This window comes from Schistocerca serialis, chromosome 3 (assembly GCF_023864345.2).
Source record: "Schistocerca serialis cubense isolate TAMUIC-IGC-003099 chromosome 3, iqSchSeri2.2, whole genome shotgun sequence".
NCBI lineage: Eukaryota > Metazoa > Arthropoda > Insecta > Orthoptera > Acrididae > Schistocerca > Schistocerca serialis.
In genome coordinates, this window is record NC_064640.1 from 983,166,605 (window position 1) to 984,186,245 (window position 1,019,641).

Sequence of the window (1,019,641 nt, forward strand, 5' to 3'; positions counted from 1 at the left end):
ATTGCTTTCGCACTCTAATATTCGAGCTCCTGTCCTCAGTGGGAGAGCAGTGTAATTGAGTGTTTTTCAGTATTTGACGATATGTAGGGGTATTTTGCAAGATTTAATTGCCTGTGCAATATGGTGATCTGCGTAAAATAATGTTTTTGCCGCTGAGAGCTTCGTCTGCAGAAAGAAAAGAAAAGCGGATGGTGCTTCACACCAGCAGCATCAGTAATTCGGAGGGTAAATTCGATAAGAGACAATCATAATGCGCAATTAATTCACAAGACATCCTTTGTGCTGGGATGTAGGAGTCTCTGCATAATGGTGAGAACGTTTGCATTTGTTGAAAGCAGGAATGGGCTACCATGTTAGGATCGTGAGGAAGAATGCATTCGAAATTATTCAGCGCTATTTTCGTAAACAGGTTCTGTTAGATCAAAAATTTCCCTGCATACAAGCCGAGACATCACGAAAGCCCCTACAAAAGTGCACATTAAGTATTTCTGGGATACTATACAATTTCTGAGAGGTTGACTTGGTTCTTATTTCACATAGCCATGTGGCTTCAGTATAACATTGAGAACAGTGCTAGATGTGCTTGACGGTATGTTGCTAAGAGCAGCGATGCATCAGCCACATGTCACGCAGGCCCCATTAGAATCGCTAGGGAGAAAGCAGCCTGTGCTATTCTGGAACGGATTTCTGCAGTGAGGGTGAGTCGCTTGGCAATTAGCTCTCTGCCGGATCACAGGTAGAGAGAGAGATCACACCAGCAGCAGCGAACACAATGCGTGGGGCCCAGAGGATGACTTGGCGCTTATTTAGATAGACATGTGACGTTGGTATAACACTCAAAGAACTTTAACTGTAGAGGTGACTTTGACATGCCGTCGGCAGTGCTCCTGCACTGGCTTGCGCTTGCGTCTGGCCCGCCATGCAGAGCTCGTTGGAGCCTCTGATAGTTGAGGTTGATGATAGTTTGAAAGTGTTTTTTACATGCACTCACTGTTTCTGTACTGGATTATTATTGTCTGTTTAAGCATTGTGAGTGTTACACATGCATTATCTTTGGACGATTTAGGAGCTGTTTTGGTGTTTGTTGCATTATTTTTCGAACATGTTGAAATGCTTCAAATAGCTCTGAGCACCATGCGACTTAACTTCTGAGGTCATCAGTCGCCTAGAACTTAGAAATAATTAAACCTAACTAACCTAAGGACATCACACACATCCATGCCCGAGGCAGGATTCGAACCTGCGACCGTAGCTGTCCCGCGGTTCTGGACTGAGCGCCTAGAACCGCTAGACCACCGCGGCTGGCTTTCGAACATGTGTGCAGTGCTTGATTTCAACAGTTGACGATTAGCAAATGTGTTAAGAATGCCACAGCCTCATGCTTGAGGGCCCGAATGGGCACCTGCTGTAGCTTGGCAGCTGATGGCAGTGAGTGCTGTCAGTGCATCCCACCTTCTGGGAGTGTGTTGTACCCTCCTGTGCGGTCCAGTGGACAGGGTCGGTGGGCAGTGCCTGTGCATGTTGTTTGCATCTCTGTTGCATTATTTTGCAAGTATGTCTCTGTTCTATGCTATGCATTATTTGGACAGTTTAAGAGTTGTTTGTGTGCCTGCACATCAGTGTACTGCATAATTTAGGGGAAGTTTGCTTGTCTGAAGTCTGTATATTGTGACCCCAAGCACGAAAGGGTGAGTGTTTTGTATCACTATAATAAATAAACTATGTGAAATCCGTCCCTAAATAAATAGCTCGAAAATAAATAAAGTACACTCCTTCCTCTCTCCAGCAGCCCAGCACAGGCCGAGTCATTTTCACGCTATTTTTCCCCCCAGACCGCCATCTAGGATGACGTCACAGGAGTGATGAGAGCACGCTCTGGTGGCAGAAGTGTGTACTAGGTGAGTTTGACTCCAGACCTTATGTCCAGCACAGGCTGAGCCCTTTTCCCACCATTTTCCCCCACCATCTTGGGTTACGTCACGGGAGGGATGACAGCACTCTCTGGTGGCAGTACTGTGTACTAGATCAGTTGGACTCCAGAGCTTACGTCCAGCACAGGCTGAGTCCTTTTCCCGCCATTTACCCCATGGGTTACGTCATGGAATGCGCGACAGTACTCTCTGGTGGCAGTACTGTCTACTAAGTCCAGACCTCGTGGTGAATACACTGTTTCCAACGAAAATCCACCATCTTGGATAGCAGTACTTGCTTCATCAGCTGACAACTGGCCGTCGTCTTGGATTACATCACAGAACCGATGACAGCGCTCACTGGTGGTGGTACTGTGTACTAGATCAGTTGGATTCTGGACCTTGTGGCGAACACACTGGATGGTGGTGGTGGTGCCTCAGATTGTTTAAATAAAGACTGGTGCATGATTTCTACAGTTGACGATTAGCAAGCATGTTTGCAGAGTCTTTTACATGAATTATTATTTTGATGATTTACGAGTTGTTTGGCTCTCTGGACATAAATGTATTGCATTATTTACGAGTAGTTTGCCGGTCTGTAGGCTGTGCAAAGCATTATTTTGACTGTTTACAATTAGCAAGCGTGTCTGCAGAGCATTATACATTGGTTATTTCGGGCATTCAGGGGTACTTTACAGGTCTGTAGCCTGTGTGGCGTGACCACAAGCATTTCAGAGCGTGTGTTCTGTATCAGTGTAATAAATACACCATCTCTCAGAATTCATCCCTAAATAAATTGTTCCAAGATAAATAAAGTACACTCCTTCCAGTCTCCAACAGCCCAGCGCAGGATGAGTCCTTTTCCTGCCAGTCCTTAGGAAGAGGTGGCAGTCGGATGACTTAGGTTAGTGGAGATAGCCCAAGTGACCTTTTTTCCTGTCATTTTCTTAGGTTAGTAGAGGGGTGTCGCATTGCCCTGATGTAATTTGAACTTCTCGCTATTTTCTGGGGGCAGGATAGGGGAAAGAGTGGTTAGGTTAGTGGATATAGCCCAATTGACCTATCTTACCACCAAATCCGCCTTCTTGCATGAAGTCATGTGCTGTTGCCAAGTCTACACGCCGCCATCTTGGATGACATCATCGCCGTCATCTTCGCTACATCTAGCAACAATGGAGAGTGGTGCAGCCCCGGCCTAGCCATGCTACTTCCCTGTATCCGTTTTGATGCTCGTTATTAGCTCAGGAATATTGGTTTCTAAGAGTTCAAGTACGTTTTCATAACCGTTTACTATTCGAGTGGGCTCATGGACTAACTGCTCAAAATAATTTTTAGAGAGTGCATTTAGCACAATTTCCGACGATGTTTTATGCGTACCTCCAGATTTAAACCAGCATATCGGGGGTAAATTGATGTCAGCACCAAGTATAATGGTATTAGTTGGCTATGTGTCTGAAATTAAACTCAAGTTTTCTTTGAACCTTTCACCAACTGTATCATCTGAGTTGGGATGTTGGTAAAAGGATTCAATTATTATTTTATTCTGGTTGCCAAGAATGACCTTCACCCACACTATCTGATAGCACCCATCTACTTCACTTACGCTACAAGATAAACTACTTCTAACAGCAAAAAGCACGCCACTGCCAACTGTATTTAGCCTATCGTTTCTGAACACCTTAAGGTCCTTCGCAAAAATTACGGCTGAAGTTATCTCCGGCTCTAGTCAGCTTTCAGTTCCTATAACAACTGGAGAATCAGTGCTCCCTATTAGCATTTGGAACTCTGGTACTTTCCCAACACAGCTACGACAATTTACAAGTCTTATACCGATGGTTCCTACGTCTATGTTCTTCTTGTGTTCGACCTGCACCCTTTGAGGCTGAAGCCCTTTCTGTGTATCCCAAAAGCTGCCAAGTTCACGTCACACAGCACTTGCTACCCGTGTAGCCACCTCCTGCATGCAATGGACTCCTGAACTGTTTAGGGGAACCCGAAACTCCACCACCCTATGGTGCACATCGAGGATCCTACAGCTTAAACATTTGCAGAACCCTCTGAGCCTCTGATTCAGACCCTCCACTCAGATTTGTATAAGAGGTCTGCAATCAGCCCTTTCAACTGTGCTGCAAATGGTGACTTCTGCTTTCAGCTTGCAAGCTCAGCTGGCACCTTTACCACTTCAGGTAGATGCTTGAAACCAGAGAGAATCTCGTCTGATCCAAAGCGACACACATCATTGGTACTGATGTGAGCCACCACTTGTAGTTGGCTGCACCCTGTGCTCTTCATGGTGTCTGGAAGGACCTGTTTCACATCTAGAATGACTCCAACTAGTATGCACACGAAATGCATACTGTCTTTTTTCGCCTCCTTGGCAGCCATGTCACTAAGGAGGCCCATACCGTGCCTAATATTGGAGTTCGCAACTACTAATAATCCCACCATCTGTGACTGCCTGGATCTTGTAAGCTAAGAGGTCTTGAAATAGGACAGGCAGCTGCATCTGGCTGAGGGACATTGTCAGCCTCAAATAGCACCTGGACCCTGTTTGTCAGACTAATCAGGGAGGCCTTACGCTCGACCCCCGTCCTCCCCCCTCCCCTGCCCGAGAAGTCTTTTGCACCTTGCCACACCCTGAGGCGACCACCCACTCGGCCACAGGTCTGGGGCCAATCTCAGTAACTGGCCTTGCCTCCACTGCAGATCAGTCAGCCAGTCCACAGACTCGTAGGTCGTGCTGGACGTCTGTTGGATTCCCACAGCCGGTCCACAACAGTGATGCCCACCCACTGCAGCCTCAAGCTGAGTAACCGAAGCCAGCACAAGCTGGAGTTGAGAGAAAAGTGTCACCAACTCAGCTCGCATCCGCAAATAACAATCACAGTCCCTATCCATACCAAAGACGTTAGAGATCACATTATACAGACAAGCAAACGACTATCGACACGCGTTACGGAACTCTACTGTAGAGACTAACGAAAATCCAATAACAGTCTCTAGTAAATTACATTAATACTCAGAAATTGAAAAACTAAACTACCAAAGCACGCAGGTGAGAGAGACTAAATAATTGCAGAGATTGAAACAACCGTCCTTGGATTATCTTAGTCAGTCGTTGCGAAGCATGTCCTCCAACCTATTTTGCCGGACAGTTCTCGAAGCTGAAGTCCCTTGCAGAAGTAGTATCAGCGGTCAGCGCCATCGGATTCTCTGGAAAGTGAAGTCCTATATCCTGTATCCTGTAATTCTGCGTGATGATGCGAGAAGCTATATTACTTGAAATTATGTTCGTGGATGCCCTATGATGCGTTTATTTACGAAAACACCTTAATCTGATAGTAATGAAACAACATTTCGCTTATTAACTCAAAACAACCAATTTCTCGGGAGCATGGTCTTACGACAGAACTACTTTGTAAGGCATCCTATCGGCGAATAGCGACTACGGCACGCAGTCTAGATCTCGTGCTTACAATCTTGAAACATCGTAGCTGCTCGTACAACTTCGTTACCTTAAACATCGTTCATTTGTTTATTGAAACTACTGCATTCTTGCGTCATAATATTGTTGCAAGGAAGTGCATATGACCAGTAGGCTTCTCCTAACACCTCTAGTGTAAAAAGTGGCTTTTAGTAGTACATATTTGATTAAACAAAATCACTTGCTTCACGCCGTATTGGACGTGGATTTTCCCCAAGTACGGGAATTCAAATCTTACTCCCTGCTATGAGTTCTGCAGTACTATCTATGCCTTTAGAATGCTACTAATATCTACAGACAAAAAATAAATCTGGAAAATAAGGAAATAAAATGTGGTTTTGTCTCGTGGAGTGGCTGCGCGTTTTGAGGCGCGGCCCCTCCCGCCGGAGGTTCGAGTCCTCCCTCGGGCATGGGTGTGTGTGTTGTCCTTAGGATAATTTAGGTTAAGTAGTGTGTAAGCTTAGGAACTGATGACCTTAGCAGTTAAGTCCCATAAGATTTCACACACATTTGAACATTTTTTTTGTAAGTCCAGGGACCGACGACCTCAGCTGTTTGGTCCCTTAGGAATTCACACACATTTTAAAATGTGGTTTGGAAATAAGGGGTGCCTTGTGATGGCCAGAAGTGACCTCACGTTGGCTAGAGATATAGTTGCATACGTTAGTCTCTAGACTTGTACCTCAGTCACCATCACGTCCTAAGCTTCTGGAACGTTGCTGTTCCAATGGATTTATCTTTCGCTTCCACCATACGATGTGAATCACAAAATCTTTCACATCCCCTGTTGACTATATTTACGCTTATGATTGGTAAATGGTTATTTGCTGTACATCCTTGACCAAAACCACCGAAAATCTGAAGCAGTCCCCGAATTGTGGTATGCAAGTGATAAATAATTATAGATTAGACAGACCCAGATGGGTAAACATGGGGCGACGCATCACTTGCGGTTTGAAGTAGATACTGTTATGTGTATCAGACAGGTAATTTGTAATGACGGATGCGTTCCTCGTGCTTTAACTCTGCTACAATAAAATCATCAGACATTTTATTGCAACACAAACCAACCATTCTCTTTTGGAAGGGGTGCACTTATTACTGCAGACACATCTAAACATACTGGTAAAACACAGTACAAACAGCTTCATCACAAAAGCCGTTGGACAGGAAATGCATTTTTAAATAACTGCAATATGGAGGTGGTTACTTGGAGCCAATACGTATGTGTGTTGAGGCCGTTGCATTTCTCACCCCACAGTTTGACGGCTGACATATGCGCAGGACGCAGGATAAAGAGACACTTGACTTCTGTAGTCGCCGTTGCTGAGAGCATACAGTCTCGGTGGCGGGGGTATTTTTGTCGTGGGAACGGCGGGGGTCAAGAGGAGATAGTGTTGAAACATGCTATCATATCGTCAACGACCTATTTGCGTTCTAGAACTTATCTTTTGCGACCAAAAATGAGTAGGATCCCACGCACAGCTTCACGGACATAGCTGGGCAACGCTATTCAAAAAGTTAACTTCGCTAATCTTTAACACGTCACTAAACCAGTTAACTTCGTTAAAAGTTAGAGACTTATTTTACAGGAAATTTACCGGAAGTTAAAGTTAAGTTTTAATCGTTAACTTCTAACAGTAAACTTCATGTTGTGGTGAATCAAACGTCTTGTTTTGGTTGGGGAAGCTTAGATAGGACATCGAAGGTAAATGAAAAAATAGTTCAATCATTTAGTTTTAAAATTATTTGGTTATGAAAGTTAAATCACGGCAGAAGCAAAATACAGGAGAATAAGATCGTATCTAACGTAAGATGCGTATTTCCCTTCACGTACATCAACATGATAAAGTTCTCTTCAGAAAGCAAGGCTCGGTTAGGAAACAAAATGTATTTGCCCACAGAAAATCATATTCCACGATTTAGTTTCAATAGTCAGTACACTAACAAATAGTAGTGCTTCACGCGAACTCATTAAACAAACCATACTAAACAACCAACATCGAGTTATTCTTGTTCGCACTGGACTGTTTACACCAATCTCGAGCGCCCCGTCGTTGCCACGCACCTATACGACTCGAATTTGTCAGAACATATTTTCGTGGGAGGGGCGGTGCCATTTTTGTCATGAGCAGCAGGAATCTAATTAACGTTTAACAGACTCAAAAAAGTTAACGGAAATTAAAGAGCTCATTATATGTTTTTAAAAATTAACTTTAAAGTTAATCTGTTCCTCTAAAAGTTAACTTCGTTAATTAACGAATTAACGTCTAGTCCCCAGCTACGTTCACGGAGCATAACAATGAAGTAAAACAGCTCAAAAAAACTGTGTAAGACAAAAACAGAGTTAGTTTTGTACAACTCACATCGAAAAATCTATGTCATTTTGTATGTGTATTGACTACTTCTTCAAAAAAGGTGGGCAGAATAGTAATATGATGCAGATTTTTCAATTAAAGTAGCAGGACGCTAACTCGGTTCTTATGTTACCCAGTACTTCTACACAGTCACGTTCTCACTGCGTGGAGTTCTTTATTAGCAGCTGACAGCGGCACGGTGGAGGGCGCGGTGTCTCAGCCGATTTGCAAGTGTAGCACTCTCCTCTCGTATGCAATTCCGCGGCCCAGAGGGCCGACGACGACTGGCTTGCGGAATGTCCAAACCCAAACCTCGGCAAAAGAGCCGAAATGTCGCCCCTTCCTTTCCCCCTCACTCCGTCCAAGTGTAGGTTGGCCTCGAACTGAAAATCCGTTCGGAGAATGCAGGCAGATGGTCCACAGAAACTGAAACTGAGGAACAGCGCCTCACTCCTTGGTTGTTGCTATTGTTATTTTTGTGGTCTTCAGTCCGACGACTGCTTTGATGCAGCATTCTGAAGTAATTTGTCCTGTGCAAAGTTTTTCATCTCTACAAAGCTACTGCTACCTATATCCATCTGAAGCTGCTTACTGTAGGCAACTTTTTGTCTCCTTTTAAAATTTTTACCCCTGAGAGTTCCCTCTATGACTAAATTGACGATATTGACGATTGATGCCTCGGGATGTGTCCTATCAACTGCCCCCTTCTTTTAATCAGGCTGTACACTAAACATCTTTTGTCCTCAGTTCGATTCACTGTCTCTTCAGTAGTTCGGAAATCTACCCATCTGCGAGGGTCATTCAATAAGTAATGCGACGTATTCTTTTTCTCGGCCAATTTCTGTTGAAAGAATGCCGTATTTGCTATGGGACATCGTGGGATATTCCTGCTCCAGCCCCTATAGATCGATGAAATTCCAACAGATGACGGCAGTGCATGTAGCCTGGGAAACGGCGCCTGTAACGGAGAGGCGTTCCAATTAGAGAGCTGTCACTGAGTTTCTTCTGCCGGAAAACCAGAGCATCGCAGATACTCAAAGGCGTTTGCAGAATGTCTACAGAGATCTGGTAGTGAACAAAAGCACAGCGGGTCGTTGGGCGATGCGTCTGTCATCATCACGACAAGGTCGCGCAAACGTGTCCAACCACACTGTTGTGACTCCTCCAGTGTTCGAACGTGCAGACACTCTCATTCGAGGTGATCGACAGATCACAATCAAACTCCTCGATGCACAACTGGACGTCTCTGTCGGTAGTGCTGACACAGTCCTTCCCCAGTTGGGGTACACAAAGGTGTGTGCCCACTGGTTCTTCGCCGCCTAACAGAAGATCATAGAGACCGACGAAGGACCATCTCCGCGGAATTGCTTGCACAGTACGAGGCAGTACGTGACAATTTTTTGTCGAACGTCGTGACAGGCGATGAAACATGGGTTTGTCATGTGGAGACGGAAACAGAACGGCAATCCAGTAGTGGCGCCACACCACCTCTCCTACGCCCTCAGCCGGTAAAGTCACAGTGATGGTCTTCGGGGACTCTGAAGGGGTTCTTCTGTTTGGCGTCTTCCCTCACGGTGCAATGATCAGTTCTGAAGCGTACTGTGCTACCCTCAGGAAAACGAAGAAACAACTTCAACGAGTTGGTTGCCACAAAAATGAAAACAAAGTTCTCCTTCATGATAACGCAAGGTCCCACACAGTTCTGCGCCGCTCAGCGGAACTCACAAAACTTCATTGAACTGTTGTTCCTCATCCACCCTATAGCACGGATCTCGCACCTTCCAACTTATATCTGATTAGTGTCATGAAGGAGAAGCAGTACGTGGATGGTAGGGAGGTTATTGAAGCAGGAGGACTTTGGCTCCGGCGTCGACCAGTACAGTGGTGCCATGCGGGCATACGTGCACTCCCAATAACGTGGCTTTAGGCCGTCGCGTTGAACGGAAATTACGTTAAAAATAGTTTTGTAGCCAAAAGAGTAGGAAATAATACGGTGTATTGGAATCCTGAATAAAACCAACCTGCTTTCAAAAACACATGTGTGACACTTCTAATTGAACGCCTCGTACTATTCAGCACCCTACAGCGGCACCACATTTCAATAGCTTCTGTTCTCTTGATACATGGTCTCTTTATCGACCAAGTTTCAATCTTGTACAGGGCTACACTCCAGACAAATACCTTCGAAGGAAACTTCTTCAGATTTACGAGTATATTTATATTCTATATTAACGAATTATTCTTTTTCTGAAATGCTTTTCTTGCTATTGCCAGTGTGTGTTTTACATCCTCTATATGTTGCCTAAATAGCTGAACTTATCTAGTGCTTTTGTGTCAAAGTTACTTATCCAATTCGTTTAACATCGCCTGATTTAATTCGACAACGTTGTGTGTACTTGGAGTTATAAAATCTCGCTTCTCATAAAATAATCGTGCACGCTTTAAATACCGTTATAAATGCAGATTAATCTAAATGCTGATGGCTGACTGTAAATACAGTATTTAAACTTTCGACTTTTCTCAGCTTACAACATAAAATAGCTATTTTTAAATTTATTCACAATTGTGGAATGTTTCTGATATTAGCTGCAGTAGGTATGAAGATATTACCTATTAGTGGCACACGAAAATACGTGGCGGGCCGGGAGGCGAACCCGGATTTCTAGCTTTTCGCGAGTTATCGCCATAACCACTTCTGCTATCCGGGCACACCTCCAGAATCGACCCAGTCTTCTATGTCATACTGTCCCCATCTCTCGCAACTTTACTTGGATTTCTGCCACACTGTTTCAATCAGACTATTCAGCTTTATTATTAAGATCGTCATTTTTCCTGTCGAGGCATGTAATATCTATTTTTAACAATGTTTGAAGAAACAGACATAGGTGACGATCGTACAGCTGTACTAAATTTATGAAACTTATTCGCTACTGCGGAATCTTTCTGACATTTTCTGCATTAGGTATGAAGCTATTAGCTATTGGTGACACACGAAAACAGAGTTCGAGTCCGGGCGGGCACAAATTTACATATCATCAATAGGCAATATCTTCGCACTTAAGGCAGCAAACGGAAGCAAGATTCCGCAACTGCGAATGAATTTCATAAATTTAGTACAGCTGCAATATCGTCACCAAAGTCTGTTTCTTCTGACATGTTAAAATAGCCATTTTTAAGATTACATACACAGATGAACACTTGAAAGTTAATGAAGGTGTCAGTTTAAATTATTTAACCAGCTTCATGTCATAAAGATGGTGATTCTTATCTTCTTATCACCATAACTGCTCGAAGTTATTTAAAATCTGGTTGTTATTTGACTGATAAGTCACTTAGAATCCATACTGCACTGGTCGCGTGTTCGACCTCTCTAATCATGTCCCTGGATATATCGAGGCTGTATGATATAACAGACACCTCTAAATTCCTTCTATTTGAGTTTTTTCCCATTTTTTCTGATTTATTTTAAGCCTGAAATTTATTCTTGGCGAAATTCTCAGAACACCTTCGGAAGTTGATAATACGTTACAGGCCATTAGAAGGAAGGATAGAAGGAAGGATGGAAGGAAGGAGTATAGGGTCTAACGTTCCATCGACACCGAGCTCATTAGGGACGGAGCATAAGCTCGCCTCGTTTCAAGCATGGGGAAAGAAATCGGCCATGCCCTTTCAAAGGAACCATCCCAGGATGCCCAGACACGGATTTGAACAATCGTCCTCCCGAACATGAGTCCAATGTGCTAACCACTGCACCACCTCGCTCGGTGCAGGCCGGTAGAACTGTAACACCAGCAAATAACGAATTTTTTTTTATTGTTCGTATACAGTATAACAGGAAAAAACTGATTAAACATCTAGGTGCTTTAAGAAGGTATAGCTAAAGTAAAATATTTAAAAAATCTGATTATTTGTTTAAAAGTTTATTATCATCTCGAGTAGAGTTTATTTACAGTTTAGTTTAGTATTTAAGTCTTTCTTTATCATTTAGTTAAAGAGAATTCATATCACGAATGATGAACTGCTTTTGTTGAAGCTAACAGCTTCAAAAAACTTGCTACAAGTCGTCACGCTGGGTTCGGAAGACCTCATAGTGCAGCAGTGACTCGCTAAAATTTACTAGGTCGTCTATAATCTAGAAACATGCTTTACTTGTTTTCATAGAATCAACAGAGTCTGTATAGGCGCAAGTTTAGTTGTATGATGAGATCTGGAGGATCGGGAGGACCCAAGGGTGCGCGCCGCACCTACAGCCGCTGTGTACCACGAGCGCTCCCTGCCACCGCAATACAAGACGGCTGGCGGCAGCCACTCAGCCTACTTGCACTTTGAGCCACTACTCTATGACACATTTGTTCATGCTCATCCTCGTTGTCACTGAGATAGCTGGACTCTGTTTCTTGCTGCATTATTTGTAACGAGTCTTTGTACTCTTGGAGAAATACAAATAAAGTAAATCTTCTCTTTGTTGTGTTAACTTGTTCACTAATCATTTCTGCTCTTGTCTAACTTTCCTATGACGACAGATGCCCCTCCACTCTGTAGCCCACCTCTCCTTACCATTGTGCACAAGGTCGTACACAAAACAGGGTGCGAAATATAGTACACGGAGTACCTCCTCTGACAGCAACAACTACTGTAACTCAGACGGGCATTGAGTAATACTGAGATTGGATGAGGTCATCCCATGCTGCTTCGAATTTATTCCAAAGCTCGTGAATCATAATAGCTAGCGAGTGGTGGCATGCCAGTCTCTTGGCAAACCCATATCACACGTTTTCAATATGTGGGAGATCTGGAAAACATTCAGGCCAGGGGTAACAGTCGAACACTCTTTGTGTCGAGGTAGGTGTGGACGACACAGCCAGTATGCAGCCTTGCGTTATCTTGTTGAAAGATAACATCGTGGAGACCTGAGAGACAGAAAACAACCACAGGGCCTTTACACTGCTGTTGACCAAACTACCAGCTATGGGAAATAGAGATGATCATGTTATGTACCCCAAGGTACCTCATACCATCATACCTATATCATGATGACCATTGCAGTAGTATTGGGACCAGGGTGATACTGCCCCAGAGTACTGTTATCCGAGATGGCGGCGACGAAGTCATCTAAGATGGCGGCGATGACGTCATCCAAGATGGTGGAATTTGGCGGGAAGTTTGAATTTTGGCGGGAAAGTGCCATGCCCCCCCCCCCCCCGAGAAATATGGCGGGAAGTTCAAATTCCAACACGATAATGTGTCACACCTGGGAAAATGGTGTGAAAAATTATTTTATCAGTTTCAAGCACGTGTGTTCGCCACCAGATCTGGACTCCAACTGACTTAGTTCATATCATCGCCACCAGAGAGTGCCACTGTGACATCAGATCAAGACACAAGTACCGTTATTTAAGATGGCTGGACCCAGTGTATCCACCACGTGGCTCGGTACACAGAGGACGCTGTCTTGACGTCAGCTGATGACACGAGTACCGTTATCCAAGATGGCGACATTTTTTGTTCTCCACTCATATGACCGGAATTAGTGGTGCACTTTCAATCTTTGCTGAGCTGTCATTGTCAAACCATTGTCATGTGTTCGATCATCGAGATGAATGTGAAGGATAGAGGAGCTTTCAATAGCTGCATTACATGTAGACATTCGAGGGAGGACTGTAGCCACAGTTCACTACATCACGTATGGAAGAGTATGATAATGGAGTGTAGGAGGAATAAGTACAAGAATTCTGTTCAGCTGAATTCGGCAATGCAGTTGGATGGAGCCAGGATGCATATCGTAACCAGCACATGCTTATGCGCATGCGCAAACTGCCAAGATATTCATCATGAAGCATTCACTCTTCCAAAACGGAAGAGATGTCCAGTTGATGTCAATTCACTTCAGTCTAAGCATATTCGTATACTCGATATATACCATTGAAGATCAGCTGCTCACCCGGTATTCTCGTAGCCGTGCCGAATGTGTTCTATCGATGAGTTATTGGTGCTTGAGTGGGATGAGTTTAACAGCTATGTTGTTTGTAAGCATACAGTCGAGGACTGCCCCCATAGCCTCCTACATGCGGAATGGAAGCGCGCATGAATGCTCGAACATATGAAGGGGAAGAATACGGTCTTGCAAATAAATGCGTTGCAGTGAGATGCTTTAAAGATGCATTACCCATCTCATGGAAACATCTGCTATTGTTGGAACTGTCTGCCTTTTCTAAAAGCACCATATAGGCTCCGAGCCAACAAGAGACGACTACCTCTGATCCAGCAGACCGAAGAACTGATCTAGTTCACGAGCTCACCACTGGAGGGCACTTCGATAGGTCATGTGAACACACGATTCAACTAATATGAACACTGCATTATGATGACGTAGGTGGATGGTATATAAGTAGGACTCAGCAGCTGCTCGATCTCTGTTCAGGCCAGTCAGTCAGTCAGTCAAGATGAAGTGTCGGGCACCACAGCAGCAGCAGCAGCAGCAGCAGAATAGGAGGAGGAATCAGCAGAAAAGTAAGTATCTATTTCGCAACATTACTATTATTATTATTATTATTATTATTATCATCATCGCTGTAGCAGCAGCATATTATGGTTATGAATATTCTTCTTTGTCCGCTAGCTTCACCCGTGACGTCAGCATCAGCGGGTTCCAACCTGTCAGGGTCCGCACACATGATGACCTCGGACTCTTCCACGCAGTATCCTGTAGTACAGCTTCTCAGCATGCTGGAGCAGGATAGCGAGGTGCTAATGTCAGTGCCAGAGACTGCGTATGAGATGGCTTCACAGAACTGGACTCCTTCGTACACGCCACCCATTGATCATCGCACAAGAGTCGTACAACCATCAGTGCAAGAACAGCAGGCTAACCGCGCTGGTGTGGATGAGAAGATAGCGACCTCCAGTGCACCACTGCCTTTACTGTTCGCTTCTTGGTACGTGTTAAGAGTTAGTGGTTCAAAGCGTCTTCATGTAGGACTTGAAGTTTCACAAGACGGTAGCCTGTCAACTGTGTTAGTGCTCGAAAATGAACCCAAAAATATTAACGTTAGCTTTTCTGACTACGAGTGGGATGAACTCTGTCGTCTAGAAACATTCATCAACAAGCATATGACTACCGAATACCCTCAATCCCACTCCTACCAGGACATGTACTGCGCCAGTCTAACTGTGAGTATTCTATCAATGTATGACGATGCTACACTAAGAATTAAAAGTGCTGAGGGTCATAGTATTTTCATGCAGCGCTCGACTATTGATAATTTATTCAATCTAGACATGGCAGTAACTAGTACAATAGAGAGACTAAATAGATGGCGCCAGTATGTTCAAGCTGTATACAGTGACATCATTAACTGGCTTCACACATGTAGCATTCACATAGAAGATATAGATCATTGTTTTAGTACCTGCCGAAGTCTTGTGCTATTCCTCGAATAGGTGTTGAAAATGTTGAACTCAAATTTACTGATGGGAATACCAGACTATTGAAATGCGCCTATAACATTACGAGACATATGTGCTGAATTTGAGGGATACAAGAAGCAGCTATTTTCCAAATACTGTACTTCTGCTGCACCGTTTAAAAAAAGAATGAAGTTATTTTTTTCCATGCTGATCGTAATTGTAGATCGTGAATAAATGAATATATTTATAATCTTAAATCTCTGTTTGTCTTTTTATTCATCTAGACAAAAATGTCACATACGTTAATGCGCATTAGTATACGTTTATGTACGTTAATGTATGTGACACTTTTCTCTTGAAATATACCACTTGGAGTTCATTCTATTGTGTAGCCGTTGTAGCTCAGTTGGTAAGGTGACTGCGCTATAGTGGCTACACACACATATTATTTATCATATAAAAGCCTTTTGTACGCCAGTGCCTAGCACAGTAGGTATCATGGCAGTCTGGGAGAAGTACCCTCGCCGCAAGGACTTTGTTGTAGGTGACTGGTCCTGTGAAGATGACCAAGACCAATAAGAAGAAGAAGAATGGAGCACTCCTTCCTGACAGCATACGAGCGATAATTGTAGGTCCTTCCAACTGTGGTAAGAGAAATGTCCTCATGGCTCTGTTAACGCACATAGACGGAGTCAGATTCGAGCACCTTTTCGTCTTCTCCAAAACACTCTTTCAACGTAAGTACCTCTACTGCAGAAAATATTAGATGGTGTAATGTACAGAGCATTCAGTGAAAGCGACGACATCCCCCCACCTGAAGAGGTAAAGCCTAACACTTTCTTCATATTTGACGATGTGGCTGTTGAAAAGCAGGATTAAATCCGTAGATATTTCTGCTTTGGTCGTCATATGGGTGTTGACGTATTTTATCTGAGTCAGACATTTCCAGGATCCCAGAACAGTTGGTGAGGGATAACACCAACCTCATTATAGCCTTCAAACAAGACAATCTCAATTTAAAACACATTTACCAGGCTCGTGTAGCGACTGACATTTCATACAATGAATTTGTAAAGATATGTGCTGATTGTTGGGACTACTCACAATACGGGTTTCACGTTATTGATAAAAGTCGCAAACTGAATGACGGTAGGTATAGCTGGAACTACCAGGAGTTTCTCCATATATAAACGTACAAAATAGCTGAGTGCGTCAGTAGACACTACACCATGGACAAATTCGCACGCATGGCGAACGCTCAGTCTGAGAGGTTAGGTGTGCATAGACAGAATGCTCGCATGTACACCAGTACGAAATTTAAGAATCTTGAGGGAAGACTCGGTAATCTTGTAAGGGAATTAAAGGACACTCAGAAACTTCTTGCTCTTAGCCAAAATCGGCTAGAGAATAGAATCAGCGCAACTGAGGCGAAGATAGAAGCTGAGGTTGTTGTTATTGAAGAAGGAGGTGTAGGAAACAAGAAGAAGAAGAAGAAGAAGAAGAAGAACAACAACAACAACAACAAAGCATATATAAAACCACGTGATATGCAGAGCTCTGATTAGTATGCTCTGAGATGCCGACAAAGCATAAAGTCATTCGGGCAGTTCGAGAGAAATTACGTTTGCTGAGGTTAGGACATTTGGATCGCGAGCAAACACTAAGAGAAACTTTTAAACCTGTTACCGAAGCTCTTAGTAAGATGGCTTCGCGTGATAATGATCCAATCGCAGGAATCATCAACCAGTATTGGGCGGGTAAGATAGATAGAACATTTGGTGTCAACAGGGAGAGACCGTACATGCTAGGCTCTCAAACTATAAGTTTATCCGATAGCACAATATTCATCGGGGATACAGAATTTAAAAGAACACCTGGCTTAATGAATTTAATCTTCCTGAGGCCCTCAAAAAACTTAAAATACTCTACCAATGATCGCAAAGTGTATGGTTAAATACTACAATTGACAGCTGTATAAAAGTCCTGACGGACCACTGACAACCCTGCAAAACTCTAAATACACAAACATTATACAACCTTTACTGAATAAGCAGCCTAAAAGCATTGGTGAGGGTGTAGACTTTCAGCATAAAGGAGAGAGGAATCAACTCCCGCAGTATACAGGGTGTTACAAAAAGGTACGGCCAAACTTTCAGGAAACATTCCTCACACACAAATAAAGAAAAGATGTTATGTGGACATGTGTCCGGAAACGCTTTATTTCCATGTTATAGCTCAAATTAGTTTCGTCAGTATGTACTGAACTTCCTCGATTCACCGCCAGTTGGCCCAATTGAAGGGAGGTAATGTTGACTTCGGTGCTTGTGTTGACTTGCGACTCATTGCTCTACAGAACTAGCATCAAGCACATCAGTACGTAGCATCAACAGGTTAGTGTTCATCACGAACGTGGTTTTGCAGTCAGTGCAATGGTTACAAATGCGGAGTTGGCAGATGCCCATTTGATGTATGGATTATCACGGGGCAATAGCCGTGGCGCGGTACGTTTGTATCGAGACAGATTCGCAGAACGAAGGTGTCCCGACAGGAAGACGTTCGAAGCAATTGATCGGCGTCTTAGGGAGCACGGAACATTGTAGCCTATGACTCGCCACTGGGGAAGACCTAGAACGACGAGGACACCTGCAATGGACGAGGCAATTCTTCGTGCAGTTGACGATAACCCTAATGTCAGCGTCAGAGAAGTTGCTGCTGTACAAGGTAACGTTGACCACGTCACTGGATGGAGAGTGCTACGGGAGAACCAGTTGTTTCCGTGCCATGTACAGCGTGTGCAGGCACTATCAGCAGCTGATTGGCCTCCACGGGTACACTTCTGCGAATGGTCCATCCAACAATGTGTCAATCCTCATTTCAGTGCAAATGTTCTCTTTACGGATGAGGCTTCATTCCAACGTGATCAAATTGTAAATTTTCACAATCAACATGTGTGGGCTGACGAGAATCCGCACGCAATTGTGCAATCACGTCATCAACACAGATTTTCTGTGAACGTTTGGGCAGGCATTGTTGGTGATGTCTTGATTGGGCCCCATGTTCTTCCACCTACACTCAATGGAGCACGTTATCATGATTTCATACGGGATGCTCTGCCTGTGCTGCTAGAACATGTGCCTTTACAAGTACGACACAACATGTGGTTCATGCACGATGGAGCTCCTGCACATTTCAGTCGAAGTGTTCGTACGCTTCTCAACAACAGATTCGGTGACCGATGAATTGGTAGAGGTGGACCAATTCCATGGCCTCCATGCTCTCCTGACCTCAACCCTCTTGACTTTCATTTATGGGGGCATTTGAAAGCTCTTGTCTACGCAACCCCGGTACCAAATGTAGAGACTCTTCGTGCTCGTATTGTGGACGGCTGTGATACAATACGCCATTCTCCAGGGCTGCATCAGCGCATCAGGAATTCCATGCGACGGAGGGTGGATGCATGTATCCTCGCTAACGGAGGACATTTTGAACATTTCCTGTAACAAAGTGTTTGAAGTCACGCTGGTAAGTTGTGTTGCTGTGTGTTTCCATTCCATGATTAATGTGATTTGAAGAGAGCTCTAACATGGAAAGTAAGCGTTTCCGGACACATGTGCACATAGCATATTTTCTTTCTTTGTGTGTGAGGAATGTTTCCTGAAAGTTTGGCCGTACCTTTTTGTAACACCCTATATATATTACGATGAGCCGGATGAACTAATAGACAGACTTCGACTGTTGATGGCTTCGGCTACTGCGGGCAATAAGCTCTTTCGAATGAGATTGTTTCGATAACCTCTGAGCTTCTAGAGAGAGGTATCATCGAATAAGTATGGAGACAGTAGTTCGAGAACTGCACAAGCCAGAACGCAAAACATACCCTCGCAGACATGTTATGATTAAAGGGCTGGATGACTTGTGGCAAGCCGGTCTTGTAGATATGAGTCAGTATTCACATGAGAATAATGGATTCAAATACATTTTAATGGTTATTGATACATACTCTAAATTCGCATGGGCATTACCTGTGAAAACTAAAACGGGTAGAGATGTTGCTGTAGTGTTTGAGAGTTTGCTGCAGACAGGAACGAATCGATGCCCGGACAATCTTCAGACCGATCATGGTGGTGAGTTTTACAATGAACATATCAAGACTGCTATGGAACGGTACGGGATACACCACTACTCCACGTTTACCCACCTGAAAGCTAGCATCGTGGAGCGTTTGAACAGAACAGTCAAAGCTCAAATGTGGATGCGTTTTGATCTTCGCGGTTCGTACAAGTGGTTAGATATCCTCCCACAGATAATTGCACGGTGTAATCGAACCAAACATAGTACAATAAAAATGGGACCGATCGATGTTCGCGATAATTCAATCATGGGCACAGCATATTTCCGCATTAAAATGCTGGACCCGCGCAAACATAGGTTCAATGTAGGCGACTTAGTACGTATTTCAAAACACAAGACAGCGTTCGAGAAATCGTACTTACCAAACTGGTCAGCGGAGATATTCACAGTATCCAAAGTGCAGAGAACGAACTCTAGGACATATATCTTAAAGGATGGCAAGGGTGAAGAAATTGCAGGATGCTTTTACACGGAGGAATTGCAGAAGAGTTCTGAACCAAATGTATTTCTCATCGAACGCGTGATAAGACGACGTGGGAATAGAGCGCTAGTTAAATGGTTAGGATTCCCATCATCAGAAAACAGTTGGATTGACGCTGACGAGTTAGTATGTAACAGGGAGCGTAGACCTCTGTCTCATCAGCAGCGTACCCTGCATGATAGGAGGCACACCATAATAAGAGGTGGAGGTGGTACTCTCGACAAATTGTCTGTTGAATTGCACATTCCGGGGTATAACTTCTGTGGGCCTGGAACGAAGCTTCAGAAACGCCTGGCACATGTGATAAAGGTATTAATCTACTAGACAAAGCCTGCCTTGAACACGACCTCGCATACACTGCAAATAAAGATCTCCCAGCATGCCACGTTGCCGACCGAATATTAGCTGATAAAGCCAAGCAGATAAGACGAAGAAAGGATCTCGGAATAGGTCAGCACGTTGCTGCATTCGTAGTTGATAAAACCATGCGTGGAAAAGTTAAATTGGGCTTGGGGGTGATGAATTTCAAACGAATTATGAATGCAACTCGAACAGCTTTGGGGGCGAAGAAGAAGAAACATGGTTGTTTGAAAAACTTATTCTCACTTCGGTGTGTGCAGCTAAACGTGTGTTGAAGGGCGGGAAGAAAAACAAGAAGAATGCGATTAAACCACCTAGGGTCCTACCACTACCAAAGACTTCAGGTGGAATTATTCCGTTCCTCGTTCCAGCCCTTGCAGCTCTGTCGGCGGTAGGTTCACCTACAGGCGGGGCTGCAGCTGTAGCCAAAACGGCCAAAAACGCACAGAATGCACAGGCGAAACTAGAGGAAGCCAGAAGACATAATCGGGCCATGAAAGCAGCAGCTATCGGAAAGGGTCTCTACTTGAAACCATACAGGAAACGACTAGGTCTCTTCATAATTTAAAAAAAAAGTCCGTTAGTTATCCTACCTGATCGAGAGCTCACGAATAAAGATCTGGTTAATATTGTTAAAGAAAAACTTCACATTCCTGGATTCCGTGGCGTCTTTTTGCGGGATATATTACCGAAGACCATGTGGTGGACTAATGTATGCGGAATTGTAAATTTAGATGTTGCCGGGGATCCGGGGACCTACTGTGTGGCGTATGTTAAGAAACGTGCAGATACAGTACAATGTTTAGATTCATTTGGAGATTTACAGCCGCCTGAAGAATTACATTGCTACTTCGCCAGCAAAAGAAATGTCTTCTACAATTTCCGGCGATATCAGGACTTTAACACATACCTGAGTGGGCATCTCTGCGTTATGTTCCTCATCACAGCCATGGAAAATTAGCCTTCACTCGCATCAGCGAACCTCTGGAGTGCATGCTATATTTAGACCAAGCGATGAGAAGTCTAGAATGTGCACTTTCTCCTCTCCTCGTCAGAGCAGGTGTGCAAACATCCGCACATATAAAAGAGCCATCATTGAATGCACTCCCATCATTTGAGGTTTAGATGAAATGTCATACACTCTGACTTTAAAAGAGCGAGGATCAGTATTACGTGCAAATTACGTTCCGCTGACTCATTTAAATGCAGGAGCTGGAGTATTGCGCTGATTGGTCTGGAGACGTATAACATCATTCCAAATGTCACAAAGAGCAACAATAAACTGCACCTGGAAATTGATGGTCAGAAGGAGATTCTACAAATACAACCTGGTGCCTACGATGTTGATGATTTAAACAAAGCCTTAAGACAGTCAGGAAAAGGTATTGAACTATGGGCAAACATTGTAAGTAGGCTGTTTAGGTTTTCTTATTGGTAACGCCACGTAGCGCTCTGTATGAAAATCACTGGCTGTGCTGTGTGCAGTCTGTAGCTGGTTTGCATTGTTGTTGGCTATTGTAGTGTTGGGCAGTTGGCTGTTAACAGCGCGTAGCGTTGCGCAGTTGGAGGTGAGCCGCCAGCAGTTGTGGATGTTGGGAGAGAGATGGCGAAATTTTGAGAGCGGATGATCTGGACGTGTGTCCATCAGAGACAGTACATTTGTAAGACTGGATGTCATGAACTGCTGTATATATTATGACTTTTGAACAGTATTAAGGTAAATACATTGTTTGTTCTCTATCAAAATCTTTCATTTGCTAACTATGCCTGTCAGTAGTTAGTGCCTTCAGTAGTTAGAATGTTTTATTTAGCTGGCAGTATTGGCGCTCGCTGTATTGCAGTAGTTCGAGTAACGAAGATTTTTGTGAGGTAGGTGATTTGTGAAAGGTATAGTTTAATGTTAGTCAGGGCCATTCTTTTGTAGGGATTATTGAAAGTCAGATTGCGTTGCGCTAAAAAATATTGTGTGTCAGTTTAAGACAGTCATGTGTAATTTTTCTAAGGGGACGTTTCATATGTCGACCCTTAGCCGAGGATACCTCACTGGAATCTTCTGATTTTTTCTTGTAGCTTGTGTAATTAGTGTAACTATTGTTTATTACTAGCGCGTAATTATAGAGATAATCCCCTTTGTAGTTGTAGTTTTTCATTGTTGTACAGTAAAACAGTTGTGGCATGCATGTAGATTTGCATCAAGTATTGCGCAGTTGCACTAGCAATTAACGAGATATTATTTTCAGTGCTATGTTAATGTGTTTTTTTTTATTTTGCTCTTCAAATTGTGCTTTTCTGTGTTGTCGTGTGAAATATTGTGACAATGATGGCGTGTGAAAAACGTAATACTAGGCTCCAAAGTAAACTGAGAAATGACAGTGAAGACGAAAGCAGTGTGTTAGCGCCACCGTGTAATGAATTAACTAATGTTCAAAGTAGTAGTTTGGTAATTGTTCATAGGGAAATGGAGCGGGCTGCAAATAATGGCGTATACAGTGAAACAATTAGTGAACAGGGAAGCATTATCGATCGGTCGGTCGGCAACAGCTCGCCTCAGGATTCCGAAATGACAGGACACAATCTTGCAAATACTGTATATTGAGGTTTTGCGTCCTCACCGTTTTCTCAAATAAGTCAAGGCACATTTTCTGCTTTTCAAAATGCGAATATTGCCGGTTCAAATGCACTGCCGAATAGCACTGAGGAACATGTTTCAGACACCAGTGCATTGTTATTACAGTTAATGCAACAAATGGGGCAAAGGCTACAAAAGTTAGACACAACGCTTGAACAAAATCAGAAACAAATGGGACAAAATCTTCAAAAGTTAGACAAGATGGAACAAAATCAGAGACAAACCCAGCAAAAGCTTCAAAAGTTAGACACAATGGAACAAAATCTTCGAAAGTTAGACACCACGCTTGAGCATACACGTAAAGTTTTAACTGCTGAGTTACTTAAAATCGAATCGAAATGTCGAAAAGTCTGTAATGACGTAAAAACACAAATTTGTGAGCATTTCCATCCTATTTTTTCGCACCATGAAAATGCATTACAGAATCACGAAGCAGCCATAAAAGAACTGCGAACTATTGTTCATCACGACACCTTGCAAGCTAAAATTGACTCAGTTGCATCTACCGATTCGGTTACGGCAACTTGAAAAAACTCAGGAAAACTTAAATGACACAGTACATACGATTTCAATACAAATGGACACTCTGAAACTTGGTTCAGAAAAACACACAGAGGAAATAATTTCACTATCGGATAAAGTAGCCGAACTTTCAGATCAGTTCACTAACTTATCTACAAAGGTAGATGATGATCTGAATGACACTGAAGAGTATGACGCTGAAGAGTATGAACAAATTAGAAAATTCAAACAAAATCAAAATCAAATCAATACACAGTACAAAAGAGAAATCCGGGAAGTACAAGATCAGTTGGCACAAGTAATACAAGAATTACATATTTCAGAGGACACTCGCGCTCCAGTATGGGAAGAGGGACATAGAAATACGGAACAACCACAAAATAATAACACAGGACACTCCGGAAATTATGAAAGAAATTGGCAAGGCGCATTGAATTTTGAGATGGAACCGCCGAAACGAAGTAACAATGACCGATATGTGACTCGCCGACACGATGACTTTGACTATAAGCTGTTCATTACTACACATAAATTCAAAACATTTAAGAATTCCGGCAACGACATTCATCCACAAGCGTGGCTTTATCAATTCTCTCATTGTTTTCCTCCCAACTGGTCATTACAGCACAGATTAGAATTTATGTGTGGCTATTTAGAGAATGAACCAGCTGTAAGAATGCGATCGGTCATTCTCGATTGTCACAGTGAAGGAGAATTTTATCATGCCTTCCTCTCAGCGTATTGGTCTCAAGCTATACAAGACCGAGTAAAACATACCATCATAATGATTAAACATTTCGAACAATCTGAATTTTCCAGTCTTCTGAAATATTTTGAAGACATGTTGCATAAGAATCAGTATCTTTCAAACCCATACAGCCCCTCAGAACTCATCCGCATTTGCTTAATCAAATTGTCTGAACATTTACGACACATTATTTTGGCGGGACGTTGCAAAGACGACATTGAAGCTTTTCAGGGACTGTTACAAGAATTGGAAATCGACACTGACAATCGCGGAACGCGAAAACAGGAGCACAACAATTACAGGTCACGTCCGTCACAATTCCGCGATAACAGAAATAGTAAATGGACACGACAAGGCTATTCTTACAACGTAAATCGTGACCGAAACAGACACCCCCCTATTACATCCGTTGGCAGAGTAGTAATAATTACAGGGAAAGATCACCTCTCCGCGGTAATGACTATCACAGAGACAATCAGAGAAAGAGACAATACAGAAACCAAAATAATTATTATCAAGGGAGACAGAATAACTTCAGACACAATGGTCCAGCTCGCAGTTAAGATTCAGGGAGAGATTCTCCACCATGTGACCGACAAGAAAGAAACTATGGAATCTACCGACATGACGACAGACGATATGATCGTAACGATAGACTTGAATTGCATCAGAACTGGCGGGATTCAAACAGGGCAGGGCCCTCTCGACAAGGTGAATTTGTAGAAGTTAGGTCTCCAAATCCCAATAACGACGCGCGCCAACAAAGAGACAGTAGGCAATGACTCATACCGCTGGCAGCCACAAAACGTACTTATGAAACTGACGACGCAGCTGCTGCAGCTAGTAATTACGTAAAAATGGAAGACATTAGGGACATCTTACTCCAGGAACACGACGTAAAACATAACATTGCATATCCTGTGATTCACATTACAGTAAATGACGCAAAATTTACGGCAGTACTTGACTCTGGCAGTCCCATTTCAGTAATTAGTGAAACAGCCTTTAGCAAATGCAACAAATCGAACGATTGTCCCACACTTCGGTTACGTAAGATTAAATTACAAGGTGCAATCGTTGGAAAAAGTGTAGATGTACGCCACCAAACCAACTTAGAATTCTTTTGTCAAAGCCACAGCTTCTCTATGAACTTTCTTATTGTTCCATTATTGTCGACGGAAATTATACTGGGAGTAGACTTTTTTAATGAATACAAAGCAATCTTAAACTTTCACGATGCTGGAATAAGTTTAGAGAAAGAAGGTAAGTCAATAGCTTTGAAATTTGAAGATTGGCTCTCAAACCATGACGAGGAAATTAATCGGCTTTACCTTCCGTTAGACAACAGTTCGGAATTTTCTACGGAACTAGACACTAACAATCACTCTGCAAGTACTTACAGCGATGATATCGACGGCATATTTGATACTAATGAGTTAATTCAGAATAAAATTCAAACAACTGAGAATTGTAATGACACTGATAGGCAGGACCTTTTTGAGATTTTACAAGCACATTCCACAGTTTTTACTCACAAAACAGGGACAATCAAGGGATTTCAATACCAATTTCGTGTTCATGAGCATACTAAATTTTGTGTTAGACCATACGTAATTCCAGCACATTATAGGGACCGGGTTCGAACAGAAATACAATCTATGCTTGACGAGGGCATTATTGAGCCTGCAGTAAGCTCATACAACAATCCATTACATGTTGTTGAGAAGAAAAATGGATCGATCAGACTTGTCTTAGATTCGAGACAAATCAATACTATCATTATTCCTGAAACAAACAGGCCGCAAACGATGGAAGAACTTCTTCAAAATTTTAATGGTGTAAAAGTGTTGTCTTCTATTGATCTCAGATCCAGCTTTTATCAGATCGAACTTCATCCAGAATGTAGAAAATACACAGCTTTTCTTTGTTTCGGCGTTTGTTATCAATTTCAGAAACTTCCTTTTGGTTTGAACATTTCTTCGGCAGCGTTCATTCGCGGACTAAATTCCATATTACCTGATTTCTTAAAACGTCACATCACCTTATATGTGGATGATATTCTAATAGCAGAAGCCTCATGGGAACAACATAATTGCATCCTCAACAGTTTGTTGCGTATTTTTGCAGAATATGAAATTACAGTTAACTTGGAAAAGTCTGAATTCGGTAGGTCAAAGGTGAGGTTTTTGGGACATATTATTTCTTCTGGAGGCATTCAGCCGGATCCTGAAAAGTTAGAAGCAATCAGAGCCATTCCAGTTCCATCCACAAAAAAACAAGTCCGCAGTTTTCTAGGTCTCGTAAATTTTTACCGTCGTTTTCTGAATATGCAAATTCTAGTTACACCAAAACTTTGTTCTCTCACTGGAAAAAATACTATTTAGAACTGGGACGAATAAGCACAGTTGGAATTAAATTCTTTGAAAGAATCGCTACTTAACGCGCCAATACTAGCTCATCCAGATCTGTCACAAAATTTCTGCCTTAGCACGGATTCTTCTAAAGTCGGTCTTGGTGCCCATTTATTTCAAGAAGCCATAGAAAATGACACTACTGTTCAGAAAACCATTACTTTTGCTAGCAGAGTGCTAACAAAATCTGAAAAAAATTATTCCGTTGCTGAATTAGAAGCTTTATCTATCGTTTGGGCATTTAACAAATTCCGTTTATTTCTTTCTGGTAAGCACGTAAAAGTATACAGTGATCATCGTGCATTACAATTTCTTATGTCTTCAAAATTAAATCATGACAGGTTAAAACGTTGGGCATTGTTTCTGCAAGAATTCCACTTCACAATAGTCTACATTCCCGGCAAGGAGAACATTGTTGCGGGCGCACTGTCACGCGCACCGGCTGGGCTTGAAAAAAGTAACACAGAAGGCAACCTAGAGAAAAATTTCAGTATTCTTTACATTCAAAAAGTCGCCTTCGAAAACTTCATTACCACATCTTTAAAGGGTATTGCTCATGAACAAGATAAAGATCCAATTTGGAAAGACATCGAAAGTAAATGGCATGAAAAGACACACACTCAGATTGGGCATTATTATCTGGTTAGAAACCACATACTGTTCAAACGCTGCACTGTTGATGACAAGCTATGGGTACTTTGCATTCCAGACGATTTTGTTAATAAGCTCATTTGGTACATTCATTTCAGCTACGCACATTTTGGTCCACGAAAATGTTATCATATTCTTCGAACGACTTGTTATTTTAACAATATGGAAAAGAGAATTCGAAGTGTCTTGTCTATTTGTAAACTTTGTCAAAAGGCGAAACCATCTACTATCTCCCATCGTGCTCTGTTGTTTCCTATCATTCCTTTTAAATTAAAAGAATTTGCTGCTGTTGATCTCTTGGGACTGCTTGTCAGAACATCTAATGGATTTTCGTACGTTCTACTCGCTGTTGAACTTACTTCAAAATTTGTTTCTTTCACACCGTTATGTAAAACCACTGGACGTTCTGTATCCAACGTCTTTGTTAAAAATTTCTTACGTGAAGTTGGACACGTTAGTAAAGTCATTTCAGATAACGGACCGCAATTCAGATCTGATGTGTGGTCACGCATGCTTCGGAATAATAAAATCAAATCTGTTTTTATTTCATTGTACTCACCACATTGTAACCCGTCTGCACGGATTATGAAAGAAATCAATAAACTTTGCAGACTTTATTGTCACAGAAAGCATCAGCATTGTGACAGATATTTACACTTATTTCAAAATGTGCTGAATGAAATGCCTCATGACTCCACTGCTTTACCACATACTCTTGTACTGAAGAATGAAGAACCACCAAACAGAATCAGAGAGCTTGTACCTTTTCCGAATACCCGTAAACTTCGACACAAAGACATAATTGATTTGGCCATTAAAAATATAAATTCTGCTGCAGACAAAAGGAGAAAACTACACGGTAAAGCAAATGCAAAGAAACTATATATTGGTCAGAAAGTTCTCATTAAAGCTCATTCATTGTCACATAAGAAGAAACACTTGAGTCACAAATTCTTTCTGGTTTACAATGGACCTTACAGAATCCGACGTAGCTACAATGAGACAGCCTTTTTCGTAGCACAACAATACGTTACAGTACAGTACTCTCTTCATCACGGCAATAATCATAACTACTACGATATCTATACGCAAAGCATTTCGCTTTTGTTTATGATGAGGTGAGTACATTGACTTCAGCAGAACTTTGCTTACAGAGGACGATAACAACGACACTTCCACAGAATTATCTTACGGCAAGACGCACATTTAGCGCTAAAGGACACGTATTTGAGTGTTTAATTTTGTACTTAAAACATTTATTTTTTTAAAGATTTTTGAATTACAAAGAAAGTTTTCCGTGATACATTTTATTCCATTTCTGTAATCTGTAACACCTGAGGGTATAATTACATTAATCCTCAGGAGGGCACACGCTTACTTTGTGTACCATGTGTGTGGCAAGCACAAGGAGCCCTAGCTAATATGGTATTTGCTTATACAACTTTACTCATCGGTACCATATTTCTCCAACACAGAATTACACAGCTACCTGATTATTTAACAGATAAACAAACATTTTTTTACTACGTCAGTGACAGATGTTTATGCAGTTACACAGTTGGATAACTTCACACTTATGAAACTGTATTTTGTGTGTACTTTGTGAACTCTTCATATTTTTTCAGAACCATTGTGATACTATGAGAGCTTTGAACGACGTATTTGGTATGGGATCATGATTTTTAAAGCACGATTGAGGTAGATGACACTATTGAAATGAGGAGAGAATTTTTTTAGGTTTTGAAATTATTGCAGAAAGCTACGACGTTTTTGAGATTTGGCTGAGTTTTTATGATATTATTACGATGACAATGTGTATTATGCTGTTGAGGTATGTTTATGATCAATAAGCTGATGCTATATGAGGAATTTGATTATGCTACATATCTATTATGATGAAATATTGAAGTGTCGACGAATATGTATATGTGAAATAAGGTAAGGAATAATGAGTAGTGGTTATGGACTCTGGCTTGTGAAAAAGGTTGTTGGAAACCAAGAATCGTACTTTAAGAGTTATGAAATGTATGTACATGCATGAATGTATCACAGTGCCGGCGAAAATTTTTTGGACAATGTTATATTTATAGGATTTTGTTTCTACACATTTGTAACGCAAATTCTCGACCTGTGAAATTTTTTATATGAGACTGTCACTGTAGTGCAAACTGGTGTTGTAAATATTTCGGTAAGACAGTTGAGTGACCACCTTCACGTAATGCATCGTGGGCATCCAGCTGTGCGACATACGCCTGGAAAAGTCATTAGTGTGTGCCTCTCAGAGGCACAGGCGGAGAAAAAGGAGGCCATTATCCTCGCTATTGACATTTCTTTGCAGAAAGCATCGCAAATACGACACGCTCAAACTTGAAAACATGTGATTATACTGTGGAGCTCTTAATTTATGATATTTACTGAAATGCCTAATGAAATGATGAGAAACATTTTACATCTATTGTCTTTCTAGTTGAGAGTTTGCTCATTTTGTTTAGTATCTAGTTTCTAGCTGCACTGCAGCATTGGTTAAAATAAAATTTTATAGATGTACTAATATAGATATTTTGTGCCTACAGATCCAGTAAATAATAACTTTATGATCTACTTCAAAAAAAGGAGCACAAAAAGACATTTCCCTTCACAGGACTTACATACATAATTTTCTTTTCAACTACTTGGTAAAATTTTTCGTAGAATAAGTTGTGGTGCACCACTTTAATTACATAGACATTAAGATGTGAATAGACATTTTCCTTATCTGCATTGTTGTCTTTAGTGTAATATTTTTTCTGCTTGAGCTTTGCCATGTTTAGGTATTAGTTATAGCATTTGCTACTGCTGTTTGCCATGCATAGTGCTACTGAATGTCACTTCGCATTACTCTGTTAAGCCAGTTTTACTACTGATTTATTTTTCTTGTTGCTGCACATTGGCTCATATTAGTTGTAATGTTGCATTTGGTCTGCTAATTTAGATTTGCTACTGCTTGCTTTGACAATTTCCATTTCTTTTCATTGCTGTTTGTAGTAATTGTTGTGTGCTGCTGCATTGCCTCGTCCATTAGTTTAGCATCTGAGCTCAGTAGATTTAAGTTAGCTTAAGAGGGGGTAGACTATATAAGAGAATGAGTTGCGATGAATTGGAAGAAATGCATTGAGAAGTTATACGAAAAAAGTACAGAAAGTAGGTATAGGTAGGATTTTCTAGGAAATAAATGATGAGGTAAGATAATGGAAAATAAATAATGAGGTAAGAAATATGTGAGCAAATAAATACAGAGCTGGCCGCGGTGGTCTCGCGGTTCTAGGCGCGCAGTCCGGAACCATGCGACTGCTACGGTCGCAGGTTCGAATCCTGCCTCGGGCATGGATGTGTGTGATGTCCTTAGGTTAGTTAGGTTTAAGTAGTTCTAAGTTCTAGGGGACTGATGACCACAGCTGTTAAGTCCCATAGCGCTCAGAGCCATTTGAACCATTTTATAAATACAGAAAGCATGCTTGTATAGGATTTTTTTTTTTTGTGGAAAAAATGTTCAAATAAGACGAAAGATCTATGGAATGAAGTTTCGGGTTGGACTGCAGTACCAAATGTTACACTGAAAACAAACCCTATAATTTCCTCCTGTGTTATCCTGCTATGTGTTTGTGTACTCTTTTGTATTTCTGTGTTTCCTGTCTTTATGTGTTTAGCTACTAAGATTTATGTTGTAGAATTTTTCTAGTACTAAGCTACATTCACTATGATGAGGAATACTGTTATCCTCAAATATAATTTGCATTAATAATATGTTATTTAGCTGGTAAAGATGTTTAGACACTATTAATTCTGTTCTGTTTCAATGCTCATATGTGAAATTAATGTTTCGAAAACTATTCTCATTATTTTATATATTTACTTACGTCATAATTCCTGTAACACTGATGTATATGTTTATTTCTATTCTTTTGTAAAGCCTGTATTACTACAAATGTTATCTGTATTATTATGTTTTTAATGATGTTTTCTGTATCTCTGTAATTGTATACTCATGTTATAAAATTGTAATTGACACCAGTTTATCATATTAAGTAACTTGTAAGCATTCATTTCACTGCACACATTTCTGTTGGTTATAGTATATGCACAATATGTGAAAAAAAGAGGACTGTTAGTGTTTGCACGTGTGTTAATAATTCAGCAAGGGACTGGATAACAGCATTGCTGATTCTAAGGACATTTCATAAAAAATTTTTGTGAGTGCACAAGTGGTGGTTCATGGACTTGCTACATTCTCTGCAAGACCCTTCAATGGTGATTGTGCACCTGCACAGTCACAGCAGATGGCAGCTAGCTATCTCTACAAGGACTACAGTGGGTCTACACCTTTGATGACTCACCAATACCATTATTTCTACAAGGACTGCACTGGGTCTGCACCTCTGGTGGCCCACCAATACCGTAATCTCTACCAGGACTACAGTTGGTCTGCTCTCTGATGACCTACCTACCAATATTCTTTAAAACTTCGGCTTTCTCTGCAGTGGGTTTGCTCTGTTGTGGCCCATTACCTGTCTGCATGTCAAGAGTCAGCACTGTCTTTCCGTTGGAAGGACAACACTACTTCTTCAGGACTGCATGGAAATCCACTACTTCCATGTGCATTTTCTTTTACTGCTCAGACTTTGAGGAAAAAACTGCAATTTTACTGTGATGAATGATCAGGACTGTCTTTATGGACTGTGAGAAAATTTTAGCTTTTGACCAACATTGTATCAATAAGTGTGTGCATATGATTTCTTTGTTATTGTAAGTGTGAAAATTTTTTAACAAATATGTATTGGCCAGTGCCCAAAACAATTTGTAAAATTTTTTTGTGGGGAGCATGGGGGCTATGTAAGTAGGCTGTTTAGGTTTTCTTATTGGTAACGCCATGTAGCGCTCTGTATGAAAATCACTGGCTGTGCTGTGTGCAGTCTGTGGCTGGTTTGCATTGTTGTTGGCTATTGTAGTGTTGTGCAGTTGGCTGTTAACAGCGCGTAGCGTTACGCAGTTGGAGGTGAGCCGCCAGCAGTGGTGGATGTTGAGAGAGAGATGGCGGAATTTTGAGAGCGGATGATCTGGACGTGTGTCCATCAGAGAAAGTACATTTGTAAGACTGGATGTCATGAACTGCTATATATATTATGACTTTTGAACAGTATTAAGGTAAATACATTTTGTTCTCTACCAAAATCTTTCATTTGCTAACTATGCCTATCAGTAGTTAGTGCCTTCAGTAGTTAGAATATTTTATTTAGCTGGCAGTATTGGCGCTCGCTGTATTGCAGTAGTTCGAGTAACGAAGATCTTTGTGAGGTAGGTGATTTGTGAAAGGTATAGTTTAATGTTAGTCAGGGCCATTCTTTTGTAGGGATTATTGAAAGTCAGATTGCGTTGCGCTAAAAAATATTGTGTGTCAGTTTAAGACAGTCATGTGTAATTTTTCTAAGGGGACGTTTCATATGTCGACCCTTAGCCGAGGATACCTCACTGGAATCTTCTGATTTTTTCTTGTAGCTTGTGTAATTAGTGTAACTATTGTTTATTACTAGCGCGTAATTATAGAGATAATCCCCTTTGTAGTTGTAGTTTTTCATTGTTGTACAGTAAAACAGTTGTGGCATGCATGTAGATTTGCATCAAGTATTGCGCAGTTGCACTAGCAATTAACGAGATATTATTTTCAGTGCTATGTTAATGTGTTTTTTTTTATTTTGCTCTTCAAATTGTGCTTTTCTGTGTTGTCGTGTGAAATATTGTGACAATGATGGCGTGTGAAAAACGTAATACTAGGCTCCAAAGTAAACTGAGAAATGACAGTGAAGACGAAAGCAGTGTGTTAGCGCCACCGTGTAATGAATTAACTAATGTTCAAAGTAGTAGTTTGGTAATTGTTCATAGGGAAATGGAGCGGGCTGCAAATAATGGCGTATACAGTGAAACAATTAGTGAACAGGGAAGCATTATCGATCGGTCGGTCGGCAACAGCTCGCCTCAGGATTCCGAAATGACAGGACACAATCTTGCAAATACTGTATATTGAGGTTTTGCGTCCTCACCGTTTTCTCAAATAAGTCAAGGCACATTTTCTGCTTTTCAAAATGCGAATATTGCCGGTTCAAATGCACTGCCGAATAGCACTGAGGAACATGTTTCAGACACCAGTGCATTGTTATTACAGTTAATGCAACAAATGGGGCAAAGGCTACAAAAGTTAGACACAACGCTTGAACAAAATCAGAAACAAATGGGACAAAATCTTCAAAAGTTAGACAAGATGGAACAAAATCAGAGACAAACCCAGCAAAAGCTTCAAAAGTTAGACACAATGGAACAAAATCTTCGAAAGTTAGACACCACGCTTGAGCATACACGTAAAGTTTTAACTGCTGAGTTACTTAAAATCGAATCGAAATGTCGAAAAGTCTGTAATGACGTAAAAACACAAATTTGTGAGCATTTCCATCCTATTTTTTCGCATCATGAAAATGCATTACAGAATCACGAAGCAGCCATAAAAGAACTGCGAACTATTGTTCATCACGACACCTTGCAAGCTAAAATTGACTCAGTTGCATCTACCGATTCGGTTACGGCAACTTGAAAAAACTCAGGAAAACTTAAATGACACAGTACATACGATTTCAATACAAATGGACACTCTGAAACTTGGTTCAGAAAAACACACAGAGGAAATAATTTCACTATCGGATAAAGTAGCCGAACTTTCAGATCAGTTCACTAACTTATCTACAAAGGTAGATGATGATCTGAATGACACTGAAGAGTATGACGCTGAAGAGTATGAACAAATTAGAAAATTCAAACAAAATCAAAATCAAATCAATACACAGTACAAAAGAGAAATCCGGGAAGTACAAGATCAGTTGGCACAAGTAATACAAGAATTACATATTTCAGAGGACACTCGCGCTCCAGTATGGGAAGAGGGACATAGAAATACGGAACAACCACAAAATAATAACACAGGACACTCCGGAAATTATGAAAGAAATTGGCAAGGCGCATTGAATTTTGAGATGGAACCGCCGAAACGAAGTAACAATGACCGATATGTGACTCGCCGACACGATGACTTTGACTATAAGCTGTTCATTACTACACATAAATTCAAAACATTTAAGAATTCCGGCAACGACATTCATCCACAAGCGTGGCTTTATCAATTCTCTCATTGTTTTCCTCCCAACTGGTCATTACAGCACAGATTAGAATTTATGTGTGGCTATTTAGAGAATGAACCAGCTGTAAGAATGCGATCGGTCATTCTCGATTGTCACAGTGAAGGAGAATTTTATCATGCCTTCCTCTCAGCGTATTGGTCTCAAGCTATACAAGACCGAGTAAAACATACCATCATAATGATTAAACATTTCGAACAATCTGAATTTTCCAGTCTTCTGAAATATTTTGAAGACATGTTGCATAAGAATCAGTATCTTTCAAACCCATACAGCCCCTCAGAACTCATCCGCATTTGCTTAATCAAATTGTCTGAACATTTACGACACATTATTTTGGCGGGACGTTGCAAAGACGACATTGAAGCTTTTCAGGGACTGTTACAAGAATTGGAAATCGACACTGACAATCGCGGAACGCGAAAACAGGAGCACAACAATTACAGGTCACGTCCGTCACAATTCCGCGATAACAGAAATAGTAAATGGACACGACAAGGCTATTCTTACAACGTAAATCGTGACCGAAACAGACACCCCCCTATTACATCCGTTGGCAGAGTAGTAATAATTACAGGGAAAGATCACCTCTCCGCGGTAATGACTATCACAGAGACAATCAGAGAAAGAGACAATACAGAAACCAAAATAATTATTATCAAGGGAGACAGAATAACTTCAGACACAATGGTCCAGCTCGCAGTTAAGATTCAGGGAGAGATTCTCCACCATGTGACCGACAAGAAAGAAACTATGGAATCTACCGACATGACGACAGACGATATGATCGTAACGATAGACTTGAATTGCATCAGAACTGGCGGGATTCAAACAGGGCAGGGCCCTCTCGACAAGGTGAATTTGTAGAAGTTAGGTCTCCAAATCCCAATAACGACGCGCGCCAACAAAGAGACAGTAGGCAATGACTCATACCGCTGGCAGCCACAAAACGTACTTATGAAACTGACGACGCAGCTGCTGCAGCTAGTAATTACGTAAAAATGGAAGACATTAGGGACATCTTACTCCAGGAACACGACGTAAAACATAACATTGCATATCCTGTGATTCACATTACAGTAAATGACGCAAAATTTACGGCAGTACTTGACTCTGGCAGTCCCATTTCAGTAATTAGTGAAACAGCCTTTAGCAAATGCAACAAATCGAACGATTGTCCCACACTTCGGTTACGTAAGATTAAATTACAAGGTGCAATCGTTGGAAAAAGTGTAGATGTACGCCACCAAACCAACTTAGAATTCTTTTGTCAAAGCCACAGCTTCTCTATGAACTTTCTTATTGTTCCATTATTGTCGACGGAAATTATACTGGGAGTAGACTTTTTTAATGAATACAAAGCAATCTTAAACTTTCACGATGCTGGAATAAGTTTAGAGAAAGAAGGTAAGTCAATAGCTTTGAAATTTGAAGATTGGCTCTCAAACCATGACGAGGAAATTAATCGGCTTTACCTTCCGTTAGACAACAGTTCGGAATTTTCTACGGAACTAGACACTAACAATCACTCTGCAAGTACTTACAGCGATGATATCGACGGCATATTTGATACTAATGAGTTAATTCAGAATAAAATTCAAACAACTGAGAATTGTAATGACACTGATAGGCAGGACCTTTTTGAGATTTTACAAGCACATTCCACAGTTTTTACTCACAAAACAGGGACAATCAAGGGATTTCAATACCAATTTCGTGTTCATGAGCATACTAAATTTTGTGTTAGACCATACGTAATTCCAGCACATTATAGGGACCGGGTTCGAACAGAAATACAATCTATGCTTGACGAGGGCATTATTGAGCCTGCAGTAAGCTCATACAACAATCCATTACATGTTGTTGAGAAGAAAAATGGATCGATCAGACTTGTCTTAGATTCGAGACAAATCAATACTATCATTATTCCTGAAACAAACAGGCCGCAAACGATGGAAGAACTTCTTCAAAATTTTAATGGTGTAAAAGTGTTGTCTTCTATTGATCTCAGATCCAGCTTTTATCAGATCGAACTTCATCCAGAATGTAGAAAATACACAGCTTTTCTTTGTTTCGGCGTTTGTTATCAATTTCAGAAACTTCCTTTTGGTTTGAACATTTCTTCGGCAGCGTTCATTCGCGGACTAAATTCCATATTACCTGATTTCTTAAAACGTCACATCACCTTATATGTGGATGATATTCTAATAGCAGAAGCCTCATGGGAACAACATAATTGCATCCTCAACAGTTTGTTGCGTATTTTTGCAGAATATGAAATAACAGTTAACTTGGAAAAGTCTGAATTCGGTAGGTCAAAGGTGAGGTTTTTGGGACATATTATTTCTTCTGGAGGCATTCAGCCGGATCCTGAAAAGTTAGAAGCAATCAGAGCCATTCCAGTTCCATCCACAAAAAAACAAGTCCGCAGTTTTCTAGGTCTCGTAAATTTTTACCGTCGTTTTCTGAATATGCAAATTCTAGTTACACCAAAACTTTGTTCTCTCACTGGAAAAAATACTATTTAGAACTGGGACGAATAAGCACAGTTGGAATTAAATTCTTTGAAAGAATCGCTACTTAACGCGCCAATACTAGCTCATCCAGATCTGTCACAAAATTTCTGCCTTAGCACGGATTCTTCTAAAGTCGGTCTTGGTGCCCATTTATTTCAAGAAGCCATAGAAAATGACACTACTGTTCAGAAAACCATTACTTTTGCTAGCAGAGTGCTAACAAAATCTGAAAAAAATTATTCCGTTGCTGAATTAGAAGCTTTATCTATCGTTTGGGCATTTAACAAATTCCGTTTATTTCTTTCTGGTAAGCACGTAAAAGTATACAGTGATCATCGTGCATTACAATTTCTTATGTCTTCAAAATTAAATCATGACAGGTTAAAACGTTGGGCATTGTTTCTGCAAGAATTCCACTTCACAATAGTCTACATTCCCGGCAAGGAGAACATTGTTGCGGGCGCACTGTCACGCGCACCGGCTGGGCTTGAAAAAAGTAACACAGAAGGCAACCTAGAGAAAAATTTCAGTATTCTTTACATTCAAAAAGTCGCCTTCGAAAACTTCATTACCACATCTTTAAAGGGTATTGCTCATGAACAAGATAAAGATCCAATTTGGAAAGACATCGAAAGTAAATGGCATGAAAAGACACACACTCAGATTGGGCATTATTATCTGGTTAGAAACCACATACTGTTCAAACGCTGCACTGTTGATGACAAGCTATGGGTACTTTGCATTCCAGACGATTTTGTTAATAAGCTCATTTGGTACATTCATTTCAGCTACGCACATTTTGGTCCACGAAAATGTTATCATATTCTTCGAACGACTTGTTATTTTAACAATATGGAAAAGAGAATTCGAAGTGTCTTGTCTATTTGTAAACTTTGTCAAAAGGCGAAACCATCTACTATCTCCCATCGTGCTCTGTTGTTTCCTATCATTCCTTTTAAATTAAAAGAATTTGCTGCTGTTGATCTCTTGGGACTGCTTGTCAGAACATCTAATGGATTTTCGTACGTTCTACTCGCTGTTGAACTTACTTCAAAATTTGTTTCTTTCACACCGTTATGTAAAACCACTGGACGTTCTGTATCCAACGTCTTTGTTAAAAATTTCTTACGTGAAGTTGGACACGTTAGTAAAGTCATTTCAGATAACGGACCGCAATTCAGATCTGATGTGTGGTCACGCATGCTTCGGAATAATAAAATCAAATCTGTTTTTATTTCATTGTACTCACCACATTGTAACCCGTCTGCACGGATTATGAAAGAAATCAATAAACTTTGCAGACTTTATTGTCACAGAAAGCATCAGCATTGTGACAGATATTTACACTTATTTCAAAATGTGCTGAATGAAATGCCTCATGACTCCACTGCTTTACCACATACTCTTGTACTGAAGAATGAAGAACCACCAAACAGAATCAGAGAGCTTGTACCTTTTCCGAATACCCGTAAACTTCGACACAAAGACATAATTGATTTGGCCATTAAAAATATAAATTCTGCTGCAGACAAAAGGAGAAAACTACACGGTAAAGCAAATGCAAAGAAACTATATATTGGTCAGAAAGTTCTCATTAAAGCTCATTCATTGTCACATAAGAAGAAACACTTGAGTCACAAATTCTTTCTGGTTTACAATGGACCTTACAGAATCCGACGTAGCTACAATGAGACAGCCTTTTTCGTAGCACAACAATACGTTACAGTACAGTACTCTCTTCATCACGGCAATAATCATAACTACTACGATATCTATACGCAAAGCATTTCGCTTTTGTTTATGATGAGGTGAGTACATTGACTTCAGCAGAACTTTGCTTACAGAGGACGATAACAACGACACTTCCACAGAATTATCTTACGGCAAGACGCACATTTAGCGCTAAAGGACACGTATTTGAGTGTTTAATTTTGTACTTAAAACATTTATTTTTTTAAAGATTTTTGAATTACAAAGAAAGTTTTCCGTGATACATTTTATTCCATTTCTGTAATCTGTAACACCTGAGGGTATAATTACATTAATCCTCAGGAGGGCACACGCTTACTTTGTGTACCATGTGTGTGGCAAGCACAAGGAGCCCTAGCTAATATGGTATTTGCTTATACAACTTTACTCATCGGTACCATATTTCTCCAACACAGAATTACACAGCTACCTGATTATTTAACAGATAAACAAACATTTTTTTACTACGTCAGTGACAGATGTTTATGCAGTTACACAGTTGGATAACTTCACACTTATGAAACTGTATTTTGTGTGTACTTTGTGAACTCTTCATATTTTTTCAGAACCATTGTGATACTATGAGAGCTTTGAACGACGTATTTGGTATGGGATCATGATTTTTAAAGCACGATTGAGGTAGATGACACTATTGAAATGAGGAGAGAATTTTTTTAGGTTTTGAAATTATTGCAGAAAGCTACGACGTTTTTGAGATTTGGCTGAGTTTTTATGATATTATTACGATGACAATGTGTATTATGCTGTTGAGGTATGTTTATGATCAATAAGCTGATGCTATATGAGGAATTTGATTATGCTACATATCTATTATGATGAAATATTGAAGTGTCGACGAATATGTATATGTGAAATAAGGTAAGGAATAATGAGTAGTGGTTATGGACTCTGGCTTGTGAAAAAGGTTGTTGGAAACCAAGAATCGTACTTTAAGAGTTATGAAATGTATGTACATGCATGAATGTATCACAGTGCCGGCGAAAATTTTTTGGACAATGTTATATTTATAGGATTTTGTTTCTACACATTTGTAACGCAAATTCTCGACCTGTGAAATTTTTTATATGAGACTGTCACTGTAGTGCAAACTGGTGTTGTAAATATTTCGGTAAGACAGTTGAGTGACCACCTTCACGTAATGCATCGTGGGCATCCAGCTGTGCGACATACGCCTGGAAAAGTCATTAGTGTGTGCCTCTCAGAGGCACAGGCGGAGAAAAAGGAGGCCATTATCCTCGCTATTGACATTTCTTTGCAGAAAGCATCGCAAATACGACACGCTCAAACTTGAAAACATGTGATTATACTGTGGAGCTCTTAATTTATGATATTTACTGAAATGCCTAATGAAATGATGAGAAACATTTTACATCTATTGTCTTTCTAGTTGAGAGTTTGCTCATTTTGTTTAGTATCTAGTTTCTAGCTGCACTGCAGCATTGGTTAAAATAAAATTTTATAGATGTACTAATATAGATATTTTGTGCCTACAGATCCAGTAAATAATAACTTTATGATCTACTTCAAAAAAAGGAGCACAAAAAGACATTTCCCTTCACAGGACTTACATACATAATTTTCTTTTCAACTACTTGGTAAAATTTTTCGTAGAATAAGTTGTGGTGCACCACTTTAATTACATAGACATTAAGATGTGAATAGACATTTTCCTTATCTGCATTGTTGTCTTTAGTGTAATATTTTTTCTGCTTGAGCTTTGCCATGTTTAGGTATTAGTTATAGCATTTGCTACTGCTGTTTGCCATGCATAGTGCTACTGAATGTCACTTCGCATTACTCTGTTAAGCCAGTTTTACTACTGATTTATTTTTCTTGTTGCTGCACATTGGCTCATATTAGTTGTAATGTTGCATTTGGTCTGCTAATTTAGATTTGCTACTGCTTGCTTTGACAATTTCCATTTCTTTTCATTGCTGTTTGTAGTAATTGTTGTGTGCTGCTGCATTGCCTCGTCCATTAGTTTAGCATCTGAGCTCAGTAGATTTAAGTTAGCTTAAGAGGGGGTAGACTATATAAGAGAATGAGTTGCGATGAATTGGAAGAAATGCATTGAGAAGTTATACGAAAAAAGTACAGAAAGTAGGTATAGGTAGGATTTTCTAGGAAATAAATGATGAGGTAAGATAATGGAAAATAAATAATGAGGTAAGAAGTATGTGAGCAAATAAATACAGAGCTGGCCGCGGTGGTCTCGCGGTTCTAGGCGCGCAGTCCGGAACCATGCGACTGCTACGGTCGCAGGTTCGAATCCTGCCTCGGGCATGGATGTGTGTGATGTCCTTAGGTTAGTTAGGTTTAAGTAGTTCTAAGTTCTAGGGGACTGATGACCACAGCTGTTAAGTCCCATAGCGCTCAGAGCCATTTGAACCATTTTATAAATACAGAAAGCATGCTTGTATAGGATTTTTTTTTTTTGTGGAAAAAATGTTCAAATAAGACGAAAGATCTATGGAATGAAGTTTCGGGTTGGACTGCAGTACCAAATGTTACACTGAAAACAAACCCTATAATTTCCTCCTGTGTTATCCTGCTATGTGTTTGTGTACTCTTTTGTATTTCTGTGTTTCCTGTCTTTATGTGTTTAGCTACTAAGATTTATGTTGTAGAATTTTTCTAGTACTAAGCTACATTCACTATGATGAGGAATACTGTTATCCTCAAATATAATTTGCATTAATAATATGTTATTTAGCTGGTAAAGATGTTTAGACATTATTAATTCTGTTCTGTTTCAATGCTCATATGTGAAATTAATGTTTCGAAAACTATTCTCATTATTTTATATATTTACTTACGTCATAATTCCTGTAACACTGATGTATATGTTTATTTCTATTCTTTTGTAAAGCCTGTATTACTACAAATGTTATCTGTATTATTATGTTTTTAATGATGTTTTCTGTATCTCTGTAATTGTATACTCATGTTATAAAATTGTAATTGACACCAGTTTATCATATTAAGTAACTTGTAAGCATTCATTTCACTGCACACATTTCTGTTGGTTATAGTATATGCACAATATGTGAAAAAAAGAGGACTGTTAGTGTTTGCACGTGTGTTAATAATTCAGCAAGGGACTGGATAACAGCATTGCTGATTCTAAGGACATTTCATAAAAAATTTTTGTGAGTGCACAAGTGGTGGTTCATGGACTTGCTACATTCTCTGCAAGACCCTTCAATGGTGATTGTGCACCTGCACAGTCACAGCAGATGGCAGCTAGCTATCTCTACAAGGACTACAGTGGGTCTACACCTTTGATGACTCACCAATACCATTATTTCTACAAGGACTGCACTGGGTCTGCACCTCTGGTGGCCCACCAATACCGTAATCTCTACCAGGACTACAGTTGGTCTGCTCTCTGATGACCTACCTACCAATATTCTTTAAAACTTCGGCTTTCTCTGCAGTGGGTTTGCTCTGTTGTGGCCCATTACCTGTCTGCATGTCAAGAGTCAGCACTGTCTTTCCGTTGGAAGGACAACACTACTTCTTCAGGACTGCATGGAAATCCACTACTTCCATGTGCATTTTCTTTTACTGCTCAGACTTTGAGGAAAAAACTGCAATTTTACTGTGATGAATGATCAGGACTGTCTTTATGGACTGTGAGAAAATTTTAGCTTTTGACCAACATTGTATCAATAAGTGTGTGCATATGATTTCTTTGTTATTGTAAGTGTGAAAATTTTTTAACAAATATGTATTGGCCAGTGCCCAAAACAATTTGTAAAATTTTTTTGTGGGGAGCATGGGGGCTATGTAAGTAGGCTGTTTAGGTTTTCTTATTGGTAACGCCATGTAGCGCTCTGTATGAAAATCACTGGCTGTGCTGTGTGCAGTCTGTGGCTGGTTTGCATTGTTGTTGGCTATTGTAGTGTTGTGCAGTTGGCTGTTAACAGCGCGTAGCGTTACGCAGTTGGAGGTGAGCCGCCAGCAGTGGTGGATGTTGAGAGAGAGATGGCGGAATTTTGAGAGCGGATGATCTGGACGTGTGTCCATCAGAGAAAGTACATTTGTAAGACTGGATGTCATGAACTGCTATATATATTATGACTTTTGAACAGTATTAAGGTAAATACATTTTGTTCTCTACCAAAATCTTTCATTTGCTAACTATGCCTATCAGTAGTTAGTGCCTTCAGTAGTTAGAATATTTTATTTAGCTGGCAGTATTGGCGCTCGCTGTATTGCAGTAGTTCGAGTAACGAAGATCTTTGTGAGGTAGGTGATTTGTGAAAGGTATAGTTTAATGTTAGTCAGGGCCATTCTTTTGTAGGGATTATTGAAAGTCAGATTGCGTTGCGCTAAAAAATATTGTGTGTCAGTTTAAGACAGTCATGTATAATTTTTCAAAGGGGACGTTTCATAACATTAATACCATTAAATCTGAAATACGGACAGAGTGTGCTACGATCGACTTTAGACAGAGAGATTCAATAGGTCCACTGCTAGATTTTGCAAAGGATCATGTTTTGGTGAAGGACCCCAGTAAATTTTACGCATCGGATCAAGCTGTAGATATACTTCCAGTCATCACAATCCACACTGAGTGCAATATTGCCACAAACTCGTACCTCAACGATAAGTTGAGTCACTCAATTTACGAATTCTTCCCTACAGTTGGTACTGGGTATAAAATAGTTCAAGCCCCCACAAACACTATATATATCCCAGTGACAGTTCAGACATTGGATTACCTAGAACTGCGTATTGTTGACCAGAATAATCAGCTCGTTAACTTTCGAGGAGAAGAGATCATTGTACGCTTGCATCTAAGGCGAGATGGGAGTAAGGTATAAAGCTAGCACACCGAGCTCACGACCCTTCAGTGTATCGCGGAAGCGCAAGGTGATAACACGCCTTAATTACGAATTCGTTACTTCAGCAGGTTTCAAATCGCAAAATGACGCCGCTCAACGTTACTCAGTCAGCAGAGTATGATGATCGAATTAAACGTCATGAATACCACTCACACAAACCCTAGCTTCAAGCACATTTAACAGAAATGATGAAATTAGGGTTGTTATCCAGCATCAGGACGCCATAACACTGCCTTGCAAGAGCTTCCTGTATCTGGACTGCACACTTAAGGAAGCTGAGAGCACTGCGGTAACGCTCTCGAAGCTGACGCGACATGCTCTAGCATTCCTGTTTCAAGAGATACGTTATGAACTTAACGGTATCTAAATCGACCGCACACGCAATGTTGGCATAACATCAACCCTTAAGACGTACGTTTCAATCTCAGCCTCTGATTCAAACAGCTTGGAAAATGCGGGGTGGTTCGTAAATGCACTGGATGGTGAGGAGAGATACAGCCGATTTACCATGTGCGTGCCACTAAAAATGATTATGGGTTATTTTGAGGACATGCAGCGAATTATTATGAACGCTAAACAGGAGCTTATTTTGGTGCGGAGTGCAAGTGGCGTGAATTCATTGTTACAAACAGCTGCAGATAATGTTCAAACCAAGATTAATAGTATAGTATGGAAAATGCCTCACATCACTGTTTCTGATGAGGAATGCTTGAATCTCCTAAAAGTTCTGAATGCTGGCGTCTCTCTACCACTAACCTTCCGATCATGGAAGCATTTTGAATACCCAGTCCTACCTACAGCATCCACACATACCTGGGCTATTAAAACAGCAGTGGAGTTGGGAGCACCTCGATTCATCATACTTCATTTCAAACTCAAAGGCGTGGGAATGTATCAAAGGACTCAACTGAATTTGACCACAGCAAGTTAACTAACGTCAGTCTACATGAATTCCAAATACCACCCATACAAGAATCTACATCTACAGTAGGACAGCAATGTATACAGTCTGGCATTTGACATGTATGCGAGATTCCAAGCATCTTACTACGAAGGCATTGAAAATGAAGGATGCCTACTGAGTCCACATAGTTTCAAGAAGCTAGCACCAATAATCGTTTTTGACTGTTCAAAACAGAATGAGATAATTAAAACAGGGCCTGTAGATGTGCGGATTGAATTTGGATCTTCAACAAAATTCCCAGATCACACTGCAGCATATGCTGTACTTCTGCATGACCATGTTATTAACTACTGCCTGTTCACTGGTGCAGTGCAACGAGTTGTACAAATTAACACGCGCTCTGATAGCTCTAAGGCAGATCACGATGTTACCCCAAGGAGTGAGGATCATAGCTGACGTTCAAGGATTTTACTGTGATGAACGCAGGTGATTTATGATTAAAGACTGTACATTAATAGAATGGAATAATAGGAACATTTGCATTAAGAGTTGCATCGCCGAAACCATTCAAGGATGTGAAGTGCATTAAAACATGTAGAAGCGCAATGTGGTTATCACACTTCTATCATGAAATTCACTGCGATGACCCTGGCATCTCTCACAAAGATTTGGTGCGAGTGCTCCGAGTATTTGATGACAAGAGGACAATCATCTACGTTAAAGGTGATGAGAAGATTACCTGGCTGCGTGGAATATTTAAATTTGCTTCTATTCAAGAGCTAGAATTGTACGGATGTCCATCTATCCATTGACTGAGGAACATTTACCAAGAAAGTGCTATTGTATCTGCGTATGAGAATGTAAAATTACTTTTAAGTTGGATTACAAATAAATAATCATTTATAAAATTTGTTGTTTTTCTTTCTTTCTATGACACCCAACGTCGATAGAATGTAAGTGTATTGGGGGATACTGTATATGAAGCGAATTCCACTGGAACTGTCTGAGACACATACCTCAGCCTTGACGTGCTGAGTAACGTTACCTGAGTCAATAATAGACCAGCTTTAACCTCACCTCCAGTGACTGACAGTTCAGTGGCGACGCGTCAGATGCCAGCCGCGCGGCTGTCGGCGCCAGGGCTGAAAGAAGCTCCGTGTTTGTGACCACCGGATCAAGTCCAGCACGTGTCATTCAAAAATGATTTTTTTAAGGCAGCAAACCTTACAGGTCTGTGCAGTGCAATGTGGCTGTGTCCACATCTTGTAGACACACAAAAGTACATTTACAATATTTTTAATAAATAGAATTATAGTGATTGAGGGGTGAAATAATAACAAAATTCGACATTTTTACAATAAAATAGGTGAACTTAGTATTGAATTCAGAATTTTTTAACAGTGTTTGTGAAATATCGGTCTACAGTAACATGATTCAGTTTTCACATTTATATATGAGTTTACAGATACATGATCGGTTTTTGACGAAAAATATCAACCCTCTGCTGTTTGCAGATATGTATTTAAGATTTTACATTATTCAGAAAAATAAGCATTCTCCACACACAAATTATATATATATATATATATATATATATATATATATATATATATATATAAATTTTACAACTAATGCAGAGGTACTAAACCTAATTACACTATCTTACAAGGTAAATACTATCGCTAGTGAAGTTCCACCCGAAAAAAAAGAAAACACCTTTAACTAAAGGCGAACGTAGTTACTTCAAGTGGGTGGCTCTAAAACATTTTACACTACCACAAGCAACTGAAAATATATTTCTCTGAAGTAAGTGGCTCTAAACATTTTCCACTACAAGAATGAGGTGAATATATATATATTTTTCATTGAAGTCATGGCCTAAACATTTTTCCACTACAACAAGCAAGTGAACATATATAAAAAATTTAATTCATGGAACTCACATACTTAAAACTAGTTCTGACTGGATGGCTAGCGGTAGGTGAACTTTACAAACTAAAATCTAGTCTCTATAACAACTCACACAGAGGCACATATGAAGTGTGAAAAGCTTATTATTTTTTTTCTTCATACGGAAGGTACAAGTAAAGTAAGAAAATTTTTCTTTTATTCATATATTATGTACTAATACTGGTCAAAAAATACTTACATAAATACACTTTTTTGCGTTTTTAAATTTTTTTCATTTTTATCATTTTCTTTCAAAAAAATTTTTCTTTCAAAAAATAATTAATATATATATATTTACACACACATAAACCTAACACAGGCTCCCACACTCATTCGCACACTCATATACGGAAGCATGCAAATTGATTCACACCACACAACACTCTTATCCAATATTTACACTATGATAAAAGAGCCATATATTTCCACACATAAGCCCCATTCACAACATTCACACGCTCATTCCTTCTCTATCAATCAACCAGAGTCCCCCACCCCTACTTTCGTTTCAAGTAAATAGTGTGAGTATGTGAGGGTTTCCACCCCATCCTCACAAATGATTCTTTTATCGTCATGAGGAGACAATCCGACTTTAGATTGTAGCACAGTGTATACCTCGTGATCGAATGCTAGTTTGTTGAACCATGTGTGGACGAGCGCCTTCAACTCTGCGACCATACAGGCATTGCAAATAGTCCTCGACCACGAGAGCACGAGATGCGACCCGTCTAACACCCTTTGCCCGCCTCTGAGTGTCCTTGTCTATTGTACAATATGCATACATTTTGGACCTAAATCCCAGAAACTATAGAATTGGTAAACCATTCGACTTGTCTTTCATGAGACCAATAACCTTCTTGTTCTCTCGAAGAATACCATAAGGATTATTAGCCTCATAAGAAGACATGTCGAATTCCTTAAAAATTGCACCTAATTACTTCATATGGATTGCAGTTCTTGATCCAGTAGATAAAGCTGTCTGTATCCATATAAAGTAACTTCGGCTCTACGAAATGAGGTTTTACAAACTCATAGTGGAATCGGTACATGTAGAATTTGTAGATATCCAGTACGCGCGGCCCCAAATAGATGGGCTTCATAAACTCTACTGCAGTCTTTGACATCTCAAAAGCAACAAAATTTTCATTCAAGGTGGTGGCACGCTTAAAATTTGGCCTGGCTATACGTTTTCTAACGCCATAGCGCCCATCCCATTCGGTTCTAATCACAATATCGCGTTCATTTCGCACATTCTGCATAATTTTCCCGAAAATGGAATTATTCATTAATTTATAAAAGTCTTTTTCAAAATCATTACTCTCGACCACCCTCTTTTCGGTATTTAGTACAATATACTTCTTCAACCATGGAGATTGCTTGAAGGAGATTGCCCAGGTGACTCTAACATGCTTCATCCCTAATCTGAGGCACTGCTGGAGGTCACGATAATGAATAATATACCCATGCTTATCCCCAATAGTAGCCAACAGTTTAGGGATGGTGCGTCCTCACAGAATTTGTTGCTCTGGACATATCGGCAAGTCGCTTGTCTCTCCATGCAAATTATTAAGGTATGTTTTGTCTGTCTCAAGCATATACCCTACATCAGAATCAGCTGCAAGACCCATTATTTGTCCACCTAATCCCTTCAATTCGTCTTCGGACAGCCACCTAAGCCCACCAACCGGCAGTGGTTGCATAATGGTGTGCCCGTATAAGTTGTTAACATCTAAGTACAAAATGTAACTAGAATCAAGGGATGCATTTTACTCGACACCCATCCGCGGGTTATTTGCCTTGGCGTGCCTGTGAACAAATTGAAAAAGTCCCCCACGGATCCCTCGCCCAAAAAATAGAAGCATTGCAGGATCAGTCAAAATTTCATTGCTGTGGCCTGGTTTTTTAGCATAGCGTCCCAGTACAACCCAAGTGCAATGTAATAAAAGGCGGGGTCCAGAGAGTATGTGGTCATACATACACTCCGGAACTTTGGAAAACATCTGCAAGCAAACGCAGGTCCTTGTCCATGTATAACCTTGCATATTCTCCCAAATTGGGGATGTTGAATTCCCATCAGACATTCACGGCATGCTCACAGTCTGTGGCAGTTATGACATCACCTGTGAGAGTAGTGGTAAAAGCAGTATATCGGGAAGCCTGGTTTCATTGACTTTTGCCATACTATCAAGATATTCGTATGGGAAAACTCCTTTCCTAGCCGCAAGTCGGAACTTTTCCTCATCAGGAAATGCAGATCGAGTGATATGCATATCATTCCGAGGTAAAGTCTCAACCAGTTTCTGGAGTAAGGTCTGCATAAAGCGTAGAGAGTCAAGGAAGTGGAGCGTAATTTGTGGCGTCATTCGTTTCGAAAAAGAAATGTACTTCTCAACATTTTCAGGGAGGACAGTGACCTGATCTTTCTTCGAACCAAACTTAGCCAAGTGCTCAACGAGAATGGTTCAAATGGCTCTGAGCACTATGGGACTCAACTGCTGTGGTCATAAGTCCCCTAGAACTTAGAACTACTTAAACCTAACTAACCTAAGGACAGCACACAACACCCAGCCATCACGAGGCAGAGAAAATCCCTGACCCCGCCGGGAATCGAACCCGGGAACCCGGGCGTGGGAAGCGAGAACGCTACCGCACGACCACGAGATGCGGGCGCTCAACGAGAAAATGAGCGTCATACCCGCTCAGATTATGAAAGAAGACGGGTATGTGTCTAGGTGATACTTCAAGTTGCATGCATTGTGGGCTGCACCACGGAACTTACCCGTAATATGACAGTGGTCTCTACGAGGAGTTTCTGCTTTTCTATCTAAGGCGAGCCCACAAGTATGACAATTAACCGCCTTTTCATACAATTCATCATATTCCTTTGATTTGGTCATGGGAATGTTGGTGCTGTAGAGCCTGTCAACTTCCCATGAAAGTTTTTGTGTGAAGTTTGTGTGTGAGGCTAGGGGGTTCCCTTCACAATGAGTAATAGGAGCCAGCAAGCATTCAAAATCGGCGTACACAACAAAAGGACAACAGTGCTGGTGGTGAGCATTTTGAAATTTAATGAAGTTATTTTCCTCTGTGGGCATAACCGCACGTAATGGGTCCTTGGAAGCACAATCTAATAGATGTGTCGCTAATAACTCTTCAAAAGTAAAATAGTTCAAACACTTTAAACAAATATGCTTTTTTACACCGATTGTCACTTAAGTGGGAACAAAGGAGTCAGGATATGTCTTTGATGCAGACATAGTGATAATTATCACCTTCAGAGAAGAGCAGCATGTTTACATGCAACTCTTGCTCACCTGCAAATTTTGAGAAATGGATGGGGCCTACTACTATATGCTTGTCCTGCTCATCTGACTTGCTTTTCTTCTCCAGGCCATAAACATGAACTGATATTCTGGTATTCCGAACCTCAAACTTATGTATGTCCTGGATCTTTACAGACAACTCTATTCCATCAAAGTTATACTGTCTCTTAATATCACTGACTTTGTAACTGCCAGGACGCTCGGAATGATTCCTTCGATCATACACTCCTGGAAATTGAAATAAGAACACAGTGAATTCATTGTCCCAGGAAGGGGAAACTTTATTGACACATTCCTGGGGTCAGATACATCACATGATCACACTGACAGAACCACAGGCACATAGACACAGGCAACAGAGCATGCACAATGTCGGCACTAGTACAGTGTATATCCACCTTTCGCAGCAATGCAGGCTGCTATTCTCCCATGGAGACGATCGTAGAGATGCTGGATGTAGTCCTGTGGAACGGCTTGCCATGCCATTTCCACCTGGCGCCTCAGTTGGACCAGCGTTCGTGCTGGACGTGCAGACCGCGTGAGACGACGCTTCGTCCAGTCCCAAACATGCTCAATGGGGGACAGATCCGGAGATCTTGCTGGCCAGGTTAGTTGACCTACACCTTCTAGAGCACGTTGGGTGGCACGGGATACATGCGGACGTGCATTGTCCTGTTGGAACAGCAAGTTCCCTTGCCGGTCTAGGAATGGTAGAACGATGGGTTCGATGACGGTTTGGATGTACCGTGCACTATTCAGTGTCCCCTCGACGATCACCAGTGGTGTACGGCCAGTGTAGGAGATCGCTCCCCACACCATGATGCCGGGTGTTGGCCCTGTGTGCCTCGGTCGTATGCAGTCCTGATTGTGGCGCTCACCTGCATGGCGCCAGACACGCATACGACCATCATTGGCACCAAGGCAGAAGCGACTCTCATCGCTGAAGACGACACGTCTCCATTCGTCCCTCCATTCACGCCTGTCGCGACACCACTGGAGGCGGGCTGCACGATGTTGGGGCGTGAGCGGAAGACGGCCTAACGGTGTGCGGGACCGTAGCCCAGCTTCATGGAGACGGTTGCGAATGGTCCTCGCCGATATCCCAGGAGCAACAGTGTCCCTAATTTGCTGGGAAGTGGCGGTGCGGTCCCCTACGGCACTGCGTAGGATCCTACGGTCTTGGCGTGCATCCGTGCGTCGCTGCAGTCCGGTGCCAGGTCGACGGGCACGTGCACCTTCCGCCGACCACTGGCGACAACATCGATGTACTGTGGAGACCTCACGCCCCACGTGTTGAGCAATTCGGCGGTACGTCCACCCGGCCTCCCGCATGCCCACTATACGCCCTCGCTCAAAGTCCGTCAACTGCACATACGGTTCACGTCCACGCTGTCGCGGCATGCTACCAGTGTTAAAGACTGCGATGGAGCTCCGTATGCCACGGCAAACTGGCTGACACTGACGGCGGCGGTGCACAAATGCTGCGCAGCTAGCGCCATTCGACGGCCAACACCGCGGTTCCTGGTGTGTCCGCTGTGCCGTGCGTGTGATCATTGCTTGTACAGCCCTCTCGCAGTGTCCGGAGCAAGTATGGTGGGTCTGACACACCGGTGTCAATGTGTTCCTTTTTCCATTTCCAGGAGTGTATTTTCTATCGCAAGCCAGGACTGACCATGCAAAACAAGCAATATCATACTGATTTTCGACATTAATGCACGCCTTTTTCTGCTTAATATCCTCAGGGATTTTAATATAACTGGACCCTCCATTTATTGGATCACAGACTTGTATATGGATGTCGAGGTGTGTTGCACAGCTCAGAGCTTTAGCGGACCCACGTACTTCCATCTCGGAAAATCGGGCCATAATAGCGCTCAAGGTGGATTCACAATACCACTCAGCAATGGATGCAATGGATCACCCCATATATAGTGCAGAGTTGTAGTCTCTGCATGACCTGAGTGTTTAGGGGGGTGATTCAACTCGCAGCATAGCACTGCACTGCAATTAACTGCGTTAAATCTCGGATCGTCTAGGACTTTGAGGAGCTCGATCTCCAAGACAGGCAGGCACGCCTTTAAAAACCCGACAAGGTCGCGGTACCTCCCTCCCGGATTCTCAATCCTTCTGAAAGAGATTCGCCCCTCAAAAGCCCTAGCAACTGCTGAGTATTCTAGGGGGGGGGGGGGGGGTCCATTATTCCATTACTCTGATGCACTTCACTATCAATAGGACGGGGGACAGCACTACCGCTAGCCACAGGATAATTACTGTTACTACTACAGCTAGGTGTTCAGCCCATCAAACATGGGGCTGGTGATGGTGCATCATGTGTAGGGAGGGGTATACGCACGGGTACACGCACCTTTTGTTGGCGGCAGGGGTGAGCTGTCTGAGGAGGCAGAGGCTGGAACAACCGGGCGGCGGCGATGGCCCCCAGGGTGTGATGCTCTCATTACTGAGAGGTGGGGTGGGAGACAGATGCACCTGTTGTTGTTCTTCTTCTGCCGGCTGAGTTGCCCACGGGCTTGCGGTGGCACAGGGGAGGTGCTGCTGCTGCTGCTGCTGCCTCTTGCGCAGCTCTGATTGGGGCTACACACGGCGCAGCATGCCTCTGTGGTGGTGTGCTGCCGATTCCCACCCCCGCAACCACTGCTCTAGGTATACAGTGTACGTTCTGTGATATACCTGTAACATAAATAAGAAAAAATAAGTTTAATGACCTAGATTTAAAAGAACATTAAATAATAAGACTAAATAATGGTAATTATTTGATATAATGATAAAGTTCAAAAATATTCAACTTCTCCACTTCGGCTCCACGGCTCGAACAGTCGTCGGCACATTCACTGAGGTCTCCCTCCCACTCGAGAATATTCACACCCTCATCTAAAAGGGCCATAATATTGCGCCTTTCGGAATCTTGTTGTTGTTGATTTTGATCCACTGCAGCCACCATCTCGTGGACCGTTTGTCACTTAACTGGGAACAAAGGAGACGGGACATGTCTTTGATCCAGACATAGTGATAGTTATCACCTTCAGAGAAGTGCAGCATGTTTACATGCAACTCTCACTCACCTGCAAATTTTGAGAAATGGAGGGGGCCTACTACTGCATGCTTGTCCTGCTCATCTGACCTGCTTTACTTCTCCAGGCCGTAAACGTGAACCGATATTCCGGTATTCTGAGCGTCAAACTTAGGTACGTCCTGGATCTTTACGGGGAACTCTATACCGTCAAAGTTATAACACAAATGAATATTATCACCTACATTGTATTTACTGGAACGCTCAGGATGATCTCTGTAATTGTACTTTCTCTCGCAAGCTAGGATTGACGATGCAAAACAAGCTTCATCCTTTCTATCTTCAACATTAATATATGCCCGCTACTTCTTAATATCCTCAGGGAGTTTAATATAACTGGACCCTCCATTTATTGGATCGTAGACATGTATACGGATGTCGAGGTGTGGTATACAGTTGAGCACTTTAGCGGACCCACGTACTTCCATCTCGGAAAATCGGGCCATAATAGTGCTCGAGGTGGATTCTCGATACCACTCAGCAATCGATGTGCTCCGAGAAATAACGCCACTATCACCCCATATATAGTGCAGAGTCGTCGTCTCCGCCTCTCCTCGATGTTTAGGTGGGTGACTCAGTTTGCAGCATAACACTGCGCTGCATTTAATGGCGTTAAATCCCGGATCTTGTAGGACTTTGAGGACCGCAGTCTCCGAGAGAGAGAGGCACGCTTGTAAAAACCCGACAGGGTCGCGATACCTCCCGCCCGGATTCTCAATTCTGGTGAATGAGATTTTCCCCTAAAAACCCTAGCTACTGCAGAGTATTCTAAGGGGGTCATTACACCGTTATTCTGATCGAATTCACTATCGATAGGGCGGGGGAGAGAACTACCTCTAGCCACAGGATAATTTCTATTACTACTACTACTACAGCTAGGGGTCCACCCGGTAGATGAAGGGGCCGGCAATGGTGCGTCGTCATCATTTGCAGGGAGGGGTACACGTGTAGGAACGCGTACCTCGCGCGGACGACGGTGGCGGGCTGGTTCGGAAGAGGAGGAGGAGGAGGCGGTGACAGCCGACACGGAGGGCCGGGCTGTGGCGACGGCCCCGGGCTGCGTTGGTGCTGCCGCTACCTGCCTGTGGCGTAGTCGCTCCTCTTCTCGCTCGCGGCCAGCCGGTCGAGTTGCCCACGGACGCGGCGGTGCCAGGCCCGGAGCTCGCACGCCTTCCGCCGCAGCCCTGAACGGGGCGATACGAGGCGCCGCGTGTCTTTGCGGCTGTGCGCCCCGATACCCGCCCCCGCAACCACCGCTCTAGGTACACTAACTACGCCATGTGATATAGCTGTGACATAAATAAGAAAAAAAATAGTTTAATGATTTAGATTTAAAAGAGCGATAAATGATACTAAGATGGTGGTTAGTGGTTAACGTCCCGTCGACAACGAGGTCATTAGAGACGGAGCTCATGCTCGGGTTAGGGAAGGATTGGGAAGGAAATCGGCCGTGCCCTTTCAAAGGAACCATCCCGGCATTTGCCTGAAGCGATTTAGGGAAATCACGGAAAACCTAAATCAGGATGGCTGGAGACGGGATTGAACCGTCGTCCTCCCGAATGCGAGTCCAGTGTGCTAACCACTGCGCCACCTCGCTCGGTATGATACTAAGAGTAAATAATGGTAATTATTTGCAGTAATGTTACTGCTCAAAACTATTCACCTTCTCCGCTCTGGCTCCACAGTTTGAGCAACTCATTGCCACATTCTACAAGATCCCCAAACCAGTCAGGCAGGTCGAGCTCCTCCTCTAAAAACTGGGTGCCCCCTGGAGCAGACGTCGTTTAATCGCCGTCGCCTTGTGCGCTTTGTTCGATACACCCCTCCCTCTGCGCGGAATTAGGAACATCTACAAAGAAAAGACAAGAATATGAAGACTGAATGCATACACACAAAACGGATATTATATATATATATATATTAGATGAAATTATTTTGATCTAAGAACTACGTTTTTATTAGAAATGTACTTACATTCGAGCTGCGCTTGCACCCTCTCCATCTCGAGTTGCTGGTCTAGAGCAGCAAGCATTTGAGGGATGAAATCGAGAAAAATCGAAAAGACTGAGTATAATATTGAGTATGGAAAGGAAAATATGCAGTGACTTAAGTGATACAGAAATCAGCAGACCAGAACATATAGGCAAAAACGAAACAAATCAAATATTTATAGAGAGCACTACAAAACAAATATAACACGTAACACAAAATCTGTTAAATGACACATCAATCTGGGTAGAATGCAGTCCAAAACAGATATAACATAGAGACATTGAACATATAGACACACAAACATAGAATCCGTAAAAATACCCAGCAATCTTTATTGAGAGCGGTCAAAACGGATATAACACACAACGCAGAACACACAATCCGTTAAAATACCCGGCAATCTTTATAGAGAGCGGTCAAAAACGCATATAACACATAACACAGTACACACACAATCCGTTAAAATACCCAGCAATCTTTATAGAGAGCGGTCGAAAACGGATATAACACATAACACCTAGTAGATAGTGTCGGAAGTTCCATGCGGCTTTTCGCGGATGATGCTGTAGTATACAGAGAAGTTGCAGCATTAGAAAATTGTAGCGAAATGCAGGAAGATCTGCAGCGAATAGGCACTTGGTGCAGGGAGTGGCAACTGACCCTTAACATAGACACATGTAATGTATTGCGAATACATAGAAAGAAGGATCCTTTATTGTATGGTTATATGATAGCGGAACAAACACTCGTAGCATTTACTTCTGTAAAATATCTGGGAGTATGCGTGCGGAACGATTTGAAGTGGAATCTATAATATAAAAATGAATCGCAAAATGTGTTGGTAAGCGCATAACTCAACAACGCCTCGACCAATTTGGCCAACTCTTTTTTTAAAATGTTCGTTGAAGTTCAAGGATGGTTTTTACGGCGAGAAAAATTAGAATTATTGCTGGAAAAACCCTAAAAATAGCCCTTTTCTTTTTCCTATACAAATGATTTGTAACTAAAACGTAGTCAATTTGAGCTTTATTGCTATGGTATAAAGTTCATATTAAATTACAAGCACTCACTGTTGTCTAAGCAATGTAGGTGTGTTCCTAACGTCAAAGATCATATCTATCAAAACAATGTGCATGTGTGCGTTGGAGCACAGAATACATAGTTGGAGAAGTTTAATGTCGTGTTCCGAAACTCGCGTTTCTTTTGTATTAGTTTCGGCACGCGAGATAAAATGCATCAGTTTCCACGTCATTACATCAGTCAAACAAAAATCGCGTTACAATTCGTACGGCTTAAAAGGATTTGACTTCAAGTCATATAAAATTTAAAAAAAAAAAAAGTTGTCTGTGACCTAATCTACTGAGTTTGCTTTTGTCAACTGATACACGAAACAAATTCGTGTTTTGTGCAGAGTGTTTACTTAGTTAGTGTTTGTTTAGTTCGTGATTAGTGAAAAACTAATTTATATTTGATATGCCTCCTATAAGACGAAGCAATTTAGGTAGAAGAACCAGAAATGCTACAAACCAAGCTAATTACCGATCTAATCGTACGGCACAAGAACGTGACGACGGAAATGAACGTGAAAGAATTCGGATATCACAAACGCGTGAAGCGCGAGCGCGACATTCAACTAATAATCGCGCAAGTTTGAATCGAGCTGCTTTCAGTTACGATGTGTCAATTGACTACAGTAACTACCAATGTGTTGTTATTGGTTCTATGAACTCGGTTTGCTCACACTGTAAGGCATTAAAATACAAAAACGAAGCCAATGGATTGTGTTGCGCAAATGGTAAAGTGAAATTGATACCATTGGACCCACCACCAGAACCATTGTACTCATTGGTTTCAGGAATAGGAACAGATTCTATACACTTTTTGACACATATCCAACAATATAACAATTGCTTTCAAATGACTTCATTTGGGGCAACAAATGTAGTTCGGGAAAATTTTATGCCAACTTTCAAGGTATGTATTATAGCAGTTACTCATAATTATTGTAGCGAACAAAATTTTCTGTCACAAAAGTTAAGATGTGTCACTAATCTTCAATTTCTTAATCACTTATATATCACTTAGTCATCATATTATATGGTGATTCAGTTTCAGTGACACTTTTATTATATTTTATATTTGATAGATATTAGTTCAAACTAAATATATACTTTTTAAGATCAAATATTATTTAAGTTTGATCACTGACAATCCATTAATTTATACCACACCATAATATTTTATTTTATTTACAGATACAAGGGCAAATATATCACAGAGCAGGTTCACTGTTACCAGTGTCAGATAGCGACAACAAATTCCTGCAAATTTATTTTATGGGCAATTCACCACAAGAAATTGATCTGCGTTGTGCACATAACAATTTAGTAAAGAGGTCTATTGTAGAACAATTACAAACTTTATTTCATCAACACAATCAATTGATTATATTGTTTAAAACTGCCCTGGATCTGATGCCATCCGATAATCACAAAATTGTAATCAGAGCTGATAAAACACCTGCAGGTCAACATACAAGACGTTTTAATGCACCAACTATTGATGAAGTTGCTATCGTTGTAGTTGGAGAAAACTTGGAATCCCGTGATATTGTTTTACATCGTCGGAATGATCAATTACAACGTATAAAGGAAACACACCGCTCATATGATGCACTGCAATATCCCATTATATTTTGGCAAGGTGAAGATGGCTACGATTTCTCAATAAAAATGATAAATCCCATTACAGGTAACTAAAATATTAATTTAGCTATGGCGATAATATCTCAGTCATTATATTATGTATTTTAATATTATATTTGAATGTTATTAAAAGAAAATCTATTTACAGGTTCTGAAACCAACAAAAAAGTCAGTTCAATGAACTATTATTCATACCGCCTAATGATTCGGGAAAATGAAGAAAATCACATATTGAAATGTCGGCGATTATATCACAAATATGTTGTTGACATGTATGTAAAAATTGAAACGGAGAGATTAACATTCATCAGGTTGAATCAAACCAAACTCCGATCTGAAGAGTATATTCACCTTCGAGATGCGATTAATACTGATGGAAATGCACAGAATGTCGGTCGGATGACTATTCTTCCAGCAACATACATCGGAAGCCCTCGGCATATGCACGAATATGCTCAAGATGCCATGTCGTATGTTCGTCATTATGGTACAGCAGATTTGTTCATCACATTTACATGCAATCCGCAATGGATAGAAATCGAGCAGGAGTTATTCCCTGGGCAATCACCCATTGATCATCATGATATTACAGCCAGAGTCTTTAGACAAAAGTTGAAATCTTTAATGGATTTCATCGTAAAACATAATGTGTTTGGTGAGACACGCTGCTGGATGTATTCTGTGGAGTGGCAGAAACGAGGATTGCCACATGCACACATTTTGATTTGGTTGGTTGAAAAGATAAGGCCAAATGAAGTTGATGCAGTGATATCAGCTGAAATCCCTAATGTACAAGTAGATCCTGGATTGCATGAGGTAGTTATCAAAAACATGATACATGGTCCCTGTGGAACTCTTAATCAAAATTCACCGTGTATGATGGATGGTAAATGTTCAAAACGATATCCACGGACATTAATATCGGAAACAATTACTGGTAATGACGGTTATCCATTGTATCGTCGCAGATCGACAGCAGACAATGGAAAATCAACAATTGTCAAATTAAATCAACAAGATATTGAAATAGATAATCGTTGGATTGTTCCATATTCACCCATTTTATCAAAGACATTCAAAGCACACATCAATGTTGAATCTTGCCATTCAGTGAAATCTATTAAATACATTTGCAAATAGGTAACCAAAGGGAGTGATATGGCTGTGATTGGAATTGGTGCAGAGAATTCCAATGATGAAGTGACCCAATACCAAATGGGCCGCTATGTCAGTAGTAATGAAGCAGTTTGGCGAATATTTTCTTTTCCTATTCATGAGAGACACCCTTCTGTTGTTCACTTAGCTGTGCATTTAGAAAATGGACAAAGAGTGTATTTTACAGCACAGAACGCAGTACAGAGAGCTGCTCAGCCACCATCTACTACATTAACCAGTTTTTTTGAGACATGCCAAAACGATCATTTCGCACAAACATTGCTATATTCTGAAATGCCAAAATATTATACCTGGAATCAATCCTCAAGGAGATTTATACGACGGAAACAAGGAAAACCAGTTCCAGGATATACAGATGTATATTCCACCGATGCGATTGGCCGGATTTATTCAGTACATCCAAGCAATGATGAATGTTTTTATTTACGACTGCTATTAGTCAATGTACGTGGCCCAACATCATTCCAACAGTTACGAACTGTTCATGGTGAATTGTGTGGATCCTACAGAGAAGCCTGTCAACGTTTGCAATTGCTTGAAAATGACGCTCATTGGGAGCAAACTCTCAATGATGCTGTAATATCATCACACGCTCATCAAATACGAACATTGTTTTCTATAATCATATCTACATGCTTCCCATCAAACCCAATTGATTTGTGGATCAAGTACAAAGATTATATGTGTGATGATATTTTGTATCAAATACGGAATAGAATGGGAAATCCAAATATACAAATCAGTGAAGAAATTTACAATGAAGCATTGATTTCAATTGAGGACATGTGCTTGATAATGTCAAACAAACTATTAATTCAATTAGGCCTGACCGCGCCCAATCGTCCAATGCATGACGCTTTTAACCAAGAGTTGCATCGAGAAAAACTGTATGATCTCAACGCTTTGAAAGAATTAATTCAAACAAATCTTCCACTGTTAACTGAACAACAGAAGTATGTATTTGAAACTCTTATGAAAGTAACAAATGATGAAACTGGAGGGATTTACTTCTTAGATGCACCTGGTGGTACAGGAAAAACTTTTTTGATTTCATTAATATTAGCAACAATTCGCTCAAAAAATAAAATTGCACTTGCACTCGCTTCGTCGGGAATCGCAGCAACTTTGCTTGAAGGTGGTTGAACAGCCCATTCAGCACTAAAATTGCCATTAAATATGCAAAGCAATGAAACTCCAACCTGCAACGTTTCGAAGAACTCTGCAATGACAAAGGTTTTGCAGCAATGTAAATTGATTGTTTGGGATGAATGCACGATGGCACATAAAAAATCTTTGGAGGCTTTAGACAGAACCTTAAAAGATCTACGGAGCAATAATAACCGATTTGGTGGTGCAATGATTTTATTAGCAGGAGATTTTCGTCAAACATTGCCAGTGATTCCACGATCAATGCCAGCTGATGAACTCAATGCATGTCTAAAGTCCTCCAATTTGTGGAAACATGTCAAAGTACTTCATTTAAGCAAGAATATGCGTGTCGAGTTGCGAAATGACCAATCTGGAAACATATTCTCTAAACAACTCATTGACATTGGTAATGGCAAATTTCCTATAGACATGTTGACTGGCTGCATTAACTTTCCTCAAAGTTTTTGTCAGTTAACTCGATCAAAAGATGAACTTATTCAGAAGGTGTTTCCAGATGTTTCTCAAAATTACAGAAACCATGATTGGTTGAGCGAACGAGCTATACTGGCTGCAAAAAACATAGATGTAAATGAATTAAATTTCAAAATTCAAGAACAAATTACAGGCGAATTGAGGATATATAAATCAGTTGATTCGGCTACTAATCAAGATGATGTAGTCAACTATCCACCGGAATTTTTAAACTCGCTGGATTTGCCAGGATTGCCACCTCACAATCTTCAATTAAAGGTTGGATCGGTGGTTATAATGTTGCGAAATATCAACCAACCGCGTCTTTGCAACGGTACACGGTTAGCGATAAAAAAATTACTAAACAATGTGATAGAAGCAACTATACTCAAAGGAAAGTATAAAGGAGAAGATGTTCTCATACCGCGCATCCCAATGATTCCGACTGATGTGCCATTTGAGTTTAAACGACTACAGTTTCCAGTGCGGCTTGCTTTTGCTATGACTATAAACAAGTCCCAGGGGCAATCATTAAGTGTTTGTGGTATTAATCTAGAAAACCCATGTTTCTCACATGGTCAATTGTATGTTGCCTGTTCCCGTGTTGGAAAACCATCAGATTTGTTTATCTATGCGCCAGGTAATCAAACAAAAAACATCGTATACCACAAAGCACTACAATGATAATAATAATAATTATGATTCACATGATTAACAATAAAGCGATTACTTACTTTTAAATCCTTATATATGTTTTATTTAATTATTTTTTATTCACAACGCCCTATCACCAGGGTGACGGTTCTGTTCAGGAGAATTTTTTTAAATACGTAGGCAAAAAAACTGCCATATTACAAATCTTTTTGACAGGACGAAGTCTGTCGGGTCAGCTAGTGATCATATAAAATTAATTGTTGGTAAGGCGGGTACCAGGTTGAGATTCATTGGGAGAGTCCTTAGAAAATGTAGTCCATCAACAAAGGAGGTGGCTTACAAAACACTCGTTCGACCTATACTTGAGTATTGCTCATCAGTGTGGGATCCCTACCAGATCGGGTTGACGGAGGAGATAGAGAAGATACAAAGAAGAGCGGCGCGTTTCGTCACAGGGTTATTTGGTAACCGTGATAGCGTTACGGAGATGTTTAGCAAACTCAAGTGGCAGACTCTGCAAGAGAGGCGCTCTGCATCGCGGTGTAGCTTGCTCGCCAGGTTTCGAGAGGGTGCGTTTCTGGATGAGGTATCGAATATATTGCTTCCCCCTACTTATACCTCCCGAGGAGATCACGAATGTAAAATTAGAGAGATTCGAGCGCGCATGGAAGCTTCCAGACATTCGTTCTTCCCGCGAACCATACGCGACTGGAACAGAAAAGGGAGGTAATGGCTGGCTCTGAGCACTATGGGACTCAACTGCTGAGGTCATTAGTCCCCTAGAACTTAGAACTAGTTAAACCTAACTAACCTAAGGACATCACAAACATCCACGCCCGAGGCAGGATTCGAACCTGCGACCGTAGCGGTCTTGCGGTTCCAGACTGCAGCACCTTTAACCGCACGGCCATATTTAGGAAAGACTATGTCCAGAGCGTGTATGGAGGGAGTTCTCTTGAACCCATCGATTCTATATTCAAATGGCAGTTGCGGCATTCCAACCAACGTGAGTAGCAATACGCTGAGGTGACAAAAATCATGTGATACCTCCTAATATCCTGTCAGTGCCCCTTTTGCCCGATCCAGTGCAGCAACTCGACGTGACAAGGACACAACAAGTTGTTTCAAGTCCCCTGTAGAAATAATGAGTCATGCTGTCTCTATAGCCATCCATAACTGCGAAAGAACTGCCGGTGCAGGATGTTGCGCACGAACTGATCTCTCGATTATGTACCATAAATCTTGGATGGGATTCATGTTGGGCGATCTGAGTGGCCAAATCATTAGTTCGAACTGTCCTGAATGTTCTTCAAAGCAATCGCGAAGAATTGTGGCCTGGTGACACGGCGCACCCATAGAAATTCCATCGTTGTTTGCGAACACGACATGGCTGAAAATTGTCGCCAAGTAGCTGATCTCCAGTCAATGATCGATTAAATTAGGCCAGAGCACGCAGTCCTTGACAGCTTGTGTCCATGGCTTCGTGGGGTCTGCGCTCCACTATTATAACCTCTTACAAACAACTCATCTTACCAGGCCACGGTTTTCTAGTAATCTAGGGTCCATCCGATACGGTCACGAGCCCAGGTCAAGCGCTACAGGAGTTGTAGCGCTGTTAGCAAAGGCACTTACGTCGGCTGTGTGCCGTAACGCATTAACGTCAGATTTCGTCTCACTGTACTAACGGATACATTCGTCATATGCCCCACATTCATTTCTGTGGTTATTTCAAGCAGTGTTGCTTGTCTGTTAGCACTGACAACTCTACGCAAAGACCGCTGCTCTCGATCGTTATGTGAAGGCCGTCAGCCACTACGTTGTCCGTAATGAGAGGTAATGCCTGAATGTGGTATTCTCGCAACACTATTGACACTGTTGATCTCGGAATATTGAATTCCCTAACAATTTTCGAAATGGAATGTTGAATATGTCTAGCCCCAACTACCACACCACGTTCAAAGTATGGTTATTCCCGTCGTTTACCTTAATCACGTCGGAAACCCTTCCTTAAGAATCACCTGAATACCAAAGATAGCTCCGCCAATGCACTGCCGTTTCATACCTTGTGTACCTCTATCTGTTTATGTGCATATCGCTATCCCATGACTTTTGTCACCTCAGTGTATAACAGGACAACACCGACACATTCTGGTCTGTAACACGGAGAATAAAACCATCTTCTCAAGAACAACCAACATTCAAATGTGATTTCGGAATGAGAAACCTGCCGCCTTCTGGCCCTAGACCGGCCAGTCGGGACCAGCTGACAGCCGTGTCATCCTCTCACAAGGCGCCCTCGGATGCAGTACGAAGGGCCTTGTTGTCAGCGACCGCTCTCCCGGTCGTTGTCGTGTTTCTTGATCTTGGTACTACCACTGTCGGTCAAGTAGCTCCACAGTTGCCCTGACGAAACTGAATGCATCCCGTTCCAGTTCTTCCAGAAAGGAAAAATACCTGGCAGTTCCTGGAATCGAATACGAGTCTCCCGACGGCACTCACCTGCACTGACCACTCAGCAACACAGGCGGGCAAACGTGCTGTCTAATCCATCCTTATGTACACCGTGGAGATGGCGTTACTCCTGCCAACTCGTGCAGTTGCGCCGAAATGCAGTTCATTTACTTTACATATTCAAGCATTCAGTATATGCCAGTCTGAATTTTGTTGCGTGCCACCTTCGCGGTGCTGCAATATTAATAGCCAGCAGTCTTCATTCATGAATGAGAAATACATTGACAGACGATGGGACGATGTGCTATAATTTAACTTCACTGAGAAGACTTTATAGTTGAAACTAGTGACATTCCATCATGATTTAATGGGTAAAACCACTTTAACGTCTAAAAGAAAATTTTCTTGGCAATTCTTTTGGGTGGAAGGAAAGGTGATAGAGAAATACACTACTGGCTATTAAAATTGCTACACCACGAAGATGACGCGAAATTTAACCGACAGGAAGAAGATGCTGTGATATGCAAATGATTAGCTTTTTCAGAGCATTCACACAAGGTTGGCGCCGGTGGCGACACCTACAACGTGCTGACATGAGGAAAGTTTCCAACCGATTTCTCATGCACAAACAGCAGTTGACCTGCGTTGCCTGGTGAAACGTTGTTCTGATGCCTCGTGTAAGGAGGAGAAATGCGTACCATCATGTTTCCGACTTTGATAAAGGTCGGATTGTAGCCTATCACGATTGCGGTTTATCGCATCGTGACATTGCTGCTCGCGTTGGTCGAGATCCAATGACTGTTAGGAGAATATGGAATCGATGGGTTCAGGAGAGTAATACGGAACGTCGTGCTGGATCCCAACGGCCTCGTATCACTAGTAGTCGTGATGACAGGCGTCTTATCCGCATGGCTGCAACGGATCATGCAGCCACGTCTCGATCCCTGAGTCAACAGATGGGGATGTTTGCGAGACAACAACCATCTCCACGAACAGTTCGACGACGTTTGCAGCAGCATGGACTATCAGCTCGCAGACCATGGCTGCGGTTACCCTTGACGCTGCATCACAGACAGGAGCGGCTCCGATGGTGTGCTCAACGACGAACCTGGGTGCACGAATGGCAAAACGTCATTTTTTCGGATGAATCCAGGCTCTGTTTACATCATCATGATGCTCGCATCAGTGTTTGGCGACATCGCGGTGAACGCACATTGGAAGCGTGTATTCGTCATCGCCATACTGGCCAATTACCCGGCGTGATGGTATGGGGTGCCATTGGTTACACGTCTCAGTCACCTCTTGTTCGCATTGACGGCACTTCGAACAGTGGACGTTACATTTCAGATGTGTTACGACCCGTGGCTCTACCCTTCATTTGATTCCTGCGAAACTCTACATTTCAGCAGGATAATGCACGACCGCATGTTGCAGGTCCTGTACGGGCCTTTCTGGATACAGAAAATGTTCGACTGCTGCCCTGGCCAGCACATTCTCCAGATCTCTCACCTATTGAAAACGTCTGGTCAACGGTGGCCGAGCAACTGGCTCGTCACAATACGCCAGTCACTACTCTTGATGAAATGTGGTTTCGTGTTGAAACTGCATGGGCAGCTGTACCTGTACACGCCATTCAAGCTCTGTTTGACTCAATGTCCAAGCGTATCAAGGCCATTATTACGGCCACAGGTCGTTGTTCTGGGTACTGATTTCTCAGGATCTATGCACCCAAATTGCGTGAAAATGTAATCACATGCCAGTTCTTGTATAATATATTTGTCCAATGAATACCCGTTTATCATCTACATTTCTTCTTGGTGTAGCAGTTTTAATGGCCAGTAGTGTAATACGTGGGATAATTATTGAGCTTATATTTACGTATATTACAAAAAAATTTTTGGCTGAAAATATTACAAAATGGCAACACTGCAGCAATTCTACCGATACATGAATTTGAGACGATTTGTTGCACGCACTATAACTAGTGCCAATTTGAATCCGAAAGAAAGAAAAAAATGTATGTACGGGTACTCTTCATGAGTGTAGCTAGTGAACAACGTAGGAGATTTTCGAAATTATGATTTTTGTGTTATGGGTGAATGTTTGAATAAGGTCGTTTAATTTTCACCAAAAAAGGATTTATTGAGAAATATTGGTTAAATTAACTAATAGAAAATCCCTTAGGTGGTTAACTTTGAAATATTACTTCGAAGTTGTGGTTATATTTTCAAATAAAAAGACTGAAAACTGTTGGAGTTATGCCGCGTGCCGTTATGAAAAATCATATTCCGGGAAAAACGCATTTGAAGTTTTGAAATACGTTATAGACATGAACAAATGAAGAAGTTCTACTTTTAGGAAACTCTTACCATTAATCTGCTACCCCAGGACTGTCCTGTCGTACTGTTTCCGTTGCAATCGAAATCATATCCACTGATTTATCGTAGAACGATTAAATCATCGGTCGTGGCAATTCCACGAACGCAAAAAACTTTACAATTCTGTTTAGTCCTATTCCAAGCAGGTGCGTTGCTAGGACGATTGGACGGTTTATTTTATATGCATTCCGTATAAGCTTACTACTCGTTAAAACAACTTGTGGGCATTTTGGACAAGCAATAATTACTTGCGAATCCTAAGCATCGGGTAATTCGTTCTTGCAACGTGATGTCTGCGTTGCATGGTGTACATTTCACGTGTTGAGAAATAACAGAGAAAACGGCAAGAAGATTTATAACCCTAGAGCTCAATCCGCAATTCACATCAAAATCCTGGTCACTGTCTTTCAGTTTCTTAACAGAGGCTGACTCCTTCCGAGCTGCTCGCAAATTAAAAAAAATAATTTTTTGAAAATTCTATAGTGGTGTTACCCCTTAAGTTGCTATTAAACGGGATGAACCTACTCACAATTAATTAACATGGTATACATAAGCTGGCCGTGATGGATGTTCTCTGAAAGGCTCTTGCTTTTCCGCCTCCTGTGTCGAAACAAAGTTCAAGAATACGTTATCTGCTTCATTTGAGGTGACGAAATTCTTTTTATCGCCAGATATCGGTACGAGCTAGTGAATTCCCACGAGCTATCTAACGAATGAGTAGATCAGTCCTTACCTGCATATTTGTCGATGCTTTTGTCAACGGAATGTGTAGTCTGCTTTGATTATACATAGAAAGTACTTCAACTCCGCAAGGCATCGATGGTTGTTTGTATACAAAGAGTATTGTGGGATCTTCTGGTTTCGGCAGGTACTGTGTTTACTTTGCTATTCGTATAATTGCGAACATTTTGTACAGTAGAATAAGGACATGCATGTTCACATCACATCTTATTTTTGTTGTGCCTTTTTCGCGCATCGGCGCATGGTCCGCTTTGTTATTAACGACCTGGCACGTAATTTAAGGGGTTTCCGTCGCTATCCCTTAATCCTCTGGGATGGAATGTGTATACCCCAATTGCCTGTATGTTGTGATATTCATGTGAAAGTGAACGAAGGTTTTTCTAAATGTTTGTGAATCGCGTAACTGAGGCAGGACTTGGGTAACAGTGGAGTGTGGGAAACCGTGTAAAAAGCTACATCCAGACTGGCCGGCACACTGACTGTCGTCGTTAATCCGCCGGCAGAATTCGATTCGGGGCCGGCATATGTGGTTCTCCACTCCATCTACCACAGTGTGTCACAAGATGCACGTACAGGGTGTTTCAAAAAGTTGTACCGACTCTCTGCAGTGCGACTTACGATTCAATGGCGATGTAGTGCGTATACATGCCCAAACACTATATGGAATATTGATACCTGTAGCTAATGATACTAAGGTAAGAAATACATATGGACAGAATCTTCGTAAATCTGTGCACACGGTTATACATTGAAGAGCCCAAGAAACTGGTTCACCTGCCTAATATCGTGTAGGGCCCCCTCGAGCACGCAGAAGTGCCGTACGGGAAAACACCCACTTCATTGCTACCTAAGAGATGCTGTGCCCCATCGCTCGTGTGCCGACTGTAACACCACGTTCAAACTCAATTAAATCTTGCTAACCTGCCCTTGTAGCGGCAGTAACCGATCCCACAACTGCGCCAGACACTTGTCTTATATAGGTGTTGCCAACCGCAGTGCCGTATTCTGCTTGTCTAAATATCTCTGTATTTGAATACACATGCCTACACCAGTTTCTTTGGCGCTTCAGTGTTCTTGGTACAAGATAACCTGATTGTTAGCCACCCCGCACGGCAGCCGTAGCATACTTCCGGCAAAGGCAACTTCCCTCATCACGAGTGCTGCTCGCTTTTAATTTTGCGGTAGACTATAACTCCTCAGCACTTCCTGTCCAGTTCTCTTACGTGAATAGACAAAATATCTTCACTTAACATCGAAGTTATTTTCAGTTTATTAAATAAGTACTTATTTGCAGTTGTTAAATGAGCTGTTTTGTAGAAAACGTTGAACAGGTGGAGCTGTCAACTGTATGCCTCAAAGAACAGCCTGTCTCACAATATGCATTTGACAATGTTGATTTCATTGTCTCCACTATCAATTGCTGCCATACTTTTCACAAGATGAGGGGTAGCATACGGATCAGTTCTTCCAACATCTGAAATGACTACCTCTGAAAAAGAATTAGGTCACTTAGGTGTTATGGAACTTCAGATATTTCAATATAAGTCAACCAATATATTACAGCGGATTACTGTTCTAGAGTTGAGCATGATCATTCCCATTCCATCAAACATATTCACACCCAGCTTGTGAGACGTATTGTGGATGTGTGGTAAGTAGCTCCAATGAGTGTAGCCCACTCTACAAATCGAGGCAGTCTCTGAATGGAAAGGATTTATACAATCTATGAGTAACACAATTAATGGTGAGAGAAGTGCAGTAACTTTCTGGCCATTCATTAATTCACCATCAAGTGACTAAAACACAATTGCACGGCTTTACAGTATACTGTTAATGATACACAGCAGCAAAGTAACACATTTATCAATCCAGTCCCTTTCCCACAAACACTAAAAAGGTCACTGACAACTTCACACAAATTATATATATTTTTCGCCCGCATCTCGTGGTCGTGCGGTAGCGTTCTCGCTTCCCACGCGCGGGTTCCCGGGTTCGATTCACGGCGGGGTCAGTGATTTTCTCTGCCTCGTGATGGCTGGGTGTTGTGTGCTGTCCTTAGGTTAGTTAGGTTTAAGTAGTTCTAAGTTCTAGGGGACTGATGACCATAGATGTTAAGTCCCATAGTGCTCAGAGCCATTTGAACCATTTTTTTATATATTTTTCAGCTGTTAGTTGTATAGATGTATTTTACATAAAAGGTCACCGAACAACTGCTCATTTAATAAACTGAAAATACACTGTCTGTAAAAAATCGTAACACTAAAAAATAATTAATGTAGAGTAATGATATTTCGAGAATACATTTGTCTAGGTAAAATATTTAAGTGATTAAAATAGTAATATAATATCAGTTTTCCATACCTGTTGTACTCGGTCAGTCAATACAGGGACAGTTAACGCTGTATGTGGATGACGCTGGTGTTGTCGTCCGATGATGTCCCACATGTGCTCGATTGCAGACAGATCAGACAGATCTGGTGATCGAGAAGGCCACAGAAACACGTTCACACTCTGTAAAACATGTTGGATTACAACAGCGGTTCGTGGGCGAGCGTTATCCTGTTGGAAAACACCCCCTGGAATGCTGTTCATGAATAGCAGCATAACAGGTCAGATTACCAGACTGACGTACAGATTTGCAGTTCGAGTGCGTGGGATAACCGCGAGAGTGCTCCTGCTGTCATATGAAATGGCACCCCAGACCATTACACGAGGTGTAGGTCCAGTGTGTCTAGCACGCCGACTGGTTAGTTGTAGGCCCTTAGCAGCCCTCCTTCTAACCAACACTCAGCCGTCATTGGCACCCAGGCAGAACCAGCTTTCATCAGAAAACACAACAGACCTCCACCCTGCCCGCCAATGAGCTTTCGATTGACACCACTGAAGTCGCAAATGGTGGTGGTTTGGGGGTCAGTGGAATGCACGCTACAGGAATTCTGACTCAGAGCAATCCTTGAAGTAATCAATTTGTAACAGTTCGCTGTGTTACTGTGGTATCACCAGCTGCTGCAGATGCAGTACGATACTCCAGAGTCGTACGCCAAACATGACGGTCGTCCCTCGCAGTACTACCACGTGGCCATCCGGATTCCGACCTTCTTGCGACTGTACATTCTCGTGACCACCACTGCCAGTAATCATGTACAGTTGCAAAGTGTTCCTGTAACATCGCAGTGTGTCTAGCACGCCGACTGGTTGGTTGTAGGCCCGCAGCAGCCCTCCTTCTAACCCACACTGGCACCCAGGCCTATTACACGACCTCGTTCAGGCTCATTGGGGTGTTCATAATGGCGTCTTTGTCGGCTTAAAGGCATTCTTGACTAACATCAACTCACCACGTCCAGTCTCGATGGTAACTAACGCCCACGACTGTTCCATCGTGTATTTAAAGCAAACCTGCTTTGCACCTCATAGTGGCGCTACTAGAGCCACTGTTACACGACTGCCGTGAAATTAGAAGAGACATCATCTTTCAGATGTATAAACATGCGAACCAACTTTCGTTCGTGTCGCAAAGTGACTTCTTGGTGTTGCGATTTTTTGCGTCAGTAAAAACTCTTGGGCACAACCAAATGAGAAGAACGACTTTAGTAAAAGAATTACAAATTGTATAAACTTACTAAAAATTGAGTAAGTAACGAAATTAATATCTTATTGTTTATGGCAGCTTCTGTATGTTAGGATGATTTATAACGAACAGCAGATTTTATTTCTTTCTCATAAATTATTAATTAGAAATAAAAGAAAAGGGCTGTAATTAAGTTCTGAAAACACATTCGTTCCCAAGGATTGAGTATTTAGTATAATTCAGCTTCCCATTGCCTTTGAGCGAAACAAACTGATTGTCCAATTGAAGTCAAATTTAGCACCTGTGTCGTATTCTGCTGAGAAGGTAACTCAATTGGCCTGTCTACTTCACCTATACTCGACATGAAGTACTTCTTTATCACCTTTAATTGCTGCTTCGACAAGATGCTGCAGGTGTTCGATGTTTGTATAAGCATTTCGTAACCCCTACTTAAAAAAAAAAAAATAGAAAACTTCGAAAAATCCAAATGGGAATCTATGTCAATGCTGATCATTAGCTACTTCTACTGGAATCTGAAAGCTGCCATATCGTTAACCAGCAAAGCTGTATCGATTTTTCTGCTATGTTTGACACCAATATCTGCTGCATATTTTCAAAATAAGATGCAGAGCTCTCATTTAAGGCGTTACCAACAGTAAATTAAATTATGAAATGACTAGTTATATGTCATCTGTTTCTCAATTGACTTACTATTATACCAAATACTTTGAAGCATTGTATCTTAAACAATTTCACTTCACTCCAGTTGGTAGAGATAGGAAGAAATCGAAGCATATTCGATTCAGCACACCCAGAACACAAATTGTCCCTTAAAGAGAGACTCCACTCAAAAGTTTAACTTTTGCCCTACTTTGGCTATTTCAACCGAATTTTAAAATCATAACTATCACGTTAAGATGTAGTAATATCCAAACTTTGAAGTCCAGAACTTCTTTGGTTTTTGATTTTTGAATTTTTAACATGATTTTAATGGTATTTTTGAAAACCAGCTGTTGGTATCCAGACCTCAATTTTAACATCCCAATTTTTTTAGGTATATTCACAAGACATTGTTAAGAGTTCTGTGCATTCCTTTTATGAGGAATGTTCATAATTTGCTTTCAGTAATTTTTCAAGTTCCGAACTTAAATTTCCTTTAATTATCGGCACATGAATGTGATAACAAAATAGATGAACTTCATTTTCGATAATGTGTTTTAAAATTTTATTAAAACATGGATGCAATTACAAGACACATGACCATTAAAATTCGCCAACACCAAACTTTTCCCTTCCTGTTCCTGTAAGGCTTCGTCTTCCTGTAGTTTCAACACCAGGGTAGCCTGAGTTTTTCTCTAATCTGTCCTTCTCTAGGCAGCATCCTGTGGGCTGCTTGATTCGTCGTTGATCTCTAGATAAGCAGATCGTCTTCTGAGAGAGTGATAAAGAAGTTCTGTGACTCCGCTTTCTTCAATTTTCAAACATCTCATCCATTCTGAAGCTAGAAACACCTCCTACCAGACCGACAAGTATCTTTGTTTGTTTGTTTGTTTGGCGATCGTGGACCAAGTAACACTATGCAAGTTTCATTTACATTTTGTGACTTGTCATCAGTGCATCTTGCCATTAATACATCAGATACATGTCTCTGATGGACAGGTACTATCTTGACCACTATGACAGCTGTCAGCCGGCAGGTGTGGCCGAGTCGTTCTAGGCGCTTCAGTCTGGAACCGCGCGACTGCTACGCTCGCAGATTCGAATCCTGCCTCGGGCATGGATGTGTGTGATGTCCTTAGGTTAGTTAGGTTTAAGTAGTTCTAAGTTCTAGGGGACTGATGACCTCAGATGTTAAGTACCATAGTGCTCAGAGCCATTTGAACAGCTGTTAGTGTACCACGGCCACTCGCGCAGTTCGCATTTCAAATATTTCTTAGATGTACCTGTAATTCGAATAAGACGAATTGTTTTAGGAGATAAGAGTAAACATTCTAAATATGTGAAATAGCCATTAAAATCTGTTTGAAAGAAATTGAAGTTTTACGGTGGCGTCTACCTTTAATACGGCTGTAGTGCACTTCGACATCGTTCAAAATGGCTGCCAGCCGCTGTGGCCTAGCGGTTCTAGGCACTTCAACCCGGAACCGCGCTGCTGCTACTGTCGCAGGTTCGAATCCTGCCTCGGGCATGGATGTGTATGATGTCCTTATGTTAGTTAGGTTTAAGTAGTTCTAAGTCTAGGGGACTGATGATCTCGGATGTTAAGTCCCATAGTGCTTAGAGCCGTTTGAACCATTTTTTTCAGAATGGCTCTAAGCACCATGGGACTTAACATCTGAGGTCATCAGTCCCTTAGACGTGGTAAACACCTTTAATATTTGTTCATATAACATTAAAATTTTAGTTTTAGTAATCAGTAATTGTTTTTTTTTTCCATCCCCTGCAACGTGGATACTATTAGTCCTAGAGAAAAAATGAATAGGACCATTTTTGTAGAAAATTTAATGGAGTTTAATTTTGTACTAGGAAAAATTTTCTCTAGAAGCAGCGGTTTTCGAGTTATTCAAGAAAAACGTAAAAAAGTGATCTTTAAATGCCGCCCCCCCTACGGGTGAGGATTTTTAGTATGTTACTTATGACAGTCTTTCCTACCAGTGTATAAAAACTTGAGAATACACGATTTCTTTCCCCTAATATTCATTCGTTGATTGGACTGTATCCCCAAACCAATGTGGCATTAAAATCTTTAATAGAAACAGAGGCTTCGAAAGATTTTTTATTTAAAGTGAATTTTATTTAAAAACATGATATCTTGGTATATCACAAGTTCTACAACGTTGCATTACCAATCTACAGTTACCTGGAAAGTTTCACTTGATTACACTTCCACTACCTTACTCCGACCTTATCATCAGGTTGTTTTTCTCCATCCTGCAATCGTGTCTAATGGTAACAGAGTTTAGAGATCACCTGAAATCACATCTTATGCTTCCAAGGAGAACAAAGGTAGCAAAACCCAACAATGGGATGTATATCCAGGTCCGTTTTCTGCCATGTTTGTACCACTGTGCAGCAAGATAATCTGTATGTGATAGCCGCTCGCTTCAAAGATGCTGTATAACAGCCTGCCAGTATGACTCTCAACTTCATTACAGGGGAGACCTGTGGCAAACTCTGTTGCCCGTTTGGTCACTGTGCGTCAGTTCCTGGCCACATTTCGTATCTAGATCTTCACAAGCAAAACTCGTATCCTGCTCCGCTGCTCTGACAGACGTATCAGTATGAAGAAAAGGTGGAACATGTAATGGTAGCAAGTGCACCCTGGCGCATTTGTCGTGAAATGTGGAAACTATTTCGTCATCCAGCACGAGACTAACATCAGTCCCTCCCCCGCCCCTCCTTTTCCCGCAACAGCTCAGATCATGCATGGCTTAGACCATAGGTGATACAGACCGTGCATGACGTCATTATATTGAAACAGACATCTCCGTCAGGTGATTAGTGGCGGCAGCTATTAGCGGAATACTGGAATATTGTTCAGTTTATCTTTGTCTTAATTACAGCATTTGTAGTAAATCTTTCTTTATTACAGTGGTGATATCTTATGCAGCGTTTGGTTGCATTGAAAGATATATGAAAGGAAATAATAAGTTAAGGTCAAGTTCTTTTAAGAAAATAAAAAATACTGCAAACCCATTGTGATGCATGTTGGCTCTCCGACGTAAAACTCCTTAATTGACTCAGATTTTGGGGTGGTAGAATGTTAATACCTAATTTATCACAAGATTTTTTTCTTTCATTAACGTTTTCTACAGGGTGACAATTATTGAACTACATGAAATAAAATCGTCATAACTTCTGAATGATTTGCGTTAGAATGTTCAAATTGCACCCTCCCAGGTATTGAAATGCAATTTGGTTATGAAGAATAGCCAGTACTCGAGCAGAGCAATGCAATCGGATATGTAACATAGATTTCTACCAAGAGATAGTCTAAAATATACCTGTCCGTCATCTCTTTAGTAGAGTATTGCCGTTCGGTACTGCATACTGCCATTAACGAATGGTCCATTAAAACTCTAGTCTTCTATAGCAAATACAACCCCTCCTGTTTTGAGATGTTATTTTCTTATGATCGATAGCCGGCACTCCAGCAGAGGAATGGAACTGGATTTGTAATTTAGAGTTCCACATAGTTTATAATTCACATGCAAATAACTAAAATCTATAGGAAGATATAACACAGTTTATAATCTTTCCCCAGTCACGATTGTCTGTATGGTGTACTACTATACCTGCCAATTTTAGTGTGTTCTTATTACTGCACTAGTTAAGCTTCAGTATGATTGTAGTGGTACATGTACATTTTACACTCAAAAGGAAGCTATCCTAATTTGGTAATATTCTTATTTCATTGACTGTATTGTGCCGAAAAACATTCTCTCCAGCTTATGGTCCGGGCAGTCGACCTATGTTAACGTCGCCTGCTTCCACTTTGTAGCAACAGTGTATTTATTTGCTTAAATAATTCACTGTGGTTTTAATGTTATAACATTCCAGATTTACACAAGCAACAACAGACTTACTGTTGCCAAATTAGTACCAAACGGTTTCCAATGTGCAAACAAACAGACATCTTGTGGAATAATTCCAAATCCAACGTTCTGTCACAAAGATTGCCCATAATCAGTGGCACTGTTTGTCATCTCTTTAGAACCATTAATCCATATGGTCAGCACCTACATACCAGGACTACAAGTAACACATGACAGTTCACTGTCAATGCCTGCATTGATGATGGCGCTGTAATAGTTACGGAATCCCAAGACAACATGAAAATCTCGGACATAATGGAGGTTTATAAGCAAGCAGTGGGGGCAACTATGAGCAGTTATGAAGCATACCTATTGTGGCTCAATGAAAGCGGCCATCCTACTCTACATCATTTACTGAATATGATGAAACGGGGGTGTAGGGTACGAAACTAAAGAAAGACGTACATGACCGAATTGACGTCAGTTACAAAGAAATGGTAGATAAACTAAGAGGTGATCTGATAGAGAATAGTACAAGGCAATTTGTATATAATTCAAAGGATTGAATACATCAACACATTAGACCATGTCATACCCATTGATAGAAAATACACTCCTGGAAATTGAAATAAGAACACCGTGAATTCATTGTCCCAGGAAGGGGAAACTTTATTGACACATTCCTGGGGTCAGATACATCACATGATCACACTGACAGAACCACAGGCACATAGACACAGGCAACAGAGCATGCACAATGTCGGCACTAGTACAGTGTATATCCACCTTTCGCAGCAATGCAGGCTGCTATTCTCCCATGGAGACGATCGTAGAGATGCTGGATGTAGTCCTGTGGAACGGCTTGCCATGCCATTTCCACCTGGCGCCTCAGTTGGACCAGCGTTCGTGCTGGATGTGCAGACCGCGTGAGACGACGCTTCATCCATTTCCAAACATGCTCAATGGGGGACAGATCCGGAGATCTTGCTGGCCAGGGTAGTTGACTTACACCTTCTAGAGCACGTTGGGTGGCACGGGATACATGCGGACGTGCATTGTCCTGTTGGAACAGCAAGTTCCCTTGCCGGTCTAGGAATGGTAGAACGATGGGTTCGATGACGGTTTGGATGTACCGTGCACTATTCAGTGTCCCCTCGACGATCACCAGTGGTGTACGGCCAGTGTAGGAGATCGCTCCCCACACCATGATGCCGGGTGTTGGCCTTGTGTGCCTCGGTCGTATGCAGTCCTGATTGTGGCGCTCACCTGCACGGCGCCAAACACGCATACGACCATCATTGGCACCAAGGCAGAAGTGACTCTCATCGCTGAAGACGACACGTCTCCATTCGTCCCTCCATTCACGCCTGTCGCGACACCACTGGAGGCGGGCTGCACGATGTTGGGGCGTGAGCGGAAGACGGCCTAACGGTGTGCGGGACCGTAGCCCAGCTTCATGGAGACGGTTGCGAATGGTCCTCGCCGATACCCCAGGAGCAACAGTGTCCCTAATTTGCTGGGAAGTGGCGGTGCGGTCCCCTACGGCACTGCGTAGGATCCTACGGTCTTGGCGTGCATCCGTGCGTCGCTGCGGTCCGGTCCCAGGTCGACGGGCACGTGCACCTTCCGCCGACCACTGGCGACAACATCGATGTACTGTGGAGACCTCACGCCCCACGTGTTGAGCAATTCGGCGGTACGTCCACCCGGCCTCCCGCATGCCCACTATACGCCCTCGCTCAAAGTCCGTCAACTGCACATACGGTTCACGTCCACGCTGTCGCGGCATGCTACCAGTGTTAAAGACTGCGATGGAGCTCCGTATGCCACGGCAAACTGGCTGACACTGACGGCGGCGGTGCACAAATGCTGCGCAGCTAGCGCCATTCGACGGCCAACACCGCGGTTCCTGGTGTGTCCGCTGTGCCGTGCGTGTGATCATTGCTTGTACAGCCCTCTCGCAGTGTCCGGAGCAAGTATGGTGGGTCTGACACACCGGTGTCAATGTGTTCTTTTTTCCATTTCCAGGAGTGTATATAGCAGAAATAAAAAAAAATACGTAAGTTCATTCATTTGTAAAGGTATGTTTTGTGTAGCCAGGGATCAGCTGACGAAATCACATGCAGCCGGCGGCTTAGGCTTAACAGATTGTGAGACAAAATCTTCACCACTTGGGGTGAGAAACCTAACAAATATACTGAAACAGCTTGCAGATCGGTCAGATTTACTAAAGACTGCATGGAGTATCGTGGCAGACTACATATCTTTCAGACAGATGCCAGCAACTATACCTCAGGTTTTACAAACCGCAAGGTATGTTTTGGAGAAGATTCCTAATTAAAACTGGAAGACGGTATGGGTGGATCTCACCATCAGATCCATGAGCTCGTAGACACGCTCAGTGGCATATATGTTTGTAAATGATCTAATCCTGACAGCATCTCATCATCACAAACTAAAACTCATAAGTTATCCATACTGCCAGCGCCGTGGTGTAGTTGACACACCCAGCGCTTAACAGTACTTTACCACAAAATTACAGGTCTGTGGGAACGTATAAAGTTAAAATCAGTGAGTGTTAACGAAATAAACACCAAGAAATTAATGTATACGGACATTAAAGTGTTTCCAGCACCCAAGGCACGAACACTTGCTATGGTCTACATCTTCGGTTTCACCGAGAGAGGGGAACCTATAACGGTTTTCGCTGTCATAGGGAAACCTTAAAAACTCACCAATTTCGTAGCTGTGGAATGAGTTTTAGGAAAATAATCAGGGATTAGTACACTGAACAGCAACTGCCCACTTGTGATGTAATGATTTTAATAATGGCTGATTACTGGAAATAGTACTGGGAATTAGAGGGACATGTAATAAAGGTTACTAAATCAGTTAATACAGACTGCATTCTGCTCTGCTGGCTGCTTCAATAGGATACGGCCTATTGGCTTCCAGTAGCTGGAGGTAGGAGTGTTATCATAGCATTTAGCCTTATCAGGTGGAAAGAAAAGAGCGACTATACCCCATCTCACTCCCTCTCATCTACCAGTTGTGTGGACGATGGTCAAATGTTACCGGTGGCCAAGGCAAGTGAATTCAGTGAGTTAACACATGTTAGCCGTGGGCAACTAGATATCTATCTCTATCTCTATCTCTCTCTCTCTCTCTCGATATACATAATATATATATATATATATATATATATATATATATATATATATATATATATATATATATATGTATATACATATATATATGATAGACAATAGTACAAGGCAATTTGTATATAACTCAAACGATTGAATACATCAACACATTAGACCATTGATAGAAAATATATAGCACAAATAAAAAAATACATAGGTTCTTTCATTTGTAAAGGTATGTTGTTTTGTGTAGCCAGTGATCAGCTGACGAAACATACATAAAATCGGAACACCAAAAAGTGATTAACATAGAGTAACGAAATTTCAGGAATACATTTGTCTACATAACACATTTAAGTGATTAACATTGCAAAATCACAGGTTAATGTAAGTACGATATAAGCCACTGCAAATGTGAAATTCTGGTACGTCAGTAACCGGTGTAGCTGCCAGAAAGTTAAATGCAAGCATGCAAACGTGCACGCATTGTGTTGTCGTCCGATGATGTCCCATATGTGCTTGTCTGGAGACAGATATGATGATCAAGCAGGCGAAGGCAACAGGCCACACTGTAGAGCATGTTGGGTTACAAAAGCGGCATGTGGGCGAGCGTTATCCTGTTAGAAGACACCTCCTGGCATGCTGTTCATGAATGCCAGCACAACAGGTCGAATCACAACGTTGTCGTACAGATTTGTAGCCAGGGAGCGTGGAATACCCATGAGAATGCTCCTGCTGTCATACGAAATCACACCCCAGACCATTGCTCCAGGTATAGGTCCAGTGTGTCTAGCATGCCGACTGGTTAGTAGCTAGCCTTCAACTGGCCTTCTTGTAACCAACACACGGCCATCACTGGCACCGAGACAGAACAGAGTCCCTACACAAGAGGAACGGGAAGGGGGAAACTTTATAGGCTATCCCACCAACATGGCGGCCATCTTGAAAGCTGCCATCTTGGATTCAACTCCAAAATTACAAAGGGGAATGTGGTCATGTGATATATCAAACAGATAGAGAATTTCACCACAAAAACAATGCCATTTTTATTTTAAACATAGCTTTATTCGTTCTCTGGTTACAGCCAGTTACATGTGGCAGCGTGGGACGCTCGGTAGCATTTGTGTTATGTACCAAAGAGACATTACACCGATGTTACACAGTTCCAAAAGACCACCAACAGTCATAGGAATGGCTCGATATGTTGTCCATTATGTTGGATTGTTAATGCTATCCTCCGAACCCAGTCCTGTAGAACTTTGACCAACACATCTGGCTGAATTTGACCACATGCGTCAACAATGCGCTGCTTTATATGATGCAAATAACGTATTTTCACAGAATAAATCAGTGCTTTGACATGACCCCAAAGATAAAAATCCAAAGGAGCCAAATCTGGCGAACATGGTGGCCACTCCACAGCACCCCTACGACCAATCCACTTTTGTGGGAACTGTACATCCAGGTATGCTCGCACATTGTGCCCATAATGTGGTGGGGCTCCATCGTGCTGGAAGAATTCTGGAAATGTCCCGTCCTCCGTTAACAACTAGGGAAACACTTCTTCATCCAATAACCTCAGATAACCATTGGCTGTTAATGTACCATCAATAATAAAAAGGTCCAATGATTTTGGTACCCCACGCATCACACCAGACCATCACTTTTTATGAGTTGACCCTTAAGGAAGCATCAATCCAGTGCGGATTTGTGTCGGACCAGTATCTGTGATTCTGCTTGTTCACTTCACCATTGATAAAGAAATTGGCTTCACCACTGTACAGCACCTGATAGGGGAAACATGGGTTTATCTGCAACTGCTGCGTACTGTACCCGACACTCTGGGACATCCTCGTACAGGTGTTAGAGCAGCTGAATTTTGTACGGGTGCCATTTGTGCTGCGATAAAATTCGCAGTATGCAGGTACGGCTAACCCCACATTCTTGTGACAGGCGACGAGTACTCCGTTGCGGACTCTTTCTAAATGATGCCAACACGCTCACAGTTGTTGCGGATTTGGTCTTCCAGCCTTAGGTTTATCTGCGACAGAACCTGTTGCCCGGAATTTGGGCAAAAGCTTGGCAACTGCACTGTGAGTGATAGGATGCCTGGTTGGGTGACGACTGTTGAAATCCTCAGCAATGACGCATGTGCTTCTTTCTCCTGATATCAAGATGATTTCAATGCGTTCTCTATGTGTTAAGGACATTTTGTAACCTGCAAATAAGGAAACAATGATTAAAACGTTAGCATGAGTAAATGATACCTAACAGTTAAACACATGTAACACATCAGGCATGGGATAGTCACTTTGCACCGTTTCAGACTCCATTTTATGACTTCTCAGTACGTAATACTCACGCTGCCGAGCGTTCCACTGCTGCCACAAGTAATTGGCTATAGCCCAAGAATGAATAAAGACGTGTTTAAAATAACAACGGCATTGTTTTTCTGGTGAAATTATCTATCTGTTTGATATGTCACATGACCACATTCCCATTTGAAATTTTTGAGTTGAATTCAAGATGGTGGCTTTCAAGATGGCCGCCATGTTGGTGGTATAGATTATGAAGTTTCCCCCTTCCCGTTCCTCGTGTGTAGGGACTCAGTTTCCTTGTTTGATACTCCATTTGGACTTTATCAGGGTGTATCCGGACTTTTGGACCACCCTGTATATACAGGGTGGTTCAATATATATATATATATATATATATATATACAGGGCTATTACAAATGATTGAAGCGATTTCATAAATTCACTGTAGCTCCATTCATTGACATATGGTCACGACACACTACAGATACGTAGAAAAACTCATAAAGTTTTGTTCGGCTGAAGCCGCACTTCAGGTTTCTGCCGCCAGAGCGCTCGAGAGCGCAGTGAGACAAAATGGCGACAGGAGCCGAGAAAGCGTATGTCGTGCTTGAAATGCACTCACATCAGTCAGTCATAACAGTGCAACGACACTTCAGGACGAAGTTCAACAAAGATCCACCAACTGCTAACTCCATTCGGCGATGGTATGCGCAGTTTAAAGCTTCTGGATGCCTCTGTAAGGGGAAATCAACGGGTCGGCCTGCAGTGAGCGAAGAAACGGTTGAACGCTTGCGGGCAAGTTTCACGCGTAGCCCGCGGAAGTCGACGAATAAAGCAAGCAGGGAGCTAAACGTACCACAGCCGACGGTTTGGAAAATCTTACGGAAAAGGCTAAAGCAGAAGCCTTACCGTTTACAATTGCTACAAGCCCTGACACCCGATGACACAGTCAAACGCTTTGAATTTTCGGCGCGGTTGCAACAGCTCATGGAAGAGGATGCGTTCAGTGCGAAACTTGTTTTCAGTGATGAAGCAACATTTTTTCTTAATGGTGAAGAGAACAGACACAATGTGCGAATCTGGGCGGTAGAGAATCCTCACGCTTTCGTGCAGCAAATTCGCAATTCACCAAAAGTTAACGTGTTTTGTGCAATCTCACGGTTTAAAGTTTACGGCCCCTTTTTCTTCTGCAAAAAAAACGTTACGGGACACGTGTATCTGGACATGCCGGAAAATTGGTTCATGCCATAACTGGAGACCGACAGTGCCGACTTCATCTTTCAACAGGATGGTGCTCCACCGCACTTCCATCATGATCATCGGCATTTCTTAAACAGGAGATTGGAAAACCGATGGATCGGTCGTGGTGGAGATCATGATCAGCAATTCATGTCATGACCTCCACACTCTCCCGACTTAACCCCATGCGATTTCTTTCTGTGGGGTTATGTGAAAGATTCAGTGTTTAAACCTCCTCTACCAAGAAACGTGCCAGAACTGCGAGCTCGCATCAACGATGCTTTCGAACTCATTGATGGGGACATGTTGCGCCGAGTGTGGGAGGAACATGATTATCGGCTTGATGTCTGCCGAATCACTAAAGGGGCACATATCGAACATTTGTGAATGCCTAAAAAAACTTTTTGAGTTTTTGTATGTGTGTGCAAAGCATTGTGAAAATATCTCAAATAATAAAGTTATTGTAGAACTGTGAAATCGCTTCAATCATTTGTAATAACCCTGTATATATAGAGTGAGTCACCTAACATTACCGCTGGATATATTTCGTAGACCACATCAAATACTGACGAATCGATTCCACAGACCGAACGTGAGGAGAGGGGCTAGTGTAACTGGTTAATGCAAACCATACAAAAATGCACGGAAGTATGTTTTTTAACACAAACCTACGTTTTTTAAAATGGAACCACGTTAGTTTTGTTAGCACATCTTAACATATAAACAAATACGTAATCAGTGCCGTTTGTTGCATTGTAAAATGTTAATCACATCCGGAGATATTGTAACCTAAAGTTGACACTTGAGAACCACTCCTCCGCTGTTCGATAGTGTGTATCGGAGAGCACCGAATTACGTAGGGATCCAAAGGGAACGGTGATGGACCTTAGGGTCAGAAGAGACTGGAACAGCACATTACGTCCACATGCTAACACCTTTTTATTGGTCTTTTTCACTGACGCACATGTACATTACCATGAGGGGTGAGGTACACGTACACACGTGGTTTCCGTTTTCAATTACGGAGTGGAATAGAGTGTGTCCCGACATGTCAGCCCAATAGATGTTCAATGTGCTGACCTTCATTTGCTACACACAATTGCAATCTCTGGCGTAATGAATGTCGTACACGCGCAGTACATCTGGTGTAATGTCGCCGCAGGCTGCCGCAATACGTTGTTTCATTTCCTCTGGGGTTGTAGGCACATCACGGTACACATTCTCCTTTAACGTACCCCACAGAAAGAAGTCCAGAGGTGTAAGATCAGGAGAACGTGCTGGGCAATTTATGCGTCCTCCACGTCCTATGAAACGCCCGTCGAACATCCTGTCAAGGGTCACCATAGCGTTAATTGCGGAATGTGCAGGTGCACCATCATGCTGATACCACATACGTCGACGCGTTTCCAGTGGGACATTTTCGAGCAACGTTGGCAGATCATTCTGTAGAAACGCGATGTATGTTGCAGCTGTTTGGGCCCCTGCAATGAAGTGAGGACCAATGAGGTGGTCGCCAATGATTCCGCACCATACATTTACAGTCAACAGTCGCTGTCGCTCTACCTGCCTGAGCCAGCGAGGATTGTCCACGGACCAGTAATGCATGTTCCGTAGATTCACTGCCCCGTGGTTTGTGAAACCCGCTTCATCGGTAAACAGGTAGAACTGCAACGCATTCTCTGTTAATGCCCATTGACAGAATTGCACTCGATGATTAAAGCCATCACCATGTAATTGCTGATGTAGCGACACATGAAACGAGTGAAAGCGGTGACGATGCAGTATGCGCATGACACTACTTTGACTCAGTCCACCGGCTCTCGCAATGTCCCGTGTACTCACGTGTGGATTCATGGCAACAGCAGCTAACACACCAACTGCACCTGCTTCTCCTGTGACGGGCCTGTTACGGACCCGTTTGCGTGCTACGACCATACCTGTTGCATACAGTTGGCGGTAGATGTTTTGCAATGTGCGGCACGTTGGATGCTCTCTGTCCGGGTACCGTTCTGCATACACCCTGCAGGCTTCAGCTGCATTTCGTCGAAACTCGCCATAGTTGAGTATCACCTCCGCCTTTTCAGAGTTCGAGTTCACCATGGTCACAGTTCCTACAACACTACACTATCACAGACGTCTGGTAACACGGTGTACTACAGTTGGTCTGCGTGCGGAGACGAATACAGAATAACAACAGCAGCAAGCGCTACATGCGGACATTGCGACAGCTAGACCAAACCACAACAGTGCACTACAGCCACACTCGTAAACACGGTCGTCATCGTAAACATGTCCCAGCAGATGCTGCTCGCCGACCGTGGCCCGTGTTTGTTACAACACGCAGCTGAACGTCGGAGGTTTCAAGCGTCAACTTTAGGTTGCAATATCTCCGGATGTAATTAACATTTTACAATGCAACAAACGGCACTGATTACGTATTTGTTTATATATTCAGATGTGCTAACAAAACTAACGTGGTTCCATTTAAAAAAACGTAGGTTTGTGTTAAAAAACATACTTCCGTGCATTTTTGTATGGTTTGTATTAAACAATTACACCAGCCCCTCTCCTCACGTTCGGTCTGTGGAATCGGTTCGTCAGTATTTGATGTGGTTTCCGAAATATATCCAGCGGTAACGTTAGGTGACTCACCCTATATATATATATATATATATATATTAGATGTGTGTGTGTGTGTGTGTGTGTGTGTGTGTAGGGTGAATCACCTAAAACTTCCACAGCAAACATTGCAGAAATGAAAAGCGCTATTGTTGTGCGATTTTCACAGAATGGATTGGTAGTGGGTGGCTCCCACTGCTAGCCAATTAACAGATTGCAATAACACTTAGCAAGGTTGTTTTTTGTGCAAACATGCACTTTTTAAAAGGAACTATGCTTATTGACATTAACACACTAAAAGTAAATTAGAATGTCATTGGTGTTTATTGCAGGATTCTAGCGCTAGTCATTCACGTGATATCGTATTTTGAAAAGTTTCCACACCGACACTTGTTTGTGCCATTAAACCTACATAGTTACTAGGTACTATGTTTTTATGTTTTCTTACAGTGTGCTTGTGTATTTACCCGAGTGCACTGCGACTTGCTAATCGGTCAGTGGGACAGTCCGAGCAACAGGTCGTGGGTGGATGATGGGATTTACAAACGCAGGAAAGCCGACAAGGAGAAAGTAGGAAGAAAGCAGTTTGTTCTTGTACGTCGAATGCGGCAAGATATCCCAAAAGATGTCAACCATCTCGGCAATTATTTAACAACCTCTTCAACCAGTTACTTGAAAGTGTTAGTGTAACACCAAGAAAACGTAATGGAAGTAAACAAGTGAGGCTGGAAGAGGGAAAAATTGATGTTCTTGCTGCTGTTGCAACTGATCCGCACATTAGCTCCCGCACAATCGCTCGAGGAAGTGACTTGAGTCAGGCAAGTGTCCTGTGCATTCTCCAACGACCTAGGTTCTATTCTTGTCACATCTCTCTCCAACAACAGCTGCACGGAAATGATTACGAGAATCGTGTTAACTTCTGAACATAGGCATTAAGAAAGGATACTCCAAATGTATCATGTATTATGTTTAGTGATGAAGCCACATTTACCAATCATGACCAGGTAAACCGCCGAAATATGCGCTGTTGGTCTGCTAACATCCTCGTTAGCTTCGTCAAGTGGAACTCAGCGTCCACGGAGTGTAAACGTGTAGTGCGGGATGGTGAACAATCAGCTAATTGGCCCCTTTTTCATAGACGGTGTGGTGTCTGGGAAGCCTGCATTCTCGCTTCGCTAAACAAACATTCGAACAAATCGTATTAATGATTTCATTACAAAATGATAATTACAATACTTAACTTTTGCAATTACAGAGACGTGTCGCAAGCAAAGGGCGACATACAAAATAAGCAATCTTCTTCAGTATAGGTAACTGCAAGTCGGCGTTACATAAAGAGTACAAGCGAAGTAACTAGAGCTGACGCTGCTACGGGACTGGGGTGTCGCCAGTCGGTCGCCGCACTTTTGTGCTCTGCAGGTAGGGGCCGCTGCTGTCGCCTTCTCGTTATGGACAGCGTGCGATTGGCTGACGTCTTCTCACAGCCATCTCTCCTCTGTCGTTCCCAACTCGAGCGCCGGCGCTTGACTTTAGGCCGTAACGGACGGAACATCGAACAAGTATCACAGCCTCCTAACAGATCATCTTCAACGAATGCTAGAATACGTTTCTTTGCAGACTAGAAGGAACGTGCGGTACCAACGTGATGGCGGACCTTTACGTTGGCCGGCCCGTTCCCCGGATTTGACACCCGACGGCTTTTTTCTATGGGGAAATCTGAAAGATGCTGTCTCCGAGGATATACCAACTACATCTAATGATACACAACGATATTTTACTGCACCGTGCTCGGACATAACCGCTGAAATTTGAGCACTTATGGAGCAGTTGTTTCGTGCCAGACTGGAAGCGTGTATTGCTGCTGTCAGTGGTCATTTTGAACACAACCTGTTACGGTCAGTTGTCTCGTTACTGGTCAGAATCCACATAACTAGTGTATGCACTTGTGTTGTTCTTTAGTATATGCTTCCACAGCTCTTTAATGTGTGCTACCACAGGTATTGTACAAGTGTCGGTGCGAGAATTTTTCAAAATACCATATCTCGTAAACGACTCGCACTAGAAACCTGCAACAAACACTGCTGACATTCTGATTTACTCTACGTTTAATTTGTCAATGTCAGTAGGCATTGTTCCATTTAAAAATGTGTATGTTTGCACAAAAACACACTTTTTAACTATTATTAACATCTGTCGATTGGCTAACAAGACGAGCCTCTGACTACCAATCCATTCTGTGAAAACAGCACGTCAATAGTACTTTCCATTTCCGCAATATTTGCGGTGCGAGTTTTAGACGATTCACCATATATATCCAGCAAAGTATGGCTCCCCAGCCGAAATCTGTTATGATATATATACACGAGACACAGAGGTGTGTGGCAGAGAGCAAGCTACCGTACAGGTACTCAGTACCGGAGTGGCCGAGCGGTTCTAGGCGCTACAGTCTGGAACCGCGCGACCGCTACGGCCGCAGGTTCGAATCCTGCCTCGGGCATGGATGTGTGTGATGTCCTTAGGTTCGTTATGTTTAAGTAGTTCTAAGTTGTAGGGGACTGATTACCACAGCAGTTAAGTCCCATAGTGCTCAGAGCCATTTGAACCATTTGAGGTACTCAGTGGTGGTCGACGTCTGATGGCACTATGCTCTGAACCAGCGATTTGCAGAGTCATGCTTGACCATAGATACGATGATACGTGCCTCTCCATCTTGCATTTTTAATTTGCTTCAAATAAAGTGCCTACCATTCCAGTGTAATACCAGTGGTGGTGGCGGTAATTCCTTACAGTTTAAAATTGGCCGATACATTGTGCGTGTACATACTCAGATTTTTCTGTCATTATTTACAAGTCCACTACAATCCTATAGGGTCATACTCCTTGAAGGCAACATGACAGTGAGCCGCGCGGTCTCGGGTGTCTTGCACGGTCCGCGCGGCTCCCCCGCCGGAGGTTCGAGTCCTCCCTCGGGCATGGGTGTGTGTGTGTCGTCCCTAGGGTACGTTAGTTTACGTTAGATTAAGTACTGTGTAAGCTTAGGGACCGATGACCTCAGCAGTTTGGCCCCGTAAGATCTTACCACAAATATCCAATTTCCAACATGGCAGTGATATCATTATTTTTTAACTCACCAGTAATGCAGGGGAGTTCCTCAAAGACTTGCTAAATATTTGTTGCAGTGTGCTATTTTTTTAATGTAGGACGTCAGATTGTTGTTTTCAGTCTCAAGGCTGGTTGGAATCAGCTCTCCATGTTACTCTAACCTGTGCAAGCTTCTTCATCTCCGGATAACTACAACAACTTACATCTTTTTCAGTGACCTTAATGTATTCATTCTTGGTCCCCTCCAACGATTTTTACCTCCCATACTTCCCTTCACTACTAAATTGATGATCCCTTGATGTCTCACAATGTGTCATATCAAGTGATTCCTTCATTTAGTCATGTTGTGCCACAAATTTGTCTTCTTACCAGTTCTGTCCAGTAATTCCTCATTGGTTACACGATCTACCGATCTATTCTTCAGAATTATTCTGTAGCAGCACATTTCAAATCTTCCATTGTCTTCTTGTCTAAAGTGTATATCGTCCATGTTTCATTTGCATACATAGCTACACTCCTCACAAATACCTTCAGAAAAGATTTTGTAACACTTCAATCTATATTCGATGTTAACAAATTTCTCTTTCTCAGAATGTCTTTTCTTGCTTTTGCCAATCTACATTTTACATTCTCTTTACTTCGGCCATCATCAGTTATTTTACTAACCAAATAGCAAATTTCATTTACTACTTTTAGTGTCTCGTTTCCTAATCTAATTGCCTCAGCGTCCCTTGATTTAAGTAATCCAGTCAACACTGCCAAAACCATTTTCTTCCAAATGCTATAACCATAGGAATTGAAACTTCTCCTTTGAATGTAAAGAATGACAGTGCTGGAAAAACTCTTACCTTGTTTGATTTTCAAACAGCTGACCAAAACTGAACGTACTCAGATAGTTCTCTCTTTACTTATTCTGATCATCACTAAACTGACGCACAATATTTTTAGCGCCACGCAATTTGACTTTCAATAATCCCTACAAAAGAATGGCCCTGATTAACAATAACCTTTACCTTTCATGAATCACTTACCTCACAAAAATCTTCGTTACTCGAACTACTGCAATACAGCGATCGCCAATACTGCCAGCTAAATAAAAGGTTCTAACTACTGAAGGCACTAACTACTGATAGGCATAGTTAGCAAATGAAAGACTTTGATAGATAACAATGTATTTACGTTAATAGTGGTCAAAAGTCATAATATATATATCAGTTGATGACATCCAGTCTTACAAATTTCCTTTTTCTGACGTACACACGTCCAGATCGTCCGCTCATAGTAACCTCTCAAAACTCTGGCATCTCTCTCCCCACATCCACCACTGCTGGCGGCTCACCTCCAACAGCCCAACGCTACGCGCTGTTCACATCCAACTGCCCAACGCTACACTAGCGAATATTCCAACAATGAATCCAATCAGCCACAGACTGCAAACAGCGCAGTCAACGATTTTCATACAGAGCACTACGTGGCGTTACCAACATAATAACCTAAACAGCCTATTTGCAGAATGTCTTTCTTCAACCTATTTTCTAAGGTAAGATGTAGGGTCCGTATTCCCTTGCTTGTTCCTACATTTCTCTGAAATCCAAATTGATTTGCCCAGGTCGGCTTCTACCAGTTTTCCATTCTTCTGTGAAGAATTCGTGTTAGTATTCTGCAACCATGACTGATAGTTTTGGATTGTTCACACCTGTCAGCACCTGATTTGAGTGGAATGGAATTATTAAATTCTTCTTGAAGTCTGAGGGTATTTCGCTTTTCTCATATATCTTGCATAGCAGGGGCAATAGTTTTATTATGGCTGGATCTTCCTAGGATATCAATCGTTCTTCTTCAGGCACCTTGTTTCGATTTAGGTCTTTCAGTGCTCTGCCAAATTCTTCTCACAGTGTCGTATCTCCCATCTCATCTTCATCTACGACCTCTTCCTTTTCTATCACATTACCTTCAAGTTCATCTCCCTTGTATAGCCCCCTATATATAATAACTCCACTTTTCAGCTTCCCCTTCTTTGCGCAGTACTGGTTTTCCATCTGAGCTCTTCATATTCATACAGCTGCTTCTCTTTTGTCCAAAGGTCTCTATAATTTTCCTGTAGGCAATATCTATATTTCCTTATTGATAAATGTTTCTACACCCTTACATTTGTTTTCTAGCCATTCCTACTTAGCCTTTTTGCATTTCTTGTCACTGTCATTTTTAAGACGTTTGTATTCCCTTTCGATTGCTTCATTTTCTGCTTTTTTATGTTTTCTCCTTTCGTAAATTAAATTCAGTACCTCCCGTTACATCCAATGATTTCAACTATACCTTGTCTTTTATCTATTTCATCTCTCAAATTTATCCATTCGTCCTCAACTGTATTTTTCTCTGCTGTTTCAATCAATCGTTGCCTAATACACCCTCTGAAGCTATCAACAACCTCCCGTTCTTTAAACTTATCCATGTCCCATCTCTTTAATTTCTTACCACTTTTTAAGTTATTTGGTTTTCATCTGCAGCTCAGAGTCGACATCTACTCCTAGAAATGTCTCACAGTTTAAAATCTGGTTCCGAAATCTCTGTCATACCATTACATAATTAGTCTGAAACCTTCTGGCGTCTCCAGTTCTCTTCTACGTATACAGCCTTCTTTCATGATACTTAAACCAAGTGTTGGAGATGATTAAATAATGCTCTGTGCAAAATTCTATCGTGCAGCTTCCTCTTTCACTCCTTTCCTCTAGTCCACATTCAGCTATTAATTTTCCTTCTCTTCCTTTTATTACTATCGAACTCAAGCCCCATCACAATTAAGTTTTGGTCTGCCTTAACAATCTGAATAATTTCTTTTATCTCATTATACATGTCTCCGATCTCTCCATCAGCTGAAGAGCTAGTTGGCATATAAACTTGTACCACTGCGATGGGTGTTGGCTTTATGTCTATCTTGGCAACGAAAATACATCCACTATGCTGTTCATAGTAGTTTACCCGCCCTCCTATTTTCTTATTCTTTAATAAAGCCACTCCTTCATTACCCTATTTGGTTATGTATTTATAACCCTGTACTCATCTGGGCAGAAGTCCTGTTCCTCCCACCATCGAACATCATTAATCCCCAGTATATCTAACCTGATACTGTCTATTTCCCCTTTTAAATTTTCTAACCTGTCTGCCCGATTAAGGAATCTAACATTCCATGCTCTGACCTCCTGATGACGACATCCTCCTGAGTACTGCCCGCCCGGATATCCGAATGAGAGACTATTTTACATACAGAGTATTTTACCCAAGCAGATGCCATCATCATTTAAAAAAAATTACGGCTGTAGTTTCCCCTTGCTTTCAACCATTTACAGACAACAAGCCCATGTTTGTTGACGCTAGAAGACCAGCTTACTCAGTCATCCAGACTGTGCCCCTGGAAAAGCTGCTGCCCCTCTTCTGGCATCTCAACAGATAGCTCTCTGTTGGGGTTGCGCCTATGCTATGGCTATCTGTGTTGTTGAGGCACGCAAGCCATCCCACGACTGCAAGGTCGATGTTCATGGGTGGATATCGGTGGGTTTGTGAAAAATATCACACTGTGATAATTGTGCTCATGCACTGGAGTGCTTACATAAACTGTCATGACGTCAGTAATTCAGCCCCAGTCATGAGCTGGGACTGGATGATAAGACACATGTCAAGACATCAGAGAATTACTTCTATGATACTAGAGGGAGCTGTGCAGGCTAGAAACAATAGATAAAGACAGATATTGGAAATAATACCACAAATAATTGAAGCCATCGGATGCAGGGCTTAAGGTTTCACACAGGAGCGGAATTCGTAGCAGGCCCTATCATCAGCGGAAGAATGATGTCTAAAAAACAAAACTGCTACGGAATAATTTTTCAGGATAACACGACTTACAGGGATAATACATTCAGAACACAGAAGCGTGTAATAAGAATCATACCGTGTATTAGTTCTAGAATTACCTGTAGGCACTCCTTCAAGAAACTTGGCTCTTGGACAAGTCTATCACAATTCACTTACTCAGTAACGTCCTTTGTCATTACGTATACTTCTCTCCCTCCCCCCTCCCCCTCCCCCTCCCCGCTTCATCCTCTGCGACGTTAGTCAATCGTTGCAGTTAAGTGTAGTTGCTCTGCCAAACAACATTCCATACGAGCAAACTAGGTGCGGCTTTGACTGATTTGCTCATACGTTAGGTACTAGGGCTATACACGGCTCTATTTAAAAAAAAAAAAAAAAAAGCTCGATATAGTCCCGCGCACGTTTGCTTTCATGCCTCGGAGATAATTCACTGCAAATAATAACCTGTAGCTGTGATCCTACAGTCAAATAGTCCGTGTATTGGTCAGAGTTGCGAATTAATATAATGCACAGAAATATAAAATAAAAGATAAATGAATACTTTAATAAAAAGTCTCTATTGAGACATCTGCAATTGATGTAGACAACAGAGAATTATGAAGAAAACGTTTATTCAAGAAAGGACATCTCAAATAAACATGAAGTGGTCCTACGATATTCAGTTAAAAAACAGACAGAAAATATTCTTATCAAATGCAGTAAAGTTACGTTGAGAGCGTTACGAGAATGGTAGCAAAATCTCCAAACTAAGTAGTCATCAAAGATACACGAACGCCAAGTCCATTTAGCAATCACAATACATGAAATATTCTCGAGCTCAAAACAGTTCAGAGTTCAACATGATGAATAATGATTTACAAATTATCAGAAGCGATACAAAGAATAGTAGCTGAAACTCTTCTGTCCTCAGTCTCGTAATTCAAACGTAAAAAGTTAAACTTCTACGCTGGAGAACATTCAGACCTCTCGAAATATGAAGTCCCTTCAGAAAGTAAAGTATCGTAGCGGCGTTTCACCGCCCAGAATCAGTCACCTAGACGACCGAATCATGCACGGTACTGCAAACAGGTGTGCCTTCTTCCAGAACTCACGTTAAAGTCCAGAATCGATCCCTTGAGCTGTTCACTCGAAAAGTTCCAGTCTCCACTTGACTTTAGCAGAGTTCCACCACTATCCAACACCCATTGGCCAAAGGCCATCCCCACCAAAAATATATCGTTCTCAAGCTCAACAGACGTGAGTTGACTCACTTGACCACTTTCACGCACTAAACTAGTATAACAATGCTTAAATACAAGAAATGTTATAATCATTCGGTTACATCCAGACTATTTACAATAAACGTAAGTAATAATTGGTTCTTAAATAAATAATCCAGCATTCTTACGCAAGTGCGCTCACGTTAAATGATAACGAATTGTCGTTAAATATAGTTTAAACAATTATTTAGGCCAGCGTGCCAGAAGTGTCTTTTGGCATTCTTTTACAAAGGTGGCGTCCGCTAACACACGCGATTGACCACTTTTAAATTAGCACAGTTTTTTAACAGAACTTGCAATCAACATATAAATAACGTTACTGGCAAAATAGTGAACTATTCATTAAATAAAAACGATAGTGTGACTAAATATTAGGTACTCATGCGGCACTCATTTACTGTGTAATTGTGTAGAATACGATGTTCTGACAAATATTCGCATAATGAAAAAGATGTATAAGACGTCGTAAATCAATAAATAAAGTAGATGCAGATACATAGCTTTCAGAGATGATAGCTATAGTGCAATGACATCATCTGAGATAACGTTTGTTGAAATCGCTTGAAGCGATTAAAAGTTGTTGTTTCAGAGGGTCATTGTGAAAATGTTTATTCGCTGTGAGATATTAACTTCTGTAGTTTTAATGATATTAAGATATTATTGTGCCATTGGATGCGCCTCAATTTTCAGATTTGCAGTAATATTTGAGTTATTGTCGAATCTCAAAGAGCTTGGCCATCTTTAAGAATGTCTGACACTCCGCCATTTCCTTGAGCATATTCTGCACAAAAGCAATGCGAGCATGAGCCGTCCAAATTTCCAGTTCTGGGATTTACCCTCTCCGGAGACGTACTCATCATCTCTTTACCTGGCAGGCCGGAAACGTTCGACTACACGGACTGGCTGCGGCGCTCCCTCAGCCCTGGGCCCGCTTTCTTTCAGCCATGCATCAAATCCACCATACCTCGTAGCAGTTCTAGGCGGCCGATTAGCACACTTAGATAAGCGTAACGTTAAACCCCCTCCCACGCTTCTCCCTCCTTCACCCCACAGAAAAAAAACAATAAAACTAAAAACAGCTAGTTGTCGCAATGGTCTGACGTTTGGGAGGATGACAGGTCAAATACACATCGAGGCAATCAGAGTTAGATTTCTGTGGTTTCCCAAAACCACTTGTGGCAAATGCTAGGATATTTACTTTGAAAAGGACACAGCTGATTTCTTCAGGCGTTTTTCCTCCGTCTGAGCTGGTGCTAAATCTCTAATGGCTACGTCGTCGATGGGACGTTAAATCCTAGTATTTCTTCCTTTACTTCTTTTCTCAAGCAGACAGTATAAAGCGTCATTATTATACTAGGATAAAGAACAACCACTCTAATGACTTCAATGGCTTAACGTTAGTGCATAATATAGATGTTATTAGAGACATCACAACTCTTACAATGGCTTATTGACTGTGGTGTCACCGCCAGACACCACACTTGCTAGGTGGTAGCTTAAATCGGCCGCGGTCCATTTAGTACATGTCGGACCCGCGTGTCGCCACTGTGTAATCGCAGACCTAGCGCCACCACCAAGGCAGGTCTCGTGATACGAGAGAGCACTCGCCCCAGTTGTACGAGAACCTAGTTACCGACCAGATGTACGAAGCCTTTCTCTCTCATTAGCCGAGAGACAGAATAGCCATCAGCTAAGTTAATGGCTACGAACTAGCAAGGCGCCATTAGCCATACATTGATTGTACTTAAAGTCTCCTGTGTATCGTCAAGATCGATGTACCTCAAGGATTAATTAAAAGTTAAGTATTAAACCTGCTCCGTACTTTTCTTCCTAACATTAATTACGTATCCTGTTCCAGTACTTCACGACCGTCTGCTTTAGTCTAGCGTGCATTTTCAGCCATCTCAACTTCACGGTGTCGGCCCAGCTACCGACACAACATTGACAGTTGTTCTTTCCTCGTATCACTCACGAATGAACCAGAAAAGGGGTGGCTTGCAGAGGATACACGTAGATTTAGAAACAACTCAAATGCATTGGTACTAATGCAAGTCACATAATGCGAGACCGTATTAAATGTCTTGTCAATAATATAGGGGAGCTTAAAAATGAATTACGAGGGTTGCCCAGAAAGTAATGCACCGCATGTTTTTTAAACAATTCTTTATTGATCATAATGAGAATCACACACACGACAGAATAGTGTCTTAGCTACACACGCCATTTTTCCACGTGATCTCCATCCCGTTCTATGGCCTACATCCAGCGCGAAACAAGGGGCCCGTCGGTACCAATCCTTATCCTGGTGGCAGAGCTAGTGCTTTACTGTGTGAAACACCTCCACATCGTCCTCAAAATGTCTTCCGTGAATGCGTCTGTCCTCGTGAATGACAACATCAGCTGGCTGCAACATGTCAGGTGTGACAGCAGCAGATGGTCTCCCCGAGCGCTGCAAATCGTGGAGCTCCACCGTACCGCCTTCTGATCACCTGAGCAGTGACGGCCCACTAGGCACGGGCCTAGGGGCGGCATTTTTTGCTCTGTACTCATTTTAACATTTTACGTTTTAAAATAACTGCGCTTACTAACGAAAAACTTTTTAATATTGTTAAGCAACTTGCTAGTTTAAATAAGCCTTAAGAACGAAATTCGACAATACAAGCTTGGAAATATACATAGTTTACTTGGTGACTGTGTAACACCCCACCCGTCACTTATCTGGTTTTGGCGTGTGTTCTCCCCAGCTAATTGACTAACAGATCAATAGAGTGTGCAAAACTGCCGCAATATCGGATAACGCAAGGAAAGTATTAAGGCCCTGTGACTCCTGATTGAACTGCGGTGGCAGTGTCGACATTAATTGAGTCAGAATTGATCACTTTTAATTAAAAAGGGGTGCACATGATGTTATATTCAGCTATTGAACACCAGATTCAAATGTTGAACATAAAATTAACTAAGGAAATGACTTGGGATTTCAACTACTTGATTGAAAACAGATGCAGTCGATTAGCACAAGTTTATTTTAACTCACGACCTTCAATCATCACATTACATGACTCTCCTACCAGGCAGTGGTAATAAATTGCGTTTGCATGGAGTAAAGCGTGATAACTCAAAAGTAATTCCTATCGACTGACCCAGGCGTAATGCGAAGTTCGAGAAGAATTCTACAATACACGGTCCATGAAACTCTCGTGGAAACTTTGCCGACGTGATCCAACAAATTAATCAGTGGCCGGAGCGGGCTCAATATCACCGAACACAGCGTGGTGGAGCGTCGTCGTTGTGTGGACGTCGGCCGACCTCGTGGTGCTGCAAGGCTGCACTCGTCTATTCACTCCTAGCTATCTTGCACAGTACATAGCTGAACCAAAACTTCCTATGTCCAAGCTCAATCGTTCCATTTGCTAAGTCCTAAACTGCAGAGATGCTCACTCTTTCTCAGGCAAGCTGAGTAAAGAACGCCACGTCCGCACTCTAGGCAAGCTGGGAACGGAAGACCACTAAGGAGACTTCTCCCAGTCCGCTCTTTGCCTCGGTTTCCCCTCCAGCAAAATCACTTACGCCAATTGCAACGCAAGTCACGTTAATTATGCGTCGCTTCCCAGCACCTACCAATGCCTGCTCTGGGAAGTGAACAAATTCCCACAAAATTTCCCTTCCTCTCAACTTCTGCTATTTAGCTCCTCCCAGACCACCCATCAAGGTTAGCGTCTGCACAAACACCAATTTTTCCGTAATTCTGACTCCCAGGAGAGTACTTCAAATTCCTTGGTCCTACGTTCCCATCGGAGGCCGGCGTATTTCATTCTGTCGCTCTTCACCTGATTTACTTCAGACTCTGCGGACCATGAATTCAGCGTGAAGTTGCTATAGTCACGAACATGCATATTTTGACCTCTGTTGACCGCTCCACCGAAGCTTTGCACAGCTTTCTCGCATGTTTCACTGAAAACGGGACGACGGACATTTATCAACAGGCGTACAAGTTCTCCGTCTGCTTCCCAGTACACCAGCATGGGGTCAACCACCCACTCACTGTCACTCATCTTAAGGCAGCTGGAGGCCGCGCCCGATTACCACTTTCTCAGAGCTTGAGCCGCCCTAAACTGCCTGTTGTCGCTTCCCTACGCCGCTCCCCCACCGGCCATGGTGGTCAACTCGAATACTTCCCTGGGATAAACCAGCCTCCAGTATATCGACGTGTTTCCACAAAGTTTTCATGTCGTGTGCATTACTTTCAAACCATCATCCGACATTAATTATTCCAATACGTCCATACTATACCCTCTACAATATGCATTGTGCCTTGTCAGTCATTTTTGTTCAGCCCTACTGTTCGCTCAACGTGAGTTAGGTGATCTTTAATGACTTCATGTAAGGGGCATAGTTCTTGCCATCTTACAACTGAATGGAAATTTAACATTATCTTCCTGTCTGGTATCATCTTCATAATTGTTCAAAATAGTTTGAAGTAAGCTGTCAGGGCGGCAATCTACAATACAATGTTTGAAACGTTATTATTCCGAGAATGTTGTCAGCTGCAACTTAACCCTACCATATTTTCCTCATTAAAATACCAGGACCACTGAAAAGCTGTGATAAACTAATCAGCAGTTTCTTAATTACAGTAAGATGTGTGGCCTCAGTATGTAAAACCCGAATCTACTTAAATTTATTGTAGAAATTATGGGAAGTATCAAGTCGACCCTCCATTACTGTAATTAATGTGAAAGCTCTGTGGTTTTCAATATCTGAGCTTTGATTTAATGACACCTGTTTAACAAAACATGTTGATACTGGAAATGTTTTACATTTTTAAACATGTTTATACGAAAAGAACATACCCAGGATATCTAATAATGTGTGAAATGGACTTCACAACAGTTCAAAAATTTTATTTATTTACTTAGTTACTTTTTTTGGCGAAAAAGAAGAAGAAACCAACTTTCGTTTGTCTCACTTATTGTACTGCAGCCTCCACGATATCAAAGTTCCCACTCTGTACAATCGAATAGTACGTGGCATTGCAAATTTTATATTAAACTTTCTCACTAAGTTTTTTTCTTCAAGGAAAGGTTATTTTTATTTTATGTTGGAACAAAAGGTGCATTTGCGTGTAGACATAACAGCGGTGTTCACACAAATGACAAAACATCACATCAACTGCCAACAAGAATACTTAAATTTTGTAGTCAGTGTTTTCTGTCCACAGAAACCGCTAAAATGTTATAAGAATAAGTGGGATAAGAGTCGATCCAGCACACCTCACTGTAAGAAATTGCAAAAATTATTTGCTTTTTAAATTAGAAAGACAGAGTCAAGAATATTCAGAACATATTTGCGTCCCAGCTAAAATTCCGGCGACGCAGAAAAGGAAGCCAAAAAAAGGGACTGTTCCGTTTTCTTTACGAGAAGAATTCCAGCCGGCAGATGTGCTTCTACTGTTCACTGACAACAGAGAAACAGGTGACAATGAAATTAAATTATTCTGCATTGTCGTTCTTCCATAGCACAGTTACGTCGAGTAATCCGAGTTGATCAGTTCATCGCTCCATGTTTAAAGGAAAAATTTTTGTGCTTGTGTGCCGTGTTCAAAATAAAAAGTTGTGTGCTCATGTGCGGTGTAGTACGATTATTGGAATTGGATACAGTCTTTCTTTCTTTCCTTTTTCAATTTTTTTTCTTTTGTTACAGCGTGGCATTAATCAAAAGTGTAACGGTGATTTTTCTAATTCAAGAAGATCAATAGGCGGTAAAACCAGATACTTGAACAAAAATTTATTTTACCGTAAACTTTTAAATGGTGAGTCAACTTTGCGTGATTTTATAGTACACTCCTGTAGCACCGGTACAGTTTTTTGTGCACCATGTAAATTGTTCGGAGGTAAGTTCGCGATTGCTACTAATGGTATTGCAGTTTGGAAAAATATTTATAATATTTTATCTCATCATGAGAATTCACTTGAACACAAAAATTCTGAGTTATCGCTCTTAACAAGAAAAAAGTCACTCGGAACAATAGATAACCATTTTGAGTCATATGTTGAGACAGAAGAAATATGTGTTGAAAAGGATGTTTCCAATAGTGAAGAAGTTAACAAGTCGTAGACACGTTGAAAGATTCCATTCATTACATAATGGTCAATTTATGATGTCTCTTGAACTTAAAGCCGAGTTTGATCCTCTTCTCGCAGGGCACATTGGACAATATGGAAATCCAGGGCAGGGACATACAAGTTATCTTTAACAATCTATGATGAAATAAAACAGCTTCTTTCTGAACGAATAAAAAGAATTGTCATAAGTGAAATAAAACAGGCCAAATATTTTCTGTAATAGTAGATTCTACTGCGGACATTTCACATATTGATCAATTATCTACCTCTCATATTAAGATCTGTGAACGTGAATGGTGAACCTACTGAACGTTTCCATCTTTTTTTTCCAAACCCGGGGCAAAAGTCCGAAAACTTAGCTGAGGCCGTACTAAAAGTCCTGTCTACAAATTCCATTGGCATTACTGACTGTACTGTTGTCATACGACAACGCAAGCAATATGTCAGGAACCTACACTGGTTTGCAGGCACGCATTAAAGAACGAAATCCGAAAGCACATTTTGTGCAGCACATTCTTTGAATTTAGTCGGCACTAGTGTTGCAAGCTGCTGTCGGGAAGCATGTTTATTTTTCAGTGTAGTACAAAACCTTAATAATCTTTCCTCTGCTTCTACACAGCACTAGAACAAACTTCTTTCTTTCATGAAAGCAGGCAGCAAAACGGTAAAACGTTTATCAGAAACACGTTGGTCAGCAAGAGAGGAAGCTTATGTAATTCTAGATGAAAACTGGGAGGGAGTTATCAATGCCCTCACACATACTGCCAATAACACGTTTGAAAAACCACTTGTGCGAAATGACGATTCTGCTTTATTGAATCAACTCAGCAGACTATAAACAGTATTCATGATGACAGTTTGGAAGGACATACCCCAGAGATTTAATAGTGTAAATATTAAATTGCAAAGTGTAAATATTGAAACTAAAACAGTACATGAATTATACGAATCACCTGTTCGACTATTATTGAAATAAATCCATGGAGATTGTGGCTGATATAGACTATGAATGCACCTATAAAAGATCGCGAAAACGCAAACTTCATGATGACGAAGAATCGGTCTCTGAAGAAGTTTTTCTGACTGGAAGGGAAAAATTTAGAGTCGAAACATTTCTCCCAGTACTCGACAACTTGTACGCCGAATTAGTGAGGAGGAAGGAAAGCTATAGAACACTGCTGGACTCCTTCACAGTTTTCAGTAACCTTAAGAACAGTTCACCTGAACGTGCAGCAAAACTCCATGCGTCATACGACACAGATTTAGAGCCTTGCTTCCCTAGTGAATGTGTACATTTCGCGGAACTTTTGAAATCTTTTGAGATTAGTGATATAGCAGTCGAAATGAATAAATTTTTACGTAAAGAGAGGTTACAGTCCGTGTTTCCGAATGTTGACTTTGCTTTTAGAATATTTCTATGTATGGCACTTGTTCGGCAGAACACTCGTTTTCGTCTATTAAAAGACTGAAATCGTACCTAAGTTCTACGTTATCTGAGGAGAGATTGAACTCCTTGTCCATTTTTCACATCCAAGCCGACCTTCTAACTGATAACCGTCTGAACTATGAAGATATGATCAACTTGTTTTCTGTCGTCAAAGCCAGACACAAACTTTGCTGACTGGTGAGTTTGTTTACTTATTCATACTAGTTTTAAAAATTTAAGATTATAATGTGATTTTTATTATAACTTAGAGCACATTTATCGGATTTACAAACTACGTATTACCTTTTAATTTTACAATTGCCGATGGCAGAACTCGGAACTAAACCTCGTATACCTAAAGACGTGACAGAATGTGCCCGACAGTACTAAATACCTGAAAAACCCAGGCCGCTCGGCGCTGTACAGTCAAGTCATACTGATACTGTAGTACATTACAACTGATGCGTCTTCTTGGCGTCTGCTGAAATGTATAGTTATCGCGGAAATATACGTTATCGGAGAGTACGCTCAGATGAAAAAGTGTTAATAAATAACGTAGTTCAGTTCTGTCGATAAATACGTAAAAACTCTGCTAATACCATTAGAAAGAATATGGTAAGAGCAGTAGCTGCAGTACAAAACTGTTCAGCCCTTACATGGATTAAAGGTATTGTGTAAACTTCTTACGCAGCATCTAGCTACACAGACCCTAATGCTTTACACGCTAACTATAAGATTATAAAAGACATTTGATTTTTTCCCACTAGTCTATAAAATTATGTAATACCAAATCCAGTTCTGTGTTTGTTCGTCTGTATTTAGTTATTAGTTCGTGCACCGAAATCTCTATTTCATTTCCATTTCTTATGCTTTCCTATAGATTCACGTATTAATACCAATCTGTTACACATTCTATTTATTAGCTCGTAAAACGACAGTTTAATTTTGAACGCAACTCTCTAAAAGTACGTATTAATTTCTAATTTCTAATTTTTAGGCTATAAAAGAAAAGTTATTCTCCTTGTGTTCGTTTCTGTTGTCTTTCGATAGAATAATGTGTTAACACAATGCAGTAAACCACGTACAGTTCAGGAAGCATATTACACTTTGACTGAGCGCGACTAGGCGCTGACGCGTCCTTCAGAACAACGAATAGCAGAGTACGCAAACAGCTCACAGCGCTCTCACCCAAAACGGCAATCAGGTAATAGTCATCATTAAAAACATGCTTTTTTTTTGGGGAGGGGGGGGCATATAATATGGTGTGCCTAGGGGCGAAAAATTTTTAAATCCGCCACTGGACCTGACCCTCCGTGCCCAGCAACTAACTGTACTTCTGTCGACAGCAAATACCCCATAGTATTTCCACAAGCGTTTGCTAATATTCCCCACAGTTTCTTTCTATGCAATGAGAAATTCAATGACGGCACGTTGCTTGTAACGTACATCACCTACAGACGCCTTTTTGAAACTGTTCTGTAGCTACCCTATCTGTCGAAAGTGACGGAAACGTCGCGCGCTCACTCAGGAGACTTCAAATAATGCATACGTAACGTTTCGCATTCGTACCATTGTTTTCGGCTGAGAAAAAAAAAAACGCGGTGCATTAGTTTGTGGGCAACCCTCGCAAATAATTTCTACTCCATTAACCCATTATATCCCCTTGTATGATTTATCATACACTTGCTCTTCTCAGGCATATTTGTTTTCGGAAGCTCTTTGTCAACAACTGAAATATTTTTTTATGTTTTATTTTAGTTTGAAAGTCCATTGTTGAAACTAACAGTAGCAGTGGAGATCATAATTGTTTATTTCCTGGTGGAAAGCATTTGTTCTAGTGCTATTGACTCTGCTGCTTTTCGCCATGGACAGGCGGTAAGAAATAATAAAATTATGATGCGTAGGTTCATAATTTCACTCATATTACTACGGATTAGTAATTTGAATAATTAAATGCAATATATAAGCACAAATTGAAAAAGAGTACTTTATTTGCTTTGTTATGATACTGGCTTATATCTTTACGTATGAAATATCATACAGTGGGCACCAAGGGGTTATTTTCTCGCAGTTGGTCCGATTTATTCGAGATATAATTTGGAAAAGGAGACGTTATAAATATCCTGTTTGATACATTTCAGGAGCTTGAATTTGTACTTGTTCCGCCAAATGATTGTGAGGACAATGATGCAGGACAACCCGACACTGTTGCTGATTTAGGGAAGAAGCTTCTGGAACAAACTGCAGAGATAAGATCAGTAAATACTGACGGCCTTGTTGAAAATGTTACATCTTTATCCACTCAAGAGGAAAATACCTGCTGTTCCAAATCACGATCGCGGTCCCGAGTTAGGAAAACAAGACACTGGATAGAAGAAAGACTAGACTCTTCACAAAAATTTGAGGTGTCTCGGAATGAGCAACTCGGAATGACATCCTTGAACTTACAGTGATATCGCAAATAGCTCTGTGTCTCACTGGGCTTCAAAAACGTCAGATATCGTTAGTGTTGTCAACGAATGAAACTACATTAAAAATCAAAGTTATTATCCATCAGCAGATAGGTGTTCTCATGCTAGAGCTTGATAATACATAATGGAAACTTTAGTGCCGGGCCAGGATTCGAACCCATTCACGTGCAATATCAGGAGATGTTGAGGAATCAGCAGTTTTGAACAAACAACAAATTGTAGTCGATCTGTACTGTCCCGAAGGGATCAGATTCCGCGTTAAGGGCGGTCTGAGTTGCATTCCCAGTTCAGAACCAATTTTATCGGCATACAGAAGGTCAAATAAAAGATGGAATAACTGTCCTGTGGCCCCACATAGCGTTTGTTTTGTCACTAGAAATAAATAACTAGTATAAGAAAGGTTACTGCTGATAGAATTTCTACGTGTCGCGACTCCTGACTTCATTGTGGTTCAACCTAACGTCTACTTGGTAGAGAAGGGATATCGTGTTTAACGTGAATTTCAGACCACAATGCCATTATACCTTCTTCACTTGGCGTAGCCAGAAGAGAATAGAGTCTGTCTCTCCTTGTCAAAAATCATCAGCAGAAGTTGGAATCGAACCCAGACCATAAGTATATGAACCCATCAACAATCCAAGAGACCACCGAATGCTCTTCTCTGTGACCAATTTTTCTATCAAAACAACATTGCGCCACACTGGATGAGAATTCTGACACACAGGCCCCCTGTAGTGGTTTGCAGCATGTTCAGTACATTCATTTACTTGGTTGACCGAATCGGCATGAACTAGCTGCCTCGGCTACCCAGTGCATACATTCGACTCTGTTTTATAATCACCGAAATAAAATCACGTAACTGCCACCTACACAGAACTGCCAACAGTGTAGGATGCAGAAATTTAAATAGGAAGTGTTCCTTTCCACTTGAGCTACTCTATTGCGCTATCTGCTTGTTGAAAACGTCGAGCAGTGCAGAAGAAAAACTGTAACTGTCTGCTCTCAGAAGTCTAGATCCGACTACACGCATTATCTCACAGCACTGTGGAATGCGGAAGTTCGGCAAGAATTGTTGTTGACTTCTGGAGCTGCTGCAATTATATGTCAGCTAATAGTGTAACGGTAAACGTCGCGAATTCGAGTACATTCACTACTACATTTTTTTTAAAATGCAGATCTGCTGTCTGCTGAAGTTCTCAGTCTAAGGGTACTTCCAACATAATTCCCTTCACTTCTCAACCCAAAATAGTTGCACCTGGAAAAAGGGCTGACTTCTGCGACATTTTGTTCTTTTCAGGATTAATAGACGGCCGGGCAGCAGATACATCTCGAAACTTTTGTATTATGTACGGGGAGAGCGCATCGTGACAAAATACGTCAGAAAAGTATTTTCTACATTAGCTGTCATGTGGTACTGGCATTTTATTATGGATCAACCTTGTTTGACAGCTTTAACTCAGGGCAAGTTTTCTACATGCCGGTAACCAATAAACTGATTGTGCATTTTCAGACTGTTATACATAACATCAGAGTATTCGTATATAACGTTGATGATTAATTTCTCTTTCATGTTTACTATTGTTTTAACAACACTAAAAGAAACCTTACGAAAACTGTGGACTGTATTATAAGAAATGAAATAAAACTACCCACGATAACCTTACGACGAAAGTCTGTTTCAATAAAACTGAGTATCTGTACACAAGCGTGCCTCTAACGGCACGAATTACTAAAATACTACTAACTTAGATTTCGATTGGGTCTGTGTTTCATTTGTATGCTGTGTCATACTCAAGTGGTATGCAAATGTGGCATTTCATAAATAAAGCTATGTATTCCTAGAAAACCAAAATTTGCTTGTCAGCAGCGGAAAGAGGCGTTACCTGTTGTGCAGCATTGTAAGTTTTTCACCATTGCACTATGAACCGAAAATATTTTCTTGCGATTTCCTTATCGATGTTTGATCTGACAGCTTGTAGCTCTTTCACAGAATAGGTAAAAACGTTACAGTTACAAGACTGGAATCGCAAACTACAGAAGACGCTTTTTCACAGGTCAGCACGTTACTACAGAGCTACGAAATAGCCGCGTGTTTAGGCATCAATTTACAAAGCCAATATTGGCTAGAAATCGTAAATCGCTATTTAAAGGACGAGATTAATTGTGATTTCCACGTGCAACTACTTTCCTGGGCTGAAAACTGCAAATTTACAATCTTTTGTTACACCTCAAGCGATAATAACTCAGATTATTCAATGAAAATGACAGGAAAAATTAAGTGAACTTTGAGACTATCCTTAGGATATTTTAGGTTAAGTAGTGTGTAAGCTTAGGGACTGATTGCTTTAGCAGTTAAGTCCCATAAGATTTCACATACATTTGAACATTTTGAGAATGTGTGTGTGTGAGACAGAGAGAGAGAAAGAGAGAGAGAGAGAGAGAAGAGAGAGAGAGAGAGAGTAAAAAATTGTTGTAAGGAAATTGAATCATGGTATGTAAAGAAATATTTCATTAAAATGACACGTTCTACATCATTATGAAATATGGCATTCTTTCTCTTGAGGTTACCAGAGGTATAGTAAATCTGTTTGTACCCCATAAAAGTAAATACCTGAACCCACGCATTGCACTTGTGATACTTCGTTCCACCAGACCATTCTGGCCACATTTCCCAGCCCCAGGAGTGTGCTGTAACGGATGATGTGCTTAACTTACAAAATTAGTCACGGTGTAAAAAATGCGAGTCTATTAAATGGTTAAGTAGAAGCAAGTTTCTGACGCGGAGATTATGCTATTCTCATGTCAGCAAGATGTAAAGACTCTTCTAGGAATCATAGCCTCGACGTGAAGCCATTTTGAAATGTTCACTAATTCAGCAAATTCTTAGTTCGAGAAAATCCACTGTGAAGTTACCGGATAATTCGATTATTACCGTCATTATTACTATCATTTTCTTCCTACCGCTGGTAAAACACATGGGCTTGAAGATCATTTAATGCCTTTTGGTCATTATAGAAGTAGTCGCCCAAGAAGAGGTTCTTTTCCTGTCTACGGAATCCTTTGCATGTTAATATTAAACATCAGCAATTACTCGTAGATTGCGTTGAAACTAAAGGAATTGATGAAGACGTTACTTGATAACAAAAACGTGCTGCCTTTCTTCATTTACTTGCGCCTTAAAATTGCTGTCGAATACTCCCAAATCAAAAGCCAAGGGGTCTTACTGCCTTCCGATATACGTCGCTGTCAGTTATTCCATATGATTTGGTCGGCGCGACCTGTTTCAAGTTGTGTATGACAGAGAATGTTTTAGGGAATCAATTGTTTTCCTTTGCAATAAACAGAACGATTTTCATTCTATGTCATCCAAGTTTAAAATTTTCGTAATACTAGTTCATATTTAATATTCGCTTCTATAATGTAGGAAAGTATTTCACAGTTGCAAAACCCGCATCCGACTCATTGACCTGACACTTAGTCACTGACCATAAATTTTAGCTCAGAGTGACATCAGTTTAAGTAACCTAATGTAGCGAAGATTGTTTGCCAGTGCTCTATCTCACCGGAAAATACGCAGTTCACTCTTTAGGCTCCATTAGTACACTGTGTAAGCCGGCCGAAGTGGCCGTGCGGTTAAAGGCGCTGCAGTCTGGAACCGCAAGACCGCTACGGTCGCAGGTTCGAATCCTGCCTCGGGCATGGATGTTTGTGATGTCATTAGGTTAGTTAGGTTTAAGGAGTTCTAAGTTCTAGGGGACTAATGACCTCAGCAGTTGAGTCCCATAGTGCTCAGAGCCATTTGAACCATTACACTGTGTAACAACAACAACGCTGTACTATTATACAAATAATATTTTTTTCTGATTTTTCGATAAATTAGTGTAATCGATGTTCCGATTTCATTTCTTTTTTTTTTTTTTTGTTTCATGCCATTATGTTAAAGAAACTCAGTTAATGCCTAATTAGGCTGGCGTCCGTATTATTAACAAATTGGTAGCATCTTCTGTATCGTTTCTTGTCCGTCCTGACGTGTAGTTGCATTTCGGACTTGCTTGACGTATCATTGTTATTACAGAGTGGGTGTAAGTCTGATTTGCCTCCATTCAGGTACACGCGGTCAATTTCTATACAAAAATCCCCTCTCATAAGGTGAAGCCCGTCAACTTACCATAGTACAGGCTTTAAAGAGTATTGTGTGCCACGCGCGCACGTTACAAGTGGCTCCCGGTGACAGGACATCCAGTTGATATCGGTCACAAATTAATGTGAATAGCGAACAGTGGATGTTCAGTGGAACGAATTGCAATATTATTCAGTAAAGTAAATAGCAGTGAACGTCAAGTACGGTAGTGAGGTGTAATTTGCGTTCAGTATGGACAAGAACGTAGACACAGTAGATGGGACGAGCGTAATGGAAAATGCGGCTGGCAATGACAGGAGTGTACGCAGCCAGATAACAGATGGCGTTAGCGGTAGACAATTGGCGTACATACAATACCACGAACATGTTAACGAACAGATTGAAATGTCAAGATCGCCTCGAACACAGCAAGGAATAAAACAGGAAGCAGAGGATGACTTTGTAGATGATAGTGGGTACGTGAACGAATCCACTGACATGTTTGATTCACCACAGATAAAGAAAGAACCGAAAGAAAAATTTGATGTAGGATCGGAACACACCGATTTCGTAGAACAAAACAGTGTGAAAATTTTAAGCATGAACGACTTATTTGAACAATTAACCAAATAAATTGCAGGGCAGAGTGAGCAGCTCAAAACACAGAATGATCAGCTTAAAACACACGTTGACGAGCAGCTTAAAACACAAAGTAATCAGCTCAAAACACAGAATGATCAGCTTAAAACACACGTTGACGAGCAGCTTAAAACACAAGTTGGTCAGCTTAAAGCACAGGTCGAAGAACAAGGAATTAAAATTAGTAAACAAATAGAAAAGGTAGAACAAAAAATGGGTAATTTAAGTTCTGTGGTAAATACTATGAAGTTTGAAATTGACACAATTAATAAAAATATGGATACTATGCAGGGGGAAATTGACAACATTAGCAGTAGGTTTGATGTTGAAATTCTCAACATCCAAGAGAAAGTAGAGCCTCTGGCTGAAACAACAGTAGACGAAAAAGTTTTCGGTCTTAAAACTGAGATCGTAAACGAATGTCAACACGGAATCTCACAGTTGAAAAAGGCAGTTTCAGACGCTGAAAGAGATTTAGACGAGAAAGTTACCGGATGTGTACAAAAGTGTGAACAAAATACATCGAAAATTCAAGGCAAAATTTTCGATCTCGAGAGTAAAATCAAAGATAGGCCTGGTGTTGTCTGTAATGGCACACCACTTACGAAGCTATTGGAAGGTGAGGAACGCTTCGATCCCGCCAAGAAACATAACGGATGGCATCCGTTAGATTTCATCAAAAATTGCGAGAGGATGTTTCCTGAACACTTGTCTGGTCAGGAAAAGATAAACGTAGTAATTAGCGCCTTAGCAGTTGATGCTAAGCGCTGGGGAATTAACTTGAATACCGATCAAATGACGTTCGAAGAATTTAAGCGAAAGTTTACGGAAGAATATTGATCCGAACGAAAACAGGATCATTTGTGGCGCGAGTTTATCATGGCCAAGCTTCATGATAACAGGGGCAGGAATTCTTTGAAAGATTTCTGCGAATATTGGTACCAAAAATTGACACATTTAAGAGGGAGAAGATCCGATTCTGAAATCATATAGGAGCTATATAAAAAGCTTCCAGAAGATTCAAAGAGATATGTGGGAAGCAATAATCGCAGCTTCCAAGCATTTCTCGAAAGGGTCGAGGACGAAGACCATTGGCGCGAAAGTCGTGCCAATCATCAAAATTTTGGTAACAGAAATAATCGCAATAATGACGAGAGAAATGACGGCGATGGGTTTCGCGTCAACGTGATACAAAGAGGTAGAGGAAGAGGAAGAGGAAGAGGGAGTTATCCAGGTCGCGGTAGAGGGTACGCCGCGCAAAATAATAACGACGCGGGAAACTGATTTCCGCGAACGTTGCGGGCCAAACGGAAGCGGACAGAACATACCGGCACCGATTTAAGAAATGTTACCGGACTGACAGTAAAGTTATGAGACAGGTTAGAGACAAGCGTGGAACGACGCAACGTGTAGTTGCGAAACAAGCGTCAGGTGCGAGCGCTGGTGAGTCATTTTCGCCGCACAGAGCAATACGTGATATCAGGTGAGTGGAGCATCAGAGGGCAACGGCCCAGCCTAGCAGAACAGCTGTTCAGAGAGAAGCCGCTAGCAAGGCGGCAGCATTACGCCGCTTTCACACTATACGGTTTTGACCGTACGGCAAAAAGCCGTACGGCTGTAGGTGTGAAGAAATGTATGGCGCCTTTCACATTATACGGCGACGGCAAAATGCCGCTGCCGTGCCGTGCTGCAGCCGTGTCTTGCCACTACAACAGACGGTCGCCGTACGGCAAGTTCGACAACAGTGGCCTACGTGACTAAGTGCATGCTTTCACACTGGACGGTTTTGAGCCGTACGGCGTCGACTAGTTCGTTGTAGTGTCGTTTTATTCATTTGTGTTTATTCTTGTTTACTGAAAAGTGTAGAAGAATGGATGAAATTGATACTGAACTTTTGATAACCTTGGTGGAAGTAAGACCTGTTCTGTGGGACAAAACTCTAGATGCGTATAGAGATCGTATTGCTACAAAGAATGCTTGGCGGGAAGTTTGCGTAGCACTGAAGCAAGATTTTGATGAGATGGAAGACAAAGATAAAAATGCGTTTGGTAAGTATTTATTTAATATATTAATATTACATTTAATACGTTTTAAACAGTTTTTATTTAACGTTATAAATTTTATTCTAAAAGTAAATCGTTTGTTTATAAGTAAATTACTGCTACCAGTCACGTTTTTTTTGTTTTGTTTATATTTTGCACGACGCGTTTCGGGAAATAATTCCCATCCTTAAGTGCGTTTTTCTCTAAGTTTTCATCATGTGTGGTGTCTTTTTATGTGTCAGGTCTTGCATTCTGTTTTCTTTACTGTAATTTATAAGAGAAACACGCACAAGACCTCACAAATAAAAAAACACTACACATAATGAAAACTTAGAGAAAAAAACGCACTTGAAGATCGGAATTATTTCCCGAAACGCGTCGTACAAAATATAAACAAAACGATTAAAAACGTGAGTGGTAGCAGTAATTTATTTATAAAGAAAACTATTTACTATACAGTCGCAGGCTTTCACAAACAATCTACAAAAAGGAAAAGGCTTGTTAATTTATATCTTTGACATCTGCCATGACACGCTTCCAGCATTTGTCATAAAATATTTACAAAGAGTGTTCCTTATGGCGTTGGCTGTCAGTCCTCCTCTTATGTTGGCATCTTGGGCTAAGTCTTCCAAACCAGTGAAGGATGTGGTGTCTTCAATTATAAATCCATCTCTCTGACGTACAAAATTGTGTAAAACAATGCAAGCTTTAACCATTTTTACTGCAAAATCTGGATGAACATTTAAAGGTCGGTGAAACAACCGCCACTTATTGGTGAGGATGCCAAAAGCACATTCCACATACCTCCTTGCTCTGCACAAACGGTAATTAAATACACGTTTCTCAACTGTCAAGTTTGTTCCCCCAAAAGGCCGGAGCAAATGCGTGTGTAGGCCAAATGCTGCGTCTCCCACGAAGAAGTAGGGTACTTTTGGACCTTCCGTACCAGGCAGACATTGGACGTCTGGAAATTCCAGGGAATTACTTTCTATTGACTTCCATAAACTGGACCGTCTGAACACTGAAGAGTCACAGTCTTTGCCATAACTTCCTACGTCGACATAAATGAACCTGTAGTTGGAATCCGCTACAGCCATCAGAACCACAGAAAAGTATTCTTTGTAATTGAAGTACATTGATCCGCTATTAAATGGGGCAGTAAGACGGATATGTTTTCCATCCACCGCTCCTAAGCAGTGGGGGAAATTAGCAGTACGTTCAAATCCAGCCGCTATTGATTCCCATACCTCTTTGGTCGGTCTTTGTATACATTCTTCCCGCAGTGATGACCAAATTGCTGTGCATACATCATTAACCACTTTACTTGCTGTAGAAATCCCAATTCTGTACTGGAAATGTAAGTCAGTGAAGGAACAACCGCTTGCCAGATACCTGAACAAAACGAAAAAAAATCAGTGACATTTAGTTTGCAGTGGACATTTTTTGTTACAGTTTTGCTTTTTTCTATACAAAATTAAAATGTTTTCATACAGTTTTGTTTTCTTTTGATGTAGGTATAGAAGTAATACGGAGGTGGACCAATCTACGAGACTCCTTTGTGAAGTCAAACATAAAAATTCAAGCTGCGAAAAAAAGTGGCTCAGCAGCAAAGAAAATGAAAAAGTATGTATATTCTGATCAGCTGCAGTTTCTAAAAAAGCTGTATGATGCTCGAGAGACGGAGGACAGTTTTCAATCGGAACGCACCGCCAGACTGGAAGAAGATATAGAAACGCAGGGCTCCGTCGAAAATACTGAGAATGTTTCTGGGCCATTTGATACAGCACCCACACAACAAACATCCAAAAGCGAGTGCCATACAAACAGAAAACATAGAAAACCTGATGCAATCGAAATGAAAATATTACGAGCTCTGGAAGAAGACAAACCTTGCAGCAAAATGTCATTTTTACTTAGTCTGAAGCCTCATCTGGAAAAATTTGATGAACAGGATTATCTTCAGTTTCAGATGGGAGTCCTCAAAGTTATAGAAAATATATATGAAAGGAGAAATATATTGACAGCTCAACCTCCTCCATTTACCCATTACACACCTCCCATGCCCTATAATAATAGATTTCAAGCTTATTCTTATTCACCTATGGAAAATGCTGCTCCAATATCCTCTTACCATACGCATCAGATTCGTCCTCCTCCAGCTGCACCAAACCCAACTACTTTTCTCGAACAACCATTACAGACTTCTCAAGGTCGCAGTTCTTATCAACGAATTAATAAAGTGCCACCACCATACCCTTCGCCTTCCACAAGTAGCCATGAAGGCCCACCATCAACAACGCAGTTCTACAACGTTTTTGCAGAGAGCCTGTCGCCACAAAGTGACAGTACAGTCAGTCCTGCTACAAACTCTTTGGTTTCAACTGCTGATATTGATATTGACTTTTCTACTTCATAATCTGAGCGTAATAAAAATGTAAAACACAAATAAATAAGTAAATAAACAGAACTAGTTTTTATGTATTAAATTACCTTAACGTGATAGCCAGCATTTGAACAGGTTGGATGCAATTGCGGAATTGTGTGTTTTGTCGTTGTAACACATCCTTTAGTTTTCTATGTAATTCGTCAAACGAGGTAATAGACATTCGGAAATAGTTAAAGAATTTATTTCCGTCGTTCCTCAAATCTTCAAAGAGTGTATAAAATAAACCCACTTCGTCTCTTCTCTGGTTAATGGGGTGTACCCACAAAAGACGACCTTTTCTTTTGCGGCGACGATGAAGCAACCACAAAGCAACAACTCGTTTACGGTTCATCTTGATACACACATTAAGCAAACTGAATAGACACCAACAACTGGTCACGTCAAAAAGCCGTGTAATGTGAAAGCAACACAGGCACGGCTAAAACTCGTACGGCTTTTTGCCGTACGGTCAAAACCGTATAGTGTGAAAGCGGCGTTAGGTACGAACATTGCCGTAAGAGCTGGTGAATACATTACGAGTGGTAATTCCGTGGCGAAGGAAATAGTAGATAAAACAATGGATACACAGAGAGGTGCGGTTAGCAGTGTTAGCAATAAAGTAAAAGGCGAGAATGAATTAGCAGAAGTAACTGATTGGCGTGTGCAGATCGACGATCTGTACAAGGGCCTCAAGCAATGTGAGTGGGAGGATTTTAAGAAGGAATATGAGGCAAGGATGTTAATTAGTGGAAAAGGAAATAGTAGGGACGTCGATAAGGTGACGTGGCCCAAATTTGAAGAGGAGAGAGTAAATAGCGCCGCGCAAAGTACGCGTGCTGCCGATAGGACGAAGGTTAAAGATAGGAAGGAATTGGAGGATGAAATCCTGAGCATTGACGAGGAAGTAACTTCTGTTAACGATCCGACAACAGTACGCACTGCTACCGAAAGGCCCCGTGGGGAAGGGGCAGATAATTACCTAAAAGTAATGGAAGTCGACGAGGATTACACTAAATATGAAGTAACAGTGGATGTGAGTAAAGCCGATAATGAGGCCGTTTTGCCAAAAGAAGATACTGAGTTAAAATCAAAGCCTGATGAAAATGCAGAGGAAGAACTTAGTGCCTGTCTCAGAAAAGCTTTTATGTTAGAACCTGAAAGCGATCCAGAATGGTCGGATTCGGACGATAGTTCAGATGACGAGTATTTCGGTACTAGTGAAAATAATGGGAATACAGCTAATTGCGATATTGTACCTACTGATGACGAAGTTTCAAAACAAAACCCAGATGTTGAGGCTGAAAACAGAAAGAAAGAGCCACCTGATGACTCAGTGTTTATTTTGCAAAGAGTTCAAGTAAGCAAAGACTTTGAACTCCAGAAACCGAGAAAGCCACCAGATATAAATGATTCACAGGTCAGGAACGTATCTTGGGACGATGTCACAGTCGACCAAGGTGCGTTGTAAAAAAAAAAAAAAAAAAAAAAAAAAAAAAAAAACAGGAAGAGGCATGATTTAGAGTCTGGGGTAGATTTATATCGGATTTTGAGAATGTCATGAACACCTTATATCATGAATCTACTGGGTTCCCTCCGGAAGAAATTTTGTTAGGCAGCAGAAGTAAAAGTTTAATTGAGGAAAAACTGGAGTTTCCACCTTGTAAAAGCTTCGGGTTGAGTCAAAAGAAAGAATTAGTCAGAAAAAGGGCAAAGCAAAAAGCTGAATCTAGATCTAAAAGATATGATAAAAATCTGAAAGTTTCAAAATTTAAAATTGGAGATTATGTTCTTTTAAAAACCCACAAAAAATCTAGTGAACTGAACCATGAAATTTCCAAATTTAATATATTTATAATGGACCGTATGTAATACAGAACATTCCACACGATAATGCTTACTACCTGATCTACCCAAAATACAAAAGACCTTTAGGTGTAAGAAATGTTGTGGACCTGAAACTGTATGTTCCTAGGAGTGAGTGACCTAAGTACACTCAGAGAGCAATTTGCAGTAAATGTGCTGTATCTTATGCTGAAACCATTTTATTCTAAATGTAACAAATCTTTGTAAATGTATGTATACCAATGTCAGTGTGCTAATGTAGTTATGTGAGTTTCAGATTACCAAATGTCCTATAAATGTAAAGATGTATGGAAAAAAGGGTTGAAAAGAAAAAGCAAATGCTGTAAGCCAGATAAAAGATGGGACTGCCGAAAACCAAAGTGGGCAGTATATGAGTCATAATATTAAGGACTGCCAAAAATCAAAGAGGGCAGATAAATAGTCAAAGGAGAATTGTAAGTGTGGTACAGGAGATGTGATAAAATGGTGCGAAATGGACTGCCCAAATCTGAATAATAGGCAGCAAATATATGTAGTGATTTTCTAAATATTATTGTGTGTTTATTAGTAAATAAGGAAATGGACTGCCATTCAATGCAAGCAGCAACAAATTGTCTTATAGTGTATATAGGTGTTTGTATCTGCTTTATTGTTAAGTGTTAGTGTTCCAGAATTTGGAATTATTTCTTTGAGAAATTTAATAAAAAAATGAGTAATTTGCTATTTAAATCATGTTGTGATAGGAGGTTGGACTGTGCCAAAGGCACTTAAGCAAACGATAGGTAAATGTTCTTGATATGTTAAAAAGTATAGACCTAGATAATGTGAGTGAAAGGAAGTTTGTGGTATAAACTTTTGTGATGGGACATTCACACAAAGATTCAGAACCCCTGTATAAATATAAAGTTCAGTGTTCCCATCAAATTTGCGCTTAGTGAAATTTACTGGAAACAGTGGCATGCGTAACAACAACAACGCTGTACTATTATACAAATAATATTTTTTTCTGATTTTTCGATAGATTAGTGTAATCGATGTTCCGATTTCATTTCTTTTTTTTTTTGTTTCATGCCATTATGTTAAAGAAACTCAATTAATGCCTAATTAGGCTGGCGACCGTATTATTAACAAATTGGTAGCATCTTCTGTGTTGTTTCTTGTCCGTCCTGACGTGTAGTTGCATTTCGGACTTGCTTGACGTATCATTGTTATTACAGAGTGGGTGTAAGTCTGATTTGCCTCCATTCAGGTATACGCTGTCAATTTCTATACAAAAATCCCCTCTCATAAGGTGAAGCCCGTCAACTTACCATAGTACAGGCTTTAAAGAGTATTGTGTGCCACGCGCGCACGTTACAACTGTAACAGTAATTTCTGTGTGCATGCAATGCATACTGATTGTAGAATTTAGTAGTGCTCCTTCTTCCACTTCTGTATACAATATGTCTGACCTAAATGGGCCCTTTATCATTACAGGCCCTGGGCAGTGCAACATCATACTGACAACAATAATGTGCTTATACTGACAACCTCACTGTTCGTTTTAGCTGATTTTGTGATCATTTAAATAAAACAACATGACCTTGCAGTGGGAGACTGTAGTTAACATTGCTCTGATAAACTAATTTTGTTTTTTTAATTCTTCTGGGTCTTCAGCATGCAATATGTGTTGTAGAGACAGTCTTAGACAAAAGAACTGACCGCCGAGTCGTTCACGTAAGGTGGACAATACAGTCGTGCTCCCCTCAGAATTCTACATCGTGCTGTAAGCTCGATCTGGAAACATTGTAGACTGCGGCACTTCCCGGAAGAAGCCTTGACGACAGTCTAAGTATATTACTGTTGACTACGACCCTAGTCTCGAGGTAAAACGCAAGACTAGCTAATACGACGTTTGTCAACCGAAAGCACACGTTGACAAAATTTTTAATCGCCCCTTTCCTCTCGGTGCTGAAGCTATGAGTGTAATTCAAGCAAATCTACAATATATTTCGCTTTCTGTCACATTGGTAATAACAGTTTGGTTCAACAATATTTTAGCGAGAGATTTCTTGGCCGATCATCTGCCTCTGAACACCGCGTGCGTCAGAGTTGTCTGGGACCCGTTTGCTGCCTACCGGCGGGGCTGAGCACTGCGCTGCCTCGCCTTCTGCCAACAATGCCTGCTCCACTCCTCACTATCGTTGGTGTAAAATGCTTTAATGTTGTTGAGTGGTGACCCATAAAATCTGTCTACGATTTGTGTTTCACACTCGATAGCAACGCAGGAACAAAACCGTTTTTATTTGGTGAGTATTTTATTACACTAGTATGCAATACATCAATGTGGCACAGAATTAATTTCATTGTTTCTAATCCAGTGCTCTATAATTAAAGCATCGCATCCTGTTCTTTTTCATTTCGCAGGAGATTCTTCAAATAATTTACTTTTGTCATGGATTCATATGTGTTAGGCAAGGCACAGAGAGGAAATGCAATGTGTTTGGTTTCTTTCTTTGACTCGCTATGGTAAATGGATGCAAAACATTGTGTCAATACCTTTCAGAACCTGCTCTATAGCTACTCAGGCATATTGCTTGTTTTGAGGTCCATACATTAAATAATGGAGAAGTGAGCGCTCTTCAAAAGTGATATTCAAATTATTCAACTAGATTTAAGGCTCAGACTCATGGGTGTGGATACAGTGTCTCATTACAAGACTAAACAAGAGGGAAACATTACCAAAGCAATGAATACGCTGTTTAATATACATTATTTGTATAGATCTGAAGATGAAAAAACGCAGATCTGCACAGTGCCCGCATCTGCACTTTAGTTCCTGTCTTAATGGGCATGATTTTTAGTTTCTTCTCTTCTGAATTTTCAAATGAATTGATTATTATGTGGCACAGAATAATTACTTAATTGTGATTCTTGTAGCTTCCATTCGCACCAACATTTTTCTACATTCTCGTGCAATTCATGAAATTCTACTTGTATGATCACAAGAGTGCACATAGATGCAAAAAGTGTTTGTTATCTTACTTTTCGTGACAGGTGGGCGAAGTTGATTTCCAAAGACTTTTTATTGTACTGGAATAATCTTTTGTCACAAAGTAACAAGGTAAGTGCTTTATTCGTATATATTTTGTGGGAGATTGTAATCGTGATGGAAGATTACACACCTGAATGTTTGACACAACCGGTAGGAGAAAACGCTGCATATTAACCAAACCCTGCGCCTCCTCGCCATATCCTCCTATGGCACGAGCGTGGGATTCTCCTCACATACCACTACAGATGGGGGACTGATGACCTTAGCTGTTTAGTCCCCCTTAAACATCCAACAACCACCACCACCACCACTACAGAGCTGTTCCTAGCACATCTGAGAATTGGCAACAAGGTCACAAACATTTGGCAACACTGTGACAGTGCAATCACTTCTGCGTATGGTACTGAATTAACTAGCTAAATTCACTTGCTATTCCCTTTCCATTTGAATGATCGTGCTATATCATCATGTAAACTAAGACACTGAGACTGAAAATTCAATTTTTTGGCTTAAGAAATGCTATTCTTCACATAAGTGACAACTTTTATTATCTTTCACGATACGTTATGAGGCTGAGCGACCAAGACCACGATGAGAGTGGGGCGCTAGCAGCAGTGTGTCCTTAGCCACGTGGTACCGCCCGTGTCTCGTGTCACAACAGGTCAATGAGTCGTCAGTTCTAACCGTGGTAGAGGCCAGCGTGTGCGAGCGTTTTCTTTCAGATTTATTTTATGGAACTACGAATTTCCAGAATATTTTCTGTAACGAAATTGGAAGAAAACCTTTACACATCAAGTCCACTTGGTAGCTCGACTCAGTAATTTGTGTTAATGGTAATAGATCTCTGCTTTCTGACTACCAAGCTGCTTCACAATACAAGCGGCTGTGAAGAAATTTGAATCTACCGTCAACGACACGAATTTTAATATTGTTCTTCACTTAAGACTCACATGCCAGTGTGATAAATATGAAGAAAATGAACCTCTTGATGCTATAGGGCCTCTGTGCTGAATTTCCACAGTAGCATTAGGAACTCTCTGCAGACATTTGCTAACAGCGGCTCTAGCAACTTACGTTTCCTCTGGATAGCTTCAAATATGGGCAATTTTGTCGCCTTAAATCCAATTGAATATTTCAAATATCACTTTTGAAAAGCGTTCACATCTCCATTAATTAATGTATGGACCTCAAAACAAGCAATATCCCTTAGTAGCTATAGAGCAGGTTCTGAAAGGTATTGACACGATGTTTACCATAGGGAATCAAAGAAAGAAACCAAACACATTACATTGCATTGCATTTACTCTCTGTGCCTTGTCTAACACATATGAATCCATGACAAAAATAAATTATTTGAAGAATCTCCTGTGAAAGTAAAAAGAACAGGACATGACACTTTGATTATAGCGCACTGGATCAGAAACAATGAAATTAATTCTGTGCCACATTGATGTATTTCTTACTAATGTAATAAAATACAAAATAAAAATAAAAACGGTTTTGTGCCTCCGCTGCTATCGAGTGTGAAACACAAATCGTAGACAGATTTTATGGGTCACGACTCAACAACATTAAAGCATTTTACACCGTCGAGAGTGAGGAGTGGAGCAGACGTTTTCGGCAAAAGGCGAGGCAACGCAGTGTCTCTGCCCCCGCCGGTAGGCAGTAAACGGGTCCCAGAGAACTCAGACGCATGCGGTGTTCAGAGGCAGATGGTCGGCCAAGAAATCTCTCGCTAAAATATTGTTGAACCAGACTGTTATTACCAATGTGACAGAAAGCGAAAAATTTTGTAAATTCGCTTGAAATACACTCATAGCTTCAGCACCGAGAGCAAAGGGGCGATAAAAATTTTGTCGACTTGCCGTTCCGGTTGCCAAACCCGTATTAGCTATTATCGCGTTTTACCTCGAGACTAGGGTCGTAGTCAACAGTTATGTACTCAGATTGTCGTCAAGACTTCCTTCCAGAAGTGTCGCAGTCTACAATGTTTCCAGATTTGGCTTATTGCCCGACGTAGAATTCTGAGGGGAGCAGGACTGTATAATCCACCTTACGTGAACGACTCGGCGGTCAACTTTTTTGTCTAAGACTGTATCTAAAACACATATTGCACGATGAAAACCCAGAAGAATTAACAAAACAAAATTAGTTTATCAGAGCAACGTTAGCTACAGAGTTCGAAGTATTCATAGTATTGTATACGTGTGTGTAAATGCCTTCCAATGCCCACTCAAGGAAGACAAGGATATACAGTCTAGCTTCAGTATTATAAATACGCCTCAGTTTGTGGATGAACTCAGACTTGGGTAGACAATATTTTTGAATATTGAGCAGTACTGTACCCATTGGTGTTAAACTCGTTTTCGACCAACGATTCCCACAGCTACAGGAACACTACTTGTGATACCTTTTAGACAAAATACTAACGCAGTGCTGTCAGACGAAAAGATCAACCTGACACAAACTGTGCGAAGTTTGTTTTACGACATTCGTACCTGGATAAAGAGCTTTTCCTATTTGAGATATATGTGAACGTTGCTGCATAAGACGATTTAAGAAGAAACTAAATTCCTTCAGCTACGACAATGTTTAAGGAAATCGTCTTAACGGCACTAATCGTGGCTTGTGAATCGTTTACTGGCCGTACTCTACCGCATTTTGTTGGTCGGAAGACAAACAGCTTACTGACAATTTTCACAGAAGGAAAATGGGGACGAAATGTCTCCCACAGGAATATCATGTTGTTTTATTTAAATGATTACAAAATCAACTAAAACGAACAGTGATGTTGTTAGTATAAGCACATTACTGTTGGCAGTATTATGTTGCACTGCCCAGGGCCTGTAATTATAAAGGGCCAGTTTGTTGTTGTTGTTGTTGTGGTCTTCAGTCCTCAGACTGGTTTGATGCAGCTCTCCATGCTACTCTGTCCTGTGCAAGCTTCTTCATCTCCCAGTACCTACTGCAACCTCCATCCTTCTGAATCTGCTTAGTGTATTCATGTCTTGGTCTCCCTCTACGATTTTTACCCTCCACGCTGCCCTCCAATACTAAATTGGTGATCCCTTGATGCCTCAACACATGTCCTACCAACCGATCCCTTCTTCTAGTCAAGTTGTGCCGAAAACTTCTCTTCTCCCCAATCCTCTTCAACACCTCCTCATTAGTTATGTGATCTACCCATCTAATCATCAGCATTTTTCTGTAGCACCACATTTCAAAAGCTTCTATTCTCTTCTTGTCCAAACTATTTATCGTCCATGTTTCACTTCCATACATGGCTACACTCCATACAAATACTTTCAGAAATGACTTCCTGACGATGTTAACAAATTCCTCTTCTTCAGAAACGCTTTCCTTGCCATTGCCAGTCTACATTTTATCTCCTCTCTACTTCGACCATCATCAGTTATTTTGCTCCCCAAAAACCAAATTCCTTTACTACTTTAAGTGTCTCATTTGCTAATCTAATTCCCTCAGTATCACCCGACTTAATTCGACTGCATTCCATTATCCTCGTTTTGCTTTTGTGATGTTCATCTTATATCCTCCTTTCAAGACACTATTCATTCCGTTCAACTGCTCTTCCAAGTCCTTTGCTGTCTCTGACAGAATTACAATGTCATCGGCGAACCTCAAAGTTTTTATTTCTTCTCCATGGACTTTAATACCTACTCCGAATTTTTCTTTTGTTTCCTTTACTGCTTGCTCACTATCCAGATTGAATAATATCGGGGACAGGCTACAACCCTGTCTCACTCCCTTCCCAACCGCTGCTTCCCTTTCATGCCCCTCGACTCTTACAACTGCCATCTGGTTTCTGTACAAATTGTAAATAGCCTTTCGCTCCCTGTATTTTACCCATGCCACCTTTAGAATTTGAAAGAAAGTATTCCAGTCAACATTGTCAAAAGCTTTCTCTAAGTCTACAAATGCTAGAAATGTAGGTTTGCCTTTCCTTAATCTATTTTGTAAGATACGTTGTAGGGTCAGTATTGCCTCACGTGTTCCAACATTTCTGTGGAATCCAAATTGATCTTCCCCAAGGTCGGCTTCTACCAGTTTTTCCATTCGTCTGTAAAGAATTCGCGTTAGTATTTTGCAGCTATGACTTATTAAACTGATAGTTCGGTAATTTTCACATCTGTCAACACCTGCTTTCTTTGGGATTGGAATTATTATATTCTTCTTGAAGTCTGAGGGTATTTCGCCTGTTTCATACATCTTGCTCACCAGATGGTAGAGTTTTGTCAGGACTGGCTCTCCCAAGGCCGTCAGTAGTTCCAATGGAATGTTGTCTACTCCCGGGGCCTTGTTTCGACTCAGGTCTTTCAGTGCTCTGTCAAACTCTTCACGCAAAATCGTATCTCCCATTTCATCTTCATCTACATCCTCTTCCAGTTTAGGTCAGGCATATTGTTTACAGAAGTGGAAGAGAGGACACCACTAAATTCTACAATCTGTATGCATTGCATACACATAAATTACTGCTACAGTGTGCTAATGGAGCCCAATGAGTGACGTGCGTATTTTCCGGTGAGATAGAGCACTGGCAAACAGTCTTCGCTACATTAGGTTACTTAAACTGGTTTCACTTTGAGCTGGAATTTATGGTCAGCGACTAAGTGTCAGGTCAATGAGTCGTATGCGGGTTTTGCAACTGTGAAATATTTTCCTACATTATAGAAGCGAATATTAAATATGAACTAATATTGCGAAAATTTTAAGCTTGGATAGCTTAGAATGAAAATCGTTCTGTTTATTGCAAAGGAAAACAATTGATTCTCTAAAACATTCTCTGTCATACACAACTTGAAACAGGTCACGTCGACCAAATCATATGCAATAACTGACAGCGACGCATATCGGAAGGCAGTAAGATCCCTTGGCTTTTGGTTTGGCAGTATTCGACAGCCATTTCTAGACGCAAGTAAATAAAGACTGCGAGTAATTGCTGATGTTTGATATTAACATGAAAAGGATCCTGTAGACAGGAAAAGAACCTCTTTTTGGGCGACTACTTCTATAATGACCAAAAGGCATTAAATGATCTTCAAGCCCATGTGTTTTACCAGCGGTAGGAAAAAAATGATAGTAATAATGACGGTAATAATCGAATTATCCGGTAACTTCACAGTGGATTTTCTCGAACTAAGAATTTGCTGAATTAGTGAACATTTCAAAATAGCTTCACGTCGAGGCTATGATGCCTAGAAGAGTCTTTACATCTTGCTGACATGAGAATAGCATAATCTCCGCGTCAGAAGCTTGCTTCTACTTAACCATTTAATAGACTCGCATTTTTTCCACCGTGACTAATTTTTTAAGCTAAGCACATCATCCGTTACAGCACACTCCTGGGGCTGGGAAATGTGTCCACTATGGTCTGATGGAACGAAATATCACAAGTGCAATGCGTGGGTTCCGGCAATTACTTTTATGAGGCACAAACAGATTTACTTTACCTCTGGTAACCTCAAGAGAAAGACGTTATAATCCAGAATTCGCATTAAACATCACGTTCCTTCATAACCGACTGGGCAGAGCCGGTTTACGTTGGTAAATGACATAGGTGGAAGTCATGGTTAACAGAAATACTGTCGCCAGTAAACTTACTTACATTAGAAAATTTTATTTTATTTGGTAAACCGACAGCCATTTAAAGGAACAGGGCTCTTATTTTACTTGTACTTGATTCAACTAGAGACGTTGAAAAATTTGGTGCTGGAGTGTGATTCGAATTCGTATCTCCTCTTTCGAGGATCTGAATCTCTCGGAACAGTATAGTTCAATCATTTCGTTCCTTTTTTCCAAGACTGCAATCTTCTGTAGGTCTCCTCCAAAGGTAAGTATGTGGGTCCGAATACTGATGCAGTACAAAAATATTCATAATTTCATTTCAAGCCCTATCACGGGCACACCGGCCTGCTAGTGAGAATTAACGTGCACTTTTAATGTCTGTACATGTGTTGCCAACAACCGCAATAGGCGTCGTTATTTCTGGGCAAATACGCGCACATCTTAACTGTTGGTGAGTAAGCAATTGATACTTAAGCTGTATTCATGGATGATAAAGAAAGACGGTAGGTGTGCGGTTCGATTGTCGCTCAGGCACAAAAATTTGTATCCTTATTTTAGATTCAAACACGTAGCAGGTAAGAAAAACCGATACGTAACATTTGATTTTACTTAGTTAACAATCCGATTACGTGTTGGGTTCGTATCTCCGTCACAGAACTTCACATCATGCGCTTAATCTTTGAATGCATGCACACTTTGTTACTTCTGAATGGAGGTATATCAGACATCTTTCGTGGTTAGTTAACAGGGACGAAAGGGTCTTGATAGGAGTCCCGGTTTATTACAAAAACTGTCGTCCTTTATTTTCAAGTTTAGATTTGGTTATTGATATTGGCGAAAATTTCCGACGTTCATGCTTCTTCATGGCTAGTCAGCAATATGATATGATTAGATTAGATTAGATTAATACTTGTTCCATAGATCATGAATACGATATTTCATAATGATGTGGACGGTGTCATTTTAATGAAATATTTCTTTACATACCATGATTCCCTTTCTTTACAACAATTTTTTACTCTCTGTCTCATTCTTTTTTATTTTTGTCTCTGTCTCTCTCTTTCTCTCTCTCTCTCTCTCTCTCTCTCTCTCTCTCTCTCCCTCTCTCTCTTTCTCTCTCTCTCTCTTTCTCTCTCTCTGTCTCACACACATACATTCTTTTCTATTTTTATTTGTTTGTTGTGCTCGACTATCGGCGAGGCACAAAAACGTCCGTCAATGAGTTTCTTAGTTTTGAATACACTTACGAAAGAATTATAAAAACAACTATGAGAGTTAAAGATTTATGATGCTTAGTTTGTAGTCAGTTCTGAGTATTGTTAGTAACTACGCTCCAGTCCCTAAACCTACTTATAGAAATGTGAATCAGACGGATTACGTACTCCAGGCCGTAGCAGCCGTGTCTTTGAGACGCCAGCTATGGTCACTTCCCAGCCCACTGTAGGATCACATCGGTTCTTTTTCTTCCTGCTTGTAGTGTAACTGATATTTGGCAACAAGGCAAGGTATGTTTGGCAACCCTGTGATCGAAGAGTTACTTCCTGGAGTGCACGGAATTAAGCCTCAAGGTTCACTTGATTTCTCCTGTCATTTCCATTGAATAACCTGAGTTATTATCGCTTGAGGTGTAACAAAAGATTGTAAATTTGCGGTTTTCAGCCCAGGAAAGTAGTTGCACGTGGTAATCGCAATTAATTTCATCCTTTAAAAAGCGATTTACGAGTTCTGGCCAATATGGGCTTCGTAAATTGATGCCTAAACACGTGGCTATTTCCTAGCTGTTTGGTAACGTGCTGACCTGTGAAAAAGCGTCTTCTGTAGTTTGCGATTCCAGTCTTGCTAACTGTAACGTTTTTATCCCTTCTGTGAAAGAGCTATAAGCTGTCAGATCAAACATAGATAAGGAAATCGCAAGAAAATATTTTCGGCTCGTAGTGCAATGGTGAAAAACTTACAATGCTGCACAACAGGTAACGCTCCTTTCCGCTGCTGACAAGCAAATTTTGGTTTTCTAGGGATACATACCTTTGTTTATGAAATGCCACATTTGCATACCACTTGAGTATGACACAGCATACAGATGAAACACAGACCCAATCGAAATCTAAATGAGTAGTATTTTAGTAATTCGTGCCGATAGAGGCACGCTTGTGTACAGATACTCAGTTTTATTAAAACAGACTCTCGTCGTAAGGTTATCGTGGGTAGTTTTATTTCATTTCTTATAATACAGTCAACAGTTTTCGTAAGGTTTCTTTTAGTGTTGTTAAAACAATAGTAAACATGAGAAAGAAATTAATCATCAACGATATATACGAATTCTCTGATGTTATTTATGACAATGCACATTCAGTTTATTGGTTACACGCATGTAGATAACTTGCTCTGAGTTAAAGCTGTCAAACGAGGTTGATGAATACTAAAATGCCACTACCACATGACAGCTAATGTAGAAAATACTTTTCTGACGTATTTTGGCACGATGCGCTCTCCCCACACATAATACAAAAGTTTCGATAAAATTGGTTCTGAACTGGGAATGCAACTCAGACCGCACTTCGCAGAATTTGATCCCATCGTGACAGTACAGATCGACTACAATTTGTTGTTTGTTCAAAACTGCAGATTCCTCTACACCTCCACATATTGAACGTGAATGGATTCGAATCCTGGCCCGGCACTAAGGTTTTCATTATGTATTATCAAGCTCCAGCATGAGAACACCTATCTGCTGGTGGATAATAATTTTGATTTTTAATGTATTTTCATTCGTTGTCAACACTAACGATATCTGACGTTTTTGACGCCCAGTGAGAGACAGAGCTATTTGCGAGATCACTGTAAGTTCAAGGATGTCATTCCGAGTTGCTGATGGAGAAAAATCCGGTAGCTGGCGTCTCTTTGTGTGCAGTCACCAACGACATGTGTGGGGTTCGATTCCCAGTCAGCACTGAACTCTTCGTTGTATTATTTCTAGTTCAGACATGCTGACATGTCGCTTCTGGTGTAACAAACCCATATTTAACGTTCGTTTTCTCTAGAATATAACAGCGATAGGTGTCAGGTTGGAGTCCTGGAAAGGAAAAAAATAATGTTTCTTCTCATCATTTCAGTTAAAACATCTAGCTACTGCCGAGAAAATCCGATATGTCACAGTTGATTGTGTTTCGATACCAATCCGATTAGGTTGTGGGTTCGAATCTCTGTCCAACACAAAGCTTTACCTCACGGCATTTCAAGTAAGAAGAAGCAATATTTAACATCTTCCGTAGTTCGTTAACAAAGACAATAGATGCTGGGTAGGAATTCGCGTCCGTTAAAAATGTTTACGTTACGTAATTTAAAGTTGATATTTGCTAACTGATACAGTCTAAAATCGAGGTATATCACTCTCTGTATGCCTAATCAGGAATGACTCTTAGTTTCCATCAGTCACGAAGTCTTTGCTTAATCTGCATGGTTCAAATGGCTTTGAGCACCATGGGACTTAACTGCTTTGGTCATCTGTCCCCTAGAGCTTAGAACTACTTAAACCTAACTAACCTAAGGACATCACACACATCCATACCCGAGGCAGGATTCGAACCTGCGACCGTAGCAGTCGCGCGGTTCCGGACTGAGCGCCTAGAACCGCTAGACCACCGCGGCCGGCTAATCTGCATGATCTGGGTTTGAATCCATATGTAGAACGAGATGGTTCGTCGTGTCATTTGAAGTTCATACATATTCTCAACTAGCTGCTCGTGAATAACTTAAATTTTTAATGTCATTTTGTGTGAAATAATAAGTACGGTATGTTACTTTGAAGAGGAAATCATGAATACGACGAACTTACTACGTGCATTACCTATCTGACGTAATAATGAGAGTGGTAACATTTCAGGTATATCATTAATTGTAATGAATGTGAGCTTACAAGCCTTAAGGACAATATTATCTTTGATAAGGCGTTCCCTGACATTTTTAGTACCTTGGTATTACTTTATATCTTGAGTTATTGCGATACAGAGCAGTGTTTTCTAGTGGTAACTTGTTGGAACCATTTTCAATAGTCAAACGATTCTACCGAGGAGCGATTAGAGGACCTGCTAGACAGCTGCGTTATGTGGGTTGCATGCGAATCAGGCGAAATGCAATTCAGGCCGTTCGGATACTTTTGAGCACGACTGTACTTTTAATAAAAATCATAGATTCTGCCATGTCAATGATAATGACAGCATTGAAAAAGAAGATAAAGTTTATAAGTTTTGGTCATTAATTTCGCATCTAAATAAGAAATTTCAAGACACCATAGAGCCTCTAGGGTCAAACTTCTCCTTGGATGAGACCACAGAGTCTTATTATGGCCACCACTTTATGAAATAGAGTATAAGAGGCAAGCCAATTCGCTATGGTTTCAGATGGTGGTGTTTAGCTACATCTAATGGATATCTCACCAAATTTGAGCCATATGTTGGAGCAAGTCCAGATATCCCCATAAGCCACTGGGACATTCTGTAGTTGAAAAGCTCTGTGTGGGCTACATCCCTCAGAACAGCACAGTTTACATTGATAATTACTTTATCTCTTTGTCTCTACTTGAATCTCTTTCTTCAGATGTAATCAGATGCACAGGAACCCTGAGAAGTAACCGATTGGAGAAGGCACCCGTGTCAGATATAAAGAAGGCACCACAAGGTACTACCCACGTGTAACTTGATACAGAGAATTCTATCATACTTGTAAGATGGAGCGACAGTAGTCAAGTGACTCTGGGGAAAATGTGCTGGATGAAGGTGAATTAGGTGAAAGTAAATGCTTGAGGTGGAATAGAGAATCAAGAAAGAAGGTTTCCATACCACAGCCTTCCCTTTTACAGGGATATAATCAAAAATGGTTCAAATGGCTCTGAGCACTATTGGACTTAACTTCTAAGGTCATCAGTTCCCTAGAGCTTAGAACTACTTAAACCTAACTAACCTAAGGACATCACACACATCCATGCCCGAGGCAGGATTCGAACCTGCGACCGTAGCGGCCGCGCGGTTCCAGACTGTAGCGGGATATAATCACCACATCGGAGGAGTACATCTTTTTGACAATCTACGAAGATCATAGAAATTGTACTGGCCAATCATCAGGTTCCGCTTATATGGTGCTGTTGTGAATATGTGGCTCCTATACTTTCAGCTAAATAAAAATGTAAGCTTACCGGATTTTACTAGACGTATTGTACTTTCAATTCTGACTTCGCCCAACACTGAAAAGCCAAAGGTGTGAGGCCAAGATTTCTGTCACAGGTGCAAGAAGACATAAGATTTGATAATGTTGGACACATGACTGATGAGCAGAGCACTCAAAGAAGATGTCAACAGCGTGGTAAATGCACAAAATTTCTCTGAGTAAAATGCAATGTGGGACGCCATCCAAAGCGATGTTTCATTTTGTATCACCGGTGCCTGGAGGACTATGTGTTCTAATAAATATTTTTTTTGTTACTTGTCCTTTATTGTTGCAGTGTCTTACTTTATTCATGTAACACAGTGCAGTTATTTTTTTGGTTCTACTATATGAATTTGCCATGTATTCTTAATCTATAAATAAATAATGTAATTTTGAAATAAAATACAATGAACATTACAATACCTGGAAATTATTATTGTACTTTTTCTTCATTTATTCGTGTAATGAATGATAATCACGAAAAATTCAACATATTACTTGTGACAAAATTGTATAATTAATTCTACCCCTTACTGCCCATCGTATGATATATCATACCTCAATAATTTTTTTACTCCTCACTGCCCACTGTATGATATATCATATATTAAAAAATATGAATTTAAGGCCACCATCATAAATTAACATTCATACTGTGATTGTTAACCCATGTGGGTAGTGGACCTGAAATTGTATCAAAATCTAAAAAAAGAAAAAAAAATCTGGGATATAATGGGTTAAAGAGAATCTTCACTGGAGCTCTTAAAATTGATGTAGAGGTTATAATTAATATTAGTCCTGTATTACAGTAATATACTGACCGAAATGTAAAACGCTTTACCATGAAGCACTAGTGCAACATAACGGGTTACCCAAAAGTCCGTTAACATCTGAAAATTCAATACTTCACGGAATAATGTAGGCAAAGAGGTAATAATTGACACACATGCTTGAAATGATATGAGGTTTATTGAAACCAAAAAAGTGCACAAAATGACCAACATAAGGCGCTTCATATGATACAAACCAATAATTAGCGTACAGCATATAAGTAGATATGGTGAGAAATTGCCGTCGGATGTTGTCTTTTAGCATCCCTAATAAGGTCGGACGAACGCTGTGGACCTGCGACTTCAGGTAAGCCACAACCAATAATCACACTGATTGAGGTCTGGGGACCAGGGAGGCCAAGCATGACAGGAAGTAGCGACACAGCACGTGATCCTCGTCAAAAAAGGTGCGCAAAGGCTATTTCACACGTTTAGCAGTATGGGGTGGAGCTCCATCTTACGTAAAAGTCGTACTTTCCAGCAGGTGTTTATCAACAAGGCTAGGGATGGTGCGATTCTGTAACATATCGGAGAACCTCGCACCGTCACGCTGACAGTTTGAACAGCACCACCCCGCATTTCCTCGAAGAAATAGGGTCCGATCACGATTGATGTGGCAAACCACACCACACCGTGACTGCAGTGGGAATCCCACTACAGTTCTAGGAATTCGGCAGCACAGATTCTGCAGTTGTGGTTGTTGACACACCCTTAGAGCGTGAAGTGGACTTTGTCGGTCCAGCGCCCTCCGTTGGCTGGCTTTTGCAGTCGTATTTGGTTTCAGTAAAACCCCAGGCATGTGTGTCAAGTTTTGTCTCTCCACCTACATTATTCCGTGCATTAGTGCATTATCAAATGTTAACGGACTTTTAGGTCACCCTGACTATCAAATTTTTGTGGAGATGTCGATACATAACGGGTGTTAAATGAATAAACTTTCATTCATTTCGGAACTAACGTCGATCATCAACGTCAGTGTGAGGTATGACTCCTAGGGACACGAATGCACGTGTGAGGAAATTCGTGCCTGAAACATACGTAGTGCCATTTTCAGAAAACTCTCTGGGGGGAACTGATATGAAAATATACGTCTTTCCATCGCATCCCAGACATGCTCTGGACGACAAATAAGGGGACCCGGAAAGCCAGTATGTTCTTCAAGGCATTGTTATAAAAAAATTTAATCGAAGTAATAAAAAAAATTTAATGGAAGTAAAATGTGAACTAAAGTGCGAAGTCTTCGATTATCCTGCTGGAATATACCGCTCAGTAGCCTAGTCGTGAAGGACACGAGTTCAGGATTTAGCATTTCTGTCATGTACTGGCGAACATTCAGTCTCCCTAGAACAATTGACTCAGTCATTATAGATTGGGCTTTATTCCAAAATCTCACTCTAGAGATGGTTCTGTTATGTATTTGCGCATTTCTGTATAAAATGAGCTTGATTCCAGCCATATTAGTGCACACAGTAGACACGTTGTTCCATACTTCACTCAAGAAAGGTCTTCATTCCGGGAATAAAGCCTTTTCTATACTCACTCTGCTAGTGTTAGTTTCTTTAACTGCAGTTTGTCATTCTTTAACTACAGTTTGTCAAAATATGGAGATTGCAGTGCCTTATTCTTCAGAGTAAATTTCCTCAAGACATGAGAGATATAAAAAATAAAAATTACTCTTTGCTTCCGGAAAGGCAGAAACTAATGTGTGACCACATTGACAGAAAAATTTATGCATGATATGTTCCCGGAGAAACATCTTGAATCAGGAATGTATTAGGCTAAGTGCTTCAGAGAAAACATCAGTCTTGCCTTTGGTCGTCGTCAGGTGGACATTCGTGTAACATGTGAAGAGCTCAAACTGGTAATAAAGAGTTGATTTCATGACTAAGCTGCAAAACGAGAGCTTGTTGTTGAGTTAATGTTCCATCAACTGTGTAGCAAGGCACCTTATTCTGTAATGAAACAAACTCAAGAAGACTGCCTGAAAGAAAATAGTGTGTTAGGTCAGTGTTTTGATTTTATGCAGAATTCTACATTACCTCACATTCCTGTCCAGCATTTACTTTAACTCAGGAAATTTCGGATTAATGTTTTTTGTGTAAAAAAATATGAAAACAAATTCTTCTGTGACGTATGTATACCATGAGGGAACAGCAAACAAGGGTGCAAATGAGGTATGTTCATTCCTGTTAAACTTTATAGAAGGAAATGCGTCCAACAACATTACTGAGGAGTTGAGATTGTTTTCAGATTGATCCTTTGGGCAAACATAACTCATTACATGATTAGGTTGTGCGTTGCGCTAGTGGATACAGGGAAATTTCTAAATTGAAACAGTTCTTTTCTATCAGGGGCCATTCATTTAATTCTTGTGACAAAGATTTTGTTCTGATAAAACGTGCAGTAAGAATAGTGGCTCATATGTACAGTATACTGTGAAGGGCCACTATGAACTGATCACTTTACAGTGAAACTTGTTGAAAATGATGACATCTATGATTTTTCCAAATGATGATCAAAATACCATATGAAAGGAGGGTCACGTGATAAAGGTGTTTCGCCACAAGATAAAGTATCCTTTCGACCAACAGCTTTCATGTATTTTGAGCACTGTTCTACAAGTAATCACATTATGGCATCTCTATAAATTGCAGGCTTGTAAGACACACTTTTAATTTGCGACTCCTTGCAACTTGAGTTCAGCTCTCACTAACAAGGGAATGTGATGACCAAGTTCCTATCACTGTGTTGAAAATTAATGATATATGCGGCTTCCTAAGATATATTTCTGAATAATATAAATCTTTCTATGATCCGATTTCTGAGAAAAGAATATAAAATGCATGACTGATTTTGTTTAAATTTCACACTTATATGAATAACTTCATACTTTAAATTGTAATAATGCATTCACTATCTGTGTAGATATGCAGTCACTTTGTAAATCCAGAGAAAATAATGTAAAACTATATGCACTGAAAGCAAACGGTATCACATTTTACTTTTATTATTCATTTCACTGGTGAAAGGACTTCATTCCAAATTTCAGATGACCATTTTTAAATAGGAGATAGATGTGGGCTAAGGTTAATGTATTCTCTAATACTTGCCTATGTATGTAGATATGTATGTATGAAACTGGGGACCTAGAAACGACGGAGAGGCTTCGTCCCCGTCATAACCCTCAACACTACACAACGCCACAACGGGCTACACCAGTCCACTCAACCCACCGCCGCCCCACACCGAACCCAGGGTTATTGAACGGTTCGGCCCCCAGTGGACCCACCTGGGAACGTCACATTCCAGACAAGTGTAACCCCAGTGTTTGAGTGGTAGAGTAATTATGGTGTACGCGTACGTGGAGACAGTGTTTGCGCAGCAATCGGTGACATAGTGTAACTGAGGCGGAATATAGGGAACCAGCCCGCATTCGCCGAGGCAGATGGAAAACCGCCTTAAAAACCATCCACATGCAGGTCGGCACACCGGACCTCGACATTAATCCGCCGGGCGGATTCGTGCCGGGGACCAGAACGCCTTCCCGCTCGGGAAGCAGCGCGTTAGAGCGCCCGGCTAGCCAGGCGTGCTTACACTTGTCTATCAACTCATTTTTGGTACTATTAAAAACTGTTCAAATTATTACACATACAAGGTAAAAAAATTTTTCAATTCCTGAAAAATGGTGATTTTTTCTAAGATGACTGATTCAATTAGTAATACAGTCCTGCAGTCACGTTCAGTCGCTTCCAGTACCGTATTTCCAGGATTTGGAGGAGTACAGGTTTCGAGAAAGGCCGCTACCTGTGAGCTTCCATTTGTTTGTCTACAGACACATTGTTGTCGGCGTTACCACCACAAACAGAAGCGGACCTCGTCGCTGAACGAAACAGAATTCCACTCACTGTCCCAGTTATCTCTGCCTCTACGCCGTGCAAGCCTCTGTGGTTTGTGGTATGGTGCCAATGGTAAACGACAGAGAAACTCTAGATTTCAACTCAGATTCTAGTAATCTGTTCTGGGCGGTCTGTGTGACACTTTGTATGAAGCCTACAGTCGAATTTCATCTGTTCTCATCAGTATGTTCGTCTGAGCCAGTCGATCAGTCCTCCGAAATTCTCGTGGTGCAGTCCGTCCGGAAAGATCCTTGCCAACTCTTCTTGTGGTCTGAGTCCATCTCGTGACCATTCACTGTGCAGTCACTGCATTACAGCTAACTGCCTGTGCGATCTGTCAGTATAACGTACCATGTCCCTCCTGCTAATGATTCGGCCTGAGGTCCATAAGATGGCGATATGTTGCACGAACACGTCCTCTGTGCATGCTGAGTTGCGATCTCCACTTTATAAGGTCCAGCAACGTTAGACGGACCCAATAACCATCATGTACTCACACCATTCCTCATCTCAAGAATTACTTCTTTGAAATTAAGCTCGCAGTAGGATGCAGTTTTAATGAACAAAAAAAATGCTTTAAATGGCTCTGAGCACTATGGAACTGAGGTCATCAGTCCCCTAGAACTTAGAACTACTTAAACCTAACTAACCTAAGGACATCACACACATCCATGCCCGAGGCAGGATTGGAACCTGCGACCGTAGCGGTCGCGCGGTTCCAGACAAGCGTCTAGAACGGCTCGTCCACACCGGCCGGCTTTAATCGACATATTCCAAAGGCATGGAAATACTGGAGTACCAGTTTCATAGCGTTCAGTCAAGATATTTCAGTGAATCTCATAAAGTTATTCCACAGCATTACATCTAGGTGAGAAAAGTCATGGGATAGCGAGATGCACTTATACTGATGGCGGTAGTATCGCGCACAGAAGGTACAAAAGGGCGGTGCACTGGCGGAGATTCACGTAAAAAGCTTTCCGACGTTATTATGGCCGCACGACGGGATTCAACAGGCTCTGAATGCGGAATGGTAGTTGGAGCTAGATGCTTGGGACATTCCATTTCGAAAATTATTAGGGAATGTAATACTTCTAGATCCACAGTGTCAAGAGTGTGCCGAGAATACCAAATTTCAGACATTACCTCTCAACACGAACAACGCAGTGGTCGACGGCGTTCACTTAACAACGTTTGCGTAGAGCTGTCATTACTAACAGAGAAGCGGCACTGTGTGAAATAACCGCAGAAATGGGCGAACGACGAATGTATCCGTCAGTGCGTTTGCTAATAGCACGATATCGCCTGCAGCGCCTCTCCTGGGCTCGTGACTATATCGGCTGAACTCTAGGCGACTAGAAAACCGTGGTCTGGTCAGATGAGTCCCGATTTCAGTTGGCAAGAACTGATGGTAGGGTCAGAGTGCGGAGTAGACCTCACGAAACCGTGGGCCTAAGCTTTCCACGAGGCACCGTGCAAGCTGGTAGTGGTTTGATAATGGTGTGGGCTGTGTTTACATGGAATGGACTGGATCCTGGTTATGTTCGGCTAGTTAGAGCCCATGTTCAATCATTCATGGTCTTCATATTCCCAAAGAAGAATGGAATTTTTGTGGGTGACGATGCACCATGTCGCTGGATCACAATTGTTCGCAATTGATTTTAGAAGCATTCTAGACATTTCGAGCGAATGATTTGGCCACCCAGATCGCCCGACATAAATGCCATCGAACAGTTATGGGACATAATCGAGAGGTCAGTTCGTGCAACAAATCCTGCACTGGTCACACCTTCACAGTCCTGGACGGCTATAGAGGCAGCATTGCCCAGTATTTCTGCAGTGGCCTTCCACGACTTATTGTGTACACGCAACGTCGAGCTGCTGCACTGTGACGGGCAAAAGAAGGAGGTATCCCATGACCTTTATCACCTCTGTGTATAATTAAATAAATCGTTTATCCTTATGCCATTCCACGTTCACAGATTTCTCGACGTTTACATCTTATGGTATGTGGTAGATGGTCCTTTTGGTCACTCTATCATTTCATCCCTCATACTCCATTTTGGCGTGGAGCATGGGAAGAACAAATGTCGATAACCCTCCGTATGAGCTGTAATTTTCCATGTTCTTTTCAGCTTCTCCCGGAGTAATTCATGACGAAATAGTTCATGGATGAAAGGTCGTATGTCAATGTACAACGGGCACAATGTTTCGGCGAGCGACCGCATTGCCTTCATCGGGTGCGCTGACGAAGAGCATCAAACAATGGCAACGTGATCGCTTGCTGCAATATTTTGCCCATTGGACACTGACATTCGTGCACTGTTTTATCTAGTTTTCCATTTTGTGATACTCATGTGGGAAGAGTACATCTACATCTATATCTACATCGATACGCCGCGAACTACCGTACGGTGAGTGGCGGAGGGTACCGCTGCAGTCATGGACTGTGGGCTGGTCCCGGCGGAGGTTTGAGTCCTCCCTCGGGCACGGGTGTGTGTGTTTGTCCTTAGGATAATTTAGGTTAAGTAGTGTGTAAGCTTAGGGACTGATGACCTTAGCAGTTAAGTCCCATAAGATTTCACACACTTTTTTTTTTTTTTTTTTTTTTTTGCGGAGGGTACCATGTACCACTAGTAGTCATTTCCTTTCCTGTTCCACTCTCAAATAGAGCGAGGGAAAAACGACTGTCTATGTGCCTCCATTTGAGCCCTAATCTCTCACAACTTATCTTCGTGGTCCTTACTTGCAGTGTATGTTGGCACCAGTAAAATCGTTCGGCAGTCAGCTTTAGATGTCAGTTCTCTAAATTTTGTCAATAGTGTTTCTCGAAAAGAACGTTGCCTTAACTCCAGGGATTCCCATTTGGATTCCCAAACCATCTCCGTAGCATTTACATGTTGTTCAAACCTACCAGTAACAAACCTAGCAGCCCGCCTTTGAATTGCTTCAATGTTTTCCTTCAATCCGACATGGTACGGATCTCAAACACACGAGCAGTACTCAAGAATAGCGTCCTATATGCGGTCTCCTTTACAGGTGAACCACTCTTTCCTAAAATTCTGCCAATAAACCAAAGTTGACCACCTTCCCTACCACACTTCTAAACATGCTCGTTCCATTTCATATCGCTTTGCAACGTTATGCCCAGATGTTTAAACGACTTGACTGTGTCAAGCAGGACACTACAAATGCTGTATACGAACATTACAGATTTGTTTTTCCTCCTCATCCTGATTAACTTACATCTTTTAAGATTTAGAATACACTCCTGGAAATTGAAATAAGAACACCGTGAATTCATTGTCCCAGGAAGGGGAAACTTTATTGACACATTCCTGGGGTCAGATACATCACATGATCACACTGACAGAACCACAGGCACATAGACACAGGCAACAGAACATGCACAATGTCGGCACTAGTACAGTGTACATCCACCTTTCGCAGCAATGCAGGCTGCTATTCTCCCATGGAGACGATCGTAGAGATGCTGGATGTAGTCCTGTGGAACGGCTTGCCATGCCATTTCCACCTGGCGCCTCAGTTGGACCAGCGTTCGTGCTGGACGTGCAGACCGCGTGAGACGACGCTTCATCCAGTCCCAAACATGCTCAATGGGGGACAGATCCGGAGATCTTGCTGGCCAGGATAGCTGACTTACACCTTCTAGAGCACGTTGGGTGGCACGGGATACATGCGGACGTGCATTGTCCTGTTGGAACAGCAAGTTCCCTTGCCGGTCTAGGAATGGTAGAACGATGGGTTCGATGACGGTTTGGATGTACCGTGCACTATTCAGTGTCCCCTCGACGATCACCAGTGGTGTACGGCCAGTGTAGGAGATCGCTCCCCACACCATGATGCCGGGTGTTGGCCCTGTGTGCCTTGGTCGTATGCAGTCCTGATTGTGGCGCTCACCTGCACGGCGCCAAACACGCATACGACCATCATTGGCACCAAGGCAGAAGCGACTCTCATCGCTGAAGACGACACGTCTCCATTCGTCCCTCCATTCACGCCTGTCGCGACACCACTGGAGGCGGGCTGCACGATGTTGGGGCGTGAGCGGAAGACGGCCTAACGGTGTGCGGGACCGTAGCCCAGCTTCATGGAGACGGTTGCGAATGGTCCTCGCCGATACCCCAGGAGCAACAGTGTCCCTAATTTGCTGGGAAGTGGCGGTGCGGTCCCCTACGGCACTGCGTAGGATCCTACGGTCTTGGCGTGCATCCGTGCGTCGCTGCGGTCCGGTCCCAGGTCGACGGGCACGTGCACCTTCCGCCGACCACTGGCGACAACATCGATGTACTGTGGAGACCTCACGCCCCACGTGTTGAGCAATTCGGCGGTACGTCCACCCGGCCTCCCGCATGCCCACTATACGCCCTCGCTCAAAGTCCGTCAACTGCACATACGGTTCACGTCCACGCTGTCGCGGCATGCTACCAGTGTTAAAGACTGCGATGGAGCTCCGTATGCCACGGCAAACTGGCTGACACCGACGGCGGCGGTGCACAAATGCTGCGCAGCTAGCGCCATTCGACGGCCAACACCGCGGTTCCTGGTGTGTCCGCTGTGCCGTGCGTGTGATCATTGCTTGTACAGCCCTCTCGCAGTGTCCGGAGCAAGTATGGTGGGTCTGACACACCGGTGTCAGTGTGTTCTTTTTTCCATTTCCAGGAGTGTAGCTGCCATTCATCATACAAACCAGATATTTTGTCTAAGTCGCCTTTTACTCAACTTTGACACCTTATCGTACACCACAGCATCATCAGAAAAAATCACACCAGATATGCTGTCCGATTTCTCTCGGAACGTACACTCTCAGAACTTACATAGTAAACTTCTTTGCAGTGCACAACTTCTCTCTTGTAGCATATGTCACCGGGGTTTGTTCAGTATCTCCGCAACGCTCTGGCATTTACAATAGGATCTAGTGACGAAGCGTGCCGTTCTTCATTTCATCCCCTCTATGTCTTCCAGACGCGGATTCCAGAAGGAGGGGGAGGGAAGGAGGTGTCATAGGAGTCGCCCTGAAGAATGTTTCAGTAGAAACATTTATATTTTTACATATGACAGTCCCCAAATGTCACAGCCATCTTTCGGAGAATAAATTGGTATGAAAGCAAAGTGTTTTGAAAATGGGGAGGTATTCCAGAATTTACAAACTGCGCTTTAAACACAGGATGCAGTTCAGTTGCTGCATGAGGGTGTGCACACGTGGGTGGGCTTGCAACCTAAACGTTAGGTTCCAGCCAGGTAATGGCGCGCGTACGAAAACCTGACCTATCTGCTGTTATATATAAAAAAAAAAAAAAATCCAGCACATTTCTTGCACCTGCAGGCAGAACCGGCAAATCATAGGAAGCTAAGTTGAGTTAGGCAAGTCAGACGAGGTAAGACCCTGCACTTAGAAAGAAAAAAAAACCGATTATCTCATTTCCCAAAAGTAGGTGGCAAAGATTCAAAGAAACAGGATTCCCCCCATTTAGACTCTTGTTTAGTCATGTTTTGCAGACTAGAGTTCACAATCGTAGTGCTGAGTGAAATACTGATAATTGTGAGTGTACACTTTGATTTTATGTTCTTTTATGATATTATCCAAATTGTGTTTGTTTGTTGCTATTGTACACTATTTGATCGAACGTGTGCAGACTCTCCTATATACTCTGGAATTGACCATTATGTGTCACCAGCCCACTGTGCAGAAGGTGATGGAGAGTGTTATGTTGCCAGTAGAGAAGAAATAACAACAGAATGGGTCGTTCGGGAGAGCTCAATGACTTCGAACGTGGATGTTACCTGAGTAACAAATCAAGTAGGAGCATTTCAAGCCTTCTAAAGCTGCCCAAGTCGGCTGCTGATGTCGTGACTAAGTGGAACAACCACAGCTGAATCAAGTCCAGACACACCTCATCTACTCACGGACAGGGACTGTGGTGATTGTAAAATATCACATGGAATCTGCTGAAGAAATCATCCGCAGCTTCCAAAGTGCTACAAGCAGTCCACCTCGTACAACCATTGTGCTTAGGGAGTTGCAAACGATGCGTCTCCTCGTAAGCTACACATTTCCCGTAATCACCGCTAAGCGACGCTTTAGGTGATGTAAAATGCAGATCCACTGGGCAGTGGATGACTAAAAACAAGTGATATGGAAAGATGGATAATACTATACCATGTGGCAATCCGGTGGAAGTGTTTGCTTTTGGCGAACGCCTGCCATCACGTGTAGTGCCAACAGTGAAGGACGGAGGATGTTGTGATACGGTATGGGGGTGTTTTTCGTGGTTAGGGTGTGGTCCCCTTTTTGCCATTAAGGAGACGCCAAATACGGAAAGATATGAACTCACTTTACAGCACTGTGTACTGCGTACAATAGAGGAACAGTTCGGAGACGACAATCGTATCGGCATAACAATGCATCCTGTTACAAAAAATCGTGCCTCGTGGAGCATAGCATTCCTGAAATGGACTTGCCTGCCTTGAGTCTGACCTGAATCCAACAGAACACGTTTGGGGTGAGAGTGAACATCGACTTCACTCCAGTCGCCAGCGTCAAACATTCCTCCGCAGACATTCCTTAGCAGAATGAAATTCAACTCTCAGTTCTCTCATATTACATACTGGAACCTATGGATTGAGGCAGTCAGATAGATGCAATATTTCTCGATTTCCGAAAACCATTTGACTAAGTTACACACCTGCGTTTATTATCTGAAGTAGGGCCATATGGGGTATAAAGTGAAATCTGTGACTGGATTGAGGAGTTTTAGTAGGAGGCAGCACGTTGTCTTGGATGGTGAGTCATCTACAGGTGTTGAAATAACTTCGGGTGTGCCCCAGGGGAGTGTGTCGGACCCTTGCTGTTTGTGTTGTGTGTTAATGAGCTTGGGTGTAATATTGATAGTAACATTAGAGTTTTCCCAGATGATCTACTCGTCTATAATAAAGTACCGTCTGAATGAAGCTGCACAAATACTCAGTGAGATCTTGATAACATTTCAAAGTGTTGCAAAACGTAGTAACTTGCTATAATGTTCAGAAATGTAAAACTGTGCACTTCATCTAACCAGTAACGTATCATTAATTAAAGAAGCGTATTAGCTAAACGAAATTATTAGTTTGCACATGGCAGCTGCAGCATCCAGATTTCTGTCGATGTTTTAACGATGTACTTACTGAAGTTTCAAATATGTATCACGCCAATGGAAGACGCCCGAAAATCGTATTGGCATAATTAAAAATACATAGAAAAATAGCTGGTTACTATATTCTTTAAAATAAAATTTAAAAAAAACCTAGTATCCTACGACTGTAAAATCAATGGGAAACTTTGGAATCGGTCAACTCACGCAAATACATGGGTATCAGATTTGGTAGAAATATGAAATGGAACACTCCTATAGTCTCACAAGGGACGTACCCCAGATCGAACAAGACTTAACACTTTCGCGCACAGGCCCATCTAACATTTGTAACCATGCCTGCCACAGAGTGTGCTCTTACACTACTGGCCATTAAAATTGCGACACCAAGAAGATGACGTGCTACAGATGTGAAATTTAACCGACAGGAAGAAGATGCTGTGATATGCAAATGATTAGCTTTTCAGAGCTACACCTACAACGTGCTGACACGAGGAGAGTTTCCAACCGATTTCTCATACACAAACAGCAGTTGACCGGCGTTGCCTGGTGAAACGTTGTTGTGATGCCTCGTGTAAGGAGGAGAAATGCGTACCATCACGTTTCCGACTTTGATAAAGGTCGGATTGTAGCCTATCGCGATTGCGGTTCATCGTATCACGTCTCGATCCCTGAGTCAACAGATGGGTACGTCTGCAAGACAACAACCATCTGCACGAACAGTTCGACGGCGTTTGCAGCAGCATGGACTATCAACTCGGAGACCATGGCCGCGGTTACCCTTGAAGCTGCATCACAGACAGGAGCGCCTGCGATGGTGCACTCAACGACGAACCTGAGTGCACGAATGGCAAAACGTCATTTTTTTGGATGAATCCAGGTTCTGTTTACAGCATTATGATGGTCACATCCCTGTTTGGCGACATCACGGTGAACGCACATTGGAAGCGTGTATTCTTCATCGCCATACTGGAGTATCACCCGGCGTGATGGTATGGGGTGCCACTGGTTACACGTCTCGGTCACCTCTTCTTCGCATTGACGGCACTTTGAACAGTGGACGTTACATTTCAGATGTGTTACGACCCGTGGCTCTACCCTCCATTCGATCTGTGCGAAACCCTACATTTCAGCAGGATAATGCACGACCGCATGTTGCAGGGCCTTTTTGGATACAGGAAATGTTCGACTGCTCCCGTGGCCATCATCATGATGCTCGCATCCGTGTTTGGCGACATCGCGGTGAACACACATTGGAAGCGTGTATTCGTCACCGCCATACTGGCCAATCACCCGGCGTGATGGTATGGGGTGCCATTGGTTACACGTCTCGGTCACCTCTTGTTCGCATTGACGGCACCTCGAACAGTGGACGTTACATTTCAGATGTGTTACGACCCGTGGCTCTACCCTTCATTCGATTCCTGCGAAATTCTACATTTCAGCAGGATAATGCACGACCGCATGTTGCAGGTCCTGTACGGGCCTTTCTGGATACAGAAAGTGTTCGACTGCTGCCCTGGCCAGCACATTCTCCAGATCTCTCACGAATTGAAAACGTCTGGTCAATGGTGGCCGAGCAACTGGCTCGTCACAGTACGCCAGTCACTACTCTTGATGAACTGTGGTATCGTGTTGAAGCTGCATAGGCAGCTGTACCTGTACACGTCATCCAAGCTCTGTTTGACTCAATGTCCAGGCGTATGAAGGTCGTTGTTAAGGCCAGAGGCGGTTGCTCTGGGTACTGATTTCTCAGGATCTATGCACCCAAATTGCGTGAAAATGTAATCACACGTCAGTTCTAGTATAATATCTTTGTCCAATGAATACCCGTTTATCATCTGCATTTCTTCTTGGTATAGCAATTTTAATGGTCAGTAGTGTAGTTTGTGGACAATAACGCTTGCAGTCTTGGAGGATGGGGGTTAGCAAGACAGTCAGTCAGTTACCACAGCAGGTAGCTAACGTATTTATACAGCAAAAATGAACGAAATCATTAATTTTTGGAACGTTTTAATATTGTGGCATCCAAGTCAAGAAGACGTTATCCAACGGAAAGCGGTGTAGGACAGGATGATGACACTTTGGCAGTGTTTTTGATAGATCGGATTATTCAGAAACGTAAACAATTAGTTGACTGCTCAATTGAAGTTACAGTGGATGGGATAGTGGATGAAGAAAACGACTTTATAGGCGATAACGCGATTAACAGTGTTTAAGATTGTAGTGCTTGAGTGAGTCGCGGAAACAGACCTCCTCAAAGAGAAACTTGTAAGGTGGCTGTATTTTCGCACCTTACAAGCACTCACTACATACTTTGCCGTGATTTACAACCGGAATGAGGTATCATTTGGTAGGTTGTACATCGTATATATGAATATTTAGAGAAGACTGACATTGTCACTTACACCTTGTAAATAGTTGTTAAAGCTTATTGCATGAAAGGTGATGGAGTGTAGTTATTATCAAAACGGCGTAATGGATGATTGCCTATACTAGAAGAGGTTGGAACACCAGTGGAAAAGAAACAGTGGGTGTAACTGAAGCCCTGGGTGGAAAAGCCCGCACAGGTGTGTCGGTCCTGCGTAACACAGGAAGTAGCCTAGACCGACGGTCAGGGTAGCTGAGCGCTGAAGTACAATACAGTGGCTGCCGGCCGGCCAGTAGGATGACCAGGTAATACTTCGCAAACTCTCAAAATCTTGGACGAAGCAGAGAGGAACGGGCAAGTGTTACCTCGGAAATCACGCAGGCTGGGTTATTTCTGAGGATTTTTACTCTGAGAAGCGTATGTATTCCTAATTAACGAGGATAGGTATTTCCTCGCAAACTTTCCGCACTGGACGACAAAAGACTAAAATATGGTAGTCAGCGTTGGGAAGAATCTGTAGAGAGGGAGAATATTCCGTGGTTTCAAGAATATGATTCGCCTTCTGCAGTTATGAGGGAGGGGAGCCGAGCTTTGCTGGGAAGCCAGTAGTGGAGAGAAAGAGGTCTTCCGTTTTGAGCACCCGTGTTGGACGGTCGCTCAGTATCAGCTTTTGTTGGTACAGACGGGCTTGCTTTCTTTGCTCCCAGGAGATTTTATAGTTAGAACGGTTAGGCACTGTACTGTTGCTAACTTATCCCTTTCCACCCTGAACACCTTTTTTTGAAAATGGTGAATAAAGTTGAATTCTCTGTATACTTGGGCATAGTAGACACTGGAAAAAATAATAAAAAAACTCTTCCATAAAAAATTTAGTGGGAAAACAACTAGCACAATCGTGAGGGTCAGGTTTTATTTCACCAAAATTATTCTCTGACTTCCCGCTATTTGTTTGATATTATAAGTTACCTGAGGAACAGTTACGGATAAAAATTATTCTTCCATTACTTTTATTTATTAGTTATTATAAAACATGATACATAGATTGCAAATCATGTTCATTAATAATAAATTGTTTTTATTTATTTTGTAACACAAAGTCATGGTTCAGACTGCTTCACTTTTCGTGAAATAATTTGAGACAATCCTTTCCTTTTCCAAGACATAAGTACTGATTGCATTTTATGCACTTTGTCTTTGTTCTGGAACTGCAGCGCTCATACTGACCAGTGATCATACCCATCATATCGCTTGTCCAAACCTGCTTTCGGATGGGGTTTGTAAACTTTTGCCTTTGTGGAGGTACTTAACGTATCATCTAACGGTGTTTCAAACTCTTCAGCTCTCCTCTTTCTGTCTGGATATGACAGAAGAGCCTCAGCTAGAGACATTATAAATTTCAACAGATCCATAATGTTCTTTTTGGCAGTCTGGTTTCTGGTTTCTGTGACACTTTGTGAACTCCTGCACTCTTCAGGAACTTCTTCGGCACTCAAATCATCATCATACGAGTCGTCTGTCTGCTGAATATTTGAAGGAGAAGGAACAAACTCGTCGTCTTCATCTGACGAAATGCCACTCAAATCCGAATCCTCCAATAGAGAACGGATTTCATTGTCTGATAAACCTGCATTCAATAACGCGAATGTGCATAAAAACTTTCCCATTCAAAACTGTATGAAAAGCAGTAATATAGGGAGGCCAATGACACAATCAACAACAGCCACTCGAGGATGAAGTTACACAGTCAACACCTAACCCGCACAATCGTGCTAGTACAAATTTAACGCACAATTACTGTGCAAAGATATGAAGTTACTAATAATTATCAATATCACAACGTTGTACACACTATTACAAATAACCAGATCCAGCAAATCGCCGAAACAATTCAATTTAACTTAATTATGAGCTACTAACCAGGCGTCGCCATAATGCTCACTTCTTGATCAACTTAAACAATATGTGCTGCAATCTGTTGGCGCCGAATGGCAACATAAACATGAGAAACGCGTAGCGCACAACCTGCACGATCGTTGCAGGTCGGTTGGAAACAAGGCAAGAGATTCAGTTTCCCGTAAAAAAATAAAAACCGAACCCGCACGATCGTGTGGGTTCGGGTGGAAACGGTTATACAATTCTGGACTTCGCCTCCAGGTAGGGAGTCATCGATGAGTATGCAGCGTTCAGTGGTTGAGATCACTTCTTGTGCCTAAATTCATGTAGAGATGTTATCTGAATTCCGTCCTTGTGGCTGGGAGTTCGCGTCTCTTGTCTGTAGAACACAGAGAGGAGAAGACAGTATTAGATTATACTAGTCAGAGGACCACCTTCTGCCGTCCTAGTATTTGGAAGAGTTTTTATTTTGTGGCTGGAGTTGTTTCACCGTTGCAGACATGTACGGGAACCATCACTCCGACGCGCCGGACGCAGTACGTACGGGATATTGCTAATTGCTTCGACTTATCAGGGCTATAAAGCTAAACAGCTGTGACTTTGTAAGTTTTATTTCCACTGAGGTTGCACACCACTGTAGATCATCTTTCAAAGTGTTATCTTGTAGTGTTTGGTACGTAGATGATGTCAGTCACCTCATGTTAATTACATTAGATCGTGTAGCCATAAAAAGGGGCAGATTTGGGCACTTGATCAATAATATTAGTTAGGAAATTAATTTGAATCTCTTGGACATTGATATATAGACATTTTTAATATATAAAGGGGTTTTAATCTACAAGAAATGTATAAGCAGAAACAGCATTTATCATTTTGTAGTTACTACACTCCTGGAAATTGAAATAAGAACACCGTGAATTCATTGTCCCAGGAAGGGGAAACTTTATTGACACATTCCTGGGGTCAGATACATCACATGATCACACTGACAGAACCACAGGCACATAGACACAGGCAACAGAGCATGCACAATGTCGGCACTAGTACAGTGTATATCCACCTTTCGCAGCAATGCAGGCTGCTATTCTCCCATGGAGACGATCGTAGAGATGCTGGATGTAGTCCTGTGGAACGGCTTGCCATGCCATTTCCACCTGGCGCCTCAGTTGGACCAGCGTTCGTGCTGGACGTGCACACCGCGTGAGACGACGCTTCATCCAGTCCCAAACATGCTCAATGGGGGACAGATCCGGAGATCTTGCTGGCCAGGGTAGTTGACGTACACATTCTAGAGCACGTTGGGTGGCACGGGATACATGCGGACGTGCATTGTCCTGTTGGAACAGCAAGTTCCCTTGCCGGTCTAGGAATGGTAGAACGATGGGTTCGATGACGGTTTGGATGTACCGTGCACTATTCAGTGTCCCCTCGACGATCACCAGTGGTGTACGGCCAGTGTAGGAGATCGCTCCCCACACCATGATGCCGGGTGTTGGCCCTGTGTGCCTCGGTCGTATGCAGTCCTGATTGTGGCGCTCACCTGCACGGCGCCAAACACGCATACGACCATCATTGGCACCAAGGCAGAAGCGACTCTCATCGCTGAAGACGACACATCTCCATTCATCCCTCCATTCACGCCTGTCGCGACACCACTGGAGGCGGGCTGCACGATGTTGGGGCGTGAGCGGAAGACGGCCTAACGGTGTGCGGGACCGTAGCCCAGCTTCATGGAGACGGTTGCGAATGGTCCTCGCCGATACCCCAGGAGTAACAGTGTCCCTAATTTGCTGGGAAGTGGCGGTGCGGTCCCCTACGGCACTGCGTAGGATCCTACGGTCTTGGCGTGCATCCGTGCGTCGCTGCGGTCCGGTCCCAGGTCGACGGGCACGTGCACCTTCCGCCGACCACTGGCGACAACATCGATGTACTGTGGATACCTCACGCCCCACGTGTTGAGCAATTCGGCGGTACGTCCACCCGGCCTCCCGCATGCCCACTATACGCCCTCGCTCAAAGTCCGTCAACTGCACATACGGTTCATGTCCACGCTGTCGCGGCATGCTACCAGTGTTAAAGACTGCGATGGAGCTCCGTATGCCACGGCAAACTGGCTGACACTGACGGCGGCGGTGCACAAATGCTGCGCAGCTAGCGCCATTCGACGGCCAACACCGCGGTTCCTGGTGTGTCCGCTGTGCCGTGCGTGTGATCATTGCTTGTACAGCCCTCTCGCAGTGTCCGGAGCAAGTATGGTGGGTCTGACACACCGGTGTCAATGTGTTCTTTTTTCCATTTCCAGGAGTGTAGTTCCCTTAATCATCCATTTATGTTTATGTTATAATTTATATGTTAAAGAGCAAGAAGGAGGAGATAATATCACCACTAGGAGATCCTAAGGTCTTCTTCAGGGGGGCAGTCAGACAGGACCAAATCTTCATCTTCGCGTTCAGTATTTTCGGTTGCGCACATTCATTTTTACACCTGCCTGGAGTAGCATCTTGGAAACTAATAGTTTTGGTGACCACGAACCTTTACAAGAAAAGATATCCAATGGTTCATTACTATCCCCTTGTTATCTTTCAAGCAACTGAGACAGTCTCATTGTGAGGAATAGCAGAGTATCCCGTTCGACAGCATTCACGATTTGCATGTATCCATTACCAGGAAAATTCTGTCTATTTTGAGTGTGAAAGGAGGAGTCTCATCGTAATTAAGTGTGAGTCTCTATTACTTTATGCAGCACCTATTAAAGAGATCTATAGCCTCAATGCAACTAAGTGATACCAAGATTCAATGACGTTCACACTATAATAATCACCTGTTAGTGTCAATCAATTACACAGACGTCAGGTATTCTATAGTACTGAAAGCAGATTCGCTGAACACGTCATGTAATGTTTTCCTCTTTTTCATTTTGGCATTATGTTTCATAACGGCGACTTATTTCTTCAACTTCTTTTTTTTGTGTTTTATCATCTGCTGTAGATATACCCTAACCCAGAGAAATGTATGTCTGGCAATGACAGCGGCGATATCCTCTTTCGTGTTTCGCTAAGATAAATGTTGTGCTATTGTGTACTCAATCTGACGTGCTCGTGTTATTTAGCTTGTAAGGTGGGAAGGAGAACCAGACTAGGATCGAAACCAAACTGCGATGTAACCGTTGGATGGTACACTGAATGTGTTTTTTTGGCGATTCCTCATGTCGTTTGTGCAAATGCCAGGTAGGGCCCTAAATACCGCCTCAGCATAGGATACACAAATAGTTAAAGTACACAGAACGTTGTTTACACGATTCACAAATAGATGACAAACATGACTTTCCGCCCTTGGAGTGATTGATGACTGTGGCGTCTGATAGGGCATTTGGCTAAAAACTTAAATAATAAAATGAAATGTGCCAAATCCTGAAAAACGAACCCTATACTAGGATGGGGAAAAGCTAGGGAAAGATCGTATACTTATAGCAAATGAAGTTATAAACACTACAGATAGCTGTGCATAGAATGTCTTACTCTCCTCTGTGCAGTAGTAATTCGTAAAAATAATGAGCAAAGAAGATCAAGAGACCTTGTAGTTCAAACAGTTCCAAAAATGCACTGTTGTCTTTCCAGGCACATTCTCCCTTTGGTCGACATAAAATGTGTGTTCCAGTTCATTTCATGTTTCCTTTCGATTTAACAAATTCTCCTAATTTGTGCTATTACTTTGGACTAGCTGTAATTGATTAGAATGCTATGAGGACAATAGGATTTTGGTAGAATTTCATCAATCACAGTATTTTATCTGTTTGGACCACTTGGTTTAAAATGAACAATATTAGTTTTTTATGTTTACTTTTAGGTTCTCTCTTTCAAAGTGAGCTCTTGCCTTTTCAGTAAAGTTATGCATTTCTTCAACTAGGCTGGGCTCATTGTCTGCATAGCAGACAGCAGATGTATCCTTTTTTTCTTTTTTTTATGGGACATAACTGCTAAGGTCATCAGTCCCTAAGCTTACACACTACTTAACCCAAATTATCCTGAGAACAAACACACACATCCATGCCCAAGGGAGGACTTGAACCTCCACCGGGACCAGCCGCACAGTCCATGAATGCAGCACCTTAGACTGCTCGTCTAATCCCGCGCAGCCCAGATCTATCATCTGAATACATAGTGATCAATTGTTTATTGTCAAGAGAACTTGGGAAATCATTTACATAGCATATAAATAGGACTGGACCTAAAATAGAACCCTGAGGAACACCAAAATTTATATTTCTTATACTTGACCTTCTCCTCTCCAGCATTTCTCCATTAGAGTACATAATCTTCATGCACTGTTGTCTACCCTTTAAATACGTTCCTAGCAATTGCATGAGATTTCCAGTGACACCACTCTTCGCAGTTTTTGATAAGAGCACATCATGATGTACTCTATCAAAAGCCCTTGAGAGGTCTAGGAACACTCCTGCTACTTGGGATTTTTCATTTATTCTTTTCAAGTACATTATGGTCAAATTGTACTGCTGCTGACGTGGTACTTCGACCTCTTCTGAATCCATGCTGGAAATCGCTTAATTTGTTAGCATTGTTGTAATGTTCCAATTTTTTAAAAATATTATTTTCTCTGTCAGTTTGCTGAAAGTTGAGATTAGGGCAATGGGTCTGCAATTCTGTACATGCTTTATTTCCTTCTTTCTGTGTATTGGTTTCACTACAGATAGTTTCAACTTGTCAGGGAACACACCATCTTTGAGAATACAGTTTATTAGATGAACTAGTGGTTTCATTAGTTCATGTTTACATTTCTTCAATAGATATGCAGAAATTTCATCTAATGTTGCTGATTTTTTGTTTCTAAGGCTATCAATAAGCTGCAGAATGTCATATGTGCTTACTGTGGGTAGTGTACTGCAGTTCTGTTTGTTACAGGACAATTATGAGTGCTATATACCCTGTTTCATCATTTTCGACAGTATCTATAAAGTAATTATTAAAAATATCGCTGAGTAGAAGAGAATCAGAGATATCTCCATTGTTCACAGTTAAGTGTACATTATTAATTTTAGTTTCTGTTTCATTGTTCCTAATTTTATTTACAATAGACTAGCGAATCTTTGAAACGTTATCTGAACCTCGTATCTGTTGACTAATTCTTTCTGATTTTAATCTCCTGACTTCTTTGTGGTACTTATATTTCTACTGCTTGTAGAGTTCTTTATGTAACTCTAAGTTAGTCAGTCTGTGTAAGCTGTACATGTTTTCCATTTTTTCTTTCAGATATTTTATTTTAAAATCTAATGGCACGGGTTTTGATTTTGAAGATTGATTTTTCTGGATACTCACTTCATTAATGGGATGGCTCTATTTAAGTGCTCAGTTATTATTTCTGTGAACATGTTCCATTTATTGTTGACCTCAATGGTAGTCAAAACTGATCCCCATGATACCTGGCTTAAACTGTGTCTGTTGTTTGCAGATAATATTCGCCTGTGCTTGTACATTTTTCTGTGTATGAATTTGGTACTGCATTTTAACACTAGTGTTTGACCTAAATGATCTGAGAGGTGACCATTTATTACGTCTGTTGAGATGATGTGGTCATAATTTGTGATAACATGATCAGTTGAACTACTATGTGTGTTAGCAATTATGGTGGGTACTAGTCCAAGAAGATCTTGAACCCCATAAGACAGGATACAATCTGTAAAACGTTTGCTTTCCTGACCATTATGCAAAGTGTTGATGTTCAGATCTCCCATTATGACAAGATTTACACTTCTGCAGCCTGACATTAATTTACTTAAAACTCCATCAAGTGATTTCAGAAAAGCATCAAAGTTTCCACAGGGGGATCTATATACACCTATGACATAGAAATGAACAGTGCAAAAAGTGATTTTAAGAACTGCAATTTCGAAATCTTTGTCTAAACGGAAATTGTTCCCCCATAGCACTTTTTCTGTGGTGGTTATGAAGTTAAATTTTCTTGAGTAGATGGCAACACCACCACCTTTATTGTGTGTTCTGCAGTAGAACATATCTAGGTTGTAGGCTTCTAATTGGCAATATTGAATGTTGTTCAATGTTTTCTGGTATTCTGTAACTATTACTACATGTGGAGATAATCCTGTGATAAATGATTCAAAAGCATCTATTTTGTATCCTAAACCCTGTACATTATAATGCAAAAGTGATAAATTATTCTCATGTGGACATATGAAACACATACAATTGCATCTGGTGTTGCGCTGGTGGAAGGTTTTATTGTCTTAATAGAACATCGCTCTTGTCCTGCCGATGTATTGTTTTACTTACCTGGCATTTCGTGGTTGATTCTCTCAAGTATTCGCTATTTTTGTCCTAGAGAGGGATGGCCTCTGTAGCACAGCACTGCACATTCAACTTGTTGGTCACTATTTCTTGGATCTGTTTTATAACTAAGTCCTTCCCTAGTCTGTTCAGACGTAAGCCATGAGATGTGTGGTATCTGTTTCCTACACAGCTTATGTCCACAAATGTAACATTTTTTAATCTCGTGCATATATGTAGGATCTGTTTATTTGCGCTCCGCACTTTTTTTTATTAACACACGACCAGACTGGCAAGGCATATCGATGTGGAACAGAGAAGACGATCGCATTTGAACTTCACAGCTCATGTAGACTTCTTTTAAGTGAGATCACTAGGTCTTTGTTTCGTTTCTTGCTACGTCATTTGCTCCTGCTAAGAACAAAAAAAGTCGTTATTTGTTGTTGCTGTTTTCATGTTATGGTTCATGGAAGTCACTGCCTGAGTTATTAACCTAATATTACATTTTATAGTTTCTGGAGCGTCTCATTAACAATTCCGTTTCCATATGTACTTTACCCAATGTTCTCTAGATTGCTAAGGCCATACCCTTGGACAAAAAGGAAGTCACAGACAATGTTAACAGTTATAGGCCTGTGGCAGAGCTTAGTGGTTTTTCAAAGATCTTTGAGAAGCTCTTTTATAATATGTTCATGTAGATCATGGTCATGGTTGAAGGTGTCAAAGAGGACAAAGTTCGTTTCATTCAGTACGCATGTTTACTACATATTTAGTGGCTGTAACAGTTTCAACTGACAAGTCATCATCAACAGTCCATAATTATTTCTTGGCCTTTCGCTGTGTCAAAGCATTCTAGCAGTCATCATTTCCTTTAAGCTCTCACTAGACGACTAAAGGACTTCGATGTAAACATTGTCCAAGAAATATTTATAGGCATTGACTGAAATAAACTTTACAGTTCTTTTATAATAGACTTCAGAAGTTTGTAAATAAACATCATTGCTATCAGATTACCAGCAATGGCTTCAAGCAATTTACATGCACAACAACTTTTGTCTATGAATACCTAAACACTGTCCACACCGTCCTATAAGCCATAGATGGGAAATGAAATGGCTACTGCAATATTTCTGATTCGTTCCAAAGTTGGAAAGAGGGGAATTAGATGTACTCTAAACGAATGAATTAGATCATATCTCGCGAAATGTTCTTGAGGAAGACATAACCACTGGAAATATCAGGAAAACAATAATACACTAGGGGTCTATATTAGATGCAAACTTCTTTCAGAATGTTTCAGAAGCGATGGTTAATAATTCACACATTGAAGGTACAGGCCGAAGGTAGCTAAAAAGCTCCAATAAAGATGGGTCCATAAATCAACTGTTGCCAAGGTATCACATTAATTGGAACTGGGAACAAACTGGGTAGTGCGGCATTTATGTTGGTATCTTCAGGTTTGAGATCTACTATCTCTTTGTTTATGCACATGCAGCTCCTTCCCTTTAACCCTCTGTGTACGGTGCGGTACCAGCCTCACAATCAGTTGTGAACATGAAGGTACCATTGACAGAGGTTACAGAAATGAAGAGCACGCTGACATGCATTTCATGTTTGGAAAAGCAAATGGAAGTGCCCTTGAGACTGCACGATTGTTTGAAGAAGCTTTTCCTCTCTCCAGGCAGGCCAACAGGCGTACATTTAGCCGTTACCTCAGCACCTTAGAGAAACTGGGAGTTTTGCACACCATGTACAAGAAGGTCGACCCAGATCCATAACACCCGATGCTGAGGAAAGGGTTTTACGAATGGTACACGAATGTCTGAGTACTTCAACAAGGAGGATTGTCACCTAAGAGCGTGTCCTGAATCATAGCAGCGGATTATACATGGGCAAGCAGTCTATCCATATCACCTCCAGCGAGTGCAAGCCCTCAACAATGCAGACTTCCTTCCTAGAGAGAATTTCTGCCAATGGCTACAATAACATTGTACCCTGAATCCCCTGTTTATAAGCAGTATTCTGTTCATGGGTCAGGCTTGATTTCCCTGTGATGGTATTTTTAACTACGATAACTGTCAGATTTTGTCTGATGTCAATCCTAATGCAACACACATATCACGACATCAGCAGCATTATTCATTGACCACCTGGGCAGGACTGCACGGAGAGCACATACTTGGACCACACTTCCTACCACAGAGACTAACCAGACAGCAGTACATGCGGCTTTTGCGGACCATACTTCCAGATGTACATGATGATGTGCTACTGAACCAACGCCTGAACATATGGTTCATGCATGATGGTGCTCCAGAACATTTTCACTTACGAGTGCAGCGGCTTCTAACTCAGACATATGCTCAACATTGGATAAGTAGAGGAAGGCCTGTACCATGACCTCCAAGGTCTACGGATTTAAGTCCCCTGGATTTCTGTGTGTGGGATCATGTCAAAAGCCTGGTGTACATTACCAAGGTCAACTATATTGAGGAATTATTGCGGAATTGTGCACAAGGAATTCGTCCCACACAACCAAACGGTGAATTCCGCGTACTACTGTGACGTTTTGCGTCGGCTCCGTGAAAACGTGCGACGACGACGGCACGAAATTTGGCGTCAAGGGAACTGGCTGTTGCATCACGACAACGCGCCCTGTCACACGTCCTTGCTCATCAGGACCATTTTGGCAAAAAACAACACGGGAGTTGTACCCCACCCACCGTACTCGCCAGATCTGGCACCTTGCGACTTCGCGCTATTCCCAAAACTGAAACTAAAATTGAAAGGCCGTCGGTCCGACACTCTAGAAAGGATTCAAGAAGCAACGCTGGCGGTGATAAACACCCTCAAAGAACAGCTCTCCCAGAAAACATTTGACCAGTGGCAGAAGCGCTGGGACCGCTATGTAAGTGCGAATGGGAACTACTTCGAGGGTGATGGTGACCATTAGGTAAGGTTTCAAAAAAAGGCAGCACCAGTCCCGAAAATTTTGGATAGCACCCCGTATGTGATACACCTTTGAATGATGCTCGAAATAATATATAGCAAATGAGGTGCAGCAAATGTTTTCTAACTTATTTTGTTCCGTAATTTTAGACAAATCATTTAACAAGACATTTGACGAATTTTTTTATATAATTTTTTTTTATTTCTCCCCTTATTTGCTTCTGAAATAACTAGCGTGTATAACTGTATGACATCCTTTTTAAAATAATTTCTCTCCTGACTAACAAATAAATAAATAAAATTATAAAAGACTGTCAATACTGGATTTTCACAATTCAATATTTATTAAAATTTTGATTATTTATCCCGTTCTGGAGAATAGTATCGGACATATGCAGTAGGCTACGTATCAGTCAGCTACTGGCTTTCGATCTAAGTGTCGATATATCGATGAATCGATCAAATATGTTCACGTGACATCCATGTGTAGTGTGTACATTATAGCAATGTTAGCAAAAATGTGTGTAAATAGAACGTTGCTAAAAGCTCAGACAGAAAAACGGCCTATGTCATGAAATAGTATGGCTTGATTTTTATTTATGCATCCCTTTTCTGGTCTTGTACTAAGCCACTGCGCGAGTTGTTATGATGTCACATGTGTGTTTGTTGCATAGTTTACACAGAAGTAAGATATGAATATAATTTGTTTCTCTCTGCAGTACATTCTCCATTACAGATCTGCGCGCAGCCTCGTGGTTTAATAGCATTCATATTTCGACATAGGTACCACCACACCAACAACTGACTTGTTTCATCGCAAGGAAGGTTAAGCCGGTAAATAAAACTTCATTTCATTGCTGTTGCTGTAAGTGCTTGCAGTAGTGATTTATAACGTGTTTCAACATTAGCGCCAACAGGATGTGGTAGTCTTGTGCAGTGTTAACTGATTTTACACATTTGTTCCTTTTATAGATATCGTGTTTAAATGTCTTGGATACGGGAGAAAGGCCTAAATCTTTTGGAAATGGTATGTGTGGACATTGTCAAATATGGGGGTGTGCCAAAGCACGTTGCGTTTATAATGGATGGAAACAGAAGGTTCGCAGAAAAAACTAAAGTGAAGAAAATAGAAGGACACACAAAAGGGTGAGTTTAGGTTAGTTGTCAGTATTGTATTACCTACGCCCATATTGATCGAGTCGTAACAAAAGTGTTTTTCTTAAACTTCAATTACCCATAAGTATGAGAATATTCGTATCACACAATGCTTTTTTTTTTGGTGCCTTTTATACCTTTACTGAACGTATTGTTTTAAAGTTGTAGTTGGCATTTCCATGATGGTTGTTAAATCAACTAGGCAATGTCTTCAATCCTGCCTGCTGCAGCCGTTTTTAGATGGCTTTGGGCGCTCTCTGACATCTATACATTTGTCAGAGTGTCTTGTTATTTCACTTTTTACCGTGAGTTTCTAGTAGATTCCTAATATGTGCCACATCAGATTATGTTGGTGAAACTAATCCATATAATGTCTCAATCATCTAACTTTGTATAAGATTTTTATATGGTGTATTTTCTCCAATTTGAACAGTTAAAATAGACATTCTGAACTGAAGTTAACTGTCTACCTTTTTAGGTTCTTATTAAGTTTGTTTCCCGAGACCAAATTTGAAACTGTGTGTAATGTGACCTCTGCCGTACCACAGTTGCATTGTTACTTGCTTGCTATGCAGATTGAATCAATAGACTTAGGCTGTTGATGCCAAAGAGACAATGTGGTATTGGCAATGAGAAGAATCATGTCAAACCGAAGGTAGTCCTTTGGTTACCAGCTTGCTGAATGGTATGAGATGCATGTAGCCTTAGGCTTTTTTATTCCCCTTGATTAACCCACATTAAGAGAAGGTGATGCATTGGGTGGTTGTTGGAAAACCTTGTACATGAGTTTGCTGCATACTGCTATTAGAAATACCGTCTGAAGTTTTCCATTTTTTATGTTAGATGGTCCATAGTTCCATTTTGTTTAAATTAATGTGTGGCATGGGTATTATTTACTGTCCTCACCAAGGGCGCCAACAGTTCATAACTTTTCCATCACCGAGCAAGGTGGCATGGTGGTTAGCACATTAGATTTGCGTTCAGGAGGCTGGTGGTTCAAACCCACATTCCACCATCCTGATTTAGATTTTTGTGATTTCCCTAAATCGCTTCAGGCAAATGCCGGGCTGGTTCCTTTGAAAGTGCACGGCCAACTTGCTTCCTATCTTTCCCTTATGCGATGAAACCGATGACCTCACTGGTTGTTCCCCTCCCCCAAATCAACCAACCAACCAGCTTTCCAGTTTTGACACCAATCTCTATACTCTTCCAGTGTTGCAGTTCTGTCACACAACAAGTGCATGTATATATTTTGTGTCAGTAGCCCTCTGGCCTCATGGTATGTCAGTTATACATTACAAAAAAATCATTTTCATTTCCCTTTGCACTTTGTCAATAGTCTACTGATATAGTAGCCTGTTACATACCTCTCTCTCCCCCCCTGAATCTCAGTTGTGGGGGCTCAACTGATCTGTAGCATACATAGCATGAGGTATAGATTATGTTGGGAGGTGAATCCAGTGAATGACTGTTAACTAAAGGTGTACATTTTTCCATGTTTAATATTTTCTCATTATGGGACACTGAGGAATACTCTATATGACTTGTCAGCTTTGATTAGTGACATAGGAAAATGTGACAAACACTGTGAACTATATACCGACTATAACATGATGTCATTGGCATTTTTTTTTCAAACTTGCTAAGGTACAGATCAGTCAGTCACAACAACCAGGTTTTTTTAGCATCACATTCGTTGGCTTTGCCAACTCTCAACCAAACTGTCACCTTCCAACCTAATGTAGATCTTGGGCAAAGCTACAGATTAGTCTTTCGTGACATCTGAGTATTTTTACTATCATATTTGTTGACGAAGCCAACTCACAATCAAACTGTAACCTTTCAACACAACCCATACCTTGGACTAAGCTACAGATCTGTATGTCACCAGAACCAGTTTGTTTGCTTTCAAATTTGTGGGCTTCGCCTACAAAACTGTGAACATATGCACCAATTGAAAAATCAAAGGGTGGGGAACAATAACATAACTCCTATCTCCTGTTACCTGGTAATCGGTTTTGCTGCTGTCATGATATGTGTATGCACTAATGATTAAGCTTTCAGCTTGGCAAAGTGTTCAGAATTTCGTAGTCCATTAACCTGTTGCTCCTTATATTACATTATTACGTATTAAACAGCCTGAATCATATTGCATGGATTCCACAGAAAGAGCGTTCTAGAATGTAGAAAGAAGCCAAAGATGTATATTATATTTAAGTGCAATACAATAAAATGAGTTTATAAAATACTACAGTATTATAAAGCTTGTATTAATTCCAATGTTCTCCGTGAAGCGTAGCACAGTGATCAAAAAATTGATCATTCTGCAGAGACATCACACTAATACTGGGTAACACTGCCTCTAATCTTAATAATGGCTGGAATTTGGCAAGGATGTGTCCCCCGCCTCCCCAAGTATCTTCAGGTATGCCATACCCAGCTGAAACCATTCATCGATGAATGATGTACGAGATTATATTCATCTGATTTTATTCATCTGATGAAGATGTTGATTGCTATGTTTCACCAGCTGTTCAATATAATCTCGTACATTTTATTTGGGATTAAGATCAGATAGTCAAGCAGGCCAATCAAGGTGTGAAAGCGTTCCTGAGTGTTCATCCAACCAGGAAAGTAGGGTTGCAGTCCTGCGAATACGGCTACTGTCGTCTCATAAGATGAGAGTCTATGGCATATTCATTGTGGAGTTGCAGAACAAAGGTCAACACTAGGTCGCAGAATATTGAAATAAACATTCTCGTTCAAGTTTACAGTAACATAAATGAAGGAGTGGTTACAAATCATAATCTTAAAATACCTCCAAAAGGTCACAGAACTGCCTTTGGCCTGATCTACACCCTCCACACAGTGCAGGTTAAATGCCTCAGTGGGTCTTTGATGCACTCAGTGCATTGCATCATTTGAAAGAGTTAAAAATCACAATTTGTTGGACCACACTACATGTCTCCATTCAACTACTGTCCAATTTCTGTAATGTTTGGACCATTGAAGATGTTCAGCCTTATGTAACCCTGTGAACAATGCTCTTCTGTGAAATATTTGACTCCAAATGTACATCGCAGTGTTCACTCAGAAAATGATTGTTGTGGACTTGCATTCACTGATGACAGAAATTTTTCTAGGGTTTGAAACTGATTGTCATTGACACTTGTCTCTGGTCCTTGTAAGTTAGGATATTTGTACAGTCACTGTTGTTATGCCATGTAACATGGCTGTGAATGGTACACCAGTCTTTGTATACATGTTGGACAGTCCATCTTGATACGAATTTGTCAGCTTCATTCAATGAGTGAGTGGTCATGGGCACGTCAAAACACAGTAGGTATATTTTGGCACTTTAACCCATCTTACTGCATGTATTCCATACAGTCAATTGCTATATACACTGATCAGCCAGAACATTATAACCACCGACCTACTATCGATATATACCCATCCAAGCGATAGCTGTGTCACCTGGCAAGGAATGACTGCTAGTCAGACACACACACAGTGCATGTAGTATCGGTGAGAATGCTGTCTGTGTGTAGAATGGGGAAGGAATTTGACTGAGGGCAGATTGTGATCACCTGGAGGCTTTGCATGAGCATTTCAGAAACTGCACAACTTGTTGGGTGTCCGAGAAGTGCTGTGGTGAGTGTCTTCAACGCATGGTGAAACCATGTCAGGATGTCGTGGGGTTGGGTGGCCACCCCTCATTACAGATGTTGGACGTCATAGACTCGGCAGACTGGTAAAACAGGACAGGCAGCAGACTGTGGCGGAACTAACATAAGAGTTTAATACTGGGCAGAGTACAACGTGTTTGAACACCCCTAATGATGGGCTTCTGCAGCCGATGACCCATGCATGTGCAAGTGTTAACACCATGACTGGAATGGGCATGTGACCATCGGTACTGGATGTTGGTGCAGTGGCAAAGTGTTGCACAGTCTTATGAACCTGATACGTTCTTCATCACACCAATGGAAAGGAGCGAATCACTTGTCTTCCAAGAGAAAAACGCCTTGATACATGTTCTGTGGAACAGAGACAGCCTGATGGAAGCTCCATTATGCTCTGGGGAACATTCACATGGACATCCATGGGTCCAGTGGAGCTTGTACAAGGCACCATGATGGCCAAGGAGTATCATACACTGGTTGCAGACCACATATTCCCCTTCATGAGGATCATGTTTCCTGATGGCAGTGGCATTTTTGAGCAAGATAATGTACCGTGTCACAAGGCCAGGAGTGTGATAGAATGGTTTGAGGAACACAGTGGTGAGTTCCAATTGATGTGCTGGCCCTCCAAACTTGTGAGATCTGAACCCAATCAGTAACATCTGAGATATGATTGAACATGGTGACAGAGCTCATTGCCTCCCTCCCTGAAATTTATGGGAATTAGGTGACTTGTGTGTGCAGTTGTTAACTCCCTCCAGCAACCTACCGAGGCCTCATTGCTTTCAGGTTGTGGCTTGTTGCCACAGTTACCTGTGCCCAAGTTAGACATATTAGCTGTTAGGTAGGTGGTCATAATGTTCTGGCTGATCAGTGTACACACCATTTAACTCAGTCAGTGGTAGAGGGTCACCTAACTGCATGGTACCTTCTACCTCATCTGAAATGACCAGCATGCTCTTTCAATTTAGTGTTTTGTCTGGTGAGCTTACACTTCAATAAAGTTTATTTATTTATTTGAGATACATATTCCACAGATCCAGTATGGCATGATTACGCATATATGTGGAATGAGTCAAAGCAGATACAATAATAGATATCATACAATGCAATACATACTGGTATATTACACAGGGTAGATGAAGATAATAAACAATACAATACAATACAAAAATACAATAGTGATAAAAAACAATACAGATGCAATGACAAAGGAAATAGTCTGAATTACTACTCAAATTATTTATCTCTGCTGAAGAATTCATCTAAAGAGTAGAAACATTTTTCCAGCAGGAATTCCTTTAGCTTTTTTAATAGCATTTTATTTTCTTTTAGACACTTTATATTACTCGGGAGTGCTTTAAAGATTTTTATACTTGTGTACTACCCCTTTTTGTAACAGAGACAGATTTTTCTGTTCACAGTGCCATGTTTTTGTCTTGTAATAATGATGGCATGCCTCATTTGTTTCATATTCAGAGGAATTGATAAGTGTGAAAGCCATGAGTGAGAAGAGATATTGTGAGGTAGTGGTTAATATACCTAACTGTTTAAAAATTGCGACATGAGATTCTTGGAAGAACACTACATATAATTTGGACTACTTTTTTTTTGCTTACAAAAAATTTTTTTGAAAGTGGTGAGTTGCCCCAAAAGATAATTCCATAGATCATTAATATATATATAATAAATAGGAGGGGACCAAGGACTGACCCTTCTGGAACTCCACGATGTACTGTTCCCCAGTCACTCTATCGCCTCTACTTGTAGGTTGTTAACACTTAATACCATGTTTTGTTGTCTGTCTTCTAAATATGATCTGAGCCAGTTGCCCATTTGTCCACGGATTCCATATTGGGCTGCTTTTCCCAAAAGTATTCTGTGATCGACGCGGTCGAAAGCCTTAGTCAGGTCATAGAATATGCCAACGGGTAATTTTTTTTCTTGTCGAGGCATTCTAAAACATTATTTGTAAGTGCATAAATTGCTTCGGTTGTAGATTCACCTGATCTGAAACCAAATTGTTGTTTACTAATTAGTACAAATTTTTTCTAGGTGATTGACAATCCTGATGTATATTAATTTTTCAAATACTTTAGAAAATGCTGTTACAAGAGAGATAGGACGTAGTTGGAAACATCTGTGGGATCACCTTTTTTTTTAGAGGGACTTCACAGTAACATACTTCATTCTGTCAGGGAAGATACCTTGCATTGAATATATGAGCTACAACTTTAGCGAGTTGATTACAGCTGGCTTTGAGCAGTTTGCCGGAAATATTGTCTACACCCAAAGAATTTTTACTTTTTATAGAAACTATGGTTTTTCTTACTTCTTGTACAGGTATGGGGGCCATACCTATTATGTCTATAGAGTTAGGGAAAAGTTCTTTCAGAGTTTTTATTGGCTTTTCTGAAGGGCCTTTGCATGCTGTTCTCTCAGCAACAGTTTAAAAAGTGCTCATTAAAGATGTTAGCCACAATATCTTGATTTGAACTAGCTAACCTTCAATGTTAAGAGCAATATTTTGCGTCTTGTTGGGGTAATTTGCAAAAGTCTCATTTCGTATCACTTCACATATAGTTTTGATTTTATTAGTGGAGTTGTTATTTTTTGAACACAGATACATACTTTTTGATTTCTAAATGACTTTGTTCAATATTTTACAGTATTTTTTATAGTTATTTAAAAGGTTAGGGTCATCTCATTTTTTTAGGCAATGTACAACTCTTTCTTTTGCATGAAATCCTAATTCCAGTGGTAATCCAAAGCTTGTTGGTGGATTTTTTAGTATGGGTTTTATATATTCTTTTTGGAAAGGTACTTTCAAATATTAGAGCCATTTCATTACTGAAAAGGTTGTATTTGGAATTGGCATTTTCTACATTATATACTGGACCCCAGTCTACGTTTTGGAGACGTGATTTAAAGATCTCAATAGTTTCATCAGTAGATTTCCTAGTAATTTTCCAGTTGGGACCACTATTAATCTCACAAATACTTGGAATGTTGATGGTGAGTCTTTGTCCATCATGGTCAGAGAGACCATGACAGCTATATCATCAATCTTGGTTATGTCAATAAATACGTTATCAATTAATGATTTTGTTCATGAAGTTTCTAGTGGGAAAATTTACAGCAGAAGCAAGATTATATGAGGACAACAAGTTCTAAAGGTCTATTCTGTCTTTGGAGTTCATTAGGAAATTTGCATTGAAGTCGCCAACAACTAGGACACCTCTACTGAATTTAAATATGTATATTAAGAGTGCATCTAACTGTTTCCAAAAAAATGCTAACGTTACCTGAAGGTGCCCTGTATAAAGCTACTACTGCTATATAAGAATTATTTAAAGCCAACTCTATATCACACACTACAAACTGTTGATCTATACAACTGTTGATCCACCATGGTCAGAGAGACCATGACAGCTATATCATCAATCTCATTAATTACACTGCATGTGATGCTGCTTCTGACATGATCACTACTCCACCTTTTTCTATGAATTTTCTACAGTAATATGTTTTATCTATAGCAAGTTTTTCAATATCTGACATAACATGGTGCTCACTAAAGCACAGAACATGGGCACAATCTATACCTTGTGGCTCCTGGATATTAATTAAGAGTTCATTATTCTTTTTGCTCAGGCTACATATGTTTTGTTGGTAAATAGTCAGATTTTGATTTCCAGAACCACTTACACATTTATTCCTAAAAAAGAAATATCAGTTGACAGAGTGGGTTTGGTATTTTTTCACTAGCCATTTATTCAAGTTGGGTCTGTTTCCATGTACTGGGAGACTGGGAAGAATCAACTTTACCTGGTGTTTTCAGCAGCCGTTTGTCCAATGTCATCTGTCTATACCCATTCCTGCAGTCTTCTTGTGTTGTGGAGCACTCATTCTTCGAATGTGTGTGTTTTGAGTATACATTGTTCCTAGCATTTGCGACGATTTCACAAATAATGGACGCCAAGTGACTTTTTCCGTGCCGATCAAGGTGAAGACCTTGAGGGGTGTAAAGTTCTCTACTAAAATTTTGCACATTAACCATTTGTACATTTGCATAACATTTGCGAATTTCTGAATATTGACTGTTTGTATATGCTACTGCTCTGCTAACACACGAGAATTGAGGCAAGTCATACCTGTGTGGAATATCGAGGACAATGATGTTTGAGTTATTTAGGTGGTTTAGAGCAGATTTTAAGGCATTAACAGCATGCAAACCATTGTTGTGTGCAAAGTCATCTGCACCACCACAGATTACAGTGAAGTCTTCCTTCATTGTCTTTTGAGAAATATTGTTTACAGTTGAAAGCACTTGGTCAAAACAAGCTCCAGGTTTAATAAAACCTGAAGCATTTACTTCACTGTTTACGCTTTTTATTTCGTGTGCAGGGCCTCTAAGATGACTATCACCCATTAAATGTACATTTATTCTTCTTGCTGAATTTGTTGTGTTGGTTAAATTAACTGTCGTTTTGAATATTGACTTTACCTTGCTTCTGTTTACGAGTAATAGTTTTGGCTGGCGAGGTTCCACATTTTGCTTAATAACAGGCTTTTCTTTCAGATGATACATGATTTGATCTTTTGTAGATAGGCCTACCGTTTTTTGGAGCATCACAGGAAAATTTATTACTAAAGACGAAATGTTCATGCTATGGTTAGTGTTACCGGTACACCCAGAATGTGTTGGAATAATTGAAATGGTGACGGAATCTTTGGTCACTGTGTACACTTTATTTCTGTCGAATTCACTTACGCCCTGCTCGGCAGTTTTTAGTTTTCTATGATCATTTCCAAGACATTTGAGTCTATCAGCTAACACTTTGTTTTCTGCCAAGGATCTGCGCACAATTTCTTGCAACAAATTGATAGTTTCAACTAGTTTTGCTTTGTCAGGATGGACTTCACATGAGCTGGATGATTTTTCACTGCAGTTTTTCTGTGTGTGTGTGTGTGTGTGTGTGTGTGTGTGTGTGTGTGTGTGTGTGTGTGGCACTAGACTTGAAACTTTCTGAAGCACTTTTGTTGATCATCTTCTTGCTGTTGATGCCGGATAACATTTGAAAATTTGAAATAACTAGAGGCACAAATTCACTAAACTTCTCAAATGCCGCCATCTTGTAAATAGTGGAAGGACTTGGTCAACAAAAGTACCCAAGATGGTTAGAAAGACTTATTTTAGATGTGCACTTTATATACTGCACTCTAGACATAGTGTAAGCCCAATAATTTTATTTTTTGACACTAACATTGTTAGGCGTTTTGTGGTTGTCATATTTTCAGGCTCAAAATTTTCGGTTATAGTAACTTCTTGTAATGTTGGTAGACTGAATTCTTGAATTTACCATAAAAAGGGGCTGTCCTCACACTGCAGTCTACAAGAATGCTTCTTTGAGTGCCAGTATTCTCTTTTCAGTGTTATACCATTAACCCAGTAAATTTTACCTTCCCTTTCCTATTTCAGATGTAGACTACAACTCATAGAATCTCAAGCTGTGAAGAAACTTGATGAGAATTATACCATTGTTAAATCATGTGTCTGAGAGAGGCAGTCAGTGTATCCTAATCCCTGTCAATACTGTTTCCTGAATAATGGTAAACTATCAGTTGGTGATCAGTTTGTCGTCGCCATTATACTATTGAATACAACTTGCAAAAAGATACTAGTTCCTCCATTACTTTGCTGGAAGTTAGTGAACAGGGTAATTCTTACCAAATTATTCAACAGCTGGCCCTCATTCATTCCCTGACAACTGCTTCAAAGTAGGACTGTCCTTGCATTTCTTACTTTCTCCAAATTCCTACTGAACCTAGAGTACACCAACATCTACCAAAGTAATATTTTTGTTTCCAATGACAGAACTGTCTGTTACTGTTCTTTCAGTTATGCTCAAATTTCATTTTATTGTTATCAGTTCTCGTGTCTCACCCTCCCTTCACCCCCTATGCCCCCACCCTATTCCAGTTTCTCCCAAACATAGTAATTCTTTGGTGATGAAGCAGAAGTACTGTGAATGCAGGACATGAAGCGCATGTATTGGCATGTAAATGTTATTATTGTGTAAGATTGTGTGCCATGTGATAGTGAATTAATCGCTCATTGGCAAATTAACCATGGTTTAAAATCAGTAAAATTATTTATTTATGTATTGATTTTTGCATATGATCATAGTGGAAAAAAGTTGAAATTTAGAGAAATTGATAATATTTTTACCAACAAGTAAGTTTTGGCTACATAGCCATTAGGCAGAGATGAGAACTGAAAAGTGCAGTGTTTGTCTGGTTTACCACAGGACCTAACAGGTTAAGAAAGCTCATTAATATCAGTGAAATTCTGTTTTCCAAGTGGAATCTGTATCATAAATATGTGGTGGTGGAGGTGCGTTTGTAACTGTAAAACATCTGTATCTACATCACTACTCTGCAATTCACACTTAAGTGCCAGGCAGAGGGTTCTTGGAACCAAATTCAGACTATTTGTCTACCATTCCAGTCTGTAACAGTGTGTGGGGAAAATGAACATTTAAATGTTTCTGTGCAAGCTCTGGTTTCTCTTATTTTATTATTATGATTGTTTTTTTTTCCTATGTAGATTGGCGACAATTTCACATTGAGAGGAAAAAGCTTGTGATAGAAATTTTGTGAAAAGCTCTTGCCATGGAAGAACTTTCTCCCTGTGTAACAGCAGTGTTCCATAGGTTGCTAGAGGAACAAAGCTTTTCGTAGTGATTGTAAAAAAGCACAGGTCATTCATGTTTTAAAGATGTACAAAACAGTAGGCCTATGTCACAGACATTGGTCTGTTGTAGAATTCTGGAGCAGGTTTTATGTTCACATATTATGGCATTTCTGGAGACCAAAAATCTCCTCTATAGAAATCAATATGGGTTCCAAAAATGACAACCATGTGAGAACAGGCTTTCTCTTTGTTTGTCCACATGAGCCAGAAAGCAGTAAATACCAGCACCCACCTTAATGCCATGTACCTTCATTTCTGGAATGTTTTCTATACAGTTCTGTAGTACCAACTAATGAACAAATTACTATGTATGGAATATCAGCCGACCTGTGTGATTGGATTGAAGAGTTTCTAGCAAACGGAACACAGCATGTCATTCTTAACAAATGTGAAACTTGATTTGTGTGTACCCCAAGGTAGTGTCATAAGACCATTACTTTTCATAATATATATAAATGATGCACTGGATAATAGCAAAAGTTCCTTGAGGCTTTTCATAGACAATGCTGTTTTATATAGCTAAATCAGACTATTAGAGAAATTGTAATGAAATGCAGGAAGAATGCAAAGGATAGACGTGTGGTGTAGGGGTTGGCAGTTGCCCCTCAACGTAAAAAATATAATGTATTGGGCATAAATAGGCAGAAAGACTGATTATTGTAAGATTACACAATTGCATAACAGTCACTGGAAGTAGTCACATCTATCGTCTAGGCATATGCATTCAGAGTTATTTGAAGTTGAATGTCAGCATAAAACTAATTGCAGTGAAGGCAGATTCCAGTTTCAGATTCCTTACCAGAATCTTCGGGAAGTGTAATCCACCCATAATGGAAGTGTAGCTTACAAAACCCCCGTTTGACCAATAAATTCAATATGGTACAGGTAGTAAGTGTGAGACTGTCACAGAGCTGCTCAGCCAACTCCAGTTGTAGACACTGCAAGAGGCCTTTTGCATCACAGTGTGGTTTATTGTTAAAATTCTGAAAGTATACATACCTCGAAGAGTCAATCAATATATTGCTTCCTCCTACATATACACACATCAAACCGAGCAAGGTGGCGCAGTGGTTAGCACACTGGACTCGGATTTGGGACGACGACGGTTCAATCCTGCGTCCGGCCATCCTGATTTAGGTTTTCCGTGATTTCCCTAAATCGCTCCATGCAAATGCCGGGATGGTTCCTTTGAAAGGGCATGGCCGACTTCCTTCCCCATCCTTCCGTAATCCGATGAGACTGATGACCTCAATGTCTGGTCTCCTCCCCCGACAACAACCCAACCAACCCAACACGCATCAAAAAAAGTTTTGCATCACCTTGGTTCTGAGAGTTCCTGAACCTGTACAGAAAATTGGAATAGAGATCAACCTAAACATCATTTCCGCCCTTTTTATTGCTCATGAAAACCACACAGTTAATGTTGTACCACCATATAGCGAGACCTTCAGAGGTGGTGGTCCGGATTGTTGTACACACTAGTACCTCTAATATCCAGTAGCACGTCCTCTTGTATTGATGCACATCTGTGTTTGTTGTAGCACAAGTTCATCAAGGCACTGTTGGTCCAGATTGTCCCACCCTCAATGACGATTCGGTGTAGATCCCTCAGAGTGGTTGGTGGATCACATTGTCCATAAACAACCCTTTTCAATCTATCCCAGGCCTGTTTGATAGGGTTCATATCTGGAGAACATGCTGGCCACTCTAGTCGAGCAATGTTGTTATCCTGAAGGAAGTCATTCACGAGATGTGCACGATGGGGGCATGAATTGTATTCTATGAAGACGAATGCCTTATCAATATGCTGCAGATATGGTTGCACTATTGGTCAGAGGATGGCATTCACGTATCGTACAGCTGTTACTGCACCTTCCATGACCACCAGTGGCATACATCGGCTCCACATAATGCTACCCCAAAACAGCCGGGAATCTCCACCGTGCTGCACTTGCTGGACACTGTGTCTTAGGTGTTCAGCCTGACCGGGTTGCCTCCAAACACATCTCCGACAATTGTCTGGTTGAAGGCATATGTTGGACCCATCTGTACCACGCTGCATGGTGGTTGCAAAGATGGGCCTTGCCATGGTCGTCAGGAGTGAAGATGTGCATCATGCAGCCTATTGGGCACAGTTGGAATCGTAACACGACATCCTGTGGCGTCACGAAAAGCATTATTCAACATTGTGGCATTGCTGTCAGGGCTCCTCCGAGCCATAATCCATAGGTAGTGGTCATCCACTGCGGTAGTAGCCCTTGGGCAGTCTTAGTGAGGCATGTCATTGACAGTTCCTGTCTCTCTGTATCTCCTCCATGTCTGAGCAACTTTGCTTTGGCTCACTCTGAAACACCTGGACACTTGCCTTGTTGAGAGCCCTTCCTGGCACAGAGTAACAATGTGGACACGATCAAACTGTGGTATTGACTGTCTAGGCATGGTTGAACTACAGAAAACACGAGCCGTGTACCTCCTGTTGGACCCACTCCGTCTAATAGGCGCTGCTCATGCATGGTTGTTTACATCTTTGGGCTGGTTTAGAGACATCTCTGAACAGCCAAAGGGACTGTCTCTGTGATACAATATCCACAGCCAACATCTGTATTCAGGAGTTCTGGGAACCGGGGTAAGGCAAAACTTTTTTTTTTAAGTGTGTGTATATCACGAAAAGACCGTGAACATCAAATTAGAGGGACATGATCACATGAAGTTTTATTAATATGGGGAGAAATGACAGTGGTGCACTAAGCATCGTCCACCACATACCATAATGTGGCTTGCAGAGTGTAAGTGTGTATTTAAATATATATCTACCAATTTCTCATTAGTGCAATGACCAAACATTTTCTTCTTTTTACTATTACGGTTTATATGTACCGATGTTTGTTTACTAGAATACAGGACATAATTATATTTCGTTTCTCAAACACCAGAACAAACCATTATATAGTTTTTTGATATATAATGTTATTTATAAGACTATACATTCAGTTTCCTTTATTTAGTCGTGTAAGGCAGCTCCCCCCCCCCCCCCCCCCTCCCCCCCCCCCCCGCCCCCAGGGGGTCCACAACTCTTTTGTGGATATGTGCGTAGCGAGCACGGGACCCCGAGCTAATGTGGCCCTCCTTCCTTTCCGGGCTGCATACCTTCCTTTTCCGCATCCTTCCCTCTCCCCCGTCTTCGCCCCTCCACCCCTCACCTCTGGCTCTTTCCTTCCCTTTCTCCCCCTCTGGGAGTACGGTTTGTGCCTACGTCCGGAGACGGACGCTCGTAAATGTACCGCATTCTTCGCCTTCTCTGCTTATATGTCTTCATCCTTCCTTTGTCCTTCTCTTTTCCTTATCTCTTCTCTTTACCCTTTTCTCCGCTGCGGCGTTTCAGACCTCTCCTCTTTCCTTTCCCTTTCTTTGTTTTTCCCTTTCTCTTTCTTCCTCCCTGTGCGTGTCTGAAGGCCGTCACTTTCCCAGCGTCGACGATGAGGTCACACATATTACCGACATTATTCTTACAGCTGCGGAACATTCAATACCACGCACCTCCGAATTGCCCCGGCGCCCCCCAGTTCCTTGGTGGAACGAGGCATGCCGTGATGCAATACGTGAGCGGCGACGTGCTCTCCGCGTTTTCCGCCACCATCCTACTTTGGACAACTGTATCCGCTATAAGCAGTTCCGTGTGCGATGCCGTCGTATCATCCGCGATAGCAAGAAGGCAAGCTGGAAATTCTTTATTAGCTCATTTAACATCTTCAGTCCCTCCTCGGAAGTTTGGAGTCGGCTTCGACGGCGTGCCTAGTTTCTCCCCGGTCTCTGGGTTCACTGTTGCGCATGATACATTAGTGGATCCCGTCGCAATTTCTAACTCGTTGGGTCAGCACTTTGCTGAGATTTCGAGCTCTTCAAATTACCCGCCAGCGTTTCTCCCGAAGAAACGTGCAGCGGAAGTGCGACCTCTTGCTTTCTCCTCTCAAGATCGCGAAAGCTACAATACCGTTTTCTCCATGCGGGAACTCCAACATGCACTCTCTTCTTCTCGCTCCTCCGCCCCAGGACCGGATGGTATCCACATCCAAATGTTACTGCATTTATCAACCCATAGTCTGCGTTACCTCCTTCGCCTTTATAATCGAATTTGGACCAACAGTACTTTTCCCAGACGATGGCGGGAAGCTATCGTCATTCCTGTTCCGAAACCTGGAAAGGACAAACATCTCCCCTCTAGCTATCGCCCCATTTCTCTCACGAGTAGTGTCTGTAAGGTTTTGGAGCGTATGGTGAATTACCGTTTAGCGTGGTGGCTGGAATCCCGCAGTCTTTTAACACCTGCCCAATGCGGATTCCGAAAGCATCGTTCTGCAGTTGACCATCTTGTTGCTCTCTCCACTTATATCATGAACAATTTTCTCTGGAAACGCCAAACAGTAGCAATATTTTTTGATCTGGAGAGAGCATACGATACCTGTTGGAGAACAGGCATCCTCCGCACACTGTTCTCTTGGGGCTTTCGAGGTCAGCTGCCCCTTTTTCTTCGCGAATTTATGGCAGAGCGCACATTTAGGGTGCGGGTGAACACTACTCTCTCCCGTACTTTCTCCCAAGAAAACGGGGTACCCCAGGGCTCCGTGCTGAGTGTTGTACTGTTTGCCATTGCCATAAATCCAGTTGTGGATTGTCTCCTTCCTGATGTCTCGGGCTCCCTCTTTGTGGACGATTTTGCGATCTACTACAGCTCTCAACGGAGCAGCCGTCTTGAACGACGTCTTCAAGGATGTCTCGATCGCCTCCATTCTTGGAGCATCGAAACCGGCTTCCGTTTTTCTCCCAGTAAGACCGTTTGTGTTAATTTTTGGCGACGTAAGGAGTTTCTTCCGCCCTCCTTACATCTAGGTCCTGTCAACCTTCCGTTTTCAGACGTCGCTAAATTCTTGGGTCTTATGTTTGACAGAAAACTGTGCTGGTCCTCCCATGTTTCCTATCTTTCAGCTCGCTGTCTGCGATCCCTCAACACCCTCCGTGTCCTGAATGGTACCTCCTGGGTAGCGGACCGAGTGGTCCTTCTCCGCCTCTATCGCGCCTTAGTGCGCTCGAAATTGGACTATGGAAGCATAGTCTACTCCTCTGCTCGGCCGTCTATTCTTCGACGTCTTGACTCTATCCACCACTGTGGATTACGTTTAGTGTCTGGAGCTTTTTACACCAGCCCTGTGGAAAGCCTTTATGCTGAGACTGCTGAACCTCCGCTGTCCAATCGGCGAGCAGTCCTTCTGAGTCGTTATGCTAGCCATCTGTCTTCCATGCCTGCTAATCCAGCCCATGACATTTATTTTGACGCCTCCTTTGATGTAGGGTATGCAGGCCGCCCCTCCTCCGTACTACCACCGGGAGTCCGCTTCCGTCAACTGCTCCATTCTCTTTCCTTCCGCTTTCCTAAAACCTTCTTGACAACTTGGGGTACAGCACCGCCTTGGCTCCGTCCCCTTCACTTGTTTATCGTCGGGCATTCGCTGCTCTATGTGCACAAATGACGGACGCCACATTTATTTACACCGACGGCTCGAAAACATCGTTAGGTGTAGGGAGTTCCTATATTGTTGGCGACGCCCCAAATCACTTTCGGCTTCCCGACCAGTGTTCGGTTTATAATGCAGAGCTTTACACTGTTCTTCAGGCTGTCCACTACATCCGCCGCCATCAGCGGATACAGTACATTATCTGCTCAGATTCTCTCAGCTCTCTCCTCAGTCTCCAAGCTCTTTATCCTGTGCACCCTCTGGTCCACCGGATTCAGGACTGTCTTTGCTTGCTCCACCTGGGGGGCGTCTCGGTGGCGTTCCTCTGGCTCTGGGGACATGTTGGTATCGGTGGAAATGAGGCGGCCGATATTGCGGCCAAGGCTGCAGTCTCTCTTCTTCGGCCAGCTATTTAATCGATTCCCTTCGCCGATCTACAGAGCGTTTTATGTCGTCGTGTTGTTCTTTTATGGCACGCACATTGGTCGACACTTCCCCATAATAAATTGCGAGACATGAAAGCTCTTCCTTGTGCTTGGACCTCTTTCTCTCGAACGCGTCATCGGGAGGAGGTAATTTTAACTAGACTCCGGATAGGGCACTGTCTTTTTAGCCATCGACATCTTTTAAGCGGCGATCCTCCCCCACTCTGTCCCCACTGCTCTCAGCTGTGGACGGTAAGACACCTTTTAATTGAGTGCCCCTATTTTACTCCGTTACGCGCCCGTCTACAGCTGTCGCCTGATATATCGTCAATTTTAGCAGATGACACGCGCTCTGCCGATCGCGTTCTCGAGTTCATTAGTGCCAGTGAAATGACGTCAGTCATTTGAAGTTTTTTTTTTGGGGACAACCAACCCCTTTCTGTAGTGGATTTTTAAGCCTTCCTTCTGCTTTTAGTTTCTCCAATTTTTTGAGTTTCGTTCCCATTTCTGCTGGTTTCCATTTTCGGTTTTTATTGTTTCGTAAGTCACGGACCGGGCGCTAATGACCATAGCAGTTTTGCGCCCTAAAACCAAAACAAAAAACACACACACACACACACACACACACACACACACACACACACACACAGTGATCAGCGTGGGCAACTACTGTAATTTTGACCAAAGATTTTTCCTTGAATCGACTATATACAGCTCCTTGAGATTTCACGTATTTATCCTCTCAGTGTCATGGTTACATGGAAAAGTATGTAAAGATATTCCTAAATAAGTATAAAGAATAGAACTTAGCCTTCAGTCCCAGAAATGGTTTTTATTTAAAAACTTAATGCATTTAGAGCCCTGGAGATCAATCGTCAGGTTCTTAACATGTTATTTCATCATTAATCAAAAATGGAAAGTGGGTGGCTGGGAACATTATGGAGGAGGAGAAGAATTTTGAAAGGGGATTTTCTTTCTCACAGTAGGCTTTCAATTCTCTATTTAGTTCATTAAAAAATAGTCACTGAAAATAGATGTCATCCAAACTTTTTTATTCCATCTCTAGTGAATTGCCAGCCCACTCTTGTCACAACCCTTTTAATATCAAAGGATTTTGAGGGTAGTATATCAGAAGAGATTTTGATTTGCAATCACCTGCAACATTTTCTCCAAAAAGGAGGTACATTGGTTCTTGGCAGCATCAAATATTGGTGCTGTTTTTTCTCCAATAGAAATCAACATGCAGCTAGGAAATCATTTTGAAAATCCACTTGTTTCATCAAGGTTGAATACCTGATTTGCAGTATAATCTTTTTGTGTTACAGTGTCTTTAATTGTGTTTTTAAATTCTTCAGCTCCAACTTCATCTGCCACAACTGCCTTTCCTGACATTTTAATGTTGTGAAAACCATGATGCTGCTTGTAGTGATCAAACCAACGTGAGCTGGCTGAAAAGAGGTGCTGGATCGTCCTCTCCTTTCGTTACATCTGCATACCAGGTCTTGGTTTGGAATAGAAACTCCAGAGGAGAGGCATGTACTGTTGGTTGGGCTGCTCAATTCATTGGCTAAACATTTTTTCCTTGCTTTCAGTCACCTCTGAGTGACATTTGGTCACTTGAGTTAGTTAAAGATTGAGAAGTTTTTTTAAAAAATTGTGCATTGTCACAAATAGCTCTCACAGTGGATTCACTAAGTACCAAAGAATGCTGAACATCATAGTGATCCGAAACTTCTAACTTTGTTTCTACTGTATAAGATCTTCATAGATGCTTCTTTCCATCAACAGGCACACCTTTCGTTTTAGCTGACGTTTTATATACAAACTCTGTCAAGAACAACTTCATAGCTCAAGTGCCCAAAATTGATAATTCATGTCTTGACAAACATGACACAAGATGCGCATTCAGATGGATTACTGCAGTACTGCTTCCGCATACTGTTAACAGACAGCAGCACAGATCTGCTTATGATGGTGTCTGTCTGTACGTGATTGGTTTCTATGTGAAGTTGTCAGCTAGACATTTAAATGTTATGAAAGAAAGGTGAGACTAGCATTTTATAAAAATGAGTGTCATGTTACGAGTGGCAATATGTAAATTCAACAAGAAAGGAAGTGACATTGTTTTCTATACTATACTACTCTTCACTAGATTTTTATTGGAGTTGTTTATATAGGCTCGGGGAAACTGTCCAAAAAATTTTCTTTGCTACCTCTTAGAAACAGTATTTGGCTGTCTTGTCAAAGGTATTGTGGCTGCCCATTGAACACCTTTTTTGAGTCACACACAATTTTAGTGATGGAATAATGCAGGTAATTAATTATTCCTTACTGTGTGGAATAAAATCTATGTTATCCCACATTCATTTAATTTTAGAAAAGTTCAGTTGATTCTTGATGGAAGTGATTAATTTTATATGGGTACTAAAGAAATACGAAAACTTACGAAGAAACAGAATATTGTTGTAACCATAGGTGATTTTATGTGGCAATTGGAAGATATGATTGTATTACAGGTCTGTTTGCCACAGGAATTTGTAATCAAAAATATTTCCTTCAGTTTTGTCAAGAGAAAGATATGAAAAGTCACAAACACTTGGTATCGTCTGACGACCTGGAGGCTCTGTACTTGAGAAACCCCTGTATACACTTCACACATTGTAGTTCAGAAACTAAATAGATAAGATATTTATGAACAAATGCTTCATTCTTCCACTGCAAGGACTCGTCTAATCCAGCACCAGATGCGCCATCTGATTGTGGCGTAGTGAATATAGCCATTAAGTTAAAACTATTAAATAAGTTTAAAAAAATATACCATCCCAAACTTGCATAAAAGTTCCAAAAAGATAATCTAGGCAGTGATTAAAACATAACTTAACAGAAATGTAAAAGCACAAGAGCTGAAAATGTGGAATTGGAAAACTTGGACACTTTGTGGTTCTTTCTGATAGATAAATGTTGTCAATACGAAGACCAAGTAGACAAGATCAACTATACAAGGTGTATCATAATTAATTTTATTAACACATGCAGTTCAGAACACATGATACTGTAAGCAAAAAAGGCTAGTAAACATGGGCTCTAAAATGCATACCTTAAAAGCTATGAGCACTTGTTCATCTTCACTATTGTGAAACACACCTCGTCTATTGAATAAGTGCTCATAGCTGTTAAGGTATACATTTTAGACCCCATGTTTACTAGATTTTTAAGTTTTTAGTATCATGTACTTAACAGCTATATGCGTTTACGCACTTAATTATTATACACACTGTATAAATACATGTTAAGTTAATAAGGAGAAAAATTAGAACAATAAAAAATGAATAGCTAAGAGACAGGTGTGCAATTATGAAAAAATTGTAAAGCTTTACTTGATAATTTTAATGTGCACAAAATTATGTGAGATACATAAGAAAATGTGTTCATCTATATCACTTTCTCACTAAAATCAAATCATAACTGTGCAAACATTAGCATGAAAGTACTACTGTACTCACCTTTCTACTGATGAAACAGTAAAGAATGACACTGAGGTGAAAACAAGCTAACAGGCCCATCAATTACAAAAATGCAGATTGAGAATGCTATTCATGATGGGAAGAGTAAGAAGGAGAGGGGCTCAGATGAAATCTCAGAAGCACTATGTAATCTCTTTTACCACAGAAGCTTTACCATCCTTCAAATTTTGTAAAATGGGACATTATGCCATACTTTAAAAATAGTTATGTGAATTCTATGATATTTGCCCAAGTTTGTTTACTAATTCACAGTTTGACTGTAGGAAATTTTTAAGTACAAAAGAATGTACAGTTATGATACAAACACTGGTGCAGAAAATAATATGATTAAAGGTAAACATGTCTGTCTCTGTATCATGATAAAGCTTATGATAACACACAACACGTTACAAAAATTGAAAGTGAAGTTGCTATAAATAATATCTGTAGGAATACTACAAGAAATGTCACTCAAATGCTAAAATTAATTTAAAAAAAAGTATGGTGGTGATAACACAAGAACAAGCTATCACTTTGTCTTTTATAGTTTAAAATGAAGAAAGTACTGACTTTTGACTATATATACGTACTCTGCAAGCCACTGTTGGTATATGCAGTAGGGCACCTTGTACCACTGCTAGCCATTTCCTTTTCTTTTACACTCGCAAACAGAGCAAGGGAAAAATGACTAGCTATATGCCTCTGCAAAAGCGCTAATTTCATTTATCTTTGTGGTTCTTATGCAAAACTTGTGTTGGCAACAGTAGAATTGTTCTGCAGTCAGCTTCAAATGCCGGTTCTCTAAATTTTCATCACTAATGTTCTCCAAAAAGAATGTCATTTTCCTTCCAGGATTCCCATTTGAGTTCATGAAGCATCTCCGTCATGCACATGTATTGATCGAACCTACTGGTAACAAATCTAGTAGCCTAGCTCTGAATTACTTCGATGTCTTCCTGTAATTCAGCCTTGTGTGGATCCCAAACACTCAAGCAGTACTCAAGAATGGGTTGCATTAGTGTTCTGTATGTAGTCTCCTGTACAGATTAACAACACTTTTCTAAAATTCTCCTAATAAACCAAAACCTACCATTCACTTTCCCTGCTACTGTCCTAATGTTCTCATTACATTTCATGTATCTTTGCAGTGTTGCACCTAGATATTTAATCAACATGACTGTGTCGATCAGTACACTGCTGATGCTGTATTCAAACCGTGTGAGATTGTTTTTCCTACTCATTGCATTAACTTACATTTTCATACTTTTATAGCAAGCTGCCATTGATTACATCATCTAGAAATTTTATCTAAGCCATGTTGTACCCTCCTACAGTCATTCAATGATGACATCTCCCTGTACACCACAGCATCATTGGAAAACAGCCCCAGATTGCTGCCCACCCTATCTGCCATATCATTTATGTATATAGAGAATAAGAGCAGTCCTATCACACTTCCCTGAGGCACTCCTGACAGTAGCCTTGTCTGTGACAAACAATTGCCTTTGAGGACAATGTACAGGGTTCTGTTACTTAAGAAGCCTTTGGGCCACACCCATATTGTGGAAGGTGCTTCTCTGAAGACTGGACATCAGATATGGAGCTAAAATGTTAAGTACATTTCGCGTGTAATGTTTCATAAAATTTAGTGAAGTGTATAGTAATGCAGACTTCAAATTGATTTTCAAATCCGACTTACAAAATTTGGTGTCTGGTTGATACTACCGTATTTATGGACGGACGGACACACACACGCACGCACTCACGCACACCTGAATGTAAAAGTTACCACCATAAAAAAGGTTAGCAGCCTCTGTGATGTAAATTTACCATTCTGTGGATAGCACCAGTAACTGATATGGAAAATATGTGGTCAAGAACAATTTGGAGTTATTACTCACAATAAACAGAAGCAAAAGTAATTATTTTGGTCACTTCATGTGAAAACTAAAGTGTCAACTGCTGCATTTGTACACTGAAGGAGAAATAGCAGACCAAAATAAGGAGTCATGGTTGCAGATTATAAATTGGTGGACGGATTGTGAGTAGCTAAATACATTCTGCACACAATTGTGGATCAAGATAAGATTGATTATGTGCTCACAAACCTACAATAATGTAAGGGGCAGTTAAATGAAAACGAGACCCATGGAAAAAAGTAAACAAACTGTTTATTATTTCAAAAGCAATCACCATAACTGCTAATACTTTTATCCCACTTTGAGACAAGATGGTCAAGGCCTTCATGGAAAAATATGGAAATTGCATGGGGAGAGATCAAGATTGTATGGAAGATGTGTAAGTGCTTCTTAGCGGATCTTCTGCAGTGTACTCAAAACATCCTTGGCAACATGTGGATTCATCCGTTGTTGGGAAGCACTTATGCATCCTCCTTACAGTCCCAATCCCTCTGCATGCAATTTCTATATTTTTGAAGCCCTGAAGAAAGACACGCCTAGCCACCAGTTTGCTGCAGACAAAGAGGTGCGCACCTGGGTACAATTATTGAAGTAATAAACAGTTTACTTACTTTTTTTCCTTGTGTCTTGTTTTCAGTTGATTGCCCCTTATAGATACATGTCTGAAGAAGAAGAAGAAGAAGAAGAAGAAGAAGAAGAAGAAGAAGAAATTCAGATGCTTATTAACTACTTGATGTCCCTACAAGCTGACTGTGGGTAAACATCACATGATTGTCTTACTGATTGCATTTTTGCAATTTCTAAGTCATGAACTATGCTAGAAAATTATATCACAAATCATTTATGTTTGCAAACATGCAGAATATTTAAAGATTTTGATATGTTTCCAAAACTTGCTTTTACAATTGTAAAGTCGTTGAACTTCTGTTTGAACAGCTCAATAACGTATTTCTTCCAGTTCATGTTTTCATCAGTATGTACATCGAAAAATCTGTAACACACTATCCTATTTGTGGATGCCTGCTCATATGTTACATAGATTATTAATGTTATCTTATTTGTTATACGGAAGAGAGTATACTGTGCTTTAGTTCAAAAATTAATGTGTTTTGATATGCAAAGAACTACATTTTTTCTTTCAAAATTATCATCAGTAAATTTTTCTGTTGCTGTCACTCTCTTACAATTAATCATAACAATTCTGTTTTGCAAAAAGTACAAACTGTACTTCTTGCAGGATTACAGCTATCAGCAATTGCTTATGTCTAGGGAGACACTTGCTATGTTCCTTGTAAAATTATCATACTTATGTTCTTATTTTATGCATAATTATTGTGAAGTTACTGATTTTACATTAGAGCTAGAACATTCCTGTTTTCTTTCTATATTTAAACATTTCTGATGTCAGAGATTGCAGAGCTTGGGCAGATATTGTCGTAGTTGCATATGACTTTTTGATGAACTATTTGTGTAGCTTTTTCCTTGCTTTTCGTTCCTTCATATGACAGCTGCAATTAGTCTGGTGCTATCAGTGTACGAATGTGTGATGTTATATTGCACACACATACGTATGACTATCCCACTTTAACTAGAACCACTGTGTTTTTAATTTCCAACAATATTTTTTTGGAATGCTTCCCCCAAGGAAAGCACTGGAAGAACGATGTAAGCTTTTGCCTTCGGTTTCGAATGTGAGGATGTGACAGAACATTGTGTTCCCTCTCCCCCCCCCCCCTCCCTCCCTCCCTCCCTCCCTCCCCTCTGACCTGTAATTATTTGTACCTAGTCATCCTTATATTCAGTTATTTCCACAAAATGTGAACATTTTGCCAGTGGAAATTTAGTTCATTGAAGACAGTGAAACTAAAGCCCGGAGTTACACAAATATTGGGGCAACAGTAATAATAATAATAATAATTCCCGTGGAGGCCCGGGAAAAGAATAGGCCTCCGGTATGTTCTGCCAGTCGTAAAAGGCGACGAAAAGAACAAACCACTAATAGGGCTAACCTCCCTTTTAGTGTGATTAGTTGGTTCAGGACAGAACTAAAGAAGCCTCGGACAAGCGCCGTCATGGTCGGGAACGACGCTTGAACCCTATGCCAGCCCACAATGGTAACGACACTGCTAGCCAACTGGAAAATGATTCAAATCCAAATAGAGGTGTTTTGCAGGATATGCTTCCTGCAACCACCCTAGAAGGAAAGCAAAGACAGAGGATGAGATGGTCAGATGAAGTTAATCGACACCTCATGTTCTGTTATTACCAAGCAACAAACCTAGGAACCAACACAACTGGATACAGATCACAAGTATACACAACATTTATTACCAGATACCCAGAATTAAAATTTTTAACAGAACAACGACTAGCTGATCAGATCCGTGTAATAATCAAAAATAACAGGATACCCCAGTCAGAATTAGAAAACATCAAACAAGAAGTACAACAAATACTGTAACAAAATAATGTGCAATCAGAAGAAGAAGAAGAAAATACAGTAATGGACTCAAACATCCCAGAGCAAACAAACAAAGAACAACACACATCAATTAAACAGTCAGAGGAAAACGAAATCTTAAGACAGCCACCAGAACAAGCACAAATAGAACACGAAGTGACACACATGTTAGATATAGAAGAAAAATTTCAGCTGACATATATAGAATACAAAGACACAAATACAGACATTAGACCATCCTTGCATAGACCACCAAATAACCCACAAGTCAAAACAACAATAAAAACTATCAACACAATCATACACAACAAAATAAATGAAAACACAACTATGGAAGAGTTACAACTACTGGTTTATATAGGAGCACTCACTACACTAAACATACACACTAGGCAGAGATCGGAACCAACCAACACACAGAAGAAACTCACAAAACCAGCATGGCAACACAGGCTACAGATCAGAATAGAAAAACTGAGAAAAGACATCGGACAGCTAACACAATTTATAAGAAATGAAATGTCAGAAAAAAAACGAAAAAGGTTAGGTAAAATCTCACAACAAGAAGTGATAGAGCAATTAGATGAAAAGAAGCAGAAATTACAAGCATTGGCCAAACGACTTAGAAGATACAAAAAAAGTGAAAATAGAAGGAAACAAAACCGAACATTCAACACAAACCAAAATAAATTTTACCAGACAATAGATAACACAGACATTAAAATAGACAATCCACCAAACATAACAGATATGGAACACTTCTGGAGCAACATATGGTCAAACCCGGTACAACATAACAGGCATGCACGGTGGATAGAAGCAGAAACAGATACATACAAGATGATACCACAAATGCCTGAAGTGATAATTTTGCAACATGAAGTCACCCAAGCAATTAATTCTACTCACAATTGGAAAGCCCCTGGAAAAGGTAAAATAGCAAATTTCTGGCTAAAGAAATTCACCTCAACACATTCACATCTAACTAAATTATTTAACAGTTACATTGCAGACCCATACACATTCCCTGATACACTTACACATGGAATAACTTATCTGAAACCTAAAGATCAAGCAGACACAGCAAACCCAGCTAAATATCGCCCCATAACATGCCTACCAACAATATACAAAATATTAACTTCAGTCATTACACAGAAATTAATGACACATACAACACAGAACAAAATTATAAATGAAGAACAAAAAGGCTGTTGCAAAGGAGCACGAGGATGTAAAGAGCAACTGATAATAGATGCAGAGGTGACATATCAAGCTAAAACTAAACAAAGGTCGCTACACTATGCATACATTGATTACCAAAAAGCTTTTCATAGTGTACCCCACTCATGGTTACTACAAATATTGGAAATATACAAAGTAGATCCTAAATTGATACAGTTCCTAAACATAGTAATGAAAAATTGGAAAACCACACTCAATATCCAAACAAATTCAAATACACTCCTGGAAATTGAAATAAGAACACCGTGAATTCATTGTCCCAGGAAGGGGAAACTTTATTGACACATTCCTGGGGTCAGATACATCACATGATCACACTGACAGAATCACAGGCACATAGACACAGGCAACAGAGCATGCACAATGTCGGCACTAGTACAGTGTATATCCACCTTTCGTAGCAATGCAGGCTGCTATTCTCCCATGGAGACGATCGTAGAGATGCTGGATGTAGTCCTGTGGAACGGCTTGCCATGCCATTTCCACCTGGCGCCTCAGTTGGACCAGCGTTCGTGCTGGACGTGCAGACCGCGTGAGACGACGCTTCATCCAGTCCCAAACATGCTCAATGGGGGACAGATCCGGAGATCTTGCTGGCCAGGGTAGTTGACTTACACCTTCTAGAGCACGTTGGGTGGCACGGGATACATGCGGACGTGCATTGTCCTGTTGGAACAGCAAGTTCCCTTGCCGGTCTAGGAATGGTAGAACGATGGGTTCGATGACGGTTTGGATGTACCGTGCACTATTCAGTGTCCCCTCGACGATCACCAGTGGTGTACGGCCAGTGTAGGAGATCGCTCCCCACACCATGATGCCGGGTGTTGGCCCTGTGTGCCTCGGTCGTATGCAGTCCTGATTGTGGCGCTCACCTGCACGGCGCCAAACACGCATACGACCATCATTGGCACCAAGGCAGAAGCGACTCTCATCGCTGAAGACGACACGTCTCCATTCGTCCCTCCATTCACGCCTGTCGCGACACCACTGGAGGCGGGCTGCACGATGTTGGGGCGTGAGCGGAAGACCGCCTAACGGTGTGCGGGACCGTAGCCCAGCTTCGTGGATACGGTTGCGAATGGTCCTCGCCGATACCCCAGGAGCAACAGTGTCCCTAATTTGCTGGGAAGTGGCGGTGCGGTCCCCTACGGCACTGCGTAGGATCCTACGGTCTTGGCGTGCATCCGTGCGTCGCTGCGGTCCGGTCCCAGGTCGACGGGCACGTGCACCTTCCGCCGACCACTGGCGACAACATCGATGTACTGTGGAGACCTCACGCCCCACGTGTTGAGCAATTCGGCGGTATGTCCACCCCGCCTCCCGCATGCCCACTATACGCCCTCGCTCAAAGTCCGTCAACTGCACATACGGTTCACGTCCACGCTGTCGCGGCATGCTACCAGTGTTAAAGACTGCGATGGAGCTCCGTATGCCACGGCAAACTGGCTGACACTGACGGCGGCGGTGCACAAATGCTGCGCAGCTAGCGCCATTCGACGGCTAACACCGTGGTTCCTGGTGTGTCCGCTGTGCCGTGCGTGTGATCATTGCTTGTACAGCCCTCTCGCAGTGTCCGGAGCAAGTATGGTGGGTCTGACATACCGGTGTCAATGTGTTCTTTTTTCCATTTCCAGGAGTGTAATATCACATCACAGCCAATACAGATTAAGCGTGGAATATACCAAGGAGACTCATTAAGTCCTTTCTGTTTCTGCCTTGCTCTGAACCCACTATCCAACATGCTAAATAATACAAATTATGGATACAATATTACTGGAACACACCCACACAAAATCACACATATGCTATACATGGATGATCTAAAACTACTGGCAGTAACAAATCAACAACTCAACCAATTACTAAAGATAACAGAAGTATTCAGCAATGATATAAATATGGCTTTTGGAACAGACAAATGTAAGAAAAATAGCATAGTCAAGGGAAAACACACTAAACAAGAAGATTACATATCGGATAACCACAGCGATTGCATAGAAGCGATGGAAAAAACAGATGCCTATAAATATCTAGGATACAGACAAAAAATAGGAATAGATAATACAAATATTAAAGAAGAACTAAAAGAAAAATATAGACAAAGACTAACAAAAATACTGAAAACAGAATTGACAGCAAGAAACAAGACAAAAGCTGTAAATACTTACGCTATACCAATATTGACCTACTCATTTGGAGTAGTGAAATGGAGTAACACAGATTTAGAAGCACCCAATACACTTACACGATCACAATGCCACAAATATAGAATACATCACATACATTCACCAACTGAAAGATTCACATTAAGCAGAAAGGAAGGGGATTTATTGACATAAAAAACCTACATTATGGACAGGTAGACAATTTAAGAAAAATTTTTCTAGAACGAGCAGAAACTAGCAAAATACACAAAGCAATCACTCATATAAACACATCGGCTACTCCACTGCAATTTCATAACCACATCTACAACCCTTTAGATCACATAACATCAACAGATATGAAGAAAGTAAATTGGAAAAAGAAAACACTACATGGCAAGCACCCGTATCATCTAACACTGCCACACATCGATCAAGACGCATCCAACACATGGCTAAGAAAAGGCAATATATGCAGTGAGACGGAAGGATTCATGATTGCAATACAGGATCAAATAATAAACACCAGATATTACAGCAAGCATATTATTAAAGATCCCAATACCACAACAGATAAATGCAGACTTTACAAACAACAAATAGAAACAGTAGATCACATCACAAGTGGATGCACAATACTAGCAAATACAGAATACCCCAGAAGACATGACAATGTAGCAAAAATAATACATCTGCAGCTTGCCTTACAACATAAACTTATAAAACATGTTCCCACATACAAGTATGCACCACGAAATGTACTGGAGAACGATGAATACAAATTATACTGGAACAGAACCATTATAACAGATAAAACAACACCACATAACAAACCTGACATCATACTCACCAATAAAAAGAAGAAATTAACACAACTAATCGAAATATCCATACCCAATACAACAAATATACAAAAGAAAACAGGAGAAAAAATTGAAAAATACATCCAACTGGCTGAGGAAGTCAAGGACATGTGGCATCAGGATAAAGTTGACATTATACCAATTATACTATCAACTACAGGAGTCATACCACACAACATCCACCAGTACATCAATGCAATACAGCTACATCCAAACTTATATATACAACTACAGAAATCTGTAATTATTGACACTTGTTCAATTACCCGAAAGTTCCTAAATGCAATGTAACATATACCGTACAGTTAAAAGGAAGTCACGCTTGATCAAGGTCCGCGTCACCTTCCATTTTTAACCAGACATAACGTCTGAGACAAGAAAGAAATAATAATAATAATAATAATAATAATAATAATAATAATAATAATAATAATTTTTCCTAAGGAATTTAACAGAATATGTGGTAATGAAAAAAATGTCAAAACTCAAAATAAAAGCATCTAATGTCTGGTATGACATATCATTTACATCACTTAATGAGGGTAGTTCTAGACCATATGGAATCTTTCTTCTATGAAGACAACCTATTAAACAACTCTCAGCATGATTTCCAAAAAGAACAATCCACAATAACAGCGGTAGCAACTTCTTTCCATGAGCTACTTAACAGACTGGATAAAGGAAACAGTCATTGGCAATTTTCTATATTTGTCTAAGGCCTTTGATTAGAAACTTGTAGTATAGGAGGAGTAGCACTAAACTTCTTAGGTTCATATCTCTGAGATAGGAGATAGTGTACTAAACTGTGTTGAAAGTAAAATCCTAACAGTAAAATCAGTGTACAAAACTCTTAATTGTGGCATCCCTCAGGGACGTATTCTTGGGCTGTTTTTGTTTCTTGTATATGTTAATGACATAACACAGCCACAAAATCCAAAGCTAGTGAACTAGAAAGCAATAAAGGGAACTCTGAACTGATCACAGAATATCTAACAATGAATTAATTTGCATTGAATAAGGACAAGACTGTTGCAATGAGGTTCTTGTTAAATTATAACCAATCTCATACTGAGTAGCTGTCTACAGTTGAAATATCCAATAAATATATGTTTTCAGGCATTTTGATTGAAGAACATCTTACATGGAAAGAATATATCAGCTACAACAGAAAAAAGTGCTGCAGTATTTACTTTCCAAGATGTGTCTCAAAAATAATGAATCCTCTTGTTCTTAAACAACTGTACTACAGGTTAATCCACTCCCATTTACAATAAGGGATTGAAATTTGGGCTGGGGAACCCACAGTCTACATGGATAGGATATTCAGGCTTCAAAAGAGAACAGTTAGGGTAATTGCTAATACACTGAAGTGCCAAAGAAACTGTTGTAGATATACATATTCAAATACAGATATATGTAAACAGGCAGAATATGGCGCTATGATGGGCAACACCTATATAAGACAGCAAGAGTCTGGCGCAGTTGTTAAATTGGCTACTGCTGCTTCAATGGCAGGTTATCAAGATTTAAGTTAGTTTGAATGTGGTGTTATAGTCGGTACATGAGCGATGGGACACAGCATCTCTGATGTAGCGATGAAGTGGGGACTTTTTCCGTACAACCACGAGTGAATCATGAATATCAGGAATCCGGTAAAATATCAAATCTCCGACATCACTGCAGCTGGAAAAAGATCCTGTAAGAATGGAACCAATGAGAACTCAAGAGAATCTTTCAACGTCACAGAACTGCAACCCTTCCACAAATTGCTGCAGATTTCAGTGCTGGCCCATCAAAAAGTGTCTATGTGCAAACATAACCATTAAATGAAACCTCATCAATATGGGCTTTCGGAGCCAAAGGCGCACTCGTACCCTTGATGACTGCATGACATAAAGCTTTACACCTTGCCTGTGCCCGTCAACACCAACATTAGACTGTTGATGACTGGAAACATGTTGCCTGGTGGGCCTAGTCTCATTTCAAATTGTAATGAGTGGACGGTCGTGTACGGGTATGGAGATAACCTCAAGCTGCTAGAGGCTCAGTAATGGTGTGGGGCATGTGCAGTTGGAGTGGTATATTTAGATATGATTCTGACAGGTGACACGTATGTAAGCATCCTGTCTGATCACCTGCGTCCATTCATGTTCATTGTGCATTCCGACAGACCTGAGGAATTCCAGCAGGACAATGCAACACTCCATACATCCAGAATTGTTGCGGAGTGACTCCAGGAACACTCTTCTGAGTTTGAACACTTCTGCTGGCCATCAGACTCCCCAGTCATGAACATTATTGAGCATACCTGGGATGCCTTGCAACATGCTGTTCAGAAGTGATATCCATCCCCTCATACTCTTACGGATTTATGGACAACCCTGTAGGATTCATGGTGTCAGTTCCCTTGAGCACTGCTTCAGATGTGTTAGTCGAGCTCATGTCATGTTGCAGCACTCCGATAGAGGTACTCAAAGTACCCTCCGCCACACACCGTCAGGTGGCTTGCGGAGTATGGATGTAGATGTAGATGTAGATTAGGCAAGTGTTCCAGTTTCTTTGGCTCTTCATAACATAAGCAACTTTTCAAGTAGTCCGTACAGGTACTTTTCAAGTAGTCCGTACAGGACTACTTGAAAAGTTATAATGTACTGACTGTGAACTGTGAGTCATAAGAGAGGTACAGATCACAGTCCACTTGATGCTGGAAGACCATTCTATAATAGATTGCCAAATAATATGAGGCAAATTCATGTAAGTCTTTTTAAAGGAAAATTGAAACAGTTGTTAACTGAAAGATGTTTGTACTCATATAAAGAGTTCCAAGCTCCATTACTGTCAGTTATACTTTCGTATACTGCAGTATATTAGTGGTGATTAATGTTTTATATAATAGTATTTGCAGCAACATCCCACTAAACTGAATCCCTGTAACCCAAACATTCAGGTAATCCAAACATGAAAAAGTATGGAAAACGGTGCGGTAAACTGCTGTACATACACACTATTTTAATTTATGCAATACAGTAAACATGTTTTAGAAACATGGGCAAGAAATCATTTAGTTTAAACAATGCATAACAATGAAAGAAAAGCTGTAAAACTTACTAAAATACAGTGGACATTTTATACCTACTTTTTAGATGACAAAAACTCAGTCATTGTTTTTTGGCATAATGAAGACAGTCTGTTATATAATGCAAAGTTGCACTATCGTCTCAGAAACATCAAATCAGCAGGTGTAGCAGTGGACTGTTGCTCCAAATAACGTAGTGTGACATCAAGGGCTTCTGTTGCATCACTGTGTGGCACCAGCTCTTGTTTGTCGCTTTCAGGCTCATTATCACTTCGGTCACAGCAGTCCACTTCTTCCTGGTCTTGAGTCACAGAAGCAACTAAATCAGCGTCAGTAAGGTTCTCCACACATGCTCCATCCACTGCCATCCACTCATCTACGTCTCCTTCACTATCTTCTTCACATCCAGGGATTGTCTGTATCATTTGTAGTAGATTTTCCTCTTCATTTTCAACTAGGTTGTCCTGAAATTCGAGAGATGTCCACAGTTTTCTCCACGATTTTCTGAAATATTCTGCCATGTCTCAGTGGCCCAATAAACAACATCCTTCACAGTGGTCTTTTTTATTTTGTCCACTAAAGGAAAGCTATCATCTTGAATCAGCATTCTTAAAAATTGTTTTCTATAAATCAGTTTTAATGTTTCCAGTACGCCCTGGTCCATCGGCTGTAGAAGTGGTGTAACATTCGGTGGCAAAAACTTTGCCACAATTTCTCTAATACATAATTTCTCAGTGCTGGGGTGAGATGGCATGTTATCAATGAAAAGGATTGCATGGGGAGACAAATGATTTTCCTTGGAAAACCGTTGAACAGAGGGAACAAACTGGCCGTGAAACCATTCTTTGAACAGCTTACCATCCATCCATGCTTCTTTCTGGTTGCAATAATATATGAGCAGGGACTTGATGTTGTAATTTTTAAAAGCTTTGGGCCTAACAGATTTGCTGATCAGCATTAAAGGCAGCTTGTGATTACCAGCAGTGTTGCTGCACACTAATAAAGTCACATGACCTTAGCACATTCTAAAACCAGGAGCATTGTCTTCTGCTTTTGATGCCAGGCTTTTTGTTGACAATGCTCTAAAATTAAGGCCAGTCTCGTCAGCATTATAAATTTGTTGGGGAGAATACTTTCCCTCTTTTATCATTTTTTCAAACTCACCCAAGTATTCCTTCACTGCATCACGGTCAAAAGAAAGCTTCTCTCCAGTAATTGTTAGCTGACGGACTCCATGACATTTTTTGAATCTGTCCAACCAACCCATACTCGCACTGAAAGACTCATCACCATTCATTAACTTGTTCAGGTACCAGTGCTCCACTCAAAGGAGTTCCCCTTTCTCTTTCCTGCGTAATCCAAAGGAAAAGAGCTTCATCTACTTTATCGCACTGAGACTGGTTAAAAGTCTACCGAATTTCGAGTGTTTTTCCTGAAGGGGTTGCACAGGACTGTTCAAGCTTCACTCTGTTCTTCTTCCAATCACAAATGATTTCTTTACCAACACCCAGTTCCGTTGCCAGTTCAGATTCATTCTCACCATTATCTGCTTCAAAGCATTCAGTTTTTCTTTGAGAGTTAACATTGTACGTTTACATTTACTCATGACGAAAATACGTACACCACTACACCTGAACGAATACAATACAACTCTTACACATGCCAGTGATCGATAACTAACATAACCGAGTGCTTTGCGAGCCAACTGGCGGTGCACTGACCTCAAACACTTCATAGGTCTCAGCAATGCACAACAAGGGCAGGGAGTGAGAGTGAGCCATTGTTCCCACACTTGTTCCCATTTGTTACCATGGTGTACTTACTTATCTGCTTGGTATACTTCATTTTAGAAACTCATCACCATAATTCCGGCTAATCCAAACAAGGTCCAGTCCCAATTAGTTTGGATTAATGGGACTCTACTGTAGTGTGCTACTTGAATATATAGTGAAACCCCTATTTGACATTTTCGTGTGGTCCAGACTTAAAAAACCCAAAATGGAGAAAAATGTTAAGACCCCCAAAATACGAGTATGGTTTGAAAAGTTGAAAAGTACTTACACCACTGAAACTTTTTTTATTTTTCAGTGTAGTCTCCTTGTAGATTAATGCACTTGGTCCAACAATGTTCCAATGCCTTGATTCCATCTCAAAAATGAGTTTCCTCCAGGCCTGCAAAATAGTTGTCAACTCCATCACTTCTTCGTTTGAAGTGAATCTTCATCTACCAAGAAAAATTTTCAGTTTTGGGAAGAGATGAAAGTCTGAAGGAACCATATCTGGTGAAAAAGGTTGGTGTGGCAACAATTTGTACCTTAGTTCATGTAATTTTGCCATGGTGACGGCATGTGTGTGTGGGTACGTGTCAAGAGCCATGGCATCCATCTTGCAGATAATTTTTTCATTTCTAATTCTTCAGTTAAAATGTGATACTTCCTTTCAGATGACATCTGGCAAGTGTGAGCAATTTTGCCCACTTTCAATCGGTGATCCTCCATGACCATTTTGTCCATTTTTGCAATGATTTCTGGAGTTGTGACATATGTCGGCCTACCACTGAGCAGATCATAATCTAACTCTCCCGACCAAATTTAAATTCATTTGTCCACTTGGCAACAGTTGAATATGAAGGAGCAGAGTCTCCCAGTGTATACTGGAAATCAACATGAATGCCCTTTGCTTTCTTACCTTTCTCTACAAAGTACTTAATCATTCCTTGAATCTTGATTTTTTTTTTTTTTTTCCATCTTCGTAAATCATTATGTGGGAGCAACAACAGAGCCATGTCACCGCCACAGCTCTCTTCCAAGACCACTGACGTGACACGTGTTTACAGGCAACAGTCAAACATGAACAAGTCGTTGCACTAGCGCTGACCTCCCATGGTGATTCTGAGAACTTTTCAAACCACTCTTATATGAACGAAAACACATATATGATTAAAAATCACAGTCCTCTCCAATACTTTGTATAAAATCTAAATGAAGAAAATTAAATGTGCAACACAATTTTTATACAATAATTTGTGGTAATGAATTTCATAAGTTCTCTAAACATCACAAATGTGTAATGGTAAGTAAAAACTTGTCAAAAATTGAGATTGAGATCTGGGTAGAAGGTAATCGAGCTGTTTTCCAACGTGCTATGACTACAAATTATACATTCGGAACACATGTTATTGAGAGATCATACTTTATGGTCACCTAGAAAAAAGCAAAAATTCATGAAATTAACCCAAAACATCACAGCAGCTAAATGGCTAAACGATAAGCATAAATATGGACATTTGCTTAATGACACACTTTGTCACCATTGCTGTAACTGTTTAATGCTTTTCTTACGAGCCAGACTTCATATGCTCACTGCAGGCTTGGTGAGAGAAACAGATGTGGAAAAATGAGTTTACTTCCCCAATTGACATTACAAGCTTATTAGAAGTCGTCTCAATGAATTTCTGTACAGTGTGTAAAATGTAAATTTGAAAGAAAGCACAGGTGCTACAGTTCTGCTTCATGCATTCTTGTCACTGCTGCCAATCTTTACGAGCTACAGTGTGTGTGTGGTGCAAAGTATATGCATGAGTACTGTATGTAGTTGTTACAACTGTATCATGTCAGATTTGAACACAAAGTACTTAAAATGTGCTATCGCAAAACTCTTTCTCTATTTCCATGTGACATCTCCGTCATAGCACATCATCTGCACAAGAAGTATATTTTCAGAACTTCACAAAATGCTTGCTGGCTATTGGGTGACTTAACAAGTCACTAGCCGATAAGTTTTCACGAGCCAGAAATGGTCTAAATTTCCTTGATTATTACTGAGCATATTCTTTGAGGCTCAGTGTTTGAATTTGAGTTTGATGATTGAGAATGTTGCTGAATACGATAAATCGGAAATACATGCAAAAAGATAAGACCGAGTTATAAGTGGCACAAGAAAGTGTGCTGGCTGGGCCCCTTCATCATGCATTCATTTGGTCCTGAACCTGAATGCTTAAATCATAATTGTGCGGTGAAGCTGAATGTTGTAAATTGTGTTGCCAACACCAATCATGGATTACATCAGCGTTTCCCCTCTCACATCTCCCCTCTCCACAATGGCCTAAAATATTCCCGTAATTCTGCCACCACCTGTGGTGCGAACCATCTGTCTTTTGAGCCACTTATTACTTGTTCAGTCACATCAAATGTCAGTAGGAAGAAAACAGGACAAATTCAAGGGAGACATTGAATAATAACTTAGAATTGAGGTAAACTTTATGAGGAAGAAATCTAAAATCAAGGAATTTTTAGCGTTGTTATGGAGTTTTCATAGGGACTGCAAATTTATGGCATAGAATTGCAAAAAATGTAAATCGGAGAATGTAAAATCAAAGTTCCACTGTATGAATGGCATCGTATCATTTTTGTAAAGGTACAGAAAATGACAACGTCCAAGACTGTAAAGTTATAATGGACAAATAAAGATTATTATTCTTGTTGTCAGACTTACATTTTTCTTTCTTGTATAGTAGGAGGGTATTCATGCATTATCTAGGAATAGCTGAAGTTTCTACTTTTTCCGAATATTTAAGTATTCAAATTAAATTGTGGCAGCTAGTATGGTGCCCCCGAAGTGTCATTGTGTTTGATTACCTAGAAATACTATTTCTATTCAAGACTGCTTATTTTATAATCAAGCCATCATTTGTGATGTTATCCTTTTCAAAGGACGAACAAAGAAGTTCTTAAAATATGGTACTCATGGGCTTGAGCAATGAACTGAATATGCAGGTCAGCCACTTCCATTTGTATAATTAAATTTTATCAATGTAAGAGTTGACACTGTCTTTGTACTTCATGCTTTTTGTCACTGTATCATTCAGTAAAAATGGAGAGCTAATGGCGCTCTCTCTCTCTCTCTCTCTCTCTCTCTCTCTCTCTCTCTCTCTGCCACACCACCTCCCTCTGTCCAATCTTTCCCCTGTACACACTCATACTCTGCAGCATCTCACTTTTGTATGTAATTTTTTGGATGTTGCTATGGTTGTTGTGTTCTGGTTTGTTGTGGTTGTTACATTCTTGTTTTAGGATAGGCATTTGCCGATTATAATTAATTACTTTGTTTGTTCCTCCAGATTTGACAAGTTAGCAGAAACTCTGCAATGGTGTTTAGAACTTGGCATTCCAGAAGTTACAGTTTATGCATTTAGCATAGAAAACTTTAAAAGGACGGCAGAGGAAGTTGAGGGACTAATGGATCTTGCAAGGCAGAAATTCAGACGGCTGTTGGATGAGAAGTAATAATAATTATTTTGTCTCAAAAATTTACATTAAGTAAATTATAAATTACAAATAATGATGATAATTTTCTTTTAATAGAGGGAAGTTAATGGAACGTGGTGTTCGAATCAGAGTCATTGGAAATTTGACACTCCTCCCTAATGATCTTAAAGATTTGATGCAAGAGGCCATGCTTGTTACGAAGGATAACAGCAAAGCATTCCTAAATGTGGCTTTTGCATATACAGGTATGAGACTATTCTTCATGGTAATGGATAGTCCATTTCAAATTATGATAAGTATAATTATTTTAATAGGAATCCAATTCTGTATTGTAATATAACTGTTGATATGTGCTGCAACTCTTTAGGAAAGTAGCCCTGATGTTGCTGAAGAAATGAAATGGATTTTCTTTAAGAAAATTGTTCATGACGATGATGATGATTTCATGCCAACTACATTTGGACTGCAGAGTCTGACAAGACAAGCAAAAAGAAAATTATCGGGCTTATAAAAGAACTTTGAGAGAACTTTTTTGGCTGATGACCACAATATTGCATGTACTACTCAAAACAAACAGAAAATGATATTCTGTGAGCACCAATTCTTTTATTGAATTGTGGCAAGTGGATTTACACTTCTTAACAATAATCTAAAAGAAACAGAAGAATTTTTCTTAGAATGTTAGAAGATTGCCAACTGTTTTCGTAGATTTGGTAAACACGTATTAAGAAAATGTCTTTATGATGCAAAAATGATAGGGAATCATGGAAGAAAGGTGAGAGACTGCTGTATGAAACATACAATATTGAAGTAAAAGTTAGACATCTCGGATATCAGTCCTTTGCTTTTTCTTTTTGAATGCATGGCACAGAAAATGTGCGAGTGTAAGTGCTGTGGAAAATATTGTGTCCTTGGAAGACCAGTGGAAAGTATTAGAGGACCATTAGAAAATTTGAGGATATTGGTAGATGGTGGGTTGAAGCTGAACAGAATACATTATGTGGTGTGTAATTAGGATCGGGAAGAAGCAAAACAGAACATGCAGCAATAGAGACATTTTTCTCCATTGTCTGCTGTGATAGATGATAAACGTTGGTATATTAACGCAAATTGCAAGCAGAGTATGTATAAATTATGAGAATGCTTGCAGCCTGTCTCAGAAGCATGACACACACAGTTAAAATATGTAAGTAAAAGATAAATTGCTGCTTACTGTAAAGATGACATATTAAGTTGCTGACAGGCACAATTAAGACACTTGCACATCAGCTTTCAGCCCCCAGTCTTTGTCAGAAAAAGATAAACACACACTATTCATTCACACAAGCAAGCACACATCACACATACATGAGTGCCAACTCTGGCATTCTGGTCTGAGCTGCTGGAGCTGCACTGGCTGTACATTGGTGAGAAAATACAATATGATAACTGTGTTGTGTTTTAATTTATTATGGAGGCAAAATTTTGTGCTAGATAGACATCTTTTGGCTATATTTTAGTGCCCTCTTGGGGGGCTCACCACTCTTTAGTGAGTACATGCTTGGCAACCACAGGGCCACAGCATTTGCAGCACTACTTCCTCTTTGTGTGCTGCAAACATAAACTTCGACTATCACTTACCTCCTCTTGGATGGTCCTTTTGGTGCAGACACTGCTTGGACTTGGTTCACGATTTTGGTCTTGATTCACTCCCGGCACTATCTTCAACCTCCGTGAACTATTATATGGCCCCTATTATTGGGTTTGACTTGCAATCTCTTCCAAATTTTACAGAAATGCGTGTTGTGCAGGGAAGGTCGCCCACTATGGTGTATGCTCCTATGCTCCACCTCTGTGCCCTTCCACCCTGTAACCTTCCTTCCTGTTGTTGTAGTACACCCAAAACCCAGCACGGTAGACATCCCATTGTGTGGTGGTAGCCTCCTGACCATGCAGGGATCGCACTGTTAGTGCTTGTGCTGCACAATCCCCATGTATGCCATGGAGTGTGTGCCCATTGTGACTGGGACACAGGGACTTCCATGGTAGCGCCCATGGTGAGAGCCCCTGTTTGGCATGGGTGGCACCATCTTGGTTATTTCACACTGTTTGTTACATGGCCCCAGCAGTCCCTTCAAATGGAAAGGCCTCGTATGATGGAACGAAATACGATCCCTACGCATTCCCTTCCCAGGCCACACCATGTGAGGAACATAGGACTAGAAGACAAGGAGAAAAATGCTCCCCCCAATACCTGATCTGTACCAGAATCGATTGGAACTCCTTTGTGGTCACAAAGCCTTTATTTTGTGTCAAGCACATTGAAGATGAATATGGGGAAATTGCAGCCATCTCTAGCAGAGCAGTTCCCTCCTGATTAAAATGACATCTCCTGTCCAGCAACAGGCACTGCTGTCTTGTGAAAAGTTGGGTGACATTCCTCTGACTGTCACTTTCCGCAGGAGACTCAATATTGTCCAGGGCATCATCTTTCGCCAGGATTTTCTTTTGCACTCTGACAATTATCTGTATCCCAACTTAAAGTGACAAGATGTGCATTTCATCTGTCGTGTCCATACGGGACCAAGGGAAAACAGAGTTGCTACCGGGACCTTCATCGTAGCTTTCGAGGGTGATATGTTGCGTGATAGGGTCTGCTGGTGTGATGTGAAACTCTACGTTCCTCCTCGTAAGAGATCCTTCAACTAGGAGTATAAGATCCTGGACAAACTCACATATAAAGAGTCCAAAAAAAGTGTGAGAATCTTAGTCCCATACAAATGACACAATCTTATGTTACAGCTGCAGTGTCATCACTTTCTCTGTTGAAAATGCTTTCTTCTGTTGCACCTCTTACAGTGGACCCTCAGATTTGCCAGCTAGTGCCTGTTCCCGAGGTGCTTGAGGGCCCATCTGGTGCATCCACCACACTCACTTTGAGACCATTGGCTCCCACCTGCCATGGACACAGGTCCCCATCCCCCTGCCAGAGCCGCCTCATCCTCCTCCGGCTTCTCTAGCTAGGAAGAGGTCCATCGGGACTCTCCCTTCCACAGTGTCTGCTGGTCCAAAGCCAGATGCCAGCCAGTGGTTGAAGGAACCAGAGGCTACTGGCCGTCGGACTTCTCGTTCTTCCTGTGTCCCTGAAACCACTTCACCAAAACCTTCCAAGCTCTTGTGTCCTAAGGAGAAGAAGAGCGACACCAAGGACAAAATGAAGTCCTCGAAAATAAAGGAAATTTCGGTGGCCCTCATGCCATCGGACTTTGTGTGTACTCCTTCTGTGCCCGAGGTGGAGTTTCTGGTGGCCCCTGAAGCATCAAATCTCCCCAGACAATGTGCCACAGAACCTATGTCACTCTGGTACCACCCACACACTTCAGTGTGGCATAACGGAACTTATTCAGCCATTGATCTTTCCTTTTGTAGCCCTGGTCTTCTACCACCTATCCACTGGAGAGTATGTGATGACATGTGTGGTAGTGACCACTTCCTGACCTTCCTGTCCCTCCCTCAGTGTTGCTCCTTTGGACGCCTACTGATGTCTCAGCTGGTGGCTGTGCATGACCCTGGGTCATATCCTGCCCCCTCCCCCTTCCCCTGGTCGCTTCATGCCCCTACAGTATTCAGACAGTCTGATCCTCCAGTGGAAATGTAACGGATTTTTCCACCAGCTGGCTGAGCTATGGCAACTTTTAAGCACTTAAACCTTGCATTCTATATTACCATCCAGAAAATGTGGTTTCCGGCACCTTGGACCCTCACACCTTGTGGCTACTGTGGTTATTTTAAGAATTGTGCTGACTATGAGAGGATAGGGTGTCAGATGGAGTTTGTACATATGTTCTGGACTATATACCTTGTGCTGCTTGATACATCTTTGGAGGCTGTGGCTGTTCAGGTAAGGGCATATCAGGATTTTACCATCTGTAATGTTTATCTCCCTCCCGATGATGTCATGTCTCAGGATTTACTGTCTGAATTACTCTCTCGGCTCCCCCAACCTTTCCTAGTCTTGGGCGATTTCAGTGTCTGTAACCCTGTGTGGGGTGGAACAATGATCACTGGCCACAGTAAAGACATCGAAACTACAGGGCTATTACAAATGATTGAAGCGATTTCATAAATTCACTGTAGCTCCATTCATTGACATATGGTCACAACACCCTACAGATATGTAGAAAAACTCATAAAGTTTTGTTCGGCTGAAGCCGCACTTCAGGTTTCTGCCGCCAGAGCGCTCGAGAGCGCAGTGAGACAAAATGGCGACAGGAGCCGAGAAAGCGTATGTCGTGCTAGAAATGCACTCACATCAGTCAGTCATAACAGTGCAACAACACTTCAGGATGAAGTTAAACAAAGATCCACCAACTGCTAACTCCATTCGGCGATGGTATGCGCAGTTTAAAGCTTCTGGATTCCTCTGTAAGGGGAAATCAACGGGTCGACCTGCAGTGAGCGAAGAAACGGTTGAACGCGTGTGGGAAAGTTTCACGTGTAGCCCGCGGAAGTCGACGAATAAAGCAAGCAGGGAGCTAAACGTACCACAGCCGATGGTTTGGAAAATCTTACGGAGAAGGCTGAAGCAGAAGCCTTACCGTTTACAATTGCTACAAGCCCTGACACCCGATGACAAAGTCAAACGCTTTGAATTTTCGGCGCGGTTGCAACAGCTCATGGAAGAGTATGCGTTCAGTGCGAAACTTGTTTTCAGTGATGAAGCAACATTTTTTCTTAATGGTGAAGTGAACAGACACAATGTGCGAATCTGGGTGGTAGAGAATCCTCATGCTTTCGTGCAGCAAATTCGCAATTCACCAAAAGTTAACGTGTTTTGTGCAATCTCACGGTTTAAAGTTTACGGCCCCTTTTTCTTCTGCGAAAAAAACGTTACAAGACACGTGTATCAGGACATGCTGGAAAATTGGCTCATGCCACAACTGGAGACCGACAGCGCCAACTTCATCTTTCAACAGGATGGTGCTCCACCGCACTTCCATCATGATGTTCGGCATTTCTTAAACAGGAGATTGGAAAACCGATGGATCGGTCGTGGTGGAGATCATGATCAGCAATTCATGTCATGGCCTCCATGCTCTCCCGACTTAACCCCATGCGATTTCTTTCTGTGGGGTTATGTGAAAGATTCAGTGTTTAAACCTCCTCTACCAAGAAACGTGCCAAAACTGCGAGCTCGCATCAATGATGCTTTCGAACTCATTGATGGGGACATGCTGCGCCGAGTGTAGGAGGAACTTGATTTTCGGCTTGATGTCTGCCGAATCACTAAAGGGGCACATATCGAATATTTGTGAATGCCTAAAAAAACTTTTTGAGTTTTTGTATGTGTGTGCAAAGCATTGTGAAAATATCTCAAATAATAAAGTTATTATAGAGCTGTGAAATCGCTTCAATCATTTGTAATGACCCTGTATACTGGTACAACTTGATCTTTGCCTCTTGAACTCTGGTGTCTCCACACACTTCAATGTGGTACAACGGAACATATTTGACCATTGATCTTTCCTTTTGCAGCCCTGTCCTTCTACCATCTGTCCACTGCAGAGTCCATGAAGACCTGTGTGGTAGTGACCACTTCCCGATCTTCCTGTACCTTCCTCAGTGATGCTCCCTTGGATGAACTTCCAAATGGGTTCTCGGTAATGCTGACTGGGATGAGTTCACCTCTGCTCCTGTCCTTAGCTGTCCAATGCAAGGCAGTATTCATGTGGCTATTTAGCATACAACGGCAGCCATTCTTTTGGTATCCAACTGAGCCATCCCCTCTTCCTCAGGATTCCATCATCGGAAGAAGTTACCCTGGTGGAGCCCAGAGATTGCCGCGGCCATTAGAAATCGTAGGCGGATTCTTCAACACCATAAGCAGCATCCTTCACCGGACTCGCTCATTGCCTTTAAACTGCTCAGTGCCTGCTTCCGCTACCTTATAAAACGATGAAAGCAAGAATCCTGGAAATGGTACATTCCTACCATTGGATCACATACACTTCTATTACAGGTGTGGACAAAAATCAGACACCTCTATCGCTTCCAGTCTCGTGCAGGTGTACCAAGTATTTCCTTAGATGGTGCCATGTATTCTGATCCAAACACTGCAACTGAACACTTCGCTCACTCATCTGCATCTGAGAAATTCCCCCTCCCCCCTTCCCCCTCCCCTCCCCTCCCCTCCCCTCCACACGTTTCAGCTCCTAAAACAGTGGGTGGAGCAAATGCATTTATCTACAACCTAGAGCCATATAATGCTCCATTCATTTAATGGGAACTCTCCAGTACCTTTGCCCATTGCACTGATACAGCCCCAGGACCAGACTGCATCCACAACCAAATGCAGAAACATCTCTCAGTGGATTGTCAGCATCATGTCCTTACCCTCTTTAATCATATCTGGAACGAGGATGAGTTTACATCTCAATTTTGAGAAAGCGCGATTGTTCTGGTACTGAAACTGGGTAAGAACCCCCTAGAGATGGACTGTTATCACCCGATCAACCATACTGACATTCTTTGTAAGCTGCTTGAATGCATGGTGAGCAAGCAGCTGTGGTGGCTCCTCGAGTCTCGGGGCCTTTTGGATGCATCTTGGAAGTTTTCGCAAAGGCCACTCCACTGCTGATAATTTGGTTCACCTGAAGTCCACCATCTGGACAGCCTTTGCACGTTGTAAGCACCTCATCGCTGTCTTTTTTGACCTATGGAAGGCTTATGACATGACATGGTGTCACCACATGCTTACTGCGTTGCGTGAGTAAGGTCTCTGGGGTTGACTCCCAAGTTTTGTCAAGAACTTCTCATTGCACCGTATGTTCCGTGTTCAGGTTGGTGCTTCACTCAGTACCCTCTTATCCAGGAGAACGGGATCCCTAAGGGCTCTGTACTGAGCGTCCCCCCCTCTTTCTTATGGCTGTCAGTGGTCTAGCAGTGGCTGTGAGGTCTAAGATATCACACTCGTTATATGCTGACAATTTTTGCTTTTATTATTGCTCCTCTAGTATGGGTGTTGCTGAGCATCACTTACAGGACTTCATACGAAAGGTGCAGTTACGGGCTGTTACCCGTGGCTTTCGGTTTTCAACTTCAAAGACTCATGTTGTGCACTTACGTTGTTGTCGTACTGCATACCCACACCCAGAGCTTTACCTAGCTGATCACTTACTTCCTGTAGTTGAGACACAGTGCTTTTTGAGACTGGTATTCAATTCCCGGCTGATGTGGCTTCCCAAACTTTGCCAACTTTTAAGCGAAAGTGCTTGCAACACCTGAATGCACATCCCTTCCAGAGGTCTGCCACTCTTTGGCGGGTTTGTGCTCGGCTACCACGGGTCCCTAGTCTTTGCAGCATTTTTTCCCTTCTGTGCTGTGTGTCTATCCTCTCGCTATTCTTTTTCCCCCTCCCTTGGGAAACATGTCTGCGGTATTATTGGGAATGATCTGCATTCTGCTGCTGACATACGAACAGTCTCACATTTGTTTCTCGCTCCCTTTTCCTTTCTTTGTTTCCCTTCTCTTCTCGTTCCTCTGCTTCGGTGTTTGAGGATCCTCATTTTTTTTCTTCTTCTTCTTCTTCCCCGTGTGCCCCTGAATGCCGGTCCATGTGTCTGGCGTGTAACAGGTGACAGGGTAACGTGTAATTCCCAGCCCTGGGTCGACAGGTAGGGTTTGCGTGTACCCCCTGGTACAGGCCAGTCCCAGGGAGAGGTGATTGCCTGAGCTGTAACCTTCCCAAATTGCCGACTGGTCCCTCTGTCAGGTGTTCGTGAGGTGTGAACAATCACCTAAGGCAGGTGTGCCGCCATGGGGAGGGGGCCCCCAGTTGGAAGGAGCGTGCCATCGGAGATGCTGGCAATTGTGGGGGATTTCCTCATGATGAGTCAATCGTCTTCCCACTTAACGTCTACAAAACATAAATGGAATGACGCTAATGATTCGAAGATCCTTCCCACTGCATCACGGTTCCTCATGGCCTCACATACTGAAGACGGTCAGTCCTTCACCATGGTAAATCCATTTATTATTCAGAAAGGTGTTGATGCAATTGCTGGCCTTGCGAAATCCTGATTTACGGAATGGCACTTTGCTTTTGGAGACCAGAATGGCACTTTGCTTTTGGAGACCACTTTTGATTCTCAATCACAACAACTGCTTGCTGCCTCGCTTCTCCGCGGTTACCCTCTTCGTATCGAGGCCCATAGAACTTTGAATTCTTCCCGTGGTGTAATTTACATCACGCTGCTCGATGGTGTAATGGAGGCCGAAATCCAATCTTACCCCTCTGGTGAGGATTTCACTGCCGCTCGATGGTGTAATGGAGGCCGAAATCCAATCTTACCCCTCTGGTGAGGATTTCACTGCCGTCCATCATGTAATGAAAAAGGAAGATTCCCCCTTAGTGCCCACCCGCACTATCTTTCTCACCTTCGATAGTGGTGCTTCTGGCCAAGCTCAAAGCAGGCTATGAAATTATCACAGTCCAACAGTACATTCTGAACCCAATGCGCTGCTACCAGTGTCATCATTTCAACCACACTAGAATGTTCTTGTCGACACTCAGCCAAATCTGTCACCTGTGGTAGGGATGCACATGAGGGCGATTGTCCACCTTCTTCCCCACTGTATCAACTGCAATGGCGGCCATGCTGCCTCCTTTTGGGATTGTCTGGTGTATCTTGATGAGTGGGCTGTTCAAGAGTGTCAGCCAAAGGAAAAAGTGCCTTACCCAGTAGCTCTTAAGCTACCTCTAGTCACAAACCCTGTGTTCTCCCGTCTGGCACCTATAGTTCTATTCTTGTTACCCCTCATTCCATGAAGGACATGGCCACGTAGACATGCAACCTCCAATTCAGTTCTGAGGTTGTGAAATCGCCCAGTGTCAAGGTAGCTTCGCGATCCCCCGTCCAGCTGTGCAACAAGCCGTCAAACTCTCACCTCAGGGAGTGAAGCCACCACTTACACAACTGGTAGGCTGGAAAGGACAGGAGGAGTACTCCTGTGAAGACTTCCTCCATCCCTCCAGTCAAACAACGCTCAAGACTTCCTCTAACTGGAAAGGCTCGAAGAAGTCCACCAAAGGCCAATGGTCTTCTCCTTCACCAACTTGAAGATCCTGTTCGATGGTGTTGCTACATGATACCTTAGCCCGGGCAGCCTCTGTGTTGCCGGTGCGCACCAACAACCGTTTTGCAGTGTTGGACTCCACAGACTGACCACACAAGCAAGCTGATGCTTCTGCGAACCCCGTGGAGCAGGATCCTTCTGCTTCTGTGCCCTGTAGTAGCGACTCTTCCCCAGCTGTCACTTGGCAGCTGCCGAGGTGACACCTCTACATCTCTTCCTCGTCGTGACTCTCCTCCAATGGAATGTTCGCAGCCTTCGGTCCCTCAAAGAGTATTTATGGCTGCTTTAAGCATCACAGCATCCCCTTGTACTCTGCCTTCAGGAAATGAAATTACGCCCTCACGACCGCTTTAAGCTTTCACATTTCTTACCGATTCATTTTTTGACCTTCCCCCTGAGGTCGGCATTCCTTCTCATGGGGGCGTCGTGCTGCTCATATGGGATGACATTCACAGTCAACCCATCTCCCTGGCCACCAATCTTCATGCAGTTGCAGTTTGCCTTTTCCTTCCCCACCTGACATCTTCCCTCTGTACCATTTATGTCCCTCCATCATTCGATGTCACCAGGCTTCCTTCAGCTTATTGGGCAGCTACCTCCCCTGTTTTTGTTACTTGGTGACTTTAATGCGCATCATCCCCTTTGGGCTTCTCCCAGGACCTGTCAGAGAGGTGGCCTCTTGGGTGACCTTCTTAACCAACTTAACCTCCTCTGCCTTAACATTGGCGCACCCAATTTCCTTTGCGACTCCTTGCACACCTATTCCCATTTGGACCTTCCTTTTGCACTGCCCAGGTTGCCCCTCATCTTGAATGGTCTATTCTTTCTGACACCTAATCGAGTGACCATTCCTCGTGTGCTATCCATTTGCTGACTCCTACCCCAACTGTGTGCACACCCAAATGGCAGCTTCCTAAGGCTGACTGGCAGCTTTACTCCTTCCTGGCAACCTTCAAAGAACAAGATTTCCCCAGTTGTGACAACCAGGTGGACTGTCTCACCAACATTATCCTTACTGCTGCAGAATGTTCCATTCCTCACACTTCCTCTTTACCAACTCGTGTCCCAGTCCATTGGTGGACTGAGGCATGCCGCGATGCAGTTCGCACGCAGAGATATGCTCTCCACGTTTTTAACCATCATCCTACGATGGCAATTTGCATTCATTATAAACAGATGCATGCCAAATGTCGTCGTGTTCTTCGGGATAGCAAACAGGCTAGCTGCATTTCATTCAGTAGTTCTTTTAACAGTTCCACCCCTTCCTCTGTCACGTGGACCAACCTCCGACGGTTCTATGGGCCTGAGATGCTTACTCACATTTCCGGCCTCAGTGGCAGATGATGTTATCGTGGACCGTATTGTTATCTCCAACACCTTGGGCCACCATTTTGCGGAAAGTTTGAGTTCTTTCCACTATCACCCTGCCTTCCTCCATTGGAAACGAGCAGAGGAGGCTCGGGTGATACCCTTCTCTTCTCCGAGTAATGATTGCTACAATGCCACCTTTACTATGAGGGAGCTCAATCATGCTCTCAACTCATCCCGATCCTCCGCCCCAGGGCCAGACACCGTCCACATTCAGATGTTGCAACACCTTTCTCTTGCAGGCAAGCACTTTCTGCTTAATATGTGCAACCACATCTGGGCAGAGGGCACATTTCCTGGACACTGGTGTGAAGCCATCATCATTCCTATACCTAAGCCCGGTAAGGACAAAAACCTTCCTTCTAGCTACTGCCACATCTCTCTTACCAGCTGCGTTTGCAAGGTGATGGAACGTATGATTTGTGCCTGGCTGGTGTGGTTGCTCGAGTCTCCCCATTTACTGACGAATCCACAGTGTCGATTTCGAGCACGACATTCTGCAGTTGACCATCTTGTTACTTTGTCCACTCATGGCATGAATGGTTTTCTGCAGAAATCCCAGACTGTGGCCATGTTTTCCGATTTTGAGAAGGCCTAAGAAACGTGCTGGAGAACTGGTATCCTCCATACTCTTTGCATATGGGACTTCCGTGGCTGCCTGCCCTGTTTCCTTCAGGCACAAGATCGAGTTTTGAAGGTGCATGTGGGTTCTGCCTTGTCGGACACCTTCATACAGGAAAATGGTGTGCCACATGGTTCCATCCTGAGTGTCGTCCTCTTTGCTATCGCCATTAACCCTATAATATCCTGTCTACCACTGGGCATCTCCAGCTCCCTTTTTGTTGACGATTTTGCCATCTATTGCAGTTCTCCACGGACCTGTCTCATTGAGCGGCATTTTCAACACTGTCTTGATCATCTTTACTCCTGGTACATCTTGGGCCTGTTGCCCTTCTGTTTGTTGAAACTATGAAATTCCTGGGGCTCCTGCTCGATAGGAAACTCTCTTGGTCCTCCCACGTATCTTACCTGGCAGCCCGCTGTTCAATGTCCTACGTGTCCTCAATGGTACTTCCTGGGGGTACAAACGATCCTCCTCCGTCCGTACCAATCCCTTGTCCATTCGAGACTCAACTGTGGGTGTTTCGTTTAAACATCTGCACCTCCAGCCCTCTTACGCTGTCTCAACACTATCCACCATCGTGGCATCCATTTGGCCACGGGTGTCTTTTACACCAGCCCAGTTGAGAGTCTGTATGCTGAAACTGCTGAACTACCCCTGTCCTACCGCCGTGACTTTCTCCTCGGCAGGTATGCGAGCCATTTGTCTGCCATGCGTGACCACAAATCCTATGCCTCCTTCTGCGATGATTCCTTTGATCATCAGTATGGGGCTCGTCCTTCTTCTCTGTTGCCTCCTGGAGTCTGTTTACGGCACTTGCTCTGGCGGCTGAACTGCACACTACCTGCATCTTTTCCGGTGGGTGTGAACCCTTCACCACCTTGGCTTTGTGAAATGGCTAGTGTTGAGCTTGGCCTTCATTTGCTTCCTAAGGACATTACTCCAGCCTCGGTCTGTCGCCTTCAGTTTCGTGACCTTTGCACGGAACTTCGCTATAGTACTTTTGTATACACTGATTGCTCTCGGACTAACGGTGGGGTTGGGTGTGCCTTCGTCATTGGCACCCGTGTCTTTCGATATCGGCTTCCGGCACACTCCTCAGTATTTACAGCCGAGCTCATCGCCTTATATCGGGCCACGGAGTACATCTGGTGACACAGCCTTTTCAGTTGTGTCATCCGTTCAGACTCATTAAGTACTCTTCAAAGTCTGTGTGTGCTGTACACTGCCCATCCCTTAGCGCAGCGGGTCCAGGAAAACTGTCACTTACTCACCCTTGGTCTAGTTAGTGTGATGCTTCTGTGGGTTCCTGGTCGTGTCGGTCTGCCAGGAAATGAGGTTGCTGACACTGCTGCCAAGGCTGCAGTCCTCGTACCTCAACCTGCGAGTTCCTCTGTTCCCTCCGATGATCTCTTTGTTGCTGTCTGTTAGGAGTTGGGGTGTCCCTTTTGGCATGGCAAATGGTCCTTCCTTCGTGGGAATAAGCTCAGGATTACTAAGCCTCTCCCATCGGCTTGGATGACCTTCTCTCAGCTCTCCCACTGGGAGGTGGTTATTTTGACTCTGCTGTGTATCGGGCACTGTTTTTTTAGCCATCGTCATTTGATAAGTGGTGCTACCCCATCACTTTGTCCACATTGTGCCCAAATTTTAACTGTCCACCACTTCCTGATGGAATGCCCATTTTTTAACCGTTTATGTTCCCGCGTGGATTTGCTGTCTGAGTTACCGGCCATTTCGGCATATGATGCACAGGCCGTCGACTGCATTTTACTTTTTATCCACCAAAGCAATATGGTGACGGCCATTTAAGTTTTAGTTTTTGACCGCCGTTTCAGTATGGTGTCTTTCTTAGCACTTTTTCAATGTGCCTGTTTTTCCGTCATCTATTATGTCAATAGGGACTGACATATAGTCATTTTTTAACTCCTCTATGTCTTCGTGTTTTATAGTTTTGACTTTGGTGCGTATGATCCCAGTTGTTTCTTGTGCCCTAAAGCAAAACGAAACAAAACAAAACCGCAACTTCAATGCACTTCACTGCCTCAGTTACACTAGGTGGAGTGCAGGTTGCTGTACCCTTTTGCGGCCCTACAAAGCCCAGATTCTGTACCGTCTTCATTATGGAAGTCTTCCATTGGTTCAGCATCACCCACAGCATTGCAGATACCGGACCCCATTCGTCATTTTGGGGTCCAAATTGTGACAGGAGCCATCCAAACTAGCACTGTAAATAGCCTACTTGTCAAGACTAGAGTCCCTCCATTACATATCAAGTGCCAACAGCAACTGCTGAATTACACTATATGCTATCTCTTAGTTTCCCTGAACATCTTGGACATCATGTCCTTTTCCCTGAAAGGGAGTTCCATGTCCCACAACAGTGACCCAGAACTGGGTTTAACAATTGCTGCGCACCTAAAGTGTCTCTGTTTGTAACTGAAACTTCCTCCTCCATTTCCTCTGGTCAGGGAGACATAGCATCTTCGCCGATGGCTTGTACCCCGACCTTGGATTTGCCTCGAAGTATCCTTTAGTCCAAAAGATTTTGTTGATCCCACAATTGTTCACTGCCAGTTCTTGGCTGTCCCTGAGAAATATTCAGGTTCAGAAGTGGTATTCATCGACGGAACAGGCTTTGCATACACACATGCACGGTGCAGTGAACTCCACTCTCTGCCAGATAGCTACAGTGTCTTCACTGCTGAATTGATATGCAACTTAAAATTGCAAAGGAAATGCGCCATATACAGCAACAAAACACAGTGCTCATACAAGTGTCTGCCAACAGCACAATGTGTCAAAGGCTTTAGGAAGACTATGCAATGTTCCGTAACAACAAATTGCCTCCGATGAGCGTGACGTCACAACTTTTTACATTAGATCCGTTTTAGCAGTTACGAGCGGAATCGTGTGCATGCGCAGTTGAGTAATACCTTCTCCTGCTTCTGGCTAAAGAAATGTGGCTGTTGGCTGTGTAAGCAGTCACAACAAGCAGCTAGATGCTACCGGGAAAAATTTTACTGGAGCGCCCAAGCTGCTAGATTCTTGTATGCACAGGAGGCCCAGTTCTAGGAGGGGGGTGAGGGGCAAATTCATACTATTGAGGGGAAAAAACCTTGTTTCACAAAGCGACTAGCATCCAGCACACGTTAGTCTATCGATTATTCATATGACTTTGAAACGTATCCCTGTCAATTTTTGAACACATTCTAAGTTGATTTCTGAAAGAATCGTAAGTTGATTTGTGAATGCATGCATAGTGTACATGATGTCTCTGTCAGGGGAATCCTCGTCGCATATAGAAACAAACTTTCATACAGACACAAGGGGCTATACGAGCTGAGTGGAGTAAGGCCGAAAGGATGAATGCCAACCACTTTCTGATTGGGTGGTTAATTGGGTTTGTGAATGAGGAGTGTTGTTATAATTACTAGCTAAATCCATAGATTCAGACTACAGGAGTGGAAATAAACGAATCACAGGTAAGAAAGATTACATATTACCTTCTCGTTGTATCCAAGAAAATGAAATTTTGACAGAAACTTTTGGCCAGATCGCTATACTAGTAAGGGCCAGTTGTATAGTCATCGGCTAGCAGCCACTTTAAATTCTATTCTGGAAGAAGCGTGGAAAGCGCGTTGTACGGACATGTAGCAATGCCTAACCGGAGAATAATCGCGGGATAACTAAACCTGTGATTCTGGCAGAGTGAGTGGAGTTAACCTGTGAATAAGCTTTGACATTGGCAGGAATAGTTATAGAATTAGTGATAGCAAGACCATTTCTTAGAACGAGGAAGGAGAAGAAACGATGACATCACACAAATTATGGAACAATATGAAGATTCCAAGTTTGTATAAAAATTTCGTACTACTACTTTTCGATCTCATACTTGAGAAACTGGAGCATATGAATGAAGTGTGAAACTATTTCCTAACGTAAGGCTTTTCGCTTGTAGTAAGCCTAATAGGCATTTGATATTAGTACTTTGTGAATTATATTCTGTCATTACAAAAAAGACCGTATGTGCCAAAACAGTCTCGTTTATTTGGTGTGTGTTATAATTGTTGCAGTATTAGACAGGCCTACTTTGTTTTATCTAGCAGAGAGTGACAAAATAGGTGTAATCAGATCGGGAAACTACACGTCTTGGGTCCTATCTTGGGTCCTATTTGCATTAACAGCTTTTTCAGTATTAGACAACGACATTTCGACTTTTCATGTAGCAAAACGTCTGACGAACTGTGATAAGGTAATAGATTCTTTCGCAGAAAGGAAAGCATGCCATGTAAAGCTGTAGCAAGATTAGAGTGAAAAAAATTCTAGGAGCTAAGGATTGAAGAAATGTGTATTGTCTTGCTTGTCTCTTGTCTTTACTGGGTTTATGTATCCTATATTTAATTTTATGTCACACAAAGCAGCAAGTTGTTAGCTGATAGGGAATAAAGAGTGCTAATTTTCTGAAGAGTTCTTTTTTTTTTCCTTAAAAAAAAAAAAAAAAAAAAAAAAAAAAGGAAGGACGGGACGTCAAACCGGCCGATTGTAAGCAGGAGAGGCACCATGGGACATTTTAATTTCCACTGTCCTGAATATGGTTTGATGGCATCTGTTACAAAATATACATGTTTCAATTCCACAGAGCGAAGTATAGTGACGTGCGATAGAAGAATGCTGTGTGAGGAGGCGAGGCACTGCCCTTTGGCACACATACGACCAAATAACTATGTCTTACATTTCCTCAAACACATATGTTTTATGCATCAGACTCTTCAGAATGATGTGTGCTACAAAATGAACATTTTTTGAAAATTCGAATTTTTTCTTTCGTCCTATCTCAAATGCTCGAGGGAGTGGCGGGGTATTGCACCGGTTCGGAAATATCGTAGATCCGGGGATGATGCGCAGAGCAGTCTAGTTATAGTGGGGAAGTTGGTAGTCTCCACGTGACCCGTGTTTACATTTAGTGATTTTGCTGTTTCCTCTTCGTTTACTGCTCTCATGTCAAATGAAAACAAAACAGATTTCTGATTTCCACCTTTCTGACAGTCAAGCGTTAATTGCCTTGCAGAACAATGAAGTTATTTTTGTCGGTTTGCTATAGAAATTTTCTTTTATTAATCTTTTCTGCTGAGGCAGAAAATATATTTGAAACGAAGTGTTTAACTCCACACCCTGTTCGCTGCAATTCAAGTGCACATTTTCAACTTTTAGCACTTATGGCATTATGCCATAATAAAGAACCAAACATGAGATAACACAGTACTGGTACTCCAGGAAAATTTACATCCCGTAAACCACATTGAAAAGCTTAATATCAGGTCGTGGCCTACTTAACTGGGAATATGGACATATGAATGTGCACATTTTAGTATGGGTCTCGAAATTTCCATGCTCTTGGAGTATCCTCTGATGTCTTGTTTCTTCTATGACATAATGTACGATCTTTTAATGTTTTACACGTACGAACATACGGGCTCCCTACAACATCGTAGCTGCACAAGCGCGGTGATGCCTGTCATCTGGCAAACTGCGGAAACAAACTTATTTCTAACAGGTCACGGGAAAATATTCCGAATGGTGATTTGAAAAGTGTTACCATCGAAGTACCATTCTGGCAGTTACAATGGAGCTATGTGCGATGTACGATGAATTTCTTAAATCACAGAGCGTTTGACTCTCATTTAAAAATCAACTCTTTGATGACGGGCCATTTAGATGAGTTTCGAGCCCAGAAGATCAGACATTTATGTCGTTATTAAAAATTTTACAGGGACATTTGTGTGATATATCTTAAATTGTAATACGCGCATAAAAGACCAACACTGTATGTGAAAGCTTAGCTTCTCTTGCAGCGTATTAATCTTACAGACCAATATTATATGTGAAAGCTTTGCGTTTCGTGTAGCAACACTATGTATATTAATTTAAACCATTAACTTTTTCTGTTTGTGCATTCGCGCTACATAACAGTGATGTTGCTATTGGCTGACTACATCACGTGTCCTAAGCTGTGAATACCTGCTGTCATCGGCTGGCGAGATCACGTGACATGAGCTGAGACTAGCTTACAAATGCGCATCGCAATCTCGATTTCAATGCTTCGGAAAGTAACATACGGTGTGTGGTGGAATTCAAATTTATACTTTCGTAATACGAAAATATGCAGCGTACATGTTGCTGCACATCAAACATCTTTCCAAAACGCATTTTTTTCTTCGTGTTTAGTATTCTAAAGCACTGGGGAATTCTTCTCCCGTGTATAAAACCGTAATCATTCAAAGGGCTTATAAGTTATACAGTTCCAAGAGAAAATATACTGTCAGTTAACAGGGAAAAAGTATGTTTTCACCCGGGAGAAAGTGTATTTTTAACCGGGAAATCCGGGAGAAATCCAAGAATTTTTTTTCTTTGTGCACGTATACACCCTATAATTGTTCCAGTTTGCAGGTGATCGGCTGTTTGCAATTTGTACAAGAAACCCTCATTGAATAGTTAAGGTGCTGAGTCATCTGTAAGCACATAAACCGCATTGAGAATGATGTTAGCTCTCAGAAAAATCCTTCTTCAGATATATATGTAGGGACTTCATAAAGTCCCTCGCTAAGACCATTGCAGGAGTACATGTTCGGGATTTCCTGCCGAGACAGTTCTGCTGCAGTACGGATAACGGGAGCATCACAGTGTGCAATTGAAATTGTGTGACAACTGAAAACAAACTCCAAAATTGAAGTACACAGGACAGTGCGATTCTTGTGGGCAAGAGTCTAAATTGCTCATAGGTTCGCCTTCAATTCTGGCAGTATGTGGACCAAATGCAATGTTGCACCCAGCCATTGTGAAATGGTGCAGACAGTTTGACCAGTGTCGCACAGGTGTGAGTGATACTGATCAAGGAGGAAGACCATCAACATCGATCACAGCAGACAATGTCGAGTCAATCGAGGAACTGATTTGCAACAACCACAGATTTTCCAGCATGAAGGCATTCACAAAGCAGTTACAAATGACTCTGTGACTAAGGGGTGGATTTCAGTCAGAGAGGAATTGAACGATTGGTAGAATGTTTTCACCATTGTTTGCAGAGACTTAGTGACTATGTTGAATAATAGTGTCATGTGTCTGTGTCTGAAGTGTAGTGCAGCATTCAGTTAAAGTTTCTTGGCCTGCCATAATAATGTGTAACTTACTTGTAGAAGTTCCCTCAAATATTTTTAGTGGATGTTGCATACGTTTTCCTGTATAACTCGATTCTTCTTTCAGATATCGTACATTGCATGCACTAGTTCAGCATCTTTTGTTCCTTTGCCTTTTCTGAATCCAAATTGGTTTTATCTTAGGCAGTAGTTTATTTTAGCTTATATAATAGAATTTTTAAGGATTTGATAACGTTGTTAAGGTTCAGTAGTTCGAACAATCATTGGGATATTCTTTCTTAGATGCAGTAGTTACTACTTGCAGTGTTCTACTTTTTTCTGAAATCTACTTTTGGTGTTCCATAACAACCACAAATGACTCAGTACAGTTGTTCCTTTATTTTATGTTGGGAACATGTAGGCTATGTATTGAAATATTTGTAAATAGTTTGGAATTCACAGCAATTCAGATTTTATTGTTGCTGTGAATCATTTCCAGAAATCCATTATGCATTAAAAACACTGTGTTTGAAGTGAAATGTCTTTGACAAAAATTGTTTAAATTTGTGTAGGTGGGATAGGTTTGTGATTGTAGTTTTTCCACATGTTTAGCTCGAGATGAAATGACAGCAGCTGTGAAGCACATAGTATCCAATGTGGAAAAGGATACGTTATTGCCGTGTGAAGTGGACCACAAGATGATTGGGGAGTGTCTTTATACAAATGGAAGCCCAGACCCCGATTTACTGATAAGAACATCGGGTGAAGTGAGATTCAGCGACTTCCTTCTCTGGCAGGTTAGTAGAAAATATAACCTTCTCTTTGTCCTTTCACATACAATTTGTAAAACTTTTATGGTGCTCGGTCATTGTTCATTTCCTATATGTTCAGTGAGTTGTATTCACTAAGTGTGGAATACACAACAGTAATATTGCTATGATGTCCTGCTGTATCTGTCAGTGAGCTAACACTCAGACCAGTTGTGACAAAGCTGTTAATGAGCTAACATGAAGACATATCACAGTAGAAGAAAGAAGAGTGGTGAGAAGTATTTTGATATATTATTTTTTGAGGGCTGACATCTGAATCAGTACTTTGAGGAGATTTTTCTCTTGCTTGGAGAAGACTTTCCACACTACTCTGCCATATTGGTGAAATAAAACCAGCATGTCTCATTCCCCAATTGAGGAAGACTTGTGTCTGCCTGCATATGCAAATTACTCAGGGCATTGGCACCCAGAGTAATACCCGACTCGAGTAACAGAGGCATAATATGAAGTGTAGTTTTGGTAGATGAAGAGTGACTGGATATAATGGAAATTATTTTGAAAGGTAAACAATGTTGCTACATTGTAAAATTTTCCCTTAACCCTTTGTAAAAAGGGTGAAACATTTCTTGGACATTATCATACTCACCTTTCCACTTGCAGCTGCAATAAAAGTGTGTCTAAAATCACAGAAGTGATAGAAGGATTGTGAGGGCAGGGAGGCTTGTTTTCCTCTTACATTATCATCTAAGCAGGCATGACATGCTGTGCCACATGTCTGTTAGAATGTGTGACCTTTGAAGGCATAATAATTACAACTGAGATTTCAGTGGAATACTGTGATGGTATGTTATACATTCAGCAACTAACCAAAGAAAAAAAAATATTCTGGGAAGTTCTGAAGGGAAGCTTCTCTCTCCATGCTCAATGGCATGCTCAGTTAAGACTTTAAATTTCATTCCTGAGGGAAGACTGTTCTTATTTACAAAATAATTGTTCTTTGTAAAAGCTGAGAGTGATGTAACTATCATGAAACTGTACCCGCGCAACACATTTTTTAGATGTCAACTGATTCTTGAGTGACTACGTGGTAGAATATCTTCATAATTAGAAATGAAGTGCACAAAATTGTAGATGTTGTACAGTATTAATTAATTTATTTGATGAGTTTTTGGCTTAAAATTCCAGAACTATCATCCTTGAAGAGTGTACAGTTCTGGAAAACAACACTGAATAAGATATTACGCAGGAACCATACTCTCCACATATAATATTTTTTCCAATATAGTTCTCTAGTACAATATCCTCTTTGATGACAATAGTCTGTTGTAGTCTTATCTGTATCTCTAGTCTGCCAGACACCTTACAGTATGTGGCAGAGGGTGCTTAGTGTACTATTCCTATTTCCGTTCCAGTCTCAAATGGTTTCGGAAAGGAAGATTGTTGGTAACCCTCATGTGAGCTTGAATGGCTCTGATTTTATGTTCATGATCTTTTCAGAAAATGTACATAGGAGGAAGCGAAATGTGGTTGACTCATCTAGTAACACATAATCTCAGAATTTTAGCAATAAATCACATTGTGATGCAGAACTCCCCACTTGCAGCCTCTGCCACTGGAGTTGGATGAACATCTCCATGATGATGATTCTGTGTTTATTAAATGAATGTATAATGAAACACACTGCTCTTCTTTCCCTCTTCTCTCTTTCCTCTATCAATTGTATGTAATATGGATGCCAGACTGATGAGCAATATTCAAGTATAGGTTGAACGAGAGTTTTTACGCTACCTCGTGTATATGTGGACTACAATTTCTGAGGATTCTTCCAGTGAATCTCAGTGTGGCATCTGCCTCACCTGTCATTAGTTTTATGTGGTTGTTCCACTTTAAATCACTCCATATGCATACTCTTGGATGTTTAATGGGTGTGACTGCTTCCTGTGAGTGTTCTGCAGTTGTGCAGTCAGGCAGTAATGGGCCCTCATAACTATTTATGTGCAACACAGTACATTTGTTTATGTTGGGCTCAATTGCCAATCCCTGCACCAAGATGTGTATTGGTGAATGCTGCTTCAGTTCTCAAAAAGGAAATGCAATCCAAATTTTGAATTTGGCATGTGTCACATAAATTCAGCATCTTTACACATTTTTATCCATTGAAATGATAGACTGAATGTTTGAAGTTGAGTGTCTTTTCAGCAATATCAGTTAATTTATCTGTTGATGTCAAGAAATATGGAACCAAGAATATCACAAGAATGAAGGCTCTGGCATCTTGAATATAAGGGTTCTAAAAGTATTCCAAGGGAGTACATTACTTAAAGGTCTGTGGGCAAAGCTAAGCATCAGACCACGTGCAAATATTGACAAAGACCTCAAGTTACAATCATAATTGGCGCTGATGTAAGATATTATTTCTGGCTGGCTACACCTTGTGTCCGATCATCTATTCGAGGGGTCTGTACCCACTCCTACCATTTGAACAAGTTCGTCTAGAGTCAAATTGTGCTAGGTTGGACTTCCTCTTCCTTTTTGCTGTTTCATTGAGAGGTCCAACAACCTGTTGAACAGATATTAATGAATAGTCTATTCTTATTTCCACATCAGTAGAATAGAAACAACTGCCTCACATTAGCAGATGAGATATCGTGTTTGTAGTGGCTAATTGTCAAGAACACTTCAATATTTCCTTAGGATCAGTGGAGCTGTTTAACTGATCTGTAAGAATGCAATAGATTTAAGTATGATAGGTCACCATCCTTCTCGTTTGCATAACATCCATAAACTACCACGTAAAAGACCCAAGAATATGTTTACAATAGTTTGACTAATCACATCCTGCAGCCTGAACCTGGTATCACTGTTGTCATGATTTTATTAGTGTTTGGAGATAACAAATGGCTTTCACATACCACACACTGGCCACAAATGCTGTGCTTGAGATACATTTACATGATGAAGAGCTAGATGAGGATATACAAGTAAAAACAAATTTTTTGTCAAAAGCTGTAGTAAATAACAAGAAAATCATCTTTCAGGCAACTATTGGCTCTATTTGAATGTAGTTAGAACTGCACAGTTGGTAGTACATGATCAACACAAGGTAGGTGTTGGAGTTTGTTAATTATATGTGCCAGGTTAAGATTGCATATGGGACTGAGGCACACAGTATCTAGATCACAAAGAAAGAATAATTCCATATCAGCCATGTACTTTCTTTTGTGTGATAGCTGAGCCCTGATACTACTACGCATGCCTTGAAAATTATCAAATGGAAAAAATTAATTTTGTAGTGCAAATGCAGTACAGTAGGAATTTGCCCATTTTGTACTCATATTGGAGTTGACAATGGAAGCCAGCAAAATGTAAAATGAAAGAAACAACTGGTGCAAAACACATTTAGGTGGAAACCAGGGAATAAATATACATAAAATATGATGTATTGTGCTGCCTCAGCATACCATGAGACTGTAGCCACAGGAAATACTGTATCTTTGCTGTTGAGACTTCCAACATTAATTTGGCATGTTCATAAAGATGGTGTATAAGTCAGCTGTGTAAATATAAGCCAGTAGTGTATACTGTGGGAATATGTTAAACTTGTACAAAGTTTGTAGATTAATGTGTGAAAAAATGAAAAAGGCAAAAGTTGAAGGAAAGCGGAAAGTAAGCTACATGCAAAGTGTGACAGTTAAAAATTTGATATGATAAGTTAATAACCAATTTTGCTACCTTTTGTGTTTTTGGTGAATAAGAATTTTTCTGAAATAGTTGTTTCAAGATATTTCTCATGTATTGTATTTTTCAACATTTTCCACTAACAGTGATTTTTCTTGTTCCACAGATCTCAAGTTCCAGTGTATATTTTACAAATGTTCTATGGCCAAACTTTAGCATATGGAATATGCTAGCAGCAGTATTGTATTATCAAAGGCATTCCCCTAGTTTAGTTGGTGTAAGAACTGCAGAAAAGAAAATAAATGTAGGTGACTCTAAAAGTGTGGAATTTTTTGGAGGAGTCTTTAATGTACAAAATTCATCACTGGTAGCTGCTAGTAATATATAATTCTATCAAGGATTAGATGTGGTTACCTCTTTGATAAAAATTTTATTCAAACAATGTTTTTCACTAAACAGTGAACTTCTGGTGTAATTGCTATCCTGTAATTTTACGAGTGGTGTAATTTGGAATGTGATGTTCAAGATCATCATTACTTCACAAAAAAATAATTTATTGAACTGTATGCCTAAGATGTTGTGTTATTTAATCATTTACATTTATTTGCCAAGTTATTAAAAAGAATGAGCCATATTTTCTTTTCTTTATTTTACTTCTCCTCAGAACTACACGGAAGTGAGAAAAGTTATGGGATACATCCTAATATCATGCTGGACCTCCTTTTGCCTGGCATAGTGCAGAAACTTGATGTGGCATGGACTCAACTAGTCATTGGAAATCCCGTGCAGAAATATGGAGCCATGCTGCCTCTACAGCCATCCATAATCGCACAAGTGTTGCCAGTGCAAGATTTTGTGCACGAACTGACCTCTCAATTATGTCTCATAAATTTTTGAAGGGATTCATGTCAGGTGATCTGCATGGCCAAACCATTCGCTAGCTTTGTCGAAACTGTTCTTCAAAGCAGTCGTCAACAATTGTGGCTTGGTGACACATGCTGCATGTCATCCATAAAAATTCCATAATTGTTTGGAAACATGAAGTCCATGAATGGCTGCAAATGGTCTGAAAGAGCTGAACATCCAGAGGACCCAGTCCATTCCATGTAAACACAGCTCACACCATTATGGGGCCACCATCAGCTTGCACAGTGCATTGTTGACAACTTGCATCCATGGCTTCATGGGGTCTGCGCCACCCTCAGAGCCTACTATCAGCTTTTACCAACCAAAACTGGGACTCATCTGACCAGACCATGGTTTTCCAATTGTCTTGGGTCCAACCGATATGGTCACGAGCCCAGGAGAGGCACTGCAGGCAATGTCGTGCTGTTAGCAAAGGCAGTGGCATCCATCGTCTGCAGCTGTAGCCAATTAAACAGATTTTGTTGTACTGTCCTAGCAGATATGTTTGTCACACATACCACATCGATTTCTGTGGTTATTCCACGCAGTGTTGCTTTTCTGTTAGCACTGACAACTCTACGCAAACATCGCTGCTCGTGGTCTTTAAGTGAAGACCGTCAGCCACTGCGTTGTCCATGGTGGGAGGTAATGCCTGAAATGTGGTATTCGCGGCATGCTCTTGAACTGTGGATCGTGGAATATTGAATTCCCTAACATGAATCACCTGAGTACAAATGAGAGCTCTGCCAATGCTCTGCCCTTTTATGCCTTCTGTACATGATACTACTGTCATCTGTATATGTGCATCTCACTATCCCATGACTTCTGTCACCACAGTGTATTGACTCCATCAAGCCACACACTACTTGCAGCTCTTTCTCTACTTCTTCCCACCTACTAATGCCTATTGCATCACTCCATGTAATATGGTGTAGTGATAGTCACTGATCTCATTTTTGTATGTTTCAATAGTACGAACTGAAATCATGTTAATTCAGTACTTTTTACAGCACAAAGTTTCAGATTGACCGATAATGTTTGCTTTAGAATCTGTGAAACATATTTGATATTGGTTTACTCAATAATTAATTTTAAAGAAAATCTTCATATATAAGCAATAGATCAAGTGAGGTGGTGAGAGCTTAGCATACAGGATTCTCATGTGTGAGGACTTCCCCATCAATCCATTCAGATTTATGTTTTCCATTGTTTTGCAAAATTGTTTAAGGTGAATATTGGGATGTTTCCAGTGAAAAATGAGTTGTTGTTTTCTTTCTCTGTCCTTGTCCAGTCCAAGTATGTGCATCATTCCTCAGAACTGACAGTACATTATGTTCTAATCTTCCTTTTTTCATTGAGACTTAGGCCTATTTTTACTCTTGTGAAAATATATTGTACAGCTACAATGTAAGTTATCTTCAAATGACATTAGTTAGATTTTCCAGCAGTTTGACATTTTTATGTACTGAAATAGCATCTTCTTGGTTTGATTTCTATCCCTCCCCACTCATCCTCTGAACACTCTTCTCCCCCAAGTTTTCCCAATTTTTTGAAAATTTGAATGTAATGGCACTATAATGTTAAGAATGATACTATATTTTTATGATTGGAACTATTAAATGCCAAATGATGATCACTTGAAACTTAGGCTGTAATGGTTTTGTTACCAATAGTATCTTTAATGACCTCATTGTTGACGGGAGTTTTCTCCTCCTCCTCCTCCTCCTCCTCCTCCTCCAGCATAGCATCTGCATCTTCTATGGTGCATGCCTTGCAATAGAGCTCCTGGGACAGATTTTATTCATTATGTTGTGCTGTGGCCAAGTACATAATAATTGTAGTTTTTATACTGTTTTTTGAACCGATATTTGAGTCATGTGGAGAACCATCTAGGAAATTACTGTGCCTAACAATCTATTAATCTTAATGGCTGCTTAAGAGACACACTAAAATATGTGACTGTTTATAACCTAGTTGATATTTCAGAATTCACAAGTCTGATGGACTGTTTTCTTTTTCTGTCTTTCTTTTGTGAAACCAGCAGCTGCTACACTTTTGAAAACCGAGTCCTAGTGAAACTGCCTATTTGAAATTATTTCCTGCACAAACGTAACTGAAAATAATCTGTATTGACACTGAGAGTCTATCTTACATTACTTGATAGCATGACTTATTACATGAAAGGATATTCTATGATCACACCTTTATTTTCATTTTATTTTTCCTCCATTTGCTACTTGAATCAGTGTGTCAGGAATAAGTTTTCTGTCCACTCTCGCTGATACAAAAGACATCGTTTAGAGTACTGTTTTACATGTCATCATTTTTGGCCCAGCTGTAAATAGCATATCAGTTCAGTATGAAAACCATGACTGCATCACTATCAGTACTTTGTTTGTTAAAGGATTGTTTTACAATTGAAATGTCAACTAAATAAAAGGAAAACATAAGGTATATATGCAGGCATTTTGAGTACCCACAAGTGTTTAATAGGGAGAGGACAAGACAGGCAGCCAGCCATGGCATTATTGAGGAAATCATCTTGCCAATTGCCTGAAGTGAATTACAAAAAACAATGGATAGCTTCAATCATTTTGAATGGACAAAGCATGAGCCTCCATCCTTTCAAATCTGAGGCCCACTGATAAAGTACAATCGGCTGCGCAATTTTGTTTTTGCTCCGCAAGTCGCATGTCATGGTAGTGGCATGGGAATTTCAATGAACACCAGGACTTCAGACATGTACTTGCAAACAGGCAGACAGTTAATCATGTAACTCTTTTTTTGAGATAATAATTAAAACTTTGACTACCCTTAGTAATTAAGCAACAAGACATGTTGGAACCATAACACGAAGCAGATGTGAAGTGATAATGATCATGTTTCTCTTCAGTATTTAGTGGCTGGCTAATCGTTGTATCAGTCACTGTGCAGCAAATATTTTTCAGGGCATATTGACAGCTTATGGCTATAAGGAAGTAAAGTGGATGAATCTGATTTGTTTTTATTTTCATTCCAATTCAAGCAAATTTCGATTACTTGTTGGTTAGTTATTTGTTCAATTGATAAGATTCATGATAAACATTACGATGTGGGACGTGTCAACAGAATAAAGCCAGAACACTTATATAAAATTAAATAAAGATGATAATATTTATATGGTTGTGTGTTCGCTATTTTTTAAAATGGCTATCTTTTCTGAAGACTTCCTCAGTGGTATAGGAGGAGTTGTTGATAAACCTCTTTAATCTACATTTTAAAACACTTCTGCTATTGGTCAATATCATTTTATTTCCATAGGTACATTGTCAAAGAGTGTTGTAGCTGCTTAGTTCGCCCCGTTCTATGCCAAGGTTAGATTCATTACTGTGTAATGCAGATAATTTTAGCTTCTAGTATTGTTCTTTTGAATATCTTTGATACTCTCAAATTTCAATGGCTTGTTGATAAATTTCACCGTTCAATCAATGAACTGTGAGGCGTCATTACCAGCTGCTGAAAGAGATACCTGCAAGGTGTATGCATGTGAACGCCACACGTAATTCTACTTACTTTCTTTTGTTGAATGAGTACTTTTTGCCTAAGTGACGAGTTACCCCAGAATATTAACCCATAAGACATCAGTGAATGAAAATATGCAAAATATTTTAACTTAACAAACTTATGGCAAAAGTAGCCAAACTTACTATTTTAGCAGGTGTACTATATAATATTTCCAATTTCAGTTTTCATCAATATGCAGACCTAAGAATTTACGATTTTCTACCCTGTTTATTATTTCTTGTTGGTATAGCTAGATGAACAGGAAGTGGGATATTTTTGACAGTACAAAACTGGATAAACTGCATTTTTCAGAGTTTAAAGTGAGGTTAGAGTAACTTTCTGCAGTCTATTTCTTAAATAAGAACTAAACCAGGCATTTTTTGAACTACATATTCCATGAAAACTAACTTCTCTAATAGAGTATTATGACTGAACTGATCAAACACCTTCAATAAGTCGCAAAAGGAATCATTTAAAGATTTTGTTATGTGCTCAGTAAATGTATGAATATCTGTCTCAGTGAAACAGCCCTTTTGAAATCCAAACTGTGATTGGCTAAGTATCCTAGAACTAGACACATGGTTTACAGCACCAAAAAGTAATTAATGTGAAGTAATGAAATTTTGGGAATACATTTGTCTAGGTAACATATTTAAGTGATTAACATTGCAGGTTCACAGTTTAATGTAAGTGTGAGATAAGACATCGCAAATGTGAAACGCTGGTACATTAATGACGAGTGTAACCACCAGACTGTTGAATGCAAGCATGCAAACGTGCATGCATTGTGTTGTACAGGTCCTGAATGTCAGTTTGTGGGATAGAGTTCCATGCCTGTTCCACTTGGTCAATCAATACAATTAATACTGTTTGTGAATCATGCTGGAGTTGTTGTCCAATGATGTACCACATGTGTTTGATTGGAGACAGGTCTGGTGATTGAGCTTGCCAAGGCAGCATGTCAACACACTGTGGAGTATGTGGTGTTAAAACAGTGGTATGTGGGCAGGTGTTATCCTGTTGGGAACACCCTCGGTAATGCTGTACATGAATGGCAGCACAACAGGTTGAATCGCTCGACCGACGTACAATTTTTCAATTAGGGTGTGTGGGATAACCACGAAGTGCTCCCGCTGCCGTACAAAATCACCCCAGACCATAACTCCAGGTGCTGGTCCAATGTGTGTAGCACACAGACAGGTTGATTGCAGGCCCTATACTGGCCTCCTCCTAATCAACACACAGCTATCACTGGCACTGAGGTAGAAACAGCTTTCATCAGAAAATGCAATTGACCTCCACCTTGCCCTCTAATGAGTTCTCACTTGACACCACTGAAGTCACTAATGGCTGTGGTGTGGGGTCAGTGGAATGCATGCAATAGGGTGTCTGTCTCGGAGCTGTCCTTGAAGCAACCGATTTGTAACAGTTCGTTGTGTCACTGTGGTGCAAACTGCTGCTCAAATTGCTGCTGCAGCATCAGTATGATGCACCAGAGCTGTATGATGAGCATGGTGGTCTTTCCTCTCAATAGTGCCATGTGACCATCCACAGCCCAGTCTTCTTGCAACTGTACTTGCGACCGTACGGTCTCGTGACCACTGCAGCCAACAGTCATGTACAGTGGCTACATTCCTGCAATGTCTTTATGCAATATCACAGAAGGAACACTCAGCATCTCATACCACTGTTACACGACCTTGCTCAAATTCAGTGAGTTGTTGATAATGGTGTCTTATCACCTTAAAGGCATTCTTGATTAACATCAACTCACCGTGTCCAGTATCAAATGTAACTAATGCTCATGACTGTTACAGTGTCTATTTAAAGTAAACCTGGTTTGCATCCTCATAGTGGAGCTACTAGCGCTAGTCTTATGTATCTGGTGCAAAATCTGAATAGAAATATGCCTACCAACTTTCATTTATGTCACACATCTCCTCCTTGGTGTTGCATTTTTTCTATCAGTGTATTACAGGGCCAACACTTTTTAATGATTTATTGGAGATGATATTCACCGCATCGGAAATTTTACTTTTTGGAGTCAGGATGATCCTCCTTATTTCAGGTGGGGATGTGAGACTAATTTTAATGAGTTAAATGTTCTATGTATTGTTTTTCAGTGTACTGTCGTTCTTTCTCTTCTGAATGATTTGTGTCAAATTTCCTCACCCATTTTTGAAAAGTAATTATTAAAAATATGTGCTACATGTGAACTTCCGTTTACAAGCTCCCATTCTTTTTAACAGAAATAATACCTTCTGTGGCTTCTTTCCCAGTCTCTCTTTTAGCAATGTTCCATGTTGATTTATTTTATTATCTGATCTGTCAATACCAGACAAGATGTGCATACTCCTGGATTTTTTTTCAGATTTTCTTAATATGATACAGTACTTTTTATAATAAAGTATTTCTGGGTCATTACTTGTTGTGGCTATTTCGTACAAGTTCTTTCTTTGTTGTGAAGAGACTCTTGAGACCTGTAGTGATCTAACATTTATTTAATGACTTGCTGTTATTGCATTTAACTATCTGTTTAAGAAAACTACTTTCAGAAATGGATGCAAACTCATAAAGAAATATGCTAAATTTAGAGATAACACCAGGTTCATCGTAAATTTCACCCCAGCCCACAGCGTTTAAGCTTTCTTTAAAATAATCAGCTGTTTTGTCGTCAATCAGCTCCACTGTTTTCTTAGAGTGTATCTGAACTGTACATGGAGCTAAATTGTATAATGTGACCAACCGTGCATTTTGATCTGGTTTACCAGAAGATATTAAAGTATCTCTCTTACTTCTGCTTGTTGAATGGATACATTATCAATAAGTGTACTCTGTTCTGAACAACTCGGGTATGGTATGACTGATGCCAAATTATTTAGCCAAAGGCACCTCTAGATCACTTTTCCTGTCAGAGCCCTTCAAAAAATTTAGATTACAATCACCACAAATTAATGATCATTTGCATCTGTCTGACAGAGCACACAATAATTTATCAACATTTTTCATAAAAATTTCCCAGCTACAATCACAAATATTACATTTCCCAATAACAACTCACAAACACATGCTTCTATATCCTGATATATAAAGAATTTACTTATTTCTACATTTTTGTATTTATATTCCTTTTTTTTATATATAAATGTTGCAACTCCTCCTTTATCCATGTCGGAGCTACATAAATATGCAGCTAAATTATAATCACTTACAGTTAAGATTTTCTGTCCGTGTGTTTATATGGTATCCAGACAGATAAATTATACCAGTTTCTTTCCAAGTACTAAGGGCTTGCAAAAAATTAGCAACACATTTACTTTATTTTTTACTCCACCAATATTCTGGTGAAACAAGTTGATTTCACTTTTCCCCTCTATTATTATGAGATGAACTGTGAGTCTGTGTCAGTTTAATTTTCTTTATTGCTGTCTGTCTGAATTTGGCCTACTTTCAATGTCTTACTTGACCTCAATAACCACAGAGATTTTGGTGTGCTGTCTGTCCAGAGAGACATGCAAAGTCAACCTCACTAGAAACTACAAAAGAAGTTGAATGTGTTGAAACCCCATCCCCTCACTTCCACTACAGAAGAATGTATTAAATGCAGTGTCAACACCAAAGTTAAGGTGCATGACTGCTCTGTGCAATATTCTTTCTTAGGGGAGAAACTTCATCTCTAAGAAATCAAGTGCAGTTACCAGACAAGTTTTTAGACTAAAGTCACTAATAAATTTCCATTGCAGAAATATAGAAACCCCGCCTCCCCACCCCCAAATCGTACACTTTGTGAGCTCTCCACATACTGGTGATTCTGAAATAATGACACAAACTTTGCCTTTCTACTTGTTAACAGTTTCATGTGTGAGGGGAAAGAAAAACACTAGTACAGCACTTTGTCAAAAGTGAGAAAATAAGTATACTAGCCATTGTGGAAGTTAAAAGCAGTTCTCAGCCAGTATGCTTGGCAAGTTGACTTATCCTTGTTCCACCCTAAGTGACCCCATGATCAGAGCAAACATTATTCTACAGGAAAAAGACCTGCCTATAGTGAATTAGAAAGGGTGCATTTCTTGAACCAAAGAATCATAGGTATAAGGATAGTAAAACTAACAGCTGGTTTCGTCAATGTAGTCTCCATCTACATTCTATCACCAAGCCCTATTTCTAAAGATCTCACTTATTTCATATTTGCATTGGGTGATGGCATGGTAGGTGACTTAAACACGAGGAATGCGTACTTTGTCGATCACATCACCAACACCAGGGCTGCAGAGCTTAAGGAAATCCATGTCGGTTTTGCACATTCAATTAAGGAAACAGTTGTCTGTGTTTGCCAACTAAGCAGGAGACACTATTCTCAACATACCCCCTGCTCTTCTCAAATCACTCCCCCGTGCTCTTGTTGCTAAACAGGTGAGCTTTGGCATTGATATTTCCCTACTGTTTTTTAATTCAGTATTAGGACCATGTAGAACCAACAACCAGACAATTAAACTGTTAACCAATACTGACTGGAACAAATTCAGAAGTGCAGTTGAAACCAGCTTCCAGTCTAAACACATTGAAACCATAAATGAACTGAACCACTTCAATAACCATATTCTACAATCCATTTATACAATAACTGCTTAGGTGGTGCCAACTGGACTATCAATCCATAAAGAGGAATGTATGTCTTCTCAGATTCTAGGTATAATCAGAACTAAGAGACAGACTTACTGCTGCATCTGCATGAACAGATCTCTATTTCTGGAAACAGAACAGCATCCTCCATAATGCTTGAGTGTGACAAGAACTCGGCCACTATTGAGCACATCGCTGGCAACAACAGTGCTAAAACTAAACGAAAAATTGAAGGAAACAACTAGCACAAACACTATCTCAATAAGCCCCTCCCTAATGACACACAACAACTCGACCACAATGACCAAGAAAAGGCTCAAGTATTCAACAATCAAGTGTTTAATGTTTATCAGCAATCCACAGACCCAAATTTTGATGGTGGGTATATATGACAGATCCAATTGAGCACTCGCCTTGGTCTATCTGAAGATCCTCACTTACATATGTGAGAAAGAACTCTTAGAAGCTCTAGCAACAGGGAACTAAAAAGTACTACTCATCAGAATGAAATCACATGGAAAATATTACAAATGTCAACTCAGATTATCATATGCCAACTGTTTAATGTGGCTTTATTTTTAGAAACGGTGCCAACCCAGTGAAATGATACTCATATCACTGTGAGATGCAAGCCTTGACGTGTAAGTAGTCCTTCAAATTACTATTCATATCTGTATTCTGTGTGATAAGAAAACTGTATGAGGCTGTGTTAAACAACATAATTCACAATTTAAAAGATGAACTCAAAATTCTTGCCACAGAATAAATTAAGTTTTGCTGTAGCAACTCTGTTTTAGATCCCATCATTATATTGGTCATCGACATTACTGTCAATCTCAGCAGAAGTGACTGTGTCATGGTACTGGTCCTTGGTACTGAGAGGGCCTTTGATAAGATCTGGCATAACACCCTAATTTATGAGCCGTGCCTTTGGCTTCCCTGCACACATTGTGACCATCATCAGATCAGTACTAATGGAGGTCATTGCAAATTTTGGTGATAAACATCTTAGTAAATTAGCTTACTACGCCTATTTTCACTCATTGCTTTCATATGGCATCATATTTTGGGGTAATTCATCACTGAGGAATAAAGTATTTATTGCACAAAAGCGTGTAATCAGAATAATAGCTGGAGTCCACCCAAGATCATCCTGCAGACATTTATTTAAGGATCTAGGGATATTCACAGTAGCTTCCAGTATATATATTCTCTTATGAAATTTGTTATTAACAACCAAACCCAATTCAAAAGTAATAGCAGTGTGCATAACTACAATACTAGGAGAAAGGATGATCTTCACTATTCAAGATTAAATCTAACTTTGGCACAGAAAGGGGTGAATTATACTGGCACTAAAGTCTTTGGTCACTTACCAAATAGTATCAAAAGTCTGGCAGATAACCAACAAGTATTTAAGAAGAAATTAAAAGAATTTCTGAATGACAACTCCTTCTACTCCATAGAGGAATTTTTAGATATAAATTAAGGAAAAAAAAGAAAAAAATATTTAAAAAAATAAAAAAATAAAAAAAAATAAAGTTGTTATATTAACTTAAGTATGTTGTTAAATTAACCTAATTATGTCATGTATTGGAAAATTTGACTCGTTCCACATCATTACGAAATATCGTATTTATGATCCATGGAACTAGTATTAATCTAATCTAATCTAATCTAATCTAATCTAATCTAATCATGACTGTGAGTGTTGCAGTGGGAAGATAGCTATTGGACTCATTTGCTCCTGCTGCTTGAGTTGTTCAGGGTGATGATCTCTCATACAAGCTCCATAGTCTTTACATGGCTGACATACTTCACATATCCAGACAGAATGTGGCTCTGACCCTATGTGCCGATGACACCGTGTATTGGTGCTCAGCTGTTTCCCTCCTTGAGGTTAAACACGTTGAGGAATATCTGTCAAGACTGCAGACAAAAAGATCTGAGAGGTGTATAGAACTAAACTTTGAAAGAAGTCAGCTGCTCATGTGGCATTGTCATAAGTTAGTACAATGCTACCGACTCAGTACCTAATCTGTTTGGTGAAGAAATAGTCTGTCAGGTCTGCAAAATATTTACGGGTAGCACTTAATCATAACCTGTTATGGAAACATATTGACAAGACAATTAAAAAAGTAGAGACAAAGAACAAAACCTGCTAGTATTAGTAAAACTATTTTGGTGGAACAAGCCCACAAACTGTTGTCTATGGACACAACACTTTTGTTGTCAAGTCAGTATGCTGTTAAGAATGACTGGCCACTTTCAATCATAAGCATCTCACACTAACAAACAGACTACTTTATTAAATACCAGGGCATATTATACCCCTAGCTGAGAAAGTCACTAAAGCAGCAGGCAGGTATGAACTACATTGCATGTAAATGGAAGGATCCATCTAAAAATTATTAGGAACACCCGTTCCTCATTTTAGCTTAACCTATTATAAGTAACTTGAGTCTTCATAGATGCAGCTGTCAAAAAAGAATTCCCTAAGGTAATAAATTTCTTTGACAGTCTAACAAAAAACAGGTGCCTCCACAAAAAGAAAACAATAGGTAAGGAAGTGAGACAGAAGTAAAATTGAAAAAGCACAAATCAAAGAAAAAATGGGCCATCCCGAAGAGGTTTTTTCTGATGGTTTTTCCCCAGTCTTGATGCAAATATTGAGATAAAAAATCCACCAGACAATGAAACAGTAATGCTCAACACAAGATTTTTTCAACAGTTTTGTAAGAATTAACATGTCATATGCAAGAAATAAAATGTGCCAGAATTTTATGCAGAACATGTAAATGGAGCCGTATTTCACTCTCCAGTTGCCTGTATCGCCAAATCAACTTGTTAATTTGGGTTCTTTTTTTAACTTACAACTGAAGAAGCCCAGTGCTATTGATGGATCAAATGGCATGTAATGATGGGGAAAAACTACTTAACCTCTGAGCTTAGTGTGGAATCTGCATTTGTTGGAATCCTTCCATAGTTCAGTTTTATTTCTCTGGTGTTTGGTTTGTTAATATGGGTTATAATGGTTTAACTGAATTACTTCCTACACATATACAACAGTTTTCAGGAAAATGTGTGTGGTGTTGACAAGTATTGTATTCATAGTTGTGCAGAGGTTATTTCATAAATCCAATGCTAGTGTTTGGTTTGTGATGTGCAGTAGTTGTATACTGATATCTGCTTGTACATCTCCTATATTTAGTTCAAGATTGATTCTAAGGTCTCCAGTTGTGTATGTCAGAGGAGTGTGGCTGATGCTGAGTGTTTTGCTAATTATATTGCTCGCCAAGTTGCCCTTGAAAACAAATAGCTTGTACTGTTTTCACACATTTGTTGGCACTGCTATCTTATGGCATTCAAAATAAATCTAACTAAAACTTGGTCTAGATGTACCTCTTCAATGTATATGATTTGCAAATGATTTTCTGATTAACAAGCTGCAGTGTTTTAAGTCATTGGTATCTGTTTTTAACTGAATTTATACACTGAGAGAAATGGGAAGTATTACACCATGAACATTTTAACTGAAGCTACCAAACTGGTACTCCAGTAATTCCATGCCTGTGGAATATGTTGATTAAATTTTCATCCTTATGAAAGAATATTTTCCCTGCAGAAAGAAGCCATTCTCACTGATGAAGAATGTTGTGAGTACATGGTGGCTATTGGCTGTATCTAACAATATTGGAACTTTTCAGATAGAGATTGCAATACAGCATGCCCAGAGGACTTGCATATGCAGCTTATTGCCATCTTTCAAACTTTGACAGAGGTCAAACTGTTGGCATGAGGAACATAGGAGAATCATACTTACAGATTGCACTGCTGTAGTGAAATAACTGGAGAATGAGTGGTGATGTGATTGACTCAGGACAACAATGGGACAAGAAGAGTAGGCACAGATCCTTCCAGGACTACACTGTGAGAGAATCATAGGCACCTTCAACTGGCTATGATGAACACTTGGATGACAACAGCTGAAATTCAGATAGAGGTTACAGATAGTGTGTTACCATGAACTGTTGGGAACAGATTACTCGAAACTGGATTGAGATCTCAAGTTGCCATGTGTCGTGTACTACTGACACAATACCACAAACGGAGACTTGCACATCATAGATCGAGAGTCAACTGGGATGCTGATTAGCATTCTGTGAAGCTCAGTGATGACTATTTTCTGCTTGTGGTAGTCATACAGATACCAGTGTGTCCACAGATGACTTGGTGAAAAGTCACAGGAAGCGATTTTTGAGATCTGTATTCCTCCAACTGCTGGAATCGTGGGGGAGATATTGAATGTGACAACAGAACTGATGTGGTAATCTTTAAATGGATGCAGAATGCTCACCAATGTATGGCAGAAAGGGTAGATTGTTTTTATACCTTTGATGGTCAGGGTTCCAGGGGGCATATTCCAGCAGGGTACTGCAATGCTCCTCTCTGCAGCTCACAACCACACACACCTTGAGGAACATGCAGATCTTTGACTGGCCTGAAGCCCTCGTAATTTGTCACCCAAATAGCATATCTGGGTTGTAATGGGAAGAGGTATATTTTGATAGCAGCCTTCAGCCAGCAATCCTCATGAATGGACAGAATTTGTTTTGAGCATGGCACTAAATTCTTCAAGATGACGTTTGGATACTGTCTGCTGCCATACCATGTCAAATATGAGAGTATATCCATGCTTGTGGGAGTCTCACCAGGTACTGATGTTGATGATACACATCAGTTCTGAAAAGAATGGAAGTTTAATCATTTAATGCATGTTATGTGATGAACATCTCCATAAAGTTTGATAAATATCGAACTGGTGATTCCCAGTGTTAATATGTCCATTTCCATCAGTGTATATAGTTCGAAGCTCTATTTTTTTGGTAAAATTTACAATAAAACATGTCTAATGAAAACTTTGGAAGTTGGCAGGATTTCATGAATATTGCATTGGTCAGAGTGAGTGCTTTTGCTAATTTTATGTGCAGGTATCTACTTTTCAGAAACAGTCACATGCAGACTATGTTACATCTGCTGCAGCTGTGTGAGAGGCATTCATCTGTCACAACCATTTGTGGTCATCCTTCCCTTCCAAGTGACTCTCCAATGTCTACAGTAACAAGATCAACTGAACACTTAATTCAGGGCATATCCTATTATTGATATGTCAGTACAATCTTCAAGTTAGTGTGAGGAACCTACTTACTGATGTGCCTGTCATCATTCTCAGTTTGTAATTGAGGTTGTAGTCAAAACTGTCACTTGCACCCCAACTATTTTAAGATCATTCTGCAAAGATCATGAGTCACTTTTGACATAGCTTTTCCCTGCATTGGGTTGAAAAGTACTAATCACTAGGTGATTGTTACTCAAAGATTTCTGTACTGCTAGTTTCACACTACTTCTAAATTCCTTTACTAATATGGTTTTTCCCATGATGACTAAGGCGCCGAAATTATTGCATGTGTGTTGACAGAATGTACTAGGTGCTATCCAAAATTTTCGGGACTGGTGCTGCCATCCGTTGAAAACTGTACCTTTGGACTAATGGTCACCATCACCCCCGAAATAGTTCCCACCTGCATGTACATACCAGTCCCAGCTCTTCTTCCACTGGTGAAATGTTTTCTGGAATTCCTGTTCTTTGAGGGTGTTTATCACCTCCACCAATGCTTCTTGAATTCTCTCTATAGTGTCGAACCAATGGCTTTTCAACTTGAGCTTCAGATTTGGGAATAGCATGAAGTCGCAAGGTGCCGAATCTGGTGAGTACGGTGGGTGGAGTACAACTGCTATGTTGTTTTTTGCCAAAAGGTCCTGGTGAGCAAGGACGTGTGACAGGGCACGTTGTCATGATCTACATCTACGTCCACATCCATACTCCGCTAGCCACCTGACGGTGTGTAGCGGAGGGTACTTTGAGTACCTCTATCGGTTCTCCCTTCTATTCCAGTCCCGTATTGTTTGTGGAAAGAAAGATTGTCGGTATACCACTGTGTGGGCTCTAATCTCTCTGATTTTATCCTCATGGTCTTTTCGCGAGATATACGTAGGAGGGAACAATATACTGCTTGACTCCTCGGTGAAGATATGTTCTCGAAACTTCAACAAAAGCCAGTACCGACCTACTGAGCATCTCTCCTGTAGAGTCTTCCACTGGAGTTTATCTATCATCTCCGTAATACTTTCACGATTACTAAATGATCCTGTAACGAAGAGCACTGCTTTCCGCTGGATCTCCTCTATCTCTTCTATCAACCCTATCTGGTACGGATCCCACACTGGTGAGCAATATTCAAGCAGTGGGTGAACAAGTGTACTGTAACCAACTTCCTTTGTTTTCGGATTGCATTTCCTTAGGATTCTTCCAATGAATCTCAGTCTGGCATCCACTTTACCGACAATCAACTTTATATGATCATTCAATTTTAAATCACTCCTAATGCCTACTCCCAGATAATTTATGGAATTAACTGCTTCCAGTTTCTGACCTGCTATATTGTAGCTAAATGATAAAGGATCTTTCTTCCTATGTATTCACAGCACATTACACTTGTCTACATTGAGATTCAATTGCCATTCCCTTCACCATGCCTCAATTCGTTGCAGATCCTCCTGCATTTCAGAACAATTTTCCATTGTTACAACCGCTTGACATACCACAGCATCATCTGCAAAAAGCCTCAGTGAACTTCCGATGTTATCCACAAGGTCATTTATGTATATTGTGAATAGCAACGGTCCTACAACACTCCCTTGCGGCACACCTGAAATCACTCTTACTTCGGAAGGACTTCTCTCCATTGAGAATGACATGTTGCATTCTGTTATCTAGGAACTCTTGAATCCAATCATACAATTGGTCTGATAGTCCATATGCTCTTACTTTGTTCATTAAACGACTGTGGGGAACTGTATCGAATGCCTTGCGAAAGTGAAGAAACACGGCATCTACCTGGGAACCAGTGTCTATGGCCCTCTGAGTCTCATGGACAAATAGCGCGAGCTGGGTTTCACCCATGCTGATTCCTACAGAGTAGATTTTGTCTCCAGAAAAGTCATTATACTCGAACATAATATGTGTTCCAAAATTCTACAACTGATCGATGTTAGAGATATAGGTCTATAGTTCTGCACATCTGTTCGACGTCCCTTCTTGAAAACGGGGATGACCTGTGCCATTTTCCAATCCTTTGGAATGCTATGCTCTTCTAGAGACCTACGGTACACTGCTGCAAGAAGGGGGGTAAGTTCCTTCGCGTACTCTGTGTAAAATCGAACTGGTATCCCATCAGGTCCAGTGACCTTTCCTCTTTTGAGTGATTTTAATTGTTTTTCTATCCCTCTGTCATCTATTTCGATATCTACCATTTTGTCATCTGTGCGACACTCTAGAGAAGGAACTACAGTGCAGTCTTCCTCTGTGAAACAGCTTTGAAAAAAGACATTTAGTATTTCGGCCTTTAGTCTGTCAATCTCTGTTTCAGTACCATTTTGGTCACAGAGTGTCTGGACATTTTGTTTTGGTCCACCTACCACTTTGACATAAGACCAAAATTTCTTAGGATTTTCTGCTAAGTCAGTACATAGAACTTTACTTTCAAATTCGTTGAACGCCTCTCGCATAGCCCTCCTCACACAACATTTTGCTTCGCGTAATTTTTGTTTGTCTGCAAGGCTTTGGCTATGTTTATGTTTGCTGTGAAGTTCCCTTTGATTCTGCAGCAGTTTTCTAACCATTGTGGCTCTTTTCCATCTCTTATGATCTTGCTTGGCAGCTTGATGCAGCAGCCAGTTCTCTTGATGCCAGAGTTCAGGCCATTGTTGCCGCATGGTTTCACAGAGCTGTCACAAAACGTCACAGTAGTACGTGGAATTCACTGTTTGGTTGGGTGGGATGAATTCTTTGTGCACAATTACCTTGCTATCAAAGAAAATGATGATCATGCTCTTCACTTTGCTCTTCACCTGTTTCGCTTTTTTGGATCTTGGAGAGCCTGGGCTCTTCCACTGGGACGACCATTGCTTTGTCTCTGGTTCATAACCATAAATCCAGCTCTTGTTACCGGGGATAACCCGTGACAAGAAGGTTGGATCATCAGATGCAGTCTGACGAAAGTCCATTCACACTTCAACACACTGTGCCATTTGATCGGCAGTCAAGATCCTTGCCACAAATTTTGCAGCGACACAATGCATGCCCAATTCATCAGTCAACATTCATTGACACGTCCCATAGCCAATACCCACTCCATCCATAAGGTTGTGAATGGTTCAACATCGATCCGCACGAACCAATTGTTTAATTTTGCCAACAATGTCTGGCATTGTGTGGCTAACAGGCCTTCCAGTGGGAGCATCATCTTTGACGTCTGCACAGCCAGCTCTGAACCAAGCATGCCACTCAAATACATGTGTACAGCTTGTACTGTAGAGTGAGACTGAAATTAACTCAAAGTCTCTCTTATGTTCTTTGTCTCAGAGATGCTATTCCTATGACCCTAGCAGGAAAATCTCTGTGGAACTTGGAAGGTTAAAAAAAAGGACAACTTAATCTTTGAGTAGGTCAGTGAGGCATTCAGGAATAAAGCAATTGGTAGCACAGTGTCTGCAAGGGAAAAAAAAGGCTCTGATTTTAAGTCATGGTGTAGCATATAATTTTAATCAAATGAAACTATATGGTTGTAGAATCCTTTTTGAGTCTCAGACATCTACGATATATTCAGACTGAAGTGACGAATGAAAATTTGTACCCAAGTTAGTATTTGAACCCGGGTCTCCCACTCACTAGGCAGATGCACTGCCTGCCGCTGTGGCCGAGCGGTTCTGGGTACTTCAGTCCGGAACTACGTGGTTGCTACAGTCGCAGGTTCGAATCCTGCTTCGGGCGTAGATGTGTGTGATGTCCTTAGGTTAGTTAGGTTTAAGTAGTTATAAGTCTAGGGGACTGATGACCTCAGATGTTAAATCCCATAGTGCTTAGAGTCATTTGACCCATTTGAGCAGATACACTAGCCACTACGCCACCCTGGCACATTGGCCTTCCATAACCATATGGACTATCTTAGCTTGCCTCCCTCCTCAATACAAATTCCCATCCACACCTCAGCCCACACGGTATTCTCCCTAAAGTCAAACAGCGTTGCAGAGGCTCTCCAATCATACTGCAATAGCATCTCAGCTCTGAATGAAACAGGGGTTCCTGCCTGAAACCCAGGCATATGTGCTTTAAGGGGGGTAGGATGTCAAACGGGCCGACTTGGAGCAGGAGAGGCACCACAGGACATTTTATTTTCCACTGTGTATACTTTTACAAATAAATTCAGAAAACTTTGTCAGCGTGACCAGGAAGGATTCAGGATTCACACTCATAGCAGTGCAAGTTCAAAAACATAACAAAATAAATTTTTCTTACATGTGAAATTTCATCGTTTTTTCACTTACTATAGGCTGCATTTGTTGCTATAGGTACACTTTTCTTCATAAGTAAGAGATATTCTTTGATTAATTTTGCACATCATACAAACCATACTCTCAGGTGTATGAAACTCTAGAATTGTTTGATTTATGAAAAAAATTAATGAGCTATTACATTTTAAACTTCATGTTTAGAAAAAAATTTCAAATTTTATAGTTAATTATTTCAATTTTTACTACAGTTTTTAATAGACTGGGAAAATTATAGAGTTTAATTTACCTATAGGTATGGTTTGTATGCTGTGCAAAATTCATTGAAGAATCTCTCTTAATTATGAAGAAAAGTGTACCTATAGCAACAAATATAGCCAATAGTAAGTGAAAAAAAAATGATGAAATTTCACATGAAAATTTTTTTATTTTGTTATGTTTTTGAACTAGCACTGCTATGAATCCTGAACCCTTCCTGATGATGCTGACAATGTTTTACGAATGTATTTGTAAAAGTATAGACAGTGGATATTGAAATGTCCTGTGGTGCCTCTCCTGCTCAAAGTCTGCCCTTTTGACGTCCTACCCCCCCTTAATCAAATGATACTGTATGGTACCACAGACTTTTTCAAGAATCAAACATCTATGATGTATGTATGCAGACTGAAGTGGTCAATGAAAATTAATACCAAGGCCAGGATTCAAAGCTGGGTCTCCTGCTCACTAGGTAGATGTGCTGACCACTATGTCACCTAGGATAGTCCGTGCAGTTGTGCAAAGCCACTGGGCCAGGATCACGTAGTCGTTAATGCATTTGCCTGGTGAGCAGGGAACCTGGGTTCGAATCCTGGCCTTGGTACTTGCTACAAATGTTCATGCTATCATGCACTCTGCTGAAGAGTAGAAATATATTGCCAAAAGATACAGAGAGAGCATGGGTGCAGGAATGTTGCCATTGGATGCTTGAAGTCTGAAAAATACTGGTATTTAGATGATGTAATGAAACAATCCACTGTTTGTGTGTGTGTGTGTGTGTGTGTGTGTGTGTGTGTGTGTGTGTGTGTGTAGACCAAATTCGGAACCTCGAATCTTGCCTTTTGCAAGCATTGCTCTTGCTGAGTAAGCTACCAAAGTGTGACTAATCACCCACCCTCATAGCTGCAGCTGTGCCAATACCTCTCACCTACTTCCCAAACTACACAGAAGCTTTCCTGCATATTTTGCTGGACTAGCTCTTGTGAAAGACAGGGTATTGTGTAGAAGTGGTGTAAAGATAGCCTAGAGAGGGTTCCGCGAATAATATTCCATTTTGTGGTGAAGTGTACACTTTCGAAACTGCAGAGCAAAACATCCCCTCTTAAAACTTATTGAATGACTGATTTAAATGGCATTGGAGAATTACCCTGGTTTAAGTAGATAATATGGTTATGTTTCTTTATGGACATCTGTCCCACACCAAATTAGTTTGATTCCATTTCAGTAATAGCTAGAAGTTGCTTTTCAAAAGCACTAGAACAGCTTTTCTGCAACAGACTGATAAATTTTATTAATAAATATTCACTGATCACCATCTGACATCATGGCTTCAGAAAGTTTATATCTTCAGAAAGTTTATATCTTCAGAAAGTTTATATCTTCAGAAAGTTTATATCTTCAGAAAGTTTATATCTTCAGAAAGTTTATATCTTCAGAAAGTTTATATCTTCAGAAAGTTTATATCTTCAGAAAGTTTATATCTTCAGAAAGTTTATATCGAACCGAGTTTTTAGATCATGCTTTAGAATCTCTCAACCAATGAGAGCTTGCTGTAGGAATTTTTCCAGATCTTTCATAAGACAACGTCTTGGATCATAAAATCCTGCTTGAAAAATTAGGAAGATGAAAAATTAGGAAGATGGGGTATCAGAAGTGTACCACACAGCTAGTTGTGTTCATTTCTAGAAAACTGTGGACAGAAGATATCACTTCAGAATGATTCAAAAGTTCAGAATGAAATAAAAAAACAGCATTTTCTAACCAGACAAATCACTAGTAAAACATGGAGTTCCTCAGGGTTCCGTCCTGGGCTCATTACTCTTTTTGATTTGTGTGAATAATCTCATTGAATACATGAGCTTACAAAAGTCTATTCAATTTGCTGACGATACTATTATATTACTCTCTGTATCTGTCACAGAAATTTTTCAGTTAACATCTGTTGAAACTTTGAATGGTTCAAAATAAACAAGGATAACTGTAAATTGTGAAAAAACTGTGTATGTCAACTTTAACTTACCTCACGAATCTGATCAAAAATGTGTCCAAGCAAGATTAAAAGAAAAATTGTAATAAACGGTAGAGATACAAAATCTTCGGGTCTACAGGTTCAGCTGAACATGGCACGGGATACATTACAGGCATTATTACTTTGAAATCTGAGGGTATTTTCCTGTCTCCCACATCTTGCATGCCAGGTGGAATGACAAGAGTCACAGGATAGAGATACGCACATATGCAGACGGTGGTAGTGTCTCATACACTAGGTATAAAAGGGTAGTGCATTGACGGAGCTGTCATTTCTCCTCTAGTGATTCAAAAGAAAATGTTTCTGACGCGATTACGGCTGCATGACAGGACTTAAAAGACTTCGCACGCAGAACGGTAGATGGAGCTAGATGCGTGGGATGTTCTATTTTGGAAATCGTTAGGGAATTCGATATTCCGAGATCCACCGTATCGAGAGCTTGCCGATAATACCAAATTTCGTTGATTAATTCTCACCGTGGACAACACGGTGGCCGACGGCCTTCACTTAATGACTGAGAGCAGCGGCATTTGCATAGAGTTGTCAGTGCTAACAGATGAGAAACACTGTGTGAAATAATCACAGAAATCAGTGTGCAGCACCTCTCCTGGCCTCATGACCATATCAGTTGGATCCTAGATGGCTGAAAGCCGTGGCTCGGTCAGACGAGTCCCGATTTCAATCGATAAGCAGATACACGCATTGAGCCTGCACAGCCTGCCCAGCACGGTAGCCGTGACAGCTGGGTGATCCTCGACTCGCGCAGCCCGGCTGAGTAGTGGAGCCACACGGAGGCCCACTGGGCCGAGCAGTGCCCTGACGGGGCCTAGTCTGCCGGGGTGCTCGTGTAGCTCAGCTGCTCGTCAAGTTGTGCGTCTGCCGGGTGCGGGCAGTGAACGAAATCTCTGTGGCCCATTTTGAGCATTTTCTTTTTTACTTCACACAGTACCTACTGACACAGTAGTTCACCTCGTGTGTTACATTAAAACACCTGATGGCTTTAACAAGTGAAACAAGATGGTTATTTAAATTTACTCCATTGCTTGTAACTGTTAAATCAGCTTATTGTTATGTGCATGTGAAAAAACTGTGTGCTTTAAGATGCAGTGAGAATAGTTAATTTTATTAAAGATCACTCTACTAATTATCAAACTTTTGTAATACTGTAGGAGGAAATGGCAAGTATTTAAAAATTTTTCTTGACTCTCACAGATGTTAGATGGTTATATCGTGTTGTATGAGGCTTATCTTTTTCTCACCAGGTACACCTTTCCCGAGGCAAAGCCTGGCTTCAGCCTGTGGCTTATTTGACAGACATTTTGTTACAAATAAATAGTTCAAATTTATTACTTCGGGGACCAAACACAAACCTGGTAATATTCCAGACCGTATCAAATTGTCCTCTAAAAACTTGACAGTCTTGGAAATGATAAAAATGTCAAGAACATAATTAAGGAACATTTGAAAGAATTTGGAAAAGCTTTCAAAGACTATTTCGCTGCTCTGTCTAGCAATAACAATTGTATTCGCAATTGCTCGGAAGAGACAGTAGTTTTGGAATTTGTGTGAAGTGTAAACTAAAATGAGCAACTACTAAAAACTTTCGATGACTAAGTTACAGTAAATAAATCTTTGCCACTGATAGGTTTCTGGTTAAACTTAAAGACAGAGTTTTCAGTGTTGTCAAATAAAGTGGTAACAAATTTATTATTTGTCTCGACCCTAAATTTGTGCAAAAAGTCTTTTCCTTCTTACCTTATATCAAAAATAAATACACAAACAAACTTCTCAGTGAAAGTAATTTGAGACTGTCTTTAACTTCTGTAGTTCCTTATTTCAAAGATGTTGTTGTTTGTTGTTGTCTTCAGTCCTGAGACTGGTTTGATGCAGCTCTCCGTGCTACTCTATCCTGTGCAAGTTTCTTCATCTCCCAGTGCTTACTGCAACCTACATCCTTCTGAATCTGCTTAGTGTATTCATCTCTTGGTCTCCCTCTACGATTTTTACCCTCCACGCTGCCCTCCAATGCTAAATTTGTGATCCCTTGATGCCTCAGAACATGTCGTACCAACCGGTCCCTTCTTCTTGTCAAGTTGTGCCACAAACTCCTCTTCTCTCCAATTCTATTCAATACCTCCTCATTAGTTACGTGATCTACCCATCTAATCTTCAGCATTCTTCTGTAGCACCACATTTCGAAAGCTTCTATTCTCCTCTTGTCTAAACTATTTATCGTCCATGTTTCACTTCCATACATGATTACACTCCATACAAATACTTTCAGAAACGACTTCCTGACACTTAAATCTATACACGATGTTAACAAATTTCTCTTCTTCAGAAATGCTTTCCTTGCCATTGTCAGTCTACATTTTATATCCTCTCTACCTCGACCATCATCAGTTATTTTGCTCCCCAAATAGCAAAACTCCTTTACTACTTTAAGTGCCTCATTTCCTAATCTAATTCCCTCAGCATCACCCGACTTAATTCGACTACATTCCATTATCCTCATTTTGCTTTTGTTGATGTTCATCGTATATCCTCCTTTCAAGACACTGTCCATTCCATTCAACTGCTCTTCCAAGTCCTTCGCTGTCTCTGACAGAATTACAATGTCATCGGCGAACCTCAAAGTTTTTATTTCTTCTCCATGGACTTTAATACCTACTCCAAATTTTTCTTTTGTTTCCTTTACTGCTTGCTCAATATCGAGATTGAATAACACCGGGGACAGGCTACAACCCTGTCTCACTCCCTTCCCAACCGCTGCTTCCCTTTCATGCCCCTCGACTCTTACAACTGCCATCTGGTTTCTGTACAAATTGTAAATAGCCTTTCGCTCCCTGTATTTTACCCCTGCCACCTTTAGAATTTGAAAGAGAGTATTCCAGTCAACATTGTCAAAAGCTTTCTCTAAGTCTACAAATGCTAGAAATGTAGGTTTGCCTTTCCTTAATCTATTTTTCAATTAATATTTCAAAGATATGCAACATAAAAAGGAGGTGGATCCTACTCACTGAATTCCAAGGAAGGACTGAGCCAGTTAATTCCATGGTGAAAACTTGTAGGTTAACAGCAAAATGTCTCATACATTAGTATTTCATACTAGACCAACACATTGTGCAAAAGTTTTCATCATCCCTTTTAATGTGGTACGACTGAAATGTAAAGCAATATAAAATCATTAAGGCTATTAAACCACTTGCTTGGAATTCAGTTACTTCCATGTTACAGTAAGTACCCTTTTCTTTTATAGGGTGGGGTTTTGAATGTATCAGATTTTTGTGAAGGGAGGTAACAGGTTGAAAAAGTTTAGAAACCATTGCCCTTTGGCTTGTGCAAAAATATCTACATAACATCTCACTCAGACAATACAGCGACTAAATTATCTTTTGGCTGCAAATGTATTTGTTAAAGTTAAAGGTGATATAATGAAGATACACAAACTTCAGACAAGAAACTCGTGAAGTTTATTGTAAACTTCCTTGCTTCAACTAAATAAAGAAGTAGTCTTCATCTGGTAATGTTGTAATCACCTTCACAATGAATTTATACCTGAAACAAACAGTTGAGACGTTAGATATTTATAATAACAAAAATAGAATGTAAGCAAGTCATTCACATTTTCCATATACATCCCATTATATTTATCCATAATGACAAGCCCATCTCCACTAAATACGCTCTCACTAGAGGCACTTGAGGTAGCTGTACACAGAACTTCTTCTGCCACTTGTGACAGTCTGGGATAAGATTTTGCTCTTGACTTCCACCACTTCAGAAACGACTGCCTCTCATCTGGTATTCCCATCAACAGACACATGGAAATGTCTTTGATAGTTTCCTCCCCTTCCACTCACAATGAAAAGACATTCTTTCTGCATGTTCTCTGTATGACTTTCTGCAAACAATACAAAATGCCTGTGTGGAGGACAAATATGTTGTATGGCATAGTTGCTAATAAATCTGGTGCATTACTGACATTAATTTAGGTCTTTTCATTGCTATATTATCAAACATTGAGGCTGTCAGTACCAATAAAATATCTACTTAGCAAACCTACAAATATCGTACTTACCTTGAAACGCAGCACGTTTGGAATTTTCTGTGGCATAAACTTCCCTCTCTCAGTTACTGAGAGTTGCTCTAGCTGATGCAACTGTGGTACTAGAAATAGTGCAAACAAAAGCACTGGCTTTATTTCAATTTTTTTCAATTAAGGTATTTGAGCATGCCTTCAGCAATGCTGTTTCCTGCAAATGTTTAACAATATTGAGGCACACCATCTTCGTTGAATATGATCTCTTATCCAGTTTTGGGTGATTAACCAAAGTATAAATTTTATTTGTTTGTAAATGCATCATTTTATATGTGAGAGTGCTTACCTCACTGTTAGCTGCATTATCAGCACAGTGTTCCTGAACCTGGTACACCAATGGCATAAGCAACTGCTGCATCAGACGACTGTCAGCTTCAATAGTGTTTGAAGTAGTTAGAGAAACTGAATTAATTTGTCACCTTACTTGGCAATCCCAGCTCCCAGACATGTGTGGTTTTCTGAAGTCACATAAAAATTCAGCAATTTGTTCATGCTCCATAAACACGCATTTTAGCATGGTACACAAGGTATTCCAGCAAAGTCTTAGTGTGCTGCTTTACGGTAAACTATAACTATGAGTTTTGCAAGGTCTCTTCTTTTTAAATAATTTATGACATTTTTCATTGATTCCGGCAGGATACCTGCAAGCATTTGTCCTCAAGGGCGTGGCACAGAAAAGTCCTGAAGGAGTGCTTGTTATATGGAAAATGACAATAGTTCTCTTGTGCCTTTTTCATGTTTGCCCCCCTGGCCAGTCATCCTCTACAGGTGGCTTGCAAATATCCTTAACTTGCTCATGTTAGTTTCAGTTTTGTCCAGTATATTTGTAGTACTTTTCTCCATATCAGATGGAAGCTATCCAATGAACAGGACCTGAGTTTTGCACTGCAATTCTCATGAGACTGAATGCATAGTAAGAGTCAAGTAATGCATTTTAGTGTACGCTTATGTCCACATGTCAATTGTATATGCAAACACAAGACTCTCTATGTCCTGCAACATTTCAGAGAAATTGTTGGCGGGTAATGAAGCATGTCTCTTGCACTTGCATTGGGGTACTGTGCTCCATTTCTGGCAGTGTTTGTGCAAGGTCTAGAAAGCCTTCTCCTGCAGTTTTGCTGAACACCTGCACATCTCTTGTGCACATTGTTACACACTTCTCTGGGACAATGGATTTTGCCAACAGTGGAAGTTGGCATTATTATTGATCTGACTATTAGGAGAAGCTTTGGAGGTATTCAAATGTTGCAGCAGGGTACCGATACTGCTGTTAGAGAAAGATAATAACTTATGACAGCCACTACTCTTCGAAACATACAGAATTATTTTATGTAGAACCTGTGTAAAATTTTGCAATCGTGTTCTATCTACTGATCTCTTCAGATGAGTGTAGGTTCCCTTCTCCAGTTTAACAGAAACTTCTTTTTTCCTTCTACACATTTTCTAACCTTTAGATGTTGGAAGGACCTTTGCTGTTTGATTCATATTTATGACACAATAATAATAATAATAATGATGTGCTATAACCCAAAATGGGCTCATGACAGGGTCTTGCACTGGACTATCTGCATAATGCTGCATTTGCTGGTCAGACATGAGTGGATGTTAGGGATGGACCACATATATTTTCAACAGATTCTGGTACACTTGCATTCTTCGCCTATAAATTGGTGGAGACATGACCTTGAGACCGTCAGCTGCAATTCTTGGAACACCTGATCCAGATTTACTAGCTGGGTTCACATGAGTGGATTTATGCAGCAATGGGTCAGGCTACATTCAGAAACTCCATGAGTCTTTCAGTGGTTCTCATGTGACAGTGAGTTCTACACTCATGCTCAGAAATTAAGGATAATTGCAGAATGTGGTGCCACACAATGTGACACTACACAAAACTGACACTAACAGCATAGGCACATAGGGAACACACACAACACAGATCTGTAAATCGACGGCATTGGTGATAAGTTGAGACAACCACCCCGAAACACATGTGCTACAAAATGCCACTCTTTCTTGCGCATGTACTATGACTTCAATATGGGATATAATCACCATGCACATGTACACAGGCCGCACAATGGGTTGGCATACTCTGGATCAGGTGGTCAAGCAGCTGCTGGGGTATAACCTCCCATTCTTGCACCAGTGCCTGTCAGAACTCCTGAAGTGTTGTAGGGGTTTGAAAACGTGCAGCGATACATCGACTGAGAGCATCCCAGATGTGCTCGATGGGGTTTAGGTCTGGAGAACAGGCAGGCCGCTCCATTCGCCTGATATCTTCTGTTTCAGGGTACTCCTCCACAATGGCAGCTCAGTAGGGCCATGCATTATCACCCATCAGGAGGAAGGTGGGACCCACTGCACCTCTGAAAAGGCAGACATACTGGTACAAAATGATGTCCCGATACACCTGATCTGTTACAGTTCCTCTGTCAAAGACATGCACACCATCAAACCATGGCCTCTATACAGCTCCCTTTCAAGGACATTAAGGGGTTGGTATCTGGTTCCTGGTTCATGCAACATGAAAACCCGGCGAGAGTCACTGTTCAGACTATACCTGGACTCGTCTGTGAACATAACCTGGGACCACTATTCCAGTGACCATGTACTGTGTTCTTGACACCAGGCTTTACGGGCTCTTGTGTGACCAGGGGTCAGTGGAATGCACCTTGCAGGTCTCCAGGCGAATAAACTGCGACTGTTCAGTTGTATGTAAACTGTGTGTCTGGAGACAACTGTTCCACTGGCTGTGGTGAGGTCCCAAGCAAGGCTACCTGCAGTACTCCATGGCCATCTGCGGGCACTGATGGTGAGGTATCGGTCTTCTTGTGGTGTTGTACACTGTGGACGTCCCATACTTTAACGCCTGGACATGTTTCCTGTCTGCTGGAATCATTACCATAATCTTGAGACCACACTTTGTGGCACACTGAGGGCTCGTGCTACGACCTGTTGTGTTTGACCAGCCCCCAGTCGCCCTAGTATTCTACCTATCATAACATCATCGATATGTGTTCTTTGAGCCATTTTTAACACACAGTCACCATTAGCGTGTCTGAAAACATCTGCACACTTACTCGCTGCACCATACTCTGACATGCACCAACACACCTCTGCATATGTGGACTGCTGCCAGTGCCACCGTGCAAAGACCGCTGGTCAAATGCACTACGTGGTCATACCCCGAGGTGATTTAAACCCACAAACCACCCACCAGAGCATTGTTTCGCCATGTATCAGCATTATCCTTAATTTATGAGCATGAGTGTAGTTGCTTCCAATAGGGTGAAGGAGTGGACCACACATCAAAAGACTTGTAAAACTGTGCCCGAAAAGACCTTGGTTATGGAAAATGACCCAGGAATATTACATGAAGAAGAGTATAAAAAGTAGGATGTATGAAGAGATTGTTGAAACATTTCTAGATGATATTCCAATTGTGGATCAAAGTGTAACAAAAACTTCGTTAAAAATTTGAGATCAAGATTCATAAAAGAGCTCAGAAAGGTGGAGGCTTTAGAAAGAAGCAGAAAAGGAAAGGGTGAATTGTATAAACTAATAAAAAATTTCTTGTACTATGTTCATTATTGTATTATTATGGTACATCCATTATTTTACATTACCAGATATTTTTCTTTACAAACAATCAAGAACGCTCTGTTCCTAGCATATCAAATCTTCACGATTCCCAGAGGAGTGTAGACCATTCAGAAAACAAATCCTCATGTGTGGCTAGTCATTCTCATCTTCCCAGTGCTGTCTGTTTCCTTGTTGCAACATGCCCTGTTTGACTCTTGGAAGTGGCTGGTTATCTGAATGAGCTGTAGGCCTCGACGACACAGTGTGGCTCATTCACTCTGTTTCCGGTAGAGTTGAGCTTGAGTAGGCACAGTGCTCTAGGTGAGACCACAAACTACTTGCAGTCTCACCATATGTGGTTGCTTACTACAAGAGATGATGCGGATACTGGTTATTTTCATGTGGGACTTTCTGACTGATGTCTTTTGGAAAAATTCAGCCACTATGTATTTAGAGGGTAGGATGATGAAGCATATTGTTGAAACTGGTTTCCAGTATACTGATAATGAAATGCTGGTGGTTTAGAAGAAATAACACGTGACACTGACAAAAGTGCAGAAAGGTTTATCGTAAAAGTAATTACTACCACCACTACTACTACTACTACCACTACTTCTACATCTATTAAAGAAAAATGAGGAGGCCCGTCCTTCCTTGCCTCCTGTGATCGGCCACCACTGCTCTATTTGATTTTGTTTTTACACTGCTTGACAATTGATAAGAAACAGAGACATTGTTGGACACAATAATCACAGATAATGATTGACGATATGAAACACAGTACATTCGTAATAGAGGTGGGCTGGTATATGAGACACTAGGGTTATGTATCAATCCTCTTGTGGTGTGGTGGTCCATTTACAACCTCCAGCACAGTGTAGCATAGCACTTCCACTTTCAGCGGTCTTTTTTTAATTGTGAGATGACATTTATGGACACACACTTTACTGTGGCCACAGTAGTGACACTTTGACTGTATTTGAGCTATCCAACTGCTTGTCCACAATTGTAAGCACCTAAATGATGTCTTACAAGCATGTTGTCATGCCAGACTGTGCACTAATCAGTTCCACAACCACCTTTGTCAAACACTGTACTGAATGAACTGTTGAATGCATACAGTGTGTTTATGCACAGGTTTTGCTGCAATAAACATGTCTCACCCTCTACATTTCCTATTGCTATCATTGGTTGGGTGTTCTATGGCAATTTTCAGTTGTTCTGTAGCATCTGACAGTTTTTCCTTGTCAACTGTTAGTGATTTCTTAGCATTTGTCAAACACTGTATATATCTGTGTACTTAGCTGACCAAAAATCCTGTTCATTCTACCACCAAGCTTCATTAATTCCCACTGTATCTAACTTTGATGTATCCATTTCCCTTCATAAATTTTGTAACCTACCCACCTCATTCAGGGATCTAACATTCCACTGTTGAATACATAGAATGCCATTTTTGTTTTTCCTGATGACAACAACCTCCCAAAATAGTCTCTTCTGGGAGCTCCAAATGGGAAACTGTTTTATCTCCAGAATATTTTACCCAAGAGGATGCCATCATTATTTCCTCATAAAGTAGAGTTTCATGCCCTTGGGAAATGTAATGACTGCAGTTTCTCCTAACTTTTCGCAGTTCACAATAGCAGCAGAGCAAGGCCATGTTGGCTGATGTTACAAGGCCAGATCAGTCAATCATCCTGACTGTTGTCTCTGCAACTATTGAAAAGACTGATGCCCCTCCTCAGGAAACACACATCTGATGGCCTCTTCAGAAAAACCCCACCATTGTGTTGATTGGCGATTCTATGGAGTGCTGTGTGCACAATGACCATATACATGAAATTAGAAAGGAGATCAGTGTTGGCCGTAATATTGATGGTTTATTGATAGCAAAATCGATTTTCAATCACATAGTGATCATCTTCAGTGCTGTCGTGTACAAATTAAACTCATAGGAACTGGTATCAAGTTATTATCAGTAACCAAAGCTAAGAAATGATCACAATAAGAGTTATTATCACTGAGAGTTATTATCACTGATCCTATGAGTTTAATTTGTACACGACAGCACTGAAGATGATCACTATGTGATTGAAAATCTATTTTGCTATCAATAAACCATCAATATTATGGCCAACGCTGACCTTCCTTCCAAAATCCCTCCATTGTGGTTGCACCTACAGTACAGCTATCTGGATGCAAGCCACCTCACCTCAGCAAGATCTATGGTTCATGGGGATTATCTCATGAAAACTGCAAAGTTATTGCATAACAGTGATGTGTACAATTATGGAACCAAAGTACAAACAAATATCCATCAAATTTTTTCCAGAGCATCATCCTATCAGAAAAATGTTATCCACCATGGTGTCACATTGTAACACATTAGCACATCTGGAGGAAAAAAATTGCTCTACAGACTTTTTAGAAACTAACTAAAGGCTTTCCTAATAAAGCACTGTTTTCGTTCTGTACAAGAATTGCTAATTACAGAAAAACAGTAATTATTCATCACGTATGACTCAGTCAACTAAACACAGATTGTAAGAATGTTTATATAATTTTCCTTTTTTGTTTATACGGTATGTCATGTTATATTATGTTAATTTGATCTGCCCAGTGGTGCTTGTACTCCCTGTACTGTGTGGTAAAGCTGGACTGGTAAATATATTATACAATGCAAAGAGTGAAAGACTACTGCTGTCTGTTCTGTTATGAGTTGTTCAGCTATTACAATGCCTGTAGTAACTCAAGTATTTACATTGCCCAGTCTACTTGTATGGACATACTGAAATGTAGATTAGCTCTATGTTGTGTACATAATAGAATATAGTAACATTTGGTGTTAGAAATATGGTTCTGTTATAAACAGTTTAGCTAAATAGAGTGGCTTATTCTAAATTATATGCAATTATGTATACTTCCTTTTATATATAAAGATAATGTCTGTCTGTGAGAAACTGGTTATAAACAGAAAAAACTGTTACAAGAAATTTAAAAGAAAATAAATGAAGAGTTCTTTCAATATCTCAGGTTTTGAAACAAAGCACTGTTGGAGTTTTAAAAATACTTTTTCGTTCTCATGTATACCTCATATGCACAAATATTGACACACTTGACTCCTGTATGCTGTAGGTTTTTAGCATTCAAAAGTTTTTCTGTGTTAGTTCACTAATAGAAAATATTAATTTGTGATAACAACAAATGCTAGTTGTGGAGCTTGGTGGATTCATTGTTTGGCATGGTTATTTGTCAGGTTTTTGCATTCGTATCCAACCTCGTATTCAGATATAGGCAAAGCGAGTAAGTCAACTAAAATTAATACCGATGTTAAAGAGCATAATAGGAAATTTACAAAAACTAAGCAACAAATTTTAAAATTTTGTGATGGACAGGTATATAAAAATTATGACTATTAACTAAATGGACTTTGTTCTAAAGCTAAGCTGTCAATCATCTTTTTCTATGTGCTTGTCTACTGCTTAATGAATGTACTCTTTGGTGAGAATTTTTCTTTCTTCAGATATTTTAATTTGAGCAAAAAACTTCATTATGTACCATACATATGGAATTTTCTGTTTTATTGACTGTAGGAGGAAACTGGATTAGGAGACATTAGGAAATAAATATAAAAAAACATTAAGCCACAGAAACTATTACTGTTTTATGTAGTTTACTATTTCAAAAACTCAATGAAACACATAAAGTACATAATTTGACGGTATTGCATGTTAGCATTTGCTGCCTGTACAACTGGAGAAATATTTTAACTGTTTGTCATATTCTCAGTGTAGTGATAATACTTCACCATTATCATTATTTGAATTTCCATTAAAGTCTCCACAAAGACCGCATGTCTGGAAACTATATAATGCTGGAATGTTGACTGCCATAAAATGACCATTATACTGCACCCACAGCTGTGTGGTTTTTGAGCTTATTTCAATAAGGCCATTCTCATGGAGGGTGAGCCTAGAAAAGATAAAAGTGTGCAATAGCCAGGATTTTCACAATAATACATATTTCTTTATCACAAACACCATCTATTGAGCCATTTAAAATTGAAAAATAGAAACTTCAGGTCTTTTTAATTGTGCCTGTCTCCAACTGGATGTGTCATTTAAAATTGGTTATTTATGTCCTGTTGACAACTCAACACCTCTACTATTCAATGAGAATTTATATTTACTTTTAAATTAAGACTTCTACCTGCTGAGCAGAATTTTCTTATCATATCTCATTTGCCTTGGATTCTTTATGGGAAAAGAGAGAGAGAGAGAGAGAGAGAGAGAGAGAGAGAGAGGGGTGGGGGAGGGACAGGGGAGTGACTGGAGTTCCAGCCTGGATGGGAAGCTAATACAGCCATTCACAACTGTCTAATTGCAGATCTTGCATGTAGTTGTCTTTTTCAATAAAATTCATAATGTCTTATATCACAGATGATACTTCATTTCTTACAGCACTGTACACAGTCATTTTGTTAAAAAAACAGCATTATTCATTTGAGATGTTGGCAGAATTACACAATGCAGCTCGATTTGAGTTTGTTGGATGAATTTCCATGCTCAGTGAGTTCAACAGAGGTTTTAAGTGACCTACCTCTATTTTCAAACCTTCCCCAGTCCATCCCTCTTTCCTTCTTGAGAGAGGAACTAACAGTTGTAAAAGCTAGAATATATATGACGGTAGTATCTGTTCCCGAAAGAACAGTTACCGTTAATGAGCATGCAGCTTTGCTAGAATGAAATGATAATTAAATGGACACCCTCGCTGCAACCAGGCAATAGTTTTTTTTCTAGAATAGTTTTTTTCTACCTTTATATATATTTGTATTGGCAGTACTTAAAATTTTGCCCATTAGAGATACTGTAAGCCATCCTCTCTCCTTGCAGTTTTATAGTTTTCTCAAGCAAATTTTGCTTTTGATACAACTGACTCTTATAAAGACAAAACACCTAAAATATAACATATGTGACAGCTCTTAAGGAGAACTAAAATTAGAAAGCTAGGCCCACATCTTCACATCTTTTAAATTTATACTTTTGTTTTGATTTGTGCATATATATTATGGAACTGCACATGTTAAAAGTAAATATGATAACCAAACATAGAGTTATTCACTGTAACAATTTTCAGTGTGTTTTTTAAAACATTCCTTGCATATTTTCCTACAGATAAGAAATCATTTTCTGAAAAACACTTACAATAAATTAGTAGTATTTTAGAAATTTAAAGCAAATTTGCAGCTTATAATGAATCTAAGGTTCTCCTGTTGTGTAACTCACACAGGTGATGTTTTTGGTGAAAATCAAAAGGTACAATATGGGTCAGCTTTCCTGAAGATATACAGGCTAAGTCATTACATCTACCACAATTTCTACAGTCTGCACCAAAACACTATTTAGACTTAGTTTATGTGTTGGTTAGCTGGGATCTTCTGTTCCCATTGATTAAATTGTCTGTGGTATGTTTTTCTGTAGCATTGTTCAGAACACCGTCACAATGTGTTCTACTCTTGAGTAAACAACTTTATGCTGCCTTAGTTCACTGCATTCCCACAAGATGTGTGTGTAATTTAGCATGATCATATATTTTGTAGGTAGTGAGAATCATGTTTCACACTGACATTTCTAGCACCATTCTTCATCTACGTAGCTTATCTGGCCAACACAAGTTCCTCCACAGCTGCAAAATTTGTGTTAAAATACTTGGAATAGAGGGCTGTGTAATGCTGGAATGGGAACAGCGAGGGGCTCAATGAATAAGGTCAATGATTAATGATGGCTGAGACCAGGAGGGTTATGGGAACATAGGATATATTGCAGGGAGAGTTCCCACGTGCACAATTCAGAAAATCTGGTGTCAATGGGAAGAGTCCAGATGGCACAGGCTGTGAGGCAGTCATTGAAATGAATAATGTCATGTTGGGTGGCATGGTCAGCAATGGAGTGGTCCAGATGTTTCTTGGACACAGTTTTTTGGTGGACATTCATGTGGGCAGACAGCTTGTTGGATGTCATTCCCATGTAGAATGCAGCACAGTGGTTGCAACTTAGCTTGAATATCACATGACTGGTTTCACAGGTAGCCCTGCCTTTGATGGAATTGTGACCAGACTGGAGAAGGAGATGGTGGTGGTGGGAGGATGCATGGGACAGATCTTGCATCTAATTACAGGGGTGTGAGCTATGATGCAAGGGTCTGGGAGCAGGGGTTGTGTAGGAATGGTTGATGATATTGTGTAGGTTCAGTGTGTGCCAGAATACCCACTGTGGGACGAGTGGGAAGGATAGTGGGTACTAAGTGCTGAGGGGAATGCTCCCCCGTGGCCAGACAGTGGGTGTTTGGGAGGTGGTGTGTGGCTGGAGAGATAAGGCATGGGAGATCTGTTTTTGTACAAGGTTGGGAGGGTAATTATGGTCTGTGAAGGCTTCAATGAAACTCTCGGTTTATTTCAAGAGGGATCACTTGCCACTATGGATGCAAAAGCCACTGGTGGCTAGCTGGTATGGAAGAGACTTCTTGGTATGGAATGGGTGGCAGCTTTCAAAGTGGAGGTATTGATGGTGGTTGGTAGGTTTGATATGCACAGAGGTACTGATGTAACCATCTTTGAGGTGGAGGTCAACATCTAGGAAAGTGGTTTGTCCAGTTGAGGAGGACCAGGTGAAGTGAATGGGGGAGGTGTTGAGGTTCTGGAGGAATGCTGATAGGGTATTGTCATCCTCAATCCAGGTCATGAAGATGTCATCAATGAGTCTGAAGCTGATGAGGGTTTTGGGATTCTGGGTGTTTAGGATGGCCCATGAATGGTTGGCATAGGATGGTGCCATGCAGATGCCCATAGCCATACCCCAGATTTCTTTGTAGATAATGCCTTCAAAGGAGAAGTAATTGTGGGTGGGGATGTAGTTGGTCATGGTGACTAGGAAGCAGGTTGTTGGTTTGGAATCTGTCAGGTATAGGGAAAGGTAGCGTTCAATAGCAATAAGACCAAGGACATTAGGGATGTTAGTGTAAATGGAGATGGCATCCATAATGACAAGCTGGGCACCATGTGGTAAAGGAACAGGAACTATAGAGGGCCGATGGAGGAAATGGTTGGTATCTCTTATACAGGAGAGTTCGTTGTGGGTAACAGGCTGAAGATGTTGGTCTACAAGAGCAGAGATTCTCTCAGTGGGTGCATGGTAGCCAGCTACAATGGGGAATCCAGGATGATTGGGTTTATAGTCTTTAGGGAGCATGTAGAAGGTAAGAGAGTGGGGAATGGCAGGAGTGAGGAGAGAGATGGACTCTGGGGAGAGTTTCTAGGATGGGCCTACTGATTTGAGGAGAGACTGGACAACCTGCCGCATTTCTGGAATGAGGTCACTGTGACAGAGTTTGTAAGTGGATGAATCTGACAGCTGGCAGAATCCTTCTTCCACGTAATCATTGTGGTTCAAAACCACAGTGGTGGAGCCTTTGTCAACAGGTAGGAAAATAAGGTTGTGATCAATAGGTGGTGGACAGCAGTACTTTCTGTGGATGTAAGGTTAGCTTGGATTTTGAGGGATTTGGGGAATAATGGTGATACAATGTTTGATGTTAAGAAATTCTGGAAGGTTAACAGGGGGTGATTGGGGGCAGTGGGGATGGATCACAGCTGGAAGGAGGAGAGCACTGAGTCAGGCAGGGTTCAACATTGATCTTAGATTTAGTCTGATTGGTAGTGTTGGTTGTGAAAAAGTGTTTCCACTGTAGGAACCAGGAGAAGGAGCGAAGTTCTTTAACAAACTCAGTGTGATTGAATTTGGGAGTGGGGCAAAAGGTAAGGCCTCTGGAAAGGACTGATACTTCTATGGGGTAAGATTTTAGGCCAGAAGTTCAGAACTGTGTTTTTGGGTCTGTTTAGGTTCTGAATTCTGTGTGGTAGGGGAGGCAGTTTTTGAGGGTGGGGTACATGTGTCAGATTCATCCACATACAAACCCTGACACAGTGACCCCATTCCAGAACTTCAGCAGGTTGTCCAGTCTCTCCTCAAATCCATAGGCCCATCTCAGAAACTCTCCCCTGAGCCCAGCTCTCTCCTCACCCCTACCATTCCTTGCATCCGTACATTCTGTATGCTTCCTGAAGTTCATAAACCCAACCACCCAGGATGCCCCATTGTGGCCAGTTACTGTGCCCCCACTGAGAGAATCTCTGCTTTTGTAGACCAATATCTTCAGCAGACTAACACCTTCAGTCTATTACCCACAACCTACTACCCTATACAGGGTGTCTCATTTATCTTGACCACCATAAAAAACTGTTTGTCCAGATGCAAATTACAAAATGTTTCAAGCTAATGTTCTTTAGCCATCAGGAAGACATCAATCAGCATGATTGCCTTTGTTGTAGCTTTGTTTTTTACAAAGATATGAACAGCGGTATGACTTTTTCAAATGGCACCCTGTATTTTTTATTTGGTAATTCATTTCCTCTCCTAAAGACCTATTCAAAAATGTATCACAGTGTACCCTTCACTGAAACACAATGTCATTAATTACATAACACAACATTGACATAACGATCCCAGTACTTAGTGCAGGTACTTGGGGTAATGGAACACATCCACGTGCTGACGTTGACAGAGGATAAAAAGTAAACATAAGTAGAATGCACACCTGTCATTCTGTCAACCATTGTCAGTTGAAGAGTTGTGTGAGTAGAATGTACACCAACGAAGAGAAGGTAGAAATGCTACTCATCGGTGGGGAATGTAAGTTACCAGAACAGTAATTGCAATACCATTTTCTTATGTACAGATACATTTAGTACAGTAGTTTAGTCCTTTTAAATACTGTAGTGTAGAGTAGGCATACAGTAAAGGCTGTCCTTCCTACAAACTGCATCGACATAACATTTATTTTATTGTTGTTGTTGAAGGTAGACGAAATGCTACAGGGTAGCGGAGCTGTACAGAGAGCGATATCCTGACAATAACCCACCTTCCCAGTGAATGTTTTCTCATCTTGTTGCAACGCTTCAGGAAACAGGAAGTTTCAACCCACAACAACGCAATTGTTGTAGCACTTGCACAGATGAAGCTGCCGAAGTTACTGTTCTCTCTTCCGTTGCTATGAATCTGCTTGTGAGCATATGGCAGCTTGAACATGAGATTGGCATTCCTAAAACCAGTGTACATCATAATCTTACATGTCACTGGTTCCATCCTTGCCATGTACACCTACATCAACAATTGCATGGGAATGATTTCCAGAATTGTGTACAGTTCTATCAGTGGGCGCAGGAGCAAATCCTTGCCAACCCGAACTTCTTCTCCAATGTTCTATTTACCAATGACTGTTCCTTCTCAAACAAAGGACAGGTAAATACAAGGAACATGCATTATTGGTCCAGTGACAACCCACGATCGCTTAGACAGGTGGAACATCAGTGCCAGTGGAGAGCTAACGTCTGATGTGGGATGCTTGCTACTACAATTGTTGGCCCTTATTTCATCAATGGTAATCTAAACGGCACAGTGTATGCCAACTTTCTCAGATGAATTCTTCTTCATCTTCTGGATGAAGTGCTGCTAAGAACCAGAATGCTTATGTAGTATCAACACGATGGATGCCCAGCACATAATGCCTTGCGTGCACGTCATGTTCTGAACTGAAGGTATCCTGCCAGATGGACTGGTCGAGGACGAACAGTTACTTGGCCTGCTAGGGATACTGATTTATATCCTCTGGACTTTTTTCTTTGGGGATGCATTAAAGACATTGTCTATCACAATATTCCAACAACTCCAGAGTACATACAGAAATGTATTGTGCTTGCTTGTAATTCTCTTCAGCAGACAACACTGGAAGCAGTAAATAATTCTTTCATTCAATGAGTGCACCAGTGTATTGGTATCCAGGGTCACCACTTTGAGCACTTTTGAATGTTCTACTCCTTCGCAGTGGTACAGGAGAGTCAAAGCAAATTTTGTGTTATGTTTTTACTTGGTTTTCATTTGCTTTCTGACAACTCCAGTAAGTGGATGAGTTTGTGATCCCGGGCTCAAAGTCATTGTTGTGTTATGTAATTAATACCATTGTGTTACAATGAATGGTACACTGTGATACATTTCTGAATAGGTCTTTAGGAGAGGAAATGAATTACCAAATAAAAAATACAGGGCGCCATTTAAAAAAGTCATGCCGCTGTTCATATCTTTGTAAAAAACAAAGCTACAACAAAAGCAATCATGCTGACTGATGTCCGCCTGATGGCTAAAGAATATTTGCTTGAAACAGTTTGTAATTTGCATCTAGACAAACAGTTATTTATGGTGGTCAATATAAATGGGACATCCTGTATAAAAGAGACCAACCATTTCCTTCACCCACTCTCCAAAGTTCCTGTTCCTTTACCACATGGTGCCCTGCTTGTCACTGCTGATGCCAACTCCATTTACACTAACATCTCTAATGCCCTTGGCCTTGCCACTATTGAACACTGCCTTTCCCTATGCACGGATGAGTCCAAACTGACAATCTCCTTCCAAGTTGCCATGACCTACTACATACTCACCCACAATTACTTCTTTTTTAAGGCATTACCTACAAAGAAATGCGGGGTACAGCTATGGGCACCCACATGTCACCATACTATGCTAACCTATTCATGGGCCACCTATAAGAATCCTTCCTAAACATCCATAATCCCAAAACCCTCACCTGGTTAAAATTCATTGATCACATCTTCGTGATCTGGACTGAGGGTGAGGACACCCTATCCACATCTCCCCAGAATCTCAACTACTACTCCCCCATTCACTTCACCTGGTTCTTCTACTCAACAAGCCACCTTTCTTGATGTTGACCTTCACCTCAAAGACAGCTACATCAGCTCCTCTATCCATATCAAACCTACCAACCACCAGCAATACCTCCACTTTGAAAGCTTCCATCCATTCCATACCAAGAAGTCCCTTCCATACAGGCTAGCCACCTGTGGCCATTGCATCTGTAGTGGCAAGTGGTTCCTTTTGAAATATACTGATGGTCTCACTGAGGCCTTCACAGACCTTAATTACCCTCCCAACATTGTACAAAAACAGATTTCCCTTGCCTTATCTCTCCAATTGCCCACCACCTTCCAAAGTTTCATCGTCCAGCCACAGAGGAGCATTCTCCTCATGACTCAGAACAACCCGGGGCTGGAACAACTGAATCACATTCTCTACAAGGGTTTTGACTACCTCTCACCCTGTCCTGAAATGAGGAATGTCCTATCCACTATCCTTCTCACCCCTCTGACAGCGATCACCCAGTGAACCCACACAATATCCTCATCCATCCCTACACAACGCCTACTCCCAGCCCTTTGCCTTCTGTCTCATATCCCTGTAATTAGAAGCAAGACCTGTCCAATACAGCATCCTACCACCCACCATCTTCTCTAGTCCAGTCACAAGCATCACCTATTCCCATTAAAGGCATGGCTACCTGTGAAACAAGTCATGTGATCTACTAGCTAAGTTGCAACCACTGTGCTGCACTGTATATGGGAATAACATCCAAGAAGCTGTCTGCCCACATGAATGTCCACCCATAAACTGTGTCCAAGAAACAGCTGGACCACTCCATTACTGAGCATGCCAACCAAGATGACATTCTTCATTTCATTGACTGCTTCACAGCCTGTGCCATCTGGATCCTTCCCATCAACATCAGCCTTTATGAACTGCACATGTGGGAACTCTCCCTGCAATATATCCTATGTTCCTGACCCTCCTGGCCTCAACCTTCATTAGTTGTCATCTGTACCCATAAAGCCCCTTAGCTGGTCCCATTCCACCACTACACAGCCCTCTATTCCACCAAAGCACCTTCAATCTTTTTACTTCCTTCTTTTCCACCTCGTCCACCTGCTTACCTGAGTGGTAATGCTCTTGCCTACTGTGCAGTGGGCGTGGCTTTGATTCTCAGCTGTCTTAGAGATTTTCTATAGTCATGGACTGGTTGTTGTGTTGTCCCGGTTATCATTTCATCCTCATCACCAGCACACAAGTCGCCCAATGTGGCATTGACTGAAATAAGACCTGCACTTGGCAGCCGAACTTCCCTAGATGGGGCCTCCTGACCAATAATGCTACATGATTATTTTTCCCACCCAACCCCCTTGCTGCCATCCAACCTTCCAACTGCCCTACCCTCTCTCTAATGCACGTTGAAATTCTCTTTGTAATTCATTTCTGTGTTGGAGGGGTGCAGATATGTCAAATGATGATAACTCGCACAACACTGAACAACTACACATGGTAATCACTCAGGCCAAGTGTTAACATTTTGTGCTCTAAACAAAACAGTATCACAATAAAATAATGTGAAGTTAATGTGCATCTGCAAGTAAATAACACTTTCCTTCTTATCAAACAAAATGACACAGAAGAACTAAAACAACTAATTTGTAAAGGAAGCCATGCAAAGAAAGCTTTAGAGCTTCAAGAGACTCAACTTACGAACACTGAATCTGATAAAAAAGTGCACTACCGATTCAACTATGTGGGCTTTTTTGTGAGGGAACACTCAGTAATAAACAATAAAACTAATTTAATTTAATTCATTGAGGCAAATTACCAAAGTGCTTAAATGATTATTCCAGAAACACCCCCTTTGTGATTTACATATAATACTTCAAATGTTCAAGACAAATGATTAATGTTCAAGACAAAAATATGAATTTACTTCAAATCATGTAGCTCCAAGTCATCAGGATAATAATATTGTCCACTTTTTGTAGGAACTGCCTCCCCATTGACAGTTATTTCATAGTTTCCTTCTGTTGTAGGTATAATTTCTGTGCAGTACTCCCAAGCACAAATTCTTGCAGCCTGTAAATGAAAGAGGGAAGAATTATTGCTTTGTCAACATGTACCAGGTGGTTATAAAAACTTGATGGAGTTCCAAGTGCTACAGTGTGGGTTGTATACATCATAGGATACTGAAACATTGTCTGTGTGTTCATTAATTGGTGCGCTTGTGGAGTATGCTGAAAAAAATAATAGTTCCACTTTCTGCCACCAGCTGAAAATATGGCTCTGTAAGCAGTCAGAATGTAGTGTGGGTGCAGGAAACGGGGAGAAATGATCAGACACATGATAATGGTGGTTCTAGCACATTTATTAGGACATGGTCACAAATTACAACATGTTTAATATGGTCTCTTGACTCAGCAACATGCTGCATCCATAACACAGCACAGTTGATAGTTAGTCATAGCATATCCAGTGTAATCAGAGTGATATGTTAAGGTATGCTGTCCTTTGTATCAGGAAGAGTCTAGATACATCCCTGATAGACACGATCTTTCAGATATCTCCACAACGATAAGTCACATGGATTTAGATCGGAAGACCTGGGAGGTCACATCTCTTGAAATTGCCTAGAGATAATGCAATCATTACCAAAGGTTTCTCGAAGCATATCTCTTACCTGGCTAGTGAAACATGGTGTCACCACATCTTGTGTGAAAATAGTGGTGTGGACACAGTTGTGTTCTTGCAAAGCTGGAATCATGTGTTGCACAAGGCCGTCCTTATAATGTGCAGATGTCACTGTACACCTAACAGGTCCATGAGGTGTTATCTCCTCAAAGACAAATGGACTGAGAATGAATGATCTTGCAAAACCACACCACACAGTCACAAAAACTGAGTGTAGTGGATGTTCTTGCACAATATGTGGCTCAGTACAACACCACATGTGACAGTTCTGTGCATTCACAGCACCATGTAGGGCAAAATGTCCCTTGTCTGTCTAAACAATATTCCTCAGCCAGTTGTCATCCATTTCCATGTGTGCCAAAAAACTATGAGCAGAGTCATGGCATTTGGTGTGAATTCTGAATCTTGTAGGAATACCAGTGTAAAATGTGCCAAGAAATAATTTTGAACTGTTGCTCAGGGTAGAGAGGATTTCTATGACACAGTTTGAGCACTGGCTGCAGAATTTGAGACATGGGCTGCTTGGTCAGCTATAGCTACAGCAACTTCATCAATAGCTGCCATGGGGATGGGTCACTTCTCTCCCCGTTGCACCTAATTCACCTGTTTCTTCAAATTTCTTGATTATATTCTTTAACTCATTTCTTGACATAGGGCCTCTTCACAGCAGCTCCTGTCAGTGATATTCCTGCAAAGCAGCATTGCTATTGCTGTTGTTCTGATATAACGACTTTACCAGCAGTGCACATTCTTTCTTCCCAGTAGCAATTGCTTTCACACGGAAAACTTGAACCTTCTTGATCCTTTACACCAACAATCACTTCAAAAAAGAAATTAACACATGTTGCCAAGCAACAAACAGCATACTGACATCAAAACAGGAAACATTACACATTCTGACTGCTTACAGTGCCATATTTTTCAGCTGCTGGCACAAAGTGAAACTATTATTTTTTTCAGCATACTCCATGAGCACACCAATTAATGAACATACCTATGATGTTTCAGCATCCTGTGATGTGTACAGCCTGCACTGCAACACTTGGAACACCCATCAGTTTAACCGTAACTGCCCGGTATGTACAAACATGGAAAATAGTTTTAAGGTGAATATGATCCTTACTAGCGTTACTAGTGATTGTTTATTCTGAAGTGATAAAGTACAGCAATATTTTAAAAACACCTGAATATTATGCATGAAACATTTATAATGAAATGAAAGAGGTCACAACAGCTGTCTTATGTAATACATGCACTGATGTACTCATATTGCAGTTTCGAAACACAGTTGATATGAAATCTTGACAGATTGACATATCTCCACCATTTGTACAAAGTAGAGCAACTTATATTTAGTTTTTTCTTCCAGCACAGTTTAAAACCAACAAAAATAGGGAAGTACAATCCCTCACACTCAGTTGATGCCCGATAGACACATACAAACAGCATTAAAAACCAAATGTGACTTACATACATGATAACTTAGACTCTTTGCATCAACATTCTTCAGAGTAACAACCAACTATACTCAGTATCACTAGATAGCACCATTAAAATAGTTTTTTGTTGTTCATTGTAAAGTATTACCAGAGTTTTAGTTTCAGGCAATTTCTTTATTAATATAGCAAATCTTGGGGCTACGTAACAATGCGCTGCAGCCAAAGTGTAATTTTCTGTCAGCAGGATGGTGTTTGTAGCATTGTCCATTGTATTGATGAGGTCAGAAGTAATGACACAGGAGCCTGGAAAGATAAACATATTTAAAATAGAGTACAGCTTGATATTTATAAGGACATTGTTGAGATAAGGAATCATACAACTGTGAGCAGATTATTTGTTAAAAGATAACAACATAAGATGCAAGACAATATTGTAAAAAAGGCATCCATTTATAAAATTGTATGAAACAGTAAAAAACCAAGTATTTCTCCATTATGAACTTGAAATTTTGAGATGGACATGACGCTATAACTTTACAGTAATACAGGTATCTCTCCACAAATTTATAAGAATGCAGAATCTCACATCCATTAACACTGAATAAAATGCTGTTGGGCTTTCAACCATGTTAAAATACTGTGAACCTGGTCAAGTGATCATTGGCCATTTTCAAGAGGAATGATTTCTGATGAGCTGCTGATATGCTCTTGTATACTATTTCTGGAGGATATGATTTAAGGTTGCTGGTGTACAGTATCATTCTTGCCAAATGCAGCAAGGAATGTATCACACTGTACATGTCTATCAGGTGACGATGGCTGACAGAACACAAGGACAGATCGATGTACATTGATCTTTTCTAGGTGCTACAGCAAAGGCATTCATAACATTTGTGGTGGACTAGGACATCTAGGAAGGACAAGGATCATATTTTTTCTACTTCCAAACTGAATTGGATGTTACTGTTAATGCTGTTGAGATAAGATGTTCCAGAAACTCTTCCAGTTTTACAAGACTGTGGACCCAAATGAAGAACAATGCATTGACAGAAACAACTATCTTCAATGGAGTCATATCTAAGGAAATATCCTCAAACCTATCCATAAAGGGTTTTGTAGCTGATTGAGCTAACAGGCATCCCATCACAACACCATCCATCTGGTCATAATACTGGCCATTATCGAAAAAATAGGATGACATAAGAGTGTGTCTCAAGCACAACCATGCCACTTCCAAAGTATTGGGATACTAGGTCTAAAGAGTCTTTGATAGGCACATTTACAAATAGTGCCACCACATGAAAACTGACCATAATGTCACCCTTGTTAAGTAAAAAATGATAAATTCAGCTGATAAAACTGGTTGACATCTTGATATGATGTGCACAGTGAACCACATGTGGAGCTACGAGATTTGCCAAATACTTCACCAGGTTTGTATGTCATTGAACCAATGGTTTATACAATGATGAAAGGGCATCCCACCCTTGTGGATCTTAGGTAGTGCATAAATACACTACGTGGGGAGGGGGGGGGGGGGAGGAGATTGGGTTTAAAATCCCATCAACATCAAGGTAATTACAGATGGAGCACAAGCTCAGATTTCATAAAGGATGGCGGAGGAAATTGGCTGTGCCCTTTCAAAGGAATCATCCTGGTATTTGCCTGGAGTGATTTAGGGAAATCACAGGAAACCTAAGTTTGGCCAACCAGAATGCATCATCCTTCTGAATGCGTCAAGTGCACTAACCACTGCATCACCTCACTCAGTACACTGTGTGAAAAAAAAGAGAGGAAAAAAAATTAAGCGCTCTATAGTCATAGTCATATGTCAATGTAACTTTGCACATGCACACACCATCAGCTAGTATGTAAATCACTAGAATTACAATTCTCTTTGACATGTAGAATGACCATCAGAGTGCATTTGTGTTCATGTTTAGTGTTGTTACCAGACCTGGTAGGATATGAACAGCACCAGATGTTGACTGATCATTGTGAAGGACATGGAGGGACTGCATATTTGACCAAGACAGCATTATCAGTGTCTGATCTTGTTTGAAAGGGATCTGACTGAGGCTCTCCATAGGCTGGTTGGTAGAACTGCGCAATATAAAGATTTATGAGACATTTGGATGGGACAGCGTCTCAGTGTTGGAATTTATGGGAACATGAGGGTAGGCCTGACTACCACAAGAGAGTATCACAGTATTGTGCACCAAGCACATTATAAGCACTTTCTATCTTTGACTGCCATCCAGGAACAAGCGAAGAACTCCTTGCAACATTCTGTGTCATCCCACACTGTCGCCTGGAGACTAGCAGCAGCAAGACGGGGGAATTACTCTCCCATGGGTAGGCTACTGTTGACATCACGACACATATGGGTGCACTAGGAGTGATCCCATGACTGGAAAGCTTGGACTTCCAATGAATGGCATCACATTGTGTTCACTGATGATTCATGGTTCTACACTTTCCTGGACATGGGTAAAGGTCCCATTATTCCAATATCTTGGAGAGGCACAGAAGTGTTATTCCTAGCATCATGGTGTGGTGAGCCATAAGGTACAATTTCAGGTCATGGCTAGTGTTGATTAGGAGTACTCTGATGGCACAAGAGTATGTCATGGACATGTTGCATCCTCACGTGTTACCTCTCCTGGGACAATAATGTGGTGCTATTTTTCAACAGGATAATGCTGATCCACACATGGCCCATGTTTCTATGAACTGTCTACATGATGCTGAGATGCTCCTGTGGCCAGCAAGATCCCCAGATCTAACACCAATAGAACATGTCTGGGACCACTTCGGATGTTAACTCCATCTAGGATATAAGGACTAGTTGTGACAAGTGTTGACCAGCTGATCTTGAGACATGATACAGTGGCTTAATGACACAATTCTCATCTAGAACAGTGCATGCATCCAAGCCAGAGGGGGTGCAATGTTATATTGATAAGTGGGCTCATACTGCCATATTCTTCATAAATTTGACTAAATTTTGTAATCACCGGAATAACATCATATATGCTTATTAAAATATTCCACGCTATTATGCTGTGACCAGATGAATTTCTTATTGAAACATGATGTTCAGTTTCAATAAGAAATTCATGCAATCACAGCATAATAGCCTGGAATATAAGGGTGGCATGTCCAAATACAAAAGTTTGCATTTCACAGTAACATCACATACCCATTTAACCTGTCAAGTTTCATTTAGTGTCCTCCTCCCCTTCTGAGGTGCTTCACTTTTTTTATGAGGTGGTGTGGTAGGTTGTCTTGGCGAGTGAGGGAGAAGATGCTTGACCAAATTTTCTTCCAGTGATGAATACATAATAAGCTCAAACATAATTTTTATTATTTTCAGTGTTGGTGTCACTTCAGGACTTTTGATAAGTGTCTTTATCCACTAGTGTGTAGATATTGATATCATAGTCTGTGTGTTCCACAATTACAGCTGCATTACCCTTGTCAGCAGGAAGAACCACAATGCTTTTATAATTGCATAAGGTGTGCAGGGCATTGCACTCAGCCTAGGTCACATTCCATGATGTAATTCATCAGCCATTTCATTGACAAACTTACAGGCTGCTTGTTCAATGCCACTTATTATTCCACAGACAGGGAAGTCCCTCAGCCCGTGGCAAAGGTACAAAGATGAGTCCTTTTTTTAAATGAGGACATGACACCTGCATCTATGTCTCTCACTGCCAAATTGGTGACAGTGTGTTCAGAGGCTCTATGGTCTGCACCATGTCATTGTGAAAACCAGCTAATTTCCATTTCTGCTTCTCCATTGTTTGTTTCCTTATTGACATTTTTTGGGAAACCATAGCCTTGTTGGCCTAGTACCAGTCCAAGTCTGTGACATCCCTTGATAGTTGGAGACACAAGGCCATAAGAGCACATCCCTTTACATCCATCTGCTTTCTGTTGTGTTATATACTTTCTTGTTGTAGGATGAAGCTGGCATGTTGAAAAGTCCTTCTGGAGATGGTGGAGTCATTGTGGAATCATCTTTGTGTCACAATAGCATCATAGCAGGAAGGATAGTGAATTCAATAAATTAGTCTTCTTCACACACAGTTTTCCCATATATTTAAAGTTGCACCACACTTCTTCCCCTTAGAGATACATAATGTAAAAATGTTGAATGCACATACTATGCAGTGATAAGAGCATTGTGGTTCCTCTTGTTGACACATATAATTATATGTTGACACATATAATTATGGAACACATGGACTGTGATGCATGATACTGGACGAAGATGCTTACTGGAAGATCTCACATGGTACAATGATGAGAATAATAGAAATCCCATCTGAGCTTCTTACCGGCTCATAGCTGGAAGAAAGTGTGGTAAAGCATCTTCTCCCACAGACACCAAGATAACCTATTATTCGTGCTCTACCTGAGATCCATAGGGATGGGATGCTCTTTCACCTCATATCCACCAGTGGTTCACCAATGTACAAACTGATGAAGTACTTGGCCAGTCTCCTTGCTCCACATGTAGGTCACTGTGCACGTCATATCAAGATGTCAGCCAATCTTATCAGCTGAATTTATCATCTTTAATTTAACAAGAGTGACATTACAGTTATTTCTGATGTGGTGGCACTGTTTATAAATGTGTCTATCAAAGGCTCTTTAGACCTAGTATCCCAATCCTTTGGAAGTGGCATGATTGTGCTATTGACACACACTCTTATATCATCTTATTTTTTGGATAATGGTCAATATTATGACCAGATGGGTGGTGTCGTAATGGCAGGCCTGTTAGCTCAAGCAGTTACAAACCCATTTATGGAAAGGTTACATACAACTCCATTAAAGCATAGTTGTTTCTTTTGATATGTTGATGCCACATTCATTAGGCCCCACAGATGTGAGGACAAGTTCCTGGAGGTGACATTGTTAGAAACTTGTAACATTAGCCAGAGGGCTCTTAGATGATCAGTGCCTGTTGCTAGTTATCAGGAGCTCCAACATTAGGCACATAATGGAACCCCTTAGGAAGATAGCGTTCAGTGCTGGAGAGGAAACTAATTAGACTTGGTCTGTCTGCCAGAGGACCTCATCCAAGATGTGTAGGTAGCCTTCCCTGTGGCTGTTGAGCATGCATGGTGCAGTTATCTGCAAGTTGTGGCTCATAATGGCACCAACGATACTTGTCGAGTGGGTTCTGAGGCCATCCTCATTTCATACAGGTGACTGGCATAGATGGTGAAGGCTGTTGACAGGATGCAAGCAGAGCTTACAATTTGCTCCATTGTACCCAGAGTTGATTGAGCTCCTTTGGTTTGGAGTCAAGTGAAAGTTCTCAACCAAAGATTCTGTCGGCTTTGTGATGGTCTTGGATGCAGATTTTTAGACCTGTGTTATTAGATGGAGAATTGTAGGACTCCACTTGATAGGTCAGGGTTGCACTACACAAAGGAAGCAGCTGTTCAGGTAGTAGAGTACTTGTGGAGTGCACAAGGAGGTTTTTTAGGCTAGACGGTAGTTTGAGATACTCTGATGAACGCTCGCCAGTCAGTTCACAGATAGGGACATCAGACCAAGTTCAGACACTTTGACTGTCAAAGACACTTTGACTGTCAATATTTTATCCATAAATTTTCAAAGTGTTCATAACAAAGTTCCAGAATTTACTGTACTCCAGGAAAGTTCTCATATTCAAACTATCCTTGGGACAGGGAGCTGGCTAAAACCTGAAGTAGAAACCTCTGAGATATTGAGATAGTCATGGAACATTTATTGGAAGGACAGATTAGATACCAAAGGCAAGGGAGTGTTCATTACAGTTGACAAAAGTATTGCCTCTATTGAGATTGAAATTGAATGTGACAGTGAAGGTATCTGGTTGCATATAACAGGTGTAGGTGAAACAAAGTTAATTTTTGAATGTTTTTACTGGCCTCCTGATTCTGCTGTAACAGTTCTAGAGTCATTCAAATTAATTCCACAGCCAGTAGTGCATAGAAATCCAGATCACGCAATACTAGTTGGATGTGACTTTAACCTACCGAGTGTATACTGGGACATCTATGCATTCATTGCAGGGGGTACAGACAGACAGTCTGTTTTCAACATGTTTTCCAAAAACTGTGTTGAGGAGCTAGTTCAGCAGCCTACACACAAGGAAAATATCTTAGACCTTGTGGCTTTAAACAGACCAGGCCTTATTATGGTGCCAGTATAGAGATGGGGATTACTGATCATGATGTCATCATAGTTACTATAGTTATAAAAGTTAGTAAATTAGTCAAGAAGGGTAGGAGAGTGTTTCTTCTACAAAGAGCAGATAAGCAGTTGTTAATATCTCACTTAGACAGTGAATTGCAATCATTTAATTCCAGTGTAATGTACACAGAGGAATTATGGGCAGAGTCTAAACAGATTGTAAATTGTGCTCTAGACTAGTATGGGGCTAGTAACTGGATTAAGGATGGAAAAGAACCACCATGATTTAGCAAAGACATTCAGAAAATTCTGAGGAAGCAAAGGCTGTTGCACTCTCAGTTCAAAAGGAAGCGTGCAAATGATGACAGGCAAAGATTAGTAGGGGCTCATGCATCTGTGAGAAGATCTACGTGTGAAGCATACAGCAGCTACCATTGGCATACTTGAGCAAAAGATCTTGTCAAGAATGTGAGAAAATTCTGGTTCTATGTGAAATTGCTAAGCTAGTCTAAGGCTTCCATCCAACCACTTATTGACCATTCTGGTGTAACACTTGAAAATAGCTAAACAAACGCCAAAGTTTCAAGTTCCACATTTAAATCACTCACACTGAAGAATCATACAAACATACCAGCATCTGAGCATTCAACTGAGAGTTGAAAACAAATAAGTTGCCAGGTCCAGATGGAATCCCAGTTTGGTTTTACAAAGAGTACTCTATGGCATTGGCCCCTTACTAAGCTTGCATTTATAGCAGACCTCTCAGCAAGTGAGAAGTCCAAAGTGACTAGAAAAAAGCACGAGTGACTCCTGTACATAAGAAGGGTAACAGAACAGGCCTGCAAAATTAAAGATCAGTATCCTTAAAATTGGTTTGCTGCAGAATTCTAGAACATATTCTGAGTTGTACATAATAAATTTCCTAGAGATTGAAAAGCTTATGTCCATGAATCAGCATGTTGAACTGTGGAGTATAGATATAGATGTAAAATATTATCTACAGTAGCACTTTTGATACACTGAAAATCGTTCAGTTCAGATCATATCATATCATTTCATTCCTTGATGTTATATGGGGTAATATTTTTGGGCAATTAACTCAGAATTGGAGCCATACATTGGTAAAGCTGTCTTCAACCTGAAGGCTGATTTTAACACCACAATACTTTACTTGGATGGCCTATTGAAGGTTGCATGCCCTTTCTGCAACATCTGAACTGGTTTTTCAAGTCAATTAGGCAGGAGGGGGGGGGGGGGGGGGGGGAGAACTGCAATTGGAAAATTGGACGTGGACTCCATAGCATGGTGCAGCTTCACATTTTCCATCTTAACAGATAGAAAATGTCTTTGAATTGAGTGGAAATTGAACCATAACCCTTCAGACTTATCTTTACTACTGAGCCACAATGAAGCCATGTATTGTGTTACTTCATGAACTTTAGCTTTATTATGCAGTATTTTACATGTTATCACTAAATTTGATATTATGATAATTTTTATTTTCTTGGGTATTTTGCAACTAGTGAACCAAGTATTTAAATTTAGTGGTAGTTCCTTAGGAAGGAGTGAGGGTATCTCATGGTAAGTAGTTCAAATACTTACTTCTGTGGGTATTTACCCCTTGTAATTACAGAACATGGCACTTGTTTTGCAATATTAATCTTTTCTTCTCTAATACATTTCATATGTGATCAATCTGCAATTTGTATCTTCTGATGCATCCTCACCTGCTTATGATAGCTATATCTATGAAAAAACCCATTTCCTTGTAGGGTAATCCATCTGGATCTTGCAAGAAACAATTAGGCTTTATTCTTTGTTTCCATTCTTGCACATTTCAGTACCCTCATTAACACGTGTACCCAGTATAGTTTGCCACCAGATGGGTCCCACTAACATATTGACATTATTGTTCAGCTGTGATGTTATCTGGTTCCAATTCTTACTCTTTTTTATACTACTCTTGCTACTTGTGAAAGCTGGTACTTGACTCTTCTCTACACCTGCTAGCATTGGATCTCTCTCAATGTAGTTTCCTGGTGATGTCTAAGCCCTCGCATAGGATGTTTCATTTTTCTAATTCTCTCCATTCCTTATACCCTCTATTCCTCTATACCCTCTATTCCTTCTGCCCTCAGCAAACAGTCTTATTTCTGACACTACTCCATTCCCAGCATCTTTGATATAAATCAGAAACAGTGATGGGCTTAATGAACTGCCTTATGGTACACTTACCTCTATTGCCAATACCTGGGGACATAAAGCCACACACCCTCACTAACTGTTTTATACGGTGTTTATGTGCTGCTACCCAGATTACTACTCTTCTATGAGTCAAGTAGTTAAATTTTGTTAAAAGTATCATGTGATTTACCCTGTCAAAAGCTTTGGAGAAATCTATGGCTATCCAGTCAAATTCTCCTCTCCTGATTCCTTTATATCCTGTGTGACACCAGCTATCTATGGCATACATGAAAACCCTACTCTAAATCTATGCTGGCCTCAACACCACTACCCAGTCTTTCTTCTTCTTTTTGTGAACACTCTCTCATCTGCCTATTGCATGACCTGTTTAAATATTTGACATATGATGAAGGTAATGCTAATCAGCCAACAGTTTGTGCAGTCCTTACCCATTCCCTTCCCTTTCTTCTGTATACAGTTTCTTTCCATCCATGTGGGAGCACGCAGATACTTACATGTAAGTCAAATTGGGATCTTAGATAAGGTATCATTATCCAACTCATGACCTTTAGAATCTCTCCACTCCTGCCTTCCTTGCACCTGATGCCTTAAGACAATTTATAGGGACTGGACAAAGATTTAAAAGCACAACAATGCAACATATTACAATGCCTAATATGGTGTAGAGAAACTGTTACCATTCCAAGTGGCTTCCATTGGTCTTAGAACAGATAAATACAGGTCCTGTATGGTTTTCATGCAATTCTTATTCCATTCTTTCTACAAAATGGTGGCAAGATCAGGTAACAAAGATGGAGGTGGATAGTGATTAAGCACCCTTCTCTCCAAAGTAGTAAACCAAGCAAGGTGGTACAGTGATTAGCACACTGGACTTGCATTTGGGAGGATCATGGTTCAAACCTGTGTCTGGCCATCCTGATTTAGGTTTTCCATGATTTCCCTAAACTGCTTCAGGCAAATGCCAGAATGGTTCCTTTGAAAGGGCTGGGCTGATTTTCTTCCCTAATCTGATAGGACTGATGACCTCGCAGTTTGGTCCCCTCCCCAAAATCAACCAACCAACCTCTCCAAAGCAGATCACAAGGGCTTAATAATATTACAGTCTGTTGGTGTGGTAGCTAGGAGAGCTGTGATGATTCATCCTCATTCTCCTGAAACCAGTCCTGGATGCCCACAGGGGGCTCATGGTCCTTTCACGAGTACGTGCATGGCGAGCACAGGGCCCTGAGCTATTGCAGCCTTCCTTCTTTCCCGGCTGCATTTCCTTTCTCTTCCCCTCCTTTCCTGTCCTTGCTCTTTCCCCTCCACCCTCTCCTCTCCCTCTCTTAATGTTCTTGTTTATGTTGGCCCCACTATCCTCCTGGTTATGTTGGCTTTACGATTTGGTTTTGTTGAGTAATTACCTCATCCTTTTGACATCCTCTGGTTCCCCATCTGGGATTTGACCTCCATTACTAAATTTCTATTCCATAGTATGAGCCATTTTGGGAAGAGCATCTTACCTAGTGTCTCCGGCATGAGCCCTAGTAGTTCCTTCCATCTTTTCCTTCACATCTTTGACTGATGCTACGGTACATAGCCAGCACGGTAGCCAGACTGTATTGTGGGGTCGCTATGTACCCTTTTGGTTGAGCCCCCTGGAAACACAGGGATCACACTTCTGATACCTGAGCTATGACCTACTCATGTAAGACTAGGAGTATTTGCATGTCATCTCTGGGGAGGGTCAGGCTTGTCGGCTAGGGGTGAAACCTTTGCCCCGCTATCTGGTTTGCACCAGGGCTGATGGGGATACTTTCACCAATAGCAAACCTTTATTTTTTGTGGAACACATTGAAGACAAGTTTGGTGAAGTGGATTCTCTGAGAAAGATGCGGTTGGGTTCATTGTTGATAAAAACTGCTTCAGCTGCCCAGTTTGTGGCCCTTCGTGCCTGTGACCATCTTGGCACAATTCTTGTGTCCATTACCCCCCACCTGTCTTTGAATATGGTTTAAGGTGTAATTTTTCACAGGGACCTCATGCTTCAAACTGATAAGCAACTAAGGGACGATCTAGGATCCTCCCTGAGAAGGTCAAGATTATGGTTTATCGATGTGATGTGAAGCTGTTCATCCCACCACCTATGAGATGTTTTAAGTGTTTGCATTTTGGACACACGTCTTCCCACTGTTCGCAGACCCCTCTCTGTGGTGACTGTGGGTGTCCACTCCATGAGAGGAGTCCCTGTGTTCCCCCTCCTGTGTGTGTTAATTGTCATGGCAATCATTCTCCATGTTCACCGAATTGCTTGGCTTATAAGAAGGAACAGAAGATACAGGAGTATAAGTCCCTTGATTGTCTAACCTACACTGAGGCTTCTAAGAAGTATCCACTTCTTCATCCCGTATCAATGATGTCTAGCTATGCTTTATTTACATCTTCATCCCTTCCTCCCCTTCCTTACCCCAGTCCCTAACCCCTCTCCTCCCCCCCCCCACCTCCCCTGCAGTTCCCACACCCTCCTCTCTGGGCGCCGCTCCCCCTCCCCAGCCAGAGAAGTGTCCCACTTCTTCGGTGTCTGCCAGTCAAGGGCGCCCCTCCTGGCACCCCCTTCCCGGCACCTTCCAGGCAAGAAACGTAAGTCCCAGGACAAGGAGCCTCTGCTGTTGCCAGAGTGCCAGAGGTCCCATCCCCACCTTCGCAACCTGACTCTGACCTGCTGTTCATGGATGTCGCCCCCTCCTTGTCGGTGACGGATGGTGACCCGGCGGTGTGACTGGCTTTAACCTGTTCACCCCCCCCCCCCCCCCCCCATTTGAATCATCGTTGTGTGGTTATCCAATGGAATTGTAATGGGTATTACTGTCACCTTCTGGAGTTCAAATCCCTTATTTCATTTTACTCTGCAGCTTGTGTGGTTCTACAGGAATCTCATTTTACTGATGATCACTCGCCAGCCCTCTGTGGGTTCCGTGCTTTCTGTCGAAATCAGGTCAGCCCCCTGCAGGCCTCTTGTGGCGTTTGTACGTTGATCAATACAGACATTGCTAGCATATGGATTCCTCTTCAAACTACGTTGGAAGCTGTTGCTGTTAGGGTCTACTTGGACTCTGGCGTCACGGTTTGCAATCTTTATCTCCCTCCTGACAGGACTCTTACACCTGCTGCCTTAACTACCCTTCTTCAGCAACTTCCTCCTCCCTTCCTCCTTCTTGGGGATTTTAATGCTCATCATCCGTTGTGGGGCAGTGCATTTCCATTTAGTCGGAGTCTTCTCATAGACCAGTTTCTTGCCGACCATGACTTGTACCTTCTTAATGATGGCTCCCTTACCCATTTCAGTGCTGGTCATGGTACCTTTTCTGCCATTGATCTTTCTCTTTCTTCTCCCTCCCTCTCCCTTCATTACACTGGTCACCACACGACAACCTTTGCGATAGTGACCACTTCCCATTGATTCTCTTGCTCCCTTCCTGCTTCCCGATGGACAGGTTACCTCGTTGGTCTTTCCAATTTGTCGATCGGCCTCTATATACTGCACAGGTTGTTTTTTCTCCCCCTTTGTCAGGTTGTATTGATGACGTCCTATGTGATGTGTCTGATGTGATTGTTTGCGCTGTTAGCCCTGCTATCCCATGCTCATCTGCTCATCTGGACCATTTCACTGCCGGCACGTTCCGTGGTGGAGTACGGCCATTGTCATTGACATCTGTGATCTTACAATGAACCTTTTACTGAATGGGAACTTCTTTCTGCACTTTCTTCCTCTCATGATATGGCCAGACCAACTGCTTCAACATCTCAGTGTTCCCCAATGACAACATCTTCTCTGGGTGCTTAACTGTATTTGGCTCCAGGGTGACTTCCCTTCTCAATGGATGGATAGCATCATGGTTCCCATCCTTAAGCCCGGTAAGAACTTGCTGTTTGTCAAAAGTTATCGACCAATTAGTCTGAAAAACTTTGTTTGCAAGTTACTTGAATGGATGGTAGCCCGTTGGCTCAATTGGGTCCTCGAATCTCAAGATATATTGTTCCCTTACCAGTGTGGCTTCTGAGAGGGATGGTCTCCAATCGATCACTTACTTTGCTTGGAATCCTCAGTTCAGCAGCCTCTTTCCCTGCGCTGCCATTTGGTTGCAGTATTTTTCAACCTTTGCAATGCCTATGACACAGCTTGGCGCCATCATATCTTTCTTACACTTCATGAGTGGGGTCTTCAGGGCCCACTCCCTGTTTTTATCTCCCAGTTCCCATTCCATCAGTCATTCAGTGTTCGGGTTGGTACTGTTTTTAGTTCTCCATGGACCCAGGAGAATGGCATCCCACAGGGTTCCGTATTGAGTGTACTTCTTTTCCTCATTGCTATAGATGGACTTGTGGCCTATGTCGGTCCTTTGGTCACCCCTGCTCTGTATGTGGATGATTTCTGCATTTGGGTTAGTTCTTCTTCAATGGCCTCTGCAGAGCACCAGCTCCAGGGTGCATCTGCTTAAACCCTCTCAAACGGGTTTCAATTCTCTCCTTTAAAATCACAGGTGCTCCACTTCTGTTGCTGTACTATGGTCCACCCCGATCCACAGCTCTACCTTGATGCACAGCGATTACCTGTGGTCCCACATAGAGATGGGTCATTTGCAAACTAACAGGTCCGAAGGAACGGTTCACCAAGATGAATGGAACAAGCGAGGAATGAATTCCAAGGAACAGTCTTTCATAGTTCACTTTGGTCACGGCTATCTACTTATAATTCCCGGGAATGGGAAACGGTCGGTCTTGTTTGTGAATGGCACATCGGCTGGTCTTGTTCCAGCCTTGGTCCTGTTCCCGTCTCTCGGTCTCGGTCTCGGTCTCGTTCGGTCAGACTAATCCTTCTTCGTGTGGCCACTTGTCGCAGATCCACTGCCGACTGCTCATAGTTCAGTATTGAGTTTTTGTTGGTTTCATTCACTTTGCATGCATATTCTAGATCTGTTTCAAACCTACTTTGAACTCTGAACTGGTTCTTTTCGTATTCTATTCAGCCTCCATGACTGGTAATTAAAATGTATTTTATAATTACGTAAACTACATAAAAATTACGTGGTATGTAATACATACATCTTTTTAGGTAACAAAATGGCGTATCAGCTTACTTCACTATTTTGATAAACATCAGAAGAAATACTTGTAAAAAGGCAAGATTTTTTTGTTATTATGCATGCAAAGGGTGTCATCACGGCAGACACGAGTGGCCATTTTCCGTCTTCTTTTGATCCAAGGTAAAAGAGTGTGTTCATTGTTATGGAAGGCAGACCAGCTTACAACCGAATGAAGCCCGCACTTCATAATTGAGTGTATGATGTTAGATTTTGTAAAGAGAATATGATAACTCCTATAATATTATTTCAGTGGCACAGGGTGGTGTACAAAAAATCAGCCCCGAGCACTAGACTGCTCATTGTCGCTTACCAATCATCATCTATTGTTTCAAAGTTGTTTGCATTAGCTTATTTGTTATTTCTTCACTGCCTAATTATTACATGTTTATCTATTCTGCTTGTAGCGGTCAAAAAATCCTTTGTAATTGGCAAGCAGTCTGTACTCGGGGCCAGATTTTTGTGCACCACCTTATATTATTTCACTGCGATCAGCCACATAACGCTACAGATGACTAAATGAGATGTTTTGCAGAATCACAAAAATTACAAGTGTGTGAGAATTCTGTTATAAATAAAACCTCTTTACTCCAGGGTGGAGGCAAATCCCCCCTCTTGGTGCCTTCCATCTTCAGTTACCTATGCTACTAATTTTCAGTTTTTCATACAGACCATGTACCAAGCACAATGATCAGTGAACAAGTAAAAATAAATGGTTCCCAAAAAGAACGATCACCAGTGAACTAGTTCCCAAGGATGAACGACTTTGCCCATCTCTAGTCTGACAGTCTCGTTTCCTGGGTCTTCTTTACGACAACAAGCTCACTTGGCTGCCTCATATCAGACTTCTGAAAATAGGATGTTTCTGTAAACTCAATGTCCTTCGCTTTCTTGCACACACCTCTTGGGGTGCCGATAGTTCCACTCTTCTCCACCTTTATTGGGCTTTAGTGCTGTCTTGCTTGGACTATGGTTGTCAAGTTTATGGTTCAGCTGCTCCTTCCACACTGTGCCTCCTGGATCCGGTCCACCATCGTGGTATCCGTCTGGCCACTGGTGCCTCCCCTACTAGCCCTGTTGATAGTTTCCTGGTTGAAGCTGGGATCACCCCTCCTTTCTGTTTGGCAGTCCCAGCTTCTGGTTCCTTATGAAATCTCTGTCCGTTCCTCTCCCACTCATCCTTCCTATTCCATCCTGTTCTCAGACCAAGGACGTCGACCACCTGATTCCCGCCCTCGGGCAGGTTTACCGGTTGGGCTCCGCCTTGCGTCTCTTCGCTGTGATTTTCAGCTTCCTTCTTTGACCTGTCTCCCATGTTCCCTCCCTAACCCCCCCCCCCCCCCCCCCCCCTCACACACACACACTTTGTAGTTCCTTGGCCCCGGATTCGGAAGGATCTCCACCGAGGTCCAAAAGATTCTGTTCCCCTGATGGTGTTCCGTTGTTTTTTCCGCTGAATTCTATGGGAGTTTCAGGATGCTGTTGTTTTTTACACCGATGGCTCTAAATCTGCTGATCATGTGAGATATGCCTTCATATCCTCTGTTGGCATGGAAAATCATCTCCTGCCAACTGCATGTGGGGTGTTTACTAGAGAATGGATGGCAATTTCCCAGGCCCTTACCTTTATTAAACAGTCCCAACTCAACTGCGTTTTGTTATGTACAGACTCAATGAGTAGCCTTCAGGCTGCTGACTGGTGTTTTTTCCTGCCATTCCTTGGTCTTGGCCATCCATGATCAGCTTGCTGGTCTCCACCATGCTGCTTGTTCCGATGGCTTCCTTTGGGTCCCTGGTCTTGTGGATATCCCAGGATCTTGCTGATCGTTTGGCTGGGGGAGCAGTCACTTACCCCCCCCCCCCCCCCTTCTCTGTAACCCCTCCTGCAGCGGATTTACGGCTTCATATCAAATCCCACTTCGCACAATCATGGGCCACCTCTTGGGAGTGTACCTCCCTGTTTAATAAACTTTGTGTGCTTAGGGTGACACTTGTCCCATGGTGTTCTTCCTTCCACTTCTCCCGAAAGGACTCAACCACCCTGTGTCATCTCTGTATTAGCCATACCAGGCTGCCACCCCACTTTGTGGTTGTGGAGCCTTCCAGTCAGTAGCCAACATTTTGGTGGACTGCCCCCTTCTTTTGGCTCTGTGTACTAAGTACAGTCTTCCCCACACTTTACCTTTAATATTGGCTGATGATTCCGGGCTGGTTGAACTGGTTCTCAGTTTCCTCCATGAATGTGGTTTTTATTTTCAGTTCTAAGGTTTTTAATCTCCCTCTGGAGTAGGGGCAGGGTGGTGAGGGTGGGGTGTCTCCCACTGTAAACTGTGTTTGGAGATACCTGACTCCCCTCCCTGGCCAAAATCCTCTTTTCTCTCCCTTTTGCTCTGTTTTTATCGCGTTTTAGATTTGGTTAGTCTCCTTTTACATTACGCACTTTTACATTCTAAGAGTTTGATGTTTTTGAATAGCAGGTGGTCGTGCCTGTACTGCATCAGAGGAGGGATATTTCCTGCCTCTAGCATAGCCTTGGGGCTGCCCACTTGCTGACTTCCCTTCTTTTGTTTTCACCAATGGCAACACAACTGCACTTTTATGGTTTTTTAGCCTTTTAACTTTATCGTTATGACTCTTCTGAGATGTAAATCTGTCTGACTGGACCACCTTTGAAACAAGGGACTGATGACCTTTCTGTTTGGTCCCTTCAACCTCAATCAACCAACCAACCAACCAGTCCTGGATGATGTATGCTGTGTGAATAGGGGACCTGTCATCTTGGAACATAGCATTACAATTGGGGAACATACATTATACCATTGGACCGACCTGATCAACCAAAATAGTCATATAATCCGTGACAGTAATGTGACCATCCAGAGAATCCATTTGGCCAATAGAATACCATTACATGGATGTCTGAACCCCACCATGTTTCATTTATGGAACATAAACTCAGCCAGAAGTTGTAAATGGTGTGCAACAAGTTTCATCCATCATAATGACTTTCTTCTGTTGCTCAATAGTCCAGGTTTTATGCATTTGGCACCACATCTTCCTGTTACAGGCATTTGCATAAATAGAGAGTGATTTTAAAATTTCAGCTTGCCCTGAAATTTCCTGCTTATGGAGCTCTCTTCACGTTGTTGTGATGCTCAGATGGTTTGCAAATGTAACATTCAGTTCTGCAGTGACTCCTGCAGTTATCATCCTCTTTATTTTTCATCACCACCCTCATCTTTCATGATCACTCAACATATACTTTTGTCTGCATTATGACTTAGCAGATGATGTTTTTCCTGTTTCCCTGTATGCAGTAGAAATCATAAATATGGGTCCTGTTGAAACATCCAACACTTCAGCTACAATGGTTACAGAAGCACCCAACATAGGAGCACCGATAATTCGGCCACATTCAAATTCACTTAACGCTGACATGATGAACTCACAACTACACAGAACACTGTCCTGACCATGACAATCTGTAGACATGGCTGACATCTACATTTCTGTTCAAGCAAGCATTTCTCATGGTTTTCCATATTTTTAACCAGCTCCTGTATATTTCCCTATTATTATGTGTACACTTAATAATCATATACCTCTCTTATCCCTTCAGTTTTCCTCAAACATATGCCTAACTGTTGCCCTACAAAAAAAGTGAAGCAATCAGAAGGGAGGAGAAAATGAAATGAAGCTTCACTGGCTGAGGGGCAATGTGAAGATATTTCAGCAATTACACAATCAATTTAAATTTATGAAGAACTTAGCATTATGAGCCCATGTTGCAACCTGTTGACCCAGAAGCACGCACTAATTTGATAGGGAAGGGTGTCATGAAGACATTGTATCCTCTCCTGAGGAAAGCTCTTGTAAACGGTCTTTGATCTCCTAGATACTGGCACTGGGACAGAGTTGATGTCCGATCTGATCCAACACATGTTCTACTGGGGACAAAATTGGGATCTTGATGGCCACAGGAGTATGTCAACATCATGCAGACAGTTCATAACAACCTGTGCTGTCAGATAATCATTCTCCAGTTGAAAAATGCCACCATGGTATTGTCACATGTGATATAACAGACAAGGATGCAGGATATCCGTGACATAAAGTTGTGCCACCAGAGTTCCGGCAATCACTGCCAGCCGTGATCTGATATCATAACCAATGTTTCCCCACCATATGATGCCAGGAATAACACTGCTGTGCTCTCCAGATCACTGGAAGAATTGTACCTCTTCCCAGGTTGCTCCCATACTCATTAACGACAGTTGTACGGAGCAGTGCAGCACTGTGATTCATCGATAAACACAATGCAGGGACATTCACAGTAGTCCATGCTTCCAGGTCACGACACTGCCCTAAATACTGTCATTTGTTGTGTGATGTAAATGGTAGTGTACATATGGGATGGTATTTTCCTAGCCCTGCTGATACTAGTCTACAACCAAGGGTACGGAATGGCAAAGAATGTTGTAGAGAGGCCATTACTTGTTCTTGGATGGCAAGTATAGATTTGAAGGCCTTGCAGTATGCTTGGTTCATAATACAATGATCATCCCTTGTAATGGTCAGACGTGATTGACTGGAACCTTGATGATGAGTGTGCCTATCGTCATGCTCCCATGCAGGCTGCCGTAGGACTATTGTCACATCTGGATGCCCCCTAGATCTGTATATTGCATGATTCATCCAGATGGCCAAAGGGAAGCCTACAATGAGGTCCCTTCCAAATTAAGTTAGGTGCTGATAATGGTGAACAAACAATTGGTACTTCCATGTCCTTCACAGTGATCACTCAACATCTGATACTGCTGATGCCCCTTATATACTATACCAGGTCTGGTAACAATACGAAACAGAAACAACTCTAATGCACTGTGGTGGCCATTAAACCTGTCTCAGAGAAATACAGCTCTAATCATTTACATACCTGCTGAAGGTATGTATGTTTACAAAGTTACATTGATATCTGACCTTGTCTTCTGCATGCTTCTCATTCTATGTCAGGCAGTGTGTTTCTGCTTTTTCTTCACTAACTGATATTTTTTCTTAAATATTTGATATTGTCCTTTACATTGTTTTATTACTTCATTTATAGCCAAATATATTTTTCCACCCCTCTTGGTGAGGTTTTCCCCTAACTACCATCTGTTCCACAAATCATATTATTGCTTCATTCTTAACTATAATTAATTCATTCAGCGGGGTTTTTGGATGATTTATGCCAACCTAGCTCTTCCTGATCTTGTTGTTACAGTAGTCTTCAGTCTGAAGACTGGTTTGATCAAGCTCTCCGTGCTACAAGGGTTGCCCAGAAAGTAATGCACTGCATTATTTTCCTTCAACAATTCTTTATTGAACATAATGAGAACAGCACACATGAAAGAATAGTGTATTATCTACACACACTATTTTCCTCCATAATCTCCATCTTGTTCTATGACCTTCTCCAGTATGAAACAAGGTCATGTATGCCCTGTTGATACCAATCCCTGCCCTGGTGGTGGAGCCAGTGCTTCACTGTGTGAGTCGCCTCCTCATTGTCCTAAAAATGATTTCCAGGAATGGAATCCTTTAATGGCTCAGATAAGTGGAAGTCTAAGGAGGCTAGGTCAGGGCTGTAGGGTGGATAGGGTAACACTGTCCTACCCTGTTTTTTGATGTTTTCAGCAGTCCTCAGACTTGTGAGGGGCCAAGCATTATCATGTTGCAGCAAAATGTCTCCTGGGTTACTGTGGCACCAAAGCCACCAGAAGCGCATCTTGAGTTTTGTGAATGAGTTGACATATGCTGCTGAATTAATAGTACCATCTCTTGGTGTCACATCACTGAAAATCACACCTTCGAAGTCCCAGAACATGGTGATCGTCACATTATTGGCCGAAGCGTGCTTTGATTTTTTTTTTCTGTGGGGAGTGGGAATTCCTGCCATTCCATCAACAGTCATTTTGTTTCAGAATCAAAATGGTGAACCCAGGTTTCATCACCCATCACAATCTGGGACAAGATTGCCTCCCTCTCAGTTTCAAAATACTGCAACAAATGAAGACAATTTTTTTTTCTGTGTGATTTGTGATCCACTGTTAGACGCTACAGAACCCATCTTGCACACACTTTTGAATAGTCTAGAGTGCAGATAATTGCATCTCCACTTCCTTTGCTGATTGACAGATGCAGCACCAACTGCCAAGTCATAACGTGTCTGGCTTTGCGAATGACAACATCAGCTCACTGCAACACATCAGGTGTGACAACCATGGACAGTGTCCGTGACTGCTGCAAATCGCGGAGCTCTGCCGAACCACCTTCTGATAACCTTACCCTCCACGCCTGGCGACTAACTGTACTTCTGTAGACAGCAGATGCTCCGTAGGCCTTAAAGAAGCAATTGTGAATACTTCCCACAGTTTCTTTCTCTGCAGTGAGAAAGTCAATGATGGCACATTGCTTGTAACATACATCACCTACAGGCACCATTTTGAAACTGTCCTGCAGCTACACTATCTGTCAGAAATGACAGAAACTTGGTGCATTCACTCAGGAGAATTCAAATAATACATACACTCATTTTGCATTCAAAGCATTGTTTTTGGCCGAGAAAAAGAGTGCGGTGCTTTACTTTCTGGGCAACCCTCGTAGATTATCTCTTCATCTCTCTGTAACTACTCCAGTCTACAGCCATTTGATGTTGCTTACTGTACTCAAGTCTCGGTCTTCCTCGACAATTTTTACCACCTTGTACTTCCCTCAGTTACCAAACAGATTATTCCTTGATGCTTCAGGATGTGTCCTACCAATTGTTCCCTTGTTGCAGTCAAATTGTGCCTAAAATTTCTTTTTTCCCCAATTGGGTTCAGTAACATCTCATTATTTCCAGAATGAGATTTTCACTCTGCAGCAGAGCGTATGCCAATACGAAACTTTCCGACAGATTTAAACTGTGTTCCGGACCGAGACTCAAACTCAGGACCTTCGCCTTTTGCAGGCAAGTGTTCTACTGACTGAGCTACCCAAGCATGACTCATGACCCATCCCCACAGCTTTACTTCTGCCAGTACCTCGAGCACTTTCCCATGAAAGGCAGAGGTCCCGAGTCTGAGTCTCGGTCTAGCACACAGTTTTAATCTGCCAGGAAGTTTCATCTTGTTATTTATTTGGTGTGCCCATCTAATCTTCTTCATTCTTCTTTAGCACCACATTTCAAAAGCTTATATTATCACTTTGTCTGAACTGTTTATTGACCGTATTTCAGTTTTGTATAAGGCTACACTTCAGACAAATTCCTTTAGAAAAGACTTCCTAACATTTCAGTTTATATTTATGTTAGCAAATTTTCTTTTCCAGAAATACTTCTCTTGATATGTGAAATGTGTTTTATTCATCTCATAACGTACACAATTTCAGAACATATGTATGATGTACAGGAGACATCTCAGGGTTACAATTAGCTTATTCAAAATTTTGTCATACTTACAATAATACTTTGTGAAGGATATTGCAAATCTACATTTTACACTACTGGCCATTAAAATTGCTACACCATGAAGATGACTGCTACAGATGCGAAATTTAACCGACAGAAAGAAGATGCTGTGATATGTAAAATGATCAGCTTTTCAGAGCATTCACACAAGGTTGGCGCCGGTGGCGACACCTACAGCGTGCTGTTTCCAACCGATTTCTCATACACAAACAGCAGTTGACCGGCGTTGCCTGATGAAACGTTGTTGTGATGCCTCGTGCAAGGAGGAGAAATGCATACCATCACATTTCCGACTTTGATAAATGTCGGATTGTAGCCTATCGCGATTACGGTTTATCGTATCAAGACATTGCTGCTCGCGTTGGTCAAGATACAATGACTGTTAGTAGAATATGGAATCGGTGGGTTCAGGAGGGTAATACGGAACACCGTGCTGGATCCCAACAGCCTCGTATCACTAGCAGTTGAGATGACAGTCATCTTATCTGCACAGCTGTAACGGATCGTGCAGCCATGTCTCGATCCCCGAGTCAACAGATGGGGACGTTTGCAAGACAACAACCATCTGCACGAACAGTTCAATGACATTTGCAGCAGCATGGACTGTCAGCTCGGATACCATGGCTGCGGTTACTCTTGACGCTGCATCACAGACAGGAGCGCCTGCAATGGCATACTCAATGACAAACCTGGGTGCACAAATGGGGAAACGTCATTTTTTCAGATGAATCCAGGCTCTGTTTACAGCATCATGATGGTCGCAGCCGTGTTTGGCGACATCACGGTGAATGTACATTGGAAGCGTGTATTTGTCATCGCCATACTGACGTATCACCCGGGGTGACAGTATGGGGTGCCATTGGTTACACGTCTCGGTCACCTCTTGTTCGCATTGACGGCACTTTGAACATTGGACATTACATTTCAGATGTGTTATGACCCGTGGCTCTACCCTTCATTCAATCCCTGCGAAACCCTACATTTCAGCAGGATAATTCACGACCACATGTACGGGCCTTTCTGGATACAGAAAATGTTCGACTGCTGCCCTGGCCAGCACATTCTCTAGATCTCTCACCAACTGAAAACGTCTGGTCAATGGTGGCCAAGCAACTGGCTTGTCACAATACGCCAGTCACTACTCTTGATGAACTGTGGTATCGTGTTGAAGCTGCATGGGCAGCTGTACCTGTACACGCCATCCGAGCTCTGTTTGACTCAATGCCCAGGCGCATCGAGGCTGTTATTATGGTCAGAGGTGGTTGTTAAGTGTACTGATTTCCCAGGATCTATGCACCCACATTGTGTGAAAATGTAATCACATGCCAGTTCTAGTATAATATATTTGTCCAATGAATACCCGTTTATCATCTGCATTTCTTCTTAGTGTAGCAATTTAAATGTCCAGTAGTGTATATTCTCTCTACTTTGACCATCATCAGTCATTTTGCTTCCCAAGTAACAGAACTAATATACTCCCTGTTGTGTCTCATCCCTTAATCAAATTCCCTCGGCATCCTCCCACTGCCATCCTATTTCATTTGACTACATTCCATTACCTTGTTTTACTTTTTGTCGATGTTCATCTTATAACCTATTTTTACAACACTGTTCATTCCATTCGGCTGCTCTTCCGAGTAAATAAAATGATGTGCGACTGGGACCTCCCGTCAGGTAGACCGTTTGCCAGGTGCGAGTTTTTCGATTCGGTGCCAATCCGGCAACTCGCATGTCAGTGGGGATGAAATGCTGATGATTGGGACGACACGAAACCCGGTCCCCGAGTGGAGAAAATCTCCGAACCGGCCGGGAATCGAACCCGGGTCCTCAGGACTGACATTCTGTCGTGCCGACCGCTCGGCTACTGGCGGTGGACTGCTCTTCCGAGTACTTTGTTGTCTGTGATAGAATTACAGTGTAATTTGAAAACTTTGAAGTTTTTATTTATTCTCACTGAAATTTAATTCCTTCCTTAAATTTCTTCACGGTCTCCTCCATGTCTCATTAAACGTACAGATCGAATAACATTCGTTGTCCGTATTTCAGTTTTGTATAACTGTCTTGCTACCTTCCTAACACAGATACCCTTTCGTGTCCTATGACTTGTAACTGCAGCCTGGTTTCTGTACAAGTGGTAGATAATTTTTCACTCCCCATATTTTATCCTTTTACCTCCAGAATTTCACGTCAACATTGTCAAAAGTTTTCTTTAAATCTGCAAATGCTGTAAATGTAGGTCTGTCTTCCCTTAACTTATCTTCTAAGATAAGTTGTAAAGTCAGTATCGCTTTACTCGTTCCTACGTATCTCCAGAACCCGAACAAATCCTCCTCGAGATGGTCTCTACTAGTACCTCCGTTCTTCTGTGAATGATTCGTGTCAGTATCTCGTAAGCGTGACTTATTGAACTGTAGTCCAATAATGTTCTACAATGCACACCTGTCAGCTTGTTTCCATTTTTATCTTGCACACAAAATAAAATAGTCTTATAATACATGGCTCTCCCATATATCTCTGTAGTGTTTTAACTAGGAACACGACCAAACACAGGGCTGTAAAAGAGATACAATTTATGTGGTCATCAAGTGATATCAACAAGAAGAATACAATGAAAGTAGTTTACACACCTCAAATACATTGGATAACTGAGGGCCTGGAGGTCTGGTATGTCCTTAGAAAGACACTATCCATGTAAGGTGTCACTTGTGTAGTGCCGTGCACGCACAGCGTACCTAATAATATCGGTTGACAATGGGGCTGCCCTTGGCAGCTGCCTCAGGTAGTTGCGGACGTGCCATCTGAATGTTGGCATGGACTACGCTTGCCATAGTGGTCTGACTTACATCCACTGTGGACAGCGGGTGTAGTAACCCTAGCAGGGGAAAAGACTGGGTATGGCCATCTGTGATGCCGTGCAAGGAATTCCTGTTCCACTCAGACTGGCGTATATGGATGAAAGTGAGTGGGATGAAGGTACCTCTGGCACCTGCAGACTCCAGGGTGACCGGTGGAACGGACACCGACAGGGGGGCGGGAGCCCGATGGGCATTGGAGTGATGGTCAACAATCGCAGTCAGTGATGGTGGCAGACTGGAGAGGAGATGCCCTAGTGACAGAGAGATCTTGCTTCCATCCTTAGTGATGGCAGGATCTGCTGAGCACAGTTGGAGGCACTGGCACTGGCTACAGGGAGCAAACCCATCATCAGTGCCGATGAAGCCGCAACCACCAGGACAGATGGGCACGACAAGGTCTGCTCAACCCCTGGAGTGGCCGCAGCCGACAGAGGATGAGGAGTCGGGACCACTGCCCTAGGAGGATTCCCTATGCCCATCCTGGTATGCAGCTCCTTCAAGTGGCATGCCACAAATCGATATTCAGTGTGAAGCATGAATATATGGTGACTGTACTGGCTGTGCATTGTGGCCTAAACTCAGTGAGGGCACTGTCCAAATAAAGCTGCTACTGTTGAGGGATACCTGCTAGGCAACAAGAGGTTCAGCATTGTCTGCAGCTGATGGCTGTGCAGGAGCTTGGTGGGTCTCTTGGTACTGACTGGTGTCCTTCTATAAGAAATAAAAAAAAAAAATTCATCTACATACTTGTGCATATGCATCTTAAATGTTCAGACAACATGTTCTACTTCATTGTTCAGCTGCAGATGAAAGGGATGTGCCATGATCAGGCAAATGCCATTGTGTATACAAAAGTAATTTGAAGATTGTACCATGAAGTCAGGATCATTGTCTGGAACTAGAGTGCAAGGCAAGCCTTCTATGGAGAATATCTTTGACAGAGCCTTGACAGTTGCACCTGCTGTCACAGATGGATGATGAACGATATAATGAAAGTGAGAAAAAGCATCAACTGCCAATAACCAGAAAGCATGCGAAAAAGGATGAGCAATCAATGTGGACTCTTTCTCAAGGCTGTGTGTCTAAAAAAGGACAAGCAAAATCATGTGGTCTCTTTCTCAAGACATGTAGGGACTGGCCATGGTGATAAAATAATCTGCAGCACTGTGTGATGACCCAAATATTTGTGGCAGGCCATGACAAGGTGTCCAACCTCTTGATCTATGCTGCCCAAAACACATAGCAGTGTGCCAACAGTTTTGTGCAAAAGATTCCCAAGACACTGATGTAATACATCGAGGATCTCCCAATGTAGAACCACTGGAACCATGATGCATGGAGTAAACTCTTCCATCAAGAGGAGAATAACACCATCCAAGAGGGAGGGGCAATGTTGCAATGTATAAAGTTTCCGAAGCAGGTCCAATGCGTGGCCTGGTTGACAGTCAGACCACCTATGTTGAATCGTGCTTGTTACTTGCTGGAGTACTGGATCCACTACCACAGCAGAGGAAATACAGAAACTGATGATGGGGAAGCCATTCACCATGTATTTTGCTTCCATATCCAGTTAAAAACAAAGCAGTTCCTCCCTCCAGGTTGAACGAGAGGTCAGGGACTGAGGGGAGCCGCATCTGCATTCGCATTCTGTGACAGGGGATTAAAATGGAGCTCATACTTGTACCAAAACAAGAACGGAGCCCAATGGTGATGATGATGAATGGCTTTGTCCAGTAAGGATGCTGGTGGGCTAAACAGAGAAACCAAGGACTTACAATTAGTAATTAAATGAAATTTTGCACCATACAAGAACATATGAATTTTTTGAGGTGCAGACAATAGCAAGAGCTTATTTTTCATCTTGAGAATAATGTTGATGAACCAAGTTGAGTGTTTTTGACTCAAGGGACATAGGCTATTCAGAGTCATCTGAATAGTGATGAGCCTGAACTGTCCCCACCCTGTACTGGGACATGTCTATGGCCAAGACCAGATACTTGGTGGGTTGAAATGTTGCAAGACACGGTCCAGAGCAAAGATTATCCTTAAGCTGCACAAAAGCATGCACACAAGCTGCAGACTAAACAAAAGGAGCATTTTTCCGAAGCATCAGACACAAAGGGTTGGTAGTAAGACACAAAGGGTTGGTAGTAGCAGCTGCTCTCGCAAATAAACTTGAGACAGTATGCCACTTTGCCAACAAATGCCTGAAGTTCTCATAGATTAGACAGGTGGGGCATAGCTGTAATAGTGGTGACATGCTGTTCCATTGGGTACATGCCTTGCTGGGAAATTTCATGACCCAAACAAACAATGGAAGGCTGCAAAAGTTAGATTTAGTGAGATTACATCTGAGACCCATGGCCTATAGAACAATAAACAAAGAATGGAGCTTATGTAGGTGATCATCTGTGGTAGCACCCATCATGATGTTACCATCAAGATAGTGAATGCAATGATGGATAACTACTGTAATCTGTTCTGAAAAATATATTGAAAAATGGTAGGCACACTAGTGACCACAAAAATTACACATTGATACTGATGTATGCAAAAAGGCATATTAACCACAAGCAACTGTTTCTAAGCCTGGTCCATCTATGGTAGATGTCAGCCAAATTGTCTTCTGAAAAGACACTTGAGGAAATTGGTCTAATGACTCGCAGAGCTGTTAAACATATCATATTCATCTTAACCTGGTCATGTAAACTTGCTGACACTGACCACACATGAAAAAAGTGTGGGCAGGCAAAGGGTAAAAGGGTGGTATGCACTGAGAAATTATTTGCACCACCTGACCCTGGAGCAAACAGGTCCAAAAACTAAGAAGACAAGGAATCCAATTTCTGATAAGACAGTTGGTCTGACAGCAGATGCACTGCATCAGCAATAGAAAAACCAAAAGAAGCAAAGCAGTCTAACCCAAACAAATTTTCAGTACTCACATAATTAACCACCAAGTACATAACAGAATGGACTGCTGACAACTGACACACAAACTGTGCTGGCTATGAATTGGCTGAGAATAGGCATCAGCTGTTTGTTATAGCTCGCCAACTGATGCTTGATGTATGCCAACAGTGGGGACCCTATCCTGGCATATGTCTGTGAGTTGAATAGGGACACAGTGACCCATGTATCACCTTACAGCTTGTCTATCACCCCCACTTCAATGGAAAGTTTTTTCTGGCGTACAGACAATGGTGAACACAATGATGAAACAGCATGAATATGATTCCTTGGAGGGGGGAGGGGGGGAGAGGTAGAGATCAATATACACCACTGCTATGTGAGGTTGTTTCTTTTCTTTTTTTTTTTTTTTTTTCCATGCAAGAAGCCCAACGTTTGGGGCAAGCTGCCTGCTCATTCTGTGCAAAACAAGAGGGGCATGAAGGAAGTGGCATTCTGTGTTCCTGCTGCCAATGACGTGTTTGTCCATGTCGGTCCAGTTGGCCTGTTTGTGCTGTGGATGCCACTCCAAGTCTCTAATTGGTGGCTTGTGGTGTGGGAGACCTTGAACAAATGTGCAGTGTTCTAACGTAGGGGTTCTCAACTTGGAGGGCATTTTGATGCATTTCCTTACCTAAGATTGAATGAATGATTGCTTCTCTGATGACAGTGTTCGCATAAGACTCCTGAGATGCAGCATTGATGAACCCACACTTATGACTGAGGCTGTGAAGCTTGGCTGCCCAAGCTTGATATGATTGCTGTGGCTGTTTGTGACATTGGTAGAATTCAACAGACAGAGTATCCACATGTGTATGCTTGTGGTGATAGGACAGCAAACTACACAATCACCAAAAGAAAGTGACACTGGTTCTTGCAGAGGAGCAAACTGGCACTATAAGTGATACCCACAAGGGGGTGTTCACAATAAGAACAGAGCCTTACAGACCTCTATGTTGACCACACAGAATGTAACAAAATGATGGCGAAGCTGCTTCTCATAAGTGTCCCAGTCTTCCATGGATTCATCATAAGGGAGGGAACAATGAGAGGTGAACAACCAGCAGCTGAGCCTTAGTCAACCTAGCCAACAACTGTTCCAACACAACTGCATGTACCTGCTGTTGTTGCAGAGTGACTGCAGCGAAGCCTGCATGGAAGTGCCAAATGGCAGAAAAACTACAGCATCTCAAACACATGAAAATTTGACCCTCAGTGTAGTCACTTGTGTTCTAACCAGGAAAACAAGGAACCACAGCCGTAAAGTAGATACAATTTTTTGAGTTATAGAGTGACATGAACAAGAATACAATGCAAGTAGTTTACACATCCTGAACATATTTTACAACTGTGAGCCTGGAGGCCTGTGCATGCCTTTCTAAAGACACTATCATCAGGTGTTACTGGTACAGTGCTGTGTGTGCACAGCGGACCTGATGATGGCACTTTGTGACTGGCCTGACACTAGTGGCCACCTCAGGTAGTTGCGGACACACTGCTTGAATGTCAGCGCACACTACACTTGCTGTATTGGCTCAACCAACACATGCGTACTGTGGGCAGTAGGTCCAGTAACTTGTAGGTTACTACAAGTATATCTCAGTTTGTCATCTACTCCAGGGACCTTATTTGACTTAGGTCTTTCAGTGCTCTGTCAAATAGTTCTCATAGTATCATATTATTCATCTCATCTAAACTTACTTCCTCTTCTCTTTTTATTCTATTGGTTTCAAGTACATTATCTGTGTATAGCCCTGCTATATATTCCTTTAAAGTTTCAGCTTTGACGTCTCTGCTTAGTACTGACTTGCCATCTGAGCTCTTGATATTTGCAGAGCTGCTTTTCTTTTCTCCAAAGATCTCTCTAATTTTCCTACACGTGACATATATCTTTCCCTTAGTCATGCATGCCTCTATGCATGCTTCTACAGCTTTGCATTTGCTCTCTAGTCATACTTGCTCAACCATTTTGCACTTTCTGTCAGTATCATTTTTTGGACATCTATATTTCCTTTGCTTCCTCCCTCTCCTCCTCCTCCTTCTTCTTCTTCTTCTTCTTCTTCTTCTTCAACTTCTTCCTTAGCTTTTGTCCCACATTCTGATCATGTCTGCTGTCCTGACTCTCTGTTATCCTTTTATCTGATTTTGGACCTGACCAGAGTGCATTCCTGAGATCTTGAGATTTTCATGTTGGATGCCAAGACTTTCTGCCTAGGTCATCCTACTGGCCATTTACCATTTACTCTCAAACTAAAATCAGTCTTTGCCACTATTGTTATGAATGCTCTAAGAACATGCCCATTCCATTGTACATGGTTTTCTCTTATGTGTTCTACAATTGATGCTGCTCCTTATAACTTACAACCATCAACATTTGCAACTTGATCATGTAGTGTTAATCCAGATGATCATCTGTTCATCTTTGTTTCCATGACAGCAAGTTGTTGTTCTGCTTCTTTTGTGAAGACCAACATTTAGCACCATGCAGTGGAGCTGAACAGATTACAGATAGGTATACTTTTGAATTGTGCCTGTTTGGAATTTTCTGGCCACAGAGTACACCAGTTACAGAATGCCATTTGAGTCAAATGCTACTGAGATGGTTAGAAACTTCTGCATTGTGATTTCCGTGAATAGTGGCTGTTGACCCTAACGGTATCTGAGTCATTTAGATCTGTGGAGGGACAGTGTGTTATCTTTATGTTGAGTCTTAGACCTTCTTCTGCAAGGCAGTCATTCCAGGCTTGAACTTGCCAGTGCAGGTCAGTCTTATCTTCAGACACCAATAACACATCATCAGCATACGTAATGTCACTACCCTGTCTTCTTTTAGCACAAGTAATAAGAAGTAGTGAGAAAGCCACCATTGAGTATTGCATTAGCAGCCACAGGCTAGTGGCTGCAGTGTGGTGGCATGTGGTCAGAATAACACACACATAAGGAGACTGCAAGATGAGGCTAGCCACACTCAGTGGAAGACAACCAATTTTAGGCACTATGTGGAAGTGGCATCTTATGTAAGTGAGGGCTACAGCATGATCCTAAGATTAGACTTTCTGCATCAACATCATGCTGTAATTGACCTTTGATGAGATGCATTGGAGCTTAGTGGGAAGACATTCCTGCTAGGGGAAGGTGCTGTCAATGTTGATCTGTCGTGAGGAGTGTGTAGTATATAGGACAATCCAGTTAAACTGTGAGCAATGACATTAAGGCTTAATTCACATGATTGTGTGTTGAGTGGCACCAGAAAGCCACTATGGGTGAATGTGTGGCCTGTTGCTCCAAGTGATATGTTATGTATAGAGGAGGCACTGGAGGATGCAGTGTGTTTTTTGGTAAGATGTAGTATCATACATGTACAAGAGAGGGATTGAGGCAAGGTAGTACCAATAAATGTGGATAATCTTGGTACTGAGAAGTTTAACATCTACATCTACATCTACATTTATACTCCGCAAGCCACCCAATGGTGTGTGGCGGAGGGCACTTTATGTGCCACTGTCATTACCTCCCTTCCCTGTTCCAGTCGTGTATGGTTTGCGGAAAGAACGACTGCTGGAAAGTCTCCATGCATGCTCGAATCTCTCTAATTTTACATTTGTGATCTCCTTGGGAGGTATAAGTAGGGGAAAGCAATATATTCGATACCTCATCCAGAAACGCACCCTCTTGAAACCTGGACAGCAAGCTACACCGCGATGCAGAGTGCCTCTCTTGCAGAGTCTGCCACTTGAGTTTGCTAAACATCTCCGTAATGCTATCACGCTTACCAAATAACCCTGTGATGAAACGTGCCACTCTTCTTTGGAGCTTCTTCTCCTCTGTCAACCTGACCTGGTACGGATCCCACACTGATGAGCTATACTCAAGTATAGGTCAAACCAGTGTTTTGGAAGCCACCACCTTTGTTGATGGACTACATTTTCTAAGAAATCTCCCAATGAATCTCAACCTGGCACCCACTGTACCAACAATTAATTTTATATGATCATTCCACTTCAAATCCTTCCATACGCATACTCCCAGATATTTTACAGAAGTAGCTGCTACCAGTGTTTGTTCTGCTATCATATAATCATACAATAAAGGATCCTTCTTTCTACGTATTTGCAATACATTACATTTTTCTATGTTAAGGGTCAGTTGCCGCTCCCTGCACCAAGTGCCTATCAGCTGCAGATCTTCCTGCATTTCGCCGCAGTTTTCTAATGCTGCAACTTCGCTGTAGACTACAGCATCATCCGCAAAAAGCCACATGGAACTTCCGAAACTATCTATTAGGTCATTTATATATATTGTGAAAAGCAATGGTCCCATAACTCTCCCCTGTAGCATGCCAGAGGTTACTTTAACGTCTGTAGACATCTCTCCATTGAGAACAACATGCTGTGTTCTGTTTGCTAAAAACTCTTCAATCCAGCCACACAGCTGGTCTGATACTCCATAGGCTCCTACTTTGTTTATCAGGCGACAGTGCGGAACTGAATCGAACGCCTTCCGGAAGTCAAGGAAAATAGCATCTACCTGGGAGCCTGTATCTAATATTTTCTGGGTCTCATGAATGAATAAAGTGAGTTGGATCTCACACGATTGCTGATTCTGGAATCCATGTTGATTCCTACAGAGTAGATTCTGGGTTTCTGGAAATGACATGATACGCGAGCAAAAAACATATTCTATAATTCTACAACAGATCATTGTCAGAGATATAGGCCTATAGTTTTGCGCATCTGCTCGATGACCCTTCCTGAAAACTGGAACTACCTGTGCTCTTTTCCAATCATTTGGAACCTTCCGTTCCTCTGGAGACTTGTGGTACACAGCTGTTAGAGGGAGAGCAAGTTCTTTCGCTTACTCTGTGTAGAATCGAATTTGTATCCTGTCAGGTCCAGTGGACTTTCCTCTGTTGAGTGATTTCAGTTGCTTTTCTATTCCTTGGACACTTATTTCGATGTCAGGCATTTTTTCATTCGTGCAAGGATTTAGGGAAGGAACTGCAGTGTGGTCTTCCTCTGTGAAACAGCTTTGAAAAAAGTTGTGTAGTATTTCAACTTTATGTGTGTCATCCTCTGTTTCAATGCCATTATCATCCCAGAGTGTCTGGATATTCTGTTTTGATCCACTTACTGATTAAATGTAAGACCAGAACTTCCTAGGATTTTCTGTCAAGTCAGTACATAGAATTTTACTTTAGAATTCACTGAACACTTCACACATAGCCCTCCTTGCACTAACTTTGACATTGTTTAGCTTCTGTTTGTCTGAGAGGTTTTGGCTGCATTTAAGATTGCAGTGAAGCTCTCTTTGCTTTCGCAGTGGTTTCCTAACTTTGTTGTTGAACCACGGTGGGTTTTTCCCATCCCTCACAGTTTTACTCGGCACGTACGTGTCTAAAATGCATTTTATGATTGCCTTGAACTTTTTCCCTTGTGACTACCACTATTTAAACAGTGAAACTACAATGTCAGTGTTGGAACAGAAATTTTCATTTTGATCTGTTAGGTAGTCTGAAATCTGCCTCCTGTTACTCTTGCTAAACAGATAAACCTTCCTCCCTTTTTTTATATTCCTATTTACTTCCATATTCAGGGATGCTACAATGGGTTTATGATCACGGATTCCCTGTTCTGCACTTACAGAGTCAAAAAGTTCGGGTCTGTTTGTTATCAGTAGGTCCAAGATGTTATCTCCACGAGTCAGTTCTCTGTTTAATTGCTCGAGGTAATTTTCGGATATTAAGTTGTTGAAAGAAACATTGTTGGCTGTATTAGGGATTCCAGATGAGGAAGATTGCCACACAGGATGTGTAGGCTGTAAGAGGGCACAGGATGCTGCTAGGACTGTATTTCATGAAAAATTGAAACATTTGACGGGGACAGAGAGGATACGGAGGGAGGACCTGTTGCTAAAATTTCATGATTCTCTCTCTCTCTCTCTCTCTCTCTCTCTCTCTCTCTCTCTCTCTCTCTCTCTCTCTTTTTGCAAGGGTCATTGCCTGATGCACCAGTAACACAACATTGGATTCTGACAGGCAGTGAAGCACTAGTGTATCAAGGACCAAGCACAAGATCTGTAACCAACAAGTGGTTGATGGTATAACAGAAGAAAGTAGTAGCACCTGTGAGGTGGGAATTGAAATTCTACAGGAGAATTCTGCATATGGTTTCAAGAAACATCAATTCCCTTGTGACTACCACTATTTAAACACTGAAACTACGTCAGATGCCTACCCAGTTCTGAACATCATAGAAATGATTGACAATCTTGGGCAATGCAGGTACTTCACAACAATGTACTTGAGGACTGGACACTGTCAGTTAGAAGGGACTCTGGAGAATAGTGTAAAAACTGTTTTCAACACCTTGGGGACACTATCGGTATAGAAGGATGCCGTTTGGGTTAAAAAAGCACCAGGAACATTCCAGCATTTATTGGATGGAGGACTAAAAGGTTTGAAAATAAGACAGTGTCTGGTGTATCTTGATGACATAATTGTCTTTTTGAGGCGTATGAAGGAGTGTAAGCAACAACTGAGGGAAGTGCTCAAGAGGTTACATGCAGCTTATTTGACACAAAGTACTGTGAAATGACACTTTGCACTAGAAGAAGTCAGCTATTTAGGCCATGTAAATAGTAAGGCTGGTGTGAAAACTGATACTAGATTAGTGCAAGCACTGCAAGATTTTCCAGTACCAGGAACAACCAAGGAGTTACAATCTTTTCTGAGTCTTGCAGTTCATTACAGAAAGTTTTTGAAGGGGTTTTCAGATATTACATGACAACTTACACAGTTGTTGAGGAAGTCATAGCAATTTCAGGGAGTATTTGTCAAATTAAAGGAGGTGTTAACATTGAGTCCAATGTTGGTGTTCCCAGACTTTTGGAAGGCGTTTACATTTTGGCATGATGCACTGAACCACACTCTTGGATGTGTTTTGAGCTAGAACGTCAATGGTAAGGAACATACTATTGGCTTTGTATCAAGTCTGTTGAACAGAGCAGAGAAAACTTATTCTACAACAGAGAGATGCTTAGTTTGGTGTATGGAGTAACATACACTGCTGGCCACCGTAAATGCAACACCCTGAAGGAAACATCCGAATCAAGTGAAATTTACACCATGGGTTTGCAGCGATGAGATCAACTGATTAGAATTTCAGCGCAGACGCACATCATGCGCGCCTGTGACGCCACCTCATAGCACCATTTAAGGCTTGGCGATTTCGACGAGTGTACGTTCTGCACGTGTGTTTACCTTGTGGTTGTTTCACAAGACGATCAGTTATGCCTCGTAGACAACAGCGAACATCGTTTGATCAAGTATCCGAGTTCGACAGAGGAAGGATAGTGGCTTACCGAGATTGTGGATTATCATACAGAGAAATCGCTAGTTGTGTTGGACGAAACCAAACAACTGTAATGCGGATATGTGACCGTTGGATGCAGGAGGGTACGACGGACCGACGTGGTCGATCGCATTCACCTTGGTGCACCACTGCCCGTGCTGATAGGCAAATTGTGCGCATGGCAGTGACGGATCGCTCAGTGACATCCCGAACCATAGCGCAGCACATTGCGTCTGTAACGCATCATCCAGTGTCTGCACGTACCATTCGACGCCGTTTACAGCAGAGTGGTCTGTCCGTAAGATGTCCATTGCTTCGTCTACCATTGACGCAGAACCACAGACGTCTCCGTTGCCAATGGTGTGATGACAGACGGATGTGGACGGCAGAATGGAATGATGTTGTCTTTATTGACAAGGCACGCTTCTGTCTGCAGCACCACAATGGTCGGATTCGAGTGTGGAGACACCGTGGAGAGAGGATGCTGGACAGCTGCATTATGCACCGCCACACGGGTCTTGCACCGGGTATTATGGTATGGGGCGGTATTGGATATTACTCTCGCACGCCTCTAGTACACATTGCCGGTACTTTAAATAGCCGGCACTACATATCCGAGGTGCTGGAGCCAGTTGTCCTTCCTTACATTCAGGGCTCGGCCACAGCCATATTTCAACAGGATAATGCGCGACCACACGTGGCACGCATTGTCCAAAGGTTCTTCGTCAATAACCAGATTGAAGTGCTTCCCTGGCCGGCTCGCTCTCTGGATCTTTCGCCGATAGAAAACATGTGGTCCATGGTTGCTCAACGAGTGACCCAGATTACATCCCCAGCTGCCACACCAGATGATCTTTGGAAACGTGTGGAAGCTGCTTGGGCTGCTGTACCCCAGGAACACATCCAATGTCTCTTTGACTCAATGCCGAGACGTGTGGCAGCGGTGATCTCCAAGAATGGCGGCTACTCTGGCTACTGATTCTGGCAGGGACCAAATGTCACAGACGTCTGTAAACGTAATCATTTGATACTTGGTCAACATGTTATCTGCAAAATAAATTTTGTTGTGCTACCTCTTGTCTTTCTTGGTGTTGCATTTACGGTGGCCAGCAGTGCAGTTCCAGTATTATTTGTATGGAAGGAATTTCAAGATAGTGACAGACTGTGCTACTTTGAAGTGGTTACTGGGTTTAAAGGACCATCCAGTAAACTGATAAGATGGGAATTGAAACTTAGTGAATTTGAGTACAAAGCAATCCTCAAGCCAGGGAGGAAGAATAGAAATGCATTCAAGTTAAGCAGTAAAATAGCTGTAGAACAAGCTCTGGGTCAGGACCTTGCTGAATGGCATTTAGCACAGAGCACCAATCAGGAATGTAAACAGTTTAGTAAACAATAGCAGTCTAGCAGACAGGATAGTTTTTGTGTATTGAAACAAAATTAGGACCATAGGTAGTTGTGACAGCAGAGTTGAAGCAAGAAGTACAAAATGAAATGCATGATCATGTTATGGAGGATACAGGGCAATGAATCAGAAAGTGGTTGAAAAGTACCAGTGGAAGGGAAGAAAGAATAATGTAGACCAGTACATCAGTAATAGTGCAGAATGTGTGCAGTGTGCAGATTTGAATCAGAAGCAGGTACTATTGCAGATGTTGCCAGAAGCAATAGAACCATTTAGTTTCATTGGGGTGGACATGTTAGGGCCATTCAAATGAACACCAGCAGGTAATCATTTGTGCTGACCACAATAGACCATTTTTCTCATTACATCAAGATGATGCCGATGCTGGATCAACAGGCAGTTGAAGTCATGCTAGTATTTGTTAATAGGTGGGTACTGAAGTTTGAGTTGCCAGAGACAATAATTACAGACCAGGGGATGGACTCAATGTCAGACCTGATAAAGGAGTTGTGCTGGTTATTAAAAACAAAAAAGTTAAGAACTAAACCACTTCATTCTCAATCAGTGGTGTAACTAAAGTTTGGACCCCCCCCCCCCCCCCCCCTCCCCCCTCCTCGCAAGTAAACATTTTGGGACTTGTATACTAATAGACCCTAAAAGAACAAATATGAAAAAATTAGATGGCCACAAACCACGATTCAGGTAAAAAGTGAAATAAACTCACCAATTCATGCAATCCTGGTACAAAAAACAACCCCTTCAGTTTTCTAAAGTGAGGCTACATGCTAAAGCAAACATATCTTTCCAGTTCTCCTACACTTAGCACTCAAAAACTCTTTGACAATGTCACCCAAGTTAAGAGAATGACATGTTGCATGTTCATTTCTTAGAACTCCTAAGCACTTAACCTGGACTCAGATATTGAGTTCCTAATGAATGTTTTGATTTGTTTCAGTTTATAAAATGATCTTTCTGCCATATCAGAAGTAGCTGCAGAGTCAACTATAGCTGAAGAGCTGTTCAAACATCAGCAGTACTACTTGCAAGAAAAATATTTTTAATAAACAAAACTTTTGTGAGATGTTTAACTGAGAACATTTCCTTTCTTTCTAAACTCTTATGACATCAGTATTTTTAGGCTAATAAGTTAACGTGAAAGATTTATGGTTACATCTGGTTCTTGCTTTCTAACCAGCTTTTCTGTTCTTTTATGAATATCTTAACTTTCTAACTTAAAAAGATGTACAGGATGTAAGAGAGGAAAAAATCATTAACATAAGCTGGTAAAACGTTTGTTTAACGGTCGAAGTAAAACATCAACAGAAGCACAGAAAACTGTGACTTGAAAAGATTTTAGTGTATCCACAATTCCATGATCTGTAGGAAGCTCATCAATTTTTTTTTTTTTTTTCATTTTAGGGGTACATTTTGAGATCAACTTATGGTCAATGCAGCAAACATTCACTAATACTTATGCTTCTTGTACAACAACTTCAGAATTGTTTCTTAGGGTGATTAGATTGTTTCCTGCAGTTTGAAGAAGTTGGGAGGCATTACATACAGGGTGTTTGGGGAGGAAAGGTCAATATTCTAAACAGTGATAGTAGAAGTAATTGTGAACAAAAAATATTATATGAACATAGGTCTGCAAATGCTTTGTTAGGGAGGTATGGGTATTGAAAGGGACTTTAATTCTGCAAAATTGATGTGCACAATGTGAATGTATATGCAATACAACTGGACCATAACGTGATTTTCTTGCAAACAATGCACAGGTACATGCCATGTTTACACTGTGCAACCTACCACATATTATGATCATGTGGCGTACATAGTACAATCACCCATTGCTTGCACAGCTGTGCCATGTAAGCCGCATTGTGTAGTGTACTGGCGATGGATTGGTTAGCTGTGTATTGTATGGTGTTAACTGTGTTTGTACAAGCACTACTAACAATGCCACACATCTGCAGTAATGAGGAATACGTAGATATGATGTATGTTTGTGGCTTCTGTGATGGTAGTGCTACCACTGCAAGAGAAGACTACTACACGCGCTTTCCGACTCGATGATTACCTGATTGCAGGATGTTTACTGAAGTGTTTATCACTTTGCATGCAACAGGCTCTCTTCCAAGTAGAGTGTTTTGTCCGAGTGTGCATGTCAACAAACTTTATAAGAACAGGAAGAAATTATCATAAGTGTTGATCGAAGTCCCAGTACGAGCATACGAAGAATGTCTCTACGTATGAATGTCCCACAGGCATGTGTATGGGAAACATTACATGTGGAAAACCTGTATCCATTTCACATACAGCATGTCCAAAAATCTCCATGTTGGTGTCAATGCTCAGTGACTTCAATTCTGTCACTGGGTAATTGAAAATAGTCATTTGCTTTCGTACATACTATTCACTGACGAAGCCCAGTTTTCATGACACGGACTAAACAACATGTGCAATAATCATCAATCGTCATGGGAAAATACACACGCTTCAGTGGATAGCAATTTCCAAGTTTGTTTTGCCATAAATGTTTGGTGCGGCATGATCGGTAACCTTGTGATAGGTCCATTTATTATTAATCAGTGATTGACGGGAGAGAGGTACCTCCATTTTTTGGAATATTCATTTATGGAACTATTGGAAGACGTTCCCCTGACCAAGTGAACTGGAATGTACTTTCAACATGACAATTACCTTACGTGTGAGGGACTATCTCAACCGCACCTATCCCAATTGCTGGATTGGCCATGGCAGTGCTATTAACTGGCCTCCAAGATCACCTGACCTTACACCTTTAGATTTCTGTTTATGTGACTGGATGAAATCAGAGGCACACAAAGTGAAGGTAAATCCACGAGATGAACACATCATGGACACTGCTGAATTGAGTAGGAACTAACCACAGGCAATTGAACAAGTAACACAACATGTTATCGCTAGAGCGCAAAAGTGCATTGATGTTCATGGTGAGATATTCGAACCTATTCTGTGAACTGTACAACGTCTGTACGATAAGTGTTAAGGCAATTTGTAAAAGATGTGGTACATCTTTTTCAATTGAATGCATGTAACATACATGTTGTAATGCATTATGTACTAAATGTAAAGTAAATAAACATTATGTAAAAATGTGCAAATAACTTTACTTCTCTGTAACATTGTTTTCAAGAAAATCACATTACGGTCCAGTCCCACTGTGTATACATTCACGTTGTGCACGTCAGTTTTGCAGAATTAAAGTTCCTTTCAATACCCATACCTCCCTAATGAAGCATTTGTGGACCAAGGTTCATATAACATCTTTTGTTCAGAATTACTTATAGTATCACTGTGTAAAATATTGACATTTCCTCCCCAAACACCCTGTATATCACCATTAGTGGACTGCAGTAGTTTGGAAACTACATTAATATTTTCCAAAACCTTACTTTGAAATATGAGAGGCAGGACAAAATTAAAAGTTTTTATATTTTTATCAAATTAGAAACTTCTTCCTTCTCTGCTTTCTTTTTATTCTTTAAAATGATATTGGTTAGACAATGCAAAATTTGTATGAAGTTCTGTTTGAATGATAACAATGAATTAAATCTGGAAGACCATCTAGTTGGGCACAGTTGCTTCAGAGTCGTTGTAACACATCTGCCAGTTGCAACAGTTTCATTTATTTGTTGCCATCTAACCACAGATGCACTAACTAAAAAATATATGCATTGCATTTTCTCATGAAATTGTTGCTGTTCCACTAGATTCATGATGGAATCATTTAGTACCAAATTTAAATTATGTGTTGAACAATGTATAAACTCAGCGTATGGGGCACATGCTTTAATTCTTGACTGCAAACTTATTTGCCACTCATAGACACAGCACCATTGCCTCCTTGACCTCTACATTTATCCAGCTGTAAGTTCATCTTCTCTACATCAGTTATTATTTATTTTCCAACAGTCTCAGCACCATCACACCTTATCTCATGGAATCCTAAAAATGATTCCTTCATTTCAAACTCCCTTCTATCTGGTTTACTTAAATTTAAGTAAAAAAATCTTAGAACAACACTAAGTTGGTCCTTTCTTTAGACATCACAGGCTGTGTCTGTTGTGACAGTGCCACGACATTTAACAGTGCCGCCACGACAGTACGCGCAAATGGCGATAGAGGCGCTCCGCAACTCGGCTGAGTGTGGGAGCGCCACCTAGCTACGAACAGTGCCGGCCACATGTCACGGCACGGCAGTCGAATGAGAGATACTGAGTTGTTATCATGTAACCAGCTATTGTTTCTAAGTGAGTGTGTTTGAATATCCACGCAATTATTGGTGATTAAAGGTTATAACACTTTTTGGCAACGAGGTCGGATATTTTCACTGCGTTGTGGATTTGTGTGTTCGTGATGGGGCAGACATGGAATAGTTTATGCAAGTGCTCATTGAACAACAAACACAGCTGATGGCTGCTATTCAGGCACAGCAAACACAGCTGACGGCTGCTATTCAGGCGTTGTCGACGTCGCTTACTCATCGTCTGTCTTCCTCTTCTCTGCCTCCATTCCCTCCTTACGACGAGGCCGCTGAAGACTGGGAGGATTATGAGAAGCGTTTGCGGCAACACTTCTTGGCTTTCGGTGTTGTCGATGCTCCTATGTGTAAGTCGTTATTTCTATCTTGGATTTCCCCACAGATTTATCAGCTGCTATCTCAGTTAGCCCCTCTGCGGGAACCTGCCTCCCTGTCTTTTCAAGAAATGTGTGACTTATTGTCTAACTATTACCACAAAAACACCCACGTTGTTGCCGCCCATGTGGTGTTCTACCAGTGTCATAAACAGCCCCATCAATCTTACCGGGCTTGGGCGGCAGAACTACACAGTCTGAGTAGGAAATGTCAGTTTGTCACGGACACTCATCATGAGTCTTATGCTGATTCAATGGTTAGGGATGCTATTCTACGGCTTGCTCCTGATAAAGAAGTTCGGCAACGTGCCCTACAACTGCCAAACCCGCCGTTGTTGGAAGTTCTAAGCATCGCTCAATCCTTTGAAGTGTCTCATGCTGCTGGCGCGCAAATAGACGCGTGGTGTGATGTAGGCGCTGTACAGTCAACTTTCGACACGGACAATTTGCCTGTTTCACAGGAGAACGAAGATGTGGCGGTGGTTCACTCACATAAACAATGTCGCGTTGGGCCGCAACACTCGCAGCGAAAACAGCAACCACACAAGCAGGTTCATTCCGCACTTCCTTCTTATCCACATTGTTTCGTATAGCATGACAGGGCCGCGTGTCCAAAATGTCGGGCCACGTGTAATTCATGTAGGAAAAAAGGCCACATTGCTTCTGTGTGTCAGTCCCCTAAAGTTCCTGTCGACGAGGACGAGGCATCGGACATGGATGTCAACTGTGTGCTTTCTCAAACAAATAAGTTGTTTGTTACTGTTCGTGTCCTGGATAAAGACATTCGCATGCAAGTGGACACTGGCTCTGCAATAACTCTCATTAATTCTCGCACGTATTTGGAATTGGGCTCCCCTCCCTTGTCTCCAATTACACGAAATCTGAGAACTTATAATAAACAGAAAATTCCTATCATTGGCCAGTTTGATGCTTTCACTGCCTACAAGTCTGTTGTTAGGCACCTCACGTTTAATGTGGTGGATCATGCGGGCACTGAAAACCTGTTTGGTTATGATGCTGTCCAGTTGTTTGGGTTCTCCATTGATGATGATGTGCACCTCATATCTGAGGATATTCCGTATCAACAGCTGGATGGATTGTGTTCTGAATTTTCGTCTGTGTTCTCTGCTGGTCTGGGTCGTGCCAAGGATTTTGAGGCCCACATTACTCTTAAACCTACAGCTCACCCTAAGTTTTTCCGGGCACGCCCTATTCCGGTGGCGTTGTGTGCACCTGTCAAGGCTGAGATAGACAGGTTAATAGCTTCAGGGATTCTCCTTCCTGTTACCTCCAGCGAATGGGCATCGCCAATCATGGTGGTTTCTAAACCAAACGGGAGTCTGCGATTGTGTGGTGATTTTAAAGCCACCGTCAATACTCAGAGCCTCATTGACACTTATCCTCTTCCCTGTCCTGAGGAGTTATTTACCAAGCTCGCTGGGGGCCAGTTCTTTTCCAAAGCCTCATTGACACTTATCCTCTTCCCCGTCCTGAGGAGTTATTTACCAAGCTCGCTGGGGGCCAGTTCTTTTCCAAACTTGACTTATCAGAGGCGTACCATCAGTTGCCGTTGAATGCTTCTTCCAAGGAATTTCTCGTCATCAACACTCCTTGTGGGTTGTATCAGTACCGGCGGTTACCATTTGGCGTCGCTAGCATGCCGGCCGTTTTTCAGCGGTTTTTGGAACAGCTCACGGCTTCCGTTCCCAGCTGCATAAACTATCTGGATGACATTGTTGTCACGGGGGCCTCCACTGAGGAGCACCTTCGCAATTTGCGTTCACTGTTTCGGGTTTTGCATTCGGCTGGGTTGAAGTGCAATCTGGACAAGTCACAGTTCTTCCAACCCTCCATTGTGTATCTTGGTTTGCACTTGTCCCGTGAGGGTATACGTCCTCTACGTCAGCACGTTGCGGCCATTAATGCTCTACCCCGGCCATCTACAGTCAAAGAACTTCAGGCGTTTCTAGGCAAGATTGCTTATTATCACAAATTCATTCCATCCACAGCAGCGGTAGCTCATCCTCTGCATCAGCTGTTATGCAAAAACGTCCCTTTCTGTTGGTCCGACGAGTGTGAGCAGGCTTTTGTCTGCCTGAAGGCTCATTTGCAGTCGGCGCCTTGTCTTGCCACATTCCGTCCGGGTCAGCACTTGGTTCTGGCGACTGACGCGTCACAGTATGGCCTAGGGGCTGTTGTTGCCCATCGGTATGAGGATGGGTCGGAACGACCCATCGCCTATGCTTCCAAGACCCTCAACAATGCGCAACGGTGTTACTCTCAAATTGAAAAGGAGGCGCTCGCTATCATTTATGCTCTAAAAAAGTTCAGCGTTTTTTTTGTATGGTTCTAAGTTTCACCTCATCACCGACCACAAGCCGCTGGTCTCTCTGTTCAGCCTATCAGCATCGCTTCCGGATAAGGCAGCTCACCGCCTCCAATGTTGGGCCTTATACTTGTCTCGTTTTCACTATGAGATTCACTATCGTCCCATGGCCCAGCACGCCAACACTGACGTATTGTCGCGATTGCCGATGGGCCCTGACCCAGTTTTCGATCGTGATGAACTACTCTGTTTCCACATTGATGAGGAAGAACGTCGTGCGGTCGAGGGTTTTCCACTTACAGGTTCGCAGGTCGCGTCGGCTACTGTGCGGGACCTGGTCCTGCATCAGGTGATCGGTTTTGTTCAACGGGGTTGGCCAGACAGGACCAAGGGCCGGGCGTCGGATCCCCTTCGCAACTACGATGCCTTGTGCCTTCGTCTGTCTGTTCGTGATGGTGTTGTTCTTCTGGCCACGTATGGCGCATCTCCATGGGTCATGGTGCCAGCCTCTCTTCGCAAAGATGTTCTCAAACTGTTGCATGAAGGCCATTGGGGGATTTCTCGGACTAAGTCCCTAGCCCGCAGGCACATTTATTGGCCCGGTATTGATACGGACATCGCCCACATGGTTGCTGCGTGTGGTCAGTGTGCTCAACAACTGGCTGCACCTCGTACAATGCCCTCACCATAGCCTCATCCGGCGCAGCCATGGGAACGGGTGCACGCTGACTTTGCTGGCCCCTTCCTCGGTACTTATTGGCTACTGTTGATTGACGCCTTCTCGAAGTTTCCGTTTGTTGTTCGATGTCCGTCGCTCACCACTGCGGCGACGACGCTGGCTTTGTCCAAAATCTTTGCGCTAGAAGGTCTTCCATCCATGATCGTCATGGACAATGGCCCTCAGTTCTCTTCGCAGGCCTTCCGTGATTTTTGTACTGGACAAGGGATTCATCATGTTACAGCACCGCCCTTCCATCCGCAATCGAATGGGGAGGTCAAGCGCCTTGTCCGCACTTTCAAAAGCCAGATGAAAAAATTCCTTAGTGATTTTTCCACAGATGAAGCTGTGCTGCAATTTCTGAGTTCTTATTGCTTCACGCCTCTGGGTGATCGCAGCCCTGCTGAACTCTTGCATGGTCGCCAACCGCACACTCTACTGCACCTGCTTCACCCTGTCAGGCCTTGTGCTGTGTCCCCTAGTGCGGGAAAATACTCAGTGGGCACCGACGTGTGGGCATGAGGGTATGGATCTCGCCCTAAATGGATTCGAGGGGCGGTCAAGGCTCTTCGCGGCCGCCAGCTCTGTGAAATACGTATGGACGACGGCATGGTTCGCCATTATGACCAGATGCGCCCATGAGTGGTGACCACACTGGTGCCACCGCCCCTTCCTTCACCTCCACCAGCCCAAGAAGCCAGTCCTGTCGCTGCTTCCGATCTACCGTATGTGTTGATGCAGCCGATGTCGCTACCGCTTCCGAGTACGCCAGAACCGGCCCCAGTTGCGACACCGCCTTCTCCGGGACCCATCTCGCTGGAGCACACCCCCAGGTCCACAACACCTATGGATGCTGCTCCGGAGTTTTCACCCATCATCTCGTTCAGGAGGCATGTTCCACGCACGAGTTTCCGTCCTGGACATTTTTGACCATACTCTCGTGTCTCTCCGATCTTCTTGGGGCCTCACAAGAGGCCATAGATGTCTCCGCACTGTCCATGTCTCCAAGGAAGTGAGTGTTTTTTTTTTTTTTTTTTTTTTTTTTCAAGGGGGGAAAAGTGTTGTGACAGTGCCATGACATTTAACAGTGCCGCCACAACAGTATGCGCAAACGGCGATAGAGGCGCTCCGCAACTCGGCTGAGCGCCGGAGCGCCACCTTGCTACGAACGGCGCCAGCCGCATGTCACGGCATGGCAGTCAAATGAGAGATACTGAGTTGTTATCATGTAACCAGCTATTGTTTCTAAGTGAGTGTGTTTGAATATCCACGCAATTATTGGTGATTAAAGGTTATAACAGTGTCTACAATAAACGAGAAGAATGCCTGCTGTTTAATTTCACTGATTATCTTCTCTAAAAGACACACATTTAACAGCTCTGTCATCTCATTTTGAATTTGTTGGCTCTGATATTTTGCTTTAGTTCTTTAATATGAAAGATATACCCTCAGAAGAAAATCAAATCTGGGCAGATGGTCTATTATATTTAAAAATTGCCACTCTGTTTTCCAATTTCAGATTCAGTATGGCCACTGAAAGCAATTTGACACAGAACTAATGTCCTGTTACCTCCAATATTCTACAAATTATAGATTTCTATTGGACATGCCCTTCATCAAAAAGAGTATTCGTTGTTTTACCATATTTTCACATGCTGTAAATAATACACACATTTTTATGTGTGGCACAGGGTGCATATAATTTAATTTTCTTGCTTAGATCTTACTAGTCATTAATTTGTCCATCATACCAGGCATTTTTTCCATCTCTGAATAACAAGAATGGTACATAATATACTGCCTTTAAAGTAGGTGAATAGTGTAGCCAAAATCATTCAATTTTCTTACCCTTTTTAGTACAATAATAATAATAATAATAATAATAATAGCATTTAAATTATTTTTTGGTCTTAGTGTCTGTAGGCAAAGGTCCCTGAGGCTCGTATGTTTTGTTACTATTAATTTTTAATTTAGTTTCTTAATTCAGTTTACCTTGAAATAATCCTCTATCAGCACTCAAAGGTGAACTTTGTTAGTTGTCACAGCTGTGATAGTGTCCTCTATGAACCTGCAGTCAGTCAGAATCTTCCACCTCTTTTTGCAACTGTATTTACTTACACTTTCAATTTTAAATTTTAAATTTTCAGACTTTTCTCCATTTTCACTTTTGTTACAAATTTTACTACATATCTGTTCTGTGCCTGTAATAATCGCTTGATTGAGGATTGTATCTGTCTTCATTGTCTTTTTAACCTCTTTGTATTGGCAGGCTTTTAATTTTCTCTTTTGAGTCTCATTTAAGTATGACCCTTCCCTAGGCATTGTCACTTTAACTTACCACTAACATTTAAGAGCAGCCCATATAAGAAAAACAATCAATACATTTCGCATTACTGCATGTGCAGCATACATGAAGAGAAAAGAAACTGCAGTACACAGATAACTGATATTACACAATTGTAACATCTGTGTTACTTTATATTAGCACTGTAACACTGCATCCAGCACAAATAAACAAAGACTTTAAGTGATTGTTTGTAGGAGAGCCTATTGTCAACAACTGAAGAAAACACACAGTGAAGGAGGTAGCACTTTCTAGAGTGTTAGCTGGCATACTAGTCACTGCTAGTGCAGAAAAATAACACTGGCAGAATCCGTGCACTATGTGCAACACTGGCCACCACATGCAGTAGCATTGTTGTTAAACTTAAACAAGAAATGACACAATGACACACTTCCATTCAGTTCTCCTTAATGAGTTTTCATCACTAAATTGAATATAAGAACACATTTTTAAATAAATCACTTAAGTCAGTTTGGATCCCCCCTGTCCCCCAAAACCAACACTGTGAGGTCTGCGGGGCAGTTATTTATGCCATGGTCCTAAAGCTAATGGAAGGATGGAATGAGTTCAGCAGACAGTTGCTAAGATGCTTAGTTGTTATGTGAATGCACACCATTTGGATTGAGACAAACATTTATCCTTTGTAGTGAGTGTGTACAACTCAAAACTACACACTAGCACAGGGTTGTCAACATTTGACATGGTATGTGGTAAGAAGATACCATTGCTGTTCAACATGATTAGATAGAAAGCAGACAGGAATGGGGAGTCAGTCTGAGAATTTGCAAGCAAATGGAGCAAAACAGCAGAAGCTGCAAGGGGGTTAGCAGAGGTAAATAAAAGAACTATGGAGTGACAGAAGAAAGGGGTTGACACACGGTGTTGACCGTGGGTGAGCTTTAGCAATGTCAGAGTTGGGTGGTCACCATAAACCAGTCTCGTGAGGTCACAGTGGGTCGAAGCACGTGCATCGCGCAGTTTGTTCAAGGGTAAAGCAGAGGGACATCTATGCAAAAACGTAGTGATGGCACCACAGCCATATTTTCAAAGAGAGGGTTTGCATTGGGTGTACTCAGTATGTGATAGTGTAGTAGTGGTTGCCAGTTGCTAAGGGCAAGGAAAGCTGATGGGAGCAAAACATTTGGAGTTACAAGACAGTGGATTATCAATCAACAGGGCTATATGTGATATCAAGGGGCCTACATTTCATTTACTAGCTACAATGACAGGGTTTATTCCACTAAATGTAATCTAGCTGAAGCTGTATTGGCCAAACGAACCTCTAGAGATGCCCCAACAAAACCTTACCTTCTAAAGTGACATTTGGGAACCAGGACTGGATCATTCACTAAGTTGGATGATAGCCACACAGGAGGGCCAGATCACTGCAGAGAAGTTGTTACAACAGGTGGAACAGTACTGGGAGAGTAGGGGTCAGGTAACTGTGACCACGAGCGGCGCAGTTCCTGGTGTCATAGTGACTCTGATTATTCTGTGTCTAATATTTATATACCTGAAACAACAAGCCATCCAGACCCAATTGATGAGTACCTCAAGTTCCTGTGGACTGGATTCCTTGAATGAGGGATGAAAAATAGATTTATGAAGTTGAATATTAATATAGTAATTGCATAGTAGTTAAGAATAGCCAGTGTAGTAGCATGTACTTGTTTTACAGGTTAAGAGTAAAGGTATTTTCAATAGAGAATTGGGCTAAAGTGAGGCCCCCTAAGGCTGGGTCTTCTCCATGGGGGCGGGGGGGGAGCATTGTAGTGACTCTACGCAATATTGTAGCACAAGTAATAAGTAGTGAAAAAGCCACTGTGAAGTATTGCATTAGCAACTGCAGGTTTGTGGCTGCAGTGTGGTAACATGTGGGTCAGAATAACATGCACCAAAGGGGCTTGCATGAGAGGCTAGCTGCATTCAGTGAAAACTTGTCCTGTGCAATGGTAATAACCACAACAGATGGGCTGATGTCACCACACCAGGGCAGGTCTGTTATGAGTGATGTGATTAGGTGTCAGGTATTAGTGGAATAAATGCCCTCAGAGCAATATAAATATGTCTGAATTTTGAGGAAGAGTACAGCAGCACCATCACAATGCCAGGGACCCACTGGACGGTGAGATGACTGGGCATCACCAACAGCTGTATCTGCCACTGAGTTCCTCACAGGACTTAGTGCCACAGCCCCACCACCCTCCTGTCTGTGCCTGCTGCCCCCAGCACTGAGTTCCTGTGGGACTTAGTGCCTCAACATCAGCCATCATCCAACTCCAGCCAGTGGGCAGTATCCCGAGCACAGCAGTCTCCACATACTGCTGTGGTGAATGTGTGTGGTGCCGAGGGGCCGTTCCGGGTGCCATCGGCTTATGGAGAATTATTACACCACTGACATCGTGGCCGTGTTCCGTAGACTCTGCTAGCCACCCGTAGCTCTGCTGTCAGCAGCACAGGGTGCCTACTCAGCATCCTCTCACCAGGGCAGAAGCTGCCACTCATATGTCAGTGCTGGCCAGGATCAACAGAGTGAGGCGTGTTATGTTTCACTGAGCCATGTCAAAGCACTTACTGAAGCTGAATAAAGTATTATTTACTGTAAGCAGTATTACACTAGGCCCTCTGGCCCATCACCACCACCATTCACCCCACCAAGTGCAAATGCACTCTTCAGTACAGTAATGTCCAGGATACAGTTTTCTGCAGATCTCTTGTGACTGTATTCTTTTGCCTGCTTCACTTGCTGCATTTTTATGTTTCCCCTCTTTGTCAATTAAATTCAATATCTCATGCATTATCTAAAAATTTTTATGGGTCTCATCGTTTTGCTGGATTGTTCCTCTGCTATCTTTCCCATTTTTCTCTCATAGTTTCCCATTCATCTTCTATTGCATTTCTTTCACCTGTTTCTGCCAGTCATTACCTAATCCTTCCAAAAAACTCTCAACAACCTCTAATTCTTTCAAATTTTGTGGACCTATTTCCTTCACTTCCTAACATTCTGCAATTTCTTCAGTTTTAATTTGTTGTTCATAAGGAGTAAATAATGTTAAGAGACCTCTTCCATGTATATAACCTTCTTTCAGGATTCTTAAACCAAGCAGCTGCAAATACTAAATTATGCTCTGTGCAGTAGTCTACCAGATGACTTCCCCTTTCATTCTCCCCCCCCCCCCCCCAGTCCATACCTCATACTATTTTTCCCTCTCTTCCTTTTCCTGCTATTGAGTTATAGTTTACCATGACAATTAAACTTTTATCTCCCTTAAAAGTCTGAATAATTTCTTTCATCTCATTATACTTTGTTTCAATCTCTTCATCACCTGTGGAGTAGTGGTAGGTGCAGGTCTTGTATTTACTGCAGCTGTAAAAAGTATTCACTGTGTTGTCCATTGCAGTTTACCCACATTTATATTTTATTATCTATTATTAAACTTCTTGAGCATTATCTTTATTTGATTTTGTATTTATAACCTAGTACTCACCTGAACAGAAGTACTGTTCTTGCTGCCACCGTACCGCTCTAATTCCCATGATATCTGTATTCAGTCTATTCATTTCCACTTGTAAATTTTCTAACACACCTACCTTATTAAGTGATCTAATTTCCATGCTCAAATATGAAGAGTACCAGTTCTGTATTTTCTGATGAAAATATCTTCCTGATCAACCCCCACCAGAAGTCCCAAATAGGGGACAGTTTTACTTCTGTAATATTTTATTTTACCCAAGAGGATGTTATCATCATTTAACCATACAGTAGAGCTGTACATCCTCAGAAAAAGTAATGGTTGTAGTTTCTCCTATGGGGCTATTTTAGCTCCAGAATATTTAATGCAAGAGGGAGCCATCATCATTTAACTGTATGGAAGAGTTATATATACTCAGGTGAAGTAATGGCTGTAGTTTCTGTTGTGATGCTAGACACAAACAATAGTGTGGCCACAAACAAGGGTTTATTTGTCCACATTAAGGTGAACAACAAACACAGAAACAATACAATAAGCAATAGAACACCATCTGAGGACAAAGTCAGCTGGTCCAATTCTAATTTCACTTGATTGGACAAAGCCACTGGAATGGGACACAAATACAAAAAATTGAAGCTGCACCATAGGTTTCAGTGTAATAAAATTATTGGCGCAACCTAACCCATCCAAAAAAGTGATGAGAACTCAGAATATAGACAACCTAAGTGCCGGTAAGAGATCTGGTTGGAAATGAAGTGTGCTGCATTTGCAGTGGAGAAACCAAAACCATTGAAAGACTGAACAAATTGTCAGCACCAGCAACATCCACAACCAGAAAAGTCAAGGAACAAACCACAGATTTATACACAGTGGGAGGTATAAATTGCAACAAAAGTGGGAGATGTTGCTTGTTGTTAACTCACCAAACATTGAACAATCAGAGTTTCCAGGTTCACTTAAGTTCAGCAATGTCACAGCTGCATCTGCATCCACTTGTAGTCTGAGCACTTTGCCCATCACTCACACATCACTAAACAGTTTGTTATTACTTTTAACCACTGGAGACATTCATTTAATGCCCATGTCTATATAATTGACGTCGGTTTGCAGTAGGGTTTTGGAGCATGTACTGTATTCAAACATTATGAATCACCTTGAAGGGAACGATCTATTGATACGTAATCAGCATGGTTTCAGAAAACATCGTTCTTGTGCAACGCAGCTAGCTCTTTATTCGCACGAAGTAATGGCCGCTATTGACAGGGGATCTCAAGTTGATTCCGTATTTCTAGATTTCCGGAAAGCTTTTTACACCGTTCCTCATGAGCGACTTCTAATCAAGCTGCGGGCCTATGGGGTATCGTCTCAGTTGTGCGACTGGATTCATGATTTCCTGTCAGGAAGGTCGCAGTTCGTAGTAATAGACGGCAAATCATCGAGTAAAACTGAAGTGATATCAGGTGTTCCCCAGGGAAGCATCCTGGGACCTCTGCTGTTCCTGATCTATATAAATGACCTGGGTGACAATCTGAGCAGTTCTCTTAGGTTGTTCGCAGATGATGTTGTAATTTACCATCTAGTAAGGTCATCCAAAGACCAGTATCAGTTGCAAAGCGATTTAGAAAAGATTGCTGTATGGTGTGGCAGGTGGCAGTTGACGCTAAATAACGAAAAGTGTGAGATGATCCACATGAGTTCCAAAAGAAATCCATTGGAATTCGATTACTCGATAAATAGTACAATTCTCAAGGCTGTCAATTCAACTAAGTACCTGGGTGTTAAAATTATGAACAACTTCAGTTGGAAAGACCACATAGATAATATTGTGGGGAAGGCAAGCCAAAGGTTGCGTTTGATTGGCAGGACACTTAGAAGATGCAACAAGTCCACTAAAGAGACAGCTTACACTACACTCGTTCGTCCTCTGTTAGAATATTGCTGCACGGTGTGGGATCCTTACCAGGTGGGATTGACGGAGGACATCGAAAGGGTGCAAAAAAGGGCAGCTCATTTTGTATTATCACATAATAGGGGAGAGAGTGTGGCAGATATGATACGCGAGTTGGGATGGAAGTCATTAAAGCAAAGACGTTTTTCGTTGCGGCGAGATCTATTTACGAAATTTCAGTCACCAACTTTCTCTTCCGAATGCGAAAATATTTTGTTGAGCCTAACCTACATAGGTAGAAATGATCATCAAAATAAAATAAGAGCAATCAGAGCTCGAACAGAAAGGTTTAGGTGTTCGTTTTTCCTGTGCGCTGTTCGGGAGTGGAATGGTAGGGAAATAGTATGATAGTGGTTCGATGAACCCTCTGCCAAGAACTTAAATGTGAATTGCAGAATAGTCATGTAGATGTAGATGTAGATGAAGGAGAGGGCTGTGAACAACTTGCAGATGCTGTCTGTCCTTTCTTCACACTGTTATTACAAGTTGCCTGGTGCTTATAGCACACAGTACTGTATTGCAAGATGGGAGTACTGAGTGCAACTGCTGTGGTAATTGTTATTGTTGTCTGTCATGTCACTGTCCAGTGTGGAATGGAGGCTGCAATTGTATGGCTGCCACAACTAGGAACAGGAGACACCATGATGATGTCACACGAAGGCTCAATCTGAGTACCAGTAGCTTGAGATACTTTGAAAGATTGAGCAATATTCAGCACCTCAGCCAAAGATGGGTTCTTGGACTGTAGTGGGTGCTGACACACCTCCTTGGCAGGAGCCACATGAATGGTAGCATCATTACCATAGAATGAGGATAGGAATCATGATAAGCATCAGTAACAAAGTGACATTTGTTACTGAGGCCATGGCGTCCAGCCACCCACATGCAGTATATCTGGTGGGCTGTTTATGACAATGATAAACCTCTACAGGTGCTGCAAGTAACCTACATATTTTATCAAATGAAAGTGATGCAGCTTGCTGGAGCAGAAATAACTGGCACAGCAACTGGCAGATCCGAGGAGAAATGCAAGAAAGGATCAAAGCCTTACACATGTTTGCATCAGTGACACCAAAGGTGAGGAAATGTTGCCCAAGCCACTTCTCGTAAGCATCCCAGTGGTTGGGTATGCTGATGGTGTGAGGGACTGCATAGTCAATGTAGCCAACAAGTTTGTGACAGCAACCATAATCCTGCTGCTGCTTGAGGGGAGATTTGAGCACTGCCTCCATAGACATGAGAACCAATGGGACACTCAAATAGACCAAGCACGTGGAAGTGAACACCACACTTGTTGCCAATTATGTCATAATGCTAGACACTAAGAACAAAAGTTTATTTATCCACATTCAAGTAAACACCAAGATAGAAACAGTACAATAAGCAGGAAGAGCGCCTGCTGTACTGTTCTGATATGGAGGGGAGCTCCAGTAGATGATGCAGTGGGTGCAATGCAATGTGCATTAGTTGCGGGCAGATTCCATTGTTGGAGTATTTGAGTGTAGCGTGCCAGTGGCATGGTGCCTTGGTGTGTATCCCAGTATGATGTACAGAGTTTCAGCAGTTTCCCCTTGCTTTCAGCGATTTGCAGTACCAGCACATCAATGCCATGTTGGCTGATGTTACGAGACCAGATCAGTTAATCATCTAGACTGCTGCCCCTCCCACTAATACAGACAGCCTCTCCGTAGACACCCCTCCATAGTGTTTGTGTCCAACATATGGCTATCTGAATTGTTAAGGTGCACAAGCCATACCACGGTGACAAGATGTACGGTTCGTGGGGGGATCTCCAACTTACTCTTCTTAATTTTATTCTTCTGGGTATTCAGCTGAGTTGCTGCTTCCATTTTGTGGACAATATTTTCGGGACTGGCCCAACCGTAGTCCAGGCAGTGAGTTCACATTACATAACAACTCACATTACCTGGAGAAGATGACTGGATCAGTCATCAAAATGTTGTGCATAATGGCATAACGGAAACATCAGATCAGCTGAACAGCTAGAAGTACGCTATTAATCACCCACTGAAAAAAAAACCCTGAGAGTTCACTTATTCTTCTTCATAATAACTTTTATTTTCCTTCTTTTCTCTGCTCCAGTGTAATATGAACTTACTGTGCAACCCAATGTTAAGTACATGGTAGATGGTACTTCCAGTTGTACCTCATGTTAGTGATACGGCCTGTTCCATTTGCACACGGAATGTGGGAAGAATGAGAGCTTAAACATCTCTCTTAATTCTGATTCTTGAAAAATTATAAGTAGGTTTTCATGGGATCATTGACATCTATCTCCGAGTGTCTACCAGTTCAGGGTTTTCAGAATCTTTCTGATGCTCTCACATATGTGAAATAAGACTGTGATCATTTGTGCTGTTTCTTGCATATGTTCAATAGTCTCTGTTAGCCCTGTTTGGTATGGGTCACACACACTATAGGAATATGCAAGAATAGCAAACATTGGTGTTTTGTATGAAACCTCATTTGTAGACTCAATGCATGTTCCCAGTATCCTACCAATGAACTGATGTCTGCTACCTCCTTTATTTACACCTGGGCCTGTGTTATCATGCCATTATAAACTGCCAAACCCAGGTATTTATGTATTGTTGTTGTTGTTGTTGTTGTTGTTGTCTTCAGTCCTGAGACTGGTTTGATGCAGCTCTCCATGCTACTCTATCCTGTGAAAGCTTCTTCATCTTCCAGTACTTACTGCAACTTACATGCTTCTGAATCTGCTTAGTGTATTCATCTCTTCTTCTCCCTCTACGATTTTTACCCTCCACGCTGCCCTCCAATGCTAAATTTGTGATCCCTTGATGCCTCAGAACATGTCCTACCAACCGGTCCATTCTTCTTGTCAAGTTGTGCCACAAACTCCTGTTCTGCCCAATTCTATTCAATACCTCCTCATTAGTTATGTGATGTACCCATCTAATCTTCAGCATTCTTCTGTAGCACCACATTTCGAAAGCTTCTATTCTCTTCTTGTCCAAACTATTTATCATCCATGTTTCACTTCCATACATGGCTACACTCCATACAAATACTTTCAGAAATGACTTCCTGACACTTAAATCTATACTCGATGTTAACAAATTTCTCTTCTTCAGAAATGCTTTCCTTGCCATTGCCAGTCAACATTTTATATTCTCTCTACTTCAACCATCATCAGTTATTTTGCTCCCCAAATAGCAAAACTCCTTTACTACTTTAAGTGTCTCATTTCCTAATCCAATCACTCAGCATCACCCGACTTAATTCGACTACATTCCATTATCCTCGTTCATCTTATATCCTCCTTTCAAGACACTGTCCATTCCGTTCAACTGCTATTCCAAGTCCTTTGCTGTCTCTGACAGAATTACAATGTCATCGGCGAACCTCAAAGTTTTTATTTCTTCTCCATGGACTTTAATACCTACTCCGAATTTTTCTTTTGTTTCCTTTACTGCTTGCTCAATATCGAGATTGAATAACATCAGGGTCAGGCTACAACCCTGTCTCACTCCCTTCCCAACCGCTACTTCCCTTTCATGCCCCTCGACTCTTACAACTGCCATCTGGTTTCTGTACAAATTGTAAATAGCCTTTCGCTCCCTGTATTTTACCCCTGCCACCTTTAGAATTTGAAAGAAAGTATTCCAGTCAACATTGTCAAAAGCTTTCTCTAAGTCTACAAATGCTAGAAATGTAGGTTTGCCTTTCCTTAATCTATTTTGTAAGATACGTTGTAGGGTCAGTATTGCCTCCCGTGTTCCAACATTTCTGTGGAATCCAAATTGGTCTTCCCCAAGGTCGGCTTCTACCAGTTTTTCCATTCGTCTGTAAAGAATTTGCGTTAGTATTTTGCAGCTGTGACTTATTAAACTGATAGTTTGGTAATTTTCACATCTGTCACACCTGATTTCTCTGGAATTGGAATTATTATATTCTTCTTGAAGTCTGAGGGTATTTCGCCTGTTTCATACATCTTGCTCACCAGGTTGTAGAGTTTTGTCAGGACTGGCTCTCCCAAGGCCGTCAGTAGTTCAAATGGAATGTTGTCTACTCCTGGGGCCTTGTTTGGACTCAGGTCTTTCAGTGCTCTGTCAAACTCTTCACACAGTATCGTATCTCCCATTTCATCTTCATCTACACCCTCTTCCATTTCCATAATATTGTCCTCAAATACATTGCCCTTGTACAGACCCTCTATATACTCCTTCCACCTTTCTGCTTTCCCTTCTTTGCTTAGAACTGGGTTTCCATCTGAGCTCTTGATAATCATACAAGTGGCTCTCTTTTCTCCAAAGGTTTCTTTAATTTCCTGTAGGCAGTATCTACCTTACCCCTAATGAGATAAGCCTCTACATCCTTACATTTGTCCTCTAACCATCCCTGCTTAGCCATTTTGCACTTATATTTATGAGCTGACTGATTTCATTTGTAAATCGCTGATACCAATTTTGTGAAGTGCATAATTTTTACAATTCTGAACATTTAAATAGAATAAAACCAGTACATGCATTCAGTTTTAGACCGATTAAATTGGAAGATATTGCTAATGTGTTGAAAAGGTGAGGAAGAGATTGACTAATGATGTTTGTGTGTTGAATATAGAAATTTGAAAATTTTCATCAGGTCACCTAGCAGAACTGACACACATAGTCAATACATGGATACTGGAAGCACAGTTCCCAAGAGCACTGAAATATGTGAAAGTTACAGTAGGTTATAAGAATGTCTGGCTTTCAAGTTATGATAATTATATGCATGTATCAATAGTTCATATGCTATTGAAAGTAACTGAAGCTGTAAACATTTTATATATTGCTTTGAAGATAACAAGATAATCAGTAATAGTAAGTTTGGTTACAGATGAGGCATGGATTTGGTTAAAGCTACTGTGGCATTTCTGGAGCAGTGAATTAAGTGATTAAATAGCAGATAATTGCTTCAGAGTGGACCTTTTGATTTGTCTAAATTTTCTGACTTGGTGTTCAATGAGATATTACTAAATAAACTGCTATTCAATGGCTTTAAAGAAAATGCTGTTGAATTAGTGAGATCTTGTATAAGAATAAAATATATAAAGTTTTGTTATTGGCACTTGAGGTGCGTTTGGGAGTTCCTCAGGGTTCAGGACTTAGTTCAGTCTTACTTATTAACTATTATAATGAGTACTACCCCCCCCCCCCCTCTCCCCTTGTACCGTAGGTAGGTGCAACCACAGTGGAGGGGTATCTGTTGTATCTGTTGAGAGGCCAGACAAATGTGTGGTTTCTGAACAGGGGCAGCAGCCTTTTCAGTAGTTGCGAGGGCAACAGTCTGAATGATTGACTGGATTGGCCTTGCAACATTAACTAAAACAGCCTTGCTGAGTTGGTACTGTGAATGGCTGAAAGCAAGGGGAAACTACAGCTGTAATTTTTCCTGAGGGCATGCAGCCCTACTGTATGGTTATATTCCGGAGGTAAAATAGTCCCCCACTCATATCTCCGGATGGGGACTACTCAGGAGGACTTCATTATCAGGAGAAAGAAAACTGGTGTTCTACGTATTGGAGTGTAGAATGTCAGATCCTTTAGTCGGGCAGGTGGGTTAGAAAATTTAAAAAGAGAAATGGATAGGTTAAAGTTAGATATAATGGGAATTAGTGAAGTTTGGTGGTAGGGGAACAAGGCTTCTCGTCAGGTGAATACAGGGTTATAATTACAAAATCAAATAGTGGTAATGAGGAGTAGGTTTAATAATGAATAAAAAAATAGGAGTCCACACTCCTATTTTTACTGCTATGAACATCATAGTGAATGCATTATTGTAGCCAAGACAGACACAAAGCACATGCCTACCACAGCAGTATAAGTTTATATGGCAGCTAGCTCTGCAGATAATGAAGAGATTGATGAAATGTATGGTAAGGTAAAAGAAATTATTCAGATAGTGAAGGGAGATGAAAATTTAACTGTCATGGGTGACTGGAATTCGATAGTAGGAAATGGAAGAGAAGGAAAAGTAGTAGGTGAATATGGAATGGAGATAAGGAATGAAAGAGGAAACCACCTGGTACAATTTTGCACAGAGCATAACTTAATCACAGCTAACACTTAGTTCAAGAATTCTAAAAGAGGGTTGTATACACGGAAGAGACCTGGCGACACTGGAGGGTTTCAGATAGATTATATAATGGTAAGACAGGGATTTAGGAACCAGGTTTTAAATTGTAAGAATTTCCAGGGGCAGATGGGGACTGTATTAGTTATGAAATGTATATTAAAACTAAAGAAACTGCAAAAAGGTGGGAATTTAAGGATGTGGGACCTGGATAAACTGAAAGAACCAGAGGTTGTACAGAGTTTCGAGAGAGCTTTAGGGAACAAGAATGGGGAAAGAAATACAGTAGAAGAAGAATGGGTAGCTCTGAGAGATGAAATAGTGAAGGCAGAAGTGTATCAAGTAAGTAAAAAGACGAGGACTAGTAGGAATCCTTGGGTAACAGAAGAGATATTGAATTTAATTGATGAGAGGACAAAATATAAAAATGCAGTAAATGAAGCAGGCAAAAAGGAATACAAACTTCTCAAAAATGAGATAGACAGGAAGTGGAAAATGGCTAAGCAGGGATGGCTAGAGGACAAATGTAAGGATGTAGAGACATGTATCACTAGGGGTAAGGTAGATACTGCCTACAGGAAAATTAAAGAAACCTTTGGAGAAAATAGAACCACTTGTATGAATATCAAGAGATCAGATGGAAACCCAATTCTAAGCAAAGAAGGGAAATCAGAAAGGTGGAAGGAGTATATAGAGGGTCTATACAAGTGTGATGTACTTGAGGACAATATTACAGAAATGGAACAGCACGTAGATGAAGATGACATGGGAGATATGATACTGCGTGAAGAGTTTGACAGTGCACTGAAAGATCTAAGTCAAAACAAGGCCCCGGGAGTAGACAACATTCCATTAGAACTACTGTTAGCCTTGGGAGAGCCAGCCCTGACAAAACTCTACCATCTGGTGAGCAAGGAGCCACCGTGGTGATGTCACACCCAGCCTCAACCTGATCAGCAGCAGCACAACATGTGTCAAAAGACTGAGCAACATTCAACACTTCAGCCAAAGATGTGTCCTTGTCAGGAACCAACCAAATGATGGCATCATGGGCCATAAAATCGGTATTGATAAGAAACTGGCATTTTTGACTGAGGCCATGGAGTTGGGTCACCCAAGCCTGGTAAGACTGGTGGGGCTGTGTATGACAATGATAGCTATGGGTGCTGCAATGACATGTGTGCACAATGTGGCAAAATTCTACACATTTCGTCAAATGAAAGTGATGCAGGTTGCTGGAGCAAGGATAATTGGCACAACAGCCAGCAGACCTGAGGGGAAATACAAGAAAGGAACAAAGTCTTACACATGTTTGTATCAGTGACACCAAAACTGAGGAAATGTTGTCAAAATAACTTCCCATAAGCCTCCCAGCCTTTGACCACATCATTATAAATTCAAAAAGTTGGCAGGTACACCGATGGCACAGAATCCTGCATAGTCAATGTGGGTGACAAATTCATGATGGCACCAATAAGAGCCTGCTGCTGCTTAAGGAGAGATTTGAGCAGTGCCTCCATAGACATGACAACCAACAGAACAATAAAATATACTGAGCACATGGAAGTGAACACCAGACTCATCACCAATTATGTCAGAATGCTAGACACAACTAATAGTGCAGCCACTGAGAACAAAAGTTTATTTATCCCCATTCAAGTAAACAACCAGCATAGAAACAGTACAATAAGCAGGAGAACACAGTTGGAGAAGGAGCATCGGCTGCACTTTCTTTACATAAGGAAGGCTCTGGTAGGCAGCATGATGGATGTCATGCTGGGTGCACTAGTTTTGTGACCCACTGTGGGTGGCCTCTGTTGGCTGGCCCTGCAGCTGCACACACACACACACACACACACACACACACACACACACACACACACACACACACACGATTACTCTTTATGTGCACAACTTTTTGTCTTCCTCTACTTCTGGCACATGCCATAGTGATGTAATCTACAGTAGTTCTCCTTGATGTGGATTACACATTTTAAGATGTGTAACAGTGATAGTGTCACAATATTTAGTTTTCTGAAGCTAGGTCTACAATGTGCTCTTGTTGCTGTGCTGAAAACTCTCCTAATTGCCTTTCTTTATAATTTAAATACATTGGTTGGAATCATCTGATGGTCACACAGAAAGGTATCATATGCTATATATTTTTATCACTAGAATTCTAATGAGAAGTTATGTTATCTGGAGGGTAAATATACTTTTACTAATTTCACATTTTCATGGTGATTATCCCAAGATATTTTTGAATTAATTACTCTCCCAAGGAAATTTGCATTACTTAATTCCTGTTCCAATTGTGTTTTATGATTTCACATAATATGGAGATTCTTTGCTCTATCTTGATTGATACAGGAGTTTACATTACACAAAACTTCAACCCTATCAATAGGGTGATGTATTTCATATTTCAACACAACCACTGTTTGTGATGTAATGCAGATGGCTAGCTCAACATCAAATAAATAATCGTAAGTAGGCAATCCATTCTCTTATATCAGAACTCATTGTTGTTGTTGTTGTTGTTGTTGTTGTAGTCTTCAGTCCAGAGACTGGTTTGATGCAGCTCTCCATGCTACTCTATCCTCTGCAAGCTTTTTCATCTCCCAGTACCTACTGCAACCTACATCCTTCTGAATCTACTTAGTGTATGCATCTCTTGGTCTCCCTCTACAATTTTTACCCTCCAGGCTGCCTTCCAATACTAAATTGGTGATCCCTTGATGCCTCAGAACATCTGCTACCAACCGATCCCTTCTTCTAGTCAAGTTGTGCCACAAATTTCTCTTCTCCCCAATTCTGTTCAGTACCTCCTCATTAGTTATGTGATCTATCCATCTAATTTTCAGCATTCTTCTGTAGCACCACATTTTGAAAGCTTCTATTCTCTTCTTGTCTAAACTATTTATCAGCCATGTTTCACTTCCATACATGGCTACACTCCATACAAATACTTTCAGAAATGACTTCCCGACACTTAAATCTATACTCGATGTTAACAAATTTCTCTTCTTCAGAAACGCTTTCCTTGCCATTGCCAGTCCACGTTTTATATCCTCTCTACTTTGACTATCATCAGTCATTTTTCTCCCAAATAGCAAAACTCATCTCCTAGTCAAGTGTCTCATTTCCTAAACTAATTCCTTCAGCATCACCCGTTTTGCTTTTGTTGATGTTCATCTTATATCCTCCTTTCAAGACACTATCCATTCTGTTCAACTGCTCTTCCAGGTCCTTTGCTGTCTCTGACAGAATTAAAATGTTATCGGCAAACCTCAAAGTTTTTATTTCTTCTCCATAGATTTTAATTCCTACTCTAAATTTTTGTTTTGTTTCCTTTACTGTTTGCTCAGTATGCAGATTGAATAACATCAGGGATAGGCTACAACCCTGCCTCACTCCCTTCCCAACCACTGTTTCCCTTTCATGACTCTCGACTCTTATAACTGCCACCTGGTTTCTGTACAAATTTTAAATAGCCTTTCACTCCCTGCCACCTTCACAATTTGAAAGAGAGTATTCTAGTTAACATTGGCAAAAGCTTTCTCTAAGTCTACAAATGCTAGAAACATAGGTTTGCCTTTCCATAATCTATCTTCTAAGATAAGTCATAGGGTCAGTATTGCCTCACATGTTCCAACATTTCTATGGAATCCAAACTGATCTTCCATGAGGTTGGCTTCTACCAGTTTTTCCATTCATCTGTAAAGAATTCATTTTAGTATTTTGCAGCCGTGACTTATTAAACTAATAATTTGGTAATTTTCACATCTGTCAACACCTGCTTTCTTTGGGATTGGAATTATTATATTCGTCTTGAAGTCTGATGGTATTTTGCTTGTCTCATTTGGTTGGTTCCTGACAAGGAGGTGCATCAGTGGAAGGACACATCTTTGGCTGAAGTGTTGAATGTTGCTCAGTCTTTTGACACATGTTGTGCTGCTGCTGATCAGGTTGAAACTTGGTGTGACATCACCATGGAGGCTGCTGTTACTGGGCATCAGGTCTCAGTAAGTTCTTTGGGGGAGGATGACATGGCAGCCATACAAACATGGCCTCCATGCCACACTGGACAGCAATGTATCAAACAACAACAACAATCATTGCAGAAGCAGCCCTTGGTGCTCCATCTTCCCTGTACTGTTTTTTGCAACATGACAGGGTCATGTGCTTTAAATGCTGGGCGACTTCAGTAACTGCAGGAAAAAAGGATATACAACTTTAGAGTGTCATTCCTCACCCTCTCCTGCAGATATGGACATGGATGTTAATTGTATGTCTCCAGTGCTTATGAATAGTAACAAACTGTTTGTTGAAGCCTGAGTGATGGACAAAGTGTTCAGAATACAACTGGACATGGGTGCAGTTGTGGCATTGCTGACTTCACAAACTTACATTGACTGGGGACCTCCAGCATTGTCTCCAGCTCCTTGATTTTGATGAGCTACAACAAGCAGCATATTCCACTTTTGGATCAATTTACGGCTCCCACTGTGTGTAAATCTGTGGTCTGTTCTTTGACTCTTGCAATAGTGGACAAAGCTGGTGCCAACAGTTTGTTCAACCTGGATGATTTCAGTACTCTTTGTTTTTCCATTGTGGATGCAACACACCTCATTTCTGACCAGATCCATTACCAGCTGTTAAATTTCCTGTATTCTGAGTTCTCATCTCTGTTTTCAGATGGGTTAGGTAGCGCCACTAATTTTATGACCCACATTACCTTGAAACCTAAAGCATGATGACGTTTTTCCTTTGCATGCCCTGTTCCAGTGGCTTTGTGTGATCAAGTGAAATCAGAATTGAACAGGCTGATATCACTGGGGGTCATACAACCCATTACATCAAGTGAATAGTCTAATCCCACTTGTGATTGTTAAAAAACAGAATGGTCAGCTTCAATTCTGCGGAGCCCTGTAAGTTTCAATTAATGCCCAGTCTATCAATGACACCTGCTCTTTGCCCCATCTGGATGAGTTATTGGCCTAACTCTCCAGGGGACAGTTTCTCTGTAAAACTGATTTATCTGAAGCCTATTTACGTGTTCTGTTAGATGAGGATTTGGAAAGGTTCCATATAATTAACATACACTTCAGGCTATACCAATATCAGCACCTTCCATTTGGTATGTCTAGCATCCCAGTGATTTTTCAATATTTTCTTGAGGAATTGATGATGTCTGCTACGGAGTGCATCAACTATCTTGGTGACACTGTTGTGATGGGTACATTCATGAAAGAGCATTTATGCAACTTATACTCCTTGTTAACAGCTTACATACTGCAGGGTTGTAATGCAATCTGGCCAAGTCCCACTTTTTTCAGCCATCAATTGTGTGTTTGAGGTCTGAGATATCTCAGGATGGTGTAAAGCCTTTATTTCATCATCTCACAGCTCTGCCTCTTCCTTCCAGTGTCAAAGAACTCCAAGAATTTTTAGGGAAAATTGTCTACTATCACAAATTCATTCTGGGTGTGGTCACATAGGGCCATCCTCTCTATCAACTGCTTCACAAGGATGTTCCTTTCCAGGTCGTGTTTGGCTACGTGGTGTGTGGTATCAACGAAGGCGCACGGGCGGTTTACGACGATAGAGGAGAGAGCCATGTGGTTAGATGTTGAACACCATAGGCGACACCATTTTAGAGTTTTTTATATTTGATGACCATGTGGAGATGCACCTGGAAGACACGGCTGCAACAAGGGAAGTAGCCACGCCGGCCGCGGTGGTCTAGCGGTTCTAGGCACTCAGTCCGGAACCGCGCGACTGCTACGGTCGCAGGTTCGAATCCTGCCTCGGGCATGGATGTGTGTGATGTCCTTAGGTTAGTTAGGTTTAAGTAGTTCTAAGTTCTAGGGGACTGATGACCACAGATGTTAAGTCCCATAGTGCTCAGAGCCATTTGTTCCTTTCCAGTGGATACCAGCCTATGAGTACATATTTATGTTTTTGAAATCTAAATTACATTCTGCTCCTAGTTTGGCTACCTTACATCCTGGCCACACCTGGTCTTGGCTACAGATGCCTCTCAGTATGGCCTTGGGGCCACTCTTGCACATTGCTATGGGTATGGTTATGAATGTCCGATAGCTTACACATCAAAAACGCTTAACTCTGTTCAGCAGTGATACTCCCAGGTTGAAAATGAAGTGCTTGCCTTTGTCTGTGCTGCAAAAAATTTCATGTGTTCTTATATGTGAGCAAGTTCTAGCTCATTACAGACTCCAAGCCCTTGGTTTTGTTGTTTAATCCTTCAACATCATTGCCTGACAAAGGAGAACATTGCCTTCAGTGTTGTGCCTTGTTTCTTTGTCACTACAACTATGATATAAATTTTCAGCCAACAGGACAGCATGCCAGTGCTGATGTGCTGTCCCATCTTCCAATGGGGTTGGATCCTACATTTGATGAGGATGAGCTCATTTGTTTTGACTTAGATGTTGAGGGCCAAAGTACTGTGGAAGGGTTTCCTATTATGGACTCCTAGATCACATCTGCTGTTGCTGCTCATCCAGTTTTGTGCCAAGTTGCCCACCTCGTTCAGCACGGCTGGCCTTTGTCACTATCTTTTGATGTTTGATGATATTGTTATCATAGCGACGGACAGTCTGTTGCTCAGAATTGTGATTCTGGCTGCCCTGTGGTAGGATGTGCTTCAGCTCCTACATCTCAGACATTGGGAAGTCTTGTGTACCAAGTCATTGCCCTGTCGACATGTGTTTTGGCCTGGCAGCTTGTTCTCAGTGAACTACACAACAGACATTGTTGCAGGTGATGCACTTTCCGTAGCCCACACTGCAGCATCTGTGGGAATGTGTACATGTTGATTTCGCCGGACCCTTCCTAAATTCTTACTGGTTGTTGGTTGTTGATGCTTTCTCAAACTTTCCATATGTTTTCCGCTGTCCTTTCATGTCAGTGGTGGCTACAATTCGGCCCCACTCAAAATTTTTTTCTGTTGAAGGATTGCCTTATAAGCTTGTGATGGACAATGGACCACAGTTTGTGTCTCAGACCTTCCACGATTTCTGTGCCCACCAAGGCATTTGCCATGTGACTGCTCCTCCTTTCCTCCTTCAATCTAATGTGAGGTGGAATAGCTTATCTGCACATTCTACGTTCAATTGAAGAAGTACACTGCGGACTCTTCACCTCTCGAATTCCTACAGGTTAATGACGGTGGGGGATCAGAGTCCAGCCGAGATGCTCTGTGGTTGCCAGCCCTGTACCCTTCTGGATTTGTTCATACCACCCCACCAGCATCTGTTTTTGCAGCCCTCGTTACTGTTCACTCCTCACTCTGCAGTCTGGGATCAGCGATTTGGCCACCATACAAAGTGGATCCAAAGTCCACAGTCGCTACGGCCACTACCAGTGACGGGGTGGTCACAAACCAAACCAGCTGTGTCATCATGCCACGATGGGGGCTGAAGATCCTACACCACCGCAACCTACACCTCGTCCTTCTGAACCTATAACTGCCTGTCAGAGCATCCCTGCTGTGAGGGTGGATCCACCCTCCTCGTGGATGTCACCACCACCTGCTTCTCCTCCGGGGTCGGGCCCCAGTGCATGCTGCTGGCCCTTCCTGTGATGCTTCACACCTACCTGTGCTTCTGCCACCATTTGGGCTGGAGCCGTCAGGTCCTTACCCGACAGCATCCTCAGCACCACCACACGAGTGGCTGGCACCTTCACTAACAGTGTAGTTCGATCACATCGGGTACACAGACACCGAGACGTCGCCTGCGCCCTCATTGCCAGTCGTCCCTTGTGATACTTTGTGGGGTGACAGTCACTGCACGTGTCCACAGATGCATCATTTCTGCCCCTACTCACCAGTTCCAGCCCAGAATCTCCTGCCACTGCTGCTCTCATCACCTGTGGTAGCTACTGCAGAGGCCACAGATGTGTCTATGGTTGCCCTGATGCCTGCATCAGAGGAGCATACTTTTCCCAAGAAGGGAGGGGTGCTATAACCCTGTACACAAAAGCTGGATACATGTGTGACATCAGGTCACTGGTGTGTTACAATTCAAATAGTGAACCAAAAGCGACAGTGTGAGCCAGTTACCAGAGGCTGCCTGTGATGTGTCACAAGGCTAGGGCACATGGCATGACATCCACTGCGCCACCTACCGGAGCCCTCGTCTACATAAAGACACTGCAGCTGGTGTCTTTCTAAAATTGTCTTCTACTGCTTACTGTACAGTTTGTATGTTCATCATTTACTTGAATGTGGATAAATAAACTTTTATTCTTAGGGGCCCCACTATTGGTTGTGTCTAGTATTAAACTGAAGGGGGGAGGGGGTAGGAAAGAAAGAAAAGAAAAGGAACTAATGACATCAGCTGCATTGGGACCCAGCAGTGATAAGTGAAAATGTGTGCTGGACTGCGACTTGAGCCCTGGATCTCCTGCTTTCCTACTCACTGGGCAGCTGCATTAACTACTGCACCACCTGAACACAGGGTTTATCAGAAATTTGTGGACTATCTTGGCACACTCCCTGGCTGACTCAAATTCCAACCTAGTGGCACCTGCTATAGTCCCTGTCTGTGTCCCCCACTCTTGCTAACTTTATATTCCCACTGGAGGTTGAAGGTACTGAAGGTTGTGGATTCACTTCACATTGAGGGAAATCAGTAATAAGAAGGCATGGTGTCTGTTCTTTTGGATATGTCTGAATGAACAGGCACCACACATTCAACCCTTCCTTCCCTGTGAAGGGGTTAGGAAGAGGGGTATCTATTTTTGAAGGGCTCCTAGACCTATGACTAATTACTATTCACAGTCATGTGAATGAGTGGTAAATGGTATCAACAAGGGATAATAGTACTTGAGGTACATTTGGTGTCTTTGGTACAGCAAGTAACTCATCCTGCTCCTGAGCACAGAATACACATGGGGGCAGAGTTGTGGTTAGTGCAATGTTTTACAGAATAGTAAATAGTAACTGTTAATTAAGCTTGGTGATTCTATTTTAATTTTTGGATCTGCTATGCTCCAAGGGCTATAGGTTCCCATTAAGAACTTAAGTACTTAACACTTAACAAAGTGATTTCCTTTATGACAGGAGAAAAACCTAGCACTAAATTATGGAGTAAATTACTTATTATCTGAAGTTACTTGGAACTTTTGAGCCTCAGACTTTTTTCTGTGTTTATGATTGCTAAGAAACACACATTACAGACTCAAAATAGTGGCCATTTATGGCAAAGGCAGACTATTTACACTGCTATTGAAACAAGGAAACTAAATGTAACATGATATGGTAGTTATAGTAGGCACAAAACAAAGTATTACACAACACTGGTTGACTTTGTATGAGCAATGCCTGAGTCACAATCATGTAGTTTCAAACACTTCCTTAGAACAAACTGATCAGTGATTAGAGGAAGAGGTGAAAATATTGCATCAATTACATTGGGATGAGGAGAAATAGTTTTCCAAACCACTGCTGCTGTAATTTGTAGAATGTGCAACTCTAACTCACAATGTTTGATTTTTCTACAAAATATATTCTGAAAGACACTTGAAAACTTCCAAAAATTCTCAAAAATATACCTGAAACCAAATTTGAAGCATTTTCCTTTTTTTGCAGTAACAGTATAGGTAAACTTAATTGTGGTATGAAAATGTAATTCACTGAAATGAATGTAAGAAATGCACCACCCTGGCATTTGCTTTAAGAAATTTAGGGAAACTACAAAAAAAAAAAAAAAAAAAAAAACCTAAATCTGGGTGGCCAGATGGGGATTTGAATTACCGCTTTCAAGAGTACAAGTCTAGCGTCTTAACCAATGTGCCACCTCAATTGGTATGAATGGAACAGAAGACAACAGAGCACTGCAGTGGTCTTCACTCAGTTGTAGTGTGTGATAGAGAGGGCAAACAGACTTTACATAATTTTGCAGAAGAAGTTGTAGTAAACTAAACTACACTGCAAAATGATAAAGCAACCTAGTGTGCCATATATGGCCATGTGGGTCTCACTTGACTGTTCTTTGGTTGTGAATCTGCACTCTGTTCAGCCTCAATGCACTTTTCTCTCACCCTACTACACCTTAAGCTGTGTTTTACTATAGTACACCACCATGCTTCCTTATGTGTGTGGAAGGACACACCACCTGTTGGATTGCAGTCAACAAGTGCTCACTCACATGAGGACAAGTGAGGGAAGTGAATGAGGGAACTGCCAGTTTCCTGGAGTCAAGTCATGTGGAAAGCGAATGGTGGGAATGAGTGCCACTCACTTGGCTTTGCCACACAGATGCAATGCTGTAATAGAAGTATTGTTCGTAAATGAATACTTCTGAATTGATATAAAGTTGATACATGTTTGTTTATCTGATTTCCATGATTTTTCCATGTTATTTCAAATGGTTCTTACAAATAGACCATAGCAGACATCTTCTCCTTCACTTGCTTATCATTAAAGTTTCTGAAATTGAGTAAGTTCTTATCATGTATGTTTATTATTATTATTATTATTATTATTGTTGTTGTTGTTGTTGTTGTTGTTGTTACAGCTCTAATTTCCATTTTTATCCTGAAAATTCATTGATAGTGATTTTACTATTCAAAATTTTTTAAAGTTTGCTAATATCATGATGTATTCTACAAATCTGTGCCATCAACACAAAAGTCCAGCTGGGGGACAGGGAGGGATTACTTTGAAATGCCATCTGCTGGTAAGAAAATGGAACTATTCCTCCAGCAATATTTTCAGTACATTTGTCCCATAGCTTATTTACTGAGTGATAGTGTGACACCAGCTGCTGTTGTGATGAGCTACTTTATTTGTTCGTTGGCAGAATGATTCATTTTAGCAGATACTGGTTGTTCAACATTTTAGAAATAATATTTTTTTATTATTAAAAATGTTCCACTTCTCTCTGCGCATTTCTCTAAAAACCACAATGTCCTACTGGGAATAAATTTTGAGTTTTAGTTCTTGAACTTTTTGATCACTCAGAACAAAATCTGTCTGTATTTCACTTGTAATGTTGTGTTGCAGATAAGAAATCCTCCTCATATTTCTTCTTCTCTTGGTTCTTCTTCATCAATGAAAATAGCTTTTTGTTCCAAAAATGTGAGATTTCACAACCTTTACATGTTCCTGTTGACTGGATGAAATGTGTCATTGCAGAAGCTAGTTCTACTTCACATACTGCAGCCACTATGAATCATCAGTTTAGATTACTTTTTCATGAAATGGTACTCTGTAGAGGCATCATCTCTCATTTTCTTCACTGTTTTTGTACCCATGACTCTTGTTATCTAGACCTGTCACTTTCATTACTGGAGGCAGTGTTATTAACTGATAATTCTAGTGGACTGGACATTCAACTGTGCCTCTATGGTTTCTTTTGTCCAGCATACTGAGCAGTTTTCTCTTGAAATCAGTCCAGAATATTTGTTGCTATAATTTTGTAGAAGTTCTTCCAGTTTTTTGTTTACTCCTTATCCCAAATGTGGAAACATTTACTATTAATCTTTGAGAATGAAGAATATTTATTAGCCACTGGTCATTTTGCAGTGTTTTGTTATTGTTACATAAACATACAGAATGTAATAATATGGCAGATTAGAATAAAACGTCTGAAAACCTAATTTTATCATTGTATGTCTCAAAGAGGTCTTTAATGTTGTGTAATGAATTCTCTGATAGCTAGATGTACGATTTTACTTTCAAATTTCTGTGTAGCATAGACTGAGCAGTGAGTCTTGTTCCTTCTGTAGTGCTAAAAGAGATAAATATCTGCTTATGGAGAATAAAAAGTGTTCTCTTAAATTATTAAATTTACTTCTGAGCAGTAGAATTTATTATTTTTAAGTAACTGTGATCAGTTTCAAACCAAAGAAGGCTTCATTGGTGTATTTAATGTCTGCAAATATACCAGGTCATCATAAAGCAGCACAACAGCATTGCCATACCAAATGGTGCTGCTTTACGATTAAGTTGAACACTTACAAATGCATAATACATTGCTTACCACACTATGTGCCTGAAGATGAAGCCTTCTGGGCTTTCATATCAATGGAAAATGGTAAAAAGTAATAAATACTGTTGATTGGAGATAGAAAATGTCAATAAAAGAGAATAAATTCTTCCTATTCTCTGTCATAATCAGAGATTGACAATTTGTGATACATTCTGAGTGGTCTCCCTCTGTGCAAATTCCCTTTTTTGGACAACATGTACCTTGGCATATCTGAGTTAGCCATAACTTTAATTGTACGTAGGTGAACTTTCTCCCAGTCAACAAGTTATTTAACAGAGAGCAATGAAACATATGTGTACAATTGCCCTATTGTAAGCCTGAAAGAAAAAGAAGACAACTGTGATCCATACGACAAGTCTTGTAATTTATACAATCAATTTGCTATATTTAAAATGTTTGTGAAGTGAGAGGAATGTCTCCATACAAGCAACATATTCGTATGTAATGTCTTCATTCCACTGTAGGTAATATATCTGAGAGTATTATTCATATTTGAATATCTAATGGTATCATTTCAGAATTTTTATTCCTAATAAACTTAGCTGTTTTATATGTTTTAATTTTAAATGCTAGTTTTGAAGCCAGTGATATTACTTACCAATCCATCCCAACTTCAGGCCCAGCTGCACATGCAGTGGGAAGTGTGTATTTATAAGCCATGGCTCAATATGTGGCTTCAGATGGGGTATGAGAAAATCATCATCATTGATATACAATGTAACATCTGAATCAGGACCTTCTGGTACTTCAATTACTGTTTTTACGGTGGAATCCAATTTTTTTAATAGGAATGATTTTATCCATTGAAGTGAAGAATGATTATCCTGTTCAGCAGCAACTGTCTGTGAACTGACCTACAAGAAAAATGACAGAATGTAAGAAACAATAAAGCATCTAAATTTATGTGAAATGTGCAGTTTGGCACAGCCTTCCTGTGGAGAAATGAAGATTGACAGTTTCTTTTCTGCCTGAAAATTAAAACAAATTCCATTTCATTCCCAACTACACACATCAAAAAATGTTTTGCACTACCCCGGTTCCCAGAACTCATGAAGATAGGTGTTGAATGTGGATATCGTATCACAGACACAGTCTCTTTGACTGTTCACAAATGTCACTAATCCCACCCAAAGATGTAAACAACCATGCATGAGCGGCGCCTATTAGATGGAGGGGGTCTGACAGCCGATCAGTTCCAGTCATTCCACCAGGCAGGAGGTGCATGGCTCGTGTTGTCCGTAGTTCAGCCATGTCTAGACAGTCAATACTGTGGTTTGATCATGTCTGCATTGTTACTTTGTGCCAGGAAGAGCTCTCAACAAGGGACATGTCCAGGTGTCTCGGAGTGAACCAAAGCGATGTTGTTCGGACATGGAGGAGATACAGAGATACACAGAGAAAGGAACTCTCGATGACATGCCTCGCCCGAGGGCTATTACTGCAGTGGATGATTGCTACCTATGGATTATGGCTTGGAGGAAACCTGACAGCAACACCACCATTTTGAATAATGCTTTTTGTGCACCCACAGGACATCAGGTTATCACTCAAACTGTGTGCAATAGGCTGCATGATGCACAACTTCACTCCAAACGTCCATGGTGAGGTCCATCTTTGCAACCATAACACCATGCAGTGTGGTACAGATGGGCCCAACAACATGCTGAATGGACTGCTTAGGATCGGCATCATGTTCTCTTTACCGATGAGTGTCACATATGCCTTTAACGAGACAATCATCAGAGATGTGTTTGGAGGTAACTCAGTCAGGCTGAACACCTTAGACACACAGTCCAGTGAGAACAGCAAGGTGGAGGTTCCCTGCTGTTTTGGGGGGTATTTTGTAGGGCTGATATATGCCGCTGGTGGTCATGGAAGGCGCCGTAACAGCTGTATGATATGTGAATGTCATCCTTCGACCAATAGTGCAACCATATTGGCAGCATAGTGGCAAGGCATTAGTCTTCATGGATGACAATGCATACCCCCATTGTGCACATCTTGTAAATGACTTCCTTCAGGATAATGACATTGTTTGGCTAGAGTGGCCAGCATGCTCTCCAGGCATGAACCCTATCAAACATGCCTGGAATAGATTGAAAAGGGCTGTTTATGGATGACATGACCCACCAACCACTCTGAGGGATCTATGGCGAAACACTGTTCAGGAGTGGGACAATCTGGGCCAACAGTGCCTTAATGAACTTGTGGATAGTATGCCATGACGAATACAGGCCTGCATCAATGCAAGAGGATGTGCTACTGGGTATTAGAGGTATCGGTGTGTACAGCAATCTGGACCACCACCTCTGAAGGTCTCACTGTATGGTGGTAGAACATGCAATGTGTGGTTTTCATGACCAATAAAAAGGGTAGAAATGATGTTTGTGTTGATAACTATTCCAATTTTCTGTACAGGTTCTGGAACTCTCAGAACCGAGGTGATGCAAAACTTGTTTTTGATGTGTATATATAAAGCAGAAGATTAAACTCTATTTGTTGTTGTAAAATTTAGAAGTAAAGCAAACAGTGGGACTAGTGTATTTTAGGCTTCAAGTTTTAAATGATTTGTGCAAATTCCAAAATTCAATGTACCAGAATTAAGGAGGAAAAGGCAGAAAAACAAGTTTACTTCTGTAAATGGTACTATAGAAATGGAAAGGTCACATAGAACCTGGAGTCAAGGGAACCATAAGAAGGCAAAGTGAAAAGTTCTTAATCTGGTAGTGAAAGTTTGTGTTATTCAGATAAAAATCCACTTATTTCCCAATTTACTGCCCAGTTAAGTCAATATACATCTACCAATGTTTTTATAGTGAATATATTCAATCCATCAAGTGTCATTCTGCATTGTTGTTAAGATCTTCAGCCTAAAGCCTGGTTTGATGTAGCTCTTCTGTGAAATTACTGGAATCTACTTCCACTTGAACCTGTTTACCATAGTCAAGCATAGATATTCCTTCACAAATTTTTTCCCTACACATTTCCTTCCATTATTAAATTAACTATTTCTTGGTGCCTCATGGTAAGTGTCATCAGACTAACCCTTCTTTTAGACAGGTGGACACATTTGTGGAGTTCCCCAAGGAAGTATACTTGGACCATTCTTGTTTATAGTATATATTAATGATATAACACAGCCACAAAACGCCAAACTTGTGAACTATGCTGATTATACATCTTTTATTAGCTGGGGCTGTACAGAGCGGGCAGCATTCCAAAGCAACAAAGAGAACTTTGAAATGATCACAGAGTATCTAACAGTGAATAAGCTTACACTAAATAAGGACAAGACTGTAGTAATAAAGTTCTTTCTACATTTTACTAATACTCATACTCAATCACTTTCTACAGTTGAAACATCTGACAAACATAAGTTTTTAGGCATATTGATTGATGAACATCTCACTTGGAAAGAGCATATCAGCTCCACCTGTAAAAAGGTTTCTAGTAATATTTACTTACTAAAACATCTTGCAAATATAGTAGCTCCCCTTGTCCTTAAACAAGTGTATTATGGGTTAATACACTCACATCTGCAATGTGGGATCAAGATCTGGGCTGGGGCACCCACTGTCTATATGGATCACATTTTCAGGCTTCGAAAGAGAGCAGTTAGGATAATTGCTAATATAAGCAAACGCCAGTCCTGTAGGTACTATTTCAAAAATTATAAATTACTGACTGTTTACTCATTGTATGTAGTGAAGACCATAATGTTTGTAAAATAGAATGAGGAAAATAGTGTAAAGATCAGCGACACCCATAATTACAATACTCGAGCCAAAAGTGACTATCATAGGATACGGACTAACAAGAAAGCTACAGACCACAGTCCATATGTAACTGGGAGACAATTCTATAATAAGTTGCAAAAAAATATAAAGCAACTCCAAGGCAATCTTTTTAAGGGCAAGATGAAAAATTTGTTAATAGAAAGATGTTTATACTCATTAAAAGAATTCTGAGCTGCAGTACTGTTAGTTTATTCTTTTACATACTGCAGTATATTAGTGGTGGTATTGTTATAATTGGCTAATTGATGTATATAATCATTATATGTATGGAGTGATATATAATGTGCTAATGTGTTTATAACATTATTGCATGGAATGATATACAATGTGCTACTTGATGTATATATTCATTCTTGGAATAACATGATATCGATATAATTGTGCAAAAAATGACGATGTCCAAGACTGTAAAGTTAACATGGACAAATAAACATTATTATTATTATTATTTATTTATTTCCTTTTTCTCCAATTTTATTCAGTAGCTTATCATTACTTATCTGATCGATTAATCTTATCTTCAACATTATTCTTTAGCACATTTCAGGAGGTTTCATTCCCTTCTTGTCAGTACTGATTATCATCCACATTTTCCTTCCATATAAATTATTCCATAACATCTGCAAAATATCCATATATGACTGCTCCAAATTCAAAATCTTTTCCAGGCACAAATATGCTTAGATACTGGAATAGGTGAAATTCAGAGGATGCCAAATCTGATGAACTGGGTGCTTATTTCAATAATTTGCACTTAAATTCAGCAACTTTCCCATGGCCAAAGCACCTTCACAAGTAGGCACACTGTTCAAAGGAAAAGGATTTCTTTTTACTTTGCAACAAGGTCCTCTTCTCAGGCTTTTTGATAATCAGTTGATCCATAAGACTTATTTAGCATTTGCCAATTATAGCTTTAACCTTTACAAGATAATTAATAAGAATAATTATGTTTATTGCCCAGGATATGCTGACCATAACATTTATGCAGATGAGACTTCTTACATATTTTTGGTGCGAGGCTAGTACTTTGAGTGCTTTGACCGTTGTGGACAGCTCCTCATTCTGCTTGAAAGTAAACCTCTCAAAAAATCAGTCCCCACCTGGAAGGGTTAATGACTAGAGACTCACTGGAATCTGTAAACATAAAGTGCTGCAGATGGATTGGAGCCCAGTATGAGGCTAACACTAAATTTTATTTATTCATAAATGAATTCTCATCCTTCTTTGAAGAAGATTTTCAGAAACGGTTTGTTAGAAACAATACTTTGACAACCCTGAACAAAGCTTGGATCACAGAAGTAATTAAACAATCACACAAACTTTGTATCTAAGCCCACAACAAAAATTGGTCACTATAAAATGTGCTGTAAGAACTTAAAGAAGTTGATACAAAAAAATCAGAAGCATTATATTACGAACAAGAAAATGACGACTCTAATAATAAATGGAAGACTAGTTGACACATTGTTAGGAGGGAGATGGACAGGAACAGAAGAACTTTAGAAGACTTCAAAATCAAACATGAAGGAAATCTTGTATGCAATCCTGAAAAACATATCATTTTAGTGGTCAAGCAGCTGCAACCCAAATTCCACATGGTGAATATAATCATTTACACTGGCTGTTAAAATACTTTTATTAAAAATCACTACTGCTTTCACATCAGTAGAGACAATGTTTTTAAAAATCTATCACCTGATCATGCATCTCTACTCTTGTGAAATGGATAGCGACTATTTACTAAAAGTATTTTAACCTCCAGTGCAGAAGATTTTATTCACTAATCCTGGAAACATAGCTAATACTTATAATCATGGCTCAATACAGTCAGTGAACACAATGTTTCCTGATGGAATCTCACATGATAGCCAATATTTTAAGCACACACTACTTGTCAGTATCAGAACAAATATGCTTCAAGGGCTTTGTTTATGAAATCTTGAGTCTTATGCAAAATACTATCACCAAAAATATCAGTAAAAGTCATATTAGCTCTATCATAGTACCTGTAATTGAAAGAACAATCATCTCTCTGAAGAATAAAAATTCCACTGGAGTAGATGATATTTCTAGCAATTTGTTGAAACACTGCTGTGCTTCTGTAAGCAAGGAACTGTGCCTGACAGACTCAAATATGCTCTTGTGGAACCCTTCTTCAAGAAAGGTAAAAAATCGAAGTTACAAATTACATGCAAATTTCTCTCCTGGCTGCGTTTTAGAAGATACTAGAAAAGCTCATGTATACAAGAATTTTGCAACATTTAGATATATTTAAAAATCTCAGCAAAAGACAGTTTGGTTTCTGAAAGTATATGTCAACTAAACAAACCATCTATGTTTTATAAAAAAAGTTCTGAAGTCTTTAAATGAGAAAATGGTGACAGCAGGATTATTTTATGATTTATCGAAATTCTTTGACACTGTGAATCATCAAATACTACTAACAAATCTAACCTTTTATGAATAAGTGATGTATCAAATAGATGGCTACAGTCATACCTCAAAAGTAGGAAGCGGAAAGAAGTATTAAACAGCATGGTGATATGTTTCATCAGAATGAAGAATAATCAAGTATGGAGTATCACAAGGATGCATTCTTGGTTGTTTAATGTTCCTGACATTTATCAGTTATTTACCACAATGTACAAAGCTACAGTTTTAACATGTTTTCAGATGACACCAACATTATGATTGATTGTTATACATGTGAAAATCTTCAAGGATCTATTAATAATATTGTCATTGATTTAGTAAATGGTTTAGTGTCAGTGAGCTCTCATTGAATGTTAATAAAATTAACTATACTCCGTTGAATGTAACTGCCAAAACAGAGGAAGAACTATGTGCCACAAAGACAACAGAAAGTTGTGTGAATGAATGTGTGGGTGTTTCTCTTTCTTTTCCTGATGGGGGCTGGGGCCAAAAGCTATAATCTAAATGTCTTTTATTTGTGCGTGTCAGCTACTTTACATGTCATCTTTATGTTAAGTAGCAATCTATCTTTTCCTTACATTGGAGATCATTCAATAACATTTTGTTGCAAATGGAGTCCAACAAGCAGACATATTTAAGCTAAAAAGCATAATACTTGTTTATTAATAATAAACAGTGATTCCTTTGGGGCTGTGTGGACATCTCACAAATAATATAGAATGCTTTTGCATAAATTGGGTTGACTTATCTACATTTTATTTTTTTACACATATGGAACAAATAGATATTATGATGGTATTAAGATAACACATAATGTTTTTGTGATGTAATTCTTAAATTTGCTTGTGGTGGCCTGTGCAAGAATTCATACAATTTTTGGCTTGTAATGCATTAGCATCACATATGCAGATTATTGAAAATATAATTTATAGTGGCAGAAGTTACACTTGTTTATCTCAATTTAATTGTAGGCTAGTAATAAGTTAATCTATAATTTCAAATAATGTTGATATAAGGTGGCATGTTAATGATTAATATATTATGATGTTGTATTGTTTTGATTTGAGATTTTACGAAAAATATTGTATAAGTATGATTTGGAAAATGGCTTCAATGTATGCCAAAATGATATTATCAGTTGTAGCTTTGAAATAAAGGTTGCAGCAAAAATTAAATATTCATACATTACTGGTACTAGTACTTGGCAAATTTAAAGAACTTAAGATTTTTCACTACTTACATTTGTAATTTATAAGTATTAGACAACGTAAGCCTTCCATATTATGTAAGAAAGGAGAATAATTACTTAGGAAATAATAATAATCAAATATCTTATGTTTTGGTTGAGGTTTATCAATAAATTATGCAATAAGGGTTATTGGAAGAGACCATTTCATTATGCTTTACATGTTTCAGATAGTTATATTTTTGTATGTGCTGTATCAATAAAATTTCAAGTGCTACAAATTATTATTTTAATGAGCTGAAATATCTGTTTATTGTATATTAATTGGTAGTATAGTTTCAAAAGAGAATAATAGCTAATATTTAAATATTTTCATTGCACCATTGTTATAGTATTTGCCATTTAGTCATATACTTACATTTTCAAGTTCAAAGGAGGCTGTGTATCTACGAAGTATGCCCATTGAAACTGATGATCTGTAGCAGGCTTCTGTGAGAGGTGTTTGATTTCCCCATTCCAGTTTCAGCTCATGTTTCTCAATAGCACATTGTGAATGGGGCCAAGCATCAGCATTTCTTGCCACAAGAAACTCGCCACTTAAATTTAATTTTAAAGTTAAATCATGATCTGAACATCCCACGCTACCATGGGTTCCAAAAATCACTTTGAAGTGACCAGTGATGTTTTCTGATGGGCTAGTTAGTAGAAGCTGATGTGCGTTTACAGCTGGAGCTAGAATTTCGCCATCAATACAAACCTGTTGAAACAAAACATAAAATGAGACATATATGGATGACGTTTTCTGTGCATAGATACTTTTCTGTTGAGTACTCTGACCTGGACCTTGAGCTACAACATAACAGTGCACTGGGACAAGGATCCTTGTAATCATAGTTCCAGTACCAATCTTACTGCAACAAAATATGAGTGATGGATGACGTTTTCTGTGCATAGATACTTTTCTGTTGAGTACTCTGACCTGGACCTCGAGCTACAACATAACAGTGCACTGGGACAAGGATCCTTGTAATCATAGTTCCAGTACCAATCTTACTGCAACAAAATATGAGTGATGGTCAATAACCTAAAGAATAATAGCCTAGTTAAAGCAACCATATGCTACAGATACAGTTTTGTACACTTTGGTAGTAATTCCATGATACTTAGAAGGTCTACATTACTTTATGGATGGCAGCAACTTTTAGTTGCTTGAAGTATGAAACCAATACCCTCCTTTTCATAGTCAGTCAGCTTTGTCATTAGTACTATCTGTGTTTAAAGTATGACCTAGGTGTAACTTATGTTAACTTCCCCCATAAATAGTCTTACTGCGTATTCTCAGAAATGGTGTCTAATAGTTGTAAACCTACTGCAGTTTTACTCACACAGTGATGGCACATTGATGTAAAGATGGAAAACAAGTAATAAATGAAATGTGTATTTTATATTTAGTTTTATGTTGGTATATAATTTTAGTAAAAAATGCTTTGTACATGAACTGTATGTTGTATTACTATACTACATTGTATGGGGGCTTGTTTTTCAATTTCCTATTACATAATTGTTAATTGTCATCCTTTGCTTGCAGCAAAACCAACCAATAAGGTCAAATCCTATTTCATAATTCTGTAAATGTTGACTAAGTAGCATTCCCTTAAAACTAATTCTATTATACTTATTGTATGGCATGAACATGTTAATGTATGTAATGTATTATGTCATCCATATATCACAAATTGTCCAGTTTTTATCTGTTGGTGCAGGCAGCCATCCATGACAATTTACAGCATACTGTTTCTTTTGTACTCAATTTGTGTGAACTTTGCAGCTATGATTACTTAGTGTATACTACTTTGATGTTACATTTCTTCAGTTCATTCCAATGTTAAAGAAAGTATGTCCCTGCTACATTAGTTGTAACTGACATCAGCCAGTGTAAACCATGATCTGGTGGCAACTCTCAGCACTAGGTTTCATTATGCTCCAAATCCAGATGTCAATCACTCTGTTACTGCCACTGCCACTGTAGCATCCAAAATGTGAAATAATTTGGGTGGAGGTCTTGGTTAAAGCAGGCTCAGACATAGTAATTGGATGTCTCATGGTAATAACATATTAGACCATCTGGTGACAAACAGACCCGAACTATTTGAAACAGTTAATGCAGAACAGGGAATCAGTGATCATAAAGTGGTTAATGCATTGATGATTTCAGCCGTAAATAGAAATATTAAAAAAGGTAGGAAGATTTTTCTGTTTAGCGAAAGTGACAAAAAGCAGATTACAGGGTACCTGACAGCTCAACACAAAAATTTCGTCTCAAGTACAGATAGTGTTGAGGATCAGTGGACAAAGTTCAAAACCATCGTACAATATGCGTTAGATGAGTATGTGCCAAGCAAGATCGCAAGAGATGGAAAAGAGCCACTGTGGTACAACAACTGTGTTAGAAAACTGCTGCGGAAGCAAAGGGAACTTCACAGCACACATAAACATAGCCAAAGCCTTGCAGACAAACAAAAATTATGTGAAGCTAAATGTAGTGTGAGGAGGGCTATGCGAGAGGCGTTCAATGAATTTGAAAGTAAAGTTCTATATACTGACTTGGCAGAAAATCCAAAGAAATTTTGGTCTTATGTCAAAGCGGTAGGTGGATCAAAACAAAATGTCCAGACACTCTGTGACCAAAAAGGTACTGAAACAGAGGATGACAGACTAAAGGCTGAAATACTAAATGTCTTTTTCCAAAGCTGTTTCACAGAGGAAGACTGCACTGTAGTTCCTTCTCTAGATTGTCACACAGATGACAAAATGGTAGATATCGAAATAGATGACAGAGGGATAGAGAAACAATTGAAATCGCTCAAAAGCGGAGAGGCCACTGGACCTGATGGGATACCAGTTTGATTTTACACAGAGTATGTGAAGGAACTTGCCCCCCTTCTTGCAGCGGTGTACCGTAAGTCTCTAGAAGAGCATAGCATTCCAAAGGATTGGAAAAGGGCACAGGTCATCCCCGTTTTCAAGAAGGGACGTTGAACAGATGTGCAGAACTATAGACCTGTATCTCTAACGTCGATCAGTTGTAGAATTTAGGAAAACGTATTATGTTCGAGTATAATGACTTTTCTGGAGACTAGAAATCTACTCTATAGGAATCAGCATGGGTTTCAAAAAAGACAGTCGTATGAAACCCAGCTCGCACTATTCGTCCACGAGACTCAGAGGTCCATAGACATGGGTTCACAGGTAGATGCCGTGTTCCGTGACTTCTGCAAGGCGTTCGATACAGTTCCCCACAGTCATTTAATGAACAAAGTAAGAGCATATGAACTATCAGACCAATTGTGCGATTGGATTCAAGAGTTCCTAGATAACAGAATGCAGCATGTCATTCTCAATGGAGAGAAGTCTTCCGAAGTAAGAGTGATTTCAGTTGTGCCGCAGGGGAGTGACATAGGACAGTTGCTATTCACAATATACGTAAATGACCTTGTGGATGGCATCGGAAGTTCACTGAGGCTTTTTGCAGATGATGCTTTGGTGTATCAAGAGGTTGTAACAATGGAAAATTGTACTGAAATGCAGGAGGATCTGCAGCGAATTGACGCATTGTGCAGGGAATGGCAATTGAATCTCAATGTAGACAAGTGTAATGTGCTGCGAATAAATAGAAGGATAGATCCCTTATCATTTAGCTACAAAATAGCAGGTCAGAAACTGGAAGCAGTTAATTCCATAAATTATCTGGGAGTACGCATTAGGAGTTATTTAAAATGGAATGATCATATAAAGTTGATCGTTGGTAAAGCAGATGCCAGACTGAGATTCATTTGAAGAATCCTAAGGTAATGCAATCCGAAAACAAAGGAAGTAGGTTACAGTATGCTTGTTCGCCCATTGCTTGAATACTGCTCAGCAGTGTGGGATCCGTACCAGATAGTGTTGATAGAAGAGATAGAGAAGATCCAGCGGAGAGCAGCGCACTTTGTTACAGGATCATTTAGTAATCGCGAAAGTGTTATGGAGATGATAGATAAACTCCGGTGAAAGACTCTGCAGGAGAGATGCTCAGTAGCTCAGTACAGGCTTTTGTTAAAGTTTCGAGAACATACCTTCACCGAAGAGTCAAGCAGTATATTGCTCCCTCCTACGTATATCTTGCGAAGAGACCATGAGGATAAAATCAGAGAGATTAGAGCCCACACAGAAGCATACCGAAAATCCTTTCCATGAACAATATGAGACTGGAATAGAAGGGAGAACCGATAGAGGTACTCAAGGTACCCTCCGCCACACACCGTCAGGTGGCTTGCGGAGTATGGATGTAGATGTAGATGTAGAAACCATGAAGCAGCAAGATCTATACTTTTATCTTGTTTGTGTCATGTGTACTTAAAGTTGAACATACTTTATGACAGAACACCTGACATGCCACTATAATGCCTCAACTTTTTTATGGTACGTTTTTATTTTAAAATTTTTACTTGTTAGAGGCATTCATTATTATATGTTGACTTTGGATTATATCCATTCATATGAGCAGAATTTAAAAGAATTGTTATTTTACAACATATTGTATAGTACTCATGTGACAGAGTGGTGTAAGCATTGTATGATGTACTACCACTGCCCAGTTTTAAATTACACTCCTGGAAATGGAAAAAAGAACACATTGACACCGGTGTGTCAGACCCACCATACTTGCTCCGGACACTGCAATAGGGCTGTACAAGCAATGATCACACGCACGGCACAGCGGACACACCAGGAACCGCGGTGTTGGCCGTCGAATGGCGCTAGCTGCGCAGCATTTGTGCACCGCCGCTGTCAGTGTCAGCCAGTTTGCCGTGGCATACGGAGCTCCATCGCAGTCTCTAACACTGGTAGCATGCCGCGACAGTGTGGACGTGAACCGTATGTGCAGTTGACGGACTTTGAGCGAAGGCGTATAGTGGGCATGCGGGAGGCCGGGTGGACGTACCGCCGAATTGCTCAACACGTGGGGCGTGAGGTCTCCACAGTACATCGATGTTGTCGCCAGTGGTCGGCGGAAGGTGCACGTGCCCGTCGACCTGGGACCGGACCGCAGCAACGCACGGATGCACGCCAAGACCGTAGGATCCTACGCAGTGCCGTAGGGGACCGCACCGCCACTTCCCAGCAAATTAGGGACACTGTTGCTCCTGGGGTATCGGCGAGGACCATTCGCAACCGTCTCCATGAAGCTGGGCTACGGTCCCGCACACCGTTAGGCCGTCTTCCGCTCACGCCCCAACATCGTGCAGCCCGCCTCCAGTGGTGTCGCGACAGGCGTGAATGGAGGGACGAATGGAGACGTGTCGTCTTCAGCGATGAGAGTCGCTTCTGCCTTGGTGCCAATGATGGTCGTATGCGTGTTTGGCGCCGTGCAGGTGAGCGCCACAATCAGGACTGCATACGACCGAGGCACACAGGGCCAACACCCGGCATCATGGTGTGGGGAGCGATCTCCTACACTGGCCGTACACCACTGGTGATCGTCGAGGGGACACTGAATAGTGCACGGTACATCCAAACCGTCATCGAACCCATCGTTCTACCATTCCTAGACCGGCAAGGGAACTTGCTGTTCCAACAGGACAATGCACGTCCGCATGTATCCCGTGCCACCCAACGTGCTCTAGAAGGTGTAAGTCAACTACCCTGGCCAGCAAGATCTCCGGATCTGTCCCCCATTGAGCATGTTTGGGACTGGATGAAGCGTCGTCTCACGCGGTCTGCACGTCCAGCACGAACGCTGGTCCAACTGAGGCGCCAGGTGGAAATGGCATGGCAAGCCGTTCCACAGGACTACATCCAGCATCTCTACGATCGTCTCCATGGGAGAATAGCAGCCTGCATTGCTGCGAAAGGTGGATATACACTGTACTAGTGCCGACATTGTGCATGCTCTGTTGCCTGTGTCTATGTGCCTGTGGTTCTGTCAGTGTGATCATGTGATGTATCTGACCCCAGGAATGTGTCAATAAAGTGTCCCCTTCCTGGGACAATGAATTCACGGTGTTCTTATTTCAATTTCCAGGAGTGTATTTGTCACTGAGCCATTCTGTATGCCCTACTACATTTTTTAGTTTTTGACTATAAGCATTTAACCTCAACTTATTTTGTTTTCAGGGTTCAGATGATGACAGTTTATATAGCTGAAACTAGTAATCCAGTAATTGTGTTAACATAGTGTTCTTGGAAAATAAACTGGTTTTCAAAAGAAAACTGCAGTACAAAATTACAGCTCACTTCCTGCACTGAATGATCTTGTCAGGTAACCATACAGTGCAATTATTGTCTTCCAGTAAAAGTATCGTTTCTGTTCACCTCATTGCATATTCCTTCTAATTACCTCCTATACTGCAGTGTACTGTACTGTTTAAGTTTTTCAATGTATGATACAAGTTTCATTGGGCTATGTTACTTGGCAGTGACAAAGCATGTGAAATTTACTTTTGTCCTTAAGTTTTTCCTACCAGTGTATATTGCAGATTTAATACACCTTCCAGGTAATAATTAATGTCACATGCAGGACACTGGTTAAGTAAAAATTAATTTTACAACTTTTCATTTAATTAACATACATCACAGTGCTATTTAGTGCCATTTTGATTGCATCATTTGTTTCAACTCTTAACCTTGTGTATTTGTGCAGTATTTTGTTAAATTTTGTTTCCCTTCTCATTAGGTACCTGATAAACTTTTAGTTTTAAATTTATTAATTTGTGTCCCTTAACCATAAATGGTCTTTTATATACATGAGGATGCTCATAGCCTCACTGTTGAGTGCCCTTAAACCACCCACCCACCCACCCACCCACCCACTCACTCACCCACTCACCCACCCACTCACTCACTCACTCACTCACTCACTCCCTCTCTCTCTCCCTCTCTCCCCCCCCCCCCCCCTCTCTCTCTCTCTAAATAAATGGTGCACTAAATCACAAATGCGTCAGTTATAATGCAAGCTCAGTGGCTCAAGAGATAACAGTTCATGTTATCATACTGACTGAGGACAGAAATTATTGCACATCTGATGCTGGTGGGAAATGGGGGGTACTGTTCAGGATGGCTAGGCTCTGGTGGAGAGACTGTGTTGAAACAGGACATATCAGACAAAAATAGTGGGAGTGGGTGACTCTGTGCATTCACAGAGAAAGATGACTGACATACTATTGACAACATATGCGCCCCTGTCAACAGGGAGAGTTCTGTTTTCTGCCAGTACTGGAACTGTGGGAAGAAGGCTGGAAGATAATGGGCTTTTATGCTGAAGAGCTGCTATAAAACAATGCTTGACTGTTTATCATAAGAATATTCTGACTTTGACTTGAGCAGAGTCATATTTTCTGATGAAAATATATTTTCTTCTGTTACCAGTTTTGCAGTTCAGGTGAGATATAAATAAATTGATTGTGTATAGTATCGTAAATGCAATTGTATTTTATAAAAATAGCTTTACATTATTGTAGTGCAGAACATGCATGAATGCATGATAAAAAATATCTTTTGTGTTTTAGGGCTAAATTTGTTTGAGCTTGGATTTGTTAAATGAATGTCTTTGTTGAATTTGTGAGCAGTTTTGTTAATAGGTGAACAGTTTTAATATTAATAGGAGTACCAGCCATTTGAAGAGCATTTTGATTTGAAGAATCTCATCCAAAAAGAGAGAATTGGATGCTTTTCTGTTGGAATTTGGGACTACATCTTGGCTCAGGGACAGGGTCCTTGTAAAAAACTGATGGTCTTCTTATTGGAAAGGCATATGTTAATATTCTAGAATACATAATGAAGCCAAGAGTTGAGCTGCTGTATCATCAGGGAGACATCTGTTTCCTGCAGGTACGAACAGCAAATAGCGCAAAAGTTTGTTTCATAGTTTTCATTCATTCATATCCTAAAGGCTACTGCTTGTCAAAGCTACCACTTTACTCCATCATTTGGTGTTCTCTTAATGCCACCTACATAGTTGATGCACTCTGCTCTAGTCATGATGACCTGAAAGCACAGTTTCCTTTGTCACCCTAATAGTTTCGAGCCCCATATGTTTTCACTAGATTCGTTGATGAGGATGGTGATGTGTCTAAAGATGTATCAAATGAATTGCATCTTCTGTATTTTTATTTTGTCCACTAGCTTTTTCCCCACAGCTCTGCCTGTGTATGCATTCAACACAGATGTTGAATACACCTTGTACTCCTCCTCTCTGCGACCACCTCTTCTTCCTCTGTCTGTTCATCTCATTCTTCTCCCACTCTCTTTGTCTATTCTGTTGACCTCTCTCTCTGCACATATCTACCTCCCCCCTTCCTCCGATCATATCCTCCTCCCCCACTCTCTTTCATCTCCGACTCCCTCTCTTCCTTTTCCACCTACCCAACAGCCCTCAACACCTTCCACCTGCCTCGTGCCTCTCCCCCTCCTCCCCTGTCTCTGTGCATTTCCACCTCCTCCTCACTCTGTCCGTCAGCTCCGCTATCCATCGCAACCTGTCCCCAATCATCCTCATTGGCACGTGTAGCCCCTGCGATACAATTCAATAAAGTAGGAAAGTACTACTCTGACAACACACATATCATGCAGGCCATGCTACATATCAGGGGCTTGAAAATCATTTATTTGCTCCTGATGTGCAGGCCACCATGCAAAGCACAATGATAAATCAGGCTTATGCTACTTCAATGCAACATGCCTGTCATACAGTGAAGCCTACATGTTGGGTCCTGAAAACCTGTTTATTTATATTTCCTTTGCTTCCTGTAGTGCTTTGAGATATTTGTTATTATTTCCATCCTTATTTTTCTGTTCTATTTCTCCTGTATGTAAATTACTGTAGCTACCAGAGAATTCTCTGCCTGATTCCATTTTTCAAAGACAAGTGAATCCCATACAACTGATTTTGCATTGTATTTATATATTTCATCTTTGATATGTTAATTTGTTGGAATGTCTTGGTCGTAAATGCTTGTTTTGTTGTTTCTTCTGTTTATTTGTATTGAGCATCTATTATCTGTGACTATAGGCCTACTTCTGTGATAGTCTGAACAGCTTGACACAGATAACTTTAGTACCTGATGTTTTTTTATCTTCTTCTTCTTCTGCTTTTATGGCCTCATTGGACCACTTCAGTCAATCATTTCTGGTCCTCTTCTTTGGTATTTCCCCCTTCCGAGTGGCCAAGTATCTCTTCATTCGTTCCGATGCTTTTCGTCGTTCCTTATCTGTAAATACCCTTTTCATTGTATGTCGTTTGTCAATTTTTGGTTTAAATCTTATTTCTGCGTCCCTCAACTTCTTTAAATTTGGCGTTTTGGTCTGCAAATCATCCAGAGTTATTTCCAGTTCTTCCATATCCTCTCTTATTTCCTTAAGCCATCCTCCTTGTTGTTTCAAATTCCAGAGTTTCTCAATAATTTTCCTTGATAATCTGGTTTCTGGTGTCCTCAGAATGTGACCACAAAAAGAGATCCTTTTCTTTCGTATAGTATCAGTGATGGGCTCCAGTTCTCTGTATACCACTTCATTTGGAACTATCCGCCATTGCCCAGCTTTTTGATATTTCTTATTTATGCATGTTCTAGCAATTCTTCTCTCTACTTTTAAAATTTTGTCAATTCTGTTTTTCTGGGTGACTTTAAAAAGTGTTTCACTTCCGTATGTAACCTCTGGTTGAACCACCATCTTGTAATGTTTTAATTTTGTTTTAATTGATAGACATATATCTATGCTTATATATCTACTATTTTCCTCAGTGCCATTAATTTAATGTTCTATTTTTTTAGCTATTACTTTGAATTTCCTCTTTTGTATTGAATTGAATAAAACCCCATTGTCCTTTTGCTTTTCTGAATTCATAACTATTATTATGTTGTCAGAAAATCTGATGCATTGTATTTTTTCACCACTGAAATAGATATTCATTGTTCTTTCTCGTATTAACATAGAATAAAAATAGTTTATAATTACATTACATTGCTGACAGTAGACATATTTGTCAAGTTTTCTTAAATAGTTCAAATTGTCCAATGTTCTACATATCTCAGTTCGATACCAAATTGTTTGTATCTAATTGAACTGTTCAGTCTTATTGTGGCATTTGGGCTATGACAGTCATCACATGATGGACTCAGTAAACGCCATTCTTAATAAGACTCTTCAATCTAGTCCACTCAGTTATGATAGGACTTGAGTTCTTAAATGCTACAGAAAATACTAATACAGAGTGCTGATTACTAACATGTTATTTAAAAATAAATGGATTAATTAAATAGATAATTTATTTACAGGACCACAGCCAATCCACCAAAGCAGAGCTTTTCAGGATTGGTTTCAAGGTCAAAACAGAATAAAACTAATGGTATTATGATCCACAGTCACCAGACCTCAACAAGATAGGTATAGAAACCATTGCTGTGTGGACCTACAAATGCAGGTGTCCTTTGAATGAACATAGAAAACCCTTATTGGGAGATAAAACATCATTCTACACTACTGGAATCAATGCCATGATGTCTTGAAAATTTCTCGAGTATTCAGCCAGGTAGCGCCGTCCAAAAGGTGCGATATTTCGGCAGGCTGAGGCTGAATACCCAAGAAATTTTCAAGATTTCTGTACGCCAGGAAAACCTCAGATCACAAATCAATGCCCTGATGCCTTTGAGAAATCTTTCGTACTGATTGTGGATGGGTCGGCTATTAGCAATATACCCTTACACAAAATCCATGCAATTAATCTTCTGATAAACAATCAAGTATTGCTTTATAGCAGCTCTTCAGCATTAAAGTCCATTACCTTTCAGTTTCCTTTCCACAAGTCTTTCACTGCCAGGAATTTGGGAAATCTCTCACAAAGCACAAAGATTGTGAAATGGTAGTCCACATGTATTGACCAACAGACCTCACTCATCTCTCTCACTCCATACAATGGCTGTGTGAGTGTGTGTTCACATTTGTGCATTGTATGAACAAGTACAATTAAGATTGAAAAGAAATGCAACAGTAAGATGGCATTCAATATCACCATGAAATATTTTAAATTTGTGGGGAGTTACCAAATTAATTTTTACTCAATCTGTGTCCAGCACAAAAAATTAATTAAATAATTGGAGGATATATTAAGCCCAATATATCTAGTGCAGGCAGTGCACTCTTGAGGTCATGACTTACGAAAAGTGCAGGAAAAAAAGTGTGCCATACCACTGCAGTGTGGTTATGATAACTAACCGAGGAACAATGCTACAGATGTTAAAATATAAACTGAGAAACATTGTCTTGGTTCAGTATACAGCAAGAAGACATCACTATCTGCATGTTCTTTGAGTAGCCAAAATGAGTTTCGATTGACAGATCAAATAGAGCAGGTGGGACTGCTATCATATTGTCAAGTAGAAGAAGGTGTAATTAGATGAGTGACGAACACTAACTTCACTTAACGAAGGTTTATTCAGCACTTAAACATAGAAGAGCACTGAACAAACAGCCTCTGGCCATGACACATACAGGATATATACAGCTACAGAACATTAGAGTACAATGATTCTTGACAATTGTGGATACTTCTAGAATATAGAAATTAAAATTGTACAGTCCAGGTGAGTTTTGAACTCACAACCCTCCATGCAACAGTTTAGTATCATAACCACTACACAACAGTGACTGTGCTACTCAACTTCTTCTGTGACTCTGCACCCTCCTTAAAAGAACAGCGTCTCGTTGTTACATCATCCTAGTCTGGGAACAAGTCATCAGTCCTGCATACTCTGACTCCTGATGACTGATTCTCGCCCTGGCAGTGATCTTCTTAGAACTTCTTTTGCCACTATGCTACCTTTCCGCTTGTTGCCTGTTGCTGGAGCTTTGAATTTACCCTGGGTTGCAGGATCCTTGCAGGGCCTCATTCAAAGGGTGTGGACCGTATCTCTGGTCTTTCATTGTCTTGTGTCGGAGTCAAAATCTTCAACTTCATAAGTAACATAAGACAACTGTCTTACAACCTTATAAGGTCCAAAGTATCACCTGATGAGCTTCTCAGAGAGACCAACATTCCGAACAGGAGTGAAGATCCAGACAAGGTCACCAGGCTGGTAGACAACAGGGTGGTGGCTCGCATCGTACCTTCGGTGATTGTTTCTTGAGCCTGCAGCATGTGGAGTCAAGCTAACTGCTGAGCTTTCTCAGCTCTGGTTAACACCCGGCCAATGTAATCATCATCCATGTCATCAGGATGTAATGTGTCCATCATCATAGTCACCTCATGTCCATGCACCAGGAAAAATGGCATAAATCCTGTGGTGTCTTGTTTGGCACTGTTGTAGGAAAATGTCATGAAAAGTAGCAGCTCATCCAAGGTGCTCTGCTCAACAATTATGAACATTGATAGCATGTCAGCCAAGGTCTTATTAAGGCATTCAGTAAGCCTGTTAGTTTGCAGATGGTAGGCAGTCGTCATGTGATGAGTAACGTTGCACCGACGGTTTATCTCTGTCATAAGATTTGATTGAAAAACTTTCCCTCGATCCGTAATTAATGACCTTGGGGCACAGTGTTTTAATACAATGTCTTCCATGATGAATTTGGATACCTTGGATGCTTCAGCTGTTTTCACAGCTTTTGTAATATCATAGCATGTAAGATAATCAGTGCAAACAATAATTCATCTATTGCCACTAGCAGACATTTGAAATCGTCCAAGGAGGTCAATCTCAACACACTGGAAAGGCGTTTTGGCTGGTGGAATTGGTATGAGTCAGCCAGTGAAGACTGAATGATGTCATTTTTCATCATATTCTGTACCTCGTTGCGAATTATTTGATGTTCCATTGCTGACACACTGTGTGCTCTGTGGCTTATTCATTGAATGTCTCCAGTGCTAATTTGGTGCTTCACCATCGATTTGTCTAATTTGCATTCAGAGAAATCTTGATCCATGTAGCTTCTCCTGTTGTTCCTTAGTGGGATCTGGTGATAGTCAATCTAGAAGATCTTCTCTCATAGTGGTAGTGCCAATTTCGTCCACAGACTCAGCATGAGAGGTTTCTATGATGCTCAGTTGTTCTTCAGTTAATGGCTCAGTGCAAAAAAAAAAAAAAAAAAAAAAAAAAAAAAAAAAAAAAAAAAAAAAAAAAAAATGGCTCTGAGCACTATGGGACTTAACATATGTGGTCATCAGTCCCCTAGAACTTAGAACTACTTAAACCTAACTAACCTAAGGACATCACTCACATCCATGCCCGAAGCAGGATTCGAACCTGCGACCGTAGCAGTCGCACGGTTCTGGACTGAGCGCCTAGAACCGCGAGACCACCATGGCCGGCAGTGCACATGCACATGCACCTTGAAAGGATATGCAGTTCTCGGCAACAGTTAACTATCCACAATTCAATGGATCCATTCTTAAACGAGACAACAGAGGCTGGGATGACCAAGTTATTCTTCAGTGGTATGCTTTTCTTACATTCCATTACAAGATTGATGGGTTGATGCATGGCATGACACATGACAGTTACCTTTCTAGTGCTGACTTAAGGAGTGATCACTTCATCCAGCACACACAGTCTCCACACACTCGGATGTGCATCTTACTGTCCACAGTATCTCATCTCGTCTAGCATAATATTCGAGCAACCACAATCTATAATTACCTGAGAAGCTTTCAAAAAGTCCCATCTGAGGATGACGTCATGACTGCACTCTTGTAAGACGATGAAACTTGAGAGCTGTGTATGGCCACTTATACTCACACGAATGACACATGTTCCTGTAGGTTTTACATATTTCCCATTAGCCACCTTCAGCAGAGATGTTTTGTTGCCAATGAATACGGTTTTCTGTAACTGGTGATGATACTTCTCTGAAATGACTGAATATGATGCTCCAGTGTTGACAAGAGCTTGGGCTGGTCAGTCATCCATGAGAATATTGACATAGTTTCCTATCATTTTTGTAGTGATCGACGACGGAGGATTTTTCTCTTTGGCGGCATCACCTCCAAGGAATGTCACACCCTTTACCTCCAGGTTGCAGCAGGTAGGTGATCGGCTGGAGCTTCTAAACGGCGATGGAGACCTGGATTGGCAATGGGGGAGCGTAATCTCCAATGGCTAGTTTGCAGCGATGGTGGCCTATGTCATCCTGCACCCACGTCTTCTTGTTTATCTTCATCATCCCAGAGTTGGCATCGGTTAAGATCAGTTTGCTGTCTTCTGGCATGGGCGTCATCAAATATCTGCTGCCTTTCTTGACACTAGTACACCACATCTCCTGGTCGCTCGCAGTGGAAACAGTGCACAAACAGGTTCCTCATGCGGCACTGTAGGAATGTAACTCCTCCTGGGTCTCAACTTTTTCACCATTTTAAAGGGGAATGAAGGACAAGAGATTGGGTTCAATGTCTGTTCCACTTCCTCCCTTATGACCTCTTGAACCTTCTCAGTTTTTTGCTTGCTGTGCAATCCAAGTAGCTATTGAACTTCCTCTCTCACTATCTGATGAAGGACACTTGTGAAATCAGTTCCTTCCTCCATCTCAGACATCAATATGACATTTGAAATCTGTTCAAACTTCTTGCATGTGCATTGTCTTGATATACTGGCACCATTTTATGGATTTGACTGTGGTTGGAACCTCCTTCAGTAGTAGGGATTGATATTTGTCCTCAGCAACACCCTTCATGAGATGTGCAACATTATCTTCCTCCTTCATTCTAGGATCCACTATTTTACACAGCTCCAAGACGTCTTGAATGTAGGATGCTGTAGTTTCTCCTGGACGCTGTGCCCTGCACTTCAATTTATCTTCAGCCATGCACTTCTGCCATTGTGTGTCGCCAAAAAACTTGCCCAGTTCCGCCTGGAATACTTCCCAGCTTGTGAACTTCTCATCATTGTTCTCATACCATTGCTTGGCAGTGCCCGCCAAGTAGAAAAATACGTTAGCCAAACACACGGTGTCATCCCATTTGTTAAATTTGGTTATATGCTCATATACCTTCAGCCACTTGTTTGGATCTTGGCCATCATCACCAGATGACCTGGAAGGCTGTCTCATGTGGTGGCACACAGTTGCTGTCATTGTAACATCCTCTTCTTCTGTCTCCAATAGATTGCGATCTGTTGAATATGGCTCGAACTCGGGTTTCTCGCCACGTAAATGGCGGCTCTGTCGTGGCCTGTTGGAAGCCACTGTGTCATCGATAATGTGCGCTATCACAAGTTCCAATACCCAGCATCTCCATCAGAATAATGTCATGTAGAATAAGGTGTAATTAGATGAATGACAAACACTAACTTCATTTAATGAAGGTTTATTCAGCACTTGCACATACAAAAGTGTGGAGCGAACTGCCTCCGGCAAGGACACATACAATGTATATACAGCTACAGAACATTCAAGTACAATGATTCTTCACATTTGTGGATACTTCTAGAATGTACTCGAACCAAATATAGAAATTAAAGTTGTACAGTCCAGGTGAGTTTTGAACTCATGACCCTCCATGCAACAGTTTAGTATCATAACCTCTACACCACAGTGCTACTCAGCTTCTTCTGCAACAATATTATTAAGTCATCAGAATATCATCCACTCTATTTTGCTCCCATAAAAAAGAACCCTCTCACAAAGTATTATGAGGTGATACCAAAATTTATGCAACACACAAAAAGGAACTAAGGAACTTTTCAGCACTTGGTAGCAGCATATAAGTAAATAATTTTCTGAGGAACATATCAGTAATTCCCTCCTCCCATATCATAAGACATGTTTTAGTACAAGTGAGAAAAATAAGCACTTTAGGGTTCTGAAGCATAATATGACACCAGATTCTTATTGTAGTCCTGACTGGAAAAGTTGCAAAAAGTAGTGAGCTCTACATTATTTTGTACAACAGTCTGTTTCTGTCCATGGATTCCTACAAATTGCAGATTCTTATTTGAGAACTTGCAGACACAGAGTTCTTCAGCAGAATGAGCCCTATGTTATTTTATTAATTATGGCATTGGGAACATGCAGCAAAGCAGAGCTATCCCCAACAACAGTGGATACCTTTGTGCATGTCTTCATATAGCACTGACTGCCAGCTGCGCAATCCTTTGCAGGAGCCATGTATCAGGGAACACAACTGTCAGAGCAGTTCAGAAATAATTCTGTAGGTTGTGAGGAGGTGGACTGAAAGGAAAATTATCATCACTTTCCAAGTCATATTCAATTGAAAATAGAGTATTACTTAAGTTAGTAGAGTGTTTTGGCATTTACACATTAATAATTATCATTCAGATATTCTGATAGCTGAAAGGACTTGTTAGTGTTGAACTAACAGGAACTAAAATAAGCTCTAACTGCAAGGACTTGAGAAAATAAGTATAGACAGCATCCTTCACTCAGTTTGGTTATCTCTGTTTTAGGCATACTGCAAATAAAAAATCCTATTCATAAGGTGCCTTCAGCTCTTCTTGGAAAGGCAGTTATATTGCAGTCACTGTGAGAAGATGACAGTGGAGGAGGAGTTAAGTGTTTAACGTGCCCTTTCAGAGGAACCATCCCAGCATTTGCCTGATGGGATTTAGGAAAATCACAGAAAACCTAAATTGGGATGGCTGGACATGTGTTCAAACTATCACTCTCTCGAATGTGAGTCCAGTGTGCTAAGCACTGCACCATCTTTCTCAGTAAGCAGATGATAGTAACAACTGCATAATCAGAATGGTATGGGTGTTCAGTGAATGTGGTGGTGTTACACTGTCCAATATGTTAGTGGTGGCACATTTAATCAAACACTGATACCTAAGGAAAAATAGCAACACAGCATTTTCACTCTTAGAAGCAACAAATGTGGTTAAGCTCTACCCATTTCATTCTGCTCTGCAAGCTAGCATACACTATGCTCTGATGTGTGACTAGGGACAACTCCCCTGCTACACCACCTCTTGTTTCCCTCAGTAACAGTCAGATAATGGAACCAAAAACTCTTAACCTTTGAAGAAAAACACCATTAGGTATGCTCAATAATATGTGTGTGGTGGATGCAAGGCTGCCCCTGCATTGTTCTACCACTGCACTTCCTTCTATGTTTAGCAGACCAGGTAAGGCCCCTGCTTTGCCTATGAAGTTGTTAGTATACAGATGAGGCAAGGTACTGTGTACAGCTGAGCTACCAGCAGCTGCCACAGCATCTAGGGGCACCAATTTTGCCACTATGTGGCCTGTGAGTTGCAGCAAACAGGGCTGAGATCGGTAGGCACTATTTTACATTTGTAGTCATATGCTCGTGTGGTACTACAGCAGATACATAGGTCCATGCTCTGCTCAGAGGAGGTGAGACATGCCCTAGACTCTGATGGATCAAGAACTGCTTCAAGTCTCTGCAGTGGACCCGGCCTACCATGACTCCTGTTGCTCCCACTGCCCACCAAGTTGTCATGTCATCTTCACCGTGAGCCACATCTACCATCATGCTTCCAACAGCTGCTCATGAGGTATCACTTTGGCACTGTTACCAGTGGCTGCCCACAAACTCTTTTCTCATAGGACTGTGCCAAACTCTCTTTCCTGTTCCTCAAGATATCATCCAGGAGAGATAGTTTTCAGTTACCAAATTGTGAAGATACTCTCTCGCAGAAGTGTACATTGTTTAGTCACTGTAATAAACAGTCGTGCTGTAAAAGAGTGTTTCTTCACTCCTCATGAGATGATAGAAGATTAGTGACGAGTCTGCAGACATTTATTTAAGGATCTAGGGATATTCACAGTAGCTTCTCAGTATATATACTCTCTTATGAAATTTGTTATTAACAACCAAACCCAATTCAAAAGTAATAGCAGTGTGCATAACTACAATACTAGGAGAAAGGATGATCTTCAGTATTCAGGATTAAATCTAACTTTGGCACATAAAGGGGTGAATTATACTGCCACTAAAGTATTTGGTCACTTACCAAATAGTATCAAAAGTCTGACAGATAACCAACAAGTATTTAAGAAGACATTAAAGGAATTTCTGAATCACAACTCCTTCTACTCCATAGAGGAATTTTTAGATATAAATTAAGAAAAAAACCAAACAAAAAAATAAAAAAAAAGAAATTTAAAAAAGTTGTTATATTAACTTAATTATGTCATTTATTGGAAAATTTGACTCGTTCCACATCATTACGAAATATTGTATTCATGATCCATGGAACGAATATTAATCTGATCTAATCTAATCTTTGCATGTTATAGTGCCTTCGTATCTACTGGACTGTGGTGGTTTTCCCCTCCGCTCATATGTCAAAAAACATTGGCAGCAAGGTAAAAAGTTTAATCTTTCAGTCTGTTGTTTTAGAGTTTCTTGTTGTGTATTAGTTCATTGTACTGGAGCAGGCATCCCGTTTTTCAAGTTTTTATGAGTGGCTTTGAACCCAGTGATTTTTGCTTGTGTACTAGTTCATTCTGTTAGGGCAACATGTCATGCTTCTTGTGTTGCTCAAGACTGTAGGCAGTGATGATCATTGCATTCTGTGATTTCTACATCATGGTAAGTCTTTCAATCTATGCCCATTCATGAATCAAGTTTCTTAGTAGCTGTTGTCTTTTCTGCATAGCTGAGGCATTTCCTTCATGTGTTGTATGAATATGAATTCTCTCAATTGATCCTGTTGGTCAATGTTCAAGTTTCAGTTCACTGGCAGCCTATCTCTGTGGAAAGTTTGAGAGTCATTTTGTCTTATCATGTCTTTTCCACCATTGGAGCTGTCTTTGTCTCAAGTCATTCAGTTACAGCAGCAGAAAAATCAGAAACTGCTGTGGGGCATCACTCAGCTCAGTGACGCTTTGACTACTACAGCCACATCTCAGCATGCTGCTCCCACGTCTGCACTGACTTTTGTGTGTTTGATGGTCAGAATGAAGAACTGGAACCTGCACTGTCAACATATGGAGTTGCACTTTATGGCTTACCACATATGAGGTATGCAATGAAGTGCAACTTTTCTGGACAGTGCAGGTGCAGAAATTTTTTGATTGTGTTGTCAGTTTTTCCCAGGCTCTCATCTAGAGGACATGGAGTATGAATAGTTAGTGGAATAGTTAAATGTGCATTTTTGTTTTGTCAGTCACCTCCAGCCAAGCAACACATGTGCCATATCCTTAATTAATGTCAACAATCTTTTTCATAGTGTTTGACTGAGCTTGCTCATGAACAGTGACCAGATTATGCGTCCATGTATTTTGTGTGTGGCAAGGTGACCTACTTTCAGTCAGGTTGTTTACAATATTGTCAAGCCATGTGGCACTCTGTGTTTTGCTCCCGGTGTTTTATGGTGGTAGTTCTGCCATCTCTGGGCTGCCTTGCCTTTGATGCTATCATACACCAACTCTCTCATTGTGGGTGTCAGTCCTGTCAGTGGTGGCCATCACTCCTCTCAGCATCCCTTCTGACAGCTCGGACTCAGTCACAGCCAGCCCCAGTGTTGTTGCCATACCTGTCTGCAATGATTTCAGCCCTGTTGTCAGTTCGGACATCACCGGCCCTGTCCCGGCTGGTGCTCCAGTAGTTGCCCAGTCTGTCTGCAATGACATCACTCTTGTTGTCAGTTTGTCCACGAAGTGCTCTGTTCCAGCCAGCCGTAGTGTCATTGGCCGTTATTTTGACACTGCTGCCAGGCATCTCATCTGCCCTACCATCACTGGTCCTGTTCCAGCCAGACTCCCTGTCACCGTCACATCTGATCGTCTGTCCATCAGTGGCCTCGACCCGCTGACCCTCGTACTGTCACCGACTCTGTCCCAGCCGGCCTTCCCGTTACCCCCACGGCTGTCTGTGATGATGTCGATCAAGTTGTCAGTTCTGTTTAATGCTTGTGGAATGTGAGTTGTGTTGGTGCTGTTAGACATGTGTTGGTCATTTCTAAGACAAATGTTTACACATTATCAAACTGTGTTGTTGTTTCATTCCAGTTGATCGGACAGTTAGTGCTGATGGCTGTTGGGTACTTCCTCCATGGTGTGCAGCCCTTCTTTGAGATGGCTGCATCTGCTTGTAAGGGGGGAGGGATGTGGTATATGCAGAGCTGCCTCTTATATATTTCAACCACCACTCTTCCGCCTATGTTCAACAAACCAGATGTGGCCCCTGCCTCAACTAGACATGGCAAGACACTGCCAATGGTTGCCATAGCATCCAGGGGCGCCAGTTATGCCACTGCATGGCGTGTGACCCACAGCATGCAGCACTGTGATGGACAGTCACTATCTTGTATCCACATAGCTACATGCTCATGTGGTAGTGCACTGTATCCTTCTGCAGGTGGCTACATAGTTCTGTGCTTTGCCCAGAAGAGTGAGATACATCCCTGAGTCCAATAGACCAAGAACCACTTCAAGTTTCCACAATGGAGCCCACCTGCCAAGATCACTACTGCTCCCACTGTCCACATGGTTGTTGTGCTGTCTTTGCTATGAACAACATCTCTGCTGCACTTCCAACAGCTGCTTGTGAAGCACCACTTCACCATGGTCACTATTGGCTGCCTACCAGCTCCTCACCATGTAGGACCATGCCAAGCTCTCTTTCCTGCTCCTTGAGATATTGTCCTGGAGAGACAGTTTTCAGTTATCAAGTCGTGAAGATGTTCTCCCTCACATGTGTACTTTGTTTAGTTAATGTAATAAAAAGTGGTGTTGTAAAATTATGTTTCGTCAATCCTCAGCAGAGGATAGAACAATATGAAGCACCTATTTCATTAGCACCAAACAGGCACACATGTTGCTCAAGATGTTGATTTGTGCCAAACTACTTGAGTAAAGAAAGAAAAATATGACAGCTGAGTAAAGCTACAAATAAAATTTTGTGTACTATGAACCATGTTTTGGATTGAACATAAGCTATGGAGTGCCATGACGTATTCCTTTTAAAATGATATCACCATTTTTCTTTTGATTCTTCAGTTTCTCATGGTGTATTTGTTGATTGAACAGTCCATGGATGCCCAATGAGGACATTGGACACTATGGACTGGCAGTACACCTGTGGACAGTTCAATCATTTTTCTTGTCTTACATTTAGTGACTGCAATGTAATGTTGAATAACAGTTATATTCACCACCAACATTAATGATTTCACCTAAACTGCCATTTAATGATTATTTTGATATTGATAATGCATTATGCATACTGTTGTTATGAATAATTAAATGCTAGGTTCTGTCTGTGAGAGCAAAGATAAATTTTGGCTGTAGCCCAGAGCTGTTTATTGCTTCTGGCGAATTGACTTAACCCATTATTGCTGTTGTCCAAATTTTGTGCAAATATGTATTTGACTCAGCAAGGCATTCTACAGCTTCTACAGGCTGACAACTGAAAAATTGATGACTTGCTTATCACCTCTGTAATGATGCAAACTTCCCAAGAAATCACAAATAAAATTTCAATCACAGCTTTATACTGGGATATGGATAGAAAACAAAGTTAAATGCATCTTGTGTAGCTGTGCATAGTGATGTTGTAGTTTCGTCAAACACATACTTACAGATAGTAGCTGCAATTTTTCATGCAATAAGTAATTACTGGAAATAATAATAGTCAACATAGCTTTTGTCACACTTAATTTTGGCTGTTTCAGTACCATTTTTAACTTGTAATGATTCTTTATGCACCTCATTTTGTAAATAATGTTTTTAAATATTATATGACACATTAGACATTTCATTTCAATCATGCACTGCTGCTTTTGAAACACATCTAAATCAATTTGAAAATGATATCTCTTGTATTCAGTATAAATGTGAATCAAATGACTTAAAGAACATAGACCTCAATTCATTATGTGCTAATGGTACAAACATGAAACGGAGTTCATTCTTGTGATTATTACATTCATTCTGCAAATAGTTGTTTACCAGATATTACCATCTAACAATGGAAACTCTGTGTTGTAAAGTCAACAACACAAGGGAAAGATAGATTGCACTTAGCAAAAAGGTGATACATTGAGTAGCAGACAGGCACAACAGAAAAGACAGTTACACATTTAGCTTTTGCCCAAAGCCTTCTTCCGTAAAGGAAACACACACACACACAGTCATTCACACAAGCAAGCACACCTCATGCACACTTGACTGCCATATCTGGCAGCTCAGACCATCTGCTATGCGACTGAAATGGTAGACCCTACACAAGTTCTATGTGTTACAATTAGTTAAGTATTCAGCTCACTGAAATCCTGCTTGCAGGATTCTGAAATATACTGGCAAGTAGTTATTTGATTAAACAGGTGCTACACTCTAAGGAAAGGATGCAGTTAAAGTCATATTGCACAGACAGCAAGACTAATGTTCACAAATCACTTGTATTATCTTGTGTAACAAGTAAGAGTGTGTTACAAAATTTCAGTTTTTGACTGAAAGAGGGTTATTTTACAAATAAATTACAATTTCTCTCATCTTTTATGTTAAGGGAAACCTGCTTCTTTCTGACTTAGTCTCTACTCCAGCAATGACAGAATGATCACATTATTGATTCCTCATTAGCTGTGCACTGCTACTACTACTACTTTAACCAGCAGCCATTGAGGGAAAAAGGTGCAACTGACTGCAGATTGTGGTGCGCATTGGAACAAATGATGTGTGTCATCTGGGCTCCAAAGTCATACTCAGATCATTCCAGCAACTGGCAGAGAAGGTTGAAAAGACCAGCTAATGCATAGAGTTTCAATGACACTCATAATTTGCATCATTGTCTCCAGAACTGATGTTGGTCATTAGGTTATGAGTTGAGTGGAAGGACTGAACAAGAGACTTTGAAGACAAGCTGGGCTGTGACTTCCTGAACTTTTGCCATAGAGGTGAGAACTCTAGGGCACCCCTAATTGAGACATGTGTGCACTACATATCAGGGGATACTACACAGGTAGATGACTGTGTGTGGGGTGCACACATGGTTTTTTTAGATTAGGCAACTCTCCATCCAATCCAGATAATGACAGGTGCAGGAGACCCAAAAGTATCAGTGTAAGATCGAAAGAAATGCCTCCCACAGCCGAGAGTATTAAGAATACTTATGGTTAACTGCTGAAGCATTCACAGCAAAGGACCAGAGCTTGAAGCGCTCAAGAAAATCAGTGAAACTCAGATAATACAAGGTGCAGAAAGCTGGTTGAAACCTGAAATTGATAGCAGTGATATTTTTAGGGAGCATTTAAGTGTATATCAAAAGGATAGGCAAATGAGAACTGAGGGTGGTGTATTTTTCACAGCAGACAAGAAACTCAAATCCACTGAGATAGAAATTAGAACTGCATATCAGATTGTTTGGGCAAGACTCAGTATGAGTGGTGGGCATAAAATGCTGACTGGATCCATTTATTTCCCACCAGATTCACCCCCTGATGTAACCAAAAACTTTAGTACATAAGTTCCCCAATCATGCTGCAGTCATCCATGGAGACTTAATCATCCAACAATTAATTGGGAAAATTACAGTTTTGTTAGTGGTGGGTGTGATAAGACATCCTGTAAAACATTACTAACATCTTCTTTGGAAATTACCTAGAGCAAATATGAACCACACTCATAATGAAAATATATTGGATCTAATAGCAACAAATTGACCTAACCTCTATGAAGATGCCCACATCAAAGCTGGTATCTGTGGCCATGACACGGTTGTGGCAACAATGATCACCAAAGTACAAAAGACTACTAAAACAAGCAGAAAGACATATATGTTCAGTAATCTAGACAAAAAATCAGGAATAACTTGAAACTTTCAGCACACGGCAGGAGCATGGGGAGAAACTATGGCTCAGGTTTAAAAGAATAGTTAACCATGCCCTGGGTAGATATGTATCCAGTAGAACAGTTCATGATGGGAGGAGAAATTCATGGTGTATGGTCACTGTAAGGAAACTTCTAGAGTAACAGAGACTACTGCATAATCTATATAAAGCAAAGCATAGGACTGTAGATTAGAGAGATGCTGAATGAAATGCATTTACCTATCAAGAGAGCAGTGCATAATGCCCTGAATGACTACGATAGCAGAACACTGTCAAATGATATTTCACAAAACCTAAAGAAATTTTGGTCATATGTAAAGGCTGTTAGTGGCACGAAAGTTGGTGTCCAGTCCCTACTGAATGAAACAGGAACTGAATTTGAGAGAAGCAGAGCAAAGGCCATAATGCTTAATTCCATTTTCAAATGTTCCTTTACAAAGTAAAACCCAGGAGAACTGCTCCATTTTCATACTCGAAGCACTGAAGAAATGAATGAAATAAGTATAAGTGCCAGTGGTGTTGAGAAGCAGCTGAAGTGGTTAAAACTGATTAAAGCTCCAGGGCCCGATAGAATCCTTGTCAGATTCTATACTAAATTTGTGGCTGAGTTAGCTTCTCTTCTACCTATAATCTATCGTAGATCCCTAGAACAAAAAACTGTGTCCAGTCCTTGGAAAAAATCACAGGTCACACCCATCTACAAGAAGGGTACCGTAGTAGAAGTGGTTCATAAAATTACCATCCAGTATCCTTGAAATTGATTTTTTGTAGAATCTTAGAACAAATTTTGAGCTCAAACATAATGAGGTAACTTGAACAGAATGACCTCTTCAATACCAACCAGCATGGATTCAGAAAACAGTGATCATGTGAAACCCAACTTGCACTTTTCTCACATGACATGCTGAAAGCTTTGGGTCAAGGCAGTCAGGTAGATGCAGTATTTCTTGATTTCCAGAAAGCATTTTACTCAGTAAGACACCTACACTTACTATCAAAAGTATGATCATATGGGATATCAAGTGTAATATATGACTGGATTGAGGATTATTTAGTAGCGAGTGCATAGCATGTTATCTTGGATGGAGACTCATCGTCAGATGTAGAAGTATGTTAGGACCCTTGCTCTTCATGTTGTATATTAATGTATTAATGACCTAGCAGACAATACTAATAGTAACCTCAGACTTTTTGCAGACAATGCAGCTATTTGTAATGAAGTATTATCTGAATGAAGCTGCATAAATATTCAGTCAGATCTTGATAAGATTTCAAAGTGGTGCACAGATTGCCAACTTGCTTTAAATGTTCAGAAACGTAAAATTCTGTACTTCCCAAGATGAAAAAAGGTTGTATCCTAAGACTATAATATCAATGAGTCAATATTGGACTTGCTCAAGTTGTACAAGTACCTGGGTGTAACACTTTGTAAGGATATGAAATAAGATGATCACATATGCTTAGTCATAGGTAAAGCAGGTGATAGCCTTCAGTTTATTTGTAGATTTGTAATCAGTCTACATAGGAGACTGCCTACAAATCACTCATGTGACCAGTTCTGGAATACCTCTCAGGTGTGTGGGACCCATACAAAATAGCACTAACAAGGGATATTAAACATATACAGAGAAGGGCAGCTCAAATGGTCACAAATTTCTTTGATCTATGGGAGAGTCTCACAGACGTACTGAATAAACTAAACTGGAAGACTCTTGAAGATAGACATATGCCATGCCAAGAATGCGTATTAACAAAATTTCAAGAACCAGCTTTACATAATGACTCTAGGAATATACTACAATCCCTTACATATCACTCATGAGGATAAGGTTAGAATAATTATGTCATGCACAGAGGCATTCAAACAATCATTCTTCCTGTGCATCACAATAACTGGTACAATGGGATGTACCCTCTACCATGCAACTCATGGTGGTTTGCAGAGTATAGATGTAGATAGATGCAAATCCTGCTGGAAAAGTGTGTTTAAAGTGAAATTTTTTCGTCCTCCTGTAATTTAATTGAAAAGTACTGCAATGAAATTACACAATGGAATGCTAAGTATCCCTTGTATTTATACTGTAGTGCTGGGTAGATAAAAAAAGTAGCTTTTCATAATCATCAGATGACTAATGGAGTTTCCTAACCTTCACTGATTATTACTATATTATAATTTATTAGTTTATAGGTGCTTTTTTGTCTCTTGTTTTCACTATTTTTTTATGGTGGAGCTGAAAGAATTTAAACATCAGAGATTTTCCATACAGAATATTTGTATGTACCATAAGTATTCATCTTCAGGGCAACAACAGAATACCCAGTCAGTAAGGCAGATGACAAGACCAGTTAATTTATGTATAAACCTGCATCCAGTGTCATAATTTATGAGACATCCACACTGTGTGGAGGGAATAGGTATGAACCATTGTAAGGTATACTATTATACTTGTTTATCACCTCTGCAATTGTGAAACAGTCTGCTGTGAAAGAAATTAAGTCACTGGCAGAAAGATGCAAGCTCACGGCATTCTGCTGTGATCAATTGGCATATAATGGGTTGATGTTGTGTGAAGGGTGCAGAGGTGTTGACACTGTTCATCCACTGTTGAGAAATTCTTTTACAGGTAGAAATTTAGTCTGGGTTACAATCGCACATAGTGGCAGTTTAGCATCAAGGATCAGTGATGTATAGATAGTCTCAGCAGATTCCTGAACTGTCTGCCCATCTGTGCTGTTGCAGTAAACCTTGATAATTCTCTTATGAATAATGTGATAGCCTAGTGATGTCATTCATATGCAAACATCAGTGCCTATGTTAATGACAAATTGCACTGACTGGGTGGTACTACATAGAATCTCAGAACTATGTTCAGATTGGAGAACCTGTTGCATTTCAGGTTCTCTATGTCTTAAGCATACTGCAAGTTGAAAAGCTCTTCAGCATCAGAACTTTTCACTTGTATTGACAAAGTATCAGCAGCAGTTGTACTGTAAACATAATGAGTGGTTGGTACTTGTCATCTTTCAAGTATTTGTTGACTGAATGACAGTTTTGCTGAAGTATGACTTATTCCAAACATTACTTGCACTGATTCATGTTGGTTGTTCCATGTTTCAATAACAACTGATTGTTCTTCTGTGTTGGCAGAAGCTGGAATCGGGCTAACACTAGTATACATTCACCAGTTTCATTTTCAGTGGTTTTTTGAGCTCACTTTTTTGGTCATTGAGTATGGTTTTTGACCTAGTAGTCTTTCTTGATTTGGAACCTTTTGTTATTTGCAGGTTCCTTAGTCACCCTGTGAATGTTCATGTTTTGCAGTCAATGCTGTGTTGTTGTCTTTTCATTTGTGTCCTCTCTTTAGAGGATAGTGCCAGTGACAACAGTCTCAAGAAAAACATTTTCTAAGACCATAATTATAAACAAGCTATGTTGCCTACTCTTAATATTCAGAGTATAACCACTGGAGATTCTCCAAAAACGTGAATGATCTCTGGTAAATGAGCTATTTTGATGCCAGTAAACTTAAGTGTTAAAGTGAAAAGTTTATATTAATCTCTCTGGTGCGTACTATATCTATGTCTTTGGTTGGTGTCATAAAATAAAATACATGTGTCTTATTATTGCAACTACATCATGCATATGCTTTATGTTGTGCCCCTTAGTTCTTTCTTGAAGTTTCTGCAATAGGTTATGGGCCCAGTACACGATTCAAGAAAGAAATTGGGTACTGCAATTTTACATTTCAGGATGCCAGAAACGCATTAGTGTGTGTTGTGTGCTATGCGCAGTTTGTATTGTATATACGTGAACAATTTCTGCACGTTTCTCTTGTGGAATTTTTGTGGTTGTAAATCTGAACTGTTTTATGGGACTGCAATGGATTTTCATGGCATAGAGAAGCTGTGTGGGGCTGAAAATTGGACTATTTGGAAGTTTGCAGTATGAAATTTATGACGTGTGTCAGACGGTGCATACAAAGTGTGTGTCGGTGATGTAGAGAAAATGGTGGCTTTGCCAGTGGATGCAACACTGGCACAAACAGATGTGTTTAATGCTCCGCTAAAAACATGGGACAAAGCTGATTGTGCAGGGAGTCAGATTATTGTTAGAACTGTAGAAGCAAAAGTCATGGCTTTGTTGGTTGCATGTGAGAGTGCATGAGATATGTGGGACAAGGTACATGCTGTGTTTGAACAGAAAACAAAGCAAGCTGCACATTCTGTTCAGTCAGAATTCTTCAATTTTTACATGAGTTCAGGCGATGTCATGGTGACACATCTCACTCATTTTGAAAACTTTGTTCTTCATATGTAGCAACTCAATGTGAAACCCTTATGAATCATCATTAATTGTGTGACTACTTGACACACTACCTGACAGTTATGAAAATCTGCGACAGTCATGTTCGGCAAGATCTGAAGATCAACAAACACTAAAACATGCACGTGTTAACTTCTGATGACAGTCATTGTGCTTGTTGGAGGGAGAAACAAGACAAGGTTGTTGCTCTTTTCACTACCAAAGCAAACATTAAAAATGCAGACGGCACCACTATGAGGAATGTTGTTTCATCAAACAAATATCGAAAGCCTACAAACAAAAATAAGCTCAAATGTTTCAGTTGTGGTGGATTTGGCCACATTAAAAAAAAATGTCCAAATGTGAAACACAAACAAAAAATCATCCACAACCAAAATTAAAGTGATTTGCCTGACCAGGCTTTCATTGGTGAAGTAATAAGTGCAGAATTGGATGAGGACTCATGGATCGCTGATTGTGGAGTGACAAATCACATGGCTAAGAAAATTGAGAAGTATACATCATTTACTAAGTTTGCAACACCACTGCAGATATGCATGGGTGATGATTCAACTATGAATGCACTAGGAAATGGGACTAATTATTTTGAAGCTTTTGTTGATGGAAAATGGAAGTTATGCCATATGGATAATGTTATGTATACTCCAGAAGGGTGAAGAACTCTTTTCTGTATCATCTGCTACGAACAAGCGATTAGACTTTTATTCATCAAAAGACAAGTGTGAGTTCCTAAACAATGGCATTGTAAAAGCATGTGCCATACATAGTGGCAACTTATTGAAGATGTTGATTCAAGTGACAAAACAAATTCAGCCTTGTGATCCTGAGGTAAATCTTGTGTCAAAGGACTCTCTGCAAATTTGGTATGAACACTTGGGTCATCAAAACAAACATCATGTCCAACAATTCTTGAAGCAGCATTTTATTGAAGTTGAAGACTTTGGCGAAGAATTTTGTGAGCAATGTGTTAAGGGGAAGCAGCATTGCAGCAGTTTTCACTTATGACAGCAGCATGCCACACAGCCTGGAGAAGTGATTCATGCTGTGTGGATCTATGGAGTGTAAATCACTGGGAGGAGCAGAATATTTTCTTTGCTTCTCTTGTGACTTTTCAAGATTATACATGATATATTTTCTCAAGGAGAAGTCTGAGACTGCAGAGAAGATTGCAGAAATGGTGAGCAATGTGTAGAATTTTTGTGGTCAACGATGAAAAGCATTTCAATGTGACGGTGGACGAGAATTTGATAATACTGAAGCTAAATATTTGATGAAATTAAATGGCATACAACTCGTCATCACAAATTCTTATACTCCAGAGCAGAATGGATGTGCTGAGCACACTAACAAAACAGTTGTGGAACTAGCTCGAACCATGTTGCTAGCTCAGAGCCTGCCAAAGTTTTTGTGGGCAGAGGCAGTAAACACAGCTGTTTATGTGTTAAACAGAACTGGTACAAGTCGTGTGCATGGCGAAACACCTTATGAGGTATTCACTGGAAAGACGATACAGCTAAATAAACTTCATGTTTTTGGGATGAAGTGTTTTGTTCATATTATGAAGGAAAAGTGAAAGAAAAGGGATCCAAAAGGAAAACCAGGAATCTTTGTTGGTTATTCTGATGGCATTTATGGCTTTCGAGTGTGGATTGAATCAGAAAAATGAATTATTTGGAGTAAGGATGTTGTTTTTGAACCTGAGAAAACTGGTAGGACAATGGTGTAACTCACAAGTGAAACAGGCAGTGAAGAATTGAAGAATCATGAAGATGCAAGTGTGTTTAAAGAACCTACAAAAGGAAATTCTAGTGAAAGAGAATTGAGAAATAGGCAACAACTGAAGAAACGAGAGCACTTTATTGAAATATGAGCCAAAGAATTATACAGAGGCTATTAATTCTGTAGACCATGAACACTGGAGAAGAGCAATGGAGGAAGAAATAACTTCATTGAAATAAAATGCTACGTGGACTTTGGAACCTCTGCCACCAGACCGTAAGCCTATCACAAACCATTGGGTTTAAAGAATTAAGTGTAAGGCTGATGGTAAAATTGATCGCTATAAGGCAAGGATGTAGGTTGCAGTAGGTACTGGGAGATGAAGAGGCTTGCACAGGATAGAGTAGCATGGAGAGCTGCATCAAACCAGTCTCAGGACTGAAGACCACAACAACAACAACAACATAAGGCAAGACTAGTGGTTTGTGGATTTTGTCAACAAAAAGGTATTGACTATAATGAAACATTCAGTCCTGTTGCTAGATACGATACAGTTAGATCAGTTGTGAGTGTTTCTGCTAGTGAGCAACTTCAGTTGGCACAGGTTGATGTAAAATCTGCTTTTTTGAATGGCTTTGGAAAAGAAGAGATATATATGGAGCAGCCTGAGGGATTTAGTGATGGAACTGATTGGGTATGCAAACTTCATAAAAGTTTATACGGACTAAAAAAATCTCCAAGGTGCTGGAACCAACAGTTCAAGGACTTCCTAATAAATCTTGGGCTTGTGGAAAGTAGGGTAGATCTGTGTTTGTTCTATCGAGAAAACTGCAATGACAAGTTGATGGTAGTTTTGTATGTTGATAGTGGATTAATATCTGCAAGTAAGAAGAAGGATATTGAAGTTTTCCTAAAGGAAATTCAAGATGAGTTTAAAATTACTGTTGAGCTAGTAGAATATTTCTTAAATATTAATATTGTATGTCATGATAATGGATCAATAGAGATTGATCAAGAAATTTATGCTAAAGATATTCTTCGACGGTTTAACATGACAGAGGCAAATCCTGTGTCAGCTCCAATTGAGCAGTATCTGCAGACAAATGAGTTAACCAGTGATAAACCAACTAATGCTCCATATTGAGAAGCAGTTGGCTGTCTTACGTATTTAGCTGTTGGTACAAGGTCTAATATAACATTTTCAGTGAGCTATGTGTCAAAATTTTTAGAGAATCCCTGAGAAAATCACTGGTCCGTGGTAAAAAGCTTCCTAAAGTATATAAAAGATTCAATGTCATTGGGTATAAAATATGATGCTAACCATGCAAACAGAACACCGGAGATATATACTGATGCTGATTATGCCAGTGATCCAGCAACCTGATGCTCAGTTAGTGGAATGGTTGCAAGATTTTGTGGAGGAGCAGTTACCTGAGCTAGTAAGCGGTAAAATTGCATATCACTGTCAACAACAGAATCAGAGTATGTGGCTGCCAGTGAAGGGGCAAGAGAAGGAATATGGCTATCTAAGCTCTATGATGAAATTTCACCACTGGAGAGTGTTCCTGTTCTTCTTGTTGATAATGCAAGTGCTATTAAGCTGGCCAAAGATTCTGAATTTTACAAGAGGTCAAAGCATATTGATATTCACATGCACTACATCCGTGAGAAGATTCACGAAGGCCACCTAGCCATTGAGCATGTACCAGGCAATCAGCAAGCTGTAGATATTCTCACCAAACCATGGCCACATGTCCAGCTTAAATATTTAAGATCATTAATTGGAATGTGTTAAGTACTGCATTTAGCAAGGTAAACATTTAGGGGAAGTGGTGAAGTGAAATGTTCATATTAATCTCTCTGCTGTGTAATATATCTGTGTCTTTGGTTGGTGTCATAAAATAAAATACATGTGTCCTGTTATAGCAACTATGTTGTGAATATGGTTTATGTTGTGCCCTTTAGTTCTTTCTTGAAGTTTCTGCAATATTAAGACAGAAAAATGGAAATAATTGTGACAGCTATTGATTAATGATATTTAGTCTACAGTTGTTGCATCAAAACATAAAGGTTCTTTCATGCAGAAATTGCAACTAAGCTCATCTTTTACGTTGTGACTTATCTGTCCTAGCCATCACTGGGGCAATAAGGAGAGACAAATACTGGAGCTCATTGTTAACTCTTGAGGTAACAGTGTCACCTGTAAAGTAAAAGCTGCCTTGGTTCACAGTTCCTCTCTCACTGAAGGTCAGATTTTTATCTGTTCTGTAAGAGAGCTACAAGTAGCCAGATTGAAAATCAATAAGGAAAATTTATCCAGCAAAAGTTGTCTCACAACTTCTAGTATTCCACAGTGTAAGGGTGAAAACTTGTGATACTGCACACTTGATAAAACCTCTTTCCACCTCTGCTGACAGTTTTGGCTTTTGTGAACACACAATTTGAGTTATGAAATACCAAATTTCCATATTACTTCAGTATGACACAGGATAGCAAGGAAACAAAGACCATTTTGAAGTAAAAATGAGTAATGACTTATTTATTCATGTCAGTATTGCAGTGCTTGTGTTACAAATACTTTAAGTCTTATTAAAATAAACATTCATTGTAAGTTCATTGTGAGTTCATTGTGGTAAGCTGTAATTCATTTGTATTAGTACAGTGGATATTTTACTAGGATTCTGAACACAACAGTAAACATAAAAGAGAAATTAATCATCAACAATATATTCTCTCACATTATCTAAAACAGAAACAGTCTGAGAATGCTCAGGTAGTTCACTGGTTCTACACCTGTAGACTCTACTGCTTCTGAGCTAAAGATGTCATCAAGCCAGATTTGAAATGCATATTGGTCCAAAGAGGAATTTTCTTGATAGTTGTTTGCTAAAGAGCAGAAATGCTAAACATGTGAAGAAACAGGATTAGAATAATAAGTGCATTACGGTTGACTACCCAAACAAACTCCTGGTTCATTTTGATTGTGACATAAGCAGAGTGAGTTAATGTATAGTTGAAACACTTGATGCAGTTTTGTTGATTATTTTCCTTACACTGTGACCAAAAGATGTCTCAGTTGTTGACAACAAATGCCAGCTGTGATGGGCACTCCTCTTGGTAGAAGTTTCTAGTGCACAACACCATTTTTGAGCCACCAGATGTAAAGTATTATGTTTATGCTGCCCTATGCTCAAGCATATGTCTTTCATTAGGGGTCAGTCATTAATTTCTTCTTAAGAAGTTAATGTTAATGCATCATAACTCATCACCAGTAACAATATTTCTTTGGAATGCTCAATGAATGAACTGGTGATGTTCAGGCAAAATGCTCAATAGGTACCTGTTCGATTTTTTGCTTTGAATTAGAGCATTCAATACTCATACACCTGACTTATGAACATTGTCAACTGAAGGAAAATGTCACATAAATGTTAAATGGCTGTGGTTCATCACATGTGTCAGACTTTGTAAATGTGGAAAATCATTCATGTCAGAACAATCTTTCTTGAAACAAGAAAATTCTTTTTTGACATGTTTTGCCCAAAGGTAGTCACCTCATACATAATACAAAGTCTTCGAGTTGCTTCTACTGGTTTCACCCCACTATTAAACCCAAAGCAAACAATATGCTGCAAATATTAGTCCTTTTTCCACATGCAACTCTATTTTAAAATGAGTGAAGAAATTTTATAAGTTTCAAGTATGCAAAATCTGATGAGGAAACTACAAGACAAATACTAGAACTTCAATTAGAAAATGACATTTGACAAATACACCCATAGTGCCATTCAACATTCACCTCGTCGGACTGTGCCTGACATCAGGCAGCTTGTGATATGCAGCTGGTGGCTGGTGTACGTGGTAGGATGAGCAAACTCTGGAGCATAAATTGTACTCACCTTCATGCAGCCATGAGCTGTTGATGGGTTATAAAGTGAAGTGAATCATCTTTGAGGTTCCATCAGACTGTTACCTTTAGCAGGCAGCTACAATGCAGTTTAAAAAATAAAGCTACGGGTGGACTTGAATTTGCAACTGTGTGTCTACATTGTGTGATGTTTACCGCTCAACCACAAGCAGATACCTCTTTTAAAGGCCAACATTCCCTCCAGGCACTTCTGCATTCTACAATGTTACCAGATTGTGCATAAGGCTGGATTTAAAATTTTGAAAGTTAAACAGTTTTATTGGTGCCTCAAGTGAATGACTTGGACTTGGTCTCTGTGCTGACTGACCAGCAGCCAGATATTATGTCTAAGGCTGAAAAATGGAGTTAGAATATAGCTGAGTTAATCAAGAGATTCAATGCAGCATTTTTTATTTTTAGATGTCTTCCATTGCATGGGTCTAAAGATGAAGGTACCACCCAGTTTCCATGATTTTAATGCTTACTGCCTTATGGAATTATCTTGTAAGGTGTTGCAGCAAAATTAGTTAACATACTAATTCAGAAAATGTGATAAATGAGATTTTTGAATAAAGTAGATAAATGGACATCTTGCAAAGGCCTATTAAAAAATGTGGAATTCTGACTCTTCACAATAAATTATCCCTTGCATACCAAAGAAGGGGTGGGGGTACTCTGTGCCCACCTTTTGAAAATATCATAATCTAGTCTGGTACTTCATATTTTTAAATTTTTGAAAAACATATTGTTTTTAATGATTTCTTATATCAGATTCTGTAACTGTTTTAAGCTTTTCTTGTGAATGTGACTTTTTTGCAACAAATGTCATATTCAAGTTTTCAGGCTCAGGACTCTTCTTATACATCCATATAACTTTAGAATGTATGTTGTGAATGAGAATCCACAACAAAAATGAAATTTGTATTTTTTAAAATTTTTTTATGGTGGTAATAAAGTACCCCTCCACTCAGTGTAAACATTAATGCACTGGTATTACTAAGATTGTGCTATAAGATATTTTCAGGTTCTGTACCTTGCTTATACATCAGTACCTATTTAAAAAGTATGTTGTTAATAAAGTTGAAACACATCCCTTAATTCTATTTGTAGCTGATAATAAAAATCAATTTCAGATAAACTATAAAGCATAAAGCATAAACCACAATACAAGATACAAAAATAAGGTATGTCAGTTGTCTCCATTATGTGTCGTTTAGGTTATTTTTACAATCAATTACACGGCTGCTAGTGGTACACCATTCCTCGAAACACACTGGACAGTCCACAGTGACAGACCTACAGATCAGACAGCTTCGTCCACAGCATGGTGGTAGGCATGTTCAAAAATGATAGCTTCTTTCTAAAATTCTTTCATATCAGCATGTCAACTCAACATACTGCACTAATTCCATATATCAAACTGGCATGTGCACACAAGTTCACTGCCATGACTTTGTCCTTGATGGAGGGATAAATAACTACCTAGTAATGGTTCTACTCTGACTACAGCACTCCAGTGCATTCTTTTAAGTGGTGACAACAATTTCTTTGTAAATTTCATGTATCTTTCATAGTGTACAATACATGGATATATATTGCCCAGTCACATTAATATATAAGCTTGAATAACTACCTTTTGCAGTGCAGATTGCTGCAAGACATGCAGGAAGAAAGTCAACAGAGTTCTGGAAGGGATGTGGAGCCATGGCAACTCCAGTGCCATGGCCATTTGCAATAGGTTTCTCAGTTGAGGATCCATGTTGCAAACAGCCTGATCGAAGTGGTCCCACAGATTCTTGAATGGAATTAAATCTGAGGAGTTTGGTGGCAGAGGAGTACAGTAAACTCATCCTCATGCTCGAGCTGTGTCGCACATTGTATTCTTCTGCGGATAGATGCCATCACGCCATTGAAAAACACACTGTGTGTGGGGGTGGACGTGGTCCCCACAGATAGTTGCACACTTGTGATGATCCACTGTGCCATTCAGAATGATGAGATCATCCAGAAAATGCCATGAAAACATTCCCCAGACCAGACCCTAATGCACTCCCCCCCCCTACCCATACCCTTCTGATAATTGCTGCAGGGTGTTTGCCATATGATGGAGAATAAAATGTGATTCATATGTGATTCATCTGGAAAGGCCACCTGTTGGCACTCAGTAGGCATCCAGTTGGGGTACTGGTGTGCAGATTCCAGACTTCATCACTGATGAAAAGCAGTCAGCACGGGTTAATGAACCGGGTAGGTGCTCGTTGAGGAGGCCTGTGTTACTGTTGGTAGCCCCTTTGTTCATCCAAGTTCTCAGTTGCTCAATAGTTGAATGTCTATTTGCTTCTACTCATCTGTGCAACCATTGTTCACCACTGAAATCTACCACCTGTGGTTACACCAGTTTTGTTTTGGACAGTGCCATTTTGCCACAAATGGTATACTTTAACCAAGGCGACATGTAAACAGTTTACAGACTTAGCTGTTTTGGAAATGCTTCCACCCTTGGCCTGAAAGCCAATGATCTTACCCTTTTGGACACCAGCTAAATCACTCTGTTTCCCCATTATGACAATGACTGCACTGTTTCTTTTTTCACTGTAAATGATGACAGCCAAACAGTTGCAACTGTTTGGCTGTTATCATTTACTATGTTGATTTTCAACAGTTGCTGCTTCAGCCATGTTTAAAATTTTGAAACTGCACTGTTTTTTGCATCCCCCAACATACTTTATGTACCCTCCACTTCTAGTCCTGCCACCTGCCATCTGTGTACGGTTCTTGCTTCTTTACGTCAAACAGATGTGGTTGTCACATTAATGTGACTGGACTGTGTATGAGTATTTCATTTAATTAACACAGTTTATTGTAAAGCATTAAATGTGCCTTATTAGCAGTATTCTATTCTGTATATACCATAAATATCATTTGAAACATGACATACCACTTCATTCTTATTAATAATTGGCCTTTCCCATGCCTCATATACCCCTGTACAGAAAAAAATGGAGAGAATAAAGAAATTTATAAAATAAAATCATACATATGAATGAAGATGTATAATTCAGTGTAGTTGTAAAACTAATGTATTTTCAAAAGGAGATGAGAAGTGTTAAAGTTAAATGCTAACAATAATAAAATTGAATTAATAAAGGGAAACATTCCACATGGGAAAAATATACCTAAAAACAAAGATGATGTGACTTACCAAACGAAAGCGCTGGTACGTCGACAGACACACAAACAAACACAAACATACACACAAAATTCAAGCTTTCACAACAAACTGTTGCCTCATCAGGAAAGAGGGAAGGAGAGGGAAAGACAAAAGGATGTGGGTTTTAAAGGAGAGGGTAAGGAGTCATTCCAATCCCGGGAGCGGAAAGACTTACCTTAGGGGGAAAAAAGGACAGGTATACAATCGCACACACACTCATATCCATATGAGTGTGTGTGCGAGTGTATATCTGTCCTTTTTTCCCCCTAAGGTAAGTCTTTCCACTCCCAGGATTGGAACAATAATAAAATTGTTATGATATAGAAAGTTCTGGCAGAATGTAAGTAATTTAGGAGTGAAGGTAATAACTCACTGAATAGAGAAATTGTTGTCAAAAGGCACACAGAAAAGAACAAAGCTTTGCTAGTTTCTTGATAAATCCTTTTCTGAGTTAGAGTACACTTACATATACATATACACATGCTCACACACACATACGTCTATATTGTGCTGGCTGGGTAGACAGTACCAGGACTGCAGTTAGGGACACAGACTGGGCTGAGGGGCTGTGCTGGGTGGAGTTTGTAAGGGGAGAAAAGAGGCATGGAGTGGGAGGAGGGGATGGGCAAAGGTAACTGACAGCTTGGGGGGAGGCAGCACTTGTATGAGATAGGAATACAGGAGGGAGAGGCAACAGTTGCATGCCACAAGAGTGTAACACATGAGCAATAGAGCTGGTGAGTTAATGCAAAAATGGTTCAAATGATTCTGAGCACTATGGGACTTAACATCTGAGGTCATCAGTAGCCTAGAACTTACAACTACTTAAACCTGACTAACCTAAGGACATCACACACATCCATGCCCGAGGCAGAATTCAAACCTACGACTGTAGCAGTTGCGCGGTTCCAGACTGGAGCACGTAGAAACGCTCAGCCACACCGGCCGGCAGAGTTAATGCAGTGCACAGTGATGGTGAAATGGAGGAGTCGATTGAAAGGGGAAACTGTTGGTAACAGCATGTGGTTGCAAGGGGTTTGTGGAGAGTGAGGCCTGGATGATTATGGGAACAAAGGATGCTGCAAGCATAACCCCTGCCTGTGTAGTTCAGAATAGCTGGTGCTGGGGGAAGGATCCAGATGGCATGGGTTGTGAAGCAGCCATTGAAAGTGTGTATATTGTGCTCAGCTGCATGTTTTGCCACAGTTTACAGTAGCAATTCAGTCAAATGGACAGTTGGTTCATGGTCATACCACATAAAAGTCTGTACAGATATTGCAACAGAGCTGGTATATGACAAGGCTGCTTTAACAGGTAGCCCTGCCTCTGATGTAATAGAATAAGTCTGTGATAGTACTGGATTGGGGCATGCAATCCTATCCCATCAGAGGCAGGGCCACCTATGAAAGCAGCCATGCCATATACCAACTCTGCTGCAATTTCTGCACAGCATTTTATGAGGGCATACCCACAATCCAACTGGCCTGTGTGTGTGAATTGTGCATGTATGAACGTGTGTGTTTTATTTTTCTAAATGTCAAGAAGGACATTGTCTGATGACTTAGTCTACTTTTAAATGTATTCAGATGTGCTTGTCTGCTGCGCAATGCCTCCTGTATGTGGTGAGTAACAGTCTATCCCATTTCATTGTTATTACTCCATCCTAGATTTTTTATTCTTAGAGTTTAATGTTAAATTCGAGACATTATCATTTGAAGAGGTCTCTGTATGAAGCACTTTGACTCTTACTGTTTGAGAACTGGATTTAAATTTAGGATTAAATTACTTTATTTGAATATACAGTTGCTTTATGGGTTACCTTTTCATCTCTTCTGTTGTTTACCGTGTCCATCACTTGACTTCTAATTTCAATTTTGTCTGTACCATGGTTTTCTCCGGTGCTAAAAGAAAATTTGATTGCAGTTCCAAACGTGAGATTGCTATTACTTCCTACTCGGAAGTAATGTGTTTCTAACATAGTCACTGGATTGTTGATGTGTCCTTGGCCAAACAGTTCAAGCTACAAAAAGAAGTGTCTGCATTATTAATTTTAATAGTGAGATTTTTATGACATAATTATGCCAGTATGATGATTGCACAAGTGAATACAGCTTAAAGCAAGATTAAAGTTTTATGTTTTAACTGAACAACAATTATATCATCAGAGATTTAGCAAATATATTTTGTGCATGTAGCAGAGGTTATGAATATATCATAAAAAGGAAGAATAGTTCTCAGCATACAAGAAAGATAAATATGGACTGGACCAAGTCAAAGCCATTAGCACTTTATCTTTTCTCATCTCTGAAAATTGTTTACCAAATCACTTATCACCAACCAAAAGAAGAAAGATTATGAATTAATATCCCATAAACATGGTGGTCACTGGAGATGGGCCATAAAACAGTTTGAACAGGGATAGGGGTAGAAAAGTAGCTGTATATTTCTTTAAGGGTACCATTCTAATAATCACTTGAAGTGATTTTGGAAAACCAGAACAAACTTAAACTTGTTTGTATTATCAGATGGAAATCTGATCCCCTTGCATCCAAAATATGAATTGAATCAACAGTGTTTGTTATTTGTAAATTTTCATTTTTTATTACTTTATGTTCTTTTTTCACATAATGAAGGTAACTTATCTACAGTGAAGAATCTCAGTTATAACAGATGAACCAGATAGAGGTAAGGGACATTTATAATGTTGTAATACTGAGAAGTATAGATATACATCAGCTGGAACTAAAGTCAGAAAAATTCATATTGGTACACTTAAGGTGCTACAACAAGAAAATGCTCTATAGAAAATTATATTGATTTAAGGTGAGAGACATGTGGAGGTATAAATAAAACAATGAGGAAATATAATTTTTGCAATAATGAACAATAGTCACATGATTACTGTCCAAATATGCATAGTTTTTTATTTTAAATATATTGTGCTTTTCTTTTGAATACTGTGTGCCTAGACAATAATTTCAACTTCAAACAAAAATAATAATGAGTTACCAGTAGAGAATCATGTAGGAAATTTTAAAGACTTAATAATGATGAGTTCCAGGGTTGAATATAAATTTATGAGCTTCTGAAAATCACATCCAGAATTTTCGCCATTAAACCATCAAGTCTGTAAATATAAAAAGATAAATAAATAAGATTCTCATGGAGAGGAAGAACAGATGGCTGTATAACAGTAAATAATGCTGGATAAATAATTTGCAGTTAATTAGTTTGTGGCATCTTTGGCGCAGAGCTCCCTTATCTTTGATTCTGATCTCATTGAACTGCTTTGTTCTTTGACTCACTTGGCACACAACTTGTGTACTGTCATGTTTTGTTCTTCTTGCTCCAAGTCTAATAAATGCATCTACGATATTTAAGGTGTGTTACTACCAATCAGTATTACACGATAACCACATCATCGTTGTATGATCGCAAGTTATTTTGTACTTATCTCCATCATTAATGGACTTCATGTGATAGCCCACATTGTCTTCAGAACAATGGATCTACCAGTGTCTTTCAATGCTAGTGCCCCACATCCTATTAACTGTGCTTGTGAATATGAGTGGTCAAGTGTACCTAATGTGCGTTTGGTTAAAAGTGAACAATTATCTACACCCGGCCACTTAACCTTAACTGGCCCAACATGGCCACTGTCAAGTGCAACAGCTCAACAATATCACACCGTGGACAGTGCATGCCATCTAATGACATCATGGACGATCACCCGGTTAAAGATGTCTAGGTCTACCCTGAACTACGCACTCTCCTTCAGTTTGGTTTGATGTGCTGACAAAGTTCCAGAACTGTGATTCAAACATTCCTATGCATGGGGTTGCACTTTCTTATATGCACAGTGTCACTTATGCTATCATTCGTGACCTACACCGCCTGTCACGGACAACTCCTCCATCACTGTCAGTTGGTGCACCTGCACCTTTGGTTCCAAGCCCTGCCGGCAGAGGCCAGTGTGCTCTCCTTGGCACCTCAGCTGACAGTCAGGATCTGCCACCTAGTGGCCTACAGGAGGTACTGCCTGTGGCCTCCCGACAGCAGCTGACCTCGCCTGAACAGCAGCCCGAGCAGCTCCCACCCCCGACGCAGCCATCTGCAGCCCCCTCTCTCTCCACACTGCCTTGCCTCCCAGCCTACCCACTGTGCTGGTACCATGCTACTTACAGGGATGCCTCATACAACTGTCGCATGCCTTGCGCCTACCCAAATGATTCCACCGGGCACGTTTAGGCGCCACGTCCCACCGCGTTCCTTCACAGCGCCTATGTTCTGATGCTGCACCACTCACTTCAGCAGTGTGATGCCTCCACTCCACTGACTTGTCATCGGGCACTTGATTTCTCTTCAACACCGGTGCCGACGTCAGTGTTATCCTGGTCAAGCATGCTGGCAACATACTTTCAGCTGCTAACCTCACTTTGATCGCTGCAAATCAATCTCCTATTGTGGTCCTTGGCTCCATCAAGATCCCGCGTTGCCTATCGCCAGTCCACATCTTCCCTTGGACTTTCCATGTCACCAACTTGGATGAACATGTGATCGGGTTGTACATTCTACACCATTACACACTGTCAACAGACCTGCAGGCCGCTGCACTCTGCCACGCATCTGGTTCTACTGTTCTGTGCTCAAACGAGTTCAGCATGACTTCACTCTCCGCCTCCTTGGCTACACTTTCCACATGTGCATCTCTGGTCGAGCGTATTACTCCACACCCAGAATGATGCATTACGCAATCACATTGCCTCTGCTTCCGCTGAATTGTCATACACATCGCCTATCTGCAGAACCACAATGAGGTGACCCAGCACATGCCTCTACTGTGTCTTCTTACCAATCTGCTGTCATTTTCTCACTGCCATGGACAAATATATAAGATGCAGCTCCATGCTCTGCTCATGTACCGCGTCTTCCATCACTGACTTCAACCGACACACTGCCTACGCCTCCCCGATTCAGCAAAGTTAGTGAACTGACATTGCCTGCGGATCCCTTCCTGACCCCTCTTGCCAACCTCCCTTCACGAGTATTGGCCATCAGTAATGACACTTGTCACAGGATTCACACTACAGACAGCCCACCTGTACATTATAAGGCCAGTGCCTTAACGCTTCCAAACTTCTGTGCACCAAGGAAATCATTCAGGATCTGTTGGCTTCAGGTGTGCTCCACCCCTCCGATAGCAACTCGTCTTTGCCTATTCACCTTGTTCCTAAAAAGGATGGCACCTTAATGTTTGCACCATTATCGATAACTACCCCATTCCTCACATCCAGGACTTCACACAATTACTACATGGTTCTAAGTTTTTCTCTGTTTTAAATTGTTCCAAGATGCACCATCAAATACCTACGCATCCGCTGGATATTCAGAAGACGGCCATCATCAAGCCCTTCGGCCTATTTGAATACTGTTACATGCCTTATGGATTGAAAAATGCTGTGCAGACGTGGCAGCGGTTCATTGATCCCATTTTGCTACCTCCGCCATTTGCTTATGCTCACTTAGATGATATACTGATCTTTTGCTCCTCTGATGAGGAACATCAAGTTCACCTCGATGCAGTCTGTTCGGCCCTCACTGCCAACGGTGTGTTGATCAACCATGTTAAATCTCAACTCTGTTCCACATCTGTTATGGTCCTAGGCCATACTGTCTCTGTCGATGGCCTCCGACCAATGAGTTCTTGTGTCGAAACCATACTTGATCTCCCTCTTCCTGAAGAGCCGTGAAGTCATATTTGTTGTGTCACTGTTTTTACTCTGTAAATGAATACTTAGAACAGTAATCTTGCTGTTTGTGTTAAACTGAAAACATTGAGCAATATAATACATTAGGATACTATAGGCCTATGTTAATATATGTTAACAATGTTAAATGATATTTTCCGACATCTGCAACACACTGTGTACCATCAGATCACATGGAATAAATAACTAAATAAATAAATAGATTACGTTCAGCTCTGTCATTTTCTGGGCATCGCAAACTTTTACTCCCGCCATATTCCTCAGGCTGCCTCTGTCCAATTGGCCCTCATGGATGCCCTCTCCAGCAAAAACACCACTGGGAAAGGGAAGTTGGACTGTACCAAACCTATGCTCAGTGCACTTGGTAACATTAAAAATGCCCTCACCAAAGTTGTTACACTTGCCCACCCTGTCCCTGGGGCCCGTGTTTCAATCATGACTGATGCCAGTGACTCAGCTGTGGGCGCTGTTTTACAACAGCACACCGCTGACTCAACCCAACCGCTCCACTTCTTTTCCAAGAAACTGAGTAAGAGCCAGTGTAAGAGGTCAGCTTTTGATCATGAGCTTCTCACTGTGTACGAGGTTTAAACACTTCTGTAGTGACCTTTCATGATCTACTCAGATTACAAGCCTCTCATGGATGTTATTCATAACCTGGCTAAGGACCTTCTGCCGAGGCGTTTCCACCATATGGACTACATACGTCAGCACTCTTCCGACGCATGCTATATCTGTAGCACGGAGAATGTTGTGGCAGACTACCTGTCCTGCTTCTGTGTGCTAACTGCACCACTGAACTTGGAAGAGCTTGCCCGACTTCAGGCTGAAGATGACGACATACGGTGATTAATTTCAGACAACGAGTCTTTGCTCTCTGCCCAACTCCACATCATACATGAGTTGATGACCCCGATGCTTTGCGACACCTCTATGGGCACACCCCACCCCCTGGTCCCTACTGCTCTTTGGCACGGGATCTTTACTCCTTTTCCCAGCGTAGCCCACCTGGGAACATACACCATGATGAGGCTGGTTACTGAGCACTTTGGCTGGTCCAGCGTGAAGCATAGCTGTCACACTTGGACCTGTGCGTGTGTACCTTGCCAGCGTAGCAAGGTCGGCAGGCGTGCTCAACCTCCATTAGGCAAGTTTGACGTTCCGAGAGGACACCTTTGGCACGTCCACATCAATATCGTTGGTCCCCACCCCCCTTCTGAGGGGTACAGATACATCTTATCAATCTTCAACCCTGTAACCCGCTGGGTCGAGGCGGTCCCTCTTACCAATATCACAGCTGAAACCATTGCTCATTCTTTCATATCTGAGTGGGTCACATGATTTGGCTGTCCTCTTTCCCTCAGAACTGACCAGGGGTGACAGTTTGAGTCTGTCCTCTCTCCACAACTGTGTGAACTTTATGGTGTTGCTAAATTCCACACCATGGCCTACCACCCGCAGGTGAATGGCATGACTGCATGGTGGCACCGCAACCTCAAGACCGCGCTTATGTGCAACAGCGGCTTATGGGGCTTGGGGTCCTTCTGGGCATCCACTCAGCACATAAAGAACACTTGAATGCATTGCTCGCTGAGATTCTATACAATGAGCCCATCCTCCTTCCGGCAGAGTTTGTGGAGGACTCACCATTGGCCGATACTATAGATCTTCTGTCTCTGGTTGAATGGGTTCATGCACACATCGCATGCCTCCGCCCCTCCCTGCCACGCCCTCATTCCACCCCATCTGTGTTCGTTCACAAGGACCTTGCATCTTGTGAATTTGTGGTGCTGTGTGATGACTCCATGTGAGCGGCCTTGCAACCACCTTATTCGGGCCCTCACCAAGTGTTACATTGAGGTATGAACACATTCGTAATTCATCTACATGGACGACCACCGACCGTGTCTGATAATCACCTGAAACTGGCGTGGTCACTCTCCGACCTGCCTTCTGACACTTCCAATCTGCCTTCGGTCACTGCCACTCTGCCTCCTGATGCTTCTGACCTGCCTCTGACTAACGTCTCTCTGCCTATGCAGCAGTTGGTGGCATGCGACTCTTGCAGTGCAGTTTCTGATGTGCCTACTGCTCACACTGGCCACCATCTACAGCTGCCGCGCTGGCACAACAGCTACAATTTTAAGTGATGAAGCTTCAATCCACTGTGCTCTGCACTACTGGGGTGGTGGGTGGGGGGAGGGGCGGCAGTGAGGGGGGGGGGGGCCTCTATGGCATCTCTGGTGGAGAGCGTCCTGTCTTTGACTCTGATCTCTTTGAACTACTTTGTTCTTTGACTCACTCAGTGTGCAACTTGTGCACTGCCATGTTTTGTTCTTCTTAAAAATGCATTTACGATATTTAAAGTGTGTCATTACCAATCAGCATTATGTGATAACCACAAGTTAAAAAAGTAAAAATTGTATCAAAATGGTGATTATGTAAAGCTGAATAAAAAAAAAAATATCAAACAGTTTCTACACCATTAAAAATGTTTTAGTTATCAGAGGTGATATGAATCTGTTCACCAACATTAATGTCTTCGATTATTTTGAAGTAGTCCATAACATCTCTTCAAAAGTATTAGCAAAATGAGGGGGAACCAACTTGTCTTTTTTTCCCCAACTTCAGAAGGTTGCTATGCTGCTACATTACAAGACCAACCACTTAACAAAATGCACACTCCTCATCAATATGCTAGTACACATATAGTGCTGGCTCATCATTATGTACAGTGTCTCTATTTCAAACATGATTACAGTAGAAGCTCAGCTATCTGACCGTCAATTCACCGACTCCTCAGGTTATCCTACCATGTGTCCAATTATCCATCTGTGCTCCATGCCAAACAGCGTGCCAGTGTTATTACTCAATTTTATCCCTTCCACAAGTGTCCATCTGAGTCACGCTCCTCAAGATTTCTGAGCTGTCATTAAGAAGTATAAGGGACTCCAAAAGACTAAAAATGGCTACAAATCAGAAAAGGAAATGTGTTGTGTGCATGATAAAACAGAAACTAAGTGTTCTGTAAAGAGTTGACAAATGTGAGCCAGTTACTAAATTAGCCTCTGAAATGGATGTTGGAATACCAACCATTAAAGAATGGAAAAAGAACTTGAAAGATTTGAAGCATTTTTGTTAACTGTAGATGATGAAATTCTTTAAAAACTACAAAATCATTGAAAAAAAATCAAAACTTTAGCTCTTGGATGGAGCTGTGTGGGTTTGGTTTTGTCAGGAAAGGTGTAAGGAGACCTCATTATCCGGCCCTACAATGAAAGAAGAAGCTATTCAATTGCACCCAGAACTGGGTGGTGAGAAAGGTGTAGTCCTAGCATGTGAAGGTTGGCTTCACGAGTGGAAAAACTGTCATGATGTTAGGCAAGTTGCTATTTCAGGTGAAAATCTTTGCAATGATGATGTTGCAACTAAGGAGTTTGTTGAAAATTTTGAAAAAATGGTGTCATAAAATAAACTAGTAGGTAATCAGTTACACAGCATTGATGGAACTGGGATGAACTATGAAATGCTCCTTCAAAAACCCTTGCCTCAAAGAACAAACTGTAAAGTCACAAGACTAGCAAAGGACAGGATGACCATTGCAACATGCAGCAACCCAAGTGGTGGCCAAAATTGCTATTGTTTGTAATCACCAAATCCAAGAAACCAAGAGCCCAAAAGAAACAAACACTTTGGCACTTCTTGTTGATTAAAAAGCTAAAAAAAGTGGCATGATGCAGCTGCAAAGGCAAGGTTTAAGCAATTAAAACAAAAAAAGACATTTTACAGTTTTCAAAATAAATTATCAGTTTATAAAATTTTCTGTTTTCCTTTCCCTTGGTTAGAAATGCAATTATTAATTTAATTTTGATTTATTAGATTTTTTTGAGCTCTGTAAATGATTTGTTTCATTCTCCTCTGGTTATCCAACCCTTTTAGCATTCAAACCACTGACCAGTCCCAAAATTGGTGGTTAATCGAGGTTCTACCATGTATCCTTATATAGCTGCAGAGTTGGTTGCACAATGACTGTGATGCTGGTCACACAATCAGGAGGAGTGACATCCAGATGTCCATCGAGTCATCCAGATTTAGGTTTTCCACAGTTTATCTACACCATTTTAGGCAAATACTAGGATAGTTCTTGGAAGTCTCTTTGGGCTTGCTGCTGGAACCTAAAATCAACTCCAGTCAATATTTCAGCAATCCAATTGTCCACCATCTTCAGGAGAACACTGCTTCTGCTGACGAGTCCTGCTGAGAACTGACACCACGCTGCAAATCGGCATCCTATGTAGGCCCCTGTACTGAACACGGCGCACGCACTGCCCATCACCGTTGCTGCCCTCCAAGAGTGGGCAGGTGGTGCTACACTTATCAGAACACCAGCAGCAATGATATATCGCACTCAGATGTGGGATAGTATAGGATTCCACGTGCTGCTAAGAGGAAACCCATTGTCTCTATTAATTAAATAATCTGCCCAATTAATTTCAATTGCCTCTTTATAGACAGTGTTCCAAAAACTGGAAGTGTTGGCAACTATCACTGTTTCGTCAAATTTCATACTGTGTTCCTCATTCAAACAGTGTTCTGCTGATGGTGATTTTTCCAGCAGTTGTAGCCTCATATGATGGTGATGCTCCGCACACAGTTCATGACATGTGTGTGGAACATCGCTGTCATACGAGGCTGACAGACATGACAGAGGACCAGCCTGACTCACAGAATTTCAATGAGACTCACAATCTACATTATTGCCCACAGTAATGATCATGGTCTCCTTGCTTCTGAATTGAGTAGAAGGCTTGAACCGAAGCCTTCAAAAGCCCTATGAAAAGTTAGGCAGTGATTTCCTAGACTTGCACCATAGGTGTGAGAGCTGTGGTGTTCCACTAAATGCATCAGGTGTGCACTATACAACAGAGGGTGCTACTCAGGTAGCTGACCATGTGTGGGGTGCACATAAGGTATTCTTCAGATTAAATGATACCTCAAAGTAATAATGTAAGTTTAAAAGAAATTCCTCCTACCTCAATTCCAAATAAAACTAGTGATCAACTGCCGAAGCATTTGCAAAAAAGATCTAGAACAACAGATAACATTGTACCATATTTCACATGAAATTTCTGGGCTGATAAGTTGTGACTGATGTCTAAAACTTTCTCCTAACATTTCACCTCTGACTGTGGGAGACATCTGTAGAGGTAAAGTGGGAAACTGAAACCAGAACTCAAGGAACACAAAATAAATAGGCAGTGTAGAAGCCACCACAGTCCATCACATGACATCACCTATGAGATTATCTCTGGTAATGCCATTACGTGACATCAGCTATGAGATTATCTATAGCAATGCGAACATTTTCAACTGAAATTAATGCTGGCATTACCAGAGATGATCTTGTAGCCAACATCATGTGATAGACTGTGGTGCCCTTTACATTGCCTAAATATTTGGCACTCCCTTGAGTTCTGGTTTCAGTTTACTGCTTTACCTCTGAAGATGTCTCCCGCAGTCAAAGATGAAATGTTAGGAGAAAGTTTTATACATCAACCGTGGCCTATCAGCACGGAAGTTTCACATGAAGTCCGTACCAGCTGTGAGAGCCTACACTTTGTGATCATTATATCATATGTTATGTTTTCTTCCCAGTCTAATCACATGTGGCATGTAGGAAGAATGACTGGTTAAATGTCTCTGTACATCCCGTAGCCTAATCTTGGCTTTATATTTCATACATGAGCAATACATTAGGACTGAAGGATATTTCTAGATTCTTTGCTTAATGCTAGTTTTTGATCTATGGTAAGCAGACATTTGTGCAGTAACTGGCAACTGTGTTCAAGAGTCTGTCAATTCAGGTTTTTCAGCATTTCTGTGGCATTCTACTATGAGTCAAATGAAAATGCGACCTTTTGTGCTACCTTTATCATACGTTCAGCATCTCCTGTAAATCTTATTTTGTATGAGTCCCACACACTTGAGTAATACTTGAAGATGGGACATAGAAGTGTTTTACCACCAGTCTCCTTTCTAGGCTAACAGTAATTTACCAGTAACCGGTCAATGAACCAAAGCCCGTTACCTGCCTTGCCTATGATTGGCCCTGTGTAATCATTCTTTTTAATATCCATACAGATTTTTATGCCCAGAAATTTATATGGATTGACTTATTACAACTGTGACTTATTGATATTGCAGTCATAGATTAATACTTTTCTGTATTTTGTGAACTGCACAATTTTACATTTTTGTACTTTTAAAGGAAGATATTAATCTTTGCACCTCTCTGAATAGGACTGGATATTTGTGCAGCTCTATTTCAGATAATACTCCATTACAGGTTCCTACATCATCTGCAAAAAAGACAGAGGTTACTGTGAATATTATCTTTCAGGTCATTAATATAGAACATGAGCAGCAAGTGCCACAGTACATTTCCCTGCTGCATGCCTGAGGTTACTTCTACTTCCTTCAGTGACAGGCTTTGCCCTGTCTGTCAAGAGATTCTCAATCTAGTCACAAATTTTGTTTCATACAGCATATGATTGTACTTTTCATAATAACCATTGGTGAGTTATTGACTTAAATCCTGTAATGCATTGTTGGAAGGTGTGGAGGAGTGGGCGACGAATCACACAGATCAATTTATATGGGTCTTTATTGTCAACCTTCAACAGATGTAGTTCAGCGTACCTGAAACAGATAGACTGTGGACAGTGGGAGATGATCCTCAGTCCTGAATGCATTGGTAGGAATACTGACATAGGTGTTCCCCGCAGAGGGTACCGGGCAACTCTGCTACTACTGCATGGTGGCAGATGATGGCAACAGGAGGTGACAGGAGGTGCAGGAGCAAGATGGAGTCCCAATGTGAGGGCTGGGCAGTCTGGCATGGTTATTGGTTGGTGGCTCAGTGGAGTCAGTGCCATAGATGTGGCAACAACTGGTACAGGCTGTGGATCATTGGATGGCCCATATGTGTCAAACAATGATGGGCTGGACCTATGGATTTAAATACTGATTCCCTATGCTGATGGTTATGGAAAAGCTGTGTTTTGGAGTTGGATTGAATCATGCGGAGTGGGCACAATGTCTGAGGCATGGCGTAACCAGCGGTAGGTCAGTCAAACTGCTGACATCCCGTCCTCCCCCTCCTCTGGTTGCTGTACAGGTCCACTGATTGCATAAGTAGCACATCTGCTGACATTGCAATGTTAGCAGGGATGTTGGCCAATGGACTTTGGCCTGGTTCTAATTCTGGGCAGCTTTCCAGGGTACTAGGTTCTGAGCCAGTACATTTCCTGTCTTTTTTGGACTAAGGCAATCCTCCAGATTCCTGTTTTGTTGGTCTGACTAAAATAGACACTTAAGCATCTATCATTGTTTCTACATTTCCTGTGCCCTGACTGAACTTGGAGTGACACACCTCTTGTGTAAATTTCACTTTTGAATGTTCCTCTTTATCCTTTAATTTTACATTGTGTACAGGATCTCTCTCTGGCAATGTTTACACACTAAGTCTCTCTATCCCTAGTTTTATTTCCACTACTTTGATTCACTCACCATGTGTGAGTCTCTGTTGCTGACATGACCACTGTGGACCCACAGGTTAAAGGAAGGTAAATGTGAGATTTGTGCAAATCTTAGGCTGTGGTGGCATCACACAATACTTATTACTATCAATATTATGCAAGCAGTTTGTAATGTTATGTGAGCCTCACTGCCCCTTTTTTTTGCCTAATTTGTGTCTGATTTTATTCTGAGAAGCTCAGTAATGTATGTAAGTACCGTAAATGTAAATGTGATTCAAAAAGTACTTGAAGTGAAGTGAAGCGCAACTGGACAGCAAGAAACTCTTTAGCGCACAATCCCCGCAATGACAGTCGTAGTGAATCAGAGTGTGGACTCTAAAAAAAAGACAATTGATTTATTAAAAAAAAAGAGGACTGTTAATCTGTATCTTGTGGAAGGAGGACGTGGTGCTAGGCTGTTGCTCAGAACATATTGTTACGTTTAATGAAAATTGATATTTTAGTGATAAAACTGAGTAAAGTATGTGTAAGAGTTGCCAAACATTTATGTAAACAAATTTTCTGGAAGTGAAGAATAGAAATATCTTGTTTTTGGAAAAGGAGGTGAACTTCATTGTCCTTGCCATCTATCAATCGACAGAATTGTAAATGTACAAAGTTCACTAAAATACAGGAAGAGAAATGCATTCTCTATAGTTTTTCATTCAATAAGTAACAACCTCTCATAATTTCTTAATTACAGTAAATGGATTATGTTCTTGTTCAATAGTATGGTGCTGAACGCCACTGACCAATTTTGACGTAGCAGGACGTGTAGTTTGAAGGAAGTTTGTGTGCTAAGCAATCTCATTTTCTCACGAAAAGCAGATTGCTGTTTGATCTTATTTACTTACAACAGTGGTCCCTTAGGTATGAAAAGCTATGAAAACTTGGGCTCAAAGCTATCCACAATATGACCAAACACTAACAGAGTTGTATTTTAACCTTAAATAACAATAAATACCTCCAAATTGTAATACGTCACCAACTGGTTCAGAAGCTGATCATTCAAGAAGGCACCAACCAAAATTCAGGTACTAGTTATGACTTAAAGTAAAAATCTCAATCAAAAATCAATCTCTCTCTCTCTCTCCAAACACATATATAAATATTCATAATATTATTTAAAAAAAAGTCATTTAATAAGTTGATGTGCTGGTCCCTATGGTTATGTTCGGTACGATGCATTCCATCATCAGGTGACTATTTTGTGGTGCTGTCATCTGGTCCAGGGTATTCAGTTGGGTGTAATGGGGCCTTCAGCTAAGCCAAGTTTTCCATGGGCAAAATCTCAAAGAGTGGATCAAATATAGTCTCCCATGCTACTGATCAAGTGTGGATGGTGAAACACTCATATTCACAATCTTTAATGATATCTGTATCCATACCATCTACCTGATCTCTACTTGTGTATTGATTGTGTTGGCAACATAGTAGTGGAGTGATAAGTATTCCTCCCCTATGGAGGTTAACAGTTCTAATGGGACCACAAGCTCAGCTCAGATTTTATGAAGGCCTTCTAGAAAGAGTATCAGAGTCAGATGGCCATGTATGATGTGGATCAGTGCTTTCTGCAGTTATATAGCTTCAGTGCATATGTTGATGATACTTTTAACTAGAGTGCATAAAAGCTTCAAGATGGTTGACATTTTTGAAGTGGTCTCTGAAAACACGTAAGTCACAATTCACTGCGTCCACTGATTTTCATACGTGGGTCATGAGGGTGGTGGCCATGGTATGTGACAGGAGCTGGGGTTTTGCTCACCACATCTTCTTTTTTGAAACTTGCAAGCTGTGTGGTGTGCACTTCCAGGGTATCCTGGTTCCCTTCCACATCTGCCTGCACCTATTGCAATCCGATGTTTATCCTTTCAATGTCTCGCACTTCAGCAGTGCTGAATACTATCTTTATGAGTCTGCCACCTGTGTCTAACCAGCCTCTTTTTTGTCAATCCTGTGGAACCAATTCTGTGGTTTGGCACAGCTGCTCCTGCAAAGGTACAAAAGCTGATCGTAGAAATTGATGTACTGTCTGAGTATCATTCAGTCTCACCCTACCTTGCATCAAGAGTTGTAATTTCCTGTAAGTATCCTCAAGTTTCTAAACTTGATTTTCAGCTGTCCATACATCAAAATCCAAGCTTAATGTTCACTGGTGTTCTCACATCACTACATATAGCTGCTGTATGAAAGGTACCCTAACACTCAAAGGTCATACCTTGATAGTTTCTGCCACTTTGTATTTGCCCCATAGACTCAGGGACACCACAACCAGGATGCCTCTTGCTCTCATGTTCACCTTGGTTTTGTGTTTGTCAGCTGGAACTTCCACTTGTATCCTCTGCTCCCCATAAATGGATAGTGGGTAAAGTCTGGACAACATGCTATGGGAAGAGGCAATTCCCTGTCAGCTTCCTTGTCGTTTTTTTTTGTGGCGGCGTTCGTAGCAACAAACAATTCGCTGTAGAAACGGCTTTCGAAGTCACTGCCACACTTTTAATAGCGGGCCGATCGGTCCGCTGGAACAGTGAACAGAAAGATGAAAACCCAAACACTCTGATTAAATAAAAGTCGGTACTTATCTTTATTAACGAAGATACAGAAACACCGTAGTGAACTCCGTGTCCACAGAAATCTGTCTAGTTCGAGTCGGAGCGGCTAGGTCAGCGTCGGCTGACGACAAACAACAACTCTGCTGCGATGAACACACAACTGACTAGCAAGTACACAATTCGGTGGTGAGTATACAACTGAGCGGCGAATACAGAACTGTCCTAGCGCTCGCGACTCCAGTGCTTAAGAACCCAGAAGCCAGCGGTGGCGCGCGCAGACTTGCGGCGATTTCCTGTCTCGCTGGCGCTGCTTACGCGGACGGCGTCCGGACTTTGATGCTGCCAACCTTTTGGCAGCGGGCCCGGGTGGCATTACTGGCTAGGATATAACACTCCTCCCCCCCAAATCGCCGCACCGTTGTTGAGTAATGACGTGGCGAGCGTCAACGGCGGGGGAGGGGTCTGGCCGCAGGCGTAGCAGAAGAGACCGGGGCGGAGACTGTTGTCGGTGGCAGTCCCCGGTCCGCACCCCAGCATAGGCTGCGCGGGGCCTCGGGAAACACCGACTGAAAACCGAGGTCAGGGTGCACGCCTGTGACCACGGGCGCAGCTTCTGGTACTGGACGTGACGGGGTGTCGGGACCCACGAAGAGAGGCAGCGTCTCCTGACGCTGCGTCGACGGCTGCTGAGTGGGCGCCGGACAAGGCGCTGCGGTGTCAGACTCCTTGGGGGTGCCCAAGGAAAGCGGCTGCAGGACAGGCTGCACAGCCACCGCTTGGGAAGGCGGCCCGGCTGAGGGGTCGACGTCCATCAGCTCCGAAGGCGGTGGCGACTGAAGAGGGACCACAGGCACCGGAGCGACCACCTGGGGCGCTCACGGATGAAGCTGCGCGGGAGGCATCAACGGGATGGGCTGTCGGCGTGGTAGCGGCGACAGCTGCTGCTGCTGCCCTGGGGGCGGCAGCGAAGTCAGAAGGCACGGCTGGAACCCGCCGCGGACCAAATCTGTGGGCAAAGAACGAGCGGCAGAATCCGGGCGGCCAGCGGGGCGCAACTGGTTCGGATGCCTCCTGTGCACCCCAGTAGCACCCTGAACAGTATAAAAACCGCGACCCTGGACACTTATCACGGTAGCACGTTCCCAACGACGGCGACCGTGATAAACTCTGAAAAAAACGGCGTCGTTGCGCTGAAAACGTGTGCGGTGCTCAGAAGCGGCGGGTCGATCCGGGGGGTGCAACAACCGTAGTAGGGTGCGATGACGACGGCCGTGGAGAAGCTCCGCAGCCGAAGGGCCGTCGCGTGGCGTGGTCCAGTACGACGACAGGAACGTGATGAGGGCCTGCTGACGAGAGTGCGTAGCACGAAGGCGGTCCATATGATCCTTGAATGTGCGTACAAAACGTTCCGCTGCACCATTCGATTGAGGGTGGAACGGCGGAGTAAGAACATGGCGAATGCCATTGGCAGAACAAAAACTTTCAAATTCAGCAGAGGTAAATTGTGGACCATTGTCAGACACTAAAACTTCTGGAAGACCCTCAATACAAAAAATTGAAGTCAACGCCTGTATAGTTTGAGCAGACGTTGTAGACTGCATGGGCACAACAAACGGAAAATTACTAAATGCATCTATCACAATGAGCCAACGAGAATGCCAATATGGACCAGCGAAATCAATATGTACTCGCTGCCATGGACCAGCAGGGCGTGCCCACTCAAAATAGTGTTAAGGCGGAGCAGCTTGGTGTTCGGCACACGTCAAACAATCTGTAGACATCTGCGTAATCTGCTTATCAATGCCGATCCATGTACAATGACGGCGGGCAAGCTGCTTGGTGCGGACCACTCCCCAATGACCTTGATGCAACAAGTCAAGGACCTTGGATTGGAGCACTTGGGGAACCACTATACGAAGCTGGTCATTCTCGGTGCCTAACAGCAAAACTCCGTGCGAAACAGACAACAGATGACGTTGCGGATAATAGCGACGAACCACAGGATCCGATATGTCCTTTGCCTTGGACGGCCAACCACGTTGAACAAAACGTAATAGTAAACTCAGATGAGGATCCGTAGCTGTCTCACGTGCCACCTGACGATAATCAATCGGAAAATTCCGGAGGGATTGATGCTCATCGGCGTCAATCTGATGGCAAGAGTCGTCAGAGGAATCGAAGACATCATCCGCAACAATCGGCAATCTAGAAAGCGCGTCAGCGTTTGCACGCTGAGCTGTAGGGCGATACAGTATCTCATACTGGTATTGTGATAACAAAAGAGCCCAACGTTGTAGTCTCTGAGCTGTCCGCTGAGGAACTGGTTTAGACGGATGAAACAGTGACGTCAGGGGCTTGTGATCAGTTACTAAATAGAATGGTCTACCATAGAGGTAGTGATGGAATTTTGTGACTCCGAACACAATAGCCAACGCTTCCTTGTCCAATTGGCTATAACTACACTGAGCTTTGTTTAGCAATTTAGATGCGAACGCCATAGGACGTTCGGTGTTACTGACTCGGTGAGACAACACAGCACCGAGGCCGAAAGAAGAGGCATCACAAGCTAACACCAGAGGCTTGTTAGGGTCGTAATGGACCAGACAACGATCATTCAATAAAGCCTCTTTAAGCTGCTGAAAGGCTGATTGGCAATCAGCTGACCACACAAACGGAACATTCTTACGGCGGAGACGATGCAACGGTGCAGCAATCTGTGATGCATTAGGTATAAACCTAATATAATATGTCAATTTGCCCAGAACTGCTTGCAATTCATGCAGATTGCGAGGGGCGGGCAAATCACGAATAGCTGCTAAATGTGACTGGGAGGGATGAATGCCTTGAGCATTAATAACATGTCCCAGATACTCCATCTCCGTAAGGAAAAATGAACATTTATCGATGTTGCAACGTAGGCCTGCCTGAGACAACACCGTAAACAAACACTCCAAATTACGGAAATGTTCAGCAGGCGTCCGACCGGACACAACAATATCGTCTAAATAGTTGCAACACGATGGCACATTAGCCAGAAGTTGTGACAAAAAACGCTGAAAAACAGCTGGAGCTGACACACAACCAAAAGGCAAACGCAGAAAACGGAACAACCCCAACGACGTGTTTATGACAAAATACTGTTGTGATTTCTCGTCGAGGGGCAATTGCAAATATGCTTCACAGAGATCAATTTTGGAAAAGAAACGAGCTTCCTCTAACTTATCCATCAGCTCGTCCGGTCTAGGCAAAGGAAAAGAATCAATGACAGTCTGAGGATTAACTGTCGACTTAAAATCAGCACACAAACGTAACTTGCCAGACGGTTTCTTTATAATAACTAAGGGAGAAGCCCACTGGCTCGCTGAAACGGGTTGAATAACACCGTTGTTTTGCCAATGACGAAGTTCATCTTCTACAGGTGCCCGGAGGGCGTGAGGCACTGGACGAGCACGACAAAATTGAGGCTGAGCATTATCTTTTAACGTAATATGAGCGGCAAAGTTCGCAGCACAACCTAGTTCGTCTTTAAATATGTCACTGTATTGTTTACACAAATCGGTTATGCTGTCTTGAGGAACAACAACAGAATTAATTTGCAACACATTGTCTTGGATAGACAGGCCAAACAAGTCAAAACAGTCTAATCTGAAAATGTTTACACTGTCTGTAGCGCGGAGCACTGTGAATGAAACTGTTTTTGTATTGCCACGGAATGTGGCTGGCACGCTACATACACCCAACACAGGAATTTGTTCTCCACTATAAGTAGCCAAAGAATGTTTTGCCGCTGAAAGTTTAGGGCGGCCGATAGCCGCATACGTATTATGAGAGTCACAGACGCACCAGTGTCTAATTGAAAATTGAAGGTCTTATCCTGGATGCGTAACTTCACAAATAGTTTATTACACTGTCTCCGGATCGGTGCAGTGGAGGCGGAAGACACAAAATCAGCGCGTTTAGCGCGTGTTCGCTGCTTATGACAACTCGTGGGTTGGGCGGGTGGAACAACAACTCCCGCTTCACTTGCAATCTGTACATTACTTTTTACAGCGTTTGAATTATGCTTGGGTCGCATAGCAGAGGGCTGAGTGGGTGGCTTATTGCGAACAAGTTTATTACCCACACAAACCGTGGAAGAGCCTTTAAACGCGACCTTCTGGGCGGGCTGGCTTTGAAGAACATGAATATCCATGGGCTGGGCAGCACTAGAATTGTTCTTGCGTTTACGCAAACAAACAGTCTGGATGTGTCCTTTCCTTTGACAAAAGTGACAAACCGCGTTTCTTAATGGGCAACGTTCACGAGGATGAGCAAGAACACACTTAGGGCAAGACTTAACTCTATCATTTTGCACACGCGGCTGACGAATGTGTTTAATATGACGCGGCCGGCTAGTGTTTACAGTCTGACTCTGCCGGTGGGGCCGCGGGCGTGACATAACTTGCTTAGCACAGGCAATTTGAGAAATACATGGCTGATCTAACTCACACTCAGCATAGTCAAAAGTATCTTGGGCTTCAATGATGTTCATCACAGTCTCTAATGACGGGTCAGGCAACTTTAAGATAGCAGCACGAATACGAGAATCTGCAATGTTTTGAGTAATAGCGTCTCGTAACATGACATCACTGTAGGAAGCTCCACACACACAATTAAATCGGCACTGACGGGTGAGGCCCCGTAAATCTGTTAACCACTGTTTATTAGATTGATGTGGCAGTTTCTTTAATCTGAAGAACTTGAATCTGGCTGCTGCCACATGAACTCGCGACTCGAAATACTCAGCAAGCTTGTTAACAACAACGTCATAGTCTAAAGCTTCTGGCTGGGATTCCGGGAACAACTTACAAAGTAGTCGATAGACTTCCACGCCTGCAGTGGAAATTAAATAAAGCTGCCGCTCAGTACCTGTGATTTTGTAGACTGTCATGTGCGCCTGCAACTGCGTGAAATATTCTCGCCATTCTTCTCGTGATGCATCAAAAGCACGGAAAGGTGGTGCTGCCTGTGCTTGTTCCTTTTGTGTTGGAGGATTAGCTGCTTGTTTGGCGATTGTGTCCAACAGACTTTGTATTTGCTGACTCTGTAACAAGATCAACTGTTGTAAGTCGGCAGACATAGTGAACACAAATTAAACCAGCCCCCAAAATTTTATCGCTATAATTAGTATAACCAGAAACAAGTTGAACCAGCCCTGCACACGAGTTCGGAAGTCCTCGTCGCCAGTTTTGTGGCGGCGTTCGTAGCGACAAACAATTCGCTGTAGAAACGGCTTTCGAAGTCACCGCCACACTTTTAATAGCGGGCCGACCGGTCCGCTGGAACAGTGAACAGAAAGATGAAAACCCAAACACTCTGATTAAATAAAAGTCAGTACTTATCTTTATTAACGAAGATACAGAAACACAGTAGTGAACTCCGTGTCTACAGAAATCTGTCTAGTTCGAGTCGGAGCGGCTAGGTTAGCCTCGGCTGACGACAAACAACAACTCTGCTGCGATGAACACACAACTGACTAGCAAGTACACAATTCGGTGGCGAGTATACAACTGAGCGGCTAATATAGAACTGTCCTAGTGCTCGCGACTCCAGTGCTTAAGAACCCAGAAGCCAGCGGTGGCACGCGCAGACTTGCGGCGATTTCCTGTCTCGCTGGCGCTGCTTACGCAGACGGCGTCCGGACTTTGATGCTGCCAACCTTTTGGCAGCGGGCCCAGGTGGCATTACTGGCTAGGATATAACAGTTTTCATATTCAAAGAGTTTCCTCAAATCCCCCAATATCTTTACTGACTAAACTGACCTATAAAACATCTGTTATAAATGGTCTTCAACCCTTAAGTGAAACTCCAAGGTGTGTCATCTATACACTCATTCTCGCTCACTGCCAGTATACTTCCAGTCTGCTTATCTACTTCTAAGCAAACCACATTTTTAACAAACAAAAAATGTACTGCACCATGTAGCACTGAATGTTTTCCTTCTAAATTAAATTAGACATGCTACTGTTTACTATTATTGCACATAAAATTTTACTGGAAAGTCTTCTGACCTAATACCTAACTACAAATGTTTCCTTTGAGCATCTTTCATACAAGCAACACAAACACAGTCATAACCATAAGATGTACTTACAAATATCCTCAATTAAAAACCTGGCCAGCTTTGCAAGGGTAGCATTAAGTATCTATGGCCAGATGACTGATGTGGCATAGCATATTTTGTTTTCAGGCCACTGCATAGAGTTATGAACAAATTTTGTAGAACTGCAATAAGTACTTGAATATCATCACTTTTGTACAACTTAAGTGATGTAAGCAGCGTATGGCATGAGAGTTGTCTGGAGACACGAATGTTACATGTTCCTACTGAGTTGATGTTTGGAGTGACATCTCATGGCAATGATGGGTGCACATCATGATGTAACTAATACCTTCACAACCAATATAAATATTGTATGTGAACCATAAGTGCATATGTGTGTGAGTAATTAAATATCTATTGGAGACTGGCTAACATGGCATAAATAAAAGGAAAAATATGAAAAAAACATACATGATGTACATGCTGGGATCATGCTACAGCACTCTTCTTGTGAAGTTCACTATATACAATGATGCACTGCTGAGACTCATTGGTGCAATTCTGTGTCATGGATTTTTTATGGGAGACTTCTTCATTGTGCCATGCAAAGAATCATGTCCATATCTAGATTTGATTCAATAAATGCAGAAGGCTGAAAGTTGAGTCATCTGCTGCACTACCCAAAGAACATACTGTATGTAATGAAACAAAGTTGCTGAAGTTTCTGGAGAAGTTTTCCTGAAAATGTATAACTTGCAGCATAAAAAATGAAACACCAGTTATTCTGGATTCACAGTTTTTAATTAAGCAGTTTTTCGCAAATAATTGAAGGGAAACTACTGGTTAAGGATATTTCATTAGCTAAAATTACAAGTCTCATATCGGAGGCTGATGATGACATGCTATGTTTTTGTTATTGGTCATATTTATTAGGATACTTCAAAGTCGAGTAATTCACTGCCCATTGTTCAAAGAATTTCCAGTTAATTAAGATTGCACATAGTGATTGCTAATCTGAGGGAAACAGAGACTAACAGTCTGAAATTGTCATCATATTTTGAAATGGTTATCTCCACATCACTGAGAGGTGAATCCCATGTCGAAACACAGAGTGGAAAAAAGTGTCCCAGCTGAGATTCAATCACACAACCTTTCAGTTCACTGCTAAACATGCTATCCCTGGACTACCACTTCAGATGTGAATTGGGTTCCACTTGCTGCATTCTCAAGGCACTGCTACAGTCTTGAGTTATGGTGTTTGTTTGCTAGGTGGCAATGACATCATTTTACAATGTAACTTCAATTCATCATAATTCAGACTATTTGTACACAATATTTAAAAATTATATACAAAAACCTTCCCCATGAATCAGTGAATCTATTGGTCAAAACCGGATCAAAATCCCTACAGCAGTTCCTGAGAATAGTCTACATATACAGACAGACACATGCAAGTGATTTCAGTTTATATATAGAGAGATAAATAATTAGTAAACACAAAGACCATCTTGTGGCCTTAAGGCATATGGATGTGTTGGAACAATTGTAGGTACACCATGTTTCAGTGGCTTAGTTCTACCTTCCCTTCTCTTGTTCTCTCTAACCAATAACCTAATGAGCTGTTGCCAACTGAGGTAGTGCTTCCACTTCACCCTGAAATGCATGAATTCTTCATACATGAACAACTGTGGTTTGGGTCAGGAATTTTATTTTAACACTAACTGGGGATGTTGTTGCAACTACCTGATAAGGTCTTTGATACTGGAGAATGAAATTCTTATTTTTTCCCTTTGGAACATGAGAGTTCAATAGCATTATCCACTGCCCGATGTGGTACTTAGGCAATCTGGCTTTTTTATTATGGATGCTTTCCTGTCATTCTAGAGCCTTCTTACTCATTTATTTTATCTGACACCATTACCTTTAATAAAGTTCCAAACAGACGATGTATCCTCTCTTGGAGCATGTTGACATAATTCAAAAGGTGAAGGCATTTTCTAACCAAAACCAACCTAATAGAGTGAAATGCCTATGTTTTATGGATTTTAGAGTTGTACGTGGCCATAGAAAATTGCAGAAGGATATCCCAATTATTGTGACTACTATTTACATAATAACTTAGCATTTTACTTAATGTCCTAAGAACTATTTCCATTCTGCCATTTTCTTGTGGGTGGAGAGCACTAGTTTGTAACTTCTTTATGCATAACAGTTTATATAACTGCTTCAACAAGTTGGGTATAAAGCTCCTGTGTTGGTCAGTTATTATCATCTCTAGTGTGTAAAATTTCAATAACTGCTGGTCAACCAAAGCTTGAGCCACTGTTTCTGCTTATTGGTTTGGTATGGCAAACATGGCCAAGTAATGCGAGCAGTGATCAATTATGTTTAATAAATATTGATTTCCTGTTGGTGTTTGAGGAAACTGACCTATTGAAATAATGAAAATGTCTTTTCTGTGTCAGGCAGTCTTTGAAACAGGATTTGATGATGACTCAAGTTTGCTTTTTGAGTGCAAGGAATGCAAGTCTTTACACAGTGCTCATTAATTTTTCACAAAGTGGCACTCCGTGGCTCATCATCTGCTATGTCCAGCTAAGATGGAAATGTGGGATTGTCTCATTGTCTCATTATTCCATCCCATAAACAGGTTGGCACAACTACACAGCTGCCACATCATAATGTCTTGTAAAGTATTCCATCGTTGGAACTGAATTGTGCTTGTTTTATGAACCGCTGATAGCTGTGATAAATGACCTGAACTCTGTGATGTTCTTCTGTGCTTACTCCAATTAATTGTATGGCATGTAGTTTGTGATTTAACTATGAGATTTTCACAAACAATGCACAACCTCAAAATCAAATTCACTTAGCCATAAGGCCCAATGGGTTAAACAGCTGATTGGATCTTTTGATCCCAGAAGCCACTTTAGTGCTGTGTGATCTGTTATGACCTTAAAATGCCTCCTATATAGATAGTAATGAAAATAAGTGACATCAATAATTAGTGTGAGCATTTCTTTTTCTGTAGTTGAATAGCTTTTTTCTGCTTTATTCAGTTTCCTGGAAGCATAGCTATGGGGCATCCTTCCCCATCTACCACTTGGCTTCGGACACAGCCTATGGCATGATTGTTCAATCACACAATAAGGTAAACTGTTTTTGATAGACAGGAAAAATAAGGAAAGGACCATCTAAACACTTCCTCACATTCGAGAGGCCAGTGAAATCTTCCTCCTTTTTTTAACAGATGTGTAATGGGTTGTGATACCTTTGAAAACTTTGGAATGTATGTTCTATAGACATCAGCAATGCCAAAATATGATTGTACTTCCTGTACTGTGCAAGGCATTGGAAAAACCTTCATGTCTTGCACAAGTTGTAGGTCAGTGTGTATCTTGTACAGGCCAATAATGTGGTCTAAGTAGTGTACCTTCCACAATACAAAGTAATACTTTTGTAAACTAAGGCCAGTTGTGCTACATGCAACCATTCAAATACTTCTTGCAGTCACAACACGTGCTCTTGGATGTCCATGAAGAATACTATTATGTCATCTATGTAAGCAACGCATTGCTTTGGTTTCAGGGCACATATCTCCCCATCTAAGTGCTGGGAAGTTGCTGGTGCATTTTTCTGACCAAAAGGCATCCACCAGTACTGGAAATGACCAAAAATGGCATTTAGGCTGATCTACTGGTACTACTTCTGACTTATTGTACCCACTACCTAAATCCTGGGTGGTGAAATAATGGCATTGCCCCAGATTGTCTAAGGTTTCTGTAATATTTGGAATTGGATAACCATTTCTGACCACACACTAGTTTAGAAATCTATAATGACAGAAGAACCTATAAGCCATTTTCCCATTTGAAGACTTCTTCAGAACAATTACTTTTGGTGCTGGCCAGGAACTAGTACAGGGTAATTACAAATGATTGAAGCGATTTCACAGCTCTATAATAACTTTATTATTTGAGATATTTTCACAATGCTTTGCACACACATACAAAAACTCAAAAAGTTTTTTTAGGCATTCACAAATGTTCGATATGTGCCCCTTTAGTGATTCGACAGACATCAAGCCGAAAATCAAGTTCCTCCTACACTCGGCGCAGCATGTCCCCATCAATGAGTTCGAAAGCATGATTGATGCGAGCTCGCAAATCTGGCACGTTTCTTGGTAGAGGAGGTTTAAACACTGAATCTTTCACATAACCCCACAGAAAGAAATCGCATGGGGTTAAGTTGGGAGAGCATGGAGGCCATGACATGAATTGCTAATCATGATCTCCACCACGACCGATCCATCGGTTTTCCAATCTCCTGTTTAAGAAATGCCGAACATCATGATGGAAGTGGAGCACCATCCTGTTAAAAGATGAAGTCGGCGCTGTCAGTCTCCAGTTGTGGCATGAGCCAATTTTCCAGCATGTCCAGATACACATGTCCTGTAACGTTTTTTTTCGCAGAAGAAAAAGGGGCCGTAAACTTTAAACCATGAGATTGCACAAAACACGTTAACTTTTGGTGAATTGCGAATTTGCTGCACAAATGCGTGAGGATTCTCTACCTCCCAGATTCGCACATTGTGTCTGTTCACTTCACCATTAAGAAAAAATGTTGCTTCATCACTGAAAACAAGTTTCGCACTGAACGCATCCTCTTCCATGAGCTGTTGCAACCGCGCTGAAAATTCAAAGCGTTTGACTTTGTCATCGGGTGTCAGGGCTTGTAGCAATTGTAAACGGTGAGGCTTCTGCTTTAGCCTTTTCCGTAAGATTTTCCAAACCGTCGGCTGTGGTACGTTTAGCTCCCTGCTTGCTTTATTCGTCGACTTCCGCGGGCTACGCGTGAAACTTGCCCGCACGCGTTCAACCATTTCTTCGCTCACTGCAGGCCGACCCATTGATTTCCCCTTACAGAGGCATCCAGAAGCTTTAAACTGTGCATACCATCGCCGAATGGAGTTAGCAGTTGGTGGATCTCTGTTGAACTTCGTCCTGAAGTGTCGTTGCACTGTTATGACTGACTGATGTGAGTCAATTTCAAGCACGACATACGCTTTCTCGACTCCTGTTTCCATTTTGTCTCACTGCGCTCTCGAGTGCTCTGGCGGCAGAAACCTGAAGTGCGGCTTCAGCCGAACAAAACTTTATGAGTTTTTCTACGTATGTGTAGTGTTTCGTGACCATATGTCAATGAATGGAGCTACAGTGAATTTATGAAATCGCTTCAATCATTTGTAATAGCCCTGTACTTTATTCTATAATTCTATCCCATAGCTGTTGATCAATAAATTCCTCCATCACTGGTTGTAAATAGTGTGGGAATCAGTATGGTTTCTTGTATACAGGCAACTCATTCCCAGTGTGAATTCTGTGCTGCACTAGAGGTGTAGCTGGCAATGGTCCAGGTGAGTTGCATAGTCCTGCAATAACATCTCCATATCTACTCTATCATGCAATGTCTTTCACCTTATTGCAGTTAAATCAACAGACTGTTCTATAATTGTCTATACTGATGGGTACTGCCATCAATCGCTTGCATGTAGGGTAAACTATTGTACAAAACATTGTGCTTGAGGTTTTGATGTGATGTTTAATCAGGAAGTCTAGACCAAGGACGACATTGTAGCTAATTCTCATGGAAGGCAGAACTTATACACACTCAGAAGTCTCTAGTACCAGTTTCTGAAACTGTGGAACTGAGAGACTACACACTGTTAGCACCCGCACCACTTAATGTACCATGTGGTGGGGGTCAAATTCACTATAGTCAATATTTTCGAAGAAGAAGCTGACTAGCACAGTCACCATGGTGTAGTGGTTATGATACTAGACTGTTGCATGGAAGGTTCTGAGTTCAAAACCCACCTGAACTGTAAAATTTTAATTTCTATTTTCAGTTTGAGTACATTGTAGAAGTGTCCACAAATGTCTAGAATCATTGTACTGCCGGCCGCGGTGGTCTCGCGGTTCTAGGCGCGCAGTCAGGAACTGTGCGACTGCTACGGTCGCAGGTTCGAATCCTGCCTCGGGCATGGATGTGTGTGATGTCCTTAGGTTAGTTAGGTTTAAGTAGTTCTAAGTTCTAGGGGACTGATGACAACAGCAGTTGAGTCCCATAGTGCTCAGAGCCATTTGAACCATTTTTTGAATCATTGTACTGGAATGTTCTGTAACCATATGTGTTCTGGCCGGAGGCAGTTCACTCCGCGCTCTTGTACGTGCAAGTGCTGAATAAACCTTCGTTAAGTGAAGTTAGTGTTCATCATTCACCTTCTTCTGTATGACATTATTCTGGTGGCGATGCTGGGTATTGGAACTTGTGACAGCGCACATTATCGATGACACAGTGGCTCCCATCAGGCCATGACAGACCTGCTGTTTAATTGGCGAAAAACCCAAGTTTGAGCCATATTCAACAGATCGCACTCTATTGGAGACAGAAGAAGAAGAGGAGGATGTTATGATGACAGCAACTGTGTGCCACCACATGAGACATACTTCCGGGTTCTCTGGTGATGATGGCCAAGATCCAAACAAGTGGCTGAAGGTATATGAGCGTATAACCAGATTTAACAAATGGGATGACACCATGTGTTTGGCTAACGTATTTTTCTACTTGGAGGGCACTGCCAAGCAATGATATGAAAACAACGAGGAGAAGTTCACAAGCTGGGAAGTATTCCAGGTGGAACTATGCAAGTATTTTGGCGACACATAACGACAGAAGTGCAAGGCTGAAGATAAATTAAAGTGCAGGGCACAGCGACCAGGAGAAACTACAGCATCCTACATACAAGACATCTTGGAGCTGTGTAAAATAGTGGATCCTAGAATGAAGGAGGAAGATAATGTTGCACATCTCATGAAGGGTGTTGCTGAGGACATGTATCAAGCCCTACTCCTGAAGGACGTTTTGACAGCGGAGGAGTTCATAAAATGGTGCCAGTATATTGAGACAAAGCGTCACAAAAGAATTACATGCAAGAAGTTTGAACAGCTTTCAAATGTCATATTGATATCTGTGATGGAGGGAGGAACTGATTTCACAAGTGTTCTTCATCAGATAGTGAGAGAGGAAGTTCAGAAGGCACTTGGATTGCACGGCGAGTGTAAAACTGAGAAGGTTCAAGAGATCATAAGGGAGGAAGTGGAACAGACATTGAGCCCAATATCTCGTCCTTCATTCCCCTTTAAAACAGTGGAAAAGTCAAGACCCAGGCAGAGTTACGTTCCTACAATGCCGCATGAGGAACCTGTTTGGGCACGAAGGAAGACTGATGTCTGGAAGCCCCAGGATAACCAACCAGTATGTTTCCACTGCAGATGACCGGGACATGTGGTGCACTATTGTCAAGAAAGGTGGTGGATATTTGATGATGCCTACACCAGAAGACAGCAGACCAATCTTAGCTGACACCAACTATGGGATGACGAAGATTAACAAGAAGATGTGGGTGCAGGAGAGGACGCTCACCAATATGCCGATCAAGGTCTCCATTGCCATTTAGAAGCTCCAGCTGATCATGTAGCTGCCACAACCTGGAAAACTAAAGGGTGTGACCTTCCTTGGAGGTAAGGCCACCAAAGAGAAAAATACTCTCCTGTCGATCTCTACAAAAATGATGGGAAAATATGTCGATATCCTCATGGATGGCTGACCAGCCCTAGCTCTTGTGGACTCTGGAACATTGTATTCAGTCATTTTGGAGAAGTACCATCGCCAGTTGCAGAAAACCATATTCGTCAACAACAAAACATCTCTGCTTGAGGTGGCTAATGGGAAATATGTAAAACCTACAGGAAGATGTGTCATTCGTGTGGGTATAAGTGGCCATACACAGCCCTTAGAATTCATTGTCTTACAAGAGTGTAGTCATGACGTCATTCTCGCATAGGACTTTTTGAAAGCTTCTTAGGTAATTATGGATTGTGGTTGCTCAACGATTATGCTAGACGAGATGAGATACTGTGGACAGGAAGATGTGCATCTGAGTGTTTGGAGACTATGTGTGCTGGATGAAGTGATCATTCCTGCAGTCAGCGCTAGAAAGGTAACTGTAATGTGTCGTGACATGCATCAACCCATCGATCTTGTAGTGGAGTGTAAGAAAAGAATACCACTGAAGAATAGCTTGGTCATCCAAGCCTCTGTCATCTCGTTTAAGAACGGATTCAATGAACTGTGGATAGTTAACTGTCGCTGAGAACCACAGATCCTACCAAGACGCATGTGCATAGCAAACACAGAGCCCTTAATTGAAGAACAGCTGAGCGTTATAGAAACCTCCCATGCCGAGTCTGTGGGCAAAATTGATACTACCACTATGAGAGAAAATCTTCTAGCTCGACTATCACCACATCTCACTAAGGAACAACAGAAGAAGCTACTTGCCATTCTTCAAGAGTTCTACAATGCTTCAATCCACAGGTGAAGAGCACATTAGACAAATCAATGGTGAAGCACCGAATTAGCACTGGAGGCCATCAACCAATAAGCCAGAGAGCATACTGTGTGTCGGCAACAGAACATCGAATAATTTGTGATGAGGTAGAGAAAATGATGAAGAATGACATCATTCAGCCTTCGCAGAGCCCATGGTCATCACCAGTGGTTCTCACCAGGAAGAAGGATGGCAGTTGGTGCTTTTGTGTCGATTAAAGGAATCTTAATAAGACAATTAAAAAGGATGTTTACCCCCTTCCATGAATTGACGATACACTTGATAGTCTGAAGGGGGCTAAGTTTTTCTCAACCATGGACATGTACTCGGGGCATTGGCAAATCGAAGTAGATGAGGCTGATCATGAGAAAACTGCATTCATCACCCCTTAGGACCTATATGAGTTTAGGTAATGCCGTTTGGTTTGTGTAATGCACCAGCAACTTTTTAATGGATGATGGATAATCTTCTAAGTCACCTGAAGTGGACAATGTGTCTTTGTTATATAGCAACACTATAGTGCTCTCAGAGACATTTGAGGAACACATAAAAAGACTGAGGGCCGTTCTTAAGTGTCTCCAACAAGGCAGACTGAAACTTAAACCAAGAAAGTGTCTCTTTGGAGCAAAGAAATCAAAATACTTGGACACCTTGTGTCAAATTAAGGTATTCGGCCAGACTCAGAAAAGGTGAGATCTGTAACGGAATTTCCTATTCCTAAAAGTATTAGAGATGTGAGTAGCTTCCTCAGATTATGTTCTTAGTACAATTGTTTTATCAAAGACTTTTGTATCAAAGCCAGGCCACTCCAAGAGCTGTTAAAAGCCGATGCTAAATTTATCTGGGGTGGTGGTCAACAAGATTCTTTCGATGTGCTGTGAAAGGCTCTGACAACTGACCCTGTGCTTGGTCTGTATGATGAGAGAGCACCTGCAGAACTACACACAGATGCCAGCGGGTATGAGATCTTTGCTTTTCTGGTGCAAATTTCGGACGGAAAAGAGAAGGTTATAGCCTATGCTTCTAGGACGCTTACAAAAGCCAAGAGAAACTACTCAATTACAGAAAGAGAATGTCTTGCTGTGATGTGGGCCATGTGCAAATTTCGACAGTATCTCTATGGAAGGCCATTCACAGTTGTTACAGACTATCATTCACTTATCTCGTTGACAGGTCTTAAGGATCCACCAAGATGACTCGCCAGGTGGGTGCTACATCTTTGAGAGTATGACATTACCATAGTGTACAAAAGTGGAAGAAAACACCAAGATGCTGATTGTCTCTCAAGAAACCCTGTGCAAGACCATCAAGACTTTGATGAAGATAGTGACTGTGGAAAAGTGGAAGAAAATACCAAAATGCTGACTGTCTCTCAAGAAACCCTGTGCAAGACCATCAAGACTTTGATGAAGATAGTGACTGTCTCACTGCACTCCAAGATCTCTCTGCTGAGCAGAAGAAGGACGCCAAGAAATCTCAAATTATGCTTGCCTTAAATCAGTTAGAGGATGTGTAAGGACAACTTAAAGTAGTTAATGGATTACTTTGCAAGAAAAACTGTGATCCATTTGTAAAGAGGTGGCTACCAGTGATTCCTAAACACATGTGCTTGGATATTCTACAGAAATTCCATGACACACCTGAGGCCAGATGTTTAGGATTTATTAAGACATACGATAGGATCTGCAAGAGATTTTTCTGGCCGGGTTTATTTAGGAGTGTCCGACACCATATGTCACACTGTCGAGAGTGCCAAAGGAGAAGGGCAGTACCTCAGAAACCATCTGGCCAACTCATACCAATTCCACCAGCTGAAACATCTTTCCAGCGTGTTGGGATTGACCTCCTCAGATGATTTCCAACGTCTGCTAGTGGTAATAGATGGATTATTGTTGGCACTTATTATCTTACATGGTATGATATTACAAAAGCTGTGAAACAGCCAAAGCATTTGGGGTAGCCAAATTCATTGTGGAAGACATTGTATTAAAACTCTGTGCCCCAAGGTCATTAATTACAGATCGAGAAGTTTTTCAATCGAATCTTGTGACAGAGAGAAACTGTCGGTGCAACATTGCTCATCACATGATGACTGCCTCCCATCTGCAAACTAATGGGCTTACTGAACACCTTAATAAGACCTTGGCTGATATGCTATCAATGTTCATCAATGTTGAGCAGAGCAACTGGGATGAGGTGCTACATTTCGTGACGTTTGCCTACAACACCACCAAATAAGACACCATAGGATTTACACCATTTTTCCTGGTGCATGGGCATGAGGTGACTATGACAATGGACAATATGTTTTCATTACATCCTGATGACAGGGATGACTATATCAGCCAGGTGTTAACCAGAGCTGAGGAAGCTTGACAGTTAGCTCGACTCTACATGCTGTAGAAAACGATTGCCAAAGGTATGACGTGAGCCACTGCCCTGTTGTCTACCAGCCTGGTGACCTCATCTGGATCTTCACTCCTGTTCGGAAGGTTGGTCTCTCTGAAAAGCTCGTCAGGCACTACTTTGGACCTTATAAGGTTGTAAAACAGTTGTCTGATGTTACTTATGAAGTTGAAGATTTCGACCCCGACACAAGATGATGGAAGATCAGAGATATGGTCCACATCCTTTCTAATGAAGGCCCATAAGGATCCTGCAACCCAGGGTAAATTCGAAGTTCCAACGACAGGCAACAAGCAGAAATGTGACGAAGAGCATAACGGCAAGGGAAGTTGTAAGAATGTCACTGCCAGGGTGAACATGAGTCATCAGGAGTCAGAGTATGCATGACCGATGACTCATTCCTGGACTAGGAGGACATAACACCGAAATGCTGTTCTCTTAAGGAGGCAGCAATGTTGCAGAAGAAGGTGAGTAGCACAGTCACTGTCATGTAGTGGTTATGATACTAGACTGTTGCATGGAGGGTCATGAGTTCAAAACTCAGCTGAACTGTAAAATTTTAATTTCCATTTGAGTACATTGTAGAAATATCCACAAATGTCAAGAATCATTGTACTCAAATGTTCTGTAACTGTATATATACCGTATGTGTTCTGGCTGGAGGCTCTTGTATGTGCAAGTGCTGAATAAACCTTCGTTAAGTGAAGTAGGTTGCAATAGGTACTGGGAGATGAAAAAGCTTGCAGAGGATAGAGTAGCATGGAGAGCTGCATCAAACCAGTCTCAGGACTGAAGACCACAACAACAACAACAAGTGAAGTTAGTGTTTGTCATTCATATAATTACACCTTCATCTATGGGACAATATATTCTGGCCCAGCCATGGATACCTGAGCCCCTGTATCCAACAACTTTCAGGACCCTCCTCTTACATAGACGAATTAATAGATGTATACCACTGATTTTGCAATGTGGTGACCCATGGTCAAATCTACTGGGAGTGTTGCATAGTGGTACTCCCTCCCCCTTCTCCTGTTCTGTTTAACGCAGAGTCATGAATGTTATTTTGATTCCATCATCTATATTCCTGTGGATATTTCTGCACAGAAGACCCCACACCTCTAACATTGTGGCTTCCTACAAAACTGCTGAACTTGAACCATTACATATGTGCTGGCAAACCCTGCAAATTTTAAATGAGATACACTTATCAAGTGTTAATCACTCTAGTTTTTCTAATTTTGTGGTCATATGTAAACTATCAATAAGGACAAAAATATCTTTCTCAGATTTACCAGAAAATTGTGCCCCCGGTGAGGCCATACCACTGTCAAAGGTAAGTGGAGAAGCACCGAAAGGTGATCCTTCCCTTCTTTCACTCTTCAAATGATTTACTTTTGTACTTAAAGCTCCTTTGTCAGCTCTAAACTCAGCTAACTCATCCAGCAAATGTTGAATTATCAGTTGGATTGCTACTTTCTCATCAACAGATATTTTGATCACTACTATCACCATAAGTGTATAATATACCCAGACAGAAAGGGATGGTCAAACACAACCAGACAATGCCAAAAAGAAGAAACTTGTCATCAGTACTTACTTGGAAACTTATGCTGAATGCTACTGCTGCCGCATCTTCTTCCCTTCTAATCCCCATTGGATGACGATTTACAGCTGTACCAGGTCTTTTGACACCAATCTTGTAATGATATATTGATGGAAGGCGTGCGCAAGCAGCTCTCTGCTGGAGGTGGCTGGAGGAGCACACGATGAATGCAGCCAATCACTTGATACAACACTTTATTGGCAACCTCAATCAGACATAGTTCAATGTATCTGAAACTGACAGACTGCAGATAGCGAAAGATGATCTTTAAATCCAAGCATGCCAATATGATGTGCTGACACAGGGGTTCCCCATGGAGCGTACCCGGTGGCCTTGTTACTACTGCGCAGTGGTGGACAGCTGCTGCAGGAATGTGGATGGAGATGTGGCAGCCATACAGAGTGTGGCTGCCATGGCCAGGCATCAGGCTGTGGTGTTTGGTTTGTGGCCTGGTGAAGACAGCGTCATAGATGTGGTGATGACTGGCACAGGGCTTTTCGTCATCAGATGTTCCAGCTGTGTCAAATGATGACAGGATGGACTTGAGATTTAAATTCTGATTCCTTTGCTGACAGCTGCAGAAGAACAATGATTTGGGGTCACATTGAAATGTATGGAGTGGGGAGATGATGACTGAAGCATGGTGTGACTCCAGTACATCAGTCAGGCTGCTACTGCTGCATGACGTCCACACCTGTTGCAGTATGAGAGCATTGACTGAGGAAGGGGTGCCTCTGCTGACATTGCTACATTAGCAGGGGCATTGTTCAATGGACTGTGGCCTGGTTCCAACACTGGATGACTTTCCAGGCTGCTAGCCTCTGAGCTGGTGCAATGCTTTTCGGAAGTCAAGAAATACTGCATTAACCTTACTCCCATCATTCACAGCATTCTGGATATCATGTGAGAAAAGTGTGAACTGGGTTTTGTAACAGTGGTGTCATTCTTTTCAACTCACTTCATTATTTTTGAGCTCAGAATATGTTCTATGATTCTACAATGGATGTTTCTGACATGCTGAACTATGACTGATCAAAGTGTTATATCAAGTGATTGGCTGCTTTCATCGCCCACTCCTCCACTCACCTCCAGGAGTGAGCTGCTAGCCCACACCTTCTGTCAACACATAATTACAGTATTGGTGTCAGAAGACCTGTCAGAGCTGGAAATGGTCATCCAATGGAGATTAGAGGGGAAGAAGATGTAGTAGCAGTGGCATTCAGTGCAAGTTTGCAAATAAGTACTGATGACAAGTTCCTTCTTTTTGGCATTGTCTGATTGTGTTCGTGCATTCCTTTCTGTTAGGGTATGTTAAACACTTGTGGTGGTAGCAGTGATCAAAATACCTTTTGATGAGAAAGTAACAACCCAAGGGATAATTCAACATGTGCCAGATGGGATTGGATGGTCATTTTGTGGATCATGTCTGCTGTCCTTCTTTTACATAGATGTGACCTGTGCTTTGTTCCAAGGACTGACCATAGTTTTTCATTGACAGATCAATGATATATTATGCTTAGAAGACTACATCGGGTGCAAATTCTGTATAGAATGAGAGGCATTTGATTGGGCACTGCACCCTTGTTTAATTCTTGCAATTTAATCAATTTTTCAATGCTACTGGCACTGATATCACTCATTTTTGAACAAGTGCAAGAATTAAATGGATGAAATACCTCTGTGTCTTCCTTTGTAAGAGAACATTTGAAAACAGAGCTTAAAATTTCTGCTGTAACTTTGTTACTCTCAATTTTGGTTCCTCTGACATCTGTTAGTGCCTGGCCACTGACAGCCTTTACATATGACCATAATTTCTTTGGGTTTTGGAGAGATATTTTGGTAATATTCTGCTGTGGTACCTGTCGAACATGTTACACATTGGCCTTTCAACAACCAAATGCCTTTCATTCATCATCCTCTGTCTACAGTCCTACGCTTTGTTCTACACTTATTATGCAGTAGCAGCTTTTTTTTCCCCACACAGTGACTGTTTACTACAGAGGGTCCATCCCATTGTGAAATGTTCTACTGACTATCTACCCAGTGCTTTGTTGCCCATTCTTTTAAACTTAAGCAACAGTTCCCTACAAGCTCCTACCCAAATGTAAATAGTTTGGACTCCTCTTTGTGGTATGTCACAATTTTCATTCTATCTAGTTCATCGAACATGAAAATCTTACTGTTTGTTTTAGTTGCACTTTTTAATGCATTAAACATTTTTATTACTACTTCCACATGCTCACTGCCTCCATTTCAGTGAGGTCAAGTTCATTTGTAGTCATTAGATCCAATACATTTTCATCATAAATGGGCTTATAAACTATCTGTTCTACATTTGTTTCAGTGAAGGCATTAAGTACCAATAATGTTTTACAGAATATCTTGTTACAGATGATTAATGTCTCCTCCAACAATGATAGTAAAATTGGCAAACAAACAAACTAGTGAGCTGAGATTTCCTCTTAAGTTTTTGTTACATGTGAATGTGAGTCTGGAGGCCAACAGAAAGATCAGTTTATTAGTTTATGCCCTCTCTTGACCAAACAATATCATAAATAGCTCCAGTTCCTCTCTTGGTGTATTTGATTTTCCTGTCTACCACAACAAATATATCACCTCAATTCACCATTAGTCTGTCCTCTTGATTCACACTTACATTGATCCCAAAAATCAGAGTGTTTTCAATTTTGCATTTTAGCCAGTTTTCTATACCTCTTAACATGTGAACCCCACTGCTTTCTGCATTGCTTCAAACTCTGGGATTTTGTTGTGAATGCTTTGGCAGTTGATCAATAGGATTTTAACTGTCCTACCTGTGGGAGGGGGGGAGGGGGGGAGTGGGGGAGGGGGGGAGGGGGGGAGGGGGGCAGGGGGGAGGGGGGGGGAGGGGGTCTGGTACCGCGCGCCGCAGAATTTGAATCCCCGCCAGACGTCATGGACGTCGAAGACCCGTAGACGTCTCTGCATCATCGTGCCATAAGCTGTGGTGGCACGCATGTACTGGCCTGCATGTAGAGTGAGGGCACCACAGTGGAACATGTGGTTCCAGCAGCCAATAGCGGCGCCCCCGATACAGTATTTAAGAGTTGGCCTCTCGCTCTGCCAGCAAGTCTAATCGTTGCGTGAGTCTTGACACATCGCCTCGACAAGACAGTGTGTTTATCGCACTTTGATCTCGTTAATCGTGGACATCTTGGATTCATTTGGTTGTCTCTGTCACTCCACTGCATCTTGCGTGTTGTCGTCATAAGGTCTTTCTCCATCGTCCGTCATTGTTTCATGTCCGTCCTTTCCGTTCGTTTGTTTGTGCATGGGATGCTCTCTGTTTGGTTTTGCCATGCTTTCTCAGTCACCCCACAACTGGAAATGTCACAGTCACAACAAGTTGCAACAGGAGGCATTTCTTTGGGCTTTAAATTAATACTTTGGTGCCTCCTACAGCTATTATTATTTGGGTCTGTCAGACAGTTTCCATATCTAAGGAACCATTGTGTGCACCTGGGTATCACTTCCTAATGCATAATGTGTCCCTGAGCCATTTAAGGGGATCCTGCAGTTCTATACCATATGGTGGAAGTGCATGATTGTGTATTGAATATTTGTAATCATAATATATAAAATAGAATGTGCAAATCCAAATAAATTGAACATAACTTTTTGTTTAATATATTTGATATCATGTTGTATGCTGCTTTCCACAATGCTCAGTGGGTAGAAAAATGATAAATAAATAAATGAAACATTAAGTAAAATATTTGCTGTAGAAGGTTTGCGCAAAACAATCATCTCAGATGATGATCCTCAGTTTTTCTCTCGTCAGTGTTAACTCTTTTATTTACAAAATGGACTCAATCACTCTAACATAAATAACATATATAATGTTATATAATCTCTACTATGTGTATCTAATTTTATTTTTTTATCTCATAATCTTAATGAATTGTACACAAACACATGCTTCAAAGAGTGAGAGTGTGTCATTTAAATTTTTCACTGGTATTACAACTGTGTATATGATGCCTATCTATGTGAAACATGTGTACCCTGCATATGTTTTCTTATCATACAGGTTTTGTGTTTAAGAAGAGTTTGATTAGTGCCTCCATTAACAGGAATGGTTTTCTTCATTCTACTATGCTTGCTTGCTTCTCACATATTAAAAATGACATGCTTCTGTAATCTACAATGATGAACAAGTAAGTATGCTATTAATTCTACATCTACATCTACATACATACTCTGCAAGCCACTGCACGGTGCATGGTGGAGGGTATGCTGTAATACTACCAGTTGTTTCCTTTCTGGTTCCACTCACAGGTAGAGTGAAGGAAAACTGAATGTCTATATGCTTCCATATGAGCTCTAATTTATTGTATCTTATCTTCATGGTCCCTACATGAAATTTATGTTGGTGGCAGTAGGATCGTTCTAAAGTCAGCTTCAAATGCTGGTTCTCTAAACTTTCTCACTAGTGTTCTTCAAAATGAATGTCTTCTTTCCTCCAGGGATTCCACTTGAGTTCATGAAGCATATCTGTAACACTTGCATGATGATCAAACCTACCAGTAACAAATCTAGCAGGTCACCTCTGAACTCATTTGATGTCTTCTTTCAATCTGACCTGGTGTGGATCCTACACGTTTGAGTAGCACTCATGAATACATGGCCTAGAATTCTAGTGCAAACTGAACTTAGGGATATTGGTCTGTAATTTTGTGGGTTCAATTTTTACACTTCTTATAAGCAGGAGTCACTGCACTTTTTTCTGGTCACTTGGAACTTTGCACTGGTGGAGTGATTTGAAATAAATGCAAACTAGGTAATGGGCCATGATGTAGAGTACTCTTTGTAAAACCAAATTAGGACTCCATTTGGACCTGGCAGTTTCTTTATTTTCAACTCTTTTAGTTGTTTCTCTATGTCAGGGATGCTTAATACTATGTCAGATGACAGTATGTTTGTATGATTCTTGTTCATGAATGATTTCTTAAATGTGGATTTAAAATTGTGGCCTTAATTTTCCTATCTTCTTACTAAATTGGACACAGTATTTTTAAATGACTGATTTTACAACCAATGTTAGTCAAAGTGAATTTCAAAGAATGACTCCAAAATTTTATGCTTTAATGATTTATTGTTCCTTTTCTTCTATTTTTAGAAATGTAATTTGCTGTAGTTTGTATTAGATTTAAATTTAACATTGTCTGTATCTAGATTACTGCCACATATACTAATGATTTATCTAATTTATTGATATTGTTTTCAGAAATAAATCACTGCTGCCTCAGAGCTAAGGACGCTATGAGATTGCTTGTTTTGTTTATTTTGGATTTATATACACCTTACAGATTCTCACAATTTTAGATCCTTTTTCTTTCAGGACATTTGTCTGTTAATTTGCAAAGCATGTTTCTATTTAAATAAAAGTTATCTTTGATTTCTAGTTTGTATGATTTATCCATTGAAAACTTTTTTTATAGCATTAATAACTATAAATTTCCGTTTGCTTGATGTTAATTATCTCTATTTGGCTACTTTCATTATTTTAGTAATAATGTCTTAAAGCAACACAGCTTTAAATTTTAAGGAAGTTTCATTATTTTTCTGTGTGTTTTCTTTTGCTATTGAAGATTTACTGATTGCTGTACTTTCTTATCTTTTTTCATGTATATTGTGACCAAACAGAAGCCTTTTTCTTTATTCTGTTAACAATTTATGGGTATCTGAGTTTTTGATTTTTCATGAAGTAGAAAAATTTGCTAATTGTCCTATTCCAGCCAATGGTAGGTGAGATTAATTGTATATGGCCAATGTATAACTCAACGAGCTTGCTTCATTTTCTTTTAGGTCTTTTGCTCCAGATTCTTCTTCTGCTTCAGAAAAAGTTCAATCTGTTGCCAGAAAGAGGAGGTTGTTTGCTGTATCTTCTGACTGTTGATAGCAATGAAATGTCAGAGGAATTATTATTTACTTGAATATCAACCAAGAGAGTAATTTTACATACTAAACTCCCAGTGTTGTTGACTTATGCAGTTATTAAGAGAGATATGTGTGTCAGTGGGATTTTTGAACAATGTTCCAAACTGTATGGGGCAGGGATGCTACTGTAAATGGTATTTGTGAATCTGACAGGGAGCCAGCACAGACTCAATCATCCTAAAATGTCCCCATGATCAATATCTACTGTTCTGTATTAGTTATCTGCATTGTAGTGAATTAAGTGCCACAGAAAAAAATTGATGACTTAAGAGATAAAGTTTCATTTCTTGGTGTGTACACAAAACACCCAAAAATTTACACATCTAGGACAGCTATTAGAATGCAGAATGCTATCATTCACCATATGCTCATTAATTTTGTAGTGTAATTATTTGAAACCATAAACATTACAAGTGGATGCCATTACTTAAAAAGTTAACCAGTTAGCTCTTTCAGGGGTTTTTAGTTTTCACCAGCAACTGTGCATTTTTGTTTGAATTTGTAAGAAATGTGGTGAATATTACATATGACCATTAAAAATTCATTATTCAGTTCTACAGGAGTGTTAAAAGTTAATTTTTTGTGGCTCTGTACATAACTCATCACAAAAAAGTAAGATGATATGTTACCAGAAAAGGAATTTTTACCTTTATAGTTTCATTAAAAAGCGAGACTAGTTCTGCTTTTATCCCACAACTGTCAGTTTCTGATAGCAAAAATGTATTACCTATATAATGTAAGGTCTCTATAAGTGTCTCAGTCAATGGAAAGACCCTGTAACAATATCATAAAAGAAGAAAAGATATAAGTTTACGGGCTGTGGATACTGAGCATCAGAATTATACTCCATATCTATATAATAATGTAAAAACATAGCATATAATAACTAATCTTTATGCAGTGTACATGCAATAACAAATTGCCAAATAACCAGTGCTTTAAAATAAATTGTATTAAAAATATTGCATCTCATTACTCCATTTTGGAAGTTTTGAGAGAAGAATATTTTATAAATGTAGATTTCCAATTGCATGCAATGTACTATTGGTGAGTTTTTAAATCCACAGCAACACATGAAAATCAGTGAAAATAGACATCCTATCTGCAAGATTAAGTTCACTGAAGTTTAGTACAGTGGAAGCTTGCTTACCAATCACCTCCCATAACACACAATACACATAACAAGGAAAACAAATTCTAAAAAAAAGATTTGCTTCACAAGTAGTGTTTCACATGAATGATGATTTAGTGTGATGTCACCAGCCATTGGCATGCGGTGGGGGAAACGTTAAAAAATATGATCACCTTTCATTGTCAGCAGTGGCTTATGAACAATATCATTAGTATGTACTGCAGTCTGGGTATAGTGGTCTTCCTGCTACTGTCTTAGTGCAGTTTGTGATCATACATTTTTCTAAACTTTTATTCACACAGTGTTTTCTGTGTGGAAATTTTAATAACCTTCATAGAAATGCCCCCAAAGATAAAGTTGCAGGAAGATGACCATAAGACAAAGAAAATGAGCTTAGAAATGAAACATAAAATCATTGAAAAATGAGAATCTTGTGTGAGTTGCTGATTTAGCATGCAAATACAATAAGTCTACATCAACTATTTCCATTATTCTCTGGAAAAAGAACAAGATTAAGGAGATAGATGCTTCAAAGGGAGTGACAAGAGTGTCTAAAGAATGGTTTCATATTCTGGACAATGTCGAAAGGTTGCTCCTTATATAGATGAATGAAGAGTAATTTCTAGGTGATGCTATTAATGAGGTCATCATTTGTGAGAAGGTGGGAATGATTTTTGCTGACCTCATTAAGAAGCTGCCAGGATCATCAGTGGCCAAAGGAGTGTATAAGGAAAGCTGTGGATGGTTCGAGAAGTTTAAGAGAAGAACTGGCATCCATAGGATTGTGAGGCATGGTGAAGCATTCAGTTCCAACACAAAGGCAGCAGAGAACTTCATCAGCAACTTCAAGATGCTCATAGATTCTGAGGGTTATCTGCCACAACAGGTTTTTAATTGTGATGAGGTGGGCCTATTCTGGAAAAAGATGCTGAAGCATACCTTTATAAAAGCAGTGGAGAATGCATTGCCTGGTCACAAGCTAATGGAAGTCTGTCTCACACTGCTGTTCTGTGCAAATGGAAGCAGTCATTTGAAAATTGAAATGCTGCTTGTTTACCGTTCAGAAACTCCGTGAGCCTTCAAGAAGTGTAAAGTCCAGGAGAGCAGGTTAAATGTGATGTGGAGACCCAACAACAAGGCTTGGGTGACATGTGACCTTTCTTGTGATTGGATCAATGAAGTGTTTGGTCCTTCAGTGAAAAAATATTTGCTTGAGATGAATGTGCCACTCCATATCTTGCTTGTTATAGACAATTCTCCTACCCAATATCAATGCCTACAAGACCACCTCCTTGAAGAATTTCAATTTGTAAAGACCCAATTTCTGCCTCCCAACACTCCATTACTCAAGCTAATGGATCAGCAGATTATTTCTAACTTTAAGAAGCTCTGCACTAAAGCACTCTTCAAGCATTGCTTTGAATTGACTGAAGCTACCAATCTCACTCTCAGAGAGTTTTGGAAATATCACTTCAACATTGTTGCCTACATCAAGATGATTGAATAGGCACGGGATGGGGTTACCAAGAGAACTCTCACTTCTGCTTGTACGAAGCTATAGTCAGAGAACATTGTTAAATGTGAGTCCGAGACATTTGAGTCAGTGCCTGTGGAGCCTGCAGTCAATGGGATGGTGTCTTTGGCCAAGATCAGGGGACTAGAAGTGGATAACAATGATATCAATGAGCTTGTGGAAGATCACAGCCAAGAAGTGACCACCAAAGAGCTTATGGAGTTGCAGTGTGTTTCACAGCAGGAATTTGTGGAGAGGAGATCTTCAGAGCAGGAGGAGGAGGAGGTAGTAACTGCAAAACAGCAATCTTCTGGCACAATAAGATAAATGCTGAAAGCATGGGAATTGGTTGTATTGTGCACTGAAAATCATCACCCCAATAAAGCAGTGGCTCCATGCACAACAAATTAATTTAATGGTAATAATGTGTTGTGTTTTCACCAAGAGTTGAATCATCAGTAGAAACAAATAACTATAGATAGCTTCCTAGTAAAAAGAATTGGTTATGTATTGTGAATAATACTGTATGTATAATTTTCTTTGAATAAATGGCACGAATAAGGTTAAATTTTAGTACTTTTTCTGTGTGGAATGCATTATCATATTTTACATTAATTTATGTGTGATAAATTGTTTCACATAATGAGTGTTTCATACTATGAGTAAAATTCTGGAATGAATTATGGTTGCTATGCGAGGTTCCACTGTACTGTGAATTAACCGGGAAAATTTCTAAACAGAATAATTATATATTCTCACACAGTTTATTTGCAACAAAGTAACCAAATAATCTAGGAATGTATTTTTGAAAACTGTGTCTATAATTTTCAGCTGAGCTATGTAATAACTATTTGAAAATACATATGGCTATAAAGTTTCCAAATTCTTTGTAGCAACACTCTCAGCCATTGAGTAGTCATACAGAAAAAGATACGTACACTGAACTGCATTTGTTCTGTGTTAAATACTGTGAATAGAATAAACAATAATTGGCATAAAAGTGATACCAAATCTCAGGCCCCATGATAAGAAAAAAATTAGCTACAAGATTTAATTTTACTGAAATACTGAAACTGTAGTATAACCATGTGCTAAACAGATCTTATTTTATTGAAGATAATCTGTTATATACATCAAATTGAGTAGATGCTTGTATGCATGTACATCTGGGATCTCCTCCCCAACTGCTGGATTGATTTCAACCAAATTTGGCACAGAAACAGCAGGATTCTAATGTCAACCAGTAGAGTGGTAACATGCAGGCACCCCCTAGTAAAGTGCAGTAAAGCTGCTGCATTGAATGGAGATCGTATTGAAAAACAGGGTTTCATAGTTGAAGGAGTGGGTAATAATATGGTATATTGGAATCCTAAATAAAACTAACCTGTTTTCAGAAAAAAATTGTATTATATTACCCATTGAATGCACTCTGTACAAGCTGTCTTTGTGAGAAGCACTCTGGGAGGAGAGCTCATGTCACATCACCTGGTGGGATCCTGTTACCTCTGAGCACCTATAACCTTGTGTCTGCCAGGACTCATTCTGTATTGCACTCGCATGATGGAATGTTTGCTGTACCAGCCACTATCCATTGACAACTTGAGCTTTGATTTTGAACTATGTACAGGCTTTAATATTGGCTGGCTATCTTCTTTTTGTGTGACACTGAAAATATACATTGTTGTCTTTACTCTGTGTTTCTCTTCTCTCAGTGTAATAAGCCAAATGAATTGTGCTCATAATTACAGACTTCTACAATAGTGATAAGTCTTTTCAAACTCTCAGTGCACCAAAATATTGGACACCATGGACTTGGAATTGATGAAGCAGTGACTCCAACAACAGCAGGAACAGCAACTTCTCGATCAGCAATTACTGGAATGACGGCAACAGCAGTTGGCCTTACTACAGGAACAAATAACGACATTATCTATCAGGAATCATACATCTTCAGCAGTTCCACTGTTTGCTTTGTTTCTGGTTGGCACTGATGATTGAGAAACATACTTATGGCACTTCCACTATCACTTCACTGACTACAAGGTAACCTATTCTGATCAGGAACAGTCATTTTTTCTTTTGTTGATTTCCACTGTTTGTTGGGTTTGCTCCATAAGCTGTTTCCCAAAAAACATCTAGATAGTTTGACTTTTGCTGAACTTTGTAATCTGCTGTTGGATAATTATGGGTGCATTTGCTTGCTTGAAATTTCACCAGCATTGTAAACAACCATTGGAAACTGACAACGACTGGGTCACCGACCTTTAGGGCCTTAATCACCATTGTGGTTTTGTGTGTTCCAAAGAACCATGTTGCTCATTGTATGCCAAGTCCTTGATTTGGGACTTCCTTCACCAACATTTGTCTGAAAAGGAAGTCCACTCCCATGCTTTACAGCATGCTGACTCATCCTTAGATGAAGTCCTTAAAATTCTTCAGGCTTTTGAATTCACACAGGGAACCAAAAGCCAGTGGGAGGCTCAGTCTGCAGTGTTATCTGTCACCACCACTGCAATGGTTACCAACACCTCTCAATGTAACCAGAAGTCACATGCTCATGTCAGGTGCTCCAGTGAACATGTTATGCTATACCAGTCAGTGACTTAGAGGTATGTGAATTGGATGATGACACTTCAGACGGTCTCCAAATGATCTCTGTTTCATAACCCAATTTCAGAATCTTTTTCCCGGTTCTCCATGTCGACTGAACTCCACTTTGTATTGTCAATCTTTTGTCCTCAGTATTTTCTCTGACTCCCTCATTCCCTCTGCTGGATCAATTAGCTACTTGCTTTTCATGTGGCATTATGTGTCACATTACTTATGTGTGGCAGCCATCCAATGCCCAGAATCTTGGGTACAATATGGAGGTTGGTTCTCCCGTCTCATCCGCCATGGGATCTCATCAGAGGTCTCCTGCAGAAGTAGTGCTCTCCACTAAAATACTGACCCATTCTGCCATGAGTCAGTCTGTCAAACTGGTAATCATGTTACGAATGAATGGCCTGGAGGTCCCTTTTCGGATGGATACTGGTGCATCCTCTCCTTTTGTGAATATTACCTATATTACGTTATGTTTTTCCTTGCTACAACCTTCTTGACAGATAGTAATGGCATGTGATGGCCATGAGATGTGCGTGAAAGGTTTTTTTGCTATGGAATCCTCATACAAAAATGTTTCATGGAAACTTTCCTTTTTGGTTGTTATTTCAGGTGATGTGGAAAATATCTTTGGGTTAGATGCATTCAAACAGTTTGGGTTTCCCATTTTGTGTCACTGGTGACTTAACTGCATCTTATTTGGATCTGTTTACCCCTGTGTTAATTTAAGCTGCAGATCTAGTGATAAAAGCTCATTTAAAACCAGGCTCCTTGCCTTATGTCTCGTGGGACACCCTGATTCCACTCATCTTGCAAGACACGGTTATGGTGGAATTCGACTAATTGGAAGCCCTCAAGGTGATTATCCCTGTCTCATCCAGCCAATAGCTTTACCTTTTGTAATCATGAAAAAACTGGATGTTCCCTCCACCTATTTGTTGATTTTAAGGTCGTTAATGTGCAGGCCACTGTTGATATTTTTCTCATTCCCTGCCCAGAAGAACTGTTTTCCATGTTAGAAAATGGTGTCTGTTAGATTAAGGCCAGTTTGTCAGAGGCATACTTGCAATTGCCATTGCACACAGGATGTCGGGATCTGTTGGTCCTCAGCACACCCTTTGGCTTCTGTAGGAGTCACAGTCTCCCCTTGGTATTTCTAGCGAGCCAGTGATCTTCCAGCATTACTTGGCACAAATGATACAGGACAGTCCTTCATACTGCAATTCTTTAAATGATAGCATAGTGATAGGGGTCTCAATGAATGAACACCTACAGAAATTGCAATCTTTGTTTTCTCCGTTAACCAAAGCTCGTCTCACATGTAACCTCCACAACCGTAAATTTTTCCGTTGAGTACTTTGGGGTTATCATTAGCCAACAGGCCATCTGTCCTACTGAGCACATGCCTGTGTGACAGAAAACATGCCCAGGCCTTGGAATTTCAGGGAACTGCAATCCTTTATGAAAAAAATTAGCTATTATGGCCATTTCATTCCCAATGTTACAAAATTGTCCTATCTGCTCAATGCACTGCGGAAAAAAGGGGTTCCATTCTGGTTTCTTCCAGAGCATGACACAGCTTTTTCCTCTCTTTAATGAACCCTCAAATCGGCACCATGTCTCATCCCATTATCACTATGGAAGGCTCTTCTTCTTGACACAGATGCCATGCCGCATGGAGTTTGGGAGGTTGTGTCCCACAAGGAGGTGGATGACTCTGAACATCCTATTGTGTTTGTGTCTAAGATATTCAATTCTGCCCAATGCATCTACTCACAGATTGATAAAGAGGTGCTGGCTACACAGTTAAGAAATTTCACACCTATCTATATGACATCAAATTCCAGCTGCTGCTGACCATAAGCCATTACTGACACTGTTTGGACCAAGTTATAGCCTCCAGGACAGTACAAAGACAGTGCCATTGGGCATTGTTTTTACCAGCCCATACCTGTGACATTCTCTATAAGCCAACCAGCCACCACTCGAAAGCTGATGCTTTGTCCTGGCTACCTGTTGGCACCGATCCAGAATTTGAAACCCAGGAAGGCATTATCTCTCAGCTGGATCTGAATTGTACATTGACTCTGCACAATTTTCCCCTTGATGTTACATTAATGATGGTCCATACAATGCCAGTGTCTACTCTTGACATTGTGGCTAAATGTGTTAAGTGAGGGTGGCCACCTCATCTCTCAGCTAAGAACGAAGGTCAATTGAATTTTTTTTCTTTTTTCCTTCCAATACTGGCTCTCCCTCGATGATTGTGTTCTCCTGCTGAAAATCTGAACATGAATGGCCTTGTGCCATTATTTTCCCAGCTCTGTGCCCTCAGGGTTCTTGCACTCCTACACATTGGTCACAGTGGCATATCCCACGTGAAACAGCACCCGTGCTGCCATGCTTACTGGTCAGCCTACTACAAGGACATGAAGACCATGGTCTGGTTAGCACCATGTATGCTCAACAGCAATCTGCACACTGCTGAGGTGTTCCTCTCCTGGCCCCCATCGAGCCCTTGGCAGCACCTCCACATAAACTTTGCTGCTCCCTTCTTGTGTCAGATGTGGTTGGTTGTGGTAGACTCACATCCCAAATTTATGCATACCTACCCTATGGGTTCCATGACAATGTGATCAAGCCCCTTTCACACATCTTTGCCAATGAGGACCTCCTGCAAGCCATCATCTCAGGCAATGGCCTCTGGCTCACCTCCACCCAGTTTTCCAATTTCTGTGAAATGCACAGGATAGAACACCTTCTTATAGTACTGTATCACCTCCAGTCCAATGGGAAAGTGGAACAGATGATGTTGAATTTCAAGAGAAGATGGGGCCCTTGTCCAGTCCACACCATTGGACAATGTCTTGCCTTATTATTGGTATACTATAGGCCTGCCCCAATTGTGGGAAGAGCCTGGTCAAATTGCTCCGTGGATGGCAGCCTCACAGTCCTCCCTCTCTGCTCTTACTCCCAAACTATAATCTGTTCTGGTCTCCAGTCTGTCACCAATACTGTATTGGTGCCCTCGTGTCAGCCTAATTATTTGGATGCCATCTGACATACAATACTGGCCATCATCCAGGATGTGCATGACTGCCAGATGTACGAAGTCACCAAGAGGGTCACCTCTGGAGATGCCATCAGAACAGTGGTGCCACAGGATGGCATCAGCATGCCTCTTTGGTCTGTACAACCAGTTCCCCTGGCCTTGTCCACTGTAGATGACGCCTCTCCTCTGCCACCAATGCCAGGCCCCTGGTGAACTGTTGGTCGTGGATTGGGCTCTGATGCCCCAACTTCCCTGTCCCAGGGTCTCCAACTGCAGACCTGTAGTTTCTCTGGTGACAGCTCCTGTGCAGTTGGAAGTTGTTGAGATGGAGTTGCATGACCTTCTGGGTTCTGCATGCCCCAGGGTCCAACTCAACTTAAGCAGTGGCACCCTCGAACCACTGTCCACCAGTGGCACCCTCACATCATCATTGAAGTTGGTACAAGTTTGGCTTCCACATCTATGCCCACTCTCTGGAGGGGGGATGTAGTACCAGACTCCAACAGCAATGTCTGCTGTCACAACTATTGATCAATCGCTACATCCAGCCTGCACCACTGGGTGGAGCTGCAATCTACAAGATGTCACCACAAGTAGCACTTTGGGAAGAGTCCATACACCCAGAGCTCATGGCATATCACCTGGTGCAACCCTATAGAGTCTCCTTTTCTTATTGTAAATGACGATTCAGCTTGTGTGTGAGGATTTGCTAACTGTGATAATTATGTGGCTGACAGTAGTGGACCAGTGATTGTATACCTATTGCCAATATATGAGATGTTCTGTGTACTTGAGTTACTCTATGAATGTTGAATCAGATAGTGTACATGTATGGAATGTGATTGATACTGAATTGTGAAGAGAAAGGGCAATAAAATTCAAAGTTGTCATCATGAGATTGCTGTTGAGACCCCCATTAAATTATATCATCTACTCATTTCATTAATCACAAAGTCAATTTTCAAGTGGTGCAGAATCTACAGGAGATGGATACTGCAGATGGAGAATGCAGTACAGTTGACACTGTATCACATCTCGACTACGAGAGCTGTCCAGCTTCACTATTTGAGTGTACATGTGGAGTCCCTCTGACCATAAATTAGTGTTTTTTTTTGTTTTTTTTTTAATTTTTTTAATTTTTTTTGCAGGTTCTGCTGACACACCTAGAGATTCTGTGGTTCACTAGAGACTGGATTAGGAACTAAATCTAATATTCATAATAACATGCAAAATACTAAGCTATAACTGAAGCCTGTGACCTCTGATGATCAGCTGTAACCATGTGCCTCCCATGCAGAAGACTCTTTCTCTTGTATTCTCACTTGATAGAATGTTCACTATGCCAGCCACTATCTGTTGACAACTTCAGTTTTGGTCTCAGACTACATATTTACTTTACTATTGGTTGGTTGGCTATCTTCTGTTAGTGTGACATTGAACTTATACATTATTGTCTTTACTATGTGTTTCTACGGTGTCACTGTAATAAGCCTTATAAATTTTGCTTATAACTGCAGACTTCCACAGAAGGTGTAGAGAGGTAGGGGGGAAGTGGAAAAGAAAGAGGGGGAGATAACAGGGAGATAACAGGATATGGCCAAAGGGAGGAGGGAGGAAGGTATTTTGACATGGGGTGGAGGAAATGGAGGGGGAGGGGGAGAGGGAGAGAGAGAGAGAGAGAGAGAGAGAGAGAGAGAGAGAGAGAGAGAGAGAGAGAGTAGTAGGAGGAGGAGGAGATGAAGAGACAGAGAGAGTGCGAAGGAGGAGATATACAGATTGAGGTGGGAGGATGAGGTGGACAGAAGGAGGGAGGAAGAGGTGTACACAAAGATGGGGAGGAGGGGGTGTATCAATTTATGTATCGAACACATACGTGGGTAAAACTGTGGGGTAAAGGCTAATATTTTGATTATACAGGGAGAACATTAATAAAACCAAAAAAATGCAGGGATGGATTCCTGACTGGAAATGGAGGAAAAAATGTTCTATGAACATGTGTCCGGAAAAGCATCATTGCTATGGTAGAAGGCACTGATGAATGAAAGTTCCTCTGATGATGTGCCATGTGAACCTTGTGTGTTGCAGGCTGTATGATTGACACAGCATACTGTAAGCAGCAGAATAGTATGGTATTCATATTGGGAACAAGCTGAGGTGGTGTTTGTGTACAGACAAGCAGATGGAAATGCTTGAGGGACAGCACGGCTATACCAAAACAAATACCCACACAGACACCAACCACATCACACAACATTTCAAGGCCTTTTGGGCATGCAGGGAGGTGGCAGATCATGCATACACCAGATTTGGAGGAATGGGGTCTACAAAATACTGAAATGAACCCTAGAATATGCTCCAGGCAAGTGGCCCAATTACATGATGTAAGGCAGAGTACAATTGTGTGTATCCTGCATGGAAGGGTTTTATTGACAGTTTTTGCACTAGACCATCTCAATTATGGGATTTCTGTCGTCAGTCCTCCTTACTGATGAACCATTCTGGTGATTACAGTATGGTGTGTCAATCACAGAGCCTACAACACAGAAGGAACACACAGCACATGGACAAAGGAATTTTCATTCATCAGTGCCATCTACCATGGCAATGGTGCATTTGTGGAGACATGTTCATAGGACCTTTTCTCCTCCATTTACAGTCAGGCAGTTTGTTGGTTTTATTAATGTTCACCCTGTATAAGGAATAATAGATAAAAATATAGTTTTATCCAGATGTGATTTAATTAATAGCTATTGTTAGTAATATAATGGTGAAAAGAACAGAGATTAATTTCAGTACTTTAGAATTAAAGGAAAGTAGAAAAGTAGAAGTGTTCAGCTGTTGTCAGGCATACACAAAAGAAAGAAAAGTTGTTAATGTTATTTTTCAGCAGGTGGTCTGGTTGTGGTGATGGTAGTGTTGGGTGGGGTGGGTAGAGGGGGAGAGAGACAGGAGGCAGGGAAAGGGATTAGGGGTGGGTGGCTAGTAGCTCAGAGTGAGGCAGCCAGTTTGCCAGCTAGGAATGCGGTAGGGAAGGGTTGCATGTATGCAGGCTGGCTTGATTGTAGAAGCCAGTGGGAAATGGCACACACTAAATGTGATGTGAGGATGTGAATTAGAAGGAGGTGACATGATGGAGGAAGGAAAAACTGTTGGGTGGAGGGTATGGAGGCTATGAGTTGCTTGAGATTGAGGCCAGGATGATTATGGGAGTGGAGGATGCGCTGTAAGGACAGCTCCCATCTGTGCAGTTTGGAGAAGCTGGCAGTGGAGGGAAGGATCCAAACAGTTCAGGCTGTGAAGTAGCCATTGAAACTGAGCATGTTGTTCCACTGGATGGTTGACTTTATTCTTGACAACAGTTTGCTGGTGGCCATTCATCCTGATGGTCAGCTGGTTGGTAGTCATACCAAGATAAGAGGCTGTGCAGAGTTTGCACCAGAGTTGGTATATGACATGGCTGCTTTCACATGTGTCCTAGCTTCTGATGGAGTAGAATAAGCCTGTAACAGGACTGGAGTAGGAAGTCTGAGATGGATGGATTGGACACGTCTTATACCTGTGTCTTGCAGAGGGATATGATCCCTGTGGCAAGGGGTTGGGAATGGGAGTGACACAGCAATTGACTAGGATGCTGAGTAGGTTGGGTGGTTAACGGAACACCACTTTATGAGGCGTGGAAATGCCCTATCCCTCATGAACCTGGTACTGCAAAAACACCTCTACATGGGAAAGACATCCCAGACATTCTCTCTGCAAGACACTTTTACTGTGAAATTATCACTACATACACAACATCTCTCAAATATGAACCCTTCTACTGCAGCACCCGGAGGATCATTCCAGACATGACCTCCATAAATTGGCTAATCCACTGTCAACTGTCAACATATTCCCCCCCCCCCCTCCCCACCCCTTGGGGCACCACTATCTATCAATACCCAATCTTCTCACAGTGAAATCCCTTGATAATGTCTCATAGCACCCAAACCCTGTGTAGCTCACCTCTTCCTTTTACCACATCTTTCAAAACTCCTTCTCAACACCCCACAAAACCCAGAATTCAAGTAAATCCAAAACACTGTTTTTAAACTCTCCACCAAAAGCCTCAATCCCACAGAAGTTTCAGTTCTATTCAAAGGCCTAACCTTCAGTCCTACCTCCACATTTAACCATGCTGGACTTGTCATAGATGTAGTCTCCTCCTCCAAATCTTTACAGTGGAAATGCTGCTTTGCCACCAATCCCTCCAACTAAAGCCAACCTAATCCCAACACTGAACCTTGCCTCTCCCAGGGCATACCACCATCCAACCAAGACCCTTCCCCTCCCTTACCCAACAACCCCCTAGTCAGCTTCCAGGAATTCCATACCTCCAACTTGGCCTCAACATCCTTTTCCAGGTCAGTTTCTACGAACACCAACCTTTCAGCAGAAGAAAGGACAGCCATACACTACCTCAAAACATATCATCACCTAATCATCCTACGTACAGACAAAGGTTCCACCACTGTCATTATGAATTGCGGTGACTACCTGGCAAGAGGCTTTTACTAATTATATGACTCCTCCACCTATAAATTCCGCCAGAGTGGTCCCATACCAGAAATCCAACATAACCTCTAATCGCTGACTAAATCCTTAGGCCCATCCCAGAACCTCTCCCATGAGTCCATTTCCCTCCTCACCCCAGTGACACCCTGCACACCCACCTTCTACATGCTTCCCAAAACCATCAACCCTAACAATCTTTGTTGCTGCATTGTACTCCCACTGAAAGGATTTCTGCTCTGGTTGACCAACACCTCCAACCAATTGCCTGAAATCTAGCCTCCCACATTAAAGTTACTTACCACTTCCTTCACTGACTTTCCACCATCCCTATGCCTCTACCTCCTGGATCCCTAGTCATCACTATTGATGCCTCCTCCTTATACACATACATCCCTCATGGCCATGGCCTCAGGGCTCTCTCATGACATCCTTCTGACTCCAAACCCACCACCTTATTCCTTATACAACTTATCAACTATATCACGATCCACAACTACTTTTCCTTTGAAGGGTACATTTACATACAAATCTGCAGCACAGCCATGGGCACCCACATGGCACCCTCCTACGCAAACCGTTTTGTGGGTCATCTAGAGGAAACCTTCCTAGCATCCCAAAATTGCAAACTACCCAGAGTGGTTCAAGTTTATTGATGATATCATCATGGTCAAGACATCCTGTCCACATTCCTTCACAATCTCAACACCTTTTCTCCCGTCTGCTTCACCTGGTCCTCCTCAGCCCTTCCTGGATGTTGACCTCCTCCTCTCTGCTGACTCCATGCACACCTCTGTACTCATTAAACCCATTAACTAACAACAGTACCAGCATTTTGACAGCTGCCCTGCCTTCCTGGTGAAAGAACCCTGCCATATGGCCTTGCAATCCATGAACGACATATCTGCAGTGACAAGAACTTCCTTGCCCAGTATGCTTTAGGCCTCACAAAGGCCTTCATAGACAGTTAGTATCCACCAAACACAGTTCACAGACAGGTTTCCTGTGCCATATCCTCACACACCCACAATCCTCCCACCACCTCCAAGAATCAACTGCAAAGGAGTGACCCCCTTGGCACCCAAGATCACCCTGGACTGGAACACCTGAAACATATCCTTCAACAGGGCGTTGATTCTCTTTCATCATGCCCTGAAATGAAGAACATTCTATCCAAGATGCTTCCCACCCCTCCTACAGTCATTTTCTATTGCCCACTCAACCTACACATCATCTTTGTCCATCCCTATGTCAATCCTATTCCCAACCCCTTTCCACAGGGATCATATCCCTGCAGCAGATCAGTGTTCAAGACCTGGCCAATCCACCCATCCAGAACCTCCCAGTTCTGACACAGGCTTATCCTAGCCCATCAGAAGTGGGGACACATATTAAAGCAGCCGTGTCATATACCAACTGTGGTGCAAAAACGCACAACCTTTTATCTTGGTATGACTATCAACCAGCTGTCCACCAAGATGAATAGCCCCTGCCAAACTGTTGTCAAGAACAAAGTTGACCAGTTGGTGACACAACATGCACCCGAGTACAACATGTTGAATTTCAACAGCTGCTTCACAACCTGAGCAATCTGTTCCTTCCCTCCACTACCAGCTTCTCAGAACTGTGCAAATGGAGTTGTCCTTGCAACCCATCCTCCACTGCTGTAATTTTCATAGCCTCAATCTCAGGTAACACACTGTCCCTGCTCCCACAACATAACAGTTCTCCCTTCCTCTATCCTGTCCCACATTCTGATTCACACACCCACATCACCTTAAGTGTATGCCATTCCCTGCAGGTCGCTACAGTTGTGTCAGCCCATATATGTGCCACCACTCCCTCTTGCATTCCTAGCTGGCCAACTGGTCACCCCCCCTCTGAGCCACTAGCCTTCCATTCCCAATGCTCTCCCTGCCTCTCATCTCCCTCTCCCTCTACCCATCCCACCCAACACTACTTCCAACACAACCAGTCCACCTGATGAAAAATAACATTGGCACTGTTAGTCTAGCTGACACTGACACTATGTAGTGGCATAGGTGTGTGCGTGCGTGCGTGCGTGTGCGTGTGTGTGTGTGTGTGTGTGTTATATATTCTACTTCTACTCTAGCTCATCAGAGGATAACTTGAAAAGCTAGCAAGTTTTCTTTCTCTATAGTGTGTGCCTATCAACAACTCAATACTTCTCCTTTTCAGTCAGTGGTCTTCTTTAGTCCTACAACAGATATTAATTTTGTATTGCTGTACTGTTACTTACTGGTAATTTTTCTTAATGTTCTGAAAGGCTCTGACAAACATCCATGTATTTGGGGTGTTCTTATTTTCACAGTGATGAAGTGATAGCAGGAACTTGGATCCGATGATTTCACAGGGAATAACTAGAGGTAAATCCTGAAATCACAAACAAAACTCACAGTGAGTAAAATATTTTATAAGAAATTGAGACTATGTGAAATTACTCCTAATTGGTGCTGAGAAAATTATATGTTGTGAATGACGTACATTTCTCTATTTGCCATAAACCAATAGGATTATATTTTTGGAATCTTACTGTCATTGTGCACAATTTGACTCTCTTGTTTTATCACTCCCATCAGAAGACTTACTCCTTAGGCGCTTTAAAGTCTCCAGAAGGAAAAAGACAGATGAAAAAATGATAACCCAAAAAACCATAAGAATACAAAATGAAAAAGGACCACTTTAAATATTGCCAAATGGTGTGTTCAAAGTATAGCTAATAAGAACTGAAGACTAATCAGTTCAATAGTAAAAAATCCATGAAAATTGTTCTGAATGACAGAGAAAAGTAATTATACAAGGTATTAAAATGGTTGATAATTACATACATATTTACTATTGAATAGGTAGTAAAAAAATATACAAACTTACATTTTTGGAATGTAAGAATTATTCAAAATATGTTAAAAATCAACAGGTGCTATGAGACAGTTATAAGGGTACCTGAAGCTACAGAAGGCAAAGAAAAAGGAAATGGAGACTTCTACTCAATGTATCAGGAGTTGTAAGACACCAGAGATAAACACTTCATAGCATCATTCAGCATTAATGTATGAAACCTTTTACAGAAGGTCTGACTCTTTGTTAGTATGTTGATGAATTCCAGTACTCCATTCTCAAACTAAATGTTATAGTAAAGAATTATAATATGGTAATCTCAATAAAAGTAAAGTTACAGCAATCATGAGAAAAATGTGTATCAGAATCAAAATATGTACACATAATTCTACTGGGTGATTAGAAACATCTGGAAAGCTTGTAAGACTGTTGCAGGGTAGGTTGTGCTGAAAGGTAATTGTTAAGAAAAAAAATCAATACATTGAGCCATTTTTGAGTTAATTAGCATTGAAATTAGCCAATCAGGCCATCACACACACAAATTAAAAAATTCCAGTAACCTGCCAGAATCAGCATCACCAAATGTGTTTTTTGTTTGGTTTCTTAAAATCAAAAAAGAGAATGGTACAGAAATTGGACATAGGATGGTAGTAAAAATGAACCTGAGCCAAAGGCTGAGCAGTCTCATGGACTATCATCAATACTATGACACCTGACACTAATTGTATTTGGCAGGCTGTTTGAATTTGCCTGCACAACAGCTTGACTGGCTATCTCAATGCTAATTAACTCAGAAATGGTACAACATATTGAACTCTTTTCTTAATGACCATTTCTCAGTATAACCTACCCTACAACACCCTTACAAGCTTTTCAGATTGTTTCTGACAACCCTGTATCATAGGAAGAAACATTCTTTTAAATACCTAGGCTACATAATGTCCTTTCAAGGTGGTTCAGTGCTACCATACAGGCACTTTTTCTTGGAAATGATCCATCCATTCTTCTTTGGGTAAAGTTTATTTAAGACAAACTGAAAAGGGCAAGGAAAATGATGAACCTTCCATTACCAGGTAGACGATGTAAAATGGATAATGATGATACTGGTTTAAGGGAACTCTATTACATGATTATCAGTGCCCTGGCGAATGGAGGAAATTAATATAATTGAAAATAGCTCTCAAAACTTGATTTTTTTGGTCAAATATACGTTTTTCTCTGTTTTCTTGATATTATGTAAGAACACTTCCTGGAGTTAGTGATTTGGTCAATGATTGAAGAAAGAAAAAGAAAATTTATGGAATAATGCATGTTTTTTTTAACATCACAGTTAATAAAAAGTTCTTTCTTACACATTTAATCTTCAGTAAATTTTAATTACAATTTTAGTACTCATAATGAATTATTAGAAAGTAGTACATTTTATCTGTTTCCATTGATGGTAATTTTTGGACTGCTTTCCATCATCTTCTAAGCACAACTGTGCTTACATTGTGCCTTCTGCATTTGGATGAGATTGCCAAGCTTTGAGAATATTATATTTCAAGCTTTGAGAATATTATATTTCATATCTTCTTGCATTGCAGTACACTGTTGATGCACAATGTCTTTAATGTATTCTCAAATGGAATAATTAGGGTATGTGAAATCTATTGACTGTGATGGCCAAGTCAGTCACTCTTCTCTCCCACTCAATCAACCAGAAAAAATTGATTAAAATTATACTTGTCTACCAAGGAAGAATGTGCTGGACACTGAAAGTAAAGCAATTAAATTAACTGCTATGTTACCAGAGGAACATCTCATAGCAACTCTGTTACTGCCTGTTGCAGAAATTCAGAGTACTGCTTTAACTTTTCATACAAATATAGGGTTCAATGATCTTATCATGACAGAGTCCACTCCAGTTATATATGTTCCAGATATACTGGTTGTATTGCTCTCAAAACCAGTGAGGATCTTCTTCTGACCAATAGTCTGTATCATGAACATTTATCACAATGTTAGATTTGAAAGTGGATTTATCAGTCCATAGTATAACAGTTGCAGAATCCAGATTTTGATTTCAAGCCAGATGCAGAAAGTAGTTTGTATCTGGAAATCATCTTCACTTAATGCCTGTAGTGGCTTATGAGGAGCAGAGCTGACGCATCTAGTGCAGCAGCTGAGATTTCTCTTTTACACACAGTATTTATTTTAGTTTCTGTTTTTTTTGTGTAATTATACCAAGAAGTGAATTGTATCAAAATATTTTACTCTGTGGATTAGTGTTTACTAATTCATTCTAAGTTTTTTCATGTAAATTTAAGTGCTTTAGCTTTGTGAGAGCTGATTTTAGAGTACTGTTTGTAAACAGCTGGATGCTGTGTTGGCCATCATTGACATGCTTCAAACTGCTGCCATAAGCTTCACTGGCACTGGGGCTCCAGAGATGACTTATTTGGCAGCTCTGGAGCCAACAGTGTTGCCTGGGGTCTCCAATGCTGCTGCACCTTCAACTTTGCTTGTTCTGGCTGATCAAGACTTACTTGATGGTGATTGGTGAATAGTGGCACAGTCACTAATCTCTGGGTGGAAGGCAAAAGTGGGAACAGCCACACAGATGTCCTCCTATGTCTTAAAAACAAGTTTGATGTATTGCCTACCGCTGGAAGTATATCCAAGCCAGCACAGGATGCCTTCGTGTTGGGACTGTGGCTGATCTTCCTGAGAGGTCTAGGCAAGTGCAGATGATGGGATTGCTTGTCACTGGAATCTTCAGTGTTTGGTGAGAGATTGTGACCCTCAGAGTAATAGAGGGAGTGTCCAGAAAGAAGGCTAGTGTTCACACTGTATACTTGGTGGGGCTCTTGTTTGAGATGTGGAGGAGGCTGGCAGCTATTGAGTGTCCGGTGTGCATGTGGCTGCAAATTCTCACTCATGTGGTGAAGAATGACACCTGCTGCCTGAGTTCAGATGAGGGTTCAGTTCCTACAGGAGGCTGGCTGCTTTGGTGAAAACATCTAGCCTTACTCATATGATGAAAACAGAGTTCTCACCTTGCAGCACTGTTCCCAGAACCAATCACAATCCTCTGGTTTTAAGCTGAGTGCAAAGCTTAAACGAGGGGCAACCTTAGATACAGATTTCGTGATCTCTGCTACTCTGTGGGGAACTGTATGGCTCCCTTAAGAGGTCATGTGGGCAATACACACAGGAAGTGGCTACTAGGATAGTAAAGTACATGTGGGTCACACATGTGGATTTTTTAGGATAGAGAAACCCTCCACAGGCCCAATAAGATACGCCCTGATTACAGACAGAGTACCATTCCTCATAGCAATTTGGAGAAAGGGAATGTTCATATAGTATTAGTTAAATGCAGGAGTGTCCATGGAAAGGACAGAGAAATCCCTTCACTGGCCCAAAAAGATGCATTCTGACTCCAGACAGGGTGGCATTCCTCATAGCAATTTTGAGAAAGAAAATTTTAATACAGTATTAGATAACTGTAGGTGCATCCATGTTTCATGTTTATTTATTAGCCATTCAGCATGTTTACCATGCAATTGGCTTTGTCAAAATACATTTTACATATTTCATATAAGTATAGTTGTTACTAGTTTTTATATTATACATTATGCATTCATATACATACATCTTTTTAGTAGTTAGTAATTCGTACATTTTACTCACATCATCATTTCACATATACATAAATACATAAACTTCTTACTAATCAGACAATTTCAGAAACATTAATTATACAGTTTTACACATTTAGTTAATGATAGTTACATTATTTCATTGTTTATACATTCCTTCCAAATTACTTCCAAGATATTCTTCAATTGAGTAATATGCTTTATTTTTGAGCCATGTGTCTAATACCTCCTTAAATGTAAAGTGGGTGAGGGTTTTGATGGATTGTGGCAGTTTATTATATAACTTTGAACTTAGGTGTTTGTGACTGTTGTGTGTCAGTGACAACCTAGAATACAGTATATCAAGCATGTAGTTGTTTCAAGTGTTGTGAAAAGGTAAATTCTTTCTCTGTGTAAATTGTTGTATATTTTCTTTTATGTATATTAAGCAGTTATACATATAGAGACTTGGGAGTGTCATTATGTTTAATATACTGAAGTGCTCCTTACAGCTTTCTCATGGACCCAATCCTTGTAAACATCTAATTTTTTTTTTGCCATTTGAATACATAGTTTATACCTGATGAATTACTCATAACAGAAACCCATATTGTAGCTGTGACTGAAACAATGCATATCAGCAAAGCATCAATAAACTTTTACTGACAGAATTTCTTAGTTTATACAGCAGAAATATTACGTGTGCAAGTTTGCCTGTCAGATAGCTTATATGGTCATCCCATGAGAGCCTTTGGTCTATTTTTAGTCCCAGTAGTTTGACATTGTGATTCTCTGCTTTCTGTACCTTCAGATTAAAATAAATTTCCTTTGTTTTTGTGTTGTTTATACGTAACTTGTTAGCAATACACCACACCCTACATTTTTCAAAAAGTTCATTATTTTTGTTTACCACGTGTTGCATACTCTCACCTGTGGAGATCATGCTCATATCATCAGCATATAAAACAATTTTTCAGGCTATATAGTTTGAGAAGTCATCAAAATAGATAATAAAGAGGAAGGGTCCAAGAACGGAGCCCTGTGGAATTCCTCTCTTAAATTTCATTAAATATAACCTTTCATTGCTCACATACAGTGACTGTTGCCTGTTATTCAGGTATGACTTAATCAAATTAAGTGGTTTGTTTGCAATAACATAATATTCTAAGTTTTTAACAATTATGTCATGTGATACTGAATCAAATGCTTTGCTTTAGTCTATGAGTGTTGTACAGGTGGTCAGTTTCATTTCAAAAGCGTTGTAGATTTCAGTTATAAGGCTTCCAATAGCTTTTATGATCGACTGGTTAGTTCTAAATCCAAACTGGCTGTCATTAAGTAATTCATTGCTCTCAAAATACATGTAAATCTGTGTGTGTGAGCAGCTCTCTATGATTTTGGCGAGTATAGGGACAATTGATATTGGTCTATAGTAATCTGGCATTTCTCTATCACCCTTTTTGTATACAGGGAGTGTAATTGCAATATTAAGGCAATCAAAGAAAACGCCATCATCAAGGATATTATTTTCAAGGTAGAGTGGAGGAGTTCCAATTTCCTTAAATATAGCCTTTATTACCACGTTACTGAATCCATAGTAGTCTTCTGTTTCAGAGTTGCTCAACTTGTTTACAGAGTTATTTATATCTGTAGCAGTTATTCTACTCCAGTTAAATCTTTTATCTGTTTCATTCTGTGATTGCGAAACAAAAGCTTCTACATCAGTTAAATCATCACTTTTTGGTAACTGGGCATTTAATGAATTTATCAAGTGTTTGTTGAGAGTGTTGCAATTAATTGGGTTACTGATTTCTTCTTTCCCAATGTTTATCTCACTTTTAACTATGTTCCAGGCAGCTTTACACCTGTTTTTAGAATTTAAAATATTCTCATTTGCTTTCATTTTTGCTGCTTTAATTTCAGATTTGTGCATTTTTCTTAAGTTTATTTACCTTTCTTGTTTTTTTGACTGTCTTCAATTTTGTCCTTCAGCATGAGTAGAAGAATTCTAATTTTATTGAGGTGCAGGGTGTACCATTTTTTTGTGTGTTGTGGTTTATGCATATTGCTATGCTTACATCTCTTAGTAATAAGAGGGCAGTTGCTGTCTAATGTATTTTTTATATTGTATATGAATAGGTCCTGGAACTAGTCTAGCTTATAAATGTTAACAATGCCTACACAGTACTAGGGACAGAAAGCTGGCTGAAGCCAGATGTTAATAGCAATGAAATTCTAAACCCGGAATGGAATTTACAGATTGCTTGGAAATAAAGTTTCAAAATGCTGTAAAAATAAACCACTTCACAAAATGACGTTAAATTTGAATGGAATATTACTGAAAAAGGAAGAAACATTATGGAAACAAAAACAATTTAATGAGAATTTTATCATTAAATCACACTGTAAGTGACAGAATATGCAAAATAAAAGCTGTATGGTACACAGCTGTTCCTTAGCTTGTGTCTGAGATGCTCAGCATGACTGTCTCAATGTTGGACCGTGTGCTGCTGGTAAACCTCTTTTAAAAGAACAGTGCCTGTGAATAGGTAGCTCTACAGAAGTTTTGAACACTCAAGGTATGAAAAAATTCATTGGTCTAATATCTGCCAGTGATCTGGAGAAAATGATTATGAAATTTGAAAAGGCACGTTCTTCTGAAGTGCAACACTGCATAGGGAGGAAATCAACCAATGCAACATCAGTAGAAGATGTGACCACATTATTGCAGGAGGGCTTAAGTGATGGTATGCAAACCTGCAATGAATGGGGAATCACCTGAATTTTGCACATGCCTGTGAGTATGGAGCATAAAATTCTACCAAACATCCTGCATTGCCAGCCATACAAAAATACTCCTGTTCAGAAGTTGCTTCATGCTGACTTACCAGTATGACAAATGTTTTCTCTAGAATTTCTTGCTCACATGGAAGGGGATACTGAATGGTCATGGAGCATTCTGTGGACAGACGAAGCCCATTTCCATCTGCAAGGACGTGTCAATACACAGAATTGTACAAAATGGAAAACAGCAAATCTGATTGCACATCAACTTGTACTGCATCATCGTGAAAAGGTAACTATGCGATGCAGGTTGACGGCATCATTTATTGTAGTGTCATATTTTTAGAAGCAGATGGGTTCTGCAGGTCGTATTATCTGTATCATCACTGGTGAATACTATGTGGGTCTTTTGCACACTACTGTTATTCAAACCCTTCAAGAGTATGGATGTGTTGGTAGGATAATGATTATGCAAGGTGGCACTCCTCTACACATTGCACAGCCAATCAAGTAGCTGCTGCAGAGGCATTTTAGAAATGCTAGAATTATCAACTATCATTTCCCTACATCTTGGGCATCCAGATCACCTGATTTTAATCCATGTGACTTCTGGCTGTGAGTTTACCTGCAAGATGCTGCATTCAGAGTTCCAATTACAAACATAGCTGAATTGAAAGCACACATTGTGCACTCAGTCCATTGAAGAAACCAGTAGCTCAATAAACAAGCCCCCTGAAAATGCACTTAGTATTATGGATAGCTGCTTTGAAAAGTTTCCCCCAGGCACATTCACTTTCACAGAAGTGAGCCCAAATAATAACCTAAAAATAGTGAAAAATTTCGAACTTTCAGTTAGTATTGATTATTATGATAAGTCATGTAATTTGTTGAAAGATGTTATTGATTGTGTGATTTATCCTGTAACTTTTTGTATTAACAAATGCCTAGTTGAAAGTAAGTTCCCCGACATACTAAAAATTTCTAGAGTTATGCCCATATATAAAAAAGGAGAAAAGAACTGTCCTGCTAGTTACAGATCTATATCCATAACCACAGTTTTTTCAAAAATTTTAGAAACAATTATGTATGAGTGAGTTAGTGTCTACTTGGGTAAACTAACTATAATTACTGATAAACAGTTTGGATTTAGGAAAGGTAAATCCACAACAAATGCAATGGACTCCCTCGTAAAATTAGTACTAGATGTGTTCGAGGCTAGGGACTACGCCCAGGCTACATTTTGTGACCTGAGCAGAGCCTGTGACTGTGTAGAGCATGACACTGTGCTGAATAAGCTAGTTTACTATGGTTTTGATGACAACAGTGTAAATATGTTCAGGTATTTTCTACAGAACCCTCAACAAGTTGTGTGCATTGGTAGGAAGAAATCAAATTTGGATAATGTTAGGTACAGAGTCCCTCAAGGGTTGGTGCTTGGACCTTTACTGTTAATACTAATGATTAATGACCTGCCCTTGTTCATAAATTCTCACACAATATTCTATGCTGATGACACAACTTTTATACATAAAAACTGTGATCTAGGTACACTGAAAGCACTGACCGAAAATACCCTGGCTCAGTCCTCATTATGGTCAAAGCTAATGGCTTCTTACTAAATGAAAACAAAACCCAGACACTTTACTTTAGCCTCAAAGAGATTCCTCATGACCAAGAATATGTCAAATTTTTAAGTGTTACAATTGACAATAAATTGACATGGGAACCACACATTAAAAATATATTGGCTAGGCTTTCAAGAGTTATTTATCTAATTAGAAATTTAAAAAGACATGTTCCCAATGACTATGTGAGATTAGCATATTTTGCCTTCTTCCAAAGCATCATTTCTTATGGATTCTTACTTTGGGGTAGTAGCTGTCATGTAAATGATATTTTACTTTTACAGAAGAAAGTAATAAGAATAATCACAGATTCTGATAAAACAGTACATTGTAAACCTGTGTTTATTAAATGGCAGTGTCTTACAGTAGTAAACTTATTCATCTGCAATGTTTTGTTGTGCGTTAGAAACAATGTCTCTAATTTTCTGTTGAGAAGCGATATTCATAGCCACAATACTAGAAACAGAACATCTTTAGATGTGCCATATAATAGATTATCAAAATCACAGAACTCCTACCTAGTTCTTGGACTAAGGATGTTTAATAGACTAAGTGCTGACTTTAAAGAACTGCCTGTAAATATTTTTAAAGCTAAATTATACAAGCTACTAGTGAACAATCCGTTTTACAACATTGATGAATTTTTTGAAGATGAAAATACTGCATTCTAATGTGTACCTATTTTATGTAAACCAATTTACATCAATATTGTAGTTTATGTAGAAATATATGCTCTTGACTTTGTCTATTGCTGTAATCAGCTGAATGACAATAGAATTTTATTATTATTATTATTATTATTATTATTATTATCATCAACACATTATGAATGTGACCCTTGAAACACTCTGATCTGTTATGGAAGATGCTGTTTCTCAGTTTCAGTTTGTGGCAGGAAGTGGTGGACAACAATTAAAAACCAATTTCATTGCTGCTCTTTAAGTGGCTTTTGATCTCAGAACAGCGAAAAACCAATTTCATTGTTAATTTTTATGTGGTTTATTGCCTCAAACCAGTTAAAAACTGCTTTTTTTCCATCCTAGGTAGTATGACCCTGCCATGGAGAATGGGCTTACCTAACTAACAGTGCCACAACTGTTAAATGCCAAATTTGTGGAGTCGTGCACACTGCACACTATGGTTGGTTTAATGTGTAACTCACACTATAGCCATCATGTTGCTGCTATTCATCTGTAATTTGCAGCTGAACTCATTTATATTATGACACTAATAGCACCATCAAGTGGGAACATTTTTGTCGAATTGATGTCATTCTGAGCATCACTTTCCTCCTACAGAATTTTGAAACTGGAACTTTAACTATAACCATCCTGTATATCACAAAGATAGGTTGAATGCTGATGGTGAAGATGTGTTTTATGAAAATATGGTAACATGTAGTGAGAGTAGTACAGATTCTGAATGTGAAATAATTTGGGTGAGAACAAGTGTTAAAGATGGATAAATCATGGTTATCAAATAATTTTATGGGTCCCCTGCCTCTACATCTACATCTACATCTACATCCATACTCCGCAAGCCACCTGACGGTGTGTGGCGGAGGGTACCCTGAGTATCTCTATCAGTTCTCCCTTCTATTCCAGTCTCGTATTGTTCGTGGAAAGAAGGATTGTCGGTATGCTTCTGTGTGGGCTCTAATCTCTCTGATTTTATCCTCATGGTCTCTTTGCGAGATATACGTAAGAGGGAGCAATACACTGCTTGACTCTTCGGTGAAGGTATGTTCTCGAAACTTTAACAAAAGCCTGTACCGAGCTACTGAGTGTCTCTCCTGCAGAGTCTTCCACTGGAGTTTATCTGTCATCTCCGTAACGCTTTTGTGATTACTAAATGATCCTGTAACGAAGCATGCTCCTCTCCATTGGATCCTCTCTATCTGTTCTATCAACCCTATCTGGTATGGATCCCACACAGCTGAGCAGTATTCAAGCAGTGGGCAAACAAGCGTACTGTAACCTACTTCCTTTGTTTTCGGGTTGCATTTCCTTAGGATTCTTCCAATGAATCTCAGCCTGGCATCTGCTTTACCGACGATCAACTTTATATGATCATTCCATTTTAAATCACTCCTAATGCGAACTCCCAGATAATTTATGGAATTAACTGCTTCCAGTTGCTGAGCTGCTATTTTGTAGCTAATTGATAAGGAATCTATCTTTCTATGTATTCACAGCACATTACACGTTTCTACATTGAGATTGAATTGCCATTCCCTGCACCATGCGTCAATTCACTGCAGATCCTCCTGCATTTCAGTACAATTTTCCAGTGTTACAGCCTCTCGATACACCACAGCATCATCTGCAAAAAGCCTCAGTGAACTTCCGATGTCATCCACAAGGTCATTTATCTCTAGAAGAGCGTAGCATTCCAAAGGATTGGAAAAGGGCACAAGTCATCCCCGTTCTCAAGAAGGGACGTTGAACAGATTTGCAGAACTATAGACCTATATCTCTAACTTCGATCAGTTGTAGAATTTTTGGACACGTATTATGTTCGAGTATAATGACTTTTCTGGAGACTAGAGATCTACTCTGTAGGAATCAGCGTGGGTTTTGAAAAAGACGGTCATGTGAAGTTCAGCTCGCGCTATTCATCCACGAGACTCAGAGGGCCATAGACATGGATTCACAGGTAGATGCCGTGTTTCTTGACTTCCACAAGGCATTCGATACAGTTCCCCACAGTTGTTTAATGAACAAAGTAAGAGCATATGGACTATCAGACCAATTGTGTGATTGGATTGAAGAGTTCCTAGATAACAGAACGCAGCATGTCATTCTCAATGGAGAGAAGTCTTCCGAAGTAAGAGTGATTTCAGGTGTGCCGCAGGGGAGTGTCATAGGACCGTTGCTATTCACAATATACATAAATGACCTTGTGGGTGACATCGGAAGTTCACTGAGGCTTTTTGCAGATGATGCTGTGGTGTATCGAGAGGTTGTAACAATGGAAAATTGTACTGAAATGCAGGAGGATCTGCAGCGAATTGACGCATGGTGCAGGGAATGGCAATTCAATCTCAATGTAGAAAAGTGTAATGTGCTGCGAATACATAGAAAGATAGATCCCCTATCATTTAGCTACAAAATAGCAGGTCAGCAACTGGAAGCAGTTAATTCCATAAATTATCTGGGAGTACGCATTAGGAGTAATTTAAAATGGAATGATCATATAAAGTTGATCGTTGGTAAAGCAGATGCCAGACTGAGATTATAATGACTAATCAGGAGAAGTAGTGGAGGGACATTTGAATGGAAACTTGTAGACCATCATACATAAATACCTTGTAATACAAGGTAGATATTTCAACTTACCAGCTATAAACTGCCAGATTCAAGTGATTAGGGCCGGTAGTAGTGACAGGGAACCATGTGAAATTGCCTTAGTCAAAAACTGCCTCAAGTAGTTAATCAGAAAACTGACTAGTGAAGGTAAGATCTTAGATCTGCTGGTGAGAAACAGACCTGAACTTTTCAACCCAGTTAGCACAGAACATGGAATTGGTGATTTTAAGGCCAGTACAGCACCACTGATTACAGCCATAAAGAGGAATACAAAGAAAGGCATGAGGACCTATCTGCTTAGGTATCCAAGTGATCAGCACAAAAATTTCATCTTCAGCAGTAACAAAATTGGTTATCAATTGACAAAGTCCAAGAGCATTGTGCAATAATGTAGATAGAGAGGTAAAAATTGACACACATGCTTGGAATGACATGGGGTTTGATTAGAACCCCCCCCCCCCCCCCCCCCCAAAAAAAAAAAAAAAAAAAAAAAAAAAAAAAAAAAAAAAAAAAAAAAAAAAAAAAAAACAAAGTTCACAGAATGTCCGACAGATGGCGCTGGACAGCAAAATACCCACAACTGCAGAATTTGGGCTACTGAAAATCCTAGAACTGTCTTGGAAACTCCATTGCACAATGAGTAAAGTGATGGTATGGGTTGGATTTACCACATCTACCGTTATCAGGACTCTTTTCTTCAGGAAAATGTGTGATTCTGGTTTTGTAACTGCTACTGTGATGGGTGAGAGGTGGGCCAATATGTTACAGAATCGCATCATCCCCAGCCTGGCTGATAAACACCTGCTGGAACGTATGAAGTTTATGCAGGATGGCGCCCCATCCCATATTGTTAGATGCGTGAAAGATCTCTTGCACGTGTCATTTGGTTATGATGTTGTACTCAGCCCCTACTTTCGTCATGCTTGGCCTCAGAGGTCCCCAGACCTCAGTCCGTGCAATTATTGGCTTTGGGGTTACCTGAAATTGTAAGTGCATCATTATCGACCAACATTTCTAGGGATGCTGAAAGACAACATCCAACACCAATGCATCACAATAACTCTGGACATGCTTTACAGTGCTGTTCACAACATTATTCCTTGACTACAGCTATTGCTGAGGAATGATGGTGGACATATTGAGCATTTCCTGTAAAGAGCATCATCTTTGCTTTGTCTTACTTTGTTATGCTAATTATTGCTATTCTGATCAGATGAAGCGCCATCTGTTGGACATTTTTTGAACTTTTGTATTTTTTTGGTTCTAATAAAACCCCATGTCATTCCAAGCATGTGTGTCAGTTTGTACCTCTCTATCTACATTATTCTTTGATTTATTCAGTTTTCAAATTTATACCGACTTTTTGATCACCCGGTATATCGGATGCACTGTTTATGAGAAAAGAACTTGACTGTTAGAAGTGCAACTGATGCAGTTATACCACAAGATACAAAACGACAATAGTGCATTCTGAATCATCATGTTTCCAAAGTAACAAAATCTGAACAAGAAACATGATTAAAAACTTATAAAATTTTAGCACAATCAACCCTCTGTTGTTGCAGTGAAACACAGAACATTTCAATACAAGAAAGAAACCCCTCCACAGTCACTGAAATGTAATTTGTTTGGAAAACTACTGGCTGTTGTCTTTTAGGCCACAAACATGATCAAACAGTAGCTACAGAACTTGACATGACACCTAAACAGGTTATATGCACTGAGTTATGAGAATTAGAAGACTGGGACATTTCAGACTCTCATGATAAATTCTAAATTACATACTAAGAAAAAAACCAGAAAGTTATCCATACAAGATATAGTAGAAGACTGTAACAAGCTACTAAACACATTACTTGAAAGGATGAGGAATTAATTCATATTTATAGATACTGTATAAAATACTGAATAACACGGGATGTCCAAAAAGTTCTTGGTCAAACAACACAATCCCCGCATTTAAGAAATAATTTTTCTTTTTATTCTCAACATAACACTGCCTGGGGTCAGTTTCCTTGCAACAGCTCTGCCAGCCCCAAGTCCAGATGAAGGAGGAGGGTTGGGCATTGAGTTAACAATCCAAACCCTTACAAAGCTCTTTGTTACGAAACACAAACTTGCCTCAGATGCAGATGGATTCAGTGGAAAAAGACACGTACAAAAGAAAAACAGTCCACAATTTGTAAATTTTATTTTTGGATCTTGGAATGCTCAAAGCATGTATAAACTAGAACCACCCAGACTATAGTCTCAGAAATTAAGCAATACATGAGGTGTGGCCAAAAAATAATGGAGCTATTGCTGTAAAACATTTCATTTAAAAATATTCATATTTATTTGGCATCCTCAATATACTGCACTACACTGTGCCTGAAGTGCTCCATACAAATTTTCCATTGATGGAAACAGTACTGGAAGTCTTTCTCACCATGCTCCTTGATGACACACATTGCTTTATTTTTCACCTCTTCAACACAATGAAATCTTATTCTTTTTAATGCAGGTTTGACCTTGTGGAATACTTAAAAGTCACATAGTGCTAGGTCAGGTGAATAAGGTGGATAGTCAAACACTGGGATGTTGAACTTCACTAAAAATCTCTCAACAAGCAATGCGCTATGAGCCAGTGTGCCGTCTTGATGCAGAACCCGTTACATGTTCATCCACAGTTCAGATAATTTTTTGCTTATTTTTTCATGGATCTGAGCAAGAAACTCAAGGTAGTAATATTGATTAATAGTTTGACCTTCAGGAACCCACTGAAAATACACAATTCCATGAATATTGTAAAAAACAATCAGTGTCACTTTGAATTTTGATTTGCTCATTTGAGCTTTTATTACCCTCAGCAAAGTTGGGTCCTTACAATGCATGGATTGTTGCTTAGTTTCTGGATCATAAGTGGAAAACCAAGATTTGTCACATATTATCACTCTTTTGAATAAATTATTATCATTTAAAATTGTATTCAAAATGTCAGTGCAAACATTGTCATGAGCTTTCTTTTCTTGAATCGTGAGAATTTTCTGCAGTAATTTCATACACACTATTCTCATGTTAAATTGGTCATGTAAAATTTTCCTTATGCATTCTTTGTTAATTCCTACAGTTCTGGTAATTAATTGAATACTAAACTGATGGTTAGATTAAACCAGATTACCTAATTTTCCAATATTTTCATCTGATTTAATGTAGAAGGGCATCCTGGGCATGAGTCATCTTCAGTGTCTTCTCAGCCATCTTACAAATGCATGAACTATTGAAAAACTCACATATGTGATAAAGAGTCTTTGCATACACTTCTTTTAGTAAAAGATATGTGTCAGTAGCAGTTTAACCAAGTTTTATGTGAAGCTTCATGACAATTTGTTGATCTATTATTACAGTAAAGAATTTTTTCTGGTAAGAAAAAATAATAGGTCTTATGCAAATGAAGGCCATACTGATTTGTCTACAGACACCAGAGGTGCCACATTTGGCAGAGAAGGCTTCGTGGTTCACAGTTATTGGACATTCACCTTTGGTGCATGCTTACTTACTCTGTGACAGCATCAGTCCCATTATTTTTAGCCACACCTTGTGAACTGGACTTGGTGGCAGTACAAGAGATAAATTGACTGGATGAGGGTACTCACAAATAAGATGGATGTGTACTATTTTATGGGGGATGTGTAGATGAACATGAATTTGCCACTGGTTTTGTAATACATTACATAGTAGCAATTTGGTTACAGAATGCAAAACTGTTAACAAAAGAATATCCTACATAGTACTCAAAATCCAAGTGTCAGCATCACACTTATGAATTTTTATGCCCTGACAGAGGACAAAGCAGATGAAGAAAAGGAGAGTTCTATAACCAACTAGAACAAACAGTTAAGAGCACACCAACTACAAATATTGAGATAGTACTGGATACATTTCATGGAACAGCAGGAAAAGAATAATTTCATTTACCAACTATAGGTAGGCACAGTATGTATGACAAGACCAATGAAAATGGTCAGAGGATGATCAACTTAGCTATCTCAAAGAACTGACATTAAGTTTGACTTAACTTTGAACACAAGAGAATACATAAGGGAACCTGGTGTCCACTGGATGGAGGAACTACCAACCAGACAGATCACATCAGACCAGTACTACAGCCACAGAGTCATGGACGTCAGGTTGTATAAAGGAGCTGACAGTGCATCAGATCACTTCCTAATAGTGTGTAGTTTGAAACTGATTTTCACCTACATGCGTAAGAAGAAGAAGGAGGAGGAGGTCTGTAACTTGCTTTGAATGATGGGAAACTCAGAGGAAGTGCAATTAAAGAACAATATACTATAGAAATCAAAAACTGTTGTGAGGCCCTACAAACCCTGGAAGCAAGAGGGATTGTGACAAAATGGAAAGAAATAAAATCCGCAGTACTGGGTATCCTCTACATGCAGCACTGTCTGCCAGCCATGCAGCAACAGCACCACCTGTGTCTGTATATGTGCGGATGGATATGTGTGTGTGTGTGTGTGTGTGTGTGTGTGTGTGTGTGTGTGTGTGTGTGTGCAAGTGTATAGCTGTCCCTTTTTCCCCCTAAGGTGAGTCTTTCCACTCCTGGGATTGGAATGACTCCTTACCCTCTCCCTTAAAACCCACATCCTTTCGTCTTTCCCTCTCCTTCCCTCTTTCCTGATGAAGCAACCGTGGGTTGCGAAAGCTTGAAATTTATGCGTGTGTTTGTGTGTTTTTTATTGTGTCTATCTACCAGTGCTTTCTCATTGAGTAAGTCACAGAATCTTTGTTTTTTCAATCATATGATGCATTAGAGATGATAGAAATATAATAAATCTCAATTCAATGCTTTTGCACAAAGAATATCATAAGGTTTTGGTGTGAGTAGAAACACCACCTGGAGAATTCTACATGATAGTTCTTTACACCCATATGACATCCATGTTTATCTATATCTACATCTACATTTATACTCTGCAAGCCTCCTAGCAGTGTATAATGGAGGGTACTTTGTGAATCACTGTCACTTCCCCCTTTAATGTTCCAGTTCCAAATGGTTTGTAGGAACAATGATTGCTGGTAAACCTTTCTGTGATCTTAAATCTCTCTAATTTTATCTTCATGGTCTTTTTGCAGGATATATCTAGGAAGAAGCAATATATTAGCTGACTCTTCAAAGAATGTATGTTCTCAAAACTTTATTAGTAGACCAAACCGTGATGCTAAACATCTCTCTTGCAGCTACTGCCACTCGAGTTTGCTGATCGTCTCTGTAACAGTTTCACAATCACTAAATAAACCTGTGACAAATGCACTGCTCTTCTCTGGATCTTCTCCATTTCTTTATCAGTTCTGTGTAATACATATCCCATACTGACAAGCAATATTTACATATTGGTAGAACAAGTGTTTTGTAAGCTACTTACTTTGTTGATGAATTGTCTTTCCTGATGAATCTTCCAATGAACCTCAGTCTGGCATCTGCCATACTTCTAATTAATCTTATGTGGTTGATCTACTTTAAATCCTCTGCATGCACACTCCTACATATTTTATGGAAGTAACTGAAGTAACTGTTTCCAGTGATTGTTCTGCAATCTTATAATCATACAATAATGGGTCTTTCTACTAATGTATATGTAATACATTGCATTTGTTTATGTTCAGGGTCAATTGCCACTCAGTCCAGCAAGCATTGAGCCTCTGCAAGTCTTTCTGCATTTTGCTACAATTTTCTAGAATTGCCACTTCTCTGTTTGCAACAGCATCACTCACAAAAAGCCTCATGGAACTTCTGATGATGTCTACTCTCTCATTTATATACATTGTGAAAAGTAATGGACCTGTAACACTTCCTTGGGATACACTCACAGTTACTTTTACATCTAAAGACTTCTTTCCATTGAGAGTGACATGCTGCATTCTGTCTGCTATAAACTTTTCAGTCCAATCACACAGTCTGATATTCCACACATTCATGTGGTAGCAATGGGTAACTGTACTGAATGCCTTATAGAAGTAAAGGAACACAGCATCTACCTGTGAGCTGGGTTCTACCGCTCTCACTGTCTCATGGATGAACAGAGCGAGCTGGGTTTCACACGATTGTTGTTTTTGGAACCTATATTGATCCCTACATAGGAGATTTTTGGTCTCTGGAAATATCATAATACATTAGCATAAAACAAGTTCCAAAATTCTACAGCACACAGACAGCAGAGATACAGGCCTACAGTTTCGTGCATCTCTTCAATTAATCTTCTTTTTGCATACTCTCTGAACTATCACAGTTGTATCCTGTCAGATTGAGTGGCCTTTGCTCTCTTGAGCGATTTCAGTTGCTTTTCTATCCCAAGTTCACTTATTTTGCTAATAACCATTCTCTCATTAATATGACAATGTAAAGAAGGCACTACAGTATAATCTTCCTCTGTGAAATAGTTTTTGTAAAAGACATTTAGTATTTTGGGATTTTGTGTGTCTTACACCATTTCAATGCCATTATGGTAACTATGCCTGGACAGGTGGCATAAATCCATTTAATGATATAACATCAGACTAAAACTCCTTATGATTTTCTGCCAAGTCAGTAGATATAATATTACTTTCAAATTCATGGAATACTTGATGCATGGCCCTCCTTATGGAAAATTTGTCTTTATTTGGTTTTTGTTTGACTGTTAGGCTTTTACCATGCTTAAATCTGCAGTGAACTCTCTGTGCTTTTGTAGCAGCTTTCTAATATGGCTATCAAACTACAATGGAGCTTTTCCATCTCTCACAACTTTGCTCTCCACATATGTATCTAAAGTGTATTGCACAATGCTCTTGGACTTTGTCAATTGATAACCAATTTTGTTACTGCTGAAGATGAAATTTTTGTGCTGATCACTTGGATAATCTGAAATCTGTTTCTTGTCACTCTACCTAAGCAGATAGGTCCTCATGCCTTTCTTTGTATTCCTGTTTATGGCTGTAATCAGTGGTGCTGTACTGGCCATAAAATCACCAATTCCATATTCTGTGCTAACTGGGTTGAAAAGTTCAGGTCTGTTTCTCACCAGCAGATCTAAGATCTTACCTTCACTAGTCAGTTTTCTGATTAACTACTTGAGGCAGTTTTTGACTAAGGCAATTTCACATGGTTCCCTGTCACTACTACCGGCCCTAATCACTTGAATCTGGCAGTTTATAGCTGGTAAGTTGAAATATCTACCTTGTATTACAGGGTATTTATGTATGATGGTCTACAAGTTTTCATTCAAATGTCCCTCCACTACTTCTCCCGATTAGTCATTATAATCTCAGTCTGGCATCTGCTTTACCGACGATCAACTTTATATGATCATTCCATTTTAAATCACTCCTAATGCGTACTCCCAGATAATTTATGGAATTAACTGCTTTCAGTTGCTGACCTGCTATTTTGTAGCTAAATGATAGGGGATCTATCTTTCTATGTATTCACAGCACATTACACTTTTCTACATTGAGATTGAATTGCCATTCCCTGCACCATGCGTCAATTCGCTGCAGATCCTCCTGCATTTCAGTACAATTTTCCATTGTTACAACCTCTCGATACACCACAGCATCATCTGCAAAAAGCCTCAGTGAACTTCCAATGTCACCCACAAGGTCATTTATGTATATTGTGAATAGCAACGGTCCTATGACACTCCCCTGCGGCACACCTGAAATCACTCTTACTTCGGAAGACTTCTCTCCATTGAGAATGACATGCTGCGTTCTGTTATCTAGGAACTCTTCAATCCAATCACACAATTGGTCTGATAGTCCATATGCTCTTACTTTGTTCATTAAACGACTGTGGGGAACTGTATCGAATGCCTTGCGGTAGTCAAGAAACACGACATCTACCTGTGAACCCGTGTCTATGGCCCTCTGAGTCTCGTGGATGAATAGCGCGAGCTGGGTTTCACATGACCGTCTTTTTCGAAACCCATGCTGATTCCTACAGAGCAGATTTCTAGTCTCCAGAAAAGTCATTATACTCAAACATAATACGTGTTCCAAAATTCTACAACTGATCGACGTTAGAGATATAGGTCTATAGTTCTGCAAATCTGTTCGACGTCTCTTCTTGAGAACGGGGATGACCTGTGCCCTTTTCCAATCCTTTGGAGTGCCACGCTCTTCTAGAGATAAATGACCTTGTGGATGACATCGGAAGTTCACTGAGGCTTTTTGCAGATGATGCTGTGGTGTATCGAGAGTTTGTAACAATGGAAAATTGTACTGAAATGCAGGAGGATCTGCAGCGAGTTGATGTATGGTGCAGGGAATGGCAATTCATACATAGAAAGATAGACCCCTTATCAATTAGCTACAAAATAGCAGGTCAGCAACTGGAAGCAGTTAATTCCATAAATTATCTGGGAGTACGCATTAGGAGTGATTTAAAATGGAATGATCATATAAAGTTGATCGTCGGTAAAGCAGATGCCAGGCTGAGATTCATTGGAAGAATCCTAAGGAAATGCAACCCAAAAACAAAGGAAGTAGGTTACAGTACGCTTGTTCGCCCACTGCTTGAATACTGCTCAGCTGTGTGGGATCCGTACCAGATAGCCTTGATAGAAGAGAGAGAGAGGATCCAACGGAGAGGAGCGCACTTCGTTACAGGATCATTTAGTAATCGCAAAAGCGTTACGGAGATGACAGATAAACTCCAGTGGAAGACTCTGCAGGAGAGACACTCAGTAGCTCGGTACGGGCTTTTGTTAAAGTTTTGAGAACATACCTTCACCGAAGAGTCAAGCAGTATATTGCTCCCTCTTACGTATATCTCGCAAAGAGACCATGAGGACAAAATCAGAGAGATTAGAGCCCACACAGAAGCATACCGACAATCCTTCTTTCCACGAACAATACGAGACTGGAATAGAAGGGAGAACTGATAGAGGTACTCAGGGAACCCTCCGCCACACACCGTCAGGTGGGTTGCGGAGTATGGATGTAGATGTAGATGTAGAGGCAGGGGACCCATAAAAGTATTTGATAACCATGATTTATCCATCTTTAACACTTGTTCTCACCCAAATTATTTCACATTCAGAATCTGTACTACTCTCACTACATGTTACCATATTTTCATGGCAAAAACACATCTTCACCATCAGCATTCAACCTATCTTTGTGATATACAGGATGGTTATAGTTAAAGTTCCAGTTTCAAAATTCTGTAGGAGGAAAGTGATGCTCAGAATGACATCAATTCGACAAAAATGTTCCCACTTGATGGTGCTATTAGTGTCATAATATAAATGAGTTCAGCTGCAAATTACAGATGAATAGCAGCAACATGATGGCTATAGTGTGAGTTACACATTAAACCAACCATAGTGTGCAGTGTGCATGACTCCACAAATTTGGCATTTAACAGTTGTGGCACTGTTAGTTAGGTAAGCCCATTCTCCATGGCAAGGTCATACTACCTAGGATGGAAAAAAAGCAGTTTTTAACTGGTTTGAGGCAATAAACCACATAAAAATTAACAATGAAATTGGTTTTTAGCTGTTCTGAGATCAAAAGCCACTTAAAGAGCAGCAATGAAATTGGTTTTTAATTATTGTCCACCACTTCCTGGCACAAACTGAAACTGAGAAACAGCATCTTCCATAACAGATCAGAGTGTTTCAAGGGTCACATTCATAATGTGTTGATGATAATAATAATAATAATAATAATAATAATAATAATAAAATTCTATTGTCATTCAGCTGATTACAGCAATAGACAAAGTCAAGAGCATATATTTCTACATAAACTACAATATTGATGTAAATTGGTTTACATAAAATAGGTACACATTAGAATGCAGTATTTTTATCTTCAAAAAATTCATCAGTGGTGTAAAATGAATTGTTCACTAGTAGCTTGTATAATTTAGCTTTAAAAATATTTACAGGCAGCTCTTTAAAGCCAGCACTTAGTCTATTAAACATCCTTAGTCCAAGAACTAGGTAGGAGTTCTGTGATTTTGATAATCTATTATATGGCACATCTAAAGATGTTCTGTTTCTAGTATTGTGGCTATGAATATCACCTCTCAACAGAAAATTAGCGACATTGTTTCTAATGCACAACAAAACATTACAGATGAATAAGTTTACTACTGTAAGACACTGCCATTTAATAAACAGAGCTTTACAATGTACTGTTTTATCAGAATCTGTGATTATTCTTATTACTTTCTTCTGTAAAAGTAAAATATCATTTACATGACAGCTACTACCCCACAGTAAGATTCCATAAGAAATGATGCTTTGGAAGAAGGCAAAATATGCTGATCTCACATAGTCATTGGGAACATGTCTTTTTAAATTTCTAATTAGATAAATAACTCTTGAAAGCCTAGCCAATATATTTTTAATGTGTGGTGTGTCAATTTATTGTCAATAGTAACACTTAAAAATTTGACATATTCTAGTTCTTCGTCATTAGGAATCTCTTTGAGGCTAAAGTAAAGTGTCTGGGTTTTGTTTTCATTTAGTAAGAAGCCATTAGCTTTGACCATAATGAGGACTGAGCAAGGGTATTTTCAGTCAGTGTTTTCAGTGTACCTAGATCAGAGATTTTATGTATAAAAGTTGTGTCATCAGCATAAAATATTGTGTGAGAGTTCCTACTAACTTTATTTTACCATCTCTTTCAACAGACAGTTAGCATTATTTTCTGTAATAATGTCTATTCAGTAACTATTTTGGGTATTCTCCCATTTTCAACTAACAGCACACTACAAAGTATGTCAATGCATGTTCACTGTTCTGAAGAGGATATCATCTTAATATCAACCCTGTTTACAAATACCTAGTGCTGGTTTTAGGCCCAAGTGAAAGAAGCAGTAACATGGTGCTGCAAGCTGAGAAGGGCACCAAGGTGCCACAACTATAAGATTTCTATACAGGATGTACCACATTTAGTAGCAGCCACTTGAGGTGTCAAACTGTATGAGAAAAAAGAATGGGAGGATGAGGGATCAGAGGCGGGCGTTCTAAACAGACAGTGTATAAAACTATCGAGAACATCGAGTTCGCCACAACATCTGGAGACAAGAAGAACCGCATACCAGTGAAGAGTGTTGCTGCTACTGCACTTGTCGACAGACCTTGCATTTTCTGTGGTTGTAGACTTAATTTTAGTATTGACATTAACGATACATTCTCACATGGTAATGGTTGGCTCACTGTAGCCATTGTACGTGGAGGTTCAGGAGTACCTACTGTTCCTGGACTTGAAAGTTTTGTTGATAGAGACATTATTGCCTATCGTACCTACCATATGGCAGAACTAGCAGATAAAGACTTTTGTAAATCTGCTTATATGTTGCCTTCTGCATTGCCTTTGTATTATCGTAATAAGAGAAAAATATCTGTAAATGAGTCTGTATTCATTTGGGTTAAAGGTAAAGGAGTATGTGAATATGTAAAGTTTGTTGGTGACTGTACTTTGTATTTTCATAAATAAATTCATCTGTATGCATGAAATTACCAAATGTGCAGCAACAGTTTATGGTCACTGCACGAATTGGGAACCACATTGAGCCCACCATTCATTGGATTTCATGGTCTAGCAGCTGCTTATAAGCCACATATCATGCTGGTAAATGCCAAATGATGCCTCGTGTGGTGTAAGGAGCGTAAACATTGGGTGATTGAATGCTGGAAAAACATTGTGTGGAGTGACGAATCACAGTAAACAATTTAGCAATCAAATGGTAGGGTGTGGGTATGGCGAATGCCCAGTGAACGTTATCTGCTAGTGTGTGTGGTGCCAACAGTAAAATTCGGAGGCAGTGGTGTTATGGTGTGGCTGTGTTTTCCATGGAGAGGGCTTTCACCCCTTGTTTTGCATGGCAGTATCACAGCACAGGCCTACACTGATGTTTTAAGCATCTTCTTGTTTCCCACTGTTGAAGAGCAATTCGGGGACGGCGATTGCATTTTTCAACACGATCGAGCACCTGTTCATAATGCACAGCCTGTGACAGAGTGCTTACATGCCAATAATTTCCCTGTAATGGACTGGCCTGCATGGAGTCCTGATCTGAATCCTATAGAACACCTTTGGGTTGTTTTGTAATGGCGACTTCATGCCAGGCCTCACCCAATGACATCGATACCTCTACTCAGTGGAGCACTGTAGTAACACTGTTCACGTTTATGTCACACTTCACTTAGCGTACACCGGGACTGTGTCCTAGGCATGCCCGATGTTAACTGACTGGGCACGGCCCATGCTGCCAGAGTTGTTGTTGTTGTTGTTGTTGTCATGCCGGCAGAGGTCGCGTCCGAATTCTCGCGTGCCCTCTGGTGGACGGGACTCTACTTGCGGCAACTACCGTCCGTGATGCACCGTGCCAATGTGCGCCTCCCGTGATCTTTCTGGTGGCTACTACACTCCTCCATTGGGGTGTGAAGCCCCTGTGATCCACTGCGTCGGAAGGTGGAGCGGCGGGCAGGAGTGATGATCTCCACATCCACTGGATTGCCAGAGTCGAGGGGATCTGCCAACCTTCGAGCCGGAACCTTCGAATACGGCTGGAAGTGACCCACACGAAGAGGCCCCCGTCGTCCCACAACCGGAGCCCGGGACAGAACGGGTGACAAGCTGTCGAACTCCGGATCCTGTTCCACCCCGGGAGGGGCAAGACCCAGTGGCGGGGACGAAGGGGAAGGGACGACCACAGGTGAATCAACCTCCTGAGAAACCGGGCCTGCTAGGGGGGCCGGCTCTCGCTGGGGCATCTCGAACGATGGCGATGCCGGTGCTGGAGCTACTGGAGGCTGCCAAGGCTGAGAACCATCGCAGTGCGGCAGAGGCACAGCAGGGAGAGGAGGCAACGTCCCCTGTGAAACCAACACAGGTGCCGGCAATGGGGAAGCTGGTGTCCGAGAGGGCGAAGGGTGGGTGCCCGAACGTGGACGTAGCTGATTTTGGTGACGACGTACCACCCGGTCCCCCGCCTGCAAGGTATAGAGCCGGCGGTCATTTCGGCGCAGGACCACTGCTGGTATCCAACGTGGATTGCGACCAAACCCACGGGCCCAGACCGACATACCCAGTGGAAAGCCAGCTACATCGTTTTGTGAAGACTGGCGAGGACCAGGCCAGAGGAGGTGCAGCAGAGTCCTAAGTTGACGCACATGGAGGAGCTCTGCGGGGCTGCGTTCTCCCATTGGTGTGGTCCGGTATGCCGTCAAGAAAAACGTCAATGCTTCCTCTGCAGGAAATTCGTGCACATACTTTTCATCTGCATCTTAAATGTGCGCACCATGTGATCGGCTTCCCCATTCGATTGTAGATGGAAGGGGGGAGAGCAAACGTGCCGAATACCGAAGCGCCTACAAAAATACTGGAAGGTCTGCGAAATAAACTGCGGTCCATTGTCCGAGACCAGGGTGATTGGCAGACCTTCCACAGAAAAGATTTTTGCTAGTGCCTGGATTGCAACTTCTGAAGTGGTTGAGGAGCAGCAAACCACACATGGGAATCGGGAATAAGCATCAATGACAATGAGCCAAAAACTGTTGAGAAACGGGCCCGCAAAATCGATGTGAACACGTTCCCATGCTTGGGTTGCTGGCGGCCATGAAGAGAATGCTGCCTGGGAGATGCTTGTTGGCTCGCACACTGGGAACAGGCGGCCACCAAGTGCTCAATTTCTCTGTCAATACCGGGCCAGTACACATGTCTGCGAGCCAAGGTTTTAGTACGGGAAACACCCCAGTGCCCCGCATGTAATAACGTGAGTACCTCCCGTCGTAAACATGCAGGAACAACCACGCGAGGAGCTGTATCATCGGCAGCCAGAAGGAGAATGCCATCCAAGACCGAGAGGCGGTCCCGTAGAAGAAAATAATTACGAAGAGGGTCCGAGGTCCGGCCTGGAGGACGGGATGACCACCCCTGCTGAATGAGGCGAACTACTTGCTGGAGAACCGGGTCAGCTGCCGTTTCCCTGGCGACTCGAGAACTAGTGATCGGGAAGCCATCAACCGCTTGGTGGGACGCCACATCCAAATGAAAACACATAATCTCCTCTCGATCGAACGTAGGATCCGGGCCCACCGGAAGACGGGAAAGAGCTTCGGCGTTGGCATGCTGTCCTGTAGGGCGAAAATGAATGTCATAATGGTACTTAGAGAGGAACAAGGCCCAGCGCTGTAGTCTGTGGACCGCCCTATCCGGAATCTGAGAGGCGGGGCCAAATAACGATATTAACGGCTTATGGTCAGTGATTAACTGAAACTTCGTGCCATACAAGAAAGGGTGAAACTTGGTAACAGTGTAGACAATGGCCAAAGTCTCTTTTTCCACCTGGGAGTAATGGGCCTGCGCGGGACTAAGCATTTTAGACGCAAACGCCAGTGGTTGCTCGGAACCATCTGCGTTGCGATGGGCCAGGACCGCCCCCACCCCATACTGCGAAGCATCTGTAGCCAGGACCAACGGCTTATGGGGATCAAAAGTAGCCAAACAAGGGGCTGACGTGAGGAGGCCCTTCAACGAGGTGAACGCTCGCTCGCATGCAGGCGGCCAATCAAAAGGAACACCCTTGTGCAGAAGGCAGTACAGGGGGTGGGCTATAGTGGAAGCCCTGGGAATGAACCGATGATAATAGGCTATCTTGCCTAAAAAAGCTTGTAGCTCTTTCAGCGAAGTGGGCCGAGGAAGGTTGACGATACCTTGGACCAAACTTCCTAGTGGCTGGATACTGTGCCGAGAGATGGTGTAGCCCACATACTCAATGGATGGTTGAAAGAAGGTTGACTTATGCAGGTTGCAACGCAAGCCCACAGACCTGAATTTGAGAAAGAGGGTGCGAAGGTTGTGCAAGTGTTCCTTCGTGCTGCGGCCTGTGACAATTATGTCATCCAGGTAATTAATACAATGAGGAATTGTTGACGTGACATGCTCAAGATAACGCTGGAATATCGCCGGGGCACTGGATATTCCAAAGGCCAACCGCTAGTATTGGTAAAGGCCAAACGGGGTGTTGACGACCTCCAACCGTTTGGAGTCCTCATCAAGTGGTGTCTGATGATAAGCCTCTGACAGATCAATTTTCGAAAAATATTGGCCTCCCGCCACGGAGGAGAACAATTCATCAGCACGAGGCAAAGGATAGGTGTCCACCACCAATTGAGAATTAATGGTGGCCTTGAAATCGCCACAAAGACGTAATTTTCCCGAGGGCTTCCTTACAATAACGAGGGGTGAAGCCCACTCACTGGAAGAAATGGGAAGAACGACCCCTAGGGCTGTCAGCCGGTCTAGCTCTTCCTTTACCTGAGGGTGGAGAGCCAAGGGGATCTGCCTCGAGCGTAGAAAACGCGGGCGAGCCGACGCCTTCAACGTTAAGTGAGCTTCAAAATCTGAAACACGCCCCAGGCCCTCCTCAAAAATATCTGGAAAGTCGGAGATCAAAGATTCCAATGATTGATAGGGAACGTCTTCCGAGACCAACTGCATGGTGTCAGTGATACAAAAACCGAAAGCTTGAAAGGCATCCAGGCCAAAAATGTTAGCTGAGCTCACATCACTGACAACAATAAAAGTAATAGGCCGAGTGACTGATTTGTAAGTCACGTCAGTAGTGAATTGACCCAGTAGGGGAATGAACTGTTTACCATATCCGCGTAGACGCCGGTAAACTGGCGCCAATGGGGGCGATCCAAGGTCGGAATAAGTTTGTGCATTCAACAACGAAACTGCCGCGCCCGTATCGACTTGCAGTTGTAACCGGCGCAACCGAACCGACACCTCGATAAAGAGTTTGCGTGCCAATGCGTCGGGAGCCTGGCCCGATGAAACTTCCTGAATGTCAACGTCCATGTCCTCTGTACCTGCTTCCTTCAATTCTTTTGAGGCTGAGCGGCAAACTTTAGCAATGTGACTTTTTCTATTACATTTGCGACAAACGGCCCAAGGCTGGGGGCACTCTGACCGATCATGATGTATATAGCACGACGCACAGGACGGCAACAGGGGCCGGCGGCCGGAATTCTGTTTACGCGCCGTGCGGGAGCGGCCGGAACGGCCGGATTGTACCGCTCGCACGTCGTCCACCCCTGACACAGTGGACGCGGCCGCGCCGCCCTGAACCGCCGCGACGTCGCACCACGCTTCCAGCTGTTGACCTGCTGCGTGAGAGACTTCATACGATTGAGCAATGGACAGGACTTCCTCGAGGGAAGGGTTTTCTAACTGCAGGGCCCATTGCTGGACCTCCCTATCAGGGGCCGAACGAACAATGACGTCGCGTACCATAACGTGGGCGTACGACTCTCGCGACTGCTCCGTGACAAAATGACACTTGCGACTAAGACCGTGCAGGGTAGCGGCCCACGCCCGATAAGACTGATGGGGCTGTTTCTTGCATTGATAGAACTCGACCCTAGCCGCCACAACATGCGTGTGGCGGCGATAATATGAAGACAGCAAGGAACACAATGCGTCAAAAGACATGGACGAGGGTTCCTGCAACAGCGCTAGCTGCCGCAAAACTTGATACAGCGAGGGAGATATCCAAGACAAGAAGAAAGCACGACATACCTCCGCATCGGCAACATGAAATGCCTGGAAATGCTGCCGAAGGCGATGTTCATATGCGTCCCAATCCTCCGCCATCTCATCATACGGGGGAAAGGGAGGAGGGAACGGTGCCGGAGGAGACGGCGTGGAGAGCAACGCCGGAAGCACTTGTTTCATGGTGGCCATGAGTTCCGTCTGCTGCACAACCAAAACTCGCACCAAATCCTCCATGCTGTGGAGAAGCTGCGAAACCAGAACAACGACGCAACACGCGAAAGAACGACCCTACTCATCACCAATTGTGTAGTAACACTGTTCACGTTTACGTCGCACTTTACTTAGCGTAGACCGGGACTGTGTCCTAGGCATGCCCGATGTTAACTGACTGGGCACGGCCCATGCTGCCGGAGTTGTTGTTGTTGTCATGCCGGCAGAGGTCGCGTCCGAATTCTCGCATGCCCTCTGGTGGACGGGACTCTACTTGCGGCAACTACCGTCCGTGACGCGCCGTGCCAATGTGCGCCTCCCGCGATCTTTCTGGTGGCTACTACAAGCACTTTGTGAAGAATGGGCTGCCATTCCCTAAGAAACCTTCCAGCACCTGATTGAATGTATTCCGGTGAGAGTGGAAGCTGTCATCAAGGCTAAGGGTGAGCCAACACCATATTGAATTCCAGCATTACCGATGGAGGGTGCTACAAACTTCTAAGTCATTTTCAGCCCGGTGTCTTGATACTTTTGACCACATAGTGTATAAGTCATTCACACATCTGATGTCTCTAAATGAATGGAACCACATTTTTTCCTTTTCTTATATCTATTTATTCCAGGATCAACAAGATTATCTTAACTGAAATCTTATTTTCATATATTAATTCAGTTTATTACATGCATTTGTAATCTAATCTACCTGTAACATATCATACCTTACCTGGATAGAATCACTATGGATTTTAGATATATCTTTAATTGTGTCACAAGAAGGGCATGATTCCCTTAATAGCTGCTCATTATTTTCCCCAGTAACACTTGTTGTTCGCCTCAAATGTGCCACAATGCTGACTGTGGTACCTAATCATAAAATCAGAAATACTGAATTAGATTTATGGGAAACTGCAGAAATATTTCAATGTTACTCAGTGTCAAACAAAACAAAAATGCTTGAATTGCAGCAGTATATTATATGTAATGATCACAAATTGATATAACTTCCCACTGAAGATTCTGTTGCATTATTTTGTTTTGCTCCTGCGAGATGTTAGAAAAAAGGCTTTAATTAAAAATTTTCTCTATTATAGTTCAATATATGAAAATTCCTCCCCCCTCCCCCATTCCCCACCTTTTCCAATACTTTCCACAGTAATTTGTTATTCGGCTGGATGCAGAGGGTTACCTAAGCAGTACCCCTGTACACACAGTAATAATGACTGATTCTGCACCTGTGCAATGATCAAGAGTAGGAACCATGTTGTAATTTTCTTTTGTGAAGAAATGATGATGATTTTGATTCACTGGCTGATTCTATATAGGACTAAATGAGTAAGGATATTACAACAACTCAGCAAATAAAACAGTGCTCTTAAAATCATTGAGCTGTTCTTGCATAGCTATCCATATATTTACTTTGATGTTATTTGCATATTTTTTTGACAACAAAGATTTGACTTCATTTAAATCTCTCAAGAAAATTTCCTTGCTTTCATAATAACTTTCTGAAATAATTATTGAACCACGGTGAGACAGTTAAGACTTACACAATCTCACATTACATAAATTGTGTAGTTTGTGGCATACAATACTCCTATATTGTTCTGTATATCCTCAGATTTCTCAGTCCTAGAGCTAAATGTTCACTGTTGGCTGCTCTGGTAGTTTATAATAAATTTCCTGTTGCATTTCTTAACCAGAGATGTCTCCCTATATTTACTAACTTTCATCTAACATCAGTGGTCAGTCGTGCTATAATAGTTTTGCAGTTGATGATTTCTCTACTTGTAGGCACCCTGATATAAAACATTGGATCAATTTGTTTCCAGCAGGTCTAATAATTTTCTCACACAAAATATAGTCTAGATGCCTGTCTGATACAATTTTCAAAAACGATAATTTATACAATGCTACATAAATCTTTGTCACTACCTCCCACTCTAAATACAATGTCTCAGTCCAAAGATGGCAAATTGAAATACCCATCTATATAACAAAGTGATTATCTTGGAACCCAGCACCAATTTAAGATTGCCTATCTAACAGCTTCCAGAGGCAATGGAAATTTGATTTTCAATATTTCACATAACACTAAACAAGAAATTTGAAGTGAAAGTGTATAAATTTCATGATTTTGAGTTAGTTATGTTTATTTCAGTAGAAAATGATCCAAAATCATCATCTTCATAAATATTTATCCCTAGTTTTTTGAATAGTAATCTGCATTTTTGTATAAATAACTCATTAACTAAATATACATTCATGTTACAAGATTCAGCATAACAAATTTTAAGTGAATAATTAATTGAATTATGTTATGTGTTATGCATTGATAAATTTCAGTGTCATTCTGGAAGTACAAAAGTAAAATATTTATAAAAAATGAAGATAATATTAAATGAATGAAAATACTTTGTAAGTCTACTTTATACCAGAACTATGTAAAGCACAAAAGAAAATATATAAATTAACTGGTCACAAATGTATATAAAGGATTGCAAATGGTAAACGTCCATAAGTACAGTATATACAACTACATATTTTGTTCAGAGATAAATTCAGAAGTTGACCATTTTCACTTGGCTTGACGTTTATACACATACTAGGGAACTTATGACAGTCCAGCAGTAATCTGCTAAAATAGCACAGCTCCTCTTTCTGGCATACCTCTTTTCAAATGTGGCAATATCTTGATGAAATTGCTACCCATGTTCATCACTTCACCACAATCTTTGGGGCAGAAGTCAAGATGACTATGCAAGAAATGCATTTTCAATGACATGTTGCAGCCAAGCTTTTCATAAGAGGACAGTATGTTATCTACAAACTCCTTGTAATTTACTGCCCGTATGTTCCCTAGTGGGAAGTGGCAACAAAACGACTATTCACGTTGGTGTGTAGAATATACGAGTCTGGCGACATACCATCTGACTTTCAGAAAAGTATGATCCACACAATTCCGAAGACGGCAAGAGCTGACAAGTGCGAGAATTATCGCACAATCAGCTTAGCAGCTCATGCATCAAAGCTGCTTACAAGAATAATATACAGAAGAATGGAAAAGAAAATTGAGAATGCGCTAGGTGACGATCAGTTTGGCTTTAGGAAAAGTAAAGGGACGAGAGAGGCAATTCTGACGTTACGGCTAATAATGGAAGCAAGGCTAAAGAAAAATCAAGACACTTTCATAGGATTTGTCAACCTGGAAAAAGCGTTCGACAATATAAAATGGTGCAAGCTGTTCGAGATTCTGAAAAAAGTAGGGGTAAGCTATAGGGAGAGACGGGTCATATACAATATGTACAACAACCAAGAGGGAATAATAAGAGTGGACGATCAAGAACGAAGTGCTCATATTAAGAAGGGTGTAAGACAAGGCTTTAGCCTTTTGCCCCTACTCTTCAATCTGTACATCGAGGAAGCAATGATGGAAATAAAAGAAAGGTTCGGGAGTGGAATTAAAATACAAGGTGAAAGGATATCAATGATACGATTCGCTGATGACATTGCTATCCTGAGTGAAAGTGAAGAAGAATTAAATGATCTGCTGAACGGAATGAACAGTCTAATGAGTACACAGTATGGTCTGAGAGTAAGTCGGAGAAAGACGAAGGTAATGAGAAGTAGTAGAAATGAGAACAGCGAGAAACTTAACATCAGGATTGATGGTCACGAAGTCAATGAAGTTAAGGAATTCTGCTACCTAGGCAGTAAAATAACCAATGACGGACGGAGCAAGGAGGACATCAAAAGCAGACTTGCTGTGGCAAAAAAGGCATTTCTGGCCAAGAGAAGTCTGCTAATATCAAATACCGGCCATAATTTGAGGAAGAAATTTCTGAGGATGTATGTCTGGAGTACAGCATTGTGTGGTAGTGAAACATGGACTGTGGGAAAACCGGAACAGAAGAGAATCGAAGCATTTGAGATGTGGTGCTGTAGACGAATGTTGAAAATTAGGTGGACTGATAAGGTAAGGAATGAGGAGGTTCTACGCAGAATCGGAGAGGAAAGGAATATGTGGAAAACACTGATAACGAGAAGGGACAGGATGATAGGACATCTGCTAAGACATGAGGGAATGAATTCCATGGTACTAGAGGGAGCTGTAGAGGACAAAAACTGTAGAGGAAGACAGAGATTGGAATACATCAAGCAAATAATTGAGGACATAGGTTGCAAGTGCTACTCTGAGATGAAGAGGTTGGCACAGAAGAGGAATTCGTGGCGGGCCGCCGCATCAAACCAGTCAGTAGACTGATGACCGACCAAAAAAAAAAAAAAAAAAAAAAAAAAATGTTCCCTAAGAACTGTAAACAGTCTGTCTTAAAACAGTCCCATGTGTGCCTCTCATCACCTTGTGTGATTCCATCAAAAGTATGGTCTCCAAAAAGCTCTCGAATCTGTGGGCCTACAAAGATGCCCTCCTTTACTTTGGCATCACTTAAGTAAGGAAATTTGTGCCTTAAGTACTTAAATGTGTCACCATCTTTGTTCACTCCCTTAACAAAGTTTTTCATGAGACCCAACTTGATGTGCAGGGGCAAGAGCAGAATCTTTTTAGGGTCTACTAGAGGTTCACTCTTAATTTTGTTTATACCTGGTTGAACAGATTTTCTGGTGGGCTATTCATGTTTACTGAAATTAGATGCATGAGCTCAGCTATCTCATTCTCAGAGAAAGCAGTAATATTTAGTATACTCTAACTTCATACCTAATAGAAGTGCAACCACTTTCAAGTCACCACAGATCTGCCATTGAGAGTCATTATACGTCATGGCTTCTAGTAAAATTTTCATGTTTTGGTATGACTCTTTCATATGCACACTATGCTCAACTCGAATAGAAGGAACCTCATTACCAATATGTAAAAGTACTGCTTTTAAGCTGAACTTTGACAAATCAATAAAGAGTCTCCAATCATCAGGGTTGTAATTAATTCTGAGAGCCTTCATTAGACAATTTACGTCTACACATGCCACAAGACTATCTTGCATGTTAAAAGAAGGAGTAAATTGTTGCTCTCTTCTGTGGTAGAATGAAACATTTACATTGCTTTCCAGAAAATTGTGTTGCTGCAATCTTGATGCTAAAATCTCAGCCTTAGCTTTAGAGAGCTCCAAATCTCTAATAAGATCACTTAACTCATTTTGAGACAATTTTTGTGGATCGTCAGTTGATGATATATTTGGAAGAAACTCTGGATCTTGTGAGGTACATGGTTCATGAAATTCAGAATCCCCATCAGAAGTAATATTGTACTCTGTCAGTGGTTCAGGTATTGGCAATCCTTTCCCATGCAGAAATGGGCGTATGGCAGATGGAATGTTAGGATGGATCACTGTCTGCTTCTTCTTCTTCTTCTTCTTCTTCTTCTTCTTAGATATTCTCTTCTTGATAGAAGGAACCATACAAAAGTAGCAGTCACTGACATGGTTAGTTGGCTCACACCAGACCATGGGCACTGCAAAGGGCATTGAACGTCCGTTCCCATGCATCCAATTCCTGAGGTTGCTGGCACAAGTGTTGCAGATCACATGTGGAGCCCAGGATTTATCATGATCACCTATTTTTGACCCAAAATAACAACTGTAAACTTTTTTAATTAATGGAGTTATTTGCAGTTTTTGTGAAGCAAATGTCACTTCTCCACACACATAACAAAATGTGTCGGCACTGTTAACACAAACTTGTGGCATTTTTGTTCACTTCAATAGCAGTCAGCTTGAACAACTGGTAGTTAATCTGGAAACAAACTGAAGTTGAAGAGGAGGGAGACAAAAAGATCACTAAAACTGGTATCAAAATGTTTATATCCAAAATATTGCACACTAGTAAGTCCAGGGACAATAATATAATCCATTGTTGCTAGTTACTATGACTCTGACAAACAATTATAATATTTGATTTTAAACTTAACATAAAAGTCTGTTATCTCACCATAATAAAACAGTGTAAAATGAAAACTAGAGCTAATTTTGAAATTGTCTTTGTGATATTTGTGATCAGCGCATTAGAATTGATAGGAATTGGCTATTTTCATTCAATTCACATTTTCATTGTTGTACAGTGAAATTAATGACTGAATTTAAAAATTTAAAATGTTGTCATAATTTATCCATTAAGATGTGAAGTCTTACATCAAAATCTTAACACAATAAGTCAAGTATTATAGTTAGAAACTGCGTATCTGTCTTGAGGCAGTGTGACTGATGGTAAGCAAATACCCAGAATTTATTCATCCAGTATCATAATTGCAGAAGTATTCCACTATTCCTTCAACGTATCCTGCTGCACATAGATGTTGTAAAGCTATGATTTACAGGTTATACAGAAGAGATGTACAAACTGTATACTCTGTGTTGAAGTATTCTCACTGTGAATGTTCAATGCAAAGGTGCCCATATGGTAGTTTGTGGGGTGTTGGGGGGCACTAGACCTGGGAGTGTGGAGTACTTTTAATATTTTGGAAGAAAACTTGTAAGTAGCCATAAAAAGTTCCAATTCTAATCTTGTTAAAAACTATCATAATATCAACTTTTAAATCATTTTCATGAAAGAAAAATACCTGACTACACTATATTTTTTCCTTTCTATAAGAGCTAAAGGGGTATGGGCGCCCTTGGCTCAACATTAATATTTCATTCTGTTGACAGAATGATTGATACAGTTTTAAGTGCAGTGAAGCATATTTTGTACCTGATCATAATTAATAATATAAGCTAGATTGCTGTTGACTTTCATTACTGGCTGAATGTGGATGGTTTCTATATGAATGTATCAACTAAGAATTATTGATACAATAAACTGTTTTCCAGTGTTATCATATCAGTTCCACTCATAACTGTGCTAGATTTAAATATCACTACTGGGAAAAACTGTGGGCATTTGTGAAATCAAATAGCAAAAGAATTCATCACAATTTAAAAGAAGCCTTGAAGCAATGACTCTCATATACAGGTAGCACAAAGAATAAAGCCAACATCAACAACTATTATCCTGACAAATATCATTAATTTTATTATGAAATGATGATTTCATTTTTTCATTAAAACTGATATATCAATGTAATTTATTATATTAGCATTTAAGATAAATTTACGAGTTCTAAGCATTAAGGAGTTAAGACTGGAGAGTGTTGACATACCTGTATATCCAGTAAGTTAGTAAGTTGCTGACTTTTGTGGCTGGAAAAATTAGTGTTACACTAAACTCATCCAGTAAAGAGCTATCAGACATAAGGAAAACTTGAAAGGAAGTGCCAGTGTGCTTTGTCAGCATCAAAGGGCATAATTTTAGCATGCAAGTGAATTCAAACAGGGCACAATGATTAGGTTTCAGGAAAAAGGTTTTCCACACCATTTTGACATATTTTCTTTTACAAAAGTGACACATCTGAGGAACTGATGAGCAGATGAGGCTTGTATGAAGTTATTAGTGATACTATACTGTGGAATATGAGAACAACATGAAAAAGATCTTCAGCCATAACAGCCTATACATTACCATTGACAGTGGTAGGTCATTGCTGCAACATTGCAACTGCTGTGGAGCTCTCATTACATTCGGTGGCATTCTGTAATCCTATGGAGAGCTACATCTAGGATGTGGACTAAGTCAAAATTTACATTTTACTTAATTGCCATACAATGAAATGATGCAATGTTACACAAGGTTATTATATTGAAGTGCTAATATTGATAGTAAAATAACCTAAAACATGAATATTAAAAGTTTCTTTGAATATATTACTCAGCAGTGTAAATGAAATCACCTACAGAAAGTAATTTCATATAACCTCCAACTCAAGCATATTATAGTACCAAAAACATATTTCCAAGGCTCTGGCAGATTGTTAAATACACCTCACTCTTTCTACATTAATGTTAATCCCTTGATGTCCTTATAGAAGCTGTTATTGTCCTAGCAGTATATTCAAGCTTTTTTTTAGTGGAAAAAAGTTGGTAATGATAAATGAAGTTAATGAATATGTATATCATGAAGTGCTTCTCAAATACCATGCTTTTTTGAAGAGATCTCTGCTGAATTTTCTATATAGGGTTGCCATCCATTCAGTTTTTGGTGTGATTGTCATGGAGTTTTTAGTACCATCCAGGATCCCAGGTAAAGGGACTCAGGACACACTTTTATCCTGCCTTGTACAGAATTTGTGAATCATGCAAATGGAGAGAAGGAATGATGTGTGAAATTCTTCCCTCAGTGTCTATACATGATTCAAAATACATACTTGCTTGTTAAATTAGGGATGTTTTGTCCTCCCTCTAGTGATGAAGATAGTTTCTCAAGTTTATCTGTTCTGAAGAAGAAAGTTAAAAGATTTATACCTTTCAACAAAGACTGGTTTGAAAACAATGATTTTTCCACATAGTTGATAAAAGAAATTACTTTGTTATGAAGTTTGTAACTTACCTGCCATATGTTTGAGGGAATATGGAATAGTTGTAGGTAAACAACTAGAATTCTCCCAGATACAGATTTATTCACACTTAGCTTCTACACAGATACAAGTCCGGAGGCTAACTGCCGTTAGCGTCCAACATCCTGCTCAAAGCCCTCTCCTCAAAGATAGCACACTTACGCACAGAACAAATATCGATATTTATGGTGCTCTACGCCACATGTTCAATAAAATTTGAAGAAAGAAAAGCTATAGTGCATCATCAGAAGACACAAAAACACATTCCGCCACAACAGCAGTGTTATGAAAAGAGAACAATTACAACTTTCTTTGTGAAGAAGCATACATCTTAAGAAGAAAAAAATGTAGTTTATGAAGTGAGGCAAAAATATTGTCCATAAAGTGTGGTAGCACAGAAAAATATGCTGTAAAGTGTCTTCATTGTCATCTGCAAACCCTATGCTGTAGTACTGAAGCAGATGCAAAATTTTTGTGCATGTAAAATCCAGTCTGAGTTATAAAATTAATTTTGCATAATTTCAATTTCACATAAATAAACTATCAAAATTTTGCAGACCCCTAAATTTCTTTTCACATGAGTGACATGCTCTGATGTGGCAGAGTAAAGAAGGAGAAAATGCTTCCCCTGGATCACAAAAAAAAAAAAAAAAATAAAAAATAAAAAAAAAATGGAAATATTCTCTATTTAAAAGACTGACTGAAAAGTGGGATACCAGCTGCCTCATTCTACCTTCCTCAGAACCTTACATTTTCCCAAAAATTTTGGGACTTATTACTTTTCCATCACTTTCCCACTGCCACCACCTCCTTCTCTGTCACCATAAAAAAAGTGAACATGTTTGCATGGAAAAATTTTTGGAAAATTTTTTAAAGGTTCTGAGGAAAGTAGAATGACGCAGCTGGTATCCCACTTTGCAGTCAGAGTCTTTTAAATAGAGAATATTCACCTTTCTTTATGATCCTGTAGGTGCATCTTCCCCTTCTTTTCCCCGCCACAGCAGTTGGGCTGAATGAGTGAGTGAGACTGGGCAAGTGGGAGTGGATGGTTATGAGTAACTTACAGTGATGGACTAGTGGGTGTGAGTGAGCTATGGTTAGGGGAGCTTGCAGGAGTGAGAAGTTAGTTGCATTTTAAAAAGAGTGTGGATATGTTTGCATGCCAAAACGTTTGTGAAATTTTATAAAGGTGCTGACGAAGGTAGAATCAGGCAACTGGTACCCCACTTTTCAGTCAGAATTTTTTAAGCAGAAGCATATTCCCCTTTTTCTGCTCCATTAGGAGCATTTTTCTGCTGGTAAATAACACTGTAAAACATGGTCTTAAAAGATTTTATTATGATACAGAGACATTGGATCTCTATAGTGAATTTGGTTCCTTTGCATAAAATTTTCAGCCACTGAGAGGATTTTCACAGTGTGTGGAGGCAGAGTTTAAGGAAATATTGTGCTACATCTGTACAAGATGGCTCTCACTACTTCCTGAAACTGGGGGAATTGGCTTGCCATCAAGTCATATTTTATTTCAAAGCATAAGGAAGATTATTAAAGATTGATTTGGCTGTTATTGACATAAGATGGGGGAGCATGATGCTGAAGAATCAGATCATTCTCTTTGTGAATGCTTGATAGATTTTCTGCATTATATTTTGCTCCTGTTTGGAACTGCTGTTAGAAAACTGGAAAACAGATCAATTATTTCTGTTGAGTTGATCACACGAATAAGGGACCTGAAGAGTAAACTAGACCGCAGGAAACACAATAAATTCTTAGGAAAGATAGTTCATGGAATTCTAGATAAAATGCCTAAATCACAGAAGTTGAATTTTGAAAATAATACACAATCATTATTATCACATTGCATTCATTATTCATCCCAAAACTATAAATTTTCTGAGAAGAATGTTTTCAGTCTGCTTACAGGTTTTTTGCTTTAAAGAACAAGAAGATTTTCACCTGTGATGGCAATATGTTTTAAAAATTTCCAACAAACTGGATCTCAACCTGGTTGAAGATTAGTTATACAATGAATTCTTTGATTTCTGGAATGCATACACTGGACTTCATAAAAGTAAGGCAGAAGATCAGATTTGGGTAGATTTCTCTAAGCAGCGGATCACCACTGGCTCTCCAGTTGGTAATTGCTTAGGCTTATATCATACATATTGTCAGTTCCATCTCACAGTCAGAAGAAAGAAATCAGATATCCATGGCCTTAGTGAGAAGCGAACTTCAAATAAAGTGAACTTTTCTGAAAGTTGTGGTGAAATCTTGAATATTCTGAAAGAGAGGTATGACAGTGAAGGACTATTTAATGCAGTGAAGATCAACACAAAATATGCATAAATACAAAACAGTGATCACTTTACTGTTGAAAATTTTCTTCAATTTTTTATCTCCTTTTTATCTTAACTTTGAACTGAACTTGTTATATTGCCTGCAGATGTTAATTTAAAACTTCATTTCATGTTTAAATGGAAAATTCATACATACCAAATAAGAATGAAAGGGAGAAGACTTTCTGTTTTTCTATTTTTATGTTAGCACAATATTAAATTAAATTTTGATATGTTGAGATATTATTGGTTATATTACTTATGTATTTTTAGCAAGCTATTAGCAGTTTCTTTGTCCACAGTTTTTAAGAATACTTCATTCATATGAGTTGCCCCCCCCCCCCCCCCCCCCGTCACCAAACTGTTATCTGTACTCACTAGTGATCAAAAATGTGCAGAACAAAGTATTTATTTTTTATCAAAGCAACTATAGTATAATTATGCATACTGCAAATGTAGCAGAATAAAGATGCGACATTAATTCTAGGCAATGGGTTTCCAGTTAGGTTTGTGGCCCATCAGTAGTCCCAAAACATTATCTATTTCTTGTATTTCATTTTTTTGAGTACACTATAGCTTTTGAATTGTGCACACTCAGTTTTCTCAAAAATTTAGTATACTACAGAAACATTTATTTTCTTATTATGACGAGAAATATGGGAAGATATTTCTCAAACAGGTGGAAATCTTTAGCACTTTCAACAATTACTTTGAAATTGCTTTCTGTTTCAAAACATAAGTAATGACAGGCACAACTTCAAAAAAGTAAATGGTTTTACACACACGCATGCACACTCGCGCACACACACACACACACACACACACACACACACACACACACACACACACACACACACACACACACACAAACAAACATATATCGGAGAGAGATATGTCTGGCAAAAATGAAATGACAAATAAAAACCGAGCAGTATGGGAAGTAATTAAGTAAGTGGCAAATAAAGTATCTCACAAAAAGGAAAATAGCCCACGGGGAGATGACAACATAAAAGTTACTGGTCCCCAACAAACAAAAAATATTTTCAGGTTTACGTGCACATGCAGTTGTCATAAACACTTTAATACTCAGTGATAAGAAAGGCAATCTCAACAAACAGCAAATTAAAGTGCATTCATGCCTCTCCTCACTCTACATTGATGAAACATCTACAAATGAAATCTTTCGCATTGCAACAATTGAAGAATATAGTGCCAAGAAATTGATAGCATTTTAGACTTCCTAGTAAAGCAATACATTAAAACTGTTTCTGTAACTCTTGTAGATATAGTAAACTCATCTTTTCTGATAGTTTTATTTCCTGATTCTCATTATCAGGCTTCTGCAAAATCACAGGTAAAATAATGCGAACCTTTAACCCTGATGTCCATTCTACATCTACATCTATACTCCGCGAGCCACCTTACGGTGTGTGGCGGAGGGTACTTATTGTACCACTATCTGATCCCCCCTTCCCTGTTCCATTCACGAATTGTGCGTGGGAAGAACGACTGCTTGTAGGTCTCCGTATTTGCTCTAATTTCTCGGATCTTTTCGTTGTGATCATTACGCGAGATATATGTGGGCGGTAGTAATATGTTGCCCATCTCTTCCCGGAATGTGCTCTCTCGTAATTTCGATAATAAACCTCTCCGTATTGCGTAACGCCTTTCTTGAAGTGTCCGCCACTGGAGCTTGTTCAGCATCTCCGTAACGCTCTCGCGCAGACTAAATGTCCCCATGACGAATCGCGCTGCTTTTCGCTGGATCATGTCTATCTCTTCTATTAATCCAACCTGGTAAGGGTCCCATACTGATGAGCAATACTCAAGAATCGGACGAACAAGCGTTTTGTAAGCTACTTCTTTCGTCGATGAGTCACATTTTCTTAGAATTCTTCCTATGAATCTCAACCTGGCGCCTGCTTTTCCCACTATTTGTTTTATGTGATCATTCCACTTCAGATCGCTCCGGATAGTAACTCCTAAGTATTTTACGGTCGTTACCGCTTCCAATGATTTACCACCTATGGCATAATCGTACTGGAATGGATTTCTGCCCCTATGTATGCGCATTATATTACATTTATCTACGTTTAGGGAAAGCTGCCAGCTGTCGCACCATGCATTAATCCTCTGCAGGTCCTCCTGGAGTACGTACGAGTCTTCTGATGTTGCTACTTTCTTGTAGACAACCGTGTCATCTGCAAATAGCCTCACGGAGCTACCGATGTTGTCAACTAAGTCATTTATGTATATTGTAAACAATAAAGGTCCTATCACGCTTCCCTGCGGTACTCCCGAAATTACCTCTACATCTGCAGATTTTGAACCGTTAAGAATGACATGTTGTGTTCTTTCTTCTAGGAAATCCTGAATCCAATCACAAACCTGGTCTGATATTCCATAAGCTCGTATTTTTTTCACTAAACGTAAGTGCGGAACCGTATCAAATGCCTTCCTGAAGTCCAGGAATACGGCATCAATCTGCTCGCCAGTGTCTACGGCACTGTGAATTTCTTGGGCAAATAGGGCGAGCTGAGTTTCACATGATCTCTGTTTGCGGAATCCATGTTGGTTATGATGAAGGAGATTTGTATTATCTAAGAATGTCATAATACGAGAACACAAAACATGTTCCATTATTCTACAACAGATTGACGTAAGCGAAATAGGCCTATAATTATTCGCATCTGATTTATGACCCTTCTTGAAAATGGGAACGACCTGTGCTTTCTTCCAGTCGCTAGGTACTTTACGTTCTTCCAGCGATCTACGATAAATTGCTGATAGAAAAGGGGCAAGTTCTTTAGCATAATCACTGTAGAATCTTAAGGGTATCTCGTCTGGTCCGGATGCTTTTCCGCTACTAAGTGATAGCAGTTGTTTTTCAATTCCGATATCGTTTATTTCAATATTTTCCATTTTGGCGTCCGTGCGACGGCTGAAGTCAGGGACCGTGTTACGATTTTCCGCAGTGAAACAGTTTCGGAACACTGAATTCAGTATTTCTGCCTTTCTTCGGTCGTCCTCTGTTTCGGTGCCATCGTGGTCAACGAGTGACTGAATAGGGGATTTAGATCCGCTTACCGATTTTACATACGACCAAAACTTTTTAGGGTTCTTGTTTAGATTGTTTGCCAATGTTTTATGTTCGAATTCGTTGAATGCTTCTCTCATTGCTCTCTTTACGCTCTTTTTCGCTTCGTTCAGCTTTTCCTTATCAGCTATGATTCGACTACTCTTAAACCTATGATGAAGCTTTCTTTGTTTCCGTAGTACCTTTCGTACATGATTGTTATACCACGGTGGATCTTTCCCCTCGCTTTGGACCTTAGTCGGTACGAACTTATCTAAGGCGTACTGGACGATGTTTCTGAATTTTTTCCATTTTTGTTCCACATCCTCTTCCTCAGAAATGAACGTTTGATGGTGGTCACTCAGATATTCTGCGATTTGTGCCCTATCACTCTTGTTAAGCAAATATATTTTCCTTCCTTTCTTGGCATTTCTTATTACACTTGTAGTCATTGATGCAACCACTGACTTATGATCACTGATACCCTCTTCTACATTCACGGAGTCGAAAAGTTCCGGTCTATTTGTTGCTATGAGGTCTAAAACGTTAGCTGCACGAGTTGGTTCTCTAACTATCTGCTCGAAGTAATTCTCGGACAAGGCAGTCAGGATAATGTCACAAGAGTCTCTGTCCCTGGCTCCAGTTCTGATTGTGTGACTATCCCATTCTATACCTGGTAGATTGAAGTCTCCCCCTATTACAATAGTATGATCACGAAACTTCTTCACGACGTTCTGCAGGTTCTCTCTGAGGCACTCAACTACTACGGTTGCTGATGCAGGTGGTCTATAGAAGCATCCGACTATCATATCTGACCCACCTTTGATACTTAACTTAACCCAGATTATTTCACATTCGCATTCGCTAATAACTTCACTGGATATTATTGAATTCTTTACTGCTATAAATACTCCTCCACCATTGGCGTTTATCCTATCCTTGCGGTATATATTCCATTCTGTGTCTAGGATTTCGTTACTGTTCACTTCCGGTTTTAACCAACTTTCCGTTCCTAATACTATATGCGCACTATTTCCTTCAATAAGAGATACTAATTCAGGAACCTTGCCCTGGATACTCCTGCAGTTTACCAATATTACGTTAACTTTTCCTGTTTTTGGTCTCTGAGGACGGACGTTCTTTATCAACGATGATAATGTCCTCTCTGGTAAGCCGTCAGGTATTTTATCGTTTCGCCCAAGGGGGGGTCCCTCTAACCTAAAAAACCCCCGTGTGCACGCCACACGTACTCTGCTACCCTAGTAGCTGCTTCCGGTGTGTAGTGCACGCCTGACCTGTCTAGGGGGGCCCTACAGTTCTCCACCCAATAACGGAGGTCGATGAATTTGCAACCATTATAGTCGCAGAGTCGTCTGAGCCTCTGGTTTAGACCCTCCACACGGCTCCAAACCAGAGGACCGCGATCGACTCTGGGCACTATGCTGCAGATATTAAGCTCAGCTTGCACTCCGCGTGCGATGCTGGTTGTCTTCACCAAATCAGCCAGCCGCCGGAAGGAACCAAGGATGGCCTCAGAACCCAAGCGGCAGGCGTCATTCGTTCCGACATGTGCTACTATCTGCAGCCGGTCACACCCAGTGCGTTCAATAGCTGCCGGAAGGGCCTCCTCCACATTACGGACGAGACCCCCCGGCAAGCACACCGAGTGCACACTGGCATTCTTCCCCGACCTACCCGCTATTTTCCTGAGGGGCTCCATAACCCGCCTAACGTTGGAGCTCCCTATAACTAATAGGCCCGCCCTCTGTGACTGTCGGGACCTTGCCGGAGAATCGGCCACTGGCCCAACAGGCGAGGCATCCTGTGGTGGCTCGGAAACGATGTCATCACCACTAGGAAGCACCCCGTACCTGTTGGAAAGGGGTAAGGCAGCTGCCACGCGGCCAGATCCCACCTTCGCCTTTCGGCAAAATGCATTCGGATCTGGCTTATGAAGCTGGGAACAGGGGTGGGAGTGTCAGGGGGGGGGGGGATAGGTTGCAACAGCTCCCCAGGGAGAACAGGGTTTTCACCATAGACGTACTCACTTGTGGTGCCTTTGCTATCTGGTTTGTATGATGACCACAGGCTGAGGAGTACCCATGGGAGGGCCTTGGTCCAAAGGCTGTCATGACACTGCAGTGCTGTCTTCAATGTGTGCTGCCACCTTTTTACCAGTCCATTTCCTTGGCAGTGGTAGGCAGTCATGCGATGTTTGTTTATACCACACACCTGGCAGAGGTGAGTGAAGAGTGCTGATTCAAACTGCGGGGCCTAGTTGGTGGTGACAGTAGTGGGGCAGCCGAAGTGGTAAACCCAGCAAGAAACAAAAGCCTTAGCCACAGTTTTGGCAGTTACCCTCATGTGATATGCACCACTATAATGCCCCTCCTGGGCGAAAATGTTCTCAATCAGTTTTCGTCTGTTAGATATTATTTTAGAAGGGACACTGTAGTTACTATATGATATTAAGACCCGTAGCTTAGCTGGCATGCTACTGTGGGATTTCAATTGGGTTGTAGGGCAAGGAATACACACTTAATACTGTAAGACTCGACATGTTTCGTATCGGTAAGTACAAATGTCCATGTTACAGCAAGTCATACAGCAAATTAAGTAAGCAAAATGGTGCAGCCTATTAGGTTAAAGGGTGGAAGATCTTCTGATGGTGGAGACATTTTGTTCATACTTGCTGATGCCACACATTACTAAATGCGTAGCCAGCGTCTCTATTGAAGTTTTTGTCACATAGTCTAATTTCCAATCCTTCTATAATCACAGATTCCCAATAGTTTGAAGTATGGGCCAGAATTCTCATATGTAATAAAATAATCTTGTGTTTATTTAACAGGCTGCGCTCAGCCACCACTGATTTTTAATATTCCTGTACTTCAGGTGACACTGATGTTCACAACCATGATCACCAACAATCTGCATAGACTGCCCTATGTAACTGATGCCACACTTGCAAGGAATGTTATAAATCCCTGACACTCTCAGGCCGAGATTACCTTTAACATGTTGCAACATTCCCTTTATTTTCTCAGGTAGATAGAGCTTGATCTGAAACTTCCTGGCAGATTAAAACTGTGTGCCGGACTGAGACTCGAACTCAGGACCTTTGCCTTTCGTGGGCAAGTGCTCTACCATCTGAGCTACCCAAGCACGACTCACGACCCGTCCTCACAGCTTCAATTCTGCCAGTACCTCATCTCCTACCCTACAAACTTCACAGAAGCTCTTCTGTGAACCTTGCAGAACTAGCACTCCTGGAAGAAAGGATATTGTGGAGACATGGCGTAGCCACAGCCTGAGGGATGTTTCCAAAATGAGATTTTCACTCTACAGCAGAGTGTACGAGTCTCGGTCTGGCACACGGTTTTAATCTACCAGGAGGTTTCGTATCAGTGCACACTCTGCTGCAGAGTGAAAATCTCATCCTGAAACATCCCCCAGGCTGGGGCTTAGCCACGTCTCCGCAATATCCTTTCTTCCACGAGTGCTAGTTCTGCAAGGTTCGCAGAAGAGCTTCTGTGAAGTTTGGAAGGTAGGAGACAAGGTACTGGTGGAATTGAAGCTGTGAGGATAGGTCGTGAATCATTTTTGGGTAGCTCAGTTGCCAGTTAGCCGGCGGACGGCATGGAGTAAAGATGTAGTGTGGTGTGCGCTGTGCTGTCTTTGCTTCCACATGGTAGGTCTTGCACTTGCTGTAGCTTAAAGCTCTGTTTATAGAACACTTCAAGAAATAATGAGTAGTATGCAATGATGGCCCAACCAAGTAGAAAAGATACATTGAAACTTACTTTTGATCCTCAATATGCTCGACCCAAGTCGTCTGAAGTAGACAATTGGTTAGAAGAAGATGAGAAGCTCTCCTTTAATGATATAATAGGGATCCACCTGTTGACTGTAGCTTGTGTTGTGTTTGTAAAATTGTGTAGTGCTGAGTTGTGCAAGAAAATAGTTGAATCTTCTGGAGGTGTCAAAAAATTTAAGCATTCTGATGGAAATGTTGATGAAGTCACCGTTGAACATGCTGGTTTCGGCATTTGCACAGTTCGAATATTGGAGTTGCCTTTTGAGATTACAACAGAACAAATTAATGCTGTAATTTCACCCTTTGGGAAAGTGCTCAGCAACTATGCCTAGAAATGGTCAAGCGTGCATAAATTTCCCATACTAAATGGAGTACGGCAGCTTTGAGTAGAGTAGCAATAGCACATCCTGTCGTACACCAATGTCTGCGGGTATTGAGGGATTGTAATTTATGACAACCAACTGCGAACCTGTGCCACCTGTAACAAGCCCAGGCACATTCGCACAGAATGTATACCGCAGCGCGTTGCACAGCTGCCAGCCCACGAGGCCGCCAGGCCAATGGCGATGACCACACTGCCTGGAACTTACGCCGCCATGGCACGTGCACAACCGACTGCTTCCTCAGCCCCTAAATCGTATGCAAATACAAGTATTTCAGACACTGAAATTCCAATGGATGTCACTGCCATCATAGCTGATGACCTCCAAGAGTCCCACCAGTCTAGAAAAACAGTTGAAGTTCCACCAAAACAGGCACTTGCAACTGCAAAGGAAGCAGATCCGCCGGAAGCTGCAGACCGACACACCTTGCAGGAAACCGAAACTAACTTGGATACTGAAGAAAGTCCATCGAGATGCAATTCTCCAAAGAAAAATAAGAAACGCCAGCTGGTGCGCAAAGGTGCAGAGGAGACAGCTCCCATAATGTGACAAAAATCGAAGGAAATAGGTAGTAGCTAAAGCAAACAGATCTACAGCAACATGAAAGCGACACCAGTTTCTGAGGAGCGTTCCCCTTCTGCACTGGAAAAATGAGATGTCCAAGGAAAGCTAACAAAGAAAGTATCCAAGCACCTCCAAGAGATGAGCTACTCTCCTGAAGATTCACTCATCCCACCCACAACAACATCAAGCAGCTGGGCAGACGAGAGCAACCGTAACAATGTGGATGAAGAAATGACAGAAGCTTCAGAAACTAAAACAGACTGTCTGCCAGCCCCAAAGGTGGCTGATTTCTTCAATGAAGATGTCTCCATTAACGAACTTTCTAAAGAACAAGGACACACCACTGAAACATTTGCTACCGGAGAATATTATTAAAATGCTTTTTACAGCTGATGCTTGGAAGACAAAATGGAAGAATGTTTTTTAAAGTTTTATCAGGTAGAACGAACAGTGTTCGACATACAAGCAAACAAGACCACTACAGCAAACCTTAATAAGATTCATAGTTCCTTTAAATTACAGAACTTAAAAGATTTTATGTATGCTTCTGACAGTGACATTATCATTTTACAAGAAGTGACAGACATTGAGCTTGGTAACATACCTGGCTTCAACACCATTACAAACCCAGGGCATGGAACGGAAATGGGCACAGCTCTGCTCACAAAGGAGGGCATAGTAGTCCAAGATGTGGTAAAACTACCAAACAGTAAAGGCGTAGCGGCCACAATAAACAAAATACAACTCATTAACGTGTATGCCCATTCAGGATCCAGCAACAGGCACGGCAGAGCGGAGTTCTTTCTTCTTTAGAAGAAGTTGTCCCTCTAGTTGGGACTTGATATGAACACCTTATCTCGGGAGCAGATTTTAACTGTGTTTTGCATGCTAAAGATCAAACTCCCAATTTCAACATGTGTACTGAACTGGAACGTATAGTTAATGACTTAAGACTAATAGACTCATGGGAACATATGCACGGTGCAGCCCCTGGCTTCACCCACACCACAAGTCACTCGGCGAGTCATCTAGACAGGATATACGTAACGCACAATTTGAAACACCACATTTTGAAGTCTGAAGTATGCCCTACCATTTTTTCGGATCATGCTGCGTACATATACACAATCAATCTGTTAAAACAAAGGACCTACCGAGGTAGAGGTACATGGAAGCTCAATGTGTCACATCTGGAAGACCATGCTTGTCAGGGGGCATTTTACAAAGTATGGAGGGCTGGCCACTGTGGCCGAGCGGTTCTAGGCACTTCAGTCTGGAACTGCGCGAGCACTACAGTCGCAGATTCGAATCCTGTCTCGGGCATGGATGTGTGTGATGTCCTTACCTTAGTTAGGTTTAAATAGTTGTAAGTTCTAGGGGACTGATGACTTCAGGTGTTAAGTCCCATAATGCTCAGAACCATTTGAACAAAGTATGGAGAGAGTGTGAAAGCAAATTTAGCTTGTACAATTCTGGTACTGACTGGTGGCTGAAACACACCAAACCTAAAATATGGAGGTTTTCACAAATTACTCAAAAGACAAAAACTTTTGGTACAAATCAACTATAGAATTATACTTTCACTGTCTAAGGGACTTGTACAAGTCCGATGCAACAGTTGTGGACAACTACGAAAGAAGTAACAAAATGAAAGCAAAAATTTTGGCACTTTGGCGTAAACAACTGGAAGGCTACCAAATAAGTTCGCGTGTCCAGAATATAGCATAGCACGAGGTCACTTCCATTTTTCATGTCATTCGTGAAAGCAAAAGGGCATCTCGCAAGATATTATCTGAAATAACAACTGGTGATCGAAGGAAGCTGACGAAGCAAAGTAGAGATTAAAGAGGCAATCGTATAGCATTTTGAATCCTTAATGTCTACTCAACCAGTTGACAAACAGCTTCAAGATGAGTTAATGATCAACTTCCAAGGCATAGTATGCCATGAGGAAGCACAAACTCTCATCTCAGAAGTGACTGAAGAAGATGTCAAAGAAGCTATATATGGAAACATGAAAAATAAGGCTCCAGGGGCTGACAGAATACCAGCAAAATTTTATCACAAATTTAGTGGCCATGTAAAAGTCAAGCTTACTCTCATCAGCAACAAACTACTAAATCCTGAAAATGACATCCCAAAAGAAAAAATGGTTCAAATGGCTCTGAGCACTATGGGACTTAACATCTAAGGTCATCAGTCCCTTAGAACTTAGATCTACTTAAACCTAACTAACCTAAGGACATCACACACATCCATGCCTGAGGCAGGATTCGAACCTGCGACCGTAGTGGTCGCGTGGTTCCAGACTGAAGTGCCTAGAACATCCCGAAAGAATTTCGTGATGGACTCGTAGTGTTAGTGCCAAAAACTACCAACATGAAAACTATAAACAGTCTGAGGCCTATTACACTTTTAAACAGCGATTTCAAAATCTTTGGTCGCATCCTCACCCGCAGGCTGATAACCACAATGACCAGCATCACTGGTCCTTATCAAACGATTGTGGGCAAAGATAGGAAAATTCTCCAGACCCTCTGTGATTACAGGGACCTAATCTCAACGGCTGACATCTGCAAAGTAAAATGTGCACTCATCTCACTTGACTTTGATAAAGCGTTCAACAGGGCTAATCATCATTTTCTCCTTTGGAACATGTGCGCAATGGGCTTCCCACTTAGGTTCATTGCAGTAGTAAGAAGTACGAGCACATTAATAAACAACTCAGCCAGATTTGTCATCAATGCACACATTAGCCGCCCAACTGACGTCACCAGCTGCATAAGGTGAGGGTGTCCAACGTCAATGGCACTCTTCGCCATTGCCATCGAACCCCTGCTTGCCTCCCTTATGAAAAATCTATAAGGACTACAAATACATGGAGAAAAGATCATGTGCAAGGTGTAAGTTGATGATGTTGGCTTTCTAGTCGTGAATGACACTGAAGTAGAGAGCGCACTACTAACAGTAACAAAAGATGAACAGGCATCTGGTGCAAAACTTAATAGATTTTCAACATCAGCTGTGGAATTGGGACGCAAATGCAGGGTCTGTTACGCGAGCTGGTAACCATGAAATGTCTTGGCATAGATTTTAAAAGAAATATCAAGCGCACTATTGCAATTTGGAGCCTACAGTTTGATCTCAGTAATTGACCTTCTGGCAAGGGTGAAATCTAATTGATTATGTTTTCCTTGGTGAAGCTCATAGCAAGAAAATAACTGTTTACCCATTACCATATGCTCTCTTTGATCATGATGCACTGTTACTTAGAATAAGTAAGACAGTGCCTTCCAGTACTGATATTCCTCATGGAAATCAGTTAGAATAACTAATTACACCAGAACAAATGTTTTTAAAAATCTCTAGGAAAGATAACCTTAGATGAAATTTATAATGAACAAAATGCTAACATAAGATTTAATCTCTTCCATGATAAATCCATAGCATTATTTGAAAATACCTCTCCAAATAGGCTAATCAGAAAGGATATTAAATAGCACCATAAAAAGCCATGGATCACTAAAGGGATTAAAATATCTTGTGAAAGGAAAATGCGAAACATACTCACACCAAAAAAAGTTTTGCTTCACCTCAGTTCCAAGAGTTCCAGAACCTGTACAGAAAACTGGAATAGATCAACATAAACATCATTTCTGCCCTTTTTATTGCTCATGAAAACCACACATTGCATGTTGTACCCTCATACAGCGAGACCTTCAGAGGTGGTGATCTAGATTGCTGTATACACCGGTACCTCTAATACCCAGTAGCACGTCCTCTTGCATTGATGCATGCCTGTATTCATTATGACATACTATCCACAAGATCATCAAGGCACTGTTGGTCCAGATTGTCCCACTCCTCAATGGCAATTTGACATAGATCCTTCAGAGTGTCAGAGTGGTTGGTACATCACATAATCCATAAACAGCCCTTTTCAATCTATCCCAGGCATGTTCAATAGGGTTCATGTCTGGAGAACATGCTGGCCACTCTAGTTGAGCAATGTCATTATCCTGAAGGAAGTCATTCACAAGATGGGGGCACGAATTGTTGTCCATGAAGAGGAATGGCTCGCCAATATTCTTCTGATATGGTTGTACTATCAATTGGAGGATGGTTTTCATGTATTGTACAGCCATTACAGCGCCTCCCATGACCACCAGCGGCGTTCATCGGCCCCACATAATGCCACCCCAAAACAGCAGGGAACCTCCACCTGTCTGCACTCTCTGGACAGTGTGTCTAAGTCGTTCATCCCGATCAGGTTTACTCCAAACACATCTTTGACTATTGCCTGGTTGAAGGCATATGCGACACTCATTGGTAAAGAGAGCATGATGCCAATCCTGAGCGGTCTATTTGGCATGTTGTTGGGCCCATCTCTACCATGCTGCATGGTGTTGTGGTTGCAAAGATGGACCTCACAATGTATGTCAGAAGTGAAGTAATGCATCTTGCAGCCTGTTGTGCACAGTTTGAGTTGTAACATGATGGCCTGTGGCTGCACAAACAGCATTATTCAACATGGTGGCATTGTTGTCAGGGTTCCTCTGAGCCATAATCTGTAGGTAGCAGTCATCCACTGCAGAAGTAGCCCTTGAGTGGCCTGAGCGAGGCCTGTCATTGACAGTTTCTGTCTCTCTGTATCTCTTTACCTTGTCCATGTCTGAACAACATCACTTTGGTTCACTCTGAGGCACTTGGACACTTCCCTTGTTGAGAGCTCTTCCTGGCAGAAAGTAACAATGTGGATGTGAGTGAACCGTGATATTGACTGTCTAGGCATGGGTGAACTACAGACAACACAAGCCATGTACCTCTTTCCTGGTGGAATGACTGGAACTGATTCGCTGTCGGACCCCCACCGTCTAATAGGCGGTGCTCGTGCATGGTTGTTCACATCTTTGAGCGGGTTTAGTTATATCTCTGGACAGTCAAAGGGACTGTGTCTGTGATACAATATCCACAGTCAACGTCCATCTTCCAGAGTTCTGGTAACTGGGGTGATGCAAAATGTTTTTTGATGTATGTATTTGTTGGCAAGAGCAAGTGGGGATCCTACAGTAGTTGTGCACTACAAAAACTACACAAAATTACTAAGAAAAGTAATTAAAAACTCAAGGAACATGTATATCATATCATAAATCAATAATTCTGAGAACAGACTTAAGCCTATGTGGAATGTTGTGAAACAAGAGACAGGACAACCAGCCACAGGACATGTTAACATAACTATTGAACTGGATGGAAGGGCTATAAATGGTGAGTCACAGGTAGAAAACATATTTAATAATCATTTCTTAAATATACTAGAAAGTGTAAGGATTAATAGATGAAAAGAAAAGTCATGGCAGTATGCTGAAAGAACAATTCTGCAACTCTCATAAAATTCAATCATATGAATGTCTCAGCAACTTCTCCTTCTGAAATTAAGAATATTTTATGTTCTTTCAGAAATAAAAGCTCTTCTGAGTTTGATAGTGTTTCCAATAGAGTATTAAAGATTTGTTCCTTTTCTTATCTGAAATATGTAATGCATCATTAACTCAAGGCATTTTTCCAGAAAGACTGAAATATGCCTTTGTTAAACCCCTCTTTAAGAAAGATGAAACTTACTTACCTGTTTTGCAACTGACCATCATTTTCCAAAATTTTTGAGAAGGTGATGTATTATAGAATTGTATCTCAACTGGGCAATAATAATAGCCTCAGTAAATCACAGTTTGGATTTCAGAAGAGTTGCTTTCCTGAAAATGCCATTTACATACTCGCTCACCGAATTTTGCTGGCACAGAATAGAAAAAATAGCACTGATTGGTATTTTCTGTGACCTATCTAAGGCATTTTTCTGTGTGAATCACAATATCCTTCTAGATAGACTGAACTGTTATAGGATTGATGCTATAGACTACCAATGGTTAATATCATACCTAACCAAGAGAATGCAGAATGTTGTACTTCGTAATTCAACACATGTAGTCTGGGGTCATCACTCTGACTGGGGAGGTATCATATATGGGCTTCTCCACGGCTCAACCTTAGATCTGTTGTAGTTTCTCGAATATATAAATGATCTTCCATCTAATAGACAACAGTTCTTCATGTAGAGAATGTGAAAAGCATGTGATGAAGGGTATTCTGTGTATCAAATGCAACTACCGGTTACACAAAAAGTGCACAAAAGTAAATCTAAAGTTCATCAGCGATGATTTTCCATGGATGTGTCATGGTTGTTTACGTGACGAAACTGCCGATCTTGTAAGTGCAGTTGATACAAAAAATGAAATTATAAAGTTACTATAAAGTGACATTGAGGCATTAAAAACCAAACTTTCGACCATCAACAAAGAAAACGATACATTAATACAAGAAAAGAAGTCCTGTGTGTGTAAAAGCCATCAAACGGAAAAGCAAGAAGATTGCGAAAATACGAGTGACCGATCGGACTTTAAAAACAACAAAATTTCAAGTGTTCTTGTTGATGTCTCGGTAAACTCAGTAAGCCAAAAACTGGAAGATAAATTTAAATGGAAGGTAGTGACATACAGCAAAAGGAAAAACAAGGTGACAGATACACAACAAAAGGTAATTGGCGATTCACTGCTGAAGAATATCGCTGTCCCCAATTACAAGATTGATGTACGACCTGGAATTAGAACACAACAACTCAGTAAACATTTTAAAAATATGGTAAATGCAAGACAAAATACTACAGAACGAGATTCTGAAACAAGACATAACTATAAAGGGGTGTTTATACGTTAAGGAGCAGCAGTGAGGAAGAAATGGCAAATGAAACAAGAAACATGATTCGATCTGCAAGAAATATGTATGCAGGATCTCAGCTGATACTTAGTGGAATCATAAACAGAAGGTTGGTGAGTGAAAAATATATCGTCAAAATAAACTGTGCTCTTAAAGAACAATGTGATCATCTTGGGACAATTTTTATAGACCCAAACAAATTCCTATGTGAAAACTCACTAGCGAAGGATAGCTTGCATTTAAATAGACTGGGGTGTGTTACATTTAGCAGAATGTTTGCAGATGTCTGCAAAATCATTAGAAGCAAGGGAAACTAATATGGCCTGAAGGGGGTGAAAAATCATACACTCTAGCTGGAAAAGAAAAATATAAGCACCATACAAAAAAAGACTATGCTAAAGAGTTTGCCCCAGAATACAGCTCACAACATGAAAACCAACAAAAGAAAAATTACATAAAAGTACTTCATCAAAATATTCAATACTTTGGTAACAAAAAATTAGAAGCGGAAGTACTCCTGAGTGAAATAAGACCAGACATATCATGCATAAGTGAACATGGACTAACTGAAAGTAAAATACATAATGTTGCAATAAAGGACTACAAACTAGCTGGTTACTTCTGCAGATCTAAATATAAGGGTGGTGGCGTTTGTATATATATTAAAACAGGTACTCTATCAAAGAATGTAAACAGTGAAGCTGCTACATTGCCCATAGCTAGAGAAAAAGACTTTGAAGTTACTGGTATAGTGACAGAGGATTTCAGAGTATTTTGTGTGTACATGTCACCATGTGATAATATTAGCATCTTTCTGAAAAAAATTGCTAGCTTATTGAGAATGAATATGAAGATAAATCTTATTATATGTGGAGACTTCAACATTGACATGGGAAAAAGACACAAAAATAAGACAGAATTTTGAAGAATTGTTAATACAGCATAACATGAAAGTAACAATAACTGCACCAACAAGAGTGACTTCACAAAGTGAGACAGTTATTGACAACATAATTACTGATATGTGTAACTATGAGTCACATGTAGTTCATACAGAAATATCTGATCATCATGGACAACTAATCAGCTTTTGCAGAAGTAATGACACAGTATCAGAACCAAAACAAACAACCGAAGAAATTAGGATCATCAGTGAACAAAATATCAACATCTTTAGAACAATGTTAAGTAAGGAAACCTGGAGTGAAGCCCCACAGGCCCAGAGTATAAATGAAAAATATGATGCATTTATTTCAACAATTAAGTACCATTTTAATGTAGCATTTCCCAAAGTAAATAAACAAGAAAGGCAGCAAGATCAAACACAGAGGATTACCAGTGAAATACTAGAACAGCGAAGGAAGTTTCAGGATGTGAGACGGATGGGCGAAGCTGAAAACTATAAAATGTTAAAAAAGAAGTATAGAAAAAAAAAGAGAAGCCAAAGCAAGAGCAATTGACACCACCATAGCGAACTCAAAAAACAAGGCAAAGGCAGCTTGAAATGCAATCAATGTTGAAAGAAAGGAAAAAGATGGGTCAAACGAAGAAGAAGGTATTAGGTCAATTAAAATAGACAATACAGTGGTCACAGATGGTATGGAAATAGCAAAAATACTGAATAATAACTATATCAGTGTAGTAGAAAACTTAAAATTGGAAAGAAATAGTCAAAAACAGAAGGCTATTAAGTTACCAAGAAGATCATGCAGTACTATGTTTATAAGACCGGTCATGGAAGATGAATTGCAGAAAACTATACAGAAACTGAAATCCAAGAAATCAGCTGCTGATGATGAAATATCAAATCATGTAATAAAGCTGGTATGTGAGGAGATAATAACACCACTGCTGAACATAGCAAACTGTTCTTTCAGAGATGCAATTTTTACAGAAAACTGAAGATAACGAAGGTAGTGCCAGTGTACAAGAAAGGGTATAAAGATGATCCCAACAACTACAGACCAGTTTCACTGATATCAGGTTTCTCAAAAATCCTAGAAATGCTTATGTGTACCAGATTAGTTAATTATTTGGACAAACATAACATTCTCATACCCTCACAACATGGTTTCAGAAAGAGTAAATCTACAGAATCAGCAATTGTTAGTCTAACACAATACATTTTACAGTCCTCGATGAGAAAAAGGTTGTCTCTCCAATGTTTCTTGATCTTTCAAAGGCATTTGACACCATTGACCATGAAATGCTGATACAAAAATTAAGCAACTATGGCATTCGAGGGCAACCTGGTGAATGGATAAAATCATACTTGTGCAACCGCAAGCAGTATGTATCATTAGGAAACTCATACCAATCAAAAACCAAACCCATCAAATATGGAGTGCCACAGGGTTTGGTAATGGGGCCATTGTTATTTAATGTGTTTGTTAATGATATAGGTGTTGAGGAGGAAGAAAAGAAAATATTGTGTGCTGATGACATAACAATACTAAATAGTGACCAAAATATGGAACAGCGTGAGAGAAGAGCATGCATATCTGCAAATGTCACAGCTCAATGGCTGTTGGAAAATGAACTGGTTATAAATCTAAAAAAGACTATGTATGCAGTGTTTGAAAACAAGGGAAAGGACATGGATTTAGAGGTTGATGGAACAAGGTTGAAAGAAGTAGAATCTGCTAGATTTTTAGGTATTCTTGTGGATAATGAACTGAAATGGAAAAAAAACATATTAATAATGTCTGTAAGAACTGAGCTCTGTCATATTCTTAATGATGCAGCTATCACAGTATTCAGACAAGAACCTTCTGTGTACAGTGTATCATGGACTTTTCGAACCATACTTACAGTATGGAGTGACTGTGTGGGGAAACTCGAACAAACAAGAGACAAAACGAGTGTTCACATTACAAAAAAAAAGCAATTAGGACCATTTTAAGAAGAAAGACCTCTGAAACGTGCAGAAACTGTTTCAAAAATTTAGGTATCTCAACTTTTTCATCGTTGTATACATACAAAACAACAATGTACATCACAAAAGGTAGTGAGGACTGGATTACAAATGCTAGTGTACACATCCATAATACAAGAAGGAAGAATGAAGTACAGAGCATACCGCACCGACTGGCAATGCTAGAAAAAGGACCCCAGTACTCTGGTATCAGACTACTAAGAAGATAATGTACTTCACAATGACTTTCCAAAGAAACTTAAAGACTATCTCATTGAAAGAGAGTTTAACAGTGTTGCAGAATACTTATGCAGTAATGAATTATGTACAATGATGTACATAATTACAATGCCAGACGAATAAATGACATTGATTATACTACATTAAAATTGTCTACAGCACAAATAGGGGTGCACAATGCTTCAATTTTTGATCTCTTACCCACTGATAAAAAATGTCTGTTAGATAGCAATTTAAAATTTGAAAATAAACTGAAACAGTTTCTACTTTACAATTCCTTCTAATCTGTAGATGAATTTGTATTGCTGAAATGTGTAAAAGGTAATTTGTAGGGATTACTAACTCACAATTCTATGTCTTCTTCCTTTGTTTTTTATTTTTATATTTATAAACATAAAAAAGAACTTGTAAAGGATTGGCATGTAGGCATATTTACACAACAATTAGTGACATGAAAATAAAATGACTCATTCCACATAATTACAATTTATCATGCAAATAATGCATGGAACATGAAACTAAGTAACTAACTAACTAACTAACTAGCTGCAAAATGGAAGCTACACTATGTGTTGATCCTGCTGGCTTGTTGATTGGCATCACATCTTGGTTTTCTTGACAGTAATGACTTAATATCTTGGACTGGATAATCATTACTTCTGAATACCATTGGCATATGATTCATCTCAGACCTGAGATACTCCTTATCCAAAGTAGTCCTGTCTCTGTGTATTGTGGTTTTCAGCACAGCTCTCTTCTGAACTAAATAGTGAAATCTACACCCACAAAGATACATGTTTGTATGTGTGGCTGACTCATCCATCTATTTTCCATCTGACCAACACATCGAAGAAAGGCAATGTTCTGTCCTTCCACATCTCCACCATAAATATTATGTTTAAGTTCATACTGTCCATACTGTCAATGAACTGCTGCAGTGCCTCAACACTATATGGCCAGATTAAAAAAGTATTGTCAACATAACTGAAGAATCAGGATGCACAGGGGGAGGGGGGGGGGGAGCACTATTAAAAGCTCATTCTTCAAAATTCTCCATGAAATGGATGCACAGGGGGAGGGGGAGGCACTATTAAATGCTCATTCTTCAACATTCTTCAAAATTCTCCATGAACAGATTAGCTATGTCTGGTGACAGTGGTGAATCAATGACTGTCCCACCAGACATTTTATAATAATTTCCACCATACAAAAATATGTGGTCACCAGGGTGTATCAAAATAATGTTAAGATCTCAGGAAAGGAATGAGCAGCCAATAGTCTTAATGTTACTTCTTCTGGTACTTTCATAAACAGGAAGACCAAGTTGAGGCAGACCCTATCATCACATGTTTGATCACTAAAAACGTTTGGTAATTTTTAATATGATGTTTACAGTGGCTGACTATATGTGCTGGTAATTGAGGTATATATTTTGCCACCCTGCATCTAGGAGAGCCAGTTCTTCTAAGTGGTATGCCATCTTTGTATATTTAAGCAGACCATATAAACTGAATGGCCTAGGTGCTCTTGGCTTCAGAGTCTTCACAAGTTTCTCAGAGGGGCCAGAGTTCTTTAATATGTCCCCTGTCTTCCTGCTCAGTGCTGATGTATCTCATTTCAGAATCTAAGCGCACTCCTTCAGTAATGGACACACTTTAATATGATAATCACTTGCACTGAGGATACCCCCATTGTCAGCTGCTAAGACAATTAATTCTTCATATTTTTCCAACAATTTCAGTCCCTGTCTCTCCACCTAGCTAGTACTGGAGTTAGGGGTCCCAGTTGTCACTGAATGCCAGCCAATAGCAAGCCATATCAGTACAGTTTTTGACATTTTGTACCACAATATGCTGTTGCAGAACCTCCCAGTACATAGCACTAGAGGTATTGCGTTAAAATGATCCTGCTTGTACCTAACAAACAGAAACCAGAAAATAGGAATAGAACATGGGCTAGCAAAACCATTGGAACATATTTCTCAGATGCACAGACTCTAAAAAAGAGGATTTCCCAAATGTTATGTTCGGTAACCAATTGTTATAACCTTGAATCACTAATAAATTGCGTGGATATACAAAAGTAGAAACACTAGCGGGTTACATGTTACTAACTTCGTATCTGTCATTCGACTGCCGTCCCGTGACATGCGGCCGGCGCCATTCATAGCCAGGTGGCGCTCCCGCGCTCGGCCGAGCTGCGGAGCGCCTCTATCGCCGTGTTCGCGTACTAACGTAGCGGCACTTTTGAATGTCGTGGCACTGTCACAACACTTTTCCCCCCTTGAAAAAAAAAAACACTCACTTCCTTGGAGACACGGACAGTGCGGAGACATCCATGGCCTCTTGGGAGGCCCCGAGAAGATCCCGCGGAGAAACACGAGAGTATGGTCGAAAATGTCCAGGACGGAAGCTTGCGCGTGGAACGTGCCTCCTGGACAAGATGATGGGTGAAAACTCCGGAGCAGCATCCATAGGTGTTGTTGACCTGGGGGTGTGCTCCAGCGAGATGGGTCCCGGAGAAGGCGGCGTCGCGACTGGGGCCGGTTCCGGCGTACTCGGAAGCGTTAGCGACGGCGGCGGCAGCAACATACCCGGAAGATCGGCAGCAGCGACAGGACAGGCTTCTCGGGCCGGTGGAGACGAAAGAAGGGGCGGCGGTACCGGCGTGGCCACCACTCGTGGGCGCATCTGGTCGTAATGGCGAACAACCATGCCGTCGTCCGTACGTATTTCACAAAGCCGGCGGCCGCGAAGAGCCTGGACCACCCCTGGAATCCATTTAGGGCGAGATCCATACCCCCGTGCCCACACGTCGGCGCCCACCGGGTATTTCCCCGCACTAGGGGACACAGTACAAGGCCTGACAGGGTGAAGCAGGTGCAGTAGAGTGCGGGGTTGGCAGCCATGCAAGAGTTCAGCAGGGCTGCGATCACCCAGAGGCGTGAAGCGATAAGAACTCAGAAATTGCAACAGAGCGTCATCTGTGGAAAAATCACTAAGGAATTTTTTCATTTGGCTTTTGAAAGTGCGGACAAGGCGCTCGACCTCCCCATTCGATTGCAGATGGAAGGGCGGTGCTGTGACATGATGAATCCCTTGTCCAGTACAAAAATCACGGAAGGCCTGCGAAGAGAACTGAGGGCCATTGTCCATGACAATCGTGGATGGAAGACCTTCTAGTGCAAAGATTTTGGACAAAGCCAGCGTCGTTGCCGCAGTGGTGGGCGACGGACATCGAACAACAAACGGAAACTTCAAAAAGGCGTCAATCAACAGTAGCCAATAAGTGCCGAGGAAGGGGCCGGGGCAAAGTCAGTGTGCACCCGTTCCCACGGCTGCGCCGGATCAGGCCACGGAAAGGGCAGAGTACGAGCCGCAGGCAGTTGTTGAACACACTGATCACATGCAGCGACCATGTGGGCGATGTCCGAATCAATACCGGGCCAATAGACGTGCCTGCGGGCCAGGGACTTAGTCCGAGAAATCCCCCAATGGCCCTCATGCAATAGTTTGAGAACATCTTTGCGAAGAGAGGCGGGCACCACAACCCGTGGAGATGCACCATCCGTGGCCAGAAGAACAACACCCTCATGAACAGACACACGAAGGCGCAAGGCATGGTAGTTGCGAAGGGGATCCGATGCCCGGCCCTTGGTCCTGTCCGGCCAACCCCGCTGAACAAAACCGATCACCTGACGCAGGACCGGATCCCGCGCAGTAGCCGACGCGACCTGTGAACCTGTAAGTGGAAAACCCTCGACCGCACGACGTTCTTCCTCATCAATGTGGAAACAGAGTAGTTCATCTCGATCGAAAACCGGGTCGGGGCCCATCGGCAAACGCGACAACGCTTCAGCATTGCCGTGCTGGGCCGTGGGGTGATAGTGAATCTCATAGTGAAAACGAGACAAGTATAAGGCCCAACATTGCAGGCGGTGAGCTGCCTTATCCGGAAGCGACGCCGAGGGGCTGAACAGAGAGACCAGCGGCTTGTGGTCGGTGATGAGGTGAAACTTAGAACCATACAAAAAAACGCTGAACTTTTTTAGAGCATAAATGATAGCGAGTGCCTCCTTTTCTATTTGAGAGTAACGCCGTTGGGCATCGTTGAGGGTCTTGGAAGCGTAGGCGATGGGTCGTTCCGACCCATCCTCATACCAATGGGCAAGAACAGCCCCTAGGCCATACTGGGACGCGTCAGTCGCCAGAACCAAGTGCTGACCCAGACGGAAAGTGGCAAAACAAGGCGCCGACTGCAAATGAGCCTTCAGGCAGACATAAGCCTGCTCACACTCGGCGGACCAACAGAAAGGAACGTTTTTGCATAACAGCTGATACAGAGGATGAGCCATCGCCGCAGCGGAAGGAATGAATTTGTGATAATAAGCAACCTTGCCTAGAAACGCCTGAAGTTCTTTGACCGTAGACGGCCGGGGTAGAGTGGTAATGGCCGCCACGTGCTGTCGTAGAGGACGTATACCCTCACGGGACAAGTGGAAACCAAGATACACAATGGAGGGTTGGAAGAACTGTGACTTGTCCAGATTGCACTTCAACCCTGCTGAATGCAGAACCTGAAACAGTGAACGCAAATTGCGAAGGTGCTCCTCAGTGGAGGCCCCCGTGACAACAATGTCATCCAGGTAGTTGATGCAGCCGGGAACGGAAGCCGTGAGCTGTTCCAAAAACCGCTGAAAAATGGCCGGCGCGCTAGCGACGCCAAATGGTAACCGCTGGTACTGATACAACCCACAAGGAGTGTTGATGACGAGAAATTCCTTGGAAGATGCATCCAACGGCAACTGATGGTACTCCTCCGATAAGTCAAGTTTGGAAAAGAACTGGCCCCCAGCGAACTTGGTAAATAACTCCTCAGGACGGGGAAGAGGATAAGTGTCAATGAGGCTTTGAGCGTTGACAGTGGCTTTAAAATCACCACACAATCGCAGACTCCCGTTTGGTTTAGAAACCACCACGATGGGCGATGCCCATTCGCTGGAGGTAACAGGAAGGAGAATCCCCGAAGCTGTTAACCTGTCTATCTCAGCTTTGACAGGTGCACGCAACGCCATCGGAATAGGGCGTGCCCGGAAAAACTTAGGGCGAGCCGTAGGTTTAAGAGTAATGTGGGCCTCAAAATCCTTGGCACGACCCAGACCAGCAGAGAACACGGACGAGAATTCAGAACACAAGCCATCCAGCTGTTGATACGGAATATCCTCAGATATGAGGTACACATCATCATCAATGGAGAACCCGAACAACTGGAAAGCATCATAACCGAACAGGTTTTCAGTGCCTGCATGATCCACCACATAAAACGTGAGGGGCCTAACAACAGACTTGTAGGCAGTGGAAGCATCAAACTGACCAACGATAGGAATTTTCTGCTTATTATAAGTTCGTAGATTTCGCGTAACTGGAGACAAGGGAGGGGAGCCCAACTCCAAATACGTGCAAGAATTAATGAGAGTTATCGCAGAGCCAGTGTGCACTTGCATGCGAATGTCTTTATCCAGAACACGAACAGTAACAAACAACTTATTTGTTTGAGAAAGCACACAGTTAACATCCATGTCCGATGCCTCGTCCTTGTCGACAGGAACTTTAGGGGACTGACACACAGAAGCAACGTGGCCTTTTTTCCTACATGAATTACACGTGGCCCAACGTTTTGGACACGCGGCCCTGTCATGCTGTACGAAACAACGTGGACAAGAAGGAAGGGCGGAACAAACCTGCTTCTGTGGTTGCTGTTTTCGCTGCAAGCGTGGTGGCCCAACGCGACGTTGTTGACGCGAGTGCACCACCGCCACATCATTGTGTCCCTGTGAAACAGGCAAATTGCCCGCGTCGAAAGTGGTTTGTACAGCGCCTACATCACACAACGCGTCTATTTGCGCACCAGCAGCGTGAGACACTTCAAACGATTGAGCGATGCTGAGAACCTCTGACAACGACGGGTTTGACAATTGTAAGGCACGTTGCCGAACCTCTTTATCAAGAGCAAGCCGTAAAATAGCGTCCCTAACCATTGAATCAGCGTAAGACTCATGATGAGTGTCCGTGACAAACTGACATTTCCGACTCAGACCGTGTAGTTCCGCCGCCCAAGCCCGGTAAGATTGATGGGGCTGTTTACGACACTGGTAGAACGCCACGCGGGCGGCAACGACATGGGTGTTTTTTCGGTAATAGTTAGACAATAAGTCACACATTTCTTGGAAGGACAGAGAGGCAGGTTCCCGCAGAGGGGCTAACTGAGATAGCAGCTGATAGATCCATGGGGAAATCCAAGATAGAAATAACGACTTACACATAGGAGCGTCGACAACGCCGAAAGCCAAGAAGTGTTGCCGCAAACTCTTCTCATAATCCTCCCAGTCTTCAGCGGCCTCGTCATAAGGAGGGAACGGAGGCGGAGAAGAGGAAGACAGACGATGAGTAACTGACGTCGACAACGCCTGGATAGCAGCCGTCAGCTGTGTTTGTTGTTCAATAAGCGCTTGCATAAGCTGTTCCATGTCGGCCCTGACACGAACACACAATTCCACAACGCAGGGAAAAAAATATCCGACCTCATCGCCAAAAAGTGTTATAACCTTTAATCACTAATAAATTGCGTGGATATACAAAAGTAGAAACACTAGCGGGTTACATGTTACTAACTTCGTATCTGTCATTCGACTGCCATCCCGTGACATGCGGCCGGCGCCGTTCATAGCCAGGTGGCGCTCCCGCGCTCGGCCGAGCTGCGGAGCGCCTCTATCGCCGTGTTCGCGTACTAACGTAGCAGCACTTTTGAATGTCGTGGCACTGTCACAACACCAATCCTTTCTTTTCCATATATAAATGAGTTGGAGATGAAAAATGAGTCACAAACAGATGCCTTGTTTGCAGATGATACAATCATCCTTCGTACAGCAAACACCACAAATCACTACAAGAAGCTGTACAGAGTTACTGAACAACTAGCTTGAGGGAGATTTTGATACATTAGACTTCAAAATAACTGATAATGGCACTGAATAAAATACAGCTACAGCCTGAGTTTGCCCACCAACAAAACAATTTTTTACTCTGTATGAGTTATATACATTGCCTCATTCTGCATCACTCTTCAGTACAGAATTATTTCCTGGGTGTAACATACCTTCCCATTCAGTTATTTTCTTTACTCACAAAAGAGCTGTGAGACCAATGCAATGTGCCTGAAACAACATATTCTTTTCCAAATGTCTTCAGTCCTCCCAGTCCCCTGTATGTATTACCTTGAAACTTACAAATATTTGAGACAGAGTTTAAAAAATAGAAATAAAAATTTCAGCATCCATGAACATAATACAGTGTAGAATGAAAAGTTCCACAACCAGTCAGTAAGTATATTAGATCTTACTGCCTCTGCCACAAATAATGCTATGCAAATTTATGACGCTTCCACACAAGACAAAAAGTATTTTATCATTCTCACTGTTCAATAAACCTCTAAGGGCATTCTTATTATATTGCAACTTCTGTTCAGTATCAGAATTTCCAGAAGAGATTAAAAACAAGAAGGTGCAGATAAAGTCAAAATTCATTTATTGTTATTTATTGTACTCTATTTGGTATTTTTATCAGTATATAAGAGTATAAAAGGGGCAAGGGGGAGGGAATGTACAGGTTCTTGTACACATTCATTCCAACTTATTATAAACAAATGATATGTACCACAATCTGAAAATATTTTTGTACGAATGAAGAATTTGTTGGTGTGTTCAAATATTTTGTTAGCCACCTTTACAGCAAGGGGACTGGTACCATTTTTATTCCCATACTCGTATCATCTGCAAAAAGGTCAGTGCATGTGGAAGGTAAGTTATATATATTAAAAACAACAGAGAACTGGAAACAGAACTGTGCTGTCCACCAAGTCTCATTGCTTTAAATTTTGAGTGGCCATGGTTATGTGAACAACATGGAACTGACAAGGGAACCTCCCCATCGCAGCCCCCTCAGATTTAGTTATAAGTTGGCACAGTGGATAGGCTTTGAAAAACTGAACACAGATCAATTGAGAAAACAGGAAGAAGTTGTGTGGAACTGTGAAAAAATAAGCAAAATATACAAACTGAGTTGTTCATGGGCAGATAAGCAACATCAAGGACAATAGTAACGCAGGAGCGCCGTGGTATCGTGGTAACGTGAGCAGCTGCGGAACGAAAGTTCCTTAGTTCAAATCTTCCATTGAGTGAAAAGTTTAATTTTTTATTTTCAGTTTATGTGACAAACTCTTATGTTTTCATCACTTTTTTGGGAGTGATTATCACATCCACAAGGATACCTAAATCGGGCAAGGTAGAAGAATCTTTTTACCCATTCGCCAAGTGTACAAGTTAGGTGGGTCGACAACATATTCCTGTCATGTGACGCACATGCCATCACCAGTGTCGTGCAGAATATATCAGATGTGTTTTCCTGTGGAGGAATCGGTTGACCTATGACCTTGCGATGAAATGTTTTCGGTTCCCATTGGAGAGGCACGTCCTTTCGTCTACTAATCGCACGGTTTTGCGATGCGGTTGCAAAACACAGACACTAAATTTATTACAGTGAAGAGAGACGTCAATGAATGAACGGACAGATAATAACTATGCAAAAATAAAGAAAGTAAAATTTTCACTCCAGGGAAGACTCGAACCAAGGACCTCTCGGTCTGCAGCTGCTCACGCTACCACGGGACCACGGCATTCCTGAGTTCGTATAGTCCATGATGTTGCCTAAGTGGCCCATGGACTACTCAGTTTGTATATTTTGCTTATTTTTCCACAGTTCCACACAACTTCTTCCTGTTTTCTCAATTGATCTGTGTTCAGTTTATCAAGGCCTATCCACTGTGCCAACTTATAACTAAATCTGAGGGGGGTGCGACGGGGAGGTTCCCTTGTGAGAAATTCTGTTTTCTGTCATGATGATAACATAAAAACCATGAACCTGACATGTGTGCTGTCCTAGCATGGGGATATTATGGTTCACATGGTCTAAAGCTTTAGCCAAACCACAGAATACTCCTAATGGGAATAATTTATTACTAATGATTGTACTACATCATCTGGTAAGGTATACATAGCCTATTTTGCTGTTACTAGTAGCCTAATATTTATGTGGAAACATTCGTATTTTTCAGAGAAAATAGTTACCTTCATCTGCAACTACAGATACTTGTTTATGTTACAGTGTTTGTCATCCAGCTTAACAATGGACATAGGTACTTGCAATGGAGCTATAAAGAATTGTCAATTCTTGAATATAATTAATCATATGATTGGAATTGCATAAATTCCTCATAAAAATAGCAAACAATATTGCTAAAATCATAGTGTACTTAATTAATATTTTTATATGGAGCAATAACCAAAGATGTTCAAACTTACCAGCTCGTTGGATTGATCCTAAATTGAATTTCAGTGGCTTTATTGACAAGCCAAACCAGTGGTGTACAGGTAAGTGCAACTGATATGTCAAAGATCTTCGAGTTGTGTGCCACAAACTATTGATTGGATTAAATGTTGTCAGGCTGGCTCCTACTGTAGCTGAGTACCTATACAAAAATGAAATGATTCCACAGTACTGTTGATTTGAACACAAGATGATATGTGAATAAAAGAACAACTTTTCTATGAAAATATGTAATTAAAATGGTGTTAATTAATGAATAAAATGGAAAAGTGGGAAAATGTAGTTCTCATAACTGAATATTTTGTAGCATGAATTTCCTTTTAGTTGTAATTTCCTTTGAACTGAACTGCAACTTCCAGAGATTAATTTTTTTATTTTACACATCTAGTTCCACAGCACCAAGCTAAGAAGAAGATCTCCACGGTCATGGAATGAATCAGTACATGAAATTCACACAGATAAAATGAAATGTAGCCATATACTATGCAGGTGACAAGCTGTGAGTATATATTACCATAATCAACAAAATAACACAGAATATAGCTTAATTATCTTGAGGAACTCCCTGACAGAATAGGAGGAGTGATCCATAAGGAAATTCTTCAATTTAGACTTGCATAGTTGAATGTGTTTAGATTAAAGCTAAGATTTTTTAAATTCTTGTGGTAGCTTGCTGGAAATGGATGAAGCAGAATACTGCATGCCTTTCTGCACAAGAGTCAAGGAAGTGCTATGCAAATGTAGGTTGGTATTAACTGAGTAAAAGTTGCTAATTCTTGGGAATAAGTTCATATTGTTAATGACAAATTACATTAAAGAAAATACACTACTGGCCATTAAAATTGCTACACCAAGAAGAAATGCAGATGATAAATGGGTATTCATTGGACAAATATATTATACTAGAACTGACATGTGATTACATTTTCACGCAATTTGGGTGCATGGATCCTGAGAAATCAGTACCCAGAACAACCACCTCTGACCGTAATAACGGCCTTGATACGCCTGGGCATTGAGTCAAACAGAGCTTGGACGGCATGTACAGGTACAGCTGCCCTTGCAGCTTAAACACGATACCACAGTTCATCAAGAATAGTGACTGGCGTATTGTGATGAGCCAGTTGCTCGGCCACCATTGACCGGACGTTTTCAGTTAGTGAGAGATCTGGAGAATGTGCTGGCCAGGGCAGCAATCGAACATTTTCTGTATCCAGAAAGGCCTGTACAGGACCTGCAACATGCGGTCATGCATTATTCTGCTGAAATGTAGGGTTTCGCAGGGATCGAATGAAGGGTGGAGCCATGGGTTGTAACACATCTGAAATGTAATATCCACTGTTCAAAGTGCATCAATGCGAACAAGAGGTAACCAATGGCACCCCAAACCATCACGCCGGGTGATACGCCAGTATGGCGAAGACGAATACACGCTTCCAATGTGCGTTCACCACGATGTCACCAAACACAGATGCGACCATCATGATGCTGTAAACAGAACCTGGATTCATCCAAAAAAATGACGTTTTGCCATTTGTGCACCCAGGTTCGTTGTTGAGTACACCATCGCAGGCGCTCCTGTCTGTGATGCAGCATCAAGGGTAACCGCAGCAATGGTCTCTGAGCTGATAGTCCATGCTGCTGCAAATGTCATTGAACTGTTTGTGCAGATGGTTGTTGTCTTGCAAACATCCCCATCTGTTGACTCAGGGATCGAGATGTGGCTGTACGATCCGTTACAGCCATGTGGATCAGATGCCTGTCATCTCGACTGCCAGTGATACAAGGCCATTGGGATCCAGCACGGTGTTCCGTATTACCCTCCTGAACCCAGCAATTCCATATTCCACTAACAGTCATTGGATCTCGACCAACGCGAGCAGCAATGTCGCGATATGATAAACCACAATCGCGATAGGCTACAATCCGACATTTATCAAAGTCGGAAACGTGATGGTACGCATTTCTCCTCCTTACACGAGGCATCACAACAACGTTTCACCAGGCAATGCCGGTCAACTGCTGTTCGTGTATGAGAAATCGGTTGGAAACTTTCCTCATGTCAGCACGTTGTAGGTGTCGCCACTGGCGTCAACCTTGTGTGAAGCTAATGATTTACATATCACAGCATCTTCTTCCTGTCAGTTAAATTTGGCGTCTGTAACACGTCATATTTGTGGTGTAGCAATTTTAATCGCCAGTAGTGTATATATTGAGAGGCCAGTGTCATAAGTCCCAGAATCCTGAACAAGGGCCAGCAAGAGGTTCATGAAATTACACCATATATTGCTTGAACAGCCCATTTCTGGATCAAAAATAGTCTTTGTGAACGGAGATAGTTACCCCAGAACATAATTCCATCTGTCATAAGTAAATGGAAAAGAAAAACGTAGACTAATATTCATTTTGGATGCTCACTTACTTCAGATATTGCTCTGATGGTAAATACAGCAGTATTCAGTTTTTGAACAAAATTCTCAACGTGGATTTTCCATTCAGTATGCTGTCTGAAGACCTAGAGACTCGAATTGTTTAGAGTCACTTATCATATGCCCACTCAGTGTAATCAAAATGTCAGTTTTAGTTTAATTGTGTGTTCGTGACTGTAAAAACTGAGTCTCACTACGATTTAGCATTAATTATTTTCTACAAGCCATGAACTGCTGTGTTTGATACAATGCCTATTTTGTGCTCAACATCCTTCACTATCAAGCTACTGCCACCAGCAAATAGAAGTACTTTAGAATCATGTGTCACATTTATCGGGTTCTCCTCTGTTTGTTTCCTGCATCAGCAATTACATACATACTCTGTAAACCATTCTGAAGCACATGGCAGAGGGAATTTTGGATTGTACCACATGTTAAGATTTCCTCTCATTTTTATTTCATTTAGAGCACAGGACAAAAGACTGCTTAAATACTCCTGTGCACTATGTAATTAGATTTATCTTGTCTTTGTGGTACTTACAGTAGTGATATGTATGGGGTTCAAATATATTTCTACATTCTTCACTTAATTCTGTTTCTCAAAATATTGTAAGTAGGCTTTTGCATGATGACTGGTATTTGGCTTCAAACATCTGGCAATTCAGGTTTTTTAACATTTCCATTATGCTCTCTCATCATTTCAATAAACCTATGGGCATGTGTGATGCCCTTCTCTGTATACCTTCAGTATTTCCTATTAGTCATATTTATTTATTTACTTATTTATTTATTTATTATCATCCAAATGATCACATTTGTAATATAAGAGTTGTCAGGATACATTTCAACAATATATATTATATATATAATATCTTTACAAATTTTTTTTCTATGCTGAATTCATATGAATCTATCTTATGTGCAATACAATATACAACTAATAACATAATTTCTTATGTGCTTGACAGACCTATTCCCTGATGTTGTGATTTCATTTTTCACATTTATGATATCATATATTCTTATACAGTTGATCAGAGTACTATCCCATAGGATGTAATGGACTGAAAATAGCCAAAATATACTAATCTGGTACAGTCATTACTACAAACTCTTGAAATTATTCTAAGTACAAAACATGCTGAATTTAGTTTTAGTGCTAAGCCCATCACATGGTCCTTCCAGTTTATCTTCTCATCAATGTGCATAACCAGGAATTTTGTACACTGTACTCTTTCAAGTTGTTTGCCATCCATGGTGGGATTTATGTCATCATGTTCATTTATTTTTCCATATTGCACATAATTAGTTTTTTTGCATTCAGTGTTAGCTTGTTTGCACTAAACCATTTTTGTATATCATGTAGGACATGGTCCACAGTACTGTGCAATGACTGCTTCATATCACTAACTATGAATCTAGTATCATCAGCAAATAACATGATTCTAGCTTTTCTTTCTGACACCTGAATATCATTAACGTAAATGAGGAACAGCAAGGGGCCTAATACACTTCCTTGGGATACTCCTACTGTGACCTCCCTTGGATCTGATCTTAGTTTAATTATTCGGTTAATATTTAGTGCTGTAATTTCAACCAACTGCATCCTCTTTTCCAGATACGACTCGAACCACTTTCTTACTGGTCCTCTGATACCTATAGCATCAAGCTTTTCCAAAAGTATGCTGTGGTGAACAGTGTCAAAGGCTTTTGACGTATCTAGATTTATCCCGACTGCACTTTTTCCCTCTTCCAACTTACTGATTATTTCTTTTGTGTATTCCAGTACAGCTGTTTAGGTACTACTCCCAGCTTGAAATCCACGCTGATTACTGTTTATCAGATTGTGGATATTAAGATAATGTGTGACTCTATATTTTATTATTATCTCTAAAACCTTAGAGAATGTTGGGAGAAGTGAGACATCCTGTAGTTTTTCATTTTAAGCTTATCATCATTTTTCAACAGGGGAACGACTTCAGAAATATTCAATTTCTGTGGAAACATGCCCTCAGCCATTGACAAGTTTGCTATGTTTGCCAATGGTTTCGCTATTTGATTAGCTGTTTTCTTTAGTAGCATTATTGGCACCTCATCTACTCTAGCTGACATCTTGGACTTCAGATTTTTAATCACTTTTAAAAATTCGTTTTCGTTTGTTGGGACTGCCATCATACTGCTGGCTGCCATGGGTGTTGCTCTCTTAATCTGCTCCCCAAAATTCCTGCTTAATGTCTGGAGTACATTTAAAAAGTAATTATTTATATAATTAGGCATGATATATTTATCTACCATTTTATTCTCCTCATCTTTTAGAATAATTTCCTTATCTTTGATAGGTACCCCAGTTTCTTTTCTCACAATTTCCAATGCTAATTTAGTTTTATTTCTGGACTGTTTTATTTCCATGTCATTACTTATAACTTTGCATTTGCAATTACTCTGCGGTATATTTTCCTATACCTTTTTACATATTCTATAAAATCAGTATCTGCACACTCCCTCAACTCTGAATTGAGTTTTTTCATGTTTTCACATGATTCCTTAATGCCTAGAGTCATCCAAGAACTTGACTTTATGTGTCCAGTAGACTCGATTCTGGTCAGTTTCTTTGGAAAACACATCTCAAAGTTCATAAAATAATTCGATGCAAATATACTATATGCCTCATCTGTACTTGTTTGTTTCATAACATCTAACCAATTTTCATTTTCTAAGATACTTATGAACTGATGACAGCTGTCCACAGAGAAGTTTCTTTTGTAAATATTATTTACACTTTTATCTTCCTTTGACCTTAAAGGGATTTCAATGGTGAGAGCATTGTGGTCACACAATCCTAAATCTATGTTTGTTACCTCTATGTCAGTTGTTGACATATTTGAGAAAATGTTATCTATGAGGCTATTGGAGGTGTTTGTTGTTCTAGTTGAATTGTTTATGTGTGGTGACATGTTGAAACTCTTTAATATGTCCAAAAATTTACTTTTTTTGTTGACTTTCAACTAGAAGATTAAAATTGAAATCACCACATATTTGATATGGGTCCCATACACTTTACCAGTATTGTAATATGGTGGCACAAGTGATTTGTAAACAAATTCTTTTGTAGACTGATTGCATTTTCCCAACTTCCTGGCAATGAAACAGACTACCACTTACTTTACCTACAATTTGATGCAAGGAACACTTTGTTTCCAGTATCTCATTACAGAGTAATTAGTTCAATTTATTATCTCAACCACCTATGACACAGCATAGTACTGAGAATACCTGCACATTAGCAAAAGTGCATTAATTCAGAAAAAAGTTGCCTTTTTTCAAGAAACAGTTTCAATTTACTTCAATTCAATTCAATTTTTAGTAATGAACACTGATTGTCAGTTGACATGGAATTAATGCACAAATATACTGGCAAAGAGAATTTCATCTGCATGTTATGTTCTTATGCTCCTATCTTTAGTATGTAAGTGCCAGTACCTATGTGGTGAGAATTCTTAAACATCAGAAAAGGGCCATAGAAATGGCAACTGGACTCAGTGTAATGAAGTGTTTAAAATTTTGGTATCCTTACTGAACCAAAAATTTCACCTATCAATCTGTTCTACACATTAATAAAAATATTTGTATGTTAGATATATTGCTGTACAGGATCATGAAAGAAGAGCTAGTTTTGACTTACATTTACCACGGAAAGAGAAATGAAAAACATTAACAGCATTTCATATAAAGTATCAAAATTGTATAATAATTTTTCCAGTGTGAGGTGAAAAAAAACTAAAATAGATTTATTTAACATTGCAATTAAAATGTACCTTTTAAATAATACAATTAATAACTACTTATAAAAATAAGAGAAAGGATTAGTAAAAAAAGTGACAATTAACACACTTTTGTCACAGCGTAATAGATGTTAACACTGAAACACTTTTTTACAGCGCAATAATATACACAAGGTTGCCTGAGCATAATACTAATGTCTGAGTTCTATATTTTACACATCATGAGAGAATGATGACTCATTTCCTAGACAGGCAAAGGGAAGATGTGGAGGTGTAACAAAAGCACAGCAGTCATTGTCATGATCAAATCATCTGAAAGTGAGTGTGATGTGTGCAGGGAAAAGTGCTGAGAGACTAAATGAGCAGTGTACAATTTTTTTTTCAAGTTATTAAGATAACTTCTTACATGCACACACAAACAAAAGGGAATTATACATTAGGTATAATTGAATGAGGCAGTCCATTTGTTAAGACACTGGTCTCATATTCAAGAAGTTGGAGACTCATGTTCTTTCCTATATTCTGATTTAGGTTTGCATGGTTTTGCTAAATCACTTCTGGCAAATGCGCTATTTACTACTTAGTCCTGCCTCAGGTTTTCTCTTGCACAACGATATCTCTACAAATGTATAAAGAGTGAATAAATTATAGCTGCATCTGTGTAAGCAGATTTGGCCAACATGTGTCTTGTATAAGGAAGTGTTGTATGCCAATGGAAAGGCAGTGAGATGAAGAAAGATTTCTGCAATGACAGCAACCAAATTGCAGCACATTTGTATCTGCATATAGGTGGCTGTGGGAAGGCAAGTTCATCCATCTTATTATGGAGGATACTGACTTTGCAAGGTATGCAGGAGTGTTGCAGAGGACACTCCAGCCTACAGTAATTAGTACATAAATCTAACAACAGTTTTTATAGTCTTATACCAATAACAATTCACCTGTATCATCTTTAGGAAATGCAAGCACATCGTCTCTGGACTTCCTACACTGAGAGTAGTTGGTAAATGAGTTTCTAGAGCAATGTGCAAGAAACCACCATGTTCTTGTTTACACCTCTCTGTATTACTAGCTCTAAAGAAGTGCTTTGGGGTTAGAACCACCTGTATCCCATAGGGGTGGGAATGAAAACGGGTTGACATTGAGGCATAGCTCAGAAACACCTGGAGCATTTCAGCCAACTGTGTTAAGTGCACGTATCATTATTTGTATAAAAATATTGTGAGAGTAAGATCCCATACTAGAACTATGGGTGGTAGTCTGGATGAGAAAGGCTGACATAAAAATGTTCAAAAATAACATGTTGGTATTTATTTACTGTATTTAGTTGACTTGGAATACTTTTAAAAGTATGCAGTGTAATTTGTGTGGTGTCACCGCCAGACACCACACTTGCTAGGTGGTAGCCTTTAAATTGGCTGTGGTCCGTTAGTATATGTCGGACCCACGTGTTGCCACTGTCAGTGATTGCAGACCGAGCGCCGCCACAAGACAGGTCTAGAGAGACTTCCTAGCACTCGCCCCAGTTGTACAATCGACTTTGCTAGCGATGGTTCACTGACAAAATACCCTCTCATTTGCCGACACGATAGTTAGCATAGCTTTCAGCTTCATCATTTGCTACGACCTAGCATGGCACCATTACCAGTTACTATTGATATTGTAGTCAAGAGCGACGTTCACCATTAACAGATTAAAGTTAAGTAATCCACCAGCTACATCCATTTTTCTAAATTCTAATTTCCTTGTCCTGTTCCAGACCTCACGCCAGCCTGCGTGAGCTAAAACACGTGCCTTTCGGCTTCCTCTATTAATACGGTGTTGGCTCTCCTGCCAACCCACAACATTTGGCGACAAGGCCAATCCGCGTTCTTATCGATATTGCCCTGATTTATTTGTGTAATGGCTTCACCACAATCTCCAGATGTACTGTCCGAATTTTATCGTTTACAGAATCAGCAGACGCAGGCCTTACTGGATGCCCTTGGACAGCTCGTCCAGGGTCAACGTGCGATGTAAAACGATGCGGCAGCAGCCGCTCCACCGCTCACGCAGCCACAACACGCTGTTGCACCAACTTTTCGTCCTTTTGATGCTGCACTGGAAAGCTGGACGGAGTGGTCACGCCAATTTGGATTTCATCTCGCCACCTACAGAATTCAAGGTAACGAGCGACGGCCTTTTTTGTTGTCCTCCGTAGGGGTGGCCATGTACCGTGTGAGAGTCAAATTATTTCCCCGACACGACGTAGCAACTCTGTCCTACGATGAAATTTTGTCTGCATTAGATGCATATTTCAAAGAATCAGTCAATGTAGTTGCAATAAGGTATACCTTCTTTCGTACAAAACATACGGCAGGTCAGACTAATAGGGAGTGGGTTGCAACTTTGCAAGGCCTTACTAGGAATTGTGCTTTTGAGTGTCAATGTGGACTCCCTTATTCAGATACTATGGTACATGATGCAATTGCACAGAACGTTTCTGATGTTCGTATAAGGGAACAGATTTTGAAACTAGTCAATCCCTCCTTTCAACAAGTGATGGACATATTGGATCAGCAGGACACACTTGATTTTGCTCAGGAATCATTTGAAACTTCGCCACCCGTGTGTCAGGTTAACCGGCCCGCCGGGTGAGCTGCACAGAACAGTAAACAGTCCTCGCGCCCGGTCGTGCCGCTGCAGCCAGGCTCTCAGCCACGTGTGCCACGCAGGCAAGCAAATGCAGTGCTAAAATCATGCCCGCGGTGTGCTACTAGACATTCGCGTGAGAATTGCCCATCACGCCAGGCTATTTGCTTTTTCTGTAGTAAAAACGGACATGTTCAGAGTGTTTGCCAGAAAAAGCTCAGATCAGAAACTCACAAACATTCCAGGTCCTTTGCTTCGCGCTGGAATCGGAATCGAACCAAGGATACTCAGGCTCGTGAAACTTCGCCCATGGAAATTCATGTAGTTCATTCCACTCCGCCCAGTGCCACTCTCTCTAACAGTGACTGTGTTTGTCCGACAAATAGTGTGCGTCGACATCGCCGGCAATCCCGTCAAGTCACAAGTGATTATGTGCCAGTGTCAGCTCACATTGCATGAGACAGTCGCTCTTGTCGTCAGCAGGACAATAAACTTTTTGTAGACTTGGACATTAATGGCAAAGTGATACCGTTCCAGCTCGATACCGGAGCTGCAGTTTCACTGATCAATCAAGACACTTGCAAACTGCTGGGCACACCTCCGTTGCGTGCCGCAAATGTTAAGTTAACTAGCTATTCCGGTCAAGAAATCCCTGTATTAGGACAGTGCAGCCTTCTTGCAACATACAAAAGACAAACAAAACTTGTGTCATTTTACGTCCTTCGTTCTTCTTCTGCAGTGAACTTATTTGGTTTCGATTTATTTCAGTTGTTTAACTTGTCTATAGTAAATCAGGTCCTATCAGTGATCCAGACTGTACCTTCAGATGGTGTTTCTCGTCTATGTGAAGATTTTGCAGACATTTTTGCACTGGGACTTGGTTGCGCTAAGAACTATAAAGCACATTTGGAACTGAAAATAAACGCGCAACCGAAATTTTTCAGAGCGCACAATGTTCCCCACACATTGCGTGATGAGGTCGCAAAAACATTACACGATTTGTATTCACAAGGTGTAATTGAACGTGTGCAGGCTTCTCTCTGGGCATCACCCTTAGTAATTTTGCCAAAACCTTCCGGAAAATTGAGACTTTGTGTGGACTTCAAGGCAACAGTGAATCCACAACTAGTGATTGCAACTTTTCCTTTACCCCGCCCGGAAGATCTTTTTGACAAACTGTGCCCGGGTAAATATTTTTCGAAGTTGGACCTAGCAGATGCATACTTGCAAATACCGGTGGACAAAGAATCCCAGTGTGTTTTGGTGGTTAACACACATCTTGGTTTGTATTGATTCAAGTGACTGCCATTCGGGTGTGCATCCGCCCCTGCATTGTTTCAGCAATATCTACAAACTGTTTGTGTGTCGGTCCCTACTGCAGCAAACTATCTGGACGATATTGTGATCTCCGGAAAGACGGAAGAAGAACATTTAGCCAATCTCAGAACATTATTTCATGTCTTGCGACAAAATGGTCTTCACTTGCGGAAGGACAAATGTGTGTTTTTTGCTCGTAACTTACCCTACCTGGGACATGTCCTCAATGCCCAAGGCATACATCCTAGTCCCGAGCACCTCTGTGCCATACAAGACTTGCCTTCGCCGCAGAATTTGAAGCAGCTACAGAGTGTGCTGGGAAAAATTAATTATCATAAATATGTGCCGCATGCCTCTTCCATTTCAGTTCCGCTTCATCGCTTACACCGTAAAGGTGTTCCGTTCGTCTGGACGACGGAATGCGAACGCACCTTTCGCCAGTTGAAATCGGCGTTGGTTTCCAATACTTGCCTTATGCCATTCAATCCCCAGAAGCCTCTTTTGTTGATGGTGGATGCATCGGATTTTGGGATTGGTGCTGTGCTTGCGCACAAAGATGGATCGCACGATCGCCCTATTGCCTTTGCATCCAAATTGCTCTCGTCTGTGCAAAGAAATTATTCCAGATCGAGAAAGAAGCATTGGCTCTCGTATTTGGTGTTACAAAGTTTCATGATTTCTTGTATGGTCGTCACTTTACCATCATCACAGACCACAAACCTTTGACATCGCTTTTTCATCCGAACAAGCCTGTACCTCCACGTACAGCGCAGAAATTAATTCACTGGTCTATTTTCCTCTCACAGTACCGCTACGATATCTTGTATTGGTCCACTGCTAAGCACGGAAACGCTGATGCGTTGTCCCGTTTGCCTGTTGCTGAGGATAGAGCATTCGATTCCTCCGAACTTGCTTGCATGTTCATTGATGCAGAAACCGATGACATGGTCGAATCGTTTCCGATTGATTTTCGTTGTGTAGCTACAGCCACAGCTGCTGACCCTGTCCTTGCTACCATTCCGCGTTTTATTGATACGCAATGGCCCTTGTCAAAGTCACGGATCGGGGATCCATTGGTTCGCCGATTTTTTGCTCACAAGGAGAGACTTTTTGTTCGACGTGGTGTTTTGCTGTTGCGTTCTGATAATGATCAGTCCAGGGTCGTGGTACCACGTTCGTTACAGTCTTCTGTATTACAGCTTCTCCACCAAGGACATTGGGGTATAGTGAGAACGAAACAACTTGCTTGTCAGCACTGTACTTGGTTCGAAATCGATGCCGTGATTACGAATATGTGCTCTTCTTGCATGGTGTGTGCCGAACAACAATCAGCACCACCGCGGAAATTCTTTGCATGGCCCAAAGCCACTTCCCCTTGGCAATGCTTACACATTGATTTTGCTGGTCCATTCTGGAATGCTCTATGGTTGGTTGTGGTAGATTCCTTCAGTAATTTTCCTTTTGTTGTCCGGATGTCTTCCACGACGTCATCTGCCACCATCCAAGCGTTATCTGCTATCTTTTGCATTGAAGGTCTTCCACAGACTATTGTTTCCGACAATGGTCCACAATTCATGTCCGCAGAATTTCAATCATTCTTCAAGGCCAATGGTATTCAACATCTGACGTCCACGCCATTTTCGATACAGTCAAACGGTGCCGCTGAACGTTTGGTCAGGACTTTCAAGTCACAGATGTTGAAGTTAAAAGAGTCACATTCTCGGGAGGACGCGTTATTGCTCTTTTTGTCCTCGTATCGCTCTCAGCCCCGAGATGGTCGCTCGCCGGCTGAGTTGCTCCACGGTCGTCATCATCGAACCTTGATGTCTTCGCTACATCCGCCGCATCAGGTTCCTGTGCAGCGGCAGACACCTGCATTTGCTCCAGGCGACGTTGTCTACCATCGCCACTATCACGGTTCACGGCATTGGCTCGAAGGGCGCATTCTTCACTGCCTCGGACGCGCTATGTATCTGGTTTTGGGGGCCTCTGGTGAGGTGCGCCAGCATCTCAACCATCTGTGCCTCTGTTGTCGCATGGGATCTGCTGCTCGCCGTCTGCTTTCAGCGACGGTGCCATCCGGTCAGCGCCCTGGGGACCCATCTACTGGCTCGCCTCAGCCCCAGGTGTTACCGACGCTGCCTTCCATTTTGCCCCATGGTGACGCGCCGCTGCCGCCTGTTCTCCCACCGGCAATGCCCACAGTGGACGCGTCGCTGCAACCGCCGGGTGCCTCCCTGGGTCATGCGCTGTCGATCGCTTCCCGTGACTGGATGTCCTCCGACATGGAGCTCTTGCCCGCTCCGGACCATATGTCGTCTTCGCCCATCGGGTGCCCCGACCCGATGGGGGTCGACCCTTCGGCCCCTCCTGTCTCTCTGCGGGCGCATACACCGCATGTTGGCGTGCACCCTGGAGCAGGTTTTCAGGCGTTTCCTAGCTCCCCGCAGTCCGAATGGCAGGGTATGGGTGGCACAGCCTCGCCTGTTGTTAGGCTCCCCACCTCGTCACATACGTCAACATGGGGTCCTCCCCATGGCGGGCGGAAGCCTTATGCCACAACCGTACGCCGATTTGAGGGGGAGGAATGTGGTGTCACCGCCAGACACCACACTTGCTAGGTGGTAGCCTTTAAATCGGTCGCGGTCCGTCAGTATACGTCGGACCCGCGTGTCGCCACTATCAGTGATTGCAGACCGAGCGCCGCCACATGGCAGGTCTAGAGAGACTTCCTAGCACTCACCCCAGTTGTACAACCGACTTTGCTAGCGATGGTTCACTGACAAAATATGCTCTCATTAGCCGAGACGATAGTTAGCATAGCTTTTCGCTTCGTCATTTGCTACGGCCTAGCAAGGCGCCATTACCAGTTGCTATCGATATTGAAAATAATGTACCGTCAAGAGCGACGTTCACCATTAAGGGATTAAAGTTAAGTATTCCACCAGCTATGTCCATTTTTCTAAATTCTAATTTCCTTGTCCTGTTCCAGACCTCACGCCAGCCTGCGTGAGCTAAAACACGTGCCTTTCGGCTTCCTCTATTAATACGGTGTTGGCTCTCCTGCCAACCCACAACAATTTGTCTCTTATTTGTAGAGTTCACTGTTTCAACCAGGTCCCAAGAATGAGTATTGCAGTGAGCCAACATGTTTTGGAACTGAAAAACAAGCCACACAGCTGAGTACCATGGATACATTTAACATCCTCTTTGGAGTCATATAGTGTAAACCAGCAGAGAGTCAGACATATATGTGTGCAATATATGTCATTTATGCATATGCTCAATATTTTCTCGTAAGCCCCTGGATAGATTTCTACCAAACTTATTACACCTGTTACTATCGAAAAAGATGCGTGTGTGTGTTTAGTAGGGGGGGGGGGGGGGTGAGGGGGGAGGAGGGATGAGATGGTTAGAGAGAGGGGGACAGAGAGAGAGGGGAGAAGGTGAAGGATTAATAGAAGATTGCAGAAAATAGATACCAGGGCAATGCTAGCTTTTTCTCTTAGTTTTACATATACATTTTATAAGTGGTGGCATTTTTGACAGCAGATTTATAATACAACAAAAACTCATTTACATTGGTGAGTTGAGCTGATCAATACAAATATGCTATGATTGCATGATCCTGTGCTATCAATAAGTATCTCATTCTACTTTATGTACTTCCTGACTGACTGAATGAAGTTCTATACAAAATGTTCATTGAATGCGTTATTCACTGGGAAAGTTCTCCAAGTGCACAACTAGTGATCAAACATTTCAAACAATAAAAACTGTCAAATATCTAGGATTATTCACTCATAATGATGTATGTGTAATGATAACATAAAATTATTTGTAGCAGTTCCCTATGATAGAATGAGAGTAGTGGTAAAATTCTACTAATGACATTTATCGCAATATAGCAAGAACATGCATATATCTAATTAAATAACTGACTAACTAGAAGATTTTCTGTTGAAAATTTGGCAGCTTTTGTTATTTCAACATGATGCTGTGCCAGCACATTTCCCACCCAGTGCTGGTAACCACCACTGATGTATAGTCTGGGCAACAATACATGTGAAACTAATGGAATTATTGTCCTGGTGTCATATGTGACATTGGCTTATGACTATGAAGCTAATACCTGCATGGAAATGATGTCTAAGATTACCACAGCTGCTAGGATTCCTCAGCATGTAATACTGCTCATGATGGATTACTGTGCACACTATTATGATACTGATATGACCATGGGAGACAAAATTTTGAACAGCTCCTGTAAAGAAATAGATAGGATAGGCAGGGGCAAAGGTGCACAAGATGCAAAGATATGAATCTAGTGTTTTACCCATTTGTGAGTGTACTGTGGCAGCCCGGAATCTTCAGTTGAAAGCTTTTATGGTAGAAGAGACAAGTATGTCATGTTTTCGGTTTTCACTTTGAAGCTTTTGAGATATGATGTGTTAGTTTTTTGGAACGTTCAGTCTAAGTATTTACCATGTAGTTGATGGCTATCTGTCTGCTATAACAAAATGCCAATACCTCATATGTAAGTGCAAAACCTAACTCGTGCTTTAAGCTTAGTTGTTAGTTTAACAAGTTGCCACATGTGGCAGCTGATGCCAGTAGTTCAGAAATCAGTACCATGTGGCATAGGTCCTATGAAATAGCTGGGACTAATGTCCCCATGCATACTGTTGCTCCAATATGTTTGTCTTTTATTTATTCAGTTTTAATACTGAGTGTGTAGGTTTATTTAACATATTTAATGGACCTTAGTTTATACAGGGTGACAAGTACTGAACTATATGAAAAAAATGTAAATTAGTTACAAACTATGGCATGCACACATTTTATTCAACATGTAAACATCACTATAGATATTCGGATTTAAGTTATGACATTTTCGATATGCCTGCCATCACTAGCAGTGAGGTGTCAGAATATCAATGGTGTCGATGACCTCCTTAACAGTTGTTTACAGCTCAGCATTGGTTTTGGGGTTATTATTGTACACCCTGTCTTTAATATAGCCCCACAAAAAGGAGACACATGTGTTCAGATCTGGAGAATATGGCTGCCAATCTTGGGCCATGCCAGTGGCCCCTGCATACCCCAGACCGAGTCTCCAGGACATTGAACACTCTCCTGCTTCAATTTAGTCGAGCTCCATCTTGTGTGAACCACATCTTCTTGTAATTGGGGTCATTTTGAATAATAGTGATGAAATAATCTTTCAAAACCTTCATGTACCATTCGGTAGTCACCGTGCCATCAAGTAATATTGCACTGATTATTCCGTGACTGGACACTGCACACCACACAGTCACCCATTGAGGCTGAAGAGACTTCTCAATTGTGAAATGCAGATTCTCATTCCCCCAAGTGCACCAGTTTTGCTTATTGATGAACCATCCAAACGAAAGTGTGTTTCATTGCTAAACCAAACCGTATATATGCATATTAGTTCCCATCATGCCCCATGACCAACGGTGCAGCTTGAACATCCCAATGCAAACTGCTCAGAATTTATGACTATTTTATTTCATATAGTTCAATAATTGTCACCCTGTAGTTCACTATTTCTCATTGACTGATTCAGTATTAATAAATTTAGTTCATGTTACAGAAACTATGAGAGAAAAATGTTCTCCATATTGGTCTCTTCTAAAACAGAAGAGGAGACTAAAAAGCTAATAGAAAATGGATCTCAAATTAGAATTGCTGCTAGAATGCTTGGATGTAATGAATCCACATTATATGAAAGACTTAAGACAGGCTATGGAGTGGCACCATTGGGATGTTTCAAAACTGTTTTTTCTGAGGCAAAGGAAACTGAAATAGGAGAGCATGTATGAATCTGGAGTCTATGTTCTACTGCCTTACAGTTAAACACTTTCAGCATTTAGCATATCAGTTTTCCAGAAGTAATAGTGTGAACCACCTATTTAATAAAGAAACTCAAGTGGCACAGGAAGAATGGGCTTGCTCATTCGTTGCTTGTCATAATTCAAGTTTAAGGTAACAAGAGAAAATCACTATTTGGAGGGAAACGGTTTTCAATAAAGTACAAACAGATTTTTTTTCAGAAAACTGGAAACTTTGCAATCTAAATACAATTTTCTGCTCCATCGACTCTCTAATGAAGACCAAACAGGGATACAGACTTTACCGGGAAAACTGCAGAAAAGTGTGGCAAGAAAATACCGAACAATAATAATACAATGTGTTTCCTTGAGTTAAAATGTTTTGTATTTAAATTAGTGGCATATTATTGCCATATTTGGATATTTAATATGATCACAATAATGGTAAAGATTGTGATGATGGTGGTGATTTTGATATAGTAATACATTATACAAGTTAATAATAGTAGTACTGGACAAATACAGCAATTCTCCTTTAGTCTGTTAAAATCATAATAATTTATTTTTGTGTGGAGTTTTGGGCCATAACAACAGGTGTTTACTTCAGGCCTGGAGTGAAGATCTGTCTTCTTCATTTGTATCATTTTGTTAAATATAGCTTTAATAATTATATAAGCAGTCTTCAATTTATGGTATCATGTAAAGTATGATCCTAGGTGTATTGTGTACAGTTTTCATTGTTATGTAACGAGAAAAGCAAAAGGGAAAAGCAGAGTGTTGAGTGCACACCTTTGCCCCTACCCCTGCTACCCTATATGTTGCTATGTATTGTGCTGTAGAGTAACATTATTGTTGGTTTACTCTCTGTTTTGTAAATTTTCAGTATCTCTTTATGTGCAATGATAATATCCTTCCATATCAGACGTCAAGCCTAGATACTAAGAGGAAAGAGAATACTTAAATATATTGTCAACAGTGAGTACCATGAACCAATGGAAAAGTTCTATTTGAAAACATTAGCATACTCTCATCAATACATGCATTTGCATTGGTACACAGGTATTCTCTTTGCAATACAATCACAAGGGTAATTGTGATAACAAGTGGAACCAATCACCCTGTAACTAGCCACTGGGGACCAAGAGAAGTCAATATCTAAAGGCTCAGGAAACAGTCCTGATAAATTTTTCGATGTTTATAGTTAGAGTCTGATTTTGCTAAATGGGAACAAACTGCATGATCCCTAAGATGATGATAAGCAGAAAAGGTCATATGGACATATGGTAAAGATGCACTCGAGGGAGGAACAACTACTTGAAAGTTGCGACAAAAGGTATTGAACATTGTCCAGTAGGCCACCTGTGTGGAGGAAATAGGGATCAAAATTCAAAACTTAAATTTTTTGTATTGGTGTCAGTAATTAAAGCTCATTGCTGTAGAGAAAGCAACCTGTTTGTCATCCCAAAGTGTGACATTGAGCTCAGCAGTGCTCCCACAGTGAAGGTTGCTAATGGATGGATGCTATGGCAAAATCTCAGTCTCAGTCTTTGACCAATAGGAGTGCAGGAAAGGATCACATGGGACCTCAGGTGTTCACAGCCAAGGGCCAAGGCAGAACAACTTTGCTGTCTTGGCTGCCAGCTTCCAATTCACAATCACATCCTTATACTGCTCCCTAGATTCCCTCTAGCAATTTGTCCATAATGGCCTCTCCAAACATATGTCAGCTTCCCAGGTGCAAAACGTGGAGCCTTTAAAAATGCAATAAACACCAATGAGTTTTTACCAGATTTGTACTTATTTACCAAATGATGGAACTATCCTGGATGTCCACCTATCTGCTACCTTCACCCCATCCTGCAAATCTAGTGTCAATGCAATCAGATAGTTTTCACCTTTTAGTCCAATAATAGTTGCCATTTTGCAGTTGGACAATGTTATGAATGTGTGTACCATGGAAGGAAGCCACAACTCTTTGCACCCTGTAGCCACCTCTGCCCTGCATTAGCCTGCGTGGCAGATGTGGACTTGGTCCGTGCCACCCGGCACATCCTGCTGATGCTGGTCACCCAGCGCCAGCACTTATGCTGTGCATGAGCACAGTTGTGCTGGCCACCATGCCTCAAGCCATGATAAGTCCATTTCAGAACTGGGCCTCCTCACTGATGGCTAGCAGTCTCTCTTCAGCTCACTGACTGTTGCTACCATCTATGCTCCTGGTGTCAGGCCATGCTCAATGTCACTGACTCTTGTTCCTGTCACTGCTGTGTTGATACAGGTGTTGATGCTGGGCTTATCACCACCTCACCAGTACAGTGACTGTGCTGCCACCTAGCTGAGGTTCACAGGTCCTGCTCCAGCATGATGCACTGCTGCTGCTGTCTCTATATGCTACAGCTAATGTGAGTATTGCTGTCCTCTGCCTTTTGCCTTCTGCCATCTGTCATAGACCTACCAGTGACTGTTCACACCAGCATAGCAGCACAGACAGTCAGGAACTACTCTCCCTGTAAACAGCAATTTTTACTCTTACTGAGGTAACAGTAACTGTTAACTGTTAAGTTTTAAGCCCATTTTTGTTTGTATCTATGCCTCTGACACACTCCCAGAAAGAAAGTGCTGCTGAAGACAGTAATATGATGTTGTTGGAGCTTTGCAAGGACATGTCCATATTATGACTATGAAAAACATACAGTTAGAGGAGCAGCTTGCACAGCTGTGATTACAGACTGTTTCTCTGAGGTTGAATTTTGGCATCTAAGTCACTCTTGAGAAAACTAAAGCGGCCTGAAGCTAGCAGAAGTTACTCTCATTCGATCTAACAAAAATTTGGTATTACTGTTTGAAAGTTCTGATGCCATTCTGATGGACAAACAAATGAATTTTATGTCCACTTTATTTGTACAAGTGTGTAAACTGTTGAAGACTGAGAAGAGGAGAACCACCATATTCCACACCAAAGCCAGTGGCTGTGTTGAAGACACCCATAGCCACCCATAGAGCTATTGCCCAAATGTTATCCTTTTATGGGAACAAGACATAATGACTAGGATCATTATCTGCCATATGTTTTGTCTGCCTATATCAATCAATGGGACACACTATTTATGAGGCAGCATATGGCTGCCCTTTCTCCCTTTGAATTAGATAAATTACCTCAGAGTGTTGATCTGAGTGAAATAAAAAACTTAGCATGATGACTTAAAATTATCTGAAGAAAAGTGCAGCAGCATAATTTCAGGGCAGCTTCGAAGGAGATTTAAAGAGACAATAAAGAAGCAGTGTTACCTGATACTGACAGGATGATGGTTTTGTTGCAGAATACAGCCACTGAAAGAAGGAAAACTAAGATGTTCTCTCCTGCCTATGAGGGGCTCTACCGAATCCCACGGCTGCTACGGTCGCAGGTTCGAATCCTGCCTCGGGCATGGATGTGTGTGTTGTCCTTAGGTTGAAATGGAAATGAAGTCCCATGCTTCTTTACAGAGCATAGGGGAACGGTGTGGGAGACCCACTCCGCCTTACTAGGCAAGGTCGTAATGGAGGTGGTTTGCCGTTGCCTTCCTCTGACCGTAATGGGGATGAATGATGATGATGAAGACGACACAACAACACCCAGTCATCCCGAGGCAGGAAAAATCCCTGACCCCACCGGGAATCGAACCCGGGACCCTGTGCTCGGGAAGCGAGAACGCTACCGCGAGACCACGAGGGCGGACTTATCCTTAGGTTAGTTAGGTTTAAGTAGTTCTAAGTTCTAGGGGACTGATGACCTCAGCAGTTAAGTCCCATAGTGCTCAGAGCCATTTGAACCATTTGAACCAAATCCCATAGCTGACAACGCCTATTAATGCTGAAATATAGCTGGCAGACAACTCTGTAATTTTTCATTTTGACAGACTGAAACCCTACCACAGGGAAATCATGCCACCTGCATTAATAGAGACCACAGAGCCCACTCAAACAGAGCATGCCTCGCGCAGAGTATGCAGGAAAGGAAGAACCTGCCATCCCCTTCACAGCAAAGATATACCTTGTGTTCCTAGCACTCTTATGTGCTTTGGTCATGAGAATAGGTGCATTCTGTTGCTTGATCTGTTTGTAATTTATTGACTGGTCCTGCTGTGCTGCACTACTCATTTCCAAGCTGCTGATTTCAGCCTCTTGCCTTTCCTCCACCAGAAATGGACCAATGTCAAACCATAAAGTATTTTGCTTTGCCATGTCATGCTGTGCCACTTGCCTGCAGCACTACATCTGCATGCACTCATGATTGTGTTCTTGCCTGCATCTGCTATATTATTTTGTTACATTTACCACAGTGGTGAGAATAAAGATTATTCATTCAACAACAAGAAGTAATTAATAGCTGGAGACAGTTTGTCTCCATTAGGCACCAAAATTATCACAAGGTCATTAAAATATATGTATTTGACCCCATTGTCACCAGTAGTGAACCCTGAAGAGAGGTCAAATAACATACTTGTCATGGAAATTTACTTGCTGTATCTTTTACTTGGCTATACTGTGAGATGTCAATACTAATTACTTTTGTTTTTATATTTGACAATGTTTATGCTTTTTACTACACTAAACCCAATGCAGTTCATTGCTGGCACACTCACATGAATATTCAGATGGAGAGCTCACTGAACAGTTATTTTAATCTGCCTGATACAGTATTCATCACTGTGCTTGTGAGGAAATACTGGTGTCATGGTTATTTTTTTTTTTTTTTTTTTGCATTAGATCACCCTGAGAAAGGAGATAAATGTAATCCCTCATGATTCAGTAAATTACAAACCATGGCGGATTGCAACATCTCTTTGGTGAAGTGGCAGTTCCAATGGATAACATGTCACAGTAAATTATGCTCAGTCACTGAATCCTAATCTTGTTTCTTTACTGCAGGATCTGCAGTTTTTCCTAGCAATAAATGCCAAAGACTCTTACTGTCTATACCAGTGCTCATTATTAAGAGAATACGTACAGGGTGTCTTCCATGATTTCCCTAACCACAAATATTGTGTGATGATATATGAGCATTTTCTTTTATCCACAATGAGTTTTTACATTTGGGGTAAATGGATACTGTTTCATATCACTTCTTCATGTATAATAATTATAAAGATGGTTATTGCCTTGTACCTTTACTAGAATGATTATCTCCATTTTTATTCCTTTTGCATCTCCTCAAAGGCTGATATAAGCCCACTAGGTGCATGTTCCTTGGAACATGCCAGTTGTCATGGTAATCATGTGTTTTGCAAACCTTCGTGTTACCACCTGGATAGTGTGACTTATGCCACTAACTGACTTTAAGGCATACTGTATGACGGAACTAACATTATGTTTAGTAGTACTGAGTTGTACTTTGCACACAAAACACATACGGCACCTAGAAGTTTCAAATTTGTGAGCCAGTTACACAACCTGACTTTGAGCTCATCATTTTTATATGCATACCCAATTTGTACATCAAATGGTACATTATTGTATGCCACCTGCCTATTATTTACATTTGTGTGTCACACCAGTTAATATTGGGTCTATAACATTTGTACTGATTTAAAGATTACATATTTGTAAGAATCACAAACCCACATATAAACAAATAGGAGAAACATACCACATGAGGAACAGCACATCTAACATTTCCACCATATTTGGGCATTCAATAAATAAGCAGTCCTGTAGATACCTGACCTTTCTGCATTACAGTATATGATTATTGCCATTGGGGCATTGAGGAAGGCACCGGCATGGTTGTTTACTGCCAACACAGCTGCCACCATGGAATGAGATGGGACCTAAGCCTCTTCACCTCCTCACCTTCCTCCTCTCATCATTCAACCATCACTCTGGTCACTGCGTGAAGATGTATGCACATGTGGGCACTACCTATCAAACCCACCCATGATTTTTCCTCTGTGGCCACCTTCTTGCGTGTGGTATTTAAAATGCATCAGGAGGTCTATCTCACCATCCATAAAAAAGGCATAAGTTATATTTCATGAGTTGTGTATGGCATGTGAGTCTGCATAATCCAGTTGACCTAATAAACACTAGAATTCTAACACTACACTTCTAAAGGAAACCAAAGTTTAACATGTGTAGTAGGCAGATACAAGGTCTCTGTACTGACTGTTCACTTATTTATACATAAAAGATGAATTCTGTCCACTACCACAAATGATGTCACACCCATAAACAAAGGGAATTTTAACATTACAAGTCAGTTACATGGAGCATACTGTATGGAACTTCCTGGAATATTAAAACTGTGTGCCGGACTGAGACTCGAACTCGAGACCTTTGCCTTTCGCGGGCAAGTGCTCTACCGTCTGAGATACCCAAGCAAGACTCGTGCCCCATCCTCATTGCTTTACTTCTGCCAGTACCTTGTCTCCTACCTTCCAAAATTTACAGAAGCTCTCCTGCGAACCTTGCAGAATTAGCACTCCTGAAAGAAAGGATACTGTGGAGACATGGCTGAGCCACAGTCTGGGGGATGTTTCATATCAGTGCACACTCCATGGCAGAGTGAAAATCTCGATGTGGAAACATCCCCCAGGCTGTGGGTAAGCCATGTCTCCACAATATCCTTTCTTTCAGGAGTGCTAGTTATGCAAGGTTCGCAGGAGAGCTTCTGTAAAGTTTGGAAGGTAGAAGATGAGGTACTGGCAGAAGTAAAGCTGTGAGGATGGGGCATGAGTCATGATTGGGTAGCTCAGATGGTAGAGCACTTGCCCGCGAAGGGTAAAGGTCCCGAGAATGGGTCTTGGTCCAGCACACAGTTTTAATCTGCCAGGTAGTTTCATATCAGTGCACATTCCACTGCAGAATAAAATCTCACTCTGGAAGCATATTGTATGGGTCCTCACAGAATGTTAATGTTGCATACTGTCCATTATTTAAATCTGCAATGAGCTATATTAGGGTCTTCTGGCAGAATAATTCTGAGTTCACACTATGTTTATGATGCAAACACAAGAGACTTGATTAACAGTGCAGTACTTGTCCAAGTAAAACATCAAATGTAATAACTCACCATTGGCTCTCTACACACACACACACACACACACACACACACACACACACACACACACACACACACACGAGACATGAGGGTTATGAAAATTACTCTGTCAAGATTCTGACAGTGTGAGACCGGCTTTCACAGATTGGCCTGTGAGCAACCATCAAGCCCTCTATGCTGGGATTGTTTGGCAAAGAAGGCTTATATAGTGAACTAGCTGCTGTGTTGCGATCAACTGGACACAACCTGATCAGTGCAGAGAAGCAGTTGTGGCATGACCATGTTGAAGAGGGTCACTCAATGGGCTATACCATCTTAACACTTACACTTGCATTCAAATTCAGTAATTTTGTTTGCAATGGAATGGGTCAACAACAACTATTTTCCATTCATATGATTGGGTTGACAAGGGATTTTCTTGTTTCCTTTCACCTCAGTACATTTTGGCCTATGTTCAGTCAACCCCTTTACTATAACTTCAGCTACTGACATGCTTATTGCACTCATTTTATTAAGTAATATTTTATGCACCTACACTATTGCATCAACTGACACCATTAGTAAGGTCCTGATATTAGTGTCTATAACAAATCTTATTTTATATGTAATCTGGGGCCATTTAGCATTAATATTATGATCCTGGGTATTTAATGGCAGTTAAGCCAAGTTAACTGGTGCATAGCACTGTTTCATAGTGTGTGCCACGTGGAATGGACTTTGTGCTGATGCTGTGCTGGAGTGTGCAATGACAGCTGTCATGCCCACACTCAGAGACCAAAACAGATTTGCCATGACCCAAGCCTCTCTCTCTGCTGCTCTGAGCTTCCTTCACTTGCAGAAAAGCTATGCCTCTTAAGACTTTTATTAACTCCTTGTGAATGAGAAGAGTTGATATGCTTATCTGCAGACATTTTTCTCACACATAATCAACACACGTAAATTTTTGGTCTTGTTTCCTCATTAATGCTTGCACTTTTGATATTAAATGTAATAATAGTCTGCACCTCAGTTGTTTCCAACACAATTCTATTCCACGTTGCAAGCAACTACTTCACAGGGACTCTACAAGAACTCAGTGTCTGTAAAGTGGGTGGCGTTACTGATGCAAGAAACTACCAGCATTTTTTAGCTGCTGCCTTGTCAAATAATCATAATACATCTGCACATGAACAATATGTGCACTATTATCATGTATCTCATTTTATCCTCTCTTTTTATCTTGTGTTGTGTTATTGCACTCACTGGTTGCACTGACTAGGACTTTGACTACCTAATTACTTGATTCAGTCACATACTTTTAAGACAGACAGCATACTACTGATAAGGTTCTCCATTATCTCTAAATTTGTAAAAACTAGTTTTTTGATGGAAGATCAACAGAACATCTGCTCGATCTTAGGAAAGGGTAACGCTCAGTCATGCAACTGTAAAACAAAGACATGTCTGAGGCCTTGCCTATTTTTACACATGTACTGATGGCACTACCAGCTATCAGTTATCTCCTACTCAGGGTGTGACTGATGATTACACAGCCAAACTTGATTTTTTCATAGCTGCCTGTACTCTGCACTAAACTTTACTGGAACATTAAGGCACATCTATTTCATCTCACATCAGCCCTGCTTCTAGGAATGGAATGGTATCTTATAACTCACTCACTACCATTGGACTAGGAGCATGCTCCACAGTTCATTTAATTGAGACCTCATCTGAAGGGTCTGAAGCAGCAGAAATTTAGAACTATGATGATGGTGGTTTAAGGATTTCCATTCACATTATTCCTGGCAGGGATACTGAATCACAAGAATACACTGGCAGATAAAATAACCCCATTACTAGTTTTAACACTGTAAAAGAAAGTACACATGAACATGACTCCAGTTCTTCTTAAGGATGCTTGGATGTCCTCAAAAAACACACTAGTGTAAGATGGCTAGCAGGTGTTAATTTAATGACAAGATCTCTATTCAAACCACCTCCAACTCATCTTGAAATGTGATATATTGATGTTTTGCTATTTGCTGTATTAGATATATTACTGTATTTGTGACTAATGTATATGTTTCCTATGTTCAATTGTGCTTGCTGTGTAACATCTGCCCTGTACACCATGACATCCTTATGTAAGTTGTCATTTTATGTTACTTTGTACTGACTGTTGCCTCTGTGTCCTCTATGGGGCATTGTGCTGTTGGGCAACACCTGTTGCTGTTATACTAGCTTACATGAGCTCCCTCTACTTTATTCCAGTTAGTGACTTCTCAGTGAACCAAATATCTTGGTATGGAAAACCAACATCTCTGGCAGCTGTGACTGTCCTTACCTTACTATATATACTTCATTTACTATTGCAGTATCAAAAGGCTATTCACTCTAAACCCTAGGATATCAGTGAAGATATTTTCATGCTTTGGGCTGCTGATAGTTAAGACACTTAAGTGGGTACAATATGGTAATTATGCCTCACGTTCAAAATCTCTCAGTTCCATATCTCTTGTGTGAGAGTACACTAACATACTCATAAACCCTAGGGTAAGTTTAGTGGGTACAATATGGGGATTATGACTCATGTCTAAAACCTCCTAGTTCCATATCTCTTGTGTGAGAGTACACTAACATACTCATAAACCTTAGGGTAAGTTAAGTGGGTACGATAAGGGAATAATGACTCATGTCTAAAACCTCCCAGTTCAATACCTCTTGTGTGAGAGTACACTAACATACTCACACTCATATTTATGTACTAATTATTGTTTTCAGGGAATCACAGGATATTTGCTGACAATCAGTCTGGTGTCACGTATGTCTGACTTGCTCAGTTTCTAGCACCACAGTGTTGCTTTGTCATATATGAGGATATTGGACAATTACACAATTTCAGTCAGCCATCTGTTCCTGTATGATTGTCGAAATGTATTTGTGTGTACTGCCAATTGCATATGAAAAGAGGATGTCCACATTTGGTAAAGTGATTTCGCTCTTAGTACTGAACTCTCGCCAGCATAATATGATGTGTACCAATGCTCTTACCTACCCTCCCCTGTGAACTCCTGTCTGTAACTGGTGTGAAGCAGGCAGGTACATTGCCTGGGCCACTATGGGTCAAATGTATGACCACACTTTTCAGTCCTGTCCAGAATGCCCTTTCCAATTTACCCACAAAATCTCCCATCATGTTAATTCTAATGTACAGTATTCCTTTCAATGAGCCTAGCATGAGGCCAACAGCACTAGTCTTCCTCTAACTTGCATCACAAAACCTGCTTAGTGATTGTGCATCAGAGTAGAATTTTCTCAGGTTCTCTGCGAGACCTTTTGCTTAGGTATGACAGTGGTAGTTATTGTATGCGTCAGGTATAGATATTTTCACAGATGCTCAAATCTCTACTAACCTTTCCTTCTCATCATTTGTGCATTCTCTTTTGAACTGAGAGTGCAACAGCCTTTACCTCCTCAGAATCTTCCAGATTTTGTTATTAAACCATAGTAGGTCTCTTCCATTCTTTATCTACTTACCAGGCACATAACTCTCCAGACCACAATTTACAACCTGCTTGAACTTTGCTCATAATCCATTTATGTCCATCTTACTCTTCCATTCATCTACATCAACCCCTCTATGCCCATCTTCACTCTGTAAATGAGATGCTAACAACTGCTTATCTGCTCTGTCTAGCAGAAACACTCTCCTAGCCTTCTTGACTGATTTATTAAATTTCATAACCATAGTTGTTATAATGACATCATGATCACTAATCCCTGTTTCTATAATGACATTGTCAATGAGATCCAGCCTATTTGGAGCTACAAGGTGTAAGATATTTCCATTGCTGTGGACTGTCAAGCTTGCTGCTCAAGACAGTCACCATTGTCTGCTGTTGTACTAGATGGTGGCAGCTCATTGCATGCAGGTACAGTCTGTGTGCCTTCTTCATATATACTGAATAGTCTAGTGTACCATCTGCCTCCTTCATTTTTAGTATGTCCAGGAAAGTGACACCTCCATTTTCCTCTATTTCCATAGTGACAGCAATGTTTGATGAATCCTGTTAAGATGGTTCATAAACTCATCCAGTGCCTGTCTGCCATGTTCTCATACCACAAAACCATCATCAACAAAGTGGAAGAAGTGCTAGGTTTCTGGTGAGTGGTTTGAAATGCCACACCCTCAAGGTGTTCCATGTAGAGATTGTGATCCCTGGAACCAGTAAAGATCCCATGGCCACTCCATCCTTCTGTTCATAAAACTCTCTATTGCATTCAAAGTACATTGTTGTCAGTGCATGTTCAAAGAAATTAACTATTTGTGGCTTGAAATGTTAAGAGACCAGAACCAAGGAATGTAGCAGAGGTACTTTTGTGAATAGTGCTGTAACATTGAAACCTACAAGCTATGGGACCCATCCTAGAGGAAGCTCAAAAAGGACCCAACCTCAACAATGGCCAGGAAAGCCGTGGCTCTGCTGAAGAACTGAGATCCACCAGAGACAGTGAAGAAATGGTTGTATTCCAGGGTTCCAATATAACTGCACATGTAAGGAATGCTGAAAATCCATGATGATGGGGTGCCTCTGCAGCCAATACTTGACACAATGATAGACTGGTAAAATATGTGGCAACACTTCTAAAGCCCCTTATGGGGCACTGCAGTCATCATGTTAAGAACTCAGCCAATTTTGTGAAAATACTTAAAGACATTCAACTGAGATTGACAGGGGATATTTTTAAAAAGCGAATGAAGCAGTGGCTTATCCAAAAATGCCCTTATAACTTGACTTTATCATGAATTATAAATGTAATAAGAAATAATGTAAACTAAAAAAAATGTAATCATAAAAATTTTATACTTTGTTGAAAATGCACATGCATGTAAAATTACGTGTTATGAATAATAAATTGAAATAGAAAAAATTGGTTACAAAAAGGTGACCAGCTCATGAGTTTTGATGTTACATTGCTATTTATGTAAGTATAGCTGCAAGACTCCTTGGCACTGCTCTCTCAACATTTTGACCTTGAAATAGTTAAACTCTTTGAATGTGCACTGCCAGTCACCTATTTCAAGTGCCACAAAGAGTTTTATGAACAGATGGATGGAGCATCCATGGGGTTGCAAATCTCTATATGGAACACTTTAAGGAAGTGGCACTTAAACCACTTACCAGAAACTGGAACACTTCTTCAACATTGTCAACGATACTTTTGTGGTATGGGAGTTTGGCAGGCAGACGCTGCATGGACTTCTGGACCACCTTAACAGCCCCCATCAAAACACTGCTTTCACTATGGAAATAAAGGAGAAGGGTTGTCTCCGTTTCCTGGACATGCTAATAAGGAAGAAGGCAGATGGTATACTAGAACTTAAGTATACATGAAGAAGACACACACAGACCTGTATCTGCATGCAATGAGTTGCCACCTCCAATGCAATGGCAGACAGTGCTGACTACCCTGGCACATAGGGTGCATGTCTCCCAGACAAACTACAACACCTCAAGGAAGTATTTCAAAAAATAGGCACAGCAAAACTCAGATTACTACGGCATTCAACAAGAGACAATATGCTTGAAATTGACAAGAGGAAGAAGAAGACATGAGACTCACTTTCGTTCTGTACTTGTTACTACTCTCAGCTAAAATTGTGTGTCTACTTGAAAAATCCAATATAAAAATTGCCTTGAGACCACTGCCAAAGACAAAAGAGTGGCTTGGCTCTGCAAAAAAACCCACTAAAAGTGAATGTATCTGGAATATACACCATCACCTGTGAAAGTGGCCAACAGTGCACTGGGTAAATGCATTGCTGTATTTTGAATCACTCAGTGGAAAATATCTGGCATGTGTAACTGGAACTGACAGACAAATCAGTGATAGCAGAGCATAGCATCAATGAAGACCACACCCTTGACTTTCAGAACACCAAGGTGCTTTGCCAAGCAGTCAGTTATTAATGGAATAGCATCATTAAGTAATCCACCAAAATATGGGATCACAAGAATCTGGTCAACTGAATTGAAGGATATAAAGTAAGTGTGGCATGGAATACACATTAATGGCTATACAACAGGAGTCATGTGGAATGCCCACAGAGAGATGCAAACTGTCCACCCTCTACCCCTACCACTGCAGCCTCACCCCCACCTTGCCCACCAGCAGAATAGTACCCAGCTGCCCATAGCCAGGTGGAGGGGGCAAAATGCTAGCATAAATGTAACAGCATCTGCATGTCTTGAAACTTCACCAGAAGGCGATAAGTGTGACAGCTTTTCACCAACAGTATATGCCAGGAAAGCCTATGCTCAAATATAAATATTGTAAAACTGCACCTCTAAATACAAAATTAACTATCATGTATTAACAATTACCATATATGAGCTTGCAAGACCCCCTCAAAGCACCCTGTAAATTCCCCATGTTTGGAGAGAATATAATACTCAAAATTTTTATTTTCTGGATTCGTTCCACTAATTAAGCTCACTGCTGTTGAGAAACCACTCACAGCCTTTTCACCTTCCCTACATATGATGCTGGGCTCAGCAGGCTTCCCATGGTAAGGAAGCCTGAGTCACAGTCCTTGACCAAGAGGAACATAGTAAAGGATCACATGGGACCTGAGGCATGGGCAGCCAAGGTCTTAGGCAGAAATGCTTTGCTTTCTTGGCTGCTGGCTTCTGGCCTGCTAATACACTACTGGCCATTAAAATTGCTACACCATGAAGATGACATGCTAGAGATGAGAAATTTAACTGACAGGAAGAAGATGCTGTGATATGCAAATGATTAGCTTTACAGAGCATTCAAACAAGGTTGGCACTGGTGGAGACACCTACAACATGTTGACATGAGGAAAGTTTCCAACCAATTTCTCATACGCAAACAGCAGTTGACCGGCATTGCCTGGTGAAACATTGTTGTGATGCCTCATGTAAGAAGGAGAAATGCGTACCATCACGTTTCTGACTTTGATAAATGTTGGATTGTAGCCTATTGTGATTGTGGTTTATCATATCGCGACATTGCTGCTCGCGTTGGTTGAGATCCAATGACTGTTAGCATAATATGGAATCGGTGGGTTCAGGAGGGTAATACGGAATGCTGTGCTGGATCCCAATGGCCTTTTATCACTAGCAGTCGAGATGACAGGCATCTTATCCACATGGCTGTAACGGATCATGCAGCCATGTCTCGATCCCTGAGTCAACAGATGGGGACTTTTGCAAGACAACAACCATCTACACGAACAGTTTGATGACATTTGCAGCAGCATGGACTATCAGCTCGGAGACCATTGCTGCGGTTACCCTTGACGCTGCATCACAGACAGGAACGCCTGCGATGGTGTACTCAACAACAAACCTGCGTGCACAAATGGCAAAACGTCATTTTTTTGGATGAATCCAGGTTCTGTTTACAGCATCATGATGGTCACATCTGTGTTTGGTGACATCGCAGTGAACGCACAATGGAAGCATGTATTCGTCATCGCCATACTGGCATATCACCTGGCGTGATGGTATGGGGTGCCATTGGTTACACATCTCGGTCACCTCTTGTTCACATTGATGGCACTTTGAACAGTGGACGTTACATTTCAGATGTGTTACGACCCATGGCTCTGCCCTTCATTTGATCCCTGCGAAACCCTACATTTCAGCAGGATAATGCACGACCACATGTACGGGCCTTTCTGGATACAGAAAATGTTCGACTGCTGCCCTGACCAGCACATTCTCCAGATCTCTCACCAATTGAAAACGTCTGGTCAATGGTGGCCGAGCAACTGCCTCATCACAATACGCCAGTCACTACTCTTGATGAACCGTGGTATTGTATTGAAGCTGCATAGGCTTACCTGTACACGCCATCCAAGCTCTGTTTGACTCAATGCCTAGGTGTATCAAGGCAGTTATTACGGCCAGAGGTGGTTGTTCTGGCTACTGATTTCTCAGGATCTATGCACCCAAATTGAGTGAAAATGTAATCACATGTCAGTTCTAGTATAATATATTTGTCCAATGAATACCATTTATCACCTGCATTTCTTCTTGGTGTAGCAATTTTAATGGCCAGTAGTGACATCCCTCTGGGACTTTGACTGTAATGGAACCTGTAAACATATGACAGTGAACACCAAGGGGTTTTTACCAGACTAATTCTGGTATTTATTTACTCAGTGAAGCAACTATCCTGGATGCCCCCCTATGCATCACCCTAAGTCCATTCTATGCAACACTGTTGAATATAACAGCAGTATCAGCACCAGTCAGGTGACCCACCAGCACACATATGCCAGATGACCATGTGGAACATTCTCCATTACAGCTGTCTTTATCTGTATCACTTATAATTTTTGCAGGCTCACCTAGAGACTTGCATCTGCGGTGATGGTTTTGTCACTAATTTGACACACAATCACAACTGTTCTGGGATATTTGTCATCCATCCTTTTCACAGATGTGCCTATCTATATGAGGGACATTATTGTCAACCTTCACAACACCCATCTATGGGCTATGAAGAATCCTCATGGTTGAGTGGCAATAAACCATCAACACCGGTTCAGCCTCAGTGTATGGGTAGACATTAATGGTGACTTCCTCTTTAGTGTGGAGCTACAACACTAGTACAGACAGAGCATTCCTCCTTGTCTAGGGTATTCTCATGTATCCTTTCAATCACTGAAATCTACCCTGTCAAAGATATTTTATCTTGATCTCCAATGAGTATGCCTACATAGAGTCCTATTTCTGACCATATTTCCATGTGAATTTTTTTGATCTTTAACCTCAGAGGGTCATTTCTTGCAGTTTGTCCCCATTTAGCATAGTCACCTGGTATATGGGTTAATTTATGAAAAAATATAGAAATCAAGTATTTACTTCCCATACTAAAATAATATTTTTGGTAGATAAGTTATGGTGATTGATTCCTATGTGAAACATCTAATGATAACTATTTGGTTGGTGCACAAATTTGTATTTTTTTTTTTTGGCATGTTGGTATTCCAGGTGCTATGTGTTTATTTATTGATTGTCATTTTTTATTTGTAGTCCAATGTTGCTGTTTGAGTTGACATGTTGTCATATTGTCAGTTTGAGATAGTGAGTGGAGCTGTGGATGATATAAAATGGAGTGCCAAGTGGAGAAATTGGAACATTTCTGACATGTTTTTATGCTTCAGTTCAATAGACGAGAGAGAGCAGTGGAGGCAGCCAGAAAGTCAGCGGGTGGCCATATGTGCATCTCTGCTTGCTTGTCATGAATTGGCTTGTGAACAGCACCAACCATTCCTACCTTGTATCATTACAGGTGATGGTAAATGACCACTTCATGCTGACATAAGGAAAAGAAGGGAATGGTTGTACTAAACAAAGTAGTAGCTTCCCATACAAAGACCTGTGCGCATCCATAAAAGATAATTTTATGCATCTGGTAGAACAATGGCAGTGTAGTGTACTATTAATTGTTTCCCTGAGGTATAACCATCACTGATGACATTTATTGTTAACAACTGAGACATCTTGCAGATACAGTCCAAGAACAATGACCAGGGAGACTGTGTGAAGCGATGCTACTCTGCGATAACACTCACCTGCACTCTGCTAGACTGACAAAAACACTATACTGGAGTTGGATTGGGAAGTTATTCCACACCCACCTTATTCATGTGCTCTTATACATTCAGACTGACACCTTTTTTGCTCTCTGTCAAACAATATTTAAGAAGCTTTCTTTCCAGAAGATAGTGCACTCCAAACATGGCTCGATGAGCTCTTCACCTCCAAACTATAGATTGCTACAGTTGTGGAATCAAAAAGTTACACCAGCATTGGACGACTGTTGTAAATAGTGAAGGAGAATGTATTGTTGATGACTGAAGTCTGTGATATGAATATCTATTGTGTTTATTAAGCTTATGGAAAAATGCTACAAACTTATGCACCAACCCAATAATTCTTACAATGACCTATCTATATACGGTGTGTGTGTGTGTGTGTGTGTGTGTGTGTGTGTGTGTGTGTTAGCCAGAAAAGTCAAAACTTGGGCAGTAGGAAAAAAGAAGCCTCTGGAATATCCATAAACTTGTTTTTTACTTGTAAATATGCAACTATTGTATAATAAAGATGGGTGATGTCCTGTTAACAACAATGTTGTCAGGGATGGAATTTTCTGTGAAACGTCTATGAAAACTTGAACCATGTGAAAGAAGTGCACCCATTAATCAAAGGTAACATATCAGTACATATTAAAAATAAGCACCAAATGAGTGAGAGGTGAAATATTTTAGTAATACGTATACTTATACAGAAAGATACCAAGAACTTTTCAGTAAAAGGCGACTTTACAGAGAATCAGGAAAAGATCCCCCAGTTACATCATTGTGAGGATTAAGGGAATCAACCAAAGTTAATTTTGATGTCCAGTTGAGATACTCATGACATATAGCTATTAGTAGTCACAAGAAAACAACCTTAGTTGATCACTAGATGGAAAATGTATATGAATGGACCAAACATGTTATGGGTAAATGACCAACTGAATATTAAATGATATTACACTGAGGTGAAGAAAGTCATGGGATACCTCCTAATATCATGTTGGACCTCCTTTTGCCTGGGATAGCACAGCAACTTGACATGGCATGTAATCCACATGTTGTTGGAAGTCCCCTGCAGAAATATTGAGCCATTCTGCTTCTATAGCTATCCATAATTACAAAAGTGTTGGCAATGCAGGATTTTGTACAGGAACTGACCTCTCAATCACATCCCAAGCTGGGTGATCTGGGTGGCCAAATCAATTGCTTGAACTGTCCAGAATGTTCTTCAAACCAATCACAAACAGTTGTGGCCCAGTGACATGGCGCATTGTCATCCATATAAATTCCATCATTGTTTGCAAACACAGAGTCCATGAATGGCTGCAAATGATCTCTACATAGCTGAACATAACCATTTTCAGTCAATGATTGGTTCACTTGGACTAGAGGACTCAGTCATTTCGCGTAAACACAGAACACACTATTATGCTGCCACCACCAGCTTGCACAGTGTCTTGTTGACAACTTTGGTTCATGGCTTTGTGAGATCTGCATCACACTTGAACCCTAAAATCAGCTTTTACCAACTAAAATTCTGGCTCATCTGACCAGGCCTTGGTTTTCCAGTTGTCTTGGGTACCATTGATATGGTTATGAGCCCAGGAGGGATGCTGCAGCCGATATTGTGCTGTTAGCAAAGGCACCCACATCTGTCCTCAACTGCCCTACCCCATTAACGCCAAATTTCACTGCACTGTCTCAAAGGATATGTTCATCGTATGTTCCACATCAATTCCTGCGGTTATTTCATGCAGTGTTGCTTGTCTATTAGCACTGACAACTCTATGCAAACACTGCTGCTCTTGGTCATTAAGTGTAGGCCGTAGGCAACTGCGTTGTCTATAATGGGAGGTAATGCCTGAAATTTGGTATTCTTGGCACACTCTTGATACCGTGGGTCTTGGAATATTGAATTACCAAACAATTTGCAAAATGGAATGTCCCATGCATCTAACTCCAACACCATTCTGTGTTCAAAGTCTGTTAATTCTTGTTGTGCAGCCATAAACATGCCAGACAGCTTTTCACATGAATCATCTAGGTGCAAATGACACCTCTGCAAATGCACTGCCCTTTTGTACCTGGTGTACATGATATTACCGCCATCTGTATATGTGTGTATTGCTATTCCATGAGTTTTGTCACCTTAGCGTATTTACAACAGATTTTAGGGAGCTGCTGGCACATGAACAATACATAACTGGTTGTGGTAATCCCAAGTTCTGGGATTGAGAAGTGCTCACATTTATATTGTGACCACTGTAAACATTCCTCTGCCAATGTTTAACCTTTTTCATGTGACACAAAACACTGCAAGACCTGACACACAAGTGTATTATGGGTGAGTTTATCAGAGGCTCTATTGCAGGTTCAAGTTCCTGGGATACTAGTATTCCTCCCCACCTGAGAAAGTGTTGGGAATAGTGGACTGAGGAGACTCTTCAATCATTGGGCACATCCATCATCTTCTGTGCCCACATGCAACCACACAAAATTAGGCTGAATATCCTATAATATGTATCCAGTAATGTGGACATCAGAAAACCATTTGCAGCTGCTACTTTTAACTTATGTACAATATATTAGAGAAGTCTGTACTCCAAATATAGGTTAGTCAAGTTCCAAGAAGAGTTGAATAACATGATATGGGTTGTAGTAAGGTTACCAGAAGTGTGGTCAAAAACTTAAGACAAAATCGAATAAAAAATATGTCACATGTTTCACTACAGAGGAACAGAGCACACAGAAATTTCAGGTGTAGACTGTTTTATAAACAGAAAGTTTGAAAACAATGTTGCACATGTAGAAGGAATCTCAGAGAGAATTGTGAAACTTGATTTAAAAATTAAAAATAAAATATATCCAATGGAAATTATAACCATGTTGGCATTCCGATTAGGATGTGAAACACTTCTGCAAGGGTTACTCAAGCAAATAAGAAACAGCAGATTTCATGATAAAATTGTAGTGAAGGATTTAAATACAAAAGTAGAATGTAAACTAAATAATACTTCTTCTGTGGGAAACTGTAGGTAGATACCAGAAATGACAAATCAAATATTTGTGGAATTTGAAAAAAGAACAATGTGCTTGTCCATCTGGGAGAAAGCAAATAGAAAATGGATTTGAGAAGGACAAAGTGAGAATCAAACCTGAATTCATTTTGTCAAATCATAAAGAAATCACACAGGATGTGATGGTCCTATCCAAGTCCAAGTTTCAAGTAATCATAGACTTGTAAGAAGTAGAATAAAAATAGATAGACAACTTGAACAGAACAGACTCATTAGACAGTTAGCCATTTATGTAGATTATGACAATTTATCAAAGAATAAAGAGATATACTATATTAAATTAAATGGACAAATTCAGCACCTTAGAAAATTTAAGTTATACAGGCATAGACAAAAGTGGCTATTATTTAACAAAGATATTGGCACAAACATTAAAACACAGTGCAGTGATGAAGAAAGCAAAAGAAAAAAAATCTTAAATAGAATGAAGCAACTACTGAAGAGAATGTGAGAGTTTCAAGAACATGATAGAATATACTGAACGAAACAAAGCTGTTCATGGATTTCTTCAAGAGGATGTGAGAAGGTACAGTGAAAATTAGAAAAGAGAAGTTCAAAATGTTCAAATGTGTGTGAAATCTTATGGGACTTAACTGCTAAGGTCATCAGTCCCTACGCTTACACACTACTTAACCTAAATTATCCTATGAACACACACACACACACACACCCATGCCCGAGGGAGGACTTGAACCTCCGCTGGGACCAGCCGAAAAGAGAAGTAACTACAAGCAATAAAAATGTGAAGAGAAAATAACAGGTATTTATTTTTGGTAAACACCACATTTCATCAGTTGAGATCACAGCTTGTACAGTAATTAACAAAAAATAAAATAATTTATTTCATTTTAGTTCATGAGATAGAGAATAATGAAAGTAATGAGATTTTGTAAGTAATGCCAGATGAAATGTGTAAAGCTGTCTGAGGTATGAAGAAAGGGAAGAGATCTGGAGATGAGAATACTACAATATAAATGATATAGCAAAATTATTTGTGGAGTATTCTCCACAAATACTCCAAAACTTTAGCAACATAGTAATTATTGTACTTCACTGGAAAGAAGACAGGCACAACATAAGTACTGTAGACTTGTCAGGTTCCACTCCATTATATTAAATGTTGTTGCACTCTTCAATCCAAAGACTGTTTCATGCTACTCTCCATGCTAGCCTATCTTGTGCAAGCCTCTTCAACTCTTCATAGATACTGCACCCATGCCCATTTGAATCTGCTTACCATATTTGAACTTTGGTATCCCTGTCCATCTTTTACTCCCCATACTTCCCTCCCCCGAATCAACCAACCAACCAACCAATCATCCAATTAATATTGTTTCATGATGAAACCACTTTCACCTATGATGTTATCAATAACACTTGTAACTCACTTTCATATTCAAACAAAAATTATATGCCTTTATGGAGGCACATTTCTGAGAGTGCTTCTTTGTAAAGGTGTATTATGTTATGATTGACAATCAACTGATTGAGCCTGTTGTGTTACTGTGTTGTCTTATGTGGCCTCATTAACTATACTTTCTTGAAAATGAGCTTCCATAATTGCTACTGCATTCTTTTATGCGGCCTCATTGCCAAGAATTTCTTGAAAACAAGCTTCCAGTATTTATGGAAGAGGTTTCTTTTGCTGCAAAGATGTGTATGTTCTTCTGGCATGAAAGGGCCCCTGAAAATTTTAGTAATCAGGTGATAAATCATCTAAACTTAACTTCCCCTGGAAGTTTGATTGTCAGAAATGGTCATGTTCCTTGGCTACCAAGGATCAGAAACCTTATCCCTTTAGATTTTGGTCTGTGTGGATGGTTAGGAGGCAAAGTCCACAAAGAAAAAGAGAACACAATGATAAAAATCAACTTTGAATTTAATAAACAGCCTTTCTTAACACCTACTGTGAATATTTGTTTGGGCTACATCCTAACAGCTGTATCTCTGCAATCAATAAAAATTGGACACCTGTTATAGGAAATGTTTAATCTGAATTAGTCTATACTACCAGCTCCTAAAAGATTTACCGATCCTGCTGAAATACCTTGAATTTCTTTCAGGGCCAATTGCATCAAGATTTTCATTGTGTCTTCTAATATCCAACAATATAACAGGAAGAGTAGCTATGAGACCTTTCTTCTAAAATAAAATAACACAAGTATGCTGAGTGTAGTTCATATTGAAATTATATACAATGTTTTTAACCTTACAAAATATATTCTCGTATAAGGTATTTTTCACAGACATTAGAAATTTGTTTCACATGAAATGTGTCACCTGCAGGTATAACATATATGGAAAATTAGGTTTTTTACATAAGTCTGCAGAAAACAGACTATATATAAAAACTTCAAAACAGAAATATTCTGTTTAGGCAGACGTACCAGAGAGTAACTGTTCAGCCTCACTTTGTTTTAACTGTGTAATAGTATGTCATCTTGAATGAAATTTTCACTCTGCAGCTGAGTGTGTGCTGATATGAAACTTACTGTCAGATTAAAACTGTGTGCTGGACCAAGACTGAAACTTGGGACCTTTGCCTTTCATGGGCAAGTGGAAGGTAGGAGATGAGGTATTGGAGGAAGTATAACCGTGAAGACGGGGCGTGAGTTGTGCTTGGGCAGCTCTGATGGTAGAGCACTTGCCTGCATAAGGCAAAGTCCTGAATTTGAGTCTCAGTCTGAATTACACTTTTAATCTGCCAGTAAGTTTCAGTATGTCATCTTCATTACAGATATATGAAACATTCTACATATAACTATTTTATAAAAATAATACATACTGAGACTTGTGTCAAATCTTCTCATATTGCCAGCATTAAGTTCTGTAGGTAATAAATCAAATAAACACCAAAGAACCAAGTTTCAACAAAAGGTATGAGTATTATTTTCTGATGATGGATTGTATCTGATGTCATATTGCATACTCAATAAAGGCTTTTTAAAAATAAAACGCTTACCATAAATCAAACTGATTTGTACGGGCAAGTTGCAACCCCCACTTCTTTGTGAAATTTCCTCTAAAAGAGAGTAGTGCTGCTGAATCAACATTAAATAGCGCTGGTGTGCCAATATCAGTAGGTAGTACTGCTTGGTAGGAAAGTGGTGCATCAACACTCTGGTGGTTAATATGAAACTCCTGGTGCAAAATCTGTAGAGTATTAAAGGCTGAAAAAGAAAACACAACAAAAGACATATGATAATCAAAATAATATTGTAGCTAATGTCATACCAATAGCATTCTGTATATAAGTCATTATTCAATTTGATTACAGCACCGCTCCTTCTAAATCATTTTCTTATTTCTTTACATGGATGAGTGTAATGATCTGTAATTAAAATTACAAATTTAGTATTGTCAAATAACATTGTTAATTGTTACTAAAATTCAGCCTTATTCAATGAAATTAGTTGACATGTATATCATTGCAGTTGGTCTATCATGCAGTTCTTCTTTTTATGTGCAACAGTTTTCAATGTTTGCAGTGGACCTATAAAACTGCCATAAAATATTGCTTTTATGAGTAAAGACCCAAACTTTCAGATGAACCATTTTAATATTGACTAGACTGAATATCAAAGAAATGTGATCATATAGGTTTTCTTGGCATGAAGAACATAACTGGGTTGGTCACTGAAACAGTGTGCATAAAATGTAAATGACAACTTGGCTGAACACTCTGAAACAAGAGAGAATTTTATATATGATGTTGGTATCTGTTCTTTCAGACATGTCCAAAAGAACAGATACCATCTTCATATAGTTAAGGCTATCTGGCCATTGACCTTCTTCTGTGCTGGATGCACATGCATTGCCTGAACTCTTACGGGAATCGGTAAGATTGTCTGCCGCGAGTAATGAGTGTAATGGGCAGAGGCACTATGAATATAGTGTGTGGACATAAAGTTGGGGATGTGGGTCTCACAGGGAGCATGCAAGGGATAAATCCCTGCAGTCGCACTATCTTCTGTGCCCTTGGTGGCTCAGATGGATAGCGCATCTGCCATGTAAGTAGGAGGCCCCGGGTTCGAGTCCCGGTTGGGGCACACATCTTCCATTTTACCTTTTGATGTGTATCAACACCTATCAACAGCTTAGGATCTTGATTTCATCATCATTTCAGAATTTTATATTTCTCATACCAGAGTGCATAACTATAAATTGTATATTATGTTGTGCATCTTTGATTGTAAGTGTCAACAAATAAGGTTTATGGCAATTGTAGTTAATTAGTGAACTGTTGATTTGTCCATATGTAACATTTACATAGATACTAGACATGTGAGCTTGATACAATGACAAAATGCCATTACTAGGAAGTTCCTATTTACAAATATTTGTCTACTAACAAGTCTAGTTTCCAACGGATTTATGCAGTGTTTATAATCTTCCTTCTTTATATACGTACTTGCAAACAAGTTAGTTGACAACACCAAAACTAACATCACACTATTCATTCATTTCTAATCACTAATCACTCATATGTTGCACACATTAACACTCTTTGAGCTATCATCAGTCCCTGATAATACTCCTGCCTTTGCATTACAAATCTTATATCTCTGATAGAAAACAAAGGGTGCCAATAGGGAAGAAAGATATATTAAGCAATCATTTATCACCTAAATGGGACGAAATAACATGTAGTGTCCCCCAAGGTTCCATCTTAGGGCCCTTACTTTTTCCTCTGTATATCAATGACCTTCCATTGGCCTTTGAAAGATTGGCTGATGAAATTTTCGTGGATGATAAATAAATCGTTCCTAGCCAATTCTCCATCACTAAACCTTAAAAAAATATACTATAAGCAGTTCAAAACTTGTCAAAGGTTTCCTTCCATTGTATGCCTAAATTATGATGACAAGCAGATAGAAGAAGTCGACAGTGTTAAATTCTTGAAATTACAGCTTGATAATAAATATAACTGACAGAAACATACCATAGAACTGCTAAAGCACCTAAACAAATCTCTGTCTGCTATGTCTGAAATAGGTGACATAAAAAATAAAAAAGAAGATAGTGTACTATGCTTACTTCCATTCCAGTATGTCATGTAGAATCATTTTCTGCGGTAACTCATCAAGTTAAGCTAAAGTTTTCCAAGCCCAGAAATGTGCAATATGAATTATTTGTGTTGTGAACTCAAGAAGGCCCTGCAGATGGCATTTTAAGGAACTGGGGATATTTACTACTGCTTCCCAATATCGTTATTCATTATTGAAATTTGTCATTAGAAATATATCTTTTTCAAACCAGTAGCACAGTTCATGAAATCAATACCAGAAATAGAAATAACTTTTACAAAGATTTAAAGTCATTCACTTTGGTTCAGAAAGGTGCCCACTACTCAGCAATACACATTGTCAGTAACATGTGAGCAGCCATAAAAATTTAACTAATAATAAAGTTCAGTTTGAGAAGAGTCTACAGGGCTTATTGGTGTCCAACTCCTTCTACTCCATTGGTGAATTTCTTAGCAGAACTGATTGATGTGTATATGTTGTTAATAATACCACATAATGTGAACATTGCATTCAATCTGATCTCTGTACAAATTTTGTACAGTAATGTGATCATTGTAAATAAGTGCTCTAAAAGTTTTCAATTTTATTTTTTTTATGTGAAGATATGTGGCTACAATAACCTAAGAATTATCATACACCTCTAAGTGTATTGAACATTTAATATTTGGTGATAAGTTTTATATCCTTTTAAATGTAAGTATGCTTATTTGATTATTTTTTTTTTTTTTACTGATTCTACATTCACAAGAGCAGTTTCATTTGAGATCTGTAGAGTGTATTCTTGTTTTCTGATATGGTCCACATCCCAGAAGATCTCCTCGCTATGGATCAATTGGAATGAAAAGTACATCTAATCTAATCTAGTCTACAGCCTTCATGATTTTTCATCTATCTCTCTGAAAAACTTGATCATCATAGCTGCATAATACACTGAGCTCACAAACATGAAAGGAAGTAAGTATCATGTATCACAGATCTTGTGTGTACATGTTCCCAGTAACATGCCTTGTAGCATGAAAGTATATTGTAGAATGACAAAGATATAACTTTTTAATATGTGCTATGTACTTAAAATTTAAACAATGGAAAATCATGGACAGAATAATTTCTTTGCAAATACCTGATGGATTTTAATCTGGCACAATTGCATGAGCCCACCTTGAACCTTCATGTGGATGCATCAACTTTTTCCCACCTGTTGACAGCGTCAGTTGCTGGCAAGCAGCAGTTGAATGAGGTAGTATGTAATGCTCATGTCAGTCTTTTATTTCAAGAGTGCCGTGCTACTGCATAAAATTTTGCCCTAAACTGGGCAACAGCCAGATTGAAACCATTCGAAAATTTAGAGGGCCTTCAGTGATGATAGTATGGACATCACGCTGATTAAGGAGTTATACAACTGTTTTAAAGATGGCTGCACATAGCTGGAGAGTGAGCCATACTTTAGTTGGCCAGCAACATGCTGAAATGACCAGGTCACTGACAAAGTGAATGCTGTGGTAGAAATGGTGGAAGAGGTGGGCATCAGCACATTTTTGGCACATTCTGTTATGACCAAAGATTTTGCCATGAGGAGAGTGTCACTGTTGATTGGTGCCGAAGTTGCTGACAGTGGAGCAAAAACAACTTCATGCTGAAGTCTCACAGGCCATGTTGGACTCCACAAACAGTGACCATGACTTTATGAACACCATAAACACTGGCGAAGAGACCTCGGTGTAAGGGCATGACCCAGACAGCTTTCCTCACCATCAGGATCAAACAAAGCCTGAAAAGTGCACAGCAACACCAAAGTGATACTGACTACTTTGAGTGTGCACCACAGAGTCAAACAATCACCAAAGAGTACTACATGGGTGTCCTCCATTGCCTATGTGATGCTGTGCAGCACAAGAGACCAGACTTGTGGTCAACAGGAAATTGGCATGTCCATCACAACAATGCTCCAGCACATTCCTCGCACTTGATTCAGACTTTTTTTTGGCAAAAAAACAGGTTTCTGTGCTTCAACAGGCTCCTTACTCTCCTGATTTGGCCCCTACAACTTCTTGCTGTTTCCCAGATTCAAGAGGCCATTGAAAGAAACATAATTTCAGACAAAGGAGAACATTATAGCAGCAATGACAGCTGAGGTAAACTCCATTCTGAAAGAGGCTTTTTCGGCACACTTCCAACAATGGTGGCATCACTGGGAGAAGTGTGTGGAGTCCAAAGGGAACTACTTTGAGGGTAGTTAGGAGTCCAATGCTGCACATAAGCCAATTTTTTTCCCGGCCATAGGTTGGATATTTTTCAAACAGACCTCATACATACACCCTCTAAAGAACAAAAAAGGAAATAATACACCACGAAGGCATTACCTATGTGTGATGGAATATAGTAGTTGTGAAGTACATGTACAGATAAACAAATTATGACAGTTTCAGAAAAACTGAATGATATACTCAAGAAAAAGAGCTTCACAAACTGAGACAGTCAATAATGCAAGCAATTATTTTGCTTGGCATTGGTTGACTGAATTTTTGAATGTCCTTCTGGAGGAAACTGTGTCAAAATTCTGTAGAACTGGTGCAGTAGGTCAAAAATTGTGAGCTCTATGGGTGGTCCCACCCATAATGCTCCAAATGTTTTCAATTTTGGAGAGATCCAGTGTCCTTGCTGACCAAGGTAGGATTTGACAAGCTGAAAGACAAGCAGTGAGAACTCTCAATGTGTACAGGTGGGCCTTTATCTTGCAGCCCAGGATGGCTTGCCAAGAAGGCAACAATTCAAAGTGTAGAACATCGTCGACTCACTGCTGTGCTGTAAGGGTGCTGTGGATGACCATAAAAGGCATCCACTTATGAAATGAAATGGCATCTCAGGCCATTACTCCTTGCTGTTGGACTGTATGGTGGGTGACATTCAGGTTGGTATCCCACAACTGTCCAGGGCATCTCTAGAGATGTCACTGCTGGTCATGGGGGTCTGGAATCTCATTGACTGCAGTAGAATTGTCTTCTGTAATGAGTGCTGCTTTGAACTGAGCTCTGTTGATCAGCAAAGACATATGTGAAGATGCCACGTATGTCAGTGGCACACCAACCTGACTGTCACCCATGTCCTGACAACCAGGAGTAATGGTCTTGGGTGCCATTTCATTTCACGGTATGACCCCTTTGGTTGTTATCCATGGCACTCTTACAGCACGAAGGGATGTCAACAATATTCTACACCCTGTTTTGTTGCCCTTCATGGCAAGCTGTCCTGAGCTTACATCTCATCAAGAAAATGCCCACCCAACATGGTGACAGTTTCTAGTGTTGGTCTTCAGGCTTGCCAAAACCTACCTTGGACAGCAAGTTTTCTGAATCTATCCCCAACTGCCAAGTTTGGAGCATTATGGGTAGGGTCTTCCAACCAGCTCAGGATTTGACATGATATTCCTCAGGAGGACATCCAACAACTCAATCAATCAATGCCAAGTCAAATAACTGCTTGCATACGGGTCAGAGGTGGACCAACACATTATTGACTTGCTCAATTTGTGAAGATCTTCCTCTTGAAGAAGTAATTCAGTTTCTCTGAAACTGTAATCCTTTCTTTGCATGTACATGTACATCACATCCACTGATTTTCATTTCATTATGGTAGTTCCTTCATAGTGTGTCTCTTTTTTGTCTTTGTGTGTGTGTATCTTGCGTCTGTTATTTCAGATATGTCTGAAAGAACAGATATCTTACATGATCCAGCAGCCATACAAATATTATTCAAAGGCTTCCAATAATGTTGGACACATTTGGGCATTGAAATGTATAAATGGTAACGGGTGGATATTTGTACCAGACCAGGACACAGGTCTGGATCTCCTGCTTAGTGCATGTGGTAGCGTTAACTACCTCTGCAATCCAAGTGCACTTCCCATCCGACCCAAATTTCCAACCTGTTACACACTACTAATGTAGCATTACCCTTCCATTGAACCCATGACTCACCATTTCAGATTCCCACAGGAGATTGGGCTTGGTGTGCATCAACAATGAAAGAATGGACCTTCTGTCATCACACATTATTGATGGCTGTTAGTTTGGAGAAGTTCAAACGAACACACACACACACACACACACACACACACACACACACACACACACACACACACACAGGGTGAAGATAAATGCCACATGTGGCAGCTGGCATGTGATTCCTGATCCCAATTGAACACAAATGAGTATCTATAAAACCTGGTCCCACCAACAGGTTTAATAGAAATGCAATTTAAAAAACAAGGCTCTAACAATGCTGTAACTGTTTGCAGCATGGTCAAGAACAGATAGCATGACCTCTGCACTTGGCCAGAGCTGTCCCATTAGCTTAGTGAGATGAGGCAATGCCATGGGGAATGGGTATGCAGACACGCCAATGTTTGAGTTGCATTTGAGCCAAACTTTGTTTTTCAGTTAAAGCATCAAATTGTATCTCATTTACACCTCCACCATAATATGGCACTTCACATATTTCTTTCTGTTACTGTTACCTTTATTTTAGCATTAAGACATAACATGAACTTCTTACTGATGTAAATGACCACTTTGTTTCATCAATGACACAAATAAAGCCAATATAAAATAATAGTGGATACAGTAACTTCATCCATATCCAGTGAGATACAAAAAACACAAGAGGTAGGTTACACTATATTGCACATTATGCTATGCACAATAATCCATTCTGTATATTTGGTGTCCAGGCTCATCTTCACAGAGGTGGTACATACACATATGAGCAACATTCTCTTTAGAGAAGATATTCAAAGCAACCACCTTGCATCTGCATCCCTCACTGCCGAAGTGGCATACATGTGAGCTATTAGATTGTGTACAGTCCTGGGTGGGGTAGTATAAATTTATTCCTCTCAAATAAAAATCTAGGGGTTAATGTCTGAGGAATGTGGAGGCCAGAATATTGGACCTTCTGAGGAAAGTGGAGGCCAGAATATTGGACCTCTATGACCAATCCATTTCCCTGGAAACCCTTCACTTAAATAGTTATGCACATTCATTCCAAAGTGTGGTGGTGCACCATCAGACTGAAACCATAGCTGTCACCAAACACAAAGTGGAACATTTTCTAATGCATCCGGTAAAGTACTGCAAAGAAACATATGATTCAATGGCACAGTCAACTTGTCCGCCAATAGGTAAGAGCCGAAAGGCATTCCTCCCACGATTACAGCCCACAGGTTTATGACAAAGTGTCATAGGTGACATGTGGCTTGTGTTCTGCTGTTGTGGAAGTTGAAAGTACTTTCATGAGAGGAGCTAGATTCATTAGTCCACATTAAGTTCTTCATAAAATGTTCATTACCTTACACGTGGTGCAAAAGCGATTCACAAAACTGTACTCGTTGAATGCATTCTTCTGGCCACTGGTGTTGAGCTGTGCAATTCTTCATATTACAACACTTCAACAACCAGTCTTTGGGATATCTGGAACTGCCTTGCAATATTAGTGGTACTCCAACAAAGTGACTGGTGAAGAGTTTCAAGAGTCATGACCTCTTTTTATGTACATCTGGTTCTTGGATGACCTCTATCTGTTACTTGTGGACAAAGATTACTGGTTCCCTGAAGCCGTTGCTCCAGGAGAAAATATTCTTATCAGGCTGGCAACTTTAAGGATATGGCCTACGCATGAACAGCAGCAACAGTTTGGCTATGGGATGCACCCAGCTCTAAAATAATATCAATGTACTCATCATTAGTGTATTCTTTTGAGAAGCTGGCCAATGTGAACTCCATAGGACCAGTTATGGTTGTAAACCGTGCGAGTAGTAGACACAGGCACGCAGTTCAATGGATCCCACTGTCATGTGATAGGATATTGTCATGAGACAACATGATGTCCTGCTTATAAATGATGAGAACTACAGAATCAACACATAAAAAATAAAAAGGGCTCTGAAGAGGGTTCTAAACATAGGTTCCTGGTAGATGTTGGTTTGATGTTCCAGCAGTCTACTCAGTGAGCTATGAAAGGGGGTATGATAGTGTGGGGTGATACACATTCCTCTTGACAGTCCGATGTATTGCTTGGTGTGACAATGTTGCAAGCTCCTCATTTTCATACATGTGTTTTCAAAATACACCTGATCTGATTTTGCTATGTGAACTTTTGTCTTGAATCTGGATGATGAATTGCAGGTTGACCTCCCAAGTGCAGCACTTTTTCTTCACCCTCTATATATCAATGTGGTGTGATGACCAGAGGTCCATTCTTTCAGTGCAGATCAGATGTGCATGCATGCGCACGTGCACGTGTGCGCGCGCCCACACACACACACACACACACACACACACACACACACACACACACACATTAGGTAGCTGACCATATTGTGTGAGGTAGCCATTGTCATCTACTTTGTTATTCTTTTGCACTTCACTTATTGTGCAATACATTATGAAAATGTGTGATGAGGCAGTTGCTGCCACTGAGAACTTTATTAAACATATAAATTTATCAGATGGTATTAGTATGTGAACAGCATTTAGAGCAGTTTTTACTTCCATGCATGACTTCTGCTTTCACAGATGTGCAACTTGCGTCAGCACTGAAGCAGGTAGGCACGCCTTGCCACAACCCTCCCCCCCTCCTCTCCCCATGGTTCTTTGTTTCTTCACCCTGTGTTGGTCTGTTTGGGGGCCAGGCTTTCTTCCTCTACTCCCCGCTCCCCCCTATGAAGTCTGCCATCTACAAGTTAACACACTGTACAAGGGGCTTCATATTAGTAGTTACGATCTTGAAAGTCTCAGTAATTGCATGAGTTCTATTTCCTTTCCGATAGGAAACAAGATGTATGGAATCAGCTATAAAATCCAGTAAGTGATCTTTTTTTATTGTGAAGTAGACAGCAGGTTGTGTGAAAATTCCTGTGTATGGAAATGTATTTGATTAAGTCTATGTCCTAGGCACCTTTTAAAGGAAGAACAGGGTTTGTATAAAGAGATTAAAGTCAGACTTGATATAGCAGATGAAATATTTCAAAAGGGAAATAGCTTCATTGTAACCTAGTTTCCCAGTTAACAACTAACTGAACATCATTAAATTCTAGGTGTTTTCGGTATAACATAGAATGTGGAAGAGTGGATAGTGGAGATTTTCTCACTGAGTGAGCCTGAGCCAGATGCATTCAGTATGGGGTTGTACAGTACCATTTTTCAATTCTTGTAGAGAAAGCATTTAATCAAAAGGAAGTCCTCTGCCTAGGTTGAAAAAAGCATGCAGTTTACTATTTGTCATAAATTACAGCATGGTAATATATTTTAGTTTAGGGACATCTTCCAAAATTACAAATATAAATTGCATCAATTCATAACATGAGCTACTGTGGGAACAGACATATATCTAAAAAGAGGAAAATTTTGCATAATTAAGAACGTCATTAAGGCTTTTGAGGCTTCCTGTGTTGACACTGACAGTTTCATTTCTGTGAAAGGCAGTTGATAAGTGCATCCATGGAAGTTCCAGTTTGTCAGCAAACTGTATGAGCTGTTAGACTGATAATTGATTTGTTCTCCTACATTTATCAGTTATACTCAGATAATAACAAAGTTGTGATGGGTACATTTCTAACAAGGGGAGGCCGCCAATTGTGAAATTCAGATTCGATTCATGCTGCACATAATAAAAGCTCATGGCCAGAGGTGTAGTGTGGCAAAGCACCAAGATGTACTTCTCAGCTGTTGTCGAGAAAATTGACAGTTAAAAGAAACCGTTGCGGTGAAATACTCTCTACGATTAATAATTTTCTACAGGGTCGTGGCGCAGCGGTAAGCGCTCGGGTTCGCAATCCGAAGGTCGCCAGATCGAATCTTCTGCCATGCAACTTTTTTTTATTATTGGTTTTTTGTAATTCAGATTTACACACACACACACACACACACACACACACACACACACACACACACAGATTATATATATATAATTCCCGGCAATCAGTTGCAACAATTATGCATATAATAAGTTGTTGAAAGTCGTTTGTCATGGAAAAATAATACTTGAAATAAAACACAATATCACAAATAATATTCAAGTGGATACAATTTATTGAAAAGTTTGGTATAAACTCACACATAATTAACAATTAGTGACCAGAAGTAGCTGGAGTATCACACGAACCAGAGTGATAGTTATCATAGAAATATGGAAAGCAGAAAACAGCACGACATCGAGCACATCTGATAAATGATGCATTTTTACAAAAACAATTGGTTTTTAAATTATCTGTCAGGAAACACACCTGATTGACATTCTGAAAAATTGTTCTATCATTCGTCAGGTTTGATGCATACCACGCGTATCATGTCATATTGGCAAAAATCGGAGAAGACAATTGGTGGTGGACGATGGATTGGATTTTTATACAATCGTCTCTGGAGTTGATGTCACGGTTTCGCTCGATTAAAAAATAACAAGTTTGAAGGCGCTTGATCAAATTTTTTACCTGCCGGTAAAAATACACGTCACACGGTTGGACGAGAGGAGTGCACTTTGGAGGAATGACTTTTATAGTGCACATTGGTAACTTCTTATCATTGTATAACACCGGGTTCGTTTGCCAACCCCAAGAGTCAATCAGAAGGAGAAATTCTTTCTTTTGTATGTATGGTTGCAAGGCATTACGCAAGAAGTCCATGAACAAACCCATTGTTAGTTTACCAGATTTGGAGGATGTAATAACAACGTTGGTATACTTCTTGGCGTACTCGTTGACTGTCTTCTGTACTCTGGGTCCAAATGTACCTGTGGACTCTTGGAGGCATACGAAAACAAGAGGCAAGACTCGTTCAGACATCATGATTGAATATTGTGCCGTATACGAATGCGTCACCTTGTTCATGTCGTGTCGGGTTACCAGGACACCCTTTGACCCTTTTTTGGTAAGAGTATTGTTGAACGTGGACTGGTACTGGCACCCTCACAAACAAAATATAAAAATATTATTTATATAAGAAATATACGAAATCTGTGTTGCCTATCATATATCAGATTATCATATTCTATCAACATGTCATATGACATTTGTGAACAGCTCTTTACGTACCTGTTTGATCAGCATTAATTATGAAATCTTTGTCAAAGTTAATTATCAACGTTTGAGTCTGGATCCAAAATGTGTCTGCTGCAGCCAAAATTTCATCTTGGGTAGCCGTCTCTTTCCGGGAAACAAATTTTGTGATTTTCCGTTGCCGAATCCGACGCTTCTTTTTAAATTCGGTGACCCATGTTTTTGAAGCTTTGAAATTGAAATCTGGGAACTGACTTGCAGCGCCCAAGGCCCACTGCTGCAGGTTTCTGGTAGTAACTTGCTGGAAGTTTTGTCGAGCTTCTATGAAGCGATCATGCACCCATTAATCGATGGTACAATATTTATCAAATTTGCTACCACCACATTTGATTTGCTCTTCCCATCTGGATAAATAGCCCATATTTGTCAAACGAGAGCACTCCTTTTTTTGTAGAGTTTTGAGATTCCAGCCTGGATGTTCTTTGGCCAGATTGACAGCTCTAATTTTGTAATCCAGAGAAATATAGTCGTACCCTTTTTTTTTTCTTCTCATCCGGCTCGTATTCGTCTGATGATTCGTTGGCAATGGAACCCATTTCAACGTCTTGTAGGCATTATTATCGTCGATTTCATTAATGTCTATCAGTTCCTCATCATGAACGAGGGTTTTCTCAGCGAGCATTTGCAGAGTATTCTGGAACATTTCTTCCCCAATTACCATGGCTTCTTCGTTGATTGATGATGACACCAACGCATCTTTCAATTGTTGTTTTGCCACTTCACTGTGTATAGAATCTTTTTAGATCACATCACTTTCATGTGAAGGGCCCGGATTGCTCTCCAATTGTACCACCTCCATTTTTCCATTTGTTTAACAGGGTGTACCAAAGCTCTCATGTATGCACTGATTTTCGACAATGTTATAAGTTGCGCTAGGGACCGCATCTACCTTCTTTCGAAGTTAGCAGGCAACTACGCTGTTATGCAGCGGCTCATTTCGGCCGATTCAACATCTGTCCTTCAAGTGTAACAGGCGAGTAATGGAGTTTATATTTCATACCTGCCACAGCAAATTTGTGTTCGTGGGGTCCCTATTCTAATTCAAACATTAGACTTACACTATACGTATTCATTTCGGAATATCGTTTCTATGTCTTCTGTTAACTATACATGGTAAACATTATGAAGACAATTAATATCATTTGTGAAATACAACTCCGTATGCGGAAAACATAATGATGTTCGAAGTCGCCAGTTTTTCCACGACAAATGACTTTCAACAACTTATTATATGCATAATTGTTGCAACTGATTGCTGGGAATATATATATGTGTGTGTGTATATTTATACATTTGAATTACAAAATACAAATACTAAAAAAAAAGGTTGCATGGCGCGAGATTCGATCCAGTGACCCTCGGATTATGAACCTGAGCGCTTACCGCTGCGCCATGACGCTGTAGAAAATTAGTAATCATAGAGAGTTTTTCACCGCAACAGTTTCTTTTAACTGTCGATTTTCTCGACAATAGCTGAGAAGTGCATCTTGGTGCTTTGCCACATTACACCTCTGGCCATGAGCTTTTATTATGCGCAGTATGAATCGAATATGAATTTCACAATTGGTGGCCTCCCCTTGTAAGCTATGTTTTTTTTAATGATTTAATGTAGGACTGAATGAAAATCGATGTTTGGACTGTCAATAACAATATATAAGTAATTATTCACCTTAGAAAATTGCAGTTTGTTGTTCCTTTAGCGAGTTCAAGTATGAGAGAAACTCTCTGAAAACAAAATTCAGTTGGAATGACCAGTAAGTTTCTGCTAAAAGAATTTAGGTTCAAGACTGGATGATGATTGAAGAGACTCCTGCTGCAACTACTAACAAATTGAGTATATTTATTAGGATAATACCAAATCAGTTTATAAAACTTAACAGAAAATTATTTTACACATGCTAATGAAATGACACATAGATTGGAGTATATGCTCCCTTGTAACAGATGTAGTTTGTTTGAAAGTACCTAGTATTATATGGGTATGAAGTTTAGCAATAAAAAATGGCAAAAGCACAAGCACTACAAGGTGAAAACTACAGAAACAAACATTGAAACAACGTTAAAAAGCAAATTATGCCAGAGTGTGGAAGATTTTGTAAATGAGAAAGACAAGTAACAGCTACTGAAAACTTTTACACTGTAATTCCTTTCTTTATGTGTGTTGTCTTCTAATAGAGGTGTTGTGACTGTTGACCAGTACAACATTATTGTTCATCTTTGATGTTATGATCTTTGACTCTGCTCTCTTTTGTCTTTGTGTCTATATGCCATTATGAGTTGTTCAGTTGCATTGTGCATCTATACTTCATTAAAGTTTTTGATAATGAATTGCTTGTTGGTGAGTTTCATCTTCTACCCTACCATCATTAGGACTGGAATTACTACGGATGTATGAACTACAGAAGCAGGCATTGAAAAATGATTACAATACAAATGTTGCTACATTGTAGAAGTTTTTAAGACAGAGTAACACATCTATGACCTGTTTAGATGTTTACATTGTTCTTTCTCTCTCTCTCTCTCTCTCTCTCTCTCTATCTGTCTCTATCTCTCTTTGTGTGGGATACAATAGAAAGTTCATGATGGAATAACAAACAACAACTAGAAAGAATAGATTTCTACTTGCTACATAAAGAAGAATCTGTGTCACAGACCGGCACATTGAAAAAGAGTAGTTCAAATATTTAAGCTTTTGGGCAAAGTCCTTGTGCGTGAGTTGTTGTCATGTGCATGTGTGAGAGTTCTTGTTCTAAGGAAGGACTAAATATTTCTACTATTCTCTTTATAACATCTGTCTGTGGCTCAGCATCTTCTCTATGTAATGAGTAGCAATCTATCCTTTCCAGTTGTTGTTATGTAGGCATGCAACTGTTTTCATTCACTGTTGATTCATCTGTGTTCCAATCAAAAGACCATACATAAAAGGTCATGTGACAATAAATATTCTATTCTCTTCTCTTCTACTATATTTTGTTTAAGCATCTTTGTGTTGAAAAGATTTGTGACTGATTCTATGGTAACTATAGTGAGTAATTTCTTGCCAGATATTTGCATAAAAAACAGTTTTCAGGTGCTCAGTGTTTCCAGTGATGATACTGTTTTGACACAACGTATCATTGAAAACACACAAAAATGTTGTTTGTCACATGCTCTGAAAGTCACTGTTGTGGTTCTTACAGTCACATTTGATGAAAATATACTTGTACAGTTGATTACTGAAGGTAAGCAAGAACAACATGCAGTTACTCCTACTCCCCTATACTCTTGCCTATGATATCAATAATACCAGAAATAGGCCACATGGATGCATCTTATTATTTTTGCTAGACAGGCAGAAAAAATACACTGCTATGCACAATGCTTAACACTCTTGCCTTTGACTCAGTGCGCACAGAAATAAAACACATGGACAAAACATTTTATTCTTGCCAACATGGGGAAAAAACTGGTCATCGGAAAAAATGAAGAAATTATCATCAAGATGCATCAAACACTCAAAAGCAAAATCATCCTGGATAGCCCCCCCCCCCCCCCCAAATATTCGAAGGAAAAAACGCCAGCAAGACCTCACTCACCAACATCAACAACAAAAAAAGAAGGAACAAGGTGCCTCAAATATTCGGGCACAGCAACAACAATGAATTCAGTAACAGCTCTACCAATTGTCAGACCCAGCTGTAACACCAGCAGCAATATTATCAACAGTAGGATCAGCATCTGAACAACTACTAGGGGAGCCAGACACAGAAGAAAATTCTGCTGCAGATGATAATAGAAGAATAGGTGTAGTCGGGAAAAGAAAAGCAGTAATTCCAGCGCACCTGAATGATTTTTTATTGACAAGGTAAAGGTAAGTGATCAATTAAATATGCCAAAGCCTAACAAATCCTTTAATTTTATGCTGATTCATCAAAATGTCCAATCATTGCTAAACAAATTAAGTGAAGTTGAAATTTTATGTACTCATGAGCTAAAAAACGCTTCTGTAATGTATATAACTGAACACTGGCTGCCTAAAGATGCAATGTCAGACACAAAACTTGCAGACTTCAATCTTTCATCATCATTCTCTAGAATTACATCCAGTCATGGAGGGTCATGTATATTTGTTAAAAGTGGCATTGATTATTGGAACATAAAACCTATTGAACTGTTAGCTGAAGAGAAAGATTTTGAAGTATCCGCAGTTGAACTCTCTGCATTAAAATTAATAATCATCTGTGTATATAGGAGCCCTATTGCGAACTTAAATGATTTCTGTCAACAACTAGAAGCAGCTTTAAATACTATAAAAAACTTCAACAAAAGAGTGATCATATGTGGAGATTTTAATATTGATTTTAAAGAAATCTCAAAAGACCAGCAAAGCTTGATGACCCTACTGGAAACATATAACATAAAAGCCACCATAGACTCTCCTAAAGAGTTACACCAACAACTAGCTCAACAATTGATCAGATATTAATAAACACAAATGTAAATCACAATTTCTGTTCCGGAAATCTTAATACTGGCTTCAGTGATCACTATGCACAGTTTATTGCTTTGCAAACCCCAAGTGAAACAACTGAGAAAGAGGAACTTGTAAAAGAAGCAAGAAAATTCACTAACAAACAAATAAACTTTTTTATACAGAGACTAAGTGAAGAAACCTGGTATGAAGTGTATACTTGTGAAAATACTAACAAAAAGTTTGAAAAATTCATGGAAATCTTCGTGTCATACTTTGAAGCTGCATTTCCATTAAAAAAACAAAAATGTCACCCTAACTTCAAAAAGAACAAATGGATTACAACAAGTATTAGAATCTCTTGTGCAGAGAAAAGAAGATTACACAATACAGCAAAGACACAGAACATGCCTCATGAATTTCATTTGTACCTGAAGACTTACAAGAGGATCCTCAAAAATGTTGTAAGGAAAGCTAAAACAATGGCAAATGACAAATACATTGAAAATTCAAAAAACAAATCTAAAGCTATATGGGAAGTTATAAAAAATCAAACAACAAGTGAAACTAAACAATATAAAAATATGAACTTATGTTATGAAGGACAAATGATTTGCAGGGACCTTCAACAAATATTTTGCAGATGAAAGTGAACAGTTGGTGAGTGGACTGGAAGAACACAACAAAATATCACCTCCATCATCCAATAGTGTGAGAAATGTGTCTACATCTTTGTTCCTTTCACCCACAAATACTGAAGAAATTTTATCAGTTATAAAAACCTTGAAAACAGGGTACTCATGTGGAATTGATGGAATACCACATGCAATTATTAAAAAATGCTGTCGTGCCTTAGCTGAACCCTTGACACACTTGTGCAACAGCTCACTGGCACCAGGAACCTTCCCTTCATGCTTAAAAACAGCAAAAATGAAACCACTGTTCAAAAAAGGAAATCCAGAATGTGTTTCAAATTATAGACCAATAGCCCTACTGTCTGTATTTTCAAAAATTTTAGAAATTTTTTTTTATAAGAGATTGTCTGATTTCCTAAATAAAAATAAAATTCTCTCTCCCTCACAGCAGACTTCAGGAAAGGCTATTCAACTGAAAATGCAATATTGGAATTTCTTAATGAAATCTATACTAAACTGGATGTAAGTGAGTTTGTGACAGGCATATGTCTTGATTTATCTAAAGCTTTTGAAATAATTGACCATAATGCCCTACTGCAGAAGCTTGATCAATTAGGAATTAGAGGTATATCCAATGAGTGGCTTAGGACATACCTATGTGGACGCAAACAGGTGGTTGAAGTGCGACATACTGACCATAACAAAATCAGCTACTACTAATCAGGCTAGGAAAATGTGAAATATGGTGTCCCTCAAGGATCAGTATTAGGACCCATTCTGTTCCTCCTCTATGTCAATGATCTTATGTACAACAAGTATTGACAAACTACCCTCCAATTTGCAGACAATCCAAGCTTCCTTATTAGTGGTAAAACAGAAGAAAAACTAAAAGACTCCACTATCCAAACAATGAACAATGTAGAACAGTGGTTCAGCTATAGCAAGCTAATTATAAACAAAGAAAAGACAGTAGCAATGAACTTCTATAATGTAAAAGGAAGACACCACCCAAACATACAAATAGATCTTAGGGACAGGGTTCTTGAAAGTGTTGACATCACAAAATTTCTGGGACTCTGGCCCCAGAACAACACAAAATGGGAGGTACACATTGAATATTTGCAAAGAAAACTAATCAAAACCTGTTACATGATACAGATCTTAAAAACTTGTTGCAGCAAAGCCAGCCTGTTAAATGTATACTACTCCTATGTGCATTCTGTAATTAAATATGGCATAATGTTCTGGGGCAATGCAACAACAAATATTAAACTTTTCAGGATGCAAAAGAGAATATTAAGAATTATTGAAGGGGTAAACAATACGAAATCATGCAGACCCGTATTTGAAAAACTGTCAGTTCTTGCTCTTCCTCGCATTTTTATCTATGAAACATCAGTTTTCATCAAACAATATATTGATAGACACCCAGGTATCTTATTAAAAATGAAGATATACATGCACACAATACAAGGCAAAAATCTGACATTCGTGTGAAACAGGTAAGAAAATTATTGTGCCAAAAAGGCACACTACATACTGGGATAAAGATTTTCAATAATCTACCTAACCATATTAAATCAGCAGGTAAACTCTGTAGTTTTAAGGCTGAAGTAAAGGCATATTTAATTGATCATTGCTTTTGCAGTCTGACAGAACACATAAAAGCCAAACAACAAAAACAAAGATTATGAATATTCTACTTTGTATGTTGACTGTAATGTGTGTTGTATGTATGACTCTTTGCTAAATTACTTCAATATCTAGTCCTTAGGATTGCAATACAAATTGTATTTTATCTTGTAAATGTCTAACCATGTCCAGTATCCTTGTATATATTCTACAAATGTAGGATTTGAAGGACTTAATAAAAAAATAAGATGTATTATTTCTTCTCACATAAATGAAGCATTTATTGTGAATGCTATTATGGTATTTGTCAAGCTGGATGTCACATTTGTAGAAGCTGATCAAATCACAAAATCACCAGAAGTTATTGATTAATTTTCAAATGATTACATTGGGCTAGAAGCGGGTTTGAATGATGTCTACAAAAAGAAAATTTCAAAAACTTCTAACAGATTAAGGAAATTTTTCAGTTGCTGAACTCACACTTATGTTGACATATTTAATGTTTTACATTATCATGATCTACCACAATGATCCCGTGTGAATTAAGAAATCACTGTTATTAATAAAAACTATGAGAAAATAACAAAACTTTTCAAAAATGTTGGTACAGCACATATAAATACACTCTCTTATTAAAAGTATCCAGACACTCCTATGTAATGCAGAATGGAAATATCTTAGACCATGTAGCTACAAATAGGCCGGACTTTATCGACATTGTCAGTATAGAAACAGAGTTAGAAATTGTGACATCATTATAGCAACTATGATTACAAAAGTTAATAAATCAGTCAAGAAGATTAGATAGAACAGATAAGCAGTCATTAACATCTCACTTAGACCAAAACTAGCATCAATTACTACCAGTCAGATGGATGTAGAGGAATTATGGTCAAAGTTTAAGCTGATTGTAAATCATGGTCTGGAGAGTTATGTGCCTACTAAGTTGATAAAGGAGGGAACAGCTCCACTATGTTTTGATAATGAAATTTGGAGGATGCTAAGGATGCAGAGGCTGTTGCACTCTCAGTTCAAAATGGAATGCACAAATGACAAGTGAAGGCTAGTAGAGATTTGTGTGTCTGTAAGATCTATGCACAAAGCATACAACAACTACCACCATCACAACTTAGCAAAAGATCTGGCAGAGAAACTGAGAAAATTCTGGTCTTACATAAAACTGCTAAGTGGGTCTAAGGCTCACATTCAGTCCCTTGTTGTCCATTCTGGTGTGGCACTTGAAGATAGCAAAATGAAAGCTGAAGTTTTAAATTTCACCTTCAAGAAATCATTGACACAGGAGAGCTGAACAAACATACCATCATTTCAGATTCAGACAGACTCCCTTATGGACAACACAGTAATAAGCATCCCTGGCATAGAGAAACAACTGAAAGATTTTAAAGAAAATAAATGATCAGGTCAGGATGGAAGCCAGTTCAATTTCACAAAGAGTGATCTACAGGATTGGCCCCTTACCTAGTTTGCATTTACCATGAATCCCTCACCCAGCACAAAGTCCCAACTGACTGGAAAAAAGTGCAGGTGACTGCAGTATACAAGAAGTGTAGAAGAACGGACCCATAAAATTACAGACCAATATCCTTAGCTTCTGTTTGATGCAGAATTCTTGAACATATTCTCAGTTCAAATATAATACATTTTCTTGAGACTGAGAAGCTTATGTCCATGAATCAGCATGGTTTTAGAAAGAATCACTCATGTGAAACTCAGCTTGCCTTTTTCTCACATGACATACAGCAAACTATGGATGAAGGGCAACAGGCAGATTCCATATTACTTGATTTCTGGAAAGCATTTGACATGATACCACATTGTAAGCTGTTAATGAAGGTGTGAGCAATGGAATAACTTCACAGCTATGTGAGTAGCTTAAAGACTTATTAATAATAGAACTTGTCCTTGAATGCGAGTGTTCATCAGAGACATTGTCAGGAGCGCCCCAGGCAAATGTGATAGGACTGCAATTGTTCACTGTATACATAAATGGTTTGGCAGACAGGGTGAGCAGCAATCTGCGGTTGTTTGCTGATGATGCTGTGGTGTATAGTAATGTGTCAAAGTTGAGTGACTGTAGAAAGATACGAGGTGACGTATACAAAATTTCTACTTGGTGTGATAAATGGCAATTAGCCCTAAATGTGAAAAAATGTAAATTGATGTGTATGACAACAAAGATCAAACCTGTAATGTTCAGATACAAAAGAGTGGTTCACCTGTAAAGGCGACTGCATATAGGACACTGGTGTGGCCTGTTCTTGAGTACTTCTCAAGTGGTTGGGTTCCGTACTAGGCTGGATTCAAGGAAGACACAAAGCATTTCAGAGGCGGGCTGCTATATTTGTTACCAGTAGGTTTGAACAACATATAAGTGCTATGGAGACGCTTTAGGAACTCAGATGGGAATCCTCGGAGAGAAGGCGACATTCTTTTTGAGAAACAGTATTGAGAAAATTTAGAGAACTGCATTTGAAGCTGATTGCTAAAGAATCCTGCTGCAGCCAACATATATTGCACATTAAGTACTGTGAAGATAAGATATGAGAAATTAGGGCTCATATGGAGACATAAGGCATTTAGATAGCCATTTTTCCCTCACTCTATTTGCAAGTGGAACAAGAAAATGACTAGTAGTGGTACATGGTAATCTGCGTGTGTCTATATAGCAGGTATTCCTTGGCTGTCATGGAATCACAAGTGCAGTGGTAACAACAACATGTTTATTCAGCAAAACTCATGCAGTTAACATAGTCAGTTTCTCAGCAGAGTGTAATGCCCAGGGTGATGGTACTTGCCCAGTGACACATGAGGCAGTGTGAAGGAGCATCGAGGCAGTTGAGCCAGGAAGGCCACCACAGTGAAGGAGCAATTTCAGGGCCTTGGTGAGCATGGAGCTATGTCAGGCTTGCAGACATCAGGTATGCAGCATCAGCAGACTTGTATGAGGACCAGAGGTACCCAGGAGTCAGCTGATGTCAGCTTACAGCAGGCCCCAGCTGGAAGGAGACTGTTTGGGCCCTGGCAGCATCAGGACTAAGTGCGGCCCATAGATCAGTGGCTAGTGGAGGAAGCAGGTAGTTGTAGATGACACTGAATGACCCACATCATGATGATGGCTGGTGTGGAGGCCCTCTTGCTGTAGAGAGTGATCAATGAAAGGTACTGTTAAGTCCAGATGGCTAGTATTTACACTTGCTCATCTTGATGCTGTTATGAGATGCCACCCCTTCCAGTCATGCATGGGTCCCAGACAACAAGTGTCAGGACCCTGTGTTTGATAACCATACTCACCACAGTGCTGGAGAAGACATTTTTGCCATGCCAGCTTATCACCTTTCCAGCACTGGGAGCAGAATTTGGAAGCACCCTGCTGACTTGCCAGTTTGCAGATTGTGGATCTGGCTTGGAAAAATGGTGACATAGCACTTCTTCCCCTCTGTATAGGATTTGGTCCACCAGACTGTGTAAGTCCAGAGAGTTGACCAGAAATAGTCTTGGTTGCAACAAAGTGGGGGTTATCTGACTGTACATTACGTGGTACATTGCTTTCTGTAACTCCACTGTCTCAATGCAGGCATCCAATATACTATCAACAAGCATGCACAAGAGTGTTTCTACAGCCAACTGGGTATGTAATAGGTCTAACTGGCCTTGTATTATACTTAAAACCCGATTCAAAGAACTAACTGCTGCCCACACGTTACCCGTCAGCTCTGCTGTGAATCCCCACAGAATTACGATATTATTCAATACTCCTTGTTTCAAATTTTCTAGCTGAGTTGCGTGGCATTCCATCATTGCTCTGGGAACTTCTACCTCATTCTTCACCTTACTGACATGTCATTGAGTCCCCATGTTTCAAATACCATTTCCAGCAGTCTGCCTCCTGCATCTATGCACCCTTGCTTCCGTTGCTTTATTGTGTGCACCACAAAGTCCACAGTGTGCTGCAAATGGTCCCACAGGTGCACATATGAGTGACATAGCACACGGTTCTCCCTTGTATCTTGCTTAACACTCCCTTCCTCTTGACTTCAAGGTGTAATTCTGAGAAAGCTTCAACCAGCCTTCACACCTTATTCGTTACTTCTTATGCATTATAAATTACTCTCAACAACAACCAATGGTGACTGGTCAAGACAATGTCCTCTTGCCTGGTGAAAATCAGCCCTCCCTTCAGTACTAAAGGAGCCCATCCTGTTGTGGGTATAAAGATGCAGCACTACTAAGAGTATGATGCACTCCATGGTCTTCCTCACTGGTGGAGTCGTCTGAAGAAACAAAGACATAATCACTTTCCCCTCCTTGGCCCCAGTCTACCATTTAAAAATACCTATACCTATGTATCCCACACACTATATACACCCAAAAAATGAATAAATTTAGTTCCTGTCACTTGAGATTCCTTTACAACACAACCAACCCCTGATTTATTGTACAGACATGACAAATTATTCAGATAACCTACATACCTGATATTCCCCTAAATAATCATTAACTATCATAAGATAAGATCTACCTACACATTATAACCCCAAACCAAAATCTTAAAAATACCACAACCAACTATATCATCAGCTGTACAAAATTCAGATGCCTATTACCACAGTACATGTCACAACAGCTAATAAAACACAAAACATCCTAATACATTATCACTTCCTTGGCCTTAATGCATACAGTAAAGTGTGTGTAGTTTGTGAGGATGCAGCTCGTCTACCTTACTATCCCATATCCACTTTTTTTGGAGTGACACCAGTACTGGTGGCAATGAATCTGGGCACCACAAAAACGATATATGTCAAACATGAATTACTGTTGTCTGTGTGGGAAGATGCAGTTCAACATTCACTGGTGAGGTCATCTGAATTGCCTAATATGAATCCTGATATTGTGTAATGAATTTCTTCATTTTCCCCTTTGTGGTGTATGGGCTTGTCAGTATTCTTCAGTGACCTACACAGTACTCCAGTACTTTAACATTGTGCAGCCCATACATTTGTGATGTTCCAGGTACTTGGTATTGGCTCTTTGTACCCACTTCCATACCTCTTGCAGTGTCTTCATGAAATTTGAAATGACTCTACATTTTTCCCCACCTTATATATAATTATCTCAAATTGCAATGACACTTTGTGACCTTACACTACTTGACATGATGCTAAGAATGTACTTCCATGGATTTGCAAATTTTAAAGTGTAACAATGCATTCATTGTGATAGCTATTTACATAATTGCTTTGCATTTTTTCTTATTGTTCAATGTACATGTTCTGTTCTTCTGTTCACCAGTGGGTGCAATGGGCTTGTCCTCAACTTATGAACATGCAGTAAATGGCACAACTGTTTCATCAGTTCTGCCATAAAATAGGTGCCTCAATCTATGATTAATGTTTCCAGAACTTTAAACTTTAGTGACCTGTGCTACTATGTTGGGCTGCTGATTCATTCATTCCCACATAAAGCAAAGAAGGATCTATTATGGTCATAACATAGTGGTTCCATACTGATGTCTGGTAAAAATGTCCTAAAATGTCCATCCCAATCTTTTTGAAAGGTTTACTGGCTTCTTCTAACATTTGCAAGGGAATATGTTGATGGCTCAATTCTGCCTGCTGTGTATATGGCACACAGTTTTTAACATACTGCTCTATATCTTGTCCACAAGTACATCACCAGCAATGTCTGGCTACTCAGTGCTCAATGGTCCTATACCCCCATTACCAGATAATATGGGCTCATATGCCTGTTTTAACACTTCTTCTTGTAACATGACTGGAATCACAACATGGCACCCAAGCCTTGTTGTCTTGCATGATAAAACATCCACATCCGCAACTTGCACCCTTTGCCATTCTGGAATGGTACAACCTTCTGTCCATCCTACACCAATCTTCTTTCAGTGGCAATCTGCATTACTATATTTTTTTACCACATTTATGGAATACTTTGAAATCAAATTCACTTAGTTTTAGAATCCAATACTAGATGGAGCCTTTACTCCCAATAGTTTATTATTACCTTAAACTTCTCCCACACAAAATCAGCAGTGGAAGAATATCACAACACATATGAGGCTCAGCATTTCATTTTCTGCGGCAGAAAAGTTCCTTTCTGGTTTGTTTGAGTGCCAACAAGACATGTAGGACACTTGATGTTCCTTCCCCTGAATCTCTTGACTTACAATACATCCCAACATCTGATTACTGGCATGGTATGAACTTATTTTCATAATTCAGAAATACCAACACTGGCCTAGTTGTCACCATTTCCTTCAGTTTTTCAAATGAACTTTCACATTGTGATGTCCAATGGAACTTTACACCTTTCATTAATAAGTGCATGAGAGGTTGTGCTATTTCTGTAAACCATAAGACATATTTCCTATAATAATTTGCTAACCCTAAAAATGAATGCAGTTCTTTTCCTGTCTGAAGCATTGGAAAACTCTGTACAGCAGTCACCAATCTTAGGTCTGTTCATACCCGATCTTGGCTATTTACTTGCCCTGAGTAATTTAATTCCTGTAGCAGAAAGTGACAGTTTTCTATACTGAGAGTTAGGAGTGCTGTGTGTAATTTCTTAAAAACCTCCTCCAACCATCACACATGCTCTTCCACATCTTTTGCAAACAAAAAAATATCATTATTTTAGTTTTAATTCTCTCAAGACTCTGTCCAGCAAACACTGGAAGGTGGCTGGTGCATACACTGAAACTACTAGTGACCCCAAGAAACCATAAATGCCTGTTTTGGCCAGTCCACTGGTGCTACCACTAGCTGAAGACCCAGAAGAACTGGACCAATTCAATTCCCATACCACTGAAAATATGAAAGACATAGACATCAGTGTCAACGGCATTGAGCAACAGCTGAAATCCCCAAAACTAAACAAATCTCCAGGGCCCAATGAAATCCTTACCAGATTCTACACCCAATTTGCAGCTGAACTACCCCTCTGTTAACTATAATTTATCAAAAATCAGTGCCCAGATGCTAGAAAGAAGCACAGGTCCCACCTATATACATGAAGTGTCACAGAAGTTATTCACAGAACTACCATGCAGTATCCTCAACATCCATTTGTTGTAGAATCTTAAAACATATTCCTTCTCCATGCCAATCAGCATCGATTTCAAAAATATTGGTCATGTGAAACCTAACTTTTTCTCACATGACATGTTGAAAGCTGTGGGTCAAGGTAATAGGTAGATACAGTATTTATCAATTTACAATTTGACGCAGTATCACACCTACATTTATGATCAAAAGTATAATTTTATGGGGTGTCAAGCAAAATTTATTACTGGATTGAGGATTTCTTGGTAGGGAGGATGCAACAAGTTATCTTGGATGGAGAGTCATCAGCAGATATAGAGGTAAATTTATGGGTACACCAGGGAAATGTGTTGGGTTCCTTGATATTCATGTTATATATTAACAACCAAACATTCAAGCAGTACTCAGGAACAGGTCTCACTAACAATTCTGCATGTGATTTCCTTTACAGATGAATCACACTTTCCCAAAATTCTCCCAATAAACCTAACTTGACTATTTGCCTTCCCTATCACATTTCTTACATGCTTGTTCCATTTGATTTTGCTTTGCAACAATACAACCAGATATTTAAATGACATGACTGTGTCAAGTAGGACACTACAAATGCTGCAACTTAAAGTTATAGGTTTGTTTTCCCTACTCATCTGCATTAATGTGCCGGCCGGAGTGGCCATGCGGTTCTAGGCGCTACAGTCCGGAACCGAGCTACCGCTATGGTCGCAGGTTTGAATCCTGCCTCAGGCATGGGTGTGTGTGATGTCCTTTGGTTAGTTAGGTTTAATTAGTTCTAAGTTCTAGGTGACTGATGACCTGAGAAGTTAAGTCGCATAGTGCTCAGAGCCATTTAAACCATTTTTCTTGCATTAACTTATATTTTTCTACATTTGGAACCAGCTGTCATTCATCAAACCAATTAGAAATTTTGTCTAAGTCATCGTGTATCCCCACAGCATCCTCAGCAAAGAACCACAGATTACTGTTCACCCTGTTTGCCAGATTATTTATACAACAGCGGTCATATGACACCCCACTGGGACACTCCTGATGATACCCATCATTGTCTCCAATGAACACTTGCCATGAAGGACAACATACTGGGTTCTATTAGTTAAGAAGTCTTTGAGCCACTAAAGACTTTTTAGCTAAGATTGGGAACCTATACTGTATGCTTGTATGTTCATTAATAGTCTGCAGTGGGATACCACGTCAAATGCTTTTAGGAAATCTAGGAGCATGGAATCTGCCTGTTGTTTGCTGTATATCGCATGTGTAAAGGGCAAGCAGGATGAGTTTCATGCAAGTGATGTTTTCTGAAACAATGATATTGGTGGACATTAACTTTTCAGGATCTAGGAAATTTTTTATATCTGAACTCAGAACATGTCCTAGAATTCTGCAGCAAACCAATGTTAAGGGTATTGCTCTGTAATTTTGTGGGTCTATTCTTCTACCCCTCGTATATGTGCTTCTTTCTAGTTGCTCGGTACTTTGCGCAACATGAGATATTCATGATAAATGAAAGCCAAGCTATGTAAGCTGCTAATCTTGAAGAGTACTCTTTGTAAAACCAAATTGGGATTCCAGCTGAACCTGGCAGCTTATTTGTTTTCAACTCTTTCAGTTGTTTCTCTATGCCAGGGATGATTGTTACCACGTCATCCATATGGGATTCTGTGTGATGGTCAAATGACAGAATCATTGTATGATTCTCCTGAGTGAATGATTTCTTAAATCTGGAACTTCAAAAACTTTAGCTTTCCCTTTACTATCTCCAACTGCCACACCAGACTGGGCAATGAGTGACTGGACAGATGCCTTAGATCCACTTAGGGATTTTACATAGGACCAGAATTTTCTCTGTTTCTCATTATTTTGCTAAGGTGCTTGTTGTAAGATCTTTTTGCAGTGTGTGTGAATCTCTACTAACCTTTACCTGTCATCATTTGCATGTTCTCTTTTGAATCAAGAGCTCAACAGCCCTTGCTTCCTCAGCATTTTCTGAATTTTAATGCTAAAACACTGTCGGTCTTTTCCATCCTTAATCCACTTACTACAGAGCACAATATACAATCTGTTTAAACTTTGTCCATAAGTCCTCTATGTCCATCACACTGGAACTAAATGATTGCAGTTCACTGTGTAAGTGAGATAATGATGACTGCTTATCTGGTCTTTCTAGTAGAAATTCTCTCCTAGCCTTCTTGACTGATTTATTAACTTATGTATTCAGACTCACCATGATGAAATCATGATCACTAATCCCCATTGTGCCATGCAGGCACATTTTGATACTGATAGTTCCCACTCGTTATTAGCCTCTCTGGCTGCAATATCTTCTCAAGTGGTTGGTTGCCTGCAGAGGGAAAGCCTGTTGGCCAATGTTTAAGTGCTGTCACAGCCAAGAGGAATTCAAAAAGTGATGTGCGGTTAAGTGGTGCGTTTGACAGTGAATGGGAGTAAACACTATGATGTCGTGGCTGACAGTATCTTTGGCCCACTGCAAAAAGTTACATTTTTGGTTGCTGCGAGTTTGGTGGGATTGATTGTCGGCTGTAGCCATGAAGATTGCTCATTGAGAAAAATACCTCTGCATGATGCACAGAACCCATTTTAATTTACAAGAAACCTGTTTTCAGTGTGGTGCCAGTTTGGGTTCCTGTCTGCCTGTTTCAAGAACCAGATACAGGGGCATCTGGTGAATAGCATCTGTTGGTTCCTGACTCTTAGCAAACTCATCATAACACCTATTTGATGGCAGCCTTTGGTCGAGAATTTCTCAACATACTCTCCAGTCTGCAAGAAATTACATTGAGCATCCAATTACTGTGTGCTTGATTATGTTGTGTCATGCAGTGGATATTCTAACTCACTATCCTGTTTCCCATTGTGCCATGTAAACATCTTCATCCACAAATACTTTAAATGATCTCAGTAATGTTACAGTTATGTGAATGTGTGTGACTAAACTAGGGGTTCTCAAGCTATTTAACTAAGTTTGGTTGCACCTATGATTAGAATTTGTTGTTTATTTTGGAATCAGGTGCTTCATGCACAACATTCACCTTTTTTAAGTGTACTCAACACCAGCTCCCTACCACATTGCACCAATCTCCAGACTGACACAATGGATAAGGTCTGGACTGTTTGCAGCTATGAGGTATAAGATATTTCCATTGGGTGTGGGCTGCTAAAGTAGCTGCTCAAGGCCATTTTTGGAAAATTTATTCAAAAGTTCTTCACCACAGTGTCTGTATGTCCCCTCTGAAATGAATCCACACATGTCCCAGTCTATACTCGTTAGGTTAAATTTGCCCCCATCTAGTATTGTATGATCCGGGTATCTATGTGCTACTGACTGTAGACATTCTTTGAATGATTCTAGACCAGTCACAGCAGTATCGAAAGGCCAGTAAAAACATTCAACAATTAACTAGGTTTCACATAGACCTTTTGTATATGAACAGATACCTTCACTGTCACTCTTGCTTTCAACCTCAATAGAGACAATATTTTTATCAACTGCAGTGAACACTCCCCATTTTATGGCATCTTATCTATCCTTCCAATAAACATTCCATAGCTCACTAAATACCTCAGAGCTTTCTACTTCAGGTTTTAGCCAGCTCTCACTCCCAAGCAAGAATTTTCCTAGAGGACAAAGAATTTGGGAACTTTGTTATGAGTATTTTGACAATTTACTGGTAATATTTTGACAGAATGAGACTTTCACTCTGCAGCGGAGTGTGTGCTGATATGAAACTTCCTGGCAGATTAAAACTGTGTGCAGACGAGGTACTGGCAGAAGTAAAGCTATGAGGATGGGGCGTGAGTCGTGCTTGGGTAGCTCAGATGGTAGAGCACTTGCCCATGAAAGGCTAAGGTTCTGAGTTCAAGTCTCGGTCTGGCACACAGTTTTAATCTACCAGGAAGTTTCAATATTTTGACAGTCAAAGTGTCTTTGCCCTGAATGCTGTCTGATTTCACTATCTGTGTATCGACTGGTGAGTGTTCATTGGAATACCTCAAACTACTGCCTAACCTAAAAAAACCATGTGGTCTCCACAAGTACTCTGCTACCTTAGTAGCTGCTTCCTTTGTGTATTGCATCACTGACCTATTAATGGGAGTGCTACAGTTCCTTGCATGACAATGCACATCCAGGAATAGCCATAGAAGGAAAGCTTGTAGCTGCTGATACCTAATTTCTTGGTTGTAAAGTGACTGTAATTTCTGTATACTGTCCACTCAAAACATACTTTGGGAAATGCATGGAAAATCTATTACTGTTATTAGTAAATGGTCGAAATATTGCCATATTTTTCACTGAGACAGTTTATTATAGTTGTAAAACAGACTTGTTCAACATTGTAGGGAGAGCTTGCACTTATGGTACTTTGAACAAAACAATTAAAATAAAGCAAACTTACACAAAAATAAGATGAATAGAATGCCAGTCTTTGATGATATTGGTTTAAACGTGCTAGCAAAAAATTCAAAGACTACAATCTGTATAGATTTTCTAAGGTCATAAAAATTTTATCACCTCAGTCATAAATCTACCAGAAAAAGTACCTTCATAGATAATGTTATTTCAAATACATATAAATACAATAAGCCTACTCATTGCATATCATTAAGCTATCAGATTGTGACGATCTACTCCTGAGGTTGTCTATGGTTGAAAAAAGTCACATATGTGAGAGTACAGCATGATATACAAGTTGAGTCACCTAACATTACCACTGGATATATTTCGTAAACCACATCAAATACTGACGAATCGGTTCCACAGACCAAACGTCAGGAGAGGGGCTAGTGTAATTGGTTAATACAAAACATACAAAAATGCACGGAAGTATGTTTTTTAACACAAACCTACGTTTCTTTAAATGGAACCCCGTTAGTTTTGTTAGCACATCTGAACATATAAACAAATACGTACTCAGTGCCATTTGTTGCATTGTAAAATGTTAATTACATCTGGAGATATTGTAACCCAAAGTTGACGCTTGAGTATCACTCTTCCGCTGTTCGATCGTGTGTATCGGAGAGCACCGAATTACGTAGGGATCCAAAGGGAACGGTGATGGACCTTAGGTACAGAAGAGACTGGAACAGCACATTATGTCCACATGCTAACACCTTTTTCTTGGTCTTTTTCACTGACGCACATGTACATTACCATGAGGGGTGAGGTACACGTACACACGTGGTTTCTGTTTTCAATTACGGAGTGGAATAGAGTGTGTCCCGACATGTCAGGCCAATAGATGTTCAATGTGGTGGCCATCATTTTCTGCACACAATTGCAATCTCTGGTGTAATGAATGTCGTACACGCCACAGTACATCTGGTGTAATGTCGCCGCAGCTTGCCACAATACGTTGTTTCATATCCTCTGGAGTTGTAGGCACGTCACATTACACATTCTCCTTTAACGTACCCCACAGAAAGAAGTCCAAAGGTGTAAGATCAGGAGAATGGGCTGGCCAATTTATGCATCCTCCAAGTCCTATGAAACGCCTGTCAAACATCCTGTCAAGGGTCAGCCTAGTGTTAACTGCAGAACGTGCAGGTGCACCATCATGCTGATACCACATACGTCGACACATTTCCAGTGGGACATTTTCGAGCAACGTTGGCAGATCATTATGTAGAAATGCGGTGTATGTTGCAGCTGTTTGGGCCCCTGCAATGAAGTGAGGACTAATGAGGTGGTTGCCAATGATTCTGCACCATACATTTACAGTCCACGGTCGCTGTCGCTCTACCAGTCTGAGCCAGTGAGGATTGTCCACAGACCAGTAATGCATGTTCCGTAGATTCACTGCCCCATGGTTTGTGAAACCCGCTTCATCGGTAAACAGGTAGAACTGCAACGCATTCTCTGTTAATGCCCATTGACAGAATTGCACTCGATGATTAAAGTCATCACCGTGTAATTGCTGATGTAGCGACACATGAAACGGGTGAAAGCGGTGACGATGCAGTATGCGCATGACACTACTTTGACTCAGTCCACCGGTTCTCGCAGTGTCCCATGTACTCATGTGTGGATTCATGGCAACAGCAGCTAACACACCAACTCCACCCGCTTCTCCTGTGACGGGCCTGTTACAGACCCATTTGCGTGCTATGACCATACCTGTTGCATACAGTTGAGGGTAGATGTTTTGCAATGTGCGGCACGGTGGATGCTCCCTGTCCAGGTACCATTCTGCATACACCCTGCAGGCTTCAGCTGCATTTCGTCGACACTCGCCATAGATGAATATCATCTCCGCCTTTTCAGAGTTTGAATACACCATGGTCACAGTTCCTACAACACTACACTATCACAGACGTCTGGTAACACGGTGTACTAAGTTGGTCTGCGTGCGGAGATGAATGCAGAATAACAATAGCAGCAAGCGCTACATACGGACACTGCAACAGCTAGACCAAACCACAACAGTGCACTACAGCCACACTCGTAAACATGGTCGTCATCGTAAACATGTCCCTGAAGATGCTGCTCGCTGACCGTGGCCCATGTTTGTTACAACACATGACTGAATGTCAGAGGTTTCAAGTGTCAACTTTAGGTTACAATATCTCTGGATGTAATTAACATTTTACAATGCAACAAACGGCACTGATTACGTATTTGTTTATACGTTCAGATGTGCTAACAAAACTAATGTAGTTCCATTTAAAAAAATGTAGGTTTGTGTTAAAAAACATACTTCCGTGCATTTTTGTATGGTTTGCATTAAACAATTACACTAGCCCCTCTCCTCACGTTCAGTCTGTGGAATCAGTTTGTCAGTATTTGATGTGGTTTATGAAATATGTCCAGCGGTAACGTTAGGTGACTCACCCTGTATATGTAACAGACCTCAGATCTGAGTCTCAGTGTGTTGACTGGAGCTCCATTTTTAACAGATATCAGTGTACATGTAAAGCATATGAAAACTTCTTATATACTACAGTAGCCACTTCTAATAGATGCTGTCCTACTATGAATACCAAGAGACCATATGTCAAGAAAAACTGAAAAATAAGCATAACTAGGTGGTACACATCTGTATACACCAAACATGCTGCTAAAGTTATACAGTGGAAAGACTGTTATCAATAGTAATTACATGCTAGTCCATCCAAAACTGAAATTATATAACAGGAGGGAGATAAAAGAGCTACAAAAACAAGATAGTGATAACTTCATAGGTCAACCAGAAACCAAATGCACGGCAGCATGGAAGATCATTAAAAAAAAAAGAGGTCTGGGATCTGTGTAATAAAACTGCCCCCTCTCTTAGTCTAGATCAGTTTAATCAGCTCCATCAATTCAGGACAAAAAGTTGTACATAGTGATGACGCAGTAGCCTGTAACGTCACAGCATCAGGTTTGGTCAGCCCACAGGGAGCAAACTTGAAACCATTCTCATAGTCATAGTGAGTTTGAGTGGAAATTTTTCCCTTCTCAAAAATAAGATCGACAGGAAGTGCAAAATGACTAAGCAGGGATGGCTAGAGGACAAATGTAAGGATGTAGAGGCTTCTCTCACTAGGGGTAAGATAGATACTGCCTACAGGAAAATTAAAGAGACCATTGGAGAAAAGAGAACCACTTGTATGAATATCAAGAGCTCAGATGGAAACCCAGTTCTAAGCAAAGAAGGGGAAGCAGAAAGGTGGAAGGAGTATATAGAGGGTCTATACAAGGGCGATGTACTTGAGGACAATATTATGGAAATGTAAGAGGATGTAGATGAAGATGAAATGGGAGATATGATACTGCATGAAGAGTTTGACAGAGCACTGAAAGACCTGAGTCGAAACAAGGCCCCCGGAGTAGACAACATTCCATTGGAACTACTGACGGCATTGGGAGAGCCAGTCCTGAAAAAATTCTACCATCTGGTGAGCAAGATGTATGAAACAGGCGAAATACCCTCAGACTTCAAGAAGAATATAATAATTCCAATCCCAAAGAAAGCAGGTGTTGACAGATGTGAAAATTACCGAACTATCAAGCTGCAAAAGCAAGTCACAGCTGCAAAATACTAATGCAAATTCTTTAGAGACAAATGGAAAAACTGATAGAAGCTGACCTCACAGAAGATCAGTTTGGATTCCATAGAAATGTTGGAACACGTGAGGCAATACTGACCCTACGACTTATCTTAGAAGAAAGATTAAGGAAAGGCAAATCTATGCTTCTAGCATTTGTAGACTTAGAGAAAGCTTTTGACAATGTTGACTGGAATACTCTCTTTCAAATTCTGAAGGTGGCAGGGGTAAAATACAGGGAGCGAAAGGCTACTTACAATTTGTACAGAAACCAGATGGCAGTTATAAGAGTTGAGGGGCATGAAAGGGAAGCAGTGGTTGGGAAAGGAGTGAGACAGGGTTGTAGCCTATCCCCAATGTCATTCAATCTGTATATGGAGCAAGCAGTAAAGGAAACAAAAGAAAAGTTCGGAGTAGGTATTAATATCCATGGAGAAGAAATAAAAACTTTGAGGTTCGCTGATGACATTGTAATTCTGCCAGAGACAGCAAAGGACTTGGAAGAGCAGTTGAACGGAATGGACAGTGTCTTAAAAGGAGGGTATAAAATGAACATCAAGAAAAACAAAACGAGGATAATGGAATGTAGTCGAATTAAGTTGGGTGATGCTGAGGGAATTAGATAGAAAATGAGACACTTAAAGTAGTAAAGGAGTTTTGCTATTTGGGGAGCAAAATAACTGATGATGGTCAAAGTAGAGAGGATGTAAAATGCAGACTGGCAATGGCAAGGAAAGCATTTCTGAAGAAGAAAAATTTGTTAACATTGAATATAGAGTTAAGTGTCAGGAAGTCGTTTCTGACAGTATTTGTATGGAGTGTAGCCATGTATGGAAGTAAAACGTGGACAATAAATAGTTTAGACAAGAAGAGAATAGAAGCTTTCAAAATGTGGTGCTACAGAAGAATGCTGAAGATTAGATGGGTACATCACATAACTAATGAGGAGGTATTGAATAGAATTGAGGAGAAGAAGAGCTTGTGGCACAACTTGACTAGAAGAAGGGATTGGTTGGTAGAACATGTTCTGAGACATCAAGGGATCACCAATTTAGTATTGGAGGGCAGCATGGACTGTAAAAATCGAAGAGGGAGACCAAGAGATGAATACACTAAGCAGATTCAGATGGATGTAGGCTGCAGTAGGTACTGGGAGATGAAGAAGCTTGCACGGGATAGAGTAGCATGGAGAGCTGCATCAAACCAGTCTCACAACTGAAGACCACAACAACAACAACAACAATATAGTGGATGTAGTAATAAAACTTAGCAACTCAAGAACTGAAGCATGTTATGGCTTTTCCAACTTTATTTTAAAACAAATTATATACATAATAAACATGCTACCTCATGAATGGTATCTTTGAGGAAAGTGCCTTTTATGGCTGTTTAAAGTTAACTGTTTCTACAGTGGTGCATAAAAAGAGAGATACAGAGTCACTCAAAAATTGTAGGTCTATTGTTGAATGATCTTCCTGGTTTCAGGCAAATGAAGTCAGACTGAACATACACTATGTGATCAAAAGTATCCGGACACCCCCAAAAACCAATGTTTGTCATATTAGGTGCATTGTGCTGCCACCTACTGCCAGATACTCCATATCAGTGACCTCAGTAGTCATTAGACATTGTGAGAAAGCAGAATGAGGCACTCTGCAGAACTCACGGACTTCGAACGTGGTCAGGTGATGGGGTGTCACTTGTATCATACATCTGTACGCAAGATTTCCACACTCCTAAACATCCCTAGGTCCACTGTTTCCAATATAATAGTGAAGTGGAAACGTGAAGGGACATGTACACCACAAAAGTGTACAAGCTGACCTCGTTTGATAACTGACAGAGACCGCCGACAGTTGAAGAGTGTCGTAATGTGTAATAGCCAGACATCTATCCAGACCATCACATGGGAATTCCAACCTGCACTGGGATCCACTGTGAGTACTATGACAGGCAGGAGGTGAGGAAACTAGGATTTAATGGTCAGACACCTGCTCATAACCCACAAATCACGCCGGTAAATGCCAAACGACGCCTTGCTTGGTGTAAGGAATGTAAAAATTGGACAATGGAACAGTGGAAAAACATTATGTGGAGAGACAAATCATGCTACACAATGTGGCGATCTGATGGCAGGGTGTGGGTATGGCGAATGCCCAGTGAACATCATCTGCCAGCGTGTGTAGTGCCAACAGTAAAATTAGGAGGTGGTGGTGTTATGGTGTGGTCGTGTTTTTCTTGGAGGGGGCTCACACCCCTTGTGGTTTTGTATGACGCTATCACAGCACAGGCCTACATTGATGTTTTAAGCACCTTCTTGCTTCCCACTGTTGAATTTAAGGATGGTGATTGCATCTTCCAACACAATTAAATACCTGTTCATAATGCATGGCCTGTGGTGCGATGGCTACATGACAATAACATCCCTGTAACGGACTGGCCTGGACAGAGTCCTGACCTGAATCCTATAGAACACCTTTGGGGTGTTTTGGAATGCGGACTTCATGCCAGGCCTCACCGGCCGACATCGATACATCTCCTCAGTGCAGCACTCTGTGAAGAATGTGCTGCCATTCCCCAAGAAATCTTCCAGCACGGTATTGAACATATGCCTATGAGAGTGGAAGCTGTCATCAAGTCTAAGGGGGAGCCAACAGCATTACCGATGGAGGGTATCACAAACTTGTAAGTACATTTCAGCCATGCGTCCATATAGTTTTGATCACATAGTGCAGCAAAACTGAGAATATAGGATACTACTTAAAAGATATTAGTAATGACTGTCATAGCAAAGACTCTGTCAAATTACTAGGTCTCTGCCATGACACCAAATTGAACTGGAAAACCTCCAGCAACTACATATACTATAAAGTATATTATATTTTATACCCCAATGGAAAATTAAAAGTAAGTGTTAATGAGGAAACAGCTACCTTTGCACATTGTGCATTCCTTTACACATGCCTAAACTATGGTATAAAGATGTTTTGTGTAAGTTTTCCAGAGGTTTTTTTTTTTTTTTTTTTTTTTTTTTTTTTTTTTTTTTTTTTTTTTTTTTTTTTTTTTTGGGGGGGGGCAGAATAAAGCCATCAGATCCATGTATGAACTGAGTGTCAACACTCCCTTCAAAATTTATTTCATAGAAAGCCAAATATAGATTGTCCGGTTATGCATATTTCATACAGTTTTTGAATAAGATCAATTGGGATAAACATGAAAGAAGTGTAAATATCTATTTCTTATAGTATCAGGAACTTGAACTCTTTGGATATGCAAGACTTGTCCTATACGTCTTCCCTCTACCACCTGTTCCAGTCCTGTGATATGCATTTCCTAACCCATTAGAGGCATTGCCACCTGTGACATAGCTACAACCACTGTACAGAATTTCAAATTGATATGACCATCAGCTACCTGTCTGTTTACATGAATGGCCAATACCAAACTGTCACCAGGAGACAGCTTGACAATCTAACTTCATAGCATTCCATTCAATATGGTGTGCTTGGCTTCACCAGTTGGTTTCCAGCCCCTGGCATCTGGTTTCTTCCCACCATTGCTGTCTTTAGTCAACTGCACAGGTGGGAGCTCTTCCAGCAACATACCTTTGATTCCCATAACCCCACTGGAATTAACCTTTGTTAGTCACTGTTCTCTGTCTGCCTGCGTAGCTGAGAGGTTTGTGTGGCTGACTGCCATCTGGTGTAGCTGGGTTCAATCCCTGGCATTGACATAAATTTTTTCTTGATGGGAGTCCATTCTGCCTCGTGACGTCAACTTAGGAACTACTTGAATGATAAGTAGTGGGTACAATGTTTTCATAGCTGGGAACAGCAGAGAGAGTAGTGTGCTGACCCTATGACCTTCCATACTGCATCCAAATGACACCACTGACAGAGGATGACACTTCAGCCAGTCCCAATGAGCCTGTCTATGCCAGAATGACAGAACTTAGTCCCCATCCTCCACCTTCCTCTATGCCTTTCCCTGGTCTCATTCCAGCCTCACACAGGACTTCTTCACTCCCAGTGAACCTGTGTTGTCTTTTCTCCTCCTCTGCTTCTCTCTTCTCTCTACCATTCCTCCTTTCCCCCCTCCCCTACTGCATCCCACTAACACAGCCTTCTGATGCTGCACCTGGCAACCCACCAACCAGTCCTTGCCACATCCCAGCACACTCATACAGGCAGCTCTACATTATCTTTCCTCACCCGTACCTTGGAACCTCTCTTCCTCCATGCATTTGTTTTGTACCCACACTGCTTACCCCAGCTAACTTCACTACTCACTGCAGCTGGGCTTCAGCACCTGGAGACGACAGTGCCCACTTGTGAGTTGTGCATGTATGAATGTGTGTGTTTTTCTAAATCTGGTGAAGGACTCTTTCCAAAAGTTTAGTCTTCTATTCATTGTAATTTTAAATGTACCTCTCCACCATTCAAAATGGTTGATAGCAATCTAGAAGAGTGAGTTAAAAAGTGAAAGGTGTGAAAAATCTTACAGCTTTTTAAATAAAACAAACTTTATTGACATTCTACTTCATTGTTCTTCAAGCTTACATTATTTATTTCTCAATACAGTTACCCTGATGACAAGCACATGTCTATCAATGAGAGGGTTTGTTGGTACTGCCATTGTAGAACTTTTGACTTTGTTGATGGATCCACAGCCTCACCTCTTCTTGCAGTGCTTCATTGCTTTCAACGTGAAGTAATCAAAGATGTCCTTTTCAAGTTTTGGAAGCAGATAAAAATCAGATGGAGCCAAATCAGGACCGTATGGAGGATCACTGATGACAATGAACACAAGGCACTGGATTGCTGCTGAAGTCACAGTGCTTGTTTGAGGTCTGGCTTTGTCATTTTGAAAGAGACAATGCTCCATGTGTGGACAAACTCTTTGAAATTGTGCTTTCAGTTTTCCCATGCACCAATGTAGTTACATTACACGTCATGTTACACACTAAAATTAGGAGCCCTCTAACAGCAGAGGGTTGCAACCTGTGTTAGCAAACCAAGAAAGTTGACCAAGTAATATGCATGACATGTAATACCTCAACCCATATTTAGAAGAACAAAAAAAAAATTCAGAGACATTACCTTCAGCATGCTCTCCTATACTAATTCATATTTTTGTCATTCCATTCCGGTTTCCTTTGTTTGAATATTCCCTGTACTAAATTAACAAAATCAAAAAACCTGCATATAAGGAAATATTTTATCAACAAATTATCAAGTGGGATGAAACTACCAAAAATTTAAAAATTTTAAAAAGATAACAGAATCCTTGATGAAAGCAAAGGCATGTGCATACTGAGCAGTTGTAGTGGTTATCACAGTCATCAGCAATCAGATGGGGCTCAGAAGGCCGGTCTGTTCACCCTTCATTGTGATTCTATAGGCAGTAACTCTGCTCAGTTTAGAAGTTTGCAACATTCATGCCCCACTGGTGAACATCGAGTCCATACTTTTGTTGAAAAGCGTCAGCCATTTGAAAGAGGTCACATTATGGGCCTACAGGACACTTGCAGATTGCTTGCATATGTTTGACACAATGTATTGGTTTTTTTTAGGGCACAAAACTGCTACGGTCATTAGCGCCCAGTCTGTGACTTAGGAAAAGGTAAAAATATAACGAAACTGGAAACCAGCAGCAATGGGAACAAAACTCAAAAAATTGGAGAAACTAAAAACAGAAGGAAAGCGTTAAAAAACCACTACAGAAGGGGGTTGATTGTCCCCAAAAAGAGCTTCAAATGACTGACGTCATCTCACTGGCACTAATAAACTCGAGAACGCGATCGGCTAAGCGCGTCATCTGATAAAATGGATGATATTTCAGGCAACAGCTGTAGATGAGCGCATAACAGAGTAAAATAGGGGCACTCAAGTAAAAGGTGTCTTACCATCCACAGCTGAGAGCAGTGGGGACAGAGTGGAGGATGATCACCACTTAAAAGTTGTCGATGGCTAAAAAGACAGTGCCCTATCCAGAGTCTAGTTAAAATTACCTCCTCCTGACAACGCGTTCAGGAGGAAGAGGTCCAAGCACAGGGAAGAGCTTTCACATCCCGCAATTTATTATGGGGAAGTGTCAACTAATGTGCATGCCATAAAAGAACAACATGACGACATAAAACACTCCGTAGATCGGCAAAGGGAATCATGCGAATAGCTGGCCGAAGAAGAGAGACTGTAGCCTTGGCAGCTATATTGGCCGCCTCATTTCCACAGATACCAACACGTCTGGGGATCCAGAGGAACGCCACCGAGACGCCCCCCAAGTAGAGCAAGCATAGGCAGTCCTGAATCCGGTGGACCAGAGGGTGGACAGGGTAGAGAGCTTGGAGACTGAGGAGAGAGCTGAGAGAATCTGAACAGATAACATACTGTATCCGCTGATGGCGACGGATGTATTGGACAGCCTGGAGAACAGCGTAAAGCTCCGCAGTATAAACCGAACACTGGTCGGGAAGCCGAAATCGCTTTGGGGTGTTGCCAACAATATAGGCACTCCCTTCACCAAACGATGTTTTTGAGCCATCAGTGTAAATAAATGTGGCATCCTTCATTTGTGCGCATAGAGCAGATAATGCCCGACGATAAACAAGTGAAGGGGTACCATCCTTGGAAACTGACAAAGATCACAGACCAGACAGATCCGGGGACGGAGCCAAGGCAGTGCTGTACCCCAAGTTGTCAAGAAAGTTTTAGGAAAGTGGAAGGAAAGAGAATGGAGCACTTGACGGAAGCGGACTGCTGGTGGTAGTAGGGAGGAAGGGTGGCCTGCATACCCTACATCCAAGGAGGCGTCGAAAAAAATGTCATGGGCTGGATTAGCAGGCATGAAAGACAGATGGCTAGCATAACGACTCAGAAGGACAGCTCACCGATTGGACAGCGGAGGTTCAGCAGTCTCAGCATAAAGGCTATCCACAGGGCTGGTGTAAAAAGCTCCAGACACTAAACGTAATCCACGGTGGTGGATAGAGTCGAGATGCCGAAGAATAGACAGCCGAGCAGAGGAGTAAACTATGCTTCCATAGTCCAACTTCGAGCGCACTAAGGCGCGATAGAGGCGGAGAAGGACCACTCGGTCCGCTCCCCAGGAGGTACCATTCAGGACACAGAGGGTGTTGAGGGATCGCAGACAGCGAGCCAAAAGATAGGAAACATTGGAGGACCAGCACTGTTTTCTATCACACATAAGACCCAAGAATTTAGCGATGTCCGAAAACGGAAGGTTGACAGGTCCTAGATGTAAGGAAGGTGGAGGAAACTCCATACGACACCAAAAATTAACACAAACGGTCCTACTGGGAGAAAAGCGGTTAGCCAGTTTCGATGCTCCAAGAGTGGATGTGATCGAGACATCCTTGAAGACATCGTTCAAGAAGGCTGGTCCATTGAGAGCTGTAGTAGATCTCAAAATCGTCCACAAAGAGGGAGCCCGAGACATCAGGAAGGAGACAATCCATAATTGGATTTATGGCAATTTCAAACAGTACAACAATTAGCACAGAGCCCTGGGGTACCCTGTTTTCTTGGGAGAAAGTACAGGAGAGAGTTGTGTTCACCCGCACTCTAAATGTGCGCTTTGCCATAAATTTGTGAAGAAAAAGGGGCAACTGACCGCGAAAGCACCAAGAGAACAGTGTGCGGAGGATGCCTGTCCTCCAACAGGTATCGTATGCTCTCTCCAGATCAAAAAATATTGCTACTGTTTGGCGTTTCCGTAGAAAATTGTTCATGATATAAGTGGAGAGAGCAACAAGATGGTCAACTGCAGAACGATGCTTTCGGAAACCGCATTGGGCAGGCGTTAAAAGGCTGCGGGACTCCAGCCACCAAGCTAAATGGCAATTCACCATATGCTCCAAAACCTTACATACACTACTCGTGAGAGAAATGGGGTGATAGCAAGAGGGGAGATGTTTGTCCTTTCCAGGTTTCGGAACAGGAACAACGATAGCTTCCCGCCATCGTCTGGGAAAAGTACTGTCGGTCCAAATTCGATTATAAAGGCGAAGGAGGTAACACAGACTATGGTATGATAAATGCAGCAACATTTGGATGTGGATACCATCCAGTCCTGGGGCGGAGGAGCGAGAAGAAGACAGTTCATGTTGGAGTTCCCGCATGGAGAAAACAGTATTGTAGCTTTCGCGATTTTGAGAGGAGAAAGCTAGAGGTCGCACTTCCGCTGCACATTTCTCCAGGAGAAACGCGGGCAGGTAATTTGAAGAGCTCGAAATCTCAGCAAAGTGTTGACCCAATGAGGTAGAAATTGCGATGGGGTACACAAATGTATCATGCGCGACAGTGAGCCCAGAGACTGGGGAGAAACTAGGTGCGCCTGATAACCGTCGAATCTGACTCCAAACTTCCGAGGAGGGAGTGAAGGTGTTAAATGAGCTAGTAAAGAAGTCCCAGCTTGCCTTCTTACTATCGCGGATGACACGACGACACCACGCACGGAATTGCTTATAGCGGATTCAGTTGGCCAAAGTAGGATGGTGTCTGAAAACGCGAAGAGCACGTCGCCGCTCACGTATTGCGTCACGGCATGCCTCATTCCTCCAAGAAACTGGGGGGCGCCGGGGCAATTCGGAGGTGTGAGGTATTGAACGTTCCGCAGCTGTAAGAATAACGTCTGTAATGTGAGTGACCTCATCGTCAACGCTAGGAAAGTGACGGTCATCGAATGTTGCTAGAGACGAAAAAAGTGTCCAATCGGCTTGGGCAAACTTCCAGCATCTCGGGCGCATATATGGCAGTTATGGCTGCAATCGAAGGACACATGGAAAGTGGTCACTCGAGTGTGTATCAGCAAGGGCGAACCATTCGAAGTGCCAAGCTAGCGGAACAGTACCGACCGAAAGGTCCAAATGAGAGAAATTTGTCGTGGAGGCAGACAAAAATGTAGGGTCCCCAGTGTTGAGGCAAACAAGATCCGCTTGGTGGAAGACGTCTATCAATAGTGAGCCACGTGGACAAGGATGTGGAGATCCCCAAAGTGGGTGGTGGGCATTGAAGTCCCCAACCAGCAAATAGGGGGGTGGAAGCTGACCAAGAAGATGAGGGAGATCAGCTTGTGCCATTGATGTGGACGATGGAATGTATACAGTACAAAGAGAGAAGGTGTATCCAGAAAGGGTAAGACGGAAAGCGACAGCTTGGAAGGAAGTGTTTAAGGGGATTGGGTGATAATGGAGAGTATTATGGAGAAGAATCATGAGTCCTCCATGTGCTGGAGTGCCTTCAACAGAGGGGAGATCAAATCGGACTGACTGAAAATGAGGGAAAACAAAGTGGTCGTGGGGACACAGCTTTGTTTCCTGAAGACAGAAGATGACCGGCGAGTAGGATCATAAGAGGATCGTCAATTCATCCCAATTGACTCGAATGCCGCGGATATTCCAATGGATAATGGACATAGGGTGGACAGAAAATGAAAGAATGTGACCAAGGTTGCCGTCAACTCAACGACTGCTCAGAGCTTGCGACCGACAGCGTGGAACGGCACTCAGCCAAAGGCAGAAGATCCTGATCCATAGGTTGTTCAGGAGCAGATCCTGCCACCAGTGATTGCCCGGTTGATCGGCCGCCAGCAGTGCGCCTCGGCGATACAGAAGACGGCCGAGGGCGGCTGCTGCCAGGTGGTGCTGTAGATGGGACACGCCACGGCGGAGAAGGAGAGGAGCTGGGTTTCTTATTAGCCTTCTTGGAAACATGATGTTTAGATGAAGGAGGAACCGATGGTTGTGAAGTTGGGGTGCGTAAAAAATCTTCACGAGTATGCTCTTCTTTGGATGTCCGGGTTTCGGACTTTTGGGATCGAGATTTAGCAGAACCCGATGAAGGGTGAGCCATAGAGTGAGCAGGCAAAAGTGGGGAAGTTGAACGGGCGATCTCTGGGCTGGCCGATCTGACGACCGTGTCACTAAAGGTGAGATCACAAGTCTGCGTGGCCGCCTCCTTTGTTGGCCGAGGAGAGGCAAGGACTGTGCTGTATTTTCCTGTGTGAGGCACAGTGGGCTTTCGACTAGTGAATAATTTTCGAGCAGCAAAGGTTGACACCTTTTCCTTCACTCTGATTTCCTGAATGAGCTTTTCGTCTTTAAAAATGGGGCAATATTGAGAGGAAGCAGCGTGGTCACCCATACAGTTGATGCAACGAGGGGATGGAGGTGGACAAGCACCCTCATGGGCATCCTTGCCACACGTAACACATTTGGCTGGGTTGGAACAGGACTGGCTGGTATGATTGAACCACTGACACTGATAGCAACGTGTAGGGTTTGGGATGTAGGGGCGAACGGAAATTATCTCATAGCCCACTTTTATTTTCGGTGGGAGTTGAACTCTGTCAAATGTCAAGAAGACAGTACAGGTTGGAACGATGTTCGTGTCAACCCTTTTCATGACTCTATGAACGGCCGTTATGCCCTGGTGAGACAGGTAGTGTTGAATTTCCTCATCAGATAATCCATCGAGGGAGCGTGTATAAACGACTCCATGTGAGGAATTTAAAGTGCGGTGCACTTCCACCGAGACAGGGAAGGTGTGGAGCAGTGAAGTATGCAGCAATTTTTGTGCCTGGAGGGCATGACTGTTTCTAAGAACAAGGTGCCATTCTGTAATCTGGAACAAGACTTTACAGGACCTGCAATTGTGTTGTCACCTTTCTGAATAATGAAAGGGTTGACCGTGGAGAAGTCGTGACCTTCGTCAGACCGAGAAACAACAAGAAACTGTGGCTACGATGGAAGAACTGTCTGTGGCTGAGACTCAGTGAACTTATGCTTGTGAGCAGACATAGTGGAAGATGAGGAAACCATTGCGGAAGAATCCCCCATGATTACTGGCGTCTCCGATGGCGCGCTCCGCTCTTGTGGGGGCCCTCTTTGAGGGCACTCCTGCCTTAGGTGATTGTTCACACCTCAGGTCACACCTCCTGAGAAATGGCAGGAGGAACCAATCGGCACTTTCGGAAGGTATCAGCTCAGGTAATCACCCCTCCCTGGGCCTGGCCGTTACCAGGGGGTACGTACGTGTCCTACCTGTCTACCTGGGGCGGGGAATTATGCATTACCCCGTCACTGGCTATGCATGAAAATGCGTGGGTCGGCCTTCAGACACCCACAGGGAGGAAAAAAGAGAAAGGGAAAAACAAAGAAAGGGAAAGGAAAGAAGAGAGGTCTCAAATGCCGCAGCAGAGAAAAGGGTAAAGAGAAGAGGTAAGGAAAAGAGAAGGACAAAGGAAGGATGAAGATGTGCAAGCAGAGAAAGCGAAGAATGTGTTACATTTTCGAGCATCCATCTCCGGACGTAGGCACAAAACATATTCCCAGATGGGGAGAAAGGGAAGGAAAGAGCCAGAGGTGAGGGGAGGGGGGGCAAAGATGGGGGATAGGGAAGGATGCGGAAAAAGGAAGGTATGCAGTCCGGGAAGGAAGGAGGGCCACATTAGGTCGGAGTACCGTGCTTGCTACGCACGTATCCACAAAAGAGTTGTGGACCCCCTGGGGGGTTATTGGTGGTGTATCACTGCTGTCAGCAGTGGTCTATGGAACACTACCAAACCTGTAGATCAGGTTCTGGACATCCGCATAGTACAGTCGTATGCCAAGATCGACACATGGTATGAGCAGCAATGGCCAACAGAACATCATCCAGAGGTGAAATCTGGGCACATGTTGCTACTACTGCGTCATCAAGGACCATTGTGAACTGCCTGCTTGCACCGGGATTAAGATCATGTGTGCCTCGGCCAGAATATGACTAACAATGTGACACCACGAATCGTGGCTACTCTCTACTCTTGTGTTGTGAAAGAGTTGACTGGAGAGTGAAATGGACTCTGTTGTTATCAGTGATGACAGTAGGTTCTGTCTGTATGCAAGTGGTGGATGTGCACCTGTATGGTGTAGACTTGCTTAGTCCAGCAGCAGGTGCCAAGACAAGTAGATGTGCCTAGTGCAGCAGCAGCAGCAGCACCAGCAGCAGTTGTCTGATACAGAGTCATTTAGTTTAGTTTGCATTTTTTCCACATGTTTTAGTGAAGAAGTGGAACTATATCTGTGTATCTTACTGCATAGACCAGTGTTTAGCAAATTGCTCTTACTATTTATTTTTGCATAAATCTTAGTGCATATCCTCATGTGAGGTGGATTCCTCATGTAAGCAGCATGTCATGACTCTACATTTAAATCTCATGCTAGTACACAGCATATAGTTTAGATCAGTGCACTGTAGTTTGTATATTTATTTCCTGCAGTAGGTTTTGGGTAAGCAGAGTTTCTAGTAAAAAATAATTTCTGACACATCCATTTTCTGTAGGGAAATTTATATCTATCTGGAGAACTTGTGGCCTTGCAGTCTCAGGGTATATTAAGAATGCTGCAGAGCAGATTTTAGTGTTTGCTTATTCACCTCATTATATTTTGTATACATTCCACCCTCAGAAGCACCACAGTCAGGTTATTTTATCTCTTCCGTGGTCTGGAGCCTCCAGCAGCTTGAACAGTTCCCTGCTAACATGCAGGGTCCTTGGATCGATGAGGTTGGCTCCATACCTGTACACGTACATCTGCTTGATACAATTTGAAATGAGACTCGTCTGACCTGGCACATATTTCCATTCATCAACAGACCAATATCAGTGTTGACGGGCCCAGGCAAGGTGTAAGGTGCAAGGTGTGTCGTGCAGTCATCAAGAGTATATGAGTGGGCCTTCACCTCAGAAAGTCAATATTGATCACATTTCATTGAATTGTTTGCATGCTGACACTTGTTGATGGCCCAGCATTGAAATCTGCAGCGATTTTTAGAAGTGCTACACTTTAGTTACACTGAACAATTCTCTTCAGTCATCACTGGTCCCATTCTTTAGGATCTTTTTCCAACTGCAGCGATGCCACAGATTGATGTTTTACCTGATTCCTGATATTCACAGTACACTCATGAAATGGTTGTATGGCAAAATCCCCACTTTATTGCTAACTTGAAGATGCTGTGTCCCATGTGCTGACTATAAGACCATGTTCGAACTCACTTAAGAGGGATGTAATGGAAAATGTAAACATTTATTTAAAAAGTCATTACAGCCATATTTATTCATGTATAAATCTAAAATTTTGCATGTGTAAAGCAAAAGAGCTGTGTTTTAACAGAAAAATATAATAAAATATGCAGGAGTAATATTTTGTCAGAAATTTGAATTTTTTAATTTTTTCATTGTCCTTTTTATAAAAAGACAGAACTCAAATTCTAATCATGCAATTAATCTGAAAATTTTATTGTTGTGTCCTGAGAATGTTACAAGGCAACTGAACTACAGTTACTAATTTATGGTACAAATTGCATCGTTAACAGAGTTTTTAATTTTGCACATTCAAAATTAACGTTTTTTCCTACATACAACCATCTAAAAACCAGAATGTAATTGCAAGATCTCGTATTTTTTAGTTCCAGGGAGACAGTAATACATTGCAAATAGTTCCTGAAAATTTCATAGCACTAGCACACATACGTTTTGAGAAAAGGTTTCTAATATCGTAAAAAATGTAAAACAGAGAAAATGAGTTTCAAAGATTTTCTTCTCATATTTCTACATGTAATAAGCTAACCTCAATTTTAAAATCCTCCATACTGATACTCCTCATCCTCCAGGTTTCTCTTCTCCCCTCTTTCAATCTGCCTGGCCTGTATCTGCAGGTAAGACACTGATGTGTTAGCTTTCTTGACCCTGCTCTCGCTGATGGTGTAAAATGATTTTGTTGTAAACACACCATGATCTATACCATCTCTCTTCTGCACTTCAATTCTGCCACTATTTCCATTATTGTAACATAAAATTGCATCATAGATACCTATTTTGAGTACTTCAAGTCCATAGAATGTCCTTGCTGAGCATCTAATCCAAATTAAATTATTGAGTCTTTCATTTGCATTTTGTGTCTATCCATGAAGACACTTCCTCAATAAATCATGGTTTTCAATAAACCTGAATGTAAACACACCATGATCTATACCATCTCTCTTCTGCACTTCAATTCTGCCACTATTTCCATTATTGTAACATAAAACTGCATCATAGATACCTATTTTGAGTACTTCAAGTCCATAGAATGTCCTTGCTGAGCATCTAATCCAAATTAAATTATTGAGTCTTTCATTTGCATTTTGTGTCTATCCATGAAGACACTTCCTCAATAAATCATGGTTTTCAATAAACCTGAATGTGAGCTTAATTGCATTCATAACATGTTCTGGAAATGAGTGTTTATGTGAATACATCTCATTTCTGTTGTTGAACTTACACCAATTGTCTTTCGGACACCGATTGTACAACGGTGTTTGGTCAGTGGATAGTTTGTGGAAAAACATTGCCTACACAGCATGCCTCATTGCCTCTAAATTATATGTGTTTTTTTGATAGCTATCCCATAAAATAACTGAAAAGAATCAGTTTCTTTCAGAGTAAGCCTGCCTTTTCCTCCTGGTGGTTTTTGATCCTCAAGTACTTCACCTTTCTTCCCTTTCAGCAAACTATGAAGTCTACCACCAGGCCTTTTGGATGTGGCCAACACATTCCAACTTTTCTATTGTTGTATTGAACACATTTTTATCTGTTACAGCTTTGAACGAAGAGGAGTCCCCATCAGCAGTCCTCAGATCTGGAGAACATCCTCATACCTGCAGCAGCCTCCATGCCCCCACTCAAGCCACTACAATTTTTTAAGCATGCTACTGCATGCTTTTCTTGCCACAGCTTCTCACTGTCTTCATTGTTGGACATTTTCCTTGTTGCACACTGGTGGCAGTATTTAGACATAATTTCAACATCCAAAACTTTACCTCAGTCAATACCAATAACAGATGCAACTCCATACAGACATGTGTGACCTCTTTTCATACAGGTCCCATCTACAGACACACAGAGGTCAGTAACATTTGTAGGAGATTCACTGTCATGAATCAACTCCAGGATCTACTCCAGGATCCATTTGTTTTTGGCTTATTTGCAACAATTCCTCCACTGCTTTCTTCATAGAAACTTTGGCAGTATCACATGTAGCATCAGACATTTCTTTATTTAATTTTCAAACATTGCACAAGGTGGAGGCATGTTCAGAAAACAACACAAAGAATTAGCTCCTTCCCTGCCCTGTCCAAGGCATCTCAGAGCATAAGCTAACCTAAAATTGCTTTCATAGGTACCAGTGTCAGTTTTTTGGAGGAGGAAAATGAAAATTCATAGCCACATGAATTACAAATTAATTTAAAATCACAAGTTATTCCCACTCTTCTTTCTTCAACAACAATCATGCATTCCATATTTTTACTGCTAACACATGAACATGAAAACTTTATGGCTTGGCCGAGAAGCTCTAAATCAATAAGTCTGAATCCAGTGGAATCCATATCAACATCATTCACGCACCTCTACAATTCTCCTGTCACAAGTTTCCATGCTGAAGCTGAGAGCTTATGTTCTTCATTTAAAGCTGCTTCCCCTTTTTCGTTGGTAAGCCGATTTCCATGAAACCTCTGTTTCTTATAAACAGTTTTTCTACAACCCATTATGCATAAATCTTGACTTCCACATAAATAAACCACATGCAAGAAAGTTTTCAGGCAAAGCTATAAATGTCAGCCAGAGATATAATGTCAGCCAAACGTATGGAAAGAAATAGCATTCACACTAACAGAAATTCCACAGAAGCAAGCAGTTTCCCAAATGTTGGAAAAGGTGGGAGCAGTCGCCAGTGCAGAGTTAATCAGTTTAACAATTTAAAAGCATGTCTAAGGCTGCTATCATTATAAAATTCACACACAACATAGATTAACCGTGTGGATCAAGAAAATAATATTTTTGAAAAATCGATGTTTTGGACCAAAATCCATTACATCCTCCCTTAAATATTGATACACTATGATTGTAGCAGCAGTAACTGATCTAACAACAGCGCAAGACTCTTGTTGTCTTATAGAGGCATTACCAACTGCAGCACCATATTCTGCCTCCTTACGTCTCTCTGTATTTGAATACACATGCCTATACCGGTTTCTTTGGAGCTTCAGTGTAGTAACATTCAGAGGGATGGAGAACAGGACTTTTTGTTTTAAATCACTACTGTACTTTCAATATCTACCACAATAAATTCATGATTTTTTCAAAGGCAGCATTGTCTAGTGATGTCTTGTTATTTTTCCAAGAAAATCTTGTATTAGAGCATTAGGAGGAAGTATTATTTCACTTGTGAGATTGTAACAACAATGATGCTGTACTATTGTACATATAAGTAATTTTTTCCTTCTGATTTTTCGATACATTTGTGTAATTGATGTTCTGATTTCATTTCTTTTTTATTTCCTGTCATTATGTTAAGAAAACTGTAAATAAGTTTCAATGTGAATATTAATGTTGATGTGAACTGTCAAGTAATACTGTAACAAATGTTGAAACTGTTGTAAGATGTTTAAAATTGTAACTGTGCATCTGATCCATACATAGGCAATGTGTTAGGATATGTAGAATGCAAAACCTCGGGTGAATACCCTGTCTGTAAGGGAGCGGTAAAAGGTGGATGGCAGGTGAGTGTGGGAAAATGCACGCGGGCACTGCACAGCACATCTGGCTCAGTAGTAGTTGGAGTTTGGCACTGGTTTGAGCAACACCTTCTGGAGCGAGGTGGCTCTCCTGGAAGACATATCTTCACTGAGCCTCGGGTATGCCGTTCCAATGACCACACAGCATGGCAAATTTCCATAGGCACTAAATGGAAAAGTATTGCGACACTAAGAAGATTTAAAGTGCCAATACGTCAAGAGCCATAGCTGTGATTGTGTGTGTGCTCTGTGCCTCGTCATCTCGCAGCCCGACAACCGCCGCATCGATACCAGCAGGTTGAAACTTTTAGTACTGTATTCGTATGAATCAGAGAGTGAACTGTGCAATAATAACCTAAATTTTACCAGAACTTTCCCATTATTTAATTATCCCCACAACTAACCTAGACAGGGTCCTTTCCAAATATTGTGCAATCCGAGTGCCCCAAAACGAAAAAATTAAATTTTGTGTTAATAATAATTATTTGCAGACCTAGCTATGTTAGAGTGGTGTTTAAAGAAGTGTTTTGTTAATGAACCAGTAAATGAATAATGAAGGTCTAACAAAGTTGAAAGATAACTTTAATATTGATATAGTAATGAAGTTTAATTACGAGGTGCATTCATGTTCTAAGGCCTCCGATTTTTTTTTCTAATTGACTAATCACCCGAAATCGATGAAACTGGCGTTACTTCTCGACGTATTCGTCCTGCAGACGTACACATTTTTCACAACGCTGACGCCATGATTCTATGGCAGCGGCGAAGGCTTCTTTAGGAGTCTGTTTTGACCACTGGAAAATCGCTGAGGCAATAGCAGAACGGCTGGTGAATGTGCGGCCACGGAGAGTGTCTGTCATTGTTGGAAAAAGCCAAAAGTCACTAGGAGCCAGGTCAGGTGAGTACGGAGCATGAGGAATCACTTCAAAGTTGTTATCACGAAGAAACTGTTGCGTAACGTTAGCTCGATGTGCGGGTGCGTTGCCTTGGTGAAACAGCACACGCGCAGCCCTTCCCGGACGTTTTTGTTGCAGTGCAGGAAGGAATTTGTTCTTCAAAACATTTTTGTAGGATGCACCTGTTACCGTAGTGCCCTTTGGAACGCAATGGGTAAGGATTACGCCCTCGCTGTCCCAGAACATGGACACCTTCATTTTTTCAGCACTGGCGGTTACCCGAAATTTTTTTGGTGGCGCTGAATCTGTGTGCTCCCATTGAGCTGACTGGCGCTTTGTTTCTGGATTGAAAACTGGCATCCACGTCTCATCCATTGTCACAACTGACGAAAAGAAAGTCCCATTCATGCTGTCGTTGCGCGTCAACATTGCTTGGCAACATGACACATGGGCAGCCATGTGGTCGACGGTCAGCATTCGTGGCACCCACCTGCATGACACTTCTCGCATTTTAAGGTCGTCATGAAGGATTGTGTGCACAGAACCCACAGAAATGCCAACTCTGGAGGCGATCTGTTCAACAGTCATTCGGCGATCCCCCAAAACAATTCTCTCCACTTTCTCGATCATGTCGTCAGACCGGCTTTTGCAAGCCTGAGGTTGTTTCGGTTCGTTGTCACACGATGTTCTGCCTTCATTAAACTGTTGCACCCACGAACGCACTTTCGACACATCCATAACTCCATCACCACATGTCTCCTTCAACTGTCGAGAGAATTTCAATTGATTTCACACCAAGCAAATTCAGAAAACGAATGACTGCACGCTGTTCAAGTAAGGAAAACGTCGCCATTTTAAGTATTTAAAACAGTTCTCATTCTCGCCGCTGGCGGTAAAATTCCATCTGCCGTACGGTGCTGCCATCTCTGGGACGTATTGACAATGAATGCGGCCTCATTTTAAAACAATGCGCATGTTTCTATCTCTTTCCAGTCCGGAGAAAAAAAATCGGAGGCCTTAGAACTTGAATGCACCTCGTATTTCAAGACAGATATAAAGGTATTTAAATGAGCGGTAAATAAGATGAAAAGAGTAGTAACTTATATACCGGAAATCTTGAACGCATAATAAATTCAGTAATCATTTTTTTTTAATACAGTGATCATAACAGTTTCAGGGTCCCCCCCCCCCCCCCCCCCCCCCCGCCCCTTTATTCATTTGAATTCTGAAGTGTTCTAAATTGGTTTGACCAGCAAAAGTTTAAGTCAATATAAAAGTAAAAATTTATCAGTGTTTTATCTTTATCAAAATTGACATTTTGTGTGTGGCATGAAAGTGCTATTTCTAGGGTGATCTATGCCTGATTTTAATCAGATTAATAGACAGTATAAAGTTTTGTAGTATACATTATAGTGTAGTGTTATATATTCATGGCTTTTCCATATCAGTACAGAACGTGAAACTATCAGTTCTATAGATTTTCTGGTTCTAAAATTCTACTATATTATGCAGTGTTACTACTTGTTGTTTTGCATGAATATCTACCAACTTGTACAGGGAAGAAACTCAGTTAATGCCTAATTAGGCTGGCGACCATATTATTATCAAATTGGTAGCATCTTCAGTGTTGCTTTTGGTCCATCCTGATGTGTAATTGCATTTCAAACTTGCTTGACAGATCATTGTTATTACAGAGTGGGTGTAAGTCTGATATGCCACCATTCAGGTACACGCGGTCGATATCTATACAAAAATCCTTTCTCGTAAGGTGAACCCCGCTCACTTAGCATAGTACGGGCTTTAACGAGTAATGTGTCGCAGAGGTTACAAGATGTGTAAAGATGAAACTGAAGTGGTTAATTTTCTGTGGTTTTACTTTTAAGAGGTTTTAAAGACATTTATAGAGACTGGTTTTGGAGCATAGGACATATTATTAGTGTGTTATTCTTTCTGGTCCAGATTTTTCTGAATCTTAGGTCAATCTGACAAGGGGAAGGCATTCTGTCCCATTCCATTTTAATGGTTTGTCTCAATGAATCTTTTTGATTTTCTGTTCCATTCCATTTCAATGGGCTGTGTGCAAAAATAATAAAGTGAAAAATTCAATTGCAAAATGGGAAATTACATATCAGAACAGTCCATTAGTTGAAAGACATGCCGAAAAAGTGTGTTTCTCAAATTTGTAAACAGTTCACTTAATTACTGCGTGGGATTTTGCATATCAAAGAGCACACACTGGGTCATGACAATGGCTGGTGAGGGACTGTATTCAATTTAAAAGGAGAACTTAAAATGAAGCCTGAATAAAAATGACAATATTAAGAGCTCAGTAAGCTGGTTCTTACCAGAGTGGATGTGTGAGGTATGCTCTGTTGGGCTGGTGGGATTGGATATTTCATTTTGCTTCTCAGGGACAGCCAAATTTAAATGGATGCAAAATCTCCAAGACTTGTGATCTTTTACAGAAGCTCAAAATTTGGCACAGATAGCAGCGCAAGATGCTTATAATAGGTGCCACAGCAAAACTTTGACTCGAAACCTGGCGGAAAATCCAACAACATTCTGGTCATATGTAAAGTTTGGTAGTGGCAAGACACACTCAATGTTTTCTCTGCATGATAGCAATAGAAATACTATGGGTGACAGTGCTGTGAAAGCAGAGTTACTAAACACAGCCTTTCAAAATTTCTTCACCAAAGAATCCAAAGAAAATATTCCAGACTTCAAATCAAGAACAGCCGCCAACATGAATAATGTAGAAGTAGATATCATCCTAGTAGTGAAGCAGCTTAAATCACTTAACAAAAGCAAGTTTCTAGTCCACACTGTATATTAACTAGGTTCCTTTCAGAATACGCTGATACAATAGCTCCATACTTAACAGTCACATACAACTATTCGCTCAACTGAAGATCCATACCCAAAGACTGGGAAGTTGAATGGGTCACACCAATACTCAAAAAAGATATTAGGAGTAATCCACTAAATTATAGACCCATATCATTAATGTCAATATGCAGCAGGACTTTGAAACATATATTGTGTTCAGTGTTCAGACATTATGAATTACCTTGAAGACAATGGTCTTTTGACACACAGTCAACACGGAATAGGAAACATCATTCTTGTGAAACACAACTAGCTCTTTACTCACACAAAGTGTTGAGTGCTATTCACAATTGATTTCAAATTGATTCTGTATTTCTAGATTTCCAGAAGGATTTTGACACTGTACCACACAAGCAGCTTTTAGCGAAATTATGTGCTCAGTTATATGACTGGATTCGTGATTTCCTGTCAGAGATGTCACAGTTTGCAGTAACTGAAAGAAAGTCATTGAGTAAAACAGAAGTGATTTCTGTCATTCCACAAGTTAGTGTTATAGGCCCTTTCCTGTTCCTTATCTATATAAATGATCTAGAAGACAATCTGAGCAGCTGTCTTAGGTTGTTTGCAGATGATGCTTTCATTTATTGACTAGCAAAGTCATCAGAAGATCAAAGAAATTGCAAAACAATTTAGAAAAGATATCTGTATGGTGCAAAAATTGGCAATTGACCCTAAATAATGAAAAGTGTGAGGTCATCTGTATGAGTAGTAAAAGGAATCCATTGAACATTGGTTACATGATAAATTAGCCAAAGGTAAAGGCTGTAAATTCAGCTAAATACCTGGGAATTACTATTATGAACAACTTAAACTGGAAGGAACACACAGAAAATGTTGTGGGGAAGGCTAACCAAAGACTGTGTTTATTGTCATGACACTTAGAAAATGGAACAGATCTACTAAACAGATTGCCTACACTATGCTTGTCCATCCTCTTTTAGAATAGTGCTGCATGATGTGGGACACTTATCAGGTAGGATTGATGGAGTTCATAGAGAAAGTTCAAAGAAGGGACCATGTTTTGTATTATCACAAAATAGGGGAGAGGGTGTCACTGAAATGATACAGGATTTGGGGTGGAAATCATTAAAACAAAGGCATTTTTCATTAGGGCAGTATCTTCTCGTGAAATTTCAATTAGCAACTTTCTCCTCCAAATGCGAAAATATTTTGTTGATGCTGACCTACATAGGGAGAAACGATCATCATAATAAAATACGGGAAATCAGAGCTTGTAAGGAAACATATATGTGTTTTTTTTTTCTTTCTGTGTGCTGTATGAGATTGGAATAATAGGGAATAATTATGAAGATAGTTTGATGAACCCTCTGCCAGGCGCTTAAATGTGGTTTGCAGAGCATTCATGTAGAGGTAGATGTGGCATCAGCTTATCATGATATCCCCTTGAGTTAAACAGCAGCAGTTAATGTTTACCACAAAACTGAGGTTATTGCTGTAAGGCCAGTGTAAAAATTTTTGTTCGATCTACAGCACAGAGGTGAAGAGACAACCTGTGAATTTGAGTTTCCCCTTGTACGCAATTATATTGAAGCACACATGTATTTGAGACTGTGTTTCCGGTTTCTTAAATCTGGAAGTGCACATGCATTTGTGTTGGTTGAGATTGCATTACTGTTACCAGAATATGCATATCCTAAGGGACGCATCTGCCTTTGAAATGATGTGGAAGTAAAACACGATGAATGATGTGACAGGGCTTGTCACAACCTGGTGAATCAGCAGGGAGGTATGTTTAAAGGAGAGAAAGCACTGCAAGTAGCATGTTATCATTGCTGGACCATCATCGATGTCATCATAGTCATTGTCATTGTTTAACACTTTCTTCTTCTTTATGGACACAAAATGTAAGCTTGTATCCACAAAACTATTTTTACAAATAAAATTTTTGTTTTGATTTTTAGTTACTTATTGTAATTCAAGGAAAGAGAGAATCTTCATTTTGTATGCTGTAGAACTTGAAGCACCTGAGTGAGAACAGAAACACAATAAACACTAAAAACAATCAGCATTTGAGTATGGAGAGCAGCACCCAATCTTCATTGCAAGGCATGGTGACAGCAAATTTGGACTGCTAGTGCTGATTTATCTAAACGACTGCAAACTATATACACAGCATCAATATTCATGGCTATCAGTTATGGTAAACTTGCCTTTCTCAACATTGGCACATTGTGAATTATTTATTGTGGTGCAATGAACTAATGGATGCAGTTAATTTCAAAAATAGTCATACAAACAACTAATTTTTTCACCTGTGCCTAGTAGAAAACTGTGAATAAAAGAAGTCAGTTCCTGTTCATAGGGTATCATTGAGTGGAACTGTAAGAGATGTTAATCTTTGCTTTCAGAAGAATATTGTTGTGGCCCTGGATTTAATTTGCAAGAGCGTTCACTACTTGAATACAAACTTATTGATTTGGCTATGATACAAATGCTTTTTCAGAGGTGAATATGAAAATAATACAATCACCCAAGAAGTAGTGCTTTACAGGTTCTGACCACTTTGTTGCTTTTGACATGTATGATAAATATGAGTGTTTTGATTACAATGAACTGTTTCCGTTTCAGTAAAACAAAGTGGTTGACTGTTACATTACAGATATATTTTTCATACTGTATACAGTTCATCCACAAAATGCATCACTGTCATTTTGATCATATTAAGGCAGCCACAGCAGCAAAAACTTGGTTAATTGATTAGAGGTGTCCAGTCTCAAATATTTACTCAAGTTGCTACAGCCTACTGTTTGCAATAGATGATATTCTAAAAAGTTTGAAGATGATTAAATCTGTTTATTTCCACTTGTGTGACAGCATAAAATGTCAAACAATTTGTGGTGCAAGACAAAGTTCACAGTGATTTTAGTGTATATGTGAGAATGTCATTTATTGTATGAATATGTAAAGAAATTTTTAAAGATAAAACTTAACCCAATAGTATTTCTGTTAGAATTTTTCTGTCCCATTCACTTTGTAGTATATTATCATGTTGATGTCTCATTGATGTAACCATTAAACAGAGACAGAGATTGAGAGGAAATTTACTGAGGCAGTACAGTATTTTGAGAAATGAAATTTCCTGATGATGAAGAGGCAGATGTGGAAATACATTATGTTTTAGTACAGTGTTTGAAACAAACAGAGCAGAGAGAAGGGAAGAGACAGGAATAACAGCAATTTATGCTGTTCAGATATAGTTGATGTAATTTTTGCAGATACTGTAGTATTGGCAATAGTTTTTGAATAAAGTGCCCTTTAATGTAATTCAAGGGAATCTTATGTGAAATACTGTAGTATTGACAAACATCATTGAGCCAGGTAGCATTTTACACAGTTCAGGTGAAGCCTATGCAGTTTTTTGGAAATGTAATAGTACTGGCAATATTTTTGGAGTATGGCCCTATTTTACACAATTCAGATGAAGCTTACTTATTTTTAAGTAATTCTAGTTGTTCAGAATGAACATGGTGGATACATACTGACTGCTATTTTTCTTTCATTTCTTTTTAAAGATGTCAGAAACATGATAGAATATATCACTAATAAGGAAGATGACATCATTGATGAGGGTGACAGTTCAATACCCCATTTATGTGCAAATTGGCTGCCATCTTTGATTGCCACATCAGTGGTATCTTAAGATTCAGCCTGTATTTAAGAGCAATGATTAAGCAACAATTAAATCTGAATATGTTAACATACAATTTAATATCTTTAACTGTTCCTCAAAATAATAGTTTTTAGAAAATAAACAGAAATTTACCTTCCAACTGTTGGTGGTATGTTGTATCATTGATATATGTACAGAATATCACACGACCATGGACTTTTGCAATTATTTCTATGTGAACAGCTCGTCTTTGCCTGGGCACAGGAGATGGTTTTAATTCCTTTAGGAGCTCATAAATTCTTGGAATTGACAACATATTTGTACTCATCTTAATAAGTTGCTGTTTCAGACTTTCTTCAACACCTTCAATCTTTAAGTATATCTATAAGAAGAACAAAGATAAAGAATGCATCTTAACTGTCTGGTTATCAGAAAAAGTTTATTTCATTTTGAACCACAAAATAATTCATGAGAGAAATTTATTCTTCATATAAGTAATTTATAAGGGGTCAGAAAATGCATGTTATATTGTGAGCTGAGGAGAAAAATAAAGTAAAACAAAGTCAACCAGTAGATTAACTTAAAAATAACAGTGATTAATGGAGGCAGTAAACTCTTGCATTCCTTCAGCAAGAAAATAAGGAGAACAGTTAATTATAGGAAACCTTCCATTTTAACATGGACCTGTAATCATAATTCCACTTCACATGCATTAGCATAAGTGAGACATAAACAACAACGAAGTTCTTAACATCAACCTAGAATTAAACCCTGAACCTTTGTCTTCATTATATGACACCCATCTGGACACAAAACTAGACAAAACAATATATGAGGTCACAATACAGAGAATAATTATGAGCATTATTTACAAAAAATTGAAAGCTAAAATTTTAAAGTAAAATAATTTCACTTTAAAGCCTATATCTCTGTTCCATTTCTTGATCTCTGAAAACAATGTTAACCTTGGTGAAGGGTTTTTGAGGACTGGAAGTATGTCCAATTTCTATATGTGTGTTTATGTGTTTTGCATCTTTTCTCCAAATAAACTGTGTAAATCATCTATAACTTGCACAACAAATATTGTGGAAATGGAAAGTGTTATTTATGTGCAGTCTTCACAAAATGGATTGGTAGTCAGGGGCTCATATTGTTAGCCAGTCAACAGATTGTAATAATACTTAGAAAGTGTATTTTTTGTGCAAACATTCACTTTTTTAAATGGAACAATGTTACTGACATTAACAAACTATAAGTACAGTAAATCAGAATGTCAGTGGTGTTTGTTGCAGGATTCCAGAGTGATTCATTTACATGATACCATATTTTTAAAAGTTCCTACGCCAGCACTTGTAAAATACCTGTGATAGCACATACTAAAGCTTAACATAAGTGCATACAATGATCATGTGGATTCCGACTAGTAACAAGACAACTGTGCATCATAACTTGTGTTTCAAATTACCACTAGCTGTGCAATACCTGCTTCCAGTCTGGTAGGGAATAACTGCTGCATACATGCTAGCATTTCAGCGGAAATGTCTGAGAAGCTTGCAGTAATGCATCATTGCATATCATCAAGGATAGTTGGTATGTTCGTGTAAACAGCATCTTTCAGCTTCCCCACTGAAAAAGATCTGCAGGCGTCAAATCAGGGGAACCGGCTGGCCAAGGTACAGGTCCTCTGCATCCAATCAAACATTTTGGAAGCAATTTGTGAAAACATGCTGTAGTACTTCAGTTAATATGAGCTAGACATCCTTCATGTTGAAATGATAATTAAATCAAGACCCTAAGCTGCTGACAGGCATTGATATACATCAACAGGGACAGTCGAAAATGTGTGCCCTGACCAGGACTCGAACCTGGGATCTCCTGCTTACATGGCAGGTGCTCTATCCATCTGAACCACTAAGGGCACAGAGGATAGTGTGACTGCAGGGATTTATCCCTTGCATGCTCCCCATGGGACCCACATTCCCAACTTAACGTCCACACACTACATTCATAGTGCCCCTGCCCACTACACTCATTACTCGGGGCAGACAATCTTACCAGCCATTGACCTTCTTCTTCTGTGCTGGATGCACATGCATTGCCTGAACTCTTACGGGACTCAGTAAGATTGTCTGCCACGAGTAATGAGTGTAGTGGGGAGGAGCACAATGAATGTAGTGTGTGAATATTAAGTTGGGAATGGGGGTCTCACGGGGAATGTGCAAAGGATAAATCCCTGCAGTCGCACTAACCTCTATGCCCTCAGTGGCTCAGATGGATGGAACATCTGCCATATAAGCAGGAGATCCCAGGTTCGAGTCCCAGTCGGGGCACACATTTTCAACTGTCCCCATTGATGTATGTCAATGCCTGTCTACAACTTACGGTCTTGACTTAATTGTCATTTTATTCTAAGAGAACTGCATGGTCAACAATGGTATCTGTTCTTTTGGACATGTCTGAAAGAACAGATACCATCTTCATATCCTTCACGTTGGTACCACAGGTTCCCTCTAGTCTGCAGAGGAACATCTTCTAACATCCGTAGAAGATGGTCTATTAGGAGGCTGCGATACTTATGCAAACTCAGTGTTATGTCTATGAAAAATGGGCCTACAAGCTGATGGTTCACTACCCCACACCACACGTTTATCACTATCAGACACCACATGTTTAAACTCCATGGATGCTGACATTCCACCTGATGAAGTCAACATAGATTGCCAATGGACCAACAGCGCATGTTTTTGTGGTTTACTTGGCCTTGACTGGTAAATGTGGCTTCATCACTAAACAAGATACATGATACATCTGGAATCTTTCAATGAACACCACTGACATTCTAATTTACCCTAATTTTAGTTTGTTAATGTCAATAGGCATTATTCCATTAGAAAAATGTTGTAGTGGCCCCTTATCAGTTACAGGGCCCGCACAACACACAAGCAACGTGGGCTGCTGACCTCCCTTCAAGAGCTCAGATCAAAACATTGACATTGGATGTAAACGTCAACAGACTTTCCACATGAACATGGAACTACTTAGTGAAAATCCATGTGACAGAAATCCACCAATTGGAACTAATGTGACTACGTGTAGCACTCCACCGAATCGGCGTTACAAGCACGTTGGCAGAGGCAAACCGACAGTGTGTACCCACAGCTAGGACAGCTCTGGTCAGTACCTATGCCAGCTTTAGCCTACTAGACACTTGTTATAGCCTTCAGTAGAAAGTTGTATCTTTTTAATTGTGTAGAGTAGTATTTTAGTTATTATTTTCTTTTCACTCTCTTGTATTCTTATCTGGACTTGTTGTGCTTCTTGTTGCTCTTGCATTTGGAAATTAGTGCACACCAAGAAGGCATTTTAGTTAAAATAAAGTGTGTTCAAACTTGATCATTAGTTCTTTCTTGCTGACCACAGGACGCTACAGTTATTGGCGCCAAGGATGGGATTTTCATTTTCAGATGAAATGGCCTCCTTAGAGGAATTTCTCAGTGCTGGATTGAAACTCTGCAGCAGACTCTGGCACCACTCACACAATCAGAACATTGCCCTCACTCCCCAGCATTGCAAGATGTAGCTCATAGAGTTGATTCCATCACGTGTAAACTGAACACTTTGCACGGGGCTCCACTGACGTTTCTGGTTTTCAATAGGTCTGTCGAACCATGGTGAAATTTACTAGCACATGGGATCCATGATGAAAATCAAAGTTTTTTTTTTTTTTTAAGCAACAGTCGGTCCACTTGTGTATCATTGAATTCAACAACTGAACCCTGAGCAGTCACCTTGAGATCTCTTGTTTGCCTGTATTAAGGGCTGCTTTTTGCTTTGATGCACAAATACATGCCAACTCCACCTGTCAGACTTTCTTTTCTTGTGAAAAGTCCCCAGGTCACATGTTCAGATGTTTTGGGAAAGGATTACGATGCTCCATGGTCTCTCCCCCAATTTCAAATTCTGGTGGGCCATCGTTGCCTGCAAGCAGTCTGATAGAACTCTTCACTGATTTGTGTTATGGTGGTGTTTCACGCAACAGATGAGGGTCTTTGGGCTGATATTTAGAAGTTACAGGACCCATCCCTCAACACCTGTCTGCTGATAATTTGTGCATTTGAAGTCTCATCCACTACAGCTGCTGTATTTGATCCGGCTGCTTTCATGGCACAGCAGTTGCCTACCACTGAGCAGGAGTCTCTATTGGTAAATCCCGAGACATAAAGTCTTTTACCAATTTTCCATCATGTCCCTACTGTTTCTAGACTCACCAATGGTTGGAGTACCCCCACTAGCGAGCGAGGTGCATGACTTGCAGCCAAACGGGCCATATCGCCATTGTGTGTCAGGCTTTGCTTAAACAATGCATAGATGTCATGCTTCCTGGGGATGCACGGCTTGTCACAAATCATCACTGCAGGACCTGGACACCTTGCATTCCATTGACAGACAAGTATTCTCCATCATTCCCCAGTCAGGAGCTCGTTTCCTCCTTACCTTGTAGGTTATCTATATTCCTATGGTCTTCCAAATTGACACAGCACATTCCATTTCTATAGTGGATGATGCCACATATCAACACTTGGGCTCACCAGCTTTGTCTCCATACACTTGCGCCTTGTGTGGTTTCAGTAATCACCATATATTAGTCAAGGACATTTTTTCAACACAAATCTCCTACAACAGTCATTCCTTCACTGTTTAGTTTTTGGTGGTTAGCTCTCCTGGCGCTACTAACCTTCTGGGTGTGTACGTTTTTGGTTGTCTGGGTATGTCAGTGCAGGACAAGGTACAGGCAGTTTTGATCCCCTCCTCGGATACCCTTCTCATCCCATTGCTCAGCAAATACATAATGTTGTTCTCATTCTCCACACCAGGGGTGAATGGTTTCACTGTGCAAGTTCAGCTTCTTTCCTCTCCTGTGCCTTGTTTTTTAAGGCCTGCCCAATTCCCTTTGCTCTCCAAGAAAGGCTCCAGGTGGAACTTTGCCACTTACAAGATGAAGGCATCCTTTCTCCCATCTCTGGGTGACACCTGTTGTGTTAGTCGAAAAGCCAAACAGTGCTTTACTAGTAGACACTAGTTGTAGCCCTTAGTAGAAAGATGTATCTTTGTAATTGTATAGAGTACTATTTTGGTTATTACTTTCTTTTCATTGTCTTGTACTCTTATATGGCTTTTGCCACAACCAGAATTGTTGTGCTTCTTGTTGTTCTTGCGTTTGGAAATAAGTGCATGCCAAAAAGGCATTTCACTTAAAATGAAATGTGTTCCAACTTGATAGTTAGTTCTTTCCTGCCGACCGCAGGACACTACAAAAAAAGCGTATGTTTGCAAAAAAAATACACTTTCTAAGTATTATTACAATCTGTTGATTTACTAAAAGTGCAAGCCCCTGGCTATCAATCCATTCTATGAAAACCGCACATCACTAGCACTTTCGATTTCCGCAATATTTGTGGTGCAAGTTTTAGGTGGTTCACCCTGTATAGTTGGTTACTCTTGAACTGGATTTTGAATGACCTGTTCCTTCAGTAAAATCTTCCTAAACACATGGAAATAAAATGAATGGATCAATGGGAATGAAATCACTGACAATACAATGACATAATAATGAAATCAGTAAAAACTGCCCAAGAAAGGAAGAGTAGAGTTTAATGTTTCATTGATAGTGAGGTCATCACAATGCTACAATGTTGTAATATATGTCGCCTGAAGATTTGACTTTAATGCTACAAAACTGGTAGTGGTACAGTAATAAAGGACCAAAATATGGCTGAAGTGGATATTAATACTCAAGATCATTACAGATGGACCACAAACTCAGATTACAAATGGGCAAATGGGCGGGGAATGAAATCACCCCCCCCCCCCCCCCCCCCAATGTCCTTATCAAAGAAGCAATCCCAGCCTGGACTATTTTAGGGAAATCATGGAAAACCTAAAACTGGATTGCCAGGTGGAGGTTTGAACTGCCATTCTTCCAAATGTGAGCCCAGTGTGCGAACCACTACATCAGCTTGAGCAGTACAAACTGTTCAGATACACTGAGCATGTAATATAATAACTATGTAATGGAACTGAAACTTGTGCCAGACTAGGAAAGAAATGTAGTTTTCCAGCTTATATGAAGTTGTGTGCAAACGTTTAGGTCATATCCAAACTTTTGGTTTTGCTGGTGCTTCCACACACATTTCCTGACACTACTACCAGAAATCCTTCCATGGTTTATTTATGAATGGCACCACTGGGGAAATGGGGTTGGTGAAGTTCTGTGGTGTTCTCAGCCTTGAGGAGTATATAGAAAATGAATTAAAGGAAATGAAATTTGTGGATTGGTGGAGATGAAATGAATGAAGATTCAGTGACATAAAGTGAATCCAGTAGAAACCAGTCATGTATGCTCAACCTGCTACATACTGAATATGTAGTGACAATCAATAATTTGTGCCAACCCAGGAATCAAACCTGGATTTCATGTTTATCAGCAGCGGTTTGCACTGAATTCGTGTCATGTGCATATTTAGTTGAGCATTGAAATGGTTTTGAAACACTCATCAGCATTAGTTGCCTCACCTGTTGGGAGTGAAGATGACATGTTTGGGGGATATGATAAGGTTCAGTGAACTTGTTTTGTAATTAATGGTAGCTCCATCATTAGGCAGGTAATGGATCCCCTTAGTTAATTAGTTGCCAAATGCAGAAGAAAATTTAATGAGCATTCACTCAGTGTGCTTATCAGGTGATCTAATCCAAGATGTAAATGAGGCTCTGCCAGCATTTATTGGATCGGCAAGATGTAGCCACAATAATTCATGAGTCATGTCAGATTGTGTCCCTCTTATTGGAAACTGGATTAAGGAGTTATATCATGAAATCCATTGATTCTATGATGAACCAGGAAGAAGACATCTTGACCTACACCAATGATAGCAGAATTTTAAAACATCTTTCTGAATAAGTATGAGTGAGATACATTATTGTCGTCAAAATTTGTATTAACTGATCATTTTTAAAGGAGTAAGAAGTCTTCTTTTATGAATAGGTTTTTATTGTCCTGATCAGTCTGTCATGTGATATGCACATCTTACTTCATTGATTACAAGCAGATGTGATGGCACATGTTGTGCTGTGCCATTAACCATTTGTGCTTCTCTCTGTTTTCTTCTTTGCATTTTTCTACTGCAGCATGATATCTCTGTTCTTCAGAATGTTACTTTTTGACAAATGTTCCGGGAAAGTCAAACGACATAATACTTGCTACCATATACATCTTGCAAATGACCAGAATGAGAAAATCTGAGGAATTAGAGGTAATGCAGATGCTTATTGACAGTCATTCATAGCCATGTGCCATTCACAAATAGAACAGGGAAGGTGGGATTCAGATAGTAATTTCAGAAGTACCCTCTGCCACACACTGTAAGTGGCTTGTGGAGTAGAGATGCAGATGTAGATGTAAATACTTCATCTCCAGCTTAGTCAGCAGAGGGCACATGTTCCCTGGTTGTCAGTAATGATGGTACATTGCTTTTGATTATCTAAAAAGCACTCTTGGAACCTCTTCTTCATCAGGATGTTATGCTCAAGCATATGAACTACATATAAACCCACTGGATTTGATGCTGAGGTAGTGTAATCAATATACTAGTACCACTAGCATCTTTAGAGTACTGGTGTTGTTAATTTATCCTGCCAAGTACTTTTGATTATGTTTTTGAGGCACAATTGGTAGAACGTTTCAAGAATTTTAGTGCTTTGCCAGAAAGTTGCCCTTGTCTCATATATATATCTCATATCATGGTTATTAAGCATTCCCAGATGTATGTGGATTTTGACATCAATGTTAGCCTTCATAGATAGAAAACTTGTCACTTATGGAAAGGAGTCAACATTCTGTATGAGTCGTCATCTACCTGTTATGTTCGGTGCTTCATCACCAATAGTTTGTAGATATTAGAGTTTGGCACTCCCAGTGTTTAACTTACATCCAGCATAAGTTATGGCTTTGATAATGTATTGTGAATTGTCTACAGTGCTTCCTTAGGTTGTGTGTGAATGATATTGTCATTAGCACACTGAATCTCTATGGTTTATATTATTTGCCTTAAAGTATATTGTAATTGAATTTATTGACCTTTATCTTACACCATACAGCCAGTTCATACTTGCATAAAATATACAAATATTGATGGAATAACTTCTTCATCTCCATGGTAGCAGAAAGGTGTCTCTATGGCATACGCTCTGTGAAATTGTTTGTGGAAATATCTGTGGTTAAATTTGAGTTTAGCTATTACAGAGGTGAGGTGCCTAGCCAATGAATTTGTATGAGACTTCACAGAATAGGGGACTGGTGGGTAATCTGTTGCGTACTTATTGCCCTTGTCTTGTTGTTTCCTTCTGTTCTTGTTGCCAGTCTTCTGTGATGTGTCTGTGTAGGGCATGTTGGTAATCCATACTTGAGATAGCTGCCCAGGTGGTTTGCCCTGTCAGAGCAGCTTACTTGTCAAGGCAGTTGACAGTTTCATTGCTAGTAATTCCACAGTGTGATTTCACCCAAGGAACATTAACAGAATAGCCTTCTTCACACGACGATTTCAGCTCTTCGATAATCTTATACGACTCGGTTTTCAGTCAAACAGGTGCTAAAATTTTTAAATATTCTTAGAGCAGGTAAAGAGTCAGTGAACAGGAAATAAAGACATGCTGTCATATTTGAGCAGAGAATTCTACGGTTATGATGGTTGCCATTGCTGGTATGAGGGCATTCAATAAGTAATGCAAGACATTTTTATTCTGAAAGGAGGTTTTTTCTATTCAGGATGCCAATACACCATATTATTCCCTACCTTTAGGCTACAAAACCATATTTTTAACATCATCTCTGTTCAATGTAATGGCCTTATGCCACATTACTGGGAGGGCCTGTGTGCCCACACGGTACCACTCTACGTACCAACATTGGAACCGACATCTTTTTGCATCAATAGCCTCCCCATCACCCAGGTACTGCTTCCTGTGCAGTGTATCCTTCATTGGGCCAAGCAGATGGAAGTTGGAAGTTGCAAGATCCATGCTGTATGGTGGATGAAGAAGAACAGTTCAGGGAAATACTGTGAGCTCCTCACTTGTGTGAGGCCTTGCATTGTCATGCAGAAGAATTTGGTTTGAATTACTGTGGTGATGGACTCTTTGATGTCATGTCCTCAATTTCCTGATGGTAGCACAGTACACTTCAGAGCTGATTGTTGCACCATGAGGGAGGCCATCATGCAAAATAACCCATTCAGATTCCCAGAAGAACCCTGCCATGACTTTACAGCTGAAGGTGTGGCTTTAAACTTTTTCTTTGGAGGAGAGGTGATGTGGTACCATTTTGTTGCAGGTTTGAAGTGATGAACCCATGCTTCATCACCTGCAATGACATTTGACAAGAAATTGTCATGAACAGCCTTCCAATACACAAGCAATTTCACATAGATAGTCCTTCTTTGCTCTTTATGGTCTTCTGTTAGGTGGAAAGGAACCCAGGAGGCACACACCTTTGAGTATCCCAATTGGAGGATTATTGTGCCAGCACTGCCAACAAAGATGTCCAGTTGTGTAGTGGGGTACTCGTTTGTGAGCCATCAGCCACCTCAAATGAGAGTGTCCACACATTCCAACACCACAGGAATCACAGCTGTGTGCAGCCAGCTGGCACACAGGATATTGGACAGGTTTGCATAACCTCGTTGTGATGATGACAGACACGTCGACTGACAATTCACTGTGCATTTGTTCACTGCCGAGTCTCCGTAGGCATTCTGCGAGTGCCTGTGAATATCTGCAGTGCTCTGGTTTTCTGCCAAGAGAAACTCAACGACAGCTCTCTGCTTGGAATGCGCCTCTGTTACAGATGCATACAGCACCGACACCTGTAGGAACTCCGTGAAACTGTAGGTGCTGAAGCTGGAATATTCCACGATGTCCCATAACGTGTTTTACATTATTTGATCTGAAATTGGCCAAGAAAAAAATGTGTCATATTACTTATTGAGGCAACAGCCTCGCTGCAGTGTATACACCGGTTCCTGTGAGATCGCCGAAGTTAAGCGCTGTCGGGCGTGGTCGGCACTCGGACGGGTGACTGTCCGGGCCGCCGTGCGCTGTTGCCATTTTTCGGGGTGCACTCAGCCTCGTGATGCCAACTGAGGAGCTACTCAATCGAATAGTAGTGGCTTCGGTAAGAATACCGTCGTAACGACTGGGAGAGCGGTGTGCTGACCCCACACCCCTCCTATCTGCATCCTCCACTGAGGATGACACGGCGGACAGATGGTCCCAGTAGGCCTGAAGATAGAGTGCTTTTTTTATTATTATTACTTATTGAACGCCAATTATAATTTGAATAGCCCAGACTTCCACAAATATGGCGTACAGTTCACACTTTTGACAGAGTCACTGGGTTTGCAGTTGTAAGTGCTGATAGATAATGCTTCCAGACACTGTCTTATAAACTGCACCAAAGTTTTATTGTTAATGTGAGTCTCATAGTCAAAGGTGATACCAGTTATTATATTCACCTTAGACAATTTCATTGGGTATGAGACACTAAAATTATTTTGTCTGGGTGCTCTAATGATCTTCTTTGATATTTCCTGAGGTCTAAACATGCCTGGGCTTGGGAGGAACAGTTCTAATGATCCAGAATCATTCAGTTAAACACTGTATGATGAGGTTAAAGTGACTGATTTCAGATTGTTGTATCCACATTGATTCGATTTAAGCAGAAATTTGGCACAGAGATACCACCAGCATAGATGGATATGAGGTTCGTGTGCTTCAACCAAGAGTGTATTTGTAGAGTAGAGTGCAAAGCTCTCAAACAAATTCTCTGTGCTTTATATTGGGATTTATAATTATGTTGAGGTAACTATCAGGTGCAGAACAATAACAACCATTTCCATAATCAATCATAATCATACAGTAAAGTGCAAGTGCTATCAAAATGTTCAAGCCCCATCCTAATCCTGTCATAGCTCTGATTATGTTGACAGCAATCTTCCATTTCTTAGCCACATATTTTGAGTGTACCTTCTGGGTTATCCACTCTTGGAGAATGAACATTACAATTGCCAGTTATGACTTGCAGTCTTCTAGGGATATACTTTCCAAGTCAATATATATATTTTCTATGTACTGAAAAACTCTCACCTTTTTCAGGAATATCCTATGTAGGTCAATGGAGTAAATATAAACACAAGAGGTGTCAATACAGATCCTTGCAGCAATCCCATACACATTGTCCATGGTCCTATAATAGCCCTTCATGTATGACCAGTAGTAACCAATCAAAGAGAAAAAAATAATAGTTGTTCTGTAAATGTGTAGGGTATGTGCTGTTCCTTTAGTTTTGTGGCTAGCACTCAGAGTAATACATTATCACAACCTTCATTGAGGCAACCAGCTCTGTCAGAGAGCATTTTACAAGACATGGACTGCACAGAAATCAGCTAGTCAAGAAAGTGCTGGCCAAAAAATTCTCCAAGCAATAAAAGCGGTAGGGGTAGACATGCACAAAAAACGTGCACTACCTGAAATAGGTTCATTGCCAATGACAAAACAAATGGAGAATGCACCAACAGCATATGAGGAAGAAACATCTCTGGCTACATCCCCGGAAGAAATCAGGCCTACATCAGCATCAGAATGGGAACCATCATTGTTAGCATTGGCATCATCAGAAGCAGTAGTAGAAAATGTACCAGCTATAGAAGCACCTCTACAAACTGCAGTAGAAGTTACACCAGCAAAATAGCTACATCCCCGCCAAAAGGAGGGAAGAGAACTACAGCAGAAGAAGCAGTATCTGGTGTTGTGAGTAAGTGGAAATCAGTGCCTCCTCTCTGTCTACATGATTTTTTAGTGGAACACAGCAAGACAAAGAAGCCCATAACATAAATGGTGTAAAAGATATTATAGATCCTCAAGAAACTGTTCATTCTAAAGACAATAACAATTCTGATCTTAAAATTTGCTACCTGAATATTCAAGGAGTCAAAGACAAAGACTTTGTTGTAAATAATTTTAGACAAGAGAACAAATTTGGTATTTTTTGTCTGAGTGAACAATGGGCAACAGAGAGTGAACTTACAGCTATCAAATTTGATAAATATAAAATAGCAAATGGTTACTGTAGAAAAGTGCATAAAAGGGGTGGTGTGGCATTGTACACTAACCAGTCACTCAGTCACTGCATTAATAGGTTGGATCTAGACTATTTGTGTGTTATCAGAATTTTGATGCCACTGGTATAGTTAGTGACAATTTTAAGTTAGTGATAATAGCCTTATGCAGATCACCTAAGGGTATCATTAGTGTATTTTTAGAAAAACTGGACATACTGTTAGATTTCAGATCATGATTCTGTATCATTAAATTACATAAGTAGGTTCTGTGCTGATAGGAATAACATTGATAAGTCTGTCCCAAAATGGTAATCACTAGATCCATCACAAATGATAAAATTGACAGGTTTTGTAAGTCCCTTACTAACAGAGACTGGTTTGGCCAATGGCCTGGTGACACAAATCATAGTCTATGTAAAGATCTGTCACCAAACCAATATTTGAAAGGTTTCTCAAAGCGTTTTTGCCACAATTTAATAATTGACAAAGGCTCCAAAGGCAAGGATATAAACGAACAAACCCCATGGCCTACTGCAAAACTAACAAATCTGAAAAACCAAGTTACGATGTTGCACAGTATACATAAAAATCTGAAGACCGACCATGCCAGATCAGCCTACATTCATTGTAGGAATAAGTGCAAAAAAGCCATTGTGGAAGCCAAAAGAGCACACAACTTCAGCAGTATTGAGAATTCCATGAATAAATACAAAGCTGTGTGGAAACTAATAAATAGTGTTACTAAAGAGGAAAGAAACAGAAAAATCAGTATATGCCCTCAGAAATTCAATGATTTCTTTATTAAATCAGTTCAAGAAGTAGGAAATGCTATCACCAAACCTGTGATTAGCTCATCTGAGATTCTTTCTAAAATGTTTGTAAAACACTAGTAAATACAGGTATGTTTACCTTCTCTGAGGTCCCACCTAGTCTCATCTTAAAAATAGTTAAACATCTGAAATCATCTGAGAATGTAGACATATATGACATTTCTTGTAACATTCTAAAAAAGTAATAGATTGTATTGTGTATCCTTTAACATACTGCATAAATGAGTGTATATCTGAGGGATATTTTCCTGATGAGCTAAAAGTGTCTAGAGTAGTCCCAATATATAAAAAAGGAGATATTAACTCACCTTCAAGTGAAAGACCCATTTCCATAGTCCCAGCTCTCTCTAAAGTGTTTGAATGTGAAATATACCAACAGTAATCCATGTACTTTGAAAATGTAGGAATAATTAGGGAATCACAGTATGGTTTTAGGAAAAACTAGTCAGCTGTTGATGCTATAGACTCAGTAGTCAAACACATACATCAAGTGTTTGAGGATAAAGGATTTGCTCAAGTCACCTTTTGTGATCTAAGTAAAGCTTTTGACTGTGTAGACTCCTAGAAAAAATGGAGTACTATGGCATTGGTGGTAACAGCCTTAAACTATTAAAATCATACCTACAGGATCCAAAGCAGGCTGTTTGTGTAGGTAAAGAAAATTCCAGTACTGAATTAGTTAAAATAGGTGTACCACAGGGATCTGTACTGGGGCCTTTTATATTCCTAATAATGATTAATGATCTGCCATCATTCATTGTCCATGGCGGTACTATATGCAGATGATACAACCTTACTTCATTGTAGTAATGATTTCCGTAGCCTCAAAGCTTGTGTTGCAGAGACAATGGCTCAAGCATCCTATTGGCTTAAAGCAAATGGCTTCCCACTGAATTATAACAAAATGCAGCAGATGGTTTTTAGTCTAAAAGACAAGCCTCCATTAGACGATCCCAGTTGTATTAAGTTTTTAGGGGTATATACAGATGAAAAATTATCCTGGGGTCAACATGTACAATATATTAGTGGTAAATTATCTAGAGTGATATATTTGCTATGGAAACTTATGGACTGTGTACCTCAAAATTATGTGGGAATGTAGTATTTTGCATTTTTCCAAAGCATCCTAACATATAGTATTATTTTAGGGGGGAACTCGAGTTCTGTGTGCAACATCGTAATACTACAAAAGAAAACCATTGGGATAATTACTGGTTCTCCATATAAAGCACACTGCAAACCATTGTTCTGTGACCAAAAAATCATGACTGTAATAAGCCTATATATTTACTATGTTTTACCCCATAAAAAAAGAAGTTACTGGAAGCAAAACATAGAGAAGATATACATTTCTACAACACAAGAAGGAGTAGATGCATTTATACTCCTTACCACAGACTGTCAAAGTCACTTAACAGCTATGAACTGATGGGGCACAAATCATTTAATAAGCTTCCACAATATGTACAAGAACAACCTGAACAAGCATTCAAACAAAAACTGCATGAATGGCTACTTGCTCACCCATTCTATGACATAAATGATTATTTCAAATGCAATATAAATTTGTAGTATTAATGACAGGCCTCTTGTTTCCTTTGAATTAACAGTTATATTGTATTATATTCCTGATGTTGCCTACTGCTGTAATGGCCGAATGACAATAAAATTACTATTGTTACCATAGGTGCTATTTAGGTCCAGAAACAAACCTAGTGTGTATGCATTTCAGCTGAAAAAGAGATGTGTGTCACTAACCAGATACAAGATAATATTTCTAGTACCTTTCCCTTTGTGAAAAGTCATCTGATTCCTAAGGAATATGTCATGGACTTTTGTTATAAATGTGGAGAAGATATTGGTGTCCTTCATATGGCAGAAATGATAGAATATCTTAGTGGATATTATCTGGGATGGGGGCTGTATTTTTGCCAGGTGGAAAAGCTTTCTCCAGTTTGAATGGCTGTAGAAGAGAGTGACTGTCATTGGGATTTGGAACATCAGTGATAGGTGGATGTTTGACAGAGTGAGGTGTCTGCTTTTGTAACATCTATTCCATAACACACCTCACAGGCAGTGAATTTTAATGGTGAGGTATCAAGGGGTAGTTGGAGATCTTCTCCTTCTTCCACACACTTGACATTGTAGTATCGTTAGTTATGGAGTTATGGAGGGTTTTCCAATTCATCCTCCTTCTCATTATTTTTCAAAAAACACTTTTTTCCACTTGCACTTTTTCCAGGCTGATGCAGTTTTGTTGGACACTATGTCCCTTACGCTTCCTCAATGCTTCCTTCACATTTGTTGATGACTCTCTTATATTTAGTATCCCACCACACAGAACTGGCTCTGTTTGTAATGCAAAATAGTTTCTGTTGGGGAATTGCCTTACAATGGCATATGTTAATTTAGAATAATTGGAAACTAGAATTTCAGCTATCTCTAATTGTGTGAGACTTGCTTACAATCAGTCAGCATATTTATTCCTTTCCTGACATTCCATCTGTGTGCAGGGTAGACTCAGCATTGTTCTTCCTCTGAGCCAGGTAAAGTACAAAAATGTTTGGCACGTGATTCCAACCCAAAGGATGTACTTTTAATTCCCAGATTGTTAGTAGTGTCAGATGAAGTGAAGCAAAGTTGAGGTCTATTGCTGATCTTGTCAGTAATGGTGGGATTATTCCTGTGGGGGAGCCATCATTTATCAGCACTAGGGTTTTGGCTTCTAGGATTGTCATTAATAGCTCACTTATGTGATCACCTATACTCACATCCCCGTAATGTGTGATGTACATTTAAGTCCACCACTACAAGCAGTGAATGGCCACATTGTTGTAACAACGATGTAATGTCAGTGCCTGAAATGAATGTGTTACTAGAGCTGTAGATATCCAGTAAATTCAGGTCAATCTTTGAGGTTTGTGTGGATATTGCTGCAGCTTGTTAGTTCAAGAATATTGTAAGGAATACTTTCTTTCACAAGTATAGCTACCCCTCTTACCCATTGTTTCTGTCACATCTAATGATTCCAGAATGAAATTTTCACTCTGCAGCGGAGTGTGCACTGATATGAAACTTCCTGGAAGTTTAAAACTGTGTGCCAGACTGAGACTTGAACTCGGGACCTTTGCCTTTCATGGACAAGTGCTCTACCAAATGAGCTACCCAAGCATGGCTCACAACCGGTCCTCACAGCTTCAGTTCTGCCAGTACATCGTCTCCTACCTTCTAGAGTTCACAAAATCTCTCCTGCAAATCTTGCAGAACTAGCACTCCTGGATGAAAGGATATTGTGGAGACATGGCTTAGCCACAGCCTGGGGGATGTTTCCAGAATGAAATTTTCACTCTGCAGCAGAGTGTGCACTGATATGAAACTTCCTGGCAGATTAAAACTGTGTGCCGGACTGAGACTCAAACTTGGGACCTTTCCCTTTTGCAAGCAAGTGATAGAGCACTTGCCAGTGAAAGGCAAAGGCCCCGAGTTCGAGTCTTGGTCTGGCACACAGTTTTAATCTGCCAGGAAGTTTCACTTCTAATGTTGTAATAGTCAGAGAAGTGGAAGTCCTGCATGGGCTTGAGCTATGTTTTAGAAATGGCATAGAGTGAGAATTTGTTTTCTCATGCAGTGGAAGAGACTCTCTTTATTGGATAGAAGTGACATTGTATTCTATCATAGTATACTCCTGACAACTTTTGCTATCTTTTAAAGAAAGCAAAGGGAGCAGATCAGTAACAAAGTCTGCTACAGTATGAGAATCCACAGGCATGGCTATAGCAAGTTATTGTAAAACACAAAGGATGATAGTGTGGATGTTATTAATTAGGAGGTTTTTTTCATTTGTTCACTAGTAATGGTCTGCTGAGGTCGCAGAGGATATGAATTTCTTTGTATTGGTGTTGCTGGGCATTGATTGCTGCACCACAGCAACTGTTGTGTTTTGTGTTGCTTATCAGCATGACTCTGAGGGGTTTCACCTTTTATATGTGTCATTGATGACTGCAAGACTATTCTCTGTTGTTGTGGTAGTGGGGTTGGTTGGGGTACTGCAAGCCATGTCATCACTAGTGGTGTAAACACAGGCTGCCAGGCTGCTGGAGGGAGCTGTGGCTGCTAGCATAGTCAGGCGGCAGGCCAGCTGCATGGAAATGGCAATGGACTGAATATTGTAGAGTCCCATACATTAATCATGTGCATTGCCAGTATGTTTGCATACTGCCTATTATGGTATAATCCCAGAGATTCCCAATAACTGGTGTCATTATAAGCCATTCTGTGCTTCATTTCTTTTTGTTTTAAGTAATCAGGACCTGTTTTATTCATGGCGTTGTGACCACATGGCAGTGGACACAGACAGGAAGTGCATTTTTGGACACATGTAAATGCTGTGTGTACCAGGAGTGACTGTATCTTGTTTGGCTGTTGCATTGTTTGTTACTATGTCGATCTGTTATGGAAAAAGGTGGTGTTGCAATATTTATAAAAAAATAATATAGTGTATAAATCCTTAGATTTAAGCAAATACTGTGATGAACAACATTTTGAGGTGTGTGGCATCAAGTTAACAGCAGACAGTGCAACTGTTATTGTTCTGGCTGTTTACAGGGCACCTGCTGGAAATCTAAATGTATTTCTAAGACAAACTAAATCACTTCTGTCCCACCTATGTAGGAAAACTAAATCTATCATTGTTATGGGTGACTTCAATGTGGACCTTTCAACAGAAAATAGAAACAAAACAGACTTTGAACATTTAATGTACTGTTACAATTTAGTACCAGTGGTGGACACTCCAACTAGAGTAACTGCCAGTTCTAGCACTTTAATAGATAATGTATTTGTAGATAAGGATATTTGCAATAATTTGTCCATGAAAAATATTATAAATGGTCTCTCTGATCATGAAGGGCAATTCATCACTCTAAACCAAATGAATGTACAAAGAAAAGAAAATTTCAGTTGGAAAACATTTAGGATTATAGACAGACACACCACTGAAACCTTTAATCAGCAATTACAGCTTGTGGACTGGTCTCCTGTATATGCTACAGTTGATGATAATTCAAAATTTAATATATTTATCAATGAAGTTACAAGCCTTTTTGAAGAAGCATTTCCTAAAAAATCAGTGAGAGAAAACCTGTTCAAATCTGTAAACAAGCCTTGGATTACTAAAGGCATCAAAATCTCTTGTAAAACAAGAAGAGACCTATATGCTGCAGCCAGGAGTTCAAATGATAATAGTAGGATTACACACTACAAAATCTACAATAAAGTTCTGAATAAGACCATTCAGGCAGCAAAGAACATGTGCTTGAAGGCAGAAATTGACAACTTGAGCAATAAAGTAAAAACTATCTGGAAATTTGTAAAGGAGGAAACGGGGAAAATGCAGTTTGTAGTGAAAATATCCAAATCAAAAGTGAGGGTAAACTTGTTAGCGATCTAAAAACAGTTGCAGACACATTCAACAACAATTTTTTAACAGTAACAGAAAAAATAGGTTTACATTGGTCCATGAAGCAAGCCATCAATCTTTTGAAAGATAGAGTACCTGGTTCAGTACAACACATGAAGGTAAAAACAGTCACTGTTCAAGAAATTGAAAGAGTTATTAAATCCCTGAAAAGTAAAAACTCTGCTGGAATTGACAACATTTCTAACAAATTATTAAAATACTGCTCCAGCCATATAAGTAAAGTCCTTTGCCACATTTTTGATGTGTCACTTAAGCAAGGAATAGTTCCTGAGAGGCTTAAGTATGCAGTTGTAAAACCGCTGTATAAGAAGGGGGATAAGATGGATACTGCTAACTATAGCCCAACACCACTACTGGCAAGCTTTTCAAAGGTTTTAGAGAAACTAATGCATGCCAGGATAGTTAAGCATCTCAGTGAACAAAATATCTTCAGCAAAAGTCACTTTGGATTTCAGAAAAGTTTGTCAACAGAAGATGCAGTATTTGCATTTACTGGCAAACCCTTGGAATCTATCAACAAAAAACTGAAAGTGATGGGGCATATTTTGTGACCTAACAAAAGCATTTGACAGCGTAAATAACCAAATTCTTTTACAAAAAGCTGCATATCTTGGTATAAGTGGTGCAGCAGGGAAATGGCTTGACTCATATTTGTCAAACAGGAAACAAAACGTTGCAGTAGATAGTTAAGATGGTGTCCCATTACCTTCAAAATGGGGTACCATCACATGTGGAGTGCCGCAGGGCTCAGTTCTGGGCCCCCTACTTTTTATTATATTTGTAAATGATCTCCCTCTCTGTACGTAATATTGTAGATTCACCATTTTTGCTGATGACACTACACTAATTATTGATAATTCAGTAAATAAACTTGAGGTAACAGCAAATAAGATTTTAAATGAAATGGTGAACACATTAATGGTCTTTCTTTAAATTACTGTAAAACAAACTACATTCAGCTCCACACAACATCCAAAGATGAGGAAATAGTAATAAAAATAAGTGAGCAGACAATAACCAGGGTAGATTCCTCAAAATATCTAGGCTTGCATAGTGATAGCAAACTGAATTGGTCAAACCACATCCTGGATCTATGCAAAAGACTAAGTTCAGCAACATACGCATTGCACATTGTTTCTTCTTATAGAAATATGGAAACCATGAAGTCAGCATATTATGGTTACTTTCGTGCAATTATGGCATTTGGAATTATATTTTGGGGAAATCAGCCACTGGGTAAAAAAGTACTGTGTGTACAAAAAAAGAGCCATAAGGATCATGTGTGGCATCCATCCTAGAGCCACATGCAGAAATCTTTTTAAGAAGCTTGAAATACTTACATCCACTGTGCAATATATATTCTCTTTGATGTGCTTCATAAGGAAGGAAAAATCCATCTTTAAGCTGAATAGTGCATATCACAGTCACAATACTAGAAGGAAACATGATATCCACTATGAACAGCCAAATCTGGGTATGGTGCAGAAAGGAGTCCATTTCAGTGGCTGTAAGATTTTTAATGCCCTCCCTTCAAGAATTAAGTGTTTGGTAGATGATGATCTCTTGTTTAAAAAAACCTTAAGGTAGTTCCTATTGCAAGGATCATTTTATACAATAGAAGAGTTCCTGAACTACAGTGTTTAACATGTCTTGTATTGTAAATTACATATGTATGCCCAACTTTGTATTTGTAATACCGAATATTTTTATTGTAAACATATATTTTGCAATATTTATTTCTCTGTAACACTTATTATTTTGTAATCTTTATCTATCTCTAAAATGTATTTTTTTTTGTAGTGGGACTTAGGTTACTGTTTACTGTTTTTGTTTTGTAATCTCTAAAATGTATTTTTTGTAGTGGGACCTAAGTTACTGTTTACTGTTTTTGTTTTGTTTTATGTATTACCATAAATTCTGGCCAAAAGCTTGAAAAATTGACACGTTCCATATCCTGTGATAGTGTCACAACATGGATCACCAGAACAAAAGATAAATAAATAATAAATAAATGCATAAATAAATAATGCAAAGAGTTGTTACATCCAACACTGGGTAAATATAAGGCTCTACAAAGCACTGTATACTGTGTATTGTAACACAGAATGGCCTCTACCGTGATCAGAACGTAACTGTGGATACTGGTTGAGGCCTCCTGTCTGCATCCCCTTCTATGGTCTCCTTACAATATCTCCTTACTGACACTACCAGCACATCACATTTAATTTCTGACAGTATCTCCTAATCTGTCAGAGAAGTGTCAAGATTGCGTGTCAAATTGTGCCATGTGTTGTTATTAAGAACTTGTGTAAGTAAGCTCCTAGATTGTTTAGAGAGTTTACTTTGCTGCTAATGAGGGTGTTTGCAGTTGCTGCACTTACAGTCTCAATTCTAATTCAATTCCTCCCAGATGATTAAAAGTTCAATACATGATTTTGTAGGTTACTGCTGTGCAGTCTGAGTTTTTTGACAAGTGCCATCAAATGTAGTGTCTGCCCCCCAATGCCCTCCACAAACAGTAAAAAAGGACCACTGTCATGTAACTCATATAGTTTTACTGGGCAATTATTTGTAGTCTGCTACTCACATTTTCTGTCACTGCATGCTGGCTGCCATTAGGATGTGTAGGTGAAATTGCTTGTTACGTCTCTCTTGTAGGCTGATTGCCTGATCCATGTGGAAGTTTATTGGCCTTCTTGAACAGCTGTTGCTGTTTCATAGTTTTAGTGATGACATGTGTTCCTGATTGTCAGCTAAGTTGACTTAACTGATTATTTCATCTGTTTGGGCTTTGATAGTATTCAGGAGCTAAAGAGCAGTATAACTTTTGTAGGAAACCCTGCATGACTTTACTGACAAATGAGTGTGAGAGTTTAGCAGTTTTCCACCTTCACTGTACTGGCCAGCACCCACCCACTGCTGTGACAAGCTAACAGATCACTTTAGCACAGGTAAACATGACAAATGGCTAACACACTGTTAAGTCTATCACCAGGAAATCAAAATAACATCTCAAAATAAGTTAATTCCTGAAGAGCACTTTTTGATTGTGACTTCTGCTGAACAGTCATTACAAGCCAACTCCCACCATAAAATTACAAAGTTTCCATTACAAGTAATATGTAGCTTTTATTCCAGTCATAATCTGACATTCATCTATCTATAGGGTAGCTGAAATGTAGACAGAGAAGAAAGTTGTCATACTGACAGACAGCTCATTCTAACACCATGCATTATTTCAAAAAGGCAGTATAATATTTCCATTTCTGGTCACTGAAGCAGTCAAGTCATTGTGCAGTAGTTTTAAAATTGTTGCATATCTAGGTGGACAGCTGTAGGAAGGAACAATTTTCTACAGAGTGCTGTGGTCAACACAGTCAAATAAATTTTCTGGACCTCTAAAGACCATACAGATGACCATATTCTTCTACTATATTTGTTGTACTGTGATCCACTGTTGACTCAGTGGGCACTTATATGTAGCAGAGACAGAGAGACATGTAGATCACATATGTTACTTGCAGAGGAGAGGACATGCCATTACAGATAAGAAGGAGTGGGAACGCATCCCTCCTAAGAGTTATTATGAGCCTGTTTCTGATATTTTGAAAGACATAATCAATTTTGTTTTTCTGATGTGTACTATTCAGTTCTGTCCTGTGACATCCATTGTCAATATCAAATGTTATTTTTCTTCTCATTACAAACAACATTTAGTTTATAGTTTTTATTTTATGTTATCATTTTATAGAGTGGCCTCAAATTATTATGATATGATATGATATTCAATTAGAACATCTTTATTAACAGAGATAGCCAATCAAGAGGAATAAGTGGGGCTCCAGCTTAATTTGGCTGCTGTATGATGGTAATATGAAAAGGATGCAGTTTGTTGCATGCAATACTTAGCAGCTGCTACAAATAATGATTATTCTTCAGATTTTAGTGTCGCTGTTAATAAATACAATTGGACTAGATATTGCAACAAATTAACCTGAGACATCTGCATCAACTGGATACATGAAACTATACCTTAAACAACATTTTCTTTTCTTTTTGTATGGGAAACTCTGTGGTGTTTACTGGTAGTACAAGAAGCTGCATAAACCTCACAATAGGCAATTTCTGTTGGTCTCATATATTTATATCACATGGCACCACAGAACAAGAGGTTTCTAAAGATCAGAGAGGTGTTAGAAAAAATAAATATTATTCAGGAAAAAACCTATTTAAAGCAATCTTGAATACAATGAAACAGATATTTGAAATGTGGTGTAGATAATTACATGAGCCAATTTTTTGTACTTCTTTTTAATTAGGTTTAAGAAGAACTTCAAAGTTCAGTCTTATTATACCACAACACAGCTTTCAAGATACCACTGACAACCTTTCAGATTTGTTTAAAAACATTTTTTGTAACTACTTTCAACCTAGTTCTGCTGTGTTTCTTCCTTCAGTCATGTATGAACATATTAATAAGTCCATGTTCCAAACAATGACCCTAAAACTCAAATAAAATACTGTGATTAAACCAATAAAAGATTATATTATACATAAGCAAGCCATAGAACTCCTCGGTGACTTCAGATTTTAATTTCTGAATAAATCATTTGATACATATTGAAAGGATCTTTCACATTTTGTTTTAACTAATTTATACTGAAGTTGTAACACAGTGGACCAAAAGAGGTGGTTAATAGTGACCATTCCTCTAATATTTACTGATAATCAAATGAAATGAGGTATGCCAAACATGGGTGAAACAAAAGAAGAAGAAATGAGATATCAGTTTGATTATGTGCTGCAAGAAAGAGTGAAAATGAAATGATATCAGATTATGGTATTGTGACATTAACAACCAATTTCCTCATTTATTTAATTCATACTGCTTGAGTTTAAATAGATAAGTCACCATTCTATGTACATAAACAAGGACATGTAAGCATTTTCCTGCAAATGAATTATGGGTATTGTGTAAGCACATTTAAAGGGCAAAGAAGCTCACTACCTCTTGAGTTTCTGCTCTTCTTCTAGTTTGGCACACAGTACATACAAACCACAGTCACCCACTGCTCACATCAATTGCTGTGGGAAAATCCTCATGTTCAGAAAAATGGATAAGCAATTAGTTGTATCATTTTTCAAATCAGTGATTGAACAATTTCATTAAGGCAAGGAACATATAGAATACTTGTTTCTAAAGTTGAATTGTTGTTCAGTCTCTATAAAAATAGATACTTAACCTTACATAAGAACATGGCAAAGATCTCCCACAGTGAAGGAGAAACATTCCGAGACCTTCGAAAGAAATACTGACTACAGCACATAGGTACAAATCCAAGTATAAAACTAGAGTTAGGCAGGTATTAACTGAAGTACAAGAAGGATAATGGCCAAAACCTTCAAAATCTATTGTAGCAAACTCTTTTTGCATCAGTCTCTTCACACACAAATAATAATTTTAGTCATATTTCGAGGCTATTGTTAGTAAGAAAATTAGTGGCCAGATACTTGTTGATGACATGAGATCTGAAAAATCAATAGCATTATAAAAACCGAAATGTTTGATATGGATTTTAAATGTTCCTTGACAAAGGACAGTTGTCATATTCAACTGCCATACTACTGATGGGTGCTATACTACAGACGAATTCTTTAGTTATTAGTAATACTGGTGTCAAAAAGCACCTACAATCATTTAAACTTAACAAGTGCTGAACCTGTTATGTTTATTACAAGTGACCTATTTTCACACTTAGTCATAATTTACTGAATACCCCTGAACAGAGAACAGTTTACTTCAGTTGGTTGTGAGCATAGATGAAACCCTCCACAAAACACACAGCAGAGATGACATAACTACTATTCTATATCACGCACCTCTCTCTGTAGTAGAGTCATGGAAATACTCTGTATTTATATATAAGACCAATCTGGAACAAAATGACCTGACCGTGAAAAATTTAACTCTTCGTATGATATCCTGAAAGCCATGGGTAGACGTAACCAGGTGTGTTTCTAAACCTTTAAATTTTTGATTCATTACCACAATGATGCCTGCAAAAGAAAATATATTCTTATGGTATATACATTAAGGTTGCCAAATGGACTGAAGATGAGAATCAACCACAAATACAGATGTAATTTGGAATGTGCCAGAGGGAAGTTTGATGAGGTCAATGCTTTTCACACTCTATATTAACAGATTTTGTTGATGCATTTCAATGGAATTCCAAATTTTTGTTGTATGGTGCAGTTATTTATGGGAAAGAATCATGAAATAAAAATTTCAGTTAAATCCTACCAGATCTCCGCCATCTGCAAACATTCCAGCTAGCTTTTAAACTAGAGAAATATGAAATTGTACATTTTAGGAACCATAAAAATGCTTTTGACTACATGAATAATGAGTCACAATTGGAATCATTTAAGTCAAACAAAAATCTCACAATAAGAGCACATGCTGATAAGAAATGGTTTGCTCAAATAAACACAGCTGCAGGTAATGCAAATGGCTAACTTCAGTTAATGGATAGGATACTAGTAAATTACGATTTTCTGGGAAAAAAACATTGCTTAATAGGCATTTCTATGACCTATACTGGAATACTGAACAAGCACATGAACTTCATTGAAAGAGGTAAAGTTGTAATAAATTAAACAGTTGGTTTGAACACCACAGTGCCTTACTTGGCATGGTGCTACTGGAGCTGGCTTGCCCCTGCCTTCTTTCAGCATTTGAATTGACTTACTTAGTGAGCTATAGAGAGTCCACTGTTTAACAAGGACTCCAAAACATGGCGCAATTCAAGATTTTTCACTTTAACAGATTACCAGAGATGAAAGAAGTGATATGGAACATATAAAAACTGTAAGACTACCCTGGACTCAAACCTGACACCATTAAATCCTTAGTCTGGCACTTTACCATTGAGCCACACAGCTCCATGTCAGATCTGATTAAGAGGAGACACTGAACGTATACAAAGAAAGACAATACAAACAATCACAGTCAAAGCAAATAATGAAATTCTGAAATGCCTACACTGGGGAACTCTTTTAAAAGCATGTCCTACTTGGAAAGTTTGGAAAGTCAGTAATCATGATAGAATCTGCAAATATTCTTCAAATCTCTGCACATGGTATGAAAGAAAATATTAATTTACAATGCACTACAATAAAGCCTCTTGTCATGCACTTTACAACAATTTGAACATAGTATATGAAGATGCAGGATTGATTACGTATTAACAGCAGTCAACTGAAGGAAGTTTTTTTAGTTACATACTAAAGCAAAGAAACACACAAGTAAGGTCTAACCTTACCACTAAATAACCTTTATTTGGAATGAAAGAATAGAATATTACAACTAGAAAAATAAATCCCTCAGTAATAAACAGTGCAGTTCATAATTGAACTCTATGGAAAAGACTGTTACTTTTCATTCTGAAAAAGAGGTACTTAGTACATATACTAGGTTCAGCACTATTAGGTGCTTTACAGTTGTTATTACTTTGAAACTAAACATGAAATCTCTTTCAACCCATAATGTGTGGTACATATGGCCTGAGAATTTTTGTAGTTTATTGTGATCACTAAAGTAGGTATTTTCATGTAGTTTGAATAAACTTTGTGAAACTGGTGATGCCGTGCAGAGTGGCTGTGCAATTTGAGGTGTCATGTCATGGACAGTGAGGCCCCTCCTTCTGGAGGTTCGAGTCTTCCCTCGGGCGTGGGTGTATGTGTCGTTCTTAGCATAAGTTAGTTTAGGTAGTGTGTAAGACTAGGGACCGATGACCTCAGTAGTTTGGTCCCTTGGGAATTCACACACATTTGAACATTTGAAACTGCTGACAGTTATACTGATAAATAAACTTCATGCAAGCACTTTTGTAGAAATAAAAAAGCTAAACAGGACATTATTCATAATGAGAAAAGGTATTCATATTACCGCTGTGTTGCTGACCACTCTGCCCAAGATGTAATTACTTAGCTGGAGGTAGAAAACATTTGGACCATGTGCCTGCTCACTGCCAACTAAGAAAAGGTGTGCAAGACCACCAAACAACTGCTCAGACTCTGAATAATCCATAATATAATTTCCTGTGTTCCATTTATGATTATTTGGCAATGTTATATACTGCAACAGCAGTGATGCCAATGGTTTCCTGAAACAACAGACTTTCATAACCAAAAATAGAAATATTGTGAAAAAACTAAAATACATCATAATCTGTTACTGATATGAAAACTTCTCTTTCAACATCCTTAACATAAGACTCATGACATTAAAAGGTGGATATCCTACAAAAAGGTGGATATCCTACAACAGATGGGATTTGTATATAATGTTTAGCATTCTTATAACAAAAAAGTAATAACAGATAACTGAAGGCTGAAAGATACTCTTGCCTCTGTATTTCTGTGTGCAAAACTGTGATATTACATCTATTAGTGTCAATATAATGTACATCGATAGATAAAAGAATCTACTCACCTTGCAGCAGCAAGAGAACACACACATAGACTGAATCACTCTTTCATTCTCACCCCATCCAGTAAGTCTCCCCTGAACTGCGGTTTTGGGTGACTTTTCTCAACTGTACACCTTTTCCTAAACCTCTCCAGTTCTTTCCCTTCACCCCTCTTCCTTCCCCTTCAACTCTTCTACCAGAATAATTAGCCACTGGCTCTGATCGCTTGTGAGAGTTAAACCTTCCTGTGTGTGTGTGTGTGTGTGTGTGTGTGTGTGTGTGTGTGTGTGTGTGTGTGTGTTCTACTGCCGCTGCTTGGTGAGTAGATATTTTATCTATTATCTGAATGGTAGATTTTGATATTAACCCAGAATTAAACTCTCTGAAGACACATAATGTATGTAATACTGATTCTAATTTACTAGAAATATGAAATAATAATTTCGTTTGCTTTATGAACAGTTTGTCACATGCATCATCATTTATCCTGTGATGTATTAGGTGGTCTTACAACATGTGTGATAGAAACATTATTTTTCTCAGTACATTAGGAACTTTTATCCCTATAAATAATTTGAAGTAAAAACATTAGCTGTTACTTAAAGCTGTATGGATACTAGATAAACTAATCCTTTTGTTCTGATCTACAAAATTTCCTGTGGGGTAATTTACTATGAGCTGTTACACACTACTGTAATGAGAAGACTTGAGTCCACCTACTATGTTTCTCTGATCTTATTCCTATGTAAGCAATGCTATAATAATCTTGCAACAAAGCTTAGAGATTAGATTAGTACTTGTTTCATAGATCATGATCACAACATTTCGTAATTATGTGGAATGAATCAGGTTAATAAAAGGTGTCTATACAAGATATTACATTACACAAAATATTACATGACACTTTTTTGGGGGGGAGATTACCCACTTACTATATCCAAAAATTCATTTTATGAGTAGAAGGAGTTGCCATTAAGAAATTCTTTTAATTTCCTTTTAAATGCTATATGGCTATCTGTCAGACTTTTGATGCTATTAGGTAAGTGACCAAAGACTTTCATGGCAGCATAATTTACCCCCTTCTGAGTCAAAGTTAGATTAAACCTTGAGCAGTGAAGATCATCCTTTCTCCTAGTGTTGTAGCCATGTACACTGCTATTACTTTTGAATTCATTCGGATTGTTAATAACAAATTTCATAAGTGAATAGATATATTGTGAGGTGACAGTGAAGATCTCTAGCTCTTTAAATAAGTGTCTGCAGGATGATCTTGGATGAGCTCCAGCAATTATTCTGATTACATGCTTTTGTGTAATGAACACTCTTTTACTCAATGATGAGTTACCCCAGAATATGATGCCATACGAAAGCAGAGAATGAAAGTAGGCATGGTAAGCTAATTTACTCAGATGTATATCATCAAAATTTGCAATGACCGTAATAGCATAAGTAGCTGAACTCAAAACATTTCAGCAGATCCTCAGTGTGTTTTTTCCAGTTCAACCACTCATCAATGCATACACCTAGAAATTTTGAATATTCTACCTTAGCTACCGATTTCTGATCGAAGTCTATATTTATTAATGGTGTCATTCCATTTACTGTGTGGAACTGTATGTACTGTGTTTTGTCAAAGTTTAATGAGAGTCCATTTGCAGAGAACCACTTAATGATTTTCTGACAAACATCGTTTACAATTTCACCAGTTAATTCTTGTCTGTTGGGTGTGATAGCTATACTTGTATCATCAGCAAAAAGTACCAGCTTTGCATCTTCGTGAATATAGAATGGCAAGTCATTAATACACTCCTGGAAATTGAAATAAGAACACCGTGAATTCATTGTCCCAGGAAGGGGAAACTTTATTGACACATTCCTGGGGTCAGATACATCACATGATCACACTGACAGAACCACAGGCACATAGACACAGGCAACAGAGCATGCACAATGTCGGCACTAGTACAGTGTATATCCACCTTTCGCAGCAATGCAGGCTGCTATTCTCCCATGGATACGATCGTAGAGATGCTGGATGTAGTCCTGTGGAACGGCTTGCCATGCCATTTCCACCTGGCGCCTCAGTTGGACCAGCGTTCGTGCTGGACGTGCAGACCATGTGAGACGACGCTTCATCCAGTCCCAAACATGCTCAATGGGGGACAGATCCGGAGATCTTGCTGGCCAGGGTAGTTGACTTACACATTCTAGAGCACGTTGGGTGGCACGGGATACATGCGGACGTGCATTGTCCTGTTGGAACAGCAAGTTCCCTTGCCGGTCTAGGAATGGTAGAACGATGGGTTCGATGACAGTTTGGATGTACCGTGCACTATTCAGTGTCCCCTCGACGATCACCAGTGGTGTACGGCCAGTGTAGGAGATCGCTCCCCACACCATGATGCCGGGTGTTGGCCCTGTGTGCCTCGGTCGTATGCAGTCCTGATTGTGGCGCTCAACTGCACGGCGCCAAACACACATACGACCATCTTTGGCACCAAGGCAGAAGCGACTCTCATCGCTGAAGACGACACGTCTCCATTCGTCCCTCCATTCACGCCTGTCGCGACACCACTGGAGGCGGGCTGCACGATGTTGGGGCGTGAGCGGAAGACGGCCTAGCGGTGTGCGGGACCGTAGCCCAGCTTCATGGAGACGGTTGCGAATGGTCCTCGCCGATACCCCAGGAGCAACAGTGTCCCTAATTTGCTGGGAAGTGGCGGTGCGGTCCCCTACGGCACTGCGTAGGATCCTACGGTCTTGGCGTGCATCCGTGCGTCGCTGCGGTCCGGTCCCAGGTCGACGGGCACGTGCACCTTCCGCCGACCACTGGCGACAACATCCATGTACTGTGGAGACCTCATGCCCCACGTGTTGAGCAATTCGGCGGTACGTCCACCCAGCCTCCCGCATGCCCACTATACGCCCTCCCTCAAAGTCCGTAAACTGCACATACGGTTCACGTCCACGCTGTCGCGGCATGCTACCAGTGTTAAAGACTGCGATGGAGCTCCGTATGCTACGGCAAACTGGCTGACACTGACGGCGGCGGTGCACAAATGCTGCGCAGCTAGCGCCATTCGACGGCCAACACCGCGGTTCCTGGTGTGTCCGCTGTGCCGTGCGTGTGATCATTGCTTGTACAGCCCTCTCGCAGTGTCCGGAGCAAGTATGGTGGGTCTGACACACCGGTGTCAATGTGTTCTTTTTTCCATTTCCAGGAGTGTATATATTAAGAACAGCAGAGGACCCAAGACTGAACCTTGTGGCACCCCATTCTTGATTGTTCCCCAGTTCTAGAAATCGCCAGTTTTTTGCATATTATGTGAACTGCTTATTTCAACTTTCTGCACTCTTACAGTTAGGTATGATTTAAACCATTGGAGCACTGTCCCATTCATACCACAGTACTTGAGCTTATCTAGAAGTATTCCATGATCTACACAATCAAAAGCCTTTGAGAGATCACAAAAAATCCCAACAGGTGACTTCCGCTTACTCAGAGCATTTAATATTTCATTAATGAAAGTATATATAGCATTTTCTGTTGAAAACCCCTTCTGGAAACCAAATTGACATTTTGTTAAAACTTTACTTTTACAAAGGTGTGAAGCTACTCTGCAATACATTACTTTTTAAAAAATTTTGGATAAGGCAGTCAGAAGAGAGATTTAGTGGTAGTTGTTGACATCAGACGTATCCCCTTTTTTATGCAGTGGTTTAACAATGGCATACTTCAGTCTATCTGGGAAAATACCCTGCTTCAGAGAGCTATTACATATGTGGCTAAGAATCCCACTTATTTCTTGGGAACAAGCTTTTATTATCCTGATGAAAATGCCATCAATTCCAACGGGAGCTTTTATTCTTGAGAGATTTTATCATCTTCCTACTTTCAGCAGGAGAGGTGGGTGGAATTTCAATTGTATCAAATGGTGTGGGTAAGGCCTCTTCCATTAACTGCCTTGCTTCTTCTAATGAACATTTAGATCCTATTTTCTCTACAACATTTAAAAAATGATTATTCAAAATGTTTTTGACTTCTGGCTTGTTGTTTATCAAGTTTCCTTTCACTTCGATGGTGATGCCAGCATCCTGTACTCTTGGTTGCCCTGTCTCCCTTGTAATAATATTCCAAATTGTTTTGATTTTCTTATCAGAGGTATTAATCTCAGACATGATGCACATGCTTCTGGACTTTTTAATAACCTTTCTTAAAGTAGCACAGTAGTTTTTATAATATTTGGCTGTTTCTGGGTCATTACTCTTTCTTGTTGTTAGATACAGTTCCTTTTGTGCTTACAAGATATTTTTATTCCTTTAGTAAGCCAAGGTTTTTTGTATCATTTCTTATAATTAGATTTAACTACTTTTTTGGGAAAACAGATTTCAAATTCTCTTACAAGTGTATCATGAAATAAGTTATATTTTAAATTAGCATTGGGTTCCTTATACACCTCATCCCAGCCTAACTGCTGTAATTAGCCTTAATTTCATAAGAAGTTATTTGTAAAATTCAGATAAATATTATTTTAGAAAATTCTGGGTGGAATAGGCCCATTATGGAGTGAGCAAAAGGAACCGTTACATGTGTAACAAAAGTGCTGAGGAATGGAGTGGCATACAACAAGAACTTGAGCAATGTGGTTTAGCTTATGTACTTGGGGTTCTTCTTCAGAACATATGAACACACATGTAAGCTTTTTGTCCATCTTTCAGTTCCATAAGAGATTATGCTCCAGTTATATACTTTCCAAAAAGGCTTTCTATCACTCAAATTTATATCAGTTCTTAATAAAGTTCCCTTTTTTCAAAACACTTTTCTTCCTTTTGTCAGTCTGCATTTGATGTCCTCTTACTTTGGCCACTGTCAATTATTTTGCACCCCAAATAGCAAACCTTATCAAATACGTTTAATGTCTCATTTCCTTAGACTCGTACAATTCTACCACACCAACCTGACTACTTTCCATTCCATTCAACTATTCTTGCATATCATTTTCAGTTTGTGATACAATTACAATGTCATTGGCAATTCGCATGGTTATTATTTCTTGTTCCTGAACTTTAATTCCTGTTCCACATTTCTCCATGTTTTCCTTTACTGCTTGCTCAATATACAGTTTTAATAACATCAGGGAGAGGTTATAGGCCTGTCTCACTCCATTCTCAGTCACTGCTTCCCTTTTATGCCCTTTGACTTTTGCAACTTCAGTCTGGTTTCTGTCAAGTTATAAATAACTATTTGCTCTCTGTATTTTACCCCAGCTACCTTTAGAGTCTCAAAGAGAGTATGCTAGTTGACATTAACAAAAGCTTTCCATAAATCTACAAATGCTATAAATTATGTTTGTCTTTCTTCAGTCTACTTTCTAAAATAAGTTGTAGGCCTAGTGTCAGTTTTGCTTCATGTGCTCCCACATATCTCCATAACTCAAACTGATATTCCTCAAGGTTGCCTTCTACTATGTTTTTTTCTATTCTTCTGTAAATAATTGGTGACAGTATCTTGCAACCATGATTATTATATTGATGCTTTGGTAATATCCACACCTGCCTTCTTTGGAGTAGGATTTATTAAATTTTTCTTTATGGTGGAAGGTATTTTGTCCGACTGATATTTCTTGCACAGAGTTTGGAATATGTTTCTCATGGCTGTCTATCTCAAGGATCTAAATAATTCTGACAGAATGTTGCCTACTATAGAGGATTTCTTTAAACTTAGGTCTTTCAGAGATGTGTCAAACGCCTCTTGCAGTATCATAACTCCCATGTAATCCTCATTTATTTCCTCTTCTCTTTCTATAATACACTGAGCTGACAAAAGTCATGGGACTGCAATAGGCACATATACACATAGTGGTAGTATCTCGTACACAGGATATAAAAGGATAGTGCATTGGCAGAGCTGTCATTTGGGCTCAGGGGATTCATGTGATAAGGTTTCCGATGTGACTATCACCACACAATGGGAATTTACAGACTTTGAACACGGAATGGTAGTGGGAGCCAGTTGCATGGAGCATTCCATTTTAGAAATCTTTAGAAAAATCAATATTGAGATCCACAGTGTCATGAGGGTGCTGAGAATACCACATTTCAGGCATTAACTCTCACCACAGACAATGCAGTAGCTGACGGCCTTCACTTAATGACCCAGAGCAATGGCGTTTGCATAGAGTTGTCAGTGCTAAAAGACAAGCAACACTGTGTGAATTAAGCACAGAAATCAATGTGGGGTGTATGACTAATGTATTCATTAGGACAGTGAGGCAAAATTTGGCATTACGGGGCTATGGCAGGAGATGACTAACTTGAGTGCCTTTGTGAACAGCTTGACATCACCTGCAGTGCCTCTCCTGGGCTCATGACCATATCAGTTGCATCCTATACAACTGGAAAACCATGGCCAGGTGTGATGAGTACTAATTTCAATTGGTAACAGCTGATAGGAGGGTTTGAGTGTGCTGCAGAGCCCATGAAGCCATGGACTCATGTTGTCAACAAGGCACTGTGAGAGTTTGTGGTGGCTCCATAATGGTTTGGGCAGTGTTTAAATGGAATGGACTGGATCCTCTGGTTCAACTGATCTGATCATGTGACTTGTCACTGGGCTACAGTGTTAATGATTTGTTTTCACAAAATATTAGAGCATTGAGGGGCACATATGTTTTTCTTCGGTTAATGTTTCTAGCACTGGTATCAACTGAAATATTGAAGTAAGTACATTTTTTTTTTAAATGGAACCATATACTTTTTATAACTGGATTTGACAGCTCTTGAGAAGACAGTTATAGAGATGTAGCATTAGTTAATGTTGACATTGAAACCTGTTGTAAAAAAATTTGGCAAATGTCCTAGAATGTGATAGCACCGTGGCCGGAAATGGCATTTGTGGTGTAAACGCTGCCAACCAGATGTCTCAGAACAGACTGCATAGTTGTGTACTGTAAGGCAGGTCTGCACTATGAGAATAAAGCTTCGGAAATATGACACAGGCTATAATCTAGAGTATCACAAAGGGCTTAGGAAAAATATTTCACATTTGTGTACCCTCCCAGATTGAGGTGAGCTGAATCAGAGAAATCAGCTGTTCATTCTTCAAATATAAAGAGGTCTTATACACTGCAAAAAACAAGTACTGTATTAAAAATCTAAAAGTTAGAAGGAAGATTTGACCTGTCTTTTACTGTATGTGGCTGTGTGCTTCTTAGAGGTAAAATACACGCTGTCAGACAGCTGTCTCTACCTACAATACTCTCAATTATATCATATGGGATACATTCACTGAACTAAACATTTTACTGAAAATACTTTGGTGACCACCTGTAGACCACAAAATAAATATTCATCTTAATGAAACATCATTTCATGCTGTATGTAAGCACATTATGACAGTGTTACCAGCTACATGCAATACACACTATTCTCTTATCTGCCACTGCAATGCAATTTTATACACACATAAATAAAATAAACAGTTTACTACCAATGATTTGAGAGAGAGAGAGAGAGAGAGAGAGAGAGAGAGAGAGAGAGAGAGAGAAAGCTTTATCCTCTATTTAAGCAAGAGTTCAAGCTGTTACCATGAAATGAAAGGCACATTTGCAATTGCCATTCAAAAGATCAATGAACAGAAGTAATTTCAGTGAATGACGTGGTAGAGGATGCACTGGTGATTCAATGACACATATTTTCTGGCATAGTTGAGGCTTCATCATAGACTACTTCTTTGAGTGCTCCCAAAAGAAATAAATCAAGAGGACTCAAATCAGGTGACCTTGCAAGCCATTTGACAACAGAATTTTGTCCTATCCAATATCCAGGGAAGTTCTCACTCAGTATTTGGGTTGCAAAACAGGACGTAGGGAGCTGGACAACCATCATGTTGCAGCCACATAGACTGTTGAATATCCAGTGGTAGCTCTTCTAGAAAAAGCAGCAGAATGTTCAACTGAAAGTGTGTGTATGAATGTCCATTTAGAACACCTGAGATGAAGTAAGCTCCCACAACGTAATTTCCTATGATGCCACCCCATATTTTTACACTCCACAGCCATTGATGTCACACCTGACAAAGTCACCGAGGATTTCTGGCTGCCCAGTAGTGCATGTTATGCAAATTTACATTGGTGTGTTTAGTTAACAATGTGTCATTGATAAAGAGCACACGTTGGAAAAATGTATGGTCATCCCACAATTGTTGAAAGGCCAACCAACAAAATTCTGCATGGTGTTCAAAATCATGGCCATCAAGTGCCAGATGTAATGACAGATGATAGGGATTGAAATTTTGTCAATGCAGGATGTGAATGAGACTCATCTGGCTGATTCCACATTCCTTAGCAATATGTCTCACACTACTACATGGATTCATTAGCATCATAGACAGAACAGCTTCTTCGTGTTCTCGGTCAGGTGTAGTCTTCTTTCTTGTCCTCTTTTTGACATTCAAGCAGCCTCTTGGCACCATCATTTTAATAATTCATGCGATTGCCTAGTGCATCAGACACTGGCTATCCAGATATGTGGGCCTATACCACTGCACTACTTTTATAATATTTCTTTTAAATTCACCATATAAAAGTAGTACGTCCAACTTCTTATAGGTGTACATGTCTGCAGGCACTGAATGTTGAAGCAGAAATAAGTGGCCTGTAGTACAGACAAGTAAAGAGGTAAGTGTATTGACATCTTGACACAGCATAGCACAAGAGGTCTGCCTGGAGGTGTTTGCGCCACTAATGGCAATTCTGGCCACTTGCTCTCAAATACTAAAATATTCCTCAAATTTGTTCTGACACGTTTCAACAATATTAACGAATGATATATCATTGTAATTGTCTTCTAAGAGCTACTGAAAGCAATTATAAAAAGTATTTGATTCCATTTAAAAAAACATACTTGCTTCAATACCTCCACTGATAAGAGCTTTAAAAACATTGACCAAAGAAATACTTGATGAAATAAATCTGATGTGAACAGCCTGGTGTGAGTGCACAAAGGACACAACATTTTGGCAATTGATCTTCTTGCCATCATCAGGTGTGCTGGTGTACATCAGCACACCTGATGATGGCAACAAGGTCAATTGCCAAAATATTGTGTCCTTTTTACACTCACATCAGGCTGTTCACCTGAGATTTATTTTGTCATGAAATATGCCTGGAGAAATTGAAGAATTGCAAAGCAATACTTGCCCCCTGATGCTCTAACACTTACTGAAAACCATGTTCCAATACGTTTAACCGTTCACAAAATAAAATAGATTTTATGTCTTATGTCTCACAATGTATGCAAACATCTATCATGATCCAACCAGATGGCTTCCTCTTTCATTCCATTCTCCTATTCTTTCTTTCCCCTAGCACTGTCTTCTCTTCCTTTTTCAACTATTGAATTCAAGTCCTGCATCACAATTATGTTTTCATTTGCCTTAACTATTTGAATAATTTCTTTAAGTTCTTACATTCTTTATTGATTCTTAGCCACACAGATACCATCTAATTGATAATCAATTTCATGTCATACATTAGGAAGCATTTGTGAGGCCCAGAAAGAATTTTCACTATGCAGCAGAGTGTGCATTGATTTCAAACTTAATGCCAGATTAAAAGTGTGTACCAAACGAGGACTTGAATCTGGGAACTTTGCCTTTCACGTGTATGTGCCCTACTGACTGATCCATACCAGAATGACTCATAGCTTATCTCTGTACATTTTCTTCTACCAGTATATTTGCTCCAACTTTTTAAAAGTTCTCTTGTATATCTTGTGGGACTAACACTTTGGAAGTTAGAAGAAGAGGAACTGATGAAAGTAAAGCTGTGAGATGGATTGTGAGTTGTGCTTGGATATCTCAGTCACCACGTGGAAGATAAAGGTCAAAGGTTAGAGTCCCAGTCAGGCACACAGTTTTAATCTGCGAAGAAGTTTGACATGAGCAGTCAGTGAGACAAGCTCATTATAAATGCATGTTCTGAGTTACAGAATTATCTTTAGTAAAGGAGGCACATACACAAGGTCTTTCACAGAACCCCATAAAATGATTCCATGCCTGCTGGGTCCAGAGATCTAGGTGACCAAGAGCAGAACACAGTATTATCTTGTCCAGTATGACTGATATAATGATTTATAAGATGTTCATTTAAAAGTATATGCTGTTTTATGATTCACTGCGCTTTCACAGTGATTGAAATTTCGGCCTTTTTTGTACATTTTTTGTCATTCTTATTGATGTATCACTATAGACTATGTGATCAAAAGTATCCGGACACCTGGCTGAAAATGACTTACAAGTTCATGGCACCCTCCATTGGTAATGCTGAAATTCAATATGGTGTTGGCCTGCCCTTAGCCTTGCTGACAGCTTCCACTCTCGCAGACATCAGGTGCTGGAAGATTCTTGGGGAATGGCAGCCCATTCTTAACAGAGTGCTGCACTGAGGAGAGGTATCAATGTTGGTCGGTGAGCCCTGGCACAAAGTCAGCATTCCAAAACATCCCAAAGGTGTTCTATAGGATTCAGGTCAGGACTCCATGCAGGCCAATCCATTACAGGGGTGTTATTGTCGTGCATTATAAACAGGTGCTCAATCATGTTGAAAGATGCAATCCACATCCCGAAATTGTTCTTCAAATGTGGGAAATGAGACATCAATGTAGGCCTGTGCTGTGATAGTGCCACACAAAACAACAAGGGGTGCAAGCCCCCTCCAGGAAAAACATGACCATACCATATCACCACCATGTCCAAATTTTACTGTTGGCACTACATACGCTGCCAGATGATGTTCACTAGGCATTCGCTATACCCACACTCTGTCATCAGATCAGCACATTGGGTACCATGATTCGCCACTCCACACAACATTTTTCCATTGCTCAGTTGTCCAATGTTTACACTCCTTACACCAAGCAAGGCATCATTTAACATTTACCGGCATGATATGTGGCTTATGAGCAGTGGCTTGACCATAAAATCCAAGTTTTCTCACCTTCTGCCTATCTTTCATAGTACTTGCAGTGGATGCTGATGCAGTTTGGAATTCATATGTGATGGTCTGGATAGATGTCTCCCTATTACATATTATGACCCTCTTCCACTGTCAGCGGTCTCTGTCAGTCAACAGACGAGGTCGGCCTGTACACTTTTGTGCTGTACGTGTCCCTTCACATTTCCACTTCACTATCACATCAGAAACAGTGGACCTAGGGATGTTTAGGAGTGCGGAAATCTTGTGCACAGATTTATGACCAAAGTGACACCCAATTACCTGACCACATTCGAAGTCTGCGATTTCCGCAGAGCACCCCATTCTGCTCTCTCACAATGTCTAATGACTACTGAGGTCACCGATATGGAGTACCTGGCAGTAGGTGGCAGCACAATACACCTAATATGAAAAACGTATGTTTTTGGGGGTGTCTGGATACATTTGATCACATAGTGTATATTAAATAGTTATAGCTGTTGTAATTGCTACATTTATTCTGAATTACCTTGTTTGCATGACATAATTGTCACACCTTCCACAAGACAGGGAAATATTCAGACTTTTTCTCAACTGCAAGTACTCAAGTTGAAAACTAGTTTATTGGTATAAAAGTTTCTTTAACCCTTCTACTGTATACCTTGAGTTTCTTTTAAGTCTGGATGGCATACAGACCAAACAGTAACATCCTGGTGGTAAAGCTTTGAATCTGAAAATGTTAAAAGTTTTTCCAAAGAAAAAATATACTGTTATATGTATTTTATTTGTCTTGTAGCAGAGATTTCACATCCCCCCAAAGAGCTGATAAAAGTGGACACAGTTGAAGCAGATGGTGGAATGTAATCAGGCTTTCATGTTACTGACAGAGAACCATAGATCTGTGCTTTGTCTACACATTTACATGCCTGTCAAAACTTGGATCTTAACAATTTGTGCTCCTTAACATGGCATTGATGCTGTAATCTTGCATCTCATTTCCCAGAAAATTGTCTGCTTCCAGTCCAGACTTCTCAGTGGCAACTGTCAACATACTCTTTGACATTGGAAGACATTGGGTAGTGGAGTTCTACTCTTTGAGAATGAACACTTAGTGAAACACTGAATTAATTAACCTGATTTTAAGGAAATCCCACTTTTAACAAATATTTCTCTGGGTCCTGGTGAAACTTCCATAAGAACAATGTTATTCTTCCCCATTTTTAACAAACTGTGCTTTAAGGAAAAAAATCCAAACACTCTGTAAATTAAATTTCTTTTTTATGCAATTCCTAACATGTCCAAGTGAGTTTCTCATTTATTTCAGTTTCACACTGGTTGTACTTTGTGTCGTGTGATGGTGATATATGGGAATCCGTTCTTTCAGTTGACATGTATCTAGATTGAATTCCATTGTAAGGATGCCAGAAAAAAATGTTGAACAAATCAGAAAGTGATTTCTGCCCTGCCTGCCATGTGACTTTGGTCACGTGATCTGATGCCACAGTCATTGAGTGATGAAGCACAAGCCATGAAGTGTTGACTTTGTTACAGCCAAATTTATAAGTTTTCTACTTCTGTGGAGCTATGGCCTGCAAATGTAGGATGCTTACAATTAAGCAGATGCTGACGATTACCCACAATGTCAAAGACAATCACAACATAAACCTTTCGGACATAGTGAAAAAGTACAATTTGGCACCATATTAATTGTGAGGCATTGTCAAAAACAAGGAAGTGTTGTCAAATGCCAAAGCTAGCAGTTCCTCTGGATGAAGAAGGAACAATACCTACATGCCAACATTCAGTGATGTGGAAATAATTCTTTTAAAATGGTTGCAAGGAATGCGAACAACTCTACAAGAGAAGGCTTGGAATATCATCAGGAAGATCAGTGTTGAAAATTTCAGTGCATCAAACACATGGTTAGATTGTTTTTAGAAACATTACAATCTCTCATTTCAGAGTGTAAGTGGAGAAAGTGTTGTGTCTAGACAAGACAGCCAAGACACAATGAGAGGAAGCCGAAAGGCACGCGCTTAAACTCACGCAGGCTGGCGTGAGGTCTGAAACAGGATATGTAATGAATGCTATAAAGAAAAGTATGTAGCTTCTGGAATACTTAACTTTAATCCACATTTGTAGAACATCGCTCTTGATGACACATTAATAGAATCTCAATATCAATTGAATTCGGCGCCTTGCTAGGTCGTAGCAAATGTAGCTTAAGGCTATGCTAACTATCGTCTCGGCAAATGAGAGTGTATTTGTCAGTGAACCGTTCCTTGCAACATCGGCTGTACAACTGGGCGAGTGCTAGTACGTCTCTCTAGACCTGCTGTGTGGTGGCGCTCGGTCTGCTATCACTGACAGTGGCGACACGCGGGTCCGGCGTATACTAATGGACCTCGGCTGATTTAAAGGCTACCACCTAGCAAGTGTGGTGTCTGGCGGTGACACCACAGAAAGTGAGGCTGTGGATGCAGAAAATGTAAACCACTGGAAGAACACTACATTTCTGCAGTTAATACAGGGTTGTGAGCACAGAGACAATTTCAGTGCAAATGAAACGGCCTTTTTTTACAGTTTACTTTCTATAAAAACCTATTCTGTTAAGGGAGAAAAATGCCATGGAAGTAAAAAAGGCAATTAAAGAATAACTGAGCTACTGTGTGTAAATAGATATGGGAGTTAAAAATTGGTGCCACTGATAATAGGGAAATTTAAAACTGCTAGGTGTTTCAGAAATATTAAGACATTACCTTGTACAAATGAGTACAACAGCAATGTCATGATGAGGTCAGAAATCTTTACAAGATTTATCTGGCATTTAGATGCTAAAATGGGTGCAGCAGCTATAAAAATATTACTTATGATTGTCTGATGCATTGCACGTCCAAAGGAAATATCATTTCTGAGAAATAGCAATGTTGTGTTTTTTCCACCTAACTGCACAAACCATCTCCAGCCTTTGAACCTGGATATAATACATTCCATTAAAGCCAAATACAGGATAGCAGTTGTCCAGAAATCAATTATATTCCTTGAGAGGAAGGAAGTGATGAGGCTTAAGATTTTACAGGCCATACATATGTTTGCTGCTGTGTGGAATTTTGTAACACAACAGACTGTTTATCAGTAAACTCTTCCGGGCTAAGTTGCCGTGGTCGATCTGTAGAACTTCTTCTCCCTGACGTTTCGTTCTCAACTACTGTGTTAAATTGTTTTGCAATGGCTGGTTGTGATATATCAATTGCTGATGAAGACAACATTGTTCCACAAGAAGAATGGAATAGAATCACAGATGTTTCTGAAAATTTGACATTCCAGGCCTTTGTTTCTTCAAGACCCAAGATGAATTTGAGCTTGATGCATAAAACTATGGTGAAGGAACACTGTGGGGTAGAAAGAGGTGGTAGCAATGATCATGAAGAAGAAGAAGAAGAAGAAGAAGAAGAAGGAGGAGGAGGAGGAGGAGGAGGAGGAGGCCATTGCACCACGTTTTGTTTCTGCTGTACAATGCACTGTCAGGAAATACTTTTTGTCATTTAATGCAGAGGAGTGAGTTATAACAAACATCAACCAACTAGAGTGACAATTTCTGTGATTACAGTATGCTGGAAGAAGGAAAAATCAACACTTCTTTATTTAAAAAAATAAAGAATGTGTTCTGCAACAAGTGTGATTTATGTGCATGTTGTATTTAAATTTGTAGCAGATTATTGTTAAGTTTGTGACTAAATATCTCTTACGTTATCTAAACATTCTTGAATTATGACTCTAGGTCACTCTTTCTGTGTACCTAGCCAAAACTCCCATTTAAGAAAAACCCTTATATCGGGGGGGGGGGGGGGGGGGAAATACTCGAGTCCCCAGTGATTCATTAGAAAGGGGTTTTACTGTGCTTCTCATTAAGTGGTCATCCCTCAATCATTACAAATGTGTGTCCTGATACTGATTCACTCCAGTTACTCATAGATGTCTCACCAGGCTACATGAATATTTAACAGGTATTGACATAAAGACTGATCACCTCATCAGAAATTCATGAACTGTACAACACAGCAGACAGGAATTTTACAGTCATTAGCAAAATTGCTCTTGTCAAAACATGGGAGTGCTTGCAACCCATATTGGACTATGTGTAATGTAATTTGGCTTGCCATAATCAACACATTGCCAAATATATTATACAATCTGCATGGGTTCCACCATGGTGAAGGTCAAGATTATGATACTAATGACAACCTGTATGATCAATGACATTCCATGCATTGATGTCACACATAATGTCTGAAAGAAAAGACATCATATCCATATGAGTATCTAGTTCTGGCAATACTGGCCATGAGCTGCTTCTTCTGTGTGGATGCACACACATTACCCGAACTCTTACGGGACTTGGTAAGAATGTCTTCCACAAGTAATGAGTGTGGTGGGTAGGGACACTACAAATGTAGTGTGTGGACATATAAGGTGAGAATGTGGGTATCACGGGATGCATGCACTAGATAGTCCCTGCAGTTGCACTATCCTCCGTGCACTCGGTGGCTCAGATGGTCAGAGCATCTGCCATGTAAGCAGGAGATCCCTGGTTGGAGTCCCGGTCAGGGCACACTTTTTCACCTGTCCCCGTTGATATATATCGACACCTGTCAGCAGCTGAAGGTATTAATATACAATTCTAAACTCATCAGTTTGTTGTATTAACAATGGTGAAGTACATTCTGCTCACACTAGAAATAAAATTCACTAAAGGGTGCTGTCACAATGACCTGACACAAAGTACCATAATACAGACTTATCATTCCTTTAACCCCAACATTAACACACATGCTGGTGCAACAATATGGCTATTACAGAGATCATACCACACCATGACACAACTTGTCCAATCAAGCCTGGAAAATCACAAACTGGACATATGTCCAGGCCATCAATAGCTAATCAGTCAGTCTCTGTTGTCTGCTGTACTAACAGTACAAAGATTTAATGAACAAGTGGGGCCTTGGCCTCAGTGACCACAATCTATCAATTAAGAGTTATGACAGCATAAGAAAACTGTGAATCAGTGGTGGCCAAATCACTGTCCTTCTACCAAGGACTTGACTACATGGTTACATCATTTTCTAGTCCCGTTCAGTAAATCCCTTAGCGCCCTCCACTATAATAAAAATAATTATTAGCCACTGAAGTCAGGTATGTTGTTCTCAGCAACATGTTTCACATCTAGGTGGTTGGCACATGGCTACAGTTTAGCAATGGTCATTCATTTGAGTGGACATATAGTTGATAATCATGCCCACATAAAAGGTTTTGTAAGTTACGGCAGTGGTGGTACATTATGTGATTGCTTGCACATGGGGCCCTACCTACATTCAAGACAGCCATATCATATACCAGTAAGCTGTAACATTTGCTCATCCTTTTATGTGGGAATGACAACCAAACAGCTATCTGCCGTAATGAATAGCCATCACCAAACTGAGGCCAAGACTGAGTTGACTATCCACAGGCAGGACATGCTGCTGACTACATCATACTAATCTTCAATGACTGCTTCACAATCTGTGCCATTGTGACTGTGCAATGTCCAGATTTGTGTGGCATTCAAATGTGCCAGTGACCTGATGTTGGACTGCATGGGAATGTGAGCGCAGGTATGCTCATTGTCGATGTTCTGATTGACCGTATCTGACCATCACAGGGGAGGATCACCAAATTGTGCACCAAGGACATTGCAACACCTTCACATCTGCAACTGTCATTGAAGAGCAAGTAATGGATTCCTTGCAACATTCTGTGTCACCCCAACCAATGATCAGCAACTAGCAGCAGTTGGAATAGGGAATTACTATGTCATGTATAGGTTGTCATTAACACAACACAAATGGCCTCATTTGTAGTGGTACCATGACCAGAAAGCATGCACTGCTGATGAATGGCATTGGATTGTGTTTGGCATTGGTAGTGTTCAGCAATGAATTGCAGTCCTGTGTTACTCTATATGACCGCCATTGGCACATATGTTGGCAACCTGGGGAATGGTCCCATTCTTCCAATATTTTGGAGAAATATGGTGGTGTTGCTCCTTACATCAGAGACTGGGGAGCCATTGGGTATCACTTCATATCATGGCTGGAAGTAATTGAGGGAAACATGACAACAAAAAAGTATGTTACAGACATCTTGCACCTTCAGGTGTTACCTCTCATGTGACAGTATTGTGGTGCCATTTTTCAATAGGGTAGTACTTGTCCACACATGGCACATCTCTCATGAACAGTCTATGTGATGTAGATTCCCAGGTATATCCTTGATAGAACATCTATGGCTCCAGCTTGGATGTCAACTCCATCCCAGAGATAGTATCCTCCATATCTAGGACTATTTACAACTGTCTGTAGGTCAGTTTGCCTGAAGAGAGGATACAATGACTTTATGACATCCTTCCCAACCAAGTAAATGCATTCATCCATTTCAGAGTGGGTGTAATGTCACATTGAAAGGTGGGCTCATTCTGCCACATTCTCTGTAAATAATACTCAATTTTGTATAACTGAAATAATATCTCGTACCCTGTCAGCCCATGCAGTTCCATTTTGTTTTCTCCTCCTTTTGTTGTTGTTTCACCTTTTTTGGTCAGGCAGTGTAGCTGACTTAATAAAGGATTCAAATATACTGGAGGAGACTTCATTATCCATCTATTGTTTGCAACAATTATTGTAAATGGTGGGCATGAAATGACATCTTCCAAATCAATACTAAATGCTTTCTCTGAAAATTAATCAGAAAAAATAGATCTGAAGCCCACTCATGATATACACTTTAAGACAAGAAAACTTATACACCACAAAGGAGTTATGTGAAGTGGTCACAAATTGATCATACAATAAAAAATGCAAAATTGTAAACTTTGGTGGCTGGTGGATGAAGGTGTGACTCAGTACTGCAATTTCACCATGCAGCTGGTGAGAATTGTAAACAGGGGTCATGATGATACCAAAGCATAGAGTCTTTGTGAATTTCACTTTGTGTACTCAGTTCGACAGTAACCATGCCTTGCATGAAAAACATACACAGATGTTAACACCTGAGAGAGGATGTGATGTTGGTATTAAAGAAGCCAGTTAGAGAAATTGGCAGATCATTCGACACTTGAACAGGAGTGATGCCACTATTTGATGATACTGACAGGAATTGGTGAACCATGGCTGAACACAGAGTCAAGAAGAAAGCAGTTGATCTAAATGGACAACAGAACTTGAAGGCCAAGCAATCATAAGAGAGGCACTCAGAGTCCTGGACATATCATTCCCATCAGTTTGACATGCAACTGGTGCTACAGTGACCCCAACTTCCAGAAATGGTGATCAGCTCAAAGTGCCCCTTGTGGCTACTACCAGTGATCCCTGTACACCAACAAGCCCATATGTAGTGGTGTCAGGCACATTCACCCTGTAATCTCATTGAATGCAGTAGAATTGTATCCCACTTTGAACTGAGCCTCAATAACCAGCAAAGATGTATCTGGAGATGCTGTGGAGAGATACTAATCTGACAATGAGGAGTGATGGTCTGGGGTACTATTTCATAGTAAGACCCCTTTGATTGTCATCTAAAGCTGGTGGGGGGGGGGGGGGGGGGGTCCATTGATAGTGATCGGGCCAAATATCTCACATAATAAGCATCAAACAAAAAAACTACAAAGAACGAAACTCGTCCAGCACTATGGTTGGCTCGCTAGATGGCGCTGCCATAGGTTAAACGGATATCAACTGCACTTTTTAAAATAGGATCCCCCATTTTTTATTACATATTCATGTAGTATGTAAAGAAGAAATATGAGTGCTTTAGTTGGACCACTTTTTCACTTTGTGATAGATGGCACTGTAATAGTACCAAACGTATAAGTACATGGTATCACATAACATTCTGCCAGTGGGAATGGTATTTGCTTCATGATACATTACTTGTGTTAAAATGGACTGTTTACCTATTGCAGTAAAGGTCGATATTGTGTTGATGTATGGCTATTGTGATCAAAATGCCCAACGGGTGTGTGCTACGTATGTTGTTCGGTATCCTGGATGACATCTTTCAAGTGTCCGGACTTTTTGCTGGATAGTTACGTTATTTAAGGAAACAGGAAGTGTTCAGCCACATGTGAAACATCAACCACAACCTGCAACCTGCACATCAGTAGCAGACAAATTGCGCGAGAATTGGGAATCTCAGAAACGTCGGTGTTCAGAATGCTACATTGCACCTGTACCATATTTCTATGCACCAGAAATCGGATGGCGATGACTTTGAACGTTGTGTACAGTTCTGCCACTGGGCACAAGAGAAATTATGGGACAATGACAGATTTTTTGCACGTGTTCTATTTAGCGACAAAGCATCATTCACCAACAGTGGTAATGTAAGCTGGCATAATATGTGCTACTGAGCAACGGAAAATCCATTATGGCAATGACAAGTGGAACATCAGTGACCTTGGCGGGTTAATGTATGGGGCGGCATTATGGGAGGAAGGATAATTGGCCCCCAATTTTATTTATGGCAATGTAAATGGTGCAATGTATGCTGATTTCCTACGTAATGTTGTACCGATGTTACTACAAGATGTTTCACTGCATGACAGAATGGCGATGTACCTCCAACATGATGGATGTCTGGCACATAGCTAGTGTGCGGTTGAAGCAGTATTGAATAGCATATTTCATGACAGGTGGATTGGTCGTCAAAGAACCATATCATGGCCCACATGTTCACCAGATCTGATGTGCCTGGATTTCTTTCTGTGGGGAAAGTTGGAAGGATATTTGCTATCGTGATCCACCAACAATGCCTGACAACATGCGTCAGCACATTGTCAATGCATGTGCGAACATTATGGAAGGCGAACTACTTGCTGTTGAGAGGAATGTCTTTACACGTATTGCCAAATGCATTGAGGTTGACGGACATCATTTTGAGCATTTATTGCATTAATGTGGTATTTATAGGTAATCACACTGTAACAGCATGCATTCTCAGAAATGATAAGTTCACAAAAGTACATGTATCGCATTGGAACAACCGAAATAAAATGTTCAAACGTACCTACGTTCTGTAGTTTAATTTAAAAAACCCACCTGTTAACAACTGTTCATTTAAAATTGTGAGCCACATGTTTGTGACTATTACAGAGCCATCTATCACAAAGCGACAAAAGTGGTCCAACTAAAACATTCATATTTCTTTACGTAATACATGAATATGTAATAAAAAATGGGGGTTCCTATTTTAAAAAACACAATTGATATCCATTTGACCGATGGCAGCACCATCTAGTGGGCCAACAATAGCGCCATCTGGTTTCCCACTTCAACCTAGAAAAGTTTTGTTCTATGTAGTTTTTTCGTTTGATGCTTATTTTGTGAGATATTTGGTCCGGTCACAATCAATGGACCACCCTGTATATCACCCTTACAGCACAGCAGTATTTAAATGATATTCTACACCCTGTTTAGTTGCCCTTCATGGCAAGCCATACTGGGCTTACATTTTAGCAAGACAATGCCCACACACAAGGCAAGAGTTTCTTCTGCTTGTCTTCATACTTGCCAAATGCTATCCTGGCCAGCAGGGTCACTAGATCTCTCCCAAACTGAATATATTTGGAGCATTATGGGCAGGACGGAGATTTTAAGGCTCTAACACATCAGTTGAACAGAATTTCACACAACATCCCTCAGGAGGACATCCAGCAACTCCATCAATCAATTGTCCAGGGCTTGGTCGATTATTCATCTAAAACTGAGCTGAAATTCTTCTCCATAAGGGCCAGAAGAGGACCAATGTGTTACTGACATACTCAGTTTGTGATTTCTGTCTCATTTGGATAATTCCTTGATAGTGCATAATTTTTTTGTCTTTGGGTGTATATTAAATACAAAGGCAACAAATAGACTTGTCCTCTATACAGACGTTAGTATTGAAATTTTTATCAGTATTGAACTATAAAGGGCAACTAGAACCAACATAAAAAATTATATGTTCAATAAATTAAAGAGACAGTACTGTCTTAACTCAAAGAGGGACATGGAACATATAACTCTGGGCAGGCTAATGGAGAAGAATTTCAGCTCAGTTTCAGATGAATAATTGACCAAGCCCTGAAAAAATATATAAAAAGTAGAACAATTCATGGTGGGAGGGATCATTCAAAGTCTACAGTCTCTGTACAGAAACTTCTAATGAAAATGAGACTATTGCACTATTGCTGTAAAACAAAGCATAGAGCTACAGATAATGAGATATGAAAGAAAATGCACCTGGCTGCCAAAAGGGTAATATGTGAAGCCTTCAATGATCAGCATCATAGAATTTTATCCAAAGACCTCTCAAAAACCCCAAACAAATTCTAGTCATATGTTAAGACTGTGACTGGTATTGAAATTATAATGTCTAGACCCACGCATATGATGCAGTAACTAAATATTGATCATTAAAAAGCAAAAGTATAAATTTTGAACTTCTTTTTCAAAGGTTCCTTTGCAAAAGGAAATGTAGAAGTACTACTTCATTTTAAATCTCTCACCACTACAGATATTAGTGATATACACTGAAATGCCAAAGAAACTGGTATAAGCATCCGTATTCAAATACAGAGACACGTAAATGGGCAGAATTTGGCACTGCAATCAACACCTATATAAGACAACCAGTGTCTGCCTTATCTGTTAGATCAGTTACTTCTGCTACAATTGCATGTTATCAAGATTTAAGTGAGTTTGAATGTGGTGTGATAGTTGGTAAACAAGCGTTGGGACACAGCATCTCTGAGGTACATTCCGACATACTTGGGCAATTCACGTAGGACAATGCAACACCTCACACATCCAGAACTGCTACAGAGTGGCTCCAGGAACACTCTTCTGAGTATAAACACTTCCACTCACCACCAAACTCCCCAGACCTGAACATTATTGAGCATATCTAGGATGCCTTGCAACTTGCTGTTCAGGAGAGATTCAACCCTGTTGTACTCTTATGGATTTATGGACAGCCTGGCAGGATTCATGGTGTCAGTTCTCTCCAGCACTACTTCAGACATTAGTTGGGTCTATGCAACGCCGTGTTGTTGCACTTTTGTGTGCTTGCAGGGGCCTTATTCAGTATGGGGTAGGTGCGCCAGTTTATTTGGCTCTTCTCTGTAGATATTAGTGTAAGTGCCATTGAGAGACAGGTGAAACTGAACATAACTTCATGGTCTGATGGATTCCCTATCAGATTCATACAGAATTTGTGTCTCAGTTAGCCCCTCTTTTTACCCTAATAGTATATTATGGTATAGTATATATCTCTTGAATAAAAAACTTTGTCCATACAAGAAGAGTATCAGAAGTGATCCACAGAAGCACCATCCAATATTTTTGACATTCATCTATTTTGATCCTTATAACACATGAAATGTAATGAGGTATCTTGAACAGAATGACCACATTCACGCCTCCAGTTGCTGTTCTACATATCATCAGTTCCAGACTTTTGGTTTATGCAATCATTCTTAGAAAGAAAATCACAAGTTAGCAAGCTAGTGAAGTGATATAAGATCCCTTTTAAACCTGTTTAATCATTGTTATCAAAGAAAAAGGTATAGGTAAAAATGGTACTCTTAGTAAGGAATACATTTCGAGTTTGAGTGATAAAATTGAGATGCAGATGCCGACACACAAAACAAAATACTTTATTAATGGAATCAAGCAGCTGATTGGTTGTTTGGTTGATCCGGGGGAGGGAACCAAACAGCAAGGTCATCGGTACCATCAGATTAGGGGAGGATGGGGAAGGAAGACAGCCACACCCTTTCATAGGTACCATCCTGGGATTTGCCTGAAGCAATTTAGGGAAATCACAGAAAATGTAAATCAGGATCACCAGATATGGGTTTGAACTGTCATCCTCCTGAATGCAAGCCCAGTGTGCTAACCACTGCGCCACCTCTCTCGGTAATCAAGCAGGCAGTCTGCTACTACCACCACCATTATGGCCAGTGAAGCAAAAAGAGAAGAGAGTGAAAACACAAATGGTATATGTCTTTTAACACCTCAATAGAGCAACAACAACTTTAGCTCCTCTAAAACAATTAGTAAAGAGAAAACTTGTTTTGTACATCTCTGCAAGAAATAAGTCAGAACAGAAATTCACCAAAGCCCTTTGGCATCAGAGCCTCTTGGCTTCACAGGAGGAGTAGTAATACCTATGAATAATATGTACTACTCTTTCCCTCTTCATCGTCCGTGATTTACAACCAGCTTGCATAGGCAATTTTACTTTTCACAGGGGCAACATTTACATCTTATACTTGATGAAATGTTAATATCTCAGTCTCTCCCGGTCAACTCCAGTTCATTCTCTCAGTCACCATATGATCTAATTTTTAGAGGATTTACAGTCTACACAAATCAACCAGTGTTAGAGTTATGAAACACCTTAACAGTGAAACAATATAAAGTATCTCTTGATAACTAATCATTTACTTTTCTTTCAGTGTAAGAGGGCAATGACTGCCCGTTTTCATTATGAAATAAGTATAGCAATATTTTAGCCCCTTCTTTATTTACTGTAGTGGTTTTGTTGTTACTTTCTTATTTTTGTAAGGTTTGGAGCACTATAGATACTGAAAAGTGAAAAATATTGACTCACAGATATGAATAGCAAGGATACTGGGAATCAGCCAGAGATGTTATTGTTGTGTAAAAGAAATGTTTCAACTGTGTGTTTTGTTCTGACTGCATGTACCAGTAGAGGCTTAAGAAACGTCCTGTTGTAGGCTGTGAGATAATTAACATGGTGAGAGCTGCAACTCTCATCTCTAAGTGCTCTGAATGATTTGCAAGTATTGGCCAATAAAGCCCATAAACCTGGAAAAAAGAAAATATCATTATTTCATTATAGGCATTCAAATTAAATATTGCATACATATGTATCACTCAACTTTGCATCCAAACACATGCTCAAGTTTGTTTACAGCTAACTTGAAATATCCCAACAGGTCCAGTACTATTCATAAAATAACTAACTAAATCTCAAGCTTTTGAAGTGATATTCTACTTTTTTGAGAGTGAGCGGAGGGTGATGGGGCAAAGAGACTGGACAATCTTTTACACACTAGACAGAAAATCTACTAAAGGCCAGGGCAAAGCATGATACACCAAGATAGGCTGACATGTTGTTGTTTAGACGAGTACTGCTGGAAGACATTTTCCATACAGTTGTTTCGAAAGTTTGCACACCTTTGCTGTCTACCGGGTTTCTTCATTCCTTTCTTTCTCCAAACAAAAAACTTCTGCCTCTGAATGGATGAGGTCCATTTGCCTTTGCATGTACAGCTGTGGAAATGCTACCATCTTCTAATTTATTATTTTTTCTAATAATTGTATCATAATAATAACTATTATTAACATACAATCAAACAATGGAAACTACAAGTAGGATAATCAACAATGTAGTTGCAGACAGGCACAATTAAGAGACACTTACATAAAGCTTTCAGCCACAGCTTTCAGCAGTAAAAGAGAGACACACACCATTGACACACACAAGCAAGCACACCTCACGTACACCCAACTGCCAACTCCAGCATCTCAGGCCAGAATGCCGACACGAGATACTGTAGTTGGCCATCTTGTGTGCAGGAATCGTGCTTGTGTGTGTGTGTGTGTGTGTGTGTGTGTGTGTGTGTGTGTGTGTGTGTGTGTGTGTGTGTCTATTGTTATTAACATACACATAGATTCAGAATGATTTTCAAAAACTGAGCAAGTTAGCATAGCAGTTCACAAACTGGGTATGATCTCAGGAGGACTGTGTCTCAAATCCCTATTCAGCCACCTAGATTTATGTTTGTGGTAATTTTATTTATATTATTCAAGGCAAATGACAGGATGATTGATTTGGAAAGGACGTTACAATTTTTTTTTCCCAATTCTTTACCAATATCAGCTTGTGCTATACTTTAATGGCCTCATTCTCAACAACTTTGCTTCGTTTTGATCTTCTATGGAGCTATAAGTTGTTTAAATACTTGAAACATGTAGTTTGTTAAACCCATGAATATCAATGTTAGGCCCAGCTGTCTGCCATTTTCCAGAGACAAATGATAAATGATCAACATATGTTAGATAACATACCATGAGGTATCCTTGCGTGACTGTGATATTTCCGCCCTACAGTAATCTTTGGTAAGTAGAGTTGAACAGCTGTCAGAGTACTAGACAGTTGTTAAGGCTGTATATTTAGTAAAATGATATATTTATGGAAATAATAAAAGTAGGTTGTGTGCTGAGTGATTTGAATACTGAGAAGAATAGAAGAAAGTGTAAGTCTGTGTTGGTACTGTTGTGTTTAAAGTTAGTTGATGCATGGCTCCCAGGACTTATGATCACATTATTTGCTAGTGGGAATTGGTATATATTGTTAGTAAAGGTTGTATACATGTTTACTTATTTTGCAAAAATAAGCAGATTCAATATAATAAATAGTGCTTCTCATATAAGTACTGAATGAAAAGAATTGTTTCTTTCTGTCTGGTAATCAACGTATTTTATGATTTTGTACATGACTGTAAAGTATTTACTTATTGACTGCACTGATAAGAGTTGCATGTGCTGACAATAGGTGGCACAATAACAGTTGAGTGGAAAGGCAGCATGGCATACCATGCGCCCAGAATGGAATGTGGTTCTTGAAAGGTTAATTTGCAAAAGTCAAGAAATGGAAGGAACTACAAGATCAACAGGGTGCAGCATTCAGTGTGACACAGTACATCATGCCATATGGCAATAACAGCACAAGACAACAAACCAGTGCAGTAGTTTGCCCAGTATTGTTGCAGTAGAGTATTTGTTCACAGCTGTCACATTTTTGTGTTCCTTGGTGGTTTGGAATAATGTGTAATGATCAGGAGTGAACTGTATTAAGACAATACTTTACATGTTTATTCAAGATGTGATAGGTAATCTAGTATCCTTTCATCTACATTTACATCTATATCTACATCTGTACTCTGCAAACCACTGTAAGGGACATGGCAGAGGGTACATCCCATTTACCAATTATTAGGATTTCTTCCCATTCCATTCACATGTGGAGCATGGGAAGAATGCTTGTTTGAATGTGTTAAAAGATTTTCTTGGGATAGTTTACATCAATCTTCAAGAGTCTTCCAGTTCAGTTTCTTCAGAATCTCTGTGACTCGGATATTCATTATTACTGAGACAAGTGAGAAGTACAGTGAAGTCAACTGGGAAGAATGATGTGTGGGGGAAGGGGGGGGGGGGGGACATGAAGAATGTGAGGAATCACAGAGAAAAGAGAATGAAGAATGTTGGAGAAAAACAATAAAATTGATTCACAAAATTTCGTCATCATCATCTAGTAAGTCAAAAGAAGATAAGTCAAATGTGAAGATGTAGAAACTGACAATCAAGTAGGAACTTCTGAATGACACAGATTTACAAAAACAGGACCAAACAGGAGCAGTGGCAGATAATAGTGAATAACTCTCACCTGAAACTGAAAACACAAGGTCACTACGAGTACTAGTAATATGTACCAGCAAGCTAAGAGAGGTGCAACTGCAATTGGTGCCAAGGAATAAGGTGCAGGAAAAAGAGCAAAAGTCAATAATAATAAATATAAAAATCAAAAATTAGGAAACCTTGTAGGTTTATGAAGTGATGCTTTGCCTATTTTGAAAAATCTGTATGAGACATTATTGAGTAGCAGAAGCAAGTCAGTAAGTTTTCCTGTAAATAGATACAAAAATGTAATTGCAAATGGAGATTTAAGCAAACTTGCCAAAAATTACTGGATGTGATAATAGTGGGTGAAATATATGTAGCTGCAAGCAGGCTTCTATTGAAACATGATTTTCAGGTTTAAAGAATAATTTCCTAACACACTCCTTTTGATCACATATTCTTAAGATTGTAAGGAGCCAAAATATGAAAAAAATGATTTTTTGAAGTTTCCAGACTGGGAAACCGCCTCAAACCCAACATGAATATGCTACTAGTTATGGTCCTCCACCCACATTGGTATTGCATACAAGGGCAACAACTTTCCTTCCATCAGCTATTGCAGCCTCATTTACAATTATGGGGCCCTACCATTTGTGCCTGAACAATGAGACATATGATCTGCTATATTGGAAAACATTTTCACCCAACAACAAACCAGTGTGACCATAATACTTCACTTTAGTGAACAATAACCTCAACCAATGATCAAATTCTTTAGTGTTGGATATTACCTTACTACCCCTATCCAACATGCCTACAATATTCTCAAAAAGATGCTGATGTCATGTTGCACAAAACCAATGCATCAAATGGTCATGCAGATCCTTTACTACAACAGGCATGGCAACATGACACCATCTGGATTCTGGAGACATTTGCATGGAATGATTGATGCCAGTATCAATTTAGACACTTTGCTGCTACACACATAGCAACAACAACTCATGCTGCAAGTTTAGCTAGCCTTAATTGCTCATAAAGGACAGTCATTATTCAAGTTGCTCCAAGCTGCAAGCAGATTGCACACTACTCTCATCTTGAGTGTCATGGTAGCTACCATGAGAACTGTCATTCCTACTGAATACAGCCAATCCATGCCAGATCAGTTCAATGAGCCACCTCCACCCAGCTACCATTGAGCATACCCAAAGACCTCCAAACTATCCACCCCACTGTTGAGAAGCTGGCTAAGCAGATAGACACACTGCAACTATTAACTGTGACTGTATGTAATGCGCATACACACCACACACTGGTGAGACAGTCTCATAGTTATGAGCTACCTCAGGCAGACATATGTTGGTTTCACATACGTTTTTCTATGGCTATGAAGTGCACAAAATCATATATGCAATCTCATTTAGACACAACAGATTATGACATCTATCTACAGTGCCTACCACAGAGGGTTCATTGACAGTCTACAATACACAGGCCATTTTGAACTATTCATTGTGCTGCCAGGAGCAAAACAGCACTGAACCCAGTACCTCCAACATGATTACACTCTACTCTTTAATAGAGACTGTTTATCACTGACTATCCTTCAGGCTTATTGTTATTAAATGACACAGGAGCAGATGTCAGCATGTTACCAGTCACATTCTCTTCTGATGATAAGCAACCTGGTATGGTGCTGCTACTGGCAGTCAACAATTCTGTCATCCACAAGTACAGTCATAAGACTTTGGTGTTTGACATCAGACTCACTGATATCAGCAAGTGAACATTCATATTAAGTGACACTGCTTAACAATTTTGGGTGCAGATTTCCTCACACAAGCTGCTCTGACTGTGGATTTTGAGGATGCTTTCCTGATACATTCTGTAGTGGGTCAAGGTTTAGTGACACAAGATATTGAGCATCAGTGACAGAGGTGAGAAAAGGTCATTATTTTTTCAGGGGTGGAAGGAGGGAAAGCAAAACTTTGTGTGTGGGGAGTGGGTTCTTTCCTTGGCTCAGAGGGTGAGGTGTGAACAAAACATTGGTGGTTCTACTAACAGTCATTTATTGAAACATAAGACCCTTTAAACAAACAAATACAATATGTTTTAACTTGCTCAATTTGTCATGGCTGCAGAGTGGCTGAGTCATAGCGTGCAGATTCCGGGGAATGCTGATGCGGTGATGGCTCGTGTTGCAGTGGCACGCCGGCAGTGCATCCCTTATTCACTACCATACCCTGACTCAGTGTGACGGCAGCACAGTCTTCTCCTTGTGAATTCTCTCATTGTATTATGAACAAACAGCTATGGCATGGCGTGGAGTGCTCTGTTCCAGTATGAAACCAGTGACCCTCAGGTTCGGCATCTTCTGGCAGAGTTATCAACTTCTAGGTTCACAGGTGACCCATTTGGTGACGCTGCAGTCCCTTCATCCTCACCAGCCACCTGGGTAAGTACCACACAAACTTCTTTCAGGTAACATCTGGGATGGTATCTTCTGCAGTGACCTATCGGTGCGATACCGACATCTTCTTCTGTTGGGCAGCATAGTGGCTAAGATGTTGTAGCAGAGTATGACATCCACTGACAAACCATTGGGTTTGTCCATCCATATAACCTTTCTTCATGTCATCTTGACCGACTCTTTGGTCATTGATCTATGCTTCTCATGTTGGGCAGAAACATGACCAATGTCAACACACATGCTGACTTTCCATTGATTTACTTCTATGCTAGCGTGGTCAGACATTGCCCTGTCATCCTCCTCTGCATCACCAGAAATGTCACGCATGTGAGTTCAGTATGCTGACTGATCCTGGAGCATTGACCACTGATGAGCAAACAGTACTGGTTGTTGTGCCCCTTGGAAGCATTGCCCATCTGCTCCCATTTATCTGTTGAAGTGCTGACTGCATCTGCTCAAACTCCTCTGGCCCTTGGCCTTCTCACATTGAGCAGAAACATGACCAACATTGACACACTTGCCAGCTTCCCTTGTTCAACCCTTGCTGCTTTGGAATACTGTGGCTTAATGCGTCAAAGTGTCTAAAATCTTCATTTAACCCATAATAAGTCTTTATGTATTTTTCTGCTTTTATCAACCATAAAAAACACATAATTATTATATATAATTATTATACACCCTACAATTCTGTCAATGGTTGCACTATGCCCAGTATAAATGGACATTTGACAACACACACCACTCACAGGGTAGACAACTTAAATATCTCTGTGTCAAATGACAAAAGGGGCCAGTGGAAGTCCTACCATTGCAACTTGGTATACAAGCCCCATAACATTGGAGATGATTATGCAAAATCTAAGTCTGAAACTACCTGGTTACATATTGAAAACTGTCTTAGAAGATACTCTGAAGGCCACAGAATGTGAACTACAAGCAGCCTGCAAAACATTGGAGATACCTAAGACACCTTCACAGTGCGACTTGGCCTCTCATACAGTGGTGTTTTTGGAAACACAATGGAATGTGAAGCCACTGAGTGTGGCCAAACACACAATGAGTCACTATATTCATACCAGCCACATTGGATCATGCCAGAATGGCTACATGAGACCAAAGTTATTTTTGAAGGGATGCTTCAGGTTGAAGTTACATGCCATTCAGACAGCCCTTTTTCATCAACACTCCATCTACTATGCAAGAAGAATGGTTTATGGCCTCCTTTTGCAAATCATTGTGCAGTGATCACCTGAAAAATCCCCGACAGGTACTAATACCAAACATCCAGGATTTCACAAGTGCTCTGGTGAGTACAAGCATTTTTAGTGTGATAAATTGCTGAAAAGTGTATAAGCACAGTCCAGTGGCAACCAGTAACATACCTAAAACTTCAGTGATAATGCCATTTGGACTGTATAAGTTTATGGCTATGACATTTGGGCTTAAAAACATGTCCCAGGTGTGGAAACATTTTTTTGGGTAAGGTTCTAAGGGGCCTTCCATTTTAACTCAACAATATATTAATATTTTCTAAACATAACCAGTTACATGAACATCACTTAAGGGTAGTGGGACAGAAGTTAACTGACTACAAAATTACTCTCAACCAAAACAAGTGCATTATCAGCAAATCTGGTACCTGTGTCAGCTATAAAGTGTCAGCACATGGCATCACATCCTTACCTGGGGAGTTAGATGCTTTACATGCCGTTCTGTGGCCACAGAGTCGTCAACAACTGAGGCCCTTCCTCATCATGGTTAATTTTTACCAACGCCAACTCCCAGTAACTGATGCAGCACAAAAACCTCTCACAAATGCTCTGGCAGGCCAGAACGCAACATGCAAGTGTCCCTTCCAGCAGACACCAGAGATGGAAACTGCTTTCAAGGACTTGCAAGAAAGCCTTGTCAGTGCTGTGGTGTTCCCCCGTCTCACTCCTGTGGCACACTTAGCTTTTGTTGTTGGCAAAATCCAATACACTATTGGTGCAGCACTACACCATAAAGTGAACAGACAGTGCCAACCCCTGAATTTCTTCTCCCAAAAACTGGAACCTGGCCACACATATTGGAGCTTTTTGCAATTTACAAGAGTGTCTGACATTTCTGATCCTTTCCAAGGACTGACCTGTGACCATTTACACTGACCAAAAACCCACTGTGTCAGCATTTCAAAAGATCAGTAGTAAGTGCTCTTCATACCAATTCAGACACATCAAATACATCTGTCAATTTACAATGGACATCCACCACATTCATGGTGCTGATAACATTATAGCTGACTACTTGTCTTGTATCAGCCTGTTTTGAACTACAGTCACCTCTCCATTGCTCAGTCTTTAGATCAACATCTTCAAATGTTATTGAATGACTGCTCCACTTGCCTACACCTCCAACTTTTGAAAGCTCTCTCTGGCACAGCAAGTATATGGGGAATGCCTCTAGAAACAAACCAACGCCTTCCTCACACCTCAGTTTCAACAGATGGCTTTTGGCAGTGTCCACAACCTGGTGCACCCCAACTCCAATACCACAATTGAGCAGATAATTGATCAAACATTATGGCCTGCAGTCAGGAAAGATGCACACTCACATGTGCATGCAGCAAGATTGGATGTTATGTGCATGTAGATGTGGGACAATTTCTGCCATTAGTGATGAGGTTTGGCACATTCACATTGATCTAGTTGACCCTCTTCTCCCTTTTGAATGTTGCAGATACATATTCTCAGTGGTGGACAGATGCATATTGTGGACAGAGGCTGTTTTGACTGAGGACACATCTGCTGAAATGACTGCTAGGACGTTCATTGAGATCTGGTTGGCATGTTTCAGTTGCCCTCTACACATCACTGCAAACCAAGTGTGAAAGATTGAGTCCAACCTATTCAATGAACAGTTAAAATTGTGCAATTTCCATTGCCATCATACCACAAGCTACCACCTAGCAAGGAAAGGCATGGTTGAGAAATGGCACCACACTTTAAAGACCTCCCTAATGTGGAACAATGATGCTTGGACTCAAGCATTGCCCCTGGTTCTGCTAGGATTATGAACAGCCTTCAAAACAGGCCTCAGTTCATTGTCAGTAGAGAACGTCTATGGTGAACCTCTGTGCATCCCAGCATACTTCATTTTTCCCTCATCACCGCCAGATGAGTCACAGCTTCCCCATCTGGTACAAAAAACTCCAGGAGCATGTAACATGGATGTGCCACCCTCCTACATCATGCCACAGATCTCATCTGATTTTTGGGCATATGTCACTGCAGACAGCTGTCATGTCATGCTTTGCATGGGTCTTGTTCACCAATTGCTACATCCTATCAGCTCTAGAGCCTTCCCATTTCTACAGTAGGAAAAAGAAATGATGGATACTGTCCAAAAATGGCAAGAGCATCAATGTCTCCAAAGAGTTTCCCACAGCATCACATCAGTACCAGGGGAACCACTGCATCACACACTTCCCTTGCTGTTTCCTACTGATGGCACATCTTCTGTGTTCCACTTCCCAGAATTAGATGTGTCATCCACTACAGTTATGTGTCCATCACACCCAAACCTCCACACATAAGCTGGCTGGCTGTGCAATCATGTTCAAATTCCTACTTATCCCCAGTGCTCCACAATTTAGTGGGGGCTGTGTGGGAGTGACCTAATTGACTAATCAATATGTGACAAGTGTGATGTTCCTTCAACTTGTTTTGCTATTTGATCTTTCAGTTCTTATTAGCTTGCTAATGTGTTCACATTGTGATTTTTGGCAGTTTGTAATAACTGTGAATATTATCATACTGATAATTTGTGTATGCATTTTATATGTAGACGGCAGTATTCCTACAGCCTGATTGCATCCACATCTATACTTTGTAAATAATTACAAAGTGTTGTGAAACTTGTTTGGAAGTTATAGCATACCCTACAAAATTCCATTTGAATCTATCTCATAAAACTAACAAAGGTCTGTGAACCATTCAGGTAGTTTTATTAGCTCACAAGGATGGCAGATGGTAGGATGTGGAACACTGCAATATAGGCAGTGCATCAAATGAAACAGATCATTTTAGACAATGACTTCAAATGACAAGTATGGTTTCTGTTTCCTTAGTGTGTTGGAGTATTTGATACAATGATTATATCATAATTTGACTCTCATTTTATAATGATGATTTTATATGTCTGCTACTTGTGTCCAATATGCATGATAAGTTCTTCAAAATGGTGCACTCATATAAGTGTTATAGATTTATGTACTTTGGAATGTGTAGATCATATCAACCAAACATCCTTAACATCGAGTGATTATAAATTATTGATTAAAATAATACTTTTCATCAACACTAAATATAATTATTGTTAATATAAATACACGGTGTATGTAAAGTCCAGGAACACTTTCAATTATTTGTTGCACAAGAACCAAACATTGTACAGATATCATATATATGTCATTTTGAAGAGAAACCCTAAAAGGTTTTTTTTTTTTTTCATTTATAATGCCACAGCATAGTTTGGTAATTTGCCGATAGTCAGCACTAGTCGCAAACATAGCGAGTGCGTAGTGAGCTTTCTGTGTGTTGGAGTTTGACAAAATCAAATGTGCTACAGTTGTTCAATGGATGTTTAGAACCAAGTACGGTAAGATGCCACCAACAAGGAAAGCCATTTACCACTGGCACAACAAATTCGTTATGATGGGTTTGCCCGGCAAACAGAAGCAGACGTCCCAGTGTGAGTGAAGTGAGCAGGTTCAAGAGACATGCATAAGGAGTCCAAAGAAATCGGTGTGTCATGCATCCTGTGAACTCTAAATGGCTCCAATGACAGTGTCAAAAGTCCTGCGAAAGAAGCTGTCTATGAAACTATTCAAATTGGAGCTAGTGCAGAAGTTCAATGATGATGACAAAGACAAGCATTGTGACTTTTGTTCGCAGTTGCAACAACTGAATGAGGATGAGGATGGCATTGTTGATTGCTTAATTTTTAGTGACTAAGCCACTTTTTACACTAATGGGAAAGTGAACAGGCATAATTGTTGAATCTGCGGTACAAAGCATCCATACAAATGCACTGAATTTGAGCATGATTCCCCAGAGGTAAATGTTTCTTGTGCCTTGTCATGTCAAAAACTGTATGAGCCATTCTTCTTCGCTGAGAACACTGTCACTGGATATTCCTACTTGGACATGTTGCTTCATCTTTTGGCAGGATGGGCCTCCACCCCAGTTTCATTGGTTACCTGAACACAGCGCTGCCACACTGATGGATCGGCCATGCTACAGAGTGACTTTTTTCTGTGGGGACACATTAAAGATCTGGTGTATGTACTGCCTCTACCATGTGATGTAGCAGAGTTCCGGGAGAGAATATGGGAAGTGACTGCCACAGTCGATGTTGCCATGCTGGGATGGATACGGCAAGAATCCAATTACCGTAATGATGTCTGTAACGTCACTCATGGTTTGCAGGTTGAATGTTTGTAAAAAAACTTTCAGGGTTTCTCTTCAAAATGCAATATGTATGGCATCTGTTCTTTTCTCTTCTTTAGTTCTTGTGCAATAAATAATTGAAAGTGTTCCTGGACTTTATGTACACCCTGTACATACTCTAACAACCTTTTCAGGAAGGTAAGTTGGGTGATATAAACTAACCATTGATTAACTTTGTGTGAGACCTTTGTCTAAGAAAACAAATCTCCAGGCAGCAGTTCTACTACTGCATAGCCCAGGCAAGGGGGACTGATGTGATGTGCATGATGCATCTAGTAACAGCCTATATCAGTTCTGGTAATGATGTTGGGAATGCAGAAATGTTGACTTTTTCCCTGAAGAGAGCTGACAGTAACATGTTATGCTCTCATTCACTGAGGGATCTGGTAATATGGTGGCTATGTGCAAAAGATGTTATCTGTGGTCAGTGTTAGAGTAATACATAACTCTAACATTTTTTAATTTATATGACTTTGCGTATTTGTATCACTATATGATGTTCTGGGACAAGTATCATGTGATAGTTCTTTTAGAAAAGCAATGTAGAATAAACATATGACATTTACAAATGTCTAAAACTTGTTTACGTTTGAGATGGGGTGCCAGTCTCAATGAAATCACAGTTTTTCATATCAGCTTGACTGAACTTAGTGCCTATTAATTTACTCAGGTAAATGCAGTGTTTCTAAGTACTCATTGTGATTCTTTCTGGCAAAGCATCATCCTGTTTGGTAATAGTTATAAAATTCTCCCAAAAGCTTCTTTAACAATCATCAGGCACCTCGTCATATATCAGATCCAGTTTGCAAAGGAACCACTAGAATCAATTTCACCGACTCACCATCACTGTAGATGTTTCTGATAGCATTAGGTGGCTCTTGACACTGATTTCTGTGTGCTCCATAAGAAGCTCTGATGTATTTTCCCAACAGTATCTTTTTTTATTTTTCCCTGTCTCCCAGCAAGTCCTTTCACTCAGTGGGGACAGCATACTTCGTTGAAAAATGGTTGGTACCATGTTCATTTTTGTATTACATGGCTGTTGAAGCATCACAGAGTTTTCTCTTTGAATTCAGACTATCTGTGATTGATCAGTAATGTTTCTATTCTCTTCATCCTGGACTGGGTAGTGATAGCACATACAATTAAATGCCAATGTTGTAGAAACAAATTCTGTTTCTTGAGATGCTTGTACAATGATGTGTTTATGTTCAGGGACACTGAAAATACAACCTTATGAAGTTGTCAAATACTCTGTAACTGCATTCTGTTTGTGTGACTGTGCTTCATCTGCTATTCTTATTTACTGTAATGCTACCTGCTCTCCACTGGACCCCTACTACTATGTCTGTTTGTCAGTCTTGACATGATTAGAAAGTAGGAGGGTGGTACTGTTAGAAGACTACAGCTTTTAGTGAGGCACTGAAGCAGGTGTAAATAGTTATGTGGAAAGAGCTTTTCATATTATATTGAAAGGTTTGGATTTAGGTCTAAGTCTGGAAAATAGTTTTAATCAGCCAAGAAATTTCCAATATCACCAGTATTTCCCTGTTATATTTATTTCCAATTTCTTTCACTTATCCTTTGACTTTGTCTCCATTCAAGATTCTACAACATATCATTTGTTGTTGAGTCAGTAAATTTTGATTTCCTCTGTACTATTTCAAAATCATTTATATCTTTTGTATCCTAACATGCAACTTCATTACCCATGGGCTGTTATATCTACTACATTTAACAGAAATAATTAACAGTGAAATATTATATTCTTAAGGAATGTATACAGGAAGTATAGATGCCATATTTTTTGACAAAGAAATATGTAATATTTAAGGAAATAATAGAGAGTGTTAGATAACCACGGTCAAAATATCATCTACCCACATCATGTGTTGAAGCAATACAACTTTTCAGAGAAATCTTAAAAAGTATGATGTGTAAAGTCTCACATCATACCATAATTGTAGGGAGATGTATAGTCTGCCTTCTAAGAGTGGTAGAAGCCTGTATTTATGAAGAGATGCATCAACAAGGATTCCTGCAACATTGTACTAATCATCTTGAGCAACTACTGAGACAGTATACACATAAGGATAACATACCGGATATGGTGGCAACATACAGGCCCAAACATTTTGATTCATTGAACATTAAGATAGAAATTATCTAATGAAGGGCTAACATGGTATCATTGAACACAATTTTGTGAAAATTAAAATGGTATTTATATTTAATAGGTGTAAAATGAAAATGATTAAAGCAACCTCAGCAGTCAGTAGGAAAAGTGATGCTCAGAGAAGGAGAAATTAGATGACATGTCTCACAAATTCGGACACATTAAGTAATTGTCTACAGTGATGCAAGATGGTGCATTTATAGCAAATGCAGTTAATAAACAACATAAAATAGCAACAGACAAATCTAAAGGGACTGACATAAGATCTACAAATAGTGAGCAAAATAGTAAATGAAGTGTTAGGTGATTCTATGCTTAAATTTGTGTTAGCTCCAAGTGGCAAATTTGATATTTGCCTAGGGACAAGGACTCATGAAATAAGTAAGTAGTGAAATAGACTGATGAGACAAAACACTATGACCACTGCCGAGGATGAGACAGAATGCCGCCTGGTGGCATTGTGGGTATGTAACATGGCAAGAAAAGTATATAAATGGACCATAGATGAATGGGAAATTATTATAGTGGTGACACAAACCACAAATGGGGAAATCCACTAACATTAGCAACTTTGACAAAATGATATAGTCCAGCACCTGGGAATAAGCATCTCAGAAATGGCAAAGTTGATTGGCTGTTCATAAGCTATTGTTGTGAGCATCTATGGAAAGTACTTGAAAGACCATAAGTAGGTGACAAGGTGTTGGATGTCCATGCCACCTTGCAGAAGGTGGAGGCTGGAGGTCTTACAGAACACTGCTCAAGTGCATGGGACCTGTACAAAACAGGACTAACAGGAGATATTGAATGTGTAAAAAGAGGAGCAGCACCAAATGTCACAGGTTTGCTAGCCTTTTGGGAGAATGCCACAGAGATGCTGTGAAAGTTGAGTTGCAGATGTCTAAAGATAGACACAAACTATCCCAAGAAAGTCTACTTACAAAGTTTTAAGAACCAGCTTTAAGCAATGAATCTGGGAATATGCTACAACACCTTTCATATCACTCCCATAGGGATTTCAAGAACAAGATTAGACTAATTATAGCAGGCACATTGATGTTTAAGCAATCATTCTTTCAGTGCAGTTCCAGTATGAAGGACATAGAGGAATTATGGGCAAAGTTCAAAAAGATTTTAAATCATGCTCTGGACAAGCATGTGTCTAGTAAGTGGATAAGGATGGAATATACCCACAATGGTTTAGCAAAGAAATGCAGAAAATATTAAGGAAGCAAGGCTATTCCACTCTTAGTTCAAAATAGAATGGGCAAATCATGATAAGCAAAGGTTGGTAGAGATTCCTACACCTGTGAAGAGATCTATGTGCAAACCATACAACAGCCACCACCATCATATCTTAGCAAAAGATCTGGGCAAGAACCTTAGAAAATTCTGATCACATGTAAAATCACTAAGTGGGTCTAAGGTTGCCACCCAGTCACTCATTGACCAGGCTGGTGTGGCAGTTGATGGTAGCAAAACAAAAGCTGAAGTTCTGAATTTCATGTTTAAGAAATCGTTCCATTGGAAAAATATACAAAATATCATTGTCTGAACATCTTACAGAGTCCCATATGAATGAGATAGTAATAAGCATCCCTAGTGGTATATCCTGCAACTGGTGTGTGTGTGCTGAGTGTGGTACTGCCATGTGTGTGTCTTAGTGCAGGCTGGCTGCTGAAGGCTGCCAGTGGGAGGTGTGCATGGGCAAGGTCTCCACTGCACCATCTACCAGTGACTCACACATATATATGCATGTAGCAGCACTAACTGGCCCTTCTTGTCTGCCTTTCCAGTGTGCTGTTCACATCAGTATATGGTGTCTTGTTACATGTGGATACACATAAGTCTGTTTTCTGTTGTAGCTGATTGCTTCAAGAATAAAGCCATATTTTGGTTACTTGGGACCAGTCTGGTGTACCACATAGTTACAACACAATAGATGATGAGTTTGAAATCATTTCTGCATGTGCAATCATTACACACAGTTTCATCAGGTTTATTCATTATGGACACTGTGCTACTGGCCTCGATTGAAAATCCTAGTTTGGCTGCGACCACCTCTTTAGCTTCCATTAACAGACATGGTATTGTTCCACCAGTCCATCCACCTGCATTTCCTCCATATGCTGATTCAGCTGAGGATTTGGATGCTCACAAAAATGACCCAGACAGCATTTTTTGGCTTTCAGTGAGACAGACTTGATTTTGTGCAAAGCCTTCTTCATCTTATGGATTACACCTAAGGTGTATCACTTACTATTCCAATTTGTCCCTTTACAAGAACTGTGAGCTCTTACTTTTGACCACATATGCAGTTTATTGTCCAGCTACTATTGCAGCGTGAGCTGAATTCTACCAACACCACAAGAAACCAAATCAGTCATACAAGGCCTGGGCTGTTGAACTTTGTGGCCTTAGCTGCAAGTGTCAGTTCATTACTGATGCCCATAACGACTCTTATGCAGACTCTAAGGTGTGTGATCCAATCATCTACTTAGGACCTGACAAGGAAGTGCAGCAGAATGTGTGCACTTGGACAACTGATAGCTTGCATGAGGAAGTGGCAGTGATTGTGGTAAACATGTGGGCCTGCACTGAGCTGCGCAAGGCTGGGCAAAGCAGTGCAAATGCGACCATTATAGCACTAGTGTCAGCATTTTCTGTTTCTGTCTTGTCGATCCTGTTTTGTGCAGCATGAATGTTCAGGATGCCCTAAGTGCTGGGCTACTTGTAATGCTGGCCGGAAGAAAGGCCACATGTTGTTCACCGATGGTTGCTCAGGACATGCACATGGACATAAACTGTGCGATCATATGTTTGTGACTTCCCCAAGTAGTTTATTGAGTTATGTTGTTTTTGCCAAGTGATCTGGCTACAAGTCAATCTTATCTTATGGCCCTCCCATTTTTGGTGGTTGTTAATGCCAGTGTTGGGAACTTGTTTGGGACAGATGCATTTCGGGTCTTTGGATTTTCTATCACTGACACAATTCACCTTGTGCCCCATCAGGTACCATAGTCTCAGTTGGAAATACTGTGTGAGGACCATCTTCAATTTTTGCAGTCCTGTCATCCTGAGTTGCATGTAATATTATGATATGTTGATAATTTTTACTTTTGGACCATCTAATTACAACTGAATGAAACACAATTTTCATGCCATATGCATATCAATTTTAATTTTTGCAAGGCATTTTCAGTGGCCTGGAATATGTACATATTTTTATTTATACTATTTCATTTGAATCTTGGAACAATGTATACGTAAGTTATAAACAGTTCTGGTAGTTGGCTTTTCTAAGAAGTAGTAATAATTTAAAATTCTACTTACAGGTTCCGTGGATGATGCATATGTTGTGTTCTTGTTCCATTTTTGGCACTGCTCTTCTTCTTGTAATTGCCATTTGAAATTTTGTTTTTGAGACTTCTCAGCACCAGAAACTGACTGTAAAATGTTATTGCCAAAGATCACATGCTATTGCTAACTATTGAGTGTAATTTTGTGATATTTTGTGTGTGTTTTGGTGTGGTTTTTTTATACTTTCATGTATGTGTGTGTGATTTCTTTTTGGGTGGGAGGGAGGGAGGGAGAGATAGATAGATAGATAGATAGATAGAGAGAGAGAGAGAGAAAGAGAGAGAGAGAGAGAGAGAGAGAGAGAGAGAGAGAGAGAGAGAGAGAGACAGAGAGAGAGAGACAGAGAGAGAGAGAGAGGGGTGGGATGGGAGGGGGGGGGGGGAAGGGTAGGGGGGATAATATTTGCTTTAATGTGGCTGACAGTGCAAGTGGGATGATTTTTATTTTATCATTTCTTTTATTGAGTGTAGCAGGGAGTGTGTATTGATACATGTTTGCTCATTTATCACATGTTTGTTTTCAGCAATGGATTTCTGGGTGTGGAAGTTGTCTTGTATTTGTATAATATGTTTGTCATGGTGGTTTATTCTCTGGTTTAAGAGCTCAGTAAATGTGAAATGGTCTGTTTCATACTTTCAACACTTAATGTGTTCTTTGTGCCATGTTTTAAATTTCCTGCATGGCATGCCTATGTATACTGCATCACAACTTTGACATTCAAGTTTGTATATTCCTGATCCCTGAAATTTGTCTCTTTTAGTTGCTGGTTGGCTTAAGTTTGATTGGAGGTTTTGCACAGTTTTATATGCTACTTGGAATCCCTGTTTCTTTAGTATGTCTGCCACTCTGTGTGTTAAATTATGCGTGTAAGTCATGTGTACCACTTGCTTCTTTTCTCTTTGATGTTGTTATTGTCCCTGTGTGTTCAGCGCATTTGCAAGTTTGCAGCATGTTAGTTTTCTTGCACTCTGCAAATGTTGGATATTATGTGTCTGTTTTGTCTTTGTGTTTTTATTTTTTGACTGAGTCTGTGTACTACATGTGTGTCATACCTATTGTTCCTAACTATTTGTACGAATGTGCACATTTCTTTTTCATAGTTTCTCTTGTTGAGAATCCTGTTTAATCTATTTAGAGTATGTCTTAGTGCTGTGAGCTTCTGGTTGTTGGGATGATTAGATGTGGGATGTAATATTCTGTCTGTGGCCATTGGTTTTCTGAGAAACTTAAATGTACATTTGCCATTTTTTATTATTGTTTTATCAAGAAAATTTATTGGATTTTCTTTTTCAAGTGTGAATTTTATGTTCTGATGTGCTTTGTTGATTTCAGAGTGGAGTTCATCTATTTTTTTTTTTTTTTCATTTGGCTCATCTATAAGACAAATAATATCATCCACATATCTGTAACAATGTACTATTTTAAATCTTTAATCAGTGGTTATCTTTTCAAATACTTCATTTTTAAGTGACTGATAAAAATGTTGGCTAATATTTGTGACATTGGGGATCTCAGCTATCAATCTGAACATATTTGTTACTTCTGTTATTGCTTCTATAGTGAGGTTGCTGTGGGATATTAGATTTTGTTCTGTGATTTGTATTACTGCTATGATAAGGATGGAGGTATACATGTTTTCTATGTTGAATGAAAAAAAATCATACCAAAACAAGTGCCACTTCTCACACACACACACACACACACACACACTCAGAGAGAGAGAGAGAGAGAGAGAGAGAGATCACAGATATCACAAAATTTTCAGTAATAACATTCGACAGTCAGGAACACAAACCAAGATATAGAATCAAAACAAGTGTTCAGTTCCTAGTGCTGCGAATGTCTCAAAAACAAAATTTCAAATGGCAATTACAAGAAGAACAGTGCTAAAAAGGAACAAAAGACAACATGTACAATAACACCCACGGAACCTATTAGTAGAATTTTAAATTATTACTACATCATATAGAAGCAAACTATCAGAACTGTTTACAAACTATATATACAGCAAACTAAAATGTAAATCAAAATAGTATAAACAAAAATAGTACATATTCCATGCCACTGAAGATGCCTTGCAAAAAATAAAGGTTAATTGAGTATGGTACAAAAATTGTGATCATTCAAGTTGTAATTAGATGATCCAAAAGTAAAAATGATCAACATACCATAACAGTGTGAGGAATTTTTTGACTTGTTTTTGGATGGTATACATCTACATCTACATCTACACGGATACTCTGCAAATCACATTTAAGTGCCTGGCAGAGGGTTCATTGAACCACCTTCACAATTCTCTATTATTCCAATCTCGTATAGCGCGTGGAAAGAATGAACACCTATATATTTCTTTATGAGCTCTGATTTCACTTACTTTATCATGGTGATCATTCTTCCCTTTGTAGGTTGGTGTCAACAAAATATTTTCACATTCGGAGGAGAAAGTTGGTGACTGGAAATTCATGAGAAGATTCTGTCACAGCGAAAAACGCCTTTCTTTTAATGATTTCCAGCCCAAATCCTGTATCTTTACTGTGACACTCTCTCCCATATTTTGCAATAGTACAAAACGTGCTGCCTTTCTTTGAACTTTTTCGATGTACTCCGTCAGTCCTATCTGGTAAGGATCTCACACCATGCAGCAGTATTCTAAAAGAGGACAGACAAGCGTATTGTAGGCAGTCTCCTTAGTAGGTCTGTTACATTTTCTAAGTGTCCTGCCAATAAAATGCAGCCTTTGATTAGCCTTCCCCACAACAGTTTCTATGTGTTCTTTCCAATTTAAGTTGTTTGCAATTGTAACACCTAGGTATTTTGTTGAATTTACGGCTTTTAGATTAGACTGATGTATCGTGTAACTGAAGTTTAACGAAATCCTTTTAGCACTCATGTGGATGACCTCACACTTTTCATTATTTAGGGTCATCTTCCACTTTTTGTACCATTCAGATATTTTTTCTAAATCGTTTTGTAGTTTGTTTTGATCTTCTGATGACTTTATTAGTCGATAAACGACAGCGCCATCTGCAAACAACCGAAGACAGCTGCTCAGATTTTCTTCCACATCATTTATATAGATAAGGAACAGCAAAGGGCCTATAACACTACCTTGGGGAATGCCTGAAATCACTTCTGTTTTACTCGATGACTTCCCATCAATTACTATGAACTGTGACTTCTCTGACAGGAAATCGCAAATCCAGTCACATAACTGAGGCAATATTACATAAGCACACAATTTCACTATGAGCCACTTGTGTGGTACAGTGTCAAAAGCCTTCTGGAAATCCAGGAATATGGAATCAATCTGAGATCCCTTGTCAACAGCACTCAGCACTTCCTGTGAATAAAGAGCTAGTTGTGTTTCACAGGAACGATGTTTTCTAAACCCATGTTGACTGTGTGTCAATAGACCGTTTCCTTCAAGGTAATTCATAATGTTCGAACTCAATATATGTTCTATAATCCTGCTGCATATCGACATTAACGGTATGGGCCTGTAATTTAGTGGATTACTCCTACTACCTTTCTTGAATATTGGTGTGACCTGTGCAACTTTCCAGTCTTTGGGTATGGATCTTTCATTGAGTGAACAGATGTATGTGATTGTTAAGTATGGAGCTAATGCATCAGCATACTCAGAAAGGAACCTAACTGGTATACAGTCTGGACCAGAAGATTTGCTTTTATGAAGTGATTTGAGTTGCTTCACTACTCCGAGGATATTTACTTCTACGTTACTCATGTTTGCAGCTGTTCTCGATTCGAATTCTGGAATATTTACTTCATCCTCTTTTGTGAGGTTGTGCAATTAATCTTTCTGCTCATATTTCTTTGAAATCTAAAGCTGTACTTAATTTTTGTCATGTGCATCCTATTCCTGTCACCCTGAAAGATCAAGTGAAAGCAGAATTGGACAGACTCCAATCTCTAGAGGTCGTGCAGGCTATTGTGGCTATTAAATGGCCATCTCCACTGGTTGTAATTTGGAAATTGTCTGGGAAACTATGCCTCTGTGGTGACTTCAGTACTACTGTCAACGTGTAATCGATCATGGATACTTATCCTCTCCCACGCCAGAAGGAACTGTTGGTAAAATTATCAGATGGACAGTACTTTCCTAAAATTTATTTGTCTGAAGCATATCTACAGGCTCCTGTGGTTGAAGAGCCTGGGTGAATTCTGGTTTTGGAAACTCCTTTCGGTCTATATCAATATTTGCACCATCCTTTTGGTGTGGCTAGTGGCCCTGCCATTTTCCAATGATTTTTAGAGCAATTAACTACACTTAACCCAGGTTGCATTAATTATCTGGATGATATTGTTGTCACAGGCTCCTCCACAGGCACTCACTTACAAAATTTGTGCACTTTGTTTCTGTCTTACAGTCTGCACGCTTATGGTGTAACCTCACAAAACGTCAGTTTTTCCAGCCTTGTATTGTTTATTTGGGGTTTGAGATCTTGCAGTATGGGGTTTGCCCTAGGCCAGACTACATCTTTGCTATGACATCCATGCCTTTCCACTCATCCATGAAGGAGCCTCTGACCTTTCTATGGAAGATAGCCTATTACCACAAATTCCTGCTGGAGAGGCCACCTTGGCACATGTTGCGTGCCCTACTATGCAAGAATTTACCTTTTTGCTAGAGTCTAGATTGTGAAGGTGATTTCCAAATATTGAAATCCAAACTACTCTCAGCCCCTTATATAGGAATATTTACTTCATCCTCTTTTGTGAGGTTGTGCAATGAATCTTTCTGCTCATATTTCTTTGAAATCTAAAGCTGTACTTAATTTTTGTCATGTGCATTCTATTCCTGTCACCCTGAAAGATCAAGTGACGCTGCACCAGCAGTGTTACTCTCTTGTGGAAAAAGAGGCTCTTGCCATTGTCTATGTTCTCAAGATATTTCACATTTTTCTGCTTTTTTCTTTTGAATGGCTCCATGTTTCACCTTATTACTAACCATAAAACCCTTGGTCTCCTTGTTTAACCCTCACACTTTCTTGCCTGAAAAGGCAGCACATCATGTCCAATGCTGGGTGCAATTCTTGTCTCACTGAAACCGTGAGATCAATTTTTGGCCCATGTCTAAATATGCTAATAGGGATGCCTTGTCCCATCTTATTGTGGGTCCTGATCCTAACTTTGATCATGGAGAATTGCTTTGCTTCCATCTTGATATTGAAATACAGACCACAGTCATGGGTTCCCCAATTACAAGCTTGTGCATAGTAGCTGCTGTTGCTGCCAACCCAGTTCTCTACCAGGTGGTTTGGTTTGTTCAGTAGGGCTGGCCAGATAAACTGCTGAGTTGGACTTTGGACCCTCCTGCACAACTATTTCTCCTTACAGTTTTGCCTCTCTGTTTTCAACAATTTTTTGCTGTTGACCTCTCCCAGAGTAATCATTACCACTGCATTGAGGCACAAGGCTCTACACCTTCTCCACCAGTGTGACTGGGGAGTTTCATGCACTAAACTTTCAGCTAGAACATATTTTTTGGTCAGAGATTGACAGTGAAATGGTCCATTTGTTTCGGCTTTTGAGCAGTGCGCCCAAAAACAAGTAGCCCCTAGGGTGTCTCTGTCCCCCAGGTCTGCTCCATGGCAGCTTTGGGAATGCATTCATGTAGACTGTGTGGGTCACTTCTTAAATTCCTATTGGCTCTTGCTTGTGGATGCATTTCCCTGGCTTCCTCACATTCTCCATTGTGTGTCAACGTTGGCTGAGGACACAATTTATATGATTTTGAGGGTTTTTTCTATTCAGGAGTTGCCTTGTACTTTAGTTTCTGATAATGCGCCCCAGTTCATTTCTCACAGATTTCAATAGTTTTGTTCCCATCACAACATTCATCATGTTATGGCTCCGCCATTCACCCCAGGCTGCCTCACTTCCCTCCACCTTGAGCCCGTGATTACCCACTGCAGAGGTGCCCCTGTCCGATTGGCTGCCTCCTCTACATGCACACCCTGGGGTTCAAGCCTCTCAGTGCCAAGTGCTGGTCCCTCTTTGGCTTCAGATCCATTGCAGTAGCCTGCAATTCTGGTCAGTCTGCCTCCACTGGTCCCTTCTCCATCTTCACATCAGCCATCATTGCAGCTGGATCCAGCCCTGCTGCCTCCGCACTGGGACCTGATGTTGAGAGCACAACGGCTCCCTCCTCTCTGGAGCTGTCGTCAGGCACTGAGTGGGCCCACTGCCCTCAGACAACCCTGTTTCCTCACTTGTTCTGGCCCTAAGCTGCAGTGCCTGCCCAGCACATCGTCTGAACAGACGAACTTATATGCAGAATAGTTCATAGCTTCTCATCCCAATTTAGCAGCACACTCCAGGGTTCACAGTTGGCAGAATACTACATGCAACGAGGTAAAAACACTTATTGGAATGCTTGTACTTCAAGGAATTCTTGACAAACCAGATCACAAAATGTACTTTTCAAAGAGGGAATCAGTTGACACACCTTTCTTCAGGAAAGTGATGAGTGAAAAGTGGTTTCATTTTCCATTGAAATTCCTCCACTTTGCTGACAATACCTCATATGATCCACTAGGCACTATCAGCAGAAAACTATTTAAAATTCACCACATTATGGAGCATCAGCAGCGTAAATTCAGATCAGTGTACATGCCAGAAAGGAACATCACCGTTGACAAATCGTTGTTGCTCTGGAAAGGATGGCTTGGGTGGAAGCAATATATTCTATCAAAGCGTAGCAGATTTGGCATCAAATTGTACAAATTCTGTGAAAGCAGTTCCGGGTATGTATGGGACTTTATTGTTTACACTGGAAACGACACTAATTATGATAGCCACTATCCAGACAAAAAAATAACCTCTCTGTCGTATCGGCCGCCACACAGCAGCTGTCAACTCGGCACGGCGTGCAACAACACGCGTGGCACACAGTGAGTACCGCTGGCGCCGCACACGATGTCAACTGGCGCAAGTGAACGCATTGTCGCGGGGTTAGCGGCAGTGTACACGCCACTATTGATATGGATTACCCTGGCGGCGCTGCCCATGCCTCCAGAGTGAGCAACCGTATAAGGGTGCCATCTACCAACACTCTGATTGGCTGGACCTGTGGATTTAAGCGAGCTCCCTGAGCCTGTTTAACCAGTTAAATCTCCGCCGATGACTGTGTCACTACCCGGCTGCCAGATTCATGACGATCAAACCGTACTGTGGCCTCCCTGGCTGGAAACTTGCGACGCGTCAGTATCGACAGGTTGGCAGCGGTTTGGACTTGATTTCTCCTTGGCGCTACAGCCAGCGAAGTGTTGTGTAGTCAAACTTAAGTTTTGTTTTGAGTGACACAAGGTCAAATAAATTTGGTTATCATGGAATATTTGTTGTGTTATAGTGCGGACATAACACAACAGAAATGGCGACGAAGGAGGTTGAACCAACGATGTTGGAAGCACTTATTGTGCAACTGATAAATCAACAAGCCGTAAATCAACAACAGCTGATGAGCAAGTTGGATCCAATACTTAACAGTATCGCCCTCAACCAGCAGAAGCAGCAGATCCCTGCTTTTCCATCTTTCGACGAGTCGCTGGAAGAATGGAACTCCTACAAAACCAGACTGCGGGAACATTTCCAAGCGTTTCAGGTATGCGACGCCAAGTTAATGAAATCTGTGGTGTCACCGCCAGACACCACACTTGCTAGGTGGTAGCTTTAAATCAGCCGCGGTCCATTAGTACATGTCAGACCCGCGTGTCGCCACTGTGTGATCGCAGACTGAGCGCCACCACAAGGCAGGTCTCGAGATATACGGAATAGCACTCGTCCCAGTTGTACGGACGACATTGCTAGCGACTACACTGACGAAGCATCGCTCATTAGCCAAGCAGATAGTTAGAATAGCCTTCAGCTAAGTCCATGGATACGACCTAGCAAGGCGCCATTAGCCTTACATAACAATTGATAGTTTGATAGTTATCATATGAAATGTCTCATCAAGAACGCTGTATACAAATGGTGGATTAAAGTTAAGTATTCCAGCAGCTACGTACTTTTCTTTATAGCATTTATGACTTCTCCTGTTTCAGACCTCAATCGCCTGCTTGCTTAATGGCCGCCTCCCTTAAATAATGTGCGTAGTGTTGGCAATCTGTCATCACTACAAATGACGACGAGGATTAAAAGCGGATTTCGCGTTCGTATTGCTCTAATTTATGGCGCCGACGTTACAAACCACCTTCTTTCTCTTTGACTGATTTACTTGTGTCATGGCTTCGCCACAATCTCCCGATGTACTGTCCGAATTTTATCGCTTGCAGAATCAGCAGACGCAGGTGTTGTTGGATGCCCTTGGACAGCTCGTCCAGGGACAACGTGCACTGCAACACGATGCGGCCCCCGCTGCTTCACCGCTACCGCAGCCATAACTCGCAGTTGCACCGCTTTTTAGGCCCTAAGACCCCGCTCAGGAGACATGGACTGAGGGGTCACGCCAATTTGGAGTTCATCTCGCCGCCTACAGAATTCAAGGTAATGAGCGGCAGCCTCACTTATTATCCTGTGTCGGTGTGTCCACCTACCGTGTGATAGTGAAATTGTTTCCCCGACGTGACGTAGCGACTCTGTCCTACGAAGAAATTTTGTCGGCATTGGACGCCTACTTCAAAGAAACAGTCAATGTCGTTGCAAAAAGGTATACGTTCTTTCGTACAAAACGTACGGCCGGTCAGACTAATAGGGAGTGGGTTGCAACATTGCAAGGCCTTACAAGGGATTGTGCTTTTGAGTGTGAATGTGGACTCCCTTATTCAGATACTATGGTCCGTGATGCAATAGCACAGAACGTTTCTGATGTTCGCATACGGGAACAGATTTTGAAACTAGTTAATCCCTCCCTTCAGCAAGTGATAGACATATTCGATAGACAGGACATGCTTGACTTTGCTCAGGACTCATTTGCATCTTCGCCAGCCGTGTGTAACATTAACCGGCCCGCCGGGCGCGCTGCGCAGCCCAGTAAACTGCCCTCGCGCACATCCATGCAGCTGCCGCCACGCTCTAAACCAGGTGTGCCGTGCCAGCATACAAATGCAGTGAAATCATGCCCGCGGTGTGCTACTAGACATTTGCGTGAAAATTGCCCGTCACGCCAAGCTATTTGCTTTTTCTGTAATAAGAAAGGACATGTTCAAAGTGTTTGCCAGAAAAAGCTCAGATCAGACAATCACAACCATTCCAGGCCCTTTGCTTCGCGCCAGAATCGAACCAAGACTACTCAGGCTCGTGAACCTTCGCCCATGGACATTCATGTAGTTAATTCCACTTAGTCCAGTGCCACTTTCTCTAACAGTGACTGTGTTCGTCCCACAAAAAGTGTGCGTCGACGTCGCAGGAAATCACGTCAATTAACGAGTGATTCTGTACCAGTGTCTGTTCAAATTGCACGAGACAGTCGCTCTTGTCGTCAGCAGGACAATAAACTTTTTGTAGATTTGGACTTTAATGGCAAGGTCATACCATTCCAGCTCGATACCGGAGCTGCAGTTTCATTGCTCAATCACGACACGTACAAACAACTGGGCAAACCTCCGTTGTGTGCCACAACTGTTAAGCTCACTACATATTCAGGACAGCAGATCCCTGTGTTAGGACAGTGCACTCTTCTTGCAACATACAAGGGACAAACAAAACTTGTGTCATTTTACGTTCTTCGTTCTTCTACTGCAGTGAACTTGTTTGGTTTAGATTTATTTCAGTTGTTTAACTTGTCTATTGTAAATCAGGTCCTATCTGTGAATTCGACTGTGCCTTCAGACAGTGTTTCTCGTCTGTGTGAAGAATTTGCAGACATTTTTGCACTGGGCTTAGGTTGCGCTAAAAACTATGAAGCACATTTGGAACTGAAAGTAAACGCGCAACCGAAATTTTTCAGAGCGCGCAATGTTCCCCACGCATTGCGTGATGAGGTCGCAAGAACATTAAATGATTTAGAATCACAAGGTGTAATTGAACGTGTGCAAGCTTCTCTCTGGGCCTCACCCTTAGTAATTTTGCCAAAACCTTCCGGAAAACTGAGACTTTGTGTGGACTTCAAGGCAACAGTGAATCCACAACTCGTGATTGCAACTTTTCCCTTACCCCGCCTGGAAGATCTTTTTGATAAACTGTGCCCGGGTAAATACTTTTCGAAGTTGGACCTAGCAGATGCATACTTGCAAATCCCAGTGGATGTCGAATCCCAGCGCGTCTTGGTGGTTAACACGCATCTTGGTTTGTACCGATTCAAAAGACTGCCATTCGGGTGTGCATCCACCCCTGCATTGTTTCAGTAATATTTACAAACTGTTTGTGCGTCGGTCCCTACTGCTGCGAACTATCTGGACGATATTGTGATCTCTGGAAAGACAGCCGACGAGCATTTAGCACACCTACGAACATTATTTCAGGCGTTTCCTAGCTCCCCTTGGACCGAATGGCCAGGTGCGGGTGGCACAGCCTCGCCTGTTGTTAGGCTCCCCACCTCATCGCATACGTCAACATGGGGTCCTCCCCACGGCGGGCGGAAGTCTTATCACGACCATTCGCCGATTTGCGGGGGAGGAATGTGGTGTCACCGCCAGACACCACACTTGCTAGGTGGTAGCTTTAAATCGGCCGCGGTCCATTAGTACATGTCGGACCCGCGTGTCGCCACTGTGTGATCGCAGACCGAGCGCCACCACAAGGCAGGTCTCGAGATATACGGAATAGCACTCGCCCCAGTTGTACGGACGACATTGCTAGTGACTACACTGACGAAGCATCGCTCATTAGCCGAGTAGATAGTTAGAATAGCCTTCAGCTAAGTCCATGGATACGACCTCGGACCGAATGGCCGGGTGTGGGTGGCACAGCCTCGCCTGTTGTTAGGCTCCCCACCTCATCGCATACGTCAACATGGGGTCCTCCCCACGGCGGGCGGAAGTCTTATCACGACCGTTCGCCGATTTGCGGGGGAGGAATATGGTGCCACCGCCAGACACCACACTTGCTAGGTGGTAGCTTTAAATCGGCCGCGGTCCATTAGTACATGTCGGACCCACGTGTCGCCACTGTGTGATCGCAGACTGAGCGCCACCACAAGGCAGGTCTCGAGATATACGGAATAGCACTCGTCCCAGTTGAACGGACGACATTGCTAGCGACTACACTGACGAAGCATCACTCATTAGCCGAGCAGATAGTTAGAATAGCCTTCAGCTAAGTCCATGGATACGACCTAGCAAGGCGCCATTAGCCTTACATAATAATCGATAGTTTGATAGTTATCGTATGAAATGTCTAATCAAGAACGCTGTATACAAATGGTGGATTAAAGTTAAGTATTCCAGCAGCTACGTACTTTTCTTTATAGCATTTATGACTTCTCCTGTTTCAGACCTCAATCGCCTGCTTGCTTAATGGCCGCCTCCCTTAAATAATGTGCGTAGTGTTGGCAATCTGTCAACACTACAAAATCTCTTTTCCTGTCTTGGTCCAAACCTACAGTATACTGGCTCTTGTGCAAGTTAGCTCCACTCACGACTCCTTCGGAACTCTCCTTCAAGAACATGTGTGACTTGGAAACGCAGTTTTATCAACGTCATTCTCATGTCATTACGTCCCGAGTTCAGTTTTACCAATGCAAGAAACAGCCCAATCAGTCTTATAGGGAGTGGGCAGCAGAACTACAGGGCCTCAATCGGAATTGTCATTTCGTTACCCCCCAGAACAAGGAGTCCTATGCCGAGGAAATGATTCGAGACATGATTATACATGGTGCCCCTGATAAGGAATTCCGGAACAATGCTTTACAACTGGAGAACCCGACACTCGATAAGGTCGTAGAATTAGCCCAAACGTTTGAAGTGTCCAGTGCTGCAGGAAAACAGTTAGAAACTTGGGCCGATATCGCCGCAGTACATACTCCCGTTTGCGGCCGCGAGGCCGAGGAACTGCAATGCTATTTCCGCATGGAAGACGCAATAGATGTTGATGCTGTTCAGATAGGCCGACCACCTCCACGATCACATCACACGGTACAAAAAACTTTCTATAAGTGGTCGCCCCAGATACTGCCTTCCTGCCCTGACTGTTTCAAATGACATGAGAGAGAGGACTGCCCTGACAGGTGGGCCTACTGTACAAACTGTTCACTAAATGGCCATCTCACCACCGTCTGTCGGGCAGCAAATAAGAGGCAAAACCGATATATGGCGGAACAACCAATGGACGTGAATGTGGTAGCTTCCATTGAATTCCAAGACCTAGCAAACAAACTGTATATAGACATCAGCGTTAGTAATCATCCGATAAAATTACAAGTGGATACGGGAGCTGCCGTTAGTCTGTTGAATTCAAAAACGTATGCTCGCCTTGGCGCCCCACCTCTCCAGGAACCCACTAGGCAGCTGGTAGCTTATAATAAGATGAACATTCCACTTCAAGGCCAAGTCTACCTGCAAACTACTTATCGTGGTGTCATGCGCACCCTAACTTTTCTCATTGTACACAACGATTCCACTGCCAACTTGTTTGGACTGGATGCGTTCAGAGCTTTTGGATTCTCCATCAAAGACTTGGTTAACTTGATCTCCGATGAAGTACCTTACACAGAATTGGATGACCTATGCACAGAATTTAAGAAATTATTCAAGCCAGAATTGGGAACAGCGAAGAACTTTGAAGCTCACATCACCTTGAAAACTAATGCAGGGCCCTGATTTTTTCGCTCTCGCCCAGTGCCTTTGGCACTACGCACTGAAGTGCAGGAAGAACATGACCGTCTCACTTCCATTGGGGTTTTAGAACCAATTTCATACAGTTCCTGGGTGACGCCCTTAGTCATCATCAAGAAGCCTTCTGGGAAAATCAGACAGTGTGATGATTTCAAAGTGACCATAAATGCTCAGACAGAGATCAACACGTATCCCCTGCCTTGCCCAGAAGAATTGCTAACCAAACTCCACGGTGGTAAATACTTTTCCAAAATTGACTTGGCAGAAGCATATCTACAATTGCCTTTGGATTCAGCATTACAGGATTTTATGGTCATTAACACACCTCATGGGCTGTATCGACTTAAATGCCTCATGTATGGTATCGCCAGCACCCCAGCTATTTACCAGTGGTTCCTCGAACAACTGGTCGCTGACATTGGCAGCTGTGTCAACTATCTTGACAATATCATTGCGACGGGACACACATCGGCAGACCACCTACGCAACCTCCGCCACCTGTTTCAAGTATTATACGACACTGGTGTTCGCTGCCGTAAAGAGAAATGTTGTTTTTTCAAGCGGGAAATTGAATACCCTGGACGCCGTGTCTCCCAGAGTGGCGTCCAACCTTTGGACAAACACATCAAGGCTATCCTTCAGCTTCCAAGACCGTCAACACTCACTCAACTCCGCAAATTTTTAGGAAAAACTGCGTACTACAGATAGTTTATACTGGATGCAGCAACCAAAACTGCACCGCTCTTGCATCTATGCAAAAAGAATGTCCCATTTATCTGGTCACCCACTTGTGAGCAGGCCTTCCAGTCCCTAAAAAGTCACCTTCTCACGGCTCCTTGTCTGGCACGGTTTGAGACGGGCAGACAGGTAGTGTTAGCAACAGATGCATCGTACTTCAGCATTGGTGCTGTCTCGGCTCACAAATATCCTGATGGTCCCGAGCGTCCTGTCGCCTATGCTTCGAAAACTCTCACTGATGCTCAACGCGGATATTCACAAATTGAAAAAGAGGCATCGGCAATTATTCTCGCCCTCAAGAAGTTTCACGTTTTCTTGTACGGAATCAAGTTCCACATAATTACCGACCACAAACCCTTAATAGCCCTTTTCAATCCGGCGTCTAAAGTTCCGAACAGGACTGCACATCGCCTGCAACAGTGGGTGCTGTTTCTAGCTTGCTACAATTATTCAATCCACTACCACAAAACCCCAGAACATACCAACGCCGATGCCCTATCGCGACTTCCTTGTGGCCCAGATCACGATTTCGACTCTGAAGAATTACTTTGCTTTCAGACCGATGAGGAGGCACAGGCTGCGGTGGATGCTTTTCCTATCACCAGTTCCGTAGTAGCAACGGCCACAGCCACTGATGAGGACCTTCAACTAGTTCGCAGCTTGATCATCAGAGGTTGGCCAGAGCGGCCACCTCCACACTCTTTGCCTGCTTTCCGCCAATTTTTCTCTGTGAAACATCAGCTGCTCCTAACTGATGGAGTGATTTTAATGGCATCGGACGATGGTCATCCGCGGGTTGTGGTTCCCAAATCCCTCTGCCTGCAGGTGTTGAAGTTACTTCATGTTGGCCACTGGGGCATAACAAGAACCAAACTCCTTGCTCGTCGTTTTGTCTACTGGCCGGGACTAACCACCGCCATTGAAGATTTGGTATGCACCTGCCCCTCCTGCCAGGACCAGCAGGCGGCGCCACGGCAGATGTTCACCTCTTGGCCACCTGCTCCCGGCCTTGGGAACGCGTGCACGCCGAATTTGCGGGACCTTTTTCCAATGAAACGTTTTTGATACTCGTCGATGCTTACTCCAAGTTTACGTTCGTGGTCCGATGCAGCTCCACGTCCACCTCTGTCACTCTCGCGGCAATGGAGACGATTTTCACCATTCAAGGCCTGCCAGAAATACTTGTGACAGACAATGGCCCACAATTCCGCAGCCACGAGTTCTCTGACTTTTGCCTCCATCATGTCCCGACACCACTGTTTCACCCTCAATCTAACGGGGAGGCGGAACGCACGGTGTGAACCTTTAAGCAACCGATGAAGAAGTATGTGACGGAGCATAATACCGCTACTGCACTACTGCTGTTTCTTAGTTCTTATAGATCCACACCCATGGGCGACAAGAGCCCAGCGGAGATGCTCCACGGCCGGCAGCCTCGGACACTGCTGAATCTCCTGCTGCCTGCCCCGAAGCCTGCGCAACCACCGCAGATGCCACGCTTCTGCCCCGGCACACCTGTCTGGGCCTGGGGGTTTGGGAACCGACCTAACTGGGTGCCGGGCCACATCTTACAACAATGTGGGAGAAAAGTTTTCAAGGTTCAGCTCCAGGACTGGGAGGTGATGCGGCACTCTAGTCAACTCCGTCTCCGGTCCATACACTCACAAATCATGGACGTCAAACGGCAGGAACTCCACACGGCTATGTCCCAGATACCTCGCCTGCGTCCACCTATATCTGATCTCTTAGTTCCAGCGGGTGGCCTTCAGACAACCTCGGAGAGTGAATTGCTGTCGCGGACATCCATTGCGCAGCCCCCAACCTCTCCGCCACTCTGCCGCTGCGCACATCTCTGCGGCAAACACCCACCACCATTGATGGGCTCGTTTTGGCAGCCTTCGGGTGGCCTCGACCACATCCAACACAGCCTCACGGTGACGGGGGAAGCCGAGGCCCGCCAGCCACCACAACCCCCTGCAGTTGACCCGGCTCCTACACCGCCCCTCGCCGGACCTGCCCCCGTACAGCATAAGTCTCTTCCATCCTCTGACGAGGAAATGCCATTACACCCACCTTGTTCCTTCCTTCCTCCCCGACAACCACGAGCCCCTCGACACAAAAAAGGTCATTTCTGACCCTATTCCACAACCCGCCCACATAGCTCTGATGAGGAACCAATGGATATGTCATTCATACATTCTCACTGTTTTACAGCTTCTCAAGGGGGGAGGAGTGTCGTATCGGCCACCGCACAGCAGCCATCAACTCGGCGCAGCATGCTACAACATGCGCGGCATACAGCGAGTATCGCGATGTCAACAACTGGCACAAGTGAACGCGTCATCACAGGGTTAGCAGCAGCGTACACACCACTATCGATATGGATTACCCTGGCGGCACTGCCCTTTCCACCAGAGTGAGCAATCGTATAAGGGCACTATCTAACAACACTCTGATTGGCTGGACCTGCGGATTTAAGCAAGCTCCCTGAGCCCGTTTAACCAGTTCAATCTTCGCCGATGACTGTGTCACTACCCGGCTGCCGGATTCACGAGGAACAAACCGTACTATGACCTCCCTGGCTGGAAACTTGCGACGCGTTGGTATCGACGGGTTGGCAGTGGTTTGGACTTGTATTCTCTACTAGTGACTCTGATTTCTCCTTGGCACTACAGCCAGCAAAGTGTTGTGTAGTCAAACTTAAGTTTTGTTTTGAGTGACAGAGGGTCAAATAAATTTGGTTATCATGGAATATTAGTTGTGTTATAGTGTGGACATAACACTCTTGAATTGTTTTGGAGCTTGCACACGATCTACTTGGGAAAGGCCACTGTATTTATCTTGACAACTGGTACACTAGTACAGATTTGGGGGACAAACTAACCAGCAATAACACTGATGTTGTTGGCACAATTTGGCAGGACAGGAACGGGTTCCCTGACTTTGTAAAAAAGGAAAAACTGAAGAAAGGGGAGTACATAACAGGGTACAAAGGCAAGCAGATGGTAATGAAATGGAAAGACAAAAGAGACGTTGTTATGATCAGCACCTTCCATGATGATACATTTGTAAATGTGAACTCGAAGAAGGGAATTGTTCAAAAGCCACAAGTTGTCATTGACTACAACAAGAATATGGGGGGGGGGGGGGGGGTTAGGTGAAATTCTCAGTTACAAAGCTACCAGATAGCCAGAAGCAGGCTGAAAAGCTTTTCTGCCACTTGTTGGACATTGCATGCTACAATGCATACATTCTGTACAAGAAGCATGTTGGTGAACAAAGTAGAATGAGCATCCTGATTAGTCTTGGTGAACAGTTGACCATATCTTCACCACATCAAGGGACATCAGTAGGATGCCCACTTCGGACACCAAAAGCAACATGCCTTACAGCCAGGCATTTTCCAGACCTTCTGCCATCCACAATGAAGAAAAAACCAACAAGGAGGTTTGTGGTGTGTACGAGAAAAGGCCTTCGCAAAGAGACTTCATACTGGTGTGCAGAAGGCGAAGTTTCCTTGTGTGCAGCACCTTGTTTTTAAATGTTTCACATTGAAAATGATATGTAATATTGTGAAAATACAGTTTTGTTAACTTCTGAAATATATTTTATTCATTTCCACCCAATATCAATTTAAATTCAACAATGATGGTTACGCAACCCGCTTGGCTCGGCGCCAGGCTGGCACACTAGCGGACGCGCATACACCAGAACACCTAGTATGCGCGTCCGGGAGAACGCTCGCCTGCTGGTGCCTGCAAAGTCCAAGTCCGTTATCGGCGCGCTTACGTAACCAAGGTCATTTGCTCGCTATATAAGCGGGCAGTGCACGCCAGTGGAACCATTCCGCTGTGAGCTCTATCTGCAACAGCATTGAAGCACTATGCCTTGTCAACATGTCTATCGTCAACGCTGCCACCGCATGCCTGTCTACAAACACATAATAAGCCTTGAAAACAAACTTGGCACAAATGGAGCAGCTCAATCTGTTATATTAAATGGACCTATATTTTTCCGTGGATGCCGAGTTAATTTTAGTCTCAATGCTGGCACAGGGAATACCGGAAGTGGATGGTTTACCCTTGCCATTGTTTGATGTGAGAATGCTTCTCTACCTGGTTCGGAATCATTCGCCGATCGAGATGTCATCGCCTACAAGACCTGGCATTGTGGAATAGATGCTAAATCCCAATCTAGACCTAGTTATATATATAGTAATATGCCTCATGTCGTAAAGTTAGTAATGATGAAAAAATACATGTATGGATGAAAGGACTTGTTGTACTTGATGAAAATGTAACGTTAACTGGTGATGTAACTCTGTACTATAATTATTAATAAAGTGTGATCTGTAGCGTCAGCCACTAACTGGACAAGGGTACACTGTTGAAACGAAAACGTGAGAATAGTGCGCAGCACCACCGCAAACGGGCACGCTGGCGAATATTACCCACTGTGGAAGAGGCGCGTGCGCAAACTACCCACTTAACAGGTTAACATCTGTTTGCTGCAGAATTGTAGAATATATTCTGAATTAGAATATAATAAACTTCCTAGGGACTAAAAAGCTTATGTCCATGAATCAGCATGGTTTTAGAAAGCATTGATCATGTGAAATTCAGCTTGCCCTTTACTCACATGATATACTGCAAACTATGGATGAAGGGCAACAGGTAGGTTCCATATACCTAGATTTCTGAAAAGCATTTGACACGGTACCCATTGCAGACTGTTAATGAATCTATGGGCATACAGAATAGGTTTCCAGATACGTGAGTGGCTTGAAGAATTCTTAAGTAACAGAACCCAGTATTTTGTCCTCAATGGCAATTGTTCATCAGAGACAAGGTGTGCCCAAAGTAAGTGTTATAGGACCACTGTTATTTTTTCCATACATAAATGATCTGGTGTACAGGGTGGGGACCAATCTGTGGTTATTTGACAGTGATGCTGTGGTGTACAAGAAGGTGTGAAACATGAGTGACTGTAGGATGGTGCAAGATGACTTAAACGAAATTTCTAGTTGATGTGATGAATGGCAGCTGGCTCTAAAACATATAAAAATGTAAGTTAATGCAGATCAATAGGAAATAGAAACCTATAATGTTCAGATACTGCATTAAAGTGTTCTGATTGACACAATCACATCATTTAAATACCTGGGTGTAATGTTGCAAAGCAATACGAAATGGAATGAACATTTGAGGATCATGGTAAGGAAAGCGAAAGGTTGACTTTGGTTTATTGGGGGAATTATAGGAAAGGGTAGTTCATCTGTAAAGAAGACTGCATATAGGATGCTAGTGGGACCTATTCTTGAGTACTAGTTGAGTGTTTGGGATATGCTCCAGGTCAGATTAAAGGAAGACAGGTTGGCTGGCTGGTAGAATTGTTACTAGTAGGTTTGAGCAAGATGCAAGTGTTATAGACATGCTACAGGAAGTAAAATGGGAATCCCTGGAGGAAGGTGACATTCTTTTCAAGGAACACTAATGAAGAAACTTAGAGAACAGGCATTTGAAGCTGACTGCAGAATGATCCTACTGCTACCAATATTCATTTTGCGTAAGGACCATGAAGATAAGATACAAGAAAATAAGGCTCACATTGTTGTTTGTTGTTGTCGAGGTCTTCAGTTGGAAGATTGGTTCTATGCAGCTCTTCATGCTACTCTATCCTGTGCAAGCCTTTTCATCTCCAAATCTACTACAACCTACAACCTTCTGAATGTTCTTACTGTATTCATCTCTTGGTGTCCCTCTATGATTTTTACCACCCATACATCTCTCCAGTATCAAATTGGTGATCCCTTGAGGCTTCAGAATGTATCCTACCAACCAATCCCTTCTTCTAGTCAGGTGGTACCACAAATTTCTGTTTCTCCTAATTCTATTCACTACCCCCTCATTAATTATGTGATCTATCAATCTAATATTAAGCATTCTTCTGTAGCATCACATTTCAAAAGCTTCTATTCTCTTCTCATCTAAACTACTTATCGCCCATGTTTCAATTGCATACAGAGCTACACTCAATACAAATACTTTCAGAACAGACTTCCTGACACTTAAATCTATAGTCAATGTCAACAAATTTCTCTTCTTCAGAAATGCTATCTTTGCCATCACCAGTCAGCATTTTATATCCTCCCTACTTTGACCATCATCAGTTATTTTGCTTCCCAAATAGCAAAACTCATCTACTACTTTAAGTGTCTTGTTTCCTAGTCTAATTCCCTCATCATCACCTGATTTAATTCAACTACATTTCACTGTCCTTGTTTTGCTTTTGTTTATGTTCATCTCATATCCTCCTTTCAAGACACTATCCATTCCATTCAACTGCTCTTCCAAGTCCTTTGCAGTCTGTAACAGAATTACAATGTCATCGACACACCTCATAATTTTTATTTCTTCTCTATGGACTTTAATTCCTACTCCAAATTTTTCTTTTGTTTCCTTTACTGTTTGCTCAATATACAGATTGAATAACATCAGGGATAGGCTACAACCCTGTCTCATATGGAGGCATATACAATGTTGTTTTTCCCTCACTCTATCTGTAAGTGGAACAAGAAAGGTAAGGAGAAGTAGTGGTACAGGGTACCCTCCACCAGCCACATGTATGGTGTCTTGCAGAGTATGTATTTAGATGTAGCTGTAGGTGTAGACATACTGTTTCATAGATGAATGGAACATGAAGAAGCCATAATAACTGGTAACTGTGAATTGCCATCTGCTATGCAGTTCACATTTGTTTGCAGAGTATGGTTGTGGATGTAAATGTAGAAATTGTAATTATAATGCCAGCTACAAAGCACTTATTGTATTTGTGTTGTCACATTAACTTTGAGGTTGCAGTGAAGGTGAGGCCGTTAATAAAAGAAAAAATGTGATACAAACAGTGAAAAAGGTGTTAAAAGCATTAAGATTAGTTATATAACACATTATACATAGAAGATCAGTTACTGATAAAAATATAGACAAAAGATGCTGCAATATGAAAGAATAGTGTAATATGCTAGGCCTTAAATGTACATTGACTACTAAAAGACAGCATAAAAATGCTGAATAAACTAGATAAATATGTTTTAATCAAGTTATTACAGAAGTAACAGAATTAGAAATTATTGCATACTTATTGAAAACTCTTTACTTTCAGTTTTACATTGTTTAAATTCTTTAATTTGTAAGATAAGAGATGAGCATGATTTTCTGAGTGATGATTGTGTATTTGAAGGTTGATCTATAGAATTAGAGGGACAAAACATTTTAATAATTATGATCACAGCTGCTGGTGGTAGTGGTTATGTGAGCGTGAGGTGTACTTTTGCTTGTGTGAATATGTGTGTGTTTTCTTTGGTAAAGAAAGCTTTGGCCAAAAGCTATAATGTGTAATACTCCTATTGTTGTGCCTGTCTGCAGCTCAACAAGGTCATCTTCATGTTGAATAGCAATTCTTTTGCTAATGTTGTTAAAATTTTGAGAAATTGACTGCTAAACAGCATATGAAAATTCTGCATTGATTTCATGATTTCTGACCATTCTGCATTCTACCAAAAATAAATGAACCAGAAATTAGGAAAACATATATCAAATGATACTTCAATGAATAAAATGTGAACTGTTGCTACTGTAGACTTTAAAATGTTAACTGACCAAGTGATCATTACAGTTCAAGTTCTAGTAAACATGATAAATTTCTTGAAAATGTTTAAAATGTTTTTAATAAAATATTTTCCCCTACATTGCACTATAAAAAATTAAAAGCAAACTGAAAGGGGTAGCTGCTGTATAAAAGTGTCCAGTGCTGAAAAATGACAGTTACACAATAACTGCAAATGAAAACTACTCTGCAAACAATGTCCAGTGGTATAAAACTGTAAGTAGAAAGATGACACAGGCAGCTAAAGAAAAAGCAACACAAAAAACTCATTCTTAAGCTTATAAATAAATCATGGGCAGTATGGCATGTTGTAAAATCTAAACTTGACAACATGACTGTCAGACCACACTATCTCAAAAATTTGAATAATTGACAAATCCATTGTATATCCTTCAGAAACAACAAAATATTTCAATGACTATTTTTATAAATGTATCAAATTCAGATTTTGATGTAAATGATACCTATGTGGTGTCATTCATCCAGCTTAGGTCAGGACAACAATGAATTTTGTACATAATTTTAATGAATTACAGCTAAAAGTGTAGAAAATTTAATATTATCTTCAGAAAATAAAAATTAGACTCTGTGAAGAAGGATTTTTCTCAGATGCTCTAAAATGTGCAGTAGTATAAAGCCATTATTCAAGAACAGTTCTAAGGAAGATGTAGGATACTACCAAACAGTGCATTCTATCATAATCTTTTCAAAAGTGTTTGGAAAAAAATGTGACTCAGATCTTAAATTTAACGCAAAAATCTAATATCATCACATTTAATCAGTTTGGATTATAGAAATACAACTGCCAACAATTTTGTCAATAAAATGTACTTATCTTTGGACAAGTTTCAAACATTCATAGGAATTTTTGTGACGTTATGAATGCTTTTGACTATATGAATTATTGTGTAGTGCTCCATAAATTAGAAAGATATGGAATCAAGGACTGTCCTTTGAAGATCCAAATAAGATTGAACAAAGCAAAAATGAAGAGTAGTTGTAACATCAGGTAAATGAAATTGTTTCTAAGACTGGGAAATTACTTCACAGGGAATGTCACAAGATTCCATTAAATCCAATTCTACTCCTATTTCATACAAATGATTTACCTATAAAAATGATTTCCCACTCAGTTTTCTTTGTTGACAACACATCTGTGCTCATTGAAAGTGAAACCACAGAATAAATTCTCAAAAGAGTTAATAAATGCTAGAGATATTATAACAATGATTTGGTCTAAGTGGACTAAAATAAGTAATTTAGAAGTAAAGGAGATCACTCATCAAATAACAGCCACATTGAGTTGGCCAGAGGCACACACAAAAGAGAATGAAAACTTGCTGACTGTTGGAAGAGACTCTTTGACTAGCTAGATTACATACACACACACACACACACACACACACACACACACACACACACACACACACACACACACCACTACAGTACACTGTGTCATTTCAGCACACAGTGCCAGGATTGCAGTTTGGCAGGTGGAATAGGGTGGGATGGGGGTTACCGATATGTCAGGTGGGTTGGGTAATGGGAGAAAGACAGGAGAAGCTGGAAGGGCAGTTAAGGGTGGGTAGTTAGGAGCCCAGAGGGATGTAGCAGGTGTGCTGGATAGGAATTTCGGAGAGAGGGGTAGCAAGTGCATATGTTAGGCATGTTATATGCAGGTACGAGAGCCAGCGAGGTGTCATACACAATGAAGATGATGTGAAGGAGAGAACTCAGAGGGGTGAAAGGGTAGAGGATGCAGAAATTGTTGGGTAGGGGATGTAGGGACATACACAATGAAGATGATTTGAAGGAGAGAACTCAGAGGGGTGAAAGGGCAGAGGATGCAGAAATTGTTGGGTAATGGATGCAGGGACAATGGGCTAACAGATACTGGGGCCAGGAGATTTATGTGATTGAAGGATTTGTGGCAAGGGTAGCGCCCATCTACATAGTTCAGAAAAGCTGTCACTGATTGGAATGATCAGATGGCATGGTTTGTGAAGTAGCCATTGAACTCAAGCATGTTCTGCTCATAATCATGTGGGTGAATGTGAACCAGAAAAGGGTTTGGGATTTAAGAGTTGAGGAAGTTTTCCTCTAGATGGCCCACAAGCAAGTTTACAAAGGACAGTGCCATGCAGGTATACACGGCTGTGCCACAGATTTGTTTATATACATTCCACTCAATGAAGAAGTAGTTGTGTGTGAGGATATAGTTGGTAAAGTGTATGAGGAATGAGGTAGTGGGTTTGTAGTCAGAAGGATGTTGGGAGAGTTAGTGTTTGAAAGCCACAAAGCCATGGGCAAAGCACCAACTCTCATGTCCCCTTCCACAGAAACAGATCACTCCCATTCCGCCTGGCCACCTGTAGGTATCATATCTGCAATTGCAAAACTTTCCTAGCCATGGGTAGTCAACTCTGTTCTTGCCCACAGTTTGACAGTGACCATTTACTCTGCTGGACAGATGGTTGGTTGTCATGCTGGAACAAAAAGCTGTTCAGTGATTGCAGCAGAGTTGGTATGTGGCTTGGCTGCTTTCACAGGTGGCTATGCTTATGAAGTGATAGGATAAGCCTGTGAGAGGACTAGAATAGGAAGTACTCAGTGGAAGAATGAGGCAGGCCTTGCACCTGTCTCTTCTGCAGGTATATGACATCTGCGGCAAGGGTTTGGGGATGGGAGTGTCTTAGGGATGGACCAGGATGTTGCATAGTTGGGTGGGTGATGGAATACCAGTTTAGGAGGTTAGGGAAGGATCTTTGGTAAGGCGTCCCTCATCTCCGAGCATGATGATACATAATCAAAAGTGGCATGTTGGATTGAGAAGGACCAGGTGAAGCATATGGAAGAGAAAGTATGTAAGTGAGGTTCAACCTCTTGGCTGATGTACATCTACAGAGCAGCAGGTTAAGTGTTTATCTTTTCCTGTGTTTTCTTCATAGCATATTTCTAAAATTTCATGTGTGTTTGCATATAAGAGGTGCAATTTGCATTTTTGTAAGTGTAAATTTGGGTAGTATGTAGCATAGTTGTCATTTCTTTGGAACAGCCTGTTACATAGCTCACTGAGGCATCAGTGTCCATTGGTGACACATCAGGGTAGCAAGTTGCATATCTATGACTCTGTCTGCTTTTATTGTTTACTTCCTCGGTTAGTCTCGCTAGCATGGGTAAGATACGTGCATGCTGCATATGGATGCAGGAGGAGCTGGCCACAGTTCCAAACAGCTGAATGTGCTTTTGGCTATGGTCAGTCACCTTCAGGCTGCTGCCTTGGACTGTAACAGTGGTGGAGAATCTGGAGCATTGCATGGGACACCTCAGGTGTCACTTGTTTCACCCACAAGCTCTGCTAGCAAGGCATCTCGTTGTGTATCTGACATGGTGGATCTGTCCTCACAGCAGAGTAAGTGGTGGTTGGTAATGTGTTCGCATCACTCGAGACAGAGGGGCGATGTGGAGACTGGTCATCTGGCCTTGCCCATTCACCCTGTGAGTGCATAGCAGGGTCCACACAGACATGAGGGGGGGGGGGGGGGGGAGGGCAGGAAGGATTTACAAGTTATCAGGAGCTAAAAATTAGGCCTGTTATGAAGCCCCTTAGGGAGACAGCATTCGGGGCTGGAAAGAAAGCCAAGTGAACTTGGTACATCTGCCAGGGGGGGCTTCATCCGAGATGTGGAGGTAGCCTTCCCTAGGTATCAAGCATGCAGGGTGCAGTTATCTGCAAGTTATGGCTCATGTTGCCACCAATGACGCCTGTTGCATGTGTTCTGAGGCCATCATACAGGCAGCTGGAGTAAATTATGAAGGCTGCTGACCTCATGAGTGAAGTGCAAACACAGCAAGCAACTTGCAGCATTGTCTCCAGAACTGATTAGGGTCCTTTGGTTTTGAGCCAAGTGGAGGCTCTCAACCACAGGATCTGTCAACTCTATGAGAGTCTTGGCTCCAGATTTCTATAGTTGCTTTGTCAGTTCCCGATTTCTATAACTCTCCTTGATAAGATAGGGGTCCACTACACAAAGGAAGCAGCTACTTGGGTAGCAGAGTAATTGTGGAGCACACATGAGGATTCTTTAGGCTAGGCAGTAGTTTGAGGTACTCTGATGAACACTCGCCAGTCAATATGCAACAAGGGAAGTCAGACCACATTAGGAGTAGACACTTCCACTGTAAAAATTTTATCAGAAAACTGTCAAATCACTCATGATAAAGTTCGCAATTTAGTGCCTTCCAGGAAAGTTCTCGGGCTCAAATTATTCTTGGGGCCAAGAGTTGGCTGTAACCTGATGTGGAAAGCTCTGAGATATTTACCAAGTTGAGAACATATACCAGAAAGACAAAATAGAGACCATAGGAGGGGGAGTATTCATTACAGTTGACAAAATATTGCCTCTATTGAGACTGAAGTTGTGTGTGACAGCAAAGTTTAAAACAAGTCTAAGTGAAACCAAGTTAATTGTTGGACGTTTTTAATGGCCATCTGATTCTGATGTGGCAGTTCTGGAGCCATTCAAACAAAGTCTATGGTCAGTAGCATGTAAATACCTACATCATTCAATACTAGTTGGAGATAACTTTAACCTACCGAGTATTGACTGGGATGTCTATGCATTTATTGCAAGGGGTACAGACAGACAGTCATGTGATGTACTTCTGAACATGTTTTCTGAAAACTGACTTTAGCAACTAGTTCAGCATTCCACATGCAATAGAAATGTCTTAGAGTCTGTAGCTACAAACAGGCTGGACCTTATCAGCACATCAGTATAGAAACAAGAATTAATGACCACAATATAATTACAGCAACTATGGTTATGAAAATTAATAAATCAGTTAAGAAGGCTAGAGAGTGTTTCTGCTAGAAAGAGCAGACAAGCAGTTGTTAGAATCTTGCTTAGACAGTGAATTGACATCAGTTAGTTCCAGTAAGATGGACATAGGGGAATTATGGGCAAAGTTTAAGCAGACAACAAGTACAAATTAGTAGAGATTCATGCATCTGTTAGAAGATCTATGCACAATGTATACAACTACTACCACCATCTTATCTTAGCAAAAGGTCAGGCAGAGAACCTGAGAAAATTTTGGTCCTATGGAAAATTGCTAAATGGGTCTAAGGCTCCCATCAAGCCACTTGTTGACCAGTCTTGTGTGGCGATTGAAGATAGCAAAATGAAAGCAGAAGTTTTAAATTTCACATTCAGGAAATCATTTATGCAGGAGAATAGTACAAACACGTTGTTGTTTGACCATTGAATGGTGCTGCGAATACATAGAAAGAAAGATCCCTTATCATTCAGCTACAATATAGCAGATAAGCAACTGGAAGCAGTTAATTCCATAAATTATCTGGGAGTATGCATTAAGAGTGATTTAAGATGGAATGATCATGTAAAGTTGATCATCGAGAAGACAGATGCCAGACTGAGATTCATTGGAAGAATCCCAAGGAAATGCAATCCGAAAACAAAGGAAGTAGGTTACAGTACACTTGTTCTCCCACTGCTTGAATACTGCTCAGCAGTGTCGGATCCGTACCAGATAGGGTTGATAGAAGAGATAGAGAAGATTCAACGGAGAGCAGCGCACTTTGTTATTGGATCATTTAGTAATCGCAAAAGTGTTACGGAGATAGATAAACTCCAGTGGAAGACTCTACAGGAGAGACGCTCAGTAGCTCGGTATGGACTCTTGTTGAAGTTTCGAGAACATACCTTCACTGAGGAGTCAAGCAGTATATTGCTCCTTCCTACGTACATCTCGCGAAGAGACCATGAGGATAAAATCAGAGCGATTAGAGCCCACACAGAGGCATACCGACAGTCCTTCTTTCCACGAACAATACGAGACTAGAATAGAAGGGAGAACAGATAGAGGTACTCAAGGTACCCTCTGCCACACACCGTCAGGTTGCTTGCAGAGTATAGATGTAGATGTAGACTCTCACATGGACAAAATAATAATAAGCACCCCTAGTGCAGAGAAACAACTGAAGGAGTTGAAGACAAATAAGTCACCCAGTCTGGTTAGAATCCCCATTCGGATTTCCAAAGAGTACCTTATGGCATTAGCCCCTTACTTAACTTGCTTTTATCATGAATCTCTCACTTAGCACAAAATCCCAAGTGACTGCAAAAAAGTGCAGGTGACTCCTGTGTATAAGAGGGCAAAAGTCCTTGTGGTATCATGCAGAGATCACAGTGCTACAATAAAGTCAGCAATGAATATTGATATCACAGATGTTAGAGAGGGCTCCCAGTAATCCACAATGATGTATGGGAGGTGCCTCCCAAAGACCACACCTCCCGTTTCAGCACAGCAGCACCCTTGTACAGGGGCCAATATAGTTTTGAGCATGCAAGAGCTCAGCCCCAGTTCATTACCTCATCTGGAGGAGGCAGCATCATAGTGTAGGACAAACTTCTTGTTAAAGTCTCAGATAAACTTCTGCTCTCATAAATGACAAACATTGTACCTCAAGAGTCTGTTACTTAGTGTGTCAAGTGATGCTTTCATAGCCAAAGACAGTTGCAAATTATACAGCAATCCTGTGGCAAAGAACTGTGTCAAAGTAAAGTAAATCTTTTCTTCATTAATGTAATAAAGAGAACTAATATTTCATGTGTTCCAGTATGATGAACTTTCTCTCAGAGCAGTCAAAGAACCCACAGTTATGGCCAGACAAAAGTAGTTTCACCTGGACACAAAATATGGTAATGAAGATTGGGGCTTAATCTGCACAAGCTGTTTGCTGTGCATGACATGCACATGTTTTTCTAGCTGTTCCTGTTGTACTCTATTATATCTATTTATCCTACCAATTTTTCACCGTGTCTGAGCTGCCACAGGAAATGACTAAGTGAAATTGCTCAGTTTCAGGTGCAGCAGATTGAACATCTGCTACCCTCTGTCAGTACTCACCAAACCAGCAGCACTGCTGCCAGTAGCTGCCCCATAACTTCACCCATACCACAGCCAGGACAAAGATTGGTTGGACTACAGGGTGCAATTACAAGCTCAGTTAGTAGGCTCACTTTTTGTCAACTGTTGGTCCCAACATGTACAAACTGTGTATTACACTAGACTCTTAAAGTGTTCCCAAAAAAGTCATGTACAATACCATTGTGAAATTGTTAGATGATTATTTTGACAGTCAATTCCATGTAGCTGCTGCTCATTTTAATTTTTTCAGCTGAAGCAGCAGCCTGCTTAGACAGTTAAACAGTAGATAGTGGAAGACAGAGGTCGCACCAAACATTGCAAGTTAAATGTTTGTGTGGAATTAACTATAGTGAAGTAATGTTGCATGATGCTATTACACAGAATGTGTTTGACACAAGCATTCACACTGCAATTCTAAAACTGCCAGACCCTGATTTAAAAACAGTTCTGTCTACTGTAAAACACAAACAATTGTGGCCTCAGCAAAGGTTGATTTTGAGGCTACTTCTGTTTCAGTTGTTTGTAGTGCACCAGACAGTCAATCTCACATACAGAGAAAGGCTCAAGTAATTTGGAATAGAGCTCATAGAAACTGTAAAAATATCTACATCTACATCTACAACTACATCTACACTCCGCAAGCCACCTGATGGTGTGTGGCGGAGGGTACCTTGAGTACCTCTATTGGTTCTCCCTTCTATTCCAGTCTCGTATTGTTTGTGGAAAGAAGGATTCTCGGTATGCCTCTGTGTGGGCTCTAATCTTTCTGATTTTATCCTCATGGTCGCTTTGCGAGATATACGTAGGAGGGAGCAATATACTGCTTGACTCTTCAGTGAAGGTATGTTCTCGAAACTTCAACAAAAGCCCGTACCGAGCTACTGAGCGTCTCTCCTGCAGGGTCTTCCACTGGAGTTTGTCTATCATCTCCATAACGCTTTTGCAATTACAAAATGATCCTGTAACGAAGCGCCCTGCTCTCATTTGGATCTTCTCTATCTCTTCTATCAACCCTATCTGGTACGGATTCCACACTACTGAGCAGTATTCAAGCAGCGGGCGAACAAGCGTACTGTAACCTACTTCCTTTGTTTTCGGATTGCATTTCCTTAGGATTCTTCCAATGAATCTCAGTCTGACATCTGCTTTACTGATGATCAACTTTATATGATCATTCCATTTTAAATCGCTCCTAATGCGTACTCCCAGATGATTTATGGCATTAACTGCTTCCAGTTGCTGACCTGTTATATTGTAGCTAAATGATAAGAGATCTTTCTTTCTATGTATTCACAGCACATTACACTTGTCTACATTGAGATTCAATTGCCATTCCCTGCACCATGCGTCAATTCGCTGCAGATACTCCTGCATTTCAGTACAATTTTCCAATGTTACAACCTCTCGATACACCACAGCATCATCTACAAAAAGCCTCAGTGAACTTCCGATGTCATCCACAAGGTCATTTATGTATATTGTGAATAGCAACAGTCCTATGACACTCCCCTGTGGCACACCTGAAATCACTCTTACTTCGGAAGACTTCTCTCCATTGAGAATGACATGCTGCGTTATGTTATCTAGGAACTCTTCAATCCAATCACACAATTGGTCTGATAGTCCATATGCTCTTACTTTGTTCATTAAACGACTGTGGGGAACTGTATCGAATGCCTTGCGGAAGTCAAGAAACACGGCATCTACCTGTGAGCCCGTGTCTATGGCCCTTTGAATCTCATGGACGAATAGCGTGAGCTGGGTTTCACACGACCGTCTTTTTTGAAACCCATGCTGATTCCTACAGAGTAGATTTCTAGTCTCCAGAAAAGTCATTATACTCAAACATAATACGTGTTCCAAAATTCAACAACTGATTGACGTTAGAGATATAGGTCTATAGTTCTGTACATCAGTTCGACATCCCTTCTTGAAAACGGGGATGACCTGTGCCCTTTTCCAATCCTTTGGAACGCTACACTCTTCTAGAGACCTACGGCACACTGCTGCAAGAAGGGGGGCAAGTTCCTTTGTGTAATCTGTATTAAATCAAACTGATATCCCATCAGGTCCAGCAGCCGTTCCTCTTTTGAGTGATTTTAATTGTTTCTCTATCCCTCTGTCATCTATTTCGATATCTGCTATTTTGTCATCTGTGGGACAATCTAGAGAAGGAACTACAGTGCAGTCTTCTTCTGTGAAACAGCTTTGGAAATGGACATTTAGTATTTCGGCCTTTAGTCTGTCATCCTCTGTTTCAGTACCATTTTGGTCACAGAGTGTCTGGACATATCGTTTTGATCCACCTACCACTTTGACATAAGACCAAAATTTCTTAGGATTTTCTGCAAAGTCAGTACATTGAACTTCACTTTCGAATTCATTGAAAGCCTCTCGCATAGCCCTCCTCACACTACATTTCGCTTCACGTAATTTTTGTTTGTCTGCAAGGCTTTGGCTATGTTTATGTTTGCTATGAAGTTCCCTTTGCTTCCACAGCAGTTTTCTAACTCGGTTGTTGTACCACGGTAGCTCTTTTCCATCTCTTATGATCTTGCTTGGCACATACTCATCTAACGCATATTGCATGATGGTTTTGAACTTTGTCCACCGATCCTCAACACTATCTGTACTTGAGACAAAACTTTTGTGTTGAGCCGTCAAGTACTCTGAAATCTGCTTTTTGTCACTTTTGCTAAACAGAAAAATCTTCCTACCTTTTTTAATATTTCTATTTACGGCTGAAATCATTGATGCAGTAACCGCTTTATGATCACTGATTCCCTGTTCTGCGTCAACTGTTTCAAATAGTTCGGGTCTGTTACCAGAAGGTCTAATATGTTGTCGCCACGAGTCAGTTCTCTGTTTAACTGCTCAAGGTAGTTTTCAGATAAAGCACTTAAAAAAGTTTCACTGGATTCTTTGTCCCTGCCACCCGTTATGAACGTCTGAGTCTCCCAGTCTATATCCGGCAAATTAAAATATGCACCCAGAACTATAACATGGTGGGGAAATCTACTCAAAATATTTTCCAAATTATCCTTCAGGTGCTCAGCCACAACAGCTGCTGAGCCAGGGGGCCTATAGAGACATCCAATTACAATGTCTGAGCCTGCTTTAACCGTGACCTTCACCCAAATTATTTCACATTTCGGATCTCCATCAATTTCCTTCGATACTATTGCACTTCTTATCGCTATAAATATGCCTCCCCCTTCACTGTCCAGCCTGTCTCTGCGGTATACATTCCAATCTGAGTTTAGGATTTCATTACAGTTTACGTGTGGTTTCAGCCAACTTTCTGTCCCTAGTACTATGTGGGCACTGTGACCGTTTAGTTACGAACAATAGAATTAATAACTTTCAGTCTCATAGCGCATGGTGTTTGTTACTATAACATGAGAGAAAATCATTCCCTCAGTGTTTTTGAAAGCGTGATCAGAAAGAGTGTGCTTGCCATAATGCTAGTTGCTTTCATTATGGACATGGAGGCCACATTCAGACTGTGTGCTTACATGGCAGGCAGAGCAAGGACGACAACCACTGTCATGGTAGTGCATGGGAGTCACAGCTTTGCTGTCAACAAGTGTTCACAATTCAGGCTATGCCATTCACTCATGCACAAACCAAACCAAGGGCTTTCTCTTCATGTGAGGCTTCCACTGCAGTACACAAGCTGATGAACAAACTGGTGCTTCTATTTCCCTGATAAATAAAGACAGTTATGCCAGAATCTGTAGCCCACAACTACAGCAGCCTACTTCTACTTTGTCTACCAACAGTGGACAAGAAATTCAAGTCTTTGGTGTTTGTAGTTTGCCAGCAACTTTTCAGGGAATGACCAAGTGTGTTTGATTTCATGTACTCAATTCTAAAAACAGTGATCTTATAGATTTTATAATTAAATTTTCCCCAAGGCACTTAAGTCTCATCTTTATCTACAATGATGATGGAAGCTGAAGAAATGAATTGAAACTTTTGCCACGGTCAGGACTTGAACCTGGGTCTTCTTACTTACTAGGCAGAACTGTACCATAGGTGATCACCTCTGATACAGGACTTCCCCATTACATCCAACACTGGGGTGCTATTCCGATACCAGAGAGTGTTGGAATAGCAACAATGTGGGGGGAATATAAAGTGAAGATATGAAATGAAGTTTGTGTTGGGAAGGGCATTTGACTTGGGTAGTTCATGCAGCAATGTTGACCATAGGGCTGTGGTCATGTAATGGTCAGCATTTCTGCCTTGTAAGCAAGAAGACCTGGATTTGAGTCCTGGATATAGCATGAATTTTAATTCATTTCTTCAGCTTCAATCATTATTTTAAAAACAGATTTATTTGATTTATTCAATCTGTACATTCAATACAATATGTTACAAACTAGTGTTTCTGTGCCTCACACTAACATTTCTGACTTGTGTAGTAAGCACAAGGAACTATTTGAACCAGGTATAGGAAGGTCAAAAGACTTTGAAGCACACATAAATGTGAAGGACAATGCACAGCTGTGATTTTCTCATGCATGACCTGACCCATTGCTTTACGTGAGCAAGTTGCTTGGGAACTGCAAAGGTGGCAAGGCAATGGTGTTAACAAAACCATTTCTTCAAGCCAATGGGCATCACTATTGGTCATTATGAAGAAGCCTTCATATGGTTATGTTTGTGTGCTGACTTCAAGGCAACAGTAAATCTATGAACTCTCTTGGATTCTTTTCCTCTTCTACGTCCAGAGGAATTATTGGACAGACTGGGACAGTTCAGATACTTTTCAAACATAAATTTGTGAGAGGCACACACAATTACTGCTGGACAAACAGTGCAAGCAAGAATACTGTGATACACATTCACTAAGGTTTGTTTCAAACACTATCATTTGGAAATGCTTCAGCTGCTGCAAATTTTCAGTGGTTTCTGGAACAGTGAACAACAAAAGTCCGTTCTTGTACTATCTGGATAATACAGTCTTCTGCTGCTGGCCTAAAGAGCAATGAGGAAAGTGCTCCTTCTTCCAGGAAGAGCTGAACTATTTACATCATGTAATAAATACACAAGTTATACATCCAACTACATCACACTTGGCTGCTACTAGAGATCTGCTGGTGTCCATAACATTAAGGAGCTCCAATTAGTCATGGAGAAACTCACCTATTATATAAAATTTATTTCAAACACTGTGAAAATTATTGCTCTGCTTAATCAGCTGCACCAGAAAAATTTTCCTTTTGTGTGGTCCAAAGCACTGCATTTCAGAAGTTAAAAGATGTGTTGTTACATCATAGATGTTTTATTCACTTTGACCCAGCTAAGCCTATTGTGTTAGCTGTGGATGCATCTTATGGGATTGGAGTGGTAGTCCTCCATAAGACTAGTTCTTCTGACAGACCTCTTGCTTTTGCTTCAAAGTCTCTTAACAAATCACAGTGTAACTATAGCTAGCTTTAAGAAGAAGTGCTCACCATTATTTATGATGATATGAAATTCCACTAGTATTTGTACATTTTGAAGTTATATTTGCTGACAGATCATCTGCCTTTGATGGCCTTGTTCAATCCTGATGCTATTTTTCACATCATCACATGCTTTCTGCATGCTCAAGTGTTCTGCTATTGCACACAGAGAATGACGATGCACATTTGTGACTCCTCAATCCCTACAGTGAGAAGTTTTGTCTGTATTGCACCAAGGCCATTGGGGTGTAGTTTGCACAAAGCAACTCAAATGTCATCATTGTACTTGGCTGGACATGGATGCTCAGTTTGTTCAAATGACTGCTTGTAGCAAAGTTTGTGTGGAAAATCAATCAGCTCCACCACACTGCTTTTCTGAGTGACCACATCCATTTGGATCATGACAGCAAATTCATTTTGATTTCATGGGTCCATTCTGAAACATGTGACAGTTGTTAGTGGTAGATTCTTAGAGTAAGTTTCCTTTTGTTGTTCCCATGACATCCACCACTTCTTCAAATATGGTATTGGATTTGTCTTCTTCTTCTTCTTTTCCTGAAGATCTTCCTGAGGTCATGGTCTTGGTCAGTGGTCCACAATTCATTTCAGCCAGTTTCCAACAATTTTGTGCTGCCAGTGGCATACATCATGTGATGACTGCACCTTCTCACATACAATATAATGGCAAAGCTGAGTGGTTCATCCAAAGATTAAAAGCTCACATGGAGAAACTTCGTTCCTCCCACACACAGCATCAGGCATTGAAAATTTTTCTGTCCTCTTACTACTTCATGCCACACAATGGGAAGTCACCAGCAGAGTTGTTACACAATCAAAGGCACCGTACCCTGTTACATCTTATGTGATAGCCATGGAAACACTTTATTCTGCAAGATCAGAAAACGTTTCAGCCACAGAATGAAATCTTTTACAAAGTCTTTGGCAAGCAACAGTGTTGGGAGCATTGAGTCATTACCAAAGCAATTATATGATCCTCAAATGTCATCCACTGTTCTGCTGGGCTACGGCAGAGCCACCAAAATGAGCTCCACAGTGCGTACAAGTATATCAGTGAATCTGTCACAGAATGTTTGCCCACAGACCCAGAGCATTGCTGGGGTCCTCATCTGCAGTTGCAGCCATCTCTCCACCAGTTGCAGCCAGCACCTTCCTACTGTATGCAAGGAGATGGATGCCCTTCCACCACCTCTGCTACAATCGCCACCATCACTACTGCTGCTGATGTGAAAGGTGTCAGCTCCCACCCAGCTGCCCAAACCAATGCCTGTGGATGTGCCTCCCCTGGAAGATCATTACACCATTTTGGAAGATTTCCTCACTACCCTACCCACCACAGGGCTTGCATATCTGGATGCTGGTACACACTCTGTGACTGGTTTCGTTGCTAATGTTGCCAGACACCCACGTGGTGGATACTGGGGTGCAGACAGATAGGTGCAATCAGCTGCAGTTACTCTCTCTGCCTCATCATCTGCATCTGCATTCTGTATTCAGCCCCCCTCCCCCCTGCACCATTGTTCCATTGTTATGTGCATTCTCCCTACACAACAATGGTGCCGAGGTTGGGTGGGGGGGGGGGGGGGAGGAATGTGGTATAGTCTAGAGTCCATGGTGCCATGCCAAAGTCAGCAATGCATTTTGATTCCATAGATGTTAGTCAGGGCTTGCTGCAATCCTCAACAATATATGTGAGGCCCTCCTGAAGACCATGCCTCTGCTCTCAGCACAGCACCTTGCAGTACAGCATGGAAGAGCCCAGCACCAGTTCATGACCTCATCTGAAGGAGTCAGTATCATAATGTATGACCAATGAGTTGTTAAAATTTCAGATGAGCTTGTAATATCATAAATGTACAACACTGTACTTCAAGAGAACAGATTGTTACTTAGTGAATCAAGTGATGCTTTCATAATCGATGACAATTGTGAAGTATCCAGCAATCCTATGGCAAAGATTTGTGTCAAAGTTAAATAAATCTTTTGTCCATTAATGTAATAAAATGAACTAAAATATCATGTGTTGTAGTTTGTGGAACCTTCTCCCAGAGCAATCAAAGAACCCACAGTTATAGCCGGACAAAGGTAGTTTTGTCTGGTCACAACAGCACTCTTTATTCATACTCAATGTGTTTCTGTCTACTCATAATTTTGAGCCTATCCTGGAAGCTACTGCCGATTTTGTCTTTGTTGCCGAAAGATTTTCACGTGCTTGAAGTATCTAGTGACCTATTATGATGCAGTAATGTTCTGTTTCTCAATTCTAAGATTCCCATTACCACATCACCAGCCCTCTTATTTAACACCATTGTGAATAATTAGCTACGTAGCAGGGTTGTTACCCCTTGACAACATTTATGCTGTGAAATCTGTTAAAGCACTGTCTGCTTTACTTGCACAATTGTTATGTTACAAGTTAACAGTGCCACAGTGCCTTGGTGCATAACAACATTTACAGTAGATTTAATGTGATAGTTTCACCCAGCCAGGTAACAACATGTATCGCAATGCTAAGATTTCCCATTCAGCAGTCATAAAGTATGTGAGCAGATATCAATCCAACTGTGAAGCCTCTGTTCAAGCCACCTCTGGGCCTCTCCAAGGTCCTAAATTAATTGCTGTATTTGATATATTTTATGCACACACTATGTGGATTAGCTATTACAGTTCATTTTGTTCCAAGTCTCCACATGCTGTTGTGCAGCCACTCATGACTTTGGCATCACTGTGCTTAGAGGATATCATCTCATGCTGAACTGTACTTGCTGTTGGCTCTGCCTTCTTCCACATGCCATTGTGCTGCTAAGTCATGATCACAATTATGTCTACAGCATTGCATCAAATTTTATACATGTGTGCATGACACTGCACTGTTTTTATCACTAGTTCAGAATCATCATTTATGTTAGTATTAGCGTTTTCATGCAGCTTCACCCATGTATGTGTTCAAACTTATATTGAACACATTTACTCATCCTCTGCTCTGCATCCACCTGTTCCTACCTCTATGCATCACTCTCATCCTCCCACCTCTGTCTGCCTATTTCTTCATTACTCTCTGTCTCTGTCTTCATCTCCTTCTCCTCTCCTCTTTATTCATTTCCTCCACTCCCTCTCTCTGAACATATCTGCCTCCACCCTTCCTCTCACCAAATCTCCTCCCTCCCACTCTTTTTACCTCTATTTCCCTGTCTTCCTTTCCCACCTGCCCACTACCACACCACAGCTTCCATTTGACTTATGCATCTCCCCCTTCCCCCTCACTCTTGGTCCTTTCCTCCTACAATTTTCTCTGTCTTTCCCCTTCCCTATCCATATCAACCTGTACCCAGCCCATGTTCATCAGCATATGTAGCCCCAAAACACACCTGTCTCACAGGGCAGGTTAAGCCTCACGGGCTTCAAAATTGCTTATTTGCCCCCTAACATACGGGCTGCCATGCAAAGCAGGTTGATAAAGCGGGCTGATATTACTCTGACACAACATGCCTGTCATGCAGGGCAGCCTCCATGTTAAGGCTTGGAAAACCGTTCTTGTGCCTGATGTGTATGCTGCCCTGCAAAGTAGATTGATTTGGCATGCTGATAATGTTCCTTCACAACATGATTGTTGTGCATAGCGGCCTATATACCAAGAACTGAAAAAAAGTTGTTGTCTCCAACTGGAGCTACAAGGTTATAAACCCCACAGTGCTTATTCTCATTAGACCTTCTCTTTCTGTGTTAATTTTGGCTGAAATCGATCGAGGCGTTTGTGAGGAGATGCTGGACATACATACATACAGTCTGCATTAATACACAGAAAAAAAGGACATGGTGCACCATGAAGGAATTATATGAAGGGGACAGAAACCAGTAGATGTGATGTGTGTATATGGACAAACAAATTATCACAATTTCAGGAAAATTGGATGATTTATTCAGGAGAAAGTGCTTCACAAATTGAGCATGTGACTAATGCTTTACGCAACCTCTGGTACTTACACAAGCAGTTATTCAGCTTGGCATTGATTGACAGAGTTTTTGGATGTTCTCCTGAGGGATATCATGCCAAATTCTGTTCAATTGGCATGTTAGATTCTCAGAATTACAAGTTGGTTTAGGGTTGTCATCAGCAGCACCCTTACAGCACATGGTACATTGATGATATTCTACATCCCATTTTGTTGCCCTTCATGGGAACCATTCCTGGGATTACATTTCAGCAAGATAATGCTTGCCCACATTTGGCAAGAGTTTTTACTGCTTGTCTTCATGCTTGCCAAACCCTACATTGCCCAGCAAGGTCGCCAGATCTCTCCCCAATTGAGAACATTTGCTGCAGTATGGGTAGGGTCCTCCAACCAAATTGGAAATCTGATGATCTAATGTGCCAGTTCAACAGACTGTGGCATGACATCCCTCAAGAGGACATACAAAAACTCTGTCAATCAGTGCCATGCCAAATCTCTGCTTGCATAAGGGCCAGAAACAGATAAACATGTTATTGACTTGCTCAGTTTGTGAAGCTCTTTCTCGAACAACTGGGGATAGGAAATTCATATTCAGAGGACATGTACATTAGTATGTTCTGCAGAAATGATTAGCATTCCAGTCACCTCAGTCCAGCATGCATCCTTTGACCTAGTAGGCACAGGGTCTACCATGGGTCTGGATAACTTGTCCCATGCATAATGGCATCAGTGCATATAAGGTGTGAATGGCATCCTGTAGTATAGTCATCCGTGCTGCATTCAGCTGCTTCCAAAGTTCATCTGAGGTGGTTGGCATTGGGTCACAGCACTGCACCCATTGTTTCACCATATTCCACACATTTTCAGTTGGCAAAAAGTCTGCTGATCTGGTGGGCCAGGGCGAAAGGCTGACACTCTGTGATGCCATGAAGGCATGTGTTCATGCAGCAATATGTGGTTGTTCATTGTCTTCCTGAAAAATGGTGTCTGGAGTGTTGTGCAGGAAGGGTATGGCTACAGATCACAGAATGTTATTCATGTAGGTCACACTGGTCACAGTGCCATGGATATGCACCAACTGTGATTTGTGGTTGTTCCCAGTAGCCTCCCACTCCATAAGGCCTCGAGTTGGCATTGTACATCTCGTGTGAATGCAGTCACTGTGGTGCCTCTCCCTCTGTCTGAGGTGAGCAAAAGGCGACCATCATATTCAAACAAACAGAACCCGGATTCATCTGAAAACACTATTTGATGCACTTCCTGTCCCCAGTGACATCTTTCCATTCACCATTGCCATCTAGCATGTTTCTGCATGTTCATCAAAGGTAGGTGGAGAAGTGGATGACATGCATGCACTTAATCCATGTCATAAAAAAAGGCCACAGACTGGCCACTCCTGATAGTGTATGATGTGTTACACTATTCTACAATAGCTCCAGAGCTGAGGAGGAGCAAATCTGTCCGGCAATGCCACTCAGATGAGATGTCTTCTTGGGGGAGTGGTCTGGGTGGTGCAACCTGATCCATCTTCTTGTGTTCTATGACCTTCCATGAACCATTCTGCACACACCAGCTGCACTGCCAAAACATTTCATCACACATGAGCAGCAGTTTCCTGGATGGATGCATCACATTCTCTCATGCTTATAACGCACCCTCTTTCAAACTCGCTGATTTGACAATACAGTTCGTGCAAATGTAGGTGGGGCATGCTGCATATCTGCTCAAGTCCCTCTGATTGATTACCTTCAGTTTACAGTGACAACAAGAACTGGAGGCACATTTTACTGGCAGGTGATGTTGTGCCACAATATCGATGTTGACATTGAACTCACTGGCTGACATGGTTCAAATGCTAATCATTTCTGCAGAACACACTAATGTATGATGGTCGTGTGAAACCCAGCTCGCGCTATTCGTCCACGAGACTCAGGGAGGCATAAACACGTGTTCACAGGTAGATGCCGTGTTTCTTGACTTCCGCAAGGCATTCGATACAGTTCCCCACAGTCGTTTAATGAACAAAGTAAGAGCATATGGACTATCAGACCAATTGTGTGATTGGATTGAAGAGTTCCTAGATAACATAACGCAGCATGTCATTCTCAATGGAGAGAAGTCTTCCGAAGTAAGAGTGATTTCAGGTGTGCCGCAGGGGATTGTCATAGGACCGTTGCTATTCACAATATACATAAATGACCTTGTGGATGACATCGGAAGTTCACTGAGGCTTTTTGTAGATGATGCTGTGGTGCATCAAGAGGTTGTAACAATGGCAAATTGTACTGAAATGCAGGAGGATCTGCAGCAAATTGACGCATGGTGCAGGGAATGGCAATTGAATCTCAATGTAGATAAGTGTAATGTGCTGCGAATACATAGAAAGATAGTTCACTTATCATTTAGCTACAAAATAGCAGGTCAGCAACTGGAAGCAGTTAATTCCATAAATTACCTGGGAGTACGCACTAGGAGTGATTTAAAATGGAATGATCATATAATGTTGATCGTCGGTAAAGCAGATGCCAGACTGAGATTCATTGGAAGAATCCTAAGGAAATGCAATCTGAAAACAAAGGAAGTAGGTTACAGTACGCTTGTTCACCCACTGCTTGAATACTGCTCAGTAGTGTGGGATACGTACCAGATAGGGTTGATAGAGGAGATAGAGAAGATCCAATGGAGAGCAGCGTGCTTCGTTACAGGATCATTCAGTAATCGCGAAAGCACTACGGAGATGATAGATAAACTACAGTGGAAGACCCTGCAGGAGAGACGCTCAGTAGCTCGGTACGGGCTTTTGTTAAAGTTTCGAGAACATACCTTCACCGAAGAGTCAAGCAGTATATTGCTCCCTCCTACGTATATCTCGCGAAGAGACCATGAGGAAAAAATCAGAGAGATTAGAGCCCACACAGAAGCATACCGAGAATCCTTCTTTCCACGAACAATACGAGACTGGAATAGAAAGGAGAACCGATAGAGGTACTCAGAGTACCCTCCACCACCCACCGTCAGGTGGCTTGTGGAATATGGATGTAGATGTAGATGTACATGTTCTGCGAATATGAACGTTCTATCTCTAGTTGTATAAGCTGTTCTGTTTCTTTCTGAATATGAGTGTAAGTGAAAATTAGCTAATATTGTTGCTTGTGCAACAATGAAGCTTGACAGTATATCTATTATTTGATTACTTTTTATTCTCCATCTGAATATGTAATATTTTTTCCAATCAGGTTCTTCTTTCAGATAATTTATCCACATAAGTTGTGGCATTGCAGGAAACATATACTATCAGGTTTATGAAGTATCTTCTGTTAGAGTAAAATCTACTGCATTAACTGTGAACCATTAATGTGTCTGCTCTGACCCTGATTTCTTCTCTGCTGGTATTTGGGAATATTAAAGGAAGGCCAACTCTTCATTTTCCCAGAAATGCTTCATCTATAGTGTTAGCATGCAAGCTTTTATACAAACTAGACTCTGCTTTGAAACTTCCTGGCAGATTAAAATTGTGTGCCAGACCGAGAATCGAACTCGGGAATATGCCTTTCGCAGGCAAGTGCTCTACCAACAGAGCTCCCAAACACAACTCACGCCCCATCCTCACAGCTTCACTTCTGCCAGTACCTCGTCTCCTACTTTCCAAACTTCACAGAAGCTCTCCTGTTTTATCATGCAGAACGAACTAGCACTCCTGGAAGAAAGGATATTGTGGAGACATGGCTTAGCCACAGCTTGGGGGAAGTTCTGCATGATTCGCTGGAGAGCTTCTGTGAAGTTTGGAAAGTAAGAGACGAGGTACTGGCAGAAGTGAAGCTGTGAGGATGGGGTGTGAGTCATGCTTGGCTAGCTCAGTCGGTAGAGCACTTGCACGCAAAAGGCAAAGGTCCCGAGTTCGAGTCTCGGTCCAGCACACAGTTTTAATCTGCCAGGAAGTTTCGTATCAGCACACACTCCACTGCAGTGTGAAAATCTCATTCTATAATCTGCTCTTTTCATCTACATCTACATTCTGCAAAAATACTGAAGTGTATGGCAGAGGGTACACCAGTTATTAGGGCTTTTTCCTGTTCCATTCATGTATGGAGTGCAGGAAGAATGCTTGACGTTTTGGAAACATTCCACGCGGGAAAAATCTTTCCTGATGAGGAAACAGTTTGTTGCGAAAGATTGAATTTTGTGTGTATGTATGTGTCTGTTTGTGTTTCTATCGACCTGCCAGCGCTTTCGTATGGTATATACACTCCTGGAAATGGAAAAAAGAACACATTGACACCGGTGTGTCAGACCCACCATACTTGCTCCGGACACTGCGAGAGGGCTGTACAAGCAATGATCACACGCACGGCACAGCGGACACACCAGGAACCGCGGTGTTGGCCGTCGAATGGCACTAGCAGTGCAGCATTTGTGCACCGCCGCCGTCAGTGTCAGCCAGTTTGCCGTGGCATACGGAGCTCCATCGCAGTCTTTAACACTGGTAGCATGCCGCGACAGCGTGGACGTGAACCGTATGTGCAGTTGACGGACTTTGAGTGAGGGCGTATAGTGGGCATGCGCGAGGCCGGGTGGACGTACCGCCGAATTGCTCAACACGTGGGGCGTGAGGTCTCCACAGTACATCGATGTTGTCGCCAGTGGTCGGCGGAAGGTGCATGTGCCCGTCGACCTGGGACCGGACCGCAGCGACGCATGGATGCACGCCAAGACCGTAGGATCCTACGCAGTGCCGTAGGGGACCGCACCGCCACTTCCCAGCAAATTAGGGACACTGTTGCTCCTGGGGTATCGGCGAGGACCATTCGCAGCCGTCTCCATGAAGCTGGGCTACGGTCCCGCACACCGTTAGGCCGTCTTCCGCTCACGCCCCAACATCGTGCAGCCCGCCTCCAGTGGTGTCGCGACAGGCGTGAATGGAGGGACGAATGGAGACATGTCGTCTTCAGCGATGAGAGTCGCTTCTGCCTTGGTGCCAATGATGGTCGTATGCGTGTTTGGCGCCGTGCAGGTGAGCGCCACAATCAGGACTGCATACGACCGAGGCACACAGGGCCAACACCTGGCATCATGGTGTGGGGAGCGATCTCCTACACTGGCTGTACACCACTGGTGATCGTCGAGGGGACACTGAATAGTGCACGGTACATCCAAACCGTCATCGAACCCATCGTTCTACCATTCCTAGACCGGCGAGGGAACTTGCTGTTCCAACAGGACAATGCATGTCCGCATGTATCCCGTGCCACCCAACGTGCTCTAGAAGGTGTAAGTCAACTACCCTGGCCAGCAAGATCTCCGGATCTGTCCCCCATTGAGCATGTTTGGGACTGGATGAAGCGTCGTCTCACGCGGTCTGCACGTCCAGCACGAACGCTGGTCCAACAGAGGCGCCAGGTGGAAATGGCATGGCAAGCCGTTCCACAGGACTACATCCAGCATCTCTACGATCGTCTCCATGGGAGAATAGCAGCCTGCATTGCTGCGAAAGGTGGATATACACTGTACTAGTGCCGACATTGTGCATGCTCTGTTGCCTGTGTCTATGTGCCTGTGGCTCTGTCAGTGTGATCATGTGATGTGTCTGACCCCAGGAATGTGTCAATAAAGTTTCCCCTTCCTGGGACAATGAATTCACGGTGTTCTTATTTCAATTTCCAGGAGTGTGTGTGTGTGTATATATATATATATATATATATATATATATATATATATATATATATATATATATATATATATATATATAGGGAAATATTCCACGTGGGAAAAATATATCTAAAAACAAAGATGATGTGACTTACCGAATGAAAGCGCTGGCAGGTCGATAGACACACAAATAAACACAAACATACACACAAAATTCCAGCTTTCGCAACAAATGGTTACTTCGGCAGGAAAGAGGGAAGGAGAGGGAAAGACGAAAGGAAGTGGGGTTTAAGGGAGAGGGTAAGGAGTCATTCCAATCCTGGGAGCGGAAAGTCTTACCTTAGGGGGAAAAAAGGACGGGTATACACTCGCACACACACACATATCCATCCACACATTTACAGACACAAGCAGACATAAGACCTGCCCAAACTCTTTGCCTCTGTATATGTCTGCTTGTGTCTGTATATGTGTGGATGGATATGTGTGTGTGTGCGAGTGTATACCCGTCCTTTTTTCCCCCTAAGGTAAGTCTTTCCGCTCCCGGGATTGGAATGACTCCTTACCCTCTCCCTTAAAACCCAAATCCTTTCGTCTTTCCCTCTCCTTCCCTCTTTCCTGACGAAGCAACCGTTGGTTGCGAAAGCTAGTATTTTGTGTGTATGTTTGTGTTTCTATCGACGTGCCAGCGCTTTCGTTTGGTAAGTCACATCATCTTTGTTTTTATATATATATTAACAGAGGGAAACATTCCATGTGGGAAATACGAGGGCAGTTCAATAAGTAATGCAACACACTTTTTATTCTGAAACAGGGGTTGTTTTATTCAGCATTGAAATACACCAGGTTATTCCCCAATCTTTTAGCTACACAACACTATTTTTCAACGTAATCTCCATTCAATGCTACGGCCTTACGCCACCTTGAAATGAGGGCCTGTATGCCTGCACGGTACCATTCCACTGGTCGATGTCAGAGCCAACGTTGTACTGCATCAATAACTTTTCCATCATCCGCGTAGTGCCTCCCACGGATTGCGTCCTTCATTGGGCCAAACATATGGAAATCCGACGGTGCGAGATCGGGGCTGTAGGGTGCATGAGGAAGAACAGTCCACTGAAGTTTTGTGAGCTCCTCTCGGGTGCGAAGACTTGTGTGAGGTCTTGTGTTGTCATGAAGAAGGAGAAGTTCGTTCAGATTTTTGTGCCTACGAACACGCTGAAGTCGTTTCTTCAATTTCTGAAGAGTAGCACAATACACTTCAGAGTTGATCGTTTGACCATGGGGAAGGACATCAAACAGAATAACCCCTTCAGCGTCCCAGACGACTGTAACCATGATTTTACCCGCTGAGGGTATGGCTTTAAACTTTTTCTTGGTAGGGGAGTGGGTGTGGCGCCACTCCATTGATTGCCGTTTTGTTTCAGGTTCGAAGTGATGAACCCATGTTTCATCACCTGTAACAATCTTTGACTAGAAATTGTCACCCTCAGCCACATGACGAGCAAGTAATTCCACACAGATGGTTCTCCTTTGCTCTTTATGGTGTTCGGTTAGACAACGAGGGACCCAGCGGGAACAAACCTTTGAATATCCCAACTGGTGAACAATTGTGACAGCACTACCAAAAGAGATGTCAAGTTGAGCACTGAGTTGTTTGATCTGTTGATCATCTCGAACGAGTGTGTTCGCATGCTCCTCCATTGCAGGAGTCACAGCTGTGCACGGCCGGCCCGCACGCAAGAGATCAGACAGTCTTGCTTGACCTTGCGGCGATGATGACACACGCTTTGCCCAACGACTCACCGAGCTTTTGTCCACTGCCAGATCACCGTAGACATTCTGTAAGCGCCTATGAATATCTGAGATGCCCCGGTTTTCCGCCAAAAGAAACTCGATCACTGCCCGTTGTTTGCAATGCACATCCGTTACAGATGCCATTTTAACAGCTCCGTACAGCGCTCACACCTGTCAGAAGTCAATGAACTATACGAGATGAAGTGGGAATGTTTGAAAATATTCCACAAGAAATTTCTGGTTTTTTCAACCAAAATTGGCCGAGAAAAAAAATGTGTTGCATTACTTATTGAACTGCCCTCGTATATATATATATATAGGTTCCACACACTTGTCCAGTTTTCTAGAATGGACCACTAGAGTGTTTATTATACAGTCTCTTTGCAGTTTGCAGACTGCTGGCATTTTCTTAGTATTCTATCAATGGACTGCAGTCTGCCACCTGCTTCACCTAACAACTGAGGCTTCATGATTGTGTGATTTCATGGCCCCCCACAAATTGTTACACCTGGGTGTTTGTATGGGTTGACTGATTCCAACTGAAACTCCCTATGTGATGTACACAATTTTACATTTTTGAATATTTAAAATAAGTTGCCAACCTTTGCACCACTTTGAAATCTTATCAAGATCTGACTGAATATTTGTGCAGATTCTTTCAGGCTGTCCTTCATTATAGATAACTGCATCACCTCTGGAGGTTCTGAGGATACTATTAATACTGTACACAAGGTCACTACAACATGAACAGCATTCTGAAGAAAACTGGTCAAGACTAAATATTGAATCATTATGAGTGCACAAGAAAGAATGATTCAAGTCTGTAATTTCACATTTGTTTGTTTCATCAACGTGAGTAATTTTGTTGCATCTAAGTTTATTTACTTAGTTTTATTATTTTCTGCTACATCTCAGAATTTTTTGTTTTCTCTGACTTACTAAGAAAAAATTAGAGAGTTACTGCTTAAAACACATTCCAGAAAAGTCCTTTCCTTGAATGTAAGACCATTTGGTCCTCAGGACCTGATTGTGAAGATTTTTAGATTAAAATCTGATTGTTGCATGTTCGATAGTATCTTATATCACATGCATATTATAATTGAGCTCCATTTATTGACTGCTACTAAATTTATGTCTTAGATAACAGTTTTTCTTCAATGGGCAAAATATTTTGATGATCAGTTTTCGACTATATTTATTTGTGTGTTATCTGAGTTTGTGCTCATCTGCCATAAGAAAAATCAAACAATGGACAGTCCAGGTTTGAATATCAATAATATGATGAAAAGGACAGGTTGCTACTCACCAAAAAGATGACACGTTGAACTGCAGACAGGCCCAACTAAGATACACCAATGCATTAAGCTTTTGGTCAAAGGCTTCCTCAGAAAAGAAAGGGAGACATACACACATATTCACACAAACAGGCACATCTCAGGCACACAACTGCTATTCTGGCTGCTCTGGACACATTACCAGACTGGCTGTCTTCAAAGAGGGGCCAGAGATAGCAGTCATGTGTGCATGAGATGTGCTTGATTATGTGAATATGTGTATGTTTTTATTTCTTTTCTGAAGGCTTTGGCCAAAACATAGTGGGTAACAGTCTTTTCATTGTGCTTGTCTATAACTCATCATGACATTTTTATGGAGAATCTGTCCTTTTCATAATATTGTTGCCTTAAGAAAAAACCAGTTTCAAAATAGAGTAATGTACATCAAAAATAATTATTAAATTCCTCTATTTTAGGTTACATTACCTTCTAGTTTGCTGATGCACTGCAGGACATATGTTTTAAATTTAATAATTGTATTATTATAATTGTATAATTATTATTCAGCTAAGGCATAGTTTTGTTGTGTTCGGTACTATAATAGTGCTTGAAATGTAACTTTGATCATTTGACTATCACAGCCACATTAACTGTTTATTAATACTTCTATAGTTTTATGACTAATTGCTACAGTTCTTATACTACAACCTATCTCCAGTTCAGGAAGGCTGTAGTTGAGTACAAATTGAAAGCAAACTACAACAGTTCTATAACTTCCCAAGAGTCACTAACAAAATTCATTTTCCACATTTGATGTAGGGTTTTTAAATATAGAGCACTATTGTAGAGTAATGATGTCTAAAGCAATTCTGTGTAGTTTAATTGACTGAGTAATTCTGTTGTTAGCTGCAATATTTTCAGAAAAATCTAAGCCAAAATGGACAGACTGAAATCCATTAATATATGTCCTTCCTCTTATCCTTAGTTTGAACAATTCAGTCTGATTTTACTTACCAGTATGAAGCAAGAAAAGTTTGTGTTGTGAAAGTAAATTGTCAAAATCACAACTAAATTAAACTGGATTATATTATGTAGGAAATTCAGCTTAGTACTGAGGACTCAAAACTCAATTTTTAATGTGGAATACATGCCACAGTGCAAATACATGATCTCAATCAATATCACACAAATAGATAGTTGGTTAGTAAGTGTCTGATTTTCAGTAACTCTTCCTAAATCACTAAGTATGAATAAATATTTGTAAAGTAGAAAATATCATGTTAAATGTTGGTCAAACTAGCAAGAAACAAATCCTGTTTAAAAGAAAACCCAGTATTTGAACATTGACAGACAAATCACACTTATAAATGTAATGAGGTTCTTTGCATTCACTCTGAAAATGAGATATCATTAATCCACATCATTATCAAAAACGAATATAAACATAAAACAGTACAATACTGATAAACAAGAATATTATATCCGTTCTTTACACAGATTAAAACTTAAAGCAAATGGTTTTAGGCAGAAAAAAATGACTAATGTGTAATGTCAATCACAATGTACATAGAATACGTTCTTTATATGCCACCCAAAATATATCTGTACAGGAACCTTACAAGTGTAAAACTTTCACAGATTATTTTATCAAAATAATTCCTTGTACTAATTACCATTTCTGGATGATATGGAGCCTTGTTCATTGTTGCCCAGACTCCCAAGAATCTTATGTGATGTGGCTCAGCTGAGAGTTGTGTGACATTGCCTTTAATAATTGGCAGTATGTGGTAGAATGTGTTGCCATCCTCAATGTTATTGAGAACTTCTAAGTATAGCATTTGTTCATCATATGTAGTACTTCCTGAAATACAAGAAAGTATCATGCATCTTAGATGAATCCGGAGCTACTTATACACACACAGTCTCTCTCTCTCTCTCTTTTTCACACACACATACACACAAACACACACACACACAGACACACACACACACACACACACACACACACACACACACACACACACACACATTCACATAACAGATTTTTTTGTGGGCAACAGTATGGAGCAGATTATTAGTGAAAAGTTGCCATGGGTGACATCTCTGGCAAACAGTATAAAAGTTGTATATTTATAATGTTACATAGTTGTCTGCTCCAAATATTTATGAAACCTAATTTTAGTTTAAGAATTATGCTATAGTAGATGCATATTAACTATGTAGAGATGAATATGGGAAATAAAGTAACAGGTCCAGAACCTTCTGTGTTCAAAAGCATTGACATCAGGGAGATATCAAATATTTTGACTGTTGATGCTCTTCACAATTTGTTCCGAAAGGAGGTTTCAAGTGATGTAATAAGAGGTCATCTTCATGGACTATTTTTTCTTGGAGCCGTACTGTATTCATACAATATAATTCAGTTCTGTTAATAGATTCATTAAATGAGATCTGTGATGCATGATGTAAAATGAGAAAATAGTTCCACAAAGTAATGGAATATAAATGAAAACTTTTCATTATAGTATACATTTTATGTCATAATTCATTGAACCACTGTGAAAACTAGTTCAAAAGGAAGATAAATCTTCTTTGTTAAGAACAATTTTGAAACTTTTGAGGGTAGGCATTGGCAAATTTTAGGTCTTATATTGCATTACAAGTGTAGTCTTAGATACTAAATGATAATGCAAAAGATGTGTAAAACACATTTTTACAGAAATAGAGCTGTATTTTCTTCCCAGACTGAGTAGACAATCCTCTCACATGCTGATGGGATATTGCTCTTTCACTTAAAAATTTTCCAATAATCTAATGCTGCAGCTCCCCAGACATGATGACAAAAGAATCTTACATGTAGATTTTGTGTTGTCGCTATTGGAGTGAGATGTGGCTGGCTGGATGGCCACAAATGAATTTTTTCCTCCATCTGTTCATGCTTATCATCATTTACTATGACTTCATGATGACACAAGACTTGAATAATATGACAGATGAATCACTCATTCTGGATATTCATTGTAATAGTAGATCAGGTCCACAACTACAGTAATATAACTCTCAAGGCTATATGGTTTTCTTATGTGAAGGGTTTCTTGCAGCCTCAATTAACATTTCAAAAGCCATCATTTTACACTGACATTGGCAAGATTACCATCCATTCATAAACAACAGAACCAATGTTTACTGAGCAGAATTCCAAAGCTACAAACTCTGCCGAGTAAGTCAGTGGATTTGCTGTTTGAGGTTGCTTGACAGTGACATTAACAATGAAATCTGTCAGTACAAAATGAATTTGAATAGAACTGGAAGCTGCAAGTGAAAAATGATGGTTTTTAAACTGTTTACTGACGTTTCAAATCAATCAAATAAGGAAACCTTCAAAGTACTATATAGCAAGGAAATGGGTCTGTTACTTAAGGTTGTTTGATAATGATTCTAGCTTCCAGATTGTGACTATGTACATGTTTCAGGAAGGACTGCATAAAATGATGTTGGCTAGTGACAGGAAGAAGCAAAACATGCACTAAGTAATGTATTAGAGTCTGATTTGAAATTATGTTTTAGTAAGAGAAAAGTTACCAATGCAGATCTCTTTGATAAATATTACAGAATTAAATTAAAGTTTTATATATGTTTCTGGTTTTAACATCTATCTTTAATTTAAGAATTATCAGTAATCTTACTGGTAAACAGGTCCACAAATTGTCTTACATAAAGGTCAAATTTTGCTGCACTGCATTTCAGTGGACATATTTTGTAAATCAGATTAGAAAATGAAAGAACTGCAGTTTGCTTAATCCTTGCAGATTTATCATCCCCAAGTGACAATAAAACCTGTGAAATGATTAAAAACAACATTCATGTAAAAATTAATAGTAACAGTGATTACAAATATGTATCACTATAATTAACATAGGTAACAGCTCACATACTTCATCTGCTGATATGGTTTTGAGTTTTCACAAAATTACAGTCTGTTATTATGTTTTTAATTTCTATTTTTACAACTGACGACATAACACATTCACTTACAGTTTTTTTTATTTACAACTACATTTCCATTATGTTTTAATGTGACAAAAATTGTTATTATTTGTTGTGAGTTACACTACAGAATTTGGAGAACTCACCTCACACTCTTGTAGTAGATGTTCTGAGGGTTCACGTATATGAAACGGGAAATTTGTGAGAAGTTTCACAGCAGAGTCTTCTTTCACCTTACAATTCAATATGAGATCTCTGATAAAAAGCACAGAAGCCTCAGTGCCAACCTTAGGTAACAATTCCAGAAAAAAGTTCCTGAAAAGATTTATATTGAGATGTTTTTAACATAGTGCTGGAAATTTTTGCAACAGTTTACTATTAAAGTGTAAACTCTCATCAATTCAAACATTATTTAGCCTACTTGATTACTTTATAAGCTATAATCATATTTTAAAGACTTTTATACTCATAACTGATAGCATTTGTGTTCATGCTATCAAAAGGAGTAAAATCACAAAGTGTAAGCCTAATTAACAAGAAGAGAGAACAAATGTGCTGAGATGCCTTTAATTCATGTATCGAGAACATTCCTAATGATATGTTCTGCATAGATGTTGTGCAGTTGGGGGCATAGAATGTAAGCCTGCATGACTCCTTTTGATACACTGATGAAATCAGATGTTTCAGCACTTGTCTTCAAAACTGTAATGCAATTATTATATAAACTGCTGATCAGTGATATCAAGTGTAGTTAGACATCAAACTGTGTAAGTGCCTGTCACAACTTCTTCCAGACAACAGAGTCAAATGCTTTCCCCTAGGAAAGGACAGATGAAAACAGGAACACAGAACTCTCATGATTTTCAATTATTTCTCATATGTTGAAGAATTGTTCACAGGCTCTTTGTCCTTCAACAATACCTGCTCATTCTGGGGATATATGGAGCTGAATGTATGGCTTCAAATGCTGGGGCAAGACATAGCTCAAAATTTTGCTTGCATGGAATGTGCAGGCAACAGTTCGGCAGTCAATGTGGTTCCTGATTGACTCTTTCTAGTGTAGGATTTGAAGAGAGAATTCAGCAATTCTTCTGGCCAATCCCAAGTTTCCCATACTTTTGTATACAATGAAGGCAGCCCATTGACACATTCTTGTCCCATTTCTTTGATAGCCTTTCTAGGTATACCACCTAGATCAGGGGATTTGTAATTCTTCATATGTTGAATTGTATTCTCTATTTTGCTGCATGAAACTGTAGGTTCCAATGTATGGTGCTCTATAGATTGACTGTCTGTAGTATTGTTATTTCCAGAATTCAACATTACACAGTACTGTTTCCACCTCACAATAGTGTCTTCCTTGTCTCTGATAGGTTTGCCATTCTTGATGTCCACCAAACATGTAGAGGGATTAAATTTACCAGTGATGCTGTCAAATTTCTTGAAGAGATCATGTACTTGGCTGTGATTTTGGTGTTTTCTCTCATTACAGAATTACTGAGCTTATAATAAAATCTTTAAATGATAAAATAACATCAGCTGGAGTCTTCTGTGTCTTACTGACAAATTTTATTTTGTGAGTCATAGTATTGTATCAGAAAAGTTAAGTGTTTATGGAATATGTTGTTCAGTACATGGATGGTTTAGTTCTTATTTAAGAAACAGAATGTAGAAAGTTAACCTGGGTTATTCAAGTAATACAAAGGGGACACCAAATCAGCTGCATGGGAAGAAATTGCAAAGGAAGTGCCACAGGATTTGATCATTGTCTCACTATTGTTCTTCCCTTACGTTGATGCTCTACCACTTTGTTTGAATCAGGAGACAAAATTAGTCCTGTTTCCAAATGATACACGCAGTATTATAAGGTCTAGGAAAGAAATATCAGCATAGATCATAATAAATGATGTTTTTGTGAAAGCCTCCTTCTGGTTTTGCACAAATTATCAACTTTGAAAAACACAGCTCATTCAGTTTTTTCTGTCAAAAGTATCCCACCCCCTATTCACCAACTACACCAAAAATGTGTGATGAACAAGGTAAAAAGTTCTAAGTTCTTTGGTGCACACTGCTGAAAAATTTTACTGGAAAAACCATATAGCAGAACTGTTAAATTATTTAGGATTTTCTGCTTTTGTCATAAGAATTGTTAACAACTTTAGGGATACAGAAACCAGAAAGTTAAAATATGTTGCATATGTGCATTCAATGATGTCTTAAAGGATAATTTTATCTTTTTATTTTACACATCTAATTCCATAGGACCAAATTGAGGAGTAAATCTCCAAGGTCATGGAACATTGTCAGTACATGAAATTACAACATAAAAGTTATAACAGATAAAATAAAATGTTTATGAACCCAAAAAAGGCAAGCCATAAGTTTATATAAATGTAATCAACATATTAACGTAGGAATCAGCTTAATTTTTCAAGGAACTCCTCAATAGAATAGTCACCCATGAGGAAACACTTCAATTTTGATTTGAAAGCCATGGATTACTGCTAAGAGTTTTGAATACTTAAGGTAGCTTTTTGAAAATGGATGCAGTAGCGCACTGCACTTCTTTCTGCACAAGAGTCAAGGAATTGGGATCCAAATGCATATCGTATTTCTGCCTTGTATTAACTGAGTAAGAGCTGCTAATTCTTGGTAATAAGCTGATACTGTTAACAAGAATTGACAGTAAAGAATATATATACTGAGAGGCCAATGTCAGAATACCCATACTAGAGAACAGGGATTGATAAGAGGTTCATGAACTTACACCAGTTATTGCCCGAATGGCCCATTTCTGAGCCAGAAATATCCTTTGAGAATCAGAAGAGTGACCCCAAAATATAATACCATATGCCATAAGAAATGAAAATATGCAAAGTAGACTAATTTTTGTGTCACCAATCACTTACTTCAGACACAGTTCAGATAGTAAAAATGGAAGCATGAAGTCTTTGAACAAGATCCTGTATGTGGGCTTCCCGCGACAGTTTACTATCTATCTGAACACCTAGAAATTATAGCTGTTCAGTTCCACTAATCATATGCCCACTCTGTGAAATTAAAATGTCGAATTTTGTTGATCTGTGTGATAGAAACTGTAAAAACTGAGTCTTACTGTGATTTAGCATTAGTTTATTTTCTATAAGCCATGAACTTGCATCATGAACTGCACTATTTGAAACAGAGCCAATGTTGCACATAACATCCTTTACTACCAAGCTAGTGTCTTCCGCAAACAGAAATATTTTAGAATTACCTGTAATACTAGAGGGCATATCATTAATATAAATAAGGAACAGGGGTAACACCCAAACTAACTAAAAAGTATTTACTGCACAAAAGAAAGTAATTAGAATTACATGTGGGCAAAGTTATTAGAGTTGTATGTGGAGATGTCTTGCAGGCACATTTTTAAGCAGGCAAGAATGTTAACCACACCCTGACAAATATATTGATTCATACATGAAATTTGTTACCAAAAATCCATCTGAGTTTGAGAGTAGCAGAGATATTAACTCTTAGACACTCAACCTACTGAAACAAAACACTTGAGAGATAGCAAAAGTATTTTCAGTTGCAAATTAAAAATGTTACCACTTACCCACTCCTTCTATATCATAGTGAAATTCTTGATTAGAAACAATTATACTGAAAAAACTCTAAGTGGTCACTATATAGACATATAAATATTTTTTTAAAATACATGTTCTATATCTGTTCAGCTGACGCATTTCACATCATAATGTTTGTTGTGAATATGATATTTGGAACACACAACTAACGGTACACATACACCACTTTCAGAGTATTGGCACCTACATAAGCAAGGAAAACAAGCTGGCACAGAATACTTAATACACACTTCAAAAAAAATTTTGCATCACCTTGGTTCTGAGAATTCCAGAACCGGTACAGAAAATTGGAATAGAGATCAACATAAACATCATTTCTGCCCTTTTTATTGCTTATGAAAACCACACATTGCATATTGTACCACCACACAGCGAGACCTTCAGAGGTGGAGATCCAGATTGCTGCACACACCAGTACCTCTAACACCCAATAGCACACCCTCTTGGATTGATGCATGCCTGTATTTGTCATGGCATACTATCCACAAGTTCACCAAGGCACTGTTGGTCCAGATTGTCCCACTCCTCAATGGCAATTCAGCGTAGATCCCTCGGAGTGGTTGGTGGTTCATGCCATCCATAAACAGCCCTTTTCAATTATCCCAGGCATGTTCAATATAGTTCATGTCTGGAGAAGATGCTGGTCACTCTAGTCAAGCAATGTCATTATCCTGAAAGAGGTCATTCACAAGGCGTGCATGATTAGGACACGAATTGTCATCCATGAAGATGAATGCCTAGCCAATATGCTGCTGATATGGTTGCACTATCGGTCGGAGGATGGCATTCACATATTGTACAGACATTACGGGGCCTTCCATGACCACCAGCGGCGTACGTTGGACCCACATAATGCCACTCCAAAACAGCAGGAAACCTCCACCTTGCTGCACTTACTGGACAGTGTGTCTAAGGCATTCAGCCTGACTGGGTTGCAGTGAAGGGAATGTGATGTCAATCCTGAGCAGTCCATTCGGCATGATGTTGGGCCCATCTGTACCGTGCTGCATGGTGTCGTGGTTGCAAAGATGGGCCTCACCATGGACGTCGGGAGTGAAGTTGTGCATCATGCAGCCTATTTCGCACAGTTTGAGTCACAACACAATGTCCTGTGGTTGCATGAAAAGCATTATTCAACATGATGGCATTGCTACCAGGGTTCCTCTGAGACATAATCCGTAGGTAGCGGTCATCCACTGCAGTAATAACCCTTGGGTGGCCTGAGCAAGGCATATCATCGACAGTTCCTGTCTCTCTATATCTCCTCCATGTACAAACAACATCACTTTGTTTCACTCTGAGACACCTGGACACTCCACTTGTTGAGAGCCCTTCCTGGCACAAAGCAACAATGTGGACACGATCGAACCGCAGTATTGAGCGTCTAGGCATGGTTGAACTACAGACAACATGAGCCGTGTACCTCCCTCCTGGCGGAATGGCTGGAACTGATCGGCTGTCGGACCCCCTCTGTCTAATAGGCGCTGCTCTTGCATGGCTGTTTAAATCTTTGGGTGGGTTTAGTGACATCTCTGAACTGTCAAAGGGACTGTTTCTGTGATACAACATCCACAGTCAACGTCTATCTCCAGGTGTTCTGGGAACCGGGGTGATGCAAAACCTTTTTTGGTGTGTGTATATAAACTACATTACAACAGATTAATTACTTTTTATATTATGATAAGTGTACAGGCAAGACCTATAGTAAAACATGATGTAATTTCATGCGTAGAACAATTAGGAAAACACTGATAAACAAATTCAAGAAGCACACAATGAAGCCCTAGAAAGACAGCAGTTTACAACTTATTTCTGAGTTAAAATGTCTTTTACAAAACAGATATGAGTCTCACAATACATGGTTTGTCTGGCCATTATGAAGAAATGTCAGCAATAAAGCATGTCTAACAATCAGATTTAATTAACAAGGGAAAAACACAGTTTTTTAGAAATATAAATACTGTCTTTGTTACTCTGTTTCGAGAGAATTTACCAGACAAACATTGGGAAGATCACCTATGGCACACGGTAGCCAAGAAATTTATGAATCTTTTTGTGATATTAAGAATCCAGCTTTTCCTTACAGCACGTCAGTAATGACTACAATGGAAACCAAGGGAATGAGTGGCTAGTATCTGGGATCAAACAATCTAGTAATGAGAAGAAAGAGATTTATTTAATAGAGAGGAGACTAGCTGTAACCAAGACTTAGATGTACACTACATACAATAGTGAACAAAAATCTTGTCCTACAAATTTTCTTTATCATTTCAGCAGCATTGTCCAAATACTTTCAGAACTGTTTTTATGACATGATCAAACTGACACAAAATATACAAAACATTTTAGACAAAAATGATCAGTTTTCACTGCTCTATTCAGCATAACTAATTTTATATGAAGTTCCCATTTAGAACTTTGAAGTTAAGTTTGTTCTCTCCTTTTTACAGTGGCTTCTAGGCAATGTCAGGATCATTATTGCATTTACACTTATCAATGGTTTACCGAAACTGCATTTCAAATTATATTGTTTTGTATATCCCTAAAATGAACAAGACATAGCAAGGTTTGTAAAGAAATTATGTTACTAAATTTCCTCAGAGTAAACTCAGACTCCCTTGGAAGAACATGTGACAAAATCTATCCTGACACTGTAAGCCATTGTTAGATTCAAAAACACATTGAATGACCTTAAGAGATGTAGCAAATTCAACAAAAAAGTACTAGGATTGGAAAAGATGGAGAAGAGATGGCTGTAGATTATAGAGCAAAAACTGAAATCAATAAAGAGATGACAGAGAAAAAAAATGTGAACATGTGGAGCAAAAATATATATAATTCTGAAACAAAATTAATAGCAAATGTAGAAAAGCTAAAGACAAATGTTTGGGGGACTGACTTCAAAACAGAGATACAAAACTGAATCATGGTAATGTACATGGTGCATGAAGGCTAATAAGAAATCATTTCCAGGAGTACTATGATTATAATGAAAAAGTTAATTAAGTAACAGAAACAGAAAGTAAGACAAGAAACAGAAAACAATATTTGGAAATCTTTTACAGTTCCTTAGAGGAAATTGGAACAATTGAAAATGAGGATGCAGTGGAAGATGTGGGAGATTCAATCCCTGTTTCTGAATCCTAAAAATATTAGGACAGGCTAAGAAAGAAAAATAGCTGTGCTATTGCTGAAATACCAAAGAAGTCTTCTACTCACAAAACCAAGGAACAGAGGCAAAACTGCACAATCTCATGAATGAAATTTATAAGGACCGGAACTTTACCTCATTATGTAACAAGAAAAGATTCTGACCTTTGCCACAAAACTTTAGTTAAAATGAATTGGATGCACTAGATGACATACACTCCTGGAAATGGAAAAAAGAACACATTGACACCGGTGTGTCAGACCCACCATACTTGCTCCGGACACTGCGAGAGGGCTGTACAAGCAATGATCACATGCACGGCACAGCAGACACACCAGGAACCGCGGTGTTGGCCGTCGAATGGCGCTAGCTGCGCAGCATTTGTGCACCGCCGCCGTCAGTGTCAGCCAGTTTGCCGTGGCATACGGAGCTCCATCGCAGTCTTTAACACTGGTAGCATGCCGCGACAGCGTGGACGTGAACCGTATGTGCAGTTGACGGACTTTGAGCGAGGGCGTATAATGGGCATGCGGGAGGCCGGGTGGACGTACCGCCGAATTGCTCAACACGTGGTGCGTGAGGTCTCCACAGTACATCGATGTTGGCGCCAGTGGTCGGCGGAAGGTGCACGTGCCCGTCGACCTGGGACCGGACCGCAGCGACGCACGGATGCACGCCAAGACCGTAGGATCCTACGCAGTGCCGTAGGGGAACGCACCGCCACTTCCCAGCAAATTAGGGACACTGTTGCTCCTGGGGTATCGGCGAGGACCATTCGCAACCGTCTCCATGAAGCTAGGCTACGGTCCCGCACACCGTTAGGCCGTCTTCCACCCACACCCCAACATCGTGCAGCCCGCCTCCAGTGGTGTCACGACAGGCGTGAATGGAGGGACGAATGGAGACGTGTCGTCTTCAGCGATGAGAGTCGCTTCTGCCTTGGTGCCAATGATGGTCGTATGCGTGTTTGGCGCCGTGCAGGTGAGCGCCACAATCAGGACTGCATACGACCGAGGCACACAGGGCCAACACCTGGCATCATGGTGTGGGGAGCGATCTCCTACACTGGCTGTACACCACTGGTGATCGTCGAGGGGACACTGAATAGTGCACGGTACATCCAAACCGTCATCGAACCCATCGTTCTACCATTCCTAGACCGGCGAGGGAACTTGCTGTTCCAACAGGACAATGCATGTCCGCATGTATCCCGTGCCACCCAACGTGCTCTAGAAGGTGTAAGTCAACTACCCTGGCCAGCAAGATCTCCGGATCTGTCCCCCATTGAGCATGTTTGGGACTGGATGAAGCGTCGTCTCACGCAGTCTGCACGTCCAGCACGAACGCTGGTCCAACAGAGGCGCCAGGTGGAAATGGCATGGCAAGCCGTTCCACAGGACTACATCCAGCATCTCTACGATCGTCTCCATGGGAGAATAGCAGCCTGCATTGCTGCAAAAGGTGGATATACACTGTACTAGTGCCGACATTGTGCATGCTCTGTTGCCTGTGTCTATGTGCCTGTGGTTCTGTCAGTGTGATCATGTGATGTATCTGACCCCAGGAATGTGTCAATAAAGTTTCCCCTTCCTGGGACAATGAATTCACGGTGTTCTTATTTCAATTTCCAGGAGTGTACTTCAGTAATTAATTAAGTCACTAATTAGGATTTTTGTGTCAGTTATCATAATTTTCAATATGGCATTTGTACTCATATGTTGGGTATTCCTAACTGTGACTTCCCTTCCCTCTTTCTTCACTCGCTGGGAGGAGACGCAACTCATAACGATGTTAGTCCCCATCAGTATGTCATGGAACAGCACCTGTAACTCTCGTAAGAACACAACTCCTTGCATGGTTTTGAAATATCCTGTTATCTGTCCACAACAGTCTTCTCAGGTTGTGTGAACTGGTAAACTGCAATCGTTTATTTTTATTTTATGCCCAGTTAGTTCTGCGATGAAATAAAATCTTGATTCTTGATTTCATCATTATGATCGTTTTTCAGTTGTTATGCCATTACTACGTCAAGTTATTAATAACGGTCCGACGTAACTCCAGAGATAACTTATGTTGGAGTAAATGTTATTTTTATTCTGCCATAATACTGGTTTAAACCAATCATTTTTCAATGTCCATTATTCATGTACTCACTTAGTCACTTAAAATGTTTAAAGAGTCAATCAACTTGCTTTAATACACATTATATTGTCCATTTAATGAGTTATGGGACACATAAGATTTATCTTTCGACTCAGATTTTATTGTTCTTTCTGTAATTAATTATTTGTCCCTACAACTCATGCACACCAATATATCATTCAAGATTAACTTCTGTTCAGTTCAGTAATCGTGATGCTGATGAATAATTGGCATACTTGTCTTTCTTCGTGTCTTTGTTTTATTGTGTCCTAATCAAGACTATGAATTGTTTTACTGTCATTGAGCCATTGCTCTCAAGGTTTGTAACTGTTCATCAGTACGAAGGCAAAGTCCGATAAACCAATATCACTCAATTGAAGTCTAACACTCATCTTACTATACCGTCACATTGAGAATGGTAAAGATTAACATTCTTCAGTCGAATGACTGAGCAATAGTTTGATCTCTATCTCATGAATTATCAAACTTCCAAAACTGAAACAATCTAATAGCGTTTGCATCCAGACCACTAATACAAAAGTACTCTGGAGCGACTCAAGAGCAACTAACTAACTGAACATTTCCATATCCAAGTTGCATTGTAGTCACACTGAATTTCCTTTTCGATGTGGCTACAACTCTCTTCCATGGTAAATGTTATCCTTGACTGAATCACTTTCTTGCATTTAACCTTTGTTCATATGATTTCGAATTTATTCTATAGATGTTTGATAAAGAATCTATGACAATCCTTTCCCTTTATCTCCATTTTTATGTATGCTATTCTCAGTATTGGAGTGATATCGGTGTTAATCAACATATTACCAGTGTAGATTTTATCATCAATAGTTGCCTTCACTGTCAAGATGACTCACTTCCCTACTTTAAGGTTCCACAAAGTTTGTTGATTGGAGTTTTCTGTCCTTGGAGCGTTACATAACACAGATGTATAAAGTGATTCCATTCTGGCTCAGTATAACATCAAATGTGTCTTCTGCCCACCTCAGAAAACACGTGCCCTGCTAAGTACAGTAAAAGATGACCTGGGACCCCGCAAACCGGGTGTTTACCGTATTCCGTGTAAATGCAGTGATGCGTACATCGGGCAAACTGTACAGACAATCAATGGCAGACCTCATCTTTTTGGGACTGTGTTCTTGGGGTAGGGTCGACACTATCTCTTGGGCTCATGCGGACCTGTCTCGACACAGTGCCACTTCTAAACAAGTCTCCAAGTTCCAACATCTGTCAGCCAGAGAACAACAGATGCAAGAAGTGCAATGACAAACTGTAGTCAACTTCACCAGGAAGGAGATTAACGATGCAGCAAAATCAGTTCTGGAAAAGGGACTAAATTTCACACCAACACTGACTACTACACCCATCGCAGACTTCATCAGTGGTATAGAACAAGTAATTTCCACCCTTCCCAGCGAAGAAGGAGAAGAGATACATCGGGAAATATGCTGTGCGATTACCAAAGCCGCACTACCAAGGCCGAACATCACGAAAGCAGAAAGAGCTGCCATTCGAGAACTACAGAATGATCCTAAAATAGTTATTTTATCTGCCAATAAAGGAAATGCAACTGTACTGCTTCCATTATCAGAGTATAATCACAAAATGTACGACCTATTTGAGGATCCACCATACAGAAAACTGAAGGGAGACCTGACCAACAGGGTGAAAAAGAAGGCTATTGAGCTTCTATACCAGTGCCTGCTGAAGTAAATCATCAAGAAGCTCCGACCTGTGCTGCTGCACCCCCAAGGCTTTATGGGTTACCAAAGGTGCACAAAAAGGATGTTCCTTTGCGCCCTATTGTCAGCAACACAGGTGCCCAAACATACCAGCTAGCCAAATATTTAATGACAGAATTAGGCCCTCACATCGGGAAATGTCAGCATCACATCAGGAATTCTGTACATTTCATTCAACGGCTGCAGGAGCTGTGCCTCCGTAACCAGGACCTCATGGTGAGCTTTGATGTGGTCTCGCTTTTCACCAGAGTGCTGCTTGATAACTCTCTTAAATTTATTAGGGAGAAATTCAACCTGACAATGACTAATCTTTTCGAATTTGTCCTCACATCAACTTTCTTTCTCTTCAACGCAAACTATTACGAACAAACTGATGGTGTTGCCATGGGGTGTACCCTGTCGCAGCAAACTTGTTTATGGAGGACTTCAAAGAGAAAGTGCTGAAAACTACAGCACTGAAGCCTATGTGCTTTTACAGATATGTTGATGACACATTTGTGATATGGCAACATGGAAGAGAAAAACTTCAAGAGTTTCTCCAGCATCTGAATTCTCTGCATCCTAACATCAAATTCACCATGGAGGTGAAAGAGAATGGTGAACTCCCATTTCTGGACATCCTAGTCATGCGTAAAGTGGATGGCACCTTGGGACACAGTGTATACAGGAAAGAAATCCACACTGATCTGTATCCCCATGCTACCAGCTGCCATCATCCTTCACAGCGTGAGGGTGTACGGTGAACACTGGTACACAGGGCCCACACAATATCAGATGAGGGATGCCTACAAGGAGAACTTAACCACCTTAAGGACGTTTTGAAGAAGAATGGATCTAACGAGAGTCAAATTTGACATTCTTTCAGGCAGAATGCACAAACCCACCAGAGAGAGAATGAAGAGGACGAGAAGACAATGGCGTACCTCCCCTTACACCGGCAAAGTATCCCTCAAAATTGGCAGAATTCTGGCTCAGTAAAGCATCAAATGTGTCTCCTGCCCACCTCCTAAAACAAGTGCCCTGCTAGGTCAGTAAAAAATGACCTGGGGCTCCGCAAACCGGGTGTTTATCGTATTCTGTGTAAATGCGGTAAGGCATACATCAGGCAAACTGTACGGACAATTGAAGAAAGATGCCAGGAACACAGAAGGCACACTGAACTGAAGCAGCCTACAAAATCTGTGGTTGCGGAACATTACATGGATACTGGAGATACTATGGAGTACGCGAAAATGGAAGTTTTACGGCAGGCCTCATCTTTTTGGGATTGTGTTCTGAAGGAGGCAATTGAAATATGTGTAGCTGATGGGCTGATCAACAGAGATGCCCGACGAAGGCCACAGGACATCTGATGGTCCACAGTTCACATTCAGCAGCCAGCAGCCCTCCCCTCCCCACTACCACTCCACGCAGCACCGTGTGCGGCAGAACGTGGGGGCAGGGGTGGGGAGAGATCAGAATATAAAAGGGAGGATATTCAGCAAAGATGCTCAGTCTGCAGGTATCACCTAAAGATGACGGCAAGGAACATTGTCGAAATATCATGGTTTGAAAACGACTGCAGCTGGCTGGAGACCCGAGAACAGTACAAACTGATTCCATGAACATTTCTTATTTCCTAAACCATCACATTTTTTAGAAAACAAATTTTTGTCAGTCCTGAATTGCCAAATATAAATTAGCTGTTTTTCAAATTATTATGTAGTTTCCAAAAGAACAATTTGTCATATGCTAGTCTTTAAACAGTTGGTCACCACTCAAAGTGCCTGTCTGTGCCCAAACAAACATGTAACACCTATGATGAGTCTGCTCCTGGTGGTCATGCAATCACAAGAATATGTGTATTGGGATCCATGTAAATGCAATAATATTAATGTCTATAAACTTTCAAGTGATGTCTGTAATTAACGATAATGAATATATTGACTAAACTGTGTTATGGTTGGTAGGACATTTGGACCAACAGTGCCATGTTGAATCATTGACTGTTGAGCATTGTGACCTTCAGTGAAATATGTGAAATACTGCTGCATACTTTTCTCTGATTAGTTACTACAACTGAAATGTTTATTGTTAATATGAACAGCATTCTGCTTCACACTTAATGACTTTGTTTAGTGTCTTGTTAGAGTTACCACTCAGTCTAGGACAGTGTTACTAAAAAATAGGTTTTCAATTAATTTGTAATTTATTATATGAACTTTGCCACTTAATGATCATTAGTGCTGGCCTCATTTATATGCTATTAATCTTCTGTTGTTGAAAAACTGCTCATCATCCTAACAACAGAATATGAGGATAATAAATGTTTGTTAAAGTGCAACCAAAATTGTTGTGCTGTGTACATTTTTTGGCAAACGCCATCTTGTACTCTTTAAGATTTTCGTCTTCATGAGTAGTGACTGACATGCTACCAAAAAGATAATGGATGGGAGATTACAAAATTGAGGTTGGTGTGTTTATGTTTGCTGCCCCAATGTTTGGAGTGCATTGTGTTAGGAGTGTTGTGTGAAAGAACTAACATGGTTAAAGGCAGTAGATTTGTGGTGAAATTTATGAAATTATGTAATGTGGATAACAGAATCATAATATGACACTGTGTAGCTGACACCAAAATAACACAGTCATTTGGAGAAAATTTCAGCTAAACTGGGACAAGGAGACTGACACCAATTTTGACAGCAAGCCAATTATGGCTCGCAAGGCTGTAGGCAAAGAGCCCAAGAAACGTAATGAGGTGATGTGGAATATGTGGGCAGGAGCAGTAATCAGGCTACAGATTTTGATGACAGCAGCAACTAGAGACAAGACATTAAGACAAAATGAGTCAAGGAAAGCAAAGTATGCAAAATGCTATGGGGTTAATGACAGTAGATCACTACTGGTATTGGTTATTGCACGTGGACAGTTCTGTAAAATCAGATGTGGACTAGAAGGTAGACTCAATGAAAACTTGTTTCAAAAACAAACTGGATGAAGTGTCAAAGAATTTGGGATCATCATTTGATGCTTGGGCTCAGAATTTGCAAGATAGTGGAGATGAGCTTGTAAAACTTTATAATAAGTATATGGAGTTTGTTAACTTTTGTCAGAATGAATTGATAAAAGTAGTACAAACATGTTCCTCTAATGATGGTACTAAATTGACTTACAATGCAAACCAAGCACATAGTGTTGATATTCATGATCTGAGGGTTGAGCAGTGTAAATACTGATGCATTTGAGGGTGCTGAAGGGTCTTGAAACAGGGTGTGTAGATGGTAAATGAACTTCTTGATAAAGTGGATAACAAAGTAGATGAGAGACAGCTTGAAAGAGAATAGTAATAAATAACAGAAATATTAAAGAGATTAGATTCATTGAAGTTGATGTAAGTAATGTTGAAATGTAAGGTAGACTGACAGAGAAAGTGAAGGTTGCCAAAGCAGTGAATGTGTGTTTGCTGGTTTGAAGCCATTTTGACTATTTTTCGACCGTGACTGTCTCAAGAAATATGTAAAGGTTTTTTAAATCACCCCTACATCACAAACTTTGTTGACTATCATATTACTTATTTATTTAGTGACATGTTTTGAGGGAATACCTCATCTTCAGGCTAAATGGCATTACAAAAACAATTTTACAATAAGGTCATACTGATGTTACATAGTCTTTCCGTAAATGCTGTGGTTACCTTTATTCTTCAGTTGTGGCAGTCTCGTTGTTATGTGCTGAGGTGAAAATCTGTGAACAGTGACCAAGAAAGCCAAGACAGCCATGGAAATATCAAATGTTCAGAAATTTTGTTGTGTTTTGAATTGTAGTGGAAAATTTTTTGTAAAGTAAATGTGGAGTTTCACCCAACATTTCAAAACTAGGGCAGGGGGTCAGTGTCATTGTGAGCATATGAGTAGGTAAGGGTTCACTGCTCTTTAATGAATAAATTATGTGTCGACTAATGCCTCCCTAGGGGTGCAATGCTATTCAAATTTTCTTCCAGCTTAATGTATACTTTTTAGTATGCAATCAGCCAATAAAGTAGTAGATATAGACATAGATTTACAATCATTTTGCTCTGTTCATAGAAGAAATATATTCACTGTGTCATTGTGTGCTAGTTCCATAAGCACATGGGCATATGTGAGGATATCGATCTCTACATGGGACTTGAACATCTCTGGTTGATGCAGAGGGACAATCTTTGGACTGTGAGAAAGACTGACTGTTCAATGTAGACATATGTAAAGTGATCCTTGTGAAAAAAGTACTTGTTCCCTTAACCACATCGTCTATGATCAGACAGAGTTCCTACAATGCCAAGGGCCTTTCTTCTACATTGATGAACCCATGTCTTTTGTGAAACATGCAATAAATCTGCTACTTCATACAATTTTGTCCAGTGTATTATGTAGTGAAAACGTGGCCGTTACACAATGCTCCACCCATCATGCCACATCTAGATTACAGTGCTAACAGGACTGTAGTGCAGGATGTGCAGTGTTGTTATTGTGCGAAATTAACAATGAAAACCAAGTGCACTGACAATTTGTAATCTGTACCTACAAACAAAATCAGCCTAACTACACATCAACAATGGCAGCCAACAATTAATCTACTATTGGGCTTTGATGATAATGCCACCACAGACAGCGTTTCTTGATTGCCATAGCATCTGCATGCCTACCACACCTTCTACACTGCAAATTGAATGCAAACTATCACTTACTGTGTTATGAAAATTGGAGGAGGAGAGGGGAGAAACGAAAGGGAAGGGAAGGGATTATTGATGTCAGCTACATCAAGACTTTGTGTGGCAACAGCGGCAAAAAGTGAAAATGTGTGCTCGATTGGGATTCAAGCCTAGGATCTTCTGCTTACTAGGCAGTTGTATTAATCACTGCACCATCAGGATACAGCATTTAATGCAACTGCATGGACTATCTTGGCACACCTCTTGGCTGACACACATTCCCATCTAGTGCTGCCTGTCTGCAGTTCATGTCCATGTCCTCCATATAAAATTCATATAATTTGCTCTGTTTTCACACCTAGCTGTGTGCTGTGAATAGTCAGCAGTCTTGTTGCCCCATACCATGAACAATACTACAATGACTGATTCAGCCTCACCCCTGAGGTTCTGCCTGCATCTCAAACTACCAGAGTGCTACTCAAACCACCCGACTTTGTGGTTTGCAACAGTGGGCAGTATCTTTGAAGTTACTGGAATTTCAGATGATGATACAAAATACATTATCCTACTTTGCCATTTAGCTGGGCAGTTTGAACTAATTATTGACCTTACCCTGTTGCCGCCACATTCAAATAAGTACAGCACAGCAGAGACCATTCCCCTGGAAAGACTTTTCCAAACTCCAGAAAACCAGCTACAAGAGATCATCGACAAATAACATTTCCATGATAACACACTTTTGTAGCTTTGATGTCACCGCTGCACAATTATTGATTGCCCTCTCATGCTGGACCCTATGGATCACAAAGTTACTGATGGAGTTGCAACTGGCGACGATCACACATGAGTCCAAACCTCGAAAAAATGACTTGTGTTAGTGCATTGTATGTCCTTGGTGACAAACTACTGGAGTCTACTAATAAGACAGAGCCATGCCTTCTCCCCCCCCCCCCCCCCCCATGTGATGATGCGCGATGCAACAATGACATTTTGCACACCGTGTGTGCCCAGCCGAGAAAGCTAAACATAACAAGAGGGTGGTGTAATAACTCCTCAACAGCTGATGGCACACCAACACATCCCCACATCACGTGTGTCATGAAGCACTGACACACCTGCCATTACAGCTGGTCCACTGCTGTTGATGTGCTGGTTCCACAATCAATTTGGACTTGCCGCTTGCCAGTGTCATGATCCTTGCGATTTCCTGAATGATGTCAGCAAACTGGGATAGGCACCTCAGCCCACTCCAATGAGTAAAGTCACCTACCTCATCTGCAAACATCACAAACCCATGTTGCACACAAACACCTAATGAAGCTGGATCTTGCTTTTTAATGGATAGGAGCTCTAGCATCAGCTCCTTGCCACACAGCAGTTCATTAACTTCCAAATTGTCCTCATCTCTCTTGCTTCACTCAGCAAACAACTCAGATATTTGTCTACAGCACAACTATAAACACCATTCACTTGTTGATGAGCCTGCAGTGCACCTGGAATTTCTATGTAACACACGTCTGCAAACCAATGATCAGCATGGACTTTCTACAGTACTTCCAGCTCTCACCTGATGTTGTATGAATAGCACTGATGCACCATGCAACCGGAAATTACATCGAGGTAATTTTCACTTTGACCATGCCTACAAGATCATGTTTGCCTGAATGCCTTACCACTAATGACTCCTCTTCTGACACTCAGCCAGTTAGCCCAGTTGTAAGATGATACTCTTGCTACCTCCCAGTGAAACATCAACTGCAGCCACAAGCACAGGCACTACAAGACCAAAACATAAACCTTGAGCTTCACATCAGTGAGACTGAGACAGTGATCACATCAGTGTGTAAAAACTTACATGCCCTATGGCCTCAACAGCCAGCTGTGGTGAACAGGACACCGCATACAACCATAACCCCTCCCACCAGACCACATTTCACTCAAAACAGTCAATTTGCCACAGTGCATACTGACAGAAGCTGATAACAATCAGACAAGATCAATACACCACATAGTGCAGCATTTGTAAACAGTGAAACAGATTCACAGACTTCTCACGCTTGAGCCCATGTATGCACAGAATGAAATGTGACTACACAGAGAATCATGACCACTGACTGCCGTCCCATTCACCGCAAACCTCATGGTTTGTGTTGTGCAGAGCTGCAGACTGCCAAAAATGCAATACAGAAACTTTTACGGAACCACATTGTCAGACCCTCAGAGAGACCATGGGCTTCTTGCATCGAGCTTGTCCCTAACAAAGATTAGTCCATCAGAATTTGTGGAGACTATAGAGTACCTAGCTCTAGAATACCACATGATAGTTACCCTATAGCTAACATCCAGAACTTCACCCATGTTCTCACTGACACAATGGTTTTCAGTGATATTGATTGTAAATGGGTGTATTTGCAAATACCAATGACATCCTGAAAATGTGGATCATCACCCATTTGAATTGCAAAAGTATCTCTTCATGCCATATGGTCTTAAGAATGCTGCACAAACAAGGCAATATTTTATTGAAGGACTGATTTGTCAATTTCCATACTGCTACACGTATCTTGATGACATACTCATCTCCTCCAGGACCTATGAGGAACATTCACATAATTTAGAACAAGTTCTAGCTGCGCTATGCCAAAATGATGTTGTCATTAATGAAACAAAGTTGCAACTCAGATAGATGGAAGTGACATTAGGGCACACACTCAACTTGTCAGGCATCACACCAACCGCACGCACATGGACATGGTAGAAAACCTTCCACTTTCAGAAACTTTTCACAATCTACATTGAATCCTTGGAATCCTTAATTTCTATTGGTGACACCTTCCCATGCAGCTGCATTGCAATCTCCTCTAATGGATGTCTAGGATGCCAAAGATAAACAGTGGAAAAAGAAAGGCAAATGGACCATGAAGATGACAAAAACATTATATCGGGCGAAGACTAGTTTAACACAAGCCATTACTTTGACACACCCTCACCCCAAAGCACAACTCACCCTCACAACTAATGTGAATGACACTGTGATAGGGGTGGTTCCTCAGTAGGTGGTAGAAGTGATGTCCCAAGAACTTAATTTCTTCCTCACAATCTAAGTGATCAGCTTTTGATTGAGAGCTTCTAACAGTATACACAGCATTCAAACCCTTCCACAAGGATACTGTGTACTGCCAAGTAACAGTGTACACAAGATCATAAACCCTTGGTGGATGCCATCAAAAACCCATCTCGGGATGCCCATCTGCACTGATTCAGACGTCTAGTCCTTACTGGATGGTACACCACCAACATACGTCACAGCTACAATGCAGATAATATAACTGCAGACTTCTTTTGAAGAAGCAATGCAATTTGTCTCCAATGTGACTATGAGAACATAGCAAATGAGCAAGTGAACCATCCAAGCATTGCAGAACTCGTTATCAACCTTCACATTAAATGTCAGTCTCTTCCTATGTCTCATATAACATAGCTCTGTGATGTTTCACGGAACAGGTCATGACTGCCGGTGCCTCTTACGATGCACCACCTCACTGTGGATGCTTCTCCATCTGAGAAACTCATTTCTGGCATGTCCACATCGATGCTGTTGGAACTCTGCCAGAGTCAGAAGGATTTCATTACCTCCTATTGATAACCAACAGGACATTACAATGGGTAGAACCCATACCTATTTGTAACATCATGGCTGATACAATGCACATTCCTTCATCGAGATGTGGATTGAGCACTTCGGCACATGTGAACTGGTTACTACTGATCAGGGCCATCAATTTGAGTTTTCTTTCTCCAACATCTTGTGTTGCCTCTGCCGGATATCTCACACATGGATTACTGCATACCATCCAAAAAATAACAGCCACATTGAGAGGTGTCATAGGATCTTGAAGGCATTGCTGATGGGCCACAACAGATCCTGGGCTGAGGTGCTCCCATGGGTCCTCCTCGGCATTCGCTCTTCGTACAAGGATGGCCTATGATCATCACTGGCAAAAATGGTGTACAGGGGATAGGCAAAATAATATGAACATCTGTACTTACTTCAGAATGGTTTATTAATAAGGGGTTGGACCCTGATTTACCCATAATATATCTGCGATTCTTCTTCAAATACTGGCATATAATAATTGTATAGTCTCCAGGGGAATGTTATGCCACTCTTCACTCAGATCATCTTCTACCACCTGTAGTGATGAGGGAGGTGGAAAGCTGCTCTGGATTCTGCACTCCAATACCGCCCACAAGGGTTCAATAATGTTCAAGCCCAGGGCTGTGCTGGCCAGCGAAGACGTTGCAGTTCAGTTGCATGCTCCTCATAGCAAGATTGAACTGTCCTGGCTGTGTGAATGGGTGCATTATTGTCCTGAAATATGGCATCATTGTTGGGTAACAACATCTGAATCATGGGGTGCACCTGATCACCTAAAATGTTCACATAATCCTTGGCTGCAACATGGCCTTTGAGAGTAATGATGGCACCAGTAGAACACCGTTATATGGCTGCCCACACCATCACACTTCCACCTCCATGCTTAACCATTAGCATCATGCAATCAGGATTGTAGTCTTTTTTTGGTGTTCTCCAGATGTAAACACAGCCCAATGTTGGAAATAACGAAAACGCTCACTCTTAAGACCATATGACATGTTTCTACTCATCAGCCATCCAGTATTTATGCACCAGACACCATGTTCTACACTTCTTTGCATTGGTTGTTGTCACTGATGGGGTCAGTATAGCAGCTTGTACATGAATATTTGCTTTGTGGAGTTCTTGGCAGACAGTGTCAATAGATATGGGATCTCAAAGATGGTATTGAGCTCTGCAGTCACTTTAGCTGCCATAGTTTTGTCTTGTTTTGACACAATTTGTGTTAGTGTATGATCATCTCTGTCATTTAGTTTTGATTCACGACTACTATTACATTTACACAATGATGTCTTTCCATGTTTTTTGTAGGCTGTCATGACTGTTGAAACAGTTACTCTTGAAACATTCAATAAGTTGGCTGACTTGGTTACTGATGCTCCAGCTAATCAGGTCCCCACAACCTGCCCTCTTTGGAACTCTGTTAGGTCTTTCATTGCACATCATCCTTGGCCTCAGAATGCAAATACAAAATGTGTACTACTTGTAAACAACCTGCACAGATGCCTAGTCTGTGCTGAACATTCATAGTCCAGTGTGACATGTGCCTTACCTGCATTGTTCACCATCAAACACAACCATCCCATTAATACCACTGTTCATGTTATTTTGCCTATCCCCTGTACAGTTGCTGCTGGTCTTGTCTGCCAACTTTGCACAGCCTATGAATGACATAGATCACACAGACATACACAGACTTATCCACTCTAGTGCACTGTAATTACCAAAACATCTGGAACATGCATCTCCTGCCTCCCTCATCTCATTTGACACCAAAACTATGACTTCATTATGTTGGATGATTCCCTATGCCATCTCCTTATTTAGGCCTGTACAGTGTGCTCAAATGCTCTCCATGGACATTTAACATCCTTGTGCACAGCAAACCTATGACTGTCTCACTCACATGACTTAAACTCAGCTTGGTCCTAATGGACAACACTAATACAACACACATGGACCTTGACATGTCAGCCAACAACAACAATGATCAACATTCATTGCCCATACCACTTCCATCCTCAGATTCAGCCAGAGATAGAAAGGACTTTGACAAGTTTCACTTCCTTTCACTGCACCATCTGCATTACAATATGGCCATGTTAGACACCCCCCACTACATCTGGTGCCATAGCACTTGTACAGTGTCACCACAAGAAAAGGTCTGATAATGCCTCACCTGTGCACTTGCCACAGAATGATAGGTTGTGCATATTTGTGCAATGTCTCTGTAAGAAACTGTCCAGACACCTCCCACTCAGTGCCTGCCCTGGCACAGCCGGTCACACACACCTGCAGGTGCCAATACCAGCTAACCCAGACTGCACACCATACTCCATACTCCTGGCAGAGGCTCTGTGGGTATATCAATCTCTACACGGGACTTGAAAGTCTCTGGCCAGTGCAGAGTGGACAATCTTTGGACTGTGAGAAAGAAGAGGCAGTGTGTTCTGAGCAACTGTTCAATGCAGACACATTTAAAGTGACTCTTGTGAATAAAGTGTCATCTATGTTTGGACAGAGTTCTTATCATAATAAGGTCCCCTCTTCCTACACATACACTGACAGGAAAAAAATCACAACACCAAAAAATAATGGAGAGTAAAGGAATTTCAGGAATACATTTGTCTAGGTAACATATGCAAATATGTAATATCACAAGCTTACAGTGTGAGACAAGCCACTGAAAATGTGAAATGCTGGTGCATTAATAACTAGTGTAACTGCCATAATATTGAATACAAGCATGCAAGTGCCCACGCATTGTGTTTTACAGGTTCTGAATGTCAGTTTGTGGTGTGGAGTTCCATACCACACTTGGTCAGTCAACACAAGGACAGTTAATGCCGGTTGTGGATGGTACCGTAGTTGTCAGATGATGTCTGCTATGTGCTCAACTAGAGTCAGATCTCGTGATCAAACAGACCAAGGCAGCATGTTAACACTGTGTAGAGTATGTTGGGTTATAAGAGTGGTATGTAGGCGAGAATTATCTTGCTGAAAAACACCCTCTGGAATGCAGTTCACAAATGGCCGCACAACAGGTCAAATCATCAGACTGAACACCCTCTGGAATGCAGTTCACAAATGGCCGCACAACAGGTCAAATCATCAGACTGACCAACAAATTTGCAGTTAGGGTGCATGGGCTAAACGAGACACTGCTCCTGCTGTCACATGCAGTTACATCCCAGGCCAAAACTCCAGGAGTAGATCTACTGTGTCTAGAACATTGGGTGCCTGCCCTCCTGCCCTCAACTGGCCTCGTTCTAGCCAACACACACCTATCACCAGCACCAAGGCAGAATCAGCTTTCATCAGAAAACACAACATACCTCCACCCTGCTCTTCAATGAGCTCTCACTTGATACCACTGAAGTGGTGGTGTTTTGGTGTCAGTCAAAAGCATGCTACAGGACATCAGGCTTGGAGCTGTTCTTGAAGTAAGCAATTTTCAAACAGTTCATTGTGTCAGTGCGGTGCCAGCTGCTGCTCAAATTGCCACTGCTGATGCAGTACGATGTGACAGAGCCATACATCAAACACAGCAGTCTTCCTTCTTGATAATGCCACATCGCCATCCAGAGACCAAACTTCTTGCAACAGTACATTCTCTTGGCCACCACTGCCTGCAGTCATTTACAGTGGCTGCATTCCTCTCATGTCTTTTTGCAATATTGTAGAAGGTATATACAGCTTCTCATAGCTCCATTATGCTACCTCATTCGAACTCATTGAGGTGTTGATATTGTCATTACAGGCACAATTGACTAAAGTCAGTTCACCACATCCAATCTCAAAGGTAAATAATGCTCATGACCCTTCCAGTGCATATTTAAAGCAAACTTGATTTGCATTCTTATAGTGGTGCTACTAATGCCACTCTCATGCGACTGGCATGAAATTTGAACATGCATGTGAATAACCTGGTTTCAGCTGTATTAGATATGGATGTACTGCCTGCTGGTGACATATGAAAATGTGTGCTGGACTGTGACTTGAAGCTGGATTTCCCACTTATCACAAGCAGTCACCTTAACCATTAGCCTACCCATCCATGCCATCTGGTGCAGGAAAGCAGAGTAAAGCTGTAGGCATTGAGTGATGAATGTGGGAGAGTATGGTATAGGGATATAGATAGTGTGACATATAGAAGTTTGAGTCAGTCCAGGAGATGTGCACTGATGGCCTATTGGTTAAGGGATGCGATAAGTGGGAAACCCAGGTTTAAGTCCTGGCCTGGCACAAATTTTCATAAGTCATTATTAGGTAGTACATCTATATCTAATACAGATGAAGCCAAGTTATTTGCAAGTAGTAAATTTATTTTGAAGTGAAGTAAATAAGTTTGAGATAAAAGAAACGGTGTTGATCACAGTGTTGACTGTGCAGAGAGACTGACTATTACGATGACAGGATCAGAACAGAAGTATTTTTGCAGCACACTGATAACATCATGTAATGAAGTGAAATGTAAAGAACAAGCTATTGTCTGTTATGTAATAAGGAATAAAGTTTTGTTAGATGAAGTTTGTTTTTTGAAATAAAAAGTCATTTTTTAAAAGTAAATTTTGTGAAAGAGAACAAAGCAGAGAATTAAGGTTTAGTGATATTACAAAGAAGAGGGATTTAATGAAGTAATGATACGGTAATTAAGTAACAAACTGTAATGAAGTATACAAAGCAATGAGATATTAATCAAGTTATATGGAATAATGTGGTAACAAGAAAAGTTAAAAGTATTGTGTAGTTTAGCAATGTCAATCTTGTCTTTGTGTTTTTGCAGGTGCACTGCTACAGTTAACATGGTTTGTTAGGTAATGTATTTTATGAGAATACAGGTAAAAGGAAATAATGGAGTGTTATCATGTAAAGGTAAATATAATTTTATCATAGTAAAACATGTATATGATTTGAAGCAACATTTGGTGCTATGGTTGTATATGAAACTATATGCATAATGTATTATTTTCCATGGTGGTAGAAGTTGCTATTTTCACCTTTCTGTTAGTGGCTTTGAGAGAAAATGAATTAAAAGAAAAAAGGGCATGGTAATCAGCTACCTGCAAAACATGAAGTTAACATGAACATTATGACTGGGAGAAGCAACAGCAAATTTGACTAGGTGTTTAGTGAGTTTAAATATTTACCTTTGACTGAAATCAGCTGAGATTAAAAGAGAGCTTCCATCCCCTCAATAGAAGTGATTATGAAATCTACTGTCATAAAATGGTAATAAATGTCTAATAAATAACAAATATTTTGATTATGTTGCTCTATGTTTGTAGAAAGATGCATCCTTTTTCTAATTATTTTGTATATGCTTTTCATCCGTAGCAGATTAATGAAATTTTATGGGTGGGGGCAGTTGCCTGGAAGGGAAAGAAGATCAATGAGTCCTCCCCTTAAAAATTAGGGGAAGAAACCTACAAAAACTACTATATAAGCTGTTTTGATACTTAAAAATATCGAAGAAGTAGAAATATTTGCTTTATTGTAGATAAAAATATTTCTCGAAACATTTAGAACTCACAGCCCTTTCTTATGTAGTTTCATTTATATGATTATTAACATGAAAACCACAACCTCTATTAACCTTTTGCCAACACAGATTCACTAAGCAAATTGAAAGCTAGTAAACTGAAATTAGAATATTGTGTCTGAAGAAGCTGAGTAGCATAGTAGCATAGTTACCGTGGTGTAGTGGTTATGATACTACATGTTGCACCGAGGCTCATGAGTTCAAAACTCACCTGAACTGTAAAATTTTAATATCTATATTCAATTCAAGTACATTCTAGAAGTAATCATTGTACTCAAATGACCTGTAACTGTATATATACTGTATGTATTCTAGCCAGAGGCAGTTCGCTCTGCGCTCTTGTACGTGCAAGTGCTGAATAAACCACCGTTAAGTGAAGTTAGTGTTTGTCATTCATCTAATTACACCTTCTTCTATGTGACATTATTCTGGTGGAGGTGCTGGGTATTGGAACGTGTGACAGTGCACATTATCGACAATGCAGTGGCTCCCATCAGGCCACAATAGAGCCGCTGTTTACCTGGCGAGAAACCCGAGTTTGGGCCATATTCAACAGATTGCAATCTATCAGAGACAGAAGAAGAAGAGGACATTACAATGACAGTGACTGTGTGCCACCACATGAGACATCCCTCTGGGTTCTCTGGTGATGATGGCCAAGATCCAAACAAGTGGCTGAAAATATATGTGCATATAGCCAAATTTAACTAATGGGGTGACACTATGTATTTGGCTAACATATTTTTGTACTTGGAGGGCACTGCCAAGCAATGGTATGAGAACAACGAGGAGAAGTTCACAGTCTGGGAAGTATTCCAGGTGGAACTGCACAACTATTTCAGCGATACACGACGACAGAAGTGCAACGCTGAAGATAAATTAAAGTGCAAGGGACAGTGCCCAGGAGAAACTACAGCATCCTACATTCAAGTCGTCTTGGAGCTGTGTAAAATAGTGGATCCTAGAATGAAGGAGGAAGATAATGTTGCACATCTCATGAAGGGTGTTGCTGAGGACATGTATCAAGCCCTACTCCTGAAGGAGGTTTCGACAGCAGAGGACTTCTTAAAATGGTGTCAGTGTATCGACACAATGCATCAAAAAAGAATTACACACAAGAAGTTTGAATGGCTTCCAAATGTTGTATCGATGTCTGTGATGGAGGAAGGAACTGATTTCACAAGTGTTCTTCATCAGATAGTGATAGAGGAAGTTCAGAAGGCACTTGGATTGCACGGCCAGCAAAAACCCAATACGCTTCAAGAGGTCATAAGGGGTGAAGTGGAACAGACAAGGAACCCAATCTCTCATCCTTCATTTCCTTTAAAATGGTGAAAAAGTCGAGACCCAAGCAAAGTTACGTTCCTACAATGCCGCATGAGGAACCTGTTTGGGCACCAAGGAAGACTGATGTCTGGAGGACCCAGGATAACCAACCTGTATGTTTCCACTGCGGACGACCAGGACATGTGGTGCACTATTGTCAAGAAAGGTGGTGGATATTTGATGACGCCCACGCCAGAAGACAGCAGACCAATCTTAGCTGATGCCAACTCTGGGACGATGAAGATGGACAAGAAGATGTGGGTGTAGGACGACGTAGATCACCATCACCGCAAGCTAGCCACTGGAGAGGATGCTCCCCAACACGCCGATCAAGGTATCCATCGCCGTTTAGAAGCTCCAGCCAATCACCTAGATGCTGCAACCTGGAAAGCTAAAGGGTGTGACCTTCCTTGGAGGTGAGGACACCGAAGAGAAAAATCCTCCGCCATTGATCACTACAAAAATGATAGGAAACTATGTCGATATCCTCATGGATGGTTGACCAGCCCAAGCTCTTGTGGACTCTGGAGAATCATATTCACTCATTTCAGAGAAGTACCGGCACCAGTTGCAGAAAACCATATTCATCAACAACAAAACATCTCTGCTGAAGGTGGTTAATGGGAAGTATGTAAAACCTACAGGACGATGTGTCATTCGAGTGGGTATAAGTGGCCATACACAGCCCTTAGTATACATCATCTTACAAAGTTTAGTCATGACATCATTCTTGGATGGGACTTTTTGAAAGCTTCTCACGCCATTATAGACCTTAAATAATGAAAAGTGTGAGGTCATCCACCTGAGTGTTAAAAAGAACGCGTTAAACTTCAGTTACATGATACATCAGTCTAATCTAAAAGCCATAAATTCAACTAAATAACTAGGAATTATAATTACGAACAATTTAAATTGGAAGGAACACATAGAAAATTTTGTAGAGAAGGCTAACCAACGACTGCGTTTCATTGGCAGGACACTTAGAAAATGTAACAGACCTACAAAGGAGACTGCCTACACTATGCTTGTTCGTCCTCTTTTAGAATGCTGTTGTGCAGTGTAGGACCCTCACTAGATAGGACTGACTAGGTACATCAAAAAAGTTCAAAGAAAGGCAGCACGTTTTGTATTATCATGAAATATGGGAGAGAGTGTCACAGAAATGATACAGGATTTGGGATGGACATCATTAAAAGAAAGGCGTTTTTCATTGTGATGGAATCTTCTCACAAAATTCCAATCACCAACTTTCTCCTCCGAATGCAAAATATTTTGTTGACACCAACTTACATAGGGAGGAATGATCATAAAGATAAAATAAGGGAAATTAGAGCTCGTACAGAAAGATATAAGTGTTCATTCTTCCCGCGCGCTATACGAGATTAGAATAATAGAGAATTGTGAAGGTGGTTCAATGAACCCTCTGCCAGGCACTTAAATGTGATTTGCAGAGTATCCATGTAGATGAAGATGTAGTTTGTGGTTGCTGAGAGAAACTACTCAACTACAGAAAGAGAATGTCTTGCTGCAATCTGGGCCATTTGCAAATTTTGACAGTATCTCTATGGAAGGCCATTCATAGTTGTTACACACCATCATTCAATCTATTGGTTGACAGGTCTTAAGGATCCAACAGGACGACTCGCCAGGTGGGCACTATGTCTTCAAGAGTATGACATTACCATGGTGTACAAAAGTGGAAGAAAACACCAAGATGCCGACAGTCTCTCACGAAACCCTGTGCAATACCATAAAGACTTTCATGATAGTGACTGTCACTGCACTCCAGGATCTCTCTGCTGAGCAGCAGAAGGATGCCAAGATATCTCAAATTATGCTTGCCTTAAATCGGTCAGAGGATGTGAAAGGACAATTTAAGGTATTTAATGGATTATTTTCCAAGAAAAGCTCTGATCCATTTAGAAAGCAGTGGCTACCAGTGATTCCTAAACACATGCGCTTAGATGTTCTAGAGAAATTCCATGACACACCTGAGGCCAGACATTTAGGATTTATTAGGACATATAATAGGATCCGCAAGAGATTTTTCTGGCCAAGTTTATTTAGGAGTGTCCGTCACTATGTGTCACACTGTTGAGAGTCCCAGAGGAGAAAGGCAGATCCTCAGAAATCACATGGCCAATGCACACCAATTCCACCAGCCAAAACTCCTTTCTTTGTATTGGGATTGACCTCCTCGGGTGATTTCCAATATCTGCTAGTAGCAATAGATGGTTTATTGTTTGTACTGATTATCTGACATGCTATGCCATTACAAAAGCCATGAAAACAGCTGAGGCATTCGACTGAAGCCCTATGAGGATCCCACAGCCCAGGGTAAATTCGAAGCTCCAGCGACAGGCAACAAGCGGAAAGGTGACGAAGAACGTAGCAGCAAAGGAAGTTCTAAGAAGATCACCGGCAGGGTGAACGTCAGTCATCGGGAGTCGGTGTATGCACGACCGATGACTCATTCCAGGACTAGGAGGACGCTGTTCTCTTAAAGAGGGAGGAATGTCAGCAGAAGAAGCTGAGTAGCACAGTCACCATGGTGTAGTGGTTATGATACTAGACTGTTGCATGGAGGGTCGTGAGTCCAAAACTCACCAGAACTGTAAACTTTTAATTTCTATATTCTGTTCAAGTACATTCTAGAAGTAATCATTGTACTGGAATGATCTGTAACTGCATATATACTGTATGTATTCTGGCTGGAGGCAGTTCGCTCTGCACTATTGTATGTGCAAGTGCTGAATAAACCTTCATTAAGTGAAGTTAGTGTTCGTCATTCATCAAATTACACCTTCTCCTATGTGACAATATAATAATTTTAAAATTGTGTTTTTAATTCATTGGCAGCTACATTTTTGTAAGTTTTGTCCATAAATATAATTAATTATATTTTTAAAATAATATTTGTGAAGTGCTGAATAGATACTTATACATTTTTTTCTAATTTTTATTTTCTATACAATTTACAGTGATACTCATTTTGAATCAAACAAACTAAGAATAAAAATTCAATATCTATATTAATTATATTAGCAAAACAATGTATTTGAGACTAATGCTTTCAAAGAAGTGCAATGTAAATAGTGAAAATAATACTACACCATTACAGTAATGTGGAAGCTTCTTTAAGGTGCATAAACCCATAGTTTTGCAACTAATATTTTGTTTCTAATATACTGTGTGTTTCAGTCTGACATAGAAAAAAAGTATTGTATTTATAAATTTTATTTTAGTTCTCCACTCATTCAGTTTATGCTTGACATTCTTCATGTATATTAGCATCTGATTTGAACTTTTTTACAGTTTAAATGTAAAATTATGGAGGGTAATCTGAGTGTGTGAATGCTAATTGCTCAATATTTAACATCAAAGAAGAACAAATGGCTTTATATTACCTATAATTAAGAAAACATATATTTCTGTCCTTTCTGGTATTCTCAATGTACCCATCTATAATTTTTTTCTTTGTTAATTATGATCTCTCTATGGTCATACCACAGAACAAGTCCCCTTAAGTTTTTTTCCCCAAAATGGTATCTCAATCAAGTCTTAATAAGTTTCAGTGTCAAGGAAGTTCTTTCTGCTGTTGCAATGTACACAGCAAAATAAGAAAGGATCAAAACTAAAGATCTAACAGAAGGGAAAATTTCTGGAGTGCAAAACTGCAGTTACTCAGTTTCACAGCCTAGTAGAGGCATTTTATTTGCATCTTCCCATTTTGCCACCCACAGCTTGATCTGGGTCTTCAGATTATAAATGCAGTCACTTTCATCCTCTCCAATTATTTTGTAGTACTTTGTAGCCAGAGTTTTTGATCAATAATCACAGACCCCATGGATATAGTTGAAGATGAGCAGATTTTTGTTTTTAGAGAATCAGTTTCATCATTATTTATTATGTGAAGAATAATGATAAAGATATTTATCCTAAAATAACTTTCCATACTTGACGGAGCAGCGTTAGGACTGTTAACTTGTCAACCAGTGAGCTTTGGTGTTTGAATGGTGTTTTCTATAATATATGTAAGTTTTATTGCTTGATAATACCACAGGTTTAATTCTGCAACCAAATTATTCACTTTGTTTTCAAAACTGAGAAAGAAGATCTCAGTTGCTATATTAATATCAATAGGCTCTTTTTGGAAAAAAATGTACTGAGAGTTGAGAGGTGAGCTCAGCAGCAAGGCACATGAGAGTTATGATGATTCTTCATTATTGATTGCATTTAAAAGGGTTCTAGTTGTTACACTACATGTACTATTTGCCAAATGAGACCATTGTGAAATTTCCTCATGGCATGACAAATTTTCCAGTGCTTTTCAGAAACAACACTACAAACAGATGCCCTTCTTTCCATCTTGTTCCACACATGGAGACTAGCTAATTCCCTATATTAAGATCAAGATTAAGACTACTCTATGTGTAATATAGTTTTACCTAATTTTACTCCAGTTATTTGGGGATTTCTATTCTTGTTATCTGTGTTTAACCCTTTCATCAAGCAGGCATATGTATACACATCATAGTTAGCATGGCCAAGTGTGTAAAAAGACTGACTTCTGAAGTTTTCTGATTAGGATAAAAAGCATCCCAAGGTATAATTTTATTTTGAATCTTAATTGTAATAAAAACTGTGGTTAATCTAATTACTCAGGCTGAACTATGGAAATAGTACCAGCACCAGTTGTCATGTATAAGCAATGAAACAACAGCAGAATTAATCAAGGTGATCTATATTACAACCATGACAGGACCCTGTACCAGGTGCAGGTTCCCTCCCTACTGGCACCCAGGGGAAATGCAAATTTTATTTTCAAAGTTTCACATACCAGTAATTATTGACAAAATTTAAAAATTTAAAATTCAGTCACACTGTACTCATTAAGAGGTTGTAACATGCCAAAATTGGTTGTGTTGGCCATTACAGGTTGCATTATCACCCCAACTCATTGCCAGTCATCTGAACAGCCTTAGATGTATAAAAGATGATTATTGTGATGTGGTTAATTGTTTTATTCATTTTTGTGTATAAAAAATTGTTGTAGAGAGGTGGTAAGTGAAGGGAGCTGCCAGTGTTTCATGCATCAAGGGTGCCCTTGCATGGCTGTGTGGGGGGAGGAGGCGAACACTCCAGCCACCCTCCCACAGTTCTCAGGCAAAGGAAGAAATATGGTGTAGCCCAGTGTTTTTCTTTTGGGAATATTACTTGAAAGTCAGTATTACAGAGATTTTTAATTGGGTCATAACTGGAAATTTTTTATTGCTACTTGCAAGTCACCATTCATCTTGCAAAATATTTCACACCTCCAGGTCTAGCACCCTTCCTCTCTTACAAACTATCTGACTATAGTTGTACGGACAACCTTGTCCTGCAGGGTAGCAGTATGAGCAGCACAGAGTTTACAGCACACTGCAGCTGGCTGCTAAAATTCAAAAAATGGCAGAAAACCACAATGGGTTAATTGTTGAAAAGAAAATGGTGGTGCAGTTCAGTTATTCATTTTTAACTGTTCCCCATAGGTTTAAAATGGCTCTAATGAATAATACCAGTTTGTCAGGGTACCAACCTAGACTTCATACCGTTTCTGTTATCTGCCTTAGGAAGCTGTTTGCTTCGTGGGTAGTGTGGTTTGACACTGTGAGTTATGATAAGTCAACTGCTTCCTGAGACTTACAAGGGGACCATCCCTACTCATCATCACTGATTGTGTCCAAAAGTATGGTATATACTGGACTTGGCTAGAAATGGAAGTGATGGAAGTAGGAACCTCAGATGGCCAATAACATTTTTGGCACAGGTCAGGTGAGACATTAGCCATTTATGTTTGTGCAATTTCCAGGCAGTGACTGGCACAGCAGAAAGAGTACAGAATGGTAATCCAAGAATTGTGGGTTCAAGGCATTTCGCAGAATTTTTTTTTTTATTTTCAGCTTTTATGTTACTTACGCTGCAAATAAACCAAAATAATGCTCAATACATTCTACTTAGTAATATTTTCACAGAAGAGAAAGAAAAGGAAAACTTTGGATTAAAAATAAATTACCAGAAAGGTATTGTGAAGCATACAAAATATGAAATTGGATACTTTTATTATTTTACAGTTGATGATGTACACATGCTGCAGTAATATTCAGTGTAAAAATTGGGGGAACTAGTAATTTTCTTGGCATCTTGCACAAATTATAAACACTGCATTTGTTTTAAAGTTTCCATACCAAAGCAAATTTCATGTACATTCGTAATAGCTTCACTCTCATCACACACTGTGACAGCAAACCACATGTAATGCATCATTTCACCACATATTGGAAACAATAGCTGGTGATTTACAATGGAAAGTATTCTGATGCAGTCTTTTCAGAATGTGATGTCTTTTTCTCTCTCAGTGAGATAAAAGCAGTTTTGAAGCTTTTTGGTCAAATTCTTTATTGCTAATAAAATTGAGCTTACCAGGGCTGCACTTGTGGAGTGCACTGAGGAGAAATCACTTTAAACAGTGGTGGCTCATACTTCCTTACTTACTCACTTGTCATACCGGACTCATGAGTCCATTACCGCAACAACATATTTTCGCTATCTGTCCCTGTCTTGGACTATTTCCTTCCATTCACCTTCAATACCTAGGCTCCTCAAATCAGCCTTCACATTGTCCTCCCATCTATGCCTTGGTCTCCCCACAGGACGTTTTCCCTCTAAGTGCCCTATAATACTGATTATGTCAGGGATTGAATAGAGTTTCTGAACCTCTTCGCTAGGCAGTTTTCACCACTCTCCGCTAATGTCATCCCTTTTTGCTCTGAAAATTTTTCTCAAAATTTTGTTTTCAAATACTCAAAATGGCCTTTCATTTTGCACAGTGAGGGACCAAGTCTCACACCCATACAGCATAACTGATATAGTAATAGTTTTGTATATTCTAATCTTTAAATTCCTAGACAATATCTGTGATGAAAGTAATCTATTCAGTGAGAAGTAGCATGCATTTCCCGGCCGTAATCTCTTCTTCAGATCGGATTCAATCTCATTTCTCAAAGTGGTGTCCATGCCTAGATACTTAAATGTGTTCACTTTTTCAAACTGCGTGTCTCAAACTCTTAACATTTCCTGATCTACTGCTGTTGGCATTCTAGTAGTAACCAGGTATTTAGTTTTGTCTTCACTTGTCCTTAGACCTACATATTCACTAGCCTTGATTAACACATTCACATTTGCTGTTACAGACTCTTTCCTATCGCTAATGATGTTTAGATCATCAGCATACCATAATATCTTAATATTTCCATTTAACTCCACACCCTCTGAATTATCTGCTGCCATTCGTACAATATATTCTAGGACTAAATTAAAAAGTAGCGGAGACAGGGCATCTCCCTGATTAAGTTCTTCTGACTCCAATTTCCCCATGTGTACTCTACCTTTTGTGTTTTTCAAACTCACTTCTATAAGTCTAACATACTTCTTTGGTATTCCAAGTTCCAAAAGAACTCTGTACAATTTTGATTGCAATACTGAATCATATGCTTTTGTAAAATCTATGAAGAGATTATGAACTGGTTTATTGTATTCCCATTTCTTTTCCAAAATTTGACACAGGGTGAATATTTGGTCTATAGTTGATCTGTTCCTCTGAAAGCCAGCTTGGTAATCCCCCACAATTTCATATGCATATGGTGTAATCCTGCTCAGCAAAATATTCGAGAAAATTTTGGAACATACTGGTAATAGCGATATCCCTCTATAATTATTACAATCCATTTTGTCGCCTTTCTTAAAAAATGGGATCAGAATCAACTCCTGCCACTCTTCAGGTATCATCTCTGAGTTCCATACTTAAGTTATCACTTTGGGAACTACTTCCACCAATTTCAGTCCCCCATTTTTAACTAATTCTGCAGTTATGCAATCTGATCCTGGTGCTTTATGGTTTTTCAACTTGTTGATTGCATCTCTTACTTCTTTTAATGTTAACTCAGGTATCTGGGGTTCTGCTGTATGTATTTCATATGCTTGCTCTTTTCCTGCTTCCTTTATATTTAATAGATGCTCAAAATATGCCCTCCATTTACTTAATATAGCACTGGGGTCTGTCAGTATTCCCCCGGCATCCCCTCAAAGTGCATTTGTCCTACCCTTGAACCCCTTCCTATACCCATTTATGTCTAGGTAAAGTTCCCTAATGTTTTTTGTTTTACTGTTTGTTTCCATTTTTTTAATTTGATTGTTCAAATAATCCCTCTTCTTTGCCTGTAGCCTACAACCAACTTCCCTTCTTATGTTCAAGAACTCCTCTTGTTTTCTGTCTCCCATTCTATCCCAATCTAATCATGCTTTTCTCCTTTCCTCTACCAATTTCTTGCATTCCTCATCAAACCATGGTTTCCTCCTGTTCTTCTTAATTGTACCTATTGTGACCTTTGCTGACTCTTTGATATTATTTCTCACAGTGATCCATTGTTTATTTACATCCTCGTCTTGATCTTCATGTGTCCTGAGAGCATCAAACCTATTCGAAATTTCTATCATGTACCTTCTTCTAAAGTTTTCATCATTTAGCTTGTCAGTGTCAAACCTAAGAAGTTCTGCATTGTGACACCTTGATGTTGCTGTAGATAGCTGTTGGTGAACTATGGCAACTACAAGAAAATGATCAGAATCGCAGTCTGCTCCCCTGAAAGTCCTAACATTTTCTATACTAGTGTGCCATCTCCGATATACAAGAACATGATCAATTTGGTTTCAGGTGTGTCCATCCGGAGAGACCCAAGTTGCTTTATGAATGTCCTTCCTTTTGAAATATGTGCTCTCAACAACCATGTATTTTGAAACAGCAAAATTAACCACCCTTGTGCCATTATCATTCAAAATGTTATGCAAACTTTCTTCCCCAATTGTAGGCCAGAATGCTTCCTCTTTCCCTATCTTTGCATTAAAATCACCTATGATTAATTTTGTATCGTACGAGGAGGACTCATCCCACAGTTGATCTAGTTCTTCATAAAAGCCGTCTTTAACAACCTCTTCAGTGTCCTCAGTTGGTGCATGTACATTAATTACTACTAGTCTATTCCACCTGCCGGACAACACTATAACTGATTGTCAATCACTAATGAACCTTATATCTCTGATTGCATGAAGCACTTTTCTCTGTACTGCGAAACCTGTTCCGAAACTGTGAGCTTCCGCACCTCCATAGAAAAATGTATAGTTACCCCTCTTTATGCTACCCTCCCCCTGCCACTGAGTTTCTTGAATAGCTGTAATGTCTACATCATATCTATCTAATTTGTATAATAATGTCTGGAACGTTCCTGGCCTGTTAAAACTTTTAACATTCCATGTTCCCAACCTGAAAGTTCCTTTCAGCCTGAATCTCTTCGAAGTAAGCTCCGCCCGGAGATCCGAATGGGAACCTAGTTTACCTCCAGAATATTTTACTTCAAAGGGGCCCATGCCCATTAATGTTGCTGATTCTTGATGAATAGATTTGATAGTAAGAGAAGAAGAAACAGGGATGGTTCATCACGCCATCGCCTGCTCCCCACCAGCTGTCCGCAATTGCTTATTTTTTGTATTCGCAGCTACCCTTCATATCTGAAGGCCGTATCCCCTATCCGCAACCTGGGGATGCCCTGTGCCATTGTGGTAGGGGCCCACAAGACAGCAGTGGTGGCTCATGCAAAATTTTACTAATGTGCTACAATGAAGTGGGCTATAGCCTTTTGTTTTACAAGGGCAGTAATCATAACTAAATTAAATGTATTTATTTTACATATATAAATAGAACACTTGAAATATATATAAATTTTATAATTAATCATTTAACACTGGAAGGGGAAAGAAGAGAATAAGAAAAAAGAACCACATTATGGCAGTAGTGGGAATCAAACCTGAACTGACAAATTGTCAGCTGCAACATGTAACCAGTGACTACCCCACCATTATGCAAATTTCTACTCATTAATCCTTCATACTCAATGCATAAACCTTTAGAGAACATTTTACCTTTCCCTATGGCTCACTCAGGTGAAATATTATAGGAACTTGAAAGAGGTATCTACAACTTCTACTTACATCATTTAAGCCAAATGAGAAAGCCTCATCCCGTACTCTGCTGTTGTTAGATTTAGATGTGGAGCAAAAATACCTAACTCCTTGTCACACTTGCTCCTCCAAAGATCTACTGGGAAAGAGCCTCTTTAGAAGATAATCTACAGAAAACACTTTCATTCTAAATTCCCTCTTATACTGACGTTTTTAACATTATCTAGCCTATAGCCTTTGACTTACAAGGGTAGTAACCATAACTAAAATGAATATATTAATTTTATGTATCTAAACTGAACTGTTGAAATACAATTAAATTTTATAATTAGAAGTGCAACATTGTGAAAAAAATAGTTGGAATCAAACCCAACCTGATGAATTGCTAATGCTTGCATGTAACTGGCCAACTCCACTGCCTTAATGACAACTGCACCTCAATGATCTCTCATCCTCTGTGCGTGCACAATATGCTACATGCAGTTTCAAAGAAAAATGTTGACCTGGTGTTGTGAACAACACAGCACTCTTAGTGCTGGAAGGGATGACATTATGTCGGTGCATGTGCAGTCAAAAACAGACATCACTCAACACTGTTTTCTTGTTCTCACAGAAAGAGTCCTACAAAACAGGTTTTCATCCATTTTATTTTCATACTGGCATTCATTTGAAGAGAAATGGCATAATCTTAGTGTGATTTACATCTTGCATTTGAAGAGAAATGGAATAGTTTTAGTGTGATATTTACAGTGTGCTGCAGCGCAAAAACGCATAACTGGCCACCACTGACTTTAATACTGCACAATGGCAATCCTTCTTCACCTTAAAAAATCTTCTTGTATAATTTTGGATTTGTTTCTCTTCCTCATGAGTCAATTAATAAAACAAATTTGTTGTCCTGCACACAGGGTTTCATCACATTGAACACAATGAATGGAGCATCATCTCAGTTTGTTTGTAGTATAGGTAAAGTAATAATTGAAAATAATAAAAAAAATGATTCTGCATAGGGACTCGACCCCACAGGCCTTGGATTACCATTCTGTACTCTTTCTGCTGCCCTGACCACTGAATGAAAGCTATGTGAGCATAAATGACTCATGCTTCACCCTGTCCATGTCAAAAATGCAATTTCTTTCCAAATGCTTTGCCATCTGGAACTCCCACTTCTGTCACTCTCATTTCTGGTGGAGACCAGTGTATATAATAAATATGAAGGAAACCGGTGATGACAAGTAGGTGCAGTTTCCTTGTCAAAGCTGCGCATGATCCATATGGTGAGATCTGATTTTCTTGGATGAAGTTAGCCCATGTTTCAATTGATAGTTTGATTCACTTGGGTTCTGCTACTAAGAATTTGGTGTAGAATTTTGAGATCTTGCTCAGAGCACTATTATGCTTGTTGTATAAGTAGTTAGAATGTGATCTTGTGTAATTTACTTTCAGACCCTATGTATGTTAATAAGGCAGTAGACTGATTATGGTATTTGGTTGGAGATTTATATGGTATTGGCTTTAGTAACAATTTTGTTCATATTAGAGGACTGGTAGTACTGTGCAGAAACCTCTCGAGCAGAAAAGCAGTTTCTGTTTGTATGTGATGGGGACACTTTTGATTTGAAAAGAGCACTGAGTATACTAAATTTACTCAAGTACATTATTACTGTTTTGTAGTCTCCAATCAAATTTGGCTATGGAACATAGTAGTGTTTCTACAAATTTGTTTGCCAAAAAAATTAGACCGAGACCTGAATTGGCAATAGAGTATATTAATTTGGAAGCATGAACAGTGTCATTATTTGCTTAAGAGAATCCTGTGTCGAGTGCCCAAACTCTGGCAACATTTGAGGCACTGAGTTGTATCCAGACACCAGCACTGAAGGAAGCTTTGCTTTCTTCTGTTAAATATAGTGTCAAAATGGCGGTGGCACCAACTGCTTTTGTTTGTCAGGCAAGATTGTTAGTAGAACTTTGGGTACTCTGGTCCTTGAGCACAGATCCTGTGTTGAGTAGCCAAACTTTAGCAACACTACTGATAGTCAGTTTTATCCAGATGCCAGCACCTGAAGAGAGCTTTGTTCTCTTGGGTTGAATATGGGAACAAAATGGTGGTGGAACTAGGCAGGATTGTTTGTAGGACTTTGGGTACACTGTTCCTTGAACACAGCCTGGTGCTTACCTGAAAAAGAAGTAGGACTAATAAAGATTCACTGTTTAAACATTAAAACAGGATTTTTTGGCTTGTGATGTTCCCCATGTAAAGTCAGTCTTGACATTAAGCTTGTAAGATCACAGTTAGAGAAAAAAGAAAAAATAGTTAATTTTTTTCAAAATACTGGCAACTGAGTAGATTTTTAAGTAAGGCATTGAGAATGCAGAGATAACAGGAAAGTTTGTTAAGAAAGTATTAAGTCAAAAATATTTCAAATGTAGTAATTTCTCTGAAAAGACCATTAAAGTTAATATTTAAAGGCACTATCAAAGAAAAAAAGTTATAAGGCAGTGTGATTTCTCTAGTAATAATGTAAGTTTTCTAGAAGCTATACAAAATATGGAAGACAAATAAGTGTTAATAAATAAAGGAAAAATATATATTTCCTGCCATATACCACAATTTTCAAAAGACTGTGAAATTTAAGGTTTTTTGTTCACAGTACATGCGAATATGTTTGCCCTTGATTCACTCGATTGATCCGGATAGCGTGTGGTAGACAATGTGTTGTCAGTTATTCCTTTTGATTTGGACAGTGTTACTCAATTGTGTTCTGAATTCGAAGACTTGTTTGCTGGTCACTTAGATGAAGCTTCTAAGTTTTCTGTGCATGTGACCGTGAAAGACAATGTGCACTCTCACATCTTAAGGGCTCCCGCTATACCACACATGCTCCAAGAACAGGTTGCTCAGGAACTTTAATAGCGGCAGGGCAGTAGTGTTATTGCACCCATCACAGCCAGTCAGTGGGCATCTCCATTAGTTCTCATCAAGAAGCCTTCAGGCAAACTGTGTATTTATGTAGAACTTAAGGCAACAGCGGCCAATAGCCTTGGCATGGTGGTAACACCGGTTCCCATCAGATCACCGAAGATAAGCACTATCGGGCTGTGCTAGCACTTGGATGGGTGACCATCCGGTCTACTCAACGCTGTTGGAAAGTGGGGTGCACTCAGCCATTGTGAGTCAAACTAAGGAGCTACTTGATTGAGAAGTAGCGGCTCCAGTCTCGTGAACTGATATATGGCTGGGAGAGCAGTGTGGTGACTGCATGCCCCTCCATATCCACATCTATGGGCTGAGGATGACATGACGGGCAGTTGGTACTGTTGGGCCTTCACAGCTTGTTCAGGAGGAGTTTAGTTTTTTAGTTTTTTTAAGGCAACAGTGAAGCCTCAAACAGTGATTGATTCATTTCGTTTGCCTCAACCTGTTGAACTTATGGACTATTTGGTAGCTAGTTGTCACTTCTCTAAGATTAATTTACATGATCCCTTTAGATGAACAGCCACAACAAGTGTTTGTCATTGATATGCAGTGGGGACTCTTCAAATTTCTTCATTTGCCTTTCGGTAGTGCAACCACACCAGCAATTTTCCAGCACTCTTCGGAACAATTAACTGCATCTGTGCCTTCGTGTACAAATTATTTAGATGTTATAATCGTTTCTGATCACACAGCAGATAAGCAACTTAGTAATTTGTGCCCCCTGTTCCAAGTGTTATCAGAGGCAGGCCTTAAATGCAACAGAGATAAGTGTGCAAACTTTTAAACTGAGATTCAGTACTTGGGCCAAGTAATTAATCCAACACAGTTGCACTTGCAGATCCACATCCAAGTATGCTAATGCAGACACGATTTTACATCTTCCTTTGGGATCGGATGCTGACTTCGATGCATCAGAGGCATCTTGTTGCCTTATTGATGCACGGGACTCAGGCACACTGGACTGGTTTCCATTAGATCACCAAAAGATCACCCAGGCAACAGCATTGGACCTGGACTTGCAGATTCTGTCACACTGTATCTGCACTGGTCGGCCTCTCACTATGAAACAAATTGTTAGCCCTATGTTTTGCTGATGCTTTGCGTGTCAGAATGACTTTTCCGTGCAACAAGGTGTCCTATTGCTATGCACTGAATCTTAACAACTGTGTGTGGTTATACCAAAGGTTCTCCAGAGAGAAACATTGCACATGGTTTGGCATGGACTCACAAATAGAGCAGATGATGGCTCAGTGCCATGCTTGTGTGGAACACCAGGCAACCACTTCTCAATGGTTTTTTGACTGGCCAAAGCCTGAAGTGCCTTGGCAGTGCTTGTATTTGGATTTTAAAGACCTTACTTGAACACTCATCAGCTGATTGTTGTCAAAGCATTTAAAAGTTTCCTTTTGTAGTTCCCATGAATCTGTGATGTATTTTTGCATCCTTCAAGCCTTGCACCCATATTCTGCATTGAGGGTTTCCCAGTTTTGCTTGTGACTGACAATGGATCTCAGTTTGTGTCTACAGAATTTGAGGATTTCTGTACAGCTAACGGAACTAATCACATCAACACTGCTCCTTTTTATCCAAAGTCCAATGAGGAAGCAAAATCATTTTCTTCCACTTTTAAGCAGCAAATGGATAGACTACAATCCCATCCCCACCACACTACTTCAACACGCTATCGTGGTTTCACCACAAGAAGACCTTACACCATCGCTGGATGCAGGGGTGCACCCTCCATCTTGTTTCTCAGCTGGTGTTCTGAGATTGTCTCAAGATAAATGCCAAGGCATGGACAGAACCTTGGCTCCATCCACAGATTCAGCTCCTGGTTCCTCATAACTTTCTGCATCCATGCCTCGCTCCCGCTGTTGGTGCAGCAATCATCAGTACACGATGACGGTGAGGAGGTTAGGGGGAGGAAGGGGAGTGTAGTAGCGTATCTTATCAATACTGCCTGAGCTGGTGCAACAACGAAGATTTCTGTGGGCACTGTGAACAGTGCTTTGAACATGCCACCAATAGGATGACCTGACCAATGAAGAACCTCAGGCTGCCAACTAGTGAAGAGCATCAGGACAGCGTTATAAGTGGTGGGCCGCTGGGCACCAGTCTTCTAGTTTGAGATTAGTTCCATGTTGCTAGCTGGTGCTGAATGTTATACCAAGCAGTTGTAGCTAGTTCTCCTGACAAACGTTCAGTGTACATAGACATACGCTCATATCAGGCCACTGCTTATAGCTAGCCACAAGTTGTCAACAGTGTAACAGTTCTTCAGCAATATATTGAGTAAAATATATTTATTTAAAATGCACTTGTGTCAACTAATCCTTTACTTGCCTCTCCAGATTCCTAAGACAACAGATGTCTCTGGCCACCTTCCATCCATTTATCATTAACAATGAGGACATTACATTTAGTTTCTCAGAACAGAATAATTGCTGACTCACATCACAACACATGTCAGTTCAATAAGCTAAATTCTGAAATTATGTAATACAGAAACATGAAAAAGGTCCATGTAATATGTAAGGACCCAGTTACATATTATCTGTTTTTAAAAGAAAGATGTTATTTTTGAAACTTGTTTCATGTTTACCGAACTCAAAAGTTCAACACAGTCAAGACAAACTGTTTGGATAGGCTACTGAATTCTGGGTAAGTAGTCTAATAACTGTCATGTAGAAGAAGGTGTAATTAGATGAATGACGAACACTAACTCCACTTAACGAAGGTTTATTCAGCACTTGCACATACAAGAGTGCAGAGCGAATTGCATCTGGCCAGAACACATACAGTATATATACAGTTACAGAACATTCCAGTACAACGATTCTTGACATTTGTCGATACTTCTAGAATGTACTCGAACTGAATATAGGAATTCAAATTTTACGGTTCAGGTGAGTTTTGAACTCAAGAACCTGCATGCAATAGTCTAGTATCATAACCACTACACTACAGTGACTGTGCAACTCAGATTCTTGTGTGACATTGCTCACTCCTTAAGAGAACAGTGTCCCGGTGTTATGTCCACTTAGTTCGGGAATGAGGCATTGGTCCTGCATACTCTTGATTCCTGATGACCGATGTTCGCACTGGTGGTGATTTTCTCAGAACTTTCCTTGCCACTACGTTCTTCATCACCTTTCCACTTGTTGCCTGTCACTGGTGATTCGAAATTACCCTGGGTTGCAGGATCCTTATAGGGCTGTCTCGTAGCGGTCATGCCAATTTCACCCACAGACTCAACATGGGAGGTTTCTATGATGCTCAGCTGTTCTGCAATTAACAGCTCAGTGTTTGCTGTGCACATGCGTCTTGGAAGGATCTGCGGTTCTCGGTGACTGTTAACTATCCATAATTCACCAAATCCATTCTTAAACAAGACCACAGATCCTGGATGACCAAGTTATGCTTCAGTGGTATGCTTCTCTCACATTCCACTACAAGATCCATAGCATGACACATGACATTTACCTTTCTAGTGCTGACTGTGGGAACGATAACTTCATCCAGCACACAGTCTCCACACACTCGGATGTGCATCTTCCTGTCCACAGTATCTCATCTCACCTAGCATAATCTTCGAGCAACCACAATCTATAATGGCCTGAGAAGCTTTCATAAAGTCCCATCCAAGAATGACGTCATGACTACACTCTTGTAAGACAATGAATTCTGAAGGCTGTGTATGCCCACTTATACCCTCATGAATGACACATCTTCCTGTAGGTTTAACATATTTCCCATTAGCCACCTTCAGCAGAGATGTTTTGTTGTTGACGAATACGGTTTTCTGCAACTGGCGACAATACTTCTCCAAAATGACTGAATATGATGCTCCAGAGTCCACAAGAGCTTGGGCTGGTTGGCCATCCATGAGGATATCGATGTAGTTTCCTATCATTTTTGTAGTGATCAACGGCGGAGGATTTTTGTCTTCAGCGTCCTCACCTCCAAGAAAGGTTGCACCCTTTAGTTTTCCAGGTTGCGGTGGCTAGGTGATCAGCTAGAGCTTCTAAACAGCGACGGATACCTTGATTGGCGTGTTGGGGAATGTCCTCTCCAGTGGCTAGCTTGCGGTGATGGCGATCTACGTCGTCCTGCACTCACATCTTCCTGTTAATCTTCAGCATCCTGGAGTTGGCGTTGACTAAGATTGGTCTGCTGTCTTCTGGCATGGGTGTCATCACATATTCACCACCTTTCTCGACAACAGTGCACCACATGTCCCGGTCATCCACAGTGGAAATATACTGGTTGCTCATCCTGGGTCCTCCAGATGTCAGTCTTCCTTGGTCTTGACTTTTTCACCATATTAAAGGGAAAGTGAAGGACGAGAGATTGGGTTCAATGCCTGTTCCACTTCCTCCCTTATTACCTTTTGAAGCATCTCGGTTTTTTGCTTTCCGTGCAATCCAAGTGCCTTCTGAAGTTCCTCTCTCACTATCTGATGCAGAACACTTGTAAAATCAGCTCCTTCCTCCATCACAGACATCGATATGACATTTGGAAGCCGTTCAAACTTCTTGTGTTTAATTCTTTTTTGATGCATTGTCTCGATATACTGGCACCATTTTAATAAGTCTTCTGCTGTCGAAACCTCCTTCAGGAGTAGGGCTTGATACATGTACTCAGCAACACCCTTCATGAGATGTGCAACCTTATCTTCCTTCTTCATTCTAGGATTCACTATTTCACACAGCTCCAAGATGTCTTGAATGAAGGATGCTGTAGTTTCCCCTGGACACTGTGCCCTGCACTTTAATTTATCTTCAGCCCTGCACTTCTGTCGTTGTGTGTCATCGAAATAGTTGAGCAGTTCCCCCTGAATACTTCCCAGCTTGTGAACTTCTCCTGGTTGTTCTCATACAACTGCTTGGCAGTGCCCTCCAAGTACAAAATACGTTAGCCAAACACACGATGTCATTCCGTTTGTTAAATTTGGCTTTACGCTCATATAACCTCAACCACTTGTTTGGATCTTGGCCATCGTCACCAGAGAATGCAGAAGGATGTCACATGTGGTAGCACACAGTTGCTGTCATCATATTGTCCTCTTCTTCTTCTGTCTCCGATAGATTGCAATCTGTTGAATATGGCTCGAACTCAGGTTTTTCGCCACATAAATTGCGGCTCTGTCATGGTCTGATGGGAGCCACTGTGTCATCAATAATGTGTGCTATCACACATTCCAATACCCAGCGCCTCCACCAGAATAATGTCACGTAGAAGAAGGTCTAATTAGATGAATGACGAACAATAACTTCATTTAACGAAGGTTTATTCAGCACTTGTACACATAAGAGTGTGGAGCAAACTGCCTCTGGCCAGAACACATACGGTATATATACAGTTACAGAACATTTCAGTACAATTATTCTTGACGTATGTTGATACTTCTAGAATGTACTCGAACCGAATATAGAAATTAAAATTTTACAGTTCAGGTGTGTTCTGAACTCACGAGCCTCCATGCAACAGTCTAGTATCATAACCACTATGCTACAGGGACTGTGCTACTCAGCTTCTTCTGTGACATAACATTTAGTTTCTCAGAACAGAATGGTTGCTGACTCACATCATAATATATGTCAGTTTAATAAGCTAAATTCTGAAATTATGTAATACAGAAACAAAGAAAAGGTCCACCTAACATGTAAGGACCCACATACACGTTATCTGTTTTTAAAAGAAAGATTTTATTTTTGAAACTTGTTTCATATTTAGCAAACTGAAAATTTAAACACAATCAAGACAAACTGTTTGGATAGGCTACTGAATTCTGGGTGAACAGTTTAATAATAATACCAGTGGTAACAATGCAGACAGAACAGTTAGTGTTATATAGGCAAGATGAAGTGTGCAGTGCTGTGGCAGACCAAGAAACTGTACTATAATTTGGTGTGCACAATTCAAGAGCCAAACTGGAGGAGGGTACATGACACTGGTACTGGTAGTACATTTCCCAAGCACACAAAGTGTGGTGGCTTTAGGAATATGGGGGTAAATGAACAAATCTACTGAATAGAGCTATAAACTTGGGAGTTAAGTTTGACTTTGATTACAAAAAAATTTACCATTTGATTTTAATTTAGTTTCTCACGGGGCAGGAGGGGGGGAGGGGGAGGGGGGCACGGGGTCAGTTCCTGAGCATGAATATCACTCTGAACATGGCAAGGAGTGCCTGGAAATGAGCTCACCACCTCAACATTTGAATGCTGTGAACAGGGGTACCTGAAAGTATTTGGATTACATGCAAAATGTATTGTGAGTGTAAAAATTAAAAATTCCATTATTATTCCTTTGTAAAATTGTAAATTTTTTCTTACCAAAGCAATTTATTGCCTATAGTTATGTAAAACTATTATATAAAATTTGTATATTTGTATATTTCTGTTTTAGGAGACTTTCAATAGAGTACTGAGAAGTGACATGCAAACTCTATGATAGTTTTGTCCAAACTCAGGATGGCTCAATATCGAAAACAGTCATAATGAAGGTGAGATATTTGGATTATATATGCCCTGGTGACTCAAACTCATTCACAAAGCCCACCAAATCAAGGTAGCAGCAGAGATATAAGTATCAGCGCAATCCAGGTGACATTTTTAGCTACCTAATGATCATGGGTGCTCTACTATGGCCATGAGACAAAGAAGTAAAGCAAGCAGTGGGAACATGTGGCTTCACCTCCACTGAAAATGACAAAAATCCAACTCTCATCAGACAAGGTATGCTGAGTATATTTTGCGAATGCAGTAGTGTGGTACTAAGAGATAATGCTTGTATGGGGCAAACCATCACAGTGAAATCTCTTGAAGAGGTTGCAGGAGGCTGTCAACATGAAGGTTGCAAAAATATGTCAAAGGCAGACAGTGCCCAAGCTTAATCTGTGTAGGATATACTCACAAGTGCTCCTTCTTTGGGCTATCAAATTTTTATCATCACAGAATTTCTCTTGACATGGCACCAATTGACTTATTCTCTTTCCTTGGATGAATAAAGCATTGAATGGTAGTCATATTGACAGAATGACAAGAAGGTGATTTTCAAGGTGGAACTTTCCCTGAACAGCCGAAATGCTTACCTCTACAATCAGTATCTCTTCCAAGCAATCCAGCATTGCCAAAAATGTGTCACAGTGAAAGGCCAATATGCAGAGGAGGACTAACTCTAACATCAAGATTCATGGTTGCTGCTTTAGTTTTTTGAGGTGATAATTAAAACTTCCTGTCTGTCATTCATAGATTTGCACAATCATGTATATGTGAGTGGTATGTAGTTCATCAGTTTTAATTATAACCAAGAGAACAAATACACACAAAACAATTTGTTTTCAGTTTATTTGTCAAGCCTGCAATAAAAATAGAATTATTTCTAATTAAAATTATTTTGTGTAGGACAAATCGATTCAGATCTTGGCCTTGATTTAGCAGATTGCACAATATGGCTTCAGATGTTGGACTTCACTTACTATGTTGTGCACCTGATTATCAGGACAATTGATAGTGCTATATTTTTAAAAATTATAAAAAGGGGTTCACTGCGAAAATTCCAACTTCATCAACAAGAACTGGGGAAGCTACACTCTGGCTATGAACCAGAAACAGATTCAGTGATTTGGTTCTATCATGAAGCCTTGTTTCTCACTCACTTTAAGTTCACACAAAAGCATCACTGCAGTCCTTTTTAGAAAACAAATTATGTCATTAAAATGTGCTTAAATGCTTTTGATCAAGCAGGAGCAGCTGATTTAAGAAAGCCCACTAAATTAAATTTTTTCAGTCATAACCTGGAACCAATATGACACTATTAGGTTATTAGGTTCACAATAAACTTGCTGTTCAGTTGTTCTGAAAGGCTTCAGATGCTGATGGTGATGAACAAATGGAAACTTCAGATAGCTCAGCTAAAGTTTGATAACTGTTGGCCATTGTTTTCTAAAATGTCAGAAAGTCTTGAAATAAGATCCATGAGGTTATATAAAAGCACAAAATTTGTTAAATACAAAGTGAAAATATTGGAAGTATTGCATTTAAAATCAGCAGCACACAATGACATAAATTAAAAAGTGATTTAAAACTGGAGACTGGTAAACATATTAAAACTAACACCATCCAAACAAGCCTTGAAGGCCCAATGGTATCGACCAGCTGCCGTTCCATCCTCGGCCCATAGGCGTCACCAGATGCAGATATGGAGGGGCAAGTGGTAAGCACACTGCCCTCCCAGTCATTGTCAGTTTACATGACAAGTGCTGCTACTTCTCAATCAAGTAGCTTCTGTACTGGCCTAACAAGGGCTGAGTGCATCCTGCTTGCAAACAGCACTTAGCAGACCTGTACAGTGACCCATCCAAGTGCTAGCCAAGCCTGACAGTGATCTGAGAGGAACTGGTGTTACCACTGTGGCAAGGCTGTTGGATGGTAAATATGATAAACTTACTAAATTCAGTGTAACAATTGTAATGCAAACTATGCCAGTCAGAGTGATAAGTCGTTCCAAGTTGAGATACAAGGAATGCAGGGATGCTTTCCAGCTTAATAATTTTGAAAAGCTAGACATAGCCATGTACATCCATGAAACTGACTGCCTTTTGTTGAGAACTGAAGAAGTTCTCACAATTTTGCACATACAGGACAAGGCTAGAAAACTGCATCTACTGGAACAGTTTGACTCTTTGTTACATAACAGGAAAAATGCAAATACATTAAATCAACAGATTACAGGCAATGCAAACAACTTTTTATTAAAAAAAATGTGCTTCTATTATAATACCTATCTGTGGTTAGCTACTTTAATTATGATAATACTGCTGACATTCAGTGCATGACAAGATTCAAACTCCTTGAGCATCTCTGTAAGGATGTGTATTACCTTCAATCATTAGCAAAATGGTTGGTATTGATACTTACGTGTTTATATTTAGATGTGGTTTTCCTAGAGGTATACATGCCACATGCATGAATAGCTGTTGCTATGACACTGCCTGTATTTACCCAATGCATACATTTATTTACTTCAGTTTATTTTATTGACTGTATTAATGATGTCGAAGCACATTTTGGGAAGAGATGGTAGCAAGGGAGGTGACATGTTTTGTTTTATTTTTATATTTACAACTTTTATAAATTCTTGGAGAATAATTCTGATGATGAAGGCTCGTTTCTTGCAGCAGTTTGAGTGCTTATACATTGTAAAAGATGGTGGAACCTATATTTGAACTATAACACGTAGATTGTTGTATTACCATTGCCTGGCACGATGAAGCATGAAATCCTTTCTGATGACATGAAAAGAAGGCTTTTAACTTTCTTTGAGAATTTCCAAATTACACAGAATTAAAATGCACTGAACTGAATATTATGAATCAAAACAACAAAACATTTAGCAGAAGCTGTTTTTCATAACTAGATTAATGAATTCAAATATTACACAAATGTTTTTATGTTTCTCATACAAAATGCTGGTTTGCAGATGTTTGACAGAACCACTTTCAAGCTTATTTCTCAAACCTTTATCCAGTTGGTCCAAGAACCAAAACAAAAATTGTTTTTAGTAGAATGGCACTTGCTCTTTCTAATGATATGAAAGTAAAAAAAAAAAGAGGTAATAATATTTCATAATATGACATCAAAATATGAAAAACTGAGGCAATAGTTTTAAATGCTATGTCTACAAATTAAATACTTCAGTAGTACTCACAAATAGCTACTGTAGCTTTGTAGAACTGGTAACAAGTAAAGCCTCCATGGAACAGCTAAGGGGAAATTTGTCAAAAAAACTTTGATTCTATATAGCATACAGCATTAAATCAATGAATGATGTAACCTTGAAATTTTAATTTAAACATTTTTCTAAGGACAAAAAGTTGTGTATCTAATGCAGATATCTCAAATGGGTCACCGTTAGTTTCAGTACTAAGCTTTCTTAAATTTGGCCAAAACTGTTGCAGAGTTTGTGCAATATTTTGCGCGCTTTTACTGAAAGTCTCAAAAGATCTAGAACGCAAATGTTGTGCGACTTAGTTTTATTCTATGAGGAACATATGTGCAAAATTTCATTCAAGTTGAAGATGGTGCAGTATGGCTATTAGTCCACTCTGTGTGGCATGTCAGTTACATATGTGCCCTGAGTGGAGTACTTGTAAATTTGAGTTTTCTGTAAGACAGAATCATTAACAACAATACTATGAAAAGGATAGATTGCTGCTCACCATATAGATGAGAAGCTGAATCATGAACAGACATAACAAAAATACTGATAAACATTTCTGCTTTTGATCAAAAGGCCTTCTTCTGAACTGAAGTAGAAAGTACAACTCTCATACACATGACCACTATCTATGGCTGTTGACAAGCTGGCCTCACCCACCAGAGACAGTGGTCATGTGTGTGTGAGTTGTGCTTCTGGGTGTTTTCTACTTTAGAAGAAGTCCTTTTTACCAAAAGCAATCATTTTGTTGTACCTATGTATGACTTAATGTCTGCTCTATAAGGTGAGTAGCAAACTATACTTTTCATAATACTGTCTTTATTCTATCTTGGATTTTCCGTTGTTAGACAGAACTATTAGTTTTGTAAGGATTTAAATGTAGAGTTCTGCAATAAATCTGAAAGAACAAGGTAAAAAGAGATGCTATTTGCACCTACTGATATATTTTCATGCAACTCTTATCTTATCTTAATTTGTTGCTTGAGATCATATTAACCTAAAACAGATGAAGTTAAACAATCACATGCCAGTTGTGTGGTAACTATATTGTCAGATCTCACAGTACAGTTAGTCACATTATAGTCAAATTATACAAATGAATGGCTTGTACAATTAAGAAACAGCTAAGGAAAACAGTGGGGCTGATAAATGATAAAAATATACAAGACTTTACAGAAACCATGAAAATGTTGCCTGAAGAGATGCACACAATTAGTCCATTTTTGCTATTAAATTTAGCATACTACTGCAAACTGTTACTGATCATATAATCAAATTCAGTATTAAGAAATCATGAAGGAAGCATTCATCATTGTAGTTATCAACATTATGAACATGTCTTCAGAACAGAGAAAAAATTGACATAGGGAATAATGACATGAAAGTATTTGAATGTTATAATATTAGGAACACAATTTAAGAAATTCAGGAGTACGCATAACTTACCTTAAACTGACAACTTAGATAATAAAATAATTACTTAATATTATTGAAAGGAGTAGAGGGAAAGCATTTTATCAATTAGAAATCAGCAAAGATCCAGAAAGGTTAAAGTTTTTTTGTGCATATTGAAGAAATCTTGTCACTTTAGACAAAAAGTAACTATTAAGATCTGTGACCATATTGTCACTAAATGCTAAAACACTTGTTCTGATCTCTAAAATAATTTTATTTATCATCATATGAAGCATTTCAGGAGAACTCCATCATCAAATCTGTGGCATAAAATATAAGATACAAGAAAAGATATTAAACAGAGCAAATTGCACCAACATAGTAACAACAGAGACGTAACACTGAAATCAATACATAATACCTTGTCACTTACATATCCATAATATTATCAGTGCCCAACTGAAATATGCTCTTCAGTACTATATATAAAAAAATCAACAGTAGCAACAGTAGATAATTTTACATATGCTGATACATTGGCGACAGATGTTTATAGTGTTGCAGAACTTTTTAACAAAAATTTTATAACTGTTACTCAAAAGATGGGATTGTCAGGTTCTGTAGATGCTGCTATGGAATACCTCAGACCAAACATTTAAAGTAACTCCCATCATATGAATATGACTCTCTCTACCTCAGCAGAAGTAATGTTCATCATTAAATCTTTAAAATAAAAAACATCTAGTGGGTATGATGAAATATCAACGAATTTAATTGAAGAATGTGATTCTGAGTTAAGTAACATATTAAGCTATCTGTATAACCAGTCATTTATCAGTGGAATATTTCCTGACTGGCTGAAATATGCTGAAGTTAAGCCACTGTTTAAGAAGGGAGATAAAGAAATAGCATCAAATTTCTGACCCATTTCACTTTGGCCAGCATTCTCAAAAAAATTTAGAAAAGGAAATTTACAATAAGCTTTATAACCATCTTATCACAAATAACATACTGTCACAGTCACAGTTCGGATTTCTAAAGGGTTCTGATATTGAGAAGGCTATCTACACTTACAGTGAAAATGTACTTAATTCATTAGATAAAAAATTGCAGGCAACTGGTATATTTTGTGATCTGTCAAAGGCATTTGACTTTGTAAATCACAATGTCCTTTTAAGTAAATTAGAATATTATGGTGTAACAGGAAATGTTGCAAAATGGTTCAAACCTTATATCTCTGGCAGGAAACAAAGGGTGTTATTAGGAATGAGACATGCATTAAGTTATCAGTCATCATCCAACTGGGAACTAATTACATGTGGGGTCCCACAAGGTTCCATCTTAGAGCTCTTACTTTTTCTTGTGTATATCAATGATCTTTCATTGGTAACATTACCAGATGCTAAGTTTGTTTTGGCTGCCGATGATACAAACATTGCAATAAATAGCAAATCAAGTGTAGTCTTAGAAAGATCGGCTAATAAAATATATGTGGACATTAATCACTGGTTCCTAGCCAATTCTTTATCACTAAACTTTGAAAAAACACACTACATGTAGTTCAGAACTTGTAAGGGGTGTCCCACGAGTATATGCCTAACATACGATGACAAGCAGATAGAAGAAATGGACAGTGCTAAATTCTTGGGATTGCAGCTTAATAATAAATTCAACTGGAGAAGCACACCACAGAACTGCTGAAGCATCTTAATAAATCTATTTGCGATGTGAATTGTGTCAGACATAGGGGATATAAAAATGAAAAAGCTGGCATACTATGCTTACTTTCATTCCATGACGTGATACAGGATTATTCTTTGGGGTAATTCATCAAGCCCAGCTAAAGTTTTCTGGGCACAAAAGCATGCAAAAGAGTTTGTTGTGTACATAGTTCCGTGTAGTCAGCGCGTACACAACTTTCCCACTAGAGCGCGCCCCTCTAAGCACAACAGCGCAGGCGCAGCGCTCGTCCATCTCCGCACTACGAGATGGTGCTGCCATAGAGACGGACCAAATTCTGCTTCCACCGATCCGCATATTAATATGTAATGCAGCCAATGAGATTACTGCTAACATAGAACCTTTTCTCCTCACAGATCACACTCATGCAGTGATACATGAACATGCGGGGTATTATAACGAGTGTACAGACCTCCAATTAGCCAGTCTGCTTCAGACTGTACCAGTCTGCATTAGTCTTTACCAGTCTGTACGAGTTCTACATTTGTCTGTACCAGTCTATAGTCAAGTTTCAGTTTGCACCTAATAAGATTACCCTATTCCTCTACATAGCCATGAAGATAAATGTATAGCCACTTTTGCCAAGTATCAGAGATATATGTGAGAATAAGATTAATGTACCAATACCAAAGGAACTTCAGATTGTCAATTGTAAATAGCATCCAGAACCAAGTTAAGTAATTTTTATGCTTGTTATTATTTTAATAAATGTGTGTGAAAATTAATCAAGTTCTGTTTAAAGTTAGTCACTGTCAATCTGCTACTCTAAGCGTGCAAGTGGCATTTCTATTGTCTGACCTAACGGCAGAAGATAAAAGTGTCACGATAAGACCACGAGACATATTGCTGACACTCGCCTACTTCATTAGAGTGACAAGTCCAATAATCTGATGGTGTGTGTACTGAACGTCTTACAGTGCGCACACCACAGTGTTATATGTGGTGTGAACTCAAGAACATCCTGCAGAAGCCTGTTTAGGAAACTAGGTATACTAACTACTGCTTCCCAATATACACTCCTGGAAATGGAAATAAGAACACCGTGAATTCATTGTCCCAGGAAGGGGAAACTTTATTGACACATTCCTGGGGTCAGATACATCACATAATCACACTGACAGAACCACAGGCACATAGACACAGGCAACAGAGCATGCACAATGTCGGCACTAGTACAGTGTATATCCACCTTTCGCAGCAATGCAGGCTGCTATTCTCCCATGGAGACGATCGTAGAGATGCTGGATGTAGTCCTGTGGAACGGCTTGCCATGCCATTTCCACCTGGCGCCTCAGTTGGACCAGCGTTCGTGCTGGGCGTACAGACCGCGTGAGACGACGCTTCATCCAGTTCCAAACATGCTCAATGGGGGACAGATCCGGAGATCTTGCTGGCCAGGGTAGTTGACTTACACCTTCTAGAGCACGTTGGGTGGCACGGGATACATGCAGACGTGCATTGTCCTGTTGGAACAGCAAGTTCCCTTGCCGGTCTAGGAATGGTAGAACGATGGGTTCGATGACGGTTTGGATGTACCGTGCACTATTCAGTGTCCCCTCGACGATCACCAGTGGTGTACGGCCAGTGTAGGAGATCGCTCCCCACACCATGATGCCGGGTGTTGGCCCTGTGTGCCTCGGTCGTATGCAGTCCTGATTGTGGCGCTCACCTGCACGGCGCCAAACACGCATACGACCATCATTGGCACCAAGGCAGAAGCGACTCTCATCGCTGAAGACGACACGTCTCCATTCGTCCCTCCATTCACGCCTGTCGCGACACCACTGGAGGCGGGCTGCACGATGTTGGGGCGTGAGCGGAAGACGGCCTAACGGTGTGCGGGACCGTAGCCCAGCTTCATGGAGACGGTTGCAAATGGTCGTCGCCGATACCCCAGGAGCAACAGTGTCCCTAATTTGCTGGGAAGTGACGGTGCGGTCCCCTACGGCACTGCGTAGGATCCTACGGTCTTGGCGTGCATCCGTGCGTCGCTGCGGTCCGGTCCCAGGTCGACGGGCACGTGCACCTTCCGCCGACCACTGGCGACAACATCGATGTACTGTGGAGACCTCACGCCCCACGTGTTGAGCAATTCGGCGGTACGTCCACCCGGCCTCCCGCATGCCCACTATACGCCCTCGCTCAAAGTCCATCAACTGCACATACGGTTCACGTCCACGCTGTCGCGGCATGCTACCAGTGTTAAAGACTGCGATGGAGCTCCGTATGCCACGGCAAACTGGCTGACACTGACGGCGGCGGTGCACAAATGCTGCGCAGCTAGCGCCATTCGACGGCCAACACCGCGGTTCCTGGTGTGTCCGCTGTGCCGTGCGTGTGATCATTGCTTGTACAGCGCTCTCGCAGTGTCTGGAGCAAGTATGGTGGGTCTGACACACCGGTGTCAATGTGTTCTTTTTTCCATTTCCAGGAGTGTATTTATTCCTTAATGAAATTTGTCATTAAAAATATATCACTTTTTCAAACCAACAGCTCAGTTCACGGAACGAAAACTAGAAATAAGTATAATCTTCACAAGGATTTAAAGTCACTTACTCTTGTACAAAAAGGAGTGCAATATTCAGGAACACACATTTTCAATAACTTGCCATCAGCCATAAAAAGTTTAACAAACAATGAAATTCTGTTTTGTGTGTCTATATATATATATATATAGACACACACAAGTACAATCTAACATTTACACCATTTCAGTGCAGTAATGTGTTCATTGTAAATAAGTATTGTAGTAGTTCTATTATATGTTTATTACCTTATAAATAAAAAAAACTTTTTTTTTTAATTTTAAATTCAGTGCATTAATGCAATCTTAGTAAATGAGTGTTTGTAAAATGATTGTTTCATATAGTGTTCATTAAAAAAATGGCAGTCATTCCATTTGGGACCTGTGGAAGATACATTAGCTTATTTGTTTTTCTGACGTTCTACATCCTGGAGGATCTCCTCACTATGGATCAGTTGGAATGAAAGTAAATCTAATCTAAATCTAATCTAAACTATATTGATAATGACTCTGCATAGAATTATGGAATAGCTGAAAGTAGTTTCATAATTACGGCAGTTTCCTCTGATAAATAAAACTGAAATTTAAATTTTGCCAAAATGCTTACTTTTGATGCACACTGTTTCCATAAAGTCATTTGAGCAAACACTTTTTACACAGGGATTTTCTGTTGTAACCAACCATCAGTCAGTTTAAAGATATGTGGATATTACAGATGAGAACATCAATATGTTGGAAGAATATCAGACATAGCTACAATACATACCTCTTTGTTTCCTGTTGATAGCTTGTACCAATTGCCAGCTCACTGTAATAGCTTTCCAAATCACTTTTATCTAAAGTGTACAGAAGATACAAGAGTTGAGGCACATTGTCTTGGTGCAATTTATCTAATGGTAAGCTTCCTGGAGTTGTCTCTAGACTCTCTGCTAAGTTCTTCATTAAACTGTCAATCTAAATAATAAAGTAATTTTGTCAATATATGTATTATTCAGTAAATGAGTTTTGTTTCTTGTTCATATTACTTTTGTACATGTAAAATTTTAAGAATAGTAGGTGCATGTAATTAACCCTAGGACGCCCAAGCCTGGAAGCATAAGGGGGGGGGGGGGGGGGGGGGGGGTTCAGCAAGCCCACAGATATTAAATAAGTTTTACTGACGAAAAATTACAACTTTCAAAATGGTTTATGTATTTTAACTAAGGCATCGGTTTATAAATGTTGTTAATTGTTATAAATATTGGATTGAGTGAATAAAAAATTGACATATTACAATACAAAATACAGATGTGTTCATATACAATAGACTACCCCGAGTCCTCAACTTCAAGGCAAGAGACACACTTCACAATTTTTTCTGAATGTGTGTTACACACACGTTTATGACACTGTCCACAATACTGTTTTGGTTTACTTAGGTTGTTGTACTTCTGCTTCTTTGTTTTAGCTTTTCTTACACAAACATGGCACCGACCTTTCCCTGCATGAGGCTGATGTGCTTCTGTTGTCACTTCTTTGAGTTTCTTTTGTAGAATAGTCTCCATTGATTGAACAATTTGGTTAGATAACACTCTTGCATTGGCACTTCTTTCTTCTACCTGCAATTTCACTAGTTCCATCCCAGCTTGCAGAAGATAAAGTTTCCGTTTGTTGTGTTACCTTTCATTCCATCTTGGATGTTGTTAGATGAATATGGTGGTTGCATTGACAGCACAAATGTCGATGAGAGAGTAAAATACAGATAGAGACCATCTCTTTGTTCCCCTCTTGTAGGTGTACATACGCGCCATTTGATCAATGGTATCAATTCCAACTTCAGTGGAATTATAATATGTATTTATCTCGGTTTTATTCTTCTCTCCTTCAACAGTGCCTTTATCTTGGTGCATTGTTGACAACATCAGTAAGTTCTTACTTGGTTTCATTTTTGCTGAGTAGGACACCAAAGTTACTTGTTGTGAATATCGAGAATACCAACCAACAAGAAACTAACTTGCATTGTTGTGGAGATGAGAAATATGAAATCCTACTAAGGGAAATTTTCTATAGCATGGAAGCATAAGGGGGGGGGGGGGGGGGGGGTTGTTGGACCCTTAATAAGATTATTTATTTTTTCTTTCAAAGCAGGAATTTTCTATAAAATATATTGACACTAACATTTTATAAAATAGCCAACAAACAATAACTCAAAGGGAATATGTAGTACGAAAGTTACTTAGGCAAAAGCAAGGGACATAAAATAATTGTGGGCTCAATGAACCCCTCCCTTAGGCATCCTAGGGTTAAGAGTAGGTTCGTTAAGCACAAATTGAAATAAATTTAAGTGTCTTCAACAAACCTGCTAAATACTTTTTATTGAAATTTACATATATACCAAATCTAGCCATAGGTACTGAATTTACCTTTTTCAGGACATATTCCTTCTTGAGCTTGTTACGATCTTGATTTAAATCAGAAAATGATATTTCAAATTTTAATCCAACATTTTTCAGTGTCCCTTCTTGCTTCCAGTCTTTCGGGTTCTCTGTTGTAGTTTTTATGTGAATCGATTGACTGAAAATTATATTAAACACCATTAAGAGCTACAAAACTGTACATGATTAAATAAGGCACAAGAAGTATTTTATATTTAAGACAAGAACCCAGTCATTTACAATCATCAGAAAACCAAAAGTAGAATTTTTTAGAATAATAATGTCTGACAAAAACTCTGTTAAAGAGCTTTGTACTAAGTAGCTGACAAAAAAGCATAGGATTGTGGGAGTGACAAGTCAATAGTCGACAGGGCACAGAAACATTCTCTTTGCGAGCAAGGTTCTTTGGAGGAAACAATCAGTGTTCATTTTCCCGCGTTAACATATGTATGTATTGTGTTGGTGTGGTACAATAAAAGTTATCATTTGCAGTATAAAATCCACGCAAGCGTTTTCCTTTATGTAATGAAATTACTCCCACATAAGTGGTGACCCCGTAACTAAGCGGTGTGACAGTAGACAAGTTTCTTTAGATATTATGCGCGACATCTCGTTTCGACATGTCGTCTGCACACAACCTCTTCCATGACATCGACGGTGTCATCCCGAATATCAAGAAGGAGCTCGACATGATGCAGCAGACCCCTCAGTTCACAGTGCCACGGATTACTACACCTCATATCGACTTTGTCCATGACGTTACATTTCCAACCCCGCCGTGTGTGCCGGCGGTTCCCATGCCGCCACCACAGGACATTGCATCGTACAATCAGCCCGCAGGACACGCCGATATCAGATGAAATGTGCTCGCGTTTTCATCACCTGCGTCGGTGCCACTCCCACGAGTTTCACACTTTCGATTTGATGGTTATCGCGGCCCACCCGCATCGTGGTTACAAATTCGGCCCCCACCTTTCATTCCCGAACGTCTAGAAATTGGTTTGCTATTATGGAGAACATTTTCATGCAGCAACAAATATTCGATGATTTTGAACCGTTCACACTAGTGATATGCAACATGGACCAAAGTGCGTCATCATTGGTATAGGATATAATTATGCAACCCCCACCACAACAAGCCTATGCCACCCTGAAGGCAGCATTAATTTCCCGTTGCACAAAACCTATGGACCAGCAGATGACACAGCTCCTGTACCATGAGAAATGTGGTGACAGGTCGCCTTCAGACTTTTACCAACATTTACGTGCTGTGGTGAACACTTTCATGTTCTCAGACACATTACTTGTGAACATCTGACAACAGCAGTTACCTCCACAGGTGTGCTTAACCTTAATTGCTTACGAGGGCCGGCCATTGAGTTGACACACACACACACACACACACACACACACACACACACACACACACACACAAACACACGTTGTTGCCAGCCAATGTGCCCGCCGCATCACACAAACAACGGAACCGGTTATTGCTGGTTCCACCAGCGCTTCGGCGTGCAAGCTACGAAGTGCAAGGCACCATGCTCGCACCCAAAAGCATCCCACGACCTGCTTTAGGCACAGCCGACCGTGACAACAAGCAACTGTGCCTAAACTCACAGACGCATGGGAGGAGAACACACCTATGTTATGTAGATCGACTTCTCCCACAGCTGTAAGGTACACAGCTTCACAAAGACTTTTCATTCCTGATCGCTCTACAGGATAGATGTTTTTGATTGACACCAGCTCAGATGTCAGCACTCTGCCTGTAAACTTCTTCCCTTCAGACAAACGTGCTGAAGAGACCACTTTGAAAGCAGTCAACGATTCAGTCATCCACACATATGTACAGAAAACACTGGCAGTGGACCTTCGTTATGGCCGATATTGACCAACCTATACTAGGTGTTGATTTCCTGGCAAAACATGCATTGTCCGTGGATTTACGCAAGTCGCAACTCGTCCATTCTGCCAATGGACGGGTTATCCCAGGAGTACAAGGACGTCCGACCTCTCATGCATATCCAAGGGTAGATCCCACCTGGGATGACACCATAGTGATGAAGGAATCTGACCTGCAGATGGCTCAAATGACATGAAAACAGTTGACAGCACAACAACAGGCTCCTGCTGTTTCATCCACAAAGGCGACACCCAAGCCACAACATGGAACAAGAAAGAACAGGGCAAAGCATGAGACAGTGCACCACATCCATACATCCCCAGGCCCACCAGTCTCCTCAAGCATTCGCAGGCTTGCACCTGATCACTTGCGGGAAACCGAGGCCATTTTCTACGAGATGCTACAGGAAGGAACTATACAGCCATCCAACAGTCCGTGGTCCTCTCCTCTGCACCTCACCCGTAGAAAGAATGGGTCATGGTGCCTGTGAGGTGATTATCGGGCTTTGAATGACCAAACTGTTCCGGACAGATACACTGTGCCACATATACAGGATTTCACACATTCACTGGCTGGGGTGACCATATTCAATGTTCTAGATTGCTGTAAGGCTTATAATCAGATCCCAATGGCAGAGCAGGACATACCTAAGACTGCAGTGACAACTCCATTCGGGCTGTTTGAATTTTTGGTGATGCCATTCAGGCTGAAAAATGCTGCCCAAACATGGCAATGGTTTCTAGACAGCGTGCTAAGAGGGCTACCATATTGTTTTGCCTATTTAGACGATATTCTGGTGTTTTTGGGGAATGTTTCTGACCATCAGAAACACATAAACGAGGTGCAAAGCAGGCTTAGTGCTCATGGAATAACACTTAACAAGGACAAGTGTGTGTTTGGGGAACCCGTGGTGACCTTCCTGGGTTATAAAGTGTCAGCTCAGGGCATTTTCCCACTGCCAGAGAAGCTGGAGTTGTTGCGTACTCTACCATGGTCTCAAAACTACCACAATCTCCGATGAATCCTAGGAATGATAAATTTCTATCGTCGCCACCTCCCCGGAACAACAGGAATCCAGATGCCACTGAACAATGCCTTGGCCGGACAGAACAAAACTGGCAAGCACCCACTCCCATGGACACCCGAGATGGACTCTGCTTTCAAGGCACTGCAAAACAGCATTCACAACGCAGTGGGGCTTGCACACCCTGCACCAGGAGCTCAGCTACCCCTAGTAGTGGACGCAAGCCAACTTGCAGTCGGTGCAGTACTGCACCAGAGAGTGAAGGGTCATTGGCAGCCCCTAAGTTTTTTCTCACAAAAACTACAGATGAGTCAAACTCGTTGGAGTGCATACGACAGGGAACTCCTCGCAATGTATGAAAGTGTCAGGCACTTCCGCCCTTTCATTGAGGGCAGGCAATTCACAATATACACCGACCATAAACCTCTTGTGGCAGCTTTCTACAAAATCAGCGAGTCATGTTCCCCCCTCCAGGCCCGCCATATTGAGTTTATATGCCAGTTTTTGACAGACATGCATCACATCCACGCTGCTGACAAGATTGTGGCAGACTATTTCTCGTGCATTAATGGGATAAGTCCAATTTTGGATTATTCTGAATTGGCAAGGGCACAGGCTTCAGATGCCCAGCTGCAGTCCTTGGTGGTGGACCTGTCAACTGGCCTACGTTTATAACTTGTGGATGCCCCCTGCAGCCTATTTAAGGTATGGTGCGACACCTCCACTGTTAGACCATGCCATACATCAACCCCCCCCCCCCCCCTCCCCAGTTCCGATGAAAGGTATTCGACAGCATTCACAACCTGGCTCATCCAGGAACCAGTGCCTCAGTAAAGTTAGTAGCGGACCGTTTTGTGTGGCCTACAACCAAGAAAGATACACGGGAGTGGGCCCACAGCTGCTATGAGTGTCAACGTAGCTATGTGGGACATCATGTTCATGCTCCAGTAGGACAATTCCCAACTCCAACAGCATGTACACATTGACTTGGTTGGACCCCTGCCCCCTTCGGAAGGTTACAGGTACTTGTTTACGGCAGTGGATCGTTGCACACAGTGTGCAGAGGCTACACCAATCAGGGACATTTCTGCAGAGACTACTGCACGGGCATTTTTGGAAACTTGGGTAGCTCGTTTTGGGTGCCCATTTTTCATTACCACCAACAAAGTATGCCAATTCGAGTCGACACTGTTCCAACAACTGTCGAAACTCTGTGGCTTCCAATGAAACCAGACAAATAGCTACCACCCGGCCAGCAACGGTTTGGTGGAATGGTGGCACCGGACTTTAAAGGCTGCCCTGATGTGCCATGAGGACTCATGGACTCAAGCGTTGCCATTGGTTTTGCTGGGGTTACGGACTGCATTAAAAACAGACATTAGTTGTTCCTCAGCAGAGTTGGTATATAGAGAACCACTATGTGTTCCAGCAGAATTCCTTGCACCAGTTCCTCTCCCAGATGAGACACAACTATCCCACCTCTTGCAACAAATGAGGTAGCAGGCAGAGATGCTACATGCAGCCCCAACGTCTCAGTACGGCACGCACCCAATGTCCATACACAAGTCCCTCGATACTTGTTCCCACATCATGCTCCGCACAGACCTGGTACGTCATTCATTGCAGCCACCGTACACTGGACCGTTCCAAGTGCTAGGACGGGGCACACACACAATGGATATCCTCTCCAGGGAAAGTCGACCAAGGTTTCCATTGAGTGGGTAAAACCCGCTTGGACAATGACAGCACCGACTGCAATCTCACAGACAACTTCAGACACAACTCGCAATGAACCCACACCTTCCACAAAGCCAGACAGCTGTGAGCCACCAGAGCTCCACACCAAGGGACCTAATGCAGCAGCGGAATCATCAAGCAGCACCCACACCCGCCCTATCCGCACTCGGGCAGGCCAAGAGGTGAAGTTTAAGTACCCCACCATAACGGGTGCTCTGCACTTCAGGGGGGGGGGGGGGGGGGGGGGAGCTGTGTGGTTGTGACAAGTCGATAGTCGACAGGAGACACAGAAACATTCTCTTTGCGAGCGAGGTTCTTTGGAGGAAACAAACAGTGTTTGTTTTCCCGCGTTAATGTATGTATGTATTGTGTTGGTGTGGTACAATAAAAGTGATCATTCACAGTATAAAATCCATGCAAGCGTTTTCCTTTATGTAGTGAAATTACTCCTACTGGATAATATGTAGGTTTTCTATGTGGGTGCAAAATACAAAAGCATTAATAATGAGTATATGATATAAGACCATAACTGGAAATAGTTTCTCACATTAAGGATATTTATGTTGTTCTTTTTTACTTTTGTGACAATCATATGGGGTAGCAAAAACTGTGTGTGTATCATGTATCATGGTTTTAAATGCCCAAATTTGTGAAAAACAATATTTCTGTTAGGTACCATAGAAATTAATACAATTTATCTTCAAAATTAATTCACTGACTGGAAATTCCTCAACATCAGCTGTATTAGATATAGATCTACTACCCAACAGTGACCTATGAAAATTTGTGCCCAACTGGGACTCAAACCCAGATTTCCCACTTATCACAAGTGGTCCCCCTAACCAATTTGGCTATCTGTGTAAGTTCCTCAGAATGATAGAAACATCCATATGTCATACTGTTCACATTCTTATATTATGGTCCACTTAATTCATCACCTAATGCTCACAACATGGCTTGGCTTCCTGCAACGGGAAGAAAGACAACAAGGAATCAAATTATGGAAACTAATGTAATAATGAATTAAATGTGAACTGTAAAAATTTGTTTTGACAAAATCAGAATGTTGTATCTGGAACTCTGCTTGTGAGTGTAACTTTATCTTACCGATTGTGTTTCCACCTTGTCTTATTAATCTTTGTTTATTGTCGTCATGGAAACTAATGTAATAATGAACTAAATGTTTTTGACTCATTCCACAGCCACATGCAGAACTGGATCTATGGAATACATATTGCAATAAATAAATATAATTAAAATAAAGACCAATTTTGTTATTGTAGTATGCTTGCCTAGGCTTGTACTGTTGTATCATCAACAGCATCCATTCTTTCAGGTGTGTATGAGAGTGATAAAGTTTATACGAGGGCTGTTCAGAAAGTAACCTCTGGTTGATTTAAAAAAATACACCAAGTTAAATAAAAATATTTTAATATATACATCTTACAACTACATCTTTGCACTATTTTTCTACATAGTCTCCATAGCGATTGAAGCACTTATCGTATCTCTTCACAAGCTTTGAAATTCCTTCTGCATAAAAATCACCCGCTTGTGCCTGGAGCCAGCCTGTGACCGCATCTTTGAGCTCTTCGTCGTCATCAAACCGCTGTGACCCGAGCCATTTCTTCAAATGCATGAAGAGGTGATAATCACTTGGCGCCAGGTCTGGGCTGTTAGGTGGATGGTTGATAATGTCCCACTTGAAGGACTCAAGAAGGGCCGTTGTTCTGCGAGCAGAGTGAGGACGGGCGTTATCGTGCAAAAAAACGATACCGGAAGTCAGCATACCACGGCGTTTGTTCTGTATAGCCCGTCGTAACTTTTTTATTGTTTCACAGTACACGTCTTGATTAATGGTCGTACCACGTTCCATGAATTCAACCAACAACACCCCTTTGACATCCCAAAACACCGTTGCCATCAGTTTTCTGGCAGAAAAATCTTGCGAGGCTTTTCTTGGTTTGGTAGGCGAATTTGAATGTGCCCACATCTTTGATTGTTCTTTTGTCTCAGGGTTCACGTACTTAATCCAGCTTTCGTCACCGGTCACGATTCTGTTTAACAATGGTTCTCCTTCGTCCTCATAACGTGACAGAAAGTCTAATGCAGAGGCCATTCTTTGAGTTTTGTGGTGGTCGGTAAGAATTTTGGGCACCCATCATGCACAGAACTTACGGTAACCCAATCTTGCTGTCACTATCTCGTACAAGAGAGTCTTAGAAATCTGTGGAAAACCAGTAGACAACTCTGACATTGAGAAACGTCGATTTTCACGAACTTTTGCATCAACTGTCTGAACGAGTTCGTCAGTCACCAATGATGGTCTACCACTCCTCTCTTCATCATGAACGTTTTCTCGTCCACTTTTAAATAAACGTACCCATTCACGGACAACTCCTTCACTCATAACTCTTGGTCCGTACACGGCACAAAGCTCACGATGAATAGCTGCTGCAGAATATCCTTTGGCTGTAAAAAACCTTATGACAGCACGCACTTCACATTTGGTGGGGTTTTCTATTGCAGCACACATTTCAAACTGCCACAAAAACTAAACTAGCGCAGGTACGACGTTCACTCGACAACGGCTTGATGCCGACTGACCTGTTGAGTGCGTGAACGCACAGATGGCGTCGCTACTCCCCCCACAACCCCCACTGTGACCAATCAGAGGTTACTTTCTGAACCGCCCTCGTATATTTACTGACATGACTCTAAACAAGTTATATGTCTTACCAGCTTATTAAAAATGGCTGTTTGGTTAACTTGACATTTGTAAATTAACCACAGGAAAAAGGAAAGTAAAGAGGAAGGCCTTCTGTCATATAACTAAACTGCATGCAATAGCCATTTCAAAAACTTTGTCAAAGTTTCACGTACACATCACATGGAACATTTATGGTTGGTAATAACAGTTGGTTTAGAATGAACTATGAAATATTTAAAAAAAGCTTTGACAATAGAAGCTGGTTTTGAACGAAATATGAAATGTTCAGAAAAAAGCTTTGACTTTGTATTAGAGGAATGCTTAATACCTACATAATGTATTTAGACTGATGCCAACAAGTTAACAGAATAATTCATCAAGGAGACATTTTTCCAGCAGTCTCTTAGATATTGGTATTAACTAAATAAGACTTTCTTGAATAATATGTTTGATGGGAGCAAATATATTTGTATGCTATAATAGTGAACATGTTTCTGCAGAAGATTACAATTTTTAGATTGCTGTATCAACTTTCTTTTTAAGCCATGAAGATTTTTAAATTTCTTATGTGTCTGAGGTCTCTAAAAGATTATACCATGAGACTCCAATGAATGAAAGTATCTTAGGTTATGTATGCTGCTTTGTTAAACTGTTTGTAATCAATTAATAGTTATGCAGGATAGTAAATAGTTGAAGAGATGAGCTATTTTAACATGCTTTATAAATAATATGAAGTAGGTATGCAATGTGCATTTGGGACCTAAAACACATCTCTGCTGTTCTTCATATTGTGGCAGGAAGAAATGAGGAGAGCAGTGGCAGAATGCTTCATCAGCATTCACAAAATCCACACAGCTTCATCAGCATTTGTAGATCCTACACTACTTCGTCAGCATTCACAGAATCCAAATAACTTACCAGCTTTCACTCTCCCAAACACAGCCCAGTATTTTACTGCCATAAAAAATGAAAGTAAATCAGTATGCACTACAGAGCTAGCCATCTTGCCCTTTGTACCCCCACTTGGCATCATAATTGAACTGTGTTTCGATCTTGACACAAAAGAAAAATATCACTTTAATGAAACAGAAAACAGTCTGTACTATTTTGTATAAAAACGTGGAAATTCGTTCTATATCAGTACATAGGCAACATGGCTCACTGCTTGGCATTACAGATGTAACTTACAGGTTCAGTACACTTGATGCCAACATCCTGCTGTGGTTTGATCTTAGGTGGGTTGGGTTGTTTGGGGAAGGAGACCAGACAGCGAGGTCATCGGTCTCATTGGATTAGGTAAGGACGGGGAAGGAAGTCGGCCATGTGCTTTCAAAGGAACTGTCCTGGCATTTGCATGGAGCGATTTAGGGACATCACAGAAAACCTAAATCAGGATGGCCGAATGCGGGATTGAACCGTCGTCATCCCGAATGCTTGATCTTAGTACCCACATGATGAAAGGCACAACTGATCCTCAGATTGAGTGCCCACATCTAAACTGCCTGTATTATTTTTCAAACTACGCAGAGATATTGGCACTACTGGGGAGGTTAAGATACATATGATGCAAAACGGGACAGTGGTGCAATCTTTGTACCCCTGTGGCACAAGATAATTGATCCTCACATTAAATACCACAACATTATTCTCACATCTAAATTGTCTGTATTGTTTGTCAAAACTTTATTATAATTCAGCTAAAATTGATGCACTGCCTGCCAGAGTCCTATGATCAGGGTGCAGTGTATGTGGTGATCAGAGCCTCCTGCGCAACACTTGTGTCCAATGTCTAATGGTAAGGGTGCAGTGTATGTTGCAATAGATGCCTGCCTTCCTGGTACTGGAATCAACACAATGCTAAACACTGTGCTTGCATTATATCTATAGGATTTTGTAGTAGCTAGGAAAGTGAGAGGTATTCCTTACTGAAATCCACACTGGTCCAGAAAACACAGGTTTATTTTCTATATAAAAAACTTTAATTACAAACAGGTTACACAGGCAAAGAATTCGATAAACAGCAAACAAAGGGAGGTGAAACAAAAGATCAAACCCATGAGTCATGTTATTTTATCCTTGTCTCACAGATCAATAGCTGCATCACTACACCAACCCCCTCCTTTTTCTAAACTGTGAGCACCAGGAATGTCAGAAAGTCGATGCCTCACAATTCTCATGGCCCTGGTAATTACAGGTGGATGTGCAGGCAAAAGTGTGCATAGTGGCCGCAACATCCTCCTGTCCTGCCAGTACATTCAGTGTAGGCTATGTGTGGAAACTCTTGAATCCCCGTCAGGGTCACCTGTTGGTATCCTCATCCAGCTGGGCAGGTTTCAGCCTTTCAATTGAAATCATTTCCTGTTTTCTATGCCAATCAATGAAAAATGGGTTCTCTCAGTATTCAGGTGCCTTGTATGGACTCTGTAAGGTGGTCATAGTGGACCCAGATGTACAATGTGGTGAACAGGTCCTTATGGATAAAAACAGGTTTCTCTCTATGTAGCTGCACTGGGTTTTGATGAATCTGAGCCATTCTGTGTTGCAGCTATAAGATGAAGACTGCCATATTCATATGTTGGGAGGTGATTCAGTTTTACAGAAAGGAGCTCTGCTGGCAGGCTCAGTTGTTCCCTACAAACCAGTTGGGCTGTTGAACAGTCTAAGTTGTCCTTAATTGCAGTTTGTAGAATCAAGAGAACCAGTGGTAGTGTGTCTTTTCACTTCTCCCCACTGCATATTGAGGCTGCTTTTAGGCTTCTATAAAACCTTTCTAACAGTTTATTGCATATCGGGATAGTGGTTGGTGGTTCATAAATGTGCACAGCCACCCAGAAGTAAAATCTCATGAAAAAGTACAGATTCAAACTGCCTTCTGCAGTCTGTCATTATCATTTCGAGCACACCAAACCTCACAATTCAGCCTGTCACTAAGGCCCATGGTACTGTTTCTGCTGGCATGTCAACTGTTGGAAAAGCTTCCGGCCAATGTGTGAATCTGTCAACCACTGTCAGGAAGTAGTTATCTGACCCAGAGGGTGGCAGTGGCCTGACTAGGTCAATATGAATATGCATGAAGTGAGCTGTTGGTGTACCATAGGTTCCCAAAGATGCTAATACAGGTCAACCAACTTTGCATTGTTGAGATCTTAGGCAAGCTTGTGCCCAACAGCAGCAATCTCTTTTCATTACTGGCCACACAACTTCCTTTGTAATACGTCTGATGGTATCTCACACGCCAGGATGTGCCAAGTTGTGGATAGCATCAAACATGATGTGCCATTATTTCTGTGGTATGGACAGCTACTGTAAGCCATATGATGTGTCACACCATAGAGAAGTTCTGAGTTGTTGCACACAGACTGACAACTGATAGAGGCTGTGTGTAGCACCTTGCAGCCATTTGAAATCAGTGCCCATTTTTGTTCTACTGGAAGTTGTCACTAAGGGATGGCTTTTATGCTCGTGCTCCAGCATGAGAGGTAACCTGCAACCACACTGCTACTGCCACTAAAATGCCATATGTCAGTTGAGAATTGTGATATACGCTCTGTTTGCCTACATTTGTGCAGTGAGCCTTGGGAAAAAATGCTGTCAGGGGTGCACGGTCAGTGAACAGTGTAAAATATTTCCCTTCTATGAAGCTTTGAAATGTTGAATGGCAGTGTAAATAGCATAAAGTTCCCTGTCAGTGGTGCTCCATTTCTATAGCACCGTTGCAAGTAATTGCAAAAAGGCCAAGGGCTGCCACATCCCACTGATAAACTGTTGTAGTGCTGCACCAACAGCTAATTGGCTTGTGTCTACCATTAACGCTATCTGTGCAACATGCCTAGGATGGATGAGCAAAACTGTTTGAGCCACATATTTCTCTATCTTCTCAAAAATTTCCAGTATTGTGGTGCCCATTTCACTTTACTTCCCTCTCACTAGGTCTGTTCATGGAGCCTGAAGTTCAGTCACCTTTGGCATGTGTCTATAGTTGTAATTTATCATACCCAAGAATCTTCTCAGTTTTTTGAAGATATGTGCCACCAGGAAAGAGCATATATTAGGCACTAGTTCTGAAGTTGGTGCAATGTCCAAAGTAGACATGTTGAATCCTGAAGCATTCATGCTGTCTTGGCCTATGATGTTGAAACAGTACTTGGAGGTGCATTGTGCGTTGATATTGGGATTCCAAGAAGAACAAAATATCATCCATATAGCAGAAGAGGAAATGTATACTACAGAGAACCTTGTGAATAAACCTTTTCCATGTCTGCACTGTGTTTTGTAGATTGATTTTTTAGCATGCTCCAGAGCTACCACTATTTGTGAATATGCCTTTTTGCAATCAATGACACCAAAACTCTGCTCGAGTAATAGCATTGTTAAGGTTTGCCACTTGAGGAATTGGATATTTATTTACATATTCTGTAGTGACTGCATAGGTGTCATGTATTATTATTCCTTAATACCAAGTGAATCAGCAAAGCCCACTAGCTATTGGAGGGTGCTACTATATCCTCTTATATTTGCCTCTTAATGTCTGCCTTTGGCACCAAAAATGTTTTAGGTGTTGGCGTTCATGGTTTAATGGTGACCAGTAGGCCTGGTGAAGTCTGAAAATGGTGTATCACATCAAGTTTGCATTACTGACAGGACGTTGTCTTTGATGGGGTCTCCAGAAACACTTGAATGATGTGCTTGAAAGGGGAGTTAATGTGCAGTGAGTTGACTTCCAATAGAGGCAAATGCCTTCCCTTGTAGAGGTGTGCAACCAACTGAAAATGGTGAAAGAAATCAGCTCCTACAAAAAGCTTGGTGACATTTGCCATGATGAAATTCCATTGAAACAATTTGTTCAAACCTAAATCAAATTCAAGACTTTTTTGCCCCATACATCTGAATGTGGCAAATGTTGGTTGCCATCAGTAACTGTGTGCTAGGAGAGCTGCCTCTTCCAAAGCAATGTTGGAAAGGGGGGCATGGGCAGGGGGGGAGGGGGGGGGCACACTACAGTTAGGCCCTACGTCTACCAGGAACATGGTTCCAGAAAGTTTTTTTTGTCTGCAGCTCGTGGTCTAGTGGTTAGCATTGCTGCCTCCAGATCACGGGGTCCCAGGTTCAATTCCCAGGTGGACTGGGGATTTTCTCTGTCTGGGGACTGGGTGTTTGTGTTGTCCTCACCATTTCATCATCATCATCATCATCATCATTCGTGACAGTGGCTGGATTGGACTGTGTAGAAACTGGACAATGTAAAAATTGGGAACTTGTATGGGTGCTGATGACCACGCAGTTGAGTGCCCCACAAACCAATCATCATCATCATCATCATCCAGACAGTTTGTCAGTCACAAACAAACATTTTTCATTGTTCCTTCCAAATGTGCAAAAAACCAATACTCAATGTTCTGCCTGTCTGCAAAGAATGACTTGCTGCTTTTCCATGTGAGCTAATCTTAATTCTGAAAGCTGTGACCCTTGAAACCCACCATAAATGAGATACAGCGGCATTGGCATTTAGAGTTTTTGCTGTAGGTACTCTATGATTATAGTAATCTTGGTGTTGTAAGTTCCAGACTGGCAAAGTCTGTCTCTGAATTGAGGGCTATTGCCTGATTTGGCTTCTTTTGTGGTCTGCAGAACATTTACACAATGAGAATTTTTAATGAACACTCCACTTGATGACGTGGCTGTCACCACTGCCCAGTACCAAAAATTAGACTATTTGGTCAAATAGCTGATGAAGTAACAGTTAGTATGTTCGTGAATGTCTTCTCTCTCATGCTGTCAGGCGACATATGCAATGAAAATCCTATGGAAATCTTCTCATGTAGTGCACCTGGATGCACTCTGTGAGTTGGAATGGAAACACATCTTTATGATTACTGGAGCAGAAGGGGAGAAAGGGATGTGACTGCATGGTGTGACACATTTGTGGGCCTTGCTACCAAATCAGTGGTAATACCAACACTAGCCAGGAACATCTCATCTCTTCTCACATTCTTGCTCAATAAAAGATGACAGTTTGTTTCTGAAGTGTTACAAATTTGCTTTGGTGTCTTGAAGAGATGCTATTTTGGTGTGCAGTGCCTGCATGCTGGCTGCCACATGATTGGCTATTGCTTCCTGTTCATTGGAAGAAGTGCACAAGTTGGGGCCACTGGATACTGCCATCCAGGGCCGGTCCACTTATTGCAATGCTCTACAGTGTTGCAAACATCATACTGCAAGCTACTGACAACGGCCGCCACCTTATCAGCCAAAACATTGAGGGGTAAACCCATGTGAGCTGCTAATACTGTCATAATATTGGTTGGAAGGCACTTTAGGGACTGAAAGTGTAAGGAAGTCACTTTCCAGCAGGGTCTTTAGTTCCAGTAAAACTGTTTTGGTTCCTAATTGCTCATAACAGATCAGTTTCTGAAATTGTAGCTCTGGCTTGAAAGGAAAATGTTTGATTAGACAAATTGTTTAAAATCAAAATAACACTGAATGTGAAACACAGCCTCTGCCTGAACTACCTGCAATTGTTGAGATGCCCACAATGCAATGAAAATGTTCTGTAGACTTGAGAATGCCACACGCTGCACAAAAATGATCTCGACTTGCTTCAGCCACAGATCTGGCCTTGCCTTCCAGAACAATGATAACTTCATGTGGCTGAGGTTCCTACCTTGTGGTGTTGTGGGTAAATTGTCAGAAGTCATTGCTATATTAAGGCTGTAGAGACATATTTTTCTCAATCCAGGACATTGCGCTCCACAATAATGTCAGATATGGATATTGCCTAATAAGAACTGATTTGCACAAATAATGTTATTATACAGCTTTTAAGGAAAAAAGGAAAAAATAGCAATGTATTGAAGAGATATAGACCATTTCCTATTACAAAAATTACTCATTTCAGGACAGTTAATGTGTTACATGTACACAAAATAAAATTAGAAATGGATGAGGTTGAACTCAAAAATACTAACTACAGTATATGAAGAAATCAACTGCAATGAAGGAAGAATATAATTTACTATTAGAAAACATACAAGACTTTGCACATGTGATAACACAGCTTACAAATTACTCCAAACAGAGTACATGGGAAAATCTAGCTATAACTGGGGAATAAAAGATACCAGTATTTACTGTAAATACCATGGAAAGTAAACGTATGTTGAATTACTCACAGAAAATGATTACTCCAAAGAGGCTTGTTACATCAGGTGATATTTGAATAATTTATTTATAAATCTCAATAGCTACAAGGTATCTAAATATGGTGGTCTCAACATCATACATCTAGCAACAGAAAAGGAATTTGCAGAGTTTAAAACTAGTGGAATAACTTCATTTAATGACCATTTGTTTGATAATGTGTTAAACTCGAAGTTCTGCATGCAAATTATACTGGAATATGGATATGAGTTACCAACATACACTCAAAAGTATGTGGACTGTCCTAAAAATATTACTATTGAAGAAATAAACAGTAAAATCAAAATTTCCAGACAATCTCAGCTAGGATCAGTGTTGGACCAGGTGTTTCACATAGAATAAAAGCACTGCATCTAGCACTGTGCTGATTACTGTACTGGGGAGGCAGGCTCGAATTACCATGCATACTGCACCCTGATCATCAGACTGAACACAAGCATTGTATAGGGTGTGCAAAAGTGCTGTGCAGACTCCAGTACCATGGAGAGAGGCTCTGATTGCTGCATACACTGCACCGCCATCATTGGACTCTGGTATGTGGTGTATCAATTTTAGTTGAACTAAAATGAGGTTTTGACAAACAATACAAACAGTTTAGACATGGGGTAGCAATGAAGCACTTAATTTGGGGGATCAATTGTGCCTTGCACAAAGTGAGTACTTTTTGCATCATATGTGTCTTAACCTGTAAGTTACACCAGTAATGCCAATAAGCAGGTGCATGTATTTTGTACTGTTACAAAACAAATCTCTACATATTCTGGTAAATAATATATACAATTTAGATGGGGCAATAACATTGTGGCACTTAATTTAAGAGCCTATTGCTCCTTGCACCAAGAGGTTGCATAGATTGAACCACAGTCAGGTTTTGGTGTAATATGAACATTAACACCAGCAATACCAATGTCTTTACAATAACGTATACCACCGGAGGTGGAGCACATTATGACCCCGATGAAAAAGCCACATTTCATTAAATGTTGACTTTTGTCCAGAGCTTTTTTTTAAAAAAAAATAAAAAGAAGTTCATGCTATTATTTACTGAATTGGACATTAGCTATGAAACCTCAATTAGGTTTAAATTTTTAGATTAGGCATAACTGAAAAATTTAAAACAATTATAGAATCAGGCAGAAGAATTAATTAAAACAACAAACTTTTTAAAATTTTAAAATACAAGGAACACAATGAGATTACACTATTTAAGAGAGGTATATATTTTGATAAATAATGAAAATGACTTTGGTTCCTTTAAAGTTCTATTTTACTTTGATAGAAAGATAGAACGGCAGTTGTGTCTTGGTCTCCAAGTGGGGTAGCGATAACAAGATGGCCAGTCCTGAGATATATACTGATTGGCTTCTTCAGTTTAAATGGCAGTAGAATATTTACTTGTATTTGGGAGAGTTATATATGTGTGTGTATTGGTTTAGAATCTCTCTGCTGGTACATTTCCAAGGAAGGTGCATGACTTAAGAAATGGTTGGTGCGGGGAGTGGAGAGTAAGGTGAAGGGCAGTGAGGAGGGGGCATGATGTCATCATACAATTGTCCCTACTCCTATACATAGGCAGTCCAACAGTCAATGGTCAGTTTGTATCGTGAATGCCTATTGCCCCTAATTTGACAATATCAAATTAATTAGTTATCATTGGAAACATTCAGAAACTCTTATCACTCTACTTGCTGATCTTCTATTTTTACTTTTTCATCTTCCTTGTGAAATTTTGAGAGACACAGAATTGCAGATGTTACATTGTTGAGCTGGGCCACAACACAGTGAAAACATTCTGTGGATTCACAGACACAATGCTGCTCAAAAATGCTCTTAACTTCCTTAAAGCACAAGTCTGGCTTTGTGTTCTACAACAGTGGCAACTTCATGTGGTTGAAGTTCCTAACTTGTGGTGTTGTGGGTAAATTATCAGCAGTCAGTGTTATATTAAAGCTGCAGAAATGTATTTTTCACAATTCAGGACATTGTGCTCCACAAAGACATCATATACAGATATCCCCTAATAAGGCTTGGTTTGCACAAATATTGTTATTGTACAGGTCTTAAGAAAAAGAGACAATGCATTGAACAGACTTAAACCATTGCCTATTACAAAAATTACTACTTTCAGTAAAGTTAATGTGTTATATGTGCACAAAAGGAAACTAAAAGTGGAAGAGGCTGAACTCAAAAATACAAACAACATTGAAGGAAGAATATAATCTACTATTAGAAAAATAAAAATCCTTTGCAGATGTGATAACAAGGTTTACAAACTGCTTTAAACACAGTAAACTGGAAAATCTGGATAGGACTGCGGAGTAAAAGATATAAGCATTTATTGTAAACACCATGAAATGTGACCATATGTGGATTAGTCACAGAAAATGATGACTCCAAGATGCTTGCTACATTAGATGATATTCCAAAGGTTATTTATAAACTCCCATTCTTGTTTGGATCTGCTTAAAAAGGATGGCTACAAGGTATCTAAACGTGGTGGCCTCAACATTGTGCATCTAACAAAAGAGAAGATATCCACAGAGTTTAAAACTGGTGGAATAACTACATTTAATGACCATTTGTTTGATAAAGTGGTAACCTCAAAGTTCTATATTCAGATTCTATTGGAATATGGAGATAAGTTAGCAACATACACCCAAGAGGATTTGGACTGTCTTAAAAATATTATCATGCAAGAAATAAAAGCTAAAATCAAAATTCCCATATGATTCAGCTAGAATCAGTGTTTGCGTGGTGTTTTATTGGGGAGGCACACTCAGATTGCCATGTACATTGTGCCCTGATCATCAGGCTCTAGACACAAGCATTGTACAGGGCATACGAAATTGCTCTGCAGACTCCAGTTCCATGGAGGGAAGCTCTGATCGCTGCACACACTGCGCCTTTATCATCAGACTCTCGTAGATGGTGTATCAATTTTTGCTGATTAAAAAGAGTTGTACACAAACAATACAAACAATTTAGACATGCAGTAACACTGCACCTCCATCATTGGACTCTGTCAGGTGGTGTGTCAACTTTACAGAATTATATTCCAGAACATAATTTAGAATTTACATGAATGTTTTGATTAATGTTATCACAAGTTTACTGTCACCTGTTTTATCAACTAAGTGAATCACATTATATGCAAAGAGTGAAAATTAGCTCTCATTATTTTATCAGAAGGAAGTCATTTTATAAATGTGAGAAACAATGGGTGACCTAACATATCTTCTCACCCTCTCATACTTGCTCTCTCCAATGAAACTGGTATGCCATTTTAATTATTAAGTAGTGCTTTCTATTTCCTGCATCTCTGTTCTTACATGTACAACTTGAAAAAGAAGAGAACTTCAGATTTCACAAAGCTAGAACATTTGGGGTGATCACATATCAATCTTATGAGTTTGAAATTATTGTTTATACAATGTAATTAGTAAAGCTGAAAGTTGTGTGATTTATTGTAAGACTTTTGGAATAAAAATGTCTCTATTTAGAATATTTTGTGTGTTAAAGTGCTTTATATATCTCATTTGCACTAATTTTCTATAACCATGCATAAGTAAGTTTGCAGAAAGATTAAAAATTTATTCTTTATGTCTGCTGTTTAAGTGTTACTCCATACTTCTACATAATACTTATAATCACTTACTTTACCAAAATGTACTGCAACTCCCCATTTGGTGGGAACATTTGTAAGTTAATGGTTCCAACAGCATTTACTTCCAGTAATTTGTGTACTTCTGCATTTACTTTTGCAAGTGAATACACCCGTTCACTGGATGAAATTAGACTCTGTGGTATTGGTGCACAAGACAATAAAGGCACATTAGACCAAACTTTCATTGGAAAGTCAGTCACTTTATATACATCTTCATAATCAAAAAATTTCCTAACAGTTACATTTTTTCCGTCATTTGTAATAATATATTCCACAGTACGCCTCCCATATAATGTATTCTGAAAAACAGAAAAACATGAATAAAATATTAATATATATTCTACACAAAACTGACTAAGTGCTACAATGTGTTATTAGACTGTTTCAAAAGTATTTAAATAAAAATTGCTATAAAAGTTATTTTATGGTACAATTCACTCTTAATCATTCCTTCACTGTAGCATTCAGGACTATAATACTTAATCTGTGAAGGATTTACTAGAGCTAATTTGAGAACACAATCTTTTTTTCCTACTGTTAATGTTTTAAAATTTTGAACTCATATTCATAAATAAATAACACTATAGGTTAGGTGAACACTTGGCAACACAATAATAAACATTATACCAGTAATGCAATTACAAATAAAAACAAAAGTAACTGGAAATACATGGAAATGCTTAATTTTTTGAAATGCAAACAAGGCATCACAAGTCCATCATAAATCAGATATGGATCTTTCAGTATCCTGTAACAAAGAAATTACTGTCAAATATGTTATGTACATATATTAGGTCCAATTACTAAAAAAATTGAATATGTTGCAGAAAAAAACTCATTCAATGACTATGGCTTGTGTATAAGTGGACCTCATTTTAATGCAGAAGCATATTTTTTCTTCATTTTCTTTCTCTTCTTCTTATTTGTAACTTTCAGTTTGGATTTCACAAGGGGAAAAACACAACTGCTGTTGATTTAGAAATCACTGATCGAACATTATCTGACATTGAAGACAAAAGTGAAGTATCACTTGTATTAAGTGACTTAAGCAAGGCATTTGATTGCATTCTTGTTGACATCCTACTAAAGAAATTGGAATACTATGGGTTGCAAGAGAGCACTTAAGCCATCATTACTTCTTACTTGAACAACAGGAAAAAATTCATTTCAGTCAGGAATATGCATTCTTCCTTGCTCGAGATAGACGCAGGTGTTCCCCAAGGATCTATCCTTGGAACCTTCTTTTTCATTGTTGCAATCAGTGACCTGCCTTACAACATACCGCATACTGTCATATGTTATGCAGATGATACTACACTGTTTACCTCTCATCAGAACATCTCTGAACTCAATCACATAATAAAAGAATATCTTGACATAGCTTTGGACTGGTTTACTGCTAATAAACTCTTATGTAATACCAATAAGGCACAACAGCTCATACTAGGAATACAAAGGATATAGAAATTGAATCAGTATAGCTTCTAGGTGTTCACAATGACTCCAAACTTAATTGGCAAGAACATACCAATCATGTCTGCAAAAAGATATCTCAGGTATCATACCTCCTTTTGAAACTAAGGGACATGGTAAACATGGATTACCTTTGGATGGCATACTTCAGACTTTTCCAATTGCATATGGCCTTATTATATAGGGACATCCTCCCCATGTTGATAACATTTTAAAATTACAAAAGAAACTTTTGTGCTTAATTTGTAACACAGGTCATTTGGAAAATTTTTGTGCATCCTTCACCACGCTCAAAATACTTAATATATTTTGCAGGACTTCACATTAAAAATAATATGACAGAACTTGATGTCAGGGGGGAAGTTCATGACCACAATATTAGAGCTAAGTCGAAGTTAGATATACCTAGTATAGTAATAGTAATTAACCAGAGAGTGATGAATGAAGACATGTCGTTGCTGTCTGCATTGAACACCATATGAAAATAATGTGGCAACAGTTGCTGACATATAAATACATTATCCATAGTGAATAATTTGGTAAAGAGATTGTTGGTCAGTATCAGTGATGTGGAAATCTTTTACTGTTGTGACATATTTTAGATGATGTGATCTCTGTTTTATTAACTAGTATTCTCTTACATCATGTCTCTGATGAGACATGTAATTTTAAAATATTTATGGATTATTTCATCAGTGCTTGGAAGGACACAACATATAAAAATCTAGCATACATAGTATTTATGTTCCACAGTAATATTTATTTAATAGTTCATTATGAACTGGCTTCCACCTTCCTATGCCATTGTCAGATAACTTAATACTAAACAGGTACTCCACACAACCTCGGCAAGAGTTCATAGCTGCACAAAGATTGTTTTCCAAAGACATGTAAAATTTTACAACTATATACTGATGCAAAACCACATGCATAACGTAATACCCAAAGAATCTCTGAACAAATAAAACATATATAAAAGTATACTTCTAGAAAAGCAGAAAAAAAAACATTGGCACAGATTACAATGTTGTATGGACAAATAGATGAATGTGGTTAACATTCCGGGGGGGGGGGGGGGGGGGGGAGCAGAGGAAGGGGAAGGGGACAGGAGGGGGGGAGGGGGGCAGAGGGGTGAAAGGAGTCTGTGGAATGTGCATGTGGAACAGTTACAACAAGCATATTATCTAATGCTGAGAAAAGTATTAACTCATTGCTGATACTTTAGTAAGTATGACACTAAAACTGTTTACTCATTAAGGACGAGGCCAGGATTCTTTGATCAGTGTTTATTAAGGGGCAGAATTTCAATTAATGTTAGTTTTGTGCCCTTAATTCCACTGTGGAAGACATCTCACTTAATATCATAAGAACAACTGTCATTAAGAGCATTTTTGGCAAAGGTGGAATTTTTCTTTTTCAGTCTCCCACTTCTTTCATGCTTAATCAGTGTATTAGTTACAGTCCAGTCTTAATAACTTTCCATACAAATTGCAGAGACTATAAATTCCATGCTGTTGTAATGGGGAAATCTTATCTTCACTGTTGAACAGAATGTAGACAACAGTGTTCCTATTAAAAAAAGCTTGAGCATATTTCCTGAATTTTCATTTGTTGACATGTACCTGCAAAGTCCTGTCTACATATAGAATGGGGGCCTATTTGTTATTAGTGTGGTTTAGTGTTTTCTGAAAATGATACAAAAGTGCTGTTATCCTCTGTCTCTCCTTTCTACTGAGTATGCTGTCAATCAGGGTAGGATTATGTTATTTACTTAATTTTTCAATTAATTTTCAAAATATGTTTTGTTTTCATGTAAGATAGCACACAGGCACCATGGAGTTGAAGGCTAAATGTTTCTGTGTTATGGGGTGCTGGGAACCATTTCATTACTGTGTCTGTAGAATTTACTTTCCTGTAATCTTGAATGAATGTTGTTATTTGCTAATGTCAATGGTAAGGTGTGTAAAGTCAGTCCCAACTCCCCTGTAAACTCAATTTTACTGTGATGTGAATTCAAATGCTGAAAATATTTATTTAATTGTCGATGTGTCTGTTAAATAGTTTTGCCCTCTGCCCTCGCCCCCCCCCCCCCCCCCCCCTTATAACAGAATGTAAAATCATGTATTTCTGTAATTTCTTTACATGTAATATTTTATGTAAATATTGTCTTTGATTTCATATGTAACAACTCAAAGAGACTGTTATCTTTGGTCATGCAGGGAGGAGGTGGATCTTTGGAACACAAGGTCTGGAATACGATGTTTTAGTTTATATTGGTGTAGAAGTGTTACATGAGTGATTTATTAAATATGTGATGTGTATAAAATAAAATAACTTTTTCTCTAAAAAACAAAATACCACGCTACCTTGCAAACCTGTTAGTCTCATCCTAACATAAAGAAAACCACAGGAACCTCTCAGTGGAATCAGTCCTAGACTTAACGAGGCCAAGATATACTATGAAGACAATAACAAAAGTTGTTATATTAACTTAAGTATGTTGTTAAATTAACTTAATTATGTCATGTATTGGAAAATTTGACTCATTCCACATCATTACGAAATATCGTATTCATGATCCGTGGAACTAGTATTAATCTAATCTAGATCAATGTAAAAGCTAAGTACCAACACTGTTCATACTTGTTAATGACCTCTGTCTATAAATTTGAACCTCCTGTAGATCCTGAAGTCACCATGTAGACAAAGGAGTAGGACAACTTATAGACTGTGGAAATTTAGGAAGGAAGAGGTCTGTCAAACTTGGGGGCTTGTCTGGGATATTACCGTTAAGTGCGATGAGGCTAATTGTGCTTTGTTTGCAGGACAGTATAAACTTTATAATTCATAAGACATGAATATCACTGTGCACGTTTCCTGGACAAGAAAAAGAGTGAGAGCCAACAAAGCACTGGCTTATTGGAGAGGTAGACCTGTGATCAACGTGAAAAGATAAGTACAATTCCTCTTTGTTTTAAACTTTTTGTCAAGACTGTGTTTAAACATGTGGTGTCATAATGACGCTATCAGAAGAAATTAAAAAGGAAGTTGGAGAAATGTTAGCTTCAAACATGTGTGGTGTAAGTGATGATCCAGATGACTCACAAACTGAAAGAAAACCGGAGCAACAGGACTGGGTAAGGTTACTGTTTGCCAGAATGGGACAAATGCAGTCTGTATTAACAATGGCAACGAATTCAAATAGTGAATTCCTAGAATCTAAAATAAATACATCCAGTGAATTGCTAGAAGTGAAATCACACTTAATTAGTGAATCACTGGAAGCAAAAATTTACTGAAAGAAGAGATCTTAAATATGAAAATTCAATTAGGTGGGTGTGAACTCCAAAACTGAGGCTGTAGAAAATAAGTCTGTAATCTTAGAAAATAAACTGGCCACAGCTAGCTCAAGTCAAGGGAAAGAGATTTAAAGGTTAACCTCAGCTCAAAGAACTGTGAAGGAGAGGGTGGGCAAATTAAGTTTAGATACAGAATCAAATGTTAATTCCTTAGATGCTGAATTAAACAAAACACAAGAGTCTGTTTGCCCCACTGCAGACTCCTAACTAAGGTACGAGCATATGGGATTGGTTCCCAGATATGTGAGTGGCTCAAAGACTTCTTAAGTAATACAACCCAGTTCGTTGTCCTCGATGGTGAGTGTTCATTGGAGGTGAGCGTATCATCTGGAGTGCCCCAGGGAAGTGCGGTAGGTCCACTGTTGTTTTCTACCTACATAAATGATCTTTTGGATAGGGTGGACAGCAATGTGTGGCTGTTTGCTGATGATGCTGTGGTGTACAGGAAGGTGTCTGTTGAGTTACTGTAGGATGATACAAGATGACTTGGACAGGATTTGTGATTGGTGTAAAGAATGGCAGCTAACTCTAAATATAGATAAATGCAAATTAATGCAGATAAATAGGAAAAAGAATCCCATAATGTTTGAATACTCCATTAGTAGTGTAACACTTGACACAGTCACGTCGATTAAATATTTGGGCATAACATTGCAGAGCGATATGAAGTGAGACAAGCATGTAATGGCAGTTGTGGGGAAGGCGGATAGTCATCTTCGGTTCATTGGTAGAATTTTGGGAAGATGTGGTTCATTTGTAAAGGAGACCGCTTATAAAACACTAATATGACCTAGTCTTGAGTACAGCTTGAGCGTTTGGGATCCCTATCAGGTCGGATTGAGGAAGGACATAGAAGCAATTCAGAGGCGGGCTGCTAGATTTGTTACTGGTAAGTTTGATCACCATGCGAGTGTTACGGAAATGCTTCAGGAACTCAGATGGGAGACTCTGGAAGAAAGGAGGCGTTCTTTTTGTGAATCACAACTGAGGAAATTTAGAGAATCAGCATTTGAGGCTGACTCCAGTACAATTTTACTGCCGCCAACTTATATTGCACGGAAAGACCACAAAGATAATATAAGAGATTAGGGCTCGTACAGAGGCATATAGGCAGTCATTTTTCCTTTGTTCTGTTTGGGAGTGGAACAGGGAGAGAAGATGCTAGTTGTGGTATGACGTACCCACCGCCACACACCGTATGGTGGATTGCGGAGTATGTATGTAGATGTAGATGTAACATGTAACTTAAGTGTGATAGACAAGAGATTTACTGAAATGCAAGATAATTTTGTGACTAAAAATCTATGTATGAATGGTGGAAGTGTGTGGAGTAGTTTACCTGTAAAACGTTTTCCTTGTGATAATTTACACTCTGTAGACTTCTTACAACACTGCTCTGACAGTCTTGTTCCTGGTGTGTCTAATAATCTAAAGATTAAATTTGTCAAAAAATTTCTTGAGGGGGAAGCTTTGTCTTGGGCAAACCAACATTTTTTTGAGTGGAAAACATTTGATGATTTTAAGAAGTTTCTTAAATAAGTTTTGGTCTGAGACTGAACAGGGTAGGATAAAAAGTGAATTTTTAAACAGGACTAGTTTCAGGGGCAGAAACCACTCAATGAAGAACTTTTGCAGGGATAAACTTTGGAAATTGGTGCATCTAGATAAACCGGTTGATGAAATGACACAAATTGATGCTCTTAAAACTGAAAGAATACAATGGGAATTGGTGCATGGACCTGACGACTGTTTACACCAGTTTCTAAAATATATAGACAAATTAGACAGGGCAATGGAGAGAAATGTGCAGCAGTTTAGTAATGGAAACCATTACAGTGGGAGGTGGAATTCTGATTACCATGGGGAGAATCCTAGAAGGGACAATAGAGATTTTCAGAATGAACACCAATATGATAGAACAAGAGAGTACAGCGGTAATGGGAGACGGAGAAACTGGGAAACAAAGGTGTAAATAGGAACAACAGATGGGAAGATGACAACAGAATGAATACAAATTGGAGGAATGACAACAGAGGTAGCTATCCGGAAAACTCCGGTCCGCCTCAATGAGGGTCCACAGCTTTGGGGTGAACAGATTTAAACATAATAGGAACACTAACTTTCACTCAAAACCCAATAGTGTAAATAACTGTACCATTAACAAACAGGTTAAACATACGGAATACCAAGTGAATTATATTTGAGACAAAAATTTGGGATGCCATGTGGCACAGTAGACCACTGCAAAATAAACATAGGAGAGATCGAAGTTCTTATTCAATTCTGGATGAGGAGATGTTAAATGATTTTTACAGCTGGGCAAAAAGGGGAGAGTGAGCTAATCATGAAGAGAGTAATAAATGTTTTAGTTCAGAATTGGGGGGGGGGGGGGTTGTTCACACAAGAAGGTGATAATGAGTCAACTGATGATAAACCTAAGCAACAGGAGAAAGGCTCAACCATAGAAAGTGAGGAACAGAGAGAAATAAATGAAACTGGTAGTAAAGTATACCATAGTAGAGATGATGTTAATATTATTTATGTGAAAAGTATAGTAAGTAAACCAGAAGGTGAGTACAATGTTTTTATTGAAATAAATAATGAAGTGTTGAAACTTGACGATAGTTGTGGTGACGAAGCAAAGGAATATGATAAGAATAGTGAAGTGACAGCTGAAAATCAATTGTTACATGTCTGTCCTGATCAGTTCATGGTTAATCAAAGAGATAACAAAAGTGAAAATATTGGAAAGAATTAGATTTGCATGAGATTTTTGAAAGTAAAGGAAGCCAATTTTTATAAATTCTGTGGAATCAGTATAATGAGAGTTGTACTAGCAAAGTATTTTGGTATCATCTAGGTATAATTAGTAGAACTGTGTGGTCAAACTGGTGGGAGAGTAAGAGAAAGAGTCTGAGTGAAAGGTACATAAACAGTAGTGAATTATTTTGTGTGCAGCCAAAGTGTAAACTTGATACTAGTAACTTAGAATCTGACACTCACGTAAAGTTAATGGATACTGAAAGGGAGGAAGTAGATGGAAATTATAGAGAAATTGAAAAAGATTTCTTATATGAAGTTTCTGAGGGGAAGAAGGCACATGAAAAGGAATTAGGCTGTCCATACATTAAAATATGAATAAATTAGTGGGAAGGAAATTGTCTTATTGATATAGGAAGCCCCATATGTGCAATATCAGAAAAATTTAGAGATTAAATTAAGGATGGTAAGAACTTTGTAGAAATTGCAGTTGTAGGGGCAAAAATCAGCCACTGGTAAGCAAAGTAATGTAGTTAAGAGTCAAGTATTGTTAATATTTGAAATTGAAAATGTGGAATTTGAGCAGGGTTGACTTGTGGTCTCAAGGTTGGAAGAAAATATTATTTTAGGCATGGATTAGGTCTTAAAAGTGGGTGGTAACATCTCTTGGGAAGAAAAGAGTGTTATAATTACTGAACCTGAGAAAAATAGTATCCTGAAAACAGACATGTTCATCCTTAGCTGTGGTAATTCTTGTAACCATATCAAAACTGTTGTAAGCAATGTAGATAGCGAAGCCATAAGTGGTAACTCATTCTTTGATCATATAAATGAATAAAATTTCGAAGAATTAGTTGAAGTCAAATTGAAGGAAGCTGTAAATCTAAGTGAAAGTCAAAAAAATGGAACTATGTCAGCTAAAAGTATGAAGTAGATTTTGTGTTAATTTGAATTATGTTTGTACTGATTTCTCTTTGTTCTGTAATATACCCATTCATTAAATTTAGTATGAGATCACGCTGTCAGACTACGAACCATTCGACCGTTTCACAGTAATGTTTCTTAACAGCAGCCAGATGTAATGATGTGCATACTTTTAAAGTAATAAGACATGCACAGTGATTATGTGTAAGGAAACAAAACCTTTTCATCTGTAAGCTATGTCAGATGGAACATTATTTAATGCATAAAGCAAACTGGAGATATTTGTCAGATTATGAGAGTGTGCATTGAAAGACCAGGTACGTTGTAGTGTGTTAAAAAATGTGGTGGGTAGTCATGATATTTAACTAGGTGAATTAAGAATGTATTGAGGTTTAGATCATTATGGAGACAGTTGTTGTGTTACATTTGAAACTCTTGTAATGGATTGAAGGTTACGTGGTACTAATTTTGAGGTTTATATTGTGAGAGAATATTTTGTAATAGTTTAGGTAATTTGATGTTCAAGTGAATGAAGAGATGTTAGGAATTTATCCCATGCTCTGTTACACAGTTTGAAATAATTTCTATTCATTACAGAACGCTATTTGAGACACAGGAGAGTAAATCAAAATGGAAACACTGTTTAATAATGATGTAAAGTTGAGGTATAAAACTAACAATTTGACATAATGGAAGTGTAGAGTTTGTCATAATTTGACCTATAGAGCTGACATAGATGTACAATGTGAGAATTTTGCAATGATAGAGGCACAATCATATAAGGAACGTCTCAGCTAAAGGAAACATTACATCATAAATATGTAAACCAGTCTCTCAGAAAATACAGTGCTGATCACGTATCATTAAATTTGCACTTGATTCATCATGTGATTAAATTTGTCACATATACATGAAATCTCCCTAACAGACAACCATTTAGCATTGTGTATAAGTATTGTATCATTTTGAACTGCCTATTTTATGTATGCGGTTGAAAGAACCTGTTTATTTTAGAATAATGATATCTTTAGATTTAATGGTTGTTTTGGGCATAAGCCATCCCATACGGTATTTTATTGAAACACTTACATTAAAAGGTTATGAGAGATGCCCTCATTCCACAGTTCACTTAATGTATTCTAAAGAAACCCCTGACGCTGTTATCTGCTATCAAAAGAGTGAGTTTAACTAATATACATTGAGTCAGTGTTGAAGTAAACTTGAATTTATACAGATACTATATAATTATGTACCACATTTTAATGTGGTTCTGCAGCTACCATGATCAATTAAATATAAGGTGCCATATTTCGTTGTTAGCTATAAGTCCATTGCTCTTCTTACTCAATACAGACAACGTAACCTTCAAATTATATACACTCCTGGAAATGGAAAAAAGAACACATTGATACCGGTGTGTCAGACCCACCATACTTGCTCCAGACACTGCGAGAGGGCTGTACAAGCAATGATCACACGCACGGCACAGCGGACACACCAGGAACCATGGTGTTGGCCGTCGAATGGCGCTAGCTGCACAGCATTTGTGCACCGCCGCCGTCAGTGTCAGCCAGTTTGCCGTGGCATACGGAGCTCCATCGCAGTCTTTAACACTGGTAGCATGCCGCGACAGCGTGGACGTGAACCGTATGTGCAGTTGACGGACTTTGAGCGAGGGCATATAGTGGGCATGCGGGAGGCCGGGTGGACGTACTGTCGAATTGCTCAACACATGGGGCGTGAGGTCTCCACAGTACATCGATGTTGTCGCCAGTGGTTGGCGGAAGGTGCACGTGCCCGTCGACCTGGGACCGGACCGCAGCGACGCACGGATGCACGCCAAGACCGTAGGATCCTACGCAGTGCCGTAGGGGACCGCACCACCACTTCCCAGCAAATTAGGGACACTGTTGCTCTTGGGGTATCGGCGAGGACCATTCGCAACCGTCTCCATGAAGCTGGGCTACGGTCCCGCACACCGTTAGGCCGTCTTCCACCCACGCCCCAACATCGTGCAGCCCGCCTCCAGTGGTGTCACGACAGGCGTGAATGGAGGGACGAATGGAGACGTGTCGTCTTCAGCGATGAGAGTCGCTTCTGCCTTGGTGCCAATGATGGTCGTATGCATGTTTGGCGCCGTGCAGGTGAGCGCCACAATCAGGACTGCATACGACCGAGGCACATAGGGCCAACACCCGGCATCATGGTGTGGGGAGCGATCTCCTACACTGGCCGTACACCACTGGTGATCGTCGAGGGGACACTGAATAGTGCACGGTACATCCAAACCGTCATCGAACCCATCGTTCTACCATTCCTAGACCGGTGAGGGAACTTGCTGTTCCAACAGGACAATGCACGTCCGCATGTATCCCGTGCCACCCAACGTGCTCTAGAAGGTGTAAGTCAACTACCCTGGCCAGCAAGATCTCCGGATCTGTTCCCCATTGAGCATGTTTGGGACTGGATGAAGCGTCGTCTCACGCAGTCTGCACGTCCAGCACGAACGCTGGTCCAACAGAAGCGCCAGGTGGAAATGGCATGGCAAGCCGTTCCACAGGACTACATCCAGCATCTCTACGATCGTCTCCATGGGAGAACAGTAGCCTGCATTGCTGCGAAAGGTGGATATACACTGTACTAGTGCCGACATTGTGCATGCTCTGTTGCCTGTGTCTATGTGCCTGTGGTTCTGTCAGTGTGATCATGTGATGTATCTGACCCCAGGAATGTGTCAATAAAGTTTCCCCTTCCTGGGACAATGAATTCACGGTGTTCTTATTTCAATTTCCAGGAGTGTATGTGTATATTGATGTGACTTACCAAATGAAAGTGCTGGCAGATCGATAGACACACAAACAAACACAAACATACACACAAAATTCAAGCTTTCACAACCAATGGTTGCTTCATCAGGATAGAGGAACGAGAGGGAAAGACGAAAGGATGTGGGTTTTAAGCGAGAGGGTAAGGAGTCATTCCAATCCCAGGAGTGGAAAGACTTACCTTAGGGGGAAAAAGGGACAGATATACACTCGCACAAACACACATATCCATCTGCACATACACATTTGTAAAGGCAAAGAGTTTGGGCAGAGATGTCAGTCGAGGCAGAAGTACAGAGGTAAAGATGTTGTTGAAAGACAAGTGAGGTATGAGCAGCGGCAAATTGAAATTAGCGGAGATTGAGGCCTGGCGGATAACAAGAAGAGAGGATATACTGAAGGGCAAGTTCCCATCTCCGGAGTTCTGACAGGTTGGTGTTAGTGGGAAGTGTCCAGATAACCCGGACGGTGTAACACTGTGCCAAGATGTGCTGGCCGTGCACCAAGGCATGTTTAGCCACAGGGTGATCCTCATTACCAACAAACACTGTCTGCCTGTGTCCATTCATGCGAATGGACAGTTTGTTGCTGGTCATTCCCACATAGAAAGCTTCACAGTGTATGCAGGACAGTTGGTAAATCACGTGGGTGCTTTCACACGTGGCTCTGCCTTTGATCGTGTACACCTTCCGGGTTACAGGACTGGAGTAGGTGGTGGTGGGAGGGTGCATGGGACAGGTTTTACACTGGGGGCAGTTACAAGGGTAGGAGCCAGAGGTAGGGAAGGTGGTTTGGGGATTTCGTAGGATGAACTAAGAGGTTACAAAGGTTAGGTGGACGGCGGAAAGACACTCTTGGTGGAGTGGGGAGGACTTCATGAAGGATGGATCTCATTTCAGGGCAGGATTTGTGGAAGTCATAACCCAGCTGGAGAGCCACATTCAGAGTCTGATCCAGTCCCAGAAAGTATCCTGTCACAAGTGGGGCACTTTTGGGGTTCTTCTGTGGGAGGTTCTGGGTTTGAGGAGATGAGGAAGTGGCTCTGGTTATTTGCTTCTGTACCAGGTCGGGAGGGTAGTTGCGGGATGTGAAAGCTGTTTTCAGGTTGTTGGTGTAATGGTTCAGGGATTCCGGACTGGAGCAGATTCATTTGCCACGAAGACCTAGGCTGAAGGGAAGGGACCTTTTGATGTGGAATGGGTGGCAGCTGTCATAATGGAGGTACTGTTGCTTGTTGGTGGGTTTGATGTGAACGGACGTGTGAAGCTGGCCATTGGGCAGGTGGAGGTCAACGTCAAGGAAAGTGGCATGGGATCTGGAGTAGGACCAGGTGAATCTGATGGAACCAAAGGAGTTGAGGTTGGAGAGGAAATTCTGGAGTTCTTCTTCACTGTGAGTCCAGATCATGAAAATGTCATCAATAAATTTGTACCAAACTTTGGGTTGGCAGGCCTGGATAACCAAGAAGGCTTCCTCTAAGCAATTTAATTGTTGGTATGTCCGGCCTTCGTAAGTGAAGAAGTTGTGGGTCAGGACGAAGCTGGCTAAGGTAATGAGGAAAGAGGTTTTAGGTAGGGTGGCAGGTGATCGGTGTGAAAGGAAGTGCTCCATCATAGCGAGGCCCTGGACGTGTGGAATATTTGTGTATAAGGAAGTGGCATCAATGGTTACAAGGATGGTTTCCGGGGGTAACAGACTGGGTAAGGATTCCAGGCATTCGAGAAAGTGGTTGGTGTCTTTGATGAAGAATGGGAGACTGCATGTAATAGGTTGAAGGTGTTGATCTACGTAGGCAGAGTTACGTTCTGTGGAGGCTTGGTAACCAGCTACAATGGGATGGCCGGCAGGATGATTGGGTTTGTGAATTTTAGGAAGAAGGTAGAAGGTAGGGGTGCGGGGTGTTGGTGGGGTCAGGAGGTTGATGGAGTCAGGTGAAAGGTTTTGTAAGGGGCCTAAGGTTCTGAGGATTCCTTGAAGCTCTGCCTGGACATCACGAATGGGATTACCTTGGCAAACTTTGTATGTAGTGTTGTCTGAAAGCTGACGCAGTCCCTCAGCCACATACTCACGACGATCAAGTACCACGGTCGTGGAACCCTTGTCCGCCGGAGGAATGACGATGGATCCGTCAGCCTTCAGATCACGGATAGCCTGGGCTTCAGCAGTGGTGATGTTGGGAGTATGCCCTCCTTCACCTACACATCAACTCAGCCAATGAACACACCCGTCAACTCCTATCCTTAATAAAAGTCCTCAATCTTTCCTCTCCCACATCCACACCAGCTGTTCAGAGCATCCTCCTACAGGCCAACCGCAAATTAGAACAGCATGCCACCCTCCACCTCAAAAAACTATCCAATCTCCTGGTTTCCCACCTCCGGAAAGGCAACTCACTCACCCTTCACAACCTTTCCAGCAAACCTCAACCTCCTTTTATGTAAATATTGTCTTTGACTTCTCATTTAACAATTCAAAGGGACTGTTATCTTTGGTCGCGGTTGCGCGGGGAGGAGGTGGATCTTTGGAACACGAGATCGGTTGGGTGAGGTGGTGATACAGATGTGGTGGAAGACAATGTTTTAGTTTATATTGGTGTAGAAGTGTTACATGTGTGATTTATTAAATATGTGATGTGTATAAACTAAAATAACTTTTTCTCTAAAAAACAAAATATCACACTACCTTGCAAACCTGTTAGTCTCATCCTAACATAAAGAAAACTACTGGAACCTCTCAGTGGAATCACTCCTAGACTTAACGAGGCCAAGATATACTACGAAGGCAATAACGAAGAGAACAGTGTAAAAGCTAAGTACCAACACTGTTCGTACTTGTTAACAACCTCTGTCTATAAATTTGAACCTCCTGTAGTTCCTGAAGTCACCATGTGGACAAAGAAGTAGGACAACTTATAGACTGTGGAAATTTAGGGAGGAAGAGGTCTGTTAAAACCTCCACCACCCACCATTTTTTTTCATGTTTACTGTAGTAACCCACACATTACTGCACCTCCATCAAAACTAATGCAGAGCATGTCAATACACCCACTCATTTGTGAAGTGTACCTTTGGGCTGCTCCAGGCTCTTACAAGAGGCCTCGGTCCATCACCTGCAGTCTCTAGCAAGTGGCCCCTGGCTGATAAATGCTATTTATATAACCATGTACTGGCTCCAGCTGGCAGTCTTGTGTGTGTTCTCTAAACTTTATTGCATTTATGCTGTCACACTGTGACTTAATAAATAGTTGTTTTCTTATGGCCACATCTTTTATTGTTTGTAGAATTAGAACATAAGTGGCAGGGAGTAGAACTTTCATGAACTCAGTTCCAGTGATTATTTTTTCGTGTAAATTATCCATGGAAGTGGTACTTCAATCACTTCTCCAGCAGCAGCAACTTACTATGGTCATCTTCAAAAAACTCATGGCTATGTCACCCACACAGGCTCCACCATCTCAGGTGCACCCCCACCATTTCCATCATATAATGACTCTGCTATAGAGTGGGAGGCTTATGAAATACATCTCCATCAGCACTTTGTTGCATTCAATGTAAGGGTGAAAGAAATTTGTAAGGCTTTCTTTTTATCATGGATTCCTCCTCATATGTACCAGTTATCAAAGCCCCTTTCCAGGAATGGGCCCCACTCTTTTGGATGATATGTGTAGTTTCTTGCCTTCTTCCCATGGTAAATGCAGACAGGTCATTGCTGCTCGTATCGAAGTTTACCAGTGCTGCTGCCACAAGCACATACAACTGTCTTATTGGGCTCAGGCAACATAGCTGTAGGGTTTGAGCCACAAGTGTCACTAAATTACTACAACCTCCAAAGAATCCTATGCAGACTCCATGGTTAGAGATGCGATTATCCACTTAGCACCCAATAAGGAAGTTCATCCAAGAGTCCTTCAGTGTGAGGATCTATCTTCAGAATAAGATTTAAACATTTCTCAGTCCTTTGCAGTCTCCCATAGTGTGGATCACCAAACTGAAGCATCGTGTGATGTTGCCACTGTTGGCAGTGAACCACTTTGGTGCAGAGCAACAAAGTTGATGAACAAAGAGGAATCAATGCCGTTCAAATCAGGAAACCTGGCCACAATGGACAAACCCATAAGCAACAACAAGGACACTATGTGGCATTTATATCATGCCCTTCTTGCTTTGTGCAAAATGAGAGAGCTGCATGCCACAAGTGGTGGGCATTGTGCCAAAAGTGTCACAAGAAAGGCCACATAATATCAGTTTGTCATTCTCAGCCTTCCTCAGAACAAATGGATGTTGACATTCATTCTAGGTCATCATTGTTTACTATTTGGAATAAGCTCTTTATTGAAGTGTCTGTGCTGAACACACTGTTATCACCACAAGTGGACACTGGCACAGCTGTTTCACTCTTCAGCCCTCAAACATACACATGGCTGGGTTCCCCACCATTGGCTCCCACCAAACACCATCTGGTAAGCTACAATAAACTGCATATTCCTGTTCATGATCAATTTATTCTCGCAACAACTTACCAATCTGTACTCTGTCCTATCACATATTTGGTTTTTCATGTACTTCACACTGAAAATTTGACTGGGTTAGACTCTTTTGTTGGTTTTCAATTTTCTACTACTGACACTGTGCATCTTGTATCAGATCAAGCTCCTTATCATGACCTAGGTTCATTGTCTTCTGAATTTTTGGATTTGTTGTCTGAGGGATTAGGCTGTGTGAACAACTTCACAGTGCATATCATGCTTAAACCTTTGACTTGGGTGCATTTTTCCTAGCGCGGTCCAAATGTGTTCTTACGTGAACAAGAAAAGTCCACATTGGATCAGTTGACATCATTATGCATCATTCGACCAACAAGTGAGTGGGCTACCCAGTGAATGTCAAAAAATCTAAGGGTCTACTCCAGGTTTATGAAGTCTTTAAAGTTACAGTAACTGCACAGTCTGTTATTGACACAAACCATCTGCCTCGGGCTGTTAATTACTTGCAAAATTGGCTGGGATCAGTCCTTTTCCCAAATTGACTTAGCTGAAGTCCACTTGCAGGTTCCATTAGATGGCACACCAAAATGATTGCTCGTAGTGAACAAGCCTTTTGGTCTTTATCAATGTCAATGTTTATTATTTGGAGAACTAATGCCCGAGCTATATTCCAGGGCATTTTAAAGCAACTTATGGTAGATGTTCCTTGTTGCATCAACTATCTTAATAATATTGTAGTTAAAGACACAATGACAGAAGAACATTTACATAACCTCTGTTCTCTCTTTACTCTTTTGCTAACTGCAGGTGTTCAATATAAGCTTACTAATTTACAATTTTTTCAACCTTCTGTTGTGTATCTGTCACAAAATTTCCTGGCAGGGTGTTTGACTCACTGAACTGCATATTGATTGGGAAAATCGCACACTATCACAGGTTTATTCTGGATGCAGCCACTCTGGCTCACCCTCTGCACCAGTTGCTTCATAAAAACGTTCCTTTCAAGTGGTTTCTAGCCTGTGAGCATGCATTTATGCAACTTAAAACAAAATATGCTCCTCGGCTTGCTTTGCCATCTCCCAACTTTTAAACATTTAGTGTTGGCAACAGATGTGTCCTAGTATTTAATGGGGACAATTACAGCCCATCATCACACAGATGACTTGGAGAAACCTGTTGCTTTTGCATCCAAAACACTCAATGAAGCTCAGCAGCACTATTTGCAAGTCAAAATAGAAGTCCTTGAGACCATTTATGCTTTAAAAAAATTCATGTGTCATACGGTACAAAATTTAATTTTGTCACAGATTATAAAGTTTTAGTTTCCTTGTTTTAACCTTCAGCTGCTTTACCTGACAAAGCCACTTATTGCCTTCAATGTTGAGCCTCATTTTTGTTGAGAGAAGTCTTAAGCATGTGGTACATATGGTATGACAAATGTGTCTTGACCATCTGCCGAGCTGGGCAGCTGACACGCTACCTTTCCCTGTTAGGTGGTGTCATTCTCTTGTTGATGGGAGAGGGTACTACCCACGTTGTGTTTCCAGCAGAACTGTGCATGGAGGTTCCTAACTTGTTACATCAAGGTCATTGGGGAGTCCCTTGCACTAAACAACTGGCCTGCCAACACATGTTCTGGCCAAGTATTGATCAAACGGTAGAGTGCCTGGATGTGGCCTGCCACAAGTGTTCAAATCAACAGCTGCCACTGCACAATGATTTTTTTCCCTTGATAAGCGCCCACATTACCTTGAAAAAGATTCCATATACTTCACTGGACTTTTTTTAGATAGTTTTTGGTGGTTATTGATTGTTGATGCCTTTTCCAAATTTCTTTATGTTGTTCATTGTCCATCCAATGCAGCAGTCATGACTGTCAAGGCACTGTCCAGTTTATTTCTGTCAGATGTCTACTTGCTACAGTGGTTGCAGATAATAGTCTTCAATTTTTGGATCAATCTTTTAAAGAATTTTGTTCACACAATGGAATCTATCACATCACATTGACTCCCTTTTATCCACAGTCCAATGACAATGCAGAACATCTTGTATGAACATTCAGAACACAAATGCACAAATATGTCATGGAATTTCTTAGTGGAGGAGACCCTTGTATTCTTTCTCAGTTGTTACAGAATGACTAATATGGGACCGGAGCCCGCCCAAGCTCTTGTACGGCCAGCAGCCGTGGACACAGCTCGATCTCCTGCTGCCACACAAGTATTCTGTGGCAGTACTGATGTCACTGCACTTTGTCTTGGAAGTCCAGTCTGGCCCCAAGGGTTATGATGATATCTGAGTTGGATTCCAGGCATCATCCACAGTCAGTGCAGGTGCTGTGCATTCATGGTGTGTACCGATGAGCACCTTGTGGCATGCCACTACAATTAGCTGTTCCCTCAGGTGGGCACAGATGACTCCCTGTTGACCACCATGTTGGCACCTCTTCCACTAACATTACAGTTCGCTGAGGGCAGCATGCCAGCCAGACTGACTGATATTACCCACACAACCAACAAGGGCTCCAGCTGTTCTGCCAGTAGAACAGCCCAATACAGATGATGTTGGTTGGCCTCTGGATGACAGCGTGGAGCTTCTCTTGAGGAAGGGGATGACATGGCTTCATTAGCATACCCACAGGTGCCTCCTACACTGACTCAAGAAAGTATAAGTAAACATAAAATTGAATACTAAAAATGTGAATACACAAAATTTATGTTCCGTAAAAATATTTATTTAATAATTCATTATGAGTCAGCTATCAGCTTCCTAAACAACAATTGTGGAAATGATAGATTTTTACTCACCATAAAGATGGCACATTGAGTTGCAGACAAGCGCAACAAAAATATTGTTACACACTAAGCTTTTGGCCAAGCCTTCGTCAGAAAAGGAAAACAAACATGCATTCACACTAGCAAGCCCACCTCACACACACACAACCACTATCTCTGGCTGCTCAGGCCAGACTGGAACTGAAATGTGTCAAACAGGAGCAACAATCCGTTGTGGAATGGGGAAGAGGGAGAGATAGCACAGTACATGTGGGGGAAGAGAGAACAGTGCTGCCTGGCAGAGCATGCAGGGACTTGAGATGGCAGACAAGGCTACCTGGTGCAGTGTCAGGAGGTACTGGGGGTGGGAGGGAAGGGAAAAAAGGAGCAGAAATGAGAGGATCAGAGAAGGGGAAAAGATTGGTGTGTGCATTGGCAGAGAGCAGTGCATAATGAGGGTGAAGGGATCGGAGATGGGAGGAGGTTATAGGACAGAGAGGACAGAAACAGGTGGGTGAACAGTGTGGGGACCGTAGGTTGAGGCTGGAATGATTCAATGTGTTATAAGGATCACTCCCATCTGCACAGTTCAGAAAAGCAGGTGGTGAAGGGGTGGATCCACAGGGCCCATGTTGTGAAGCAGCCATTGACATCAAACATGTTGACCAACAGAGTAGTCCACTTTGCTCTTGCTCATAGTTCTCCAGTGGTCATTCATCCTGGAAAATAGCTGGTTTTTAGTCATACCATCATGGAAAATAGCTGGTTTTTAGTCATACCAAAATAAAAAGCTGAGCAATGACTGCAGTTGATGTGGTACATGACATAGCTGCTTCAGTTTGTCTCACCTGAGCAGTCAGAGATAGTAAACATGTGTGTGACGTGGACTTACTAGTGTGAATTTGTGTGTGTTTTCCTTTGCTGATGAAGGCTTTGGCCAAAAGCTTGATGTGTAACAGTTTTTACATCGTGTCTGTTTGCAGCTCAGTGTCTCATCTTTGTGGTGAATAGAAATCTATTTTTTCCATAATTGTCAATGCTCCTACATGGATAGTCCATTGTTTGCTCTTTGGTCACTTACCTAATAGCATCAAAAGTCTGACAGATAGCCATATAGCATTTAAAAGGAACTTAAAAGAATTTCTTAATGGCAACTCCTTCTACTCATTAGATGAATTTTTGGATATAGTAAGTGGGTAATTTCCCAACCTCCACAAAGAAAAAATATATATATACACTCCTGGAAATTGAAATAAGAACACCGTGAATTCATTGTCCCAGGAAGGGGAAACTTAATTGACACATTCCTGGGGTCAGATACATCACATGATCACACTGACAGAACCACAGGCACATAGACACAGGCAACAGAGCATGCACAATGTCGGCACTAGTACAGTGTATATCCACCTTTCGCAGCAATGCAGGCTGCTATTCTCCCATGGAGACGATCGTAGAGATGCTGGATGTAGTCCTGTGGAACGGCTTACCATGCCATTTCCACCTGGTGCCTCAGTCGGACCAGCGTTCGTGCTGGACGTGCAGACCGCGTGAGACGACGCTTCATCCAGTCCCAAACATGCTCAATGGGGGACAGATCCGGAGATCTTGCTGGCCAGGGTAGTTGACTTACACCTTCTAGAGCACGTTGGGTGGCACGGGATACATGCGGACGTGCATTGTCCTGTTGGAACAGCAAGTTCCCTTGCCGGTCTAGGAATGGTAGAATGATGGGTTCGATGACGGTTTGGATGTACCGTGCACTATTCAGTATCCCCTCGACGATCACCAGTGGTGTACGGCCAGTGTAAGAGATCGCTCCCCACACCATGATGCCGGGTGTTGGCCCTGTGTGCCTCGGTCGTATGCAGTCCTGATTGTGGCGCTCACCTGCACGGCGCCAAACACGCATACGACCATCATTGGCACCAAGGCAGAAGCGACTCTCATCGCTGAAGACGACACGTCTCCATTCGTCCCTCCATTCACGCGTGTCGCGACACCACTGGAGGCGGGCTGCACGATGTTGGGGCGTGAGCGGAAGACGGCCTAACGGTGTGCGGGACCGTAACCCAGCTTCATGGAGACGGTTGCGAATAGTCCTCGCCGATACCCCAGGAGCAACAGTGTCCCTAATTTGCTGGGAAGTGGCGGTGCGGTCCCCTATGGCACTGCGTAGGATCCTACGGTCTTGGCGTGCATCCGTGCGTCGCTGCGGTCCGGTCCCAGGTCAACGGGCACGTGCACCTTCCGCCGACCACTGGCGACAACATCGATGTACTGTGGAGACCTCACGCCCCACGTGTTGAGCAATTCGGCGGTACGTCTACCCGGCCTCCCGCATGCCCACTATACGCCCTCGCTCAAAGTCCGTCAACTGCACATACGGTTCACGTCCACGCTGTCGCGGCATGCTACCAGTGTTAAAGACTGCGATGGAGCTCCGTATGCCACGGCAAACTGGCTGACACTGACGGCGGCGGTGCACAAATGCTGCGCAGCTAGCGCCATTCGATGGCCTACACCGTGGTTCCTGGTGTGTCCGCTGTGCCGTGCGTGTGATCATTGCTTGTACAGCTCTCTCGCAGTGTCCGGAGCAAGTATGGTGGGTCTGACACACCGGTGTCAATGTGTTCTTTTTTCCATTTCCAGGAGTGTATTATTGAGTGTCATGTAATATTTTGTCTAATGTAATATCTTGTATGGACATCTTTTATTAACCTGACACCTACCACATCATTACAAAGTGTCGTATTCATGATCTATGGAACAAGTATTAATCTAATCTAATCTAATCTAATACTATCCAGATAGTCCATGCAACTTCAAAAGAAACTGAATAGCTGCACAAAGAGTGTTTTTCAGGTATGTGACATTTTGCAACTATATATTGATACAAAACTGCAAGCATAATGTAACACCCAAAGAAGCTCTAAACAAATAAACCTTGTATTACAATATGTTCAGAGATTAAAAGTATAGGAACATAAAATCCAAAATCATTATACAAGTGAGGAATAGCACAGATCATGTACCTCTTACAAATTACATGAACAAATTGGTGAATGTGATGAACATTGCATACAAAGGTGGGGGGAGGGGGGGGGGGCTGTGGGGAATATTATTTTACTGATACCACCAGACAACTAAATAAATTTTTTCAACATTTGAATTCACACCACTGTAAAATTGAGTTTACAATGGAGTTGGGAGAAGACTTTTTAGACCTTACCACAGACATTAGTAAGCAATGGCATTCCATTCAAGGTACACAAGAAAGTAACTTATACAGACGCAGTAATACTGGCCAGTTCCCAGCATCCTATAACACACAAACATTCAGTCTTCCACTCCATGGTGCACTGTCTACTATCTTGCCAAGAACCAAAACAGATTTTGAAAATAATTAAAGAAATAGCACACAGCAATGATTATATTTGTACCACGATTGACAGCATACTCAGTAGAAAGGAGAGACAGAGGATAACAGCACTTCTGTACTGTCTTCAGAAAACACTAGCCACTCTGATAACAAATGGGCCCCGATACTATATGTAGGCAGGACATTACAGATATGTGCCAACAAACTAAAATCCAGGAAATATACTCAAGCTTTTTATACTAAAAATACAGTTTTTCACATTCTGTTCAACAGTGAAGATAAGATTCTACCTTTAGAACAGAGTGGAATTTATAGGATTTCCTGTAATTTGTATGGCAAGTTATACGAAAGTCAGTCAGATAGCACTATAACTACTAGACTGACTGAGCATGAAAGGAGTTGAAGACTGAAAAAGGCTCCACCTTTGCTGAACATGCTCTGAATGAATGTCATTCTTATGATATTCAATCTGATGTCATCCATAGAGGAATTAAGGGCAGAAAACTAACATTAATTGAAATTCTGCCCCTTTATGAACACTGATCAAAGAGCTCTGGCCTGGTCTTTAATGAGTAAACACAGTTTCAGTACACACTCTTACTAAAGTAGTAGCAGTGAGACAATATTTTTCTTGGCATTAGATAATATGCTTGTTGTGACTGTCCCATATGAACATTCCACAGACTCCATTCTACCCTCTACAGCACCCACAACTTTCTTTTTGGCATTTTGGCAGGTACACCATATTCATCAGTTTGTCTGTATAATATGGTAATCTGTGCCATCACTCAATTGTGTTTTTATTGTTTATACATTCCTATATTATTACTCTTGAAGTATACTTTAAGTTTATAAGTTCACAGATTTTTGGGTATTGCGTTACGTTTATGGTTTTGTATTTATATATACGAGGGCTATCCACAAAGTACATTACATTTTGGAATGAAAAATAAATAAAGTATTGGAAATTTTTTTTATTATATACAGATGAAAGCCACACTTAAATACTACTTTTCTACATAGTTGCTATTTAAATTAAGGCACTTATCGTAGCGATGGACGAGCTTGGAAATCCCTTCGTCGTAAAATTCGGCCGCCTGCGCCTTCAACCACGTGGTTAATCAGTAACCCAGTAGAAACACGATTTTTGTGGATTTCCTGGAAAGAGGCACTACAATAAACTCTCAAAGGTATTGCCAAACTCTGCACAACCTCAGAAGAGCAATACAAAACAAGCGCAGGGGAAAGTTGGGCTCAAAGATCATGCTGATTCATGACAACACCCGGGCCCACACAGCAAATGCCACTCGTGAAGTTCTTGAATCTTTTAAGTGGGAGTTGTTTCCTCATCCACCGTACAGTCCCGACCTGGCACCGAGTGACTTCCGCTTATTCCCAGCAATGAAGCATTGGTTGGCTATGCAGCATTTTGATGACGACACACAGCTTCAAGAAGAGGTAACCACGTGGTTGAAGGCGCAGGGGGCCGAATTTTACGACAAAGGAATTTCCAAGCTCGTCCATCGCTATGATAAGTGCCTTAATTTAAATGGCAACTATGTAGAAAAGTAGTATTGAAGTGTGGCTTTCATCTGTATATAATAAAAAAAATTTCCAACACTTTATTTATTTTTAATTCCAAAACGTAATGTACTTTGTGGATAGCCCTCGTAGTTGTAAAATGTCACATAACTTTAAAAAACAATCTTTGAACAACTATGAACTTTCACTGAAGTTGTGTGGATTATCAGTGTAATATTAAGATATTTGATAATAGCCTAGGAAGCCAATTATTAAATAAATATTACTGTCAAAGATAAATACTATTTATTCTTTTTTATATGTATATGTTCCTCCAAGTACCAATAGAATATTCCATAAATATTTTAAAATTATGTGTCTAATCAAAGACATACTATAAGCGAATGTTAATTAACAAAATTGTGATCACATTATCTAAAATTTTCCACGATATCACAAGCTTCCCTCAGCACTGGTACTGTTTAGATAAACCATAAGTGGTTCATAACAAACTATCAAATAAATATTGTTGAACATAAATACTGTGTGTTCATATTTTTAATATTTAATTTTATGTTCACTTGTAATTTCTAGTCAGTTGTACCAAGTGACAGATAATGATTATTTGGAACAGCTTTCATAGACTGTTTAACACAAAAGTTTCCTTTTGTATTGACACTGATAACGATTGCCCTCTGCCATGCACTTGACAATGCTTTGCAGAGAATAGATGAAGATGTAGATAGGACACTTACATTTAATGTTCAGGATTACTTTTTATGATACATTTTCAGATATATCTAAGTTAGGTGCTATGTGCACATGTTCCCTCCTGTTGTGAAGTTTCACCAAATTCTGACCTTTATGATTTTTTTGACACTTCACCCTAACACTGCTGTTAACACTGATCAAAAGTGTCTGGGCACCCCTATAGACATCATGGGAGGTTGTCCCAATAGTAAAGAGGAGGTAGGTCCTATTGCAGTGTCAGCTGAGAAGCAGTGGCTTTGAATGTGAACTAATCATTGAATGTCATCTGAGTAAAAATCCATCACAGACATTTCAATTCTTCTAAAGCTGTCCAAGTCAACTATTGGTGCCTGCCATCATGTGTCTTGCCAAAAGTAAAATATGTAGGAACTGGTGTTACAGTACAGAAGTTCTTTTCATGGTAATGCTTTGATCCCCTCATTGTACTTAAGAAAATGCTAAATGCTAAAGAATATGAACACATGTTATTGTGGACAATAACATTCCTCACATGTACCAGCCTGCCCAGAGTTCCAGCCTAAACCCAATAGAACACATTTAGGATGAGTTAAAATGTTGACTTCTCTTAAGACCCCAGAATCCAACATCTGTCACTATATTCTCTGTTTTCAGCTGTCAATAAAGAATGGGCTGCCATTCCTCAGCAGATATTCAGATACCTGATTGAAAGTGCCCCATTAGAGTTCAAGCCATCATAAAGGTGAAGGATAGACACGCACCATATTAATGTCCACTAATAGGTGTGTGGATACTCTAGGTCAGCTAGTGCAGATAATTCCAGGAATGTACAAAACATCTGGTGAGGGCAATGACTTGGGAAACTTAACTTATAGAGTGAGATTGTGTAATGTGATCATGTATTGTTGATCAAAATGTGGATATGTTAACAGCAAGAAAGATGTATTCTAACTTAAAAATGTAAAAAGTCATTTTACAACAAGGAAAATTAACAGTTTAGATTTGTCTCATTTCACTCTTTAAAAAAATGTCTTAATTGTATGAAAAACTAGAAACTGATACAGTTTAGTTTCTGGAAGGTGACAGAATCCCACCCACAATGCATTATGTGTGGAATTCTGGGTGTATTATAATTCATTTGAGGTATGAGAGTTTGTCAACTGATACTGGTCTCCTCATATTATGTTATGGTATGGTATTAGTAAGTTCACTGTATCTTTTTTATATGTAAAATTTTGAACAAATAATTTTTGAAGCAGTATTTATATATATAATGATTATGTGCATACTTTTGTTGGGCCTAAAACCAGCTATTAGTAATGGTTTTTATTTATTTTCATAATTACAATATAAAATTAGAGCATTTCAAGTAAGTAATTCATTTTATAAAATCAACTTCTACAAATTCAAATTATTATGTAAATCTCTGTGTTACATTCCCTTCATATGTAAATTATATCTTTGGTTTGAGTGTGTTGTGAGATCTGGCAAGAGTTGGAATAGCACAGCTGTATCTTCCCTAGCAGTGTGAGAAGTTGAGGCTAAGCAAGCAGAGTGGAATTATGTGCTAGTATGCAGTTAAACAATGTTTTATGTTATTTGGCCAAGAGTTTATGATTAATTGAAAGTAATACTGAATTCATATGTTGAAATCAATTAAGAAAGGTCACCAGTTCCACATGTTGCATGAAAAAAGGGAGAGAGAGAGAAAAGAAAAAAAATTGAAGCATGTAATAGAATGACTACAATTGTTGACAGAATAAGTCCTAAAACAAACGTAAAATTTATGTTTCGCTTCCTGCTCGTGAATAATTTTAAATATATTGCAACTATCTTGTAATTTTGGAGTAAATTATAATTAAAGTTGAAATCAATGTGACATGTAGCCTCTAACTTAGATGTATCTGAAGAGGTATCCATCTGCACTGTTCATTGTGGTCACCCACTATCATCCATAAAAATGAAGTCAGGGCTGAACGCACCCCTGAGGAGATGTAGATGGGGAAGCAGTAAAGTTTCAAAATGATGTTGATTGGTGAGCATACCACATTCAAAGAGCTGTAGGTCAGTATGCCCATGCAACATTATGCCTTGCCACACCATAATACTTGGACCACCAAAACAATTATGTATGACCATGTTCCTGGGGGCATTAATTATTTTTGCTCTATAAGGGAATGACAAAAATTACTACTCAGACTAAATCTGTTATCATTTGAGAAGAGCACATGATCCCACTCCTTGTTGGTCAATTTCTATAGTCTTGTTACCATAAAAAACCGTGCCACCAATGTTTGGGCATTAATGGAACACAGTTTACTAGTCAATTGGGTAGAAAGACCACCCCCACAGTCATCATGTCACTATGGAGCATGAGAGTATTAGAGTTCTGTAAAATGTGGTTACCACTGCACCCACTGTTTGGCATGGGTCCTGTCTTGCCTGTTGCACGCTGTAGCAGTCATCTGCCGCTCCATTTGACCACAACAGATTACCTTGTCTCATTCTGGCAGCAGTGCCTGTGGTTCAGAATGCTCCCTATAATGTGAAACAATGCTATGAGCAATAACAAACTCCTGGGCTACAGTCATCACATTCCATTCTTGTTCCAGTTTCCTGGTATTTCTTCCACATGTATTTTTCCAACATCTGCAACACACTGTGTACCATCATATCACATGGAATAAATAAATAAAGTCATCCAGATGTTGTCTCTGGGCCATGTCATAATGAAGAACACCATCACAGTGCTCTATAGGTGCTCACTAACTGACACCCACTGTCTTTTCCTGTTCCTTTAAATGTCTCGTGTTGTGGTGTCAGCCCATTCGGTGCTGTAGTTCCACTGACTTCATGCCATGTGATGTCCAACTTTCTATGCATGACTGGGAGGCCTATGGCAACATGCTACTGCACTTTCACTCACTTCCACAGAGTAGTTCATGTGTTATGTTATTTTATCGATCACATTATTAAGTTTTGCAGAATAATGTACTTCACCATCTATTCTGTTCCCTAAATTTCCTCATTTATCTCCTTCATGTTTTAAATGTGTGTAACATTTGGGGACAAGATGTTTTCACCAAATAGTGACCCTGTCTGTGTGAAATTACTTTATTTTCTGACAGGATAAAGCAGAAAACAGTAATCTTTTTGATTAAATGCATTGAGAGCAGTGAAGATTACAGTTTAATTTGGAAAAAAAGAAGTATACTCAGTTTTTGTCATGTTCACTCATCCAACCACCTGTTATCTACAAATGAATGGTTGCTGGCAGAGTACTTTCCTTATGATTTCTATGCTAATAACCTTTGTTCTTCAGATACCATTGGTTTTTATTTGCAGCCAGAGGATCGACAAAGCTTAGAGTGGAAGAGAGAATTCCTTAATTTTGCTAGTTATGTGTTCTGTCAGTCATATTCACAAAAAAGGCACTATTTAGCATTTAAAAGTAGAACAATCAAAATAAACGACTATTGCAAATACAGTCAGATTTTGATATGATTTCTAGGATGAATTTGCAATTTTTCAGTTTCAATACAGAAAAAAAGGAAAATTTTAATATGTAACTATGATACATAATTCATACTTCTCCCTTGTACCTCCACAGTCTTAGCAGCACCTTGATTTAATTTTGATATATCCATCTGCAGAATACTTGCAAGGCTTCTCTTGATATTTATGGACCACAATGGCTCATCTTTCAAAATACTGATTGATTGTACATAGCCTTGTTGATAATGAACAATAAATTGGTTCTCAAGATGATGAGAATTGTTTGGTAAGAGTATATTTTTTACATGATTTCTTTCCTCATCATTGTCACCTAAATTTCCATTATGTAGTGATGTTGAACAGTCATGAAACTGCAAAGGAGAAACCATTGTTAAAATGTTGTGAGAAAAGTGGTGATATTACATTAAATTTTTGTTACAGATACAATTTACAATAGAAGTTAGAAAACTATAAAAACTCCACTATAATGAAAGGTTTTCTATACTAATAATAATAATAATAATAATAATAATAATAATAGTAATTCAGAATTATGTATTGTTGGAAATAGAGTTATTTTGTAAAAGGAAAAAGATATTTTGAGAAGACCAAAGTTATTCTCAAGAATTAAGAAGTATGGGCAATTAAAAAAATTTACAGTATATTTTTGAAAAATTTATAAACCCACATTGCAATATAACTAGTGAACTCCAGTGATTTTACCCTCCAAAGCCATAACTTTATAAGAAAGTTAATGTAATATAATACAATAACCTTTTGTATTGTTTATATCAATTCATCATGTTATTCAATTTTATGTAGCTCTTAAGAGCATACATTTTTTTAAAAATAAGTGAAGTATTTAAGAAACACAGTAAAATTCTAACAGCATTAAAACGTATTCTGTGAGTAATATATTATCAGCCTGTCTGGCTACCCGTGTGGTCTAACACACTGCTTTCCAAGTGGGAAGGCGTGATGGTCCCCAGCACGAATCTGACCAGTGGATTAGTGTCGAGGTCCGGTGTGCCAGTCAGCTTGTGGATGGTTTTTAGGGCAGTGTTCCATCTGCCTCAGCGAATGTGGGCTGGTTCCCCTTATTCCACCTCATCTACTCTATGTCAGTGACTGCTGTGCAAACACTGTCTCCATGTATGCGTACACCATAATTACTCTACCACGCAAACATTGAGGTTACACTCACCTGGAATGAAATGTTCCGGGGGGATTGGCGATGGGGGGGGGGGGGGGGGGGGGGATCCACTGGGGGCCGAACGGTACAATAACCCTGGGTTGGGTGTGGGGTAGCAGTGGGGTGAGTGGACTGCTGTAGCCTGTTGTGGGGTTATGAACCACTGAGGGCTATGGAGGGGACGAGGCCTCTCTGTTCTTTCTGTGTCCCCAGGTCAATACACACATACATACATACATACAATACATTATCTGTTTTGCTTTTGTCCAAATGTGTGTTGTCATCCATTTTTAGCTGTCAATCTTCTGTTCCTGTATTGCCCATTTTATGATTTCTTTACAAAAGAGCCATTATTGATCAATTAATTGGTAAGAGAAGAAAAATACTCTATCTTTATAACAGTATTAATATAATAGAAGGAAACATTCCACGTGGGAAAAATTATATATAAAAACAGAGATGAGGTGACTTACCGAACGAAAGCGCTGGCAGGTCGATAGACACACAAACAAACACAAACATACACACAAAATTCAAGCTTTCGCAACAAACTGTTGCCTCATCAGGAAAGAGGGAAGAAGAGGGAAAGACAAAAGGAAGTGGGTTTTAAGGGAGAGGGTAAGGAGTCATTCCAATCCCGGGAGCGGAAAGACTTACCTTAGGGGGAAAAAAGGACAGGTATACACTCGCACACATGCACATATCCATCCACACATACAGACACAAGCAGATATATTTAAATATGTCCCGGGATTGTAATGACTCCTTACCCTCTCCCTTAAAACCCACTTCCTTTCGTCTTCCCCTCTCCTTCCCTCTTTCCTGATGAGGCAACAGTTTGTTGCGAAAGCTTGAATTTTGTGTGTGTTTGTGTTTGTTTGTGTGTCTATCGACCTGCCAGCGCTTTCGTTCGGTAAGTCACCTCATCTCTGTTTTTATATATAATTTATAACAGTATTGTTATATACAGCTTCATTTCATATTTTAGTTGCCATTTGTTTGGCTGTCCCATCACTTGTGCCATTTTAGCTTCACCTAGTGTTTATAGTACAGGAGTGTACATCAAAATCTTCACCGATAATCTGTAAGACTTGCTGCTTATTGTGTGCTTAGGAGAAAAATGTTAATGACCAGAGGGCAGCCACTACTGAGGAACAAATGTAGCAGCATTATCTTCGTTGTAGTAATGAAAATTTGATTTAGGAACAATTTGTGCTCAAAGAATCTGACAGTAAACTATTCTAAGTTAATGTTTGTGATATGCAATTCTGAAAGTGATCAAAGATGAGGAAGGATACAGTTGTATAACGTTTATTACAATATTACAATTACTAGATTCAGTAAGAATGAAATCAAAATGGACAGCTCTGACAATGATCTCTACTAAAATTGCTCTATTAATTCTCACTCGCACTAAGTGACAACACTTTTTATATTGTAGAACATTAAAATTTAAAGTGATGCCTAGAAAAGTTTGTTGCTTCATAAGGAAATAATCTTCTGAATTACATTCCCTTATCATGTGCTGTAGAAGGAAGAAAGGAAGGAAGAAAGGTTAGGGTTTAATGTCCCATCAGCATCAAAGCCATTAGAGATGGATCACAATTTCAGAATGATTCAGTAATGGAAGGAGGAAATTGGCCATGACCTTTCAAAGGAACCCTCCTGGCATTTGTCTGGGGGTGATTTTAAGGAAAGTACGAAAAACCTAAATCAGGATGGCTGGACATGGATTTAAACTCTCATCCTTCTGAATGCAAGTTCAGTCTGCCAATCACTGTGCCACCTTTCTCAGTCCATGCTGTAGAGTACTGTACCTTCTGGAACATAAAATAGTCAACAATAGGATATATAAAACACAATTTGATTTTCAACTCCAAAAATAACTCAATGCCATGAGTATGTAATGCTAAGAAACAGAACTTCCTGGTTTGGGTAATGCATTGTTAGTACCCCTCTGTCTTAATATTCTCAAGAAAACCAAAACACTCCTTGGGCCACCACAACCCATTGGTGTACTTCTGCGATAGGTTCACAAATATTTCTTTTAGCACTGGTTGAAGGCTGTGTGTCCTCTATTATTAAAATTATGGAAAAAAAAACATTACAGTAAATTACCTGATATTACCACATAAACAAAAATAGTATTTACTACACTTTACATACTGCACAAAGCATATAGTAGTTATGGAAGATCAATGTATTATTCCCCAAAACAAACTCATTCTGTGGATATACAATAACAAATCCTTGCTAGTATAATCAAGATTTGCAACAGATTAATGATGGAGAACAACTCCAACCATTTCTCATATACACTGTTAATGCTGGAAACCATGACTTTTCAAATATCAGAAATACCCAAAGATGTTCAAGATGGCGTCCAGTGTAAAAGTCTGTTGTGTATCTCATCAAAAAAGTGCCAATTTTGCTGATAAGAAGAAAGTGTGTGTAAAATATAAACGTGGAATATCAAAACTAAATGACTGTGTTTCTAAATTACAACTTGTGATCAGTGAACTGAAAATGGGTATTAGTAAACTTACATTAGAAAAACGTGAGCTGATTTTGAAACAGCAAATGATGAAAGACGACTCAGATAAGTTTACAAAAGATGTGTGCAGAAACAGTTCACAGAGTGTCAGAAATAAAAAAAAAAGTTTGGAAACAGCATAAATTTAGTGCACAACAACGGCTGTGATGTGTTATCTATGATAAATAACGAAAACTCCAAAAGTAAACAAAGTGCTCTTGCATTGTCAAGAAGTAGTGTGTTTAGCAACTCCTGTAAAATAAATAACAACAGCTACAAGAAAGTTTTAAGTACTGGAAAGAGTGTGGGGGCAATACACAAGATTTTATTTCTATCTGATAGTCATGGATGACACTGTGCTAGTTTATTAAATCAAACACTTCCACCAAGATATTTTGCAATGTCCATTGTCGACCAAATGCTCAATTGAAATATGTTGTTAATAACACTGAAGAAAATGTAAAGGACTTAGTAAATTTGGCTGTTATTGTTCTGACTAGAACAAATGATGTAGAATCAGATATCAAGGATTACCAATGCACAGCACCCTACAGATTTGACAGGGTGGACTGGAATGACAAAATATACAAAATGAACACGTTCTAGATGGAATATGTTACCCAGTATGGTCACGTCTGCAGCTCGTGGTCTCGCAGTCGCATTCTCGCTTCCCATGCATGGGGTCCCGGGTTTGATTCCCGGTGGGGTCAGGACTGGGTGTCTGTGTTGTCCTCATCATTTCATCATCATTCATGAAAGTGGCAAGATTGGACTGAGCAAAGGTTGGGAATTTGTACGGGTGCTGATAACCTCGCAGTTGAGCGCCCCAAAAACCAATCATCATAATCAGTACAGTGACACTAAGATACTGGATGTTAATCTGTTTTTAAGGAGCACTGATTTTACAAAGTATGGGCTACATTTGGTGCTGGAAGGGAAAGAAAAACTATGCAGGAACCTTCATTATTCAGCCATGATTCATTCCACCACACCATCACTGATCTCTGTAACTGCTTGCAACAGGCAGATCAATCACTCACCAAAACTGTATGCTTACAATATGGGAAAATAACAGAAGAAGAAAACAAAATAATTACAGTAAATATGCATACTATGGAATGAACAAGCGTCAAGGTAGCAACACAGAAGACAATATCACGATAGTATACAAAAATGACAGAAGAAGAAACCTTCAGTGGAATGAACAAATGGCAGCGAACCAGCACAGAATACAACATGACTATGTAAAAAGACTGAGGAGGAAGCCAAACCAGAGTGGACAGAAGATATAAACAACAGGTCATGATGAAGCACCAGGCAGAAGTTAGTGTCCAAACAACACATTTTTTATGGCCCAATCCACTGCAGAAGAAAACGACCATGTAGTAGTCCAGGACTCCCAGGTGGTGAAAATCATGTTAGAAACAAAAAGTAGATTATGGCCTACTCTTCAAAGAATTAACCCAGCAAGAAATATACCTCTCATAGAACTGAATAATTCTTTAACTCTCCTTTATCATAATGTACAGGGCTTAATCAGTAAACTATATGAGCTAGAGGTCTTTTTGAATGGTTCAATGAAGGAGACTTCTATCTTGCATGTAACTGAGCACTGGCTGCAAGAAATACAGATATGTGCAGTTGGGATTTCAGATTTTCAGTTGGGCTACAGCTTTTGGAGGGTAACATATAGAGGGGGTGGAACATGTACGAGGGCAGTTCAGAAAGTAACCTCCGGTTGGTCACAGTGCGGGTTGGGGGAGTAGCGACGCCATCTGTGCGTTCACGCACTCAACAGGTCAGTCGGCATCAAGCCGTGGTCGAGTGAACGTCGTACCTGCGCTAGTTTAGTTTTTGTGGCAGTTTGAAATGTGTGCTGCAATAGAAAACCCCGCCAAATGTGAAGTGCGTGCTGTCATAAGGTTTTTTACAGCCAAAGGATATTCTGCAGCAGCTATTCATCGTGAGCTTTGTGCCGTGTACGGACCAAGAGTTATGAGTGAAGGAGTTGTCCGTGAATGGGTACGTTTATTTAAAAGTGGACGAGAAAACGTTCATGATGAAGAGAGGAGTGGTAGACCATCATTGGTGACTGACGAACTCGTTCAGACAGTTGATGCAAAAGTTCGTGAAAATCGACGTTTCTCAATGTCGGAGTTGTCTACTGGTTTTCCACAGATTTCTAAGACTCTCTTGTACGAGATAGTGACAGCAAGATTGGGTTACCGTAAGTTCTGTGCACGATGGGTGCCCAAAATTCTTACCGACCACCACAAAACTCAAAGAATGGCCTCTGCATTAGACTTTCTGTCACGTTATGAGGACGAAGGAGAACCATTGTTAAACAGAATCGTGACCGTTGACGAAACCTGGATTAAGTACGTGAACCCTGAGACAAAAGAACAATCAAAGATGTGGGCACATTCAAATTCGCCTACCAAACCAAGAAAAGCCTCGCAAGATTTTTCTGCCAGAAAACTGATGGCAACGGTGTTTTGGGATGTCAAAGGGGTGTTGTTGGTTGAATTCATGGAACATGGTACGACCATTAATCAAGACGTGTACTGTGAAACAATGAAAAAGTTACGACGGGCTATACAGAACAAACGCCGTGGTATGCTGACTTCCGGTATCGTTTTTTTGCACGATAACGCCCGTCCTCACTCTGCTCGCAGAACAACGGCCCTTCTTGAGTCCTTCAAGTGCGACGTTATCAACCATCCACCTTACAGCCCAGACCTGGCGCCAAGTGATTATCACCTCTTCATGCATTTGAAGAAATGGCTCGGGTCACAGCTGTTTGATGACAACGAAGAGCTCAAAGATGCGGTCACAGGCTGGCTCCAGGCACAAGCGGGTGATTTTTATGCAGAAGGAATTTCAAAGCTTGTGAAGAGATACGATAAGTGCCTCAATCGCTATGGAGACTATGTAGAAAAATAGTGCAAAGATGTAGTTGTAAGATGTATATATTAAAATATTTTTATTTAACTTGGTGTATTTTTTTAAATCAACCGGAGGTTACTTTCTGAACGGCCCTCGTATATATGTAAGAGTAGATATTAAATTAAAGTAAAGTAGGTTTATAAATGTCTGCTGTATTGAAAAATATTTGGAATACTGTTTATGTGAACTAAAAGATAGTAAAATATTAATTGCATGTATATATAGGTCCCCATCCGGCAATTTTGAATTGTTTTCTGAAAATTTGGAAAATCTTCTGAACTATCTAAACAGTCAGTCAAAATACAAAATTGTGCTTGGGTATTTCAATGTTAATTTCAAGGACAATTGTAAAAAAAGGGCAAAAACTTGTTAATCTACTAAAAACATACAATATGAACATGTGTGTAGAAGATACCAGCAGATACGGCAGCAAAAGTGAAAGTACTATAGACCAAATATTCATTGACGAATCAAAATGTTGCTTTAAATCTGAGGTATTGGATACAGGTTTCTCTGACCATCAAGAAGTTAAATTGACTCTAGAGAAATCTCATGAGAAAAGCAACAAGAGGGGTTATATCGAGAGAAGATTAATTAATGATGACAGCATTAGGGTTTTTAATCTAATGTTACAAAATGTAAACTGGGACATGGAAAGCAATAGTTCTGTGGATATAAAATTCAAGTTCTTGTCAAATTATAAATACTGCTATGATATTTCATTCCCTCTGAACAAAATAAAAATTAACAAACACTCAAATTCTTGGATAACAAGTGAAATAAGAGTGTCATCAGAAAGTCTTAGAATCCTATGTAAGTGTGCAAAGTAAAATACTGTCTTGAAACAATATGTAAAGTGTTATAGGGGAAAGCACAGGGAAGCCATAGTTGCTGCGAAAAAGAAGCACAATGATTCATCTGTCAGAAAGGGTAACAACAAAATGAAATCTATGTGGAAAGTTATTAATAACCATACAGGCAAACATGAAAATGCAAGTAATAAAATCACCATAAAACACAGAACTGAAGTTTTTGATGATTCACTTTTAATAGCTAATATATTTAATGATCTTTATATTAATGTAGCCGGAAACGTGATCACCACTACATGTAATCCAAAGATGAAGGTATCAACTCCAATAAATGAAAGGACAATGTACCTATATCCTGTAACACCCAAAGAAGTACAAACGGCTATCAGCAAACTAAAGAGTAAAATGACCTGTGGATTTGATGGTAGCCCTGACGAAATTATTAAATATAGTACCAATAATGTTGTCTCCCAACTTGTGGACATAATCAATGACTCCTTTGAAACTGGTGTGTTTCCAAGTAAACTTAAGCGGTCAGCAGTAATACCAGTTTATAAGAATGGTGACAAGTTTGACATTAGAAATTTCAGACCACTATAATTAATCTGTATTTTCGAAAATAATTGAAAGAATGATGTATAATAGATTGCTAGAATTCCTAAACAAAAATAAAATTCTTGGAAATGCACAGAATGGTTTCAGAAAAGGCAAAGCTACACAAACGGTTCTCTTAAGTTTCCTAAAACTTGATTACAGATCAATTGAGGACAAGGAACTGATCTGTGGGTTGTTTTTGGATCTTTCTAAAGTGTATGATCTTATAAATCATAATCTCCTGCTGTTAAAACTGTATTATTATGGTGTCCATGGTATGAGTGGTTCAAGTTATATTTAACTGATAGGAAACAAAGAGCACAACTTTCTCAGGATGGAAATGTGTACCATTCTGAATATAGAAGTTCTAATTATGGGGTTCCCCAGAGCTCAGTATTGGGACCATTGTTACTCTTGATTTTTATTAATGACCTACCACAACAATTTTCAACAGCTGATACCAAATTATTTGCTGATTATATCAGCTTCATTACAAAAGGGAAAAATGATTATGAGATGGAGCAAAATAGTTTAAACATAACTGTCTAGTTGTCAATGACAAGAAAACTGTATGGATGAACTTCAACCACGTAAGGAACAAAAATACACTACTGGCCATTAAAATTGCTACACCACAAATATGACGTGCTACAGATGCGAAATTTAACCGACAGGAAGAAGATGCTGTGATATGTAAATGATTAGCTTTCCAGAGCATTCACACAAGGTTGGCACGAGTGGCGAGACCTACAACGTGCTGACATGTGGAAAATTTCCAATCGATTTCTCATACACAAATAGCAGTAGACTGGCATTGCCTGGTGAAACATTGTTGTGATGCCTCGTGTAAGGAGGAGAAATGAGTACCATCACGTTTCTGGCTATGATAACGGTCAGATTGTAGCCTATCGCGATTGTGGTTTATCATATCACAACATTGCTGCTCGTGTTGGTCGAGATCCAATGACTGTTAGCAGAATATGGAATTGGTGGGTTCAGGAGGGTAATACGGAATGCCGTGCTGGATCCCAACAGCCTCGTATCACTAGCAGTTGAGATGACAGGCATCTTATCCGCATGGCTGTAATGGATCGTGCAGCCACGTCTCGATCCCTGAGTCATCAGATGGGGACATTTGCAAGACAACAACCATCTGCACGAACAGTTTGATGACATTTGCAGCAGCATGGACTATCAGCTCGGAGACCATGGCTGCGGTTACCCTTGATGCTGCATCACAGACAGGAGTGCCTGCAATGGTGTAATTGACAATGAACCTGGGTGCACGAATGGCAAAATGTCATTTCTTCGGATGAATCCAGGTTCTGTTTACAGCATCATGATGGTCACATCTGTGTTTGGCGACACTGCGGTGAACGCACATTGGAAGCGTGTATTCATCATCGCCTTACTGGCGTATCACCCGGCATGATGGTATGGGGTGCCATTGGTTACACATCTCGGTCACCTCTTGTTTGCATTGATGGCACTTTGAACAGTGGACGTTACATTTCAGATGTGTTATGACCCGTGGCTCTACCTTTCATTCGATCCCTGTGAAACCCTACATTTCAGCAGGATAATGCACGACCACATGTTGCAGGTCCTGTACGGGCCTTTCTAAATACAGAAAATGTTTGACTGCTGCCCTGGCCAGCACATTCTCCAAATCTCTTTCTAACTGAAAATGTCTGGTCAATGTGCCAGTTACTATTCTTGATGAATTGTGGTATTGTGTTGAATCTGCTTGGGCAGCTGTACCTGTACACGCTATCCAAGCTCTGTTTGACTCAATGCCCAGGCGTATCAAGGCCGTTATTACAGCCAGAGGTGGTTGTCCTGGGTATCGATTTCTCAGGATCTATGCACCCAAATTGTGCAAAAATGTAATCACATGTCAGTTCTAGTATAATATCTTTGTTCAATGAATACCCATTTATCATCTGTATTTCTTCTTGGTGTAGCAATTTTAATGGCCAGTAGTGTAGGACCAATGTAAAATTCACATTATCAAATAGCCAAATTCAGCAAAAGAAGAATATAAAATTTAGAGGATTATGGGTGGATGAGCATCTAAGGTGTGAAAAATGTATAGAAATGCTTAACAAAAAATTAAGCAAGTACTGTTACATATTAAGAGTGCTTAAAGATTGTTGCAATACCAAAACGGTGTTAAGTGCTTATTACACATACGTGCTTAGTCTACTGAAGTATGGTATAGTGTTATGGGGAAATACGCCTTTTGCAGAGCAGTCTTTTCAGCTCCAAAAGAAAGCAGTAGGATTAATAAGTGATGTTGCTTACAAGCACCATGTAGAGGTATCCTTAAGGAATTAAAAATCATGGCCTTACCATCTACATTTATATTTGAAAGCATCTGCTTCATTAAAAACCATCAAGTTTCAGATCTGAATGGTGGGATCCACAATTATCAAACAAGGAACAGGGATGACTGTCATAGGGATGTGCACAGAAAAGCAATATATCAGGACAGTGCTGTTTACAAACCAAAAATTCTGTACAGTGCATTGCCAGATAGCATTAAAAAATAACAAACATTAATACATTCAAAAAAGAACTTAAAAAATCTACTAATAAACAACAGCTTCTGCAGCATGAATGAATACCAGGAATTTTGCTCAAATCTGTAGGTCTGCTTCATAGCTCTCTCAACAAAAATTTATAATTATCAACCTTTCTTAGATAAAACCATACTTCTTTCATCCATTTATGTATCTAATTATGCACCTAGCTTTTGCACTGTGTGTTACTATGCCTAGTTAACTAAAGTACTGGTATTTAATAGTCTTAGTAAAATAAATGGAAGGGTTTCGCCAGCTTTTATTCTATCTGTATAATCTAATTAAGCAGAATAATTTTTTTGTTATCAAGATGTGTTGATACCAATGATAATATTTTATACATGGTGTAAATATGCAATATTTTAGATTGTTCTGTACTTTGACAAGTCCAACATTATGATTGTGATAACAGGAGCACTAAATAAATAAATAAATAAACTAGCACTGAGGATAAGTTACCTGGATTCCTGTAACTGTGTGCATTCTGTTGGAGACCATAACTCTTCAAAATTCAGAAATACGTAATGGCAAACTGGTAATGATGATAACATACGTGGATGCCTGAAACTGTGTGCATTCTGTACTGTGTGTTGGTATAAACAAAGAGTCCCATGATCAGCTGTCCACAGTCGTTTGTGATGAGTTTGGAGCAGTTATCAGAACTGTTTTCATACAAAGAGGTTTATGCTTTTAATTCTTCACTAATACGAATTGTTTGGGAAATTTATTCACCTACTTCGGTAGTATTCCTTATTGATTTATGTACCTTATGACCTCTTCTAGAACTATGAATTTCGATACAGATAAAAACAAATGTGAAAAAATCTGCAGAATTAATGTAGGAATTGAACACAGGTCCTCCATTCCCCAGCCAGATTGTCTTCATTGCTTGGCCACTGCTTTTATTGGAGGGTGTTAAATATATGGGTACATAAGTGGAAATTGCAAAAGTTTATTTTTGTAGTTCCTTGGAAAATATATTTTTGCAGACTCCATTTATGATGATGAAAAATGCTCACCTTTTAATCATTTGTAGGTATCATGAAGTTTAAGTTGATTGTGCATCAGAAATTTACGGGACGGTTTTCTCAAAAATGGTGGGTTGTTGAGGAATGAGGAGGTGGGGATGGGTGGTAATGGGCTAATATATCTTACTATCACTTTAGTTTATGTGGTACACAATCAACCAGTCAAACATGAGATGACTCAGTTTGTCACATATGAAGCCTTATGGGTATTAAGAATGAAATATTTAGTAAAGTAAATAAATAAATGCAGAGAATTATAAGATCCCTAACCTGATATTCCAAGCATAAGCTACATCTAGGAATCCAGTGGTCTTCCTATGTAATAAAATGACATGCACGAGATAAAAACAAAACTTTTTAGGATGTTACAATACAAGTGGCAGAATAATAGAAACAAAAACATTATAACAAGTAAATGGCAGGAGAATAGGAAGTAACTCACACCAAGTAAAAAATTTTATAAATTATTGTTTTTCTCATACTGCCACAAAATTACAACCTAACATTTGAAAAAGAGATACCCTTATAGCATCAATCTACATAGTACAGCACCTTTTCCCATGATCAGATTATTCACTACAAGTTTGCACACTCAGTTGTCGACATTCCAAGCCCATGAATTAAGTAGTAAACATCAGGATAGTATATACACACTTATGCTTGTACAATTATATAATATTTAGCTTATATTCTCACAAGTTATAAAGTAAAGAAAGGTTTTATAATGAACTGTTCTACAGCCACATTTAGAACTTGCAAATATGTAAAAATAATATGCTTGGAAGCAATTTAAATGTACATAACATGAGATTTGCTTAGATAATGACCACAACTTGTGTAAGAAACTGGAAAGCCACCTAACTATCACTTAATCTAATGAAACAATTAGGTTCAAAATGTATATATTTATAAAAAATCATTACAGTTCAAGAATTTATAGCTCAGGAGAAATCTTTGAGTATTCACAGTGCACTTCAAATTTCTTTTGTGTTGTGTTATAATCCAAGGAAAAAAATTTAAATTTAATCTTAAAATCCCAAAACAGACATAATTTTCAAAAAATTTGCTATTAGCATTCTATTTGAATTTTTATAACACCAAAAAAATATATCACACTTAGAAAGTCACTTTTAGAGAAAAGTAACCAAAAAAATGTGATATTGTCTTTTAAAGTTTCAAAGCAACTGTTGAGCTTATCTTCCTTCTACTATGAAAACAGGAATGATAAATAAACAAGAATGATATGACAATAATCATTATGTAAGATAAAAATTATCATATGAGAGTCACCAATATTTGCTTCACATTTAACAAAAATCTTATCTTTCATTGGTCACTCGTGTAAGGAGGTTAAAATGTAAACATTATACTGACTGTGGACTAAGTGTACTGCCATGCCAGTGAGAGAGATGCTGTATGAATGCATTAGAATGTGGATGTATTTTTGTGAAGCTCATTAATGTTTTAGTGCTGCACAGTATTAGCACACTTGGTGAAATCTCCATCATCCTGAGTTATATGTGGAATCAGATGCTTGAATAAACCACGAAGATCACTTAAATGGCTATCAGTCCTTTTTACTGCTGGCAACCAACACTATTATCACAGGGAGATCACAATCTTGGGAGTGACAATTATACCTTTTTGACATCTTCAAGACCGTCTACAATAAAGATAAGTAGACTGTAACTACTCGTTTTCCTTGAACAGTGTCAGAATGAGCAAATTTGAACTCATGTCAATCATGACAGCATGTGCTAATTACAGTCAGGAATCAGAGTTATTATCATCATGAATATTGAACCCTATGGGATGTCATGCATTAAAATTTCCTGGAACTAGAAATAGTTAGGCAACTTGAGAAGTTAGGTTAACTGGGTCAAAGATTTTGTTAATGTAGTAAGTATAGGGATCAGATACTTTCTACAGCAGTTATGCCCACTATTATCTCCACACTTTGCCTAGGTTCCTTCTTCCTTTTTTGTGATGTCCTTATAGGGGACCATTTCACTTTGGCGTGGGCCCTTGAAGTCATAATTTTAGTGAAAATTTATATCTTTCACAGCAGGTGGACAAAAATATATAAATTGAAATATCTTGCACACCTTCATGTCCTTCACGTATTTTTTTTGAATTCATTAATGTTTCTCTGGATTATGGGGTAATTATTTGCAGCATTTGTTTCTGAAGAGGAATGAATGAGAAAACATGCTAGGTTATTAAAGTATTGTGATTTTTGAATATTTCTGTTGCTCTCCAGTTAGGTGGTGTAACGTTACCAGTATTTGGGCAAATTATTCGTCCACCTAGGGCTGATACTGAGGAGAGCTTAATTTGCTTTCTTGACTAAGTATGACTCAGCGGGATGAAGACGTCACGCAGCCACCCCAGGTGAGCTCGGGTGCAGACAGATTTAGCGCGTCACCCAAAACGTGTAAATCCCAGAGCTGGGAATTTGGTCCGCTGATGATTGCATGTGCTCCAATAAATGGCACAGTGTCAGGCAATATTAAAGATGGCAAAGTCACAGCTCTTTGAGATTCTACAATAACTCACATCAAATGTTAATGCAAATCTGAATACATTTACAATGTATTGATGTGCATCCAGTGACACACCATATCTCAGTATCTTTAAAACTACAGAAGTTGATATTTCACAGTGATAAACATTTGATCAATGAACCTCCAAATTAACAACTTTTAATTTCAACAAATATTATTTCCGATGATAGTATTGCACAATAGGTATCATTTCCCTAGAGCAACATCGTATTCTCCACATTTACATAGATAATGAATACAGCATGAATACCTCCATATTGTCATACTTGTATAGTTATTTAATTAATAGTCTAATATTTTGCCATTAATTTTATTTAAATGTTAATTGCAAGTGCTAGTTAAAAAGTGAACTAATTTAAAAGTGGTCAATGGCATGTGTTGGCGGACAGTATAAAGTATAGAGACCAGCACTTCAAGAGAAAGATAACAGCAATATGTTAGAGAAGTAACTCTCATAAAATTACATCATACAAATGCACCACCAACTTCTACTTCTGAAATTAAGAGGGTCATACATTCTCTCAAGAATAAAAGCTCTTCTGGTTTCCATTGTGTTCCCAATAGAGTACTAAGGATTTGTTCCCATATAATAAGTCTGGTATTGTCTGAAATTAGTAAAGCATCACTAACTCAAGGCATTTTTCCAGAGAGACTAAAATATGCTGCTTTTATACCCCTCTTTAAGAAAGGTGATAAGAGAGACGTCAGCAACTACCGACCTATTTCACGGCTGACATTATTTTCCAAAATCTTTGAGAAGGTGATGTATTCTAGACTTGTATCTCAACTTGACAACAATAATATCCTCAGAAAATCACAGTTTGGGTTTCAGAAGGATTGCTCTACTGAGAATGGCATTTACATATTCACACACCATATTTCAAGCATTAAATAACAAAATAGCACCGGTAGGTATTTTCTGCGGCCTATCCAAGGCATTTGATTGTGTGAATCATAGTATACTCCTAGATAAATTGAAGTTTTATGGGAGTGATGGTATAACCAACCTATGGATCATGTCATATCTAACCAAAATAATGCAGAAGGTTGTACTTAGCAGTAATTCAACCAACAGAATCCAGGGAGAAATCATGTATGGGGTTCCCTCTTAGGTCCACTACTGTTTCTCATATATGTAAATGATCTACTATCTAATGTACAACAAGCAGAATTAGTTCTTTTTGCAGAAGACACCAGTATCGTAATCAGTCCCAATATACATACAGAAATGGAAGAAATGGTGAATAAAGTTTTCAACAGTATCAATGGCTGGTTCTCACCCTGAATTTCACAAAGACACATCATATTCAGCTCTACACCTCTAGGGGTACTGCACCAGTAATAAGTGTAACACACAGTGATGAAATAATACATGGGGTGGAAAATTCAAAATTATTAGGTGTCTATATTGATGATGTGAAAGTATTAATGTTTCAATGTTGTTTTACACACACACACACACACACACACACACACACACACACACACATGTATCGTTCATATGCTTTGAAGGTTGCCTGTCACATGTCTCATAAATTCTTTGGTTCATTTTTGGTGTAGTGGTGATGATCTCTGGCTATGTTTTGAAATGTGCAGTTAGTGTTTCATATCATGTTGTCATACTGTGTGATGCTTAATAAATGATTCGTTTCTAAAACGGCATTTGATGATTAACATACACGAGGCTGTGGCTAAGCCATGTCTCCACTATATCCTTTCTTTCATAAGTGCTAGTTCCACAAGGTTCACAGGAGAGCTTCTGTAAAGTTTGAAAAGGTAGGAGACGAGGTACTGGCAGAAGTAAGGCTGTGAGGATGGGGCATGAGTCGTGCTCGGGTAGCTCAGACAGTAGAGCACTTGCCCACGAAAGGCAAAGGTCCCGAGTTCGAGTCTCAGTCCGGCACACAGTTTTAATCTGCCAGGAAGTTTCAAGTCTTCAGTGTGTTTGTCGCCACAAAAAAGTAAACGAACTTCTCCTTCTCCGTTACAACGCAAGGCCTCCACACAAATCTGTGCACTTGAGAGGATCTCAGTAAACTGCGTCGGACTGATCTCCTCATCCTCCCTATCACATCTTTAGACTTCCATCTATTTGGTTCAACGAAGGATGGGCTTCACAGGAAGCAGTACGTGGATAATGAGGAAGTTATTGACGCAGCGAGACGTCGGCTCTGATGCCCACTACTAGAGTGGTATTATGAGGGCATACAGCGTCTCCCAGTAAGATGGCGTAAGTCCATCGCATTGAAAGGAGATTATGTGGGAAAACAGGGTTTTATAGCCAAAAGAGTGAGGAATAATATGGAGTATTGTATCCTGAATAAGACCAACCTGTTTTCAAAAAAAAGTGTTTTATTACTTATTGAATGCTAATCGTAATTTGGCTCAAATTAAGGCAAACTTTAACAAGACAGGTCTCAGTACGCTACATTTTTTAGTTTTCTGTGCACTCGTTCCTGTTAGAGATGTTCGACGTGTCGTCCTTGCCCTTGATTGCAATATTGTACTGCACTTGTCTCTACAGTGAGTCTCTACTAATTCTTTCAGACTTCCTCGAGATCACTTCATAAATCACAAAGAAAATTTACGACTTGTTCCTGCAGTTCTTTCGCCATGTCAGTTTCACTTTTGAGAGGACCCCAAATGTAAATATCCAGAGGACTGACGTCAGCTGGTCTTGGAGGCCGTGGCGCCGTCCCTGCTTAGCCTAGCCATCTTGGACCATACAAGAGCATTAGATGTCGTCTTTCATCAGCAACAAAATGTCCTGGTGCTCCATTATCCATCTATCACAACCCTGCCCTTTGAATTGAGACAGAGGAGGACATAAACGAAAGTTTACATTTGAAACACATTTGTAACACTGGACAACATTTTATATTGTGGTGAGTAGCAGCTCGTAAGGACACCTTCGGAGTTATTTTGCAAACTGACATTTTCCAGGCCCATGTAGGAGTATACGGACAATTTTTTGCACCTGTTATCATATACTTTGTCAGTTTTCGATATAAATTATAGGACACCATATACAGAGTGTGTACTGTGTATGACGTAAAGCAGTCATGCTGGTGATTTTTTCTCCTCATTTAACATTATTCTGAATTTCCCCTTTCCCCATGAACCGTGGACCTTGCCAAGATAGAGTGGCTTGCGTGCATCAACAGTACAGACAACCCTACCGTGGTGCAACCAGCATGAAGGTGCATATTTGGAGAGACCAGGCAAAGAAGTGATTCCTCAAGAACAGCAGCAGTCTTTTCAGTAGCTGCAGGGGGAACATTCTGGATGAATGACTGATCTGGCCATCTAACACCATCCAATTTGGCCTCACTGTGCTGGAACTGCAAACATTTGAAGCGAGGGGAAACTATAGCTGTTACTTTTCCTGAGGGCAAGCAGCTCTACTATATGGTTAAATGATGATGGCATTCTCCTAGGTAAAATATTCCAGTGGTAAAATAGTCCTGCATTCGGATCTTTGGCGGGGACTATTCAGCAAAATGCTGTCATCAGCAGAAATAAAACTGGCATTCTACAGTCAGAGCGTGGAGCGTTGCGTTCCTTAATTGCACAGTTTGGTTAGAAAATTTTATAAGGGTGTTGTACAAATTAAAGTTAAGTATAGTGGGCATTAGTGGCAGCAGGAAGGGCATCCGGCCACCCCTTAAAATTAACCTTGCCAAGTCCGTTCTAACCATGCCGACCCTGTGTAACCGCGGGACAAGGCACCAGCAAAAGAAACGGGACTAGGCACCAGCAAAAGAAAGAAGAAAAGAAAAGAATAGTGGGCATTAGTGAAGTTCGGTGACAGAAGGAACAGGACTCCTGATTACAAGAGCACAAGGTTGTAAATACAAAAGCACATAGGGGTAATACAGGAGTTGTTCTAATAATGAATAAAAAATAGGAGTAATTCTAATTCCAAAGAAAGCAGGTGCTGATAGGTATCAACATTACTGAACTATCAGTTTAATAAGTCATGGTCGCAAAATGAGCACACGAACTGTATACAGAAATATGGAAAATCTGGTAGAAACTGACCTCAGGGAAGATCAGTAGTGGTTGCGGAGGAATGGAGGAACACGTGGGGCAATACTAACGCTTACGACGTATCTTAGAAGATAGACGTACAGAAAGCTGTGTACAGTTTTGACTGAAATACACTCATTGAAATTCTGAAAGTAGCAAGGATAAAATTCAGGAAACGAAAGGTTTTATGCGGTACAGCTAGTACAGAAACCAGATGGCAGCTATAACAATCGACTGCCATGAAATGGAAGTAATGGTTGAGAAGGAAGTGAGACAAAGCTTTAGCCTACCCCGACTTTATTCAGTCTGTACATTGGATAAGCAGTAAAGAAAACCAAAGAAAAGCTTGAACTAGGAATTAAAGTTCAGAGAGAAGAAATAAAAACTTTGTGATTTGCCGACGACATTGTAATTCTGTCAGAGACAGCAAAGGACTTAGAAGAACATTTGAACGGAATGGACAGTTCTTGAAAGGATGATATAAGATGAACACCAACAATAGCAAAACAAGGGTAATTCAATGTAGTCGAATTAAATTAGACAAGGGTGAGACACTAAAAGCAGTAGATGAGTTTTGCGAAGAGGAGAAATTTGTTAACTTTGAATATACGCTGAAGCGCCAAACAAACTGGTATAGGCATGCGTATTGAAATACAGAGATATGTAAACAGGTAAAACACGGCGTTGCGGTCGGCAACGACTATATAAGTAAGTTTGAACGTGGCGTTATAGTTGGCGCACGAGCGATGGGACACAACATCTTCAATGTAGTGGTGAAGTGGGGATTTTCCCATACGATCTTTTCACGAGTGTACCGTGAATATCAGGACACCGGAGAAACATCGAGTCTCCGACATCGCTGCGGCCGGAAAAAGATCCTGCAAGAACGGGACCAACGACGACTGAAGAGAATCGTTCAACGTGACAGAAGTGCAACCCTTCAGCAAATTGCTGCAGATTTCAGTGCTGGGCCATGAACAAGTGTTAGCTTGCGAACCATTCAACGAAACATCATCGATATGGGCTTTCGGAGCCCAAGGCCCGCTAGTGTACCGTTGATGACTACACGACGCAAAGCTTTATGCCTCGCCTGGGCCTGTCAACACCGACATTGGACTGTTGATGATTGGAAACATGTTGCGTGGTCGGACAAGTCTCGTTTCAAATTGTATTGAGCGGATGGACGTCTACGTGTATGGAGACAACCTCATGAATCCATGGACAATGCATGTCAGTAGGGGACCGTTCAGGCTGGTGGAGTCTCTGTAACAGTGTGGGGCGTGTGGAGTTGGATTAGTATGTGACCTCTGATATGTCTAGATACAACTCTGACAGGTGACACATACGTAAGCATCCTGTCTGATCACCTACATCCATTCATGTCAATTGTGCATACCGACGGACTTGCGTAATTTCAATAGGACAATGCGGCACATCAGACATCCAGAACTGCTACACAGAGGTTCCAGGAACACTCTTCTGAGTATAAACACTTCCCAGACATGAACATTATTGAGCATATCTGGGATGCCTTGCAACGTGCTGTTCTGAAGAGATCTTCACCCCCTCCTACTCATGGCTTTATAAACAGCCGTGCAGGATGCATGGTGTCAGTTCCCTCCAGCACTACTTCAGACATTAGTAGAGTCCATGCCACGTCGTGTTGCGGTATTTCTGCGTGCTCACGGGAGCCCTACACGATAATAGACAGGTGTACCACTTCCTTTGGCTCTTTAGTGTAAATGTAACAGTTAGGAAGCCCTTTCTGAAGGTGTATGTGTGGAGAGTTGCTTTGTACGGAAGTAAAACGTGGACAATAATCAGTTCAGACTAGGAGAGAATAGACACTTTTGAAATGCGGTGATACAGAAGTATGCTGAAGATAAGATGGGTAGACGTGGAAGTACTGAATAGGACTGGGGAGAATAGAAATGTGTAGTAGAAGCTGACTACAAGAAGGGATCGGTAGATAGGACACATTCTGATTCATCAATGAATCATCAGTTTAGCTTCTGGATGGAAGTGTGTTCGTGTGTTGGGGGAGGGGGGGGGGCGGAGGGGGGGGGGGAGCAAAATCTGTAGAGGGTGATCAATGATTGAATACAGTAAGCAAGTTCAAATGGATGTAAGTTCCAGTAGTTATGCAGAGATGAAGAGGCTTTCACAGGACAAACTAGTGGAGAGAGCTGGTAAGCGCCTTCAGACTTCTCGCATCGACGGTTCAAAAGAGATGAAAGGATGGAAGGTAACTTAGGTTTCAGCCTCCTGTCACCGACAGCGTCATTAGAGACCGAGCAGAAGACCAGTACAGTGAAGGATAGGGAATGAGGCTGTTAAAGGAAGCATCCTGGCATTGGTTTTAATTGGTATAGGAGAACCAAGGAAAACCTGCGGCACATGGAGTTGCATCCCAGTCGTCCAGGACGAGAGTCTTACGGCTACCACTGCTCCATCCTGTTTGATAGCAGAGACGGCTGGCAACTGCAACTGGTGACCACGTTGTCCGCAGCTCATGGTCGTGCGGTAGCGTTCTCGCTTCTCACGCCCAGGTTCCTGGGTTGGATTTTCTCTGCCTCGTGATGACTGGGTGTTGTGTGATGTCCTTAGGTTAGTTAGGTTTAAGTAGTTCTAAGTTCTAGGGGACTGATGACCATAGATGTTAAGTCCCATAGTGCTAATTGCCATTTTTTTTTTTTTTTTTTTTTTTTTTTGGTGACCACGTACTGGAATGGGCGGAGGCTCAGCATGACGTTTCCACTGTGGCCAGGTGTCCTTATCACACACGTTAGGGTAGGTCCCTCACTATCTCCGACATCTCGACTTCTGACATTGCCAGGGCTGCGATGCCATATGCTAATCAGCGTGCTCTTCAGTTCAGATTAGCTCCTTTTTCATCGCTGTATATTTCTGGAATGACTTTCATGTCTACTTTATTAAACAGTACTTGTGAGATACCATAACCTTATTACATAATTATGTATGTCAAACTCCGTGTATGTCCCTCCCTGGTACTTCAGCTTCGCTCTTTGCTGTGCACGCTTTCACCATGCCTACTACCATTATTCGTGCACCGTATTACAATCTTCCTATGGGCATTATCATATACCTTGGAGCAATCTATAAAAGTTTCAAGAACGGGTCTGTTGCATTCCTAGTACTTCTCCCAGATTTACCATGCTGATAATATTTTATATAAACTTAATCCTCTCTGATACGGCAAAGGGCTTGGAAGATCAGTTGAACAGAATGGGTAGTGTCTTGGAAATAAGTTATTAGATAAAAAACAACAAAACTAAATCAAGGTCAATGGAGTGCATTCTCATTGGTTCAGGTGGCGGTGAGGGAATTAGATCACAAATAAGCAACGAATTGTACCGGTAGTTGAAGAGTTTTGCTGTTTCTGTAGCAAGATAACTGATGATCGTCGAAATAAAGTGGATGTAAAATGCAGACTGACCATAACAAGAAATGTGTTTCTGAAAAAGAGGAATATCTTAACATCTGACACAAATTTATACACTGACTCCTACATGAGGTAAAAATAACTCGCGGAAAATTTCTTCTTAGGGCCACGTGAAGTAAATTCAACTCATAGACATACTATCATTTAAAGCTCCGGGGTGGCGTGGAACCTGGCAGCAGCATACTGTGAATCTGTGCTACAGCGGATCGTGGCCCCAGTGACAAATCACGTTCGTGGCATACGGATTCCAGGAGCTCAAGAAAAGTTAAAGGTACCTTTAATTGTGAGCTATAAACAACGCACGAGACTCAGTCTTCTTCGACCTTTCTCATTTTGTTACTTAGTTATTATTTACTTTTATGTATACTCTGCCTTAGACAAAGACCAAAGAGTTACGCAAATTGGTCACAAACTCATATTCATACAGGCACCGTCAGAAAATGCAGAGACACAGTGATATGTCGCAGTGGTTAGCACATTGGATTCACATTCGGGAGGACGATGGTTCAAACCCGCGTCCGGCCATCCTGATTTAGGTTTTCCGTGATTTCCCTAAATCGCTTCTGGCAAATAATAGGATGGTTCCTTTGAAAGCGCACGGCTGACTTCCTTCCCCATCCTTCCCTAAACCGACGGGACTGATGACCTCTCTGTTTGGTCCCCTCCCACAAATCAATCAACCAATCGAAATGCAGAACTGTAAACTTGGGCGGCCGATGGATGAATGTGTGATGCAGCAGCGCAATGTCACAGTGCAGCTGACAAGGATAGTAAGCAGGAGACATGTCGATACCAGGGCATAAAGTCTGTACGAATTTCGTTCTGTGCACTTTGTTGGACAGTAACTATGCCTCGCAGTCAGCCCAAGTGAACAACATACGCAGATGCCAGCATTTGAGAGAGGACGTGTAATTGGGCCCAAAGAAGCCTGTTGGAGTAATCGGCAAATAGCTCGACATTTGAATAGGAGTAATGCCACTGTTCGAATGGGTGAACCGTGGCCAATCACAGCGTGAAGAAGGAAGCGGTTGACCCAGAGAGACGACAGAACGTGAGGACGGAGTAACGGCCAGAGAGGCACTCAGAGCCCCTGATTCATCTCTATCACTGATCCGACGTGCAACTGGTGTTTCAGTGATCACGAGGACCGATCACAGGTGACTCGCAAAAAGAGGCGTGAGCTCACTGCACTCGTTGCGCCGACTATCATTGACCTCTGTATACCGACAAACCCATTTACAGTGGTGTCGGGCACATTCAGGATAGAATCTCATTGGCTGCAGTAGAATTGTCTTCAGTGGTGAGTTCCGCTTTGAACGGAGCCCCAAGGACAGTGAAGACGCGTGGGAGGGTGGCGGGATAACTACATGGCTGTGGCTTCCTGTCATACGCCCACCAGGAGCGACGGTGTGGGGAGCCATTTCATTTTGCACTAGGACTACTTTGGTTGTCATCTGTGACACCCTTACAGCACAGCCGTACGTCGACGATATTCTACTCCCAATTTGGTTGCCCTTCACGGCAAGCCGCCCTAGGCTTACATTTTCGCAAGATAATGCCCTCCCGCACACAATGAGAGTTTCTACTGCTTGTCTTCGTGCTTTCCAAACCCGACCTTGGCCAGTAATGTACTCGAATCTCTCCCCAGTTGAGAACGTCTCAAGCATTATGCACAGGGCTCTCCAACTAGCTCGAGATTTTGACGACCCAACGCGTCATTTGGGCAGAAACTTGCCACAATATCACTAAGGAGTACAGCCAACTACTCTGTCGATAAATGCCACCCGAATACCTGCTTACATAAGGATCAGAGATGGACCAGTGATTTATTAAATTGCTCAATTTGTGAAGTTCTACCTCTTCAGTAAATCATCCACTTATTCTCAAATTGTAATCAGATGTTTGTGTGTACATGTACATCACATATACCGGTTTCCTTCCCATTCGGATAAATCCTTCGTTGCACGTTGTTTTTCATTTTCCTTAGATTGTATCAGTTACACAGTACAATATAAATTACTTAACAGTACAATTTCTATTTACGTTCTCTTGCTGACGTTGTAAAGAAAATTAAACTAAAAATATTACTCGATAACGACGTTTTGTACCTCTAATACCTGTATGAGCTGTGCTTTGTGTAAAACCATTCTGCACGAAAATACGAGTCACAATTATTACATTTACATGCAGTTTTTTTATCTAACTGTTGTTCACGTTCACACTTAATTCTTTCATAGCACATTGCGTACCTAAGCCTGTCTGCTCCCGTGTTCACTTTCAGTTTCACTTGCAGACTCACCTGGTAAAAATTCATCCGAGTTAACATAAATAATGACGCATTAGATTCGTCACTCGCGTCCATCGCTTCGTCCAAAAGCTTCTGCAAATGCTTTTGTTCATCTTCATAACTTACGCGTGATATTTTCTTGCTCTTCACTATCAGAAGATTACAACGCCAACAATACGAAATGAAGACTGTGGCAACAACGAAGGATAGCTACAATGTGACTGTACACAAATTCTATTATGGAATGAAAGACTCGCAGGAGTACCAACCGCTAATTATTAGCGACATAGTAAATGTCACCCCTGATGCACTTCCTCAGGAGCCATGTGGGTCACATATAACTCACACAACAAAATGTAATACAAGGTACGAAACTGAAATATTTGTTATCTTATTTACACATAAATATTTTATTTAGCGCCAAATAAAGCAGAAAACAAAAAAAAAAAAAATACCGAAATAGCTCCAGCAGAGCAATGTTGTTACGTCGTAAGACAGCCACAACAGAAGACAGTCGCTGCGAGCTGCATCAACAAATGAGTGACTCGAGCGTAGCCACGCCCAGAAACGTTTCACTACGTTGCTGTTCTTCTACATATGGCCGAGCACAGTACCACTCAGCTCTGTCTGCAACCATCGACTAAGACGACGTCATTGTCTTCTGGTAGGCCAGCTGTGTGGTAATCGTATTAGGCAGAACTCTAAGTGAAAGTTACTGTTAAATGTACGCTGATTGAGAGACTTCTGTTTTGCCCATATCATGTGATGCGTTAATGTTCAGAGACAGTTGTAAATATTCATGACATTCTTGTGGGAATGTATTGTACAAAAGTTAAATAATTCTTCTTATCTATATTATAATATAGAGAACTAATATTTTATGTGTTATAGTATCCACTCGGCCGCCTGCCGGAGAAAAGTAAAGAGCCCACCATTGCGCTAGAGAGTGTACTTGTACAACACGAAGTCTCTTCTGAAAGTGTTTCTTTGGATTATAATCTTATTTGATAGTGAAAAGTGGACGATAAGCTGTGTAAACAAAGAGAGAATGGAAACTTTCTAGAATGGAATCTTTCTAAATGTGATTCTGCAGAAGAATATTGAGGATTAGATGGGTAGAACGAATAGTTAACGGAGGCGTACCGAACTGAATTGGGGAGATAAGACCATAATGGGGCAACTTGACTAAAAATAATGATCGGGTGGTACAATTCACTCTCAGATATCAAGGAATACTTGAAACTTCCTATTAGATTAAAATTGTGTGTCGGAACGAGACTCGAACTTGAGAACACTGCCTTTCGTATGGAAGAGCTTTGCTAACTTCTTTTTTAATAAACGCCTACTATATGAGCAAAATGTTGCAGGTAATGAGAAACCAAATAAAAATCTCTATTGTTTGAAAGTAAAAGACGACGTTCTTCAAAAATAAACAATATTTCTTGAAAATGTAAATAAGTATACTTTCTCAACACTACTTACTTTTGTTTTCTTAACGTAAATAAGTATGCTTTCTCAATATCACTTTTTTTTGTTTTTTAACGTAAACAAGTATACTTTCTCAACTTCACCAACATCACTATCTTCTCTTTTTTTTCCATGCTCCACTTTGTCGCGTCGTCAGAACAACGTCAATTCTATCATTGGAAGGGTAGCGTGGGATCGTCCAGTCTTGACTGGCGGTTTGGCGAAAATACTCTGTAAACAGTTCGCGGAAGTGCCCGACAGTTTCGATGTCAGCGAAAGGTGTGGTGGGTGTACTTGAAGACGTGTCCAGAAGTCCGGTGGATGTCGTCCCAGAAGAGGTGGTTGATGGCCATGCCACTGATCCATGTGACGACGTGCAACTTAGGCTATGAAAAGTAGGTCGAGTGGGGATATATCAGCATGGTCGAAGAGACGTGACGTCGGGGTACTCAAAGATAGAAAGCCACAATCTTCTGTACAAGGCTCCAGACTGCTGCTGCTGCTGCCCCACAGTTAAAATGGTGTAAATCTGTATCTTCGACATTGTACTTGAGGCACAGGGGTGAGTCCACCAGCGCGAAGCAATGCAGTTTCTGTCTTGCAGTATATTTGCCGTTGACGAGAAGGTACCACGTCGCGGTGGTGTCAGTGGTGTGGTACGGTTGATGGATCGCTTTCCAAACTGTAGGCCATGAAACAAGGGGGAGACGTGCTTCGAGGTGGTTTCGGGGTGGATACGATCGGAGCAGTGTTGCAGTAGCGCCCGAAAAGTGATCGCCGAGGTGCGACGAATGTCTCGCGTGTACACTAATCCGAGACAACGGAAGGTGTTTCACTGTAACGGCTAATGCATTGCATCATAGCTTGTACGTCGGCCGCTGAACGTGCAATAAGGGTCTAGGCTCGGTGGCGGAACACGTGCTCCCAGAGTGGAATACCCGTCAACTGTCGCCGCAATCCGCAGATGAGTGGTTCCTTCCCAGTGGCATAAAGCACCGTCGACAGTGGGCAACCGTGCCATACTGAGCGTTCGATTCGTATGGGTTCTGCAAGCCTGCCGTTGACGAGAAGCGTGGACGTTGCCCCTCAAAGGAGCCACATAATCACCTGTGTGAACGTCAGGGGAATCGCCATCCGGTCCATCACTGCATTGAGGAACGCACGATTGACACAACCAAATGGTTGATTGAAGTCGATGGAGATTAAAGCGACTGGTAGTCGCAAGTGTGTTACCACAGCGATCACATATCGGTATTCGTTGAGGGCAATCTGTCTATTATTTTCACCATCCCAGGATGTTTGTTCGTGGGAAATAATTTCTCGTAATACATATTTGAGTCGCACAGTTAGAAGGCGTGTGAAAATCTTGAAATCGGAATTGAGTAACGTAATCGGCCAATATCTATCGGGTCGTGTTCCTCCTGCAGGTTTCGGGACTGGTATGAGTAAGCCTTCCACGAATGTTGGTGGCCGCAGTACCGCGCCAGACAAAAGTTCCCAGTACATGTCTGTCCATCGTGGCAACATCAAATCTTGGAAGGTTCTGTAAAATTCGAGCAGTAAACCATCCAGACCGGGAGACCAGTTCAGTGATCATTTGGTCAAGGACATCATCGGTGCTTACTTCCGCAATGAGGCAGTTGCTGCCACGGTGTCCAGTGTACAATAGTTCTTCTGGGCAACCTCAGAAACAGCCTCTGCACTGGCCGGTACTTCTTGGTAGGGAAGTCTGTAGTGCAAGGCGTCGTCCATCAGGTAGGTCTAAAGTTGACATTAGGGCCTGTTGGTCTTGGCATACATTTTGAACAGTATGATGCATAGAAGGTTCTTCATCGTTAATCCCGTCTCAGCAGCGTGCTCGTACAATGGCTCCTTCCAGACGGTACCTGGTCAGGGTTAAAATTTTTGCCTTGGTGCGCTGAGCTTCTTTTAGTCAGTCCACGCACTGGGGACGGTCCATGAGCACGTGTAGAGTGCTACAGTAGAAATCTGTTGTGTGGTGATTCCACCTGGCTTTGGATCTGTCATAGTGCGTCAAGGTGCTTCGGATGGCCGGTTTGGCACTCCGTAACCACCACTGCAGTGTGATCTCGTAACGCATGATGCGTTTAAGACAAGTGTGCCATGTGCCAGCGACCTGTTGTCGACATTCAGGGTCCCACAGTAGCGTGAAATTGAGTTTCCAAGGGCCTGCTCAAAAATGGTTCAAATGGCTCTGAGCACTATGGGACTAAACATCTGAGGTCATCAGTTCCCTAGAAATTAGAACTACTTAAACCTAACTAACCTAAGGACATGTGCGTATGCTGTGGGCAGTCGCCGTGTACCATTCTCCAAGTGTCGATTAGACGAAAGCGCAAAGTTCTGTAAATGTGGTGAAATGTGGATATCGGTCTATATGCTCGAGAACACATTTGAAATCTCTAGCCACGATGAGGTGATTGCATCTGCCAAGGAACAAAGGCGTGATGTCTTCTGCGTAGGAGCGATCCCTCCGTTTATCTGCCTTGATGCGGGAGTTGAGATTTATGATTCTGATTCTCTCAACTGTTATGGCCACCCCTCGCAGCCGCTGAAAGATACGCGACATCAGAAACTGCAATCCCTTCTCGGATGAGGATGGCTGCACATATGTGTTGCATAGCCTTCAGGGCGGCATACGTCTCGTACCCATAAGACCTGGACCAAGTTGCTGTCCTCAGTTCTTGTAGTAGGCCGATGTCGATGTCCGCTGCTCTTTGCGTGTCGCGGAGCAGTTGAAGTTTAACGTGGAAGCCGATGTTAGTGGTGTTGGTGGTAGGTATTGGTGTGGGAGCCATGCTGTTGATACGCTCGTAGCTGGTGAAGATTGCCGTGGTGGATTGTGGAAGTCCATAGTGGTCTCAGGAGTCGTCGTAGAAACACTCCTATTTTTAGTGTCGGTTTAACGGAGCAACAGATCTCATTTCCGCATTGGGTGGAGGTGGTAAATCCCCGTCATCCGCCCACAAAACGGTCCGTCAGTTTCAATATTATTGGGAGGTGGCAGTGCTGGCCGAGTCGGCTCAATTGCTTCGGCGACGACGGGCGTGCTATGTTCCGTGGCTTCTAGGCGCAGGTCTTACTCACGATCTCTGTTTGACGGCTCACCGTCTTGTGGAGGACGTGTCTCTATGGCAGCGAGCGGAAAAAGAGCTGTAGTGTATGCCTTCAGATTTATGAGCCACCTGTTTGTCCTGCGGAGGTGGTTCAGTGGCCGATTCTGATATCTTGCGGCGTTTTTTTCGTCGTTTTGGCGACTTTTGCTTCCAGCAATGTGTAGCAGTGTCTGAGGAAGGAAGAGATTCACGTCGTTCCGGTGCAAAAGCCGCAGGTGCTATGATGCGGTCTTCAGTCTCCATAAGACTCTCGCTGGTATCCTTGAGATTCTAGCGTGGGTGTGTTCCGTTGTTTGCGGGTGGCACTGCCGGTGGCAAGCTGCTGTGACACGTCTAGGTGTATCGGTCCTGAGAGACACTCACGAACTGCGTTTTGAGAGGGCTGGACGTGCAGTGTCGCCGCATAGGTGACTGGAAGGACGGGTGCAGTTAAGTCGGTATTCGTATCGTCATTTCGTAGTTGTGTGATGCGGGGTTGCAGGCATTCATTACGGACGTGCCCTTCTGTGCCACAATCGAAACATGTTCGAGGTTGTCCGTTGTAAATTACCACTGCACGGCAGCCGCCTACAGAAATGTAAGATGGGACGTGCCGTTTAAGATCTACTCGGACTTGTTTCACACCATTAAGCACCGGATACGTCGTGAACTGTGCCCTTGTCTCAGCTACATGACTGCGGACTTTTTTGTGCGGGCTTAGCGCCGCGATGACTTCATCTTCATTCACCTCGAAAGGCAGTTGGAATACACGGATCGTTCGAAGGCCAAGTCCTTGGTGGTCCACATCCACAGGCCGGACGTTGCCATCGGAGTGTCGAAATTTTAGTGCACGTCTCTTCCGTCGAATAATCTTGTTGCAGGCAGCGTCGAGAGTTATCTTAACATAAACGACGCAACTAATGATCGATAGGTGTCGTCATGGGGATCTTCTATTTTCGCGTAGGAAGCTTTCGACTGTCAGTGCTTTGGGTCGTGCGTATTCATTTGAAAAGGTCAACTTGAGAGTGCTATTCGTACAAGAATTGGCCATTATAATTTGTTCGACTGAGAAGCGCGAAGACGTGGAAGTAAAGGAGCATTCGGCGCGCGCAGCGGCGTGGACGGCGAAGCGCGGCCCGCACTGCTGCCCTGCAGACCGCGCTCCCTGAGCTACTCACGCCCAGCCCTCACAGCTATAGTTCCGTTACTGCCTCGTCTCCTACCTTCGAAACTTCACACAAGTTCTCCTGTGAAACTTGCAGGACTAGGACTCCTGCAAGAAAGGTCATTACACAGACACGGTTTAGCCACAGCCTGCAGGATGTTTGCAGAATGAAATTTTCACTCTGCACCTTAGTCTGCGCTGATAAGAAACTTTAAAACTGTTTGCAAGTCGGAGACTCGAACTCAGGACCTTTGCCTTTCTTGGGCAAGTATCTACCGACTGAGCTACCCATGCACGACTCAGGGGCCGTTCTCATAGCTTTACTTCCGTCAGTACCTCGTCTCCGAGCTTCACAGAAGCACTCCTGGGCATAGCCACAAACTGGGGGATGTTTGTAGAATGAAATTTTTACTCAGCAGCAGAGTGTGCGTTGATATGAAACTTTAAAACTGCGAGCCGGACCGAGACTCGAACTTGGAACCTTCATCTTTCGCTGTCCAGTGTTCTACCGACTGAGCAACCCAAGAACGAGTTACGGCCTCTCCTCACACCTTAATTCGTCCAGTACCGTACCTCGTCTCCTACAATGCAAACTTCACAGAAGTTCTCCTACGAAACTTGCAGGAGTAGCACTTCCGGAAGAAAGGATAGAGTGGATACATGGCTTAGCCGCAGCCTGGGGGATGTTTCCAGAATGAAATTTCTCTCTGCAGTGGAGCGTGCACTGATATGAAACTTCGGGGCAGATTAAAAGTGTGTGCCGGATCGACACTCAACGTCCTGGCAGTTTCATATCAGTGCACACTCCACTGCAGAGTGAAGATTTATATTCTGGAAGGAATAGTCGACTTGGCTATCGAGGGAAGTTTGTGGGGTGAAAATTGTAGAAGGAGGTTTCGCTACAGCAAGCAGCATCACGTGCATGCAGCTACCAGAGATGAAGAGAATTGTACGGGACAGATTAGCTTTGTGAGCTGCATCAATCCAGTGGTTGGACTGGAGACAACAACAACAATTTATCTTCCTGTAAGGAACCGCACCTGATAATTTTCAAGTATCTTCTTCAGTTTATCTAACAAAATTAGTGTAGGACATTTAGCAGCAAAATCACTTCATAGTTGTTACATTTCATAACGCTGAAATTTTGTACAGTTACCAGCTATGACTAAAGACAAGTACAATTCTTAAAATCATATTATTGTTTTACTGTAGAAGGTAAATAATTATTTACCTGTAACAATGCTTCAGTTCCATTAGACTGAACGTCGAGATCGCAGTTCAGATCCCAAGATGAGGCACTGTGTGTTGGCTTATTGACGCTGGTCTGGACAACAGCCTTATACTGATATGTGTAAGCTTCATTCTCGAGGAAGAGGCCACGTGTGGGAGCAGTTGCAGTGAGCAGCGTCCAGAGCAAAGCTGTGCAAAGAAATATTTGCTTATAACTTTATCACATTTGTGCTCTATAATTAAAAAAAATCTTCAAATGTGTGTGAAATCTTATGGGACTTAACTACTAATTTCATCAGTCCCTAAGCTTACCCACTACTTAAACTAAATTATCCTACGGACAAACACACACACCCGCGCCCGAGTGAGGACTAGAACCTCCACCGGGACCAGCCGCACAGTCTATGACTGCAGCGCCTAGGACCGCTCGGCTAATCCCGCGCGGCGGTGCTCTATAATTATTTAGTCGCAAATGTCAATGTAAAAGTGTACCTGCAGATAATACGAGGATGACAAAATTCTTAAAGCTTTTTAAATAAAACAAAAGTTAGTAACATTCTACATATTTATTCTTCATGTCTACGTATTTTCAGGCCTCTGCCACTAGAGCGCTCCGAACTGTGGGGTGTAACATAACGTAACTACAGGGTGACAATTATTGAACTATATCAAAGAAAACGCAAATTAGTTATGTGCATACACTTCATTCAACATGTAAATGTCACCACAGGTATTAGGATTTAGGTTATGACATGCTCAATATGCTTGCCATCATTGGCGATGATGAGGTGCAGACGAATAGCGAAATTCTGCATGTACGAAATTTCGGAACATCGATGCTGCCGATGACCTGCTGAATGGCTCTTTTCTGCTCACCAGTGGTTTTGGGGTTATTGCTGTACACCTTGTCTTTCATGTTCCGGCGTAAAGTGAAGCGCCGGCACGACGAGCGAGAACGTTAGAACAGAGAGGGCTGTGAGACGACGTCAGCCAATAGTACGCTGACCGACCCTTCTCTAGGAAGACAACGAGACAGCAGCGCCGTCTACACTAAGAGGACAGAAGCCTGGCCGCGGACCAGTTGAAGACGAGCCGTTCTATGAACGCAACAGCAGTGATTGAGGAACTATGTTGTTTCGCATGTATTACGAATTGTATATACTGAAGAGTCTTCTTATTTGTCTGCCTCCCATTGCTTTCGGCACTTCTGTATGACAGAAAGTATTGTAATCATTTCCTTTTGTAATAAAAATTCATTAATACGAGTTGCTCGAATTGTTAGTTAGCGATCCGAGATTGCAGGTTTCCTAGGCACCTTACATTAGACGAGTGGGCAGGACACAACATATAATATAGCCCCACAAAAAGGAGTCGCATGTGTTCAGATTCGGAGAATATGGCGGCCAATCGAAGCCCGTGCCAGTGACCTCTGGGTACCCCAGAGCCAGAATACGGTCCCCAAAGTGCTTCTCCAGGACATAAAACACTCTCCTGCTTCGATGGGATCGAGCTCCGTCTTGCATCAACCACATCTTGTCGAAATCAGGGTCACTTTGGATAATGGGGATGAAATCATCTTCCAAAACCCTCACGTACCGTTCGGTAGTTACCGTGCCATCAACGAATATCGCACCGATTATTCCGTGACTGGACATTGCACACCACACAGTCACCCATTAAGGGTGAAGAGACTTCTCGATTGCGAAATGCGGATTCCAGGGCCCCCAAATGCGCCAGTTTTGCTTATCGACGAACCCATCCAAATGAAAGTGGGCCTCAACAATAAGGGGCGTGCACTTGCGCATACTAATTCCCATCAGGCCCCGCGGCACCCGTGCATTTTGTATGTCCTAACGCAAACCGTTCAGAAGTTATCACAATTTTACTTCATACAGTTCAATAATAATTACCCTGTATCTGCGCGTAAGAAACAGCTTGTTGTAATCGAGTTTCGAATTCGAAGAGTTCGTCCAAACATGGTACACCCTCACCTTCAGCACGACAACGCAAGACCACACGTGAGCACTGCAACATCCGCAGCAGTGCGACGTCATCGGTCATTCTTCATACAATCCCAACACGACTCCATTCGATTTTCATCTGTTTCCAAAACGTAACGAACACCTTCGAGGACTTCACTTTCATAGTGACGAAGTGGTGTAAGCAAAGGTGAGGTTGTGGCTCCATCCAAGCGGTCAAAATTTGCGCTGTGACTGTTCACTCGCTGGGAGAAATGTGTTCATCGCCAGGGTGACTATGTTGAGAAATAAATATGTGGACACGAAGAATGAAGGTTTATGATGTTAATAACGTTTGTTTTATTCAAAAATCTTTAAGAGTTTTCGCATTAAAAAATCAGTGAGATTACTTTGCAGCATGGCCTCGTATAAGGGGCAGTCAAATGAGAATGAAAGAGAAGGAAAAAAGTAAGTAAACTGTTCATTATTTCGAAAGTAATCGCCGTAACTGTTGATACATTTATCCTACTGTGAGGCAAGAAGGTCAGTGCCTTCACGGAAAAACGTTTGAGGTCGCCTACGGAACCATAATTGTACCCCGGCGTCCATTTCTTCGCCCAAAGCAATTCGGCGGCCACGAATGTCTTTCTTCAGGGCTCCAAAAATATGGAAATCGCGTGGACTGTGTGGAGGATGTCTAAGGACTTCCCAGCGAAACTTCTGCAGCGTAGTCGTAACAACCAACCATGTATTCCCACCCAGGTTTACTGGGAGGCTCTTCTATATCCTCCACACAGTCCCTGTCTCTCCCCATCCGATTCCCTTATTTTTGCAATCCTGGAGAAAGAGTTTCAAGGCCGACGATTTTCTCTGCACTAAGGGATGCACGCCTGGATACAGTAATAGTTTGCTTTTCAACCGCAAACATTTTTCCATAAAGGCATTGGCAGTCCTGTCGACACAGTGGGATAAATGTATTAACAGCTACAGCGATTACTTTTGAAATAATACACTGTTCACTTACTTCTTATGGACCACTTTATTGTCTGTCTGCCTGACCGTTTGACTGTTCAGACACCTTTTTCTAAGGAACGACCAAACGTATGAAGTTGAACTTTATTTTACATACTATGGTCTATGATCCCTCGGGAATATCAAAAGTTTTAGCTTCTACGTTAATGCAGTGAAAAGATACGGCCATTTATGTCACATATTTTGATACTCGCAAACTCTCATCAATAGCTATAGAGTACCTCCCGTCGACCTAGAATCATGAAATTTCGCAAGTGGCAAGGTTTCACAGTACATGAAAGGAAAAAAAATGCGAAAGTTGGTAATTTGCAATTTTATCACAGGAAGGGGAGCAGGGGGACGGCCGCTCTGCCCTCCGACACCGCCTGACCTGCTGACGGCGTTCCCATCTCCTTTATTAATCATTCGAAAAGCTATCCTGTTTAGCTGAGAGTGGCTAATGGATGCTATTCATCTGGTAATCTGATGCACCTGTCTAGAGGCTTTCCCAATGTTCCCCTTGTAACGGGACATCCTCCTCTAGCATTACTTTTCCTCAGCAGTAGTTGTCGATACCAGTATTGTTTTTCGAATTTTGGACAAGTCAATATTATTTCAGTTGCTTTTCTGAAAACTTTCATATAATTTTATACACAGTACGTTATATTTCAAGCTAAAATTTATGAAAAGGAATTACTTTATAAAATATTTTAGTTACGATACTATAATCGATAAGTACTAGATCTGAATGTACAGTTAAAAATATTTTTGTACAAACATTTGAAATAACGAATTATTGGCACACTTAAAATTTCTATTATCAATTATGCAATACTGTACTGTTTACTGCCGGCCGGTGTCGCCGAGCGGTTCTAGGCGCTACAATCTGGAACCGCGCGACCGCTACGGTCGCAGGTTCGAATCCTGCCTTGGGCATGGATGTGTTTGATGTCCTTAGGTTAGTTAGGTTTAAGTAGTTCTAAGTTCTAGGGGACTGATGACCTCCGAAGTTAAGTCCCATAGTGCTCAGAGCCATTTGAACCATTTTTGTACTGTTTACTATGTTTACTTCTTGGTTCATTTATGAAACAATAATCGAAATTGATAATGTAACGAAAACTAGTAGGAATTCATTTGTTAAGAAAAATTATAAACCATTTGGAAAATTATTATTTCCGCAGATTGAGGGTGTCGTAAGCTTGCCTCTGATGTGATCGGACGTATTTCTGTACACTACTGGCCATTAAAATTGCTACACCAAGAAGAAATGCAGATGATAAACGGGTATTCATTGGACAAATATATTATACTAGAACTGACATGTGATTACATTTTCACGCAATTTGGTTGCATAGATCCTGAGAATCAGTACCCAGAACAACCACCTCTGGCTGTAATAACGGACTTGATACGCCTGGCCATTGAGTCAAACAGAGCTTGGATGGCGTGTACACGTACAGCTGCCCATGCAGCTTCAACACGATACCACGATTCACCAAGAGTAGTGACTGGCGTACTGTGACGAGCCACTTGCTCGGCCACCATTGACCAGACGTTTTCAGTTGGTGAGAGATCTGGAGAATGTGCTGGCCAGGGCAGCAGTCGAACATTTTCTGTATCCACAAAGGCCCGTACAGGACCTGCAACATGCGGTCGTGCATTATCCTGTTGAAATGTAGGATTTTGCAGTGGTCGAATGAAGGGTAGAGCTGCGGGTCGTAACACATCTGAAATTTAACTTCCGCTGTTCAAAGTGCCGTCAATGCAAACAAGAGGTGACCGAGACGTGTAACCAGTTCCAGTAATCACGCCGGGTGATACGCCAGTATGGCGAGATGAGTACACGCTTCCAAAGTGCATTCACCGCGATGCCGCCACACACGGATGCGACCATCATCATGCTGTAAACAGAACCTGGGTTCATCCGAAAAAATGACGTTTTGCCGTTCGTGCTCCCAGGTTCGTCGCTGAGAACACCATCACAGGCACTCCTCTCTGTGATGCAGCGTCAAGGGTAACCGCAGCCATGGTCTCCGAGCTGATAGTCCATGCTGCTGCAAACGTCGTCGAACTGTTCGTGCAGATGGTTGTTGTCTTGCAAACGTCCCCATCTGTTGACTCAGGGATCGAGACGTGGCTGCACGATCCGTTACAGCCATGCGGATAAGGTGCCCGTCATCTCGACTGCTAGTGATACGAGGCCGTTGGGATCCAGCACGGCATTCCGTATTACCCTCCTGAACCCACCGATTCCATATTCTGCTAACAGTCATTGGATCTCGACCAACGCGAGCAGCAATGTCGCGATACGATAAACCGCAATCGCGATAGGCTACAATCCGACCTTTATCAAAGTCGGAAACGTGATGGTACGCATTTCTCCTCCTTACACGAGGCATCACAACAACGTTTCACCAGGCAACGCCGGTCAACTGCTGTTTGTGTATGAGAAATTGGTTGGAAACTTTCCTCATGTCAGCACGTTGTAGGTGTCGCCACCGGCGCCAACCTTGTGTGAATGCTCTGAAAAGCTAATAATTTGCATATCACAGCATCTTCTTCCTGTCGGTTAAATTTCGCGTCTGTAGCACGTAATCTTCGCGGTGTAGCAGTTTTAATGACTAGTAGTGTATAATAGGTTGTTGTTGTTGTTGTGGTCTTCAGTCCTGAGACTGGTTTGATGCAGCTCTCCATGCTACTCGTATCATACAGTAAAGCTGCATGTCCTCGGGAAAAATTACGGCTGTAGTTTCCCCTTGCTTTCAGCCGTTCGCAGTACCAGCACAGCAAGGCCGTTTTGGTTAATGTTACAAGGCCAGATCAGTCAATCATCCAGACTGTTGCCCCTGCAACTACTGAAAAGGCTGCTGCCCCTCTTCAGGAACCACACGTTTGTCTGGCCTCTCAACAGATACCCCTCCGTTGTGGTTGCACCTACGGTACGGCCATCTGTATCGCTGAGGCACGCACGCCTCCCCACCAACGGCAAGGTCCATGGTTCATGGGGGGGTATAATAGGTACGAACAATGTTATTTCGGTTTGTTAATGTGAAAAATCAAAATACTGTATGATATACAAAAATGTGAGAAAATAAATTTACGCAAAAAATTCTGCAATAACGATCTCCCAATTTATTTAGTTCAAACCAACAGTGAGGACCTGATGTCAGATTTTCAACTTCAAGAATCAGACCCCTAGACAAGAAGAACTGGAGCCACCTCAACATGACAAGCTAAGTAAACTTGAAGTTTATTGTAATCTTCGCTCCTCTCAAATCTTCATAACAGACTTTGCTTATTAATTATTTGGACTGGGCATTGTTTAATGTGGACGATAGATGGAAGGAGGAAGGACGGGGGAGATTACGCTCTCAGGTCCGCACCCTCCTTTGCAAATTCTGCCACGCTTTACTAACAAAATGAGTAGGCAATGACTTTCGCTTAATGATAAGCGCCATTGCCGTGTTGCAGTCATCCTACTGGTGGTGTAGTCTATAATATTTAGACGGAATAGTAAATAATTTTACTTCATACAGAAGTATGCTTGAGATGCCTACACCCTATGTTTTGAAAATACTCGTAGCACGCACATATAAATTTCTTTTATGACCACTTGGAATAGATAGAATTAAGCTGCAAGTAATTCAGTTAACTTTCCGCATTCCTACACTGCTTTCTTGTAGAAATACCTATGTAACAGTTCACTATTTAATTGCGCATCTGACATATGTATTACCTCAGCAGAAAGCAGCAAACCGCCCTCTTTTTACGACGAGTAGTGTAGTGGCGCTTGTCATTTCAAGTAATTGATCCTACTACTTCTATGCTGCCTTGTCCCACCTATCTGTAACCTCCGGGTAACTTCATCAGCGTGTTTCTCAATCAGAATCAATTTATGACATCTGCAGACATTTGAAAACGCTTTGTTCCATTTGTAGTAGTTCGTTTCGCATATGTTCAGGATTCGGTTAGCTTTCTTATTTGCATCTTCCGTATTCGCAGAATGTTTCGAATGCATTGTCTTGTTTCATTGGAATGTTAGGAATAATGTATCTAGGAAAGTTTTTGTCGCGGCTCCTCCCATCAGAGGTTTGAGTCCTCCCTCGGGGCCGGTCGGGGTGGCCGAGCGGTTCTAGGCGCTACAGTCTGGAACCGCACGACCGCTACGGTCGCAGGTTGGAATCCTGCCTCGGGCATGGATGTGTGTGATGTCCTTAGGTTAGTTAGGTTTAAGTGGTTCTAAGTTCTAGGGGACTGATGACCTCAGAAGTTAAGTCCCATAGTGCTCAGAGCCATTTGAACCATTTTTCTGATATCAGCTGGAATGTAAAATAAGAAAACAATGAATTGTTAATCTTAATAAATGGGATTTAATTGGACTATTCTGCCTGAAGGAATCGACAAACTTGTCCAGAAACGTATCAGTGTCAGCTTAGCCCTCTCCAAAAGATATATTAAGACTTTGGACATGACACTGAAGAGGGAACAGCTGTTTCCAAGTTTCTGTGCAGTTTCTCTGTGGGCTATATTGGGATAAAAGATCATTTTATTACGTCCTAAGTGTAACAGTTTCTAACTTTCCAGCTATATGACTTCAAGAAAAAAATATACTCTTAAGACAAGAAGAACTAGGCACCAGGAAGGAATTACCCAAAGTGACCGAAATCCGTAGATGTGATGTACATGTACAGAGAAACAAATGATTACAATTTCAGACAACTTGGTTGATTTATTCAAGAGAAAGAGCTTCACAAATTGAGCAAGTCGAAAGCGCGTTAATCCACCTCTGGCAGTTTTGCAAGCAGTTATTCGACGTCTCATTGATTGAGAGAGTTTTTGGATGTCCTCCTGACGAAGTCGTTCCAAACACTGTCAGATTGGCGCGGTAAATCGTCAAAATCCCTAATCGGTTGGAGGTCCCTGCCCATAATGCTCCAAATGTCCTCTATTGGGGAGAGATCCGGTGACTGCTGGCCAAGGTGGGGTTTGGCAAGTATAAAGACACACAGTAGAAATTCCCGCAGCGTGCGGGCTGGCATTGTCTTGCTGAAATGTAAGCAGAGGATGGATTGCCGCGAAGGGCAACAAAACGGGGCATAGAATATCGTTGACGAATCGTTGTGGTGTAACGGTGCCGCGGATGGCAACCAAATGAGTCATACTATGAAATGAACTGCACCCCAGACTACAACTGCTGGATGTCGGGCCGTATGCTGCGCGACACTCAGGTTGGTCTCCCACCACTGTCCGGAATGTATTAGACTCGTCTTCGGCCTGGAGCCTCAATAACTGGAGCAGAATTGTCTTCAGTGATGAGACGTGTTTGGAGACGCTCCGGACCGCGGTGGGGTAACAACCAGGAGTGACGGTCTGGGGTGTGACTTCACTTGATAGCAGGACCCATTTGGTTGCCATCCGTGGCACCCTGACAGCACACCGGCACGTCGACGATATTCTACGCCCCGTTTCGTTGTCCTTCATGCCAAACTATCCTAGGCTTACATTTCAGTTAGATAACGCCCACCAGCACACGGCGAGAGTTTCTAATGTTTGTCTTCGTGCTTGTCAAACCCTATATTGGCCAGCAAGGTAGCCGAATCTTTCCTCAATCGAGAACGTTTGGAGCATTATGGACAGGGCTGTCCAATTAGCTCGGGATTTTGACGATAACTGGGCAGAATTTGGCACCATACGCCTCGGGAGGACATCCAACAACTCTATCAATTAGCGTCAAGCCGAATAAATGCTTGCAAGAGGGCCGAGGTGTACCCCCCATGATATTGCCTTGGTCAATTTGTGAAGCTCTTTCTCCTGAATAAATCACCCAGTTTTTCTCAAATTGTAATCGTTTGTTCGTCTGTACATGTACATCACATCTACCGATTTCCATCCCATTCAGAAAATTCATTCGTGGTGCGCCTTTTTTCTCCTCCCTTAGAGTGTATAATGTTTGTAGCTTGTGTGAATCCGGTTTCATAGTCCTAAGTCCTCACATAATAATGTTTCGAGTAAATTTCACACTGTTCGAAGCAATATAATATCCTCCACGACGTTGTTTCGGGTCAAATCCTTTAGTGGCAGCTTTGCCGCCAGGTATCTGGTCATTGCTGTCGATGTTATCAACTAACGCTGCCAGATCTTCGTACCCTCAGGAACTTTCTTCCCAGCTTTCCAGACGAGCTCAGTACGCTGTCTTACTGCGGGTCGTTCCTACACCTTTGCTGCTTTAGTTAGTCTTATCTTACGGGCCTGGACCTTTTTGCGATTCTTTCTTCTACTACCTGCTTTTATGTTTCCCATTGCCCTACCTCTTCATACGGACAATTCTTCTTCTGCCATCACTCTTCCCTCTAGATCTGTAACATGCTCACGTCTAAGTGAAATTTATTGTCACTCGCTTGTATTAAACCACATTATGTTCCTTATTACGTGGTAGTACGTTACGAGTAACAAGGGATAACTGCGTGTCCCGCTGCCCTTTCCGCACGGCTCTGAGGACTTCAGAGGCCTTCTGAACTATGTGCACTCACCAGAAAATTCTCCGAAGTACAGTCCTATTAGCCACACTGCACTATCTACAATTGTGTATGTACAGTTTCAAGACAAAAAGTCATATTCATCTCTAAGAACAGTTATGTTCTTTAGAACTTCAATCTAAACTTCTTGGATTGCGGCATATATAAATATTTACAACTCAGCGTGCTCCGAAGCTGCCTTGTTAATTTGTGCTCATAGCATAATAAACGCAATACCTGCTTACCTCCCTTGGGTTTTCCCACGTTTTATTCTATTTTCATATCAGCTGTTGGTACCCTGACGCGAAATATGACAACACTTCAGTCTCTTTTCTAAAAACCTATGTTATGGAATTCAACTACCCTGTAATTCTTCTCGAGCAATATCTAAGCCTACAAGACAATCAACATGCTAATCCTCTTTGATAAACCCAAACAGTTCCTCAGTTCCTCCATGATTCGTCTCTAATTCACTGTCAAGATGATACTATTCTCGGCAGGTGGGCCTAGAAATGTGCAAGACGGCTAATGTTTTTATTAAACTCACGAAGTAATGCAAAACTGAAAAAGTAATGTCTGTGTCAATGGGGAAAATTAAGATTTATGGAAGCTATTGGCATTTTTTCAACAATACAGACACAAAACTGCCCCCGAGCGATGTGCTGCCGCAATTAAGGCACAGCAGTTGCATTCGGGAAGAATACGGTTTGAACTGTCCAAACTTACGTACTCTGTGGTTTCCCTAAAAATACTTGAGGCGATTTCTGGGTTCTAATGACCTCATCCTCGACCGAATACTAAACTGTAATCTTCCTTTCTTCCCCCCTTCCGTACTTCCAACAGTCCCCCGGCTTTTAGGGAATTTCACGCTAACATCTACGTTTTTATAGTTTCAAACATTTTTCATCTGTGGTACCAAGACACTAGCCAGTTGAAAATGTATTTTAAGTATCATTACTTCAGCTTTAATGTGAGGAACAGATCTAATGACTCCTAGCACGTAAGATAAAAATTATCAATGGGCTTTCTCCACGGCAGCAAGACCAAACCGTGAAGAACATATGAAACATTTATCGTTAGGAATAAAACAAATTGTATAGTTTTCTAGAGTGGAATAAAAAATAACAACCAAGAATACTACATATTAAATGCATTTCAAAACCTAGCGAGATTGTGCTAGAGTCTGATAAAAGAGTAACGAGAACTGAATGCTCGTGCTGCGGTACTAACTCGCGATATGTTACCTTAAAAGTGAGTCCTGCGACAAACCCTTAGCAACGTGTTGGCATAGCCACCGAAAATATGCTATTTTGGTTAGGAATACACGCCGTTTATATTGAGTAGAGGGCTTTGTACACTAGTGACGGATGTTGGCTCAAAATCTAAATGGCTTTCGCACGTGAGTCAGGCAGTGATCGATCTTTTGAATGCGATACCAGCAGACATTAGGCATCGAACCAGTGTGCAGATTCCGGAAACGAGAGAATGAAGAAATCAATGGTTTGTAAGTAGCTACGAAAGTTGAGCTTAAGAAATAATAGTGTTTACCACGAAACGCAAAGTGAGCGACAGTCATAAATAAGATATTTGTGGAAATAATTGATTACTCGGCTGAGGGATATCTATACATCTACATCTACATCCATATTCCGCAAGCCAGCTGACGGTGTGTGGCGGAGGGTACCTTGAGTACCTCTATCGGTTCTCCCTTCTATTCCAGTCTCGTATTGTTCGTGGAAAGAAGGATTGTCGGTATGCTTCTGTGTGGGCTCTAATCTCACTGATTTTATCCTCATGGTCTCTTCGCGAGATATAAGTAGGAGGGAGCAATATACTGCTTGACTCTTCGCTGAAGTCATGTTCTCGAAACCTCAACAAAAGCCCGTACCGAGCTACTGAGCGTCTCTCCTGTAGAGTCTTCCACTGGAGTTTATCTATCATCTCCGTAACGCTTTCGCGATTACTAAATGATCCTGTAACGAAGCGCGCTGCTCTCCGTTGGATCTTCTCTATCTCTTCTATCAACCTTATCTGGTATGAATCCCACACTGCTGAGCAGTATTCAAGCAGTGGGAGAACAAGCGTACTGTAACCTACTTCCTTTGTTCTCGGATTGCATTTCCTTAGGATTCTTCCAATGAATCTCAGTCTGGCATCTGCTTTACCAACGATCAACTTTATGTGATATACATTTAACCAACCTGTATGGGCAGGAAATCCACGGAAACATCAAGAAGTTAGAAGCACTGCGTTTAAAAAGAAGTAAACTGCTGAATGACCTTGCGGTCTGATACCCTGAAGAATTTTATTGAAGAAGACAACGGCCGCGGAAGCCTACGCTTACATTTATATGATCATTCCATTTTAAATCACTCCTAATGCGTACTCCCAGATAATTTATGGAATTAACTGCTTCCAGTTGCTGACCTGCTATATTGTAGCTAAATGATAAGGGATCTGTCTTTCTATGTATTCGCAGCACATTACGCTTGTCTACATTGAGATTCAATTGCCATTCCCTGCACCATGCGTCAATTCGCTGCAGATCCTCCTGCATTTCACTACAATTTTCCATTGTTACAACCTCTCGATATACCACAGCATCATCCGCAAAAAGCCTCAGTGAACTTCCGATGTCATCCACAATGTCATTTATGTATATTGTGAATAGCAACGGTCCTACGACACTCCCCTGCGGCACACCTGAAATCACTCTTACTTCGGAAGACTTCTCTCCATCGAGAATGACATGCTGCGTTCTGTTATCTAGGAGCTCTTCAATCCAATCACACAATTGGTCTGATAGTCCATATGCTCTTACTTTGTTCATTAAACGACTGTGGGGAACTGTATCGAACGCCTCGCGGAAGTCAAGAAACACGGCATCTACCTGTGAACCCGTGTATATGGCCCTCTGAGTCTCGTGGACGAATAGCGTGAGCTGGGTTTCACACGACCGTCTTTTTCGAAACCCATGTTGATTCCTACAGAGTAGATTTATAGTCTCCAGAAAAGTCATTATACTCGAACATGATACGTGTTCCAAAATTCTACAACTGATCGACGTTAGAAATATAGGTCTCTAGTTCTGCACATCTGTTCGACGTCCCTTCTTGAAAACGGGGATGACCTGTGCCCTTTTCCAATCCTTTGGAACGCTACGCTCCTCTAGAGACCTACGGTACACCGCTGCAAGAAGGGGGGCAAGTTCCTTCGCATACTCTGTGTAAAATCGAACTGGTATCCCGTCAGGTCCAGCGGCCTTTCCTCTTTTGAGCGATTTCAATTGTTTCTCTATCCCTCTGTCGTCTATTTCGATATCTACCATTTTGTCATCTGTGCGACAATCTAGAGAAGGAACTACAGTGCAGTCTTCCTCTGTGAAACAGCTTTGGAAAAAGACATTTAGTATTTCGGCCTTTAGTCTGTCATCTTCTGTTTCAGTACCATTTTGGTCACAGAGTGTCTGGACATTTTGTTTTGATCCACCTACCACTTTGACATAAGACCAAAATTTCTTAGGATATTCTGCCAAGTCGGTACATAGAACTTTACTTTCGAATTCATTGAACGCCTCTCGCATAGCCCTCCTCATACTACATTCCGCTTCGCGTAATTTTTGTTTGTCTGCAAGGCTTTGGCTATGTTTATGTTTGCTGTGAAGTTCCCTTTGCTTCCGCAGCAGTTTTCTAACTCGGTTGTTGTACCACGGTGGCTCTTTTCCATCTCTTACGATCTTGCTTGGCACATACTCATCTAACGCATATTGTACGATGGTTTTGAACTTTGTCCACTGATCCTCAACACTATCCGTACTTGAGACAAAACTTTCGTGTTGAGCCGTCAGGTACTCTCTAATCTGCTTTTTGTCACTTTTGCTAAACAGAAATATCTTCCTACCTTTTTCTAATATTTCTATTTACGGCTGAAATCATCGAGGCAGTAACCGCTTTATGACCACTGATTCCCTGTTCTGCGTCAACTGTTTCAAATAGTTCGGGTCTGTTTGTCACCAGAAGGTCTAATATGTTATTCGTGATCTCAACATTAGTAGGACATTCCTAAATTTTCAGCAAATCATTAGCGCACTGCCAAACTGTACTACAGTTAGATATTTGATTCAAACACGATATACTACCTCAACACAAAAGAAACGAGACCGCTCGCTTACTAAAGGACAATATACATTCGTTTTTTGGCTTTGAACAATGTCCTTAGGCCGAACAAGTGTTCCCGCTCCCGCGTTCCCGGGTTCGATTCCCGGCGGGGTCAGGGATTTTCTCTGCCTCGTGATGACTGGGTGTTGTGTGATGTCCTTAGGTTAGTTAGGTTTAAGTAGTTCTTAGTTCTAGGGGACTGATGACCATAGATGTTAAGTCCCATAGTGCTCAGAGCCATTTGAACCATTTGAACCGAACAAGTTTCATCAGAATCGATCAACTCAATGGCAGGTGATGAAAAAATAGTCTCCGTAGCCAAGGTCGCTAACGCACATCTGTGCACCGGTGATCGACTCTTAAGGTACTCTGGGTCGAATCATGGTGGTGGATGAAATTTTCATTGCCAGTATTTGCCCAGCAATGGAGGAGAAGTTGTGCGAAAAGCTCCTGTCCACCAGACTTTGGATTGAATACCAAACCACTCTGCAGTGTCTGAGGAAGTGAGGGCATGCGACACAGTTAATAGTGACTCGTCTGGACATTAAACACGGCAGTCCCCTTAGTGTTAAGGCCTATTCACAATATACGTCAACAAAACGGTACGTCACGTCAACGTCAGTGTGTATTCACAATGGATGTCACGTCATGTCAGTTCGCTTAGTCCAGTACCGAACGGTAAGTGAGGTTATGAGAAACCTTTCATGATACAAATAGAAGGAGTATAGTACCGGAATTCAGGAACTAACAATGATAAAGATTCTTGAGTTTCTTCCGGCGTATTTGATAATCAAAATATCGACAGGTGTACTGCCGGTCCACAGTGTCCAGTGCCCGTTGGACACTGTAGACCGGCAGTACACCCGTGGATATTTTGATTAACAATGATAAAGTTTATTACTGGGCAGAATAAACTTCAGAACGTACATTCTTGATAAATTTCGCATGGTAAATTGGCGAGAAGTGAAAATTTGATTTTCCAGCGAAACTATAGACAAACGAAAACACAAACACACAAAATACATCAAACAATATTTGTAAAGTAATGAACAGAGGCTGTTTACTTTGTCCATTACAGTTTTTCTTCCTTCGTAACGAACAACGTCATAGACAACTGTATTTTCCTCCTTCAATAGAGGTGACTTTTTCATTTAGGATAAAGTCATTTAATAAAATTCGGCCCATCAATTTATGTTCGTATTTATACACATCGTAGGTGTCAGCCCTGTTTTGTCATCGTAACGCCTAAGTCATCTTTCGCTTTCAGATATCTGGCCTTGTTTATGGATGAACACTCAATGGAACAGATATCCAAGTCGTCATGAGACATATGCAACTTGCCACGAAAACAAAGCAAAATAATAAAAATCAAAGAATAAGAAGAGACACAAGCACGAAATAAACTAATACGAGTGAGAGCGGCGACAAGCGGTTACCTCCCTTTAGCAGCGCAACCAGTGGGCATCGTGATGGAGGCAGATGAGCTGGACTGGGTAGCGCCGCGGAATATTGCGGAACCTGCAATGGAGGGCGCATGCGGCGCGTAGTACGAGCAGTCGTGTTGGAGGAGACATTTACCTGGGGACAGCCGTAAGCCGATGAGGCCTGTGCTTACGCAGAGTCCAACTACTGCGGACCTCGCTTTGTGAGCTGCGCTGACTGTTATTGCCTAGTACTCAGTAGACAGCCGTTCGCGCAGCCACGTGCTGAATATCTCCGCGCGCGTTGCTACCGGTTCCCCGTATACTGACTTGCACGACGAGAATTCTTTTCCAGACACGGGGTTCTGTTGCCTGATCATTATCGAGACACCGTCGGCTTCTTTTTCAGTCCCACCCCTACCCATTTCATACGTAGGTCGTTCTTACCCCCATAGCGATCTTTTCTAGACACTAAGTGATTCGGGTACCAAGTTACGTTAAAATCGATGCTGTGGTTCAGAAGGAGATGTGGAACACACATACATACGTACATACAGTGGTTTACAAGGAGACGTGAAACATACATACATAGACATATACATACATAATATTCGGTCAAACTAAAGTGACACACAGGGCAGCGGCTGATGGGAGTGACTGTAAATGGGAAACGCCTTTACGGTCGCTCCCATCAGCCACCGCACCGAGTGTCAATTTAATTTTCGTGTATAGTACATCTACTTTTATAAAATGTATGGATTCTCACCAATCAGTGCACTTTAAGCTGCAAGTTAGATAAGTAGTAGTGCAACGCGTTTTTTGTAACGTTTATAGAACAAATTTTCACCTGTTTTTACAAATAATGCAGACAGTTCCCTCTCTATGTGAAAACTTTATCCATCAGTGTCTTTGAACGTGTTGTGTTGCGTTTACATTTTGTGTTTTGTGCATTACAAGTTATCCTTGGATATTACGAAAATATGTAGTTCAAATGATGCAACAAATTAAAGATGTTGACAAAGCCCATAATTTTTAATGGTCTGTTGTATTAAAGCGTCAGAAAATGTAATGCTGGTATATAGAACACCTGTGGACTGTAACTGCAGTTAGGTCCAAGATCAAAATGTAATTAAGAAAACCTATATTCGTGAGTCAATGATTCAGTTATGTTTTTGTAGCATAGAACATGACCCCTGAAATGATGCTTGCTAAGGTGATGCATTACTTGAGAACTTCTTGAAACATCGAGTGATGAAAGTTCGATCTATATGCAATCAATAACATAGCCTCAGGTAGGTTAAAGATCGAAATGCCAACATCTGCATGTATTTTGATACACATTACAATTTATGACATGGACTTTGTGGCACTTAATTTGGGAGTCCTCAGTCATGTTTTTGGTGTCAGGTGAGATGTAATAACATTGTCACACTTGACACAAACATTGCGTGTGTTTGTGTGTGAACAAGTGCAGCTTAAGCTGTAAGTTAGATCACAAGCTCAAAGTTTCAACAGTATTGCCAGTATCATTACGCATTTTCTATAAGTAATTGAATACTTTTGAACATGGCACAAAATTCAGACTGTTAGGATATTTTTTAACTTGATTCCAATTTATGTAATTTAGGTGAAATTTACATATTTCGATAAATAATACAAGTCATCGGAATATGTTTGCACTTGGCTCCTAATTCAAATGTGTGTGAATGTGTGTGTGTTTATGTATTTTTTATAAGTAGTACTGTTAGTGTGGATGTGGAAATATTTAATTTGGGGAAACCATTATGGCTTACACCAAGTGTGCTATACAGATCAAACTAGGCACATTGCAATTGCTACTTTACTGTAAGCTACACCAATATTGTCAGTATCTTTACGTATTTCTCGATAAATAACCAAATACTTCTAAACATTGCATAAAATTCAGATTGTTCAGATGTTTTTGAACATGTGTCTATTAATGGCATATTGCTTTTTAATTTATCACCAGTGTGATGTCATGCATTCCGGCACACTGGATTTTGACATTGCATGTGACATCACACATTCACCATCAATGACTGCATGTGACATCACCGACGATCAAGGTCAGTCAAAGCCACCTGGAGACCCTATGGCCATTCTACTCACTTCTACCAACTCAACACGAACTATTGCAATCTTATTTCACCTCAAATGCGGAAACCAATCATCGCACGATACTCTATCAGTAGCCTGCGCCATATTGTTTCGGATTTTCCAGCGACGTGTTACAATACTGCGGGGTGAGAATTCCAATGTGTACCAGGACTGCTATTATTCCATCATTTTTTTATATGCATCTGGGATATTATTAATTCTTGTTCCAATAATTCCACTGACAACCTTTCCACCGTTCTCAAGGTGAGTCCTTGCAAGATTTTCAGTCACTCTACACAATATAGTGGAGTAAACGCAGATGCATCAAAGATAACATTCTTGCTGACAAGAGTGTCATACACAGATAAAATTTTATGCGTCCAAGAATAAAATAAAGCAAGTAAATGAGAGTAGTGCTCAGTGGTCCACCGCACAGCACTCCGAGTCGGCAGCTTGTCCGGCCCATCCAGTCACATTAATACAGCCGTCTGCCAGCCTGCCGCAGCCGACGCTAGGTGGACATACCGGACTACCTTGAGGGCGCACATGACTCGCGACATGCCGAACGCTACTATGTGGATTTGCTTCCCACTGCAGCGTCACCAGCCATCATTGGAAGATTTTCTTTATTAACAGGTGTCTTGTTCGCATTTGTTAGACATATTTTTTGAACGACCACAGTGAGTGATTGTTGACAACTTTATGTGTTACGTTCACAACAAGATACCGGATTTTTAATTCTGATGATGACATATATATATATATATATATATATATATATATATATATATATATATATATATATATACACTCCTGGAAATTGAAATAAGAACACCGTGAATTCATTGTCCCAGGAAGGGGAAACTTTATTGACACATTCCTGGGGTCAGATACATCACATGATCACACTGACAGAACCACAGGCACATAGACACAGGCAACAGAGCATGCACAATGTCGACACTAGTACAGTGTATATCCACCTTTCGCAGCAATGCAGGCTGCTATTCTCCCACGGAGACGATCGTAGAGATGCTGGATGTAGTCCTGTGGAACGGCTTGCCATGCCATTTCCACCTGGCGCCTCAGTTGGACCAGCGTTCGTGCTGGACGTGCAGACCGCGTGAGACGACGCTTCATCCAGTCCCAAACATGCTCAATGGGGGACAGATCCGGAGATCTTGCTGGCCAGGGTAGTTGACTTACACCTTCTAGAGCACGTTGGGTGGCACGGGATACATGCGGACGTGCATTGTCCTGTTGGAACAGCAAGTTCCCTTGCCGGCCTAGGAATGGTAGAACGATGGGTTCGATGACGGTTTGGATGTACCGTGCACTATCCAGTGTCCCCTCGACGATCACCAGTGGTGTACGGCCAGTGTAGGAGATCGTTCCCGACACCATGATGCCAGGTGTTGGCCCTGTGTGCCTCGGTCGTATGCAGTCCTGATTGTGGCGCTCACCTGCACGGCGCCAAACACGCATACGACCATCATTGGCACCAAGGCAGAAGCGACTCTCATCGCTGAAGACGACACGTCTCCATTCGTCCCTCCATTCACGCCTGTCGCGACACCACTGGAGGCGGGCTGCACGATGTTGGGGCGTGAGCGGAAGACGGCCTAACGGTGTGCGGGACCGTAGCCCAGCTTCATGGAGAATGGTCCTCGCCGATACCCCAGGAGCAACAGTGTCCCTAATTTGCTGGGAAGTGGCGGTGCGGTCCCCTACGGCACTGCGTAGGATCCTACAGTCTTGGCGTGCATCCGTGCGTCGCTGCGGTCCGGTCCCAGGTCGACGGGCACGTGCACCTTCCGCCGACCACTGGCGACAACATCGATGTACTGTGGAGACCTCACACCCCACGTGTTGAGCAATTCGGCGGTACGTCCACCCGGCCTCCCGCATGCCCACTATACGCCCTCGCTCAAAGTCCGTCAACTGCACATACGGTTCACGTCCACGCTGTCGCGGCATGCTACCAGTGTTAAAGACTGCGATGGAGCTCCGTATGCCACGGCAAACTGGCTGACACTGACAGCGGCGGTGCACAAATGCTGCGCAGCTAGCGCCATTCGACGGCCAACACCGCGGTTCCTGGTGTGTCCGCTGTGCCGTGCGTGTGATCATTGCTTGTACAGCCCTCTCGCAGTGTCCGGAGCAAGTATGGTGGGTCTGACACACCGGTGTCAATGTGTTCTTTTTTCCATTTCCAGGAGTGTATATATATACCGATAAGCCAAAACATTATGACCACTGCCCTCGCGAGGTTAGATACTGCTTGGTGGCAATGTGGGCACATGTCCTGGTAACAAAAGTGTCTACCTGGAGCACATACGGACAGGGTACCACCCTAGCGAAGATGGGCAGCAAATGTGGAAACCCACTGAGATAATACACTATGACAATTGGCAGGTTGTTATTACTCAGAGCATGTGAACGAGTATCTCGAAAACGGTGAAGGCAGTCGAATGTTGACGTGCTACTCTCGTGACCATGTATGGGAAGAGGTAGAAGGACATAGAAGCTACCCTAGACGCTAAATGACTGGATGTCCACTATTCTTCACAGAATGTGGGGTTTGGAGGCTTATCTGCTCTGTAACGTAGGACATCTGGTGATTTGTGGCATCTCTGCCAAAAGTGCACAGTGCTGGTGCACCCACAAGTGTTTTGGAGCACACCGTTCATCGTACACTGTAGAACGCGAAGCTCCGCAGTGGACCACCTCTACGTGTTCACGTGTTGTCCCGAAGACATCGTCAATTACGACTGCAGTGGCAGCCATTGGGATTCGATCGTCGATGAATGGAAACGTGTCGGCTCTTCGGGTCAATCACAATGTTGCAACACGAGGTCTCGACGAACGCCGTCATCGAGGTGAACGGCGGCTCGAAACGTGCAGCGTGTCACGGACGCAGGCTGGTGGGTGCTGTGGGAGACATACTCCTAGGCTTGCATGGGATCTGTGATAGTAATCGAAGACACATTGACAGTAACGACCACTTGCATCCCTTCACGCTTGATGACTTCCCCGACAGCGATGTCATCTTTCAACAGTGTAATTGTCCGTATCTAGGAGCTAGTGGTTTGAGCATGATAGTGAACTCACGTTGATGTCTCGGTGACCAAATTCGCATGATGTAAATCCTGTGGATATAGAACAAATATAACAATCTTTTAGTTGTAAAACGATTTTGGTATTACAGTGCACATGTTTGTGTGATCAATTTTATGTCTGCATGATTTCACATTGTATACTTAATTTTATGTCTGTACAGTTTTACATTGTATGAATACATTCACAGATCTGAAGATGGTAACCACACTTACCGAAACTGGCAATCAGCAATGAAGATTGTTTACAAGCGATTTTGGCTAAGAAGTTCACCTTCTCTCGAGTGCTTCTGTCAAAATTAAAAAGTAAGACGCAATTTTAGTGGAAAGACGACCCTTAACATTGGACTTGTCTGTAGGCCTGAAGCGTGGGAGAAACAAAATAGTCCTTCCATAAAAATTCGTTTTGTATTAGACATGATGATGATGATGTTTGGTTTGTGGGGCGCTCAACTGCGCGGTCATCAGTGCACGTAGAAAGTCCAAATCTTCTCACACTCTAATGTTTTACGCAGTCCAATCTAGCCACTATCACGAATGATGGTGATGATGATATGATGAGGACAGCACAAACACCCAGTCCCCAGGCAGAGTTCTATTAGACAGATCGATCGTAAAATTATTACAAGAAGTGCTGTAAAAGAGTATCAGCATAGGTGTGTGTGGTATCACGTATCGATACCGCACTACTAGTACATCACAGTAGGCAACAGAATTACAAGTTCCCGTCCAACGCTGATAGCAGTCGTGGACTCAAGTAAGCACACCCACTGAGCCACACCTCCAGTGGCTCCACACCACGAGCGTCCTCTGTCGCCGCAATATAGGACGCCTGACAGCAGCAACTCAGCCCACTTGCACTTGGAGCCATTACGCTAAAACTCCTTCGTTCGTGCTTTATCTTGGTTGACATTGAGATAGCTGGACCCTGTTTCTTGCTACATTGTTTGTATCGAATCTTTGTATGCTTGGAGAAATTCAACTAAATCTTCTGTTTGTTGTGTTAATTTGTTCGCCAATCATTTCTGCTCCTGTCCAGCTTTCCTACGATGACGGTTTCCACACCGCTCTGTAGCCCACCTCTCCTTACCATTGAGTATAAAGTTGTACACAACAGTGAGAAAAGTACCTGGATTGTGAATATTCGGAAAAGATTTACAGTCTGCTAAACAGTTACAATTATGGGTAGCATCTCCAAGACTGCAGCAGATAGTAGCGAATGTTGGCTGAGGTCAGACCGTGTAACTGGTAGCAGCTCAACATCAGTAGGGCAATAAGTTTTATTGTTGGTTCATATAATTTTTGCGAAATACAGCTATATACAGTAGCATAGGAAACGACTTTTATTGATGCTCAAAAGTTATATATTTATACTTTTTTTAACTGTGACAGTACTACAGATTTAGACATGGCTAAGACTGATGAACAAAGCTAATGTCGTGTTATTATCTCATGTCTCACGCTGATAATGGAAATTATGGCTATGCTTATTATCTTACTGTGTACAGAGGATGATTTCGTGATGATGCTACAAACTTTCAGGGATGTTGGAGAAGGGTAAATGTATGAATTTGAGGTAAGGTTGCATGGTCCAGACACGACTGAGTCAAAAATTTTAAGCGAAAATCGTTTTGATGCTTCTGACAGTGGAACACATATACCGGTACTGTAGTTGCTTAGATTTTAGGGTAGGCAGCTTTGGAAGGTGGTAGTATGAACCGAAACAAGAACAAAATTTCTAGTAAACGTGGACTCTAAAAGGCATACCTTAAGAGCTATGAGCACTTGTTCCTGACTGTCAAACATCTCTTCTATTAAAAGATCTTTGGTTTCCATATTTTTGAAGGAGGAAGTGTGGACCACAATTATAAAAAAAGTCCAGTAAATAACCACTCTAAAATCCATGCCTTAAAAACTATGGTCACTCGTTCACTAGAGCAGATGTGTCTCACTTTATCGAAGATGAACGACAACTCATAGCTCTTAACGTACGTGTTTTAGAACCTGTGTTTATTAGACATATTTTCTTATTTTGCTTCATACTAAGACCTCGTTTTCAATTACATTAAATGTGTTCGCAATTCCGAATAAGGACAACCGTCAGCTGTAGAATGAGATGACGACAATGGCCAGACCGGGACTCGGCTTGTCGCCTTACTATTTGGCTATCCGTGCAGGACTCGCGGCCACACCCAAACTTCCATACGTCGCAAACTATTCCACAGATGAACAACAACTATTCATATGTCACCAAGACCTCTTTCTATCCGTGAGCACTGAAAGAGCCTATGACTGTGTGTGCCATGGATGCACACTGTTCGTATTCCACTGGTATGCACGTACAGTAACTAAATGAACCTAATTACATACTTCTTGACTAAATATCTATCCTAAGTAAACATTCTACATCTACAGCTGCATGGATAGTCCGAAAATCACACTTAAGTGCCTGGCAGACGGTTCACCGAACCATCTTCACAATAATTTTCCATTATTCCAGTCTCGAAAAGAGCGCGGAAAAAACCAACACCTATATCTTTCCGTGCGATCCCTGACTTCCCTTATTTTATTGTGATGATCGTTCCTCCCTTCGTAAGTGGGCGTCAAAAAAATGTTTTCGCATTCGGAGGAGATGGTTGAAATTTCGTCAGAAGATTCCACTGCAACGAAAAACGTATTTCTTTTAATGATGTCCACCCCAAATCCTGTGTCATGTTAGTTTTCCAAGTGTTCTGTCAATAAAACGCAGTCTTTGTTTTGCCTTCCCCACAACATTTTCTCTGTATTCATTCCAATTTAAGTTGTTCATAATAGCAATTCCTAGGTATTACGTTGAATTTACGGCCTTTAGATTTGACTGATTTATCGTGTAACCGAAGGATAACGGATTCCTTTTAGGATTCATTTGAATGACCTCACACTTTTGACTATTTAGGGCCAATTCCCAATTTTCGCACCAGACAGATATCTTTTCTAGTCGTTTTGCAATTTGTTTTGATCTTTTGATGTTTTTATTAGACTGCTAACACTCTAAGACTGCTCAGATATTCCATAAGCACGCAGTTTCACTATAAACCACTAGTGTGGTACAGTGTCAAAAGCCTACAGGAAATCCAGAAGTACAGAATTAATTTGAAATCCCTTGTCAACAGTACTCAACACTTCGTGTGTGTAAAGAGATTGTTGTGTTTCACAACAACGGCTTTTTCAAAATCGGTGTAGACTATGTGTCAATAGACCGTCCTCATCGGGGTATTTCATAATGTTCGAATATAATATATGTTCCAAAATCCTGCTGCATATCGATGTTAATGATACGGGCCTGTAATTTAGTGAATTATACCTACTACCTTTGTTGAATATTGATGTGAGTTATGTAACTTTCCAGTCTTCGGATACAGATCCTTCGTGGAGCGAGCGGTTTTTTATGATTGTTATGTACGGAGCTATTGCGTCAACCTACTGTGAAAGGAACTTAACAGATATACAATCTGGAGCGGAAGACTTGCTTTTATTAAGTGATTTTAGTTGTTTCACTACTCCGAGGATATCTGCTTCCAAGTTACTCATGTTGGGAGCTGTTCTTGATTCGAATTCTGGAATATTTACCTCGTCTTCTTTGGTGAAGAAATTTCGGAAGGCTGTGTTTAGTAACTCTACTTTGGCAGCACTGTCATCGATTTCGGATGATGCTTTATGACTTCCTGCAGATTTAAACATGTATTATATATCGAGGACAAATTAAAGTCACCGTCAACTATAATTGTTTGAGTCGGGTATGTGCTTGAAATTAAACTCAATTTTTTTAAATCTTTCAGCAATTGTATCATACGAGTTAGGAGGTCGGTAAAAGTATCTAATTATCAACAACATTCACTGCAGCATTTGCCACTCAGGTGCTGGGATGCATGGACGATCTACCTTATCACTGCCTCTTTATCTCCTACAAACAGATGAAATCCCTAAACCTTAATTCCCACATACCTCTTTCAATATACTGACGACACTCCCAGTTTTTCTGTCTGTCCTATCTCCAATTCACCCAACTATCCCTCCAAATCATGAATTTCAGCTCCTGGTGAAAACAATGGTTCATCTCTATCAATTTTGCAAAATTTCAGCCGATAATTGCAAAAAAATTTGATCCATTCTCTCCCTGTCAAACTCACGTAGCAGATCGCAACTGTCTGGTCTACTTCAGTAAAACACTAATCTGCATAGGGATAACCCTCGATCAAAGCCAGCTTGGAATCACCGCTTGCTGACCCCACAAACGAATGTCCACAACAGACTAAAGTTACTAACTGGCTCAGCATAGGAACTATATCCCACAACCATCTCCCCCATATACTAGGCCCTCATCTTCACCGTCGTTACCAACGAAAATGCTGCATTAAGCTCCACTCATTCCGAATTTTATAACTCCCTCAAAAAATTTGATAACATGTGCTCTGTCTAACTCTAACTTAACTTTCTGCCACCCCCCGCCCCCCCGCTCCCACATCCTGTGTCATGTTACAATATTACAAAGTCCCTTCATGTCCTCAAACAGAACACCTAGAACAGCCTCGCCTGTTCACTGTATCCCACAAACTTACAAACTTGAGTTCCAACATTCCACTGTATCCCTAATCCTCGAGAACCCTGTCCTTCTGTCGCATCTATGTCAACAAATCCTACCTTCCAGTCATTATCAAACGCTCCCCTAAGTTAGGTTTAATCGTCTCTTCCTCCTAGGTCATGAGATACTCCGTTAGATCTAAATATCGAACCCAACTGTAACTTACCTCCACCTGTCCCATCCCAAATGACTTCACTCTTATCCTGCCTAACGTACATGTTTTATTTCTTACATTCCGGCTATCAGTTTCTTTCCTCTGTATACATCACACATGCATTTTCATGTAACACCTTCTCGAAGACGTTTCTCATCCAAATTCCTTACAATACAGTTTCCACCAGCAGCTTCCATCATCACCATGATCACTGAATAGAAAATCATATACCGCCCACATCATATCATGTATATCAGCATAGTTTTACCTTTTTTTCTATTTGTTTTGTATTTAAACCAAAGGCTGAATAGCTGTAACTTTGCCGCTGCCAGCCCATTCCCAGCACGAAAATACGAAAGGGTGTGCTGTATGCAGTTCATTCTAAACTCTTATAACAGTAATATAAACATAAGGGGCGATCAAAAAGTTTCTTTCCGAAGGCCATATAGTCCAGAATCGGTATGCCACTCAACTAAAATCGCCGTGTGCATTGAGGCAATCATCTCACCGACACATCACGTTGAAGATACCTGGTTCGTAAAAAAATGTTTCCTGCTGCATGAATAAGTCTGCAACCTCGTCAGACCGGAATCTCGACCCTTAAAGGTTTTTTAAGGCTCCGAAGGTGTGATAATAGCATGGGGAAATATCACGACTGTAGGGTGGATCCCCGAGTGTCTTCCACTAGAGGTGGTTCTTAATGGATGGAAAGGCGGCTTGTGTGGAACAGCTATCCGCACGAACTTGGGGAACCAGTCCACAACGGTGGTTTTCGACAAACACGCTGCCCCACACACATTCCTTGCTCTCCGACGGATATCTACCGGTGTTTGTCCTTCGCCAGCCCGGAAAAGAATTAGAGGATGTTTGTCCTGTTTGGACACATCTGCTAATAACTTGCCATACTTCACGTTTCAGCATTTACTGCACGCACTTTGGAAAGACACAAACGGCACACTAATCCATTACCTACAAACAGGTGCTAATGTACGCCACTTTGCATATACACTATGTGATCAAAAGTATCCGGACACTTGGCTGAAAATGACTCACAAGTTCGTGGTGCCCTCCATTGGTAATGCTGGAACTCAATATGGGTTTGGCCCACCCGTAATCTTGATGTCAGCTTCCACTCTCGCAGGCATACGTTGAGTCAGGCGCTGGAAGGTTTCTTGGGGAATGGCAGCCCATTCTTCACGGAGTGCTGCGCTGGGGAAAGGTATTGATGTCGTTCGGTGAGGCCTGGCATGAAGTCGGCGATCCAAAACATCCCAAAGGTGTTCTGTAGGATTCAGGTCAGGACTCTGCGCAGGCCAGTCCATTACAAGGATGTTATTGTCGTGTAACCACTCCGCCACAGGCCACGCATTATGAACAGGTGCTCGATCGTGTTGAAAGATGCAGTCGCCATCCCCGAATTGCTCTTCAGGAGTGGGAAGCAAGAAGGAGCTTAAAACATCAGTGTAGGCCTGTACTGTGATAGTGCCACGCAAAACAAGGGGCGTAAGCCCCCTCCATGAAAAACATGACCACACGATAACAGTACCACCGCCTCTGAATTTTACTGTTGGCACTACACTCGCTGGCAGATGACGTTCACTGGGCGTCCACCATACCCACACCCTGCCAGCGGATCGCCCCATTGTGTACCGTGATTCGTCGCTCCTTACACCAAGCGAGGCGTCGTTTGACGTTTACTGGGGTGATGTGTGGCTTATGAGCAGCCACTCGACCATGAAATCCAAGTTTTCTCGCCTCCCGTCTGTCATAGTACTTGCAGTGGAACCTGATGCAGTTTGGAATTCCTGTGTTATGATCTGGATAGATGTCTGCCTATTACACATTACGACCCTCTTCAACTGTCGGCGGTCTGTGTCAGTCAACAGACGAGGTCGGCCTCTACGCTTTTCTGCTGTACGCATCCCTTCACGTTTCCACTTCACTATCACATCGGAAATAGTGGACCTAGGGATGTTCAGGAGCGTGGAAATCTCGCGTACAGACGGGTGACACAAGTGACACCCAATCACCTGACCACGTTCGGAGTGCGTGAGTTCTGCGGAGCGCCCCATTCTGCTCTCTCACGATGTCTAATGACTACTGAAGACACTGATACGAAGTACTTGGCAGTATGTGGCAGCACAATGCACCTATTACGAAAAACGTATGTTTTTGGGGGTGTCCGGATAGTTTTGATCACGTAGTGTACGCTGCAGCAACATCCTCAAACGGAAATATTTTGATCACCCTTTATAGTAACGAAAGCAATTGAGAATTGTGAGACAGATGTGAGCTTGGCTCGGATCGCACTGATCGTATACGATTTTAAACACTCTTCAGTTCGACAATTATAGTAGAAATACTATTCTCAAAACAGATTTACGACCGTTATTAATGAATGTGAGTTTACACAGTGGTAAGCAAAACGGAAAATGGGGATGACTGAAATTAAACCAAATGGAAACAAGGTAAGTTAATAAATATTCCGGTAAATAAAATGTCGTGTGACTAGGCCCTCCCGGAGGGTAGACCGTTCGCCGTGTGCAAGTATTTCGGTTTCACGCCACTTCGGCGACTTGCGCGTCGGTGGGGACAGAAGGACAGATACCATCTTCATGTATATAAAAAGGTGTCTGACGTCATTATAGCCGCACGACAGGAATTAACAACTTGAAACGTGGAATCGTAGTTGGAGCTAGACACATGGGACATCCCATTTCGGAAATCGTTAAGGAATTCAATATTACAAGATCCACAGTGTCGACAGTGTGCCGAAATTTCGAGCATTAACTCCCACAATGGGCAACACAGTGGCCGACGGCTATCACTTAACGAACGAGAGCAGCGGCGTTTGCGTAGAGTTGTCAGCGATAACAGACAAGCAGTAATGCGTGAAACAACCGCAAAAGTCAATGCGGGACGCATGTCGAACGTGTCAGTTATGACACTGCGACAACATTTGTTATGGCAGTAGACGATCGACGAGCGTGCCTCTGCTATCAGCACGGCGTCGCCTGCAGCGCATCTTCTGAGCTCGTGACCATATCAGTTGGACCCTAGACGACTCGAAAACCTTGGTCGGGTCGCATGAGTCCCTATTTCAGTTGTAACAGCTCACTATAGGGTTCTAGTTTGACGCAGACCCCACGAGAACCCAAGTAGTCAAAGAGCACTGCGCAAGCTGGTGGTGACTCCAAAATGGTGTGGGCTGTGTTTACATGCAATGGACTTTGTCCTCTGGTCCAACTGAACCGAATATTGACTCGAAATGGTTGTTTTGGCTTCTTGAAGACCTTTCACATACTTCACGTTCCCATACAACAACGGAATTCTTATGGATGAGAATGCGCCATGTCACCGGCCCACAACCGTTCGCGATTGGTTTGAACAATGTTCTGGACAATTCGAGCGTATGATTTCGCCACCCAGATCACCCGACACGAATCCCATCAAACATCTATGGGACAAACAGACAGGTCAGTTCGTGCACAAAATCCCGCACTGCCAACACCTTGGCAATGACGGACTGCTGCAGGGGATTTCCAGCGACTTGTTGAGTTCGTGCTACGACGAGTGGTACCTACGTCGGGCAAAAGGAGGTCCGGTACGATATTAGGACGTATCCAGTGACTTTTATCACCTCAGCGTAAGCGGAGTTATTAAACACAGTTTTAAAAAAATTTTCACCAAAGAGGATGGAGTAAATATTCCAGAATTGAAATAAAGAACAGCTGTCAACAAGAGTAACTTAGAAGTAGATATCCTGGGCTGCAGTGAAGCAGCTGAATTCTCATAATAAAGGCAACCAATTAGGTTCCTTTCAGAGTATGCTGATACAATAGCCACATATTTAGCAATCAGATAGAACCGCTCGCTCGACGAAAGAAGCGTACCAAAAGACTGGAAAGTTGTGCAGGTCACACTAACACTCGAGAAAGGAAATAGGAGTAATACGATGAATTACAGACCCATATTACTAACGTCGATTTGCAGTAGGATTTTGAGACATATACTGTGTTCGAACATTATGAATTACCTCGAAAGCAACGGTATGCTGACACATAGTACTGATTTGGCAAATATTGTTCTCGTGAAATACAACTAACTCCTATTCGCACGAAGTACTGAGTGCTATCGACAGGGTATCTGAAACTGATTCCATATTTCTAAATTACAAGTAGTATTTTGACACCGTTCCTCACAAGAGAACTCTAATCAAATTGCATGCCTAGGGAGTATCGCTTTAGTTGCGCGACTCGATTCCTGATTTTCTGTCGTACTGCTCACAGTCCGTAGTAATCGACGAAACCCATCGGGTAAAATGGAAATGATATCTGCTGTTCCGTAAGGAAATGGCATAGCCCTTCTGCTGTTCCTAATCTACACTCCTGGAAATGGAAAAAAGAACACATTGACACCGGTGTGTCAGACCCACCATACTTGCTCCGGACACTGCGAGAGGGCTGTACAAGCAATGATCACACGCACGGCACAGCGGACACACCAGGAACCGCGGTGTTGGCCGTCGAATGGCGCTAGCTGCGCAGCATTTGTGCACCGCCGCCGTCAGTGTCAGCCAGTTTGCCGTGGCATACGGAGCTCCATCGCAGTCTTTAACACTGGTAGCATGCCGCGACAGCGTGGACGTGAACCGTATGTGCAGTTGACGGACTTTGAGCGAGGGCGTATAGTGGGCATGCGGGAGGCCGGGTGGACGTACCGCCGATTTGCTCAACACGTGGGGCGTGAGGTCTCCACAGTACATCGATGTTGTCGCCAGTGGTCGGCGGAAGGTGCACGTGCCCGTCGACCTGGGACCGGACCGCTGCGACGCACGGATGCACGCCAAGACCGTAGGATCCTACGCAGTGCCGTAGGGGACCGCACCGCCACTTCCCAGCAAATTAGGGACACTGTTGCTCCTGGGGTATCGGCGAGGACCATTCGCAACCGTCTCCATGAAGCTGGGCTACGGTCCCGCACACCGTTAGGCCGTCTTCCGCTCACGCCCCAACATCGTGCAGCCCGCCTCCAGTGGTGTCGCGACAGGCGTGAATGGAGGGACGAATGGAGACGTGTCGTCTTCAGCGATGAGAGTCGCTTCTGCCTTGGTGCCAATGATGGTCGTATGCGTGTTTGGCGCCGTGCAGGTGAGCGCCACAATCAGGACTGCATACGACCGAGGCACACAGGGCCAACACCCGGCATCATGGTGTGGGGAGCGATCTCCTACACTAGCCGTACACCACTGGTGATCGTCGAGGGGACACTGAATAGTGCACGGTACACCCAAACCGTCATCGAACCCATCGTTCTACCATTCCTCGACCGGCAAGGGAACTTGCTGTTCCAACGGGACAATGCACGTCCGCATGTATCCCGTGCCACCCAACGTGCTCTAGAAGGTGTAAGTCAACTACTCTGGCCAGCAAGATCTCCGGATCTGTCCCCCATTGAGCATGTTTGGGACTGGATGAAGCGTCGTCTCACGCGGTCTGCACGTCCAGCACGAACGCTGGTCCAACTGAGGCGCCAGGTGGAAATGGCATGGCAAGCCGTTCCACAGGACTACATCCAGCATCTCTACGATCGTCTCCATGTGAGAATAGCAGCCTGCATTGCTGCGAAATGTGGATATACACTGTACTAGTGCCGACATTGTGCATGCTCTGTTGCTTGTGTCTATTTGCCTGTGGTTCTGTCAGTGTGATCATGTGATGTATCTGACCCCAGGAATGTGTCAATAAAGTTTCCCCTTCCTGGGACAATGAATTCACGGTGTTCTTATTTCAATTTCCAGGAGTGTATATTAACGGTTAAGGAGACAATCTGAGCAGCCCTCTTAGATAGTTTGCAGATGATGCTGTCATTTACCGTCCACTAAATTCGTCAGAAGATCAAAAACATTTGCAAGATGACTCAGACACAATACCTGTACGGTGCGGAAAGTGGCAGTTGTCTCTGAATAAGGAAAAGTGGGAGGTCATCCACAAGTGTACGAAAAGAAATCCGTTAAATTTCGGTTCCACGATAAATCACACAAATTTAAAGTCTGTCAGTCCAACTAAATATCTAGAAATTACAATTACGAATAAATTAAATTGGAACTGTCACATAGATAATATTGTAGGTAACGCAAACTAAAGACTTCGTTCTATTGGCAGAACACTTACAAGAAGCAACAGGTCCACTAAAGGGACTGCCGACGCTATGCTTGTCCGTCGTCTGCAACAGTACTGCTGTGCGTTATGGAATCCTTACCAGACAAGATTAACAGAGGACACCGAAGCAGTGCAAAGGAGGCCAGCTCCTTTTTTACTATCGTGATTTAGCGGAGAAAGTATCACGGATATGACAAGCGAGTTGCGGTGGCAATCATTAAAAAAAGGCGTTTTTTGTTGCGGCGTGATCATTCCACGAAATTTCCATCACCAACTTTTTCCTCTGAATGAAGAAATATTTTATTGCCGCCAGTCTACCTAGAGAGAATGATCATCCTAATGAAATAAGAGAAATCAGAGCTCGGAAAGATTTAAGCGTTCATTTTGCCCACGCGCTGTTACAGAGCGGAACGGTAGATAAATAATCTGCCAAGCACTTAAACGTGAACTGCAGTGTAGTCATGTAGATGTAGGAAATTAAATACAAGAATAGACATTCCAAACTCTTTAAAAATGTGAACTTCTGAGGTCATCCTTGGGATATTAGTATTAGATCGTTAATAGAATAAATATTTTTCGTGTTGAAACTTTCTGACAGATTAAAACTGTGTGCCGGACCTTTTTTCCAGGACAGTCGTACAGCTTATTTATAACTTAAAGCCGGCCGGTGTGGCCGAGCGGTTCTAGGCGCTTCAGTCTGGAACAGCGCGACCACTACGGTCGCAGGTTCGAATCCTACGTCGGGTATGGATGTGTGTGATGTCCTTAGGTTAGTTAGGTTTAAGTAGTTCTAAGTTCTAGGGGACTGATGACCTCAGGTGTTAAGTCCCATAGTGCTCAGAGCCATTTGAACCATTTTACAACTTAAAACATAAGACAATGTTCGGTGTCACAGAATATGAGTAGGTAATTTGGCCAGCTTATTTGGTATTCAAAGCATGGCTTGAGAGAGAACAACTAGTAAAATTTGGAGAAAGTGCATCAAAGCTATTATGCATCGTAATAAATAACGTACCTCCTAACACGACGAAGTTTTCGTCCGTGGGAAATATTCGGTAGGGATATGCTAGAAAGCATTCTTAACGATACTAGTTTTAAGGACGATCTTTTCTTTTTTTTCCTAAGAAGGAGTTGAGAACTGTAGCTACTAATGATCTAATTGTCCGTAACAATGAATGGTGGCGTTTGTGCCCTACTTACTACAGTGAACCTTGAATTTGGGCAAACTGAGCTCTAACCTGGGGCATTGCCTTTAGTGGGCAATGATCTCACGAACTGAGGTGTGCAGGCCAGGTCCTTCATCCTCCGTCACATCTTTATTTTTGCCGGTACCTGTCTCTCACTTTCAAAACTTCACAGAAACTCTCCTTTAAAATTTGTGAAATTGGTAATCCTAAACAAGAAATGTCCTAGCCACAGCGTAGAGAGCAGTAAGGGCGGCTTGTGGCTCGCGCCTGGATGTTCACTCACTAACAGCATTGAGCACGAATCAGCGCACACAAGGCCCCAGAGCGAAAGATGCAGTCGGAAAATTTTTCCGGTTCAAAAATGGTTCAAATGACTCTAAGCACTATGGAACTTAACGTCTGAGGTCATCTGTCCCCTAGATTTAGATCTACTTAAACCTAACTCACATAAGGACATCACGCACATCCATGCCCGAGGCAAGATTCGAACCTGCGACCGTAACAGCAGCGCGGTTCCAGACTGTAGCGCCTAGAGCCACTCTTCCACAGCGGCCGGCTTTTTCGAGTTATCACAATGTTATTTTAGATTGTTGTCTATTTCAAAGCGTCACCAGTTTTGTGTTTTCCGCTCAGTAAGAGAGAGTCCTTAGTACAGAGTCTAGTGAATTTTTGTTTGCTAGTTTGTGATATGTCTCTACAGCTTTACTTGTTATACACACACTTCTACTTCTTTTAGCAGCTGATAAGTATAATGACTCAGTGTAACCTTATCAGCTGTATACACACTTAGATATTTTCATAAGGAATTATGCTAACTTTTATGCCTCTCTGTGAATGTGAAGGCATATTACGTTTCTGGAATCCTGTGTTTTTAGCCAAGGCATTCATCAAAGGATTATTGAATATTAAAGCTTTATATGAAGTATTAGTTTCACGCATTGTCGCTTTCAGTGAAATACTGACAAGGGAAGTGCTTACAAGGGAACTTCCCCATCGCACCCCCCTCAGATTTAGTTATAAGTTGGCACAGTGGATAGGTCTTGAAAAACTGAACACAGATCAATTGAGAAAACAGGAAGAAGTTGTGTGGAACTGTGAAAAAATAAGCAAATATACAAACTGAGTAGTTCATACAAGATAGGCAACATCAAGGAGTCTAGAAGCGCAGGAGCGTCGTGGTCTCGTGGTAACGTGAGTAGCTGCGGAAAGAAAGGACCTTGGTTCAAATCTTCCATCGAGTGAAAAGTTTAATTTTTTATTTTCAGTATATGTGACAAACTCTTATGTTTCCATCACTTTTTTTGGGAGTGATTATCACATTCACAAGAAAACGTAAATCGGGCAAGGTAGAAGAATCTTTTTACCCATTCGCCAAGTGTACAAGTTAGGTTGGTCGACAACATATTCCTGTCATGTAACGCACATGCCGTTACCAGTGTCGTATAGAATATATCAGATGTGTTTTCCTGTGGAGGAATCGGTTGACCTATGACCTTGCGATCAAATGTTTTCGGTTCCTATTGGAGAGGCACGTCCTTTCGTCTACCAATGGCACGGTTTTGCGATGCAATCGCAAAACACAGACACTAAACTTATTACAGTGAACAGAGACGTCAATGAACGAACGGACAGATAATAACTATGCAAAAATAAAGAAAGTAAAATTCTCACTCTAGGGAAGACTTGAACCAAGGACCTCTCCTACTGTAGCTGCTCACGCTACCACGGGACCACGGCGCTCCTGGGCTTGTCTCCAAGATGTTGCCAATGGGCCCATGGACTACTCGGTTTGTATATTTTGCTTATTTTTTCACAGTTCCACACAACTTCTTCCTGTTTTCTCAATTGATCTGTGTTCAGTTTGTCAAGGTCTATCCACTGTGCCAACTTATAACTAAATCTGAGGGGGGTGCGATGGGGAGGTTCCCTTGTTAGAATGCCGGCCGCGGTAGTCTAGCGGTTCTAGGCGCGCAGTCCGGAACCGCGCGACTGCTACGGTCGCAGGTTCGAATCCTGCCTCGGGCATGGATGTGTGTGATGTCCTTAGGTAGGTTAGGTTTAAGTAGTTCTAAGTTCTAGGGGACTGATGACCACAGATGTTAAGTCCCATAGTGCTCAGAGCCATTTGAACCATTTTTGAAGTGCTTAGAATATAAATCGCTCATCCCTAAAACAGTGGTATGAATCACTCGCATGCAAAACTGCACGTCTTACCACGAGAGGCAGTTGAATCACCTGTTCAAGGTCTAAGAATGGAACGTTGGTATGGTGAAGAAACAAAATATTGCTATAACAGGACCAAAAACACACATATTTCAGTGCAGTGACTTAGTGCTATATTTCCCTCTGCTTAAAATAATTACGCTGTCTGAACATCAAACTTTTCCTGCTGACGTGATGGTGTTGCAATCCGCAGACTGAATTGCTGTGCAAGTGTGTGATTTCAATGTAGTGGTCAAAGCAAACTGGAACAGAAAAATATGCACATCTGACTGAAGCCACTTTTCACATTCAACATCACTTCTGCATTCAATCAGTCGAGTATCAAACGTCACACTAATTACATGTTCAAACGATAACATTGGTATTTCAGTGTCGTAACATGGCTTTTGCCAAGAATACTGTGACACAGATTTGTACTTCGGTGCAGAAAGTTGACTGTGTTGCACACAGTGAAATCCAATGATTAAATGACGGTTGTGTACTCTACTTGCGGTTTTTCACATTGTAGTCTTACAAAATCAACGACTCTTATCGTGTCAAGCTCTCTTAAGCTAAGGAATTCGGTTTTTTTAGGCCCTACGATATTGAAATCTTGTTTCTAGTCGTTGCCAAAGTTTGTCTCTTAGACATTGAACAGTTGATCATCAAGATGCATCTCGTGGTAACACGTGCAGTTTTGCGTGCGAATGGATCACACCACTGTTTTTGGGATTAGCTATTCATACTCTAAGCACATTTTCGTGCGGTTCTGCACCTTCGAGGTAATGTTTTTCCCTCGTGAGCAGAAAAATCTGCCATAAGTTTCAGAACAACGCACACTCTGCTGCAGAGAGGTTCATTCTGGCAACTAGTGAGTACTGATATATACCGATTAAGAGCAAAATATATTTAAGAAGTTATCGCCGTGAACTCCATGTCAGAAATTTCCTCATTCAATATATGGCAGAAACTACCAGCATAAGTCTAGTGTGACCTTCGCATTCTTATTCATAAATGTGTCTCTAATCAACTATGCCAGATACCAACAACAAAAAAATTTTAACACTTTCTTACAAACATTTTATGAACTACACTGTTGAATAACAATTAAGTGCAGCAAAACAAATTTCTTTCCAGTGAGCTGATGGAATTATAATTTTCCAGAGACATATGAATCTCAACTTTATCTTCGTATCACTACCGGTACTTGAACTCAGATGTCGTGCCGCCTATGCAGTTGTGCTAGCCATTACATCACCATGGCGTTGTGGTTACCAGAGCTTCATGAGCTACATAGTGAGGGCTGGCATTCGGCCTACGTAATCCGTGCAAGTGACGGTTGTTATAAAAGCTAGCAAATCTGCCTTGTAAGCAGAAGACCTGGGTTCAGTTCCTGGCTGTAGCACAAATTTTAATTCATTGCTTCAGCTTCTGTCCTTATGGAAAACTTCTTTCTTAGCGAAAACACCCAGCTGGTCATTACAACTGCAAACTCATGAAGGCCGCATGCAACGAAAGTCAAATTAGTATGAAATATACTACATGCCATGACAAAACTGTTTCATCTGGTATGCAAGATGTATGAGACAGGCGAAGTAACCTCATACTTTAAGAAGAATGTAACAATCCTACTTCCAAATAAATCAGTTGCTGACAGGTGTGAATATTACCGAACTATCAGTTTAACAAGTCATAGTGACAAAATTCTAACACGAATTCTTTATAGAAGACTGGAAAAACTGGTAGAAGCCGACCTCGGGGAAGATCAGTTTGGATTCTGGAGAAATGTAGGAACACCCGAGGAAGAACTGACCCTACGACTTCTCGTAGCAGATAGTTTAAGGAAACGAAAACTTTCATCTGTAGCATTTGTACACTTAGAGAAAGCTTTTATCAATGTTGATTGGAATACTCTCTTTGAAATTCAGAAGGTGCAGAGGTAAAATACAGGGAGTGAAGAGCTATTTACAACTTGTACAGAAACGAGACGGCACTTATAAGAGTCGAGAGGCATGAAGGGGAAGCAGTGGTTGAGAAGGGAGTGCGACAGGGTTGTAGCCTAAACCCAGTGTTATGCAGTCTGCACATTGAGGAAGAAGTGAAGGAAAACCAAGAAAAATTTGGAGTAGTAATTAAAGTTCAGGGAAAAGAAATAAAAACTTTGAGATTTGCCGATGACAGTGTAATTTTGTCAAAGGACTTGGAAGAGCAGCTGAACGGAATGGACGGTGTCTTGAAAAGAGGATACAAGATTAACATAAAAAACAAAATAAGGATAATAGAATGAAATCTGGTGATGCTGAGGGAATTAGATTAGGAAACTAGATACTTAAAGTAGAAGATGAGTTTTGCAATTTAGGTAGAAAACAGCTGATGATGGCTGAAATAGAGAGAATGTAAAATGTCGACTGACAATGGCAAGAAAAATTTTGTTGCAATGTAATATACACTCCTGGAAATGGAAAAAAGAACACATTGACACCGGTGTATCAGACCCACCATACTTGCTCCGGACACTGCGAGAGGGCTGTACAAGCAATGATCACACGCACGGCACAGCGGACACACCAGGAACCGCGGTGTTGGCCGTCGAATGGCGCTAGCTGCGCAGCATTTGTGCACCGCCGCCGTCAGTGTCAGCCAGTTTGCCGTGGCATACGGAGCTCCATCGCAGTCTTTAACACTGGTAGCATGCCGCGACAGCGTGGACGTGAACCGTATGTGCAGTTGACGGACTTTGAGCGAGGGCGTATAGTGGGCATGCGGGAGGCCGGGTGGACGTACCGCCGAATTGCTCAACACGTGGGGCGTGAGGTCTCCACAGTACATCGATGTTGTCGCCAGTGGTCGGCGGAAGGTGCACGTGCCCGTCGACCTGGGACCGGACCGCAGCGACGCACGGATGCACGCCAAGACCGTAGGATCCTACGCAGTGCCGTAGGGGACCGCACCGCCACTTCCCAGCAAATTAGGGACACTGTTGCTCCTGGGGTATCGGCGAGGACCATTCGCAACCGTCTCCATGAAGCTGGGCTACAGTCCCGCACACCGTTAGGCCGTCTTCCGCTCACGCCCCAACATCGTGCAGCCCGCCTCCAGTGGTGTCGCGACAGGCGTGAATGGAGGGACGAATGGAGACGTGTCGTCTTCAGCGATGAGAGTCGCTTCTGCCTTGGTGCCAGTGATGGTCGTATGCGTGTTTGGCGCCGTGCAGGTGAGCGCCACAATCAGGACTGCATACGACCGAGGCACACAGGGCCAACACCCGGCATCATGGTGTGGGGAGCGATCTCCTACACTGGCCGTACACCACTGGTGATCGTCGAGGGGACACTGAATAGTGCACGGTACATCCAAACCGTCATCGAACCCATCGTTCTACCATTCCTCGACCGGCAAGGGAACTTGCTGTTCCAACAGGACAATGCACGTCCGCATGTATCCCGTGCCACCCAACGTGCTCTAGAAGGTGTAAGTCAACTACCCTGGCCAGCAAGATCTCCGGATCTGTCCCCCATTGAGCATGTTTGGGACTGGATGGAGCGTCGTCTCACGCGGTCTGCACGTCCAGCACGAACGCTGGTCCAACTGAGGCGCCAGGTGGAAATGGCATGGCAAGCCGTTCCACAGGACTACATCCAGCATCTCTACGATCGTCTCCATGGGAGAATAGCAGCCTGCATTGCTGCGAAAGGTGGATATACACTGTACTAGTGCCGACATTGTGCATGCTCTGTTGTCTGTGTCTATGTGCCTGTGGTTCTGTCAGTGTGATCATGTTATGTATCTGACCCCAGGAATGTGTCAATAAAGTTTCCACTTCCTGGGACAATGAATTCACTGTGTTCTTATTTCAATTTCCAGGAGTGTAGATTTAAGTGTTAGGAAGTCTTTTTTGAAGGTATTTGTTTGGAGTGTAGCCTTGTATAGAAGTCAAACGTGGATGACAAACAACTCAGATCAAAAGAGAAATGAAGCTTTTGAATTCTGGTGGTACAGAAGAATTCTGATGATTACGTGGGTAGACCGTGTAATTAATGAGAAGGTACTGACTGGAATTGGGGAGACAAGAAATTTGTGGCACAAATCGACTAAAACAAGAGATGACAGAACACAGTTTGAGACATCAAGAGATCACCAAGTAAGTATTGGAGGAATGAGTGAGGGCTAAAAATCGTAGAGGGAGAGCAGGAGATAAACACACTAAGCAGATTCAGAAAGATGTAGATTGCAGTAGTTATTCGTGGGCTTGCACAGGTTACAGTAGCATGGAAACCTTCACTAAACCAGCATTCGGACGGAAGACAGCAACAACAGTAGATTAAATGCCTGGATATGCAGGTGATTAGCACTTCAGCGCAACTGCACAAAGAAGGGAGAAGTAATGCCATCTATCTGATCAACTGGAACATTATGACCAACTACCTAAGAGCCAGTATGTCCACTTTTGACACGAATAACAGCGGCGTCGCATCATAGTATGTAAGCAATGAGGCTTTGTTAGGTCGCTGGAACAAGTTGGCACCACATCTGCACTCAAAAGGCTCCCCATTCCCGTAAATAATAGCGAGGGATTGGGGGGGGGGGGTGATGCGTTCTGAAGCCACGTGTTCAATCACATCACAGATGTGTTCAATTGGGTTCAGATATGGTGAGTTGGGGGCTCAGCACATCAACTGTAACTCGCCACTGTGTTCCTCGTACAATTCCAGAAATCGATATTCTTAACATGTATGGGGTAGTTTTTTTTTAATTCGCAGCATTATATTCGTCGGTGAAATCAATGGAACACAGTTTACACAAAAAATCGCTAGTAAAAACCACATCCCGCCGCCCACCGCCCGACGCCAACGCCGGTGTTTGGGAGCACCGACGGTCCACACGAAGCTATGCACGATTGTTTGGGTCCCGCAAGCATGAGGCGGCGACATCTCTTTCGTACTTGACACCTGACAAATTCCTATCGAAATATGTGTTTACCTAGGCACCGTTGCTGACGCGGTGACACATACCTGCGATGCGGGTCCAGTGCCGAGAGATGTTGCAATACTTCCCAGAATAGCACAGGGTGCATTCCTCCTAGAGATCGTCACTGAATTACCTGTCAAACTGCGGCTTCTGCCAGTGTGGGAGCACCGTCGCAAAAGACATTACTTTTTTCTGCAGATGAGTGCTACTAAGGAGGTGAAGTTTAAGATGGAAGATAACAATATATATATAAAATTGCATGGAATTACACCTATCATGCAGCATGAATTGGGTTATGGGAGCAAGAGACACGTGACCATGTCTGCTTCCAAAGATATATAGCAGACATATCTAAAATTATATCTCCTGTACTTGAAGAAAACTACATACACAGCATGTGGTTAAAAAGTCACAGTGGGAGCAGGGTTGAGAAAAAATAACACAGTGGCTGTGAGGTAACAATTCATTTATTTCTGATCCAACTTAAAAGTAATTTTACTTTTTCATAAGCAGACACAGCAACACTTTTTTCATACATGTTCTTGAGTTGATGGAGTAAAGGACATCCATAGAATTCCAGGTCTTGAATAGCAACAAGCTTAAAGATTCTCCGCATCAATGAGATCTTCTCCTTCCCCTTCACGTTGACGAAGGTATCCATGTGACTGAGTAATTTAAGTGCCATAGGCATAGGGTATGCCAGGATCATCCCAGTGAATTAACCACTTTGCACTCTTCCATGTGTTAGCACACTTCACATACTTGAAAGGCCTCTGTGATGCAATGTTTGCTGAGAACGTCGCTATTATTCCAGCATCTTGTGTGTACGCTACAAACGCAATATTTTTAAATATGAACTGTCTACACTCACCATCATAGAAACCCTGAGCGTCCACAATGATGTTCACACCTTGAGACGCCATTGGGAAATGCTCTAGGTATGGTGCAGTACCTGTTCATTTATACAGATCGTTGCACAACACCGATGAGCGGGTAGTAGTTGATCACACGGTCATGTAGAACTAGAGCATACGTGGCAGTGTGTTCTGGGAAATTTGTCGAACGTTCAAATTCAATTCACACATCTATAGGTTCTGACTTAATTATCTCATTCTGTTTCGAGCAGTCTATTACGATGATTGGTGTGACGTGGACTTAGTAGACACTCTCCTCCCTCTCCTTCAGTCATTTCATATTAAGAAGCATGAAACCTTGCATATATGTCTTAAGCTAGACATTTTGATTCCACTGCAGATGTAAATTATCATATGGGTAGAATTCTGAATTGAGGTAGACTTTGGTATTAGTTAACTTTCAGTTGTCGAACATGGTGGAATCATTTGCTATATTACCTCTTCTATCAGTCTGAAACGTATGATGAATCTGGGTCTCTCTAGCTGCGAAGAGGTTTTAATAGCCCATGTTTGTCTGCTCGCAGTCGGTAACACTGGGTAGTCGAAAACGTCCCACGAGCGAAATGTCAGAGACAGAAATGTTCCGGAATTCAGGACTTTTATAAGCTTCAAACGCTCCTTGTCGGATACACAGATGTGAGGCATTTTCCATATTATCTTGCTGATTGTGATCATACTCTCCTCTTGGGCTCCTTGAACATATGAGGTATTGTCTGTTGCATTCCGCACCAGAATGAGCTCCCGTTTAGCGTTCATAATAATCTGTCTCATGTCCTCAAAGTACCCCATAAGCATTTTTAGAGGTATGAATGCAGTAAATCGCTTGTACTTCGCAACAGTTCTATCATCTGGATCGTCTATGAACCATCCCGCATTTTCTAAACTATGCAAATCTGCGGGTGATGCAGAGACGTATGTTTTAAGGGTCAATGTTATGCCGACATTGCGTGTATGGTCGATCTCAGACCCATTGAGTTCATAGCGTATCTCATGGAACAGGAATGCTAAAGCATGACGTGTAAGCTTGGATCCAACTGTATCACTGCCGTCGGTTTTCTTGAATGACACCTCTAGGTATATGAAACTCTTGCGTGGAAGCGTGAGTGCATAGTTCTGCTGGATGGCAATCTTAATTTCATCGTTCTTGTTAAATGTGGTTGAAGAGTAAGATTTATGAGAGAAGTATTCCTGACGTATAATTCTCTCATCATACTCTACCGGACTGGTCATACCGAGTGAGGACGTCATTGCGCAGTTTCAAGCCAACTGATTTAAGAAACTCGTAGTTCGCCCGTGTTATCACTTTACTGTTCAGTAGCGAAGTGACATGCTGTGGTTTGCTTGCACTTGTTTTACAACATACGCCTATCCCGCCTTAGATGTAATCGTGCAATGATCTCTTTACCACGAAAGTCAACAAGCTGGTTATTCTGGTCCACAATACGCAACTCCAAATAATCCAGTGTCTGAGCTGTCAGTGGAAGGTATATTGCATTGGCAAGGATCTCGACAATCTTATACCCCATTGCGACGGAGGGGAAGAATCCGTAAAGAGTATGAACCAGATTATCGTTGAGATAGGAGTTCATTGCAATGTTACACTAGACTCGGATTGTGCTCACGGGAAGTATGTCCACAGTCTGATAAGACTTGTAAAATTTACTTGTATCCTTCTTCAAAACCTGCCCTTTTTTGAAACCCAGCAGGCGCCCTATTGAACCTTTCTGGTTAAAGTCAATCGTTGCATTTACAGTCCTTATTTCAGATTTATGTGTACTGATGTTTGCACATAATTCAATACCTTTACCAGACTCTTTTAAGACTTCGTTTAAATCGTCGATATCGTATGCACCTGGTTCTATTTCCACAATATCTTTTTCACCATTAATATCCAGATGCAGTTTGTTGCTAGTCTCAATGATGTTTGGGATGCTGTTGTACGTCTCCAGTCTAATCAATGCAATACTCCATTCACCAACGCTCAAATCAATTGGAGGGAAGTAATTTGCACGCAATACAGATGATCGTTCTTTTAATGTCAAAATGTACGACACTGCATCTGAATCCCAACCGATGAAGGAATGTTTGAAGCTCCTCCACATATAGCATGCTTCTTCTTCTTTGCAAACGTCAAGAGAAACATATGCATATATGTCCACAGAGGTGTGTATTTAAGTCCTGATAGCGTCGATAATCGTAGAACAAACGTCTGGTGGGAGTGAAGGATCGTTGTAATTGTTCTGGCGGTTGCAGGTCACCAAATGAGTCGAAATAGTAGACGGTATCCGCATTTTTCATAACATATGATAGGCAGTGGGTGCCGGGGCCTCCAGCAACATCTAAATTCACAATGCCGCATTCATCAGTTTTCCACATAGTCTTCGGTAATGTATCCCGCATAAACACACCACGGAATCTTGGTATGTTGAATCTGTTTCTAACAAACTTAAGAAGATCTGTATTTATGAGAGGTCGATCTGGTAGGACCGCTAATGTTTTTTTTTTTTTTTTTTAATTTATTTATGAGTAGACCAAGCCCTTTCCTGTACGGTTTCAAATATAGTCCTGTTCCGATGGCTGTGGCTTCCATCATGCGATTATGTCTCCTTGCCTCTTCTAACTGCGCTTGAGAGTTTTGCGCGTTCTTCGACGTTCGAGCGATAGCTGCAGCAACACCAGCGAGGGAACCTACCGCCAAGAGCGCGGAGAGGGCCACCAGATGTGGTGGGTGTTAGTAGAACTCTAGGAGCTTTAACCGATCCTCTCCTTCTCGCATCTTTCTGCTTCAGTTTGTTTTTCGCTGCATACATCGCTGTCCGGATACAGTTCTTCAAACAGCTCTGCTTCCCTGCCTTGTCCTCCTCCTTCTTGTTTAGTGTACAATGTGCAGCATTCATAACTCGCTTGAAATTCATCGCTCCTAAACCCAACTTAATTTTTCCTGGCATGGTTTTATCATCTCAAAATGCCGCGATGCGTTGACCTATACCAATATCCTTTCTTCTCCGTATCGCCTTAGACTTATCAGCTAAAATCCTATCTGCAATGTGACGACGTGATAGATCTTTATTTGCAGTGTATGTAATGTAGTGTTCCATACACGCTTCGTCGAGTAGATTAACCCCCTTATCACCTATTGCCAAGCGTTTCTGAAGCTTTCGTGGCTCATACAAATGGAAAGATATCCTCCCAGAAATAATTGCTCAGTATAATCGAACCAAACATTCAACAATAAAAATGAGACCAATAGATGTTCGTGATAATGGACTCATGGATACGGCGTACTATCGCATTAAAATGCTGGATCCACACAGACAGAAACTTAATGTAGGTGATTTGGAACGTATCTCAAAACACAAGATAGCATTTGAGAAATCATACCTACCGAACTGTTCAACAGATATATTTACAGTTTCAAAGGTGCAAAGAACAAATCCTAAAACTTGTATAGTGAAGGATAGTAAAGGTGAAGAAATTGCAGGCTGCTTCTACACCGAGGAGTTGCAGAAAAGCTAAGAACCGGATGCTTTTCTCGTGGAGAGTCATAAGACACCGTGGAAATAAAGCGCTAGTCAAATGGCTTGGTCTTCCTGCTACACAAAACAGTTGGATTGATGCCGACGATTTGTGTTTTTTACTAGTGGTCTTTTGTTTAAACTGTATTCTATCGATTTCACTGACCCATAGGATGTTGCAAATTCAGAAAACTACCTCATACATGTGAAGAATGTCGATTTAATTAATGTGGATAAATTTTTTATATCAATGTGGTGTTAGCAGTACAGTAGTTAAGGGGAGGGTGTGTATGAGTGGCTGACATGGAGCAGAGCAACAGGTTGGATAACATTAAGTTAATTTCAATAATTTTTATGTAAAACACAGTACAATAGTTTAAGAGTGTGGGTGACAAGGAAGAATGTGCCAGAAATGGCGTTTAAAAGCATGTGAAATTCGAAAAGTGTACCAGAAAATGATGGGAGGACATAACTAATTACTTAATTTGATTTCAAAAGCGGTGCAGTGGTTTAAGGAAATGTGGGTGACATTGAATACCACTTAACAGAACAACAGGTAAAGTAAGACTTATGTCTATCCTATCCAGCACAGGCTGAGTCCTTTTCAGGCATTCCTATGAAGAGGTTGTGGTTATATGACTTAGGTTAGTGGAGGTAGCCCAAGTGCTCTTTTTTCCCCTCCATTTTCATAGGTTAGTGGAGGTAGCCTTGGTATTTTGCATTGTCCTGATGGAATTTGAACTTCTTGCTAGGGGGGTGTGGCAGGGGGGTGTGGCACTTTGCCACCAGAGAGATAATTAACTGATCAATTTAATTAAGTAGTCAATCAAATTGATAAGAGTGAGCGTGGGTGGGGCTTATTCCAATAACTCAGACCTTCATGTGCACCTGTAACAGCGAGGTGGAGGGGTTGGGGGAGTGGGAGGGGGTGGGGGGACAATAGGTTAAGTACCTGTCAATCAAAAGGAAATGGAGGTGGCATGGAAAAGCACTTAACAGAACAACAGGTTAACTCAGACCTGAAAGTGTACCTCTAGCAGCGAGGGTTGTGGGGTTTCCTGATGGGGGGAGTGAGAGGGGAACAATACGTTAAGTGCAGTGACATGAAAAACCACTTAACAGAACAATAGATTAAGACCTGTTAATCAAAGGAGAACAATAGGTTTGCCCCTGATTGCATACCTGCCTGATGTAGGCAACCTGCACTAACAAAATGTGCTAGCACCCCTGTAGCTCCACAACTGTTGAAGCCACTCACCACAGCACTCCTCGAACACTCGGTAAGTCGTGCATTTTCCGAAATGTTAGTGCCGAGTCTCCGTGTCATCAAAATCTTCCCTCAGTCAAAATTAGACAGATCTCGTGCTTTCCCCATTCTACACATGAACAATACGCTTACTGATATTACATGCAAGGAGCGTTGTCTGACTAGCAGTCATGCCTCGCCAGGTGATGCTGCTATCGACAGGACGGGTTTATATCGATAGCATGTCAGTGGTCTTCATGTTCTGGCTGATCAGTGCACATTTGGTATATATTCAGAAATCACATTTAGATGTTCATTGTTTTTGACAGGTTTGTAGTGTTCCTCGTGTAAGAAGGAGAGACATTTGTCGGAATTCATTATTCGATAGTAGTAGGATTGCATTCTACTGGGATCAGAGTTGATTGTGTTGTTGACATTGGCCAGGATTCCGCGACTGTCGTAAGAATACGTTATTGCTGGCTTCAGGGGGTCCATCTCATCGACATGCAGGCTCTCTACAGCCCCATGCGATTAACTTCTGAGAAGACAGACATAGTTGTACTGTCTCCTCGTGGCTGGGGTGGCCGAGCGGTTCTAGGCGCTACAGTCTGGAACCGCGCGACCACTACGGTCGCAGGTTCGAAAACAGCCTCAGGTATGGATGTGTGTGATGCCTTTAGATTAGTTAGGTTTAAGTAGTTCTAAGTTCTAAGGGACTGATGACCTTAGAAGTTAAGTCCCATAGTGCTCAGAGCCACTTGAACCAACTGTCTCCTCGGCCATGTGGGACCACACAGTAATGTTATGTACCTTGATACAAGAAACAAGCTTATTTGTAAAGAAGTAAGTTTCCACACAAACATTGCGATGACATCTGGAGAACCATAGACTGTCTGCACGACGACCATTGTTGCGACCTTCCTCGATGCATCAGCAAAGGAAATTCACACCAACAGTAATGCATCTAGTGGCATCACTTGATAATGGGGTTCTGCATACAGCTTCAGGATGGACATACGTGTGTGTGGATTCTCGGAAAAGAATGAACATTGCCAGACTGCATTCATCATCCTCATATGAGCCCAGCATCTAGCGTAATGAAATGGGTTGCCACTAAGTAAACAATATGATCACCTCTGGTTCACATAACAGGTAATTTGGGCAGCAGCCGTTACATTTGTGAGAGACAGCAAGTGGCTGTGCTCTATCCTCGAGGTCTCCGTGACATTATCTTTCAACAAGATGACACAAGACCGTATATTTCCCGCCCTGTCCTGACCTAATGCGATACGTAGAGTATTCTACTGCTGTCTTGGCCAGTATGTTCTCCACATCTCTCTTCCACTGGAGATGTATGGTCATGAGTTGCTGTAAGTCTCGTACACCACCACTCGCTAGCCACTACGATTGATGGACTCTGGTGCATATTCATCACAGTACGAAAGGACTTGTCCGTATCTGGGTCGGTTTATAACCATTGTTACTAACAGAGGTGTCAGCTCCTACGCACTAAATTTCTCACCACCTACGAATTTAGTAGTGAGTACTGTCTGCATACAATATTTAAAATTTTGTTACATGCTATCCTTCCCGGTAGAATTGCCAGACACTCCGTTGTTAACGGATTTTTCTCTTTTCTCGCCAAAATTTTCCTTGCTCCATTTATTTTTGACACAAACAAACAATCACCATTTGAACAGGCCTTGAAGCCCCATGGGACTGACCGACCGCCCTGACATCCTCAGCCATTGTCGCCAGCACACCGCTCTCACATCTGTTGTCGGTTATCGCGAGAGCACCGAATAGTCTTGTTTTCTAGACAGAGCCCCAACATTATTTGATGCCAAACGGTCCCAGTGAACCAAAACACTGTTGTCAGACCGAGCGAGGTGGTGCAGTGGTTAGACACTGGACACTGGACTCGCATTCGGGAGGACGACGGTTCAATCCCGCGTCCGGCCATCCTGATTTAGGTTTTCCGTGATTTTCCTAAATCGCTCCAGGCAAATGCCGGGATGGTTCCTTTGAAAGGGCACGGCCGACTTCCTTCCCCATCCTTCCCTAATCCGATGAGACCGATGACCTCGCTGTCTGGTCTCCTTCCCCAAAAACAACAACACTGTTGTCAGTTCTCCTCGCGCCAACCAACGAAAAGCGCCGCAGCGGCACGAAATCTAAGCGGCTAGCAACCGACACGGGCATGCCATTCTTCACAGTACCGAAAAGTGTGGTTAGAGTACGTAATACTGTTCAAATTTCACTGGCCATGGGCTTCCATGAAAGCATGATAACGATAGAATATTGATTGTGCTCTGGAAACTGTCGTAAATGTCACATTATGTCATTTTATTCTCATTCACACCGTCGTCTTGTTTTGGATTTTGCGTTTCGGAATGTGAGTTAGGCATGCAGTGTAGTGCTACATTGTACAAATGCATCTATAGAAACACTCGAAAAATTCGTCACTTTTTCTATTTTCCGTCGTTCCTTGGTTGCTTCGAAATTCATGGAGGTATGTTCCGTCTATGCAGCTAATTGAAGGCAGTTTGTTTATTGCCATACGCATTACGCTTCTTTTATTCATTATGATGCTTCATAAATAAAAGAAGCGAAACGCGTATAGGAGTAAACTGCCTTCAATTAGTTGCATAGACGGAACACATCTCCACGAAACCCGAAAAATTGTTTAAGAGAGTGTCAAACAATAAGATGTGGTTGTAGCTCGCTCCTAGAGATCCAAATGATAAAGTAGCCTACTTCCTTATGTGATACATCAACGATTTGGTTCATAAAAACAAAATTTTAAAAATCGCCTTTTCGAGAGCATGTTTCCGTGATCTGAATGGAACTGGCGTTATCACTGTGACAAGGCCGTTGGCTTATTTTTTACACAAAGTTAATAATATTCAGTTTTTGTCTTTAGGTCTATTACGAATTATATTTTATGTAATAAACATAATATTTATTATATAAATATATATATTGTGAACAAAGATGGTGATTATCTCACAAACTGGCTTAAATTCTTTTCTTCGGTACCTGAGCAAGATATATCAAATATCTCCAAAGCAGCAGGATTTTTGTTCAGTATCCCTGGCTCTGATGCTTTTGTAGAGCGAATCTTTTCATTCAAGAAGAGTGAGTGGTGTGACACAAGCAACAGATATTTAACAGGTTTAGTGAAGGCAGAACTCCAGGTTCCTATTTAAAAAGAAAACGCAATTGATATCCGTTTGGTCAGCCGGGGTGGCCGAGCGGTTCTAGGCGCTTCAGTCGGGAACCTGGAGTTCTCGCATACCGAACCGATCGGCAAAATGGCGGAAAGATATAGAATAGGGCCCCAGGCCGTTGACACAAAGACTGCCGATCAGGAACCTTACACTACCACCTCTTCTTCCTTTCCTGACCAAATACTCGCAGTGAAAATTTCATCCACCATCAGGATTTGAACTGGCATACCTCCAAATCGAGTGCCACTGCACCAGCATGTGTCAGCGACTTCGGCTAAGGAGACGGGTTAATTACTCATTACTGAAGCTGATTTATAATTGTGCTGGCACATTACATATTTACTAACGTGTATCACTACTCATTTGTGCACTGTGCTGAAAACACATTTGAGAATGCTGTTGGCAGAATAGTAGCTCTCCACTTGCTATCATTCTTAATTTTCTCATTATGTTCAAGTTACTTTTGCATAACAAACTACGACAATATTGGAAATCGAAAAATAACTGAAAGTGGTCGTTAAGGCTAGCATATACAAGTAAAGCAGAAATGTGCTTTCCAGATTTATTTCTTCCTATCTAAGTTGTGTTTACCTGTTGATAGCCAATTACTCTCATCTTGATTCTCTAGGTTGCAATATAGTGCAGTGACAAAAAATGGCTCTGAGCACTATGGGACTTAACTTCTGAGGTCATCAGTCCCCTAGAACTTAGAACTACTCAAACCTGACTAACCTAAGGACATCATACACAGCCATGACCGAGGCACGATTCGAACCTGCGACCGTAGCGGTCGCTATGATCACCTTGTTTTCTCCTTTGTTATTTTTAAATTTCTTTTGTTTGTTCTATGTCTTTCGGCTGAAGAGCAGCGTATATGCTGCTGCCAGCCTGCCCCGACGGAGAATTGAAATACAATAAAGGAAAAAAAAATTCTGGAGGTGATCGTCTAGAATGTAGGCTTGTGCCAAAGTAAAATGGCACAATACGACTAAAACACAGGATCGTTTGATAGGATATATCCTGCGGCATCAAGGAAACATCAGTTAGGTAATAGAAAGAAGTGGGGCGGGGGAGGGGTAGCATAAACTGCATGGGGAAACCAAGTCTTGAATACAGTAAATATGGTCAAATGGATGTAGGTTGCTGTAGTTATTCAGAGAGATGTGGCTTTCACAGGATAGACGAGCATGGAGAGCTGCAACAAACTAGTCTTGGTGCTGAAGACAACAATCACAAATTCAGCAGAAAACAAAATTTGTCTTAATTGTCACAAAAAGACAATGGGATATTTAGTAGCAAGATGAAGGTTGGTAGTTGTCAGAAGTTCGACAGTAGATACACTTCGTTCTGTAGTGAACATCAAAGACGTTTGTCTTGACTAGGTGAAGCAATAAGAATATTTCTAGATGACAAATGAATAATCAAAAATTTGAAATCCACTGTTGTAAATAAGGTAGATAAATGTTAGTACAATAGCGAGCTATCAGACTAGTATAGGTCTAAATGTATTAATGTCACGGCAGGGTCTATCCAGCAGACTGAGAATTTTAGTATTGACGTCGCAAATTATGGAGTCTCTGATGGAATCATCAGTAACATGATTATTTTGAAATGTCTACAGCAACTATCCAATGTATGGAAAAAAGGAAAACCATTCTGAATTGTAATTTGCATAATTAATAGCTGAGCCGGAAGCACTGGGTTCTCTTTCGATAGTTCTTTTCAGTGAATTTCCAGCACCCCATGATACTGGCTCACAAATTTCACGGTTTTGCAATTCTTAGGAAAATATCGTTTCAGTATTTCCCTTGCTTTTTACACGTACACTCAGCAGTAAAACTACTTTTCTTCTTCTCACAGTAGAAGTCTCTTTTCGAACACCGGGCCAACATATTGTACAGCAATATTTTTCTTTGAGTCTAGTAATTAAATAAAAGGAAACTGTACTAATTTGTGATTCGTTCCAAAACTCTATAAATGGAGCAGAAAACTGCTAGTATTAGTCCGTCTGCCGCTCATCTAAACTACGAGAGTTATTTCTTATTCAAGTTTAATATCTTACCCCCGGTTATCCTGCGGTTTATATTTCCGGGATGTTGTTGCTAAAGACGATGCATGCTTGATTAAGGGAATTGTGGTAATTGGCGGTGTAACAAGTGAAGAGTCAACGTTATGCAGAGATCCTGATACTTTTTCAGTTGCACGTGTGTGTAAGCTTTCTCTTCGTTAAGTTAGTGGATACAACAAAGGATAACTGGATGACTTTTTACAATCACAACTATGGCATGTGGTACGAAAATACTTACGTGGAATGTTTCCGTGATGATAGTATGAGTTTTCTAAGATTCAGAAAGTCCCGATGTCTCAATTTGATATTACCGAACTAAAAATGTTACAAGTGAAAATGAGAGATCTTCGTGTTTAATGTCGGTGTACTGACGACGATCAGAATCCAAATAGGCACATTTATGTACTAATGTTATTTATTTTTTCAACTTGCACGATGTGATATGTCTTCAGAATTTGTGCAGTTGCGCTTCGTTCCTGAAGAGGACGAGCTAACCCCTTTAAAATATTGTGCAGTTCACGTGTCGGCGTCCGACCCAAAGTAAGAGAACCTTTCAAGTGAAGTGCGGTCACACAACGTGAATACAGACACGACACGGTCGCACTAAGTTCTGCGGTATCCGTTCGAACAACCCCGTTGTTGTTCGAACAAAATCAGAGCTAGAGATAGTTCTTACCACGGTACTCTTTTCAGTATCGACATGTGTCTCATACACAAGACTTATCACATGGCTACACGAAAAGAAATCATACCAAAACTGACATAGTGCTTATTTTGGAAAGAATCTGTAATCAATGACGTCGCTAATTATGGAGTCTCTGATGGAATCATCAGTAACATGACTATTTTGAAATGTCTACAGCAACTATCCAATGTATGGAAAAAAGGAAAACCATTCTGAATTGTAATTTGCATAATTAATAGCTGAGCCGGTCACTGTAGTGTTTCACCACTTGCCCTGCTTGCGTTAACGGCTGGAATAGACTCTGAAACACCGCGAGCGTCAAATGTCTTCTATGTGAATGCTTGACGTGATGACTCTTGTCATTTTGTCTACATTTTCTTATCTGTACATAATAATTCTGTAAAGGGTATAACGCCGTTTCACTAGGTCTAATCCACGATACACTTCATTTGGCAAACATAAACTTTAATGTTGACTTACACCATAACACGTTATGCTTGGCAACTTTTGGATCAGTCAATTCCATACCAAGGTTCCTTATTGTGTACTGATATAGTTGCCCTGAAAGCTCGTATCATCATAATGTAAACACCCTATTAGACAGCAGACTCATTCATCTTGCACCTATCGATTTTATTCGGACATAACTGAGCCTACGTGTGTTGCAGCGCCGGCCGCGGTGGTCTAGCGGTTCTAGGCGCGCAGTCCGGAACCGCGCGACTACAACGGTCGCAGGTTCGAATCCTGCCTCGGGCATGGATGTGTGTGATGTCCTTAGGTTAGTTAGGTTTAAGTAGTTCTAAGTTCTAGGGGACTAATGACCGCAGTAGTTAAGTCCCATAGTGCTCAGAGCCATTTTTTTGTGTTGCAGCTTAGACTAATTGACAGATGAATTACAAAATACTATGAAGAAGTGCATTTTTATGTGTAATAAGTTTTTCATACTCCGTTATATAAAATATGAAATGAAACTGCTAATAAAACGATGCTAATGACTGTTGTATTAATGTTAGTGCGTCAAACTTGTCACAGAGAATAACTGTGCTTGGAATTACAGAATAAAACGGTCACATAGATTCATTTGTGTGGAAGTAAGCGCCAAGCTTAGGTCATCAACTGCGTACTGACAAATTGTAGCTCTTCTACGGTAATGATTGTTTATAACATGTTTATGCGTCGTAGGCAGGCATATTGCTCCATCATATCTGGCGTATTTAATAAAGTTTTTTAAATGTATGAGAGAGATTCCGGAAATATCTAAATTGGACGATTCTCGAAAAAAAACCTTTGTTTGGCATCTCGAAACCTATATTTGGCAAACAGCGCATCATTAATACAGGTACCGAAATGACAGGTGCTCGATAAGAGAATACTCAATGACCATAACGCAATTATTATGTACACTAAAACAAGCACAAACATAGACACATTACAACACCCAAGGCTGCTGTTACGCAAAGCAGACTGGCAGAAACCGAGGCACGTGACTGAAGAATTTCCTCTATGTGTCACCCAAGGAAGCATAGATCACAGAGCTTACGTTCTTACGGACTTATTACAGAGAGCACAAGCTACAGCAATAACTGCAGCACGCGACGCACCTAAACAAAGGGCGCCATGGTCAGCACTACTAACAAGACTAAGAAGAGACATTCGGGACAAAAATAAAAGACAGCACAGGAAAGAAATTAGACTTCAACATTATCAAGGCACTAAAACCCGATACAAAGACAAACTACACAAGACCAGGAGAGACCAGTGGGACACACATGTTGGGACAAACTTACAGAACAACATCTGGGGGTGGGGGGGGGGGAGCAGTTTAAACTGAAAAATGAACGTATAGAGACTCCTACAGTATTATCAACACTGAAGAAACCAGATGGTACTACCACAAGAGGCTGGAGACGCAGAGCACAGAATCTCCTCAACTACTTCCTGCCGATGACCACACTCAGGACACTCAACTTCACACGGCCCTTCGCAGACTACTTTATGAAAAATACGAAAACGAAGGTATCACCATCCCCTTTTGCTCGCGAGGAAGTTGCACTGGCAATACACAAAATAAAGAACAAAAAGGCTCCGGGTCCTGATGGCATCCACTACGAAGCCATCAAATAAGCTACTCCATTTATCGTACCATAGCTGACAGTCTTCCTGAATGCTGCTCTACAAGAATCACGAATACCGAATGTGTGGACGACGCAAATGCAGCTATAATCAAGAAAACGGAGGACAAAGACCCGAGTGACCCTAAGACGTACAGACCAATACGTCTCATTAACAGTCTGACGAAGGTATAAGGAAGATTGGTGTGTGACGAAGTTCAGTCGCACCGGCAGCTCTCCAGCCTTAGCCCACATCAGTTTGGTTTTCGAGCACATAAATCCGCCGACGACGCAGTAAATAGGGCCATAGAAATGACAAGACAATACACGACAAATACATAGTGGCAATCCTGTTAACATAGCTGGTGCTTTCGACAACTTTTGGTGGCCGCGCGCTGTTTGCAAGACTTAGAGAGATGAATGTTCCACTGCCTCTATACAACAACCTTAGAAATTACTGTAAAAGCAGGATAGTGAAATGGAAGACTGGTCACCGAAAGAGAGCAACAAAGGGTTGTCCGCACGGAGCCGTATGTGGATCGTTTTCTGGGACATAGCAATAGAACCACTACTGAATGCACTAGAAGACGACGACATGGCTAACGGGGTGGTTGAGTTCGCTGATGACCTTACGGTCATGGTATCTGGAAACTCCAGATCCCAATTAAAGAGCAAAGCCACGCGACTCCTCACGTTCATCGGCGAATGGTGCACGAACAACAAACTCACAATAGCAGCAAACATAACTGTTTACCTACTTCTAAGAGGCATGCTGAGAAGGAATCCAGTTATAAAGTTGAACAACATATCTGTGACGAGACACCTTGTATTTATACTGACGAACATTTACACTTGAATGAACATGCCAGACTAACAATTAACAAAGTGACGAAACTCATGAATAAACTTCCACGGCTGAACACTATAAGATACAGACTACCCATTCAGACAATGAAGACATATTACACAGCACTCAGTGAGTCAAGAACTTGTTTTGCGGCTTGTGCTTGGGCCCATCTATTATGGTTAGGTACGCATAAAAACATTGCGAGGCGCGGCCAGAGGGGTATTCTGCTCAGCATGTCTGAGGCTTTCGGAACGACCTCGATTGAGGCGCTGTGCTTGGTACTGGCAGTCTTTCCTATAGATATTACAATTCGCCAGAGAGCAGCTGCCTACTGGCGGAACAGGGGGAGATGCGACAAAATATGTGAAATAACTGGAAAAGACGAAACCGACAAACGGAAATTAAACAAGTGGAGAACTGATATATGGCAGACAGAATGGGGCACAACTGACAAGCGAAAACGAGTCTACTCTTTCTTCCCCAATATACGAGAGCGGCCTAAAGTAGACTCACACTGTGCCTGTGGTGAGAATGGCTCACCTGAACACATAGTGCTCATCTGCGATGCCCTGGGACACGTAAGACCGAGTTTAGGAAACCAGGATATAGGACGGTTAACACGCAGATAAGATGACTGGAACTCTATAAACAACGTTGCAGACGAAGTATGCCGAGCACTGCATGCGGCATACAAACAGGAGAGACCATACGCTAGAATAAGACAGGCTCCACATTGGATCAGCAGTACATGGTAAACGACACAGACAAGCACAGACACGGAATGGGATGTTATATCGCACACAGGAAGTGAAGACGAGATAAACATACAAACATAGCAAAAGTAAGCGAAGGTTCTACAACACTAAATCGAATCGATTTGAAATTGTAACACTCTGTGTAGCTGGATGTTATACCATTTCATAGTATGTAACACTATCTGAAGATGTGCCATTTCTTCTTCTTTCGGTGCATCAGGTGTGACTGGCTTGAAGTTTTACTGAGCCCTCGCACTTGATGCAGCTGACTATAACATTTTAAATCAACTCTCAATCTCCACTGTTACCTTAAGTTCGGAAACACATTATAACCTGACGTGTAACATATGTAACAGATGTAACCACACACACAGAAGGAAAGACATCATATCTAAGTCAAATTGCCATCTCTTGTTTCTTCTATTAAATACACTTTTAATTTTAATTTAAAATATGTCAACAACATATTATGTATCTTATTTATTATCATTATCTAACTTAGCAGCAAGTTAAAATTGTGTACGTGCATTTGTACTTACTATATATATTTTTTATCCCTTTTTTTTAATTTATCCTTTTGTAAAATTTTTCAACAACAAAGATGTACTTGTAACAAAACTGAATTTGTATAATATAACATGTAAACTCACACAATGTGCGACCTGCTATAGAATAACAGGCAGCAGGTCTTTACTTGAGAAAGAAATAAATAAATCTCGAAAATCTAATTACACGATCTCCAGAGCTGGTGTTCTAAGACCAATTTAAATACACTCAGCCTTCTACCTTAGCTGCTACCGTAACGATCGTGAAAACACGTTCTAATTAGCTATCAAGTAGCGTTTCCTCGTATGCGGGATGGGTGTCAGTAAGATGTCAGTGAAAAATATTCTCTACGATTCATTTTACAGTGATCTTACGTATTGATAAGTATGCAGTTATCATATCCTTTGAGAGCAGTTTCTAAAAAGTACTCCAATTCATCAATTTGTCATATGGAAAAGAAAACAAGAACAATCTGCAGAACTTTATAACTGAATTACAGAAAATAGTTTGAAGCAAGTTTTACGAAGGTTCTACACACGGAACAAGTTAATATATGGAAACTATTGTTGTAAAACTATTAGAGGCTTACCTACTAGTGACCAGTGCATGTTGTCATCACGGTCGTCAGACGAGACTGTAATGCCGGCAACCTCAACGCATGCGTAAGCGGGGTCAGCCAGTAGGAGAGAGCCGGGAAGAGATAAGGGAGAAAAAACTGACAGTTCAGTTCACAAGGATGTATGCCCTCTGTTTCTTGCAGAGGCATCGACCTCTTCGAAAACAGAATACACATTTCAGTCAAGAAATATGGAAAACAGCCCCGGATACGTGTGCGTGTTAAACCACCGCTTCCGGAAGGGGGAGCTACGCTGGCCCCGGTTCGAATCCGCCCTGCGGATTAACCGTGAGGGTCGGTGTGCTGGGCAAACTGTATGTGGTTTCGAGGTGATATCCCACATCCCACTAGCTGAATACTAGGCTGATACCCAAGTATCGTCTCTCTAGCACAATTCGGAAACATTTGGAAAACTTTCACTCACTTCCATCTTGAATAGCAACACGCAGACAGTTGGACTACACATATTCCGTCTCGGAGGGTAACCAGGTGGCGACAGGTTGGACATCCGGTCACCACTTAAATTAACAATATCCGTTAATAACCGTGCCGTCCCTGTGACGTTGCAGGACAAAGGCACGAGAAAAAGAAGAAGAAGAAAATTCATGGAATATGGCAACTACTGACGATATTTCCGATACTATAAACAATTGTGAAATTTGAATGATGTCACAAGAGAAAAATACTGAAGTGTTTCTTTCATTACGTTGTACAAGAAACATGTCTCCTATCGCTAATATTATCCTCACTATTAACAAAACTTTAGTGTTAAATTCGCTTCACTGCTTAACGAATATTCGGGTCGGTGGTAAAATGTAGTCTCACAGTAAATGCGGATCTGATCCCATAAGCTACACAGGGGTTATAGCAAATGAAACTTCCCACGGTATAGATGTGCCGGGATAAGGAATCCCGGTGGATGTGTGGAACCACTTTCCCTAGTACACCTTGAGGTATCTTGCTTATAGCGAAAAATGCTTCAAATGGCTCTGAGCACTATGGGACTTAACATCTATGGTCATCAGTCCCCTAGAACTTAGAACTACTTAAACCTAACTAACCTAAGGACATCACACAACACCCAGTCATCACGACTTATAGCAGTTCTCCTGCTTAGTTTCTTCTCCGTCAGTGGCGAGCTTTAACGTTTGTGCCATAAACCGCGAGAAGTTGGTAGGTGTAAATGCTCAGCACAATAAGAATCGGAAAGTGTTAGGATGCCAACTAAATTTCTTTCATTTCATTAATCGCAAAATTAATAAAACGATTTCTACAGCCAATCTATCGTTAATATTCATAGCCGGCCGCGGTGGTCTAGCGGTTCTAGGCGCGCAGTCCGGAACCGCGCGACTGCTACGGTCGCAGGTTCGAATCCTGCCTCGGGCATGGATGTGTGTGATGTCCTTAGGTTAGTTAGGTTTAAGTAGTTCTAAGTTCTAGGGGACTGATGACCACAGATGTTAAGTCCCATAGTGCTCAGAGCCATTTGAACCATTTAATATTCATAACAAGATTCCCGGTCACTGACCATTAGTTCCCGAGCATCGCAAAAGTCACAAAAATGCTTCACGCGATCTTACCAAGAGATGGCACAAATATGTTTCCCGAGAAAACTTTAACAATTAATTCCGTCTTTATGCGGAGTTGTACTTCACACACCAGTTCGCATGTTGCCACCACGAAAACCGATCGTATACTGCCTTGAATTAACACAACATCGCACAAGTAAGTCATCCGAGGCAATTTTTCAACAAACTGTTCCGTCTTTACACGAGAGCAGAATTTATGCATGGATTCATGTATTACATCCTTGGAAACCGATCGTAGACTAATAGTGGGCTGTCTTAGCCGTTCGGCCCTCTCAGGGCGCAGTTGTGATTCGTGCCAAGTTTAAAGCTACAATGAGGGTTTAATGTATCCCCTTAAAATTAACCGCTCTTTAAAGGTATTTTTCCCCACACGAGAGATGACAAATGCCTTTAATACTCATAACAACATTTCAGGTCATTAATCAGTGTCACATCCGACAGGGGAATGAATGTCGGAAATATCGTCTGCCACAATATGTACACAGGGACACACAGTGATCCTACGAGTGGCTTACAGATGAAAATCTAGTGCGTCCGCCCCCTACTTCTCGTAACTGAATTGAGCCAATTTCCTTACCTCGCGTCTTGTACACGTTGCCCCGATTGGTTTCTTCTACGTCGGTCGCGAGCTCTAATGTTTGCGCGATAAACAAAATGGTTCAAATAGCTCTGAGCACTATGGGACTTAACTTCTGAGGTCATCAGTCCCCTAGAACTTAGAACTACTTAAATCTAACTAACCTAAGACCATCAACCACATCCATGCCCGAGGCAGGATTCGAGCCTGCGACCGTAGCGGTCGCGCGGTTCCAGACTGAAGCGCCTAGAACCACTCGGCCACTCCGGCCGGCCTGCGATAGACAGTACATAATAATGTGGCAAGTGGGTAGGTTTAAATGCCTAAGCATAATGAGAAGCGTAAAATGTTTCGATGGCAGTCAGTTTTGTGTTATGCCGTGCATCGTATGGTGGCTTGCGGAATACGTATGTAGATGTAGAACAGCCAGCATGTACCAAAACCATATTTCAGATTTATTAACATTTTTTTCTATACTGAAAAGGCTCAAAGTAAAGTTCGAAAAGAACGTCGTCTTCCCTCCATGGATTTCCATTGGAGTTCCCGAAGCATGTGTGTAACATTTGCGATTTGTTCGAAGCTACCCATAGCAAACCTAGCAGCCCACCTCTAAATTGCTTCGATGTCTTTCTTTAATCCGACCTGGTACTGATCGCATACGCTCGAGCAGTAGTCAAGAACAGGTCGCACTAGGATCGTATATGCGGTCTCCTTTGCAGATGAACCACACTTTCCTAAAATTCTCCCAGTAAACCGAAATCGACCATTCATCTTCGCTACCACAATCGTCGCATGCTCATTCCATTTCATATCGCTTTGCGACATTACGCCCAGATGTTTAAACGACGTGACTATCTCAAGCAGGACACTAATAACGCTGTATCCGAACAACACGGGTTCGATTTTTCTACCATCCGCATTAACTTACATTCTTCTGCATTTAGAGCCAGCTGCCATTCATCACATCTACTAGAAATTTTGAATTGTGTGTAAGAAACTGGTACCTCTGAGGCTGAGACGGAAAGATACACTCCTGGAAATTGAAATAAGAACACCGTGAATTCATTGTCCCAGGAAGGGGAAACTTTATTGACACATTCCTGGGGTCAGATACATCACATGATCACACTGACAGAACCACAGGCACATAGACACAGGCAACAGAGCATGCACAATGTCGGCACTAGTACAGTGTATATCCACCTTTCGCAGCAATGCAGGCTGCTATTCTCCCATGGAGACGATCGTAGAGATGCTGGATGTAGTCCTGTGGAACGGCTTGCCATGCCATTTCCACCTGGCGCCTCAGCTGGACCAGCGTTCGTGCTGGACGTGCAGACCGCGTGAGACGACGCTTCATCCAGTCCCAAACATGCTCAATGGGGGACAGATCCGGAGATCTTGCTGGCCAGGGTAGTTGACTTACACCTTCTAGAGCACGTTGGGTGGCACGGGATACATGCGGACGTGCATTGTCCTGTTGGAACAGCAAGTTCCCTTGCCGGTCTAGGAATGGTAGAACGATGGGTTCGATGACGGTTTGGATGTACCGTGCACTATTCAGTGTCCCCTCGACGATCACCAGTGGTGTACGGCCAGTGTAGGAGATCGCTCCCCACACCATGATGCCGGGTGTTGGCCCTGTGTGCCTCGGTCGTATGCAGTCCTGATTGTGGCGCTCACCTGCACGGCGCCAAACACGCATACGACCATCATTGGCACCAAGGCAGAAGCGACTCTCATCGCTGAAGACGACACGTCTCCATTCGTCCCTCCATTCACGCCTGTCGCGACACTACTGGAGGCGGGCTGCACGATGTTGGGGCGTGAGCGGAAGACGGCCTAACGGTGTGCGGGACCGTAGCCCAGCTTCATGGAGACGGTTGCGAATGGTCCTCGCCGATACCCCAGGAGCAACAGTGTCTCTAATTTGCTGGGAAATGGCGGTGCGGCCCCCTACGGCACTGCGTAGGATCCTACGGTCTTGGCGTGCATCCGTGCGTCGCTGCGGTCCGGTCCCAGGTCGACGGGCACGTGCACCTTCCGCCGACCACTGGCGACAACATCGATGTACTGTGGAGACCTCACGCCCCACGTGTTGAGCAATTCGGCGGTACGTCCACCCGGCCTCCCGCATGCCCACTATACGCCCTCGCTCAAAGTCCGTCAACTGCACATACGGTTCACGTCCACGCTGTCGCGGCATGCTACCAGTGTTAAAGACTGCGATGGAGTTCCGTATGCCACGGCAAACTGGCTGACACTGACGGCGGCGGTGCACAAATGCTGCGCAGCTAGCGCCATTCGACGGCCAACACCGCGGTTCCTGGTGTGTCCGCTGTGCCGTGCGTGTGATCATTGCTTATACAGCCCTCTCGCAGTGTCCGGAGCAAGTATGGTGGGTCTGACACACCGGTGTCAATGTGTTCTTTTTTCCATTTCCAGGAGTGTAGCATCCAGATAGAGGACATGCAGATACAGCTTACCGCCATCTATCGGACTTAGAGAAAGGTCGACTTATTGGTATGAGGGACATGGGAGCGTCATACCAACAATAAAAAGGGAGATCATTAGAGAAGGAGTAGAAGCTTGGATTGTTTCAAGCATGGGAAAAGAAGTCGGCCGTGCCCCTTCAGAAGGATCATCCCGGCAATTGGCTGGAGCGATTTAGGGAAATCACTGAAAACGCAAATGTGGACGGTCGGACGCGGAATTTAACCGTCGTCTTCGCGAATGCGAGTCCACTGTGCTAACCTTTGCACCACCTCGATAGGTTTCATGCTAACAGAGCTCACAGATAGTTGGCTGTAGTACAATGAGTGCAGAAAGAATGCTAACGAGGTGAAAGTGGGACAACAACGTGGCAACGAGTAGGTGCAGGTCTTATAGGCGATCTACACCGCGAGATGATTGTAGGGTTGTTCGGCTGTCTTTGACAGATAAACGGATGACAACAGCTGAAACACAGACAGAGCTTATTGACAGAGTGTCACCACGAACTCCCGGGAACAGAGTACTCGAATACAATTGCGCAGGCTTCCGTGGAGAGAGTCAGTTGACATAGAAGTTTTCTGAGTATCGTACCGTGTCACAACGTAAAAAACTGTACTGGAGAAACCGATGTACCGACCACGGGTACAGTGACCTCCTTCTGGGTCTACAGATGCGTTTTAGTTGTGAGGAGTCCCTTATATTTTGTCATTGCCGCTCACTGAGCATGCTGTTACGTTATAATTTTAGAAGGTAGTGGTTACGACTGGTCACTTGAGGCGAAAGAAGCGGGAACTTTATCACAATAGGTTGCTACGGTGTAAGGAATGGGGATCTGCTGTTGTCTATTGTTGCTACGGTTGGTGCTCATCTGTGAATAAGGCACGGGCTCTTGTTTCCCTGCCGGCCGCGGTGGTCTAGCGGTTCTAGGCGCTTAGTCCGGAACCGCGCGACTGCTACGGTCACAGGTTCGAATCCTGCTTCGGGCATGGATGTGTGTGATGTCCTTAGGTTAGTTAGGTTTAAGAATTTCTAAGTTCTAGGGGACTGATGACCACAGATGTTAAGTCCCATAGTGCTCAGAGCCATTTGAATTTCTTGTTTCCCTCCTGCTGGACGCAGGCCGCGCGGCGGCATTTAATCCGATAAGACTGCGGCGAAGAAAATAAATTTAACGAAACCTGCGTACTGGCTAAGCAGCCAGATTTGAAAAAGTGCAAGATAAGAGAAACCATAGAAATAATAAAACAGCCTAACAACAGAAACGGAGAGGATGGATACGGGCTTGCCCCACCTTGGCCGCCAGCCCTCAAGAGTCCACCAGGCCGCACCAGTAACACGTGACGCGAGCACTGCTCCAGCACGTGGACAACACCAGCATTCACCGATCACCACCAATCGTAGCAAACAATGCAGCAGCAGCAGCTCCACCGTAGCAGCCTGTTATAATAAAGTTCCCGTTCCGTCCGCTTCAAGTGACGAATCATAACTGCGAGCTTTCAAAATTATGACGTAATGTCATGCTCAATGAGCATCAGTGGCTCCAGAAGGTGGCCACTAACGGTGGCCGAAACGCTGTTTTTTTTCTTTTTTTTTTTTAAACATTACGAAGCGGTACGATACTCTGAAACCGTTTATGTCAAGAGTAGTGGAAGCTGGGCTGAGGCCTCGAGTCGCCACACATCCTTTTCCAGATTCCATATCACAGACAACAGACCTACATGTTGTCGAGCCTGAGTCAACTGGGATATAGCGTGGCATTCCGGGCTGTGCAACGGAAAGTTTCATTAATGTTTGCGGCAGTCAGATCGACGCCAACGGATCCAGAGGCGATCTGACATGGCGAAATATCGCACGAAGCAGCGATCCTCGAGACCCGTACTTATCCAGGTCCTGCAATTGTGATGTGGGAAGCTGTTCAGGATAACAGGGCTGGTTTGGTATTAGTTGATGAGGGACTGAGTGCTCATCAGTATGTGGCAAGAATAATAAACCCTACTTGTACCTCATCTACACGATTACTCTGCAATTCGCAATTAAGTGCTTGGCAGACGGTTCGTCGTACCGTTTTTAAGCTACACCACTACCGTCTCACTCTCGAACAGCGCGTGGGAAAAACGAACCCTTTCCGTGCGAGCTCTGATTTCTCTTATGTTATTTTGATGATAAATTCTCCCTATGTAGGTGGGCGCTAAAAAAAATATTTTCACACTCTGAGGAGAGAGTTGATGATTGAAACTTCGTGAAAAGATCCTACCGCAGCGAAAAACGCCTTTGTTTTAATGACTGCCACCCCAATTCGTGTATCATATTCGTGGCACTCTCTCCCCTATTTCGCGGTAATACAAAACGAGCTGCTCATCTTTGAAATTTTTCGATGTCATCCGTAGTAGACCTGCTACATCTTCTAAGTGTTCTGCCAATAAATCACAGTCTTTGGTTTGCTTTTCGCACAACATTATATATGTCATCTTTCCAATTTAATTTATTTGTAATTGCAATCCCTAAACATTTAGTTGAGTTTGCAGCCTTTAAATCTGTGTGATTTATTGTGTAACCAAAATTTAGCATATTCTTTTTAGTGGTCTTGTGGGTGACTTCACAGTTTTCATGACTTAGAGTCAATTGCCACTTTTTGTACCATACAGCTATCTTGTCTAAACCAGTTTGCAATTCGTTTTGATCATCTCATAACTAAATGACTTTACATGACGGTAGATAACAGCATCATCTGCAAACACACTAAGAGGACCACTCAGATTTTCTCCAAAATCGTTTATGTAGATCAGGAACAACAGAGGGCGTATAACACTTTCTTAGGGAACGGCAGATATCACTTCCGCTTTATTCGAAGACTTTCCGTCAATTATTACGGACTGTGATCTTTCTGGTAGGAAATCAGGAATCCGGTCACACAGCAGAGACGTACTCCCTGTTGTAAGACCTTTGATGACCAGGTTTCCAAGTAGCATATTCGACCAAAATAGTGCACGACTCCACTCGGCTTCGTGGTGTAACACATTACATGGCCATCAGTGTATTTGATAGTTTAACAGTTGGCAGTTGGCAGGTGAACACCTGATGATAATGAGCCGAGTGTCGAGTATCTGTCAGTCCAGGAGTAAACGAAGATAGTGCTGATGTAAGCATTAACCTGGAAAGGGAAGGAAGGATGGGTGGATAGTGTTTACCGTCCCGTCGACGACGAACGCCCTAGAGACGGGGCACAAACTTGGAAAGGACGAGGACAGGGAAGTGAGCTCTTATCAAAGCAAACATCCTCGAATTTTGCCTGAAGAAATTTGGGGAAATTGGAAAACCTAAATTCGGATGGTGGGAAGGGGTTTCGAACACTGCTCCTTCCAAATGCGATTCCAGTGTCCTAACCACAGCGGCGTCTCGCTCGGTCAGTCACATCGAAGACAGGGAGCATGCAAGTTTTCAGTTGATCGTCCAGTCAATAATGAGTACAATGGGAACGGAGCACATACGCGTATTACATAATATACTGGGGTGACAAAATTCATCTGACACCTCCTAGTACTGTATCGGACCGACTTTTTCCTGTTATATGGCAGCAACTCGACGTGGCACGGAATCAACAAGTCACTGGAAGTCCTGAGCAGAAATATTCAGCTATGCTGCCTCCATAGCCGTCCATAACTGCGAAAATGTGGCCGGTTCAGGATTTTGTGCACGACCTGACCTCTCTATTATGTCCCATAAATGTACGATGGAATTCATGTCAGGCGATCTGGGTAGCTAAATCTTTCGCTCGAATGTCCAGGATGTTCTTCAAACCAATCGCGAGCAGTTGTGGCCTGGTGACGTAGAGGACTGTCATCCATAAAAATTGCGGTATTGTTCGGGAAAGCGAAGTTCATAAATGGCTGCAAATGGTAGACATGTAGTCGAACATAGCCATTTCCAGTCAACAATCGGTTCAGTTGGACTAGGGGACCTATTCCAGTCCATGTAAACATAGTCCACACCATTATGGAGCTACAAGTTTGCATAGTGCCTTTTTGACAACGTGGGTCCATGGCTTCGTGGGGTCTGCGCCACACTCGAACCCTACCATCAGCTCTTACCAACTGAAATCGGGACTCATCTGACCAGGCCACGTTTTTACAGTCGTCTAGGGTCCAACCGATATGGTCACGAGCTCAGGAGAGGTGCTGCAGACGATGCCGTGCTATTAGCAAAGGCACTCGCGTCGGTCGTCTTGCAATAGCCCATTAACGCTATATTTCACCGCACTGTCCTAACAGATATGTTCGTCGTGCGTCCCACATTGATTTCTGCGGTTATTTGATGCAGTGTTGCTTTTGTGTTAGCACTTACAACTCTACGCAAACGCCGCTGCTCTTGGTCGTTAAGTGAAGGACGTCGGCCACTGCGTTGTCCGTGGTGAGAGTTAATTCCTGAAATATGGTATTCTCGGCACATGAATGTCCCAGTCGTCTGGCTTCAACTACCATTCTGCATGGGACCATAAACACATTGGAAGCCTTTTCACATGAAGCACCTGAGTATAAATGACAACTCCGCCATTGCACTATCCTCTATTCCTCATGTACGCCATACTACCTCCATGTGTGCATTTGCATATCGCTATCCCATGACTTTTGTCACTTTAACGTAATCTTTTTTCCTATACGTGATCCAGTATTTTCACGGGATCGGCATGTTAATTTTCGGGTTTAGCAATGTTAGTGGTTGATGGTAGCCAGATGTCGTTCCTGTGGCCGCCCCTTCCTCCTCCCGCCCCCCTTCCTCACTCCTACGCAACGGAATTTATGCATCCCATCTATCGTTACCCCACGTGAAAGCTTGCGAATGTCTTCGAATTTTTGCGATTCGTGCAACTGAGGCAGGACTTTGATACCAGCCCGATATTCACGTAGTCGGATGTGGGAAACCACCTAAACGGCACATCCAGGCTGGCCGGAACAGTGGCCCTCGTCTTTAATCTGTCGGGTGTATAAGATCAGGGGCCGGAACGTCTCCCTGATTTCCAGAAGCGGCGCGCTAAATCGCGCGGCTATCCGGACAGCTCGGCTTGCACAATAATGGGGCAGGAAATCGACAGCAGCCTTTTAAAACTTACATACTGGCATTTTCCTTAACTGATTTAGGGAAAACATAATATCCCCATCGGATGAGCCTAGACTGAACTATCTGTCAAGTAAGGTGCTCTTTTCTTAACATCTCTAATCATCTGCTTGTCGACGGCATTTTAAACTCTAATCTTCTTTCTTTATTTTTTTTTACTATAGAAATCTGAGTTTCATTCTGCTAAATATATTAACGTCTTTATTACTCAATGTGGACATTAACAGGTGTACAACGGGTATTAAGAAACAACAGGGTTTGTGGACTTCAGTGAGAGCACGAAATCGCACTATAATTCATACCGACACATGAAACGCCACCACAAAATGCCGAACCACCAGATGCACGCGTTCGCTTTTTACTGTTTTTATGGTCGTTAGGTTAAGAGTTCAGATGGGCTATCACTTGGCTATTTTGGATATTTACAGTGGACCGTCTGACCGAGTTTGACGCAGTGCCTTTCCTTTAATGCTGTTTGACAAGTCACTGTACGTTGGACAGCAAACGTCGACACTTGGGCTAGCAGAATTTAGTACATCTACATATGCACTTCATAAATTACTGTTAGGTATTTGGTAAAAGACGCTGTTTTCTGTATTATACTATTAAGTGTTCTTTGAATTCCGTTAATGCATCGTTGGAAACACCTTCTTAGATTCTGTCTGCTTAATATTGCGTGTACTGTTCCGGTACCATTTAAGCAAGACAGCGCCCATTCGTTATACCTTCTTTGTACACATTTGAAGCTAAATGTTGACCGCAGCCTGCTTATACGGACCGAGAAAAATTCCAATGTAAGTTATGCTGTCTCTTTACCAGACGAGATTTACCTTGCAGTACGAATGGAATGAAGGCTTACAGTACCTTTACCGACTATCCAACTTTCCTCATTGACACTACTGCGTACTCACTCTTGTGGATCATCAGGTCCTTACATCAGGTGAAATATTAACAGCACATAGCAGAACAGAATTTCTGACGCAGATTGCCACCTGTGCATTCTAGAGCAACAACTGGGTGATTAGTGCCACATAGGCAAAAGGTCATCTCTGATGGATACATTTGTTGGCAGAGATAGGGAGTTATCCAGTTATTTGCTTTTAAATTTTCAGTCAATATTATGCAACATTTTAGTAACTGCGACAACTCTTATTCGATAAGTATCGTGTTTCTAACATTGATCAGATGATTGAAATAAATGGCTGTAGCTCCGTCATAAGTTTCAGACACTTGTATCCATTTTCAAACCATCCTGCAAAGAAGATTACAACTGACCTGGCAGTTTTATAGAAACGAAGCATATATTCGTAATTCAATTATAGAACACTAATATACGTGTAAGGTATACAAATTTGTCATGGTTGTATTTTACAAATTGCCTTACTATAGAAAAAAGTTACATACCATACTGTACGTGTGACAAATACAGGCGATAGACCATGAACAGAATCTGACCCTGCAGTAAGAAAGCAATACATGACAGAATTAACATCAACAAAATGCACCACATAGGACGGACATTAGACAATTGGTGTGCAGAGACACCAGTGATCACCAAGTAAAACTCTAGAGGCCGCTTACAGCTGCGTGCGTCGAAGATAAAATGTTTATTGACTATACAATACATTCTTTTTTTCTTTTTATTAACTTAATGTAGATTTAAAAATCCTGCACTGCCAAAAATTATTTTTCTAAGACTTCACATTGGGCTCTAGGGGGCGAACTACACCAAACTGCTATGCTTTACGTCATTATAAGACGTTGTTTAGTTGTTTAGTCAGTAAACATTTTATCATAGACACGTGCCAGTGTAAGTGGCCTCTGGCGTTTTACTTGGCGACCACTGGTGTCTCTGCACACCAGTTATCTAATTTCCGTCTTATGTGGTGCATTTTGCTGTTGTTAAGTCTGCCATATACCGCTTTGATTACTACACAGGCAGATTCTGTACAGGAACTATCGCCTGTATTTGTCACACTTACAGCACGGTATATAATTAGTAAGACAACCAGTAAAATAGAATCATGACGAATTTGTGTATCTTTCACATATATTTGTGTACTATAATTGTATTACGAATACGTGCTTCATTTGTATAAACCTGTCATGTAAACTAATCTCCTTTGCTGGATGGTTTGATTATGGACACAAGTATCCCAAATTAGTCACCATCAATATATACATATAAGTTGCATGTATGCCTCTCAATGCAACTTATGACGGAGCTGCGGACCTGCAGCATGCTGCAAGTTCGTATTCATCAGATAGTACACAAGGAGAAAGTGACACATTATTATGGCAGGACAAGTCACTTCTATTGCATGCTGCAATACACTTGAAAGTGACACAGGCACATGACACTGTTTTTCAACATAGTGACCAAGTCTCTGTAAATAACGCTGCGAACTTCCTATCCAACGTTCAGTACCTCCACGATAGAAATCCGCTCCTTGGCCACGAAGCCATTTCGGAACATCTGTGTGAACGTCCTCACCATCGGATAATCTACGACTGCTTCGAATCAGTTTCTCGACTGGCTGGTCGTCGATGTCGATGGCCTTCCTTCCCGACCATCAGCTACGTCTGTGCAACCTTTCTGGAATTGTAGGTAGGCCTACAATTTCAGTAGAGAGTGGACGCAACATTGCATTTGGTCCATATACCGCGAGAATTTTACGGTGAATCGGTGTACGGTTTAGACGTAGTACTTCTTAGTGGATAGAACTGCGAAGTGGCCTGGGACTTCTTAAGAAAGGTGGAAAGGATTTCTTTACGTGTCAGTAGGCAGTGATGCTGAAATACTGTGATATGTTATTGATCGATGCCCATTAATACATTTCAAATATCATGTGTGCGATCGAAATTGGGAGTGATTGGAGTTGCAGCAGTGTTAGAGCGTATGTAGACAAGAGATTCGCTGGAGGGGTTTAAGTTAGACCCGTTTGAAGGTAGAGGACATCTTCTAGGCAAGAAGCAAGTATGGTCTGAGAGAGAGTTGCTGTGGGGCTGGAATGTTGTATGTTTCTCGTCTGTGAGCTAAAAGGAGGCCTCCAATGATTTGTCGAGTTTACGGGCAGAGTGATGTTATGCCTGGGTCACACAAGATTGCAGTGCTGGAGTTACCGTGCAGTTAATACGTCACAGATGTGTTTTAATAATTGCTAGAATGATTTACTTGTAAGAAGGCTGACGCTCAGTGAGAGATAGAGAACACTTTACAACGTCTCCAGTTTTATTAATCTGTTCTCTCACCTGGCAATTGACACTCAGGAACGTGGGAACACTGTTTCTGATAGTGATGTTTCCTTGAAAAATTACTGCCACTTGTTCTACATCTACATGTATAATCTGCCAGCCACCTTACAGTGTGTAGCGAAGAGCACTTCTGGAACTATCGTCTTTTCATCTGTTACCTTTTCCGTTCCCAAATGATGAGTGGGAAGAATTTCGGTAAGCATCCGTATGACCTCTAATTTCCCTGATTGTCTTGTCGTTGTCATTTTATGAACAAATAATATCTCTCCAGCACCTTCTCGGAGCGTACACAGTCGGAATTTCAACAGTCAACCTCTCCATGATGCTCAACGCCTCTTTTGTAGCGCCTACCATCGGAGCTTGTTCAGCGTAACCGTAACGTTCTCGCGCCGATTAAATGATCCTATAACGAAACGTGCCACCCTTCGTTGGACCCTCTTTATCTCCTTAATTAATCAAACTGCCATGCAACATTTAAGAAGCAGTTAAACAAGTATTTTGTAACCAATTTCTCCTGTGGATAAAATAAATTTCATTGAGAGTCTTCCAATGAATCTTAGCTTGACACCTCCTATCTTACAATTTTTTTATGAGCTCACTTCACTTTAGATCGTTCCGGATGGTTGCTCCTAGATATTTTACTACAGAGTGCTGTTTCCAGCGTGATTCGCAGTAGTGTAATCGAACAGTAGCGGATCTTTTCGCCTGTTTATGCGCAATAAGTTACATTTACTCGTATTTACGTTCAGGGTCAACTGCTAGTCCCTAAACCGAATGTAGATCTTACGTAGGTTTTCCCGCATTTAGTTGCGGTTTTCTGTCATGATGACCTTCCTACTGCAAGATAGGAATACGTCACACCTGTGGTCGGAGCTGAAAGGTGACTGTTCACTGACGTTAAAATACAAATCTTCAGAGTGAAGCTTGACGTAGCCCAATTACTGTGAAATAACGTTAATACCCCTACACATCGTCTTGCAGTTGCAGCTCTATCGATCTCACCATGGTATTGCAGGTGGACGCTGAAGTGACTGCAGAATCAGTCATTGGCGGAACCAATGACCCTCGCCATCAGCTAAGTGCAGAGCAGGCCGAAATTTTTCTAAGTACCCAATACATCGTCTCAGGCGTCATGACAGGTCAGTGGAGTCTACGTTGGTTCTAAGTACTGAAGTCTGGAGGCGGAGGCTCACACAGATAGTGATTTCTGATAGAATGTTAATTAAAAGAAAATCTTGTCTTACCACGTTTTGCACCTCTTACCAAATTCAGATTGGCTGGGCTCCAGATCTTCCGAGCGCCGACTAATAAAAATGCTCCTTAGAAAACATCAGCCCCTTCCTCTAGCTAGTTAACTAATAACTGTCCCGTTTATCTCTCAGACCTGTAGTTTATTTATCTTAACCAATTCTGACGGTTCTTACATGGGACAAGCATTTGTTATTTACAGACTCAGTACATTTGTTTGTCTCACGTTTTCTAAGTCCCAAAACTGCGGGGCCCCAATACGTGTTTTAAATGTTTGTCTCTGGGGTCCGGTATTTTCTGGAGAAACAGCCAACTGTCTAAATTTGGACGCAATAGCCTTTTCTCCTAAAAAGCATACGTTCTCACTCCACTCCTAGTTGTAACATGTTTTCATCAGCAGTCTATGCCAGTCCCGGCTCGGTCTTGCAAAAGCATGGCCGATAGCAAGTGAGTTATTGACCCTTGCCTCTCCCTCGGCAGGCCCTATGAGAACTGGCTCTATGGGGCGTCAACTCTACTGTCCCTACGATCTTTATGCTTTTTCCGCTGCTCATAATGCTTTCAATGTTCTCTTACTTTTAAAAGGCATGCAAATCCGAATTCATAGTAAAAGAAGAATAAGGCTGCATTATTCGGTTACCGATAATCACTAGTACTGCTGTTGATCATATTCGTTGATGTTAATTAAATATTCCAATCAAATGGGTCTTTCATTATGAATCCGCATACATTACGTGACGTGACCCAATAGGTTTCCTTTTTTTTTTTTGCTATCTGTATAATCTTTAATAAAGTTATTTTTAATGTTTTTCGTTTTTAATTTTTAAAAAAATCTCACGAGACATAAGGAAAGGTTAGATACTTTATGTTAATTTCTATAACAATGTGTCACATCACCAACAACATTAATCTTGCCACAATTAAGAGTTCCTTTAAGCCATAGGGACACAGAATCTGACTCATTTATTTTACGATGATTCCCTGCCCTAGGACCTAACGGCATTGTAAACATATAATAAGATGTACCTCTATCTCTGTTATGGACTTCACATATCTGAAATGTCCGATAAGCAATAACTTGTCGACTGTAAAAAGTCTCCAGCACTGCTACAGTGTCTTCTTTAGGAACGCGTACTACACCAACAGTAACCCAACCATTACAATGTCCATTAGCGTCTGCGTTCGTAAGCGTGAAATTCAGTACGCATCCACATAAGACTGAAGGGCCACTCAAAATCACTTGGGCACCTACTCCGTTATTTGTACTAATAGCAATATTATCAATAGCTTTATATACTATAAGGCGCGAACTACTCCTCCTCCTATTATAATGCGGCATCACTATAAGCAACAGTATCGTTCGCGAATAGCCCATGGAGCCTCCAATGTTATCCACCAGATCATTAATATAAATTTTGCAATTAGTAACAGCCCTATAACACTTCCTTGGGGTACTACCCAAATAAATTTTACATTTAGCAGTTTTTACCGTTAAGAATGATGTATTGAGTTCTGTCCGGCCGCGCGGGATTAGCCGAGCGGTCTGAAGCGCTGCAGTCATGGACTGTGCGGCTGGTCCCGGCGGAGGTTCGAGTCCTCCCTCGGGCATGGGTGTGTGTGTTTGTCCTTAGGATAATTTAGGTTAAGTAGTGCGTAAGCCTAAGGACTGATGACCTTAGCAGTTAAGTCCCATAAGTAACAAAAAAAAAAAAAAATATAGTTCTGTCTGCAAGGAAGAGTGAATTTAGTCACAAATAAGATTCGATACTTGATACTTGTTAAGCTCGTATTTGTTCACAGACGCCAGTGCCGAACTGTACCGAATGTCTTCCGGAAGTCAACGGATCCGATACCAACCTGGGTGTCGTTGGTTGTGCACGGCGCTCTGAATCTCACGGACGAGCTGGCGTCTCACCCTGTCCTCAGGCCAATCCACTGTTGAGCAGTGTAGCTGTTTTGTTTTATGATAACCCCAGTGAATACTCGAATGGTGAAAAGGCCATCACTATCCACGCACTAACAGGAAAATCAGTGTTAGATATGCTGCAAGCACCCTGAAGTGCTCACTAAAGCCAGATGTGGCCGAATGCCCCTATTGCGCAAAACGTGACGTGAAACCCTGCCTCTTGCTAGCGCATTTCTCCAGCTGTCTTCCTCTCTTGTGGTGTGCTAGTGCCTAATGTTCAAAAACGTGTGTGAAATCCTACGGGACTTAACTGCTAAGGTCATCAGTCCCTAAGCTTACACACTACTTAACCTAAATTATCCTAAGGACGAACACACACACCCATGCCCGAGGGAGGACTCGAACCTCCGCCGGGACCAGCCGCACGGCCCATGACTGCAGCGCCCCAGACCGCTCGGCTAATAGTGCCTAATGTGTTTGTACGAAATTCGGTGGAGGGTTCCTGAAGAGGGAGTGATGTGTGTGGTGGGTTATGGCTCTACAGGGATAAATAGGGTGTACGGTGAACTGCAGTGTGATTGCTACCGGAAAAGTTCCTTGTCAGTAACAGACAAGTTCACGTTGTTCCCGAAGGTTTGGAGGATAGCTTGTGATCTAGATACTGTTTCAAGCCCACTCGATATCCGAATTGGTTCGACAGCGTTGCAGGGTTAACTTTTGGAGGAATGAAATGTATCTGTCAGATGAAGTGAAAGGTTTGTAATTACTGTTGACGAGTGACTGCTTTCAAGTGTGCTGTGGTCTTGCGCAGTTGTGCGCCTGTGCACCCATTTACGATAGATAATATATGCACGGATAGTGTGAAGTCACTTTCAGATCGACGGAATACGGACATTGCACAAGAGCTTTCCCAACCGTCCCGTAGGATTAATGACCAACATACGAACGCTAGGCATGGCTATTAAGTAGTATTCTATACTAATACAGATAAATGCTGAAATTATTCTGTATTTTCTCAACATCTGTTACAATAATACACAAAAGTAAAAATATGCATCGAAAACGTTTCAAAACTGCTGAGCGCTAGATGGGCAGACGGTTCATTATAGACAAAGGCAGTCAAGATTTCGGTGCTGAGTTACAAGTGGACCACTGTATAAACATCGAATCGATAGAGGTTAAAAAACTAGTAAATTTGATTGTTAAACTTTAAATCTGTGTTTAAATTATCGTGCGTGTGTCTTCGCCTATGAATTTAAACAGCGATTATTGCCATATTATCATTACAACATCTCTTAAGGTAAACAGTAACCCACAACTGAGCGGGTGCCATTTATAATATTTTCTAATAAAAGGTAAAACCTTTATTTGTAGAGCTTAAATCTGCTGCACTAATCTGCCATATTAGAATCTAGAAATTAATGGTAATTCTGAGTAACTGTGTTCTGCAGGAGGTGGCCCAGTGGTGAGAAACTGCACTCGTATTCGAGAGAACGGCAGTTCCTAATGCACATTCGGCACCCAGATTTAGTTTTCACGTAATTTCACAAATAGCAAATAGCAACGACTTCACAGTGAAACACTACAAATGAGCGGAGATAACAGAGGAACAAATGAAGAAAGAAAAATTAAACTGGACAAGGCATACAAAGTAGTGCGGAATCATTACAACAAGAAGTCTATCCCACAAAAAGCCGAATTACGTCACTACTACACGGTGGTGCTCCCCGTAGCACTGTATGCAGCAGAGGCCATACTAATCCTAGGGCATATACGTATCAGACAACTAGAAAAAGTAGAGCGGAAAATACTTAGGAAAATACGTGACCGAACTAACAGCAATGGAATATGGATCAAGAAACCTATAGAGGAACCATACAAACGCCGGCCGCGGTGGTCTAGCGGTTCTAGGCGCGCAGTCCGGAACCGTGCGGCTGCTGCGGTCGCAGGTTCGAATCCTGCCTCGGGCATGGATGTGTGTGATGTCCTTAGGTTAGTTAGGTTTAAGTAGTTCTAAGTTCTAGGGGACTGATGACCACAGTAGTTAAGTCCCATAGTGCTCAGAGCCATTTGAACCATTTGAACCATACAAACACACGGAGACAATCACAGAAAAGATTAGCAAGACGCAGACTCCTATTCTATGGACACCTATACAGAATGCCATCGCACCGACTGACCAAACAGATCTTTGACTGGGTCACTATTAGAAACAAAAAATGGGTGGCAGAGGTAAAAAACGGCCTGAACCACCTCAGCATCACACCAGACACAGTAATCGACAGAATACAATTCAGAAACATCATTAAGAAAAGTATACACTGTGACAAACGAACAGGCGTAGAATGGACCGAAGAACGCAAACAAGATCACAGCCGGAAGATGAAAGAAATATGGGCAACCAAAAAGGCAGCCAAGATGAGGCCGAAGACACGAGGCCGACAAGAAGCATCGACAGAGGATCGGAAACAGAAACACAGTGAGCGAATGAGGGAAGTTTGGGCAGCAAGGAAGGCAGCAAAAGGAATTGGCCATGTAGTTTAGTCTAACCGCGCTCTTTAAGGGCAAAACACTAATAATAATAATAATAATATATGCAACTACATATCAAAAAAAGTTTAGCATCACCCTGATTCCTGGAACTCCAGAAGATAACGTTGACTGGATATTGGATTACGGACGCAGTCCATTTGACTGTTCAATGATGACACTAAACCCGCACAAAGATATAAACAAGCATTCATGAGCAGCGCCTATTAGACGGAGGTGGTCCGACAGCCGATCAGTTCCAGTCATTCCACCAGGAAGGAGATACACGGCTCGTGTTGTCTGTAGATCAACCATGCCTAGACGGTCAATACCGCTGTTCGACCGCGTCCGCATTGTTACTTTGGGCCAGGAACGCCTCTCAACAAGGGAAGTGCCCAGGCGTCTCTGAGTGAACCAAAGCGATGTTGTTCGAACAGGGAGGAGATACAGAGAGACAGGAATGGTCGATGACATGCCTCACTCAGGCCGCCCAAGGGCTACTACTGCAGTGGATGACCGCTACCTACGGATTGTGGCTCGGAGTAACCTTGACAGTAATGCCACCATGTTGAATAATGCTTTTCGTGCAGCTACAGGACGTCGTGTTACGACTCAAAATGTGTGCAATATGCTGCATGATGCGCAACTTCATTCTCGACGTCCATGGCGCGGTCCATCTTCGCAACTACGACACCATGCAGTGCGGTACAGATGGGCCCAACAACATGCCGAAGGGACCGCTCAGGACTGGCATCACGTTCTCTTCACCGAATGAGCGTCGCATATTCCTTCAACCAGACAATCGTCGGAGACGTGTTTGGAGGGAACCCGGTCAGGCTGAACGCCTTAGACACACTGTCCAGCGAGTGCAGAAAGGTAGAGGTTCCCTGCTGTTTTGGGGTGGCATTATGTGGGGCCGACATACGCCGCTGGTGGTCATGGAAATCGCCGTAACAGCTGTACGATACGTGAATGCCATCCTCCGACTGATAGTGCAACCATATTGGCAGTATACTGGCGAGGCATTTGTCTTCATGGACGACAATTCGCGCCCCCATCGTGTATATCAATGACTTCCTTCAGGATAACGCCATCGCTCGACTAGAGTGGCCAGCATGTTTTCCAGACATTAACCCTAATGACCGTGCCTGGGACAGAGTGAAAAGGGTTGTTTATAGACGACGCGACCCACCAACCACTCTGAGGGATCTACACCGAATCGCCGTTGAGGAGTGGGACGATCTGGACCAACAGTGCCTTGATGAACTTTTAGATAGTATGCCACGACGAATACAGGCATGCATCAACGCAAGAGGACGTGCTACTGGTTACTAGAGTGTAAAGAAATTTGGACCACCACCTCTGAAGGTCTCTCTCTATGGTGGTACAACACGCAATGCGTGGTATTCATGAGTAGTAATAAGGGCATAAATGATGTTTATGTTGATATCAGTTCCAGTTTTCTGTACAGGTTCCGGAACTCACGGAACCGCGGTGATGCAAAACTGTTTTGGTGTGTGTATATATTTACGTGTGCTCCAACCATTCAAATATTTCTGAGACTGATTTTATTCTTGGCGTATAAGCAACGTCAACACAGCGACTATAACGACAACTTGAGCTACCAAATGTGAACAATATGTTCATTCGATCAATCGATCGTGAGAAACACTTAAGTAGTGGCCGTGCCGCCGTAATGTGTCAGTGTTGTGGCACAAATCGCAGTGGAACAACGAATTGAACAGGTCTAAATCAAATGTTCAAGACTTCTCCGGAATGTTTTGAAGATGAGAAAAGTGTGTGCGAAATTTGTCCAATACACCTTGACTCCCGAACAAAGAGTAGGGATGCTGGGACGCCTGCCGCGACTTGATTGAAATGGAAAACGCGGACAATTATTTTGTGTGAAAAAATCATCACGGGCTAAGAGATTGGTGTTATCATTATGAACAAACCACAAAACGACAAAGTACAGAATGCGTCTGCGATGGTTCGCCAAGACCGAAGAAGGTGTGATTGCGATGCGCGAGCTGAACAACATCCAAAAATAAGTTCGTTTCTGTCAGTTTCACATGGCTGTACGGACGCTCTGTCCGTTGTATTCAAGTTGGGGACACTGAACACCTGAAGCATTAAAACCATGATTTTTTTATTTTATTTTTATTTTTTTACTTTTCTCTATTCCTCATTATTCCGGTCTCGAGACTTACGAACAAGACACTGTACTTTCGAGCACAAAAGTGCCAAAATTGTTTCTAACGCAAAAGTACAGTGAATGGTAAGTAAAAAAATTGTATACACATAAATACACATTTATGTTTATACTATTTTCTATATATTTGAGGGCAATAATGATGCCTTTTAACAAATAGGGGCGAAACGTGTATGGAATGATATATTTTTTTTTAGTTGCACATAGAAAGACATAACGTGACAATTGCCAATATAACGTTATAATGTCACGCAACTGACGACGATATGACAATTAAAATTAAAGATATATCGACCTGATGATGATCTTTGATTGAAATTAGTATTAAGTGAAAGAAAGTATTGGTGTAACAGCTTTCCGTGGTTCGATAACGTCATTCCTGAATCGTCTGAGAACTGTCGAAAACTGCCTGAAGTAAAGTATTTTGTACATTTCTTCATCCGACTGGAAGATTACATGTAACAGTGTTTCATACCATCTAAGATTTTATAATGAAAGGGTATTATTCTCTGTCTTTGATCCGAACTGCTACAATGTCATTTCGTGACCCCGCGGTAGATAACGCTACATCATTTCGATAACGTCCCAGAGTTACCAAAACAAGCTTATTATTACTTCTGACAGCGTGTGCAGATCAAACAGAATATTATTTTATACCAGGAAAATGCACTACTTTGTTTGGAAGTAACTGATGTTTTTGCATAGACGTGCAGCGACATGAACTTTTTGGTGACTTATTACTTGCTCACCTATGTCTGCTATTGCACTATGATAAGTTTCAAGAGGGAATAAAACTTATTACAATACGTAGATGTTCCTACGTTGGAGGACGTCGGAGAAAAATCGTTGTGCTGACAAGAAAGTAGACTGGAAATTTCAGATATTGTAACGTTCATCCCTGACGTGAAACAGAAAAAAAAGAAGCAACATAGGTCTTTCTTAGCACCAAATAAAGAGAATGCGTGAAAAAATGTCTACATCTACATGGATTCTCCGCAAGCCACAATACGGTGCGTGGTGTAGCATACCCTGTACCAGTAGTAGTCATTTCCTTTCCTGTTTCACTCGCGAACAGAGCTAGGGCAAAACGACTGTCTGTCTGCCTCCGTATGAACCCTAATTTCTCGTATTTTATCTTCTCGGTCCCCATGCGCAATATATGTTGGCAGCAGTAGAATCATTCGGCAGTCAGCTTCAAATGCCCGTTCTCTGTTTTCTCAATAGTGAGCTTCGAAAAGAAGGTTCGATTATTTTGTTTTGCTTTAGGACGCAAAAAACAAGTGGGGTCATACGCGCCCAAGTCAAAACTATGTAACACGATCACAGGAGTTAAACTAATAAAAGTCAGTCCCAATTGACAGAATAGAAGACAGCTAAAAACAGGCACGTGGAAAAAAGGCTAAAAAAGAGATCATACAGAAACAGAGGTCCAAAACTAAAAATGAAATGGCCTTCGCCATATTGCTTCAGTGGATAAAAAGTAAAACGCGGTCGACAGCCCGCGTGTCATCCGCTAAAACGGCTGATAAATCAGACGGCAAAACAAAACTGGAACGTAAATGGTTAAAAAAAAAAAAAGTTATTCCATCAGGAAGTAGCGGACGGTTAAAATTTGGGCGCAAAGTGTACAAAGTGGTGGGGTAGGGCCACTTAGCAAATGACGATGGCTGAAAAGGCAGTGCCCAATACGCAGCCGAGTTAAAATAATCACCTCCCGGCGGAAGGGCCGAGAGGATGTCACCCAAGGCACTTGGAGAGGCTTAATAAGCCGAAGCTTATTCCCGAGAAGGGAGGATTATTAGCGATGCCAAAGGGACAACACATCCTGACAGACGGCAACGCAGAGATCATCGGAGGTAATACAGGTACTCGCAGGCTGAGGTGCGAGGACTGCAGCCTTGGCAGCAGCATCAGCAGCCTCGTTTCCTGGCAGACCGACGTGACCAGGGACCCACAGAAACAAGACACTGGCTCCACGAAGAGTGAGCAAGTGACAGTTTTTCTGGACCCGCTGCACTAAGGGATGGGCAGTGTACAGCGAACATAGACTTTGAAGGGCACTGAGTGAGTCTGAGCAGAGGAAACTATTGAAAAGGCTGTGTCATCGGATGTACTCCGTGGCCTGAGACAAGGCGAAGAGCTCGGCTGTAAATACTGAGGAGTGTGCGGAAGCCGATATCGAAAGACGCGGGTGCCAATGACGAAGGCACACCCGACCCCATGGTCAGTACGAGAGCCATCAGTATACACAAAGGTAGAAGCTGAAGGCAATAGGCCGAGGATGGAGTAGTGTCCCGAGGAAGCGAATGAAAGCCAAGGTTCACACTGGCCGATTCACGAAGCGAAGGTGGTGAAGGGTTCACACCCACCAGTAAAGTTGCTGTTAGTGTGAAGTTAAGCCGCCGTAGCAAGTGACGAACGCAGACTCCAGGACGTAACAGAAACGGGACGAGCCCCATACTGACGATCAAAGGGATAATCAGAGAAGGAGGCATAGGAGGGGTTGCCACGCATCGCAGACAAACGGCATGCATACCTGTTGAGGAGAAAGTCACGGCTGTAGGAAAGTGGGAGTTTAGCAGCTTCAGCAAAACTACTCTCAGCTGGGCTGGTGTAAAAGGCGCCTGTGGCCAAACGGATGCTACAGTTCGCGGTATATCACGTGAGAAAAGAGCAAGCTGAGCTTCGTATGAATGATGCTTTCTAAGACCATGCTGATTAGCAGACATAAGCTTCTCGGTCTCAAGGAAATTTATTATATTCGAACTGAGAATATGTTCAGTGAAGCTAGGGATATTGGTTCGTAATTTTGCGGGTCCGTTCTTTTACACTTCTTATATACAGGAGACACCTGCACTTTTTTCCTGTCGCTTGGTACTTTGCTTTTCCTGATACGCAACACGAATTGCTTACATATCAACCCAAAAGTGATATGCTGAAAATTATTGCACTCATGTGAATAAAATGAATTCAGAAATTTTGAAAATCTGCTCTAAGATATCCACGTTTGTTCGCTGGATACTGTGTAGAGTGACGTATTTCGCTAGCTTGAAAAACCTGGGGAAAGCCTATTGTAAGGCAATAAGTGAAACAAATCATACATTTTGTTTAATACGAGACAACACAGTAATGGACAATCTTCCATTTATTGAGAGAAAAAAAATAGCTCCTTCCGAACAGGTCTCAGAAGACCCAACAGTACCGACCGACCGCCGTGTCACCGTCAGGCGATAGGCGTCACTGAATGCGGATATGGAACGGCAAGCTGTCAGCACACCGCTTTCCCGGGCGTTGTCAGCTTTCGTGACCTGAGTATTCGTTAACAGCCAACTGAAAATTGTTTTATTATACTCAAATGTATACTCATAGAAACTTTTAATAGGCAGTGACATGTATTTTAGAAAGGCATTTGACACCGTACCGCATTGCCATTTAGTGAAAACACAAACGAGCTCCCCGAGTTTCGGAGCACGAGATACAAGACATCCTTACAGATACAACTCAATACGTCGCTCTTAACTGAACAAAATCGGCAGATTTGCAGTATAGCCTACAGAGAATTTGAGGAATTGTGCAGGCTCTGGCAGATGACCGTGGACGTAAATAACGTAAAATATTGCGCATGCCTAGTAAAAGAAATCCACTACTGTACAACAACACTTCTGATGACTAATTGCTGGAAACGGAATATACCGTAAAAATATCCAGTATTAACTACCCAGAGCGACCTTAAGCGGTATGACCGTATAGAACGAATAGTAGGAAAAGCAGATACCAGACAGAGAATCGTAGGAAGAATCTTAAGGACATGTAAGAAAGAATTGGCTTGTAAGGCGCTTTTTCGACCGATTCTTGACTATTGCACATCAGTCTGAGACAGTTACAAGTAAGACTGATAGAAGAGATAGAGACGATGCAAAGAAGAGCGGCGCGTCTCTTCCCGGTGTCATGTGGTCGGCGTGAGAGCGTTACAGAGATGGTTAAACTTCAGTAGCAGACGCTACAAGAGAACCGTTGTGCACGAAGGAGAGGTTTACTACTAAAATTTCGAGAGACTACATTCCAAAGAGTCGGACAATACATTACTTCCTCCCACATACATCTTGAGAAATAACCACGGTAAGAAAATTCTAGAAATTAGAGCTATTACCGAGGCTTATCGACATTTACTCTTCCCAAGCACAATTCGCGAGTGGATCATGGAAGGGCAGTTAGTGATATCAGAAGTATCCTCTGCCACACACTGTCAGGTGCCTTGCGGAGCATTCATGTAGATGTAAGTGTCCTGTCTTCAGTCGCGTGTTGTAGACCTGTTCCCTGTGCTTCGATTTTCTCGTGATTTTTCTCTAGCAGTCTAGAGCGACAGTCATACCAACATTTTATTTGCAATTACGATGAACGCTGACGCTAAATTCAGAGATATAGATGTTCCATAAATGTGAGCAGAATTTGAAGCGGCAGGCACAAATACCTCTATCAGTTGCGCACCATTATGCAATAACGGCATCTTGTTTTCAAGTCCGAATTTTACAGAGTGTAAGACGCATGTCAATTTTTGCAATTTAAAAAATTACCATTTTCATTATTAGATTTCAAAGCAAGGCTAAAGAAAAATTCTTAGTTCATAAAACCGAACTGAACTTTAAAATCCCTGGAAATCGCCATCTGAACTCTCTTCTTCTCCTTCTCCTTCTTCTTCTTCGTCATCGTTGTCCTCTTCATATACGAGATGATCTTCACTGCCATCAAGAGCGTTACTTATGCTGCACTTCTTGAAAGATTTAACAATATGTCTTCTCCTTGTAGACCACGACTGTTTCACCCACTGACACATCTTAGGCTAGACAGTGTTCTGGATGCATGATGGCGGGAGGGAGACAGTGTTAGCAAGCCCTGCGGCACATGTTCGTGGCGCTCCTGCCGCTTGAATCCAATGTAGCCACATGGAGATAGGCAGCGAATATTTGGACACTTTTAACACTGGCGTGAATTTTGAATCGAATACTCGACATTTTAATATTAATTTCGAGTATAAGACGCACCTGAATTTTGGGGGCAATTTTTCGAAGAAAAAGGTGCTATTTACTGCTGTTAGTTTTCTGCGCAAATGTACGTTTCTTGTATTTCAGCGGGTATCTCACAAGAGATAAAGTTTTAATTAAGACCTCGACAAAAATCGAGATGCCATAATGAAACATGGTGTCAGTCCTTTCCTGCTTGTTCATCCTTCAATGCGACGCTTTTTTTTCTACGATGAATGACTTATCGGAGACGTTTGCTGTAGAATTATGATTTTTGGCTGTTGAAGACACGCTCCACCACGATAATCACCTGGTTATCATTGTGGTAATGACTGCCACGCAACGGTTTCTTAGTCAGAGGAAAGAAAAAGGAAGACCGGTGCCGTGTCGTGAGAATGGGCGTATGGGGGCGGGTGAGGAAAAATCTGTTAACCGATGAAACAGCTTCTCTGACTTCCTATCCGGAATGGGCTGGGGCGTTGTCATGTATTCTTGGACAGCTTGCAGCGATGCCTCCCGAAAACACGTCAGGAGACTTCCTGGCAGATTAAAACTACGTGCCGGATTGATACTCGAACATTTGTCTGTCGCGGGCAAAATAACCTTATAACTGACCTGAAAGGAACCCCGCTTCCGTCCGACCATTCAGCAGAAAAATAACAAGAAGGTGGGGGCCCCTCCGGAACTCTTTAATAATTCACAATCATAATTAAAAAAATAAACAAAATAAAAAATAAGAAAGTATCTGCATAGCCGTAACAGTATTCTACACTATGTGATCAAAAGTATCCAGACACGCCCAAAAGCATAAGTTTTTCAGATTAGGTGCAGTGTGCTGCCACCTACTGCCAGGTACTCCGTATCAGCAATCTAAGTAATCATTAGACAGCCTGAGAGACCAGAATGGGGCTCTCCGCGGGACTCACGAACTTCGAAAGTGGTCAGGTGATTGGGTGTCACTTGTGTCAGACGTCTGTACGCGAGATTTCCACACTCATAAACATGTGTAGGTCCACTCTTCCCGATGTGATAGTGAAGTGGAAACGTGAAGGGACACGTACATCACAAAAGCATACAGACTGACCTCGTCTGTTGACTGACAGAGAATGCCGACAGATGGAAAGGGTAGTAATGTCTAATAGGCAGACATCAATGCAGACCATCATACAAGAATTCCAAACTGCATCAGGTTCCACTGCAAGTACTATGACAGACGGAAGGTGAGAAAATTTGAATTTCATGGTCGAGCGGTTGCTCACAAACCACACATCACGCCAATAAATGCGAAACGACGCCTCGCTTGGTGTAAGGAGCGTAAGCATTGGACGATTGAACAGTGGAAAAACGTTGTGTGGAGTGACGAATCACGGTACACAATTTGGCGATCCGCTGGCGGGGTGTGGGTATGGTGAATGCCCAGTGAACGTCATCTGCCAGCGAGTGTAGTGCCAACAGTAAAATTCGGAGGAGGTGGTACTGTTATCGTGTGGTGATGTTTTTCATGGAGGGGGCTTAGCCCCTTGTTTTGCGTGGCACTATCACAGTACAGGCCTACACTGATGTTTTAAGCTCCTTCTTGCTTCCCACTGCTGAAGAGCAATTCGGGGATGGCGACTGCATCTTTCAATACGATCGAGCACCTGTTCATAATGCGTGGCCTGTGGAGGAGTGGTTACACGACAATAACATCCCTGTAATGGGCTGGTTTGGACAGACCCCTGACCTGAATCCTACAGCTGCGATGTTTTGGAACGCGGACTTCATGCCAGGCCTCACTGACCGACATCGATACCTCTGCTCAGTGCAGCACTCCGTGAAGAATGGGCTGTCATTCCCCAAGAAACCTTCCAGCACCGTATTGAACGTATGCCTGCGACAGTGGAAGCTGTCAAGGGTGAGCCAACACCATATTGAAGTCCAGCATTACCGATGGAGGGTGCCACGAACTTTTAAGTCATTTCCAGCCAGGTGTCCGGATACTTTTGATGACATAGTGTATGTCCGTCTTGCTAATAATCCAGTGCGTTCGTGTCTGTATCACGGTATGTGTAATAGACCGTCATACCCGTGACCCAAGCCACCGCGCTCGTCTTATGACGCGGAAATACGTTTTCTCCATAAAAACAAAATATCTGAAGAGATTTCTGTATGTATATCGCGCCGCTGGAGCTCTATGATCTTCCTTGCTCCAGACGTCCAGTGCCGCGCCGCAGACCAACCGGTGGTCGTCCGTGTCAAGCATGCCGCATCCTTGATAAATGAGCGAATCCACCATATGAATAACGTGTTTCTTGTCATTTGTCGAGTAATTTCGGTTCATGACAATGTACCATGTCGACCTGGCTGATGTAGGCAGATGAGAGTGGTGAACTGTGGCCACACCACTCTCCAGTTAACGACAGGATGTTTCTGTTCCTCCTTATTCCGGGCAATCCTTCGAAGAAGTAGATTGTGCACTTCCTTCGATGTCGGCGGTCGGGACGTCAGCAAACGGGCCCGAACGTAATTGCGTTCAACGATGAATGTCCGCACGTGCGTTCACGAGGGCGATATACACTGATTAGCCAATACATTACGACCACTGTCTACCGCAACGTCTGATGCCGCCTGGTGGTTTCGCGAACACGTGACGCGGCAAAAAACTATGTAAGCGGAGCACATACGGACGGGGGATCACGATAGCGAAGATATGAGCTGCTAATGGAGAAATCCACTGAGATAAGCGACTCTGACAAAGGGCAGATTATTATTACGCAGAGCCTGTGACCGAGTATCTCGAAAACGGCGGAGGTGGTCGAATGTTGACGCGCTACTGTCGTGAGCATCTACGGAAACAGCTAGGACAGTGAAACTACCACTAGGCGCTATATGGTTGGACGTCTATTCACAAAATGTGGGGTTTGGAGACCTGTCTGCTCTGTAAAGTAGGACAGATGTTGATCTCTGGCATCTTTGCCGGAAGAGCAGAATGCTGGTGCACGCACAAGTGTTTCGGTGCACACCATTCATCGTACAGTGCGGAACGCGGAGTTCCGCAGAAAACCTCGCCTACATCTTCACATGTTGACCCAACGACATCGTCAATTACGATTGCAGTGGGCACGGGACTATGGGGATTCGACCGTCGATCGATGTCGGCCCTTCCAGTGAATCACATTTTTGCTGCACTAGGTCGATACTTTATTCCACCAATGCCGTCATCGAGGTGAACGGCCCGGACGGAAGCTGGTGGGAGCAGTATTAGCTATGCCAGACATTCTCCTGGGCTTGCATCGGACCTGTGGTAATAATCGAAGACACGCTGACAGCTGCGAACCTCCTGCATTCCTTCATGTCTGATGTTTCTCCCGACGGCGATGTCATCTTTCAGCACTATAGTTCTACATCTACATCTACATACATACTCCGCAATCCACCATACGGTGCGTGGCGGAGGGTACCTCGTACCACAACTAGCATCTTCTCTCCCTGTTCCACTCCCAAACAAAACGAGGGAAAAATGACTGCCTATATGCCTCTGTACGAGCCCTAATCTCTCTCATCTTATCTTTGTCGTCTTTCCGCGAAATGTAAGTTGGCGGCATTAAAATTGTACTGCAGTCAGCCTCAAATGCTGGTTCTCTAAATTTCCTCAGTAGCGATTCACGAAAAGAACGCCTCCTTTCTCCCACCCGAGTTCCTAAAGCATTTCCGTAACACTCGCGCGATGATCAAACCTACCAGTAACAAATCTAGCAACCTGCCTCTGAATTGATTCTATGTCCTCCCTCAATCCGACCTGATACGGATCCCAAACGCTCTAGCAGTACTCAAGAATAGGTCGCACCAGCGTTCTATAAGCAGTCTCCTTTACAGATGAACCACACCTTCCCAAAATTCTACCAATGAACCGAAGACGACCATCCGCCTTCCCCACAACTGCCATTACATACTTGTCCCACTTCATATCGCTCTGCAATGTTACGCCCAAATATTTAATCGACGTGACTGTGTCAAGCGCTACACTACTAATGGAGTATTCAAACATTACAGGATGCTTTTTCCTATTCATCTGCATTAATTTACATTTATCTATATTTAGAGTTAGCTACCATTCTTTACACCAATCACAAATCCTGTCCAAGTCATCTTGTATCCTCCTACAGTCACTCAACGACGACACTTTCCCGTACACCACAGCATCATCAGCAAACAGCGGCAGATTGCCATCTACCCTATCCAAAATATCATGTATGTAGATAGAAAACAACAGCGGACCTACCACACTTCCCCGGGGCACTCCAGATGATACCCTCACCTCCGATGAACACTCACCATCGAGGACAATGTACTGTGTTCTATTACTTAAGAAGTCTTCGAGCCACTCACATACTTGGGAACCAATCCCATATGCTCGTACCTTAGTTAGGAGTCTGCAGTTGGGCACCGAGTCAAACGCTTTTCGGAAGTCAAGGAATATGGCATCCGTCTGATATCCTTCATCCATGGTTCGCAAGATATCATGTGAAAAAAGGGCGAGTTGCGTTTCACAGGAGCGATGCTTTCTAAAGCCGTGCTGATGCATGGACAGCAACTTCTCTGTCTCAAGGAAATTCATTATATTCGAACTGAGAATATGTTCGAGAATCCTGCGACAACCCGATGTTAAGGATATTGGTCTGTAATTTCGAGGATCCGTCCTTCTACCCTTCTTATATACAAGGGTCACCTGTGTTTTTTTCCAGTTGCTCTGGACTTTACGTTGGGTAAGACATTCGCGATAAATACAAGCTAAAAAAGAAAAATGGTTCAAATGGCTCGAAGCACTATGGGACTCAACTGCTGTGGTCATCAGTCCCCTAGAACTTAGAACTACTTAAACCTGACTAACCTAAGGACATCACACACACCCATGCCCAAGGCGGGATTCGAACCTGCGACCGTAGCAGCAGCGCGGCTCCGGACTGGAGCGCCTAGAACCGCACGGCCACCGAGGCCGGCAAATACAAGCTAAGTAAGGAGCCAATGTAGTAGAGTACTCTCTGTAAAACCGAATTGGAATCCCATCAGGACCCGGCGATTTATTTATTTTCAACCCATTCAGCTGCTTCACAACCACAGGGATGTCTATCACTATGTCCTCCATACGGGAATCTGTACGAGACTCAAACGGCGGTATGATTGTACGATCCTCCTGCGTGAAAGATTTCTCAAATGCTAAATTTAAAATTTCAGCTTTCGTTTTGCTGTCTTCCGTTGCCAGGCCAGACTGATCAGTGAGTGACTGGATGGAAGCCTTCGACCCGCTTACCGATTTTACGTAAGACCAGAATTTCCTTGGGTTCTCAGCAAGATCTTTTGCTAAGGTATGACGGTGGTAGTGGTTGAATGCTTCGCGCATCGCTCTTTTTACAGCAGCTCGAATCTCTACTAACTTTTGCCTGTCCTCATTCTCCCGATCTTTTTGTTCCGCGAGTGCAACTGGCTTTGCTTCCTGAGCATTCTCCGAATTGCGCTGTTAAACCACGGTGGGTCTTTTCCGTCCGTAACCCACTTCTTCGGCACATACTTGTCCAATGCGTGATTTACAATTTGTTTAAAATTTGTCCATAATTCTTCCATGTCCATCGTACCAGAAGTAAATGAAGTCGATTCATTTACTAAGTGGGATGCTAACAACTGCTTATCTGTTCTTTCTAGTAAGAATACTCTCCCAGCCTTCTTGACCGACTTTTTAACTTTCGTAACCATAGTCGTAATGCCAACATCATGATCACTAATTCCTGTCTCAACACTGACACCGTCGATGAGATCTGGTCTGTTTGTGGCTACCAAATCTAAAATATTTCCATTACGGGTTGGCTGTCGATTTAGCTACTCAAGACAGTTTTCGGATAATGTTTTCAAAAGTAATTCACACGATGGCTTGTCTGTACCACCTGTAATGAATCCATAGACATCCCAGTCTATACTAGGTAGGTTGAAGTCGCCTCCGACTAATATAGCATGATCCGGGTACTTCTGCGATATATAATGTAGACTCCCTTTGAGTGATTCTAAAACTGTCACGGTGGAACCTGGTAGCCGGTAATAACACCCCACAATTAACTTTATTTCCCCTAGCCCTGTTAAACGTGTTCAGACAACTTCACAATCACACTCTACTTCGACCTCAGTAGACACAATATTTTTGTCAACTGCAATGAAGACACCTCCTACAGTGTCTTATCTCTCTTTCCGATACACGTTCCAATCCTCACTAAATATTTAAGAACTTACTATCTCAGGATTCAGCCAGGTCTCAGTCCCGAGAATAATTTGCGCGGCACACGCTTCCTGGAGGGCAGTAAATTCAGGAACTTTATTCTGAAGACGCTGAAAATTTACTGCTAATATCTTGATAGCTGAAGTGTCTTTACACTGAGCGCGTCCTTATATCATTGCCTGCACGTCGACTGGTGAGTGTTCATCAGGACACCTCGCACTACTGCCTAGCCTAAAAAAAAAAAAAAACCCCACGTGCACGCCACAAGTACTCTGCTATCCGGGTAGCCGCTTCCTTTGTGTAGTGCACCCCTGACCTATCTAGGGCGTCCGACAATTCCCCACCCAATAGTGCAAGTCTAGAAATTTGCAGCCAAGACCGTCACAGAGTCGACGAAGCCTCTGGTTGAGACCCTCCACTCGGCTCCAAACCAAAGGAACCCGATCCACTCTGGGAACGATGCTGCAAATAGAGAGCTCTGCTTGCACCCCGCGTGCGAGGCCAGCGGTCTTCACCAAATCCGCCGGCCGCCTGTACGAACTGAGGATCGCCTGACAACCCAAGCGAAGGCATCATTGGTGCCGACATGAGCAACTACTTGCAGACGACTCCACCCCGTACGCTCGACAGCCGCAGGCAAGGTCGCCTCCACATCTTGGATGAGGCCCCCGGCAGACAAACCGAGTGCACGTTGGAATTCTTCTGATGTCACACGTAGTCAGCTCTGCCATGGTCTTCAGGATGCAGTTCCGGCCTCTATAAAATGCACCGTCTGTGATTTTGTACGCAACGATTGTGGATATGGGACTACCCAACAAACACTAGCCTGTTTGATAGGTGCCCTGACGTCATCATTGGCGTGGTTATCCGTTGAACCAGAATGCCACCTCCTGCGCAGAAGACGGGCGTACGGACATCTGTTGACAGTTTGTATCATTATATCGTGAATTAGACAGAGGATGGGAAAATAACGGTTTGTTGTTTTAATTTTGGACACCAGCGTAGACCGGTAGGGAGTGGTTCCGATTTGTGTGGATTATTTCGATTTGTATGGAGTAAGAGGCTATTGGTCGCTAATTTCACTTTGCTAGACAGTCGATGAGTAGAATACAGCCAGAAGCAAAGCGTGCGTATAGCAGCAACATATTGCTCCTCCTCCTCCCCCCCCCCCCTCCACCCTCCTGCACCTGCATATGTCTCGAAGGAATAAGACGAGACGTTAGAGCTGATATAATGGTTTTTTGTAAGCCTATAGAATTATTATACGACCTTCCAGCCCTGTACGCTATTTCCCTAAGGGGCTCCATCACCCGCCTAACGTTGGAGCTCCCAATAACCAGCAAGCCTGGCCCCCGTGTGCCTGCTCGGGCCCTGCTGAAGGAGAGGCCACCTGCCCACTGACAGGATGAACGGGCGAGGCCAGCCGGCCAGCCTCCACATTGGCCCTCCGCCTCGAGCGACGCCAACGCGTTGCAGTCCGCCACTCACCCTGAGGTGAGGGCGGCCCCAACGCGCCGGGTGCACTAGAAGCTGCCTAGGCGGCTGAGTCAGCGGACGCAGCAAGCGACACCTGGGGTGTCTCAAGCGACGAGCCAGACCCTCCGCCGTTGCTCCGCCTCGAGGCAGCAGCCTGAAGGCGGCTGACCGTGGCCAACAGCACGCTCAGCTGCTCGCGAACCGCGGCCAGTTCCTCCTGCGCCCGCACACAGCACGCGCACACCCTATCCATCCTACTGCTAATATCTCCGCGAATTTATATTCTACGGCTACCAATAAGCAATATTATTCTTCTTAAATACGAGAATACGCAAGGATTTTATATAATTAAATATGCAAGCGCACAAACACTCGGAAAGAAATTAAGAATCAAACTACTGCACTGATACTTCACCAGCGGCTGCTCGGAACCGGAACCGTACTACAGTGCTTTGAGGAACATTATAGTGAACACACGTTGATGTCTCGGCCACCAAATTTGTCTGATGTAAATCCTATGGAACCCATCTAGGTCGCTATCGGGATCAGTCACACAGTACGCAAATGAGATGCCCGTTATTTACGCGAATTACATGATTTGTGCGTAGACAGCTAATGCCACATCCTTCTAAAAGCCTATCAACAAACTGTCGGATCCCTGATATGCAGAATCAGTGATGTATTTTGTTCCAAAGACGGACAAAGAAGATATTAAGCAGGAGGCCATAATGTTTTGGCTCATCAGTTTACGTCCGGCACTGACGGGAGGAAGACGCGATGTCAGTAGTCTTTCTTCGATGAGTACCTCCATAAATGAGCGATGTTTGTTGCAACAGTGTTTGTGCATGGCATAAATATGCATGGCCTGTGCCTTCTCGTGGACGTTGACTGAGCCAACACTCCATTCTCGCGCTGGGAGGATAAGTGTGTCGTATCCTACTTTAAAAATGGATCAAATGGCTCTGAGCACTATGGGACTTAACATCTGAGGTCATCAGTCCCCTAGAACTTAGACCTAATTAAACCTAACTAAGCTAAGGACATCACACACATCTATGCCCGAGGCAGGAAACGAACCTACGACCGTAGCAGTTGCTCGGCTCCAGACTGTAGCGCCTAGAACCGTACGACCACTCCGGCCGGCCCAAAATACTGAGCATCACCTTGCCTGGTGATGGTCGAGTCGTCCCCTTCTTGCGCCGTGCTGAGTCCACATGTTTCCATGGCTTGCTTTGTTTCTTTATGTCGGCGTCACAGTGACACTCGCCGCTCGTCAGTGATGATAAAACAGCTAAAGAAGTCATCTGAATCGTCCTGATCATTTCAGCTACTGTCTCGGCGGGATGAGGGAATGAGTATGATCAGTCGCGGAAATTGTGGGACTTCCAAATGTCGTGCTAGGTGTCGAACACCAGTAGATGAATAATTTTCACTTTTTCCACTATTACTTCGATTGCAATACGACGTACTTCTCTTGCTATTCCCAGTCCTTTTCAGTAAGAGGATTTGCCACTGTATTCCTCGCCACTCAGATTTACTGGACCACGCTGGAGGCACCTGCTCCACGTAACCAAGTGTGTCATATGACCGTGCATTGTTACCGTACACGTCCACCAACTCAGCATGGATTGCTACAGGAGTTTTCCCCTTCAGCTGCAGAAAACAAATTACCACAGGGTATTTCACTTTATCAATGGTCTGTGCTATTTTGTTCTGGGTCGTTTAGTGGTGTGTTATGGTACCGCGGCGCGTGGGTCTCAAGGTTAACTTTTACCAGCAAACATACAAAAAAACAAAAATAATTAGTTGACTGTTTTTTAGGTCATAATTACAAGCGGCGATAAAAAAAATTTCCATTCGAAGGCCGTACAGTCCACAATCAGTATGCCAACCAGGCAAAATCGCCGTGAGCACTGAGGCAATCATCTTACCGATGCACCAGGTTGAATGTACTAGTTTGGTAGAACATCGTGTGCTGCTGCGTAAAGAAATCCGTAACTGCCTCTTGCACATCCTCGTCCGACAGGAATCTTCGACTCTTCGAGGTTTTTAAGGGACCGAATTCGTGTTGATCGCATGGGGAGGGATCAGCACTATACGGCGTGTGCTCGAGGGTCTCCCATTTTAATTGGCATTACTTCTGCTTTACGACATTTGGGATATGGTGACGTGCGTTATCATGAAGCAGCACCGTACTTCTGTACCACGCAAACTATTATGAATTGTCTCTGTTTTCGACTAGAATAGTTTTTGGTGTGAAATCCTATATTATTTTCATTGCTAAATGACAGAAAGTTGTTAAACGTATTTTCACTGTCTGCTGATTCAAACTCGGGTCATTATTTATGAAATATCTTGGAACTTAGCATTGTGATCCTCCAGAAAACAGGGACTTTGGAAAATATTCTAAGAAGTTAAATTTCCTTCACTTGCTGTAACTACGTTTTCAGAAATTCTGCGCCGTGTTTGGACAGATTAAGGCAAATCCATTCATCTTGCTGGTTGGTGCATTTGATGACGCACGTGAGCTGGTGCTGGTGATAGCTACCAACGCCTCCATATTTTGGATTTCAAGGCGGCCGAATTTGGTCGAAGTCAGTCATTGTAACAAAACACACATGACCTAATCTGTACTTTTTTCATTAAATTATAAAATAAGATCACTGTTTCTTCTCGACAAAACAATGCCACATTTCTGTAGAACAAAGGAGGATAGGGAGATCACAACAGCCGCAGCGTTAGTTCAATTGGGGAGTAGTGATGAAGGCATCAGGTATAAATTTGCTTGAAATAATTTTCTGAAGCACGAAAAGAAAAGAGTGGCCGAATGAAAATATGAACTTCACCTCCGGAAGTCGAGGTCAGCGTTTTAAGCGTTGCCTCATCTCACTCAGTACCGGTAAAGAATTTTCAGACGTAATTGGGAGCACAAACTTCTGTTTACGGATGTCTTTAGACGTCTGCCAGTTCTGTTTCTTAAGCATCCCGTGATACATTCCCATGGGCCAAACAAACCTGGGACCTCTCGTGCTGCCTTTCTCTGTATAGGTTCAGTATCCCCTGTTAGTACTGTTTGATAAGAGCGCCACCATAGGCATCTGCAGAGGAGAGGGGGGGGGGGGGGGCGCTCAAGAGGAGGCACTTGCTTCTCCCCTTCCTCCGCCCCCCCCCCCCAATCGGGATTCTAGAGGACAACGTTTATATTCATGTAATGAGTGGATACTTATCAGGTCTCTGGGATGTAATAAATGTTTTGTGTCACATATAAAGAATAGTTCTAATAGCATGACACGTCTTGAAACTGACCAGCTCATTCATATAAAAGATAGTAATTTTAGAGTCTTTCCGACGGGGAATAAATTTAGTTTTATATCAAATTATTTATGCAAGAAGAATTGACGATTACAAAATGAAATGTAACTCAGTTAAATCAGATCAAGATATACTAAAACTGGCTAGTTATATTTAATAAACAGTAACTTCTAACCTCTGGATCATTTTAATCTGTTACTCAGAGGGCTAAAATGTTGTTCAACTGCCACTCAATCTGGCGGAGGAGACAGACACAGTTGTAATATGTAACTGAATATCTGGAACTCTAGGTATATTTTTTTCCATCATCACAAAGCATCTTCAGACATGTGAATACGTTTTGATACAGTGTACTTATTGAATGATCTTTACCTTAAAACGAATTTATCAACAATATATTCATTAACTTTCGAGTTATTTCATTAAACTATATGATAACGAAGACTGGAAAAGTCTTCTACATTTTTTCGTTACAATTTCAGAACTAGTGTTAGAGTCACTAGCTTTTGTTGTATTAAACCTTTCAGATCTGAATTTTTTTCTGAAGGAAGGAAAATTTTTCTTCATGCGGTAACGCTCTTAGGTGATTTTGTAATGATTTTAGATGCAAGACTTGTACAAAAATATGCAACTTTTCAAAACATGGTTTGTCCAGTTTCCTTTATTTTATGGACTAAAATAACTAATTACGAAATATTCTCTATTGTAATAAATAGTAAAATAATCATTCAATAATTGCCGTGCAAAATAGCAGTGACAATACTCAACTACACAATGGGATACAGCGAACCATCCACATCCGTATCTTCTTATGGTCACTAGCTGCTGCGCAGTGCTACATTGACTTGCTGACATTTTCATAGTCACACCCAACACTTGACAGCACTTGCGCATGATGAAAAGGTTGATCATTCACAAATGTATACCTCAGGTTTCCATTGGCAAGAAATACTTCTGCTGCACTAAGACACAGTGGAAGTTAATGTACACAATTGTGGCCAGAGGGTCTTGAAAGGGTTAACTGTTGACGACTTTAATACTGTATTTTACGGACTATAAGACGCACTTTTTTCTTCGAAAAATTACCTCCAGAATTCAGGTGCGTCTTATACTCGAAATTAATATAAAAATCGCCAGTGTTTGATTCAAAACTCGTGCCAGTCTTAAAAATGGCCGTACATTCGATGCCGCGAGAAACCTATCTCTACATGGTAGCACTGGATTCAACTGGTAGCAGCAGTGCACCGATGCGACGAACAGGAGTTGTTGGGATTCACAAGCTTGCTAACACTGTCTCCCTTCCGTCTCGCCATCACAAACCCAGAACACTGTCTAGATATTTGGCCCGGTCACTATCAAGTGACAACCCTGCATATCAACGGGGACAGATGAAAATGTGAGCCCCGACCGCGACTCGAACCCGGGATCTCCTGCTTACATAGCAGACGCTCTATCCATCTGAGCCACCGAGTCCACAGACAATAGCGCGACTGCATGGACTATTTCGCGCACGCCTCCCGCGAGGCCCACATACTCACCTTATATGTCTACACGCTACATTCGTAGTGTCCCACCCCAACATACTCATTACTCGTGGAAGACATTCTTACTAAGTCCCGTAAGAGTTCGGGGAATATGTGTGCATACGCACAGAAGAAGAAGGTCATGGCCAGTGTTGCCAGAAAAAAAGGCTCTGAGCACTATGGGACTTAACATCTGAGGTCATCATTCCTCTAGAACTTAGAACTACTTAAACCTAACTAACCTAAGGACATCACTCACATCCATGCCCGACGCAGGATTCGAACCTGCGACCGTAGCGGTCGCTCAGTTCCAAACTGTAGCGCCTAGAACCGCTCAGCCACTCCGGCCGGCCGGTGTTGCCGGAACTATATACTTATATGAATATGGTGTCTGTTCTTTCTGGCGTTACTAAACAGACTAGAATGCCAGACCGACCACTTGATTGGGGTATACCAAGCAGGCTTCCGTTAAGGGCGGTCTTGTGCAGAACAAATTTGGAACCTGAAAATGATTTTACAACACAAACAGAACCTGATCATCACTTTGTCGACTTTAAAAAGGCGTACGACTCTATCGACCGGAAAAAATCTCATCAAATTCTAGCTGAATGTAAAGTAGAGCCGGCCGAAGTGGCCGTGCGGTTAAAGGCGCTGCAGTCTGGAACCGCAAGACCGCTACGGCCGCAGGTTCGAATCCTGCCTCGGGCATGGATGTTGTGATGTCCTTAGGTTAGTTAGGTTTAACTAGTTCTAAGTTCTAGGGGACTAATGACCTCAGCAGTTGAGTCCCATAGCGCTCAGAGCCATTTGAACCATTTTGTAAAGTAGACAACAAAACACGGACTATCATAGAGCAAACCTTGACCAATACGATCTCGAAAGTAAAGTTCTGTGGGGAACTATAAGAGCTCTTTGAAATTCGCACAGGTGTCCGACAAGGCGATGGCCTCTCACCTCTCCTTATCAGTCTAGTGTTAGATAAGGTAATAAAAGAATGGGAAATATCACAACAGGGGATAACCCTAGGAAACCTACAGATTAAATGCCTGGCTTTTGCAGACGATTGGGCGATTGTCACGAAAGGTATGAACGAAACAAAAGAAGGTATTGAAAAACAACACGAAATCGCTTCCAAAACTGGACTACACATCTCTTGCGAAAAGACGCAGTTTATGAGCACAAAGAAACTCTCATCTCTGAACACAAAGTATGGCACGATTTACAAAACGGCAAACTTCAAATACTTCGGTGAAACACTACAAATGAGCGGACATAACAGATGCTCAAATGAAGAAAGAAGAACTAAACTGGACAAGGCATACAAAGTAGTGTGGAATCATTACAACAAGAAGTCTATCTCACAAAAAGCCAAATTACGCCACTACGACACGGTGGTGCTCCCCGTATCACTGTATGCAGCCGAGACCATACTAATCCTAGGGCATATACGTATCAGACAACAAGAAAAAATAGAACGGAAAATACTTAGGAAAATATTTGGACCAACTAACAACAATGGAGTATGGATCAAGAAACCTATAGAGGAGCCATACAAACATACGGAGACAGTCACAGAAAAGATTAGAAAACGCAGACTGCAATTCTATGGACGCCTATGCAGAATTCCATCGCACAGACTGACCAAACAGATCTTTGACTGGGTAACTATTAGAAACAACAAATGGGTGGTAGATGTAGAAAACGACCTGAACCAACTCAACATCACACAAGACACAATAATGACAGAATACAATTCAGAAACATCATTAAGAAAAATAATCTACATGAGATACACCGTGACAAACGAACAGGCGTAAAATGGACCGAAGGACGCAAACAAGATCACAGCCGGAAGATGAAAGAAATATGGGCAACCAAAAAGGAGCCAAGATGAGGCCGAAGGCACGAGGCCGACAAGAAGCATCGAGAGATGACCGGAAACAGAAACACAGTGCGTGAATGAGGAAAGTTTGGGCAGCAAGGAAGGCAGCAAAAGGAATTGACCATGTAGTTTAGTCTAACTGCGCTCTTTAAGGGCAAAACACCAATAATAATAATAATAATAATAATAATAATAATAATATATACACATACATATCAAAAAAAATTTTGCTTCACCCTGGTTCCTGGAACTCCAGAAGATAACGTTGACTGGACATTGGATCACAGACACAGTCCATTTGATTGTTCCAAGATGACACTAAACCCGCACAAAGATATAAACAAGCATGCTTGAGCAGCGCTCTATTAGACGGAGGTGGTCCGACAGCCGATCAGTTCCAGTCATTCCACCAGGAAGGAGGTACACGGCTCATGTTGTCTGTAGATCAACCATGCCAAGACGGTCAATACCGCGGTTCGACCGCGTCCGCATTGTTACTTTGGGCCAGGAACGCCTCTCAACAAGGAAAACGTCCAGGCGTCTCGGAGTGAACCAAAGCGATGTTGTTCGAACATGGAGGAGATACAGAGAGACAGGAACGGTCGATGACTTGCCTCGCTCAGGCCGCCCAAGGGCTACTACTGCAGTGAATGACCGCTACCTACGGATTTTGGCTCGGAGGAACTTTGACAGCAATGCCACCATGTTGAATAATGCTTTTCGTGCAGCCACAGGACGTCGTGTTAAAACTCAAAATGTGTGCAATAGGCTGCATGATGCACAACTTCATTCTCGACGTGCATGGCGCGGTCCATCTTTGCAACCACGATACCATGCAGTGCGGTACAGATGGGCCCAACGACATGCGCAAGGGACCGCTCAGGATTGGCATCACGTTCTCTGCACCGAATGAGTGTCGCCTATTCCTTCAACCAGGCAATCGCCGGAGACGTATTTGGAGGGAACCCGATCAGGCTGAACGCCTTAGACACACTGTCCAGCGAGTGCAGAAAGGTGGAGGTTCCCTGCTGTTTTGGGGTGGCATTATGTGGGGCCGACATACGACGCTGGTGGTCATGGAAAGCGCCGTAACGGCTGTACGATACGTGAATGCCATCCTCCTACCGATAGTGTAGCCATATTGGCAGCACATTGTGGAGACATTTGTGTTCATGGACGACAATTCGCGCCCCCATCGTGTATATCAATGACTTCCTTCAGGATAACGCCATCGCTCGACTAGAGTGGCCAGCATGTTTTCCAGACATGAGCCCTATCGAACGTGCCTGGGATAGAGTGAAAAGGGCTGTTTATGGACGACGTGACGCACCAACCACTCTGAGGGATCTACGCCGAATCGCCGTTGAGCAGTGGGACAATCTAGACCAACAGTGCCTCGATGAACTTCTAGACCGTATGGCACGGCGAATGCATCAATGCATGAGGACGTTGCTACTGGGTATTAGAAGTACTGGTGTGTACAGCAGTCTGGACCACCACCTTTGAAGGCCTCTTTGTACAACATGCAATGTGTAGTTTCCATGAGCAATAAAAAGAGCGGAAATGATGTTTAGATTGATATCTATTCCAATATTCTGTACAGGTTCCGGAACTCTCGGAACCGAGGTAAGGCAAAACTTTTCTTGATGTGTGTAGCATTCTTAATTGACAGTGGCCTTAGGCTCCAAGACAATCAAAACAACGACTCCATTCCTACCCCAGAAGACTGTGCCATTCACTTTGCTTCATGTGACTGTGTTTTGAACTTTTTCTTTCACATATTATAAACAGTGCTGTAGAGGATAATTACATTATTCACTGAAGAGCCAAAGAAACTGGTACACCTGCCTAATATCGTGTAGGGCCCTCGCGAGCACGCGGAAGTGCTGCAGCACGACGTGGCATGGAGTCGACTAATGTCTGCAGTAATGCTGGAGGGAACTGACACCAAGACTCCAGCAGGACTGTCCATAAAGTGCGAGGGGGTGGAGCACAGCACGTTGCAAGGCATCCGGATATGTTCAATAACGATCACGTCTGGGGAGTCTGGAGGCCAGCGGAAGTGTTTAAACTCAGAACAGTGTTCCTGGAGCCACTCTGTAGCAATTCTGGGCGTGTGGAATTGCCAAAGTCCATCGGAATCCACATTGGACATGAATGGATGCAGGTGATCAGACAGGATTCTTACGTAAGTGTCACCTGTCAGAGTGGTATCTAGACGTTTCAGGAGTCCCATATCACTCCAAATGCACATGTTCCACACCATTACAGTGTCTCTGCCAGCTTGAGCAGTCCCCTGCTGACATACAGGGTCCGTGGATTCGTGAGGTTGTCTCCATACCCGTACGCGTCCATCCGCTAGATGCAATTTGAAACGAGACTTGTCCGACCAGGCAACATGTTTCCAGTCATCAACAGTCCACTGTCGGTGTTGACGGGCCCAGGCGATGCGTAAACCTTTGTGTCGTGCATTCATCAACGGTACACGAGTGGGCCATCGGCTCCGAAAACCGATATCGATGATGATTCGTTGAACGGTTCGCACGCTGACACTTGTTGATGGCCCATAATTGAAAGCTGCAGCAGTTTGCGAAAGGGTTGCACTTCTGTCACGTTGAACGATTATCTTCAGTTGTTGCTAGTCGTGTTTTTGCAGAATCTTTTTCCGCCCGCAGCGATGTCGGAGATTTTATGTTTTAACGGATTCCTGATATTCACGGTACACTCGTGAAATGGTGGTACGGGAAAATCCCCACTTCATCGCTGCCTCGGAGTTGCTGTGTCCCATCGCTCGTGCGCCGACTATAACACCACGTTCAAACTCATTTAAATCTTGATAACCTGCCATTGTAGCAGCAGTAACCGATCTAACAACTGCGCCAGACGAATTTTGTCACATATGGGCGTTACCGACTGCAGCGCCGTATTCTGCCTGTTTACATATCTCTGTATTTGAATACGCATGCATATACCAGTTTCTTTGGCGCTTCAGTGTATATGCCTATAACGTTCTCTGAATATTGACACTTTCTTATTACTGCTGACATGGTCTGACGCTGCAGCAGCCGGTGCGATTTCTAGAACAAAGACGAAGCTGGCTGATTTTCGGGAGTGGACCAAACAGCGAGATCATCGGTCCCATCAGATTAGGAAAGGATGGGGAAGGAAGTCGGCCGTGCCCTTTCAAAGGAACCGTCTTAGCATTTGGCCGAAACGATTTAGGGAAATCACAGAAAACCTAAATCATGATGGCCGTCGTCCTCCCGAATGCGAGTTCAATGTGCTAACCCCTGTGGCGCCTCGCTCGGCCGCATACAGAACACTAGTGCGACCTATTCTTAAGTGCTGCTCAAGTGACTGGGATCCCGACCAGGTGTGATTAAAGGAAGAAAACGAAGCAATTAAGAGGCGTGCTGCCAGATTTGTTACGGGTAGCTTGGATCAACACACGAGTGTTCTGGAAATGCTCCGAGATCGTAAATCTGAGGGAAGGCGACATTATTTTATTGAGAAAGTTTAGAAACCAGGCGTTTGAGACAGGCCGCAGAACAATCCTACATCCTCCAACGTAGTTTCCTTGTAAGGACTGCAGAGATAAGATAACTCCGGGTTTCACAGAGGCATATAGACAGGTTGTTTCCCCTCACTCAGCTTTCGAGTGGTACAGGAGAGGGAACGTCTAGCAGGGCTACAAGCTACTCTCCGCCATTATCCGTATGGCAGCTTGCAGAGTATGTATGAAGATGTATATAGGGATGTAGATATACATGGTGATTTTTTTTTACAGTGTACATACTCTACGGATTGATCGACGAGACCATACAGAACAAAAAAGGTCTAATGAACTTATCTCAGGAAATGCATGGTTTCCACGCTAGAGACCATTTATTCAGTCATACACTGTTACAGAGACTACGGTCTAATACGCGCTGTACCATGCACCCACAGTTACAGTATGTGTTGAAAATGGTTTCCACGTGGCTCAACGAATGCGTGTACGCGCCGTAGCATGATCTGTCTCACACATTTACATCGGATAGACTGCATCCGAATAGTGTCAAAGGCAGCATGAATACACTGCTCCAGTATCTCCACAACTGGAATGGGCTCTGCATACACGAAACTTTTGAGATGGCCCCATAACCAGAAATAGCACGGGTTGAGATCCGGTGAACGAGAAGGCCGTGCAACTGGACCCCTCATCCAATCAATCGACCAGGGAAGAAACGACTGAGATGCGTCCGGAGCTCAACGACGAAGTGGGCTGTAGTACTATCATATAGCAGCTGTGTATCCCCTTGAATCATCAGTGGCACTTCTTCCAGCAGGGGAGACAGAGTCAACCGCAAGAAACGCGTACACTTCCGGCTTGTTAGGTGACGTGGAGGAAAGGCTGGTCCCAAAATACGGTCGCCAATTATCCTGGCCCACACATTCTGGCTACACTGATGCTGATGATTCGCTGTCACCATACCACAGGGTTCTGCATACTATCCCACAGATGACTGCTATGAAACTTGAAGATACGACTCTGCGTGAAGGTGGCCTCATCTGTGAATAGGATGACTGACACATATCCCGTCGCCTGGTTGCCTAGTGGAGAAAGCAGTGACAAAACTGCTCCCAATGTGGAAAGTCTGTCACAAGTAAGCCCTGCACACAGCCCGACTGGTTGGCCGTGCGATATAATGCACGGCTTTCCGGGTGGGAAGGAGCGCCTGGTCCCCAGCATGAATCCGCCCGGTGGATCCGTGTCGAGGTCTGGTGAACCGGCCAGTCTGTGGATGGTTTTTAGGCCGTTTTCCATCTGCCTCGGCGAATGCGGGCTGGTTGCCCTTATTGCGCCTCAGTTACACTATGTCGGCGATTTTCTGCACAAACAAGTTCTCCATGTACGCGAACACCACCATTACTCTACCACGCAAAGATAGGGGTTACACTTGTCTGGTGTGAGACGTTCCCTGGGTGTCCACCGGGGGCCGAACCGCACAATAACGCTGGGTTCGGTGTGGGGCGGCGGAAGGGTGAAGTCGACTGCGGTAGTCGTGTGGGGTTGTGGACCACTGCGGCTGCGGCGGGGACGGAGCCTCTACGTCGTTTCTAGGTCCCCGGTTAACATACATACCATACATACATTCATACAAGCCCTGCACACAGTAAGTGATAAGCGTTGTAACAATTGTCATGGAGAATGTTCCACATGGTCATCTGGTTCACCCCATACTGGCGGGCAAACTGCCTGGTACTGACACAGCGGTCGCCTTCCACAATGTTAATCACATTTTCCTCCAAGTCTGGTGCCCGAACATTTCCGGTACGTCCTACATGATTTCCTGCTTCCTGAAACGACCCTTGCTGCCTGCCGTCCGTTGCCATTTGCCTCTCTGTAAGTAAACACCATGTCGGAAACCTCTCGATTCGAATAAGCAACCATCGTGTACAACGCTGTATTATGACCACTATAAGGTAAGTCAGCAAGAGAAGTGAATTGGGCACAAGATTACCAATTACTATGGCAGGAGAGGGCCCTAGGGCATGGTGTATAAGGAGGAACTCCAACCTCTAGGAGGAAACCGTGCATACTGAACTGTGGCTGCGTGGTACATCGAGTAATAGACCGCAGTCTCTGTAACAGTGTACGATTGAGTAAATGATCTCTAGCACGGAAAATATGCATTTTGGACATAAGTTCAGTCTCCCTTTTTTGTTCCGTATTGTCCTCTCATCGACCAATTCCTAGAGTTCATACACGGTGGAAAAAATGATCCTGTAGATGATAAAACTGAGGAGAAAATATGTTTACAGCCAAACTTGATTAACGGAGGGAATAATTTGGTTGTCCACATGTTGAGTTGTGAAGGAATAGATACTTTTTTACTGTAGGGAAGTGTGGGGGGTAAAAATTGTTGGAGAAGAAGACCTGTATACAGTAAGCAGATTCAAATGCATGTACTCTGAGATGACAAAAGTGATGGGATCCCTACTAATATCGTGTTGGAGCTCCTTTTGCCCGACGTCGTGCAGCAACACGACATTAGATGGACTCAGCAAGTCGCTAGAAGTCCTGACACGTGCTGCCTCTATAGCCGTCCATAACTGAGAAAGTGTTGCCGGTGCAGGGTTTTGTGCACGAACTGACTCTCGATTATGTCTCATAAATGTTCGATGGGACTCACGTCGGCTGTCTGGTGATGTTGGTGGCCAAATCAATCGCCCGAATTGTGCAGAATGTTCTCCAAACCAGTCGTGAACAATTGTGACCTAGTGACGTGGCGCTTTGTCTTCTACGACGGTGAGTCAAATGAAAATATTTTTTTAAATATTATTTATTGTGCAGAAGTGGTACAAAGCTGTATCACTTTTCAACATAATCTCCCTCACGCTCAATGCCAGTCCTCCAGCGCTTAAAAAGTGCATAAATTCCTTTAGAAAAAAATTCTTTTGGTAGTCCACGCAACCACTCATACACCGCGTGGCGTACCTCTTCGTCAGAATGGAACTTCTTCCCCCCATTGCGTCTTTGAGTGGTCCAAACATATGGAAATCACTTGGGGCAAGGTCTGGTGAGTATGGTGGATGAGGAAGACACTCAAAATGCAGGTCTGTGATTGTTTCAGCTGTTGTACGGGCAGTGTGGGGCCTTGCATTGTCATGTTGCAAAAGGACACCTGCTGACAGCAATCCACGTCCCTTTGATTATAGGCCGCAGATGATTTTTTAAGAGATTTGTGTATGATGCACTGGTGACAGGGGTCCCTCTAGGCATGTAATGCTCCAAAATGACGCCCTTTTGGTCCGAGAAGAGAGTTAGCATAACCTTCCCTGCTGATGGTTCTGTTCGAAGGTTCTTTGGTTTTGGTTATGAGGAATGGCGCCATTCATTGCTCGCTCTCTTCGTTTTCGGTTGGTGGAAGTGAGCCGGGCGAAGTGGCCGTGCGGTTAAAGGCGCTGCAGTCTGGAACCGCAAGACCGCTGCGGTCGCAGGTTCGAATCCTGCCTCGGGCATGGATGTTTGTGATGTCCTTAGGTTAGTTAGGTTTAACTAGTTCTAAGTTCTAGGGGACTAATGACCTTAGCAGTTGAGTCCCATAGTGCTCAGAGCCATTTGAACCATTTGGTGGAAGTGAACCCAGGTTTCGTCCCCAGTAACGATTTTTGCAAGGAAGCCATCACCTTCTCGTTCAAAGAGGCGAAGAAGCTCTTCACAAGCATCAACACAGCGTTCTGTCATTTCAGGAGTCAGCTGCCGTGGCACCCATCTTGCAGACACTTTGTGAAACTGGAGCACATCATGCACAATGTAGTGTGCTGACCCAAGACTAATCTGTAAACATGCTGCAGTGTCATTCAGTGTCCTTCTCTATGGCTTCAACTGCTGCAATGTTTTGTGGAGTCACAACTCGTTGTCCCTGACCTGGACGAGGAGCATCTTCCACTGAAGGCAAACCATTTGCGAACTTCCTACTCCATTCGTAGACTTGTTGCTCTGACAAACATCCATCACCGTACTGAACCTTCATTCTTCTACGAATTTAGATAGATTTCACACCTTCACTACGCAAAAACCTAATAACAGAACGCTGTTCTTCCCTGGTGCAAGTCGCAAGTGGGGCGGACATCTTTATACCGATACTGCGACGGTATGTGTACATCTGCACTATGCTGCCACCTACAGGCCATTCTGAGCGCTGTTTGTAGCACGCTTACCAACTTACAACATAACGACGCGAAATTTCGATTTGTTATTACAAATTTAAGGTTTTCATTACACTTACCCTCGTATAAAAATTCCATCGTTGTTTCGAAAAATGAAGTCCATGAACACCTGAGCACAGATGACAGCTTCGTTTTTTGTCTGTTTTTATTTCATGTTCCTGCGCTGGTCGGAGCTGGTGGGGCACTGACAGTGGTATTGCTCTTCAGCCAAGAAACAGATAGCGGAGATATATACACTGAATTTAAAACTTTTTAAAGGCAAAAATAAAAGCGAAGTTATGAGGTATATGGTGGATGACTTTTTGCACTGGTAGTTAAAAATAGTAATAATAAAAGGTAAAATGAAGCACAATAAGTACACATTGAAAACATTTTGCCAAAACACTGAATATAAAAGACGCACTTTCGTGTCACTAGAAATTGGAAGGACCTGCCACGGGATAGCGAATTAGTTGTTGACGGGGAGAAGGTTGGCTGGTGAAGAGAGTAGAAATGTATTGGTATAAGGATGGAGGACTGTTGCATTGCAGCGATTGGGTAGGCGTGGCTGTTGGGGTGGAGTAGAGAGGGAATTTGGAAAAGAGGGGTTGGGGAAACAAAGACAGAAGCGAAAAAACGAATAAGTATATGTGGGGAGGGGAGGGAGAGGAAGCCCTAATAAGGTGGATTGTATGGAGTGGACCTGTAGGTGGTAGGAGGAGTAAATGTTGGGGTGGAGATCATGATCTGGGAGGGGGAGACGGCTGAAGTTCTTTTGGGAGGGCATGTGGAGGGTGTGTAAGTGTAGGATTGGTGGAATGTGTTGATAAAGGCGTGGCAACGTATGAGGATTGGAAAGCAGAAGGGAAACGAGAGGATTACTTTGGAGTCGAGTCTGTGGACGGTGTTGATTGTTGGGAGATGCTGAGTGTGAGTGAGGAGAGGCGGGATTGTGATGAGCTGGTAAAGGATGCTTGTGTGGGAAGGAAAACGACTGCAGAAAGCGAGGGGGAGTACATGGAGTTCGAGGATCTGGATGGAAGAGGCAGATATCCATGCAACAGTTGCATAACAAAGGACGGGGCGGATTAGGGATTTGTACGTGTGAAGGACAGTGGAAGGGTGGAGTCCCTACATGTTCAGCCAGTTAACTGCGACAGTGCACTACCCTCACATACCTTGTGTAGGCGATACTAGTGCCATCTGTATATTTGCATTCGATCTTCTTTGACTTTTGTCACCTTACTGTAGAGTGTAGTAAGTATGCAGACGTGAAAAGACTTGCACAAGAACAAGTAGCGTGAGGAGCTGTATGAAATCGGTCTTCGGACTGATCATTGCAATAAAAAAAAGAGGTGTTAAGTTTTTTGTGCTAGAAAAACCTGAATCCAGTGACAAAACCAACTCAAATGCGTATAGGGTGCAGTAATCCCATCTGTTGCACTCGAAGCGACCTTTCGGAAGGCTATAGAATGCCTTCCCAAAGTCAAGGAGCACGGCATCAACTTGGGCTCCGTTGTCTGTGGTCCTATTGATTTCGTGGACGGACAGAGCAAGTTGAGTTTCACAAGATCTCCGTTTGTAGAATGCGTGTCGATTCCTATAGAGAAGATTTTCGTGCTGCGAAATACCCATAATATGTGAGCATGAAACGGGTTCCACAATTGTACAGCAGATTGACGTCAATGATATCGGTCTGTAATTAGAATCCTAACAGATTAAAGCTGAATGTTGCACCAGGATGCGAGGCAGAGCGTTGTCCCCGAAAGACAAGGGCCTAGATTCTAATATAGGTGCGACACAGGCTTCATAAACGTGCAGCGTCCTCTATAAAATTGAGGATTCGTTTCGCTGGAGTATTCTTTCCTTACGATACTAGTGCAGGGAGGTATGCAGGCAGCCTCAGTTGGGTTCTGGAGTTAGGAAAAGATCACTTTAAGACAGGGCCGGCCAGAAATTCTGCACGCGTGCGGTGCTCCTGCACATGTACAACTTTTGGGTCGCAGCGTGCACGCCGCAGCCGTCAGCATTCCTGTAGTACATGTTTCTACCCACAGAAGTCGCTTTATCCACTTGCTGGGATACTCTGTACCGGCGCAATCTAGTGCTCTTTCCACAGCTTGCAAGCTAACCATGGGAGGGTATTTCGCGTATTAAACATTTAAAATACTATCACAGTCTACTCATTGAAACATCTACTATTATGTTAACAGTCTAACCCAGTAAGACATGTAATACAGTTAAAACCGTGGGATTTTATTAACGCAGCTTGACTGACGGTACGTAAATACGCGTGATGTTTTTGAGCTAGTATTTAAGAAAGAGAGCACTTAGCGACTTCCAACGAACCTTATTCATGATTTCAAATAACATTAAACTAATGCAAGGTTTCCTATAACTGATTCTCGGTGCCCTCAGTTACACTCACATAATTTCTGTCTCACTGACCTCTGAACAGAACCATAACCGCAGACCTCTCGCTGATCACCTGTTATTTCAATACCATTATTGCTATATCTTTCATCAGTCCCGTATGAAATCTGCATAATAACCGACAATTAGATGAATGTTATTTTTTATCGACTTCAGCTGAGCGTAGCCCTTCACATATTTTTTTAAAAAACCTAAATGTAAGTATACATTGAAACAATCGGTTTAATGACCAATTTTCCTCTTGCTTGTACCACATAAACAGGGAAGTGGAGCCGCCGCCGTTCATTTAGGACACATGTCTAATAACAGACGTCGCGGTCGCTCCCTGTTGCACACGTGCGCACATGTGCAGTACTTCCGCACGTCTGCACACTGTGCAGCATTTGGCCGGCCCTGCTTTAAGATCACAATACCGGTTCGTCAGTGAGGCGTTATCACGTAGGTGAGATGGCAAGATTGCCAAGAACGTTATCTACGAAAGGCGAGAGTCAGATGTCTGAGAGTTACTGTTAAAATTAATGGACTGATTGCATGAATTCGTGTCGGGAATTGAGGTTATCACCTGATATTGGGATCCGTATCCAGGGAAAACTGGAGATATTCTCATGACCGTTCTTAAATTTCTTAAAATTGCTTTTTGTTGTGCTGACTATGACGCATCTGGAAACTTTCCAGAATGTAACTCCGGTAGCTTACAGATATCGTAGACCTTTTTCCATGCACTTTTGACACTGGCCTTCACAGATTCGATAACCACAAAGAGAGAAACTGGCGTGTTTCACTTCTATTAATATACACACTCCTTCACAGATAAAATTTGGCACTAAGAGTGGACAAGACGGCTACACAGTGCATGCCCGAACACTTGAGACAGGTATAGAACAAGCGAAAGAGAAAACTGAGCTCTTGCACCCATTTCTAATGTTAGAGAATGCCTGTTACTGTCTGTAATAATGTAGAAATATGAATATTGCGTTGGTTACTGTCTGACAGTCGAATGGCTGATTGAAGATTTTGATTATTTTATGTCTCACTGTAGTTTCCGTGGGACATACAAGCTTTTAAGTTTCACTAAAACAAAAGGTAAACAGTATATGGCAGCAGTTGTTTATGGGATGGCTTGCTGCTGTTTCATCGTTGACTGACTCCATGTTAACGACGACAAAGATTTATCTTTCATTTCCCTTATAAACTGAATAGACTGCATTCCATACTTCTCTATCATGTGGAATACAGATGAAAAACACCGAGCGAGGTGGCGCAGTGGTTAGCACACTGGACTCGCATTCGGGAGGACGACGGTTCAATCCCGCGTCCGGCCATCCTGATTTACGTTTTCCGTGATTCTCCTAAATCGATCCAAGCAAATGCTGGGATGGTACCTTTGAAAGGGCACGGCCGACTTCCTTCCCCATCCTTCCCTCATCCGATGAGACCGATGGCCTCGCTGTTTGGTCTCTTCCCTCCAAACAAACAACAACAGATGAAAAACGACTAGCTCCCTTTTTTCACTCTAGCCACGTCTCGAATTAGACAACTATTCAAACGCATAAGCTCTTATTTTCCAATTGCTTAAATATATTCAAGTGAATACTGGGATTACCCCCTCAGAAAGACAATTGCTGCTTTGTTCCCTTATCTTTACCCATAGGAATAACAGCTACGCCTCTAACGATCTCTTCTGTACTTCCGCCAACGTTTCGAAAGCGCTTTATAACGATATGACCTCAGTCTTCCTGTGATGTGAAAACGAAACAGTGGGAAACATCCACAAGAGGTTGAAAAAGGTGTATGGAGATGCTGCTGACGATCGCAGTTCAGTTAGTCAGTGGGCAAGCAAGTTACGTGATGAAAGCGGGCACGGAAATATTGGGATTGTCCTCGCAGCGGCAGGCCTCGTACTGCACACACTCCAGACAATGTGTAGAGAGTTAACGAATTGGTGACTGCCGACAGACGCATCACTGTGAACGAATTGTCACGCTACGTTGGGATAGGGGAAGGAAGTGTTTGCAGAATACTGAAAGTGTTGGCGCTAAAAAAGGTTTGTGCCAGGTGGGTTCCCAGGATGTTGACAGTGGCTCACAAAGAAACAAGAAAAACGTTATGCAGCGAACTTTTGGAACAGTACAAGAATGGTGGAGATGAATTGCTTGGAAGATTTGTGACAGGTGATGAAACATGGCTCCATCATTTTTCACCGGAGACGAAGAGGCAATCAATGGAGTGGCATTATGCAAATTCACCCAAGAAAAAAAAATTCAAAACCACATCTTCTGCTGGAAAAGTTATGGCTACGGTGTTTTTCGATTCCGAAGGAATCTTGCTTGTGGGCGTCATGCCAAGTGGAACCACCAAATTCAGATGCATATGTGACGACACTGAAGAAACTTCAAGCTCGACTGAGTCGTGTTCGACCACATCGGCAAAAGCAGGATGTTTTGCTGTTGCACGACAATGCACCGCCACACGTCAGTCAAAAAACCATGGAAGCGATCACAAATTTCGGATGGACAACGGTGAAACACTCGCCTTACAGTCCTCACCTGGCTCCATGTGATTATCATCTCTTTGGGAAACTGAAAGACTCTCTTCATGGAACAAAGTTTGAAGACATTGTGCACGCTGCCAAACAGTTGCTCCAACACGTTGGTCCAGAATTTTACCGTGCAGGTATACAGGCGCTGGTTCCAAGATGCCGTAAGGCAGTTGAGAGGGATGGAAATTATGTGGAGAAATGAAAATATTGTTCCTAAAGGATGTATCTACACACTGTAAAACTTTCAAACATGTAGAATAAAAGATGAATTTAAAAAAAAATAGTGTGCATTTCTTTTGGAGTGACCCTCGTATATATAAATAGTGATTTATATATATATATATATATATATATATATATATTAAAAGTTCTTTGTATTATTCTGAATCGTAGTTTTTATACTAACCATCTCAATGACATATTTTTAGCGTAGGATGGGGTAAGACTGGAGGACACAGGAGAATGTTCACTACTAGTCTAGAGCGCTAAAATTCCCTGAGCCGCTTCTGTCTGAACACCTCAGTGTTCTTTTACTCATGGTCCTGCTGGCGGTAAAATAGTCTCGCCTTCCTTCTGCCTTTGGGCTGACTTACCAAACAGTTACAGGGGACCCACAGATTACTGCACACAAAAAAGGCACTGCAAGAGGAGAAATTCTCGATGTTGTTGTTCTGGGCTTCAGTCTGAAGGCCAGTTCGATTCAGTTTACCACTCTAGTCTACCCTGTACAACCCTCTTCATCTGCGCATAACTACTACAGCCTACATCCATTTGATACTGCTTACTGTACTCAAGCGTTAGTCTCCTACTATTTTTACCACAAACATTTTCATCCATTACCAAACTAACGATTCGTTTAGGCCTCCTCCAGACGTGTCTTATCATCCGATCCGTTCTTTTAGTGAAGTTGTACCATCAATTTCTTTTCTCCTCAGTAAGATTCACTGCTTCCTCATTAGATATTCGTTCTACCGCATCCAGTATTCATCATTCTTCTATAACATCACTTTTCATTAACTTTTATTCTCTTCTTGTCTTGTATAAATCGATAATAGTATACGTTTCACTTTTGTACAAGGCTACACTCCAGGCAAACATGTTCAGAAAAGACTTCCTAGTCCTTAAATACACTGCTGGAAAAAAAATTTGTACACCTGGAAATAAGACGTCAGTTTGGTTCCGACGACGGCCTATGCCACCAGGAGGACAGCAGATGTTCTGATAATGGTTTCAACGCCGTCCGCCAACAGATAGCCTAATGGCATAGCTACCAGAGGGCCATCTGTGTCTACCCTTCAATAGGGAATGCTCACAGCCAGATGGCTCAGTGTGTTGGAGACGTATGAACCGAGCAAGCAACCATGCCACAGAGAAGCACACGTGCTTCCTACAGCAAACTGAACGAGTTTGGAAGGGGTCAAATTGTGGCCTTCCGACTGGCGGGATGGTCCTTTCGGAGAACTGCCACACGAGTTGGACGTGCTGCGTCGATTGTGCAACGGTGCTGGTATCAGTGATAACGTGAACATTCTCACACCTGTAGACGAGGGTCTGGACTTCCACACAGCACAGACGCCCCACAGGATCGTCGTATTGTACGAGCAACAATGGCAGATCGTACAGCTACCACAGCACAGATAAGAGGCCTTGTGAGCCCAGACGTGTTACACGAACTGCTGAATACCGGTTATCAGCAGTGGAACTACGAGCACACACACTTCTAGCCTGCCTTTCACTCGAGCCACAGCGTCGACGTACACAACTCGACTGGTGCCGGCATAGGATCACTCGGAACATGGAATGGCGCGCCACGGTCTTCAGCAATGAAAGCAGATTCCGCCTGCACGCCTGCACGCAAGTGGCGGTCGTTTGCACCTACGACGTATACGTGGTGAGCGCTGTCTCGTAGAGTGCATTCGCCTAAGACATACTGGCCACTTGTGGTTTGCAATGCGATAAGCTGGCCAGCACTCGGTACGTGTACGATACCGTTCTTTTGCCGTTCTTGCAACAGGAAGGTGATATGTTGTTCCAACAGGATGATGCTCGCCGGCGCACTGCCCGTGAAACTCAACATGCTCTGCTAGACGTGCAGAACATCCCTGGACAGCACGATTTCCGGACTTGGCTCCAGTCGGGCACGTGTGGGATGTGACGTGACGGGAAGTGACTCGTGGGACTTATCAGCCGACAACTCTTACAGAACTGCGTGAACAGATCAAGTAGTCGTGGCGTAACGTATCCCAGCACAATATTCGCCATCGGGTGCCAAAGTCAGCGCCTGTGGAGGCTACACCACCAACTAATATGGATGTTTCAGCTTGGGTCGACACCTGGTACCTCAGAATTGCTTGTGTTACTGATCTGTAAATGTAAATATTTTATGTACTCCATATGCACAGTTGTCCGCAGCTCGTGGTCGTGCGGTAGCGTTCTCGCTTCCCGCGCCCGGGTTCCCGGGTTCGATTCCCCGGCGGGGTCAGGGATTTTCTCTGCCTCGTGATGACTGGGTGTTGTGTGATGTCCTTAGGTTAGTTAGGTTTAAGTAGTTCTAAGTTCTAGGGGACTGATGACCATAGATGTTAAGTCCCACAGTGCTCAGAGCCATTTGAACCATTTCATGCACAGTTGCAACAGTAAACTCTGAGCAAACTGTAAACCTCTAAAAGAGTGTACTAATTTATTTCTGAAACGCCTTTCTTGCTATATGCAGTCTGCGTTTGATATCCTCTCAATTTCGGCCATCGTCAGTTAGTTTTCTGCCCAAGTAGTACTCTTAGAAACCCATTTTGTATTGTCCTTTCTTTCAGCACAATGGTTCTCAACCTTCTGTTGTTCACGGCACACTACAAGACATAGCAAGTTCTCACGGCACGCTGACTGATGAATCGGCAACAGCGAGAGGGAGCTAACACGCAAGTCAACAACAGCATGATAGCTTGTTTCCAGCAGTCAATTTTTTATTGGCCCTCAGTCCTAACACAGTCCGTGAGATATTGTGAGCCTGATTCTTAATTACACACATGTATGCATTGCCTGTTAATGAATTAACTTTTCAGTATGGATACTGATATGGTCAACAGGAAAGAAATTGAAAATGACTTTGTCACAAACAAATCATAGTAACAAAATAGAAAACGAATCGTTTCCAAAAAAAGTCTTGTAAATGCAGTGAAACGTATTGGAACATTTCGTAAGAACCAAGAGAATTATTTAAACTTCGGATTTACGTGCAGTGGTCCTGAAAACAGTCTATTACCCGAATGTGTCATGTGTGGAGAAAAATTAAGCAATAAATCCAAGATCCCTAGTACGTTAAAAAGACATTTGAACAGCTAACATGGACACTTCTGTGGGAAAAGCAGAAAATTGAGCCAAAGCTACGGTACAGAGAGCACCTACACTGACGGGAAAACACTCACAGTACCAAGAAGGAGTTGTGCGACACAAAAGTAAGTTGGTAGGCGTGTTTCTACAACAGAAAGATGATGGCTATTCAGATTTCACGCCACTCGCACAAGAGTGGCGCTAGTAGCACCACTATGAGAATGAAAACCAGGTTTGCTTCAGATACTCGCTGTACCGGTCGTGAGCGGTAGTTACCTTTGAGATTGGTGAGTTGATGTTAGTCAAGAATGCCTTTAAGGCGACAAAGACACCATTATTAGCACCTCAGTGAGTTTGAACGAGGTCGTGTAATAGGGCTACGAGAAGCTGGGTGTCAATTCTGCAGTATTGCAGAATGACTTGCCAGGAATATAACGACGTTACATGACTGCCGACAGCGGTCGTCACGTGAATGTATAGTCGCAAGAGACCGGACTCTGGACGCCCACTTGGCACTACCGAAAGGGAAGATCAAGGCGTTCAGCGTATGGCTCTGCAGTTTCAGGCTGTGATGGCTTGAGGCTGCAGTGGATGGGCACCACTGTTGTGGGCCGGCCATGGGGATCCAACGGACGTCCAGCACGTCCGAGTCCTCCGATCGGTCCTCACCGGTGGCCAACCCAGTTACTGCTCGCACTGAGGCTGACCCCTCACCTGTGGTCGAGTGGGAGGTCGCCCTGGGGCGAAGCAGGCGGAGAAAGACTTCCCAGGAGGCCGCACGTAAGGCCTCTCTGGTTTATCTGACAAACAGGTATCAGATGCTGTCTGTGGCTGACACTATCGCTGGGGCAGATGCTGTCACCTGTCCTGTTTCAGAGGAAACCACTCAGCCTGTAAGATCCGGGCAATCGCAGTGGGTGGGATTATTGCCAGTTGGAAGCTCCAACGTTAGGTGCGTTATGGGGCCCCTTAGGGACTTGACTGACTAGAAGGGTAAGAAAACCAGTGAGCACTCCGTGTGCATACCGGGTGTAGTCGTTCCAGATGTGGAAAGGGTCCTCCTGGATGCCATAAAGAGCACAGGGTGTAGCTAACTGCAGGTGGTTACGCACATCGGTACCAAGATGTGTGTCACTTTGGATCAGAAGAGATTCTCTCTGGTTTCGAGCAGCTAACAGAAGTGGTAAAGGCTGCCAGTCTTGCTTGCAATATGAAAGCAGAGATGACCATTTGCAGCATAGTCAACAGGACCGATAGCGGACCTCTGGTACAGAGCTGAGTGGAGGGTCTGAATCAGAGGCTCAGACGGTTCTGCGACCGTGTAGTCTGCAGATTCCTCGACTTGCACCAAAGGGTGGTTGGGTTTCGGGTTCCGCTGAGTAGGTCAGGTGTCCACTATGCGCAGGAGGCGGCTACACGGGTAGCAGGGGCTGTGTGGCGTGGACTGGGCGGTTTTTTAGGTTAGAGGGTCTCGGGAAAACACAAGAAGGGATTCAGTCACAAAGAGTGTGGGCTGAACACAGGAAGAACGTAGATACATGAACCATTGGTATAACAGTTGTAAATTGTCGTAGCTGCGTTGGGAAAGTACCAGAGCTCCAAGCGCCAATAGAAAGCACTGATGCTCAAATTGTTATAGTCACTGAAAGCTGGCTAAAGCCGGATATTAGCTCAGCCGAAATTTTTGCGAAGAACCTAACGGTGTTGCGAAAGGATAGGCTAAACACGGTTGGCGATGGCGTGTTTGTTGCTGCCAGAAGTAGTTTATCTTGTCGCGAAATTGATTCCCGTGAGTTAGTATGGGCAGAGGTCATCGTTGGCGACTGGAATAAAATAATAATTGTATCCTTTTACCGATCTCCCAATTCAGATGATACAGTTGCTGAAAGGTTCAAAGAAAACTTGAGTTTGATTTCAAACACATACACGACTCATACGATAATAGTTGGCGGTGACTTTAATTTACCCTCGATATATTGGCGAAAATACATGTTTAATTCCGGAGGTATGCATAAAATGTTGTTGTTGTTGTGGCCTTCAGTCCTGAGACTGCTTTGATGCAGCTCTCCATGCTACTCTGTCCTGTGCAAGCTTCTTCATCTCCCAGTACTTACTGCAACCTACAGCCTTCTGAATCTGCATAGTGTATTCATCTCTTGGTCTCCCTCTACGATTTTTACCCTCCACACTGCCCTCCAATGCTAAATTTGTGATCCCTTGATGCCTCAGAACATGCCCTACCAACCGATCCCTTCTTCTGGTCAAGTTGTGCCACAAACTTCTCTTCTCCCCAATCCTATTCAATACTTCCTCATTAGTTACATGATCTACCCATCTAATCTTCAGCATTCTTCTGTAGCACCACATTTCGAAAGCTTCTATTCTCTTCTTGTCTAAACTATTTATCGTCCATGTTTCACTTCCATACATGGCTACACTCCATACGAATACTTTCAGAAATGACTTCCTGACACTTAAATCAATACTGGATGTTAACAAATTTCTCTTCTTCAGAAACGCTTTCCTTGCCATTGCCAGTCTACATTTTATATCCTCTCTACTTCGACCATCATCAGTTATTTTGCTCCCCAAATAGCAAAACTCCTTTACTACTTTAAGTGTCTCATTTCCTAATCTAATTCCCTCAGCATCACCCGACTTAATTCGACTACATTCCGTTATCCTTGTTTTGCTTTTGTTGATGTTCATCTTATATCCTCTTTTCAAGACACTGTCCATTCCGTTCAATTTCTCTTCCAAGTCCTTTGCTGTCTCTGACAGAATTACAATGTCATCGGCGAACCTCAAAGTTTTTATTACTTCTCCATGTATTTTAATACCTACTCCAAATTTTTCGTTTGTTTTCTTTACTGCTTGCTCAATATACAGATTAAATAACATCAGGGATAGGCTACAACACTGTCTCACTCCCTTTCCAACCACTGCTTCCCTTTCATGTCCCTCAAATCTTATAACTGCCATCTGCTTTCTGTACAAATTGTAAATAGCCTCTCGCTCCCTGTATTTTACCCCTGCCACCTTCAGAATTTGAAAGAGATTATTCCAGTCAACATTGTCAAAAGCTTTCTTTAAGTCTACAAATGCTAGAAGCGTAGCTTTGCCTTTCCTTAATCTTTCTTCTAAGATAAGTCGTAAGGTCAGTATTGCCTCACATGTTCCAACATTTCTACGGAATCCAAACTTATCTTCCCCGAGGTCGGCTTCTACCAGTTTTTCCATTCGTCTGTAAATAATTCACGTTAGTATTTTGCAGCTGTGACTTATTAAACTGATAGTTCGGTAATTTTCACATCTGTCAACACCTGCTTTCTTTGGGATTGGAATTATTATATTCTTCTTGAAATCTGAGGGTATTTCGCCTGTCTCATACATCTTGCTCACCAGATGGTAGAGTTTTGTCATGACTGGCTCTCCCAAGGCCGTCAGTAGTTCTAATGGAATGTTGACTACTCCCGGGGCCTTGTATCGACTCAGGTCTTTCAGTGCTCTGTCAAACTCTTCACGCAGTATCGTATCTCCCATTTCATCTTCGTCTACATCCTCTTCCATTTCCATAATATTGTCCTCAAGTACATTGCCCTTGTATAGACCCTCTATATACTCCTTCCACCTTTCTGCTTTCCCGTCTTTGCTTAGAACTGGGTTTCCATCTGAGCTCTTGATATTCATACAAATGGTTCTCTTTTCTCCAAAGGTCTCTTTAATTTTCCTGTAGGCAGTGTCTATCCTACCCCTAGTGAGATAAGCCTCTACATCCTTACATTTGTCCTCTAGCCATCCCTGCTTAGCCGTTTTGCACTTCCTGTCGATCTCATTTTTCAGACGTTTGTATTCCTTTTTGCCTGCTTCATTTACTGCATTTTTATATTTTCTCCTTTCATCAGTTAAATTCAATATTTCTTCTGTTACCCAAGGATTTCTACTAGCCCTCGTCTTTTTACCTACTTGATCCTCTGCTGCCTTCACTACTTCATCCCTCAGAGCTACCCATTCTTCTTCTACTGTATTTCTGTCCCCCATTCCTGTCAATTTTTCCCTTATGCTCTCCCTGAAACTCTGTACAACCTCTGGTTCTTTCAGTTTATCCAGTTCCCACCTCCTTAAATTCCCACCTTATTGCAGTTTCTTCAGTTTTAATCTACAGTTCATAACCAATAGATTGTGGTCAGAGTTCACATCTGCCCCTGGAAATGTCTTAAATTTAAAACCTGATTCCTAAATCTCTGTCTTACCAATATATAATCTATCTGATACCTACTAGTATCGCCAGGATTCTTCCCTGTATACAACCTTCTTTCATGATTCTTGAACCAAGTGTTAGCTATGATTAAGTTATGCTCTGTGCAAAATTCTACCAGATGGCTTCCTCTTTCATTTCTTACCCCCAATCCATATTCACCTACTACATTTCCTTCTCTCCCTTTTCCTACTCTCTAATTCCAGTCACCCATAACTATTAAATTTTCGTCTCCCTTCACTACCTGAATAATCTCTTTTATCTCATCATACATTTCATCAATTTCTTCTTCATCTGCAGAGCTAGTTGGCATATAAACTTGTACTACTGTAGTATGCGTGGGCTTCGTGTCTATCTTGGCCACAATAATGCGTTCATTATGCTGTTTGTAGTAGCTTACCCGCACTCCTATTTTTTATTCATTATTAAACCTACTCCTGCATTACCCCTATTTGATATTGTATTTATAACCCTGTATTCACGTGACCAAAAGTCTTGTTCCTCCTGCGACCGGACTTCACTAATTCCCACTATATCTAACTTTAACCTGTCCATTTCCCTTTTTAAATTTTCTAACCTACCTGCCCGATTAAGGGATCTGAGTAGTCCACGCCCGGAGATTGAGTAGTCCCCGCCCGGAGATCCGAATGGGGGACTATTTTACCTCCGGAATATTTTACCCAGGAGGACACCATCATCATTTAATCATAAAGTAAAGCTGCATGCCCTCGGGAAAAATTACGGCTGTAGTTTCCCCTTGCTTTCAGCCGTTCGCAGTACCAGCACAGCAAGGCCGTTTTGGTTAGTGTTACAAGGCCAGATCAGTCAATCATCCAGACTGTTGCCCCTGCAACTACTGAAAAGGCTGCTGCCCCTCTTTAGGAACCACACGTTTGTCTGGCCTCTCAACAGATACCCCTCCGTTGTGGTTGCACCTATGGTACGGCCATCTGTTTCGCTGAGGCACGCAAGCTTCCCCACCAACGGCAAGGTCCATGGTTCATCTGAAATTGTGCTAAATGCATTCTCTGACAATTATTTAGAGCAGTTAGTTCATGATCCCACGCGAATAGTAAACGGTTGTGAAAACTCACTTGACCTCTTAGCAACAAATAATCCTGAGTTAATAACGAGCATCAAAACCGATTCAGGGATTAGTGAACACAGAGTTGTCGTAGCGAGTTTGAATATTGTAATCCCCAAATCCTCGAAAAATAAGCGAAAAATATACCTATTCAAAAAAAAGCAGATAAAAATTCACTTGACGCCTTCCTAAGAGACAATCTCAACTCATTCCAAATTAATAATATAAGTGTAGACCAGATGTGGCTTAAATTCAAAGAAATAGTATCTGCAGCAATTGAGAGGTTAATACCAAATAAACTAACAGACGACGTAGCTGATCCTCCTTGGTACACAAAACGGGTTACAACTATGTTGCAGAAACAACGAAACAAACATACCAAATTTAAACAGATGCAAAATCCCCAGGATTGGCTATCTTTTGCAGAAGCTCGACATTTTGCGCGGACTTCAATGCAAGATGCTTATAACAGTTTCCACAACGAAACTTTGTCTCGAAACCTGGCAGAAAATGCAAAGCAATTCTGGTCGTATGTGAAGTATGTTAGCGGCAAGAAACAATCAATGCCTTCTCTGCGCGACAGCAATGGAGATACTATCGAAGACAGTGCTGCCAAAGCAGAGTTACTAAACACAGCCTTTCGAATTTCCTTCACAAAAGAAGACGCAGTAAATATTCCAGAATTCGAATCGAGAACAGCTGCCAACATTAGTAACGTAGAAGTAAATATCCTCGGAGTAGTGAAGCAACTTAAATCACTTAATAAAAGCAAGTCTTCTGGTCCAGACTGTATACCAATTAAGTTCCTTTCGGAGTATGCTGATGCATTAGCTCCGTACTTTACAATCGTATACAACCGTTCGCTCGACGAAAGATCCGTACCCGAAGACTGGAAAGTTGCACAGGTCACACCAATATTGAAGAGAGGTAGTAGGAGTAATTCACTAAATTACATTCCCATATCGTTAACGTCGATATTCAGCAGGATTTTAGTACATATATTGAGTTCGAACATTATGAATTACCTCGAAGAAAACGGTCTATTGACACACAGTCAACATGGGTTTAGAAAACATCGTTCCTGTGAAACACAACTAGCTCTTTATTCACATGAAGTGTCGAGTGCTATTGACAAGGGATTTCAGATCGATTCCGTATTCCAGGATTTCTGGAATGCTGTTGACACTGTACCACACAAGCGGCTCGTAGTAAAATTGCGTGCTTATGGAATATCGTCTCAGTTATGTGACTGGATTTGTTATTTCCTCTCAGAGAGGTCACAGTTCGTAGTAATTGACGGTAAGTCATCGAGTAAAACCGAAGTGATTTCTGGCGTTCCCCAAGGTAGTGTTATAGGTACTTTGCTGTTCCTTATCTATATAAACGATTTGGGAGACAATCTCAGCAGCTGTCTTTGGTTGTTTGCAGATGACACTGTCGTAATAGTCATCACAAGATCAAAACAAACTGCAAAAAGGTTTAGAAAAGTGGCAGTTGACCCTAAATAACGAAAAGTGTGAGGTCATCCACATGAGTGCTAAAAGGGACTCGTTAAACTTCGGTTACACGATAAATCAGTCTAATCTAAAAGCTGTAAATTCAGCTAAATACCTAGGTATTACAATTACGAACAACTTAAATTTGAAGGATCACATAGAAAATGTTGTGGGGAAGGCTAACCAAAGATTGCGTTTTATTAGCAGGACACTTAGAAAATGTAACAGACCTACTAAGGAGACTGCCTACACTACGCTTGTCCGCCCTCTTTTAGAATACTGCTGCGCTGTGTGGGATGCTTACCAGATAGGACTGACGGAGTATATCGAAAAAGTTCAAAGACAGGCAGCACGTTTTGTATTATAGCGAAATATGGGAGAGAGTGTTACAGAAATGATACAGGATTTGGGTTGGAAATTGTTAATAAAAAAGCGTTTTTCGTTGCGACGGAATCTTCTCACGAAATTCCAATCACCAACTTTCTGCTCCGAATGCGAAAATATTTTGTTGACACGTACCTACATAGGGAGGAACGATCACCACGATAAAATAAGGGAAATCAGAGCTCGTACGGAAAGATACAGGTGTTTATTCTTTTCGCGCGCTATACGAAATTGGAATAATAGAGAATTGTGAAGGTGGTTCGATAAACCCTCTGCCAGGCACTTGAATGTGATTTGCAGAGTATCCATGTAGGTGTAGATGTAGATGTAGATCTGCAGCAGCAGTGTGAGTAGCAGTTGGCACCACAGTGACCCAACGAACTGTTACAAATCGGTTGCTTCAAGGACAGCTCCGAGCCAGACACCCTGTAGCTCGCATTCTATTGACGACAAATCACCGCCATTTGAGACTTCAGTGGTGTCGAGTGAGAGCTCATTGAGGGCAGGGTGGATGTCTGCTGTGTTTTGTGATGAAAGCTGTTTCTGCCTCTGGCAGTGAAGGTCGTGTGTTGGAGGCCAGTTGAGGGCCTAAATGTGTGCGTGCTGGACACACCGGACGTACACCACGATATATAGTCTGGGCTGCGATTTGACGGCAAATTTGTACGTCGGTCAGGAGCTTCGACCTGTTGTGCTGCCATTCATGAACAGAGTTGCAGGGGGTCTTTTCGGACAGTATAACACTCGCCCACATACCGCTATTGTAACCCATCATGCTGTGGAGAGTGTCGGTATATTTCCTTGACCTGCTTGATCACCAGATTTGTCTCCAATCGAGCACATATGGGACATCACAGTATGACAACTCCAGTATAAACCATAAACAGCATTAACCATACCTGCACTGAGCGACAGGCGTAGAACTCAATCCCACGGACTGACATCCGGTACCAGTACAACACAATGCATGCACATATGCATGCTTGCATTCAACAGTCTGGAGGTTACGCCGGTTATTAATGTACCAGCATTGCACATTTTCAGTGGCTTATCTAGCACTTACCACTGCAAACGCCGTGAAAAACTGAGCGGCGGTCGTGTATTTTCACTACAGCTCGACGAGTCAGCTGATATGTGTAATACATATCAGTTACTGAATTACATAAGATTTGTTAATGAGAATTCGATTACCGAACAATCCCTTTCTTTTACTGAACTGTCCTCAACGTCATCAGATTCTACACTCCTGGAAATTGAAATAAGAACACCGTGAATTCATTGTCCCAGGAAGGGGAAACTTTATTGACACATTCCCGGGGTCAGATACGGGAAACTTTATTGACACATTCCCGGGGTCAGATACATCACATGATCACACTGACAGAACCACAGGCACATAGACACAGGCAACAGAGCATGCACAATGTCGGCACTAGTACAGTGTATATCCACCTTTCGCAGCAATGCAGGCTGCTATTCTCCCATGGAGACGATCGTAGAGATGCTGGATGTAGTCCTGTGGAACGGCTTGCCATGCCATTTCCACCTGGCGCCTCAGTTGGACCAGCGTTCGTGCTGGACGTGCAGACCGCGTGAGACGACGCTTCATCCAGTCCCAAACATGCTCAATGGGGGACAGATCCGGAGATCTTGCTGGCCAGGGTAGTTGACTTACACCTTCTAGAGCAAGTTGGGTGGCACGGGATACATGCGGACGTGCATTGTCCTGTTGGAACAGCAAGTTCCCTTGCCGGTCTAGGAATGGTAGAACGATGGGTTCGATGACGGTTTGGATGTACCGTGCACTATTCAGTGTCCCCTCGACGATCACCAGTGGTGTACGGCCAGTGTAGGAGATCGCTCCCCACACCATGATGCCGGGTGTTGGCCCTGTGTGCCTCGGTCGTATGCAGTCCTGATTGTGGCGCTCACCTGCACGGCACCAAACACGCATACGACCATCATTGGCACCAAGGCAGAAGCGACTCTCATCTCTGAAGACGACACGTCTCCATTCGTCCCTCCATTCACGCCTGTCGCGACACCACTGGAGGCGAGCTGCACGATGTTGGGGCGTGAGCGGAAGACGGCCTAACGGTGTGCGGGACCGTAGCCCAGCTTCATGGAGACGGTTGCGAATGGTCCTCGCCGATACCCCAGGAGCAACAGTGTCCCTAATTTGCTGGGAAGTGGCGGTGCGGTCCCCTACGGCACTGCGTAGGATCCTACGGTCTTGGCGTGCATCCGTGCGTCGCTGCGGTCCGGTCCCAGGTCGACGGGCACGTGCACCTTCCGCCGACCACTGGCGACAACATCGATGTACTGTGGAGACCTCACGCCCCACGTGTTGAGCAATTCGGCGGTACGTCCACCTGGCCTCCCGCATGCCCACTATACACCCTCGCTCAAAGTCCGTCAACTGCACATACGGTTCACGTCCACGCTGTCGCGGCATGCTACCAGTGTTAAAGACTGCGATGCAGCTCTGTATGCCACGGCAAACTGTCTGACACTGACGGCGGCGGTGCACAAATGCTGCGCAGCTAGCGCCATTCGACGGCCAACACCGCGGTTCCTGGTGTGTCCGCTGTGCCGTGCGTGTGATCATTGCTTGTACAGCCCTCTCGCAGTGTCCGGAGCAAGTATGGTGGGTCTGACACACCGGTGTCAATGTGTTCTTTTTTACATTTCCAGGAGTGTATATTCAGCACCTTGGAAAAAATCTGACTGTCCTGGAAAAGCTGTTCTGTTTGCGCAGACGGTGCTCCGTCAGTGGCTGGAAGATTCAAAGGACTTTTTGCAGGATTGGAACAAGGTTTTCTGACCGTAGGTTCAACACATTACTTCATATGTCTTTGAGGGTCTAGTGGTGAATATTCCAGAAGAAAGTGTCTTAAATTCACTCATTAACGTGGTAAATTTCGATAAGTCTAGGGGTCTTAAGACGAGACTCCTTAAACATTTGTGCCGTTAAGTGGGATCTCGACATGGGACATTCGTTTTGCGTACTGAGATCCTCTATTTGTCAATAGGCATGGTCGTGGAAAGATTTTTTGAATTGGGAAAAGAGCTATGAAATATGTTTAGCGTCGAAAAGCCAGACTTTGCAGCTCATTTAAATGAGGAGAAGCGATGTCCAAAAATAGCCTATTTGGGTGACATTTTTCGCCATTAAATTACCTGAACGACAGTATGAAAGAAAAATAAGAAAAATGTGCTGGCTTCAAGTGCTAAACTCACCGAGTTCTTAAAAAACCTAGAATATGGAAATCACACACGGAAGATAAAAGTCTTAAGATGTTTCCTCTTCCTTTCGAGGTAGGTCCATATGGTGATATAACCTACGAACTCGTTTTAAATTACTATATGGTTCTTAACAAGAGGACCCTTAGTTTGTAGAGGGGGGGGGGGATGACACGACCTGGGGACATGGGGTATATTTTATATTGTGGAGGCGAATAGCGAATTGCACATAGCTATTAAAAACATCCAGTTCGACCCCGTTAAATGCCTGTGTAAAACCGAACTTTTTCTTCAAAGAAAAGCACCGGGTTGTTCTATATTTTTTTCATTTCCCGGAGAGCTAGGGTTGAGGGGGGGGGGAGGGGGGCGGCAGCCCCCTCTCGCCCCCCATTGCCCCGGTGTAAGGGCGCCACTGGTCTTTGAGAGTAAAATGGCACAATATTTTCCCTTTTCGCGTTCGACAAATATGACTGGGTTCGCAATCCTTATGACATGTCTCCAGAATCCCAGTCCAATTTTTCTCTGGAGGAAGAGGAGCAGCTCGCAGAACTTTAGAAAGACCGAACACTTCAACTGTAATATGATGAACTACCACTTATGATTTTTGATGTTACCGAAGAAAGAATACCCACTATTAGCAGTGAAAGCGGTTAATAGCCTGTTACATTTTCCACCACCTGTTTGTGTCAGCTGGGATTTTCGGCGCTAACTGACATAACAAACACGAAACGTGAGAGACTTCTCTCAGTTCAATAGGTAATTCGTGCGTGTTTGTCTTCAGTTACACGACGAAGTGGATTTTTGTGTAAGAAGCAACAGGACCGAGTATCTCATTGATTACTCAAACTTGTAAGGCATAAAACAATAAATAACCTGTAAATAAGTTCTGGAATATGACTATATATTCTGTTGTCCTTTTTTGAAAATAAATATTAAGTGAAATTACTTCAGTTACTTCTAGAATGAGGAGTCAAAAGTCATGGGATAGCGGTATGCACATATGCAGACGGCGGTACCATCCCGTGCGCAAGGCATAAAGGAGCAGCGCATTGGTGGAGCTGTCATTTGTACTCAGGTCATTCACGTGAAAAGTTTTCCGACGTGGTTATGGGCGTACCACGGGGATTAACAGACTTCGATCGCGGAATGGTAATTGGAGTTAGACGTATGAGACATTACATTTCGGAAATCGTTAGGGAATTCAATATTCCGAGATATACAATGTCAAGAGTGTGCCGAAAATACCAGATTTCAGGCATTATCTCTCACCACCGACAACGTAGTAGCCGAACGACCCTCACATAACGACCGAGAGCAGCGACGTTTGCGTAGAGTTGTCTTTGCTAGCACACAATCAACACTGTGTGAAATAACCGCAGAAATCAATGTGGGACGTACGTCGAATGTATCCGTCAGGACACAGCGGCAGAATTTGGCGTTAGTAGGCTATGGCAGTGGAGCGACATCGGCTACAGCGCCTCTCCTGGGCTCGTGACCACATCGGTTGCACCCTAGACGAAAGGAAAACCGTGGCCTGGTCACATGAGTCTTCATTCAGTTGGTGAGAGCTGATGGTAGGGTTCGAATGTGGCGTAGACCCCACGAAGCTATGGACTCGAGTTGTTAAGAAGGCATTGTGCAAGCTGGTGGTGACTCCATAATAATGTGGGCTGTGTGTACATGGAATTAACTGAACCGATCTTTGACTGGAAATGATTATGTTCGGCTGCTTGGAGACCATTTTCAGCCATTCGTGGATTTCATACTTCCAAACAACGATGGAAATTTTGTAGATGACAATGCGCAATGTCACTGGGGTCACAATTGTTTGTGACTGGTTTGAAGAACATTCTGGACAACTTGAGTGAATGATTTGGCCACCTAGATAGGCCAGAATGAATCCCATCGAACATTTATGGGACATAACCTAGATGTCAGTTCGTGCACAAAATCCTGCAGCGGCAACACTTTCGTAAATATGGACGGCTACAAAGGCAGTATGGATCAATATTTATGCACGGGACTTGCAGTGACTTGTTGAGTCCACGCCACGTCGAACTGCTATACTACGCGTGGAAAAAGGAGGTCCGACACCATATTAGATGGCATCCCCACGGCTTTTCTCACTTCAGTCTATTAGCAAAATCATATACCTTCAGAAATATCGTGACACACGCAGCTAATCCCGCACTCGCATTAAGAACCACTGCCTTAACATAACCTTATTTAATTCGACTACGCTCATTTACATTTGTTTTAATTTTGTTGGTGTTCATCTTATAGCCACTTTTCAAGACAGTATCCATGCCGTTCAACTGGTCTTCCTCGATACTTGCCACCTTTGACAAAATTACAATGTCATCACCAAATCTTAAGGTTTTCATCTCTTCACCCTGTACTTTAAATCCCTTTCCAAGTGGGATAGGCTGCACCTTGTCTCAGTCTCTTCTCAACTAATGTTTCCATTTCAAGTACTTCCAATCTTATATCTGCAATCTGATTTATGGAGTTGTAGATAACTTTAAGAAAATCCTTCCTCCGATCGACTATCTGGACGACTTACACCATGTGATCAAAAGTAGCCGGACACCTGGCAGAAAATGACTTACAAGTTCATGGTGCCCTCCATCGGTAATGCTGGAATTCAATATGGTGTTGGCCCACCCTTAGCCTTGTTGACAGCTTCCACTCTCGCAGGCATACGTTCAATCAGGTGCTGGAAGGTTTTTTGGGTAATGGCAGCCCATTCTTCACGGAGTGCTGCACTGAGCAGAGGTATCGATGTCGTTCGGTGAGACCTGACACGAAGTCAGGGTTCCAAAACATCCCAAAGGTGTTCTATAGGATTCAAGCCAGGACACTGTCCAGACCAGTACATTACAGGGATGTTATTGTCGTGTAACCACTCCACCTCAGTCCACGCATTATGAACAGGTGCCGGCCTCTGTGGCCGAGTGGTTCTAAGCGCTTCAGTTTGGAACCACGCGACCGCTACGGTCGCAGGTTCGAATCCTGCCTCACGCATGGATGTGTGTGATGTCCTTAGGTTAGTTAGGTTTAAGTAGTGCTAAGTTCTAGGGGGCTGATGACCTGAGCTGTTAAGTCCTATAGAGCTCAGAGCCATTTTCAGAGCCATTACCAGGTGCTCGATCGTGATGAAAGATGCAATCGCCATCCCCGAATTGCTCTTCAACAGTGGGAGGCAAGAAGGTGCTTAAAACATCAATGTAGGCCTGTGCTGTGATGGTGCCACGCAAAACAATAAGGGATGCAAGCCCCCTCCATGGAAAACACGACCACACCATAATACCACCTCCTCCGAATTTTACTGTTGGCACTACACTCGCTGGCAGATGACGTTCACTGGGCATTCGCCATATCCACACCCCGCCATTGGATCGCCACATTGCGTGCCGTGATTCGTCACTCCACACAACGTTTTTCCACTGGTTAATCGTCCAATGTTTACGCTCCTTACACCAAGCGAGGCGTTGTTCGGCATTTATTGGCGTGATGTGTGGCTTATGAGCAGCCGCTCGACCACGAATTCCAAGTTTTCTTACCTCCTGCCTAACTGTCATAGTACTTGCAGTGGATCCTGATGCAGTTTGGAATTCCTGTGTGATGGTCTGGATAGATGTCTTCCTATTACACATTATGGCCCTCTTCAACTGTCGGCGGTCTCTGTCAGTCAAGAGACGAGGTCGGCCTGTACGCTTTTGTGCTGTGCGTGTCCCTTCACGTTTCCACTTCACTATCACATCGGGAAGAGAGGACCTAGAAATGTTAGGAGTGTGGAAATCTCACGTCCAGACGTGTGACACAAGTGACACCCAATCGCCTGGCCACGTTCAAAGTCCGTGAGTTCTGCGGAGCGCCCCATTCTGCTCTCTCACGATGTCTTATGTCTACTGAGGTCGCTGATATGGAGTACCTGGAAATAGGTGGCAGCACAATGCACCTAATATAAAAACGTATGTTTTTTTGGGGTGTCCGGAAACTTTTGATCACATGGTGTACGTAATAATGTACAGTATACAGTATTACACACATTAGCATACCATAGCACAATATCATTTATAATATGATACATATTTTACATAAGTTACAGTTCTAAAAATTCATTTTTTATACACGTTATGGTTTTTGAGGAACTGTTTCAGTTTCCTCTTGAATATATGAGGACTGTCAATGTCCGATCGGTGGGCTCTTATTATAAACCTTTATTTCAGATTGGATAACTCATTTTTGCGCTATATTGAGAATTTTGAGTTTTTGTGAAGACTTCGCCCTGCCTTGTATCACGTTTGTGTATCTCACAGATAGTTTGGAACATTTTTTGTTACTGATTACAAATATCACCAATGAGGAGAATAACTGACTTGTGAATTTTGCAGTGAACACACAGTGTGTAGTGGGGCGATCACTCTGTTGTAGAAATAATTCAGAAGCCAAGATCGCTTAAATACTGTTTACTGGATAACCGGTTTCAACACACTAAAGGTCCCATCATCGGATCTGAATGTAGATTAATATTTATAAACCATTTGAATATAACGATATATGTGGCAGACCAGCTGATATAAACCGGTTATCCAGTAACCAGTATTTAAGCGATCTTGGCTTTTGAATAATTTCTGTGACTTGTGAATGTCAGTATCCCAACGGTTTTGAATGGGTGCCAACAGGATGTCCAGTTTTCATCACCGATCAGTCTCACAGATCATTTTGTTTTTAGTTTAAAAACTTTTTCACTTTTGCGTCATTTCCCCCACAATGTTATACCAAACGAGAAAAGAGAGGGGGAATATGCGAAATATGACAACATTGTTATTTCCTTTTCAACACTGAGCGAAACAGCTTTTAGTGTAAAGCATACTGAGGCTGGTTTTTTGGGCAAGTGATCGATATGTTCATTCCAACTTAATTAATTATCCATTTGTATGCCTACAAATCTTGTAGGTGATGTTTCATTTATTTTCTGATCATTGTTAACAATTTCTAGAGCTTTTAGCGTATCATTTGCTGTCTGAAACTGCATTAGATTTATCTTTGGAAAGTTTAATGATGGACTATTTTCTATGAACCGTTTGTATACTCGGTACGTTGTTATTTCAGTTGCAAATTGCATTTGGAATTTCACACTTTTGATCAGGACAGTTACACAATCAGCAAACATTATTATATTTGCCTTCTTGCTTACTGATGATCGTAGGTCATTAACATGCACTGAGATGATCTGTTGTCCAAGGACCAAACCTTGAGGAACACCATACTTAATAGTTGCCCACTCTCATTTCATTGTTTCATCTGCACCTCTTACAATAACTCTTACGTACGTAAGATTCTAGCGAGGCTGCTGGTTTGAGTATTATGTTTGATGCCATAGTGTGGAAGTTTTTGTGCTAATATGTTACGCTTCACACTAGGGGTACTCAATCTTTTTTAACTATCATCTACATCTGTATCTCTGTTAGCAGTAAAATTTTCTAACTGCCCACCAGTTCCACAGTAATGCTGATTTATGAAGCTTCCATCATTATCGTAGATAAAGATGAGACTTAAATGTATTGAGGATAATTTAATTATAAGATCCACATGATCACGTAGGCAGGAATGCTCACCATTACACCACCACAGCCCTGTGACTAACATTGCTGCACGAACTACCGAAGTCCAATGCCCTTCCCAAAATAAAATTTCAACTCCCATCTGCAGCTTATTTTCCACCTAATTCGTCAACATTGCCAGGGCTCTGTGGCATTTGAATAGCACCCCCGAGTTAGACGTAATGGGCAAATCCTGAGGTGCCGGATTTATAAAGTAGAATTGCAACAAGTTAAAGCATATAATAATAATTACTTATTAAATACTTTATGTTAAAATTTGATGAAAATATCTTTAAGCCCTAAACCACCTACCACCCACCAAGAAAGCTGGAATGCCCCCCAATGGGCGGTATCAACCAGGTTGGCTACCACTGTTTACACAGTCAGAAGGTATAGCGAGATCATAGAAGAATCTGCCAGGATACCTTCTGCAGTTCAGTTCATCTAGAATATCTTTTGCGAGTCTGAATACTGCTCCTTCTGGAGACAAACTGATGACTCTCGAGCTTCCACCATAATCGAGTCCATCAACATGAGGTGGCAAATATGAAGTAGCGAAGGAGGTGGAAACGTGGGTTCTACTTTGCCAAGACTGCTTGGTAGCTACAACAGGAAAACACAATTAATTAGCAGGAGTACAAAATAAGGAAGTATTTATTACTTAACTTTGCTGTAGTCCATGATCAGTTGGTTGACAATTATAGAAGAGGCGAGTAGACTAAGCGGCTGTAGAATGACATAATTTACGTCACAAATCTGGCAGTGACGAATTAATCTCTCGTAATTTTGAATGTCGAATCCGGTGAATTTGAAGACTAACTTGGAACGGAGCTACAAAGACTTGATGGCAGCATAACTGAGCTGCAGACGATGACTAACATCGGCGCTGTCTGACCACTGAGCGCGACTACGAACTGTAGACTGGCACAACTGCACTACTCTCCTGCTACACGTGAAGGGACATAGCGGCGCCTCGCGGCAGGCATTGTACTGCGACTGGCTGTGTACTCTTTGGTTAACACAGCCGTTCTTCTGTTCCGTTTATCGAGAGAATCGCATCCAGCGGGTCGATCTCTCAGGCGGTGGTGTTGTCGTATGACTGACGACATCACGCAAACCTTAGCGAAAGTCAAACTGGGAGGTTTCCTGTAAGCCAGTTTGTGTTAGGTGTTCATATCTTTTGTACAGAACCCTCTTAAATATTTTTGAACGAACTGGCAGCAGAGAGAGATGCCGACAGTTAGATATTACATGTCTCTTACTATCTTTATGTATTGTAATCACTGTAGCGCGTTTTAATCTATGAGGAAATAACCCAATTTTAACAGATTGGTTACATAAATCGCACAATGAGTTGCCGATTAAGTCACCAAATAATTATAGTTCCCTGTCTGACATAGTGAAGTAACGTGAAGAGCCAGTGCTTTTTTGCGGCTCTGAGCATTTTTGTTATTTCATTAGGTGTTGTGGATATGAAGTGCAGTATAATGGTTGACGTATGCTATGTAAGATTAAGTAGTTTTGTGGATCCTGAGGGAGGCTATGAGTTTTATGTTCCTGTATTTTTGGCTAAAGGCGGGGAAAGTTCTTTAAATTCAGAGGCTGTTCTGTTCAGATTATTGTGCTCTGTCCCATTTTCTATGAACTCTGGTGCCCCTGTTTGTTTTAATTTGTATCTCTGTTTGTTTCAGATTTATGATTTTCCATATGATTCTTGTTCAACTGTTGGACCTGTTACGATACTGTGCATAATGCAGGTTTTGACGCTCATGTTTACACAGTTTAAGAATTTAGAATATCTCTCATAGCGGATTTTCACTGTTTTGTTTGTGCTGTTCTAGGTAAAGTTCAGTGTTTTTGGCACATGACATTCTAATTCCAGCTGTTATCCAGTCTTTCCGCCAACTTACATCTGGTTTAACTTCAAAGCTATGGAAACTACAAGCACCAACAACAAAAATGACAAATACGAGAGCAAATATTTTTTTTTTCAACGTCCAGTCGATCGCAAAATGGAAACATTGAAAATCAAACATGTGTAATTTGCAACATTTAGCTACATCTTCCAGCTACTTCTCTACATAGCCAGCACTCCGAGTTAGACACCCTCATCATAGAAAGCAGCGCCTGTGCTTTCCACTAATTCCCTACGCTGGTCTGCAGGTCGTTTTCTGTGCAAAATGCTGGCATAAGCAGCGGTTCATGTGAGCAAACAGATGAAAATCGGTGGTTAACTGAATACGCTGCAGGAGTGTCGTTGTTTACTTTGCAGAGTGCGGCCGAGCACTGTCATAAAGAAGGACAAGCATGACATGTACGTCATGTGGGCTGTGTGAAATCAGGTTGAATCCCTCAAGTATGTACTTCACACTTGGCGGGAGGCATTCTGTTCTAAGGATCTTCTACGATCATTGTGCTATTAGAACAACATGACGCAATCGACAGGCATACTAGAGACACTGCATAACACTTCTCCACAGAGCTTCATCGGATTTTCACTGTAGTTTTAATTTCGCGACCGGTCAGAAGTTGAAAAAAGTAGCCCTTATATTACTTGGACTGCAAAGGCCAGGCAGTGACATGAATGACTATATTTGCTGTTAATTAAAATAAAGGGAATCCACTTTTATGACGAAACATCACTGAAACATATAGATGTCGAGAGAAAGTAAGAAGTTATATTTTCTGTCAAGGCAAAATTTTCGGGATATACGCACATCAAAAAAGTTTTGCATCAGCTCGGTTCCGTGAGTTCCGGAACTTGTATAGAAAATTAGAATAGAGATCAACGCAAACATCATTTCTGCTCATGAAAACTACACATTGCTTGTTGTACCAGCATACAGCAAGATTTTCAGAGGTGGTGGTCCAGATTGCTGTACACACCGGTACTTCTAATACCCAGTAGCACGTCCTCTTGCATTGATGAATGCCTGTGTTCGTCGTGGCGTACTATCCACAAGTTCATCAAGGCACAGATTGTCCCACTCCTCAACTCGGCGTTTCTCTCTCAGAGTGGTTGGTGGGTCGTGTCGTCCATAAACAGCCCTTTTCAAACTAGCTCAGGCATGTGCGGTAGGGTTCATGTCTGGAGAACATGCTGGCCACTCTAGTCGAGAGATCTTATCCTGAAGGAAGTCATTCAAAAGATGTGCACGATGGAGGAGCGAATTGTCATGCATGAAGACGAATGCCTCGCCAATATGCTGCCGATATGGTTGCACTATGGGTCGGAGGATTGCATTCACGTATCGTACAGCCGTTACGGCGCCTTCCATGACCACCAGCGGTGTACATCGGCCCCACATAATGCCACCCCAAAACAGCAGGGAACCTCCACCTTTCTGCACTCGCTGGACAGTGTGTCTAAGGCGTTCAGCCTGACCGGGTTGCCTCCAAACACGTCTCCGACGTTTGTTTGGTTGAAGGCATATGCGACAGTCATCGGTGAAGAGAACGTGATGCCAGTCCTGAGCGGTCCCGTCGGCATGTTGTTGGGCCAATCTGTACCGCGTTGCCTGGTGTCGTGGTTGCAAAGATGGACCACGCCACGGACGTCGGGAGTGAAGTTGCGCAGTATGCAGCCTACTGCGACAGTTTGAGTCGTAACACGACGTCCTGTGACTGCACGAAAAGCATTATTCAAAATGGTGGCGTTGCTGTCAAGGTTCCTCCGAGCCACAATCCGTATGTAGCGGTCATCCACTGCAGTAGTAGCCCTTGGGCGGCCAGAGCGAGGCATGTGATCGACAGTTCCTGTCTCTCTGTATCTCCTCCATGTCGAACATCATCACCTCGGTTCACTCCGAGACGCCTGGACACTTCTGATGTAGAGAGCCCTTTCTGGCACAAAGTAACAATGCGGACGCGAACGAAGCGCGGTATTGACCGTCTAGGCATGGTTGAACTACAGACAACACGAGCCGTGTACCTCCTTCCTGATGGAGTGACTGGAACTGATCGGCTGTCGGACACCCTCCGTCTAATAGGCGCTGCTCATGCATGGTTGTCTACATCTTTGGGCGGGTTTAGTGACCTCTCTGAACAGTGGAAGGGACTGCATCTGTGATAGAATATCCACAGTCAACGTCTATCTTCAGGTGGTTTGGGAACCGGGGTGATGCAAAACTTTTTTGATGTGTGTATTATAACAATTTGTTTGAATGGCAATAATATTAGTATGTTAAAGTTGAGCAATTTAGGGACAGACAGTGTCATGGCGCCTCTACAGTTCTGAGTTACAAATGGTCTTATTTGAATCTTAAAGGTTACAAAAATATCGAACTTCGTTATGTTCTTGTCCAACTGAAAGGAGAAACGAATAAGAAACGGCGTTTGGAAAAGCGAGAATAACTGGACAACATACTATCAACAAGCCAGAGGCCCCATTCCAGCACACTATTTCTCTGTTGGGTTATAGACACGCGTTGTGTAGTACCTCTCCACCCATTCAAAGATAGTGGATGTGAAGATCCTCAAATATACAAATCTCTTTTTTTATTTTCTACGAGATTCTAACGTGTACATATGAAATATGGTGTTTATTTGTGGTTACATAAACACACTAATCTGTAGGTGTATGCTTCCCAATCTCTGTTGAGGTCTTTATATTTTCAATTCTGCCTCTAGTTAATAAGTCACGTTTCCTCAGCGATATGTACTGTACTTATGTGAACGTTGTAAAATAATTTTAAATCATTGCTCAAACATTTTGTATTTGATTTCTCTGTATATATGTTTTATATTTTAGGTTCTCGGAGATAGACAGTGGTAGTACACTTACTGAGCAATATTGAGATTCGCAAGCTTTTCGTATCTACTAGAGGATGGCAAGCCAATGGCAGAGTTGTATGTGAAGAAGCAACGTGATGGCAGTACCCACTCTGTTACCTATTCCTCCGAGACACAGCTCGTCCTTTTCGTCCTTTGCTGTGGTAAGCTGCATCAAGATGGCGTCTTGCAAAGGAAACAGCACAAGCTCTTCGGATGAAAAACTGCATTGTAGAACCGATACAGAAGCCGATTGTTTTGACAGTGAAACATCGTGTGATGACACTGTTGTAGATTTGGATAACCAGCTAACTCCATGCGATATTGCATCATAGGTTAGTATTAACAAAATGTAATTAAGTGGCGCGTGTTATAACATTCGACTATGTGACTTACCATGACGGTGTAGTACGTGTAGTACACTGATAAGCCAGAATATTATGAACACCGGCCTACTATCGATGTAAACCAGTTCAGGTGATAGCAGCGTCATCTGGCGAGGAATGACCGCTGGTCAGACACACGCACGGTGGATGTAGTATCAGTGAGCGTACTGTCCGTGTCTAAAATAGGCTTCGCGTGCCCTATTGAGTTTGACTGAGGGCAGTGTGTGATGGCCCGGAGGTTCGGCACAGCCATTTCGGTTACTGTATGTCTTATCGGGTATTCGTGGAGTGCTGTGGTGAGTGTCTTCAACACGTGGAGAAACCGAGGTGAAACTAGACCCAGACGTCGTGGGGTTGGGAGGCCACCCTTCATTACAAATGTCGGACGTCGTGGGTCGGGCAGACTGGTACAAAAAGACAGGCAGCCAACTGTGGCTGAATATAAGTGTGTCCGAACGCACAGTGCACCAAAACCTCCTAACTATGCGCATCCGCAGCCGACGACCCATGCATGTGCCAAAGTTAACACCACGAAATGAGCAACTACGATTGAAATGGGCACATGACTATCGGCACTGGACGTTAGCGCAGTGCCAGAGCGTTGCACGATCTGATAGATTCCGATACCTTCGTCATCATATCGATGGAAGGGCCCGAATCAGTCGTCTTCCAGGGGAACAGCTCCTTGACTTCTGTATTCTGGGACGGAGACAAGCTGGCGGCCGCTCCATTATGCCCTGGGGAACATTCACGTGTGCATCCATGGGTCCAGCGGAGCTCGTGCAAAGCACCACGACAGCCAAGGAGTATCGTCCACTGGTTGCAGACAATGCACACCCCTTCATGACGATCACGTTTCTGACAGCAACGGCATTTTTCAGCAAGATAATGAGCCACGTCACAAGGTCAGGAATGTGATGGAGTGGTTCGAGGAACACAGTGGCGAGTTACAATTGATGTGCTGATCCCCCAACTCGCCAGATCTGAACCTGATCGAACACATGTGGGATGTGATTGAACGTGGCTTCAGAGCTCATCGCCCCCCCCCCCCCTCCCCAGTATTTACGGGAATTAGGTGCCTAGTGGGAGCAGATGTGGTGCCAACTCCCTCCGACGACCTACGAAGGCCTCATTGCTTCCGTGCCAAGATGTGTCGCCGTGCCAAAAGTGGACATACCGGCTATTAAGTAGGTGGTAATAACTTTTAGACTCATCAGTGTACCACTGACACTTAATGGAACCGTGAACTACGGGACAATTTCTAAGATATTTATATGGAGCCCATTAACCGAAATCGATTATTATTCCACTGCTTGTGATGAGCATGACCAGGTGCCTGCAATAGGGATTGTTGTGGCTTGCTATTGTACAGCACATAAATTGCTGTATTGTGCAGTGTAGTTTCATATGTTCATGATATTAACAATTTTTATATTCTTTTTATTCAGCAGGGAGAAAGACGCAATTCCTGTTGTTGGAGAGACGGCCATTTCCCTGCTAAGGATGGAAGGCATCGATGGCGGCAGTCGACACCAGAGTCGAGTAAAAGCTCTGAACTAAAACATAGCGATTAACCATAATCAAAGGATATTAGATTATCATTTTACTGAAATAATTATGATAATAATTATTCTTGTTATTATTTATGTGAGCCAAAACGGAATAACAGTGTATTAATATTGTGGTGTCAACGTTAGACACCACGCAAGAGGTTGCGATAATCGGTAGCGGTCTAGCACTTGCAACCTCTCTGGACTCTCAGGCGCTTGCAGCGCCACCGTATGGCACGGACAGAGACTTGCAGAAGTCAGATGAGAATAGCCTTCAGCTCGCTAGGTTCGCAGCCTCTAGATCGCGCATGTATTACGCACGTAATACCAGAATTTTGTGATCTTGCTTGTTGAATAATCCAGTTAATATCTGTTAATGAGTCATTTGTATTCAAGAAAGATAGTTGATATTAGTTATGTTCCTGGAGTGCAGTAGCAGGACAAAGTTAAGTAAAAGTTATTTACTTAAGTATTCCAGCACTAATTATTATATAATACTCCAGATTCGTACAACCACCCCACTCGTGCTAGCCTCTATCATCCCACTGCAAATCCCAGGGGTACAAATCGAAAAGCATCCTGCATTTGTGTGAGGTCATGACATGCTGCCATCGACCTTCACATCATATATTATTAGTAGTAATACGATTTTTTTCATAAGCATGTTGCAACATAGATATCACTTTTATTTTTCAATGTGAAGAGTACACGAGTGATGCAACGATAATGAAACTAGCTGTCAGAGAAATTGAACATCCATGTTATTGTCGTCAGGAACGCATGACCAAGATAGGAGAATCATGTTCCATAATAGTCCACGGCTTTTGGGACTTAAGAAAGTTTTATGCGCAAAACAGCTTCATCTTTTGCATCTCTCAACGGCATTTCTTAAACGCTCCTACTCACGGTAAAGATCACCGCTACGAGCTCTCTTTACGGGCAACGTCAAGTTATCAGAGTTTGTAAGGTCGTATTTCTGTTCATGGGCTACAAAAAGCAAGAGCAAGTGTGGAAAACATCGTACAGCAATTAGTTAGTGGTAAGGAGTTGGTTACGAAAGACTGAATGGGACACCATAACAACTATCGGAAAATCCACCTGAAATGACAGCAAGTGTTGGCGACGAAAGTCTCTACAGTAAGCACATGAATCTCCTAAAGATTTATTTTGACTGCGAGATGACAATTAGTTCTTTATACTGGGATCATTATTCATCCTACTGTAAGGAACAAAAAATTGTCTGTGTTAAAGACGATAGTTATAAAAATGGCTCTGAGCACTATGGTATTTAACATCTGAAGTCATCAGTCCCCTAGAACTTAGAACTACTTAAACCTAACTAACCTAAGGACGTCACACACATCCATGCCCGAGGCGGGATTCGAACCTGCGACCGTAGCGCCTAGAACCGCTCGGCCACAGATACGATAGTTACAGATGGATTTTCTGCGCAGAATATAACATAAGCTTTAAGGCGCCCCTTCCCGACGCCTGTAAAGTACGCGATGAGCCTGATACTGAGTAAAGTCCTGCAGCCTTCCCTATGACCAAAAAAGACGGCAACCTGAGTTAGAAAAAGAGACGTACATCACCGGAAAGCAAAAGCGACACAAGCTACTATGGCAGCAGATGTCGCCACAGCCAAGACTGATTCCAGTATCGTTGTCATCTCAGTTCACTTGCAGCAGGCACTCTCTGTTCCAAAACTTGTTGCTGGTCCAGCTCTCTACAAGCGAAAAATATGGATATGCCAAGTGGGTATACATGACTGCGGGACGGGCACCGGCACTTGTGACGTATGTAGCGGTATTTTAAATTTTTCCAGACAAGCAGCAATGCTTCCAAAATAATATGATTTTCAAATAACTGTGTCAGACAAAATGAGAATTGACGGTTGTAAGCGTGCGGTTGTCGCTTGTACGTAGTAACAAATTCAAAGAAATTGAACACTTTTTTTCTGGTCACACACGACTCCCGTCAGATGGAGATTTGAAAAATACCAAAGGCATCATACGGACCAAGTTTCCTCGCCCGCTTAGTGGGGTAATACTCTCAAAAAAAGCAGGGCAGCAAAGAAAATCACCATGACAGTTATGAAACAAGAGGATTTCTTAGAGTTCAGCGAGGTGTCCCCTCAGCACATAAAACAAAAGGGATACAGCAACGGATGGACATGCTACTAACCTTTAAGAAGCTACAGTCTTAAAGTTTTATGCCTCAACTCCTGATTAAATTTTCGTGAAGCGCACTGTTCACGGAAATATTCGTGAAATTAGTCAATAAGCGAGGCCGTTCTACAAAAATCATGAGTTGCGTCCTAGACACCAAAATACCGTGGGCCTATTCCTATACAGCATAACAAACTGCATGACGTCATGGACCTGCTTCCCTAGATACTTGCGGTACATCATGGATATTATTTATTCTCGACTTAGTACATAGCGACAGAGCATGTTAATGAACCAGAATTAATTGTTGGCAGTAGCTTAGATTACGCTGAGAGCAAAGTGAATTCTGATCAGTGGAGCCAAATGTTGGCACTGAAACTTTATTGGTATACAGAGACAAGCACAAAATTTTACGTACCGGTATTTCTCGTACTTGATAACGTTTTTCAATATATACAATAGGTAAAAATGTTCTGTGCCATGTGACAAAAATACCTTAACGTATTTTGTTCCTTAACAAACATACCCAGACCGGGCGGTTCACATTTTGTCTGAGTGGGTAGTTATCTAAAAACGGATCGTCGTCGTTGCAGTGTCTCCCCCACACCGCCCCCGCAGAAATTGTAAAAAGAAGAAAAATTCATGAGGAGGAAACTTTCAGGGCTAACAACTACATAAAAATTCAAAATTATTCTTAAAATATTATTTATTTAATTAAATTCTATTAAATACAAAAAAATAGTTTGTACAGTGCAGAAACTGTGCTGCACATCTCGTGTGACGAAATAAATATATTTAACAAATCATCTAAATCTGGATTATCTGTAACGTCTCAGTAAACATGCAAAACAGAAATATAATTAAGTCGGTCTTCCAACATTGGGTATCTTAAATAAGTTTTGAATTGACATAATAAAGAAAAAAACCGTTCATTACAAAAGGATGATACAGGAATCGTAATAAGCAAGCGCACAAAGCGCAGACGCTCTAGAATTTATTCATTGCCGGCCGCGGTGGTCTAGCGGTTCTAGGCGCTCAGTCCGGAACCGCGGGACAGCTACGGTCGCAGGTTCGAATCCTGCCTCGGGCATGAATGTGTGTGATGTCCTTAGGTTAGTTAGGTTTAATTAGTTCTAAGTTCTAGGCGACTGATGACCTCAGAAGTTAAGTCGCATAGTGCTCAGAGCCATTTGAACCAATTTTTGAATTTATTCATTCCATTTTTTTAACAACCACACAGCATCTCTGAAGTTTTTTGCCTGCTCATTTCGTCTATTCCAAAGTTGCAAAAACATATCTCAATCGCTTTTCATTCTCTCTCCATCAAAATCAGTTCCGTAAAAGTCTACAATTTAATCGATGCCTGTAGAATATCCAAAAATATTTTTTCAAACGATGTAAAAAATTCCGTGGGATAATTATCGAATCGGGTCTTTAGTGACTCAATCAACTGGTCAAAAATTTAAAAATATGATTTTCTGAAAAAGTCTTGAGGCGTTTTGAATTCGACGTTCCCGTTATTACCTTGATTGAGACGTTTTCGAGTTTTGTGCTGAGGCGGAATTTTATGGTTCTCAAGATCTAGATCAAAGACAGGTAGGACACTTTCATTCCAAATTTTCTCAAATTTAACATTACCAGAGCACTTAAAACAGTAACTGCTTATACTTTTTCATAAGATTTAATGACACATTGATTAAGCTCCTTTAATTCTGTGTTTAAAATTTCTACTCGATGAAAAACTTCAGAAACTATTGCTAAATTATAACGGGGCCACAACCTCTGCAAATAAACATACAATCCGTATGCTTTGGCTGATACCATACTATCAGTTTCCTTGTGAGTAGAACGGCCATACAACAGCTGCATCAGTTGTTTATAATTTGCTCTTATAGCATTCAGGATTTTTATTCGTACTGCCCGTCTGTAAAATAAAATTATATATAATTGTAAGCTTCTGCGTATGACACAATAAATCGAGCTAAATTTTTGAAGGCAAAGTGAGAATTTTGCACAGAGAAGGTAAATACTTTTCAGCTTCAATCTGCAGTTCTTTGAACTGAGCACAGCGCATCGGCGAGTGCCGTAAAAAGTTTATTAAATCTTCCATCACTCCAACAAATTTTGATGCTGGCAGAACTTTTTCAGTTCCATCGTGCACGACTAGATAAAGATTATGAGCATCACACTGTACAAAAAATGCTTGAGTCTCTTCTTGGATATTCGGGACTGCAATCCTGAGACTTTGCCAGAAACATCTGATACCCCGTCGTAACGCTGGCCACTAAATTTTTAGAGTGCTAATTTGTGCAGGACTAAAATTTCATTAACGACATCAAACAAAGTTTCTGCGGAAAGGGTATGCATAGAATAAAATCCAATAACATACTCATTCACTGACAAACATTCAAAAACCACACACGTCATCAGTTCCATTCAATAAAAGTGAAAAAGATTCTTTGGCCATTATCTCGTTCATAATTCCTGACCAGATTGTAGTTACGATCAACTCGAGAATTTCATTTATCTGAATTATGGTGGTCAAGCCTTTTGTAAGAATCTCTCTGTAACCAAGACTGTAATTCTGCTACATCTTCTGCTGTAGTCTTTGAAAATGTCATAATGTTGAATTTTTTTTCGTTTTTCGATACTCGTATCGAGGAACCATGCCTCGCCAATGCCTTTAATGCACCGAATATTTTCCATAACGCGATTTTAATGTTCCATCATTTGTTTAAACTGAAATGTCGAAATTGACTTAAAGACATCAGTAGTTCCAACGTTTATTTTTAATGCTTCGGTGAAATTAATATGAAAAGAACTTCTTGTGGGAGTCCTTCGGTAAACCAAAGCCGAATTATAAAATAAATAAATAAAGTGGACGTGTCCACTGCAACTTCTTTTCAGTGAGGTATCTATGAATATTCTTTAGACTGCCGTTTAGGTGAGTGTCCCAAATATCACCTCTGTGCTTAATATTGTCCACAGTTACTCTGAATGCCATACCCATGTTATCTCTAATTTCATGTGATGATATTTGACCTTTGGAAAGCCATCACACATGGCGCTAGCATGGAACTTCTCAGCAGTGATAGGCAAGGCAATGAAGGAGCTGGAAATTTTCTAACTTTGTTCATCGATAATTGACCTCAGTTCGAAAGTTGAAACGTCCAAATCCGTATTAGCAAAACGACTATCTCTTTGGGCCATTAAAAAGGGCGTTATATGGAGACTCCAACAACATAATATCTTGCAAAAATAATTTCTTTTACTTAGTTTTTTTATGGGAGTTCTCCAATTGTGGTGTGTGCACAATATCACCCACCAACATATGCTCACTATCGCTTATAGACAATATTGGGAACATTCACATTGATGATCATGTGTCATCTTACCCTTCAGTTTTCAAATGTTCTAAGGATTTTATCAATTTAACGCGTTATCACTAAAGCTCTTTAATAGATAGGGCATATAAGTTGTCAAGTGATATGAAGGAAAAGCAGATGCAGTTGACATCAAGTCTTCAGGCTGCATGTCGTGCTGTTCAGAATGCAGAAATGGGAAAATGTAAGTGGAGAAAATGTTTGCAATGCCAAGCCAATTCATGATTAAATTTAAAAAAAGTAAAGACGGTGAAAATGATGTAACTGCAGGAGAAAGAACCAGTAGATCTAGAAACAGAGCTAGTTACTTATTCCATTGATATGGAGAAATAGTTTTTGGGCTTTACTTAGAACAAAGTGAAGCGGATCGCTTTGTAACCAACTTAAGGACAATTTTTCTCCGTAGTGTTGACACTAGAGCCCCATACAAAAAGAAGGTGAAAAAGGTTATGAGCATAGCAAACAAAATTCTGCTCTTATCGCAAGAAGTAATACTGCACCAAACTAGAAAATTGCCACGAATCACAATACGTAGATTAGAGAAAGAAGAGAGAAATTTTCATGTTCATCAAGCAACGACGATCACGATGAAGAAACTCGGCCTGTCGATTCTGACGATAATCACGATGTGGGCGCCATCTGCGCCTTTTGCCAACAAAACATTCGCACGGTAACAGTGGGCAGGAATGGGTAAGCTGAACTTCCTGTTCAACTGGAACCGTACATTCTGTAACGTAACCACAAGTGGATGAACGAAATATGTTCGTCCTTTTTATCTGAATTGCTGACTGTATTTCATGTTTCTTTAACTCGTTGTTGTAATATAAGCATGAGCCTGTGGCGACCATGAGATCGACTGTGTGCTTATGTTATCGGTATCTCTTTCAAAGCTTATTTTCTCAATAAATTGTGGTTATATATTATCGTATACCGCTTCATCATTCACAGTTAGGGTAATACGACACAGGAATCTTACATGTCATATACACAAGTATGGTGTAAATACCTGTAAATATTAGGATAAAATATTAACTGATAATACCTAGGCACCTATTTTGTTACATTAAATCATTTCTTTATGTTTTATTACAGTTCCCATATTCAGTAAAAATATAGCACCTTTCTTTCTCACGTTTCTTAATTGTTTTCAATAAAATTGTTGAAGCATCTTTGTGTTGGTCTTTAAATCAAAGTCACATCAGATTACGTAGGTAAACCTTCACTTTATGATTGGTATGGTCTGTATGTACCTAACTGGCAACTTCTATAACAAGTGCTCCTAATTACACCAGGGTGACGTAAGGGGAAGTATGAAAACGGTTTCGAACTCCATTTTCACTTTTTTTAAGCACGGCAGAATAATTGTACCCAGGAAAGGCTTATAAGGGAGCTAGACTGCTAGAAAGTGATTTTAGATAGTACTAGTGATTTTTATTTAGTTACCAACTTTATCTGTTTTGACAAGAGGGAGAAATAGCAAAAAATACGCTGTGCAACAAGGATTACTACTTCAAAACCCAGCAACTGTATTCCACTGCGACGCAAAAATGTGAAATTTGCCTCAAAGGTGCCTACGATCTTCCTCTGTGATGGCGCCCTGTGACGTCACCTTCGGAGGGGGGGGGGGGGGCGACGTATCAAACAGCAAGATGTCGACACATGCGAAAAAAAAGGCCACAGCTCAAAAGTTCATGTGATCTGTAAGGAGGAATAACAACACATGGGCACCAAATTTCAGCAAGATTCTGCCCAACGCCATGGTGAATGTCTCAAACTATGGAGAGGTCGTCACACCTCATCTTACCCAAATTTCACCTCTTCTTTTGGAACCTGTGCGATGGAAGTCAGGACCGTGACATCCAGGGCTGAAATCACGCGGTTTTCTTACGGAAACGCCTCTGTGGCACCTGCCCAAATTTATTGAGAATTTTAAAAACACGCGTTTACAGAGAAAACCTGCGACGCAGTCCTAGACGTCTACAGGCTGGCAAAGTGGTATCGGACGGGTAACAATTGGTTTTCTCTGTAAGGGTACATTTAAAAATTCTCAATAAATGTTGTGAGTGGGTGGTACCGAGGGTGTCGCCGAACTTTGAGGGAGGGCGGGGGGTTGGGGTGTTAGAGGGGCAGTCTGACGTTATATTCACGCGCGGATCAATGTCGCACCAATTTGTGATCACAGTACAGGACGGCTCGAAACAGAGGGCCGAAAAAGCAGACGCAACGTTTGCTGCGTCAGATCACATTCAGCTTTCGACGAATGATTTTGGACAGTCCCTAGTGGCTCCATCCTGTACACCAGAGCAACCATTGCGGTCACACTATACTTCAAAGGGTGTTGCATCTCCACGATGGCCATAGAAAGTGGTTGAAACGTCCGGCCAGTGTCAACAGTGTCGAGAACGCCGCCCTGTTGCTGATCTCACTGTGAACTGGCGTTTTCCACCACGAAATGTGTGGGAATCAACTAGGACTGTTGATATTTTTTTAAAAATCGAGAATCCGATATATCGATATTTAAAAAATTCGTTATCGGCACTCGATATATCAAAATATCGACGTACCGGCCAAAAAAAAAGAAAAAAAAGGTCGGCTGCACATTGTAAGTAAGCATATTTAAGTATTTATTTATTATTAGCTATTCTGTACATCAACAAGCTATCAGCCTGCTTATCCCTCTCAGAGCAAAAACTGAACGGAAAACGATGCACGTCCGCGCCCGTTCACTTGCTAAAAATGGTAACTGCAGGTAAGTGGCACAATAAAAAGTGTCCAATGGGTCCGTCGTTTGGTTTCGTCACATATCGGATTTGTCTGGAACACTTGATATCAACTTCCCTGTTTTTTTCATTTCTGGAAACGCCAGCGATGTCACAGCTGTAGCGTCAAAATTTCGTGTTGAAGTTAAACGTTGCAGTTCGTGTTGGTAGCGCCGATTACGTCAGCATTTCCCCTCATATGTCTCCATTTAGATTTTTGTTCATCAGTTGCAGCAACCGTTTTTGAAGAATGCCGATATGAAGAAATAGCACACTAGTTGCGCTGAAAATTGTTTTTAGACGCAGCTGGTGTGCTATTTCTTCACATCGGATATCTTACTACTCCATACACATCGTCACCCTTCCCCTCCTTCTCCCCCCCCCCCCCCCTCCCGTAGTGCAATCAGGCTTCTAAGTCTTTGCGTCATCTATACTTGCTTCACACAATCAAAGAGAAAGACTGGACTTGATGAAAGCTCAAAAAGTAGTAACACTGCTTCACACAGTGAAAATAAAATTATGTTCTACTACTATTTCAAAAGAAGAACTTCAAATATTTATCGAAAATTGCATATATATACAGGGTGTTTCAAAAATGACCGGTATATTTGAAACGGCAATAAAAACTAAACGAGCAGCGATAGAAATACACCGTTTGTTGCAATATGCTTGGGACAACAGTACATTTTCAGGCAGACAAACTTTCGAAATTACAGTAGTTACAATTTTCAACAACAGATGGCGCTGCGGTCTGGGAAACTCTATAGTACGATATTTTCCACATATCCACCATGCGTAGCAATAATATGGCGTAGTCTCTGAATGAAATTACCCGAAACCTTTGACAACGTGTCTCGCGGAATGGCTTCACATGCAGATGAGATGTACTGCTTCAGCTGTTCAATTGTTTCTGGATTCTGGCGGTACACCTGGTCTTTCAAGTGTCCCCACAGTAAGAAGTCACAGGGGTTCATGTCTGGCGAATAGGGAGGCCAATCCACGCCGCCTCCTGTATGTTTCGGATAGCCCAAAGCAATCACACGATCATCGAAATATTCATTCAGGAAGTTAAAGACGTCGGCCGTCGTGCGATGTGGCCGGGCACCATCTTGCATAAACCACGAGGTGTTTGCAGTGTCGTCTAAGGCAGTTTGTACCGCCACAAATTCACGAAGAATGTCCAGATAGCGTGATGCAGTAAATGGGTCAATGATTCCTTTGGAAGAAATGGCGGCCCAGACCAGTACTTTTTGAGGATGCAGGGACGATGGGACTGAAACATGGGGCTTTTCGGTTCCCCATATGCGCCAGTTCTGTTTATTGACGAAGCCGTCCAGGTAAAAATAAGCTTCGTCAGTAAACCAAATGCTGCCCACATGCATATCGCCGTCATCAATCTTGTGCACTATATCGTTAGCGAATGTCTCTCGTGCAGCAATGGTAGCGGCGCTGAGGGGTTGCCGCGTTTGAATTTTGTATGGATAGAGGTGTAAACTCTGGCGTATGAGACGATACGTGGACGTTGGCGTCATTTGGACCGCAGCTGCAACACGGCGAACGGAAACCCGAGGCCGCTGTTGGATCACCTGCTGCACTAGCTGCGCGTTGCCCTCTGTGGTTGCCGTACGCGGTCGCCCTACCTTTCCAGCACGTTCATCTGTCACGTTCCCAGTCCGTTGAAATTTTTCAAACAGATCCTTTATTGTATCGCATTTCGGTCCTTTGGTTACATTAAACCTCCGTTGAAAACTTCGTCTTGTTGCAACAACACTGTGTTCTAGGCGGTGGAATTCCAACACCAGAAAAATCCTCTGTTCTAAGGAATAAACCATGTTGTCTACAGCACACTTGCACGTTGTGAACAGCACACGCTTACAGCAGAAAGACGACGTACAGAATGGCGCACCCACAGACTGCGTTGTCTTCTATATCTTTCACATCACTTGCAGCGCCATCTGTTGTTGAAAATTGTAACTACTGTAATTTCGAAAGTTTGTCCGCCTGAAAATGTACTGTTGTCCCAAGCATATTGCAACAAACGGTGTATTTCTATCGCTGCTCGTTTAGTTTTTATTGCCGTTTCAAATATACTGGTCATTTTTGAAACACCCTGTATATATATATATATATATATATATATATATATATATATATATATATATATATATGAGACAACATCACAAGGGAAGGGGTTGTTTCATTGACGCCCTTTATGCCAGATACTGAGCGCTTTTCGTGTCGATTCTGTGGCAGTTTGTCTGAAATGTTTTCGTCGGCCACCCATAAGAAAACCGTGTGATTTCAACCCTGGGTGTCGTGGTTCTGACCGTCGCAGAGATGTCAAAAGAAGGAGTGATACGTGGGTTTGACGGGTGTGACGACCTTCCTATTGTGTGACACATACACGATGGTGTTGGGCAGAATTGTGCTGAAAGTTGGTGCCGATGTGTGACCATTTATCCACCGTAGAGCTCACATGAATTTTGAGTTGTGGCCTTTCTTTCGAATGTGTCGACAGCTTGCTGTTTGAAGCGTCTCCTAGCCCGAAGGTGACGTCGCTAGGCGTCACGATTTTACATCATTATAGACGAAGGTTTTAGGCATCTTTGAGCCAAATTTCACACTTACGCTCCGCAACAGGAGGCAATTAGGGGGTTTCGAAAAAGTGATGCTTTAACTTTGTTGCGCAGTGTAGTTACGGTAGGCGTTGTTTGAGATACACTCTACTGATCGCACACGCCTAGTTATTATTATTCTCGCGTCAGAAACATACATGAAACACAGTTTATACAATTGTTATCAGGTCAACATAGTTTATATAACCTATGACCTAAGTTTGGCCACTTCCAGTGCATTTTAAGTTGCGTGGTGAAGGCCACCTTCTGTGCGGGTGGCTGGACACAGTTAACACTGAAGCATATGTTGAACAGTCCATTCTTTCCTGCAGTTACACTGTATTTTGTTTTCTTCGACGTATCCCTATTTTGCCATGTTAACACGTAATCTGCCCATTCCTGATTTCAGCCTATTCATGGACTTCCGGATTGGCAAATTCTCATCATGACCAGGGGATAAAGATTCTTTCCAACTAGGAGGGCCGGCCGCGGTGGTCTAGCGGTTCTAGGCGCGCAGTCCGGAACCGCGCGACTGCTACGGTCGCAGGTTCGAATCCTGCCTCGGGCATGGATGTGTGTGATGTCCTTAGGTTAGTTAGGTTTAAGTAGTTCTAAGTTCTAGGGGACTAATGACCTCAGATGTTAAGTCCCATAGTGCTCAGAGCCATTTGAACCAACCAACTAGGAGGGTGGGATGTCTCAGCCATCCATAGTTGCAGCCTAGCTTCTTCATCAGTGGTTGTTAGTGTCTCCGATGTTGTGAGGAACCTTTTCCTTGACCTTAGTCGTTGTGGGTAGGATTGTTGCCCATGCATGGAACGCGTTTTTTACTGCTCCAGTTTTGTTCTTTAACTGTTTACTGCTATTTCTCTTCGAACAGGTGAAAGAGAATTACATTAATTACACCACACATGAGCGCAGGGCCAAAATTTGTTGCCCTTGACGTTCAGCATTGTTTTCCTTAAGTCGAAAATGATTTATGACTGAATTTTTTTTCCGTTTACATCGATTTTCCAATAATTAAGTTTCATCCCTCTGGTATGATCCTGGAGAGTTTCAAAAATACTAGTATATAGCTATCATAATCTTTGCACTGGATTCAAAACTTTTTCACAAAATATTTCATTAGAAGCTGGAACATGTGGAAGTGAGAGGGTTCCAGACCTGGTGTATAGGCTAAACATTCTGGCAGTTCACAGGCTACTTTAAATCCCGTAGCCAGAGAACATTTTCGGGCAAGTGGATTGCCCCGTTGAACTACGTTGTTATGCGTTTATTGCCCAAAGGTTCAGACGACTTACGTAGTCTTTGTCAGATACCTTTTCAATAAGAAACCATTCAAAACAAAACAAAAACTGTAATGGCACTGCATACTGCTTTAACCGTTTAAAGAAAACATACACAAGAATACTGTGAAAATCCGTATAAACAAATATATTCGTTAGATCTAGTTGCCACTTGCCTTCCATTATTGTGCAACATATAGAAATATAGGGAAAAAAGATTTCATTGATCTCTGCTAGACGTAAAGCGTATGTCTCTGTGCTTTTACGACTGAGGACTCAGCGGCTCCACTAACAACAAAAGTATCATACGCAGCAGTTACATCCGCCCTGCCATTACATGAAGCAGTCTTAACTGCACTTAACAGTAAATCACACCGTGATACACAATGCTTCTCTTTTAGTGTCTACCACTGGATCTGGATGAGCATTCCTATGACAATTTTGAACTTACTAAATCTGTAACGAAACACGCTGCTCTCTGTTTCCTCTGTCAGTATCACACTAACGAGCAATATTCAGGCATGGTATCAGCTGAACGAGGGTTTTATAAGCCACCTCCTTTGTGGGAGAATTCTCTCAGTCTGATGATTTTTTACCTGTAGTTAGCTTTACATAGTCGTTCTACTTTAAACCATTGTGTATGCATACTTCCAGATATTTAAGTGATGTGACTGCTTCTAGTAATTATTCTCTAATAGCTTAATTATAGAGTAATGGGAATTTACGCCTACTTATGCGGAATAAACTACGTATTTTTACGTTGAAGGTCAGCTACCAATACCTCCACAACGTGTCGATACTTTGAAGATCTTTCTGCGTTTCGGTACAATTTTCTAGTGTTGTGACTCTGTACATAGCAGCACCATCCACGAACAGTCTCGTACAACTTCCACCATTATCCACTAAGTGATTTATATATTTCGCGAAAAGTAATGGTCCTATAACATTCGTTTGTGGACGCCCGAATTTACTTTTTCGCCAGAAGATTTAACTCCATAAGAATCACATGCTGTGTTCTGTTTACTAAGAACTCTTCGGTACAGTCAAAAAGGTGATCAGTTATTGCGTACGCTCGCGTTTTGTTCATTAGGCGGCAATGCGGAACTACCTGTACATCGAAAGATTTCTAGACGTCAAGGAATATCAGAGATGCTGGGTTTCACACGATCGTTCATTGCGGAATCAGTGTTGATTCCCACAGAGGTTTTCGGTCTCCAGACATGTCGTAGTACTCGTACATAATACGTGTCCCAAAACTGTACAACAGACTGACCTCAGTAATACGGATATCTAGTTCTGTGCGTATGTTTGATGACTCTTCTTGAAACCAAAAATGACCTGGGTATTTGTCTAATCACTAGAAAAACTTCTCTCCTCCAGCGACTTACGTCTCTGTTGAACGTTCGGTCTTCATGCAAGCTCGGTCCAACTCAGTCCTCAATGCCTTTTAAAAAAAAAAAAAAAAAAAAAAAAAAAACCTCCTCGGCACCAGACTGTTGGGTCTTGCCCGTTCGTCTCGTATAGGGTGTCTAAGGGATGCTGCATTCTCAGAATGCTATACAACAATTCGAGCAAATAATACTAGTAGTTTTATTTCTATAAAGCAGATAACTTGAATGTACAAAATGTTGTCGCAAATGATGGGCGACATGCAATATAATTCAGAGTCCACATTCCTGCAAGTCTATCACACAGTTTGTGACTGTTCTAGTAGCACTCTCTGCTGAGCCGTGCTGATACTCCGCGAATACTTTCCACTAATGTCCGGCCGAGGCTGGCAGGAGCGGCGCTGATATTCACTTCTTGCAGAGATCGCTCCTGTCATGACACGGTCCTAATCAGCGCACCATTGGCCGACGTCGTTTCACCGCCTTCTCTGGTGTTACGTCACTCGTCTTTGTTTCGGCGCTTGCACAGTCAGCTGTTCCAAATACCATTGAAAAATGGCAGGTACGGAAGCACTGCCAAAAGGCTAACGCAAATATTTAAACAAGCCCAAATGAGTATTAAGTACACACACTTTTTGATATTCTTCATCGAGCGGTATCTGAAGATATGCGTCGAGCAAATCAATTTTTGAAAAGTGGCGTCCAGCGCCTAATCCGTCTAGTATCACTGACCGTTTGTCGGTTGACCGTAGACTTAAAGTCAACACAGAAGCGAATGCGACCTGAAGGTTTGGGGAGCAAAACCAGCGGACTTGCCCATTGACTAGCTGATATGGGCGCAATAACTCCGCTATCTTGCAATTCTTTTAGTTCAGCTGCGACTTTGTCCCGTAATGCAATGGGAACAGTTCTGGTCAGGCAAAATTTCGGCTGAGCATTCACTTTCAGCGTAATATGTGCAACAAAATTGTTAGCTTTGCCTAAATCTTCAGAAAAGAGTTCCGGGAATTCTTTTAGCAAGCTAGCTACACTGGCATTTGCATTGATTGCAGACACTGACAACACATTCTCTTGAATGTTAAAGCGAAACAATCAAAAGAATCGAGACCAAAAATGTTCTCACACTCGCGTAATTGAAGCACTATGAAAGTCACTGTTCGCATATGCGAGCGATACATTGCAGGCAAAGTACACTGTCTTGTCTATTGTAAGCCGTCAGTTGCGTGCTAGTTTTAGACAGGCGTGGAGGGCCTAACAGTTCATACTTGTGACGATTCAGCAATGTGACAGAGACCCCCGTGTCCAACTGAAATTTCAAACGTTTCCCACAAAGAAGTAAATGAACAAAACGTTTGTTTGACTGAGCTATCGCTGTCGAAACTGCACGCTTGCTAGTTGCAGAGTTGGAACATGCTGCATTACTGACGTGGGCCTTGTGACTGGATTTTTGTGAGTGAGCCGAATTCTTATATTTTTCCATTGCAAACGTATGGACTGTACATATACTTTCCTACCACAAACGTAACACTGAGCTTGTCAGGATGGGCAGTCTTGGCGTTTGTGCTTTAACACCTAGGGCAAGACTTAATTCTGTTCGCCTGTGTAGCCGCCTGTTTAGCGAACTGCTGACGTGGCGTGGAAGGTTGTTTAAGGTCGGGACACACATGTCCGGACCGTGTCCGTGCCGAGACACGTCCGAGTATCGGCCGTCACCCGGACAATGAAATACATCATTAAAACAAATGTAGCGGGCCCCACTTGACCGGGCCGTGCACGGGGAACGTCAACGGACCGGGCGGGATTCGCCGTGTTTCATTTTTCACGTGACGGACACGGCCTGACGGTAGAATTGTCTTGCGAGCTGTGCAGCTGCGCAAGACTGTTCTCTGTACAAAACAAGGATGTGGAACGACTAATAGAAGAAGTTCGTAAGTTTCCTGTTCTTCACGATCAGGGAAGTGAAAACTACAGGAATATCGAGACGACAATTGCAACAGATCTACAAGACAAAGGTAAGATAAATACTGTATAAGTTTTAATACCCGAAAGGTATTTATTTACTTTTCATTTTACAAACAGATGTTTGGTTTATGTCATCGCTATATCGCCAAGGCGACATGTTCTTGCCATTCCACAGTCCCTTGTAGAGAATTCAGGAATTTTTTGAGTTGTTCTCGTACAGCAAATGCAGCACCTGTTGATCTCCCACGAATTCGAGGTAGGTTTCGAAGATTTGATGATTTTCCGGATCCCTCAGCAGTTTCCTTTTGATCCATCCTCTGTTCGGGCACCCTATAACCTTCCATTTTTCGAATAAAGTTGTACAGTACAGACGCAGCCGTCACAATCATTGTAAGGTTATTAGGATCTCCCTGAAGGATTCTTCTAAATATTCGAAATTTCTGTTGCAATATACCGAATGCATTTCGGATATTCTTCTTGCCCGACTCAAACGATAATTAAATATAGCCTTGTAATTTGTAAAGTTCCTGCCAGGATATGATCGCATCAAGTATGTTTTGAGAGGAAAAGCTTCATCGCCTACAATTACCATTGGAAGTTCAACATCAGTTCCGGGTAAAGTTTTACTCTTTGGGACGCTAAGCGTATTGTTTTCCAATGACTTTCCAAGGTTTGAATTTACTAGAATTCCTCCATCAGAGTTTTTTCCGTACGCTCCCACGTCAATTGCAATAAAATTATAACATGGGTCAACCAGAGCAAGAAGCACAATGCAATATGTTTTTTTGTAATTCCAATAGAGACTTCCTGAGTTGTTTGGAGCCTGTATTGTTACGTGCTTTCCATCTAAAGATCCAATGCGGTTTGGAAACTGCCATTTTGTCCAAAACTCCTTAGCTATAGCATTCCATTTTTCTTCATTCGGCACAGGCATCACCTTTTCTAACAATAAATCGATAACTGCACTAGAGGTGTCATGGACGATAGATCCAACTGTGGATTTTCCCAACCTGTAGCTGAAAGAAATAGTTTTAAAGGAATCTCCTGTAGCAAGGAACCTGAAAAAAAATTGAACTCTATAAGATGAAAAATACTGTATAATCTATAAAACATTTGCATCATTTTTAACCTTGTTATATAAATAGGCGATTTAAAATATTTTTGCTACAGGTGGAATAGACGAATGCAAAAAAAAGGGCATCTGTTCGTGACCAACTAAGGAAGACCCTGCAGGAAAGGAAAACTGTTTCAGGACAAGCTGCTGTTCATCAACATAAATATAAGTATGAAGATCTCTTAAAGTTCCTGCTACCTTACATGGTAGAACGAGAAACAGTTTCCAATGTTCCTTACACGCAAGACAATAATGAGCATAAACAAGAATCAAATACAGATTCCCAAGAGGAGCAGTGTATTGTTGAAACCGAAAAAGAGTCTACACAAGAAGACATTGCAGATGAAGAATGGATCATTATAAACCCAGTGTAGTGAAAGAGAGAATTTGATAGAGCGCACTCTGCATTCCCAGACGTCCTCAGTTCATTCGTCCGTCACTTCAAATAAGAACACGTTTATAAAACCACCACTGAAACGAAAATTTCAGCGTGAGGTTAAACCACAAGAATCTGCATCAAGCCAGCTCATAGCTTACATTTTGGCAGAAAAAAAGTTGAAAAATAGAGAGAAATACAAAACCCAGTTGATGCTTTTTTGGCTGGTATAGCACCAGCTACCTAAAAGTAGGATTATTTCAATTGTACAAGACTTTGAACTGAAGCAACTCATGAATGACGTATCAGTCCATCAATTCAATCCATCATCCTCCAATTCCTCAGCAAAATCTGTTTCAACACCATATCCTTCACCTGTGGAAAACGAGTGAACAGAACCGACACAGCAGCTTTTGTATCTCCAAAGGGATTCCCACAATTCGTATATAAATAACCAAATCCATCATCCTCCAAGTTCCCCTGCATCCTCATCAGCTTCAGAAACTAATTCACTGAATATTCTCATTTGTTTTTCTTAGGGTAGTAGAAATTTAACTGTATTACTTACTAACTTATGTATTTATCTTTCAATTACTAAAGTAATAAAATAAAAATGCTGTCCTTAAAACGCCTTATTTATTTGTGTTCTGTGTACTTTTCTTCAACCTACCTTAAAAAAATAGCCAGTCGTTCTTTGGGTGAAACTGATACTCTCCAGAAAGTGTCGTTTTTTCTCAGTCTTGGTTCTAGTTTCTTTAAAAGTTCACAGAAGGTGTTACGCGTCATCCTAAAACATTCATAAAACTTAGTCTCATCATCTACGAGATGAGAAAATAATGTTCGAAATTCTCCCTGTACTGGTCTTGTTTTCCAGGCACTGTGGATCCACAATTTTCTTCTTCTTGTTTGCCTTCGTTCTTTTTCCTCTTCGTGTAAAGCAAGTGCTTTAAGTTCTAATTCACAATTTCGAAAATTAGTGAACATGTTTTACAGCTTCCACTAACAGAAACACAGCGCCTGGGCTGGGGTCGGGACAGTGGTGGCGGGGAGGGGGGGGGGGGGGGGGGAGGGCGACATACTGGAAGACACAAATGCAACAAAAGGACAAAGATATGTACATAGAGATGTTCTGCAACGCCCACCTGAAAGCAATGAGTAGCAAAAACAACAAGAAACTGTTAAAGCAAGAAGCGCCCCTGCAAAGTAAAGACAAGAAAGAATAAAGGCACATGCAAAAAAAATTTTCGTCGCCGTCGGCACTGGGTTCGGAGCATTCTTGTCGATAGTTGTTGGGCCTCACCCACTCGTCTCGTATAGGATGCCTAAGAGATGTTACATTCTCGATATGCTATACAACAATTCAAGCAAATGACATTAGTAGTTTTATTTCTATAAAGCAGATCTGACAATACTTAACTTGAATCTATAAAATGTTGTCGCAAACGATGGGCGACATGCAATATAATTCAGAGTCGTTGGCTATATGCAATGTTCCTGCAAGTCTGTCACACAGTTTGTGAACCACAGGTAACTGCACTCGCATGGGCCGTGCTGATACTCCACTAATGTCCGGCTGAGGCTGGCAGGAATGGCGCTGATATTCACTTGTTGCAGGTGTCGCTCCTATCGTGGCGCGGTCCCCCTAATCAGCGCACCATTGGCCGACGTCGTTTCGTCGCCTTCTCTGGTCTTGCGTTCTTCGTCTTGGTTCTGGCGCTTATGCTCACGCCAGAACACAGACCACCGTCACTACTGTGATCGTGGGAGGTGATCGTGAGATTACAGCAAATGAGTCTGAGCAGTAACTAAACAACAGCTCTGTTTTCCAGATACACAAAGCCCTTCGTATCTGAAACAAGTCCAGTCCCACATTCTCAGTATGCATATACTTCACACTCTCGGGATCTTCTACAACTATTGATCACCTCATTACCATTTGTACGCCCTTTCATCACTGTAAACATTGAACTGACCGCTCCAGACCCCAAGCCAGGTATTACTATTTTCTCAAATACGTAACTCACAATGGTCACTGTACACTAATCTATAAGGGCCACTACACACTGGACTACAAAATCTCTATCACTTGTCCCCACTTCAGAGCCAGTGGTATCCTGAAACAATGTCCCAGCTAACAATCCCCACGCGTAAGTAACACATTAAACTTATCCTGTTCAACCTGTCCTATAAATGTAAGCGTGAGCCTCCTCGCATCGAATCAGAGTTTACGACCACCCCTTCCACCCTGCCAATATACTACTCCAACCAAACAATTCCTTGCATCCATTCTCAGTGATCAAAGATATAACCAGTTTCATAATTTGTCCCAAATATCCATTTTTCTGAACGAACACATGTACTCCAACAACTCACACTGTCTGCCTACTACATATTTCACGTTACCTATTCGGTTTAAGTAGTTGTAACTTCTAGGGGACTTATGACCTCAGATGTTAAGTCCCATAGTGCTCGGAGCCATTTTTTAACCATCACAATTCTCACTTGAAATTTCACTTCTCCCACTCCCATTCCCACATCAGCTCCTCACCTAAATTCCACTTTCTCTTTCCGTTGTACAGTCTGATTCCACCCAAATTTTTGCCTGAAACTTGCCAAGCCACAGGAGACGACCTACAGTTGAACTATCGCAGCTCCCATGTTAACACCCTCAGGAGCATTACAATGTTAGCTCCATTACCATCACAGCTTTTCATCTCTACATCAAGATCATACATTTTAATTAACCATGGAATCCATAATCCTTTAATATTCTCAGTATTTTTGTTTTCGACTTTGTTGCATATCTGCCTAGCTGAAAAGCAAATACTTAGCTACCTGCTACAAGACCACCCTGAAAGCCAAGTGAGAAACAATTTTAAAGATCTACAACAGTCCTAATGAGGAAGCGGGATTCAGTTAATGGTGTTTTTAGAAGAGGCAAGGAGTCCCTTCCAATATAGTGATATACTAAAGAGACTAAATAGCTGTTCTACAAAAGAAACAGCATACTAAACGATTCCATGACCAATCATACAATACTGTTCAAGTTTGTGAGAGTCATGTCTGGTTGCCATAGAACATGGAAATAATAGTGCCGTATAGACATTCATTCTTATTAATTCATGGTACAGTGTTATAGAAGCTGCGAATGGTGAAAACTGTCATAAAACCCAATAAAGTTTCACATTTCATCGCAAAATCTCTTTTCAGTTTAAAAGTATTGAAATACGCCTTCGTTACCAGGAAAGACAATTGACATATAGGGATGAAATCTCAACCCAAGAATGAAGCAGTAGCCACATCTGAGTGCAATACATCATTTCACTTCACAATTAGTTTCTGTACAAGCTGGCCGTTGTGGCCGAGCGGTTCTAGGCGCTTCAGTCTGGAACCACGCGACTGCTACGGTCGCAGGTTCGAATCATGCCTTGGGCATGGATTTGTGTGAAGTCCTTAGGTTAGTTAGGTTTAAGTAGTTCTAAGTTCTAGGGGACTGATGACCTTAGATGTTAAGTCCCATAGTGCTCAGAGCCATTTGAACCATTTTCTTTCTGTACACTGACCTGTTTGTCCACTCATTAAGCACTCTTCACTGATGGGTTAAGGCTGTCGGACACCCAGGGCGACGAAACTAAATGAGGCCCTCGGTATGGTTAGAAACTGATGTAGGGGAACCCAGGATAGAACGGGGTACCTGGGCGGAATGAAGATGTACGGTACGTATTTTCATGTTAAAGAGGTGCTGCCAACGATCGGCAGTAAGTAGAACTAGATCAGACAGTTACTGCTCAACCTTGACAGGCAAGATTGTTTGGTTTTCGTATGCGTTGGATCGTAAAGTTTTCGTTGTGCTAATTTTTGCTCCTGCCTTGTAACGTCTAGCGAATTGGAAGCAGGAAAAGGTATACCTACTTATTTACAATACGACTATTGTTAGTAGATGCTTAAAATATGTTTAATAATCTTTAGTTTCATGCAGTTAAATGTTTGTGTTCGTATCATTGTTTAGTGGCCTTACCTCCATAACCTAAACCATGTACCTGGGGCGTAATGGGGAAGTACCCCATTCTGCCCAACTACATTTTTAACAAACAGAACGCTTTTATTAGGCTCCTAATATATTTTGCTTTCGATTTCAGATGGTTCGAGTATATAAGAGAAAAATAAATAGGCAGTCATGGTCTACTGAGACCATGAACAATGCTGTGGAGGCAGTCAATTCTGGCCATTGTGGGTATTTGAAGGCTTCGAACCAATTTGAGGTTCCACAGACTACTCTGGAAAGATTCCTTAAAAAGAAAAGGGAAACCCCTCACTACAAAATTGATAAAATGGCTGGAAACTTTAAAAACGTACTTACAGGAGAACAGGAATTTCAGCTTGTTAAGTACTTAAAAAGTATGGAGACTAGGTTATTTGGCTTAACAATCAAAGACTTGCGTAACCTAGCTTATCATTTGGCTGTAAGAAAGGGCATTGTTCATAGATTTAAAAATGAAATTGCAGGCAAAGATTGGGCCAACGGATTCCTTAAAAGGCATCCTACTTTATCTGTTCACAAACCTGAAGCAACATCTGGTGCAAGAGCCATGGGTTTTAATAAAGTAGCTGTCGATAGTTTTTTCGTTACTAACAAATATAATTAACAAACACAAACTAATGGCTTCACAAATATTTAATTGTGATGAAACAGGCGTTTCGGTTAACCCTAAAAACCAATCAAAGATCATAGCTTGCAAGGAGAAACGTCAAGTAGGATAGTTAACATCTGTAGAAAGGGGCGAAACTGTAACCTGCCTCATTTGTTTGTCAGCAAGCGGTGTTTACATGCCTCCAATGCTTATTTTTGCACGAAAGAAGAAGCAGAAAGAATTTGAGTTAGGACTGCCACCAGGAGGTCGGGCTGAGGTCCACAGCACCGGATGGATGACCATAGAGTCATTCTTTGTATGGTTTCGAAAATTTGTGGAATTTTCTAAAGCACCGAATGACTTCCCAATTCTTCTTATATTAGATGGCCACTCAACACATACCAAGAACATTGACGTTTAGACTACGCGAGGGAGAGTGGCGTTTCGTTGCTATGTTTACGACCGCATTGCTCTCACAGACTTCAGCCACTTGATGTTCCTTTTATGAAGCCTTTAAGTCTTCATCATAATGAAAATGGCTACGAAGCAACCCAGGGAAATTTCAACGCTTTTTGGTTCAGCTTTCATGAAAAGTGCAACAATGAAAACCGCTATTAAAGGTTTTGAAGCTACTGGAATATGGCCCACGGACCCATCCATATTCACCGATGCAGATTTCCTCCCGGCAGACACAACTGACATCTGACTTGATAGGCCGTCAGATAAAGAGGTTATTATACCTGGAGCTGAACAATAGGAATTGCCTTCTTCCTTGCACACCACCTAAAAAAGACGACGCCAACGGGTTGTATGATCAAGTTGGCGAGGTTTCAGAGAATTGTAACAATGAACTGCCGCCCAAGAATGACAAGAGGCTAATTGTTCTAGTCCTGGGTGCTCTTGGATGACAACTGACAACACGGCCTCTTCATTTCATATTTCACCTGAAATTCTGATGCCCTTGTCAAAAGCTAACGAAAGCACGAAAATGGCGAAACGGACGAGGGGGAAGACCGTTGTTTTAACTGATTCACCGTACAAAAAAGAGTTAGAAGACATTATTAAAGAAAAAGAAGAAAAGAACTTTGCCAAAGAAGAAAGAGCAAAGAAAAAGATAATTGCAAAAAAGAATAAAATTAAGAATTCAAAAAAGAAAGGAAAGGGCCTGAAGATAAATGGAAAAATGAAGGAGAGAGCATCCAATACTAACGACAGTGATTATAAGGAAGTTTATGACGTCGAATGTTTATATTGTGGTGAGCTTTATTCAAAATCAGTTGAAGGTTGGGTCGCTTGTTCCCTGTGCAAAAAATGGGCGCACGACTCTTGTGCAGGAATAGATAGCGGAGATGATGAGTCTCTCCTCGTGTGTAAATAGCCTTAAGAACAGGATACATTACATCAAAACTGTAGTTTGACATTAAAATTCACTGTAAATTAAATAAATACCGAGCAAGCCAATGTTTTCTGCGTTTTCGATAATTTTATACGTTTTTGTAATCACTTGTACTTACCACACCAATCTGCCACGTGCACGGGGCAGAACTGGGCAAATGACATACTTTTCTGTTTTTGAGTGAAAGAAATATTGTTTTTTTATTTTATGGCAATGTTCTTGTATTTTTGTGATTAATTGGATTGTGATTAATTGGATTGGATGTGTTCATATAAAAATTGGTAACTCTGTTATTTGACACTTTTGTTCTTTTAATCAATGTTTTCAACTTCGTGTCCCATTCTACCCTGGGTTCTCCTACTTGTATTTAGATACAATAAAAAATGAATAACATAGATATAATGACTGACAAAACAATCAAGCATTTATAGTGTAGGTACTGTACACTGTAGTAATTATAACACAGACTGAAAAAAATAGCAACACCCACAAGGACTGTGTTCATTTACACCAGAGTATGATATGTGCATACTGAGGGGTTTTAACGTTAGTGATTTATTTGTCACAGTCATCGGAGATCAGATGGCGCTCAGGTGGCCTGTCTGTGGACCCTAAGTTTTAGAGATGAAGAGTGTTTACAACGGGTATTCTAGGGTACAACTATGCCCCACTGATGAGTACCTACTCCTGTCGAGTACTTCGAGCAATTTGAACGGGACCGCGTTGTGGGCCTCTGACAAGCTGGTTGGATGTATCGACAGATTGCTGCACAAGTTGGGCACAGTGTGTTGGTGGTATGTTGCCACTCTCAGCAGTGGTCTGTGGAACATTCCCACAACTGTAGACCAGGTTCTGGACATCTGCATCGCACAGACGCGTGACAGGATCACTACATCGTGGGAGCAGCAGTGACTGAGCAAACCTCATCCAGGGACGAAATCCGAGCATATGTTGCACCTGCTATGACACGAGGGCCCATTTGGGACTGTCTGCTTGCAGCAGGATAATAATCTCGTGTACCTCTGACCTAGATACCACTACCGAGCAGGGCTACACTGGTGTCATAAAATACACTCCTGGAAATTGAAATAAGAACACCGTGAGTTCATTGTCCTAGGAAGGCGAAACTTTATTGACACATTCCTGGGGTCAGATACATCACATGATCAAACTGAGAGAACCACAGGCACATAGACACAGGCAACAGAGCATGCACAATTTCGGCACTAGTACAGTGTATATCCACCTTTCGCAGCAATGCAGGCTGCTATTCTCCCATGGAGACGATCGTAGAGATGCTGGATGTAGTCCTGTGGAACGGCTTGCCATGCCATTTCCACCTGGCGCCTCAGTTGGACCAGCGTTCGTGCTGGACGTGCAGACCGCGTGAGACGACGCTTCATTCAGTCCCAAACATGCTCAATGGGGGACAGATCTGGAGATCTTGCTAGCCAGGGTAGTTGACTTACACCTTCTAGAGCACGTTGGGTGGCACGGGATACATGCGGACGTGCATTGTCCTGTTGGAACAGCAAGTTCCCTTGCCGGTCTAGGAATGGTAGAACGATGGGTTCGATGACGGTTTGGATGTACCGTGCACTATTCAGTGTCCCCTCGACGATCACCAGTGGTGTACGGCCAGTGTAGGAGATCGCTCCCCACACCATGATGTCGGGTGTTGGCCCTGTGTGCCTCGGTCGTATGCAGTCCTTATTGTGGCGCTCACCTGCACGGCGCCAAACACGCATACGACCATCATTGGTACCAAGGCAGAAGCGACTCTCATCGCTGAAGACGACACGTCTCCATTCGTCCCTCCATTCACGCCTGTCGCGACACCACTGGAGGCGGGCTGCACGATGTTGGGGCGTGAGCGGAAGACGGCCTAACGGTGTGCGGGACCGTAGCCCAGCTTCATGGAGACGGTTGCGAATGGTCCTCGCCGATACCCCAGGAGCAACAGTGTCCCTAATTTGCTGGGAAGTGGCGGTGCGGTCCCCTACGGCACTGCGTAGGATCCTACGGTCTTGGCGTGCATCCGTGCGTCGCTGCGGTCCGGTCCCAGGTCGACGGGCACGTGCACCTTCCGCCGACCACTGGCGACAACATCGATGTACTGTGGAGACCTCACGCCCAACGTGTTGAGCAATTCGGCGGTACGTCCACCCGGCCTCCTGCATGCCCACTATACGCCCTCGCTCAAAGTCCGTCAACTGCACATACGGTTCACGTCCACGCTGTCGCGGCATGCTACCAGTGTTAAAGACTGCGATGGAGCTCCGTATGCCACGGCAAACTGGCTGACACTGACGGCGGCGGTGCACAAATGCTGCGCAGCTAGCGCCATTCGACGGCCAACACCGCGGTTCCTGGTGTGTCCGCCGTGCCGTGCGTGTGATCATTGCTTGTACAGCCCTCTCGCAGTGTCCGGAGCAAGTATGGTGGGTCTGACACACCGGTGTCAATGTGTTCTTTTTTCCATTTCCAGGAGTGTAGTTGATTGCAGAGTGGAATAGCGATGTATTGTCTTCGTGGATGAGAACAGTTTCCGTCTTTATGTGAATAATGGATGTAAACATGTAGGGCACAGACCTGATGAGCTACCTATTCCAGAGTGCATTTACTCACGACACCCAAGTTCCATTTATGGTGAGGGAGGCTATCAGTTACAACTCATGGCCACATTTGGTGTTTCTGCACAGTAAAGTAACCAGTGCCCGCTACATTGCACAGGTAGTTATCCCCGTGTCTTCAACAGGAAGGTGATGTGCTTTTACCTGCATGTGCACGTATGGCTGCCGTGACGAAACGTGCCCTTTGTGGTGTACAACAACTGCCCTGGCCAGCAAGGTCACCAGATCTCTCGCCAGTTGAACACGCATGGGACATGATGAAGTTCGAACTTACTCGTTCTCCAGGGCCTGCAGGAACCATTGCCGCTCTGCAACAGGAAGCCGCCAAATGCTTGGGACAGTCTATCACACGATCCCATTCGGCATCTTTATGATCATATGCATGCGAGAATACATGTTCGCGTTGTCGCTGTGTATTGATGAGACTGCCTGGGCGCCATTTACTGTCACATGTCTCTTTCATTTAACCTGTATTTATCACATACTCCTGAAATGATGAGCTGTCACCTCACTCGTCAAGAAAATGAACTTGTCCTTCAGGGTGCTGCATTTTTACTCCAGCATTATACGTACTTCAACATATAGGTGAGAAACCTAGAATACGACTCAGCATTTAGCACAGCAACCGTCAGGGAGAATGTAAAGAAATAATAAAGAATAGACTAAGAAAATTACCTTTTATTTTATATGTCTGGAAACAAACCTTGTACAATTATAACATCAGTTTAATACCAGATTCATAACCTTAGTGCGAGATAGTAGCTATTATTGATACTGTTATGGTACATGTTCTCGCGCCTTTATTGTATTGAAATTCTGTATAACGTCGTTGAAATCTATTTCATTTGAAATGGACGGATTGGCTAGTCGTCCTTGATTAATTGTAAAGTGAAGATAGTTTTTTAAAATTTTCAGTTTAGGAAAACTCTTGTAAGATGTGACTTAGACACAAATAGTTAAGAAGTCCCATCTCTTCTCTCTATACATAAATTGCCGTCACCTCTTCACATCCATCTGTATGTGCAGGCTCTTTGAATCTACTGTAGGGATTTCTCTCGAGTTTTGACTTATACAGAAACCTTCACGAGGAAGGTTTCTGTATATAATTTATAAATATTTCGTACAAAGTGTCTGAATTATGATGTATGAAAGTTAAGTTGTGGAAATGACACTATCGCCACCTAGCGAACAGCCACCATAACTATAGAGCACAGAAGTGCTTTGATAGACCAGAAAGCGACTTCTAACTTGTAATTTCTGCGGCGGTCAAACAGTAAAGCGTTTGCCTGATAAAGAACGTATCTACGTGGGGTCACTTCTTTTTTAGACTCTGCCTTTGAAGCTAGCGTTCACATCTCAGTGTTGTGGAGATTCGCCAGAAACAGAACGTCACTCGGATACCACGTTAGACTGTAACTGCTCTTTTCCTAGTTGGATAACTGTTTCGGGACACGCAAGTAGCCTAAATGACATCCAATTGATTGCAATCGTTTCAGACAAACTGCATAACGAAAAAAACATGCGAATCCAAAACGTGTAGTTTACAGTTCTTTTGTGTATAAACTAAAATGGAACGTTGGCCGTAGCTTTGCTTCGTTTATATAAGGAAAGTTTTACAGCAGTGCAGCATATGAGTCAGCTTTCAGCTTTCTGCCTTCCTTGGGGCAAACATAGATGCGAAAATGATTCTCTGCGTGGTGAGATGAAAGATATTATTTCTTTGGACACTTCCAAATTACGCAGAAGACTGGTAAACGAATCTAAAATGACGAGAAATGGATTTAGGTCTTTCAGAGATCATAATGATATGGGCACGACCTTCTTGAATGAGATTCAGATATTTTGTGTGGATGAATACACAAGATTTCGAAATACTTCTACAGGTGCCTGAGGACGCATTTCGAAATATGGCGAGAAATTCAGAGTGCTAATTTCTGTTTCCCTCCCAGTAGCAATTGTAATTCGTGCTCTTAAGTCATCATAAATTCTTCGACCAATGGGCAGTGAGTTACTCAAGTATTCTGATAAACGTGACCTGTAACAAAAAGATGACAACATCATATATGTGATGTGACACACGTGATTTGAAATAAACAAATATTTTAAACCAATAGTTTCCCTGCAATCGTTAGAAAAGAACTGTATAGTGAAAATACAGGAATCCAAAATATGTGGTGTTTCATTTTGTATGCTTTGAGTAAAACTTTTTCAGAAAAACTACTAAACTGGGAATGTGTAGGATCAGTGTTTACAAGTTAGTGGTGCAGTGGACCAGGCTTATTGGCACAGCTACTCACTGAGCTCAGGGTGTAGGCCGCGGTGACGATAATTGACAGAGAACTTGTCCCAACCCCACAATGATACATTTATCTGTCGAAATGGAATACACTACTACTCAACAATAATGTCTAACAGCAAAAGTCTGCCCTCTCGCGATCGCGTGACGGCACGAACAGTCGTCATCGTACAATAGTTCTTCTCGAACACTGTTCCTAGAGGGTGTACAAACCTCAGTGATCGAGCAGATTGTCCGATCACATAACCGCGGGAAAATGTCGGACGCGTGAGCGGTCGAAACCGACCTACAGGGAACAGGATTCTTCACCGTCGCGATGAGACGAAACGAACAGAAGGCTCTGACTAAATGATCCCGTAGCACTGTGGGGAACTCACGTTAAGGCCAGTTCCCACTAGGGCTGCTGCGCGGCAAAACCGACCGGCAGGCTTGTGGTTGCTATGGAAACGCCGTCAGCGGCGCGGCGCAGCCGGCTCTGCATCGTGGTTTGCCATGTGGAACCGCTGTTGCAGCCGCGTGCCACGCAGCAGGTCCGCGCCGCCAATCACAGAACGCGCTGAGCGTGACATCAGGTGCGGAACCCCGGCCCACACGAACTTTCACCGAAGCGCTGGCGCGGACGCGGCGGCAGCTGTGAAATACCTATCATCCGATTTCAAGGAAACTATTTGGTAAAAAAATTTGATTCTTCTGCATCTTACAGCCTGATATCTTCTCTCGATAAAGGACCGAATTTCTTTTCGTTATTCGTTGTGGTCACCTGCTGTATTGCATTTACGTAAACCATTACACGAAATTTTAATGAGTGTGCAGAGGTAAAATCGCATTGCGTAGACTTTGCGTATAGTTCATTTTAGGTAATACATTATTGCGTATGAAATTTAGTCAACATATCGAAATTGTTTTTAAAGTTGAGAGCACAACGATAGCTATCACTGTTCTTGTCGTAAACCGTGTGGTTGTATCAACCCCAAATTTCGTAATCGGTTGAAGAAATCGAAACATGTTTTTTGCAAATGATAACTCTTAAAGAGTCATGTATTTCGTCACATGAGAAATATCCAAAATCTATTTATCTTCCAAGATATGAAAGTAACTACAGTTTTTCAGAATTTTTTTAAACGGCATTTAATAGCATGTGAAATGAGAATTACAGTGACATGGAACACGTTATTATTTACAGTATTCTGTATAGGCCTACAGAAGTTAAACCGAAAGTAACTTGCTGGTATGTCATAAATTGTAATTTGGTATGTATCTACAGCTATTGATTATTTCCTTTGGTAAGTAACAAACACTAAGACACGTTTCACCTTTTACTTAAAGGCACCTTCGGTGGAATCTAGAATGATTCAATTTTGTTTTGATATGTGATACTTACAGATTATAAAACAGTTCATATCTTATTTTTTTATGTGTATAAGTGATTACTTACAGTTAATCGAGTTTTTGGCGGACATCTGCGTTTCCCCTCATCCAGTTACATGCTGGAGGTTGAACTAAAACTTAGCTTATGGAACAAAAGCACATTTTCATGTTCACTTTTTTTTTCTTCTGCCATTAGCTGTAGACATTTTACCGAAAATTGTGATTAAAGTCGTAACTACAGTACGCTCACCTCATGTCTCTTCCTGTTTGGTTTGTGTAAGTACATGTTGCTGGCCGGCCGGAGTGGCCAAGCGGTTCTAGGTGCTACAATCTGGAACGGCGTGACCACTACGGTCGCAAGTTCGAATCCTGCCTCGGGCATGGGTGTGTGTGATGTCCTTAGGTTAGTTAGATTTAAGTGGTTCTAAGTTCTAGGGGACTGATGACCTCAGAAGTTAAGTCCAATAGTGCTCAGAGCCATATGAGTCATTTGAACTACATGCTGAAAACCAACATTTGTTTATTTCTGTTCTCCTTATATCTGTATGTGTGTGTGGCTAGGCAGTGAGAGTTATAGAAAGTTGAAAGTGAATGCAATAGTTGTAAGAGAGTGGTTGAAAGGTTTGGTGCTCAGCTGATTTCAGTATTGGTTTAGATGTTTTGTGGAGGAGTTCATGTAACAGTAAACTAACTGCTTACATTAATAGATAAAATAGTAGAATAACATTTCAGCAGATGATAATTATCAATTCCTTTGTCCGTACTCTTACATGAACCCCTCCACAAAATATTCAAACCAAAACTCGAATCAACTGAACACGAAAACTTTCAACTACGCTCTGGCAGACATTACGTTCACATTCAACTTTCTACAACTAACTCACCACACACACACACACACACACACACACACACACATAAACAGAAATAAAGGGAAAAGAACGAATAGACCTTAGTTTTGGGCATATAATTCATTAGGTTGGCAACGTGTACATAAACAAACAAAATAAGAAGAGACGTAAATTGAACGCACAGTAGTTACGATTCTAAATCAGTTTTTGGTAAAATATTCGCAGCTAGTGACAGAAGAATAATTGTGCTTCACACCAATTAGAGCAAAGAACATGAAAATTCTGAATAAAAAAGCTTGTAACGTGAAAATGTGCTTATGTCTTGTAAGCGATTTTATTGTGCTATCTACAGCCTGCGACTAAACAGAGGAAACGCAGACGCCAGCCAGAAATTCGATCAGCTGCAAGTAATTACTTATTCACGTAAAAAAATAAGACCTGGACTGTTTCATAATCTACAAATATCCCAAAGATTCCACTCGGAGAGCTTGAAAGTAAAAGGCGAAAATGGTCTAGAATAAATAAAATGCGTCACAGAAAGAAAATGGCGTTAGTTATTTACAAAACGGATTTTCTGTGGTTGTTGCAGGTGATGGCAACGTAAACAAATTTCTTATTTATTATTTCGTTTTGCCTTGAGACATTTTGCTTATTTGCAACGTTTAGAGAACTTTATAACTTGCCAGTTACTCTTTCCAGCATCGCTAAAACAGTCTTTACAGTCACGATGTATAGCCTTTGGTAAGTAGATTTCTTTACCGAAAGATTTTATATTTCTGATCGAATCTTTATGCCAAGCACCTTGGGAAAGGATACCAAAAGTACCAAATATAATATTATGTGAATCGTTTTCAATATCCATAAAGTCTCACTGATCACAGTCTTGCAAGTAGTTGGTTCAAATGGCTCAAAATGGTTCAAATGGCTCTGAGCACTATGGGACTTAACAGCTATGGTCATCAGTCCCCTAGAACTTAGAACTACTTAAACCTAACTAACCTAAGGACATCACACACCCAGTCATCACAAGACAGAGAAAATCCCTGACCCCGCCGGGAATCAAACCCGGGCGCGGGAAGTGAGAACGCTACCGCACGACCACGAGATGCGGACTTGCAAGTAGTTATGAAGGACCAGGCATAATAATTGGTTTCACAGGTACCATTTTATGCTTTATAATCCAACTGTCGATTCCATATTTTTTGGTTGCCAAAGTACCGTATTTATTTTTTGATTAACCTGTTTCCCCCAACAAAAATGGTAATTAAAAATAGTTTTATACGACGTTCGTGCATCCTTTAATATACCTGAGAATGGTCACATGATATCTGAAGTCAGCGGAAAAGCCTCCACTGCACAAAAAACGTACGGCAGCATATGTAAAAGTGCATTACGATACATTTGTCACCAATAACTTCTACACAGCTTGAGAACTGCCAGTGCATTCGAAAGTCATGGGTACTACGTAACCAGTCATTGTTTCATGAAGAAATACACGTCTTATGGAAAGTGCTAAAAATGACCAAAACAGTAATTAATCTTTATCATTTTCTGGGCGTCGTCTTAGGAAAACTGTGCCGCGCGGAGTGGCCGCGTGGTTCAGGATGCTTTGTCAAGGATTGTCACGTGTTGTTCTTAGCATAAGTTAGTTTGCCGACCGTGGTGGCCGAGCGGTTCTAGGCGCTTCAGTCCAGAACCGCGCGACTGCTATGGTCGCAGGTTCGAATCCTCCCTGGGGTATGGATGTGTGTGATGTCCTTAGGTTAGTTAGGTTTAAGTAGTTCTAAGTTCTAGGTGACTGATGACCGATGTTAAGTCCCATAGTGCTCAGAGCCATTTGAACCATTAAGTTAGTTTAAGTAGTGTGTAAGTCTGGGGACTGATGATCTCAGCAGTTTGGTCCCTTAGGAATTCACACATATTTGAACTTTTTTTTTTTTAAAAAACAGCATTCAAGTTGTAACATTTCCCTAACATAAGGCTGTTTGCAAAGACTAATAGAGCTGTATACACAAATAAATCACAAGTATATGTGCTGGAGGTTATATTAAACAAATATTCTGGCAATAAATACGCAACTGACCTTCCTAATTAAAAGTGATGTTATTTGCTGTTGGGCTGCATTGACAAGAAACGCAATTCGTCTGTGTATTGATACAGTGTTCCACAGTAGTCTATTCTGTATAGGTGTCTTCATCTCTATGTAACTACTGCACCCTACACCCATTCCAATCTGCTTACCGTCGACAAGCCTTGGTCTCACTCTACAGTTTAGCCTCCATGATTCCATGATGCCTCATAATGTGCCCTGTCAGCTAACCCATACTGTAGACCAAGTTGTGCCATAATTTCCTCGTCCTCCTCTATTTCATTCAGTACCTGTTCTTTAGTTATACGATCTTCGTATCTAATCTTCAGCATTCTTATTTATCGCCACGCTTTGAAAGCGTCCATTGTCCTCAGGACGGAACTGTTCGTCGTCCACGTTTCACTTACGTACAAGGCTACATTCCATACAAATACCTTTATAAAATACTATCCAACCATTGAAATTTATATTCGATGTGAACAAATTTTCTTTTTCAGAAGAGCTTTTCTTGCTATTGACAGTCTGCGTTTTATATCCTCTCTACTTCTGCCTTCTGAGCTACTGCTTCCCTTCCAAGTCACTGGAGCCTCAGAACTGCAGTTTGATTTCTGTACAAGCTTTCAGTGATTTCATATGGCATCATATTTTGGGGCAATTCGTCGTAATGAGAGAACGTATTCATTGCACAAAAGCGTGTAATCAGAATAATAGCTAGAACCCACCCAAGATCACCTTGCAGGCATTTATTTAATAAACTCGGGATATTCACTGTACCTTCGCAATACGTATACTCACTTATGAAATTTGCCATTAATAAACCATCCCAATTCAAAAATAACAGCGAAGTGCGTAACTACAACATTCGAAGAAAGGATGATCTTCACTATTCTCGATCAAATCTCACTTTGGCACAGAAAGGGAAGAATTATGCCGCCACAAAAATCTTTGGTCATTTGCCAAATAGTATTAAAACTATGGCATTTAAAAGAAAATTAAAAGAACTTCTGAATGACAACTCCTTCTACTCAACAAATGAATTCATAGATATGAAGTAGTAACTGTAAAAAAAATAAAAAAGTAATTAAATATTTTGTGTAAAGAAAACTTATGTTAAAGGGATATGTTCCACATCATTTCGAAATGTCATATTCATGATCTATGGAACAAGGATTAATGTATGTATTTAATGTATGTTGTAGATAATCTTATGTCCCTGTGTTTTATCACTGATACCTCCAGAACTTGAAAGAGTGTCTTCCAGTTAATATTGTCAAAACCTTTCTCTAAATATTCAAATACTATAAACACAGGTTTGCCTTTCTTCAGTCTGTCTACCAAGCTAAGTGGTACGATCAGTATTGCCTCTCATGTTCAGACATTTCACAGGAATCTAGCATTGTGCTCATGTTAGTTTTTACAGCCCCTCTCCTTCTCCTCTCTACATATTGCTTTCACCTTCTAGCCTTATATTATTTGCTTAGTTCTGGGTTGCCAAATGAGGTCTTGACAGTTGCTTCTCCTTTGAGGAAAGTTTTCTTTCTTATTTAACGTCGGCACGTGAGCTTTCCAAGGCCAAAATAACTGTTACAATTTTTTACCCTCTGTCAACGTCATTTTTAGACAACTCTAATCCCCATGGCCTACTTTATTTGCTGCATTTTTATATTTTCCCCTGTCAGTTAAATTCAACATATCCAGTTTTATCCGAGGATTTCTACTGTGCCTCTTCCCCATTTACATCCTCTGCTTGGTTTTCTATGTGAGATAGTGAACAATTAAGGACGGTAGTCGTGAAATCTGTTGATGGTGAAATATGAAAACATGTGAAAGGGTACATCGTAAAGAAAATAAAAAATTGGTATGTCTTCACCCAACTTCGTCTTTCCTTCATGTAGGTTCACGGGATAGTTAATCAAACGCAGCGGGCGTTTCGGTGGGTCCCGCCCCATACCTCAGTGGCGGTCCGTCATTGGCTATCGTTTTCAGATGGGAACGGCAATCCCGCGAGCAGCCGCGTCGACGCGGAAAACGCTTGCCGCTGCCACTGCCGTTGCCGCGTGCCGCGCTGCCGCCTGTAGTGGGAATAAGCTCGACCCACCTGGTCTGCGGCAAGCAGAATCAGACTCCCGGAGAAGTGTTTACACCGTTCTGTTGCTCAACTCGCAATGGTCTCTGCTTTTCCCCAGCGCGCCTGTGCGTTTCGCACCTTTGCCAAAATTTGGCTTAATCTTAAATCTGTGGGCGTGCCGGCGAAATCTGGGCACTGCTAACTTGTGCTGACATTAACAACGGCTGTGGCATTCACCCATTCCTGAGCGTGGCTTGACTGCCACACACACCTCCACTTCGAGGACAGAGCTCAGGAGCTGTGAGAAGGTGCTGTTGACCAACTTGTGGCTAGCACGTTTGGAGCTCTCACACTTCGTGGTGGCGTCAATGCAAACGCAATGGAGGCGGGCTGGTCTGAGGTGAGTGGGCGGCGACCAGTGGCACCGGTGCGGTCGGCGTGTCCGTGTGCAGCCAGTTAGTGGCAGCGGTGACAGTCGTAGTTGTACGACGTTCGTCTCGAAGGACACTAACGTACGAGCAATGTCTGTTTGGCAATTAATGTAAGGAAAAAAGCATCCACGAGTTGAACTGTTAACATAAGGTAATGAAATGAAGCATTTACGAAGTAGTACCATTTGTAGTTAACTGAGTTCACCCACACTGTCCGGTGCAGAAGTGAAGTGCATATTCGATCCAGCCTCGGTGCTCGAGACAGTGGAGGCAGGGGAACTCCACAGAGCACCTTAACCCATACGGTAACGGTGTCGTCGCGACTCGAATGCGGGTCCCGCAACTACGACGGACTAGCCGGGCGGTGCGGTGGGCGAAGTCCGGAGTTCTACGGGAAAGCGAACGTAAAAACTGGTGAGACAGGTAACCCGGCCTCGACGCCCAGTGTGGAGTAGGCACGGGGACGCAGACGTCAGACTGGGAGCTGTGACGGACGAGCTGCCGGTGAGATGGGAGGTGACGACCGGAGCTCGACCGGAGAGCAGTTGACGATGTGGCCTGCTGGAGACGGAGTCTCGGCAGCGAGTGGCACGGCAGCTCGGGGACCGTATTCTGACCCCGTACGGCAAATGGTGCGCACGTGGGCCGTATCGCACAGTGTGAAATCGTTATTACGTAGCACGGGCGTCTGAAGCAGGTGCGGTGTCCGGTGCATGTGGTGTAGCCCACTGCCAGCTGAAGTGGGGGGGGGGGGTCAGTGTGCCTGTGGTGGGTGCGGCCCAGGTGGTTGTGCCAGCTGCCTGGGTGATGTGGGAGAGGCTGAGGCATATGGGGCAGCACTGTGACGGCTGGCAGCATCCTTGAGTTGCCGGTAAGTGCAGTTTTGGGCTTTGCTGGAGGGCCTCTCTGCCCAGTAGCAGGGGAAGCATCATCTGTAGATAGGTCAGTTCTGCTGGATCAAAGAAATGACCAGCTACCAGAGTGGACAAGATGTGAACCTGCTCGACTCACTCGATCGAGCCATTAGTCGGGTTGCCATTATACTCGATGTCAGGTTTTCTTTTTGCCACGTGTGATCACACGGGTCATCCCGAATAGGTTGGCGAAAGTGCAAAGTGGTGGCTGTACTGTATTGCATTATGTGTGTACAGCAATGCAGATAGGTACGTACTGTTACTTTACCGGTTCCGTGAAATATCGGTGAGCGTGATTAGAGCCCAACTATTTGGGTGTGCACACATTCTACCAATAGTGGAGTTGAGGCCTCATATGGTGGTGGTACTTGCTCCATGAAATCCCCGCAAATGGCGATTTGTTGTCTCTAAACGAGATCAGCAGGTGAAGCGACAATCTCTTCCTTCAGTTTTACTTGCAGGCCGAGGAGTACCAGCAGGAGTGCTTCCGTCCAGGTGGTGTCGTGGCAAGTCAGGGCGGCTTTCAGCATCCTTTGGAGCCACTCGATCGTGTCATTAGATGCTGCACGGTAGCTAGTGGCTCTGTGCAACAGCATGCCACACAGTCGAGCAATGTGTGTGAACAGTGCAGTCAGTCTGGTGGGTTCTGGTGTGTTGTGATGGGACTGGGGCATCCGAAGCGTGCTACCCAGGTGTCAACGATGGTGGGGGCGACAGTCTCGGCAGTGACGTTTGCTATGGCTGTTGCCGCCGTCTGACGATTCAAATGATCCACCATTGTCAGCTTGCTGTGAAACAGACACTGGGATGTGATAGTCTGTGGATGCAGTCGAAAGTATTGCGCTGATATTTCTGCAAGAGAAACAGGTGGAATGTGCGTATGATGAACCAAATCTTATGGGTGGAGCCAGGAATGGACATTAGTTCGAGTTGTCGGCTGCTGGATGCATTATGGTAGAGACTGTCCAGATACTCGATGATCTCCTGTTCTTGTAAGTCATCCTCACATTTCAGAGGTGGAGGGACAACGGCACAAACGTGGGACGAGCGATCAGTGACAATATTGTCTGTCCTGCAAATGTGACAAATGTCCATCGAGAAACGTGACACGTGTTCCAACTGCCAGGATTGGTGCGGTAAACATTTAATGTTGCTGACCTGAAACGTGTGAGTGACGGGCTTGTGGTCAGTGTAAATAACAAAGGAGTGGGCTTCTACAGGTTGGTAGACGTATACTGCCTCATAAACCTCGAGCAGCTCTTGGCCTTAGGTATGCCAAGCCCATTGTTTCACCAACAGCTTGTGTGAGAAACGGCGAAACGACTGTCAGCTACCGCTGATGCACCAATGAGGCACTGCAGCACCTATGGTGGTGTAGCAGGCGTTCAAAACCACGCCCATTTTAGTCTCGCACACTAGGAGAGTAAGCAGCATCGCTTCTGCGAGGCTCTGTTTGGTTTCAGCAAAGCTTTTTAACTTTGCATCTGTCCAGTGCACGGAAGTCCTCCCCTTCTCAGTGGGGCCATGTAGTGCTGCTGTCAGCAGTTCCTTCACAGCAGCAACATGAGGGAGATAGCGCCAATAAAAGGTAGCGACATAGTTCTTTATGTGTCTGTGGGCGTAGCATATTTAAGATCACCTGTATCTTGTCAGTTAGTGCTGTAGATCCGCTTGGCGTTATTATATGCCCAAGAAACTCTATTTCAGTGGCCCTGAATACGCGCGCTTCATGTAGTTATTGACGATGCTGGCATCAATCAGGCGCTAAAAGACTATTGTTAGGTGGTGGTGGTGGAGATTAGGAGACTTCAAGAAGACCAGGATGTCGTCGAGAAACATGAAACAAACGGTAAGCCTCCTAAGACGCCATCCAGGAAACGCTTCTGGATCTGCACAGCATACCTAAGACTGAATGTCATATACATGCTCTCAAAGAACCAAAATGGCGTGATGACTGCCGTTTTTTGAATGTCTTCAGGCACCATTGGATTTTGCATGAACCCCTCCATGCAATCAATTTTGCTGAAAATTACTGAGCCCACCAAGGCGTGGCTAAAATCCTGAAGATTTGATACAGAATATTGGTCCAGCACTGTTTGTGAATTTAAGGCACTGTAGTCCACACATGTGTGCCATGAACTGTCTTTTTTGAGGACCAGCTGCAAGGCAGTTGACAATGGGCTGCTCGATGGTTGGATGATGCCTTGTCAGAGCGTGGCCTCACACTCAACCTCTACTGCAGCAAGCCTGCCATGCACGAGTCGATGTGGATGGCACGAGGTGGGAGGACCAGGCATAGTTATGATGTGGTGGATTGTTGAACGTTTCACGTCCCTCAGAGCACCGGGCAGGCAGTGAGCTCCAGAAATTTGTCCAGGCTGTCGATGTTTGTTTCAAGGCACTTGACTGGTTTCAAACTGAAGACAATAGCCTGACACCACTTTCCCGCTACCTTCACTCTTGTTGTTACATCTGTCAGCTGGGCATTTGCAATATTGACAAGCAGCTTTTAGTGACTGAGGAAATCCACACTCGGAGTTGGCTCTTTGATATCAGCCACAGTAAATGTCCACCGTGAATGTTGGGTGTTGTCTGAGGCCCAAACTTCACTGATGTTTGCCATACATTTTTATGAACGAATTTTTGGCTGCCATAAGATATGGGGCCTCAGCTTCCTCTGGACTCTTAGGACAGCTCTAGGGAAAATCGGCATATCATAACACGTGTCAACGAGGTACCTCACACTGTCAGTGCAGAGATGCTTGGATATTGCACTACAGCTGGGTGCATGTGGGCCCAGTTGCTGTAGGCATTTGGGTACGAACAGGGATGCCAACACATTGTCACATTTTTGCCGAAGCGGATGTGATACCAGCAAAAGCCATTTGGTGGCTGATCTGATGTCGGCAGAGAACCGGTACAGTGGCTGGTGCTGTATTGCCAGTTGTGCAAGCCAGTTTGGCAGTGGCTAAATCTGCTGTTGCTGCGATGGCTGCTGCCCTCTGGCCATGAATGGGCCCCCCAGATTCACTTGACCAATTAAAATACAAATAAAAAGCTACATACCTAAGCAAACAAACCATAAATAATGCATTGAAAACAAAACAAAAAAATAATATCCAACCAAAGCCATTGATGAATACAACAAGGTTTGGCCACCCTACCCCGCCCTGCATACATACGCAAAAAGAATATCCTCTGAATAACCCCAGCATTCCAACCACCCATCCCCCAACCCCTTTAACTAGCTCCAACCCACCCAATACCAATCCTAAACCCAACACTCACAAAGAAACAGAACAAACAAACATATTCACACATTAATTTTTAAGAAATTCAGTCCTCAACTCCCATACCCCCAAACTGGACCTCAGAAACTGCACCAACAACCTCCACAGCCCCCCCCCCCCCTCCCCCACGGCCCAGCTCTCTCAACTCACAAACCTTTATCTATACATTCTCTCCCCAAAAAAAACCATGAACAATGCAATACTTCCCCTGGCCACTCTTCTTCCAGTAATACTCATGTAAATGAGATTACTAATTGGAAGAGCACCTTTTTTCCCTCCCTATAACAGATTTTATGCTCCTTCAAAACCTCTCTACTGAATTTTTACAAGTCAGGATGTTCATAACTCTTCAACTCAATTCTATGATTCACTACCAAGTGATCAAACCCCCTTTTTACCCAAACCCCTATAAGTTGAAAAAGCACCAGACATGTCTGCACCCCCCCCCCCCCCCCCACTCAATATATTCTTGTGTCAGCCCCATAAATAACCTCATTGTTCGATTCCACAACACCAGAAAAACACAATTTGAAAATCCATCTCCCAAAATAACAAGCTTCTGCGCCAATACGAGAAATACCCCTCCCATGCTTCCTTTTTCCAAACTTAACTCTTCTGTATTACCACCATCACTCCCTGCTCCTCCAGACTTCCCTTATACTTCATATACTCTGTACACACTCCCCTACAAAAAGAAAACCAATCTGACACACTTCACACATACTCTCCTATCTCATGCACACAAAAATGTAAACATGAATGATAAGAAAAATATTATGTAAGTGAAATCGTCTGCCTGTTGGCCAACCTAGATCTCTCAGAAGAGTCCCTCATTGGATAGATTGGCAAACATTTAAATTGTGGTACAGATCCTGGGCCTGAGAAATCAGGACTCTAATGAACTTCATAATGTCATGACGTCTCACATAATCAGCAATTGAGTAGGACCCCTGCAAAAACCTTATCATCATTTTCATATCATCATGCAGTGCAATTGAAAGTGAAAAGCTGTTGAATTTTTCCCTCACCAGTTGCTAACAAAAAACCAGAAAAACACCATTATGTTTCAGTCCACTAAACACAAATGTGAACACACGATCTCACAAAACAATAAATCAAAGTAACTCACTGGTGACACAACACACTCTTCCAACAGCTACTTCACAGAATGATTATGCAAAGTCAAATGACCAAGTACCACACATAACACACACAACGTCAAACAATAACATCCAACACAAGAGAATGCACCTACAAACATGACCCAACTCAAAACCACCATGCCATAATGACCTCACACAACACAACACATTTATGTCACAGATCAAAGCAGGTGGTTGGAATTGGATGCTGCCCTTGACCCTGCTAATAATTGGCTAGAGTCAGTTTTATAATAGTAAACAAATCCTTTTCATTGAAGAAAGAGATAAGTGTTTAACATCCTGTTGAAGTGAGGTCGTTAGAGACAGAGCACAAGCTCAGATTAGGGAACAATGGGGAAGGAAATCGGCCATGCCCTCTCAAAGGAACCATCCCCGCATTTGCCTGCAGCAATTTAGGTAAATCACATAAAGCCTACATCATGATGGCCGGATGTGGGTTTGAACCGTCATCCTCCAGAATGCAAGTCCTGCTAATCACTGCACCACCTCACTCTGCAATAATTTCTTTTCCTGTAGAGAAAGAGAATTCTTTGAACTTTATTAAATAAAAAAGACAATACAACCTGAGTACTAAACACAATTAGGTGCTAATTAATATACAAGGTGACTGTAATTAAAGTTAAACTTTCAGACTGATAGAAATAACATCACTGATCAGAATGATGTCATATGGCAACGGTATATTACCAGAGAAGGGGGAAAACATACGGCAGAGCAAAAATAAATAGTTACAAAATGTAGCAATAGATGGCGCTGTAAGCATCATAATTTAATAGTGGTGAACTACAAATGACAAATGAATCATACAACAATGCCTAAGGTGTACGTTAGATGTTAAACAAATTGTACTGCTCAGTGTGCATGGGTGTACAGGTGTGATACTGTTAGTTATGTAAGCTCATCCACCATGGTAAGATCATATCATATCAGATGGAATAATCAGTTTTTAATTGTCCTGAGACCAAAAACCGAATAAGAAGCATCAATCAAATTCAAATCGGATTATTAATTTCCATGTGACTGGCACAAAACATGTTCAATATGCTGTCCACCGTTTCCTGCAACAAGTTGAAATCGAGAAACAGCATGTTCCCCAACTGATCAAAGTGTTTCTGGGGTCACGTTCAGAATGTGTTGCACAATGCATGCCTTCAATACAGCTAAGTTTGCAATCGGAACACTGAACACAACATCTAGCCCCACAGCCAGAAGATTAGATCAGGTGATTGGGATGGCCAGGCTGTAGGGAAATGGTGGCTGATAATTCTAGCATTTCCGAAATGGTGCTCCAGCAGTTGCTTAACTGTATCTGCAATGTGCAGAGGTGCAACATCTTGCATAAAAATGATCACATCCACACTGGCGGAGAGCTGGAATGATGTGGTTGCGCAAAAGACACTCATAGCGTTTACCAGTGATGGTACAGGTAACAGACCAGAAGCACTTGTCTCTTAGAAAAAATATGGCCCTATAATAAATTATGTCAAAAACCCACACCATACAGTGACCTTTTCAGAATGAAGTGGTAGTGGTTGATTTGCGTATGGATTTGCCATTGCCCATATTTGACAATTCTGTGTATTGACATATCCCATCAGATGGAAGTGGGCTTGGTCTGTCTGCAAAATCTTCCACGGCCAATGATTTCCCACTTCCATGTGAGCAAGAAATTCTAAATCAAAGGTCTCTCCTGCTGGCAGGTCGACAGGAAGCAAATTATGCACATGGGTAATTTTGAATGGATAGTAAAGAAGAATGTTTCATAGCATTTTACACACCATGTTCATTGGTATATCCAATGTTGGGGCAATTCCCCGTGCACTACATGTTTGCATACCACCACTCATCTCCTCCTGCATTGCTGTCACCACTGCATCCACTGACATTGAATCAAATCATTTCCTCCCTCTACCAGGTTGCACACTAAAAGAACCCGTCTTTTCAAATTTCCAAATCATTTTCTTCAGACCCTTGGCAGCCGTCAAACCAATGTCATTTTTTAAACCCTTCACTGTCCAGAAAATTCTTCAGGGTGACATGTGCACAGTCATCATTCTTGTATTACAACTTCACATGCAGAGCACGAGCCTGCATTGAGACAGTCATGGCGAACATCACAGACTCGAAAGGAGGAAAAGCCATGTACCCGGCATTTTTATACCAATTTCAATGGGTCATGTGCATGACAGGTGTTTTCATTTACATATTCTGACACATACAGCACCATCTATTGATCAATTTTCACACTATTTTTTTCTTCTGCCATACATTTTCCCCCTTCTGCGATAATATTCTGTTGCAATTAGATGTCATTTTGACCAGTGGTGTTATTTCTACAGCATTTTGAAAGTTTAACTTTAATTATAATCACCCTGTACAATTATATTACAAAATGTAAAATGATTACGTATTTTGGGTGACTAACAATGATAATATATTATTAAAATTTTTTTTTTGTTATTTTGGTAATAATGAAAAATAAAATTTAAAAAAAATGCTAAATCAGGAGTTAATCTTCATGCCCAAATTTCTTTACTGCAGACTGTATTTTACAGTTACACTATTTAGTATAAACCAATTTGTTGATAATGAAATTATACTGTAACAGTTTCTGAAAGGGAAATGGGTAATTAGTATGTTCCAAAACAAATTCCAAATGAGCACCAAGAACATTTATTAATGTCGATATTGCACATAATTAATAATTTTCTCTCTCTCTCTCTCTCTCTCTCTCTCTCTCTCTCTCTCTCTCTCTCTCTCTCATGTGTGTGTGTGTGTGTGTGTGTGTGTGTGTGTGTGTGTGTGTGTGTGTGTGTGTGTGTGTGTATGTGTGTGTGTGTTTATCTTGCTCTATGTAAATATAGTATACAAAATACCATAAAGTATAACTTCACAGAAAACACTATACAGAATAACAGTACTATCATGTTTTGTTGTGTGTTCACTCCAATATTGCAATGAATATCAATTATGTTTCCCTTTTGTACTGAATACTTCATTAAAACAGCTACTTAACCACCAACTATGTTGCAACAAACAAATGTTTCAGTGATATAGTACTGCAGAATATGGAAAAAGTGGTATAATTTGAACGTAAATTTAATTGCTATAAATACTCCAGAACTGGAAAATAGACACAGATTAAATTTTGAAGTTCTGCAAAGCACATATTGTCTCTTACCAATGCCTCAGTTTAGAAACCTCAGTTGTGTGTTACAGGCTTGTTTGAGGCAGTTTTCTTGAGTTTATACAAAAATGAAAGGAAATTTTGTTGACTGAAACTTTCTTGAAGATGTAAGCTGCATATTTTGATATGGGAGATATATGGTTCACTGTGTTTCATCAATAACCAGAGATTGTTCAAGAACATTTTTCTGCATGAGCAACTAATGAATTGGTGCCCTCCACCTCCCCACATCCCTCTTTGTACACTTTCACCCTTGTAAGTTTTCGTTACTAATAGTTGAATGCACTCTATACAAATCTTGCTCTTGGGCTCCTCTCTCAGCTGGGCAACCTAAGTGGTGACTTGTGTCACTCGTGCCTTAAACTAGCCCCGTCAACACAATTTATACCATTGACGCCACTGACATCATAACATAAAAAACTGTACTGGAGAAACCAACATTTCGACCAAAGCTGAACCTGGTGCAGTAGACTCAGAAGAAGGCCCCTGTAACTGTGGTCAAAATGCTGGGTTCTCTAGTATAGTTTCTGAATTATGAAACAGTGCACCACTCAGAAAATTTTTAGGTCAACCGACACTGGCTACAGAAGTGTAGACAATTATGCAGTTTATACCATTTGGAAAATCAGGACTACCATTGTATATGTTTATACAAAATTGTTTTACTTGCCAGAGTAAATCCGTTTTGTAAATTTTGACTTGGCACAAAAAATGTAACATTTTTTAGACAGTTCTTACCTCAATGCATATTGCATTAATCTTATTTATCAAGCATGATACAAATATAAAATGTAAGATCATATGAAGAGCTTGGTTTAGCTGATATTTCTGGGCACTAGAACATGTGTGACAGTCCATGACATATTCACATATACTTCTTGTCAAAGGATTAATGCAAATAGTTTGAATAACTGCATTAAAGGAACAGAAAAAATGGGTGTTAAAAAAGGAAAATTAGGGACTAATGCCCTGCCTGTTTCTGATGTTGACATTAGAGATGGCTGAATGCTACATTAGTAAGCCTCAAAATTTTTGTATTACAGCTTTTTTGAAAACCTGAACAGTTCTTAGTAACAATTTGTTTATCTGTTCACTATCATCATTTTGTTGCTTGAAATTGTACGTCACAAGCTTATATGTACTTCATTAATTATTTCATGGAATGCAACAGAAACATTTATCTTTTTGCCAAGCCAATAGTGTTTGTCTAATATATTTATAGTAAATTACTCTATTGTAAGATACTAGAAAGAGTAGGTTCCTTCTTTAAGAACTCCCAGAGTTAGATTTCAACAACAGAATGAGAGAAAAGATGCATATAGTATGTACTTTCTTTGGTAAGAGAACTTTATTGAAAATAAACAAAATTATATAATGTGCATAGATAAAGAGTCTCATTGAATTACTTTTGTGAGTTCCTCATGAACTACCTTCTTTCACAAGTGACTTCAATCAGCACTTACAGGAAACATTCTCTGAACACTGCCTCATATTGACTGTTGTCACCTAGAAACTGACTTGGTCAGTTTCATCAGAGTATAATAATTTTACTATGTGTGGTAAAAGTTACCTAACTCATATAGGTATTCTACAAAATATCCTTAGACACCTGTAATTTTCCATTTGGAGAGTGAAAGAAAACATGCAGAAAAAAGCAAATAGTGAAGAAATATTATCACCTCCATGACAATAATTTAAGTCTCTGATAAAAACTCCTGAGTGCTGAGTTGAGAAAATGAGGCAGCTTACCACTATTGAAAGATAAAATGTATCCTTAGGCCTATATACATTTTTATAGTAATAACATCATAAATTTATAGTCTTCAGTTATGCAATTATATTGTATGAACAGGTATTTGTTTGAAAGTGGCAAAAGGAAAAGTCATTAACTCTTAGATAAAAATATGCTATATTTTGAATCATTTATCAACAACAAACACATTAGGGTTGTTCAAATGTCACAAGTGTATCTGTTGTTATAAGCAATACTCATTCGTGAAACAAAAGGCAAAAGATTTTCTTGTGCAAAGTATGTGTACATTTTTAGTAATTTGATAGTAACATAAGAACATATGCTGGCTAACATTAAGTTGGCTTAAAATTTTACGTATATGGTAAGTATTCAGTGCTTTGCACTAGAGGCTGTTTCTCACTAGGGATGAATAAGCATTCTGGATGAAAGCAGCGTATTCTGCATGCACACACAGTAATAAAAGTGGCAGTAATTCGTGACATTCAATGTC

General features: G+C 41.3%; 2 protein-coding genes across 5 annotated transcripts; one reads left to right on the forward strand and one right to left on the reverse strand.

Annotated features, from left to right (window-relative positions):
- The first annotated feature begins 152,823 nt into the window (after nt 1-152,823).
- Nucleotides 152,824-213,707, forward strand: LOC126471428 (dehydrodolichyl diphosphate synthase complex subunit DHDDS). 3 transcript variants are annotated; one of them, XM_050099586.1, is made up of 7 exons: nt 152,824-152,953; nt 153,111-153,239; nt 153,347-153,520; nt 190,238-190,399; nt 190,482-190,630; nt 209,238-209,422; nt 213,240-213,707. In XM_050099586.1, the coding sequence occupies exons 3-7, from the start codon at nt 153,360-153,362 to the stop codon at nt 213,459-213,461; spliced, it is 879 nt and encodes a 292-aa protein (XP_049955543.1). In that variant the 5' UTR covers nt 152,824-152,953; nt 153,111-153,239; nt 153,347-153,359; the 3' UTR covers nt 213,462-213,707. The 3 variants fall into 3 exon arrangements, with proteins under 3 accessions (XP_049955543.1, XP_049955541.1, XP_049955542.1); XM_050099584.1 differs by having other exon boundaries at nt 153,111-153,208; XM_050099585.1 differs by having other exon boundaries at nt 152,835-152,953; nt 153,094-153,208.
- A 31,476-nt stretch (nt 213,708-245,183) lies between these two features.
- On the reverse strand, nt 245,184-894,971 carry LOC126471429 (uncharacterized). 2 transcript variants are annotated; one of them, XM_050099588.1, is made up of 23 exons: nt 894,851-894,971; nt 838,757-838,944; nt 807,855-808,118; nt 780,014-780,321; nt 761,770-761,920; nt 760,134-760,321; nt 705,219-705,387; nt 704,772-704,922; nt 702,759-702,946; nt 638,543-638,760; nt 614,354-614,570; nt 588,077-588,305; nt 530,867-531,074; nt 492,152-492,318; nt 454,923-455,062; nt 425,496-425,629; nt 411,037-411,163; nt 371,787-371,987; nt 333,448-333,786; nt 326,212-326,467; nt 256,584-256,738; nt 254,239-254,384; nt 245,184-245,499 (listed from the first exon to the last, which is right to left on the reverse strand). In XM_050099588.1, exons 1-23 carry the CDS (start codon nt 894,867-894,869, stop codon nt 245,313-245,315), a joined length of 4,350 nt encoding a protein of 1,449 aa, XP_049955545.1. In that variant the 5' UTR covers nt 894,870-894,971; the 3' UTR covers nt 245,184-245,312. The 2 variants fall into 2 exon arrangements, 1 of the variants encoding a protein (XP_049955545.1); XR_007586305.1 differs by lacking the exons at nt 245,184-245,499; nt 254,239-254,384 and adding an exon at nt 325,814-325,930 and having other exon boundaries at nt 256,602-256,738.
- Between the last annotated feature and the right edge of the window lie 124,670 nt (nt 894,972-1,019,641).

What these genes read in the sequence shown, in the direction of transcription:
- LOC126471428 (XM_050099586.1), top strand. Translation starts at nt 153,360, where the DNA reads ATGTCTTGGATACGGGAGAAAGGCCTAAATCTTTTGGAAATGGTATGT. An exon ending in TGTGGCTTTTGCATATACAG is followed by an intron (nt 190,631 to 209,237) that starts GTATGAGACTAT and finishes CCACATGTTTAG; the next exon opens with CTCGAGATGAAATGACAGCA. An exon ending in GCGACTTCCTTCTCTGGCAG is followed by an intron (nt 209,423 to 213,239) that starts GTTAGTAGAAAA and finishes CTTGTTCCACAG; the next exon opens with ATCTCAAGTTCCAGTGTATA.
- LOC126471429 (XM_050099588.1), bottom strand. An exon ending in TATCAACAGGAAACAAAGAG is followed by an intron (nt 705,388 to 760,133) that starts GTATGTATTGTA and finishes AAATCTTTTCAG; the next exon opens with GAACTTTTTTCTGGAATTGT. An exon ending in AACATTAAGAAAAATTACCA is followed by an intron (nt 411,164 to 425,495) that starts GTAAGTAACAGT and finishes ATATTGTTACAG; the next exon opens with GGTCTTTCCATTGACTGAGA.